At 33.6% G+C, this 1,131,815-nt stretch overlaps 6 protein-coding genes and 1 pseudogene across 16 annotated transcripts; 2 read left to right on the plus strand and 5 right to left on the minus strand.

The window, feature by feature from the left end:
* Positions 1-11,123: 11,123 nt before the first annotated feature.
* On the plus strand, positions 11,124-20,698 carry RpLP0 (ribosomal protein LP0). Its single transcript, XM_072520722.1, has 6 exons — positions 11,124-11,235; positions 11,427-11,520; positions 11,737-11,827; positions 11,909-12,211; positions 12,741-13,102; positions 20,485-20,698. Exons 2-6 carry the CDS (start codon positions 11,467-11,469, stop codon positions 20,623-20,625), a joined length of 951 nt encoding a protein of 316 aa, XP_072376823.1. The 5' UTR covers positions 11,124-11,235; positions 11,427-11,466; the 3' UTR covers positions 20,626-20,698.
* A 24,870-nt stretch (positions 20,699-45,568) lies between these two features.
* Positions 45,569-156,135, minus strand: LOC140432673 (uncharacterized). The gene is made up of 6 exons (XM_072520723.1): positions 155,683-156,135; positions 84,857-85,039; positions 81,453-82,242; positions 75,610-76,925; positions 66,717-66,861; positions 45,569-45,720 (listed from the first exon to the last, which is right to left on the minus strand). Exons 1-4 carry the CDS (start codon positions 155,926-155,928, stop codon positions 75,688-75,690), a joined length of 2,457 nt encoding a protein of 818 aa, XP_072376824.1. The 5' UTR covers positions 155,929-156,135; the 3' UTR covers positions 45,569-45,720; positions 66,717-66,861; positions 75,610-75,687.
* A 24,247-nt stretch (positions 156,136-180,382) lies between these two features.
* Positions 180,383-898,480, plus strand: pum (pumilio). 7 transcript variants are annotated; one of them, XM_072520724.1, is made up of 16 exons: positions 180,383-180,672; positions 181,860-182,047; positions 190,713-191,030; positions 287,043-287,120; positions 339,961-340,078; positions 380,321-380,687; positions 412,806-413,067; positions 417,246-417,368; positions 857,777-858,088; positions 859,834-860,116; positions 871,047-871,169; positions 882,206-882,629; positions 883,312-883,732; positions 883,799-883,988; positions 884,243-884,411; positions 889,687-898,480. In XM_072520724.1, the coding sequence occupies exons 2-16, from the start codon at positions 181,868-181,870 to the stop codon at positions 889,937-889,939; spliced, it is 3,621 nt and encodes a 1,206-aa protein (XP_072376825.1). In that variant the 5' UTR covers positions 180,383-180,672; positions 181,860-181,867; the 3' UTR covers positions 889,940-898,480. The 7 variants fall into 7 exon arrangements, with proteins under 7 accessions (XP_072376825.1, XP_072376828.1, XP_072376827.1 ...); XM_072520725.1 differs by lacking the exon at positions 180,383-180,672 and adding an exon at positions 180,735-180,843; XM_072520727.1 differs by lacking the exon at positions 871,047-871,169.
* Positions 898,481-915,350: 16,870 nt separating this feature from the next.
* LOC140432676 (transcription factor E2F1-like) lies at positions 915,351-1,058,207 on the minus strand. Of its 5 annotated transcripts, XM_072520733.1 has the most exons (8): positions 1,035,879-1,036,418; positions 1,000,754-1,000,816; positions 955,810-956,095; positions 946,957-947,179; positions 942,143-942,363; positions 940,719-941,034; positions 933,275-933,554; positions 915,351-919,395 (listed from the first exon to the last, which is right to left on the minus strand). In XM_072520733.1, the coding sequence occupies exons 3-8, from the start codon at positions 956,004-956,006 to the stop codon at positions 919,268-919,270; spliced, it is 1,365 nt and encodes a 454-aa protein (XP_072376834.1). In that variant the 5' UTR covers positions 956,007-956,095; positions 1,000,754-1,000,816; positions 1,035,879-1,036,418; the 3' UTR covers positions 915,351-919,267. The 5 variants fall into 5 exon arrangements, with proteins under 5 accessions (XP_072376834.1, XP_072376835.1, XP_072376833.1 ...); XM_072520734.1 differs by lacking the exons at positions 1,000,754-1,000,816; positions 1,035,879-1,036,418 and adding an exon at positions 1,058,127-1,058,207; XM_072520732.1 differs by lacking the exon at positions 1,000,754-1,000,816.
* Positions 1,058,208-1,061,608: 3,401 nt separating this feature from the next.
* On the minus strand, positions 1,061,609-1,068,960 carry LOC140432677 (juvenile hormone epoxide hydrolase 1-like; annotated as a pseudogene).
* Positions 1,068,961-1,080,018: 11,058 nt separating this feature from the next.
* On the minus strand, positions 1,080,019-1,089,261 carry LOC140432678 (juvenile hormone epoxide hydrolase 1-like). Its single transcript, XM_072520737.1, has 5 exons — positions 1,088,974-1,089,261; positions 1,085,110-1,085,485; positions 1,083,314-1,083,679; positions 1,080,479-1,080,713; positions 1,080,019-1,080,283 (listed from the first exon to the last, which is right to left on the minus strand). Exons 1-5 carry the CDS (start codon positions 1,089,157-1,089,159, stop codon positions 1,080,061-1,080,063), a joined length of 1,386 nt encoding a protein of 461 aa, XP_072376838.1. The 5' UTR covers positions 1,089,160-1,089,261; the 3' UTR covers positions 1,080,019-1,080,060.
* A 4,125-nt stretch (positions 1,089,262-1,093,386) lies between these two features.
* Positions 1,093,387-1,127,184, minus strand: LOC140432679 (juvenile hormone epoxide hydrolase 1-like). Its single transcript, XM_072520738.1, has 5 exons — positions 1,126,921-1,127,184; positions 1,117,573-1,117,948; positions 1,094,971-1,095,336; positions 1,093,913-1,094,147; positions 1,093,387-1,093,655 (listed from the first exon to the last, which is right to left on the minus strand). The coding sequence occupies exons 1-5, from the start codon at positions 1,127,104-1,127,106 to the stop codon at positions 1,093,433-1,093,435; spliced, it is 1,386 nt and encodes a 461-aa protein (XP_072376839.1). The 5' UTR covers positions 1,127,107-1,127,184; the 3' UTR covers positions 1,093,387-1,093,432.
* Positions 1,127,185-1,131,815: the final 4,631 nt, after the last annotated feature.

A 1,131,815-nucleotide genomic window follows, 5' to 3' on the forward strand; every position in this document is an offset into this window, starting at 1 on the left:
TGAACAGGTTTAAACTAAGTATAAAAATAATAAAACATTTACCCAAATTATAGCAAGAAAGTCAGTGACTTGGGTGGAAAACAAAGAAAGTGTTATCTGTGTATATATATACTTAACATATTTTTAGATATATGATGATAAGTATCCATAGGTCACAATGTAATTTTATTAAATTAAGATCGATCTATTTACATAAAAACCTAACCACAAATAAATTGGAATCTTACACGTTGTTTAAAACAATCCAAAAGTAATTAACAACTTACGGCGGTGTCACTACACTTGTTTGAAATAGCGGGATAATTTGAAATGTAAAAATGAAAATATTATCTAAAATATTAACAACAAATACTTAAGTAACATTAGAATGATGAGAGTGATGAGAGGGCAAAAATACACATTATTACAACTTATGTATTATGCAAGGTAAAATCCGAGGAAAGTGAAATGTGGGAAGACGAATAATATCCTGGCTTAAGAACTTAAGGGAATGGTTTGAATGCAGTAGTGCAGAACTTTTTAGAGCAGCAGTCAACAGAGTCCGCATAGCCATGATGATTTCCAAACTTCGATAGAAGATGGAACTTAAAGAAGAAGAAGAACATTAGAATTACAGAATGACAAAAACACAATACAAGTAAATAAAATAATTAAAATTAGTAAATTAAAATAGTTAAAAAATCTAAACTATATCACTCATATATCTGGGCGACAATTTTTAATTCCTGAAATATTTTGTTTAAGCAGGAAGGTGTAGATGGAACTTAAATTATCTACATCCTTCTTGTGATTGATGACATTACAACCTTGTGTGGGTCTTGGCCTGTTCAAGAATTAGTCTCCATTCCCCCCTAGCTTTCGCCCTGGCTTTCCAATTTATGACCCCTAGATTCCTCAAGTCATCTTCGACTTGAGTTTTAAATCTACATCTTGGCCTGCCTCTCTTCCTGGTTCCTACTGGCTCTTAATATAATATCTGTCTTTGGGGGTCACCAGTGTCCATTCTTTTAAGGTGTCCTAGCCAACTTAGTCTATTAATTTTAATAGACCGGACGATGTTGCATTTTTCATAGCATTGATACAACTCAAAATTGTAGCGCCTGCGCCATATCCCGCTTTCTTGTACTTTTCCGTATATGTGCCTAAGTATTCTTTTTTCAAAGCGGCCTAAGAGTTCGTCGCTTTTTACCATAGTCCATGTCTCTGACGCGTATGCCAGGAGAGGTTTAATAAGAGTTTCATATATTAGTATCTTGGTTTTTCTGTTAATAATGTGTGATGTTAAGAGCTGCTTTAGTCCAAAGTAAGCTCTGTTCGCCAGGTATATTCTTCTCTTAATTGCCGCTATTTGTGTGCTGTTTGTGACCTTCATGTATTTTGTTTTGGATACGTTGACCTGCAGTCCCATTGTCTTCGCGGCTTTTTCTAATGTTTCAAAAGCCTGTATCGGTCTCTTTTTGTCCGTGTTACTATGGCAACGTCATCTGCGTAGGCCAATATCTGTACACTTCTTGTTTATAATTGGTTTCAAATGAGTGTAGAGTAATAAATCATGAAGTGTCATAAAATTTGCCTGAATTTCGGTGTCGTCATGGGCGTAGGCAAATGGACGGATGTCAACTTCGTCGTCAAAAATTGATGTACCTCAAAATATCATATTTTGGATATTTTGTGATAACCAATTTTATTTAATTTTTCGATTAACTTATTCTTCAAACTCGTATTCCATTATATGGTCATTAAAGCTAATTACATTTTTATTTATAAAAACAAATTCACTTCCTTACTGAACGAATAAAAGCATTAGAAGAAACTGATAAGGGTATGACGCACCTCCTAATATTACTAAGAACTAAAATAAATCAACATGAAGACTAATAACGCGTAATGAGGTTTTACTTACACTTTCATTATAATCCCTCTTTTATTTTATTATTATCATTCGACATTCGACATTCGAGTTAGTAATTGTTACTACACCAATTAAACGTACAGTAATATTGTGATATAGAAATAGTGAAAAAGTTATAAAATGGCGACATTTACTCCAAAGAAAAGAGGTGTAAAAAATTCTCCGCTATCTGTTAGTGAAAAAGTTATAATTTTAAATGTATATGATTGCATAAAACACGATCACCCTAGTTTGTCTGTGCAAGAAAGTGTTGAGCGATGTGCCCGAATGACTGGAATTGGACAGTCCACGATTTTTAAATTATTGCGAGAAAGAAAGATATCAGGCCAGTTAAGTCCATGCAAGAGAAAATCAGGAAGACCAATAAAAATCTTAGGTGAAGACACCAAACGTGACATTCGAAGAAAAGTTCATTCGTTTTATTTTAAAAAGGAAATACCCACCCTTGACAAAATACTAATGGAGATAAGCCAAGATAACGATATTCCTTTCATATCCAGAAAACTTTTATGGAAAACTTTAAAAAGTATGAATTTTTCCTGGGAAAAGCACAATCGAAAGGCACTATTACTGGAAAGTGATGAAATCATTTGCTGGAGACGAAAATATTTGAGAACTATAAAACAGTACCGCAGAGAGCACAAGAAAATTTTTTATCTTGATGAGACGTGGATAAACGAAGGTTATATAGTCCAAAAAATGTGGCAAGATAAAAATGTAACAAGTGCTCGCCAAGCTTTCATAGAAGGCCTTTCGACGGGTATTAAAGTGCCTTCGGGAAAAGGGAAGAGGCTTATAATTGCTCACATTGGAAGCGAAGAAGGATTTTTAAAAGAAGGTTTGTTAAGCTTTGAGTCGTGTCGGACGGGAGATTATCATGAGGACATGAATTCGGATGTCTTCGAAGACTACTTCGGGGAAATGTTAAAATTTCTTCCAGCTGATTCGGTCGTGGTTATGGATAATGCAAGCTACCATTCAAGGCGCATAGAGAAGGTACCAACTTCAGCTTGGAGAAAGCAAGAAATTATTAACTGGCTGTCAAATAAAGGTATTCAATTTGAGACGAATTCAATAAAGAAGGAACTACTAGCCGTAGTAAAACAACATAAATCTCGCTTCATAAAATATGCCGTAGAAGATGTAGCAGAAAAGTATAAAGTAACTGTGCTACGCCTACCGTCATATCATTGCGAATTAAATCCCATAGAACTTATATGGGCACAAGTTAAAGGATATGTTGCAAGGCACAATACCACATTTAAAATGAAAGATGTCAAGGTATTGTTTGATCAAGCCATTATGGAAATCACATCAGAAAACTGGCAAAAAGCAATCCAGCATGTTTTAAAAGAGGAAGATAAAATGTGGGAACTGGACAACTTGGTCGATCAGGTGGTTGACCCTATAATTATAACACCAGGGGATGATGACAGTTCTTCGGATGAAGACTATAGTGATGTAGAATTGTAATAACGTATCCAGTAAAGTTTTTGTAGTTTTTGTGAATAAATTGATTTAAACTCCCCACAAGTGTTTCAATATGTAAAGTTCATTCGTGTGTGTTTGTGAGTATTTCCCGATTTCGGTTCGTATATATTTTATTGTTACATTTTATATTTTTTTAATAACACTGTTCTGCTGTATTACATTTTTATTTCCTTTAATATGATTTTTAAGAATGCATATTCTTTTGTCAATTAACCCACTAGCGCGCCTCTGGCTCAGTGTTTATCTGTCGATAACAATGGACTAATCCCTTAAAACAGGGTGATACCTACCTGCTCTTTATGAAACGACAGAATTTTGCAATGCGGACGGAATTTATTGACGGATTATTGACGGATTACCCTGTAGTGCTTTTGAATACTTCATGAGATTTTATTACTCTACACTCATTAGAAATAGATAATAGTTATACTTAATATTAAATTCATATCTATCCTACAGATTTTTTGATATTAAGATTAATGATGCCATCTGATACGTGAGGAATGCAACAAAACGCACCTGATTAAATAACTATTGATACCGTAATAATTTCAACAGATCAAAATCCTCTAGAAGTATCAGATAAATTTTAGGAGCATTTTAACTTGTCTCAAAACAGGCTTCCCAAGTTTAAGAGGAAACTGAATAGTAAAAAAACGGCATAAAAATATAATATTTACCACCTTATGTTTACAATAAATAATCAACTCAAACCGAAATGAACTTGCTCATTATCAGAAAATCCAAATTATAGCTAGAGAATAAGTTAATAATATACAAAATCAAACATAAACGTCTGAATCTATGGCATATAATTTTGGGAATGTGCAAAACCATCTTACACATAAAAATTCTACATATATACCAGCTCATAACCAGGAGGATGCAGGATGCAGACGGCAGATTACGATTAAACGCTATCGAAAAAATCACGTGGCTAAAATATAATTTCTAAAAATTTTTTTAATAATTTTGATTGTTAAAAGTTTTGTTAAAAACTTTGACTTTTCTCTTAATGTTGTTAATTAACGTAACAGTGTTTAAAATAAAGAGGCTATCTTGGCTCCTAAAGGTCGTAAGACCTCTTTTATAGTAAATAAAATAAGCCCCGGATTATTGATACATTCAGTTAAATTATTCGGACCGGCCTTAGAAATTAGCTCTGTTATGACGAACAAATTCTTATTTTTTACTAACTTGATTGCTCTAATCTAATAGATATACATATAGATATAGACTTTATAATAGTTATTATTAAATCCCAGCTATGACAATTGAGTCTGTATTCTTTGATTGAGCTTAGAAAGAAAAGAATATATATAATGTCGATTTCCAATCTCTATCTCATTATATTGTTCCATAGATCGTCCTCCAGTTCTCTTTCCCTGATTTCTTTATCAACTCCTTCTCTCCATTTTGTTCTAGACCTTCCTGGTCTCCGCCTACCTCTTGGTTACCATTCAAGAATTTGTCTTGGTATTCTATTCTCCGGCATTCTCCTTACGTGTCCATACCATCTGAGTTGTGTCGTTTTGATGTCATCAACAATATTATGTGTAACCCCCATGATTTCTCGCACTCTTTCGTTTGTTATTCTGTCGCGTCTGGAGATTCTTGCCAGAAGTCCATTTCTGTTGCTCTAAGCATTTTCTCTGTTCTGTCTTTTAGGGGCCACACTTCGCATCCATATGTTGTGATACTTTTTATTATGGTGTAATAGAAAGAAAAGAACCGTATTCGAATTGAAATAGGACTACGACGAGGTCCTAAAACACCAGCAAATCTATTTAGAAGTGGTTTTTACATGTTGATACGTATTACGTATATTATAATCTTACATTATAACTGTTTTAGTAAATCTAAAAACTTTTTTTCTTAAAAATTATTTTTTTCAGACAAAGGTTTTATGTAATTTGTTGGTTTTGTATATGATGTTACAAATATTTATTAGAAATAATACACAACGACAGTTTTCTCTGGTTATTTATCTGTTTTAAATAAGTCTTGAGTCGCTGAAAACAAAAAATAGTTTCTGTTCCCTTTTAGATGTTCAATAAAATGGACACAAGTATAAATTTGTCGATTTTTATGATAATTATTTATCAATCAGCATATCTTCTCCTGTTTTCATCGTAAATGGTAAACAAAACCGCCATAAGTGAATATAAAATAACTATGCTACTAAAGACATACTCTAGCATATGGTCTATTCTGTAAGCAGTAGACTTGTAACTAATTTGTAATAGAATAGTATACTATTCTAACAGTAGCACTGTTAGATATGAAAATCATCGAAAAGTCGCAAGACACTATCCATATAGAATTTGAATAGAGTATAGAGGACATCGCATCTTCTTTCTATTCTTTTCCTATCGGAGATTGGATATTATCAAGGTTATTCGAACTTTACTGACAGCTGTATCTAAACACTTCTAAAAATGGACCTAGCAATTTCAATGGGTCTTTTGATCTCTATATTTTAGCCACTTGCTTCGTTTTTCATAGCTTTCAGGTATTTGTATTTACATAGATTACGGTTTAGTATCCTGTGAGTGGTATTTATAGTAGTGATAAGAAGACGTGGTTCGATTCGGTGACCCGGGTCTTTCAGGTCAATCATTAAAATTATCCGTTCATATGGACCACTATAATAGACTTCAATCGTTAAACTAAACAGAACAGACTACGGGACCATTGACTCGATAATTCGAATGTATATAATTTTACAGTTTTGCAGCGTAGGGGCTTCTCCGTTTCAATTAAATTAGGACCGCCATGAATTGACCGATCAACGTGTCGATATCAGACAGTTCGTTTCGTAAACACTAGACAGCGTCATTCATAGGGTCATTCGAATGATAAGGTCACAGAACGTAGTTGTATCAATCACAGGCCATCGAAAGGATTTGATCTTTGTGAACGAATCATTCGTGACCTCATCACTAATTTATAGTAACATTTTTGTATTTGTATGATGCATTGAATTTTTACTAAAGGTTACACTGAGCAGCTGTGCTGGGAGCACTGAAAGCACTGTTACAGTTTAAATAGCTTACTAATAAAATTGTCACATGAACCAAGGATGTTTTCTTCAGTATTAATATACTTGATTAATAATGAGCGTTTGTGAAACATGTAGCCTTTAAACTATAAGCTATATAACAATAACTTGGTATATATACTTAATATGCGAGAGTCTAAAACTCCTAAACCAGAAATGCATCGACCCCTTTGATCGAATACTAAACTGACACTGACTAATATGCGAGAGTTGAAAACTCTAACCAAGAAGCGATCAGTTAATTCGGGATACAATGTGACACTGACTACGTGACTCCTTTAAAATTATCACATCACCTATCAGGGGCCAGGGAAAATTTCTTCGAAATTTCTATTAGGTAGCTAAAACCCCCTTTTGAATGATTGCTAACCGGGGATTTTCTAGGTACCAGTTTTTAATGGTTAAAAACAGCTTTTGAATGCTTTATACCAGCGATTTCTTTGTAATTTGCTCGGAGAAAGTTACCTCTGCAGATCCTATGAAATTATAAATTGTTTGCTACCAGTGGCGTAGCAGCACGGACAAATTTCTTACAGAAATTTATTCAATGTGAGACATAGGAATTAAAACTTTCAAGCTATGTAATGAAATCTGAAACAGAAGAAAATGACCAGATGATTGGTGTGCGCTCACTTTCATACCCATCTACAAGAAAGGTCCACCAACTGGTTTTACTAACTACCGAACTTTAGCCCTAATCTCCGATGTAAGTAAAGTTCTTCTTACTATAATTAACGAGAGATTAAAATCAATACTTTTACCACAGATCCCTCAAGAACGAAGTGAATTTGTCCCTGGAAGAGGCAAATGAAAACATGTTCTAAATCTGAGACAAATTATAAAAAAATCTAGAGAATTTAATCTAGAAACATATTTGTGCTTCGTGGACTATACGACATATTTGTACTTCGTGAAGTGTTCGATAAAGTGAAGAGGCATAGCATGTGGCGAACACTAAAAGAAATGGTCATCCTCGAACATATAATATATCTATATATGTACCAACTGCATATCAAAAATAAAACTAACGTAAGAGTCAACAACACATACTCCGATATCTTCAAATATATAACGCCGTCTATAAGGAGGCATTCGTCAAGGATGTGATATTTCTCCCACGCTATTTAATATACAGTACGTAATTCTTTTAGCTAGACATAGGTAATATACGTTGAGGTAAGTTTGACAACTGTGCTTTATTTAAAGTTATTGCGATGCAGTTAAAAACCTTTGAAAACCCCCTTTATTGTGGGGTATGCCCACCGCTAAACAAAAATATAGAAACCAAAAGTAGTTAAACACAAATAAATAATTCATTTAAATAAATTGAAAAAACTATCGTATCAGTGACATTTTCTTAATAAATTTGACATTTACTAATGTATAAAACTAGAGGTGGAAACAACAATTATATAATTTTTAGTCAAAAAATGACATCAGCTAAAAGACAAAATGACTCTTAAAAATAATGACACTTAAAAACCTAAGTATATACAAAAGATAGCCACTGTCATTAATAACCAGTAACATATCAGATTCTAAGGTGCCAATGATCGAGTCATCTATAATTGTATGCTGTAGGCTTTCGCTTATTGTGGTGGAATATTGGCATAGTATCGGGAAAGCGGAGTGGCTACACTTACCTCAATGTCCAGCTATATCCAGCTAAAAGATTTACGAACTGTATATAGTGAACACTGTATATAGTGCTAAAAAGCTAACCACAGGAACACCTGTAGGAAGAAGAAGCAAAGGCCGACCGCGAATTAGGTGGTTAGATGGAGTTGAAACCGACTTACGGATATTAAAAATCAGAAGATGGCAACATGTTGCCAGAAACCGAACAGAATGGCGACGAATCTTAGAGCAGGCCAAGATCCACAGAGGATTGTCGAGCCAAAGATGATGATGATGATGATGATATAGTGAACACACCATACGCATTGTCTTCGATGGATGGCAAGGAGGAATAGCAGTCGGAGGTCAAAAAATTAGCAATCTCGATTATACTGACGACACTTTAGTACTAGAATCATCAACAGATGAACTTAATACATTATGAACAGACTAGATACTGTTAATCGTGGATATGGACTTAAAATTAATTCACAAAAAACCAAACTGATGGTAATCTTACAATGGCCAGATCAGCAAAGGTCAAACTTACTAAAACCTTTTTTTATATATCGCTACCTATGTTGTAGAAACTTGCACCATAAAAAGGTCCGACACACGACGTATAATGGTCTTTGAAATGTGAATAGATCGTAGAATGATGCGCTTATCCTGGACAGCGCATCGCACAAATAATCTCAATATTAACAGAACCTGACATCAACACTAGGCTTTCCACAATCATCAACCAAAATATATTGAAGTATTTTAGACACATAGACAGAAGAAAGAAAGGTATGAAGAGATTAGTAGTTGAAGGCAATGTAGATGATAACAGAACCCGAGGAAGATTGCCACTCCGATGGCCGCACCAAATAAAGAGCACCACTTCTGTCTGAGGCAGCACATCACTCCTAGGAGAGAGAAGAATGGACAGTAATCGTCAAATACTATAATATTTTTAGAGTTTAATATTTGAAATGTGAATAGATCGTAGAATGATGCGCTTATCCTGGACAGCGCATCGCACAAATAATCTCAATATTAACAGAACTTGACATCAACACTAGGCTTTCCACAATCATCAACCAAAATATATTGAAGTATTTTAGACACATAGACAGAAGAAAGAAAGGTATGAAGAGATTAGTAGTTGAAGGCAATGTAGATGATAACAGAACCCGAGGAAGATTGTCACTCCGATGGCCGCACCAAATAAAGAGCACCACTTCTGTCTGAGGCAGCACATCACTCCTAGGAGAGAGAAGAATGGACAGTAATCGTCAAATACTATAATATTTTTAGGAAGGATTATCCATAAATCCATGAATCCCCACCCTTAATATCAATGGACGCACATAGTGGTTAATCTGTAAGTTTTATCATGGCATCTTTTATTCTAGGATAACATTTGGTCTGGGTACTTATTAGTGATCACGCCTACGTTACTCTTCAGTAGAGCAGTTTTGTTACTTATAGCACTACAATATTTTGGGAAGGGTGTAATAGGTTTTCACTTTTTTGTTGTAATTTTCTTATCGGGAGTAATTCTTATAGAATCGGTATGTTCAGCAGCCTGTGTCACAAGTTTTTTTTCGAAAAGTAGTTGAAGATTTTCGTAGTATGACGATTTTACTAATGTCAATATCCTGCTCCCTCGCGTTCTTGAGCTTCTTTATTTAAGAGTACTTGAATTATCCCCTATTGTTAGTTTCTGTCTCGAAGTTTCTGAACCTGGTACCTCTTCTTTCTTTCGCTGGTCATACCTTTTGAAATTAGTTTTGTTGGTATTTTGACTCTTTTTGACTGTTTTTTTTTGTCCACGCTATTACCTTGGGTGTTGCTATTGACTAAAAGTATATTACAAAAAATAATTTAGAATGATATTAAAACACTATAAATTATAATCATATATATCATTGAATCAATGGGAAAAGGAAAACATAATAAAAGAACAGAAAAACAAAGACTGTTTGCTAGTAAGCTAAGAAAATCCAAAACAACTAGAAGGAAGTGTAAAAAACAAACTAAACTACAAATGATATATAATATTGTTTTCGGCGTCTCATCATGACAAAACTATTCGTTATTTCAAATTTATACAAAACTATCAAGAACTTTATATACGCTTGTTAGATATTAAAGTCTTGTAGAATCGCTTTCAACAGAACATTATATATTCTGATGTTTGCATTATTATTTGTAAAGTTTTGTAGCGTAGATGATAGAATGAGTTTATGTAAACTTACGTTGACAATTGCTGTATTTTTTGTAAAAATATCTATAAGTTGTACAAATAAATGGTTTCAAAATAATAAAGTGTATTGCAAAGTTATTTTATTATATTCACTATTTTATTCAACATATACCTACTGAACCTTACTTTCAACTACATCATAACTTATTAGTTAAGCTATGAGTATCACTATATATTGTGTTTTGAGATTTTGCTTGATACTTCTTTATTCTCCAACATTCTAAGGCGATGTCACCAACATTCTAATCATTATGTGTGTTTAATATATATTAACATTATGTGTTTAATATACATATATTACCGTCTCTATGAATGCATATTGAGAGCTGCAGTGAAGACAAGAAAGAAATTACAAAGCCTAATTTAAAAAATTTAAAGTCAAAATGAAACTGTGTGGAATGGTTCCATTTCGCACTATTTTTCGTTTTCCAACCATTTCCAAAGGTTTGCTTTCTACTAAAATTTAGGCTTAGATTAACAGCCATTAAGTAATAAACATAAAGGCATGTATAAAACATCAAAAACAAAGATTAGCGATATTTTTACAATCAATATGTAAAACAAATATTAATTGGAAATATCATTTATTTAAATACATACTATACAACTGTAGAAACTGCATATTAAGTTGCCTGTCTGTAAGGAATTTTTTTTAGTTTCAGTATTGAATCAAAAACTGTTGAATATTCTCTATTCTAAAAAGTACCATATATAAAAACCAATATTTTTTATACAAAACAATTCATAATTGATAAAATCAAACACAAATTAATTAAATTAAAAAAATAAGTAGCTGAATACCTAGAAATACATAAGATATGACAGTTGACACATGAAGATGAAGTGACGCGACAGCAAGTTCGACATTTCTCTTTCATTGCGCCGTTGTTTATTGCCGAGGTAGGTTGAATATTTATTACAGATATTTTAAAATATTAAAACCATCTTAAAACAATTAATACTCTACAATAGCCTAAATACATAAGAAAAGATGATTGAATGTAGTGAATACAATATTTTCTTCACCAATATTTTAAATTATAAAAAATATTTACGTGTGAGGTTAAGTATTAATATGCTTGGTTTTTCAGTTCTTAAATTCGAAAATACGAGTCCCTAACCACTTTAAAGATGGGTAGGGAGGACAAGGCTACTTGGAAGTCAAAATACTTCACCAAACTTATCGTAAGTTTTGTTTCTATTTGTTATTTTTTATCGTTTTTATGTTACCATGATGAACGCATGTATCTCAATGCCTTCCGTCTCATACTAGAGCTAGAAATAGTTGAACCCACTAGTATGTGGAAGGTGTCTGTTGATAAATATTTTCTGACAAAATCGTATTTATGATTAGTTGGAAATTTATTGTTGTGGATATAAAATGAATGATATATTTTTTAGCAATTACTAGAAGACTACCCAAAGTGTTTCATTGTGGGCGCTGATAATGTCGGCTCAAAACAAATGCAGCAAATTCGTATTTCATTGCGAGGTAAGTTTGTTTTATTTTATAAATATCACACCTTGGGTTGCTACAATTTATTCAGAATCTCACTTGTAATCTTAATTTTAGGAAATGCCGTCGTTCTTATGGGAAAAAATACCATGATGCGTAAAGCTATCAAGGGCCATATTGAACACAACCCTGCTTTGGAAAAGATCTTGCCCCACATCAAGGGTAATGTAGGTTTTGTTTTCACCCGAGGTGACTTGGTTGAAATCAGAGACAAACTATTGGAAAACAAAGTCAAGGCCCCTGCTAGAGCTGGTGCCATTGCTCCATTATCTGTCATCATTCCTGCCCAAAACACTGGATTGTTCCCTGAGAAGACTTCTTTCTTCCAGGCTTTGAGTATCCCAACCAAGATTTCCAAGGGTGAGTAAACAGAATTATACAAAATAATAGTGTAAACATCTTAGATTTTTATGTTTTTGCCTGGATATGAATTATAGTTAATTCGTTTACCAAATTCCCATCAGTAAACATGAGCATGTGTTGATATTCGCCATCTCATTCGTCTAGAGGCTATTAAATCTAATTTATTACCTTAAGCAAGACAGATTCTCATGTTACAGATCCTAACTTGCCATAATTTTAAATTAAAATTGTATCGTGTTGATTTTTAAGTTAATATATTGTGTTATATTTATGTTATAGTTATTGTTAAGTTATTTACTGGTCGTGTTATTTTTTAGAGTTTAGTTTAATTGTGATATAATGATTAAATTTCAAGAAATTCTTACACTAACAGTTTCAAAAGTAAATATTTTTAAAAATCATATGATACATAGGTCGTACATCAGTACGACACTGTTTGGCTTACACGTAGTTCTATTGACGATTGGGAATTTGTAGAATGAATATGGTTTAGTTTAACATTATTTATTGTTGTTTTATTTTACAGGTACTATTGAAATCATCAATGATGTCCACATTCTTAAACCTGGAGACAAAGTAGGAGCTTCCGAAGCCACATTACTTAACATGTTAAACATTTCTCCCTTCTCATATGGTCTTCAAGTTGAGCAAGTCTATGACTCAGGCACTGTATTTGCTCCAGCCATTTTGGACATCAAACCGGAAGATTTGAGGGAGAAATTCTTGGCCGGAGTAGCCAATTTAGCTGCTGTTTGTTTGTCCATTGGATATCCAACAGTTGCTTCTGCTCCACACAGTATTGCCAATGGGTTCAAGAACTTATTGGCTATTGCTGCTGTTACTGATGTTGACTTCAAGGAAGCAAAGACCATCAAAGAATACATCAAGGTATTTATTTATTTTTGTAGAACAATATTTAAATATCTCCACTGATCTTGTAGTATTTTCACAATTGAAGGTTAAAATAAGTTTTTAACATTTTTCCCATTTGGTCCCAGTGAACATAGCCTCAAATTAGATGTCAATTAAGTTTCACATAAGAAAATATTGCTTCAAATACAAAGGGAAAGCAGAATGACGGTATTAGATTTTTGTTTTGATACAGTGCAGCAACAACCGTTGATACATATTTCGACCTCCTTAAGTCTCTTCAGAACGGTATAGTCACTGCTCTAATCAGTCAGATTTGAATTCGGTTTCGCTAAGTAGAAATCGTTTGATTTCTCTTTTTGTTTTGGTTTTACAAAGGGAAAGCTTTTAAATTGTACATTTTTTTTTATATTATCTGGACATTTTTCACAAATGGGTCCAGTGAAGATAGCGTCAAATGGGTTTGACAAAATGAAATTTTGGTGTTTGGCAGTGTTGAAATTTACATTACAAATGAAAAATATGCAATCAAAAGCAATAAGAAATTTAAAAACTAATACTTAACAATTACCAAACAAAGAAAAAGTAAATAGTAAAATATCAGTATAAATAATAAAGTAAAAAAGACATCTATTGCGATCTGGCAACTGGTGGTTTGAGGTGCAAACTGACTCTATTGCCAAATCTATTCGCTAACCTATCAAAGGGCAATTGCCAAAAAAAATTTCTAATAATTAATTGCAATTAATATCACACGAAACAAATATTAATTTATTAATGTTTTATGTAAGGTATAAAATTGCAGAATCCATAAAATAATATAATAAAAATGTACATTTTAAAAGCTTTATCTCTTTGTATTTGAAGCATATAACATATATATTATAAGGACATGGCAACACTGCTCTTCTGCAATATTTTGTTCTGTGAAATTAAATGCTAACCTAAGGCTATTTTTAGTGGGACCAAATGTGAAAAACATCCATATTATTTTATGGATTCTGCAATTTTATACCTTATATAAAACATGACATTTTACTTTTTAGTTTTAAAAACTGTTTTAAAACTATATACTTTTTCTTTTTTTGTTAATTGTTTGGTAAAAGTATTAGTTTTTAAATATCTTATTACTTTTGATTGCCTATGTTTCATTTGTAATGTAAATTTTAACAGTACCAAACAAGTTTATTGACCTTTCAATTTCCACTTCAGAAATCATTCTCAAAATACTTGCAGCTTTCGATTGGCCCATTGAGAAGTGTGAAAATGACCACATTTTTGTATGTCTTAATGAAAGAGTTTCTTAGTACATTTTACTAAAAATTTAAATATTTTATTTTTATCACTTTCTATGAAATAACAGATCACAAGGTACAATTTTTAAATAATTTAATTAACCATTTTTACGGGATGAGACATTTTTAACCATTTTTAATGTGAGATACTGCACATTTATATGAACCAGCAGCTTAAACAAGCATTTAAAAAGGTGTTGGTCCTATAGTACCAATGTGGCCCATCATGGCAATACTAGTGTGGCAGGGAACATATTAAGCTCCATAGAGGTTCACATTGTACTATTTTTGTAGGATGTCCCAATGTATTAATAACAATAATTTTATTATAACTAAAAATGCTTTAGCCACTGTTGTGTAACTGTTCAGTGGAAAACGGAAATCTTGAATTCTTCCAGTTACTTGTTGCTAAATATTATTTGGACTTCCCGTGGTTTTAGTAAGGAACACAAGACCGTAAATTAAACTATTTAATACTTCTATGTAAACGTTATAATATGAAAAAACTTAATTGTTTGTAATGAAAATAAAAAATATTACAAATATATTAATATTATAATATTATACTACATGTTGTTACTTCGATGAATTGAAACAGAATACTTTTTCCGTTTGCCGGAGGAGGGTTGGTTTTACCATCTTTCCGTTAAGAAGTAACGGGACTTCTTACTTATCTTCCCTTAGCGACAAGCTGTCGCCAAGCTATGCTTGCGTCGTTACAAAGACGACAGATCCGTCGTCAGGTCATTTAGATTTTAACATAAGCCGCCCCCTTTGAACGCCATAAGGGGGTTCAAAAAACTCAAATATATAATGTCCAAAAGTCAATATGAAAAACTAAAGTTGATTTTCGTTCGGTAGTACACATAACTTCACAACCGGACGTTTGTATACGCCAGAGTTTGTTTTTAGCGTTACACTACGCACAATTCCGTCACTGCCGGCATGGATGTCAGTTACTCTACCTAAGGTCCATCTAAGAGGTTCCAGTCCATCTTCTTTAACAAGTACTAGGGAACCAATCTTGAGAAGGGAACTGCATTGTTTCTTCCACTTGACGCGGTGCTGAAGAGAAGAGACGTATTCTTTGGACCATCGTGTCCAATAACATTGCACCATTTGCTGCACCCTTTGAAATCTGCTCAACCTGTTTTCCATAACATCTAACAGATTGCGGTCAGGAACTGATGTGAGAGGTGATCCAACCAGAAAATGTGCAGGTGTGAGAGGAAGTAGGTCTGAGGGGTCATTAGACATAGGAAAAAGAGGTCTGGAATTGAGAATTGCTTCAATTTGAATCATAACAGTGGAAAACTCCTCATAGGAGAGAACCGTATTGCTAATTACTCGTTTAAGATGGTATTTTACCGATTTTACCCCTGCTTCCCAGATACCACCAAAATGAGGTGAACGCGGCGGAATGAATTTCCAATCGATACCCTCAGAAGAGAGTCTGTCATGTATGGCAGAATTGTTAGTTTTGAGAAAGTTGGAAAGTTCATTGTTGGCACCTTTAAATGTGCTCCCGTTATCGGAAAGAATAGAAGCGCATTTACCCCGTCGAGAAGTAAAGCGTCTTAAAGCTGCTATAAAGCATTCCGTAGTCAGACTACTCACAACCTCTCTAACGACATAGCGTCCATTGAGAGGCCAATATTTCTCTCGCAAGGAAGATAAAAGTAGCTGTGGACCAGCATGCTGTAATTTCATGTGTTCATGCCGTACAAGTATGTCTGTAAAATGATGTTTTTGTGGAATTACGATGGGATGCTTTCTCTCGTATGAGATGTCAGCGTTGTGAATTCTTCCACCAACTCGAATTATGTCATCTTGATCAAGAAAAGGATTCAGGGTGAGAAGTTTGCTTTTATGATCGACCTTGCCATGCTTTTTGAGATGTGTGAAATCATCAGAAAAAGACTGATTTTGCACAATGCGAATAAGACAAATCAGAGAACAGGCAATTTCTTCACATGTTAAATTGGTGAAGGTTCTTTCTGGCATGGTTAGCCTGGAATTTTTGCAGAAACGTAATATGTAGGCTACAATTCGTTGTAATTTAGTTAAGGAAGAAATTTTGTAAATAATGTCGAGATTCATGCAAATTCTTACGGATAGATTAACAGAAGATCGAAGTTCAGGAATTTTAACCTGTTTGAAGGGTTGATGAGGCCATAAATTTTCAGATAATAAAAGCCATGGAGGGCCATGAAACCATAGATCGGAATTTTGTAGTGCCGTAGGTGAAATACCACGTGATAATAAATCTGCAGGATTTTCCTGTGTGTTTATATATCTCCAGGAATTAGAATTAGTCAACGATTGAATCTGTGAAATCCTGTTCGCAACGAAAGGTTTTAACAAGTTGGGAGATGTATTGATCCATGCTAGAACAATGTTGGAATCACACCAATAAACAATTTCATCAAAATTAATTTGTAGTGATTGCTTTACTTTGTCCACCAATTCAGATAAGAGTAGGGCTCCAGAAAGTTCAAGTCGGGGAACTGTAAGAATATGTTTCAAAGGAGCTACCCTGGTTTTGGCACAGAGTAAATAACAACTTATATTTCCTTGAGCATCTAAGGAACGAATAAAAATACAAGCACCATATGCTGCAGTAGACGCATCGGAAAATCCATGTAATTGTATGGATGTAAAATTTGAAACAGTAATATATCTAGGGAATTGTAATTTATTAAGATTGACTAATTGGGATTGATAATTTGACCATTTTGTATGAATATCCATGGGTACAACTTCATCCCAGGAAATTTTTAGACGCCATAAGTCTTGTAGAATGATCTTAGCGGTTATTGTAACTGCTGCTAAGAGACCAAGAGGATCAAATATCTTCGAAATTGCAGAAAGAATGTGTCTCTTAGTAATCCTAGAATTGTTTGCAGTAGGTTGAACATTAAAGAAGAAAACGTCTAATTTGGGATTCCAAAAGAGACCCAATGTTTTGACAGTTTCATTGGAACCTATGTCCAAAGGAGTGTTATCTATATTATCGATTTTTAATTCGGTTGAATTTGATTTCCATTTACTTAAATGAAAGCCATGTTTTGAAAGTAATTCAGTGGTTAAAGATTGAATACGTTTAAGTTCGTCTAAGGTGGAAGCACCGGTATGGAGATCGTCCACGTAAAAATCGCGTAAAATGATAGACGAAATATCAGGAAATTTGTCAGAGTAAATGTGAGCTACTTCTTGCACACATCGCGTTGCTAAAAAGCTGGCGGAAGCAGTGCCATAAGTCACAGTATTTAGAGTATAAGTCTCAATAGATGAATTTGGATCAGATCGCCACAATATTTTTTGTAAACAACGCTGATTTTCCTTTATAAGAATTTGTCGATACATTTTAACGATATCAGCAGTTAAAGCAAATTTGTGTTTTCGAAAACGTAAAATAATAGTAAAAAGATCGTCTTGTAGTGTAGGACCTACCATAAGTATATCGTTCAACGAAAAGCCAGTGTCAGTTTTAGCAGATCCGTCAAATACGACACGAATCTTGTTACCTTTGTAAACGCAATGATGAGGTTTGCCACATTTGCGACAGCCAGAAGATTTGCAGTTTTTAGTAGGATGTCCAGAACGTAAACAATTGATGCAAAGTTTTAAACGTTTTGCTTCGTTTAAGCGAGAGGTTGGCTGTAATTTGCTAAAATTAGGACACGAATAAATAAGATGATTTTGTGAACATAATGAACAATTTAAAGTGTTGCTGTTATTGTTCGTAGATACAAAAGATTTTGCTTTGGTGCGGAGTTTATCATCGTGATTATTAAGAGATTCCAGAACTCTACATTTTCCTTTTAAGAATTCTGTGAGCTCATTTAATGTGGGTAAATTTGTAGCGTTATCTTTCAACGATTGTTCCCATTCGCGGTGAGATGTGTTGTCCAATTTTGTAGTGACTAAGTAGATAATAAGAGGATCCCAACCTGTAATGTCTATTTGTAAAGATTCAAGAGATCGTAGATGTCGTTGTAAACCGTCTAATAAGGCTCGCAAATCATTATGTGAGTTTCTAGAAATGTTGGGTAAATTGAAGAGCTTTTTGATGTGGTTATTAACCAGAAGTGGTTTATTTTCAAACCTTTCCCTTAAAAGTGACCATGCTGTGGCATATGTTGCATCAGAAATATCTAAATTGCGTATTGTATCTGCAGCAATGCCCTTTAAGGATAGTCTCAAATAGTGAAATTTTTGTATGTTCGAAAGTTCGGAATTTGTGTGGATGATAGAGTTGAAAGTGTCTCGAAAAAATAACCAGGTGTCGTAGTCGCCTTCAAACGAAGGTAAATTAATGGTAGGTAAACGTATATTTTGTTGAGAAATGTTACCTTCACTTGTGGAAGGTGTAGATGATTGGAATATCTGACCAGCAGGAGGAGTCGAAAGTTTGGCAAGAAGTTCTCTAGCTAGGCCAGTGATAGAAAAGAATGGATTTTCAAAAGATGCTCGTTCCTTGTCATGAATAGTGGATGCATTTGTAGTATAGTTTGGGTCAGCAGCCTCAATAATTGATTGAACATTATCAAAATCGTCATAGAGCTTCTCAACTTTCTCAAGGCGTAACTGTAAATCCCTAAAGTTAATTTCAGTTGCAGGTAACTCTTTGACAGAGTTAAAATAATTCGAGAAACGAGTTAAAGTGCCCTTAATTGAAGTGCGTTTAATTTTAGCATTATCAGCAGCTTCAGCCATAGTGACAAGTAAATTTATTAAATGTAAAATAAGTAAGGTACAATGTTAAGTATTATAACTTGTGTGTTAAATGAAAATGTAACTAAATGTAAATTTTTTGTGCTTAAAAAATATAAAATAATAAAATTGCTGTAATAAAATAGCACAGAAAATGTGTAAATGATTAAAGTGATTTAGATGTAGCTTTATTTAGTTATAAAGCGTGCCCGAATCGTTGGAAAGCCGAATCGGTTGGTAAATAGTACCCAGAAGTTGTAAATTAAGAAAATATGTCAAATATATCCAGAAAGGATGTAGAAATGACGATAAGGTGTGATTACGATTACGCAAATGACGAACCGTATTGGTTATAGAACCCAAAAGTGTAAATTATAGCAAATTATAGTAAATACATCCAAATAGGACGTAAAAATATATATGTTCAGTGATGTAGTGTAAGAATGCAGAAATTATTTAAAAACAAATCAAATTAGTTATTTTTAAATGTAAAATAAGGAATAAAACCCTGTAATAGTACACCACCGCGTTTACACCAAGTAAAATAATCAAATAAATGTTTCGTATGTTGTACAAAATAGTGAGTAATAACAAACAATTAAGATAGAAGCAGTTTTCCACCGAATTGAAACAAATCAAATGTAAATCTCATGTGAAAATGTAAAAAATGAAATAAAGGTAAAAGGAAAAGCACTAACCTTTGATATTTCGTATTTCCAAAGCAGCAAGCATCCGGCTCGAAGGACCAGTATGTTGTGTAACTGTTCAGTGGAAAACGGAAATCTTGAATTCTTCCAGTTACTTGTTGCTAAATATTATTTGGACTTCCCGTGGTTTTAGTAAGGAACACAAGACCGTAAATTAAACTATTTAATACTTCTATGTAAACGTTATAATATGAAAAAACTTAATTGTTTGTAATGAAAATAAAAAATATTACAAATATATTAATATTATAATATTATACTACATGTTGTTACTTCGATGAATTGAAACAGAATACTTTTTCCGTTTGCCGGAGGAGGGTTGGTTTTACCATCTTTCCGTTAAGAAGTAACGGGACTTCTTACTTATCTTCCCTTAGCGACAAGCTGTCGCCAAGCTATGCTTGCGTCGTTACAAAGACGACAGATCCGTCGTCAGGTCATTTAGATTTTAACAAGCCACCATCAAATGATTAGCCTTCTTGACATTCATTGTTTACTTAAAATTGACATGATGTTTCCTTACCTATTCTTAATGGCTCCTATCTGGTATTAGAGCTAGAAATAGTTGAACCCACTAGTACCTGGGAGTTGAATGTAGAAAATTTTAACTGACCAAAATTTGTACTGTAAAATTTATAACTATGTATATACTTCATTGCTAAAATATTCTTAATAATTCCAGGATCCCAGTAAATTTGCTGCCGCAGCTGCTGCTCCTGTAGCTGCAGCTGCCGCTGCACCAGCTGCTGAGGCTAAGAAAGAAGAGAAGAAGGAGGAATCTGAAAGTGAGGATGACGACATGGGCTTGGGTCTCTTTGACTAAAAAGTTTTATATTTTTGATACGTTATTTGCTGTTTTGCTGAGTCAGACTGTCAAATAAATGAAACAAGTCTAATGTGTGTTTTATTTCTGTGGTGTTATGGCAAAAGTTGATATGTCCAAATTGCTGTTTGTTGTTAAATAATAAAAACAACTTGTCCGGTTTATATAAAATTGTAGTACTAAAATATGTGGACCAAATGGTATAAGACCAAAAATATATGGACAGCACTTAAAGCTTATAGTTACAAATAAAATTTATTAGGAGGGAGAAAATCGGAGAGGAAGAGCATATCAACTTTTGCCATCTTTTTTTGCTCTTGATAAGACATATCAAAGTAAGGAGATTGATAAAAATTATTTGCAAACTTAACAAATATGTATTGTATTGGTACATCATTCCAGTAAATAGTATAAAAGGTAAATATAATTGATCAAATAATTATACATTATTACTATTGTCAGAAGAACAGCAATCCTTGATTTCAGTGGCTTGATTAGACATTCCAAGACTTTAGTAAAACTGGTGATAGTCTTCATAGATTAATAGTAAAACCTTTTTGTTAGTGTTAATTGGCAGTGGTTATCATAACATCCTAGTAGATTTAAATTGTTTAACATTTGCTGGTCTTCCTCTTTTACTTCTTAAATCCAAGGTCTTGAAGTCTTCATCTAGACTAAATTTAATTTTAAAACTCCAAATGGTTCTTTGTATCTAATCCATCTTATTTTTTTTACCAATTGATTTTAATCCCTTCATTACTTGTAGTTTTTTAATTACATTTAAAAACTTAGAAAATGAAAAAAAATTTGTTAATTCATGAACTCAAAAGGACTTTGTCCTATGTACCAACAAATTGATACCAGTCACAAGGAATCGTTATGGAAATGTCTTAGTTTTTTTTATCTTTTTAAATTAGCGTGATCGACATCACACTAGATGCGTGTGACCAGAAAGTAGGAATTTTTGATCTATCACTTTATTATCCAGTAACTCATCATTATGCTCATATTATTATTGGGGTTTTGTTCGCCGCGAGTGTCATAATCTGTTATTACGTGTGACACATTAGAAGGTAAACTGCAGTTTCTTAAATAAACAGGACGCAATATCTTCTGAGTCTCTTTTTGCCATTTGCAATACCTTCATGCCATATAAAACAGTCGGTTATGCCTGCACTGCCTCACTAACTGTTGTTTTTAACGTTTGCTGTCAAAGATCGTGTGTAACACTTGCTGGCTTGCTGCAAAACAAACAAGACATCGTTTTTCAGATGAGATTGCAGCATCAGCTTTATCAATTCGTTTGATTTAGTAACCCATATTAGCGGCTTCTTTGTGTTGATTATACTCTACCTGTATAACAGTTCTCTCGTCATTGCTTCAATTTCATAGTAAAAATATCACACGAATTACAGGTGTCAACTTGTGGCCTCTTAAATTTGTATCCCGTTGTTTTATTGTGTATTGTTGTTGTTTATCTTGTTGCAAGATGCAGGTTTACAACCATTGCTTTCACGATCTTTTTTATATTCATCGAACATATGTTTAATGTTAAGATTGCATGTTTATTACTAGACTTCGGCAAATATGCAAATAAAAATGTAGAAAATATGCGCATAAATATGCACGTGTTTACCCGAAAATATGCAAATATTTTACAAAATATGCATACAAATAAATAAAAAAATCGTAAAATAGTAACAATTTTATTTAAAAAAAAAGTGTACATAACTAAATATTTCCTACTATTCATTAAGATTTACATTTATTTTAAGTAACTACATCATTTTTAAGTATGAATGAATAAACTTATTTAGAATTATGGTAACAATAAATGACCAAGTGGTGTTCAAAATTTTCTAACAAAAACTTGTGGCTTCTGTCTGAGTACATATATTTATATATGGAAAAACTTCGTTCAACATCAACTGATGTAACGGGAGCATTTTTCAAACTAACCAAAACATTTGGTTCTAAATTAATTGTTTCCGAAATATTTCCAGCTAGAACACTGACTACTTCAGAAAGAATATGGTAACCTTTATTTTTTTCCATAGTAGCTTCAAATTTTTTTAAAATATCTTTTCCAATATTACCTCTAACGTTCCGACAACATGACGCAAATTCTTTTATTAACGCTGTACTTTCGAACAATGACAGTTTTGGTGATTCTGAGTAATTTTTTTTTGAACAAAACTAAAATTTGATTTTATAAATGAAAGTTCTTGTTGAAGCAAGTTACTCTGAAAAGTTTGTTTAGAATCCAAAAGAGATTGGGAACTTTCATCTGTTAACGTATCAATTATGTTCTTTATTTTAACAAAATGATCTACATAAAAATTAGCTGCTTCTAACCATGTTCCCCATCGCGTTAAAATAGGTTGTGGTGGAAGAGGAATGTTAGGTAGCATTTCTTTATAAAGTTTAATTCTTATAGGAGATTTAAGAAATACTTTTTTGATACTGGATATCATGGTATTTACAAGAGGAAACTTTTTTCGTATTTCCTCTGCAACTCTGTTTAATCCATGCGCTACACAAGTAACATGTATTAAATCTGGGAAAAATATTTTTTAATTTTGTCCTGCTTTCACCATATAAGGAGCAGCATCCGATAAAATAAGCAGTAATTTATTAGAAGGAATAGTTGTCGGAAGAAAAAAAGTTGCTAATGTTTCTTGTATAAAACGCGAAATTGTTAAAGCATTTGTTTTCTCAAGTTGCTGGCATGAAATAAGATGAGATTTTGGTAAGGTATCTTCTTTAAGAACACCAATCAATAAATGAGCAATATACTTTCCTGAGGAATCAGTGGTTTCGTCTACAGATATGTAAAAACAATTATCTGCAATTTCTTCCTTAATATTAATTAACACCGACGAGTATAGCCCGTTCACATTATTTCTTCTTAGAGACCGATCACTTGGAACATTAAGTTTGCAATATTTTTTTAGAAACGAACTAAAATTTACATTTGCTAATTTTGAAAGCGGTATGTTTGCAGACACTAATGCGCGACACAAGTCTTCATTAAAAGTTTCTTGCTCATCTAATTTTTTTGAAGTAGATTGGAAACATTTAGCCATTGAAGTTTGATGTTTTCCTCCTATTTTTCCTTTTTTTGCAATGTGTGAAGCAGTTCTCACATGTTGGTCTATCTGAAATTTCTTCTCACATGCTATCCATAAATAAAAATAAAAACCTTTATTTTAACCCAACCTTTAAAATATAAAAATATACAAGGTGTTTTTGGTTAATCAAATAACTGGTTTGGAAAAAAAAATACTCGCTAAGTGTTTTAAATGCAGTATTAATCCACAAATTAGTTTTTGTTACTAACCATTAGTACATCATATAACTTATTTTAAAATTCAACAAAAGTTTTTTTTTTGTTAATTCAATTACAATAAAAATAATTGTGTTTTAGAATAGCTGACTTCATAAAAAAAAGTAAAGGTGAAAAATTTTTCTAAATACACACCATTGTATTGTACCATGGACAATTTTTTCTCACTAAAGGAAGCTATTCTTCATTTAAAAACAACCTACGAGTACTAAATTTCAAGTAAATACGTTTATTGGTTTTAAAGTTATTGTTGTTATTAACTAAAAGAATTTAATTTTTTTTAATTTTAACACCCTGTATCTCGAAAAGTAAATAAGTTTGGCCCCTCATTAACTGTATCGTTTTGTTCAATTTTTCGAGAAGTATCTACAGTCAAACGTTGTAAGTGTCATTTGGAAACACCCTGTATGTATGAAATATTAGATATTTAATAGAAAATCTTAGATACTTACAATTTTGCCACAGACTGAACAGTAGATTTTTCCCATATCCATAGACAGCTCTTTATAAGGTTTAATCCAAGTTGAAGCACTGGTTGTTTTAGGCATTATAAAATCACAATCTTCCTTTTTGTTACGCACAACGAGTGTTTACGCTTTGAATATCAAAACAAAATGATTTACAAATCTGAGCATCAAATTAGAAATGTTTAGGTACCTAATTCAATAAACTGGGAGATTCTGGAAAATCCCTAAATTAGAAACAAAACTATTAGCCGTTTACCTGCTGTTAAGATACAAAAAATGGTAGATAGATTTGGGGATTAAATCATAAAATGCAAATGAGCGAACCCTTAGCGATTATCCAATAACTGAATGCCTCAGTGACCGAGACTTTCTAAGAATGTTGAGGGCTACTTAAATTGATCTTCTTTGAAATTGTAAATGTTTTGTACCTGTAGAGATTACGTACTTAGATCATTTCTTGATTAAAATGACTACAAAATTTTATACAAGAATTGAAATAAATTGGTATGTTTAAAAATTTTCAAATACAGTATAAAAATCTGAACTTTTATGCACTTTATGCAAACTTTTATACAAATATGCCAAAATATGAAATATTTGCATAAAATATGCACAATATGCAAAATATGCAATATGCATATTTGCCGAAGTCTATTTATTACATAGATTAATAGAAATTCCGATGTCAAAATAGAACTATAAGATAGAATTAAATATCATTAAGTAAATAGCAGTAAACAATGGGTACAACGAACAAATAATAAAATTTTAAGTCAAAAACTACATAAGAGCCCTGAAATTAGTATTTTCACCACCAGAGAAAAAACCCAGTACCTTCTGCTCCCTGCTCGATTACATAGACAGGCAAGATATCAACAAAAATAGCCAAACATAAAAAAGAAAGGAATAACACAGGCTTTTAAAACAAGCAACAACTTGGGCAAATATATTAAAAACAACAAGAGCCAAAATAAAAAGCACTTACACAACGGTGTATACAAACCATCGAGCAAAACGACAAACTTTGTCTTTTTGCTCGATGATACAAAATATGTGGCGACTGCCCAAACACTTGCATCGTTAAAGTGGTAAAACTTTTAACAAATATATAGCAGAACATAAAAGGGCTTTTAATAATAGAAAAACAGATTCTACATAAGTACTTTCCTTTCTAGATCATAATCATTCCTTTAATGACAAATTTCAAATTCTTCGCATCCAAAATAAAGGCCTTAAGCTATCTTTAATAGAATCTATGAAAATTAACAAATTAAAAAATACATACATAATGCTAAATGACCAACTTAAGACAAACAGTTCTCCCCTCCTCAACCTATTCAGTTAAAAACTATAAAGTGTAAACACATACAGTAGTCTCTCTTTATAACGATTCCCTATATAACGATAATTCCTCTATAACGATGAAAATAGTAAACGTTGGTTGGTTCGTCATAAGGACAATGCATTAATTCTTTCTCTATACCGACATCGTTCTCTCTTTATAGCGATGACTATTCAGCGTTCAATAGTCGATGGCAAATATGTTATTATGTTTAAAGTTCAGACTACCTGAGTCACGAGTGATAAGGTCATTATCCAGCGGTTGTTTTGTTCTGCGCTTAAGGAATGCGGCCACCTATTCTACTCATTCTTATCAGAGGGTTAAGTGACTCGCTTTTAGTGTTCGGGCGGCGTGCCTAAGTGTTATCACACATATGTTGTCATCTATTGACGACTTTTCATTTCCAGTTTGAGTTGTGTCTCACTGTGTGAACAGTCAACATGTTTTTGAAAAAGCGTAAAGTGCTCTCGGTGGAGGAAAAGTTATCGATACCTCGAGCAATAGAGAAAGGTGAAAAGCAATCGTATGTCGTTCGCCGTACTGGTCTGTCTCAGTGAACTGTGGCTCCGATATGGAAGGACAGAAAAAAGTGGCTTGAAGCAGAAATGGAGGGCGGTAGCAGGAAGAAGTTGCGGAAACCTCAGTACGAAGATTTAGATCGCGCTATGCTTTAGTGGTTCCAGCAGCAACGTATGAACCATATTCCACTTTCTCGTCCTGTGGTCAGCACAAAAGCTGAGTTTTTTGCAACTGAGCTTGGAATTGAGAATTTTAAGGCATCTGCGCATGTGCCAGACGACATTTTCAATGCTGATGAGACTGGATTGTTTTTTAAAATGACACCAAACAGAACTTTAAAATTTAAATCGGAAAAGTGCATTGGTGGAAAGCTCTCTAAGGAACGCATTACAGTTTTAATGGCCGCTAACATGACAGGTTCGGTGAAGCGAAAATTGTTAATGATAGGAAGTTGAAAAACCCACGTTGCTTTAAAAACGTAAAAAATCCACCGGTGACCTATATATAGAAGAATGCTGAGAATATCATGGACAGCAAGGATCACGAACAAGGAAGTTCTAGAAAAAATGAAGAAGGAACCAGAGATTGTGTTTACGATCAAACGCATAAAATTGCAATATCTGGGACACGTTAAGAGAAATGAGCACCGTTACTCCCTGCTGCAGTCTATATTGCAAGGTAAAGTCAAAGGTAAGCGAGGACCCGGTAGAAGGAGAATATCATGGCTGCGGAATTTAAGAACATGGTTTAAGAAAACCTCAACGGAGCTGTTTCGAGCCGCAGCGAGCAAGGTCATGATTGCCAATATGATTTCCAACATCCGAAACGGATAGGAACCAGAAGAAGAAGAAGAAGACCTATAAAGCAAACAAGAGTGCGTAGATGACTTCGGAAATTTTTGAAGAAGCGATAAGAAAGTGGGCGATAAAGAAAACTTTTCTGCCAGCAAACACAACGAGTGTCCTTCAGACCATGGACCCAAGTATCATCAAGTTTGAAAAACCATTACAGGAGAAGACTTTTGCTGGAATTGGTTGAGAACAAAGGCGATCTTAAGCTAAACATTTTTGACGCCATCCTAATGATTAGTAAATTCTGTGACGAGGTGACGAGTAATACAGTAAAACATTCCTTTAAACACGCAGAATGGCTGAAAGATCAAGGATTGACTGATGATGAAGATGACCGGACCGAAAGAGCTAACTGATTTTAATGAAGTTGATGAAAATGTAGCTACAACATCTGGACTTTCTGACGAGGACATCCTATAGAAGAAGAAGAAAACTGACCCGGAAGTAGAAACAGAGCCAGAACCAGCTCCGACCCCTCAGCAGACATTGGATGCGGCAAAAGTCCTGCATCGATTCTTCATCCACCAGGAAGACATGAGTGCTGTGAAAGATTCTATGCGTCTTCAGGACAAGGTCAGGTCAGTTCTGTGAAAAGGGAAAAGGAAACAGACCATGGTGAAATATATTTTACAGTAGCATATTATTTTGTTATTGTACAGTACACATGTTTTAATTGTACAGCCATTTTTTTGTACTGTATTGCTTATATTATTCTTATATAAATTTATATGGTGTACAATACAGTGTTAATTCGTTTATATTCGTGTTGATAAATTTTTTAAATTAAAATAGGTTATTTAGTACAATATTATTAATATTACAGTACCGAATTTTGTCTCTCTCTGTATAACGATCTCTCCTTATAACGATGAAAATTCCTGGTCTCTTGCATATCATTATAGAGAGAGAGGACTGTACCAAAAATAGATCCACAATTTGAGTTTGTGGGGAGAACGACTCCGAAACCAGATCGAATATCTCGGCGTGCTGTTTACACAAACATTACGCTGGAGTGACGATACTGACAGAACCTGTAATAAGGTTAGGAGCCGACTCGGACTTCTCAACGCTCTTAGTGGCAAATTCGGCCGCACACACTCACGTACACTTATCCATACATACAAAACATTCATCAGACCGGTCATCGAGTACAAATCTTGTATTTGTGCTGTGATGCCCAAACATCTCAACAATAGGCTACTGACACTGGAAAGGAGAATCTTACTCATTCATCGCCTGTCGAACATCCAGCCCATCAATGAGAGGCTTTCCTCTCTGAGCAGGGGTTATACAATTCGCACCATCCGGGACCAAAACCTCAGAGCCCAAAGCATCCTCAAAACCAGCTGCTCATCCCTCGGCAATGTATTCAGAAGAAAACCTAAACCCAAAATCCCATTCCTACCCGCCATTCTGCTGGAACTCGCCAGCAACGAGCTCCCTGATGAATACATTGACATACCCCTCCAACTCCCAATCTCCCCTCTTTTACCGTCGCTTATTATAATACTAAATGTTCACTTCGAACTGACACCGACGGGGGGGGATCGGTTTTCTGTGGTTTTCCGATCCCATTGCACAACGATACCCCGTCGGCTTTTTGAGGTACCAGTCCACAGCTGCCCTCACGCGTCGCGATATTCATACAAATTTAATAAACTTATAATTCATTTTCATATACTTACTAATTCTGTTTTAGATCAAAAATAATTCTGAAAAGAACCGTTCACTTACATACCTTTCGCCCCCGATTGTCCAGGACTAGATGAGAGCAGCAACCTCCAACAAACAACACACAGCACACCAGTAGACACATACCAAAATCCAGTGCCATACACCCAATACAAAGGAAAACACGTCCTGAAGAGGCAAAAGCCTAAAACAGGACAGCACAGCCAACCAAACACAAGAAAAACACCCAAAAACCCACACGACCAACACAACAATGGTACGAAAAATAGATCACTTAAGAAAGCCACTCTGCCGAAACGCACTCGCTGCAGTTTTTGCGATAAGATATAATAAATTTTGTGGAAGTTTTGAAAACAAAGGTTTCAGTGTTTTATTGTTATATAAAAATTTATAAATATGTCTACATATCATTTTTTGCCAACGTCTGACTTTTATTATGGCCTTTTTTATGTGTGGGCATTACTTGATATGTAACATATATGATCTGGCTACTTAAACTTTTCTAAATTTCGACATATCAACATATGCCACTGCCTATAACACCCCTTTTCACTTAAGCACATATCTAGTTATGCCACCATGTTAAACATCCTTTTTAGAGTAGGTACATATCAACTAAAAACACGATTTTTTGGACATATATTATCAACTTCTGCCATAACACCACAGATTTACTTGTATACTTCATTATAGTTCTTTTAAATTTTAAAGCAATTTCCAAACTGTCCTCTCTAGTAGTTGTACTGTTTCACCAGTATTTGTCCACAACTTTTGTATGTTATATAGTGTATTTAAGAGTAATAAACTACAAATGTTGCTGGGTAATCAAAACTTGATCATTTAATTTTATTTTCATTTAGCAAAATTATTTTCATTTATTATTATAACAATTATTATTATGTGATAATTTATCATCTGTTTGCTTCATGATTAAATTAATCATTCCATTGAATTTTATGTTCATTATTTGCCCTTTATTTTGGATGCAAGATTGATGTTCACTTATCCTAAGTTTGAATGGCCTTTTACCCATAATAAAAGTTTTCGCAACTGGTAATTTGGGCTCCCATGATTTCATGAGTCCTTTTTTAACTCTTGTTTTCATGAAATGCGGCTCTCTGCTAACCAAAATTTTTTGAAAATATTGATTCGGAAATGAAATATTTATTAAATAGAGTGTTATATTAAACATCATTTATTTTAATTTAATTGATTTTAAAAAATTACTTGGATCTAAATTATGAGCACATTAGTTATATTTTTACTACGTATTCTAAGTGACTCTGATCTGAGTCGCCATTATATTATCCAAAACAAGTGAATTAATATAAAGTTGAATTTTGAAAGTATCAAACCAAAATCTTTGTAAAGTTTTGGTGATTCATAACCATACCAGGAAAGTTATTTTCTATTAATTTTATTACCTCTGTAGTTCACTGGAATTTAGAAAGTAAAGACAGGTCAAACAGCTTAGTAGATTGCACCTATGCCTGGTAATGAGTTAAAAGGATTTAAATTTACAACCCTTGGCAATTGAGAACATTCAAAAATGTTAATTTGAAGATTAGTAATTGTTAGTAGGACTACAGGTAGATAAAATTAAAGATACTTATAATATTAAAATGTATATTTGAACAGGTAGTATTCTACATAATCTAACGAAACAAATCATTTCATTCAAACTGTGTAACAATAAAATTTAAATTGTAAGTACCTACATTTACTCAAAATTCAGAAAATTTTAATCCATTGAACATTGTAATCTTCTTAACCACAATGTATAAACTAAATCCTATAATGACTTTCACAACATGCACATTTCAAAACAGAAAAATCATCCCCAAAATAATATGTATTAACGTTCGGGATGAAACTGTACAAAACATAACCATTTACTTAAAGAAAAAAATAAGGGAGTAAGTAGGCACTCAGTTATCATTTCAAAAAATGAAACAGGAGAAACGTCATTAAAAACTAAATAAATAAAACCTAAATAATGCATACACAATAAAAATCACAAAACAAAATATATTTCAAATTGGTGTAAGTTAACTGGAGACACAACTACCTATTAGGTTGATAACATCCTCTAAAACAATCACCTAAGCAGAGACCCGGTTTCCATTTACAATCAGCACATTCATATATTGTGTTTTTCCGAATTTTGGGCAAAGAACATACTCTGCATCTTTTTCTCTTTGTTTCACCTTTTTCAGATTTCACATAATAATGATAGGTATATGGCCGCTAATGGGATTGAGTTGTAAGTATTTATTTATGTTACATAGTAATTCAAGAATTACTTCCAGTCCGAAATCGTAAAGACGGAGTTTTGTTTCGGAGTATTTATTGTTTAACAAAAGGCATTCAGTAGCATTATCTGGAAAAAATGGGGCCCTAGTTTCTTAGCCATACATTTGTTATATTTTAATATTGACAATGGCTTGACAACTTCCCATCCTCTTTTTGTAGTATGTTTCGTCAGAGTATTTGGAAACTCACTAGATATATACAAGACATCTCTTTAGTCATGCCATTTATCAATAGTCATCCCATTGCGATACTGTGCTTTAGTTTCCTCTTTTCTTAATTTAGCATTGATAACATCTAGGGGATTTCCTGATCTACCTGCGCGGAAGGTACCTGTGCAAAAAGTATGCCTTCTTAAAAGACGTTTAGCCAATAAAGTACTGTTGTAAAAGTTGTCCTAATAGAGGGCAAGAATCGGTTGACAATTTCGAGAACTACATTAGTAGCATTGCCTTTTCTTCCTATGATCGTATATGAAGCCCCTGCATATTCCAGTACACTTTGAACAATACCTGTAGGTTCAGTGATCATATGCAGCTTGATTCCAAATTTATGACGTTTCTGCTTAATGTATTGATTGAAATTAAGTCGACCTTTCCATGGTACCAGATTCTTCTAACGATAAGTCTTTCCCAGGGTAATACAGACTAGCCATTTTATTGTTGAAAAAATCTATGACTGGCCTTATTTTATATAACCGATCTGTAGGAACTTTATTAAGTCTCACGGGATTAGGGGCCAAGTGTAGGCACCTCAAAATCAGAAGAAATCGATTTCTGCCCATGTTCTGCGAGAACATTTAATATTAAGCAATGGATCTATTTTCCAGTAATCCTCCAATTTTGAAATATGGACAGTTCCTGTATGCAAAACTAAATCTAAAAACACCACAAATTCTTGTAAAGAAAGTGGTTTCCACCTAGAAATTCTAGAATTTTTCTTATTACCAACTTCAGACAAAAAAGTTTGTTCAGCATTTCAGTTTAAAAAATTATCATCAGCTACTACTCTGAATTAGTTTATTGGTTTCCTATTCAATGGAAGATCAATTAATATGCCAGCACGTTTTGTAAATGGCAAACTTCGCATTTCAGAAACATCATCTTTCCAAGTTGCAGCTCGGTTTCTTACCTCCTCAGGTATGTTATTGTCTTGGTCTAGGTCCATGATGCCAGCTATTTCATCAAATATGTCATCGTTTGTACAACAGTAAATTATCCCTTATTATCTAAGATTAATGAAAAGAAAAATAATTCGGAGTCATCATCACTCACATCAAACTCATCATCGTTAAATGAGTTGTTTAGTATATTATATAACTCGCCCTGTGTTAGTTTTTCCTCAGAATCATGTTCCATATTTGTTTCAAATATCCTTGATATGATTTTCAAATGAAAACGATCAGCACTTAAAGAATATAAACTACCTAACCCAAGCGCTCACAAACAATCGAAGTCTTCACTCAAAGGCTAACAGAATAATATTAATTATTTCAATTTCTCTATGCTTTCGGATCCGAGTCATGAGCATCAAGCGCTCAACGCTGCTAACTCGGATTCGAATCAAGCGCAGTCAACGAGTTAAACAAAATTTTTAAAGAAATAAATTAAGATTGTTAAATTTTAAAGATGTTTGGAATTAATATAAAAAATATTAACGCTTCAATAATAAGCAGACATAAAAGTTCATTGATACATATATTAATAACGCGTTATAAGAAGTATTCACCTCTATCTGCACTCCCCAAGTGCCAAACTCATTTTTTAGTATGTATTTTTTTTTATTTTCCCCAATTCGGAGTGGGAATGTTGATGGGAAATGCTTTGGGAATGATGGGAAAATCATGTTTTTATTGTTCTTTAACTTATCCTCTGAATGCATATTTAGACGGCGCCGAAATTGGTATAAAAATAAACGGTAAATATATTAACAATATCAAACATGCAGACGATACTGTTTTAATAGCAGAAAAAATGGAAGACTTACAAAATATACTAGACAGCGTTAATAATACAAGGGAAACAATGGGACTGACAATAAATCTTCAAAAAACTAAAGTAATGGTGATTAGAATAGAACAGGGTACTAATATGTACAATAAATGGAAGCAAATTATCTATAACCGAAAACTAAGCTTGCTATGGTTAATTACGTTAATATGTCTAGGTATTGTACAGTTATTACAAATATTTTACCTAATTTCTATTTATTCTTTTTATTTTCGTATTAGTTTTAACAACCGTACCTCGCTTTCAAAGTAATGTATGCATACCTACCTATAGGCATTGATTATAAACCACACCCATGTGTGGTTTATAATCAATGCTATCGGTAAATCGGTTTTATCCAAGCATTTCATATTATATTGCAGTGATGACTAACCTATGACACTCGTGTCAGTGCCGACACGCGAGCTCATTTTTACTGACACGCATCTTCAAAGATAAAAAAATTGATTATTCAAATATTTTTTCCTAATGGCTAGAGTTGGTTATTAATACTAATATTATTACTTATGATAATATTAATTAATAATTTAATTTTGAAACCAGACCTACGCTTTACAAGTATAATAATATTGAAATCAATATTGTTTCAATATTGATTTTGATGATAAAAATGACAAATTCTGGATATTATGTACTTTGGGTATGCATCGCGTGCGCTCGGTTACTTTTGGCAAACTGGCAAACAACTTGATAGCCATGTTCCATGATACAAAGAATAACTTATTCTTTGTATCATGGCCATGTTCCGTGGTTGGACGAATAAAAAACGCACAGTCAGTTCACATCAGTTTCGATCCAAGGTAGACATATATACGGTACAAGCACTTCAGATTTCTGGACATCTTCGCACGTCAACAACCCATTAAGAAGTGAACAAAATTGTTATGGGAAACCGTCAGATTGCTCTGAAAGAAGTTGCTAATGATGTTCTTCTTCTTATAGTGCCTATCCGTTTCGGATGTTGGCGACCATCATGACAATCTGTATTCTGTAAACTGCGGCTCTGAAAAGATTTGTGGTTGTTGTGTTGAACCACGTACGTAGATTTTTCAGCCAGGAAATCCTTCGCCTTCCTGGCCCTCGTTTTCCTTCTACTTTTCCTTAAAGAATTAATTGCAGCAACCCATATCTTTCGCTGTTCCTCATAATGTGACCGAAGTATTCAATTTTGGCTGTTTTTATTGCGGTTAACAACTCTTTTCCTTTTTGCATTTTTTTGCGTTTCCAGCTGAATGCTTAACTTGGTTGAACCATCAAGTTAGTAATTGTCCTCTTGGTCTTCTCCCCGAAACGTTTCCAGAGACAATTAATCTCTCCAAACTATCATCACCTTTGCGAACCACGTGACCGAAATATTGCAGAATACGTTGCAGGCATCGTGGACAGCCTTTTTTTAATCTCGAGTTGGTTTAGAATGAAAAATTTTTTCCTATAAGCTGTCTAAGGTATGCTCTGCAGTCTTCTCCAGCACCACATCTCAAAGGCATCAATTTTTTGGCAGTCCTTTCCGCGAAGAGTCCAAGTCTCTCCCGTATAGAAATATTGAGAATACAAGGGCATTCAACAGTCTCATCTTGATATTTTAAGAGATAGATCTGTCTTTTTAAACTTTAGTTAGGCGATTCATGGCATTGTTTGATATACCAACACGTCTCCGAACTTCTGTTTCACAGTTACCGTCGTTAGTTATTCTAGACCCGAGATAGACAAAACTGTCCACTATCTGGTATTCCTGTAACATGTTAGTTAGTTGAATAGTGTGTAATCTGTCAGAAACATCACCTTTCCAAGTTGCAGCTCGGTTTCTTACCTCCTCAGGTATGTTATTGTCTAACTCGGATTCGAGTCAAGCGCAGTCAACGAGTTAAACAAAATTTTTAAAGAAATAAATTAAGATTGTTAAATTTTAAAGATGTTTGGAATTAATATAAAAAATATTAACGCTTCAATAATAAGCAGACATAAAAGTTCATTGATACATATATTAATAACGCGTTATAAGAAGTATTCACCTCTATCTGCATAGTGTGTAATCTGTCAACCACCATTATTTTTGTATTAGCTTTATTGCTTTTCAGATCAACTTTATTGCTTTCGCACTCAACTCTTCGCAGGAGATTAAACATTTCTTACTTATTTGCTGCTATAAGTATAGTCTTAAATCTTAAATTGGAGATTTTCCATAAATGTTAAATAAGTCAGGTGACAACACGCATCCTTGCCTAACACCTCTTTCGGTCTTGAATTGGTTTAAGAACTTCTGATCTAGTCGTACTGTTGCTATATTGGACTGGTACAGATTTTTAATAAAAGTCAGCATGTGCATTGGTGTTGTTACGTATTATCTTATAAAGAGTTTGCCATATCTCTTGCGATGTATACTAACCAATAGGGGGCATACTTTTTTGAATTTTTTTGAGAAGGTCGTTCTTCTTTCTTAGTTCTATCCTATCTAATTATAGTGAGGATGTAGTCAATTTGATTTCTAAACCCATCTCCAGAACTTTTCCAAATATAAAGTCGGTGTAAATAATGTTGAAATCGAGTATTTATATTTGCGATTGCAAACTCGATTAGGCGGTCCTCTTTCGTTTTTCTGACCTTCGCCGTGTAGTGTATTATATCTCAATAGAATTATTTTGAAGGAAATAAAATGGACAAAACCGAAAGAATACACGGAATGATGTAAAAACTAGCTAACTCTATGTTTGTATGTATATTGCATACAGCGTTATAATATTTGTGTATCTTATAAATTTTATATTCTCTTTGACATGCAAAGGTACAACAATTATTTTTAAGTACACGTAATCTTTTGCAGTAAAATATTCGAAACCGTATATATTGCATATACGGTTATATTTTAAGATAAATATGCTGAATGTTTTGATTAAAGTGTTGCTAATCTGTTATGTTGAGTCTAAATTGGAAGTAATGTTCACAGAAGATTTGCCAACTTACGTTTCAATGAGTAAATGTGTGGCTGAGGTGTATCAGAAATATTTCACCAATTTAGCAGAACAAAATTTGTTGATAATTGTTGAAGAATCAACTAGTACTTCACTATTTCGTTACCTTTTAGAACAAGAAATATCACAACGTAAAATAATTCCTTATTATATGCTGTGTTTATATAAAGGTATTAAGTTTGAAACGAAAAAAGTGAGTTTTGAGTATGTGATTATAGAAATCTCATCTATATCGAAGTTTAAGGACATAGTTTGTATGATAATCGACCTTCCTAGTTGGAATCCCTTGTCCAAATTTTTGGTTATTTCTTATGAAACATTTAAAAACGCAAGTGATTTAGCTAATGATATAATCCATTTCTTGTGGAAGAACGATATTACAAAAACAGCAATTCTTCTTCCAAGAGACGACGATCAATCTAGCATTGACGTTTACACAACATCCACATTTCGTCATGACTCTTTCTTTACCAATTCTTGCAAAAATGGCTATTTTTCAACACAAGAGATATTATATAAAAATATCTTGCCTATACTGTCGTCAGTTCCGATAAAAATTAAGTACTATCCTTTTCCGCCTGGAATTATTACAAAAAATCAAATTATTGATATTGACAGACCAGGAATAGACGGCAAGATTATAAATACTGTAGCTAAAAAACTAAAAGTCAACGTTACATATACACCAATAAATATTAAATATTCTAAAGGTACAGTACGTGCCAATAGAACTCTAAGTAGAGAGTTTATTGATTTGTTAGATAAACGTTATGATATGTTAATTGGTGGTTATATTTACACGCTTCAAAGAATGCAGTTATTTACTCCTAGCAAATATATCTACAAAGATAGCCTGGCATGGTCCGTACCAAAACAAGATAAAAAATCTGTCAGTTTTCGTATCCAGAAAGAGGTTATGTTGGGCTTAATTTTGACTTTCTTCTTACTACTATCACTTATCGAATGGATAAATAAACACCAAGAACCTAATAAGCTAAAAACGCCTTTTTGGACTGTTATCTTAAATGGTCTGGCTATATGTTTTTCAGTATCAGTCACGAACTTCCCAAAAACGAAGAAATTAAGAGGGTTTGTTGGTATATTAATAATATTTTCTTACTTATGCAGTATTTTAATAACAGGTGAAATCCCGAGTAGTTTAATTATGGTTCCAAATCAAAAATACGATACAATGAAGAAGATATACGACAACAATCTATCTACTTATATATTGGAGAATACACATATGTATTTAAGAAACGACATTGTAAATGATGTACCGAGAAATGTGATTATAGAGAGAATGATTATATGTCAGAGCACGTCTTATTGTTTAAAGTTTGTAGCAGAAGGGAACTCAGCGATGTTTAGTTCAAAAATGAATACACATTATCTGTTTGCTACTTACAAAGCCTATAAAGACTCGATTTACTTCTTTGAGTATCCAGCTGATATTTATACCAATTTATTAATGAGAAAAGGCTTTAAATATATTGAAGAAATTAACAGAAATATCATGTTAATGCACTCTTCTGGATTGATAAATAAATGGATTGGGGAAGTTCTCATCGAAGATGATAACACTAAGTTAAAGATTAAATTTAAGCCCATGAAGCTTGTAGATTTTTTAAAAATATGTTATATACCATTATGTGGATACTTTTTTTCAATTTTACTATTTGTTTGTGAAATTGTCTATAAGCACTAAATAAATATTTATTGTAACTGTTTAGGTGAAATTATTTTTATGGCATTTGTTTTACTTTACGATTATAAAAAATCTTTGAGAAACGCTAAATTGTGTAAAATTAATCTGAATACAGGAGTTGACGGAGGAACAGGAGAGTAATAAAGCTTAAGAAAGATAAAAAATATGGGCTAAACCTTTTTAAAAAACCAAAATATTTAATACATTAATATATACCAAAAAATATATAATCAAAAAAAGAGTCAAACACATTTACCTTGTATTATTGCTCTACACTGTTTTATATATATATATATATATATATATATATATATATATATATATATATATATATATATATATATCGGAGTGACGCAAAATAGAAAACACTGGATTGATTTGAGGGAGGCCTATGTCTAAAGTTGGATTACTTAAGGCTGAAGAAGTCTACTGTTCCGATGCAGGATATATATATATATATATATATATATATATATATATATATATATATATATATATATATATATATATATCCTGCATCGGAACAGTAGACTTCTTCAGCCTTAAGTAATCCAACTTTAGACATAGGCCTCCCCCAAATCAATCCAGTGTTTTCTATTTTGCGTCACTCCGATCTTCTTAATATCATCAACCCATCTTATTTGTGGTCTTCCTCTGCTTTTCTTTCTAACCATGGTCTCCATTGTTGTATTTCGTGGTTCCATCTTTTATCCTTTAGTCAGCCATTGTGTCCTGCAAAGCTCCATTTTAATTTGGCAGCATGTTTTCCTGCGTCTTTTACTTTGGTTTTGCTTCTAATCCATTTGTCTGCTTTTTTGTCTATAAGTCTCACCCCGAGCATTGACATTTGCATCGCTCTTTGTGCTTTTACTATTTTATCCATATTAGACTTGGTCAGTGTCTACGTCTGTGAACCATACGTGAGTATAGGGAGGATACACTGAACAATAGACACTTCGGAAAAATTAGGCAGGCTTGTATTGTTGCCGAGAGGGGGCATTTGGGCCTGTAGGACCCATCGCCGGCTCTGCGGACTTCTTCCTGTCCTCGGAATTAGACCGGGTGTTGACCATCTTTGCTTGTCACTGATAAAATGGTTTAATACTGCTACTGGTATAAAATAACGGTTACCGTGACAAGTATCTGTTATAGGTAACAGTTCCAAGGAGCAGTTACAAAATAACTTCGAGTAAAAACAAACAAGAGAATCAAATATGGAAAAATAAGAATACAAATACTTATAAGTGTTTCTTGACTTACGAAAGAAAAGACTTACAAATACGAAAAATCAAATACAGAAAAGATGTGAAAATATTGCTAAGTGTTTCTTGACTTACGGAAGAAACAACTTAGCATAAAATAGAAAATGAAAGAGACAAATGTATTAAGTATTTTCTTAACTTAAGGAAGAAAATATCTTAGATAAAATATCGGAAATAATAATGCAACAATGATTATGAAAATATTTCTAAGTGTTCTTTTGACTTACCGGAAAAGAACGGCTTAGACGCACAATTAAAATAACAAGTCAAATATTCAGAGAAATATTTCTAAGAGTTCTTTGACTTACCGGAAAGAACTACTTAGACAAAGTACAAATCAAAATATAAAATAGAAAAAGCAAGATAAATATTTCAAAGTGTTCTTAACTTACGGAAGAACAACAAGACACAAAATACAAGAAAATAAATAAAGAAAGTAAATAAATAGTTACGTTGTATTAATCTGTCCTTCATTAAATACACATTTAAAAACATATTTGGAGACGAATAACAGAAAGAATCCACGTAAAAGTCATTAAATATCGTTAATTGGGGACATTAAACAATTCGATTCTGCTAAAAGTGATGACTAAAGAGACTTGAGCAGTTGTTTTTATGTAATGTAGTGCAAGAAGACAAGGAAGTTCCATTATTGATTACTCTAATTGGTGGAGAAGTTTACAGTGCCTTAAAAAACTTATTAGCACCAGAACTATCAATTTCAAAAACGTTTGAGGAGTTTAAAAGAGTTCTAACTGAACATTATAGTCCAAAGCGGTTAGTTATCGCTAAAAGGTATAAATTTTTGCAATAAAAATTAAGAGCCGCAGGAGGATATTAAAAGATTTGTGTCAAAACTAAAAAGTGTGGCTCAATATTATAATTTTAGTCAATTTTTAAAAGAATCTCTCAGACAGACTTGTATGTGGTATACCATCAGTCACAATAAAACGTAAACTCCTGGCAGAAGATGATATTTCCTTGAAAGGAGCTTATGGATAGCATTGTCAATAGAACTTACAGAAGGTCAAGTTAGAAGGATGGAACCTTAAAATGTAGCTGCAATTAAAGAAATGTTAGATAAAGTAATGTTTAGAAAGAAGGAAGCTACAATTAAAAGCTGGTAGAAGTTATGTTCAATATAAGTCATGCTTTACATGTGGTAGAAAACATAATTCATCAAAATGTCCAGCTAAAGCATGACATTTCAGTTGTAAGAAAGTGGGACATACAAGTACTGTCTGTTGCTCGAAAGTTATGTTGTTAGAAGAAGGGGATATACAAGATGAAGTGAAGGAAGAAAATTCATTATTTCTGCGATTCTTGTCTTCATTAGAACCTGAAAATTCAGTATTAGAGGTGGAAGGTAACTCAATTTTATTTGACGGTGATACTGGTGCATGTCGTACAGTAATTCATAAATAGGATTTTAAGTAATTTTTATCAGCTTTAAATATTTATGCTGTTAAGTATTGTTTTAAAATATTAACCGGTCAGGGAGTAAACATTTTGGGAGATACTGATGTATTAGTAAACTATAAAAACAATCTTGTAAAATTGCCTTTTGTCATTTTAGAAAGTAATTATAATGTTACTCCTCTGTTGGGTAGTAATTGGTTAAATGTATTACATCCTAATTGGAGACAAAAAGTTAACTTTTCACAGAGTGAATCTGTTAGTCAGCTGGAATTGTAAAATCTTGAAACTTCAAGTTTAATGATCGAAATAAAAAAAAATTAGATCTGATTCTGATGAGAATAGTGATTCATTCATTAAACATTTTAAAGTTGATTTAAATTTAAAAGAAAATACACAACCCATATTTCATAGATCCTATGATATGGGAATTAAAGTAATTAGTGGAGTTAGGAATGTTACAAAAAGTCAGTTATGGTAATTGGGCCAGTACTATAGTAGTAGTTCCAAAAAAGCATCTGAGGAACTAAGAATTTGTGTAAATTAAAAAAAAACATTAAACAAAGTCTTACATAGTGATCATTGCACTTTACCGCTATCAGAAAATATTTTCGCATGTCTAAGCGGACAAAAATATTTTACTGTTCTAGATTTGAAAGATTCTTATCAGCAGCTAAAGGTCAGTAAAAATACACAAAAAATGTTAGTAATAAACACCCATATAGGCTTGTTTCTCTTCGCTAGACTAACATATGGTGTCAGCTCAGCACCAGGTATTTTTCAGTCGGTGATGGACCGCATTTTGACATGGTTACAAAATACTAAACGTTACTTAGTTGGTATTTTAGTATATGGTGAGTCGCTTATAGATTGTTACGAGAATTTCAGAGAAGTTTTGAAACGATTACTTGACAATGATATAAAAATTAATGTAAATAAGTGTAAGTTTTTCGAAACTAAAATAGAATTTTTGGTTCATATCATAGATGCCTAGGGAAACATTCTACTGAAGAAAAGATCGTAGCAATTAATTCAGCTCCAACACCAAAAAATATAACTGAAATATGAAATATTATTCCGATGTCTTCCAAATTAAAACCATTATATGAACTGTGTCAAAATAATGTCAATCTGTCGGGTTATCAATACGATATTCAGTATAAAAAAGGGGCAGCAATTAATAATGCTGATGGTTTATCACGATTACCATGTGGTGAAAATACAAAAATTACAAATTGTTTGTATTCTTTTAGCTTGATAGATCAAATACCTTTAAATGCTTGTCATATTGCGAATGAAACAAATAAGGATTTGTTGTTATTAAAAGTAAATGATTTTATTTTGTCGGGTGACCCAGGGAAGTGAGTGATGAATCCTTAAAACCATACTTTAAACGTAGAAACGAATTGTCAATGGAACATAATTAGACCCTATTAGGAAATAGAGTAGTTATTCCAAAAAAATTACAAGATAATGTATTAGACTTATTTCATGGACAACATAATGGTATTGTTCGTACTAAAATGTTGTTACGTTTATATTGTTGGTGGCTAAATGTTAACATATTGAAAAATTTATATCTTGTTGTAAGGTATGTCAACAATGTCAACATTTCACAAATTCAAACAAGGAATTATGTCCGTGGCCATCAGCACCACACAACTTTTACAGAGTATATATAGAGTTCTTCTTTAAATTTAAATATAGATACATTAATTATATATTACTTACATAAATACAAATTAATGTCAAATGGCACAGATACATCAGAGACTATATCAAAATTAAGAGATATGTTTAGTATAATTGGTCTTCCGGTCGAATTAGTCTCAGGCAATGGTCCTCCTTTCATTTCCAGCGAATTTGTGGCATTTTGTCAAGCAAGTGAAATAAAACCAATGAAGACACCTCCGTATCACCCTCAAAATAATGGTGCTGCGGAGCGTAGTGTTCAAGTAATATAGAAAAATTTGGAAAAGACCCTGTTGACTATTAAGAAAGAAGAGATCAATAAAAAATTAGTTATTTAGAAAATTTAAAACTTTTTATTCTCTTATAGAACAACTCCTTCAACAGCTACAGGGATTTCTTCGAGCGAAAGTAGGTACTTTTAAAGTTCGTCCTAGAACAAGATTTAATATATTGAAACCTTCTTTTCATAATAGTAAACATTCATCGATTTCAATCAACAATGGTCATACCTTGTATAAAATTAATGAATGTGTTTATATTAAAAACAAACAAACAAAATTATGGCAGAAAGTTAGGATTATGAAAATTTTAAGTTACTTTACTTATCTAGTAATTAGTAATGTTATAAAATTCGCGCATGCCAATGATATGATAAAATAAAGAGTTGGCGATACAATCCTAGATTCTGACGAGACCCAAAAGTCCGAAACTCCTATAGTGTGTGGTAATATGCCAGTGTTACGTGACAGTGTTACAATTAAACCCACAGTGAATCCAAAGTCGAGACACTAATCGGTGAATTAGAACCAAAGGAGTCCATCCCAAGATCACAAGAAGAAACAATCCCATCTCTACCTAGATAGATAGACAGATACCTTAGATCAGCGGTGCTCAAAGGGTCGATAGCGATCGACCGGTCGATCGCCAAAGTTTTTGAAGTCGATCGCGATTCACGGAGAAAATACGGGAACTGTCCTGATTCACCACACGTGCATGATCAAAATAATTGTGATGCTATCTTTTCACCCGAAAGTTGCCATAATGCCGATTCGGCATATCAACATTCACAGATTTTTAAACTGGGAGTGTGCTGTATCGGCATTGTATTGCTGTACTGCAAGTTATTACTAGTAAAACATTTAAGTAATATATTATTTACATTCATATTTGAAACTCGATAAGTACCGCGAAACAGAATAAAACATATTTTAATAATGCGTGGGAAGAAAAATTCCTGTTTACTATGGTGAAAGATAAGTGTGTTTGTCTTGTTTCTCGGTCTTCCATTGCTCTGCCCAAACGCGGAAATTTAGAACGGCATCATAAAACTTTGTATAAAAACTATAAAAATGATTTTTCGCAAAACAGTTTGTTTAGAAGTCAAGTGCAAGACTTGAAAAGTAGTTTAAAGACGGAACAATCAATGTTAACTAGGCCTGTTAAACAATCAGTAGCTGCAACAATTGCGTCGTTCAAAACTTCTCATATATTGGCACAACATAAAAAACCATTTGAAGATCGAGAGGTAGTGAGGGAAGCATTCATTGAGGCTGCGAATGTATTATTTGAGATCTTCAAAAATAAAACAGATATTATGGCTGCCATCAAATAAGTCCAGTTATTACGTTCAACGGTTACTAGACGTATCGAAATCATGGGCAAAAATTTAGAAAGTCAAGTTAAAAGTAATATTATGAAGTGTATGTACTTTTCTTTGCAATCTGACTAGTCAACCAATATGACTGATACCGCCCACTTGTGTATTTTCATTCGGATGGTATTTTCTGTCATGATGGGTAAAGAAGAATTGTTCATAATGCTGCCTCTGAAAGAAAAAACTCGCGAAGATGCACACAACGATTTTATAAATTTTATGAAACAATACCAGCTAACAATTTACAAACTCGTGTGTATTACAACAGATGGTGCACCATTAATGCTGGCGTTAACAATGGATTTGTTGCATTATGTCGAGCTAACGACAACTTTCCAAAACAGCAAGTTGTGTGTTCCAAAATTTTAAATATATACGACATCATGAAGATGACAACAAAAATTGTGAATTCCATCAGAGCGCAAAGCTTGAAACGACGTTTTTTTAAAGCTCAATTGGAAGCTAGCAACTCTACGAAACACACACACACACACACACACACACACACACACACACACACACACACACACACACACTGAAACACACTGATTTACTTCTGCATACAGATGTGAGCTCTGCAGCTCACAGCATTGTTTGGATCAACATACTTGTGTGAGTCTGCATTTTCCCAAATGAAGATATTGAAATCAAAATATCGTAATCGGCAAACTGACGAACATCTCCTTTCATGCTTGCGTTTGGCCCTCGGTAATTTCGTACTATAATATGAAATACATGTGGATGATATGCAGTGCCATGCATCAACATCCGAATAAAGTTAATATGAAAAACATGACTTTAATTAAAACTCTCTGTAGTAATAACTTTTTATCAACTAGAAATGTGCAACAAAGTTTTTTATTTTCAAAATTGTTTTTTTACTATGCTTTGTTTTAAAACCAGGAGGAGTAAACTAAAGAGACTTATTCACACCCAAGAAAGTGACTAGAAAAGTTACCAAATACATCTTTTTTGATTGATCGTATTGGCCTTCCACGGTAATCCAAAAATATTATATTATACTAATACGTCGCTAAAGAGTTCTAAAAACAACTCTTTTTTTTATATAAAAGCAGACTAAAAATCTAGAAAACTCAGAAAACACAAAAAATCGCCGATATAACTTAATTAACCCATGATACTATATAGTATCATGAATTAACCTATGAAATGCCATTAGTGTCAAAATTTCATAACAGTGGAGTAAACTTGCCTGAGGTTGGACCAATTACAAACAAACATTGCGGCGCGATAAATTTGAATTACTCCTCCTGGTTTAAAAACAGGGTATAGCAGTCGATCTCCATACGCTTGCAGTTTATGTGGTAGATCCCATGCAGTATAAGTCTGAGCACCACTGCCTTAGATAATGCAAATGAAACTGATGCAATTACTGAAAAATATGTGGAATAAAAAAATAATATACGTGTCTAAATACTTATTTTATCTACAGGTGCTGTGCAAATTTTCCACATAGCCATTATGTCTAATTTATTTATTATGTATTATTTCTCTTCTGTTCAAATTTTTAAAATTTAAATACATTTTTTCGTATTAACTTTTGGCGACATCTAGAGCGTATCGACATATAACTTTTCTGTAATTCTTTGTTAGCGTCATCTTTTGGAAGATAGGGGAACTTTTAGTATCCTTTCCTCATTGATTATTCAAATAATTATTTATAAAAACTTTATTTTTTACAGGTACACATTTTACAAATTTATTTACGTTATTCTAGTATTTAGAGGATTTACAATTTTACCAGCCATTAGCGTTACGTGAAGTTCTGTGTCTACAACAAAGTAGAGGAAAGGTCGGTCTACACGAAAATCGACAGGGGGATCTTGACGAAATTCCCCTAAAAAAAAATAGAAACATTGTTTAGTATAATATGTGATCTTTAAAAAACAATTAAAAGTACAGTATCTGGCCAAATTATTAGACCAAGCAAGGAAAAATTTACTATATGAAGGTATTTCTCTGATCATTATGAATACCAATATTTAAAAAAATTACTGTTTTGTTGTTTTTTGTGAATATTCTGTTAGATAATAAAACTGTGCTAAAAAAATTTAGTAAAATCATTTATTTATTAAAAAAGTATAATTTTTACAAAGTAGTGATTAGTGCAATATTTTGTATGTCCGCCTTTGGCTGCTAGAAGAGCTTGAACACGTCGAGGCATGCTCTCGATACAGGGTTGAATAGTTTCCTTAAGTTGTGGATTATGATTCCATTCATATATGAGCGTCTTAAGTAACTCTCTTTTACTAGTAATGGTTTCCCCTCACTTTTCAGTAGCTCTCACCTATTCTCAATAGCGTTCATATCAGAATGTGTGTATTAAAAACGGTGTAGGTAGGCGTGGCTAACGATAATACCAATATGGCGGTGGGATCATGACCAGTCTCAATAATATTAAAACTACTATAAAAATATGACCAGTTATTCAGAAGATTTAATCATAATCTAAAAAAGTGCAATACATTTTTTAATAAACTATGATTTATTTATCCCGCAGTAAACACTAAAAACATGATATATTATACATAAAGATAAATTAATACAGTCAAATACTATTAATTTATTCTCTGAAGTATGGGCCATTACCTTGTTTACATATTTGTATACTAACCTGTATTTGATTTTTTATTAACATTGCTTCTGCTACTGCAACTACGTTGAGAACAAGAAACCATTATTATGCACTATCACAATATATTATTACAGTTTCTATAAAAGTATTATAAAACTAAAAATATTCGAAAAACAACAAATGTAAACAAACATATACGATCTGCCAAAAGTGTCGAAACAATCTTAACAATATGGCCGAAGTGAGGTCATTTTTAGGCACGTGATGCCCTCTCCATAGATTCTAACTCGATGCTTCTAGGTCATGTTGGTCTTCCAGTGTGAGATACTGCACATTTATATGAACCAGCAGCTTAAACAAGCATTTAAAAGGGTGCTATTCCTATAGTACCAACGTGGCCCATCATGGCAATACTAGTGTGGCAGGGAACATATTAAGCTCCGTGGAGGTTCACATTGTACTATTTTTGTAGGGTGTCCCAATGTATTAATAACAATAATTTTATTATTTCTAAAAATTTAAAAATGCTTTAGCCACCATCAAATGATTAACCCACTAGTACCTGGGAGTTGAATGTAGAAAATTTGAACTGACCAAAATTTGTATTGTCAAATTTATAACTATGTATATACTTCATTGCTAAAATATTCTTATTAATTCCAGGATCCCAGTAAATTTGCTGCCGCAGCTGCTGCTCCTGTAGTATGACATTTGAACAGATATTGTATATTATTCTATGGATAAATTTCTGTACACGTCTTAAATTCTACCTAGGTAAATTCTCGTGAAAGCCGAAAATATATTCAAAAGATATTTTTACCCACAGATTAACTTTCTCCGACCAATTCCCAAAATTTCCCTGTCTAAAAGATTTCAAAAGTTGAGTTTTACCTACCTCTGTATAGAAATATCGAAGTTGTCCCCCGCAAATCCCTTGCAATAGTCAGACATTGCAATAAGAATTTTAAGTATTTCAGTATAAAATTGTCTCCAAGCTGAGCTGGTCGCTTCTTGTTTGGAGTTTTAGTTATTGTTACATAGCTTATAGTTAAAAGCCGCACGCATTTTTAATCAGTATAAAATTATGTCCCAGCTGAGCTGGTCGCTTCTTGTTTAGAGTTTTTACTCTCGCATATTAGTTATTGTTACATAGCTTATAGCTAAAAGCGAACACATTCTTAATCAAGTATATTCATATTGAAAAAAACGTCCTTTATTGAAGTGATAATTATTAGTAACATTTGAATCTATATCAGTGCTAGTGTAGTGTGTCGCGGACTAGTGTATGGAGACTGATCAGCGGTTTCAATAAAAGAACTTGCGCTCAAACTTTGGCTAGATATTAACTTAGTTGTAGTAACATTCAATTACTAAATAACGTATTGTTTGAACTGCTTGTGTTCCTATTTCCCACGCCAGTGGGTGGTCCTTCGATTTGGAAGTAATTACTTAGTACGATCTAAATAGTAGGAAGATCGCCATCCTAATTTGTTGGGTAAATGTCCGTTTAATTCTACCATTCTACATAATCTAATGAACTAAATCATTTTATTCTAACGAACCAAATCATTTCATTCAAACCGTGCAACAATAAAATGTAAATTACTAGTACATTTACTCAAAATTCAGACAATTTTAATCCATTGAACATTGTAATCTTCTTAACCATAAAACTACCACAATGAATAAACCAAATCCTATAATGACTTTCACAACATGCACATTTCAAAACAGATAAATCCCCAAAATAATATGTATGAACGATCATGATGAAACTGTATAAAACAACCATTTACTCCAAAAAAAAAATAAGGGCGAAAGTGGGCACTAGTATATCATTTAAAAAAATAAAAGATACAGGAGAAACGTCGTTAAAAACTAAATAAATAAAACATAAATAATGCACACACAATAACAATCACAAAACAAAATATATTTCAAATTATTGTAAGTTCACACTCACATATTGTGTTTTTCCTAATTTTGGGCAAAGAGCATACTCTGCATCGTTTTCAGAATGCATATTTAGACGGCGCCGAAATTGGTATACAAATGAACGGTAAATATATTAACAATATCAAACATGCAGACGATACTGTTTTAATAGCAGAAAAAATGGAAGAACTTACAAAATATACTAGACAGCGTTAATAATACAAGGGAAGCAATGGGACTGACAATAAATCTTCAAAAAACTAAAGTAATGGTGATTAGAATAGAACAGGCTACTAATATGTATGTACAATAAATGGAAGCAAATTATCTATAACCGAAAACTAAGCTTGCTATGGTAAATTACGTTAATATGTCTAAGTATTGTACTGTTATTACAAATATTTTACCTAATTTCTTTTATTCTTTTTATTTTCGTATTAGTTTAAACAACCGTACCTCGCTTTCAAAGTAATGTATACATACCTACCTATCGGTAAATCGGTATATTATCCAAGCATTTCATATTATATTGCAGTGATGACTAACCTATGACACTCGTGTCAGTGTCGACACGCGAGCTCATTTTTAGTGACACGCATCTTCAAAGATAAAAAAATTGATTATTCAATTATTTGTCCCTAACGGCTAGAGTTGGTTATTAATACTAATATTTTTTTTTTTTTATTGAAATTAACGTGTCTCGACATCTATGGCCATTGACACGGGTACAAGAACGTCTGGAGTATTACATTATTCATATAAGATTATTACATTATAAGATAAATACAGTAAGTTACAGATAGTTAACATAGTTACATATAGTGTTATAAAAACTTTGTTTTTTTTTAACAAACAATGTTGCAATATTTGTTATATCCGATAATATAATCTGCAATCTTTTAAAAAGTCAATTAGAGCACTGTACACATTAGGCGAACTAAGTATCTGTTTTAGGTTACCGGTTATGTTATGCGCTAATCTATATATTCTATAATTATAGTCATTGTAGGTATCTTAAATGAGTATACAGTGGGATTGATTATGTACAGTTTTGTGTTTTGTCCATTCCAATGATTTTGCCATATTCTACGAGTGTTTTGTTTTATGGTTGCTGCTAGATCTTGATGAATTTGAATTTTTTCTTGGCTTAGGTCAGAACAACTTGCTTTTCTTGCTGCGATGTCTGCAGACTCATTTAAAGTGATCCTTACATGAGATGGGGTCCAAAGAATGGTTATTGATGTTCCTGTGCTGTGGTTTTGATGACAGATGTGTTGGATTTTTTGGACTATCGGATTTAACGAGTATATGTTGGCAATGGACTGAATTGAGGAAAGAGAATCAGTGCATATAGCTAGAGATTTGGTATTGGGAGAAGTCATTTCAAGAGCTTTAAGGATACCATATAATTCTGCAGTGTGAATACTACAAGTGGTTGGTAGTCTATATAAAGCTAAAGTTATGTTTTCGGTACATACAGCACAGCCAGTATTCTTTTCATCTTTAGATGCGTCGGTATAAAGAACTTGGTTGTACTGTTTTGCATTTATTGTTTCTTGAAATAATTGTCTAAGGAGGTGGTAATTACCGATGGTGATTGCCTGTAATATTATTATCGATAAGTTTCTGTAATATTACATTCTTTGGAATAGTATCGAAAGCGTTTTCAATATCGAAGGCCGCCACAACTGTATCATGTTGCTTATTGAAATTCTCGGTTATATGGTTTTGTAGCAATACTAAATTGTCCATAGCGCTTCGATGTGGTCTGAATCCCGATTGGACGGAGCTAATTATATTGTGCTTTTCAGAAAACCAGTTAAGTCTATTATTGATTAGTTTTTCCATTAATTTGCACATGCAACATGTTAATGAAATAGGACTATAACAGGATGGCTCTATTGAAGGTTTGTCGGGTTTTTTAATTGGAAGAATGATGTATTGTCTCCACAGGTTGGGAAACTTTTCGTTGATCCAAAGAAGATTATAAAATGAAAGTAATTTTGTAAGTCCATTGAGGGCTAAATTTTTGAGGAATATGGAGGGTATATTGTCAATTCCTGCTGCAGAATTTTTTAAGGTAGATATAGCAAAGGAAAGCTCTTGAAAAGTAAAAGGTGCGTTTAAAGCGAGAAGGTCATCTGAGAGATCTGTAGTAGAAGGAAGATCTTTATGTTGAGTCAGAGTATTTGTGTAGTTGTCGTTTTTGCTTTCATTATGAAAATGAGTTGCCATAATTTTAGCAATTTGATCATCTTCAGTTACTATTTGAATTATGATAACTGAGCGCTGAAATTGACAAGTGTGTTGTTTTTCCGTGCATTTGTTTAATTTTCTTCCAAACTTGACTGGAAGGGGCGTCAATAGATATGGAAGATATGTATTTATTCCAGCAGTCTTTTTTGCTTTGTCTGATCACTCTTCGCGCTATAGCTTTTAGTTGTTTGAATTTAATCAGGTTTGACTCAGTTCTGATTCTACGATATTTATTTAATGCTGTTTTGCTTTCTCGGATAGCTTTCTTACATTCAGTATTCCACCAGGGTACAGTTTTACGAGAAGACGATATTGTGCATGTTCCAATGTGCGTTTGGGCAGCCAGGGTGATTAAACTCACTAGGGAGTCTAGTGCTATATCAGGATCTTCTGTAGTTGTAGCTGGTTGATCTTGTTTTCAATGAAGTCTAAAAAGTTCTTCCAGTTAGCGTGAGATAATTTCCATTTTGAAATTTTTGCTCTGGGTTTGCTGATAGAATTAGAAATCAAGATAGGAAAGTAATTACTGTCATAAAGGCAATCCATTGTAGTCCAGGTAAGAAGTGGTGTGAACCTTGGGTCACATAAGCTAAGATCAATTGAGGAGAAAGTGCCACTAGAAATGCTGAAGTATGTTTTGGATCCGGTATTCAATACTCAGATGTTAGAGGAGTTTAAAACATTTTCAACGACCTTTCCTCTACCAAATGTTTTTTCCGATCCCCAAAGTGAATTATGGGCATTAAAATCGCCTACTAAAATAAAGGGGGCTGGAAGTTGATTAATTAAGTTTATTAGCTCAAATTCAGTAAGGCTGTGGGAAGGTGGTATGTAAATGCTACAGATAGTAATTTTATTTAGACACCAAATAGTAACAGCAATAGCTTCTAGTGTGGTATTTAAGTGTACTTCTTTACAATAGTAGTCTTTAGAAGTATATATAGATGTGCCTCCACTAGCTCTGATATAATTTGTTCTTAAAAAGTGATGTGCTTGAAAACCATTGAGATATTTCTTGTCCGTTTGCTTGAAGTTTGTTTCTTGTAGGCAAATAATGTCAGCATTCGTGTCCATGATTAGTTGTTGAATACGTTCTAGACGGGGGTAAAACTCGTCGCAGTTCCACTGGATTAAATTAAAAATGAGTATGTTATGTTTCTGAAGTGGTTGCCCCTTCAGAGAGATGGTCTTCTTCGAAATTATCTTGCGAGGATACCGAGATTATGCTTTCGGCGTCAGAATTATTAGAGCCTAGTTCCGTTTTAATTTTCTTACTAATTCTAGTTAGTCGATTTTTGAGAGATCTCTCAGTTATTGATTTGTAAATCTTGGAAATGTCGGAGAGAAGATCTTCTATATTTTTTGTAAACAGGAGTGCCTCGCTCAGTGGACTGGTTTTACCGTAGCAATTCTCTAAGAAAGCTATGAAGTTATCGACCGGTAACATAAAGGAGTCTTTTTGATAGTGTTCTATGATTGTATTCTTAGATTCAAGCGATATTCTGCTGTCATCTTGAATAGAAGAGTCCCTTTTGAGTTTCTTTTTGGCTTGATTCACTTTTTTTGTGGCTTGCTCTGGTACGATAAACTCTGAATCAGTTGGGTGCTCTATTTCTGATGAGTCAGTTGACTTTGGTCTCTTTTCATCTTTTGAAGTTATATTAATTTTGCGCGTGTCATTAGGTGTTTCTGAATTGTCGTCTTGTGGAACTACCGGTAGTGTATTTCGACTTGCAGCTTGGGAAATATCAGAGGGAAGTGGAGATGTTTTGTTCGAATTTTGTGATTGATTGGATTCAGGTGAGGTGCAATTTGATGCTATGTGACCGGGTTGTTTACAGTAGAAACAAGTCATTTTATCTGTGGATAAAAATATTCTATGATCATTATTTTCAAATGGAATAATCAGGGATGTTTGAATCTCAGAATTATCATGGGGTGGCATAAAATATACTTGCCTGCGGAAGGACAAAATATGGTTGTATTCATCTCCTGGGATGCCAGCTCGTAGGAATGATATTGGGGAGACTAGCTGAAAACCTATGTTTTTCAGGGAGGCCTCTATTATTTCATTGGGTATTGAAGGACATATATTAGACATGATCAATCGTTTTGCTGGAGTGATTAATCTTCTGACTGAAAGGATGTGGTTTCCGATGGTAATAGTAGGATTTGTGGAAATGAGCTGCTCAACTAGATCTGTTTTGGTTAAATAAATACATATTCTGCTGTTTGAGATCCTTGAGGCGAAGCATATATTCCTTGGTCCAATAATATCTCCTATGGATTTAACGTAGTCATATTTTTAAGTCTTCTTCTGAATGGATCACTATGGCTTGCTCCTTCTTTGGAAAGGAGCATGTCGGCGCTGATTTAACTGCAGCTGTGTAAGAGATGGAAGGATGTGAGATGTTTGTTGAAGTAGATTGCTGTGACATGTTTGACGTTGTGAGATTATTTTCAGTCGGTGAACTCATATTATTATTTGGGATGCCCTCGTAGTCAAAAGCAACCCTGGAAATCTTTTTAGTTTTGTCTTTCATTGGTGAATATTACATTTAGCAACTAGTAATTATTACTCATAGGTTTATGTTTATTGTACCGTACTAATTATTGATAACAGGAGCAAAAAGTCGTTTACTAAATAAAGTGTTGTGAATGTTTTTATGCCAGTAAATGCAAGTAAAATTAAATATTACTCACCAAAATATTACTGGCAGGTGCACAACACAATAACTTTACTCCACTGTGATTTTCATCAATTATTAATATCAACTATTTCGCTATTTAGACAACAAAATATTAAAGAGGTTGTACGATTCGAACATACACGTTCTAGCTCGATTAGGCCAGTCAATACTAATATTATTACTTATGATAATATTAATTATTAATTTAATTCTGAAACCAGACCTACACTTAACAAGTATAATAATATTGCGTAACAAATACGCATATTAAGAACATTTAAATACCTTGTTTCAATATTGATTTTGATATAATAATGACAAATTCTGGAGATTATGTACTTTGGGTATGCATCGCGTGCGCTCGGTTACTTTTGGCAAACTGGCAAACAACTTGATAGCCATGTTCCATGATACAAAGAATAACTTATTCTTTGTATCATGGCCATGTTCCGTGGTTGGACGAATAAAAAACGCACAGTCAGTTCACATCAGTTTCGATCCAAAGTAGACATATATACGGTACAAGCACTTCAGATTTTTGGACATCTTCGCACGTCAACAACCCATTAAGAAGTGAACAAAATTGTTATGGGAAACCGTCAGATTGCTCTGAAAGAGGTTGCTAATGATGTTCTTCTTCTTATAGTGCGAAACGTTTCCAGAGACAATTAATCTTTCCAAACTATCGCCACCTCTGCAAACCACGTGACCGAAAAATTTCAGAATACGTTGCAGACATCGTGGACAGCCTTTTTTTAATCTCGAGTTGGTTTAGAATGAAAAATTTTGTCCTATAAGCTGTCTAAGGTATGCTCAGCAGTCTTCTCCAGCACCACATCTCAAAGGCATCAATTTTTTGGCAGTCCTTTCCGCGAAGAGTCCAAGTCTCTCCCGTAGAGAAATATTGAGAATACAAGGGCATTCATCAGTCTCATCTTGATATTTTAAGAGATAGATCTGTCTTTTCAAACATTAGTTAGGCGATTCATGGCATTGTTTGATATACCAACACGTCTCCGAACTTCTGTTTCACAGTTACCATCGTTAGTTATTCTAGACCCGAGATAAACAAAACTGTTCACTATCTGGTATTCCTGTAACATGTTAGTTAGTTGAATAGTGTGTAATCTGTCAACCACCATTATTTTTGTATTAGCTTTATTGCTTTTCAGATCAACTTTATTGCTTTTGCACTCAACTCTTCGCAGGAGATTAAACATTTCTTACTCATTTGCTGCTATAAGTATAGTCTTAAATCTTAAATTGGAGATTTTCCATAAATGTTGAATAAGTCAGGTGACAACACGCATCCTTGCCTAACACCTCTTTCGGTCTTGAATTGGTTTAAGAACTTCTGATCTAGTCGTACTGTTGCTATATTGGACTGGTACAGATTTTTAATAAAAGTCACCATGTGCATTGGTGTTGTTACGTATTATCTTATAAAGAGTTTGCCATATTTCTTGCGATGTATACTAACCAATAGGGGGCATACTTTTTTGCATTTTTTTGAGAAGGTCGTTCTTCTTTCTTAGTTCTATCCTATCTAATTATAGTGAGGATGTAGTCAGAACTTCTGATCTAGTCGTACTGTTGCTATATTGGACTGGTACAGATTGTTAATAAAAGTCACCATGTGCATTGGTGTTGTTACGTATTATCTTATAAAGAGTTTGCCGTATTTCTTGCGATGTATACTAACCAATAGGGGGCATACTTTTTTGCATTTTTTTGATAAGGTCGTTCTTCTTTCTTAGTTCTATCCTATCTAATTATAGTGAGGATGTAGTCAATTTGATTTCTAAACCCATCTCCAGAACTTTTCCAAATATAAAGTCGGTGTAAATAATGTTGAAATCGAGTATTTATATTTGCGATTGCAAACTCGATTAGGCGGTCCTCTTTCGTTTTTCTGACCTTCGCCGTGTAGTGTATTATATCTCAATAGAATTATTTTGAAGGAAATAAAATGGACAAAACCGAAAGAATACACGGAATGAGGTAAAAACTAGCTAACTCTATGTTTGTATGTATATTGCATACAGTGTTATAATATTTGTGTATCTTATAAATTTTATATTCTCTTTGACATGCAAAGGTACAACAATTATTTTTAAGCACACGTAATCTTTTGCAGTAAAATATTCGAAACCGTATATATTGCATATACGGTTATATTTTAAGATAAATATGCTGAATGTTTTGATTAAAGTGTTGCTAATCTGTTATGTTGAGTCTAAATTGGAAGTAATGTTCACAGAAGATTTGCCAACTTACGTTTCAATGAGTAAATGTGTGGCTGAGGTGTATCAGAAATATTTCACCAATTTAGCAGAACAAAATTTGTTGATAATTGTTGAAGAATCAACTAGTACTTCACTATTTCGTTACCTTTTAGAACAAGAAATATCACAACGTAAAATAATTCCTTATTATATGCTGTGTTTATATAAAGGTATTAAGTTTGAAACGAAAAAAGTGAGTTTTGAGTATGTGATTATAGAAATCTCATCTATATCGAAGTTTAAGGACATAGTTTGTATGATAATCGACCTTCCTAGTTGGAATCCTTTGTCCAAATTTTTGGTTATTTCTTATGAAACATTTAAAAATGCAAGTGATTTAGCTAATGATATAATCCATTTCTTGTGGAAGAACGATATTACAAAAACAGCAATTCTTCTTCCAAGAGACGACGATCAATCTAGCATTGACGTTTACACAACATCCACATTTCGTCATGACTCTTTCTTTACCAATTCTTGCAAAAATGGCTATTTTTCAACACAAGAGATATTATATAAAAATATCTTGCCTATACTGTCGTCAGTTCCGATAAAAATTAAGTACTATCCTTTTCCGCCTGGAATTATTACAAAAAATAAAATTATTGATATTGACAGACCAGGAATAGACGGCAAGATTATAAATATTGTAGCTAAAAAACTAAAAGTCAACGTTACATATACACCAATAAATATTAAATATACTAAAGGTACAGTACGTGCCAATAGAACTCTAAGTAGAGAGTATATTGATTTGTTAGATAAACGTTATGATATGTTAATTGGTAGTTATATTTACACGCTTCAAAGAATGCAGTTATTTACTCCTAGCAAATATATCTACAAAGATAGCCTGGCATGGTCCGTACCAAAACAAGATAAAAAATCTGTTAGTTTTCGTATCCAGAAAGAGGTTATGTTGGGCTTAATTTTGACTTTCTTCTTACTACTATCACTTATCGAATGGATAAATAAACACCAAGAACCTAATAAGCTAAAAACGCCTTTTTGGACTGTTATCTTAAATGGTCTGGCTATATGTTTTTCAGTATCAGTCACGAACTTCCCAAAAACGAAGAAATTAAGAGGGTTTGTTGGTATATTAATAATATTTTCTTACTTATGCAGTATTTTAATAACAGGTGAAATCCCGAGTAGTTTAATTATGGTTCCAAATCAAAAATACGATACAATGAAGAAGATATACGACAACAATCTATCTACTTATATATTGGAGAATTCCCATATGCATTTAAGAAACGACGTTGTAAATGATGTACCGACAAATGTGATTATAGAGAGAATGATTATTTGTCAGAACACGTCTTATTGTTTAAAGTTTGTAGCAGAAGGACACTCAGCGATGTTTAGTTCAAAAATGAATACACATTATCTGTTTGCTACTTACAAAGCCTATAAAGACTCGATTTACTTCTTTGAGTATCCAGCTGAGATTTATACCAATTTAATAATGAGAAAAGGCTTTAAATATATTGAAGAATTTAACAGAAATATCATGTTAATGCACTCCTCTGGATTGATAAATAAATGGATTGGGGAAGTTCTCATCGAAGATGATAACACTAAGTTAAAGATTAAATTTAAGCCCATGAAGCTTGTAGATTTTTTAAAAATATGTTATATACCATTATGTGGATACTTTTTTTCAATTTTACTATTTGTGTGTGAAATTGTCTATAAGCACTAAATAAATATTTATTGTAACTGTTTAGGTGAAATTATTTTTATGGCATTTGTTTTACTTTACGATTATAAAAAATCTTTGAGAAAAGCTAAATTGTGTAAAATTAATCTGAATACAGGAGTTGACGGAGGAACAGAAGAGTAATAAAACTTAAGAAAAATAAAAAATATGGGCTAAACCTTTTTAAAAAACCAAAATATTTAATACATTAATATATACCAAAAAATATATAATCAAAAAAAGAGTCAAATACATTTACCTTGTATTATTGCTCTACACTGTTTTATATATATATATATATATATATATATATATATATATATATATATATATATATATATATCCTGCATCGGAACAGTAGACTTCTTCTTCTTCTTCAGCCTTAAGTAATCCAACTTTAGACATAGGCCTCCCCCAAATCAATCCAGTGTTTTCTATTTTGCGTCACTCCGATCTTCTTAATATCATCAACCCATCTTATTTGTGGTCTTCCTCTGCTTTTCTTTCTAACCATGGTCTCCATTGTTGTATTTCGTGGTTCCATCTTTTATCCTTTAGTCAGGCATTGTGTCCTGCAAAGCTCCATTTCAATTTGGCAGCATGTTTTCCTGCTTCTTTTACTTTGGTTTTGCTTCTAATCCATTTGTCTGCTTTTTTGTCTATAAGTCTCACCCCGAGCATTGACATTTCCATCGCTCTTTGTACTTTTACTATTTTATCCATATTAGACTTGGTGAGTGTCTACGTCTGTGAACCATACGTGAGTATAGGGAGGATACACTGAACAATAGACACTTCGGAAAAATTAGACAGTCTTGTATGAGGTTATGTCATGTCGATAAGCAGCTCCGAATGTCCAGGCTACTATGATTAATTGAATTATATGTAACCGTTTTATTAGTAAATAAATAGTTATGTTGTATTAATCTCCCCTTCATTAAATACACAACATATTTGGAGACGAGTAACAGAAAGAATCCACGTTAAAGTCGTTAAATATCGTTAATTGGGGACATTAAACAATTCGATCCTGCTAAAAGTGATGTCGCGTCTTATCTAAAGAGACTTGAGCAGTTGTTTTTATGTAATGTAGTGGAAGAAGACAAGGAAGTTCCATTATTGATTTAATCTAATTGGTGGAGAAGTTTACAGTGTCTTAAAAAACTAGCACCAGAACTATCAATTTCAAAAACATTTGAGGAGTTTAAAAAAGTTCTGACTGAACATTATAGTCCAAAGCGGTTAGTTATCGCTAAAAGGTATAAATTTTACAACAAAAATTAAGAGCCGCAGGAGGATATTAAAAGTTTTGTGTCAAAACTAAAAAGTGTGGCCCAATATTATAATTTTAGTCAATTTTTAAAAGAATCTCTCAGAGACAGACTTGTATGTGGTATACCATCAGTCACAATAAAACGTAAACTCCTGGCAGAAGATGATATTTCCTTGAAAGAAGCTTATGGATAGCATTGTCAATAGAACTTACAGAAGGTCAAGTTAGAAGGATGGAACCTTAAAATGTAGCTGCAATTAAAGAAATGTTAGATAAAGTAATGTTTAGAAAGAAGGAAGCTACAATTAAAAATGATGGTGGTCATCAAGCTGGTAGAAATTATGTTCAATATAAGTCATGCTTTACATGTGGTAGAAAACATAATTCATCAAAATGTCCAGCTAAAGCATGGCAATGTTTCAGTTATAAGAAAGTGGGACATACAAGTACTGTCTGTTGCTCGAAAGTTATGTTGTTAGAAGAAGGGGATATACAAGATGAAGTGAAGGAAGAAAATTCATTGTTTCTGCGATTCTTGTCTTCATTAGAACCTGAAAATTCAGCTCCAGAGAAAATAGTATTAGAGGTGGAAGGTAACTCAATTTTATTTGACAGTGATACTGGTGCATGTCGTACAGTAATTCATAAACAGGATTTTAAGTAATTTTTATCAGCTTTAAATATTTATGCTGTTAAGTATTGTTTTAAAATATTAACCGGTCAGGGAGTAAAAATTTTGGGAGATACTGATGTATTAGTAAACTATAAAAACAATCTTGTAAAATTACCTTTTGTCATTTTAGAAAGTAATTATAATGTTACTCCTCTGTTGGGTAGGAATTGGTTAAATGTATTACATCCTAATTGGAGACAAAAAGTTAACTTTTCACAGAGTGAATCTATTAGTCAGCTGGAATTGGAAAATCTTGAAACTTCAAGTTTAATAATCGAAATAAAAAAAAATTAGATCTGATTCTGATGAGAATAGTAATTCATTCATTAAACATTTTAAAGTTGATTTAAATTTTAAATTTAAAATAAAATGCACAACCCATATTTCATAGATCGTATGATATGCCTTTTGCCCTGAAAGATAAAATCGAATGGGAATTAAAATAATTAGTAGAGTTAGGAATGTTACAAACAGTCAGTTATGGTAATTGGGTCAGTACTATAGTAGTAGTTCCAAAAAAGCATCTGAGGAACTAAGAATTTGTGTAAATTAAAAAAAACATTAAACAAAGTCTCAGATAGTGATCATTGCACTTTACCGCTACCAGAAAATATTTTCGCATGTCTAAGCGGACAAAAATATTTTACTGTTCTAGATTTGAACAGTGCTTATCAGCAGCTAAAGGTCAGTAAAAATACACAAAAAATGTTAGTAATAAACACCTATATAGGCTTGTTTCTCTTCACTGGACTAACATATGGTGTCAGCTCAGCATCAGGTATTTTTCAGTCGGCGATGGACAGCATTTTGACATGGTTACAAAATACTAAATGTTACTTAGATGATATTTTAGTATATGGTGAGTCGCTTATAGATTGTTACGAGAATTTCAGAGAAGTTTTGAAACGTTTACATGACAATGATATAAAAATTAATGTAAATAAGTGTAAGTTTTTCGAAACTAAAATATAATTTTTTGGTCATATATAGATGCCTAGGGAATACTTGGGGCACATTGTGAGAGGTGAAAAGTACGAACTTTTAAGAAATATCATGCAGGGCAAAATTAAGGGCAAAAGAAGTGTGGGAAGAAGAAAAATATCGTGGCTTCGTAATCTACGTGAATGGTTCGGGTGTAGTTCGATTGAACTTTTTAGGCGCGCTGCTAACAAAGTCGCAGTGGCCATGATGATTTCCAATCTCCGCTAGGAGTGGCACGAGAAGAAGAAGAAGAAGGGAAACATTCTACTGAAGAAAAGATCGTAGCAATTAATTCAGCTCCAACACCAAAAAATATAACTGAATTAAAGTCATATTTAGGTTTGCTAAATTACTACGGAAATATTATTCCGATGTTGTCTTCCAAATTAAAACCATTATATGAACTGTATCAAAATAATATTGATTTTAATTTCTAGAAAGTAAGAAGTGGTTAACATCTAAAAGTGTCATTACACATTACGATCCGTCTCTTCCGATAGATGTTGGTTGTGTCTTAAGTCATAAAATTGGTCATGTAGAAAAACCTGTCATGTTTGTATCAACTACAGTATCTAATACAGAAAAAAAGTATAGGGAAGTCCTCGCTATTATGTTTGCTCTAAATAAATTTCATAAATATCTTTATGGTCGCAAGTTTACGCTAATTACGGATCATCAGCCATTACAGTTTATCTTTGGCAGAAATAAAGGAATTCCAATTTCAGCAGCTGGAAGAATCAAAAGATTGACTGTTAATCTGTCGGGTTATCAATACGATATTCAGTATAAAAAAGTAATGCTGATGGTTTATCACGATTACCATGTGGTGAAAATACAAAAATTACAAATTGTTTGTATTCTTTTAGCTTGATAGATCAAATACCTTTAAATGCTTGTCATATTGCCAATGAAACAAATAAGGATTTGTTGTTATTAAAAGTAAATGATTTTATTTTGTCGGGTTGACCCAGGGAAGTGAGTGATGAATCCTTAAAACCATACTTTAAACGTAGAAACGAATTGTCAATGGAACATAATTAGATTCTATTAGGAAATAGAGTAGTTATTCCAAAAAAATTACAAGATAATGTATTAGACTTATTTCATGAACAACATAATGGTATTGTTCGTACTAAAATGTTGTTACGTTCATATTTTTTTTTTTTTTTTTTTTTTTTTTTTTTTTTTAGCCCTTTTTTCTATCCGAATTGTCGAATAAAGGCCTCTCCCATTTCTCGCCATTCATCCCTGTTGTGTGCTAGGCGTTTCCACATTGGTCCTGCGACTCTTTTGATTTCGTCGCTCCAGCGCATTTGAGGTCTTCCTCTTGGTCTCTTCGCATCGTACGGTCGCCAGTTTCCGACTTCTTTGTTCCATCTACCATCTTCGAGACGTTCGTTGTGTCCAGCCCATTTCCATTTTAATTTAGCTGCTTGTTTCGCGGCGTCCTTTATTTTTGTTTTGTTCCGGATTGCTTCGTTCGTTTGCCGATCTATTAGTGAGATACCAAGCATCTGTCGTTCCATGGCTCGCTGAGTTTTTCGAATCTTGTCCATGTTCTTTTTTGTGAATGTCCAGGTTTGAGCTCCGTAAGTGAGAACGGGAAGGATACAAGAATCGAACACTTTGGTTCGAAGGTTTTGGGGTATCTTTTTGTCTTTCAGTATGTATGAGAGTTTTCCAAATGCGGCCCATCCCATTCTTACTCGTCTGCTTATTTCGGTAGTTTGGTTTTCTTTGTTTGCCTTGATATTCTGACCCAGATATATGTATTCTTCTACATGTTCCACTTTTGTTCCTTGGATGGTTATCGTCGGTTGATCATCTTTATTCGACATTAGCTTAGTTTTACTCAGATTCATTTTCAGTCCTTTTTTTATGGATTCCGTATGAAGCTCATCGATCATCGTCTTCAGTTCTTTCCAGTTGTCGGCTATTAGTACTACGTCATCTGCATATCTTAGATGGTTTAAATACTTTCCGTTTATCGACAGTCCCTTCGTTTCCCAATTTAGTGATTTAAAGATATCTTCAAGTGCGGCAGTAAATAGTTTTGGAGATATGGTGTCTCCCTGTCTTACTCCTCGGTTGATTTTTATTGGCCTCGTTTTCATTCCGTTATCCATCGTGACTACCATTTCAGCGTATTGGTATATATTATGTATTAATATCCTATATCTAGAATCTATTCTGCTGTTGACCAGTGCTTCCTCAATAGCCCATAATTCTATGCTGTCAAAAGCTTTCTCGTAGTCTATAAATGCTACGTTCATATTATTGGTGGCTAAATGTTAACATATTGAAAAATTTCAACATTTCACAAATTCAAACAAGGAATTATGTCCGTGGCCATCAGCACCACACAACTTTTACAGAGTATATATACAGTTCTTCTTTAAATTTAAATATAGATACATTAATTATATATTACTTACATAAATTACATAAATACAAATTAATGTCAAATGGCACAGATACATCAGAGACTATATCAAAATTAAGAGATATGTTTAGTATAATTGGTTTTCCGGTCGAATTAGTCTCAGGCAATGGTCCTCCTTTCATTTTCAGCGAATTTGTGGCATTTTGTCAAGCAAGTGAAATAAAACCAATGAAGACACCTCCGTATCACCCTCAAAATAATGGTGCTGCGGAGCGTAGTGTTCAAGTAGTATAGAAAAATTTGGAAAAGACTTGTTGACTATTAAGAAAGAGGAGATCAATAAACAATTAGTTATTTAGAAAATTTAAAACTTTTTATTCTCTTATAGAACAACTCCTTCAACAGCTACAGGGATTTCTTCGAGCGAAAGTAGGTACTTTTAAAGTTCGTCCTAGAACAAGATTTAATATATTGAAACCTTTTTGTCATAATAGTAAGCATTCATCGATTTCAATCAACAATAGTCATACCTTGTATAAAGTTAATGAATGTGTTTATATTAAAAACAAACAAACAAAATTATGGCAGAAAGTTAGGATTATGAAAATTTTAAGTTACTGTACTTATCTAGTAATTAGTAATTATGTTATAAAATTCGCGCATGCAAATGATATGATAAAAGACAGAGTTGGCGATAGAATCCTAGATTCTGACGAGACCCAGAAGTCCGAAAGTCCTTCTAAAGTGTGTGGTAATATGCCAGTGTTACGTGACAGTGTTACAATTGAACCCACAGTGAATCCAAAGTCGAGACACGAATCGGTTCATTTAAAACCAAAGGAGCCCATCCTAAGTTCATCACAAGAAGAAGCAAGCCCATCTCTACCTAAATAGATAGATAGATACCTAGATAATGCAAATGAAACTGATGCAATTATTGAAAAATATTGTAATAAATATTATAATAAAATATGTGAAATAAAAAAATAATATACGTGTCTAAACACTTGTTATATCAATAGGTGCTATGCAAATTTTCTACATTATAGCCATTATGTATACTTGTAACACACATCATATATCTTTATCAGCAAAATATTCTAGAGCTTAGATATCAAATATTCTTTGTTTTAAATTAACTTACTTGTTCACATACACATCAAACATGTTGAAATATATTATATTATTTCTCTTTTGTTCAAATTTTTAAAATTTAAATACATTTTTTCGTATTAACGTTTGGTGACATCTGGAGCGTATCGACATATAACTTTTCTGTAATTATTTGTTAGCGACATCTTTTGGAAGATAGGGGAACTTTAGTATCCTTTCCTCATTGATTATTCAAATAATTATTTACAAAAACTTTATTTTTTACAGGTACACATTTTACAAATTTATTTACGTTATTCTAGTATTTAGAGGATTTACAATTTTACCAGCCATTAGCGTTACGTGAAGTTCTGTGTCTACAACAAAATAGAGGAAAGGTCGGTCTACACGAAAATCGACAGGTGGATCTTGACGAAATTCCCCTAAAAAAAAATAGAAACATTGTTTAGTATAATATGTGATCTTTAAAAAACAATTAAAAGTACAGTACCTGGCCGAATTATTAGGCCAAGCAACAAAAAATTTACTATATAAAAAAAAACACTGTTTTGTTGTTTTTTGTGAATATTCTGTTAGATAATAAAACTGTGCTAAGAAAATTGAGTAAAATCATTTATTTATTAAAAAAGTATAATTTTTACAAAGTAGTGATTAGTGCAATATTTTTTATGTCCGCCTTTGGCTGCTAGAAGAGCTTGAACACGTCGAGGCATGCTCTCGATACAGGCTTGAATAGTTTCCTTGAGTTGTGGATTATGATTCCATTCATATATGAGCGTCTTAAGTAACTCTCTTTTACTAGTAATGTTTTCCGCTCACTTTTTAGTAGCCCTCATCCATTCTCAATAGCGTTCATATCAGGCTAATTGCCTGGCCAGTCAAGAACTTTATTTTTTTTTTTGTTTTAAATAAGCTGAAATACTCTTAGCCATGTGGAAAGGGGCACTATCGTATATAAATATGGGTTTCTCTTCTCCAGGAAACCATTCTTGCAGCCTACAGCTGTGGCAAAGTCTCCTCCCGAGTACTTTCTGGTACTGGTCTTATTTCATCGTATTTTCCACTACGTAGAGACTGCCTATACCTTTGCCACTACAATTGATACCACAAACCAGACCATGAGTGACGGTGAATGATTGATGGTGGAAACAATGCATTCGGGCTTATATTTCTCGTTAGGACGTCTCCGACAAACTTCGTTTTTTTCTGTCAACACTTTAAAAAACGGATTCGTCCGAGAAGCAGACCTGAAATGAACATTTTTAATAAATGCTCATATTTTATTAAGTTTTATATTGATATTCAAGCAAAACGACACAAATATACCTTTTTCAGTCCTCCACTATGCAGTTTTTTTTATTTTTGTGCCCATTCGAAACGTTTCTTTACGATAACCGGAGTAAGCTTTGGCTTTCCAGCTGATGTCCTATCTAGCAGTGTATTTTCGACAAGTGTCAGACGAACTGTTCTTTCTAAAACGCAAATTCCTTCATCTTTTGTCTACTGGATAAGTATTCGCAGTAGTTTTTTCTATTCTAGACAAATCAGTCCAGTAAGCTGTAGATTCCTCCGTGGATGTGTTAGTTGTTGCTCTGGAAACCTTCTATCTGGCTCTCCTTTCCTAACTTGGCTGCATCGTACTGCTGACGACCAAATAGTCAGAAATAAGTAATTAAAAAAGATGGTTAGACGACGAAAGGGTAATGAAAACTTTGATTTAAAGACAATAAATTATTTCACCGTTCTAAGTATATTCATAAAAATTGTATTTTGCATTCTTATCTGGGTCACATTAACTTACAACTAACAATAAAGGACAAGATAGAAGGAGGAAGTGTAGTTGGTAGAAAATAAGCGTCATGGCTGAAGAACATTCGTCACTGGATAGGTGTCGGCGTTGTCGACCAACTCTTTTAGCTTTCGAAGAATAGAGAAAAATTCGCAATAATGATTTCCAACTTCACATAGACCAGATAAGGCACCTACAGAAGAAAAAGCAATATAAAAGAAGATGTTTAATAAATATTTACATTTGTTGGATATAGATAAATAAATTTAAATATTTTCTAGCAGTGTTATCTATTGGCTACTTTACTAGTTGAATAATGTATCACTTTCCTTTTTTAGAGTAATTTTTGTTCCAGAACTTTATAACTTCTCAATAACATTTAGTTCATGCTGTTTAATTTATTTCCACCAGCTTCTCAATGAACTATAATATTTTTTTCTCAATATTATATTCAATTTTAAAACGCACTACAAGAATTCTGTAGGTACCTATATTTGATACTCATCAGTCATATTGTAAAGAACTAACAATTACATTGGTCATTTAATGCTTAATTAAGTCCGTTATTTTGAAATGGACAAAGTCTTCAATTAGTCATTGTATTTAATTTGTACCCACGATGATGATCTTCCCTCTTTAATCACCAAATTATACCTCGTGGAAAATTCTTATAAAAAAGCTAATAAACAACTTATTACTCAATATCCTGAATGCATTTTGTCGCCTTGAGATTCATCGTGGGTTGCCTACTTGTCGTATTACGTTTCTTACAATTAAGTTACCTAAACCTTAATTAGACATTTTGCAATTCGACAAGCTCTTTTGATGGCACTCTTGTTAATAAAACAACCGAATAATTACTGGAGTCAAATAGCGAGACAATTCGTTTAGCTATTTTGTAACAACGAATTACTGACACCGACGCTCTAAGATAATTGCCCTTCATTATATTGGAATTTTAAAACTTTTATTGAAATAACACGGAAGAAGAAAGATATATGTATAAACAAAATTAGCATTAATTTAACAGCAATGGGAACTATAAAAAATCAAAAGAAGTTTTTAGACGAGAACACAAAATAGGAATAGGAAGTCGGTAATCCGATTTAAACAGAAATTTCAACAGTAACACGATAAAGTAGGTATTAATCTTATGCTATACTATGAATACTTACTTCTATTAACTATAGGATCAGGTTCTACATAGTTTCTTATGTTAACTGTAATAGCTTGTTCTATATTTGTTACAAAAATTTCTCTGAAACTGGTCATTGGTGAAAAGTCCGCTTGGTTTGGTTCAAAAACTCGTCGAATACCCAACTAAAACAAATTTTGCAATTATCTGATTAGTAAAATATTTTAGCAAAATATTAAATTATGTGAACGAACTTTTCAATTTTTCAAAAGTATGGGATACAATGTTTCAAAAATACTTATGAAGAGTAAACTGTGTTTTGTCCTATAGAAAATGACGTTTGCAGTATACACTACTCAACAATTGAAGTGGATAATCTTAAAATTCCAAAAATTAACATATAAAACTATTTTTAAAATAATTGCCTGTACTATACTCTATATGCAATCTTTATTGCCAATATTTTTTGCATGTGTTTTTTTTTTCTCCCTTTTTTTATAGGCCCTTATCTCGTACAAAGAGAGACATGTTGTTCCAAACATGAATATATCATTCCTATAAAAGTGCTTGTATTGGCTTTACCAGTTGTCAATAAGTCAAGAAATCTATTTATCACAAAAATATTATGCCGCAAAGATGTTTACAACTAGTGCAGCTCGAGCAATTAGTTCGTTGGATCCAACAAGGCATAACTTAACGAGAGGTTGCTATGAGGCTAAATGTGTCGTAAAGTGTGATAAGTCGTGCATGGAATCGGTATGTAGAAACTGGATCTGCAACATACAGGCATGGTGGAGGAGAGAACGATCTACAACTCGTCGGCAAGACCGTTTTGTAGTTCTAACGGCAAGAAGAAACCCAACATTCACGGCTTCCAGAATTCACAGTATCTTCAGGCATGCTACTGGACGAGCGATTTTCAGTCAAACTGTCAGAAGACGGTTACATGCATCCAATTTAAGGGCTAGACGGCGCGCTACCCATCCACGACGAACTAGGGAGCAGCATGCATGCAGACATCGCTGGGCGATGGAACACTATCAAAGGAATTTCCAAAATTTGAGGAATTGTCTCTCTACTGACGAGTCCAGATTTCGTTTGTATACGAATGATGACCGAATATTGGTGTGGAGGAAAAGAGGACGGCGTTACAATGAAAATCTGAGAGTCCCAACCACTCTTTTTAGAGGTGGATCCGTTTGCGTGTGGGGAGGCATATGTTTTGACGGTCGCACGGATTTAGTCGTCTTAATTAATGAGTCAATGATTGCTACACGATATCAAGACAAAGTCATAGTACCAATAGTTGTTCCATTTTTTGGTGCAAAAGGCGAAGAATTTATTCTGATTGATGATAATGCTCGCCCTCACCGTGCGAGAATTGTCAACGAGTGTATAGAAGCTCATGACATTACAAGAATGGAGTGGCCACCGTGTTCACCTGATATAAATTGCATCGAACATGTTTGGACCAAAATGTCTAGGCAACAAAACAGGCTCCCTTAACCGCCCCAAACCTTAGAAAAGTTGGCCAATACATTACGCACGATTTGGGAACATATCCCGTAGCAGTTCATCAATAATTTAATGATGTCTTCCAAATAGAGTTAGAGCACAAAGGCGACACAGAGGTGGACCCACACACTATTAATTTTTATTTTCGGATATCAGAAATTGAGCAGGAATAGAAATTTTAGGTTGTTAAGTTTACAATTTTTGTTTATTTTCTATTTTTTTTTCTTAAAGAATTTCTTTCTTTCGACTCATCTGTATGAAAATACGAAGTAAAAATAAATCTTTATTTATATCACTCCATTTTTCTATTTGAACTAATGAACAAAAAATACAATACACATTTTCATAATATCCACTTCAATTGTTGAAAAGTGTAGATAAAGGCGATATTTTGTTAAAACTACCCCAGTCCAATGTCCAGCAACAAGCAAGAAAGTTAAGACTATTTTTTAAGATAAAACAAGACAAATTTATAATCATAAACACTATTTACAAAGTTTTTCAATGCTTTTTACTTATTTGTGTTACCAGAAATTTATTTTGTTATAGTTTAATAAATACAGGGTTGGCCACTCAAAATAGTGCATTCTGATATTTGGAAACATTCATAGGATTTTGTCAAAATTCTAAAACAGGTCGATTTTAATTCTAAAGGGGTCATCTTTTAAATATATAGATATCTGTCAATTGTCAATCCCCTCCCTTCCAGTACCGCAACCTTAAATTTTAAATGGAGAATGGTAAAATAAGAATTTCGCTGGATAATTCAGACATTCATATTTTTTTTATATAACTCTATTCTTTTGAAAAGTATCAGTTTATTGAAAGTGTTACATCTCTTAAAAACTAAACGTAGTGCCTATGTTTTGCTGGTGTCAATTTCCGGGCCTGTCAAAAACTACATTAAAACAAAATTTGCAATATTAATAGGAAACTTTATTAAATGTAACGTAAATAAAATGAACTAAATTTTAAATTAATAAATTCATAATCCCAAACAGTTTAGTTCAAAATAATGTCCACCAACGTCCATACAAATATAAAATCACTATTCAAAGTAACGAAGAACACTTTAAAGTATTTTAGGGGTTACTACAATGCATTTATGCACTATTCGTTATCTTAGTTCTTCCAATGAAGCTGGAATGGTATTGTAAATCTCGCTTTTTAAATAACAACATATTAAGAAGTCCAGGAAAGTTAAATCGCTGGCTTATTGAATGAAGAGCACGATTACCGATTTAACTCTCCTAGACTTCGTCATATGGGGTTATTTAAAAAGCAAGATTTATAATACCATTACAGCTTCATTGGAAGAACTAAGATAACGAATAGCGCATGAATGTAGTGTAGTAATCCCTAAAATGCTCCAAAATTTTCTTCGTTATTTCGAACAGCTACTTTATAATTTAGACGTTGAATTATGGACGTTGGTGGATATCATTTTGAACATTTAAGTAAATAGTTATAGCTGGTGAGTAAACTGTTTGGAGCTATGAATTTATTAATCTAAAATTTAGTTTATTTTATTTATGTTACATTTAATAAAGTTTCCTTTAATGTTGTAAATTTCGTTTTGTTGTAGTTTTTGACATGATCGGAAATTGACACTAGTAAAAAGCAGGCGTTTTTAGGAGGTGTAACACTTTCAATAAACTGATTCTTTTTCACAAGAATAGAGTTAATATTGAAAAAAATATGGATGTGGAATTATTCAGCAAAATACCTATCTATAGTTTATTTTTATGAACGAGAGAGTAATTAGCATAATTTTAACTGGTAGCTCCGACCACTCCATGGGCGTGCTCAAGATTAATTGAAAAATTACTTTGAATAATTGTAAAAAATAAATGAATTATTTCAGTGTTATAAAGTGTTATGTGTATGTAAACAAAAGTGACCTCTTTTATCACACACTATATTAGAACTGACTGGCCTACATTAAAAAGGGTTTTAAAAAATTCACATTTTTTTTTAATTTTTAAAAATTACAAAAGAGAAAAAGAGTTTTTAAAACCGTCTAAGGTATGTTAAATAGATGAATAAAAATATTAATATAAAACTTACAGCTACTTGTTACAAATCCAAATCAGATTCAGAAGATGAACTTTCAGAACCAAGATTTATAATAACTGGCTCGATCATTTTATCAGTAATATTGTCCAGCTTCCACATTTTTTCCTCTTCTTTAATAGTGTGATTTACTGCCTTTTCCCAGTTTTCAGGTTTTACATTATTTACGGCCTCCAAAAACAACTGTTTAACATCATGAATTTTAAAAGTGGTATTTTTTCTTGAAACTTCACTCTTTATCTGTGCCCATACCAGTTCAATCGGGTTTAATTCACAATGATATGGTGGGGATCTAAGTACTGTCATTCCACGATTTTTGGCAATTTCATCAATTTCGTATTTTTTAAATTTTTCTTTATGAAGGGCACACAACGAATAAAGTTCCTTTCTTATAGATCCGGGATGTGTACAACTGCCAATGTGTACTATTATCAGCCTGCGTCCCTTTCCTGATGGTGGGTTTAAACCAGTAGATAAGTTATTTACAAAAGCGTGCCTTTGACTTGTAACAGTTTCATCCTGCCAAAATTTATTTGGTGTATGACCCTCGTTGATCCATGTTTCATCAAGATAAAATATTTTTCTTTTTTGGTTTCTCATTTCCTTTATGGTTCTTAGAAAATGTCTTCTCCATATGACAATATCGCTTCTTTCTAATAAAATAGACTTTCTGGGATTCTTTTTCCAGCGGAAGCCTATTTCTTTTAAAAGTTTCCATAACGTACTTCGACTCATTTCTGGGTAATCCTTATCATCTCGAACTGAGACAAGAACTTTATCCAATGTTGGAAATTCTTGTCTAAAGAAGAATTCATACACTTTCCGTCGAAGTCCTTCTTTAAAATGATATTCTATTTGAAATTTTGGTTTCCCTGGAGCATTACGTGGCATTTGAAAACTACCACATTTCTCTTCTTTAATAACTCTGTAAATCGTAGATTTCCCAACACCAAGTGTACTGCTAACTAACTCAACGGTCTCATCAACACTTTCACATAAACGTTTGTCTGTAAATGATTTAAAACAATTAAATATTAATGTTTTTTCATTAACTGTTAGAGGACCAATTTTTCGGCGTTTACACGGCACTTCCAAATTTTCCATAACACTAGTATACACAATAAACTGCACCTTGCAACTGAAGTACCTACTTTTAGTGAACTGTTAAGAATTTTGAATACGCCACTTGGACCTTCTTATATACAAAATGGAAAAACCCACTATCACATTTTCTGTGGAATAAGTTTAGAAGGTAATTATCTAGTCAATTACTGTCGTAGATTCCTGGAATTAAAGAATTAAATGTTTTATTGTTGAAACCCTTACTTCGTGGAATGCACTCATTTCAGATAAAATAAAACGTTTTATTTTATCTAAAGAATTAAACTTTATTTTGCAAATAGGCAAAGAATTAAACTTTATTTTGCAAATAGATAAAATAAAACGTTTTATTTTATCTAAAGAATTAAACTTTATTTTGCAAATAGGTAGGTACTTATTAAACTTTTATTGGTTATATATAACCAATAAAATAAACATCTTACATTTCTTGCAAATTCATTAGTACCTGTTAACCTCCATCACTCCGACACTGGCAACCTTATTTAGGGATTAGTAATCCTCACAACTATTGTATTCTATTCTGCTCCAACCTTTATACCTGGTGGTCATACTCAATTTAAAATTGTTTTCCTATATACTTCTGTAAACTTGTTGACAAATATCTGTTTTTCATTGAGTCACCCGTATCAACAGTTTAGGGGTATGCATACATAATTTATTGTTTTATTACTCTCTCATACATAAAAATACACTATAACAATGTGCCAAACATGGTACATTCCCTACTTAAAATTTAAGGGTTGAGGTACTGGAAGGGAGGGGGTTGACAATTGACAGATATCTATATCGGTAGAAGATGACCCTTTTAGAATAAAAATCGACTTATTTTTATTTAATATTTATTCATGTATACATGTCGACTTGTATCTATATTTTTAACTAGTTTTTATGTGGCCAAAAGTGATAGTTACATAGTTAGATAGTTTATTTGACTATACTTAACAACAAGGTTGATATCAAGCCAAAAGTACAAATTATAAATATAAAACTGTAAGGCCAAATCTAGAAGCAAATGGTCAAAAGCAGCAATTTTTGTGGTACAAAACATAAAACATAATATTTTCATTATGAATTGAATCTTTATAATCAGTTAATCTCCTAATAAAGCTGATGCGAATGGCAGTGAACGGAAAGATTTTATTCGAATCCTACATGTTTCTCAATAGAAAAATAATAAAAAATTCTTTCAAGTAACCTCTATCCTACTGAGAAAAATATACGTTTCGGTACAAAAGGAACACGTGACATGCAGGCACGGCGAGATTAATGAATTGGATGAAGTGCACGATATTATTAGATTTGTTAAAAGTTAGAAATTATAGCTGGGACATGTCAAGAGGCAAGAAGATACAAAATAAACAAAGAAAATATTACAACGGAAGCCGATAGGACGGTGAAAAAAGACGCAGAATGAAACGAGGGTTGGATTACGTGGAAGATGACTTGAAAACTATATTTTGAGGTTAGGTCAGACACTAGTTCCGGCAACAGTGACTCAGAAGTGAGTGAAAACGAAGACGACGACATTGAAAATTCAACTGAGGATGGTTCCAGTTTCGACACAATTAATGAAAACTGTGACACGCCACATGTATACAAATCAAAGTCAGGAAGAATCTACTTAGCCCACCAAAGACGCCCTTTGCGGCGAGCTGTACCAAACATTTTTCGTGAGTAACCAGGACTTCGACACTAAGGCAAATTAGAAAATATGTTGCCGTCGCGTCGTTCCAAAAATTCTTTAATTACTATTTAAATGGGAATAAGCCACAATTAAAGGTTAAAGTACGTTTACTGACGTTTCCATTTCCAATTCGGAAATCGTTCCCAAAATACAAACATTAGTAAATTAAACAAATTTTTTTTTGTTACTTGGTGAAAAATCCTTCTAATAATTTAATTTTATCTGACTCATTTATATTGACAATTCAGACATACATTATATATTTTAAAGTAGACGACTTTAAAATGATATTGCCAATATTGTTGAGTTGCGTTCCTGGGGCGACTTTACTTGTAAGATAATTCATTCGATTACATGAGATCAACTTTAACTTGAGCATATCCGTCAGAAAAAATCATAGCATGTAATTCGTCTTTAAAAAGAAAACACATGCCATGATGACAGTAAAAATCTCCTGTTAGTGATTCCGTAGTAAATTATGAGGGAGAAACCAGGAAAAAAACGTCATAATACTATTCCGACATGGTAAGTATTTGGTCGTGCATTTAGTTTACTTTCAATAAACACCAAATTCTGATTTTATATGTTTGTTATTAAAAAAAAAATGATGTGTCCTCTATATGTTACCGACTTAATAATACTGGAATTTTCCTTTTAATAACTTCCTCTTTTAATATAGGTAACCAGATCCTATTACATTCTGCCAAAGGATTTGCGACACAATTGGTCTCATTTAGCATAATTAGAGCCGCTTCTTTGATTTTTCTCTTTTTACCATCCGTTTCTTTTAGGACTATATTTGAATCATTTCATTGAACCCTAGGTTCATTATCCCATACGTGTTTACATATTTGAGATCTATCAAATTCTCTATTTTTAATATAAGATTGATGTTCACTTATTCTAACATTTAATGGCCTTGATGTTTCACGTAAATAAAACTGATCGCATTCACAATGTATTTTATAGATTCAATTCTTTGTCGTTTCTTGTTCATTGTTAGGTTTGGTTTTAGACAAAATAGATCTCAATGTGTTTGTTGTTTTAAATGTTGTTGAAATGTTGAATTTATTTCCTATATTGTTATTTTCCTTATTTCATTACTATCATATAATATAATCATTAATTATTTATATAATCATTTTTTAATAAAACGGATGTTAACCAATGTTTTTCCTCCAAGAACTAATTTTTGTTAGTACAAGTAAATTTGGCTCTATCATATAAGGATTTAATGATCCCCATTTTAATATTAATACTGTGATTTGATTTGAAATTTAAATATCTGTTGGTGTGTGTTGGTTTTCTATACACCAACAACTCAACAGTATTGGCAATATCATTTTGAAGTCTTCTACTTTAAAATGTATAATGTATATCTGAATTGTCAATATAGTGAGATAAAATTAAATTATTAGAAGAATTTTTTACCGATTAACAAAAAAAAAATATGTTTAATTTACTAATGTTTGTATTTTGAGAACGATTTCCGAAGTGGAAATTGAAATTTCAATAAACGTACTTTAACCTTCAATTGTAGTTTATTCCCATTTAAATAGTAATTACTCTAACATGCCACAAAAAAATAGCTTCAGAAAAATTCTTTATTCCGGAAATACTGCTAAATCTTGTGCGGCAAACCAATGAAGAAGTTGAACGTAAAAACGTGCTAACAACAGATGATACCGAAATTTTAGCTTTACTTGGTATTTTCATTTTGATGGGAGCTATTGATGACACCAACTTAGTTTATCACGATTTGTGGTCTAAAAAATTCGGCAGATCATCGTATATTGCCCTGATTAGTAGAAACAGATTCCGAGAAGTGACACGAATACAAAAATAAATCAGATATCAATCTTTTTTATAATGAGACTAAGGGGGATGTTGATACTTTTTTCACTTTGTTGGATATTGCAGCCATCAATGCGTACACTATATTTATTCTCAATTTTCCATATTGGAACGAAAATAAGAGCAATCGTCGTGTTAGTTTCTGTCAGAATTACGACTTGCCTTAACGCTACCGCTTATGAAAGAAGAGCTGCTAATTTAAATGGACTTCATCATTTTGTAATGCATGCCACGGAAAATATACTCGAACGCAAACTTTCCCAGTTGTACCTTCAACACCATTCCAACATGGAAAGGGACGATTCCATTCATGTTGCAAATTAGCAAAATCTAGAAGAGAAAAGACCAATAAGTTGGCAAAAACAACCATAGTTTGTTCAAAGTTACAGAAGTATGTATGCGGTAATTACAGTAAGAAGTCAAATGTTTGTGTATCCTACGATGATGCCAATTCAACTGAAGCTGAAGACTCAGGGTAAATTATAAATTCTTATCTTTTTAACTGTTCCATTACCATCTAGGAATGTTTTTTTATTTGTAAAAGTGTTATTTTTAAATTACTTTTAATAAGTACGTTTTGGATTAATATATATGTGGACATTTATTGACCCCCTTGGTCCTCCCTGTTTCTAATAAAAGGTTGTAAAACGAAAGAGTAAAACATAGAGTTCTATTTCTATCTTACCTTTTGCAAAGTGGGTGTCAAATTAACATACCCCTTCAGCATAAAACTTGGTATAACAGCGGTCACGTGTCTGAGCCTTCAATTGTCTATGATGTACTTTAAACTTCCATTCAATCTCAATTCACAAATAAGCCTATCAACACCATTTTCTTGCACAGGTAGCAGTATGAGTAAATAATATTTTGGACTGTCCAGTGGAAAGCTTAAAGCTAGAGCCTTTAGATGAGATACGTAGAAAAATGGTAATACTGTATCGTACTTCATGAACTCAATTTGGTTTTCTCGATACTTTCCCTGTATTAAGAAGCTGGGTCTCATTTGAGGTACATAGGGTTCCAAATGATGATGGTTGCTCGAGTGATAATCATCGTAGTATCTAGCGATTACGTAATCTATTACGGATCTCGTTTTTCTTACTAGATCTCTTTTTGAATCTTCTACTCCACTGACTAATTTTCGATGTTTTCCGGAAATGTACTCATTATAATCCGATGTGTAAGTAGATCTGGGCCTGTGTTTGTAAATATTTAATCTCATAAAGTTATTTTTTGATCGTTTTCGTTTAGCAGTCAAAGTTGGTGCATCACTAGTGAAAACCTCATTTCCATGAACTTCTTTAGACGTTTCGATCTCTGGTGTTGATGCATCCGGGTAGGGATATGACAATAAAGTTGTCGTTTCTGGAACAGCTCCAGTTTCTGTAGATATTTCTGTTTTACTATCTACTGCTTCAGTGACTGTTAATATTTCAGGTTGAACTTCTCTAGCTGGTGTTTCCGTTGTTGTTTCTGTAAGTTCATTTTGTGTGGATGTCTCAGCTATTGTTGAAGTTTCAGTTGGTACGAACGTACTTTCAAATGTTACAGATTCGGTTATTGTTGTTGTAGTTTTAGCTTGTGTGAACATTTCAGCTACATTTGAAGCTTCAGTGGACGTTTCTTTAGATAAACTTGGTTCTGTTGTAGTTTCTACCATTAAACCATCTGTTGTTTCTGTAGTTGTAGTTTCGGGAAATAACTCAACTTCTTTTAATATTTCTGTAGTTGTAGTTTGAGGAAATGATTCAACTTCTTTTGATACTTCTATAGGTGTAGATTGTGAGAATGATTCAAGTTCTGTTGATATTTCAGAGGGTAAAGTAACTAGTGTGGTTTCCAACATAATACTTTCTGTTGTTGTTTCTGTTTCAATTTCTATCGGTTTCGTAGCGGTAATTATTGTTGTATCAGGTATCTTGGAAGTAGTTTCTGGAATGGCACTTTCTGTTGTAGTTATTATAGGAGTTGTTACTGTGGTGTGTGCTTGAGTAGTAGATTCTAAAAAAAGTTTTAAATTATTTATGTAAAAAACGTTAATAATAATATAAATAATATTTTTAACAAAAGACGATAATATAATAACTCAGTTCTGCAAAAAGTCTTTTTTAAAACCTGATGTTACGGCAAATCGCTTGGTTTATTTTAATCGCTTGTATATAAAAAACTGATACACTTGATTCTCTTTATTCTTTACTTAAATTCAAAAAGAATTGTACAAAAATAAATCTACATCTACATCAAACTTCTAATCGCCATCTTTTTCGTGTCTCTCCCTGCGGCTGCGCGTCTGCTGTCAGGGCTCTCCGTTCTGCCATGGGAAATGGATGTAGACAACTGCATTCGCTCCAACCTCAACTGCATTCATGTTTTATATCTCCTCAACACCCGTTTTGATAATTTTAACTGATTTATATAGTTTGTGATACGCTAAATCCAAAAACGAATGCCCCGTTTTGCCCTAGAACGCCATACTTTTTCTACTTTCCCCAATGGTATTATTCGAAACAGATAAGCAGTTCATATCAAAGTATGTGAAGTCTTGTTTATTATTTGAAAGATTTATTTTTAAAAAAGAAAGACAGTAAAGATTTGATTTCACGTATACTGCGTCTGTGTATCCGCTTATACATATTTCACCATAAAAGGGATCTTCGGAGCGGCTATTCACAAACGCTGTGAACGTGAAAATAATCTTTCCTGTCATATTAGAAGCAACTATAAAATGGCTTCGATCTGGACGCAATAGCGACATCTGATAAATAAATCCGTAAAATAATTTTCGAAACCAAGTTCAGATTTCTGCTTTAATCAGTGCCTTCTAAGAATTTCAAGGCAGAACAGACGTTGATAAAGATGTTATTAGAGACATGGGGAATCTAAAACTGCAATCCACAACATATCTCCTTAACTAATTTATTTTTGAATTCAAATGAGCGTCTGAATTTACCTAAAATCGATCTATATCGTGAGTCTCTTCTTGGTACATTTTCGCTTATAAATACTATCTGGAATGTCCCTGAGTAGCATCCAGCAATAGTCTGCTATCCTTGATGTGTTCCATTTTCCTTAATATCTTACTTATATCTCTTTCATATCCTCATGACAACGTTCTACTTTTTCTTCACTCACAACCCGTAAATTCCCAGGAAAATGGTCTAGCTGGGAGAGAAAAAATTGTATCTATGCTTATGACACAACCAAATTCTTGAAAAGACTAGCTTTTTTTGACTATATTTTCCTTGTAGTGCCTTTAAAGTTTTCTTTGAGGAAAAACATTATTTTTCCCGATCGCAAACGTCCTTGGCTTTCAACTCTACGTTGACCAGTGATTTTTTTATCTCGATTGTAACATAGACTTAAAAAACAAGGAAGTTTGGTGTAACCAACTTGTTGCCCAAAGCACCATACACAAGATCTTTAAATCACTGCACATTTGCCAACTGTGAACATATTTGAGTTTTTGAGGAATTATTCCCAGGTTCTCATAGGTATCTTTCAAGAACATATAATGTCCAAAGGAAATAGAAGAGAAAGAGAAATAGATGGAGTAAAAATACTTTCAAGCCACTTCAATAAAGAGATGCCATTGAGTTGATTCATACTGGATTTTGAATTAAACCATCAAACCATTAATATGACTACAATGAACTAGTTTTTCATCTTACGTCAAGTCAGTCACAAAATATTTTTTATGACAACTGAACTAAGAAAAAGGCACTCCAAATAGTAATAAATTTTTATTCTTAAGTCGAGATTTATGCTACTCAGCAACATCTTTGGGAAGATATAGATCTCTCATCAAATCATTTATCTCTTCATGAGATAAAAATGTTGGTCTAGTGTTATCTTAAAAACAATAAACACGGATAAATCAGATGAACCAGATATTTAAAAAAGCATAGTAACGGGAAACAAAGCTTACTTTTCACTCGTTCATATGTTCATACTGGAGATCAAAAATCAGGGTCTACAAAACTATTATCAAACCAATGGTATGTTATGGATGCGAGACATGGGTGATGACATAAAACACAAAACGAAAGCTAAAAAGTCTTCGAAACAAAAGTCCTAAGAAAGATATTTGGACCTATTAACATAAACGGAGTGTGGAGATCCAGGCACAACCATGAACACTACCAACTTTTTAAAGACGCATCGATCTCAGATTTCGATTAGAAATCTTAGAAAACTTTAGAAACTTCGATGGACTGGTCATGTAGTGAGAATGGAAACCAAAAGATCGCCAAAAAGAGCCCTAAATGGTAAAATGCAGGACGCAAGACCAAAAGGAAGGCTACGGAAAAGTGGGAGCATGAAGCGGCAGCGTAAAATTTGTTAGACTTAAGAACCTAAAAAAGATTGGCGTGGCACCGGCATGGTTGGAGGCATAGTTTGGAAAAGGCAAGGGCTCAATTTGGGCTGTAGCGCCATTAGAGAGAGAGTTATCTTAAAAGTCTATTTGAAACAAGAAACCGCTGCATTTGGTCTAAATATAAATGTAAAAAAAAACAAAATATATGGAGTGCAAAAAGTCAAACAGACATGAGAATCTAAAGGTAGACAACTATACCTACGAATATGCTTCCATCATTCCCTATCTAGGCTCAATAATAAATGACAGCAACAGCGTCAATCAAGAAATACAAGCACGAATTCTTAGCGGAAATAAATGCTTGTATGCATACAAATACTTAATGAAAAGTAAGTTACTGAATCGTGAGTCTAAGCTTAGAATCTACAAAACAGTAATTAGACCAGTATTCACATATGAATGTGAAACGTGGACCCTTTTAACCACTGATGAAAATCAATTGAGAATATTTGAGCGCTAAATATTAAGAAAGATATTTGAACTAACTCATTGTAGCGATGGTGTGTGAAAAACAAAAATTAACTATGAGCTGGATGAACTAATGCAGAGCGCAGATATTGTTAGATTTGTAAAGTCACAAAACTATAAAGACCTCATAAAAGGCGGATAGACGATGTAGAAAAAGATCTTAAAACTATGAACATCAGGTAGTGGCGAAGGAAAGTACAAAGGCTTTTAGCGCCATTAGAAGAAGAAGAAGAAGAAGTTATCTTAAAAGTCAACACTTGAGTCCTAATGGTCCTAAGGTTACACTTCACCTTTATCTGAATCTGGTACCTTCCCTAACGTAAAAGAGGCTTTGAGGGCTTTGTTTTAGCATTATAAGGAAGAGGACGAATAGCTGAGGAGAGATTTCGGTATGAAATGGAATTATTTGATTTTGAGTTAAACACTGTGACACCACACTAGTATGCTGTCGTCACTATGGTTCCCTTGCTCTCACCATACTATAGGTACTCCAAAAAAGAAATTTTACTTAAAATATAAGTCCTCATCCTAAAACCAGTTTAGAAGATCCTCCACACATCTTTTGTGAACTTTATTACAATATTTGCCGGAGACTGAGGACCTTGCATTTTCTTTGTTTCTCATTTTATGGGGATATTTTCTTTACATCGTTGGCCTGTGCGGTTGGTGTCTTCAGCAAGGATGATAAGTTAGGACGTGGTACCCTCTCGCTTCAATGGAGTGAGAGTGAACCAAGGCTCGCGTAGGTAGGGTCGCTACTAGAAGTATACCTGACTTTACCAGGATCGTAAAATATATCCACCCACTTCCTCATGTACCACACCAATAAGAACATAAATAGTATAACCTTGAGAAGTTTATTTTTCATATACCATAAAGAAAAAGTAGTATTCTGCCACATTTTTTCTAATAGAATTGATTACCTCTCTATATATGACTTCTTTTTGAAATGTACTTTCTTCTGGTACGTTTTGTTAATGATGTTTTTATAAAAATCTACGGATCATGAAGTGTTGTAACTTATTTAACGATATATTCTCGTCCATCATGGTTGAACACAGGTCTATCTTAAAGTTGTCTTCTTGGTTTGAGCTTTAGTGGTTTTTAAAAACAAATTTAGGGGCAATTGCTCTTTACCATTTTGTTTACTTTGCTGAACTCCCGATATCTAGAGTTGTATTTTTATTTGCTATAATTTGCAAGAAAGATGTTATATTTTAATTCAAAATACTACTATTGTTCCGGAAGATTTGTATGGAATACATACTATAAAACTGTTTTTAATATCGAGTTTATATGAAAAGTCAATAACAGTTTTAAAGTAAATTTTTCCACCTTCAATGCACAGTTCAGCATTTGTTGCAATCCGTCTACAAATGCTCTTAGACATATTTTAACTTAAGGCACCAAATTAGTAATTAAGTCACCAAAAATAAATTTAAAGTTCTAAAATTGTATTTCAGCCGAAAAGAATTTAACTAGTTTATTAAAATTAGTATGATAAGCAAATTATTTTTAAAATGGGCGCATGAATAAAGATCCTAAATTATCAGCAAAACAAGCAAAAATCCAAATGCCTATCTTGTAATTAACAATGATTATAACTGATTGACATCAACACGATATAGCTTAAAGTGTCTTCATATTGGATATTATACAAAATATTTAAATGAGGTACAACTTACCAATGGTTGACGAAATTTCCATTGGTACGTTTTCTGTATTAATTCCTGTGGTTGTAATCTCTCCCACAGTTGTTTCGACAGGTTCTGTACTCATCTTTGTTGTGGTATCTATATTTATACTGGTAACTGTTGTTGTTTCCTGTGCCGTACTTGCAGGAGAAGTTGCAAGTGTTGTATAAATTTCTTCAGTTGTGATACTAGGTGTGATGCTACCATCTTTTATTTCCCTAGTAGTTTTTGTAAGTTCTTCTGTAGTACTCATACTTACTTCTGTAGTCACAAATGTAGTATTAGTTGCAGGTACCTCTGTGGTAATTATTTTAAGTGTGGTAGTATCTGAATTTGGTATGGTAGTTGGTTGTAAAGTTGTAATAGTGGTAGTACGTTCTGTGGGTAATATAGTAGTACTTATTTCCGTTAATGTTATAGGAATAATTGTAGTAATTGCAGTTGTGGTTTCTTCTGAAGTTAAAGTAGTGGTTGGTTGTGCAGTTGTAACCGTACCTTCGACAGTCACAGATGCTGTAACTACTGTTGTATCTAACTTAGATTGTCGTTCTGTAGTACTTGTAGGTAACGTCATTTCCATGGTCATTTCCCTTCCAGGTGTGTCTGTAGTTGTTAGAGATGGTCGCTCTGTTGTTGGTGGAGGGGGATACAACCCACTGTTAAAAGACGTAATGTCAAAACCATAATACTTTAAAGTGTCGACATAGGATGGTCTTAAAGTAACGTTCTCATGGTTTAAGGTTAATCCTGCTAGAAAACCTTCTTTTGGGATAAAGTAACTCTGAAATATAAAGAAAATAAAAAAGAAAATGGTTTATATTTAAATAAATAAAATGTAGAATATAATGGCATTGTTAGTTTTAGAAAAATTATGGTTATACACTAGAATATTTACAATCTTTTATGTAGAACCTTATCAAATGCCTTTTCAATGTCTACATAACATAATTACGTACCCATACATCAAGACATGAAACAACATAATCAAATACGAGTAGAATAAAGCTTTCCTTGTGACTCCACATTTATAAATTCAAATTTTCAAATATTCAAAAGTGTTAAAAATTCTGCCTTGTTTGATTTTCAAGAATGTTTTAAGTGTGTGTCTCGTTAAAGCTATTCTTCTGTGATCTGAGCAGGTTGTTACACTTCACTTTTTAAGACTTGCTTTAAATGTCGAGTGTAGCTATTGTGTGGAGATTGAGGCAGTATGATATTATTGTATAATGACAAAGTTCAACCATTAAATCAATAACATTTTCATCAGTGAGTTAATTTTTAGTAATAAGTTTTAGTAATTCGATTGGCACATCATATGATCCAGTAGCCTTGTCATGTTTTGTTTTTTTTGATGACATATTACTTCTTCTCGTAATAGTCGTGGTGCGATATCCGCTTTGATTTCTTATGACAATATTACCCTTTCATCATTAAATCATATTAATCATTAGATAAAATTTATATTGGACTAGGATTTGGAAATATAAATGAAGCTGAACATGACATGCTTGAATTAGCAATAGCACTAGATATGGCCAGTGTTAACACATTCTTTCAAAAGAAAAAAACTCAACTTGTTACATACAAAAGTGGACAAAATCAATCCCAAATAGATTATTTCAAGACAAGAAAGGAAGATATACATGAATGTAGGGAGTGCAAGGTAATAGTTAGTGACACATAGTAAGACTTGTACTGGACATTCAAGTAAAAAGCGAAACCAAACCAAAATATCGGAAAGGACCAAAAAAATTCAAGTGGTGGATGTTAAAAGATGAGAAAGAAGGTCTATTCAGGGCAAAAATAGTAGAAAAAATGTGTTAAAACATGAAAGGAAGTCCTAATCCAATTTGGAGGAAGATGTCCAGTATTATTAGAGATACTGCTGGAGACCTGGTGATGGTCTAACGAAGTTCAAAAGAAAATAAGATTGAAGAGAAGATTATATAAACAGTGGCAAGAAAATAAGTCGGACACAGATCTCCAAAACTATATGGTCACCAAATAGGAAGCAAAAGTGGAAGTAGCAAAAGCTACAGCAGAAGCGTATAATAATCTATACGATCAACTTAATATCAGGAAGGAGTAGCCAAGATTTATAAAATAGCCAAACATAGATCAAAGAAAGCAAAAGATTTTAATCAAATTAGATGTATCCGAGATAAAAATAATAAGAAACTAATTCACGAAAAGGATGTCAAAAATAGATGGAAAAAGTACTTTGACAGGTTATTAAATGAAGACAACCAGTTAAATTAACGGAGACAATAACAGCAATGGTGACTAAAATAGCAAACGAAGAAGTAGCTCAAGCAATTCAAAAAATAAAGAAAGAAACAGCAGTTGAACCAGATGATATTTCTGGGGAAGTGTGGAAAGCATTAAGAGAGACAAGGACAAATTGGTTAACAGGTCAATTGAATAGTATTATGGAAGTTGGACAAGAGAGACTGATAAATTTCATGTGAAAATATGATTGCACCTGGGCTCAATGCTTAGTCCTTATTTATTCTCATTAGTTCTGGATCAAATAACAGCGAAACAACAGGATAATATTCCGTGGTGATTAATGTATGCTGATGATGTAATGTTAATGGAAAATAGTCAAAGCGGCTTTGAACAAAAACTGAAATAGTGAAGACAAGCTCTTGAGGAAAAATGTTTAAAACTTAGTAGGACAAAAACAGAGTATTTGGAATTTACATTTAAAGATGGAGTTAGTGCAAATAGAATGATATGATTGGATGGTGAAATAATTGGGAAAAGTAATAGTTTTAAGTACCTCGGATTGATATTATAGAGTAATGGGAGGATAGATGGAGATGCATGCAGTAGAATTAGGGCTGGGTGAATGAAGTGGACGGAAGCGAGTGTTGTGTTGTGTGACAGAAAAATTCCAATGAAGCTGAAGGAAAAATTCTATAAAACAGCCGCAAGACCAGCTATGGTGTACGGAACTAAATGTTGGGCAGTTAAAACGAAAGAGAAACAAAGAATGCATGTGGCGGAAATAAAAATGGTAAGATGGATAAGTGGAGTGACAAAAAAAAATAAAATTAGGAACGAGTATATTAGGGGAAGTCTAGGGGTGGCACCAATTGTTGTCACCAAGATGAGAGAGCATAGGTTAAGATGGTTTGGTCATGTTCAATGTAGAGATGAAATAACCCAATACGTAGAATTGCTGATCTGCGGGTTTCTGGAAGTAGTAGAAGAGGAAGACCAAACTGGGGGGAGACACTTAGGCAGGACATGTCGGTAAAGGGTATTAATATTGATATGACTCAAGATAGAAACTTATGGAGAAACGTAATTAGGGAAACCGAACCCACATAATGATAAAGGCAAAGAGAACGATGATAATATGGATTATTAAAAATTTAAACAATATTTACCTTTAAATGTCGATGAATATCTCGCAAACCAACTCTTATAATGGATATGTCGTTGGGAATATGAGCAGCTTGTTGCAGTTCACGTACGGCTTCACCCTGAAGACCTTCTCCTAAAGCTACAAGAATACTAACAGCCCCATAGGGCGATATGGCTATATTATCTTCGTTGTTTTCATTGTGAATCTGAAATAAAATAATAACACAGTTAATATAACAAAAATAATAGAACTTTGATAAAATAAAAGGCAGATATCGAGCACAGTTTTATGACTTAAATCTTGCTCAAGTACTCTTGCTTCCTAGAGCTTCGTTTCTGTAGGAAGCGAAAGTACTTGAACAAGATTTACTTAATAAAACTGTGCTCGATCTGCCTTTCATTTTATCAAAGTTTATTTATTCGAGCAATAAACCATATATCAAAAAATAATTGAGGATTATTGGAGGAAAATAATAAGGATTGAAGACATAAACCAGTACCATAACATAAACTTGAAGGATGGTAGTAAAGACGACAAGAGACAATTCCCCAATAGGTAGACGATCAGTAATAAGACCACGTAAACGATGGAACGACAACTTACTGGAGGCATATTGAAAAACAGACAGAGTGTTGTTTACATAAAAAGAAGAAGAAGAAGAAGAAAATATCTTAAAAATAGAAGAAATATCCCACTCGCTTAAAAAGGATTCCATTACAGTTATGTTAAAAGCAAGAAAGTCTAGTGATTAGCCTCAAAACTAACGATTGATTGTACTTGGTGAACAAAGTCACTTTCAAAATTGTTACTACGCGTTATATTAATTAGTTAATCTAACAACACGTTAATAACCCTGCGTAATTAATGCGTTAGTGTATTAAAAAATATTAATTCTTGTTAGTTAATAAATATGTCACGGCAAAACAGTTATTTTGCAAATTGTTAACACACCATTTTAATTTTATAATAGTTATTAACAAATATTTTATTAAACCTTAGAATTCCAAATGCCACCAATAAAGAATTTTAACAATATTCTTTAAATATGTTTATTTTTTGCTTTCTGAACATTTTTAAAATTGGGTTTTAAGATGTTTCTCTAGGGAGCATTTCCTTTATCTAATGTAAAGATAAAAGAATATGGATAAAATGTATTGAAAAAGATCCATCATTATCTATTCATCTATTTTATATAACAACTTTTTATCGTTTTTCTCTTCATCATCATCTTTTTATCCCTTTTTATCCATCTATTTTATATAACAACTTATTACAACTATTTATCAAATCTTTTAATCAATATCAACATGGATTTCTACCGGATATATCAACACTTATAAATTTATGTATTTTTATACAATCTACTGCAGATGCCATAAATACTAAGAGGCAAATGGATGTTTTCTTCACTGATTGTGCTAAAGCATTTGATAGAGTTGATCATGGTTTATTACTAGAAAAACTGGGCACCTTTGGCCACTCAATTAATGCATTAACATTTTTGAATTCGTACCTAGCAGATAAAAGTTAATTTTTTCTCAAAGGAATATTCCGTAACTTCTGGAGTTCCTCAGAGCAGATACCTGGGACTACTCTTATTTGTTTGCTTTATAAATAATCTTTCTAGTTGTCTCAAATTTTCCACCTGTTTAATGTTTGCATGTGATTTTAAGATATTTAGAGTTGTAGAAGATCAATGTGATTGTCAACTATTACAACTAGATTTGAATGCGGTATCTAATTGGTTTCAAATAAATAGAATGGATCTAAATGTTGAAAAGTGTTCAGTGATGACCTTCACTAACAGGAACTTTTATTAAAATGGTTTATTATATCAATAATAGAGAATTGTCCAGAAAATCCGTGTGTAAAGATCTTGGTGTGAATTTTCAGCAAAGCTTGCACTTCAATGATCACTATCACATTGCTACTAATAAGGCTTTTAGGATGTTATATAATTCCTTGGTAAGACCACATCTTGAGTATGCTTCTGTAGTTTGGGCACTCCATGCAGAAGTAAATATAGATTTAATTGAAAAGGTACAAAAAAGGTTTTTAAGATATCTATATGTTGGAAACTATAATTCTTTTCCATACTTGGTGTCTTACCAGAGTATGCTTGAAACTTTCAAATTTGTAACAGTGGATTAGAGACGGAAAATGCAAGCAATGCTACTTGTATATTATATTGTAAATAACTTAAAATATAAAGACTTATTGATCAATCACATAAAGTTCTTCGTACCTAGGATTAACTTTAGGTTAAGTCATAGAGGGCTGTTTTTTTTATTTGTGAGACTGCCCGCCCACAAACAACATGATGATGCAGTGCAATATAATACTAAAAAAAAATAGCGACATAGATATCTTCAACACCAACATCAAAGCAATTAAATCTAGCTTTCTATCCGCTTCGATCACTTTATCTTAGCATGTAGGTATATCTAATGTCAAAATCCCTACTTGTAATTACATTTTATTCTGTAAAATGTGTTTGTTGGGAAATAAATAAATAAATAAATTATTCAAAGATACAACAATAAGTTGATCGATGGCGAAGATCATAAAGTAGATGATCATTGAACGAACAAGGACCAAAAGAAAATAATTGCCAAATTCAACACCTTATAAAACAACAATATACCAATGAAACAAAGCTACTACTCCATAACAAAATATAGTACTGTTATTGCAAATATTTTACCTAATTTCTATTTATCCTTTTTGTTTTCGTATTAGTTTTAACAACCGTAGCGTTCAAAATAATTGATGCATATCGTTATTATCCAAGCATTTCATGATATTATATTGTATCGACAGATTTAACAAAAGTGCATCCTACAAACGTGAAAATATTGACAAAAGATTACAACATCTATTTTTGCAAATTGTTACAGATATAAATAGCGGGAGACTGATATATACAGGGTATTATTATAGTTTTATATTATTATATAGTAGTATAAGTATTTTCAAAATAAACAAAAAAAGGAGGCATGGAGAACAAGAAGAATTATTGTATTACCACATAGAAAGAATTAAAAGAAAATGAGGTTTAATTCTTTGTAAGTAGGTATATTTAAAAGAACCCTTAGAAGGGCTACATTAAAATAACAAACGTTTTCGGAATAATAATTCAATCATCAGGTTAAAAGCAGGTTAACATGTCTGAGCCACCAAAATATTAGGGTAAACCCCTTTACATAAACTAAAGTTACCAAAAATGTACATATTGTTGTTAAAAGTGAATTGATGTTTAAGATTATATTAGATTTAACTTCAGGCAACATATAACCATGTCTCACGTCAGTACCAGCGTCCGGAGGGTATACCTCTTCAAACGGACTTCAGCTGGCAACTTGCCAGCTTGGAGCCAGGGCAACTCCAGAACTTGGAGTCAATTGGGTCAATTTAAAATATGAATGGCTTGCTTTTTAAATGTTTTGAAGCTGTTTTCCAACATCAGTTGATTTTCTAATTTTTCCTTTTTTAAGAATGATTTCCGGATTGGAAGTCGAAATGTCAAAACTAACAAAAATATAATTATTATAACCAATTACGGCTTAATCCCATCAAGGCTTCTCGTATAATTCTTGGTTTATAGAAGCGGATGGAGGCTATGGTTCTGGAGTTTTTAAAATCAATTTTGTGACCTGTATGAAGATGGTGTTGACCTAGAGCTGAAATTGAATCGGAATGGAATGTTCATAAATAATATTTTGAATTCTACAATTTATTTGATCTATATAATATTGAAGGCAGTCTGCACAAGGAATTTCATGAACTTCTTTTTGTTTATTTGGAATGTTGTCTTTGATTGATGGGATAAGAGATGAAAGTTTTTGTTGGGGGTATTAAAATCGGTAATAAAAGGTTTATCTTAAAAGACACAAAAAAATGACTCCAGTGGTCAAGATGATGAAGTCCTAACCTTGATAATAAAATAGAAAGTTCACAACAAAGGACCAACCGAGAGAGACATGTCACCCAAAAGACAAAAATTAAAAAATTTTACTGAGCATGAGTACTGAAGTCAAAACTGAAAAGTTTAATAGCAACCTACGGTGGTTTTTTACAAGTAAAAAAACCTTCTTCTCCAAGTGCCATCTCAAGATGCCAAGGCAATCATTATAGTTATTCTGTGTGGTATTCGGCGATATTTTCTGTTCATAAATTGTTCTCGTTCCGATGGAGATAAAGACTGCATCGCTTTGCTTTCACTGTTCATTAGTGAGATAGGTAAGGTACTTTGCCCTAGTAAATTTTGGAAAGACACAATACATGACAAATCTGGTACCAAGCGAAAATCCAAAAGTCGACTGCTACGAAATAGGATTACTTCATAAATATAAATACATAGGTCATGAAATCCAAATTACTCGGGACAACCAAAGTGCCGAACTGCAAAGAAGAATCACTTTAGCATGGGCTGCATATGGAGCTCTATCAGACATCTTCAAGAGTAACATGCCAAATTATTTGAAAAAGAAGACGTTCGACAAATGTGTGCTTCCGGTCATGACTTACGACGCCGAAACACTTTCTTTAACTCAGGCTGCAGCAACCAAACTCAGATCAGTACAAAGACGAATGGGATGCTCGCTACTTAGACAGCCTCTCAGAGACAGAGTTATAAACGAAGAAATAAGAAGACGGACAGGCGTCACAGATGTCATAGTGCGTATAGCATGGCTGAAGTGGAACTGGACGGGCCATGTAGCCAGAATGAATGACGGGCGGTGGACCCACAAAATTACAGTTTGTAGACCACGAGCTAACAGAAGAAGCTCGAGACCGACAGAACTAGAAGAAATTAGGGGAGGCGTATGTCCAACTTTGGACGCAGAAGGTTTTATTTCGAAAGGATATGAACGTGATTTGTTCCCTTTTAGGATCCTTGATCCTCTTCAGGTTTGCTGTTGAATTTATTTGTGTTGCATAGTACAAGGCAAAGCAGCGCTGAAAACGTCACTGTGATAAGTTGTCGTTGGCGTTTGTTAAAGAAGGAGGCTGTTAAGATGGAGCAGCTATTATCGAATCGGAGGTGAGAGGTTCTAACTGGATTTTATGTTCTTTCCAGATGAGTGTTGTGTCTGTGTTTTAGGTCTAAGTGTAACGCAGGCTGTGTTTCTAGTTACTATTGTTCTTACAAGCCGATTTTACGTCTACGTGCAACTTCAGAACTAGTTTAATGCATTATAATTCTGTTATTGGACGTTTGCATTAACGGCCAGGCTTCGTCAGTGTGTTTTAGAGGACATATCAATGATGGACGCTACCATTTCAATGTTACTTTGGTTCCATTAGCCGTTTTAACGTCTTCTGCCGACTCAGGAATTTGTGCGGTGCACAGAGATTCTGTCATCGCCTGACTGCGTCAACGGCGAGGTTACTTCGGTAGCAAGAAAGAGGACCCCTTTCACTGTCGTGCCAGTGTGTGTTTTTGTGTGTGTGAATGTTTTGTATCTGAATGTGTAGTTTGCTGACTTGACAGAAACGAAAACTGTATTCTCTAGTAACCACCATTCCTGCAAACCGTGTTTGCGTTTATGATCAACTTCAGAACTAGTGTATTGCACTATAATTCTTGTTATTCATCGTTTGCGCTAACGGCCAGGCCTCGTCGGAGTTCGATAGACAGTCTTAATTAGTGCCAAGTCAGTTAAGAAAATACTTGCAACTATTTTCCTGGGGACGGACAGATATCATTGAGTAGTGAGATTGGGAATCCGCAAAAAACCGATCTTCCCCTGTTCGGGGTAAGAAAAAGGATTGGATTATAAGGAGGTACGCTAAGCTAGCGAAGTAACTTTGATTATGTCAGCGTACTCACGCGGGAGTTCGTCAATGCAAGCCTGCATTAGAGTGGACTGGTTGAACAATAACTCATTTAAAGAATTGAAGGACGAAGGACCACCGGCCAAGGGCTGGAATGAAAAACAGATTAAACACTAACTTATATTTAATGCTAAGATTAAATAGCAATTTCTGATAGCTGTCTGAAAACACTGTGATATGGGGTTTTCACTGGTTCTATTTTCACTATTACATATTATTACAAGTAGGATTGCTTAGCGAAATGTCGTTTCTATGTTCAATGGGAACTACTGGCAACACTGCTGGTTTGAATAAATGAAGTGTTCATATGAAAATTATAACTGCGGTTTTAGGAAACACTGATTACTATACATGACTGGCTTAATAATATTAATGAATAATAATGCGATGCGAATTACTTAGTTATAAATGTAATATATTAATAAGCGAAGCGAGTATTTTGCGAGGTAGCGATTTCAGCTTACGAAATATTGCGAGCGACTTTGGTAATAGCTTCTTCTCATCCACTCTGATGACATCCAAATTGTATAGGCAGGTAGCAGCGTGCTCTTACCCCAAGAAGTACCGTTAAATATCTTCCTTTATTCCTTCAAAGAATTGCAATATCGGCATGGTTGAAAATTTAAATCGAGTGGAATGGAATTTCACCAGTGGACGGTAGGTGAAATATTATGTTTTTTGGCTTCCGGGATCATACGTGACCGTAAAAAGAGCAGGAAGTTTTTAGGGTCTCTTGCGTGTTCGAATTGGGACCGTTTATGATTTTGAGAGTAAGGTTATTGGAGGAGGGGGAGAAATTTGCCCACCGCCCCCTGTCTATCTGCGCTGCTTACATAAGTGTGTATTATTACTCGGTAGGCATATTTTGAAGAATATAAAATAGACATGAAGAAAATAAAACTTTTTTTAAGAAAAATGAAATGTCACTATTTTGTTAACAAACTTTGTACACAAAAACAAATAAAATGTAGATCGAAAGCCTCAAATTATTACACGATATGATGTGAAAACTAGCTAACGTGATTTTGTGAAATAGGAGCAAATTTGGATATATTATCGAAAAATACTCTATGTTTATATGTATAGTGCACTTTTATGTATATTAAAATTTTTATATTTTCGTTGACATGCAAAGGTACAATAACTATTTTTACATACACGGAATCTTTTGCAGTAAGATATATTAAAACATTATAGGTCATACGGTTATATTCCAAGTTAAATATGCTGAATATTTTGATTAAACTGTTGCTAATCTGCTATGTTGAGTCTAAATTGGAAGTAATGTTCACAGAAGATTTGTCAACGTTCGTTTCAATGAGTAAATGTGTGGCTGAGGTGTGTCAGAGATATTTCACCAATTTGGCAGGACAAAATTTGTTGATAGTTGTTGAAGAATCGACTAGTACTTCACTATTTCGTTATCTTTTAGAAGAAGAAATATCAAAACGTAAAATAATTCCTTACTATATGCTCTGTGTATATAAAGATGTTGTTAAATTTGAAACGAAAAAAGTGAGTTTTGAGTATGTGATTATAGAAATGTCATCTGTATCGAAGTTTAAGGACTTAGTTTGTATGATAATCGACCTTCCTAGTTGGAATCCTTTGTCCAAATTTTTGGTTATTTCTTATGAAACATTTAAAAATGCAAGTGATTTAGCTAATGATATAATCCATTTCTTGTGGAAGAACGATATTACAAAAACAGCAATTCTTCTTCCAAGAGACGACGATCAATCTAGCATTGACGCTTACACTACATCTACATTTCGCCATGACTCTTTCTTTACAACTTCTTGCAAACATGGCTATTTTTTAACACAAGAGATGTTATTTAAAAAGATCTTGCCTAGACTATCGTCCGCTCCGATAAAAATTAAGTACTATCCTTGGCCACCTTCAATTATAACAAAACATAAAATTATTGATATTCACAAACCAGGAATAGAAGGCAAAGTTTTAAGTACTGTAGCCAAAAGATTAAAAGTCAACTTTACATATACATCACTAAGTACTAAATATCCTAAAGGTACAGTACTTCCCAATAGAACTTTAGTAAGAGAGTTTATTGATTTATTTAATAAACGTTATGATGTTTTAGCTGGTGGATATGTTTCCACGCTTCAAAGAATAGAGTTTTTTACTCCTAGCATATATATTCACAAAGATGGCCTAGTATGGTGCGTACCAAAACACGATGAAAAATCGGTCAGTGTTCATATCCAGAAAGAGGTTATGTTTGGGTTAATTTTGACTTTCGTCTTATTAATATCACTTATCGAATGGATAAATAAACACCAAAAACCTAACAAGCTAAAAACGTCTTTTTGGACTGTAATCTTAAACGGTTTGGCTATATGTTTTTCAGCATCAGTGACGAATTTCCCAAAAGCAAAGAAATTAAGATGCTTTGTTGGTTTATTAATAATATTTTCCTACTTATGCAGTATTTTAATAACAGGTCAAATCACTAGTAGTTTAATTATGATTCCAAATCAAAAGTACGATACAATGAAGAAGATATATGACAGCAATCTATCTACTTACCTAGTTACAAACACCGAAAGGTATTTTAGTAAGGAAATTGTAAATGATGTACCGAGAAATGTAATTATAGAGAGAATGATTACTTGCCAAAACACGTCTAATTGTTTAAAGTTAGTAGCAGAAGGACACTCAGCGTTGTTGAATACAAGACTCAATACACATTATCTGGTTTCTACTGATAACGTCTATAAAGACTCGATTTACTTCTTTCGGTATCCGACTGATATGTATAACTCGTTCATAATGAGAAAAGGTTTTATGTATATTGAAGAATTCGACAACAATATCATGTTGATGCAGTCATCAGGATTAATAAATAAGTGGATCAAGGAAGTTCTCGTCAAAGATGACAACGCTAAGTTAAAGATTGAATTTATGCCCATGAAGCTTGTACATTTTTTGAAAATATCTTACATACCATTATGTGGATACTTTTTTTCAATTTTAGTATTTGTTTGTGAAATTGTCTATAAGCGCTAAATAAATATTTATTGTAACTATTGTATTGTGTCAAAATTGTAAACACTAAGTTGTAAGAAATGATAATTGAATTTTATGACTTTTTTAACACTGTTGCAACGTTTTGATTATCGATAATCAACTTGTGTATTAATAATTCACACACAGTCAAATATTCATAGATAAGAAACATGTTAAAGTATCTAACAAAACATGACAACGCTGACCAGTAGAAAAGAACAGTAAACAATCGAAGCCGCAAGTTAGAGAGAGATATGTAACTCAATCATGGCGTTCACTTGACACCCAGTAACGTATCGTTTACTATGTTGAAGTCAATTTTAACTTAAACTAAAAAAATATTTTTATTAAAATTATATGTTTTTATCACAAATCACTCAACCTACTTTGCTATTTCAAAAATACAAGATGAAGGCACTACAGGAAACGTGACTTCAAACAAATTTGAAGAATGCTCAAAAAAATACAGACCACAATGGCATTTCATAATGATATATTTCTTAATAAAAATATATGACATGTCCATTAAAAAAAAGTACTCTGGTGCCAGAATTTTTCACAACCCTGTGTACATATCAAATACCACAAAAATTTCCTTTGGAACTAAATAATAAAATACTAGAATTGGAATGTTGGAATGTAAATGGAGTTAAATGATCATTGTGTATTTAATTAGAGCGTTAGGATTATATTAACTTTTTAAATAATAAAACAAAGCTTAGTGTTATTTGTTGAATGTTTCAGGAAAAGATTTTTAAAATGTTGGTGGTGGCTGTTATTTGTGAAATATTGCTATTCTGTTACGCTGATTCGAAATTGGAGGTTGATTACTCAGAATCACTCACGAATCAATCATCTCTAAATAAATGCTTGGAACTTCATCTCAGAGATTATTATCAAAGCATAACTTTTATATACGAAAACGCATTAAGGTTTTTCCAATTAAGACAATCAATGTGGAAAGTATTATTGGGATATCAAAACCTAACTTATGTGATTATATCATCGAATAAAGAAATTTTGTTTTATAAAAACCAGCTCAGAGATTCTACATATCTAGTTATAGAATTTACATTACTTAAAGAATTAAGAAAAACTATTTTAAACATCAAGCGATGTCCTTTCTGGAACACAAGAGCGGATGTTTTAATATTCTCTTCCGAAGCATTTGAACACCCCAGAGGAATTGCCGATAAAATATTTCAGCTCCTTTTAGAAGAGGGTTTCCAAAGGATTCGAGTAATGTTACTAGATGAAAAACATTCAAATCGTTTTAAAATTTATTACTATTTTCTTTTTAAATACTATGAATTTTCTAATTCCTTATTGGAGTATTCGTGTGAAAACGGTAAAGGTTTAAAAGGACATTTCCCGTACGATGAAATATCTGATAAAATGAGAGAGAGGTTCACGATCCAAACAAGATTCCAGCCAATACCGCCATTCATAATAATGGAAAATGGCACTGTAAATCCTAATAATCCTGGAATGGAAATGCTTCTTGTGAATACTTTAGCTGAACAACTAAAACTTAAAATCAATCATACCCCAATCGGCCACACATCGATCATTTCTACCAATACACCTGTTCGCACAGGCGACGTTTTTCGCAACGGGACAGTAACCAGAGAATTTGTTGAACTAGATGAAAAAAAAATTGATATAATATTTGGCAGTTTTTTTCAAACTTATGAAAGAATGCTGTTCTTTTCTTCTAGCGATTCTTTTTACCAACACCAGTTAGTGTGGTGCGTTCCTCGAAAAGCGGATCAGCAACGCACTCCAACAATACAAAAAAAAGTATTGGCGCTTTTCTTACTATGCTTTTTATTATTAACATTATTAATATGGTTGGTAAATCGTAGACAGAAGCATCGTAGAAACTTTCGAGACTTTTTAGACCACATAATTTATTCTTCGGTATCGATTTTATTCGCCGTATCTATCACAAAACAACCAAAAACTGCTTTTTTAAGATATTTGATAGCATTACTAATTATTTTTTCTTTTCTTTGTAATAACATTTTCACCAGCAGCATCACTAGTTTTTTGATAAGCAAAAAATCTAAATTGAAATACGACACCATGAAAAAAATCTATGACCATAATTTAACAACTTATCTTCTTTACATATCTTACAAATTTTTGACACAAGATGAAATTGATGGCATTCCAAAGGCACTCATTGAACAAAGAAGAATAATATGTCATGATTATGTCAGTTGTTTAAAGCATGTAGCTGAAGGAGATTCAGCATTTTTAACTTTTAAAGTTTTTACCCAATATTATGCCCCCAGAGTAGATATCTCATCTATTTATTGTTTTGACTTTCTTAATAGCATACCCATCGGGCTCATAACGACAAAGGATTTTTTATTTTTGGAAAAGTTCAACAAAAAAATTCAAGACATTGTATCTGCTGGTTTGATACAAAAATGGACGAGAGATCTTACTACAGTACCAGATTGGACATTGTTAACTAAAGAAAGGCGCTTACCAATTGGAGAGTTTACATACCTATTTCAGATGGTTCTTTGTGGATACTTGCTTTCGTTGTTAGTATTTTTGTATGAGATTAGATTATTTTCAAAATAATTCAATTAAATTCTTGCACAGTAACTCTATAAGGAGCTCAATTTTTGGCGTCACAAAGTATATTTATATTGCCTCTCGTGGGATATCCTGTACGTAATTTAATGTTCTCATTGTCCGTAAAGAACATGGTATACTTTCTTAAACAGTATCTATACCTAAACTCAGTGTATATGTTCGTGTACATTACGTGTTTAATTTTTGTGTAATGTGTCAAAAAACCGAACGTAGCATTTAGTCTAATTTCCGTTTATTTTAGAAAATTTTATAAAAATACTCGGTAGATAAGTTTAACGTTTGTAAGTATTTTCTCAATAAATCATTTTGTTGGACATGCTAATAAAATTCCCGTTATTCCACCCCGGAAGATTCATCTACCCGCTGCAATTCCTTTAAAAGATTTTATCGAAAAATATCCCGTTAGGTCAAGTAAATATCTGTTTATTCCTTAGACCATTAAAGCTTATATAGATACACCGTATGCTATACCCCCTGTTTCGAAGTGTGAAGCAAACATAAATTGCTTTGCGCAGCTATGCGTGACCGTGACGTCAGTTTATGGCAGAGAACGTAAGAAACTAGAAGTGCTTATAGGTATTTGCAAACTTTTTATAAGCATTAAGTTCCAATTTAAAAATGTTTCAATACATTATTTTTTTTAAATTATCATATTATCTTTCAGTGCATTTAATTGTACGAAGCGACACAAAAAGGAGACAGATATATCATTTAATGGGCAAAAAAAATTATAAATTAAATTTGGAAAACCTACCAGAAATTTGGCACGCACTTAGCATCCAAAGTGTTTAAAATAGACACATATGAGAGTCCTATATAATTTTTATTTTATAATTATTTTGAAAACTGAAGAATAAAGTAAATATGCTGTTTTAGATTTCCTAAAGATTCATCATTGCGAAAAAATTGATTATAGCGATGCGTCGTGAAAATTGTAAACCATCAAATAGTTCTAAAATTTGCTCCAAGAATTTCACGGCGGATTCGTTTATTAATAGCGGATGGAGTTCAAAAAAACAACTCAAAAAATGCTGTACCCAGCATTTTCGATTTTCCAAACTATTTAATTAAGCAAGTTAAAACCAGAAAATTTTCAGTAAAAAAAGAAACTGTCATAGACAAAACAACAGGCTCTAAAAGTGAAAATATAAATATAACAACGGGTGAATCTAATATCATAAAGACTCCAGTAGAAATTCTAGAGGAAACTACCTTAGAAAGATCCTTCATTGAAAAAGCGAAGACATTATCTTGGTGACTTTGTGGAACAAGAATCATCTAACATAGATCAGGAATATAAAGTGGTAGTAAACAAATTATTTCAACAGAAAAACAAACAAATCAAAATGTTGCAACAACAAAATAGAAGGCTTGTTAAATCTTATCGACCGATCTCGCTAACATGTTCTATATGTAAAATTCTGGAAAAAATATTAAGCAATAGACTACTGTGGTATCTAGAAGACAAACAACTTCTTACCCCTATTCAAAGTGGTTTCAGGAAATCAAAGTCTACTTTAGATAATCTAGTTGACATAGAATCCGAAATTCACGAAGCATTTGGATGCAATCAAGAGTGTTTAGCAGTTTTCTTTGACATAACTCATGCGTATGATACAATTTGGAGATCCGACATATTACAAAACTTATCCAGATGGTCAATCAAAGGTAACATCCTTAAGTTTATAAAAAATTTTCTAATATTTCATGAGTTTAAAGTTCGTGTAGATAATGTTTGTTCAGAGCAAACAACACAAATTAATGGTATCCCACACTAAGCGTAGTATTGTTCCTTATTGCGATTAATAATATCTCTAAATCCTTTAGTTCATTAGTAAAAGCACGCTTATATGCTGATGATCTCATCATATTTTCTCGAGGGAAAAATGTTCTAACACTTACCAGATATATACAAGCCGCTATCAATCAACTAAAAAATTGGTCAGACAGATGTGGTCTACAGATCTCTAAACAAAACAAAAGCAATTTTCTTTAGCAAAAAACATTATACTACCACCTAATCTCACCTTATACTCGGTACCTATTACTTATGTTGAATCAACTACCTTCCTAGGAATGAAACTAGATCAGAGGTTAATCTGGAAAGATCATATTTTTCATCTTCGACAAACAACTCAAAATGGTCTAAATTCATAGAAAAGCATATCTCACAAGCAATGGGAAGCTGATTTACAAACACTCATAACTGTCAACAGAACTCTAATTCGTTCTAAACTAGATTATGTCGCAGTTGCTTATAATTCAGCAAAAGCATCAATACTTAAATTACTAGCCCCAATACACAATACAGCAATAAGAATAGCACTGGGATCTCATCATGCTAGCCCAATTGAAAGTTTATATTGTGAATCAGGTGAACCTTCCCTTCAACTAAGAAGAAACTACCTCAGCCTTGTGTATGCTGCTAAATTGTCAGCCAATCCACATATACCGACCTTTAAAAACACGTTTGCTGACAGATTCATATCGACATTTAACACCTCACAAAGATTAAGTACCCCGTTTTATATCCAAAAATTACAAAATAGTTTAAACATACATTTTCCTGAGACATACAATGTAACTAACCTTAATCATCAACCTCCTTGGAGAATACAGCTGCCTATTTGTGATACAAGTCTTACTATCAATAACAAATATGACACACCACGTAGTATATTTAAAAAGAAAGCAGCAGAGAAATTAAACTGCTCTCATAACTTCCTCATTTTTACAGACGCGTCTTAATCTGACAATGGGGTAGGGGCTTCTTTTACAACTTTACACCAAGACTACTCCTTCTTACTTTCCCTACGATCAACCATATTTTCCGCAGAACTTCTTGCTATTTTGCAAGCAATAACATTTGTAAATAATAAAAACATAAAAAACTCTTTGATAATAACTGACTCTTTAAGTGCTCTCAGCTCTATGAAACAGTTATACACAAACCATCCCATTCTATTGCTTATAAAGTCAGAACTAATGAGATGTCAAGAAAACGACCGATTTATTAAATTCCTTTGGGTTCCGTCACACTGTGGTATAACTGGAAACGAAAAAGCTGATCAGTTATCCAGGGAAGCAACAGAAAATCCACAATCAACATTATTCACTAAATGCGTTTATAGCGACCTGAAACAATATTTTAGAAACAAAATAAGCGAGGAATGGCAACTACACTGGAACAATTCAGAGACATCCATGAAAAACATTAAGCAAGAGGTAGCTGTATACAAACTCCCATTTAAGCGACGAGACCAAGTATGCATCTCTAGATTACGTATAGGTCATACGAAGTTAACACATGATTACCTTGTAAGTAAAGAACAAATTCCCATGTGCTACAGTTGTGATTGTGTAACTTCAGTGGACCATGTGCTAGTGGACTGCCCTTTGTACACCCTAGAACGACTTCAAGCTGGATTACCCACTTCATCCAAAGAGTGCTTAAACGGCTTCAATAATGACAAAACTATAAACTTTTTACAAAATGCAAGACTACTTCACAAAATATAGTGTAACATATTAACATTTATGTAATTTATTGTACCATGCTAATAACCCCTAGTGGTTGAAGCAATTTTGTAAATAAAAAAGGCTTGTTAAAAAAGTTAATACCTTAAAATCTTTACTAGAACATCTAGGAAAACATCTAGGAAATAATATAAAAATCTAATAAAGATAGTTTGTTTTCATTATTGCAATAAAGGTAAAAACTTCAAAAATAATGTCAATAGACTTAAAAGTAAGTTAACAAATCTATTTTATTTTGTGGTCAATAAATCGATTTATATACATAATTTTTCCCCTAAAATGAAACTTTCATCCACAAGTAAAATTTCTATTCTTTAAATTTATTTTTCATTATCAAACAAGAAGAGGTATTTATACTTTCAAATTAAACATTTATTTTTACAAAATTACTTTAATTCAAAAATATTCAATACTTCCTTTGTAACGCTTGCCGTGCTACAATAATATTACAAGGCCAGAATCGCTCGTTGTCGAAGAGAATAGGGCGGGGTTATAGAAACTATATCGTATTTTAAATTCAAGCACAATTAGATAATATGAAATTATTATTTATTATTGGACGCCACCCCTGGTTTATCCTCGAAGGGGAAGAGCAAAAAAAAATTAAGATTTATTGAAAGTTTACAAGAAAACTATTCTTTATTATTTCTTAGTAATGAACAAAAAGAAAACATTAAAAGTTACGTCATCCCAAAGGGATTCCAAAATATTATTTTATGTTAACATTATCATAAACAAAAAATCTTTGTATCGTATTAAATTAAGAATTGGTTATAAAGAAAATGAATGTATATATATATTAACCCCAAATTTCGAAATTTGTTTACATTGAAAATAATATAGTTATTTATCAACTAGGAACAATGAAGAAAATAAACCTTTAAATTAAATTAGAACACTTCACTATATTTTCATTTTTTTTTGAGTTCATAATCATTTCTGTTGTCTTGAAAGTAGGTATAATAAAAATTGGTACAACCTTAATCTGCTCTGTTTCTCTTCTTATTTAATCAGTCACCAAATTGATTCAGCTACGTACTATATCAAATCACCACCATCCTAGATAAGAGGGGTTAGGTATTCCATAAAAAGATACTGCTACTGGGCCATGATCTGGAATAACTCCATAGCAATACTATCTTGCGACGAGTATTAGAAATATAATATCAGCATTATAGCCTCTCCAATAAGGGTCTAAAAAAATAAATATCTATCTGAAATATGGACAAGAAAAGGATTTATTAGCTCACCTCTGAATTGAGACCCACTTTGGAAACACGTCTTAACGGTTGGACGGTCTTAACAGAAAAGAGCGAAGCGCTATCATGGCGCCTGAATCTGGAAATTGGGCGTGAGTGACAAGTTGAAAAATATGCTCATCTACCGGATATATTTGGGAATTACAGAAGAATACTTGAGTCGGCTACAGGTAGGTACTTGACAGATAGATGGGGCTATTAGTTTTATTAAAAAAAAATATAATCGAAATATATAATGAGTTTCTTTTAAATCTTTTGAAACGGTTACACAGCCCTCCCCACGATTTCAACTGGGTACCAGCGTGGAATCGGACTAGGCATGGTGGCACACCATACTAACCTTTTCAAAAGTGGGAATAGATATACGGAGAGGTAAGACAAACAGAATGGACAAATATAGCTACAATCTGGACTCACAGAATCCTTCTTTCACAACTCACGTGGGAACAACTCAAAGATTTCAGAACAAAGCGAAACAGAACGCATAGAAATGACTCAACTATAAAAATGTAAACAAAAAAAAATGCATTCTCACTCTCAAAATGCATAGGGTATTTCACCTATAACCAATATCATGAACAAAGCGGAATAAAACAAAACATATCTACAAATCATTATTTGAGACCAAATGCTCGCATTCAATCGAAACAATATAATTAAGATATTATTATTTGAAATTTCATAAGTAATATAAAGCAAAACATACTAGTGTTGTCACCAAGATACAAAACAGATAATTTACTGCGTAGTCGTTATGAGACCTAACACAATAAAACACAAAAAAAAATAATGTTATCGTTTGTTCGGAAGCGTAGAGTCTTTCATCTATGACTTAATCCACGAATAACATAAGAATAATAATACAATCGTATCATTAACGCCATAAGATACAAAATACAAATGTGTCATCGTTTGTTCGGAAGCATAGAGTCTTTCATCTATGACTTAATCCACGAATAACATAAGGTAATAACGCAGCGCGTCATTATAGACACATTTAGAAATACACAAATAAAAGGAAAGAGTTACTAATAGTTCAAAATTGGGTACATTAAAGTTCTACAAAGACAAGCCTTAATAAGTTTACTGGAAAAGGTAGACATCAGAATTTCTGCAAGACACATCTATATTTAGAAACAAAAAAAAGGCTGATGTTTAGTTATTAGTATGACAACTAGAATTTGTGATAACTAACGTGTATCATCCGCCTATAATAGGGACAACATCGGTAGGTCAACTTCGGGTAGGGTTAACTTCGGGTAGGGTCTAAATAATTCTAGATTACATAACTAAACAAGTATTGGAGAACTAAAAAAGTTTCCTGACGCGGGAGGCTGTTATTCTAGATTTATTACTGAAATACAATTATGAATGGCTTATCATTCCGACGAGTCAACTAGCGGGAATCCGCTTACTTCATCCCTAGCCTTCCTCAGTGTCTGGCCATTCAGAATATAGGATGTTAGACAGCAATAATCTTTTCAAACATTATTTTGGGGGGTTTCGAATAGAGAGTCGAAATTCGAAGATCTCCACACTAAGAGTAAAACTTAGGCAAATGAACAGATACTATAATGAACTATCATTGGTAACTAGACAGAGGAATCTTGATATCTTTGGTATAGATACCAAAAAAATTACTTGGATCTATAAATCCGTAAAATAAGATAAATTGAATTTTGTATCCACTTGAAGACAACTAAAGGTATGTACAATTCATTGTAATATAAACTACCATAAGCATAAAAATATCACATTCTACCAAGGCATTCTAAAAATAAAATGAGATTAAATTTTGCAAACACCCTTAAAATCAATATAGGTTCTTGGTCGGGGTAGCACAAACTCAAGATCTCGATCAATACAAACTAGAGAGAGAATAATACCGAAGTAGAATAAGATAAGATAAAAATAAAATTTATGTCGAAAAGAAATACGACATATATACATATATATATATATATATATATATATATATATATATATATATATATATATATATATATATATATATATATATATATATAGACATATTGAACACAATAAATGATCAATATTATAATAATAAAAAGTAAAACAGTTCAACGAACTGGGGTGCGAGCCAAACTGAGTTGCTCTGGAGATCGACGTGCGGAGTCTCCTACACTACTTCCAGAGGCTCGTCTCTTTGCGACAACATCTGAGATACACAAAATTATTAATTGGAATAGGGATAGGTCCACTAATCCACTTGACTATAGCAGGATGCTCCCTGACTAATAGTCAACACCACCGACATAAAACAAGGGTTGTCGAGACAGCTCAAAAAAAAATTGAAACGTGTCAACTTCCTGAAGGGAAAGAAGCACTAAGGGACAGATTTGCCGAAGCAAAGTGGTATTCAATGTACTAAGTACTAGGGTATCAGTGCTGTACTGACCCCACGCCAAAAAAATTTGGAAAGGAAACGAATCCTCTCCAGGATAAAGTTCGCGTTAGCGCAACTCTTCCTGTACACGGGCCACGGAGGGATTGAATAGTCGCTGGAGAAGGTAGCAAAGATTAAGTACGCAAAGGCGTAAAGGGAATCAACCAAAAAATTAAAAATTAAGAATGGACTGAACATTTTAGAAGAAAGGTATTAAAAATTTAAGAAAACTGATTTATTCGGTTTTAGACAAATCTGAATTATCCGACGAAATACTGACAGGTTGATAAGTTTTTAGGTCTTTTTAAAACAATAAAAAATAAACAAAAATCACGACATATTTACATGCAAAATTAAACTGGATGCTCGATTTGATGAATCGACATCAGGTACAGTTCGTTGGCTATTAGGCACAACGACCAATGGCAGATTTCTATAAATATGGCTCTAACCTAACCAAAAGTGTGGAACAGACCAGTGTTAAAGTTTCTGGGAGCGAAAAGAGGGATGCTTCCAGCTCAACAAAGGCGGGTGGCCAACTAAGTAGTCTTAGCAAGCTTCGCTATGGTTATCCACTAGGTAGACAACCTAAATAGCATCAAACAATAATAAAGTTGACTATGACAGTCAAGCAATGAATGAATTTCCAACCACTGGTTGAAAATTGAACTAACGCAAAAGAAGAAAGACAGGATGGCCAATAGTTCCATAAGAATATCCTCTGGGATTGATCACAGTGGAAAATTTCCAAGCAAGAAGACTTCCAGAAGGACAAAAGAAGAAAATAAATCCAAACCGTTAATACACAATCTTGAAGAAGAAGAAAGAAAAATGGGTATATGGCATACAAGCCACAATCGCTACACAAACAGTTCAGTCTAAGACTGATGTTTCCAAAAGAAACAAAAAAAGAATCGTAAGAGTCTTTCACGAAACAAAAACTTACGATAAGACTTAAAAGGAACGGAGGAATCATTACAATCTTCCAAAGAAATAGAAAAATATTACAGTCCATCGTCAATAATAAAAAATCGTGATGTTGGATGTAACACACGACAACAATAAAAAAATTTGAACAGTAAAACATTTTTGACACCTAATTGAATCCAATATGATCGTCATACAAATCACAAAGAAATGTTTACCATTCTTTAGCAGAACTCTAACAGAGTCAAAATAGTATAAACTTTTAATTCTCAGTGGGTCATTTAACGGTAGTACCAGAACTATTTCAATTGTTAAACAAACGTGGTCTTAACGTCGACATAAAGATAAAAGATAAATTCACAATAGGCGGCAGCGGGTTGTTTCACCTCTGTATATACAAAGAGTCACAATAGACAACAGCAAACTACTTCAACCTCACTTGTACCATATCGTGAACACAAGATAATAAATGAAAGCTTTTGAGCCTTAGCCAAAAGTCTCAAAGCAAAAGATATATGTGGTCTAATAAACTATTAGAAGACCGCAAAAATGTCAACGACAAAAAAAGAAAGCTGCTGCTTATACAACAGTCTGACATCACACAAATAACTCAAGATACAATAATACAGGTCACGTGCCTGTACGTCCTACAGGACATCTCGAGAAAAAAAAGGTAAAACCACAAAACAAAAATAAGTTCCAGTACCAAAAACATACTTCTACTACATCTGACCACACAAAGATATAAAATAACATAACAGAAGGATAATAACAATATTTCCGCTCTATATTCTCAACAAAGACGCCTTAGGCAGAGAAAAACGAAGTCATATCATTACTTCCTTATACATTCAAAACAAAAGAACCATGGACTGTAAAATATAGAAAGCATTTTCCTTTTCAGGAAATAAAATTTTCTTTTCAAAGTACGAAAAAGTTAAACTATGAAAAAATACATTTTTAAAATAAACGAAAAACAAATTAAAAAGAAAATTTATCAGGTAACAGATTAAACATATTAAAAACATCCAAGATCAAAGAACTCAACTTCAAATCCTCTCAAAAAAATATTTCGCGTAAGTATTCTACAAAAATCCAGATAACACATTTTAAAATTAGGTAGGTCGGGACAGCCTGTATATAGATATAATTCCCAGCTGCGAATAAAAACCATGAATCAAGGTTAAGAAATAAAATTCACTTAATTGATTTTTCAAATACCGAACGCTAAGAGCCATTTCGTTTATTTAAAATAAACACATTGAGGAATATAATTATTATGGTTCTATCAACAAATAAGACTGAACTGCAAAGAAAGCCATCGTTTAGATACGAATTAATTTATGGACATAAACAAAATTTCTCTAACATGGAATGTTTATTCTAGACGAGTCTGGGAATACACCGCATTAAGAATACCGACAAAAAGAAATTCGAATGTAAACAGTAAATTATTACATCATTCCAAATACGTTTTAAGTATTTCACAAAATTAAAAATACGACGAGAATATTTCTACACAATTTTACGAAGATTAAATTAAAGGAAAACGAAAACCGTACCAGTTAAACTGATTAAACAAAAATTGGGTAAAAGCAAATACACAAACAACTTGAGTCTAAAATACGAAATGTAAACAGAAATCATAAACATATTACGTTGTTTTTATAATGAAGATACACGCTCCACGATTGGCGCGCCATTTTGTAACGCTTGCCGTGCTACAATAATATTACAAGGCCAGAATCGCTCGTTGTCGAAGAGAATAGGGCGGGGTTATAGAAACTATATCGTATTTTAAATTCAAGCACAATTAGATAATATGAAATTATTATTTATTATTGGACGCCACCCCTGGTTTATCCTCGAAGGGGAAGAGCAAAAAAAAATTAAGATTTATTGAAAGTTTACAAGAAAACTATTCTTTATTATTTCTTAGTAATGAACAAAAAGAAAACATTAAAAGTTACGTCATCCCAAAGGGATTCCAAAATATTATTTTATGTTAACATTATCATAAACAAAAAATCTTTGTATCGTATTAAATTAAGAATTGGTTATAAAGAAAATGAATGTATATATATATTAACCCCAAATTTCGAAATTTGTTTACATTGAAAATAATATAGTTATTTATCAACTAGGAACAATGAAGAAAATAAACCTTTAAATTAAATTAGAACACTTCACTATATTTTCATTTTTTTTTGAGTTCATAATCATTTCTGTTGTCTTGAAAGTAGGTATAATAAAAATTGGTACAACCTTAATCTGCTCTGTTTCTCTTCTTATTTAATCAGTCACCAAATTGATTCAGCTACGTACTATATCAAATCACCACCATCCTAGATAAGAGGGGTTAGGTATTCCATAAAAAGATACTGCTACTGGGCCATGATCTGGAATAACTCCATAGCAATACTATCTTGCGACGAGAATTAGAAATATAATATCAGCATTATAGCCTCTCCAATAAGGGTCTAAAAAAATAAATATCTATCTGAAATATGGACAAGAAAAGGATTTATTAGCTCACCTCTGAATTGAGACCCACTTTGGAAACACGTCTTAACGGTTGGACGGTCTTAACAGAAAAGAGCGAAGCGCTATCATGGCGCCTGAATCTGGAAATTGGGCGTGAGTGACAAGTTGAAAAATATGCTCATCTACCGGATATATTTGGGAATTACAGAAGAATACTTGAGTCGGCTACAGGTAGGTACTTGACAGATAGATGGGGCTATTAGTTTTATTAAAAAAAAATATAATCGAAATATATAATGAGTTTCTTTTAAATCTTTTGAAACGGTTACACCTTTGCTAAATGATTTATCTCCCATATCTTTTACAAAATATTGCAGTTTTATTCATCTAAAATTAGGTAATTTTATTAGGGCTTTTCGAAAAATCCAATCTAATGTTAGAGTTCTTGCCATATTGTGACGTCACTTGCGCAGAAGGTATTTGCTTCAACGATTCGGTGCAAGGCGTGTCTATAAGTTTTAATGGTCTAAGGTTTATTCCATATTACCCCTTAAATACATTTTTCAAAATGTCGCCAAAACTCTCACTATAGTATTTGTTTGACAATCTTCTAAATACTGAAGGATACCGTAGACCACCCACGAATTTTAATATTTTCTGTCAAATTTGGGGATGGTCTTTTGCCAAGGCAATTTTTTGTGTATAAAAAGGCATACCTTTGAAATTCTATTTTGTTTTCCATTGTACGTCAAGACGAAAAGTCGTTCGATGTGCATTTCGAGACTCCTATAAAGGGTAAGATATTTTTTGTACATTTTTAATTCTTTATATTTTTATCTTTTGTTTCTTCGCATATTTCACTTTTTTTTCTCATCCAATTAGGGTTCATTGGGAATCCAAGTTTCTCCCATTTTTGAGGCGACCTATATCCCCTTGGGAATTTCCCTCCAATTCCTCCCCAAGTTTCTCTTTATTAAGAGCCCATCTTTGTCCCAATTTATCCTGATTAGGAATCCAAATTCCTCCTCATTTGGAGGCGACCTTTATCCTGGTATGGAGGTCACTCGCATTATCAAATGAAGGCCCCCTATTATTCAAGATTCGGCTGGTGCGGACGTTTCCGATTCCATGTGTTTGTTTGTTTTCTGAACTATATCACTTACCTACTTTACTATTTCAACAAAGTTGAAGAATGCTCAAAAAAATACAGACCACAATGGCATTTCATAATAATATATTTCTTAATAAAAATATAAAATATATCCATTTTAAAAAAAAGCACCCTGTTGCCAGAATTTTTCACAACCCTTTGTTCATATCGAATACCTCAAACATTTCCGTTGGAACTAAATAATAAAATACTAGAATTGGAATGTTGGAATGTAAATGGAGTTATTATTATGGAATCATTGTGTATTTAATTAGAGCGTTAGGATTATATTAACTTTTTAAATAATAAAACAAAGCTTAGTGTTATTTGTCGAATGTTTTAGGAAGAGATTTTTAAAATGTTGGTGGTGGCTGTTATTTGTGAAATATTGCTATTCTGTTATGCTGATTCGAAATTGGAGATTGATTACTCAGAATCACTCACGAATCAATCATCTCTAAATAAATGCTTGGAACCTCATCTCAGAAATTATCGTCAAAGCATAACTTTTATATATGAAAATGCATTCAGGTTTTTCCAATTAACACAATCAATGTGGAAAGTATTATTGGGTTATCACAACCATACTTATGTGATTATATCATCGCATAAAGAAATTTTGTTTTATAAAAACCAGCTCAGAGATTCTACATATCTAGTTATAGAATTTACATTACTTAAAGAATTAAGAAAAACTATTTCAAACATCAAGCGATGTCCTTTCTGGAACATAAGAACGAAAATTTTAATCTTCTCTGTCGAAGCAGTTAAACACCCAAAAGGAGTTGCAGATAAAATATTTCAGCTACTTTTAGAAGAGGGTTTTCAAAGGATTCGAGTACTGTTACAAGATGAAAAACATCTAAATCATTTTAAAATTTACTACTGTTTTCTCTACAATTCCCATCGTTTTATAGACGATTCGTTTTCTAATTCATCATTGGAGTATTTGTGTGAAAACGGCGAAGTTTTAAACTCACAATACCTGTACAATGAAATATCTGATAAAATGGGAGAGAGGTTCATCATCCAAACAAGATTCCAGCCTATACCGCCATTTATAATAATGGAAAATGGAACTGTAAATATTAATAATCCTGGAATGGAAATGCTTTTTGTGAATACTGTAGCTGAACAATTAAAACTTAAAATCAATCATACTCCAATCAGCCACACATCGATCATCTCTACGAACACACCTGTTCGCACAGGCGACGTTTTTCTCAACGGGACAGTAACTAGAGAATTTATTGAACTATATGAAAAAAAAATTGATATAATATTTGGCAGTTTTTTTCAAACTTATGAAAGAATGCTGTTCTTTTCCTCTAGCGATTCTTTTTACCAACACCAGTTAGTGTGGTGCGTTCCTCGAAAAGCGGATCAACAACTCACTCCAACAATACAAAAAGAAATATTGGAGCTTTTCTTACTATGTTTTTTATTATTAACATTATTAATATGGTTGGTAAATCGTAGACAGAAGCATCGTAGAAACTTTCGAGACTTTTTAGACCACATAATTTATTCTTCGGTGTCGATTTTATTCGCCGTATCTATCACAAAACAACCAAAAACTACTTTTTTAAGATATTTGATAGCATTACTAATTATTTTTTCTTTTCTTTGTAATAACATTTTCACCAGCAGCATCACCAGTTTTTTGATAAGCAAAAAATCTAAATTGAAATACGACACCATGAAAAAAATCTATGACCATAATTTAACAACTTATCTTCTTTACATATCTTACAAATTTTTGACACAAGATGAAATTGATGGCATCCCAAAGACACTCATTGAACAAAGAAAAATAATATGTCATGATTATGTCAGTTGTTTAAAGCATGTAGCTGAAGGAGATTCAGCATTTTTAACTTTAAAAGTTTTTACCCAATATTACGCCCCCAGGGTAGATATCTCATCTATTTATTGTTTTGACTTTCTTAATAGCATACCCATCGGGCTCATAACGACAAAGGAGTTTTTATTTTTGGAAAAGTTCAACAAAAAAATTCAAAACATTATATCTGCTGGTTTGATACAAAAATGGACGAGAGATCTTACTACAGTACCAGATTGGACATTGTTATCTAAAGAAAGGCGCTTACCAATTGGAGAGTTTACATACCTATTTCAGATGGTTCTTTGTGGATACTTGCTTTCGTTCTTAGTATTTTTGTATGAGATTGGATTATTTTCAAAATAATTCAATTAAATTCTTGCACAGTAACTCTATTGTCAGTCCACGGTGCTATTTTCTCAATATCTGAATGAGGGGTATTATTATCAGTCCATTTTAATATAGCAGAAGCGATCTTATATCCTTTATCTGTTGAAAACTTAAAAACTTTTACTTACAAAACAAGTACTTCAGTTTCATAGTTTTTATACTAGCACCTGCATGTGTAAAAATCTATCCTGCTTTTTCGCTTATAGGCAAGCGAGCTACTGGCATGCCAATTACTAGCAAATGTGTTTTGTGCTTGCCTATGCCAACAACTGGCATACCAACTACTTTTCCAATTTACTAATTTACTTGCATGTGTGTACCCGGCTTTATATGTTCGTCGAATAATATACTAATGAAGTACCCAATTAAAATTTTTTAAATGTCGTTAAGAATACTAAAATAAATTTTACTGTGTGAAATAAATTATATATAAATATTATACTCATTTTATTTGGTTTTAATAGAACACAATCTAACATTCTTACTGAACGTACAACATAGGAAATTAAATAAGTTACTTTTCGAGTAATATGGAATTAAATTTTAAATTAACAACTGTTTGAGGACCACTAATCATCGCCTAATCCCAAACCAGCCATGGTACGTGGTCTTAACTATACGTCGCCAGGTAACCAGAGTTTTCAGTTTTCTCATAGAGAAGTAACATCATCATCATCATGCAACCTCTTCTGTCCACTGCTAGACATAGGTCTCTCCCATTTTTCGCCACTCTTCACGGTTCTGTGCTTCTTGTTGCCATTTCTTGGATATTCGTCCAATGTCGTCCATCCAGCGTTGGTGGTCGTCCTCTGCTGTGTTTGTCTTCTTTTTGGCGCCAGTCAATTAGTTTTCTGGTCCATCTTGTGTCTTTCAGTCTCGCTATGTCACCTGCCCAATTCCATTTCAGCTTGGCTATACGTTCGACGACATCACTGATACCTGTTCTTTTCCTTAAGTCTTGATTCCTTATTTTGTCTTTTTTTGTCACGCCGAGAATTGATCTTTCCATGCGCCTTTGTGCCACTCGCATTTTTAGTGCTATTGTTTTTGTGAGCGTGAGAGTTTCTGCTCCGTATGTCATAATAGGAAGAACGCATTGGTTAAATGTCTTCCGGTTCATAGCTATCGGGATGTTGCTCTTAAAGATGTCTCTTAGTGAACCATACGCCGCCCAAGTAAGTGTTATTCGTCGTTGAAATTCGCAGGTCTGGTTGTCCTTGCCTATTCTGATTTCATGACCAAGATATATGTACTTTTCTGTCAATTCTACTACTTGATTTTGGATGATTAGGTGTTCGCTGGGAACTAAATTTGTCATAAATTTGGTCTTACTGATGATTATTTTTAGACCTATTGTTGAAGATACGTTTTCTAATTCTTGTACCATTTGTTCTGCTTCACCCAGACCTTTGGTAATAAGTACTATGTCGTCGGCAAAACGCAGATGATTGAGCATTTCTCCATCTATTTTTATTCCCCTATTTTCCCACTTTAGCATTTAGTCTCACACCTCGCTTGGTATGAATTTCTCTGGTGGTGAGAAAATAGAGAAGTAACAATACTGGCTAATCTACCAAATTGGCAACATGGGATGGTTAATCGCTATAAGTGAGTTCTTCTTCTTCTTGATGTGCCTATCCGTTACACATGTTGGCGATCATCATGGCAATCTTTATCTTATCTGCAGCAGCGCGAAAAAGCTGCACAGATGTTGTATTGAACCAGATTCTGAGGTTCTTTAACCAAGATGTTCTTCTTCTTCCTGGACCTCGTTTTCCAAATATTTTTCCTTGCAGAATGGCTTGAAGGAGAGCATATCTGGATTCATTTCGCATATGTCCGAAATTTGACAGTGATAAGTGAGTTAGCTGCCATATATTTTAATGGGAACTGTTTAGCCACGTAGCAGTTTACCTCAGTTGACGCATATAAGTTTTATCCCTTTTGATTTATTTCTAGTGATACGAATATCTTCGGCGTTCAGTCCTATACATGTAAAGGTACGTTTTTACTGGAGCGTCTGTTGCGATTATCGCTGAGCGAACGTCGCTGAGCGCTGTGTGGTCTGTTAAGGTACGATTCCAATAAATACTGCAGGCAGAGCAGGCAGACCGCAAACCACAGATTGCAGCTGTCGTCTGCGGTCAGATCAATTCTAAACAGAACTGCATCTAAGAGCGACAACAGCATTGCACGATGCGAAGTTTAATAATATAGTATAAAAGTCGTATAAGTAGGATGTCAGACGCAATGAACGCAATGGCGGATCTAGAAATTTTTGTCGGAGGGGGTCATGGGTCTTAAGTGTGATTTTGTTATAGGATTTAGATTTTTACACCTTTACAATTGATATGATTTGTGCTTCATGTAAGGGAACAATTTCCTCAATTTTTATTAAAAAACAAAATCAAGAACAAACCAAGAATAAATAAGTATAGCTCAAATTTAAGTAATTTAAATGCAATAACTCAATATTAAAAAATATTAATGAATGTATTAAACATTCTTAATAAACTCTTTCTTATCGTTGGCTATCCGATATCAATTTGTAAAAACATACATTCATTCCTTATTGCTATACGGAGTGGAAACATAGACTCTCGGAATTACAAGTATGAGGCGTATAGAAGCCTTTGAAATGTGTGTTTTGCGAAGGATGCTGAAGATTGCGTGGACAGAGCACGTGATCAACAACGAGATGCTAAGAAGAATAAGGACTGAGAGAGAACTCCTAAATATTGTAAACAACAGAAAAACGAGTTATCTAGGACATATTTACAGAGAAAAAAATACGACTCATGATGGAAGGGAAAGCGGAAGGAAAAAAAGGTCCAGGAAGAAGAAAATGCTCCTGGCTAAAGAATGTAACAGACTGGACAGGCATGGACACACATTCGATACTAAGAACAGCTCAAGATAGAGAGCAATTTGCTGTAGTTATAGCCACTCTTCCGTAATGAAGAAGGAACCTTAAGAAGAAGTGTAAACAGCATTTTATTTAAATTAATTTATTCAACAAAAACATGATATAATTTAAGAATAGTTATTTTTATAATTAGACATATTAGGCTACAAGTGAGTGAAATATTTTTTTAACTCGGTATTGAAATTTTTCTCACGAATTGTCAGCAACAGACGGTAATGAGTGGTAAATAAAAATTCAGTGATTAAAAATACTATAAGAATAAGATAAGTAAATATTATATAATTTTATAAAATGTATTCTTTCACCTATTCGATTTAGCAAATCGCTCTATGATTGCATCAACATCTAGAGAAAATAGGATGCACATTGATAAGTGCTAAACCAGTTAACCTTTCCTCTGAAGTTGTATTTCTAAGCTAAGTCTTTAGACGTTTAAGCGTAGAAATACTAAGTTTTGCTGTTGCTGCAGTTACTGGCAGTGTAATTAACATTTGCAGAAATATTCTGATACTTGGACACATATGAATATGGCAGTTTTCTAATACTTCTAAAATAGAATCAGGAAGTTTTCCATTATTTTGCACGACTCTTTTCCACTTTTGAATCCACAATGAAAACTCTTGTTCTACTGTGAAATATGCAGTAAATGGTCCTAACTTTCAGTGAAAGGCGTTCTTCTAAATCAGTTAAGATATTGACTAAAAGGGGTAAATAAATAGATCTTCAGAAATATTCTTCGTAAGAGTTAGCAGATTGGTTTTGACGACAGGTTTGATGAGAAACTATACCATCTTCAATTCAATGTCTGGTTGTTCAGATATTTCGTTTAATTCATAGTAAAGTTTGCTAAAGACAGATTCAGCATTTGATCTTTTATTTTGTGCATGTAGTGTCCTCTATGGCCTCAGTAGCTTTCTTCAAATCTAATTCTGGTGACTAAACTAGACGACTAAGTGATACGGTTGCACCTAAAACATCACTAAGAAAAACTACTGAAATGAGAAATTCTGGGCTCCCAATAGTTTGAATTAATGAAAATGCATCATCTGACATTTTACTATCCTTCCACGTAGAAATTGTTTCAAGAGCATTGTATATTTGGATGATTGATTCGCCCTGAAACTGAAGATGACCTTCATGCCTTTCAACCCAACGAGTTTCACAAATACCTTCGACAGCAGCCCCCAGTTCCTTTATTGGTACTCACTAACGTATCAGACAGAACTAATGCAACAACAATATTCACTTTGATATTTATTATAGATAAATTATAAAATGTAGCACACAGTCTCAACAACAACAATACAAATTACAAACAACCAATTCGTAGAAGAAACTGAAGATAAGAAATACCTAAATACAAAATATAAATGTGCTGATTTCGTGCGAAAAGTCATGTCATGTACAATATGTACATTGAATGAGCAATAATGTGTGGGCGGTAATTCTATCCATCGATAATAATTCTCTGGCACTCAAATGACGAATTGACAAAATTTGAAAATCTCGTAACTCTGAATTCGCGGAAGTCGGGGTAGCAATGTAAAACGGCTTCCGAAAAATTCTACACTTACCCCTAGAATAAATGAGTTTAAATCATTTCAACTCTTGAGTTCCTGTTTATAGCGTTGATGGGTTTTAAATTATTTTTTTTATGATTATTTGATTGATATTTAATTTTGTTTGGAGAGGGTCATGAACGGGTCGGCCACTGAATGAACGATGATGAATTAATGTTATATCTTTTGATGGAAGAAGTAGATGACGATAATCTTTTGCTTTTGCATTATAAAAGAAAAAGAAAGTCAACTAGGTCTCTATTTAAAAATAGACAATTTGAAGGACAATTATTCAATACTCATTAAAAATCATCTAATGGCCAACGAAGATATATTCATATCCAGAAGCTACTGTCGTTTAAATATAGAACAGTTCAATTTTATATTCAGTTTTATTCAGGATGATATCAATGCTAGAGTCACAAGAAATGCTATTGATGGCGAAGAAAAATTATTTTTAACTCTAAGGTGAGTAATTAAAAATAAATAATACATTTAGGGTATACGTAAAAACAAAAAACTAACTTTTAATTATTTAAAATGTGAAAACTATTTTATAATAATATTATCTTCTGTAAAAAATCTTCATAGTTTAGCACAGGTTTATAAATTGTGTAAAAAAAATCTGAGTTTTATCATTGTCCCGTGCTGACAACTCTGTGGATTCTGATGAGGCCGCTGTAACACTTGAAGAGCAATCACTAGACAGATAATGAACTGATACTGATGTATAAGTTGGGTATTTTGTTGAACAACTTGTACCTGGTAACTGTAACTCTCTGGAACTGTACACCGTACTTTGTTGAAGATATTAAAGTTGAGCAGCTTTGAGATGATGTATAATTCGATCTAGACTTTTTCTTCTTATGCCGTCCCCATTTACGGAGGTTGGCGACCACATTTTTAAAAGCTTCTCTGTCTTTTGCAACGTGGAATAATTCGTCTACAGTCATGTTTGTCCAGTCTCGAATATTTCGCAGCCATGACTTCCTCTTTCTACCTATTCCCTTTTTGCCATCGACTCTACCCTGCATAGTGACCTGCAGTAGACTATATTTATCATTTCTCAGTATGTGTCCAAGGTATGCAGTCTTGCATACTTTTATTGTTCTCAACAATTTTTTGTCTCGACCCATCCTTCTCAGCACTTCCTCATTGGTGACCCTGGCAGTCCATGGAATTCTCAACATTCTTCGGTATATCCAAAGTTCAAAGGCTTCAAGCTTCTGAACTATTTGCGCTTTTAATGTCCATGTTTCTACCCCGTACAATAGTTGCGACCAGACATTCAAAGATCTAGACTAGATGATCAAATTTAAATTGCAGATGCATTTCGTGCGGCCTTGGTTTTATAGTCTGAGAAAACCATATTTTGTGTTTTTTTGCTTAGACTTTTTCCTCTGGAGGTAAATTTCTTAACACTTCCCCAATGCGATGGCAAAATGCTTCAATGCCATCATGATTTCTTTTTTTTTGACAGTTGATTTAAAAAATGTCTCCCGTTTTTTATCTCTTTCTTTCCAAATATTTAGCAAATTGTCGTCTTTTTTACGTTTGCCTCCAATTTTTATGTTTCCAAGACTTCTGAGCTATTACCAGATAAGAGATCTGCAGGTTGATTACAATCATTATTTGTTGTCAAACTGAGATCAACATCTTAGTCGTTTGGCAGTTGTTCTGGTGATGTTGGTATATTGGATCCATCGTGAATATACTTCCATTTTCTTGCAGCCGTCACCTGCAAATAAATAGGTTTGAATAATAGTTTTTGTTACAGATTCTTGGCTACTGGTGAAAGCTACAGATCATTATCTTTTGCATACCGTATATCGGAATCTTACATATCCAGAATTATGAAGAGTGTACTTAAATGTTTAAGACACAAATTAATGCCAATGTTAATGACTACCTAGAGAAAACGGTTTTAAACTTGTCGAACAAGATTTTTGGCAGAAAAGGCAGAAAAATATTCTATCACTATTTTTCAACTATAAAGAATATTTCTCCATTGTATTACTGGCTATCGTGGACGCTAATTTTAAGTTTTCAGCTGTTGATGTTGGTTACGGAAAAGAATCTGACAATGGTATATTTCAAAAATCTATGATTGGAAAGAAAATTGCTAATAAGAGATTTAATATACCACCACCAAAAAATTTACCGGGTACTCATGTAATATTACCACATTTCTTAATTGGAGACGAAGCATTTGCACTGTGATGGTTATCTCGAGGAAGATAACTATCCATTTTTTAATTATGACAATAAAATCACGAAGGATTCCAAATTAGAGACAAACGTAAAGACTTTTTCTGAAGTGAATACGGTGCAGTTGCATGGCAAGAAGATGCTATTAATTATGGACCATAAACAAAATAAATAAAGAAAAATAAAAATACTTACCGCTTTTATTTAGCTCCTGTCCCAAAGTATTCCTGGTACCTAACTGAATATTTTGCTACAAAATTAATTAATTGGCCTTCTTCTTCTTTTGAAAAACTCATTTTCAAAAGAAGTTCAATTTTTTTCACTTTTCAGTCAATTTGGAAACAGCTAAAATACGTACTATGACTTTGCGGTCGGCGACACTACTGGTTCTGATGCAGTACTGCGGTCAGCGTTGGCAACGTTTTGCGTGCGTCGGCGACAGTGATGCTGTGCTCAACATACAGCTCATACGAAACCATACGAACCAGTAGTGACGTCTGTAGTCTGTCGCTGCGGTCTGCGGTTTGCAGTTTGCGGTCGTGTTCGGAATCGTACCTTTACGGCGTCGTTTTGACTGAAGCGTCTGTCTCTGGATCCGCTAGCGTCGATCGTTGGAGACTGGTCCTTGGGCAGACCCAGACACAGTCGACTATAGTGGCTTGTGTATGTTATTTTGAGAGTTTTTTATTTCTTCTGGAGACACCGGATATAAAATATAGTTTGTAGACGACTTTTTCATATTCCTTTTTACTAAACTTAACACGCAACCAAACTAAAGTTCATTTAAACAGAAGAACTGTGGAAACTTAACATCATCTTCGAATAAAGGTTGGTTATCAAAATTTTCAGCAACTGATACTTGAAGGGAAGATAGAGGGTAGGATAGGTCTGGGACGTAAAAAAATGTCATGACTGCGCAATATTCGACAATGAACAGGAATCCACAGCTATGAAATGCTTCGCAATGCTGCTAAAAACAGAATTATTTAATCCTGACTATTTAACATCTCACCTGACAAGACGATGTACGGTGGACGCCTACGCAGAAATGCACGGCACCTTAAGAAGATCAAGATTTTGAAGTATTCTTCTTCTTGTCATCTTTTCAATATTGCATGTTTTTCTAATCTTGGAACACTTAACATTTCTTCGTCCTCTATTTCTTCCTTTAGCAGGTATTTTAACAATAATTGTTCTCTTTTAGATACGCTCAGCGCTGCAACAAAACCACTTGTTCACTAGACAACGGACAACTTATTAATCAAATCATCGTTTTAGTTAAAACACTCCGTTTGGGATCATCGCTTAGCGATTATTGCTCAGCGACGATCGCTTAACGATGATCACAACAGACGCCCCAATAAAAACGTACCTTACCTTTAGGTGGACAACCATTATATGTCGTACCGCTACCAAGTTTACCTGGATTTGTTTTATAAAAGTACAGTAGCACAGTAAGTACTACGCTTTACTAGTATGTTAAACACAATTGGTATTTCTGTAGAAGTTTGCATATTTAGATAGATTTTAGATATTAACATTTTAAGAATCTATTGGTTTTTTTAATGATGAGGACTAGATCCACAACGACTTTTCTGGAGGCCCTTTCTGAAGGAAAAACACAGTAGAATACCTTGAAAAGCTTTACAGTATAATGTCAAATATTGTTTATTATATTACGTAAAATATTACTCAATATTTATTTTGTATTTGCCCTGTATATACAATAACGAAAAATTGACTACTTTAAGTAATTTGTCATGTAAATCTAACTGGTTATGTACACGCGATAATTATTTCTCAAATTAATAATCCCTAGCATAGAAAACTACACAGGAATCTACTTTAGCCATAAAATTAAAGTTTAACTGCTAAAGCTGCTCATATTAAACATGCTTATTCTGATTATCGAGTTATTTTTATTAGCCTCTGCGAAAACAATGTTACACATTGATAACTTCAAAAATTTCAGCAGTGAACAGTCTTTGAATAGTTGTGCAGCTAAATTGTGTGGAACTTATTTAAAAGATTCATTCCATAGAAGCGTCATTGTGATTTTCGAAAATTCTACAAAATTTCCAACTTCTCGTTCATATTTGGTCAACGGATTAGCCAATGAAAATAACCCATATTACATAATATCTTTGACAAAACCAATATTGAATTTCATCAATCAATCACGAAGAATATTTAAACATGTATTAATAGAAATGTCTTCTGTCAATAAATTTAAAGAAATTATTGAAAGATCAAAAGTTCTACCAACCTGGAATCCCAAAGCAAAGTTTTTAATTGTATCATTTACAGCATTCGAAAACTCCAAGGTAATAGCTAATAAAATTTTTACCATACTTTGGAAAGAAGATATAGTACCTATAGCTGTTTTACTGATAGACCAAAATAACACGAAGGATTTTAATATCTTTACCAGATCCTTCTTTTACAATTTAAATGTAGATGCCCCAACAACGGCTCTGTGTGGACGATTAGCAAAAGGAGATGGAACATTTCTCTCAGAGAACACGTTTAAAAAGGATACCTTTAGAAGAGTTAGAGCAAAATTATATCCATTTCCTCCTTTTGTTATATATAATGATACTTTAAGCGTGAAGAATTCGGGAATAGAGATAAAATTACTAGAAATACTATCACAAACATTAAAACTAAATATAGAGTATTATTTATCTGATCCATCGTATCCTAAAGGAGAAGCTTTTGGTAACGGAACTCTAACAAGAGAATTTAAAGAATTGTTTGATAAAAAATACGATCTTATCTTTGGCGGGTACGCTCCTTCGAATGGTAGAATGTTGTACTTTGATCTCAGTTTTTCCTACTATCACGATGAGTTGCTATGGTGCGTTCCTAATAGAAAATTTTATGGATATAAAATGAAGATTCAAAGAGTAGTAATCCTGCTCGGTTTACTTTTATTGGTAGTTTTATTAGGTCTGATTTGGCATGCTAATATAAACAAAACACAAAGATTGAAGTTTGGTAGTTCTATAGAAGGTATCGTTTTAAATAGCTATGCTATATGTATCTATATAGCTGTAGCACGTCTTCCAAAAACTGACAGATTAAGATACCTGGTTGGTATATTGATTATATTTGCATTTTTCTGCAACACCATGTTCACCACGACTATAACAAGTTTATTTATAGGAAGAAAGCCATCTCAAAAGTATGATTCTATGCCAAAAATATACAAACATAACCTAACAACTTATTTTATTACAAACTCCTTCAGATACTTCACCAGCGAATTCATTCAGGGGATACCCAGAGATGAAATTGAAAGGAGGAAAACTGATTGTAAAAGTACTCTAGAATGTTTGAAAAGAGTTGTAGAAGGAGATTCTGCTTTGTTAACTACTAAAAGCAATACTGATTATCTACTAAACATGAAAAAAATTGATAAAGAATCTCTTTACTGCTTTCATTATTCATACGGAAGATCCATGTCTATTATTATGAGAAAGGGCTTTATGTATACAGATGAATTTAACAGAATTACTGAGTTATTAGTATCTACAGGATTAGTTCAAAAATGGAAGAGGGAAATTTTTTGTGACTATCAAGATAAAACAAAACTGAATTTTAAGGAACTGGAATTGAAGGAGTTTCTATTAGTTTTCTATATTTTAATATTTGGCTGTAGTTGCTCAATTATCGTATTCTTTTGTGAAATTTGTACAAATTAATGTTTTTTAAATTTTCAAATAAAATAAACGTTAGACATTTAATCCAGACGGTGTCTGTTTGGAGTTGGGTGGGAAGCGTATATAATCGCAGTTTTTTCATAAATCGCTCCAAAATATCACTACAAATGATAATTTCACTATGCGTAAGTTGTAAAATGTCGGCTTAACTTTTTAATAAACAAAATATGAAAAAAGTTAAAAACAATCAGCTAAGTATATTTTTCTTCCTTTTTTCGCGTATATCTCAAGAACTATTAGCTTTAGAATAATTTTTAATAGGCATAAAAATTTTATAATTAAATTTTACATAAGACAATGTTAAATTTAAATCTAAAAAAATATTATTATTGAAGAAATACCAAAAAACACAAATAAACAGTTAAAAAAAGAGTTTCTTTGTAAGTTCATTTTCTAGACTAAAAGCAAACTTAGGACCTTTATATTTCCAGAAAGAAAACTCGTTAATATGTTTATTCATCACACAAAATTTTATTAAAATTGATTTAATCTATTCGCAAAATAATTTTTGTAATCTTTTTTTTTTTTTAATGAATAATTGTTACAATTATGCAGGTCGAAAACTAAAAGTTTGATAATCGAAAATTTTTTTTACAAATAGAATTGCATTCAAGATTTTAAATCCATTTTGAAAAAGTAAAATCGGTCGATTAGAAGAGCATGGGTAATTTTTTAAAAATTGTTTAAACTTTGGGCTTATCAACAATAACTTCATCAATTGAATGTCCACCCCGAATAAGGTAAAAAAAGCAATAATATTAACATTTAAGCAAAATATAGGCAATAAAGGAATAAAACTTATTATTTATTGTACAAAGTGATATAACGTAATATTAACTTAAGGCAGGTGTATTTACACATCATAATCATAACATTAGTATAAATAAACTAGTAACTAAATAACTGTAAATTAATAATTAAACATTGTAACCACTTAAAAATAGAAACAACTAAATGTTTTTCAATATTTTCGGTCTTAAAACTATCTCTTCGATCACTTAAAATTAATTTGTACATTGAAAACGAACGTTCGACAGATGTAATTGGAGCATATTTCAGAGCGGATAATAAATCTGGCATAATTTGAAATTCCTCGGAAAATGTCCCATTCAAAACTTTAGCAACATTAGATAAATACGAAAAACCTTCATTCTTGTCGAAAACATATTTCATTTTTTTTTAAATTAATTGACCGTTACTTCCAGGTGCCGATTTAATTTTCGTCTTTAAATTATCTATTAATTTTACTGACTCACATAAATTTATCTCTTGTTTTTCTAATAAGGTAATTGTGGTAACTATTAATTTATAATTGTCATTGATATAAGCGAGTTCCTGTTTCAATTTGGGATTTTTTAATATTTTTTTTTTGCTTTTCGAATGGCTTCGGAAATATCATCATCAAATTCTGACATAACTAATTCTATTTCATTGCTGTGTTCAAAGTAAAAAAAACTGCTTCGAGCCAGGTTCCCCACCTTGTAATTACTGGTTTAGGTGGCATGTCACCTCGGGGGAACAAATAAGGGTCTTACCACCTTCTGATATCCCCGGGTGCTCTGTAGAGGGCTTCGAATATACTGTCGAGAGCTCCTCTACTTAAGTCCAATTTCGGGTTATGGACTTGGAAAATATTTATATCTTCGGTGTCTTGCCTTGAAAAAGGCAAGATATTACTTACACAACAAATTCCTCGTCGAAAATGGTACATTAGGTATCTTCCGATGGCTTGTCTTCAGAAAGACAAGATATTTTCTTACATGACAAAGGATTGTCGAAATGAAAACACCAAGTTAAAGTTGAAAATAACTCTTAGCCACAGAGTATGGAAAATAGAACAGGAGCAGAGCCCAGAGAGCACTAAGCTCTCGGAGAGCCCGTGAGGGACTGACTTGCTGACCTGAAAATCGCCAATATTTATATGCGCTGTTCGAGCGATAAATAGGGATTTCCAGGTCAAGAGCCAATGGGAAAATTCGGGCGATGCGCATCGAAATGCGTACTAGTCCACAGACGTCCACGACTAGTCCTACATACGAATATGGCATTCGATGACAGGCAAAGGGACACCGGGAAGTCTTTCTTTATATATTTGCACTCTCAACGGAGCCTTTACAAAAACTTTTTTCATAAAATTTATAATATTATTTACCAACGGAAACAGATTTCTTATTTCTTCAGCAATTCTATTTACCCCGTGGGCTACACAAGTGCAATGAATTAAATTAGGATAAAAAATCTTTAAATTAACAGCAGCTTTTAACATATATGCCGCAGCATCTGAAAGCATTAAAACTATTTTAGTCACTGGTATAGCGTTGGATAAAAAGAGGTTTGTTAAACTATCTTGTATAAGTCGACTTATTGTTAAATTGTTTGTTTTTTCCAATTCTTTAACGGCAACTAAATAAGGTTTTCTCGCAAAGTTTTCGTTCAAAATTCCAATCATTAAATTAGCTATATACCTGCCGCATACATCTGTCGTTTCATCCACGATAATATACAAAAAATTGCCCTCTCCCGCTTAATTTTTGAAATACATTCCACATAACATTTTTCCACAGTATGTTTTCTCAATGTACTCTCATCCGGTAAGGATTTATTAAGATATTTTTCGAAAAAGCATTTAAAACTAGGGTTATTAACTTTTTATAGAGGAATGTTGGATGCAATCATCATCTGGCATAAATCAAATTTAAATGCGTCTTCCCCCTTTTTTTTGAACTGCTTAAACTATCCCGCAGAGATATTTGGGCTAACTTAGAGGAATTTAATTTTTCCAAATTACGTTTATGAAGTGGGGTTCCACAATGCTGGTCAATAAAGTACTTTTTTCTACTTGAAATCTGAGAATTTAAAAAAAAATAATTAGAATTCTAAAACCGCTTTAGAATTTAGTTATGTTGTGGGACGAGAAAAAAATAGAAAAAATAAAACTTACCGATTTGCCGCATGGTTTACAAAATGCTCCATCTCCTTCTAGAGAAAGTTCCGAATAAGGTGCGATACATAGCCTTAATTTAGATGTCATCTTTTCACACAAATGTCTAAAACGTTTTAAAATGTGTTCGTTGCTTTTCGGTATACGCAACAAAACTAAACTAGGATATAGCAATTTGTGACTAAACTCTGATACAGTAACCGACTGTACAACTGATAATATAATAAACTAATAAAGCTTAGGGATTTCCAAATAGTTAACCCTCAAGTCTCGATCAGGTACATTTTCCTAGAAATCTGTTATATAAACAAACCATTGATATTTTATTATTGACCCAAAATTTTATTATATAATGGTTTAGTAATAGAATAATATCATGGGTAGTACCATGAAATTTTAAAAAAGGCGGAATTTACGAAAAAAGGCAAAAAGTGCAAAAAAACAATTATAATAGGCAAAATAGGCAAAAAAGGCATTTTGCCTATAATCCGAGCTTTATTTATGAGAGCATTCAAGTCGAGCCGCGGCGAATAAGGTTTTAACATCATTAGAAATATTAGACATCGCTGATGAAGCATGTGTTAATGTGAGTGTGGCCACAGAAAAACAAATAAGTCTCGAAAAAGAAAAATTAGGCTTAGTGAGTGGAAGTACAATAAAAGAAAAACCCTACGAGACACTGGGAACCAATATGTTTCCAGAGAAGGTACTGTTGTTCCTGAGAAAATTATATTTATTTTCTGATGTTTAAGTAACTAAATAGCTTTAGGTACATAAATTAGGTTAACAAGGTTAATATAGGTCATTTTTAAATATGGTTAACACTACTGGAGCATGTCAAACTATACATTTTTAAAAAGCTTAGCAAAAGATAAGTCACCAATCGGCAGAAAAAGTATTGGACGACCGCATTAATCCTCCAATGAACAAGCAGAATTCGTTATAAAGAGAAAGAAGAAGAAGAAGATTATATAAACGTGTTTTAATTGCTGAAAAACGTTGTGTAACTGTCTAACCTTAACCTTATATTAAACAATTAAAAATTATCTTTTGGTAGATATCTTAAACACAACCAAATTGTTAAAAAAAGCAAATATATTAAAATTATAAGCCCCAATTATGCTTATCAATATCTTGTAAAATAACAGGTTTAATGGCAGCTTTTCTTTTATCCTGTTTCGTTACTGGGATTTACCAGGTAACTTCATTAAGCATGTCATTAAATAAATTACTATAGTCAGTGAAACCAGTAATCTATACTTAAATCGTGTTCGATGTTTTCATTTAACGATTTAAATCGATGTTAACGAATACATATGTAAATATCGATGGCAAAACATCTACTATTAAGCGTTCAACATCGATGTTGTTCAATCATCGATGAACATCGCGCATCCCTACTCTACACTCTATTAACGAACTGTTTCCCAACTAAAACGCTTATCTTAATAAAACGGTAGCTGGTTTTGGTTCTACAATATATTTTACCTAGACTATACCAGTTCATCATGATCGTTATTTATGAAAATTTGTACAAATTATTTATTTGTATCAATGATGCACACAAACGTCCAAAACATAAATGTTATGCCCTTTACCAGCACACAAGTTTTAACCCTAAGTAATATTCTATGTTAAATAAAATAATTTCACACACGCAAAAGTTATTCTGTAAAACACTAACAATTTTATTCAAACCAATTGTAAAATAAAGCATAACCATCAAAGTTGTAATAGAAAATATGCTCGTTCTGATAGTCAAGTTATTTTTAATTTCATCAACTGAAGCAATATTAAACATTGACCCCTTGACAAACTTAAGTACTATACAGTCATTAAACATGTGTGCTGCTGAACTGTGTCAAAACGATTTTAGAGACCAATTCCATAAAAGCGTTATTGTTATTTTCGAAAACTCTACCAAAAGTATGCCTTTTCGTTCATTGCTATTAAAAGAACTAACCAATCAAAAGAAGCCGTATTACATCTTATCTCTGACGAAATCAATACCAAATTTTAGAACAAAGTATACAGGTATATTAAAATATATATTATTAGAAATTTCGTCTGTTGATAAATTTAAAGAAAGCATTAGTACAATGAGAATACTACCAGGTTGGAATCCCAAAGCGAATTTTTTAATTGTATCATTTACAGTATTTAAAAATTCCGAAATGATTGCGAATATAATTTTCAACTTGCTTTTGAAAGAAGATATAGTACCAGCAGCTATTCTACTAATGGACCAAAATAATACAAAGGACTTTAATATCTTTACAACCGTATTAAATTCCAAAGCCCCGTCGTCGATTGCCTGTAGAAGAGTAGTAAAAGAAGATGCAAAGTATTATGAAACTACATTTTCAGATAACACTTTTAAAAGAATTAGAGCCAAATTCTATCCTTTTCCTCCTTTTGTTATATACAATGGTACTTCTTTTGACATGAAGCATCCAGGAATAGAGATAAAGCTGTTACAAACACTAGCACAAACATGTAACCTGACTGTGGAATACTATTTATCTGATCCTAAATATACTAAAGGAGAGGTTTTTTATAACGGAACGCTAACAAAAGATTTTAAAGAGTTGCATGAGAATAAATACGATGTAATTACGGGTGGATATATTATTACATATCCCAGAACACTGTACTTAAATCCTAGCGCTGCCTACAGCACCGATGAGTTGATATGGTGTGTTCCAAACAGCCAATATTACAAATATAACATAAACATTCAAATAGTGGTACTCCTGGTTGGCCTGCTAATTCCTGTAGTCTTAGTGGTATTTATTTGGCATGCCAACAAAAGCAAAGAAGCAAGATTTGAGTTTGGTACATCTTTAGAAGGAATCATCCTAAATAGCTTTTCCATATGCTTATTTGTTGCTATTCCACATCTGCCAAAAACTGACAGATTAAGATACTTGGTTGGTTTGTTAATTATTTTTGCATTTTTTTGCACTACCATGTTCACTACGACTATAACAAGTTTATTTATAAGAAAAACACCGTCACAAAAATTTGATTCTTTGGAAAAATTATACAAAAGCAATTTGAAAACTTATTATACGACAAATACTTTCCACTATTTCAGTCATGTGTTTATTCCAGGAATATCCAGAGCGGAACTAGCACAGAGAAAAATTGATTGTTCAGATACACTTAAGTGCTTGAATGCTGTCGCAGAAGGAGACTCAGCTGTTGTTATCTCGAAATACAATGTTGAATATTTAATGAGTATAAAAAAGGTTGAACAAACTTCGATTTATTGTTTTCATTTTGAAAATGGCAGACCTTTGGGCCTTATTATGAGAAAAGGCTTTAGACATGCAGATAAGTTTAGTAGAATTATCCGTTTATTACTATCTAAGGGGATAGTTCAAAAATGGAATCACGAGATTTTTTGGAACAAACGTCGTGAAACAAACCCAGACTTTCAAGGACTTAACCTAAAAGAGCTTGCCGTAGTGTTTTATATTCTAATATTTGGTTGCAGCTGTTCATTTATGATATTCATTTGCGAAATTTTAACGCAAAATTAGATATTATGTAGTGCATTAATTTTATGATAAGGCACTATTAAGGCTTCGTACATACCATAAAACCCACTCCGCTCTCGATATCGGTATTAGTCAGTGTGTCAAATTAAATTACATTGAAAACTTTAAGAAATCTAAATGTTGCTTAATATAAAATATAATATTTAAAAATGTTAAAAGAAAATGACAGATATTTATAAGTATTAACATCAAAATGGCATTTTGAGCAGATTTTATATCTTATTTAATAAATATTACAAATTACAATTTTTTTTTATTTTTATAAAGTATTATATAATAGAATTACCAAGTTATGTCACATAAAAAGATTCTAGAGTTTATGATATGTACAATAATATATTTCCAAAAATCTGAAGAACTTTGTCTATCTGGTTGGGATCACTGAGAAAGTCGCCTAGCTGGGGTTTGAGATTTGGCTGTCGTCTTACTTCACTGTATGGACTACCTCACTAAGTCTGAGGTCACAATGGGCGGGGGTTTTAAAAACCTTTCCAAACATTTTTAATTCGTGTGTATTTGTCCCATAAGAAGTTGGAAATATTGGTTTTTTTAATTGTTTGAAGAATAAATAAGGACTTTTGGTTATGGTATTATTGGTATTATTTGTTGTTCGTGAATTTGTGAGGTAAGAATGCCAATGTATTAAGATATTTACTATGAATATTCATATTTTAAGGTTATGTCATTGTTTGATTAAAACTTTAATTATTTTTTACTGTATTTCAAGGTATTTTGTTGTTGTTTTTATCGGGGTTATTTCAAAATTAATCAATAAATCATTAAATTATTATTAATAATAATAATTAAATCCGACACATTCGGAAACGCCGTACATCAAAATATTGAATACAACCTACGAAACGGTAAAGATAGAGACAAATCAAATCAATCAGAACACTAGACATTAAATTGTTTAGCATATATAGACTGATCAATGACAGTAAAGATAGGAAGAAGGAATTACGGGAATCACTTAAGTTAGATATCCCAGAATACACACGCGATAAATTGGTATCTTTATGTGAGGAATACTCAGATATATTCGCCCTAAGGCACGACATGCTAACACGTAACAACTTCTACAAACAAAAACTAAGAGTGAAAGACCAAACCCCAGTATACATCAAGAATTATAGGACACCGCACGCACAAGCAGAAGAGTTAAACCAACATGTACAGAAATTAAGAGACCAAGGAATTATAGAATCATCTACATCAGAATACATAGCCCGGTAGTGCCCGTACCGAAAAAGGCTATAGATGGAAATAAAGCATGGTGATTATGCATAGATTTTAGACAACTGAACAAGAAAATAGTCACAGACAAATTCCCATTACCAAGAATAGACTCAATACTAGATCAACTAGGGAGAGCAAAATGGTTTTCAGTTATAGACCTAATGTCAGGTTTTCACCAAATACCATTAGAAAAGTCATCGAGGAAATACACATCGTTTAGCACGGAGAACGGAGCATTTCAATTCACCAGATTAAACGTAAGCCCAAATAACTTTTCAAGAATGATGTCAATAGCTTTTTCAGGTTTAAGCCCGGACAAAGCATTTCTTTACATGAATGATATAGTAGTAATGGGAATATCAGAAAAGCATCATTAGGTAACCTAAAAAGACATTTGAGACATGTCGAAAGTTCAACCTAAAACTTAACCCAGGAAAATGTCAATTTTTTAGAAGAGAAGTCACATATTCAGGACATGATCTTTCTCAGGAAGGAGTATCACCAGATAAAGCAAAATATGCAACGATTGAACAATATCCGACACCTAAGACAGCAGAAGAGACGAAAAGATTCGTAGCAGTTTGTAATTACTATAGACGTTTTATTCAAAATTTTGCTGAAATATGCATACCACTAAATAGATCACCGACGAAAGGAGTAGAATTTTTTTGGTCTAAGGAATGTGAAGAATCATTCAATAAGCTCAAATCATCTCTGATGAAACCACCAATCTTAAAATATCCGGATTTCAGTAAACAATTCATTTTGACAACAGACGCATCCAACGAGAGTTGTTCAGCAGTTTTAAGTCAAAACTATAACGGAATAGACCTACCGATAGCATACGCATCAAGAAGTTTTAGTAAATGAGAATGTAATGAACCTATAATAATCAAGGAATTACTAGAAATTCATTGGGGAAAATAATTACGCGTCTTTCGAGAATAACATTGCATCAACTAAAGGACTTATACATGGATAACAAGCATATACTAGCTGTAACCCGAACTCAATCAAGAAGAAAAATGGAAGAAACAAGACACAAGGATACAGAAAGTAAAACTACATTACAGCCGGAAGTCCACAAGCAACCAGTAAGAAGGGTTGCAATAATTTAGAGGCGCATAGACTACCAATTTTGTCTTTTGGAGTAGACCGAATCTCACCAAGACTGAGCATTCGGATCAAAAACAAAATCAACAAAATCAAGATTTAAGTCAAATGTTGACACAGCTTGATTTGCTGGCGGTAGAGAATGCAGCACGTAAAGTAAAGATATACGTAAATGATATATATATATATATAGATATATATATATATATATATATATATATATATATATATATATATATATATATATATATATATATATATATATATGCGAAGTACCGGAAACAATAGAGGACGACAAAGAAAAACGTAGGATAATGGAGGAATATCATAACCACCTGATGTTTTGGGGTCATGTAGGAAATAATAGGCTAATAAAGAAACTAAAGGCAAGATTAAAATAGAGAAACATGGAAAAAGATGTAAGAAAATACATTAAACAATGTCATAAATGTCAAATTAACATTAACTGAAAAGACTACATGTTGAGAAATTCGTGATATCGGACACTTCTTCAAAACCATGGGACATAGTGTACATAGACACGATAGGTCCATTCCCTAGAAGTAATGAATAATAGATACTGTATCACAATGCTGTGTGAACTGACGAAGTACGCAGTAAGTATACCAGTGTGCAACAAAGAAGCAGAGACAATAGCTCGCGGAATTTTCGATCATTTTATACCAACATACGGACTCATGAAAAAAATCAGAACAGACCAAGGCACAGAGTAAAAAAATGAAGTAATGCACGAACTAGCAAAAATGCTAAAGATAGAGCACAACTTCTCAACAGCGTACCATCCACAATTGATTGGAAGTTGTGAGAAACTACATAGAACATTAAACGAGTACGTGAGATCATTCATAGATAAAGACAGAGAAAATTAGGACGTGTGTTGCAGAATGTTCACATACTTCTACAACACAACCCCTAACGAGTATCATGGATATACACCGTTCGAATTGCTGTATGGCAGGAAAGTAAACTTTCTAAACTAAGTAGATGCCTACTACAATGAGTTACGCTATAGACTACAATCGTCTTCTTTTTTGACATACTCCTGTTGCGTTCTGCACATAATATGATTTCTATATAAAAATTGAGGTCATCAGAAACGAAGAAGAATGTCTATATTCAATCAAGACTAAACTCATTAAGCCCTCTACTCTTTAATCTCATAATGGATGAAATAATTGAAACCGTGAAGACAGATAAAGGTTATAAGATGGCAAATAAAGAAATTATGATCCAAATGCAGACAATGCCATACCAACAACAGAAAAGGAAGAGGATTTACAAATATTGATGCATAAATTCAACAAAATGTCAAAGAAGTTTTAAAATCAATGTAAAACAAGCTTTTAGATTTAACATAGCTTTATCATTCGAACATTTTATTAATTGTGCAATTTCCCTGAACTGTTAAAATCTCTAATTATTTTACAAAACACTTCCTCTTTTATACTACCATTGTACTACAAGATTACAAGTTTCAAAACAGAATTTACATAGCTGCCTACACACACAATTTTTTATAGTGAAGGTAGGTATTTATTGGGCGCAGACTGTAAATCTATTGTAATCCAACAGGTGTATTATCTTTAGGATTCTTCGTTACGCTTAGCTAGATTTACGCAGATACTACCAAAGATTTGTTTGATTATACGGGTTATGTTACAAAAGTAATTTAAAGAGCAACCAAAATAAAAACTTAAACAGAGTCTTATTCAACTTCAGATTTCATTGATGTACGTTTAAGTCTTTCTACCACTTATTTCCTAGAAATATGTAGAGTCTTCAATATTAAAATAAAAATAATGACATTTTACATTAATTAAATGTAATATGTAATTCTCATTACAATAAATTGGGATTTAACCTTACATAAATACATATTTAACTTAACGATGCCACAAGATAACAGTTTCAGAACCTCTTATTTCCACGAGTTCGGACGGAACTTTGTTAGGTGTTGCATTCCGCCATATTGTGCCAAGGCTTTAATCACACAGATTACGCCAGCTTTCTGGAGCGTCGCTTAAGCAACACTTTCTCTTATACCATGCATCTTCTAGTCTCAATGGTTTTAGTTGATCTGCGGGTATATGTTCTTCTACTTCATGTACCATGTCCTTTCAAACCGTTTCAAAACGTCGGTTACCATTATAGCTATCTTAATTTTATTTACTGCCAATGACCATGAATTCTTTCTTCGTCCTGGCCTGCGTTTTACTGCATAATATTTTGTAGCAATCTATACTTGGGAGCTCTTATTGTGTCCAAAGTACTCCAGCTTTCTCTTCTTATAATCTCAATAATCTTACTGAGTCGTTTTAGTATTGTGGAGTTTCGAATCTTCTCCACCCAAGAAACTTTAAAAATCTTTCCATAGCACCACATTTCGAAAGTCTCAATGCGATTTAAATTACTTTTATTCACAGTCCAAGACTTGACACCATAAAGTAAAACCGAGAACAAACCGAGAACACGTATCAGCGTAGTAGGTGGATCCGAAATCTCAGTTTTAAGTCTCTGTTGCATAATACCTTGAACATCCTCCTAAAAGTAGCTCTTGCCTGCTTGATTCTGGATCTAATTTCACCGTGACTCGCTGAATTACAGTCTAACTGATATCCAAGGTAAACAATTTGATAAACTTGCTCACGTTTGGTACTATTTACATAATATAGACGGTTTTATATTCTGTTATTAACTTATTACGAGTATTTTGGATTTCCGTATGTTCAGATCCAGATCCGCTTCCTTACAGCTCTCAACGACACTGTCAAGTAATGTTTGAAGATGTGTAGACAGTGCTAGTGGTGTACAATGGCTTAAAAAGGTAGTTCCCAGTCTAAAACCCTGAGAAGGCGCCAGCCTCCAGGCTTAAGGCAAAAGCAAAATCCCTAGGCGGTGTTCTTCCATACTGTACAGTGTAGATAAAAAAAGAAAAGATTAGAGGCAGAGCATATACTAATCCGATTAAGGATTAGTAACCGCGAAATCAATACCCGTCCATGGACCTTTGGTGGAATGACTTATTCTGAAAATTGATAGGTTCCGTATCAAGAATGATGGACAAAGTAAGAACTTTAGTGAGGCAGGAACAGCAGGGTTGCAATAAATTAGAACAAATAAATATTTAGAAAGCTTATACGGTTCTTCTTCTGAATGTGCCTATTTGTGACGAAGGTTAGCGATCATCATGGCAATATTTATCTTGTCTGCAGCAATGCAGAAAACTGCACAGATATTGTCTTGAACCAGATTCTGAGGTTCTTTAACCAGGATGTTCTTCTACTCCCGGGACCTCAGCTTCCAAATATGTTCCCCTTCAGGATGGCTTGTAGGAGGGCATATCTGGATTCATTTCGAATAATATGCCCGAAGTACTGTAGATTTCGTGCTTTGATGGTGTTCGGTATCTCTGGGTTCTTCTTTATTCCACGGTTACCCAAGTACAATCAACGAAATAACATACCAGAGGCTCGGACGGAAAATACACGTGCAGAGAGATTATTCAACAGATATGGAAGGAGAACCGAGTCGACAAGAGACCCTTAGGAAGACCCAGACTCAGATGAAGAGATAACATAGGCAGCGAAGACCCAGGAAGGGTTGGCAAACTACAGAGAGAGGCAGAGAGAATATGTGTTTAACTTCTTAGTTTTTAGTTGTATATTTAGTATGTATTTACAAAACTGTATTTGTCATTTTTTCATTTTGATAGATATAGTTTAATTGTTATTAAATTGAACTTTTGTTAAATACAGTCAGTTTTCATACGCTGGAGACATCTTTATAGCAAACTTAAATATACTAATCAAATATTTTCGCAAGTGGAGGCTACAACCAAATGCTTTTAAATTAGATATTAGTTCACCTGAACAATAAACTTGCCAAAAAGGAACTCAACATATGGTTCAAAAATGTCACTCTTACCCACAACAAAACACTATCTTTTAAATAGCATTTAACAAAAACTGCCCAAAAGTTGAGTACAAGATATAACATTATACAAAAAGCTCTGCGGTACCACCTGGAGAGCATCGGTTTTCACTCTCTCTTCTACTGTACTGGCACTTGTTTTCTCGACTGCTGAATATTAAGCTTCAATTTGGCTACACAGCCCAGACGTGAAAAGGGTCGACACTAATCTGCCCTCTACGGTGAGGATAATAGTTGGGGCAATTAAATCAACTTCGACCCAATGGCTCCCAGTGTTAAGTCACATTCCGCCTCCACATGTACGACAACTTGACTTATTTGTACTTGAATATAAAAAGATCATAAACAATGGAAATCTGCCGATCCATTAAGATACTAAGGATGCCGCAAGTACCCGATTTCGTTCTAGAAAACCACCAATAAATACGGCCAGAACTTTTCACGAGATTTTTAATATAATGATGGCATAGTCCCAAGAGTGGACTGTTTGGCACAATAACATCGTGTCCTGTGTTATTCACAAGCCACCATTTGAAGATTTAAGAGTGTCCCACAAGATCTTATAATGGTTTCTCCGAAGACTTCCTGTCTGCAACTTCATAGCCACCTAATGTTTATTTTTAACTGATTAAAGCATGACATATACCTATATTATTGATGATAGAAACATTTTTTTAAATTTCTTGTAATTGCCATACGATAAATAAAAAAATAAGCTCCGCTACTGAACATAAGAGTAATTTTCTTCTACGTCAAAATCCTTGACTGTAGAAACATTTATATTTTTTGTATTTCTTAATACATATTTCTTATTTTGAAAAATGCTAAAGTTCTTTTTAGAAAAATACTGTTCGCAATACCCTTGTATCTTTACCAACTTGTTAAGTTGGGTAAACAACCATACAGGCATTAGTAAAATGCAAAGTAGATGAAGTCATAGCACTAAAAACATCTTTTCTTACAAAGAGTCTGAATTAAAACAGGAAACAAAAAGTTATAAACCGTAACAATTTGTCAGTTCTTTAAAAATTTATAAACTTATCTTCATGGTTAGGTCATATGTTTACATCGGTTTGTTTACAGGGTAGTCCAATAATGTATGTTTTGATAACCAAATTTTTAAAAAATGAGTTTTTTGAATATATGGTAATATAGTTTTTCATTTCTATAAATATATTGACAATAAATGGCTAAATTTTATTTACGTGTTATTAGTCCTCAACATAAAATCAAAATAAATGGACTAAAAATAAATCTAGCAAAAACTAAATATCTAACAAACGAATCTCTAGATATAACTGACGATATAACTTTGAACAATTATAATATAGAAAAAGTTGAGTCATATTATTATTATTATTATTATTATTATATTACAAATAAGGGCAGAGGAGCGAGCTCCTATTATGCCCAAAAATCAAAAATAAAAAACATCCTTATAAAACTAATACAAATTATAAAGTTAAGTAAACATAAACAACTAAGTATATCATACAAAAGTTGAATGGTGAGACAATAAATAAATAAATAATGCTATCCAAGAAAAAAAATCCTATAAATAAAATAAACCACTATCAAGTTTATTTTTAAAGATGTTAACACTAGTTGCCGATATGGTATCTTGATCCAAATTGTTCCAGATATTAAAGATTCTATTTGGCAAGAAGTTCACCCTGGACCTTGCAGTAGTTTGTTCCCTTTTCAATTTGTATCGATGGCCTCTTAATCTTTCGTCTTGATTCAAAGTGAATATGGTGCTTAGGTTCCCAAAGTTATGTTTTAAAATACGGAAGGACATAATTAGATCACCTCGAAGACGTCGCTGCTCGAATGTCGTAAGATGAGCCATGGATATTCTATCTTCATAGTTAGGTCTTACACGACCGTATGCCAGTCTTGAGCTTTACTCTGAACATTTTCAAGTAGGATCTTATCGCGAATGAGATCTGGATTCCACACTGGTCCGGCAAACTCAAGAATAGGTCTAACGTATATTGAGTAAAGTTTACTAACAGAAGTTAGAGATATACGTGTAAAACATTTACGGATCAAAAACAGTTTCGAGTTTGCACGTTTACACACCGACACTATGTGATCAGACCAATTTAAGTCACTATTAATTATCACTCCGAGATCATTGTGGGAGGTTACCGAGTTTAAGGGATGTCCATTAATAAAGTACGGTAGTGATGGGTTATTTTTGCCGATATGTAAAACAACGCATTTTTCAATGTTAAGCGGAAGTAACCATTCTGAGGACCATTTGAATATTGCGTCAAGATCTTGTTGAAGAACATGTTGGTTAATAGTTGGATTCACATATAATTTCGTGTCATCAGCGTAAATGGAAACCTTACTGGATACGATGAGCGGAAGATCACTAGTGTAGACACAAAATAGTAGCGGTCCAAGTATTGATCCTTGTGGGACTCCACTCTTGACTGGCTTATCTAGTGAGTGGTCTTCCCCAACACGAACCCTGAAGTATCTATCGGATAGAAAATCTTCAATCCAAATGTTCAACTATCCGCGGATACCATACTGATCCAAGTTAGCTAGTAATTGACGTTTTGGAACACGGCCAAAAGCTTTGGAGAAGTCTAAGTAGACTACATCGACAGGATTCCGATTGTTTAAAGATAATGACCAATCATTTACACAATGAAGTAAGTTTGTGATCGTTGAACGACCTTTGATAAAGCCATGCTATTGGTGAGGGATGATATTTTCTTGAAGAAGAAACTCAGACATAGCTTCTGAAATAATCGATTCCATGACCTTGCCGACAATAGGAACTAGGCTGATTGGACGATAGTTATTGCAATCAAGTTTATTTCCTTTCTTGAATATAGGAGTAACCGAAGCCAATTTCCAGGACGAGGGGAGAGAACCTTGATTAAAAGAAGCATTCATTATAAGAGATATAGGGATGGCTACAGATTCTGCACATTGTTTGAGGAAAAAAGATATTACGTATACTTAGGACAAAAAATCGAATTAACAAAGCTTAACTTAAGGGCTGACTTAAATAGAAGACTTTCCTTAGTATAGGCAACATTCGGAAGATTACAAACAGTATTTAAATTAAACTTACCAAATACTTTAAAGGAAAAAGCTTTCGATCAGTATGTGCTGACGGTACTGACATATGGAACTGAAACATGGGCTTTTACCAACAACATAGTCCACAAACTCCAAGGGACTCAGAGAGCTATGGAACGGAGGATGCTCAACATTAAGTTCAGCGATCGCAAGTCCAATGAATAAATAAGAAGACCAACAAAAGTTACAGATGTAATCCAAAAGATTGCCATATTCATGGAATTGGGCAGGACACATAGGAAGAATAGAAGACAACCGTTGGACGAAGCGAATTATTGAATGGCGACTAAGAGCAAACAATTGAAGTAGAGGCAGACCTTAAACCAGATGGACTGATGACATCAAGCGAATGGCTGGTCACGAATGGATGCAAAAAAAAACAACAAACAGAAATGAATGGATACACCTTAGGGAGACTTACATCCGACGATGGATGGAATAACTGTTAATGATGATGATCAGTCCAGGATATGAAAGTAATATTAAAAAACCTCTGAATTTTTTTATGCATCGATTTGCTTGAAATTTTGATAGTAGTTATAAAATAGCTCAAAGCTATGGGTGTTTGAAAGTAGACTTTTATTCATCGAATACAAAAATCCAAACATATGATGTTGAATAACCGGAAGACGGTAAGTTTTCCATGGAAAACTTTTTTATATCAAGTTTTTTAAAGATCTAAAAAAACATTTCAAATGATTACTGGTAAAAGTAATTTGCGTGAAAATTAAGGGAAGTTATAACTAAAATAAGTCAGCATATATTTTTTGTGACGCAGAAAGTAACAAACTCACCGCCGCCCAAATTACCCGGGTTGAAACTATTCATTGTTCATTTACAATTTACTTCATTTATACATCAACATTACATTCTGGAAGTTTAACTGGTTTAGAAGTTACAGTTTTAAAAAAATCCAAGTTTAAAATAAGGACAATATTTTCGGAAATCCCCTATTTTCCTAAATAACTCAACAACTTAAAAAGATACAGAAAAAATGCTGAAATACAAAAAAACATCTTTTCTTTACGGAAGACTCTAATTTGTTTTTATTTCAATAGAATAAAAAGCAGACTATAGAAATTAAAAAAAAAACCAAAATCTTTAGTAAAAAAAAGCTGTTTTTGAAACAGCTTTCCCGATAAAATCCAAATTTCGCGATTTCGTTCGCCGATTTCGTTATTCGCGAAAAACCGTTTAAAAACATGCTTTTTTTTGACGTAATTTGTGAACTTTCAGTCACGAATAACTCCAAAAATGTTGACTCTTCGAAAAAACTTCAAAGAATATTTTTGTCTTAGAATTCACTCTTCTAGCGACTACTGTAATTTTTTTTTTAAATACTTTTTCCAACCCCTAGTTGGAGTGGTAACCACCCACAGAGGAAAATCACATATTGACATAGGGTAGCTTTAGATATTTGAGCTTTTTTCTACCTACTGTCAAAATTTCAAGGAAATTCATGCATATAAACAGAATTCTGAGCAAAAACCGTCATATCCTGCCTGGACTATATATGCGAACGCTACTTACACTTCTAGGAATTTAAAAATGTCACGAAATGGATCATAATAAACCAAATTTAATTTTGAATTGAAATTTTAGATGGTATTTGTTGTAAACTCTGTATAGGGATAAAGTATTTTCAATCCAAATTTCAGAAGGATGATACGAGTTTTTGGGAACATACTTGTTCGCCAAATGGTCAACAAACGACTATACAGATTGATGCTCTGCTGTACTATTTCACCAAAGTAGCAGTATCTGTAGCAGATTTTTAGTTTTTCTCTAGCATGAATATACAAGAAGAAATATATAACTTGTCAATGTTATAGATAAATAAGTTGTTAATGTATACCATTGGCTCAGTGCCTCATACTTCTTCTCCATAGACCAGCACAAAAAACACATAGTGGATGATCAGTAATATTTTCCTAGCTGTTGGGCTCCATGTTAACTGTAGTCGGGAAAATTAATTGGTGCGGTTTCCGGTTGCCTTCTCCAATGATTTTTCTTTCGTGTTAGGTTTACTTCTAGGGATTGAAACCCTGAAGAAATTGGAAGAAGAAGTCTTATACCGAAATCGTATAAGAGTATCCATCCACTACACATGAAACGAGATCAGAGGGTGTAGAGGGGTAGACCGAAGGTCAGGGGTATCGCAAAAGAAATTACAAAAATAAATTGGCGCGGGGCCAGTCACATAGTCACATATGACGATAACAGGTGGACACGGAGAATGTAGACCAAGGAGGACGACAAGAAACATGGAAAGATCTCAAAAGAGATGGGTAGATGACATAAGAGCAATGGCAGGCAAACAGTGGATTAGATTGGCGCAAGATAGAGAAAGATGGAAGCAATTGGGAGAAATCTACATTCAGGAGTGGATGGAAAATGGCTTACGAAGAAGAAGAATAATAATAATACCCATGAAGCGGACCCATCTTTAACTTAAATAATAAAATGGGTAATAAAAAAAGCGAAGAATATGGATGGTTTGTACAGGCATGTGACAGTAAGAGATAGCAGCATAAATGGACTACAATTGATCATCGGCTGTGATGCTAACGTGCGCCATCTGACTTGTGCAGTACAAATACCGAAGACATTTATTCATTAATACAGCTTGTTTGGAACATACTAATCGTAGGAACCAAACCAACTTTCGTAACTTCAATAAAAAAGGAGTTCATGTATGCGTCTCTGTCTTGTACGGCTTGCATCCACTTATTGCTAACTCGCCTCAGGTTGTCAGTCCATCTAGTTGGTGGGCGTCCTCTGCTTCTTGTCTTAGTCTCCACTCGAAAATACGTTTTGTCCATCTGTTGTCTACTAATCTGGCGACGTATCCTTCCCAATTCCAATTTAGAGACGCAATTGTTTTTATGGTGACTGTTGTTTTTGTTCTACAAAAACAACGAACAAAAAAAAACATTTCTACATTTCTTCGTTTGTGATTTGGTCTCTCAAAGGAACACATCTGGCGCTCCATAGCCCTCTAGGTTACATTAATCTCAGTAGCTTTTTTTGTAATTGTTTCCGCTCTAGAAGTGAGTATAGGTAACACACATTGGTCAAAGATTTTCTTTTTGAGTCATAAGTGTAGATCCGTGTAACGGAATTTAATTAAGCATCCAGAAATCAGATCTAAGTAACCCAATTCAGTTTAAAAATTTAAAATCCTTTTAATAATATTATTCATTGCCTATTGCTCAATGCGATTATTTGTTTATGACATTGAAAATATCGGTGTAACTACAACACGCGCTGAGATAGTTAAATTTGCAATGTAATCAAAAGCTTATTTAATAATGTGTACAAATTATATTAGAAAAACATGAATGCATAAACAAACGCACGTGAGTTAAATACCCGAAAAATAACGGGTGTAGTTATAAAGAATTAAGAATTAAGAGTTAACAGTCGAAACTAGTGTTGTCATCCGTCAACTGGGTACTCTCTCTCTCTTATTGTACTTAGAGAACCAATAAAGTAATTATGAGTATCCAGTGAGTTTGAGTTAATCAACCCCATGCAGGGGGTAAACTACCCCTAGAGTTCCACTATATGGAACTCTTATAATATTCATATACTGTTTATTATATTGCTTCCATCATTATTATATCCGATTTAAATACATAGTTTAATTTACCAAACGCTGCCCAGGCTAATACTATGCGACGTGGGAGCTCACATGCCTGGTTATCTCTGTCCAATCGAATTTCAAGCCCTAAGTACTAATACAATGCAGTATCTACAATAACAGCAATATTTCGATTTAGCACCAAAAAGGAGGTAATTGATAAAAAGTGGTAGAACTGTTAAAAAATGGTGATGTCTTGTGCAGAAAACCGACGTAACAGGAAACTATCTTAATCCTCATAAAATAGACTGGGAAGCATATCAAGCAAACCTGGAATACTATTTAAGGAGAATTAAAACGACTATATGAACCTGTATATGGCTGCCAAACAATCAAGAGATTGTCATATCGGTGTTCGAAGACAACTTTCCGGAGATAGTGAGGAATTCTAGATCTAATTTCTAAAATAATGAGTGAAAATTATTGACAATTTCAACCGTACCTACCGTAAAACAGTAGAAATTTTTAATATAACATACCGGTATTCGAACAATCCATTGAATTATTATATTTTGATTTGGTGAGATAATTGGGTGGTCTATCCAATTAAAATATTCATTTTTAATTTGTTCGCGTTGAATAAATACTCTTTAACAGGAAGTTGATCAAGTAATCATCCCTGCCAGTGCTGTAATTAGTGGAGATAATCACTGGTAGGTACAAATTTGTTGTAATAACCACTTTGTCGGTAAAAAGAATAAAATATTTAGCATTCAAGCAGTTTTTGTAAAATAGGGAATAAATTAATGCAAGAAATATAAATGAGACCGAATAACGAACTAACATATAATAAGGGTAATGGAAAACAACCTGTAATAGTTTAGTTTTGTATGAAAATAGAAAACTGTAATATAAAAATATACATGCAATAAATTCAGGATGTTAGGTAGACTATTGTTATTTTTAACATATTTTTAGTGTCTAGGTCACTCAACGCATTAAAAAATTATTATTATATACATCCAGTGCTGTTATACTCCTCGTTTCAGTATTTTGTCAATACAAATCTACACTTTTAGGTGTAATTGATGAAGCTGCTTTTCAAAACGTATTAATGTTTTGACACAGATTTGGTGATATTATATACAGATAGTGTAGTACGAGATTGTAATGTCTAATATAGTTCTGGGACTGTAAATATTGCGGTTGTTATAATTAACAATAATTTGTTCCCCATTAAGTTCTTTTCGATATATATATATATATATATATATATATATATATATATATATATATATATATATATATACATATATATATATATATATATTATATATATATATATATATATATATATATATATAATATATATATATATATATATATACATATATATATATATATATATATATATATATATATTATATATATATATATATATATATATATATATATATATATATATAACAAACTAAGGTACACTCGAAGAGTGGTGGGTTTATCGGTCAAAGTGGAGAAATAAAAGACAAAGAAGGTGGCTACTTCATCTATTTATTGAAGACGTTTCGCTTTCTGCTCAGAAAGCATCATCAGTTCATCTAAAAAGAACAATATAAAACCAAACATCCATAGAGAAGGTACAATAAAAGTGTATTACCTTACAAAGACATGTAGCAGTCAAAGATGTTAAAAATATGAAAAAGCTTACGAAACTGGACATTTAGAGTAAAGTTGTATAAATCAATTAATTGAAACTTGGTATAGTTTGCAATTTAACAAAATTAGCACAGCAAAAGAACATGTGATAAACATAAATGTATATACAAAAGTTATTATAAAAACTTAAGTAAAAAACATTAAGATTTATTTTAAAGTGTAAAGAACTAGAAATTTATTAAATCAATTAGATTTTAAATTTCACTTTAGGTAACATTATAAGTTATTTAAATTAATTTAGTATAAAGATAAAATGAAGTTACCAGTCTTGAGCTTACTGAGTCTCGCCGATAAATGAATTTACAGGTTAAACACCTACGCAAACACGTGAATAAGGTGGCCTTGAGGTCAGAGTGACAAGAACAGCAAGGCGAAATACCAACCTCTATGTAATAGGGCGGTGTATTCAAAAAAAGTTATAAATTTGGTTGACCACTTGTCGTTAAGAAATCAAACAATGAAAGGAAAAGGTGGTTAAGATCACCATTCATCCTACAGTGATTGATTTGTCAACAAAGAACAAAGTATGAAAGTCAAACAAAATATCATATATTATAATATGACGTCACTGGTTAGCCAGCCAACAGGTGAAGATTAATACAACTTCCACAGTCCAAAGGTTCAAATCATTTCGGACCGTAATGAAAAAGATTCTATGAATCAAATTTCAGTTTAAAATTTTAACAACTAAGTTCATCAAAAAGAACAATTACTTAATTAAGTAAAAGTGATATTGACAAATAGTTAATAAATGTATATATATATATATATATATATATATATATATATATATATATATATATATATATATAAGAATTACTTGATATTAGTGACTGTCAATATAAACTGTGTTGTTTGGTTATATATATATATATATATATATATATATATATATATATATATATATATATTATTATGATTGTTTATTTTGACTTTAATCTTAGTTTATTGAGCCAATAAAAAAGAATTATAACTTATTTGTTATCAAAAGTAAAATAATCCTTATATTACCTGTGTTCGATGGATTCAAAAGATTTTCTAGTTGTCTTTTATCGGGACGAGAAGAAAGGATAAGAATACAAATATATTATATTACAAAGATTTACGTTTCTTTATTTTATATGAACGAATAAAACAATTATTAAATTCTTTCGTTATCTTATCAATCAGCATACAAGAAAATAAATCAAATTTTTATAATAATAAGATTATAAAGCTACATACATTTATATTACGTGAAAACCAATTTTACTTAAAATTTTCTTTACTTGAAACAAGAAACAACAAAACTTTAAACTTTTGATTAGCCTAACAAAACCTCAGTTCTTAAATTTGAATGCTAATGACCATGATGTCAAACCGATCCTTCACAGATATAAAATTCAATTGTACAAACACTTACAGCTTATTTTCTTCTTGAGTTGTATGTTGGAACATACCCAGAAAAGTCCAGTCTCCTCAACGATGTGATCTCTCCTCTTTGGCACCTCGGTTCCTTCTTAACGTCTCTGCAAACCTCCTGCAGACTACACAAAAAACACCTGATTCACTTCTCCAAACTCATCTACTTATTTATGACACCAGGACCTCCTTTTGTAAACTTGATGCCGTAAGAATACTTTCACATATACTTTATAAACTGCCCACGGTAGATACAAGGACCTCTTTTAATCTACTTGTTATCTCCTTCTGCAAACTATTCACTTCTTTTCGTTACGCCGGTATCCAAACTCACGAACCACACCCTATCTTGAGACAAACGACTCTCTCCTTTCGATGACCAAAATATCACTAACTCCTCCGGTCTCCTGATCGGCTCACAAATTGCCATTTAAAAACGACCGTCCAATCAAAAGCTCAAATTGTGTTTACCATGATTTTGGAAAAGCCTAATTTCGGTTTCAGAGAAAAACTAAACAGCTTACTTTAAAATTGGTTTTGTCAATACACAATTTATACATATTTCAAAAAATTAGAATATGGTCACTTAATACTCGACTATACAAACAATGAAAAGATTAACTAAGACAGGTAAAATGTCTTCTAATTCTAAACAAAGGTTTTTTTGATAATTTTGTTTGAAACGGAAAAAGGTCGCCAAACAAATTTCTATTCTTATCTACACTAAATCTTATCTTAAATTACTATATACATTTTTGTTTATAATGATATCTTAAAATTTTATTCCGATATATATTTTTATTTATTTTTCTTTGGTTGGGAAAGAAAAAGTATGACAATATATATATATATATATATATATATATATATATATATATATATATATATATATATATATATATATATATATATATATATATATATATGATTATATGATTTTGAAATCTATAAGAAAAATTAAATTACTATTTTAATGAATTTTAATATAATTAATTAACAAACAAAAAAAAATTATTGAGTTTTATCATTCATATATCTGGATAATATAATTTTGAGTACAGACGCCAAATTATTAATTAGATTTTTATTATATCTCAGGGTTCTTATTAGAGTTCATAAATACCTTTGTCTTTAACTAGTGTTCCATAATAAATAGGAGTATAGGAGTATAAAGAAATAAATAAAATTCAAAGTTGTTCAATACAATTATAAATATAAATAATGTTAAAATTCAATGGAAAAATTATTACACGTATTTAAAAATCATTTAGAAATATCAATTTTCCCTTATCTTGAAAAATTAAACTAACTAAAACAAGTTAAATTAGCTTTAACAAATACTACTGCACATAAAATTATTAAAAGAAACCCTTAAAATGTATTTACAATTACTTTTATTATTTGTTTCGTTTCAAACTTTACACCTCCGCAATATTGTTCTCAAAAAACACGGTTAAGTTTCTCTGCGAAGTGAAGCGAAACACCGATGGTTTCAAAGAATTGAATAAACATATTATAAAGAAGGGAGTAAAGAAATATTTAAGGATCTACAATGAAAACAAGGTAGAAAAAATAATAGAAAAGAACCAAAGCCTGAAATGCTTAAGATCAAACTTAGGAAAGCCCATATTAATCTCATTGAAGGATAAAGATGGAAAAGAAATAAGAGAAAAGAATGAAATCCTTAAAGTTACTCAAACATTTTACCGTGATTTATATTCCTCAAACAAGAACCCAGATAGTACTGCAAAGAAGGAGAAACATAACGAATGTCAACTCAGAAATACTCCTTAACAGAATCCTTCGAAATAAAACAAGTTACAGCACAACTAAAGAACAACTACAGGCTCCGGGCTAGATGGAATACTTGTAGAAATGTTGAAGGAGGGAAGTGAAATTATTCTCGAAGAATTGAAACATTTTTTCAACGAATGTCCTCACAGAGGACAAGTCGCAGATGATTGGAATGAAAGTTTGACAATACTTCTCTTCAAAAAAGGAGATAGGGGAGATGTGAAAAACTATAGGCCAATCTCTCAGCTGTCCCAAATGTGCAAACTGTTTATGAGAGTAATAACTAACAGGTTAACGTCGAAGCTCGATAGCTATCAACCGGTACAGCAGGCAGGATTCCGAAAGGGTTACAGTACAGCGGATTATTTTCTTACAGTCAGAACGCTAATAGAGAAAGCCAATGAATATAACTTAAACTTATACATTGGCTTCGTTGATTATGAAAAGGCATTCGACTTCATAGAACTTTGGGCAATAGAGAGAGATATGAACAACTGCAGGATAGACTCCCCATACAGAATATAATATTTACAAGAAAGGTACAATGAAGATACAAATAGATGCGAAAACTAAAGCTATACCAATCAACAGAGGAGTTCGCCAGGGAGATGTTATCTCACGAAACCTATTCACACTTGGACTGCAAGACGTGTTCAAAGACATTAACTGGGCAGATAAAGGAATAAATGTTAATGGAAAAAAACTGAGTCATTTATCAGCGTATCATGAGATACGCTGATGACATTGTAATATTCGCTACAAGTTTCGAAGAACTACAGACCATGATAACGCAGCTATTTCAAGCTTCGGAAAAAGTAGGTCTTAAGATGAACTTGGAAAAAACAAAAATAATGACAAATACACCGAACATTAGAGAAATAACGTTGAAGGGCATAAATTTAGAAACAGTAAGCGAATACGTCTACCTGAGACAGATAATGAAAGTTGACAAAGAAAATCAAATTGCCGAAATATCCAGAAGAATAAGTTTAGCGTGGGCAGAATTTGGAAAACTGAGTTGGATCTTGAAAAGCACTAAAATAGAACAATATTTGAAAACCAGAATTAACGATCAGTTTATCCTCCCTATACTCACGTATGGTTCACCGACGTGGACACTCACTAAGTCTAATATGGATAAAATAGTAAAAGCACAAAGAGCGATGGAAAGATCAATGCTCAGGGTGAGACTTATAGACAAAAAATAAACAAATGGTTTAGAAGCAAAACCAAAGTAAAAGACGCAGGAGAACATGCTGCCAAATTAAAATGGAGCTTCGCAGGTCACAATGCCCGACTGAAGGATAAAAGATGGAATGGAGACCATGATTAGGAAAGAGAAGCAGAAGAAGACCACAAATGAGATGGGCTGATGACATTAAACAAAGAAAACAGTACTTTTACAGTAAGAAAACAATAAATTTTGCATCCTAAACTTCTCTCACAATCATATCTATGTTGTTAAGAGTGATAGGTAGCGGTAGTTGGTTCCTGAATTGAACCAACTCAGGAGCCAACTGTCTATGGGATTTAGGCCGGGCTTACAGTGTTGCCAGCTCATGGTGAGTATACCAAACAATCACGAACCAGAATGTGGTCGTGCATTATCATGCAATAAAAAAAAAAATATATATATATATTGTTGTGATTTGCTTATAATTGTAAATCTACTTATATAGTCTGAAAAGTAATAAGTTTATCTTTATCAAACAAATCAAAATCAAAAAATATCTCAGGGCTGAAAATAATTATTATATATAATTTTTTATTAAAACGTGGCTTCAAAGTATCTTCTGCTAGTTCCATTTAAAAAAGATAAACAAAAAGAAAGAAAAGAAATACTAGACAATCAATTCTGATATTATAACAATTGTCCTTTATTTTAAAATATATCAAATTAATTGAAAATTCCGTTGAGGATAAATCTTACACCATACACTATAAATAGAATAATAAAAAAAAATATAATCAATCATCCATCAAATCACACATCCCTTAATAATCAATAAGGTTTAACTACACATATTTCTAAATCAACTATCTCTTAATATAAAAATTTTAATTATTAATTTAATTAATATAAGAATTATTGGTTCCTTTGCTTGGATTTTACCACAATCTCCAAACTCCAAGATAAACAAACTGCTTCCTCTCAGACACAACGAAAATATATCTGTGTGTACTTACACAGTAATGCCTCTATTTCTACTGGCATTCGTCTCTGCTTACCACAATGGCTGCTTAATTTTCCACACAAAAAAACTAAACACTACTTCTTATAAATTCTCAATTACAATATCTTTTCTACAATATCAGAAAACCACTAAAAATTAATATTTTTTAGGAGCATCTCCAAAATTCGCATTCCAGTTTGACAGTTATTTTGACAGTTCCCTTGACAGTTCCCTGTCATCCAACGCATCATCGGATTCTTAGTTCATAAATTTTTTTTTTGTTTTTCCAAAAATTACTTGACGTTAAAATACTTTCTTTCAAAGGACCTTGAATTCTTTTTTAACTTTTATAAAGGAGAAAACTCAATAACCAATAATCCTTACTTATTACTTTCTAATCTATTATAACTGAAAATTTCAAATAGTTGTGTACTAAATCTAACTGCTTATGTCCAAACCGTATTGTCTTTTTTATTGGAGAAAACTGTCCAAATCACTTATTCACTTATTCGGAAACCACTCATGTACAACTAAACTATTTCTATATACAGGGTGTTCTCGAATTTTTTTAATGGTCTTTCTAATTTTAATTTTATCTACAAATTTGGGGATCTTATTAACTCCCCGCCTGGTGAAAAGATGAAAATTTTCCGCATATGCAACAAATTTTCTCGCGTCAACACTTAATTTCAAACTAATGAGATTACCCAAATTCCTTAAATCAAAAATTTTATTTCTACTTAAAAAAAAAAAACCTTTTCGTTTTCTATTCATGATATTTGTATACATCGTGAATATTGAAAATTCCTCTGATTCTTTCAGAATCCATATGTCTCAGGACATAACTATTTACACCGTTTTCATTATTTACGATATATGGACCCTCAAACACCGGCATTAGCTTAGCACAAACATTGTTGGTGATGTTGGATACTCTCAGAGCTCTCACCAGCACCTTTTCGCCAACCTGAAAAGTGACAGGCCTTCTTTTTCTGTTACGGTTCTGTCTTTGGACGTATTTCTCATTACTTCTTTGCAGTCTTCTCCGCACCAATTCCAAAACTTGTTGATATTCTCGGATGTTTGTATCTTCCCACGGCCTCTCTGGCATTATTCCTTTCATAACATATTCCGGGGTTTCTTTTGTCACCGTGCTGGGGATCGTATTTAAATATTTTTCTATTTCTGTTATTTTTCTGTCCCATCGATTATGTTGTCCATCTGTAGCAATACGAAGAAATTTTGTTACCTCTTGGATAAATCTTTCAGACGGATTGCTCTGAGGGTGACGAATGCTGACAAAATTTGTCTCTATTCCTCTTTCCCTCAGCTGTCCTTTTAAACGATCGTTTCCAAAATACGTCGCGTTGTCCAATACAATCCTCCTTGGCGTTCCTACGGAATCTATGAAATCGTCAATTTTTCTCAATATTTCGACTCCTTTTGTCGTGCGACAACTATACAATTTCACATATTTTGAAAATACATCTACCATTACCAGGATGTGTTTATTTCGTTGATTTGTTATGATTAAATCACTCAACATATCGATTGCTACGATGTCCAATTTGTTTCGGGATACGATGTTTTTGGCAACATTTTCATTTTTGTAATTCTTACTTTTATATCTTTGACATTTACTGCACTTTTGGGTCATCTTCTTAGCTATACAATAATCTTGTCGACAAATATAATTTTCACGGAAAACTAACCATACTTTCCGGGCTCCAATATGTCCGTTATTTACATGTAGGTTTTCCATCAGTTTCTCGGCCAGTGTTGGTGTCACCAAATATAATTCTTTTCCTTCAATTCTTTTAAAGAAAATATCGTCTTCTCTTTCTGCTCTTCTTTTATCCTTTTCCTCCAAACCTTCTTGATTCCTTTTTATTTCATTAAGCGAGAAAATACCGTCTTCTTGTGCCAATCGGTTTAAACCTACATGCAATTCAATCGTATCCTTCTTTCCTGTTTCTTCATCCCGGGTTAAAGCATCGGCTATGATATTGTCCTTTCCTCTGATGTACTTGAATTCAAAATCGTACTCTTGTAGTAACAAAATTCCTCGATGTATTCTGTTATTTACTAATCGATTCTTCATGATGTGGACTAAAGCGGCATGATCCGTCTCGATTGTAAATTTCGCTCCTAATAGGTAGAATCGTAGCTTCTCAACACAAAATAATACACTCGCGAATTCGAGTTCAGTAACGCTATATTTTCTTTCATGCGTTTTCGTTACTCGAGAAATAAAACATATCGGAACTTCCTGTTCATTCTGTATTTGTGATAAAACCCCAGCAAATTTTTGAATTGAAGCATCGGTTCTCAGAATAAATGGTTGGTGGTAAATAGGATGATACACCTTGATTTCTTTGGAGAACTCTTCTTTTAATCTTAAGAAAGCTTTTTCTTGTTCTTCCTTCCAATTCCATCTAACTCCTTTTTTTAGTAATTTAATTAGCGGTATTTGTTTCTCGCTTATATCTGGGATTAGTTTTTTAAAGTAATTCACCATTCCGAGAAAACCTCTCAAAGTTTTCAAATTTTTCGGTCTCGGATAATCATTTATTAAATTTACTCGGTCTTCCGCTAAAGTAATTCCGCTCGTGTCCAGTTTAAACCCCAAATACACTACTTCCTTTTGGAAAAATTGGCATTTTTCTATGTTTAGTTTCAAACCAGCCTGATCCAATTCTTCCAGCACCAATTTAATGTGTTTCAAATGACTTTGCGTATCCGGAGAAAAAATCAATAAATCGTCTATATAGTGGACAATAAAATCTTCATGACGGTTGAGAAGGGTGTGCAGAGCTCTCACCAGTGCTGCGCATGCACTTTGCAATCCAAAAGGAACTACCTTGAAACGATATACTATCCCATCAATTGAAAAAGCTGTATAATTTCGGCATTTTTCTGCTAATGGAATCAACCAAAAACTATGTTTTAAATCAATTTTGGAAAAATATGTGACCCAGTTATTCTTCCAAAAATAGCCTCAATATTTAATGGTGATTCATATTGGGATACTGTATGCTGGTTGATGTTTCTCGCATCTAAACATAGCCTTAAATCTCCACTGCTTTTCTTCACTATTACTATTGGATTGACATAGGGTGAATCACATCTCTCTATAATCTGATCTTCCAACATTTTCTCGATTTCTCTTTTCACGTCTTGTCGATATTTATACGGGATGGGGTATGTTTTTGAACGAAAACTTCCCAAATTTTTCACCTCAAATGTATGCTCGTAATTTCTGGCCACTCTATTCTCTTCGTTTATTAAATTTTCGTAGTTTTTTAATATCAAACGGATCTCCTTTTCTTGTCCTTCCCCGCAAATTAGTCCTCCTTCGTTCTGCTTATCTTGTTTACATATATTTACCGCATATTCGGTGTCCTCGTTTGCATACACTTCTTCTTCAAATACAATTGTTTCTAACTTATCATCTCGCTTTTCGTTTATGCTCCCTGGATTCCATACATCCCATGTATGACTGTCTTCTTTTAACTTTCTTTCCTTTTCTTCCTTTCTCTTTTCTTTTTCTTCTTCTAAACTTCTTTCTTTTGAGGAAATCCATTCTTTAATTTCTTCTATCCTTTCCTTTTCCTTTTCTTCTTCTTCTGGACTCGTCTCTTTTGAGGAATGCCAGGCATTAACTTCTTTTATACTTCTCTGCTTGCATCTTCTCATGTTTCTTTGTCCTTGTTTCGTTGCCAAATTCATTTCTACTATTCTTTTTTCATCCGCTTCATCTATATTCCTTGTTTCATTGTCCTTGTCCTTATCCAATTTTTCTTCCAATTCTATCAGTTCATTCTCGATTTTCATGGTTTTATTATTAAAATCCAACACTATATGCTTTTCCGATAATTCGTCTACTCCTACTATCATATCATGCGACATATTTGGCATTATCACACATTGTAGTGAAAAAAATTTCTTTCCCAATCGTATCCTAATTCGTATCCCTTCATTTATCGTTGCTAACGTTCGTTTATTCGCGCCCACTAAATTTACCCTAGGTATTTTATAAATTAAATTTGTCAAATTAACTTCTTCTATCAACTTTCTATTTACCAGCGAAATTTCAGAACCCGAATCTATCAAAATTTTTATGGGTGTCTCATTTATAAATCCGTTTACATATTTTAAATTTGATCCATTTTCTTTGTCCTTATGTACTGCGAGTTTTATAAATTCCTTTGGGTGACAAAAAATTCCAGTGTTTTTCTTTGTTTTTAGTGAGCGCCTTCGCGAAAATCCTCCTGTTGTCTTTCTGTACTTCTTCTGTCCTCGCATTGTCTCTCTTCCCCGTATTCTTCTATTTGTGTGTTATTTACCTCTCTTCTCACTCCTCCTGGCCTTTCGGATTCGTATCTGTTGTCCCTATATCCTTGTTCATTTGTCCTCCTGTAATTGTTATTTTCTTTATAGTCTGTGTATGTATTTCTATTGTGGTTTTCTCTGTATCTGTCTCGGTTTCCTTGCTGGTTCCTGGATTCGTATCTCTCTCTCCTGTTTTCTCTATTTTCGTATTCTCTTCTCGGAATAAATTCTCTTTTAGGTCGGTCTTGACGATAATTTTGTCTCCTATCTCTGTTTTCCTGCATTTCTTGTGGTCTTCTAGTTTTTCTGTCTCGTAAATGTGATTCTCTTATTTGTAAAAATTGACAGAGACTATCAATGTCTTTGTAATTTTGCAAAGTAATGTGGTCTTCTAATGTTTCCTCAAACTGTCTGGCAATCAATTCTACCAATTGTTCCGATGAATAATTGTACTCTAAATGTTTGGCGTTGTTGTAGATTTGTAAAGCATATACTTTTTCTGATACTCCCAACTTTTCGTTATATTTCCCGTTCTGCAGTTCTTTGTTGATCTCCAATTGCTGTATTTTTCCCCAGAAATAGTTCAAAAATCTTTTCTCAAAGTTTTCCCAATTGGTAAATTCCTCTTCTTTACTGTCAAACCATAAACTCGCCTCATCTTTAAGATGGTTCCTTATCGTTTCTTTGGCTGTTTCGAAGTTACCGATGTACCGCACTTTCTTCTTTAAATTATTTATGAAAATTACTGGGTGTAATTTTTTTACGTCCCCGCCAAACCTTATTTTCACATCATCTGTACTATGGATAAGCATTTCCCTTCTTTCTCCAAAATTTTGTTGCGTCTTGATTTCCGCAATTTGTCTTTCGTTCTGCTTAACTTTTTCTTCTGTTTCTCGCTTGTCTTCTTGTAACGCATTTTTAAATTTGATTTCCAATTTCTCTAGCTCCTTTTTATGATCGTTCTTTATCTCCTTCATTGTATTTTGAATTTTTGTTTCTTGTTCTTTCATTTGATCTTTAATTCTCATTTCTTGCTGTCCCATTTCGTTCTTCATCATTGTCAAACATCCTTTTATTTCCTTTTCATATTTTTCTATGCGTTCCTCCATTTTTTTGTTGTTCTCCTCTATGGCTTGTTTTGTTTCCTGTTGATTTTTATTTATTGTTTGTTTTGTTTCTTCCATTGTTTGTTTCATTTGTTGTTGTGATTCCTCTATTTTCTTTGAGGTTTCTTGTTGATTTCTATCCATTTTTTGTGATTGTATTTGCATCAGTTGTAATATTTTCTCTAATCCTGATAATTCCTGACTCTCTCTCTCCATAATTGTTGTTTCGAAAATGTCTTCTTGTTCTAAATGTTCTTCTTGTTCTAAATGTTCTTCTTGTTTTTTGTTTTCTTTACTTTTGCTTCTCGTTGCAGCCATTTGTTTATCTCTTGAAATATTGTCCCCGCCAAATGCCAACTTTAAATTTCCTCGATTTGTTGCAAATACGGCAAATCCTCCGTTCACCCAAATATAAATATTTGTCAAAAATTTTCAAATGTTATCAAACGTCAATCAAAAAAAAAATTAAAAATAAATTGTTAGAAAATATAAATTTAGATAAAATTTTAAATGTCATAAAAAAATGTACCAAATTATTATTCACTTGACCAAAAAAAACTATAACTACCTGTTGTTTTTATTTTTCAAATTGTATCTCTTTCCAAATGTAACTAGTAATACTTTTTTATCAGCCCTCACGTTCTGGGCGCCAATTGTTGTGATTTGCTTATAATTGTAAATCTACTTATATAGTCTGAAAAGTAATAAGTTTATCTTTATCAAACAAATCAAAATCAAAAAATATCTCAGGGCTGAAAATAATTATTATATATAATTTTTTATTAAAACGTGGCTTCAAAGTATCTTCTGCTAGTTCCATTTAAGAAAGATAAACAAAAAGAAAAAAAAGAAATACTAGACAATCAATTCTGATATTATAACAATTGTCCTTTATTTTAAAATATATCAAATTAATTGAAAATTCCGTTGAGGATAAATCTTACACCATACACTATAAATAGAATAATAAAAAAAAATATAATCAATCATCCATCAAATCACACATCCCTTAATAATCAATAAGGTTTAACTACACATATTTCTAAATCAACTATCTCTTAATATAAAAATTTTAATTATTAATTTAATTAATATAAGAATTATTGGTTCCTTTGCTTGGATTTTACCACAATCTCCAAACTCCAAGATAAACAAACTGCTTCCTCTCAGACACAACGAAAATATATCTGTGTGTACTTACACAGTAATGCCTCTATTTCTACTGGCATTCGTCTCTGCTTACCACAATGGCTGCTTAATTTTCCACACAAAAAAACTAAACACTACTTCTTATAAATTCTCAATTACAATATCTTTTCTACAATATCAGAAAACCACTAAAAATTAATATTTTTTAGGAGCATCTCCAAAATTCGCATTCCAGTTTGACAGTTATTTTGACAGTTCCCTTGACAGTTCCCTGTCATCCAACGCATCATCGGATTCTTAGTTCATAAATTTTTTTTTTGTTTTTCCAAAAATTACTTGACGTTAAAATACTTTCTTTCAAAGGACCTTGAATTCTTTTTTAACTTTTATAAAGGAGAAAACTCAATAACCAATAATCCTTACTTATTACTTTCTAATCTATTATAACTGAAAATTTCAAATAGTTGTGTACTAAATCTAACTGCTTATGTCCAAACCGTATTGTCTTTTTTATTGGAGAAAACTGTCCAAATCACTTATTCACTTATTCGGAAACCACTCATGTACAACTAAACTATTTCTATATACAGGGTGTTCTCGAATTTTTTTAATGGTCTTTCTAATTTTAATTTTATCTACAAATTTGGGGATCTTATTAATATATATATATATATATATATATATATATATATATATATATATATATATATATATATATATATATATATATATATGTAAGGAGCAAAGGGAACTACATGGTTACAGAAAATGTCTGTAATATACCTTTTACTTGTTAAGAAACTACTTCGTAAAGCAACAAATTTAACAACATTTTGGTAATATGATCAGAATTTAATAAACAGGCCTCTGTATTTTTTTAATCCATAAAGAATTTGGACCGCATTATTTAAACGAAATTTTCATTAAATTAGAGAGATTTTAATGTAGTTGAATTTCATAATGAAGCTAAATGACAAATAAATAAATAAAATACAACACAGCTGAAAACATATTTTTAATATTATTGATTTAGTCGGGAGCAACATATTGTTGATGTCCATCTGAGTAATAAAATTTGACAATCTGTACAAAGCGGCTACCATATTGCCTATATATACCTTTTTGCACCCGGTTAGAACCTAGGTAAAAGCATGGGTTTCAAGGATTCATGTTTAAAATTCTTTGAACATACTCCGCATTGTTGTCCGTCCAAATATAAAAAAATGTATATTCCAATCACATATTAATTTTTTTCTATTTAAAGATATGAGTTGAACAACCTATTAGAAATATGAAAGATAATGAAGGACTCAACGTTAAGTGTCAGATGACAATGATATTTACAAGCCTTAAGATGAAGAATTGACTAGTTTGTTTAAATACTAGTGATGAATCTATACAAATATATTTACATTTTGTTTCTTTTCAAACATTGGGTATTCATTTATTGATTCCTTTAGTTGCCTATTTGTATGCTTTTCTAATAATCTGTGATAATATTAAAAAAGACAATAAATTACAGCATTAAAAAATATATAGCCATAAATTAGTAAATAAAAATAAAAAAGACCTAGATCTAAAACACCAAACTAGATCAGTATTAATTTGATAACGAAAAAAGTAAGTAATATTCACCATTTTAGGCAAAAAAGGCGTCAACAAATAATACCAAGATACAAAAAATTTAGAGAGACAATACAAGGAGGTCGAAATAAAAAAAAGCAACTATCAAAGAACTGTCATTCTTTCGAGATAAGACATATTTTTAGATAAAAAATGAAGTGTTATACTTACAGCTAACAATTTTAAGCCTAAATCATTAACAACATCCACCATAATACTTCTGGGCACCACAAGCTGCTGAGCAGGGTGAGGGTAGGTATGGAACTCATGCCCATTCCAGGAGGCTCCTGGTCTTGGTCTACGATGCACCAAACCCGTACAAATAGATGTACAACACAACAGCAACATAAAACACGTCATTTTCGAATATCCGACAGTTTTATTAGAATATCTGATGATTTTTTTTGCAGTAAACATATTTTTAGGGGTATTTTTGTATTTTTTGTTTCGGTATATTTTAACGGAGGATTTTGACTATTCGTCATTGAGCATCTGTGCAATTCTTATATAAAAACGTGCTAGTAAATTTATAAAACGGATTCACTCAGTTTTCTTGCGGTTTTTGTTCCCGCCACGAAAAACAAGGCGCCGCTACTGTAGTGTGAACGGTTTCGTAGTTCGCGCAAAACTGAATCGCAAATTTTCATCCACAGAGATTTCAGCTGAAGAATGAATTGCGGAAGATTTGTTGCGTGGATTTGCCGGTGGACCTGTCGTGAACTGGAGGATGCTAAATATTAAATTTATGAGTTTGTTATATTATGTTTATGATGAATAGTATCATTAACATTTTTCACACAAGATGCTTGAGATTGTATTAGGTGTAGTTGACAATTAAAAAAGATTTGAAGGTTATAATTATGTAAAACTTAACTTTCCGCTTGTTTAAATATCGTATTGGAATAAATAGGCAGCAACTGATGTAAATAATCTATTTAATTTTTTTTTATTTGAATCCCACTAAGCTTCAATCACTAAGGAATATTAACATTGCCCTATCTATTGTTTGAATATCTTAAAATACAACATTAAATTGTATCAATCAGTTTTTAAACAGTTTACATATAATCTCGACACCTCCATCGAATAAGGTTATAACTCATTTTTAGCGATTTTACAGGAGAGGCAAAAAACGAAAACATGTAGGTATTTTTAATAATTTGTAGTAAAATGATTAAGCTCTTTTACACTAATGCGATACGATATTTATAACATAATGAGGGATTACTTTGAGATGTATGTTTTGAAATTTTATTAGCTATTAAAAATCTTGAGTTTGATTGAGATACAACCTTGAGATTAAGCATAACTCTTGGTAGAAAAAGCTTTTAACTCGCGTAACAACCATTTTACACTCTCCATGTTAATTATTTTTTCCGTTTACCATTAAAAGGTTGTATGTTTTAAGTTATTGGCAATTTAAATAAGGGAAAATTAGTTTTTATGGTATATTTAAATAAAATATCAACTCGTAGTTTTCACAATTTTATTTGGAAATTATAAATTTTATAAAAACAACAATATTCTACCACTACGAACAAAATAATCACTATAACAAACTAAAATAATTATCTTAAATTTTTATTCGGAATCTGATTGTTAAATATTTTTAGGGTCACAAAATTTTAATTGTTTATAGTAACAGTGATATATTTCGGGTATGACATTTGACTTACAAAGACTGTTTAAATCTTATATTTGTGTTTCGATATGGTGAGAGAATTAGAATAAACGGGAGTTATATCTGTCATCGTGATACGCTCATTCTTATCTTGTTGACTTCCAGCTAAGACTTCCATTAAGTTACAAACATTTTTGTTCTAAATTAAGGCAGTAATTATTTTCGGAAAGAACGTCATGATTAACGTGAATTATTTTCGCATTTTCATTGCGTATCTTCTTCTTTACGTGCCATCTCCGTGACGAAGGTTGGCAATCATCACTGCTATTCTAACTTTTGACACTACAGCCCGAAAGAGTTCAGTTGAGCGGCATCCAAACCATTCTCTGAGGTTTCTCAGCCAGGACGTTCTTCTTCTACCTATGCTGCAGTTTACTTGAATCTTTCCCTGCATTATTGGTTTTAGGAATTCATATCTGTCACCACGTGTTATATGACCCAGATATTGTAGTTTTCTTATTTTGATGGAATCCAGTATTTCCAGTGTTCTCTATTCTTCGTAGTACTTCTTCATTGGTTATTCTATCTGTTCAGAAGATTCTCAGCATTCTTCAATATGTCCACATTTCAAATACTTCCAATTTATTGAGACATTGTTTATTTAAAGTCCATGCCTCCACATCATACAAAAGAACAGAAAATACGTAACATTTTAGTACTCGTTTTCTAATATTTAGGCTGAGGTCTCTACAACATAATATTTGTTTCATATTATTGAATGCACTTCTAGCCTTTTCTATTCTTACTCTAATTTCTTTGGTATAATCGTTTGTTTCATTAATGTTTGCCCATAAATAGTTATAATTCTGAACTCTTTCTATCGTCTTATTATTTACGTATAGATTGATGTATCTAATATTTTTCTTTGATATAAACCATGAATTTTGTTTTCTTTATGTTTAGTGACAGACCAAATTCTCCACTCTCTGCAACAACCTTATCTAAAATTCTTTGTAGATCTGTAATATTTTTTGCTATTAGTATTGCCATTTATTTTTATGCCTGCTACTTCATCTCCTAATGCTTTTTTGAATATTTCCTCTGAGTATGCATTAAACGGTCATGGCGACAAGACACAGACCTGTCTAAATAATGCTTCTCTGGTTCCTTGAGCATTTCTAAATCCTAATTGAGTTTGTCCAATGTATTGTTCTAACTTTTTATATATTCTACGATGAATAATCTTTAGGAATACTTTTAGTATGTGGCACATTAGACTGATGGTACGGTGATCGTAACATTGTCTGGCGTTTTTCTTTTTCGGTATAGTCACGAATGTTGATAGAAGCAATTCTTTAGGTAATATACCTGTTCTGAATATGATATTAAATAATTCTAACTATTTTTGTTTTATCCACCGCATCTATCAGAAAAGAAGAAAAAGTCTGTAAATCCCTATTTTACTTTCATTTCAATAAATAAATATACAGCACTACTAATTTCGTTAGCACCTTTCCGGCCAACAGTCTCATCCCAGCCATAGCAGTGTCCTTCATTCTCTCCCAAATCAAAGACTGTAAAATTGTAGACGGCAAGTGTTCGCTTATATAGTAGAAACCCTCAATTTAGAAGAGTGATTTCATAGTTTAAACGCCGAATATCCTCAAATTTAAATGTACACAGCGGCCCTCGAAAACTGCCTGTTTTCTCGATTACAATTTGCGTTTCATCATAAGAAATTACAGAATATATAAAGTAGTATATTTATTTGTGCTTCTCTAGGGTAGACTAGACCAGAAGTTGTCGTACAGTGTAGCCAATTCTTGTTCACAAGTAGTAATTATGGTCATACAAAACCTGTATTCTTCCAGGCAGCGATTATTACCGTCATAAAAATACAAAAAAAACATGATTTTTTCAATAGTAAAAATTAAGCACAAAATTGTAATGAAATAAATTTTATTTATATGTTCCGTTTCGTTACATATTTAAATTTATAAAATAAAAATCGATATTTTAAAACATTATTTTTCAATCGTTTGGCAATGTTGGAATTAGCGAGGAAATTCCGTTTAACAATTCGGACCAAGACATGCCGTAAAACTAGTTTTTATTATTATTTCGCCGAAGAAATGGTTTATATACATTGGCGTTTCTATGGGTAGTGCATTTTGTGAGTATATTTTATGTGATAAGTTTGTAAGCTTATTGTTGTCAATACTGTTTTAACAATACTGTATTGTAGTATTGATAAAACGTGTTATTGATAATAAGAGTGTTATAGTTTGTCATTTTATAGTAAATTTTTAGCTATATTCTTATACAGAATTGTTGAAATTATTGTATATACACAGATTATTGAAATACAATGGACGAAAAACCGAGTTGTTCCAAGAGAAGACAGCAAAATTCTGTTGTTGATTCCAAAAATGAAAAGCCGCAAAAGAGACGGAAAATGTTAACGTTCGAAGAGAAGGTAATGATACGAAACGTTTATGAAGGAATTGTCGGCAGAAAATGGCAATAAATGTTAGCCAAGCGGTCGACATTTGTAGCAGTTTAACAAAAGTATCCGTTAGCTGTATTTATCGTGTACTTAAAAATACATCGGAAAATAAAAAGCAAGAAAAAGGTAAAACTAGAGGTAGGAAAAGCATTGTTTTCGATGACGAGACAAGGAATATTATACGTCGAAAAATTCATTCATTTTATTTTCGGAGTGAAATTCCAACACTGAAAAAAATTTCTCAAGAGCTTGAAAACGATGACTCTTTACCCAAGATATCTCGTAGGATCTTAATCAGAACCATGCGCGAAATGAACTTTCGATATGTAAAACGCAACAGAAAAAGTATGCTATTAGAAAAAAATGAAATTATTCTGTGGAGAAGAAAATATTTAGAAGAAATACGAAAAATTCGCAGCACTGGACGCAAAATATATTATTTGGATGAAACCTGGATTAACGAAGGTCATACAGTTGGAAAAGTTTGGCAAGATTTAAATGTCAAAAGTAAACGCGAAGCATTTATAGAAGGCTGGTCTACAGGATTAAAAGCTCCATCAGGAAAGGGACGGCGTTTAATCATCACCCATATAGGAAGTGATACAGGGTTCCTTGATGATGGTTTGCTTCAATTTGAGTCGAAAAAAACAGTGATTATCATAAAGAAATGACGTCCGAAGTATTTGAGCGCTGGTTTAAGAGAATCTTACCAAAATTGGAATCTGGGTCTGTGGTTGTTATAGACAATGCGTCATATCATGGCCGCAGACTAGAACAATTACCGACGGCGGCATGGTGGAAAGAGAGAATTCGAGAATGGCTTACAGAAAAGGGGATTGCATGCGAAGAATCAATGCTCAAAATTCAACTACTTGACATTGCACGGTTAAGGAAAAGTGAATATCTTAGATATGTTGTGGATGAAACTGCAAAAGATTATGGTGTCAAAGTTCTACGTCTACCACCTTATCATTGCGAACTTAATCCCATTGAACTTATCTGGGTGCAAGTGAAATGAAAAGTAGCACGCAATAACAAAACGCTCAAATTAAACGAAGTTAAGTAACTTTTGATTCAAGCAATCCTCCATGTAACTCCAGAGAAATGGGCTAAATGTATAGGCCACATAATTAAAGAAGAATATCGTATGTGGGAACTTGACACTCATGTCAAAGTTTTACTAGAGCCAATTATAATTACACCAGATAAAGATAATGACAGCGATAGCAGCACTGCATCTTCAGATTTAGACAGCGAATAATATTTTCTAATAGTTTAGTAGGAACATCAGCATAAAAAAACCAAAAAAAAAACGAGAAGAACATAGTAAGTGTGTATAGTGTTTGTGTTTAAATAGAATAGTACAATGTTTTGTTACATCCAAAATTATTTTTATTTTGTTTTTATAGAATTTTATTTTGTTTTATATGATTTTATTTTGTTTTGTTTTATACTGTTTAAGTGTTTTGTTTATTTTATTTAATGGTACAATATGGCTCTTGGCGAACACCCATTTAAAAAAAAGTGACGCGCCACAAGACATACCTCTCGGGTGGTGTGGAAACTGTCTTAAAATTTGTTTTAAAAAAATTTCATTGTGTAACTCTTTAAGGACGGGTCACGTCAAAAGACGTTTTAGCGTAACTTCCGCGACAGCCTGGTGGCATCAGTAAGCTTCCTGCAAAATTACTTGTTTTTGATAGCTTTTTGTTTGTGGCATTCTGTATTTTTAGGAGACTGTATGGAATAAGCCTCAAAATATTTATTTATAGGTTTAATTTACTGATTTTTCGATCTCTATATAAAGACATCGTTTTCAAATATACAAATGATAGCAATATTTATTTTTCTGTGGCTTTTTGCTTGTGGCATTCCGTATTTTTAGGGAGAATGTTGGAAATAAGCCACAATACATCTATTTACATGTTTATTTTACTGACGTTTCGATCTCTATTACAGAGACCCGTTTTTAAAGTTAAGGAAAAAAAAAGAAAATAATATAAGAATATATAAATATATAATAATAGACAAATAAAATAAATATAACTATAATTTATATCTTTGAAAACGGTCTTTGGATATAGAGATGGAAACTTCAGTAAAAACCTGCAGATAAATATATTGTGGCCTATTTTGAACAATAATATTTAAACACGTTAATATAATTAACGTTGAAATAAAAGTGAGTGTACGCCACTGGATTTTCATACGTCTTTCCCCACTTCTACGCCTTCAAACGATGACTAACTCTCCCAAATAGTGAAATTAGAGTTTTTAGTATGATGCAGAAACTTCTGAAATTGAAGTGGATAAGATCTTATAGAGATCAAAACACGCCGCAACTACTGCGTTTTGAATTCTTGCACCACAGCTTTAGAAGCGATATGATGACTTTCCCTTTGTTCAATAGAAGCTCTTTTATAAATATCACATGTTGCGCGTAGTTCTTTCTTGAGTTTAAAGAAATCTATGTTAAATTCATTGTAAAATACTTCTGGATATTTTCTCTGGTGCATATTCATTATCACGTAACAACTCTTTATAAAGTTGATATAATTTGGAAAACGTTAAAGATTCGTCAAAATATTTTTTACGGCAACGAGTCCTCACGTAATGTGACTCTATAACGGGTATCTGAGCAATATGTGTCCTCACACTTTGTTTAATAACCTCAGGCACAGTTTATTGCCTAAGTGCTCATTAAGACATAAACAATCAGCTGAAACATCATTGAAAAGAACTTCAAAATTTAGTAAAAAAATCACAAAAAAGTTCTTTCAAAATCATCTAAAAGAATTGGATAAAAAACAACTCCATCTTTAATAGATTTTCTCTAAAGACACTATGTTTAATTTAAATAAAAATTATGATTTTTACACATTTTCCCCATCGTACATTATTTCAACGATCATAAGTAGTTACTTAGAGAAGAATGTATGCAAATACATGTGTACCTCAAATTACGTGTACATGTATGTAAAATATAACTTTTAACATTGTCTGGATTCCTAAGACTACTTAATTATACGTACTACATAGTTACCATATGCATGCTCTAAATTCTTTTGTAATGTACGAACACGTAAGTTTTAAACTCATGAACCAACAAGATGATGTGGTATTTTGTATAGAATTTAGAATGTAAGTTGATGAACTTCTTTTACATGTTCCCGCAAGGGTGTTGTTTATATACAGTTTGTCTTAGATGAAGTTTAGTTATTTTTATCAACTGAAACTAAAATTAGGGATGATACGATTTCTGGATTAAGTTAAAAATACGAATAAGACATTTTCTCGGAAAAACGCCGCATAAGAAATCGAAATAAAACCTTTTGATCCTCCTACTTCTTGATTTTGGGCAAATTGCTTAGTTTATCTTCATACACCTGCTCTCTACCTCTTTCGGAGACGTTACATGCTCCTGTGTTCTATTGGTGAGTTATATCATGCAACTGTGCATCTATACAAATGTATATGTTTGTTCAATCTATTGATAAAAAAGCTTTGCTATGCGTGTACCAATTACAACCTTCGATAACCAGTCAAAAGATGATAGATTTTCTAAAATTAATTTTTTCTGATGTTAGCAACAGCTATGAGCTCTATCCTGGAGACAAATGGACATAATGTTAAGAGTTTGATAGGAAAGCCATGTCTGCAAATATCAGTTAACTTCTGCAGCTTGACGGTTTTCATATTTAAACCTCCTTTTGCCAGGAAAGCCATATACGAGAAGTGGTGAAAAACACTATATCTAATAAACCTATAGTCTTAAGAACTTTCCTGTCGAATTCACCAGGTGGCATCAAAAAGTCTATTTGCCACAAATCATAAAATTATTAATTATTTGAAATGTTTTCATGTTGTCTATTTCTTTAACCTATACCACTATTTTTGCATTTTTGATAAAAATTTATGATGAAAGAAGTACCGATTTATCTAAGGAAGACTTCTTCTTCAGGTTCCTTCTCCTATCGGAGGTTGGAAAACATCATCGCTATTTTAATTTTATTGGCCGCGCTTCTGAATAATTCTAATGAGCTGCAACCGAACCACTCTCTCAAATTCTCTCTAAGAAAGACAGGAGAGTTGTAATATTCAGCGGCAATGGAAACCCATTATGAATTAGTCCTTGATACAGAATTGAAGAGAACCGATATTTCAGAAAAAATGAATCAATCCCTGCCCTCCGCAGATTTCAGGGATTTCATGACCCGGGAAACTAGTACCTGCTTAGGGTCCCTTATCCAGGGTCACGGATGAAGTCCACAATGGCAGCCACGGCGGAGAAGAATACCTTCGGTACGGCTTGGATGGCGGAAGTGGTACTCCCCCGATTTTAGGGATTGTATAGAATCACTCGCCAATCCGCTCGGCAAGCGTGGCGTTTTAAATATGCTAAAACCTCCCAAGTTAAAGATGTCGAGTATCAATACGAAATTACCCCAGCTGAGTAGAGTTATACACTCAGAACCTTACACTGACCAATCAGTCAGCCTCATGGATTCTGAAGGAGGCAAATATTCGACTGAATCCAATAAGAAAAACTACCCATCATTGCTTCGTATAGCCACTTACAATCTAAGAACTATGAGGACCCAATAACACCTTGACGAACTAGAACAAGCTCTCTCAAATATCAAATGGGATAGAATTGGACTGTGCGAAACTCACTTACCAAGAGAAGCATCTACCATCTTAAAATCTGGTCACCAGCTATACCAGAAAAACTCCGTAAAAAATCATCAAATAGGCGGTCATCAACCAACAGCTTCAGCTTACAGATAATACATGGATATGCACCGACAGGAAACTGAACAGACGAGGAAGCTGAATCATTTTACAAGGATCTGACAACAGCAAGGAACCAAGAAAAATCACACTTAGTAATGATCACAGGAGATTTTAATGCAAAGATTGGAACAAAATAAGAGGGCGACACACAACATAACGGAATTCCAAAAAGAGCTAAGCACAAGACTAAAATCAATAGACACTGAAACAAATGGACATAAACGGACTAGCCAATAAAATAAAAGTAACTGTAATAACATCGGTTAAGAAAATATCCTCAAACACGAAAACAGCCAAAACATCTAAACTCCAACCTAATACAATTAAACTACTCCAAGAAAGACGAAACACAACAGATCGAACTTAGGACAGCTTCAAAAGTTTAAACAAAAACGTGAAAAAAGAAATTAGGAACGATCATAGAAACTATACTAACAATCTAATAAAAGATATAATACAAGATAACTGCAATGTGAAAGTACTGAAAGCAAAAAACTCAAGCGGCATAACAAAAATCATACACATAAAAAATGAGAAAAACGTCACCGTCCGAGACAGAAAGGAAATAAGCGAGGCCATTGAAAAATTCTACACTAAATTATACTCGGTAAATACACAACCACAACAACGACGTACTAAACGAACAATAATTAACACCGACTCAGAAGAAATACCGGACATAACCGACTATGAAATAACGAATAAATGTCCGGGAGAGGAGAAAATTACAGTTGAAACGTTGAAAATTGGTGGCAGAAAAATGGAACAGATATTAAATATTTTAAAGAGGATAACCGAATGGAGCCCCATATGAAGGAGGAAAAGAGGACGACCCCGAAAATCCTGGAGGAACGAAGTAGATGACGCCATGAGTAAGAGAGACCTAAACGATGGAGAATGGTACAACAGAGAGAGATAAGAACGGTTGAGCGAGGGAAGGTAGTGAATACTGTAGAATCCCTGAATATATATATATGTTCGGAAAGATTTCCGCGGTTAGTACAATTAAACTTAGAGCTAAGATTAATATTATTATAAAAATTAATATTAAACTCACCAGTCTTCCGGGTTGAACCGCGTCGATATCCATTTTGCCGAGCTTTCGACATCCTCTCTGATGTCTTCTTCAGGGCTTCCGAGGTCTCAGTCTCCCGAGCCCCCAGACACTACTACACTCACTAGTCACTTCTAGGTTACTCACTAGTTCACTACTACGACTGGGACCAGGGGACGGTTCATTTATACCGTCGATGGTGACGTGGCCTCGACCTTTCGAGGATGTCGAAAGCTCGGCAAAATGGATATCGACGCGGTTCAACCCGGAAGACTGGTGAGTTTAATATTAATTTATATATATATATATATATATATATATATATATATATATATATATATATATATTGTTGTACTTTTGAATGTCCATAAGCAATAAAAAACCGATATACAAATTTTATTACTTAAATAAAAATTAAAATTATTGATATTTCATAAAGACACGGGCATATGAATTTTCAAACATCCTGTATAAGACAAAATATGTATTTTAAGTTGTTCGAAGAATTGTTAATTAGGCCTCAGAGACAAGACTTTCAAATATTATCGATAAGAAATTTAAATAAGTCGGTGATTGTGGAATGGTTTTACCCGGAATAAAAGTGTAGATAGAAAGTGTTGAACAATAGACCGGGATTTGCGGTGGTTTTCTCCCCGAAAGATTATATCGGTAAAAGTTTATTAACAAAAGACATTGAATTGAGAAACAGGTATCGTTTGTAGCTATTAGTAAGAAATATTTGTAAAGCAGATAGATTTAGTTAGAATAATTAAAGAAGTTTGTTTTCTGGAATTACCCGAATGACGTTTTATAGAGAGAGTTGGGTGGTAACGATATACATCACAAGAGGTGGATGATTTTTATTGGTCAAATTTTGAATGCAAGGAGGTTGATTTTGGCTATGAGATAGGAGAGAGAAAAAAAGGTAGGTAGTCAGTTTTCGTCGTCCAAGAAGGAAGGAGCTTTGTGATTTGTGTTTGTTTGAAGTCCCGAAGACGTAATTTACCGGGTGTGTTTATTTGCGGTGTAAAAGCTGACCAGTGTGAGGAACGGGGTACAGAGAGATAGAAAACCAAAGGGCCTAAGAATATTAATAGCAGACGAAGCCGGAAACATTTGGAGATACAAGGACAGATAGGAGAAAGGTGTACGTCATCTGGACCACAATAGGAGCAGAAGCAGAGAAAGGATTTTTTTTGTTGTGGCGTGGCCATAGAATTGCAACGGCAGAGAAGGAAAGGTCAGTCAAATTTCATTAGAGCCGGAGTGTGATTTTCATTTATTAATTAAATAAATTGAATAAATAATAGAGACAGTTAATTTTGCGATCACTTAAAAAAAAGGAATTATAAAAAGAGCTTAGTTATAACACATATTAAAAATCAATGTAAAACAACATTTGGGTCCATGATAGAAAACAACTTCTCATATATTTAAAGTTAGTATATTGCAAATATTACAGGATTGATTGTTGTATAAAATTTCATTAAAATAAAGGACATCTCACATATAGTTCAGTTGAAATTCTATGTATTTTATTCAGGTCATATTACCTATCCCGATTAGGACGCCAATTGGAAAATATTTTGAATCCACGATCAAAGGTAAATCGTACAATTTAAATAGCCTGAGATTGTAATTAATTAATGCTGATTTATTGTGATTAATTGGAGATTAGTTCATTTAATAAATATAGACAGGTTTTTTCCTAAGTAAGCAATATAATACAATTTAAATAGCATAACAAAATGGCCCCCAACGTGTAAAGCTTTGAAAAATATTTCTAGTTGGCAAATTTGAAAGGATAGGAGTAGACGAGCAGATATTTGAAAGTTTATATGCCGGGGATAAAGTGAAATATTATGTAAAAATTGAGGACATAAAGATTATATATTTTTTTTAAGATACAATTTACCATAATTGATTTATTCGTGATATTGACAATTTATAGGTTACCATAATTGATTTATTTGTGTGATATTTAAATTTGATAATTTTACCATACTTGAATGATTTGATTGATTTTGACATTTGATATTTTACCATTTGATTTATTTGTGGGATATTGAAATTTGATACTCGTACTCAAGAGTTATTACATTTGAACAGGAAAAGTCCCGTTTGTTGCAACAGACCAGTAGAATTTTATATTTGGCAGGGAAATTATTGCACAAATTTCAAAGTTTTATATTTGGCGGGGATAAATAATCTAACGAACATGTCGGCCACAAGGAGTCAAAGCAAAACGCAAGAAAGGAAAGAGGATAAGATAGAAGAGGAAACAATTATTGATGAAGGATCGGATAATGAAGGAAATGCTACAATAATGGAGGAAAGAAAAGAAACAGGGATGTTAGAAAAATTATTAGCTATGATGCAAATACAGACACAACAAATACAAGAATCGTCACAAAAAATGGATAAAAATCAACTGGAAACAAAACACATAATGGATGAATCACAACAAAGAACGGAACAAAAATTGGACAATTTGGAAGAAAACCAAAGAAAAATGGAACAAAAAATGGAAACGCGTATGGACAAATATGAAAACGAAATAAAAGTCTGTTTAGAAAGAAGTAGGGAAGAAACAGAGAGGAAAATAGAATTGCAGAGAGAAGAAATCGAAACTAAAATGAAAGATATTCAGAGTATGCAAAAAAGGGAATTAGAACAGATAGAAATAAAATTTGAAAATGCGCTACAAGAAGACCGGAAAGAAACGGAAAGGAGATTTAAACAAATTGCAGAGATGGAGATAAGAGGAGTAGAAAGAAAGGAAGTCATCGTACATAGCACAGAAGACGTAAAAGTACGATTTGGCGGGGATATAAGGAAAATACACCCAGTGCCTTTTATAAATAACCTAAAGGAAAAAGTCAAATACATAGGATCGTTTGCAACAGCAAAGGAAACCATCAGAAACCATCTCACAGAAGAGGCAAATCTTTGGTTTGTCAGCAAGGAAGAAGAATTGGACAATTGGCAAGATTTTGAGAGAAGATTCTTAAATTATTTCTGGGGAAAAATCCAGCAACTACAAGTAAATAAAGAGTTACAAAATGGAAAATACCATGAGAGGATGGGCGTATCAGAAAAGATGTACGCATTACAACTCTATAATAATGCAAAACATTTGCAATATAATTATTCATCAGAACAATTGGTAGAGTTGATATCGCGACATTTTGAAGATACCTTGGAAGACCACATAAATCTCCAAAATTACAAGGACATTGACAGCTTATGTCAATTTTTGCAAATGAGAGAATCACGTAGGCATGAAAGAAGAGAAAGAAGACCGCAAGAAAATTATAGACAAAGAGAAAACCAAGAATATAGAGATAGAGGTCAAAATTTTAGAAGAGATTATACAAGACGAGAATTCATACCTAGACGGGGATATGAAAATAGACCGAACGGAAGAGAGAATTATGAACCCAGAACCCAGAGATGGAATGAAAACAGGGATCGGGAAAATCAGAGTAAAAATAACCGCCCATACCAAGGAAACAGATACAATAACCCACGGAATGAACAGGAATCTCGCGGTAATCGATACGGGAATGATAGACCAAAAGAGAACAGAAGAGAAATAAATAATATGCAAAGAGAAGAAAATGAATATGAGAGAGAAGATGACGGGAGAGAAAACACAGAAGAACAACAGGCGTGTTTTCAAGAAGGCGCTCACTAAAAACGAAGAAACAAACAGGAATTTTTTGTCACCCCAAGGAATTTATTAAACTGGCAGGAAACAATGAAAAGAGAAATGGAGTTAATTTAAAATTTGTGGATGGATTTATAAATGAGAAACCAATTAAAATTATGATAGACACAGGCTCTGAAATAACACTGGTCAACAGAAAATTAATCGAAGAAGTAAATTTAACAAGTCTAATTTATAAAATACCTAGGGTGAATTTAGTGGGCGCAAATAAACGGACATTGGCAACAATAAATGAAGGTATACGAGTAATGGTACGATTGAAAAAAAATATGTATGCACTTCAATGTGTAATAATGCCGAATATGTCACATGACATGATTGTAGGCGTTGACGAATTAACGGAAAAACATGTAGTGATCGACTTCAAAACCAATACGATGAAAATAACCAAGGAAAAAGAAGAAGAACAGGATAAGGAACAAGAGAAACAAATTACGGACGAATCAGAGAAAGAACAAACGGTGGAAATGAACCTGGCGACGAAGAAAGGAAAAGGAAGAAAGAGGGGAAAAGGTCTGAAAAAGATCAAAGAAAAAAAAACCTGGGATTCCTCAAAAGATGAGACGAGCTCAGGAGAAGAAGATGGAAAAATTTTGACAAGAAATAAAAGCAAAACTTGGGATTCCTCAAAAGAAGAGACGAGCCCAACAAAAAAAAACACAAAGGAAAATGAAGAGGACACAATGGAGACAGTGGTGTTTGAAGAAGACACGGAGTACACGGTGAATATGTGCGAAAAATTTGATGGGAGAGACAAAAAATTGATATGTGGAGAAGGCAAAGAAAATGATTTGCGTATAATTTTAAGAGACTATGAAACGCTGATAAATGAGGAAAACCGAGTGGCCACAAAATACGAGCACTCATTTGAGGTGAAAAACTTGAGAAATTTTCGATCGAAGACTTATCCAATTCCTTATAAGTATCGGCAAGAAGTAAAGCAAGAAATCAAAAAAATGTTGGAAGATCAAATCATTGAGAGATGTGACTCACCCTATATTAACCCAATTGTGATAGTGAAGAAGAGCAGTGGAGAGTTAAGACTCTGTTTAGATGCCCGAAATATCAACCAACACACAGTATCACAATATGAATCACCGTTAAATATCGAGGCCATTTTTGGAAGGATCACGGGATCACATATTTTCTCAAAAATTGATCTAAAGCATAGTTTTTGGTTAATACCTTTGGCTGAAAAGTGTAGAAACTACACTGCCTTTTCAATTGATGGTATAGTATACCGATTTAAGGTAGTTCCGTTTGGATTACAAAGCGCCTGTGCAGCACTTGTACGAGCTTTGCATACCATTTTGAATCACCATGAAGAGTTCATCGTCCATTACATCGACGATTTATTAATTTTTTCACAAGATATGCAGAGTCATGTGGAACATATCAAAATAATTTTGAAAGAATTGGACACAGCGGGATTAAAACTAAACATTGAAAAATGTCAATTTTTTCAAAAGGAAGTGATTTATTTGGGTTTCAAACTTGACACCGAAACTGTAAGTCTAGCCGAGGACAGAGTAAAGCTCATCGACGAATACCCAAGACCAACAAATCTAAAAACATTGCGAGGGTTTCTCGGTACGATAAATTATTTCAAGAAATTAATTCCCGATTTAAGCCAAAAAGAAATTCCTTTAATAAAATTGTTAAAGAAAGGGACAAAATGGAATTGGAAAGAAGAACAGGAGGAAGCGTTCAAAATATTGAAACAAGAATTTGCTAAAGGAACAAAAATATATCACCCTATTTACAATTTGCCGTTTATACTCCGTACGGATGCGTCGATACAGAAATTTGCAGGAGTGTTGTCGCAAATACAAAACGGCCAAGAGGTTCCGATATGTTTTATATCTCGAGTGACTAAAACACATGAGAGAAAATACAGTGTCACCGAGTTGGAATTCGCCAGTGTACTATTTTGCGTAAACAAATTAAGGTTTTACTTATTGGGAGCTAAATTCACCATCGAAACGGATCATGCAGCATTGATACACATCATGAAGAATCGATTGGTAAATAACAGAATACACAGAGGCATTCTGCTCTTACAAGAGTATGATTTCCAATTTCGATACATCAAAGGGAAAGACAACATAATAGCTGACGCTTTAACACGGGACGAAGATACAGGAAAAAAGGAGACAATTACATTACATGTGGGATTGAATATACTGACACAAGACGAAGGGATATTTTCGTTAAATGAGATAAGGACCGACCAGGAAGGCCTAGAAGAAAGAGAAAAGAGAAGAGCAGAGCTAGAAAACGAGATATTTTTTAAGAGAATAGACGGAAAGGAATTATATTTAGTGACACCGACATTGGCAGAAAGAATCATCAAGAAACTACACGAGGAAAATGGACATATTGGCAGTAGAAAGGTATGGCTTGTATTTAGGGAAAACTACATCAGTCGACAAGATTACCGCATTGCAAAAGAGATCACACAGAAATGCGAAGTATGCCAGAAATACAAGAGCAGGAATTTTAAAAACGAAAATATTGCAAAGAGCATTGTATCCCGGAACAACCTGGACATTATAGCCATCGACATGTTAAGCGATCTAATTGTGACCACGCAAAGGAACAAGCATATTCTGGTGATGGTGGATGTGTTCTCAAAATACGTAAAATTATATAGTTGCCGCACCACAAAAGGGGAAGAAATATTGAGAAAAATAGACAATTTCATCGCTACGGTAGGAACCCCAAGAAAAATTTTACTAGACAATGCAACGTACTTCCGAAATGATCGTTTCAAGGGACAGCTTAGAGAACGGGGAATCGAGACGAACTTTGTAAGCATCAGGCATCCCCAAAGTAATCCTTCTGAGCGATTTATACAAGAGGTAACGAAATTTCTTCGTATTGCAACGGATGGTCAACATCGGCGATGGGACAGAAAATTGGGAGAAATAGAGATGTACCTAAATTCCATGCCAAGTACAGTAACGAAAGAAACACCAGAATACATCATGAAAGGCGTCATGCCGATAAGACCGTGGGAAGATCCAGAACAAAGAGAGTATCGACAGGTTATAGAAACCGTTCAGAGGAGATTAAGAAGAAGCAATGAGAAATACATCCAGAGACAGGGTCATAATAGGAAACGAAGACCAGTAACTTTCCAAAAGGGTGACAAAGTAATGGTAAGAGCATTAAGAGTGTCAAATCTTCAGACCGGTATTTGCGCAAAATTGATGCCTGTTTTCGAAGGGCCATACATAGTAAACAACGAAGATGGAGTAAACAGCTATGAGTTGAAACATATGGATTCTGAAAAGATCAGAGGTATTTATAATATCCATGATGTATATAAATATCACGAATGAAGATTTAAATTTGTATAAAGTAGATAGTAGGATAGGATAATACGTAGCATAAGTACAGATAGCATACAGGAAGTGCGTTTATTTTGCCTCGAGAAAATTTAGTTGCATAAATTGATAAATTTTATCGATTACAAAGGCGGGGATTTGTTGTACTTTTGAATGTCCATAAGCAATAAAAAACCGATATACAAATTTTATTACTTAAATAAAAATTAAAATTATTGATATTTCATAAAGACACGGGCATATGAATTTTCAAACATCCTGTATAAGACAAAATATGTATTTTAAGTTGTTCGAAGAATTGTTAATTAGGCCTCAGAGACAAGACTTTCAAATATTATCGATAAGAAATTTAAATAAGTCGGTGATTGTGGAATGGTTTTACCCGGAATAAAAGTGTAGATAGAAAGTGTTGAACAATAGACCGGGATTTGCGGTGGTTTTCTCCCCGAAAGATTATATCGGTAAAAGTTTATTAACAAAAGACATTGAATTGAGAAACAGGTATCGTTTGTAGCTATTAGTAAGAAATATTTGTAAAGCAGATAGATTTAGTTAGAATAATTAAAGAAGTTTGTTTTCTGGAATTACCCGAATGACGTTTTATAGAGAGAGTTGGGTGGTAACGATATACATCACAAGAGGTGGATGATTTTTATTGGTCAAATTTTGAATGCAAGGAGGTTGATTTTGGCTATGAGATAGGAGAGAGAAAAAAAGGTAGGTAGTCAGTTTTCGTCGTCCAAGAAGGAAGGAGCTTTGTGATTTGTGTTTGTTTGAAGTCCCGAAGACGTAATTTACCGGGTGTGTTTATTTGCGGTGTAAAAGCTGACCAGTGTGAGGAACGGGGTACAGAGAGATAGAAAACCAAAGGGCCTAAGAATATTAATAGCAGACGAAGCCGGAAACATTTGGAGATACAAGGACAGATAGGAGAAAGGTGTACGTCATCTGGACCACAATAGGAGCAGAAGCAGAGAAAGGATTTTTTTTGTTGTGGCGTGGCCATAGAATTGCAACGGCAGAGAAGGAAAGGTCAGTCAAATTTCATTAGAGCCGGAGTGTGATTTTCATTTATTAATTAAATAAATTGAATAAATAATAGAGACAGTTAATTTTGCGATCACTTAAAAAAAAGGAATTATAAAAAGAGCTTAGTTATAACACATATTAAAAATCAATGTAAAACAACATTTGGGTCCATGATAGAAAACAACTTCTCATATATTTAAAGTTAGTATATTGCAAATATTACAGGATTGATTGTTGTATAAAATTTCATTAAAATAAAGGACATCTCACATATAGTTCAGTTGAAATTCTATGTATTTTATTCAGGTCATATTACCTATCCCGATTAGGACGCCAATTGGAAAATATTTTGAATCCACGATCAAAGGTAAATCGTACAATTTAAATAGCCTGAGATTGTAATTAATTAATGCTGATTTATTGTGATTAATTGGAGATTAGTTCATTTAATAAATATAGACAGGTTTTTTCCTAAGTAAGCAATATAATACAATTTAAATAGCATAACAATATATATATATATATATATATATATATATATATATATATATATATATACATATATATATTAAATATTTTATTTAATAAATTAATTGATGAAGGAAAGATTCCTCAAGAATGGTACAACTCAGAAGTCATTCTACTATTCAAGAAAGCAAACATTGAGAATTACCGACCAATATCCTTGCTATCACATCTGTATAAATTACTAACTAAGATCATAACCAACCGCCTAACACATAAGCTCGATTTCTATGAACCTATCGAGCAGGCTGGATTCAGAAAACATTTTATATGAAAATGCCACCATGAAGATAAAGCTGGACGAAAGCACAAAAACTAATTCCATAAGGCTACAACGGGGAGTAAGACAAGGAGACACCATCTCTCCCAAACTATTTACCCTTGCTCTAGAAGACATTTTTAAGAAACTAGAATGGAACAACAAGGGTTTCAACGTTGACGGATCATACTTAAACCTCTTGAGATTCGCAGATGACATAGTTTTAATATCCGATAATATCCAAGAACTAAATGATCGGTTACAACAATTAAATGCAGTTTCAGGAGCGGTAGTCTTAAAAATGAGCTACAGTAAAACAAAAATACTGAGCTGAGACCAGACAAATGTATCAATACAAAATCATACCATAGAAAATGTTGAACACTATATATATATATATATATATATATATATATATATATATATATATATATATATATATATATATATCTAGGTCATGTAATCAAACTAGGAAAACCAAATCAAGATGCTGAAATTAAAAGAAGAACATAACTAGCATGGGGCGCTTTCGGCAATCTAGCATATATTTTGAAAAACACCTTCATTCCTGTAAACTTAAAGAAAAATGTGTATAGCACATGCATACTACCAGTTTGTACCTACAGCTTGAAGACAGTAGCCCTTACCAAAAAATCTGCTAAAAAATTAGAAACAACGTAAAGAGCAATGGGACGAATCATGCTTGGAATATCACTGAGAGACAAGAAGCATGGGAAAACCTCAAAAAAGATGGGTAGATGACATAAGAGCACTGGCAGGCTAACAGTGGATTAGATTGGCGCAAGATAGAGAAAGATGGAAGCAATTGGAAGAGACCTACATTCAGGAGTGGATGAAAAATGGTTGACAAAGAGATAGTTCAGAGAACATTCGAGGAATATGTGATTTAGATCACCAATATATACGTTGTCACAAATACAGATAAGAGAGTTAAGTATTCCAATTTCATAGGACTGGAATGGAAATTGGACATAGCAGAAAGCTTATGAACACAATTATTAAAATAAAAAAAAACATCGTATCTGGGCCACATACTTCGAAACGATAAATATTTTCTTCTACATATCATCAGCCAAGGAAGAGTAGAAGGAAGAAAGAAAAGATTAGACTAACCTCAGACATCAGGCTAAAAAATCGAAAAATTTCGGACCAAATTATGGGAGTCATTGAAGTTGAAGAAGTAAATTGTAATCAGCCAAATACGAGTACTTTCGGGGGATACCAAGTGTATAATAAAAGTGTTACTGAAAATATCACGAAAACTACGTTGGCTCCAGCTCTCACTTCTAGTGCGATTCAAATAACCACTGCTCAAAATTGCACATAGTTAAACATATTTAGGATGTAATTATGAAAATACAGATATACTGTACCTACTTGTTAGTTTTAGTTCTCTAATAAATTTTGTTAGTTATCTATATAAATAAATTATTTAAAAATGAAAAAATTACTTGTTATTTGAGAGAGGTGGAAAAATCATATGTATAACATGGGAGTAAAGTGCCTTTTTCTCCCTTGAATGATAACTGCCCTCTGATATGCGTCCGTCAGTAAACTTCATTTTCGGAAGGAAAAGTAGCACTTTGCTCCCTTGTTATACAAATAGCCATTTACTGTTACGATAAATATGACTCATATTTAAGCTGTATACATATTTTTCTAACAAGTATTTTTTAGTAGGGTCCCCTCCGATAAAACCTGTCTGGGTTCCATGGCGTTCGAGAACGTTCATCAAGGGTCACCGACCGAATTCTAGGGAACTCCAGAACAACGGTTGATAAATATATATCGAGGAATTTTGCTTGTAAACGGTCAGTCTGAAAAGAATAGTTATCAAGTCAAGTTTGAATTGTAACGCGGAAATAAATTATATAAATTAGAATAGCGTCAGTGTAAAATAAATTATTGTAAGATTATATATAAATTAAATAAAGACTATAATAAACTAAGTGTTAGAACAGTTTATAATAAATAAAGTTAATAAATTAGATTTATAAAAATAGTTCACATAAATCTAATTTATAATCCTGAATATGGTCTGTATAAAAGTGTTATATACATAATTGCCTACTTTTTATGAAAATTATCACAGCGGCGAACTTACCGGCGACATTCGTTAAATAAACATAAAAGTGTTTTAAACAACACTTCATAAAATACAATAACAATTTTTGTTCATATTTCATATAGTTTTTACGGACATCAAGATTTTAATCGTGTAATGGATCAAATAAAAAAGTAATTAATAGGTGCCGGCCATTCCGCCAATCAAACATTTATTTCAATGACATAGTTTTGTTGGAAATGATAGCGAGGCTGCCCTCCAAAAACTTATATTTATCAATTGTCTGCTTAATTTGATTGCTACCTTCAATCCATCTATTATGTCATTTGCGTGGATATATTGCAATGATTTTCTGTACAGTTGGTAGGCTTTTAGAAATTAGTACCTTTAAAGGACGGAGCTAATCATAGGCGCATAGAAGGGGCAACTGTGGACTTAAGTGTAAGATACATTTGTCGTTTTGTGGAATTTGAGGGCCAACCTATTTTAAATTCTTAATTTCATTTATATATAATAAAAAACATATATACTGTTATGCTATGTAAAATTAAAAATAATATTGGTTTGTTTTTAATATATTTCAAAGTACAAAATAAAAGATATTTCGAAGAAATGAAAGTCCTGAATTACCTGTAGTAAACAACATTTAAAGATATGCATAAATTATTTTCTTTGTAAAATATATTCGAGTGACGTGAGTGAGCTTAGTGAAATCGTGAACAATGCGAGCGGATTTTCCAAATAGACTTATACGTCGATATACAGTGAATAAGACAATAGAATAGAAATATTTAAAAAATATAATTCTCCGTTAGTTCTTAAGAATTTGTAGAAACCGATTAGCATGTTAATAGTTTTTAGGAAATTTATAATTGTAGGTAAAATTGTTGTTTGTTATCTAAATCGTAGATGGGGATAAGTGTGACGAACTCTGATTGGAGGAGATTGAAAAAAGTGGGATAGGTATGTAGGAATGAGAGTTTAGCTACATTTTTGAAGGAGAAAAGATAATCAGTTTTTTTTCCAAGGGTTGAAGGCGAACAATCGTTGTTCTCTGGTGGTTCTCCAGAGGTAGTAAGCAGTAGAAGTGAATGTTTGTGTTTTCTCGGAGTAAGTGTATCTGACGGAAGCTGATCCAGTAAAATATTGTAAGTTATATTTTTCTACTTATATTCCAAGAGTCACTGTTCAGGCAGGAACTAGAGATTCAGTTTATCGAAAGGAGAAGAGGCTAGCATCATTTGAACGACACGTGCATTTGAAGGAGATCATTAAAGACGATAGACTCGCAATAATTTGTTGTAAGACTGCTAATTACCTAGGGGACTGCTAAGAATAGATAGTGTAGGCTACAAGGAACAAGGATTTGGACAACTCATCATCAGAGAGATAGTTTTACCATTCGTCAGTTTTTCTTTATTAACAACACATTTTTTTAACAATTGCTTTAGAAAAGATAGGAATATTTTGATCAGGAGATTTAAAACAACAATTTTGATTTGAAATTTTAATTTATATTGTATATACCATTAATTTTTGAAGGTTCACGTACGTAGAACAAAATTTTGATAATCATTATATGATGAGATATTTTTTATTGAAGATATTTGAGTGTGAATTTTATTTCAATATATAATGTTGTATCATATAATTTTTTATTATTCCGGTATTCTTTGGACCTTACCTATCATATGTAAAGCATAGATATTGAAGCACGACTATAACCCTGAGATAAGAAAATTAAATAGTGTGATAGTATCATAATTGCATCACTTAAATAAATTTAATTAATTAAGTAATTAGCTAATTAATTGCTTGGCGCACCTCAGACTTTTAGTATCACATTAATACAGATATAGAGCTCTATAAAAGTAAAATATTTTCTGACAAACTAAAAATCATTATACAGAAAACTTTATATAAAGAACGAACAAAAGTACAAAAATGTTATAGGTACTGAGAAAAAATATATATACAATCAATATTGTCGGGGCATCACCGTAAACTCGTAGGCCGATTCATCAGGCAAGCTAAATTCTGTTTTAGGACATGGATTTGCCAAAATCCGCTTTTCTTTACTTTTTCTCTATTGTAAAATGCTGAAAACCAAAAATATGTGGTTTATGCAAGATGGTACATCACCATATTTTAGAGAGAAGACAGTTAGAACATACTTAAATACAACTTTTCTGAACGTTGGATTGGTCGTGGTAGTCATATTCCTTGAAAATGTGGTGATATATTAATATAATTATTTAATTCATAAAAAATCCAAAAAGAATACTTATTATTCATTAGGTAAATTGTTTACCCATTTTTATTAGAACAAATAGAAACTAGAGCACAGGTATTGAATAACACATATGTGTCTTGTTTCATAATACTTTTGTTACAAATCTAATCTTAAAGACTCAGTATTTTTACAAAAACATAATCGTTGGCCTAATAACCGATATTGTTATAAATATAGTAAACACACAGGCAATTTAGTTCAGTATAATATTAGTTCGTCAGTAAATCATAACAGTCCATTTGTTCGAGATGTAATTTTAGTTACTCGTAAGCTGTAACGAAATCATATAAATAATTAATGTCATCGATAGGTTATTCCGTGTGTATATAAGTATCCAATGAACGAGATCACAGTTTAATACATTATTTAACCTCTTCGACAAACAAGATGTAGTTTCATAATATACCATAAGATTTGGGTATGTATTCAAACGAATATATTCATCCATTATACATTATAGCCACCACGTAGCCCAAAATTTAATCCGCTTGATTTTGGTGTATGGGACGCATTAAAACTACGTATCTATAAGAATCCCATAAACATTCGCAACCAACTATGGGAAGAAATAAATACTGCAGCAGTTTCTTTAGAACCAATGATGCTATTTAATATGAGACGATCTTTTATGGAATACATTGACAAATGAATTAAAGAAAATGGTGGACATATCGAACACTTACTTTCATAAGAAGTTATGTTATTTAGTTTAACTATTTCTTAATTTGGATTGTAAACAAAATGTTTTGATTATGACTTTAATTTAACATAAAACGTAAAATGTTTGATGTAAAATCCTATTATTCTGTTATTTTGTCAAATTCTTTTATTAATTATTCTGCTGATATATTTATTTTATTTAATATTTCGTTAACTATTAACTGAACTTAAAGGTATTTTATATCAAAATTCAGAAGTATTAATGTTTTTGTCTATTTTTTCTTCGTAGCCTGGAGTAATTGCCTTAAATCAGAATTATGCAGCTGATTTGTAAAATGCAATTATCTTGAAAACTGTTGAGTTTTGAAGTTATAGGTATACCTTTTTTTTGTTAAAATTATGTATCTTTAATATTTTTTGTCATAAATACAGGTAACTTAAAGAGCAAAATAGTTAAGTGCAAATTTATACCACGTATGGGGCATATGTGGCGCCATCTATTAGTTACATCAAAGTGTGCATCAAATTATAATTTCTCATATTTAAAAGTACCCAGTTGTAAATTTTTATACATAAATGTTTACAAACATGAAAGTTATGGAGAAAAATAAAATTTTAAATTTCCACTTTAGCACCCTGTATCTTTCTTAATATCAACATTTTATTAAAGCAAGTTGGCTTAAATGGTAATATTTTAAAGTGTAGAATCTACGGTTTCTCTTTGTACAATTACTTAAGGACCACCCTGTATATATTTATCTGGTTAAATCAATAATGTTTTATAGCTTGCAACTTTGACTTTTTATTTAAAACAGTTTAAAAATCTAAATATTTCATATTTCAACTAGTGTAATGATGGTCATCTAAGGTTATACACCAAAGTAATATTCAATGTATTACGGGTTGCGTCTGGCGCCACCAAAAAGAACAGCAGTTTCATGCTGCGCGCGCAATACTTCAAGATGGCGAGAGAGCTTATAAATTGCTGTCATTTTTAAATCTATAAAATTCATCCTGTATAAATGGCGTAAATTGCGAATCTTGTATTTATTGTAAATTGTAAATAGTTAATTGTATAGTTAGTGATAATATTTTGTGTTGTGAATTGAAGAAATAGTGTACAAATTGTGCTTTCAAATAGTGTTTGTGTACAGTGGAAAATATCTCAACAAAGCCGACGCCGAAGTAAAGATCGTAGAAAATTGCAAGAAATACATTTTGTTGATGCTAGTACTGGCTCCTGACCAGCAATAGGTAAGTTAATAGTTGCTGCAAACCCCGCAAATTGTGCTGCCAGATAAATAATCCCTCGGATAATCTTTGTGTTATTGATAGTTGTCAAAACGCCATTATTTTGTTTAGTACCGGGAATAATGAAATGTCAAGTCACAAATAAACGTCACAATTTTCGTATTTTGCCTTGAGGTGGGTTTCAAATCAAAATTTAACAATTATTTTTTATTTCAATATTAAAAACTTTGAAATATTTAGGATTATATACATATAAAAAGTGTAGTGAATTTGACAGATGGCGATATTGTTTTTCCACTAGCAGAGTCTAAGCTACTTGATTATTTATAATATTATTGATTATTGAGTACAAAATATATTCTAAAATGTTGATTTCTTAGTTTTCAGTCAATATTTATGTTTTTAAATAAACTACTAGGTCTACACATAAAATTGTTTGTGTAGAATACACAATGAGTTGTTGACAAGTAATTGTTTATTTTAAATATCAAATTATCTTATATATGAGACAGTTCGATTGCTTTGCATACACAGTTTATGTTCTTGAGACATACCTAGGGCACTCTTGAATATGATTAACTTTTTATTTACAATCTGCCTGGCCAATAAAAATGGACAGCTGTAAAAAGGACCTAGTCCATTCTGTTATTAAATACAAGCTATTAAAATCATTTTTATTTTAATATTTCAATAATCTTTTGAACTGATAAGGTACCTCTATATAAGTTAGTTTGTTTTACATTTTGAGGTTAGAATCTTTTTTGTTATTTTAGAATGAAAAAGAATGACACCAAAGACAAATCAGGCTAAAATTTAATATTGATAGAGTGAAAAGTGATGTCTGTATCAAACTTTTATATATATACATGATGGATTTCGCAATACAGATGCAGTGTGAATACAATCAAAATGCAAGAATGGAATAAAATACTATTTATTTAAACTAGATAAACATGTATTTCTAAATAAAAATAAAGATAATACATAATATTACTACTATGCTATTATCTAGGCTTATAGCAAAAGCCTAACAGATGTTTATTTGAATTAAAAATAATTTTATTTGTATAATTATACTATTCATTAAAAAAGTTTTGGTTAGCATTTAGTCCCACATATAAAATCATGTAAAACTCGATATGTATTTTTGTATATTTTCAAATGTTATTGATGTTTTGTTTTTGTTGTAGTGACACCAATGAAGTGGCTGGGGGGTGGAGAAGGAGATGGCATAATAAAAGTTGAAATGGATCGTGGGCCTCATCGTACTCAGGATGATGCTGCAGTTGGCTATATTTTTCAAAGGCCACCTGACCCAGAATTCCCTTCCTATGGTCCAAAGCAGCAGAGATGGGCTGGAGATGAAGGCATTATTGATGTAAGTAAATGTATTATGGTTTCAAATAAATATCTGGATTTGCTCGTTTAATTTTATTATTAGTATTATTGAGTTGTGCAAAAATAATATCGATTGTTAAGATTTTTTGTACCCCTGTTCAAATTTAAAAAGCAGTCTTGATATCATTATCTTAAGTCTAATTTTGAAAAAAAAAACAAGCAGGACAAGGGCAGTCAATAATAAAGAAATGATAAATATTCGCATAAAACATTTTATTGTCTTTTGTTTGAGCTTACCAAAACAATAACCAAAATAGGGCTCCTAAGGGAATCGAGGGAAGCATACATATGCTCAGTTTATGGAAATACTATAACAAAACAAATCTTACAGAAGAATGGGGTGTAGGTATAATCACAACAGAATTTTCAGAAATATATCACAATGCAGCATACAATAGGAAACAAGAAAACTTCAAAAGCTTTATTGTAAGAGAAATATTAATTATTAAGAAACTATTTATATAAACAAACAAGATATATCTTCAGCATTCACTGATATTGCACCTGTGCAAAAGCCATCTGGTAAAAAACTGACAAAACAAAACAAGGTTTTGTTCCTTTGTCCTTACAAAAATATTGTAAACAAAATAATTGAAAAGTTTCTGAATACAATAGTACATATGTGTTATTTTGTGTTTTCCTTAAAATCAATCAGTAGACAAACCAATAAAGGTGTACAATCATTGAAAAATTATGAAAATCACCTATTTGGCCTATTAGTTGAAAACTCTTAAGACAGTTAATACAAGAACCATTTCATCTCATGAGTCGTGATAATGTGAGAAAACTTTGTGCCATATTGAAAAATGTTCTACAGATACCAGAATCTAGTAGTTTTTACAAAATTCTAATTGTTTATCTGGATTATACAATTTTTATTTTGACAATTTTCAAATTACTATTCTGGGTGATGGGTAATGACTTAAACATTCATTTTGATCTTATTTTCTTTGTAAGACCTCCAGTAATGTTCTAGTTTAAAAAAAAATTATTCCTATTTATCAGTATTTGTTTAAGAAACACTTGTTTGATTTATAACCAATCAAAACGTCCAAATCTAGCCATTGGTGGCCTCCATAACAATTTGCCGCCATTATTCTTGAACTTGTGTTGCATGTAATAATTGCTCTGCTGATAAGCCAGTTCATTGATGAATGTTTCATTTAATTTTATCATCGTTAATGATACATTTCCAACTGAACAATTTTGTCATAGTTATGACAGTTACCATTCAATATTAAAGGAACCATTACTGGTTCCTTTAATATTGAATGAGCTGCAAAAAAGAGCTCCTAGAAATAGAATACTTGAAAAAGAGATTTTATAGTATGTATTACGTTCACCAAAATTTAAGAAATATACAGTAGATGAAGTAGTAAAACAGCCATTACCACCTTATCATTGCAAATTTAGTCCTATTGAACTAATTTGCGCTCAAATCAAGGGATATATCGCCCGAAACATTACCACATTTAAACTTAAAGACATTCGTCAACTACTAAATGACTCAATATCAAAAAATTTCATTTGTGTAAACTGGATATGATAATAGAAGAAACAAGGTGTGTAATAAATGGTACAAGAGGACCACATCAGTGTTCTAGTTAAGCTTTTTAATGACGTGTATACTACTGGTGACATATTTGCTGAATGGCTTAGATCTGTTCTTATAGCAATTCTGAAGAAACAGCTGGGAAAAAGATTCGAAAAATACAGATTAATTAGTCTGATGAGCTATGCATTAAAAATTTATCTTCGCATTATTCATGGAAGAATAAGTCATTGCGAAAGAGACATAGATGAAACCCAGTTTATATTTAGGAATGCTCTGGGTACCCGTGAGGCACTTTTTGATTTAAATGTACTTATCCTAAAATGCCGTGACCAATGTAAAGATATTTATGTGGCTTTACGACGATTTTCGGTTACAAAAAGCCTTTCGATAGGGTACATCATGGAACACTTTTGATTATATTAAAAACCGAAGACATTGGTGATAGAGACCTATGTATCATATAAAACTTGTATTGAAAGCAGAAAGCAGTCAATGGGAGATTGACTGACGAATGTTACATTCAAAGAGGCGTCAGATAGTGCTGCACTTTATCCCCTCTGGTATTTAATATCTTTTTTATGAGGGATGTGATCCAAATGTTCGAATCATAACTCGGTTCTAGAAGTTGGCAGAACCGTCTTCCAGCCTCGGTTATGCAGTATTCCGCGAGCGTGGCCACGATGATATTCGAGACATCATGCAACAGTTGTTAGGACATCATCGCCGTCAATGCCAGATACCTACCTCCTAAAAAAACACCCTCCTCAACCGTGAATTACCGGCTGGACCGCCCTGACCGCAACGTCGGCACTGCATTCACCCTGTCTCTCATTCACGCACAATTCTCGCACTTTCTCATTACGACTGAATGCTTCTATTCCTCGGTTCCTCCCTGTTTATGTTCAATCCCACCCTTTCTCATTCTACCTTATCATTCCTAGCTCTCTCTCAAGCAGGCTCCTCTCTTCTATCCATCTATCGCATACCAATAGAATGTGTGACACAGTGTCCGATATTTCACAGTGCCACCCTTCTCATCTCGTCCCATTACTCTTGCCACACGATTATGAACCTCTCCCTTTCTTCTTTTTTTAAACGTTCTGTTGCTGTCTTAATTTCTTTTCTCGTATATTCTTCCTCTTTCCTTCACTAGCACGTGCATCGGAATACACCCGATGAAAACTCACAGCGTCTCGGCAAAGACTGTTCTGTATGCATATGCCACCCTCAATAGACTCTTTATATATGCTTGGGTGAGCTGCTTTCTGTGGGCCTTTATTGAAACTGCAGTACCCCAGTCAGGCGCAGCATAGAGGACGATCGATTGCACAACAGAATGAAGGGCCCTTCTCCTCTCAGTTTTGGGCTCTGCGATGTTGGGCATGATCCCCCCAACGCAGCGGATCTCACCGCAGCTCTTTAAATTACTACCTTTTCGTGCTCCCCCACCTTCCGTTTTGACTCGAGAGTTACAACTAGATACCTCTATAGTTATAGGGAAGACTTCGTTCTTCTTGACTATCTTCTCGGGTAATGGCTAGAGGATCGCCACTTCGCCGGGTGCCTCGAGTTGCACGACTAGCTTTTGCTCGACAATACGCGCATTGGGGAATTAAAGATTGTAGCAAAGTGTTATTCTCAGATGAATCCCGTTTCTGCCTAACTGGATCCGATGGACGTGTAAGAGTTTGGAGGAGAACCGGTGAACGATTTTCACAAGGTTGCATTGCTCCAAGAATGAAATTTGGTGGAGGCTCGGTTATGGCTTGGGGAGGTATATCTTCCTACTTCCACACAGAATTACCCTTCATCAAAAATGGGTCCCTAATTGCACGAAGGTACATTACGGAGATTCCGGAAGAACATGTTATGCCCAACATTTCCGGGCTTGGAGAAAACGCCGTTTTTATGCAGGACAACGTGCGACCGCACGTTGCCAGGATCAGTATGTAATACTTGGACGAAGTTGGAATTACGAGGGTACCCTTGCCAGCTAGGTCTCCGGACCTGAATCCCATCGAACATCTCTGGGACGATTTAAAAAACGTATTCAAACCCATACACCTCCTCTTAACAACGCACAGGAGCTTAAGGATCTGTTAGTGAGAGAGTGGAATAACATACCACAACATGTAATCTGGAGAAAAATTGAGAGTATGCCCCGTCGTCTGCAAGAGGTTATTAGAGCAAGGGAAGGCAATACACGATATTGGTCATTGAAATTTCACTGATTTTTTACCAAGTTCTGTATTTTCCATTTTTTTTTCGTATGTCTGTTTTATCAACAATTTGATTTGTTTTCTGTTTTTTTTTTTCATTAAAAACAATAAAAAACCATTTTTTTTTCTTTCAAAACAAACATTGATGACAAATAAAAAATACATTAGCAAAAAAAAGGTTATTACTGCAACAGAGGCAAAAATATTTAAGAAACTTTATAAATTCTTGAAAATTCTTCTACAACAATTTATTTGTAATTTTTTTTATTTTTAACAGTATTTTATAGAAACAGTTGTAGTCTTATGCTATAAAAATCTATATGAAGTATTTTTATTGATTACTTCGCATCAAAAGATTTTTATACCTAAAAGAATATTAAAAAAGAAGATCTTACACTAAATAGGAACGAGATAATGCTAATTTCTCAAGTTTGTCCCATTTTGAAGATAACTTCTCGGTGTTTTCCTGGTTGAGAGTAAGTTTCACCCACCGCAACTCTATCGTGAGCTTCGACAGCGTACCCTTACTTTGACAAACTCCGAAATTGTTAATTATGCTCAAACTTAATTCAAATTTGTAGGATGTAAAGATCGATACTCTACAAAGAAACTCCCAAAATTTCAGCTCTTAACGTTTATAAGTACTTAATTGCTCTTTATTTAAAACAACGTCGTATGAAGTTAATTGTTTAAAATCCAAAAAATGTTATTTATGAAATAATACACTCGCGATCATAAAATCAGGGTCACCTTGAAAATCACCGATATTGCATTTTTAACGAGCTTTATCGTAAATAATAATAACACAAATACAAACTAATGCATGTTTCTGAGAATTGTTGCGGTTTCCTTTGTAACAAAGAATTCCAATAGTGCCGATTTCGCGGTAAAGTGAACACTTCCCAAAATGAACGCCACCTGTAACTCCGCTTGTTTTAAATGTCTCGTTTGTACTTTCTGTTCAAATGCAACGGACAAACGTTTATTATTGCCACCATTAGTGTTTATTGGTGCCATTATTAGTGTTTATTTTTTGACAAAAATGCCTTTGACTGTTGTTGAAACGGCACAAATTGTTGCACTTGTGGAAGACGGTCACACTCAACGGCAAGTCGCAAGAACTTGTTGGCCTTGAAGCCTTTCTACGGTTCAACGAGTGCTTCAACGCTTTCAGGAGGCAAGTTTGCTAACCAAGCGACCTGGCTCTGGACGAAAAAGAACAACCAAGGCACTAGATGACCGTTTCCTTGTGTTTCAGGCTTTAAGAAACCGGACCTCAACTGCGGTTACGCATCAAAATCGTCTAGAGGAAGTACGAAATCGCAATTTTAGTATTGCAACAGTCAGAAGAAGACTTCGTTCCTCTTGACTATCTTCTCGGGTAATGGCTAGAGGACCGCCACTTCGCCGGGTGCCTCGAGTTGCACGACTAGCTTTTGCTCGACAATACGCGCATTGGAGAATTAACGATCGTAGCAAAGTGTTATTCTCAGATGAATCCTGTTTCTGCCTAATTGGATCCGATGGACGTGTAAGAGTTTGGAGGAGAACCGGTGAACGATTTTTACAAGCTTGCATTGCTCCAAGAATGCCATTTGGTGGAGGCTCGGTCATGGCTTGGGGAGGTATATCTTCCGACTTCATCGAAAATGGGTCCCTAACTGCACGAAGGTACATTACGGAGATTCCGGAAGAACATGTTATGCCCAACATGGCAGGGCTTGGAGAAAACGCCGTTTTTATACAGGACAACGTGCGACCGCACGTTGCCAGGATCAGTATGTAATACTTGGACAAAGTTGAAATTACGAGGGTACCCTGGCCAGCTAGGTCACCGGACCTGAATCCTATCGAACATCTCTGGGACGATTTGAAAAAACGTATTCAAACCCATACACCTCCTCCTAACAACGCACAGGAGCTTAAGGATCTGTTAGTGAGAGATTGGAATAACATACCACAACATGTAATCCGGAGAAAAATTGAGAGTATGCCCCGTCATCTGCAAGAGGTTATTAGAGCAAGGGGAGGTAATACACGATATTGGTCATTGAAATTTCACTGATTTTTTACCACGTTCTGTATTTTCCATTTTCTTTTTCGTATGTCTGTTTTATCAACAATTTGATTTGTTTTTTGTTTTTTTTTTTTCAATAGAAACAATAAAAAACCATTTTTTTTTCTTTCAAAACAAACATTGATGACAAATAAAAAATACATTAGCCAAAAAAAAGGTTATTACTGCACCAGAGGCAAAAATATTTAAGAAACTTGAAATTTTCAAGATGACCCGGATTTTATGATCGCGAGTGTAGTTGTTGATACTTACCTTTAAAAAAATCTTAGCTTTCTTGAGATCAAAATTAATGTTTTATTCGTTGCCTATCCTTCAGGATGGCCATTTGAAAAATGCCTTTTTTTATAGAGATTATCGACAAAAATCAAGATTCGTTTTATACGTAAAGAGTTCAGCTTTCGTATGCAGTTTTTGTATTTTGAAGTAAATAAACTCAGATTTTATACAGGTGTTAAATAAATAAACGTGGCGCGATTTTTGCCTTTTTTTTTAAAGTAACGAAAGACTCTTCAGTGGGAAATTGGGAAATTTTTGATGGTAGAAGGTCAATTCATCGCTCAAGAAAAAGATGGAAGGATGCAGTAACAACTGATCTATGCAAAATGGAAGTACAACATTTGGAGATATTTGCCCAAGACCGGCAACAATGGAAGAAAATAGTAAACGCGGTTAAGACTAACCTATACTACGTTTCAAACGTTAGAATCAGTGTGGTTGTGTATTGCAAGCGGATTTGCCATACTTCGCCCATTTTGTGAATTATTATAAATAAATCCTCTTTTTGTATTCCACAGTATAATTGTCAGTAGAGAAGTCTATTGATATGGACAACCAGCATACATGTGCTTTGTAGATTTAAAAAGTGCTTTTGACAGGGTGAAGCGAAATGACATCTTAAATTTATTACAAGCTGAACAAATAGACCATCAGATAATAAGGACAATTAATGAAATTAACAAGAACAACAAGACCAGAGTTATAATGCCAACAGGGGAAACAGAATGCATAGAACTAAAAGGAGGAATCCGCCAAGGAGACTCGCTCAGCCCATTGTTATTCAATATGGTGATGAATCAAATAATTCACGAAGTAAGAAAACGACACGGATACCACATGGGAGCGCATAAAATCACGATACTATGCTATGCCGATGATTCAGTACTAATTGCTGATAACGAAGATAACCTACAAAGGCAGTTCCACACCTTCAATATCACAGCAAACAAACTTAATATGAGAATATCAGTAGAAAAAACTAAATGTCTAGTGATCAGTAAAGAGCCGCGTAGATGCAAACTAGAAATAGACGGCAAAATTGTAGAACAAGTAATGAAATTCAATTACCTAGGAGTAGTGACAGGATATAAGAACAGAGACCACAAGGCAAGCATCAAAAGCGGCAAGAGTAAGTGGTTGCCTCCGAGAAACCATATGGAGAAACAAATATCTGACCATGGAAAGCAAAATGAAAGTATACAAGACAACAGTAAGACCAATCCTAACATATGCAGCGGAGACAAGGACCGATACAAGAAAGACGAAACAACAAATCAACAATATCGAAATGAAAGTATTAAGATCAATAGCGGGCATATCATTAAGAGACAGACAAACCATCAGAAGTATACGCGAACAATGCAAAATGCAAAATATTAACAGGTGGATAAAAACAAGAAAAAAAAAACTGGAACGAACATGTAAACCGAATGGGACCAGATAGATTAGCGAACATCTGTAAAAACAACAAGCCGTATAGCAGAAGACCCGTTGGAAGGCCGCCAAAAAGGCGGAAAGATAATGTACAGTTAACAACGACTGAAACAGAATAAGAAGCAGACAAACAGGAGTAATCCTAGTCGCTCGAAGAAGAAGAAGTATAATTGTTACCTACAATTAGAACTCTAATCTACAACTAAAAGTAAAGAAGCCATGCAATTTTGTTGCAAAATAAAATTTTACGCTTTCAAAATTAAGTTCTGTTTGCTCTTAGGGTGGCTGTTCCTAGGAACTTGTTTATAACTTGCGACCAACAGGCTTATAATATTCTTATATTGATGACGGTTTTGGGCTAATTGTAGCATTTGGTTTGCAGTTAAACATATCAACTGTCGCAAATTTCTCAACAAGGAGAACTTAACTCATCTTGGTCCTCTGATTATCGAAGATAGTCTCATTACATTGGTATTTTTATTACATTGGAGAAGGTATTTTCATTATTATGGCCTTGTCTTCTCCAATATCTCAACTGTATAGAGAGGAAAACAACATTAATTGTATAAAAAACAAAATTCTTCACAGACATTTTCAAGTCAAATTCGCTATTTTAGCTATCATCGTAAAACTGATGGTATTTTCACACTTTCTACCTACATATTAACCAATTTTAATAAAATTATGTCTTTTGCAAAATACTATTCCAAATATTGAATAGTTGTATAACGGTACACTGTTATCGGGGTTTATTTGTTGTGTTTCGGAAATATTTGTTCTTGGCGTTTCGTCTGAATATGGGCGGTCATAAAAGTTGATATTTTAACGGTCGTAAACTTCTGTTACTCACACATATCATCACCGTTACTATCAGTAGGTACCAGTGTTGTTCATCGCCTTTTATAATCTTTGGCGCAGGTGCAGACAAAACGGCAGGAAGAAACATTTCCAGACTATTGCTTATACTCGAAAACCTAAGGAACCGTTGCAAAACACTGGCCGCGAATACTCAAATTTCTTTAATAGCGTAATCCCTTGAAAAAGTAATCGAAGAAATAAATTAAGTAATCATATTTTCTTTTAGAATCAACATGATCAAAAATGGAAATATCCAACCGTGGTGAACAACAAGGTGGCCACTCCTCCGAACAGTATCTCGTACATGGGCAGTGCCGGTGCTGCCGCCGCGGCCGCGATGGCCCCTCTCTACGATATGGGAGCTCCGAACATCAACAAAACTCTTCAACCGCACGAACAGCAGTACATCTACATGTCCAATCAGATGCCACCTCCTCCAACGGCGGGTATGCCACTGCACCATGCGCCTTATATGCCTCCTCAGAGTTTAACGCAGCAGCTGCATCAGCAGCAACAACAACAGATGAGGCATCAGCAAGCACAGGTTAGTCTTATCCTAAATACTTATATAATAGCGAATATAATCCTGATCTTAAATAACTTAGCCAACGTGAAAATTTAGGTCGATTTACTGGCAATCTTGTTTCTTTCCATCGCTTCTTTAATGACTCCAGGCTTTCCACCGTCGGTGATTGACCCGGCATTATGCTCACTCTCCATTTAATCAGCTCCTCGTATACTTTCCAGTCATTCCCATCGCCGCATCTGCCCCCCGACGTCCCGGACGTGTTAGTGGTCCCCGTTCCGGTTATCGAGAGTTATCGAGATACTGATGTTCAGTTCCGGTGTAGTCTGGCAAAACCTTCCAGCTTCTTGCTTTCGTCGCTATTCCTTGTGTCGCCATGGTCACGTCGATGTATGTACCTGTACCTCTTCTAACAAACGTAGGCTCCAGACCTGTGTTCACAAAGATAGAGGATAAAGTTAAAGGATACCTAGAAATAAATAAATAGGCATTAGAGAATTAATCGAAATGTCAGTAATAACATTTTTGTTTACTAAGAGTATGATCTAAGGTCATTCAGTTAACCTATTTATAACCCCCTTGTAAATTGTTTGAAATTAAACTTAAATTTAATAATATACTAATAGAAAATTATCTATGTAAATACAGCCTTGCCTACCTCATTTGGTGGAGGTTCTTTATGTGGAATGATTTCATTTTTAAAGTCTTGGTATTGCTTGCCCTCTAACTGTAACTTCTTTTTAATTTCCACTTCTTTTCCCGACCCTTTCTTACTTCGTTTTGTTTTATTTCCAACATTAACACTGCTACATACACTGTTGTCTATTGTAAACAATTAAATACACAATTCTAACCTCAAACAAGACAATCTCGCGTGTCACACAGCACTACTGCAGTTTGTTTGGTCTATTCTATTGTCTCTTAGAGGGCTGGTACTTAGCCCGGTTTTTACTTATGTGATAAGTTGTTCTGACTGACCCTGTATAATCGAAAATAATTTTAAATTTGTCTTATAGACGTCTTTGATATAAATCAATTCGTTATAAACATTTTATATATACTCCATAAATTAGCCGTAATAAAAAAGCCAGAGGTTTTACGCACCCTGTATAAATATGTATATCGTTAATAATCTTATTATCTTGCAAATATCCGACGGAAAGACTGTATACATTAATTTGTACTGTAATTTTATTTATTGTGTAAAAATTCCAACTTATTTGGTTGACTACTCGGTATCTAGTTCACTTCCTTTTGTATGTTCCAAAGATGCACTCAACTTGCTAAACGTCACGACAATTCACGATAGCGCCGCTTCAGTAGTCGTTTTAAATTTTGCACCCCTTTTTTCCGCAAACATCTCCATTTTCCGTGAACTTGACAAAGTCTCATGAAATTTAAAATTGAGTTTTCGAAAAATGTAAAATTAATTTATCAGACAGCATCTTTCGACGAGTCTGGCATTTTGTCTTTATCCGGTTTCTCTTGTTTTTCGTCTATTCGTGTTTCTTACAGTTTCGGGTTGTTTGAATATGCTTAATGACTGTTTTTGTTAGATGCAATAAATTTGTGTAAATAATGATAAAACCATTTAAAATAAACACAATTTCATTGTCTAAGTTTATTGATGTGTTCTTATACAGAGTATGTTCATAAAAAATATAAAGAAATCATAAAAAGTTACAGAAAACTATAGAATTGGTTGAAAATATTAAATCTTTAAGTCTATTTAAACGCGAATCAGCTCTTCTCATAAATCCAGTAAGTATTTTACGTAATATTTGTAAGCACCAATCTTCTTCGACATATTCTACCCAACACACCTTTTGGATTTTTATTGGTTCCTATTTAAACAATTATCCTTTAGTTTAGTTTTTTTGTTGTTGCGAAAGTAGTGTGTTTTACTGCAGATAATTGGTTTATTGTACATGTTCCATTAATTCTTATATAAGGTCTGGGTACTTCTAAAGATCTGCTATATATATAAGCTCTCCGCCAATACTCGATAGAGCTTTTATTTAGCCCTGCTAAACCAGATCTCTGGATCATTGATTAGGAAATATTTTTCTTCCCTTAAGGTGCACACTGCAAAGAAAGCTATGTAATTTGATACTGAGAGTGTGGAGAGAGGAGAAAATGCCAAAGAGATGGAGTAATGCCGTAATTTGCCCAATACATGAGAAAGGTGACAGAACCCTTTGTGAAAATTATAGAGGGATAGCGCTCCTGGATGTTGTATACAAAATATTAGCAAAGATCATACGTAATAGATTGAAAAAATACGAGAAAGGCATAGTACGTGAATACCAAGGAGGGTTTAGAGCATGAAGATCGACACTGGATCAAATATTTACCTTAATATTGATACAAAATAACAGTTACGAACAAAACCTAGGACTCTACATGTTCTTCATTGATTTTAAACAGGCGTATGACTCTATCGATCAGGAAAAGTTGTATAAAGCTCTACAAAATTTAGGAGTATCAAAAAAGTTGACGCAATTATTGAAAATGTTGCTAACAAGTACAAACGATAGACTGGCCATAGAAGCAAGTATGTCAAATCTGTTTTCGGTTACAAGAGGATTAAGACAAGGGGATCCACTTTCTACTGATCTGTTTAACTTTGTCTTGGAGACAATAATGAGAGAAAGTAAGATCCCAACTACGGGTACCATTTTCCACTATTAAACAGCAATGTATAGCGTACGAGGATGATGTAGTCCTCTTAACAATAACAAAAAAAGAACTTGGAACACATGTTTAAGATCTTTGAAGATGAAGCAAGAAAATTTGGGTTGTATATAAACGAAACGAAAACACGATGAAGCGATTACAAAATTGAAAATGTCAACCATTTCGAGTATTTAGGTGTAACAATAACGATTAAAGGGGAAGAAGAAAAAGAAATAGAAAAGGAAGTAGAGCAATAGACTCATTAAACAATATTCTATATTGTTTAATCAATAGCAAAAAATGTATGTAGGGCAGCACAAATTCGAATATATGAAAAAGTTATTCGGCCAGTGGCAGTGTATGCCTGTGAAACCTGGCCTATGAATAAGAATGATGAAATAAAAATCGAGATCTGGAAACGGAAGGTGTTGCGGAAGATTTTTAGTGGTATTAGGACGGCGGATTTAAACTGGAAAAGAAGAACAAATAAAGAGGTAATGGAGATGTATGAAAAACCCCTAATTGTACAAAAAATCAAAGCACAGAGAGTCAGGTGGTTAGGTCACATCACTCGGATGCCAGAGAAACGTGTAGAAAAGATGCTTTTGGAGGAGGCGGGAGTAAAATGAAGAGAGGAAGACCACGGAAAAAGTGGTTAGAAGCAATTAAAGGTGATTTAAATGGTATATGAGTGCAGAATTGGAGAGAAAGAGCAAACTACCGGAAGAAGTGGAAAAAAATTAACGAAAAAAATAGAAGCCAAGGGCCTCCATGGCCTGTAGCGCTTATAAATAAGGTCCATTTACTGGATAGTATTACACCTCGGAATTGGGGAGCAAACTAGTCACAGCCCAAATCTCACCGTCGATTGTCAGTTGTGGTGAGATATGTCAGAAATCACACTGTCGTGTGATTTCTTGGTGGAGTATGATGTAGGTGTGAATGTAATTTTTTTTTGGGTGCCGTCGGTTACAAACGGCATTCAGAATATACCAGCCAATTGTATTCCAGCATTCTGGAACCTTTACTAGCTTGCACATGTCTAGTGGATGGATACCGTATTTTTTGGGGTCACTTGGTAGTCACCAAAGAGGTTTGTTGCGATCATATGTCTCGTAGTTATACAAGATATAATTAATTTCAGATTCTCTGCTGCAGAGTTTATTACCTAAGTCTCCATGAAACAGCCCCATTGAATTCTCTGCTAATTCCGATATATTCATTCGACCATGTGCTTCACCGAGGAGTATACTTTCTCAGTGAGAATTATATTGTGTTCGAGTCCAGTTTTTTTCCGGTCAGTGGCTTGACTAGCTGTGAAATTGTGCATGTGTTGATCCGAAGTTCGAAAGCCCCCATGTTAATTTCCTTTGCACAATGCAATATTGCATAAATCTCTGCTTGGTAAATCTACATGTCCTTTATGTCATGCTATCTGTTAATCCGCGGGTGTTTATTTGTTTATATCTTATTCGCCCTATGGATATATAGGCAATACCTGTCGTATTGCCTATATATCCATATATAGGCAATACCTGTCGTATTGCCTATATATCCATAGGGCGTTCCCTATTAGCGTGTCGGAATGAGAACTTCCTTATTCAGTCTGTCGTGCGTGACGAACTGGCGAGCTCCCCCGCGCAGATTTGGACCGGCACGGTTTAGAGTGTCTTAAACCTTGATAAAAATTTTGTGGAACCGTTTTGTAGCTTCTATTCAAGCAGTAAAATTGCTTTTGATGCGAAACATCTGTTAGCGCGCGGTGGACTCATGTCGTGTGCGTGCATATGTTATTAACATTTATAAATTACTGCAAAAATAAAGATTTTGAAACTCGCAAATTAAAAAACTTTTTAAGATCTACAACTTTTATTTGAATCATGTTTCTCTAAAATGTATAAGAAATGTTTTATAGACAAGAAATGATTTTTTTACTGTTGTCGACGAAAAGATATTTTAACTGTTTAAGCTATTTTTTTAATTTTTCGTAATCCCTTTTTCCCATTACTCGTTCCGCCGTTGGCTCTAATCAAAAACGCGGACTGTTTAATATCAAAATGAGATCCAGTTAACCGTGAACAACAAAATATCGTGAAGCAGCGGTGACGTTTAATCAATAATTCGTGAAAGGGACGCGAAAGGGGCGAAACCCCGATACTCGATTGTCAGTTGTTCTCTTCTGATTGCTCTAAATGAACTGCCGAAAATTCAACTCGTGTTTTTCCTCAGTTTCTGTGTTCCATGCTCTCTCGTCGTGTTCCTCTGGCCTTCTGACCAGTGCTGGAGGTATCTCTGGGGTTTACGCAGTTTGAATTATTATTCAAAACACAATGTAAGGTACACATTTTTAAGCTATACCATATTTTCTTTATTCAACTAATATAAAAGAAATCTCCATTAATATTAAGAGAGAGTTCCATTTTTTAGCCAATATATAAACACTTGCTGATATACATACATGTTCATCGTACGAAATGTAAGGCAGATATTCTAAAATTTCCTAAATATATCGTAAACCGTGTGAACCACATTGTAGAAAAATGATATCGCTTGTTAGAGCTGCGGGACGTGTTGTTACGATAATAGCCAAGATGTACGGTAACCATTACTTTTCCTGTCAAAGGTTGAAACCTACGTTTTTGTAGATTGCTGCGACTTCTTCTATTATAATATACTCTAAAGTTTGAATTCTAATTCCTATTTAAAATACTACGATAAAATGATCGTGATACATCGAGTATCTGTAATGTTAAGACTGAACACAAATTCTTGTGTACCTGACTAAGCATTCGTGGGATGTAGTGAGTAGTAGCTGCAAGGGGATCCTGGTGCAAATCTGATCGGGGTGACAATTTTAAAATTTAACTAGTTAGTAAAGTGGCGAATTGATAGAGATTCCGATGCTAACAATGCTCAAAAATGAACATGTTTACTAGTCCCATGCTTTTTACGCCATATACCTCTCTTAGCCCCTACCTTTCCTTCTGGTATTATTTGCTGAAATGTGCATCGTTCTCCCTGTAATATGTGCCGCCGTCTGACTTTTTATATAGCTATTCAAAAGGTTCTTTATCTTGGAGGCAAGCTCTGAGTAATACTTCTCATTTCTCACCATCCCTCTATGATATTAAAAGTATTCGGTGCATGCACCACATTTCAAACGCTTTAAATTTTATTAGGGTATCTAACCTTCAACTTCCTTGCTTCTATGGACATTAGCGTTCAACAGAACAGGCCAAAAGTTTCACGTAAACATTTTATGTGTCAAGATTAAATCTAATCTGTGATGAATCCGAAACAAAAAAGCTTCTCTGACTTGTTTTTCTATGCTATTTATTTGTCTCTCTATTATCTTACGAAACACTTATACTTATCTTGTGATAAAGTATATGAAAATGTCAACATACTCTCTTCGTCAACAAGTCTTTTCATGCTTTCTGCGTCTTTGTCACAGCTTTGTCCTACAGCACTGGTTTAGATTGTACTGCAGAAATCATGCGCTCATTTTAATGGAAAATCAGTGACAACAAGTTCACTAAACAATAATAATAAGGTTGAAACAGAAACTGAATCGCTCGAATGTGAACGTGCTCATTACTTTCTTTTCCCTGGAAACGAGTTTAAACCTGATGAAACATGTTCGTGTTGACGGAGTATTTGGGTCTCTACGGTCCCAAAACGAACGGAGTTGTATGCGCATAGAAACTTGCCTTATTGTTTTAATTGATTCAGGTTTGTTTTGTTAATAAACTGCATTTGAACAATTTTTGACTTTTAAATTACAATTAAGAGTGGCTATGAGCACTTTAGCTCGGTTGTATGTTAACTTCCAGACGATATCAAATTTTTTCCAATATAACATAATTAATTACTAAATTTACTTGTCAATTGGGACTCAGTTCAGTGAATAGAGGATACTTATTTCTTTATATTTGAGTAATTATTTTTATCTATAATATTGGTTTTGGTATTGATATTTCTTTTCAAACCCAAAGCTTTACTTACAAGAGTGTATCGTTTAGATTCTAAACTATTTAGAAGGCATTGAAGATAATCTTTACCTGCCAGTGTAGTCGGCATGCCTAATGTTACCCTTATATAGCCATACTAGCATTTGGAACTGCTTCTGTGAACTCTCTCTTCATATAAATTAAATAAAAAGAAGAAGAAAGTTGATATAGTTGAAAAATTACTAAACACAAACTTCGTCATTGCACTAATAGATCAATCAAGCTAATAAAACAGTTGACAGTAAAACTTTGGTTTGAAAGTGGAAATGTGTAGTATAAGATATTACAAAAAGACTCTCATCTAGGGATTCATAAATTTTTTAATTTAACTATTTTTAAATAAACAATCAAAACGTCAAACTCATTATTTTGCTCATAACTTGTCTATTTAGAGATTTGATGTCAACAGACAGCTTTTTCAGAAAAAAAGATACATAAAATGCACAACAAAATTGCTGTTTTTGAATATTGTTTATAACTTTTTTATTATTTATTAAAATTGGTTAAATGTACCTGAACTTGGGGGCTTATCGTGTTTGAATTATGTGCAATAGATGAGCCAGATCGGTTGAATAGCTTTTGCAAAATTTAATTTGTTTATAACTTTTTTTGAAAAATGAGCCAATTTCTAAGGCTGGAGCAGATAATTTGGCTGAATGGATCTCAATCACATACTTAGGCTCCCTGATCACCAAGGAGAACGTCATGACGGAAGAAATCAAGCGAAGAATAATCCTAGCAAACAAATACTATTTTGGACTGAGTAGACATATGAGAAGCAGAAACTTAAGCCAAAAAACAAAAATAAACATATACAAAACCCTTATACAACCAGTGTTGACATATGGGTCGGAGACATGGACCATTTCCAAGGCAGATGAAAATCCCCTGCTTATATTTGAACGAAGGATCCTGAGAAGAATATTTGGTGGCATCTGTGAAAATGGTGTTTGGAGAAGGAGGTACAACTACGAGATATATCACAGATATAAACATATATTTGGTGGTAAAGACGCAGTATCCTTTATAAAAATAGGAAGACTAAGATGGGCAGGACATCTGGCAAGATCACAGCAGAACAACCCTCCTAGAAGAATCCTTATGTGACAACCTGTGGGAAGTAGAAGTAGGGGTAGACCAAAACTCAGATGGAGGGATGGTGTAGATGAGGATGGTAGACAAATAAGCGCAGCAAACTGACAACAGTTGACAATGGATAGAACTGACTGGCGTAATAGACTTGGGAAGGTCGAGGCTCTTTTATAGGGCTGTAGCACCAATTATGATGATGATGGATCTCAATAATTGGGTGCTTATTTTCTTCTTTAACGCGTATGCTAATAACCTGTGGAAAAATGTTTAGAAAAAATTACATTTATGTTACAGACAATTAACCTAAAAAAACTTGTTACGGACATATTATGTATCTGTTCTGTCAGAATTACGTACAGAAATAAATCCCTTAAAGTTCCAAAAACTTTATGAAAGAAATAATACTCATCCTACAAAATATCTAGTACCCCGTTGAAATTTCTTACTAGTTCACCACTGTCTATTGGTTAAGCTTGATGGGAAAAAGAGGAAGTTGGAACAGCTTCCGATTATCTAACGTTAATTAGAGAAAATGACCCATAGGGCTATTTGGATCATTTATCCCGTTTTTATATAGATCTCCCTCTTTTATTTTTAATGCGATGGAGCATGAACTTGCAAAGAGCAATTAAGTCTAAAAAACTCACGAATGCTCTTTCATTATGCTACCATGCTCTTATGAATAACTTTAAAAAAGTTGAAAAAAATTTAATGACGGTTTTTTCGAAACAACAATTCTAAAAAATGAATATCTACTTGTTTTGTTTTTATTATTAATTGTATTTTTAGTTATTTTTAATTTATTTCAGCAAAATTCTAATTTTGCCATAATAGAACATAAAAGCATATTATTTGTCTAATTAACCGGAACAATTACAGTAATTTTAAGTCTCCACTTCAATTACCAATCTGCTAAAACCTCTTACGAGTCATTTTCGCGTTCATTCCATCAGAAGAGCATCTCAATTTTCTGTCTATTTCCTTAATTTGCGTATTTGATAGTCGCGACGAAGAATCGCTATATACAGGAAGACACTGATAAACTTTAAGACGAAATATAATTTTTTTATATATTAATACTACATACACTCACCGGCACGAAAAACGGAGCAGTTGCATTTTTAAAATAAAAACTTTAAAATAAAAATTTTAGTTCTCTTTAAACTTTTATTATAATAATAACGTAAACACAAACGAAATAAACTATTTTAAGTAAGTAAGTAATTTCCAATAAAAATTACATCTAATAAAAAAAAAACTTTTGAACCAAGAACTGTTTTAGTAGATAACAATTTAAAAATTAAGGAAAAAACGTAAGTAAATGTTGCAACAAGATGGCGTTCAATTAAAGAAAACTTAAATGATGTGTTCGGACAAACTGATTTTAACAATGAATGTTTACTCCATGTGCTCGAATTATTGCCTAAATTCTCCTTGGCATGTCTATAATCAAGTGAGAAATGTCCTGTTCAGGAATAACTTCCCATTCCTCTAAAAAGGCTTCTTGTAACTGATTTAAGGTTAAAGGGGACAGGAACATGACTTCGTATCCTTCGCCCAAGCATGTTCCAAACATTTTCGATTGGGTTTACGTCTGGACTCAATGCTGGCCAATCCATTACAGGAATGTTGACTTCATTTCAAAAACTGTTGAGTGATTCTCGCACTGTGAGGCTTGGCAATATCATGCATCAGAAAACAAAGTAATTTCCAATAAAACCAGCATAAGGCACATTAAAATCTTTCAGGAGAATTTCATTAATGTACCTAGCAGTTCTTATGGAGCCTCTCGGAACGATGTACAATTGTGTACGAGAAATTCCAGCCCACACCATAATTGAGCACCCTTGATAGCCTACCCTAGGACTGAAGGTACATTCTGCAAAACGCGCATGTGATTTTCGCTATACTTTCTCACAGCCATCTGGAGACCGCAAGGTAAATCTGGACTCATCGGTAAATAAAACGTTTCTTCAATTATTTACAGTAAAAAGAGCATGGTTTCTGGCAAACTGAAGCCACGCAACTCGATGGCACCCGAGAAGTTGTAGGCCTGTTGCAGGTATGCGACTGTTCGCTTCTTCATGCCTTCGTCCAATTGTTCATTCACTTACGTTAGTATTCCTGACGTATGTGTTTATGTATTTTGTAACGATTTAATTTGCCTAGCACATTTGGTGTCACTTCTAACAATATATAATTGCTTATATTGAAAGTGGGGACTGAGCAATTACTGGGCTGTAGATGGGGTAAGCAAATAAACTGAAACGTTTGCGAACGGCTACTCTTGTTTTGTTTGGAGAGCTGTGGTCGTGAATTTAAGGAAGGGACTGGAAGGGCTAACTACAAGGAAAGAAATCAAAAAAATACTTACAGAGATTTCCTGGGCAACAAACATAAGAAGGTTCCTAAACTATTTAAATTGGACGCCGTTTAAAAGAATCCTCTTGCTGGATAGAAAGGCATTTCGGCCCTAAAAATTAAAAAAAAAAGAGTGAAAATCTTTTTAAGGGTATAATTTTAAACTCCTGGTTTAAAGAGAAACATTACATATTTATTATTATTTCACATCAAGTTATTACAAATAATATTAACAAAATTTATCAACAAACCTTACAGTGGCGCTATTTGAAGCAATTCAAACAATTATTAAAAATCAAAATATCTTACCTAATTTTGATCAACATTACTTATATTGAGTTTAATCTTTAGACAAAACAGAATTCAAAATTTTCGTTATGTACCAAATGACAGAAAAGGATAATACTGACTGTCATAAATTAAATATTATAGTTAACTTCATTTAAAAGAATATGACAATTAGCTGATCCATAAAACTTATAATTTTATTTATTTATAATTATTAGTTTGTCATGAAAGCAAATCTTATTAATGAAAAATTTTACCAAAAAGTGCCTTGACCACTGGATGGTGTATTTTCTTTAAGAAAGTTCTTGGGATTGGACACGAATCAAACACACTGTCCCACATAAACTGCAAATGGTCTGGGGTGACCCAAGGAATCACAAAATGGACAAATCTTGGGGAGGTCAAACACACAAAATGTACTCTTCAAAACTCGACCGCTCAATTCCTGCTTAAAACCATGTGAACTTCTCAAAATTTTGGAAACGCTGTTTTACAAATTCCTCACATAAGATACAGCACAACAAATCGGTGTTTAACTAACTCAACAAAGACTGTCAAACCGCATTCTGAGTTCAAATTCACCTCTTGTAACGATTATATTTTGCTTACCATAGGGTAAGAAAATAGGGGTACTTATAAAATTGGGGAAAGAAACTAATGGGGGTCAAGATAGGGCAAGCAAAATAAACGCTACTATGCGAACGGGCACTCAGGGGTTAGTTGGAGAGCTGGGGTCGTGGATAAGTGCACGACAAGGGTTCGGATTTGGGCAGCTAAAAAAAATGGAATAAAGGGGTTACTTACGTAAATCTCCTGGAACAAAAACGAAACAAAGACAAGAAGAAATACCTCTAGCTATTTAAATGGGGACGCCGCTTCGAAGAAAACTTCCTGCTGGAAGAAAGAAAGTTTCTTCCTTCCTAAAATAAAGAAACAAAAGAGGTTAGGAGATTTTTCTAAAATAAATAAAAAAATGGATCAGAGAAACAAATCAAAACGTTTATTTTTGTCTCATACAAACAGTTATCAAACATACAGATTGCACAAAAATTATTAAAAGTTGCAAAATACAAAATTACAAAAAAACTTACATGTGTTGCCTGTTAACAAAGGAGATTGCTACAAAATTCTTCGAAATGGTTCCTAGGTTATCTTATTAATATGGCTAAATTAAAAATGAAGGATATCCTTGTTCATGAAAATATATAAGATTTAACTTTTTCTATAAAACATCTTTCTATACAAGCAAATTAAAAATTGTCACAACAAAAACAAATTAGAGTTAGCTGTCAGATGTCACATTTAATTTTGATGACAAAAAAACAAAAGATTGACAGCAACCACACTTAGTTTACAAAATAATTCTAATTATTACCAATTCTTAAATTTAAGTGAAAGCAATTATTACTTTTAGCAAAAAAATGTCTGTAATTTGGAAAAATTTAATATATTGAATGTTACCTTATTTTCACTTATTTCACTTAACTTTGAACAACTTGCTATCTATCTCTGGGGTTAGAACTAAACAGGCAAATTCTCCACTGGAACACAGGAAACCATTTCCACAATTCAGGAACGACGATCTAATGGGGCTGTATCAAACAAACAAACAACAACAAGGCCGGTGGGACATCCTAAACAATCATCTTCCAAAATTTCTTCGGTTCCGGTATACTGCACAAATCTAGTGGTTACTCTATTCTAAATCCGTCATATTACGGAGAGTAATTATCACTTTTTACCGGTCTTGGAACTTAAACCATTACACAAATTGTGTAATGTGATACAGTATATGTGAATAAAGTGAATCTCCTTCACCAAATCCCTTAACTCAACTGTCCCCTCGCCGGCCGGTCTTTCCTAACTAGCCACAAAATACCTCCCTCCACGCTTCTCACACAAATTCCTTACGACTTCAAATTGTGAAAATTAACCTTGAATCTCTTCCGGAGTTAATGCGTCTCAGAGAGAAAAAGCACAATACTTGCAATATTTTTTCTAAGAACCTCTTCTCAACCGGGATATTTGGGGCCTGAATGTAAACAAATCGTTGTTCGACGACAAAAAAATGTTGAAATATTATAGTTAGAAATAACATGTACGAAATGGGGAATTTTAAATGTAAATAAAAAAGTGCTAATACCTCTTTACTACGAGATAAACAAAATAGGCCTTTTATCGATTATTTTAACGTCGTTGCAAACAGACAAAACAGGGACGTCTTTAGAAATTTTTAACATATCAATATTTCGTAGTTAAAAGAAAAATTTAAAACGCTACACTCCTAACTAAAAAAATTGCCGGTTTGAAGAACTACACGCCGAGAGCTTATAGCTTATCTCTCTTCCGAATCCAAACTCCCAACTCCTCTAACTGCTACTACACTACACTTGACTTTCCGATAACAAAACTAATAACGAAAAACAATAACGAATTTTAAAGAAAATCCGGACTCAAACAACAAGACCAACTGCTTTGGTCGCGGATCATCGTAGAGTGATCTTATCACCCAAAAATCGTAACATGTATATCTCGAGAACATTTCTAAATTAACGGTAAAATTTTATCTTGGTTCTTGGTTCTTCAAAAATTAAAGATTAAGTTTATTGTCGGGGTTAATAACGGTAATAACATTAAGACTACTACTGCATAAGCCCTAGGCAAACCCCAGCATGTGGTCCTATCTCCAAATAAGAAAAGAATTTACCTAGAATTTTGTTTCCGCCATTTTAAAAATTTATTGAAAACATTACAATCGGGTATGTAATTAAGTATGTATTAAGTTTAAATGATATTTATGTTGCTAAAAGTTCCTCTATACATTAACGTAATTGATAAAACAAGCGAAATTGGAGTTATTTGGAGTATATTGGAGTAAGCGAAACATACCGAAGCATGTAGTACATATGCTTCTGTTTGGTTCTAAAGCTAATTAAGATGTAGTTTTAATAACATTCAATCGAAAAAAACAATGTAATTAAGTCTCCTTGTATTCGTGTAGTTTGAAATGGACAGTGGAAAAATTCTCCATTAAAAAAATTGTTCAATTATTCTTAGTTTTATTAATTTTGGAAAATCAAACACAGAAATTTCAGATTTATGACAATTAACACGCTATAGAATCAGAATGTAGTTAGAAGATATAAAACTACAGGTCCAGTCGCCACAACACGCCTTGCAAGGTGGAAAAAAGACAAGAGCATTAAAAAGAATTGTCGAAAAAAATCAGGGTGCAAATTATTTTGACCCAAGTATTCTGTGGAGTGATGCTGTTGGAAGACGTATATCCAGATCCACATGTCACAGGCAGGCTCAAACGTAGGGATTTAGTGCATAAAAAACAGGTTATTTGGTTAAAAAATGAATAAAAACCGTAGTGAGAATTCGCAATTTTGCAGGCTAAAGAAAAGCTATTTTTGACGTCACAACAAAAGAAAAATAGGGTAAAATGAGCAAAATGCATCGAGTTAGAATCTATGGAGAAGCTATAAGCATTTAATATTGACGTGTGTATTAAAAACGGCGTCAGTAGGTGTGGCTAACGATCATACCAATATGGCGGTGGGATCAGGGCCTGACTCAATAATATTAAAACTACTATACAAATATGGCTAGTTATTCAGAAGATTTAATCATAATCTAAAAAAGTGCAATACATTTTTAACAAACTATGATTTATTTATCCCGCGGTGAACACTAAAAACACGACATATTATACATAAAGATAAATTAATACAGTCAAATAACAAGTTGTATCTGAAAGAGATAATAATATTAATAATATTTTAAAGGGTAAAATGAATATACGGTATGAAATAAAAGAAATACGTTCGTTTTACAACTTATATAACTACAAATTAACTGACACAAAAATTTAGTTCAATTAACAAAGTTAGAAAAGTTATTAAAAAAAACAAAATTGAATATCTGCCGAATATCACAATGGAAATACTGTGTAGAAATAAAAATAATTATGTTGCAGTAGTGACTAAGAAATTTTAAGATATTTAGAATGAAGATATTTCAGTATTCTCAAGAATAGCACGATCTACCTTACTTATAAGATTTTTTATGAATACTATTAATTTATTTTCTGAAGTACGGGCCATTACTTTGTTTACATATTTGTATACTAACCTGTGAAACGTTATTCCTGAAGATTTTTTATTAAAATTGCTTCTGCTACTGCAACTACGTTGAGAACAAGAAACCATTATTATGCACTTATCAGAATATAATATTACAGTTTTTATAAAAGTATTATAAAACTAAAAATATTCGAAAAACAACAAACGTAAACAATCATACACGATCTCTCAAAACGATCATAACAATATGGCCGAAGTGAGGTCGTTTTTAGTCACGTGATGCCCTCTCCATAGATTCTAACTCTATGGCAAAATGTCATAAGGAATGGATTTTCCAGCAATTAGATGCCATAAAATGGAGAGATGAGTATAAATTTGAAATGTTTATAGCAGATAGTCGAAGTGGGGTTATTCGCAGAAATTTCCTGCATCGGTGATGATTTGGGGCAATATGTCATCTAAAAGTGTGGGAAAACTTATATTATTGAAGGAATTTTAGATACAAGCAAATATTTGGATATTTTAGAAGAATCTGTTTTACATCCCGCCAAAACCATCCCTGAACTGAAGCAAAAACTTCAACATGGGATTCCTTTACAACAAAATTTTGCCGAGTCTTAAAGAATTTTGGTCGGGTAGCCATTTGGATGCGGATACCGAATCCGCAATAAAAATGATGGTTCCCATTTAAAAATCGAAAGTTGCCTCAACCGTAGCCGTTTGGCGGATGATCTTGTTTGGCGCGGTCGTATAGACATTTGACTGCGGATACCCAATCCGCAATAAGAAATGGTGGTTCAAATTTGAAAATAAAATCTTGCCGCCGTCTTCAAGGGTGCGGACGAAAGACCTGCTTTGGCGCGGTTGGATAGACATTTGACTGCGGATATCGAATGCTCTACAAAAAATAGTTGTTCTCATTTAAAAATCAAAAGTTTGGGCGCCGCCGGCGGAAAATCGTGTTTGGCGCGGTCGGGTAGACATTTGGATGCGAATACCGAATCCGCAATAAAAAATGGTGCTTCCATTTTTTGTGCACATAAAAAAACCTGTTGAGCCATTCAAATAAAACTGTAATACAGGTCAAAAGTAAAGTAATTCGTTTCAGAACGAATCCTTGAAACAACTGAAACTGTGGTATAAAAATATGGATTTGTGTCAAAAGTATCATATTCATTAAATGTTATATTCACACAGTTTCATTTCTTAATATGTATTAATAAATAATCAAATGGGGAATTTCTGAAAAATAATGCTATCTCGGTCACAAATGGTCCTAGAAAACTTTTTTCTTAATTTGTGAAAAATTGCCAGCTAAACGAATATCGAACTGGCATTATTTCATATTCATTTCTAGTAAACTGATTTACGAAAATTTTTATAAACAAATAAGGCCTTTATTTAAACTTAATTTTAGGAGGTTATCATTTTGAAGATGGCATTTCAACTTACAAATCTTGAAAATGTAGATGAAAACGAACACAATGAGATTTTATAAATTGTTCTAAGGTGACGGAAACAACCGCATCTTCCATTATCAGTAGTAATATCCCTAGGACATTGATAACAGATGAGATAATTTCATGACAATCGAAAGCTCGTTCCTTGGTAACAGCACGAAGCCGAAGGCTGAGTGCTGTTACCAAGCAACGAGCTTGAGAAATTTGTCATGAAATTATGAGGCATTCATCAATGTCCGAGGGATATTCGGCGGATAATTTTTCGAAAAAAAAAAAAATCATAACTCAACATAATTGTGACTGTAGGTTGTATTTCTGGGAATTTTTTCTTTGATTAGCGCATTTATACTTTGAACATTCTCATTGCCGAAACGTGACATTTTGAAATTTATTTGGATGAAGTTGTCAAACTCGATCGTGTTGTCATAGGGATTGAAAATTGCACTGAATGCAATTATCTGTCTAATGTTGACATGATTGGGTGAAATTGTTCCACATGACACAAAATGACGAAATTTGAATGGTTGTTAGAACAGTCGAAAAATTATCAAATAAACAACTTTCTAATAAATAATTGGAATAACTTAAATAAATAAACATTCTTAAAAAATTTATGTGTACTCTGGGTGTTAAAAGACATATTATGTTTATTGCTCCTACAAGTTTTTACAAATTTTCCCATTGTTTAAAAATTGATCGTGAAAATGAAATTATCAACCAAATTTAATTTAGAACGTCTCAAATAAAGTCTTTTTTCATAACGTTTCAAAAAACAAATAAAAACTTCTAATTAGGAAAGAGTATTGAAAAAAGTTAAAAATAGTAATTTTCGGCGATTTTTGCTATAAAATCAATGTTTAGACAATGGCGCCGTTATTTTAAACTGCTACTTATATTTTCATACCAATACTTCAGTTTTTTTAAGGATTCTTTTTCAAACGAATTACTTTACTTTTTATTTTTTGTTTATTGGACTATGTGGCTTGTAAATTTGTATCATAGAAAGAGTCACCCCGTATAGTCATATTTGCGACGATATTTTCCAACGGTTGGCCAATTTAAGTTCTCACCGGATGGGAAGGAAATTGAAATGGTACAGAAACAAAACAAAAAAGAAGACAGAGATGTGTCTTTCTACCTATTTTACTGTCGCCTCTGTCTGTGATGTCTGCCTCCTATAGGAATAAATATGTAACTTGGTTGTACTAATACTTAACTATTAAGCAGTCAGAGTCGCAGTGTTGCCAACAACAGTTAACGTGTTTTTCAATATAATTTACGAGCCAAGTTGTAGATACAAATAAGATAGAGTAGTCGTATTTGATGCAGTACTTAAAATAATTGGTAAAATAAAAAGCGTGGATGTATAGACAATAGGTTAATTAATTAATTGTTTGATAAAATGTTTGATTAAAAAAAAGTTATTAGTCAAAAATTTTTGACAGATTTATTAATTATTATTTGCAAAACGTTGATTGCGTATAGTTTTACGTCTTGCGACGGTCTTATAACATTTACGAGTATCTTTCGGTGTCATTGAAATTTCTCTCTTCAGAAAAGCTTCCGTTTTCTCTTTCCAATTTATCCATCCCACGCTACGCTAGCTTCACGCAATCTTAAAACTTTTCACATTCATTTCATCGTCTAAAATTTGTTTCGTCTAATATGCATATTTATAAGGCAACTGGAAAACTTAATGAAAGAACTTCTTGAAATACCCATATTCGGTGTACTAGTACGAGTGTATTCCCAACCTTACAAATATGTTCAAGAAAAAACCGAAAAATGCTTATAAAAATCTCAAAAACACAAAATAATACAACGATTGAAACGACAGATATCACAGAACAACACATTTAAGTACTACTGGGAGAACTTCCATAACAACCATATCCCGGATGAAGTTTGGACATACTTGCCATCCGGTTTATTTACAAAAAATAAATATAATTGACAACAATCTTTGTGATATTTGCAGAGAAACCTGTTTTAAATTTTATTTAATTTTTCCTATTTCAGTTTAAAATTAAGTTGTAGAATAACTAGATTAGGCTTGTAAGCTTAAATGTCTTTCCTTTTGTTTATATACCTACCATACCGTTGTCTACGTAGTATTTGTTTAAAAAAATGCTAAGAACGACCCCTCTTCGAGAAAAGTGTCATCCTTGCTCTAAGCCCAAAATGTTTATTATGATTAATCTTCAAAAAAATTACGTTGAGAAAAGCATTTGGTATAAACAAAAAAACTAGACTTAATACTTCTTCGTTTCTGAACGAACCCTAAAGCCAAAAAAAATCTACTGGAAAATCTACAAAACCGAAAGTCGCCAGGTGAAAAATATCATAAATTAAAAGCTGTAAAATTTAGAAAGTATTTTGAATCAAAAATAAATAAAAACCAATATAAATATAAAAAAAAAATATGTACAACTAAAAATATTTGAAGATGGATTTGGTAAGAGGCCATCCTGTATAACCAAATTGGAGCATATTCAAAATGCGTGATGTGGATTAAAGGAGATTCTAGTTAAACCACAGTTCAATGCTTAAAAGAATTTAGCCGTGGCTAAAGCAAGTCTTAAATTATATACCATGGACCAAGATGGAAAGTGGTAAACCCTACGTAGAATGAGGTGAGGGAATTATTAAAAAAACAGAGGGACGGAGCCGTAGGTGAAGTAAAATGGAGAGATAAAAAGGTGGAAATGGAATAATACAAATAATACTTAAAAATAGTTCGTAAAATTTCTATTTGTGGAGCCATATTTTTTTTGTATCATTGATATACATCATGTATTCTAGGCAAAATGACTATTCATGGGTTTGCCATTACCCTCGGAGAGACGTCCAAGCCGTATTCTTGGGTAAAAACTTGATTAATGGGTAAAACTATCATCAATTGTGTGAGAAGAAAGGTAGGGACACGTTGGCAACACCGCTGCCGAATGCTACGCACCTTCATCCTCCGCGTATGTACGGGTTCTCCAAGAGCGAGTCGAAAAACCCACCGCCTTGCTGCCTAGCCGGTCAAATACTCTCGCATTGCAGCGTCGCGCAGGCGCGTCCATATCGCCATTTCTTTGTTAAGCTCAGTCTGACGCCGAATGCCGCACCTACAGCTACGATTCTAAGTGAGCCGGGACCCGCCGCCGGTTTGTGTTGTTGTTTTTGTGGTGTACACAGTGGGAAAAATATACCAAATAGAAGTATTATATCAGATAAAGCAGTGTATACTGAAGTATTAGTGGCATAGTGCGTTTAAGGAATATGTCAGTTTGATAGGATATGAAAGACATGGGACCTGATATGGTAAATACATTAATTCATTATGTACCCTTGGGATGTTTGTTTACCTTGTTAAGAGGGGTGTGTTCCTGGTTCAATACAATGCTATGTTCAACTTTAACCCTATTATAATTTTACTAATGATACATTTTTAAAGTATTAAGTACACATTAAGTATATTAAACATACAGGGTGTTTTGTAAATAATACATATTAATTATCATTATATACATTTTAAAAAAAATAATGCAACAGGTTTACTGGCTTATATCCGAATTCTTTTGTTTGTGTGATTCGTTTGTTTCTGTAGATGGTTCTCTTCTGTCAAATAATTGACAGGTAACGAGGTAGCCATGTTTCAAGGTGGATTTGAAATATGGCTGAGTTGTTTTTGTTTTTCTTTTCTGATACTCTTTTGTGTTGTTTACCTCGAAACCAGACGCGTTCGTCTGTTGTTTTGTGGTCTTGATTTTTGTTTTTGATTATAACACAGATGTGGACTTACTCAATGGTGGGTTACTGAAATATAAAACAAGTCAATTTCGAAACTATCGGATTTATACGAGTTTTTCATTAGATTCTTAGTTTTAGTACTACGGTATTTCTACCTGTCTCGTGTAGACAGGTAAAGATGTTGCTTGCAATTCTTGTAGTTGACAGGTTCTTTTTGTTCGGTATTTTGATGCGTCTTATTGTTAGGGACTTCTGTGGATGCCTTTATTCAAATTGTTCATTGTCAAGTACACAAATGAAAATTGTATGTAAATTACTCAAGATATTGTTTCCTTTTGGCCATACATAACACTTTGCCTGTTGGTTAAATATCTTTAAAAGATATTAAAACGTTTAAATATCTTTAAAACGTTAAAATAAAAGAAAACTCAAAGCATCAACAAAGAGTTGCAAGGAAATATGTCCTGGTAGTAGGGATGGCCTCGTGAGTGGTATTTTTCCATTCCCGTTCGCGCCAGCTCGCGGTTATTTAATTCCATTCACGCACGTGATTCACGAGCCACATTATATTAAATACATAAATTAAGTTTAGTCCAATTGTAAACGAAAGAAAAAAAGAAGAAGACTTACAATTGGTTTTATTGTAACTAAAACGACTGGTTTCGGCGCTACAAATTCAACCCTAATACGATCAATCATCTAGAAAAGTTCGAGAGGTGGTTGCATAGAAAAATGCTAGAATATATACCCTAGACTAACGAAGCACTATTAAAGGATACGAAGGATATCATACCTATGGCATGTTTTTACAGGAGACCTATAGAGAATCGTTCAGCTTATAATGAAAGGTGAAATTTGCGATTGGACAATAATTTGCAGAGGTGAACAACTATTTCGACTAGCTTGCCAATATAATTGCTAAGGAGATGTAATATGGCACCAAAAGAAGAAGAAAACAGTCCCAAACAAATCGTCAAAATTACAAAGATCTCAAATAGCGATATTAGCAAAAACTAATTCAGAAGAGTAGAAATATCTGTACTAAGTACTTAAGGCACTCCGCCGTGGAAGAAAGATCTGCACTGTAGCCAAATACGGCAAGAACATAGGGACACAGTAGATCTGAGAGACTATGTCTCTTTCCCCTATAAGTCAATATAGATCAAAGAAAGTAAAATATGTTAATCATATTAATAAAGATATTAAAAGTTTATCGAGCACTGCAAATAATAAAGAAAAGTAAATGTATTGGACCAGATAATATCTCTGGAGAGGTTGGGATACCCTTCAGGAAAGAAAAGTGCTTTTTCTTTTAGCTCTTGTTGTTTTTACACAGTGTTACATGTGGTGACTGCCCAAAAGCTTACATAGGTCAAACTGGTAGAACTTTTAACAAACGTATAGCAGAACACGAAAGGGCTTTCAATAATAGAAAACAGATTGTAGGTACGCACTTCACCTTCTAGATCATAATCATTCTGTTAATGAACAACTTCAAATTTTCCATATTAAAAATAAAGGCGTTCAGCTATTTTTATTAGAATCTATGAAAATTAAAAAATATAGATATACATCTGAAGGACCAACTTGAGACGAACAGCTCTCCCCTCAAATTATTCAGTTAAAGATACCTAAAAATATATCACTTAAGAAAGGCACTCTGTCGGAAGTTAAAATCGGTAAATAAACAAAAACATTATTGCAAAATGGACAAAAAAATCGCTGTTTTTGAATATTGGTAATTACTTTTTTATTAGTTATTAAAGTTTGTTTAAATGCATCTGAACTAAGTGTCTTATTGTGGTTGAATTGTGTGCAAAAGATGGGTTCGCTGGGTTGAATAGTTTTTGCGAAATTTAATCTGTTTATAAAATTTTTTGAAAAATGAGCCAATTTCTAAGGCTGGTCCAGATATTTTGTCTGAATGGATTTCAATAATTCAGGGCTTATTTTCTTTAAGACGTATACTAATAACATATAAAAAAAAGTTTAAAAAAACTTTGCATTTATGTACACAAGATGATTAAAAAAAAATAGGACTTTTTAAGCTTATGAACATATACAACAAGAAACATAACTTAAAACACAAAATAGTCCTGCGGCACTTAGGAGCCAAGATAGCCCTTTTTTAAATCATTGTTACGTTAATGAACAAGATTATGGTCTGAAATTAACCAATCTTTCATTAGAAAAGTCAAAGTTTTTAACAAAACTTTCAGCAAACAAAATTAAATTGTTTAAACAGGAATATTGTAAAGAAAGAGTACTTTGCATCAGACTAGAGTAAAAGGAATGGGGGTAGCCTACTGAAGGGCCAGCCGCGCTCTTCAAAAAATCCAATACAGTTTCAAAATAGAGCGCTTACAAAGAAAATGACATCTCGGGTTCTACTGGACCAAATTTACTTTCTTTTTTAAAACTGGGCACAATGTTACAATAACGATAAATGTTATTATCGTATTTTCATTGCAAAATTATCCAAAAATAAACAGCTAATGATTACGGGATGGGGTCATTTATCAAAACTATCATTTTTTCTTGGCAACATGCACTTTCGTTATAAGCGGACTATTTCAAGTAAGATTGTGCTTTCTCCATTTTCTTGTACGTATCGTACATATCTTGCTGAATAGGGAAGGTTTGATTAAAAGTTAAAAACTTTCTATTTTTCGGTTTTATCAACAGGTCAGATCTCTTTTTGAGTCCTGTCCCACCTCGTTAAAACTATGTTGGTTCTAATAAAACGCTGAACACTAAAAAATGTTAACCAGCACAGTTCTGCAATTGCCAGCTTGACTATAGGAACAACCGAATAATTCCTACAGTAAAATTTAATAGACCTAAAGATTGTTTTTGGTGTGATGTGTAAAACAAGGGTCTGTAGGGATCACGGAGCTAAAATAAAAAGTTTATTTATCAAAATTTTTAATGGGTTATAATGTCTGAAAAATGGGTATCTAAAATTTTTTATTTTAGCTGGGTGATCCCTACAGACCCTTATTTACACATCACACCAAAAACAATCCTAGGTCTATCAACTTTTACTGTAGGAATTATTCGGTTGTTCCTATAGTCATGCAGGCAATTGCAGATTTGTGCTGGTTAACATTTTGTAGTGTTCAGGGTTTTATTAGAACGAACGTAGTTTTGACGAGGTGGGACAGGAGTCAAATGAGATATGATCGACCTGTTGATAAAACCGAGAAATAGAAAGTTTTTAACTTTTAACCAAACCTTCCCTATTCAGCAAGATATGTACGATACGTACGATAAGAAAATGGAGAAAGCAGAATGCGAGGAAAATTGAATTTAAGTCAAGAAATCGTAAACAACCAAATCAATTCAAGTAAGATTGTGCAAAAATATGAAATGAGAATATTTTTCCTAGCCAGGCGCCAATTATACCCGGACTATAATAAATATGCGAATCAAATTCAAATATATATACTTTTTGTTCCAAAAATATTTTTTTTAATACTAAAAAACTAAGTAATTTGTTCAAATTTACTAAGAATATAGAATATTATGGAAAAACTGTTTATAAATAACAATGTAATGGTAATGTTTATAAATATCATTTAAGGCGACTTAAGAAAAGTACATCCCGTTTTTATTAGCTGCTTTGTTTTGGATAATTTTGCAAGGAAAATACGATAAATGTTATTTTTTTAACATTTTACTCCAGTTTACAAACTGGATTCATAGTATACGTCTTAACAAAGAAAATAATCCCGATTATTCAGATCCATTCCCTCAAAATATCTGGACTTACCTCATTTTTTAAAAAATCTTATAAACAAATTAAATTTCGCAAAAACTATTCAACCAATCTGGCCAATCTTTTGCATACAATTCAACCACAATAAGATCCTTAGTTCAGATACATTTAAACAAATTTTAATAAATGATAAAAAAGGTATTAACAATATTCAAAAACAGCGATTTTGTTGTTCATTTTGCAATAACTTTTTTGTTAATTATCCGATTTTAACTTAGTATCATATCTCATTTTGTGTATCCTGAAAAAATTGTCTATTGACGTCAAATCTCTAAGTAGGCAAGTTTTTAAATTATAAGCAAAACAATGAGTTTGGCGTTTTGATTGTTTATTTAAAAGTGTTCAACTAAAAAATTGATGAATCCCTATTAGATGAGAGTATTTTTGTATTATCTCATACTACATATTTCAACTTGATTGGAGATCTGTTTTTGATCTTTGTATAAATCCAAACTTATTTCTGATATTTCTTTTCTTCAAGGATACTTTTATCAGTTACTCTCTACCATATTATAATGGCATGGCAAAATAGTTTTATGACCCCATATATACATGGTTGTACTTTTTTTCCAAGTCATAATTATTATATTGAACGAATTTGTTAGCCAAATTGATATTTCTCCTAACGCTGGAATTTCCTCATTTTCTGATTGGAAATTATGTATTAATTCGATTAAATCTATTCATTTACCCCTATAGATCCTTCACTGTTGTAATCTCAGTGTCTTTCTTTCTCTCGTTCTCTCTTCGACACAAGGAACAAACTACACGTAACGTGCAGTGGTTTTTTGCGCCGTTGCCTTAGCTAGGAGCTGGTGTTGTTGGCCCCTACGGTTTTGTTTTATTATTTTCCCTTCGCTGCTGATGGAAGTCTGTGTAGTTAGTTTATGTAGACTCGGATGCTCGGGGCGTGTATCTTCTCGATGCCGTAGTACAGATTATAAGATCTATTTCTAGACGATATGCCTCGTACGTTAGGCACGTCGTCAACGCGGGGTTGAATGTTAAATATTTTGGATTCTAGACAAAAGGCGCGGATTAAATTTATGTTTCGTCATTGAACATCACACAAAGAAGCTGCATTTAACTGTTGTTTACAGATAAACGTTGATATACAACCATTGCACAATTAATACCGCACATCAATTATTAGCATTTCAGTTATATTTAGAAGTTTTATTAAGTACAGCATATTACATTTTTCGCTGGTGTTTAAGATATCACATTCTCTTTACATATTTTCACATTATAAGAAAGATGAAGATTAATTAAAAAACTTTCTGTCTTGGCGGAGTCAGTTCCCTATTTACATTTCTCCATGAGTTTCTGTCTTAAGTCATACGAATATCAATCTCCTTGCCATGAAATGCGCTGCCTGTCCTACTCCTTCCAGTAACTTCCCTGGAGACTTCCCCTAATATGCTCATTCTTAATTTTATTCTTTTTTATCAAGTCAACTGATCCATCTCAGCATTCTCATTTACGGACACATGCATTCGTTATTCCTCTTTCTTTTTAACTGCCAAACATTCAGTTCCGTACATTATAGCTGGTCTTATGACTGTTTTATAGAATTTTCCTTCAGTTTCATTAAAATCTTTGTGTCACACAACACGCCACTCGCTTCCTTCCACTTCATCTTCAGCCTGTATTCGTCCACTGCTGGGCATAGGCCTCTTCCATTTGCGTCCATTGATTTCGACTCTTGGCAATTCTCATCCACTGCTTGCCCACGACTTGTTTGATATCATCTGCCCACCTCTTCCGTGGTCTGCCTACTCCCCGCCTGTTCTCTTTTGGTCTTCAGTTTGTTAATCTCTGTGTCCATTCTTCGGGATTATCTCGGGTAACATGTCCGACCCATTGCCACTTGAGCCTTGCTATACGTTCTGCGACATCAGTAATCTTTGTTCTTTCACTAATGTCGATATTTCGAATCCTGTCACTCAAACTAATCCCTAGCATGGCCCTCTCCAGGTTTTCTTTGAAAGGCCATGGTCTCCAGTCCACTTCATCTGTCGTAGGCACTTGGAACTATTACTTTAACATTTATTAATGATACCCATTAGGGACGCACGCGGGACGGGACAGCGATTTGTCTGGTGGACGGGACTTTTATTATTATCGGAATGATTTGGTAATTAAAGTTATACAAGTATTTATTATAAAAATATTTATAGAAATGCAAGGCTTTTCTGTTTTTTTTTTAATTCATATTGATGAAACATAATTATTACATTGAATAACAGAAAATTTTAAAATATTTTCGATAATTATTTTTGATTTATTGCGATGCACGCCTGGAATGCAAAACATTGTTTTGGTTTACGTCCTCCTAAGAAACAATCATCCGACATTATGGCGACACCACCAAATAATGATAACTTTGAATCGAACCGTGAACGTGATAAATAAAAAGAACGTTATTTCCCTTACTTTGTCCTATGTCAGTAATACCATGTCAAAATTAATACCATTCAGAATCCAAGAAGTACAATGGGATTTACTAAAACCAATAGGTTTCTTAAAAAATTGCAGAAAAGTTACAAACTTACTAGGAATGCTTCCCAGTGTGGTCATATACATAAATTTATTACTCGACTACCTCGACAAAAAAATATTAGAAATTAATACTGACCAAAACAATGACGACGAATTTCATTTGAAAAACTCTTATAGCAGCAAGAAATCTGATTATTAAATACTACAATAAAACAAATTGTGTGTACACTGTTTCTCAGTAAGAAACAGACAAAACTCAGAAGATTATGAAAATCCTCCATTCCTCAATCTGGAAGCAACAAGGAAGTTGGATCTGCTTCTGGGTCTTTTAGTGGCGAGGACGATCTCAAAATTTGGTTACTGTAGAAGGGTGCGCCTTGACGAAGAATTGGATCGATGTCTAGCAAAAGAACGTGAAGACAGAAACATGGACATCTTATCTTAGAGGAAAGACAACCAGACTACCGGAACCGGCACGGCGAGGATTCAGTAGCTGCAAAATTTTGTATCCAGTCATGAACAAAATATAAAATATTTTCTAGTATATATAAAGTTCGAGACAATTCTATTAATATCTCAAGCCTTCTTTTGCTGGGGTGTGGGCTGAGTCACGGTTCCAATCGGTTTTCGATGTGTTTCAATCGGTTCTCCTCTGAATACACCTCTGAATGAAATGTTACAATAGAAGTTTCTGGAGCGGTATGCTTAAAAATTAACTACAGTAAAACTAGCATTATCTATCTTGAAAAACACCTTCAATTATATAAACTTAAAGGAAACGATGTATAACACATGCATACTACCAGTTTGTACCTACGGTTTGGAGACCGTAGCCCTTACCAGGAAATCTGCTAAAGAACTAGAAACAAGGCAAAGGGCAATGGAATGTCACGATTAGAAACGCCGATATAAGGCGTAGAACGAAGATCAGGGATATCGTAATAGAAATAACAAAAATGAAATGGAGCTGGACCGGTCATATAGCCAGATTATGATGATAACAGGTGAATACGGGGAATCTTGGAAAGGAGACTAATGAAGACGATAAGAAGGATGGGAAGATCCAAAAGAGATAAGTAGATGACATACGAGCAATGGCAGGCAAACAGTGGATTAGATTGGCGTAAGATAGAGAAAGATGAAAGCAATTGGGAGAGAGCTACATTCAGGAACTGGTTGACGAAAAAAAAACTCCACTATTCTAGCTACACTACTTTAACAGAATGCAAAATAGAAAATAACTATTAATGGACGCGACAAACCTATTAGCGGACTTGATTACATGACTTTTTGGTGTTAAAAACGACAATTGATTTTAAAATGCTTACTGAACAAAAATGGACAACGTTTTAAAACGATTAAGTTTTAACGTAGGTTTTTAACTCTTGTGTGAACAAATCCTTAATACTTAATTTCCAACGCAAGAGAAACTTAATTGTAAACACGTGTGTAATATTACATAGCACGCGTTTTGAAAAAAAAAAATCACATAATAACTTAAATGTTATTCAAAATGAAGAAATCCTATTTTATACAGCGCTCATCATAAATTAGATTTCTTTGTATTTTGTATGTCTGTTGAAATCCACTTCTACATTAGTAAACGAGACAATAGAAATAATAAAAGTCGGTGTGAAGCACGCAATTGTTTCTTTCTGAAAGCTAATTTCTTTCCCAAAAACAGTATATTGGATTCTTAAACGTAGTACACAATAAGTCGATTTCGTCGATCCATTTTAACCAAAAATATTAAGTTACTTTCACATTGCGCAGATGATTCTTTAAATAAAATGTTTTAGGCCAGTCAATCTTTCAATGCATCATATGAGCTTACTTTTGTAAAAATAAAAAGGGCGACACCATTAGTAAAGATACCATATGTTATTTTACAAGACAGAACACTAACAGCTTTGTTTACATTGTAACAAGAAGCTAGATGTCGTAAATAATGCAATAAATAAAGCATTCAAGCCTCTGTCCGCCTCTTTCCAATCTTATTTAAAATACAAAATTAACAGAATCTTTTTTTTTTCTTGATAAAGATGCTATGCAAATGAAATCGAATCTCTATGACTCTCTGGTGTAATAAAGGAATTAATAAAAGAAAAACGACTTTTACAAGATAGTAAACCAGACTAGTCCAACATAGAGAAGAAGCAAAAAACAACTACAGATATAAATAAGAATAGAAAAAAAGAGAAAACAAAAAATTTTTCCGCATGGAAAATTTATATGGAAATTTTACAATACACAATACAAGATACCCAACACAAGAAACACAACAGGCATACAGCCATTATAAACGAATCAGAAATGAAACGAATACCTTAATTAGACAAATAGGTAAAGAGCTACTTCTACGAAACACAAAAAGAAATATGAAGAATGATTAGAGGATAAAGAAAAGAGATGAACGAACTAACGAAACGAAAAACATTCAGAAAGAAACATGGGCAGACTACTTTCGACCCATATTTGCTATAGGTAAAGGTGATAATGAACCACCAACACCAGAAGTGACGTCAAACGAAGAAATAAATATTGAGGAGGAAGAGGTAAAGGAAGCATTAAGGAAATTAATAATTAAGGACAGAGTACCGAAAGAACTCCCTAAAGTCCGGAGGACCAGATGTAACCAAACAACTATTAAAACTAATCCAAAAAATAATAGAACAAAACAGAATTTTTTGGCATACAACTTAGCTTTGCAGATTTCTTTGTTTCCATAAGTTCCACGTAATAGTTGGTACCTAGTTAGTTACTTTTTTTATAATTATGTTTTTATAGCTCATCGGATGACACTGCCGGCCCCAAGCCCGTATAAAGGAGGAGGGCCCCTAAGGTGAGGTTAGACACTTACCTGGTGTAAAGAATCCATACTGGCTCACAGTATGTCTCCGATACTGGACGGAACTATCAGATGACGACACGCTCTATGACAACGAAAAAACGATTTTGTAAACGAAAACCTAAACACCCCATCCTGGAACATAACATCGTGGAATGGAAGAGACCAGGAGATCATAATGGAAATGAAGAAACACAATATTGACATCTGCGCAATCTCCGTAACAAAGAAAAAAGGCCAAGGAACATCAAAATACGGAGAGTTTACACTCATATACAGCGGAAAAGCTAAACAGGAAAGAGCACACTCAGGAGTCGGAATTTTGCTGCACTTTAAATACTAGTGTTGCCCAAAATCGGTCTTGGTCTTGCAGTCTTGGTCTTGTTCTTGCGTTTTCGCAAGACCAAGACCAAGACCGCCTAATTTTAGCAAGACGAAGACCAAGACTGACCGTGCAAGATTTACGCAAGAACAAGACTAAGTCTGTGAGACTCTTGCGTCTTGCAGTTAGAACGGAGTGTCGTTTTAGCGAGTATTGTAGTTCGGGTATATTTATATTTAAATACTCTATGAGACGCAAAAAAATATATAATAAAAATTTAAAAAACTGGACTTATGCGCATTACGAACAATACCATAAACATACATCAAAATCATCAATCAAAATATTCATTAAAAACAACACATTTGACACACATAAACACATTACAATATAAAAATAAAATATTTTGTACATTCTTTTCTAGCATACGATTTCTTTACTCTGAAATTAATTGTCCAGATTTATAGCAGCCCTCTAATCATAAAATAATCTTGCATTGATACGTCGACAGTAATATCGTATCGGAATTTTTTAAAAATATGTCACCTTAGCTATAAAAAATATAACACTTATTATTACGGACACCCACTTCCCACTTAATAATTCAATTTTTTTCCCATTATAATTTAGTTAGGAGGAATCTAAATAAAGAAACCTTATCGGCCTAAGACTAAACATTGTTTCTGCTGAGTGGGCGATGAGATCATTCGGTTAAACCAAATTTGCTGAAAGAGCGCGATAATATTCAAAAGTTTATTAATAACAGATAATGTAGCTTACCGTGTAAACAAAATACCGAAGTAACGATATATTATAATATCTCGGTTTGTTATTAGATACTTAGGGTATTGAATAGTAACGGACATTTATAGTAGGTAGTAGGTACTTTTTCGACATCACTAAACTTTATTTGACAAGTTTACATGGGGGACAAAGATTCAAATAGTTTTAAAATAGTCGGAGTAGTGAGCGTTGGAATTATAGATATAAAAGACCTAAAAGCAAATTTGATGAGTTTTTCGAAATAATTTATGCATCCCACATTGCTTTGTTTGAATTGTGCCTACATAGAAAGGTTAAAATGAAAATGAAAAACAGAAACACTTCAGGTTTAAGGAAGCATCTAATATCTTTTCACAAAAAAGAATTACAAATATTTTTTCCTGAAAAACCAAAATTCTGGTTCCAAAAAAAATATTCCTACTACTTTATTTTGGTAAATTAATGTATTTATTAAGTAGATATCTCCTTAATTTAAAATAACTTCTTTTGATTATCATTACTTTCTTACCTATTCTTTATTTTTTCAAGTTAGTTTTTTATATAAAAGTAGAGCTAAGATTGTTAATAACATTTATGTTGCTTTAATAAGTGGATTATAGTTTGTTATCTTATCACCTAAAGAATATGTGCCCTTGATACCTGTATTTGGATTTTTGCCACGTACCAATCGTTTTTAAGATTTCCATTTCATATATGGTGGAGGTCCGTCAATACCTTTCTAGACAGAAAATGTTCTTTAAAATACAGTCAAGTTTATGTCATTAATTCGGTTTTTTTGTGTTTTAACCATGTTTGATTGACTTTCATGGGGCATGGTAGATAGCTGGGTTAGTTAGAGCATAGGCACGGATCGCTTAGATCGTGGCTTCAAACTTCCCTAGTAACGTTTAATAAATAGCAATAGGCTAATGGGTAACTGCAAGACTCTTGCTCAAGACCAAGACCGGGAGTGCAATACCACGACCAAGACCAGGTGTATTGGTGCAAGACCAAGACTGTCTAAGTCTCGTCTTGTTCTTGCATTTGGGCAACACTAATAAATACACGTAAAGCATCGAAGATATCGAATACATCAACGATAGGTTATTAAGAATCTATATAAAAATACGTAACATCACAACACACCTGATAAGCACATATGCCCCAGACATATCTAAGCCCACAGCAGAAACTGAAAATTCCTATCAGCGACTACAAAACACCGTAGATAACATAAATGCTAAACACAAAATTATAGTATTCGGGAATCTTAATGCACGAATCGGAAACGATGTCATACCAGGTATAAAACAAAAGTACAACGAAGAAATAAATAATGAAAACGTCGAAGCACTAATAGACTTTTGCGCTAGAAATGAAATAAGAATCAACAACACATACTTTCCTCATAAAAACCAACATAAATACACTTTTAACAATAATCGAGGCCAACGATCAATGATAGATTTTATAATCACAAATCGACTGATAACACCGTCACAAGTACTTGATGTCATAGCCCTAACATCTGCTAACCTGGGGACCGATCAGAACCTTGTTTTATGCAAGATGCTACTAGAACATCCGCAACGAAACAGAAATACGACTGATCATGACATATGACATAGAAGTGCGCGAAGATACCAACAAAACGAAACAGATGCTAAGGGTTGCCGAAATGAAAATCCTAAGAACAATAGTGGGCAAAACAAGAAGAGACAGGGTGAGAAATACATACGTCAGAGAGCAGTGCAAAATTCAAGATATTGTAAGATGGGGAAGGCAACCTAAGAGGATGTGGTACAATCATGTAAGATGAGTGGATGAGAATAGACTCCCAAAAATTGTCCTAGAAAACATCCCGCCTGGTTCAAGACCTCCCGGAAGACCACCTAAAAGATGGAGGGATAGTTGGCAATCTACCGCACAGGAAATTAACCAGAGGCAGCTTCAGAATTAAACAGATCCAAAGATCTCTAAGAAGTAGAAGAAAGTGTTTTTAGAGCAGTTTTTTTTTTTTCGATAATTCTGTAGAGTATATGTATACTACAAACATAGGAATACACTTAGTAACATAATGTTATACTCTGCACTTCAAGGATGGCCGGAATTCTTACTTTTGGGTTTAAGACTATGTTAGAACAAGTTAAGTAGTATTAATATATACATATAATGAAGATGGAAATTATGTCTATCAGGATGTCTGTGTCGAAACGGCATGAAAAAACTGAATAGAACAATTCAGATCTTTGAAAAAAGAGGCAAAGGACACTGACAATATACAATGACAAATAAGAATATACAATGAAAATAAGAACCAAATGAATAGAATGTGTTAACCTTGTATTCAGATTATTACACTACAACGACTGGAGAAGCATTTAAATTTTTGCAACCTGATATTGGTAATTTTGCATCAACAGAAAACTTTTCATTCGAATTTCTTACCAATTTTATCAACTTTTTTTTTTAATATTGCATGTCTACTATAGCAATTTTTTTCTGGAGTTTCACTATTTTATTGTGATAGGTTATACATTTTCACTCCACAATTTAATTATAGAAAACCGTTACTTAATATTTTTTGATTTACATACAAATACATGCAATATTTTGCTTCTCTGATTTTTCTATGTCTGGCCTATTACACGGTAGTGGTAGTATTCAAATCTATTTCCTCAAAACTGAATAATCAAACTAGAGGAATAGTTGCCAAGACATTCTTTAGACTCCTCCAACAAACCGAAAAACGAGAACTTCTGAAACTCTCTGTCCCTAAACCTAACAAGTGTAACAACCCAAGTGGTTGAAATGTCACAGCTGCAGACACCCTAAACTAGATTTCCTGAGAAAATGCAGGATGCATTTCACATGGTGATGCTGTAAGTGATGCAGTAATAGTTAAGGAATGTACAGTGGCATCTCAAGATATTTAATTAATAATTTAATGAACTGATTATTTTTCAAAATAAATTAAAACATTTATTTGACTAAACAATTTTTCGGATCTTGTATGGAGCATACGAGAATATTAAAAATTTTATTTTTAAACATTTATTTTTCGGATTTGAAAGTTTTATTTTACAAATTTAATATCGTCTACACAGATTTATTTTACTAATAGTTATATCTATTTGACCAAAAGATATAAAAATTATTTTAAATGCAACGAATGCACATATTTTGGGTAATATGAAAATATAGTTTTTAAAATTAGCGTTTTTTTTTTATTTTAACCGTGAATATTGAGAAAGATGAGTTTTCCCTGTAAGAATAATATATTTGTAATGTTTCACGGCGGCAAACATTTTCTTCCTTTTTTACATAAATGATATTTCCCACAAAATTTTTTTAATAAAACGCCCAAATTGAACAAGTGGACCATCTCTTTATAAATGGTCCCTAAATTTTAAAGAATTTTTGATACACAATTTTGAAATAGTGAATATTGTTTTTAATAAACCATTCGATATTGTAATTCTAGTATACTGTGTATTTTTTTATTTATTTTCTATCCAGTATTCGTGTTCGGAATATTAAAAAGGTTGTCAAGATTGACCCGCCATCTTCTGTTTCCTCACTCTGGAGCTTATCTAATGGCACAAAACAATAACTGAAAGTTAATCAAATTGTAAATTCAAATGATATATATATATATTTAACAATCAATATATTGCGCATTACTTCTATAATAATAATAAAAACACAATTTGTGTGTAAGTTTAAACTTCCCATGAATGGTGTTATCTGTTTACCGCAAGCTCGGTTTTCCTTTGATAAATACTCATTTTTATAGACTCGTTATCTACCTACTCACTAAGTGTATAATTGTGCGGAGCAGCTGTTGAATTTCTACGTGGTTAGTGACATAACTTATCTGAAATTAATTCATTTATGTGTTAGCCATTAATATGTTTACAAACTGTGCGAATTATAGTATCCCTTACAACACTGCAATACAAGATTTAATATCTTCGTGAAACGTTATTTCATATTATGTTGTCATTAAGCTTAAAAAACAGATCAAATGTACTCAAAATATTTTTATACAGAGTATTCGAAAATATAAACTTCAAAAGAATTATCGAAGTAACTGCAAGGGATGTAACCAGAGTGAAATCGAAAAGAAAGGTAAGCGGAGTGGTTTGAAGAAAGATGGTTTTCAGAGAGTGAAAAGGATCACATTAACATTTTCGCTTCGATCGCTTTATTTGATTAACACCACTCTCGACTTCTCGCTTTTGTATTCCTGACTAGTACAAGCAAATTTATTGAAAAATATAGATATTACAAAAAAAATATTGAAACATATTTTTCCTTAGAAATAAAGTTGATTAATACTCTATTGGTTATGAAATTTAATAAAGAACTAGGGTGTCTACAAATGATATAATCGAAGGGTGTTACAAATACAGTCTTGCTTTTTTGACATCGTGGTAAATTTGTCCTCTTTTTGGTTTTTTTGTCTATAATGGAACAATTTTCAATTGTTATTTATATTGTTGCAGATATAGATATTGGACCCCAAGTTGGGCGCCAATTGTGCAACGTGGATATAACACGCTAGCGTTGAGACACTTTGTATACAAGATCTTGGGTTCCCTGTCACATAAAATAAACAACCGAGGTACGGGTTGATCAATAAAAACAAGAACAACTGTACATTATTTGCTCATATGTACTAATATTATTAATATTTAACTACAATGTCGAAACAAGTTAAAAGAAAGGAAGTTCCAGCAATTTCAAAAACTGTTCAACTCTCGCAACGACGACTGCCCTCCTGATAATTCAGATGTTCAAGGTAGAGCCTGCAGCGGCTAGATGTTGTTGTTGAAAGTTCGTCGTCGCCGGATACTTGCTGGTCGATCATGGATGCTGATGGTCCTTGTGAATTAATTATATTCCATAATTGTTTAGTACTTAAGAAATGTTGGCCCTTGCGCCAACGATATTATTACGATAGAAAGCATTCCAAACATGCATGGAGCATTTGGATCTGACTTTCTTTTTGAATTAAATTTAAGAAATAGTAAAAATTCAATTTAATATGTTCCAGCAACAATTATAATAAATATGAACTTACCATTTATAACTTAAGTACCAAAAGTTTTAACAATCCTAAGGTCATAGGAAATTTATCAGTCTCTCGTACAACTGTCCCAACGCTGATAGTAACTTCGTTTTTATTTAGTCACAATAGGTCTTTATTTATATTCTCAGCTTTTCCTTTTTCATTCTATAATCTATCACTTTTTCTGGTTACTCTTACACGATGTTCCTTCGACTCGTTGTTCAAAATAATACCTAAACTCCTTTTACCCTATGAAGGCCGATATGTAATTAAGATATGATCAGTGGGCCTCAAACAGTGGGACGAATATTTAATTCCGATCGCTTGAAAAGTAAAAATATTTAATTTCCTGTATTTTATGAACAGTAATAATATTGGATTTTACAATATGTATAATATTGTAATATTATATACACAATATGTATATACAGGGCGGTTAAAAGAAGTGGGACGGAATATTTCGAATAATCGAAATTATTTGTCGACATCAAATGTTCATCAAGGTCTCTATAAGTCTCTATTTTGCTTAGAGTGAAAATTATACGAATGATTTTGCATGCAGTTAAATTGGAAAATACTTGCCAATTTGCTGGTATGTCCAAATTTGAATAAAATACATCCAAGACTTTACTTCTGCAGACACTGTATTAAATATAAAAAAATTGAAAAAAATTGGCACTAAATCACTTCAGAGTTTTCAGCAAAACAAAAGGTTTAAACATGTGTAGTCCAGTAATTAATACAAAAGCTATTGAGAGTATGCAGTCCAGTAATTAGATCGAAGGTACTTTATCGTTTAACTTAAACACACCACAAAGTCCGAATTTAATTCCCGAAACACTTTTTTGTTTCTTCTTTTTAGCAAACGATTTGTCCTATTCACTGTCTGATATTTCACTAGCAGTCGTCACTATCTGAATTGTCTATCCGAATAATTAGAGGCCAGACCTCATCTATAACTCGTTCGGTTTGAAAAGACCGAACGATTATGTCTTCCGTATGTCTAATACAATTTTGCCATTGTTCTGCCTTTATTTGTTCTAGCGATTCTTTCCATAAACCAAGAATGCTAGCGTCATCTTTTGTTTTAGATGCATGTTTATCATAAAAATTTTTGGCTATACCCCAAAACTAACTCAATTGCATTATAGTGGCAATGGTAGGGCGGAACTCGAAGAACTTCATGGCCATATTTAAGAGCCATTTGGTCATTTGAAGTAAATCGACTTTTAAAAATATGTCACTGTGATAAATTTTCTATTCTGTCAACCACAACTTTATTTCTTCTTTTGTCCAGCTGCTTGAAGGAAATCTCTCTTCTACTATTGAGTGGTAGGATGCATTATCCAACACAATTATGGATGGTCGCTCCAATTTTTTTAACAAATTTTCTTCAAACCATTCTTTAAAAATATTTGCATCCATATTTTCATGGTAATCACCTGTATTCTTTGTGGACGAAAAAATTAAACTAGCGTCAGGAATAAAACCATCATTTTCAGCATGAAGTATAATGTAGCGTTTACCATTACCGGAACGACTAGAAGAATAACATTTGGTGGTGCCATCTTGCCAAGATGATTTTGCCATATTTCCTTTAGCGAAAATCCAAGTTTCGTCTAAAAATACAACTTGCCTTGGACTATCAGACATTTTATTGTTTATGAATTTTCTTAAAAAATGCCACCGTTTTGAAACAACATTAGAGAGTTCACACAATACTTGTCTATTATTTGTCTTTTTATATCGAAAACCTAAATGTTTCAACACTCTCCACAAACTTGTTAACTAATATCACACAGTTCCTTGTCTTTTATTTTTTGTAAAACAGCACTAACTGTTACATGTTCTTTGGCTTTATACATATTATATATAATATTTTTAATTGCAAGTTTAATTGACTGGTGCAAATCTTTGGTGCAAGTTTTTGGATGTTGACGATTTCTCTTGCTTACTTTATTTATTTCATCCTCACTTACATGTTATTAATCCTTGAGAACCTCTCAGAGATACCGCAAGAATCGCATGTGTCTTTCTGAACTGCCATAACAGATGTCAATAGACCCATATTATTTTTTTCCAAATTGAAATAACTTTCGACTTTTAGAACTAAACGCCGTTCTTCTGGAGATAACACTCTACGTTTCGACTGTATTTTATTTTCTTCCAAATTACTCATTTTGCTTTAAAGTACCGCTTCACTACACTACTATAAAAAATAGGTACTTATATACGACTACTAAAATTCTTTTTTACACCCTAAAAAGGACGAGAGTTGTACAACAGACGAAACAATCGAACACAAATTATTTAACAGCCAATGCTAAACAAGTATAAACACTGTATTAATTGCGATTTTGCAAAACCGTTCGCATGTTTTAAATAAGATTTTTGCTGATTATGTATTTTGTTAAATTATTAAAACACAAAAATACAACCCACGACCATCAATTAATTTTTAACGATAAACAGAAGAGAAATATGATGACGTTTGAATTTGATCTACTTTGTCGATGACAGTGTCGTTAACAGAAAGATATTTTAAACAGCATGAATCATTTTTCAATGATTGTGTGGATTTAAGAAATACATTACTAAACAAATTTTTTAAGTGTGTATAAAATCTTAACTGTCGTTTTTCCTTAGATTACAATTATTATGACACATGGTATTTACTCCTTATTTTTCAAATAATATGTTCTTGTAAATGCATAACTTTAATTATTGGGTAAACCTACATACATTATACGATACGTCAGAAGAAATTAAAAAAAAATAATAACATTGCAATAAAATTATAAACCAATAAACGATAACTTGTTGAGCAGTGCTGATTGAAACAACAGAGCAGTAAAATGTTATTCATAAATGTAGTGTAAAATATATCGCCGCTTATCTGGTCCGCTAGTAATAAACTTACCAGCATTTAATGGCAAAGCGGTCTTCTTAGGTGAAAAATCCTATACTCCATTTCTGCCGTGACTGTTTGAATGACTATATTATTAACTTGCATCCATCTCCAAGATCTCTGGACTTATAACCTTTCCAACGAGTATCCTGCACAAAAAGTAAACCAATCCTTCTCTGCATGAAATCGGCGAGCTCTCTTCCTTTGTCTATCATGCTTCCAACGTTGAGAGTTGCAATTCTCAGGACTAGCTTCTTTAGCCCCTTCCGTCCTCTAAGCGGTAGCCCTAGCTCACATTTCGCAGGAGTCAGGTGAAGAAGCAACTGCGCGTCGCTTACTGGGAACGTCCTAGCCTTTAAACTGTTTTCTATATTCCTTCCTTCCATTGTGTAAGCAACGTTTTTACTGCGGGATCTCCTTCCTGACCCCTCCTCCTTTATCCGGGCTTGAGACCGGCATTGATAGTTACCGAGCTACTTAATTCACCCAGCAACTATCAGAGGCAGAGTCTTTATTTCTGTATTCCCCATTAAAATGAAATTTGTATCTGTTGTCCAATTGGGATGTATACCTATATACCTCAATACCATGATAACTTGATAGATAGATATTAAATCTATATATAGTAGGTACATGATTATTTAAGTGACAGGTGCAACTAACATTTAAAATACATTGTGATTCAATCTTATCCTTTTAATACATAAATATAAATAGATGTACACTGCAACAAGATCTCTAATGCACCGGGTATATTTCGAGGTTCTACCACATTTCTATTTTCTTTTATAGACCGAGGGTTATAAAATTAGAGATAAAAAACAAACCGCTTCCGCTTTCTAGTCTAGTGCCAATAATAGATATCATCAAATATAGTATAACGATTCAAGAGCGTTGTGGTAATCCTCTTTTTCGTTTAGTAGGGACGAGCAGACCAAGATAAATTCAGGAAAACACTGATTTTGAAATTCTTTTTTTTTTGTTACAAAATTCAACTTATTTAACTATGAAATGAAGACTAAAAAAGACGACACCGGCAAGTGGAAAAATATTTTAGTGATCCAAATCGGAAGTAAATTTTTTAATTTCGGATTTTGCAATAAAATTTGACGTTTTAAGCTGATAGAGTAATGAAAATTATTAACATACACGAAATTTATATATATATATATATATATATATATATATATATATATATATTGTTGTGATCTGCTTTATGATGTTTTATTATTAATTAACACTAATTTAATTAATCCAATTATTTAATTAATTAATTCACTAATTTATGCAGAGTCATACAAATCAATTACTATTAAAAATTCTCAGGGTGTCTTTTTAATTTTACTTTAATCAGTTTACTTTATATATCTCTTCTAGTAGGTTCATATCTTCAGTTCAGTATCTCCTAGTTGCTCATAATCGGGATAGAACATTAAACGGAATCAACATTAAAACAACATAAATATGTACACAAATTATTATTTATTTTCAATAAGCAATACGATGAATATTAATAAATAACTTTTGTGGGCAATTATCTTTCCCAACAAACTCCTATACTCTAAATTTAATTTTAATTACAAACTATCTATTGATCTGTTTTATAATAATATCTACTAAAAAAAATGACCATATAAAAATATAATTTATTCACAAAAAAAAATAACTCTTTGAAACTTGGAATCTTAGTTCGTATGCTTATATTTGATTTTATCTTTAGAATATCTTAAAATTTTCTTTCATTCAAATTATTTGACTGACCTTTATTTTTTTACACCAATGATGTCTCCTCTCGATCAAACCACAGTTCCTTCCTTGATTGATTATGTCCGGCTACCATCAAATCTTTCCCGTTCTCAGCATCGATCCAAACCGCATACCAGCAAACTACTCCTCCGAAAACACAAACCCAAGCCTCTTTTGACCGGTACTCTTTATTCACAAATTCTCCTTTGTTTTCTCAATTATATCTCGTGGACTATGCAGACTCAAAAGAGGTATTAATCTTCTCGATTTTGATCTGCTCTCAGCTTCCACCTTTTTCACTAACAAACGAAAACACTGGTACTCAGATTGACTACACGAAAACACGTCTTCTCTTCTGGTCTGCCGGTAACATAATAATTCTTTCAATCTCTCCCAGACAACCTTCTCAACTCTCTCATTCCCACCATTCCTTTTTAACCAATCATAAGCATTCATCTTTCCCACTTATTTTCGATTTAGAAAATTTCCAACATGATATTTAAAACAAATAAACTACTTTCACTCAAATTACTTTTCAGAAACCATTAACAATTTTGCCTTTTTCAACAGAAATAAGTTTCCAAATTCTTATCTCATATCTAAATCTAATTCTTATTTACTTTCGAAAAATGCCCACCGCAAAATACAATTACAAGTTTATTCCTAAATCTATAATTATACGGGTTCCATTGTCCTTTCACTATTCACTCAGTCTTTCACGGAAAAACTCGTCAGGGTCCCGTCACGGAACAATGTTTTCTCTTATTCTAACTATTACAAATAAGTACAGGGTTGTATTTTAACTTATATGCCCGCGGTATATTAAAATAATAAAAAAACTCTTTATTCTATTTCTGATCGATAAACTGATCTATAACAATATATATATATATATATATATATATATATATATATATATATATATATATATATATATATATATATATATATATATATATATATATATATATTACTAGGTTTGTATTTTTAGTTATGCATACAGTCGCTTAGAGGGCGCAAAAAAATAAAACCTTCTGACACAAATGTAACCTCATTCTTTTGTTGACATAAATCGAGAGTTTCATTGCGATACAACAAGTCGTGTAGGTACAGTGAAGTTTTGAAGTCGGTCGAAAAATGGATCTTAGCCGAGGACATTTTCGAGAAATATTTTTTTGCAATTTTCGGAGAGGATTATCCCAACATCAATGTCTCGCTGAAATGGTTTCTGTGTTTGCGAATGAGGCATCACACCAGTCAACTATTTCCCTCTGGTATTGCGAATTTCAACGTGGTAAACCCAAAACAGAAGTCACGCAGCAAAACATTGATGCTGTTCGTCAGCTAATTAAGGATGACCGCCGTGTTTCACGATGACAAACAACCTACGAAAGTGATCCGTTCTGGAGTATGTAAAAAAACATAGTCGCAACTTTTGTATCAAAATCTGGTTATAAGGCAACAAAAGTATAAGTATGAACATTACAATATATGTTTAATAAACCATTGGTAACCATTCCACTATAACTAAAATGTCAAAGTGGTTAAATAAATTACTCAACTAGTTGTTATGAAAAGAAGCAAAATATGCAACGCGTATAATCCACAATCACATATCTTTATGTTCATATATGCACTGCCTACATGAGTAGGTCCTGGAATTACCTATTCACTACGTAATTTCACATGTTCAATATAACGATCAAACTAATTATTTTCGTGAAGTCTATGATCCCAGCAGCTGAAACTAACGTTTATATGGTTAGTTTGTCCCACGCACTAACTACGTGAAAATGGAAAACCATCATTTTTGTCTCTAATGTCGATACGTTACTTGTTAACATTATCATACATCGTCCCTTACCATACATTATTTTGCCATGGACGTATTGTTTGAATCAAAACAAACAATGTTTATCAGCAAAAATAGATAGCAGGCTGGGACCAGGCAGGAGACGACACTTGTTGCTAAACTCTGCTGAAATATATCGGTCGAACTACTGAGAAGTACCGTAAGCAAGATAGAATTACCATGTGAATTGACATCGTTCGCAGTGGACAGCGCACGTGAAAAAAAAGAAGATATACTTAACTACGTTAAAACAAGATTTACTTAACTACACGAAGTACAAAACATCCAATACTCCAGATTCCTGAGATACCTATAGAAGAATACGAAATGAAACAAAGCAGCTGGTAAGAAGAACATGAAATGAACACTGGGAACAGTTTACAAGAAGTATGGAAAGCGACTTATACGGTACACAAAAACAATTATGGAGATTCATAAGAAAACAACGAAAAGAAATGGCAGAATTGAAGGAATACAATAACATACCAGCAAACGAATGGGAAAGATACTTACCGGAATTAAGACACGAAATAGTAATCAGTTTTCAGGAAGTAGAAATAGCCATAAATTCACTCAAAAATAGAAAGTCACCAGGACCAGACAAAATAACCAACAAGCTTTTAAAATACGAAGGAGAAAGTATAACCCTAGAGATGACAAGACAAAACTTATACAAAAACTAATATTTCACTGCAAGATACCAGACGCATGGAGAAATAGCATAATGACAACGATATTCAAGAAAGGAGATAAAGAAAACGCCAACAATTATAGAGGAATAAATCTACTGAACACCACACTTAAGCTGACCACAAAAGTCCTAACCAACAAAATCAATAACCTAACAACTTTATCAGATAAACAACAAGGATTCCGATCCGGAAAGGCCATCGAGTACACTAAACCAGCATATCTTTGTTTTATAGATCTGACAATTGCTTTCGATCGCATCCAAGTCGAAGACATATTACACCTACTGTATAAAAGAAAAATACCAATCAATATTATGCAAACCATCGAAAACATATACTTCCATAATCGAATACAGGCAAAGATAAATGGAAAACTAATACAATGTATACCAGTACAAAGCGGAGTCAGACAGGGTGACTCGTTAAGCCCACTTCTCTTTAATATAATAATGGACGAAATAATACAAGCAGTACGTAAAGGTCATGGCTACAGAATGGGGAACAAAGAAATCCAAATATTGTGTTATGCAGACGACGCCTCATTAATCGACGAGACAGAAGACGAGCTCCAAAGATTAACACACATCTTCAATACAGCAACCAAGAAATACAATATCGTCGGTATACTGCGAAAACCAGGTAAATGACAAATTTTAAAATATTGAGTTAAGTATACCAAAATTCTCAGCTTTTTCCGCTCTACATACAATTTATGTAATAAACAAATAAGTTACACCTAACCAATTTTTCGTTTTCAAATAAAACAATATATCGCTTCTTACTTCCATTAAATAAAAGTTCTGTTGCATGTAAAACAAAGTAAGCCCACATATATTATTATGCCGGACAACAATATATTTCTACTACTGCATACCATATTCAGTAAAAAGGTGATAAGTGTCTTTAATATATTTTACGTGTATGATTTATTAAAATTTCTCTTTCATATCCACTAGTAAAAACCTTTAAGTACACTTACTTCATTTTACCTGAAAACGGTTTGAGTTAAAATTTAGAAATGATTACTAAGCTAAAACCATAAATGATCTTAATGGTGTTAAGTTAAAAGATTATGCTAAAATTAAGCAGACTATTAAATAAAATTGCTTGTCTTCTATATTAGTGGCTAGGAAAAAACTTTTAAAATACTTTGTTAATAGGTATTAATTAGTTACTTGTGCAATATCTTGTGTTTTCTATATTTCTTTGAAACTGAAGACAGCAGTTCAATTCTTGATGATTCTTAGAACAATATAGTCTCAATGATGAAATCCATTTTTGATAGTGACTTTTCAGATGTAGACCCCACATATCAGCCAAGTGAAGAGAGATTACTCTCTCTAGGAAGTCTGTATGAACTACAAACAGCTGATCTTGATAGCCTAAATGATGAGAAAGAAAATACTGAAATAGGTGCACCCACGAACAATTTAGTGTCAACTGAAATAGCTAGTTGGATATTAAATCTACTTCTTGACAAAGTATGGAAAGACGTTCCACTAGAACAGTTAGACAGATCCACTAAAACGTTAGAGAAAAGCTATTTCCAAAGAATGGGTAATAAATGTCGCAAAAGGAAGGCGTGCTAAGGGTTTGCCTTATGAGATAAAAAAAAAGAATAGACCAGCAAAATTTAGAGTGCGTTTACAAATGTGCCAGTTATTTCAGCGAAGATTACAGACAAATACTATGTCGTGATTATTGGAAGTTAGATTATATAGGCCAGAAAAATTGTCTTCTTGCACGCATTAAAATGAAGCCACAAAAGAGAGTCCTTGTAGTTTGTTGAAGTTTAAAAAAAAACCACGTTCATTTTCCAAAAGTGTTACTTTTCTTTGAATGGTCAAGACATACAGGTATGTGAGAAATTTTTTTGTAAGACAACGCCATGCAAACATACACCGCCAAATAAAACAAGCAGTGAAACCCGACAAATCGTGAAGGCTCATATTGAGTCTTTTCCAACCATGGGCCCACATTATAGTCGCCAAAGTTGAAAGCGTAGATATTTGGACAAAAATTTAAGTATAATAAAAATGTACCAACTTTATATAATGACTGTGGGCAGAAGAAACTGGAAGGTGTTAGCGAAATTACATATCGAAGAATATTTTCTAACGACTATAACGACTTTTTTGTTTATAAAAAAAGATCAATGTTTAGTTTGTAATAAATATGATAGGGCTAATTGAACTGGCAAATCGAATCGAAGACAGTTACAGAGAACATCAGAAAAGAAAAGAAGTATGTAATCTTAAAAAACAAAATGATAAGAAAAGATCTAATGAACATGGGATTTTGTTTCAATTACTGTCGATCTACAGGCCGTACTACAGATTCCAAGTGGATTGACTGGACAACTATATTATTCTCAAAAATTATGCGTCTACAATTTGTGTGTATATGAAGCCGCAGCTTACTGTTTTGCCTGGTCAGAAATTAACGGTAGACGAGGAAGTTCTGAAATAGGAAGCATTATACTCCACTACTTATCAAAAGTGTTCTAGAATATGTAAATGAAATAAGTTTACTTTCTGATACCTGCGGAGGACAGAATCGTAATCAGCTTATTGGAGCCTTACTATTATGGGATACTTACACAAATTTTTAGAGTCTGGACATTCCTATATGGAGTTGAGTCTATGATTAGTAGTGTGATAAAAAAGTATGTATAGAACCATACAAATGTAAAGAATTTAAATACTACGACTTTTATGACTTTAAAAACTTGTCTCACACTTTAATTAAAAACCGTACAAAAGACCAAAACGGCGAAAAAATAATGTGGTTGAAGATAAAAAGAATGATATTCGTGAAAGGAGAGACAAACAGAATCTATTTTAATTATGACATGTCAATAAGCTTCAATTATTTCCTTGGTGATACGGGTGATATCGTAATTTGAAAACGGGAAATGATGTGACAGACATTGCCTAACATTCATATAAATAATAACTATAACCACAAACAGCTGTTAATAAAATTTTCAGGGAAAACCAGTTAAATGTCATAAATATCGACTAATACCTTAAAACATTGCTATTACCTAGTAAAAGCCTCATATCTCGATCACAAAACTGGAAAATAATATACTGGGTTTATTATATTTGTGTTAAATATGTTATTTGAAGAGTAACCGATTTATTTAAATTTACAGGTAAAACCAGGTAAGTGATAGCATTTCCAACTTAAATTTAGGACTAGTCAGATAGGTGTCTCAACTTTTTCAAACTAATGATAGAAAATCATTTCAGATATATGCATCTTTCACTAGAACACCTAATATTAAAAACAAGCTGACTGCTTAATTCACAATAAAAAACTAAACAAAAACGTTTTTTCTCGATTTCGGTATTCCGACATTTACCTGGTTTTCGCAGTATACCGACGATATGATAATATCAGCAGCAAAAACCTTGGCCGCGTATAACAACATCTAAATACCCAATACGATGTAAAATCGAAATTGATGGGAAAATAATAAAGCAGGAAACAAGGTTTAGATATCTGGGAATAGATATAGATATAACTAGTTACTGAGATGTTGAAGAAGAAGTACGACAACATAGCTTAAAATCAAGTAAAGCGGCAGGATTTTTTTAATGACACAATCTGGAAGAACCTTAGACAAGATACCTTAGTTGGATAGGGAGAGAAGCGAAAACATAAGAAGAGCATGCAATATAGAAAAAAAATGGATGGGTGACAAAACGGAAACAGGAGTGGAACGAACACATTAGTAGAATGGCAGAGGATAAGATAGTACGAATAGCACGAGATAAGTCACCAAATGGAGGAAGAAGTATTGGCAGACCAAGAAAAAGATGGTGCAGTCATTTATACAATTTAGGAGGCTAATATTGAAGAAGAAACAGGCTTTAACATACAAGAAGGAAGAAGAAGAAGTTGAGTAATAATAGATCATGCAAGTTTCAAAAAACAAACAACATTTAATAAAAAATGTTCCAAGAGAAGATAGTAAAAGAAAAGATATTTGATATTTATAACTGCTCTTCCATCCTTACTGAAACGCAGATTTTAAGTTTATATCGAGCTCTGTTACACATAAATTATTTCGAAAAAAAATTATACCGTATGTAACGCAAAAAATATTCAAATATCATAATTAGCACGTACATATTCTAATCTCGTTTCCTGTTCAGTCGTATATTTTGCGCGCAAGTATTCCAATGTGTAACTATATTTGTTTGTACCCTGTTTGCCAAGTAGTTGGCCATGAATTTGGTTTAGTGAACTCGAACTCGTTGGTCGGCGGAGTCGTCGTCCATACTTTTCGACGCTGCTGGTATCACTTTTGATGTCCATCGATTTCAAGGCCGTTTGCGAATAGCGCGCATCGAAAACGAGATGATTATGGTGGGTAATTGGAATAGTTATGACGATTTTTACGCTATATCGAATTTATTACATCGATTTTACCTGAAGATGGCCCAGGGGCTACAGAAAAGTATCCGATTAATAATTGGATTAAAGCAGATACAATTTCGTATAGTGTAAATATAAAATTGATATACAGTTTGGCCAGAGATATGAAAGACTCATTATTCATTGGTAATAAGATAAACTGCTGACTGACTGTGCTTAGTATAGTGCCGGTCGATATCGGTTTAAAAAAATGCCGACTTTGATTCGAAGAAACTACGTTATCGCTAAATTGACGTTTTTTAATTAAATGTTTCCACTGTGAAACATTATTTAGGATTGGTTTCCGCTAATAAACACATTTTTTATCGTGAAATATTTTTAAGTGTACTAATGTGCAAGTGTGTGCTATTATAGTCTATTTGAAGATTCCGATTCACCGATAAAACCGCTAATCTTTGAAATGTTTAGAGTTTCTAAATGCGATATAATATATCCCTGGAAACTATATTTTCAATAATAATAACTTATTATAGTCCTACAGTAACAGATGTATTCTTTTGTAGAATATTCGTAATTTAACCCTGAAGTACTTACACTATCATACCCTCTCAGAGACGTCTCATTTTTTTAGCTCCCACTATCTATTTTTTGTCCTGAAATGTACTAATGTTTAATAAATAGACTATGATCAAAACTATGCGAAAAATATTACCTGATGCGTTTTTTTTTAAATATGAAGCATTTACTGTAGTACATGCATCCCTTAATGTTTGACATGTTTCTATTTGACAAAGACCTAAAAAAAATATAAGAAAAATTAAAAAGTCCTTTATTACTATAAGAATATACAAATGTAAGTATTTATCAAGAAAAAAAGTAAACCCGTCATTAAAAAAACTGCAATGGCTAAAGTTGAGCTTCTGCGGTGCTGTCTGAACAGATTTGACTCTTGCAGTAAAAATAATCATAGGCCGTTCCTTTTTTTCTAGTAGTGACAAAGTGAGTAATCTTTTCTAGCTTTTCAGCTCGCGCTTGATCATCATTTATTTTCTTCAAACGAAGATTCCGAGTCGTGATCGGTCTCTATAGCAAAATCTTTATCTCATTCTGATTGTATATCACTCTCAGTTTCTTCAAACCACTTTAGAAAAACGGCTTCAAAGTCTTGTCCGCTGTTTTTTACTCGGTTGGCGAGTAGAGTTTTTAGCCCGTCTAATAGACGGTATTTGCTGCTTGAATTCAAATATATGGCAAACTACGCGGTTCCGAATATCGCCCTACCGGCATCTAGTCTGTATCGACACGTAAATTACATAAACGGCACACGATGAGAAATGGTGATGTGGGAAGATATTCTATATCCAGCAGTGTGATACCGTCTGTGAGATGGTCTGTTAATATTTAAATACTTACGGGTTTTACAAAGCATAACATTCTACTGCTGATCAATTTTAATTCTAATAGAAGGTTTCAGTGTATACCTTCCATGGTATTTTTTATCGTATGTTACAAATTAAAGATAACAGCCGAAAAGAGTTATGAAAAAGGTGTAGCATCTAGAATCATGGCAGCAAATAGAACGTATTATTTCCTAACGACGCTACTTAAATCACAATTATTGCTCTTAAACACAGCTAAAACACAGTATATAACACTGCCATTCGTCCCATAACAACGTATGGAAGTGGAACGTAGACACTGAACCAGCGTGAAACAACAAGAACGGAAGATCCTCTGGGCGATATTTGTGCCTTGTAGAGACCAGATAACAGGAGAGTGGGACGAAGACATAACCAGGTACTCTAATCATCCCTCTTTAATAATATACCTAATCTTCAACTACTATTTTATCCACGGAAAATGTATACGGCCCTCCTATTATTCATGCCAAGGTGGAGTAAGCTATAAAACTATCAATGAAAGTCAAAAATTCTGGATCGGGGATGGCATTATTAAGGAAGCCATAAAACTGTTGGAAGATGACAACATCGGCATGTTGGTAACAATTGCAATGCCATATATAACATCAGCCACCTTCCAACGGATTAAATTTGTTCAGAATTTATAATGACCCCTAAGTCATAAAAAGCGGCAATATGCAAGATAAACTTAATGAGCCATCTGTATTCCTTCACATCCTCCACACAAAAATGTTCAGAAAGCTGGAAGAGCTAAGCTGCGAGACACAATTTGGTTTCAAGAGCGGAATAGGTACACGTGAACCACTTTCTGCTTGTACAAATATGCATAGACCAACGAAAGGCTATATTCATCACATTTGCAACGATAACAAAGCCAAAGGCCGTCATTGTCAGCTTTCTGCGTGCTCGCACTCCCACCAACAACTAACCACTACCATCGATGCTCGCTTGAAGTGGAACACTGATCAAAACTATAAAATTGGAAAAGGACTGTATGACTTGATAGTGTGTAAAATTTTTTTACACACATCAAGTTTTGCACACATTTTACACACTATTAAGTTTTTGAAAACAGACACCTGTTGCCAGTTTGACCCATAAAGAGTTTAAAATGCCGCGAAGAACGAGGAGAACTGTTTGAATCGAAGTATTCATCTGGCAGCAATGCTACCCAGGTGTCTAAGTACTGATCAGAGCCCACCGTCTTTTCATGTTCCTGCGATCGAGTGTTGATCGGCTGCTCCCCGGTCTTTAAATATTGACCAATATCTTCCTTCCTTAACATGTATTTCTGTTCAGCGGTATCAACGTCGACGACCTCAGTCAGGTTGTTTTACTTAAGAGGATTCATCTTTTTATTTTACGTATTGGATAGAAATAAATTTTATTTTTGTTTGTTATATATTTGAATATATTTTTATTTAACTCAAACTTGCGTTTTACTCAGTCCAGTGTCTAATAGAGCTACCCGTCTTTCATTCTCTGATTATGAAAAAGCATTGCAGAGTAAATATAATGTGATGACTTGAAACAAATTGATCGAGAGTAGTGATTCGCCAACGTACTATATAGCTGCACGGCGATATAAGAAGAAAAAAAGAAACTTCAGCTATTTCTCTAGTTTCTTGCAATTAAGTTTTTCTGTAACTATAAATTTTGATATATTTTTTGTTGTATATGTTTTTTGTTGTTTAAAATTAATATAATAAACACATATCAGTACATTTTAAGTATATTAATTAATTTTTTATTGGATGCATAAACTGCAATACCCATGAAACCGTTTAAACACTTATTGATCAATATACTCTTATCTTAGCATTGTTATTAACCCAATTGTAAAGTCTACGATAATGGTTTGATAATTAAGAATTCATACAAAGGTCGTCAGTAAGTATTTTACGAGTAGGTAACTGAGGCAACGTTATTTGTTGCTTCAGAGCGTCCTCAATTTGTCGGTTGGACAAGGTTTTCGTACCGGTTGCTTAATCGTGTAATATTCATATTGGCATTGGCCAATTTTGTAAGAAATTCGATCAGTTTGGTGAAATGGTTTAGAAATTTGCAATGATGGTTTGTTACGGCTCGTACCGAATTTTAATTACTATTTGAATTTTTTCGGTTACGTGCCATCTTACTATAGTTCTGTCAGTAATAATGTATTTCTAGAGTTAGTGATAATATGACTGATTTTATTGCGACATTGCAAGAAATACATCGGCACACATGGCGACATGTAATAAATTAATAAATATAATAGTTATTAATTAATAAAGTTCATGATGTTGAAGTGAATGTTGTTCTGAAGTTTTCTTCAGTAATACTAATCTTCTATATTTTTTCAATGTTGAATATATAGAACTGAGTTGAAATGTATTTGACGGAAAACGTTACTTTCTTCCTTGTTATATTGAACGTCTAGAAAGTATCTAAAAAAAGAAGAAATCACAATTTTAATTCTTATGTATATATTTGTATTCCGTAGATGCTCGATTTCATGCCTGTATAACCTGGTCTTTAGTATCCTGTAAAAATAAAAATTTAAGGATTTGAGTTAGGGATGCGCGATGTTCATCGATGATTGAAAAACATCGATGTTGAACGCTCGATGGTCGATGTTTTGACATCGATATTTAGTATTCGTTAACATCGATGTTAAATGAAAACATCAAACACCATTTTACTGTTTTCATTTTCTGGTAATTTATATAATGACACGCTTATTGAAGTTACCCGGTAAATCTAAGCAACGAAACGGGATAAAAGGAAAGTGTTATCAAAATTGTTATTTTTACAAGATATTGATAAGCATTATTGGGGCTTTTATGTTAAGGTTGCACCACGTTTTCACATAGACGTATATATTACCATAAACTAAGCAGTCTGTAGAGCTAAGTGACAACACCATCATTTTTTAATTATTCGTTGTGTCTCTATCTTACATCAAGTAAGTATAGCAGCGTCTCTTTTGGCGAGGAAGAGAGAGAGAGAGAGAGAGTGAAGTGCAATGCGCTAGAGTGAGACAGATCGAACAAACGCAATTGAGCTTGTCGTCAGTACGCGGGCAGGGCAGGTATGCTCGGTCTATGTTAATATTATGTCTATCGTTTTTCAATAACTAAATCATGTTTATACAATACTTATTTAATTTTTTATTTTCGCATTATTCAATATTTGTAAAAACATCGATGTTTTCTTTTCGATATATCGTTACTATCGATGTTCAGGTTCGATGTTACCATCGATGCTCAACATCGATGTTTTTTACCGATGTCGTATCCCTAGTTTGAGTCTGTTGACCGAGGAGGCCATTTTATTGAACCTTGTGTACTAATCACACGTTCAAGAAGATGAAATCTAAATAGTCTCTGACCGCCTTGTGCATTATGTGAAGGTCAGCCGTCTTATTTAAACCAAATTTCGTTTCGTTAACTTCATTTGAAGATGTTGTAGTGCAGGAATAATTTGCTTTCGTAGTAATTCAAGATATTTTACTACATTTAGATTACCTTCCATGAAAAAAAAAAGACCTGTACTATGATCTCCCAAAATTCCAATCCAAACATTCAACTTTTGTGGATACTGCTTGCGCACAGACACACTCAAATGCTTATTTTCCTGAGACCAATAACGTACAACGGATGTATTATGTTTCCTGTGAATTATGATGGCGGACTCGTCTGTAACGAAAATATTCTTCAAAAATTAATTTTCATTGGATTTCTCCATCATAATTACACAGAATTCCATCCGTTTAAATTGATCTTCAGGAAATATTTCTTGAGTGGTCTGCACTTTATAACAATGGTAGTCGCTTCTTTTGAAAATATTCCTCAGTTTTTTATTCTAGTCAACTTCATCGTCAATTTGTCTATTTGAACACGGCGTCGCTTCAGCCAATGCGCAGACCTAATTTCTCGTTTTGACTAACATTCTTTTCACTAGGTTGATCTGATGGGCAGCAGTTTTTACATCTGCCATTAGTACAGCCAAACTTTTCAAAGTGATGAATAATGGACAATACAGTTTTTTCTACTGGTATTGGTCTGTTTTGAAAAGCAGTAATAAATAAATTAATAGTTTCTTGTAAAGTGTGGTCCCCAGTATCATTTTTTTATTTGTTTTCTTTCTTCAGTGATTTAAAAAGTCTTCATATTGTCACACCAAGTAGGTAAGTACTTCTCAAATAAATCTTATTAAACAGTGTTAAATTCTATCGGAACCAATCGGGTTTATCGCTCGTTGTGGGGAAGTTGTGACAAAATTCTAATGTAAAGGAATCTCATATTTCTTGCAATTTTTTTTTTAATTCGTTGACGGACCTGGCAGGATGTTTTCTCAAAGCTTTTTTCATTTCGCACCACAAAGTCTCTCGGGGACAAGTCGGGACTGTTAGAATCCCATTCCAGAAGTGGAATGCCATGTTCTTTTTCTCAATCCATTTTAAACTCTTTTTTGAGGTATCACAACCTGCGCTGTCCTGGTGGAAGTCAAAATCTTGTGTTCCATAATCGCTAAAAGAGATTCTTCTAAAAGATTCAAATATTTGTTCGTGTTTACAATCCGATCGATAAAATGTAACTTTCCCACACCTTTAGACGACATGCTGCCCCAGATCATGACAGACGTTTGACTTTTCTCTTCAGACAGTCGGATGGAAAGCTTCATTTTTCCTGCGAATGACGCAACTCTTACTGTCTTCAATACACACTTCAAATTTGGACTCATCAATCCATTGTATTGAATCCCATTGCGACTGAGTCCAATCTTTATGCTCTTATGACTATTTTTCTTTTGTTGTAAAAGTGGCTTTTCCTTAGCCTAAAATAAAATTAAATTTATTAAAAGCAATTCGTACTTACTATTTTTTTTCAACTATATAACTTTGTAGGTACCAAATCCTAATTTGTGGGCCTCTCGGTGACATATTGATCTAGAAACGTGTCGTCCAATAACGTCACTCCATAAAACGCTTAACTCCATATAATTTGCTGGTCGATTTTTTACGGTTATTTTAGTTTTTCGTACATTTCTAGGTTTTGTGACGACCGAACCTGTAGTTTTGTATCTTCTAACTATATTTCTTACACTATAGCGTAACAATTTCAACATATTCGCGATTTCCGAATTGGATTTTCCAGAATTAAAAAATCTAATAATGATTGAACAAATTTTATCATCTATAACTTTACCTCGATCCATTGTACAATTCACAAACGGCAAAAAGCTTTGCAATACTACAAAAGACATTTAACATTAACTGACAGTATTATTGTTTTGATGTCATTTTTCCATAGCTACCTCTGGATTTAACGTAATTATGATAAAATCAACGTATGTTGACATAAGTGAATGCATAGCCAGGGTTAAGTGATTTTTGTTTATTGTTGAAAATAAATAAAAAACCATAAGGGTAATGTTTTTAATAAATATTAATAAAAATGCCATATTAATTAATATGGGAACTTATAAAAGCATTCCCCCCGAATTTGTAATCTACATTCTACTTTTTCAATGGTTAGTTTTGTTAAACTTATCAACTGTTATGGTACTCACAGATCTTTCATTGCTCTGAACATTTTTCTTAAAGTTACCGAGTCGGTAGACTGCATTGTATATTCCAGTGTTTTTACTCTAAAATTTGTCTCAGGGTTGTAAGTTCACCTCTAAAACCAGCCTAATACCCTAAACCATAAGTAGAGTTGACCCTAGAAACCTGAACTATAGTTGTGCTAGGAGGTTACCTATTCCGTGTGATTTGTTACAGGCTAGTTTTTAACTGCGTCTTTAACTTCAAATCAATGGCATTAAACTTTTAATGTTTCGAATACATTTTTTTATACAAATACCCCACCTCCCGTCTTTTTCTACTTTCGACATTATTTTATACAATATTTGACAGATGGTGTTAGGTGTCTTGGCCATAGCCTACTAATATTAATAAATTCAAAACAAGTTCTGAAAAATTTCCACTTGTTAGTTATACATGACAAGTTTCGTCATACTGTGGATTAAGCAGATGCTAAGTGCATTATGTGTATATCTGATTGTTTGATATCGATCTTCCCTTCATGGATCCATTCTTGTTTGTCTCGAAGCAGACTCATTCGTTTGTAACCTACTTGTCTCTTTTTTTATTGTGAAACCATTTACTGGTGTCATCTTGATTTTTATCGATAATGGCTGGTAATTCGGAGGAATGTTCTTTACCACTGTGTAAAGTAATTTTTTAATATGTAAAATATAATAATACGAAGTAATCTGCTTTTTATTTTATCATATTTACCCTATCAAAAATGTTTTTGCAGAACGATAAAAAATATGCTGTGTTATTATGTAAAAAATGTATAAAAACGAGTAGAGAGCAGTTATAGTGTTAGAGACTGCAAACATCGGCAACGCAGCTTACCAGCCCGATGGTCCGTGCCGAGGTGGCGTCTTAAATTCAAAATTCAACAGAAAGAGACCTTCACCGACCGCCGTGGTGTGAAGACACATTTTTATTCACATTGTAAATTTAGTAAATAAACCCCTTATGCGTAAGCGAATGCGTTTTAATTCGACCAAATAAAAATAATATACAGTCCACTCAGTTCATATACATAAATTGGTCCTTCGAGCCGGATATCAGTAATCAGCATAAACGTTAAAATCAAAGTGATTTGATACTCGAAAACGGACAGTTTCATCCAATAATTCTTAAGTGCACGTGTAACCAAGAGCAGATCATCCAAAACCAAGCTGTTGTACGTTGTACCTGACGCCAGAGAGCTAGCGGCGTTGCCTAAAATTCAAAGAGTGAGTACAAAAATCCTTTTACCGAATTTATTCCTCCAAAAAATAAAATAATTTCTGTTTGTGTGAATACTGCTTGATTTATTCTTCGAAAGAATTTATACGAATTTCGTTTCTTAATTTTTAGTAGTAAGTTAATAATAATTTTATTTATAACTAAAATAAATATGAATACCGAAGAGCAAATAAAAATTGTAAAACGAAAACGGGGTGCAGTAAAAGCCAAATTAACCCATTTTAAAAACTTTTTAAATGATTTGGAAACGGAGACAAGGTCTGAAATTCATATTTTAGAGGACGCGATTTACAATTTAAATTTACGTATCGAAGAAGCGAATAAAATAATACAAAATTACGAGGAATCGCAGTTAGAGTTAGAGGATTTAGTTGATGAGGATGAATTAGAAACTTGTTATACCGAACGCGAGGAATTTACGAAATCTTTTTATTGCGAATTGGCCCGAAGTAAGCGATTACAATCTAAACTTTCTAGGCATAGTACAGATTTATCAAATAACAGTTCATACTCGGAAAATGCATCGGGTAGTCAAGTAAACGATTTTAATGGGTTTCGTCTTCCGCCAGTTGAGGTACCGAAATTTAGTGGTAGTCATGAATATTGGTTGGAATTTCACGAGACTTTTAGCTCGTTAATACATACAAACAGTGCACTACGGAATTTTCAAAAGTTTCATTATCTTAAATCTTCACTTTCAGCTTGCGCGTCCGAAGTAATAGCATCAATTGAGTTTAGCGAGGCAAATTACATTGTAGCTTGGAATTTGCTTTGTGAACGCTATAATAACGAAAGACTTCTTGTTCATAATCATGTAAAAGCATTATTTAATTTAGATGTTAAAACATGTGAGTCGTCAAAAATATTACGGTTTTTGATAGATTCTATTTCAAAACACTTAAAAGCATTAAAACAATTAAACCAACCCACCGAACATTGGGATACTTTAATAATTTACATAGTAACCTCTAAGTTGGATAATAAAACAGCGCGAGAGTGGGAAGAATTTAGATCGAAAATGCAATATCCAACAGTGCGAGATTTAAAAACATTTTTAAAATCAAAGGCTGATTTGCTGGAAACAATAGAATCTAAACGCGATACATATTCAGGAAATACCTCCTCTTTTCATAAAAAACAATCCAGAATATCTCAATCGTTTGTCAATACGGAAAATGTTTCTTTAAGGAACAATAATACAGCTGATCGTTCGGGAAATAACATGACTTGTGCTTTCTGCAAACAAAATCATTATATTCGAAACGTGCAGAATTTCTTAAACTTTCCCCAGCAGAAAGAAATACGCATGCGAAAAGACTTAGATTATGTATAAATTGTTTACGACCTGGTCACATAAATACGGTTTGCAGATTAAGCAACTGCAGAAAATGTAACGGTAGACACAATACATTATTACATATACAAAATAACGAATACAATAGACGCGAAAATAATACTACAGAGAACTCAAATGTATCTCTAACTTGTTCAAATATTTCTCAGGAAAACGTTTTACTTGCCACAGCTTTGGTACAAGTAATTGATAAATTTAATAAACCTCATACCGTACGCGCGTTGCTAGATTCAGGTTCCCAATCTAGTTTTATTTCATCAAATTTATGCGATATACTTAATCTCGAAACAGAAAATATCAATATGGCCGTGGTAGGTCTTAATAATAGCAAATCCCATATTAAGAAAAAATGCGAAATTTCTGTGGAGTCGCTACATAGTGCATATTCGGTAAAATTATCATGTCTTATCATAAACGAAATTACTGGAATCCAACCAACTACTGTTGTTAATATCAATAGGTTAAATATTCCAAAAAATATAATCCTTGCTGATCCAGAATTCTACAAACCAGGTCCCATAGACTTGCTCATTGGAGCAAATTTATTTTGGAATTTGATGCAAAATTGGACAAATACGTCTAGGATCAGATCAGCCAGTATTACAAAAAACTTCTTTTGGATGGATAATTTCTGGAAACATTACAGAAAATTCGAATGTATCTCACTGCAATCTGTCTTTAAATGGTGATATTCAAAAACAACTAGAGAAATTTTGGTTATTAGAAGAATGCTGTGTAAAACCCGCAATATCCGAAGAAGAAGCGTCATGCGAACAACATTTTATTGAAAATACGAAACGCGATGTAGAAACGGGCAGATTCGTAGTATCTATTCCGTTTAAAACGGGTACAGATGAATTAGGTGATTCGGAAGAACAAGCGCGAAGGCGATTTTTATCATTAGAACGAAAACTTAAGCATAATTCGGATTTACGTAAAAAATATGTCGATTTTATGAATGAATACAAAGCGTTAGGTCATATGACCAAAGTAAATAAATTGAATACAAATGCTATTCACTATTACTTGCCACACCATGGAGTACTTCGAGAGGAATCTGTTACTACAAAGCTTCGTGTTGTCTTCGATGCTTCGGCTGCCACATCCACAGGTTTATCACTTAATGACCTACAAATGGTAGGCCCAACAATACAAAGTAGTCTTTTGTCAATACTCTTAAGATTTCGAATTCATGCATTCGTGATAACAGCCGACATCGAGAAAATGTATCGGCAAGTAATGATTAATCCGAAAGAGCGACCATTGCAACGAATATTTTGGCGAAGTAATCCCAACGAGGAATTAGAGATATACGAATTAAACACGGTTACGTATGGTACTGCTTCAGCGCCTTTTCTAGCAATTCGTTGCATCATGGAGCTAGCCTTAAATTGTGAAGGGAACAGTCCAGATTTATCTCAAATAATTAAAAACGATATATACGTAGACGATTTAATTACGGGTGCTGATTCTATTCAAGAAGCGGTGAGTTTAGGCGTGGGTATTTCAAAAATTTTATCTGAAGGGTGTTTTAAATTGCGAAAATGGCACTCAAATAGCGATACGATACTTCAAATAATAAAGGGCGACGTACCTTCACAGAAGACCAATTCACCGGTTCAATTCAGTGAAGATCAAAACACAAAAACATTAGGTCTCGGTTGGTCATGCGATTCTGATTCTTTGACGTTTAAAATTGAACCAAATGCTATAGACGGTCGTGTAACTAAAAGAATCATTCTTTCGGCTGTGGGTCAAATATTTGATCCACTAGGCCTTTTAGCGCCTTGTATTATTAACACGAAGATTATACTTCAAAAGCTTTGGCTAGAGCGATTAAGTTGGGACGAATCAGTTCCTCAACCGTTACATGGTGAATGGCTTAAGTTCAAATCTGAGATTCCTAAACTTAATTCATTAATTATTCCACGTCACGTAACATTACCAAATGTACGATCAATTGAATTACATGGTTTCTCGGATGCTTCCGAGCGCGCGTATGGAGCATGCATCTACGTACGTTCTATTACTCGAACTAATCAAGTTTCAGTTAGGCTTTTAGGCGCAAAATCTAAAGTAAGTCCGTTGAAAACTATTACGATTCCCAAACTCGAGTTATGCGCAGCTGTTGTTTTATCCAAATTATGTACAATTGTTAAGGATGCACTTAACAACACAACATTTGAAAGAGTTACCTTATGGACAGATTCCACAATCGTGCTCGGTTGGTTGAAAACGGAACCACACCGATTAAAAACGTTTACCTCTAATAGAGTTGCCGAAGTACAAACTTTAACTAGTTCTTGTGATTGGCGGCACGTTTCCTCAAAGGACAATCCTGCAGATTTAGTATCACGCGGTATCAGTCCATATGAGTTGGAAGTATCTAATTTGTGGTGGTCTGGTCCAAGTTGGTTAAACAAATCCGAATGCGATTGGCCTCAAGAGGTAAAGTGTCCAGAGAACTTGCCTGAACTAAAGTGTGCCTCAAATGCATTCTTAATACGTGCGTTGGAACCAGTAGTAGATATAAGTCGCTTCTCTTCATTGAGCAAGCTAGCCTTTGTTCTAAGATTCATTTCAATGATCTCAAATAAAGATTCTAGACGAACAAATGGTCCTCTTAATACTGAAGAATTAAGAAAGGCATACAAGCTTCTTCTCAAAATGTCACAAAGAGAGTCGTATACCGTAGAGATAAACAACTTATTAAACAGACAAGAAATCAATACTAAAAGCAAAATTCTTAATCTTAATCCTTTTATCGATCAGGAAGGTTTATTAAGAGTTGGTGGTCGTTTAACAAATTCAGATTATTCGTATGACAAGAAACATCCCATTATCGTGTCGGCACACAATCCGTTAACCAAATTAATTTTTAAATCAGAGCATCTAAAATTGATGCATGCCGGCCCACAACTTTTGCTTAGTTCTTTACGTCAGTCCATTTGGCCGGTATCAGGAAGAAATCTTGCTAAATTAACAGTTAGACAGTGTACTTGCTTCAGATTCAATGCGAAGAACACAAATCCTATAATGGGTAATTTGCCGAAAACTCGATTTGATGCTGGTTATCCATTCAAGGTTTGTGGGGTAGATTATGGCGGACCTTTTATTATTAAAAATCGATACGGTAGGGGCAGTAAAACTTCAAAATGTTATATGGCACTGTTTGTATGTTTTGCTGTCAAAGCAGTTCATATTGAGCTAGTTTCTGATCTTTCGACAGATACTTTTTTATTAGCACTAAAACGATTCATTAGCAGACGCGGAAAACCTCAACAAATATATTCTGACAATGGTACTAATTTCGTTGGCGCGAATCACGAATTACAAGCGTTAAGTAAGTTTTTGATTTCAAATCAAAATAAAATTTTGGAGTTGTGCTCATCCGAAAATATAAACTGGCACTTTATTCCAGCACATTCTCCGCATTTCGGTGGCCTCTGGGAGGCAGGAATTAAATCAAGCAAAAATCATTTAAAGCGAGTTGTAGGTAATAATATTGTAACATTCGAAGAATTATCAACAGTTTTTGCACAGATCGAAGCGATTTTAAATTCCCGACCCCTCTCACCACTCTCTTCCGATCCTAACGATGAAAATCCATTAACTCCTGCTCACTTTCTCATCGGCAAACCGTTAATAGCAACACCAGAACCCGACATCACAGATTTACCTACTGGAAGACTTTCTCGTTTCCAACTCCTGGAACAAATGCGACAGAACTTCTGGCGACGATGGTCGAAAGAATATATATCCGAATTACAGCAGAGGGTTAAATGGAAAAAGACGCAGAGAACTTTATCACAAGGCTCCATGGTACTCGTGAAGGAGGATAACATCAATCCGTTGAAATGGAGACTGGGTCGTGTTCTGGAGTTACATCCTGGAAAGGATGGAATTTGTCGAGTGGCATCGATCCGAACTGCAACTGGTGTCATTCGTCGAGCTTTTCCAAAAATTTGCCCACTACCAATTCAAGATTGAAAGCAAACATCGGCAACGCAGCTTACCAGCCCGATGGTCCGTGCCGAGGTGGCGTCTTAAATTCAAAATTCAACAGAAAGAGACCTTCACCGACCGCCGTGGTGTGAAGACACATTTTTATTCACATTGTAAATTTAGTAAATAAACCCCTTATGCGTAAGCGAATGCGTTTTAATTCGACCAAATAAAAATAATATACAGTCCACTCAGTTCATATACATATAGTAAACCATTTCCATTTGGAAAACTTTAAAAAAATTAAAGAATGTTCAGTGCAAGGCCCATAGAAAAAAGTCATTTATTTTCAATGGTTAAATAAATACTTTTTTCTGAATTTAAGCATGTTTTTGTTAGTACAAATCATAAATCCTGTAATCGACGTTTTCTTCTTCTTTTTATATAGACATGACTGTTTGTTTTTCATGTGCCGACAGTAAGTTGTCTTTCCATCGTTTTCGTGGTCTTCCTACTGATCGTCTTCCTATTTTGGAACCGTCTCTTGCCGTCTCTACTACTCTATTTGTTTTCATTCGGCTTATATGATCGTTCAATTCTACTCTTCTATTTCTTACCCAGTCCTTGTTCTCCACCTTGCACCTACGTCGTATATCTTTTCTTCTAGCTCTGTCCCATAGTGTCTTACCACCAATTTTTTATGTGTTTTCATCTTTGCTGTTTCTAACATCCTTTTTGTCCTCTCTGTGGTGTCAGGTCTTGTTTCTGCCGCGTACGTCATTATTGGTCTAATGACTGTTTTGTAAATTCTGCCTTTCGTTTCTTTCCCGATATTTTTATTTCTCTATATTGTTCCATTCAGGCAGCCTGCGGCTCTGTTTGCTCTATTCACTTGATCTTCCACTTCAGTTTTGAGATTTCCGTAGCTAGATAATGTTATGCTTAGGTATTTAAAGTCCATCACTTGTTCTATTATCTGACCTTCCAGCTCCAGTTTACATCTGAGTAAATTTGCTGTTGTAACCATGGATTCTGTCTTTTTTGGGGAAATTAACACGTTAAATTTTCTGGCGGTTATATTAGATTAGTGCAGCATACGTTGTAAATCGTCTTTACTTTGAGAGAGTAGTATTGCGTCGTCTGCATAGCAGATTATTTTAAGTTATTTTTCTCCTATTTGGTATTCTTTTTTAGTTCTTACTTTTATTATTTCATCCATAATCAGGTTGAACAATAGAGGAGTCAGGGAATCTCCCCGTCTTATCCCATTGCCAGCTTCAATAGAGTCGGTTAGTTCTTCTTCCACTTTTATTTTTATTGTGTTCTTTTGGTAGATATTTTCGATCGTTTTGATTATTCCTAGAGGTATCTCTCTTGCTATCCTAAAACGTAATCGACGTTTTAAAATAGTTAAAATCCGTGATATGATCGAAAAGGTCCAATTTATTGGATGACTTTCAAATAAAAGTTCCTGAGTTGCGGACGTAGTGAGGATCTTAAATGACTGAACATACTTTTACCTGAGAATTACAATTAAAATACTCTTGAGTCAGCCATTGTACTTCTGAAAGCAAAGATCAGTCCAGCAGAAATGCCGAATTGTATGTCAGTTTGATGCAATAATTTAGGAACAAAATCAATGAAAAACGCTTCATTCGATGTGCTTTTATCAGCATAACTCATCTATAGACACACCTACAATTAAAATGACCAAAATTAATACATTTTGCGATAATTCTGACTAATATAGTAACTATTTCATTTCCCCGGTAATAATTCCAATAATTACTTCAATGGCCACGTTCACGCACTGATCAACTCGACCACTTACTTTCTCTGTCTTTCTAGACGTTATATTACGATTACGCTTGAGCTTTAACACAGTCATCGTTGAAAACGAAATCATTGTTGAATCTTGTTTGTATAAACATACCACTACATACCTCCACGTACCAGACAGCAAGAAGAACTCGTCGTCTTCTGTAATCGTATTTGAGATATTCAGCATGGTATTACGGTCATAATATGTGTATAAAAAAAGTGATTACAAATTTTTCATCAGTTTCTATAAACCAATACTGTTATATACGCTGTGGAAATTAAATGTCTTGAATTAAAACTTTAACCGTTTTCCCAAATAAGGTACTGTCCTAATGCCTTAATTTTGAAACTTGATATTCAAAGTCTTTCAAAACTGTTAAATTTAGAACAAACGTTACTTTTTTTTAATATTCAATTAAAAGCATAATACACTCCGCCAAAAAAGTATCGCATCACCCATGAAACTGCAAATTTTGTATTAAAAATAATTTAAAACGTGGATTTTTTACTGTTTTTTTTTTGTTTTTTAGGTACTTAACAAGTATTAAAAGAAAGATGCAGAATGTACGAAAAACAAAGGTTTTATTTAATTTATTTCATAAATTAGAAGTAAGCGCACAAACAATATTGTAAAAAAATAATAAAAATCAAAAGTAAAGATAATTTAGTAAGACGTATTGCCTCCTCTAGCTCTTATAACATCTAGACAACGTTGTGGCATATGTCCAATTAATCTTCTTAGATAATCTTCATCGATATTATCCCATTCTACGGTTAACAACCGTTGCAGGTCCTGATTAGCTGGCGTCACATTACCAGATCTCACTCTTCTGTAAATATGGTCCCAAACATGTTCTATTGGATTTAAGTCCGGGCTGTCCGCTGGCCAATTCAAAACTTGTAAATTTACCTCTTGAAGGTACTTGGTAACGATTCTTGCTACGTGTGGGCGTGCATGTCATGCATTAAAACAAAGTAATTACCAATAAATGGGACGTAAGGAACAACATGCATCTCCAAAATTTCTCTAATGTACCTATCAGCAGTTAAGGATCCTCCATCTAGCTGTACCAATTCGGTTTGACCCCTAAGAGATATTCCGCCCCAGAGCTGGTATTCTTCGATCCGAAGTGTATAAACAAAATCTTGACTCATCCGTAAAGAGTATGTTACCCCAGTCGTCTATATTCCAGTTTACATGCTCTCTTGCAAATGTTAGACGTGCTATACGGTGTTCCCTTGTAAGTCTCGGGGCATTGCTATGCTTTGTGCCCTCCAAATAAAATTTGGCAGGACCCTGGTCTACCTGGCCTGTCGGCTATACGACCGTTAACGAATCCACTGCCCCTACGAGTCCAACACCAAAGTGAAGGTGCCATGCCACGTATGAAAGAAACTTTTCATGGGACTCCACCTTCCCCGTAGTACCTGTATTGCGATTACCTCACCTACCCGTTATCCCACCCACGGGCGGATAGGCGACACAGGCAGAGGAATTTCCACCTCGCACGTAGACAGGTCGCCGCCGAGGATCTCTCCTCTACCACTCTTGAATCTCCCGACGGGTACGTGCCGGGGCACCCACACCACGCCTGACACTAGGCCAGGAGAGGTATGTACGGGCCCAGCTCGTTCAACCTCGCCAGGCTCTTTTGAAATGAGAGTAGAGTGGTCCCACGGGAATCTCGTCTCGGATACTAGGAATGTAGACCGGTGACCGTGTCGCCTAAGCGACCGTGTGCATTTCTACAAACCCGACACCTGAGGCGACGGCTCTCCACTTCTCGATTCCTACTCATTAGTCGCCTCTTACGACAGGCAAGGTTTTCTGACCTCGGCCGTATTCTTGTCTCCGCGAGCCGAACGGAGAAACTCTAGGGGCAGTGGCAGTTACACTGGTCCTAATTCCAAAATATCTTAAGATGTGCCTAACAGTTTGTGAAGACACACGTACATTTCTAGTCTCGGCTAAGTCATGTTGAAGTTGACTTGCAGTCACATGTCTTCGACGCAAAGCCTGAGGGACTAAAAATTTGACAAAGTCTGTAGGTGAGGGACCGGTCCAGAGTTACTCAAGATATATAGGTTGGTTTGTGTGTTCTAATGTATTACCATTCCACGCAATTTGGAGTTTTCGTTTGTCTTCCTTTGCGCGAAGGTGGAAAGCGCAGACTTGGGTTTTAGAAGAATTGGGTCTCAGGGAATACTGCAGGTAGTACGATGTCATTGTTTTTAAGGCAGTTTTGAGTTTCTCCTCCACTTCTTCAAAACTATTTCCTTGAGCACATAGTGCAAGATCGTCAGCATAGAGGAAGTGCTTGGTTTCGGTCGGCGTAGGTTGGTCGTTTGTGTATATATTGAAGAGCATTGGTGCTAAAACACTTCCCTGTGGGAGGCCATTTTTTTGAACTCTCCACCTACTTACTTTACCCTCCAGCACAACGAAAAAACGTCTGTTTTGCAGTAAGGAATATACGACCTTACCCAGATGGTGGTCATTGAGAGTGTCGTATAATTTGCGGAGCAATGTTTTGTGCCTTACTGTGTCATACTCAGAAAGCTAACGGGAAGTTAATGGAGTGCACGTCCTGGCGTTTTAAGAACAACGGCACAGGCACTGTGTTTCTCAACTGCTGAATATGCGTGCCCCGTTTGGGGCAGATCTGCCCACACCAAACAAGTTGATACCGCGCTAAATGAGACATGCAAAATAGTAAAGGGGTGCATGAAACCAACGCCACTCTCAAATCTATATAAAGCAGGGGGGTTTGCAGAACCCTCAACACGCAGAGACGTTGCAGAGAACATAGAGAAAATTAAACAGATCGCGGACGAGCGGCATGTGTAGGCGGGTACACATATTTGTACGACGGGACGAACCGCTTGCGAGCTGTTCGTTCGTTGCTCGTCAGGAACCACAGCCTGTCGGTTTTTGGGACGAACACAAAGAATGCAGAACTATAAATTGTGTCTATAAATTGTTTCTGCTAAGTGTGCGATGAGATCATTCGGTTAAACAAAATTGCTGAACGAGCGCGGCTTATTCAAAAGTAACGAGAGAAATTAATAACATAATAATAATACTTAGGGTATTGGATAGCCTGAACATAAACATATTTTCAACTCGCATATGTGTTCCGTGTACCCACCTTTATACAAAGCTCGAACACCACGAAAGCGACTAAAGTCTAGGAAAAGCTTCCTTGGAACAGTGCAGGATGAACCGCCTGAGTATTTTCCTCTTGCCTAGGTTTAATGGACCGGTCAGTCCCTAGACTTTAAAACGTGGAAAACTATGAATAGGATAATAACGGGGGTCGCTCCAGTAAAATCAAATCACATGTCCGGACACGATAAAGTAAAGTAAGTATTTGACAAAGTACCATGATATGAGAAACTAATCGATATCTTAAAAATATCGATTGTAAGGATATAAGACTAATCTCAAAATTATATCACAAACAAAAAGCAACAAAGGAGTTAGACAGGGTTGCATACTGCCACCAACATTATTTATCATCTACTCTAAAAACATCTTTAGAGAAGCCTGGGAAGAATCAGAATATATTATTGCAGTAAATGGCCCACTTATAAAACAATATTAGATATGCAGGCGATACCGTATTGCTCGCAGATAGTGTGCAGGGACATAAAAGGATGATAGATAATTTTATAGAAACATGTAACACATACGGCCTAAAACCGTCATATTGCTTTCTGTGTTTAATGTATTTAATGATCAACCTTAACTAAAATAACTGACTCGACTTTGTATCCCTTTCTCCGTATGATAAGAAAGTGATACGTTTGTTATACAATTTTTGTACTACTAAAACATTGTTTTGTTTACTTTGTTGTCATTGTTTTTATACTGTTGAAAGAAAGACAATAGTCAATTACTGCATTAGAGATAATATTTAATACGATATTATACTTCAATAACAATAAAAATGTCAAGGAAACAACCACTAACTTATTGTTTTCTGTACGGAATTAAAACAAAACATTTCGGTGTTTCCTTTATAACTAATTATTGTGACATCTCTTGATTGAAGCTTTAATGTGTAAAACTAGTCGTATGACGATGCCATGTTTTTTTAAGAGAATTTACTCTTCACGTCAACAATACTCATGCAATTTTGATTATGCAACGACACAAAGTGAGTTGGTTGGTGGTCAGACTACACGCGTAAAAGTAGAAAATGTGTTTGTCCCATTTTTATTTTGCAACATCACAAATTCAGTTGGCTAGGAATCAGACTACACGTGTAAAAGTAAAAAACGCATCCTTTGATGGCGAAAGCCTTTGTGTGTACGCATTTGGACTATTTGTTAATTTCGGGAATATAATGATGAAGTCAGGTTTCATAGACTGCGAAAAAAGTCCTTGACAAAAACGTATCAAAATGTCGCTAAAATCATTAAATTTCACTCAGTTAATGTTCCTGTTTTTTATTAATTGTTGCCAGGTTTGCTTTGGTTCTTCCTTATATAATATATTTAGTACTTTCCTGATTGTTTTAAAAAAATTTGTTGTCTTGTCTATGGACAATTGACGGTAGGTTCTTTTTTTGCATTTCTTGTCGATGTAGGCTAATTCGCAGAACTTGTTATATACATACTCCATATGGGTACTTCCTTCTCATCTGTTACTTAGTGTAAAATTTCACATTTGGTAAAACACGTTTTCAATTTCACATTTAGTTGTCAAGTTTTCGGTCTGGAGCAGTGAAGACAATGAGGCATCAGGTTATGCCTCATTTCCATGAGTTGCCATATGCCATGAGTTAAATTTTGAATAAAAAATCTTGATTTATTTCCTCAATCCCGATAGGGTGGATTATCGTTCATTCAAAAATTTGGTATATAAATTATTTAGTCGTTGGATTATTGGAGATTAGATGCATTTGGTCTAGAAAGATAAGGTAGATAATGAAATAAAATGTAAAAACTCATAATTGGAAATAGTTATAACTTGCGAATACCTGGGAAGTATAATTACGAAAAAATAAACTGGGAAATAACAAATAGATCAAAGAAATCGTTATACTGTGCGTTAGTCCCAGTACTGGGAAAAAGAAAACTTACACGGGAGACAAGGATAAAAATATACAACACAATAGTGATACCGACTGTGCTCTATCTCTATGCAACCGAAAACTGCACTATTCTGGAAAAACATAATAGCAGGATAAATGTAATGGAGATGAGACATCTAAGAAGGATAGTTGGAAAGACGAAATCGGATCGATTAAGCAACGAAACTATCAGGAGAATGGCCAACCAAGAACCAATAATGAATAAAATAGCGAAGAAACAAATATACTGGTATGGGTATACACCAGTACATAACATAATTAGAAGAATAGTCCACGAAGCAAAGAATATCGTGAAAAGAAAAAGAGGCAGGACAAAAAAAATGGATAGAGCATGTAGTAGAAGCGGGAAAAGTTCAACAAAAATCACTCTAGGAATTGAAAATAATGGCAGGAAATAGCAAAGAATGGCAAGAAATAGAAAAGAATGTAAGAGATGAGTGATTGGAAATTAAATAAGGTAAAAATATCTGATAGGGTAAAAGGAAGGGAAGAAAGTGCGATTTTTCTTGTTTACCCTGTTTCTTTTGGTTGTAGAAATTTTGTGTTCCTGAATTTATTATCTTCAACATTGATATTTCTTTATTTTGGACATAGTTTACTTCGATATTACAGCTGGGATTTGTTGGATTTCCTCTAAATATTCTGGTACATTTCTGCGGAATATGGGATCTGCTGTATAGATCCCGTTACTATCCTGCATACCTCATTTAACATAATATGACCGTTGGTCACTTTTAAATATTTAGGTTAATATATGTTTTCTAGTATACAGTGATGAGTGCCTTAAGAACCGGCAAAATAACGCAAAAGATAGAAAACATAACCCGTTGTGAAATAAAAAGAGATGAATGTAGTAGAGGTGGGAAATTATCGATAGAAACCTCTAATTTACATTAAATTACATTAGGACTATCGATAGTTTCCCACCTTTAGACGTTAGCTTATGAGCTAATTGACTTCAGTCATAATATTACAAGTATGACGTCGAATATTTACATTTTTTAAATTTCGCATAAAGTAAAAACTGATTCAAGGCAATAAAGCAAATGTAAGTAAACAGTTTAATTAGTAGTAATTTGATAATTATGCTATGATAATTCTGTATTAAGAAGAGTTTATGCGACGTCTCAAATCACACTTTATTATTGATCAATACTTTAATTTTGGATAAAAACATACTCGTACTTCAACTGTTTTTACTTACATTACGTGATACGTATTACTATGACTGAAGTCAACCAGATCATAAGCTAACGTCTAAAGGTGGGAAATTTTCGATAATTCTAATGCATTGTAAAGTAAATTATAGGTTAATATCGATAATTTCTCACCTTATTTCACAACGTATTATGTTTTCTATCTTTTGCGTTATTTTGTCGGTTCTTAAGGCACTCATCCCTGTATTTCCGTATCCCTTTATTTGGAAGTTTTCACTTAGCTTTCATTATGCGATGAATGATCCTAAGTGGTTTATCTTCTGTTTCCTTTTCTTGTTTTTGTGCCCTTTAGTTTGTTCTTAGCTCTCAATTTCATTATCAGTTGAGTGGTGATTTACTTGGCCCTGTCCTTGCAAGGTGCGTTATGTTTATTTGATCACTACTAAGTTTTTATAGAGGATTTCATGACATCTCGCCACTATGTATCATATACATTTTTTCAAGAGTTTCGGACCACTTTTCCTTTCCAGCTCGACTCAGTGCAGATTATTGGCTCGCAGTCAATTATGCAACTCATTTATTTTTACTAAAAGTGTCTACTGTGCTTTGTCGTTTTTGTAAAACTAAAAGTATTAGCGGGATTGATCACAGACCTAGAATTAATTATTTTGATCTTAAAGAGTGGAGATTGGTCTCGAGGCTCGATATCTAACTAACTGGTATCTGGCACAACGCAGGAGTATTTTTCAGTTAAAATTTTGTTGGAATTTTGTTAAAATGTTTTGGAATTAAATCATTTATTTTCATATTATTATTATTATGCCCCTAAAAATTATATGTGAGACCCTTATGGTCTTCCAGGCAGGACATCGCCAAAATGACCATTACGGATAATAATATTGTTGAGGTTGGCATTTTCTGTTAAAATCATCAGAGGCCTATACTGTCCTGTAAAATTCAATCAAGTGCTGATACGATCATCCTTAAATTTGGCAACCTGGTTTTTAACCCTCGAAAATGATGAAGCGTATTCCAACACTGCCGAATCTAGCTTTGTTTGAACTTCGATTCGTGTTCGGAATTTACTGTTCATAAGTGGGTAATTGATAGATCTCTCTGTGCTAGCATATTTAACCTATTTAGAGGTGATTCTACGGAATTTTAATTAAACTCCTATTTGCGACTTAACAAAGGCATTAAAAAGATTTCCCAACGTTTAAGTAATAATACTTTTTTATTGTTGTTTTTATACCAGAGAACTAAAAACTAAACTCAAAATTTGACACGAAAATTATAAAACATTTTAACCATGATTTTCTATATCTAAATAAATTAAAAAGAGAAGTAAATCAATAGTTGCTAATACACGTATGTTTCGTTTGCGTGGAAAAGTTATAACATTGATTGGATTCAAACTTTTTGATTATACGCTTGAACTAGTAATTTGACATTACGTTTTCCTATATTTTACATCAGTTTTTGTTTAGAAACTTAAAGAAGTTATAGAAAGAATATATGATTATTATTGATTTTTTTTAAATTATGAGATGTGTTCATATTGTTTTTTAGTAATATATCAAATATAAATAATATAAATACAAAAAATATATAGGAAGTTTTTATAAACATCATCATCATCAACCTGTATGCGTCCACTGTTGGACATAGGTCTCCCTTAGCTCTTTCCATTTGTCTCTGTCTTGTGCGGCTTGCATCCAGGTATTGCTAACATACTTCAGGTCGTCAGTCCATTTAGTTGGTGGGCGTCCTCTGCTCCATAGTGCTTCTTGTCTTGGTCTCCACTCTAAAATACGTTTTGTTCATCGGTTGTTTGATAATCTGGCGACGTGTCCTGCCCAATTCCATTTTAACTAGTGTTGCCCAAATGCAAGAACAAGACGAGACTTAGACAGTGTTGGTATTGCACTCCCGGTTTTGGTCTTGTTCTTGGTCTTGCAGCAAGAGTCTTGCAAATCTTGCTGTTACCCATTAGCCTATTGCTGTTTATTAAACGTTACTTTAGATCTTAGAATAACGTATCAGAGTAAGTACATTTTAAGCTTGGATTAACATAGTCATAATAAAGACCAACCAAGTTAATAAATGTCTAAACAACTGACACCGGGTGGGGTTTGAAGCCACGATCTAACGATCCGTGCCTATGCTCTAACCAACTCAGCTATCTACCATGGCCCACGGAAGTCAATCTGTTTCTTAATAAACGTTTGAATTTACTAAGCTTACATGTGCTAAAACATAGTTAAAACACAAAAAAAAACAAATTAATGACATAAACATGACTGTATTTTAAAGAACATTATCTGCCTAGAAAGGGATTGATGGACATGATGGGCAAAAAATCCACATACATGTATCAAGGACACAGATTTTTTAGGTGATTAGATAACAAACTATAATCCACTTATTAAAGCAAAAAAAAATACCAATCTTAGCTCTACTTTTATATAAAAAACTAACTTGAAAAAATAAAGAATAGGTAAAAGAGCAATGATAATCAAAAGAAGTTATTTTAAATTAAGGAGATACCTACTTAATAAATACATTAATTTACCAAAATAAAGTAGTAGGTACATTATATATGTAATTGGTAGTGAAAATAATAAGTATATTTTTTTACATGTCCACTTTTTCCAGCGGTTATTAAAAAGCTTGTGATATCTCCACCGAATTTTGTTTTTTCAGGAAGAAATATTTGTAATTCATTTTTGTGAAAAGATATTAGATGCTTTCTTAAACCTGACGTGTTTCTGTTTTTCATTTTTATTTCAACCTTCCTATGTAGGCACAATTTACACAAAGCAATTTGAGATGCATGAATTATTTCGAAAATAAACTCATAAGATTTGCTTTTAGGTCTTTTAGATCTATAACTTAAACGCTCACTATTCCGACTAGAATTATTTGAATCTTTGTCCCTCATGGCAAATTGTAAACTTGTCACTCCGAGAACAACAAGGATTAGATTAAAATCAATTATTACATTAGACTCAAAGGAAAGCTCAATTGGGAATGAAGTTAAGTGTTGTCGAAAAAGTAACTACTATCCATAGTTACTTTATGTTCGTTACTATCCAATACCCTAAGTATCCAATAGAAAACTGAGAATTATATATCGTTACTTCGTTATTCTAAATACTTCGGTATTTTGTTTACACGGTAGGCGACATTATCTGTTATTAATAATTTGTCTCGTTACTTTTGAATATTAGCCGCGCTCTTTCAGCAAATTTTGTTTAACCGAATGATCTCATCGCACACTCAGCAGAAACAATGTCTTAGGCCGAGAAGATTTGTTTTTAAAATTTTTGAGTTATTCGCGAAAACCGTTTAAAAACATACTTTTTTGACATTCATTTTAACTGTTTACTTTCAGTCACGATAACTCCAAAATATTGAGTTTTCGAAAACATTCTAACGAACATTTTTGTCTTAAAATTCACTATTCTAGCGACTATCATGGTTTTTTTTTATAAACTTTTTCCACCCCCCCATTTCGGGTGGTTTTTGATCTTTAAGCTATTTTTTAACTACTGTCAAAATTGCAAGCAAATCGATGGATATAAAACAAATTCCGAGGTTTTCTACTATTTTTACCGTCAGATCCTGGACTATGCAGCGAGGCATGCAGAGAAAATCTGAAAATCACATGCGGTTTTTGTTGTGAAACATTCTACGTTGGTGTACAATAGTCAGTACGTCAGAAAGATGATCTGTGATATTTATCTGTGATACATTGATGAACGACCGCACGAGTTTCTGTTGTGACTGAGCATTGAACTCTCCAATATAATTTTTAAATACTACTGTTGGAAGCAATGGAAACAAGTTTAGAGGCTGTAAGCTAGTTTTTATTTAACAACATTTTTAGCCAAACTGAGAGCTATTTTGATCCAGAAGCTTTGTCTTCCCTTTCTTACTAACTGCTCCTCTGTGTATTCTTTTTCTATGTATTGGATATTCTATGTGCCGGTTTTGTTTTGTTTTGTCTTGTGTTTCTGTTTTCAGCAGTGTTTGCTGCCTGAGATCTAGTGTGTCGAAGTCATGCTAGATATCGTTGATTGTTCAGCTGCAGGCTCACTGCTACAGTCTCCAACTTAACCTCCACGAAACAGCCCCATTGTATGAAGTGGTTTTTAACTGGCTTATGTTCAATAAGTAGTGGTATATTTTCTTAGTGAGAGTTAGGGTGCGTTCATTACGGAGATCATCGCATGGTATCCTCGACTAGAGCATAGCACTGACAGTGAACGCTTGCATTTAAAATAATGCATTTATTTTACGTGGCGATTATAATATAATACCATCCTATGGTACGATCGAGGGCCGGCGCCTCGTTATCAACGCACACTTATGTTATGTTCGGATCCAGGTTTTTTTCTGGTCGCAGTCAAATTACTTCGTAGCTGATTCTCTTCTCTGTTCATCAGCTGTTTCATTGCCAGGTATTCCCATTGACCTAACACATATACCAGTGTGACACTGTTGTGCTCTGTCAGTGTATTAAGCTCTAGGCACTCCCACATTATCTAGAGTTATGTTTTCAGCAGTAGATATTCATCGGATTTAATTCAAATGTATCTCGGTATTCAAATGTATTTATCTCGGTTTTGTGTCTCAAATTTTGTTCTCTGTACTTAAACCCCAAATTTGGTTCTCTTTTGTGTCCTATTTATTGTATATTTTACTTTTTACTGTGTCACTTTTTTGTTTCTTCTGTGAAGGACGTTGTTTTATTTAATGTTTTATAATCTTTGTAATATCGTGCCTGTTTCATAGTATTGGGATAGTCTCTTCTCCCATGACACATTAATTTAGCGATAAACAAATCTATTTTTGCACTCAACTGATCGTAATTCACACAAACAAATCATACAAATGCAATTGCAGCAAATATTTATCTCAGTCATTTCTATCACACCGAAAGAGACATAAACACGGTCGACCTACAATCACAATTAAACATCATCAGTTTGCATTCACCGTTTATAACAATCTGAGCGTTAACAAAATATTTAATAAAACTTATCTATAATAAGATAGGGTTACATTAAAGTGAAGTAGAATTCAAACAAGTTTATCATCTTTCATGTGATTCGTTAAAAACAGTAGAATCCATGGGCATTTTTAATAGAATACTAATTTCTGCATGATTTCTAAATTCTTAGACTATAGATAAAGATATAAAAGATCTAAATTCTTATCCCATAGGTAAGCATAAAAAATATTTATGCACGTACGCATTTTGGAATATAACAGACTCGCCGACTCGCGCATCGTTGTATATTCGGAGCTGTTCAGATTAAACGATCGACTAAATATTCGAAAATCCGTTTATATACAAATTAAAGTTAATCTCGAATAGCCTGTTGTTTTTATTTTATTTTTGTATATAGAAAACAGGCTTTTTTATTTATTTTGACATTAATCAAGAACTAAGGACGATGATATATATCATCTTTAACAAAATAGTTTTTTTTTTAATTTGTTTTTAAAACGATTCGATATTAAAATATTATTTTTATACGATTTTTATGTAATTAGAACTAATTGATGATATGATTATTACAGTCAAAATATGGTGGTTGAGATAAACTTGCTGCATTGATCGGATGATGAAACTTATATATACCTTTGGAGAATCATCATACAAGCTTTATATATTCAGGGGATGATGAAGTGATTTTTAATTTTTTTAAAAACAATTTTTGGATTTTTTTCTATTCTATTTTTTACTTGTTCTTTTAACAAGTACCTCCAATTAATTCAAATATTCAATATATCATATTTTTTTTTCCTACTGATACGAGAGGTAGTAATTAAATAACCGAACTGATGCTTCAAAACATTTTATTGTTCAACAATCACATTACATGGTGGATCTCGTACAATGCTCTATATGAATTTTCTATTGTTTCTCTCAGCCTCTCGAGAACCTCCGTCCCTTATGCTTTTCACATTGTAACGATAAGACTACCAAAGAGAATTGAAGTACTATTGTAAAAATAATACCTCAATCAACCATGGGAGCTTATCGTCTGTACATTGCCTAGCTCAGTATCTCAAGGGTGAGTTCGTCTTGTCTTAAACTAGGGATTGAACCTGAGTTCTCAGTTGATAGCAAATAAGACAAATTTTAACCAGACATATTTATTTAAATGAATAAAAAAAAAACAATAATTAACCCTGCCAAAGCTTAACAGTTAATAAGTGTTACTTATTGCTTCGATGGGCTGCTTGTGTGTTCTAGCTGTTGGGTCCTCCAATTAGAATTTGTGACTTCTGGAGAGCTGCAGTCACACGTGGCTGTATGTCCTGACCAATTGTTGAAATCCAAATATGCCAATAAAACCAATAAAATTTTGATATGTCCAATAAACCAATAAAATGTCCAGTAAACCAATAAATTGTCCAGTAAACCAATAAACCCAAGAGAATTGGTAGACCATAAAAATGAGTCTTATAATAATTTTTGCCTTCTTTTATAAATTTCAAAAAGACACAAAAAAATAATCCCACTACAGAAAAGTTGTTTTGACAGAAAGTGGGAGACTGAATCGAAAATTATTTGAGGAATATGCCAAATGGGGGCTTACTGTAAACATAAGCAAAACAGAATATTTAAAAATTGGAGGAAATACCACAGATCTGAGGCTTGAAAACGCAGTCATAAAAGGCTGCAACCAGTATAAATATCTAGGAAGCATCATATCAGCAGATGGCAGAGTTAAGATAGATGTACAAAACCGAATAACCCAAGGGAAAAAATGCATCCGAATACTGAATTCATTACTGTGGTCTAATAAAATAAAGATGCATACCAAACTTCGCGTATACAGAGCAATTGTAGAACCAATTACCACATATGGTGCCGAATGTTGGACGATGACAAAGAATGAACGAGATAAAGTAGACGTTGTGGAAATGGATTATCTTAGAAGGTCATGTCGAGTATTGAGAATGGAAAGAATCAGGAATGAGGAAATACGAAACCGTGCAGGAATTAGAGATACTCTTTCAGATTGAATACAAGGAAGGCAATTACAATGGTATGGTCACGTGATGAGAATGGAGGAGGAGCGGTGGCCAAAGAAAGCCTTAATGTATGTTCCGCCAGAAAGAAGGAATAGGGAAAGACCACCAAATTCCTGGAGAAGAGAAATTACAAAAACAATGCAATCTAGAGGCTTAGAAGAGGGAGATTGGAGAGATAGGAAAAGATGGAGACGATGATGATGATGATGATGATGGGAGACTGAATGAAGTTAGCACAGATGTCATAGAATGTTGCTATAGATATCATGAAACTAGCTTGTCAGTCAACACGGAACAGAATAGTCTGCAGAACAAAAGTGAGAGGGCGAATATTTATTCTATGGGACAGAAAGAGAGGAAAAAAAAATAAAGACAGAGGAAGAAGAGAAAAACAGAGGGCGCCAACTACTTTTATAAATAAACAATAGTAAAAATTAAACTGAAGATAAAGAAATTAATAAATTAATAAACAAATTAAAATGAAATAATTATTTAAATATAAATTAATAGAGATGTGACGTTTAAAACGTTACAACATAACTTCGGACTACTTAAGCTCTTTTTGCTTAGGAAATTAAAAATAATCTCACAGGGATCCAAGTTGGTCGAATGTGGTGTATGGTCCAATCATTCTCCGTTCCATTTTCTCTGGAGGAAGAAGTTTGGTACCATTTGTGTGCAAACACACACTGGTTCTAACACACTAGAACTAAGCCAGAAGGTTACACGAACACGAGCTTTACTATCCAACCCCTACCTTAATTCAACGCTGTTTAAACTAACTTTTATAAAGGGTTTCTGCGTACGATGACGAACAGATTAAAAAAAATTCAGTACCGTCCTGTAAAAGAATGACTATTCTCTGTTTAGTTATCTTCGGCAATATGGTTGGGTGTGTGCCAAGACTGGCGTACGTTTTTTTGTGTTTTGTGTGTGGGTGTACAGAAATAGTAACCTGACATTGAGCACATAAAATGTTTTAAATGTAAGATGTTTTGGTTTGTTAATCGGCTTTTCTGAAATATATACAATATTTTTATTTTTATTATTGTCCAACAGCTTATCAAGGCAAATGATAAAAATACAAATGTCTCCTAAAGACAGCGGAGAGTGGAATTGTTTGCTAACAAAAACCAGTTAATTGCATGAATGAAGTCAATGTCTGATGCTGCATTTGAGTAATGATGTTAAAAACTTGGGTAATAGTGTGTAATATGATAAAATATAAGTAAGGTAAACTAATATCTATCGATATTAGTTATGTTTGTATGCTAATGAATAAAAGAGAAAAGAGATTGAAAAAATAAAATTCATTCAATGATATTTCTCGTGAGGATGGTTGCCTATGTGGGTGCTTATAATTCTACTATAGTCTTTATAATAATTACCATTAACGTAGAGGAGGATGAAAGCTCTGAACAATCACTTCTTCTTTTTTTTTATTTAATTAATGGCTTTGGATAACTTGATCCATTCAGCCACGATAATGTATTTGACTACTTGAATTTGTTAATGATGTATTGACCTATTGCATTTGTTAACAAAATAGTACTTCGCATAGAGGTAGATTAAAAATATAATGTAAACGTCAGTATCACAAGATTGATAAAAAACCATACATTCATTCGTTTCATTCAATGCCCTAACCAACTTAAAGTGAATATTTAGAACCAACAAGGGATTACATAATGTAGGGATACTTTTCACGCTAAGGTGCCTTTCATAGCGACTTTATTACAACACAAGACAGGCAACGGCTAGGAGGTAACTATATAACATAAGGATAGACAGAAGGAACAAAGCTAGATTTGTACATTCACATTACACATTCCATCCTAAATTTTTCTTTTAGTCCTTTTTAAATGTTCCCAAAAAATTTGGTTAAACCTAATATTATGACGAGAGATATATAAAATGGAAGATTGACACTGAGGAAGAGGTATTTGTTCTTTTATCAGATTTTCCAATAGATAATTAATATCAGCATTATTATATATACATCCAATGATTGATATCGTCAGTGTTACCATTACAATCACAAAGTTCGGTTTCACTTAAATCTATGAAGATAGGCTTTCACAGTAGCATGATTAACAAGGCATCTAACAAACATTGAATATACTCTTCTACTGGGATGACTTCTTGCAACAAAAGGCACAGTAGGTAAAACAGGGTGAATTTTTGTATAAAGGTTGTTACTTCTGTTACAAAAAGGATTCCATTCAATTTCCCAGTTTTCTTTTAATTCTTGTTTACGCAGCGAGACTAAATCACTTCTACTGAGCCAGCTAATTTCTAATCCTTTTGAAGCCGCTTCTTTAACAAAATAATCTGCTTTGGTGTTACCCGAGATACCAGCAGTCCTTTTACCCAAATGAAAGAGACTGAATTATTTCTTTCAAGTAGCTTTAGTTGATTTTCTAAAATTTTGACGATAATACTGTTTTTGTATAAATGCTTATGCGAATTATCTAAAGCAGACAACGCAGATTTTGAATCCGACATGATTACTATTTGTTGATCAGACATTCTTTTCTCAATAGTCCATTCCAGAGCTTGATATATTGCAAACAGTTCTGCGGAATAAATGGAACATTGTTGGTTTAATTTAAACGTAATGTGTTCTTGATTGTTTTGGATATATACCGCACAACCAACTCCCAAAATGGATTTTGACCCATCTGTGAAAATCCTATATGGCTTATCAAATTTGGCAAGTTGTTTCTGAAGTTGAATGGCGTTGTTATCATCAAAAGTAGGAAAATAAACTTTGGTTTGGGAATAAAGAATATTGAAATTAGATTGGAAGAAATTAGTTTCAGCTGAGATTTCTAAATAGGAAGAAACATTAGGAAATGCTATAGCTAAAGTTGGAGAATTTTTGTTATGCCACCATTTGTCAACTAAGTTAGACACAGATATGTCGGATATTTTTTGCAATAGGTAGGATTGGTTATTACTTTGACATTTAAGGATAAACTTTTCAGCTAAAAAAAGACGTCTTAAATGTAGTGGAGGTTCCATACATTCGGCTAATAGATTTTCAGTAGGCGTAGATTTAAGTGCACCTAAAACCAAACGTAGAGCTTTGTACTGGATTCGGTCTGATTTTTTAAGTCTAGTATTTGTAGCAGACCCATATAAAAAGCAACCATAGTCAAGAACTGACCTGGTATATGCCCTATAAAACATTAGATTAACCTTGGGATCAGCGCCCCATTGGTGACGGTTAACTACTTTTAAAATATTTAGGCTTTTTTCGCATTTAATTAAACAGTTATTAATATGTTCTTCCCATATTAATTTAGTATCAAGTGTGACGCCAAGATAAGTATAGTGTTTTTGGACCGGTATACTTAGATTATCAATTCTAATGCTGGATATATTCGGTAAGCGATGACGAGTAAACAACACCACAGTGGATTTATTCGAAGTAAGTTCCAACCCTTGGTTAAGAAAGTATTCTCTTGCCACTTCTTCTTCTTCTTCCTCTTTATAAGCAATTCTGCTTGTTCATTGGCGGATTAATACCTCTATGGAAGGTTGTCACTCCATCTTTTGCGCGGTCGTCCGATACTTCTTCTGCCGATTGGTGACTTATCTCTTGTTATTTTGACGACACTGGTCTCTTCCATTCTGCTTATGTGGTTATTCCATTCTTTTTTTCTATTTTGTGTCCATTTATTTATACACTGTACGTTACATTTTCTTCTAATGGCTTCACTTCTCTTTCGATATCTAGGCGTATTTCATGTAATTCTTCTCAGTACTCTCATCTCTGCCGTTTCCAGTAGCCTTTGCGTTGTGGCTGAACAATCACAATATGTATAATTATAAACAGATAAATGCAGAATATTGGATAATCTTAAGATTAGGTGCATTGATTGTTCCTTATATTTTAGAATAAAAAAAGTGTAGAGCTTGAAACGCTTAGATATACAATCTTTACAGTAGGATTTCATTATCATCAGCTTATTGTTACTTCAATTATAGTTAGTTGGACGATAGGTGTTATCATATTCGATCTAAATAGAATAGCTAAATTTGCATCTAATTTTTCTTCTGTTATACAAGTTTTGTCTTTTTAGTTCTGCATATAGCCGCCTAGAGGGCGATATCAATAAAACCTTTCGAAACAAATGTAACTTCAATATTTTGTTGACATAAATCGAGAGTTTCATTGCGATACAAACAAGTCATGTAGATACAGTGAATTTTTGAAATTAGGAAGTCGATCGGAAAATGGATCTTACTCGAAAACATTTTCGAGCAATATTTTTTTACAATTTTCGGAGAGGATTATCTCAACAGCAATATCTCGCTACAAGGGTTTTTGTGTTTATGAATGAAGCATCATATCCGTTAACTATTTCCCGCTGGTATTGCGAATTTCAACGTGGTCGTGCAGTCTCAGCAACGAATCCAGGCCAGGCCCACCCTGTCACAGGAGTAACACAGCAAAATATCGATGCGGTTCGTCAGCTAATTAAGGATGACCGCCGTGTAACATACCGGGAGATAGAGGCATCTTTGGGCATTTTAAAAACCCCGTTCCAAAAGATCCTACGTGACGAACTGGGTGTTAAGAAGTTGGTTTCCCGTTTTATCCCTCATTTGCTCACAGAAGAACAAAAAGCGGTTCGCGGCAATTGGTGTCGAAAAACATTGGAACGGTTCAACATAGGAACCTCAAAAACGTTTATAGTACTGATAGTGGCGATGATTCTTGGATTTACTCCTACGAACAGGAAAATAAAAGCCAATCTGCTGTGTGGATGTTTCACGATGAGGAAAAACCAACAAAACTGATCCGTTCTCAAAGTGTGTGAAAGAAAATGGTCGCAACTTTTTTCTGTTTATAACTATTACAGAGATATTTTTAGGTTTTAGGGATTCTAATCTAATTCTAATGTAATCAGTAATTATACTTGAATAAACCAATTTGCGTGCTTTTTAATCAGTCATTAGTTAGTAGAATTTTTCACAACACTTAGAAAAGCGTCACGTTACGTTCATATACAGGGGAGTCCTTAAGTAGTTGTACAAAAAGAAACAGTAGATTCTACACTTTAAAATATTACGATTTAAGCCAAATTGCTTTAATAAAATATTGATATTAAGAAATATACAGGGTGTTAAAGTGCAAAATTAAAATTTTATTTTTCGCTATAACTTTTACGTTTGTAAATATTTTTGGACAAAAATTTGTGCAGAATCTACGGTTTCTGTTTGTACAATTACTTAAGGACTACCCTGTATAAATCAGGAGACAAGTCTAATGGAAAAAACTATCATCCCATCGGCAAGCCAACTGTGATTTCCATACTTTTTGAATTGCTTGTACCAACATTTCTTTTTTTTTTGCATTATAGGAATATTATCGTCGATGAACAGCATTTTTTATCATTTTGTCGCTAGTAGCTCTACCGTAACGAATTGTTATTCCAAAATTATATCTATTGTTGAAAGACAACTAACTGATTTGTTTTATGTAGTTTCCGTAGAAAAAAGTAAATATTTTTTTTATATAATTAAAAAACTGCAATAAAAATAACTTTGAGGTTTGATTAGTCTGTAAAAAGCAGTCAACAAGTAATAATGTTGCATGTACATTAGTTGCCAATACATAAACTGCCGTCGTTACGGACCAGCTGAGTTACCAGTTAATTATATTTATGCAGATGGTAGAACACCGGTAAAACCACACCTTGTTTAAATATGTGTTCACTTTCTTTTGGAAGTATCGTAGGTAGGATATTTTTGTCTGCCTCTACGACATCAGGAAGTTCGACTTGAATGAATTTGTATATTTTTAGTTTCATTTCACATACGCGTAGACTAAAGCTAGAAAGTGTTTATTGATACACTTATCAATGTATAAACAGTATTCTATCATAATTACCATCAGATTTTTTGCTATCAGTAGTGTATTATAGTTATTCTAATTTTAATCCCTGAATATCCGTCTAAAAAAATTAAAAATATTGTGAGGAACATTAAAATTATTTATGAGGAATTTTGCTAAACTAACTACAACTATATACGTTGATATGTTCCTTATACTGCAATCCTTTGTTAGTTTCCTAGGTCTGCTGGTGGTGTATAAATGGTAAACTTCGAAACCGGTCGCACAAGAGAGTCTAAACCGCTACAAAAATAAAACAACAACGCTTTATATAGCGACATATAATAAATATTATAACTATCGCTCGATATCAAATCAATCCAGACTTGTATAGAACTGGAAAAAGTAACTAAAAATATAAAATGGGTTATAGGAATCAGCGAAGTAAGACGGAAAGATGAAGAGCTATTGGAATTAGCGTCAGGAAACACATTCTACTACCAAAATGGAAACGAATAGTAGTGGAAATAACTAGTTTCTCGGATAGAGTAGTTAGCTTAACCTTACAACTATCAAAGAGATACAATATACAAATTATACAAATATACGTCCCAACGATTACTCACACTGACAAAGACATAGATGAACTATACAGTAACATAACTGAAGCATTAAATAACAATAAAAGTCACTTTAAGTATGTAATTGGTGACTTACATGCCAAAGAAGGCAAGGAATAAGTCATGGGAACGTATGGAGTCGGTGAGAGAAATGAAAGGGTTCAGTTTGCACACCACCAAAACATGCCTATTGCAAATACATGTTTTAAGAAAAAATCGAACAGAAAATTGACTTGGTTAGCATTAAATGGAACAACTAAAAACGAAATTGACTTCATTGAAACCAACAAGATTTCTACAATAAAAGATGTCAGTGTAATAAATAAATTTCAAACAGGGAGCGACCATAGTTTAGTCAGAGCAAAAATTGTTCTATATCTAAAACTAGAAAGAATAAAATTCATCACAAAACCAACAGTAACCGGTCTAAATAGTAATAACCTGAAAGAAAACTCAGATCATTACCAAAGGACAATTGATGAAAGATAAATGACCAAATCGACAGCTCTCAATTAATGCAAATTATCCTTGATAGTGCCAAAGAAATCAGAGACCGACAACAACAAAATGAACAAGTAAGTAGCAATGTACAGAGAACAATACACAGAACTTTGTAAGACAATAAGGAAAAGTATTTATTAAGGAAGGACGTAAGAAAATACAATGAAAGACTGGTAGAAAATGCAATCCAAAACAGAAAAAACTATAAGAAAACAAGAAAAGCATTAATCATTGGAAAAAATTAAATCGTTGTCCTAACAAAAGACCACACCAGAATTGCAGAGAGAAATGAAAGAGTACAACTCGTGACTAAATTCTACATTGAACTATATAAAGCCAATCAGTAACTAAGAAGATTTACCAGAAGTTTTTCCGGAAGAAGTAGAATGGACAAATCAAAAAACCTGGAAAATCTTAGCAGGCATATTTATGAACTCCATAACATCAAGATGCATACCAGATCACACAGCAAACGTAATTCTCATTCATTAGAAAAGTAGCAAAGAGAATATCAAAAACTACAGACCTAACTACAAAACTACCAATAATATACAACATATTCACAAAGATCATCAACAAAAGAATAACAAATGCATTAGATGCTGCATAGCCAAGAGAGCAAGCTGGCTTCAGAAGTGGATTCAGCACCCTGGATCATATCCATACGGTTCGAGAACTAATGAGTAGAGCTAAAGAATATGAAATACCGCTAGCATTAACCTTCATAGATTTCGAGAAGGCTTTCGATTTTATATATCCCAAGGCAGTAAAACAAGCTTTGACCAACCAAGGCATTGACAAACCGTACTTAGAGACTTTTAAAAACTCTCAAGAATTTCCTACTACCAGAGGCGTAAGACAAGGAGACGCAATATCACCAAAGCTCTTCACTGCAACTCTAGAAAATATATTTAGCAAATGTGACATAACAAAGGCCTATCCATTGACGGAGAATACCTCAGCCATCTAAGATTTGCAGACGACATCGCTCTGATTGCTAATAATCCTACAGATCTACAAGAACTTATAAACGATCTAAATGCAGCTAGCAATAAAGTTGGCCTAAAAATGAACTTGACAAAAATAAAAACCATGTACAACCAGGTAGTGGATGTCCAAGATATAATAATAAACAACACTGCACTTAAGACAGTAGACGAGTATGTATAATTGAGCAATTAATACATAAATATGTCTCCTGACTGCCAGAAATCAACAGAGGAATGAAATTGGCTTGGCATCCTTTGGTAGAAATGCAGTTATATTCAAATCGAAGATGCCACTCCACCTGAAGAAACAGCGTTCGATTAATGTTTACTGCCATCATGACATACGGCTGCGATACGTGGACAGCACAGTGACACAAGGTCACTGATGATCCACAGATTTAAATATTTAAAATAGCAGTAAGCGGGACATTTAGCGAGAAGAACTGACAATAGATGGTCCACTAGAATTACACTGTGGTATCCAAAAGGCGTCAAAAGACCAACAAGATGTCCAAATTTAAGATGGGACATAAGGAAACAAACCGGTACAACATGGAACGGAAAAGAGAATATTAGACAATCGTGGGTAGAAATGAAGAACGACTATGTAAGGGAAGCTGCACCATAATCGGTAGAATACGCTGAGCATGATGATGATGATGGTTTATGTAAGTAAAATGTAATGGTATGTCTCGCAAAAGAGTAAAATATAAAAGAAAAAAAGGTACATCGATGGAAGGCAACCGTAAATCCGTATTTCTGACTATTTGGTCGTCATCAGTACGGTTCAGCCAAGTTAGAAAAGGAGCATGTTATTTTAACAAAAGTAGACTTATTTTCAAAACTCCGTAGATTATATCTCTTTTGGTTTATATGATTACATTTCATTTTGTCGTTGGTTTCCTTTAAATGTAAATGCTTCACGCTTGAAGTAAATGGTGATCAGATGGATTCTAACGTTCATAAACTTTACTGTGGAGTTTTCCTTGCATATAGCAATCGATTATTGATTTCAAATTTCTCGTTGGTTGGGTCCACGTGAATTTATGAATATCCTTGTGCTGATTTGTGCTTTACCTCGCCCTTTTCATCTTCAAAAGGCGCATATACCCCTACTACCACCAAGTCACGTCCATTTAGCTTCATCTCAACTTTTACCAGCCTTTCATTTATTTCTTACCAGTTCTTAATATTTCGTGACAGCCTATTCTTTACCCACTATAGAAATGAACAACATCTTGGACAATGGACAAATTCGTGTGTCCCTGTCCCTTTCTTTTTTGTTTCTGTGAGGACCGTTACATCTAATTTAAATCTTAATTTCTTTTAACACCTCATCTAGCTTAGTTCTAATACCTTGTAAATTTCATGTTCCAAAACTCATTAAACTTTTTCGTAAGCTGGGTCGTTTTCCGTTAGTATTGTCCGGCGTTTTCTTTCTAGGATTTTTTGCAATAATTTTTTTTAATCCTGGTGGACCGGGAAGATTTTTGTAGGGGCCTTCTACTCTTAGTCGAGTGGTCCCAGCTTTTGAGCGCTGGAGACTCGCCCTCACCCTTCATATTAGAGAATCGTAATACATCGAATATGGCGGATCAGCTTGCCTGATTAAATTAATATATTCCTACTTCAATCCATGAGTCTCTATCTTGACTCATACGTTACTTACTTAAGCTATTGCACTATCTCTTCTTTGGTCTTCTTCTCCTGCTTCTTTCAGGAACTTTCAATTTAGTAATTCTTCATAATGGATTATTCAGATTATTATTTCGTGATCGTTTTTCTCTACAGCTTCTACTTCCTCCTAGAAGAGACAACAATATCACCAAGGAGAAATATTAAAATAAAATAACGTAATAACAAAATAAGGAAATAATTAACGCATTGAAAAACCGCCGTTTTACCTTCACCAAAACAGCTTCCTAAGAAATCGTGTAAATTGCCCAAATAAATTCCCTGCAGGAATATTTACCACACGGGGGGGCATCCAGAAAAAATAAATGCGTCAGAAAAACTCAATTTCATATCCTGTACGGTACGTAAATTGCTCGTTTATCACCAGTAGCCCTGCAAAAATCTCAATCGACTCTACCCAATTACCTCTACACACAGCAACCCGAACGACCGAACGAACCCTTTATGAACCCCATTTGTTCCCTCGGAACTTGGAAAACTTTCCTTTTTCAATATTTTCCGGTCCAACACACACCGACAAAGATGAAGTAAATGGAAAACTTTTCCCCGACTTTTTTTCGTGGTCCTTTCGGACCGGCTGGCAAAATTGAATATTCCACGGAATTAAAATGTTGTCCTGATAGCGGGAGAGTCATTTTGGATTAAGGTTTAATCATAAACAACGAAAATACATAGAGTAAAGGAAAATAGAACAAACGCCCAAAAGGATGATGTACATTTTTCATGATTACATTGTAATTTACAGCACGCTTAGAAAACTTATTTAAAATTCTGATACTCTTTGATAAATTATAAACCGTAAACATATATTAATAAGTTTAGTTAAAAGTAAAAACTCCAGCACTTCACGTACATAATTTTCGTATGACTGTACAAGAAGTTTTTCCTATAGTATAGTGAAAGTGTCGGAGCACTTTTCAGCATTTCCTTTTTTTTTAAAGCATCACAAACAGAGAGTTAAACCAATCTGTTGGTATTTTCCTTATTTCGTATACTTTATTGTAAAGCTAAGAAGTGATTGTTTTCATTTATTTCCAATTATTTTAAGTATTCCTGTTGCTATTTCATCTTGTCCTGTAGCTGTTCTGTTTTTGGCTATTTTTATTGCATTTTCTAATTCTTCCATTGTTATTGTGGGACCTGTAATACAATTTTATATTTCTTTTACTTGTCGTTCTGTAATATATTCTTCCATCTTTTTACTGTATTTTTGGGGATCTCGCTGTATTTTTATAGAAGTTAAAGTTTTAAAATGGTGGCAATAATCTTCAATATTGTGAAACTCTCGGTTTTCTTCATATTTATTCTCCGAACTAATTGCGAGAGGTTGATGAAGGTAACTTATGAGAGTAAACTCGGAAGCTGTTATTCTGTTGATGCTTTATTGGTCAAGTTTCTTGAGTCTTGGTTCCAAATCACGGACTAAGAAGATTTTTTATCATTATCTTTAACGTATGGCATACAATAAGAACACGATTAAAAATCAATATAAAACGTTACAACAAACGAACATCTAATGTATTATTAATATAATGTAAAACATGTTCGGTCGCATTTAGGAACTTATCGAAAACTCAAGGGCCTTCGGTGGCATTCTTCAACAATGTGATGGACGGTCTGTCGTTGCGCACCACAGCCACACTCAAGAGTAAGGGCTTTTCCCCATCTAGATAAGCTGTCAGCACATCTACCGCTGCTTGTTCTTATTCTGTTTAGCGTTGTCCATGCATTGCGGGTAAGTTCAAAGCCTGGAGGTTTTTGATCGGTACAGGCCATTTGGTGTGCTTCCTGTGGTGAGTCACTCTCCCATTGTCTTCTCCAAGCGTTGGTGAGGTCGAAATGTTCCTGATGTAAGGAGTTGGCTATTAACAATGGAGGATATCTGGAACGCAGTCTGTTTATTTCGATATCAAGCTTATCATTGTGGATGGGTACCTGAGATCATTCGTATTGTCTGGTTTAATTGGGTGTCAATAATCTTCGCGTGTTTGCTATTGAGCCATACCTGGGGAAGCAGGGACTTCAGCCGCCGAGTATAGGAGGAGTCCGAGGGAGGTCCGTGTGGTGCCACATAGATTTTGGATTATATTATTTCGCGTTTTCAGTTTTGCTGCCGTTCTTTGTAGGTGTTCTTTAAAACTGAATGTCATGTCCAGAGTTACTCCAAGATATTTTGACGTTGAGTTATGAGTGAGCAGTCTGTTTTCAAAGTGAACAGAGAGTTTTTTGTTGGCTTGGGCATTATTCAGCACACTTCGGTTTTCGTTGCATTGGGCCGTAGCCTCCATTTGCGAAAGTATTCTCCCATAACGGCAAGGCCATTCGATAGTATTGTTTCTGTAATATCCATGTTATTATGTCTTGCTGCAATGGCCCAGTCATCAGCGTAGCCAAATTTCTGCGATGTTGTCCCAGGTAGGTCCGCGATGTATAAATTAAACAGTAAGGGTGCCAAAACAGATCCCTGTGGCAGTCCATTGCTGAGCTTCATTCGGACACTTTTTAAGTTGCCATTGTGGCTTGAAAAGGTCTGTCGGTGAGCATGCTATTAATGAGTTTAGTTACGTTTTGACACGGGATAGCACGGATTAGTTTGTAGATTAATCCTTGTCTCCAGCCAGTATCGTATGCAGCTGATAGGTCAATGAAAGCAACGGATGTTTTTTGCTTTCTTTGAAAACCTGCTTCAAGGTTTGATTTGTAAGAATAAGAAAACAAAATTTGAGTCTAGCCTTATCGGAAGCCTTAGATCAATCTACAAATGAAATATTAATTGATAGTCTGTTGATTTGTAAGAATAAGAAAACAAAGTTTCACTGTAGCCTTCTCGAAAGCCTTAGATCAGTCTGCAAATGAATTAAATGCAAATTTAACATCATTGAATCTGAATCTAAAATATTAAAGGGACCAACGTTTCAAAAAGATTAAAAGAAATTTTTTAAAAAATATGTCTTATTTTTAATAGAAATTCCATTTTGCATTTTTCTTAGAATCACCCTTTCGACAAAATCCATAAAATTGGTACAGAAACGTTCCGACGCTATATTTCGTCACCTCTGTCGATATCCAAGTCTGAACGATTTATTTACAGTCACGTCCGTCGGACGCTTCGCCATTACTACTACAGATATCTGGGGTTCTTGTTAAGCCGCCCCCTCGCCGCCGTCACCGTCGCCTCATGGATAGGGAAAATCTATTTGGGTTACGTGACCCCGGTCCATAAATTCATATGTGCCGTTCCTCTGGGAAAATAAACCATATCGTTCGGTGTGCGGTGACGACTAGGTTTCCCGGGAAGGTTTTTCTTTCTTCATTACAACGTCACGAAACATGGATGTCGGGCATATATGTTCAGGTGGTGGTGCAATATATACAAGCGTTTTGGCTTTAATAAATAAAGATTGCATATTTGAATGACGATATTGTATTGAGAATTTTGCGGTGAATTCGATGCATATGACTACCAGGGCAACATGAAAAATGTTTAATCTGGTGGTAAAAAATGATTTCTTTTAAGCCGAAAATTTTTTTGCTTCTTCGCACTTGTAAAATTTGTATTATCTCTCTATCTAAAATTTGCATTATTCTTATTATGTATTATCTTAGTCGACTATTTAGTAACAATTGGGTGCAATAACTTACATAGGAAATGCTGTGATAGATAGAGAACTCAGGGAAGGCGTGGAGGACGAAAACGACGAATTCATAATGGGAAAAGGCTGAAGAAGAGTTTTCAATGCTTTCAAAATATTATTTAAAAATTTTATTCGAGAACTCAATGAATGATTTATCTGGTTTTCTCGGAACCAGAAATAAGAAAGTTCCCGGATAATGGAGTTAAATTTCCGTAACTTTTAAAGAATTTAGAACCACATTTTTCTCAATCGCAATAAATAAAAAATAAATAAATTTTTGTACTGATGAGAGCAATTTATGTAATACGTGACAAAAAATAATCTATTACTTAGCACAAAATTTGTCCAATTAACTAATATAATACCCTGCTAATTAAAAAATAAATATCATTGAACTTGAATTCCAAAAATATTCCACATCCAGTCATAGAAACGCCCACGTTGAATAAACGAAAACAAAAAAAATTAGGTAGATATTTGTAGACGATGATGGCTAATATCGTTATTTCTGACAAATAAAATCCGCGTTGAACAAGAAATAGAAGTCAACGTACCCTCTATCCATTGCCAAGGTTGTTTAGTTAGCGAGAACGTTTTGATCTTGTTATAGAAGAAATATTTTTGCGCGGCGATCGATAAAGAAAGAAAATAATTTTAATGGAGTACCGAATAGCATTAAATATGGAGTGTAAATGAGCAAATCATCGCGTTAATTCAATTAAAATAACATAAAAATTTGTCGGTTATACTGTGTTTGAAAATTATTGATACGGGGGCTACACTAAGTACACTAAAGCTGTGTGCTACGCCTTGTAGCACAGACTTGCAGTAATTTTAATAAAGCAATAATGTCGGTCATTATCTGTTCAAGTATACATTATCATTAATAAACACTTAATTTTCTTAGAAATTATTAAAACTTCCAATCGATATAAAATGTTTCATTCTCAATTACTTCAGATAATATTTATATTTTTATGTTTAGATCTTCAATATAACATAACGTGTGAAATTTGTACTTTTGTACTAATGGCGACAAAAAGCAATATCAAGTCAAGTCGTGCAATAAAAATTGCACAAACTAAAGAAAACGTCATAATTTAATCTCCTGTGAAATTAGTATCACTTAACAGTGCATTTGAAAACTGTGGTGTTAAAAGTACATGACGCTCTTGTACGCAAACACCTCACTAATACTGTTAGGAGTATAGTATCTTAGCGTTCAACTATGACCCGAGTTGGGGGAAGCAATTATTTATCGACTTTTGAAACAACGAAAGCTAGGAACTATTACAGATGCACCGAAAACTTCAACAGGAAGAAAACCTCACCAAGTAGAAGATATTTATACCAAACAAAGATATCTTGTTTAACCAAACTTTTAATAGATATTAATAGTGACGAAACTTTTGAAAAGGTTTGGCAAGATAAAAGGGGTTAAAAATATTCGTCAGGCATTTGCTGAAGGTTTGTTTACAGTATGAAAATTTCCAACTGGTAAAGGTGTACCATACGTAGAGAACTAGTTTATTACCGTTACACAATATGCTCGAAGACACCGTCGCTCAGTCCTGGTAGATTATGGGCGGGGTCATTTATATAGGTGTGAAACACAAGAAAAAATAAATCTAAAACAACAAAAAAAAAACAGGGAAAATCCAAGGTTATCGGCTTTCTTTCTTCTTTTGTAGAATTTCGTTCTGTGTGGACAGATTCGAATGTAGATATAAGGATCGAATCGTTTGTAATGCCCCTTTGTCCGCTTCTCCTCGATCGACGATGGTAAATACAATAAAACGTTGAAGTTGTGGAGTAAAAATTATGCTACTAATAATTACACTAAAGATGATGGTTAGGTAACTTTCTACAATAGACTGCGTTCGAATGAGCTCAAATCCCCAATTTATAATCTCACAAATAATGTATACCTCAGCACAGAGGTTATTGCTTCTATCATACTAACAAACTGAACTATGAGCTTACCATACAATTTTATCTAGGCCGTAATTGTAACACTTAGGATGGTCAATTGGAAAATATATTATTCGGCAATTTATTACGTTGTAGGTAAATGAACTAATTATTAAAATATTGTTCTGAAGCTATTTTCTTGTGGCATTTTAAATTAATTACTATTTAAATGGGAATAAGCCACAATTAAAGGTTAAAATACGTTTATTGACGTTTCAATTTCCACTTCGGAAATCGTTCTCAAAATACAAACATTAGTAAATTAAACAAATTTTGTTTTTGTTACTTAGTGAAAAATTCTTCTAATAATTTAATTTTATCTGACTCATCTATATTGACAATTCAGACATACATTATACATTTTAAAGTAGACGACTTTAAAATGATATTGCCAATATTGTTGAGTTGCGTTCCTGGGACGACTTTACTTATAAGATAGTTCATTCGATTACATGAAATCAACTTTAACTTGAGAATATCCGTCAGAAAAGATCATAACATGTAATTCGTCTTTAAAAAGACAAATACATGCCATGATGACAGTAAAATTCTCCTGTTAGTGATTCCATAGTAAATTATGAGGGAAAAACCAGGAAAAAACCTCATAATACTATCCCGACATGTCAAGTATTTGATCATGCATTTAGTTTACCTTCAATAAACATCAAATTCCGATTTTATATGTTTGTTATTTAAAAAAAAATAAACGTATTTTAACCTTTAATTGTGGCTTATTCCCATTTAAATAGTAATTAATTATTAAAATATTACACGATATGTTTTCACAATGTTTCAATTATACACGGTGAAACTATAAAATATTAAGAAGTTAAGAATAATGTGAGATTACACATTAAGGGATTAATTTGTGATTGAACACTGTGTCTTTATCACAGCATCTGTGATTTTGCTCCACATAATGTTCACATTCTCAGTATTTTTTATTTCTAATGTTAATCTTTTTATTTCTTGATTTGAACAAGTTGAAGCTTCAGCACGTATTTCGTTTATCTTGAGCAACTGGGTATTCACTTTACAACTTTTGGATTTTATCATCTTTTTTTACCCTCAGTTTCATATTTGAGACAAGGAGGTTATGGTCTGATGGGATCTGCTCCGGGGTCTTAACGTTTTAATTGAATTTTCTAAATCTTAGATTGGTTAATATAAAGTCGATCCAATTTCTAATTCAATTTTGTTTATTATTATGTGGTGACCTCCAGGTATACAGTCTACGGGGTGCTAATCGAAACCATGTATTCATAATCGCCAGGTTTTCTTCTTGACAAAATTGAGCCAATCTGTCGCCTCTAGCATTTCTTGTTCCTAAACCATAATCACCTATTACATTGTCCACTCGGCCTTTTCCTATCTTTGCATTTAAATCGCCCATTATTATTGTAATTTCTGTGTATTGTAAAAGTGTATTGTAAAAGTTGTTTAGGTTGTTAAAGAATAAAAATAATCTTACCCTGAAAAAGGGCTCTGGAAAACACACATAGAAGGTCCTTTACGTTTTGATGCTAAATGGAAAATAAAATGGAATTGAAAAGGTGTACCTTGTAATACACACAAAAAATTACCTGGGCGAAATACCGTTTCCGAATTTGACTAAAAATATTAGAATACTAGGGTGGTTGAAACGGTATTCTAGATTATGCGGCGTGTTTGAATATTTGCAAACAAAAGCCATAACGGCCAAGTTAGTCAAAATATATAGCTGGGTCATAGCAATTTTAACACAATAAGTCTAAGAAACTGTCTAAAATTAATTATTTTTTTTAAATAATCGAGAATATGGATCGTTAATTACATCATAATATTTGTTAGGCCGTAATGTTTTTGAGTGGTTTGTTGGAAATTCACGTTTTATGGACTTTGATTTATTGGTGTAACTTACTGAGTTTTATATGACACTTTTTGGAGTACAATTTAAATATGGTTAAATACAGATGCGGAATACAATGCAGAATATAATGATTCAGCCTATATTAAATAATTTTAGTTACGGTATACATAATATGTATATATTATCTACATCGCTGAACTTCTACATCATTGTTACAACTACGCCAACTGTAGTGTTAATATTGATTTAACTATTTTTACCCATTTCAAACGCTAGTCATTTCCTCAATTTTCAAAGAACTTGCGTCATACCTACTAGTTGCATTGATCTATTAGTCGAAAGCATAAAAGACGAATTCAAATTTTATGCTGATGAAAGATTACGATATTGTCTCTCGCGATTTTATCTTGCTGTCGTCCGCAGTCTTATTTTAACTAGTTTTTGAATAATAATAATGGGTTTCGGAACCATTTGAATAAATTAGTATTCTGCTTAACGTTATTAGTAGTATACGGGTTGTCTACAAAACAAAAATAAGATAAACGTATTTTGCAACAAATTTCATTGTTATAGTTGGTTAAAGTTACACAATTATTTCCCTCTGGACTTAAATGTAAAAATGTTTGGCTTCTCTGTATTATGGTTTTGTCACGATCAAACTTCGACATTTATATACATCATACAAGCAAATTGTAGAGCTCTTGATTTTTTTTTATCTCTTTTACAATGTTTTTGCGTTTTGGTTGTTTTTTTTTTATGGTAACTTATGTTAACCCCAAAGAAATAACTTCGTAAGTCTGTCAATTATACCTACTGGTTTTTGTTTTTTAAATCGTTTTAGAATTTTTACATTTTTATTGTTGTCCATGTTCAAGTAATCCTAGTAGTTGTGTAGAAATTCATATTCTTCTATAAGTTTTCTCGATGCGATGGTTCGAATAACGAAGACAACCATTATAGTATACAGCAATGAGAAGGTTTACCTTCTTTGGGGGCTATCGTGGGTTAATGCATGCTGTAAAATTAATAATACAAAACAAACCTCCTTTTTCAGTTTCCTAATAGCAATAATATCAAGGTTATGAGAAACAAAAAAAACTAAAATTACTTTTGGTTTAATTGTTTGGTTTGGTTTATGATGTAGGTATCACAAGGGGATTAAAATATCTACAGGGATAATCCGAATGTAATTAAAACAAGCAATGAGGAATCTAAATAATTTAAAGTGTCAAATAGAGAGGAGAAAGTTTATTAAGCTATAAAATAAAAAACGAAACTTTTTTTAACAGGTGTCATTTGATCGCTAGATGTAACAGAGGCTTAGTGTGATAATTAGCACACCGGTCGTCAGCGTATATGAAAAGAGTCTCTGGTGCGAAACATTAAACTCTCTTATCTACAATTTAACAGAAGGAGATAGAAACGGACGTAAGGAAGAAATATACAAAGATAATAAATAATAAATGGGTGATATCAGGTAAGAAGGATAAATAAAAAAACTATTGGCCATGCAGACAGTGTTGGAATAAAAAATACAGCGACAAAATGAGAATGCCATTAAGGAGACGTACACTTTTTGGTTATAATTTCGGTCAAGATGAAAACACATAATATGATTCTCTTATAGCTGATGTCAAAATCAGCCTCATAAAAATTTCAAAAATTCCCAAAAAACCAAAAATAAATATAATACAAGCAAATAGAAGATCTAAATATAACTGGCTTAGTAAAATAATACATGAGAACAATGGTGTAAAAATATGGAAAACGGTAAAGATAATATCTCACAAATAATAGAAACACATACTGGGAGGAATCGAGGACAAAAGAACAACAATTGATGACCAACGAAATTCTTGATTTGATGGAGTAGAGGAGACAACAGAGACACAACAGGGAGGAATATCAGAAAAAACAGAAAGTAATAAAACAAAAGATAAAGATCACGAAAGAAAAGTGGATGAAGGATAAATGCATTGAAATGGAAGAGTTACAGAGTACAATCATGTCACGTTTGTTTAAAACAAGCAGAGAAATAGCTGGCATATATCAAAGAAAAATTCCAGATATTAGATGTTGACGAAGGACCAGAAATACTAAAGGTAGAAAATATTAGATAAAGACGAAGGACAAGAAATATACTAAAGGTAGAAGTACTGCATGCTATATATAAAGTTGGCAAAAAACAGGAAAGCTGTTGGCCCTAATAACATCCCGGTAGATTATGTTAAAACTAACCAACGAAGAAAATGCCTGTCATGTTTGTTTTTTCGTCATTACTGACTGAAAAATTATGTAATTGATTTCCAATATTAAATGAATAAAGCAAATTATGAACAATTAATCTTTCAATTATGAGAATATAATCTAAATGAATCTGCATTTCATTACCAAGCGCAAATACAAGGAGTGACAAGTTATCTCATTACTAATTATTACAACTAAGTGATGAGTCCAACGAACAAGAACTGGTAAAAAACAGTACCTACATTCTTAGGAAACATGGGAAATCACCATATGTATATAAAGCAGAATATCAGCGACAACAAAAAGCCCATACAAAAATCAAGATAAAAGCTTTCGTAATATTCATCAGAGAAACCACATACATGCGACTGCGCTCAGCTGGCGCACACCTTGATGTAGGAATGGGACAATTGAGAACTCGTTTCTCGCGGGGCAAGCTGGATGAGCTATCCATGCAACAGGCAGGCTGCGACTCAATTGAACCAAAGTTTGTCTTTGACAAACCCTACAAAATCGAAACAAGACAGTATAGGAAAACAAACGTGGCAACTGCCTAGTGCGTATACACCGATGGCTCCAAAATGGAAGGTTATGAGAGAGAAGGCTAAGCATAAAGTGGGGTATGGGAAAAAATGCCAGCGTAGTTCAGACAGAACTGGCTGGTATCTCCATAGCTGCAAAAGAGATAACAAGGTATAACAGGGAAAACTATAATAATCTGCACAGATAGCAGACAAGCGCTACTAACCTTGAATAGACCACGTGTCACATCAGGGTTAGTAATGGAGAGTCACGAGTCACTAACTCAAGCTTCGGATGGTAATACTATTATCCTGTGGTGGGTTAAAGGACACGATAGGAATAAAGGGAACCGCATTGCTGACCAATTGGCTAGGAAGGCGGCAGGCCTAAGACCCTTAGGACCTGGGATCTTTTTGGTTGGTCAACTACAACAATCGCGGAAATTGTCAAATGTCACAAAGAGACAAAAGAGACACTAAAAAGATGTTTGCAAGACATGGCAAGACGAGAGTACAGTATGGAGTACAAAAATTATTTAATGTAGCCCATATCAAGGAAAAACGGAATGGAGAAAGACCACAAACAAGGCGGTATGAGAGCTAATCTAAATAGAGGGGGTGAGCGAGTGGTGGGGGAGAGAAAGAGAAATATTTTTTCCTATTTACTAATAATTGCTATCAACATTCAACTACCAACATGACTGCTTGGTGCTTCCATATGCATCTCCGTACGGTGATATGATTTTTTATGGATTTGTTTCATACTGAGCATTGTTTTAATGCATATTTATTATCTACTTTTGGTTGCATAAGAACAGCATTACTAATAATTCACTAATTTTAACACTGCAAAATAATATATCTTAACAGTTATGTCCAAAAATGGTTTTATTTACACTTGATTCTCTTACAGGTGAGTCAAGGTTTCAACCAAATACAAAGCGGCTTTGTTGGTGACGGCGTTTTTAGTCTCGTTCGAGGACAACAGCAGGTATTTATATTTTAATTAAAAATATGCTTTTGTTTAATTGTCACGTGTTGCAAGTATTTATTGTTTTCAGCAATGTTTTTTTTAATTTGTGCTTTATTTTTATCATTTTTCTGTATAGTCTGTAAAGTGTAAATATGTGTTATGTTTAATTCTCTTAAAAACATTAAAAATGTTGTAATGTAATTTATTTAATATGGAAATGGTGTTATACTACCATTGGTGTGTAAGCAAAATAATTGTATAATAAAAAGATACAAAGTTGAGTTTCTTTTTCGTGTTGTTTTTATTGTTCTTAATTAAATATTGTCCTATCTAATTTACCGGATTCTCCTTATGTCAACTGTTCATCCAACCAGATGATTAATTCTGCCTTTTTCCACCCAGCTGTTGACAATTTTTTTCCTAGTCTTGAGTGGCAACTATACTACGAGTCGAAAATATATCGGACAGTTGTTAATTCGGCGTTGCATGATGCTTTGAAACACGTATAGCAAACCCCAGAGAGGCGCTGTTATAAGGGTGCAAACCATTCACATATTCACAAAATATTGGACTTCAAAAAATATTAATTAATTCATGAGCACCAATCACTACACAAAAATGACGAAAGTACATGAAGTTGAAGCCGAAGTTATCGCATCTAGAAAAGGAAATATCCGATTAAAAAATATTTATACACAATTCAAACAAAGCCTGAACGAAATTCGTTGCTTCTAGAATATATGATACAGAAATAAGTTACACAAATATGATAAGCACACAACTGAACTTATATGTCAACAATACGCCAGGAGTATATTTTCGGATAGGATTCTTTATTTGCTCTTATTGATTATTGTATTGTTCTTCCTCTATTATTGAGTCAGGTAATTAAGTTTCTAGACTGGTTTTTTTTAAGGCACACGTGTGTAGTGAGAAGAATGAAAGGGTCATGGTTTAGATATAGTATATCCCTTGACGTTTGGTAAAAATTTCAAGCAGCTGTAGTCCCGGGGGTAACTAGTTAATCAACATTTTTGAGCAAAACCCGGCCTTGTAAATCTTTGTCTTCAAAATCAGCTTCAGTTTCACCGATTAATTCCTCATTGGAGCGATTATCTCTTAACATGGAGCATATTTCTTTAAATCGGAAAAAAATGGTAGTCGCTGGGGGCCAGATCTGGACTATTCGGTGAGTGCGGAAGCAATTGACAGTCCAATTCATTTTCTTTTTATTTAATTCGAAATATATCAAAATACTCAGTGTAGTCTATTTTCTATACACTTTCACTTCCCCCTGCGAAGCTGCTATCATGGTGTGGGATTTCCACACAGGCAAATGCCATGTGGTATTTATATGTATATATTCTATTCTTTTTTACTATTTTTGTGGACTACCTTGTGTGCAACTATACCTCTTATTTTAAATGATAAATAAATCTGACTTTTTTTGTTTTAACATCTAAGTGAAAATATCATCGTACATACTTACACAAATGGCTTTTGGATATGATCTTATAGCTGAAAATTAGGAATGTCATTCAATAATATTTTTATTAATTTTGTCCAATTATACGTTTAGATGAAAATTTTTTATTTAGAAAGTTTGGTGTTTATTGCGAAACAATTATTAACCTAACAAGACAATCATAAAAAACAGAAAACGCTACTTGAATATGCTCTCCACGACTTAACCTTGATACATGAACTTCTTGAAACTTTTGAAGTTTGGTCGTCTTTGCCCAACACTTCGTCAAACTGGAAACTTTGTTGGGGAACAAATTTTAAATTATCCCCAATGTCTGTCTGTTACGGAGGATGGATGTGTGCTTAGAATACCGCATTAAAACTTGTCTTGGAAGATAACTGAACGTCGATTTAATAAAAACGGAAGTAGATAGATTAGGTTTATATTTAATGCACGTATTATAGATTTGAGATAGCTTTTTATCTAACATTTTTTTCTGCATAGTTAATTTTTTAGTTTCAATTTATTTTCAATTTTTAATAAATTTGTATAATTGCTTTGTAATTAAATCTTGCGCCCAAGTACTTTCGCTCCTAGAGCATCTCCTAGTTCAATAAACTGTGCTCGATATCTGCCTTTCATTTGATTAAAGTTCATTTATTCGAGCATTCAACCTTATAAATTTATAATAAGCAAATAATATGTGAAGGGTACAGGGGAAAAAGGAGGAATGTCACTTTTGTGAAGGAATGACAATATGAGTTTTGTTCATCAACATAACACACTAAATTAAATTGCTTCAAAATACTGTTTCTACAGCCTTCAAAAACATTTTGAAAGCATTGCAATCTTTTACAGTGACAGTCAATCCCTGGAACATGGCTTTGTAATATAATTTTTATTTACATCAGTCATGCGGCTAAATGATTTTCTTTTCTTACTTAACTTTACATTTTCTGAACTACTTACATCCATGTCACTTATTTCTTCATCACTTGGCATAGTAAAATGATTTTGTATGAGTAACTTAAAAAAACTAACCTCAAATATTACACATCAAAGCAACACACGAAAGCAAGGAGTAACAATAAAAGCATCTTCTTGTTTCTGCATGATTTACAACTGACATTCCCCCTTCTTAAGCGGTAATATTCTGACATTCCTCTTTCTTCTCCTGTATAGGTATTTTATTATTCGTGTTATCTCATGACACAACCCAATTTTAACCAGTGTTATTTACGTACAGTGAAGTACAGAATATAACCTGTCTAATGAATTATTAAAACAAAAAATAAAAATTTCTGACATTCCTCCTTTTTCCCCTGTACCCTTTATGTGTATAATAATATGTCTTTAATTAGAGTCGTGGACGAAGTTGCCCACCGACAATTCCCTAGTCTCATTTATGGTTTGAGGTTTGGGTGGATTAGCAGGTTAGCTGGATGGATTCAGCCTTTGTCTAACTGATTGTCCCATTTAGTTTTGGGCCAAATTATTAGGATGATCTGTTAGTCTCAGTCCACCCTGTGACTAAATTTGGTGACTGCTCCTAGATGTGAGTGCAAAAATCCTGAAAATAAAAATGAATTTAAAAGAAAAATTCCCATTGATTGGCTTTATATCATAGTTTTAAAAAACTTACTATGAAATAAAAACTTTTATGTAAAATGGTATAACATTTATTAAAAATTTTAAAAATTATCCAAAATTGTTTTATAAATTTTTAGAACGTTTTTAATCCTATCGGATCATCATCAGTGAAAAACGTCTATAAAGTGTAATTATTAAGACACTAGGTCGATGATTAGGAGTTACATTTTTTAGGGGAATGCACAAATTCCCAGCTGGAATAAGGACTTTCCCTACTGAGTTGGTTGTTTGCCACTGAAAAAATCAAAACTCAGAATTGATGTTTGAATATCTTGGATTTCTCAAAGTCTCTGTTCTTGATGTATGTGTCATGGTCGTTTATCCTGACACTTAGTATCTTGCGGTTTCTAACACGGTAGAAATAGTTGCATTCACAGGGTAATTTTTTTCTGGGTTGCTAATCACAATAGAAGACTGGGTGTGCAACCAAAGTGAAGAAAACCAACCCACATTAACAAATATTTAAATTACCACTCCGACCACAACATAAACATCAAAAAAGGAATATATATATTGTACGTGTTGTATATAGTAGTATGTTGTATATAGTACGTGAAATAAAATCTTAACTGTCTTTTCCTTGTTATTTCGATATACTCTGTACGAGTACTAGAAACCAATTCGCTAAGAATTTTGCTTAGTTGAAAAGATATGTTGTGGAATGCAAGTTTTAGATTCCCCATGTCTCTCTTAACACCTTTATCAACGTCTGTTTTTGCCTTGCAATTCTTAGAAGGCACAGATTAAAGCGGAATTCTTGAATTTGGTTTCGAAAATTAGTCTACGATTTTATTATCAGATGTCGCTACATTGCGTCTATACGAAGCCATGTTATAGTTGCTTCCTAAGACAGAGAAGAATTATTTCACGTTCAGAGCGCTTGCGAAAGCCGTTCTGATGATGCCTATTGGGCTGAAATACGTATAAACGGATGCGCAAGCTCCCTGTACGTGAAATAAAATCTTAACTGTCTTTTCCTTGAATATATATATATATATATATATATATATATATATATATATATATATATATATATATATATATATATATATCAGACGGTTTCATAGCGTCATAGCTTGTTTTGGGTCTTCCCCATGTTCACGTCTGGTTCTCGTCTGGTTTCCAATTCAATTATTGTGCTTTCGGAAGTCGCGACTCATTCATATTATTTTCCGTTTTATGAGTTTTATAAAACATGATTCATTTTGTTCAGATGATAAAATGTATGCACCCACAATTATAGTGTATATTAATTGAATTTTTTCTACGGTATTGACCACAATCGATGCATCATGTATTCAATTACCGATGACAGTTCGTATTAGTAAAAATATAAACGAATGCGTCTCTATTAATCATTAGTATTTACCGCAGTTAATATTGTCGATCATTTCTGTTGCAGGGAAATACAATATTAATAGAAAGTACTTAGATTGTATCGTACAGAAGCTTCAAGTTGTCTTGTCGTAATAAATAATACATAAATGTATATTGTTAATTATTAATTATAAGGTACATATTTGCTACTCGATATTCTGAACAGGAAATTTCAAGGTAACACATGCTGATGTGTAACATATGCTTATGAGATTTTGTTAGTTAAAATACTAAAATTAGATCAAAGAGGGGACTAGTGGACTGGTGAACAAAAACATGTCTAAAACTTAGGATCGAGAATGTTCATTTAAAGATAGAGTTTCTGCTACTAACAAGGTGGCAATGATGAAATTATAAGACCATTAAAGTAGTACAAAAAAATTATAATGGAATCTGTGCACCCTGTCAAATTTTTAAAAGTTGTGACACCCTAAACGCCAAATTTTGATGTTGAGACGAGCTGTTTTTCAATGATTGTAGAATATATTAATTTATTATATTTTATTTATTATTTTATAACAACTCTATCGGGATACATCACAGAACGTTTTCGGAATAACTATTCCATCATCAGTGCTATCCTAGAATAAGTAATACCATTTTTATTAAAGCAAACGTGTAAGTTAAAATTTTGATCAAGGTTATAACAAAAATCTGGTTTAATACTTCTGGAATGTTTAAAGCCACTAAATACTCTTTAAATGTAGTTGAATAATTTTAAATTACATCTTTCTTTAATCAGTTGCTATCAACAAGTGTCTGTGAGCACTTGTTGATAGCAACTGATTAAAATGACATATTATAGGACGGAATTCTGAACAAAGCGGTCAATGTAATAATTGTAATAGGACGTGTGTGTCCAAATGTGACTGTAGCCGACATTGTGTATAATTAAATATGTTAAAATTTGATTAATTATAACAGTAGCAACCATCAATGTTGGAATTTAAAGTATGATTTACCTTGAAAGTTTGTTGGATGAAATGTAGAATAGGTATTCGCGATAGCTAATTCCGACAGGGAGCGCTCAAGATTTCAAAGATGGACGATCACTTCGGGAAAACAAATCATTTCGTCATTTGATCTCGAAGCTATAAAACGTTTAATATAAATCATTTACACGTGTGTTTTGCCAAAGTAAAAGTTGGAGTACGTTCTTCAAAGTTTATTTGTTTGTGATTCGAGTTTATACATAATATGGTAATTGACTCCCAAACCTGAATAAAAATAAAATTAAATTGTTTGTTTTTTTACAGTATGTCTTAAACACGGAAAGTAAAATTTACATTATCTCAATTATTTTTGTGGTTGCAAGGTCGGCAGAGATCTTTAGTTGAGGGTTAGGCAGTTTTTGGAGCTGGCCACGTTTTATTTTCAATGAGACCTTTGGACCAATTTAGCTGATGGAACAGAATTTTCTTCAGTCTTCTCAAAATTTCTTAGCTCGTAACTTGTGGAATCTGTACTTAGTAATAAGGGAAGTTTTTTTTTGAAGGTCTTTGCATAAATTTATTTTACTTTTTGTTAGATCACAAAATGAACAAACGTCTGTCTTTGGACTGCCAAAGACAGACAAAGCTTCTTTACTATTTCTTGCGAATTTCTTGAGATTTTTGTCCCATAGGTCTTCATTTTTCTCTCTTCTTCTTCTTGGCACTATTAATGTCGTTTACACATACTGAAAATCACTTGTTAAAAAATCTGAACTCATTTTATACTTTTTACACACGTTTTCGATTACTCACTTGTTTCACCTCAAACAGTCAACATAACCAAAAACTCACATCAACTAGATGCTGACAGCTGGAATCGCGCATGCGCAAGCACTCAACAGCTGACTTAAGCCTGTTTGGAAAAGAACAAGATGTGACTAAAGCACTTTTGGAAAACATTACTGATTTGTAATCTGTATAGTATACTTGACTTAAGCTGTTATGGCATGAATTGTTTTTCTAATGTTAGAAATGATGCTCTAGAATCAGATTTGGAATCCACCTCTTCAATTGATGTATGTAAGGATGTATTAGATATAGAAAGTGAGCAGAATAAATGGTGTAATATATTGCTGGTGGAATTATGAATGAATATCTGAGTTAGGATAAATGCCGCTGAACAGTTGTATTACTTGGGTTGAATATGAATTATGATTTTGTTGTAGATGAATTTTGGAACAAAAAGTATTATTAATTAAAGGTCAGGGTATGATTAAGCTAAGGGCTAGCAACCCCAGTGGAATCATACGTTACCATGTAGCTAATTCCGTTTATAACTTTAACATCAAGAAGCAAGACCTGACACAGAGAGGACAAAAAGGATGTTAGAAACAGCAGAGATGAAAACACTTAGAAAAATTGATGGTAAGACTATGGGACAGAGCTAGAAATACAGATATACGACGTAGATGCAAGGTATAAAAGATAAGGAACTGGGTAAGAAATAGAAGAGTAGAATGGAGCGATCATATAAGCCGAATGACAACAAATAGAGTAGTAAAGACGGCAAGAGGCGGTTCCCCATTAGGTAGACGATCAGTAGGAAGACCACGAAAACGATGGAACAACTTACTGGAGGCACATTTAAAAATAGACAGTCATGTCTATATAAAAAGAAGAAGAAGAAGAACATCAAAGATGTAATTTAAAATTAATTCAACTATATTTAAAGAGGTTTTACTCATCATATATTTCGTGGCTTTTTTTAAAATGTCAATTTAGTAAGTAATAAACCAAACTTTTATTATATCCTTGGTCAAAATTTTAACTTTCGCTTTAATTAAAGTGGTAATACTTATTTTACGATAACACTGACGATGGAATAGTTATGTGATGTAGCCCTATTGGGTTTTTAAATTAATATACCGTGTATAAAAAAAAATTTAAATAAAGATTTTTGTGATTCATAGTATATAGCCAACTACAGGAATTCAGTTTCCTTGTGGATCTTAATTTAGATTTAATTTAGGGCTTCGTTTTTTACACCCTGTATACATGATAGATAGTCGCTGTTTATTTATTGCCAACTAACTCGTTTAGGTTGGTATTTTCGTTTTAAGAACTGTCAACACTAACTTCTGCATTTTTCTATTGAGAATAACGTATACAAACAACATGGCTTTTTCAATACCAAGATATTAATAGAACCGACTTTCTTTTCGTAGCAATTCTTACTGAATTAACAAAACAGCCAGCCGGTTGGCCCTGGCCCGTTGTGAAGATTATAATTGTTTAAAGTATTTTACTGACAAAGTCAATTACAGACAGCCGTTAAATAATATCAATACTTCTGATCTGACTTTCACAGCACGACTCATAAAACAAATTCCTATAATTTGTTACTCGCACTGTACTGATTTCGAAGAAACTTCTGCATAACAATATTGAAAATTATCTGATCACATCCGACACCAGCCTACCTACATCTGACGTGAGGTGGGTTAATGAATGATGTAAGAGAGCTAAAACGAAAGACGAAATGTTTTCTTGAAGGTGGTTTCATTTTAAGAGATCGTCGAACGTTTTTACCAGCATCAGATAATTTTGTCATTGGAGAAAACACAAAACAAAATGTTTTGAAATTGTAAACAAGGTGTATCTGCTAAAGTTGTTGCTCTTATTAACATTCAACGACGAAAATAAGGTATATTAAACCGAGACTGCAAATTTTGGCAGATAGTTTAACAAATATCTACTACTACTATTTATGAATTTTTTACTTAGATCTACCATAACGACACAACTTCAAATAATCCTTAACACAAAAAAGGAAGAGGTCAAATAAAAAGTAATCTATATCTTATGGTATGATATGTAAATAAAATGTAGTTATGAGGAACCAAAAAAAGTCGTGCCAAGGTTCTTCTTATTACGCCATTAGTGATCCAAATGGCAATTGTAGTTTTGAAAACTGCAGCACTCAATATTTTTGTAGGCAGGCGGTCAAACCACCTCCTGAAGTCCTTTAACCATAAATATTGGGGTCTTCCTACTGACCATTTTGCTCTATTTTAGCCTCGATGAGTCGAAGTAGCTCATATGTTTCATTTCCTCTTCGACATGACCCAAGTGCGGCGTTGTCATTATTTGATGTCTAATAATTTGGTTTAGTCATGCGCTGGAGAATTTTGTCTCCATTTTGTCAGAAATAGTTAAACTATTCAATATCAAGCATCTATGCAAACTATTTACTAACATAATACAGTAGTCGAAAAATACGATCAGGTTGGCTGAAGTCAACTTTGGCGAGGATCATTGCCTAGTCAGTTTAATGAGCCATGCACTCAAATCGTTCTTAAAAGTAATTCATAAGCGAATTTATATCAAATGTGAAGAAAAACGGGACACACAGTTTGGTTTCAAAAATGGTTTAGGAACATTAGAGGCACTTTTTTGCATGCAGTTAACGGATGCCTTTATTTGCTTTATCGATTACCAAAAAGCTTTTGATAATGTAAGACAATGTTGGATTAATACAGGCGTTCAGGGAGATTGATCTTGAATGTAAAAGATATGAGGATGATCCAACAGCTGTACTAGAATCAAAAGGGAGAATTAATAATCTCCAACGGTCTATATACAGAATAAGTAGAAATAAATAAGTACGTTAGACAGGACTACATCCTCTCCCCTCTGCTGTTTAAAATTTATGTAGAAAAGATCGTTCAATTTGCACAGCAGAATGAAAAAGGTATCAAAATAAGTGGAATGGCTATAAATAATTTGCGATATACTGATAAGACCGCTAAACCGTCTAGAAGCATTTGAAATGTGGTGTCTCAAAAGGTTGATTAAATTTTTATGGGCCGACCATATTAGAACTGAAGGCCTCTTAAGAAGGGCTAATATCCAATTGAGCTTCTAAACATCGTTAAACAGCTAAATAACTCATATTTAGACCATGTTTGAAGAGGCAAATAATATAATGTTCTAACAACCATTTTAATGAGTAAAATTGAAGGTCACAAACGCACGCATGGTTCAGAGATATAAGAAACTGGTACGGTGTACCTGATATCAGTACAATAATATCAAGAGTAGTAGAAGGATCCTTAATTATGAGTGCCTACACGCTGCATTTTGAATTTTTTATCCCTTGACCCGCAGATGTGTATTTCTTGGCGTCTTTGAAAAGACTAGTATTTTGATTTTGGATAGGTTTAGATATAATCCGAACAGTTTACTATAACGGACCACGGAATTTATAGTGTTTTGTAGCCCTGGTATATTGTTTGCCATTGGGACGGTATCTTCCTAATAGAACGCGATACGCGATGTTGATTGATCCTCGTCTAAATGTTTCCCTAAATATAGATCCCATGTACAGAGTGGGTAATTAACACAGTCCTGTCTCATTGCCGTCTAATTCATATATCTTCCGATGATGTTTGTTTTCTCTGTGGACGGTTGCCGTTGGTTGCTAGTAAATTTCTGTTACAACAGAACTTGTCTTGGTCGTCAATCTTGGTTCATCTTTGAATTTCGATCATATTTTGATGGTTAGTACAATCAAATGCCTTCCGATAGTCTATAAAATATGCGTATACATCTATATTCATGTTTCTGTATCTTTGCGTAAGTACGTTTAAAGAAAAAAGAGTTTCTCGCGTTCCCAATCCATTTCTAAATCCTAATTGCACGATATCCATCTGATATTTGGATTTCCTACAAATTCTTGGTTTTTAAAGAATTAATCCTTTCTTCAATGCTTCCTATCTTCAATCTATTTCTTCTCGACCTCCAGTCTTATTTCTTTCTTTGGGTTGTGCAACATCTGTTTTTCTTGTCACTTTTTCTCTTCGACTTTCAGAAACCATTTGAGTTTAAAGTCCATTACAAATGGATTGTGATCGCTATAAATATATGCACTAGGGTAAGTTGTTTTGCATTTCATATACTCTTTAAACTTTAGGTCGATTAAAATGAAGTCAATTTGATTCCTGACGATTCATCGATCTTTGGTGTAGGTGACTTTCATATATATAACATTCTGGAGTGGTTAAAAAAGGTGTTTGCTCTTTTAGATTTCTTGTTGTTATTTGCCACTTGTTGGATTATATTTAAGTTCCTATGAGTTTGCTGGTAGTATTCAGAGGGATAACTGACTATTCTTTTCGAAACACGTATGACTGGTCCATACTAATGTCCTGGGTTGGTTCCTGTGGAATAATAAATGTATCTTTCTAACTTTTTTTGTTTCCTGAGCCAGGCTATCTTAACTCGCGTAGCACTAGTATGCTATCTTCATTCTATTCATCTCAGCTCCGTGTTTCCTATTTTTTTCGGAATGCATATCTTATCATATATCTGCATTTTATCTTTAGATAAAAAACTATAAATAAAATGACGAAAAAAACATATATACATACAAATAAATAAAAAAATCAAGAAAAATATAGTGTCATTAATAGAAAACCAGAACAAGAAACAGAATTTTGACATCATTAAAGTCTAAAAAATCAGTAAACATTATAAAAAACGTGATAGGAAATAATAAAAATAGTTTGCTGCAAGTAAAATCAAAAGCAGAAATACAATTCAGGAAGAACCATGTTTATGATATTCAAAACTAAAACTGATTTAATTTAGTCTCACTTAATGGATTTTCTACTTTGAGTACCATGAAAGTATTTTCTTTATGTATATTACTTACCAGCTGTTTGATTCGCTATTGAATACCAAAAAAAAAAATTTTTATTACAACCTTCCTATTTGTTGGCATGTCGCGTGTACCATAGACACAGGAAATTCCCCTGCCGCGCTTTTTCTATTCACATGAATAACATTGAATACCAACCTTTTTTTACTTTATATGATGTATCTAATAATAAACGAAAACGTTCAAAAAGAATGACGCCCTAGAGAATCGATTATCTAGATATACACGTAATAATTCATAATAAAGATAGACCAGAAGGCCGCTGTTGCGTGACTATATCTTCGATTGTTGAGAAATTCATTTTGGGTGGATACCATTGAAAAAATTCTATCTATAAGTATATACAGAGTATTTTAGGTAGACCATTCATTAGATTTACTTTAGCATAACTACATATCTAAAATATTTAGAGCTCATGTCCCTTCCTATAAAACCTGAAGTCGCTATCAACTTGTTATTTTTAATAGAATATCCTATATATCATTGTATTAAGATTCAGTTACATACTTTTTAATGTTACGAAAAAATCGAATTAAAAACATTATTTTTCGCACTTAATTTTTAATAATTAACAAATAACGTCAAAATACGTGAAACAAATATATGGCTTTCATGCTGTACATGCGTATTAACACGTTGACTGCCAACTACGAGATAACTCATAAACTGCGTTCTTTTCTAGGACGCCAAGTACGGGTTATCTCGTACTGTGTTTACTTGCCATTTTTGTGCAGCTACGATTAAACTTAGAATGGAGTAGAGTAAATTTTTATTTGCATAAATTTTTAAACATAATTGAGCAAATAACGTCACATTATTAATCACAGATTAAAAAAAATATATTAACATTACAAATTAAATATGCTGATTAGGCAGAAGGCGTTGAACAACCTTTCTTTTAAAAGCTCTATAGTGTGTTTCCTGTTGAATGTCAGATGGTAGGCTATTATAAAATTTAACACACGCATACAAAGAACTTCTCTCTGTTATAGACAATATGTGAAGTGACAAATTCAAATTAAGGCTTCTTGTATTGTAACGAAAATATTTTTCCTAACACATGGGATATTATTATAAGGGGTAGAAGATTGGGGATAGAAATTATTGGGGGCGAAGATAGTGCAAGCAAAATAATTGATACTTGTGCGAACGGCACTCAGGGTTTGTTTGGTGAGCTGGGGTCGTGGATAAGTAAATGTAAACACCTCTAGTAATTTAGAAAGGGCGCCACTTCGAGGTGCCCAATTACATATAACCATTACAACAGCTAGTTGTAACTAGGAAAATAATTATTTGAAATGCAAAACATATCTTTCTACATGAAACTCAAAAAAAGGGGTTAGTTAGAAAAATAAACAAAATGTTAAGAAAATAATTTAACATTTATTGTGTCTTACCACAAACAGTTATAAAAATAAGACAATACAAAAATACTATATGAATAGTTACCAAGTACAAAAATATAAAGAAAATGTGTCCTATCTGTTTACAATGGAGAATTGCTACAAAAACTTTCAAAACTATTATTACATGGATTTTATCCTGTTTTTTTTAAACAAAACAAATTAATATCAAAAATAATAAAACGAGCTGTCATAAGTTAACATTAAATTTAACAAAAATTAAAATGACAGCTAAAGTTAAACCCTAAAATTTTACAATTTATTAATTATTACAATTTTTAAAATTTTAATGAAAGCAAAATATGATTTAAAAAAAGTCTGTCTTTACTTTAAATTTTGACACAAAAAAAAGTTACCTGGATTTCACAAAACACTTTAAGTTCCCGAGGTTGGAAACTGGAGTTGAACTCTGGACACGAACACGCGAACAAAAGGACTGCATCTCACACTGCGAATTGGACCGACCATTTGAGGCTGAAGTCGGCACTGAACACCAAACTTATGACTCTGCCTCTTAAAAAACAGGAACAGGTAGAATTAGACGGCATACACATTAATTTACTACAATTAACTGCTACTAAAATTGTTTTCCATAACGTAAGACGAAGATTTCCATTAAAAAGCTGAAACCTATCACTCTTGACCGTAGCTCCAGCGAGTGATGAAATTATCTTTGAATTTTAAAATTCATTCGCACAATCTTGGTATAAACAAAACGTATAAACTGGAATTAAGACGCAAATTATTAATTTGAAAACGCAGTATCGGGCGGTTTGAACAAAGAAATATCGAGGAACATACGCAGCTGCGAAATAAATAAACAGCTCTAAGATGGTTTATATTAACTCGAGCCGACCTAAGAAGGAATTGAAATATATTTCTGGTATTTTAAGTTAAAAGATAGACTAAGAAACCAAGAAAACTAAGAAACATGGAAAACATTCTTCGTTATTATAATGCATATATGAGGGGATTTCAATTTAATACATATACGAGGGGATTTCAAGAAATTTACAAATGCTACAGTATTATATTCCTGATTGGAAAGCAGGTGATAAAACAAAGTAAAATTTTTAAAAAGGAACATAATACATTCAAATCTATAGATGGCTGACAAAGTGAGTATATTGAGCGATTTGAATCGGCCTCTATATTATTCTCCCGCCTTTAGTCCTAAGATCATCCGGACTGTCTTTTTTTGGACTATAAAGACAGTTGAGCTATCTATTGTGGTTCCACTGATGATTACTTCATATCGTATAACAGAATAAAAGTTTGAATAATATACTCATAGTAAAATCGCCTAGTCTAGACAGCTCTTTAACACATTCTTAACATGAATGAGTAGTAGGCTCTATTCAGTTTTTTTGATATATTTTGTATTTGTTCTCCCCCAATTCAAGTACTGTTCAATATGAAGACCAAAAAATATATCAGTGCTAATATCGACAGATGGCTTCGGGGAAAAGAACAAAAAATGTGTGCTGCTTGCATGAACAGAAAATATATTACAAAACTAACAAAAAATATAATAATAAAAACTGATTCAAATTCCAAAAATAAAATATTTTATTCTTTGTGGAACTTCTAAAAAAATCTTCTACACAAAGGGCTGGATTCTGTTTACAGGCTGGATATAAATAACAAGTTTATCGACGTTTTTTGCTTGGGATTACGACTCTCTAAATAATGGAGCTCTTGTGATCTAATTTTTTTTTGATACTGGTTGAATCTCTTCTCCAATCAACCCAACGACGAATTCTCCGAATTTTATCAGTTTGATTCTAGAAAAATAAGAATACTTTTTGAAGAATTTTTTGAGCATTTTGGATATAGAGTATGATGCAAAAGTATGGAATAAACTCATTATTTAAGAAACAGATGACTTTTAGCAAAAATCAATAATTACTATATTATATATATTCGAAATTACGTCATCATTGTTGGCGTAATGACGTAATCAACGATTTTTTTAATACAATCCGAGGTCACTTAACACCTCAGCTAAATGTAAAACAACGTCAGTAGTGTCACCTACATTATTGCCAATACAAATGTTTCTATCTGGTATATAGTTTTTACACATAATATTATTGAAATGAATTAGTATTGGTTTCACCTTATATAATCTGTCTGCAGATGGATTGAGTTATCAACCAAGTTGGTTGATAGATAGTTGAGTTGTTGATTAGGAATCGTCGTTACTATCCTCTTTTTTCTCTACACTGTTTTTTTTTTTATCCATATTGGGTACTTGACAATTTAGTTTAATTTAATTATCAAACAAAACACTCAAGAAAGACGTAAATGTGATGCACTCGACAATTTCTGAGATACTACTGACGAATATGGACTGGTGCAGTCGCCATCAAATTATTATGGAATTTATTATCTGCAGGTCGTTATGAAGTCGATTCTATTTGATGGGGAAGGGATCTAACAAAAGCAGTAATCAGATATAACAATAAATCGTCGGTATACTGCGAAAACCAGGTAAATGACAAATTTTAAAATATTGAGTTAAGTATACCAAAATTCTCAGCTTTTTCCGCTCTACATACAGGTAAAACCCAATAAATGATACGACTTACCATTCAGCAGATAATTTGTGTAATAAACAAATAAGTTACACCTAATCAACTTTTCATTTTCAAATAAAACAATATATCGCTACTTACTTCCATAAAATTAAAGTTCTGTTGCATGTAAAACAAAGTAAGCCCACATATATTATGCCGGACTACAATATATTTCTACCACTGCAAACCATATTCAGTAAAAAGGTGATAAGTGTCTTTAATACATTTTACGTGTATGATTTATTAAAATTTCTCTTTCATATCGACTAGTAAAAACCTTTAAGTGTACTTACTTCATTCTACCTGAAAACGGGTTGAGGTAAAATTTAGAAATGATTACTAAGCTAAACCCATAAATGATCTTTATAACACATACACAGAATAACTGAAGACAGCAGTTCAATTCTTGATGATTCTGAGAACAATATAGTCTCAATGATGGAATCCATTTTTGATAGTGACTTTTCAGATGTAGACCCCACATATCAGCTAAGTTAAGAGGGATCGCTCTCTCTAGGAAGTCTATATGATTTACACACTTTGATAGCCTAAATGATGAGAAAAAAGATACTGAAATAGGTGCACCGACGAACAATTTAGTGTCAACTGAAATAGCTAGTTGGATATTAAATCTACTTCTTGACAAAGTATATAAAGACGTACGTCCACTAAAACGTTGGAGAAAAGCTAACCCCAAAGATTGGTAATAAATGTCGCAAAAAGGAGGCGTGCTAAGGGTTTGCGTTATAAGATAAAAAAAAGACCATAGACCAGCAATGCCAAAACCAGTTAATTGTTCAGAGTGCTTTTACAAATGTGCCAGTTATTTCAGCTAAGATTACAGACAAAGACTATGTCGTGATTATTGAAAGTTAGAATATATAGGCCAGAAACATTTTCTTATTGCACGTATTAAAACGCAGCCACCAAAGAGAGTCGTTGCAGTTCGTTGAAGTTTAAAAAACCACGTGCATTTTCCAAAAAGTGTTACTTTTCTTTGAATGGTCAAGACATACAGGTATGTGAAAAATTTCTTTGTAAGACACTTTGTATGTCGGCGTCGTTAATACAAGATGTAAGAAAAACTGATATTCTAGGCTGTTATGCAAATACTGATAAAAGAGGCAAACATACACCGCCAAATAAAACAAGTAGTAAAACCCGAAAAATCGTGAAGCTCATATTGAGTCTTTTCCAACCATGGGCCCACATTATATTCGCCAAAGTTCAAAGCGTAGATATTTGGACAAAAATTTAAGTATAAGAAAAATGTACCAACTTTTTATAATCGACTATGAGCAGAAGAAACTGGAAGGTGTTAGCGAAATTACATATCGAAGAATATTTTCTAACGACTATAATTTAAGCTTTTTTGTTGCTAAAAAAGATCAATGTTTAGTTTGTAATAAATATGATATGGCTAATCCAACTGACAAATCGGATTTAGAAGACAGTTACAGAGAACATCAGAAAAGAAAAGAAGTATGTAATCTTAAAAAACAAAATGATAAGAAAAGATCTAATGAACAACGGGATTTTGTTTCAGTTACTTTCGATCTACAGGCCGTACTACAGATTCCAAGTGGATTGACTGGAAAACTATATTATTCTCGAAAATTATGTGTCTACAATTTGTGTGTATATGAAGCCGCATTACCAAATGCAGTTTACTGTTTTGACTGGTCAGAAATTAACGGTAGACAAGGAAGTTCTGAAATAGAAAGCATTATACTCCACTACTTATCAAAATGTGTTCCAGAATATGCAAGTGAAATAAGTTTATTTTCTGATACCTGCAGAGGACAGAATCCGTTTAAATATTATTGAACACAAATTTTTAGAGTCTGGACATTCCTATATGGAAGTTGACTCTATGCAGAGTAGTAACGAAACTGCTAAAAAACACAGATCTATCTATGGGATGCCAGATTACTTGTCTGTTTTTCAAAATGCAAGAGGAAATAAAAATATCAAGGTTGATGATAAAAAAGTATGTATAGAACCATACAAATGTAAAGAATTTAAATACTACGACTTTTATGATTTAAAAGGTTGAATTGATAAATTCAAAAAAGGTTGGTTGAAGATAAAAAGAATGAGATACGTGAAAGGAGAGACAAACAGAATCTATTTTAATTATGACATGTCAACAAGCTTCAATTATTTCCTTACTGATACTGCACGGCAGTCAACAAGAAAAAAGCACGCCAAGTCATCAACTAATTCAAGCAATCTTGAAGAACTTAAGCGACTTTATGATGCACATTTGCCAATAGCATAGCAAAAAAGAGAGATTTATTACAGCTATGTGATAAGGGAGTGATACCGGAGGAATATCACTGGTGGTATCGTAATTTGAAAACGGGAAATGAAAGACATCTTGCCGGAGCCTGCTTTCAGTGACGAATCGGACGAGGAAGCCTCATAATAATAATATTGTTATTATTATATTCGAAATAAATTTGATTTTTTTTATAAAACTGCCTGTCATTCATATAAACAATAACTATAACTACACGTAGCTGTTAATACAATTTTCAGGGAAAACCAGTTAAATGTCATAAATATCGACTAATACCTTTAAACATTGCTATTACCTAGTAAAAGCCTCATATCTCGATCACAAAACTGGACAATATTATATTTGGTTTATTATATTTGTGTTAAATATGTTATTTGAAGAGTAATTGATTTATTTAGATTTACAGGTAAAACCAGGTAAGTGATAGCATTTCCAACTTAAATTTAGGATTAGTCAGATAGGTGTCTCAACTTTTTCAAACTAATGATAGAATATCATTTCAGATATATGCATCTTTCACTAGAATACCTAATATCAAAACCAAGCTGACTGCTTAATTCACAATATAAAACTAAACTTTAAAAACGTTTTTTCTCGATTTCGGTATTCCGACATTTACCTGGTTTTCGCAGTATACCGACGAAATATTCCTTTGTTTTGGTCTATTTGTTTATGGTCGATACCTCTCGAAACTTAACGACATAACTCAAATACAAATGACTTTCTAATAAGCTTAAGATAAGGTTTTCTGCAATAATTTTTTGGCAACTATACCTATGATTCAGCTTTAACAAAGCGACAGGTCGAAGCGTGTCTGTGTACTACTTAACTCGTATTGGCTTCCGTGAAGAGAGTTCTGCTACAGAAGCCAACTACGAGATAATTCGTAAGACCTTTTTTCTAAAATACATTTTGTATGCTTTTTGATGATAACTATGCACTAGAAGTTTAGAGTTTTTAATAATATAATGTGATTAAATCAAATTTTCATTTTAGACCAGATTTCTGAAAATTGCCGTTTCAGTCAACGGGTTAAATAAACATTTGTCAGATTCCTGGATGATTCAAACTCCTTAACATATTTTTTTTACTTATTTTTCTGAGTTATACATCTTAAATGTTAAATTATTATTGTATATTTATTTTCTGAATCTCATATTTTCGCCACATAACCTATCATCTAAACCTAGTTACGAAGTACTAGACGAATAACGATTGCCAAGATAGTTTTAATTAAAAATCCCCTCAAAAAATAGTAAGAATCTTGAATGATGATGAAGAATGATTGTATTACAAACACAAAAAACATTTATAAACGCCAGCTATAATTAACTAATGTTATCTCCGGCGACACTGTTTCGCTCGAATTAAAACCTCGTGTTCTCCATTAATCTGGAACATCCTCTTGTGGTGTGCGTCTAAACGTAATCCTCTTTCCCAGTATTATGCCGTCAAAATTCGCTACAATGTTACATTTTCGCAATTATACATGCGAAACGTGGATGTTTTCTCAGCTCCTCTTATTCAAGGATAGCGTTGTCGTTTTCCCTTTCACAATGTATAAACAACATGAAGAGTGGTATTTTAATATGGTAACACTTTTTCGAGTGGAAGGTGGTTATAAAATTCATAAATTTCCTTTTACGTAATACAATGAGAGAGATATAAAAACAACAACTCTTTCTTCTTCCACTGTAAATACGTTACAGGATGATGGCAACCATTCTGACAACGACAATTTTATTTTTTGTGAATAGTCCCGTGGTGGACGTTGCAAACGAGGTTCTTAAGTTTTTTAGTTGGATAATCGTCTTCTGCCGATGGGTCCCTTACACTGAACTTTTCGCTTAAAATATATTTTAGTAAATTATATTTAGTCTAATTTTTATAAATGTGTCCCAAATATTCTAATTTTCTGTTTTACTGTGAACTATTTGTTTTTATTTTATTAAGTTTTTGGAGTACTCTGGTGTTTAATATTTTTTTTGATATTCTTCTTTTGGTGCCTATTCGTTTTGAATATTGGCGATCATTGTGGCTATAATTATTTTATTAACTGATGCTTTAAATAGATTAGTTGTTGTTGTGGAGAACCATGTCCTCATGTTTTTTAACCAAGCTCCTTATCCCAATTCTTTTTTGTTATACTCTCTCAATAATTTTGTGTCATTTCCTGGACAAATTCCCAATGTTTATTTAACGCTGTGATAGGATATGTGTATGTTCACATTTGATCTATAATTTTCTCATTGATGGTAAATTGTATTCATTTTAGGCCATATTTCTTACTCATAAAATGAATACTGAATTAATAACACATATTTCATCCACAAAGATCAACAAAGCTATATTTTTACCAACAAGGACATACATCAACGATACATTACATTCTTACAAACAGAAATATATATTACAAACAAGTATTAGCTGTGTAGAGCCAAAGCTTAGCTAAATTAAGCACTGACCCCATTATGTTCGTTTTGGTAAAAATTCACCAACTGATGAGAAAATAAACCGAACAAATCTATGCAGAAATCAAGAAATGCAGATTTGAATGCAGCGATCCAAGAGAAGTAAAATCAATCTGGAAAACCTGTCTCCAAACTCTTTTAGAGACGCAAGAAAATGAAGAGTACATAAACATGCCGCACATTGAGGGAGGCACCGATGATATAGAACTCCTATAATTCGAATGCCCTATGTCCGAACTTGTCGATTCAGGATTTGAAATTCGAAGTCGAATATTGTGGAGCAAACTATTTATTGGTAGCTCAAAAATAAGTACACTCAACGTAACTTCAAAAAATGACTAAACTTACTTGTCTGGGGTAAATATTATGTTCAGCTCCAATTTATAAGCTCACATTATAAAATACAAGTCATCAAAAAGGTCAACAAGTTGTACCTTTGGACCGATGTGCTTACATAGATATAATAATCGCACTAAGAAATTAATGCCACAGTATTTAGCTATTGATCTAGTTTTACCTGTAGATAAATAACGTTATATACGATATCTGTTAAACTTACATAGGTAAAATTAGGAAGTTAAGATTAATGTGAGATTACAAATACCTGAGGGAATAGAGAACAGACACAAGCACGACAAGAAGATATTTGAAGACGAATGAAATGCGAAGATCAGAAGAATAACCAGAAAAACACTACTAGACCGAATAAGGTTTAATGAGATCTATGTACAATAAACAACATTAGTGAATGGGTGCAAGGACGAAAAAGAGAACGTAACAGCCGTATAAGTCGAATGACAGAGAACACAGGAGTTAGAATAGTCGGATATAAGTCGCCAATTGGAATAACCACACGTCTTTCACGGAAAATACGGAAGGATAATATTCCAGTAGGGTAGGATGTGAAGTCGAAGAAAAACAGGCAAGTTGCGTATGTAAAAGAAGAAGATTTCTTACTAAATGTAAACTACTCATTAAAAGTTATAGTCCTTGTACATCTACATAGTAGACATCCACAATTTCGAGGCATAGTTTTTACCAAGTTCTCACAAAATTGTAATGTAAACGAATCTCATATTTCTTGCAATTTTTCCTTCAATTCGTTGTAGGATGTAGGTTGGTAGGATGGTAGGATGTTTTCTCAAAGCTTTTTTCATTTCGCGCCACAAAGTCTCTATCGGGGACATGTCGGGACTGTTAGACTCCATTCTAGAAGTGGTATGGCATGGTCTTCAATCCATTTTAAACTCTTTTTTGAGGTATGACAACCTGCGCCGTCCTGTTGGAAGACAATCTTCCGCTGATATTAAACTGGTGTTCCATAATCGGTAAAAGAGATTCTTCTAAAATATTCAAATATTTGTCCGTGTTTATCCCATCGATAAAATGTAACTTCCCCACACATTTAGACGACATGCTGCTCCAGATCATGACAGATGCAGGAAATTTGACTTTTCTCTTCAGACAGTCGGGATTGAAAGCTTCATTTTTCCTGCCAATGACTCCTACTGTCTCCAACACACACTTCAAATCGGGACTCATCACTCCATTGTATTGAATCCCATTGCAACTGATTCCAATCTTTATGCTCTTTTGACCATCTTAGTCTATTTTTCTTTTATTGTAATGTTAAAAGTGGCTTTTCCTTAGCCTTAAATAAAATGAAATTTATTAAAAACAATTCGTACTAATTTTTTCAACTATAAAACTTACTTTGTAAGTACCAAATCCTAATTTGTGGGCCTATCGGTGACATGTTGATCTAGAAACATGTTTTCCAATAACGTCACTCCATAAAACGCTTAACTCCATATAATTTGCTCGTCGATTTTTCACTATAATGCCCTTCGATCTGCTTCGGTTATTTTACTTTTTCGTACATTTCTAGGTTTTGTGACGACCGAACCTGTAGTTTTGTATCTTTTGACTATATTTCTTACACTATAAAGTGACAATTGCAGCATATTCGCGATTTCCAAAATGGATTTTCCAGGGTTAAAATATCTAATAATGATTGAACAAATTTTCTCATCGATAACTTTACGTCGGCCCATTGTACAATCCACAAACGGCAAAAAGTTTTACAATACTACAAAATACATTTGACATTAACTGACAATATTATTGTTTTGATGTAATTTTTCCATAGCTACCTCTGGATTTAACATAATTATGAAAAAATCAACGTATGTTGACGTAAATGAATGCATAACCATTCGATTAAATAAAATTCGGCAATAAAAATGCGATATTAATTAATATGGGAACTTATAAAAACATGCAGAGTTTAATTTGTTTATGGTAATGGACTTCAACTGCAAATTCCATAGATGGGCCAATTGATATGGGAAGGGGCTCGTAAAGGGTGGAGTGGTGAGAATATACATCCGTGCCGGACTCCTCGTAGAATTGTCACTTCCACCATTTTTATGATTTTTAACTAAGTTAACTAATTCCAGTATAGTATATACTACTGAGATTATTTCTTCCTGAGGTTTCGTTGGCGGCTGCAGCACACATCAAACGTTATTCGATAACGTTTGAATTGTTCTGCCACGTAGTAGTTGGTCTCTGAATGGCCTAAAGCGAAAAGCCAGAAAGAAAGAGATCACTGCCCAATATATAAAAATATCATTGCTAGGTCTATAATCATGATGTTATGAGCGGAACTAACGCTGCAGTTTACCGCCAGCACCAAGATTGGTTGCGCTTATATATAGATATAGATGCTGATTATAAAAATAGAATTCGTTACTTTTAATTACATATTGTTTTTTATTTCTAAAAATAAATAGCCTTGTTAATTGTAGTACTATAAAATGTTAGTTCCCCGTTTAGCTAACTGTAAATATGGCATTCCTGCATGTTTCTTATATTTTTGTTCTTATAAAGCCATATATAGCTTTGCAAGTGCAAGTTGACTGTAAATGCAAAATAAATCTATCAATATGTATCAAAAATTGATTTTTGATTTTATGTAATCAAATATGAAGTGTCCCCCAATAAAACATTCCAGGAACACACGCTAAAAATACTGACAATAAGGTCCTCTACTTTAAAACGTATAAATATATTTCTGAATTGTCATTATGAGTGAGCCAGCAAAAATTAAACTATTAGAAGAACTGTTCTATTTCCGCAGTAGTGTCTATTAACCTCATTTCATTCTAGTAAGACCCTAAAACAAATTTGAAAACTTTCTAGAAAAACAACCTCATTGTTTCGCCTCAGTTTGCTCCATTCCCTGCCGCTATTGCCCGCTATACCCTAACCAACACCGGTGCCGACCGCCGTTCGCCGCCTCCAGTTTAGGGGGCGGTGGCTCTGATGTCGTCGTCGACGGCGTCGATTTTCACAACGCTTTAGCGCGCTTTTGCCGTCACCTGCACTCTGCACTACGACATACTAGCATCGCGAGCTGCACGCTAAACCGCATAGTTATGCGACTACAGTTTTTCTACTTACTTGTGAACTGTCGATAAAATTATGTGCTTTTAAAAGTACATTAAACGAAGATAATTCAACTTCTCAACGGTAACTAGAAATAAAATGGTCAACGGTATTCATGCAATACACAAGACAAACAAATGAAACTTTCTATAACTAGTTTCTATTTTCCATTTCCATTTCTTATATAAGTTACAACCTTTTCAACGTTATCTCCCCAATTTGGGTTCCTACAACGGGTTAGGAAGGTTTTTAGGAGGTTTCCCTCGTATCTTTTGAACGGTTATTGTTATAATAGTGAAATTTGGAGGGAGGTAATAAACAGACGTAGGCTTCTCAACTAGTCATAACACGTGACGTAATGGTCACAGGTGACGTTATAGCGCCACTGTGGAAGATAATTTTAAATGGGATCTTATGGCAAGTGATACCTCGTTTGAAAGGAATTGAAAAGACCTATTCAGTCATAATAATTTTGTTCGAGTTTGAGCTCATTTTGATGAATAAATAAATACTAAAATTGTAGTTTCGCATTTAATTAAAACAGGAACAAAACAGGGAAAGAAAGTAATTGGAAGTCCTAATTCGGTATGGTGGGACCGACATATAAAGAAAAGACAAAGATTAGGAATGGCAGAGCATTTGTCGACTCTGAGTAACGTAAAGAAGTGGGAAATTTAAATGCTGAAGCAAAGAGAAAGTACAGATGAACTATCTTCGAAGGAGCGCCAGAATAGAAGAATACTAAATGGTTTGGACATCTTCTACGGATGGAAAAAAGCAGAGTATTTAAATAGAATCCGCCAGGAAGACGTAAAAGAGAAAGACCAGATTGTTCTGGAGTGGAAATATTAGGAAGGCATTGGAGCGCAGAAATTTGGAGTAAGAGGATGCTCAAGACAGGCAAAGGCGTGGGAATGCGGCGTTAGCTGTTTAAATGCCTTAATATATATACTTAAAGGTTCTGTGGTGTGTTGGCGGATCTGTTGGATCGGTTTATATAAAACAGATTTACTAAAGTTCCGATGACTTTTATAATAGTTAATAGAATATGCAATAAGCCTAGTGCTGCAGTACGACCAGTGTAGAACAGACGGTTGCAGAGGAGAAAAAAATGTGAGTACAGAATATAAAGAATGAATCATTTCAAGAAGAAAAATATTTGGAATCTCACCACGATGAGATATTGCTCCCCAATACATTATTTTATTGCTTTTATCTTATGAAAATTTACTATTTTTACTGGAAATAAACCACAATTTTACTTTAAAATATGTTTATTTTGAAGTTTCAAATAATGCTACAAAAAAGACACATTAAAATTTGGAAAATATAAAATTCTGGATGCTTTTGCGATGGATTATGCAATCACTCCAGGGTTACTACTAACTAAAAAGAATTTTAAAAGAACATTATAACGTCATAATTTTTAAGTCCACTATAAACTAAGACACTAGAACAGCTTTTGATAATTATCACACACAACATTAAAAATTCACTCTTTATACGAATCCACGCTTTGACGCAACATCTCCCTGTATACACAAAGCGGTAGAACGCGCCAAAAGGGGGTATCGACCAGAAGAGAGAGCAGTGACGCTCCTACCGGTCCATTTCCCGATACTCCAACAGGAACACAGAGGTCTAGGCCAAAGACCTGCAGGTCGTGACCCTTTCTAGGGTCTGCCAGTGCTACTGCTTATTGAGAGCTGGTTGGTCAGCTATAAACCGATTTGTTGTTCTCTGGACTATTTGAAATTAGAGCGATGGATTGAGTAAGGATAAGTTTCCGTATATATTTTCAAAACGAGCCATTAGTTGATATGTTAAACTGATGGATGAATGACAGTTCATTTTGTAAATAAAACTCGGAAATTTTCTGAACATCAGAACTTAGTATTTACTAACTCAATATCAATAATCTTTGGTTTTTTTTTAAATCCTCCAATCCAAACCTGAAATGTGAATACACATATGACTGAACAAATTCAACAAAAACATCCTTGTAGGCATAGACGCATTTCATTAAAATATTTGTTTCATCTTTGTCATCATTTTGTTGAATGGTTTAACTGATGTTGAATCGATATTTTGTTATAAGGATATTAAAATCGATGTTTTTAATACCAACGTGATTTCGCATTTAAATATTATATACGATAGGATACGATACGCTATTGCAATTGTGTGGTGTGGACATATTAAGGAAAAATTATAGTTTTATGAATCTGGATATTTTTCAAAGCAGGAGAAATATTCTCCAGTTGTCAGAGACGAAAATGCCACTGAACCTCTAAAAATTATGCTGAGTTTTACCGAAAATGTCAATTTTAGGACGCTATTTATATGTGCATAAGCATATACATGCTATTTGCACATATAAAATGTGGAATGAATAAACTAAAATATCATATTTCTCTCATTCCCATTCTTTCTAAGAACGTATATATATATATATATATATATATATATATATATATATATATATATATATATATATATATATATATATATATATATATAAACATAAACCAGCAAAATATTGATAAGTTTACCGATCTTTCAAATAGTGAATAGCACCAATTTATATTGTTACGGGGGCAAATTTTATGGGACTTATCTTACTTTTTCACTTATTTACATGGGCGAAACATACACAATAAAAATGATCCCGGATCTAAAAAAGAATTTACTGCTGACATTTTACATGATTGCCGCTACGTTTAGTTTAATTTGTAGATTAGTCAACCTTTAATTGAAAATTGTCCGACTTTAGTAAATTGCATTAAAAAATAAAGTTTTGTAATTTTATTTTAAATACTAAGCTTTTTACCAAGTTTTTGGGGAAAAAAATCAAAAAATTGCATTTTTTACACTACATTGTTAATAATTAACAAAAGACGACGAAATCTCTGCGGAAATCGTATAGGTTTTCTTTATATAGTAGGTAACTAAAAAATTAGATATCTCGATTTGTCACAGTCCCGAGTGAAATCTTATTTCCCCGAGCTAATATTCTATATTATATTAAGCTGTGTGAGACACAGTCTAGAATAGAATTACTAATATTACTTTTATTCATTGTATTATATAATTATATTTATATAATCCACACATCAAAATAATCTAGGGGACACATTTATATTAATAGCTTTAAATTAGTGTTAGCTGCAATTACAAAAAATAAATTTATATTTTTTATTGTTTTATTGATTATTGTACCAACTTGGACGGTAGGTAATTTGATAGGCTATAAAAAATTTACCAAAACTTCAATATACTTTTTTTTGTCTTTAAGATAAAAAGGCATTTTTCGATATTGGTACTTGATATTCGATGTCTATGTGGATTTTTATTTAGTTTTGTATTTACCAATAATGGGAGACATCATTTAAATCGCGAAACGCAGTGGTGTGCTATCGGGATGCTTCAAGCTGCCAGAAGTCAAAGAGACGTTGCTGAGGTCATCCACACGAACAGAAGTGTCATTAATCGTTTGTGGTTAAGGCGTTAAGAAACTGATGTTGTTGATGATCCGTACAAGGATAACCAACCAGAATGAAGACCGTTTTATTAGGTTGCAGGCTTTGCGAGATCGCACTGTAACTGCTCTCCAAAAACACACTGGAGATCGAAAATCAGGGTCTACAAAACTATTATCAGACCAATAGTATGTTATGGATGCGAGACATGGGTGATGACAGAAGAGACAAAAAGAAAACTGGAAGTCTTCGAAAGAAAAATGCTAAGAAAGATATTTGGACCTATTAACGAAAACGGAGTATGGAGATCCAGGTATAACTATGAACTCTACCAACTGTTCAAAGAGACACCGATCTCAGAATTCGTTAAACTTCAGAGACTTCGCTGGGCTGGTCATGTAGTAAGACTGGAGACAGAAAGATTGCCGAAACGAGCCCTATATAGTAAAATGCAGGGCGCAAGACTAAAAGGAAGGCCACGGAAAAGATGGGAGAATGAAGTGGCAGCGGACGCGCAAAATTTGCTAGACGTGAGAACCTGGAGAAGATCGGCGCGGGACCGACAAGGTCGGAGGCATAGTTTGGAGGAGGCCAAGGCCCGATTTGGGCTGTAGCGCCATTGGAGAGAGAGAATTGGCAAGGTAAGAGTCGACAATATAATTGGTGAATATGCGCTGGGGATGTCTGAACAGGTATTGAAATTTTGGGTACACCTGGGGAGAGGTCTACGTTTTAGTTAGAAGTTATTTAATGACACGGTATATGACGATTTCATAGTAATTTCTGAATCTTGGGCTCATTCATTCCAGCGCGTAACAGATGGAGGTGGCTATAATAAATTAAATCTTAAATTGCTGGCTTCTACTATTTATTATATGTATATATTTCATACTGCACTATATATACTTATAAAGCTTGGTATAATCAAAATAAACTTCTGAGCTTTGCTACATTGAATACATTTATTTCAATAGCCCCATAAACACATGTTTTCGGTTCAACTTTTCATCAGAAATGATAAACCGCCAAATCTGGTCACTCGAGACATGACATAGCGGACTTTTCTCCCTGATATCCGGCTGGTAATGCTTACCGAGGTTGATTTATCATCCAGATATATCCCTCTCTTCTTTCAACGTTTTTTCCCTTGTCGTTATTACCGAAGTGGTCCTCAAAGACGTGATATATCGGCCTGGTACGGAGGATGATGACGATAAAAAAGTGCCCTAGCAGAGATAATGGCCGATAAGAATATTGAAATGATAAAACGTGGAATGACAAAAACAATTTTTATACGAGAAAAAGCTCGGCGATTGTTGAATAATCAACGAGATATTCCCAAAATTTTTAGGATCGGTTTTGTACGTCTTACTTTCATGTTTATGGGAGTAATACTGAAAAAATAAACTATGTAGTATGTATTTAGCTTAAATATAGTCTAAGTATGTCTTTAGTATGTCAAAAACTTTGTTACAACACGTTAAAAAAGTGTTTCCATGATTTTAAAGAAACGTTTCGAACAGCATTTTAAATTAGCTATTATTAACTTTTAAAGAGCTACTCTACGCGTTTCTATATTTATTCTATTTGTCTACTTGTCTATTTGGCTACTGCAAGGTCAAGGAACAAATATATTTATCTCCTAAAATTAAAATGAAGAAGACAAAGCTTTCGGTTGTATGTTTTGAATTGTTTGATTTTTCCAAATCGGTTACAATGTATAGGTATTTCATTTGTAATTTTTATCGTCTCTTCTAAAATGTCTAAAACTCTATTCTTCTTTATGGTGCCGAAGCTTGGACTGTTAATGTTGACTTAATGAGAAAGCTGGAAGCTTATGAGGTGTGGTTTTTTAGAAGAATTTTGAAAATACCATGGACTGACCATATTACAAATGAAACGGTGTTGCACAGAAAAGGAAAAGACAGAGAACTTTTGACCACTATTAAAAGGAGAAAGACAGCATATTTGGAGCACATACTTAGAAATTGGAAGCACGAGCTGTTGCAGCTGATTATGAAGGGTAAAATCGAAGGAAAAAGGAGTCAATGGTTATAGAAGACCACCTTCGGTGAAGTCGGCACTAGAAGAAGAAGATCGTCTCTTCGCTGCTAAATTGAACTGGCTGCTAAGTAGACTCATACGAGTTATAGCATAGTGCAGCAATGAGGTTCAATACTACCGATGCGACTAAATTTAAGTAATTTTACCTGAATTGACGTTTGCGTAGTGGATAGATGAGTTGTCTTTGTAGTATATATATATACAAGGATTTCCACAGTTTTCACTGTATTCCTTCACTCAACCGTTTTCTCCAATTTTTCCTGTTTAGCCAGTCCCCTTCCTGTAGGTTTCTTCTACTCATTGCTTCGTCCACTTCATCTCTGAAAGATCTTCGGGGTCTGCCTCTCTTTCTTCTTCCTATCGGGCTCCACTCTGTTATTCTATTTATCCACCGATTTTGGTCTGCTCTTCTGACATGTCCGTACCAGGTCTTTGTAGTATATTGGCAAAATTAGACGTGACAAGGTAAAATTTCAGTAGTTTGTCGTTCGTCGACATGCTGTTACCAGGTTTTGACAGTCGTTAGAATTGGATGCAGGGCATCTATTATTTGTCTCTCTTTCTCTATCTCTTCAGTCCTGACCCCCGGAGGGAGTATAGAGGTCATCATGATGTGATATTCGCCAAAGATATCTGTCTTTGGTCATTTCTTTTAACTCATGCATAGGTTTGCATATTCCTGTAATTTAGTCGATCCATCTGGTTGAGGATCTTCCTCATGATTTTTAACCTTCTATCTTTCCTTGGATAATAAGTTATTCCATGTTTTCTGTGGAGGTGGACTGTGCTGGATAGCTGTTTGCTAACTTTTAGCTCATTTAAAATTGAATTATTTGTCCTGTAGTCCGTCCACGGAATTCGTAACATTTTTCTCCAACCAAACATTTCAGTGGCGTCTATCTTTCTTCTTTCCGCTCGTCATAGGGTACAAGATTCACATCCGTATGTCAATAGTGAGAATATTAAGCAGTTGGTCAACCTAATTTTTAGAGTTTAGAGTGTAAATTTGAGAGTCTTTCTATCTTTTGCTAGATCACATCTACGTTTTGATGTTGATGTGAATGATCCCAGATATAAGGATGAGCTAACAACCTCAAACCGGTCAATCGTGGTTATGTGTGAATGATTGTTATGTAGTCTATCCACTATCATGATATTTGTCTTTTATATGTTTAAGTGCAGACCAAATATTGGACTTTCGTTTTCAACCAGTCGCATGAGCTCAATTAAATCTTCTTGATTATTTGCAAGAAGGGTTGTGTCGTCTGCAGAACGTAGGTTGTTTATTTTTCGGCCATTTATTGGGATGTTCTTTTCTTATCGTTCTAGCGCTCTTCTCCCAATATGCTCCCCATATATACTATTATTATATTATCAGGAGACTATTATGTGTAGAAGAACTTAAATTCGCGATGAGGGACCAAGACATAAAAATCTTGAATAAAAAAATTTATCTTTGCTATCCAACATTTTTGCAACTAGTACAGTTAAGTACCTCATCCCTGCATTATGTTTTTACCTTGAACTTAATCATCAGATGACTAATAATTCATTAATAATTTATCATGGGTATTAATATCCCATGATAAAAAGACAAGACCTGATCCTTATAAGACACCTAACTCTCACTCATGGCTCCACGTGCCACACCCCGAACAACTGCATTGGTCTATAAGATACACTAAGTAAGGGTAACCATATATGACGAAAATCACCGAACGACCGTCTGTATAAATGGTCCTCCTAAGGTCCAACAACAACTACTGAGGTAAGTGTCATCTGTTGTACTTGAGTAGAGAAATAGATTCTTTAGGAGGAAAAATCAAGACAAAACCATTAAAGATCCTTATGGATATCTTAAGAAAATCACTCATCACGGCAAGTAAAATGGCGCCAAGTCTCGACGCTTCTTAAGTGAAGCAGGCATTCGAACAATCTTCGGACTTGCTCTAATGAAAAACTCATAATTGCAGTGAACATTGCATGATCCTTATAGCTCACGCCCAATTAGAGTTATTAAATGCTACGTTTAGTCTTTTCTTCTGTATGGATTTGAGTCGTAGACATTAAAATTAAATACAATGAGGCTCCTAAGAAGCCTGCAAATATTTGGGGGTCATTTTCAACAAGAAGGGAAATAGCGCAGATGAAATCAGGGAAAGAATAAACAAGGGCAGAGCAGCGACCCGTACCTTAAACTCTCTTCTCTGGCAAAAAACAATTCGACGAGAAACCAAAAAACACATTTACGGTAGTATAGTCCAAAGTATTACACTTTACGGTTCGGAAGTATGGGACGTCACCAAAGCTAATAGAAACAAACTTATGACGACAGAAATGGATTATCTGAGACGAAGCTGCGGTAGATCGAAACTGGAGAGAGTTAGAAACGAACAAATAAGAAACGAAATGAAAATGGAGAGAAATATCAATGATGACATAGAAAGAAAACAATTAATCTGGTTCGGACATGTTAAAAGAATGCCAGAGTACAGATGGCCTAGGAGAGTACTGGAATGGATCCGTCCTGAAAGAAGAAAGAGAGGACGACCACGGAGAAGTTGGCGCAACGATATTGATGAAGCAATGGCGGCAAGAGACTTAGAAGAGGCAACTGCATATGACAGAAAAAGATGGAAATTGGGGGCGGAGAAGCGGCGACAGCCGTAATAAATCCGTTATTATATTATATATAAGAAAAGAAATGTGATTGAAAATGAATGTGATCTCGGACATGTGATGCGGGGCGAGAAGTATGGCATCCTGCGACTCATAATGCAAGGAAAGATAGATGGCAGAAGAAGCATCGGAAGAAGACGAATTTCATGGCTCAAGAACCTGAGAGAATGGTTTGGATGCAGCTCAAAACAACTATTTAGAACTACTGACTCAAAAATTAAAATAGCTATGATGATTGCCAACCTCCGTAGCGGAGATGGCACCTGAAGAAGAAGAAAGAAAAGAAATAGCACGCACCTAAGCCACATAAAAAAATAATTGATCACTCATCAGAAACAGATTATTATCAGAATGACTGCTTTTTGCTTTTTAATACCTCGATACCCAAATTTGTACACAAATTTCGAGTATGAACACATTTTCCACAAAACTAATGAATTTCTTTACAAAAACACGATTAAACAGATAGTAAAATTAATAGGTGTCTAAAATATTCAACTGTCTCTAACTTAAAACAATCTCTTCAACCCCAACACATTTTCTTACCCCATTCCCTCCCTTTTTTGTAACATGAGCTCAAGAAGCTACACAATCTCCCTTATATTCGATATGTGCCTGTAAGCATTATACAAATATTTTCGTCCCTCACCAGAGTGAGATTAAAAGACCGTCGAGCGTGGGGTGGGGTGAATTTGTAGGCATAGGTCCCTTAAACAACGCCATGCCCATGGCCGTGGCGGGGTGCGCTGCTGCCAAAGCTGCCGATTTATCCGAAAATCTACCGTTTTAACTAAACTTACAAATATTTTGTCTGATTCTACATCCTTTTAGAGTCTTTCTAGGATACATTATCAACTTTTTTAATATAGTTAATAGAGTCTTGTTATAGACTCTCTAATATGGTAGTTTATTTGAAAACTATTAATCACTTTGTATGTCTGTATATGTTTAGGTTCCATATATTGGAATACATCTTCAGTAAAATTTGAAGCAGTCAGTTAGTATTTGCCATTAATTTTTTTTATTTATTCCTCGAAACCAGTTTTAAAAGGATGAAAATGATAATCTAGAAGAATGAAAAGGATAATAAAAAGAAAATTGTCATTATTTACTTAAATATTTATTTATGTAAGCATCAATTATACTTTACATTGCATCAAAGTTGACATAAAATACTTGGAATGCCAGCCGATCGCAGAATAACAGCTGGGCTTTAAACAGTCGAACCTGCCAATACAAAGAAATCATCCAGCAAACGCAGTATGATAACTAATGCTTCTTACAACATAAAACACCATAGTCCTCAAGTTTGTGTGTTATTTCAGTGTTACGCATTTTTGTTTATCTGTTCCCACATTTTCATGCTTTGATCGAATTCGAAGTATCCTCTTATGTGATACCTAAGTAATAATAATAGATAAGAACTTCAGCATTTGGTTCTGGAACCATTTTTGAAGTGAATATTTCTTATCGATCAGTATGATGTTTTTGCACGCGAAATATCGAGACTCGTGCAGTAACCTTGCGGTATACAAAAATATACAGAATATACATACCTATACACTTAGGTACTATAAAAATAAAATGGAGTTTAACAAACGTCAATTTAATTTTTTATAACATTTTTATGACAACTCGAGAACAACTGGATGGATTTGGCTAATTTTGATTTTGGAATATTTGGAAGTTCAAGAAAGATTTAAAAAATGGGAAAATATGATGAAATTGTAAGGAAAATAGTAAAAACAACAATTTTATTTTCACGTGCAAACAGTTATATGCACTACTTTGGATTGACGTCACTAAAGCCATGACTATCTTCACGTATATTTCAACTTTTCACGCGAATAACTGGAGTTCGATTCCCTGCCGAGGAGAATTTTTTTGAAGCAAAGCTTCTATACATTAAATGAGAAGGAAAAAATTAGTAGAATATTTGTCACTAAAAGATTCGATTCGTAATGATTGTCAAAATTTAAAATTCATATATTATGTCATCCGAGTAATAACTACATTGGATCATCTGTTTAAGTTTTTATGTTTCTCGTTGTAAAATAATTTATATAAATACAGTTATTATTTTTAAACATTATTTAGTTTATATAATAATTAAATTTACTATCAAATGCTACCTATTAAATTTTGTAATTAATTTAATATTTTGTCTGAAATTGACAGGTATGTCAGGAGTATACAATGTATGCTTTGTTAATACGTTAACGGGTGGCATTAGAAGCACAACATAATAGTTTATTGAATTTGTTGAAAGTTTTAAATTTGTTTTAAAAAAATATTTTAAAAATATTTAAATTGTAAAAATACATAAAACAGTATGAAGCTTGGCTCTAGTCTAAATATGCCTACTGTGTCACTTTTTTGTTTTTTTTTAATTAATTACAATAAAATGTAATGATAACCACTAAGTAATTAAACATAAATACAAGGTTAAAACGAAAATGTAAATGAGGGCACAGAGCCCGATTTATGCCTCAAATAAATAAATAAATATAGATATTGCGAATGAATGACAAAACAAGAAAATGGCATAAAATAAGATTGATAAGTGTGAACACAATTTCGAAAAACGTCAAGCAATAAATACATAAGAGGTCTTTTCTATCGAAGAAAAGAAAAAACCTAAAAAAACTAATATTTTCAGTCAGTGAAATATGGCAACAGTGCAGAGTGTCTAGGCCATTTTAGTTTTGTAAAGACGATTGTTGAGCTCGGACGCTCTGTATGAACAAACTTCTTTTTGTAAATAGTGTATGATAGTTTGTCTGTAAGTTTATTTTTGTTGTGTATATACTGTACAGAAAGTTTTTGTGTCAAATTGTGACTATATTGTTTCGGAACATACGGTTTTGTGTACGTTTTAAAGGGAGAGAGTACCTGAAATGTGTCCTGTTTTCTGGTAAAATTCCATAGTGGTGTGTATGCTTGGTTCGTTTTGTAAACTTTGAGAAGAGTTCTATCATGAATCTGGTGAGTTGTTATCTGATCTTTTATATAATATTCGAATACTGGAGCCTGAATATCTCTTTATAAAATGGCGAGAAGTTTATGCTCCTTTTTTAGTTACTGTTCATAAAATTGAGAATGTTGTAAAAATAAAAGAAAATTGTAACGTATCGATTATGGTAACATATAGGTAACATTATATACACAAACACAAATATCTATAAAATAATCACATTTGATGATGACGTCGCCACCTTTTTAAATTTTAGAGTTTAAAAAACAAAAACTAAAAACTTTTAATTTTAATTTTTAATCCCTTTTAAACTCTTAAAAGTTAAAAAGTCGGTGACGATCATCATCAAATGTGATATTATTTTATAGATATAATATGTGTTTGTGTTCATGTATGTGTTTGTCCAAAGAGAAAACAACCAGTTTAACCAAAAAAAATTTTAATGTCTATTTTAATGCTTTTTAACAAAGTCCCCTCATTTTTTTTGGAAAGATATACCTACCTAAGTTGCATTCAACAGAACGCATAGGCAACATTTGTCAAAACTCGTCTCTTCCAACATAGAGCCAGGAATCAAGAGAGAGAAACAGGTGTAAGATTTTTGAAAAGTTTTTTCAACATTTTTACATGGTTCTTGTTTTAGAAGTGTGTTAACTTTACCAAAATGATCTAGCTATCTATTTGAAGACGTATGCATCTCTTAATGGTAAGACAAACCTCAATAATGAAAAAGCTAAGCCCGAAAACAATTAAGACTCTCTAAAAACTATAAAATTCTAGCACATATATTATTAAAAACGAAACTTCTCTTTTTTAAGGACGCATCTTTACCATAAAATAAAAAAAGTGGCAGAAAGCGAACATTTAGGAAGTATCTCTATTCTCTTCTCTTATATTAGATTCACTTCTCGGAAAATCTACGTATCCGTTCAAATTTAATAAGACGCCTTATTCCAATTCGGTGAAGAGTAATTCAGTCCAAAGACTAAGTGCCACTCGTGTTCTTGAAGATTCGAGTTTATTTTTATGTAAAAGGGAAATTTACAAATTCTATTAGGAATAGATTTTCTCGAGTCACCGAAGCTACTTCATTATGCACTGTTATTTATTTTAAACGTTGTGATGTTATCATAATAATATTTACACTCTTACGCTAAAATTGATCCTATAAATAATATGTAAAACAAAGGAACATAATCATTTGAGAAATTCTACAAAAAGCATTGATAAAAACTAATCAACTTTCTTCCTTTGTCGTATTTTTTTTGGTCCAGCTTTTTTCATACTATATCACCTACTAGATTTCTTGCTTCGGCCCATGTTCTTCCACTGGGTTGCAGTATTTCCTTTACAGCTTCTATGTTTGCCTTTGTTTTCCTTTCTTGTTTGCGAGATCCCTTTTACTGGTGTGGAGTCGTTCGGTCATTATAGTTGTCTATTTTCTATGAAAAAAGCTCCTCCCTTATTACTACATTCCTTAAGTATTATGTTTATATGGGACTAAGCCACAATTGGTTATACCATATTATTATTGTTTTGTATGTTTGTGTATTATGCGTTTGAGTATTGCGTGTTTATGTAGTGTGTGTTGTATATGTATTACTTTATCTAAACCGCTAACGTTGGTACATTATTTTTGCTGACTTCTTCGTTTAGTATTGGCAATCAGAGTCTGCTACATTCTGCTGATGGATTTGTTACACATGATGGATTTTCTTTCATTAAGTAGGATGAGAGCTGCTTCTTTGATTTTTTTTTTTCATGTCTGTTTCGATCATGCATCTTTTTACCCTGTGCTCATTTTGCGAGCTATGTTTACAGATCTGTGGTTTGTCGAAGTCTCTGATTTTGATGTATGTTTCATGCTAGTTTATCCTGATACCCAGTAGTCTTGCGGTTGCTCCCACATAGCACTTGTTGCATTCACAGGGTAATTTATAGATGTAGTTCTGTGATCTTTCTTGCGCGTTGTTAGGTTTGATTTTGGATAAAATAGATCTCTCTATTGGTTGTTTTGAATGTTATTATGATATTGTAAATTGTAAATCCCTTCTTGTGAGCATTTTTGGATTGCTTGTGGTGATTTGTTGTTTCCTTTCTTCTATCTTGTGAAATTCCTTGTTTATAAATGACAATGGGTAGTCATTTTTTATCAAAACCTATGTTAATTGTTTTTTTTTATTCCTTAAATATTTTCATTAGAGCAGGTGCTTTGAGCTCTATAATGATTTGATAATTCCTTTTTTTACTTTTACATTGTGGTTTTATCATGTACTTTTACGTTGTGGTAATTTAACCATTAAGTAAATGGGGAGGTGAAATGTTTCTACAATGTAAGTGACTTAAGGTCACTGTGACTCCAAGAAAAGAGTAATATTTTAAAGAGATGTTTTTAGAAAAAAAAATTGCAACTTTTGCGGTGTGTATACTTGGATATATTAAATGTATTATTGTAAATGTAACTACTTATAATTTATATTTTGCAAAGAAAAAGAATATATTTTGGAATATTAAGAAAATATTTACTTAAACAAATCTAAAACAACTCAGCAATGAAAAAATCTCATTGCAAACAATATACTTCACAATAAAAAAGTGCAATATGAAGTTATTTAATAAAAAATGGCAAGTCATTCATGAGCGCATTCGTTACATGTATTTTTTGAACCGTTTTACCACCAACTGACTTTTTACATGAATTGCAGCAATTGGATCTCTTCTTGTCTTTACTTTTAGGACATAAATAGCACTTTTTGGGTGTTATCAATTTGATCAAGATGGAGTGGGAGTGGTTTTTCAACGCCAGAAATTATTCTAATCGTTCCTAGTAATTCACGGTGAATCCTTGCATTATTTAGTCGCTGCAATAGGTGAGACTTTACTAATTTGTCCTCCAACATTTTTATAAAATTAAAGCGGGAAATTCCAGTTGATGAATTTTCAGATTCATAAATAGCATAGCTATTTCATGCCGTTATATCCAAAAGTGTATAAAAAATGGACATGGGCCAACTACGGATTCTTCTATTTGACGAATAGTTAAAACAATTTTGGTCCAATGTATCTACTCTATTGTTGGTAGAATCGAAAAACAGTATAATAACTGGTTTACCTCTAGTGTTATCGCATACGTTATAACAAGAATAACTGCTTTTCCCGTTTTTGGAACATGAGACACCGTTGTAATATCTTTGGGGAATCCAAAAATAGAGTATCCAACATCCCTTTTTCGGTTTTGTAGGAACTCGTTAGGAATTTTTCTTTTTGATTTTTTTTTAAGTTCCAACTAATGCCGAACCCCTTTTCTTTAATTCGATACATAACTTCATAGAGGAAAACCAAGTATCTCCGGTAACATTTCTGTCGCTTTGCAGAGACGTATGTTACTGTTTACTGTGTAGTGTTCTAAGCATGTGTTCGCGCGTCACTAAAGCATATTATTTTCAAACCATACTGGTTCGGCTTATTCAACATGTATATTTTTAATTTACATATACCTCTAAAACCCACTAACATTTCATCAATACAAGCGTTATGGCCAATGGTGTACATTCTCTGACAATTTTGGATATCTTCTGTGAATATTTCATCAATAGCTGCAGCAGAATTTTCTTGTTTTTCTGGAAGTTTTATCATCAAATCGCAGGCCTAAAAGTAAAGTAAAAAATCTTTTCTCACTTATAGTAATCCGAAAATGTCACGTCTACAACCGTTTGTGGAAAAGAGAGACAAAAGGGATTTGTTGTCAGATTTGCTAATACTAGAAGTAAAAGACCTAAATGCTTCAAATTATATTTTATCGACATCAGCTAATTTCCGTTTGAATCTTTCCACTTATTTCTGTATAAATGTAGCTGTTGGTTGGTATATGTCGGTAATTTTTGCAATAAGTGTATCTGAGAATAATAGTCGCCACACCTCAAAGTAGTGCATCTGGTAAATGACAAAATTATAAGCTCGTGTTCTAACATTAGCAGATGGCTTTTTAGCCCATTTGTAATGATTTTTTTCCACAATAATATCCTGACTGAATAACTGAATCTGAAAAATGTGAAGTTGGTTCAATATCACTTGCTTCGTCTTCGCTAAAATGTCTATAATCAACAGATAAACTTCGATCACCTTCTTCATTAGCAGATTGCTCAGATTGACTTTCATGTTTGCTGAGAATCCAGTCCTCAATCTGGAACATTTTCGCTTAATCACTGTCCTGAGCACAATTTTCCACCATGTATTCCATTGTGTAAAAAACTACTTTCGGTTAAAACTTATCTTACAGGAACATTGAGAACAGGAAGAGCGTAAAATCCACACGAAGTTGTTTCTCGAAAATTAAAACAAAATGAACTGGTGAGTGCTTACAATAATAAAGGGATATTTTAATGATCTCTTCCGAATTTGGTTATAAAATGATTCCAACAATATCTAGGAAAGGAATTGATAAAGAGAAGCCTCGTTTAGTCGCTGAATATAACAAAAATAAAGGTGGTATTGACTTAGGCGACCAGATGTTAAATTATTATAGTTGCGAACACAAAACTATGAGGTGGTACAAAAAAATGGGCATACATATTTTTCAAATTATGCTAATCAACGCATACTATTTCTATAATAATTCTAATACAAAAATGTCATTGTACGACTTTCGATTGTCGGTGATTGATAGTTTTGGGACCAAACCCAAAAATCCCTTAAGCCAAGAAAAATTTGACGTTTCATTTGCCATCCCATTGCCCTAAATCAGCTAATGGTATTACAAAAAGATCCGGGATTGTGTTTAGAAAATTGTTTTAGTTTTCATGAAGAAATTAAAAATTAGATAATTAATTTGTTTTCTTGATGTTGTTGCCATTTAATAATAAAATACTTATGTTAGTCATCCAGGTTCAAAATTATATCTTTTCTCAATCAGATTATTATTATTTTTTAAGTTCAACAGACACATTTTCTGCCCTGTGGCCACCAACGCGAATCACGCGGTGAGTTTTTTTTGTGACCAAATTAATTTTTTTTGTACCCATAATTATTATAAATGACTTTTTAAAGTGCACCTTAAAAATTAATTAGTTTACACAAATACATCTCAGTGGCCCACTGTTTTCCCTTGCTGAACGTGTTTTAAGAAACATATTATTGAAATCAGTTAAAGAAACTAAACAAAACATTTCTCTGTACCAAAGTCGGAAAACATTCACTTAAGCTTTCTCTTCGCTCATTCTTATACCCTTTTTAACGCGTTGAATAAAACCCAAACTTAATTTATAAAATCTCATTACGAGAAAACACCTCATCAAGTTTTTTGGCCGTCTCCACATTGTTTTTGACTTACCATAATGATTTTCCGGTGACAGCTTTTAATGAAACACCCAACTTTGGGCGTCGATTATAATGTTGCTAGGGCGTACACACGAAATTTAATTAGAAATAGAAATCGGCGGATATTGGATCCTATATTGAGAGGAAGTGGCTCTCTTTCATCTTTCCCTTTAGGCTCGTTTTGAAACACTACGTTCGAGAATGTAATTAAATCGTATTTTGCTGTCGATAGTCGTATATTGCGATTTGCTATGATTTAGATGTGATGAATGTAATATACATATTACTGATTTTCAAGTGCCATGATATATTCGTGTCATGTCAGATTGGTTTATAAAATTCATTGATTGGACATATGTTATCATGATAAGTTTCTTTTCGATATTATGCTTTACAATCTGAAGTAACTCTTAACTATTTTACTGTTCATTATTTTTCGTTGTATTTTCGGATCTGAAATCAGAAACTCCATTAAAAAATTTTAGTTTTAGGCAGGTTTATTTCAGCGAAATATTGAAAAGTCTATTCAATTCCTTTTAAAACCTTATCATCTATAGATGGTGGGGAGTCTTAGGTCTATTCACTTAAAAATAATTATACGTGAAGGTCATCAAGTAGGTATAAAATGGTTGAATACAGGTAAAAACGGTTGCCTTTTATTCTAAAGTTTGTTTACATTTTGCTTTCTCCAATAAAATACTTCATTATTATAGTACAAGGCTTTCAGCGTTATCTTTCTTTGAACAGAAACTGTAATTCGTGTAATTTTTAAATATAATATACCACACTCATCAATAACATCTATTATATCACCTTCTTGAAACTCACGTCTGTAAAGAACGATCATCCATTTACCCTAAAAAAATTGTGACATGAGAAGACGTTATTCATCATTTTTTTCTTATCGCCCCTACTCCAAAAAGGGCACGAATGTTCCTTAGATTATTCCTTTGGGAACACCTGAAGTGTGACTTCAGAATTGGCACTCATTCCTGTTATATATCGGCGTTCAAAGGTGGTAACGAGAACTTTTTATGAGGGGCTGTAAAGAGAAAAACAAAAATGGACGGATACGAAACATGTCCGATTCAAATTATATAAAAGGATCGTCATTTTATGTTAAGAGATAAAAAAAACTTAGCAATACTAGCATCTATAAATTAGAGATAGTGTTATTTTAAAAAACACAAAGCAAATTCTATTGTTTCTATAATATATATATATATATATATATATATATATATATATATATATATATATATATATATATAAATGAGGCTATGAGTGCATTAACGGACTAACGCCAATATTAATGTTAGAATATGGGTTTGAAAGTGAAAATTAGGAGATCCACTAAAACCTTGTTTAAGAATAATTTTTTGTTTCAATGAATCGAAGTATGTTAGATATTACTAATTTGATAAATTGATCAAAAATTTTGGATAAACACCTATATTATATAGTGAATGGGTTATCCCACAAAATAATACATTCGATATTGCATCAAAGACTTTATTACCACAGAATGTGTATTAAAACATCAGAAGTCAGAATGTCTAATCCTCTTCGTCGTCAAATGGGCCAATTACTTCACCTCCGGCTGCTTAAGCTTAAGATCTCAGGTTTTTTTTTAATTCATGGTGTATAGGGGGTATCAATTTCATTAGCTGAAGATGGTCTTTTTTTAGCTTCATTAATGGTATTACCATTTGGATACAGAAGATAAAAATCTCCATTGTTGGAATACTTATATTGAACCGTAGTGGAAAAGTCTTTCCTAAACCTTAACCATTGAATTTTAAGCCACTCTACCTTGGTTTTTGATTCGGAAACTTTTCTGTTGGTTATATTACTTTCAAGCATTTTCGTAGAAAAAAAATTGATTTGTCCATGTTTCTTACTGTGAACGGATTTTCTTTCTAGCGTGCTTTATCACTGTATGCCAGTCTTGGGGTATAACTACATGTGGGTGGAATTTCTTTTCTTTTTCTATTATACCAAAATCTTCCGTCAGATGGCAAGTAAGAATGATCACTTACCAGAAACTTGTGGTCTATTTCTTCCACGGTAAAATCTGGAGATGTAGTTATATAATTGCATAATGTGACATTTTAATATTACGATTCTGACCGCCACATTGGTTAGAATACATAATAAGTCGTTTCGCCACATAATCATAAATAAGTTGTTAGTTTCCATTTCATGAATATTGAAGCATTAGGTCCATAATTGCCGCTTGTAGTAACAAATTTCTGCGGTAAGCACAGGTGTAGGTAAAGTTTTCATCAGATCGAAACAAATGACCCACGCGTTTTCTTTTTTTTTTGCCATTTCGGTGTCTCTTTTTAAAGAATCTCTAAATTTTGACGAAGTTCTTTTTCAGTTTCCAGTTGTTTGCTTGATTCACTATTGGCTGCCTTTATTTTGACTTCCAATAAATCACACTTCTTACATGAGTCAGCAATTGGTGGATGGAAGTATAAATTATATTCCTTGTTGAACTTTTCTCGGAAAATAAAATAGGATAGGGGGTAGAAACGAATAAATATGACACAATGACAATTTACAAAAAGATCCAAAAATATCAATCAAGAATGATTAAAAAACATCTAACTATCAGCAGCACAGTAGACTAACCGCGCTAGGTCCACTTTGTTTCTCTAAGATCGTACCAAATATGGAGTTCCAAAACTACTTTAGTGCAGCCATCTAGTAACAAATAGAAACATGTGTGGGTTGGTCAGTTATTCCACTCATAGCCTCATATAAATAAATGAATCCCATCGGTCAAACGGGTAGAACTTTTAACAAACGGATAGCAGAACACAAAAGGGCTTTCAATAATAGAAAAACAGATTCTACTTACGCACTTCACTTTCTAGATCAGAGCTTCTAAAAATTTTTTCTCTCGTAGACCCCTTGTCATGTTTTTCAATTTTAGATAGACCCCCTGCTATTCGCTTTGAAAGATTTAAATTTCTAACAATAGTGACACATTTTTACACATTTATACATATTTTACACACAATTTAAATAAAAATATAGTAACTGTTACATGAAAAAAACTAAGCAAAAGGTAAATCCATTTAATGGGAGGGATGAGCTTGATGGTTTAATGATACATTATCAACATTTGGCATTTTATTTATTTTATTTAGCGTATGGCTACATCACAGGTTCATATATATACATATATATAAATTATATAAATTACAAACAACAGTAAATACAAAAATATTATTCTACAAATAAACATCTAGATTATAAATATATTCGATTGACTTTTTTGTAGCAGCCAGCTACATTTGGCATTACCTAATATAGTTAGATTTAAGACTAAATCTCCTCGGTTAATGATGTCCAGTTTGTTTTGTTTTTGTTATGTGATCTATAACTGTGCTGAAACCGCAATCTTTAACCAATTGTGCTATTTTGTAATCCATTTATTACGGCCGAGTTTTCTTAAAATTGAATGATTTTTCGAAATCAACGACAACTTAAAATAGTGGTATATTTTTTTTAACATTAGCATATTATGTCTTGATTTTTGACTGTAAATTTTGTAGGATCGTTTGGCCACGTAATTTACCACATTGCGATCTGAAAGATCTTTTGGGTATATCTGTATACACTACATCTATGTATATTGCAGATTGGCTTTAATTCCTTCTGTGACTTCTCTTTGTAGCGAGTTCTTACTTGAACAGGAACTTAAACCTTTTCCTCGATTTCACTCATGGTCATTAGCTAAACATTTTTCGGTCCTTAATGTGTTTCATTGTGGTTCAGTGGCTATGGTACGGGCTTATCAAGCGCGGTTGGCTCGATATTCGGCACATACACCAGAAATTCTTCAATTTACAATTTAACTGAGGCGCCAGCTTGCTTCATAGGACACGCGAAGCTGTCGGTTCCGGCTACATAACTGGTCATTAGCACTAAAGCCAATTGGCTGCAGTACGACCAGTAAATAAAAGGGTACCGGTTTCATAGATTAGGAACGGCTGATGATACTTTGTTCCCCTTCGTTTGTTCTTGGTCCATCGTTGTCCCACGACAAACTAAGGAATCATTGGACAATTTGGCATAGCTCTGGATGGAGGGAGATGGCTAATCAAACCTGATACTCCTAGTTAGACCATATTATTGATCGTGCATACCTCATTCACGACTTTGATTTTTTTTTTTAGATAAGATTTCTGAGATTAAATGAAATAATTTATATTTACATTCGCGTTAAACTTTCAAACATGAAGATTTCCGAGTTTTTAAGAGAGATAATCAATCTTTAAAAGACATTATTGACATGCATATAATATTTTATATCAAATCATTTTTAAATATTATTTATATTAAAAATTTTCCTTCGAATCTCGATAAACGTCATAAAATAGCATTCGCATCTGCCGTTTGCTCTTATCAATCTCTAAGTCAAAGTTCACAAACCTTTTTATCTCAATAATATATTAAGTTATTATAGCAGAAATAAACTACATACTTTTATTATGCTATAGGCTAATAGGGGCAAGTTCTGTTGCGGTAGTTGATGTTTAATCTATCACGAGCTGTCATCAACAGGTAATTTTCCGAAGTCAACTTCAGATGGAGGGTTTTAGAAAATGGAATAATGATTGAATACATTCGATAGTTTGTTTCATGCGGTGTGAATATTTGCCAAATGCAGAACTTGAGATTTAATTTTAATAATTTTGAAATTAGTTTCTGTGGAAATGAGTTATTTAATACTCAAAAATCAATATTATATCAAGTTAGCAATGGAAAAGTTCACTCAGATTTAATTATAAAGTGCCACATCTCCTTACTCAGTTCCTTCTTATAAATATTCGAAAAGCGTTCGATAATAATTATTTGTTTCATTTTCGTTTATTGTATCCCTGCGTATTGTCCCACAATTTTATCATTTTCGGTCGTCTCATTAAAATGTTAATTCAGGACTGTTATTGTTAAAACTGATGAAAGCATATCCAGAGAGAACAAGCGAGATAAGCATCATATACACTAAGTCTTCATCATCGTGTTCCGTCGACAATTAAAAGTGAAGTGACGCGTAGCGAGAAAAAATTGCTGAAATTTCTCATTATACCCGACACTCGTCAACTAACTGCAGCAATCTCCATATGAAACATGGAAGAACACGCCGAAATATAGCGAGGAAAAATAATTAAGACCGGATTCGTTCACGGTTCGACGGGAAAAGAGGCTCGTTTTCTACGGTTTCCACCTCGCAACGACCTCCCCTCAAAGCCTCCTCGCCAATTTAAATTCGTTACGTTTTCCCGCTTGAGTGAAATCTCGTAAGTCGAGTGGGAGCTGCCGTGGAAATTGCCCATTGCGAGTTTTCTTGCCAAAGAAAATATGCTCCTCGTTAGACGGCACGATGGTGCGGGGTGTAAGGGTGTAAGGACACTGTGACGGAAGTACTCATTTTAAAGGGTTGGTTTTTACGATGAACGGTTAAAGTTTATGTAGGGGGGCTGTTTTATTGACCTACGTGGGTCTCGGCAATGAAACAACCGTTAAAATAAAATTTGGGTCTGTCAGAATTTTATTTATTTTTAAGTCATTACTTAATTTTACGTGATTGTTTTTATAAAAAAAAACAACTAGGAGTTGTATAGAAAAGTTTCAAATAAGTGTAAATAATAACCAAATTGCACTATTTTACTTATTCTATCTTTTAGGACTAGTTTTTTCAATCATCAAGTAATAAATCAATTAACTGAAACTACGTCGCACTAAAAATGCTTTATAAGGTAAAACCTGTAAATATTATAAGATCAAAACCTATAAGCGTTATTTTTGGTATGTATTCTTGTATGAGGCAGACGTGTGGACTCTGAAAGTATCAAGCATGAACCTAATTGAAGCATTAGAAATGTGGATTCATAGACGGATATTGAGGATACCTTAGATGGCAAGTAAAACTACGAGGAAGTACTAAAAAGGGCTAACAAAGCTATAAAATTACCAAAGGCTATTAAACATCGGAAAATGCCTTATTTGGGACATGTATTATTGAGAAATCGATATAAAAAACTTATTCTTAAAGATAAAATAAAAAGTCGTAGAGGTGTATAAAGAAAACAGGTTTTTTGGCTAAAAACATTCGTAAATAGACTCCAAATGTGGAATAATTATTCCATGTGTCGCAATGATGATCTTGAAATGACAAAAAAAATAATTTTAGGTGATAATAACCCGGTCATAATAGAAGGACAATACGAAGATCTCGTTCCTCATTATCGGGTGCGTCTCAAATTACGTTATAAACTATATCAAGAAGTTCTTACTAAAACCAAACTATTAAAATTAATATGATTACCTATTAGTCCAAGATCCCATAGCGATCAGACATAACTTATTTTCACACAGATGAAACCTTAGAGTCTGAGTAGCGTCACGTGTGCTTTGAATACCTGCGTATTTATGAAACTTGCTGAGTGACACCTGGGCAGGTACCAGGTGAGAAAGGTAACTAAAAATAAGAGCTATTTAACTTAAATTTACATAACTGATTTTTATAGATATTTTGTAGAATATTATTTTGAAAATACTGTAATAAGTGTCAGACACTTGTCATGGACCAGAACTTTTGTCAGACGCTTTAAAGCTCCACTAAAATTAAATGAACTTTACTTACTTTTACATGTCTGATTTTTAAATATGTTATTAATGGAACTATAATAAAGTTATATTTAATCAGTCAGACAATTTAAAATGACCAAACATGCCTTAAACACAAAAATTAGTTAACCAGAAGTATGAGTGCTGTGCGCATGAGCCTCAGAGTAAAAAATTCAAATACATTAAAAATACTTACTGTTTTCGATCCGATTGAATATGTTTGCATCTCTATTTAAAAATCAGACATGTAAAAGTAAGTAAAGTTCATTTAATTTTAGTGGAGCTTTAAAGCGTCTGACAAAAGTTCTGGTCCATGACAAGTGTCTGACACTTATTACAGTATTTTCAAAATAATATTCTACAAAATATGTATAAAAATCAGTTATGTAAATTTAAGTTAAATAGCTCTTATTTTTAGTTACCTTTCTCAACTGGTACCTGCCCAGGTGTCACTCAGCAAGTTTCATAAATACGCAGGTATTCAAAGCACACGAGAGGCTACTCAGACTCTAAGGTTTCATCTGTGTGAAAATAAGTTATGTCTGACCGCTCTGGGATCTTACTCTATATGTAATACAAAAAAATAGTCAAGAAAATAAAACAAAAAAAATAAACTTGTATTTATTAATTACGGCTAAAAATGGATACAGACAACAACAAACTAGTCTTCAAATATATTTTGGTCATAAGATCAGATAAAAAAGGATGATATTTCAAGAAAATTAAATTAATTATTAATTAGAAATTGAACAGTGAGTAATAAGATGCATGGACCACAATTTATCTACCGAAAAAGCTTTTTAGTTCGTACGATTAAATACACAGTAAAGAAAATAACTTTAAACAACACTTAGTCGTAAAATAAATTACATATATTTCTGATATAATTGCAAAAACCTATCGTGAAATGTCCTTTAAATTAACCTCAAAATTCAGAGGTCAAATATAGTAAGCTCTCACCTTTATGCCTTGTGTATCGTAGTGAAGCGAGCTTACTACATACACAACCCTTTTTATTAGCAAGTCGAAAAGCCAGTCTTATCTAATCTAATGAAACAGGAGAGGTAACAACGAACTGAAGATGTAGGCCGTGCAACCTCTAGATGCAACCCCACGGTAGAACTCTAGAAAAATGTTGTGTCTATATTTTCTCGATCAAACAAAGAAAAAAAAATAGAAAAACTTACCGCTAGTACCAGTTATCAATACGATACTACACCTAAAAGACGCCTTGGCCACTTACATCTATTCTCATCGGACATCAAAACAAATCTCGGTGTGTGTATATTATTTATACTTAGAAATAGATTACTTAAAACGAAATGTTAATATAAACATTTTGATAGGTAAAAAGTGCGCCTTATATGTTTATACAGTCCTCTCTCTCTATAACAATATGCAAGGGACCGGGAATTTTCATCGTTATAAGGAGAGATCGTTATACAGAGAGAGAGAGAGACAAAATTCGGTACTGTAATATTAATAATACTGTACTAAATAACCTATTTTAATTTAAAAAAATTATCAACGCGGGTTTTTGGACTTCCCTATCACTAACAATTTTCGCTTCACCGATCCTGTCATGTTAGCGGCCAGTAAAACTGTAATGCGCTCCTTAGAGAGTTTTCCACCAACGCACTCCAGGCCATACGTTTTCTAGCCAATCATCCGTTACGTTTTTGTTAACATCGCGAGCCTCTCCGCTGATTTGCCCGTAGTTGATCTTGTGCCGCAGCTTCCACTTGCTCAGCCAACCCTCAGATGTCTTGAAATTCTCAATTCCAAGTTCAGTTGCAAAAAACTCAGCTTTTGTCTTGACCACAGGCCCAGAAATTGGAATATAGTTCATACGCTGCTGTTGGAACCACTGAAGCATAGCGCGATCTAAATCTTCGTGCTGAGATTTCCGCAACTTCTTCCTGCTACTTTTTTTCCTGTCCTTCCATATCGTAGCCACAATTGACTGAGACAGCCCTGTCCGGCAAACGTCATGCGATTGCTTTTCACCTTTCTCTACTGCTCGAGTTATCGATAACTTTTCCTCCACCGAGAGCACTTTACGCTTTTTCGAAAACATGTTGACTGTTGACACACTAAGACACAATTTAAACTGGAAATGAAAATTCGTCAATAGATAACAACATCTGTGTGATAACAGTTAGGTACGCCGCCCGAATAATACACGTGAGTCACTTAATTCTCTGATAAGAAAGAGTAGAATGGGTGGCAGCATTCCTTAAGCGCAAAACAAAACAACCGCTGAACAATGACCTTGCTACTCGTGACTCAGGTAGTCTGAACTTTAAACACAATAACACATTTGTCATCAACTATTGAATGCTAAAAAGTCATCGCTATAAAGAGAGAACAATATCGGTATAGAGAAAGAATTAATACATTGTTCTTATGACGAACCAACCAACGTTTACTATTTTTATCGTTATAGAGGAATTATCGTTATATAGGGAATCGTTATAGAGAGAGACTACTGTAATACAAAACTGCTTATAAGGCAAAAGTAATTCTTAAATAGATGACACATTATTCGGAAACTTAAAAGTATAGCGTAATTCGACGAAATATAAACAGTTTACGGGATGGCGTAGAAATATCATGATGCAACAGAATTAAAAATTTAGGGCAGTTATGACTAAAAAATGAAAAAGTTAAAATATGAAGGAGAAGAAGAAGCACCGTCAATAACTACGGGTGGTGTAAGCAGAAAATTCGTCGACGAATACAGATGCTAGAAAAAGAATCGATGCATTGGAGATGTGGTGTTGGAAAACAATCCCTCGAATACATTGGACAACCAGAAGAAAATAGATGGAAATACTAGTGCTTCAAAGAAAATTGGAAGGAAGGAGGTGGATCATCTAGACCGGAAAAATTATTAAACGTAAACTTCGTCAACTCAGTATGTGAAATCAAACATTTCTTATTTCCTTTCTAATATTGTTCCGACACTGCTTCTTTGGCACAATATTTTGCATCTTCTACCTCTAAATTATAGTTTTTAAAACTCGAAAGCTCGAAAAATGCTTTATTTCACAAACAGATTTCGAAAAAGACCAACAGGATATAAAATGCGCACGGACCATTGTCGAGCGTACACCAGATAATATCACAGTCTGGCATTTACGATGCTCTGACGGCTTTCAGATGCAATCCGAGAACTGCAGAGAAAGAAAAGCCTGCAAAAATACTTTAAAAGATTAATGCGAAAAGAGGTACTCGAACTGTGAACTCAAATTTCACAGTCGAAGGTAATAATTTTAACGGGACTTCCCTTGTGTAATTCAATATTATACTAGCAGTGTATACAGAGCGGGTAGTTACCGGGGAAAATAATGTGCAAATTTAATTCAGATTGTTGCAGAATATTATGTTATTGATATTGAAATTATTTAGTGTATTTAGTGATTTCTTCTTCTTATGATGCCTATCCGTTCCGGATGCTAACTTTGCTTGCTGCTATTCTGAATAGTCCGGTTGTCGATGTATTAAACCACTTTCTCAGGTTTTGAAGCCAAGATATTCTTCTTCATCCTGGTCCTCTCTTTCCAAATACCTTGCCCTGAAGAATGAGTTGCAACAAGCCGTATCTCTGTTCATTCCTCATAACATGGCCAAGATATTCTAGTTTGCGCTCTTTGATGGTGTTAATAATCTCGCATTCCTTGCCTATTCTACGTAGGACCTCAACATTAGTCACACGATCCACCCATGAAATTCTTAAAATACGTCTGTAACACCACATCTCGAATGCCTCGAGTTTTCTTAAAGAAGCTTCAGAAAGTGTCCAGACCTCTACTCCGTATAATAACGTAGAAAATACATAGCATCTAATGAGAGAGTTTTTGGTAGCAAGTGGTAAATCGTGACTTCTGAAAAGAGACTTCATCATTATGAACGCCGATCTCGCTTTTCCTATGCGTTGTTTTATTTCATTGGAGTGATCCCATTGGCTGTTAATGTTGGTACCAAGGTATGTGTAGCTGTCCACTCTGTCAATTGGATGTTGGTTAACCAAAAGCTGTGTATTTAATATTTCGCGCTTACTGACTACCATGTACTTTGTTTTCTTCGTATTAAGATCAAGTCCGTGTTCTCTACTTATATCTGATATACGCGACATTATTCTTTGCAAACCGTCCAGACTATCTGCAAAACCTACTGCGTCGTCGGCATATCTAATGTTGTTTAGACGTATTCCGTTGACTAATGGGCCTTCTTGTAGTTCGCCTAGCGCTTGCTCGAAGATATATTCAGAGTATATATTAAATAACACCGGGGACAGAATGCATCCTTGCCTCACTCCTCTATCTATGGAGACTGCCTCTGTCAATTGGTCATCCACTTTAATATTGGCTGTTTGGTTGTAATATAAATTATAGATGATTCTTAAGTCCCTATCATCTAACCCCACTTCTTTCAAGATGTTTATAAGTTTATCATGCTTTACTCTATCAAATGCCTTTTTGTAGTCGATAAAACAAATATACACATCACAGTTAACATGCCTGCATCTTTGCATAAGCACTTGGACATAATTTAGTTATTTAGTATATATCTACTCAGCAAGAGTTACTTTTGACTACTTTTCTAATACGAAAAAGGTTGTACAGTATTCTTAAAATCCACATAGAAGCTCATTTATTCTGGCTATTTATCAATACTCTTCTTCTAGCAAAGGTGTAAAGGTAACACATAATTCTTGACGTGCAGAATTTTTAGTCTTTAGTGCAAATACGTATATTTAGTTAAAACTCGTAGATCTGACAACATTGCAACGATACCTATACCTAAGTGTACGTTATGTATACACAAAATACATACTACATATTACACGAGAAAATATTTGAAATAGCCTCAGTCAGTATATTGTAATAGTCTTAAACTAATTGATAAATGAACGGATTGTTTACGAATGGCAATTGCGTCATCGTTAGATAAGTAAACTTACTCCCAAAATTAATTTGGAGTACTGACCTACCGCAAACTCTTATCTGGTTTGTGTTTAAATTTAAATTTTGAAGTAGAGTTGTTTGTGTTTGATGTCTCTTGTTGATAATATTTAATAATGCGTTTAATTGATAGTAATTTAGTATTTTTAATTTTTGGACTCGAATACAAAAGACCGAATTATGATCCATATAACGTTTTATGGATGTGAGATATGGATGATGACATCTACAAAAAGTAAAAGAGGAGTATGACCTAAGGGCAGGATCTAACCTAAACGGACTTCTTAAAGAATTATAATTTTGCCGAGATATCGTTTTCATGATGTTTTGAATTGAGAAAAAAACAAATTAATGGGTAACAGCTCCCCTATGCAACCAAAAATAATCCTAAGACTGCAGTTTTTGGAATAATGTAACATTGGAATACGATTGGTTGGATTTACTTTAAGACTTAAAAAAATCAAACAATTAAATCAAACAAGGAAATGAAACGACACTGACAACTTAGTTCTCGATCGTGATAACCAGAATATTCAATTTGTTAAGATACCTTATGCCTCTGGAAATTTTGATATTTATATTTCATAATTTGTTAATGGATTGGTATTCGTGCCTCGTCTTCTTAATTTTTTTTTCATGTCGGTTTCAATTATTACTGTAAAATAACAAAATTTTGTGATATTTTAAATATACATGTCAAGTCTATATTCCATCATCAGATTTTGGTTGACGACAGTGAACAGAATATGCCAGAGTTCCACTGGTACTTTTGTTTACTTTCTCTTAACTTTTAAGTGCTTTGGACTTAAAACTAAGACTTTTGTTACTAACTGAAAGAGAAATATATAACAATTGAAGTAAATAAAACGGAAAAAGGACGTTATTTTATCTTTTCTCAAAGTGACAAGGCAAACTCAAGGACCCTATATGTTAAGAGGATTCATAAACAAATAAAAAATATATAAAAAGAACAAATAGGTTTACTATTTTGACGATTGGATTTCGTTCCCCGCGTTTGTTAATGTAAATAAACAACTGGATTATGTTTATTCTACTCGAAGATTCTGAGATGCAATTCGTTTTTCCCTTTCAAAGATTTGTAAGATCAAATTAAAACCTCATACAGAGTTGAAGAAAAAATGCTACAGTATCATATATTATAAGCATAGTAACACTGTTTTCTAGTACGTCAAAAACGTTTCACAAACGCATGTAAAACTCTTTCTAGAAGAATACAAATAGCTTCTTTTGCCTTTTAGTTTAATACGCTTTACTCATTTGGCGTTTTAGTAATGATATTGTTCACCCATTTGTTGCTTTCAATGTGAAAACTCAATTACATAATTTATAATTGTTATTTTTACGTATTTCGTTTCCTTGTTGCAGATTGCTCCAGCAGCAAAAAAATTATGGGGTCTCGAATCAAAAGACGCTTCAAGTAAATTGAATCTGAATCATCTGAATCACGAAGGAGTATGGAGAGATCCAACATGGGCAGCCCCAGGTAAGTTTTAATAATTTTTTTCATTTGCCGTGTTAGTTGCTGTTTATCTATATAGAATAAGAAACAATATATTTGTTGTTGGAAATGTTTTGATTTGAATTGAATAATTTTAATATTGAATTGACCGCTTTTGGGTTCCTGTTCACCAAGCCTGTTTATTTTGCCATCTTCAGATCAATTTTTGGTTACATTGCTTTTGAAATTCCTTGCATCTATGTTCTTGTTTTCTTCGATATTTTCTCTGGTGGTATCCATTCTAATACTTGTTTTGATAATCTTTCTTGTGGCATACGTCTTATAGTAGTATGTCCATATCATACTAAATATTGTTTTTTGATATCTTCTATAATTAAGTGATCCATTTACCTTTCATTTTCTCTTTTTATGTCTTCGTTTTTCACATGTTTTAATGTAGACTTTCCTGCTGATCGCCTCCAAAAATCCATTTCAACTAATAATATAGTCCGGTAAAATAAGGATGCAACCTCGGAATGAAAGATAATAAGCTGAAAATTTGCATACGTCTTTATTTTGATGGTATAAAACTTACCTCAAAAGTCTCATATAATCACGTGTCCGCGACTTAAGATATTTAAGGTCAAAGGTCACGAAAATGAGTTTTCTGCAAATATCTCGTTTCCCTTACACTTTATGTCATTTAAGGTGGTAAGAAAAATTGTAGAATGGAAAATTGTCTTCAATTTTTGTCTCAAGTACTTTTATGTACCTTCAACCCTTCTTAAGATAGAGCGCAAATAGTGGGGGACCGCTTACCTGTGTATACGGTAACGCGAAGTCAGCCAGTAGGATTCAATAAATAATAAGTTATATAGTTAATTATTCGCTTAAAATACTATTATTATTATTAAATTTTTATTATTTATTATTTAATAAACTATATTTATAGATATTAATTATAAAATATATATTTTTTATATAATATTTATTTTATTTTTAACAAACATACAATATTAAATGAAATATTTCAAATGAACTTTAATGATATTTTTAACAGCTGTATATACGATAAATTAAGATCAAGTGCAGAATTCAACAATAATCATTTTTATATTTAATTAAATACTGAAAAAATCATATTTATTATTTTTTTAAATTATATATTTATTTATTAATCCAATAATTGATTTATTAAAGTTACAAATATAATATATATTCTTTTATTATGTATGGTTAATATTTTTGTATTAATTTTCTTCTTCATCGTCTTCTTCTTCTTCTTCTTCTTCTTCTTCTTCTTCTTCCTCTGACTGCTCAATATCGGATTCATCATCATCATTCTCGTTTATTAAAGTATCAGAATAAAAATATTCAAGAATATCAGGTGCATATTCACTTTCTTCATTGAAATCATCTGAAGTTGATGAAGCGTTTAGACATGATTGTCCATTACACTGCCCACAAATTAAAGTACATTGCAATCCTGATTTCCTGCATCCGCAATTAGAACCACAACCTTTCTTGCAATTGCAAAATATTGTATTCAGCAGTTCTTCTGGTGCTGGCGGTAATAATGTTGTTATTGGTTCCAGAAATTCATTTTGCATTACCCAGCCGAATTCTTGGGGTTCTAAATCATTTCCCAACCAAATTTGGGTCTGATAATAGACACGAATGATATGCTGACGAGCTGCTGCACTTGAAGGTGGAAGACTTGATAACTGCACTGGTTTGTTGAGTCTTGTTGATTTGATGAACTGGGTGTATCGAAAAGAGCCTATATCGTCTTCTGATGTTGGAGCATTATACGCTGCTAAGAAAATACGTACTCCATTTTTAAATAATTCTTCTACAGAGCAGTTTTTTTGTTGAAATAGTTGAGGTGACTGATGTAAATGGTGATTTTTTTCGAACATTTTAATAAACGATATTTTACCTTTCCTATAAATCGCTGAAGTCGTATCACATCCACTAAACGCGTGTAAAAATAAGATGTGTTTCTTAGAATGAGGGTATTTATCAAAACTTTTCGATGAATATAATTTTGTCTCCGCATTACCCTTACCAATTTAAAAAAAAAAATTTCTTGTTGATGTGATTGAGCTCGTCCTATCAAGATAACTAGCAAATCAATATCTTCTCCTACAATGACGGAAGTTTTTCCTACATGTTTAGACTCTGCAATAGCTGTTTCTACAATGAGAACATCAGCATCATCTCTGGCTTGTTTTGTAGTGATATTAACAGCTTTTAATTAGAAATAAATTTTTATAAAAATAAAATAAAAATATAATAAAATAAATTTTTTTCGGTAAAGAAATACTAACGCAGAGAAATAGCTCTACCCTACCATTCCCATCATCAAGTGAAATATCGCTCCACCGCTATTGTGCGTATATACATAGAAGTCCCAAACTCATTCGCCACGGTGTGTAGAAAGTCATATTAAAAAAAAACCGGTTAGGTCATATATAACAAAGGAGCATCTGCTACAGCTTCGCAGAAACAGCAACCGCCGTACAAGAGATATAATATTCGTAGTAATACGGACGAAAAGTATTTTATTTAATATTGCACCCCCCCCCCTAAAAATATTTGAAAACCCACTTATCCTATTGGTGGTAGAGATGGTCCATCTGAGAAAAGTAATCACCCCCAAGATCCATGACCTCCCCAAAAAAAATTCTTTAGCCGCCAGTGTGTGTAATACATTTTTTTTTTTTGTGAGAGGGAAATCTTTTTTTTTTTCGAATTTTACGATTTTTTTAAAATTTATTTGGACAACCGTGCACTTGTTTGCAATTGTGTTGTTTGTTTAATAATTAAAAGAAAATTTATATTACAATTCGATAATTACGTTACAAGTGACAACGATGATCGGCGTAGGCCCGATCGTCTGGTACCTAAACAGCAAGCATAAACACGACAATATAAATCGTCCGGCAAGCTGCTCAAACGCTTTTTGTACGGGGATCTTATGTGAGCTGGGACGGCCAGTTCCGATCGGGCCTATTAATGATATTTAAAATGCCTGAATACGATTCGATGCTTTCTGTGGTAATATAATAACTTAGTTGTTTTCACGGACGCTAATGTATTAAGTGATTTAGTACATTATAGTTATTTACATGCATTAACATAATTTTTAAATATATGTTTTCCAAAAATTTTTAAAAACTATTTAAAGCTCTTAAAATTATTGGGTAGGCCCGGCCTATCCTGCCTACCCCCAAAAGCCGCCACTGAAAGGATTATTACAAATGAAACGTCTAGCGTTTGGAATGTTTTTTTTATAAATTATTCGAACTTCCTCTGAAGGCTTTTTACAAGCGTTAATAACATTTTTGGTGAACAAAGAGAATTTTAAAACAAGAATATTTTAAGAAATCGTCCTTCACTAATCGACCGAAATGAGGTAGCTTAAACGTCGAAGTTAATAAGTAGTTTGGAAACTTTTTAGTTTACGAGAAATTTTATATTCAGTGCACACATAAAAATTCTTGTTAAATCCAGACCAGAATGATTCCATCGAAACTATTTTCGGGAGTATCAAAGAAGTATGTTATTGGAAACGCCTCCTAAGAACTTTTCCCGAGACTTCATCCGGATATTTGTACAGGAAAGAACGAACAAAAGCCCGAGAAGTTGTGTAGCCTTGCCGGCCGATCAGGAATTTGCCCAAGGCTTGCGGCTTACGTCTTGCGGTTGTTGCGGTGAAACGTGACTAGAAAGAGAAACGAACAAATAGGAACGAGGAGATTTTCGAGTGGATACGGTTTAGACATGGAATATGTTACTGCTTCTTTACTTGTTCGTCGAGAGTAAGTTATTTGTTGGATGGGAGAAGTAAGCACTTTTCCTATCATCCATTTTGTGTTTGTATACCTACTTGCGCTGGGGAAATCTTTTTGTCTTTGGATGGATATGCGAGAACTTTGAGATTTTCTTAACTGCTGGAAACGATTCGAAAACCAATAAAAAAGTTTTTTACGTGTTGGCTCGTGCTTCATCCCAAAATGTTTTTATAGATAGGAGCTTAAAAAAAATAAACTTTTGCACCACCAAAAATTATGCTTTTAGTATACATTCCCGTGAATTCTTAGACTATAATTAGATTAGAATTAATAGTTATTATTTTAGACCTTTTCTTTGGTATTTACACTGTTGGAAAAAGGTTTACTTAAACTTCTCTTTTGGGCTTATACCGGATAGAAGAAAAAATTTGATTTGGTCTGTGGTGTTTCAGATATCAATAACCATAGTTTCTATATCTTACAGTGACAGGAAGAGGCTAAAATCTTAATTGTCTACTGACAATATCCCACAAGTGTTCAATAGGAATCATGTGGGGACTGTGAGAGGGCCAATTCAAGGTCTAAATATTTTCCTCGAAAGGAACAATGTGTTCAAAGAAACAACATTTCAGAATGCACCATTCAGTCTTTAAAGAGACTCTACGTAAAGACAAATTCGTTCTTGCTGTCAAGGAAATTCCACCCAAAACATCACAGAGCCTCCATTAAGAGCGTAGGCGTAAAATTTCGGGCCAATGCTTTTTAAATGCATTCATTTTTTTCGAATTATGAGAAAACTAATAAGTATTTTTGAAAAATTTAAACGCAGAATGAAAGATTATATTATTACTGAGGGCCGAAAGTGCCTGAAAACTTCTATAATGTTTATTTTAATAAGTTACAGGGGTGAAAAAGAAGAGAAAATTTAGTGTAATTTTTAATTTCAAATATCTCATTCAAAAAAACTTTTTGTTTATTCTAAGGGACTTTCGGCCCTCAGTAATAATGCAATCTTTCATTCTGCAGTTAAATTTTTCAAAAATATTTATTAGTTTTCTCAGGATTCGAAAAAAATGAATGCATTTAAAAAGCATTGGCCCGAAATTTTGCGCCTACACTCTTAAACAATCTCGTCTCTCTTATGTTACACTGTGCATACCGCTCACTTGGTCGACGAATAACTCTTAAGCGTCGATTTTTTATTGTTAATTTAATATTGTTTCAGTTAATACACATGTTAAAGAATAAAACAGTCTATTTTCTTTATTTTTAAAGATATCAGAAGAATTATAAAAGCAAAATGTTCACATAACGTAATAATAGACATATGGAGGGATATAAACTTGTAAACCCACTCTTTTACCTTGTACTTTCTTCAGGGTGTCTCAAACTTAACATAAGAAAAACATTTTTCCTTCCACCCGGACCACCTGGTATAAACTCAAAAGAGAAGTTTGAGAAAACCTTTGCCCAATAGTGTAAATACAAAAGAAAAGGTCTAAAATAATAATAAAAAAATAGCGGAATCCGTTAATCTGTTCACGAGAAAATCAACTATCAAAATTGACATAATTTTTGGCAGTGCAAAATTTTTGCGGTTAAGTGTATTAACAAAACTTTCCTAGTTATTTTATGTAGATATAATAAAAATTTACATAGAAATCGACATGATTTTACAGAAAAGTAATTAATTATCCAGCTCGCGGTTGAATAATATGTAGATATTAGAAGAAAGTTGTTTGCATGATCCTTGTTCAACCAAAAAGGGTTTACAAAGTTTCTATTTTATCCAACGAAGCTTTCAAAGGCGCCATCTATTCTGATTCTGATTGCTTTAAATTAAAAGAACGTACTTATCTCAAAACTGAAAAGCTTTTTGTAGCTTAGATGTATGTGTGGTAGCCTATACTCCGGAAACCCAAAGCCTTGTATGTCTGTTTTAGAAATTTGTAGAATATCAGCATGTTATCGTGATTTGAAGGTACTTGTGTATCTTCAGAGATATTCAGGCCTCTACAAATTTAAACTAGAGTTCAGCATACTTTGTGTGGCCATTTTCCCATCGTAGTGCTAGCTTACAAAGGCGCTGTCTACTCTTGGCCAATAATTTATACACGTATAGCTACTACCAAGTGTGCTTCAGGACCTAAGATGTAGATTTATTTGTTAATAAATATGTTTTTACCCAATTTTCAAATAAAATGTTACCTAATCCAACGGTAACTTTAACATCTTAATATTTTATAAGAAATACTGTAAACCAAATGTAACTAATTAATTTTTAACGGGTTTTTACCCATATATTTAGTGGCTACATTCATGTACTCCTAGACACTGATGATGGAATATGGATTCCGAAAACGTTTTGTCTAACATAGCCCGTTTGGGTTTTTAAATATATAACTTTTACAAAGGATTTTAATAAATTTTTTGATATATGGTATACAGCCAACTACAGGAACGTAGATTCCTTGTGGAATTAAAATATATTTACGTCTCTGGCAAGAAGGATCAAAATGTAGTTGTATGCAGATAAAATAGGTCTTTGTGGTAGCAAATACAGAGGAATATTGTTCAGAGATTAAAACACCAGATTATATCTAACAATAAATAATTTATTCGTATATTTTATAAAAACCACTTTTAAAATGTCGTTAGCAACAGTTGTTTATGGTTTCTACTCCAAAAGTGTAATTAAAATCCAACCTTCATTATGCATTACCCAAAGTTTTTTAGTATAATTAGCGAGGTACAAAGAAAATTAAAATATTCGCCAAATTGAACCTTGTCTGAATTAAAGGACAAGACGAAATTGCCTCAAGACCGTACATTGAAAATGCTCCGAAACCGTAACAGTGCATTATAACTCCACTATGGAGAATCCCGGGTAGAACAAAACATAATTTTGAAGTTTTAATTGGTAGACTATGATGCTCCGCATAATGTTCGCGGCGAGAGGGGAGAACAGGACCGTTTGGTCCCCCAAGGGAGTATATTTTGTTGACATACTTTGGGTACATGATTTGCTAAAGTAAAAGTAACAATTTCATATAAAATTGTCAACGTTCAAGTCTCAATAGAACTAGAATTAGCAATGTTTTTGTATTATAAGAATTAATTATAATTATAAAATTAATGTGGTAGTGTCTCGCTAAAGTGGTTTCTGAGTTGGGAATGAAACATCACACCAGTCAACTATTTCCCACTATTTTTCAGGTGTCAACTGAAGACTGGAATAACTGTTTTGCCAATTATTGATTTGAACGAATGCAAAAGTGTATCGATTAATGGTGGGACATATTTTGAAAAGCAAGTCTATATATTTTTTTGTCTTTATGGCTATATGCACAACTAAAAAGACAACCGTCGAACAATATTTTTGTCATTATTTTATGTCTCGATGTTTTGCTCTGACGTTTCAATGTATCGTCTTTTACACTACTCCGAGAAATTGCGAATGCAACACGAATCGAGAAATTTGACTAATGAAGAGTGTGCTCAAATAGTGGTTTTGCACGAAAAAGTTTGGAGTTACAGACATTTAGGGGAACGGTTCGGCGTACACCATACATCGGTCTCACGAATGATGGAACGGTACAGAGAGACCGGTAGTCACTCTAGGCATCCAGAACAAGGTCGACATCGTGTAAATCATATCCATTGGCTGATTGAAATAGAGTTCTGTTTACAGATGAGAGCAGATTCTGTCTTTACAATTGTGATATTCGAGTGCTCCGACGTCAGAACGAACGGTATGCACAGTGTAACATGCGAGGAACGACGTTATTCGGTGGAGGGTCGGTTATGGTCTGGGGTGGCGTTTCTTTAACGGGTCGTACAGACTTGGTGGTGTTGAATAACGGTACCATCAACGCTTACCGATATATAGTTGACGTTCTTCAAGACCACGTTGTGCCATTTGCTCCTTATATTGGCTAAAATTTTGTTCTAATGCACGACCGCACGTTCCAAATATAGTGCAAAATTGTCTAGAGGAAGTTGGAATCGACGTTATGGAATGGCCAGCGAATAATGCCGATCTCAATCATATAGAGAATGTTTAAGACTTGTTTGGTAGACGTCTACGGAATTTTCCTAATCAACCAAACACTCTGCAGAAACTGTAACAACGTCTTGTCCAAATTTGGAATGAACTGGATCAGAATACTTTAAGACCGTTTATTTTAAGTATAAATCGTCGATGCCAAGCTGTCATTCGTAGCAGGGGTGGAAATACGTCTTATTAAGTAAAAAAAAATTGAACAATTTTTATTATTTGAATTAGAGATTTTGTTATTAATTTTTGAAGATGGTTAGCGACAACATCACTAAATATGTTTGTTTTACAAAGAAGTAATACGAAATAAAATGCTTTTCATTTCAGTTAATATTTTCCTGTTTAATGGTAAGTTTTAAAGTGGTGCGTTAATTTCTTGGAGCAGAGTATAGGGTTCCGCGGTTTTATTTGGGATCGTTACCTTGATAGGCCTATTATAGAGTCTCAATCTGAAACTTTCTTTTCGCACGAAGAAAAATATAATACAAGTAACTGTTAAAGACATATACAATAGATACAATATTACGATGAAAATTCGTCGAAAAATAATCGATACATAATAAAAACTAATTCAAACATTGTAAAACTTGAACAAAAATTGTAAAACATTATTTTTTCTATGAATTCTCAATTTTAATTACGGTCTTAAAGTATAAGAGTACTAAAGATATAAGGTATGACCTTCGAATAACAACTTGTTGGTAATACAATTTGGCAGAATTTTTAAAAATAATCTTTTTTTGAAAATTATTTTCGGCGTGGAAATCGAAACATCAAACATTAGTTAAAATCGTAATTTTCATTACAATCTATTGTGACTTAATCCCATATAAACATAATATTTAGCTATTAAAATGTTCTCATCCGATTTTATTTTGATTTTCTTATTTATAGTAAACGACTTTGATTTGCACCTCGTACAATTAGTAGACAAGTTACATTTATGAGTCACCCACCCCAATTTCTTGTCGAGATATACAAGCAAACATGTTAAGAACCTCATATCAATATTGTTCATTACTAATTTCTATTACTTCTTCCCTTATTTTCTTTGTTTTCTGCTGTATTAGTCATTATCTTAGTTACCAACACATAGTTCCAACTCCACCCCCGTCGCCTTTATACTTGGAAATCTCCAGTCGATAGAGCTCAGAACATAATAAGAAATCAAATAGACTTCATTCTTATCAACGGTAGATTCAGCACAACTGTCAAAAGAGCTTGCACATACCCTGGAGCAGATGTCCCTTCTGACCACGTACTATTCGTGGCCGTCATAAAGATCGCTCTTTCATGCAAGAACAAGCCTCAAACTCAACAACAGATAGCACTGGACAAACTGAAAAACCCAATGATACAAGCAGAAATAAGCAATGAAATAAACGCACAAATTCAAATATTGACGACAAACATTGCCGAAGATCTAACACCAACATGGAATACGATTACAAGTGCTGTAACAGACATCATGAAAAACAACTTAGGGTACAAACGAAATAACAAGAGGCAAAAATGGATGACAGAAGAAATACTATTACTAATGGAAGAACGACGAAGACACAAGAATAACCAAGATGGCAGCAATATGTATGAAAACATTAACAGGAAAATAAAAGCAAAAATAAGAATAGCAAAAAATGAATGGCTTAAGCAACAATGTATCGATCTAGAACATTTACAACGACAGCACGACGACCGTAATTTACATAAAAAGCTTAAGGAGACTGCTGGAATATACAGAAAACGAAGACCAACTACCATAGTTAATCAGGATAACCAGATAGTGCTGGGTGAAAAGGAGAAAATTGATATATGGGAAAATTATATCCAGGCTTCCATGACGAAAGACCCATGAGTGAAGTTTATACAGACGACCAGCTGACTGGCCCTTCAATCACCATAGAGGAGATAGAAAACGTAATATTAAATTCAAAAAACAATAAGGCACCTGGACCAGATGAAATCCCGTCAGAAATACTCAAATTACTGGATGAAAGGGGAATTTCAGCAATACACAAAATATTTAACTTAATTTATGAAACTGGCTGCTATCCTCAACAGTGGTTACGCTCTACCTTTATTCCCCTGCCCAAGAAAGTCAATGCAAAAAGATGTGAGGATCACAGACTCATTAGCCTGATGAGTCACACTTTAAAGATATTCTTAAAAATACTACATCAAAGATTATACAAAAAATGTGAATGGGACATCAGTGACTCCCAGTTCGGGTTTAGGCAAGGTTTAGGAACACGAGAAGCAATAGTAGCGACACAGGTGCTGGTCCAAAATTGTTACGATCAGAAGAAGGATGTGTTCCTATGCTTTTTAGATTACCAAAAAGCGTTTGATCGCGTCCAACACCACAAGTTAATGCAGATCCTCAAGAAAGTTGATATAGACCAAAAAGACATAAGATGCATTGAAAACTTGTACTGGCATCAAACGGCACAGTTAAAAATAGACAATTCTATATCCAAACCCATACATATAAGAAGGGGCGTTCGACAGGGATGTGTGCTTTCCCCTCTTTTATTTAACATTTATTCGGAAGCCATATTTCAAGAGTCTTTGGAGGATGCAAAGATGGGAATCAAAGTGAATGGAGTATTGATCAACAACATACGATATGCTGATGATGGTGTCTTAATTTGTGACAACATAGTCGATCTTCAACAACTTGTCACTATAATCGGAGAATACAGTAAGCGAATGGGATTAGAGATTAATACCAAAAAAAACAAATTTATGATTATCTCCAGAAACTTGGATGCACTTGAAAACTCCACCATAACACTGAATAATAAGTCCATTGAAAGAGTGAGTAAATTTAAATACCTGGGATCGTGGCTTTTTGAAGACTGGTCATCGGACAGGGAAGTAAAATGTCGCATTGAGCAAGCTCGACAAGCTTTCGTAAAATTCAAGAAGGTACTGACTTGTTCAGAGTTCGATCTTTAACTGAGACTAAGGTTTACTAAGTGCTACGTGTGGTCAGTGCTGCTATATGGCGTAGAGGGCTGGACACTCAAAACGAGGGATATAAACAGATTAGAAGCTTTCGAAATGTGGCTCTATCGCCGTATCCTAAAAATACCATGGACAGCGAAAATCACAAATATAGATGTCCTTAAAAGAATAAACCAAGAACGCCAACTTTTCGAAACCATCAAGAAAAGAAAAACGGCGTATCTAGGTCACATCATGCGAAATGAAAAATACCAGTTCCTCCAACTTATAATCGAGGGTAAAATTGAAGGCAAGAGAGGAATGGGACGCAAGAAAATGCCCTGGCTCCGAAACATAAGGCGATGGACAGGGATTAACGACATACAATCTCTGATACATATTGCAAGAAATAGAGAATTAATGGAAGATGTGATCGCTAACATCCATTAATGGATTTGCATCTGAAGAAGAAGAAGTCATTATCTTTGTCATATTATAGTTCATTTTCATCTCGTCAAGATCTTTGGGCATTTTCTGTAATAGATTTGTATAATATACATAATACATATATATATATATATATATATATATATATATATATATATATATATATATATATATATATATATATATATATATATAATATTATATATACATATATAATATAATATATCATCTGCATAATGCAAGTGTTAAAATGTAAGAAAGAAGGTGTATTCAACTAAAAAAAAAATGAGTTAAGACATGAAATGAAGTCTCAATATATTTTTACGTCCTGTATCATAAAGATTTAACAAAATCCATAAAAAACTGATACTTATTCCGCTTCGCCACTGACGTTTTCAACGTTTCGCGGCAATCTCCACTCGTTCCTTTCTCCCATTTTAAGTCTGTCAACTCATCCTATGGGAGGATTTTTTTATTTTATTTTCGGAGATTAGTATGTTCCGTTCCGTGTTTGAATTTAAACAGGCAAGAGAGATTTTTGAGACGGGTTAAATTGGATTATGTAATCAAGGAATTATAACAGAACCGTCTGAATTTTGTCATAAAATATCGGAATGGGACTCGTTACCATTACGGGTTATATTTGCCGGTTTAAATATTTTATTAGGACTTGGGATTTCATCGTCTGTGATAAAGGTTTGGTAAATGTTTATCTCAGTAGTGGTTGATAGTCATTAAAACTTTAATAAATTAAAATAAAAGTTTTCTCTAAAAATTATTAACTTTAAATGCAATGTGGGGCAATGGTATGGAACGCTTGCCTTATTTGAAAAACGTCTAATAGTATAATTATGAAATTTGTCTTATGAGGATTGTTTAATATCCTACCTTCATGTTTTTGTTCGATTTTTGTATCCATTGATTAATTTTTGGATTACCTGTAGTAATTCTGAATATTTTTCATGTGAAGGTTGCCATACACGCTAAGATAAATCGATAACGATTTAACTGTACCGTTAAAACTGTACAGTTCGTCGTTCATTCCACTACCATACACGTTACGATAAGTCGTTATGATTTAACGATACTGCTAAAACTGTAGTTAAAACTCTTCTTATCAATAATCGACAATTTTCATTGCTCGTGACGGCTTCGACTGACGACGGCATGTTAGCGGTCGTATGAGTAATATTCGCCTTGAAAAAGATAAAAAAGCGGAAAAATCGCAACATCTGGTGTAAAGACTGGCTGATGAAAGGAGAAGTTTATTCCCATGTGAATTTGTTGAAGGAATTAAAAATGTTTCCAAAAGATTGGCATAATTTTCCAGGAATGGATAATGATACTTACTTACATCTGCTGTCTATGATAGTGGCAATTATCGAAAAAAAGATACCGTTATGAGAAATGATATTATACGAACATACACGTATCGATAAAACTGTGTGCAGTTCCTCCGATTCCGAGAAATCTATTGAAATTGTTGTACTGTTCCGTTCGACGGTACCGTTTTTAAAAATCGTAGAAAATTGTGCAGTTTTACCCCGCACACACACACGTAGCGATTATCGGTGCAATTTGAACGGTACAGTTAAATCGTAACGATTTATCGTAGCGTGTATGGCGTCTTTAACACTCATATTACCAAAATTTTAATCGGAATGATAGAGAAGACCTTATTTTTAAAAGATATTTTGACATTTTTAGCACTAAAAAGAATAACAAATATCAGAAAAGGTAATTAGTTCTGTACATTTTTTATTTCATTTCACACTAGAAGGAAAAATTGGACCAGCACCAATATAAGACGCTAAATTCATAACATTCCTAAAAACTCAATTTCTGGGCAATAAATCTGGGTAACTATAGGGTCTTTAATTAAGCGGTTCCTATCTGTAAATTTAAATGAAACATAGTGTTTGAGGTCATCTAAATTTTTTCTCTTCTTCTTAGCCTTCTCTCTTCCTTTTTGATGCATAGGTCTCTCCCAACTCCTTTTATCGATCTCTATCCTGAGCAACATACTTCCCATTTGTTTTGGCTATTTTTTTGTTGTCGTCCACCCATCTCCTCTATGGTCTTCTTGGTCGTCTACCATTGTAAGGTCTCCAATGTTGTATTGTGGCGTTTCAACGTTGGTCTTTTTGTCTAGCAGTTTAACCTGAAAAGCTCCATTTGAGGTTGGCAAATTTTTTATTTCGTTTGGACTATGACTGGCTCATAAATTAGGCCGACTTTGACCGATGGCGTGGATTATCTTAGCTTGAGGGCATCTATGGTTTACATAGACATGCGACTTAAGAAAACCCCACAAGAAAGAGTCCAACCGGTCATATTGTTCGATCTCGGTGACCAGTCCACTCCACATAACACCAGGGGCGTTGCCCAAGCAGAACACCCATTATGATGATACAATTTTATCATTTGCACGTGTTGCACGCTATATTCATCCGCTATATGGCCGCTACCAACTGTCAAAGATCGAAAGTACATATTGGAAGACTCTGTATATTATAACCCAACTTAACGGTGCGGGATATTTAATTTTGCTGATAAATCCAAGTTACCACAAGCAAAACAGAGCTGATGCTTCAAGTATGAAGCAAAGCAGCAATACCCAAACAGTAGAAAGAAGTGATCATGTGACCATTACACTATCAAGATGTTACGGAAAGAATGCAAGAACTACAAGAGAATAGCTTTTCAAGATTTTAAGTGATGGATTCGACTATTACTTTATGAAAATTCATTTTATCTAACAATAAAACACTGAAAACTTTTGTTTTCAATACCATCACAAAATTTATTATCATTACAACTTTTTCGGCAGAGTGCTTTTCTCAAGTGATCTATTTTTAGTATGCGTTTACTCTTTATAGTCTTCAACTGAATAATTTGAGAAGGGGAAAACTGTTTGTCTCAACTTAGTCATTCAGAATTATATCTGTATTTTTTAATTTGTTAACTTCCACAGATTCAAATAAACATAGCTTAAGGCCCTTATTTTCAATGTGAAGAATTTGAAATTGGTCATTAAAAGAATGATTATGGTCCAGAAGGTGAAGTGCGAACGTAGAATCAGTTTTTATATTATTGAAAGCAGAGCTGAAAGTATCTTTAGTAAAAAATTAAAAAAGTATCTAAGATACTAAAAGTATCTTGGATCCTTTTATTTAAGATACTTTTTGGTGCATTTAAAAGTTACTTTTACTTTAGATACTTCTTAAAAGTATCTGGTATCTTTTATCTTTAAAAGTATCTTTAGATACTAAAAGTATCTTAGATACAAAAAAGTATCTTAGATACTCAGGACCTGAGAAATAGATACTTTTCATGATCCGACAAGCTTCGACCTGTCGCGCCGGCCGTAGCGGGAGAGACGACTTCTTTGAATTTGATATTAACTCCGAATACTCCGATCTTCAAACGCAAAACGAAAACACTGGCTATACTGAGTTAGATTATAAATGACAACCTGAGCTGCAACTATTACAATTTTTGGCCGATTCTGAAACCAACATACGAATGTTAAAAAAATATAATATTATAGAACAATTATTTAAAAAGTTCAATACGCCATTACCTTCTTCTGCAGCTGTTGAAAGAATGTTTTTTTTTGCAACTTTTATTAATTCACCCCGACGTCATGCCTTGTCTGATCATACTTTTAAAAATTTAGTTTTACTAAAAGCTAGTGGTTATACTAACTATGTTTAAAAATTTAATTATGTTGAATGTTCTGTTTTTAATGCATAATGCTGTAATGCATTATGCTGTTTTTAACACACGAATTTATGTTTATTTTATATTGTTTTGAAAATTTAATGTTGTATTTTTGTTTTCAATGCATAGTTATTAGTTTGTAATAACTTAACGTCTTTTATTTCTTATCTACCCCAAAGCCCAAAGTATACCATTTCAAAGTACCTGCTGGCTTAAACTAAAATTGTATGATAATTTAAAGGGTTAAAATAATGTTTTTAAAACAAAAGTATCGACAATCTACTGTAGAGTAGTAGAGTACCGAGTACCTTTATATTATACCCTAAAAGTATCTTAGTTACTACAAAAGTATCTAAGTATCTTAGATACTAGAAAAGCATCTAAGTATCTTTGATACATAAAAGTATCTTACATACTTAAAAGTATCTTAGATACTTAAAAGTATCTAAGATATTTTTACTTTAAATACTTTTCCGGTATTTTGTATCTTTATCCTATTTATACTTATATCTTAAGATACTTTTTGCCTCAAGTATCTTAAAAGTATCTAGATACTTTTAAAAAGTATCTTTGACAGCTCTGATTGAAAGCCATTTTGTGCTCTCTGATATGTATACGTTTATTACAAGTTCTACCAGTTTGACCGATGTAAGTTTTTGGACAGCCGTCACTTTAAGTGTGTATCGACCACTGGGTAGGTGCTTCTTCTTTTGACGCTTGTTGTTCTAAATATATTTGCTTAAGTTGTTTTTTGTTCTGAAAGCTCTAGGCACTTTGCTGAAACAGCTGCAGTGATAATAAATTATAATAGATTTTGTGGAAGTGTTGAAAACAATGGTTTTCAATATTTTATTGTTAGATTTTAAGATATTTCTTGTCACAGCATTACACTAGAAGTTTTGCACAAATGAAAAAAACATATTTTTGAGAAAAATCAACTTTTTTTTATTGTCTTTCAATGGTATCGCTTTTAAGATCAATATACACACTGTTGTATGCTTCGACTCCCTAATCTGGCGTCTCAAAACTTGTTTTTGGTTTTTGAGAATGCAAAGAAATCACACGGTGCCAAGTCAGGACTGTATGTAGGTTGGCCTACCAAATCGATGTTTTTTGTCTTCAAAAACTCGGTTGTTATACGAGTAGTGTGAGAGCTGGCATTGTCCTGATGTAAGAGAAAGCGACGATTCCGGTTATTTTTGTGTTGGTTATCAATCAGTTTTATTTTACCGTTCTCTTATGAAATCATGACAATTGTCTCAAAACTCGACCATTTGTTTGCCAACTTTTGTTCGCTGTGGCTCGTCTTAAAACACCCATACTGTTGATTCGGATTTTTCTTTTTGGGCAATATATCCATGTTTAATCAGCAGTCACGATGTTTCATACCTCAAATTTGAGCTGCCTCCGTTGTATCGTTCGAGTGTGGCGCTGTCGACACGTGCCTTATGGGCAGCAGTTAAATTACCAACAACTGCGCATCTTTCTTACTGCTAAATCGTAATGTCAAATTGTTTGTATTACACTTATGTCTATGCACAATGATGTATGAATCTCATGATAGGTAAGATATCAATCTGTTTCCATGCATTCATGTTTTCCAGGACAGTTTTTAAATTTTCATTTCAAGTCACCATGGTGCCTTCAGTTTATTTTTTTTTTTCTGCAAGTGCCTTAGCAGAATTGTCCGACGCTGGCGATCGCCATTCCGAAAACTTCTCGATCTTCTGCCACATGGGGTGTGTGCCAAACGTAATTGTTTTGCATTTTTTTCTTTCTAGACCTCTCCGACCTTTAATTTAGCCTTTAAGAATTAGTTGTAATATTCTATATCGACTTAACTTCAATATATCTAGTAGATTACGGTGTTAAATAGACTTTAGTAATTCTCTATCTTTGTCGACTCTCCTTTTTTCTCTTAATTATTCTTTAATCACTTATCGCAATATATTTCTTTTCAATATCTGCCATAAATTATGAAGAATCCCGAGGATATTTCCTTAAAACAACACTGTCGTCATCCGTCAGTCGTAAATTAGAACTTCATAATTTGACTTTAAAAACGTTGGGATCTTTATCGTTTCTTGCATAGAAAGGGTAGCTCAGAAAACGGTTTCTAGTATTTTAAATGGTTAGAATCTAAAATTAAGTTAATTTTATCTGTATGACATTTAAAGATGAACATTAAAACAAAAACAAATCCACTGTCCCGAAGAAAGTTCTGTCATTATATGGATAAACTGAAGAGTTGGAACATATGAGGGAAACTGAAGATAAATTTACTAAAACGTTTATATATTCATAGCTTTTTTCAATGGTTTGCGATGGTTACGTGTACTACGTATATTGTTGATCTCCCTTTTCTAAATCTCTGTTGATACTGTCCTTTATTTTTTTACGTGACAATTTAGTCGGTTTCTTATCGTTGTGGTGACCTTATACAGTGTGTTGTTGCAATTTTTGGATGACTCTTCTTAAACATTCATCTTGATCATTAGCTTTTACATTCGTTTCAGCAGCTTCTCTCCTCCGTATATGATCAGTTCGTTGTTAATTTCATCTTGCCTCGGAGTTTTGTGTAGTTTTTTCTACAGTGTAGTGTAGAAATTTTGTTTCTCGTAATGTCTTTTAATTGAGGTTGTTTGAAAACATTCCTCTTTAATTAATTAACACAAAAAAACATGGCGCAACCTTTCCAAATAAAATTAGGAAATTAGTGGACCTTTCAAAGTGAAAAGAAGAGCCCGTTGAAAAAGCAATTAAGTGTTCTGTCAGTTTAGAGGCACTTCATTATCCCATCGGCCGAAAATGGAGCAGCGCACAAGCAAGACCGAAGACTGTAACGAAAAACTGAAAAACCAAAAAAGAGAAAAGAACTCGGTGAATAACAAACAAAAGCATCGTCACGGGTATAGAAGATTGCCTCGATGCTGTCTGCTTCTTTTCACGATGATGCGACGGCTTCGCCTCAGGATTCGACTAAAACAAAAAGACGTGAAAGAGAGAAAAGGTTTTGCGCTTTTTTTGTTTCAAATGTATGTTTTCGGGGAAAGATAGAGTTGTTTTAATATGACAATGAATTTTTATGTATCGAGGGATTTACAAAGGAATATATGTCAGAAATGGATAAACAGCTAACCTTTTTGTGACGTGTAATTTTTCACGTTCTCATTGCAAAAAAAGATAAAATGTCCCTGTTTATTTTACGGGGAGTAGATCGGTATAATAATTACAAAATTTATAAACAAATGGATTTAAAGTGATTTAGTTTGTCCATGAAGCATTCGTATTATACAAGGTGATTCTTTGGGAGTTCTAATTAGATGTTTACAAAAACAAACATAATTAATATCTGGAAATTTAAGATACGGGGTTTTTGGATATGCCCAATTATTGTAAAATATGTAGACCCTTCTAAATATTGACTTCTATTTTATGACGGATTTTGATAGAACAGTTAGTGAAAATTCTCCCCAGATAAGAGTATGTATGCTACCTTATACTCAATATTTTACAGGATATGGTCAATTTTATTTTGAAACAGTGTCCGATTTGATCATTTTGATCATTAGCTTTTACATTCGTTTCAGCAGCTTCTCTCCTCCGTATATGATCAGTTCGTTGTTAATTTCATCTTGCCTCCGAGTTTTGTGTAGTTTTTTTCTACATTGTAGTGTAGAAATTTTGTTTCTCGTAATGTCTTTTAATTGAGGTTGTTTGAAAACATTAATATTTAATTAATTAACACAAAAAAACATGGCGCCATGGAGTTGAGAAGAATGAATAAAGAAAAGGAAGTCATATTTACGATCAAAAAACGAAAACTGCAATACTTGGGACACATTACAAGAGGCGAAAGATATGAACTGCTTCGAATAATTATGCAAGGGAAAATAGCAGGAAAAAGGTCCATAGGAAGAAGACGAAACTCCTGGTTAAAGAATCTATGGGAATGGTATAGCTGTAGCAGCAACGAATTGTTTCGGTCAGCAGTTTCGAAAATACGTATAGCCCTGATGATCGCCAACCTTCGAAACGAAGATGACACTTGAAGAATGCCTTGTCTCCAATAAAAATTTTGTACAGTTGACTTCTTCTTCTTCGTCTTCTTCTTTTTTTGTATACATAACTCTGTCTGTTTTTCAATGTGTCTCCAGTAAATTGTCGTTCCATGGTTTTCGTGGTCTACCTACTGGTCGTGTATTCCTATTTTGCAACCGTCTCTTGCCGTCTTTACTACTCTGTTTCTTGTTATATATATATATATATATATATATATATATATATATATATATATATATATATATATATATGTATATATATATATATATATATATATATATATATATATATATATATATATTCTTTGTAAAAAGTTCTGAATGATCTAAAATCTAGAATACAACGATCCGATCTTAAATGTTTTCAGTTGTATGCGCGGGTTGTCAAAAAATGTGAATTGTGGATATTCTCAAATCTTAATAAAATTCATATTTTTTAGCCAACCGCGTACATGATTAAAAAATCTTAATATCCGATGATTGTGGTATAAGTTGATAATATAAGTACTTGATTTTTCCTACTGGACACAATTTCCATGTTTCAGGAACGATGGTAGGGTGACACACCCTGCATATTTAAGAGTTTACATCTTAAAACAAATGTATGTCAATATTGTTAGAAACCAGCGACTTGGGGCAAAAATGCTGGTGATGAGTTTACCTATCTGCAAAGGATGCTGGCGATCAGGTTACTATATCTCCGAGGGTCTAATAATTTTTAAAGTATTGAGTTCGTACACGTCCCTTAAAAAAAGGGGGATCAATACATGGGGATAATTATGCAACAATTTAGCGTTAAAATCAACGAGAAATTATTGTCAGTTCGGTAGGAACTTAACAGCTTTTCCATCAGGTTATTGTTATTTCACCTGATCTACAATTTTAATGGCCAAAGTTCACGAATTGAATTTCCAGCTTAAGTCGGGCCAATTATTCAGTAAAAAACATTATTATTTCTTAAGATATTAGTGTCATACATATTTATAATCGACGACATTCCCTTATCTATGTGGGTGGTGAACTGCACGAAATCAGAAACATCCACTATTCTTATCTCAAATCCTCTTATCGTTTTGAAATTTGGTCACACCCGTTGATGTAGGTCAGAATGTCATCGTGTAACATATAAACCCAGACGATCTTCGCCATTGACATTGTAACACATTAAAAATATTGATACTCACGCCTTTGCGTGGGCCGAATATCTCTATCCGTAAAACAGGCCGCGAACTTTTGATTACTTGCTTTGGTTCAGAGTTTTTTCGAACGTGGGGGATGTCAAAAAGAAGGTCGTCAGGGTATCTTGACGAGGATATTAACCATTGGTGTACGGCATGTCGGTTATTTTGAAAGGGAATTCGATTTTAATAATTTATTTCAAGAGAGATAAACTTTTCGTCCAAAAAAATTTTGATAGGTTTGTTTTGTGTAATATCTATTGGAGAAAACATAAAATCATTCGTCCTGAAATATTTACGCAGCCACTTGCCGAGAAATGATTTTTTTATCTTTTTTTTTTTTTTATCTTTTTAAAAGTATCACGGTTTTTTAAGAGAAACGCGTTTCGAATGTTGTAAAGTATTTTTTACTCAAAAAAGGCCAAAAAAATTTTCATGAATATTAAGCCATTCTCGGCACTCTCGTAATAAAAAAATACGATCACTATTAGCTCCCAATATTTTTTTTCTGCATATTCTGCTGTCAACATTTGGATTCCGTTTGGTAGGGATAAAATTTTAATTAAAAAATCCTTTATAAAAGGTATATTTATTTAAAAGTACCCTTTTGGTCTACATCACAGACGGTTTTAGGAATCACTATTCCATCATCAGTGCTTTTACTAGCCATGCATGTGAAGCCACTAAATATACGGGTAAAAACACTGTTTTTACCCGTATATTTGATGAAATTTTGTGTGATTATTGAAGATATTAAAAATATTTCTTTCGCGTAGTATGAAGGGCCTACCTATAATATAAATGTAATAAATAAAATCACAAAACTAGCTTTTTTAACTATTGTTTTGTAATTTTTAGTATTTTTTCACTAATAATAAGATATTTTAAGATTTGCAATCACTTTCTTCTTATGTAAACGGCGGACAAAAGCAGACAGGTCCAAATTTGAGTTTATTCAGTAAGTGATAAAAACTATTTTAAAATTAAACGAATTTATTAATTAAAATTATGTATATAGGATACATGTATTACAATACAAATTAAAAGCAACATAAATGTTAACAATTTTGGATTTTAATTGACTTGTCCAGTTAGGTACGTATTTCTTTATTGACTTATCTTATAAGGTACAAATGAAGTACAAATTTTAAAATAAAAAAAAACATGAATCTTATATTATTATAATTACGAAATAAACATTAAAAAATACAATTTTAAAGAAAATCATAAAGTTTAGATTAATTTATTTCTTCATCATCACTTACAAGATCGGGGTGAATATTTTGGTGTAGCATTCGTATGCAAGCCTTGATAAAAACTGTGACATAAGGTAGGAATTCGAGGCAGTAGCGAGTTAATATCTGCTTTTTTATCTCTAGAAATAGGGACTGGTTGATTAGTTATAACTGGAATTTCCAAAGGTAGTTGACCCCCTCTTCTGTTGAAATCAACAGTCTTAAATGGGTCTTCTCTATTAAGGCTGTCTTTATATTGAACGATTACCAAGTCTGTCGTATATCGAAGCCATCTTTTGTCCAGCCATCGGAATTGATAACCATTCTTCTTCTTCTAGTTCCATGACCGTTATCGATCGTTGGATATCATGTTGGCTACCATATTCGCTATCGTGACTTTATTGACAGCAGCTCTAAATAACGATATAGTTGATTTTCCATACCATTGCATTAGATTTTTCAGCCATGATGTTCTTCTTCTACCAGGACCACGATTACCTTGGATCTTTCCCTGAATGATCAGATGTAGAAGATCATGATAACCATTAGTGTCTTCATTTCTTAGTACCATGCAACCTTTAAGTAAAGATCAATCAAAGATAATCAAAGAAGTCTGTTTGTGACATTTCCATAACAGTGGATTTAGATCTGATTGAACGTACAAGTTGCATCCAGTCATGAAGGTGAAATATTTGAATGTCAGTTTTTTTCTTTTTTTTCTCAATTATACTGTGATCAGTAAGTATCTAATTCCAAGTGAGTGTGACCTGGTACCATAAACTTATGATCTATTAGCTTAATATTAGATGAGGATCTATGCAAGGCCCACGTAAACATAACAGATACATGAGAGTTACGGTTTTGTCCCCCACATGTGTCTGAATAATAAATTTCATGTTCTGTCTCAGGTGGTACGATTGTTCGCAGGTGTTTGTACAGACAAGATGCTATCTGATCTGTCTCTCTACCTGCAACAGATTCGTACCACATGTAACAAACAGCTTTCCCTGTACTGTTATTTTGAACTGTCAAATTAAACGTCCACAGCTGTCTCTCATAAAATGCAACCAATGATTTTAAATCTGGTGTTGGTATGCACTGTTGTAGGTCAAAAGTGTATGTCCTTAAATGTGGAACAGTTTTAACAGTTTCTGCATCTTTCCTTTTTTCATCTTATGCTTGATTAGCTTCCATTTGGTGTGATTTGTGGTCTGAAGAGAGTTTTTCTTTCATAGAATTATAAATTTATCGCAGGTAAAACATGTATCAAGTTTTGGCTTTTAAATCCGAGGTTAAGATTTTTAAATTCCTGTGAATAAATTTTGATAGATGTTGTTATGTATGGTTCTCATGTACGCATATACTTGGCGACGTTGCACTTGGTAAACGGAACCACAAGTGACAGCAGTGACATGACAACCAGACATGGACAACACAATTAGGTTAGGGACTCCATGTGAGTGAACATGAATAATAATGTTAATTTAGATATCCTAATAAAGCTTAATAAAACCTATCGTAAGTAGTATCGTAAGTAAGTACCACAGTCCTAAAGAGCTAAACATTACAGATGTGGGCGCAGGTGTGAACTGTTTCTGAACAATTCGTACATTTTTTGTAAAGTTATGTGAGATGGTAAGTACTTCTTCGAAGTGTGCTTTCGTGAATAGTGAAGTATATGATTTTTTATTTTCTTCACTAATTTTCATTTTTGGTATAGTCTTTCCTCTTTTATCTTCTACATCAGTACCTGCGATCCTAGATTGTATCTTACTGGCGATATCATTAAGCATTTACATTACAGCGATCTTTACATTTCATTCGACATGAGCTTAATACTTTGGCTTCGCGTGAACGTATTGGTTTTCCTTGTAACGTAAGATAAGCGTTTCCTAAATTTCGTTGTAATTTCTTCTCAGCTATTGATTTTATATGCATGTATTTTGCTTTGAATGCAGATTTTGATGAGATGTGCATACTTATACATTTCACACGGTATAATATTAACGAAAACAAAGTCACATGAAGTCCCTGTCTACACCCTCGTACTCACTGAAGTTCGATCAACTTCGCGAGTGGTATAATGGCCGCTTTACATAATATCCTTTTTTTATAACTTCGTCAGTCTTTTCGCTAGCCAGCAATTTTACTGATAACTCTACCTAATCAGCTAAGTCAAAGCGGTAGATAATTTTTTTAGGTAATTTTAATATACAAAAATTTTCTCAAAAATAGACTTGTCTGTTTATGTCAGCTGACCACACAATCGTTCTAAATCCAACAGTTGCTGAGATATATAAGAAAAAACATGGAAAAACACCGAATTTTTAAAATATATTACGCTAGCCCGTTGCCTATGATCGAACGGCGTTTAATGATCTCCAACTGTCTAGAACATACTCGAAAAAGCGTCAGTCAATGGTTCGTGATTTCCAAATAACGGCACTCTGACGTCACGAGGGGGCCTAGTCCTGTCGAACGAGTCAACGTTCCGCTGTGAGACTTCGATGAAATTCCAGAAAAACGGGACAAAAAATATATAGAGAAAAATTGCAATTGTAAAGAGTTAGTCTAATCAATATATTTCTAGCGTGAAGTAAATAAATGTTATAAATTATTTGCGTTTTTAGTGTTAATGTTAAAAAGTGCTAGAAGACTGCAAATAAAAATAACAATAATGTTAATAAAAAGTTAAACCCATTTTTCAGTACTCAGACATAGTAAAATTATGATTGCTAGTGATACTTGCTAGTGATTTATGCAAAAACCTCTCTCTCCAATGGCGCTACAGCCCAAATCGGGCCTTGGTCTCCTCCAAACTATGCCTCCAACCTTGTCGGTCCCGCGCCGATCTTCTCCAGGTTCTCACGTCTAGCAAATTGCGCGTCCGCTGCCACTTCATCCTCCCATCTTTTCTGTGGCCTTCCTTTTGGTCTTGCGCCCTGCATTTTTTTATCTAGGGCTCTTTTCGGCAATCTTTCTGTCTCTTTTCTTATGGTGCCCTATCCAATTAGTGGATGTTGGCGACAATTCTGGCATACTCCTCTCGGTCTTGTGTGGCTCTAAAGAGTGCATGGGCATCGAGGTTTGTCCAATCCCTTATGTTTTTGAGCCATAATAAACTTTAAGAACTGGTACTTGAAATTTCGAAATATATGACCCAGATAAGTAGTTTTTCTTCTTTTTATTATTGGTAGCATTCCCCGTTTTCTGCCCATTCGATTTAATACTTCGACATTTGTTGTGTGATCTGTCCAGGGAATTTTAAGTAGTCTTCTAAATACCCACATTTCAAAGGCCTCCAATCGGTTCATCACATTGGCCTTTATGGTCCAGGTTTCTACGCCATATAGCAGTATGGAATAAATATAACATTTTTCAAAGCGATATCGAAGCGTTAAGTTAAGGCTGCTGTTGCTTAGCAAGGTTGCTTAGTAAATGCTGTTCTGGCTTGCTCAATCCTGCTACGTATCTCTATGTCTGGATCTAGATCTTCAGGTATCCAACTACCGAGACATCTGAACTTGGGGACCTTTTGGATGTTCTTATTGTTTACTCTTATGTTTAATTTCATATTTCGTATTCTGCTAACCACCATTACCTTCGTCTTGTCTATATTAATCTTCAAGCCTAGTCGTTCTCCTTCAGTGTTTATTCTATCTATTAGTCGTTGTAGCGCTTTTTGGCTATCAGCTATTATGACTGTATCATCAGCATAGCGAAGATTACTAATAGTCTGTCCGTTGATTTTGATTCCATCTTCAGTGTCACTTAAGGCTCTATCGAAAATCGTTTCAGAGTAAAGATTAAAAAGGAGGAGTGACAGAACACAACTGTGTCGTACACCTTTTTCGATTGAGAAATATGATGTAGATTCCAGTCCTACTCTCACAGATGCCACTTGATTCATATAGAGGTTCTTTATGATTTTAAGGTCATTCTCATCTATCGAACGTTCCTGGAGCAATCTTACTAATTCTGAATGATTAACACAATCGAACGCTTTCTGGTAATCTATAAAGCATAGGAAGACATCTTTTTGCTGATCTCTGTATTTCTGAAGTAGGAGTATAATGCTCACGTGTGAAGAATACAAGAGTTTGTTGTCTATATGCTAGGTGCCACCACTACATATGACACCGATTATATTTCTTTTCTTTTGCTACACGCATAACTGTCCATATAAAAGCTGTTCAGTAGAAGTTCCACTATGAAAGAGTTCACTGTATTATAATCGATCTGTATTATAATCGATCGAATTGAAAAATATATCTTAGTACTAGTATTTTTTACCAAAATCACTCAGTTTTTACGATTTATTAATAATAGATCCTATTATGTAATAGGATTTCGGTTCATTTTGAGTAATTTTATGTAAAACTGAAGCCCCACATAAAAGCTCTAATAATCTTAGTAAATTCTCACTTGTTTCGTAATGAAATTGCTATTCTTAAGGACTCGTAAATAAGTATTTACGATCTCACTGTTTTCGTTCTTACACAAGTTATCACAATTTTCCCTTCGGTCGTCCTTGTGTGAACGACCATGAGGGTGGAAAGAGAGTTTACTTTTACGATGTTTGTTCAAAAAGTAGCGAGGACACAATCTATATCGATTGTGAGGAATTAGGCACAAAAATACAGGCACTTGTCATTGTGGGATTAGATTTTTTGTCTCTTTTTGTCGTTGTTTTGTGCCATAATCATCCTCGATGAAGGGAATTCGATTAAGTGAAAGAGGTAGATTGATGTCTTTGGATTCAGCCCGTTTTTGTAATGGAGGATTTATTTCTTCGTGTTTCTAAGACATAAAATTTCTCAAATATTAATATGAATCCCTTAGCTAATTTATTTTCTTTGTAAAACTTAAAATTACTTGATCTAAAACAATCTTTAATTGTTAAGGGGCTATGATTCTTCCTTGGCATAAACAGGCATCCATCAAAGAATATGCTAAATTTAAGTCCCCGAAATAGTTGTGCACCTTGGAATTAGACGAAGACGTGTAGGTACTGAGCTATGGTGTTTATGTTTGGAAACATATGTTATTCTTTGGTCCTGCTAAATCTAGGGAATACGGCGAATGAGGTACTAATTCAAAATTAAAATATATGAGTCATATAGAAAAGATTGTTGCAATCAATTTACATAATGCTCACCATTTATTATTTTCTTGGGAGATGACAAAGAATTCCTCAATAATTCCGAAAGACAGATCCCATAATTTTTTTCTTGCTGACAACACCATTTGTGCCTTCTTCAGTGACGACAGAGAGCCTAGAGTGTGTACCGTAGTTAATAACAGTTTGGTGAAAACTGTCATTAGGATTTTAAGTCAGGACTGTACAGAAGATGAGAGATCAATTCCACGTTTTCAGCGGTCAAAAACTTCCTTTATGCGAGTTTGTATTGACCTGTTCAAAAATGATTCGATATTTCTTTTTCCCATTTCTGTGACAACTTCAGGTACATAAATGGTTCTCTACCATTCTCCATTTATGTATCCACAATCTTCTAATAAAATAGTATGTAACAATATAACTACTCTTTGAAAGTTGGGATCCAATGTCCAATGTATAACAATAAAACTCACAACCTTCGGAGGGAGCCAATTGTTAATGCTTTGTCTACCTCAGTCTCTAAGGTGTGAGTACGTCTTATCTTAATACAAGTCCGAAAATGAGAAGTTTTAGTATTACATAAAAACAAATCAAATTCTGCTGCTAGCTTTACACACATTTGAAATTGATACTTATGGTACTATTGACTTCATGCAGGTGACTCGATAGTAGGCTTCAGATGTTGGTTGGATGGATTGTAGTTAGTGTGTTCGTTTGCTTCAGATGCTGGCGTGAATGAAGATGGATTGTAATTTCAAGCAGATGTTGAGTTTTTCGTAACAAAAAACTAAAATGAGAAATCTTGTGTTAGCCACTGCATACATTTTAAAGATTTCCTTGTCATAGAAAAAATAATTTATTTAAAAGGGCATTTAGTTAATGGCAATGATAATTAAATGAATATATTTATTATTAAAATAAATTAGATAACATGATTTAAATAAAGATCCTGCATACATATACGGTTTAAAAATTTGAAAGGATACACCTGGGTTGGAGGTTGTGTAAAAGAGCACGTCAAAAATAGGAATTTATAAAACGACAAATAAATGTACAAAAAATTATTAACTACAAAAATATGTACTTACCCCAAGAAAAGATATAATGATATACATGAATTTTGAAGCTAAAACATCAGCAAAATAGACGAAACGGATTATAAAATCAAGCTCCCCTTTCTATTAAAGCGAAAACGGACATGACAGAAAGAAGTTACCAACTGACAAATAAAATTTGTAACGACTTGAGATCATAGACATTTTATATATGTCTATGGCATAGAATGGAGTATAGAACCAAAATAAGTGGAATTAACATTACAATTTGGACAGAATATTTACTAGGCAAGAGGTTGAGCGCCAACTATTTTAAGAATAAAAATAGAAAAATAAAACACAAAGTTAACAAATGAATAAAATCTAAAGAAATTGAGATAAAATAATTACTTGAAGAAAAATAACAAACGTGTGAAGTTTATAACGTAACAAGTAGCCAGATGGTTATTTTTCGACGCCAAATTTGATTTTATTTGCTTCATGTCGATGTCCAAAGACGATTGAAGTTGATGATCCATCTACACAAAACTTATTACTGAGGCTACTCAAACCAAATTTAAATTTGTGATACAATTACACACTGTATAATCCAACCATCTGATTACTAAATGTGTATACCGCGTTGGCATATCCCGAAATTAACGCTGCCACCCTCGTATAATAATTAACAAAAATTATTCCGCTGGTATTTTTCTGTAATTTAATTTTAGTTCTGAAAACTGTTATTTACTGAAATACGGAGTAATAGTGAACAGTTGTCAGTTTTGATTGATTATAGGTTTCATCAAAATGGGTAATTTGTTAAAATTTTAATATGATAAGCAAATTCAATCTCTTCGCCTTCCAAGAAACAAGACATCTGCAAGAAGGTTTAAATTTTAAAAACATCCTCATAAGTTATCCCTTTTGTTTCTTCTTTCGAATCTGCCTCGAGAGAATCTGTTAAAATATGATGAGCAATTTCAATCTCTTCGGTTTCCAAGAAACAAGTCATCTGCAAGATGGTTTAAATTTTCAAAACATCCTGATACGTCATCCTTTTTGTTTTTTTCTTTCAAATCTCCCTCGGGAGCGTCGTTTTTTATTTCGCGGATTCCTGCAGCTTCACCGGCACCGCTCTCACACCGCCTGCAGGAGCGGCATGATGAAGAATCGGCGTCGGCGTCGCGGCATAGACCGGGGTTGCCCGGGCAACAGACGCCAGGGAACGCCGTGCCCATGGAGACGGTGCCGACGCCCGGCACGCCCATCTCTTGCATGCGTCGTTGGACAGCTGGAGTGCTGGCGGTTTTAGAGAACCGGTACCCTGTTGTCACGTTGTTAGAAATTTCTTGACGTTTGCCATTTACAGAATATCGTAGTGTTACATACTTATACTATTATATTCTTTACATTTTAGTTGTTTTATGTTTCATCTTATGAATATAGTCCAATGCACAATTTCTCTGATACTCAAAAGTTTTCCAATGTTTCAAATTCTTTGGGAAGCCAAACTATTTTTCATTTTAAAAATTATACTTACAGAAGTACGAACACCTATTATAAATTATTATAGTTTGAAAGTATTTTGTACAATTATACAGGGTAGAAAAATAAACAAATCAACATTTCAATATGGTTGAAACAACTTACAGGGGTAAATCAAATAATAATGTGTTTACGCACTTCAATGGGCAACACACTTATGGGTGCGCCTAAGTTTTGGGGGACGTTATGGGTGACGTTCTTTGCTCGCTTCTAATTAGGTGTTCAATATCCTGGAGCATCTCGTTTTATGTTCTAATTAACTCTTTCCGAAGTACTCCCGAAATTTTACGAGGATGATCTAAGTTAAGGAGTCTTCAGGTCCCACAAGTGTACAGTTGGTGATAAATCGAGGATCTCGGAGGCCAGGGCAAAATATTGACTCCAGCCTGTTTAAAGAAGTCCACGGTGACTCTAGCAATGTGTGGCATTGCGCTATCCTGCTGAAAAATTGGACGTTGGTGCGTCTGAGGGTAGGAATCGTTCTCTGCGCCATTTAAGACGATATTGTCGATGTTCAGAGGTAAGAGGTAGCACTCAGTATGGCCGAAATGAAAAAAGGCCAATACTGCGATTTCGACGATAAATTGTTCTTAGCCCAATTAGTCTTTCATCTTCTGCAAACCATTGAAATGCCATTACGCCATGTTCGATAACAAATTAATACAGTATCTAAACTTCTGCGAATCCTATTCGCAATTTCCGGAAAAATCTACAGACTGAATCTAGTTAGAGGTGAGAAAATCATAAAAGTAACATAAAGAAAGCCTGAAGTGTACTCTGGGACGACTTTATTGATGATAATCTATGTGAATACGAAAAATAATGTTTTCTTCAGTTACTTCTATTGGTAAATTAACTCGCTTAATCCTGAGAACATTCCGGAGGCGCATAAGGTCATGTTCTAAGTTATATTGTTCTCTGGTCACTGTATGCTTGGGCTAGTAATGGCGGGACTATAAAAAATCATGTTCTATTTAAGTGCTTTGGTCATTTAACTCGCTTAAGATGCATAAGGTCATGTTCTAAGGAATATTGTTCTCTGGTTATTATATGCTTGAGCTGATGACGCCGGTACTATAAAGTAAAGCTCAGGTCCGTTTCTGGGACGACTTTATTGATGATAATCCATTCTAATAGGTAAAATATTGTTTTATTCAAGTACTTATATTGGTCAATTAACTCACTTAGTTCTGAGAACGTCCCAGAGTTAGTTCTAAAAAGGTCACGTTCTAAGGAATAATGTTTTCTGGTAAATAATGCTTGAGCCGCTACATCGAAGCTGGTACTGCAAACAATGTTTGGTCAAAAACTATCTTTTTCTTACATAATTTTATTAAAATAGTTTCATACACTCTTTTTCCCATTGTCATTCACTATGTAATATATTTATGATTTAATCAGAAATATGCCCTTTGTATAATACAACACTGCAGTACGTTCTTCCACAATTTCACTCTCATCGTGTTGTTTATTTGTTTATTCGAACAATTTTCCGTGTGGGTGCGACGATATTGCACATAACAACTTTTATACGGTACCCAATAATGTATAAACTTTTCCCCTAAACAGGAAATAACTGCATGGCTGATTCTCGTACACACAAACCGAAAGAATGATTTATGTAATCTCCATTTACAATGAAATGTAACTACTCGTGTACCACAACCAGATCTGTCTACCATTTATCATTCTTTTCCTCGATATTATTACTTTAAGTGATCGAGAGGGGAATCGAGCGGCGTTTCTTTGTTTTATTGGATTTACGTTGTTCACGCCTTGGGTTTTCACTCTTGTTGATTGTTTGTTAAGTGATTAATCACAGGTAGCGATCAGAAAACCAATAGAGATATTGTTTTCTTGTATAATTTTTAATAAAATTTCTTTTGCGAAATATATATTAGCTTTGAGTAGATGCTCGAGAGTTAACACAAGACATTAATTAGTGGATAGGATATTTTTTTGTTTTAAATATTACGACAGGGAATTCACTAATTGCTCTGACGACGAACTAGTTTTGAATCCTCGACCAGCTTGAAGATGCTCTGTGCATCTTCAAGGTATGGCTTCTGCTTCTGAGAAGCTGTGTTAGCTGTTGCTAGGTCCTCACTTAGGACAGGTATCATCGTGCATTGAGATTGGTATACCACAGAAAACTAATCTCCCCTTGTCAGGGCACTCACTTTTCAGCGGCTAGATTGGTATTGTGTGTTTGGATTGGGGACGGTGGCTGACAAGTGAGTGCCCTCAGGTTTGTGAAATTAGTTTTAGGTAGGTAGGAGATCTCCTTACAGAGACGGACAACGTCATTCCTTTTATCGGAAAAGACTTTAAATAGGGTCATAGACATACAGTGTATTAGCTCCTTACTGTCCGTGGTAAGTTCGAATGTGGGTTTGTTGGGGGTAGTCACGGGTTGGATTTGATGCAGACTAGTTGGTGGAGCTTTTCTTATGGTATGTCTGAAAAAAAGGACAGGGTAATTCCCTCAGCAGATTGGTCCTGTTGGAGAGCATCTGCTGTGGGGCACGCAAGCCATTTTGTGTTGTCCGAATTAGAATACAAACTCGAATAGTAGTTAAGACGGACGAGAATCACATTTTTCGATCTAGGAATTTCTCACTGAAATATTTTCCCGTCGATCCTGATCCGCTTCACCTGTGTTTAATACCTTTTCTTATAACTTTGGAGCATTCTTAGTATGTATTTCTAATATTACACCACAGCCCACTCAACTTTTTGACAGAGTTTTGGTATTATTAGCGACAGAAGTACACATATATGTTCCAAGATGGATGGTCATAGCTGATTGAACAAATAAACGTCATTAGAACGTTATAAATCCAAATATATTAACCAATTCTCCAATTGTATCCATTGTTTTTATTCCCCAACCCAAACTTTCAATCTCCTCCTGACTGTCGTTAAGAATTCAGTATCTGTGTAGCGAGCAAACAACTCAGAGAAGAAACGCTATTTAAAATTGTAATCACACCATTAAAATGTTATTGGAGAATCCTATCGGACCGCGCCATGCAACGTCTGACACATAAAAGTCTCACATTTCCGGCGGTCACGTTGGTTGGTCGGCGAACAGATTCCTATCGAACGAATCAATCTTCTTCCGAGAGGCAGCGAAGCGGCACTGATGACGTCGACCGTTTCTTTTCGACGCCGAAAGTCGACGTTCGACAATTTTATGAATTACAACCACGGTTTTTACGTACACTGCTTGGCGAAAAAATGCGGATACCTTCATATATTTAAGTTAAAGCTCAGATTAATTAAGGAGTGACATAGGTCTCGAAGAAAAAAAAAACTTTTTCAAATAATTGTGTTTTAAAAACCAAAAATCTATTTTATTTAAAATTTACACAGAGAAAGAAAAGTTTGAAAACTGTCGATTTTTTCCTGCAGTTTTTCTCGTCCAGCCTTTTTTTGCGATAGGCAGAATATTTCGGCAGATGTTCATCTGAATTCAAAAATTCGAAAATTTTCTTATACACTTGCGAGCAAAAAAATCGACTCACTCGATGAATTGGATTTTATGCTTAGTAATTTTATGTTGTGTTACTTTGAATTAAAACAACTAATGCAAAAAATATTGTCTATTATAGAGCTTATATAAACAAAATAAAATAAAATTAATTGTTTTATGCAAATTTGTAACGTGTTGTAAAGTTTGCCTACTTCTGTATGGCACATGGAATGCAGCAAACATTGTAACGGGCATGTTCTACACAATGTAGACCTCTATAAGTTTGCTGGTGGTCGTCTCAATCGCTTTTCAAACGTTGACGTGTGTGTACACTTTAAAGGACAGTAAGTGTGAATATTTTATAAATGGATACTTCACCAATGAAGGCGGCCCAGGTTATTGCATTATTATAAGACGCCTACTTATGACGCAGTCTGCAGTCTCCAGGGCTTACCGTCGATACCAGGAGATCGGTAGCTACAGTCGACGACCAGGTTATCGGTAGCTACAGTCGATGACCAGGTTCGGGTTAACGACGTGTATCGACACAGAGGGATGTTCGATTCATTGTCCTAAGTGCCTTTCTGAATCGGCACGTGACATGATTTAACCTTCAACAATCCTTGAAGAATGTACGAGGTGTCCCTGTCACTCAGTGGACAATTGGGATAAGACTTAATGCTACCACTTTGACTCCCAGACGAGCTAACAAGTACCCAAATTGAACGCACGTCAGAAACAAGCTCGATTTCAGTTTGTCCGAAAACACGTCAATTGGGATCTTGGCCAATGGAGCAGAGTTTTATTCTCTGATGAGGGTCAAATGTGCTTGTATAACAGAAGACGACGGCTCTATCGGAGGCCTGGAAAACGATTTGCTCAGTGCTGCAGTGTCGAAACAGTGGGCTATGGAGGTGATTTGTGTATGTTTTGGAATGGTATATCTTTAGAAGCAAAAGGAGAGCCTGTGTTCGTGCCCGGTGGTGGTCGCGGAGGGGATTTGACAGAGGATCCTTACATTAAGGATATTCTCCAAGACGATGTTTTTCCTTACGCCTGCTATATAGGCGACGGCTTCATGCTAATGCATGATAACGCTCGATGTCAGACAGCACCAGCGACAATGGCGGAGTTAAAACTGCATTAGATAAAAAGTGGCAAGCGATTTCTCAGGAATCAGTCAGAAACTTAATAAAGACCTTAAGAGATCACATGGAAAGTGTAATACAACTCAGAGGAGGAACTATTCTGGCAATACTTTTTGCTCGCAAGTTTAGTTTATCCCCTTGGCTCGTGATTGAACGAAGGAATTGAGAAACAAATGAAATTTAAGTCTGTAAATAAGTTTTGATGAATTTTCGTCTCATATTTTTCACCATTTTTTCGATTCTCATCGTTTTTAAAACATTTTTTTTTTGTATAAAACAAGAACGGGTCGACCGATTGCAAATAGCTTCGTTCAATCACGAAACAATAGTACATATAAAGATGAACTGTGCAAAGTAATACTGCTCGAATTTACTTTAAAGTTGGTGTAAATAGTCTTGAAGTCCTATACTTTCATATGGAATATTTTTTTTTATTCTTTGAAAATACAAGACCTATGTAACCCCTCAAATTAAACAGTTTGATTAATATTGGGTCATTCAGCTTTGATTGTTTAATAGTATAGAATAACTTGGACAAAGGCTCAAAAATTGTTAAGACGTATCTGTATCTGTAGAGTAGGGAGGGCGAGTTAGGTTTCACAGCACTTAGGCCACAATTGACCCATTGTACATCCTCCCAGGGAGCTGTCGCCCTTAGCTCATTGTCCATCCTGCCATTTTTAGGAAGGTGTACAAGTCACCAGGAGACATCTCCTTTATGTGGGCTGGTGTGGGCCAGGACTCGCCGAACGCGTACTCTCGTGTTAACGATAACTCCGGGCATTCACATAGAACATGCTCTACAGTTTCGTCTTCTCGTTCACACTTTCTACATAGAGGTGTGTCTGCTAGCCCCAGTGTGTGGAGGTGTTAGCTTAGTTGACAATGACCAGTTAAAAAACCAACTGTCAAGCATAGATTTTTCCTGGTCATTCCCAAGTACTTCTTTGATGCTGACTCTTCAAGGTTACTTAGTGTTACCCTGGCAAGTCTACATCCTTGCCCTTCTTCCTATCTTTTTACGGTTTGCGTATGGGAGTGACATTTGACAATTTCCGCGATTGTTGTAGTTGATCAACCAAAAAGATCACCAGGTCCTAAGAGTCTAAGGACTGCCGCCTTTCTAGCCAATTGGTCAGTAATGCGGTTGCCTTTATTCCTATCGTCTCCTTCAACCCACCTCAGGATGATGGTATTACCGTCCGAAGCTTGACTAGTGACAAGTGACTGATGTGACACGTGGTCTATTCAAGGTTAGTAGCGTTTGTCTGCTATCTGTGCAGATTATTTATTATAGTTTTCCCTGCTATACCTTTTTGGGTTATCTCTTTTGCGGCTATGGAGATATCAGTTCAGTGATCTGGAGTATATTCCGCATCCTGAGCCTTCTTCCATTTTGGAGCCATCGGTGTATATGCAATAGGCATTTGCCACGTTTGTCTCCCTATACTGTCTTGTTTTGATTTTGTAGGGTTTATTAATTAATTGTTAAGACATAAATAGGAATGTTTAAAAATTATCGTTTAGTGAAAAAACACAAATTGCAAATTTATTGGTATCCAAATTAAATATAAATATACAAATTATGTGCACTTTTTCAGATTACTGACAGCATTCACTGAAAATCAGGAAGTGAGATGTCATTTTATATCTGAGAATTCTGAAGCTGTTCAACATGTTATTGATAAACACAAAAAAGTCCATTGTGCAGTTTACAATATTTTCAAGGGCATGTTTTTAAAGAGTTATAGATTAGTAGAGGTTTGTCAAAATTTAAAAAAATAATCTAAACGATAAAGATACCTTTCTTTAACATAGCTTAGATTTTCTCAGTATCTTAATTCGTAGAATATGACGTGATCTGAAAATTTTAGTTTATGTAAGGTGAAATAATTCTAATTCTAATAATAATTTTTTTATTGAGATTATCATCAAGAGATTTTCGGTTAAGCTGTTTGTATAAGTTATAACTCACTTATATAAACCTTCTTATCGTGAAAGCAACATCACATGAATCGGCTGGGAATACTAGGAAAATAAATTAGATAAAGCTGTTAATCAGATTAACTGTATGTAGCCTTTGGTGCAGTCAAATTCCTTATGATGACGGGCTGGAGTCAAAGGAGTTGAGGAGCTAAGGTACTTAGTAGTACGGATCTTAATTAAGAAGAAATTTGGTCGCTACACCAGTCGAATCTTGAATAAAAAGGGGCCTCCGTCCAAACCTGACACAAAAGGGAGCTCCATACTATGATGTGAGTGACCTCCTAATTAGTATAAACTTGGATGCGAGTGGACTCCACATTAGGATAAAAGTCGTCTCTAAATTAAGAGGAACTTGGACTCCCAATTAGGATAAACATGGACCAAGGTGACCTTTGAATTAGGAGGCTTGGGCTACCAATGGAACCCTAAATAAATGAGAAAATACAAAATAAAATATACGAAAGAATAAAATAGATACCAAATTAATAATCTTTTTTATTTTTATAAAATTTAGTAAAATAAACGGAATTTAGACAAAATGTATACTTCTAACAGTCAGCTTTTGGACACTTTACAATAATTCCATACAGTAATTTCACTGCAGGTATAAGAACTTTTGAGAAATACTTAAAATTAACCAGACAAGGGATAAATTTGGTTTAACTTTAAATGACCTAGCCTCTGAGTCATATTACATTGCTGACAAAACAACTATTCTGCATATATCATAAAGGTGTTGAAAACGGCATTATCTGTTTTAGTTCCTGACATTTTGTTAAGTGTTTATTTCAAATACAGCAGAGAATTGCAAATGCAAACGGCAAGTCAGTTGATGTATATTTAGATTTTGGAAAAGAAAAGACAAGATGCCAACTCGGACATTTTTATTGCACAACCTACCTCAGTTTTGATTTTTTTCGGTTGTTCAAAAGCGAATTCATGTATCACTTTTTTTCTCGCGCAGTGTATTGTATTTTATTAGGTTGTGACTTAAAACTGATCGATTATTAATAAAGAAACGATAAAGTCTTCTTAAGCAAGACCCTAACCGTTCCTTTTTATTCTAAAATTACTACTCATTACCATAATTGAAGGAAAAGCCATGAATATACAATCGTCTATGGTAATCACAAGGATTTACATGACACTCCCTCAGGCCTTACTAATTAATCATTGAGCAGAAAATTACGTTTACCACTGTTTGGGCGCGAAGGCAGATGTCACAGAGGGTAGTTGCACCATGTGATCCTTTTTGACTATTATTATCTATTCGCTTTACGGGCCTGGTAGGCCTCTAGGAATAAAAACATGATTATGGTAATACGGTTACAAATAAAATTAAATTCAAAATTCATAAAATTAAAAGTATACTGAAACTATAAGGAAATTGAGTACCTGTTCTTTCCATACTATTTTTCCTGTGGCATTTTCATCACTAGTCTCATTGATTTCACACTATCCATCACTTAGTTTTTCCAATCCGTGACTTTCATATTTCTTAGATCCTCTTGTACAGCTTTCCTTGGTCATCCATTTATTATTTTGACGATTGAGTCTCTCAGTGGGGCCATTTTAGGTATTATTTCTTTATCCATCCTACACGCGTTCCATAGGCATCTTATTCTGTTTTTATAGCCTACGCTAATAGCTCCCCTAGTTCTTTGTGTATTTTTCTTCCCCATCCTTCCATACGAAGTTCCTTGTCTTGCCATGTCATTCTAATGTCTCTGCATTAGTAAAAGTAAGTCTCAAGATTTGTAGACGTATGTAAGTTTTGTTGGTGATAACATTTTTGACTTAATTAGTGTTTTTAAGTTTCCATACCCCTCCACTCCCCTTAGCTATTCTACTTTTACCTCTTTATACTTTTCCATTCCTCCTCTTTTCGTCTATTAAAACTTAAATGTTGTAATAGACAAAGTGACCCGGTGAACTTAAAAGATTTCCCGTCTCTCTAGCATTTATCAGTTGTGAATGTTCTTCTTCTTCTTCATGTGCCTTGTCCGTTCCGAACGTTGGCAATCAACATGGCTATTCTGACTTTGTTTACGGCAGATCTGAATAGTTCAGCAGCTGACAATCCGAACCATTGCCGCAAGTTTTGGAGCCACGAGTGTCTTCTCCTCCCTGGACCCCTTCTGCTGTCTATTTTCCCTTGAACGATCAGTTGTAGCACTCTATATTTATTATGTCTCATAACGTGACCCAAGTATTCCAACTTTCTTTTCTTTATACTTATTCCTACCTCTCTCTCTTTACCTATCCGGCGTAGTACCTCTTCGTTGGTCACGTGCTCAGTCCAGGATATATGTAATATACGTAGGTAAGCCCACATTTCGAAGGCCTCTACTTTTTTCATCAATGTTGCGGTCATTGTCCACGCCTCCATTCCATATAACAAAACCGGGAAGACATAACATTTCAGAAGTCGAATTTTGAGAGGTAGGGTGAGGCTTTTAGAGGTAAAAATTTGCTTCATGCTAGTGAACGATGCTCTTGCCTTTTCTACTCTTATACGTATTTCCTTCGCTTGATCCCAATTTGAGTTAACTGTTGTTCCCAAGTAGATGTACGAATCCACTTGTTCAATTCTTTCATTGTCTAATATCAGTTGCTGTGGTGGTTGTTGGGTTTTGCTTACTAATATCCATTTGGTTTTTATGATATTTAGTCTGAGTCCGTATTGTGCACTTGTTTTTTGTATCTTACTCATTAGGCAACTCAGTTCCTCCATGCTACTTGCTAGAATCACAGTGTCATCAGCATACCTTATGTTATTAATTATTTCTCTATTTATCTTTATGCCTTCTGTGCTTTCCTCCAGCGCTGTCTTAAATATTTCTTCTGAGTATATATTAAAGACAATAGGAGACAAGATACAGCCCTGTCGTACCCCTTTCTTGATCTAAATTTTATTGGTCAATGTAGATCCTACTTTCACTTTAGCTTTCTTTTCGTGCTTTACGTTATTGAATGCTTTTGCGTAGTCTATAAAGCATATGTACACGTCTTTGTTCATATCTCTGCAGCGCTGGATGAGTACCTGTAGACTAAAAAGTGCTTCTCTTGTCCCAAGAGAATTCCGAAACCCAAACTGCGAATCTCCAATGTTATCCTCGCATTTTTTGCTTATTCTGTTGTAAATAACCTTGGTGTATGCCTTCGAAATGTGGTTAATTAGATTTATCATCCGATGTTGATCACAAGACTTTGCTTTTGGTTTTTTCGGTATGGGAACAAAAGTTGACTCTAGCCAGTCTTCAGGAAACTCCCCGCTGTTATAAATATTGTTAAAGAGTCTGACGAGTGAGTCTAGAAATTGACTGTTTGTTTCGCACAGCATTTTCAATACTTCCCCGTATACGTTATCGTTGCCTGGTCTTTTGTTATTTTTAAGACCCTTTATAGCATTCTCCACTTCTGATTTTAGAATAGAAGGGCCAGTATCATCATTGCTCAGTGTATACCCACTAGGACGGTCATCATTAAACAGTTGTTCCACATAAGTTTCCCAGATTCTAACTATTTTGTCTGGGTCTAGTTGTAGATTTCCATTATCATCGCATAGCCCTTTCGATAAAATATTGTAGCTTTTCTTTGTTGTGAGTTCCTTTATCTTCTTATGCATATTGTGATAGTCGTATACCTTTTCGCACTGTTCGATTTCTTCGCATCTCTCCGAGAACCATTTCTCTTTAGTTTTTCTTATCTCAGCTCTAATTCGTCTATGGGTTTCGCGGTATTTTGCAGTATCTTTAGTTTTATATATCCGTCTCTCTTCCATCATGTCAAGGATTTCTGCAGTCATCCAGTCTGCAGTGAATGTTCTATTAAGGTATTACATTCTGTGTTTCTTGATTCATTCATTCATCATAAAACACTTGATTGTATTCAAATAAAGTTGTCTGTAACTTTCAGTTCATTAATTCGATCCATAGTTTTTTTTTATTATTCCTCTATCATATACACAGCATAGCGAATACAACATAGATGGTTTGTTATATTATATTAAATCCTACAAAATAATTTCGATATAAACTATAAAATGTCATAACGTATTAGAATTTAGGTTCAAAAGCGATTTTTTCCATTCACAGGATAAATATTTTATCAAGGTTCTTCGTTATTTATTTTGTTGTTTAGGTGATATTATCAGTATGCCGAGAACTTCATCAGTTTTTCATTTACCTGACTGCTTTAGGTCTGTGTATTCATGGAAAGCTATCGGAGTACAATCTAAAAAAGTAAACGCTACAAACCATAATGGTGTCGTACCCCTGGACATTTATCAGTGTACTTATACCATTACATTTTGATCGCCATTCTACTGGGTGTCAGTGGCTCGTTATAGGATTTTCCCTACAATTCTTTTCTATAATTTGGAACGTTATGGGCGATTGACAGAGTTTCCATCTTTATTTCCAACTTATACCATTTTATCCAGCATTCGCAGGCATTATTTTCTTTTTATTGTATTTATATATTTATTAAATTTGTTAAGTTTTATTTGACCCGATTTCTTTTTTGTTTCAGAACATGCAGTATCCGCATCGTTGGCGATGGGCAGAAGAGCGGGTGGCTTCGCGGGTGGAGGCGGGGGCGACACTGGTGGCGGAGGCAGCATCCTGTCACCACGCGGTTCCGATAACGGCGGTTTGGGCGTCAAAATGGTCGAATACGTTCTAGGTACATCACCTACCGGTAAAGACAATAGCATGGGGGGCGATAGAGGACCGGGAGGACCAGGCGGTCTGGAACCTCGTATGCGTGCGCTAGTTCTTCAAGATTGCGACAAAGACAAAGATAAACCTCAAAGTCCGAAAGAGGAATGTAACGGACAACAGGTGGTGGTTGTACAGAATGGACAAGTCGGACAAGATGAAGAAAAAGGCGGTTTTAAGTAAGTATTAGCTTTTCATGTATGATATGCCCAATCATTTAAAAATTATATTCGTGTATACCTGTCTAAATAGATGCTGGTTCAGCTTAGTTGAGTTATTGAACGATAATTCGACTCACGTCTAAAAAACATCTAGAAGTTTGCTATCTCTAATCACCAACTCATCACCACTATAAAGTAAACTTTTTTGCACATATGTTCCCTTCAAAAATTTTAATTTGACCTAAATAATTTTCCTCGTATTGTCAATATATGTCGCCTTGCATGATTTTTTATCCCATGATTAAATATAAAAATCGCCAATTTTGTTCAGTAAATTTCGAAATCTGTTCTTGAAACGAAACAAACAAGATGACAAGAATTATAGGTGTATTTGCTAGCAACAGGTTATCTCTAAAGAAAAAGAGGGTGCGAAGGGCCCACTACAACCAGCCCTGGTGTCAGATTAAATTCGGTCATAAATCGGTTTGCCTTCAGAAGCGGGAAAAGAATGATGAGGTGATATGTTTCTTGGAAAGGGGAAGTCATAGAGAGAAAAAGAGATTTTTGCCGTATTGGGTCTTGATTTATTTTCATAGGAAATTTAAAAGATGTTGACAACAATATCGACAATGTCTGTCTTTTATCGTCTTGGTAGTTCCATTAAAGATTTTCGTTGTTTAATATCATACAAGGTAATTGTAGATATAAAGGCACAGAAGAAGGTGGACATGCTATTTAACAAATATGTTTAAAATATTTAATTTATAAGAAAAAAACCACCAAAAAAATTGAAGCTTTGGCGAAACTTTTTAGTGATTTTCATTAAAGCGTAAAAATCATTTCTAGAAAATATTGGTACTCGGTTTCAGATCATTTCAACCATTTTTGAAAAAAACCGCAGTTGAACAAACTAACCAGACTCTCAGAAGAGGGGATTTCTAAAGTATCCTCTGACATATGCTTTTTCTATTTTTTTTTTATGCAGGACCTTCGGACGATAAAATTTTTTTCCTGTCTTTAGCTGTACTTTGTATTTTCGTCCAGAATTCATCCTGTGAATTAATTTCATTAGCATAAACTAAGGATTTCATATGTCTCCTAAAATCAAAACGGGATGTATTTCCACCTTGCATAAAATAGAACAAAACAAATGACCTTGGTTTATCTAAATGATAAAATCAATCTGCAAAAGCTTTCTGATTATTTTTGACCTGTCTGCATATAACAATGCGTACCATCTGGTTGTCGGTAGAGCACAAAAATTTTCTTGTGCATGTATAGAACTCACCCCACATTTCTTTATTTGTAAATGATTATTTTATCTAATAAAACAATGCACTAGACTCTTACATCGCAAATAATTTACTCACAAAAACATTGACATTTACCAAATACAATTATGTGATATTGTACATCTGCTCATAGTACAAGCTACCGTAGTAGTTTAACATCTAATAGATCTGCTACTTGGACTAGAATACGCTGGTCATACCTACCTATGGATTAACAGTACAGTGCGGTAAGAGATGGGGAGTGGTGTCGGACTCCGGCTACAGCATTAACCCAACTGATTTTCCATGTTCACTTTCCAAGAGAAATACGGATTGGCTCTTATTAATTTGTTGTATAACTTGATACTCTTAAGGTTGACCCTGGTGGGTTGCTTCTACATTACAAAACTCTGTCAGCGGTACTAAAAATTTATTTCTATCATATCTACCTTTTCGCTCTAAATCTGCGACTTGCGTTGTTTATACAAGGTGGGGCATTCGTAAATATATACTGTATTATAATAACAATTATGTTCTCGTGTTTACCTATATTTTTTCCCAATATCACGTTTTGGCATGGAATTAAATTCAAATCGAACACATGTAAAATCGAATTTAATTTTAATTTCTAAAATTTAAAATTTATGTGTATCCTTATGCCACAAGGGACTTGCGGCTCGGTGTTACTAAGTAGATCCCTACGGGAAGAGCGTCTATAGATAATAATAATATAGATATTTAAAATCCCCTTTTGAAGCCTCTGAACTATTTAATTAGGTCTTTTACGAAAGCGTTTGAGATTCTCTTGTTAAAATAGGATACCAGTATTACATAAAAATTAATTTTACGTCATATATTCCAATCCAAATCATTAACCAGTTCGGTCAACAAAAGTTTCAACCTAATTTCATTATGAGAAATCATCCATGGTGTTCCATTTAATTATTGACAAATAATGAAAAACATTCAAATGTTCTACAATTGTACTTGGTCCAATTGGCTGATTTTAATCCAGATAATCCGACCGCAATTTGTGTACTCACCCTGTGTAACTTTTATTTTTGATAGAATATGTCTTGCCTTAGTCTGTTGTGTTTAACATACACCTCCCCTCGCCTTTTCACTGGTTTTTATTCAATGCTCTTGCCCTTGGTATTTTCATGTTACTTTTTTTGTCCGACTTCATTTAAGGTCCACTGGACAGATTCTGACTGCATGTGATTAATCTTCATTAATGCCTACAACATAATGTTCTGCCACAAAGAAAGTGCTTTTATATAATCATCCCTAAACTTGCGTTTAATCTTTTTTCTGAATTAAAGTATGTAAATATTAAATTCCATTCACAAACTACAGCAAAAGTCACTTCTCTTCCATTCTCTCATCCTCTCCCTTTCCTCTAATTGAAATTAATCCAAAGTCGACGAATAAACGGTTTCGGATGTCCCTGCGGCATCCTATAAACATTCCCTTCGGGTGATGTATGGGACTGCTAGACGTGTGCGTTTAGAAGGTTTTGTCCCTTTCGTATATCGAAGTGCGTCCTTGGGTTTTCCCGCATCGACCAATTTAAAAATTACTTCGTTGTCTGATGGGCACTTTCCAAGGAATCCCAACGTCGAAGATAAGCAACGTTAGAGGCTTGTAAATATCAATTTGCGAGGAGTTAAAAGTCCACATGGAATATATTTGATTTGTTGTATATTTAGAGGAACAAATCGATGAGTTGTGTGTCCATTTTTGACAAATATTTACTACTTACACAAAAAGCATTTAACAATATTAAATTGTTTGTCCACAATTAGTAAGCGGTGCGTCAAAATATTGCTTCTCTATACTGCGTAAGCAGGTATTATGTCCGGATATACTGTAATTTATGTCACAATACTATTTTATAAGCGGTAACATAAATTTTGGGCATGTCTACATATAATATTAAGTATTAATTATTACAAGTATAATTATTATTATAATTATTATAAGTATAATCTACAATCAATGTCAGTAAGTAACGACGGTCCAGGCTCCATCCAAAGTTGTCGAAACAGAAGGTGTCAAGCAAGTCAATTAACGTCTGTTAAAAGAGGACAGCTCGTCACCTTTTGCTGTGCCATTATCGCCTTTGGAAATTCAATACCACCTGGTATGATTTTGGTGAGTTAATTTCAAAAACAGCACATGATAAATAGAGCTCCTCCAGGTACAGTAGTTGTTGCATCATCAACAGGATGGATTACTTCCGATATTTTTGTAGAATGATTTGAACATTTTATTTACTATGTCATACCTTCGAAGGAGTCTCCTGTTTTGCTAATTATGGACAACCATGAAACACATACTAGTATTAGAGCAATTCGACATGCAAAGGAAAACGATATTGCCGCCGCACACAGGCCATCGGCTTCAACCTCTCTACAGGAGTATATATGGACCTCTCAAGAAATTTTACTTAGATGCTTGTAAATCGTGGTTGTTACAAAATCCTGAAAAGCGAATAACGATCTATGAAATTGAGTCTCTGCTTGGTACATCATTGGAAAATTGTACATCTGGTTTTAAGTCTATAGGAATGTTTTCTCTCAACCGTCATATATTCAAGGATGATGACTTAATGGCGTCAATGCCAAAACTTGTTGAAATAATGACACTAAAATCGTGTGCTTCTACCAGCAATGCTAAAATAGATGAAACCAAACCAAAACCTCAACAGCTGGTTGAGCTTGTCAACAAGTGACACCACCACAAAATAAGTGACTTGCTGTAAATGTAACTCCTCCTGAAGATATCATATCTTCCAAGTCTGGAAGAGAAATCGAAGAGATAATAGAGAAAAAAGAAAACCTGTAAATGTAAAGCAAGTAAAAAAAATTTAGTAACCTAATAAATAGTGATGAAAGCAAAATGAAAAAATGTAAGAAAGAAACCTAAAGATTTAGACAGTAGAACCACCATCAAATCAATGGATGATTTGACAGATTCAGAAGATTCTCCCTGTAGTTTTTCTGACACATCTTCTGTGAAGGACATATCTTGTATTGATCAAGAAAGCATAGTGCGTATGCTAACATCTCCTGAGGAAACTGGTTATACAGAAAGAGCCCAAAATTTACTTTCCTGTCCTAGCCTTCTCAAGAATGTCTCTCCAGTCGTTCTCAGTCTTCATCGATGTTATCAAGGAACCTTGTTCTGGGTCTTCCTCTTCTTCTCTGACCAATGAGTCTATATGGGCATACAGTATGGGTTAATTAACAACAAACATTATTGAACAAACAAAACTGTATTCATTTTTAGTTATTATAACAGTAAATGTTACTGGTGTCAATGTTTGTATTTAATTAATTCCAATATCCGGTGTGCCTCTGGATAATAAGCCTTCTACACCCTCCATGGAGTACTTACAGTGGACACATAAGCACATGCTTAGCTAAATGTATTTTTTTCTACAACTTGAACATTAACAGTTCCACTTTCCACTTATGTACCATGAGCAGCTTAAGATTGTGGACTATCTATGAACATAAAACATTTTTTGATTTTGAAGAAAATATAACATTGGTGAATTAAATTGTCAGAAAGTGTCCACTGTGTCCCGCTCTCCCCTAGTGTACCTTATCATAACCTCTTCTACCATGAACTTAAAGAATAAGGGAATAAAATGAGATAAACTTGAAGAATAAATATATTTACTTCCATTATCATATTGCATATTTAAATATTAATGATGTATTTTATTAACGGCTCTCGTAGAGCGTGCTTTTCAGTTAAAAAATTTTATATTTTGTTTTGTTGTTATCTAAACAAACCAAAGAATATCGTTGGCTGTAAAGTCACGATTTCTATTATCTTATCGAAAGTTTTAAATTGCTTTTTGCGTAATCCAGAACATCGATTAATGCCGCTTCCTTCCTTTCCTTCTTTCGAGTTTCCATTCGCCATATTCAATTTCTTAATTAATTTTATTTATTAATTACACAAGAAGAAGAATGGCACTTTGATGAAACAAATCCTAGAAGTCAAATTAAATCTTTTAATCAAATTATGCGAAAACTGGTAATTTGTAGCTAATTTATTTTTTTCACGGAATCTTGTCTAAATTAGAAATAAAAATGGACTTTAAGTTGATCGATTAGATGAGAGTAATATGAGAAGACCATTTCAGACCGACTAGTTTCTGGTTGAATATTTGAATTCATGTTTTATGTCTTAATCTGTAGTTTATAATTTTTTCTTTTAGTTCTCGTTTTGTTTGGTGCAATCCTTAAAAGCGCTTGTAAAAATTTCGTCTTCTGGATTATAGCCGGAATTATGATGGTCCTACAGATTTCCAATCTACTATATTGACCGTGGGGCTATATTCAACAAGTTGACTGTGAACTGCTATTATACAAATCAGGGCTGTTAATATTATTTAGTGGCGGCACCGACAGGCTGTTCTGTCTGGTTTCAAAATTTCGTCACGTGCCGAGATCGATTAACTAACTCAGAACTGTCTGTGTCAGAACGTATTGATTTTGAGTTGTTGATGTCGAAACTCATTCTCTGGCTGCGTGTTTGCTTATAGGTAATAACGAAAAATTGAAATAGGTTATCAAATTTGACATCCCGTCGACGGGCGAGATAAAAACGTTAATTAACTGACTGGAATAGAGAGGATATTTTGGGTCGCGAAAGAGAAACTGTTCGCTTTTTTGATTTATTAATCTCACTTATCGTATTCACAACCACAATTAATTTGAGCGCCTTCGTATGACTAAAAGAATAAACGTTTTGTAGATATGTATCATTACAAGTACTTTTAAGCTGCTCTATATCTCATATTATGCTACAAGTATAATATCACATGCCGTAAGACATGTACCTGAGGTATGAATGAAAGAGTGATTTAGTATTGTAACGAAAAACCGTTCAGTTGGCCAAAAAAAAAAAGAAAATCAAGTAGTAATAAGCTGATCATATACAAGAACTTAAAAAAGGTCTCGTTGCTCAGAATCGGGCCCTCATTGTGGTGGTTGACTAATAGAAAAGTAACAGATAGATAAATGGCGGATATATAACTATTAGATAACAGTTTGACAAAAAAAAAACAAAAAATACCAAATTCTAGGGTGTGCAAAAATTAGGACGCTAATAAGTCTTAGCCTGAGGGTTATAGAGGACTCAAATTAAACTAATCATACTTTAAATGAACATTAAATCAAGGAAACAATCTAAACTATTAATATTAACCAGCTTACGCATATAAAGTAAAAAAGATTTATATCTTCAATAAAATAATCAACTTCAAAAAATGTATTTATTCATTACTCGTCAGTACTATCGTCAATAAACTTATTGCAAAACAGATTTGCAGTATTTAAACAAATTGAAATAAAAGATTATATAAAACGTAAATTAATTTAATTATTACTCAAAATTTCCAAAAAATGATACTTCGGACTGTAATCTTTTTTAAGAAACCGAAAAAGCTTTTTGGTTACTCTATTACTTAATAATATAATACAAAAAAGAATGACAGATGAAATTTTTCTAATATCAAAAAAAGTGCGTAGCTTTTCTCTCAAAAACAAACGTCACATTAATAATTAAAATAATCACAAATTTAGTAAAAAAAAAGAGTTAGCAAATGGAATTGCTTATTTAAAAATATACACTCACTTTAAAAGGTCATCTGACTCGGGAAGGCCATATGCTAAAGTCAAAGAAACAGGTAGTTGGTGGGAGGTAGACAAAAAGATAAGGATGCGATACCCTCAAATCTTTTCTTATCCTCGACAGAAAGACTGGAATGCGAAGCGATTACGAATCAATTTAGGAAGGCCAATTCAATAATTAGCCAGGGATTAAAAAAACACTTAAAAGAAAATCTTTCTTTATATTGAGTTTAGATAAATTGACAAAAAATTACTAAACTTACCACTTAGGTACGTGGGTTTTTCACTAACAACTGTAAATTAACGTCTGCCGACATTGTGACAGTAAACTTTGAAAATAAGAGGAAGTCGAGGAATCTGTTCTTTTTATTATCAATCGCCAGACTAAAACACTTAATGGTTGCTTAAAAAAAGGAATGCGGCTGAGATTATATTACGAGTTGATTACATACACTTTTATCATACTTATCCCCAGACAAAATCAATTATAGGGACAAACTTCTTAAATATTACGCATTTTTCTAAATAGTCTAAACTTACACAGAGTTAATGATATGAGAACTTGAAACAAGTCTACGAATACGTACAGTGCTCACCAAAATTTTAAATTCAAGGAATTTGAACCGCCACAGTATCACCAATGATAAATCATGAAAGAATTGCCAGGAAATAGGAACGCATCATACGAGAATACGTTTAAATTGTGCTATAGCAAATTAATTTTTTTGGGAGGTTTTTAGGGATGTAACAAAAATGATTTTTTCAGTAGACTGTGGCGCTACAACAAATGAAGTTAATTTCTCATGATATTTCCCCATTCTTCCCTCTTGTTCGCTCGTTACCGCCACCATCCATCTGAGTCGGGGTATTGATATATTCCTTCTTCCTCACTTACCACCGACACACACATTCTTAACGATTTTTTCCGTCCGTGCTGTCTGTACGTGATTAGCACACATTATGCACCCTTCCTTTATTTCAGCCACCAAATCTGATTTTCCAAACAGCTGTTTAGTTCCTGGCTTCTCCTAAATCCCCAGATTTCACCGTCTTTAACTGGTCCATGCATACATATTTTTCTGAGGATTTTCTCATCTTCTGAGCGCTTCTTCGTCCTTGCTGAACAAAGTCCATGTCTCGCTCCATACATCTACTGGACGCGTCACATTTAGCTACAATATCTTCTTTGTGTTGCTATTGACAGCTAGATTGATTTTGTTAGCTGCATTCATCTTGAATTTAATCCATCATAGAATTGTTTTCTGTCACTACTGTACTGTGAATTTAAAATTTGCCACTGTCGTACCTGTGTCCATTTATGGTGAATTCTTGATCTCGCGATCCTTCTTGGTTATTTGAACTTATTTTTTTTTTCTTGAAATCCTTTAGTCTTGGCGCCCCAGCATGGCATTCCAGAGCTATATAGAACTTCTCTAAAAAGCTAAAAAAAAGCTAAGTATTAGCTTTTGTTACTTCTAGAGATGGTGAGCATTCTACTCCTATTTTAACCCTATAGTAAAATTACTCTTGAATCAGCATTCAAGAGTAATTTTGCTCAGTCGTACATATTTCCGTGGAACGTCAAATGCACTCAGTATTTTATACAGATATCCATCTACTTACACAATCCTGTGCTTTTTTTTAAGTATTTGTGGAGGTAATACACATTTACATTATACTTGTAACACTCTTCTAGTACATGTCGTACCAGTAGGAATATTTGGTCAATGGTAGAGCGGTTAGTTCGGAAATTACACTGATAGTCTTCAAGTAGTGCTTCCGATAGTGGTTTCAGCTAATCTATTCTGAGAGAGTGGTACGAATGTACATCAAATGAACTTTTCAGAGAAGTCGTCTCTAAAGTCCGAATAGCTATGATGATTGCTGATATCCATCGCGGAGTTGGCACGTGAAGAAGATTCTATGTCTCTTTTTATGAGAGAGAATATGATCACTTAACTCCAATCTCTTGGCATCGTCTCTGTCGCCCATACCTCTTTAATCGGCTCATGCATTTTATCAACAAGTGCTTCCCCTTTATGTTTTAAGAGCTCGTCTGGTATATCATCTATTCCTGGGTTTTTATGGTTTTTGCTTTGCTTTGCAGACAATTGCATAGGGTTGAAAGCCTGTCCTTTTGTTTTTTATCTTTTTATAGAAGTCTCTTATTTGGTTTGCTTCCCTTGTTTTTTCAACTCTTCAATTTTTGTCTTCTTAAAATATCTTTTTTTCTTTCAGCACATCTTGCTTGCTGTTGGGCATCTTCTATATTCTTAATTTGTTGTTCTGGTGCGTCTGGCCTTGCATATATTGCCATGCTTGATCCTTTCTGTCAACAGTTTTTGCACATTTTTCATTATACCAATCTTTCCTTCCTCTAGTAACTGTACCTATTACTTCGTTGGCAGTCAGTTTCATTTCTTGCTTTATTCTTTCTTAAACATATTCTAAGTTTATTCCATTAGCAGTTTCCTCGTTAGTTCCTTCCTAGTATTCGTTTCCTTACTTCTCCTTTTTCTTCTTCTTCGGCTTTTCCCATTATGAGTTAGCCGTTTTCGCCATCCACAGCGATCTATTTTCCCAGTCACCTTCTCTGAGGTCTCTATCTATCAATTCAAGTTTTCCATCTTGTAGCAGGTCTTCCTCTCTCTGTCTTCTTCCCGGCGTGTCCCAGTCAAATATTCTTTTCGGCCGCCTGTGCTCTGACATTCTTTGTAAAAACATGCCCGTACCACTGCAGGGAGCTGTTTCCCAACTTTTTTTGTAATTGAGCATTCTACTACCATTCTGTTCCATATTTCCTCTGTTCTTATTCTATCCGCTCTGGTAATTTGTAGAAATATTCTCATAAAATCCAGTTCAACTGTTCTTATTTTATTTCGTATTGATGTTGTCATTATCCATACTTCCGCTTCATATAGGGTAATATGCATCTCTATGCTCTGAAAGATCCTTTTTTTGTTTTCCTTTTTTTTATTTCTTTGGTTAGAGTGTTGTTCCATATCACTCCATGGAGTGCTTTCGTGGCTTGTTGTCTCCGTGCAATTTTCATTTTTGTATCTTCCATACAAATACCATCTCGGCTTTATTTTTTCCTAGATTTGCTTATTCATTTTTTAGGGTCTTGACCTAAATATAAGTTGTTTTTCTTCTCTTGCTACAATTCATTTACTACTCCATATGTTATATCTCTATTCTGTGCACTTTGTTCTTTAAAATACCCATTTGCCACTTTATCATCACTTTATTTGACACAAAGTTATTCAAACACAATATAGCTGAGGTCGCCTCCTTGATCTTTTCTGTTTATTTCGTCATAAACGTTCACTTCGTCTTTGAGGATTTACCATACATTACCCACATGTGTTCTGTTATTTAACATAATAGATTTTGTATCACTTTTAAGAAGTATTTTTTATTCTATCAAATACCGATTAATCCATCCGATTAACCACACTTTGATATTCATAAGTAATCAGGAAAACGTATTGTTTGAAAATGTTTATCGGTCTATTTCTAGTTTTTATTAAATATCGCATTGGGGATAAACCAAAACTGGTTAGAAAACTACAAATATATTATTAAGATTACCTACATTATCTAACACTTGTGAAGGTAATTTAAAAACAGTCTGTAGCTGAAGATAAATAAATAGGTTAAGTATTCTTTTAAAATTAAATAAAATTATAATAGCTATATAATTATATAATTACCTATGTAATTTTTAACCTATTTTAACAAACTAATAAATCTCAACGGGGTAAAACCCCAGACAATATTAGACTGATGGATATTAATCTTTTTTATGAAAAAAATTAATTTATGTATATTTCCGGGATTTTGCGATTTTTCCGGTAGGTTTATGTAGACTAGTACGCCAGTCAAATAAAATTGTAATACATAAGTTATTGGTTTCAGAACGAATCCTTGACAAAATTAAAGTTTTGTTATGAAAATATGGATTTATGTGATCAGATCTGTAAGTATCAGTTTAAAATAACGGCGTCATTGTTTAAACATTGATTTTAAAGCAAAAGTCACCGAAAATCACTATTTTTATTATTATTTTTTTTTTCAATACTTCTTTCCATATTATAAGTTTTCCATTTTGTTTTCTTGAAAGGTTATGAAAAAACGATTCATTTGAAATCTAAATTTAATTTGGTTGATAATTTATTTAAACAATCGCGAAAAACTGCAAAAACTTCTAGGAGCAATAAACATAAAAAATTGACATAAATAATAAGAAAAGTTACATCAAAACTTTTTTTTTAATTTGTTAAAAATTGCCAGCATTTATTTCATATTCATTTCTCGAAAAGTTTTCTCTAAAATGTATAAGAAATGAGTTATAGGCAAAAAATGACTGTTAACACTTAACACTACTTGTGAGATTACTCATCCTTATAATGTTTCTGATTTTGGTTTAAAAGATTAAGACTTGGGGTTGTTAACCATCAATTTTCTAAAACTATTTCATCATAATATCTTCACGAAAAAAATGTTCCAGATTGTTTTGTATTATTTTATTAACTTATTATCCCATAAACGTCCAAGTCAGCTATAGAATACTTGAATTATGCACTTGATTAATAATTCGAAAAGTAAAGACACCACACCGACGTTTTCCATCGAAGTTTGCATGTCCCGCCTCCATTATCAATGCCAATCGATTAATGAGAAAATGGATATTGTATTTTGCTGGCACATTTTTTATGCGAGCCATCAGTTCCATGTTGCATGTGAGCGGGCGTGTTCTTCAGACAAATTCAAAGTCCACAAAGATAACGTGTATACCTGTAGATGTTTACGTCAGAAAGAATAATAAAAAAGTAAATGATGGGCTTCAGTAAATGTTTTACATGATCCTGTTCGTAGTATACGAGGATTGTTTGATAACTAAACGGCTTAACAAAAAAATACTTGCTATTTAAAGCCATATTACTCCGATTACTAATGATAATCGCTGGAGAATAAGGTTACTGAGGCACTAATTTAAAACTAATTCATACTTGCGTTCTAGGTATAGTTCCTGTAAGAAATATAGTAGAACGTTCAGATCTACAGGTTTTAATAGTCTTGCTTTAAGATATAGTGCGGCGGCTGGCTGTTGTTGTAATTAAATATGCAATTAAAAATATTCTTAACTTAGGTATATACAGTTAAAGCAGGACAATATCGTATATATGTGCTAAAACCATTTTGACCATTTTTTATTTACATTTTACCTTACAGGGACCTTCCTTCTTATCGCATGCTTGCATTGATACCTGATGCAGAATAGCTTTTGTAATTACTCTTACTCTAAACAGCCGTATGCATCATCATCATCATGCAACCTCTTCTGTCCACTGCTGGACATAGGTCTTTTCCATTTTTCGCCACTCTTCACGGTTCTGTGCTTCTTGTTGTCTTTCTTGGATATTCGTCTAATGTCGTCCATCCAGCGTGTTGGTGGTCGTCCTCTGCTGCATTTGTCTTCTCGTGGGCGCCAGTCAGTTAGTTTTCTGGTCCATCTTGTGTCTTTCAGTCTCGCTATGTGACCTGCCCAATTCCATTTCAGCGTGGCTATACGTTCGACGACATCACTGATACCTGTTCTTTTCCTTAAGTCTTGATTCCTTATTTTGTCTTTTTTTGTCACGCCGAGAATTGATCTTTCCATGCGCCTTTGTGTCAGTCGCATTTTTAGTGCTGTTGTTTTTGTGAGCGTGAGAGTGTTTCTGCTCCGTATGTCATAATAGGAGAACGCATTGGTCAAATGTCTTCCGTTTCATAGCTATCGGGATGTTGCTCTTAAAGATGTCTCTTAGTGAACCATACGCAGGTCTGGTTGTCCCTGCCCATTCTGATTTCATGACCAAGATATATGTACTTTTCTGTCAATTTTACCACTTGATTTTGGATAACTAGGTGTTTGCTGGGAACTAGATTTGTCATAAATTTGGTCTTAGTGATGTTCATTTTGAGACCTATTGTTGAAGATACGTTTTCTAATTCTTGTACCATTTGTTGTGCTTCACCCAGATCTTCGGTAATAAGTACTATGTCGTCGGCAAAACGCAGATGATTGAGCATTTCTCAATCTATTTTTATTCCTCTATTTTTAGCTTTAGCGTCTGTGCGAAGTTGCCAATTTTTGTCGTAAGTTTTAAACATGATTTTTACAATGTAAAAAAACAATTTATAACAAGTTAAGTTGATGTTTTTATACTAACAAAGTGAGAAGTGTTTTCTATTATTGATATAACAATCATTACATAAACGATGCAGAATCAATCTAATATTTGCAAAATGTTGGATTAATTAAAGAACAATTTTAATGTAAAATTTGTAATTGTTGACGTTTATGTACAGTCAGCAAAAAGACAATTTAAACCATAGTTTTTGGTGCAGTAAATGTAAGATGTATCCGATATGCCTCGGTATATTTTTTGAATGACTGCAAGTACCTGTTAGAACTGTATTTTATATAATGTGGTTTTGAGCAAATCAAATGCCAGTTTAAAGTGCCGCAGAGTTAATTAATAATAATAATAAATAAATAATAAAATTAATTTAAAAATCTAGAAAACAGTACGAAGCTTCGCGCTAGTCTACAGTACCGCCTACTATACCACTTTTTTTGTTTTAAGAAACAATTCTTCAATGACTGAGTTTTTCTCTCTTTTAGTTGTCTGAATTGTGTTTGCAAATATATCTACAACTATGTTGGACGATTATCCAAACGTGGAATTTTGAAGATGGTTGAAATCCTAATCGATATTACAATACCTGTGTCGAGACTATATATAAATTATTCGCGCGCGTGGCTGAAATTTCAAGGATCTCTGGAATATAATCTTGTTACACCTAACGAATACGTCGAAGAAACTTCACTAAAACAACAAAAGATTTTAATCGAAAGTTATAAACAGTACTTTTAGATCTTCCTAATAAATTTTATAAGCAATCCGGAACAGATTTATTTACTCAAACTTGAATTTTATAGATTGTATTTTGTATCATCTACCATAATTATATTGTAATGTTTTTATTAATCTAATTTAGTCTTTATTTATTATCAAAGGTTCTACATTTATAACACTTACAAGTTTATTAGAATCTTTATACATTTATTACAGTTTTACACTTATCACTAAGAACTAGAACACAACTACTTTGATTTATATCATTTATTTACAATATTTATTTCGGACTAAAAACTCGACTTCATATTCAAAACTAACTGTAACTTAAATAAAAGGTTCCTCTATATTTATACTAAACAACCGTTAGACTAGGATTCCGGTGATTCCCTTCGAACAGACGAGAAGGTCACCCGGACTGGTTTTCATTCGACCTTCTTCTGGAAACTTCGAATCGTAGGGGACCCGTCAGGTATTACCTGGAGTTTCTTCCGGCTGGTGTATGATCTAGAAAAGACTTGAATGGAATAGAATTATAACTATAATGTTTACAGTTAAATATGAATCATATATTTATCTTAACAATATAGGTATTTATGTATAATAACAATGATTTACGTATTATTAATTTATTTCAGTCAAAGGTTAAGCTTGTAACATTTGGGGCCCAAAAGTACTAAATAGTATTCCTTTACCTTTTCCACTTCTTTCGAGGCACTGGTAAATTTTAGCATACTTAGTTGTACAGCGGTTTTATACATCAGTAGAAAAGAATACATCGTTAGTGTAAGATTTCTACTAAATACTCCAATAAAAATCCTTTATAATCGACCTACATACATTCCAGAAAGTTTAAAGTTTATACAGTATTTTCAAATAATTTACACTTAAACTATATATAGGTGCATTTAGATCTGGTCCGGCCGAAAGCAGAATCTTTCGAATCTCCTCTTTTCATACGACGTCAGCTTCTACTCTCTTCTTATTTCACTAAAGTTTCAGCCAATCTAAAAAATCCAGTAATCAAACTAATCATTATTATCCATCAAGTTCCTGAAAATAGAGACAGATCTGTGTAGTCTCTTTCACAATTAGTACAACCTTTGTTAGCAGATACAGACCTGACCTGACACCCCCATCAGTACTACCAATATTCCTCTATGGACCAAAAATCTACGTACTTTCAACAGTAGCCTAACTCGACGTAAAAAAGAAGAAACTCCTAGCCGTCTTCTCAGCCGTTCAATACCAAACAATACAACCAAGTTCTTTACACAGACGCCTCACAAAATGAAAAAAAAACTGGCTGTGCTGTCTGTACCGAAAACACAACCTTAGCTGTACACCGACTCCCAGCCACTTGTAGTATTCATACTGCAGAATTATATGGAATCATTAAAGCTCTTGAAAGGACTACCTAATAGCCTCTTACTTCAATCCAGTCCATTACTAACATATACTCATTAAATCCGATAATCTAAAAATCTAAACATATCTGTGATCAAGATCACACCAGAGGAACATCAATAGAATCCGCAGATATCGCAGCAAGAAAGGCAAGTTGTTCTGACTTACGCTTAGAATAATTCAACTACATCACGATTTAACAGCAACTATAAAACAAAAAGCTCTGATAACATGATTAATTTACTGGAATGGACAAAACACAAAACTGCGTATGATCCAATTAACTGTTTGAACTTTCCTAAGATACCTAAAATGGCGAGGAGGGACGAAATGATCATTCGAAGACTTCGTATAGGTGAGACCCGCCTCACTCACGGATACATACATCATGAGTTCCGAAAATCCACCTGCCTGCGAACATTATGATTCTCATCGCCTTACAGTGGAACACTTACTCATAGAATGTAGTTATTATAGATTTTATAGACTAGTACATAATATAAACAATAACCTCAAGCAGATACTTCTTCTTCTTCTTCATGTACCATGTCCTTTCAGTACGTTGGTTACCATCATTTATATCTTAATTTTATTCACTGCCACCCTAAATAGCGTGCTTGTATCAATACCATACCAATATCTCAAGTTCTCGCAAATTATCAATATTATTGATATTACTAATATCTCAAGTTCTGGTTTAAAGCTTTATTTTTAAGAAATACCATCAGGATCAGGTACCAATGTTTTCTGAGAAATTTCAACATTTTATCCATATAAAATAATGTAAATACCTTCATCTTGTATCAACATTTTCGTCAATTATCAATCGTCAATATATAAAAAAATCATCTATTACCGTACTACTCATCTATCGACCGACCTGATCTACCGGCTTATAGGACTATACCAAATAGAGAGAAAATAATAATGGAGTATGAGAATTAAAGAAACAAGAAGACAACTACAATGCTTTGAAAATTTAATGCGAATGGACGACAAAAGTCTTCTATCATCGTGAGATAAAGAAGTGGGTTTTGCGATGTTGGAGGAGAGTGGTTAGAGAGAACTTACTTTGCAACCGTAACCTTAATCTAGAGATCCGCACAAGAATGCTACGTTGTTACGTTTTTTCTACTTTACTATACGGCATGGAAGCGTGGACAATAAAACAGTCTGAAATCAAAAAATTAAACTCCTTTGAGATGTGGTGCTACAGGAGAATCCAAAGAACATCGTGGACTGAAAAAGTAACTAATATAGAGGTGTTACAAAGAATGAAGAAAGAATGTGAAGTCATAAAAACTGTTAAAATTAGAAAGATTCAATATCTGGGTCATAAAAAGAGGGGCGAGAAGTACGTATTACTTAGATTAGTTATGCAAGGGAAGATAAACCCAGGACGACGCAAAATATCCTGGCTAAGATATTTGAGAGAGTGGTTTGGTTGCAGCTCATTAGAATTATTCAGAAGCGCGGCCAATAAAATTAAAATAGCGATGATGATTTCCAACCTCCGATAGAAGAAGGAACCTGAAGACGAATGTTAGAGAGATGGACAGAAATGAAGACTGAGATACGAGAAGTAGCCCGCCCTTATGGAACCCCCCATATCGAAATTTGTCCACTGGCCTGTTCGTCATCGGCCCCACAGTGTAAATTCTTCTTAGGTTGCCTGTCCGTTTCGAACGTTGGCGATCATTCTGGCTATGATGACTTTGTTGGTTGCTATACGGAATAGCTGTGTTGAGGTCTTTCTATACCATGCTCTCAGGTTAGCAAACCAGGATATTCTTCTTCGTCCTGGAGCCCTTTTTCCTTCAATTTTACCTTGCAAAATGCATTGTAGTAGCTCGTTTCTAGTGTAAATTGATTTCTCAAAATATCGGCTTTCGCTTTAATTTACTCATCACATGCTTTGGATTTACATTATGAGACACAAAGCTTTTGCATAAATGCTGATCGAACATTAATGCATCCTATTGATTATAACTTAGTTGGATGGATAAAATAGACGGAATTTGAAATATTTCGATAGTGGATAAATTTAAAAATAAAAAAAACTTACATTCGGAGGTTCTGTGGTGGGCGTTCAATAAGAAATGGGTCTTCATTGATTATAAGAGAGATTCATGTGAAAGATAACTACATCTTTCACAAGAAATACAAGAGTAAAAATCAGATTCAGAATAAGATAACAGGGAAATTACACGAACATTTTTTGATGTTCAATCTATTTAGATTTTGATAGAGTATGTAGATGTTATTCTCTCTCCAAACTTTGAGTATCGCTTCATTAGGCCGAATCTGACACGGTTCCCTGTGTGGATTTTTTTTTGGTTCTGGGGGTGTTACCCCTAATTTTCCCGAAACATTTCACCCGTCAGACAGGAAAATCGGAAAACAAGTTCCGTCAGACAATATGAAAACTTGTTTTTGCTGCTATTAATGAAAGTATCCTGAAAAATTAGCTGGTTATCTATGAATTTCGTCACAGTAGTTTTTCCGACATTTTCGATTCGTCAGATACGTTGAATGACCTATATTTATCATCAGACAATTTTATTTTCGTGTTTTTCTTATAATTTTTAAGCTATTTAATTAAAAGAATAGCAGTAGCTATACATTTTGGACTGCTCTTTATATAGGACTGGAACAGTTTAGAGAATTTATTGAAGAAAAGATTTTAAGTATTTGAGAAGAGTGATAGACCTAGAATGTTCATTTAAAAATGTAGTTACAGCTACAAATAAAATTCTCGTTTATCCTAAAAAATAAGAAATCTTCCTATACAATATTCCTATACATACGTCAAATTAATATAGAAATTACTGCAGACGTAAAATTAGTAATCGTAAAATATAAAGAAAACATCAAGAATTTTAACAAAATGAACGCCTACACATTAGTTTTCTAAAATCTTACCATCTTCTTTTGCGTTTTAATATCTGGTTGTGTATATTCCACGAAACAACACAATATTTCTGACAGCTGTGTTAAAATATTCCTCGAATGTCTACAGAATGAATACTTGATGTAAAAGCACCAGTGCCTTCCTGTAACAACAGTCCTCAAATCATACAAAAGTTTAGTGAAAGCAGGTACGGCTCTTGGGATACAAATAAAATTGTGGTTTTCAAACACACTTTGAAAATTTTATCTTTTTTATTCATTTTTATAGTTTACTTTCCAATTATTCAATCAGTACGAGGGTTGTCTTTTTAGTTTTGCATATAGCTATAAAGACAAAAAATATATACAGTTAAAGTACTTTATTGGTTTTCAAAATATGTCCCTCTAATATTGATACACTTTTGCATATGTTCAAACCAATTGGTAAAACAGTTATTCCATCCTTCCGTTGACACCTGCAAAATCGCTGTTTTAAAAGCAACGATGCTGTGCAACGGATCGCTGCCCATGCATTGAATTCTTGATCTTTGGGAACGTGAAGAAGTCGTTGGGACTTAGGTTGGGGCTATACAGTGGATGGTTTAACAATTCGATGTTTTGAAGCTCCAAAAACTCTATTGTCTTTTGGGCAGTATAAGCACTTGCATTGTCTAGGATGTAGGATGGTGTAGGATAAGCACTTGCAATGTAGGATGATTCGCCGTTGTGTGCTGCTTTGTCGGAGTTTTGCGATAACTTCTAGTAAACAAACAGCTATATACCAATCAGAAGTAACCGTTCTTTGATCTTCTAAAGGAATTGTTGTCACATGACTAGATTTTGAGAAATAGTTACGATCATTATCTTTGACACACTTCGGGAACGGGTCACTTTTGTTGGTTTTTCCTCGTCGTGAAACTACCACACAGCGGATTGCTATGCTGATGACTGCTGGTGTGGGTAGACTTGGCCTGGATTTGTGGCTGAGACTGGCGACCACGTTGAAATTTGCAATATTTTTTTAATTAATAATTAATAGTTTTTTTTTAATTCTGTGGTTTATTAAACAGACAGGTCCTTCTTGAAATGTCATCATCTTTCGGTCGGTCTGAACTTTTGAATGTAACGTTCTAGTACCTTGAAACTTAGTATATAGGTTCATGTTGGTCAATAGGTCAAAGATTACCAAAGTCCGTTCTATTTGTTTATTATTATTTTAAATACGACGTGTACCTAGGTCTTATTATTTTTTAGTGTAATTACTTTTATTACATAAAATTTTGTTAGATATTTTATTTCCTTTTAAAAAAATACTTTTTAGGACTGTGTTCTTCCTCTTAGAATCCTATTTTTCTACAATTTTTTTTAAATTTTGCTATTTCTGTTGCAAGTATTCTCTATGTTTCATGTACTATTTATGTCTCAATTATTTACTCTGTACATCTTTTTTATGCAATTTGATCATCCCAATGTTAAGAAATCTTTCAGAACAAAGATCAAAGTGTGACAATAACATTACGCCTTTGAAATAGCAAGTTATCTGAAGACATTTTATTTCCAATGTTTGTCGTTGTTGCTTTTGCCACCCTATAAATTTCTGTTTAATCTTTATTTGAGTAATCAAAATTTATATATAATTATTACACCACCTACATCTGTGTTAATGTATTTTTAATTATATAAATTATAGACTCTTTGTTTATTTTGTTTTGTTAAATGAATTAAATAAGCTGGTTATTGTTTGGCCTTAAATGCTTGTATGTCAATACACTAAATGGAAGAATACTTCTTATGTCTAGTACAAAATCGGATACAGAATCATACGATTAACATTTATCATCAAAAGTAATTTCATAGATAGTCTATATTAGAGCACTAACAACTATATGTTGGAACAATCAGTTATTTTGCGAAGAAAATGACAATTTACCGAAATTCTTTTGTTTATTTTTTTTTAATTTTCAATTTAAAATTAACAACAGTTTTGATGATGTATGGAATTATTTTTACGGCTTAATTATATATTTTATATTAATTAGTATTTAATTAATTGTTTGATGATGGAAAACTGCTGACAACTAAATATTGGAACATTTTTTGCTTTTCATCACGTTTCTTAAGTTTAATCAGCCTGTCGTAAAGAAGGCTTTGAAATCAGACATACGTGTAGGTAGTACATTGTCAACAATAATTGTCACGCGTCATTTGAATATAAATAATTAACAACCGTCAGTTTTATTACGGGTAAAATACAATAATGTCACGTGGAAAACCTACTTACTGACCCAAAAGTGCGAAAAATTATTATCCGTCAGTACCATAAAACAATGCGCGCAATTTTCAGTGAATTTAACCTAGCAACAACTACTGTGTTAATATAATTAAGAAATATAGTTGCCAGTATTGATGTTGACGACAAAAGCTCAGGCCATTCCAAAAGCTGTTTCTCAAAGGAGTTTAATTAAGGCATTTAATTGGAATATGTAAGTCGGGAAGAAGAAATACACAACAAGAAGTAACTACTAGGTGGAATAGAGAAATTGGGATTAATGTTTCCAGAGTCGCAAATATATCCACAAAAGCGGTCTCAGTTTTTATAAGATATGTTTGATAAGTTCTTTTTTGCGATTAAATTTTTTTATTTATTTGAGTAGCCCAAAGAAAAACCATTGTTGACGGAAACTCAAAAAGGAATCGTTACATTTGGGCTAAATCAAAATTTTCATGGACCAAACATAACAGACAAAGTTATCTATAGCGATGAAAGCAAATTTGGTGTATGTATGTATATTTGATATATATATATATATATATATATATATATATATATATATATATATATATATATATATATATATATATATATATATATATATCGATATTAGAACAACTTAAAGTAAAGGATAGATTGCTTAAACAAATACAACAGAGATATTTGCAGCATTTTGGACACATTGCTAGAAGAACAGGTACGATGGAAAAACTGATAGTCGAGGGTAGAGTTGAAGAAAAGAGACCTAGGGGAAGATCTCCAAGCCGTTGGGTAGATCAAATAAAAATACGGATTAACCGAGGGTTACATGAAGCCGAACAACTAGCCCAGGACAGGGAAGGATGGAGAGAAATCGTGCAAAAACTGTAAAGGTCTGATGGTGTCACCACATCCCAAAAGGGATTAGGACTGAGGAGGAGGATGGGAGATTACCGAAAGCGTGTGATGCGGAAAAAAAAACAGAAGCATTCCATGAGGATTGTCTCAAAAGGACTGTAAAGTTTCCACAGGACATCATGGTGTGGGGTTGTATGTCAGCCAAAAAGTTGGGAACTTTACATTTTATTGAAGGCATATTAAACGTAGTCAAATATCAAGATATCCTTGAACATTCGTTTTTACTAAGTGCGTCAAAGTTATATCCATCTGAAGATTTTATCTTTCAACAGGGCGGGGTCTCATGCCATACGGCTAAATCTATCAAAAAATGGATGGGAGAACATGATATTAAAGTTTTTCCACGTCCTTCTAGCAACCTGGATCTTAATCCAATATATACACTTTGATACAAATTGAAACAACGCCTCAGACATAGCTTTCAGTGCACATTGCCACAACTACGTTCTAAATTGCAAGAAATATGGTGTACTATCACCCCTAAATTCTGTGAAGGTCTAGTTGATACAATGCCTAATAGAGTTCAGGCTATTATTCAAGCAAGGGCGATATTGCGCCCTTCATTTTAATTTTATTTTTTTACATTTTGTTTCAATATTTGTTAGCAATATTGTTAGCATTTTTCGATTATCAAACAATTAATTAAATAGTAATCAACATAATTTAAAAAAAATAATTTCGGTAAATTGGCATTTTATTCGTAAAATAACTGGTTGTTCCAATATATAGTTGTTGGGCTCGTAGTATAAATATCGTAATAAAAAAATCTATAGAGAAAACATCAACCTAAAATTCTCTCTGCCCTACGTTACGTATGATTTGTCTCATAGTCCTATATATTTGTCATATCAAAAACAGAATTATAGCAGACTTTTACTCTAACAAAAATTGGTTTGGTCTATGATGCTTGTACATGAAAAAAAGATCAGCAATTTTAGAAGCTCATTACTAAAAAATTGAATGCAGTAGTTTACTGATTATTAAATTATCTCCATGGAGGATGATAATAATGATCGGGAAAAAATACAAACAAATAGAAGAAATGTTGAAATAAATATATAGAATGAGTAATGATGGAGAAAGTAAAAACTAGATAAAGGTTTTGTGGACTGTTTGAACATACATATAGATAGAAAACGATATTTTTAAATATACACTACATTTCTTTTTTTAATCTACACTCTCTTCAATCTACAAGACCAATCTCCAAGCTAAGGGTTGGGTCTCATTAGATCACAGCGTGGAAAATGCTCTACCAGGTATTAGATCCTGCCAAGTCCTCTACAGTCAATTCCGAGTTCCTTAAAATATTGAAAAGATTATAATATCCTTGTTTGTTTGTTATATATCTAGTCCACTTGCAAGGATCAATCCCCCAGTAAATTGATAATATCAACCGATATGAGGGCTCGTGCGAGACAACCATAGCGAACTATCATTGCCCAATAAAATTTATACTGATCTTCTTCCTAAAGTGCCTATCCGTTCCGGACGTTGGCGATCATCACGGCTATCTTCACTTTGCTTATTGCAGCGCGGAACAGTTCAGTGGTAGTCGTGTTATACCACTTTCGCAAATTTTGAAGCCAGGAAATGCGTCTTCTTCCCGGTCCTCTCTTACCATTTACTTTCCCTTGGAGAATCAGCTGGAGAAGGCCGTAACGTTCTTGATTTCTCATTACATGACCTAGATATTCCAACTTTTTAGTTTTGACGGTTATGAGAATTTCACATTCTTTCCCCATTCTACGCAGGAGAATTCTACCCATTCTAAACAATTCAATTAAAATTGTAATATTTATTGATATGCTTAATTGTTTAAGCAAGAAGTTAAGGAACTACTACAATATTTCCCTCAGTATAGAATTTCAATGATTTTTCCATTTCAATTTTATCCACACTTTCACACACCAATAATAAAAATTAACAAATTCAGCGAATTCTTTGCGAAATATAATATTCTTTAATATTATTTATTTATACAACATTTATTGACTTCGCTTGAGTCTTCAGCTGTTTTATCCAGAAAGCTTGGGAACTTAATTATTACAAAACAACTTGGATGAATAATTTTAGAGCCGATCCTGTCCCGCCGGGTCTATCTCGGTTCAAGGCCTCGCGCAACTACCTTGGTTCGAGTCAATGACACGTGCGTGAAACATTTGTTGGAGACTCGCTCACGCTTTTGCGGCGTAGCCAAGTCGTGCGAGAATTCGGAGAGCATGAGGAGTAATATTTTTTCACTACAAAAGTTCTTATTTACAATTATTTATCTTCGATTTACAAACTTTTTACTAAGTAATTTATGTAAGAATAATTTTAAATAGTTTTAATTTTTATCATGTGTTCTTATTCTCCATTGTTCAATTTGTTATTTTGCGTATATTTTTCTACAAATCCTAGCCAATTCCAATATAATAATATAATAGTGATCCCATTTCATACTTAAAACGACGTTTTTATTTTGCATGAATTAGGAACGAATCCTTGGTAGTCGTTGTCAAATTTTATCAACTAGTTGTAGTTTTTCACTACGTCAATGTGATTTCGTTGTTGGCATGACTTTTATTACTTCCTACATTAATTTTTAGCCGAAGTTGGTGGAAGTTCGTTTATTTTGTCAAACGATTCATGTTTACATAGTTTTCTTGCTATTTTTGAGAAGATAGGCTCACCAAATTGGTTCTATTTATAATATAGTTATTTATATATTATAGTTATTTTGTATAGTTATTTATAACCTTTCAATCTGTATAATTACGTTAGTTTGTTTAAAAACATTGATGATAATAGAGTTAGTGCCTCAATATTTAATCAGCAGTCATCTAAAACGGTATTGAGCTTGTATCACCTTCTTCGCCATTCCAGAATCCACTACCCGTTGGGAAGGCAAGAACTACATTTGTAAAGGTGAAATCTATCTGCAGAAGCCATGATTAACTGTTCAGAACCATCCGTCTTCATCCCCAGATTTCGTTTTTGTATTTGTTGTACGTAGTATAGGCATGGACGCTTTCTGTCGTTTTTTTTTTAAGTCTTGAAGATGTTCTATTACAGGCGTGTTTTAAGAATTTCATGGGTAGGCCCGGTGAGTAATGTTGAGTTAATATTCTGAATTAGAAAAGAATGTGAGAACGTTCGTACAATCAAAGAATGCAAAGTAGAATATTTGGGCCATATTATGAGAAAAAAAAAACAAAAATATGGTTTGTTACATCTCTTTCTTCAGGGCGAAGTGTGTGAAAAAGGACCAGGGAGCAGAAGAGTTTGTTGGTTCCAGAAGTTGAGAAAATGGTTCAACGAGTCTGCAACCGGGTTATTTCTGTAGGCACTGTAAGTAAAAGGAACAAGAACAAGAATTCATTCTATCCCACGTGTTTAATCCAGACCATTTTGATAACTATAATCTAAACAACACATCCCCTTGGACTCACAAATACAACATTATTTGGAATGGATTAATAGTTATTCTTACGGTTTTGAATAAATGATCCATTTTTATCTCTTAATGCTATCAACTTTAAATATGAAACATATTTTAACAAAAACAATTTTCCATTTTTTTTAAACATCCTGTCAAATTTTATTTTGAAAAGTTTTAATAAATCAGTAACATCATATACTTTTTATACAACCGACAACGTCGAATTTCATCACGCATGTTTCCCGTCTTTTTCTGTCTCGTGCGTCAGCTCTGTCGTCAAGGTGACGAGGATGCGGCAGTGGGGATATACATTGTAAATAGTAAACATCGATTTCTAGCAGGTGGCGACACCTGCAGTCGAAAAGGTAAAGCTTTGCTCGACAGAGGACGAGAGCAAGAGAATGTACGTTGAGATATCTACAATGCTATGCTGTATTACCGATCCTTGAGCTTTGGATTATCGCCGGAAGAGTGCGGAACTGTCACTATTTAATATTTTTGTGTAGATACTTATGTATGTACTAATATTTACTTATAAATCATTTTATTTTATTGTAATGTATTGGTAATTTTTGGAAATATTGGAGATAATATTTCGAATTTTTGGAAATAAAATCTATTGGGAATAATACTTGCTTTCCCATTTTAATAAGATTTCCCCGTTTTTAGGTACATTTAATTTTTGTATTGACTTTAAAATCCTAAATGACGTTCTTTCCATATGTACAAACGGTTGATGTTATAGATTCTGTTAATAATACACAAATCGACGAAACTTTTTTCGGTTTTGGGTTATTAGTGGATCTACAAAATGAACTACCTATAAAAAAACAAAAATAATGACTTATGCAGCACAAGGTCAAGAAATTAAAATAGGAGAAGAAATAATAGAGAAAGTCGAAGAATACGTAAATTATCAAATTAGGTAAAAGGTACAAAATAAGGTAAAAGATGCGATACAAACAATAACTATACTTAATGGGGAATTTGCGAAGCATAGCAGTAGACACAAAGATGGTCAAATACAATGGAAAAATCATTCACTGGAGACCATGGGAATACAAACGTGGAAAATAAAGACCACAGAAAAGATGGACAATTGGCATCGGAGATAATGTAGTAACAAGATTGACGAAAATAGACCAGTTAAGAGGGAAATGGAAACAGGAGGGAGAGGCCAATGTCCAGTATAAGACGAATTAGTGGCGTTAGATGGATATGTTACATAGGTAATCACCTTAACATTAATTAGAAGAAATCAAACCGATCAACCTAACACGAAAAACAGATCAGAATTGTGGAATACAAATTGTAGTACATATATTGTAAAAGAAATATTTCTGACAGCAGAGGTATGAAAAATACTGAGCCTATGGAAAAATGTTGTTCTGTTAAAAGCTGACAAAAAGCTAATGCGAAATAATGGTCAGAACATCGAACATAATCGCTAATGAGCCATCTGCTAAAAATATTTCTAAGAATCCACACCATAACTTTATTAAAAGTTGGAAATCGACATTAGCCATACACATGGATTCAGAAAAGGGATAGGTACCTACTTAGAAGCTTTCTTCGCCATGATAAGCTGAGAGACACTTGAAAGAAAAAAACAGATAATAAAGGCCTCTTAATAATTCTGAATTTGTATTGGAGTCAGAATACTAATATCAAAATAGAAAATTAAACATTTTAAGACAGACATATGCAGAGGAGTACGACAGGGATGCAGATTCTAAAAGCTCTTTAGAAGCAAACGAAGGAATTGTAATCAACGGAGAGGTTGTAAACAATATTCGATATGTAGACGGTACTGTCTTAGTTAGAAGAACAGCAGAAGCCTTACAACGACTGCTTACAAATATATCTATTGCTTGTAATAATTACGGCATAAAAAACCATGTCCAGAAAACTCAGTATATGGTGCTCCCAAGGCTGGCCGACCTCGGAGCAGCCGTTCTGCTGAGAATATCGCTGATGTTGCCCAAGATATCGATGAGGAGCCCTGAACATCGACAAGACCGTTGTGCCATTCATTTAATGCAGCGAAAATTTGAAGAAAACGGGATACGGGTCGTATGTGATTGTTGCGAAATTTGAGAGAATGATTTGGCTGTACCATGAATGAGTTCTTTAGATTAGCTATAAATATGATTTAAAATCTTCGATAAGAATGGTACAACAAGAAGAAATGCTTGCACTGGCTCTAACAAGAAAACAAAAATAAATACTTGGAAAGATTGAAAAGGAAAGTACTGAGAAGAGTATATGGGCCTATATAGGAAAACTGAGAATGGGCAATTAGAATAAACTATGATGAGTATGATGTAAATAGAATGTATAATAGAATATAATGTATAATGAAATAAACGACTTAGTTGCATAGGATATACAAAGGATCCATGATAGGAAAAATTTAAAAGTATTGATGAAGGAACCACTGGTGAAAAGGCCAAATTGATAACCAAAAAGAAGATGGTTCGATAGTCATTTAAGCGCTAAGATACATGTTTGAAAAAAATGGGAAAAGTAATAAAAGGACAGAATAAATAAGAAAAACAACATACATAGAATTAGGGTCCCTAAGGCGACATATGGCCCTTCGTGTGTTCTTAGCGATTGCTGATGGTGATGAGGTATACTCTCGTTACTCTTTCATATTTAAATTATAACGATCTGTCAGCGCTTTAATACTACATCTCTTGCTTTTACAAAATTTTTATAAAAGTTTTTCAGAATAAAACGAATCGTTATTTTTTTCTGTACGTGTCATCATTACATTTCCTTCTAATCATTCAATATATTCAGCTTTATGTATTTAAAAGTGATTTCTCCATCCTTATCCTATTTGATTACAATATCCTGTTCGCTAGGAGATAGAAACCTTTTAGCCTTTTTTTTCCACAGATATTATCAGTTTAATGATTGATTTCATTCTTTTCCAGTTCAATATTTGTAGTTTTTGTAAATACCCTTCAATAGTCGCTAAATATTAATACCCTAAATGAAAACTCAATGGTTAGAGCGCTTTCCACTACTATTTTGAATGGAAATAGGCGTAAATTATAGGTTTGCTCCGTTGTTCCATGCCAATACTCATCAATAGTAATGGAACGATGTTCATATATTAGTCGGACTGAAAAACAATAGCTGCATTGATAAATATGAAATACAAACAATAATCCACAATATTACTTATCGGTTTTTAAAATATATCAGGTCAAATACGAGTATATTCACAGACGGAAAAATAACAGGGAAAATATCGTTGCAGAAAGGTTGTATTGAAATATTTTAATGTGATAATGTTTATTTAATCCAGATCATCAATTAATAGTCCAGGTATCTGGTTGCCTGATCTAGTACAATACATATACATACCTTGGTTTTCTGTGCGTTTATTTTTAATCCCATTCTCAGTGCAGACGCCCTTAGTGATCGAAATGCTTCGATCTGGAACTTCAAGGCGTGGATACCTTCGTCTACCTGGGCTCGCTGCTGACCAAAGACAACAATGTCAGCGAAGAAATTAAAAGAAGAATAGTGCTTGCCAATAAGTGCTATTATGGCTTGAGGAAACAGATGGCCCCAAAACTACCCAGAAAAATTAAAGGTACCGTATATAAAACACTAATAAGGCCAGTGTTAACATACGGGTCAGAAACGTGGTCACTTACACAGAACGACCAAGAATTGCTTGAACGTTTCGAGAGAAAAATTCTAAGGAAAATATATGGAGGAGTCCAAGAACAGGGTTTGTGGCGTAGGCGCTACAACTTTCAGTTATACAGAAATTTTGGGGAACCTGACGTTGTAAAATGTATTAAATTATAGGACATGTAATTATGCGAGATGAAGGTGCAACGATCAGAAACGTTTTCGACCGAAGAGGACCAGTGGGAAGACGAGCCAGAGGAAGACCAAAACTTAGGTATCAAGATAACATAGATGATCTAAAATCCATCGGAATTAAAGCATGGAGAAGTGTTGCCAGAGACAGGGGCTAATGGAAGATTATTCTGAAGAAGGCTTTGGCTCGTAACGAGCTGTAATGCCACTGATGATGATAAATGTTTATTATCCAACATACAATTAAAAAAATGAACTGTATTTTTAAGATGCTAAGGTAAGGTAATTGGAATGCGCCTTACAATTTCATCCCAGATTTGCCCGATAAATAGATTTGCCCAGATTAAGATCTGGGCTAAGTGTTAGCGATTCTTTTTTCCTTCATATCTATCTTGCTTCATTTATTGACGTTTTGCGCTCTGTTCAATCGATGAGGTTTCTATAGGAATATGTAGGTACTTATATTTTCTGTCTCTTCTCTGCTTTGCCTAATCCATTCTCCCTCTCTGCTTCTCTATTTTGCATATTTTTACACTATTTAATTAGATGTTACGGTTTTTCTGTTAGACAGATTTATTTATTCAAACAGTATGAATGCATATCATTGTATTAGCAACCAAATGGACAAATAAATGAAGATATAAATGTTAACATTGATACAGCCATTGAGTCACTACTAGGACCAAATAAAATACCTATTAAAAATAAAAGTAGTGCAAAAGATCTTTAAATATAATATAATTTCAAATAGCTGGAGACTTAAGTATAGCAGTACCCATGTTTAAGAAACGATATAAGCAGAATCCTTCCAATTATAGAAGCCTAAATCTTCTTATCACAACTCTAAAATTGACCACTAAAATATCATCTATGTAGTTAAGCTTAACAAGCCTTAGAGGCACAAGGCTTCAACAGTTTTCATTCATTTTTTTCACCCCTGTGCTAGGTTTTTCCCTACTTTGTATATTTAACAATTTCAGATCTTCTTTTACCGGCCCCGTCCATTTCCTTTTTGTTGAGGGACGTCCGTTTATGATTTTCGTACCAGCCGCAGTATTTATTAATTCACTGGGAATTCTTCCTTTTTTATTCTAACTGCGCCATCTTATTTGATTAAGTATCGAGGAGGGTGTTTACGATGAAGTCCGGGGATAGGAGTGGTAAACTTTTTTGCATTTTTTTTTAGTTTCCCAAACTTTACATTCTCAGCAAAATTCAGCTTGTTCGTATGATAGGAGATTTGCAAATTGCTTCCATATGCCCACATTTCTGTTCACCTTCAGTACCTCTGACACATACGAGGGTTGTCTTTTTAGTTTGCATATAGCCATAAAGACAAAAACCTATAGACTTAAAGTACTTTATTGCTTTTCAAACCACCAAAATCGCTGTTTTAAAAGCAACGATTGCTTCTTCTGGCGACTGGAATCGCTGCCCACGCATTGAACTCTTGATCTTTAAGAACATGAAAAAGTCGTTGATACTTAGGTCGGGGCTATACGGTGGATGGTTTAACAATTCGAAGTTTTGAAGCTCTATTGTCTTTTGGCGACAAAAATGTCTTTTGGACAATGCAAGTGTGAGCATTTGCATTATTGTCCTGATGTAGGATGATTCGCCGTTGTGTGTGCTTTATCCTAGTTTCGCGATAACTTCTGGTAATCAAACCAATCAGAAGTACCCACTTTTCGATCTTCTAAAGCAATTGTTACCACATGACCAGATTTTGTTACACAAGCCACTATTTTACTTAACACACTTCGAGAACGGATCACTTTTGTTGGTTTTTTGTTATCGTGAAACTTCCACACAGCGGATTGGCGTTTATTTTCCGGTTCGTAGGAGTAAATCCAAGATTCATCGCCACTAACAATACTATAAACGTTTCTTGAACTTCCTTTGTTGAACCGTTCCAATGGTTTTCGACACCAATTGACGTGAACCGCTTTTTGCTCTTCTGTGAGCAAATGATGGATGTAGGATCTTTTGGATCGATGTCTTTAAAATACCCAAAGATGCCTCTATCTCACGGTATGTTACACGGCGCTCATCCTTAATTAGCTGACGAACCGCATCAATGTTTTGCTGTGTGACTGCTATTTTGGGTGGACCTGGCCTGGATTCGTTGCTGAGACTGGAGTGACCACATTGAAACTCGCAATACCAGCGGGAAATAGTTGTCTGGTATGGTGGTTCAATCTCAAACACAGAAAGTATTTCAGCGAGACATTGCTGTGGTGATAATACTCTCCGAAAATTGTAAAAAGTTATTGCTCGAAAATGTTCTCGGCTAAGATCCATTTTTTAACCGACTTGTTAATTTTAAAAATTCACTGTATCTACACGACTTGTTATATCGCAATGAAACTCCCGATTTATGTCAACAAGAGACTAAGGTTACATTTGAGTCGAAAGGTTTTATTGGTGGCACCCTCTATGCGGGTATATGCAAAACTAAAAAGACAAACCTCGTAGTACAAAACTATGATAACATAAGATTCATATATCCGTAATATTAATTTTTATACTTTAGGTTAAATGAACTTTCTAAATTTTGCTATTGTTATTCTTATTTCCCGTGTAGATGCATTTCACACGATAATATTTTTAATAAACAGTTGTACTGTTTGTTCTATTTCGTTCTGTTTTTCAATATTATTCTTCGACCCTATTTCTGTACAAGGTTCTTGTGCTTTCCGTCTTTAGTTTTTTGTATCTATTCTGGTTCAATTTATTATTTATGTTGTTTCTGTATAGGTTAATATTTTAGTTTCACTGTAATTATCGTGTACACCAATTTATGCACGCTGTTCCATATAAATTCTTTTTAGTGGTTAGTAGCTAGCCAAAAAATGTTTTGTAGGTGTTTTGTTTTAATTTACAATTTATTTGACTTTATATAAGCCCATGTTTTCCTTTTATTTAAACTATAAACTTCACATTGCTTCCTCGTCCTTAAGTAACTTTACTCAACAAACTCATAAATAACGTGCTCGAAAGTTGTTAGTTGTATAGATAGTTTTGTTGACGTTCTAGTAGTATCTCTAAGATCGCTCGTTGTGAGGTCAACTTTTCCCGCTCTAGACAAAAATAAAATAAAAAGAAAAACAAAGCGCTGAAGTCTCGTGTAACGGTTAACGAGAAGTACTAGCCGCATAAAACCCCGGAACGCAGGGTGGAATTGCTGAAAACTTAAGTTTTTACTATTCATTACGTCACTAACTTTGACGATAACTGTCTGTTTGTTTGGTTCGGTTGTTTTATGGTTAGAATTTATGTTGTTTTGCAAACACTTTTTTGTTTTATTAAATTCTTATACTGAGCTAGATCTCATTCCTTTTCACATTAATGTGCTAGACAGACATTTATATTGTTTGAACTCATATACCGATGCTTATTTGCTATGTAAATCTTAAAAGAACAGAATTCGATTGACAAGTTCATACGGTATAACCTCATTGAACGCTGTAGATTGATATACATGATATTATTTTGTAAAAACAAGAATAAATAATAAAACTATATTATAATTTTGTAATCTTTGCTTAAGAATATCTAACGAAAGAAACAGTTTCCTTTGCAGTCGGACCCCGGGCAGCCGGCAGCCATCTCCCGCCGAAGAAGAACTCAGTAAAAACGGCATGGGATTAGATCCGGCGTCGTTGGCGGTTCTGAAACAACAACCGAACGAACAACCACTTCAACCGCACCATTTGCACCACTTACCGCCGCATTTGGCTCCTCATCTTGGCGTCACGTTGGCAGAATCGGTCAATCAACAATTCGAGCATTTCGCGGCTGAACAACAACAGCAGCAGCAACAGCAACAACAGGTAAGATTTTTTGTTTATATCATATAATAATGTATTTATCGTATATTAATTCACTCCATAGTAATATTGAATATGCAATAGAATCAGAACAAAATCAATCCATAAGTTTCTTAGATTAAAAATTATCAGACTTAAAAAAAACATGAGTTCTCCATATTTCATAAACCCACCCATACTGACACGACTATAATTCATCATCCCATCCTATACAACATAAACTGGCAGCCTATCATAGCATGTTACATTAATAGAAATTCCGATGTCAAATATACAATGTTGAGACAGAATTATATCATTAAGAAAACGAACAAACAATTAATAAAATTCTAAATCAAAAACTACACAAGAATGCTCTGATCTTAGTATTTCCACCACCAGAGAAAAAACCCAGTACCTTCTGCTCGGTTACATAGCTTAGAACAAACATCAACTTAGACAAATATATTAAAAAAAAAACAAGAGCCAAAATAAAAAGCACTTACACAGTGGTGTATACAAACTTAAATGTGGCGACTGCACAAAAACTTACATCGGTCAAACTGGTAGAACTTTTAACAAACGTATAGCAGAACATAAAAGGGCTTTCAATCATAGAAAAACAGATTCTAAAGTTCATTTGTTTAGCAAATTCCCATCTGTCAACAAACGCACGTGTTGATATTCGCCGTCTCATTCGTCAAGAGGCTATTAAATAGATTCTCATGTTACAGATCCAAACTTGCCAGCATGTTTAAATTCAAATTGTATGGTGTTGATTTTTAGGTTAATATATTGTGTTATCCCACCCTCTTTAACGTGTATTCTGAGAATCTATTTAGGGAAGCTTTAAAAGATCAAAAAGGAATTATCATAGGAGGAGAAATAATTAACAATATACGGTACGCCGACGATACTGTGATTCTAGCTGAAAACATCAACGATCTGCAGGAGCTAATCAATAGAGTTGACATGGAATGCACAAATTGGGGACTGTCGATAAATATCGATAAAACTAAATACATGGCGACCAGTAAAGTGGATATCGGCGCAACCCAACTGATGTTGGATGTTGGATTACCCAAAATCTGGACCCATCCTTCGAAATTCGATGTAGAATTGAACAGGCAAGAAACTCATTTCAAAAATCCAAGCCTCTATTATCCAATAACTCATTAAATTTGGAAATCCGTGAAAAGTTTACAAGATGTTACGTGTGGTCTGTACTTTTGTATGGATGTGAAACTTGGACTTTAAACGCCGATATCATGAATAAAATCGAGGCGTTTGAGATGTGGTTGTATCGAAGGATACTAAAAATTCCATGGACTAGCAGAACCAGAAACAAAGAAGTTCTTCGAAGAATGGGACATCAACGAACTCTATTAAATATTATTAAGAGGCGTAAACTAGAATATCTTGGACATATAATCAGAGGACCAAGATATGAGTTCCTTCGGCTAATTCTCAACGGTAAAATCGAAGGAAAGAAATGGATAGGACGGAAGAAACTCTCTTAAGAAGATTCTGATTGAAATTAGAAATTTCAAGAAATTCTTACACTAATAGTTTGAAAAGTAAATATTTTTAAAAATCATATGATACACATCAGTACGATCCTGTTTGGCTTTCACGTGCTTCTGTTGACAATTGGGAATATGTAAAATGAATGTAGTTTACATACGCACTTCACCTTCTAGATCATAATCATTCTTTGACGAATTTCAAATTCTTCACATCCAAAATAAAGGTCTTAGAATCTATCTTTATTAGAATCTATAGAAATTAACAAAATAAAAAACACAGACATAATTCTGAATGACCAACTTGGGATAAACAGTACTTTTCCCCTACCTATTTCGTTAAAGACTTGTGTAAAGTGTAAACACATTCCAAAAATAGATCACTTGAGAAAGGCCGAAACAGCTGTAGTGATAAGATTTTATAATAAATTTTGTGGAAGTTTTCAATGTTTTATTGTGATATAAAATGAATTTCCATCAAGTAACGGTCGAATCCATCACTTATATAATATCTTTATCATTTTTATCCTGTACATCATAACTAACATGGAATAATTAATTCTGTATTTTTAATGAAGATAACTAATGGTCTATTATATTATTGATCTGCCATGGAATATAAGATATTTTACTAACAAAAAAGTTGGATTTTTAAGTGTGGAAAATTTATTGCTTTAGTGGGACAGAGAATGTCACAAAGAGAGCATTGGTTGGTGATAACTTACGGGATCGTTTCAAAAATACGCCAGATTTATGGAGTTGAGAACTTTAAAAAATAGATCAAGAAAAAGTCGTGGTAGAGTAACGACCGAAGAGCAGGGCCGTTTTTTAGCTCAAATAGTAACAAGCCCAGCTTTATGTCCAGTTTATCCCAGCCTGAGATGCACACACCTTAAGTATGATATTAGGGTGATACAATTCATTGGAGCTAGGAGGATTAACTCGTGTAATTAGAAGTTACTCCACCCAGCCCCACTGTTCGCATGATCAGGTTTGGGTGGTCTTCTTCTACCTCAGCGAATTTTGTTCTGGCTTTTTCCTCCAATAAAAACCATTCAGCGACGTATCTGGGCATGTTTGCATCTTCTCTGAGCTAGTTGTTGTGCGCTGCTAGAATCTTCTTTTTGTTGCTGTGTAGCTGTATTAGCTAATTTGCTTCTTCCTGTGAGTCCTCTTATTGCGGTAATAGCCGTTGCTGTTTTCTGGACTGTTACGTTAACATGTGGTGTGAATTATGGTCCAATGTGACTTGTAGGTATTTTGCTTCGTTTTGCAATTCGATTTGTCTGTATTGCACTGTTAGCTGTTCTCTTCTCTTTTTGAAGATAACCGCTTGAGTCTTTTCTGTATTTATTGGTATTTTCCATTGGATACACCATTCTTCTACCGTATACAATACTGTCTGTAGATTTTTTACAGCCATATTCAGGTTCCTATGTTTTGCCGCGATTGCAGTGTCGTCTGCATAAAGGCTGATTACTGTTTCGGGTGTTGTTGGACGTCTACTGTATATATGCTATACAGAAGGGGTGATAAGACTGTCCCTTGTGGTACTCCAGCTTCCAGGATACCGTGTTCAAATAGAACTGGTCCTATCTGGCCACGCTCTTGGCCCCGCTGTATCTAAAATCTCTCATTTTGTGTTAGTCCTTTATGCCACCTCTGTCGAAGGCTTTTACATCCAGGAAGGCTGCTCCTGTATATTGCTTGTCGTTGAATCCAGATGCTAAGTCTTCTGTTAGTGGTTAGTACTTGTAGTTAGCTGGAGTGTTAAGCTCTGAATCCGAATTGTGCTTCTGGGATTAACCTTAGCCTGTCTGTCTCTGATTGGTGTCTGGTTTTGATGACTAGCTCTACTATTTTACTGACTCCTGGAAGTAAGCTAATCGGTCTGTAACTTTCCGGAAATATGTCGTTCTTTCCTGGCTTTGGTTTCATGATTACAGGCGTTTCCTTCCATCGGTCTGGGAAGAGCTTGTATCTTAGTATTGCGTTTTTTATGTTTGCCAGATATACAATTGCTTTCGCAGGAAGACTCTTCAGAGCACTGTTAGCGCTTTCGCCTGGACCAGGTGATTTCTTTGGTGAACTTTTTCTGATCAGTTCTCTTGTTTCTCTTGGTAATGTGGGATTTATTATTTCTTCTTGTTCTTCGGGCTGTTCTCTAGTTCCGTTTCTTCGACTTCTTCGATAAAGTATATGTCTTCGTCCTGGTAATGATTCAGTGTACACTCTTTCTCAAGAGTCCTTCTCAACACCTTGGCTTTATCTTCTACGGATTAGACGATTCAGTTTTTTCCGTATTGTATATATTTCTTGCATATTTTGGCCCCCTTCCTCTATTTCTTTTACGTAATTGCCCCATTTTTGGCTTCTATGTTCTATTAGTGCCTGGTTGACTTGTCGATTCAGTTGGTTTGTCCTATTTTTATCTTCCCAATTACAGTATCTCACCCAAAGATTCAATATAAGAACTGTACTGTTTTTGGGTTGGGTTTACTTTATCTGCAAAGAACTGCTTTAATTCCTTTAATACACTCTTTTAATTATATGCAGTATTTTCTAATGATTTTTGGTATAGTAAGCTTCTCGAAAGTGCTCTAAAATTCCACATACGTTTGTGTGTATGTGTGTGTGCGTGTATTTATACTCAATATTTTTTTGTTTGTTCTTCTATAGGCTAGTGGAAATCCTTATGAACAGCAGCAGCATGGCTATGCACCACAGCATCCTCAACAACACCAGCCTCATCAGGTGGATAGTGCAGTCCTGCAGCAACAACAGCATAACTTCGATGTACAGGTAAGTCTATAAATTACATGAGACTGTCCAATTATTCAATTTTAGTTTGTCAAATTGACATTGATAATTAAAATATTTTTGCCACATTTTAATTCGGCAGAATATCCTAAAATTGTATTGTCACTCGGTAATGACCGGATTGGATTTCATCCAGCCGTATATACTTATATAAAAATACCATTTTGTCACTTTGTATTTTTGCCATCCCTATTATTGTCCCCAACATTATATCTATGTAAAATACAAAGGCCGCATCACAGATGCACACCAACTATGCCTCCACTGCGAAATGGAATTGCCATGTCCATGCTGTCCACAATGATAATAATTTATCTGGAACCGATAATGAAGGAAAATGAAAAATACGCCATTAACGTTCGTCGTTCTCATCAAGTATTTATCATCGGAAATCGTAATGACAAATCCATGTTACTTTTTTATGATTTAATTCGATGATAAACGCAGTGGCGTATCAAGATAATCTTTGATTAAATATTTTTTTGTGAATTAAAATTTAGGTATTGTAATTAAAAAATCTCATTCCACTGCAAATTATGATTCAGGAAAAACTTCAGGAAAAAAGAGGATCATGTCTATGATCCTTTTCAACGCCCTCCCTGAAAAAAGGAATGACGGCACACGTCTCTGCAATGAGATCCCCCAAATTATGTGTTGTCACTCATTCTCAAAGGCGACGTACAACCATTCTATAAATCAAATATTTATACAAACAAGATTCTAATTCCCGAGGGTACTCACTCGCCAACTCTAAAACAAAATCCAAACAATACAATCCACACCCTTAATTGAAAAGTGAGCGCCTTCGAATAACTCCTTCAGAGTCGACTTAAGATTTACTAAAGAAAGTCTAAACAATTCTTAAAGAAATCGTTTGTTTTTTGGGTATGAATTGGTGTTTTTATCGATTAACTAACTCGAAGAAATCCAAGACAAACATGTCCTCCGACGGTCACCAGGAGTCGATTGACGAAAAGCGCCGCCCGACCTCGGGTTTGACACCGGTCTCTGTCCTACGTCATTTACAGAAAATTAGTACCCACCCACTTTTAAATCCATACCTTCTTCTTCTTCTTCCTTTGCCCTATCCGTTTCGGAAGTTGGCTATTAACAAGGTTATTTTGACTTTGTTTACGGCACCTCTGAACAGTTCGGTCGATGTTAGTCCGAACCATTGTCGCAGGTTATGCATCCATGAGTGTCGTCTTCTTCCCGGTCCCCTCCTACTGTCGATTCTTCCTTGGACTATTAACTGTAGCAGCCGGTACTTAGTATGCCTCATGACATGTCCGAAGTACTCAAGCTTCCGTTTCTTTACGGTGAAGATTATTTCTTTGCTTTTGCCTATTCTCTGCATTACTTCCACGTTAGTGATGTGGTCTGTCCAGGATATCCGAAGAATACGGCGATATATCCACAGCTCAAAGGATTCTAGTTTCTTCAAGGTGGCTTCCGTTGTGGTCCATGCCTCTGCTCCATAGAACAAGACCGGGAAGACGTAACACTTGACCAGTCTTAATTTTAGTTCCATTGAGATTTTGCTTGTGAACCACTTTTTCATATTGTTGAACGCGTTTCGCGCTTTTTCAATTCGTGATCTTATTTCTGTTGACTGGTCAAATTTTGTGTTGACTGTGGTTCCAAGGTATCTGTATGTCTCCACTTGTTCTATTTTTCGGTTGTTTAATGTCAATTGCATCGGAGGTTGTTGTGTTCTGCTGATGAGCATGCATTTAGTTTTGGTTGTATTAAGTTTTAAACCATATTCTTGACTTGTTGTGTGTATGCTTTGCATGAGTCTTTGAAGCTCGTTGCAGTCATTTGCGATAATAACTGTGTCGTCAGCATATCTAATATTATTGATTACCTCTCCGTTTACTTTGATACCCTCCGAAACTTCTCCCAGTGCTTCTCTGAAGATTTGTTCAGAGTATATATTGAACAGAAGCGGCGAGAGGACGCATCCCTGTCGTACACCCTTTTTAATATCTATCTTCCCACTGTGTAAGTTGCCCATCTTTATCTCAGCACTTTGGTTCCAATAGAGACTGGTTATTATGCGCAGATCCTTGCCATCAATATGCATCTTCCTGAGCATTTCCATGAGTTTATCATGTTTGACCTTGTCAAACGCCTTGGAGAAGTCGATGAAGCACAAGTGGACGTCCTTGTGCATGTCTCTGCATCTTTGAATTAAAACTTGCAGACTGAAGATCGCCTCTCTTGTGCCCAATGCGCTTCGGAATCCGAACTGTGACTCCGATATATTTGCTTCGCATTTGTTATATATTCTATTGTGTATGATTTTGGTGAAAACTTTGGTAATGTGATTTATCAAGCTTATTAAGCGGTGTTGATCACAGTGTTTTGCACTTGGTGTTTTAGGTATGGCTACAAAGGTCGATCGAAGCCATTCCTCCGGAATCTCCCCTTTGTCGTAAAAGGTGTTAAAAAGGCCTGTCAGAAAATCGAGGAAGTGGTCATCCGTTTCGCATAGGAGTTTTATGATCTCGCCCTGTATGTTGTCGGGACCTGGTGTTTTGTCGTTTTTTAGCGATGAAATGGCTTTTTCCACTTCAGACCTTAGTATTTCGGGTCCAGTCATGTCGTCATCTTGGTCCACTGTCGCCTAAAACAAGGTTTTTTCCTTTCCAACTTATCCTTACTTCACACTTATGTCTAATCTTTTTTAGAGAAAATCAACTAAAGCAGCAGCAATAACTGTTTGAATACTAATGAGAATGAGAATTTGACAATATGTCCGTACCACTAAACTCTGCACGTGCGTCGACATTCCACACTCTATTTCGTACACCCTGAAGTGGTTCTAATACTAGACTACCAATAGTTCCCAGGGGTACTTCTATATTTCAAGAAGAATCGCTTGCAATCGATTTTTGTGCTCAAGAATGCCTAATAATCGCCTTAATTCAGTCAAAATATATTATATATTTCTTTATTATTTAGATCCAAGCTTCACTGAAGGCTCTGAAATCTATAGACAGTCCTATAGCAACTGGCAGAGCACAACCAAGTAACTTGTCTGTGTGTTCTATGACATAAAGGAAGTGTTGGTTGGAAGATTGTTCATAGTGTTGCTAAAGGTACAAATAGGTACTCCTTTTATCGGATCGAAGCTAATCTACGTTGTATCAAATATCCGCTTGTGTGGGAAAATATTCCAGGCCAAAGTCAAATAAGCAGGTTATTGTATCTTTCTGCCCGCTACACAAAAATATTTTTAGAGCTTTAAAAGACTGAATTCCCAGGGTTTGGATAACGCTGCAATCCACGGTTTCTCTTGATTGCATTACATTTACAAGAAGTCTGTAAAAACATTATTTCTCTCGGATAATTCTAGGCCGATCTCAAGAAATTGTTTTTGAATTTCAAGTGACTTCACTGACAACTATTTTTACTTTGGTAAAGAACATTCTCACTGTGATATTTTCACATTTAAAATAAAAACCTTAACCTCATTTTTTTATATTTTTTACTGAATTTTTACTAAATCGCTCAAATCCAGACCGAATTAAAAGTACACTTCAGTTCATTCACTCTGTTTCAACCCCGTATTCTACGTTCTCGGATATACAGCGACACAAACACAATAATTCAGTGTCCAATCAGACTTGCCATCAGCTCTAATTCGAAAATGAAAAACTGATCGATGATATGTGTTGGAACTCATGTTACTGAATGATGTGATTTTTGATCCGGTTGTTATCAGTCGCTTTTGTCAGATTTCTACTCATCTATAGAAAATTACGTATTTGTAAAAAGTTGCCTCGAAGCATTTAATAGTTTTTGTTTGTTTGACAAAGGGGTGTAGTAAATTCGGGCAAAATTACCAATTTTTAAAATTCTTGTTATATTTTTAGAAACAGAAAGAAGATTTTGGTATTTTTTTATTTAAAGTAAGGTTTAGTAGTGAAAAAATAACTTTTGTTATTACTATTTATATAATAGACAGTTCTTGATGGACACTCATGTTCAATAATTAAACGTAAAAGACAACATCAGCGTCCTCAGAGCAAACTTAACTTTAAACTTGCCACTTCAGGGTTCAAACAATTTGTATTGTTTGTACTATATAACAAAAGGTGTACTACGAAATTACTGTTAGGCTAAGGAGACCTGCTTCTATATACTTTGCTATACATACAAAATTAAATGTGAGTTAATAGCAGTTGATTGTAAGCATAGAGGGACATTGCATATCCTTAAATTCAAAACAAAATATTTATTGTACATAAATAAATATAAAAATTGAAAATTTTAATATTAAATTACAATCAAACAAAACAAATCTTGCCTATAGCTTTACATAAAAAGATTTTTGAATGATACCTATGGCTTCAGAGGCTGTCTTCAAGTAGCTGGACAGGTTTTCAGAATGTAGTGGTTAGCTGTTGATATAGTTGAATGTAGATACTTTCATTTTTCTTTCTTCGGGTGGCCATTGGGTTCTAAATAGCAGCTGCAGTTATTGTTGCATGGTCACCATGTGTTGTGGAATTCTTCACCCAAAAAGGTGACAAAAATTAGGCCAAAAAACCCAGAGAAGTTTTAATAAATAAACTGAGTTTTGAATCGAAGCATGCCTTTTTATAGATAAAGGATATTTCTTTTTCTTCAGAATTAAAGTGAAATGACAGAGTTGCCAACTGACAGATATACTGTCTATTGAAGGAAGGCATAAAAATTTATATGTTCCATGTCTGTGACATAGAACATACTGAAGTCAAATGCAAGTGATAAAAATAAATAGCTATGTTGAAAGATAAAGTTAATAGATAAATAAAATCAAAAGAAATTGAAATAAAATAATTATTTAAAGAAAAATAAACATGTGCTGTTTATAACCTATTACAATCTTTTTACCTGCATCATGAAAAAGACGCAAAGGTTATGCCATTTTCGAAAAAAAAAACCTCTTGACTGTCAGAAATGCCATAGGGTGTGCAAATTACTTACATGAAATGAATATTGTTATAAAAATATTAAACTTATAATGTTTAATGTTGATATTCATCTATAGTTTAACTAAATAGAACACACACAAATAATGAATATTATTTACCCCATATACACTGCCACCTTACATTTAGTTATGACAAAATATTCAATTGTTGGTATTCTTCTGTTATTTTATATCGCTTACCAATGTTTAGTGTGCCTCAAATGTATAATTTAATAATTGGAAGGTCGATCTTTAATTCAAATTAATGACCAAATATTAATTGTCAGCATTCCAAATTTTTTTTTTTATTTGTTTTCGGTAACTATTGATCGAATGAGTTGTCCAGCTTTTTGCAAGTTTTCTGCTAATAAATACCGCGAATTGAATAAGAGACTTTTTAATTGTCCCAGTTTGTTGTTTTTTCTTTCAGTTCAATTGCCATTTATAGTGTTTTCTATCCGTTAAACCCACATAATAATAAAACCGTCTGTTAAATAAACGATATCGATCTCCTATTCATCGCACACTCAGCCGTGGTTTTTCCAATGAATTTTTCCCTTATTTTTAGATCATTGCCATCTTTGTCGGACGCACACCGTTATTGGCATAAACACTTTGTTGTAATACGAACCCGAACTCGATAAAACGGACCAATAAGAGTATCGATCCCTTTAGAAATTGTTTTGCCGACAGGGCGACACTCATTTCTGCTGTAGCCATCAATGGGTTGAAATAGTCTGGGAGTTTGACCATATTTTTTGAATGATGAACATTTTTTTCTCTACGAGAGGTTTCTACCAACAAAAATAAATATCATTTAAAACTGATTTATTGTTTCTAAAATACTCTCCATAAATAGTTATTATGCCCATCAGCAAAAAATTTGATAGATATTCTCTCCAAACTTTGAGTATCGCTTCATTTGGCCGACTCTGACACGGTTTCCTTTTGCGACTTTTTTTGTTCGCTTTAATAGTTTTTTAAGAATTGTTTCGCTTTGAGCTAGACTTCCCCGACTTGCTCTAACCTTGATATCGCGCGAATAAAATAAGTTTTTTGGTGCCAAATCAGTACTGTGTGATGTTTAAAAATCACTTCTTTAATTTGACATATTAGAACTTTGACGGATAGGATTCGTTTATGACGGTTGATTTCTCTCAGTCCTATGCTGACCTCGCCAAATATCTCGAATCGGCGATTCAATTGGCGTTTCTAATCAAAGAATTTGTGGAAAAAATTCAAAGGATTTGTGGAAAAGAGATTAGATGTTTGAATTAAAATCAAGGAACCAAAAAAGTTCTTGATGGGGAGCTAATTATGTAGCAGAACACCAACAAATTATAGTTATTATTCATAAAGACCAGAGGATGTAGTAGCAAATTGTGAGGTCCAACAAGCTTAAGAAATATTTGATCAAGACAACGATTCAAAGCTTAAGATCATGTGGTTAGAATCCAATGAAAGCAAGATTTTTATTTAGTAAATAATTGCTAGAAAAAAAGTTACTAAGGATGGAAAAACAACAACAGGTTAACTGGTATCTTGCTTTAATGCTTTTGAACCCCTCTTCTTAGAATAGAAAATGTATAGGCTAATAATTTCTTCGATTATCTTTGCTACCAAAATATCACAGTTACCTACTTGCTTTTCGCCTGCAAATCTATGTATTACATACGTTCCTTAATCGTGGATTTCGATACCTACTCGCAAAACTGAAAAACACGATCGGATTTGTTGAACCTTTAACTTAACCAGTTCGCCCATGATTTTATAAACGGTAACGGTTCGCACTGTGAGTAAATGGTTTAAAAAAGATAAAAAACAAGAACAACAATTTGAACTAACTATTAGTATGATACTTTAACAAGCAATTTGTCTTTTTTGAGATACACAAATGAACATTGCACTGTGTTAAAAATTACCGGACTGGTCCATCTGTATATGAAGGCAGCTTAATTCGTTGTCAACCTGGTCAGTAAATTGAAGTCGTCTCTCTGACTATTTCTAAACTAATTTTTGCACTTTATACAAGCCAACAGTGATGAGATGGTGTCACGAGGGGTTAGTATCGGAAATTGACACGAACCCCACCAACGCCAGCCTCCCCGTACCCCACCGTTCTCATTGTCTTTCGAGCGCTATCTCCTCTTCGTTGCCGTGTTCATTGGAGTTGTAATAAAATTTCGTTATTTAGTTTTCATCGTTCATTAGATTGCGTATTAGCCACGTAGTCGCCTTCACGTTTTATTCTTTTATGTCGCTATGGTGGCGCCTGCTGCTTTATCGTCTCTTTAGATGGGTTTAATAACGCAGCTTTATGGTTAGTAGTACAGATAATATCTGATGTAGACTGTTTGTATTAAGAGATCTTTACTCCCAACATTAGTACGCCGGTAAAGTTTATTGGAATAGGCAATAGGAAAACTTTGAAAATACAATAATGGAAACTACTTGTTGATAAATTGTCACAAATATGTTTATACAATAGTAAGTTTGTTTCGGTGACCAACTAGGTTTCCCCAATTGAAATATTAACAATGGCAAATTACCTTTGTACCAGTGATAATTTTTTTAAATTTGATGTATTCATGCAAAATCTGTCTTTCCGTTATCTTATACGGCCAAATATTTGACTTTCGTTTTCAACCAGTCGTACGAGATCAATTAACTCTTCTTGACTATTGGCAAGAAGGGCTGTGGCGTCTGCAAAACGTAGGTTGTTTATTTTTCGGCCATGTATTGAGATGTCCTTTTCTCATTCTTCAAGCGCTCTTCTCATAATATAATCCCCATATATATTAAATAATTGTGGAGACAGTATACATATTTGTATGGCACCTTGTTCTGAGTGGTTTGAGAGTCTGTCAAGCACTTTAACTGTTTCAGTAGTGTGTTCAGTGAGTTCAGTTATAATCGAAATTAAGTGTGGTGGTCACAAGTGAGTCACAAATGAGGAGGTCCTCAGAAGAATGAATAAGAACCGAGAGGTACTGACCACTATCAAATCTCGAAAGTTACAGTTCTTCGGACATATTATGCGAAATGAATCCAGATATGCTCTCCTTCAAGCCATCCTGCAAGGAAAAATATTTGGAAAACGAGGTCCAGGAAGAAGAAGAACATCTTGGTTAAAGAACCTCAGAATCTGGTTCAATACAACATTGTGCAGCTTTTCCGCGCTGCTGCAGATAAGATAAATATTGCCATGATGATCGCCAACATTCGTAACGGATAGGCACATGAAGAAGAAGAAGAAGAAGTGTTGTGGTTCGCCTACTTCTTTTAGTGGGCCATAAGTGTTGCCATTTGACCCTGTCAAACGCTTTGCGATAATCTATAAAACAAATGTATAGTGGGATATTGAATTCCCTAGATTTTTCTATTATTTGTCAAATGTTCTTAATCTTATGAAGTATCTCATATACCTCATTATATGTCCCACTAGGAAATAGGAAACTTTTCGTTGTTTGATAGTTCGGTTCCAGCTCTTAACACTTCTTCATTTGTCACGTGTTCAACCCACTAGATACATCGTAGTTGACGTAATATCTGTATTTCAAATTCTTCTATACTGTTGTTGATTGAATCAATGTTTTATTCTTCGAATTTCATGGACTGTATTTAGTTATTTTTCGCATAACTTACTGTTTCTAACTTAAACTGCAACTAATTGTAATGCACGGTGTAGACACAACAAAAAACCCACTGTTCTGTGTAATACTTTTATTTGAATTGATCTTCATTCTGTGATAAATATGAATAATATATATAATAAATTTTGAGACCATGGTTTAGCTAGTAAGACATGCGCTGTCTACCTCGAAGTAGCGTTCTTTATTGAATTTTGTAATATTTTTTTGGCGGAATGATCTCATTCTGTCGATCGGATAGCCAAGCGGGCTGGGCGGCTGGCTTCTCCTTCGCTTCAATGCGAGAGATGTCAGTTCAAATCCCCGGCTCGGTGAACAGAAAACAAAAAGGCTAACGCAGTAGTTTAAAATTCTAAAATGAATCTGCGGCTTAGTCTAGAATATGCTGGTATCTGATCGGCCTATGGTGGAGCAGTACGGCAAGAGTTAAGGGCTTGCGGCTAGGTGATACTCCTCCATAGATCCCTACCTGAAGGGCGTGGAACGCCTAAATACCGGGTATATATATATATATATATCTTATTCTGTAAAATTTGTAAATATTTGGACCCGTTTAGGTTTCCATCGATAAAAAATGGACCGACAATATGGTTGCCTAACATCCCAGTCCAAACATTTAACTTTTGCGGATGCTGCATTCGCACTGCAACACTGAGGTGCTTATTTTTCCGAGAATAATACCTTGCAACGGATGGCTTGTGTGTTTTATGTAATGAAAATGAAGATTCGTCAGAAAATAAAATATTTTTTAAAAAGTGTACATTTTCATTCTGTTTATCTAACATAATTCACAAAACTCCATCGGCCTAAAGTTATCTTCCGGAAACAGTTCTTGTGTTGGTTGTATCTTGAAACAGTGATACTCACTCCTTTTGAGAACTCGCTGGACAGTTCGAGCATTCACGTTAACTTTCCTAGCAATTTGTACACTATTACAGGGTTCACTAGCTTCCACAAAAGCACATATATCAATATCCCTGTTTTGACGCTCCTCATCGACAGGTCTAACACGTGGTTCATTACCTTCATGACACTTTTTATATACTGTGAAATGAATTTAGAGGTGGAAACGTGTAACATTGTGTTGTATGATCAATGAAACAATGTCATGATCTGTATAACATTTTACCATGCATAATCGTAAGCTTAGGGGAATCTCTCTCGGGCACAAGTATTTTTGACATTTAACCATTGCTGAACCAGCCATCACTGTTCTTATTTGAATTTCTACATCATTCACCATTTAATCATTTCTAGTGTTTCCAAGGTATTTAAACGTGAACTCTTGCAAAATGTTTATTATACATTAATATTTGGGCCTGATTATTAGTTTCTTGCTCATTAGGTTATATTTTTGAAGTTATACTTCTATACGCGCGCTCCACATTGGAAATTTGTATGGGAGTGAATCTGTGAAATCATTGCATATGTAAGATAATGAGTAAGAGAGAGACAGAAGATATATTTTCTCTCTCTTTCTCTCTCCAATATAAAAATGTTCCTTTTGTTTATATATTTAATATTATATATATACATATAATATTATATCTATATATATATATATATATATATATATATATATATATATATATATAATAAAATATTTATTAATATTATTTATGTGATATGTTTTGTATTATTTATTAAATGTTTATAATTATATTAGTCTTTTGTATTTCAAAATAATAATCTCAATAAATGACTGTATGATCCAGAACTGTCAATTTTGAAATACATTTGTGTCATGTCCTCGGTAGTATAGTAGTCAGTATACCCGCCTGTCACGCGGGAGACCGGGGTTCGATTCCCAGTCGGGGAGGACTTTTTTATTAATATTATTACATGGTAAATTAAACATATGCGAAAGTAGAAAAGTTATGTATATTATTGTCATTTTTAAATACTTATGAATATTGCATTTTAATTTGTATTGTATTATTATATTGAATTATGTTGCAGTGTATTGTATTGTATTTTTATATTAATAACAAAATAAACAATGAATTTTACTGCAGAGTATGTGTAAAAAAGATTTTTGCATTCAACTCCTTTCATACACATATGAAAATAAAAATATATATTTTCATCAAATGTTGTTTATTAATTGTTAGTAAGTTGTTATTAATTCTATTTCTCTTTCTGCTATGTCTTACCTATAGCATTACATATGTAATGATTGTGCAGATTGACTCCCAAATAAATTTGTAACGGCGAATGCGTGTATAGAAGTGTAACTTCTACCGGCAGTCCCACTGGACTGCCACACCCGTTTTTATACGTGAGATTTTACTGTATGTCTTAAAACCCTTAAAAATGTTTCATGTAATAATATTGAGAATTTCATTTTATAAAGCTCTCATGGCCCTAAAAAAACTACCCTACCGGCAATTCTGAATTAATTTAATAAATTCCTAGAATAATTTAGGGATTTAATTAAGAAGAGAGACTTTTAGTGACGAACATCACAAATATGATGGCGCACGCGACATGGCGTGCACTCGTACCCATCTATCAGGAAGGAGTGAGGGGTTGACAGGCTAGTTAACCCCCAGTGCCGCTACCATCCCCCCCGTACAAACGGTCGACGGGAGAGCTGCACCCATCTACCGCACCTACGAAAATATCTAACAGGGTGTGATGCGGACAAGCCTGTTCCGGCTACTGTCATAGTCCCCAAGGGGTTGAGGGTGGAGTTTTGGGCTGTTCTGAAGGTGGAAATTGAATATTGTGTGAAGTGGAGCAACATATAATTTTTCAGTACAGTAGTAATAGGTACACATTCAAAAAAATTTAGGAATAAATTTAATTATTAAAGATCTTTTGTTTTGATCCGCCTTTAACCGCATTCATTAAATTTAATAATCTTTACATTATCAAAAGGCCTTTGATTAATATTGCCAATATTGTTGAGTTGCGTTCCTGGGACGACTTTACTTATAGTTATAATTTTGCCTGTCGGCTTCTTACCTGTTTGGCTAAAAAAAGGGAAGAAGACATATATAATGCATGAATTTTGTACAAAATAGTAAACAATCGAAAACTGCGATAAAAATTACACGGCCAACGTTTTAATCGATCTAAAATGCAGTACAAATTATATACCACAGAAATGACAATTTAACAGCGTTTAGATTATATTCATATAATTTTGTATAATTTAATGAAAAATAAAATATTTTGTCCAGGTTACATAGCGCTTGTGGAAAAATAAACGTAATATATAGTTCGAAAATACCGTTCCATAAAAAGACTGTCACACCTTTACTTAATGGATAGGTTAAGCCTTTAGGGCGAGGTAATTGGATAAGTTTTTTAGCGCTAATGGGTTAGTCGTTCCCGCTGTTCATTTTGAAATGAAAAAGTGTTGACAAAATTCAATATTTACCATTATTTTTTTACCTTACAATATTTTTGCGTACTAAGTTCTCGTCGGTTCATATATCCGTAGGAAGTGTTTAGCGATTCTTGAATCGTTTTTACTTCTTCCTATGTCGTCTCCATCAATCAGTATACGGTAAGTCAACTCGTACTTAACCAATACGTTGTCTCCTGGTTTAGATGTTATTGTGCCTGTTTTGGCATCATATGTTTTCTTTGTAACGTGTTTTGATCGTTTCGGCGTTTCTCTGACTTCTTTAGTAGTTACTTGTAGTTTGTATTTAGACTAAGGAATAATCGTCAAAGTTGTATAGTAGTTCCATTTCGTTCTTTACTTTTTTAGACAGTCAACAGGTTTTTCCAAATACCAATTGGAATGGTGTATAACCTGTTGCCGAGTGTACCGAAATTTTGTATGAAACACAATAATATTGACTCACGTATTCCAACTTGTAGGGAATTTTGACAGTTGTATCCTAAGATACTCATTTAAATGAGTATTTTGTAAAGCTCCAATTGTCTCGTGGTGATACGCTGTGTAGTTTAGTTCCTCTATTTGCAGCAATGCACATGTTTCCTTAAATATTCTTGCTATAAACTCTGTGTCTTGGTCTCTTACCATTCTTCTGGCTACTCCGTACCTTAAAATGAAATTTTGTACCAATAATTTGGCTACTGTTTCGGTTTCTTTGTTTTGATAACGTATCTCCCTATATATTTGCTTAATTCGCACGGTATGCGAATACATATCTGTTTCCACTGTCATCCATCTCAAATGGACCTACCAGCTCTATACATATCGTGTTAAATGCGCTGGTGGCTATCGATGTGATAGTCAGAGGTTCTTTGGTCGTGATCAACTGCTCATGCCTTTGGCAGTCGTCGCATCTCTTTACATATTCTTCAATATCTCCGTAATCCGTTCCAATATTTTTATACATTCTATTTATTCCTGCATGTACTCCTGTAAATAACATGTGGAAATCGGTAATTATAACTCTGCGTCTTCATTTCCAATCTTCTATGTTCTGTTTGTCTTTTACTATACATATTTTTGTAAACATCTTTTCAACAACAAACAACAAACTTCTTTTCGAAACATTTCCTTACTTATCCTTATATTCTTTCTTTCTTTTCTATCCTTTCTTATTTCTTTAAGAATTAGCAGATTCTTATCATTTTTGATTATTATTAGTTCGTTTGCGCGCACACTTGTACCAAGTCTGGTGAGATACTAAGATATTAAAGTTTCATTAAAAATTCCCGAAAGAATATTTATTATAAGTTACGTAGATTGTTTACCCATTTTTATTACATAGTACAATTAGTAATTAGAACGCTTATTGTATAACATGTTATTTAAACACATTCTTAAAGCAAATGCAACGCGATAAGTAAAAATGGGTAAACAATTTACGTAATTTCTACTATTCTTTCGGGATTTTTTATGAATCTTTAATATCTTAATATCTCAACATCTCACTACACAAGTCTCTCAGCGACGCTCGCAGTACGGATGCCGATTGAGGTTCTTGATATCCTGAATCTCTCAACGGGGCTTGTAATGCTGACGTTGATCGAGAATCTCGAATCAAATAAATACATTACGTACATTAGTAGACTCTAAGTTCATTTCTTCGTATTTGTTACTGTCTATTAGTCTCACTTCTATAGTATTTTTCGGTAATTTCAACAGTTCGACAACGTCAGGTAGATCAGTCTTGTTGTCCTTCGAATTCTGTATTTCTTCCTGTCTCTTTTCTTATGCCCTCGTTGACACTAATATGCTTTTTTCTATGTCTTTGTTTAGTCGTTTAAGTTCTTCCGATGTGATTCCAATCCGTGATAATCTGCTGTAAGGTTTTCTTCTCCGTTTACGTTTCTAATTGTTAAGTTGTATTCTTCTAGCTTTAGTCTGAATTTGGTTAATCTGCGTAAAGGATTTGTCATCCCAAATAGGTATACTAATGGGGCAGTGGTCTGCGACAATAATAAATTGTTTTTGTAGTAGGTAATGCTACACTTAGAGATACTCTTTAAACTATTTCCAACAATTCCTTTTCTATTAAAGTTCATTTTCGTCCGTTTGTTCCGCTTCTATTCCTTCCATTTCTTCAAAATCTTTTGAAAATTTCTTTCTTCTCCATTATATTTTCATATAATTTTCAAAACAATCCGATTTTTTCCAAGTGTATGCATACTTAATCTTTTTCTTCTTTTGCATACAAAGACAGTCGTCGGGGACCGTACTTCATTGTAGCAAATTATTGTAACAAAATCTATTCGAATAAACGTTGACTTCTTTTGACAAAAAATATCATATTTGTTAATTTCTCTTGTAAATACTATATTCTCGCGATGCAGCCGCAGGACTCTCGGCGAGTAGAATTCTAGCACCACCCTAGCCTATCCCCGTGCAGCCTCCTGCTCCACCCTTACGGTCGAACCATATCCAATTTGCCTACATTCATGAAAAAAAAAATCGAAAAGCTGTAACGAAATTAAACCTTAACTGACTACTTTATGTTTATATTATTAGATATGTTTTAAAGTGTTCACATGTGATCACTTGTAACCCCACACATGTTTAAAAGGTTTACGGAAAACCGCGTGGTATTTTTATTGTATATTCTATTTTACTCATTGTTACTTTTACACTTAAATCTTACTGAGTTTATTGATGGCTTGATCTAAGCAATGTTTACATCTAAGCTCGGAAAATATCAGTACTGAAACTTGATTACTTTTGACTCTATCATATAATTTAAATAGGTACATTGTTTCTTGTTGGAATACTTGTATCTTTTCAAATTGATCTATAAATTTAAGTCCATTTATGACCATCCTGTCAGGTTTCACGTTTTTTTGTTTTCCAATCGAAATTATTTAGAGCTGAATCCTCAAAATTTCCACTTCGGAAATTCCAAACGATTCAAACACATTCAGTTGCTGGAAAATCGCGGTATACAGCGTATTGTTCATTCCATTAAAAACAAAAAAAAGATAACGAGCGTTTATCGAACGGGTGAAAATTTCCATTGAGCTTTCGAAATCAGTTAAGAGTCATCAGTTTTATATCAGAGAGAAACTCTATTATTAAAATATTGGAAAAGATCGTGGTATGATTGATAATTGTTAATTTCGATTATTGTGTTATGAATTATTGTGTTATGAATTATTGTGGATGATTTAGCAAAACCGATTATTAGTGTACTCGGCTCGACACTGAAACTATCTTGCTCTAATGCTAATTTGCTGTAGTGGTGTTAAAAGCAAAATACACTGTGCGCCATTAAAAAGAAGCCACCTAAAATGTTCGACATTTCTTAATTTTTAAGAACCCTAAAAGAAATTGATTGTCATTCGATATTTTTGTAATGTTTAAGAATATGCTCTGAAGCAGTATGAAACCATTCCTTAAATAACAAATGTCAAAAAAAACTTCTCCCAAAATGATAATTTTAATGGAAAATTTTAAAAATTAACATTGTAAATTTTTCTGCTTTCTTAATAAAAATTACAATAAAGTCGTGATTTTTAATATTCTGTATTACCACCCCTATTTTTAATTACACTCCTCATTCGATTTGGCATTGAATTGATCAAATTCTGGATGCTGCCTTGAGAAAAATCTTCGCATTCTTCATGAGCGCCAATCGAAGCTGCTCACGATTTATTGGAGCAGGTATTCTGTTTCTTACTCTTCGTTTGAGTTGGTCCCAAACATGCTCAATTGGGTTTAAATCAGGGCTTTGAGCTGGCCAATTCATTTTTGGCACACGGACGGTTTCCAGGTATTGCGTTACCATCCTGGCTACGTGTGGCCGCGCGTTGTCTTGCATGAAAATAAAGTTTTTGTCCACAAATCCAGCAAAAGGCATTGCATGCTCGTCTAGGATTTCGGTAATACATCGGTGATCATTCGACGCTCCTCTATTAATAAACACGAGATCAGTACGGCCTTCGAATGAAATGCCTGCCAAAACAATACAGAGCTTCATCTAAAAGCAACACGTGCTCGTCGAGCACACGCAGCATATCGTTTCCCACGTCTTCTGTACGTTTTGATGCGACCGTCTGAGCCATAAAGAACCATCCTGGACTCATTACTAAACAAAACATTTGTCCAATTTTATATCGTTCAATGCTCGTGGTCTCTATCAAACTCAAGTCGGCGTTGTCAATGTGCTGCTGTTAAAGATATTCTTGATTGGCAGCGAGCCCTTATACCAAATTCCCTCAACCTTCTTCTCACTGTAGAAGTGCTTAATGTCCACTCGTGAGCATTTTGAAAACGGTTTTGGATTGCTCTGGCCGTAAAGAACCGATTTTACAAAGAAGTCCGTTGTAAAGAACGATCTTCCCTGGCCGGCGTGATTCTTTTCGCGCATGATCCTGGTCGTCGTTCGTGAGATCCAGTCTCTACGAAATGTTGGTATGTTTTTTAGACCATACAACGACTGACTCCTTCCTGTCTGGCCACTTCTTCTTTGACTCATTCCATTATCAATCAAAGTAACAAATTGAACAGACCTAGCAAATCTCTCACCACGTGCATTCTTCTAACTGATATCAATTTTGCGAACTTATTACCCTTAAATGACCTTACTTATTACCCTTAAATGAATGTCGGCACCCAATGGCTATGCCTAAAAAATGTTTCTGCACTGTGTATGCAGAAATTGCATAAACTTGAAATTATTAAAAAATTCTTATAAAATTCTAGGTGGCCTCTTTTTAATGACGCGCAGTGTATTATAACAACGTCATAATTAGAATATTGATCCCAAAAATCCGGAATGGACGAGCACGTACAGAAGTAAAATAAATAATTTCTTGGTTAAGCAAACTAACTAAAAGGATATTGAATATAAATGTATATAAATATAAACGAACGAAGCGTCAAATGCAAAGCAAACCTTATCTGTCACAGCTATAAAAATTACAATCTCCCGAATAAATTCAACGCTGATGAACAAAATTAAATATCTGTAAAACTTGATCGACCTGATTCGAAAAGTGCACTTTGAATAAGAAAGAAGAAGAGAAAAAGGTAAAGAAGCGTCTCGACTTGCCGCTCGATCGTCAAATTTTGTACAAAAATAATTGGAGTGTTTACCGGAAGAGCGTTCTTTTAGAAAAATAGAAAAACGAGAATCGAAAGGGAGAAAGCACAGATGGAAACTTTGGCGGAGGTATGGGGTTGGCTCCAGGGTCGTTCAATTATGGGAAAATGTATATTTTTGTGTTTCATATTGTAACGAATATATTTTGCCTACCATAGGGTAAGATTATGGGGTTGAAAATTGGCGACAGAAATTATGGGGGTGGAGATAAGGCAAGCAAAATAAATCGATACTTGTGCGAACGGCACTCAGGGTTTGTTGGGAGAGCTGGGGTCGTGGATAAGTAAATGGCATTGGTTTGGATTGGGGCTACTGCAAACAAATGAAACAAAAGGGTACTTACATGAATCTCTTGGGACAAACAAAACAAAAGGAAACACATCTAGCAATTTAAAAAGGACGCCGCTTCGAGGTGCCAAATTATAACCATTACAGCTGGTTGTAACTATTGAAATAATTATTAAACATAAAAAATATCTTTTCAAATGAAACTCAAAAAAGGGGTTAGAGAGGGAAATAAACAAAATGGTTAGAAAAAAAATTAAACATTTATTGTTTCTCACCACAAACAGTTACAAGAATAAATGGCACAAATTAGTATACAGATTAATAGTTACAGAGTACAAGAATAACAAAAAAAACTTACATGTGTCCTAGCCGTTAACAAACTCTAGGAGTTGGAGATACTACAAAAACTTACAAAGAAATTGTTACTGCAATGAAGATTTAAAAACAAATGAATATCAAAAATAATAAAGCTAGCTGTCATATGTTAACATTAAATTTTAAAAACTGAAAACAAACAAATTGACAGCTAAAGTCAAACTCTAAAATTTACAATTTTTTAATTATTAAAAATTTAAATTGTTATGAAAGCAATTATTGTTATAAAAAAATGTTTACTTTACTTTGAAATCAAGCACAAACAGTTACCTGGATTTTCCCTAAAATACACTGAAACAGTTCTGGGATTACCTTCTCTGCCACGCATAAACTGCATCTCCAAACTGTGGAAAAAATATCTCGAAACGGCTGCTTAAGACATGGAGGATTGAAATGGGCGGCACTAGATACAAACTTCAGACTGCACTTCTTAAAAAAAACAGGAAACTGGAACATCAGAATTGCTGCAGGCGACACAAATCTCCTAAATACTTTTTTAACCTCCTCTGTAACTACTCATACTTCACAATTTACTTTACACTGCTACACATAACCATGAAAAGGGGCAAAAACAGAAAACTTTACAAATTCGACGAATAAATTTGGATCCAAGCTAAAATCGACTACCTCCGGTAGCGATCGTAGCGAGAATGGCGAAATTATCTTCAAAATTCATTCACATAATCTTGGTATAAACAAAACGTATAAACTGGAATATTTATTTGAAACGCAGAATATCCTAAAAGAGGCTTCGATCAAAGAATACCGACAAAATACGCATCTTGTGAAATATAAACAAAATATAAAATGGTTTACATTAACTCTACCAACGCAAATGAAAGGAAATTGAAAGATTCGGTGTTTTAAATTGTACGAAAGGAAACAGAAATACACTTATTCTTTGATACTTTAACAAATACGAGGGGATTTCAATACATATCCAAAGAATTTTCAAATGCTACAATATAATTTTCAAATTCTGAAAAAACTTTATTGTTAGTAAGTTTTAGGCAACTGAAAAAGGTGGTACAGTGGCCGGTACTGTAGACTAGCGCGAAGCGTCCTACTATATTTTCTGTATTTTTAAATTTTTTTTTTTTAAATTGAATAAAGTAATTGTATTGTTTATTTATTATATTTATAGATTTTAATAAAATTGAAAAAGTTTACATGTTGTATAACTGTCTCACCCCTCGTTATGTAAATGGACTCTTCCAATTGTTTACTATGACTACTACTTCGTAAAAAGCCATATTTAATATGTGCTGATTTAGAAATCTTTTCGAAAATATAAATATGAAAGTTCAGCTTAAAATGTTTTACCAACCTAACTCTTTTTGTCACAACTTGATACAATTTTTGATATACCGCAGACTGTATGTAGTTGAATGATATCTAAATGGATGGATAAAATCTAAACCGTGGTACCATTCTGCAACATATATATATTTCTGCCATTCTTCCGCGAGAGCATCTTTTATCGGAGTATCGGTTAAAATAGCAGTTTGTCACTTCTTCCGTGATTTACTAGTCGAACACCTTCTTTTGGAAAGGGCCTTACGTCTTCAGGGGAAAGCAATAATATCGAACTTACAGGTTCTATTTTTGTCAATGCGACTGTGTTTGCAGACAAATTGTCGTTGACATCTGAGAAATGTTGAATTTTCGTTAGATTCTCCATGATTTTAGTTTGCTCCTTGTTGAAATATTTCTGTTGTTTTCGGTAGCGTCTCCTTCTTCATTTGCTGGTGTAGGCCTGTCTGTCACATATGAATACTAGAAGTTACTCTTTGTGAAGATATCCCCATTCAGAGGATATATCCCTGTTTTACTGAACCCAGCTATTAAATTGGTTGGCGTAGCAGTTAGAGGAAGACTAAATTTTAGTATGCAAGGAACATCGAATATAGAAAATGCCTTCTGAATTCTTCACCATCAAGTTATCCATAGCTGAATTGTAGTATTTTTTAGGGGCCCGTAAACACTCCTATCTGGAGGCTGCGAGCAGTGCGTAGGGAAAGATAAAACTGTTACTCCGTTTTTATTACACATATCTAACGCCTCGATAAAAAGGTGGGATTCATGGTTGTCGAGGAGCAAAAGTATAGGGCGCTCCTTAGAACATATTGTGTGAAACACAAAATGCTTGACAAATTCCACAAAATGTTGTTCTTTCTTCCAACCTGATGGATTTGCATCTCCTATGCTTCTGACAGGTGCATCTCCTATAAAGTGGTCCTTATAATTAACTTATTAATCCATTGTAAAATGCCAACCTAGTTCACAAATTCTGGAATTTAAGTACATGATGGGGTTTTTCGACTAAGTCAATAGAATTAGACCCGACACGGCTTAGTCGACAAGCCCCTCTCATTCCGAGAGCCGTATGATAGACATGCGTTATTATAGATACGAATAAATCACGTCAAATCATAGTCAATGTATGTTATCTCAAAAATATTCAGTGAAATTTGTAACGAACGATTTTATAGATAAAAATACGAAAACGTTCAGATCCAAAGTAATTACTTACCAAGGATGATTCTAGATTTCTCGTTCTTCTCGACACAAAGCACATTCGATCATAACAGCGATATTGTAAAATGGATGCGCACGAGTGAGCAGTTCAGATATCGTGTCTACAGGCGACATATGTTACATTTGTTAATTAGTCAATTAACCCCTTTAGTCAACTAGCCCCGGTCTCACAGTATTTCCGCGGATGGGGTCCCAAGAGTGTAAAAATTCATAGGGATTTACATAAAATTTACTATAAAATTGACGAGTTTTGAAAAACTTGAATTTTATTTAATTTTATCGGCTTTTAGAACCAACAATACTTTTCATCCAGTACATTTTTTCGCTAACAATAAAAATAAAAAAGTTTCCGCTCTTGGGCAACCTTTAAAAAAATGCTTTAAAGTGATGAAATGGTTGCAGATGTGAATTTATCTAAATGATGTGGAAAGAAAAGTCTACTCACAATCCTAAGTTTATTGTTCTAATAATTGATGTTTCTGCGACCGGTTTCGAAGTTTTCTTAAAACTTTTTTTAGGGTTTTTTAAGAAGGGTTTTGAGTAGAGACTTTTCTTTCCAGATCATATAAATGTTTTACTTGATGTATTTTCCTTAATATCTATACATACTCTTGTGCAGTCCAGTCAACCACCCGGTTCACAGAGACAGCAAAATTAATATTTTTTTTAGTATTAATGAATTAATAATTGATAATATTTAATTACAAATTTTTTAATAAATTTGTTTTTCATCTTCTAGTATGTTGCTGTGTTGGCTAAGAATTTTCAACTTTATTTTGATTATTTGAATGTTCCTACTTCCTCTTTCTGAAAATCCTAGTTGATTTTGATGTGATACTTCCCTACTACATAGCTCTATCATAAGCTTTACCCCGTCAGACCACGTTTGGTAACGCCTATGATAAGAGCAGTATACCGACCATGCCTAACAAACGAATCATTACGAATATTTTTCCGCCCGACGGGCGGAATCTTTGAGAATAAATATTTTTCCAGTTCGATTGTTGAATTTGGATTGCAATGGAAAACAAATCTGATATATTTTTCATTAATTCTTTGTAAAGCGGTATACATTCCGGTTTTTATTCAAGTCAGTGATTTGTTTGGAATATATTATTTATTCATCGACCCTTCCAGCAGATCGTTTCTTTATGACAGTAATTCATGCTTGGGGGAAACTTTCTGTGAGAATTGCTCGTGAATATAATATTGATGTCAACTGATTTTTTATATATTTACAGTCCGGTAATATTACTGGCCTATTTTATCTGCTTTTAAGTGAAAATTTAAAACCAACGAAAAAGGCGAAACATATGTGGATGACAAGACGAGATATTGACGCTCATGGAGATGAGAAGAAATTATAAAAGTAAAGATACAAAAAATTATAGAACAATAAATAAGGAAATATCTTGGTAGGAAGGAAAGATATTAGCGAACGCATTATTGGAAAACTGAGATCTTTACTTAAAAATGTAAGGTAGTGGTTTATTATGAGTAGTTCCACTCAATTATTTAGTACAGCTGTGAATAAATTTGAATCGTCATAATGATTTCCAATGTCCTATAAGAGAAGAATATTTTAAAGAAAAGAATTGATTTACAGAAACAATCAATTTGTTGATTAAATGGTAAATTTTAGTTTTTCAAAAAATTTTCGTACTGAAAAAAAAACAATTTTTATTCAAAGTATAATTTCCACGTTGCTTTATTACAGTTCCATATCGGTCAGTTATAATCAAATTAATATTGTAAATGTGCGCTTGAGCAATATCCACCCACTTTGTTATCAGAAGCTCCTGCACATTGGCAAACGAGAGGCTGAATAATGGTATTAAGGTACTGCTGAGAGGTTTGAAAGCGATTTGGAAAACTAGGTTCTGCTCCTCATCATTATTCCTCTGCATAACGTTAGTGTGGTATCTCTTTATAGGTAATATTTTATTACATGTCCCATACCCAAATATGGATATGTTAGTGAATAAAACTATAGCCCAATAATTTTCATCCTGCTCTTGAAATTTTTGATATTACTTTAATCTCTTAGACGGATTGCCAATTGAAAGAGGTGGGCTTAATTGGAGTCTACGATTTGTTTCATGCTGACAATTTTTGTCAGTGTCTTTGTTTTTACATGTTGGTAATCAGTTCACATACTTCAATCAGTTTAAGTTCAAACTGTTTCTTGGCAGGATTTCTATGAATACGACGCCTTAATGGACTTTTGACACTCTGGAAGAGCCCAGATACCCACTTACGTCAGTTTGCCACATGCCACCTTGATTATGACGCAAAGACCTATTCACTTTGTCAAAAACTATCATCATTTATTGAAGTATAAAAGTGATCCACAGGAAATTGGATAGAAAGATTGCAAGCACCAAATTGTAAAAAAATCAGAAAATTCAATAAACATGTTGAGAGCTTTCTGTAAAACAAAATGGAGGCGCGTCCATATATTGTTTTGCAGTCTCATCGTAATATAATATTTGACCGTAGTTCCATTTATTTGGATCTTCAGTTCATCATGCAACCTCTTCTGTCCACTGCTGGACATAGGTCTCTCCCATTTTTCGCCACTCTTCACGGTTCTGTACTTCTTGTTGCCATTTCTTGGATATTCGTCCAATGTCGTCCATCCAGCGTGTTGGTAGTCGTCCTCTGCTGCGTTTGTCTTCTCTTGGGCGCCAGTAAATTAGTTTTCTAATCCAAAAAACTAATTGATCTTCAGTTAATACCGTCTAAATATATGTTAGAAGTTCTTCTTCATCTTCTTCCTCTTTACAAGCACTTCTGCCTGTTCATTGGCGGATTAATACGTTTATGGAAGGTTGTCACTCCATCTTTTTCGTGGTCGTCCGATACTTCTTCTGTCGATTGGTGACTTATCTCTTGCTATTTTGACGACACCAGTCTCCTCCACTCTGCTTATGTTGTTATTCCATTCTTTTTTCTACTTAGTGTCCATTCGTTTTAAATACACTGTATGTTACATTTTCTTCTAACGTCTTCTCTTTAGATCCCTTAGCTTATTTCCTGTAATTCTTCTCAGTACTCTCATCTCTACCGTTTCTAGTAGCCTTTGTTTTGTGGCTGTGTCGGGTCTTGTTTCTGAGGCACGTCATTATTGGCTTTATAACTTCTTGTCTTCATCTCAGTGTTAATGTGTCTGTTTCGCCATATAGTGTTATTAAGGCATCCTGCCAGTCTATTTGCTTTTTGTACTTAATCTCTCACTTCTTTGTTCAGGTCTTCATAACTGGACAATGTAATTCCAAGGTATTTTATTTCCATTACTTGTTCAATACTGATCCCATCAATTTTTTTTTTTACATCTGAAAATTGCTTTGCTGCTTACTATTGCTTTAGTTTTCTGAGATGAAATTGTCATATTAAATTCTTTTGCTCTTATGTTTAATCTGTGGACCAGTCTTTGCAGACTATCTTATCTTCATCTTGGGCTATCAATATTGCGTCGTCTGAGTAACATAGTATTTGTATTTCTTTGTTTCCCATTCTGTATCCTTTTCCTTTGTTAAGACTTTTGATGATTTCATCCATGATTAAAGTAAAGAGCATATGGCTCAATGAGTTATCTGTCTTATTCTTCTGCCTATTTTTATAGGTTCTGTTTTCTCTCTATTCTGATAAGCATTGGTTTAAAGTCTACTCCAGTCAGTATAATGGAAAATGAAGCTGTGAAACTTCCATTTGAATTACTTCGATAAATATGGAGAAAAATTTGGAGAGAACAAAAAAGTTTATACCCATCGTGGAAGTTATTTAAGCGTAGTAATATAACGAAGCTCCCAAAAGTCAAGTTCTATTATTCATTCGTGAAATGCCATAAAAACACTACTATCGAAAAAGATAATCATCTGGATCATCTTCAGAGAGTAATCCCAAAGGGATGTACATATAATAAAATTGAATTTAATCACAATTTGTATAAATGTTGATCAAGATCTTGATCACGACTGATATTTAATATATCTGCATCTTCTTCTTTAAGTTCCATCTTCTATCGAAGGTTGGAAATCATCATGGCTATGCGGACTCTGTTGACTGCCGCTCTAAAAAGTTCTGCAATACTGCATTCAAACCATTCCCTTAAGTTCTTAAGCCAGGATATTCTTCGTCTTCCCACATTTCGCTTTCCTCGGATTTTGCCTTGCATAACAAGTTGTAATAATGCGTATTTTCGCCCTCTCATCATATATCTGCATATGCATATATTTGCATACAAAATAATTATTCTGGCATAAATAAAATCATATCAGATTATTTATTAAAGTATAAAAAACATTCTACCTTTTGTCTGTCAAATTACTTGATAAGATAACGCAAATAAACAGTGAATTTGTACTAAAAAAGCTGTTTACTAACCTATTGATAGCCAGCAACGCGGCTCCCGCGTTTTGACAAACTTTGTTTATGTGCAAGCAAGCATATGATTCTTTTGTGGCTCTAATATTCCGCTGGCAAATGGAGAGTAAAATCTTGTGAGATTGTGGGTGGCAGTCAAAAAGATAACCATCAACTTTACTTTTATTATATTACAAAACCATCGCTAGCCGTTTCTTAGGCGTGTATATTGGCTAAAGACTTTTTTTGTTGTCCTTATTATTCTTCAACAAAGTTCTTTTCACAATTGTCTATCTGCCCATTTTTAATGATATATAGAATATAGTTGTTAGTATTAATATTATTCAGCATTTTTAATCTTTATTATGATTTCGCACTTACCGTCGAATTAATATTTTCTATTTTTTAGCATTTCATTATTTTGTCGTTTTCTCAAAGGATTTTTAGTTTCTTAGTACTTTCAATCAAAACAGTTGTTATACCGTCTTTCTCTTAGATCTTGTTAAACCAAGCGTAAAATCGTGAAAATCAAAGAAAGATGTTTTTTAATCGTGTTCCATGGAATTGAGATTAATACCTTGCAGGGCGATGCCCCGTTAAAATTAGCATTTCTTATCTGTGTCGTTTGAACTAAGACTTCAACGCAGCTATAACGTGCAGCGGTTACTTCATCTTTTCTTTTTCGTTGCATTTTCCTTCGGCTTTTACAAAGCGGGCGGCTACAAAGGTGAGCATAAAGTTTTCTCCGAGCAGTTAAGTGAAGAGAGTTTGAACTCCGGAAAAGAACTTAAACTCTATTGTTCATTGAGACAGTTTTCTAATAATGTAAGATATTCCGATTGATTTTTGAATACAAGGTGTTCATCTAGATGCAAATATTAACTGAAATCTTTAAAGTTAGCAAACGTTGAATAAAAATGAAAATTTAACTGAATCAGCAATCAGATGACGACCAAAAAGAAAAGATGGACATTTAATTTATATTATAATAGTCTTCTTCTTCTTCTAATGGCGCTACAACCCTTTGTGAGTCTTGGCCTGCTTAACAATGTTCTTCCATTCTGCCCTGTCGGATACTTTCCTTCGCCACTGCCTGATGTTCATGGTTTTAAGATCCCTCTCTACGTCGTCTATCCATCTTTTACGGGGCCTTCCTCTTGTTCTGTTTCCTTGGGGCTTCCATCTCTGGACTACTTTTACAGCTCGATTATCTGGCATTCTTTCTAGGTGACCAAGCCAGTTTAGTCTTTGTAACTTTACAAATCTAACAATATCTGCGCTCTGCATTAGTTTATCCAGCTCGTGGTTCATTTTAATTCTCCACGAACCATCGCTGCATTGGGTTGGTCCAAATATCGTCCTTAGTATTTTGCGCTCAAATATTATAATAGTGGTATGGGTTTATTTAAGATTGGTCCAATTATGTCAGTAGTTCCTCTGATATAGCGTAAAAAGGTTAATGATTTGATTTCTACAGGATAATTTTGGATATAGGATGTTGTCGTTTTTCTGATTTTTGCACTGTGTTGTTCTTGTCCATCGTAAGGCGTGCTCAAACTTACCTGAACTGTGTCCATAGGTCGTTCAGGAGATGGTGAGTAACAGCTCAATCCAATCAGAATCCAACATATACCCTTCAGACATCCAAACCCTAGCAACTACCACACACAGCAAGTATAAGAAATAATATAATTGACCTGAGACTGTGGGAGACCCACTATTTAGCGATGAAATCGCTAGCAGTGCCTCACCAGAACGCTGTACTGGAGACAGGATCTGATAGAAATCCGTAATAGGATCAGAAAAAGTCCGTCTGCTCAGTGCTCCGGAAAATTCGAACAGACCCTAAAGTATTTTTATCAAGAAGCGGTAAAGTTTTAATCATTAAAGTTGAATCATTATAATTGACCTGAGACTGTGGGAGACCCACTATTTAGCGATCAAATCGCTAGCAGTGCCTCACCAGAACACTCTACTGGGGACAGGATCTGATAGCAATCCGTAATAGGATCAGAAAAAGTCCGTCTGCTCAGTACTCCATGTGGAAAATTCGAACAGACCCTAAAGTATTTTTATCAAGAAGCGGTACAGTTTTAATCATTAAAGTTGAATTTATTGTTATTCTAAAAATTTCACATAATGTTTTCACATAATGTTTCACGTAATTTGTTTGTAAATGAAAAATGTTTAGTCTTTAGTGAGCGATTTTAGATGCGTCATATGACATTAGGGTGTGTCAGACCACGTTAGGTGTACATCAGGTCACGTCAGGTGTACGTCGGTTCACGTACGATGTTAAGTATCAATTAATTCGACATAAAACGTCACCCGACGCATCCACCAAAAAATGGAATCAAATGTCGGAGTGGACCAAAGTGACTTACTATCTACTATGGACTATCGCTTCTCAATAAAAATATAGTCAAGATACTCATATGTATACCAAACGTACATACGGCCTCTGATAGAACACAGTTCAGACATTAATGTTTGCTCATACAAAAGCTGTGGAGTATTCGGCGTCATGTAGACGCCGAATACTCCACAGCTTTTGTATCTCAACCTAGAAACTTCCTATCAGCCCCAATAAGTCAACTATGGAACATCCCAACCATGCTTGAGAGGCTTTTTTAGAGAAGTTCTACCATTCGATTAATTTCTGGCCAAAAAATCCTAGGCCAAAATATCCTTGATTTTTATTATAAATATGTATAATAAGTCAACTAAGGAACATCCCAACCAGGCTTGAGAGGCTCTTTTCTGTGAGGAGTTCTACCATTCGAATAATTTGTGGCCAAAAAATCCTAGGCCAAAATATCCTTAATTTTTATTATCATTTTACGGCAATGTATATGTCAGACATCTTAAAAAACTTGCGCTTTTCCCTAGAAAATTTTTCTACCTTTGACAGCAACGAACTCCTTGACGAATACATGGACACCTTGGAGGCAATTGCTTTTGATTACCATTATAGATAAACAACTCACTTCGACCTTTGCACACGAATAGGGCGAGATAAATTTTCTATGGATTCCCGATCCCACTGCACGGTTATACCTTCTATATGAAGATAACAGCCACAGTTGCTGTCAACGCGTAACACTAGAGCCAGTAAACTAAAAATAAAATAAAATTTTTGAAGAGAACTGTCATCCCAAGCCCTTTCTTTTCTGGTCTTACCAAACGCGACCAAAATACACACGACAGACAATTGAAACATCCGAGATTGTTTTTATCTATTGTTTTCATTGTCTTGTAAACGATTGTCGGTGCTTCTGCATTTTGTAATTGTGTTAAGACTTCCCCCAACGAAGTGGCTATTTATTTATTTGTTCACTCTGTATAACAATCAAACTCTAATTATGCTATTTAATTTTTTTTATCTTGTCTGTTTACTCTGCCCTATAATCATAACGTAATAACATTAATTTAATTCCTTTTGTCTTAGCGGTAGGCAACTTACCGAAAATTTCTTCACCTCAACTCACCGACCGCATAACACTCCGTGAACCGAATCATATCGACAGGTGAACGAACTGAAATTATAACTTTTGAACAATGTTTCCTTGTATTATTCTCGCAATTCATATTTTGCCCTCAAGGCCATAATTCTCTAGTCATTATTCTCTCTAATAAAATTACGATTCACACACACTTCATACGTCGGTATTTACAGAAGTTCGTTATACGATATGGATCCTTAGCCATAATCTCGAGATTACACGTCAAATTCTGATATTGATTTATGCTCCTCAACTATGTTGATGATAGACAGTGCAATGTCTCGAGTATCTCCAGATGCGTTAGTCATCTCGTTAGATCAAATAACTGGTCAATATACGACGGAAATAAGTTGCTATGAGATATTTCTAAATTGTAAAATGATCTACTAGAGAAGGTTGCTTTATTATTTGTAACAGTAGATATTTTATATAAAAAAAAATATGTTCAATTCAACACGTTAAAGTAAAATGGTAACTACTTCTTACATTCTCAATTATACAGAAATACAAAAGTAAAATTCTACAAATCAATAATACGCCCAGTCCAATTATAACATTTGATCATTCAGTGACGCTATTTTAAGTTTAAGTTGTGCTGTCCCTTTTCGGGATCGTTGTTCGAGTTCGTTCAATTCTGCACTTGATATTTTTACTTAGGTAGTTTTTTTGTAATATACCATCCCATATATTTAAATTAGGCAATGTTTTTAATGTAATCTCTCAATATAAGAAGTGAGATAGGTTGCAAAAAGAAGAAATCCAGCTCGAATGATTATTTCTGCCAACAGGAAACTCACTGGATCGCCGCCCCTTCCCACCAAACCTTTCATAATATATGAAATATGATATTAAATTATAATACTTTGTAACGATTTCGTTAATTTACCAATTCCGTTTGAGTTATAATACGTAACGTGAGGACCTTTTTATTAATATTTTTATTTATCCCTTATCAAATTTAATCTTCAAAAACCCACAGCTCTTTATTCCCCTCCACACATTTAAAACAAATACAGTATTTTCATTAAGTCGATGATTCATTTCATAAACCCTCATGCGTACCGTAAAATATATTGCCGTACATTATTTCTTGAATATTCATTCCCGTACAATGTATGCCCCCTTTTTTAACGATTTATAAAGCTGAAAATGTGAGGTTTGATAAAAAAACTGTCCTGATTTTCTTTCATGTGGGTACATATGCATAGGTATTGATTTTGTTTTGTTCTATGCATATTATTAAGACTGAGTTTTCTGTATGTATGAAGAATGTAGATTTTCTGGCTTCAATGTGGAAAATTAAAACAGTTATTTAAAAGCAAACATAATAAATATTTGGTCATATATGCACTATCTATGTAAATTCCATCTTATTATTCTATACATTTTTAGCCAGGAACTTCCTTTTCTATTCGAGTAGTTCATATACCTTTTTCCAGCATGTTTCGTACGATCGATTAATAAATTATGTTTTTATTTTTAATTTCCATTTATAACACTTTAACACTTAACTAATATCTTAATATTTTCGCACAAGCAACTACTTTTTATATCTTTTCCTCACAAATTGTGCATACATTAGCTGGTAAGTCATATAGGGTGTCCGTAATTTTCAGAAAATGACTTTCGTTACGGACCGAGTATACCATACGTTGATAAACTAAGTTTTTTGTACAAAATTACGGATTTTAGTTTTATAATACAAATTTAATACAAAATGTTAATATATGTCCAAATAACTTGCCAAGTTTGAGAATATATTTGGGGACCATAAATGACATACAGTAAATGACATATTACGAGGACCTAAGAGAACAAAGGGTCTAAGTAACATTTTTGAAAAAAATAGGTTGGGTGCATGAATGAGTTGTGAAAATACTAATCTATTTGCTGGTAAATAGATCCAAGTGATTGTTTTGATAAGTGCTGCTATCTAGCATGGTGTCCCTTAACCACGGAGTAGTGATAAGTTCAAACTTGGAACCAAAGGGGACCAAAGGCATTTAGATACCTATACCACGAATCATCACAGTTTAGTTGTTGACGTAAGTGTTATTAAGAACGATTCTAATTTTATATATATTTTTTTAAATGTTTACAATATAAGTTATTTTACTGCTGGGGTTTTTCAAAGTATTATATATAAGTGTGTTACAATAAAAAAACAATTTCTCAAACCCTTACTAAATGAAAAAAATTGAGGAAGAAGTTCAATCTAACCTACAATATACAGGTAAGGTGTAATTACTAGATATTTTTACTTACTGTTATATTTAAATTTAGTTAGTATTTTATTAATATGGAAGAATTAATATATCAGTAATAATAAACACGATAACTGTACATTTCTTTTACAAAATGATTCGTTTTCCTTACGAACAGACGGAATCAATATTTGATGAATATTGGAAGCTAGGTAACTGGAATCTTCAGACATCGTTTTTAAATGATGCTTTATAATTGCAGCCTGTCATGAGGAAGAAAGCAACACAGCAGTCAGTCATAAAGACATCATGTAACTATAATATGGGTGGTCATCGAGTGTGCAAGGCTTTTTTTAAAACTCTTGAAAAAAAGATAAATCCATCTAGCGTATCACAACATAACAAACGAGGAAAGAAGGAACCGCCAAACAAAATTCCAACAAGCAAAGTGAAAATAATTATGGAGCATATAAGAAACTTTCTGACTTACTCAAGTCATTACAGTAGGGCTAAATCTCCACAACAAAGATACCTAAACCCAGGCTTGGTGCCAATTATGTATAAATTGTACGAAAAATTTTGTAGAGAAGAAAAAAATGTGGAACCTGAAAAAGAAAGCTTTTAGAGATTTATATTCAAAACAAAATTCAATCGTAAGCTTCCACAGACCTCACACCGACACCTGTGTCACTTGTGACAAGTTACAAATGAAAATTAGCCACGGCACGCCTTGAGAGAAGCAAGCAGCTGAAGTTTAAAAAGAACTTCATTTAAGGAAAGCGGACACAGCTTAAGAAGCTAAAAGAAAGTGCAAGTTATTAAAGTATGACAATCAAGTTGCGATATGCTTTGATTTGCAAAAGATGATGCCGAGACCGTAATGTGACAAATTCAAAGGCCTATTATTTGCGCCAACTCTGGACGTACAATTTGAAGCACAACTTAGCAAGTGAAATCGCCCTCATGTACATGTGGCACGAAAGACAGGCTGTTAGGTACCAAAAATATCTTCTTGTTTGTTAAAATTCATTCAGAGTCTTCGTCCAACTGTGAAACACATATTTGCGTTCAGGGACAACTGTGGAGGGCAAAACAAAAATCACCCAATTGTCAGATTTTGGCTTTTTTTTGTTAAGAATACCCAAACTGCAACTGTTGATCACCACTTTGTGATATCTATGTACCAGAAGACTAGATAAATCTGGCTGTCTCAGCAAGTAGAAAATTTAATGTGACTAAGTTAATGGTTGCAGACTTTACTGATCTTTAATTACTATATCAATGCTTCCGGAAAAATGTGCCTGGTATACGAGGAATGCAGATATTGCGTTATGAAAAGGTAAAACCAGACACTCCTTTTTATAAGACAACATTGCAGAGGGCCTTACCAAAAATTGCCAATGAAGAAACAACGAGCAGGTAGAATTCCTTATCAGCTTCCCATGTTTCAACCGGTAATTGAAAAGATCAAGCTTAAATACAAAAAGTATGAAGATCTAATTCTTGCAATTCGTCCCACCGATATACCATTAATTTTACCTAAGCCTAAGACTGGAAAGTCTTTAGATACGGGTACTTTTGTAGGCAATGAAAATTACGATAATCACTTTGGTAAAAATTTTTACGACACAGATGACAGCAAAACAGATGACAGATAAATTTATGTATTTTTGTGCACATTGAGCATTTTCATTCTCACAATATTAATGAGATTTAAAGGGATCTATGTGCGCATAATCAATTATTTTTTATACATAAAACAATAACCGAATGTTGTAATACTGTCTGCTATTGGCAATAAGAACCCAAAGATCCGAGTATCCTTCTTACATGGTCAAAATGATGCAATTTTAATTTTCCCTTACACTAATCTTCCGACTCTTTGAGTTTTCTCAAAATGTTGATTTTTTTACTAGACCCCTTGACTTCTAGGGACCTCATATAATAAAACTTGCTGTAAATCATTTTTGGTAACCGCAGGATCTAATTGGTAAAATTACAAAACAAACCGATTTTTTATTATTAACCTTGTATAATCCTGTACCACCTTGTGTAATTTTGAATTTTATTATTATTTTCCTTTCAAAATCTGATCATAGTCCATCTGTTTTTTACGAACTTATACGAGAAAAATTGTGCTATTTTTCTTTCGTTATATACGAGTAAGCTTCTTTTCGAGTACATTAGAAGATGATCCATAAAGTATCCCCTTTTGTGATATATTACAATATAACACGGATCCCTAACGACCAATTTGTTTGCCGCATTATTGGGCGTCCTCCTTCCCTTAACAACCCACCCTGATTCTCCGGTATTAGCCGGATTTCAAATATATATTCCTATCGTGTCGATTTTCATACGGAATAAAATTGGCAATATCCCGAGCGTTTTTTTGCTCTCTCCGTCGCGCTCTGGCAAACGTCAGTCTCGCGTGTAAAAACTTCATTTTTCCTCCATCGCCTTTTATTCTCGATACTCTACGTAGAACGTCATGTACAGAACTTTTTGTAAGGTTTAGTTTCATTTTAATTTTTTCCAAAACCGCATACCTCAACGGCTTTCTGAGGTGTCTGTATTGAGGTAGATGAATTTTTGTTCGAACGGAACGTTTGTTTTATTTTAACTACAATGTGGCAGTGCCATTTGATAGTTAAGTTTGGACAAGTTCAAATGGTGTTACCAAAATTAATTTTCATTTGATAAAAAGTTCATATGATATCGAAAAAACATACTGAAAATTATAGTTTTTTGGTTTATATCTAAAGAAAAGAGTATTGGAGGAAATACAAAATAATAAAAAGCCAGGACTAGATAACAGGAGTGCAGGAAAAATTAATAATGTAAGAAAAGAGAATTTTAAACAGTTAGAATGAATTCACAACTATATTTTTGCACAGATATATCTGAAAATCGAACAATAACGCTTTCCAATGTTGGGCACAAGTTGGCACTAGATCGCAGGCCTACTCATGTCTCACGTGCCACGGAATGACACAGCTAAGTCTTAGACGTGAGGTACACGAAGACTTGTTGGAAAAATAAAAAGTTTAATAAAGTATTTCAAACTCAGTAATATCTTTTATACTACGCCACTGACACGCGCTGTAAAGCAGCAGCTACAATTTTGCCCATACACATTTGTTAGTAGATCATCAAATACATTAGTTATCGTTTTTTCAATGCCATTGTCATTTAATTACGATGGATGTGTATGATCGGTTGACTCGGTTGATTTTCAACTTTTATACGAGACACTTGTAAGTCTGTTTTCGATTTTACCATGTGAGGGGTAGTGTTTCTTTCCTTTTAAAATGATTGTTATTGAAATGACTACGAGTAAGCCATCAAGCAACTTTAATACGTAAATATGTTGGGGTATTGCGATTCGTGAATTTAAAACTGAATTGGAGGAACAATTCGTATTTATTCATCACCACACTTCCAAACTTTGCCGTTTAATATGTGCAGTTTGTGCGACGGTACCGAAAAAATTTAATCTGGATCGCTATTACAATAGAGTTCGGAGAGATATTACCAACAATCATCCTGTTGGATCGCGCCTATGAACCGAATTCATCGTCAAGAAAATATCGGTGATTTAAACAGAAACCACTAGCTTTGGATGAAAGTATAAAAATGATACTGAAAAAACTAGTTTCGGCATTTCCAAATTCCCCATTCTTGTAGGGAATATTTCTGTATAAGTTGTATTGGCCAAAGAATTTTTTGAGCAATTTAAAATAATTTTGTGGAGTTATATCTTATTAGTAAAGTTTCTGCACTACGCCTATCGACGTCTAAGGCCATGATGTATTAAATGCTGTCAGAAAATGTATATTTTATGCTGGTATAATTTTCCATGGCACTTATGTCCGGCCGCCCGTCACTATAGATACCGCAACTCTACAAACTAGCGATGGCATCCCAGACAACTAGTTCGTACTTCCATTTATAGGCCGAATACAAACATGACTTTTCGTTTAACTAATTGTTAATTTTGTCTTATTGTATAATTTTGGATGCATGTTTTTTATTTGGGTTTAATGGCCTAAATTCACATTGATGGATCATTAAGTCCTCGTAGTATGTAGCTATATGACCTTTAAATAAAACATAAAATTTGTAAATATTCAAAAATAAATATAAATAAATAAAAGTAGTATTAAAACACGCGCGATTTTTCGGGCTCGACTGCGTAGCCTCAGTGCTCGAAATAGAGTAAATGTTTATCCACAAATACTTTACGCTATTTTTTTTATTGGTACACATTGAACTCATGTATTATTACTACAAATAAATTGAAATAAGAGCCTAATAATGTAAAATGGTTAAATTTGTGATCAGTATACCTTTCGTTATTATGGAAATGAGAAAAACAAAAATTAATTTGCAATCTGTCACATCAGATTAATTGTTATTACTAGTTGTATATTGCTTAAAAGAAGAATGTGAAAAATGTTTCGAATAAAGCTTTTCAAATATTTGTTTGTAATATTTTATTCATATTTTATTTATTTGGCGTTACAAGTTATGTACTCATGAAAGGTCAGATAAATATTTAAAACTGTTTATGTTGCCATGGTAACTTTAAAACTCGTGCGTTTTTTAATGTTGAACTTAAAACACTCTGAGGCGTACTTTAAATAAGAAAAATGGGGTACCAATAAAAAAAAATATGTTTTTAAGACGCTATAGATATTTAAAAATATCCATAAAAATGCGGATTTCCGTGCAAATCGTACAATTCTAAAAATCAACAGATGTCGAACAACAATAATAAAATGCAATTTTCATTACAATCAATCCCATATAACATAATGTTTAATGTAATGTTCTGTAAAGTATTTAATGTTTTATGATATACGCGATCGAATGCCTTTTTAAAATTGTCAAAACATAGGAAAATATTTTGTTGATTGTAACACTTCCATAACAGTACCTGTAAACATGTTTTGTAAAATCTGTTTTGAACTATTTTTACTGGGATTTTAAGTACTTGGCGACTACATAAAGTGGCGAGGGAAAGGGTTCCTCCACCATTTTTAAATTTTCGCCATAATTCATCAATTTTAACACTGTTAATACTAAAGACAATACATGTCTTCTATTGTCTATTTTATATCTTTAGTTGTATTTTTTTTCTTTGGAAGTCTTCTATTACACATCTGAAGTTCTCTGGACTTACGTGGATGTTCTATCTATATAAAAGGTCTTCGCCAACATGCGATAGACCTTTTTATATCACGTTATACACGTAGCAACAGTAAGTCTGCGGAAGCACTGATGTCATTGAGACCTATTTGGAACAGAGACAGTCCACGACCGGGGTCGCCATTTTATCGCCACCAGTCAGGACGAAATAATGTCAGACAGAGTGCGCCCATACCATGTTCTAATACCGTGCCAGTACTGAAACAGTCTTACAAGTTCGCCAGCTCTCTTGGGCACCGCTTAAATGACACTTTTCTCCATGTGACTTGCATCCCACTGGCAAGATGGTGTTACACCTCAGGATTGCTGAGCACAGTAGTCGCAAAACAGATCTTACTGTATGATGAGTGATTTCCTGATCGATCATTAAATCTACAATAAATTAATGCCATACTCCTATATAATGTTCTCAGTTGATCTAAGAGTGTCTATTTGGCTCACTTTGATCTGATTATAGCATGTGTTCTATTAGTCGTTGAGACAGACCTTATTGGGGAAATAACTTCCTCGCCTGGTTTGTCCTACGTGGGGTACTGGCGAGCTCGAACTCACACTCTCCTTTTAAAAGCTCTCCACTCTCCAATAAAAAAAATCTTTTGTTGTTATGTAAAACTCAGATATCTACATATGACAAACTCAGCGAACTTTTAAAAATCCCTAATTGAGCATAAGTTGGAAAATACATATAGGCAGAAGAGGAGAAAGGCAGAAAAACTCTTGATATGTTATCCTGCTGTGCCATCCATTCTTAAAAACGCCATACAAGTTTTATTCAATATTTATTTTATTTCGATTATCGCATATTTGTAATCAATATACTAAAAATTCCTTCTAAATTGGTTAAGGTAACTTAACACTTATCATATTCTTCGCAATATAATATAACGATCACGTCCTACTTCCCCCAACTTTAAAGATATTTTTTTGTTTGGAAAAATAATTCAATTTATCGAATGTCTCGACGTCAAAAAAAGTTAAATTTGTGTGGAAGGTGAAGGTCTTCATAAAAAAAATGTCAATTAGAGTGAACGATATAAATTCCTGTTCATAAAAAGGAAATTTTAATTTGAAGGAAAACAAATTGAGAAGAATTTTAAGTGAAATCTCATGTAATTTCTTAGAGCGAAAAGAATTCTGCACTTTCAGTTTTACGTTTTATTTGGATCGGCTTTCTTATTTGAGTTTTAAGGCGGTCATTGTTTTTTCTTATGGGCAAATATTCAAACCAGCAATTTTCTTGGGTATTTTTGGAGAGGATTCGCGTTCTGTTGGGTCAGAGGCGTAAATTTTGTTCTTAACGTTGAGAATGGATGTTATTTTTAGCAAATTATATGCCTTTTAGCAGAATATACCCCTTTATTCTGAACACTTTGTTAGGGAAAACCATCAATATCTCTTTGACTTTTTTATTATCTATTTGTTTGCACTATTTACACTCATACCAACAAATTCTAATGAATTTTTGTCCATTTTTGTGTTTTTAAGTTTTCTTTTTATTTCGTAACATTCACGGTTCATCATCATTCAATTTTCGCTTATCCACTGCTGGACATAGATCTCCCTCATAATTTTCAAGGCTGCCCAAGTCAGTCTTATACGACGGAGAAGCTCAACGGTTTGGTTATCTTTTCCTATGCGAATCTCATGACCTAGGTGTTTATAGGCCATTACCTGGTCTATGGATCTTGTTCCTACGCATATATCTTCGCTGACTACAAGATTTGTCATCATCTGGGTTTTAGATATATTTATTTTCAATCCGCCTTCTAGCGAGGAAAGGTAGAGCTGATTTAAAAGTTCTTTGGCCTCATCTATCCTATCAGCTAATAGTACAATATCATCTGCAAACCTTAGATGGCTAAGCTTTTCTCCGTTTATGCCCTTGTCAGTCAGTTTTGCCCTTTTACATATATATTCCAAAAGCGTAGTGAACAGTTTCGGCGATATGGTGTCCCCCTGGCGTACTCCACGTTGTATCGGGAATTTCTGGGTTTGACGATCACCCACTCTAACACTGGCTGTTGCGTTTTGGTATATGTATTTAATTATATTTATATACCGATAGTCAATTCGGCATTCTGTCAAGGCTTCCAACATTTTTTGTTGATTTACGGTGTCGAATGCCTTTTCATAGTCAACCAATATTAAAGCTAGTGGTTTATTATATTCAGTGCATTTTTCTATAAGATTTTTTATTACCAGTAGGTGATCGTTTGTTCCATAGCCTTTTCTAAAACCCGCCTGTTCTATGGGCTGATAAAATTCCAATTTATTTTCTAGTCGTTTCATTCACGGTTCAAGTTCTTATATATTTTTCTGCTTCTATTCGTTTTTGAATTTTTATTCTGTGTTTTATTGGTGATGATTTTTTATGTGCAAAGAACCGACCTATGATCATATTGGGCAATTTTTTCATATGCGAAAAATAGTATTAAATTTTTATAAAATACAAATACAATAATACAAGTATATACTTCCATTGAAACATATACTCATATTCTTGTTCGTTGAAATAGTAAGTAAAATTTCAAATTGACCTTTATGATTATTAACTTTTCTATCTTCTTCGACTTTTTGTCAGGATATCGTCTCAAAACTGTCTTCCTCATCTCCAATAATGCCAACTCTCTAAAACATTCGAGAACATTCAAAGGATTTCCCGGAGTCTTACGTCTCATACTCCCGCATCTCAGAGAAACTCTGTAAAATGAAAATCCATCCTCTAACTCTCAGAGAGCTCTTTATCGCCATATTGACGAGGTAATGAGACAGAACGCTAGCTGGTTGCTACTAGCTAGTAGTCTACAATGTCGTTAGAGCGGATATGAGGTTATGGCTTATTTTTTTAACAGCGAAATTGTTTTCTGCTGTTTTACTAAATGGATTCTGTCTGATCTTTGTTAAAAGAAAATTTGCGGAGTATTATGAAAATGACAGCTTTTAAGCATAAACCATTAAAGCTAGAAATATACGGAATAGTAATATGAGTTATTAATAGCTTTTAATACCTATATAATAAATTTTTAAATTGTTTTTTTTTACTGATCACATTGTTGCTTCAAAATAAATTCAAACTAGATATGGATACAAAACGATTTTATTTGCTCTGTTACTGTGCAGTAAAGTTACTTTTGTGGAGGAAAATATTAATTTATTATTAACGGCAAAAATAAGATAGTAAGTTTTTTAAATTTTAACCAACCAACCTATTATTAAAAAAAAAATTATTGTGTCAAAGAGTTACCCTTGTTTTATTACGCACAACTGCTAGTTAGAAACCTGACCTTTAAGCTTGGATGAAAGTCCATTTTCCAAATAAGAAAACCTCAATCTGTATATATGTTGTGTGGTTGTTCTGCGATACAAATTTAATTTAGGGATTTGCAGAGGGCGAAAAACCAGAATTAAATTAATTTCTCTTGTGACTGTTTACGTGGGATTTTTTAAAGTTTTTTTTTTGTACGGCGTGATTTATTAAAAGTTTTTTTTGCTGCTCATACGAATTTTTAAAAAGCCAACGGTATTTATAAAGTAATTATATTTATGGTATATAGCATTAGGCCAAAAGTTACTTAAGTCTGGCGTTTCAACAAAATTCATTACACTTCAACCATAAAAGAGCAAGGAATGGGAGTGAGTTCAACAATCAACGGTTCAACATAAATAATATTTCGTGCAAATTTTGAACCAGCTGGAACAGACTAAAAATTATTTACAAAATTTATACTGTAGTCATCACAATTTTTACAAACAGTATTCTTCGTCAAGTTCGAGTATGTAGAAGAAGCACATGTGGAAGTGATCATCACTTGGTCAAAGCTAAAATAATTCCCCTTCGACCAGTCAAGAAAACAAAAGATGCGCAGGAGCAAAACAAAACAAGTCTGGAAATTAAATACAACTTGAAAACCTGTAACGAAGAAAGCTCAAAAATACTGTACATAAACCGACTATATGAAAAACTCACTCGAAAATTTTGATAATATAGAGGTGTAGAGGACCAATACAATCATTTTTTTTTAAAGACACAGAAGTGTACTTACATTAAAATCTGGTCAGTAAGACCAATTATCAATTTGTTTCTAACTTACATTACTAATGAAATCTTAAAATTAGGTGTCTACTCACTAGTATCTTTCCTATTATTTCTAATAACTAGCATTAAATTTAGCATGCATACTCGCACAACACTTTACTCTGCTTTTCACTCACTCATTATACCAGTTCATAATGATGGAGTCGTTGTTCATGGCTCCCTGCAATTTTCTTGATTATCTGATTGACGTCTTCCATCTTGAGGTCCCGGTGAAGGTCGTTGTTCCTAACGTACCAAGGCGCATCTACGATGTTCCTCAGCACTTTATTCTGGAATATCTGGATTACTTTGATGTTACTAGGCTTGGCACAGCCCCAGAGTTGGCAGCCATAGGTCCATACTGGTCTCAGTATTTGTTTATAGATTAGGAGTTTATTATTTATGGATAGAGAGGAATGTCTTCCCATTAACCAATACATTTTCTTGTAGCGGATGCCTAGTTCTTCTCTTTTCTTCTTCACGTGAGCTTTCCAGCGAATTTTCGCATCAAGAGTGATCCCCAAGTACTTTGCTGATGTTGCACTAGGCACTTGGACATCATTTATTCTAATTGGAATATTATTAACTCTCTTATTGGTAAAATTTATATGCACTGATTTATTCTCATTCAGCTTAATTTTCCATTTTTTGGTCCATTCATGGATTTTATTTATTGAATTTTGTAGTTTTTCTGTAGGTTCTTCGACGGTGTCACTTACCGCTAAGACAGCAGTGTCATCTGCGAAGGTAGCTATGGTGTCGTCTTCTAGTTCAGGTATATCACACGTGTATATTAGGTATAGGACTGGACCCAATACACTCCCTTGTGGAACACCTGCTTCAATATCCTTGAGATCAGTGTATGCATATTCTTGTTTAACTCTAAAATGTCTGTTCGCTAGATATGATTGTAATATATTTGAATATTGTTTAGGCATGAATGATTTAAGTTTATGTATCAAACCCTTATGCCAGACTTTATCAAACGCCTGTGCCACATCTAGGAAGGTTGCAGAACAGACTTTTCTTTTCTCTAATGATCTTTCAATTATAGCAGTTATTCTATGCACCTGGTCAATTGTCGAATGCTTATTTTTAAATCCAAACTGATGATCTGGAATTATTTTCTTTTCTTCAATTATTGGTAGGATTCTTCGCAGAAGGAGTTTTTCAAACACCTTGGACATCACAGGTAGGAGAGATATTGGTCTATATGATGTCACCTTAGTGGGGGGTTTCTTAGGCATCACCTCAGCTATCTTCCATAAATCTGGAACATATTGTAGTCTAAAGGCAGCATTTATTAAATTTGTTAATTTTACGATAGCTTTTCTTGGTAGATTTTTTAGCAGTCTTCCGGTAATGAGGTCATAACCTGGTGCTTTATTTGGGTCGATTTGTTCTTTAATTAACTGAGCTACTTCTTTTGGGGAAGTTGGCTTGATATTCTCATCTATTTGCTTTGGTTCGGGCCAATCCTGGTCATCGTCTTGGTCATCTTGCAACTTAAATGTGTTCTCTAGATGAGTGGCAAATCTCTCTGCCTTCTGCTGATTATTTCTGGCCCAACTACCGTCTTCCAGTTTTATTGGAGGAGAATGTAATTTTGGCCTTTTAATTCTTTTTGTAGCTTTCCAAAGCGAGTACTCTGTGCTGCTGTCGTTTGTTAACTCTTCCAGATAAGATTTAATAGATTCATTCTTAATTTTCTGGATTTCTCTTTTAAGTTGCTGGCTGGCATTGTTTAGGTTAGTTTTGTCTCGAGGGGCTCTCGTTTGCTGTCATTTTCTTCTTAGTTTTCTTTTTTCTTTTATTAATTCACGAATTCCTTTAGGGTAGTTATTCCCTTTAACTTTTGTTTTGAGTATGGGAGTGCAATCCCATGCTGAATCTTGAATATCTTTGACAAATAAATCTAATTCTTGATCTATCTGTTCAATTGTCTTTAGTGGCACGGCTAAAATGATCTTTTCTTCAAGAGTTACTTTAAAACTTTCCCAGTCTGTGAGCTTATAAGTTAAGGTTGGGTTGTTCTCTTTTCTAATAATCATATCACTCATGGTTAGAATTATGGGTGAATGATCGGAGTTCATATTCCATCCTTCACAAATGTCCAAGTAATTGGATGAGATATTTTTAATTATGAAGAAATCTATTAAATCTATTCCTATCAGTTGGCCAATAAGTTGGGTTCCCTGTAGATATTACATCTCCTTTCTGATCGTTGACAGCTGCTAATAGTTCTTTTCCTTTAGTAGTTGTAAGCCTAGACCCCCATTGAATGTGTTTTGCATTGAAATCACCCCCAATGATATATCTATTGCTTAAACTGTTCATAAAATCAATATATTGATCTTTTTTAATATTATGTCTAGGAGGACTATAAATTGCACTTATGTTTATTTCTGCGTCTTTAATCCTAATACATAGCTTGTATGTGTTCGGTGACATACTTCATCTCTTCATATAAAATAATTTTTAAATGGTGCAGCAGAAGAAGTGTTGATCAAGTATGAGCCCGATTGATGGGATGAAGTAATCGATAAGAAAATAAAAATCAAACGTTGATAAACACAACACCTTTCTGAACGTACAAACGGATCATAGTAAACACGAATACCAAACAACTCAAAGGAAGGTACGAAGGGTAATAACCAAAAAGAAAAATGAATGCTGGGAGAAATACTATTCCAGAATTAACACTTACTTGGGGCGTAGCAGAAGTACGGAAAGCTGGAAAGTACTTTGAAAACAAAATACCAAAGATATCATCTCTCCTATTACTCTACGTGAATGGGATGAATACTTTTAAAACCTACTGACGAAGGAAAGATCAGAATATCTCAAAACACCACAAACACACTCTTATATACGAGTAAACACAATAGCATCCCCACTTAGGATTGACAGTAGAGAAGTAAAACAAGTATGTCGAATGTTGAAAAACGGAAAATCATCAGGTCCACGTAATATCCCACCCGAACTACTAAAATAAGGAACAGACAATTTCTACAGGCAATTAACCAGTATGTATCACAAATGTATAAATGGAGAGAATATACCGGAAGTGTACCGAAAGAGAATGTCAGACATGTCAAGCATACATAAAGACATGTGACAGCTACCGAGATATAGCACCATCTCCTGACCTAACCAATGACGGTAATTTGGATGAAGAGATTAAGCACAGAAATAACCAGAGAAGACAAGTAATTCGGCAATTGAATAGCATACTGTGGAATAAAACAATTTATAGAGAAAATAAACACAGAATCTATAATAGCATTGTCAGAGGGATTGTTTTGTATAGAAGGGAAATATGACCACTTAAGGAGAAAGCCGTAAAGACTTTGGAAATTGTTGGAAGAGAGCGACCGGAAAATCAAGATTGGCCATAGTAAGAAATAAAAGAATTCGGAAAATCATGGGCGCTACCCATAGAATAACAGAGGTCATCAGAATCAACCAAATAAGATAGTACGGACACGTGCAAAGAAAGAATGACAGCAGAATCCAAAAAGAAAGTTTAAAACTGGACACCGCAGGGAAGACGAAAGAAAGCAGACCGAGATTCATGGTACGGGAACGTACAAAGAAAGGATAACAGCAGAATAAAAAAAAAAAAAAATTTAAACTGTACACCACAGGGAAGACGAAAGAAAGCAGACCGAAATTAAGCTGGAGAGAAGAAGTCGACAAGGATATAAAAGCGAGAAGAATAGAAGAGCACCTTCTGAATGACCGAGACCAATGAAACCTGGAAATCAGAAAACGCGAAGAACGTTATAAACTGATTGTATATATATTCTTTGTCAATACAGTCAATCAATCACTCGAATCAAAATTAGATTAAAAAATCGAGGAAACTTCTTTCTCAAAACTTACATCGTGTTCTATATGCGAAATTCTAAGAAATAAGTTGTTTAAAAAAATTCTCGTGCACTGTAAACATTGATATCATACCATACTTTCCTACTTTAAAGTCTTCTTTAACCCAAGTCGATTTAAATAAAAAATACTTTTGTGTTTATTCTTAAACAAATTCTTCTTTGGTCTACTAAAAGTGGACTTTCTCTTATTCTTCGACTCAAATGCCCAGCCATTGACTTTCAAGTTTGGAAACAAAAAGAGGTCGCACGGGCCCAAATTTAGAGAATACGGTGCATGGGGCAGCATTTCGTAGCCCAATTCAATCAATTTGGTCATGGTGACGGTGGAGGTGTGAGCCAGTGTGTTGCCTTTTCTGCAATTCGAGGCAAGTTCACCGGGTACAATCCACTGTTTCGACTATTCCTTGTTATCTGGTGTGTACCAGTGGATCCATGTTTGTCGACGGTCACGAAACAACTCCGATTGCTCTGTAGCGTCAAACACGGCTCTGAAGTCGTCTTACGGTTGCGCTTGTTGTCCAGAGTGATTAGAAACTACGTCCATCGTGCCGATAGCTTTCCCATGCCCAAAATTTCTTGCAGTATGATCCACGTGGTTTTTGAGATGCCTACTGTCTCAGCTAACTCGTGCATCTTAAAAAGTTGAATTTTTTGCATTTTTTACTTCTTTGAAATTTTGAAAAATTCATTTTTCTTTGTTGTTTAGAAATTAACCCGATTTTTTCTGCATTTATAAACTGTTGACTTACCTGCTGTTTCTGTTACATGGGAAGTCTTCTCAACGTTATGGTAGCTCGCAAAAAACAAACAGATACGGAGTATACACAAGTAAATAAAAATATCATTTTCGGTATTATGGGCTGTTTCAAATTGCAACAGTGCTGTTGCAACACCTAATTCTATTTTTTCTTTGGATTTAGTGAAATTAAAATATCTACCCGATTATTCTTTTATTAGTTTATATAATATATATAATATCGAGATATAATAACTGCCTAGATATGGGACACAACGAAAATAAGTTTAAATAGGTTGGTAAATTATACCTTTTTTCGTTTTATTGCATTACATAAAAATTTGACCAATCTACTCGGATTAGGGCAATTTCAAATAAATGAATACTTTACGCTGATTTGAAAACATTTATAATAATTTCTTTCTGATATCCTTTTCTAAGGATTTTTGTCACAAGTAAAAGAAAATTCTTAATCTTTACTAACGTATCTTGACTATCTATAGATGTAGATGTAATATGAATGAATACATTTTTAAAAAATTTCTAGATCGCAACCTCTAAAGATAAAAGCTCCCGATTGTGGACCTAGTTTGAAACAGACAAAGCACCATTTCCTATCTCCTCCTCGGCCTCTCTCTTTCCGGCTATGAAAAACTGGATTTTCCAACTTAAAAGGGGAAACAAAAAATATGCGTCATGCCGTTTCATATGACCAGATGACCACTACGTAAAATGATGGATGTTTGCCATTCTGTCCAACGATGTCGTATTTATTAGGATCGTTATCGTCAGAGGGGAAATTGACAATTCAACGTCCACGTTCACGTTTTGTGTGATAAATTGTTAAGGTGCATTTTACTATCTACGCTTAATGGCATGTTTTGTGGCTGTTTTCACACCTCATTGCGGCAAAAAATAGATTGAGTCGCAAACTTCAACGGGGATGGACAATGGGGTGCAGTTATTTGGCAGGCTAATTTAAGTTATCCTAATTCAAACGGTTCGTTTTTAATCACATTATGTTAACATTAGATTTTTAATCACAATAATGTGAAAATAATTATTAAAAAAATTGCCAAAATGGTTGATTGCAAGATTTGTTTATAGCGTAGCTGGATTTAGAGTGGGAATTAGGCAAAGAATCAATAATGTGCGTTCATAAAAACAAAATTATTGTTTTGTAATGAAGACCCAAATTTTTTCAACATAAATTGGTTAAATGTCATTTACTCCAAATGATGCTTCAAAGCAGAGGGCTCACAAACCATTTTTAATTAAAAAGTAGCTCATTGAGGATATGGACTGAGTGGTCTAGCAAACAAAATATGTCATATAAGCTAGATATCTGAAATTGTTCACACCAACGTAAATACTAAATCGTTGGACTGTTTCTCGCAAGGCTTCGTCAACTCCTGTCTTTACCAGTAGACTTTATTGAGATACATCATACGTTTTACTGAAAGATATCTGCGTTTTTTTGTTGCTTTACCGAATTCCGGATAATTTTAGTTTTTGTTATAGTATGAGTTTTTTCACACTGTAACTTAGTGTAACTTTTTTCTTAGTGTAACTTATTTGCCTGGTCGTAGACAGACGCTTATTTCAATAGTTGGGGTCCACATTAGCGACCGAGTTGAGAGCTTGACCACAAGTCTGGAGCGACATTGTACCAAGTTAAGTTTAAATCAGAGCCACAAGACAAAGACAGAAGGAAACTTCGTTAGAAAGAGACTTCGAAAATGGAAAACTTTTCAATAATGACCCGACCGTTGTGGAAACCCTTCAATACTTGTTTTATTGGAAAAGGTCCAACTTTCAACACGTGGGCGAGTAAGTTGCAAAGGTTTATGTGGGGTTAAATAGTACAGTGGTCTTTGTTACTACTATTTGAGATAGATTGTCGGCGGAACATTGTTAGATAGCGAAGTTATATTTCTTGCAAGATTACCTGTTGTTTTAATAATGTATTTTAGTGTTAAGTTTGAATTTGGACCAACAACAAACATTAATCTAGAGTAACTTATAAAGTGAAAGTTTCCAGTGGTAGGCTGTATACCGTAGTTTAAAAAACTGGAATTAACACATTAATAAGTGCTTAATGAAATGTCAGAAAAGTTTAAATATTCTTTAAGTAGTTAATCGCTATCGATGGGGTGCTGACTCTAAGATTACTTTAATGTTTTATCGTGCATATACTAGATCCATTCTTCACAATGTCAGCTTTCTAATCTTTATATACGGATACGTCGTCCTAAAAAACTAGACCGCATTCAGGACTTGGTTATGCAGTTAGTTCTAGCTGCGCTCAAATCTACATCTACGGCGAATCTTTTAACTGAATCCATGGAACCTCACTTACATTTAAGACGACTATTGTTAGCTGAAAAATTTATTCTTACATGCCAATTCTGCAACCAAATTGAACTACTACAAAACATATATGACGTCTCCGTTTATAATCTAGTCGACAAATGGTGTCATAACAGGAATTCTTCTATTCTGGCAGTGATATACCTTAATTAGTTAGTAGCCAACACCTGTTTCAAACAATATCCTAGAAGGCTATACACTTGGAAATCACCTGCAGACAGAAAAGATAAAATTGTTAGAAATCAAATTGACTTCATTTTGATCGATAACAACTTCAAGAAGTATATAAAAGCTACTAAAACATATCCTGGAGCTGAAATTCATAGCGATCACTATTCAGTTATAATGGATTTTATACTAAAAAGGTTTCTTAAAGATAAAAGGGAAAAAGTGTCAAGAAAAATAGACATCTCACAACTGAAGAACCCTGAAAAGAAAAATAAAATAAGTATCAAGGTTGAGAAAGAAATAGAAATGCTAGAGAACTTGGTGCAAACAGACGTTGAATTAACATGGACTGCTGTAAAAACGAACATAACAAAGATACAAGAAGACGACATCGAGTTCACGAAAAACAACAGAAAACAAGAATGGATAACGCAAGAGATCATGGACGTAAGACGAAAACAAAACAAATTCAATAGAATACAAATGAGTCAATAAAAACAATCATTAAAAAAAAGTGCAGAGAAGCTAAAGATTTCTATCCACCGAGTTGTAACTATTTCAGATTCAAGGTCTGCGTTAATAGCTTTACAAAAGATTTATATACGTAAAGATTTATAATCTTAATCTCATATAAAAAAAAACAACCAAAGCTGCTGGAGAAACATACTTATGCAACTTTCTTGTGGGTAAAGGGACACTTTGGTATTTCCGGTACCACGAAAGCAGAGAGACGGGATCTAACAGCTGCCTACAAGAAAAGCCTAAAACAAAATTGGGATATTGAGTGGTACGCTTTCTGCAATCGAAGCAGCAATCTATATTTACTTCATATAACGTTCAATAATTTCCATAAATTTTCTTTTGGGACTTTATCAAAAGACTTAACAACATCTATAAATCCTATGTATGTATAGATTTTTTTGTTTTTGATATTTCCTTATCTGATCCTGTGAGCTTCTTCCTGTTGTAAATTCACTTTGTGATAGGTTTAATGTACATATTTTAAACTTTTAGCTTTATTCGTTTGTCTAGTATCCATTTATTATCATTGCAATGCTTAGGAGGGTAATTGTTCTGTAATCATTGCAGTCTTTTCTGTCACTCTTTTTAAAAATAGGTTATATACAAATGCACAATTTAATTAACATTTATACTTAATTTTGTCAAAAGCATCTTACGTTTGAACTTTGGTAGCTTCTGGAAGAATGGTGTAAATGTCTTTTTTGTAACCATCTTAAAAATATATTTTTGCTAGTATCGACATTAATATTACAGAGTGCTTATTTCTGAACATGAAAGACATTTTTATTAACACAAACTTAAAGCATTTTTCATTCAATATATAAGGCTTTTCGGAAAATTAATTGCGACATTTTCTTACTGGAACTCTAATTATACCTTAACTAATAACGTCAAAGGAGTTCGGTTGAATGCCTTAACTTGTCAGTTCCCGGATGATTTACGTGTATTTACTCGCTACATAGTTTTCTAGTCATTACCTAGATATGGTTTGGACAGCGTCGTTCAAAACTCGATGTAAGAACACGAGTAGTTAGTTCATAAGAGCATTTCTAAGCAAAAAGATATTTAACATGTTAAGAAGAAATATGTACTTAAAGAACATACAGGAATTACTTCGACATGAGTGAAAATGACTGTAGAATAATAGTTTCATTAATGTTTAATTAAGGAAGTTTTGCGTGGTTTTTAGATAAGTACGTGACCTAACAAATAAAGTGGGAGAACTCTAGAGTTAAGTCGCCAAAAATATAAACAGTAACTGTAAAAGATGAGAAAAATTAAAGAAGCTGCTCTTATTATAACTGTATCCATTCTATAAAATAGATTCTAACGTATAATAACGTAGGCGCACTTTTCTTTCTTTATGAGACTAGAAATAGAAAACACAATGACACAGTGATTAGAAATTCTCAAAAATAGTTGTTGTGTGTATCCCTAATTACTATATACTCGTATAATTACGATTTTAAAGATAAATCTCTCTACAAGCAAATTTCATTTATTGTTTGAGTTAAATATTTTGCGATTTCAAATATAAAATATTTTTCTCAATATTTCAACGCCACTGCATATCCTGTTTCTAATCATTCTCATTTAAACATAACCCTAACTTCTTTACTGTCCCAATTTAAAATAATGCATTATTTTTACCAGAAAGGATTTTATTATCCATTGTATTTTTGAGAAACGACTGCTTATCTCAAAATATAACAGTATTGTGAAAAATGTAGAATATACTTCTCTTATTTATCTTATTAACAATAACTACACTTTTACCATCTGACGGCTAACTTGATGACGTTATCACACAGAAAAATATATAATATTTAAAATCTGTTCACTAACATAGTCCATTTTTCACTTTTTTTGAGATATGACGGTCCAAGGTAGCTATATACGAGGTTTTTCTTTTAAGTTTCATATATAGCCGCTTAGAGGGCGTCACCAATAAAACCTTCCGACACAAATGTAACCTCAATCTTTTGTTGACATAAACCGAGAGTTTCATTGCGATACAACAAGTTGTATAGATACAGTGAATTTTTGAAATTATCAGCATTAACAAGACAGTAGTCACACAGAAAAACATTGATGCGGTTCGTCAGCAAATTAAGGATGACCGCTGTATAACATACCGGGAGATAGAGGCATCTTTGGGCATTTCAAAGATCTCGATCCAAAAGATCCTATATGAAGAACTGGATGTTCTGAAGTTGATTTTCCGTTGGATCCCTCATTTGCTCGCTCACAGAAGAGCTAAATTGGTGACGAAAAACATGGAACAATTCAACAAAGGAATCTCAAAAAACGTTTATAGTAGTGTTAGTGGCGATGATTTATTCCTACGAATCGGAAAGTAAACGCCAATCCGCTGTGTGGATGTTACACGATGAGGAAAAACCAACAAAAGCTATCCGTTCTCCAGTGTCGCAACTTTTTTGTCAGAATCTGGTCATGTAGCAACAATTGCTTTAGAAGATCGAGGAACGGTTACTTTTGATTATTATATAACCGTTTGTTTATCAGTAGTTATCATCGTTACTCAATGGCGAATCATCCTACATCAGCACAATGCAGGTGTTCACACTACACAAAAGGCAATAGAGTTTTTGGATCTTCAAAACATCGAATTGTTAAACTACTCACCGTATAGCCCCAACCTAAGGCCCTAGCGACTTCTTCACATTCCCAAATATCAAGGATTCAATCAAGATTGGAATAACTCTTTTACCAATTCATATGAACGTGTGCAAAAGTGTATTGATCTTGGTGAAACATACTTTAAGTTTATATTTTTTGTCTTTAGGGCTATATGCAAAACTAAAAAGATAACACTCGTATTATTATATACTAGCCTAAAATGGCAGTTAAGTTTTGAATTTCATTGTGATTGAAAAAATTAGTATGGTTGGAGTCTATTTATTACCATCCATACCGTAAATGTTCTGCTGTAAAAAAGAAAGAATTTGACTCTGTAGTAAATATTGTATTATTATATTGAATATCATTGTATCCGATTTTAGTATATTTAATATTACAGGCTGCGATAATTGATGTTTTCGAACAAAAAATGATTGAATAATTATTGATAAAGCTTTTATTAAATTTCGTATATGTACATTATCAAAAGTACCAGCTGAAATTAAATCAACCATCTGTCTCGTAGCTCATTTGTCTGTCGAAACCCCCAACATTAATAAACATTGATAAAAATTCATAAAATAATGAAACGAGCGTCGACAGCAATTGTTTTTAATTAAATCCAATATTTTCCAATCAAGCCATTGCGGATGAGATTGCGCTTGTCATCGCTAACCAACCTATAAATTTCGATATGAGATATAATGATAGTAATCACGATAAATGCGTCTCTTTGTGGATTTTCTTTTTGCTTCATCGATTTTGCTACTGCAAATGTAGGATTTTAGAATTGACCATTTTGTATCTTTAACCCCTATAATTGTACTTCACTGACAGGGAATCTGCGTTTGTGACGGTAAATATTTGGTTATATCATTGTAGCAATGAAAAAACGAGAAATAATAAAAAAATGTAAAAGTAGTACAGACAGAAAAAGTAGTACAAACAGAAAATCGTAGACTAATTTTCGAAACCAAATTTTATTATCAGATGTCGCTACATTGCGTCTATACGAAGCCATGTTAGAGTTGCTTCCTAAGACAGAAAAGATTTATTTCACGTTCAGAGCGTTTGCGAAAGCCGTTCTGATGAGGCCTATTGGGCCGAAATACGTATAAGCGGATGCGCAAGCGCCCTGTACGTGAAATCAAATCTTAACTGTCTTTTCCTTTTTATTTCGATATACTCTGTACGAGTACTAGAAACCAATTCGCTAAGAATTTTGCTTAGTTGAGGAGATATGTTGTGGAATGCAATTTTTAGATTTCCCATGTCTCTCTTAACATCTTTATTAACGTCTGTTTTGCCTTGCAATTCTTAGAAGGCACAGATTAAAGCGGAATTCTTGAATTTGGTTTCGAAAATTAGTCTACGATTTTATTATCAGATGTCGCTACATTGCTTCTATACGAAGCCATGTTAGAGTTGCTTCCTAAACGTTCAGAGCGTTTGCGAAAGCCGTTCTGATGAGGCCTATTGGGCCGAAATACGTATAAGCGGATGCGCAAGCGCCCTGTACGTGAAATCAAATCTTAACTGTCTTTTCCTTTGTAGTACAACAGCTTTACAAAAATATTTCGGTAAACATTAAAACTGGAAACAAATTAACTAAAGAAATTCTTATTAGTAAGGGTCTAAAGCAAGGCTGCTGCACAATACCTATACTCTTCAAAATATATCTGAATGAGGCGCTCTCAGTGTGGAGAAAAAAATGCTGCAAGGTGGGCATCCCAACCGAAGACGAGAGATGATACACTATACACTTCGCTGACGACCAAGCTATTCTAGCTGAAAACGAGAGTGATATAGGCTAGTATGCTTAGAAAACCGGAAAACGAGTACATCACGTGGGGCTCACAATTAATATACAAAAAAACCAAGTACTTAGATGACGGAGAAAAACTAGAAAGCCTACAAATTGAAATGGGAACTATAAAATCAACTGAAACCTTCAAATACTTGGGAGTCCAAATATCATCAAAAGCAACGATACATATATAAAGTAACGAAGAAATACGTTCCAAGATTGGCCAAGCAAGATCAGCCCGTAGACAGTTACAAGGACTATTGTGGAATAATAAAAATAAAAGAAAATACAAAAGACTAAACTGGTATGCACACTTGTAGAGAATGCCTGAAAATAGATGGCCCAAAAGGATAGAAAAATTGTCTACGGCTACTAGAAGAAAACTATAGGTAGACCAAGACGTTCCCGGAAAGAAGATGTCGAAGATGCAATGACTTGGAATTTAAAAACTGAAGATTTCTTCGACAGAAAACGCTGAAAATTAGGATGCGAGAAACGGTGCCAGCTGTAGAAGACTCAAATTATATATCATTGTGATTTTTGAAATTAGATGAAAACGGTGTACTTCCCTGGAATCTAAAAAAACATCAATGGAAACTAGCAAATCGTATCCATAGTTATTCGTGAAACTCTCTTATGAGGTATTTAAGAACGTGTAAGCTTAATAAGTAGTTATTGTGTCAGTCGTGAACCATATAGGCGAGCGGTTTACCCCTATAAACAGAGCATCAACCGACTAAAATTCTTTTTGCATTTCTAATGCACCAAACCTCTTTTATTCGATTCTATGTATTTTTCCAAGATGAAATGTATTTTTTTTAAATTTTTTCAAGTGGGCCGGCAATTGTTATTAACAAATAACTTATACAAAAAAGCAATTTCACCGAATTGTTTCAGAATCAATTTTTTTAGGTGTATCTCATCAAAATAAACACTTTTTCTTCTTCTTCTTCAAATAGGTATTTCGAATATGCCTAAAAAAATTACATTATTATAGCATCGTAAAAAATTAATTTTAATTGTTTTAATTATAATATGTCTATTTAAAAATAATTAGAAATATCTTTTTTTTTTAATAAATTGTACGTAATATTTGTATTGAATTCATTTTTTAAATTTAACCAAATATTTCTACGCGCCGCACGCCTGTATCGCCGCAACCGCTGTACACACTTAGCGGTAGACTACTCGAAAGGCATATTCGAAATATTTGGGTCCACGTTTTTAGCAAGATAGAAAAAAATTATCCTTGTCAAAATATTCTAACTTGTACTCGACGGTTTAAAGATTATAAAGCTATTTGTAGAATTGCAATTCATTTAGTAGTTTTTTAGAAAAAAAATCCCAAAAATCACTAATTAAGGCATTTTTTCAACAAAAAAATGCAAATAACTCGAAAAGGAAGCATTTTTTGAAAAATTATTAGGAGAGAAAAAGTGTTTATTTTGATGAGATACACCTAAAAAAATTGATTCCGAAGCAATTCGGTGAAATTGCTTTTTTGTATAAGTTATTTGTTAATAACAATTGCCGGCCCACTTGTAAAAATTAAAAAAAAAATACATTTCATCTTGGAAAAATATATAGAATCGAATAAAAAAGGTTTGGTGCATTAGAAATGCAAAAAGAATTTTAGTCGGTATATTCTGTTTCTAAGCGTCTTTTGAAGGGTAAACCGCTCGCCTAATACAAAAACTACTAGGTAGTAGGCTCAGGACTCGTAAGGCACCGTTTCTGTCCTCGTAAGGCGGGGTAGTTTAGGGAAGTAATGAACACGAAAAAAAAAAAAAATAACGGTTCGCACAAAAAATGGACGCCACTGTTTTTAAAGACTTGAACCCAAAAAACTCTACTGATACAGAAAAGGACTAAATGGAAGGACCGATGTAAACGTCAAAAAGAAACGAAAATATATGCAATGTACAATTATATTTAAATAGACCTTTAACAGGTATAAACAGTGCATAAATAATAATAAAAAAATGTATAATTCACTACATAAAAAAGTATATTTCTATGCTTTATGTAAATTCATGTGTTTGCGTTAAAAGTAAAAAGGTCTTACACTTACTGTAAGCCTTCTTTGGAACGGATTAACTGTATGTCAAAGTATAAAAACATACAATTAAGGAAATTAGCAGAGATAAATATGTACGTAAAAAGATAAAATTAATGTTATTTTTATTCAACTTTAATCATGATTAAACTTTAGAAACTGTACAAAAAATATCATTTTTAAATAACATACGTCCAAAATCTGGTGAATTTTATCTATAGTTTCATAGTCGACAATAAAACTATTTGAACTCAAATAAATAAGGTGCCAAATACCTGGTTTTCTGATAGAATATTACTCAGCTTCAGAGTACACAAATGGCTATCGCTGTAGAATGAAGAGCACCGGTAAAAATTTAGAACATTGTTGTGAAGAAATACATAGCACTGATCGAAATTAGGAATATTATTGGTAGCGAAATCGGTCGAATTTGGAATTGTTGATGAAAATTCGTGAAACACCGGTCCAAATTGGAACCCCAATTAAAAAACGGTCGCTTGACGAAGTTGTGTTACATCTTGCAGACGAAAAATAACAAAATTTTAAAATTTACTCATATTTGTATTGAAAAAAACTACCTATCGGTACCTATCTGAATTAACGGTTTTGATCTGGGTGGTCGGAATATAGCGGTGTTCTTTGCGGCATCTTAAAGAGTGATTACTAGAGACTAGTTCAAAATGAACATAAATAACGACATTTTTTATTACGGCAGCAATTTTTAAAAGCGGTCATAAAATAATATCATGAAAAAATACCGAAGGAGATAAGTCACAGTGAGAGTAGAGTCACGAAATTAAAAAAAAACTCATAAGGAAAATAATTGAATTGAATCATGGAAGCCTTTTGACATAGTAGTAAAATCCTCCATTGATTACCCGCCTCTGTCTTCGACCCTTCCGTTTTACTCCATTCGTTTAATAAACACTCCAGACGAAATTCTAACAACCGTCGATATTACGACCCCATCATACATTGTATTTTATTACTAATAAAACCATCCACTCCGAACCAGTCTCATTATATTAAAAGAAAAAATTCCCAAATCCTTACTGAAGTGCTCATTTGTGTTTTATAGTACATACAATGTAAAGACGTAAAATAACCGATGTTTGGAATAATCTGGAGGAAGTGGGATTGCTCAATTTGAGGTATTTTTAATAAAATTTCAAGAGGATTAACCCAAATACATGGCAAAGGTCATACGTTGCGAAAAAGTAAAGTTTAGCTTTGCTAATCTAGAAATACCTAAAGGGCAAGGTAATATAAAGCTAATAGGTACTGTATAAAATGTATGCTCCAGTAAAAAATATACTTACTTGTTCTTGAAAATCCTTTTACTCTGGGTTATGTTTATTCTTTTCAAAATTGTCTTTTAGTTTTCTTTTAATGCTGAATTCGGGAATAATTTATTTACGTTAGGACCTGCTGCATGATGATCCCTTAGTTGATTTAAAAACTAACATTAATCTACCTTCCTTATCACCGATAAGTCAATATACACAAAACATTTTTTGAAAAAGCCTTGAATATTATTTTTAACCTCTAAATGGTTGTTAACACTTTTTACAAATAAATAAAGTAAGTAGCACAAATTAGCTGGTCGATATGCTAAGTGGTAATGTCCACCACAGTAAATTTTCAATTTATTTTATGATAATATTGAGCTAATTTGTAAGTAACATATGGGCCATCGACAGATTTTAGTTTGTGTATTGTGGTTTATATATATATATATATATATATATATATATATATATATATATATATATATATATATATATATGAACTGAAAAGCCAAATATATAGTGTTATGACGTCATTTCAGCATCCCTACTTTGTCAGATACTCGGGCTGATACGAACTAGGAAAGTCCAATAAAGGTCTCCTGAATATTTCCCACTTCAATGATTAATACACTATGTTTGTGTTGTTCTATGTAAATATTGGTGTGTTTGTCCAATGTACGTTGAATTTCAGTCTTTACAATTACTTTCTAAACATGATCCGACTGAAGATTTTCAGTAATAACATCCGATGGATGTTATTTATAAAGTAAATTTTAACGTCTGCAATTCAACATATATTGGGCAAACATCCCAATATATACATAAAAGGGTTGTTGCACACGAACATAGTGTACAAACGAACAAATCAAACACTACGGTACGTACAGTAGTTGGGGCCAGACGTAACATTCAACAAACCTCAGTTTCAGCGCAGTATTCAGATTTCTATCACATAAGTATAGCCTGAATTTTAAGGACGCTGCAATCGTCATTTCTAGTACCCTCATTTCCTGGTCTAAATTCAATTCAGAGTTGATGCGACTTACAGATATTTAAATTTTTCCACTCTCTGTATTTGCTGTCCACACATGGTTAGTTGTTCAGGACCCTTAGATATTATCCTAAACTTGGTCTTATCAATGTTAATAACAAGTTCCATTTGGATGCACTGGCTATTTATTGCATCTAATAAAGTTTGTAGCTCTTCCATACTCTCAGCCATAATTGCCGTATGATCTGCATATTTTATGTTGTTTAATATTTCGCCGCCTTATTCCCCTCTTTTAATTCACACAAGGCTTTTCTGAATATAAACTGTGAGTATACGTTGCATTTAGAAATGCACTGGGTATATATGTGTTTTTTTTATTACAACAAAGCCTTCGATAAGGTCAGACATAACCGTCTTATCGAATTACTTGAAAAGAAAAACTTAGATATGAGAGACATTAGGATCATTAGCGCTATCTATTATAATCAGATCGCTGTGGTAAAAGAGAACAATGTCTTTTCAAATGAAATACAGATTGAGAGGGGCGTCAGGCAGGGCTGTGTCCTGTCTCCTACTTTGTTCAATTTGTATTCAGAGGAAATAATCCAGGAAGCACTAGAAGAACTATGGGAATAAAAGTAAATGGCCTACAAATCAATAATATACGGTTTGCCGACGACACTATTTTATTAGCGGAATGGCTTGAGGATTTACAACAAATGGTTGACAGTGGTAGAAGTCAGTGAAGAAAACGGACTGTCCCTAAACACAAAAAAGACACAATTTATGGTAATTACAAAAGCCCAACAGCGCCAAGAAAACATAACAATACATGGAGAACAAATTAAAAAAGTTGAAAAATATAAATATCTGGGTACAATAATTAACGAAAATAATGAGTACACAGAAGAGATTAAGGCAAGAATAGGACAGACAAGAAATTCTTTCAACAAACTGAAAAAAGTACTTTGCAGCAGGGACATTTCAATTTCTTTAAAGATAAGACTTCTGAGATGCTACGTGTTCTCCGTATTATTTTATGGGTTGGAGGCTTGGACATTAAAGAAAGATGTTTCGGACAGATTAGAAGCCTTCGAGTTATGGGCCTACAGAAGGATATTAAGAATAAGTTGGGTGGATAGAGTCACGAATGTTAAGGTGTTGAGAAGAATGGGAAAATATAAAGAGGTTTTAAATACAGCTAAAGTCAGAAAACTGCAATATTTGGGACATGTCGTGAGAGGCGAGCGTTATAACTTGTTGCAATTAATAATGCAAGGAAGAATACAGGGTAGGAGTCGCGGAAGATGACGCATCTCCCGGTTAAACAATTTGAGAGCTTGGTTTAACTGCACTTCTGCTGACCTCTTTAGAGCAGCGGTATCGAAAGTGCAAATTGAAAGTGCCATGATGGTTGCCAACCTTCTTAGAGGAGATGGCACATGAAGAAGATACGTTGAAAATCGTCGGAGAGAAGACGCATCCTTGCGTAATCCCTCTCGCCATTTGGTCTCGATATCGTTTATTGCTTTTTGGTTCCAATGTATAGCGTTTATGATGTTAATGACTTTTGTCTATATTCTTGTTTTTTTTTAGTTCGCCTCTTGTCGTTGGGCATTGAAAATTCCTTACTTTGCTTTGTATATGCATTAGTATTGAACAAGTAATGAAAATAAAATATATTGGAATTACGCTGTCCAGCTATGGAGACCTGAAAGAGAAACAAATGAGAAATCATGTACAAACAGCAGCTAGACCGTCAGGAGATCTTAGAAGAAGAAGGAGAACACTATATGTCGAAACCAACATATTAACATTAAGATGAAGTCAAGAATTTAAGACCCATAATGGCATATTCATCAGAAACAAGACATAACTCAGCCACACAAATACTACTGGAAACGGCAGAGATAAGCTGAGAAGAATTACAGTAGATAAACAAATGAACACTAAACAGAAATAAGAATGGAATAACCATATAAGCAGAATGCGGGAGACCCGTGTGGTTAAAATAGTAAGAGATAAATCACCAATATGTATAAGATTGACAAATCTTCCAATAAACAAGCAGAATTGCTTATAAAGAAGAGGAAGGTATTTTCTTGGTATCTGAACTTGTTGTCTTACCAGGGTTTTTTTTTGTAATATTTGTCCATTCTCCATATAAAATATTGTTCTGTTATATACTCCGAAGCCGAGAAAACTCTTTTCACAGCAAAAATATTCCCGCTGAGGCGGCGTTTGATTATTAGTATTAGCGATTTTTTTGTAATCGATATCAGTGTGAATTTTAAAAGATAATTATTAATGTAATTAGAATTTGTGATATTTGTAATTAAGTTTTTGGAGTTAAATAAAGTTAGCTAAACCACGTTGCGCTTCACTTAATGTCTGAACCAACAGAAAAACGAACATAAAATGTAAATATAAAAATATAAAATACGAACAAAAAAAATTCTTGTCCCATCAAATAATTACGAATTTAGAATAAATCAGAAATCATTAAATCCCAACAGAAATTATTCTTTAATTACTTAATTCATTCAATTCATTAAGAGGAGAGTTTAATGACCCATCCTAGATTTTATTAGAACCATATTAATCGACGTTAAAAGCTTCTTTTTAATTTGCGGTTCTTATAATTCTCTCGTAATTCATACGATAGCTAATAAAAGATTCGAGTGTCTAATATATTTTTATTTAATTTCAGGTAAGCATCCAGTTGGTTGATTCGGTGGCTTATTAAAGGTGAGCAAAAATATAATGAACATATTTTTATATGATATTAATAACCTATAATTAAAAACCGGTTTCATTTGTTGGATCATAAAATATCGACGTGTGTGGTCATAATACAGATGATAAAATTATAGATTGATAATGTTGGGTTGTCATTACCAATACTAATTTCTTCCGTCATCACCGAAAGACGAGATGAGTTGATTGACATTCTGATATATTGTGAAACTCACAAAAAATCAATTGAAGATAAACTGTTAAATTGAAAGCAGTGATACTAAACCATCAATGTATTGTCGTTTTAACAAATACGTTAACAATGCGTTACAAAATTACAAGCAATATAAACAATTATTGTAACCTAAGCAATGATGTTCATCATTATAGTGTAGTCCTACAACCTTGACTGAGTTTGGGCTGACTGTGTTAGTCTTTTTAATTGGCTCGTTCTTTCTTCAATGTAAAGCTAGTAGGAAATAATAAGAAACAACTGGAAAACCTGGTCAAAAAAGGCGCTAAGACAATGTTTCTTTATCCATATCGATATCGATATAATGGTTATGGCAATTACAGTCTGGTCATAAGTTACCAATGAGCGATTTTAATATTTTAATATAAATTGCTAATGTTCCTTCAAATTAATCGATTACCGTATGGAGTTTCTTATCTAAACTAACAAGAAAAAGCACTATTCTATGATTTAAAATGCACAAGTACTATGCTCTGCTTTTCAATATTATTCAAACTAATTCACATAGCTTTGTCCTCTTCAGACTACTAGTTATAATAATATTGTTACACTCAATATATTACAATACTAGACACGTCATGAATTTTGGATGTCATCTTGAATGTTCTCGAACTACTTCTCTTTCGACGTACCTTTTTTACGTGGGATAAATCTTTTCTTAACACTGCTCGTCTCGAATAACTGTACTATCAGGGAAGCCTGTTACTATCGATTGAAGCCAACAGGTGTGATCAACTCCATGGTATGAAACTAGTCTCTCGATATGAACTACCTTCTTTACTTTAGTTTTAGCTGAAAACTGGATGCTGTAGATTAGATCGTTTATTTTCTGCAGAACAGTGTACGGGCCTACTGGGTCACCTCTCTCGAAAGTTGTACTAGTAGCATACATGTCGAGCCTGGCCTTGGCTTTATCACTTTGAAGCTTCAAACTTTTACGAGCAAATTCGACTTTTTTAAACTTTTCTTTCAAATTTTCAATATACGTCAGGGATGAATGATCGTTCTCTGAGGCAATCTTCCTAAATTAAGATCTTGAGGAAGCTTTATTTCTATTCGGGTGATGGAATATTCCATAATTGATAGAGAATAACCAGTTGCTTCATGTTCAGAACTTATATAGACTAACATCTAATTAAGGAATTAAAGTATCCATCTAAGGAATTAAAGTATCCCAATCTTTTTGATTGTCAGCGACAAACAAGATTTTCATTAATTCTTGCCATAATTCTGATTTAAAATTTCGTCCTCGATTAGAATATAACTCTAAAGGAACTCCATGTCTTCATATGACATGTGTTATTAATGCTTCTGCTACTGTAGTCGCTTCTGAAGGAAGAGGTACAATTTCAGGCCATTGAAAAATAATCCATTGCGACCATTGACCACTTGTTCCCCCTCTCTGTCATCGGAAGTGTGCCGAGAATATCCTCTGCAAGTCGTTCAAAAGGCTCTCCAGAAAGATATTGTGCCATTTTACCACGACTTCTGGCTCTAGGACCTTTTCTACCGTTACCTAAATCACATTTCTTGAACCAATATTGTACATCTCGACGACAATTGATCCAGTAAAATCTGTCTCGAACTCTGGCAAGTGTTCTTTCGACTCTGAAATGTCCTCCCGAAAGGCTGCTATGAAGTTCTTGTAACACACTTTTAATGTGTGATTTTGGCAGTACTACTTGTTGTACTGTACTGTACTATAACTGTACGTACTCCATAGGGACTTTCCTACTCTCGATACAATAGACCATTGGGAAGATACAGAGCTTCCCATTGAGCGCAGTACGCCTTTATAGTTCCACTGTATTTGGTTATTTCCTGCCAAATAGGTCTTATTCAATCTTTAAGCCATTCTCGTATGACTTTTAAATAATTTTTTTTCTTTTAACTCTTTTTAAGGTATTCGAGAAAAGTCTGATCGTTATCTTCTTCATGTTTAACTTTGAACCTGTAATGCATTCAAAGCATCTTGGAATTCTTGTAATTGTTCATTCTGCATGTTCTCTTAACTTTTCTATTTCATTTTTACTAATCGCTCCTTAAAATGTGCAACTTCCACAGATTCAAGAGTTTCGCTTCTGTGGTCACTTGTGGGAAATCGATTTCTTGGGGACATAATGTCCCATTCTTGCACAATTAAAACATTTCGATTTTTGTGTTGAAGATTTTGCAGGATACTACTGAACAGTAGTATCAATGAGCGATGTTGGTTCAATATTTTCGTGCTTATGTGGTCGTTGTTCGTGACATCCTGCCATGCTCTTAATGATTTTAGCCACAATTCCTAGGTCCTTGTGGAGATCACTGTTTGTCGACAGAAGCACCGAATAAAGTTTTGATGATCATTACCAGTAAAGAAGAATGAATCAAATTCTTGATGGATAAAGAAAACAAAAACTCACTACCTTTTCTGGATGTGTTACTGACAAAAGACGATAAAGGGCAAGCAATCACGGTCTATAGAAAACCAGCTTCACACCAATAGATATTTAAATTAACACTCAAACCACAACATAAATTTTAAAAAGGGAATTGTCAAATCATTATATTATAGAGCCCAAAACACCTGCTCTAATGAAAATGCATATAAAGAAAAATAAAACCTGCTAACAAAGGTGCCTGCTACCTTTGCTACTAACCTGCTAAAAATGATTATCCATTGTCATTTATAAACAAGGAATTTTACAAGATTAAAGAAAGGAAACAACATAACACCATAAGCAATTCATAATTGATCACAAAAAGATAAATAAAGATTCAAAACAACCAATAGCGTGAGATTTATTGTCCAAAACCCATCCAAACAACACACAGGGCAGATCAAACAACTACATCTATAAAGTACCTTGTGAATTTTTATGTGGGAGAAACCTTTAGACTACTTAGTGTCAGTATAAACGGGCATGAATCATATTAACAAAAACGGAGACTTCGACAGATCCCAGAATTGCAAAAATGTCTGAGACAATGAGCACATAGGACAGTGGACGCCAACTCTGAAGAACCAGCGCGCAAACCGGATTTCGTTTACCTAAAAGTCGACACGACACGCCCACTTACACTTTAAATCTTATTCTGGCTTACTGTCAGTAGCTTAACTACTTGTCAGTAACGATTGTACGTGTTCAGATGTACTTGTTTGTTTCTAGTGTTTGTATTTGCAAAGTGACTGGTGATTTGGATAATGTCTGCCACTGTGGAAAATAAAAAGTGTAGGTCCGTGATACCAGGACAAAGTCGTGAAATAATATTTAATGTATTTAATGTAAAGAAACCTACATAAAAATGAGAAATATCAAGGAAGCAGCCCTTCCTTACTTGATGAAGAGAAATGTGTAGCAAACTCATGGACAGAATGGTTACTAATAGTAAAAGCAGAACTCAGCAACAAGAATATTTCAACATTAATGGATCGATACAAGGTCAAAAACATTATACATAAACACGTACAACAAATTATTCAGCTCAAAACATGGCTATTTGTCTACAAAATTGAGGCCAAGTAAGTTACCTGTCAAATTGTTCAAGATCGGATGTAATGAAATTATTTACGGGAGGCATATTTTCAACAGTGGACTCAAAAACTGCTAATTATGATGACACATTAAAATAACTCTTTATTTTTAAAAATGTAAAATGTAATTTTTATTACAATCAAGTGTATCATCCCGTATAAATACAATATTAACTTAAAAGACGATAGTTAAACGGACTTTGATATTTGTGATTCTGTGCACAGGATCGATTGCTTTTTCCTAATCACACATTGATGTAAAGGATCAGATTTATTGTTTCAATAATTGGTTTTATTCTTTTGGGTTGAAGATTCTGAAACACTTCGATATTAAGGAAGCAGAGATATCGGTTTGTTTGATGAAACATGTATGATGTACATGTTTTTATGGTTAACTTTGGATTCTTTCCATATACATTAATTAGGTTGGTTAGTTTTACGATAGATTTGCAGGAAGTATTTTTTGGTAGCTCACCCGTAATTAAATCATAATCCGGAGCTTCGGGATAATATTTTCTTTTATTTCTACCATCACTTCTATAGGTGTAGTTAGTAATTTCTTCTTCCAGCTGAATCTTTCATCTTTCTTTGTCATCTTGGTGTGCATTGAATTTTAACGTATTTTCAAGATAAGTAGCCAATACAGTATCTGTACAATAATTCTTTCCTAGTTTTAATGGACGGGAGTAATTAATAGATAATAGACGAAAGAAAAAAAAACAAGGGAAAGATGCGAAGAAATTGAGACTCTGCAGTCAAAGTACGATACTCACAATGTACATAGGAAAGTTAAAGAACTCACAGGGGGACTAAGTCGAAGGCAGAAAGGAAAAATATCTGATTCTGACGGAAACATCATCTTGGACAAACAGTAAAATAAGAACGTGGAAAGAATATCTAGAAAAACTATTTGAAGACCAAAGAGATAACACCTTTGAGCTACAAGAAGAGGTAAATGATGGACCAAGAATATTACAGCAGGAAGTTTACTCCGCAATAACACAGTTAAAGGATGGCAAAGCGACAGGCCCTGATAATATACAAGCAGAACTACTCAAACTAATGGACAACGAATCAATAGCAATAATCGCAAAGATATTCAACAATATATACACTTCTGGAGAAATACCAACAGAATGGCTAAAATCTGAGTTTATTGCACTTCCAAAAAAAAAAACAGGAGCCAAAAAATGCAAAGATTACCGTACTACAAGCCTCATGAGTCAGCTCCTAAAATTGTTCCTAAAGATAATTCATAAGAGAATCTACAAGCTGTGTGAAAGTCAAATTTCCCCAACCAGTTCGGGTTCACAAATGCTGTTGGTACTAGAGAGGCTTTGTTCTCAGTTCAAGTCTTATTCCAGAGATGCAGAGACGTCAACTGCGACGTATACGCATGTCTGGTTGATTACGAGAAAGCGTTTGATCGAGTATAGCACGCCAAGATGATGCAAATACTAAAAGAAACAGGAATTAACAACCAAGATCTGAAAATAATTAGAAGTCTACTGGAATCAGACAGCAAATCTCAGAGTTGAAGGTGAACACACTGACTATGTGAAAATCATGCGTGGAGTGAGACACGGCTATATTGTGTCTCCTTTAATCTGCAATCTGTACTCTAAATGAATATTTATCGAAGCTTTGCGCGAAACTGAAAAAGGTATTCTACTAAATGGTTAGCGGCTAAACAACATCAGATATGCAGATGACACCATAGTATTTGCGGACAACTTAGAAGACCTACAAGTTCTTATGAACAAAATCACCTATTACAGTCAACAATATGGACTCAATATAAACGTTTAGAAGACAAATCTTATGATAATTAGCAAGAAAAGAATAACAGAAGGTCAACTCTACGTCAACCAATCCCCTGTAGAAAGAGTGACACACTACAACTACCTCGGCACCATAATAAATGAAGAATGGACCAACAACCAGGAGATTAGAGCGCGCATCGGAAAAGCTAGATCCACCTTCAATCGGATGGGGGCCTTCTTCAAGAGTCACAACTTCTTTCTTGATACAAAAGTAAGAGTGCTGCGATGCTACGTCTTCTCTGTCCTTTTTTATGGTGTTGAATCGTGGACCTTGAACGAAGATATGTGCAGAAAACTGGAAGCATTTGAGATGTGGCTATATTGGAGAATGCTTAAGATCCCGTGGACTGACCTAGTCACAAATGAGGAGGTCCTCAGAAGAATGAATAAGAACCGAGAGGTACTGACCACCATCAAATCTCGAAAGTCACAGTTCTTCGGACATATTATGCGAAATGAATCCAGATATGCTCTCCTTCAAACCATCCTGCAAGGAAAAATATTTGGAAAACGTCGACCAGGAAGAAGAAGAACATCTTGGTTAAAGAACCTCAGAATCTGGTTCAATACAACATTTGAGCAGCTTTTCCGCGCTGCTGTAGATAAGATAAAGATTTCCATGATGATCGCTAACATTCGTAACGGATAGGCACATCAAGAAGAAAAATTAATAGATCTTTTTAGTCTTTTAGAAGGTTTCCATAACGAGTAATCATCTGTTAACCCCCTTTAAATAAGAAAATTGAATCATTTTGTAGTTGTGAGATTCTCCTTTTGAGCTGTTAATTTGCGCTTTTCAGTTTAGTCTTATCGTGAGGACCCTTATTCTTATATGTTATTTTCTGTTTACTGGATATTGTGCACCAGCAATTCTACTTCTTTATTTAATTGCTTTATATTTTGTAGCGGTACTGCCAGCTTTATTTCTTCTTTAAAATAATATTAAAAAAACTCAAATTAAAACAAATAAAATAATAATGTATTAAAAAAATGTCATTACTAAAATAAACTTGTCATCAATATGCAAAACATAAAACTTTTTATTATTTAATTATTTTTTTTGCTTGAATGCTGTAATATAACAGTAATAATTATACGAGCTATATGTTCTAAAATCTTGACGCCTCGCCTCGAATAACGGATACATATCTTTGACACACTTTTTTTATATATAAATCACCAAATTAAGAGATTTTACCGCTATAACAAAAAGAAATTTCTATAGTTGAATAGAATTTATTTGATCGACCTCACAATATAGTGAGGTAACATTGGTTTTGTTTTTTCTGTTAAAATTTTGCTGCCAAAGCGTTTTCTCTAATGATTGATATTTTTTTAACGCATTATCGTTGTAAGCCACAATAAAATAAACTTTTTATTTGATATTTCAGCTTCTAAATTGGAAGCTCTTTTTACAATGCAGTTTTTTAATTGTAACTTTTTTACCCTGTAAACACAGGGTATTGTTTGTTTGCATTTTTTTTAATTAACTACTGTCAAATTTAACAAAGTTTGGTTTGATAATGAGTGCGAGATGGCAACAAACAGCAAAAAGGCAGCATATCAATGAACTTTTGAAGCCGGTTGCACACAGATGAAAAAGAAGAGTATGCTAGTATCCAAAATTCTGGAAACTTTACAAAAATTTTAGTTTTGTTATCAGTATTCCTATTTTTCACAAGACTTATGTTATTTATAAGTTTATCTATAATTTTATTGCATCGTTTTATGCTTCTACCTATAATACGAGGCATGTTTTTTAAGTAAGTACCGTTTTGCGATTCCGCCGCCGCAGCGCTTCGGTCGGCGTTCCGCGCATGAGCGCTGGTTACCTACATCTCTTGTCTACGCACTGACGCCATTACAGTCTGATTCTTCATATTGTATACGTGTTTACTCCAATGTTTAAGATGCCTCCAACAATCGTGAGTCACGCTGATTGTGAAGTACGGGCTGTTATACGATTTCTTAGTGCTAAAGGCGTAAAACCGATCGATATTCATCGTGAGATCGTTGAAGTTTACGGACAAAACATTACAGAGTGATGGAATGGTAAGGAAATGGGTGAGAGCATTTAAAGATGGCCGCACAAATGTGCATGATGAAGAACGGAGTGGGCGTCCTTCGGTCGTTAATGAAAATTTGGTGCAGAAAGTGGACGAAAAGGTGAGAGAAAACAGACACTTTACAATTTCATCATTGTCCGACTGCTTTCCTCAGTATTCTCGTAGTGTTTTGTATCGCATTGTTACCGAGAACTTGAATTACCGGAAATTGTGTTCACGTTGGGTTCCAAAAATGTCGACGGATTTGCACAAAACCCAACGTTTAGGCAGTGCATTGACTTTCCTTGAGCGGTACCACAGTGAAGGTGAAGATTTTTTAGTCCAAATTGTTACTGGTGACGAAACGTGGGTGGCCTACGTCACACCAGAATCGAAACAACAATCCATGGAATGGCTACATTCATCATCACCCACAAGAGTGAAGTTTAAGCAAACAATTTCTGACCGGAAAATCATGTGCACAGTTTTTTGGGACAGAAAAGGAGTATTGCGAGTGGAGTTTCTGCCTCGTAATGAGACAATCAATGCAGCGTCTTATTGTGAGACATTGAAAAATCTGCGTCGTGCATTCCAGAACAAAAGACGTGGCAAGTTGAGTAAGGGTATCGTTTTGCTGCATGACAATGCCCGTCCACATGTGGCTAATCAGGCCAAAGATCTCATCAAATCATTTAAATGGGAAACTCTAGATCATCCTCCATACAGCCCTGATCTGGCGCCCAGCGACTACCATTTGTTCCAGCACTTGAAGAAACACCTGGGCGGTCAGCGTCTTCAAGACGATAACGAAGTCAAAACATTTGTGATGCAGTGGTTAACAAGTCTGGTGGCAGAATTTTATCAGGAGGGTATTCAAGAACTGGTGACACGTTATGATAAGTGCCTCAATATTCACGGAAATTATGTAGAAAAGTAGATTAAGGTACAGGCTTTCATGTAAAAATAAAATTATTGCCATATCTTTGCACATCTTTTTTTAATTCCAAAACGGTACTTACTTAAAAAACACGCCTCATATATAAAATTTATTTTAAGAGAAAACCCTCTAAAAATTTAAAAATAAATAAAACACTAGTCGTTAGCTATTAGTAGATATATTTAAAAAAATTGGTACAATGGTTATTATCAAGAAAATTAGTATTTGGTGGGATAACCTTTGTTTTTAAGACAGATATTTTAACAAGGCACACAGTTTTTTTTTAACAATTCAGCTCTCACGTATTTTTGCAATATTTCTGAGCAAGTTACAGTTTCGCCGTAACTCTTCAACTAAGGTATAAATATAGATATAATTTTGTTTGTAAATAATTACTGGTCCAGATAACATCCATTTCTCAAATTTTCTGTATAATATTTAATTTAGAAATGCGAACGTAATTACTATAAAAATTAATAGCTTTTTGTCACACAATTCTCGCTTTCCAACGAAACCACCGCCGATTAATCTAAAACGCCATTAAACGTTTCGCCGTTTTCAATTTTATAGAAAAGAGATAGAGTCAGCCGCAAATTTCAAGCTTTCGAAACGTAAAAGGCAACCGCAGGAATTTTTCGCCATTTTAAACGCGATACCATAGTTTAATTTCGATAGAAGTATTTTATCTTAGTTAATTCGGATACCTTACAAATGTTTCATTTAACAATTCAATTGTATTTGATAGAAAGTCACAATAAATCGATGTAAACTGTTTCGATTTAATAGAATGACTAGGAAATATACTTGAATATGATATGTTCGTTAAAGGACGCATAATCAACAAAAAATGTATAGCTTATTTAAATTTTACAGGAAATGTAGCACTTTGAAGCATGTATTATCTTTCTTTACTTTTTTTCTCTACTTTCTTCCAGTGAATTTGGAAAATTCAAGAATCTCTCTGTCTTTTTTGATATGTACTAATGTTATCAAATAAAAGATCTATATATTGTGCCTGATTCCATGCATTTTAAACATACACACATTATCTCATATCCTGCTTTGTATACAGACTTATACTACCTTTGTTGTTCCAGAATGTTGTAGAGCTAAACCAACCTCATCTGAATATTTCTACCGTTTTAGTTTTATTTTTAGCATTGTCATCTACCTTGTTCTATTGTTTTTTTTATTGTAAGGGAACTTTCATTTTATTTCCTTTCTTCGTATATATTTATTTTAGTTAAGGCTTTTAACATACGTATAAAGTTCTTTATGGGATTTATATATCCCTAGTAAATTAGACTATTTTGTAGTGCATTTATTACGACAACGTGTTCTAATCAAGTGAAAGATGTTACAAAATAATCGAGTAGTATATAAATAATGGTATTCATTAGTTTTTTCGATTGCGTAATAGCTAAAGATGGACCATCTTTGGCTACAAATCTCAAAGAGTTGTGTACGTTTTTTTTGCCATCGCATATGGCGTTCTCTGGATATGTTATGAGAGGAAGGATAGATTGGTTAATAGATGGAATGGACAAAAAAGTAAAGGAAAAGAAAGCCTTTCTTCACTTAGAAAACAACAGGCATACGGTCACTACAAAAGAATTTCAAACGAAATTCATACCTCAATTCGAAACATTTAAAGGGAGCTCTGGAAAAATTTTTCAAGTAAATAGAACGCAATTAAGGAACTCAGACCAAAGGTCAACAAAAAGAGATGAACAAACTAATAAAAATTAAACAAATACAGAAAGAAATATGTAGAGGTAAAACCATTATTCACTCACCTACACCTGAGATAGTAACAGACAAAGAACTAAATATACAAGAAATAGAGGTAGCGGAAGCACTGAGAAATTTAAAGAATAGAAAATTGTCTTAAAAGAACGGTATACCAAGAGAGATCATATCAATACGTGCTACAAATATTAATTAATAAACTTTTGAAACTAATTTAGAACATCATAGATCCCAATAGACCCACAACGATGAAGATCAAGTTTTTAATGTCCATCCTAAAAGCAATAGGAAGCTATATTTACAAGAGTCGCAAGAAACTATATTAGCCATAATTTACTAAACACAATACTACAACGATAAAAGTGGCAAAAAATAAGAGGATCATATAGCGACCCAATCTTCGTAGTCAAATAATTAAAAGAAAAAGCTTTGGAATACAATAGACCAGTCGTATATCTATGGTTTGTGTGCCTGAAAAACGACCGTGTCTGACAGTGTCGTTCACTTATTATGCACAAGAAACATATCATTATCATCATTCTCTTTGCCTTTATCCATATGCGGGGTCGGCCAATTAGGTTCTTAATATCTCGGATCCTAGCAATATCAGTTGCCTACTATCCTGCTTAAGCGTCTTTACCAAGTCTTCTTTGGTCTTCCTTTCCTACTTCTTTCAGGAACGTGCAAATAAACAATTCTTCACATTATATTGGGTAATCAACATCTCTACATTGAACATGCCCAAACCGTCTTAATCCTAACCATCTCTCTAATTTTGAAATGGATTGATGCCAGACACCATTAAACTTTCGCTGTTATACTTAATCTCAATTTTACCCGATTTTGTCTCTCCAGTCATATCTAAACATTCTTATTTATGCCACATGCATTCTTTATAGAATTTTCTTTCAGTTTCAGTGGAATCTTTCTGTCACACATTATACTGGCTTCCTTCCACTTCAACCATACCGCCTTTACATTTACCTATTACTCTGATTTTATCGGTAAACCCGATCCTAGGTACAAGTTATGATTTTATTTGGGGTGCTTTCCACTGTTCCAGTTTTTTAGTTTTTGTTCGCAATCCCATTCTTCTTCTTGTAGTGCCTATTTGTAGTAAGATTTGTGGTTGTTGTGTTGAACCACGTACGTAGATTTTTCAGCCAGGAAATTCTTCGCCTACTTGGTCCTCGTTTTCCTTCTACTTTTCCTTGAAGAATTAACTGCAGAAACTAATATTTTTCGTTTTCGCTGTTTCTCACGATGTGACCGAGGTATTCAATTTTGACTGTTTTTATCTTCTTTTATGTCCCATCTTGCGACGAAGGTTGGCAATCATCACTGTTATTTTAACCAATCGTGACATTTGAATAGCTTAGCCATTTTTTGAAATGCAGATCTTGCTTTCTCTATCCTAGATTTTATTTCCAGGGAATGGTCAATTTTCATTGACGTTCGTACCATGGTATGGGTGTATGTTGTTACTCTTTCTATTGGTTGGCATTCACACTGATTCTTTCAATTTGCTGTTCCTTCTTAGAGATCATCATACATTTTGTTTTCTTAATGTTCAGTAAAAGTCCATATCTCTGACTCACTTCTGTGATTCTATTCATTAACTCCTGTAGGGCTTCATAACTGTCAGCGAATACCACCGTGTCATCCGCATATCTGCTGTTATTGATACATTTAATTCTAATTCCGGCTTCAACTTGCCTTCCGGCGAACTGCTTCTTGAAAGATTTCCTCAGAGTATATGGTTACACAGCAAGGGTGATAGTATACATCCCTGTCGGACACCACGTTTGATTTTGATATCGTCGGATTTTCCTGCCTCTGTACGAATAGACGGTATTTGATTCCAGTAAAGATTGCTAATCATTCTTAGATCACAGGTGTTTATTGAAATATTTGTTAATATCTCCATCAGCTTGTCATGTTTTACTGTATCAAATGCTTTATGATAATCAATGAAGCATGCATTAATATCGCAATTCACATCTCTACATCGTTGAAATAACACTTGTATGCTAAAGAGAGCTTTTTTAGCATACATAATCCCATTAAGGACCTTGTAATTTTAGCCTGTAGTTTTCCTGCTATTTAATGGAAATACTAAAGAGAATATGAGCCCAAATGCAAGCATACTTTAACATGAACTTTGTCAGCCGTGAAACTACAACTGTGCTTTTGTTGGTTCATAGTTTCAGTCATATATGACTCTCACAATCTTCACACACTCACCTGAAACACCTTTCTAATTGAACGCCCACCGCAGAATCGCTTGAGGAACTCTATCGTATGCTTTCTCAATATCAATGAATACTGTGAGTGTATGTTTCTTTATTTCTGCATTTTCCATTAGTTGCTTTATAACGACAATTGCATCTTTTGTTTATCTTCCTTGCATAAATCAAAACTGATTAGAATGATAAATTAGAACTGAGATTAGAAGAAGCGTAGCCCATAAGTCACCAAAAAGAAATTAGCACTCTGAAGTTCTAAGGAACAAAGATAAGAGCAAGGAAGGCCTAACCTCATTGCTAAAAAATAGAAGTATGTGAAAAAAATAAGAAATGTCTAATTCCAGTTGTTACACAATATGAAAAATAGAAGTTAAAAAAAATAGTTAAACTTAAAAATAACTGCGTAATCAATGAGCGAAACTAGTGTATTAAGTTAATTCACCCTTAATTGTTAACCCCAAAAAATAGTCTTAAAATATAATATAAATAATTCATATTTAATATAAAGATAAGTTTAATATTTAAATATTCATTGACCTAGGTTGATCGTATTGTTGGCCGTCGACAGTGGCCGCTGTACATAAATATTTGCTGTTGCACAGGTGGCCGCTGCACAGGTATTTGGATGTTTATAGGCATAAATACAGTACATATATAGCAGTATTGTCATTGTAGTATTAAATTTAGGATATTGCTTCACAACATTAGCATGGGTCAGTAAAACAGCGTTTCTTCTGTAAAATCTTCTAGCTGTATTATGCATTGCTTGTCAAATTTAACGTGATACTTGGCCGATTTGAAATTAGGCTCCACCCACGATGCGCATTCGACCACAACAGAATTCGTCCTTATTATTTCTTGGCACTTCGAAGTGCAAGGTACTTGTATAGTCTGCGACAAAGTTTTTTTTTATTTTACTTATGTTTAAAGTTACTGTGTGTTGAAGAAATATCCTATTACAATAGATTTGACTTTTTAAATAATTATTGTTAAGTACTTTAAATTATAAACATGGATTTTCATTCAAAATTAGAAGGCAAAGTCTTGTCTGGACAAACGAGGAAGGTAATAGCAAATGTAATTATTTTTATGTAGAGAGAAGCGATGCAAAATCCGTATGTTAAAGATTTTAAAAAAGTTCAAGAGCGTGCTTCCTTAGCAACGGGAGTAAGTATAGCCACTATAAAACGGATCTCTCGTGAAATGAAAAATATAGAAGAAGGTGCTTCTACATCATTTTCGACGCCAAACAAAAGAATGAGATCTGCCCCAAAATCCAACTTGGACGATTTTGACAAAGGTTTACTTCGGCGTATAATAATAAATTATTATGTCACGGAAAAACGAGTTCCTACATTGCGACATATAACAAAAAAAATTAATGAAGACACATATATAAACACAGTTTGTTAGTAAATACTCATTGTGAACCAAAAGATGCCAAATATAGCGGAGTTTGCATAAAAATGTATAGAATATTTGACAATACAAATAGTCAAATTGTGTACTAAATTTTAAACTAAAGTTTCTGTAAACAACAGAATCTATAAAAAACTTAATAAGTACCTGTTTATAAAAAGAATGCTAAATGCAGAAAATTATCATCACTTTTATTTCATCACTTTATTATTATTTCAAGTGAGACAAATGTCATTGACCATATACATTATTTCTGTTTTATGGAGAAAAAGAAATAAAAAGACCGAAATTTAACGATTATGAAATTGTGTTTTAACTACAATTTCTACCGCCTACTGCACACTTTGTCGTCCTTATATAATATTTGTTTTTATTCTGCAAAATGATGAAGAAATTAAATGCTTTCTCTTTACACAAAAACCAAAAAAAGGTTTTATTAAGATCATTTCATTATTCCTAACGTTTTCGTGATCGCTGTTGAAACCATTTGGTTTTTTGTTAGATATTATTATGTTATATAAAACAACTTATTAAATTTAGTACTTTACATTCACATTTCTTTATTTAAAGCTGATTATTTAAAAGAAAATTACCGAACACAACATTTGTATTGGAATACATTCGTTGCCAACTTCTCCAACAAAAAACCGAAATATTTTTTTATCCGATGGGTCTTTAATTTGGTATTAACAAAGAACACAATTAAAAAAGTTTCTGTATGGATTTCGTAAATCACCGTTTTTTAAAACTATTTTGATCAATTTTTAAACAATATATTGCCATAGACAATGGACAATATACCTTTTTAACCAAATTAATTGAATATCGAGTCAAAAGTGGAAATTATTTACAAACAAAACACAATTATTGTTAGCATTATGTCTGATTTTTAGGGTTATTTCATTTGGTAATACTCAAAAAGATAATATAATTATAATAGGTCATTATATCGTAATAAACAATTGACTAAATAATTAATGTTAATTATATATATTTTTATGTGTATGTGTATATATCTGCAGTGCATATTAGTACAGTCGCCAGAGATTTGATCTCTAAAACCATACGAACAAGCTGAATTTTGCCGAGAATATTAATTTTGGGACCCAAAAAAGGTGCAAAAAGTTTACCACTCCTACCCCCCGGCCTGTATGCTGTAGAAAAAATGTTTGTTATAAAAAATGTAGCTGAGATAATTAATTCTGAATAAAAATATTTATTAGCACTTTTTGTGTAGACAAAAACAACGCTTGAAGCGACCGGCGATTTTGAATGTCAATTTCGCAAGGAAATCAATTTTAAATAAAATTTGTACCAACTCGACGGTAAAAATTCGATATCATTTGATCAGACTGTCCTATCGACAAAAATCAAAATGCATTTTAAAGGAGAAGAGTGCAACTTTCGTATACACTTTTTGTATTTTGCTTATCCTCCTCCTCCTCTATCCTTTATCCTTCGTAAGGATATGGTGACGTTATGGTATTTGACGAATGGTTGCGATCCATTCTTCTCTCTCCTGGGAGCGATGTGCTGCCTCAGACAGAGAGTAACCGGTAGCGCACTTTATTTGGTCTGACCATCGGAGTGGCGATCTTCCTCGTGTTCTCTTACCATCTACCTTGCCTTCAACCACCAACCTCTCCATGCCTCAGTTTTTATAAAGAGATAGTGAGATCAATAAAATTTATCACGGAAATTTATTGGAATGCGAAGAATTTGAAATTCGTCAATAAAATAATGATTATGGTCTAGAAGGTGAGTGCATACGTAGAATCTGTTTTTCTATTATTGAAAGCCCTTTTATGTTCTGCTATACGTTTGATAAAAGTTCTACCAGTTTGACCGATGTAAGTTTTTGGTAAGTAAAATGTATCACTTTCATTGACCGGTCGTGGTGGAATTTCCGTTGTTAGAGCCCAATCTTTAAAATCTGTAACATGACATTTCGATTTTGAATTTTGGAAGCAATATGAAGCATTTGAAATATGCCGAAAAAACCGCAAAATTTGAACTCTTACAATTACAAACGATAGCACGTCACGGGAAATGACTCCAAGAAGAAGGTATTAGGTGAAGTTTGTAGCTGTAGCTGCAAAATAATTATGTTCGTTTCACGAGCCATTTTGTTGACAATATATTTCTTGTATTCGAGTATATGTCTCCTTGCAAGATTTAATAATTCTGCTGTCAATATATTGTCATCGAATGATATATTTTTTTGAGAGAACCAGTTCATGATGTCAGCTTTCCACCAGGCAGTTGTTGGTGACGATTCTAATGGTCGACTATAGATGCTCGGTAAGATGCATTGTTAGTGTCGATAACAACTACAAAGTTTGGTTTAAGTGTTAATAAAATCTTTGAAAACCAACCTTCAAATTTTTGGGCGTCCATTTCTTCATAATGTTAATTTTCTTGGATCCGAAGAGTAACAAGCCGTTATCTAAAAAACCCTAATCCACTGCCTATGGGTGTTACAATAAGGTCTCCGTTCTTTGTCCGCTGGTATCTTAAGACCCGATGATAAAGGCTTGTCGACGGTTTCTAACTTCAAAATCTTGCCACACCTTTTAGGCAGTATGACCTTGATTTAGCCAAGTTTTGTCTAAATAGTAGATTTTTCTTACTTCACGACGAAAGATTTGGATGTTTTTTAGGCAATGTCTCCGCCACAAACTAATATCTTGTCTTTCTATAAGAATACTGTTCCTACTTCTTTTCATATATTTAATGATTATCTGTCATAATGTTCGCAAAAGTACACGTCGTGGTATTTTGGGTATCAAATCGTCGCAATCTATTTCGGCTACGACTTTCTTTAAGGTTTGAATTTCATTTCGAAACTAGAAAGCATGGCATTTCTTTATCTGGTTTCAGTTTTTTTTAACAGGCGTATTCCACTTACGTCCACGTAATTTGAATTGTTTTAAAATTTGACTTTAGTCAAATCGCTAGAGTGCCTACTGATGTCTTTCGGTAATCAGTAATAGGAAGAAACAAAGTCATTGTCAATAAACCAGTTCTTAATAAACAATATAATGGGAGTTCCTAAACAGTTAAAAAAGTGGAATTGTGTTTGGGAGCAAACTAAAGCATCTATTGTTTTATTTATATATATGTAAAGTTTGAATGTTGATAAAAATCAATGATCTAATAAATGACATTGAAGTTTTTAATTCCATAATTATTTTTTTTTGTCTGAAATATGGAACCCCTCAGCGTCTATCATTCATTACTGTATACCTGATATTTATCTAGCGGCAAATTATTGTCGCTCAGATATTGGGGTAATACTCTAATCTGGGTAAAATAACACTTTGCTGCCTGGTAAGCCTTGACAAATCGTTTACTGATAAGCATTTTGAAATAAATGGTATTTTAGCTAAGCATACTTAAATAAAAAAGTATGTATTGTTAAAACTGTTGTAGATCTCCTTGTGGTAATGATAAGAGTTTCTTTAAATCCTTATAGCCGGTTTTTAAAAACGATATGTTTATATAATCCGATATCTAAATTATTGTTGTGAATTTATTAAAAGGTTCAATATTTATAACACTTACGGATTTAATTTATTTCTTTATTTATATTAACTTATCTGACAATAATTTATTATATCCGTAGGTAACAAATTCGCGAGCGCGGGTCTTGAGAATTAACTGGCCCTCCATATAAAAATGTCGTATTTATATACGAAATCCTGATATACTAGAACAGCATCGAAAGATCCCATTGTCTTGCATCGAAAAATCGAGAAGCATCTAGTTGGAGGATTCACCATAATTTGAACCTAGATCCTTCGCCAAATTTCTACAACAAAACAGAATTATTAGTCATCATATATTTAGGCCAGTATATATTTATCGTAACATTGCCCCCCTCTTAAAAGATGGTTCCTCCTGGAACCTTGTCGGGACTGGAACCGGAACTGTATGCTGGTATCGGCAACTGGACCCTCTTTTACAACTTCCAGTTGTATAAAAATGACAAGGGACGGTTTTCTCTCCGCACAAGGTACTTAGCGGATTGCAACAGACTAACACCTGGACTTCGGTGTCTTTGAAGATCTCCTCCACCATATTTCGGATAACCCTCCAATCTAATTGGCGGCACTCCAACTTTGGCATGGCTAACTTTTGCACGTCGGACTCTAGTACGTGCTCTCTCAATTGAAGTAAGGCTTCCCATACATCTCGGTAGGTAGGTTGGTCACGGGCAGTGTCTTTTGTTACCAGGTAGAAAAGGTAACGTGATGCATCTTGGAGTTTCAAGGTTTTACCGGGAGCTGGCACCTGGCATTGCAGTTCTGCAACTCGACCAAACTTCCTTCGAAAGACGGATGCCAACCCTGGTGCGTCTTTGATACTGGCCGGGATGGTAAGGGCCAGCGAGTAGTCATCGGGGAGCGCGAGTAGATCTTGCTTTTCTTCAGTGGTAACACCATGTCTTGCTTTACCGGTACCTCCATAGGCACCCATGAATTCCTCAAACGTGAGGTCAGACACGTCTTGGACTTGGTTTACTTCCACTTCTTCATCTACGTCGTGGTCACCTTCGAAAGACGCCAGCCGGTTATGGTGTACTATCATCGGCTTTCCCTTCGGAATCTTGTTTATTCGGTAGATGACATCGTTGATCTTCTCCATAATGAGGTATGGACCTTCCCAAAACTGCTGCAATTTGGGAGAACAACCTTTTCGCTTCTTGGGATTATACAGCCATACTTTGTCGTTCTTCTTAAAGCAACCCTTTTCGGCTTGTGTATCGTACCGTTTCTTCATTCGGTCGCTAGCGATCTGAAGGTGGGAACGGACTAACTCATGTACATCGTCCATTCTTCTTCGTAATTCGATCACATAATCTTCACCTGCTACATCTTCTCCAGGTCGACATCCAAACTCGAGATCACAAGGTAGTCGCATTTCGCGTCCGAATAGGACTCTGGCTGGTGTCTGGCCTGTTGATTCGTTAACAGCAGATCTGTAGGCCATTGTGAAGAACGGAAGGTATTGGTCCCAGTCTCGCTGATGATCGGACACCATCTTTGTCAAATACTTGCCAACTGTCCTATTCATTCGTTCTACCATACCATCCGATTGCGGATGATACGCGGTAGTTCTTGTTTTCTTCATGCCTAGTCTATCACATATTCCTTGGAATAGATCACTTTCAAAGTTCCTGCCTTGGTCACTATGGATCTCCAAAGGCACTCCAAATCGGCTGATATATTCTTGGATCAACTTATCTGCGACGGTGGCGGCCTTCTGGTCTGGAAGTGCGTAAATCTCGACCCACTTAGTGAAGTAATCCATTACTACCAACATGTACTTGCCCCCATTTTCACTTTCTGGAAATGGCCCTGCAATGTCCAAAGCTATTCTTTCAAACGGGCTTCCAACATTATATTGTCTCATAGGAGCTCTCCTTTTCCGGTGAGGCCCGTTACTCGTAGCACAAATAGTACATTTCTTACACCAGTCTTTTACGTCGTCGGAACTGTTCATCCAATAAAACCGTTCCCGAATTCGCTGAAGGGTTTTCCTTACACCAAAATGCCCTCCCGATGGACTGTCGTGTAACTGACGAAGTACTTCGGCTATTCTGCTCTTTGGGATCACCAACTGTCTTCTTTTCTCTGAACCGTCATCATTTTCCAGGACTCGTTTGAGCAAGCCATCTTCGATGATAAATGAGTCCCACTGGGCCCAATACGTCTTAACTACTGAGCATAGGTTTGATATTTCCTGCCAAGGTGGTCGACGGTTTTCCTCTTTCCATTTTCGGATTTTCTGTATAACTGGATCTCTCTCTTGTTCTGCCCTTATCTTAGTAGGCGTCCAGTCGTCGTTGACAATCGTCGTTCTTAGCACTGCTGCTTCCTTGGATTCCGTTTTGTTGCAGTGGGAACACTCTGCTGGGCATGGCCTTCTGGAAAGAGAATCAGCGTTTCTGTGGCTAACTCCGGCCCGGTGCTCAATCTTAAAATCGTATTCTTGGAGTCGTTCGATCCACCTGGCTATCTGACCCTCTGGATTCTTAAACTGCATCAACCACTTAAGGGCGGCATGGTCGGTTCGGATTAGAAACTTTCTGCCATAGAGGTATTGATAGAAGTGCTCTACTGATTTAACTACTGCTAGAAGTTCTCTTCTCGTGACGCAATAATTCCGCTCAGGTTTTGAAAGAACTTTACTAAAATATCCGAGGACTCGTTCCTGTCCTCCTTGAATCTGAGACAGCACTCCTCCAATTCCCACATTACTTGCATCCGTATCTAAGATGAACTCTCCTTCTGGCAGTGGATACCCCAAAATTGGTGCTGTTATTAAATGTTTTGCACTCCTTCTTTACTGACTATATGACCCAGATAATTGACTTTACCTTGAAATAGCTGGCACTTCTTGGGGTTTAACATCAATTGGGCAGCTTTAAGTCGATTAAAAACGTTTTCTAAATTCTTCAGATGTTCTTCGAATGTCTCCCCCAAGACGATTATGTCATCCAAATAAACCAGGCATGTTTTCCAAGATAACCCTCTCAACACATTTTCCATAAGCCTCTCAAATGTCGCAGGAGCATTACAGAGTCCAAATGGCATAACGTTGAATTGCCACAATCCAGATCCTGTGGTGAAGGCCGTCTTTTCTTTATCTACTGGGTCCATTTCTACCTGCCAGTATCCAGACTTCAAATCCAAAGTAGAAAGCAATTTACTTCCAGCCAATGTGTCCAATGTGTCATCGATCCGAGGCAGAGGATAACTATCTTTCTTGGTAACGTTGTTCAGCAAACGGTAATCCACACAGAACCTTGTCGTTCCGTCTTTCTTCTTAACCAGGACCACCGGAGAGACCGATGGGCTCGTAGAAGGTTCTATCACCCCGTCTTTCTTCATTTCCTGAACAATCGTTTCAGCTTCCTCTCTTTTCGCCTGTGGTAATCGTCGAGCTGTTTGACGAATTGGCTTAGCATTACCAGTATCAATTTTATGCTTAACAACGGTAGTTCTTCCCGTCTTTCCTCCTTTCGGTACGAAAATATCACGATACTGCCGAAGAAATTCCCTTAATTTCCTTTTCTCCATCTGATTTAGAGACTGTCCTGCAACTGCAACCATTTGGTCGAATTTGTCGTTGGAATTATCAGATGTTGTCGCCTGACGAATTATGGATGTCACAGGTACACAAGTTCCTACTTTTGTCTCTTTCTTTATGGTCACTGGGTAGTCGTTGACATTGATAAGTCTCACAGGAATTTCTTTAGCCGAAGTCACCAATTCCTTTCCAATTATGATTCCACGGCCAACCTCATCGTCGTGGTTCCAAGGCTCCATCATAACAGGTCTCCCTTCGTCTACAATTCCCTGTAGTCGCGCTACTATGATCGTTTCGCTTCTCGCAGGCACGACTGTATCTTCTGTAATGGCTACTTGCACAGTGTTGTCATTATGTGGATGAAGAAATACCTCCTCGTTGCCAACTTTGATTACCTTATTCTTAAAATCCAATTGGAATCCATGCATATTCATTACGTCCATTCCTAATATAACATCCTCTTCGATGTCAGCAACTATAACAGTATGGACAAACTTTTCTGCCCCAATTCCCAATTGTACCTGGATTTCTCCATGAATGTTGGCATTTTCACCTGTAGCGGTCCGAAGTCGTAACCTCGTTGGTAACAGTTTCTTCCGGCTGTTTATAACTGTCGGGCGTATAATGGTTCTGGTCGCTCCGGTATCCACCAACAACGTATGCTTTTTACCATTTATGTCTCCATCTACATATACACTATCTTCACGACATTTCAAAGAAGCTATTAGTATGAGAGGGTCTTTGGAAAAGTTTTGGGTCGAAGCTGCCCCCCTAAGGCTGACCCGTTCTAGTTTTCCTGATGGTGAGTTTCTTGATTTGCGTCGTACCTAGGGTGCTTACAGGAGCTTCGTACGTGTCCTATTTCGCCACAATTCCAGCATCTGATGGTCTTCGTTTTCTTGTATGTCATGCTTTTCATCATATTAACGAGCTGGTCAAGTTTATCTTCATCTCCTTCCTCTTTTACAGTCCTAACTTTACTGTACCCGCCAGAGGCCTGCGTAGCTGACTCGTATTCGAGGGCGGCGGATAGGACATCAACCAGCGTCTTGTGACGAGCTAATCGCAGTGTTCTCTGCATTTCATGATCACGAAGACCATCAATAAACGTTTGAACGGCCAATTTTTCCATCATGTCTTCGGGAGCTGTTGGATAAGCATATCGCACTAATCTGGCAATATCTACCTCATATTCTTGAAGAGCCTCATCTTTCTTCTGTCTACGATTTTTAAGCTGTGACTGATATACATGCTCCAAATGTTCGTGGCCATATCGCATATTTAACCTCTTCTTCAGTTGTTCGAAATCATCGGTCTCCTCTACGGCTATGGTCTGAAGCACATCTAAGGCATCTCCTCGAAGAGCGATAGTCAGGTTTACAGCCTTTTCTTTTTCAGACCATCCATTTGCTCTTGCGGCTGATTCGAACTGTTTCATGTAGTTGTTCCATGATGATTTTCCGTCGAAAGTTGGAACTTTCACATGGACAGAACCTCCACTTCCTTCAAATTTCGGCCGTATTTCCAACTTACATTTCGTCTCATCTTCTTTTGTCTCTACTGTAATTGGATTGTTTCCTCTCTCTGCCGTCCCTGTTTCCTCCAGCTTCTTTTCCATCTCTTTCCATATCTTTTCTTCGAAGGCCAACATATCGGCAGCAACTTGGTTTTTTAACGAAGATATTCTATCGTCCAGGGTAGACATCTCAGAAGTGACTTTAGAGATTTCCGAAGAGATGTTAGCAGAGACTTTGCTTTCCAGCGAAGAAATCTCGTTAGAGACTTTGTCTTCCAAAGAAGCGATGTCGCCGGAAACTTTCGAAATATCGCCAGAAACTTTGTTCTCCAATGATGCGATGTCACCAGAAACTTTGGCTACATCAGAAGAAACTTTCGAAATATCGTCAGAAACTTTGTTCTCCAATGATGCGATGTCACCAGAAACTTTGGCTACATCAGAAGAAACTTTCGAAATCGACGAGAGGACCGCATCTTCAAATATATAAGTCTCTGGATCTAGACCTTCTTCTAGCAAAGCGTTCTTTAGTCGTTGGACTAACTCAGCCTTTTTTCCGGTAGAAGCTAATTCTCTGTCTTCAAGATGTCTTCTTAAATTAGTCACTGTCAGCTCATAAATCGTAGCCATTTTCACAATTTATTTTATATTCACTTGTATTATTATTATAAGTCTAATTTATGTTCGATCTCACTCTGACACCATTTGTTGTGAATTTATTAAAAGGTTCAATATTTATAACACTTACGGATTTAATTTATTTCTTTATTTATATTAACTTATCTGACAATAATTTATTATATCCGTACGTAACAAATTCGCGAGCGCGGGTCTTGAGAATTAACTGGCCCTCCATATAAAAATGTCGTATTTATATACGAAATCCTGATATACTAGAACAGCATCGAAAGATCCCATTGTCTTGCATCGAAAAATCGAGAAGCATCTAGTTGGAGGATTCACCATAATTTGAACCTAGATCCTTCGAAAAATTTATACAACAAAACAGAATTATTAGTCATCATATATTTAGGCCAGTATATATTTATCGTAACATTATTCAGTTGCATTATGACCGATCCCACATATTTGTTCATAAATTTTTTAGCGCTCGGGAAAGAATTGCAGTACATAAATACAATTTGTAAAATTTCTTCAACTCTTACAAACGAACTTTTTGTACGCCACTGGAAGATCAAGAGTAACTCAGAATTTCTTGTAATTTTGTGTCTACATTTTTGATACTCAACTTGTAGGAAAAAGCTTGGGTTACTGTGGTAATTAAATAACAATAGAATATTTACAAATTTGTTTAATTGTATTTTTGTTTTCGGAATCACTTTATAATGAGACACTGAGGATGTGGACGAAGTATAATACTGTAGTATTTTTACACTGAGTTTATAAACTTAAATTTGACCTACAAAGAAATAATTTCCAAATATCCATCCAATCCTTATAGGTATTCAAATAAACACCTATGGTAAATACGACCATTAAATATTGACGAATGTTTTCTCAAATTCCCGCAGAGTGTAAAGGTATTGTGTACAAAACGCTTATTTCATAACATTTAGAACACAATAGTGATTATTTAACTCGTTTTTGTCTATCGGTAAAGTATGCAATCGATTCGATGTGGAGACTTTCTCGATCTAGTTGGTTCTTTCTTGCGATTTTTTTACCATCACGAGTTTGAAGCAACCGATCGTTTTGAAATATTGAAAAATTATTATAAGAAAAATTGTGATCAGTATTGCAACCTGATAAAACTGTGAGAAATATCGTAAATCAGCGATGGTCTTGTAAATATAAACTGAAATTAATAGCCAGGAAGAATTAAAAAGTAAAGTTCGAGATATAGACAACAAAGTTCGTTGAACCAACCCCTTAACTTACACTTAAGTCCGTATGTAACATATACTTCTGCACGCCTGTCTGTCAATTCTTCTAATCGTGATTTTCCTATTATGTTTATCAGTAATCGTCATCCATACACGTAAAGGAAGAATGACACTTATAATTATTCATTTTTTTTGTTTCCTTTATTGAATAATGACGGAATATGTTTTCGATCTTTGAAATACTAAATAAATTTTTTTTATAATATCTCATGAACTGTTTGACAATTTGTAATGGAAATGGAGGCGGCTTTCTTATGATAAAAGTATCTTTCAAAGACAGTGAGGAAATCAGTTCACACCTTATAAAGATATTTATGGTAGTGATACCTAAATCTTTTAAATTTTTGTGAACGTTAAAATTTAATTATTATTGCAACAACATTCATTTATCGCAACTTTTTGCCACCTACCCCTTGTATTTATACTGAAAAAATTCCGAGTAACAAAAATAAAATCTAAAAGAGGTTAACCCTTTCAATTACCGAGTCCTCCTTCTCGATCACAATCTTATTAAGCATCATATTACAAAATAACATGTTCCCTATAGAAGAACAGTATATTTACTGATTTATGAATGATGGTGCTACCTAGAGCGAACGCAGTACTAATGACATAAAGTTAATTACGTCAGTTTCGCGCAAACTGTACAATCAACTAAATTTGTGATTTATTTACACTTAGAATTAAAAGCTGAAATGTTTGATTGGTTAAACAATTAATTTGATTGTAACTACAAGCTTAATAATGTATACTTTTTATTTAAATAAACCCTTATCGTTCTTGTAAACTTTGTATATTTTTGTAATCGACGTCCTTCAGAAAGAATAAACCTATTTCACGATATAAATTGTGAGAGTTAAAATTTATACCTTACAGGGAGGGTAGCCAACAAATAAAAATCTTTTTTGCAGGCGACGCAATACCGATCCCAGATAACGAATATAACCTACGGTGAAACAACTGAAACTGCAATATATCTCTGATTGTACATGGCCAGATGGTTATGAGTACCTGTGATGTGTAGTTCATACCTAAAAGTTGAATATCAACAATTTAGATTGTAATTTTTTAATACTATTAATTTAGTTGTAAGTTTTCAAATAACGCAAAATAATGAAATATGAATTAATGTTTTAATTGTAAATAATGTATTTATTAAATATCGCCATGCATCATGTTGTTATTCTTTGTAATCTAATTGTGACTAGTCATGAATCTCTTTGTTTTGAATTTAATATAAAAACTTAATTTTCGGTAGAGCTTTCAGTATCTTTTTGTATACATTTTGTATATGACATAAATTGCTAATTGTATACAACAGCTTATGTTTTCCAATTACTTAGTACGAATTTCGTTTCAAAAACATATTCTCGGTATTTTTGCATACAACTAAATATCTGAACAGTTTTATTATATAGAACTTTTGTGTTATTTTTTTTAGATGTTATCTTAATTTTCTTATCTATAAACGTACATTTTTTATATTTTGATTGTACACAATAAATATTATTTTATATTATTACTTGCTATTTTTATTACAAGTGGTACAATAAAGTCAAAATTTGGGCCACAAGGTTGCGTTGCTTAGAATCGCAAGATATTTGTGCGTGGTTTTTATGACATTCTTACTAGCACAAAAAAAAATCAGGAGAAAAATTAAGAGATGATATCTACTAAAGCTAAACCAGATATATGGAATAGACAATATAGGTTATTCCACGAATATGCGACTGTTTGGGATTATTGTGACAACGAATATTTTACTGTGAAAGTAGAAGTATGAAAGTACATTGGTCTAATTATTATTCCAATAAAAAGGGTCTACTGTTAGTATGACATCTGAACTAAAATTATTTCAGTTAATAGATGTTCAGATAGACGCAAAATTTATTGTGAAATTTAATCCGAAAATAACAAAAATTTTTACGCAAACGCTCATTTTTACGCAAATGTGTTCATCAGACATTTGGGTTGGATTTCGGTGAAATGTATACACCAAAGAGGCGTGCCGGGTTTCTTTGATATTACACTATTTCATTACTTTATTAGGTACTACAACTGTAATAAAAATAAATGTACTATTTTTAATATAAATCAAAAAAGAATCTATATAATATTTCACTTTGTTAGTTTTAAATATTTGTTTGCTTTGAGTGGATGTACTCTTAAAAGTTCCGAAAGTAACGGGTATAACATACCGGCTATTGATAGTTAAAGTACCGAGTCGTTACAGATATTAAAAAGTAACGACAATTTACATACAGTTTCATATATCGCCAACTGATTTTAGTTTTAAAAACCGTCCGTATAGAGGTTTCCGGTGAAGAGTGTCCGTTAAGAGAGAGTTTTGTAGTGTATTTGTTTATTAAAGCCAGAAATGCCGAGACGTGTTTTAGATGTAGACAACTTTATATTTAATGTACTTTACTGCTGAGAAAACAAACGGGGGACCTTTGCGACCTGTTCAGTCCGTACATAAACGTGTGTGTGTGTGTGCACTCTGTATTAGTAAAACAAAACTAAAGTCGGTTTTGCAAAAAGCAAAAAAAAGTGGACAAAGTGAACAAAATGTCGCACAATATAAATCTCGCCGACAACCAAAGACTATAGATCTTCCCGAAGGTTGCAAATTTGAAATCCGTGAGACAATATATAAAATGCGCGAAAAGAAAGAACATGTTTCTTTAGATTCAGTGCTACAAAAATTAAAAGACAGAAATATATTTGAAATTTCCAGAACAAGTCTCTGGAGAGTTTTAAGACAGAGTGGCTTTAATTTAAAAAAGGAAGACAATAGAAAGGCTTTGTGTGAAAGAGTTTCGTTCACAAAAGAATAGAATTTTTAAGAAATTATAACAAATTTAAAAAAGAATGTTCTTCCTTCGTTTATTTACACGAAACATGGATTTTTGCTAAAGGCGGTATCAAACGAATTTGGCAGGACTAGAGCATAAAATCCATAAAACACATCGATAACGAGGGAAAGAGATATATTATAGTGCATGCAGGTGGAAAACATGGTTTTATTGAGGAAGCAGATCTTGTGTTTTCATCAAAATCAGCCGATTATCATGACAATATGAATACGGAGATGTTTGTGAAATGGTTGAAAGAAAAACTGTTGCCAAGTTTACATGAACCATCCGTTATAGTACTGGATAGTGCTGAGTACCATTCGGAAATTTTAAATAAGCAACCAACAAACACCTGGACCGTAGATAAAATAAAAGAATGGTTAAACAATAAAAATATTACATTTCCTTAATACTGCTTTAAGCCTCAATTACTAACGTTAGCTAAAAGTCATGCACAACCAAACATATATATAGTAGACGAAATTATACATAGCTTTGGACATTGTGTGTTAAGACTACCGCCCTATCATTGCCAATTCAATTCAATTGAATATATTCGGGGGATATGCAAAACATATTATGATAACCATATTGGATACAAGGGTTACAGTGACGAGGCAGTCTTGGAAACATGGCAACAAGCATTGGATATTGCTACTCCTGAAATTTGGGGGAAAAGTTTAAAAAAATGTGAAGACTTAAATGAAGAATGGTGGATCCGTGAAGGTCGCATCGAAGCAGTTAATCCTGTTATAATTTACCAACCGAATGAGGATGGCGACGACAGTGATTATGGCTGTGAATCTGATGGTTGATGATAGTTTTAGGAGATTGGGAGAATAAGTAAGTTTTTTGTTTTTTTTTTAATACTAATTGAATATACGACTAAATAAAGTACACTATTTAATCACTTAAGTATTGTTACACTTCGTTTAAACCATTTAATTCAAAAACCAACTTGTTTACAATACTAATCTGACTGATAGTAATTATATAATTCAAAATCTGAATTACAACTGTTCTATAAACTATCAACTCAATATTTATATCATGACTTCATATTTAAATCTAAGGTTTATATTTGCCATCATAGTATTTTAAAAATGGAAAGAATTTACTATTGGACAATTCAGCACATTGGACCATTTAAGTCGATACCTTAAACCGAATGTAAAACAGTCGTATATTCGTGGAATAGAGTATACAAAGAGAAACCATAAATAATTTACCCAAAAGAACGCCACTTTCTCTTTTCTTCGAGAGGCTTATAAAATAGTTAAAAATGATCTTAATATTGAACGTTATTTAAAAAAAGAGAACAATTCTAATTTAAAATGTACCTGGGTCACAATAATTATATGATATGTAGTTTGTTTACTTCTCAAAATCTACATACAAGTATATAAAAAAAATGACGATACAACATGCAAAAAGATAATAAGATATGATTCCTTTTTCATATTGATTCCTCCTCCTCTATCCTTTATCCTTAGTAAGGATGTGGTGACGTTATGGTATTTGACGAACGGTTGCTATCCATTCTTCTCTCTCCTGGGCGCGGTGTGCTGCATCGGACAGAGTAACCGGTAGCGCACTTTATTTGGTCTGACCAGTTCTGTCAATATTGAGACATTTGTGCGATGTTCTGTCCAGGGTATGCGCATTATTCTACGATATACCCACATTTCAAAGGCCATTATACGTCGTGAGTCGGACTTTTTAATGGTCCAAGTTTCTAACGCATAAGTAGCGATAGGAAAGATAAACGTCCGTACTAGGCGCAGTTTCGTGTTCCTGGTTATGTCCGTATCTTTCCAGATTTTAGTAAGTTTGACCGTTGCTGATCTGGCCATTGTAAGGCGTCGACGTATCTCTCCTTCGCATCCACTATTGTTTGTGATAACAGAACCTAAGTAATTGAAACAGATTACCACTTCAAACCCCGCAACGTTTCGTATTTCCGACTGGTTATCTCTAATTCGATCGATTATCATTACCTTGGTCTTCTGTACATTAATTTTAAGTCCATTTTCACGACTAATAGTATCTAGTCTGTTCATTGATGTATTCATATTGATTACCAAACGTATATATTCACCTTAATAATTAACTGATGAAACAAGATAAAAAAGATAAAAACTTACTGTGATTTTTTTATTTCGTTATACTTGCTTTTACTGTAGACATTCTTTTAATAGAAGAAGGACAGCTGCCCATCCAACAAACTGATGAATTGGGCATTCTGTGTTAATTAGAAACCGTAGTAGGTTTCTCAACAATAAAAAACACCAAAAACTTGTATTTCCGAGAATGAAGACAGCAATTTTTACTTAAATTTTAATGGAAATAAGCTGGAAACTGTTGATAATAAGGGACAAAACCCCAATACCTGGCGAAACAAGCCAGACCACCAGCTTGTTGAAAAGCTTAGCCCGCAGTCAATTCAATTCTCCTGCATCTATGGTTTTTCGCCGGTAAAACAAAATTAAAACTTTATTTTGAATCGTTGCAATGCATAATATGATAACATCCTAAAATGTTGTCATTTAAGTCTTAAAACACAATAAGTTTTTCTAGGATATGAATCTCAAGATCTCATTGTAAATGAAATTTTACAGTTCTACTTCAGTGTCGTTTTTCTACCGTTATATACAAACTTTTTTTTTTACCATTTTGTCGGTTATACTCATACTGTAGCTTTTCGCCAGATTTTGTCAATCCTGGGTTTACCACTATATTTTTAAGCCAAAGCTCAGTACTAACAATGGAAGTAAGGTTTTTTGTCACCAAAGAAGACATCCAAAATTAAATAGCGAGTATTATGTCAATGTGTTGCCAAACAATCAAACAAATACAGCATAGCCTGAAATAAACAGTACAGAAACTGTATCCATGTATCCATTGTCGCACAAATTGATTTCTGGACTTTGCCAGACCAGATGAAGTTCAAGTTCCTTTAAATAGTGCAAACGTAAGTGTCTGGTGTGCAGTTTCGGGACACGGAATCATTGGTTCGTACTTAATCGAAGAAAATGGTAGGCAAGTCACACTTAATTAACAGAGGTGTATATAAATTTTAACATGCTTTTTATCCCTGATCTACGTCAATTCTGTCGTGCATGTAATTTGGCATTTTGAGACCAATTTTTCCACATGGACGGGGCAGCTTGCCATGCTGCTGTCACAATTCGTCAATTTCTTCAGGGATATTTTCTCCTATATATATACAAGGATTTCCACAGTTTTCACTGTATTCCTCCACTCAACCGTTTTCTCCAATTTTTCCTGTTTAGCCAGTCCCCTTCCTGTAGGTTTCTTCTACTCATTGCTTCGTCCACCTCATCTCTGAAAGATCTTCGGGGCCTGCCTCTCTTTCTTCTTCCTATCGGGCTCCACTCTGTTATTCTATTTATCCACCGATTTTGGTCTGCTCTTCTGACATGTCCGTACCAGGTTAACCTCTTCTGTTCGATGTAGTCTATTATGTCGGAGTTCATGCCCATTCTCCTCTTAATCTCCATGTTATTTATCCTATCTCTTCTTGTTACTCTGCAGCTTCTCCTTAGAAATTCCATCTCTGTTGCTCTTATTTTGTTTTTGGTTTTCTTATTTATTGTCCAATTTTCACACCCATAAGTGAGGATACTTCTTGTCATGGTATTATATATTTTTTTCTTTGTTTTCATGCTGATGTTCTTATCCCATAGTACCGGGTTCAATTTTCGTATGCAGTCTCTTGTTTCTCCTAGTCTATTTTTTATATCTTCCTCCGTTGTTCCTTTGTTTGATATTATGAAACCTAAATACTTCGTCTATTTCCAGCTGTTTTATTTCTGTATTCTCCGTTGTTAGGTATTCAGTATTTTCTCCAAGTAGATTAATTTTACGATTTACTGACTTTCCTTATCCTTCACATTCTCCAGATCTCACATCTCCTGACGCATACATTTAGTGCATGGCTAAAACTGCCATTTTAAAACGGACACCACAAACCATCGATTAGTTAAAAGATGCCGTTAGAGCCTTCTTCGCGGACCTGAGATAATCCTTATTCCATGACATGACGAGAAACTTGGAACATCTGTATGAAGTCTGTCTTGAGCACATTTAGAATATTTAATAAAGTGTCAATAATCTGTATTTCTTAAACCAATAAAATAATTTCAGTACTATCTATTTTGGGCTATACTGTATGGCCTTCTTCGGTATATTTATCCAGATATACACTTCCCTACAATATTCTACTTAGACTAATAATTATAAATTCAAAATTAACTATAAATTCAAAAAGGAAGTAACAATCTAGTCATAAATACATACACTGACAGTAACCTCGCATAAGATAAAAACCATTTTTTTTTCGTAGTTATTGTCGAACAATTTAATTCAAACTATTATTTATATATAATATAATAGATTGCTAAAATAGCACCTACCATAAGCGCTACAAAAACGATTCATAAATTAATAGGTGTATTTTTACGTAATATAACTATTCAATATCAACAATGTATCATCTGTTGGACGATTTTTAAACCGACAAGTCATTCTTCAATGTAATTTGAGTATTTATTTAACTATACAACATCTGAATCGACTAGTTTTTTATATTAAACTAACTTATAAGTTTGTTAGGCGAAATGTTATATTAAATAGTTAAAGGAACATTTGAATCCACTTACGCTAAAATTGATTACATTATTCAATTAAGAAACAAAAATAAACCAAAAGTACTGGTAAACATCAAGATCGACTTTAGTCCAGTCGTCAGAGGGGTCACAGTGAAGTCCCACGAGATCACTAACACATAGATTTTTTATTCCCAGGTCAAATAGTGGTGTATCTTTCTACAACATTTTTAAAGTCTGTATAATGAAGATAAACAACGTTGTAGGGTTCTGGGATGTGTCTAGAGGGTGTTATAATATTAACGTAATCTGCCGGTATAAAAATATCTCGTCGCCTGGGTAATTTTTTTCTATGCTATTATGAATCGAATCAAGCTCCATTTGCGTATGACTGACACCAGATACTTTTGTTATATTGTCAATTTCCAGTTGTAACAAAGCATTTGATATGCTAACAAATCGATTCTAATACCCACATCCATCACTACACATCACTATTTTTGACGGGTTACATTTATTTACTTAAGCTTTAAAAGTTGAACCAAAATGGATGCAAAAACATTACTGTCTAAACCGCCGTAACTCTCGAGCCAAATAGAACATGTAGCTTCCTTCATTTTTAAATTGTACAGAGTATATAATTGTGAACCTTCAATTTTATTTTGTAATATGTCTCCGGGGAATTGACTGGTCAAAGTCCCTCTCTAAGGCACCGCAAGAATCGATAAGTGCCGTTTTCCAGGCCCTTCCTTCCCACTTGGTGATAAGATAAAGCTTGTAATATTGGCGATAAAAAAACAGCCTGAACGTCTACCGTAAAGATCAAGGTGGTATCGTCACATTTGTTTTTATCATCATCTTTCTCTGTTCGGACTATGTCTTTATTTTTAGTATGAATATAAGCTGTCTGGGGAAAGTTGCCATGTTTAAATGTACTGGTCACACTGATCTTTTCGTGAAGAAAATATTGTCACATTTAATTTATGGCAAATTTTCATAAAAAATCGACGAGACTTAGTATTATGTTAGTCTGCCTTAAATATTCGTAAAAGACATGAATTTAACTTTTCCACACTGGTTCCTTCTTCTTCTTCTTCTTCCTTCTTGTATGTAGGCTTTAAAGCCTATTTTTTTCTTCAGTATTAGTCTCCTAAAGTGTTTAAATTATCGCACCATCTTTTTCTTGTTATGCTAATACTTCTTCGTCCATTTAGTGACTTATCTCGTGCTATTTGTATTATCCCATCCTCTGCCATTCTACTAATGTGTTCGTTTCACTCCTGTTTCCGTTTTGTCACCCATCCATTGATGTCTTCTATCTTGCATGCTCTTCTTATGTTTTTGCTTCTCTCCCTATCCAACAGACTTTTCCCTGATATTCGTCGGAGTATACATTACTGTTGTTTCATCTCTGTTGTTTCTAGTAGTCGTCTCGTTTCCGCCGTGGATGTTAATATAGGTCTAATTGCTGCTTTATAGATTCTTGTTTTTGTTTCTTGTCTTAGGTGTTTGTTCTTCCAGATTGTGTCATTAAGTGATCTCACAGCTTTACTCTTGCTTTTAAACTTTGTTGTCGTACTTCTTCTTCAACATCTCCGTAACTTGTTATATCTATTCCTACATATCTAAACCTTGCTTCCTGCTAAATTATTTTCCCATCAATTTTGATTTTACATCGTAGTGGATACTTAGATGTTGTCATACACTTAGTTTTTTCTGCTGATATTATCATATTGTATTTCTTGGCTGTTGTATTGAAGATGTGTATTAATCTTTGGAGCTCGTCTTCTGTCTCTGCGATTAATGCGTTCTCGTCTGCATAACATAATATTTGGATTTCTTTGTTCCCATTCTGTTACCATGACCTGTACATACTGGTTCCAAGTGTGGTTCCAAATATAGTTTTTGTGACGAAACTCTGCAGTAATGTGATTCAACTTTTGGCAAGCTATTGAGAAATTCTGTTCCACATTTTTCTTTTTCCTCATTAGTTCTACTTCTTCCATGATATGGCTAACTCTCGTATTTTGCAAAACTCAGTCTTTCATTTGCCGTTGTCCAATACCTAATGTAGACATAAACATTTGTTTACAAACTTGTAATCTTGAGTACTTTCCTTCATAGATAAAAGAAATATTTAAATGAAATTTTTTTTTGCATGTAGCATCTTTAGACTAATAAATCAGTAGTAAAATATACAGATTTAAATATGCTTAGGATGAAATATTATTAGACATAATAATAAATTGTATTTTCAGTTATACCAATTATTTTTAATATTTATCAGCGGTAATACACTATCTTTAAGGAAAACACGTGGTCATATAGGATTATATTGCAGCATCATTAAGTCCGCCGGCCGAGTTATAACGCTTTGCGATGGTTTTAAAATCTAGTTTGTAATTGTATATTTACATGGGACGTATTGCAGATGCATAGTCAAGGTTATAATAACACTGTTGGTTAGATAAACCAAATGACCGACATTTTTGACATAGGACGTATTGCCCCATCATCGATGTAATATTGGTCCTTTTTGTTAGTTTTCTTTTTCTTTGGTTGGTATATTCGTTGATTATACTCCTATTAAATTATTTTCTCTAGATTCTTAAAATATTTATTCATCTCAGAACTTATTTGTCGGGCTCTACCTTGAACTATGAGAGCAGTTCGAATTTCTGTGATATTTTCACAGCTGCAGTATATATCTTAATGTCTTCTGTCTTATATTCCTTCTTCTATCTACCGCACTTCCTGAATAGCCGTAATATCTGCCTTGTATATGGTTAGCTCTTCACAAACTATCCATATCTTTCTGCTTGGATTCAGTGTTCGTATAATTCAGGTGAAAATTTTTAGGTCACTTTCCTTGTTTCGTAGGTTAGGTCGTTTTCGTAAGTTCCGTCTTATATTTCACTTTGGATTTCATAAAAATATTTTTTACGGAATATAGTGTTAGCCTCATGCTCAACTGACAATCTACCAGGGCCAGGAGTCTTCTATTAGGGGTGGCCTACCTTATGTCTGTTTTGGTTCGCGGGTGGTATTTTATTTCCCACCTACCTGCTGGTCTTGGGACCGATTAGGCGTTAGGCCGTTCCCTTATATACCACCTGGGGCGCGTATTTTTCCCGTTTTCGCTATTACGACTAGAACTTTTCAGCCTCGCTCGATAAATTTTCCAACGTTAAAACAATTAGTAGATCAAAACTCCCCCTCTGGGTTTCTTTATATTCGTTTTAAAAGTCGGTCATTTTTGTTTGTTTTTTTAGATGCCCGATTTTTGGTCTCTCTCTACTAGTGAAGTTACGTGTTTTTCTACCCAACAATCAAGACGCCGATATATTATACTTTAAAATTGAAGTATATCGGAAAATGTGAATCAATCAACAGTAAAAAATATATGACGAAATAGTTTAGGACACATGAGCTACATCGACATCGAAAAAAGACAACTTGTTGCATCTGTCTGCGGGTGTGAAATAATGAGTCGTGCTTAAATTCAAATAGTACATTCAACGCCGTAAGTTCACACGGAAAGTTCAAGTTGAGGCGAGCACATTGTGTAATTAAAAATATAAAACGTCTTCCGTTCGCCGTACGACCGATGTATCTCGTACGAAGACCTTACCCAATTAACGAATCGCTTTAATCAGAAAAAAATACATTAACATTTGTTAGGATTAATAGATACAGTTCTTGTTCCTTGTACCGTGAGAGAGATAGACCGTGTACGGAAAAAAGAAAAATTTGTTTACAATGATACGTTTAGTTGTAGTCTAATAGCCGAGTAATCATTTTTCTCTAGAAGTACAATACCATCACAATACCATGGGAAATTGCGGTTATAGAATTCATTTTGATAAAACTGTTATCTCGTAAGCCATAAAAGCTTTTCTTAATTGTTCATAAAATATTGATACTGGAAGTGTGTAAAAAATTACGCACAGTAATAAATCAAGTATTCAAGACGTATTACCAGGTTGTATTACGAAATTTTTAAAGCAAATTAAAGTAAAACTTACTTATGTTTTCTTTCTTCACTATGTAGATATTTTCTCCCCATAACAAATAGTTTGTGTGTTTCAAAAACGTTTGTAATATTTTCTGTTCCAAAAATACCCGGAAATTTCGTTTTTTGAAAAACTTATGTTTATATTCCTCTACATTAATATTTTATTCTTCAAAGTAGTCCCCATCAGATATTATACACTTGTGCCGACCCTTAAAACTGGATCTTTGGGATAGCCGTTAGTTCAGCGATACGCTTTTAATGTCATATATGCTTGTGAAACGACGGTCCTTTAAAGTTTTCTTTATTTTTGGAAATAGGAAAAAGTCACACGGAGCCATGTCTGGCGAATATGGTGGCTAGGTCATCATTACAGTATTGTTTTGGCCAAACATTCACGAACAAGCAATGCAGTGTGAGCTGGTGCGTTATCGTGAGGCAAAAGCCACGAGTTGTTTTTCCATAAATCCGGTCTTTTTTTGGATTGCTTCACGCAAACGGCGTTCAACTTGTAGATAGTACCATTTATTAGCCGTTTGAGCTCGTGACGAAAATTCATGGTGCACTATGCCATTAAAATCAAAGAATATAGTGAGCATAACCTTCACGCCCGACCGCACTTGTCGAGCAAAGCTTTGGCAAAACCAAATTGGCAAAACCAAATAAGGTTTTGCCAAACTAGAATGCCTCATCCGGGACGATTGAACCTTAGTTTCGACGTCATATTTGTAAACCAGGTTTCCTTACCTCTTATTAACCCTTTTGAGTAAATCTGGGTCGTCGTTTACGTCATTTAGTGACTCCTGAGCAACCTCCATTCGCCGCTGTTTTGTTCAAAATTCAACAATTTTGGAACAAATTTTGCTGACACACGTTTTATACCCAAAACGTTTGAAAAAATGTCATGGCATAAGCCAATTTATAGGTAGGTAGGAAGTCTAGGTTATGTGTTTCCTCTGCCCCAACCATAAAGTGACTGCCGTCGGTCACCCATTGCTGTCACCCAGTATGACAGAAAACCGACGCAAAGCAGTCCCTGCATCTCTTTCTAAATGGACCGGGTTTATCGATCACGTAACCTTGTCATTGGTCATTTAGGCCACGTGGTCGTTAAACCTGGCAAATTAGAAAGAGATGCAGAGACTGCTTTGCGTCAGTTTTCTCATACGTCCATCTAATCTACGCAGAGTAGGCATTAGTATTCACAAGTGAGCTTAGCAGCGTCGTACCTCTGATATTTGAAGTGATATACCGAAAAATATCTTCAGCACGTAAGCGAATGTGAAAAAAAAAATTATTTTTTCCAATTTTTTGATGAAAAATAACATTCTGTACATTTATAGCAAGATATAACTGTATTGGGAACGACACTAAACGAACCAAATTTAGCACAGTTACGGGTTAAAGCAAATGCCAAAATGTAAAATGTAATTCCCATTACAATAAAATTGTAGTTTAATCACAGATAACATAATATCTAAGACCTCGTATATTGTGGTGGCCGTAACAAATTTTTACACTTTGTCGTATATTGTAAATATAAATCGACCAACTAATGATTTTGTAACATTTACGTTAAAAATAGTTAAATAAAAAATACTCCTTTTAATGACATTGCAAATAGGTGGAACTAAATCATGTTAAAGATGAAATTGATAAAATAATTTTTTACGTTTGCGGTTTTAATATTATGAAATTGTAAATAGTACTTTATTTAACACTTCAACAGAACATTTATAATAGACGAAGATATATTGTGTAACTGTTACATCACTTTAATATTGTTAGTTTGGATAATTCGTTAAAAATATCTTATTTTTTTATATTTCCATTTTGGAGGGTTAATTTAATGCCTTGTTTACCTACATCATTTCCACTAAAATTGTACTGCTGTCGTGGTTATTGTGAATTTGGGTGTCTAGCTTTAAACCGGCGTTTATTACTCTTGTGTGCATTTTGCTCACATTTTTTAAAAGATAACCGTCATAAAATATTAACGTCGTCTACTCTTGACTTGTTTAGCTCCGAATCTGCCTAGTCAGGCCTTTCTGTTGAAATTTCCATTCCAAGTCCAACAATTATTTGAAGTTTATTCGTTTGGGGTAATAAAATATATTGTATTATATATATAGTATATTTTTTTTCATCAAGGCAATTGTGTTTATGTTAATGTGATTAGTACTTTTAGGTTGAAAAAAAGAATGATTGTATTATAAAATTCTTATACTTTCAGTTTTTTATTGGTTTTATCTTCATATTGTTATTAGAAAATATATTACTTTTAAAAAGAATATAACTTATTTATAATTTTTACATTGGTTACTTGTTAACCCAAGTCGCTGTTTGCCAATAATAGTTTGTGGTCAGAAATCCAAAATAACAGTCCGTAGCGATTATTAGTTTCCCAAAAATGTACTACTGTAGGGTTAATTACTCTGGTACTCAATATTAATTTTGCTGGTGGGCAAAAATATGATCTTATATTTGCCAAAGATCCAGCAACTCCAAGCTTTTCTGGGTAACATAATATAACTGACAGTTATTGATGATCTACCTCCTGCAAATTTAAACACTGGTTCTTACAACAAACCTTAGGAATAAATCTGTATATAAGTTTGCAATTCATACGCTATTATTACTACTATTTCTTTATTATACGATTACTTCACCTAAAACAAAATCAAACAAATCGTCAAAGTATGCACGTCTTGTTCCCCAAACAACCCAAACAGAAGTGATGCTTTTTTATTTGGCTAGGTATCAGTTTGAACTCGAACATATGTCAAATTTTTTACCCCATCAAAACTCATTATTTCAAAAACGGCATTCAAATTTATTGGAGAAAGTATCTTTATTCTGGCGTTTTAAAACCCCCGCTGATGTTTGCAGAATGCCAAACCATTCACGTTATTATTTTCTGGGATTAAAAGTAGGTCTTGGGAGTCCACAAATATTCTTTTTGTATTGCAAATCAGTTGCAACAGGAAATATGTGGTTCATAATTTCCTATATGTGTTTCTATGTCCTAAGAAGAGGAAAGTAAAAAAAAATGTTAATGCGCGATACCTTTGTGTAACGAGAATCCAAAATTCATATAAATGTATGGATCCGAATACAATGTTAAAAAAGTCATATTTTTTAACAGACCTTGTAGACCACTGTATATTATATTATATATTAATAATTGTGTGCATTTTCTATTTTTTTCTTTTTGTTGCAGGTAAGTCATATTATAATAAATCGTCATCGAAATCTCAAGTAAGTAAAAAATGGTTGTAAAAGATATCAAAATTAAAATTAGTCATATAACATTTTCCTTAAGTTGAGATAAGTTTCACTGTGTATAAAATCAATCCTTCAACGATTACAACATCCATTCCAACTAATCTCGATAAATCATAAAACCGCAAATATTCATTTTACCAGAAGAAGAATTACTAACAATCTATATAATTCCAACTTTATCTATTCTATGATATACGAAATTAAGCCCGAAAGAATGGTAATCCTCCAGTGAATTGAAGAGTGCCATCGTTGGCCATTTTCCTCGTCTGCTCACTGCCCGTTTCCTCAGGTTCTTTGACCGTTCTACGTGATGCCTAACATAACCGTAGTGTTAACATACCATGGCAGACGAGCACCGAGTTACTACCGAATTGCACACGACGAAGATTTAAGTAGCAAACGAAAAAAAATTGCATCGTGATCACAAAAATAATCCGGAGAGTATACGCGTGTGGTAATTTTTTTCAGATTTACGTTTTAGCAAGTATGGTGAAGACTGGAAATCCTATTTTTAGGAATTAAAAAAATTATATTTTCCTGAATATTTGCTATGCGCCGCAAACTGATAGTTCTTTTTTATTTTTTTTCTGCAAGTTTTTTTTAATTTTGCACTTGGTCAATTATTTTTTACTTAAAATTAATTGAATTGATTAGTCTGAAATTGATGTTTATGATTTGTGAGGTGATTTCAAGCAACCTTTTGTGCTTTCGGTGTTTTTGTAATGTACCTGTGGTACATTCAAAACGTACCTGAGTAATTTCTGTGTATTTCATGATTGAAAACATTTGTGTATTTTTTTTTTAATTTTTTGAGTCTTAGATTCTCACGATATAGAGACACAACCCCAGCTTAAATTCTACTCCTTTGGATATTCTTTATTTCACTTAATGTAGAGATAATATTCAATATATATCAATATATAAAATAATCTTAATTAGTTTAATTTATAGTTTGCTTTATAGATTCAGGACTATGGGATTTCTGAAAACAACTTGTTTAAGTAAATTTGTCCTTGTTTATATTGTTAATTATATTCTTTGTGGGTATCCACAAAAATTTTAGTTCGTTTGTTTCCTCCCAGCTTAGTTTCTTGCAAACATCCTCCAAAGGCTGATTCAACAAATTTGTAGATATTATGTCTGTCTAGTACATAGTCTCTGTCTAGTAGTATAACATCTTAATTTATCTGGTTCTTTTCTTTCCTATCATTATTTAACTAATTAAGATTCCGAATTACTGTCCAAACTACATGTTGGATTTAGAAACTAACATAGAGCATGTGTATCTATTTAGGATGAAGTTACATAAAAATAATGTCAAGAGAGTGCTAGAGTATGAGGAAGGAAGTCTGCCAAAATTTATTTTTCAAGCAATGATAGATGAAGAGCTAACTGTGGTTGGAGAAGAGATTGGGAAAAATTGGGAGAGTGGCGGGGAGTGGAATTTAACACAGAGTGGGAAGATAGGAATTTTTGGGTGGATAAGCTGGAACAGGAGGAGCCATTCGTACTGGGACAAGGGAAAGAGCGTTGGAGGGAGCGACTGAATCAAATTTCTGCAATCATTATAGAGATTTAATTGGACTTCACATGGGTTATATGAGTGATGAAGTGTATTTTAATGATATAAGGTGGATATTTAAGATTATAATGTGGTGTATTGTATCTCAATTATAGACCTGGTAGGGCTAATGATAGGAAAATGTATGCTTTGTGTAATGAGAGGGAGGTGGAAGATATTCTGCATTTCATGTGACGATGCTGGGTGCTATATGAATACAGAATTAAATGGTTCGGAAAAAGTAGATTGGAAAGGTTTGGGCTGGAGGAAACTAGTTGGATACACAACGGATGCAAGGATGGAAGTTTTAACCATCGAACGACCCATCAGAAACGGTGGGTGCCAATGTGTATTAATATAACTACCTCCGAAAGCTGGGAGCCAATGTAGAACAATAAAACTCATACCTTTCTTTGGAAGCCAATTGTTAGGCTTCGTCTATCGCAGTCTCTCAGGTGTGAGAACGTCTTATCTTAGAAGTACATCTGAAAAATGAGTTTTTCTGAGACAAATAAACCAAGATATTAACTAATTATATTTATTGTACATAAAAAAAACTAAGCAAATCTTGCCTACAGCTTTACAAAAAGTTTAAAGTTTATGGCTTCTGATGTTGTCTTTAAGTAGATGGACAGGATTACTTGTTGGTGTCTTGAAATGCTGGTTGTCTATCTACTGCAGTATAATTCGCAATGTATTCGCTACGGTCGACCATGTGGTTTTGGGGGAGGTCGCTCTCGAGCAAGTGGGACAGGACAAATATAAATGAGGCAAAAAAATGCATATGGGACGAATTCTAAGGATAAAAGATACGTTCGTTGGAGGTTATGTATGTACCCCAGATATAAAAATAAATTTTTATTAAAAGATCTGGCTTAAGTAGATAAAAGACATAAATAAATCCACTTTTACAAAATTGAAGTGACATGACTGAGCAGAGTTGCTAACTGACAGATATACTTTGTTGACTGAAGAGAGGCATAGAAATTCATATGTTCTATCTCATAGAACATAATAGGAATCCCATAAAAATAGTGAAATAAAAGATAGAAGTTAATAAATGAATAAAATTTGAAAGAAATTGAAATAAAATAAATATTTAAAGAAAAATAATAAACATGTGACGTTAATAACGTTACAAAGTATAGATATAATTTTGTGTTGATGACTATTAGCGTCATGACATGCTAATATGTAAATTTTAATTTTTTAAAATGTAATTTATATTTATTAATTAATGAGTGGCCTTTTCCTCTTTATTAAATCGATTAATGCTTAATACTCTTATCATTGCGTGTTCCTGTGTCGAGAGTAATCATATCCCAGGTATGGAATATTACAATTATGTACTAATTTAAATGATCGCTTCAGGATATATTTACATTACTAATACCTTTAGAATGAGATTTTTTGTTAATTACAAACATAACAAAAGAAAATGTTGTATATTTTGGCCAACTCCCTAGACAACCACATGGTCACGGGGGAACCTTTGTTTTATTAGGAGAACTATTACTTTAAGCAATTACTGTAATTTAAAGCAATAAAATATTTCTAAATCTAAATATAAAGATTAATATTTATATTTAGAAGAGAAGATAGAGGATGAATAAGATTGTGTTTGAAATGTAGTGTTAATTTTTAGAAATATGCTGAAATAGGATGGGTAGCAACTGCGTTTGATAAAGACCGACAGAAAACACGGGAAAATAAGAAAAGCTTACGCCAGTAGAATAAGAAAAACTATAAAAATTATATAGTCAATATATTGATTTGTGATATTCTTCCACATTTGATTTGCAATGTTTATAGCTTTTCAGCAATAATATACGGAGTAGGGTTATGGACGCTAATTGAGGCTATGCTTAAAAATTTGGAAACCTTCGAGTTGCTTTCGAAAGACTTCAATAAAGTCGTGATAGCGTTTACGGTAGCCAGTATATCAAACTATCTATAATACCATGGAACTAGATTTTTTTATTATTTGAGTGATTTAAGTAATTGAAATATATTAAAACATTCACAAACATCCTGTAGTTGCCTGTATACCATAAACCACAAAAGTTTTATTTAAAAATCATTTATAAAAGGTATATAATTAAAAAGACCCTTTCGGACTACATTACAGAACGTTTTTGCATTAACAAGTCCATGATCAGTGCATTTACCTGGAATAAGTATTACCGCTTTAGTGAATACAAACGTAAAAATTAAATTTTGACTGTTAAAAAAGCAATGTGGCTAAATACTCACCAGGTGTACATGGGTCAAGCAACTAAATATGTGGATAAAAACCCTTATGATAGTACAAATTTTGTTATTTATTACATCTTTGTTAATCTTACTTACTTTTTTGTTTCTGGATTCGACTACAGTTTTTCTGCCCAATATCGGGCTACGTCTACACCCTTTGTATTTGCGAGCCATAAATCATCGAGGGTGCACTGTGATGGGCAAAGTCTGCATACTCTCAGGTGCTCCACGTTCTGTATTTCCCCACATTCACAAAGTGCGTCGCTGTCTTGATGCCCCATTTAATGAGGTTCTGTTTTACAGGGGCAACACCTGTGCGTATGCGATTGAGTGTCCGCCAGGTTCTCCAGTCCAGGTTCATTCCATTAAGTCGTTCTGGATGTAGGGGGAACAGTTCGGGTGGTTCGACGCTGACAGTTCTCATAAACCTTTTCCTTGATTTAAGTCGGCTGATTCCTGGCGGTTCGTCAAACCCGTATAATTGGTGCTTTTCATCGAAAGTTTGCCTGAACTTCTCCACATATTGTGAGACGCATCTACTGTCGTCTGGTGATGCGAATCCAGCTACCCGGTACAGTAGGGGAGGGGGATAGGCTTCATACAACCGGTAACTATTCTACATGTTTCATTTAACGCCGTGGTGACTTGTTGGGCGTGTCTAGATCTACCCCAGACGGGACTAGCATCATCCCCTGTTGAGAAACATAAGGCTTCAGCTGTTGTCTTCAAGACCTGGGGGTTTGCACCCCACTTGCTCCCTACAAGTTTCCGGAGAAGGTTGTTTCTCGTAGAAACCTTTTGTCTTGTGCTCTGACAGTGGAATTTATACGTTAGTGACCGGTCTAGTACTACTCCAAGATATTTGGGCCTATCAGTATGTTTCAAGCGTTGTCCATCCCAAGAAACATTCAGTTTTACATGCGCCAGTTAGTTGTTGAGATGGAATGCACATACTTGGGTTTTAGTACGGTTTGGCTTTAATGAGTTTTGTTTGTAGTAAGTTGACATCATGTTTAAAGCCTCTTCCATTGTCGACTCTACTTGAGTGAGTGTGTGTAATCTTTGTTAATAAGTTGGTGTGATGTTAAAGTTTTTAACAGATTCCCTACATGGCAACGGAAGACTTCCAATTTGGGGGTTGCTGACCATGAGACGATGTCTCTGTATGGGCTCTAGATGGCAACTGGTTAAAATAACATTTTTAGGACATATGTATGATCAAAGCAGTCAGTGTAACTTGTAGTGTCTTAATGCGACAGTAGGCCTTATATGTTTTAAATTAACATTTAGTACCCAAAAATTAAAAAGGAAGTTATGAGAATAATGCTGAGCTGTTAATTAATGAAGACAGAGGGATGAACTGTCTTGTTTGCGAATATAGTAGAAAATGGAAACCTATCAAATGAAAGGAAAGGAAGAGCTATATTATGGTGTCGGTTAATGTGTAATATAACTTGAAATATAATGTTAGAAAATTGTAGAACAATTATTATATAGATAGAATGACTTAAGATAAGATTTGGTTTATAAGTAGGATTATAAGTAGAAAATACAAATACTTGGGTACATTAGGTGATGTAGCCTGAAAAGGTCTTTTTAATTATATATCTTTTATAAAATATTGTTAAATAACAATTTTTAAACATAAAATATTAGAAAAAAGTGGGAAGAACATTTTAGAAACACAAAAACGTTGGTTCGTGATACAATCAGTTCAGCCATATAATGGAATTATTATTTCAGGCAAGCCTACCACAAAGATGTTTTGTTTGATCTCATTTCTATATATGGAAATATTTTTTTGGTAGGTTTACACAGGTACACGTAAACTCACAGGTAAATGCACTGTAGATAGTACAAATTCATCACCGCATTAAAACCAGGATTTTAAAATAGACTTTGAGAGATTTGCAAACTGATCATTGGCCTACCTGCACCCTGTGACAGTTAAAGACCTTAAAATGTTCTTTGGTCATTTCTAAAAGCTAGGAAAATGCACCTGAGCATTTTAGTGGATTCTGTCATAATAAATAAATTGCTAATTACCTCAAATTTAAAAATTCCTACCAATGATGACATGAACTAAGAACTTTGTGCTTGTAGCTTGTAAGTTTCTTTTGCTGTCATTGCAGTGGTGACTTCAATGCAATGGGGGTGATTTTATTTTTCAGATATTTTTAATTTATAAAGTTTCCAAAATCGCCTATTATTTCCAAAAAAGTCAAATAATGCCAAAACGGTAACACTTTGACCGAATGTATGCTCAAAAAATACACTTAGGATTCAATCAGAAATTAATAAAAATGCAATGAAAATCAAATAAAGAAGTTCACTTTCAAAAACTTAAGAGCAGCTGCATTTTCAGATATCAAATCCGTTTAGATTGGCGAATACGTCTAATAGGCCACTAACTGTGAGACACTCGATAACTGTAAACATTTTACATCAATTTGCTTAAATAATTTCTGAATTTAATAGATTACCACGTAAACAAGGAGTGGAACAGGTCATCGGAAATCTTCCGCGCTGGAAACCATCGCTTTGGGGCAAAAATGCTAGTGATGAGTTTAACTATCTGAGGTGATCAGTCTACAGATCTCCAAAGGAGTGGACACTTTGGTACAACATATTTAGTACTTAAATAATTTCTATTGAGCATTTAAATTTAAAATACATAACAACTGTTGTCGAATTGATCTATTTGCTGAAAATCCTTTCATTGATACGAAGTAATCAGTTTCATGGTTGAAATCGTCCCCCAAACACAATTAAACTTTATTAGCATATTCTCTCCCTTTCAGCTGGCATATACAAATTTTACAGAATATAAACACCATATATCTCAATTAACTTATCAGTAATTTACTGCAGAAATAACTCTCATAAAGCTCAGAATAAACACGCATCGGTATTGATTCAACAGCAAAATGTATAGAAGTGAGTCTTTAGGGAAAACACACAAATGCTGCAAACAAAGTTCTAAAAATGAATGTTGTTTTGTCTTCAGCCCTGTATATTTATTTTATTAATGGTTTGGAAAAATACCTCGATGCTTGTATCCCATACGTTTCACAATAGGCCGTTACTGCAGCAATTTACCGAACACTAGGGCTCACCTCTTATTATTGGCACTAAAACGACCCGATATCGGAGTTTTTTATGTTTTCTTGTTTGGGTAAAAACGAGTTGGGATGTCGATGAATCTAAAACTCAAAGATAGTTGGTTGTTTCGAATGGAATTACACAAAAATAATAATATTTTTAATATATTACGCGTTTAAAATTTCAACAGCTTAATGAATTGCTGAGCGATGGAAGAATTAGTGGACAAAACTTGTTTTCTACGAAATTTATCCACCGTCTTTTTTCCATATTAAATCTTTTATCATATTCTATAATGATTTTATATGCCATTCATCTCTGATCGTTTTTATAAGTAATTCTCTTAAAATAGATTTGTTGAGTTCAATTACGTATTTTTATAATTCAACATGTTTAAAATGTCAAAACCTCTTAGTTTCCTTTTTCGAAATATTTCATTTCCAGCTATATACGACCTACTTAAACTTTAAATATAACTTTTTGGACATAATTAACGTTTTAGCGAGTTATTCGCTCGAAGGTTTAATTGTAATGGGATACAATTCCACCCTCTTTCGAGTATTTACGAAGTTACGTACAAATTTTGCGTGGGAACGGGATGTTTCTCGAAAGATGTGATGCTCCAAGGAGAACTGTCGAAAAAAAAATTAATCGGTTTTGTGAAAACTTCTATCGAAGTCATTAGGAGACTATTAAGACCCCTCCAAATTTGTTACGATACCGTCATTAAAACCATTACCAGTACGTTTCGTTTCTGAAATAAATAAGTTTTTTGTTAAACATTTAAAAGAAAACAAAAAAAGAAATCAAAAAAAGAAATCAAACGATTTCTACTTAGCGAAACCGAATTCAAATCTTAACCACTGTGTTTCCTAAAATTTGCGAAACAAACAGCTGGATAAATTACTCGGCAAGGGAATCTAAAATTGCATTCCACAAGCCGTTCATCCTGGTCAAAATTCATGAATTCAGTTTCTGGTACTTCAAACGAAGTAAATAACAAAACAGAATGACGGTATTAGATTTTTGTTTTGATACAGTGCAGCGACAACCTCTGATACGTATTTCGACCTCCTTAGGTCTCGTCAGAACGGTATAGTCACTGCTCTGAACCAAAACAAAAATCTCTCCCGTCCTAGACAATAGTTATTAAAATAACTATATACTGACGTATTTTACGCCATCTAAAAACAAAAAGAGAAATCAAACGATTTCTACTTAGCGAAACCGAATTCAAATCTTAACCACTGTGTTTCCTAAAATTTGCGAAACAAACAGAAGTTGTTTCTACAACAAATTGTTAAACAAACAGAACACCTCTACACTATTCTATCACAGTAACAAACAACAGCATATACCATACACTTCTTGGGTTTTGCACACATATTGCGAGTGCAAGGGGCATATAATAAGTGCATTTTTGTGGAGGCATCTTCTTCTTATTGGGTCGTCTTTTAACGGAGGTTGGCGATTACTTCTTTAAATGCTTCCCTATTTTTTGCAACGTGAAATATCTGTTCAGCAGTGAGGTTAGTCCAATCTCTGATATTCCTCAGTCAAGATTTCTTCTTTCTTGCCAAGCCTTTTCTTCTCTCTACTCTTTCTTGTATGATAGCATAGAATATGATCGTTTCGAAGTATGTGCCCCAAATACGATTTTCTTATTTTAATTGTGTTTTTAAACTTTCTGCCCTGTCCAATTCGTCTTAATGCCTCTTCGTTTGAGACTTTGGAGTCCAAGGAATTTTAAGAATACGCCTGTTTTTCGATCGCATTAGGTTTTCAAGCTTCTACCCCATATAGCAGTTGCGACCATACGTAACATTCGATGAACCTTAACTTATATTTTCTTTTTTCTTCTATAAGCCTTATAATATTTGGTGCCATCCAGTCTTTTTTGGCACTTGGCTCTTTTCTATCCATAAACGTTTCACCAGTGTTGTAAAAGTACTGTAGCCTTCATATCGTTTCAGGCACTCTTAATATATTTTTTCGAAGCTGCTGTGAATGCTGGTGCAATTGCTTACTTTATTTGTTGTTGAGATTTTCACCCTCAAGCTAGGATAAATCTAGTCTCTAAATTTTACTTTTTTTCTGTTATTTTTTGAGTTTAATGTTAACGTTGGCAAGAACTAGATTGTGGTACGAGTCTACATCAGTACTAGAATATGTTTTTAGGCTCAAATCATGTTTACGCTAATTGTATATAAAAACGCCAGTGGGCCACTGTCGGCTCATATGTTTTTTAAGCGGATAGGCGCAAAATTTGCTTGCAATGCTTTTTAAATTCATTCATTTTTTTGAATCCTGAGAAAATAATACGTATTTTTGAAAAATTTAAACGCAGCATAAAAGATTACATTACTACCGAGGGTCGAAAGTCTGAAAACCTCTATAAGCTTTATTTGAATTTTATTTGAAGTTAACGGGGTGAAGAAAAAAGAAGAAAATTGAGAGTAATTTTAATTTCAAATATCTTATTCAAAAGAAACCTTTTGTTTATTCCAAATTCCAATGGACAATATTCAAGAATATTTATTAGTTTTTCCAGAATTCGAAAAAAATTAATGCATTTAAAAAGCATTACAAACAAATTTTGCGCTTACGCTCTTAACTACCCCCGCCTTGCTTAGTGACTATATTAAAACAGTTACCAAAAGTAGGCATTCAAGTTCAAACTTTCAATCGCAATACACATGTATACATATAACCTTTTTATTTTCTGTCAACCGCTGTTAATTTTAAGTTAATTTATATTATAAAAAAAAACGTTTCAATTCAAAAACATTTACGAGTGTGTATTTACTTCTAACACATCTAGTGCTGCATAACATACAACAAATCCCATTTCTAAATCTTTTGTTAACAAGAATGTAATCGATTTGGTTTCATATCAGATTATTTTCGTTGTCTCCTGGTGCACTCCATGTAGAAAGTCTTCTTATAAAGGTGTTTTTGATGTTCTTTCTCTTGACAATATTGTACTTATTGGTCTCCTTTTCTATTTCTTCTTCGCAGATCATAAGGAGGCATAAAACTAAGCAAATTATTAAAAAGTTAAACCGTACAAGGAAAAAAGAGTAGAAGTTAAGTGTCACTTTCTTTATTCATTATATCTTCAAGATTTTTTTCTAAAATCACAAAAGACATTTATTTTAAATGACATATTTGTTTCTGAATTCTCTTCCCTGTTCTCTCTTTCCGTTTCTACATCTCTTTTCATACATTTTGATACAGTTGTTTCCTATCGGCTTTTTAAAAATATCGAGTTAGTCTGTTATTATGGGCTTTGAAGCCACTTTATTAATTTTCGAAAGAATTTTTAAAAATCCAGGTTTATTCAATTTTTATAGAATTCCCACCCAAACTTTTTTTTTGCCTTGTCCAGTGCAGTCCGTCCATTACCCAACCGGACAACGTACACCCAAGAGGGCGTCGACCGCACACACCGTTCGCACCTTGCTCGTTTCTTCCATTTATATTCCTTCTTCATGTTCCTCTTCTTCCATCATGTCTGCTTCGTCTTCTGGAGCATGACGGAGAACCTATATACTCGTGCAATCGGACATCCACCGGTTAGAGGTATTAGCGGAACCGTTTCTTCGGAACAGTTCCATCTAGTATTGTTCAGAAACTATTTTCCAATTATCTTAGTATTTTATGAACGATATAATTGGAAGGAACAACAAATACGAGATTTTAAATTCTTTATTTGTCGTTTCGGCCTCCACCACACAGGAAGCTTTTTGTAGTCAATTATTTCCTTTAAAATAGTATGAAAAAGTGTTTAAAATATTTTTTTCTTTTCTTTTAATTTCTTTCCTTATATTATTTATACGTCGGGATAGAGAGTCTATCTATATTCAGTCTTACATATCCCGGAGGGAGTGTAATGTAGTGTTGTTGTCGCCATGATGTCGTGTATTGTGTAGATCTGTCTCATTTCTTATTCATGCATTGGTAGTTTACACATTCCTGAGATTTGCTCGATCCATCTTGTTAGGGATCTTTGATGGAGATATTGATTAATCTCTCTATATCATACATAATACCTTTCCAAAGTATTTTAATTACTATAGTTGCATGTTGCTGGAGCGCCTTGACTTTTTATTAGTTCGCCAAAAAGAAGCTCGAAAGGAAAATAAAATGATATTACAATTAATTGTTGTTTAATCCCATTTAAAAAATATATCAATGTAAAACATGTGACAAGAAAATTTCGTAACTTCTGTACTCCTGTCAAATATATTTCCTATGTCTAAAAATTAATATAATACAGTCTATATATAGATCAATTTTTTGCTACTGTTTTTCTTTCTTTCTCTGCTACCTGGTCATTTCGATCTTTTAGTACTCGTCCTGAATTCCTTCGAATGCGTTTTGGTCTTTTCTTTAATTTTAAATTGAGAACATACTTTAGAAAATAAACGAAATAAAGAAATCGTCCCTCATTCGAAAAAGAACTTAAATAACAGTCGAATCGGTAAAAATAACGAGCACTTTACATCTCTAACCAGCGACGGCCGATTTTTCTTCGGGACGCGCTGTTCGCTCGCGCTAGTAATCCGGTGTAACAGTAATGCGCAAGCTACGGAAGAGGTCGTATCGAGAGTCATTCGCTACTGTTCGCTCACCATTTACGTTGCCGTCGCTGTCTTCGATGTCGAGCTCCTCGCTGTTTCCCTCAATTGTTTTTCTTTATGGAAAATCGCGGATGGCCGTGCCATCAGCCACCTCGATCAGGTGGTAACGGCGACGGGGATTTAGCCGCCGCCAGAAGTGATTGTTTATTAATTTTTTACTGTGCGTTTTTTCTGCGAAAGCATGAGTTTTAAGTTTGTTTTGGGTGATTCAGTTTAGGGAAAAAAAGCAGGTGTGTTGTGCTTTATTTATCTATTTATCGATTTTAATTTTTTTCTTCGATGGGATCTGTTGAAAATGAAACGTTCTGGATTTGGTTGTTACCCTTAAAATAAAAGAGGAACAACACGGTTTGTATTGATTTCTACAGTATAAATCATAATACCCTAATCAATAAACAAAAAGTAATCTTGCTATATTTTTCTTATGAATCAAAGCAGTAACTTCACAAAACTTATACCTCTTCAGAATGTATTGTACAGTACATGTTACCACCAAAAAACATTCAAGTGGTTCAAGATTATGAAAACAGAATTAGAATAATTTTTCGACTTTTAATGCAGAGTTCAAGTATGGTTAATAAGTAATATGTAAAGAATTCTCTGAAGCAATTATATAAAAATTGAAACTTCCCTTAAAATATTAATAATCACTTATTAAAAGATCAACTTCTTTTAAGCTTCTGACTAAATCCTACTATTTAAACAAGAGTGGACGTAGAAATAAGCTGAACAACAAATTTCCAAAAATATTACAATATATTATATACCTTTAAGTGAAAATTGATAGACAATCCTCAACAGCTTCTTTAAACTGTATTAATTTTGGACGAGTTTTAGGGAGCAGTTTTTTTATTTACCTAATATTTTTTTGTACAATATCCCTTTGCACACAAGATTTTGCCGTTGTTTTCCGATTTATTTCACTATTTAATATCCACAGTTGTTATCTTCTATATGTTTTTTTAATGTCCCAAATTCTTTATGGCACTATTGTCATTTGCTTCGTTTGGAATTTTAATATCCAATTTTCATTAGGATTAACAACAGTTGACTCAATTTTTATTCTCATGAACCAACTTTATGATCATGTTTAATTCATTTGACCAAAAGCAAGTATTTCTAGCGGAGGATGAAATATCTACACATTCTAATTATTGGGATGATTATAATATTTCCAAACATTACAAATTGTTGATGCAAGTGGCTAGATAATCAGTCCCATACAAATTTATTTTGTTGACAGTTTGTTTGTGCACAATCATCGGAATTCTAACAACAAATGATGTTTAATCTATTAAAAAATTGGGATTAGAAGGAATTGATTAAAAAAAGGAAGAAAAACGCAACTATTAATTAACATTAGATTTCAATTTTGTCTTATAAAACATTGGATATAATTGATGGAGGAAATATTTCAATTGAAAAGTCATCAATTTTAGAAGAACATTAAGAAAAGAAAATGTTAAAACTTAAAACACTGACTCAATTTTAACACAATCTTGTAAATTTGACCTCTTGTTTCGCTGAAATATCAGCTTGATCAGAAAAATGACAATTTTAGGATGACTATATTCTGTCGAAATTTAAAACCGTATTATTTACATTTATCTACACTACATTTTCTTTTCATATAATAAAATAACAATAAAATAGTTTTATTTGTTCCGTAACCTGTCTATAACCCTGTCTTTTATATTAGTTCATTCATAATATTTATATTGTTTTTTTTTCTTCTATATTTGCATCTTTATATCACGGAGTCCCCTATATATTCTGTCCTTGCTTTTTTAGCCCCCGTAGCTTAATTTTTTTCCCCTTTTTATGTGGTGCTAGCAGAATAATCAGTGAAATGCGTATAAAACTATTCAATAGAAGCATACAAATATTAGGATGTTTAAATCATTTTTAAACCAAATTAAGAGTTTTTAATTTATAGTATCGTTTTAAACTTCTTTATTACTGTTAATTTATATAGAACTTATATTTATAGACACATTACTTACAGTCATAGATTTTTCCAAATATATTTAGGACATAAGAATTCTATTTGTTAACTGTGGTTAGACCATAATCTACTCTCAACCTTTTAATCTTCTATGTCTTTACATTGTTCTATTTACTATTTTATCTTTTCGTATCGGTGACCGAATATTTTCGATATTTTTTTTGCTACTTTTATCTGTGTCTCTTCTTTCCTTATCGTCAATTGCATACCATTTAACCGTCTGTTCCTTTTAGGTTCATCGTTTTCTTTTTTGATACATTTCTTAAAATAAATTAATAAAAATTCATTTTCTACTGAAATAGTTTTATGCAACAAAAAATGTTACCAAAATCGCTTAAAACATGGGAGACAAATACAAAGTGGTGATATCTCTTCAAAAGTTAAAACATTAAGATCTATCTTATATACCCTGGAGTTAACTACTTTATGGTAATAAATTAATATATATTTTTTTTATATTTGCCTTTTCGATTTTCAATTCGGGAATCGTTCCCAAAATATAAATTAACAATTTTATGTTTTATTGAAAAACATTTAACAATTTTTATTGACGAATAATATTGAATACCAATGTTATCTTTTTTGTTGCTTGGAAATAAAAAATCTTCTAAAAATTTAATTTTATAAGCCTCACTCATACTATCAATTCAATAATTCAGTATTAATACACCTTAATTTTAAAGTGGAAACCTTTGTTTTTGCTTTAGTTTGAAAACCTAGAAAAATAACTCATCATTATATCCCGATACAATGAATTTTAATTTATATTTAATTTGTTTCCTTTTCAGTCTGGCCACTATGGTTAATTGTTGTTCCTAAATATGTGTACTCTATACAAGCCAAAATTAGTGTTCTTATCTCTGAGCAGATCTCTTGTTGGGTTCCCAATGCACCCAGTTCCCAATCCTTTAATTATAAGGAATTCTTCCGATATGTTATTTCCTACTTTAATTTCTGATGTGGCTTGTTTTTACAGTTGTGTTAATGCTGTAATAATCGTATTATTTATTGGAGGATTTTCCAGGACTTGCCATAGTTTATTTACTGGTATTTTATGCTATGCTTTTGTTCGGTCAATAAATAAGAGATGGATCTTTTGGTTGCTTGATTCTTTTTTTTTTTCAGTCAGTTGAGTTATAGTAAAAATCTGATCGAGAGATGATCTTCCATCTCGAAGTCCTACTTGTTCCTGATATTCCATACGAGTCATTAAAGATTTTTCCTTATAGTGGACTATTGGTACTTTCGAGGAATTTACTACATGAAAATATATTTCAATAATTTATAATTATCATTTAATTTATAATCTAATATGTATAATATATCCAGAAGTTAAGGGTAAGGATGAATACGTACTGTGTTGGAATAGTGTCAGGAGATTTTCCTAGTTTTTCCTCCAAAAGCAAATTTATTTTATTCGTATTTGAGATAAAGTAAAAAAGCTGATAAGGACGGCGACAAAGAAAACTATGTGGAGAGAAATAGTCAGAATACAAAGAAAATAACAGAATATTCTAGAAAAAAATCATAGCATTAAGAGGGAAGACAGGAAAACAAATACGATCGCAGTAGAAAGTAAGAGACCTGAGCGCACTTTGACCTTTGACCTCCGCGGCTTAAACCGTACCATTGCCTCTGATTGTGTTCTGAGCGTCTTTGATGTTGTTCAGAACACCTCTGATGGAGTTCACAACATATAACAAGAGATGCTCTAAACACCATCAAAGGCGATGGTTCGGTTTGAGCCGCGGAGATCAGAGGTCAAAGTGCGCTCAAGTGTCTTACTGATCGCTAAGACATGATTTAAATAACCCTACATACAGGAGAGATATATACTAAAAAATTGGAGTAAATATATCATACAATAATTCGAACTATACGAGGAATATGAGATAAATATATGACAATAAAGATTCTACTTATGCTTTTCGAATTAGTCAAGAAAAATTGGTAAAAGTAATAAAAAAACCTTTTTTTTTATTACTTATACTTGTATACTTATGTATATGTCTAAAGGGTCAATATGAATGAGGCAGATAAAATTAAATTATTACCAATATATAACCAAGTAACAAAACAAAATAATTTGTTTAATTTGTATTTTTGGGAAAGTTTTGAGAAGTGGAAATCGAAACTTTAAATGAAACGTATTTTCAACTGAACTGTTAATTCTCATTAAAGATAATAATTAATATTAAAATGCCAAGAAAATAGCTTCCGAATAATATAGTAAGCAAGTGGAACTAATGGACGTGTATTAGTTCTCATATTAGACCCTCTGAGATATAGCAAACTTATCACCGGCATCCTTTGGAGACCCGTAAATTGATAACTTCAAACAGGTAAACTCATCACCAGCATTTTATAATTGCCTGTTACCTGTTACACTTCTTGTTTGCGTGGTAATCCATTAAATTCAAAAAATATTTTAAGCCAATTGGTATCTCATGAGGAGTGGCCTATTAGACGTATCGCCAATCTAAACAGATTTGAGACCTGAAAATTTAGGGGATAGATTTTCGATAGCGAACCTTTTAATGAAACTATTTTTAAGCATGCGCTATTACCATTTATATTCCGCGCTGGCTGAAAACGTTACCAATGATCACTTTTATATCCATGTTGAAGGAACAAGGACAAATGAAGAGACATTTTTTTTTCGCATAACAATAGAATTTAGTGCCATTCTTAAATACCACCCAACCCTTGCATTTAATACATTCGGATTTGGAATATCGTTTCAGATTAGAAAATTTGCTAGCGGTTTGCAAACATTTTATGGTCTTTACCTGACATGGGATGCAGGGATGCCAGTGATCAGTTTGCAAATCTCTCCAGGTCTATTTTAAAATGTTGGTTTTATTGCGGTGATGAATTTGTACTATCTACTAGTTTACGTGTACCCAGAGCAATATTCATCCGGAGTTGGTAAAGCTAGTTGAAAATGACTGTTAAATATCTTAAGAAGCATGGGAAAAAGCAACATTCTGGTTAATGGGAAATAAATGTATTCTAAACAGTAAATGTAAATAAGAAGTTAGTAATGTTGAATGATTTATAATGCCTTGTTTTCGATTTGACTTTCTTCGATTATTTTTCTCTGGTTGTTTTTCTCTTCCATATATCTAGTATTGTTTCTACCAGTTGTAATTCAATAAAAACTAAATACGAATAATAAAATAGTATTTTTTATTCTCTTTTTGTATGGATATTCATGTTTAATTAATTTAAAACACATAATTGAATTTGTAAAACGGTCTATGTAACATAATCTGGAGGTTCAAAATTCATAAAATCTAAATTATGCGAAATTCCAACTAAAATGTCAGCTCAAATTGGGAATATAAAGGAATTAAATTAAACTCCCGGCCATGTTCAGTAACAATTTGTGTTCTGGCTAAGCCTAGGATAGAATTTCGGCTGGGATTATCTTTTTGATAGAAACTTATCCTGTCGTTTAGCCCATATACTAACTACATTCACTGCATCGCACCGCACTGATTGTTTTAACGTAGAATTATTTAATAATTCTACGAAATTTTATTACAATGTTAAATAGTATGTGAAGGATTTGAATACGGCAAAATTAATATATTTACTGACGTATCGAAACCGGATGCTGTATTCAATGTTTTATATTAATATTATAAACGTGAAGCTGCATTTCGCAATTATTGCTTGGGAGAGAAATGTATAGATCGATCATGAATTGGAAACCTGTACATGGGTCGTTTCGAAGCTTCAAAATGATATTTAGAAACGACAACACTACAATGACTTATTTACAACAATAAAAATATAAAAAAGAATACGAAAAAGTTTTTAACGGATGGCAATACATGGCAACGTAAGACTTCCAATGGGGTTACTGACCCTGAGAGGCTGTCTCTGTATGGGTTCTAAATGGCCACCCATTTAGAATTATCTCTTGTATTTTGAGAGATTTCGTTTTGCGTTAACTCACAATCAGTTAGTGAGTCTAGCTTGGCATTTAACTGAATGAAACAGCAAGGATCGTTCTATTGCGAATTACTAAAAGTCTTTCTTTTGAACACCACTTAATTAGTGGATTTAAGACACTTTGTATATGATCAGGAATAATATTGTAATGCTTACCTTAGCCACATTAATTAGATGATCGGCATAACCCAAAACACGAAATTATTTTCTTTTATAATAAGATACCTCATTAAAGACAGCGTTATACTGTTTTTACATGGTTGACTGATATATGACGCTGGGAATAATTTTCCTAGTGGATAAATTGCGGGATATCTGCCTAATTCAGTTAAACAAAGATAGGTTCAAATAACTCCAGAGACTGTAATTATTCACGAACGCTTTCGTTCAGAATTACATCAAATGTTCTTTTTCTTAGGGTGTCCGAACGTTGGTGATCATTCTCGCTATGATGACTTTGTTGGTTGCTATACGAAATAGCTGTGCTAAGATCTTTCTATACCATGCTCTCAGGTTAGCAACCTAGGATATTCTTCTTCGTCCTGGGGCCTTTTTTCCTTCAATTTTATCTTGCAAAGGGAGTCGCTTGGAATCGCTCATATCTGCCTTGATTTCTCATTAGGCTTACGGCCCTGCACGATGTTGACCAAATCCGCGGTTGTGTTCATCCTCCGTAGTACTTCTTCATTGGTGACTTTGTCTGTCCATGGTATCTTCAGGATCCTTCTGTATAACCATAGCTCAAAAGCCTGAAGTTTTGATAGAGTTTCCGCCTTCAATGTCCACGTTTCTACTCCGCATAGAAGCACTGAGTACACGTAACATTTAATGAGCATTATTTTTGTTTCTAGGATGATGTTATGGCTCTTGAACATAGAGCTCATAGTAAAGAATGCATTTTTTCTCTTTCAGATGCGACATTTAACTTGGGTATTGCCCCACGACTCATTGATTATAGTTCCCAAGTAGTAGTACTGTGAGACACGTTCAATTCTCATTGGGTTCACATAAAGATTTGCTCCAGTTATGTTTGCCTTGCTGGTGATCATTAGCTTGGTTTTGCTGGTGTTTATATCCAGTCCTTATGTTCTACTTGTTTCCGTTATTTTGTTCAATAAGTTTTGCAGCCCTTCTATGGTATTAAGAAGCACTATTGTATTATCTGCATGCTGCAGGTTATTGAGCTTGACTCCATTTATTGAGATGTCTTCATCAATATTTTTTAGAGCCTCTTCAAAAATGTGCTCCGAGTAGAGATTGAATATCAGTGGTGAAATTATGCACTTCTGCCTCACTCTCCTTAAGATTTTGGCCTGATCCAATACAGGTTAGCTATTATTTTTAGATACCTTCTGTCAATCCCTGTCCTCTTCAGCACTTCCATCATTTGTTCATGCCTGAATATCGAAAGCCTTCTGGTAAAATCAATCAGGCATGCAAAAATATCACAGCTGACATATATATGGAGGTTGTAAAAGTGTCTTCAATGCTTGTATATTAGAATAATAAATAACGATTTGATTAATACAGAAACAAATTTAAATAACAAGCTAGAATTGACCTAATTATCGTCAAACTAACATATAGAAAAAAGGGAAAATTAATCTACACATTCAGTAAAATTCCGGGGAATCTCCACTCCTGGTTCAGCGAATTTCCAACCTGTACAGTACTCTTTTGGCCTGAAATATACCACGACCTTGTAACTTGGTACAATTTTTTATACACAACATCAACTATTATTTCATTAAACACAGTAACTTGACTCTCAGTAAATTTCAGGCGTGGGTAGCACTTTCACTGCCCACGTTTATACTTCTCCAAACAAGAAATGGTACTGACTTAATTAAGGAAGCTATCACAGCAACCCCAACGCTCTTTTTGTGGATAAACTCCTATGAAATGTAATGGCTTATTACGTCCCCTAATATTTGAAAACAAATTCATTACTTCGCTTTTGTACACCTAGTCATTAACATGAATTGGATGGACTTGATAATTGGAGGCTGGATGCACTAGAATTAATGATTCTAATGATGTGTTATCAAATGCTCTTTTATGAATATGAACGCTTATAATACCACTTCTTTTGAAAGCTTTACAAGTTAATTTTTTTTGCTCGTTTTTTTTATTTGCTCTTCCATTTCTGATATTTCAATGTTTCCATTGGGCATTGAGGTGATTATAAGAAGAACATATAAATTTATCTAATATTGATACTTGTTTTAATATTCAAAGTTATTCTCGTAGAATTTGAAATAGCTCAAATCGTTCAGTTTAAAATAAAGTAAATATAATTGTACTTCTAATGAATGATAAAAACATTAAATGAAATTTATATACTTGGGTATTATCAGACACTCTTCAGGTGGAATAATTTCACAATATTTGACATATTATGTTATCTTTATGGCACATTCTCACGGTATATCATATCGCATTACGAGTTGTCACGACATCTTTTCATTCTTACTAAGTTTTTGTCCATTACATTGACTTGAGCATTAAAATAATTCTTGTGATACAAGGCTATTGATCTTGTAAAGCTGTTGGATGGTACGGTTTTTAAAATTGGTTGAAAAACCGGTACTTTTAGGTGCTTAAGCCATTAACGGGACTCAACTATAACGGAATAGGTTACGACTTTAATTAATAGATCTTTATTAAATCAAAATAAAACTGATGGACTAATATAAATGGAAGAATCTATTTCTAACCGACGATTTACTGTCTAATGAAGTCAGTGTTATGATACATACCATGTTGAAGTAAAATCAAAAAGAGTAGAAGACAATCAGTGCACGCCGTTTGAGATTCAGAAGCCGTTAGAAACGTCATTCGAAATTTTTCCACAAAAATCAGTCGAATAATACAATTACAGTATGTCATATTCATGGAATTGTGCTAAAAGATGAAATTACAAAATATAGCGAGACTCTTTTACTGCCGTATTTTTCCTATTTATCCGAAGATAATCCTTTCTGTTTACGATCAATAATAAACGTGATAAGGTATCTTACATCATTTTTTTTTTTTAATAATAAATGTTTAAAGTTGGATATAAAAGCTTATGATCTGCTCCACGTCAGTTAAGTATCTTTATCGTAGTCGGCTGTTACGAGCGTCATTCACTCGGCTTACAGTTTCAGACATGTTCGGTAAAGTATCACTTTACCACCTTAGTACGTAAATAACCATTACATAATTCGTAGATTATATATTTCAACGGGTTTATTTGGTCTTGTCGGCCCTTCCATTGTTTCAGACTAAAAGATCTAAACTTCATCCGTTTGATAACTCTGTTCGCTTACCAGGTTCTTAGAAAACGCACCTATTACTCCTTATAGCTCGCGTATTTATTGTTCAGCACTGGGTGTATTATCGTTATATTTCTCTAGTGGATAATATGTGATCAGTTATGGATATGTTTTTAAAAAACCTCTATGGTAGGATCCAAAGTGATGATATTGTGAGCGTAGTGCGTCAATCGTTCGTGAATTATTAGGACGTATGGCAAATTACGAAGGGAAGTCGAAGCAGTCAAGGTTGCTCGTGTGTGACATATATAATTCTTGTATTTCAAGCTACAAGTAGAGTGCCATCTTTTTCTTCATGTTCCTCATCCTTTAAGGACATCCGCGATCATCACGGCCCATTTTACTCTGCCTGCAGCAGTTCTGAATAGTTCTATTGTTGTTTTTACACTCCACTACTTTAAATTCTTCAACCAGGGCCCTGATTCTATTTCATTTCGATGTCGAAATTTAAAAGCGACTACGCCATGACAGTCGCAATCGCCAGCGATAAACTGGGGATATTTACTTTATCATTTTGACACTGCTGAAAATTTGTGTTGGCCCTGTCACTGTTGTTTATTGGCTGCACGCTGCTGCACTACGTTTGTTGAATGTTTGTTTTGTTTACGTTACGTGAACGTCTTTTTTTTCTTGTTTGAGTTGTTAAATTATAAATAGTAGCCATTCTCAATTGAATTGAAAGAAAAGATGGCAAATAAAGAAAAAATGCGATGTGGGAGATACTTAAGTTATAACCACAAAGGTTAATATAACCACTAAGATTTGACTTGTGGTTATATTCTAATATATTTTTAAATTTACTGCAGCTTAGTAATACTAACCCTAAACATTTTGGGTATCCTAGAGGCATAAACACCCTCTTCCAAATATGGTTCTAATACCCTTATCAAATAATTTGCAGCTTGTTTATTAAGCCGGAATTGCTGCCTAAATTGAGCATCACTTAGTGAAAAAGAATTTTGAGTATCACGTAACATTCTTCTTATCCTCCGTTGTGAGCATCGGATATCTATCCTCTCTTATTCCTCCAAAACTAGCAAATGTCCGTGAAACACAGCCATATTAATACTTTTTGCCTCAGTTTTCCTTGCAAGGATCAAAACACAAGACCGCCTACCTAAACTGAACCTAAGTACACTTCTCCTAGTCCAGCCAGCCAGTCATGTCAGATCAATTTCGACTCGAAATGAAATTTCAACCACTTTCTTTGAGTTGAAATTAATTTCGATAAATCGAAAATTAGTGACGTCGTTTGGTTAGTTCAGCTGAAATCCACAAGGTTCGCAAAGTCGCATTTCGACGTCGCCATATTAATTTCGACATGTTTTGAGTCGAAATCTCAATTAGAATCAAGGCCCAGGACGTGCGTTTTAACCATAATATTGCCTTTCGAGTTCTTAGACCATTTCTAAATTAAACTTGCTTATTTATTACCCATTTTACTTTCGCACAGAAGGAATACACAGTTTTGTATAATTCGTAAAAGTATCTTAAGTGTGTGGCTCATAAAACTGATTAGTCTAAAATCGCTGCATTTGGTGGGCCTGTTTTGGTAGCTCAGCAGAGATTTGATTGGTCCAGGTGCTTTATTATTGTTGACTTGCTGTATTGCTGTATTCAAATAATATCAAGCAAACTAGAACAAAAAACAAAATCTGGATCTAAAATACTACTTATTATTTAATTTAATACAAGTCTGTGTAATTTATGTATGTCCAAGCCAGTGTCACGCAGAACTTGACGGTAGAGATGTGGAGATGTGGCAACCCTGGGTGTCTAAGAGTTCCAAGAAAACTATGCGGAAAACTTTTGAAGGAAAATTACTGGTATAGACAAAAAGGGCACTACAAACATAATTGGTCTTATACCAAAAGCGGGACAAATCCTTGGTAGAGAACACTATATACGTATATATTATGGAGTACGAATTTTTCAGGGTTTCTGAAACAGAGATGTTGCTTCGTCCCTGTCTTAATTCTTCGTCCTTTTTTGTTGTAGGTCTAGTCACCGGAGAGTTTTTTTTTTAAACTAGATATGTATTATCTTTTATGCACACGGAGCACTGTCACTGTTGTCCTTTATACACGGTACACGTTTCACAATGTTGGCAAATTATTGTCCAAAATAGAGTTAAATTTTTCTTACTAAATTAAAAATATTTTTAAGTAGTTTTTAGTTATTCGAATGAATTTATTCGAACACAAGTTATGGGAAATGAGGAGAGAACACATCTTTTGTAGAAAAAAAAATATATATCAACCTCTTCATCTCAAAATTAGTCAAATTTCCTAATATTATGCAAATACCACAAATATTTTTCAACCGCAATTGTATAAATAACAAAACATGTTCATATTTGGTCCTGTTACATACATTACCGTGTTTTATGTTTAAATCATTTGTCTTACAAAACAATTACAGCTATTATTAACACTAGTCGGTTATACTAAGAAATGCTTAGTTCTTAATAATATTCACATGACTCAATTATTGCGATGAATAAAGGTTGGGTTTAACCTCGTAATCAAGTCATCCAACACGATTCAGACAGGAATATTATACAAACAAATAATTTCTAGCGACATGATGTTTATTCTATGGTTTATTTTAACTATAATTTTAATTTCTTGTTCGCCATTTTTAAATAAAATAATTTCAAAAGTTTTATTAGTATTAGGGCACTAATGCTTTAAAAAATTACGACCCCCATAGAATATGATACGACCCCCATCCACTTAATATCAGTTCTTAAGTTGTTTTTCATGATAAGCACATTACGGTTAACCATCAAACAAGTATTGATTTAATTTAATGCCTCTGAAAATATTTTAAGAGCTTTGTAAAATCAATAACCACTAATAATATACAAAATAAAAGCATTGAAAACAGTGTACGAGCATTAAAATTATCGGAAAAGCTTTTATAAATGTTAAAAAGCATTATAAGTTTTGAGACAGAATTATAATTCGATTAAAGAGTGCTTTAAATTTAAAAAGTGTTAAAAATGTCGAGAAACGTCGTAAAGGAGACAAGAAACGTTAAACCATCGACAAACATTAAAAAAAGTGTTAAAAAAAAAGCATTTCAATGTAGTAAATTGCGTTAAAAAGCCTTGAAGCAATAAATCAACTTGAGAACTTAAAAAAAGTGCTGTTAACATTTTAAAAAGCGTTAAAAATGCCGATAAACTTAAGAAAAACAGATAAGAAACATTAAAACATCGAATAACATTAAAAAAAGTGTCTAAAACACTATTAAAATGTAATAAATGCGTTAAAAAAGCCTTGAAGCATTAAATCAACTTAAAAACGCTAAACGAAGCATTAAATCAACTTAAAAACGCTACACGAAGCATTAACTCGTCAAGTGACAATGAAAAGCGTCACAAGCATTGTGTAAGAGTTACAAATCCATTAAAAACCATTGTAAAATTTTTCAAAAACGGTTAATATTGTAAAAAAAAACTGTAGGAAGGCTACAAAAAACATTAAAACATTGAAAAACATTATAAAAGCGCTAAATATCCATTGAAATATAAAGCTTTGTAAAAGGGAGAACCCAACTTAGGTTAAAAAGCGTTATGAAAGAGTTGTAAAGGCAAAAGCATTTTGCTATAGTAAAAACGTAGTAAAAGCGTCAAAAACACATTAAAATGAAATAAAAGCTTTGTAAACGCGTTAAAAAAGTCTTAAAGGCGTTAAATCCACGTAAAAACGTCAAAAGAAGCATTAACTCATCAAGAGATAATAAAAAAGCGCTAAAAAGCGTTACAAGAGTTGTAAAAGAGCCATTAAAACTATTAAAAAACATAAAAAATATAATAAAATCTTTGTAAAAGCGTTAGAAAAGCTTTAGGAGCATTAAATTAACTTAAAAACGTCAAAGGATAATTCCGCTAAAAAGCGTTATAATTATCAGAAAAGTTTTGAGGAACGTTAAACAAACGTTATAAGTTGTGAAATAGTTATAAATTTAATAAAATTCTTTATGATTTTGCTCTATAATATTTCGTAAAAGTTATCTCCAAAGACGGCCAGTTCTGATATTTGCTCCTGTACCTTTTATTGATTATTTCATTTGAATATATTGTTCCATCATTTCTATCTTTTTAATTAATTTATTAACTGACTACAAACGGATCGATCATTACGATATGGACATGAAATTCCATTAAACGAATAAACGTCAAGTATTATTATATTACACAAAATATAAAATCTAAACGAGACCCATCCATAGTATGTTACGTTTTACTATTTCGCTAATGCATTGTTTCGAAACGCACATCCCTATTTGTCTTTTCCATTGGAACGATCCATAATTAAATTAATGTTTCAAATCAGTATTTTGTAGTTCTATATAGAGCTGCATTTAAACTGAATTATACAGTGCCGTAATGGTTTAATGAAAAACTTGTATTTAGTAATTAAAATTGAAACCGGCTATAGATATTACAGTTTAATTAAATTTGAAAATAATAAACTTATGGAGCTTAAATATGCACGAACGTTTTTATGGTTTTTGTTAAAATTATTAAATTAAAAAGTGTATTTTTTAATATCATAAAATATTATTAAATATCGTCATAGTTTTGTACACAATATATTCATATTTTTGTGTCTAAAAAGGATTTTCACTTTCTGGTCTTCTATTTGTTATCTCAGAAAAATATGAAGTTACAGATTGCTCTTAGTATAATGTCAAGAGCAGCTATTAACGAAAGTAAAGAAAAGAATAAGTTATAACGAAATCAAGAGAAAGCGATGAAGAAAAACTACAGCAACAAACTAGAGAACTAAAATTGGAAGGGCATCGTGGATTCATATCAACAAAAATGAGGAATAAATTGAAGAAAAATACCAAATGATTAACAGTTCGCATTGATAATATGTCATAATGATGGCAATAAAAAGTTATTAGACAAACAAATTATAATTAAAAATGGATCACATAGAATAATACCAAATACATAGGGATGAATTGTATAGAGACTGTTGCTGTTGAAGTTCTAAGAAAGAAGTTTTGATGTTGCAATTTTAAGTGATTGATAAATTTAAGAATGAATTCTGACTGGTACATATGCAACATCCTTGAAGAAAATGTTTTACCTTATGTAAAACGGCTTCATTGGCTACGGTAATTTGGTGCTAATGCGCGATAATGCCTGAGTTCATGCAGGAAGAACGATGGTCCTGTATCTTGAGATGCCGAGATTGTAGCGCTTTAGTGGCGAGCAAATAGTCCTGATGCAAATTCCATTTGCAGCAAAAACCGAAAATCGTAGCATACCGAAAAAGTATATTCCTCCTAGCTCAATATCACATTTAACTCTTACTGCCCAGACTGCATTGAGTACTGCATCAGCAGATAGGAACGTGGCATTTGTGTAAGACTTGATTAGAGTTCAATAAGAGCAATTTCAGAAAATCTTAGTGTAAGTATTACAAACTGGGTTAGAGCACAGTTTCTGCGCATTGGGTTCCTCACCTTTTCTCAGAGGACCAAAAAACCTTTTAAATGGATCTTTGTAACATCCTACGGAATACTTGCAGAACGGTAATGACTATATTAAGTTGTCATCGAACAATGGAAAACCGCAAATTCACCAAAGAAGTTTTAAGTTCAACCTTCTGCGGGCAAGGTGATGTTTACATTTATTTTTCTACCATGAAGAACCTTTTCTTATAGAGTTTACCGAACCTATAGTGCATATCAATCTGCAGGTATAATGAAACCTATGCAAACCCGTATAATGAAACTTTGACAAACTCCATCAAGCAATAAGACGAAAACGTCCAGGAACGCTTTCACGTGGTGTCATTCTTCTGCAAGACAATACTCGACCTCATGTTGCCAATCTAGTAGAAAAAAAATCTACTACGAAAGAAATGGATATTGGACATCCACCCTATAGCCCCGATTTATGGCCTTGCGATTTTTACATCTTTGGGCCACTGAAAAAAGCGGTAAAAGGTAATAGTTTTCAGTCGGACTAAAAGAGGATAAAAACTGGACCTGTCGGTAACTTGGATAACTCTCATCTCTTTCTAGAGAGAGAGAGAAGGCTCGTTAACCGCTCTATCCATTGCTGTGTGTGACCTAAGTGAGTAGGGCTCTCGGTCAGTGGCCATAGACACGGGCTATGGACACTTAGCTAGGATTAAATTGCCTTTTTGAAAGAAGAAACACAATAAATAATGTTTATTAAGCAATAAATAAAGTAATTAGAACAGTTAGAAAAGATATGTTGTAACTTATACTAAGAATCTGAAAGAAAGTTATAATTATCTCCTGATCCGGAAATCTGGAAAATAATTATATTAATTATTCTTAAATTAAGAATCTGAAAGGTAAACTATGTTAGTTACTAACAATAGACATAATATGAACAAAATTCAAATTAATAAATAGGGGAAATGTCACTTGTCAAAAATGCTTAAAGTGGGAAGGAGTTGAGCTGGAGACTCGGGATAAAGACAGGAATGTTGGTTGTTATGCCATTCGGGATAATCAACAATAAAAAGGGAACAAAGTACACAGTAAAAATAATTAGAGACAAAATTCGAATTATTTTTATGAAAAATTTTCATAAAAAAAAAGTCGCTGAGACGTATGAAAAATATTATAAGTTATTTTAAATGGTGTCAAATAGGCATAAATAATATAAGTCAATTTAAACACTGTAAATAAAATAGCAAATATCAAAGTCAGAAAATAATTCTCAATTTTTAACAGTGTACCTGAAATAAAATAAATATCAAATTCAAAGATGGAAATAATTTTTATAAGTTTTACAGTGTACCTGGAAGAGAAAAGAAAAATAGGATACAAGTTATAAGTATTTAAAAATATCAGAGTCAAAGTTAAATATATAAGTTTTAACAGTGTACCTGAAAGAGAAAAGAAATAGGAAATAAAAACACAGTTTATAAAGTTTATTTACAAGTATCAAATATATATGTTAGCAATATATCTGAAAGAGAAAATAAAACACAACACAGGGAGTCTTTATTTAATCTCAATTTGTTTAAAAGGATATATGCACCGTCCGGTGGCTAAGTCCCGTGAAGTAGGGACTTAGCAGAATCCTGAAAGAGAATTTTCTTACACGACCTGTAAACCTACCGAAATAATCAGATTTTGGACTAAGTCCAAAAACACAGATTAAATCGATGAAAAATAGCGACGCTTTTAAGGGAATTATTAGCAAATTCGACTAAGTCGAAAAGCACAGATAAATCCCTCAAAAATGGCCGCCGTTGGTTTGCAAACAAACCGTAGTTATAGATGGGAACGTTAGGTTCCGGGTTTAAAGGTGAGCTGTGGAAAGAAAACAAGAAGCTCTGAGAACTTAATCGATCAGAGGATCTTAACTTGCCTAAAAGGCTGATCTGCGGACCAAACCTGACCAGATCTGATTTCCTGGCCGTCGTGCACTTCTTTTATGCCAAAAAAAGTAGGTCAATCGTAACGGTCGTTTTGGACTTTTTTACGATTGGACCTGCACGACGACCAATGCCCAATTTTCAGAATTATCATTGGCTGCAGCTCAGATGCCGTTCGACCAACGATAATTCAGAAAATGAGCAACAGACTCCTGAATTATGATTGGCTGCAATTACTGTTGCCATTTGACCAATCAGAATTCAGTAGGCTGGGCGACAGACCTAAGTTTCAGTTGAACAAATGACTTGTAATAAAAGTAGTTAAAAATACTTGGTGGTAGTACTTGTGATATCTTTTCCCCTACAAAATATCTGTATTTTATAATGAGAAGTATCTTCCTAACGTGGTTTGTGAGGTAATAACGATTACTAAACTCTAAAACCACAAATTGTAAAAACAATATTTATTTAATAAAATCCAGGATGCGTTTCGACATCACTGTCATCATCATATAATAAAATTGCTTTTTTTTTCGAAATGGTGCCCACAGGCGACTCGTTAGCCATTGTGTACTTTGGGATGTTTCCTATGGCGTTGGCAACCCAGCCTCTTAGTTTCTCCTGTTTTATAAAGCTTTTTACGTAGTCGTTTTGAGGAGTCCTGATAGGACGAAATACTTATAAGCTAATAGTGGAAGCCCTATACTGAAATAAAACCTTTACTGTCTTTTCTGTAATACTGTAATTGTTTTTAATGATTTTGGAATTTTGGCAAAATTTTTCTATATTTACATTTTAAAAATTTCCATATTTTAGTCAGAGTTTTTGTCAAATATTTGGTCTTTAAATAAACAAATATAGATATATTCCAAATATAGATATATTCTTTAAAAGTAATGACAGTAAATATAAATATTTAACGAGTCTCATAAAATTGTTAATTTTTGTATAAATATATAAAAAGCTAAAAAATTAATCACTCATGAATAATGCATTAAAAGTTTCTGGTGGGATGTCGCCTCGTTTGAATAGTCGATTATTACTTTTGTTCTGAAATTACTAAAGCCTTAGAAAATTACATTAAATATTCTATTAATGTCTTGAACGAAGAAACAAGAAAGTCAGAAAATACTATAAACCAACGTGTAAATGCTTTGGGAGAGGTTATTTAAGTTTTGTGAAGTTTTCAAATTTTCCGAACTCTCTTAATAAGTCTGTTCGAAAATTAAGGTTTTTAATGGAAGATACTCGGTTGTTGAATTAACCACGAGTAAGTAAATTGAAACTTTTTTAAAGTTGTGCTTTTATTGGTACCTATATATCCCGTTTCCAGAACGTTTTACTATCAGTAGATCTCTTTGGAAATCGCCCTAAATTATTGATTGTGTAGTCAAGCCACGTTTTTTAACCCTTAGCTTTTATCTACCGATAAATCGTTTAAATTTTTAACATCTATAATAATTACTGACTAAATTGAGTTTTTCTGTACCTCTGGTTGTTTTATGAAGTATTTATAAAGTCCGGACTATTTATTTCATAGGATATAAATTATTTTAACAATTTTGGGGATTATTAGGTAACATTTTTAACATCTATAATAATTATTACTGACTAAATTGAGTTTTTATGTACCTCTGGTTGTTTTATGAAGTATTTATAATATCCGGACTATTTATTTCATAGGATATAAATTATTTTAATAATTTTAGGGATTATTAGGTAACGAAAGGGCTGCTCTCCTCAAAAACAAAACACATGCATTACATGTTAAATTATAACTGTGATTTCAAAATTTGAAATGCTCTGTATCCACCTGTGCAAGATTGGATTCCTAAATACATTTTATATGAATTTATTTATACCATCATTAATCCATTTTATTGTCTGTAATCTGCAGACATGTCCCATCATGTTTTTATTGGTTGTTTTCGTTTACTTCTTCCAGAAACTCAACACTGTTCAGATTCTTCGTCTTGGTTGATTTTGAGTTAAGTGTTTAATGTAATGTGCTTTAACAATCTTAACTTTTGTAATCATATTGTAGGTAGCATCAATGTCCATTTATTTTCAGTTGTCCAACATTCACTGCTTGTTTGATTTTCCCTTTAGTTTTTTGGCATCTATCTATTTCTGGACTCGTACCATTTTATCCATCCAGCTTTAGTCCTACTGCATTTCTCTCTCAATTGCTCTGTAATACCGATACCAGAGAATGCAGCGATTACCGCACCATTAGCTTGATATCTCATGTGCTAAAGTTACTACTAAAAGTCATCCATAACCGAATATATCACAAACTGGACATAGACGTTAATGATGTACAATTTGGTTTTCGCAAAGGCCTAGGAACGCGTGAAGCTCTTTTTTTACTTAATATATTGATACAAAGATGCCTGGACGTCAATCAAGATATATACGCATGTTTTATTGACTATAATAAAGCATTCGATAAAGTACGACATGAACAATTAATGAGTGTCCTGAAATCGAAGAAGATTGACTAAGTACAACGACCTCAGGATCATATAAAATTTATACTATAAACAGCGAGCAAAAGTACGTGTTAACGTAGAGTGAGACAGGGATGCGTATTGTCGCCAATTCTTTTAATGCCTACTCCGAAGAGATCCTGAAAAAGCTCTTGAGGGTGAAACAGCTGGAATATAGGTAAATGGATTTCCCATTAACAACATTAGATATGCGGACGACACTGTGATCTTAGCCGAAAATATTGAAGATCTTCAAAGACTGGTGACCAGAATAGCGGAGTATGGAAAAGAGTACGGTCGAACAATGAACGTCAAGATGAAATTTATGAGAATATGGAAAACTCAAACAAATAACGAGAATCTTCTAATAAACGGAACCAACGTCAAACAAGTGGACAAATAATCATATCTGGGAACAATGATTAACTCCAAAAATGATTACATTCAGGAGATCAAAATCAGACTAAAAAAGGCTAGAGCAAATTTCAACAAAATGAGAAGAGTGCTATGTACTTTTCTGAGCGCTACTAAGGGATTTAAAATTCGAACTAAAAGTTAGGTAGGCGAGGTACTATGTTTTTTCGACTTTGTTTTATGGAATGGAATCTTGGATCTTGAATGCGACATCAATGATAAAACTGGAATCATTCGAGCTGTGGGTGTATAGAAGAATTCTGAAAATATCGTGGACAGCAAACAATGAGGTTCTGAGAAAAACGAATAAAGAAATAAAAATTTTAAATACATTTAAAACAAGAAAATTGGAATATCTCGGACATATTACACGTGGAGAGAAATACACCTTGCTCCAACTGATTATGCAGGGAAAGATCCAAGGAAAGGGAAGCATAGAGAAAGAGTGATACGAATGTACATCAAATGAACTTTTCAGAGCAGCCTTCTCAAAAGTTCGAATACCTATGATGATTGCCGATCTTGGATACTTCTTTATTTCTCCTTTTTTATAAAGAATGATAAGGACAGCAGTCAATACTTAATACTAATACGCAATTTCACTGTTATATGAAATAATTGATCAGGCTCTCCTATAGGGATCTTAACACTACTTCTTACTCCATCAAACTTATCTCTCAAAATTTGCAAATATCCACCGCAAGTTCTTCCCTTATTTATTGTCCACTCAAAATCTCTGGAGGTGCTCCTATCATACACTGTCTCAAAATCAGTGAATACAATATGGACGTTCTTTTTTTTTTATTCCTGATCATAATATTCCAAATGTATAATTTTCTGAGTCTGCACTGATTTGAACCAAAAATTTTGCTATAGGTTCTACTTACTCCCTAGAGAATGAATATATTAACCGATTTTAAGCAACCTTTGTCCTGTATGTCCCATACTCGCGCGAAAATGTCAATTTTTTAACAAAAAACCTTTTTAAACGGTTTTTTTGCGAATTGTCCTAAAAAGGTATGTATTTAATCAAAAAAATTATTCTTATAAAAATGTAGCTTATAAAAAAACAAAAGGAAAATTCATTTTTTTTCGGAAAATTTTTATCTTAAATTTTTTTTTTAAAAAGTCTCTTATCACCAATCGTAAGGAAGTTATGACAAAAATAAGGTTGTCTGTATTTTTCAGCGAAAAAAAAAAAACGTGAAAATCACCCCCTAATTACCACCCTAATTTTTGAAAAAAAATGGGTTACTATTGAGAGGAGGATTTTTATTATTGTACAAAAAATTCGTATACTTTTTTTTTAATAAATCGAAAACTACATATAGAAAAACAATTTTGTACTCTACATAAAAAATATTGTAACAATACAAAAATCCTCGTTTCAGTAAAAACTCAATTTTTTTCAAAACTAAGCATTTTTAACCTAGCCAAACTTTTAGATCTAGAGCATACTGTAAGTACATTCATAAAGTGAATTGTAAAGGAGAATTTCACGTTTTTGTCGCTGAAACAAATACTGAGCAATCTTGTTTTTGTCATAACTCTGCTAGGATTAATGGAGACATTTATAAGAAATAAAAATAAACATTTTTTTTTTCAATCACTGTAAAAAAGGTTTGATGAGTTTTCCACGAAAAATGCATTAATTTCTTCATAATTCACTTACGATTTTTTTTTGATAAAATACATACTTTTTGAGTAATTCACAAAAAACCGTTTCAAAAAGTGTTTTTTTTTTTTGTTGAAAAATTGACATTTTCGCTGGCGAATTTGACTTAAAAAAATATCTAGGACAAAAGTTGCTTAAAATTGGTTAATATATTCATTCCGGTTATTATTTTCATTGCCCCCACCCCACCCCTGGGTAAAAGCACCCTATGGCACAGCTTGAAAGATGAGGTGAAAACAATATGCTGCAATTGTCATTGACTGGACTATAAGACATACGGTAATCTGTCATCGTAACTAGAACAGAGTATTTGATAATCGGAAAACAGAGTATCAGTAATAATAAAATCTTAATTTGTATCAACTATTTTAAAAGTAAAGAAAAAAAAAATATTGTCATAAACCCAACAACCAAGAACATTCACCACTGTCTGGCTGTGGATTATTTTTACGGTCCCATTTCTCTTCTCTTTCGAATTTTTATGGCATTTTTATTTGACTGCGCCTTCTGTAGCTTAGGCTATGAAACGTGGCTTACTACACTTAAATTAATTTTAACGTTTTCTAATGGATTTTAAGCTGCCGTTTTTCTTCACGTTTTTTTTTTAGTAGATATATAAAAAATACTTGTATTAATTTAATTAAAATCTTTGGAAGAAAACGGCTGGGCTGAGAAAGTAGGGAAGATTTTGATTTTGTATCTCACCAAAGTCTCCACTCGAGAAAATAATAAAATAAAAAATATATTACGCTACGCTAACTTATGTACTTAGTTTCACGACTGTTCTGTATGAATCATGAGCTACATAATTTGTTCGTATTGTTGCTGAACGAAATATTATTTAACGAGTTCAGTGATCTGATTTAATGCTGGCACCAAATATCATCGATACATAAATATGCAAACGTCCTTCATATCGTGGCAAATTTGTCCCAAACGTTCGATAGAAATACGATTGACACTATCATTGTGTGCCACTCTGTCTGCTATCACACGCACTTTTACTCGTAAATTATCTACAGTGGACTCCGATCCCCCCTTCTATCTTTTGGAAGAGCAACGCAGTACGCGTTCTTTTAGTATAAGTAACCAGTCATGTCTGGAGATCTTTCTATGAATCTTTTGCTCTTTACGTTGCCTTCAACTATCATTATCTTCTAGTTATATGTCCAAAATATCATACTCTGTTACCCATTCCAGAATTCTGGAAGCCTGTAGCTGTACCAGCTTGTGCCAGTCCAGAGGATGGGGACCATATGTTTTTTGGGTCACTTGTTACTCTCCTAAAAGTGTGTGCCTGCAATCTGGTGCGTTACAGTCATGCAAAATATGGTTTAACGTTTTTCAAGTTCTTTACTACAGAATCTGCAACTTCAGTCTCCATGAAACCTCCTTTGTATGCTTGTTTCCGCATTAGTTCAGTCCTTTAGTGCATAGATCAATATTATCTTGACCGGCTATACTTCCCGATTGGGAGTTCAGAGGGATTTAGACATTTTTCCGATCGCACACAGTGCTTTTGGAAGCATCTACAAAGATTGAAGATTATTTAGGTTTCACCTTCTGCTGTCGAACCTCTTTTGGGTCAATGCCATGTTTCAAGAGCTATTTAAACCTTTTTCTTTTTCTGTCCTTGCTCAGTATTTTTTATTTGTTCCTCTTCATCTTCGAAAGTATGGACCAATTCCACAATTTTCGACAGACTCTTTTTCAGTAGTTTATTTTGGTGATTCATGATTTACGTTTATATGACTTGGATTTAAACCATTGAAATCGGAGGAGTAGATCTCATTGATCCAAACTCACGTTTCTTTCATTGTTTTGAAAATCATACTTTGGCCTCACAATCAAATCAACTGACAGATCGTTTTGTACTGTCAACCTAATTATAAGTTGATTCTACAAAAAGATTCTTCCAAATCCATGCATCTTTTTGTAAGGCCACGAAGTTATCAGATAGTCCTCGTAAGATAATTAAGTTAGATCGTTTGTTAGCATCATTATGTTTACTACTACTATATGTATTAAATTGTATCATTTTAAAGTTTTTTAGTTGTTTAGCAAGTCGTAATATTACTTTTTTTATATTTAAACCATAGATTTTTGGTTGTTTATATCACAATTGAATTTTGGTGGAATGATGTGAGATACAAAATAGATATTTTCCCAAAAATACTAACCATATAACCTTTTTACGTTTTATAGAACGAATTCACGTACCCATGACTAATGATCAAAGCTCAAGACTTAAATAACCCAACGCACCGCATCGACCATTGTTCTTAAAATCGAATTGTACTCTCTCTCTCCTCTTCCCTCTCTAAGACAATATTTGTGGTTGAACATAATCCCTTTCTATTTGTAAAACAAACGATATGCTCCGTACAGCAAATGAATTTGTCGCATAAAGGGTCGCTTGATTAATCCCATTGTTTTTGACTATATTGTTCGGAGAAGAAAGCCGGGAGGAGATTCTAAAGAATGATTTACAAATCAATTATAGTTATGCCGCAAAATTAATATAGCTTAATAAACAAAAGCAAAAGAATTTATAATATAAATAAATGTTTGTTTTAAACTAAAACAAGCTACAGTCCAGATATTTTTTACATAAACAAACTTAAAGATCTGGCAAATTAATTGCGGTGCTTATATATATACTTATTCAAGATTATTTGTTTTGAAACCAAGCAATTTCGTAATTGTTTCGTCTAATATAAACGACGCGCCGGCTGAAAATGAAGAATGAAGTTGCTAATTTTTAGATTTTAAACTTACAATAACATTCTTATTCAGCTTTTTATGTTTCAATTTGTAGGAACTTTATCATCATTATTTTCGAATAGTGATCCGCTTTATCATCATTATTTTCGTGGAGTGATCCACCAAAAACAACCTAAAACATCTATCCAGCTCCTACGAGCTCCTTGTAACAACAATATACACAACGGTGGGAATATACCAACTGAATATATTAACTTACTTATAACTTATTATTATATACTTATTAACTTAAGAATAACTTTTTATTTGTGAACTTATTTACGAGTCGTCGAATGACTACAACAGGAATTGATTTGAAGAACCAGGTTCTCAGACTCTGATCCAGCAAAGGCCAATGTTGCTAGAGTCACCAACATACAGACAATATTGATCATCCCAATCATGGATGTTGATGATGACAATTATAAGTATGCTTCTAACAATCCAACACTAAGATAATTTATACATTTCAATCCAATTTGTTTAGAATGATAACTGGTACCCCAGTAACTGGTATCCCATGGCCCCAACCTAAACCAATGAAGTCATATGATTCAATACAAACAAATAATGAAATCATAGATCAGACATCATATTATTGATCTGATAAGAGAACTCTTTATTTATTTGGTAGAAAGAACACTTAAAATACTATCGCCAGAAGACCAAAAAAATTTACACTGAACCATCGATGAATGATGTCTGCTAAAATAATAATAATAATAATATGCGCGAAAAAATGCGCATCTGGATGGGTAAACCTCTGCACGGGCGACATCCGAATGAAGTCAGTCACGACTATGTCGACAATATAGCGTCGAACTATTGGCTGACATCAGGAAAGATGTTCCCTGAAACAGAAGGTTCACTACTCGCCATTCAGGATCAGGTTATACCAACCAAAAATTACCTGAAATATATCGTCAAAGACCCTCAGGTCCAAAACGACAAATGCCGATATGGATGTCAAGCCCAAGAAACTATCCAACATCTTACCGGGATCTGCTAGGCATTTGCTGCAACTGAATATAAGGAACGGCATGACTCAGTAGGGAAGATCCTCCATCAAGAGATAGCTTTTAAACTGGGACTTCTACAAACAAACCATCTCCCATATTATCAATATGTTCCTGAGAGTATGCTTGAGAATGACAACTACAAGCTATACTGGGATCGCACTGTGCTCACAGACCACATAACTGTAGCACATAATAGACCAGATCTCGTGCTAGTTAATAAACTAACAAGACAAACAACACTAATCAATGTGGCGATACCTAACAACAATAATCTGCGTGTTAAAGTACAACTAAAAGATCGCCAAGTACAGAGATCTGGAAATACAAATAAGGAGACAATGGAGAATGGAAAGTACCCAGACGATACCTATTATTCTTTCTACCACTGAAGTCATCCCGAAGAACCTCTTAGAAAACATAAAAAAGCTGGGTCTAAATGAACATCTATATGAGGATCATGCAGAAAGCTGTGCTACTTTAGACGTCCAGATGCGTGCGAACATTTTTGGGTGATACACCTACGTACCATGTCACCTAGGACTCGATACCATGGAAAGAGTCCCACCAGAGCTCAATCATTTCGATACGGTAGGTATCTGGGATGAGTGAATTCTTCCTTAGAGGGAGTGTGAGCCGTCTGGCTAAATCTGGATAATAATATTAATATCGCCTGACATTTTTCTGGGGCATCATTTCTGATTTTAACCCTGTTTCAGCTATCCAGTGTCGTTAGGCCGCGGGGAACTACCGCCCGAGGAGAATCGAACTCATGCACTCTGGCTTAGAAAGCCAGTATCTTCATTGCTGAGCTACGGACGTTATTCAAGAATAATAAGGAACTTATATGTACCCCGAACAATAACATTGGGTCTTAATAATCTATTATCAACCAATATACCTACAATATAACTAATAACAGGTGTTTTACAAGAAAGTGTACTCTACATGTTTCATATATGCGTAGAAAATATCTTCGAAGACGTTTTAAACAGTCAAACGAAAGGAATAAAAGTGAACTGCACTACCAGAGTAATCTACGTTTCACCGATGACACAACTATACTGTCGAATGGACTCAAGAGGGACTCCAAAATCTTTTAACCTACATAAACGACATAATGTGCACAAGCAAATTTAATCAGATGGTTTTTCATTGCCTGCCTGAACATTATACCGTTGGCCAAATCTTTGGTTCATTCGCCTTCTGGCCGATTGCCGCTTAGCAACGTTATTCGGACGAATAACATTGGTCAGTAAGTGGGAGAGATTCTACCTTAAGTCCTTTGGACATTTCCTAATATCTCCAGAGTTTTAGAAGAGTATTAAACTAAAAATAGAGAATTTGAAAAAGAAATTAATAAGATTGCTACACCAGAACAGATAAACTTAAACTGAACTTTATCGGAAGATTCAAATTAAAAGAACAAACTTAAACCTAAAGATACAATCGGAAACGCCGTGGTTCGCCAAATATGTTTAAAGAAAAACGTCAAGTGAAGAAAACGGTTTTTTACTGTGTGATACGACGAAAGTAAGATAATAAATAAAAACGAAACCACCAATTATTCAAATTATTACAGTAATTGGAATGCCTTCGCGGTTCTACGACGACACAATTTCGTCATTTATTACGTGGGATGAAATTAGTAGGAAGAAAAAAATAATATCTGGCGTTTCAATAATGAGCGTCCAACATCAATAACTACTAACAATAAAAACACTCAATGGAATTAGTTGGGTCATGACAATATACGAGAACAGAAGTTGATTACTCTACCGGGCGAACTTTGAATATAAATAGCATATTCATGCAAATCCGGTATATCAATTTCGAAATAAGTCGATGCCGTTGGACAAGATAAATGTTAAGTTGTGAAATAAACACGTGATAGAATGGGTAGTAAACGAAATCTTATTTAAACTCCCACTGAATGATAAAACGATTCCTAAGTCATAATACAAAAACCATCTGTTTGAAATAATTTCATCTATATTAACAAATTTATTACTGTATCAATCGTCATGAAAGAAACGTGAACATGGAAAAAAATATCTTCCCAATTCAATAAATAAAAACTTATAAAAATGAATTGGATTTTTTCCCATTAATAAAAAAATTAGGATCATTGCTAAAATACAATAAAGACAAAACGTTTTTGAACGGATTTGAAATCACGTAAACAAGAGTTTGTGTTAAAAGAAAAAGCACATACTTATTAGCGAAACGCACAAATTTATCAAGGTTGTTATTTTATTATTTACCGTTGTGTTGAAGGCTCATTTGTGGTACCGCCATCCATTCTCCCAAATTTAACATTCGTGATATTCTTCACAGCCTGAATATCTATTTGCTTTGGTTTTGCATTATGTTTGAATATATTGTATATTTTTTAATTGTTATTAAGCTATTTTCTTGTGGCATCTTAATGCAATTTACTATTTTTGTTGGGAAAAAGCCACAATTTTACTTCAAAATTATATTTATTTGGCGTTTCATACCTCATTCCACGCTTCTGCCTTCTTTTTTACATTTTTATAATATTCGAGGGACGTGCAAAACAAATACCGTATGAGATATATTCAGTTCCTTATTTATTTTTCTTTACCATGCATGATACACGTGCCTAAGCTCCCTATTTCTCTTTTTACTCAACTGTATTAGCAAGTTTCCGTTTTTCAAAGTCGTGGTTCCTCTTTCTTTTCTTTTTGTTTTTGTTACAGCTAGTACTTCAATCTTCTTTTCTTCTATTTCTTTACCTAATTATATTTTATTGCAGTTTATGACGATTACATTTCATGTTGCCATTTTTAAAATGTATTTCTCATTGTTTTAGTTTATGTTGTGTTTTAAACAAGGTTTCTTTTTGTCTGTGATATCATCTTTATATTCACTCATGTTCTGACTCTATGCCTTTTCTATTTACCGTTGCTTCCACGTCTTTTCTTCTATTAGTTTTTTCAACTTGCTTGCATTGTATTGTTTCTATTTTCCCACTTTTTCAATGAGTAATTCAGGATCTTCACTCATTTTTTATCAAATTGATCCTGCGAAAAATCTGTAATTTTGTACAAATTGTCTCCGGTAAAGCGATAATGGCAGGCTCGCCGCGACAGATAGTCCTTTTTGTATGACGGAAATGATGCAACACTGTGTAATACAAGTATATCGCCCGCCGGCCTCGGTCTCATATCGCTGACCGCCGCGACAGATCGCTTCATGTGTGCCCGAGACTTATGAGCTAACGATCACTACACTACAGCGTCTTCAGCAACGACCACTGGTCTTGGATCTTGGCTGCATCGAGTCCGAACTGCAGTGTGACCAGGCCCTGCGGCCAGCAACCTACTGCTTCTACCTTGGCCGCACCTCCGTCCAGACTTTCCACATTAATTTTTCTCTTCAATTACGAGATGCATGTGTATATGTATAATCGTAAAATACAACGGAAGGAAAAAAATGTTGAGTAAATACAACTTTTAAATAGTCCTATACAACACAAAGTATGCAATACAAGTACAGATCGCTGCCTGGCTGCATTCTGGCTGTCTGTTGTGTGTGTTGTTCCATAAGAGTACATACTAACTTTGGCCTGAAGCTGGTCATATTGACGAAATGTGCCAGCCGCAATGCTGACTGTGACCGGAGTCACAGTAATGCGCGTTAGCTCGCAAGAGTCCACTCTTCACTCCATACAATGTTTTCTAAAACAAAGAATAGATAAAACAAAATAAGATGATTCTAGTGTTTAGATTACTTAGAGTAAATAGAAACGTCTGATTATTATAATTTTATTTAAAAATACTTCACGTGACTTGAGTAAGTCTTATAAACGATCCATGGTGGCTTTCCTACTCTGAGAAGCAAGTTTGGGCAAAACTGGAAATCACCTGTAGAGGTGTGCGTTGGATGATTTTTTTATGAATTTATAAAATATTTTACTTAACAACATTGCATAAAATACCTTTTGCAACTTTTGATAATAGAGCTATCAGAGATGACTGTTTACAATGGGTTTGTAGAATTTCGTCGTGTGTCGTGTTGGTGTTTCTGTCAGTGATAAACGTAGTGTAGGTCGACAAAATTGTTTGTCGTTCCGAGAAATATTGATGCTGTGTCACAATATGTTTAAATAAGGTCCACATGTAACTTCTAGACAGATCGTCAAGAGTCGTCTCTTGACATATTACAGACAGCAATAAAATCGATTGAGGGATATCGGTTGGGATTGCACGAAATGCTAAAAAAACTTGGATATACTCGTATGAACTTAGTAACAACCAATGTGTTTCACAATGTACCGCAGAAGTTGTTCTTTCACGGATCACCTTGAAAAAATTAATTGTTTTTTGACATACTCTTAATATGGAATTTGTTGAAATGCGGAAAATCAACAAAAACCATTCTTCATCACAACAATGCCTGCTCCCATACTGTCAATGATTAATGAATTTTCTTGTTTATCACTGTCAAACAAAAAATGCGTGTGTAGCGATTTTCATCACCTGAAAAAGCTCTTTAAGCCTTTAAACACCACCTTTTTGCATTATTATATTCAGAGTGGAGAAAATGTTGTCCAGAATTGATTTGAGTATATGCAAAAATAAATAAGATCTTACGGCGAATATTCCGAAAAGCAATAAAACATTTTTTCTTGTTCAGTTTTTGTAAAAACTTAAAATTTAATCCGAAACAGGTTTTACTTTGCACTTTGAAACAGGAAATTCGTGGTGGAAATCGAAACGTCTAATATAAAGTAATTTTAATAAAAATTGTTGTTTATTCCCATTAAATAGAGTGTATTCAAAGAAGAGAGAAAGTCTTTTAGAGAAATATAATGAATTGGAAACTTAAGATGGCCTAGAAGGTGTCTACTTATTTAGTTTGCTAGAGAATTATCTTGTATTAATAAAATTATTGATGAATGTCCGTTAATTTTTTTTATAATCGGATTTTAAGTGTTGAAAAATTTCAGCAATAAATAATATATTTATAAGCCATCTGTTTACCTAAATCGACAAAAATTATCAGTTATTTGATAGTCGAAAATCCACATAAACCGCCTAACCAAACAAGAAATAATCGATGTAAAGCGTTCGTACCTACATACCACGGGAAAACATCTGTTCGACTTCGATAAAAGGAAAACAACACAAATTTGTTTCACGCCAAATGATACCAACACGATAAAGTATGGGAAGTTGTCGCATATATAGACGTCGTATATTATCCAAGGATTCCAGGGACTGGCTTTGAACGTTTCATTTCGCCGGGACCGAAATTTTCATTAAGTTCTTTGAATAAACCATTCTTTCGTTTGTCAATCAGGCTAATTCAAGGTTAATTTTTTTACCTATATAAAAAGGTAATCTCATTCTCTAAATGTGAGATTCAGTATTTAAGAAAAGAAATGTTCAACTCATCGTCAGTATTTATAGTTTAATTTAAAACTATTACCGAAATTGAATTTTTCAGGGCTAACACCATGGAAGGTTTTTCATCGAATAAACTTTTTTTGTACGAAACCTCGGAAATCGAGAACCAACTGGCTGATAAAAATGTGAAACGTTTTTATACAGTTTGGTTTATTCTAGTCCAAGTTTCTCAAAATAAACTAAGTTCTACTAGAAATAGAAGGTAATCTTGAGAAAATAAAACCTTGAGTAATACTTGGAACATTTCACGAATATTTCGCATACATACTGGCTAAGAAAGCATTTTGGAAGCATTGCAAACGCCAATTTTGCTCTTGTCCCGTGAGCTGGACAAAAAGAAATATTCTCGCATCGAGTTATTGGATCAGCTGACCGACAAAATTATCGAAAGCTTGCCATTCATTCAGGGGTGTAACTCAAGGTGTTAGTTACTACTGAGTATTAGTTAATATTATTTGCTATTCAGATAAACTTCCGTCCGCAGCGATTCCAGTGCAACTTCATCAATGGTGTCAAAAAGCCCCCTTTTAAAATCAGCGTTACGAAACTAAGTATGTTGCAACATAGTAATGGACGATGTAGTTAGGTCAATACTAAAATGGATGTTTTTTGATTATTCTAAAAAAATGTTGAATAACGTCATTATTTTGAGTTATAGCTCTAGACCGTTTCCATTTCGAATTTTTCGACTGGCATATCTTTTAATAATTCGATGAAGGTTTTCAAAACATTGCGCAAAGTCATTATAATCAAATACTAATTCAATATATTTTTCACGAAAGTCAGTCATCTATTCTTAAAAGAAGCAAAAGCATTTTAGATAAACCTCTAACCACAAGAAAACAGGAATTATTAATTCCAATGAGGAATATCATTATTATCACTGCGTTGTTAAATATATTTGCACAAATAAGAAAGGCTAAAAACTTAACTTAAAAATCCCACGTATCTGAATTAAACCATAACACAACATTCAACAAGCTCGTAGTAGCAGCTGAATTACAATATTATTATTAATATAGTGGAACATATCGGCAGAAAGAGCAAAAATATTATGTTTTGCCGAATTTGGCAATGAAGAAACTCTTGTACAATATTACATAGAAAATCTAGTAATGACTCTAAAACATTTTATGTAATTACTATTTAAATGGGAATCTAACAATTAAAACTAATGTTTGTATTTTGAGAACGATTTCCGAAGTGGAAATTGAAACGTCAATAAACGTATTTTAACCTTTAATTGTGGCTTATTCCCATTTAAATAGTAATTAATTTAAAATGCCACAAGAAAATAGCTTCAGAACAATATTTTATGTAATAATAAATAAATCAATCATAAATAGTAATAATCAATGTAATAATTATTTTTGTTATTAAAAAAAGAAAAATCTATTAAAATAAATATTTAAAATTCAGGTTTGAATCCAAGCCGTCCCTGGTGGATCCTTTTATCAAAACCGAACACGTTGTTTCCTCTCCAAAAGGAGTGAAACCAGGCAGGAAACAAACGTCAAGAATGTACCGCATAGGCTACAATTGTGGTATGAAACCTTGAGAAATTTTGTCTAATCAAAACACAGCGGTAAGACCGTAAAAATGAATAATTAAAAATAGAAATTGACAATGCCTCAAACAATATCGTTACAGGAAATAATATAATAATAGTTGATAAAACTTTTTGTTAAAGGTTTCATCAATATGTTACGACGTTGCCAAAAAACTACGTTAAAAAAACTAAACGTAGTTCAAACGACAGCACTAAAAATTTTTTTTTGACGCGTTTAGAACTAGCCCAGCCTGCAGCCTTCAAGTATTAACTAATGAATTACCGTACCTACAGATATGAGTTAAGGCTTGTCACTAAATTATGCTGCTCGAATTCATCAAACTATCAAAATCGGAAAACATTAAAATATTTGACAATCTAAATTTACGAACCACTCTACAAATAAACCCACTACTATATTGATAAAAAAATAAAGAAGAATTTGCAGAACGTATTTCCCTCTAATGAGGGAATAGCCCTTAAAGAGAAAGAGAAGATATAATAATGTAGTTTAGTCTTCGAATTACGTGACTTAAAAAAATGAAAATTTAAAATTTACCTGGGTCATACGTATATCATGATATGAATATAGTTTTTCGGTTCTTAAAATCTGCATACAAATTCAGTGTTGTATATAAAAAAACAGTGATGATAGAACATGCAAGAAAATGGGACGTACCCCTTCATGAAACACTAGCACTGCACTGAACTGGGTACATGTAGAAGAAAAATAAAGATAATGAGATATATTTTCTTTTTTATATTGACCAAGAAACGGAAATATTCAGCATTGTTATTGTCTGCTGTTGCAGGCTACATAACAAAAGATAAAAAAAACTACAGTGACTTGTGGGCTTGTAGACACACTGAAATTAAAGATGGCCTATTCTGCACTAAACGAATTTTTAATTTTGATTTACCTCGTACTATTTCATTTATTGCATACTGTCACTAACACTGCTGTCCAAATATACAATTGATCTCCAAAGATATGTCTTCAAACACTCAAACCAAATCGCCCATACGGCGAAAAGCCGGTACCGGTTCACGAGCGGACCGCTCGTGATTCCGAAGAACTCAAGCGGGAATAATTTTAAAAAAATTCGTATCCGCGATCTACCTCACACCTTGGATCTCAAGACACGTCAGCGTTTTTTAATGTAATAGTATTCCATTCTACGCTCTTATTTAAATTTTTGTTTATTCTATTCTGAGACACTTCAAGTGTTTTCTTCGAAGATTTGTAATACGTAGCCTTACCAGAATGGAATTTGAAATACATGAATTAAAACTGTTTTTAAAATTATGTTTTTTGAATCGTAACATTTTTTTCCTGTGCCACTTTCAACTATTTGCTCGCCACTACTTTTATGTCTACCCATCTCCTAACGTACTTCTGTGCTTCTTTTTTTATATATTAATATATAAAAAATATTTTATCTTTATTCTTTTAAAGTGATGTGTAAGTTGATTGAGAACACTTGTTGTAAATTTTTCATGTGAATTTTTATATGTGCCTCATCATTTAAATCATACGAAGTCAAGAATAAAACATCTATTTCGAAATTATAGAGACAGTGATTACTGTTGCATTTTAAAATAATTACTGTAATTTTGCGACTGTATTTTATACAGCTCTTCTCGGTGTACCGAGTCTGTAAACGTTCATTAAAAAAACATGTCGCATTTCTTAACAACTCTTTTTGCGGGTGAAACATCAACATAACGAATTTTATTTTGTCAGGTTTTAATAACGCACGGGTAAAGAGAGACGGTCTCTATTATAGATAGTGACTAGTTTCATCTTTCATTAACTAATGAATTTCTCATACAATTGTATTATTTTTATCTCAGTGAAAATTCTTTATCTAAAGATAAACTGTTATACAATTACATTTTCCAAATTTGACTAATTTTTAACTTAATTTCCTTTGAATAAATCTTGTTTTAAAGCGAAACTGTGTAGCTGCTGAAATGTGGGAAAAAGCTCAAATCGCCAAATAGGTTTTAATAACGGATGAACAAAATATTATTTCGCCGACAGAACGAATGCAAGCATGTCCGAGCATTAATTAAAAAGTTCATGGAAAGCATCCTTATGAAACGGGATCCAAGAGCGAAAGGTTTTCTGTCTAGATTCAAATTAAATTTTACGAAAGTTATTCTACGAATTTTAGTCCGAAAATTTAATAATTACTCGCGCATATTTTAATGATTCATTATCGTCATAATACAAGATGGAATATGTTAATTTTTCCCATCAGAATTATTGTGTAAATGTGCAGAAATTGAGGAATCTGAAGCATATGAATGACAGAAGGAGTTTGTATGAAAGTTACGGACTCATGCATGTTTGGAGAAGAATTAACTAAAGAATATCCTTATTAATATGTATATTCAAATACACCGTGAGACTACCCAGAAAAATAAAATTCTTTGACCCATCAGAATTTGACACCAAATGTTTACACATTAACTTTACGTTTACAATAAAGCTATATCGTAGTTTCTGTATATAATTTTTTTGTGTCGGCACTCATAAAAAAACAATGACGCAATGTTCTGCCCTTGAATCGACATGCAAATTCCTTAACTTTACGTTGGCCAGTAGAATAGTTACTTTGTCGCCTCCATTTTATGATAAAATATTCCAAACAACGACCTCTTCTAACACCAATTTCCATATTTTAAGCAAGATTTAACTTTAAATTCAAGTAGGTACATCGAAAGCACATTATCCAAACAATGTTGGAGTATTTGAACGCAAAATGGTGTTGACTGTTTAAAGACATACTATTGTAAACTTCCTAGCTCGTTTTTTAACTATGCAGGACACTTTGGGATGATAAATGGTGTACTGAAACGTATATTGTACTTATATTATAGAATCCAGAAAGCTCTTCTTTTCTCTCTCTCTTTTCTCTCCTGTTGTTAAAAGTGGTTTGCTTAATTTTCCAAAAAACTTTAATAACATTTGAAACATGAAAACAGGACATTTCAATAAGAAGTTTTGTTGTTCATTTTACTGTCTGGCGATTTAATGTGCATTTAAAAATTTAACTTATCATGCTGATTACAAAATGTACAACCAAGGACTATAAAGAGGACATCTTACACTGGAGAAAAGTTGTTCTGCTATAACTCGATTAATCGAGCAAGGGTTGACTCAAGTTGAAGTGGCACGGCGCTTTGCAGTTCCACAATCCGCATTATCTAGAGTTAGGTCAGACAAAACGGCCAGTAACTGGACAAGGCGACCAAGAATCACCAAGGCCCGCCAAGATCGCTTTGTACGTCTCCAAGCTCTTAGGTTAAGATTTTTTATCAATACTCTCCTACAACAAAAGTTTTCTGGTGATTACAACGCTTTAATATAAGTCAAGATGCAGTTAGAAAAAGGAGAATATGACCATCAACCCGCGCAGAGCTGCAACTGGCCTCATCCATACCGTAGGTTATTGGTAGGATTCATTTTGGGCGAAAACGTGCAAACTGGGAAAACCATCAGCAGTGCAATGTATTTTAGTGATGATCGCTATATGAAAGTGTATCGAAATCCTGGAAAGCCATACGCACAATGAAATATCGCTGAGTCGCTTTTGGTTTGGCTGTATGGTTTTCGGAGAGCAGTTTAGAGGCATGCACCTACCTGATGATGATCCAGAGACGTGTTTTGACAGCTCGTAGGTACATTACTGATATTCCAGAACCTTACGATACTGTATACACCTTTCATTTTGAAACATTTTCAATTTATACATAACAATGCTCATGCACACAACGTAAAAGTAGTGCAAAATTATCTAGGTGAGGTACAAATTACAACAATGGATTGGCCATCAAGACGTCTAGACTTAAACCCCGGCGAGCATTTGTGTAATAATATTCGAAGGCAATTAATGTTAGTGAAAATGTGAAACCAAATTGACCGGGACCAAATTATAAAATTCCAGCATACATTACTAGCGGTAAAGCTGGCAGTAACCGTTATTAGGAAATACTGTGTTTTTTGTTAATTAAAATGTTTCAAATTTTTTTTTTATTTAGAAACACAATCCACATCAATCAAAATATTTTTGTTTATTTATTATTTTTGGTTCTCAATATAATAATTTTAATAGCAGTATATAAAAAATTCATTTCGAAATCCCTTTAGGAATGCTAAAAGAATACTTCCAAACAGAAGAAATAATATTTTTTTCAAGTTGAAGAAGTTTGCTGTAACTTTACGGCATAGTGTATAATATTTGTTCTAAGTTTCTTTAAAATTGCGTATCGCTTTTGCGGTATTATTTCCTTTGAAATGGCCGATTTTTATGTTAAATATTTTTTCCTTGTTGCTGCTTGGATTTGTCTACTACCTAATATAGTGAGAACGCAACCATCCACTTAGTTTCCGCTGATAAGGCATCCGTTTTCTACCAACACCTCAGTTACCGTACTTTATTTCATTGGATAATTATTTGTCCAAAATAATTACCACAGAAATGTTCTTAGCGTGTCAGTATTTATCAACGTCTAAAAGGAGCAATAAATGTATTATAACAAATGACCTAATATTGTTATTTTATAGTCCAGTGGTCAGAGATTTGACCTCTAAAACTCATATAAGCAAGCTAAATTTTGTTGAGAATGTCAATTTTGGGACTCCAGAAAGATGCAAAAATGTTTACCACCCCTACTCTCGGCTGTCCCCTAAAACTCTTCAAAAAGGGAAGGGGGTGAATTGGATAACCAAGACTGTACGCCGTAGAAAAAAATGTTTTAATTAAAAATTTATTTCGCGCGCGTAACTGACATTCAAAATCGCTGGTTGCTTCAAGCGTTTGTTATGAGAGAACGGTTCATTCTACACAAAAAGTGCTAATAAACATTTTTGTTCAAAATTATCTCAGCTACATTTCTTATTTGAAACATTTTTATTTTTTTATACGGCGTAAAGATTCTTGGTTAATCTATTTTTCGCCCTTTTTTCCCCCTTCTATTATGAGGGGCTTTGGGGAGAAGCCAGGGTAGAAGTGGTAAACTTTTCTGCATATTTTTTGGGTCCCAAAATTGACATTCTCGGCAAAATTCAGGTTTTTTGTATGATTTTCAAGGTTCAATGGCATCTCCGTCTCTGACAACTGGATTATTATGTTTTACCAATGCTTTTAATAATTTTTATAAACGCTTTCTCTTAATTGAAATAAAATAAACACCACAAATTCAATGAAAGTCTCATTAGAATGGAATAGTGCATCCAAGAAATAAAACAGCCGGTAAAATGCACTTCAAAAGTGAAAGTTCGTGTAAAAACGTGTGGAAAAAGTATTTTAAACTACAACCACTTAATAAAAATGTCAATGTTGATCGTTTCCTTTTATCTTTAATTACAAAAAATTAGTATTTATTTCTGAAATTGTTCGAGACTCAATTCAAGAGCTGTCTGAGTACGCTAAGAAAAATATCTTATTAGATGGTGAATGTAAAACAATGCGAAAAGTAAACGGTTGAACTGAATCATTTGTTTTTGAGTATAATAATAAGTATAAGACCTAAGGGAGTGAAAAAAAAAAGAAGAGAACAAGTACCCAGATAAAATAAAGCAATTGGGATGTAAAATCAACTATATATTAAAAAACTGTAGAATTTATTTCTATGATACGCTGTATTGTATTATTATTTAAGCTTAGTTTAATGAATAAAGGGGAGGCAAAAAGACATTTATGTATGGTAAACAACGATTCTACATACGGTTTTTAGTGTTTGTAAAATTGATGTACATGAATGGTGGCGAAGAACTAACAAAGAAATGAAATACAACTCATTTACTCGAACTATATGAGAGAAAGATAAAGATAAAATAACCTTGCTAGGGGAGTGGATGGGAAGCAAAGAATAGAATAACGAAGACATTATTGCAGGGATTAAAAAATACGCGAGAGAAATTCTAGTAGACACCTGAGAAAAAAATATATGTAATTAAAAATGTTTAACCATTCATCATCAAACCTGTAGATATATGAAGAAAAATAATATTTCATTAAAAATGAATATTATGAGCAATATATAAATTAGGAACTTTTTCTTTCCTACTGAACTATTTAAACTTCGCAATCCATATTTCACGCACGTTAACCCTGTCAATAAGCATAAAAGTTCGCTTGAAATTCTTCTAAACATCAAAAGGACGCATTTTGCAATTAATATCGGAACGAAGTTAGTGAAGTTTGATATTAACTTACGGCGTCGCGTCATCGAAATTTAAATGAAAATTCCAGGCAATAGAATGTCCATTTATTAAACTCATGTGATGGCTTTTGCAGAGGTTTATTTTTAATAACCGAACTACAGATCTATATGTACGCCAATATAATAGTGCCAGAGTTCTCGTTTTTTTTTTCAACTACTGAAATAGTTGGAAGCGGAAAACAAATTAGTCTAAATTATGAATAAATTAATATTAATAAGCTGTGGAAATCTTACAGAAAAACTAATAAGGAAACAATAAATTCTTGAAATTTTCTACTGGATGAAATAATGCAATTAGCCAATAAAAACCATAGTTGCTACCTTTTTTATTGTCAAAACTTTGGTGTTCTCCATCGTTTGGTTTCAGAAGTATAATAGTGGATTTGGTTAAAAGTCTTCTGATTGTGACGAAAATGTACTAAAAGGTCCCAAAGACATTAAAACGATTTCAGTTTTGGCTTGAGTTGTACATTGCTAAACCACAATTTACTCTAAATTTTTTTGTGCTGGAAAATTGGCAAATATTGACTATATACCTCATGAGCATTTTTATATTTCTGCACGAGAGTAATAAATCATTTATTTATAACATTTTTAAACAGCAGACTGAATTTCATTGTCTTCTCTTTTTGTTATTAACATCCTCTGGAAGCTGCTGAAAATGACGCCCAGCCTATTTATAATTCAAAACCCGACGTCGATGAGACAAACATGTTGTCATGTTGATAGACATGGCGTGCACATGTTGAAATTCGAGTCAACTTGTTACAAGTTACTGTATCGCCAGCTTCTCCACTTACACGGTCCTCATGAGTGGTTACGACCACCGCTTGAGCGATCTTATGACCTTCAATTGAAACCAAGGTCAAGATTATAAGTTGTGTAATGGACGTTTTTGTTTAATATCAAATATAAATTGTTTTGTTAGAAATGCGTGATAACTTACCGTATTCAACCTTTTTGTGTGTTTATTAATATGTCCAAAGTCTAGAAATATTATAATCCACCTGGTGTCAACGTTTATCAGAAATGTCAGATTTAAAAGAGAGAGCTTTAGGCCTCTCTGATTCTCTATGTCTATCGCTTTGATGCAAAATCTATCGACTAGTCGCTATATATGTAGACGACCTACTTTTTTTTTTCATTGTTCGTGTATTTCATAGATGGCGCCAAAAATTTTTCGTCCAAAAAATTACTGCTCCATGCGGACAGTTAATCTCTACAGCTGTAAATCTAAAGTTTGAAAAGGCGTTTAAAAAAGAAGTACCCGTATGTAATAGTTTACCAGAAAAATAAAAAATTCTTAAAAAAAAAAAACAAAATGGCGAACATTTAAAAAAAATCGCTGAAAATTGATCTTTTCGACTTTTTTCAGATACAAAAATTTTACTATTACTTTTTTTGGTTAAATTATTATAGAGAAAACTAAAACAAACATATCAAGGTATGAAATCGACCGACTAGATGTGGAGATTAAAGATTTTGAGGAGAAAAACTACGTGTTTAAAACTGGCGGGCAGTTGAAATAATTTTTATAAATATAAAATAAAAACAAATTTTATTATTATTTTTTTGTCAATTAAAAAAGTAGTTTTTCTTAAAATCTTTAGTTTCAAATCTAGTACCGGATCTTTATGATAGTTTACCACAATTTGTCAAAACAAAAATAAAATTTTTGTGACTGAAAGAAGTAAAAAAAAGATCGATAAATTTTTTAACAATTTTTTTCAAATATCTGCCATTTTGTTGCTTTTTTTTTTTAAATTTTCAATTTTGTTGGTAAACTATCACGTAAGGACACTTCTTTTTTAAAACCCTTCTCGAATTTTATATTTCAGATTTGATTTTCAGAGATTAACTCTCATGAATGGAACAGTAATTCTTGACGAAAAATTTTTGGTGGCATCTTTAAAATACAGGAACAATGAAAAAAAAATTATAGTCTTCAAATGTTGTATAATATAAAAAGTTTGATTATCATATTCTTCTTCTTTTTTTTGGCATCATAACCCTGGATGGGTCTTTGTCTGTCTGGCTATATCCTTCCATTATTGGACTCTTCTCCTCCATTGTCTTATATTCATATTGCAGGTCGTCTTCCACGTTCTCCAACTGTCCTGTGCTTCTTTTTTTCCGCCTTCCTACCGGCTTCCACTGTTACATCTTCTTTGTTGTTTTTGTGTCTTCTTGTCGCTGAACATGTCCCAACCATGACAGTCTTTGACTTTTCACAAATTTTACAATGTCATACCCTTCATTCAGTTCATTAACCTCGTCGTTTCTCCTGATTCTCCTTGTACCGTCTTCCTCTTGCACCAGGCCATATACTTTTCTCCAGTATCTTTCTCTCGAATGTCCTGAGTTGGGCTTCCTCTTTTTTCGTCATTACTCAGGTTTCAAACCATAGGTTACTAAGGGTCTAATCAAAGTTCTGTAGATAGTCAATTTGGTTCTTTTGTCTAATAATTTCGATGTCATCAATTAGCATAGTAAGTATGTACGATTTCCACTATGTTGAAAATGTGTTATTTTAGCATTATAGATGGACCTTATTAAATATGCTTTGATTTCAAAACAAATCAAAGAACTCGGTGAAATAGGGCGAATTAGACACCATTTCAGAACAGAATTTATGAATCGAAGTGATCACAGCCTTGTAGACAGATACATTAAAATAATAGAAATGATCTTCAAAATAATACTCATCATTTATTGATTTCTTCTTTTATAACTTGTCGACCAAGAAGAGAATCCTAAAACTCGGCTGCTATAATCGTTCCTGCCATAAACAGCTTTTCTTTTTAACTATTGAAAACGGGGAAGCGGATTCCAATAGTATTAAATTCAACTCTGCTTTGTTTTTGGTTTGTCTTAATCCTAAAAGAAAAATACTTTATATATAATAATATTCCGTCGTATCCCCTAACTACCACGTAAACCATAACTTGCTTTCTCGTCTAACTCCGCTTGCCAATAGAAACCAAATCAGATTTCATTCACTTTGTTGGTAGGAGAAATATGTGCAGAATGTTGAATTTCTCTCTTTAGAAATTTATACGGATGGAACAGTGAAGTTTCAACATCTCCAACGGGGCTATCCTTGGGGAGCGTTCAGGAATCTTTTTTTGGAGCGAGAAACGTCTTTAAGGGAATTTCATATTAAATGTAACAGACATTCTAATGGAATCTCGATTCGCGGTATATAAATGTGTAAATATATATAGATGTATAAGTAATGCTACTAGATCTTGTGACTATATTTTTCCTTTATTTGAGAAACAGGAAACTAAATGTCTAGCTAGGTTCACAAAATGAAAACAAATTGCTGCATAAAATTCTGTAAAATAAGAATCTTTTTATCTCATTGTTGATGTTATTTTGTGTATTTCTATTACTGACAACCTCAAACCTCTAATATATCAGCGAAATCTTGGGAAAACGCAGATTATTTTGTTCAATTTGTTCGAATATACATGCTAAAAAGTATAAAATTAAATAGTAATAAGCTTAAATTAAATTTTTATAAGCTAAGACAATCACGTTTGCGCGATTTCATTTAATTGCCAGCTTACTATGTTTTATCGAGAATAAGCCACAATTTTACTTTATTTTGACATTTCGATTTCCACTAGACGGAACCACTAAATGAATTCGTTTCGTAGGTTCTGTGAGTAAAATAAATTTTAATTTCATGTACAGGAGAATGTATTCACTTCAGATTTAAATGGGCGAAAAATTACGTGTTTTAATTAAAACTAGGACATTACTTGGTATTTTTCAAATAATATCATAGCTATTTTTAGAAGTGTGGGTGTGAAAATAGTTAAATTAATTAAATATAAAAATGAAATAAAATAAAAATTAATTCCAAAACTGCTAATTATATTAAAAATAATTCCAAAAAATTAGGAACTATAATCCAAATAAAATTCTTACCGAATTAAATGTTCAAACATACCACCACCACCTTGTGTAAAATAGAAACAAAATCTATTATACAACGCCTTTCGGGGCTTTATTCGCTGAGTTCATTTGCTGATATATTTTAGCAAAGTTCGACTATCTTTTATCCCAATGGCTCCAAGTTGGTCTTTAGTGTCCCCCAAAAATGAAAATGTAGGCGATTTAAGTCTAATGACCGAGGGGGTCATTTTATCGTACCTTGTGTACTAATCACAAGTTCGGGAAAAGTTAAATCTAAATAGTCTCTGGCGGCTTGTGCATTATGTGAAACTCAATAATAAAATCTTCTAAAATTCCAATACAAATATTCAACTTTTGTTGGTACGCACAGACACACTCAAATGCTTATTTTTCTGAGTCCAATAACGTACAACGGATGGTTTATGTTTCATGTGAATTGTGAAGGAGAGTTCCTTGTAAACAAGATATTCTTTAATAAATTATTATTTTTGTTGGATTTCTCCATCATAATTTTCCAGAATTCCATCATCTGTTTTTTACAGTGATAGTTGTTTCTTTTCAAAATATTCCTCACTGTTTTTTCGTTCAAGTTCATCGGTAATTTGTCTACTTGAACACGGGAGTCGCTTCGATCAATACACAGACCTGCGTTTCTCTAATGGGAAGCAGTTTTTACATCTGCCTAGCACAGCCAAACAGTCATTAGAGGTCTTTCACAACAATAGCGTTGTAAGAAGAGGATGATTGACACATTGTTGATTTTTTTACTTGGGAATATATGTCATTGAAAAACAAACAAAAGTTTGGAAGTTTTTTCAATCTCAACATCAATTAGTAGTTCTTTTTAATTAGATTGTACTGAGCGCTATAAAATTTTTGCGTTTATGTATTGTTATCTATATTAATATATTGTACCTTTTTTTCTATCGGTATTGATGCAGCAGAAAAGTTTTTATTCTTCCCACTTTAAAAACTCTAAATAAATCACACTTCGCGGTACTTTTTGGCTACGCATATCTAGAAGATAGGAGAGAGAGATTCTTTGTTTTGAAATTTCGCGTCTAGGCTCATAAATGATGATTTTTCCCTAAAGAAACACCGTTTACTTATTGTTTATTCATTTATTGTACATTGTTTATCTACATAATATATTGATGGAAAATAAAAGTTATCCTTCTTTCCAATCTACAAAATTAAAATAAATCAAGCCTCGCGGCACATCTTGACTACATATATCTAAAAGGTTATGGAGAGTGAGAATCTTTGTTTCGGGATTTCGCCTCTTAGGGCTATAAATAATAATTTCTCCGCAAAGAAACCCCAAATCGTGATAAATTTTAGACCTGATAAAAACTTTAAGTTAAAGATTAATCCTAATACTTTTGGGTACGTGAATTGAACTGTAAAACACAGAAAAAGGTTAGTCTGGGTACTGAACGTGTCCGAACAAAAATATGTCAAGCAACATTATCAAATTCTTTGCAAAGTAAGTTGGTTTTTAAACGTATATGTATTATTGGTAAGCATGAATGAGCAGTTTTTTTATGTCTGCCTTGTCTCATTTTTTATACATAATTATTGTATTCCAGTTATTCACAATATATTTTTTATAGTATCTGGTTGACAGAGCCATAGAAAGTATTTATTACTAGTCCATGTTGTGAGACTGCTCCCGTAGGAAAAATGATTCTGATTCGGTTTCTTTACGGATTCTTGTTCAAAAATGTCCCCCTTTAAATAAATTTAAAGGGTGCCAGAAAATCATTTTTTAGGTTTTTGTGTAATTTTAAACAACAAAGGTTTCTGGCAATTTTCCCGACAGTTTTCGAGTTATAAGCGATGAAGAAAAACCAAATGAAGAAGACATGGAAGATCACAAATACTATGGGCAGGCGACCTCAAAAAATTTGTAGGTCTAACCCGGATGAATTTAGCACGAAACAGAAAAAAATACGAGAAATTCTATTAATCATTCATCTGTCTAGGTAGATAGATAAATGATAAAATATATTTTGAGTCACTAACTGATGGATTCTACAGTTCTCGATGGAAATTCATTTTATCTACCAATAAAACTTCATGTTTCAAAACTTCCACAAAATTTCGGCAGAGTGTATTTCTGAAGTGATCTATTGTTGTTACGCGTTTACAATTTATAGTCTTTAACTGAATAAGTTGAGGACGGAAAGACATAGATTCTAATAAAGATAACTTAAGGCCTTAAGGCTCATTTTGAATGTGAATAATTTGATTGTTCATTAAAAGAATGATTATGGTCTAGAATGTGAAGTGCGTACGTACAATCTATTTTTCTATTTTTGAAAGCCCTTTTGTGCTCTTCTATCCGTTTTTTTTAAGTTCTCCCAGTTTGACCGATGTAAGTTATTGGGCAGTCATCACATTGCAATTTGTATACACCACTGTGTAAGTGCTTTTTCTTTTTGCTCTTGTTGTTCTTAATATATTTGCCTAAGTGGTTGTTTGTTGTGAAGGTGTTATTCATTTCTTTTTTATGTTTTGGCTATTTTTGTTTATATATTGCCTATATATAATCGTGCAGAACTTACTGGGTTTTTTTTTCTATTAGTGGAAATACTAATCCTCTCTTATGTAGATTTATATGCTGTAGTGATAGTAAATTTCAGTGTTTTATTATTAAATTTTGAGTAATTGTCTCTCTACACTTGCCAGCGTATAGTAAATCGAAATTGTATTTTCTTCAGTAATTGAAGATATTTTACTGCGCATTTTTTGGATTATCATTATTATTCAAGTATGCTATTCTTTTTTCATTCCTCAAATTGACGTAAGTTTTTATGTTGTTGCTCGGTTGAGTAAAAGATATGTATATCCTATATAAATTAAGTTTTTAATTCATTTGTGTATGTAAATGTTGGTGAAATAGTTTGTTTTGATATTGGGATCTTCTTTTGCGTAAAAGTAACAGCTTTTTTTAAGGAATATGTTCCGTGTTCTACTAACTAGTTCACTTCTCATTTTTTAAGGTCTACCATAAGAGATGTCTTTTATCTCCCTTTTAGGTATACTTAAAAAATAAAACAGGCGAAAAAACAAAATGTAACAAAAAATTAGAATACAATTAACTATTTATACTCGTAGCCATCAGTGTTTATTATGTATGCATAATAATTATGTGATATGCAAAGTCAGACAAATTTACTCTGCTTGACATATTTTGAACGTCAGTATCCTCAGGGACCGGTCTGAAGATAACAAAATATATTTTGATTTTAGTATGTTGGCTGCCCGTATCCCAGAGTCTGTGATAGCGTAAGAAAAAAGTGGATTTAGAAAATTTATTTGTCGATTCAGTGCATCTCCGACAGTGCCTTTCTTTTCGAGAAATATAAAAAGTAGTAACTCTTTAAGAACCAAAGATATAGTTTACGTGTGATATAAAAATATATTTAAAAACTTGTGATAATTCGTTTATATATACATAAAATACATACATAGTACAATAAAAGGACCAAAAATTAATCACAAAAGAGCTTTATGACTGTTTTTTTCACTACAACATATCCGTAATATTTATTAAATTATTTATTCTGTGTTGTTCTTAAAAACTCAAAACTTTAAATTATCGTGTATGTGTTTTTAAAAGTTGTGTGAAAACATTGTGGACAACATGGTTGTGTTACAAGAAACTGGATCTCCCATACACGCGCCTGCAGCCATTTTGGATCATCTGGATTACAGGCGCTTGAAGATGGTACCGAAGAGGTATCTCAGTATTCATCCGTATCTCACACCCTTTTGTGCCAAGGATCTCAAAACACAAATCGTAAGTTTTATAATGTTTACTTGTTTTAAAATATATCGAACTATTTTTGTCTAGTGGCAGTATAAAAGTCTCAACAAATACGATTTTACGGTAGATAAAATAAAAAAGAAGTCACTTACACTTAAACGGTCGTATTTTGGTCTTATTTCTTTCAGTATGTTAATATTTTATAGTTTTCATCTTAACTCTAGTCAAAGTGACCATGGTTTTTATAAGTAAAAATACTTCAAATGCAAGCTGTTCAAACCTACATTACACTTAACTTCTAGGTAAAATTGGAGAGTACTCCTAAATTAATACTCTAATTGAGACTTTCATTTGACACATATCTTAGGCTTAAGTGACATTGTATGCTTTTTCACCATTGCAAAGGCTTCTCGAGCCATCTGACACATGGAATAATTGTCTTGCATTTTATACCATGAGCCCTCTCACGAATGTTAAGCAGTTTCCCGTCGGTTTTTATTCCAGATGGCTGTCTCTCAAGTGCATTTTTAAATAGCTGGTTCCAGTAAACATTGAACGATGTTGGGGACAAAATACAACCTGAATCGTTGAATGGAGATTTCGTCGGTGTAATTTGACTCTCAATTTTCACGATAGCAATTGGGTTCCAGTACAGATTTTTAATAAAACGAATATCTTTGTCATCTATTGCTATATCTTTTAGCATATGCATCAATTTTACATGCTGTATTTTATCGAATGCCTTTTCTAAGTCAATGTATATACATATTTTCCTTGATCACGGCATTTTTTTAATATGATATTTAGCCAAAAGTGCTTCCCTAGTTCACATAGAATTTCTAAAACCAAATTTGGTATCTTTGATATCTTCTTCGCATTTGAGTCTAATTCTGTAGCATTGTGTTTTTTATCTATTTTATCTAGTCACTTCAGTGTTAGATATTGCATTAAAAAGTTTTACTATTATTTTTATGTTATCTTCGTCTACTAGCTTCCTGGACCACAAGCGTACCTAATTTTAGCATTTTTTAAAGCCTGTTTTGATTTCATAAAATCTGGGCCGTCATTACAATTTTGGTAGGATTCGTTAATATTATTTCTGTCATCTTCAAACAACTCTGATATATACAGTTGCCATTATCTTATTTCGTTCTCATTTACAATCATTTTGTTGTCTTTACAAAATTCATACAATCTCTCCTCGATCGTTAGTTTGTCCTACAAGCCCATAAGGACCTACAGAGAGCTTTTTTTCGATAAGGTTTAATTTTTATATGCATTACTCCATCCTCGTTCAGTTCCTTACTTTTATCGTTAAAATCGAACAACTATCACAGAAGATGTAATATAGTGTCGTATTAGCATTGTCTTTTTAGCTCTTTTTATCTTAGAACATATTCTTTACCCTCTTTCCTTTCATTTAACGTGCTGTAGCAATCTGACCAATAGAAACGGAGATATGTTGTAATGCCGTTTCGGCAATGTCTTTGTGTCTGTTTTTTTATCTTGACATATTCATTTTCCACTCACCTTTCGTTTGACGCCTCATACGTCGCAATCGGATTAATAGCAACGAAGATACGATATAGTACCGTTTTGAAATTGTCTTTGCGTTTGTTTTTGTCTTAACATATTCGCTACCACCTCCCCTTTCCATCGATACCTTGCACGTTGTCGTACGTTGAGCCGTTTAGACGTTACAAGCTTAGTGTCCTTTTGGCAATACGCCGCCATGTTTTTTTCTATCTCAACGTATTCCCTGTCCCTTTCCAACCAGCCCTCTTACGTCACGATACGATGAGCTGTCGCGTCTTCACCACAAAATGAGCCACAAATGAGCAGAATGAACCTTGAGAGTTTCTTATGAAGATTTACATAGGAAAATGATCTGTTTTGCGCTTGTAGCCGTGCTGCTTTTTTACTACCATAGGGACCTAGAGTGTGACCTCGACTTTTCCCAATTTTTGCACTGAATTTGCTTATACATTACTGTACATTGCATACTTATACAATGTAACGTATATACAAGATATTCTTCTATATGACAACGTACCCAAAATGACCCAGTTTTAACTTTTTATGATATTGTACCTGATTACAATGGATTGGCAATACTTTGAGATTTTGAGATCAGTCAGTGAGTTGAGTGGGATCGATTAGTTAGAAGCACACATGCCAATATATTCTTTAAAAGGTAACCACAAAGAAACTGGACAAGAAAAATTACAGAATAACCAAGAAAAAAAACTATTCACCCACCACTCGTTTTCAGATTTTTTCCAGATCTTTATAAATTAATCAAGGAAAATTAACTTCTGTAATTACTTATGTAAATATCTTAAAAGAAAAGCTGTACAGTTCGCAGAAATTAACAAAACCGTTAAAAACTAATCTTAACAAATCTGAACTCCGGAAAATGCAAATTTTACACATAAAAAGATTAAAAAAGAAATGAATAAACAATAATTCTTACATTTGTCTATTCTCCCACATAGTAAGCAAGTCGGTTTCACGTTACCTTCAACTCTTGGAAGTTCACGGGCGCCATTTTAGATCGATTCTGACTTGTATTACGTCTTTCACCCCTCAATAGACCCCCTTAATAAACACATTAGTGCGCTAGCCTCCGAAATTAATTGACATTAAATTACAACGTCACAGTATGACGTCGTCGTCGTTTAGCGAGTCGAAATCTCCTAATTGTGTTCAAATAATAACAACTCGAATTATATTTATTGGCTGATGGTTTTTCTAATAGAAACAAAACGAGCTGTAATTTGATCTTGAGAGTTTATAAAGAATGATGAAAGAAGTTAATTGCTTGTTAACTTTTTCCATCTTAGAAAATCAGTGATTTGTAGTTATTTGTCTTGTATTATTTGTAACTTACTTTATAGGCCAATTTGATTTAATACATAACTGTATATATGTGCTGTTTTTTGTATAAATTTATAAAATAAAATACGAGAAAATTTAGCACATCTGGTAAGTTGCATCGCCAAAGTAGGAGCAGTGGCAGCAGCATTTTTGTCGTTGAGAATGTTGAGACCTTCGATTTGGTGACAGAAACTATAAAACATAAAACGATGACGTGAAAAACTTCATAAACTGCAAAAATACTTTTTGTCAGCATTACTGGAACTCATATCTCTGAAGAATAACTTGCCGGCAAATACTTAGTTGTCTCGTACTATTACATTTACTACGACCAAACGATTCTACTGCCAAAGATTACTTGTTTCCCAAAGATAAATATGTTTTCAAACACTACGTGAAACAATCGCCCATATGGCGAAAAGCCGGTAACGATGACCGAACCAGTTTAGCTCATAATTCAGGAATGACATACGCTTATTGAAAATCTTACCCGCTTTCTTGTCTAAATTACGCTGCAGTTTTAATCGCGTCTGTCATCTTTTAATCTAACTGTTTCTTACCACTCATGAGATTACAATTTACATTGCATTGCATTTTACTTCGATTAAGAAATCAGATCGATTACATATTAATAAATACGACATTCCAAAAGTTGGTGAAATCAGCAAAAACATATCCTGGAGCAGACGTAAATAACGGTCACAATTCAGTTTTTACAGGAATCAAGATGCGTAGATTTAATCACGTTTATCGTCCTAAACCAGTAAAGCGAATATATATAACAAAACTCAAGGACTTGTTGATGAAGGTAACAGTAGCGCAAAATCTAGAGGAAGAATGTAGAACATAGAGTCAACAGTACTCCTAGAAACACAGACAGAGGACATTGGATAAAGGACAAAACAACGAATATAGGTGTAGATATGGAGTTAAATAAAACTATTCGTAAAAATTGCAAAGAAGCAAAAAGCAGTGGCTGGCGGAAAGATGTAAGTTGGACTTCAAGGAAATTGAACAATTGGAGAAAGAATACGAGTTACACAATGTACATCAGAATATACACTCTTCTTTTTCCAATTTATTCCTTATATCTTTATAGGTAGCTGGCTACTTTGTGTCTTACAGCCAAATGCTTTAAAATTCGCTGACAGCTGTCATTTACAGCTTTCGAACCGATGTAACGGGACGCTTTCTCTTGTAAATTTTGACTCTAGCTTTGAATTGATGATTGAGATACACCCCATTTTCTTACCAATTCTCTCTACTATATGTGCTATTTTCTAATAGAGCAGTAACAGAAGAGGTTTGCTTAACAGTTGTTTTGCCTAACATTTTCTTATTGGAAAAATTCTCATCGTCGTGTTTTATGATTAGAAATTAACCAAGTTCAAGACTAACATTACTATAGAATAAAATTAACACTCACCAAAGTTTACAAAAGTAAAACACCAATCACTAATTTAAGTAAAAAGTAAAAGCAAAAGTTGGAAAAACTCTTTAATTACCATCTGTCAAGATTTTGCAAAAAATTTTCTGGGGCGAGTCTAATAATTTGCACAGGGTCTCTATTTCTGCCTTTTAATTGCATTTGCAAATAACACCTACATAACAGAAAAGTTCCAGTACCTAGTATAACAATGACCAGTTAATTGTTTAACAAAGTTGAATTATTTACTTTCGCTTTGATACGTTTTGCGAAAACGTTCAGCAAATATTTACCAGTCCCCAAAAATGTTCGAAACGCCGCTTTTCCCAAAGTCAAAGTTACATTATCAACAAAATTAAACCCTTTTAGCATTTTCCCACATTCCGTGTTTTGAGTAAAATGAACTCATCCTCGTTGACATGACCTGATGGAATATTAGCGCCACACCGAAAAACGGGTTAACGAAATCCGAAATAGGAAAAAAAAGTAAATGAGTTTTCAGGTCTCCCATCTCCGCTTCGGTGCGTCACAAACGGTTCTTCAAAGAGAGACAAATTATCGATACACAAGGGCGTAGTTAGTAGAAGAATAAATGAATAGACAGGAGTGGTTTACGAGATAGCAATCGTCCTTTTTAAATTTTATGGTATCATTAACAGGAACTTTGTGAGCGTGGTTTAAAGCACCAACAAAAAGGAACAATTAATAAAAAATTGCATATTGTAGTCATTAATAGATCTTACCATTGTTTCATAATCTTCATTGCAGGTTCTGTTTTGTTCGTTAATCTCAACTAACTTTTAAGATATTTATTTTAAATCACAAAGATTTAAAGCACTTCGAATACTTTGTACTATTTTTATTCTTAAAATAGTTGGCGTTCAACTTTTCTATCAACTTAATATTCCCTTTTATCATTATTTTTCAATTTAAATTTTCATTTATATTGGTTCTATTCTCATTTCTGGTTTGTATACCTTGTTTGTTATGGCCACTTTTATTTTGGCATATTTTATCCCTGCCAAGGTTGTTGCGGCCTATATTGGTCTCATAGTTCATTGAATATTTTACGAAATATGTATCATAACTAAGTTATATCTCCTATTTGTATACATATCACGTTTGTTATCAGTCAACCCAGCTGTTTGGTAACTTTGGATTGATCTAGACGTGGTCGCGATTTTTGAGTAAGGGCACAAAAAATTATGTTACCTACCTTTTTATTCAAACCATAATCATCGACATTATCTCATTATATTTTAAGTTAAGATAACATTCTTCTGGTTTCCACCCAGTATCATTTATCTTGTCCCATGTTTCTTAAGTGATTTGATTATTTCATATTTCATCATTTTGTCAAAAATGTTATGATTAGGAAATCACTTTATGTTTTCTATTATTTGTTAGGTTAAGGCTCCCAGATTCGTTACTATCAATCTGATACATTCATTTCCTTTTTTAATATTACTCTTTCCATTATTATTTGTTCAAAACAAATTTGCCAAGTCATTATTTTACTAATATTTCCCATCAGTCCTACATTTTAGGTTTCGCTATTTAAACCCTTCAATAAGGTATTTTACTACCACTTCATGAGTATAACGCAAATGAGTGAAATATTGTCCATTTATTTTAATATATCGCTCTTCCCAATGGTAGTTTCTAGAAGATGAAGACTGTGTAACGTTATAAACGTCACATACTTTTGATTTTATTCATTTGTTAACGTTCTATTTTGTTTTACTATTTTTCTTCTAAAAATAGTTGGCGTTCAACTTTTCTATCAACATATTCTCTTTTATCAGTCTTCTTCAATTTAAATTTTCATTTAATTTCGGCTGTTTAAAGGGATATAGCGAGCTAACAACACTACATCTAGAAGAGTTACTACTTCTAGAGGACTACACTTCAGCTCCAGAAGAGACTGCGTATAAATGTTATCATCATAGACATATAATACAAGATAGAATGATCGTTGCAATACCAGCCCGTTTCCCTAGTGCGACAGAGAAAACTGACGCAAATCAGTCCCTACATCTCTTTCTAATTTTCCAGGTTTATCGACGACGTGACCTCAATGACCAATGAGAATCTCACGTGGTCGATAAAGCCAGCCCATTGGACAGATATGCAGGGACTGTTTTGCGTCAGTTTTACCTGTCGCGCTGGGGGAACGTGAATGTATTGCAGCAGTCAGCCTATCTTGTATTGTTAATAATTATTATAATTATTATTATAAATTAAATTTTTTTTGTACTGTAACCTTCTTATTGTTACCGCCTTTCTTTGAATTTGAATTTAACGTTCTGTCAAGGTGTAATGACAGCTGACAGAGGAAACACAGATAGACATGAAGTAGGAATACAGTTATGTGAACAACATTGTGTATTATTTTTTATTTCTCAAAAAATTGAAGGCATCCTTCTACAGTACTTAATAAATATGATTAGTTTACATTAAAATATCTCGTTGTACAGTATACATTAAGATAAGACGTACCTACATCTGAGAAAGCTGGTCGCAGCGGTCGCAACAATAAAATTGTCATATCAACTGTCGTTGTATAGTTACCCGACTGAGGTGTTATCGTTAAACAACTGGCACTCAAGTATGCAAATTGTAGCTTTAGTGCTACAAATTGGTGGCTATTTTGTTTGTTAAACATTGGCGCCCAACGTGGGCGCTCATACACATTCGGTTATACAGTTTGAAGATGTACATCCCTGTCAAATACATTCAATTCGAGTATTTTGTTGGGCATTTGCTTTTACATAGTCGAATGTTTTCTCGAAGTCAACAATTTCTATCAATTATACGATATACTGTTTATTATCTTTTTTGATTGATATTTTCACTATCAAATGATATGTACCGATAAATCACTTTGATTAATAAATGTTCAACAATTTGCTTCTTTTGGATGTGTAATTTCTAGTTGATTTATTGTATTGCGCTATATTTCCATATTTTTTACATGTCTACTAATTTCCATTTAACGCATTTCTGTTTACTTAGTTGGAAAATTCTTGTTTTTAATATTAATCTAGTTATTTATTTGATAGTCTTTAATGTGGTTTATAAATTGTGGAGATCCCTTATAAAAAATAAATGCTTTGAATAATGTAATAAATAATGGAACAAAGAAAAAAATAATCTTCCAGACAAACCCTAGTGACGTTATCGCAATTCTTCGACACTTAAATACACTCTGAAAATTTACAACATAGTGCAAAGTCACGATAAAATAGAAGAACGATGAATTTGTCAGCAGAAACGCGAAAGTTCTCCTTTAACGAATTTATGGAGTCTGACTGGCGCGATATCTCCTTTTTTATCCCCATTGTCTTTCGAACCGACTCCAATATTGTATTGACAGGCAGCTATTACCCCGGGATTTTGTACCTTTTTGTTATTCGGAATGGCGAAAACAAAAGCAAATACTCCCTCTCGGTTGGTTCAATGAAGTAAAATCGGGGGTGTCAATTTTTACAGACAGAAACAAAAATAAAAAGGTTAAACCCGATATTCAAAGTGAAGTTTTTTTTCTATACTCATATACATTCAACTGTGCATGATGTTAGATTATAATCGTTAAAAGAGGTAACTTGACTACATTTATATCTTTTAAGAATAATTAAATTTGTAAAATTGATTTAAAAATAATTATTGTTTAGAGTCATACGTAAACATATAATTATTTTTGGTCCACAATTAACTAGGATGGACTATGGACTAGGGTAACCAAAAGCTTCCCTAATCGAGACTTTCAATTATTAGGCGCTTGTATGCTCTTAACAGTATTAAATAATCAGCTTATGTCAACGTTTTTGGATGTCAAATTATAAAGCCATGACGCAATATATATGCAAGCAGATGGCACGATGACACCTTACGATAGAGAGACTTTCTGTCATACCTTTTTTTACGGACGGCCCTAGCTCAGCTCTCTAAGCCAGAGAGCATGAGTTCGAATCTCGGCACAGACTAAATGCCATACGATATCTATTATTATTAGGTATTATAACTTCTTTTCAATGTAACATTGGAGAAGACTGAAAAATATGCCAATGTAGCATTGGGAAAAAAATTCATATCTCGAAACTCAAAGACAATCATCTATCCCGAAAACCTATGGTTACTGAAGACATAAATGTGTAAAGTGAACAACATATCCCTATATGTATAATAAGACTCGAATAATCGGGGTTCTGCTGTAAATATTCTTTCGGTGAATACTTATATATAAAACGAAGATTATTAACAAGGATACATTTCTTACATAATAAATTCAGAAGACTTGTGCCAATGCGTAGAGACTATCAACAATGTTAAGTTCATACAAAAGTTCAACGGCACTCCCTGAGAAATGTTGATGTAATTCTTGGATTGGCGTTCGAAAGCCGGTTTTTGATGAATTCTCTTTAAAAAACATTTCCCGCATTTAAAAAACACCAATGGTTCAACAAAATACCAGAAAAGAGAATTATACGAGAAAGCTTCATATTAATTGTTTGAAATACTGTAAATGTTCGTCATTTAATAATTTGTCTGATCTTGTCACATTGATTGAAGTAAACACCGGCTTTTCAATTAGTATTTCTAATTTATTATCATTTTTTACAAATATGTATTCGTTCTTATGGTTACTATGACGCAGGACCAGCTTCCCTAATTCCATATTTCGATATGTTTCTGTCTTGTGCTTTACCAATCTCTCGTCTTAATAATATCTCTTACCTTGTCCTTTTGACTTCTGTCTCTTACTCATTCTAAGAACTAGACTCTCTAGATATATTCGTTATTAATATTGTCGTTTTTGTTAATTTAATTCATCCATTTAAACAATTTTATTGTTGCAATATAATGTGAAATAACTTGTCTGTTATGTCGAAGCATGAAAGGTCAAATCGCGGTTGGGCCAGATTTAAGGTTAGTGATCTAAATTAATTTTTTCATAGTAGTAATATTCACCAGCAAAATTAGAAGATACTTTCAAATTGATTTGCCAATTTTGGGCTTTCATTTGACCTGTACTTTGGGTGAGTGACGTTTATTTTACTCTGTAAGGATAGTATACTAAATATTTTTATAAAACACATTATATAAGCATATTCCTTCTATAACATAATTTTATGTGTATATATATTTTACATAAAATTCCCGACGATATCTGAAGATGCTTTCACATCGATCTAACATTATTTTTCTTACACGAAATCTCTTTTGGTTTAGATGTCTTATTGCGGATTATTTTAGAACACAATTTTCTTTGTCTCGTGATAATATAAATTCGATACAATGCGTGTTGTTGAGAAAGTCTGCCAGCTTTTTATTTTCTCGACAGGTAGCAACAAGAGATCTGTCGAAAAAATAAACAACAAGAAATCTTTTTGTAGTAGATTTGATTTTTGCTACATATTTTTGATTATTATTTAAATATTTTTTCCAATTTTGTCAAATCAGTGGTTTTTCACCTACTTAAACTCTTACACCTCTCTAAGCCTTACATCACTGTGCATAGATCTTTATATATATTATTTGCTCCTTATTTTTCTCTATTTGAAGCTTCTTCGTATCACCTTTTTGTATTGGGGAAGCACTGTTCGGGTAAATGCAAATGCAAGCAATGTCTTGATAGAGCCATACTTAAATACGAACCAGGATACTTCAGACCATGCGTGCTTCAGACTTCAAAAAGCTTTTGACAGATTTCATCGTGGAGAGCTTTGTAAGTATTTTGTGAACAAAACACTGAGCTCTTCACTTAGTGAAGAGAAACTGAGAGAAGCATTAAACAAACTTAAAAGGAGTTCGACAAGAATACATACAGCCTTTCACCACTATTAATAAAATATATTGTGCAACCTCTACAGTAAAATCATATTTCAGGAAGGTACTGTGGTCGACGGAAGTATTACGATTTATTCCTTATACGATATTCTGTGGTATTATGGTAATTTTGGCAAATATGGAACAACGCGTGTGAATGTTGATGACTTTAAATGAACTTAAAAATAAAAATCAAAATTTAGCCAAGAAATATAGCGATTTGACTTCCAGATAGGGAAATAAAACTTACTCTTCTTCCTTCTTGTATGTAGGTTTTAAAGCCTGTTTCTTCTTCAATATTAGCCTCCTAAATTATTTAAATTATCGCACCATGTTTTTCTTGGTCTGCCAATACTTCTTCGTCCATTTGGTGACTTATCTCGTGCTGTTCGTACTATCCTATCCTCTGCCATTCTACTAATGTGTTCCACTCTTGTTTCCGTTTTGTCACCCATCCATTTATATCTTTATATTGCATTGCTCTTCTTATGTTTTCGCTTCTCTCCCTATCCAACAGACTTTTCCCTGATATTCGTAGAAGTATTTTCATCTCTGTTGTTTCTAGTAGTCGTCTCGTTTTAGATGTGTCAGGTCTTGTCTCCGCCGTGTACGTTAATATAGGTCTAATTGCTGCTTTATAGATTCTTGTTTTTGTGTCTTATGTGTTTGTTTTTCCAGATGGTGTCATTGAGAGATCCCGCCGCTTTACTTGCTTTGCTGTCGTACTTCTTCTTCAACATCTCCGTAACTAGTTATATGTACTTATTCCCAGATATCTAAACCTTGCTTCCTGCTTTATTATTTCCCATTAATTTCGATTTTACATCGTAGTGGGTATTTAGATGTTGTCATATACTTGTTTTTTTCTGCTGATATTATATTGTATTTGTTGGCTGTTGTATTGAAGATGTGTGTTAATCTTTTTAGCTCATCTTTTGTGTCAGCGATTAATGCGGCGTCGTCTGCGTAACATAATATTTTGATTTCTTTGTTCCCCATTCTGTAACCATGACCTTTACGGCTTGTATTATTTCGTCCATTATATTAAAGAGAAGTATACTTAACGAGTGACCCTGTCTTACTCCGCTTTGTACTGGTATACACTGTGTTAGTTTCCCATTTATCTTTGCCTGTATTCGATTATGCAAGTAGATGTTTTCGATGGTTTGTATAATATTGATTGGTATGTTTCTTTTATACAGTAGGTGTAAGACGTCTTCGACTTTGATGCGATCGAAAACCTTTGTCAGATCTATAAAACGTAGATATGCTGGTTTATTGTACTCGATGGCCTTTGCTGTGATTTGTCTTAAAATACGGCGCGCGGCGTCTACACAGGATCTTCCGGATCTGAATCCTTGTTGTTCATCTGATAAAGTTTTAGTTTATTTATTTTGTTTTTTAGGACTTTTGTAGAAAATAAAACAATTATCATATTTGTTTTACATTGACAACAGGAACAAACTAATTCATTTTATAATCTTGTCTTATACTGACAATTTGAACATAATATTAGACATTTTATATACATAACTATAAGACTTTAAAGCAGTTTAAAACTTTAAAAGTGTCAGTGTTTTTCTGCATTGTATGGACTAATTTCTTAGATTTGATTAGTTTAATATATCACTGAATTCCATATTAATTCAACCATTTGGTTCTTATGTCTTTGTTCGGCAGTCCTGTAGCAATGTTAATATGTATACTTCGGTGAAAATAATTGCATAATTTACTGTATTTTTTTTTAATAAATATGTCGTTTGTTCATTTAACTGTCAATTGTTTCAAAACCTTTTTTTTGTTTTTGTGGGAATGCAAAGATGTACAGAGAAATAAACCACAAATCGATAGATCTTTTAAAAATATATCTAACCAGAACAAGCTATATTGATATTCTGGCGATATTTGTACCTTCATCAAATTGCACTGCAAACATCAAATTATCTTTTGATCTATTAATTAATTCATGTTCAATATAATCTGAAATCTCATAATATATTGTTGAAATATAGTGTTGTTGGGATATTGAACATTTGGAATCTTCTTCGGTGCGTGTTCTATTAGGCACCTATAATAACAATTTCTATCAAACATTGTTTAATAAGAATTTCTGCATTCGCGTGTGGTTTACTCGAGCGCTATAGTAGCAACATACAATACTTCTGTTGCGTTTGGAATCTGCAACAGGACTGACTGATCCATCAATCCATTGGAATTAATTTTGAAGGCTTCTTTAATAAAGACAAACTTAGTATTTTGTTAGTATCTTCAAAAATTTAAACCCAATTCCATTTTTAACATTGCATCATCGATAAACAATTTCAAATAAAATATATTTGTAATGTTAAGCTAAAGGATGTAAGTAAATATTGAATTATCAGTGACTTTTGTAAGTAAACATATCTATTTAAGCCCATCTTTAATTTTGTAGGTTAGATAGATGTCTTTATTGTTCTGCAATTTTTACATAATCTTTATGTATGTATTTACGATAACGTCAATAAATTTTTTTAAGATTAAAACCATAAAAGTAGTCTTTCTTGTTCTTTGTTTACATCAAAACCGTAAAAAATATATTTTCAATACTTTGAATTTATTGAGACCTATGTCCATACTTTTATGGTGATATGTGTACATCTCATTTTGATAGTTTTCAGACTCATCTTTGTTTATTAAGCAATTAACTTGTTTTATTTTTTTGTTATCGCGCCTCTTTGTCTTTGTTCATAATTTTTTATTTATTTATTCATGATTTAATAAGGATTTTCTGCTTTTGAAGTTTTGCGAATATTTTTTGCGATGTTTTATGTTGATCGTAGGTTACAACTCACCTCGATTTACGCGCTTCTTGGTTGTAATATCTCATGTAAAATATCTCATGTCCAAGGCCATTAAAATTAGAAAAGTTGAGGAGGGGAGAACTGTTAAGTTAGTCTTATACTTATACGTATACTTCGGTGAAAATAATTGAATAATTTACTGTATTTTTTTTAATAAATATGTCGTTTGTTCATTTAACTGTCAATTGTTTTAAAACCTTTTTTTGTTTTTGTGGGAATGCAAAGATGTACAGAGAAATAAACCACAAATCGATAGATCTTTCAAAAATATATCTAACCAGAATTGATATTGAATCTATATTGATATTCTGGCTATATTTGTAGTTTCGTAAAATTGCACTGCAAACATCAAATTATCTTTTCATCTATTAATTAATTCATGTTCACTATAATCTGAAATCTCATAATATATTGTTAAAATATAGTGTTGTTGGGATATTGAACATTTGGAATCTTCTTCGGTGCGTGTTCTATTAGGCACCTAACAATTTCTATCAAACATTGTTTAATAAGAATTTCTGCATTCGCGTGTGGTTTACTCGAGCGCTATAGTAGCAACATGAATAATACTTCTGTTGCGTTTGGAATCTGCAACAGGACTGATTGATCCATCAATCCATTGGAATTAATTTTGAAGGCTTCTTTAATAAAGACAAACTTAGTCTTTTGTTAGTATCTTCAAAAATTTAAACCCAATTCCATTTTTAACATTGCATCATCGATAAACAATTTCAAATAAAATATATTTGTAAAGTTAAGCTAAAGGATGTAAGTAAATATTGAATTATCAGTGACTTTTGTAAGTAAACATATCTATTTAAGCCCATCTTTAATTTTATAGGTTAGATGTCTTTATTGTTCTGCAATTTTTACATAATCTTTATATTTATGTATTTACGATAACGTCAATAAATTTTTTTAAGATCAAAACCATAAAAGTAGCCTTTTTTGTTCTTTGTTTACATCAAAACCGTAAAAAATATATTTCCAATACTTCGAATTTATTGGGCTCTACGTCCATACTTTTATGGTGATAATTATGTGTACATCTTATTTTGATAATTTTCAGACTCATCTTTGTTTATTAAGCAATTAATTTGTTTTATTTTTTGTTATCGCGCGTCTTTGTTCATATTTTTTTATTTATTAATTCATCATTTAATAAGGATTTTCTGCTTTTGAAGTTTTGCGATCTCTTATGTTGATCGTAGGTTACAACTCTCCTCGATTTACGCGCTTCCTGGTTGTAATATGTCATGTAAAATATCTCATGTGCAAGGCCATTAAAATTAGAAAAGTTGAGGAGAACTGTTAAGTTAGTCATTTAGAATTATCTGTATTTTTTAATTTGTTAATTCCCATAGATTCTAATAATGATAGCTTAAGGCCTGTATTTTGAATGTGAATAATTTGAAATTGGTTATTAAAAGAATGATTATGACCTAGAAGGTGAAGTGCCTAAGAGGACTGTTTTTCTATTATTGAAAGCCCTTTTGTGCTCTTCTATCCGTTTGTTAAAGGTCTACCCGTTTGACCGATGTAAGTTTTGGGCAGTCGCCACATGTAAGTTTGTATACACTAATATGTAAGTGCTTTTTTGACTCTTGTTGTATTTTCTATTCCTTTCTTTTTTATGTGTTTGGCTATTTTTGATGATATATGCAATCGAGCAGAAAGTACTGGTTTTTTCTCCGATGGTGGAAAGACTAATTTCAGGGCTTTCCTATGCAGTTTTTTGTTTATTTTATTTGTTTATTGCTATTTGTCTAATGATATTCAATTCTATCTCGAAGTAGTTTTTTGACATCGGAATTTCTATTAATCTATGTAACATGCTATGATAGGCTGCCAATTTATGTTGTATAGGAATGTGATGGATTGTGTATAGTCGTGTCAGTATGGGTAGGTTTATGGAATACGGAAAACACATTTTTTTCGTATGTTTTTCTGTATTCCATAAACCTACCTATACTGACACGACTATACACAATTCATTATCACATCCTTACAATATAAATTGGCAGCCTATAGCATGTTACATCATAGCCTTATTTAGGGATCAAGTAATAAAAAAGTCAAAGTTTATTTGTTCGACTTTATTGACGTTCAAATATTATTTAAACTAAATCAGCATATCAAGAAATAACCAAAATAAATTCTGAACATTTAAATTTGATAGTTAAAAAATGTGAACTGAATGAGTTTATGTTCCAATACCATGAAAATCTTTAATCAAATGCAAAATTATAACATTAAATAATTTGAACATTAGATTCATTAATCAATCAATTTCCTGTTTAAATAAGATTTATTGTTACTGTTTTAAAATAAACGGAACTATGATACTGAGAAACATAATTGGTAATTTACCCATGTATTGCATCTAAACAGTCCTAATTAACTCGTTAAACATTGTTTTGATATGGCTTTAAACCACAATTGTAATGAGAATTAGATTTTACATTTTTTTTATTTAAATTTTTAGTGATAACCTGTAACTGTTTATAAATTGGCGATGTGTGTCAACCAATTTGACAGTTGACTTATCTTCGATCAAAAGTTTTTTTTTTTATTTTATTTATTTTTCTGCAATAAATAGCTGTAAAGATCAGACTATAGGTCCGCGTTAATGTAGCTACAATGAAGACATTGTCAGTGTGTGGAACATCGTTTAACTGTCCATCTTGACATAGTAGGATACCATATTAAAAAATATGTATATTGTCGAGGAAAAGAATATTTTCTCTACAAAACTCACAAACCTTAGAATCATAATATGATTTATTCACATTTGTCACGTTACTAATATCAATAGATTAGTAAAATTTGGTTTGAAAAACATGTAGTATACTAACAACAACATACATTTATATGTTTTTCTCTCCGTGGATCAATCTTCACGATTTTCAACATTTCCTGTACTCATTCGACATTCGACAATTTCGCCGTGATTAATAATTCAGTTACCAACTTTATCGCCTCGACCATTAAATACGCCGAAAATATACTCCAGTAATGCCATGTTTTTATAATCTTCGCCATATGCTACACAATTTTTTGTCCAACAACACCATATGTGATTAACTAACCGTTTCTTTATGATAACAACACTCGGTGGTTTTGTCATCGTTTATTTAATGTTCCGATAAATATTTAAACTGAACGTTTTGGTTTAAAAAATACGGTGTGCACATATTTTTGTTGTATATAAATTGGGACGTATTTGCATAGTTTGGTTGATACGGGATGAAACAATATACGCCAAATTTGGTTGTGAAATAACAAGATTAATGCTATAAAACAGTTTGTTGTATATTTAGACATGTTTAGTAAAGTCCCATTTAATATTCTCTATTTGTCTAACTCGCAAAATACCTAAACAACACCTATCTCTGTATTACTTTATGATACTTGTAGGTTTTTTATATTGTATGCTGTATTTTAACGAGCTAAAATCTTGTTCCTTTTAATTCTGATATAATCTGTAAACTATGTAAGTCCCGTAACCCTGAGATGGTCATAACCTTCAAAAGCATACTGTCAAAACTGCTTCTTCTTCTGCTTAGCCTTCTGTCGTCCATGTTTGGACATAGGCCTCTCCCAACTCATTCCATCGGTATCTATCCTGAGCAACATATTTCCAATTTGTTCCGGCTATTCTTTTATTATCATCAACCCATCTCATCTGTGGTCTTCCTCTTGGTCATTTACTTTTGTAAGGTCTCCAATTTTGTATTGTAGTATTCCAACGTTGGTCTTTTTGTCTAGCAGTGTGGCCCGCGAAGCTCCATTTAAGTTTGGCAATTTTTGTTGCTATGTCCTAGACTTTTGTTTTGGATCTTACCCAGTCGTTCCTCTTTTTATCTGACAGTCGTATACCTAACATTGCTCTTTCCATTATTATTTCTGTTGCGGCTAGTTTATTCATGTTTGCCTTGGTTAGGGTCCAGGTTTGACATCCATATGTCATGATAGGAAGGATGCATGGGTTGAACACTTTGCTCCTCAAGTATTGGGGTATTTTGCGGTTCTTAAGTATCCAACTAAGTTTTCCAAATCCTGCCCATGCTAGTCTTGCTCTTCTAGTAATTTCCGCACTTTGGTTCTCTTTGTCAAGTCTCAGGATTTGGCCTAGGTAGATCAATACTCAATGGCCTAGGTAGATAGTCAAAACTGCATGTCATTCGAATTATTATTTACCGAGTTGTTGAAACGATGGATTCAAAGAAATTTCGTTTGTTGATTATCAATGTTATGGGAACAAATACCGTCCAAGCTGAGCAATTGCTCAAAAAGTGTTCTTTCTCCATCGATTACAGCCATTAAACATAGTTTGCTGAACACGGTCGTACCGACACCGATGAAAACATTTAGACCAAATCGGCAGTCATCTGAGTGGACAGCAGCCGCGCAGAAAGTCGTCAAAATAGTCAATGGAATTGCATCGTTGCATTAAATGGGTCATGTGGACGTCGTCATGTGTTGTTTATTATTGTTGTTTTATTATGATTTACGTATAAATTATTTAACTAAATCACGAAAGTTATTTGATGATGATGATGATGATAGTGTGTTTGGCATGGAAACTAGTCCTTTTGCCACAGATTTTTAAATGATTTATGTTATGTTTATCAATTAAAAACTTGATTGTACTAAATTTATATTATATATCCGGATGCATATAAGTGATTACATATAAGTTCGTATATAGATTTCTGATTCAATGACAGTAGGTGGGTTATGTTTACTGGAAGTTGCATATTACTTTTAACTAGGTTTTCATAAAACGTAGATGAGAGTGCTTTATTTTTAATACATCCAAACAGGATGTGATTAACATCACACTGGGAAATATTATCGCATAAACACTTTCCTGATTCTATAATGTTTAATCTAGCCAGGTGAGCAGGAACAGCACCGTGACTAGTTTTTAATCTTGTGATAGTTGCTGCTGATCGTTTAGATATATTATAATGGAATATGTGTGGTAATTCTGTTAGGGATGGTAACGTAGGATGGATCTTGTAATAATGATTATTTGAAGTATTCGCCAATATTTTCCATCTGTCTTGCCAGTTAAAATTTATTTTTTTAGTATAAAAATTGATTAGGTCTGATACTGTGTAAATATGTTCTTGTATACCTGAATGAGTAGAATCCTTAGCGAGCTCGTCTACTATTTCATTACCTTTTATCCCGGAGTGACTTTTTGCCCAAATAAATGTTATATCTTTGTTTCTCATTTTTTGTTTAATGTCACATATTAGCTCACATGTTTTATGGTTTAACTCAGTATTATTAAGTCCACTAAGAATTGACTTAGAGTCTGAGATGATCACAGCATCTTGCAAATTTGCGTGCTCTAGCCAATCCAGAGCTTTCCCAATAGCTACCGCTTCTGCTGTGTAAATAGAGCAATGTGGAGGAAGTTTTATTTTAAGTGATTTGTTTTTGGAAGGAATATACACTGCAAACCCTACTTTCCCATCGTTCAGTTTCGAGCCATCTGTGTAAATTATAGTTTTATTAGTATATTCACTCAATATGGAGTTCAACAGCTTGTTATTTATTTGATGTGAATCTGAATATTTCGGAAATATAATATTTAATTTTTTGAAGATTGTATTAAATTCTAATTTATAAGATGGTTTAATATAATTTGTTGAAAGTGTAACCGGTAAATCATTGGTTTCCAGAAAGGCATCTGCTAATGGTGGTGAATTTTTTATTCTCCAATAATTGTTTACTAGATTTTGAATGGATAATTCATACAGCATACTTAGTAGGCCACTTGTTCTAGCCCTTAATTTTAATACATATTTTGTTGCTAATAAATTTCTACGATATTCTAGTGGCATTTCATTACTTTCAGCAAGTAACAGGGGACATGGTGTTGATTTCATAGCACCCAAAGTTAATCTCAAACTTTTAAACTGAATACGATCTATTTTTAGTAAATGTGTTTTGCTTGCTGCTCCGTATAACACACATCCGTAATCCAAAATTGATCGCACGTAGGTCCTGCAAAACATCAATGCAACTTTGGGATCAGCACCCCATTTCCTGCAAGTGACACATTTAAGGAGATTGATGCCTTTCTCACATCTTTTTTTTACGTATTGGACATGTTTAGACCATAGTAATTTGGGGTCTAGGATTATACCAAGATATTTATACTCAGTGACAACGGGTATATCATATCCTGACAGGTGTAGACTATCAGGCGTACGTAACCTATGACTTGTAAATATCATAATGGCAGATTTTTCTGGGGATATAGTAAGTTCGTGGTCTTTAGTCCAATTATCTACTAGTTTCATGATGTGTTCCAGGACCCCCACACAATCGTCATATGAATCACGGACGGAGTAAATACATATATCATCGGCGTACTGTATACATTTTATGGAATCAACAAAAATGTCGTGTATACTTGCCGAAAATATGTTGAAGAGAATTGGGCTTAATACAGACCCCTGTGGTAATCCTGTATGAGTTATTCGTGGACCATATAACTGATTACTATGGTCTCTGATATATAAAGTTCGGTTGCTAAAAAGATTAACTATATTAGCGGATAAATTTGTGGACAACCCCAGTTTGCATAACTTTGAATGCATTACTGTTAAATTAACACAGTCGTAAGCGCCTTTAAGGTCTAGAAAGAAACATGCTAAATATTTATTTTTTGAAAAATTTAGTTGGATATCTGTTGTTAAGTGACTTATTGCATCTAGTGTTCCCAGACCAGATCGAAATCCGTATTGAGTGCTTGGCAAAAGATTATAGTGTTCGACTGTCCAGTTAAGACGATTTTTGATAATTCTTTCGAAAGTTTTTGTTATACAAGACAATAGAGAAATGGGTCGATAAGACGATGAGAGAGTTTTGTCTTTGTTGGGTTTGATAAAAAGACATATAATTGTTTCTTTCATTTTGTCAATGTAATTTCCTTTCAAAAGCCAATCATTAAATATTTTTAATAAGTGATTTTTTGCCTTATCGGGAAGGTGGTTAATTATGGAATAAGTAATATAATCTTTCCCGGGCGCAGTAGATTTTGATATTTTAATAGCTGCATCCAGTTCTTGGATGTTTATTGGATTTTCTAGTAATTTAAATTTACTGGAATTGCATATTGATACGTGTTTTAATTGGTCTTGCACGTATGGTGGAGCGAACTTGTCAAGTAACTCTTCTATTAGCTCTGTTGAAATTGGTTGTGTCTTTGAATGATAATTTTTGTTAGCCATTTTATTAACAAATTTCCATATTTTGTTGAGCGGTGTATTTTTATTGATAGTATTTACAAAGTTGATCCAAGATGTTTTTTGTTTTTTCATAAAAGCAACTTTGCATTTGGCTTGGATGTGTTTAAATTTTAAATAATTTTCAAGATTTGAGACAATATTATACTCTCGAAAAGCTTTTTTTCGACACGATATTAAATTTTTACATTCGTCGTCCCACCATACGGGAAGACCGGATTTTGGTTGAAATGATTTTTGAGTAATCATAGCAGAGTCTGCAGCTTCGCTAATTGTTTTTATTAAGTTATTAAACATTTCCAAAGATGTAACATCTATAGAATGAGTGTCTAGAAGGCATTTTTCTAAGTAATTTTCAAATATAGACCAGTTCGCTGAAGACTCTTTCCATTTTGTGGAGGTATGGATTGTTCTTGGGGAATATTTCAAATCTAGGGTGATTTGGATAGGGATGTGGATTGTACCTAGTGAGTCATTTAGAGGATTCCAGGTAGTAAAGCCTGTTAAATGAGGAGATACTAATGTTAAGTCAATCATTGAAGGACGTTCGTTTGGTCTGGATATTTTGGTTGGTCTTCCGTCATTGAGTAAAATTAGATTAGTATTGTCTAAAGCGTCAGCTAAAATATTACCTTGTGCACTATCCTGTATGGAACCCCACCTACAGTGATGACTATTAAAGTCGCCCCCAATTAAAACTCTGCCTTTTATTTGTCCAAATAAATTTTCCCAATCTTTGGATGAGACATATATTTTAGGAGGTTTGTAAACACATACTATTGATAATTTAACTTGTTCTAGAAAGACACCGCAAACCTCTATATTTGGATTATAATTTGTTTTGAATTTTATATCTGAAAAGGAAATGTTGTTTGCAACTAAAACAGCAACGCCTCCATAGCCATCAGGTCGATCAACTCCTGAAGAATATTAAGTGTTCTATGATTCCCCACAGCACTTACACGAACTACTAACACTAACACGAACTATCACAGCACTTACACACTTATAATAGGAGATTTCAACGCTAAGATTGGACAACGACTAGAAGAAAGCGAAAACTATATTGGTGAATTCGGCTATGGTGTTAGAAATGAGAGAGGAGAAACCCTGGTTAACTTCCTACATAGCAACAAATATTTCGTAATGAACACATTTTATAAGAAAAAACCGCAAAGAAAGTGGACGTGGTTATCACCAGACGGAAAAACAAGGAACGAAATCGATTACATCATGTGTAACAAGAAAGGTATCGTAGAAGATGTAACAGTAATAAATAATGTCTCTCTGGGTAGTGATCACAGAATGGTTAGAGCTAAACTAAGGATTAAGTATAGCAAACGTAGAATTAACTTTAATAACACGATACAAATAGACACAGAAAAGCTAAAAGTCGATAAAGAAAAATATGCTAACAAATTAAAAACCGCCCAAGCACTGAATCTAGAACAACTCAGCGTTAATAAAATTAACTCAGTTATAACAAAAGAACTATTGAATGCTAGCTCAGAAGTAGCAACCCGCCATAACAACAAAAAATCCAAAATAAGTGCAGAATCGAAGAATATGCTGAAACAACGAAAAGAGCTCCTGTCACTAAACAAAAGAAATACCACAGAATACAAAGAACTTAATCGAGCCATACGAAAACAGATAAAAGACGATATTAAAAAACATCAACAAGAACATGTAGAAAGAGTGATAGAGAAAAATCAAAGTCTGAAATATACCAAACCGAAATTAGGAAAGAAAAATATTATAACTATGAAAAATCAACAAGGTCAACTAGAAACAAGCAAAGCTCAGATATCAAACATAGTTGAAAACTTCTATACTGAGTTATACCGCTCAAGAAATGATCCCCCCGACTCTTCAAAGCAAAATCTGAAAAGACAAATAACAAACGTAAATTCTGAAGTAATGCCCGAAATAAGCGAAGTAGAAATAGAAAATGCAATTAAAGAATTGAAAAGAAATAAAGCACCGGGTAGTGATGGAATTCTGGCAGAAATGTTGAAAGAAGGAGGAGAAGAAGTCATCAGGTACCTAAAAATACTTTTTAATAAATGCCTATTTGAAGGAAACATACCAAGGGAATGGAATACTGCTAACACAATATTAATACACAAAAAAGGGGACAATACAGATCTGAAAAATTATCGTCCAATATCACTACTATCACAACTTTATAAAACATTCACAAAAATAATTACAAATAGATTGACAACAAAGTTCGATGTATATCAACCAGTAGAGCAAGCCGGATTTAGAAAAGGATTTAGTACATGTGACCATCTTCACACACTAAAGGTCCTAATAGAAAAAGTTAACGAATACAATTTACCAATCTGTTTAGCATTTATAGACTACGAGAAAGCTTTTGACAGCATAGAATTATGGGCTATTGAGGAAGCACTGGTCAACAGCAGAATAGATTCTAGATATAGGATATTAATACATAATATATACCAATACGCTGAAATGGTAGTCACGATGGATAACGGAATGAAAACGAGGCCAATAAAAATCAACCGAGGAGTAAGACAGGGAGACACCATATCTCCAAAACTATTTACTGCCGCACTTGAAGATATCTTTAAATCACTAAATTGGGAAACGAAGGGACTGTCGATAAACGGAAAGTATTTAAACCATCTAAGATATGCAGATGACGTAGTACTAATAGCCGACAACTGGAAAGAACTGAAGACGATGATCGATGAGCTTCATACGGAATCCATAAAAAAAGGACTGAAAATGAATCTGAGTAAAACTAAGCTAATGTCGAATAAAGATGATCAACCGACGATAACCATCCAAGGAACAAAAGTGGAACATGTAGAAGAATACATATATCTGGGTCAGAATATCAAGGCAAACAAAGAAAACCAAACTACCGAAATAAGCAGACGAGTAAGAATGGGATGGGCCGCATTTGGAAAACTCTCATACATACTGAAAGACAAAAAGATACCCCAAAACCTTCGAACCAAAGTGTTCGATTCTTGTATCCTTCCCGTTCTCACTTACGGAGCTCAAACCTGGACATTCACAAAAAAGAACATGGACAAGATTCGAAAAACTCAGCGAGCCATGGAACGACAGATGCTTGGTATCTCACTAATAGATCGGCAAACGAACGAAGCAATCCGGAACAAAACAAAAATAAAGGACGCCGCGAAACAAGCAGCTAAATTAAAATGGAAATGGGCTGGACACAACGAACGTCTCGAAGATGGTAGATGGAACAAAGAAGTCGGAAACTGGCGACCGTACGATGCGAAGAGACCAAGAGGAAGACCTCAAATGCGCTGGAGCGACGATATCAAAAGAGTCGCAGGACCAATGTGGAAACGCCTAGCACACAACAGGGATGAATGGCGAGAAATGGGAGAGGCCTTTATTCGACAATTCGGATAGAAAAAAGGGCTTAAAAAAAAAACTGATAAACAAGAAAGTATATTTCTGATTTCATTTTGAGTGACTTTTTGGAATTCAACTGAGACTAGTTTGGGGTCAATTTGTTTAATTATTCTTTCTAAAGCAAATGGAATTTCTTGTAGAATTTGTAATTGTATTTTTTCTTTATATGCTATAAACTCATTACGATATGGGTTAGGAATTATAGGATGTGACACTGATTTTGTTTTAGAAGTTGAAGGAAATTGTAAGGCAGTTTTACATTGAGTCGGGGATATGGCTTTTCGTTTAAGAGGATTAGAAGTTTGTTTAGGTTTAGGAACGAATGAATTGTTTACTGTACGGCCATTTTCCGCAGTCGGGAGTTGGGGAAAGTTATTTAAGTTGCTAAGCAATTCAAATTTATTATGTGTCGTAATTTTGGCATAGGATGGATTTTTTGCTAAAAACTCAGCTTCTTTAAATGTAGTATTCTCAATCGCCATTATTTTTTTAATATTATATTGATGTTGATAAGCTGGGCATTGTTTCGTTAGAGTCGTATGATCGTTTGTTTTACAGTGAAGACAATATTGTGAGTTACTACAACGGGAGTTGTCTTCGTGTTCTTTGCCACAATTTTTACATAAGCTGAAAGTGGACTTACACTGTCTGAGAGTATGACCAAATTTAAAACAATTTAAACACTGTACCACAGGGTATATGTATTGTTCAACTTGAAACCTTACCAAATCTAACGTAATATATTGAGGAATAATATTTCCTTCAAATGTTAAAATTACCATTTGCCTAGGAACAAAAATAGTTTCATTATCTGAATCAATAAGTTTTCTTTTCATACGTCTTACCTCGGTTATTTTTTGGTCGGAAATAATATTATTCATCATATAATTTTCGTCCAAAAAAGTATCAACTTGTCTAATTATTCCTTTTTTGTGATTAAAAAAATTCGGAATGTACGCAATAAATTTGTTAGAAATAATTATGTCGTGATTGACTAAACTATTTGCACAAGTGTAAGAATTAAAAATTACTTTCACTTTATTTCTACCGACGAGTTTAATATCGACAACATCTTTCTTAAAAAAGTTATTAATGAATAAATAATGACCTACTCGGACTGGTGATAAACGTTTAATATTTGGGTCGATGGACTCGACAAAAACAAAAAACGGGCCTTTATCAGAGGATTTATACCTATTATTTAAATCAAAACGGGCACTTACTGCCTCCATATTTTCACCTTTATCAGGGGGTGGCTTTTCGCCACCCGAAGAATCATCCATTTTTAAATATAAAGAACAATCCTACCTTGTTTTATTATTCCTTACTATTTAAAAAACTAAACTTTAACTGCTTAGAAATTGAAAACTAATTAGCACTTAATTGATGTGGACACTATCGATGCCAGCACACAACTAGCAAAGTTATTTCCAAGCTAATTTCATAGTTAAATTTCTCCTAAATATTCAAAAAACCTGTACATTCAAAAAAGCTGTGTTCTCCAAACTCCACACATCAAACTCAAGATAGAATAGGAAAGAGTATTTTAGTAACTTATTAACCAACGTGTGGAAAATTGTAATCTGAAAGAATTGGTATTCATTTTAATTTTTATTAAAACTATTAACACTAAACTTATCATTCTATGTATTAACGATGTTTTTTCTTTGTTGCAGGTGAGTGCTCGTTTAAAATTACTATGTATACATGCAGTAAGTAATAAATAAAGTAAGCTTACCAATGTAATATTGTACATTTTATTAAAATTATTTTATAAATTTTTTTTGGAAAGTGAAATTTTAAAAAATTATAAATTGAAAATATTCATATTGAGATTTGTTACTAAAAGCTAAACATATTATTTTATTTTAATACTATTCCGGTTATTAATAATACTATTTTAATATAATGATTTCCGGATGGTACACTTCAAGAAATGAAATTAGCAACATTGTTTCAAATAATAATGTTAGTGCCTTTGTACTAAACTTAACCGAAAAAAGGGTCTATTATTGATTTTTTTTTATCCCAGTAGAAATTATTTACCATTTTGTTCAAACGTTTTCTTGACCAGATGATTTCGTCTTATAATATCAACCAAATTTTTATTAAAAAATTGAAATATCTTTCCAAATATATCTCCCACCATCATTCTTTGATCCTCCTGTGCCAATCCTTTTAATAACTTGCAACTCCGCAATTTTTTATACATACCGTGCCGTACGTCATGACAGTTTTATAGGATTTTCCTTTCAGTTTTATTGGAATATTTCTGTCACTCAACATACCAATCCTTTCTTACATTTTGTTCATCTACATCTCTAACTATGCTGCATGCATTTCCATTTATTCCTGTTTTTTTTTCTCAAGACTTTACGCTCATGCTCACCTCAGCGCATTCCTGTTTTTTTTTTCCCAAGACTTTATGCTCATGCTCACCTCAGCGCCTGTTCTTTCGCTCTAGGGTAGTACGGAACTTCAGGTACTTCACGAAAAGAATCCCAACCTGACCTTACCCACTATCTCTATCTCTTACGGCATACTAATTTTATAGAGTGTAACATCGATGTCGCTTTTGACTCTGCTCTTTTTGTTCAGTTCCTTCTGTTCTTTTAGTTTTACCTATTTTGTATCATCGTCTTATATTCTACTGTTTTTTTTTTATAATTTCAGTTATAGTCCTTAAAATTATGTTAAAATATTCTTTACTGGATAGCATGTTTTTGATGTGATCCTTCCTTTCTTTTTGCCAGCCCTTAACTTTCCGGTCTGAATTAACTGCATGCAAAAACGCAATGTTCTGCGTCATCCTTCAACCCACACATTACACATCGATCATCATTTGTCCTTTTTGTTTTATAATTATAGGTCCTAAAAATTATAGTTAACTTTTTAACCATCGCCCGTCAAAGATTGTGTCAAGTAAAAGTTGGTATGGCTAAATTTACAGTACGTCCAAGGTTCTATGTTAGCGATAATCGTCCTTGTCCAATTTGCTTTAGTTCTTTCTTCGGACCACTCTCTCTGCTATTGTCTCACACTATTTTTTTTGCGGTCTTTTTACGCTCTAAATGAATACAATTACTTGTACACTGATGGTTGAAGTTGTCCTATGTGCGCTTTCCTTTACGCCTTTGTCATCGTTTCCATGTACTTTTTTTCTTTAGTACTTTCTCTCAGACAGTGTAGCGTGTACTATTTCTATATACTACATCTTCCTTCTGTATGAACTAGACCGCCTTATGTTTGGCGGTCTAGTTATTTTTATATTTGGTAAAGTAGCGGTCTTCTCCTCAGCTCCCGTGATATATTTTTTGTAAAATTAAATCTTTGTTCGAGTTGAATCACCACCTCTTTTTTTTGGTATAATTTTAACCCCTTCTAGGTTGAACATCGTAAAGTCCATTGTAGAGCCTATAGCAACGTACAGCTCAGACCGTATGGCAACATAAAATAAACATTGAGATAGTGGAAATGGAAGTAGGGAGAATATCAAAGATGGAACATAGAAGAAATGAAGGTGTTTGACAACAAATGGGAGTAACAGAAAAGATCATCGATAGAATAATAACCAGACAGCTCATATCGTATGGACACGTGAAAAGAATGAATCAAATTAGATATTCAAACATACCGTTAAAATATTATCCTGCAAACAGAAGAAATCGCGGTCAACCAAAAATAATATGGAAAAAAGGAATTGAAGATGTGAGAAGGGAAACAGACCTGGAAAAGATCAATTGACAGGATAGGAAGATATGGAAGTTAAGATATGCGATATGTAGTAATAATACTAGACACATATTTTTCCAAACCACCTTACAGAAATATATCACTACATTTCAGATTAGAGTTTTAGAAAATTGATTGAAATACTGAATTATACCCTCACGTCAAGTATAAAATGAAACTGATTGTTAAATGAGATTATTCATTTTTATAGCTTCATATTCGAAATTTTACTTTCCAGGTAAGATTTTTACATTTTACGATTGAATATTTGATTTGTCTACTTGATAAAATCAGCAGTGAAATGACTACTTGCGCTAACAATCGGCACAAATTGCGAATATACCTTTTCAATTCGCGTGTACCAACTTTCCCATTAAACGTATATATCTCTGTTTTGTAGCTACTACTTTTCCTGACTGATTAAACACGCCAATAATTAGCAGGCCACCTAATTGCATTCTATCTAGTCGCATTTTCGTCTAATTAATTTTTAATCTGATTGTGATGCACTTTCGATGTTACGAAAAACGTACGCAATTGCAATATCAAGAATTATATTCATTGGGAAATAGTTGGGTGTAATTTCAATTCATTTCTCTTGGAGGTAATGATAGTTATATTAGTCGTATTAAGAAGCTATGGGTACGGTATCGTACACTGCTATCATAAAAATAACTTTCTCTTGAAGACGTATGTTTACGCTAATTAGAAGACAGAAGAAAGGCACTTTTTATATATTTTTTTTTTTCATATTTTTCAAGTGTCCAAGTTTTTCCAGTCCTATCACAAGGTAAAAAAAAACTACTCCTTTGATTTGAAAATTGTTTATATCATTTATTACTATTACTAAAATTATCCAGAGCTTTCACAAGTGCCTGCTTCAGTGACTCCATATTATGGTAACATCGTGTCCTAGTGGCCCTCTGAAACTGACCACAGTTTTTTATTTTTGAAACTGTAACTGCTTCTAAATTTATATTTTTACTATTAGTTACACTAACGATCTTGTTAGTACACATCTATACAAAATACATATTTCATAAGTGTGTGATGAATTTTTTTGTTATGTATGTATTGCATCGTACGTCTTATATTAATTTCTTTGGTATACGCTATCTGTCGTTTCTATTCGCCTTATTGTAATCATCAAACTGAAGCGTATACAGGCTGTAAATGACAATTTGGAAACTTCTTACCGTCAATATATCCATTTCCTAAATAATAAGGGGGAGCTCTTCGCTGTTTTAACGACCTTTTTTCAAAAATGTAAAGAACACCCCCTACCAAACCATAATGGCCTTGATCGATCTTTGGCACCAGTTCGCGGGCTTCATTGGATGACTATGCATAAACTCTATCGTTTTGCCTATTGAAAGGTTCCTCCACTGGATTAATATTACATCTTACATATCCTCATAAAATGTCGTTAAAATGGCTCATAAGCAGGTCAGAAAAAACCAACCGTTTCGCTAATAATTATTCTCGCGAAGTTTTGGTACATATCAGCCACAAACAAAAACATTTTATGATGTTGCATAATTATCGATACAACCAACCTCGGTCTGTCATTATACTCTTCACTTCTTATACTTCACTCAAGATTAACCTAAGAAATTGGGTTATCACTACCGGATTTTCATCTAACTTTCTACCGAGTTATCGTAGCTATACGTAGCCTTTGTCGTGTACATCGACTCAGTACATTGATAATATCGTTTGAATAAGTGTGTCATACTGGAAAAAAATTCTATATAGAAAAATTACATCTTCTCTGTCCAGTTTGGACATGCAGTTATAGTACAATTCTCGTAATAAGGCTTAATATATTTTCCACAAGTACGTACAAAATTATCGTATTAGTGCAGAAAATGATGTTTATCACCGAACACATAATCATTTTCAGCCATTGTTTGCTCAGTTTTGTTTTTGCTCTTTTATCGTTCGCTGAACGTCTAGATTTCTAATCTTTATGAAATACTGTCAACATTACATTATATTTTATCTTTTAATACTTTGCAAACGATTGTTTTGATGACTCAAAGGGGAATTTTAAAATGCAATCAGTGTTATATGTTACAAATAATTTATTATAATGTGATATTGGTCATCACATATTGAAAACGTGTTTAAATAACTCTCTTAGAATAAGGGACATTGTATCTGTGTCATATACAAACTAATGATAGATGTCACACTAATGTTCACGATCATTATACAGAAGACGAGAGAAATTGGGGATAAAGCTTGAACGTGTAAAGTTGTATAAGTTAATCTCTGCCATTACCTCCCAACGTTTTTTACTATCCACTTCCAATCCTCACTGTCGAAATTCCGACACCGCCACATTCTACCTAGTACAGGTTGTCCACTATATCGTGTAGCCTTTCGTGGAGTCGTAGGCCTGCCAGGTTAGATACACTCCAAAAAACCATTAGATGACTTAGTGGTATCAGTTACTATAATGTAATATAACAAAATTATATTAACATGCATTTATTTCGTAACAGAATTGATAAAAATGTCAAATTACTGCGATGAAAAGATCGAAAGGTTAGCATTCATTCAGTGTCGCATCTGCGACGTATTACTTGTCTTCTTCTTAAAATGCCTATCCGTTCCGGATGTTGGCAATCATCACGGCTATCTTCACTCTGTTTATTGCAGCGCGGAACAGTTCAGTGTTAGTCGTGTTATACCACTTTCGTAAATTTTGAAGCCAGGAAATGCGTCTTCTTCCCGGTCCTCTCTTACCATTTACTTTCCCTTGGAGAATCAGGTGGAGAAGGCCGTAACGTTCTTGATTTCTCATTACTTGTCCTAGATATTCCAACTTTTTAGTTTTGACGGTCATGAGAATTTCACATTCTTCCCCCATTCTACGCAGGACCTCCACATTAGTAACTCTGTCAACCCAGGATATACGTAAGATGCGCCTATAACACCACATTTCGAAAGCTTCGAGCCGATTCATAGATGCAACAGTCAGTGTCCATGCTTCCATTCCGTAGAGCAGAACTGAGAATATGTAGCAGTTCAATAGACGGCATTTTGTTTTTAATGATATGTCTCGACTGTTGAAAATGGTTCTCATTCTAACGAATGCTGCTTTTGCTTTTATTATTCGCTGCTTAATTTCTGTTGAGTGGTCCCATTGGCTATTTAAAATTGGTGCCTAGATATGTATATTGCTCGACTCTTTCGATATTCTGTTGGTTGATTGTAAGTTGAGCGTTTAGTATTGGTTTTTTACTAATTGTCATAAATTTGGTTTTCTTTATGTTAAGAGCTAGTCCGTCTGTTGCTGACTTCTGTTATGCGATTTGTTAATATCTGTAAGTCATTCAGATTATCGGCAAAAACTATAGTGTCATCTGCATATCTAATGTTATTCAACCATTCACCGTTTATTAGTATTCCTTTCGCACAACCGTCTAAAGCTTTCTTAAATACCCATTCAGAATAAATATTGAACAACAATGGAGACAAAATACAGCCCTGTCATACTCCTCGTTCTATTGCAATTTTATCAGTTAACTGGTCTTCTATTTTGATTTTGGCCGTTTGATTGTAGTAAATGTTTCTAATAATTCTAAGATCTTTGTTGTCAATTCCAATTTCTTGCATTAGAGTCATTAAAATGTCATGTTTTACTCTATCAAATGCCTTCTGGTAATCTATAAAGCATACGTATATGTCACAATTCACATCCCTGCATCTCTGAAATAGCACCTGTACAGCGAAAAGGGCCTCCCGTGTTCCCAGAACATCTCGAAATCCGAATTGTGTTCTTGTTAGTTGTTCCTCACATTTGGTATATATTCTTTTGTGAATGACCTTTATAAATGTTTTAAGTAAATGGCTCATAAGGCTTATAGTTCTATAGTATTCGTACTTTCTCGCATTGGGTTTTTTTGGAAGATTTATAAAAGTTGACACTAACCACTCTTGGGGAACCACGCGCGTATCATATATACTGTTAAATATATTTGTCAACAATTTTATGCCATCATAGTCCATAAGTTTTAAGAATTCTGAGTGAAAATTATCAGGGCCTACTGCTTTACCATCTTATAATTTATGTATTACTTGTAAATGATACTAAATGGTATTGGCTATACTGACAGACAGGCTTGCGTCCAGAACCATTTCACTGCAATAATTGACTTACCAATGTCGTTAAAATGGCTCATCTTAAAACCTGCGTGGTAAACTTTCACCATAATTTACCTTTACTGTGGAATCATTAACATTAGGATGCACAAAGAGAAACACTAATATAAAATATATGTATACATTTATATCGTCTCCATGGTAAATTATATTTCTATTAATAATAACCTGTGATTCGTATTTTCGTTACATTTAAAGAGGAAATTAATATTTAATACTTGAAATACCAGAGTATTTATTATATTGTATACAGTAATAACGTGTATTTACTTAAATTAATAATACACCCCAATAAATTATATTAATCTGAAATGAAATATTAATTGTAAAAGCGGATTAATGTTATAGAAAACCATCGTTGTATCAATATAGAATATTATTGATAATCAAATAGGAAGTTTATCGGCTTATTTTATATATTTTATCCGTATAACGTTATAAAATATGATCGTAAAATACGGCTTATATCATATAGAGTAATATAGAGAAGAAGAAAAAAAATTGTTGGAAATTGTTAAAGTTGAACGAGAAAAGCTTATTTCATGCATTGGAAAGGAAACTTTAGAAAGAACTTTATAAAATGTCTGTTTAAACCCTTTTTTGGTGTCTGGTGCATAGACGTATATATTAACATAGATCGAGCATACCGGCTGCGTGTGCTGACGACAAGATCTCTTGCGGTTGCTAGATCTGTCGCTCCCTCTAGCGCATTGAAACTCATCACCCTCTCACTTTCTCACTCCTCCACCAAAAAGAGGCGCTGGTATATTTGGTTGATATAATATAGCTCTACAGACTGCTCAATTTATGTTAATAATATACATCTATGGTCTGGGGTAATTCAAGAGGAGCCAGCAATCAACGAAGGCTTTACTATGGATAAGCTATTCGGATAAAGAAAGACTAGAGATTGTTATGCTCAAACGCTTCAAAAATGTCTAGAAACACTGTTACAAATTTTTTTTTTATTATTAAATATCTAATGCTATTTTTTTTTTGTAAGAAGCTCAGGAATAATGATACCTGGACATATGATAATTTGGACATTCCGATTATGTCTGTATCTCAACTATTTGATCCTTTTTACACATTTTTTCTATTTATCAAAGTGATATCCAAGCTTTAGCTGCAATCATAAACTTTTACAAATTTTGAATACCTAAGAGACATAAAACGATTTTATTAAATCGTGTTCATTTATGGCCATCAAAGTTGATGGCACTTTTGTAGCTATCCATTTTAAGTAGGAAATATGCAGGCATTCGCTGGACGTTGTGTGTGGGAATTTTTACCTTTCCTGATCCGTGACGATGCAGGATTATGCTGAAATAACGTTAGAACCTATTGATACATGAATCTATTTACAACGTTCTACGATTATCTCGCCATTCGTCCGCATGTAAGTTGCTGTCTCTAATTTCTCTGTTTGGCCTTCTCTGTAGATTTTTCTTGGTCTTCCAAGTTTTCTGCGTCCAGGCAGTACACAATTAGCAGTTGGTTGATCGTACCATATAAGTTGTTATGCCCTAATGTGTCTTCAATTGTGTGACCTACTTTCAATATTTCTCTGATACGGTCATGTGTTCTCCGTTCTCTCTGGACAGACTTTCCTGCTGAAAACTCCATTTCTGTAACTTGTAGTATTTGTTCTCTTCAAGTTTTTATTTGCCAGACTTCATTGTCATAATTTATAATGCTCCGGATGTTGTTATAGGTACATTTTTTGTTTATTTGCTTTCGGTATCATGTGATACCAGAGGTGACTCCATTTTATCATCGATATTGCTCTCCTACCCTCAATATTTCTCTATCGTATTGTGTGGTCCATTTTGTCATCTCTCGTAATACGTGAGTCTAGATATTTATAGTTTTCACAAGGCTTGATGCGCGTTCACCACTTTGTAATATTAGGTCCTGTTTTACCTCTCCTAAGCACATAGTTTCTGTTTTATTTACGTTTAGTTTTAGTCTCCCTTTTCTGTCTTCTTCTACAAGTTTCCTTGTCATGTATTCCATATCGTCCAATTCTTGTGCTATCACTATCTGATCATCTGCTAAGCACAGTGTATATATAGTGTTTTATTTATTGTTGTTTAGTGTAACGGCCATTCCCTTACATTTCCTTTTCCATACCTTTAATGCCTGTTATGTTCAAGGTATATTTTAAAAAGTGTCGGTTATCCCTTTTTACGACTTTGGTTATACCTTGATGTTTTCTTAAACATTGTTTCCTATTTTCATTTCGATATTTATCTTAATATTGCTCAACTCTAATGCTTTTCAGTGTTGATTACGGAGAACACGATGGTATGCTTTTTTGAGGTCGACGTATAGTAAATGTACTCTTGCTCCTCAGAGTTTTTATCTTTTCTATTAGTCGCTGAATGCAAAATAAGTGATAAATCATCGATCTTCTGGCTCTAAAATTAGCTTGCTCTTCCTTCTGCTTCTGTATCTTTGTACTCTTCCTCTCGATTATATTTTTCAGTATTGTTCCGTATACCGTTATCATCCGGTAATTTTCACAGTTGTCTTTGCTACTCTTTTTAAGTATTGTTAAAATGTAAGATTCCTTCCACTCTACCTACTCTTTTAATACATAATTTCTATTCTGGAATAATTGAGTCAGTAGGCGGACTAGCCATATTTTATAAGCTCGAAAGGTATTTCACCAGGTCCAAGGCTTTCCCGTTTTTTAACTCCTTGCTTTCTGTTATTTCTGATTCCTGTATTCTTCTCGGGGATGTCACTATGTGAACTTGAACTTTAGTGTCATTATCCAGCATCTATAAATATCTCTCTGGTTTCACTTGGTAGATATTCGAAGTGTTTCTCCATTTCCTCTTTTTATTGGCGATATAATGTGTCTACCCTTTTCTTTCCTTACATTCTTCATTACTTTTCAGCCTTCAGTGCATCTTCTTCCACCTATGTATGTATTAATCTTATTGAGATTATTTTTCCAAATTTCGTTCACTATTTTTTCCTTTCGTGACTATGACATATCCCTGATATATTCTTTGCATTTAGATACTTCAGGTACTTTTGCCTCTTATCCTCGATATCTTGTTTCTGTTTTTTTTAATATTTTGCATTTTTCTACGAAAAAAGTATTTTAAGCTCAGGTTGAATATTGTAAACTGAATTTATGTATCGTACTTCATCTGTTGCTCTTATAACTTTACATATTACACAAAAATTACCACTATACCCACTTTTCTTACCCATATGCGTCTATATTTATAACCAATTAAGCATATCTACCTATTAAGTAAACCCAAAAGTTTCCTAACACCATTCTTATACCATCATCCTACACTACACATAAAAATGAATTTCTATACCCTACAAATTCCAAGAGACCCACATATACTCTCCAGTTGCTTGTCAACTTAATAAGGTCAACCAAGGTCAAAGCTGTAACGAAGACTTTTTGTTTTCTCGTGTTTCTCGAACAATACCGCCATGAAGTATATTTATTATATACTTGATGTCGTCTATGGTGTATTGTAAATTCGACAATATTTTGAAAACTACCGAATTTACATCAAATGTGTATTCATTGAAGAATTTTATTTGAATAGTTACGTCACGTTGAATTTTATGGGATGTTTCCTAAAACTTATGTTAAGTTCGGAATAATATTTTAAGAACCACGAAAAAAAAATGAATTCTCAGTGGTTTATTTTTCTAAATTGGATTTGTACATAATTGTGATATATAGGTCAATCACCAAGTGCTAAAATAATATTGTCAGAACTCTCCATAACTTCCACACTCATTAGAATGGATAATTTTAATTCCGGTTGTTTAAAAATGTCTGATACACATATCAACTTTAGATATCTACGTAAAAGCTATGATAACCAAAATGACAAGGTGAGTAGATTATGAGTATACAAATTGATTATTTAATGAAGAGCATAGTAATTTATTGCATCTGTTCAAATCATGATTTGATTTTTTATGACATGGTTTATGAATTTGATAAGCCCAGCAAAATAGTCAGGAAGGTATAATATTAAGAAGTCACAGTTAAAAAACATTTTGCTTTATACTCGGGATGGGTGCTCAAGAATTTACAAGATTTGAATTGAATAGAAAAACGTTTTTTTTTCGGTTTTTTTTCTTTAGATTGTAATTTCATTATTGAATCATAAAGTACATAGGATAGGGTTATGCATGGAATAGCACATCAGAAAATGACCTCCATAGCACATACGCACTCTTTTGTCGAAATGTTTCATGACAATTTTGCATAAATGTGGTTGAATTTGGTTGATGCAGCATTGAATTTTCTTCTTCAATCCACGGATGGTTGTAGGCTTATTCGTATAGAGACCCTTCACTTCGAATAACTCCATAAAAAAAAATCTAATGGTGTTAAATCATGTGATGTATGTGGCCAATTCTGATTACCGAAACGAGAGAGTACACAACCAGAAAATGTCTTATGCAGAATTGAATTGTTTCACGGGCTGTATGGAATGTAGCACCGTCTTGTTGAAACTATATGTCGTCTTTATCAATATCATTTAATTTAGGCAGAACTGTTATCATATTGTAATATCGAGCAGAGCACCAGTAACATTCACTGCTTGACCAGCTTCATTTTTAAAGAAGTATTATCCAATGATGCCCCCAGCTCAAAGTCCGCTCTAAACAGTAACATATTGTGGATGCATTTTTTTTCGACAGACGTGTGAGGTCTCCGAAACTTAATGCTGAAATTTTGACGATTAACGAAGCCATTCAACGAAATCTCTTTGCTTTGCATGGTTCAATTCTTGTGTCAATTGAACTTTGTAAGCATGGATATGCAGATCTTCAGTGGGTGTACGCTGTAGAGAGCTTCTTGAAATTTACAATGCTTGTCCAAATGTCGAATTGATGTTTCTGGACTTTTAACAACACTCTCACGCATTGCTTCTATATTGGCATGTAAGCGGCTTATTTTTAGACGGTCAGTGTGATTAACATCACCAATTTATCCAGTCTATCTGAATTCTTCAATTACTGTCTTCACAGTATTCCGACAATATTTTGTACGTAATTTTCATACATACTGTGGCCGCAAATTATTTTTAAAATATTTTTCAACCATGAAAACGCGTTGTTCTCTCGTGTAAAAGCTCAAGTGTTGTTAGCCATAAACTTTCAGCTATCAAACTGTTTTTATTTTTTTGGTTGCCAATACTTTATCCCAGAAACGGCCTAAAATTCAAATCTTGCGTGAATTTTGGGACACCCAATTTAATGAACAAATTTAATCCTTTCTAAGAACTCCACATTTTATGGTCAAAATAAAATTTAAAAAAATAATTAACAAAAGCTAGTGGTTTACCAATGAAGTAAAAAAAGTACCAGCCAAGATTTTACATTGTTTAGGACTAATTTGGGATTTGATCCCAGCAACAAGGCTTTTTTAGTTTATTTTAATTAAAAATTTATATTAGAAAGGAAAAATTGCGAAGGCATTGAACAAACAAAAGAAAATTTGGCTTGTAATAAATGGTTTTCGTGGGAAAAGGTACACTTCGGTAAATATAGATTTATGCCCGGAAGCGTTAATTTCGTTAATAAAGCGATATTTGGAATATCACGGAAACTTTCTATTTCATCCTATTCTTTCTGGATTGTTTGAAGTAGAAGAAGTTATGACTTGAAGTTTGAAATAACAAATTGAAAACAGTTATATCTCTTTATTAAATATTTATTTTTTATTTACCTGATAACATTCCCACAATCTTGGCGGAAGTCATACACCAATCTTAAATCAGAAATTTTTAGTGACTGCATCATATTAGCTATTAATTAGCCACATAAATTTGGCAACTTTGAAGACCCATTAGTTGCTCTATGCTCTATGGTTAATAATATACTTTTATCTATATACCAGTTTTTTAAGCGTACCCGCTCTTCCGGTAGAGCACAATACCTTATCTTTTGCAGTACTGCTCATTCATAGGTCGATCATTAACACCAGCATATCCCAGTCTAAATAGCAGATTCATTTATAATTTTAAACTACTACGTTAGCCTTTTTGTTTTCTGGCCAGGGCATGAACCATCGTCCGCTAGGTCATTCACAGTGAAGTAAATGTGATTCGGCCGCCTGCCCCGCTTGGCTATCTGATTAATATTTATGACATTGTAAAAAATAATTCAAAAACTACCCTAGGTTAGTTAATTTGGATTTCACGTAAACAAAAACTGTAATGCAATTGAACAATAATTATTTAAATGGGAAACGTGTGACAGAAACTATATTCTGCGATGTAACGAAAGTTTTTGATTGTGTAAACCATAAAATTCTGCCAAGTATGGCTTTAGGGGCAACGCATTATTTTGGTTGTGTTCTTATTTTACAGGATGGTATAAAGTAATTTCTGCTAATATAATTATCTAAAAAAACTCAACATTGGATGTGGCATACCTTAAGTCCTGTTTTAGGACCACTGTCGTTTCTTATTTATTTCAATTATATTTTAAAAGTGCAGGAAAATTTACTCTTTTTGTTGATGATCTGTTAACATTTAAAATCTACCAATCCTGGTTGGTATTCCAAGGCCATATGATCATATCAATGGTGTATTATAAGCTGCCTTAAATCCCACGAAGATAGTGACAGTCTATGTAAGATTCCTTTGTTTTTCTAATATTTGTCTGATAGATGATATGTGATCACTGGTAGATCTGCTCTTTAAAAATCCTCTTTGGTAGGTTCCGAATATCAGTGTCGATTGTCAGCGTAATGAGCCAGACTTTCGAGCACTATTAGGGACAAAACCGTGTATTAAAAAGGGAAGAACAGTCGAGCACGTTTGCTTTCTTGTGTGTTGGATATACCATTCCTGTGTTCCATTCTTCAGGCAGAGATACCTGTATCGGCGTAATAAAGGAATTACAAATGTTTCAACGACAACATAGTTGTTCTGTTGATCATTGAGATATGCCTCATTCTTCTTTTTAGTTACCTGTTTGCATTCTTAATTAATTCAATTGTTTAGCTGTCCTTTGGATAACTCACCCAATACCTCCTATGCTGTCTCTTGAAGCGTGGTTTTATATTTATATTTTAATTATTTTTGGTTTCGTGTCGCGGGTTTGATATATGTGCTCTTAAGACTCCCGGCTATAAGAAAGTGATCTGCGTCGATATTAGCGCCTCTGTAGCTTCTGCAGTCTAATATGTTTGACCCATGTCTTTAATCAATCAATACATAGTCATCTGATTTTGGGTCCGTTGATCTGCAGACGTCCACATCTTCGCAAGCATTTAGAACCTTTTTATTTCCAATAACAAAAACGTTTTCTCTAAAGGTCGGTTTTCACGCTACGTCCTATTTATTGTACATTTTGTGGGACAGGATAAATCCTATCCAATAAACGTGGCGTGTAAACAGCAAAACGTACGTCTTGTCAAATCGAAATAAAATCCAAGATTATATTGAAGTTCTTATGTGACAAGTATTATTTTGCGAGAACTGATAGGGCAAAAAGTGTAGACTCCTGTTCAGACAAGACCTCCGATCTTGGCTCAGTTCACGACTAACTCCACTCCATTTTTCTTCCCTTTTCCCGAAAAAACCTTGCTATAATAATGGTCAGACTTGCTACAGTGCACTTGACTTGTACAGAGGAATTTATTGAAATGTGTAATTTCTCTGTGTTTGAAAAATAAAGACTGTAGTGATCGTAATAAAAAAAGTCGCGTATGAGGAACTTAATAAAAATAGAGATGGCAAATACAGGCACAGTTTTGAGACCGGTTTTTAAAAGAATTGAAAAAAATGAGAGCATGAGTTATTTTTGGAATTGGAGCAGACAACTCATCTTTGTGGAGATATCTGAGAGTTACTGTTTTTCATGGAGTGTAATGGCTTTTCTCATACAGATGTCTTGTTTTAGTATGTATAGCGTTACCAACTTTAACAATTAACAATAGGCTGAGGTGTCCATTCGCAAATAATTGCTCCAGTCATCAGGTTCGCCTCTCAGTTTTTTCAATAACGATAGGAGGGAATTCTGGCTTCTTTGCAGAAGCCACTCCCTTAATCATCTTGTCTTTATCCCCTTTCCCCTCAATAGTTGTATTATTACCGTTTAAAAAAATAAAAAAAAAAACAGCTGTGTTTCCTATATAATCAAAAAAAGTCTCCCAAAAAGATTAACTTAACAAGACTCTGTATTGGAACGGAGGTAGACAGCGAAAGAGAAAACAGTTCAGTGTAGTGTGTATTCACAGGACAAAACGTACATTTTATCGTACGTTTTGTATGCCCGACAAAATGTACAATCAATCGGAGCGTTAAAACCGGCCCTAAGATCTTTGAAAAAACGAACTTTTTTTGAGCGTGTCTGTTTCGAGAAACTTCCTAATTTTAAAGTTCAAAGGTGAACATTGATTCGGTAGCAATCCTTTTTTCAGTAGCTTAGCTTATTTACTTGTTCTGATTTTCTTTACCTAATTGGATTATATATATGGATGGATAAGAAATATGGATTTACTCCAGTTTTGAAGATTTACTGTTCACTCAGACGAAAACATTCGGTTTAGAGCTATAATACAAACTCTACGAATTTATTCCTAAGTTATATACTCTTCAAATACAAATTATGTTCACGCTTAGATGTATAAGGATATGCTAGTAATAAATATAGTATATTGGCAATATAATTTCAATTTACAGTACACACCGCCTGCAAAATTGCCGGCAAATGCCTTGAACCGTCAAGGTTGCTAATAAATGCGTTAACATTCACCAGCTGCAAAAAAATTTTCAGTAACCCGATAAATTTTTTACTCCAGTATTATGGCTTACCTTAAATAATAAAAGATTCATTAAACGCAGTGCTTAAATACACCGATTCGTATGTGTTTTGTTGTGTTGTTATTGTTATTCGAAACGTTTAGGTGTCGTAAGTCGCTTTCATTGACTATTCATTTACAAATCTATTTGAAAGTATAATGAGCCAGCCTACCTACATGATTATACGACGATTTTGAAATGTGGTCTCTTTTGTTTGTAGGTTTTAGGTAATCTTTTGTGGAGTGAGGCCACGGGGAAATAATACGTTGTTTTCGTTCTTTTGTTTGGATATACTTAATATAAATATATGAACTTCTAAGAAAATGAAGATGTGTATGTATACTTTCTAGATTTGACGTGTTCTGAATTTTTTCTGTGTTATTCTTGACGAATTACATATAAAACAAATCCTTATTCAAATGAAAAGACTGTTTTTTTTTGTATACTATGGTCAAGTCTGCCGCTTCAACTCCAACCAAATACAAATTTTTTAAGGTGTTTTTGTGGAGTCCAATGTTCTTTCTTTTATGTGTTTTTTCAAAGAAGTTAACTTAACTTTTTTAAAGAAAAAAGGAAAATTATTGTGGATTTTTTCACCAAATGGGATCTCCCTTGAATAATGATGCTTTTTAAAACTTGACCATAGCTTTGAGGATGGCATTGTAAACAGAAAACGCTCAGCTAGGAAATAAAATTTTACCCACTTCAAAAATACTTTTCCTTTCCTTTTGCAAAACAAAATCCGTTTTCAAGATAATAATGCTTTCAAATTAAGTTGGGTACGAGTTGGGACATAATGCTGTCAGGCACAGGTGCATGGTTGGGACATAATAATTTCGCCTGGCGCAGAGTTTGCCAGCTTTTTAGGACAGCGTTTAGGTACGATTCCGACAACTACTGCAGAAGGCACTTGCAGTTGCAGCCGCGGCAGACGTCATTACTTTGCAGTATTAATTTGTATGAGACTGATTCCGACAACTGACTGCAACTGCTGCCCGGCAGAACGTTAGTTGCTGTGCCACCCGACGCCGACGGCAGACGGCACACTTGAACAAACATATTACTGCCGTTAGTGCCGTTGTAAAGTTGGAAATAATGACAAACGAAGAAAGTATAGTAATAATACAATAACAAATCGTCGTCATCTTCTTCTTGCAGTAAAACCTAAAGCATTTCGTAATCCATATTTTTTTATGTAATACTCATCCTCAACTGTTTTATGCCGCCACTTAACTGAAGTAGCTGCTGCTGACTTTGAAATTAATATGACAGCAACTGCTGTCCAACGGCAACTGGAACTGCCGACTGCCCTCTTCAGTCGTTATTGGAATAGTACCTTTAGGAAACACTTTTATTCCCTTTCACTCACGCTAACCTTGAGCACGACGAGTCATAGTCGTAGCACAAACCCCATCCAATGATGAGTCAATTATAGTACAGCTCTCTGGTGATTTTCGGATGTGTCCAACCAAAAAATATACGCTAAAAATATGCAGACATTCCGTCATGTTCTCAGATACTCAAGGGATGTTTATCTGTTTATAGCTTGTTCACACTACTTGTCTTATATTCAATCAAAGGATGTTCCTCTGAGCCATTGAGAAGCGTTGTGTCGGAAATAAGAATTTTTTGTCATGCAAGCAAATATCTACTGCAAAACAGTTTATACTGGGCAAATCCATGTTTTTTATGTTGATTGTGAGTTTTAGCAAAGTCCAGCTGATTTATATTAATATCTGAACCGTAGAAAGCTTCTTCATACAAGCCTTGGCGAACGTGGAGATGAAGCAATAGTTATTGAAAATGATGACTGGAAGAATTTTAGAAAATAGAATTTTTAAAAAATGTGACAGAGAAACGATACATTCTATAACGTATATCGAAAAAGATTATTTATAATTGTGTATATCCATTCTTGGTAACAAAAGATAAAAAAGTTCGTGTAACCTTCTGGCTAAGGTCTGGTGTTATGGTTTTCAGGTCGCGCAAGTGCCCCTAACATGCCTTAACGACTACTTTCGTAGTCAGAACCGACGGCTTTACGTGCCCTCCGAAGCACGGTGACAGCTCTGTTAAATTAGAAATTGAAAATTTTGTCGGTGTCGGGATGACAACATGTAACAAAAGATGACTATTAACTTCAGAAAAAATTATGGGATGTACTAACAAGAAAATCATCGTATCTATCGATCTTAGCGTGTAATCCATTTTTTTCTTAGTATCTGCAGATGTTGCTTCAAGATTTAAGTAGTTGTAGAATTATTGGCTTTAGAAAAAAAGTGCAGTTCTAAACTCCATGAGAGATTTTGTAAGAACATAAATTCCTGATAGTATGATTTTTGACAGTGTAATTTACTTGTCCTCTGTTTTTAATGTGCCTGCCAGAATATGTCTCCATTCTACACCCCTTTAACGACTTAAATTTAAAACAATTACCCTCTTAATTGAAACAGTACTGTAAACTGTCCCCGACATACACAAAGTACTTAATCAAATGAATTACACTCGTTCAAAAAGAAGAAGATTCGTAATACGGCAGATGTTCTTAACGACGTGCCAACAGCCTTCTCGATCTAATTTCTCAACGAATCTGAAATCATTCCGAATAATAAATAATATAAAATAAAACACTTTTGGCTTGGAAATAGTCTAGGAAATAGATTAAAGTGAAAATACGGTCTGGATTTTATTGGGTTAATTAATTTCACCGATCCAGAGACGTTACCTCGAATTTTTTTATTATTATTCTATATTCAGATCTGTTAAATACTTTGGTACATCTACGATAGGGTAACTAATTATGTGGACCAAACATAAACAGAAGTAAGTACGAAATGAACACAAATTCAGACATTCATCACCAATAAATTATTCTTTTGAAATTTAAAAGGAGCTTTTCATTACCAAAGATTACATTTAAAAGGAGAGAAAATCGCGATTGTTCAAAAATACACATTAATGAACATCCTCCACTACCAGAAAAGTTGATTGTAAGATTTTCATCTTGTTAAGGTTGTAATATGTATTACAAGCTTTTAAAAAAAAAGTTTTTTGCACTTTTTAAAGAAAATTCGATAAACAATTTCAAACGTATTTTCAAAAATAATGACAAATTTGTTACCCAACCAGAACATCAGTATTGGTGGGCAAGAGATAAAACTCGTAGATAAATATAAATACCCTGAATATGGAATTATGATTATGGCAGGGATAATCAGATCCATGAACTAAAGAAAGAATCGGTCTTAGGTGGGCAGCATATGGAAAACTGAGAGAAAATTTTAAAAGTGAGCTGCCCACATGCCTGAAGAGGAACGTATTTGATCAATGCGTCCTCCCAGTGTTGATAAACAGAGTAGAAACACTTACTTTAACAAAAGCCTCAACTACTAAACTGAGAGTTAGTCACACAGAGAAGAATGGAGCGCTCCATGTTCGCTCCATGCAAAAAAGAATAGTTCACGGGAAGAGAAGGATAGCTGGACTTAAATGGAGATGGACAGGAAACATAGCTAGAATGACGGATGGGCGATGGACAAAGAGATTATTAGAATGGAAACCAAGAGAAAAACAAGAAAAGCGTCGGTGTTTATTGTTGTAGTGGACTGTATTCATTGAAATTAATTAATAGTCTAAAATACTGCATTTATTTATGAATTTGCACAAAAATATGAAAACAATAACAAATAGTTCTATGCTTCTCAACGGCTGGTGATGGAATGTCATTCTGTCGTCTGTCGTCTGTACCGACTAGCTGGCTGTCTGGGCTGCAGTGGCGGACCGTTCAAATACAAAATGGGTTGTCGTCGACATACTCCCGGCCTTGAAAGATCCTGAATCTTTCAATTTAATGGAAGGAGAGGACATATTTTGGAGAATGACCTCGTGATGATACCTTCTTGAGTCTTTATTTTTGCAACTCTAGCGGTATTCTGCGATCCGTCATGTATGTGAGTTATTCTGCCTAGTTTCCACTTTGCTGGTGGCAGACAGTCATCTTTGATAAGGACTAAAGTTCCTTCTACTAATTCTCCCTTGGATATTTGCCACTTAGAACGTCTCTGTAGCTCGACGACGTATTCGGAAGACCATCTCTTCCAGAAACTTTGGAAAATTTGTTGGATGCGTTGAAATCTACTGAGTCGTTGTGGAATCTCTTGGAGTAGATCTGGTTCTGGAGCTAGCGTTGGCATTCTACCGATGAGGAAATGAGCGGGACAGAGTGGTGTTAAATCATTAGGATCAGGACTAATAGGACACAAAGGTCTGGAGTTGAGCACTGCTTCTATTTGTGATAGTATTGTTGCAAACTCCTCAAATGTAAGATTTGTATTTTTAAGTGAACGTTTTAAGTGAAATTTACAAGATTTTACTCCGGATTCCCAGAGTCCCCCGAAATGTGGAGAATATGGCGGAATTAAATGCCATTCAATACCCTCATGTGTACATGAATCTTGTATGTGTGCATTGTTAATTTTTAAAAATCTTTTAAGTTCAGACATGGCACCTACGAAGTTTCTACCATTATCTGAGTACAATTTGGCTGGCTTTCCTCTACGAGCGATAAAGCGGCGCAAGGCAAGCATGAATGTTTGAGTGCTCAAATCGGTTACGAGCTCAAGATGAATCGCCTTTGTAGCAAAACATATGAATAATGAAATATAGCATTTATTTAATTTGGCACCTCTGCCCTTATTTTTATACAAAAACGGACCGGCGTAGTCAATACCAGTGATGGCAAAGGGAAATGTGTATAGTAATCGGTCACGTGGTAAATCACCCATGATTGGTTGTATAGGTTTAGGATTAAATCGTAAACAAGTAGTACATTGTTTAACAGTCAACCTAGATAGGTTTCTGCCTGATATAGGCCAATATGTCTCCCGAATAGTAGATAGAAGCAGCTGAGGGCCTGCATGATATAGACGCAGGTGTTCATGACGGAAAAATAATATCGTGAAATGATGTTTTGAATCCAAGACAATGGGATGTTTTTTGTCATATAGAAAATCCGAGTTAGCCAAGCGACCACCAACACGTATTAAACCATCCTGGTCAATAAATGGGTTTAAAGAGAAGAGCTTGCTGTTGGAACTAACGCTTTTTTGTTTTGACAGCTGATCATACTCTTCGCGAAAAGAGTGTAGTTGTATGATCTTCAATAAATAACGACGAGCGTCATTAATATTGGTTAATGTTAGAGAGCCACACTCTCTAAGAATTTTGGGTGTTAATAAATTATTTTTAAATCTAAGGATGTATGCAAATGCGCGCAGTAAACGCGAATATTGTGAAAAGGCCTTGAATGGAAACCATTGTTCTTGCTGAGAATAGGAAACAAAATTGAGAATAGTTTGAGATTTTATTTCGGGTAGAATGTCTACCTTTGGATTTAAAAGGGGCCAAAATTCTTCCCTTAAAGACAACCATGACGGACCGTCCCACCATAGTGAAGAATTTAGTATTTGAGAAGGAGATAATCCCCTTGATAGATGGTCTGCAGGATTATCTTGTGTGGGTACATACTTCCATGTATAGGACTTTGTTAAGACCTGAATTTCGGAGACTCTGTTAGCTACGAAGGTTTGAAGATTGTTAGGAGAAGTATTGATCCAAGCAAGGGTTATTGTGGAATCTGACCATAAATAACATTTATTGAGGTCTATATTAATGGATTCAAGTACCTTAGTTAAAAGACGTGAAAGTAATACAGCTGCGCAAAGCTCTAGGCGTGGAATGCTTAGAGTTTTGATAGGGGCAACCTTTGATTTAGCACATAGAATTTTAACCGAGATATTTCCCTTGTCATCAGTACTTCTTAAATAGATACAAGCACCGTAGGCTTGTTGTGATGCATCCGAAAAACCGTGTATTTCTATATCTTTAGCATTATTGCACACTGCATGACGTGGTATACTTAATTGTTTCAGATTGGCAAGATCATTTTTCAATCTATTCCAAGTATTTAGTGATGAACCGCTTAATTTTTCATCCCAATTCAGTTTTTCAGTCCATAGCCTTTGCATTAGAATCTTCGCAAGTATGATACAAGGACCTACTAAGCCTAGTGGATCGTATATTCTTGCAACTAAAGAAAGAACATCTCTTTTGGTACAAGTTTCCTTGTAATTGTTATATTGTACATTGTATAATAGTGAATCACGTTGGGATGACCAAATAAGTCCTAAAGTTTTTGTGACTCCATCTTTAGAGAGGTTTAGAATTCCAAAGGAATCATCTTGATTATTTACCCTTTCTAAAACTCTTGGGTCATTTGAAATCCATTTTCTGAGTGGGAAGCAACCTGTAAGTAAAATACGTGAGACTTCACGGCAAATGTTCGAAGCTTCAGTAATAGTATCCGCACCGGTTAACAAGTCATCTACGTAGAAATCCTGACGTAATATCTTCGCGATTTCTGGTTGCGACAATTGGCATTCGTTAGCTAACTCGAAAAGGCATCGGATAGCAAGAAAACTAGCTGATGCTTGGCCATAAGTAACCGTATTTAAAGCAAAATGTTGTAATGGATCTGAAGGACTTTCCCTCCAGACTATTTTTTGAAGACTGCGTTGGCTGGGATGAATTAACACCTGCCTGTACATTTTGGTTACGTCTGAGCTTATGATGAATTTGTGTTTTCTGAATCGGATGAGAATTGAGAATAGATCTTGTTGTATACTGGGTCCGACGCATTGAATATTGTTTAATGATAACCCGTTGCTTGTTGGTGAAGATGCGTCAAACACGACACGAAGTTTTGTTGTAAGACTGTCCTCCTTTAGGACACCATGATGTGGCATGTAGTAGTCGACAGTAGAGTTTTCAGAGATATCTGCTAACGACATGTGGTTTAGCTCCTGATATTCGCGCATGAATTGTATATATTGTTCGCGAAGAGGATTGTTTTGTGCTAATCTTTTTTCTAGATGATGAAATCTTCTTTCAGCTTGTATCCTTGAATCACCCAACACATGCGGATATTGTTTTAATGGCATCATAACTATGAATCTACCATTTGGATCACGTGTAGTAGTTTTTTGAAAATTGTCCTCGCACAATTGCTCTTCTTCAGATAGATGAGGAATATTTGGCAATTCCTCTACTTCCCAAAATTGCTGAAGAAGTTTAGTTAGTTCCAGATTTGTGCTAAGATTGCAAGATATTGTATTGTGGGGAACCGATCCCAGCGGGCCAGAAATTATCCACCCAAATATTGTTTCTGTTAAAATAGGACCTTGATCTAAAGATATGCGACCTTTACAAATCAAATGCCAAAAAATATCTGCGCCGATAAGAATGTCAATAGATCCAGCATTGCCAAAATTAGGATCTGCTAACCGAATTGTATTAGGAATGTTTATAGCGCTTACATCAATGTTTGTATGAGGAAGAATATTTGTTATTTTTGGCAATACAAAACAGTTGATTATTTTTACAAATTTATTATTAGATGTGCAAATCTCTAACTGACATTGACCTGTAATAGTTGATAGTTTGTTGCCTATGCCCAAAAGATTTAAGCTGACATCTTGTGGTTTGATTCCTAGTTTGTTACACATGTTTGTTGTGATAAATGAAGATTGAGACCCGCAATCCAATAGTGCACGAGCCCTTTGCATTTTACCATTCATATCTTTAACACTTAAGATTGCTGTTGAGAGAAAAACATAGCCTGTATCAGAACAAGAAAGCATGCTGTTACCACAAAATGTATTGTTACTTGTTCCTGGATTTATTGGCTCACTTGTACTTTGTGATGGATTTGTATTAATACTGCTATTGGATATATTCGAATTTCTATTGAACGTGCCCGAATTATTTTGGCTTATACTGATGCTCCTATCATTTGTATTATTGTGTAAAAGTGAGTTGTGACGTGCTTTGCACTTGCGACATGGCCCGAGTTTGCACTGTTTATTGGAGTGACCCGATCGCAAGCAGTTTGTACACAATGATTTTGATCTAATAAAACTCCACCTTTCGTTTATTGGATAATTTAAAAATGTTTCGCAAGTGTAAATGCTATGGTCGCCTTGACAAGAGACGCATGTATAGTTTGTTTTTGTTGCTAAGAATCCCCTAGTCGTCCTGTTCTCCTTACTTTTATTTTTTGTTTCAATGTTCATTTCAATTGCCTCTAGAAAATCTGCTCTTGATTTTAAAAATCCTTTTAGATCGGATAAAGTTGGTAGTTCCGTTTGAGTAGCAATATGCTTTTCCCATTCCCTAATAGTAGTTTCGTCTAGTTTTGATGTTATAATGAATATAAGTAAGGCATCCCATTGTTCACACGGCTGATTTAATTGTTGAAGTGACTTTAAATGTTTTGAAAAATCATCTACTAATTTACGAAATTTTACAAAAGATTCTTTGTGAATAGATTCCAATGAAAATAAAGCTTTAATATGATTGTGTATTAAGAGTTTTTTATTATTGTATCGATCACATACAGAGTCCCATGCCAAATTGTACCCGTTTGCGGAAAATTCGATAGGTTTTATGACTGCGGCGGCATTTCCTTGTAATGATGCCCGAAGATAATGATACTTCTGAATATTTGTAATACTATCATTTGTATGAATGAGTGACTCAAAAGTGTCTCGAAATTCTAGCCAAAATTCGTATGTGCCGTCGAACTTTGGAATTTGTATTGTTGGCAGTTTTACACCTTGTAAACGATAAGCCCCGTCAGAAATAGAAGTGTTATTGTCTGTATGCTCGCTTGTCACCGACTTTTTATCATCAATATCCGAAATGAATTTATTTAACAATGCTTTGGCATTAGCCGATAGTGAATAAAAATTGTTTTCAAGTTCTTCCCTTATCACAAAGTGTGGTTCGGGATCGTCTGCCAATTCTTCTATCTCTGATTGGATAATTTTAATTTTTTAAAAATGTATTTTCTAGTTTATTTATTCTGTCGCTTAGTTCGATTTTTTCAACATCATGTAATTCTAATTTGCATTTAATAGACTCTAGAAATTTGGAGAAAATTGTAAATGAAGCCTTATGACCAGCTCGTTTTCTAATTAATCTTTTTAAGTGTTCGTCCGACATTGTTTATTAATCAAATAGATTCGAATTGAATTTAAATAGATATATAGATTGTAAATAGTTTTATGCAACTTACACAAACAAAAACAGTATAAATAGGTATAGGAATCAGATGGGAACTCACCGGTATTTTTGGATGTATATTGTTCGGCAATCCCACGTGTTCTTTCACTTGACCGTTAACTGTGAATCACTTTTAGCACTGATTTTATCACAAATATCGGGTCGAATGGACCAATGTTTATTGTTGTAGTGGACTGTATTCATTGAAATTAATTAATAGTCTAAAATACTGCATTTATTTATGAATTTGCACAAAAATATGAAAACAATAACAAATAGTTCTATGCTTCTCAACGGCTGGTGATGGAATGTCATTCTGTCGTCTGTCGTCTGTACCGACTAGCTGGCTGTCTGGGCTGCAGTGGCGGACCGTTCAAATACAAAATGGGTTGTCGTCGACAGTCGGTCTGACTGAAAAGCCTACACGATGGACTGACGATTTAAGAAGAGAACATAAAAACTGGATGAGACTGGCGCAAGATAGATGGGTTTGGAAACACCAGGAAGAGACTTATGTTCAGCAGTGGACTTCTGAAGCTGGATGATGATGATGATACCCTGAAGAGGCCTAATATGTTTTAAAGAAGCTAACGGTAGAAGGGTTTTCTGGTTATAGGATAATCCAATTGGCTATTAGAAGTTTCATAAAGAGAGAAAGCTGTAATAGAAGTTAAAAAAGAAATAGGTATTGACACTAAACCAGCTAAATGGGCATGACACGCTGAGAGATATAGACATAAAAATATCTGAAAGTACTAAAAACACGGTAAATCACTAAGAAACTAAAATATGTGGTTTTACTTTTATTATACCAGAGTTATCGCTGTGATTACGAGTTACAAGAAGACAAAAGTATTAAGAATTAAAAATACAGTAGACTCCCTCTATAACGAGAACTGAAATGACAGACTAATTACCTCGTTATAAGCCGATCTCGTTATATCAGACAATCATAATACTGTGCATACATATGAATCTGTAGTTTTCTAAACCATTAACTTCCTATAGTGAAGCCATTCGGAGCAATATAAGATGCTAATAAATATTGTTTGAATGGCGTTTTTGAAAAAAAGTTATTTACTTTTATTGTCAAGAAATATATTAAAACATAAAAGAGTTGTTTACTTTTATTATCAATGATATACGTTAAAACAAAAAAGCTGTACTTATATTTTTTTCCAACTACATAATGTATAAATCGTATTTTCAAGGATAACATAAACTATTGCTTCTGCAATTTTAAGAACTCTGTTATTTTTAACTGCTTTAAATGGTCCAGTATCATTCTATCATTTATTTTCTAAAGATGTGAAACAGTTGTATTTATTCATTGTAAAGAAGTTTATTGCGGGCTGCAGTTAAGTTTATTGAGGGGCTGTTTGAAAAGGTATTTATTTATAGCCACGACCGGACTAAAAACGTAAAAAACACGTTTTTGGATCTTATTTTCTCTCGTTATAACCAAATTTGCCTCGCTATAGACGGTTATAGTTCGATATAAATTTCACGGGACATCTAATGTATGTCGTTATAAGCGAAACCTCGTAATAACCGTGTTCGTTATAGAGGGAGTATACTGTACCTTCATTATCTTTAAAAATATTTATTCACCGCCTCTTGCTATATCCACCTTTTCATGCGTGTAAACCAATTGTCAAAACATTTTTCCGGTTCGAAAATGGTGTAAGCAAAATTTTCTTTATAAACGCTTCAGTTGATTCGTCTTTGCGTCGGGAAGTCAGGTCAGGACCCGGCGGAGGATGCGACATTAATTGCAAGATTGCAGTGGTCAAAAATCTCAGTGTTTATGACTTTTTTTAATTCTTTTTCGCATTTCTGTAAAACCGTGCGGTAAAATAAACGATTGTATGTCACTATAGTCCTATAAAAACGGCAATAATTTTCTTGGAAACAATGATTTTCTTTATCAATCATCTAACCATTTTTATATCTCAATCATATCAAAACTACAAAGGTACCACATCCCGAAATCAAAACAGCAAGTCCTGCATTTATTTGTTTTCGCTTGTTGCTTTCTTTTAGTGTATAACGTTAAAAATATTCACCAATGAACGTTAAGGAAGAAATTTGACACAAAAATAGCACGCAATTTGTTACAATCGATGATCATTACACAAAGCTATATATTACCGCCAGTAAAACGAGGCATTTACAAATAAAGAATGAAATACATGTATAATCAATCATCTCATTATTATTGAGTGTCAAGGTTTTGTGCTATTTGTCAATTATCGGTATTAAGCTGTTCAATTGGTTTTTGCATACATAACAACCAGTAAGTAGATTTTATAAGCATCTACACCTATTCTACATAAAAAACTACCATATATTAATTTTTATATTATTTAAAACTATTAACGACTTACGAGAATTTAAAAACATAGTCTTCGAAAATATATTGATTACTTGTGAAGTAGATTTTTTTCAGTTATAGATTATTTCTTTTATGGTTGTTTTCTAGCTCTCTTTAAATCTGTTTTTGCCAATTTTGATGCCTTTTTATACTACATATTTTACACCTTAACCTAAAGTAAAAGTCCGTTGTTCCTCGCTTTCTTACTTTTGTGAGTAGACATTTTCCACGACTACTTTCAGCCGCTGTACTAATTCCGCCTTGTTCATGATAGAATTTTAATTCTCTATCTTCCAATGCCCATCGTAAATCTGTCATTGGTAACTCAAATAAGTCTCGGAGCCATTTTTCGGTCTTTCTAACTATATATCGTCGCCTCTTTCTTCGGAATATTTTCATGATTCTGTGGAAATCTGGTGACGTCAGAACAGCGGTAGATCTCAATTGAGCGTCGAACTAATTAATTTTCGATCAGGGGTGTAGCAGGGGCTGACGTCTCTAGCGAAACTGGTATTAACCGATCCATCAAAATAAAACAGTTTTTAGATGTTTAGATTCATAGAAGGGAATGTAGATTAACAGCAAGTTTTAAGGACCAAGAAGAGAAAAGCTGACAATATTCAGGGTACAAAACCAAAGAAATATAATGGATTGGAGACTGATCTTGCATCAAGCAATTACCCATGATTATAGTGTAGCCAGAGACATTAATAATTGTCTCAGACTCATTGATAAATTAAGTGATTTCGATTTCGATGGTTTCAATAAGAGAGTGATTATAGAACAATGAATTTGAAAATAATTTATTACCTTCAACTATGCAAAATACCCGAATGAACATAGAAATACTTCAGAATCAGTATTTATCGATTCCTGAAATACATTCGTGTGTTCTTTTGCTTCTTCCTATCTTCATTATCTTCATTGGTTCATTGTTCTATGGGAGGTATATTTTTCGCTGTCGCCCGATAGTTCTACCGTTTGCTATTTTGACCACTCTGGTCTACTCCGTTACATTGTCTTCTTATATCTTCACTCCTCTTTGGTTCTCTTGATTCTTGATTTCATCTGAATTAGTATGTCGATTTTGTCATTGTCTTCTTTTATCTTCACTCCTCTTTGGTAAATAGTATGTCGTTTTTGTCATATGGTATTATTAAGGCATCCTACGTATTTGCTTTTTGTATTTGATCTCTCACTGTCCCGCTATAGGTGGATAGTGTCACTCAAGTTATTCTATTACCATTACTTAATCAATGCTGACGCAATTGATTTCTAATGTAGACATGATTGGTTACTATTGTTTGGTTTTCTGAGATGAGATTGTTATTTGCTCTTCTGTTGAATCTGTGGACTAGTATGTTCGTGCGTAGTATTTACACACGTGAATATGCACATCGTAGCAAAAATGTGATAAAGCTACATTGGATGGACGTACAAAGACGTTCAGTACTAAGTGATTTTCGTCATTTTCATTTTAGTTTCTCAACAAAATAATATTCTCTTTTTTAGGAATTTCATTGTTTTCTTTTTTGTTGTATGTATCTGCTTTCACAACTTCTTTTTTTTGTAGATTTTCTATTCATATCAGTTACCTTCCGATTCAGCTACAAGAAGTTTATAAAAAAAATTAGAAAGCAATCTTATAAGCAGGTAGGAATCCAAGAAACTGAATAAACTAGTCAAATCAATGATTGAATTTCAAGATCCATCGAAAGTTATAATAATATGTTGTTTTACTAACGGTAGTTCTTCTCCCCGTTGAAAAAATCTTGCCTCGCCCATGATATATCTATGTTTATTTCATCTACTTAATTGATCGAAGTTGGCCGAGCGGAAAAGTCGGAAGAAAACGTGATTCCCATTCCTTTGTCGTGACGTTTGCTTTTTTTAATGAATGAACTTTTTTCCAACGCTATCGCCAATTTATATTTGAAATTATGATTGGAAAATGGCTAATTGTTTCCGGTGTTTACTTTGCAGGCTACCAATCGAAGGAATGTTCGGTTTTTGATTTAAAAATAGAAGTTGGCAGGTAGTGCCATAATTTTGTTATTACGCAGGGACCAGACCGTTTTTGTTCTGGAATTTCTCGATTTAACAAAGAAAATATAACTGTAACAACAATTGCAACAATACAGATGTTTACTACTGTTGTTAGCTTTTTTGTTACATTATTTTAAAGAGATAGATAGTTTCTGTAAAACGGTCGCAATATGTTAATAATTAACTCAAAACTCATTCATTGTTGAACTCTTTATTCGATGCTGTTTTTTAAATTACGGAAAATAATTAGAGTGGCCTAAATCTAGTGAACAGAATGTACCAGAAAGAACTTTATTTCATAATTCAGACTAGATAAGTAATGGATTTTGGTTAGTGAGACAGCAAATCTGGGAACTATTGCTGTGCTGTTAAAATAACGGTGTGTGTTTCGTGAAATACTTTTCTTGTTTTTGATTGGTCAATCTTTTAAATTGATCAAACTTGCATAACAATAATTTTTTGTTTTTTCAGATAAACAATGACAATTGTGCTATGTACATTATGGAAAAATAACGCAATAATCTTGCAATCAATTGGACGTATCGTTCGCTTCCTCTGGATCAGATTCTTCGTACGCAGTTCATTTTTTTTTGCTGTTTTTGATTTACTTTTAGTTCTGTATTTAGTAAATATATTTCAGCAATAATCATGAATGGATGCAAATTTTGTAGTTATGTTGAATCATACTGACAGTGCTATTTCTGTTTCACTGGATAATATTCAAAAAATATTTCAAGGTTGGTGATTAGCCGATCGCATATCAGAACAAAACGAAGGTCTCGTTGCTCAGTATCGTGAGCATCATATGGGGTGGGTATGAATATGACTAATAAAAAGTAACAGTTTGACCAAAAAGAAAGCAAGGAATACTGAATGCTACGGAACTGCAAAGATAAAATAGGGCTCCAATAAATCTTAACCAGAGATTTATAAAGGACTCAAATTCCATAAAATATATCAAATTATTATTTCAACTAAACTACTAATATTAACAAGCTTACCTATATGAAGCAGAAATAGTCCATAAAATAAAATCATAAACTTACTGTTGAAAATGGGCATCTATAGACAATAATGTACTAATATCTAAATAAATTGAGGTCTTTGATTAAATCAAAATAAACGAGTCTTTAAAAACTTAAAGTAATTATTACTTAATACTTATAATGAATATAAATGATAAATAAGGGTTATGGACCACAATTTGTCAACCGAAAAAGCTTTTTGGTTCGTACTTAATAGTCTCAATACATAAATGAACTTCACAATTTTAATAAATTTCAAAAATAGGAAAGTTGGTTAGTTAATTACACATTACACATAATGTACTTGTAATACTCTCACAAAAATACGTAACTTCTAAATAATCGACATACAAATTTAATCATAAAATATCGTAAATTAATCATACTCATAATATTCTCGAAATAATCTGAAGAAAACGCAACTAATAAACAAGATAAATGAGAATTAAGCCATAAACTGAAATATAAATGTATCCCTAATCAACTATAAAGTGCTAATGTGAAAATGTCTATTTAAACTTGACTTAAAATTATCCGCTGGGTGAACTGAAGTCGTTTAACCCTAGAGACCATGTGTTTTGAAACAGAAAGGCAGGTACGACTTCAAGAAGGTCGTGATTCATGTCCAGGACAGCTCCGCTGAGATCAAACAACAAAACAGTAGAAAAGACTCACATAGGGGTGACAAATCTAAGGTGCAACTCTTAATTTGAAGTCCCATGCTTTCATCATTTCATCCATGATCAAATTAAAGATCATGGGGCTCAATGAATTCCCTTGTCATCTATTCTGACTTCCATTTTGTTGTTTTGGTAGATGTTATCGATAGTTTTTATAATATTTAGGGGAACTTCTCTATTATACAGAAGATGGATTACATCTTTGAGTCTTACCCTGTCAAACGCTTTCTTTAGGTCAATCAGACACAGAAATGCTGGTCTAAATTATACTCTAGTGATCTCTCAGTAATTTGTCTTATAACGAATATTGCATCTGTACACGATCTTCCACTACGAAAACCCTGTTGTTCTCCGCTTGCAGTTTTGTTGGGTGGATCGAGTAGCTCGACAGAACTGTTGCAGGTTCCAAGCCCGGTAAAGGAGGAGGGGGTCTACAGCCAGGTTAGCACCCTACTGATAGACTTTAAAACCATACAGCTCATAGAAACAGGATTATGTCAAGGAACAGGAATGATTTCATTACGACGACTACTGCAAGAAAGAGAATAACGAATTTATGGAAAACGAGAAATATACTTCGCATCGGTACTTTGTAAATGTTGCTGTAGCAAGTTTAAATCGTAAGTTTTATGATATTGATAATCCCGCCCAAGCATTTTTCATTTTTGGAAATATTTTGTTGAGATTATCCACATAATTGTCCAATTCATATACTTTTTTAACATCCCTTGTAATAATATTACAAAGTTCCTAGTTTATTTTGAAATGTACATACTGCAGAGCGTAAATTTATAATATTGAATAATGTTCATAGAAAATTATGACAAGAGATACCATACAAAAGAGTGAGTTTTTCCTGTAAAAGAGTTGGCTAACAAAGAGTTTGCCTCGAAAAGAGAGCCTAATAATTACATACATAGTTGTTTCTAAACAATAACGGATATTTTTCGAATTCCTTGTGCTATTGTTATACTAAATCATTATTTCTTTGTTTCAGGTAAGTTCTTCATTATTAACATGATGGAAGTAAAAGAATCATTTGTTGGTAAGTCTTAGTTGATCTGACAGTATTCGCGATATTATATACAGAAACAAAAAAGAAAAAACAATCATTTACAAAAATTATTGCAATATAAAATGGATTATAGTTGTGGTACTATAAATTAATGAGGAAGTCGTAAAAAGAATGGGTCTTATAGCATCTATGGTCTCTAGGTTACATAAATACGTATAATTTGTTGTTAAATCTGATATTTGTTTCAAAGACGTGTCATTTTGCATAGTAAGATCAAAAGTTAAGTGGAGGTGTTGGTCAGATCGTACTAAGAAGTAGGCTTGATTCTTTGTTTATGGCTTGTATGTCTTAATGAGCATTAAGACGTGAGCGATTTCTTTTTTACATTTTAAGCACAGTACAATGGGGAACATAATCAATTTTACGCATCCTTGATGTTGTTGGATTCGAATTTTCATTAGATGACCAACAAAAATATTTTTTACGATGATAATTTCTTCAGAAAGCTTCCAGTACTAACAAATGCGTTTTATTACTCTTATGTAGAGTTCTTTTGTATGTTTTGGTTGAACTTATTTATGTTCCTTAAAAATCATTCTTTATCACACAGCGAAACTACCCGAAACACCATTCCCCATTGATATATTTTTAATATAACTCTTACTCAAAAACTGAAATAAAGAAAAACTGCTATGCGTCTGTAGTCAAAGAATATTTCATTGTGCCGGTTGTTTAACGTTCTCTCTCCCCAACTTCTATAAATATCATGAGAAAAAAAGAGTACATTTCACTTTCGTTTACTTTCGAGTTTGTCAAGACGAAAAATATGTTAGGAATGGAACGAGGGCCTTTCGGGAGAGATTTTTCAACATGAAATTGTGCCTCTTTTGTTTCCTTTTAGAGATCTTTATGGAAAAGTTTTTGCATTTTTCTTTCGCCAAGGGTGACAAATAAGATAAAACGTCAATGAGATTAAGATTTTTCTTTATAAGAGGATCAAGCCGGGGATAATGCCCGAGCGCCACAGGGTGGATAATATTGCGAAATATTTGTAAGGAAATTGGAACAGTGGGAACACTTTGAAGTTTGTTAATATCAGCTTTAATTTAAAACCCAGAAAGCGTATTTAGTTCCCTCGTCGGGATCAGTTCTTTTAATCGCGTACTTCCAACATTGCGCCGCTTGAATGCACTCGCTCGTTAGGTCAAGGAGAGTGCATTTTTATTTTAAGTCCAATAAGTTCTCATCAGTTTCCTATTTCGCCACAGTCCCGAATGTTCTCCTCTGCATACCCTCACCTTACAACTTGATTTCATGTTACGAGCTGACATTGTCTTAAACTTGAAAACGACGTACCCATTAAGGTTCAACAAGATTTCAATACCGGTGAATGCCTTGAGTGACCAAAAACTGACGTGGATCACTCTCTTGTTTCCTCTTTTCAATCTCAGAAACCACATTTCTTCTGATGTATTATAGGCAATATCTTGCTAACTCGATAGGTTTTAGAGACCTAGATATTATTGGATTCGGCCAGTCTCACTTACAGCGTGATTGTCGTTATTAATGTAAGCAGAACAGTGCCAAACCAGAGCCGAGTACTATGCTACAGAGAGAAGCAATTCCAGAGCTGAGGTTCTTAGTGCACTTGGTGCAATTACGAATTTGTTAGAATTACGAATAAACTTATTTCTTCAGCAAATTTTTACTTGTGTGTCTTTGCAGTGGCCTTTAACTAAATATAAGAATGTTCTTCAATTATAACCACAAATATTCTGGTGCGGTGCGGTTCTCTAATGGTAGCATTCCCCAACAGGCGACAGATAGGCGAGATCAAGACACCAAATAAACTGTCGCTCCCTAAAATGAGTAGGAAACCGAGGCAAGCGACATACGCAAAACGTGCGTCTATACTTCAATATATATGATGTAAAAAAAGGGCGCCTAATGGCTTCTATGGTCTTTATAAAGGCTACTGAAAGAAAAAAATGACGATATATTTCTCGTATTATATATTTAGAAAGAAAAATCGGAGGTGTATAACTGTATTTAAAATGAAATAAACTGTATCCTTCTAGGATGAAACATCCTTGAAGGATTCTACTTGAGGATCAAATAGTGGTGGGTTCTTAGCCACTAACTCCATTAGCAATTGAAAGTTGTACAAATCAGTGATAAAACGGAAATGTTACGCAGCGACCGACTTCCCTACTACACTTGAAGGACGAGGACAAATAGGCGACAGTCGTTTATCGCTTGTTTTTGCCTCGGGCTGCAGAACGAACTTAATATATAAAAGCATTGAGAGCAGACATGAAAAGACCACAATCTGTCTCGCTTGTCGCGGAATGGTACCTTTAGAGCCCTATCATCAGCGTAAATAAAACGTTGTGTTCCAAGGTGGTATGGCATATCCTTTAGAGTTCCCCAGTAGGTTTTTTGGATTTCTTTGGAAGGTAACTTGAAGAATGCATTTCAACAGGCACATCATTCCGAATTCCTTGCAACATTGTACATTTACTAATAATTTTTGGAGAGGAACTGTCCATATACAACAGTCAAGTTAATGTTGAAACACCAGTCGAGTCGAAAGTTTTTGGGCTTCAATCGGCAGTTTGCCTGGCGTCATAAGTATGACTTATCTGAATTTGCACCATAACTTTTTCTCTTCCACAGTTCTTGATCTGTTTAATCCTAATATCATCCAAACCTGTTGCTTTGCCCGCTTTCGTTACAGAAATTACTGATATGAGTTCTTCAAAACGGTTTTGTATCGATTTACTAGTATATCCTCTATTTTTTGTCATGCCTAATTCTCCCAGTAAGTTTTCGTATCTCTTGTCCTGGAATTCATCAGCGTCTCGCCGTGCTCAATCCTTTAATTTGATAGTGGGTCAGTATCATCTTTCCTCGAATTGCTGCAGTACGTCTTTAAAATCCCCTCGTAAGGCAACTTTTTAAGATGTTTCCTAGATAATTTTTTTGTTAGTTCAACAAATCTTTCATACTCCTCTGGTATTGGCAGTTTTACTAATTTAGCTATTTATGGGATACATATTTATTGTTGAAATGGAATTTGTTCAATTTTACAATTTGAATCTTCTCTTTGAAGGTTTCACTGCAGCTAGTACCTGATAAAGAATGGGTATATCTTGTGTTCTTGGGATCGTATATATAACAAGTTTGTTTGTTAATTTCACTATTCTGGCGCTGATAAATATATCACGGTTGGCCCACTCTTTTTCATCGTCCACTGCTAAAAGAATGAGGCAACTTTGGATCGGGAATTAACTAAATATATTTTTTCTAAAGTTTCTAAAGGACTTTCCAATTCTGATCCGTCTCTTTATAACATCTTGTGGTACTATGGCAAATAAAATTATCAATTACAATATTTATATTTTTGGTTAATGAAGTAGATTGGCTGTCGGAATAGGAATTTGGTGGCTTGTAGACATATTATTATGCATTCTCGAATCTCTATATAGTAAGAATCCTAATATAATTTTGTCATGTGAACTAATTAGCTATAGCATCTATAAATGTTCCTAATAATTCCTAATTTTATATTTTTCATTTTAAGTCTGCGGTGTTTTAAGTATAATCTGTGGTGTCCAGTGAGCTTCCTGGACTAATAAGATATCATATTTAATCATTGGATATTAATTGTATTTTCTGTTTCTTTTTAAAGGGACGTCTAATTGCTTTAATAAACCTTTGTGGAAAGCGGTCTACGTGCAGTAAAAAGGATCTTTTATAATTATTATTTTCTTCATCTTAAAGCAATTTATTGTATTTGTACATTGGAATGCATTTTATGTGAGATTAAAGACTTTATGTAACGTTGAGCTAAGAAATTTGGTTTTTTATCATTGATCGCAGGTTTCGTTTTTTACATGTCTGTAGATGGCTAGTGGAAACAATGTTTATAACCACGAGTAAATAAATTGGAATTGTACATATATCATCAATAATAATACGTATTTCTTACTTCTGTCATAACTATTATTTGTTTGATCATTTCTCATTTTGACAGTTATCATCAGTTACACGTCACGACACATATAGTTATTTATTACATTTTTATTGTTACTGTAATTATACGGCAAAATCGATCAATTGTAATAACAACATTTTATCAAATATTCACCTAACCGTTGTTTGTCTTTTCTAGCCTCAAGAAAAGACCAATAAATTATCTTTTAGGCCACTACCGGTGTTTTTCCTGATAGTAACTTCCGTGTGCCTTATCCGAACTAGTTATCAACACTGTGGTATACGTAATAACACGTTGTTTTATTTAAGAGCTGTACTATTAGGTTCACGGGAAATATTTGCGTATAAAGTATAATTTTTATAACAGAAATGTGATTAATTTACATTGATTATTGTGTATAGCACAAACACACGTGAAGAAGGCGTTCATACGGAACACGAGGTTATTTCGGTTTAGTTTTTTTTATTTTGTAGTTCAATATGGAAACAAATTTAACCTCAATTACACACAAACACTCTACGTTTCGAAATGTTTAAACTATTTTAATTCCTCAAATACTTGATTCCTTTTTCTATTACCGTAGAAGAAACCTGTAGAAAAAGAAATTGTCCAGTATGAAGTACTTATTTTTACGTACGTGTAATAACTTGTCCTTTTAATGTTCTTTGGTAACTTTCCTCCCATCTTTTCAGTACAATGGGGAGCACCCCAAAATGATGATAGTAGAGACATGTGGGATAAATTAATCCTAGCCATGAAGTTGTTGGTGCTTAATAACGGCAAACCGACATGTATAAGAGGAGACCGAAGAATTCATATAGATGTCATGCAGACTCATGACAGCCAGACTTATTAGATGACAAAAATCAGAAGGAAAGTAGAGGAATAAGATAGGCTGGAAGGAGAAATCTATTCCATTACAAACATATTATACTCAAGATAAAAGAAAACGCAAAGAAAAATAATTACGCCGAAAAAATTAAATATATAGATAAACGAAAAGTAAACGAAGAAATAAGAGCAATGAACGATAACCTTCACAGAAGAATACGAAAAGATTAAAGACCCGGCCAGAAGCTGCTGCCCACAAGGCAGAACAAATAGCCGCCCATATTGGTGGACAGGTAATATAGAGGGGATAGGGAAAAGATATATTGAGTTAAGAAGGAAAGTCACCAGAGACAGAAAGAAAAATCAATTGGTGGTGGATGCGATAGAGAAACTACAAACATTCAAGAAAGAACTAGAAAAAGAAATTAATAAAGAGCAAAAAGATGCTGGAATGAACTATGCAAAAACCTAGAGAATAAAATTTGGGGAGATGAATCTAAGGTAGTAACTCAAAACTTAACAGGCAATAGCTGATGAAGATGGTAGCCGAACTAGCAGGTGAATTATTTTCAAAAAGAGAGATAATTTATTTTAGACCAGTACAAACAGGAACGCCAATAACTGAACTTTCAACAGAAGTTAGGAAAGTAGAAAACACGTTAAAAGCTGGAAAAGCAGCACGTCCAGATAAAATTCTACCAGATATCATTAAAATTATTATAGAAGAATAAGCTGAATGGATTAAAAAAATGATGAAAGATTTACTAAGAAGATAAATCTTCCCTGAAGAATGGAAATTTTCCAGCTCATTCAAAAACTTGGAAAATGAATAGACGAGAAAGGGGCTTTTAGACCAATATTTCTAATAAATACATTAGGAAAGATCTTGGAAATACTGATTAAAAATAGCCTTGACAGTGAAGTAACAGAAAAAGGAAAAAATATTTGAACCAATATGGATTTAGGAAAGGGAAATCTGCAATAGACGCATTGGGAAAGGTGATGGAAATAGCTTCCACATGTAGAAGTAGGTGGTTGGTGGTCTTCTTGCTAGAAATCAAGAATACGTTTAATTGTGCAAACTGGAAAACAATAATAAATATATTAAAAAACTTGGAAGTATATCCATACAAATAAGCATAGCAAAGGGCAACGTAATGGAGACATCGGCAGGTGCTCGGTTCTCTGAACGCTCTTTCAGGCTCATATAGCGATGTGCTTCCTGCTAAAATATCTAGAGCATCTTTTTGCTCCTGCTTACGATGAACTTTCCTTTTTTTTGTTGAATCTACAGACCAGACATTTTATCCCCTCTAGTAATTCGATTGTTATCTACCGCGAGTGCATAATTTAACTTAATTTTAATTTCTGTGTGAGTGCTCACCCACTTCACTCACTCACCTCACTCTCTCACCTCATTTACTCACTTCAGTCACTCATGTCAGTCACCTCACTCACTCATCTCATTTACTTAGCTCATTTACTCACCTCAGTCACTTACTCACATCAGTCACTCACTCGCCTTACTCACCTCACTCACTCGCCCCACTCACTCGCCTCACTCACTTACCTTACTCACTTACCTTACTCACTCACTTCTCACTTACTTCACTCATTCAACTCACTCAACTCACTCAACTTACTTACTCATAAATGCCAATAAGTCCATCAATTTTGCTCCTATCCCTCTCAAATGTAAACGTGATACTCTTGAAGAGTTATACTCTCCAATAAAAAAACGCAAAAAATGTCCTACCCTCCTTGTCTGCGCATACCGGACGACTTCGACTGTAGCTGTACAGGTTATAGCGGGAGTACTACAATTTCACCTGTATACAAAAGAAAGATCGAAAACATACGGCAAGAATAGTCTGAAAAAGAAAGAAAGAAGGGAAACAATGTTGCAAAAAAAATTGAAAAATGAACGGAGGGCTACGTGTGCGAGGATGCTACTCCCGGATGTAGAGGAGTGGATCAATTACAATTACAAGAGCACGAACTACTTCTTTAGAGCTTATCTTGAAAGAATAAGCTAAGCAACGGATCGTAACTGTGAGTCAAGTGTAGATAATGCAACAGCCGAGCATTGAGTATTTGAATGTAATAGATTCAAAGAAGATAGAGCCGAAATATACGCTAAAGTAGGCATATCCAGATCGCAAGACAGAATGACGGTTATAGGATGGGGAACGAATGATTTTAAGGATGTTTTGAATGCAACATAAATTATAAAAAGAAAAGATTTTCTAGAAAGAGAAACACAGTAAGCACAAAAATAAATTAAATATAAAATATAAATATACAGATACATAAAAAATGGATATGGGAGGCTGCGCGCGTTATGGAAAGGTCTTGAAAGACGTGCCACGCGTGTAAGCCGAGAATGGTTTTAATTGGTACCATGCAGGATATTATGGATGCATCCGGGTTCAAGACCTTTCAAAAGGGAAAATGCGTTCGAATGTACTGCGTCTACTCTGAATCCAACTCACGCCAGGTACGATTCACCTGGTGTCTTTAGAAGATTTCCACTCTCTCACAAGTTATTGCCTTATAATGTGGTCATAATGTGTTTTAGTATTGACGCCACAAAATTGATTTCACACGTATTTACAAATGGTTTCTGTTAATTAATTTGTTCGTTTTTTTTTTCATTGATTGGCAGAATCCCGAAGTTCATGAAATAAAAAGTTGTGTCACAAAAATTTGTTCAAAACTTGAAACAAAATTAAATAGAAACGTTGGTGCTTGCTGAGGCGCCAATTTTATGTTGTTTATATTGCTTTCTATCAAACGCAGAAGTAAAAGTTTATAAATTTACATATAGGAAAAATATCACATAAATGTCTTTCTGGTATGTCTTCAGCAAAATTATGAACTGCGTTGAAGATGTTCTCCAAAAAACCATTGCAAAAGATAAAAATTTGTCAAAATTTAGATCTTGTGCTCAATTTTAATTGTTGTTTGTTATAAATAGTTTCTTTTACAAATTATTTTTCAAATAATCTTAGCATTACTGTAAAATACGATAAAGAATGTGCGAAAGTTAGAAATTGCCGAAAACGAGATCTCCGAACTGTATTTTTTTTCTAACCACAAACTTTCTTCTAAAACTAAATGATTTTGATTGATGCGTTAACAAGTGGACTGGAACATTAGTAGTATATAGTATATTATTTTCAATTATTATCTCTCTACCCGCAGCAGAAAAAGTCAAGCCCGATTATTCAGCATGAGGGCAATTAACTGGATCCATTTGTATTTATTTCTGCTCCTTTCATTGGAATGTTTACTGTTAAACTGCCATCTGGGTCTTCCCAGTCAATTCCACCACCCGTTACTAAAAGGGTGGAGCGTTATACTTTGTATTACTTTTGTCCAATAATTTATTTGTGCTTTAACTCCATTTTGCATGTCAGGACTCTGTAAAATATTTCTCCTTGGGATTATTGATTAAATTTATGTATTTATTCCTGGATTTTATGGTTGTGAGAAATAGCAAGGAGGAGTGGACGAAGACATAAAAGGAAATTAACTAATCGGATTGGAAATCATTTTTTATTTAGCTCAACAGGCATTTAAGTGCCAATCCTTCATTTCATATCGTAAAATGATTATAAATGTTATATTCATATCTTCTTCAATTCATTAAATCTATACCCTTATATTTTCTTTTAAATACGTTTTGATTATTGTTAATCAACGATAATAATATAAAAAATGCGCTTGCTTTCATGTATTTTCAAATCCAGTATACTCTTATTATTTATTTTCAGAAAAATTCCTGCTCTTATTCTTTAAAAGCCAAATACTGATGAAAACTTTTAAAATTGTTACTCTTCGTAAGGAAGAAATAATTCCAGACCACGATCTATAAATAAAAAAACTAAAGTAGGTACCATCACAATCAAGACCTTATTGATGCACACTAGATGTGTGTGCCTCGAATGAAATCACTTTTACTTTATAATTTAATTATTATATTTCATGCCTTATGCAATATCTTATTCCAAACTTTATTACGTTTCGCAAGTACTTCTTTGAATTCTTTCGTAAGTATTAAGAGAACGCATAGGTACCATAACGCACGGCTCAAATCGTTTTCTCTCAGGTGGAATTGTTTAGGGAATTCTTGAAACTTCTCTTAAGGAAGTTAAATGCTTAGTGTAGGTTGTTTTTCTAACTACCGGCAACATCTACTAGTCGATAATGGGCTGATAGCCAAAGCGAGTTTGTTAGTCGGTACTTCAGCCGTTTAAAGTGCCGGTAAAGGACACTTACGGTGATTTGCTGTTAGACGTACCTAAATAGATGGACATTACACTCATAGAAGTCATAGTTATGGTTGGAATGTAATGTTGTAGTGGGATGTTTCATTGCAAAGTTGAGTGTTTTAAATTGTACAAGAGTTTAATTGATCGGTGGAGGGGAACATATTGAAAGGACATTTGGATATTGTTTTAAAGCATTATTATCATTACATTATTCCATCCATGTTTTATCTTACCTTAGTTTGTAAGGATCCAAAGAACCTATTTTTATGCGCTCGCTGTATAACTGAATTGCGTTTCAAATAATGTAAACATTGAGTTTGTTCTGGTCAAACGACCTTGAGGTATGACGCAAACAGTACTGTCAAAATTATAACTTCCATCTGCCCTGTATACTGAGACAGCTCCAGAAAATCTTGTTTCAATTAAACTACATAAAACACTCCGTTTTTACTCTCTTTTTTATGTTTCTTTTTTATTTTTCTGGTGGGAATAACCGAACAAAATAACTTTTTCCAGATACCTACCGAGCTTATTTTTAATGCTGTATATAATGGGAAAAGTTTTAGAGTTGATTTAATATCGTCAACTGTAAAAAAGGTTTCGATTTTTGTACCTACCTATATTTTCATTGTCGTAAACTTGAAGCGTATTGCTTAAAAAAAAATCGGAAAAGTTTTGCATGTAATAAAGCAAAAGAAAAAAGCAATCAGGATGCATGTATCTTCGCGTCATGCGAATTTTCAGACGCTACATGCATCGCAACTTTGTGCTTTGAAAAGTTCTGTTAAATGAAGTTTGAAGAAAATTTATTATAATACTTCGTCCAGGAAAGTTTATATCTGTACATTTTTCAAGTAAATATTATTTGTGAATGTTTTTGTACTTCTTGGCAGTTATATAAAGTATTGTTATGAGACTAACATTGGACTAAAGTTGGATGGATTTATGATTAACTTAGGAATTAAGGAATTAACTCTGCACCATATTTAGATTATGCTTGGCCCCTTATTAGATAAAAAAAATAACAAGGTAAAAATAGCAAAAAATAGCTTACTCTTTGAATGGGGTCTTCGAAAACACACTAGTGGAACTTCGTAACGTTATTAACGTCACATCTGTATTAATTTATATTTAAATAATTATTTCATTTTAATTTCTTTATCTTCAGTTTAATTTTTACTATTTTTTATTTTAAAAGCAGTTGGCGCCCTCTGTTTTTCTCTTCTTCCTCTGTCTTTACTTTTCTCTCTCTTTCTGTCCCGTGGAATAAATATTCACCCTCTCATTTAGTCTCCCACTTTCTGCCAAAACAACTTTTCTGTGGTGAGATTATTTTTTGCCTCTTTTTGAAATTTATAAAAGAAGGCAAAAATTATTATAAGACTCATTTTTATGGTCTACAAATTCTCTTGGGTTTATTGGCCTTATTGGCATATCAAAACTTTATTGGGTTATTTGGATTTATTAACCAGATCGAATTAATTGGCCATATTCAATTTTAACACTACAACTTAGTCAGGACATACAGCCACGTGTGACTGCAGCTCTCCAGAAGCCACAACTTCTAATTGGAGGACCTAAGAGCTAGAACACACAAGAAGCCCATCGAAGCAATAAGTAACACTTATTAACTGTTAAGCTTTGGCAGGGTTAATTATGGTTTTTTTATTTTTTTTTTAAATAAATATGTTTGGTTAAAATTTGTCTTATTTGCTATCAACTGAGAACTCAGGTTCAATCCCTAGTTTAAGACAAGACGAACTCACCCTTGAGATACTGAGCTAGGAAAGGTATAGACGATAAGATCCCATGGTTGATTGAGGTATTATTTTTACAATAGTACTTCAATTCTCTTTGGTAGTCTTATCGTTACAACTTCACTGTTCAGCAGTTAAATTAAATTGAAAAGATATTCCTTTTATAGAGAAAATATTTACAGATGGAAATACCGTTAATTTGGGTGTGTTACGAAAATGAACTTTACCTAACGGCACATCGTTCAGCGCTTCTTTGAGATGTAACGTTATTATATTTGCAAACAAAACATCACCGACAACAGCGGAGTGGGCATGTCTAACACAAAATTATATGACACCTCCTAAGCACTAGATTTATAAAAAGGTTTGTTACGGTTAAGTACTGATGAAAAATCTTACAGAAAGTAAGCTGGATGTACAGAGTGAAATAAAATTTAATAAAATAACGAAAATAACAGGATATAACAACCGGATTTCTGACACGTTGCACAGCCTCAACCACAGACCATGATTTAAACCTGATACATCAGCGTTTAGCATCAGGTACTAATCAAGAAAATTAAAGGCCAGCAGATATCTATCTATCTATACAAGGATTTTCTCAGCTGTCGCCGCCTTCCTTCTTTCAGCCAACGTCTCCAGTCCTTTCTGTTCTGCCATTCTCCATATCTAAGGTCTCGTCTTTCCATGGCCTCATCCACTTCATCCCTCCATGATCTTCGGGGTCTACCTCTTTTCCTCCTTCCTATTAGGCTCCAATCCGAAATCTTTGCTATCCACCTTGTATGATCTGTTCTTCTCACATGTCCATACCAAATTAAACGTTTTTTTTTCGATGTAGATGAGTATGTCTTGTTCTACTGCCATTCTTCGTTTTATCTCCTCATGTCGCATGCGATCCATTTTTGTCACTCTGCAGCTTTTTATTATGAACTCCATTTCAGTTGCTGTGATTTTGGACCTGTTTCGTTTATTTATTACCTAATTCTCTGCTCCATAGGTCATTATACTGCGTACCAAGGTGTTATAAATTCTCTTCTTTGTATTTCTGGTAATCTGTCTATCCCACGGTACCCCGTTCATTTGTTTAATACATGTTCTTGTCTGTGCTAATCTGCTGGTTATCTCTTGCTCGGTGGTTCCATTTTTTGAGAGTATGAATCCTAAATATTGGAATTTGTCAGTGCCGTTAATTTCCCTATTATCGTCCATTTCCAAGTTTCTCACTGGTTCTTGCTCTGTTAAATATTCGGTCTTTTCTAGATTTATTTCCAGTCCATTTTTTGTGTATTCCTTTTCTAATTTTCGGAGCATATAGCACAGATCTTCTTCATCTTGAGCCGTTACCACTTGGTCATCTGCAAAGCTTAATGTGTACAAGAAGTTGTCCCGGATTGGTATTCCCATCCCTTCACCTTTTTTCCTTTTCCTTTGGTTTTAATATTTGTTCGAGGAATATCTTGAACAGTGTCGAAGATGTAGAGCATCTTTGCAATAAGCCTTTTGTGGTCTTAAATTCGTTGGAATATTTATTGCCGGTTTTCACTCTTACCTTGTTGTTGTTGTTGTAAATGTTTTTTACTGCTTCTATTAACCTCTGGAGTTATTCTGATTTCCTTCATCGTGTTCCATAGTTGTTTTCTGGGGACCGTGTCATATGCCTTTTTTAAATATATGAATGCCATGTGTACTGGTCTATTTTTTGCCATTTTTTTTTTCAATTAATTGTTGGAGTGTATAAATGTGGTCTATGAGATAGTAGGACCAAAAAAATGCAAAACTGTAGATGTTACTATACTAAACTACAACTGTAGCAACTAGTGACAGGAATTCATAGTAGACAATCTGGACGAGACAGATGAAACTGTTACATAGTACCTACCTACCAAATATTATTTATGTGTAAAATGTTATTAACTAGAACACATAACCAGAATAAAACGAGGACAAAGAGGAACTGGATACGACTCAAAATCCCAAAGTCCTATTGGATCGCGAATGCAAAACATTCTATAAAGATACAACCTACAAGATATACATATTGGACTACCATATGATTAAATACAAATTTGAATGCTGGAGGGCCCCAAACCAACAGTCTGACATTTTAGTCAGATAAGCGAGGCTAATCTATCAATACTAAAAGATCTCTAACCTGTAATATTACATCAAACTACTAAAAGGGGATGTGAAACCTGGAAAGTGACAAACACCCTCACAGACAAACTGCAGGTCTTTGTTAACAAATGTCTACGAAGAATTGTTCGTATATTCTGGCCTAACACCATCAGAAACGACGATCTGCTACACCTGACCGAACAAAAGAGGGTACAAAATGAAATTAAGTCCAGAAAGTGGGGTTGGATCGGTCACACACTCCGAAAAAATAGTTGCAGTATCGCAAAGACTGCCCTAGAGTGGAATTCCCAAGGGAAAAGAAAAAGAGGTCGCCCAGTACAAACTTGGAGAAGATCCATCATGGACGAGATAAGAGGCCAAGGAAAGTCTTGGAATGAGGTGAAGGCCTTAGCGCAAAATAGAACCCAATGGCGCGTTTTCACTGAAGCTCTATGCTCCACTTAGGAGTTCAAGAACCTTATATATATATATATATATATATATATATATATATATATATATATATATATATATATATATATATATATATATATACTAAAAGGGGAGGTATTTACAATATAACTGGAGATTGACAAAGGTGCTCTTCCACATTATTGCGAAATTTATATACATACTTTGATATTAATCTAATTCTCACACAAGAAAACTAGATTCAAAGGTCTTTAAGGGGAAAGTGGGAAACGAACTAAGTTTCTAAACAATACCATCTAGCACATCAAAAGGGTATTTGGGGTAACATAAATTGAAAGTTGAACATTTAAATCGTTAGGATGAGTTGGTTAATACGCGTATCACACGCCTGTTAACCAGGTACACATTCAGTAGGGTCAAAATAGGAAAATATCCTAAATATAGCAGAAAAATAACGGGAAAATATAGCACACAATTTTCGAAGAACATTAAAAATGGAAGAATCTTGATGACGAATGTACTACTTAAAACTCATTATAACAAATGAAAATTCAGAGCAAGGTGCATATACAAAGTAAGGAGGACGTCTTGGGATCGATAGGACTATTCCCAGTGTACATCAAGACTATACACGGGACCTAGAGACTTATCATTCCGTCAAGTCAACTGACAGTGTTTCGCGATCGTTGCCCCTAGTCTTCCTTCATGCCTAGTGTCTGCACTGCAATAGGGAGTCGTTGTTTGGTTTGCATTATTTAATAATTATAAAAATACGTAATCATTTTTATAATAAACAATTTTAAACATAACTTTCATTTCTTCCTCAAAACTTCCCCCCTGTAGCAGGCCTGCTAGTTACTTTTTTATCGATGATGTTAAAACATCGATGTTTAGTTATCATTTTTCCATATTTCACCATCGATGTCAAGACATCTAAACCATCAATGGAACATCGATGTTAACAATTCGATATTTTTATTCCAATCTTACCATTAAGCAACCAGTAATACAGTAGATTAGCAATTATTTAAAATATTATTGGAGCATGATCTATTTATAGAGGACATAAAATCGCCAATGCAAACGTTTGTAGAATTTTTAAGGTATTTACATAATTCATTAGACTTTTGAGTTTCACACTTTTTTTCATTTTACCTTTTACCTACGGATTAGAGATCCTAGTCTTGTACTTTACACAATATTCAGTATTTGCTGAACATTTATTACAGATAAAGATCTGTTGAAGAAATCATTCTTTTCTTCAGCATTAACTAGTTGTTTTTATTAAGTTTATACTTCATACTCCATATTTCTATTATATTTGTAGGTTTTTCTTCTTCTCGCAGTACCGTCTCCTATCGGAGGTTGGCTACCATCACAGCAATCTTTACTTTGTTGGCTGCAGCTTTGAACAACTGTATTGAACTGCGCCCATACCACTCCCTTAAATTTCGCAACCAAGAAATCCTCCTACGTCCCACATTTCTCTTTCCCGAGATTTTTCCTTGGATTATGAGTCTAAGCAGAGAGTACTTTTCTCCTCTCATTATGTGGCCCAGATATTCCAGTTTTTTCGTTTGTATGGTTTTTATGACTTCGCATTCCTTCCCCATCTTCAGCAGAACATCTTGATTTGTTACTCTTTCTGTCCATGGTATTTTCCACATTCTCCTGTAACCACATCTCGAATGCCTCAATGTTTTTGATGTTCATCTTTTTTAGTGTCCAGGCTTCCATGCCCTACAGCAGAACGGAGAAAACATAGCACGTTAACATTCTCGTTCTTAAGTTTATATTTATGTCCCGGCTGCATAGGAACTTTTTCATTTTGACAAACGATTGTCTCGCTATCTCTATTCGCCTCTTGATTTCTCTTGTCTGGTCATTAGTATCAGTGAAGCAAACCCCTAAATATTTGTAGGACGTAACTCTTTCAACTGGCTGATTATTTATGGTTAAATTCACATTGGTGTATAGCTTCTTTGTTACAATCATGAATTTAGTCTTTTTGATGTTCAGTTTTAGACCATACTTTTTGGTATGAGTGTTTATGTTTTTGTTTCGCTATACATATATTGAATAATAGTGGAGAAAGCACACAACCCTGACAACACCTCGACGAATCTCAATTTCTTCGGTTAACTCATTATCAACTTTGATTTTTGCTGTTTGTCCCCAGTACAACCTGGATATGATGTTAATGTCGCGACTGTCGATGTTTTTGCTTCTTAGGATTTCATACAGCTTTTGGTGTCTGACTTTATCGAAGGCCTTCTCAAAAGCTACGAAACCTACGTAGAGGTCTTGGTTTACATCCAAACATCTTTGCATTAACACACTCAGACCAAACGAAGCTTTCCGTGTTCCCAGTCCACCTCTGAATCCAAACTGTGTGGCGCTTATGTCCGCTTCTAATTTATTATTTAATAAATTTATTTTTATAATCTATAATTTATTATTTTTAATTTATTCTAAAGACTTATAATAAAAAACTGAGTAATACAATTTAATTTTTTGACGTTATGGTACCTATTATTTTTTCTTTAAGAAAATCCATCGATATTTTTAAAACATCGATGTTTGTCATTCGATACATCGGTAGCATCGATGTATATGTCCCATCATATCGCCGATGTGTAACATCGATGTTTTGTTACGATGTCCTATTACTACCTGCCTCTAAAAAACTCGCAGTACAGAAAGATCGTCTTCAATCCAAAACATCCACTTTTGATATTATCGAGCAAACATTAATCGGTTCCTGTAGCGTTTGAGTTGTTATTCAAGAATAATGTGTTGTCTTCTTCCAATGAATTGTTTCATTTAGGCGTCTTCTAACTATTTGCCCACTTTCATCTATATTTCGAACTTCCTGGAGGCGATTTCTTGCAGCAATATAATGAAATAGCTATTTCTCAGAAGTTCCATTTGCAAAGTAACTCATATCCGATCAGAACCAGACTTGAATACAACTTTACACAAAGTTGCAACTTTAAACAAACTTTACACAAATACTTAGTGGAAACTCACGCTGCAAAAGCAAAATTGCTCGAAGGTGTAAAAGTACAATAAACAGCATTCGTTATGTCGATGATTCCGTGGCGATGGCAGATTCTGAAGTGGCTTTTTTAGACACTGGGAAAGAGTCACAGTGAGGAGAGAGGAATGAAGATGAATATAAGACAAAACTAAGATCACCAAATCACAAAATGTATCCAATCTATATACACGAACACCCAATAGAACAAGTTAATAAATATAAGTATCTAGGAGTATGAATTAATCAACAGGTGGGTCCAGATATGGAAATAATTTGCCGAATTGAAATAGCTAGTAGTAGCGTGGACACGTAGACCGTCAAAGTCAACGTAATTAATCGCTTGGAATCCATTGAATTGTGGATTGGACTGCATATGTAGCTAATGAGGAGGTATTGAGGCACTCAGGTACATACAGGCAATTATTTACAGCTATTAAGGTTAGAAAAACTAATTACATAGGCTTAGGCCATGTTGTAAGAAATAAAAAGTATAATTTAGCACAGTCAATCATCATGAGAAAAATTCCAGGAAAGAGAGGTTTATAGGACGAAGAAATATTTGTTCACTTAACAACATCTACAGTCGACCCGATTAAACACATTATTAAGTTTTCAACGATAAAATACTTACTACTAAAACGCAGTTTCAGTAAAACATCGTGAAAGGTAAAAGGTATTTTGTATATATTTATAGAAATAATATTAAATTTTAATATCGAAGTAGATTATAATGCTAAATAAAGTAGAGAATATTTAAGTATTTCAAAAATTTACCGGTCTACCGAGCAAGTTTCAAAATAAAGACGAAATTATACAAACGGACTACAATGAGATCAAAGATAACAATTGAATGCGTTTTAGCTGGTATTAACCTTTAGTGGAGCTTTATCTTATGCATTATTTTCGAGTTAATGGAAGAACATTAAAATTTTATTTAAATAAAATTTTCATGAGTAACACAGAGCTGGTTTTACTAAAAAGTTACCAAAGGATATAACACTGCTAAAGCCATGGCATTGTTAATTCTTTTCCCATTACACCATGTTGTGTTGATTACGATCAAGCTTATATTGATTTTTGTGGCAACAATTTATAGTTGCAGCTTTTGCAGCACTTCTGACGGCTTACAATAGCATTCATATTGCTGGTATCAATTATTTGCAGTTTTTATTTCAGAAATTTTTTGAAAACAATTTCCTAATTGGAAGTCGAAATGTCAAAAACAAAAAAAATTAGTTTGTATTACATGGCATGGAAAAAATACTTCGAAAACGGAATTCGAAGAAGATAAATAAAGATATTGTACGCGGAGACGATTGGTAAAAAAGACTGTCAAAATTTACAAGAAGGACAAATAACAGTAACTTTTGGACGACAATACGACACATAAAGTGGAGAAAAGGAAAGGAAATAAATGCAGTAAGAGATAAATCAAAGAAAATCCAAAAAAACCCAGAACAAAGTTTGGAAAGAATATTATGAGGAAAAATTTGATTCTGATCAAATAAAGAAAGAAGGCAATGTAATAGATAAAGGCGAAGAAAACATAGGCGCAGGGTATAAAGAGGCGTGAGAAAAAAAAGACAATCCCTAAAAAACAACATCGTGCCAATATACAAAAAAGGAGAACATGTAAACTGCGACAACTATAGAGCCATATGTCTGTCTATGGTATGGCCTGTGACATTTACAAGATAAAGTCAATTTTCTGTCATACAGTCGTCCGACTGTATGATCGTAGTAGGATCGGAAGTGAGAAAAAGTGTATACTCGATCGGCATGATCTACAAAATTTCTGTAGAAATTTATCTACATTTACAAAATTTTTGCTAAGAAAACGCAAAAATTTTGCAAAAAGTCTTTGCGTTTGCGACCTTTGACTAAATAACTTTGTAGGATTGATGGCGACTCTTTACATTCCATTTATAATTTTGTTCTGAACATGCGTATCAATTTTTAGCCCTATACGAATTTTTGTAACCTTGAATGTCAACCGGGATATACCTACACCGCCTGGACGGACTATAAATCGACCAAAAATATTAGCTAAATAAAGGTTTTAGTTGGAGTATTAAAGGGAACGCAAAAAACTTTGTTTATCTATTGATTTTTATAAAAAATAGTTATCAATAGTGAATATTAAACAGAAATACTGTAACATTTAAACTGAAAAATTTCGTAAAAAGCGACCGCAAATGAAGAAGAAAAAAAGAACTCTTCATTAAGAAGATCATCGTAAGTCTATCGCAACGTTGACCTAAATACATGAATTGCACTTAGAATTGCTTCCGTATAAAACTCAAAATAAATGATGATCTGGGAAAGCGATCTGGATCTAATGATGTTATGTATCTAAGGTAAGAGAAACTTGCAATTAGTGTATTTTTGTAGAAGGTACACATAGACTAATAAGACTTTTTCCCTACAAGTTATTTTATTAGTGAAACCTTTACTGTATAGAGTAGTATGTAGTTAAAATATTGCCAATACCAACCAATACTATTTAAACTCCAAAAATGTATTCGTATATAGTATATAATTGTTAAATAACCTTACCTTTTTTTAAGATTCAACAATAAATTCGCAAAATATTCACCAAAACAATCTATTTACGTTTATTACATACACAGTATAATTTTTAATTATATTTTTAATAAATAATAACTTCCTGGTGTACATCATAAAGCACAAGACGAAATTAAATTCGCTAGGCATAAATAATGACTTCATTCCTTAGGTAGCGCTGATTAGGTAATATATTTGTTTACTTTGAACATATTTTTGAAATACCTGTTGCTGTAAATTTAAATTTATGTGTATATCCTGGCGGTGTAGTATTATTTCATTAGGAATGTTATGTTGGGCTATTTTTGTCTTTATAGAAGAATTTACTAATCTATTAGAATTTAAGACTATGTACCGTTTGTAGTTACATTTTATACGTAAAATACAACCTAAACACGTTTATGTGTTACAAGTTCACAATAACAGTGTAAGCTATGCGCACAAACAAGCTTGATATTTAATGAGTTGTTCAGAATTATATTTCTAGACTCATTTATATAGATAGGTCGAGTTTCTCACTAAATCTTAAATATGTTTGTCCACCCAAATTGACCAATAGATTTCTGCGTGTTCTTTTTAGTTTAGGCGAGACACGTTACGTTAATCTCTGGTACTTTGTGCCATATATTGTTTTGTTTCCATTAAACTGCAATAAGCCATGCGGTCTCAACGAAGGCCAATAGTTTCCTCATAAGTAGTTTTAGGATTTCTTCTGGTTCAATCCCCAGGTACCTATTGAAGTCCTGACTCTTTATCATATCACTTCTATTCACTCATATCACAGTCTATTCTTCCATTTAGCAATTTTCTGCATCATGGTTCATTTACCTTACCTACTTCCTATAGGTTTTTTCTCAAACTCCTTTGGGTTACCGTTTTATCTATCGTTTATTTAGGTTCATTAGATTATGTGAGCGTTTTTATCAAATTCTTGATTATTTTCTGAAGACGATATCTAGACGATTCCTTAACAGTCACTTCTGAACCTCGTTTCGTGCAGCATCTGGTGCGGTGATACCACACTATGATTCTGTACAAAGGTTCCTCTAAAGCCTTGTTTTGCCAATAAATCTGCTCATTCATTCACCCCTCACTTATATAAACGTCACTTTATTGTCTTAAAGAGATCTTTACAGTTCCTTACTATTTTTGATTTGGAGAGTGGGTTCTTTATGGACAGAATAACCTCTTGACTATCTGTATAAATGTTGATTCTCGTTGTTTTCGGGTCCTCCATCCCTGATTTCATCGATGCAGACCACCAAAGCAGAAACTTCGACCTGGAACAGCTGTATATTGACCTAGGGTGTAATGATTTGTTAAAATTATATGTTTGCCCACAGACTCCTGATGCAGTACCATGAGCTGTTGACCAATAGATTTGGTTAATAACAGCCCAAACCTCCGGATCCGAATAGCTCTGTTATTCTCAGAAACACGGTTTCCTATTTGGGAGTCCATTTTACAAGGACTCTCAACTGGAAAACCGACATTCAAGATACCCTTGACAGGGTGAGAAGGAGGTTTAAACTCCTGGCAGTGCTAGCCGACAAATTGGGCAAGATTGGGGTCATCTAAAACTTTATTGCCCACCTATAAAACTTATATTAGACCTATCATCGAATAGAAGTCATGCATCTACGCCTCTCTTAAGACATATGAAATCAATGCCATCATGGCTACCGAAAGAACAATCCTCAGATTCTGCATGAGGCGGAGCAGGCTATACTCATCAGCACACATACACACACTGGCAAACATAACACCTATTAAGGACAGAATCCTATCCCTCAGCAGGAGGTATGTCCTTCGAACAATCACAGGCTCGAATAACCGAGCAAAGCAAATATTAAAGACACCTTGCAAACGCCGAGGGCAAATACTCACCAGGCTTCCTCAAAGAAAAGTTTCGTTCCCTCCAAAACTTCTAAACTTCACAACACTGGACATGAACTCCCTGATGAGTATTTTGAAATCTTAGAATCAACCCCCATCAAATATCGCAGCTAACTACTGCACGCCAAAAATGCTGATTAAGAGCCGTTCCTACTGTATGGCTGGTAACCCCTGAAGTACCTCCTTCGACACGTTTGGCACAAATCACCTAAATTCCTCTTGTGCGCTTCTTAACACATCGTCCACACAAATACGCCACCTTCTGAACCCCAGCTCCTTAGTAGTCTACTACTTCTCCACACATAACATCATTCATCACGTTTTATCACACCTCCACTACTCCGAAAAAAAAGCAGTACCCCTTCCTTGAAGAAGCGAAAAGCTTAAACAAGGTTATAACTCTGGAACTAGAACTAGTATGTGATTTTTCATATTTGTCACCATATTTGTCAAATTTTCTAGTTTATCTTGTTTCACACTCATTTCTTAAGTTTATCTTGTTTCTATTCAGATGTAGCATTTAAGGTTTTCTGTGAACTAGTACGTCAGAGTGTAGCGCCATAGCTCATGTGTGTGGCTATGGTATTGGCTTACTAAGCCAATTGTTCAGCACACCAAAAATTGTTTAATTTATAATTTTAACTAAGCCGCCACCGTGCTTCGGAGGGCACGTAAAGCCGTTAGTCCTGGTTGCGTAAGTAGCCTAGTCATTGACACTAAAAACTCGAGCCTAAAGGTTACTCGAAAAGAATATGTACAGTCAGCCAATTGGCTCTAGTATGACCGATTATACCAATAAACGGCTTCTTAAAAAAAGTATCTGAAAGTAAATAACTTTAGAAATAATACTAAAGTGGATTCAACACATATAAATATATCATCCTCTTTAACTTTTTACCTCTGTAACGTCTCCTATTTTTATTACTAAGTTTTATAGCAACAACTTCGTTTCCACCGATCTTTAGTCCTTTGGTAAAAACAACTTTCAAATTCCTTTCAAATATCTTCAAATAAATGATATTATTTAAAAAAATATATTTAATCTAATATTTATTTTACTTTCGAACCAAGTCTCCCGTGCAAGGAACCCCCTCAGTCCATAAATCAAAAGTTGTTCACATGCGAAGAGACCGGACAAAAGAAATTTGCAATTTTATTCGTTTTTAGTTATTTTTCTTGTTGTTCGTCTGCTGCGTGCGAAGAAGTTCGTGACCCTGGCGATTTTATCGGGGTTTTTCTTGTAACCGAGCTCGTAAACAGAATGTGTTTTGTAAAAGAATATTTTGTTATTTCATCCAGAGATTGTTATCTCGCCCGGTTTGCTAATAAGTCGGCGTGTTCTAGCGAAAAATATAACGAATTGGCTTTTTTTAAGTAGTTTTTCTAATGGTTGTTATATTAGTGTATGAACTAAACAACTAACACATACAAAAACGATAGGAACATGCAAGTATGGCATAAAAAAGTATAGTATTAGAAAATATGGATCGACAGGAGAGAAATTATGGGCAAGATTTACGAATAGTGTTAACCCTATCATCTATTCACTGACTTTCGCTCTGTATGGAGTGGGTTTTCTATAAAATGTGAAAATATTGTATAAATTGGCGTTTTTTTAAAATGTCGAAAGTATTTCTTATATATAACATCGTTGACTGTTTATACGAAAGTACAGCCTTAACATAATAACCAATTAAAATCAACACGGCATCTATTGGCAGAAAAAATTGCTCGCAGCTAATCCAACTTCGAAGTGATTACAAAGTTGACTCTTGAGAGGTGAACGAAGGGGAAAAAGTGTGTTAATAAATCCCCCGGAGATTTTCCACACTAACTGGTGTCGTCGTCGAAAATGATGAAACAAAAGAGCGAAGCAGTCAATTACGTTGAACGTCGCCGGAAAATTCATAAGGGCAGGTGGCGCCATCTAGACTCGTCAAATGTCAACTGGATCAAATATAACGGAGGGATACGTCGAAGTGACCTTTTAGATTTCCGCAAGGTTTATTTCTCTGCTAATTAGGGTGAGTTTTTCCACAGCGTGAATATCAACCATAGACGTTTCGTTCTTCATTTTAATATTCACTATTTTTTCGTATAGACATACAGTGATTACTACAAACCCATGATTATATACAATCCCACCCCCCAGAATTATTCTGTTTTGTTTCCTCAATTTTGTCTGCCTAATTGATATTGACCGTTCAGACATATGCTGACTGGGATGACTATGATTTTTGCACAAAGTTTTGTCTTGTTTGTTGCAGAGAAGAGTTAGTATATAGTTAGTAATACTTTGTTTTTTTTTTTGATGTGAAAGTTTCTTTTTTTCTCGATTGAGAAAAAATATAATTTACTACATCAACCTTATTTTTCTTTTATCACGTTTTTAGCATTCTAAAAATTTGCAGTTTTCTATTTACTCTATTTATTTATTTATTTATCGTATGGCAATTACAACACATTTAGAACAAATACACAAACACTAGTAATATAGGTATTTGACAAACTTACAAGCAGACAGTTACAAACAAACATCAAGTGTATTTATATAATCAATTGACTCTGAAGTTGCAAACAGGAAGTCTTCATGGCTACCATTGTAGGATCTTGAGGGACACTCTTGAATAATGTGGTCGATGGTTTGGTTCTCCCCACAGTCACATTGAGGAGACGGGTTCTTTCCCCATTTATGTAGCATGTATGCACATCTGCCATATCTGGTTCGGATCCTATTTAGAGTGGACCATGTTTTCACCATGAAGATCAAAACCTGGTGGCTTGTGGGTAATGCAGGGCATGTTATTTTGCCATTCGTTCCATTCTTGGGACCATGCATTCGTGATGTTGAACTCCTCATGTATCATTCTTGCCGTTTCCATTGGTGGTTTTCTAGAACGGAGACGGGTATTTCGTGCATCCTCGGTATCTTGGTGGATCGGCAGGTTTATATTGTTCATGATCTTTTTGTATTCAGGTGTAAGTGCGTCGACTCGTCGTAAATGTGGAGGTGGGATGTGACTTAATACTGGAAGCCATTGGGTGGGAGTTGATTTAATTGTACCAGCTATCATCCTCATAGTGCTGTGCAGCTGATTGTCGACCTTTTTTACGTGTGGACTGTGTAGCCAGACTGGAGCACAATATTCAGCGGTCGAGAAAACAAGGGCTAAGGCAGTAGAGCGGAGAGTGGAAACCGATGTTCCCCAGGTGGTGCCGCAGAGCTTCTGTATAATGTTATTTCTTGTACTCAACTTTTGGGCAGTTTTTGTTAAATGCTCTTTAAATGATAGCGTTCTGTCTAGTGTTACGCCCAGGTACTTCGGTGTTTTGTTGTGGGTAAGTGTGGTATTTTCAAACCGTATGTTGAGTTCCTTTCCAGCAAGTTTATTGTTCAGGTGAAAGCAACTAACTTCTGTTTTGGATGCATTTGGTTGGAGTCGCCACTTGCGAAAATATTTGCCCAATGTATATAAGTCTGCCTATATATATATATATATATATATATATATTACTCTATAAATTATATCGAATAATTGCCTAACTAGTTTAAATCAACATGATTTAGATTTGACTAAAATGCTGTTTTATAAAATGGATACAATAATTTGTGCTGCTTAAAAAAACAAACGACATTCAAATACTGAGAATTAAACTAATAAATACTAAGCTTTCTGTGAATTTTTATATTCAATTTTAAATGAAGTAAAACCCTTTCAAGTGGAACCTCGACTTGTTCCCTTCCATTCAAACCCCAAAACCTCAATTACTCGTAATCTCAACCCACTATTAGTCTAATCAGTGAGTCCTGCAAGTCATTTTGGTACATATTTTTCCTCTATAACTCGAAAAATTAAATTGGACCTCTGTATGTAATGATTTATTTTACAACGTTTACAACTCGATTATTTGAAAATCTCTATAGTTCGAAGAAAAATAAGTTACCGACTTGAAGAATTTGCCGACAATGTAAGTACACATTTAGCGAAGCTAGTCGTGTGTTATCGACTGAAAAACTGTCAGAAGTAGTGTAATTCTACCTCAATACACATTAATTTGTACAACAGTTACAAATAAAATTGTTAAAACATGAGTGCTACGAAACGTAAGCTGAAAACTTTTGAATCTCGCTCGAAGCTGTGAGGAACTGTCAAAAGAAACACTACGTTACTGAACAATTTCGCCTCCCACAGAGTACTTTGTCAACAATAATAAAAAATTAATCAGGCATCATGAAAACAATTCAAAATGGTCAAAATGTTTTCTGCAGAAGACGACGAATTTCAGAATTTCCAAGCTTGGGGGAGGGCTTGTTTAAATGGTTTAAACAGTGTCGGAGACAAAATATCAGTGTTAGTGGACCACCGGTACCAGAAAAAGGCGAAATAACTAACAGCTGAAATAAAGTAACTATACTGCAACAAACTTAAGTTTGGGAATATGACTCATAACTCAACGATGCGCAGTGAATCGTGTTTACTATTGTTACCATGGAAACGACCAGTGTACTGCTTACCAGTGTCGTAGTTTGAGAAGTACGTATCGCAGAGAGTTGACTTGTTGATTTGGTCCTGTTGTATATTTTATTAATATTTTTTCAGATTAGTGCTTAGTATATTGCTAGTAGTAATTAGTGTATTATTAAGTAATTTAGTGTATCTATAGTGTCTTTATTTTAGTTATTAATAATGGTTATTTAACAATATGGCTCCTAAAAAGACAGGAACAAAAAAAAAACATCATATTTTTGAACAGATGCTCTTCAAATCATCTCGAACACATTACAGGTAGCGAAAATCCGAAGACAATGGAAAATCCAAAGACAATAGGAGTGTCCTAATAAAAAGTTATGATATTCGTTTAAAATAAATAGAATATTTAAAGGCATACTGCACCAAAGGGCAGATCAAAGTGGAAAACCTTTGATCTAAAGAAACCGATTTCTAAGGGAAAAACGTTGATTATTGTTTATGCTGGAGGGGAGACTTTATACCTAACACTGTGTGCGTTAATGTGCGTGTGAATTTTTAAATCAGGTGCATATTTATAAATAAAAAGTAAATTGTTATAACAATAAAAGTAACGTAAGCCATAATTACTTTTAAAGTTTCATATTAAATCAAATTCTATTTTTGACAAAAATTTCGTAAAAAGCTTATTAACGACTGTCTACGAAACTAATAACGAGGTAAAGGTCGTTCAGCAAAAATATACAAGATTATGTTAATTCGCCGAAAGATCCTCTAAAATAATTTGTACGATAAGTTTGACATTTTTTCCACCTGTTTATGTATTATACTTTGAGCTTAAACATCATGGACATCAAGTTCTTCGTTTGCCTCTCTGTCATCCGGAGTTAAACCCTATCGAAAAAATATGGGCTTTGTAAAAGGTAGAGTGACAACTCATAATACAACATTTAATATAAATGATGTTGAAAATATAGCAAAAACTAAATTTTTAGGAGTGTTATTAGAGGAGTGGATTAATATAATGTAAACACGCACAAAAATATAAAAACATTCAAATCGAAACAGAATATTTGTTAGGCACTACGCTGGACCACTTACACAATTTGTTGCTAATACTGGTTTATCCGAAGAAAGCTTTTCTGAGAATGAAGATAGTGATTCAAATGCAGGGATAGAGATCTTAGAATCATGCGAGGAATCATAACTAACTTACTAACTTCTTGTTTAGACAAATAAATATATTACTTAATTAGTTAATAAACTACCTATTTTTTTGTATTATTGAAACCCTTCCTTTTGGTTTCTTAATATTGTTCTGAAGCTATTTTCTTGTGGCATGTTAAAGTAATGATTATTTAAATGGGAATAAGCCACAATTAAAGGTTAAAGTACGTTTATTGACGTTTCAATTTCCACTTCCGAAATTGTTCTCAAAATATATTTGTATTTGTATTTAACGATGTAAATTTATCAGCAACGATGTAATATATAACAAATTTAATAACATTTAAAGTGTTTTACCCACATATTTAGGGGCTTTACTTATATAACTGGTAACAGCACTGTTGATGGATTTGACAGTCCGAAAATGATCTGTGATGTAGCCCTAAAGGGTTCTTTTGTAAATATATATATTTTTGAAATAAAATCTTTTAATTACAAATAATGTGATCATAAACCGTTAGAGATATTGCTGTGTCGTTTACTAGGGCACACAAGCTTGGATGCTGTACTATTGCGATTTTGCTACTTTACACTACTATGTTACTCTAATTTGAATCTAGCATTGCAATTGGGACCTCGCAATTGCAAGTTGGATCTACATCAAAATTTTAAATTATTATCAATATTACATCTGCTGTTATACATTGATTTTTATCTTTTCTATTACTAACGAATATTTTATGTGAGAATATTGGAGCTGCAAATAATTAACAAGAAACCCAAACGAGAAACTACGGATAGAGATCAGAAAATGATCGATGTGTAATCGTAATTACCTAACAATACAAAATTGTACAATGTGGACTTTAAATATGTCTCGTATCTCCATTTACCTCTAGAAAATATATTGATGATCGCCTATGACTTACAGCACTTTATATTGATCCATAGTTGTTGTTTTTTTATATTCTGTTCATGCGAGTCAGCTGTTTTGTGGGGCGAATATGGAAACGAGGAAATAAAGGTCTCGCTGACGTAGCATGTTTTTCGTTATTTCAATGTAAATAAATTTTCTGCGCCACGTAATGAGATAATTATAAAATTTATATTTTTTACACTTGTACAATGATGGAAGAGGTCAAATATATGAAGGGATGGTATAATTATTGTGGTTTGGATATTTTCAGCTATTAGGAGAAGGAACCTAGACAAGAAAAAATATTTATATTAGTTCTTCTTCCTTCTATGTCGTTCCAATCAGGTTATTTGAAGAATCGTCCATTATATTATCATAAACTTGGTTTTATCAAGGTGCCATTTGGATGCATCCGGTATTTACTGTATTTTATAGCTCTTCCATACTTTCAGCTGTAATAACCGTGTCAACTGCAAAGCTTGTTGCGTTTATCATGTTGCCTCCAATTCTTATTCTCTCTTTTCGTTCCCATAAGGATGTTCTGTGAGTTTACGTTGAAAAGGGTCGAAGACAAGCCGCATACTTGCTAACCCTTCTCACAATCGGTATATTATTTGCTTCTATCTCGTTCACCTTTTCTATGGCTCTCTGGTTCCTTTTTTGTCTAAATTGATGTTTGTTATATCGTCTAGTTTCATATGCTGTACTTTATCAAAGGACTTTCGAAATTCTATGAAACTTACGTATGCACTCTTGATATACTCTCGAGATTTCGGGAAAAAGACTGTCATTGCCAATCAATAATGACTCTCTTGTACCCATGCCATGTCTGCAATAAAATTCCGGTTTATCTTAACAGTTCATTATCTCCAGAACAATATCTATCAGCTGTTCACATTTATTGTATATTCTGTGTTAAACAACGTTTAGTAGAATTTTTAAAGGGCATATAAGGCTTGTATCTCATAAGACTTATTATCAGTCTATAGTCATTATATGAGATTGTTATTTTTTTTGTAAATATTGGTTCAAGCCATTCCTCCAGAAAGTTGCCTTCTTCATATATGTGATTGAGAATTCGGGTGAGTCCCTATATATTACAATCCTCTAAGGCTGTTACGGCTGATTTATATTATAGGAACTCGAAAAGATAATACTTTCAGTTCTTGTATTGGTTTTGACTATGTTAAACTGTCTATAATCTTCAAATGTCTCCAATGAATACATTTTTTAGAATTCTATATAAATGGGTATAAGGACTAGTTTTAAAGGTAAACACCTTACGAAGGTTTATTAGAATTCAATAATTTTTTACATTTCGACTTTGTCAGTTAAATTATACATTTCATATAGCTGATTGAGAAGCCTTTTTTATTGCTCTAAATGTCTAGATGGCATAGAATTCGCTGGTTGTGTCAGCTAAGTGACTTTGAGAGGAGTCGAATTGTAGGTTTGCGTAAAACAGGTCTATCGATATGAGAATTTTCTAGGAAGGCCACTACTTACGCAGTATACAATGTTGACGAGCGTGGATCCAGGAAGGCTTAGGACACCAAGAGAGACGTCACAAACGGACCACAGAGCTTTCAGAGAAGAATAAAGAGCGATAAGATCGCCGATTAAGACTTTTGACTCTAAGAGACAGATTCAGTAGTACTCGAGCGATCGCAAGTCAGTGGTTTAAAGAGCATGAAAGGATGGTTAGTATGCGTAAGGTGTATCGGCAAATACGACATAATAAAAGGTGAATAAGCCTTTTTTCTTATCGTTCACATTGGATGCTACCTTTCACAGCTGAACATCTTCGTGACCGTTTGCTCTAGTGTAGAGAAGAGTTCTTTGAGACCGTAAATGGAGTCAGGTGGTCTTCAGCGATGATTCCTGCTTCTATATAGTCGCACAAGAGTGAGAACGTGATATGGTAAAACATGTGACCCAATGACCATATGGTAGTAGATCGAACCTTATTTTTATCAGAGACAATGTGACAGCCTGACGCTATTTTCAGGAACCATTGAGCTTGGCCACCACGATCTCCTGATCTGTCTGGGTCGCAGGCTTTTGAATTTACAACACCATCCACAGTCTTTAGCAGCTCTTACCGAGGAAGTTGCAGTAGCGTGGAATGATATACCCCAATAGAATATCAATCACCAACATCATGACGATGTCAATGCGTGTTAATGAAAATAAAATAAATCATGGATCCTCAACATATTATTGAACCAGCTTCTGTAGTAAGTTGACGAAAACAGCTGAAAACTTAATGATTTTACTGATCGTATATACCAAAAATTATTAAAATCGGATAAATATACATTGCTGTTTACTTTTTTGGCATTCAGTGTATATATTATTAGCAAATATACCTAATAGAAAATAAAATCTTTTTTTTTTGTTTCAGGTAAGTCGTCTTTGTTGTCGTAAACAGATTAGTTGTTGGTAAGTGTATAGAAAACATATGCTATAATCTATTTTAGCATGTTTTCGTCATCACATCTAATGAAAAAGTACATACATTTTTTATCAGTTTGTCAATATCATATTTTATGTGAATAGTCATTTAAGTAGACTAAATATTTTTTGTTTTATAGACAATGAAATATACTCTAAAAAACTTCTCATGTTATAATAGTTTCAAGTGCACCATCAATAAACTTCACGCTACGACTTCATTTCGACAGTATTTGCGAAAAGTCACGGAACTGCTGAATGGAATGCATTCTTCGCCGTCGAATGAGATACTTTTCACGGAGATTCCAATCAATCCGAGTATCTGAAATTCCTGCGAAATCGGCGGGTTCCTTGGGGCAATTGAGATTTGATGAACGGTATTACAGATGGTGGTATTGATTTTCGTTAGGACTAGGTACGTCACGACGACATATTGAGAACATTAACAGGGTAAATTTAAACTGTTTGCAAATTGTTCAGTTTCGCGTCGGTCTGTTTTTCTTATCTACATAATTTGGAAGGGATTTTCATTACTTACACATTTTTTTTAAATCAATTAGTTACTGATCCGTTTCGTTTTTCAAGTTTAAAAATCAAGTAAATTTATTAAGAGCGTAGGCGCAAAATTTCGGGCCAATGCTTTTTAAATGCATTCATTTTTTTCGAATCCTGAGAAAACTAATAAATATTTTTGAAACATTTAAACGCATAATGAAAGATTATATTGCTACCGAGGGCCGAAAGTCCCTTAGAATAAACAAAAAGTTTTTTTGATTCTTCTGAAAGATCTTGATTTTGTAGCTGATGGTTTAAAGCAAATATAAGTCGTGATTGCTTCTGTTGTGGTGTCAGAGCTTGTTTTTTGCTGCAGTTCGGTACCTAAAACGCAATGCTTTAATTCGGTACCAAGTTGTCTTTCTTCAAGGAAACTGTGACATAATTCTTGCAGTTTTCGCATCTTCAAATGATTCTGTTCTAATCTCTCCAATAGCGTACGATCTTCATGAGCCCTAGATATTTTTGGTCTTCCAGAACCTTGCTTTCTTTCTAGAGTTTCTTGTTCTCTTCATCTTTTATTAATATCTAGTTCTTAGCTAGCATGTGCAGCCATTTTTTGAGGTTGAACAAAATAAGTTATCTGACAAATTTTTAGATTTGACAGTGACAGTTACTGTATGTAAATAATCGGTATTTATCGTTCAAAATACACTGCTCAATTTTTCACAAAATACGCATTAAGAGTCGTATCCGTTCAAGTGAGTACAAATAACTTGCAAACAAAAAAAGAATTTTCCGAATCACTTCGAATAAATTTTTTTTAGACGTATTTCATCGAAGTAAATTCTTTTTCTCTCGTGGTAATTTTTCGAAAAATGCTTTCTTTTCGAGTTTCCGACAATTTGTTGAAACAATGCCTTAATTAGTAATTTTTGGGATTTTTTTTTTCTAAAAAAACTTTAGCAGCTATTAAGATATCCTTTTTCCGGTATTTTTATCATCAATCAATCAATATATCAATTATTTGTTAATCCATATCTTACTCAACAGTTTATACTGCATTTTTGTTGACTGTTCAGTATTTTAGTATATTGTAAAGCTTTTTGATGTTTATTCCAAATTTCCTCCCATTTCGTTATTTCCTTTGTTTATAAAATTTAGATAATTAAAAACTTTATTCCAAATTTTCTCCCATTTCGTTATTTCCGTTGAAGGTAAAATTTAACCAATTAAAAATTTGCTATTGTTGATTTGTACTCTCCCTTTATCATAAAAGTGAAGTTTCAATCCAACGTTGCATGGAAAATGTACACAGAAATTATACCTTTGAAACAAAACGTCAAAACCATTCACTATCCTAATATTATTCGATACATAGAATATCTCAATAGAAAGTATTGATGCACAACATGAAAGAACAAACATTTATTATAGGGAACGGTAACGAAGTTTGAGGATTTAAGAAAGCTGGTGCAGTCAGTCAAGCCCTCAATTTTCTTCCTAACTTTTCAATTCCTCAATTCAATCCCCTTTTCGTTCCCCAACGAATTGTAAAGCACAAGTACATCCTCAAATGTGACATTCTCAAGCATACATAGATTTGTTTAGTCCGTATAAAGAGGATTTTGCTTGTTGTGTGCTTTAGGTATATATGAACTATTTACTATTTTTCTTTTAGAAACAAATCCAAACTTTGGTTTGTCGACTAGAGGTATCTTTTATTAATGTATACGAAAGCTTCTTTTTATATAAGTTTTAAATCGTATTTTTTTTAATATTAGAAACTGATTCGGTTTTAGTTTGACCTAAAACGTTTTTTATTAGGTACACCTAAGTTTTTCTGTTGCTGTTAAGGTTTAAAGTTCTGGTCTTCAACACTTTTTTATAAAATCAATTTAAAATTAGAAATGAAAACTTTTTTCAAAAAAACAATTTCTATTCATCGTTGGCTAATTTGTCACCTGTTTTTTTCCTAATTACAGGAGTAATTAAGAATTTGTTCTTACATTTTTGTCTTGATCCCAGTATGTCTTTTGATAGACATGTCTGGATTAATTATCTTCCAATGCACTATTACTATTTATTTTTTGGACTTTCGGTCAATAAACTTACGAAGACGTACTGAGGAGGGTCAACAAAAATAGAGAGACTGTTGAATAAATATTGTTTAATGTTTGAAAACATTTCATTTGGAATGTATGTCACGAGGAAACCGATACAAGATACTGTAAATTAATTTTAAACAAAAACTAGAAGATCGGCTAGGAGTACGTAGAAAGAAAACACATTTTTTGGCTGAAAAACATTGAGAAAGGTTTAAAATATTAAACACGGTACAAGTTTTAGAAATAGATAAATAGTGTGAATTATCCGGTATATGAAAGCCGATTTCAAATATTTATGATATCACACATTCGGATAAGAAGATTTTGGAGCGGGACACTGAATTGTTTTTCTATTTTATAGTAAATTCTTGAGTTAAGTATCCTTAGAAATATAGGCATTTCAATTTCTTTAAAGATAAGACTTCTGAGATGCTATGTGTTCTCCGTATTATTTTATGGGTTGGAGGCTTGAACTTTAAAGAAAGATGTTTCGGACATATTGGAAGCCTTCGAGTTATGGGCCTACAGAAGGATATTAAAAATAAGTTGGGTGGATAGAGTCACGAATGTCGAGGTGTTGAGAAGAATGGGAAAAGATAAAGAGGTTTTAAATACAATTAAAGTCAGAAAACTGCAATATCTGGGACATGTCATAAGGGGCGAGCGTTATAACTTGTTGCAATTAATAATGCAAGGAAGAATACAGAGTAGAAGGAGTCGCGGAAGAAGGTGCATCTCCTGGTTAAATAATTTGAGAGCTTGGTTTAACTGCACTTCTGCTGACCTCTTTAGAGCAGCGGTGTCGAAAGTGCGAATTGCCATGATGGTTCCCAACCTTCTTGGAGGAGATGGCACGTGAAGAAGAAGAAAAAATATAGAAAATCAAGGAAAATATGGCAGGGTGGAAACACGATAAAAAGGACACAGAAAGTAATTAGTCAATTTAAATCTTAACAAAAATGCAACTTTATTTGTTACAATATCATCATAAAAGAGAAGAATTTGCCATTTTGATCTACTAATTCATGATAATTTAATCCACAGAAACATGAACAAAATGAGAAAAGAATTAATTAAGTCAAGAATCGGGAACTGTAAGGATGGAAGGGGAAATATCCTAAATGGCTGTCTTGAACTCATGGGTTGAATTTTTTGATCACACCGATAATAAAGAAGCCATCATGTAGAAGAAGCAGATAACAGCCTATTAAAATCATTGGAATCTATTCAACCCAAATGAAAGACCACCAAATACCATTGAGGAGCTCGCTCAAACCATTAAACCGCTTAAGAATGATAAATTATCAAGAATAACTAATAAACTTTTCAGTGAACTTGCTGCAGATACTACATTTTTTTATAGCCCTTTTTCTATTCGAATTGTCGAATAAAGGCCCCTCCCATTTCTCGTCATTCATCCCTGTTGTGTGCTAGGCGTTTCCACATTGGTCCTGCGACTCTTTTGATATCGTCGCTCCAGCGCATTTGAGGTCTTCCTCGTGGTCTTTTGGCTTTTGCTTTATTTCTTTTCAATTCTTTAATTGCATTTTCTATTTCTACTTCGCTTATTTCGGGCATTACTTCAGAATTTACGTTTGTTATTTGTCTTTTCAGATTTTGCTTTGAAGAGTCGGGGGGATCGTTTCTTGAGCGGTATAACTCAGTATAGAAGTTTTTAACTATGTTTGATATCTGAGCTTTGCTTGTTTCTAGTTGGCCTTGTTGATTTTTCATAGTTATAATATTTTTCTTTCCTAATTTCGGTTTGGTATATTTCAGACTTAGATTTTTCTCTATCACTCTTTCTACATGTTCTTGTTGATGTTTTTTAATATCGTCTTTTATCTGTTTTCGTATGGCTCGATTAAGTTCTTTGTATTCTGTTGTATTTCTTTTGTTTAGTGACAGGAGCTCTTTTCCTTGTTTCAGCATATTCTTCGATTCTGCACTTATTTTGGATTTTTTGTTGTTATGGCGGGTTGCTACTTCTGAGCTAGCATTCAATAGTTCTTTTGTTATAACTGAGTTAATTTTATTAACGCTGAGTTGTTCTAGATTCAGTGCTTGGGCGGTTTTTAATTTGCTAGCATATTTTTCTTTATCGACTTTTAGCTTTTCTGTGTCTATTTGTATCGTGTTATTAAAGTTAATTCTACGTTTGCTGTACTTAATCCTTAGTTTAGCTCTAACCATTCTGTGATCACTACCCAGAGAGACATTATTTATTACTGTTACATCTTCTACGATACCTTTCTTGTTACACATGATGTAATCGATTTCGTTCCTTGTTTTTCCGTCTGGTGATAACCACGTCCACTTTCTTTGCGGTTTTTTCTTATAAAATGTGTTCATTACGAAATATTTGTTGCTATGTAGGAAGTTAACCAGGGTTTCTCCTCTCTCATTTCTAACACCATAGCCGAATTCACCGATATAGTTTTCGCTTTCTTCTAGATACTACATAAACATTTATTATTTCTTGTCTGGCAAAATAAGATCATCTCCTGTGAATGGTGTGAAGGCGTGATATGTCTGTTACATACAAAAGGCGAGAAACTCCAATGGGACAACTGTAGTGGCAACCCTGTTAACAACTGCTTACAAAATGCTAGCAAATATTCTCTACGAAAGGTTACACCTTTCGTAGAGAAAGAAAGTTTATACAGTGGGCATAATTAAAAAATACCAAAGTGGATTCACTCCAGGATCAAATTAATAATTGATCAGATTCATTCAATAAGACAGATTCTCCAAATTATTGGAGGCAAATACCTTGGAAAAGGCAACCCGAGACACATGAATTAGAGACGGCGGTCAAAGGATCCTATAACAAAAGAGGAACAGTAAATAGTCTTTAAAAATCATAACTTTGAACTTGTTGACAGCTTGAGATACCTTGGCTCGCTGGTGACTGTTACCAACAAAGTAAGCGAACAAATTAAAAAATAAATAAACCTTATTAACAGGACATACTATGAATTCCAAAAACAATTCCACCCAAGAAACAGTCAAAGAAAAATTTCAATTTGAGTAAAGAGTATTTCTTCAAAAAGGTTACGGGGTTTGAGTATATAGGAGTAACCTTAACAAGTAAAGGAGAAGAAAGCCAAGAAATTGAAACATGGGTTATGAATTATGAACAAAAAAGTCGAAGAAAATATGCTGAACATCTGGAACATCTGGAAACGGAGGTTTCAAGAAAGATATTCGAGAGAGTAAAAGACTATGTTTGGAAGAGACGAACAAATGAACGAGATCAAAGAGCTTTACGGGAAATCAGAAATTAGCCAGATTGTCAGGACAAAAAGACTTGGATGGCTAGACCATTTTGAGAAAATAGCAGACGCAGATGAAAGATGGGCAAAGGACTCGCTGCTGGGAGGAGAAGAAAACAAGAGAAGAAAACGACCACGAAAAAAGTGGCTACATATATATGCATATTTACAAAACACTGATGAGCACGATCCTTACATATGGAGCAGAAACTATGGCCCTAATACAGAAGGAGGAAAGACGTTTGGGAATATCGAGCGTAAATTACTCTGAAAAATATTCGGAGCTATAAATGACCAAGGGTAGTGGCGCAAAAGATATAACTTCGAATTATACTAACTCTTTAATGAACCAGACAACACAGCGACGTAGATGGGCTGAACACATAATACCAGGCCAGACAACATGATCGCTAAAAAGCTAACGTCTAGGAAAAAGAAGCAGAGGTCGACCACGACTTAGGTGGTTGGATGACATATTAAAAATAAAAAAAAATAAACAGGTCGCCAGAAACCGAACAGAACCTCAACGAATCTTGGAGTAGGTCAGGATCCACAATTGGTTGTCGAACCAAAGATGATTATAATGAATCAGTGATAATTCGTAAATGACTTAGACAGCAAAAAGGGGCAAAATAGATTTTCTAGGTCACATTGTAACGATGTACATACAATAAAACATAGGATAAGGAACACAAAAATTAAACATTGACGTAGTCTAGCTCTGATTATTATAATAGTGCCTTAACTGCAATTATCTACACAAGCACTTCTATATTACCGTTGGACGGACGCACTGTCATCGAGCCACAATGTTAAGAACATCGTTTAACGTTGGGTAAGCGCCCATTTTAAATTATCCTTGCTCCAATAAGCCTGTACTTACGTTTCGCATTTTAAAACAAAAGAGAGTACGAACAGCATCGAGCAGACTACTTTGATGATGTAGCAAGCGTGTAATTAAACAAACCACTTAATTATTAGAGATATTCCTTTGTTCTACGAATGGCAATGACGGCGTGTCGTAACGGCTAGAGTGTCTTTTATTTTTTGTTGCTGTTTTTGTTTTAATTTACGTTGTCACTTAAAATTAACTTCATTAAGTATTGCTTTATATAATTTAATGAAAGTGAGTTTCTAGAATATTGACAGCGTATAATTATACCTCCTAAGAACTGCATATTCTGCAACTGCATCAAAATTGTCATGGCAATATTTTGCAGCATTCAAGAGGTATATCATTTTCCAAATCCGGTTTTTCACGTGTGGTATGAATGATTGTATTAAATACCTCAAATAATTGAAAATAACTCAAATTTCTCAGGGTTACTTTACTGAATAAAATAAATTTACCTTTAATTTGTGGCTTCTAGTATTTCTTTGTTGCTTGCTTTCTTCAGGATAGACAAGGAGAATAAGTATAACCAACACAAATTTTATAAAATTTCAAATACCATTTATTTATTATACCATATCAAACATATAAAGATCGTGGACAATTTATTATCTAATTTTCAAACAAAAGAAACCTTAATTTAGTTATCTCCTTTTTAACTATATAGTTTATCTATATATAGTATATCTATATAGTTTAATGTGAAAATTGCTTTAATTATTATTTCTTAAAAGAAAACAAAATTTTATTATGTGTCAATAATTATTATCTACTTTTAATTTTACTTTCAACTGATTTTATTTTTACCTGTAAAATTCTACTCTTTAAATCAATTAATTTGTAACTAATAATCAAGAATTTATGGATAAAGAATTCGTGTCCCAATAACTGCGACTTAATATGGGTTTCAAAACATATATGGTACAAAAACAAATCTAATGTCACAAATAATTTGAGTGACCTTTTGATGTAATATCCGAGGTGTTTTCCGACGGACACCTATTGATTCTCCTGATTGTGTTCCCCCAAAGCTGTCCATATTCTCCAACACGTGTTTCTCTGCTCGTTTCAAAATAATAATGGAAGTCTTTCAGCCCAAAAAGTTTTTTCGTCTCGACTGGGTGTCTCGTGCTAATCCTATATACATATATTTTTCTTTTCTTTACTTACATAATTTGGAATCTCTTCGGACACAAGGAGTTTGAAATTCGCGACTTGTTCTCGGTTTGCCTTCCACTATTCTGCAATCACCAACTTAAACCACAAAACAACACAACTTGTACTTATCTTTTAACACACCGTTTTCAAACTGGACTGCTCGTTCTGGATGGTAAAAACACAATGATCAAAATTTTCTCGTTCAATTTTAACATCGATTATCTATTCTCCTTCTCTCGTTTTCCATAGCCAATCATACAGTCATTCCTCCTATATATTTTCCTAAAATCCCTAAAAAAATTAAGAAATCAAGCTTGGTTTTTCCCTAAAATTAGAGATAATATGAATAACATTTCTTTTGTGTTTACAGGCAAATCCGTATTTGTAAAAACAACGTCTGGTTCGTACCATTACCTTCGAGGAAAATAATACAAAAAGGCATTGTCTATAAAACATTAATTTGAAATTTTTATCTGATACAAAACCAAAACGTTTTGTTTATTAATCCTAAATTTCTAAGATATGTTACTTAAAAGCCTGTGTATAATTATTTTTAAGATTTTAAAGAGTATTTAGTTGTTTTTTTACATAAATTGTTCTTAGAGCCTAAATCCTAAAGTCCACTCTTCTGCGAAACCACTTCTTAATTATAAATCAATATATTTGCAAATTTTTAGCCTATACAGGGTCTTGGAAATTTATGTTCTCGTGTTATTTTACATACAAATATTTATTTCATTTTTAACCTATTTTAGAACTACAACAATATTATATAGCTTATTAGATAATATTGTCTTGTGGTGAAGGAGAAAGATAGGAACTTAACAATGGACTCAAATCAATTTTGGAATAAAGCAAAGTTGAAATAATGTTTGTAATAAGACTCAGCACATAAATGCACTCGGCAATACAGTATTTCAAAACTCTTAACACCGTATCTCAAAAGTCGATGTATATGTCTCGCAGATAAAACCCAGATTGTAAAATGTGGCCAAACCACAGACCTCAAAAAGTCGTTTGTCATTTAAAATGTGACCGAATGTCTTGTAAATCATTTACTACTATGCCACCTGGACGTGTTGATATCCATTAGTGCAGTATTACTGATTCACGGTCCCATAAAACTACACAATATCAGAGCTATGTTGCAACGTCCACTTCAGACACGATATTTGAAGAAAATATAAAATGCTGTTGAACGAATTAGCTTCGTTTATTGAGGTTGCTTGAAAATAATTTCAGTCAACAAACAAAACGAGTTGTACACCCCATTTGTCTTGATTTAAAGGACGGTTTTATATTCTTGCAGGTCGTGGTAAATCTAGATAAAAGGAGAAATAGTCGGACAAATTGCTTTAGAGAACCATGACGTTATTAGTTGGCTGTGTGGGGTAATAAATGGTGGCTATTTTTTTTAAAAAGTCCCTACATATGTCTTTGAAAATTGGAGCTTTGTGCTGGTTGAAATAGCTCTTAAAATTAAATGATATTATTCATGAATGACTATGTATTTATTTTGTGGATTTTTTATACATTAAACTGTCAGCAAATATCTGCTAGGGGTAATTTAGCTTGAGATAATAATATTTGGACCAAAAATTGAGTTGGATCGAAAACATTTAAAAATTAATCAATATCGAGAAATAAATACAAGAGGTCATATGGTAGAATCGAACTATATAAAGCATAACTAAATGTCTCATCAAGAGATAAATACGAAGAAATTCCTAAATAACAATATCAAAAGTATATGGTATCCTTGAAACGTGTATTAGAGAGAATATGGAGAGATGTTATCTAATAACTTTTAAGTCTTAACTTAAAGTATTCTTTTGTGATCAACAAATTTTTGACGCCCTTGAAGCACTTTTCGGTACACTTCTTTTGGTTTCACAGAACTTCGTATTTTTATATAAATGTCAATTTGAATATCATTTAAAACTGCTAAAAGTGAAATATATTAGGGTGTGAACACTCACCTACGTCTAATGGATCTAGGAAAGGTAGATCAAACATATCTAAGGTATTACCCGACGTCATTGTCCTGTACTCTATTGGAATACTCAGTAGCCAACAGAGTAGTTGAATTTTTGTCCACCATAATTTGTCCGAAACGAAATCTACTTCTCTTTATTTTCGCAGATGAAAACACTTCGCGGCTGCATGGACTTTTAAACTATTTTTTCTAAGAAATATATGACCGGAGCGAATTTATCTATGACTCTTTTCTGTAGGGTATTAAAATCTGACCGCCGCGCAGGAGCTAACTAGTATATGCGCTTTTTCTCTACGTAAAAAGTGCAAAAGATGGTGATTTTCAAGGGTACACTGTAGATGTATTCTCGGACTAAAAGTTTATTCCTATCATCGTCCAATAGATCCTATCGTTCCTATCATCGGCCAAGACATGCGAAGACTACAGAACAGTTAGCCTAATGAGCCACTTACTTAAAACGTTCTTAAAAGTGATACACGGCAGAATATATAAAAAATGCGAAGAACAAGTATCATGGACGCAGTTTGGATTCCGCGATTCCTTAGGCACCCGAGAGGCTCTATTCGCTGTCCAAGTGCTTATGCAAAGATGCAGGGATGTTAACTGTGATGTGTATACTTGTTTTATCGACTACAAAAAGGCATTTGATAGAGTAAAGCATGATAAACTTATAAACATCTTGAAATAGGTGGGGTTAGATGATAGAGACTTAAGAATCATCTATAATTTATATTACAACCAAACAGCCAATATTAAAGTAGATGACCAATTGACAGAGGCAGTCTCCATAGATAGAGGAGTGAGGCAAGGATGCATTCTGTCCCCGGTGTTATTTAATATATACTCTGAATATATCTTCGAGCAAGTGCTAGGCGAACTACAAGAAGGCGTACTTGTCAACGGAATACGTCTAAACAACATTAGATATGCCGACGACGCAGTAGTTTTTGAAGATAGTCTGGACGGTTTGCAAAGAATAATGTCGCGTGTATCAGATATAAGTAGAGAACACGGACTTGATCTTAATACGAAGAAAACAAAGTACATGGTAATCAATAAGCGCGAAATATTAAATACACAGCTTTTGGTTAACCAACATCCAATTGACAGAGTGGACAGCTACACATACCTTGGTACCAACATTAACAGCCAATGGGATCACTCCAGTGAAATAAAACAACGCATAGGAAAAGCGAGATCGGCGTTCATAATGATGAAGTCTCGTTTTCAGAAGTCACGATTTACCACTTGCTACGAAAATCTCTCTCATTAGATGCTATGTATTTTCTACGTTATTATACGGAGTAGAGGCCTGGACACTTTCCGAAGCTTCTTTAAGAAAACTCGAGGCATTCGAGATGTGGTGTTACAGACGTATTTTAAGAATTTCATGGGTGGATCGTGTGACTAATGTTGAGGTCCTACGTAGAATAGGCAAGGAATGCGAGATTATTAACACCATCAAAGAGCGCAAATTAGAATATCTTGGCCATGTTATGAGGAATGAACAGAAATACGGCTTGTTGCAACTCATTCTTCAGGGCAAGGTATTTGGAAACAGAGGACCAGGGAGAAGAAGAATATCTTGGCTTCAAAACCTGAGAAAGTGGTTTAATACATCGACAACCGGACTATTCAGAATAGCAGCAAGCAAAGTTAGGATAGCCATGTTGATCGCCAACATCCGGAACGGATAGGCATCGTAAGAAGAAGAAGATCGTCCAATAGCTTCCAGTAACTTGGATTTGCAGTTCACCTAATTCATCGAAGATAAGTCTTCTGGCTTCTTGTTGCTTCACTATCACTTAAAATTAATTAACGGCCTATCCCACAAACTAAAGTCTCTAAACATTGAGTAAATTAATTATTTACACTGATTTGAAAAGAACTTGTTATATCGAATATCTAGTCTGAATTTATTGTCTATTATATTTTTGGCATATGTGTTTATATTGCCCTCATAAATAGCGTTTTTATATATCCTTAATCGGTTGTAAGAAACATAATTTGAAATATCATTTTTGAACTTTACATTCATGTCTTTTACGTCGTTTCGTGGAAAGAACCATCTCGGTAATCGATACTACAAAACAAGCCGTTTCCTGTGCTTCGAAATCAACCCTGACCCATTTCGATGATTTCTTTGATCGATCCCATAACACAACCCCACAAAGACAAACCCCTTCTGGCCGCAATTTACGGCGACCATTCGCACCCTCTAATTCTAATGAGTGAGAGGGAACATCAAAAGAGAATTCTGCGTGACGGAAACTGGAGACCCTATTGGAAATTACTGGCATTGGTGGTGATCCTTCTGGACATACTAAATACTGGAACAAAGACACTTGACAAGCTTTGTGGATTAAGGTGGAAAGTTTCAAAGTTTAGAGCGTTGTTTTCTGTTACGACTGTAAAACATTAAAATGTATTATGCCAAATTTATTACGAGTATTCTTTCTTACATTTTCTGAAAGTGAACATTATTTACAAAGCTCTTCTTACTCTTTTACAAAATCATAAAATAATTCGAACCTAACTCTTTATTAATTTGATGTTTTAGCTTAGCTTTATACTAGCGGACCAACTCGACATCGAGGTTTATAAATGAAATTTTTATTTTGCGAGAAAAATTAAGAGATCAATACAAACAATATAAGCAAGAATATACATTCTTGCTGAACATTCATCAATAATAATGCAAGTAAAAAGTGTATTAAATATCACGAAATATTTCGTCGAAAACAATGTTTTTTGTTACAATGTCTCCATTTTTTGAAAACTTTTGCTTGGCACCGGGAGTTAAGTAAACTTTTACGCCATCAAATGAGCGGGATCGAGACATTGCCACATATAGCTGTCCATGGGGTCTAAAACTTAAAGTAAATTTTAACTTCCGGTCATCTCAAATCTTGACAATCTCATACGTAATACTAATAATATTCCGAAAAAATATTTTAATTATCTAATATGGTTTTTGAGTAAAGTGGTGGACAAGAAAAGGGCTTAGCGTTTTAGTATATAAGATTTAATACAAAACATTGTATTTTTTGTATTGTATTGAAAATGTCTTGCTCTTTGGAAACCAAAACGCCACTAAAAGTATATTTTTTATTTATAAAATAAAATACAGGGATCGGCATAAGTCAGGCCACAAATTCGCATTAAGAGAAAAAATGCAGCGTCTAAATGAATTTGTAACGATAAGACTACCAAAGAGAATTGAAGTACTATTGTAAAAATAATACCTCAATCAACCATGGGAGCTTATCGTCTATACCTTGCCTAGCTCCGTATCTCAAGGGTGAGTTCGTCTTGTCTTAAACTAGGGATTGAACCTGAGTTCTCAGTTGATAGCAAATGAGACAAATTTTAACCAAACATATTTATTAAAATGAATAAAAAAACAATAATTAACCCTGCCAAAGCTTAACAGTTAATAAGTGTTACTTATTGCTTCGATGGGCTGCTTGTGTGTTCTAGCTGTTGGGTCCTCCAATTAGAAATTGTGGCTTCTGGAGATCTGCAATCACACGTGGCTGTATGTTCTGATTAGTAAAATTAAATGTGGCCAATCAATTCGATCTGGTCAATTAAGTTGTTGATAAACCAATATTTCCAATAAATTCAATGAATCCAAATAAATGTCCAATAAACCAAAAAAATGTCCAATAAACCAATAAACTAAAAGATAAGGAACAACTTGCATTAGAAACACATCAAAAAGAAAGGTTTAACTTCTTTGCCATCTTACAAAATTACACTTAAACAAATAGCGTATGGTAAGGATAAAATGAAATATGAATGTTACTAAGTTAAATTCTGTTAAAGAGTCCTAATGCATATATCAGAAGAAAAAAAATGTGCTTTCGAAAGAAAGTAAGGTTACACATATTGGAAATGTGGTCAGAATTATAGAATAAATATCACAATGAAAGTACTTACCCCAAGAGAATTTGTAGACCATAAAAATGAGTCTTATAATAATTTTTGCCTTCTTTTATAAATTTCAAAAAGAGGCAAAAAATAATCCCACTACAGAAAAGTTGTTTTGACAGAAAGTGGGAGACTGAATGAAGTTAGCACAGATGTCATAGGATGTTACTATAGATATCATGAAACTAGCTTGTCTGTCAACACGAAACAGAATAGTCTGCCGAACAAAAAGAGAGATGGCGAATATTTATTCTACGGGACAGAAAGAGAGAGAAAATAAAGAAAAAACATAGGGCGCCAGTTATTTTGTGAAAAATAGTAAAAATTAAACTGAAGATAAAGAAATTAATAAATTAATAAACAAATTAAAATGAAATAATTATTTAAATATAAATTAATAGATATGTGACGTTTATAACGTTACAAATTTATTTAAAGGAATTAAAAAAGGGATTTCAAAAAAGGGTTACTGTAAGTGTTCAAATAGATGCTTATCTTGATCAATGCATTTAATGCAACGTTTCTCAACGAGAGAGGCAGGTTCATCGATGCACGTCAAGCTGTCTGCGATGATTTTTAAATTCTTTAATTCCAGTTCGGATGTCGCGAAGGGTGCGTGGTGTTCTTGCAAAAACGCAGTCCTTGAGATTGTCCCACACCAAAAAAATCACAGGGTTTCAGGTCACATGAGCGTGCGGTCAACGCGTCCTCGTCTGCGTAACCATTCTCCAAAATGAACGTTAAGATACTCTCGCATACATGACATGACGTGTTTTCATTCTGAACTCGCGTTTACTCGATGACCACGTGCTATCATGATACCGACACAACTGCCTGAAGCACGAACATGCTTCGTTTTAATCTTTTTCGACAGCGTTACTTGACTTATGTAGAATTTTCGAGAGCGTTGCCTGACTTATGCCGACCCCCGTATATGAAAGAAGTAACAATTTTTCAGAACATTATCTGATATTCTATTTCAATTTAACGTTTTCGTAAAAAAATTACGTTTTTTGAAACTGCTTTGGAGCCCTTCTTTAGAAATGTTACCTTTACACGGCGTTTTTATATTTAAATATTAAAATACCCTTAAAAATAATGGTTTGTACCTTTTTTGTATTAAATATTCATAAAATTCGAGGGTTTATGACATTTGAATATTATACTAATTTAAAAAAACGTGCAGATATATATCGTCATGCCAGTTGTACGTATCTCGCATAAACATAAACTTAAAATTAGCATGATTTATTTACATCGTGGTTAACATTGTCGTAAATTAAAGAAAAACGAATTAATCCACATTTCTACATTATGTGCAAATGGTAAAACCTCCTCTGGGAGTGGAAAAATTTAATCCAAAAAGACCATGGTAGTCGCTAGAATATTGAATTTTAAGACAAAGATGTTCTAATCTAAATAGATTTAATTCTAAAACAGATTTCGTAGAGGGCGGGAAGAAATGCATACTGTTATTGAAATATTTACGACCATACAATGGTTATGTTATAAATTAGAATTTTGTCACTATACACACTATACAGTGTGGACAAATAATCACATGAACATCGAATCAAAAATATAAACAATTTACATGAACAATATTTCTTAACAAAAAATTATCGTATGCACCTATAGCTAGTAATACCGGTCTACAGTATATACTGCCCTACTAAGAAAGAACCCCGTATCTCCAAAAATTTGAAAAATTGGGATATTTGCACCATATGAATCATTATGATTTATATAACATATCCACATAGAGAAAAACCCGTATTTTACATTTCTAAATATTTTATGAAAGAAAATAGTTTCCCCGTAAACGCCAAAAATGACTATTATGCTTAGTATAAACCTGGCATTTAACGCTTCGTAGTAAGAACCTTGTATATGCTCAGCAGATACGGGTTTTTAACGTAGGATAAAACGATATGCGAGGTTTTTTCTAAGGAATAGAGCAACACCGCTAATAGTTTCCACCACCAAGTGGAACTATCGTTAAAGAAAAAGAAGAAAGTTTATGATTATTATGATTTCATCGAGGCCGGTAAAACGTGTAATTTGAATCGTGTGGTGGTGAAAGAAATGGGGGTTTCCGATTTTCTTATCTGAAAAGACTTCAAAATCAAAATCATCATTGTCAAAATTCAAGAAAACAGTCATGTATTTACCTTATCACAATTTGTTAAAGTAATTGTGAAGACAGAGAGCAAAATTTTACACGTTAAGATTGACGATATCGGGGAGTTGATAGAGATAGACTTTTTGCAGGCCAGAGTGTTAAAATCTGGGATAAAGGACCCCACACCTGTGACGAAACCTTCTGTGATTGCTAAAAAGAGAAAAGAACAAATATTAAAAAACAGGTCAAATTATACCGGCGAACCACCATCAATTTTGGGAAGAATTGCCAACTTCCGATTAATAATAATTTTCATTTTGTATTTTTAAATAAACGTTTTTCGTAAATACTTATGTTTTATTCAATAAATGTTTATAAAAAATATTAATAAAATATTTAAATGTTTTGCCTTTCGAGGCAGTTATATAAATTTTATAATAATTACTGGATAATACCTGGTTTTAGCTAAGTAAACTTGACATAATTCTTTGCTTTGTTAGCCCGTATGTCGCATAACTAATGTCCATATGGTAATTTTGTAATTTTTTTTTTGAAAAAAGTTAATTACGATGCTACACACTCTACCCTAAATTATTATGTGTTATTATTGTACCAAAAACACAAGTGATTAAACAAAAATCTTTAATCGCGTTTTTCTCAAAACTCGCTATAGTGGAGATACGGGGTTCTTTTTTAATAGGGCAGTATACCTTTTAGCCCTCGTATTAACGAATATTCCAATATCCGTCTTTTTTATTGAAATTTGTAATGGTGGTTATTACTCAACGCGTTCAAATGCGACAGAAACCGCAGACGAAGGGTCGTATTTCATCTTCAGCCGTTAAACGCAAGTGGAATGCTTAAACGTTTTTCTCGTCTTACGATTTTTCTCTGTAGAATAAATAAACCACTTTTCCTTCATAAATTTGTAGTGTTACACATTGCGGTAAAATGTAAATTACATTAACTATATTATATACTGATTTGAAATTAATTCAATTGATAACTAGAATAAGATCTTGCTTATCCAATAGTACATTTAATCGGAGCTGAATCACAATGAATTAGATAGAACGGTCAACAATGTGTTGATCTTTTGTACTGTCAAATTTCTTATGACGAAGGCTAGAATCAAGGAATTTGCTGGAGTAGTGAGAAGTACCTACTTTGAGTAGTCCCCGATTTGAAAAGAAATTTCCTTGTTATACCGGTCAAATTTATACCCTATAATAGAGTAACATTGAGATTTGGATCGACGAAGAGGCGAAGAATGAAGTAAAAGTGTCAATAGTGAAAATGAGAAAATTAAAGAGACATATTAAGAAATAAATGCATTTCACTTACCAAATTAAGATTGGGTGGTGGCACCTTCTTCCGCAGCGAGCGAAGACGGATCTTCACAACTCAATTTCTAACGGGAAAGTGAATGGAATAGAAAGAGTTGGCCTTTTTATAGGAAAATAGAAAGACACGATTAATTTTGGATGATCCAAATTAAAGTCTATATTTCCAGCGCTCTTTGTAAGGGATTATTTACTATATTTGTAATAAAAAAACCCCCGACAACAGCCGAGTGGGTAGTTCTAACGGAAAATTATATTATAGTAGCCCAGCGGTAGATTTATAAGAAGGTTTGCTGAAGGTTTAATATATCAAACGGGTGTTTTATAGAGACGCGGAATGTTTAGATATATTTTCGGTAGTACCTGTAAGGGATTATTAAAGAATACTATTACATTAAGCGGTAACTTTTTATACAAATTTAACGGTTGTTTTATTATGTATATGTAGAATTTTCTGTGAGAAAATCTTACAAAAAGTAATCTGTATGTACAGGGTGAAATAAAATTTAATAAAATAACGAAAATTGGACAAAGGACAACCCGATTTTTAACACGTTACAATATAATACATTTAGATAATTGCTTCTTTATTAGCTCTTGCAGCTTGGAGTCTTACTTCATTATCGGTATTTCTCAAGCTTGACATTTCTATCCCTAAAAATTTAAACTCATAGTTTGTTCTATCACTTTCTCGTCAACTTCCAATTTACATCGTATCGGATCTTTACAGGTGGTCTTTCAGTGTATTGTCTTCAGTTGCTGTTGTCATATTCAGGCTTTTCTCTTTTGTGGTAAAATGATATAAGAGCTACAAGATCGTCTTCATTTTCTGCTACCAGAACAGCATCGTCTGCAAAACATAGGATTTTTACCTCAGCATTCTCCATTTTATATCCTTTTGCTTTGCACACTTCCATTATTACCTCATCCATAATGATGTTAAATAGAAATGGGTTTCGTGAGTCACCTTGTCTGATACAACTCTATATTACTTGAATGCATTCTGTAAATTTTCCATTTACTTGCGCTTTAATTTTTCTTAACACGTTCTGCGGAATTCTCCTGTTACGCAATAATTCGATGACATTCTCCAGTTGAATTTCATCAAAGGCTTTCCATAGGTCTACGAAACATAGGAACTCGATAGATTTTTGTAATAGTTTCATAAAAAATACAGAGTTTGTTCACGATCTGCCAGATCTAAAACGTTGTTATTCAGCTGCTAATGTTGTCAGACTATTTATTTTGTTTTTTATCACTTTGGTGGTCAATTTTAGCAGTTCATTGGGTATATTTCTGTTTTTTAACTGTTCTAGTTATTTGCTGACTTTCTCAGTATTAATCTGTACATCTTCATTTAACTGAATATGCGTTATGATCTTTCTCGAGTTACTTCGTTTAGGGACATATTTTTGTTGTTAATGTACCAGTGTTTTTGTTGTTACAAATAAATTTGATGTGTTCGATACACCTTAGATATACCATATACCGTAGGAGCGCCGAAATAGAAGGTATTATTAAATATTATAATTGCTAGAATCAATTATAATACTGCAACACCATTTTCGTTGACGTTGTCAGATAGTTATCTGGTAACAAGTACTTAACACGTATTGTCTTTACCTGTACAATATATCCAACCGAATTTCTACTTCCCAAGTCGCCAATAATACACCGCCTAATACACAATGTCAATTATTAATCGGAATCGGTTTCAATCCCGAAATGATCCCACAACGTCATTCTCGTACATACGCAACCTACTGGTTAATGCCGATAATAATACAGAGAACAACATCAAACGAGACTCCGGTTCAGGAATATTCATGCGGATATCGATCGTGTGCTGCACTCAAATTGGAAACTAACCGGGTATCTATTAAGCAAAGGTATTAATATAGAATAGTTTCGTGAACCGGAATAATTTGGTGTAGTTAAATGACTTCACGAATCATGACACTGATTTCTGTCTCTGATAATAATTTATTTTTCATATAGGTGCAATGCAATTTATTTCTATGTATTTTTTGTCCAAGAGTTCAGTCAAATTGGAGAAAATTACTTATACTACAATGAAATGCTATTCTTTTTCTTTATAAACATGATCTTTATGACCTGGAAATCCGCAATCAAGTATAACATTTTTAAAACTTGTATGTAAGAAACAATTTGGTGTGTAGGATAAACTGTGTTAAAATTAAAATTGAAAGCAAAATATTCATTGAAATTGTTTTAATCAATAAATACTTTTGAATCGATTATTAGAGAAAAACCATTATCAGAGAAAAACGTGATGGTTTTCTCTAACGGGAGTCGGAAAGTCCTTTAAAGTTTGTAGTTTAAAAAGAGTTCCAAAGTGGGAATCGCAACGTCAAAATAAGCGTATTTTCATTTAAAATTATATTTAATTCCCATTAAAAAAGTTGCCAAAATAGACATGCCACAATAGTTTCAGAACCAAATTAAAACTGTCAGGTATTTTAATAAAAACGTCTGAAATTTAATACATTGTAAATTATTTTTTATTACCAAACCATCTCCTCAGGTCTTTCAGCCACGAGTTCTAACTTTTCCAACTGATCTTTTATCATGTACTTCACATTCTAATATGATTCGAATTAATTAGTATCTTTCCCCTCTTCAACACATTCCTCACACCTCATAATCAAGTATTGTTTTTCCTCTTTTGATCGTATGTATACATCTCATTTATTATTTTTTATGGTTCATAATCCTTTGTCCAATTGTCCAAAAAGGTATTTCAATATCTTTATTCTCTCTCTGTCGTGTTTCCTTGTCATTAATACTTGCGTCCATTTCCATGAGAAGTTTATAGTAGTATTCTGTGTAAGAACAGACGGTGTGTGGATTTATTTTATTTATCGTATGACACTTGACACATTTACATTTAAATTTACATATATTTTGTATAAAATGTAATACATATGTTTAAAAACGAACATCTAACTTATTTATATAGTGTATCGACTCTGAAGTCGACATTGGGAGTCGCCATTAGGAAATCCTCTGGCCTGCCGTGATAGGATCTTGTGGGACACTGTTCTGGGATGTGACAGATGGTTTGTAGTTGTCCGCAGTCACAGAGTGGGGATGGTCGTTTACCACATGTAACGGCATCTGCCGTATTGGGTTCTGATTCGGTTCAGCATGATCCATGTGTTGCATGGTAAGTCAAAACCTGGTAGGTTTTGTGTGATGCAGGGTAAGCTGCTATCTTTTCGTACTCCTATACTAGGGGTGGATTTGATAACACCAGCAATTATTCTCATTATTTTGTTCAATTGGGCATCTACTTTGTGTATATGTGAGCTGTTAAACCAGGCTGAAAAGCAGTATTCCGCAGTTGAGAAGACAAGGCCCAGGGCAGATGATCGGTGGAAGCCGATGTTCCCCATGTTGTGCCTGATGTATCTGGATTTGGAGAAGAATGGTTACTTAAATTATCGGTCTGCTTCTTTGAATAAAAAAGATCTTTGGAAAGCTGTGAGGTTATTCAAAATTGTAAATAAACCAGTTATAGAGATCCCTCAGGAGCTTAAAGATCCTATATCTATAAATAATTATTTTACATCTGTCTTTAGCCCTGTAAATTGTTGTCCTGAGACAACCCAATGGTATCAGTCAAATATTTTCAACCCAGATATTATTTTCTCGTTTAAAATGGCCACTATTGATGAAATTAAATCACTTATATTGGGGTTAAAATCGGAAGCTGTTGGATGTGATAATATTTCTGCAAAGATGCTACAACTCTCCCTTTCTATTACTGCTCCTTATATTACGCACATTATAAATTGTTGTCTGGAGGTAGGTTATTTTCCGGACACTTGGAAATACGCTTTGGTAAAACCACTGCCCAAATCAAATAAACCTGAATCACTTAATGATCTTCGCCCAATAAGCATCCTACCGGGACTGTCAAAAATTTTAGAAAAGGTTATCTATAAACAGATATACGATTATATTTTCAGAAATAATGTAGTTACGTGTATACAATCAGGCTTTAGAAAAGAGTTTAGTACAACGACCCTGCTTCTTGACTTAACCGATAATATACTTCGATCATTTGATGAAGGAAAAGCAACCTCAGTCATCTTGCTTGATTTTTCTAAAGCCTTCGACACTATTGATCACGCTCTTCTGTGTGCTAAATTGAAATATTTTGGATTTGATGATACCTCCTTACAGTTTTTCAAATTTTATTTGGTAAATCGTTATCAGAAGGTCATAATCGATAATAGTTCATCAGAATTTGCATCTGTCAATTCAGGGGTGCCTCAAGGTTCGGTTCTTGGTCCTCTCCTTTTTTCAATATATATATATATATATATATATATATATATATATATATATATATATATATCCGACCTGTATAAATCTTTAAATAATCTGAAATTGCACTCTTTTGCAGATGACACACAACTGTATTTCTGTTTTGAACCTAACTCTGTAAATCAAGCGTCACAAAAAATAAATCAGGATTTGGAATCTATTTGTACTTACTCCACTAGACATAATCTTAAACTGAATGCTAAAAAATGTAATTCTTTGTTATATTGTTCAAAAAATTATAAAGCCACTGTTCAGGATAACTTAAAACTAATTATAAAAAATGAACCTCTAAAAAATGTTAATAGTTGCAGAAACTTAGGAGTCATATATGACTGTACGCTACGTTTTCAAGAGCATGTCACCCTTTTAGTAAAAAAGTGCTATTTAGTTATGCGTCAACTGTATAGAAGCAAAGGCATTTTAAACTTTAAATTGCGTAAGTTACTTTGTGAAACTATGGTTATGTCAATTCTTAATTATGGGCTCTTGGTATTTTACCCTTGCTTAGATCAAGTTACGAAATTGAGGTTGCAAAAAATTCAAAATAATTGTTGCAGATTTGTTTTTGGCATAAGAAAATATGATCATGCATCATGCAAAATTAAAGAACTTCAATGGCTAACAATAGATAATTTATACAAATATCACCTCGTCTCATTGATATATCGAATTATTTCGTCGTCAAATCCTATTTATTTAAGGAACAAATTAGTATTTCGTGAAGACGCTCATAATCTGGATTTGAGATATCCTCATAGTCTTATGCTGCCAAGATATAGACTAGCTATTTTCCAGCGATCGTTTACTTACAATGCTGTTTTAGTGTTTAATAGTTTAACAAAAAATTTAAGAGGTAAATCTCTTGATTTCATGAAGCGGCATTATAAGAAATTTTTACTACAATCGCAGTAACGTTATTATTATTATATAGTATATTGTTGTCGTAATTGTTACCATTAGAATTTTTAGAATTTTTTGTTTGTTTTTATTTATCATTAATATCATTTATCACATAACATCACAAATTATTTTCTTTATCTTATTTTTCTAGTAGCCACATGACTATTTCTACCATTTCAATATTATATTATTATTTATGTCAATTTATAAATAATTTTTTTTTCTTTCATGTTCTACTTATTTCAAACTGATTTTGTAAACTTGAGGTTAAGTGGAGTAGCTCTAGCTAGACTTCGCCTCATGTATCTCTTGTTTGTAAATTTTTACAGACTAAATAAAGGCAATTTATTATTATTATTATTATTATTTAAGTTTTTCCGCTGTTTTTGACAGATGTTCCTTGAAAGATAGGGTCAAGAATCACCCCAAGGTACTTTGGTGTTTTATTCTAGGCGTGTGTGATGTTTTCGAATTGGATGTTAAATGTTCTTCCTGCAAGCTTGTTATTTAGGTGGAAACTGGAAACCTCTGTTTTTGTAGCGTTAAGTTGGAGCCTCTATTTTCGGTAATACTTTCCCACTGTGTGTAAGTCCGTCGTGAGGATTTCTTCTGTTTCTTCAAGTGACTTACACCTTGTTGCAAAGACCCAGTCATCGGCGTAACCAAACTTTCTTGATCTGGTTTCCGGTATATCAGCGATGGACAGACTAAAGAGAAGAGGAGCTAGGACATATCCCTGAGGCAGTCCATTCTTCAGTTTTCTTGGGGTGCTGATGGCAGTTCCCATGACTACTTGTGTGTACGTTGTGTGGAGAAGTAGTGTGAGTGTTGGTAGAAGCGACGTTTGTGAAGGTGGGTTGACCTACGTCAAATTGCTAAATGGAGGATTCCGAATCTCTTTGATTTCGGCTCTTTTATTCAGCGTGTTCGGTTTATGCAGGGTGTTGCCTGTGATATTCTATGGAGGTTGTTTTAAGAGTGTCAAAGTACTCGATACAAAGTACAGGAAGCTCGTTGTGTACTAAGCTATCAGGCCTGAGTGATAAAACTGATCAAATCTTTTGTAGACACCTAGAAGGATGCCTATTGCCTATCTGCGGGGATCATCGTTTGAGATATGAAGGTTGCTGTTTCTATCAATGCATTATGTGTGGCGTGACCAAGTCCGTATCTGAAGTTAAGGATGATGGGGAATTCCTCTAGGTATTCTACGGGTCTTTCCGTAAGGATCCTTTCGTAGATCTTACCTAGAGTGGTTAAGAGTGAAATTGGCCTATATGATTCTGTGCTGGTGAGCGTTTCTCTGGTTTAGGGATCATGATGGGATCATGATCAGGCTATTTTCCAGAAGGTAGGAAAATATTTCAACCGAACACTGAGTTGTTTCAGACATCTCCTGTGGATGTCATCTGGGCTAGGGACTGTGTTTTTCCTTCGCTATATAACCTCCTGACGGTGTCTAAGTTAACTACTGTTTGAAATAATTGGCAAATTTATATATCACGTGTACCAACGTATAGGGGCCAATCATGCGAATATTGTCACGAGCTCTGTGCGAGACCGAGAACTTCTAAGACCTTAGTAAATTTCGTTTTAAATTAATATAAATCTTAGTTCTGAATATTGAAATTGAGGTTAAGATTACTCCTCCATTTATAATTTTAGGAGATCTTAGATATAAACGTTCACTCGCTAGAGGAAAAATTCGTCGTGTCATAAATCGGTTACTTTCCAATTCTCTTTTAATGTAAGTGCAAAATTTGAATTCGTGTTCGACATTTGTTTAGTTTAAATTATAGATAGGTATATAAAAAGAAATATAAGAAATTAAATTATAGATGAATCGGATTTATACGTTTTAAATTTATTTTTCAAATACTTTCAACCGTACTTTGCCCACGTTCATGTTATCAGGTTTGAAATATTCGATTTTATATACCGTTAGATTCAAATAATTTTCAATTTCTTTGTTTTTTAACTACAATTTTTTTTTTTCAAATTTAGGTTTTATGTGTCAGAAATCTTAAGAGCGTAGGCGCAAAATTTCGGGCCAATGCTTTTTAAATGCAATCATTTTTTTCGAATCCTAAGAAAACTAACAAATATTTTTGAAACATTTAAACGCTAAATGAAAGATTACATTATTACCGAGGGCCGAAAGTCCCTTAGAATAAACAAAAAGTTTTTTTGAATGAGATATTTGAAATTAAAAATGACACTAAATTTTTTCTTTTTTTTTTCACCCCTGTAACTTATTAAAATAAACATTATTGAAGTTTTCAGGGACTTTCGGCCCTCAGTAATAATGTATTCTTTCATTCTGCGTGTAAATTTTTCAAAAATACTTATTAGTTTTTTTAGGATTCGAAAAAACTGAATGCATTTAAAAAGCATTGGCCCGAAATTTTGCGCCTACGCTCTTAACGTATAATATACTGACATCGCACCGTTTGACTATGGTGTTTATTATTAAAGATTTCTGCTGTTTCTTTGTAACAAAAAGAGCAACGATAATTTTATAATTGTTTTACTGGTATTTCTAATAAACGCTAATGTTGTAATTGACATTTGCTGACGAACTTCATTTACGTAACGTTGGCAAAATATCAATGAATAGACCTCAGCAGTGTTTAGCTATTTTTTTATTTCTTTAGTTAATACATCATGTAATAATTACTGCTGTGCTTATTGAAATATTTACTAATTTTCCTCGAACATACGACTTAACTATGCAAAAATTTCATAAATTAAGTAATTTTAATTTAAAAATATTTCAATTTCGCTTTTTATCAATTGAAATATTCATGTCTAGGTCGCAATGCAGAGCATTGATAAAAAAGCTTTTCGCCATTAGTATGAAACTGTACACTATATATTATATTGTAAGACATTTTTAAGATGTATAATATATCTTCTGTTCCTTGTTTAAATATTACTAACAAAAATCTTTCTAGTTCCTTTCCTTTGGGTTATATAAGACTTACACACTTATTTAAATTTAATAGAAAAGCTAAAACATGCTCTACCGTCACAAAAGAAAAATCGGACAAAAGTCCTTACGGCCTTTTAAAAATTCACCAACTACCAAACCGGGATTGCGAAAGGAACAAAAAAACGAACACAAAACCGAGTTATTAGTTTCTTCTTTCCTCTTACGGCCATAAGTTACTGCGTCATTTTTGTACTTGCTACTGCTTTAAATTGATAATCGATGCCAGAAAAGCAATAAAAGAAAGAAAAAGTGTCGTAGAGGTATATTCAAAGCGATTTTCACATTCTAGAGTGAAAAATATTGTCGTTTGAATAAATTTGGTTCATAAATCGTGCAGGGGACTTAACCAGGTGTAGCACTGACAAAAGAAAAATGTTTCGTGATATTAAAAGTTTTATATTAAACATTTAAATATATTTGCAAGTATTATTGATGCAAGCTTTTATTTTTCGAAATGCATATATTGTGTTGGCATATATTTTACAATTTTAGACACGTTTAAATTCTGTTTTATTTTGTACTTTGTAGTCAACTCACGTGTACATGTTCAGTCACAAATTAAACCGCTTAATTTGTAATCTCACATTAATCTTCACTTTATATTTTTACTTTATATATTTGTAATGTTTATGAGGTTTTTTCTTTCAGTAAAACTAGCATTTGCAAAATATTAAAACAAAATAATACAAATATTTTATGTATGTAAGCACCTCGGGCCAAAGGTACAAGTCGTTTGCTCTTTGAATTGTTGTTTTATCTCGTGAGCTTATAAATTGGGGTTGAACTCTTTTGTTGTACTTAGTACATTAGAATATTCACCTTAGTCAGTACGTTTAGTCATTTTCTTAAGATTTCTTTTCCTCAAATTTTTCTTTTTCAGCGGTCGCTGTTCCTTACTCTTCGTCGCCACTCATTTCTGTCCACCTAAACCTTTCTCTCGTCAAGTTCTCTGCCGCACAGTCCTTCCATCTTCTCCTTGGTTTTCCTCTACCTCTTCTTCCATCAACTTCTAACAGCTCTATCCTTGGTCCCACATAATTTTCATTTCTAGTATTGAAGTTTTCATTTCTAGTTTTCTTGAATCATTCTTGAGACTGTAGTCACCTGTTTAGTAATTTTGAAGTTCTGTTAAGTCTACCTATTTTTAGCTACCGTTAAATAATCTACTCCATAATATTCTCTTGCGTATTATTTTACATCGTCGAACTAGAAGTTCGGTCACTCGAATTATACAAGCATGCATTTTTGTTAATTAAAACATTTTGTGACTCGATAAAAGGTTTCAATAAAATTTCCATTATTTGGTAATTGTTGAAAATAGTAATTTTGAATTAAATCCCGGACCATATCTTCCCGAGTACACCCCAGAGTACATAAATATTAAGAAAAGCCTTTTAAAAGTAATCTTCCTCACTCAACAACACTTCTAAATAGAATTGAAATATATTTTAATTGGGAAATAAATAAAAAGGGAGAAAAACGTTTATTTCCGTGTTTATATTCTCTTAACAAATCTGTACATTCACCAATTAACCTCTTAACATCCAAAGCTACTTTCCTAAAGAGAACAATTTCGCTAAAATTTCCACTTTTCTTCTTCGCCCGTTGCTGTGCGCGGTGTAACCACTTTTCTGAATAATTTATCCTTGGGAATTTACCGTTTGCAGAATGAGAGATAATGGTTTAACGTTAACGTTCACTTCGCTTCCTACCTCCTTCGATTTTGGTTCCTTCGAAGTGCCTAGTTTGTTTGAGAATTGTGAGATCGTTAGCCAGATTTTCTTTTGTAAACATTTTGCAATATTATGTGAAACGGGAATATGCTGTACAAAAAGGTTGTATGGTCGATTAATTTGAAGCAATACCGGGTGGGCCATAAGTCAGTTAGAAGGTTTTTCAAACTTTTTTTGAAAATTGAGAAAATTGTGATGAGAGTAAGAAAAGCACACGAGGAATTGATTACGTAAAAAGCTAAATTTAAGGCAATTAAATTAATTTTTAACAATTCAGCCAAGGGATCAACGCCAGAGAGGTCATGTAGAAAGTAAAGTTACCATCATGATACACTAAAAAATCACAGCTATACCAGTTTCTATAAAATCATCAGGGAGAAGAATACAAGATTAATTATGCCCAAATCACCTGCCAATGTTTAAAAAGGGATTCTTACTGGAAAAGTCCCCGTTATGTCCCCAATTACCGAAAACTAGGGGATTGGATTAACATCTTAGCTTACATATTTCCGTTTCTGACACATATGTACTGCACATAAATAAATAAAAAAAGAGTCCCAAATATACACAGTTAAAATAAAATTATGACCGTTTGATAGTTGTATATTGTAAAGAGCTATTTGTGGTGGAACTGTTCGCATATAATCACTTCGATTAATGTTTCAGTAGGGCTGGAAATGGAAAAACGAGAAGCCGCAACGCGTTATCATCAGGTTTACACAACCTGAATGCAATCAACATGCGGTAAAGTAAATTTTACTGGTAGCAAGGGCGGTTCATTAAAACAGGAATTGGTAGCGTTTGTAGTCACTAAGCCATTATTTTGTTAATGGTGGGCGTATGTGCAATTCGTGTAAAATTGCTGTCAGCAACACAGAATGCCAGCGTTGGATCTCTGCGGATCCCAAAATTAAACCACGATGATGATTAAGACACTTTGATACGTGTTCGCGCTGTTATAACGTGGTGTATTAACGATATAGTGTATTGTTTCGGTACGTGTCTATAGAAAATTTTTATAGCTTAATCATAAAGTGGTTCAACGAAATAAATTGTAAGTCAATGTTATGGTAGAGTCTCATCATAACATATTTTTTAAAATTAGCTTTAAAACATTCTTTTAAGAGCAACAGTTGTATTAAGGATTGCAAACATCGTTATATGTTTTGATGCTCCTCCTCATTCCTAGTTTTTTATCATACAGATTTCGTATTAGGTTATCTAGGTAGTTAAGGTACGGTGCGTTAATGCGGCTTGAGCGACTGCTAGTGTTTTATTTTTTGCGCCTCTATTTCTGTCCGATTGCGATTTGGATTAGTTTAAAAGTTCTTATTGTATGATGTGCGGGGTTTAAGTTGTTTAGTTGTCTGATATCGACAGAATGAATAACAGTGTTCGTTTAAGTATAATTCTCTTACAAGAAGGGGAAGAAAAAGAATGGCTACAAAGAATGAGATTGAAGTCAATTGGAGATCTTGTCGAGCAATTGATAAAAATTAAATGGAAAATTTGTAGATAATTCGACAAAATGGTGAGCATGAAATAGCGGATAATATATCCATGATAGTACAAGGTAGTAACAGAAAAACCTCAAATAAAATAGAGTGAGAATGTTAAAAATAGATAGAAGTATAAAGGAAGTCCTATGTTCAAAAATGGACAGAATAAAGGTCGATAGATATATAACAAACGATTTATTAATCAAAGCAGAGGCTTAACGCCCAGTTAAACTCAGCTACAAATTCTTTAAAACGTATAGTGCTCGTAATATCACACTGGGATATGTTACTATGTGAATCGATAACAAATATAGCTGACATTTTTCAAACAGTTGACGCGGTCGGTAAATTTAATTGATTTCTATTCGATTGAACTCTCAACATTTTCGTGAGAGATGGATTTTAAATTAAAATGCGCTTTGTTTCCAATCAATTGGATTTAAATTGTTTGTGCATTCATCAACTCCGCACTGGCATAAACGATCAGTTGTTTAGTAAATAGAAAATTACCAGGAAAATAGACAATTTTTTCGTCTATCAAGAATTGGCTGAATATGCTTCAAAGAAAATTAAATTTTAAGCTTAATATCTATACCAATATTATTTCTGATAAAACTGGAGAAAAATGGATTCGTTCTAGCCACGTCATAATCTCTTCTTGTGTGTGTGCAAATTTTTTATCGGTTTTTGGCGACCAATATGGCTATCTTTATTAACAGCGGCACGAAAAAGTGCTTGCTGTAATATTTGTTATACACCATATCCGTAGGTTTGTTAACCACTAAATTCTTCTTCTTTCAGTACTCTCTCTGTCAGGTAATTTTAATACCTCATAGTCCAAGATCCCAGAGCGATCAGACATAACTTATTTTCACACAGATAAAACCTTAGAGTCTGAGTAGCGTCTCGTGTGCTTTGAATACCTGCGTATTTATGAAACTTGCTGAGTGACACCTGGGCAGGTACCAGGTGAGAAAGGTAACTAAAAATAAGAGCTATTTAACTTAAATTTACATAACTGATTTTTATACATATTTTGTAGAATATTATTTTGAAAATACTGTAATAAGTGTCAGACACTTGTCATAGACCAGAACTTTTGTCAGACGCTTTAAAGCTCCTCTAAAATTAAATAAACTTTACTTACTTTTACATGTCTGATTTTTAAATATGTTATTAATGTAACTATAATAAAGTTATATTTAATCAGTCAGACAAATTAAAATGACCAAACATCCCTCAAACACAAAAATTAGTTAACCAGAAGTATGAGCGCGAGAGTGCTGTGCGCATGAGCCTCAGAGTAAAAAATTCAAATACATTAAGAATACTTACTGTTTTCGATCCGATTAAATATTTTTGCATCTCTATTTAAAAATCAGACATGTAAAAGTAAGTAAAGTTCATTTAATTTTAGTGGAGCTTTAAAGCGTCTGACAAAAGTTTTGGTCCATGACAAGTGTCTGACACTTATTACAACATTTCCAAAATAATATGCTACAAAATATGTATAAAAATCAGTTATGTAAATTTAAGTTAAATAGCTCTTATTTTTAGTTACCTTTCTCACCTGGTACCTGCCCAAGTGTCACTCAGCAAGTTTCATAAATACGCAGGTATTCAAAGCACACGAGACACTACTCAGACTCTAAGGTTTCATCTGTGTGAAAATAAGTTATGTCTGATCGCTCTGGGATCTTACTCTATCATATACGTTGCCATTTCGCAGTAATGACCTATTTAGATATTCGATCTTGCACATTTTTTAACTATTTGAAGGACTTACATGTCTTTATTTAATCTATTTAATACTTGTTTTGAAGGATTCCTTCTTCCGTGTAATCCTGAGTATATTTTTTGTGGAAGCATCTGCTTGTTCATTTCAGCACCGTAGAAAAGTACTGCAAAAACATCAATTTTTAATTGCTGAACTTTAAAGAATGATTCCGTTTGACAGACCTAACGTATTTCCTGCTAATTTTTGTTACTTTGTGCATTGGCCTTTAGAGATTTTTATATAATATGATATTAAACTGCAATGAGAAGATGTAGAAATTCCAAACACTCATTCATATAATTGTATTGATGTTCTTTTAAATATTTTGTGGATATCTTAGGTTAAAATCTAGTGAGTGCCTTGATCTAGTGATCTCCCAGCCTTGAAAACTTGAATTCTTTTAATGGAGATTTTATTTGTTCTTAAAATAACAAGCCTTGTGATATGAAACACATTTGAGAAAGCTTTTCCATTATTTATTGACCATAAATACATATTTTGGTCCGTTCGCTATTACTTGAATAGTTCCAAAATCCTTTTTTGGGATAATAAATTACACCGGCTGTGTAATACGTCATTTCCAGTAGACACAATACATTTCAGCAATAGTTTTGATGTTTCCAACGCTAAATACTTGAGCTACAAAAAACCTCATCGCAGAATGGCGTACGCAACCTGGGTCAAACACTAAGATTAATTAACAAAACTCTAAACGCACATAAATACCATACCGAACTTTATTGAGGGTGTGGAGTATGTATTTGGCCTTTATATTTGTAATAAATCAAGGCAGAACCCTCTTTAAACATTCGGACTGACGGGAATATCCAGAGGATCACTATTATATTTGTTATTTCAGCTGGCTTCATGGCCCGGTCGCTCTCCAGTATTCCCAAGTTTCCTGCGAAGATCTCATCTATTGATTAAATGACGAAATCCATTCCTAACTTCGACATCAGTTCATTCCGTATGTATCGGATTAAAATTGGGATCCGAATTTAGAGCGTAGATTCAGGTACAGGGTAGAAAAGGATTTAGAACGAAAAGAATACAAGAATCCAAAAATCAACCAATCAAAACCGATTTTGCTTCAATAATGAATACAATAAATTAAAACAACCACTCTCGTTTATGAGTTTTTACTTGAGTTTGAAATATTTATATTATTTAATATTTAAATTGGAAGTAAAATTTATGATGTTTGCACGAATTTTAGATTAGATAATTCGATAAAAAACAGGCTCGATCCCTTTGGGATGCTGCAACGGAAATAAACAGATAAAATATTGTAACCTCTCTCCCTTGGTAAATATTTAGCAAGATTCCCTTCTTATTCGGAACGAAATTGATTATTTATCTACCTCGTGAGTATATCGTGGAAATGATTTGGGTCTGGCCAAATACGGAGCCTGAAATGGTTTAAAATTATGTTTATCTCATAGTTGCAAGAAAATTTAGAATTTCGACGGTAATCCACGTTTGCTTTTTGTATTTTTAGCTAAATTGATCACCTTCCACAACGTCGTATACTGTCGTATGGTTCCCAAATTTTCCTTTACTCCTGAGTTTTAAAAGCATGATATCAAATTCAATGTGCCATTCGAATTTTGTTTGATCGCCAAACAACGTTTGATTGAGTTCCAAAATAAAATTAAATTTTCGGATTGGAAATCGAAAAGACAAAATTATATTAAATGTAATTATACAATTAATGGTGGTTTAATCTTAGGTAAAAATATCGGTGTAAAACATGTCACAAAGAAATAGTTTCAGTACCATTTGATATTATAATATCAACAAAGAAAACAAAGAAGTAGATAACCTCCAAAAATATTCCTTATATATCTCCTTTACTGTTATGGATGTGATATTCATCTGCATTTTTTTTAAATAGGTGTTATATATCACCTTTTATTTTCCCGCTTCCATTAGTTGTTAAGCAATATTTTATTTAACCCAGTCATAATGTGTGGTTTAGTACATCAATATTCACAGATGATATATGTTTCAATTTCTGGTCCCAGTATAAATAATTTTTGTTTTCAATAATTTCTGGTGGATGTACCAATACTTATATCGGACATACATGTCTTTAAGAAATTTAATTTTTAACATAAAAACATTTCAAGTAATCTCTGCTTCTCTCCAGAAGCGTCCTCTTACTTTTTTTATCATGTATGATATTATTTGATACAATATTTGTCGTGTAATATACCTAATGATACCATAAAAACGACCATATGCTATACGATATAAATAAAAATAGACAATTTAGATATATCATAGATTAGAACTTTTTATAATAAATAAATCCAATATGTTCTTCTGTGCACGTAAGTGCCCGCGTGTATAGGATAAGACTTTATCGACGTAGACACCCAATACCGAATCGGGGATATGATAATAGGAAAAGACAAACACTTACCGGGACATATTCACGTGCATTAACGACCCACTCGCAGTCTGTCATTCCATTTGGTTGTTCAAACAAAGAAAAAACAGTGATAAGGCCAGAGATGGAATAGGGGAGCTGAATAACTGAATTCGTATATTTGGAGGAATTTACAGTAAGATTTAGCAAGATATTTGTAAAAAATATGTTCCAAATATACAGAAAAATGCAAAAAGAAGAATGAATTAGGTATTTTACTTGTATTGGATTAAGCCACAATCGATTGTAATGATAATTACAGTTTTAATTACAAAAATTTGACGTTTCGATTTCCACTCTAGAAATGGTTCTCAAAAAAGATTATTTAGAATTTTGTTAAAAAGAATGTATAACCGCCAAAGTTGTTTATGGGGTTCTGGCTCATTCAGTTCTATTTACCCTCAACTTCAAAGTTGATCCTGTGCCTTAGGGTGCTTTTACCCAATACTTTTCGACTTCGTCATTGAAAATGGAATTTAAAAAAAAAACACTTTTTTAAACGGTTTTTGCGAATTACTCAAAAAGTGTGTAAAAAGTTTATCAAAATAATATTATTTTTATAAAAATTAACAAGAATGGTGGGTATATGGTGTTTGCAGCGAAACAATAGCTTATTAACAGTTGGTTCTTCTTCGTGAAACGCCAAAATTGAAAGTTTCAACATGTAATATGAAGAAACCAATTCATTTTTCGTGGAAAACTCATCGAACCTTTTTTGTAGTACATGAAAAAATCTTAATTTTTTATTAAAGTCAATCGTAAGGAAGTTATGACAAAAATAAGGTTGGTCTGTATTTTTCTCAGCGACAGGAAACGTGAAAACCACCCCCTAATTACCTACCCAATTAAATATAACCCTTGCTCCTTTAGAATTCACTTTAGTATAGAAGATTGGCTTGTTTGTGAGAGAATAATTCTGGTATTTTTACAAAAAATTCCCTTTGAAAAAACTCGAAAAGTATTGACTTTTAGAAAAAATGTATAGGCAAAAGTTGCTTAAAATTGTTTAATATATCCATACCCGGTATTATTTTTATTAAAAAAAAATTTACCCCCGAGAAAAGGTGGCCCCACCCCAGGATAAAAGCACCGTACGGCACAGGTTCGAGTTAAGGGTAAGTAGAACCCATAGAAAAATTTGGTGCAGGCTTATAAAATTATACAGTTATAGTCTAACAAACTATTTAAGAGACCCATTAATATTCAGCTCAGCGTGGTGTTATTGCTAAAGGTGTGAAATTACATAAACAAGGAATCATTTCATAAAACAGGTAGATCCCCATGTTTATGAAATTTCACACCTCGCAAAAATTGCACCTTACTGAGCTGAATATTCATGACTCTTTTAGACAGCTTCTTAGACTAGACGCTGTATTTTACTTTCATTGACTGGAGAATTACTATTGACACCAAAAATAGTACACTAAGGAGGGTTCAACTATATAAACTTTTAAAGGAACGAAAAAAATTCTTTTGAAGAGGAAATTTTAGTAGGTGTGTTCGGAAAGGTTTTTGCGATTAGTACAATTAAACCTAAAGCTTAGATTAATAATACTATTACCGGAATTAATATAAAACTCTGGGTTAAACCAGAAGTATAGAAACGAAGATAATAAAGCAGGAAGCAAGGTTTAGATATCTGGGAATAGATATAACTAGTTACGGATATGTTGAAGAAGAAGTACGACAACAAAGCTTAAAAGCAAGTGAAGCGGCGGGATCTCTTAATGACACAATCTGGAGGAACAAACACCTAAGACAAGACACAAAAACAAGAATCTATAAAGCAGCAATTAGACCTATATTTACATACACGGCGGAGACAAGACCTGACACATCTAAAACGAGACGACTACTAGAAACAACAGAGATGAAAATAGTCCGACGAATATCAGGGAAAAGTCTGCTGGATAGGGAGAGAAACGAAAACATAAGAAAAGCATTCAATATAAAAGACATAAATGGATGGATGAAAAAACGGAAACAGGAGTGGAACGAACACATTAGTAGAATGGCAGAGGATAGGATAGTACGAATAGCACGAGATAAGTCACCAAATGGACGAAGAAGTATTGGCAAACCAAGAAAAAGATGGTGCGACAATTTAAACAAAGGAGTCTAATACTGAAGAAGAAACAGGTTTTAAAGCCTACATACAAGAAGGAAGAAGAAGTTTAAACCGCGTCGATTTTCACTACGCCGAGCTTTCGACATTCTACCTGATGTCTTCCTTAGAACTTCTGGGGTCTCAGTCTTCTTAGTCCCCAGATCTCTTTACTACACTTTCACTATTAAAGGTAGTGCAGTCATAGGCCCAGACCGAAGAAGATATTCGTGCCTTAAAATCTCCGCGAATCATGTCATCAAACATTCGCATATCTATTTCGAGTTGCTGCAAACAAAATATTAAGTATAGCCAATAGAATCGCCAACATTCGATAATAATCGGATACGGTACTAAAAGAAGAAGAACTCCTTTATAGTTTTGTTTTGCCCTAATGATATTCCTTACCCGAAGTTAATATTTTGAACAAGATATTTGTTTTATTTAAAGCTATTTCTTATCCTTAAGCCTCCATTTAAAAAATATTTTCAAGGATTCCAAAAGACGCACCTGTAGCAAATCAAACATTGTCCTTTTTTCAAGTTTTCCATTTATTTTCTACATGACAGATATCGATAATGTAGGTCCAATGCTCTGATTCGATAGTCTTTGATTTACGTGCATTCAAGCATGTCAATATTTTCCTTTGAATGGTGAAGAGGAAAGGTGAAACTAAGTGATTATCGATCTTAAAGCATTATTTTAAAATCGTAAATAATGATTTATAAATAAATATATTTTTTTATGTAAGTTATTACATTAGTTATTGTCAAATTTGTCATACTGTACTTTTTACTAGATTTTCCGATGATACAGGTCACGACTAAAATCTAGTTTTTTTTATGTAAATATCTACAATACTATCTGCTTTTATTATTGCATCAGTTAATTGACAAAAAACTTTAATGTACTTCAATCGATCTCCGTTTGTATGTGTTTCTATAACATTCTTGTTTATTTACCCTCCTTTCCAATGTATTTTATTTAGCAACGATCGATGCCTTGTAAAAAAACTTGTCGAGAGAAACGTTCTCGTTATGCAGTGAATTTCCCACAGAGGAAATTGAGCTTTTAAAGGACCTGTCTGTTTACCCGAGCAACGTTACTTGGAATAATACGAAGTGATGTGTTGAAAATTACAACCAGTCGACATAAAGGAATGACAAGAAAATAATTGCAGTCAAATTCGAACGTAGAAGTGGATGACTCGGGATATTAATATAATGGTTTAACGTTTTGTGATGTGGACTGAAGTAATTTAGGAATTTAAACGAAATATTTACCAGAAAGGTTCGCTTTCATATTATGTATATTATTTCATATTTTATGGGTTGAAACTTTAACTAGCAATAAAAAGGATGGAAGATAACGTGTAAAGTGTAACTGTATAAGGACATGTTAATTCAATAATTTTTTGAGATAAAAAAAAAACTTTCAAAAATGTGCAAATTGGCAAGAGTGAGAAAATACTACTAGCAGTAAATTTAACAATCTTTTTTTGTGCTTTTTTTCACTACTGAACTCAAAAAACTTACGTCAGCGGCCATCGTGACGGCAAACTAAGGAATGAACTCAAATCAGCGGTTCGCTTCTTTTTATTACAAGAGTTAAAAAGGAAAGGAAAGGAAACGGGTTATTTTCGTGGCAAGTTTTACATTTTCACATACATCCCTCTAAAGGCGTTTGCAAACGATCTCCTTTCAGATGCAGTGTCCACCAGGTACTTTATCATATATCTTCTCGATATTAATAAATACATTATTTCTGAAGACTGAAGGACAATTTTACCATCTTATCTGGACTAAATTATACGAGTTCTGGTCCTGATGTGTAGCTGCATTGTAAACTGGAGTATCGGGATCGAGTCCCCACTTCGCTAATAATTTATTTAATCTAAATATGGGATTGGCCACTCACGGCTGTCCTCCGTGATAATGATATTTGTCAATATTCATTGCATTGTGAATGAAAATGCTTAAACAGGTCGATTTTTATTCCCAATTTTTATCTTTTAACGATATAGACATCTGTCATTTGTCAACTCCCTACCTTCCAGTACCTCAAACCCTCAATATTAAATATGGAATAGACCATGTACATCATTAGAAAAGTATTTTGCTGGAGTTCTTGTTGTTCTTGTGAAAAAGTATGTATTTATTTAAAAGTGACCTCTTAAAAACCAAACAACGCCTATTATTTGCGAGCATTAATGACAGTTTTTACAGTTTTTTTCTGTTACGTCAAAAACTACGTCGAAAGAGATTTGCAAAAACAAGAAAAAACCATAAATAGAATGGGATTATAGTTGAAGTGTTGAAGCGTACCTTAAAAATGAAAATAATTAGAATATCATAGTTATATATCACACAAGATATACTATATTTGACAGATGATGTGACGTGTGATAGATAAAAAATGACGTATGGCAGATAACAAGTGACGTGAAATAGATAACAAATGACGTATGGCAGATGAAAAGTAACACGATAGGAGGTCGTCCAAGTGCTGATGTCCGAAAAAAGTTTCTCAGCACAGTGTAATCTATCCTCAATTTTATTTGATTTTTATTCGTGAATTAGTGTATAACTAGCAGAGGAAGAAAGAGAAGAGAAGAAAGTAGAAATTCTACAAAACAGCGATAATTGGACCTCTAGCATAAAATGTACTTCTCAAAGTTTTTTTCCGAAGTGGAAATGAAAACGTCAAAACAAATGTATTTCAATTAAAACTGTGGTTAATTCCTATTTAACATAGGATGTTACAGAATGAATGTAAAAGTAAAATGTAGAAATTGAAACAATTTGCACTATTATATTGCAGTGAAATTATAATTATGTGAATTGATTAAAAAAAAACGCATAGACCAGAAAAGGAACAATAACTTTAAAGAGCACTTTGAACAAATCGCAGATAAGGAAGAACATAGAAATAGAAAAAAGGAAAAAGATTAAGGATTTAGAGTAAAAATTAAACCTTTAAACCTAAAGATATTTGACCAACGTATCAACCAAAATGGTAACAAATAAGTACTTTATAACATCCATGTAATTTGTTGCTCTCACAAAATAGCATAAACGAAAGAAAGTGGATCATTCTTAATAACGCAACTCCAGCTACTGTGGTCGTTTACACGAATCAACATTCAGAACAGAAACACACAACTACAGCAATTAACCTTAAACGTTGAATCTAAATACTAAAATAAATCTTTTACACGGTTCCTGAGTTTCAAGGTTGGAACTCAGATGTTTTACACGCTCATGTCGCTCATCTTTATTAGTGTTTAAAGCTGCTAAATCGTTATTATATAGCGTGAAGACGTTACGCTATTATAGTAAGTAGTTTAATAGTTTTGGAAACTCGGTATTAATAATAGACTTAATATCTATATTTACATCAGCGAAACAATTTTAGAGATACGGAGGTTTTAGAATTTGAAACTTGTTAACTAACTGAAAAATATTACCAGCAGAGAACAGAAATTTATTTAGTTTAGCTTGGTTAGGTTAGTTTCTCCTGTGATTGCCTTTTGCCTAAGACGTGTCATGTTCTTGTTCTGACTTTGTGTATTATTGTAGCCTACCAAGTTGGGCCTAAGTGAGGATGGTAAATGCTCTGATAAATAATGATTATACAAATCAAGATATAACGTCTGGGCTTCATTCTGGTAGAGGTGTCTTTTTCGGGGTTTGTCAGAGATTAGACTATAAGTGATTAACTAATGAGATAAGCGGCAGAAAAGGAAAGGGAATAATATTTTGATCACCGGCCCATTTTTGAAAGAACCAGGGAAACTTAGTAGGTAGAATAACGGTAAAGAAATATGTCGAGAACGGTATGTATGAAGATGCTTGAAAAGATAATATAACGAACAACAATATATTTACATATTTCATAAAATTTACTATATGCAGGCGAAAAAATTTTCAAAGGTAATAATATTCGCAAGAGATTAAAAAGAAATTTTCTGAAATCTAATTATGCAAAGGCCATATTAAAATTATTATAATACTTAGTAAATATCTACTTACGTATATCTACTTAGTAAATTTACTGATTATTGGGAACACGTAATAAAAGACTAGTGATCACTTTCTTCCTTTCTTAAAACCCTAAACGTGAATTGTATACGAATACTAGTATATATGAGACATATATAGATGCGGTAAATATTTTATATGCAATAAATGTTTCTTCGTCAACTGTCACCATACATAAACCTTTATTATTATTTGCACATAGGGCACAGAGAAAAATAAGTTTATTAAGTCGCTGAAATTATGGCGTCTATACAGTCTCGGAACGTATGATAATTCAAGAGGATTTCTTCTGCTGAATGGTGTATTGTGTAGTACTTGAATGACGGTTATTCAAACGGCAAAAGGTGGTGTTTTACAATAAAACGTGACGGGACTAAGGGTGAATGGGATGAATTGGGGCGGAACGTGGCGTACTCACAGTAGCTACAGACAGGTACATCAAGTAGCCCAGCAGTCAAATGCCGCGTCAACACAAAGCCAAATATAATTGACCACAGGTCGGTAAGATAATTTAGATTAGCGGGGCACTTACAAATCACATCGATAGATAAACGGGATAAAATTAAACAACTCAACTTATGTTAAGTTGCTTAATCGGGAGATGACACAAAAGTGAACTAATCTGGGGGGTGAGAATTTCAGTACTTATCCTAGATTCGTCGTGATAAGGTTTACATTCACATAACCGTTTCGAATCAAAAAAGAGGGCATGCAATTTGCTTGATTTTCAAAAAGACAAGTGTTGCTAAAAGGAACAATACGGTGCCAAGCATCTGCAATTAAGGAACTAGGGTATGGCGTCATGTTGTTTTGGTAGCGATGGGCGTAGCAAAAAAAGTTTTGAATGCAATAATTATACGTTACATTGAACATGCTTCATTTCACCCATATTATTATGAACCCTTGATACTAGAGCCCTAGATTGCCAAATAAAATATCTATCGAAGATCTTGCATATAGTAGATCTGAAGGAAGTCCAGATCACTACTATAATGCAACATGTACAATAACTCGCAATACGACCATGGTAGCATAGGCGACTTTCACAGAAAAAAAAAATAGCAGATTTGGAATTTATTTTACGGAACATAGGCTTTTTAATTACCAAGTCGAATATGGATAAAGTAATAAAAGCACAAAGAGCGATGGAAAGATCAATGCTCGGGGTGAGACTTCTAGACAAAAAAAAAACAAACAAATGGATTAGAAGCAAAACCAAAGTAAAAGACGCAGAAGAACATGCTGCCAAATTAAAATGGAGCTTCGCAAGACACAATGCCCGACTGAAGGATAAGATATGGAACCACGAAATACAACAATGGAGACCATGTTAGGAAAGAGAAGCAGAGGACCACAAATGAGATGGGCTGATGACATCATGAAGATCGGAGGACACAACTGGAAGCAAGTGGCGCAAAATAGAAGACACGGGATTGATTTGGGGGAGGCCTATGTCCAAAGTTGGATTACTTAAGGCTGAAGAAGAAGAAAGCTTTTTAATACAATAACTCAGATTACCTGATTTGCGCAATTAACCAGTGTAAATTTCAATATAACGTCGCGATGTTTTATAATTAATTCATTTGTTCGACTGGACTCCCTCTCCAGTCGATATCCTACTACTGCAGCGCATTTTACCAAACGTAAACGATCATCCTATAATTAAATCTAGCCGCCACAGTGTAAAAACGGAACACAGTAGAGTGCATGTCAATTCCACAAAAACGTACAATTTTATTTAGATGGAATTGAAAATAATACCTACTACTACTACTAAGGATTTCCACAGTTTTCACTGTCTTCCTTCACTCAACCGTTTTCTCCAATTTTCCCTGTCATTCCAGTCTCCATCTCGCAGGGTTCTTTTCTCCATAGCCTCGTCGATTTCATCTCTGAATGACCTTCGGGGTCTTCCTCTCTTTCTTCTTCCAATCGGGCTCCATTCTGTGATTTTGTTTATTCAGCGTCCTCTGTCCGCTCTTCTGACGTGGCCGTACCAGGATAGTCTCTTCTCCTCTATATAGTCGATTATGTCTGATTGCACTCCCATTCTCCGCTTAATCTCTGCGTTTTCAATTCTGTCTCTTTTTGTAAGTCTACAGCTTCTCCTCAGGAACTCCATTTCTACTGCTCTTATTCTACCTCTATTTCTCTTGTTTATTGTCCAGTTCTCGGACCCATATGTCAGGATACTTCTTGTCAGGGTATTATATATTCTCTTTTTTGTCTTTATCGTAATGTTCTTATCCCACAACACTGAGTTTAGTTGTCTTATACAGTTTCTTGTTTGTCTCAGTCTGTTGTTTATCTCTTCTTCTGTTGTTCCCTGGTTCGATATTATGGTTCCTAAATACTTGAATTTATCTGTTCCATTTATTTGTCTTCCCTCGTCTATCTCTAGGTTTCTCATATCCTTGTTTTCTGTTGTTAGGTATTCGGTTTTCTCTAAGTTTATTTCCATTCCGTTGTTTTTATATTCCACTTCTAGTTTTCTGAGCATAAAGCTGAGATCTTCTTCATCTTGTGCGATGACTACTTGATCGTCGGCAAAACTTAAGGTGTATAGGTATTCGTCTCTTACTGGTATGCCCATTCCTTCGCACTTTCTCCTCCATGGTTTGAGTGTCTTGTCCAAGAATATTTTAAACAGAGTAGGGGACGTAGCACAGCCTTGTAGAAGTCCTTTTGTCGTCTTAAATGGATTGTAGGCTTTATTTCCACATTTAATAGCTACTTTGTTTTCTTTGTATAGTGCTTTAACTGCTTTTATTAGTGTTTGTCGGATTCCGAGATCATTCATTGCTTCCCATAATTTGACTCTAGGTATTGAGTCATATGCTTTCTTTAGATCAACAAAGGCCAGATGGACCGGTCTACCTTTTGCCATTTTCTTCTCTATCAGTTGTTCTAATGTGTACGTATGATCTAGGCATGATTTTCCTACTGTGAACCCTGCTTGGTCTTCTCCAATTTTTCTTATTATTTCAGTTTCTAGTTTTTCCTTAATAATTTTCCCGTAAAGTCTACCTACCGACGATATTATACTAATTCCTCTATAGTTTTCACATTTTCACGTTCACGTTTTCACAATGTGAAAAATAATACCTATAACTAAAAAAAATTGTTAATTTTATTGCCGAAATGACTTGAAAAAAAGTAAATTCCTGAAAATAAAAATTAAAAGGAATTCCAAAAATAACATAATAATATTAAAAACAAAAATTGAACGTAATAGAGGTTCAAATATTCCACCTTTTTCTGCAGAGCAAAAAGTATCCAGTATCCTTTTTGTGGTGTTAAGTTTGCTTAGGAGAACAATCATCTTTCACGCCTTGACAAAATATTAGTTTTTGTTGATATCTTGTTGATTTTTGAGCTGTTAAATAGGCATTCTGATTTCAAAAGTTGTTTTTTTTTGTAGTACTTTATTTTTCTCTATCCTCAAGTAAATGGTATAAATCATTCGTTTTGTTAATTGTAGTGCTGTGTTTACAGCTTTCGGTCAGAGAACAAACTTTCAGTCAGTCATCACCAGATATTTGTTTACTATATTCTCTCGATAAAAACGACAAAGTTTTTTTATATTATTCAAAACTTCTGTACATGTAAACCGTTCATTTAATTCTCGTTAATCGGCCATCGATTTTGGAACATTTCTCATCGAATCGGAAAGTATGCAAGCGTAGAGGTGCAATAAAAACATCCCGTCGCTATTTTTAGTCCAGCAGGCACCGATCAAAATATCAATAAATCTACTTCGATCACGAATGTAGCCATATCTACTTTCGAAGCGTAATAAATAAGGAGTTTTTCCTTGAAAATACTTCATCATGTCAACACGAATCTTAACCTAAATAAAATTGCTTAATTACGAGCATATTTTTACAGGGTGGTCCCTGTTTTGTACTAGAAAGTTGAACACATATTTAAAACTTCGTTTACACAAAACTGCAAAAATCTATTTGAAGTGACTTTTGTACTCTGTTTAATATCTTCGTTACCATTATTTCTAATTTTTATTTATGTTTCTATCGTTGACCATAAAAAAGATCATGATAGGACTAAAACTAGTCACTTGACAAAGAAAGAAACACTGAATAAACAACAAAGTATTCGCATCACAAATGGACCTTGTCATAAAATCATCACGAAAATTCAAGCTAGGGAGAATTAGAAATAAAGACGTCAGAATGATCATAGGTGAATACCTTTTATTTAGGATATATACCAGAAACAAATTCAGCAGAAAGTACCAAAACAGTTTAGTATCAAAAACATTTTTTTAATTAATAGCGTAAATCAAATTCTATAAGGTTTTATACAATTTGTTATGTTCATCAGCAAGCAATCCTCTGAATTCACAGAACAGCAACTGTGTAATTACCAAGAAGGGCTATGAACTGTAAAATACGCTAATAAAAAAAGCAGTTTATGAGTATGGAACTGTAATACGCTAATAAAAAAGCAGTTTATAGTAGTCTCATCTTTTTATTTGGTACATTAACCCCACAGTTATTGCAGTTCAGATATTATTTTTGTACCGATTTTCAATCATTGATATATTTTCTTTTTGTTTATTTGCCTTCTTCGCGCGAAATTTGGCAACTATCATGGCTATTCTAATCTAAGATGCTGCTGTCCTGAAACGATAGATGGGCATCTCTGCCATTCCCGCAAATTTTGCAGCAATGATATTCTTTTGTTTCCTTGCATTTTTCATAGCATAACGAATTGAAGTAGTTAATATATGTCCCCAGATACTGCCGCTTTCTAATTTTGATGGTTTCTATTATTTCCTTAGTCTTATGCATTCTTCTCATGACTTAATTGTTTGTTACATGACCAATATTTTCAGGATTCTCCTGTATATTCCTGTATATCCACAATTTAAATGGGTCCAGTTTCTTAATTATCGCTTTGTTCGGGGTTCACGCCTCCATTCCATATAGTTGTGTCGAAAAGATAATATAATATCTTGCCATCCTAATTCTTAAATCCACCTTTAGATCTCTTGAACAAAACACCTTTCTTAGTTTGTTAAAATTTGTACGTACTTCTTCTATGCGCATTCCAATTTCTTTGGTGATTTTATTTCATCATTAATGTGATTGATTATGGTACCAAGATAGTTGTAATTCTCTACTTGTTCAAAAAATTTTCCGTTAACTGTAAACGGTTCCGTTTTCATCATTATTTTTTAATGATTTTGAAATCTTCCTACATTTTGTTTGCTTAATATGTATTGAAAGGCCATATTCCTTTGCATGATGCATGATGATCTTGTTCATTGGTCTCTGCAATGTTGTCTCTAGATGTTGTTAATTGTTGTTCCATCGACCTTTATTCCCACAGTTTCTCTCTTAAGAGTTCTTCTCAAAATGTCTTCAGAATAATGTTTCTTCAGAGCTGGTGTATGTTCTTCATTTTGAACATTTTAAGTGTATGCTATTGAGACTAATGGTACCGTGATTGCAGCATTCTCTAGAATCTGTCTTCTTAAGGAGGCAAATAAAGGTCGAAGTCAATCATTCCTTGTGTATATCTCCTGATTGTTATATCACACAGAAAAACATCCACTTTCCCATTTTAAGTGGTCTTTAGAGCTTATGCAGTACTTATATCTTTGTAATTTCTGCACCTTTCTCTCTTTCTTCGAACGATATGTGCTCTATTTTTCCTCTTTCGTCTTGAAACAGCTGTTCGATGTATTCTCTCCAGCGTTTTAGTTATTCCTCTGTTTCTCAGTCCTTTTCCTCAGTGTCTTAGGGTGCGTTCATTACGGAGATCATCGCATGGTATCCTCGCCTAGAGCATAGCACTGACAGTGAACGCTCCCATTTAAAATAATGCATTTATTTTACGTGGCGATGATAATATAATAATCCTATGGTCCGATCGATGGTCGCGCCTCGTTATGAACGCACTGTAGCCCTACCATTTCTTTAATCTTTTTATGTATGTTGAATAAGTCATAATTATTCAGAAGTTCTTTGATTTCTTTAAAGCCGCATACCATTAGGAAGACAATTAGGGAGTAGTTTTGAAACCAAATTGAACGTGTAAAAAGTAGAATTTCACATCCAATAATTTGATGTGAATTCAGTGTCCCCAACCTGTGTCGATTTTGCGAAGTAGGGTTGAGATTTACTTTGCTCTTCGGTATTAAAGTCGCGTGGCGATAAAGAGTTTTCAAATATATTTTATTTGAAGAATTTTTATTAAAGAAAAATGAGGTTTGTAAGAAGTAAGTAAAGAGTGAAGATAAATATACTTACATCTTATTTACTCCAACAAACAATAACAAATAATATCCAATAACAAAATCATTGATACTACTGAAAATGTGACATTTGATCTAAAACTTTATTTGAAGTCCAACAAACTTTTAGTTCCAAGATATTCCCAAATTTAATGACAAAGAACTTGAATAAGTACATGAATTTTTTGTAAAAAGGAAATATAAAGCCGATTTTACATTTACCCTCGTTGTGTTGTACAACAATAAGTACATGAATTTTTTGTAAAAAGGAAATATAAAGCCGATTTTACATTTACCCTCGTTGTGTTTCTCTGATTTTGTTTCTGATCTTCTTAATAGTTCAGTATTTGAGAGTGTCTTTGTTCTTGGCTGGTCTGCGCTGCTCCGTCATATTCAGTATCTCGTCGTTTATCCAGCTCTGTTTCTTACAAGCTCTTTCAATATATGTTTGGATGAATCGAGGAAAGAGCTTTTTATTGTCTTCCATTGTTGAGTGATGTCCTCGATATGTTACATATTCTCTCTTATATTGGGGTTCTTCAATTTTCTTATTTCTAATCTAGGGTTGTATGGTGTCTCTTGATGCGTTTAAGATAAGAATAATATTAAATCATTAAATGTTTAAAAAAGAACTAAACGTAAATATTTTTGATCACTGGATCTAGTCACAAAAACAAAAAACATCAAAATTCGTTCAGTAATACCCGAACGAAATATGTTTTCGTGGAAAAATCCAAGTTATATATGTACTTATATAGTTCCTTCATTACTTAGTATTTGAAAAATCTATTAATTCCTCGATAATAATTGAATTGTCCTGTATATCGATTTTAGCCTACGCATTCCATCGAGTATTTTTCAAGGTGTTACTGCCAATATGAATACCCAAATTAAAAAGTATTCTTGGCATTACCTGTAGATTACTCATTAAGTACGCAGTGTGAATTTTAAAAGTAGATTTGCGTGATCTGATACTAGTTTGACATATAATGGTTGAAATAAAAGTAACTAAAAACTAAACGGTGCTAGAAATCCAAAAAACATTTAATGTGTTTGACTTTTTGCTGCTTTATTTGGTAATTTAAGTAGATTAGTTTAAAACATCTGAAAATTGCAAATTTACTGAGGAATTGATTATTGCTGTAAATAAACCATCTTAATATAATTTTCTGTAAGATAGATTTTCATGCGATATTAGAAAATTCACCTTTATATACTTAAGTATATAAACTTAAGGCACTTAAGGGGTACTTAAGGCCCCCGGTCCTGATGAAATTCCCGTAGAACTGCTCAAACTTATGGACGATGAATCTATTAAAATACTCCTAGATCTATTTAACACAATATATAGAACTGGAATAATACCCAGGGAATGGCTCCGTCCGACCTTTATACTACTGCCAAAAAAGGCAAATACAAGGGAATGCAGCGAATATCGTACGATAGCTTTGACGAGTCATGCTCTAAAACTGTTCTTGAAAATAATTCATAATAGGATTTATAGGAAATTAGACGTAAACATCAGTAACACTCAGATGGGATTCAGAAAAGGGCTAGGTACAAGGGAGGCTCTGTTTGCAATGAACGTTCTCTCACAGAGATGCTTAGACATGAACCAAGAAATTTACACCTGCTTTATTGATTTCGAAAAGGCCTTTGACAAAGTACAACATGAACCACTAAGACAAATTCTAATAAAGAAAAATATAGACAGCCGAGATATTCGAATTATAAGCAACCTATATTGGAATCAAACAGCAAATGTGAAGGTTGAGGGTAGGCTAACAGAAGAAATTCAAATCCGTCGAGGGGTCCGGCAGGGATGCATCTTGTCGCCACTTTTATTTAATCTGTATAGTGAAGCTATCTGTGAACAAGCACTCGAGGAAGAAGATCTTGGTCTGATAATAAATGGTGAGACGATCAACAATATAAGGTATGCTGACGATACGGTTCTCCTAACGGGAACGCTAGTAGAACTACAACATCTCGTTCAAAGTCTCAATATATACTGTAACAGTTACGGCTTGAAAATTAATTTGAAAAAAACTAAATTTATGGTAATCACGAAATCAAAGAACATCAGAGCTAATCTTGTAATAGACAATACAACGATTGAGCGTGTGTCTTGTTATAAATATCTAGGTGCTTGGATCACAGACGATACTGATCAAACAAAAGAGATTAGATGTAGAATAGAAATCGCTAGATCAGTCTTTAATAGAATGCGCAAACTCTTTTGCAATCGTGATATCAATATAAAGTTACGAATACGAATGCTGCGGTGTTATGTCTTTTCTACCCTGTTGTATGGAGTAGAGGCTTGGACACTAAAACAGTTGACCACAAAAAACATCGAAGTTTTCGAGATGTGGTGCTATAGGCGCATTCTCAGAATATCATGGATGGACCGCGTCACTAACACGCAAGTACTTCAAACTTTAGGCAAAAGATGCGAAATTCTAAATGAGATAAAAACTAGAAAGATGGAATACTTGGGGCACATTGTGAGAGGTGAAAAGTACGAACTTTTAAGAAATATCATGTAGGGCAAAATTAAGGGCAAAAGAAGTGTGGGAAGAAGAAAAATATCGTGGCTTCGTAATCTACGTGAATGGTTCGGGTGTAGTTCGATTGAACTTTTTAGGCGCGCTGCTAACAAAGTCGCAGTGGCCATGATGATTTCCAATCTCCGCTAGGAGTGGCACGAGAAGAAGAAAAAGAATACTTAAGTAGGTTTTATATATTATATTGTTTTGTAACAATAACACTTGAGGTGTAAAGTCGCAGCTTTCACCTCTCAAATAAAGTATATTTTATTCTAGACGGAAAATTAAAAAAAAAATATGGTATGGCGTTTTTGTTAAGAACGACAGTACTTTCGTATTTACGGAATTATGAAAGCTCATTGTTGATTATTTTAGACTGTATTATTTTTAAATGCGAATAATATACTTGTTTCTACAATGGTTTCCCTTTATATTGGATTATCTACCTGTTACTGATTTTATTGAATATCCATTAAATCTACTTTAATCTGATTGTGAAAATGCGATTTCATTTGATATATTAGGGGTTTTGATCTGCGATGAAAAAGGTTCATTTTAATCAAGGGGACTTTTCAATTTTAGTTAATAATCATTTTTCTACATTTATTGAAAGTATTTAACAAAATAAAAAAAAATCATAGAAGTTGTCTAATTCAAGTACACCTGAGACTAATAATTATTGTAACACTTTTTGTATTCTGAGAACGATTTCCGAAGTGGAAATTAAAACGTCAATAAACTTCAATTGTGGCTTATTCCCATTAAAATACTAATTATTTTTAACTTTATTGACTTATAATTTTTTTTTTGTTTCAGGTAAGTCAGCAATTATTATACACGGGAATTGCGTAAGTAATTTCATTTAATTATCTTTGAATCAAAATAAAAAAATCAATTCCATATTTTCCTGTCCGTCTGTCCGAGAATTAGTTCAACTCAAACTGCAACAGATACATTACTACTGACGACCGATTCAAATTCAGTATGTGGGACAGAAGAATTATGAAATTTCAAGTTTTACTTCAAAGTTCAAGAAAACTTTAAGTCATTGCCTTAGTTTCGTGCCTGGGTCGTCATCTTGAATGCAGTCCCCGGCTTTTCTGTTTTGAGATTTCGTATCAATAAGTTTTTACGGTATGGGGGAACCTCATGCCCAACCCCCAACCTGGAGGGCCGGCGACACTTCTGTAAGATTTACCATACCTTAGCCAAGATGGTCTAGATTTAGGCGCTGGACACTTTCCTTCACTCATCAATAATAACCAATAGATTGTAAAAAAAATCTTGATTAAATTCAAAGATGCTTGCAATTATTTAAATCGTATTTTGTTTCCTTCGTCTTTTTTTTTATTTTTATGGCTTCGGCAGTTTGCCATACAGCCAGTTACATGATCTTTTAATCTCATTAGGTACAGTAAAAAGTTTTTGAGTTATTTGCAATCGAATAGACTAAAATAGATAAATTTACAACATTTAACAAAAAGAAGAGAAAAAATATAAATAATACATACACATATATATCCATAAACATATACAATTAACATGGGTCACTCGTTTCACGTCCAGGGGACCATCAGGACATTATAATATATAACATACACAGGAGAACTAGGCCACGGTAAATAGGATTAAACATATAAAGGTAAACATATAAAGAGAAAACAAAGGTAAAAAGTAAAAAAGAATTTTTTTTTTAACTAAAGAAAAATATTACATTTGGTCAAAAAATCGATTATGCAATCGTAAATTAATCTATTTTGAGTCGCTAGGGCAGATAAAACGTTAAACGGAGATTTACCGGTAATACGAACTATATTATTATATAATAAGGTGGATTCCAAATTATATTTGGCACAACCAAAAATTACATGATCTAGGTCACCTTCTACTCCACATTCCAAACAGTTTTTACTCTCGATCGCATGAATCCTTGCAAGATGAGCAGGAAAACAAGCATGTCCAAATTTAAGCCTAGATATGGTTGTTATATAACGCCTAGGGACATTATAAGTTCTGTGCCAATGTGCAACAGGGACAGTTGTGTGTAAAGAAGTGTATCTATTTGGGTTGGTAAAACAAAACTCAGACCATAGGTCACTCCATTTATATTTTAAAACTGCCTTGCGTGAAGCAACCAAATCAGAAATACTGGGTAGAAATTCTGTGGTATCCACTGAATAAATACTTAATTTGGCTAGTTGGTCCACATGTTCATTATGTTTAATTCCACTGTGTGCTTTGGCCCATATAAATATCACATTTTTTTTATTTTCCTTAAAGTGTTTAACTAATTTTTTAATTAATATTATGTACGGATTGGAGTATGAGGTTGGAACAAAAGGTTGGTTAATGGCTGTGAGAACTGACATGGAATCTGAAACAATAATAACGGAGGAATCTCTGTTAGAAACAAAAAGTAGGGCTTGATATATGGCAATTGCTTCCGCACTAAATATGGAAATATTTGCTTTCAATTTGAACATTTTTTCTACCTTCTCCATGGGGATGTAAAAGGCACATCCTGTACCGTCTTCTGATTTGGAGGCATCCGTGTAGATAGTACTGTAGTAATCCCAATTGGATAAGATGCTTGTTATAATGTTGTTATTTGCTCTTCCAGTGTTAACATAATTTGGTTTAATAAATTTAACGCTATAAAAAAGAGCTTCAAAATCATTTATATCTGTGTGTGATTTTAAATTAATAGCTTCATCAGCACAAACTCTGTTTTCTCTAAGAGCTTCACATAGGGTTGGAGAATTTTTCTTAATCCAATATTTATTCGTTAAATCATAATTGTTTAAATTTGTTAATTCGGTATAAAGGAAAGTGTTCTGTTCCTTCGTCTTTAATTAAATATATTTCGTTTGTTTCAAATTATTACTTCTCTTTACATTAACTCACAAAATACTGTATTTTTCAGTATTTTTTTTTAATGAAAAGTGATTTAACCATATATAAATTTTTGTAGAGTTTTCTGTATTTATTAGTGTACTTGAAATCAACACAATTTTCAATGTTTCTAAAAACAATTGCGGAAAAAATCAGTTTACATTTGTATCATTCTTCAAACAAAATATGTTTACCATTTCATTTATTTATTTTTCACATTTTTGCCATATTTTGTACAAAATGGTTTTGAAACAATCATTCTGTTTTCGTTCGGTTTATTTGAAATATTAATAACTGCATATAAAACTGTTTTCTATCAAGCAATTTAATATTGTTGTTTGTGCTTATCGTCAGTTATATTTTTTAGCGGTTCAAATTAAAAATACATACGTGTAGTTATACAATTCCAACATTTTTATATGCAACATTTCACTTCAGGACAAATAAAAGTAACTCCCCATCAACTAAATTTGAATGAAATATACGAAAAAATCTTTCCCTTTTTTTGTGTATAGTCTCACACGTTATAAAAAATTCACTTTTGAAGAAGTTTCAGTCAAATCTTTGTTTTTTGGCTGATTTTCAGGGTGGAAATATAACATTTTGGTTTATTAATATACTTTTGCTATATCTTTGTTTATTTAAAGGGCTGGTATATCTTCTGAGCCCTTATTGCAAACTATGGGAATTTTTTTCTTTATTTACGTCAACTACGCAGGGTATTTATTTAATTTAAATATTCGTTAAATAGTTGTAGGGTAATGGATCCAAATATGGGACTGTTTTTTTTAAACCTCTTGGTAATAGTAAAGTTTATGGATTCAAGAACAACAGGTTCAAAACTAATTTTAAACTAATAGTATAACTTTGATTACTATGACATTTTAGCGATTTTTAGCAAAATATTTCTTTTTTTTTGTTTTTAACATAAATTGTTCGCACTGCTTGCACAGGAAGTTGTCATCTGCCTCACAATCCTCATGAGTCCATCGGCAAGATCTTCCTGCATTGTCTCCATTGCTCCCCTCCTTTATCAGAAGAATGCAAACATTCACAAAAAATACATTCTGCATCAATATCGTCCATGTCGTCGCTGCTGTCGGGGAGGTAAATCTTATCATCTTTCTCATCGCTCGTTTTACTAACATAATGTTTTTGTTTGGTTTGATTTGATTTAGCTTTCACTCCGAGTAGTTTTCCTTTTCCTGTTGGAAGGTCTTTGTCCATCTCTCCACCTGAAACGTTTTTCTCTGTCAGCGTTCATAGGATTTCGGCTTGAATTAGATTGCGTTGTTGCGAACAAGTGTTTCTTGGCTACAGATGCTGAGTTTTTAGCAATACTCTCATTCGGTTTTGCATTGTAAGGTGTGGATGTGATTAAATCCGCTTACCGAGTTCTTGTCCAGAACAACTACAGGATGATTGTGGTTCTGTTTGGGATGAGCCTCCATCTGGAAGTAGATTTGCAGAGTCCGGGATGTGAATAGGAAAGTCCTAATCACTAAAAATATATTTGTTCGGTCGGTATAGACTTATCTTTTTGAAACTGTTGAGAGTTGTTCATTGTGGCAGCTCTGTTGTAGGCGATTCCGAACAACTCTCTGACCTTTAAGTTTGTCACAACCCTGTCCACGTTTCTCGTATGGCTGTTATGTCCGTTGAGGACAAGCAGGACCAGATTATCTTTTGAGGGCTTTGTGTGCTTCACAAAGTGCTCAAACCACATAGAGAATATGTCACTCTGCATCCATCCTGATGGATAGAAGGAAAGTTGAAAGTTGGGGTACAATTTTCAATTTGTAGCTTGTCAAGTATTATGGCTTTATAAAAAAAGACTTCATTAATATCGAGGTCTCTGGCGAGCTATAATTGTCAAATGCAGACCTTTCTTTGCAAAAAACACTTTTATAAGGTGTAAGGAGATCATTTGGTTCTAAATACCATATTGCACGAAGATTTAAAAAATTTTCCAATAGTTGGCACATGATACATGTAAGTGAAATGGGTCGGTATGATAGGGTACATCTTTGGGCTTATTGGGTTTATTAATGGGAATAGTTATTGCCTAAGACCAGAGTTTTGTAAATTTATATTTTAAAAAATATGTTAAATAAAAAAACTGTGAAATGTAGGTATTTTATTAATATTGGTGGGATATCATCGTATCGTGCAGATGTGTTTTTGAAGTTTGCTATGGAAAATTCTAGTTCTTGAAGAGTTACTAGATCGTCAATAGTATTTTTACATGATTTTGAAAGATCCTATATTTTTCTTGTGTGATAATAATTCTGGAGTTATATGGTAAAATAACGTTTCGCCAATAGATTTGAATATTTGTTACATTATTGTTTATCTTCTGTATATCATGGTGTATAAATTATATGAATATCTTTTGTCCTTTCTGTTCGATTTTTTTTAAATGCTTGTTATTCTCTGTCCATAAATCTATCGATAAGTGAAGACTTTTGATGCGAGCTTAATTGTTTTTTATTGCTCATTTGCGCTTACAGTGTTGTTTTGCATTTATCCACATAATACAATTAACATAATTAACCCATTTATTTTCTTTCTCTGTATTTCCGCAACTTTGTTTCTTACTTTTGTTACAATATGTCAGAAAATTCTCAAGTCAACAGAACTTTTCCTGCTCGTTAGTATGTAGGTCAGAAAAGTCACTAACTTTTATTGTGCTATAAATTTGTAATTAAAATTCGTTCGTCTCCAACGATGCGTTGTTATTTTGTCGTCGGCGGCGGCAGATATTGTAAATATTTGCTCGGTTGCCGGATACGCACCACCGACCACTCACCGCACTCTCATCCCCCTCGAAATCACCCAACGCACCACCGGTCGGCGGAATTACTTCGCTAAAATTCAATTAAATTCAACAAAAATACCCATAGATAGAGCTCTATCATTCGATTTTCAGTGGCGTGTGTGGAGAATCAATAACTAATGAAAATATTGTTACAATTTTATTAAAAATACGTGACTGCTGTCTAAACTAAATAGTACTAAAATTTATACTATCAAGTAATATTGATCAGCTAACTCTATTTAATATATACTCACTCTACCTAGAGAACAACGGTCTGGATTCAGGTAGCTTGATTATAATTCCCAAATGAATTTTATTTTTTTATTTGGCGTATGACATTTCGACACATCTTCAATATTACAATTAAAATTACAGTAAACGTTAAAACTGACTCGACATAATTAAATCATGCCCAGTTTATAGGCAATCGTCGAGGTTGTTTATATAATTAATCGACTCGATATATAACATATCTGCACATCGACCATGTTGAGTTCTGGTGCGGTTAAGTGTGCACCAGGTCTTACGTGGTAGGTCAAATCCAGGAGGTATCTCTGTGATGCAAGGTATGGCTGTATTTGGTTGAACTGCCGACCATTCATTGATCGATTTGGTGATTATGTTGAACCCTGTGGCTGCGGCTGATTCTGCAGTTTGTATTTGAGATTTTCTGAAGCGCAGTCGACTCTTGGTTGCATCTTCTATAACGTGATCACTGTTGATCCATATTGGCGCGCAGTATTCAGCTACGGAATAAACAAGAGCTAAGCCTGAAGACCTGAATATGGATGCCGATGCTCCCCATGTTGTACCGCAGAGCTACTGAATGAAGTTATTTCTGGTTTTTAGCTTCTCGGCAACTGTACTTAAATGTTCTCCAACTGATTATGCAGAGAAAGATCCAAGGAAGGGGAAGCATAGGGAGGCGTAGAATGTCATGGCTGCGCAACCTGAGAGAGTGGTACGGATGTACATCATAGGCATTTTTCAGAGCAGCCGTCTCAAAAGTCCGAATAGCTATGATGATTGCCGACGATGATGGCACTTGAAGAAGAAGAAAGCTTAACGTTCTGTCCAAGGCCACGACTAGATATTTTGGATGTTTATTGTGGTTGAGTTGTGTGTTATCAAAGTGAACGTTAAGGGTTCTTGACGGTAGATTGTTGTTTAGGTGGAAGCAGGTTACTTCGGTCTTGGAGGCATTGGGTCGAAGTCTCCATTTTTGAAAGTAATTTCCCATAACCTCTTGGTCTTCCTTAAGAATCTCTTCGGCTTCTTTTAGTGACTTTGTTTGGGTTAATAAAGCCCAGTCATCAGCATAGCCAAACTTCGTTGATGTTTTGTCAGAATGTCTGCGACGTAAAGGCTAAAAAGTAGTGGTGCGAGTACCGAGCCTTGTGGCAGACCATTTTTGAGTTTTCTGAGGGTGCTTACTTCAAACCCTATAGTTATTTGAAGTACTCTCTCGGTAAGCATATTTTCTAATAATTTAGCGGTGAATTTGCAAGGAATAGTGCATAAGAGTTTATAAATCATTCCTTCTCGCCAGACGGTGTCGAAAGCTGCTGACAGATCTATGAACGCAGCAGAACTCTTTAGTTTTCTTTGAAAGCCGGCTTCTATGTAAGTACAGAGAGATAACACCCGGTCTGACCAACCTCGAGTTGGTCTAAAACCTACTTGCTCAATTGGTATAGCTTTGAGGATTGTTGGGCTTATTCTGTTAAAAATTGGTAGATTTTAGTATTGCTATGACTTTTGAGTGTTGGAATTCCCGTGGGACTCTGCCGGTCTGAATTATGTTTGTGAAGAAATGTGATAGCCAGGTTTGTGTGTATTTCCCACAATTAAGTATGAATTCGAGGTGGATGCCGTCGAAACCTGGAGCTTTACCCGGGGAAACCTCTTTAAGGGCGATATCTATTTGTTCAGTTGTGAAAGGGCGAGAGTGTTCGGTCTCAATTGATTACGATTTCAAGGTTTTTAAATGTTTCTTTATGTCTCGCGTGTGAGCTTTATCTCTGGTAACTCTTGATGTCGAAACAATATGAGATGCCACGTTTGTGTTTATAGTGGAAAGGAAGTCTCAAAGGAAGAAAATAGTGTACAGTTTTGCCTGTAACATCTATATACCAATCGAAAACTAGAACTTTAAATTTTCATTCACTTTGAAATACCATTTAACATCTCTTGTACTTGTTGTTCTATCTTTCAACTTTTAGGAAAGACTTACTTCGTTAGACATAGTTGTATTTCGAAGAATGAAATTATTTTTAGAAACACCTTGTAGCTACCACACCTAACCTGAATATTATATTAGTTTTTGTGCATAAAGTACAGAAAAATAATAATGAATATATTATAATAAATAGCACATTGTGTCAATAAAATCGTGCTTAAATTGTGTAAGACCAAGATTAAAAATTGCAGATGGTAGTTGCTCTCAAGTCGCTAGTCGCTACAGTGTGTGTACGCTCCCTCTCTCTCCGAAATGCAGTGAACTCTTTTATTTGTAATAGTCGTTGTGATATTTTTATCGACCATCACAAAACTCTTGATTTAATCATATTCTCAAGATAAAGATATTACAATTGCTTGTAATCTCTTGCAAAGTTATTTTCTTGGACGCCACTGTTTGTATGTCCGTTGTGTTTTTCATCAGTCAGCAATCGCTGGATCAATCATGTTAGAAATGACAATACAATCTCAGTAATTTAGGAGATAATAGAATCGTTTATTGTACGATAAAATTTTATAACCGAACGATGTATAAGGAGTTAATTGCTTTAATTTGCTCTATTACAAGCCCCGAGTTTCATCAACACGTAGTGCCGGGGTTAATTACTTCGAGAAAAACGATTTACGGTGTTTTGTTCTTAATTTTCCTGTCGTCTGCAACGTTCCTCTTTGTTCTTAGTTGTCACGTATTGCGTAAGAGCTTCCAGTTGTTCCAACTACTCCCTGGGCGTAAGTATAATTTGTACGGTGGGTGTTTTTATTGAAACTCGTAAATGCATATTACAAAACCATCCTGATGTGTTTTTTTTTTTAAATATGGTCAAGAAAATAACCGTACCCTAAGCCCTTAAAAAGTATTATTTTGTTTAGCTCATACTTACGTCGAAATAATATTTAATGTACCATATAGGTCAATAAGTTTTGTTTACAAATATCAGCCACAGTGATAGTCTTAACATTAAGTTTTGAGAATTAACACCTCAGTTTTCTGAGGTGCTATCTGATAAACCTACTAATACGACGCAGGGCTATGTTGGCCACAGTTAGCATGTCCGTTTTCTGACTCGCCTTCGCCACCAGTGCAAGATCATCGGCATATGCTACAAGAGTGCATCCCCTTGTAATCTGTAACCTCAACACCCCGTCCTACAGGACATTCTTCAGGATGGGATCTGGTACTGAACCCTGCGGAACAACCTGCGACAAACTGATGCTGGTATCTTTTTTTCTTATGGACCTGTCAGTAAAGTATCTGTCAATTACGTTGACCAGGTACTCACTAAGGCCCAATTCTCTCAGCTTGGACATGATTTTTTCCATTGATGACCTGTTAAAGGCATTCTTGACGTCAACCAAGATGAGAGCAATCCATCTTTTTGTATCCTCCGTGACTAAAGAGTAAAGAGGTTACTTGTGTGACCGCATCTATGGTGGAATTTTTGGCTTTAAAACTTTTGGAAGTTTTTGAAAAAAGATGGAACTTTTGGGCGGTCGCTGAGCGCATGCTTTTCTTCCTGCTCTCGCTCAAGGCGGCCTTTTACAAGCTGCTTCATTAGTCCAACAGCCTCGCCGAGTTTTAACTCAGTAAGAGGTTTGGCCTCTACGAAACCAGTAACACTTTTACGCCTATCTTCTACCTGAGGAAAAAGTTCCCGTATTAAACGAAGTTTCTCCTCCTCAGGCAGGGGGTAGGGTGTCTTTTTCCCCTTCAATTCGGTTCAGACAATCTTGGAGCCCTGCCTCCAGATATCCCTTAAGATTCTGAAGCAGGTTATTCCACCTTTCTCTCTTAGATCTTTTTATCTCATTGCTGTATTCATTCTGCATTTGCTTTAATTCATTTATTCTCTCTTCCTATTTGTAAAACTTGCTGTTTGGTTTAGTTGGTTTTAATAATTCGAGCACTAAGTAGAAGACCTGAACTGATGTTCTTCTTTATCATATCACTTTCAATAATAAAAGCTATAGCCACTTGTTCCTCTTCTTCGCAGTAGCATTGACAGTGGTAGTAATTCTTCATCAAATATTATTATTGGTACTTCTGCACATGTGGTGACGATAGTGTTTAATTTAGGAACTTTGTTTTAGTGTAGTGATCTTCAACAATTTATATCCCATACTCTACTTTTATTCTTTCTTGAAAGGCAAACCTAGGGCATTGAGTTTGCGTCTATAGTTTATATGTGTTGTCTTGTAACTATAAAAGATTAACGTTTTATGTAATTAGTAATTAGATATTAGGTAATTCTCCTATCGTAGCAATACCATTATTTTCATACATATTCATGATCTAACCTTGAGTGTCTCAAAATCAGTAAATCGTTCTAGTTGTGGACAAACTTCATGACAGAAGTGATTTAAATAGACAGAAATGATTTAAATGTTGTTGCGTTGTATTTATTACCTTGTGGTCTACCTACACTTGTTTATATGTGTAGTGAACATGCTGTTTTTAGCTATTTTAAAGACTACCTTTAATAAATACAATAAGGAGGTCAACAGGAAAGTCGATAAGTCTAATTTGGTTAGGTAGCCACACGTTTGATAAAATACAATTGAATTGTGAAGTGGGAAATGTGATTTGAATAAATAAACGAATTATAATACAGGTATAGTGAAATTTGGTAAAAACTATAATAGAAGGCCGTTTTCTCAGACATATATATATTCTGTTTAAAAACTATTTTTCCGAGCTTTACATTATAACTGTATTCTCTGACTCGATAAGTGTTTTTGGTTATGCAAACTTTCTCACTTCTCAGAAGACACTAAGGCATGCTAGTCAAGTTAGGAAGAGGGGTCCATCGGTTTCTTATATAGGTCGCAGGAAATCGTAGTTAAAGCCCCAAAGCAGTGTTCAGGTCGGCTGCTTATAAGCTCTAAAATATTTTTAAATGAAATACAATGAACCTAGTCCCATTAACGTCTTCTTTTCAATACTGTTCCGATACATATACATTTCAAAGAATGTTTTACTCAAGAGAGGTCAGATTTGTATCAATACTGTGCGCGTTTACTTGAGTGGCTCCACACTATCTTCTGTTTTCCTGGCGAGTACGAGTTAATTTAAAATAAAAAGTAAAAATTGGCTTTTTCCAAAAAAAAAAACTGGAAAAAATAAATCTACTCATAAACTATGACTTAATTGATGTGATTCAGACCGATCATATAATTAATGTGTTTTAGACCGCTCATATTCGAGGATTATATAAAAAAGGGTCCTTTTTTATATATAAAATTAAATTTAAAAATTTAAACTGTGATAACTGCGGCATTTTGATAACATAAGTGTGTAAGAATACGCGTGAATGATTCGTATGTCTTACTTCAGGCGATGAAAGTCATTAATATCCTTATTAAGTACTAAGTTCTCAATTGAACCAGCTACTTATTTCAATCGATAAACTGTTATAAAAATTAATATTGTCGCCCACTTCTGTATTTATGTCCTTTGTATGTATTAGGCCCAGATCAGATCCTAATAGAATTTTAGATCGTCAATTTGTTTTAAGAGCTATAAAAGAATAAACAGTTTAAAGCTTTCTTCATATATTTCACGGTGAGTATCAGAAAACGACCGATCTTCTAGTTATTAAGGAGTCAATTAATCAGTTTTTGTGATACAACAACCACCATATTGACAGTGTATACCTATTCAATTATATCGGCTTTTGTTCGGCTTAATCGTCATATTGTACTCCCCGCTCTATAATCCTTTATCGGTGTGCAAACAAAGAACCATTTTCACGGCTTCGTCCGATTATTTTTGTAATAGTAAAGTCAATCTTAACGTTAATGTAGCATATTGATTATTTAATAAAAAAAATCTGTGTAGCTGGATGTTAACTATTTTCAAACCATGTAGTCATATAGCCAGCAGCTTATATTGTGATCTTTAATCGGACAATTATTAAGAATTTCATAGAAATATTTGAAAGGCTCCTTCTGATAACATGACATAGACATTTAGCCTCTTTGGCTAATGCACCAGTTAGGGCCAGTGCTTCTTCTTCCTCTTTATAAGCAATTCTGCTTGTTCATTGGCAGATTAATACCTCTATGGAAGGTTGTCACTCCATCTTCTGCGTGGTCGTCCGATACTTCTTCTGCCGATTGATGACTTATCTCTTGGCTATTTTGACGACACGCTTCTCCTCCATTCTGCTTATGTAGTTATTCCATTATTTTTTTTATGTCCCTTCATTTATACGTTATACGTTACATTTTCTTCTAATGTCTTCAAGGCCAGTGCTTAGACCCCGTAACTACGGTTTGGTCTGAAGTCAGCTTGATCTATTGATATTTTTCGAATAGCAACGAGTTTGTTGTGTTGTATAGTCAATCGTTGATCGAGTTTAAAGGTCGTGCTGAGTGAGACAATACCTTGTTTTTCTGTAACTATTAGTCTGAACTCACCAATTATTTTTTTTCGATCTGGGCACGTCTGATTCAAAAGATCTTCGTTATCACTGAAAGTTGTGTTTGCTGCCCATTGTTGTTTCGTACACCTCGTCTAGAATTTTTGTACACTGTAGAAGTTTGTACAGGTCTTTTGTTTGGTGTGTCCTAAATATACCAGTTCCTACCAATGGAGCAATTTCTCTGTTCTGTTTGTGTTTGTTATGGTCCACCACTGAAGTTTTTTTCATGTGTTTGTTTTGTGATTATCTCTTAATATCGCTCATGATTTTCTAGGATCCAGCCGTACGTACTGCAGCCTTTGGTACTCCCAGAGCTCACCAATACACAACACAGGACAGACTAGGTGGGAAGTTCATATCTTCACATACACACACATATGTACACAACTGACTCTAATACGGTGAGGTTTCTGCTGCGACTATTACGTTCCTCAATCATCATCGCGCCCATGGGTTGCTTGATATAGGGGGAAATGTGTTATCTAAGCGATACCATAGAAAGCTAACGAATTGTAGCCTTTACACGGCCTTGTCACAGTTGACAGTTGACAGTCGTGCCTACCAGCATGTCTTCCTGAGTCATGGAAACAAAATTTACACAGTATAATAAAGAGCGATCGAGAAAAGCACTCAATGAGTGGCCCTTTTGATTCCACAAATAAAAATATAGAGTTAACGAGCATATCGAATACTGATCCCAGTCGGGTCCTGACTTCCCCCAGCATTCGCCGCCAAGCATCTCTTTCTTCGCCTGCTCTGCTCCAGTAATCCACCCTCAATATCACTCAGCATCAGTTCTTCCTTCATCCATCCACTTCTTTCTTGGTTTTCCTACTGGCCGACCTCCCACTATATTTTCTCTAAACATTTTGTTATTATCCATTATTATTTAGTGACTTGCTCAGCGCAATCTTTGTATGTTTGCATAATATGCTATACAGGATACTTTGTAATATTTATATAACTCGTGGTTGAACCATATTCTCCACTTACTATTGCTGCAAATGGGTCCCAATATCCTTCTCAATATCTTTCTTTCAAACGTGCTAATAAGGTTTATTGTTTTTTTTTTCTGTCATGATCCATGTTTCTGCGTCATATGTGAAAAGACCCCAATGAAAAATTTTGATGAAATGAAAATGAAATTTTATAGAAGAACTAGACCTTTACAAGTGAGAGGTGAAGAAACAGACCGAAGTTATGATTTTGATGAAATGAAAATGAAATTTTATAGAAGAACTAGACCTTTACAAGTGAGAGGTGAAGAAACAGACCGAAGTTTCAGTTGATGAAACAGGTGGCATATATCGAAGATGGAAATCAATTGGGGAAAATAATATAAAACAGAAAAATGAGTTTTTTCAAGAACTTTTCGGACAATTGTAATATATATGCATCTTTTTACGTCAAAGGCCTTTTCCAGTTCTTAACTGCATTTTCTTTTATTTCCTTGCAATAATCAACTGAAACTTGCAACGAAAGAATCAACCATTATTACAGCTCAATAATACCGACATCAGCCACTGTTTATTGAGCACTCTGCCATAACTATATCCATCACTATCGCCGCACGAATAAGTGGTGTTGCAAGTGTCAATATAAGGGCCCTTACAAATTTGTGTAAACATCGTCGAAACACCGGAAATTTCTACAGTTTGTGTAGATAACAGCGCCTGGTTTTGAGGTGTTATCGATTTCGTCACCTTTGTCAGTGTTTAATTAATATATCAAAGTTGGACCGCTTCATCTAGACAAAGCGATACGGCAAACTATACCTTGTTCAATTAGATTTTACTTTAAATATAAGTCTTTGAAACGTTGTATGAATATCAAAGATAAGTTGGGAACAAACTATTTTATGTGCAAGGGATTAAATTGATATTATGCACTGAATAAATGTTGCTTTAGAATAATTTTTGTTCATGAAATACGATCCATTATATTGGAGTAAATGTTTTGTTCTGTACTTTGAGCTTTTAAGCACATTAATTAGACGACTAAAAGAACAAATATTCTATAAAGCAGTTTTATAGATTATATTAGTTACTGGTAGGTACTACAAAAGACCTAACTGTGTTTCTAACTTATTGCTGAAAAGTATTCTATATTCCGTCTCATTCAAATATCACAGTTTTTTAGTTGTGGAATTTTTGCGAGTTTTGAATTTAAAATGGATTCTGACGAAAGTTATGTTGAATTTGATACGTCTTAATATTCGTACTTCCATAACAACACCTCTCAACGCACGCATAATGACCGATCAGATTTTGCAGAAAGATTTGCAAAACTATTGTAAGAAAATAAATTGTGAATGTTCATCCTTAAAACCTACCCTCTAAAAATTTGTTGGCATTATTTGCTGTAAAAATTGCATTTATACTGTATAGCGCAATTTCTGTATCAAGTAGAAATATCAATTTAAAAAAATTTATGTTTGGAATGTTGCTGCTTCGACACTTTTAAACTGAAATAATATATTCGAGATCCAGTCGTCGACTGAGCTGACTGCATCACTATGCAGAGACTTCTCTCCAATATAGCGATTCGTATGCCAAAAACATCACCTAATATGAACAGACAGACATATGCTACATGACTAATAGCAAACTGAAACAGAGTGGCTACACATATTTGCCTCCCAAAAAGCTCTGAAATCCGGCGTATTCCGTCGAAAATCGTTTTGCAAAATCCTTTGAGGTCGTGGGGAAGAAACAGGGAGGATACCCTTCAAAGCCGATTAACATTCAGTTGGTGTAATAATTTACAAAGACTGTAACGATCCGACGCAACTATTAGCAAAGCATTTATTGGTTGGTGTACTCCTCGAGTTTACCGACTGAAATACTTTGGGAAGAGCTGTTATCCGATAATCTCTAAACAGCCGCTAATTAAAAGAATGTAACGGTATTTGGCAGGTACATCAAAAGGTTAAAGGTGGTTTGAGCCATATTAACTTTACAGGGTGTTCATAGTTATTACAAAATTGATGTCTGAAATTGGAAATTCAAAGTAAAAGGTTTTCTTGATTATTATTTGTTTTGGCAACGTGGCAGCAATCGCAAATTTATAATGTAACATGATATTTGAGAAGCATTGTCAAAGAGATTAGGAAAATGTCAACTTATTTTTGATATTATATTGGATAGAATTTATTAATATTGTTGGTCTGACATAATTACTCGTAGAAATAGACTAAACAAAAAACTCATACTAATTCAGTTCACTAGGTAACACAAAAAGAGGTTCAGGTGAGTATGATCAAACAGAATCTGTAGAGAGATGATGCAGTTAGTTCGCTCAGTAGTCTCAGAGAATAAAAGACTTAAACAAGTGTTAGACAATAAATGAAAGTGCCAGAAGTGGCACAATGGTGTCCTCAAGGTTGCTGCATTTGTCCAACGATATTAAAAAATATTACGAGAGATGTAGAAACATTAAAGAATAATAAACAGGCAAAGGAATGTTGGTAATTATCATGGAATGAATATGACCAGAAGAACGTACTCCCAGAGGACACAAAGAAATAGGTGTATATTTCATAATCCATCTCCCAACAAATGTAACGTAATGCTATCTAAATTAAATGAAGATACTTTTTTCCAAAAAAATCACTACTTGTTCTTGATTTGACCATTTGTCATAAACAACCCCAAACTTGTATGTTGCTGTAAAGGTAGTGAGCCAAATACCATCTACACACTAAACGAACCATAGACGAACAGAAACTTATGTGTTTGCATTGTTGGTACGTAAATCAACTGATGTTTTAGCTTTTCCAATAACCACTCTAACTTTGTACTTTTCTTCTCCTTTTATCTTTTTGTTCGTGTCCATAAGTCACATCATTACCATCATTTGTAACACAACAAAAGCTGAAACAATGTTTGAAGTACACAACAAAGAGTTGCACAAGCAAAAAAATTGAAGAGAAAAAATGAGCTAAACCTTTTTTATATAGCTTCTTAGAATTGGGGAAAAGAAAACGAAATATATAAAAGATACAATTATTAAATATAGAAGAACATTCTTTTAAGACGAAATAAGTTATCCAGGGAGTACTGAATTAAATAAAACCAACAAACTATAGGTTCTTTGGATCTTTACACATTTTCTTTGCCCTTATCCCATCCGGAATCTGTTTTTTTATTTTCATTTCATAAGTTTATCTCTGGTTCTCTTTTTCTGGTCATAAGCTAATATTCCAAATATGAAAAAAAAACGTGGAGTTTTACCATTTAACCCTCCAGCGGTGACGTGCTGTCCACAGTTCCGTCTATGAAGTGACTCATCTTTTACTGCGCCGAATTGTGCTTCGTGCATGGAACTACATGTACCGATATAATAAATAAAATAAAGCGAATAAAGTCCTTCGCTTTGCTGCCCCGTGACGGTTTTATACGATGCGATGTTCCTTAGTGTTAGTAACCAAGTATTGGTATCTCAGACCGTACGTCACCAAAATCGTATATAAAGAATTTTACTAAAAACTGTCTTAAAGTTTACTTTTTCGTCTAGTTTTCTCTTTGCTTTTGTTCCTTCCATCAATCAGCCAGAGTGACGAAGACATCGGTACACTTCCCGTCATATAAAACTGGTACACTTTTTTTTCCCAATGTAAACCTGGGTTCAGACTGGATACAGTGGTTCATGAATTAATTCGCTGTTGCCATCACAGATAACGGAATTGCACTAAATCTAATTAAAAAAAAAAAGTTATTAGATAGGTATTATTTTTATCATTAACAATAAAAAACCGTATTTAATAAATTTAATAACCAGAGATAGGGTTTAGCTAATATCCAAAATATTTGAAGGATCTTTAAACCTAGATTATTGGCACAGAGAACATTGGAACGCATCTACTGTATCTAATTTTTTACTTCAATTACCTAGCGAACACGAACTGTATTTTGTATCAATAAGTTTAGTCACAGGCCAACTACCAAAATTAATTTATTATTTATTATATGAACGATAACATTAACAAAAACTAACATTATACTTTATCCTACGTAGATTATAAAGTGACAGATCCAATACCTCACTGTAATGTTTTATTATAATAATTTAAAGTTATGTCTAGATTGATTTTATCTATCACTATATTTGAATTGAAATATTTTCATAAATTATAATAAAACACAAATCAAGGTATGAGTACTTAATTCAGATAATGAAAAATTACAAAATTAATATGAGAATTTTTTAGGATGCATGTTTAAACAAATTTAATGTGACTGACTGATCGAGAATGCTCGATGTTTTAGTTTTTAGAATACTCAAAACTGGCGGTCTGTCACACAGTCCTGCTTTTAGCTGATTTCATATAATATTTTCGTTGAACTGGCAACAGTGCCATAGAAATTAGAATGACACATGTGACAAGATCAACTTACACAACTTGAAAAACATGATTTTCGGCAATAAGAGTTGTACCAGTTTTTTATGACGCGAACGGTACAAGAAAAATATAATCCAAATTTTAATCAAAAAAATTACACCTGATTTCAATCATTGTTTTATTTGTCGCCCAAGAAGTCGTACTCAGAAATGCACTTTCTCATTTGTTTCCAGTTTGTCTTGTCTATATATTATTAAATTTTCTATGGCAAATCGATTTCTATGCTCCCACCAACGGAAATCAACCATTATTTATTAAAACCGGCTGTATATCACTGTGATGGCCCGTTGCCACAATTCCAGCCCACATTTAGTGCTTCGAGGATAAAGGTGGATCGTTTATTTTTATTTGGAAAAGTACAAGAAAATTACCTTATAGAAAACTGCTAAAAAACTCTTGAAAATACTAAAAAAAGATAAGTCTTAAGTGAATTTTAGTTTTTTAATTTTCTAAATGGAACTCTTGTTGGAATGCTCTTTTTAATCCCTGATTGAATTCTGTTCTAAAATGCAAATTTTTCCAAACGGAGGCATTTTCATTCCTCAGATAAAAAAAACTTCTCTGATATCGGAATATGGTTGGTTTAGTTGGCAGTGAGTTCGATTTGATTAAACTGCTTTGGAAGGATATCATGAAAGGTTTTTTATAAAATAAACGGTTGATTAAATATATATATATATATATATATATATATATATATATATATATATATATATATATATATATATATATATATATATATATATATATATATATATATATATATATATATATATATATATATATATATATATATATATATATATATATATATATATATATATATATGTTCGGAAAGATTTCCGCGGTTAGTACAATTAAACCTAGAGCTAAGATTAATACTATTATTAAAATTAATATTAAACTCACCAGTCTTCCGGGTTGAACCGCGTCGATATCCATTGGGCCGAGCTTTCGACATCCTCTCTGATGTCTTCTTCAGGGCTTCCGAGGTCTCAGTCTCCCGAGCCCCCAGACACTACTACACTGATATCAATGCATTACTGGTGATGAGAATAGAGGACGATGGTGACGTGGTGGAGGTTGGCGTGGAAATTTGCGCGGGAATTGGCTCGAATATTTCTGACGGGATTTTGATTGACGGGCGAAGCGGACGGTATTTTCTTTATGAGAGGTCTCGAAGTCGAAGGTAACCGTATGCCGTCATCTCTTTTATTGAGACAATTTGGCCTTTTTTCATTTTTTATGGCTTCTCGGATAATTCTTGGTTTATAGAAGCGGATGGGGGCTATAGTTCTGGAGTTCTCAAAATCAATTTTGTGACCTGTATGAAGATGGTGTTGACCTAGAGCAGAAATTGAATTGCGAACAGAAATGGAATGTTCATAAATCCTATTTTGGATTCTACGATTTGTTTGGCCTATATAGGATCGGGGGCAGTCTGCACAATGAATTTCATAAACTCCGTGTTGTTCATTTGGAATGTTGTCTTTGAATGACGAAGCAGAGATACTGAAATGAGAATTCTAATGAGAATAAGTTTTCCCATGGTTACTAGCCTTATTAACAAGGAAAAATTGTCTTTCTTACAAACTTCACTCAATACATTACCGAGGCGAGCCTTTAAATTCTGCGTATTGCTGAGAATATTCAAGCCTATATATTTCGCCACAAGGCTGGATCCCGAGTGTCGATTAAAAAAAACTGGCACAGGGGCGTGCTACAGATTTATTCCTCTACGAAATAATTTATAGTGAAATGAAATTTTAATTTTAATTACAAAGGGAAAAGCGGGTGTTGGTAAACACGTTTCAAACGTTGTAAATGTTTATTATTTCATAGAATATAATCCCTTATCTATATTTTTAGAACTAAGAAGATTAAGACGGTAACCTTCATCACTGCCCACGTCATGTTTAATTTTCCCACTAAATGTTCTACCTTTATTAAGCGCCAACTTTGAGGACGCGATACCTCTGGGTAAAGCCCATTACACATTTAAGTAACGAATTTCACGTTACTAACTTTGTTTTCATTATGTACGAAATTCCTAATTACCGAACTTTAGTCAAAAAGGCTAAATGCCAAGTAGTAGGAAGAGATTATCTTCGTGCTTCACTTTTCAGTTAATAAATTTTGTAAAGTTTTCAGTATCCTCTTCGCGATAATTAGCTGTGAACTGAGAGTAACTAACTTCACGCTGCTGGATGTTCTTGTGCGAATATTGTTTTTGCAAAAAGTTTCGGTTTTGTCGAATAAAACTGGTTAGTGGAGTTAGGTAAACTTCGTAATTTTGAATTGCGGTTGAAATTTTGAAGTTTCTATTGTTTGTAAATTTACCAAAACTGCTATTATAATAAACCAATGGAAACATACCGTAAAACATAACTCAAAGCAAAAAAAAGAACAGGAAAGTTGATTACCAAACTTTCAAAGGAACATTGTATATGTATATTAGTCTGTGATAAAAAGATATGGGCCGTAGTGGGAGATAAGTAAGAAGTAGCTGTTGTGTTTATCCGTCAGTGTAAAGTTTGAACTTGATTTCTCTACTACCAATCTTATACTAAAAGAAGTAGACGTACCACCAAACTTACGCTTAAAACTGAACTATACGAATACACTACTGGAACTTCATCTAGAACAATGTATAATACATGTATACTGTCTTCACAATAATTAAATGTATATGAAGAGCATATTATGAGAAGAACGCTTGAAGAATGGGAAAAGAACATCTCAATAAATGGCCGAAAAATAAACACCTTACGTTTTTCAGATGACATAGCCCTTCTTGCAAATAGTCAAGAAGCGTTAATTGATCTCATACGACTGGTTGAAAACGAAAGTCAAATATTTGCTCTACATTTAAACATATCAAAGACAAAAATTATGATATTGGATACTCTACATAACAATCATCCACACATATAACCACGATTGACCGGTTTAACGTTGTGAGCTCATATTTATATCTGTGATCAAAGACTCAAATATAACCCTAAAAGTAAGGTTGATCAACTGCTTAATATCCCCAATACTGACATACGAATGAGAATGTTGGACCCTTACACAAGCCAAAAAAAGAAGAAAAACAGACGCCACTGAAATGTTCTGTTGGAGAATATTATGAATTCTGTGGATCGACCACAGGACAAGTACAAGTAATTCAATTTTAAATGAACTAAAGGTCAACATACGGCTCTCCAATAAAATCCATCTCCAACAATTAAAATACTTTGGACAAGAGAGCAGACACAGAAAACATGGAAAGACTTATTAGCCAAGGAAAGTTAGAAGGCATAAGATCACGAGGAAGATCCCAACAAGATGGATCGACCAAATTATTGGAATATGGCATAAGAAAATAAATGACCGGAGACAGAGATCTTGGAGACCACTACATTCCCTCCGGGGGTTCAGGTCGAAAGAAAGTGAGACCAATCTTATACTTAGTACTTAATATGCTAGTGCTTAGTAGCTAACTAGAATCTTTGGGCACATTTCTAATAGAATTCGAAGGAGTTTTCTCACAATTTCTTCCTGTCAAAGAGACTTCGATTCATAACATAAATTGCCCACATGATCCAGCCTGGTTGGTTTAACTGGAAGCACATGAGTGGAGTACTTTGTGATCGAAAAATCGGGGAAATGCTGAAAGGAAAGATATACAAGAGTGTGGTGGGACCTGCGTTCGTGTTCGGCGGTGAAGTGTGGCCTGTAAAGAAGATTCAGGAAAATAAGGTGGAGGTAGCTAAAATGAAAATCTTACGGTGGATGTTGAGTAAGACTAGAAGGGACAGGATCAGAAAAGACTTTATTAGGGAAACAAAGACTGCAATGGTCTGGTCATGTCATACGTAAAAATGAAAACTATGTGGGACGAAAGATAGAGCTGTTAGTTGATGAAAGGACAGGTAGAGGAAAACCGCGGAGAAGATAGAAGAGGACTGTGTGGCAGAGAACTTAATAGATAAAGATTTAGTTGAAGACGACCCCATCGACAGAATTAAGTGGCAACGAAGAGCTAGAAACTGAGGAATGAGCTAGCTGAAAAGGGAAAAGCTGGGGAAGAAGATCAGTTTGAATGTCTTGTAACGTTATAAACGTCACATCTCTATTAATTTATATTTTAATAATTATTTCATTTTAATGTCTTTATTAATTTATTAATTTCTTTATCTTCAGTTTAATTTTTACTATTTTTCACAAAATAGTTGGCGCCCACAAAATGTTTTTTCTTTTCTTCCTCTGTCTTTATTTTCTCTCTTTCTGTCCCATAGAATAAATATTTGCCCTCTCACTTTTGTTCGGCAGACTATTCTGTTCCGTGTTGACTGACAAGCTAGTTTCATGATATCTATAGCAACATTCTATGACATCTGTGCTAACTTCATTCAGTCTCCCACTTTCTGTCAAAACAACTTTTCTGTAGTGGGATTATTTTTTGCCTCTTTTTGAAATTTATAAAAGAAGGCAAAAATTATTATAAGACTCATTTTTATGGTCTACAAATTCTCTTGGGGTAAGTACTTTCATTGTGATATTTATTCTATAATTCTGACCACATTTCCAATATTTGTAACCTTACTTTCTTTCGAAAGCACATTTTTTTTTCTGATATATGCATTAGGACTCTTTAACAGAATTTAACTAAGTAGTAACGTTCATATTTCATTTTATCCTTGCCATATGCTATTTGTTTAAGTGTAATTTTGTAAGATGGCAAGGAAGTTAAACCTTTCTTTTTGATGTATTTCTAATGCGAGTTGTTCCTTATCTTTTAGTTTATTGGACATATCAAAACTTTATTGGTTTACTGGACAGTTTATTTTTATTGGACATTTCATTGGTTTATTGGATTTATTGGCTTTATATCAACCACCTTATTTGGAGTTCAATAATTGGTCAGGACATACAGCCACGTGTGACTGCAGCTCTCCAGAAGCCACAAATTCTAATTGGAGGACCCAACAGCTAGAACACACAAGCAGCCCATCGAAGCAATAAGTAACACTTATTAACTGTTAAGCTTTGGCAGGGTGAATTATTGTTTTTTTATTCATTTAAATAAATATGTTTGGTTAAAATTTGTCTTATTTGCTATCAACTGAGAACTCAGGTTCAATCCCTAGTTTAAGACAAGACGAACTCACCCTTGAGATACTGAGCTAGGCAAGGTATAGACGATAAGCTCCCATGGTTGATTGAGGTATTATTTTTACAATAGTATTTCAATTCTCTTTGGTAGTCTCATCGTTACAGTCTAATTCTGTTAGTGAGCGAAAAATAGGAATAAGCAACTCCGAAAGAGAACAGAACTAATGTAACAGAACAAATCACATATTTACACAAGATCGGAGTCAAAACGTGGCTGGGAAGAGCAAACTAAAGATAGAAATGGAAACAGTCTAAAGATGAGTATGGAAAACAGTGACAATACCAGACGATAAGGAAATCATAATAAACAACAAGAAATTGGAAAATGTGATCGAACACATTTATTTAGACAAAAAATAACAATGAGAAAAGAAAACAAAGATATCGAAGTAGATAGTAGTAAAATCTAAGTGTGTACGTACCTTTTGGTAAAATGAAATACATCCTATCAAATAAGAAAATTCCGCAACAATTGAGAACGAGACGGTCCAATTCAAAGGAGTCCAAAATTTACGAATTTAATTTATTTCGTCAGCAAAGAATGCGAAACATTTAAAAATATCTTTATTCACTTAGGAGTTCACGTAGAAGCTCACTTCTCGTATACTATTCCGTACAAGACCAATCATTTTAAAGTAAAAGTTAATATACGTTTCCTTACCCGAAAAAAAGATTCCAGGCATCCGGAATTTTCGTCTTATGGCGAGTTAATTACTACAGCAAGCAGCTATTCTTAATTCTTCGATTTGGCACCCTTAACCAAGACATTACTAATATAGTTAGAATAAGTGTTGAGCGAGCAGTATACTATATTTAAAAATACATATATTTTTTAGGCCACATAGTTTTCGAACATTCTCTTACGAAGGCAAATGCAAACTCGTGAAATGAAAGCCATTTTTTCGGGAAAAAAAAAACATGCAGATTTTTGTACGCAATTCTTAATAAAATACAGTAATTAAACAATATAAATTTTACATATTGGATACTGTAAATTTAAATAGGGTAATATCTATCACTTCCGATCACCTAAATAAATCTAAAAACCTCTTTTCCAATAGATTGATGTCCTTTCAAAGAATTCTCGTGATAAGCTTCAGGAAATTGCAAAATTGACGAAGGTTAGACTTTTCTCGTTTATTTGCGTAGTTTTTATCTCTAAAATTCAATTTTGTTACTACTACACACGGTACTTTTATCTGCTTTTCTAATAATTATCTTTTTGTTTCAGGTAAGTCGAGAATTTAAAATTTTAAAATTAGTCAAGTAAGTAATTCAACGCTGTGAGTAATGTTCAGTTTTTTATCTAATTGAGTTAAGTATTATCGAATTACTATGTATAAATTATGTTGTGTACACAATTATTTGTCTAGTAATTTGCAGTAGCGGCGCAAGACCATAATTTTATGTGGGCAAGATACATTTCGCGAGGCCCTCTGCTTGCGTATAAAGACAGATTTTTTAAAATAAAAACGTTATAAAGATATTAAGACCTACCAGCGTTAAAAAACAATTTACACTGCTGAATTGTTTAATTACCTGCTTGTACTCTAGCTTGAATGTCATAATCAGCCTCGATAGACAAAATTGTGACCGCAGAAAGTTTTTCCTATGACATCGTACCCTTTAAATAATTCTTAATGAGCTTTAATTTTGAGAAGCTCCTTTCAGCGGAGGCTGTACTAATTGGTATTGTTAATAATATTCTAATGACGATGTAAATGTTTGGGTATATTTCTTTTAAGTTTCACGTCTTTTATAAAGTTAGGTAAATTATGGATCATTGTAATTCTTGTTATAATTCTGTACTGTGTAAATCTTGACAATTTTTTAATATTTGTTCGCGTGGAATATTTTTTAATTTACTTCATACAGAAAACAGAAATTTTCATGACGTTGATTCAAAGCCATAAATCTCAAATCCATATTGGTAATAATTGAATCAAGCATAGTGTTAAAAGCCGGTTGCTTCATACCGGCTTTTGGGACACTGTATAGGTTGATCCTTGCACTAATAATCAAAAACCCTTTTCTTTTTCGCTACTCTTTTGTTTTTAAACTCGTTCGGCAGATGATAACAGCTTTTTTCAATAAATTGTTAAGACGACACAAGCACGCAAGCACTTTTTTCGGAGCGTTCATGGCTTAGGTTTAAGTAATACATAAATCTCTATAGCGCACATTTTTGTTTGCTTTATTTAGTATGAAAAACAGTTTGATTTCCCCATTTTTAAATAATGTCCAAGTATTATCCACATTTAAAATCACTTGATATTAGACCTAGTTAATAATAGGGACCTATTTCTATAAGGAATCTGCTACTCTGAGGTACTGCCAGTCTATCGAGTTCTCGGTATTTCCACAGTAGGCTAGTGATGTCCTTAGGGTTACGTTATCCATAATACGTTATCCCTAATTTCATTTATGTTACTATGTCCTGATCTGATCATTCTGTCACTAATTCCTGGTTGCACCAACGTATCTTAAGGTTAAGACGTGCCTTAAGCTCAGTTTACGAAACATACGCGTTGCACCATTGAGTCTTAGATCAATTTTCAGCTTGAACGGATCCTAATCTCAAGTCCCCGTTATTCTCAGCTTAACTTGTCTGAATTTAAGATAAGCAATCTAACCTCAAAAAATTGACAGTTGTGTTGTGGAGATTTTCACCTGTATCTGTTACACTCTAAAATAAATAAAACAAGGAAAGTTACTACTTAAGATATACATAATCAATATTTAAATTCAGAAAAAAAGCTGTATCGTCTGATGACAAGAAAAACTCATTAAGTACACATTTCAGTAAATTACAGCTTTGCTGGTGTTAAATGTTTAATTTTTGCATGAAAAGATCTTAAATTAGCACATCTTTTCGTCGCTCAATAATTGACAAGTTACATGGTTGCCACGTGAATTGCATCTTAAATTTCGTCTCAGTTAAGGCGTGCTTAAATAAGCATCGAAAGATAGGAAGGAAGATCCGGTAAGACCTAAGAATTCTCCAAAGAAGCAACCTTGTTCTTGGTTATTAGTTCTATCGGCTAATTCCAAGAAGCATCGATTCTAGTTTTACCTCAAGGTACTTTACTTCACTCACCAGATCTAGATTTTTGTACCATTCAGGTTTAGAAGACTTATTCTCTCTAAATTATTGGAGGCTTGTATTTAAATGTTGATCTCTATACCTTACTGTCTTGTTCTAATGTTACTGCCTAATAAAAGTTTCGAGGGTTTCGGAACTTAAATTGATATACTTTATCGTTTATCTAAATTTCACTTACTATAGTACTCTTTCAAAGCAGTTTCTGAAGTCTTTAAAGTAGAAGGTTTTGTATATTCTCATAATACGAGGCATGTTTTTTAAGTAAGTACCCTTTTGCGATTCCGCCGCCGCAGCGCTACGGTCTGCGTTCCGCGCATGAGCGCTGATTACCTACATCTCTTGTCTACGCACTGACGCCATTACAGTCTGAATGGTAAGGAAATGGGTGAAAGGATTTAAAGATGGCCGCACAAATGTGCATGATGAAGAACGGAGTGGGCGTTCTTCGGTCGTTAATGAAAATTTGGTGCAGAAAGTGGACGAAAAGGTGCGAGAAAACAGACGCTTTACAATTTCATCATTGTCCGACTGCTTTCCTCAGTATTCTCGTAGTGTTTTGTATCGCATTGTTACCGAGAACTTGAATTACCGGAAATTGTGTTCACATTGGGTTCCAAAAATGTTGACGGATTTGCACAAAACCCAACGTTTAGGCAGTGCATTGACTTTCAGGTGAAGATTTTTTAGACCAAATTGTTACTGGTGACGAAACGTGGGTGGCCTACGTCACACCAGAATCGAAACAACAATCCATGGAATGGCGACATTCATGAGACAATCAATGCAGCGTCTTATTGTGAGACATTGAAATCTGCGTCGTGCAATCCAGAACAAAAGACGTGGCAAGTTGAGTAAGGGTATCGTTTTGCTGCATGAGAATGCCCGTCCTGGCTAATCAGACCAAAGATCTCATCAAATCATTTAAATGGGAAACTCTAGATCATCCTCCATACAGCCCCGATCTGGCGCCCAGCGACTACCATTTGTTCCAGCACTTGAAGAGACACCTGGGCGGTCAGCGTCTTCGAGACGATAACGAAGTCAAAACATTTGTGATGCAGTGGTTAACAAGTCAGGCGGCAGAATTTTATCAGGAGGGTATTCAAAAACTGGTGCCACGTTATGACAAGTGCCTCAATATTCACGGAAATTATGTAGAAAAGTAGATTAAGGCACAGGCTTTCATGTAAAAATAAAATTATTGCCATATTTTTGCACGTCTTTTTTTAATTCCAAAACGGTACTTACTTAAAAAACACGCTTCGTATCTACAAAATTGAAAAATATAGTTTTCTGCTTATCGGAAAACCAACCTAACGATTCAAGAAGGTAAAAGTCATTATATAGAACAATCAAAAATGACTGCTAGAAATCTATTTATATACTTTACTAGTCGTATTTTATAATGACTAAATTTACCTCTTTTAAAAAATCAATCGCCAGTAAAGTACCATTTTAGATTTTATTTTCTGTTAGTTTCCGGCTCATTTTATTATACCACTAACTTCGCGTGGAGGCGGCAAATTTCTAGGTCAGCCAGAAACGTCGTAACACAAGAATGATTTGTAAGGTAAGAGGGTAAAGTATTAGGAAAGCAATAGGGGTGAATTTAATTATTTTTTCGGGAAAAGGGGCGTTAATGGCGACGTTAAATTAAGATAAATGGTTACTAATAATAATGTTAATAGATATAGCTGTATTATTTTTTTATTAGGCTATTAATTGACTAAGGCATGAATCGAATGGTGAGTTGAATGGATGTTGATGGATTTATTGTACGATTAAGAGTTTGTTGCTTGAGTATTTTTTTTATATCTTTTTGTAATTACCAATGCTAATTTTTTTTTGTAAAATGGACCACTGTCATACGAGGTCCTTCCCATATCAGTTGACCCAACGGTAGATTTTGTTGAGTTTGTTGCTTGAGTATTTTTTTTATATCTTTTTGTAATTACCAATGCTAATTTTTTTTTGTAAAATGGACCACTGTCATACGAGGTCCTTCCCATATCAGTTGACCCAACGGTAGATTGATAAAGAAATTAAATTTTAGAGAACAAAAATAAAAGCGCAGCGTAAATTTTAGAAGTTCGAACAACATTTTTGAATTTCCTAATAATATTAATAACTATTGATTAAACAGAATAATAATAAATTTAAAAAAACTCAGAATATTTAATATTAACAAAAAAAATGTGAAAGTTTAACCACTGAGTTACATCCCATTTATTTTTAATGACTTCCACAATTCTTCATTCTAGTTTTTACCAAGTTCTGACAAAATTCTAATGTAAACGAATCACATATTTCTTGCAATTTTCCATTCAATTCAAATCATGACAGGATGCAGGAAATTTGACTGTTCTCTTCAGACAGTCGCTACTCGTACTGTCTCCAACACATACTTCAAATCTGGACTCATCACTCCATTGTATTGAATCCCATTGCGACTAAGTTCAGTCTTTATGCTCTTTTGATCTTCTTGGTCTATTTTTCTTTTGTTGTAATGTTAAAGTGGCTTTTCTTTAGCCTAAAATGAAATTAAATTTATTAAAAACAATTCGTACTAATTTTTTCAACTATAAAACTTACTTTGTAAGTACCAAATCCTAATTTGTGGGCCTCTTGGTGGCATGTTGATCTAGAAACGTGTCTTCCAATAATGTCACTCCATAAAAAACTTAACTCCATATAATTTGCTCGTCGATTTTTCACTATAATGCGTCTGTTGTGAATTTATTAATTGTTATGTCTTTAATTTATAATGTCTTTACTAATTTATTATATTGTTCCTACTTTAATTTATTAAAAGGCACGATAATTTATATAAGTTTATTTCTCACTAAATAATACACATAATTTATTTAGGCGAGCGTAACATAAATATCGCGAACGCGAATCTTCTTTATTAACTGTCCCTTCCAAATAAAATGTCCTTTATATATGCCATTGCCTTTACGCTAGAATCATCGAACAGCCTTCTCGATTAGCCGGCGAAATTATAACGGTAAGGCAAACGGGTATTTTTACATCGGCTCGACCGTTTCTGGAAGGTCCTTTCAGGTAAATTTCTGCCGGCTAATAGAATACTCTCGTAAAATCTAAAAACAGAACAGCATTAGTCATAATATGTACGGTTATTTTAGGCCAGGATAATTATCGTAACATTGCCCCCCTCTTAAAAGATGGTTCCTCCTGGAACCTTGTCGGGACTGGAACCGGAACTGTATGCTGGTATCGGCAACTGGACCCTTCTTTTACAACTTCCAGTTGTATAAAAATGACAAGGGACGGTTTTCTCTCCGCACCAGTAACTATGCGGATTGCAACAGACTAACACCTGGACTTCGGTGTCTTTAAAGATCTCCTCCACCATATTTCGGATAACCCTCCAATCTAATTGGCGGCACTCCAACTTTGGCATGGCTAACTTTTGCACGTCGGACTCTAGTACGTGCTCTCTCAATTGAAGTAAGGCTTCCCACACATCTCGGTAGGTAGGTTGGTCACTTGCAGTGTCTTTTGTTACCAGGTAGAAAAGGTAACGTGATGCATCTTGGAGTTTCAAGGTTTTACCGGGAGCTGGCACCCGGCATTGAAGTTCTGCAACTCGACCAAACTTCCTTCGAAAGACGGATGCCAACCCTGGTGCGTCTTTGATACTGGCCGGGATGGTAAGGGCCAGCGAGTAGTCATCGGGGAGCGCGAGTAGATCTTGCTTTTCTTCAGTGGTAACACCATGTCTTGCTTTACCGGTACCTCCATAGGCACCCATGAATTCCTCAAACGTGAGGTCAGACACGTCTTGGACTTGGTTTACTTCCACTTCTTCATCTACGTCGTGGTCACCTTCGAAAGACGCCAGCCGGTTATGGTGTACTATCATCGGCTTTCCCCTCGGAATCTTGCTTATTCGGTAGATGACATCGTTGATCTTCTCCATGATGAGGTATGGACCTTCCCAAAGCTGCTGCAATTTGGGAGAACAACCTTTTCGCTTCTTGGGATTATACAGCCATACTTTGTCGTTCTTCTTAAAGCAACCCTTTTCGGCTTGTGTATCGTACCGTTTCTTCATTCGGTCGCTAGCGATCTGAAGGTGGGAACGGACCAACTCATGTACATCGTCCATTCTTCTTCGTAATTCGATCACATAATCTTCACCTGCTACATCTTCTCCAGGTCGACACCCAAATTCTAGATCACAAGGTAGTCGCATTTCGCGTCCGAATAGGACTCTGGCTGGTGTCTGGCCCGTTGATTCGTTAACAGCAGATCTGTAGGCCATTGTGAAGAACGGAAGGTATTGGTCCCAGTCTCGCTGATGATCGGACACCATCTTTGTCAAATACTTGCCAACTGTCCTATTCATTCGTTCTACCATACCATCCGATTGCGGATGATACGCGGTAGTTCTTGTTTTCTTCATGCCTAGTCTATCACATATTCCTTGGAATAGATCACTTTCAAAGTTCCTGCCTTGGTCACTATGGATCTCCAAAGGCACTCCAAATCGGCTGATATATTCTTGGATCAACTTATCTGCAACGGTGGCGGCCTTCTGGTCTGGAAGTGCGTAAATCTCGACCCACTTAGTGAAGTAATCCATTACTACCAACATGTACTTGCCCCCATTTTCAGTTTCTGGAAATGGCCTTGCAATGTCCAAAGCTATTCTTTCAAACGGGCTTCCAACATTATATTGTCTCATAGGAGCTCTCCTTTTCCGGTGAGGCCCGTTACTCGTAGCACAAATAGTACATTTCTTACACCAGTCTTTTACGTCGTCGGAACTGTTCATCCAATAAAACCGTTCTCGAATTCGCTGAAGGGTTTTCCTTACACCAAAATGCCCTCCCGATGGACTGTCGTGTAACTGACGAAGTACTTCGGCTATTCTGCTCTTTGGGATCACCAACTGTCTTCTTTTCTCTGAACCGTCATCATTTTCCAGGACTCGTTTGAGCAAGCCATCTTCGATGATAAATGAGTCCCACTGGGCCCAATACGTCTTAACTACTGAGCATAGGTTTGATATTTCCTGCCAAAGTGGTCGACGGTTTTCCTCTTTCCATTTTCGGATTTTCTGTATAACTGGATCTCTCTCTTGTTCTGCCCTTATCTTAGTAGGCGTCCAGTCGTCGTTGACAATCGTCGTTCTTAGCACTGCTGCTTCCTTGGATTCCGTTTTGTTGCAGTGGGAACACTCTGCTGGGCATGGCCTTCTGGAAAGAGAATCAGCGTTTCTGTGGCTAACTCCGGCCCGGTGCTCAATCTTAAAATCGTATTCTTGGAGTCGTTCGATCCACCTGGCTATCTGACCCTCTGGATTCTTAAACTGCATCAACCACTTAAGGGCGGCATGGTCGGTTCGGATTAGAAACTTTCTGCCATAGAGGTATTGATAGAAGTGCTCTACTGATTTAACTACTGCTAGAAGTTCTCTTCTCGTGACGCAATAATTCCGCTCAGGTTTTGAAAGAACTTTACTAAAATATCCGAGGACTCGTTCCTGTCCTCCTTGAATCTGAGACAGCACTCCTCCAATTCCCACATTACTTGCATCCGTATCTAAGATGAACTCTCCTTCTGGCAGTGGATACCCTAAAATTGGTGCTGTTATTAGATGTTTTTTTAAGGTCTCAAAGGCATTTTGGCAGTCTGTATCCCAGCGGTATTCTCTTGCTTCCTCTGTAAGTCGCGTTAATGGCTTAGCGATATCTGCAAACTTCTTAATAAACCTCCGGTAGTAAGTACATAGTCCAAGAAAACTTCTCACTTGATGTTTGTCAGTTGGTTTTGGCCATTCCTTAATGGAATCGATTTTTCCCTTATCCACGGCCACTCCTTCTTTACTGACTATATGACCCAGATAATTGACTTTACCTTGAAATAGCTGGCACTTCTTGGGGTTTAGCATCAATTGGGCAGCTTTAAGTCGATTAAAAACGTTTTCTAAATTCCTCAAATGATCTTCGAATGTCTCCCCCAAGACGATTATGTCATCTAAATAAACCAGGCATGTTTTCCAAGATAACCCTCTCAACACATTTTCCATAAGCCTCTCAAATGTCGCAGGAGCATTACAAAGTCCAAATGGCATAACGTTGAATTGCCACAATCCAGATCCTGTGGTGAAGGCTGTCTTTTCTTTATCGACTGGGTCCATTTCTACCTGCCAGTATCCAGACTTCAAATCTAAAGTAGAAAACAATTTACTTCCAGCCAATGTGTCCAATGTGTCATCGATCCGAGGCAGAGGATAACTATCTTTCTTGGTAACGTTGTTCAGCAAACGGTAATCCACACAGAACCTCGTCGTTCCGTCTTTCTTCTTAACCAGGACCACCGGAGAGACCCATGGGCTCGTAGAAGGTTCTATCACCCCGTCTTTCTTCATTTCCTGAACAATCGTTTCAGCTTCCTCTCTCTTCGCCTGTGGTAATCGTCGAGCTGTTTGACGAATTGGCTTAGCATTACCAGTATCAATTTTATGCTTAACAACGGTAGTTCTTCCCGTCTTTCCTCCTTTCGGTACGAAAATATCACGATACTGCCGCAGAAATTCCCTTAATTTCCTTTTCTCCATCTGATTTAGAGACTGTCCTGCAACTGCAACCATTTGGTCGAATTTGTCGTTGGAATTATCAGATGTTGTCGCCTGACGGATTATGGATGTCACAGGTACACAAGTTCCTACTTTTGTCTCTTTCTTTATGGTCACTGGGTAGTCGTTGACATTGATAAGTCTCACAGGAATTTCTTTAGCCGAAGTCACCAATTCCTTTCCAATTATGATTCCACGGCCAACCTCATCGTCGTGGTTCCAAGGCTCCATCATAACAGGTCTCCCTTCGTCCACAATTCCCTGTAGCCGCGCTACTATGATCGTTTCGCTTCTCGCAGGCACGACTGTATCTTCTGTAATGGCTGCTTGCACAGTGTTGTCATTATGTGGATGGAGAAATACCTCCTCGTTGCCAACTTTGATTACCTTATTCTTAAAATCCAATTGGAATCCATGCATATTCATTACGTCCATTCCTAATATAACATCCTCTTCGATGTCAGCAACTATAACAGTATGGACGAACTTTTCTGCTCCAATTCCCAATTGTACCTGGATTTCTCCATGAATGTTGGCATTTTCACCTGTAGCGGTCCGAAGTCGCAACCTCGTTGGTAACAGTTTCTTACGGCTGTTTATAACTGTTGGACGTATAATGGTTCTGGTCGCTCCGGTATCCACCAACAACGTATGTCTTTTACCATTTATTTCTCCATCTACATATACACTATCTTCACGACATTTCAAAGAAGCTATTAGTATGAGAGGGTCTTTGGAAAAGTTTTGGGTCGAAGCTGCCCCCCTAAGGCTGACCCGTTCTAGTTTTCCTGATGGTGAGTTTCTTGATTTGCGTCGTACCTAGGGTGTTTACAGGAGCTTCGTACGTGTCCTATTTCGCCACAATTCCAGCATCTGATGGTCTTCGTTTTCTTATATGTCATGCTTTTCATCATATTAACGAGCTGGTCAAGTTTATCTTCATCTCCTTCCTCTTTTACAGTCCTAACTTTACTGTACCCGCCAGAGGCCTGCGTAGCTGACTCGTATTCGAGGGCGGCGGATAAGACATCAACCAGCGTCTTGTGACGAGCTAATCGTAGTGTTCTCTGCATTTCATGATCACGAAGACCATCAATAAACGTTTGAACGGCCAATTTTTCCATCATGTCTTCGGGAGCTGTTGGATAAGCATATCGTACTAATCTGGCAATATCTACCTCATATTCTTGAAGAGCCTCATCTTTCTTCTGTCTACGATTTTTAAGCTGCGACTGATATACATGCTCCAAATGTTCGTGGCCATATCGCATATTTAACCTCTTCTTCAGTTGTTCGAAATCATCGGTCTCCTCTACTGCTATGGTCTGAGGCACATCTAAGGCATCTCCTCGAAGAGCGATAGTCAGGTTTATAGCCTTTTCTTTTTCAGACCATCCATTCGCTCTTGCAGCTGATTCGAACTGTTTCATGTAGTTGTTCCATGACGATTTTCCGTCGAAAGTTGGGACTTTGACATGCACAGAACTTCCACTTCCTTCAAATTTCGGCCGTGTTTCCAACTTACATTTCGTCTCGTCTTCTTTTATCTCTACTCTAATTGGATTGTTTCCTCTCTCTGCTGTCCCTGTTTCCTCCATCTTCCTTTCCATCTCTTTCCATATCTTTTCTTCGAAGGCCAACATATCGGCAGCAACTTGGTTTTTTAACGAAGACACTCTATCGTCAAGAGCAGACATCTCAGAAGTGACTTTAGAGATGTTAGCAGAAACTTTGCTTTCCAGAGAAGAAATCTCGTTAGAAACTTTGCTTTCTAAAGAAGCGATGTCGCCGGAAACTTTCGAAATATCGCCAGAAACTTTGTTCTCTAATGATGCGATATCACCGGAAACTTTGTTCTCTAATGATGCGATGTCACCGGAAACTTTGGAAATCGACGAGAGGACAGCATCTTCAAATATATAAGTCTCTGGATCTAGTCCTTCTTCTAGCAAAGCGTTCTTTAGTCGTTGGACTAACTCAGCCTTTTTTCCGGTAGAAGCTAATTCTCTGTCTTCAAGATGTCTTCTTAAATTAGTCACTGTCAGCTCATAAATCGTAGCCATTTTCACAATTTATTTTATATCACACTTGTATTATTATTATAAGTCTAATTTATGTTCGATCTCACTCTGACACCATTTGTTGTGAATTTATTAATTGTTATGTCTTTAATTTATAATGTCTTTACTAATTTATTATATTGTTCCTACTTTAATTTATTAAAAGGCACGATAATTTATATAAGTTTATTTCTCACTAAATAATACACATAATTTATTTAGGCGAGCGTAACATAAATATCGCGAACGCGAATCTTCTTTATTAACTGTCCCTTCCAAATAAAATGTCCTTTATATATGCCATTGCCTTTACGCTAGAATCATCGAACAGCCTTCTCGATTAGCCGGCGAAATTATAACGGTAAGGCAAACGGGTATTTTTACATCGGCTCGACCGTTTCTGGAAGGTCCTTTCAGGTAAATTTCTGCCGGCTAATAGAATACTCTCGTAAAATCTAAAAACAGAACAGCATTAGTCATAATATGTACGGTTATTTTAGGCCAGGATAATTATCGTAACACGTCTTAATGCCCTTCGATCTACTTCGGTTATTTTCCTTTTTCGTACATTTCTAGGTTTTGTAACTACCGAACCTGTAATTTTGTATCTTTTGACTATATTTCTTACACTCTAGCGTGACAATTGCAACATATTCGCGATTTCCGAATTCGATTTTTCAGAATTAAAAAATCTAATAATGGTTGAACAAATTTTCTTATCAATAACTTCGACCTATTGTACAATCCACATACATCAAAAAGCTTTACAATACTACAAAATAGTCAAATACATTTGACATTTTAACTGAGAATAATATTGTTTTGATGTCATTTTGTTATAGGATTTTTCCTCTGGATTTAACATAATTATGAAAAAATCAACGTATGTTGACATAAGTTAATGTATAGCCAGGGTTTATGGTAAACGACTGGTAAACTGCAAATTCCATAGGTGGGCCAACTGATTAGCTGTGAATGTCCCTTTCTTTTTTCAGTTTTAAGATTAAAGTGGCTTTATTCAATTTCTTTGTTATCACATTTTGCTTTGCCGATATTTTCACCATCACTTATGCTGATTTTGACCACCATCAAATAAAACAAAAAAGGTGAACGTCCTTTATAATGAATATATAAAATAAAATAACTAATTGCCTTTATTATACAGTCCTTTAAGAATAACAATATTCTATTTATCCCCACTGCTTGAATTCTTATGTGGCGTCAGTCTTTGTTCATTTTATTAGTATATTATTGATGGTTATATGGTCACGATTTTTTAGTCAATTTCTTCTGAAAAGAGAGAAGTAATATAGAGCTATTAATTATACTGAATAGAAGGCGTTTTGACCTCAATTTCAGTTCGTCTCGGAATCAATTACCATTTGATCATTTGATTTATGAGATCAATTTTGACGGTCACCAAGAACAAACGAAAGAAAAGTAGGTTTTGAATTACTTCCATTTACTTTTCGGAATGTTTTAGCTTAAATTACTAATTATTTTGACAGTGTCTTAATCGACCATAATAAACTGCACTAATTTTTTATTAATTGTTTGAAAAAACGGTGAAATTTATTTAAAAAGTAGGTTAGGTTTTTAAGTTAATGCCTGTCAACTTTTTTTTAACGAGAATCTGAATTTTTACTGATTTACATCAATATCATTAACTTTCTACAAGATTCGTTTGAAATATTGTTTGATGTCATTTTTTTCTTTAAACATAAATTATTTGTGTTTGTAAAGGTGTGTTTACAGGATTTTTTTCTAACAATCGTGATTTTCTTTGCCTTTGTCATTGTGGGAAGTGGGATTCCCTAATTCAAATACTCATAAGTTTCTACCTAGTTTCTACATAATATTCATAAGTTTCTACCTAGGATGGTATCGATATATTAATCCTTTACAGGTTCTCCCTTACTCATTCCATTTTTATTGCGTGTTTATCATTAAATATACTCTAACCCTTTCGACTTACCGTTCTCAACAAAAGATGTCATTCAATAATATTCTATACCTACTTTCATTAAGCGATGCAGGGCATATAAACAAAGATAAATTTAACAGATGATTGTTAAAGATGTTCCAAATGAGTCTACTCGTTCCGATAAGTAACAGTATAATTATGACACTTTATTAATTTTTTTATTTTCTCAACTATTAGTGTTTATTGCATAGTATATAAATTATTTTTATTACTGAATACATAGTAAGCAAAAAAATAATCCGATTCATAAAATTAATGAATATTTTATGCATACATGCAAGTAACAGTTGTTCAAGAATATTTAAAAACTAACCGAAATGTCCATCTTTATTTCGTTACTGCCGACGTCGTCGGAACTCATACAGGTTCGGACACGATTTAAGTAGGTATTATATTTCGGTATTGAAATTTTGTAATTTGAATCGATTTGTGAGTATATTTTTAGTCATCTTGATGGTCAAAGGACAATCAATTATATTTATGCTGTTAATCTTGAATTAGCAATTATTTGTTGTGCGATTTAAAACTATTTAAGTATATATTTTTATTTGTATAACGACCCTATCTATACGTGATTGTGACTACTGTAACAATAACCACGTATTTCAATAACTGATATTGAAACCAAAAATGTCATCCACTGATTCTGCTGATGAATTGGTTGAAAATACATGGAGTCCTCCTCGAAAACGAAGTAAAAGAAGCCCTCTTAGCGTTGAAGGTAAAGAAATAATTTTAAATGTTTTTAAATGTGAAAGACAAGAAAATCCCGGGTTAGTGGTTGAAGATATTGTGAAAAAAGTGGCTAATAAAGTTGGAGTTTGTGATAGAAGTGTGTTTACGGTGATAAAGGAATACAGAACGAATCATCAATTCGCTGGACCAAAAGTATATCTGACCCGGAAAAAGAAGTTTGACAAAATTGATGATTTTGACAAAAATGCCAAAATTAGAAGACTGGTTCATAATTTTTTTATGAGCAACGAAATACCCACCGTTGATAAGGTTTTAAAGAAGGTGAACTATGACCCTGATTTGCCAAATTTTTCGAAAACCACATTTTACCGAATATTGAAAAACTTAATGTTCAATACAAACGTAGGGGAAGAAACGCTCTTTTACTAGATAGAGACGACATTGTAATGTGGCGAAGAGAATATCTTCAAAAGATGAGAGCTTATAAACTTTACGTTTTGTTCTGATGACATATTTATATTACCTACATATGCATTCCCCAAAATTTTCAGATTTAGATAATTTAACAGTGACGAGTCACGACATATTAATAATTATATATATATATATATATATATATATATATATATATATATATATATATATATATATATATATATATGTATATATTATTTCAACATAATTGAGTAAGGAGTATTTTTTTTGTTATTATTATTATGAAACTTTTTAGAATTGTACAAACAACTAAGTATAGTAAAAATTAGAAATAAAACTTATTTTTTGCAGGCACTCATACATAAAATACATAAAATTGTTGGCAAAAAAAATAAATTCTTGGGTTTTTTGCCCTGTATAAATGGTTCCTATTATCGGATATCAACTAAAACAATCAGGTTCTTTGTCGAGCACTTTTGCAAAATTAAAATATAAATTTCGTATTTTATAAGATAATATATATTCTGACTAAACAAAAAGATAATCCCAAATGCGGCCCTGTTGCAGGCCTACACGTGGTAATGTTTACATCTTCCTGCATCGGTTAATGAATTTTACTATAGATACAATCGTACTACAAATCCGAAGATTTCTTACTGGACGAAATTAAAATTCAGATATTTGTCTACTGCGCTTTCTACAATATACAAAACAGCCATATTGATAAATGACAAGGGGAATCTACAATTTGCATTCCACACATGCCGATCCACTATGGGAAATATCCTTCGCGAATTATTTTCTAATACTCACGAATATGAGTAAAAAATAAAGCAAAAAGACGTTTAAGATTTAATTTCTAGGTAGAGCTCCTGCCATCCGCTTCTACATATTTCGACCTCAGAGCGACTTTGCAGAAGCTCTGGATTGAAAATAAATCTCTCCCGTCATAAAAGAATTTGGATGTTTATGATTGTAAGAGCTTCCTCTACATCATCGATCCACCTTTTATGTGGTCTTCCTCTTGTTCTATTGCCTTGTAGTTTCCATCTCTGGATTAGTTTTACAGCTCGATTATCTGGCATTCTTTGTAAGTGGCGAAGACCTTTTCTTCCGTTACATAAATCACATTTCTTGCAATAATCTTCTACATCTCGGCAGCCTGAACCAAAAGAAAGATAATCACTTAAAAGTTATCGAGAAAAATCATCATCGTGGTAAAGTCCCTCTGGAGTACTTCATAGAAACCTTTATGGAAAACATTTTGGAGTCAAAAGAACACTGGCCAAATTTCGAAGCAGAGTTTAGATTTAGACAATTGTTAAACTATACATACTCCATCGGGACTTTCTCACTTTCGATATAATAGACCATTGGAAATATACAGCGATTTCTATTGATCCCAGTATGCCTTAGTTCCACTATATTTGGTTATTTCCTGTCAAATGCGCCCATTTTTAAATATTACTTTACAAGTCAGTATCTCTCTCTTGACCAGTTTTAAGGCTTTCCAGGAAAGTCTGAACATTATCTTCTTCCTGTTTATATAGACTTTCTGATGTTCCATACGAGACATTTCGCGACACTTGAATGGCATCTATAACATTCTAGTTTTAATTCTTCTTTTTCGTCAAGGGGCTTTTTTATATGGAATAAATCTCACACAACTGTTGTTACAGTATTATAGAATTTACCTTTCACTTTTATTGGAATTTTCATGTCTCTAGTCTCACTAACCGCTTAATTCCATTTCTCTAAAGTCGATATAAGCCTGCATTGCTCTGTAATAATGAATCTAAATATCTAAAACTATTAAAGTCTGCGTCGATTATCCGAACTAATTGGGGGAACTAATCAAAACAAAAACTAATCAAAACAAAAACATTGTTTTGATATAACCATACATAATTATCCAAGGATGAATGAAAGCCATTTTTACATACCTAAAATATGTTCAAAACATATTCTAAGTACAATATTGACGAAAATTAAAGATTTTTTAAGCGTTAATTACAAATGCTTAAAAAAATCTTCTGTTCTCGTCTGCCGAAGTAAGTCTAAACGTTTACGAGCGGCTAGGTTACGTAGGTTTTTAAGGACATATCTTTTCCATTCCAACATGGATGAGTTGAAAAGTTATCAAGTTTTCAAAGTTATCAAAATCAGCTTAAGAAACAACAGATAGACCAAACACGAAAGCCTTACGCCGGCTCCACACATGGGGGCCAACGTTGGCCCCAACAGCGTTCGTCCAATGTGTGTACCGCCAAAACCATGTTGGAGCCAATGTTGGCGCCAACGTTTTTATGACTTGCTCCAACGTTAGAAATTTTCTGTGGACAGTCGGTTTTGGCGTGCACATCAAAGAGATTGGCGCCAGTATTATTATGTATAGTATAGCAGTATAATTATGCTATTTGCGCATAATTTAGTTGTTGTCGCGTAATATTCGCATCCTGCATAAAATTGGTACCTAATTTTGCACAATCTAACAAAGCAAAAGAAAATAAACCAATGACAAGCCACACTTTATAAAAAGAGTTCTCGTCTTCTTTTTTTCTTTTAAAATACTTGTGCTGCCATTTTACACAGCATTCCTTTTAGAAAATAAAAATTACTTTATCGAAGAAAATTTCCATTCCGTGACGGTATATAAAAAAACAAATTTACAACATGTAAAAATCGATCTTCGGCCACCTGAGTCACCTCCGTTGAGTTTTTTAGAATTAACACTCCGATACATATGTCGGTGGTCTATCAGAACTGGGTTTATGCTCAAAAGGCTATTTCTTACATAAATAAATAATATACATGTCTGGTTTTTTCAGTACCTTTCAAACACCAAAAAAAAATGAACTTATCTAAATATTTTACAAAAGTATATTCTTTTAATTTTGAAATGTAGATCATTTTGTCCTAATAGACCACCGTCGTATGGTCATGTAACTTTTAAAATATGTACTTATATCGGCCCCTGGATTAAAGTCACGTTTGTTGCAGAATATAGCCAAAGTAAAAGGTTAAGAAATTTGGGAATTAGTTAATAAAAGAATAAATGGGATTCAGAGCCGCCACATCAGGTTTACACTGATATATTCAGTCTGCAGTTGCCGAATACGGTATCTTTAAAAATCTAGTAGCTTGAAGTAACGCTTTTTTTTGTAGCAAAATATAATCATATGCACTCATTATCACGACAGTCGCAGCCGCTGCAATTTCCATGTCGGACATGTTGACCTTGGCTCTAGAGGGAACAGACTGATATCAGCCCAATAGTCAACCCAATGTGTGGATGCTTCACCGAACGTGGGAACACAGTTGACCCAACGTTGGCGCCAACATTGGATCCCATGTGTCGAGCCGGCCTTAGCCAAGCAGTTTTTGAAAAATAACCATTGTTTCGATTTTAAAAATGTACATAGGAGTGCCAAATTATATAAAACATGTATATTGGAGATTATGGATATTGAAAAACACCTAAACTGTATTAACAGTCAAACAGACATAAAAGACATCTCCAATATATTAAAATTTAATAAATTCATCGTTAGGACAAAGTGGTAGAACTCTAGCATACTGAACCTCTGGTTTAAAGGGCATACAAACCACCCTATTTTTGTTCTAAGGAATATTGTTTTACTTGCCTTTTGTATAATTTCATTCATATTCATGTCCATTTTGATTAATTTCTTAAACAAAAATAAGAATACATCGTTGAATCCAGTTTCCAATTTTTCAAGCTTGTTTTGAAAGTATGTATTGATCTGCAAAGTGCATCTGCAAGTTTGTATCAGTTGAATTGTTGTGAGTAAACCACAAACCTAAAACAAATTCTTTATCTGACATTTCACATTTTAGATCGAAATAAAATAATTGTTTTTTACTTTGATTCATTATCAACAGTACAAATGTTGCAAACAAAAATATGCATTTGTTTGGTTCTTTGCTAATGTTAAAAACTGGAGATTACAATACGGGCGTGTTTTTACTATACAACGTAGTTGTTTGCGGCCCCTAGTAAATTATCGCAGACCATTGTTCTTTTCAGAAAATAAACAGACTATCGTGATATCATTGACAAGCAATGTAAAATAATCATGTAGTTAGAGGTTACCGTATAACCTAAATGTCGAGGTTCATCTATTATTGCAGCCTTACTTTCCTATTCCGTTATTCCAGCTCACTCGATACTTCGGTTTTGTTTTGATTTATTTTCATTTGTGATTAGATCATATTATCTCTTGTCAAAATGGATAATAAATATCAAATTTAATAGCTTTATAGCTTTTTTGGAAATATTTACAGTACATAAGGTGTGAAAACAAATAGTTTAAGGAAAACACTTTTCAGCTTTTTTTTTATTATATTATATATTATAACCATGTTTATAGAAAATAAAAAATTTCGTACATAGCATCATTTTCTTCCCTAGAATAATTGGGTATTTATATTATAGCAAATATATTCCTTTGGCGAATTATACACAGCTCGTTTCTGGTTTACGACTGTTTTACAACCTCTGGCTCTTTAGCATGCTGTCAATGATTAAGAAATAGAGTTTATCTATACTTCAAAGTTTTATTTAAATATACCCTATATCCGGTTTTAGTTTTTTTAAGTACATATATGCTCTAGTAATTTATAATTACTTTCATTGTGTATAGATTCTTCTTGCCTCTGTGTTTTTGTACTTCTACGACGATTTGAACAACTAATTCATTATATTATAATATATATTGGAGAGAGTTTTTGTCCTTTTTATTGTTAACATAGTTTAGACATTTTTTATATGATTCATCTTCAGTTTACCACTTCTATTCTTATATGGCCCTCTTTCTAAAATCCAAAAGTTATTTTGGAAAGAAAAGCTTTCCATTTTTGGGCTTTCGTACCCTTTTAGTCTTAGCTTTGAATAATGTAGAATATCGCTTAAATTATAAAATAAAAATAAAGTGTAATTAAAAATGCAAATTCGTCGAAAAATTCGTCGTGTTCTGAGGAAAGGTGAAGCAGAGCTTTTAACAAAAAAGCCTTATTTTAACAAACTTTCACTAGTGAGTTGTTAAAAAGATGTTTTACTTTAATGTAGCGAAATTCCTTCGTCTGATAATTTTTGTTTGCTTCGTTATTTGTTGTTAAAAGAATTTAGTTGTTTTTTTTTTAGTTTGAAAGTGAGCATGTTTCTTTTATCTCATGTGAAGTGAAGAGTATGTTATAATATCCCATATATGTAAACCAAGTTTTCGAGTTGCTTGTACTTCCATGCGTTGTTTACGTTTTTAACCATATATCCAGTTATATAAAGCAGTATTCTTTTCATAGAAATTTCCCTCAACAAAAGGCAACGGTCTAAAGCAAACGACCATCTGGTTTTGCGAAACTCGACTTCCCACAACTTTTAATCACAACTTTCAACGGTGTACGGAGCATTAAAAATTCAAAAAGGTCTCGTTGAATACCACGGTCTCGGCTGCTACAAAACCAGCAGTTTCGTCGTTCCCGGAGTCGTTTCCGATTCTGATTTCGGTCTAACGAAGTTTTCGGGAACTCTGTTAACTCCAAATTGGGATTTTAATCCATTGATGTCGCAACTTCGGGGGGCCACGTCGTGTCGAGTTTAATTTTGGGAGAAAATAGTTTTTGAACTTATATACCGGAGATAGCATAATCCGAAAGATATCTTTATTAATAGGGATTGCTTTACATTTTACGTCATTCTAATTTTCTGTCTTCGTTTAATTTTCCTGGTTGGCGATTTCTTATTTTTTTCTCGTCCTCCTTATTTAATATTTTCTTTTATCCTAAATCTATATACCTTATATATAGTATATCTTTTATCTAATCTATCTTTATAACTGAGCCGATCCTTTAACATAAACTCACCTACCAACAGTTCATAAGTTTACGACACTCTTTACTATAATAATAATAATAATAATAGTAATAATTATCCACCAAGAACTAGCTGACAAACTGGGACTTCTCCAAACCGATCATCTTCCTTATTATCAATACGTCCCTGATAGAATGCTTGAAAATGACAACTACAAGCTATACTGGGACCGCACTGTGCTTACAGACCAACCAGTGGCCCATAATAGACCGGATCTCATACTAGTCAATAAAATTACTAGGCAAACAACACTTATTGATGTGGCGATACCCAACACCAATAATTTACGTGTTAAATACAACGAAAAGATCGCCAAGTACAGAGATCTAGAAATACAAATCAGGAGACAATGGAGAATGGAAAGTACCCAGACGATACCTATTATTCTTTCTACCACTGCAGTCATCCCGAAGAGCCTCCTAGAAAACATAAAAAAGCTGGGTCTAAATGAACATCTATATAAGATTATGCAGAAAGCTGTGTTACTTTCGACGTCCAGATGGGTACGAAAATTTTTGGGAGATACACCGACATACCAAGTCACCTAGGACTCGATAACATGGAAAGAGTCCCACCAGAGCTCAATCCTTTTGATACCGTAGGTATCTGGGATAAGTGAATTTTCCCCTTAGAGGGAGTGTGAGCCGTATGGCTAAATCTGGATAGTAATAGAGTTTAGTTATACCAAAAAAAATTGTGTTACAATATATATTTACATATTTTATACAATATATAAATAAATCCAGTTTCTGACAGAAGTTGTGTGTCACATGGACTACAACTTGTACGTGAGGGTTGAATTTTTTTCAACCCAACAAATTCACACAAATTCACACATGGAATACTTTTATCGCAAAAATTACAATTATAAAGTAGTAACATGCAAACTGTTGAAAAATTACAATTTGCAAAACAAAAAATTTAAAAATATAACATTTATTTGAAATTTTAGCTCATTAACACTTGTTAATGTAGAATTTTATTTTAGAAATAAAATGTTACTGCTAAAAATCACTCGATGGTTTTACGTGAATATATGGTCCGAAATATCGAAACATTACAGATCACCTGAAAATGCCATAACGTCAGAACGAAATGTGTCAAAAGTAATAAATATTTGTTGAGACTTATAAAACTTCACACGTTACGTCAATAGATCTAACTTTACTTGAGAATCCCATTGTTTTCTTATCTTAAAAATGTCGAATAGCATCATAACATGTGGCATTTGACATAAAACGTGACATATTGTAAACTAATTTTGAATTAAAAATGGCTGCGGTCGACTAGCGGATAATAGTTAAACTATGATAGTCAGTAATGTAGATTTCTTATACCAAATTAAAAATGACAACCCCATCTGTCATATACACACACAGTCCTCAGGGATTCTGTAATGGACTTTCGATATATGTTTTAACTAAACCCTGTATATGGCGAATTCGGGTGACGTCAACATAAAGAACTTTCTGGCCATGTACTGTATCTAAATATATCGTTTCCGCTTTAACATATTTGACGTAACCTTAAAGGTACTTCTCTTTCTAACACATTGATTTCCCTACACCCATAGTCGTACAAGCATAGTTTATCTACTTTTAAGTCAGTTATTAGGTTAAAAGATCGTAAGCTGTTCGAATATGAGTATATTATGTGAAATTTTAAAGGTATGATGAAATATGTATATGGATTGCCACAATTTATATTTATATGAATATAAAGTAACAGATGTCAAAACATCATATGCTACATAAAAATATGATCACATCTCATTTAAACATTTTGTATAGTAACATTCATACCCAAGTTCTACATACAATTTTGTAAATTTTTAATTTTTTTTATTTTAACGTATTTTCAGAATGGATTTTTTTATTTTTTCCATCAATTTTGAAGACAGGTTTTGCATTGGGCCACTAAGATAGTTTTTTTCATTTTTCTTATAAAAGTCGGAAGATTTTTAAAATCCGTTTAATATCATCGTGATACTCGATCTGTTTCAAAACTAATCCACTCACATACATGTCAGTCGTCTACCCTGAATTTGAGCTGATCTCCACTTACTATTCGGAGTCACACAGTTGAGCTATTGCTCTAAAGTTTTAACTTATATTTTAGTTTCCAGTCTCACTTGAATAGTAGAGCCATTTATCATCTTAGCACGAAGAAAGTATGAACTGAGATGAAACTATGGCAACTGTAATAAAGAAGTCTGTAAAATGACTTCGAGAAATAGTAACGTGATTATTTTTTGTAAAAAGCATCATCGCAGGTGTATTTCTCAGTATATAACTAATTTTCAACGATAAAAAGTGTTCCTATAAAACGTACATTTCTGATGTTCTACAACCCACGGCACAAAATTCCGCCCTTAAAAATTTTTGATTAAGTTTGACAATTTATAACTTTTTTTATTTGTATTCCGATTTTTAAGATTCTTACATCAGTTTTTAGGTACGTGTATTGACATCGTTTGTTATTATTCTGGTAATAAACAATTTTTGCTTAGATGACATTATACGGGGGTGAATAGAAGCGTTGTATTTTCTCCTAGCGTTAATTCTGTGGAAAAATTGAAGAGCTCATTTTGTTTTATAGTCCTTTCGTATTATCTGCGAGGCATCCCTAAGATTTTTTTTTAATTAACCCAATACCTCTTTTGTTGTAAGAGCTGCACAATTTTATATAAATAAAAACACTGATACAAACACAATACTCACAAACATGAATATCTTGCCTGGGACGTCGATATAAATTAAATGACAATGACAGCAATTTACATTTTTATTTGTAAAAATGGCAGTGCCAGCGAAGTGACAGTGACAGCAAGGAAATAACTTATTTATCATCATGGTATTAACAGTAGCAGACGTGGCTCGAATTTTTGCTTTAATAGAGGATGGTCATACCAAAAGTTATGTGGCACGAACTTTGGGGTTTCCGCTGTTCTCTGGCAGAAGGAGATCAACTATTGCAGCTAATCATCGCTCTATCGTTGTTAGATCCTTGAAAGATCGAAGAGATACTGATGTGTCTCTAAGAAATCAACTGCAAATTGTACGTCATGGAAATGTGTAAGTGAAAAAACGATACACAGAAGATTGTGATCGCAGTACGATACCAAGATGTGGTAGTTCCATTAGCACCTGTCATTGGGAACCAGTTTAAATTAATGCACGATAATGCTAGAACTCACGTTGCCCATATTATAAATGATTATCTGGATGAGGTTGGATTAATAAGATTGGAATGACCCGCATGCAGCCCAGATCTCAATCCAATTGAGCATTTATGGGATAAATTTAAAAGAGCTATTTGCCGTCGTCCTAGGCCTTCAGAAAATTTGGTACATTTAAGGTTGACGTTGGTAGAGGAATATCGGGCAATTCCTCAGGCACATTTTATTTATTCGATGCCAAACAGATTGCTAGCAGTCCTTGCTGCGAGAGGTGGGCATACCCGTTATTGAATTGTTTTGTTTGGTTGTTATTTTTTTTGTATTGTTAATTTTATTGTCTATAGTATTATTGTCTATACAAATGTCTAGACAATAATACCATACAACAAACAGACACTTACAAATATCTGGGACACTAGATCAAAATAAGCACAGACAAACAAACACATGAAATACAGAGGCGAATAAGCTTGACATGGGCATCATTTAGCAAATTAAGCCATATTCTAAAAAATTCAATTCCCATGTGTCTCAAGCGAAAGGTTTATAACCAATGTGTTTTACCTATACAAACTTATATAGCAGAGACTTTAACACTCACGCAAAAATCTGCGAATAAACTCGAGAGTTACACAACGAGCCATGGAACGTGCAATGCTGAACGTGAGCCTTCAAGACTACATAACAAACCAACAAATCAGGCAAAGATCAGAAGTTCAAGACGTTATCGAAAGAACCACGACGCTTAAGTGGAACTGGGCAAAGCACTTAGCCAGAACACAAGGTGAACGGTGGACAAGACATATTATGGAATGGAGGTCCAGAAACTATAAAAGAAGCCGAGGACGACCACCGACTAGACGGACCGATGATATAAAACGTGTAGCGGGAAACTGCCTACAAGCGGCCCAGTGTAGAGAACACTGGAAATAACTGAGGGAGGCCTATGTCCAGCAGTGGACGCGATTGGCTGATTGATGATGATGATGATGATTGTTAATTTTAGTGCGTTTGATATTTTTAATTAAGCAAACCTTCAAAGCAGTGTTTTTATTTAGAGCTCTTACTAGATAATAGGATAATTCAAAAAAATCTTAGGGATGCTTCCGAGATAATACGAAAGGACTGTGAAACAAAATCAACCTTTCAATTGTTTCATCTTCTTCAGGTTCCTTCTCCTATCGGAGGTTGGAAATCATCATCGCTATTTTAATTTTATTGGCCGCGCTTCTGAATAATTCTAATGAGCTGCAACCGAACCACTCTCTCAAATTTCTTAGCCAGGATATTTTGGGTCGTCCTGGGTTTCTCTTCCCTTGTATCTTCTCTTGCATAATTAATCTAAGTAATACGTACTTCTCGCCCCTCATTATATGACCCAGATATTGAATCTTTCTAATTTTAACAGTTTTTATGACTTCACATTCTTTGTAACACCTCTATATTAGTTACTTTTTCAGTCCACGATATTCTGTGGATTCTCCTGTAGCACCACATCTCAAAGGAGTTTAATTTTTTGATTTCAGACTGTTTTATTGTCCACTCTTTCATGCCGTATAGTAAAGTAGAAAAAACGTAACAACGTAGCATTCTTGTGCGGATCTCTAGATTAAGGTTACGGTTGCAAATATATTTGTTGTATATTTGTGGTCTAGATCCTTTCATTAATGGTTTTCTCGATCTTACATTCATATTTGCTACTACTGGGTTGTGGTCCGAGTTTACATCTGCTCCAAGGTAAGTCTTCACTACTGTAAGTCTTGTACTTACCCATTTGTCACCCATTAGTATCAGAACTTCACGTTTTTTTGTTGTTTTCATTATTGTTTCCAATAATTGCTCGTAGAAATCTTCTATTTCTTGTTCCTCCTTGTCAGCTGTTGGTGCATATACTTGCATATTGTTACATAGATTTTTTTAAAATTAGGAGAAACGTTTCCATTCACCCCGTATAATCCATCTAATCAAAAATTATTTACTACCAGAATAATAACAAACGATGTCAATACACCTACAAACTGATGCAAGAATCTTGATAATCAGAATACAAATAAAAAAGTTATAAATTATCAAATTCAATCAAAAATTTTTAGTGGTGGAATTTTGTGCCGGGAAGTGTAATACTTATACAATATTTCTTATTGTTAAACTTCAACAAAAAATATAAAACATAAAGATCATAATCAGTAGACATAAAAATGTACATCATTAGTTAATGAATCGAGGAAATAGGTCTAAAGGGTGTGCCACACTTTTGGAGAGCTTTCAAATTAATTAGTTCTCTTTATTGCAGTTTCTTTTTACTATCCGCTTCTTGTAAAATTATTAATAAATTTTGCATTGTACTGTGCAAGGTTATAAGTCCAAGAAAGAAACATACGAGAGAGAAATCTCACAACACTTCATAGTATAGCCTTTTTCACTCATTGCTTATTAAGTATCAATGCCGTGATCTAATGAATTTCAGATAAGCGAAAGTTTAGTCTTTAATCGCTAGTAGGGTATTTGTACTCATTGAAACATATTATATCGCTTTAGTTTACCAAATATTTCTTTATACAGTTTTAAGCACCGCTCAAGATATTCTAAATGAAGTAAAAGATATAATTTGTATAAGAATTAAATGGAATGTTTGACTTTAAAATGAAAATTTATTTAAGAAATGTTTTAAGTGATTCTTTTAACTGCAATTTCCCAGCAGAACTGGCGTTATAGATCTGAAAACTAAATTTTGGATGTTTTTTTTTTTTTAAATTTTGTTGTCGACGTACACCCACAGATCAAAAAATTAATTTCAGTATATATTTCTAGAACGAGGGATGTGGCTACCGTTCTGAAGGACCATCATTCAATTAGTCAATTTTATCCCCTAAGGGAAAATTTTATTGAGAAAATCCATGACAAAGGCAGAAATATGTATAGAGCCGCTTGAAACCAAATTTTGTTTCCTTCATATTTTTCCTTCAGATTTTTCCTTAAGATTATTTATCTTCAAGTATTGGTCAAGTACCTAATGACGGTTCAAATTTTTAATTTCAGTGCCACGTAAATCTCAGTTTATTGAAGTTTTGCTCAAATTGTATTTGATTTTATGCTGTAAATAGAGATGACTGCTTTTAACGTTACTTATATAGTAACTTTTATCTGATTATTTATCTTCAAGTATTGGTCAAGTACCTAATGACGGTTCAAATTTTTAATTTCAGTGCCACATAAATCTCAGTTTATTGAAGTTTTGCTCAAATTGTATTTGATTTTATGCTGTAAATAGAGATGACTGCTTTTAACGTTACTTATATAGTAACTTTTATCTAAAATTTATCTTTCGAAAACCACACACTTTTCCTCATTAATGCAAGCGTTGGCATTATATTCTTTTTGTTCAACCTCTTTAACGTACTTATGGCTTCTTTTTTGGTCTCATTATTAACGTTACTTCCACGTGGACGATACGCTGCTGCAGCTAGTGCTTATCACGAAAGCCGACACTCTTTTGTTTATGTAACGGTCTCTGATGATGGCCTCCAGGGTGAAGTTAAAAAGGGTCATAGATATAGGGGTTTATCTTGACTAATAAGGCCCAGATTTGAGTATGGCGTATATGAGAATCGCAACAGGCCTGTTTGGTTCTAAACTTTCGTCTCTAGTGGACGAACTGTTTGAGGAATTAATACCGTAATATTATCCTAAGATATACTCAAACAACGTGTTGTCACATACATTTCTACACATTATTAATCATTTTTGTAATAGGTTGCATTAAAAATTAAGAAACATAAGGCTGAGATGATAATTATGCAGTATCAAAAGGAAGAGGAAAAGATCTAACGAGTTTGTTTAAGATTTCATTATTGGGTGTATACGATTTTAGCGACATATGTGTTTAACTAAAATTATACAGAGTATCATTCAAATAGTGCATTAATAAAATGTTAATAGTAAAACCTCCAGTACATATTAAGACCAAAATTTCAAATAATGGTGTGATTAAATACCATCCGAGATATAGGTGTGTCAATTATTCGGACACCGCGATTTTATCACTGAAGTAACAGTAACAGTCTCAACACTTTGTATCCACATCAAAAATCAAAAGGTAGAAAGATATGTACTTGTTTGACGATTAATTATAATATTTTTAAAATAGACAGTATAGGTTTGATTTCGTTATAGAGTACCACCTCTTGGCTTCATCAGTTACTCTTATAGTCTGAGGTTTTATTTCGTTAGAGCTTACCATGAGTTCGATGAAGTCAAGAGGCAGAAATGTGCATATCAGCGAATGCTGTAACGAAACCAAACATAACCCGTCTATTTTATTTTCATTATTTTACTCTAGTATGGAGTATTAGGAACTCGTTTAGAGGAAGGGAAGGTAACTGCATAAAAAAAACTCATTGCTTAAGACAGAGATGTTAAATCTACGTTCGTTTGCACAAGATACACGTCACGCTGAGATTGTTGCCAACTTTCAACAAAAGATTATAGCATACGAAGACTTATCGAAAGAGTTGAAATTCACGAAATATTTAAATAGAATTTGAACAAGGAAGAACCGAAACGGTTCTTCCTTGCTGTTTATTCACATCATATAAGAGACCTCAAAAAATATGAAGTGATGTTGCTAAAATAAAGAAAAACCATAAAATATGATATAAATGAGTAAAAAAACTGTTTTTGATTTCAAAAAAATCTCACGACTTGAGGCCTAATGAAAGCAAAAGTCTTATTGTGTAATCAAGCAAATTGGTTGTCGTTGCGGAAACACAAAAACGTGCCAGATTACAAAGATTTTCCCAAAATTCGCAAGGATGCGAAAGTGACTCAGTTGCCTTGACTGCTTCCCTTTTACCGCCCTTCGCCAAAAATTAAATTATATTACATTTATTCATTAATTTTTCCCTTTTCTTTCACTCGCTACGCATCGCTGCTAATGTCGGTTGGTGGAAGGGCGGTGTTTCTCGAGTTAATCAATTATTCAAACTGCGTGTTGCGTTATTTTTCAACCATCTCTTTGATTTACATTTCAGATTTTTGATGGGAAATATTTAAAAGCTTTTTGATACAATTCATAAGCAAATAAACTTGAGTCGTTACTTCTAGAACTTCTGTAAATTGTTTAAAATCAACATGGAATTTTTAATTAAATAAAAAAGTTTCCCTGTAGTTGGTATAATTAGTGTATTGTTCTGAAAATAGTCTTGGTTGTTGTTTTTTATGCTCAGGAGATTTTTTTCCTTGTCGAGCTTAACTACTTGTAATATATGTATATGTAATCTTATTGCTCGGTTGACACTGCATTTGGCTCTTTTAGCGACTACAGTTTTGTTTTTCAAGTTCAGGAGGTTTTTGTCTTTCCTTGTCCATCGTAATTTGCTATTTAATTGGAAAATTTGCAGGATCGTTTTGCCTACATTCTGTCTTTCTAAAATGTGGACATTTTGAAAATCAAAAGAATGGTTCTTTTCCTAATTCAAATGGAAATTTACAAAGCCTTGGAATGTGCCGAACACAAATGGAATAACAAAAGAATTTACAATCCTTATAATTAACATTTATTTGGTTTTCTCTTCACTTACTTTTTGTGTTGCACATTATTGAAAATGTCTTTCACAGGATGGAGTTTCCCATAAGATCGATGTTGTCCGCGTATGCTAGCAGTAATGTTGAATCTTGAGACGTTATTAGTTCGGTATTTTAAAATGTAGTGTAGATAGAGCATAACCTTGCTTCACTTCGTTGTTTATTTCAAAACTGATAGTTTAGATACTGCACCCTCCGATTTTGGTTATCTGGTGAGTTTCTTGAGTATTAAGAGCTCTGCCTTTGCATTCCATACTTAATTTCATTCCACGCTGTCATATGCCTGCCTTAAGTCTATAAGGAGGTTTTGTATCGGTATGCTAAATTTCTCTAGAAGCTGTCTCAGTATAAACAGTTGGTCGATTGTTGATCTCTATTCTTCCAAACTATTTTTAGCAGAAGGGAATAATCTGCTAAGAAGGATTGAAGAATAGAAGACAAAATCACCTTGTATGTGCACAAAAGTAAAGAACATATCCCGTATGGAATAGATATGGGGGAGGGGGTTCTTTTGAAAAGATATTGCTAACAAAATGACCTATGTAATTAATACAATCTCAAAACGAAAGTTTTAGGTAAAAAATATAAGTATTGGGCACCACCCAATTTTTAAAGGAAACCTAATTAATATACAACAAAAGTATCTACGAGGGTTGTCTTTTTAGTTTTTCATATAGCCGTAAAGACAAAAAATATATAGACTTTAAGTACTTTATTATTACTTTAAGTAATATTATTACTTTATTATTACTATTACTTTAAGTACTTTATTGCTCTTCAAAATATGTCCCACCAAGATCGATACACTTTTTCATAAGTTCAAACCAATTGTAGCTTCAAAGTTTCTTGTAGAATATAGGATCTTTTGGATCAAGGTCTTTGAAATGCCCATCTTCCGGTATGTTACACGACAGATCCTTAATTAGCTGACGAACCGCATCAATGTTTACTGTGTGGCTGCTGTTTTGGGTGGACCGGGTCAGGATTTGTCGCTGAGACTGGAGTGACCACGTTGTAAATCGCAATACCAGCAGAAAATAGTTGACTGGTATGATACTTCATTCCCAAACACAGAAACCATTTCTGAAAATTGTAAAAAGTGATTGCTCGAAAATGTTCTCGGCTAAGATCCATTTTTTGACAGACTTGCTAATTTCAAAAGATAAACCTCGTATACTACCGCACAGAAAAAGAAATTTATTGTATTCTTTACGCAACAAAGATTAACAAGTTTAATCTCATCCTTAATTCTTCCCGGCATATTATGATTAAATAAGGTAAAAAAAAACTGAGCGTTTGTCTATATTAATTGTTTTTTATACTAAAAAGAAACAATTCACTGCTTGGAAGGTAGAACGATGTAAATATTTGGGGCTACACCCAAAAACGAAAACTTATACAGTGGAGCCCACAAGACAAAAAATATTTGGGGCCATACCCAAAAAAAAAACGTAGGCCGCTGGAGAAATCCACACGGCAAGAAACTTATTAATGGACACGCTTTTATATCACCAATCGCATGCCTCATCCAGGGACTCGTAATGTAGACTCGTACGAACACACGACTGTTTTTACAATGCACGACAAAACTGTTGGCTACTTTGTTGTCCACAAAACTAGTGGCGATTTTGGGATTTGCCGCTAAGAAGCTTGGGCGACTCCTCTTTCGGGGGGTTGAGCTCTACATATCATACTGCTGTAACTAGTGGCATTTGACAAATATTGCCCGCCAAAGCGTGTTCTGCCAATATCGTGCTTTGTTCTTAGTTCGGTAGCCAAATGTTTTTGCCGAGAAATTTAATTTTCGGAGGGTGTTCCGAAAAGTTCATTACGAACCTGTTGAAGACAAGCCATTCGATCAAATTTGATTATATTTGATCAAATTAAATTTTCAGTTTGAATGTTACAGTCTTGTTGAAATTTTTTCCTCTTGCCATATTAGCATTATTAGCTGGTATATTTGGTAATGTAGTGCTTGTTCCCCATTCTTTAGAAATTCCACTGGAAACTCTCTGGTACATGCTATATGTACGTACGTACTGTATATTCTCTACGTAGGATTCACCGATACATGAATATAGAGATTTTCTATTATTCCCTCGGCGTAATTGTTTTCCTAAGCGCACAGGTAATAGAAAAGAAACGACAATACAAATCGATTTCAATACAACTACAATACAGGATATTGCTCTGGTATATTCCGCTCTTTCTTTCTGTCTTTCTTATATCGCAGCACAATAAAAGTAAACCTACATGCACAAATGTTTTAATCTTAGTATATTGGTTGGTAGTCAGCCGGGTAGATAGGGCAGTTCTAATGGAAAGTTAAAAGTTTTATTGGATGAAAGCGATCGATTTTCATAGTACGATTTTAGCTTAATATAAATTGTATAATATTGCCCTCAAATGTTTGTGTAATAAGTTTCGGTGCCATATTAGGTCTCCCCAACATTGCCAATTACTTACATAATTTACTTTTGTCATCTGAAATAGAAAAATTCTTTTGTTTTGGTGAAAAAGTAAAATCTTGTTAAATTTAATTGCAGAAAACCTTTTCTATGGTTTACAAGCTCATTGAATATATTTTTTTAAATTTCGAACAAAGGCATTAGAGTCAAATTGAGTTTTGGATAAAACAGAGACCAAAAAAGTTATTAACTTACAATACGAATTACTCTGTAATTATGCGAGAACCTATCTGTTTAAAATATCTAGACTAAAAGTTATTAATCTTTATATAAAAGGCCAAGAAAGACGAATAAATCTAAGATAATGCATACAAATTATTTTGAGAACTACTTACGATATGGAAGCCAAAACGTAATGTGATGAATTTATAATTACATTTTGTTATAACCATGATATTTTATAAAAGTTGAGATGTCAGCCAGAAAACAGTAATAAGCACAAAGTCATATTAATAAACTTTAGATAAATAACTCCCATCTAAACGTGTAACCTATAAACAATAAACATAATAAAATAAATCACTAGGCATTCGAAACCGCTGTGGAAAATTAACAAAGTTTTTGAAAGTTATGAACAATTTTAAAAGGAGCTTTATATTGATCAAATTTTTGAGACATTTCAAAGATTGGTCCCATGTTATGTGGAAATATTCGTTTTTAGATTGTATGTAGAGCATGATTTATAGACCTTAGAAAATTACAGTGATGATAAATTTGTGAAATTAAAAATAGAAATAGGATTTCAATCACCTCTACTTAATTAAATTTGTCACAAAACTAAAAATAGTAAATTGCAGCTTTCAATACGTATAAAATATTGCAGAAAAAATTATAAAACTTCCAAGCAATTTTTTAGTAAAAAAAACTGATGTCTTTATCGATGAAGACTGATAAAATAATATAATACTTATACCAACAATTATTTTTGTTTTTGTATATTCATCACTACAGTAGGATACTTTTATACAGTAGGAGGCTAAAAAAATCGACAAAGCTTTTACTGAATAAAAAAATAATGAGTTAATAATCATAACTATTATTCCCGAGAAATATTTACGGACATAGTCGTAAGGGAGTAATGTCTGTGATGCCGAGAGAATAATAGCCATAGTTTTGTGTAAAACTAGATGTCGCTGATTAAATGCAATATTTTGACTGTAAATAATTTAGTGAAAATAGCAAATATTGTAATAAAGTGTGTCTTGAGATTGTCAGAAAAACTCTCTGACCTTTCTTAGGTGGTCTATGGGACAGGTGCTCCCCCATAAATCAGCGCTATTGTATGGAGCTTTTGAATGGTGATAATCTAACTTAATGGTCACTGAAATATGATACTTTACAGCGGTTTCTGTGTTTGCGACGTAATTTCCAAAATAACAAAGAGAAGTCAGATTCTTTGAACTTAAAAACAGACATGTGTTTAAGCAAGTTTAACAACAAGATTTTACTAAATAGAAGAAAATAATATCTTTTAAAGTAAAGTAGTTAGAATATACCATTAAATAAGATCATATTATAGTACAGTAAATTATTATTTACTGTACTTATTATTATTATTATTATTATTTTCCCAAACAGCCATTAGATAAAATAATGCGACTGACAAAAAGAGGTGAGATTTGTGACAACGCTAAAATAGGTCGTGGTGCTGATATGTAAAAAATATAGTCCAGTCGGGTTAGACGAAAAAAGGCCTTACCTTTGTTTCCCCCACCCCTTCACCATTTTCCCCCTTAACTGAAAATATTGACCACACGAAAAAATTTGTATAAAAGAAATTATAGGAAACCGCATCTGCAACAATTTCAGTCCGTACCCTTATTGTCTTAAAGTTGAAAATGGAGATATTAGACAAAAACGGTTTTTCTTTAAATTTAAAATCAAGATGGTCAGTCTCGAGTTTAAAATTACAATACTTTACAACCCCCCCCCCCCCCTAAGGGTTAGAATTTTGGGCAGCTTGCCAGCAAGGTCAAATCCTATTCCGACCGGACCAATAACCGGACTGATAGGGTAAATAGACTGACTTCTAAAATTCTGGATAGAGAAGAACCTTTTAATAGCCAACACTTTCAAACAACATCCTAGAAGACTATACACTTGGAAAACATCAGCTGCATACAGACAGAATTGTTAGGTATCAAACTGACTTCATTTTGCTTCTAGTACATAAAATATTCTAAAGCATACCCTATTCTTCAGCTATTAGAGTAGATATCCAGTTTTCATGGCGCTATAATCACCTACTTCAACAATATACAGTGGCAAATGATCTGCCAGAACAATTGTATAGCTTTGACGATTTGGAGGTATAAATATTTGGCAATTTGTCTACCAATATCTGCATTAAAAAAAATGAATTTACATGGGAAGGGCAGAGTTCGATATACTTACAGAAGTATATCGTTTGTTTAAGTTAAATAATATTTTATATGAGATTAAACTACAATTGATTGTAATGAGCATTCAACGGTATACAAAAACAATGGCTGTAAACTTTATGGTATTTTTTACGACGTCGATTATTTTTGGGAGAATGTATTTATATACTAACTTCCTATGTGGAAGCCAAAACGTCAAATAAAAAGTGTTTTGTATAATTTATGTTATAATTTGTAAGATATTTGATAAAACTTAAAAGGAAAATATTATCAGAACAAAGTCAGCAAATAGCAGAGATTAATTGAATTTTCGAAGTCTAATCCCAAAGTGATTTTTATTGGAATTTAAAATGAATGTATGTATAGAGTGACTGTTTATCTGTTGTCATCAACAGTCGTTAACGATTTAAACTAGTCTTAATAAACAATTCCGACTTCACTGACAAGTTTGACAGTTATAGCATTTTCTGTTTAAATTCTAATAGCTTGATACCACGAACATTTATATTTTCCATCATTTAGCAAACTGATCTCAATATTTATTTAAATAAAATGATGTAAATCATACATAAAAGAGTTCATTAATGTTGTAATAGTATATTATTTGATATAATCGGCGAATTTAACTGCATGCACAATTTATATCTCGTCCTTTGATTTAAATAAAATATATAAACAAGATAGAATAACTGAATTTATTATCATTTGATATCGGTGAATGGATTGGGCTTTATGCCAATGTTGCCAACAACAATGGATATGAAGTTTTCATTTTTGATTCAGCACTTTGGTATCTCGCTCTTTGATAAGGATTTAAAACAAAAAAATTGTTTAATAATGTCTTTGTAATTATAGTTTTTAAGCTGTTAATCATATAATGATGAATAAATTCCGTTACAATAAATTACTGAAGGCAGCGATTTTTAATTGTGTTTCAAATTGCATAAAATAATTTAACTACGTTTCTGAGAGCAGAGATGCCCAAACCTTTACTACTTTGGTCGATTTAATTGATCCCATAAACCATCGTGTCTTCTATTCCCCCTCCTCCTCATTCGTCAAGTCCTTGTAGGGTATGATTTCGTCCATGGAGGCCTCCATTCATTCATTCAGCTCTTGATGTAAATCATTGGACATTATCATATCAATTTTTATAGAAATATGCAGATAAGCTATTTCACTCAAAAAAAAAGATGCACCCAAAATAGTTTTATCATGGGTTTAAGATATTTACCCTATAAAGACACAACAGGTAACTCTTTGACATTCATCTTTCAACTAAACACAATCACAGAATCTTCTGCTCCTGCCTCAGTCGAGGTCGTGCTCGTGGTCGGGAGTGACCTAGAGGCTTCGACTAGGGTGTGTCGTTGTCGTGATCGTACTAGTGCACCATAGCTCCCATGTAAACACGAATAACTATTATATTGCAGCCTATTGCGAATTCATTTTTCTGAGACAGTTGCATAAATAACCCAAAACATATTTGCCATAATCTTTCCATCTGACTAAATCGTTTTCTCCTTCCATGAGGGCATAGAACCGGAGTGTTCGGGATAAAATATAATGGAATATAATAATTAACCTAGTGTTTACTGAAGGCTCGAATCTTTACGTGTTTAAAGGACAATTCAAACAATTAGAAGTGTACATCGTAGATAATGACATCATAACCCACTGGTGCAATCTTGACGGCAAACAAATTTTTCCTCATAATAGATATATTTATTGTTTTCGCTACTGGCAAATTTCGCAGGAAAGCGCTGTTTCCAAATAAAAAACATATTTGTATATCTGTACTATAAGTGTCAAACCCATGTTGTCCCATAGAAGGTTATGTAAGATTTGTGTTTATAGTTGTAAATTTCGTTAAAATAATAAACTGTCTACACACAAAATTCTGTTACCTTAATTTCTCGATTTGATTTTCATTAAAATTGTTGGATATTTTAACTGAATTGTATTAAAACCAAAATGCCGTCGCATTTGACCAGCCACTGCAAGCAATTAATTGCTTGCAATTGCAAAAAAAACTGTGGTCCATTATTACCACTAAAAGCCATTAGAGGTTTATAGGTCTATTATTATTTAAATATATTTAGAAAGCATTTTAGAAGAGATAATACGATTATGTATACTAAAAACACTGTTTTAGAGAGTTGCATCAGCTTTGAAGCTTAGTGTTTGTACTGTCAGCAGCGTTTTTTAATTGACAAAAAGAATGCTCCTTTATGTTCTCCGCCTAAGAAGAGAGAGTCCTGTAAAACTCATTACTAATGACAATAATGCGTCACTAATTCGTAACTGTAATAAATATATGTATTGTCTTCATATTGTTTGTAATATTTGATAAATATACATATAAAATATAATAATTTTGATTTTCATTTTTAAGCATTGTTGTAAAAAAGTAAAACATATGTTTTATGTAATTTTATTTCAAATGAACAAAAAAGAAGTCATAATTCAACATTTCATTTCGCACACATAGTTTCAATATTACTGTGTTTATGTTCACACATTTGCGAACACAGATCACAAACTAGGAGAAAAACTACTACGTGACCTCATGTTTAACCTACAAATTGATTACAATATTATGACAGACATCAGTTACAATTTACAATCTCATCAAATCTAATAATGACGTCATACAAACTCGTCACTAGTTCTAGCCAATGAAATTCTCGCTGTAATAGGAATTGCGTTTCAAGAAAATCTGAATAGTCCCTATATATTTTTTCAAATTTAAAATATGACAACAAGGGAAAATTGCGTATAACCTTTATTGCTTGACTTTTCCTATATCGAAACAGTTCTTTTAAATTGAATGTTTCATAATGTAGTCTGACATTGAAAACCAAACTCAGATTTGATAAACGTTTTTGTCCTGTGTGTATATTATCAGGTGGATGAGTATCATATTTTTTGTTGAAAATGTAGCCTTGACCAAGGTTTTCAATATAAAAAATTTAATTAACAGTCAACAAATCTAGGCAGTAGAAAACGTTGAGTCAATATCTATATAAAGAATTCTTAACGACATATCACTAATCGAATACTAAACATTCTAAACAGGCAGCAAATCCACTTTGCCGATTTTTATGGCAGTGAACTTGAATTTTCTAGACACGTCATAAACGTATCCAAGAATCCAAGCCATTGGAGGTCACTAACCTCCTTTCTACGTTCGTCATTCGATGGCTCGACTCAAGAATGATTTCTTACATAAATGGTAATGGTATTACCCATAGCCATTACGATATTGCCTCTGGGGGAGACTGGATCGAATTATTTTACAAAATGGATGGATCACCACTGTGTTTCCTTAGTTTTCCTTTGGTGTTTCTATAGTTTGTGTGGCATTTGGCGCCAGAAGTTAAAATAACCATGTTATTGTGTACTTTCTTGATTAAATTCTTTTGTTTTTCCTCATTTGTTAGATATACATTTTTAAGTTAAACAAAAATCAATTCAACTATAAAATCAGAAACGAGTAAGAACTCTTCTCCTTTATGAGTATAAAAATGAGTTAAATTCCAGTTATTTTATATACCCTTGTCTAAGTTTTTTAGTCCTTTCGAGTTGTTTCCCAGCAAATAATGGTTCTTTTGTTGCTTATGTTGCGTTCTGCACATACGATGACTTCTATATAACAATTGAGGTAATCAGGAAGGAAGAAGAATGTCTATAAACAAAAATACAATTGGGAGAGGTCTGATCGTTGAAGAACAGGTGTTCACCCATGAAAAAAATGCAAGGTTGCAGTAACAACTATTGGAAATAACTTCATAAGACCTAGAATAGTGAAGGAAATAGTAAGCGTGGCTAAGACTCATCTAGAGTTATCGAGCCGATATTCAAGATAAGAATAATTATTAATAATCACAAAATTACTGTTAATTATTTAATTAGTATACTGATAGAGCCGATCTATAGTACTTTTTAAGATCAGTTATAGGTTTTTTAAAAATAGATTTAGGTGCGTTGTGCACAACCTAAAAAAATTAACGTTTAATATAAACAAGTACAAATCAAACAACCGAAATAAGAGCCAGGATAGAAATAGCAAGAAACGCGTTTGTAAAAATGAAAACAATTCTCTGCAACAAAGACCTTAGATTGGAACTGAAAGTAAGAACACTGAGATGCTACGTGTTTTCGATACTGCAATATGGACTTAAAAACTGAACATTAAAGCAAGAACACATAAATAAGTTACAGTCCTTTTAAATGTGGTGTTACAGGAGGATGCTTAGAATAGCATAGACAGAGAAGAAAACTAACACGGAAGTATTGCGAGAAATGGGCAAAGAATGCGAAATAATAAACACAATAAAAATAAGAAAGTTAAAATATCTGGGACACGTAATGAGGGGACAGCGATATGAACTGCTAAGGCTGATAATACAGGGAAAGATAAGAGGAGGAAGGAGAGTTGTCATGGTTGAAGAATTTAAGGGACTGGTTTAAATGCAGTTCCATAGAACTCTTCAGAGCAGCAGTAGAGTAAAGATAGTGATGATGATATCCAACCTCCGATCGGGAGACGGCACTTAAAGAAGAAGAACGATAAATAAACAGTTAATTAAAAAAATCACAGGTTAATTAAACTTTTCGTATGAACCCAGCTTAATGTATTATTGTCAAATAATGACCAGGTAAAACTAGCATTTCTGAGAAGGTAATTTTACGCTGACCTGGTCCGTTCTTAGCTATGAACGAGTTAAAGTCAAAGCGAAACAGTTACAGAACCATTATTAAAATTTGAAGAAATAAAAAATTTGGGTAAATCGCTAAACGGAAGGGTAAAGCAGATAATATATTTTGAGGCACACGAAGGGAGACAATACTAGCAGTTTGCGAACAAAGGGACGCCTATGTCAAAATTTGTGTGAAATAACTCACGATAGACATATTATCACTATATTGTTTATGTAAATATTGTCATGGTGATTTAGAACTTAGTGTTAATTATATACCTTCAATTTTTTTGTCATTTGTATTGTTTGCTCGAGGTCATTGTCCTCGTGATTATTTAATTTGCGAAAGCTGGCATCAAATATCTCGCGCACCGTTCCGCTCTCCCCCACACGATGTACCTGTCGTCGGATACTATTGTCAGAGAGTACCGTTGACTGGGTAAATAATTACCGTGTGTGCTTCGAAGTTAACGGTAAAACTTAAAGATGAAGGAAGAATGTTGCTGTTTGACCCACTAACACGTGATTGTATACCAGTTAAAAGATACGACAACAAGTTTGCTTAAGAGTTAGTTCTTGTACTTAAATATAAAACAAAGGAATCGATTTATGTTGGTGCAAATTATTAGCGAATGGACAAGAGAGGCTTTCAACCTGAAAAGTGGTATTCTGTATTTTATTTGGGTTTTAATGAGGACTGAAATGAAATAATATCCCTTATAGTAATTTAATTTTAAGTCAGTTATAATAATAACTCTGTTGTTAGCTTTGCTGGATTGGAGCATTTGCTTAGAACATTACTAGAGGCCACAGGGGATTTTGAAGAAGAATTATCATTTAGTTATATCAAAATAATTAAATATTTATAAATATTTGATGTACTTTCATATCTGAATATTACCTAAACAGTATTTTCGCATTTTTTCTCTATTTAAACCTTCTATAATCCAGAGATGAGTATACAGTAGATGGTGTATGATGAGTTTTTATTATATTGGCCTCCTCAAACGCATAAAAATATATTATGGCATGCAGTTAATTACATATTACTTTATTGTTTTTCTAAAATATGGGTTACTGTAATTGTAAGGTAAGATAAATGACAATATAGATGTTCAATATACATTTATTACACGTCATCGTGTTAGATACACTACACATACACTTACTATAAAAATAAAATGGCGTTTAACAAAAGTCAACGTGTTAATAAAATAAAATTAAATTAAATAAATTAAATAAATTAAATAAATAAAATAAATAAAATAAATAAAATAAATAAAATTAATAAAATAAATAAAATAAATAAAATAAATAAAATAAATAAAATAAATAAAATAAATAAAATAAATAAAATAAATAAAATAAATAAAATAAATAAAATAAATAAAATAAATAAAATAAATAAAATAAATAAAATAAATAAAATAAATAAAATAAATAAAATAAATAAAATAAATAAAATTAAATAAAATTAAATAAAATTAAATAAAACGAAATTAAATAAAATAAAATTAAATAAATCGAAATTAAATAAAATTAAGTATTTCGACTTCTTCTTGTGATACCTGCTGCGCTTCATCACGTCGGACATAGTCCGGATCTAAATCAAAATCGTCAACCTCCTCGTACTAATCAGGTTCATCGTCGTTCTCCAAATACCGCTCCATAACTCGTTGCTCAAAATCTTTGTCTTCGAACTTATCTCTTTGTCTGGTTAGTTGTTTTGATGCATTTTTGGTGCTCTTGGAAGGAATATCCATGATAATGGGCTCTAAAAATAATAAAAGGCGTTTTTGGAATCATTACCACCAAACTAATTATGCGAAATACCCGGTCTGTGAAACCGGAGCACTTTCAAACACCAACTTGGACCTTATAGTTGCAAAACATCGTGGTGTCGTGGTTGCGCGCGTTACGTACATTGGTAGTTGATGAAAGCATATTTGGGAGAGGAGAACTGCAGCTCAAAGAGGATTGCCAAAGTTCAGCATAATGTGACACTAAAGGTCTCAGAGACTGATGTGTCCGTTTAATGGTTAATTAAAAGAATATGTTTGATTAGCAAAATAACGAATTTTTATAATAATAATAGTCTCCCGTTTTATACCGCTGTCGCGGCTTTGGGAGTATAGCAGGGTAGTCTGCTATATCTAGGGCCTACGGTATACAAGGAAGGTAACATGGCCAGTGCTACGCTTCAACCGTCTATTATTACCCCTGGTTTTACCCAAGGTACTCATTTTTATTCAGGCTGAGTCGACCTGGGGCCTATAGATATTTTTAAAAAGTCTAGATGTTCTTGCCGGCGGTGGGATTCGAACCCCGGACCACCGGCTTGCGAGGCAAGCATCCTACCGCTTGCGCTACGCAGGCCCTACGAATTTTTATTCAATTATTAATATTTTTCAACACGAAAACTAATCTTACCTGGTATGGGACCATGGTGCTCAAATAAGCTAAATTTTGTCCAAAACTCTTCTATTGGCTTGAGGCGTTTATGGGGTTAAGTAAATATTTATGTACCTAACCCCTTGGTACATAATTGATGTTATTCTACTCCGACCACATTAGAGTCCTGCCATAATGCCACGAAGCCAGATCAAACTTGGATGTATTTCGACCCCTTATTAAGTAATGATGGCCGATATAAATTGGTACCAAATTAAAACTTTTGTCAGAAACATTGGGTTTTACTCCGTTTTAAATTTCTCAATATTTAAAAGGTAAAATCCATCGTTGCTTTTCATTTAAGAACGTGAGATCCCGAAAATATTTCTCATCGTTCTATTACAATGACGTTTTCTTTCAAAATGTCTTAGTCTCAAGCTCAAATAAAACACCTGCAACCTATTCTAAGGAACAACACTGCATACGCTAGAGAGTCGAAGAGTTAGGAGTGCAGTAGATGTCGTCACGGCATCAGCCGGTCTAACTCACCACATTAGATGTTTCATATCAAAATATTACTCGTTTTTATTTTAAAGAAAAGATTTTTCGTTTCGTAAAAAGTATTTTAAGGGCAAAGAATGTTTTAATTCATTTTTTCATACTTTACATTTGCAAAATCGATATAGCCTGAAATTTAAATTTTATTTATAAATGCGTATTGTAAAGTTTGATATGTTTTTTATTGTATGTTTTATTTGAATGCAAAAAATTCCGTGTAAATGTTGGGAATAATATTGTAATACCCCAGGCATATATACTCCTACGAGTAAACTTTCAAGGGTGTTTTTTATTGAAAGTTTGAAATGGGGTTTTGATATGTCTGAGGAGTTATTCCGCAAAGAAATCTAAACCTGTCGGAAATATTGATTCCTAAGTGTATTTCAAAACCCGTACCGGTAAATAAACTGCAGAGAGCATCATAGCAACGATGTTCTTTAAATGTTGAGATATATGAGTATCCCTACCTCTTTGGAATATTAAATTTTGCGGTGCTTTTTAAGATGTAATAAAACCGTTTGCATTTCTCCCGTGTTTTGGTTTAATAAAACCTTAAGGCAAGCAAGCAGTAATAGGTTTTATAATTAAACATTGAAGATTGGGGCTTTCTACATTTTCACATATTATTTGTTCATAATCTTACGTTTACTGAATAAGTTTTGAAATGTATAATTAATTTCTCAAGTAAATCCTTATAAGGATTCTGTTCAGTTTGTATTCTATATATCGTAAGATATATCTAATATAGAACAAAAACAAAAAGATCTATTTTGTGTTCAAAAATTGTTATATGGATCTAGAAACAAAACACGTTAAAGGGATCAACATAAAGTTACTGAGTACTTCCTATACCATTAATATTGCTCGGTTGTCAGCGAGTTTGGGTTTATCGAAAACTATAGCACTTTTTGGGGGTTTGCCGCCCGCCTATATGATCGTTAAATATACTATTATACTATTTAATATAAAAATATACTAATATAAAACATATACTATTTAACATAAAAAATAAACATATTTTTTTTTGTTTCAGGTAAGTCAAACAATTTTTGTTCGTCGTTTTAGCTGTAAAGAGTATCTGTAAGTAGTAAGAAATTTTAATTAAAAATAAAATAATATATCACAGAAAAGCAATAAACCTGAAGAAATTATCTACTTACAAATAAAATAGTGTAGAGTAATTCGAACGATTTTCATCTAGGTAATAACGCTTTTAATAAAGCTTTACTAAAATGTATTCAGATATCCACAAGGAAAATGAAATTCCTGTAGTTGGCTGTATAATGTAATCATAAAAACTTTTATTTAAAAATCCTTTATAAAAGGTGTATATATATTCTAAAAATGCCCTTTCGGGTTACGTCTCAGAAAGTTTTGAGATTAATAAGTCCACCATCAGTGCAGTTACCAGGTATACATGAGTAAAGCCACTATGTAGTAAGTAAATATGTGGGTAAAAACCCTTTAAATGTTGTTATATTTGTTATTTTAAATGATATTGTAGTTTTAAACAGATTTACATCATGGAAACGCAAGACTAGCAGGGGTTTCCAACCCAAGAGAAGGTGTCACTATGGGTCCTCGATAGCCACTCGACGTAACTGCACTGATGATGGACTTATTAGTCCGAAAACGTTCTGTGAAGTAACCGGAAAGGGCATATAAACCATTCATAATGTCTTTGGGCATATAAACCATGCCGTTGTAGAAAATCGTTAAAGGCGATTCGAGTAAGTCTTCGTCCTTTTCTTGTTGAAATTCTAATGGCGGTAGAAACATGATGATAATTTTCTGTATTATCTTATTATATTCACGAAGATTACGGATATCATTGTTTTTTCCTCACTCAACATTTTTCGTTTGTTTCTATCGTCCTATTCTGTGTCATTATAATCTTGTTTAACGTGACTTCTCGTTAAGAACTCGTTTTCCAGGATCTTCTATGTCGGCCTCTCTTACTTAGCTGTGAAAATCCGTTCTGTTAATTTTTTATCAACGGTTCTCTAAATCTTTATATTCGCAGATAGGATCTTTTGGTTTTTCTAGTTTAGTCCTTCTTCTTCTTCCGTCCTTATTTTAGGAGAATTTACCTGCATCGGTGTTCAGATTGTCGGTCCACCTTTTTCGGGGTCGGCCATACTTATCAGACACGGTGGCGATTTATCTCAAGTGGTTCTCACCGTTCTCCTTTCTTCCATTCTGCTTATATTATTCATCTCACTCTCTTTTCCTGTTTAGTTCCCAACCATTTATCGTCTACCCCACATGTATTTCTTTCGATTCACTTGTTTTTCTGTCTTTCCAACTATGCCACGAAGTTGGTTCAACTCCTTTTTTGTCAAGCCATCTTTTAGTTTTTGGTCTAGTTTCTGCGGTATATGTTATTATAGGCCTTATAGCAGCTTTGTATATTCTCGATGTAGACTTACTGTCAATGTTTTTAAAACACCTTACTGTATTGTTCAGACAGCCAGTTAGTGGTACATATACGCTGATGAGTACCGTTTTCGTACCACATATATTTTTATCTGAAATTTAATTATTTGTCGGCTGACTCACATAGTTTAACATAACGTTTCCACTTCTTTTCAATAAAGATTCCTACTCCAGGTTTTGTCAAAATTTCCTACTTAAGAAAGAGGAACCGGCTCCTCTTTCTTTGTAAACCGGTTAATTGAGAACTTCTTGAATACGCTGATAACTTTTCTTTTGCTTTAATTTGAAACAACGTGGAAATACATAAAGTTCTGTGAAACACACTATTAGTGTTTTGAGATACTGTTTGTGCTCCACGTAATTTTAGAAAGTATCTTCTGTATCACTTCCAAGTCATCTGTTTTTAATCTTGATCAAGGTGTACCACAAGGCTCTGTATTGGGACCCTTAATATTTCTTTCTGCTTCGTCTTGATGTTCCAGGCGAACTGATTTCTCAGTCGCTGCACGCTGAGTTTAAATATCTTGTTGCGCTTCTTGTGGTTGGTCCTATGCGCAGAGTGGGCGTGGTCTTCTTCGCTATTTTAATATATACTATATTTTAATATAATGCTACATATATATATATATATATATATATATATATATATATATATATATATATATATATATATATATATATATATATATATCAAATCTGACAAATTTTAAGTATTCATCATAATAGTTAGAAATTTCGGAATAAAGAAATTCTCATTAAAATTGTAAAACACCCGTCGTTATTAATTAAAATAACAGAAACACGACCTTTTCAGAAAATTTCTTGGAATTGAGCAGTACTTGCATCTTCGCCTGCATTTCTTCGCTTTGAAAACTCAACTTGTCGCTTTGAATAACATTTCATTAATTATTTTTAAAATCGACTGCACCTTTTAAAATGTATACTTCTCGGATTGTATCTGTTTCCCTGATTCATCTGCGTTTCTAATTACTCATTAATTTCCGTAATAGGAAGCTGAAAAATCAGTTATAGAGATTGCACGAGTAAAGCAAGCCGATATTCAAAGATGCAAAAACTCAAACGTCTGAGTAATTGAATATCTTTTTCGGTCCAAAAAATCGGACATCAACGGAAGTTATCTGAAAATTGGTCTGGCTAAAAAATCTTTAGCTAATCATAAAATCTATAGTGTAATAAAAGTGGAATTCTAAAAATCTAAATATATCAGGTCATGGAAAAGTAGAAGTGTCAAAAATATTGATGCTACAATAGGTTTTTCCAACACAACGAAAAACGGTCATGCTCCTAAAAGTACACAGTAAAATAATACTTTCCAACAAAAATATTATGATGGTTCATCGCATGGTCCTTCCGAGTATTCCAACAAAAATTGTGATTGCCCACTGACGGTTTCATTACAATCATTTTAGTAGTCTGGCAAATGCAAGTACTCGTTGAATTATCGTCTTGGAACGATAGGAATGATGAACTTGCGTATAAAAAACGGTACGAGCAGTTTGGCGACGATTTCTGGGCAGTATAAAACTTGCGCGTTGGAACAAACCTTATCGAATAGTTTGATATTCAGTTTCACTGAACTGATAGCGAGTGGAGGTCACATATTATATCCACTATTGTGTGTGTGTGTGTGTTTTATTGGCACTGGTTTTGACAACCAACTGGCAAGTCAATTTATCCACTATTGAAAACCTATAAAAGCAATAAAAAACCTGCAACAGAAATCGAAGGCTTATAAAACCGTCTTTCGCGGTTGCACTGGTGTTATTTAGATAAATTTTGTAGCTTCTTGAGATAAAGAGCTGGCTGCCAAATACTCAATGCGTTTAGATGTGAAACGTGAATCTGCTTTGGCTACTATCTAAGTCTTCATTTGACTAATCTTTACGAAGATGCGATATTCCGTGAAACGTCTGTATTTTCTACTTTTCGTTTAAAAGTTTCATTCCCCCAGATATCGTATCTTTTAGCTATCCTTATATATTACTAATCACCTTTATTTTCTGTTTCAAGACTCTAATTTGTACTCTTTGTAGCAAAAAGGAGTTAAATCGATATATTGTTAGAGGCTAATTTTATTTTCCAACTTTCTTTAAATTTAATTTGGTGTTAGTGTAGAAAGTTGCCCATTTTGTAATGTAGCTTTAGAGCTTTTTAAAACTTTAAAACTACGAAGCAAGGTAAAACGAATCCAACAAGTTCGTAAAATTGGGAACGTTGTTTGGAATTTTACCTCTACTAGAAATCATCCCTCTTGTGGTTACTCTCATTCTATGTAGTTTTTAAATTTGATTTATAACCTTCTGTTGGCGCGTTGTTCTGCTGCTATAAATTACTCAACATCAGACAGCGATAGCTAATATAATCAAGAAAAAGATGGAGCGATGGAAAAGCTGAGTACAAAGTAAAGAAAATGTGTTGCTGCTTTCGGTGTAACGATACGAGACAAAGGATTCGTTGGGATCGATTTTCAATAAAGTGTGCAAGGAAACATCTTTTAAAAGAATTATAAAGTCGTGAATTTGCGTTGTGATGTTGTAAACGTAACTTTAATGTACTGAAAATTGCTGTACCTTACACAAAATTTATTTTATCAATTTTATTTTATACCGTGGGTATTAGTCTAGTCCTCGGAGATTTCATCTCTAAAAACGAGACGAACAAACTGAATTTTGCTGAGAATGTCAATTGTGGGACCGCAAAAAGGATGCAAAACAATTTAACACGCCTACCATCTGAGAAGCTGAGATAATTTTGAACAAAAATGTTTATTAGTCTTTTTTGTGTAGAATGAACCGTTATCTTAGAAACAACGCTTGAAGCGGATTCGATTTTCGAATGTGTTTTGCGCGGGGAATCAATTTTTTAAATAAAATTTGTATCAACTCGACGGTAAAACATCGATATCTTTTGATCAGAGTGTCCTATCGACAAAAATCAAAATGCGTTTTAAAGGTGAAGAGTAGAGTGCAGCTTTTGTTATGCATTTTTTTTTATTTTGTCGCAAATGAAGTTCAATTTCTATAAAGCTGTTGAATAAATACACATTGCGCGATTTTTGCCATTGCTTAAGATTCTCATGTGATCAATAAAGTTATATTACTTCCCTTGACCGGTCGCTGTGGAATTTTCATCGTCTATATTTGATCTTCAAAACCTAGAAATTTCGATTTTGAGTTTTGCCGACAAATATGACGAATTTGAAATATACCTAAAAAAACATTGAATTTAAACTTTTATAATACAAACGATCTTACGTCTCGGGAAATGTCTCTTCGAGATGGCGTTGAATGGAATTAGTATCTGAAGGAGTGTAGTTTTCGAAAAACGTATTTGTGCAATTGAAAAGAAGCAGTTTTAAACGTTTTTGATCGTTTTGTAATGTGAAAGTTTAAATTCAATGTCATGTTATAGGTTTTGAAGATTACGCTCTAGGAATGGAAATTCCATAGTGACCTGTCAGTGACAATGATAGAGATTGTATTGCGTCTTGAGTTTGTCTGTCCTTGCACCTATCGTTCTTCTGAGGTATTTCATCTCCGCTTCTTGTATCCTACTCTGGTGTCTTCTGTTTAAGATCCAGTTTTCTGCTCCGTATGTTAGCGTTGACCTATACAGTGGTATCTCGACATACGAGTGTAATTCTTTCCGTAATCTTGCTCATATGTCAAAGCAATTTTCCCCATTGAAATTAATCGAAATGTCATTAATCCGTTCCAGTCCCCAAAACAACACGTTAGTTGTTTTTGTTGTATTTTTATATAAAAAAAACGTATTTAAGAGAAGAAACATTTATTTATAAGTAACAAAAAATACATACTTATTCTGTAAAACATAAGAAGAAGTTAAGTGCTTACGGAAGCGCTTAATTTTCGTCAGTGGTCTTCGCTTTTTTCGTCACATTTTGCTCATTTTCATCTGCTAATCGTTTAAAAAAACTGTCGAAGGAGGTTTATTTCTTCCTCCCTTTCAGAATATTGCGGAAATATGTACGGCAAATCTTTATAAACTTGAACTCTTGGAGTAAATCATCTTCGAGATTTGGTGGGTGAGAAGGAGCATTATCGAGGACAAGAAGGATTTGCATGGGTAGGTTGTTTTTCTGTAAATATTTTTAACAGAAGGGGCAAACACCAGGTTTCTCCACTCCACAAATAATTTCCTGGTGACCCACGCCTTTGGATTTGCCCTCCAGATAACTGGCAGTTTTTCTTTTAAAATCTTATGTGATTTAAAGGCTCTGGGATTTTCTGAATGATACACTAGAAGAAGTTTGTAAAAGTAGTAAAGTTAATCTATCTTTCATAGGTTTTTGACCTGTCATCATCTTGTCGTCTGCCGTTATTTAAGTCCTATTCGGTATCTTTTTCCAGAAAAGCCCTGTCTCGTCACAGTTAAAGACTTGCTGGGAGATGTATCCTTTGGCTTCTATCAGTTCGGAAAACGTTTTGATGTAAACCTCAGCTACCTTCACATCCGAACTTGTTGCCTCACCATCCCTGACGACGGAGTGAATGCCGGTCCTTTTTCTAAAGTTATCAAACTAGCCTCCATGGCTTTAACCGAGTCTTCCGATTCATCATTTGTTGAAGTGTGTGGGATCTGCTTCAGCAAATCTCCGTAAATCGCTCGTGCCTTCTTACATATGATACTTTGTATTAAGGTTCCTCCTTGAAGCTGCTTCTCTGTCACCCACACCAACATATCAACAATACTTCGAGAATGAGGGAAACAAGCAAAGCAGACAGACTGAGGTCTATAATAAAAATTTACACAGTGTAAATTACATCGACATCGAGAGTGCAATATGGTTAGTATGAGAATCCGAATTTTTGTCGGATTTAACTTCCAATAATCATTTAATTTGTCGGTCCAATTAATAGTCACGTACAGACCCGTAATATGATCTTTATGGCGAGGCCGTAAAGATCTATTACCAGTAAAACTACCTTTTATTTACAAAGCAAATCAGAAGTAGTCAAATAAGAGATATGAATTTGAATAAAGTATCTGAAATCTTGCTCTCATCTCAAAGCAAAATATCGCTCGCTCCGCGGCTCGTATCTCAAAACACTCGTTTGTTAGGGCGCTCGTATATTGAGGTACCACCGTATATTGTTTTATATATTCTTCGTTTTCCTTGATATTTCTTTGTTGTTGAGAAATCCTCTTTTTAGAACCTGGAAATAGTTTTCCTGTACTCTCTAGTCTGTTGTTGAGATTGTCCTCGGTGCTTCCTCTGTTATTTATTTCTATTGCCAGGTAATTTAATATTTTTGTTTGGTTTATTTTTTTATATTATATTTTTATTGTTATAATTTTATTCTGTTTACCTTTCAAGACTATTTAAAACTTAAGATTATTTTGAAACTACAGTAAAACCTCCGTTAACCGAAATAATTTTTTTTCACATTGTTTTTTATAATATTCTTGATCAAAGTATTGCTATTAAAAAATACTATGAGTTGATTTCGTAATGTTTTCTAATAAGTAAATCCAAAATAAAGTAATAAAATTAAGGAAAATGAACAAGTTTAGCATGCTTTTTTAAAGAAATCTGCTATTTTTTTTGCGTTTTCGTTTGACAACGATGTTTCTCTCTCCCTCCATCGTTAATTTGCAGAACGTCATGAGTTTGCCTCATTCGATTGTTGGACGACACGTAAAGCAATCTGAAAAGGACAAAACCTTATGTAATGACAACAAAAATTAAGAATCTAGTCATGTCCCTAACTAATTAGGCCTACTGTATAAAATTCTTTCCTCTAAAGCATTGAAAATCTCGTCAACAGTCATGTGCTGCCTGTTGCCTCTTGGGTCGTCATCTTCGTCATCTGATATGCTCAGGTTGTCTTGATAAAGAACCATGTCAATGATGTCCTGGTCGATGAATTCACGCTCTGAGCCATTAGCTGCTAACCAGTCACGTATCTCTTCTTAGTTAATTTCGTCATGTCCCGGCAAATTTTTAATGAAAGGTTTAATTTCTTCTGTCGTTTCCTTACCATTTTCTTGTTCAGGATCGTCAATCAAAATCTTATCAAAAAGTTTGTTCCAGCAGTTTTCCAAAGTTGAAGATTTGATCTTGGCCCACGACTCAGCTCACCAATAAAAATGTTTTATTGTTAAAAAATACTTTTGGATTAATTCGTCTCCTGTAATAACAGATGTCTTAAGAATGCTTCTCTATAATGTCTCTATGACTCCCTGGTCTAACGGCTGGATTAAGCTTGTAACATTCGGTGGCAAAAATCTGACAATTGTCACCATTTTGTAGATTTTGAGGGTGAGGGCGCGCATTGTCAACAAACAACAATGCTTTGATGAGAAGGTTTTTTGATTTTAAAAAGGATTTTACACTTGGGACGAATTCATTTTCAAACCATTCTAAAAATAAAGTGGTCGACATCCATGAACTTTTTTGGCTTCTATATCTTAAAATGCCTTTTCGGAAATATCTTTTAGAGCTCTTGGTTTTTGTGATTTCCCAACACACATAGACATTAATTGGTGAGTGAAATTGACGGAATTGTTTACGTTTTGCGACAATACTTTTTATTGACGAAATTATGGAAACTGTCAGCCGTTTCGGTTACGGGAGGTTTTACTGTATTTTCTGAGTTCCACACATTTTGGATGCGTGGCAGTTAGTCTTTCTCTAAATGTATTAAATTGACACAAGATGTAAGAAAAGTTTGTTTGTTGCATATATTCAGCTGTAGTCGCCTAAACTACCATTCTCTATATATGTCTGTCAAGAAACTGAAAAAACCTACACCAACCAAGATTTTTCTCCTTATTTTGTTGTAACAATGTTATGATTGACATGCTTTATATACCTAAATTGGATTTGATAAATTTCATAGAATTGGAGTTCCCTGGTCCCGTTCAGACGATGTCATCCATGTTAAAGGGGACGAAGTGTGCGGAAAGACCGTGATAAACTTTGTGAAAATTGAGTTTCCTTCGTAAGATCGCCGATCGGGAATTGCGGTAATGGGTCGTCGAACAAATGGAACTGGAAGTGGAAAGCGAAGTTAGACGGCAATTTTTTCTCGAATTGGGACGGAAATCGAATGAGAATAAAACTTTCATAATACTTTCAATGAAGTTGCGCTCCCGATTGTATGAGTAGCTAAGGATGCTAATGGAATTAATGGATCAGTTGCGATAAATGAAAAGCTCTATTCCCGGCGATGTTCCGCATGAATTGTCTCTGGAGAAAATGTTTCTAGATTTTCTGTTTGATTGGACTGACCAAAAATAAGTGTGTGAAAATAAATAGGTACAAGTAGTGTTTAATTTGACTGAATATATTTGCCACCTTGACATGTTTCAGGTTCATCAGAAGAGAAGTGTAAGCCAAAACAACACTAAAAAATTTATTTCAAAAGCTGTTTGGGCAAAAACGTAGGATGGTGCATTTTTAAGATCTTTTACGTTGTTTCACAAATGAATGATTGGCTAAAATTTGATTGTTTCGTTGTCGAGACTATTTATGTGTTCAAATGTACGTTCTTTTTAAGTTTTACTTGTTTGACCTAAATGCACTCGTCGGCATGTATTACATGTATTTTTCCATTATTTATTTCTCCTGAATTACGATTTTTATCAACTTTTTTATCTTTTTTGTGTTTATCCAACAGCTTGGTGGCTTTTTCATTTGAAACCTTTTTTCTTGAGACTTAACTATTTTATTATTACAGATAAATGTTAAATTTTTTTTTATTGTACTAGTCCATTCCGTAATTGGTTTAATCAATTTTCTCAGGTTTGTATTGATTTTATTTATTTTTTAATTATTTAGTATATTTTGTTCCCATTTTGAGTTAATATTTGTTACCAGTTTGTGTGCAATATGTTAATAAAATCAGCATTTGATATTCTATAATAGAGAGGAATTTTTAATACTTACAATTTCGTGTTTTAAAGAACATAGATTGAACCTTTGGTATTGTATCCTCTCCCTTATTATGGCTAAATTGGCTCTGTGTAAAATTCTCTCCAAACGTCTGCTTGAATAGGCTTAGCTTCAAGCCTTTGGGGATAATGTTACTGCTTTATCTGTATCAGTTTAATACTTTTTCCAAAAAATATAACGAATTGTTTTTTAACGAAAAAGTTTATTTGAACAGCTATTCATGAATAGTGAATAGTTTCAAAGCATGCATATAAGATTTCTACATTTTTTGTAGTTGGCGGAAAGGAGAGGAAAGTCAAAAGGGGCGTAATTTTACGTATCTGGAGCCTGTTCCACTGCCTAGTCTATTTTTTAATTAAATAATTTATTTTTAAATTGTTTACTTTAAAAGAAGTCTCCTTTTTTGATTAGACATCTTTCCATATGGCGCAGTCGTCTTTTTCTTCACCCCTGCGCTATCGGTTACTACCTTTTACTCGAATTGTGGTTTTGATTCAGTAGTTGAATGATAAAACTTTTCATATATGGTTATGGCACAATGTTACTGTGAACGTTGATTTCTCATGTGTTTTTGGTCAGTATATGGAACAGTTGGAACAACTTTTAGGCTATTAATTATGTTAAAAAAAAGGGGTAAAGGATTTCGTCCACTGACAACATTACACTCGGATATCGGATACTAAGTACGTTATAATGTATATAGCTCTATAGTTAATCTCATAAACATTTAATCTTTAATTATCTAAAACCATGTGCATTTTATGTATTTGTTTCTCATATTTCAACTAGATCATCTTCAATAGATGTACGTCCAAGTTAATCAACTTCTCTCTCCATTTTTTATGTTGATACTAAAGTTGCTTGGTGAATATGTTAACCAACTTTGAATAAAATTCTGTTGGTGTAATACCATCTAGAACGTAGCCGCCAAATTATACTTCATGTCACATGTCACAATATACTTGTCATGGATGAGGCCTAGACGCGATGCTTATCGTAATCGAGGCCATCCTCCAAAAAGGTCGTCGAACGACCTCAAGTGTATCCAGCACAACTAGATTTAAGATGCTCCAGATCGGATGCAATGGAATTATTTACGGGAGGCCTATGTTCAGCAGTGGACTCAAAATGATAATAATTCGATGTATTTTATTTTATACATTGCCCTCATATTTAGTAAATAAACAACTGTATCGTTGTAGCCGAATAAACTTCGTTAAAATTTGATAATTTTAATTGAACCTATACGAACAACAAAATTTTTATACTGTTCTGCCTTTTAATATTTGCCGCACATTATTATTTTCAATTAAATCTTTTCATAGGCTTCTTATCGTTTAGCTTCTGCTTTAATTAGTTCTGCTCGAGCTTCTGTCTATTGATTTTTAATTTGATTTAATTTTTCGCTAATGTATTACATCCTATCGAAATTGCCGGAGATTTCAAGGCTCAAGCGTTCTTTCAAGTTCGACGAACTCCATGCACCGGATTGGAACCGTGACCTGACGACCTTTTCTTTCTATCTTCTTCTTCGTCTTTTTCTTCTTTTTCTAGCGTCTTTCTTCAATAGACTCATAATTTCTTTGTTTCTGCATCGCGGCGTAGCTACACGCGAAAACTGTTATTCTTAAAAATATATTATTACGTTTCGGAATTGATTTATTACAATTCCAAAATGATTATTATTTTATTAGCAGTTCTTCGTTGGCAATGTAAACTAAAAATCCATGATTGATAAATCTAATCTGTGTTTTTTTATATGTAATATGTTTTTTACAAAGAGACAGAAAATATATTTCGTCGAAACATATATTGTCAAACTTTTGGAAGATATTGAAACTTTTCATCATCTGGTCGACCGGTGCTCAATAATCGCACACCATATTATTGGTGGTGCAAATATATTACCACGAACAGGAAGAGCCGAATCATGTTTTAAGGGCAAAATAGTTATATTTTTACACCACAAATAAGATGGTGTGTAATTATTATAATATCCAGGGACATTAAACACTAATCAAAACTCTGGAAGATCTGATGCGTTTTTTTCTCTAAAGGCCAATTCAGACGTATTTCGGCAATGTTTCAAGAGTATTGTTACGATAGCCTTGCTACGCCACTGATAAAGGTCTAGATGTTCTGATCTGGAAGTGAAGCCAAAACAAATAAAGATAAATTAAATTCTTCTACTTCTTCTTTTTAAGTAGACATGACTGTCTGCTTTTCAGTGTGCGTCCAGTAAGTTGTCGTTCCTTCATTTTCGCGGTCTTCCTACTGATCCTCTTCCTATTGGGGAACCATCTCTTGCCCTATTTCCTACTCTATTTGTTGTCATTCGGCTTATATGATCGTTCCATTTTACTCTTCTATTTCTTACCCAGTTCTTGATGTCCTCCACCTTGCATCTACGCCGTATATCTGTCTGTGTTTTCGTCTCTTCTGTTTCTAAAATCCTTGTTGTCCTTCCTCTCTGTGTCAGGTCGTGTTTCTGCCGCGTATGTCATTATTGGTCTGATGACTGTTTTGTAAATTCTGCCTTTCATTCTTTTTCCGATATTTTTATTTTAAATTAAATTATAGAGTAAACATAATTGACCTTTTTTTTCAAACGATTAGACGTTCAGCTAATAAATTGGTCTTACCAATTCCACTTAAGGGTAATGATTTTTTCCACAGTATACTCTGGTTCTTCTTCAAATGTCTGTATTTGGAATCCAAGGTCTTAGAGATAGGCACAAAAGAGAACATTCTATTGAATACTGTGAGGTTCGTTTTTTATTGACTTTTCTTTTTTTAGAGGGTTAGAGTTTTTGAACCGTATATAAGGACAAACAGGACGCATTTATTGAAAACATATGACAAGTTTTGATTTATTGATTTAATGAAAGAAAGAAATTGACATTTAAACAATTCAAATGTATATTTAAGTAAAGGTTACCTATTAATGTTACTTGTAATTTATTGATTGTTGTGACTGCCATATCAATACATTTCTACATTAATTTTCTTAGATGTTTCTCTACTGTGAAATTCTTGGATCCCGGCGGTCCCCGGTCAGGAATGGAAGACCGACATTTTATCTATTTACCACGACATCAATACCACCAACGAAACAAGTCCCGACAGCAAACTTTTCTTCTTTTGTTATTTGTGTTTGTACAGAACAACCTTAAAATTTGTATTTCTAGAATCGAACAATTGCGGTCTCTGCGTGTAGTCGGCGGTCCCGTTGTGGCGAATCGACCATGTCCACGGAATATGCCGTCAAAAGCGGGAAATTATCGCTCCAACGCCAACGTCCATAAATTGGATCCGCCAGAGAAATTGACAGCGCTTAAACGGAAGTATTGCCAATCTCGACAAAAGAGATTGTTCGGTGAGATGGCTTCTTGTCCGTTTATAAGGATATTGAGAGGTTGTTTGATATTGGATAAAGTTTTTCTAGCTTTATTCGTTTTTTAAAGGCAGGACTTTTGATACTACACGTGTTAAACATGAGGTTTTAAGCTGATTATCAGTATATATCCATTCAGAAAAATTTGTCCTGAAAATAAACGAAAAACAGACATTTTCTAAATCTTTATACTGCTGCACAGCTAACAATGTCTCTAATTGCAGATATTTTTACAACTCGCATCAGATTGGTGCTCAGTATTGTTGGATTTTTCATCATGAATACGCTGGCGCCTGAACTACGCTCGCTAAATGTGCTCAACAATATGGTTCCGTTGAAACGTATCCAGAATATGCCTTTTTGCACGATGTAATCTTTTAAAGATGAAACGTTTTTACTCAACAAATACGCTTTCTCCGAAATGTCATACAGTATGTACCGAAGATATCGCATTTGTAAAGCGTAGCATTGAAGAAGATTCTTATCAGTACTTCCGCAATCTCGCCCAACAATCGGATCTGTGTGTATTCACTTTATCTTGCCGAAAGAGCTGAGAAAATTTGACAATCGAATTCATGCAAGAATTGAAGCCTCACAGTGACCAAATATATAGATACAACTTATAAGGGTAGCCAAGTTGTGAATGGGCACCAAACAAATACTAGATTTTGGTTTGGAGAGCTGTGTGGTCTGGTGGAATGATTGGTCTTTACTTTTTCAAAAGATGACGTAACATGTCATACAACGCAAGCCACAATCGATTTATTAAAGCAAACTTTAGATAAGAGCATAATTTCGCGTTCTGGATCTGTGAATTGGCCTCCTAGATCGCGCGATTTAACACCACTTGACTATTTTCTGTAAGAGTATGTGAAATCGCTGGTCTATGCCGATACACCAAAGAAGATTTACCAGTTCGAAGACAATATTCGCTGATACATATACTAAATTGGACAAAAAATTACCTTTCAAAACTGATTTTTTATCAATTAATGTCATGTGTCTATTCATTTTAAAGCTACAAATAATATTCCAAAAATATGCTTCATTATCTTAAATATATAAGGCGGATATATCCATGAAAATACATTCTTAACCACACTTTGCTTAGTTTCTTTCGCTTAATTTGAGAAAATTTTTGCTAAAATCATTCCGTTGGGTTAGTGGAATTTATTATAAATATAGTAATATGCCACAAAAACTTTACAACTTTACTAATATATTTTTAAAAAACACATTCTTATTTTCAAAAAATGACGTGCATAGATATACTATCAAAAGGAAAAAATACTTATAATCTGTCATATCTCGACTACTTCTATCATAATCTTGCTGTCGATTCAATCCCGAAATTTTCGGGATGACACCTATTCCCAATGGACTATTATTATGTCTAATAATTTTCCGTTGACTTTGAATTTGTTTCCAACATCAAAGGGTATTTTTAGTATTCTGTGGGTACATATTTCGCACAGATTCAAACGAAAATATTCGAGTTATTTAGTACCAATATCGATTGAAAAAATAAACGAGCTGTGATTTGGATTATATACAACTGACAAACGAAAATTCTTCATTAAAAACGTAAAATACATCTAATAATATAACTGAAATTAGTAAGGTTAATACTGTTAGAAAAGCTAATATAATATCAGATTTCGTCATTTTTTGGAATGGAATCGTTGATTTTGTCTAGTAGAGATTTTAGATGGACCATTTCGCCTCCCACAAGACTTATATGTATTATGAAAGCCACTCCTTTGTTACTTGATCAGATTCTAGAAACACCTACATAATGTAGTTATGACATGCCCTGTCATTTTTTCGGCATTTTCTGAGATTTTTTCGGACATCTTGTCCGATACGGCTATTTGGATCACTGCAAATTGGTTCTGGTCCGATAAAATAATACGGGATTTGTCTTTTTAGTTGTGTATACAGCCGCTTAGAGTGCGCCACTAATAAAATCTTTCCGACAAAAATGTAACCTCAATTTTTTGTTGACATAAATCGATAGTATAATTGCGATACAACAAGTCGTGTAGATACAGTGAATTTTTGAAATTAGCAAGACGGTCGAAAAGTGGATCTTAGCCGAGAACATTTTTGAGCAGTAATTATCGGAGACGATTATCCCAACAGCAATGTATCGCTAAAATAGTTTTTGTGTTTAGGAATAAAACATCACACCAGTCAACTATTTTCCGCTGGTATTGTGAATTTCAACGTAGTAGCTCTACTCTCAGCGACGAATCCAGGCCAGGTCCACCCAAAACAGCAGTCACACAGCAAAACCTTGATGCGGTCCGTCAGCTAATTAAGAATGACCGCCGCGCCGTGGAACATACCGGGATATAGAAGCATCTCTGATCATTTTAAATACCTTGAGCCAAAAGATTCTACATGAAGAACTGGGTGTTTCGAAGTTGGTTTCCTGTTGGATCCCTCATTTGCTCACAGAAGAGCAAAAAACAGTTCGCGTCAATTGGTCTCGAAAAACATTTGAACAGTTCACCAAAGGAAGCTCATAAAACGTTTATAGTATTGTTAGTGGCGATGAATCTTGGATTTACTCCTACGAATCGGAAAATAAACACCAATCCGCTGTGTGGTGTTTCCCGATGAGGAAAAACCAACAAAACTGATCCGTTCTCAAAGTGTGTCAAAGAAAATGGTCGCAACTTTTGTGTCAAAATCTGTTCATGTGGCAACAATTGCTTTAGAAGATCGAAGAACGGTTACTGCTGATTACTATATAACCGTTTGTTTACCAGAAGTAATCGCGAAACTCCGACAAAGCAACACACAACGGCGAATCGTCCTACATCAGGACAATGCAAGTGCTCACACTGACCAAAATACAATTGAGTTTCCCAAAGATCAGGAATTCATTGCGTGGGGATTCCAGTCGCCAGAAGACTTTAAAAGATGCGTTTAAAACAGCGATTTTGCAGGTGTCAACTGAAGACTGGAATAACTGCTTTACCATTTTTGAAGGTATGCAAAAGTGTATTGATCTTGGTGAGACATATTTTGAAAAGCAATAAAGTACTTTAAGTCTATATATTTTTTGTCTTTATGGCTATATGCAATACTAAAAAGACAACCCTCGTACTAACTCTGCTTTAGCAAAATTATTAACAATCTTGGTGCCATTAATTATTTTATCATTCGTAATATTCAACTACTTTTGAGCACAGAAAGCTGTTGCAAATAATTTAGTACATTACATTAATTTATTACATTATACATACAGCTTAAAATATTTTAGTAGTATTTGCGAGGACTATTGATCTTCACAAAAATATATTCTTCCTAGAAGTAAGATTGTAGATTTTACACCAGCACGGAAACAATGCACAATAATTTCCGCAGTTTATTAAATTGTTTAAAGATATCTTAATTCATAAATCCAAAAAAACGATGCTATTCCCTCCATACTTACTGCTTTTAAATATCTCGCATCTGTAGTCTAATCAACATCTCAGCTGTTCATCTACATATTTCCCGTAACTGTAGCACTAAAAACAATTACTTTGCTGTTTTGTAAATCAAGGCCGCCTACTTTAAACCAGCGAAAGAATTCGAGTGAGTTTACGAGTTGTAATATACTGGCATCGGTTGCACAATTCAAAATACTAGTATTACTACATAACAGGTAGGTATTACATGCAGTTATCCCACGTAAGATCGCACTAATGAATATATTATGAGACAATTTAGTTTTACACTTTGTTCTGAAAGAAATGGAACTCTTTTTATCACACATATTTATTTATAGTTTACCTATTGCCTATTGTACCTTCTTATATCTGTTTTTTTTTTAAATAATTGGTACCGGCTTGATTCTTAATTAACCATTTCATCTTTGGTCTTTCTCTTTTGTACTTTCATGATCGCCAGTCTTCCTAAAATTCTCCTTAATTTTCGAAGTGATCTGATAGTATTCGTTTCTCTCCCGATATAGTAAGTTTTATAAGCAATTTTTATCTTTCCATTGATCTTTGCTTTAAGATTTTAAAATGGATGTGGATGAAAACCGGGAATATACACCGTATCACTGTTTAAATATTGTTTTAAATTGTGGGTATCTTAAGTATCTTTTTAAATATGTTTTATTTTGCCCAAAGGACGATATTTTTCAGTTCTCTAATTTATCTAGAACCAACATCTTCGTCCTAACTCATCTTTATAGATAGCGTACCTGTTCAATCTTAGGTATCTTCTAAACAGTCACACCAGGCGTTGTTTAGATCTCCCGGTACTTACATTTGTTCAATTCTCTTTTTTGTATTGTACCCATGTGCTAAAGGGATGTATTTTACAATGCGTTTTAACGTTTTCATTCCATTCCCTATTAGATAAAGTTTTGCCGGCTATTCTTTTTAGTATTTTCAATTCTGTTTCCATTATTCGTTTTGCTCTACTTGTATCAAGCCTCGTTTCTACAATGTGCGTCATAATGGGTCTGGTCGAGTCTGCTCTATTTTTTTTTCGGAAGCCGTCTCTTATAAAATGGTCGTACTACACTTCTCAACAATTGAAGTGGATATTATGAAAATGTGTATTTTAGTTTTTGTCATAAGGTCAAATAGAAAAATGGAGTGATATAAATAAAGATTTATTTTTACTTCGTATTTTCATACAGATGAACCAAAAGAAAGAAATTCTTTAAGAAAAAAAAATAAACAAAAATTGTAAAATTAACAACCTAAAATTTCTATTCCTGTTCAATTTCTTATATCCCGAAAAGAAAAATTAATAGTTTGTGGGTCCACCTCTGTGTCGCCTTAGTACTCTAACTCTATTTGGAAGACCTCTTATTAAATTATTGATGAACTGCTCCGGTATACGTTCCCAAATCGCGCGTAATGTATTGGCCAACTGATCTAACATTTTGAGGCGGATGAAGGAGCCTGTTTTGTTGCCTAGCCATTTCGGCCCAAACATGTTCAATGCAATTCATATCAGGTGAATACGGTGGCGACTCCATTCTTGTAATGCCATGAGCTTCTATACACTCGTTGACAATTCTCGCACGATGAGGGCGAGCATTATCATCAATCAGAACAATTTGTTCGCCTATTGCACCAAAAAGTGGAACAACTATTGGTACTATGATTCTGTCTCGATATCGTGTAGCAGTCATTGTCTCATTAATTAAGACGACTATGTCCGTGCGACCGTCAAAACATATGCCTCCCCACACAGAAACGGATCCACCTCCAAAAAGAGTGGTTGGGACTCGTAACATTTTCCCAAGAACACATCATCTTCCCTTCTCCTTTTCCTTTTCTCTTTTTTAAAAACGGCTACCGTCGTGTTAAAAATGAATGCACACCATAAAAATGAATATATCATACCGTAAATGTAAACTGTAACAGCCTAGAGCCATTCCGGTCATGTTCACTTCCCAACAAAACGAATTGCATATTCCACATACAGCATTACAAACACGCTTTTCAAGTGTTTCAAATGTTGCACATACCTACATTGTTCTCGTCCTTCTCTAAAATGTTCATCAATGAACATAAAGCTGTTAACCATACTCCCGGATATATATCACAGCCACCTGTCATAAATCCCGCTCTAATAATATATTTGGCTTGGATGTACACATCTCGCCATTATGTGAGTTTTCACATTATGCTATTGTTTTTATGTGAATGAGGTACGATAATGTCGTCATTGTTGGCATGTTTTACGTTTACAGTCGTCAGAAAAGGGTTTAAAAGGGTAATTTACTAGAATTTTGACGAGTAATAATATGAGTTGCTGCAAACAAAACTATAAATATGAAATAAATATCATAATCAGATAAAATAATCAGTTTATTTGAATGATTAAAAAAACTACTTTTTTAACACGTTGAGTGTCAACATAAATTCGAAGTATGTGGATTGTTCGATAAATACATAACTTAGCCGATAGATGTTGCTAATACGGAGTCTTCTTTGCTGTTCTGTAAAAACATATTTTAATACGATGTAGACGGCTCACGTGATTTTATCAACAATGTAGCAAAATAAAAACCTCATTCATTTGATAAACAAGTGAATCTTTTCCATTAAGTTAGCAGCCATGTTTACAACACTGTGATTTCAGTAGCTAAATGAGTCTTTAAGAATGACGGTTTGTAGACTTACTACGGTTGCCTCTTCCGCCTAACCAATGAACATTAAGCCCGAAACTGTACTCTCGTGACGTAATTCTTCCCCTTCAACCAATCAACACTGCAACCGACCTGCCCTCTACATTTAGTTTCAATCGCGAATAAATGGGTTTTGTATTCTTGTGTACTCTGGTGACGTAACTCAAGCATCCCCACCCCAGTCGAAAGAGGCAACCGTAGTAAGTCTACGAACCGTGGACTTAACCACCCTAATCTTCAGGTTAATCTCCTAAGAATTATAATGTCTTCATTATAATTGGTGCCTTAAATAGTTCTTTCCACGACTTTTATTCATCGACCTACATAAACACATTTCTAATTTTGAATATTTTTGGAAGAAGCATGTCATGCGGGCACTTGAACTAAAATGTTGATTATCAAAAAAACACGTTTTTTCGTTGTTAGATCACATAGTTATTGAATAACCCTGGTATAAAACGGGTATACTTTTTCAGCGTGAGATTGTCGTGGCACTGCAGAGCAAATTTATTGCAGAAAGTATAGTTTTCTAAAGAGATACGTTGTAGAAAGTTATATAGTCAAACTTTTGTACATTTATAATGTTTTATTTCATTTTTATTTAACAAAATCATACAAAAAGTTTATTGCATTCAAAACATTTATACTATAAAATTTGATTCATTTGCTGTCTCTCAGGTGAAAGGACCTGACTTATCTGTCTTTTCTATATCTTTATTTACTCGTATTTTGAATATAAGAAACCAGTTCACAAAAGATTCTTGCCTAGATGAACCCATATATCGTGGAATGCAATTTTAGATTCCCCATGTCAGTCCATTCGTCGTCTGCTTGCTTTGAAAATTGTAAGATGCACAATATATTCAAATTATTTAAATCACAATTTTATTTTTCTATTATTTATTAAACTTTCTAAATTACACAAAAGGATTTTTCATGAGCAAAATAAAAATCATTGTTACTAACAATCGGTGTATTTTTTATTTGACAATTATCTAAACAATTTAAAATAGCTAACGTTGTTATCTACCTAGTGGCATTGTTCTAAATAAATTTCTCAAACAAATTCAGTTTGCGATTTGGACAATACTTTTCATTTGTAGTCATTAAGCGCGAGTATTACAATTAAAGAATTAATTTGCTAATAAAATGCATCGTGATTACATCTTATTCACTGTAAAGGATCGCATATTACCTACTACAATATACGGAGAGCTGTTAAAATGTGAACCAATATTATTTTGATTTTCTTTGAGCAATTAGTGATTTGCACCTCGTACAATTAGTAGATCAAGTTACATTTATGAGTTACCATCCCCAATTTCTCGTCGTACTATTATCATCATCAGTAGCTCGACAACCCTTTCTGGGACCTGGCTTGTTCTAGGATTTTCCGCCATTCTGTTCTGTTCCTTGCTTTGTTTTTCCAGTTGGTAATCTTAAGTGTTTTCAGATCTTGTTTCACTTGTTCCATGTATCTAAGTTTGGGTCTTCCCTTTGACCTTCTCCCTACTGGTGTTTGCCTCATTATATGTTTTGGTGTTTCAGTCTCCAACATCCGTTCAACATGACCCATCCAGCGCAGACTTACGATCTTTATGGATGTTATGACCTCGGGTTCATAACTCGTCGTACTATAGATATTTAAATATTCTTTGTTTAATTGTGTAACAATTTATTTGCTTATAGGGGGGCTAAATAAGGGGACTGAACAATTACTGGACTTGGAGATTGGTTAAGCAAAAAAATGAAACGTTTACGAACGGCTACTTGCGTTTAGGTTGGAGAACAAGGTCGTGGATAAGGATTTCTTTTTTTTTTGAGGACTGGTAGAACTAACTACGAACAATAAAGCAGGAAATACTTACAAAGATGAAAACTATACAAGAAGATTTCTAAACTATTTAAAATTAAGACGAATTTTAAAAAAATCCTTTTGTTGCTTAAAAAAAAGGTTTAGGACTTTTCTTTCCTAAAAACTTTTAAGGGTTAATATTTTTTATATATACACTCAACGGCAAAAAAGTGGCCACCTAATAAATTTCCGGAAATAAAAATTCATTAGAAGTTTTATGCACTGTTTCATATTGCATCTAAAATTAAATATTGCGATCATGTATGTTAGTTTTTGACAGTTTTGATGTTTATGTTGTTGTTTTCTCTAATCGCTGTATATCTTCTTAGTTGAAAACATTTAATTAAACAGCAATTTAGCTTTTTAAACGTGGATTTCGACTAAATAAATAATTAAGATATGGTGTTATCTACAGAATATGTTGCTCGAATTATAGAATTGCTACAAGACGGAAGAAGACGAGTTTATGTATCCGAAACTTTAGGTATTCCGCGAACTACAGTACGAAGAGTTTGCCTTCGCTTTATAGAGACTGGTACATACTCACGCCAACCTGGTTCTGGTCGTAGAAGAGTTACCTCGCTAAGAAACCGTCTGCAGGAGGTTCGAAATGTGAATGTAAGTGAGATAACGGGTAGAAGACGTCTCAATGAAAGATGACTAATGGCTAGAAGGCCGGCTATGGTTCCGAATTGCAACCCAGACACTGTAGGAATCGACTAATTTTGCTCGACAACATCAACACTGGGATATACAGGATTGGAGCCGAATTCTCTTTACTGATAAATCGTGGTTCTGTTTGAAGTCTGGCGATGGCCGAGAGAGGATTTGGAGACGGAGAACTGAAAGATATGCCCAAGCTTATATGACCCAGAGAAGAAAGTTTAGTGGTGGTGGTGTGATGGTTTGGACTGGAGAAGCAGTAGTTCCATTTGGTCCATTTATTGGGGACAATTTCGCCTGTATGCATGATAATGCACGTCCGCATACTGCAAGAATCGTGACAAATTACTTGGGGCAAGTAGGAATTAATACTCTAGGATGGTCAGCCTGCGGCCCTGATCTGAATATCATCGAACATATTTGGGATGAACTTTATCGTAGGGTTAGAAATCAACCAGGCCAGCCAGAAAGTCTTGTAGAACTTCAAAATTCTCAAGTTTTTATTCAAAATTTGTTCCTTTTTCTTTCAAATCGTATGCAAACGATTATTTATGTTTTCGGGAATAATACCCGATATTTGAGAATTTTGTTCAAAACCAATCTTAATTTTTATTGTTTGTAATTCGTTTCGATATTACACTATTTTCTTTTGTAGTCTTCTAATTAAATAAATTATGATAAAGTATCAAGCAGTAATGACCATTTTTTGTTTTAAAAATGAAGAATAGCATAAAACTTCCAATGAATTTTTATTTATGGACATTTATAGGATGGCCTCTTGTTCTGCCGGCCAGTATAGTTTAAAATAGTTTTGGCTATCTCCATCAGCCAGGGGTGTATCAAGTAAAATTTAATATTTAATATTTTTCTTTAAAAGATAATTATTATGCGACAATTGTGCTCACGATTTCTCTCTTTTCGGATCTGATTATATACCTGTATGTTGGTGACTAGTTCGGTCCAGAATATACGAAGAATACGTCGGTAAACCCACATTTGAAATGTCTCTAGTTTTCGCTAATAGATAGATCAAATACTTCACATTTATTATGTTCTAAAAATATTTTAGGCTGTAGATTTTCCCCTTAACACAATAAATTGCTATACAATGCATTACTTCTTTCTATTTAGCAGCATTCGACTAGTCTCTCAATTTTTGTTCACGTTGCGATGAATTTGTATGTAGCAACCAAATGCATGTTACGTGCTTGTAGATGATTAGCAAAGATTAGAGGTGTATACCAATTATATGTATAAACGGTGCTACCTTTATTTAATAGATTATCTATTAGATCCAAAACCTGCTTGGATTGTACTGACACAGTTTAAATCTTTACATTTAGAGCATTATAAACTGAATTTGTACTTATTTGAAAATCGTGATTCTTAAATCGGCCTCGGAATGTAATTAATGGAATTTACCATTTTTGTACAGAGGTTATTGAATATTTGAGTGATTTTTTATCGTCTGCTCAGAATGTCAGAACATGCGAAACATGTACTTAGTAATGTTTGAGTAAAGTTAATTTTCCTCCCGACTCATTTTTGTCTTGGCGGTCGCTGTACTATTTGGAAATTACATCACAGTCACCGACAGAATCCACACATAGATAATTCAGTTACAGAATTATCAGAACAATAAACATGTCTTAAAACTGATGTAATATGAACTCAAAGTCCATTACAGTTATTAATGACGTACATTATTCCAGAATAATACCTTCATAAACTATTTCTCCCAGCTTTATAACCCACAGCATGAGCTACCGAAGGCATGTTGGTATATAATAGAAATTATACATCGTATTTACACAATCCAAAGCACTTACTGTTTAAAAATTGTTTGAAAATGTGTCACAAGATTGCCTTTTAACCGTATAATAAATAAGTGTTGGTGTTTTCTATAGTGTATAATTTTTATATATAATACAAGAAAAAATGGAAAAATACGCAAAGTGACATGGGCTTTCTCGTATGTGCTACCAAAGTGAAACAAGATGTGACAGCAAGACGGAATTATTCTTTCATTATGATAGAAAGGCTTCTAATAATTAAAGATGCTGAACAATTAATATTAGTTGATTTTTTGTTTTCACAAATAATGGCTTGAATCTGATGTGACAGACTGTACTTCTGGCCTACAAAATATTTGCCCCATAAGTGCCTTATAAGGACGTTGGGTTATAACCACTGACGCTAGCCTGTCGATCGTTTTTAAAAATTGGACCAAGCAAAAAGAATTGCAGATGAGTGTGATCTCAAGTTGCTAGCCAAATATGCGGTACGCTCTCTCTTCGTTTCCAAAATGCAGTGAAAAGTGCATCAGTTTTTGCTATATATTCGCGAGCCATTCAAACAGCGGTATAAATAATGAACAATGTTATAAAGCAAACTCTTTTATTCCTATTAGTTATCTAAATATTCTCCTGTTATTAAATGTGTAGTATCGATCGATTACTCCTTATTTTTCTTTCAAGTACCTAATAAAACCACACACATAAGGAATCACCGCCATGAAGTCTGCTCACTTATATCGAAGGAATATCTTTAACAGTTCCATGGTCCTCAAATATTTGGTACTGTAGTACCCTCTTATAAAAGGAATTCAATCAGCTTTCTCCCAATTGGTGGAAATTACGGCAAAGTTTCACCAGATACCCTAAGCTCTATTGTGCTGACAAATTTCCCAAAAGCTCCCGAGCACTTAAATGCTTTCGAATGGTTAATATTAACAGACTGTGGTCCTATACTAAAACTATTTAGTATTATTATTATTATGCCTGGAGAACACTATCCAACAATTTCTTTAATTATTCCTATACTTGCAGACATAATAAGGACTCCAGCAATTTTTTTAGTTCTGTTTATATTTCTGTGCCACTTAGTAAGATTGCGAGTTAACTTCTTACAAAAATATACAAATTTAAAGATTTATGGCAGACCCATTGTAACCTCTGACGTTGGCCTTTTAAGGTAATATCATGAAGTGCATAGTTACCTAAAAGGGCCAAACTGGACATAAGCCCTATTTACAGATTGGCTTGCGTTCTATTTCTTACTGACATGTGCCCGTCATATTTGTTTTTACATATACAAAATTACGTACATTGGCCCTTCTAATACAAAATACGAAAAAAGTGACATTGGTCCTTCTTGAACTCACCCACACAATTAAAGTATTATAATTAAAATTTTGCACTGAAAATTTTTGGAAAAAGCTCGTCAGAAAATAGCTTTTATTAGTCAAATCCTAATTTGCATTTATCCGATTAAAAAGTTAATTAAAACACCTCGTTTACTGCGTATTTATTTGCAGAATTAATTTGCAAAATTAGGTACTTTGGTCCTTCTAACACAAAACACGAAAATATGACATTGGTTCTTCTTGAACTCACCTACACAATTAAAGGGTCATAATTAAAATTTTGCATTGAAAATTATTGGAAAAAACTCGTCCCAAAATAGTTTTTATTAGGCAAATCCTAATTTGCATTTATCCGATTAAAAAGTTAATCAAAAACACCTCGTTTACTGCGTATTATATTTACAGAGCAAATTCTGCTCTAAGAGCAATTTATATTCAAGATTAACTTGTTTAATAGAGAAGCAATGTAATAACGCTCCATTTAAAACGCATAAATCATTCTGTTGAGTTTTAGTTTTTAAAAAACAAATTTTTAATCAAATTTTGCTTCTAAAAATGCAATTTTCCTAGATTGAAACTGTAAACAAAGTTAATTACGACATCGAAGTTGAGTCGCACGTTTTAGATGTTGGGTCTAATTGAACAATCTTCATTTATGGCTCAATAAAGACGTTGCATTGTTAATGGATATTAACTGTTTTATATGTATATGTGGCTAAACACCCCTTTAGGGGTTACGCCGCTTACGCTCTCTAGATCTATGTTTTGAGGTAGATCAGTCCTCATGTTCCTTATTTAATTTTCTCAGTTATTTTTCTCCATTGTGTCCTATCTCTGGTTTTTCCTTTCCACTGTCGTATGCCCGCCTTGTTGAGATCATTTACAACTTCTTGTAACCATGTAGATCTTGGTCTTCCACGTCTTCTTTTGCCAGCTGGTGTCCATTCCAATATTGAGAATATCGTCGTAGTTGATCCTGATCTCCATACGTGTCCTAGCCATTTTGCTCTTTGTTGTTTTATTTTACACACTATATCTTCCTTAATTTCTTCCAGTAGCTCAAGGTTCGTTCTTTGTCTAAATTCATTTTCATTTATTTTTATTGGTCCCAGTATTGCTCTTAGTATTTTTCTTTCTTGTATTCTAAGGTTTTCCTCTTGTTTTTTTGTCATGCTGAGGGTTTCGGCTGCATACATCATCGTCGGTCGAATTATTGTTTTGTATACCTTCATTTTCGATTTCTTACTCAATAGTTTATTTTTTAGTAATTTCTTATTTGCATGGAAGGTCTTATTTGCTGTAATAATCCTTTCTTTGATTTCTGTTTCTCTTTCTCCATTGTTTGTTATTAATATTCCCAAGTACTTAAATTTTTCGACTTCTTCAAAAATGTATTCGCCTAGTCTAACCTTTTTGTTTTCGAAGTTTTTATCAAATCTCATTATTTTTGTTTTTTCTTGGTTTATTTTTAATCCCATTACTTTTCCTTCTGTTACCATTTCATTTAACATTTTTTCCATTGTTTTTCTATTTTTTGTTATTAGCACAATATCGTCAGCGTATGCTATTATTTGTCCTTCTCTAGTTCTAAGGGTACCTTTGTTTATTTTCCTGACGATGTATTCCAGGGCAAGATTAAACAGGGTTGCTGATAACGAATCTCCTTGTCTAACCCCTTTATTTATGACAAATTCTTCTGTGTCTCCTACTTGAGTTTTTATACTCACTACAGTTCTACTCATTGTCATTTTTATTAATCGTCTTAATTTGTTTTGTATTCCCATTTCTTTCAGAGCTACCATTAATTTTGATCTTTTTATTGTATCAAATGCTTGCTGAAAATCTATAAAAAGCAGTTCAATTTCTATTTTATATCCATGAGCTTTTTCCATAATTTGTTTAACTGTATGTATGGCATCTGTTGTAGACTTTCCCTTAATAAATCCGCATTGATAGTGTCCTATGATATTCGTCATAGCGTTGGTCAGTCTTCGATGTATTAAGGTCGACATAATTTTATATGCTGTGTTTAATAGCGTCAGTCCTCTGTAGTTATTACACATTTGTTGGTCTCCTTTTTTATGAATCGTGATAATTTGTCCTTTGTTCCATTCTTCCGGCATTTTTTCTTCGTCCCATATGTCTTTTATTAAATTGTACAGTTTTTCTTTTAATTCTTCACCACCATATTTTATAAGTTCCATATTGATCCCGTCTGATCCTGAAGATTTACCATTACGGCTGCTATTTATAATTTCCTCAACTTCCTCTTTTGTTGGTCTTTCTAGCTGGTTTCCTAACATCATTGTCTCTTCTTCTACGTTTTCATTTAGGTCTTGATCTTCTTGCTCTGTTAATAATTCTTTAAAATAGTGAGTCCAAATTTCTTTATACTCTTCATCATTTTCTGATACTTTTCCATTTTTATCTTTTATGCCTTTTATCTTTCCTTTAAAAGTTTTGTTTTGCTCGCTAATTTTCTTATAAAATGCTTTTGTGTTTCTGTTCTTACTTTCTTTTTCTATTTCTTTTATCTTATCATCTAACCAGGCACGTTTAATTTTCCTTATTTTTTTCTTACATTCATTCCTTATTCTATTGTATTCTTCCCTATAATCCTGTCTATTTGTTCTTATCCACATTTGTCTAATTTCTATCTTCTTTTTTAGCATGTTATGGCATTCTTCATTATACCATTCTTGTTTTTTTTTTGTTTCTTTTTATTCCTATGTGTACATCCGCTGTTTCATTTATACATTTTTTTAAATTTCTCCATTCTGTTTCTATATCCTTTGTATATTTACACTGTTCCTTTAGTTTTTTGTTCATGTCATCAGCATACTTAATCCTTATGTCTGGAGCATTCAGTTTTTCTACGTACCATTTGTCTTTCATTGTCGTGTTTTTTAGAGTTCTTTTGACTTTTTGTTTTACCTTTGCAGTCACCATAAAATGATCTGTGTCTGCATGCGCACCTCTGTAAGTTCTCACGTCCGTAACCGATGTTTGTTTCCTTCTTGTAATCAGAATATGGTCTATTTGGGACCATGTTTTTTGGTCTGGGGAAATCCATGTTACTTTATGGTATTTAGGATGTTCGAAATTTGTACTAATGATAATCATATTGGTACTAGCTGCTAGGTTACATAATCTTTGACCATTGTCATTTGTTTTTTCGTGTAATGTGTGTTTACCTGCTACTTGGTTAATGTAGTCTTCCTTACCTACTTGGGCGTTAAAATCTCCCATTACCAGTATTGTGTCTTCTCTAGGTAAATTCTCCATTTCTCGTTCAAGTTCCTCATACATTTTGTCTTTTTCCTCCGCAGCAGCACTTTCAGTTGGAGCATATACGTTTATGATTGATATATTAAATGGTTTGGCGTTAATTCTCAGGTAAGCCATACGTTCATTTATTGGTTTAAATTGCATAATGTTATTTTTTATTTTTCCCATAATTATGAAAGCAACTCCATATTGACCTTGTTTTCCATGTCCCGAATACTGTAGTGTGTAGTTTTTTTTATTTATTTCTCCTTGACCTGCCCATCTAATTTCTTGAATCACTGCAATATCAATTTGGTATCTTTCTAGTTCTGAGACAATCTCCTGCATTTTTCCTGGTTCAAGCATTGTTCTGATGTTCCACGTACTTATTTTTAGTTCATCGCGTTTTTTCATTTTTCTATTATATTTTTTCCTGCTCGTCTGTTTTATCTTATCTAATCTATTCATGTCCTTTTCCTTTGTCATTTTCGTTTCCGTTTTTTGTTGTGTGTACGATATTTGTTGTTTTATCGGTTTTTTGGCGTGTCTTGGTTTGCCTTTTCCAGTTCATTCTTCTCTTTGTTCCATTTCCATATAGCCCCGTCAATATTTAATTTTTGATAACCTACTCTGGTGTTCATACCTTTTTCTTGTTGAAATTTTGCAATTTTCCGTATTTCTTGTTGGATCTTCATCTCTTCTTGCGTTAGCTCGTTATTGATGTATATTTCTGGCTTTGATGCCCTTAGTTTGTTTTTGTTCTTCATGATTTTAATTTTTTCATTTCTGTTTTTTAGTTTTACAAGACATGTTTTGTCGCCTATTTTATAAGCATCTTCTATTTCTACTTTAATGCCTAATTCTTTTTCCACGAAATTTGCCATAATCTCGTTGACTACATTTGGGTTATTTGTATCCATCGGTAGACCCTGGACAATAACATTGTTAGCCTTTCTCTCTTTCTCGAGCTGTTCTACCTTCATTTTCACTATCTTTAGTTCCTGCTTCATTTCATCATTTTCCTTTTTTAGTTGTTGGTTACTTTGTTTGAATTCATTTATTTCTTTTTTTAATTCTCTGAGGTCATTTCTATATTCTCGTTGTTCTTCTTTTATTCCTTTTACCTCCGTTGTTAGATGTTTTGTTTGATCTGTTAAATTTTGCATCATTTTTAAAAGCTGATCTATTTTGTTTTCATCTTTCTGTTGTTTGGTTGGTGTTCTGGTAAGTTTCTTGCTCTTGTTGAAAATATCTTCATCATCTTCCTTTCGACTTCTTTTTTTATTGTCTTCTGAGGTGTAGTCATCATCGCTATCCATTTTTATTTCTTTTTTATGTATTTTTTACTCTATATTATAGCAAGCGGTAAGTTCTAGTTCTCCGGTCAACCCGTCAGAAGCTCTAGAACTTCTCAAGCAATAATTGAGTATGAAATTTAAATTTATTAAATATTTTATTTCTTCTAAATTTTGTTTATTTAGTTAATATTATTAATTAGCGGATTTCCTTTCTTGGATTTTTGAAACTTTTTGGATAACCGGCAACGTCGCATTCAATTTGATCAAGACTTGTCTTCTTATCTGTTATTTGTGCTGGAATTTCTAAATGTCGTTTTGTTTTGAATACAATAAAATGTTTTAAAACTTACTTACAGGTCACTTTTTGCCAATTTTCTTTGCACTGCAGAGAGTTTATGTCCTCATACAATTTTTCACGTATAGTTTGGATTTTATTTCTCACTATTACCTCAAAAATCGGAATAAACACTGGTAAAAATGTTTAACACTTTTATTTCGCACAACGCGCTGTTGCCTCTGTTGGCTTGCGTTCTATTTCTTACTGACATGTGCCCGTCATATTTGTTTTTACATATACAAAATTACGTACATTGGCCCTTCTAATACAAAATACGAAAAAAGTGACATTGGTCCTTCTTGAACTCACCCACACAATTAAAGTATTATAATTAAAATTTTGCACTGAAAATTTTTGGAAAAAGCTCGTCAGAAAATAGCTTTTATTAGTCAAATCCTAATTTGCATTTATCCGATTAAAAAGTTAATTAAAACACCTCGTTTACTGCGTATTTATTTGCAGAATTAATTTGCAAAATTAGGTACTTTGGTCCTTCTAACACAAAACACGAAAATATGACATTGGTTCTTCTTGAACTCACCTACACAATTAAAGGGTCATAATTAAAATTTTGCATTGAAAATTATTGGAAAAAACTCGTCCCAAAATAGTTTTTATTAGGCAAATCCTAATTTGCATTTATCCGATTAAAAAGTTAATCAAAAACACCTCGTTTACTGCGTATTATATTTACAGAGCAAATTCTGCTCTAAGAGCAATTTATATTCAAGATTAACTTGTTTAATAGAGAAGCAATGTAATAACGCTCCATTTAAAACGCATAAATCATTCTGTTGAGTTTTAGTTTTTAAAAAACAAATTTTTAATCAAATTTTGCTTCTAAAAATGCAATTTTCCTAGATTGAAACTGTAAACAAAGTTAATTACGACATCGAAGTTGAGTCGCACGTTTTAGATGTTGGGTCTAATTGAACAATCTTCATTTATGGCTCAATAAAGACGTTGCATTGTTAATGGATATTAACTGTTTTATAATGAAAAAGAAAAGAAAAATAGTGATACAAATATTGACTCGATATATTTTTAACAGTTCTCAAATAAAAATATATATAAACAAGTAACAAGTGCAATTCCAATAAACCACACCCTCAGCGATAACACAGCCTGTCAAAAACAAAAAATAAAGCATCAAAAATAGCAAGCAAGCAATAGTATAGTATAGCAAGCAAGTTAACGTGAGAGACTTACACACTCCTTAAGAATGGCATTCGGGTGATTCAATTCATTGGGACAAGGAGCATTAACTCGTGTTAAACAGGAATCTCTCTACCTCGCCCCAATGCTCCAGACCATCCACTTCCCACTCGATATCACTCTGATGTGCTATAGAGGCTCTCTTATCAGCAAAGTGCCTATTAGCTATGTGGGAGTCCTGGTTGCAAGAACTCCCACATGAAATCCTATCCCGAACAATGCAGGCCAACGTAAGGTGCTTTATTCCCGCTATCTCTACTGACTTATCTTCGATCTGTACTGCTTCCGTGGGCCTTGAGTCCCAACTCTGGGCTACACCTAGTTCGGTGACTCGGCGCTCGAGGATGTGGGCCCCTCTGGCCCGTTTTGTTGGGTTTTATTAGTATTTTTTGTGGCTTTCGCATTTTTTTAGTGTTTATTTTTTTTGGGATCCAAGCCGTTTTTTTTTGTAGACTTGTAGACTGTAGTTTTTTGAGAACTCTATGAAACATATAAAATTCGTCTAGATAATCGCAAGAGCTACGATTATCTAGACTTTATTATATGTTTTGCTAATATTTGCTGTTTGGGTTTTTTGTGCTTTCATCTATGATACACATTATACCTTAATATCTCTTACAGGATCCGGTTTGGGTGGTCTTCTAGCTTAGCGAATTTTGTTCTGACTATTTCCTTCATGATATCCATTACGCTTATTTTTTTAGGTCTCTGAATAGGAACCGTTCAGCAAAATATCTAGGCACGTTTGCAGCTTCTCTATGGCAGTTGTGTGCTGCTTGAATCTTCTTTTTGTTGCTATGACTTGTGTATCACCATGCAAGAGATATATATGTAATTATTGGTAGTATGATACTATTGTATCAGTCTTAATTTTGTATTCATAACTAATTTGCTTAAATCTTCTTGTGAGTCTTCTTATTGCGGCTCTGCCATTTGCTGTTTTCTGAACTGTCGTCTTAACATGTGGTGTGAATGTTAGACCTTGGTCCATTGTGAGTTCTTCGTTTTGCCATTTGATGGGTCTGTCTTGCAGACTGTTTCTTCTGGATTATCTCTTCTGTTTTTGAAGATAACTGCTTGGATCATATCCAGTGCCGTCTGTGGATTTCTTACAGCTATATCCAAGTTCCTGTGTTTAGCCGCGATTGCAGTGTCGTCTGCAAAAAAGCTGATAAGTGTTTCGAGTGTTCCTATCTGGACCCTGAATCTCGGATCGCTTAGGTGCGAGGAGATGAGTTTCATCATGGTCCTGCTGTATCTACAATATCATCTTGTATGTCAGTCCTTCGTGATACACTCTGTCGAAGGCTTTGCTTACATCCAGGAAGGCTGCTCCTATATATTTCGTGTCGTTGAATCCAGCTACTATGTATTCTGTAAGTACATTTTTGTTTTTAACATTCTTGTTGTATTCGAGCGTTAAAATCAATCACTTCACATAATCAATGTCTAAATTGAGTCTATCTTTGTTTGTTAAAATTGCGTTGTTTATATAAATTCTCGGTAATTATAAAGTCTGAAAATTTTACGAGGTAAAAAGTTTTACCAGGGTTTACATTGGAAAAGTTGAAAATATATTACCTACTAATTAAAAAACTGGCAATAATTAGTCGATTTATATTGTATTATTTAATATAGGTTATTACCCTCATGTCTCTTGCATCAATATTTCCAATAAAGTTCCTTCACCCTCATTACTTGTATTCAAACTTACACGTTCAGTGTGAAAATTTACCTTTGATATATTATTCAAGGCATTTTTCAGATAGAAAATTCTTTTATTCATCGTCAGAACGGTTATATTCGGATGTAATGAAATTGCTGTCAATACCATTAACTGCCTTGAGGGTACGCATCAAACTCTCTTGATTGACATTAGGAAATCAATATAAGCCAGTCATTCATTATGAATTTCGTAGGAAATTGCTTCATAGTCGATCAAATTATGGTTTAATCATTTCATATGTGAATTAATGAAAAAAATTGTTAACGTGGCATTTTAGATAAATATTTGTAATTTGGAATTGACTAATCAAAATATTAATTTCAGCAAAAATTAATTATATAGTGAAATGAGCAGTAAACTTCTTGTTACTAATATTTGCCGAAAGCACATGCGACCATATTGAAATATCTAGTTTCTTTATGTTTCATATCGGTGGATGTTGGCAACCATAATGGCTATCTTGATCTTAGATTCAACTGCTCTGAAAAGTTGATTGATGTGCACACTTTTACCATTCCCTTAAGTTACGAATCCATGTATTTGTCTCCTGACATAATGTCATAAATAAATAAATGTATGTACATAAATGTCCTGACATAAATAATTAATTTATGATCCTAATAAAATGTTTTCCTTTAATTAACAGTTTTTAGCAATGTTGTATTCTTATTGACTTTTTTCAATACCTTATGGTTAGTTATTTGAGCCATTCAAGGAGTTTTTAACATTATTTTTGACTATTATAAGTAAACAGGAAATACCGACACAATAAACTTTCTTGATGAATTGATCTATATCATCTTTAGTTCCCGAATGTGTCGTTCCATCAGAATGGTAAATTGATATATCTGACTTTTGACAGTTTCATTACAGCTCCAACAGCGTTAATCTTCTTCACCGAGGCAGTTAATTTTAGAATAAGGTCGTATCACGGACGGTAAATGTTAGTATGACAATCCGACAGTGCCATCGTTTACTGAAACTCTTTAGCCGCAAAGCCGGGCTTCTCTAAATAGAATTTCCCAAGGGTCGCGAAAACAAATAGTCGCGCTTATGCCCTATCTTTTAATTCGTCTTTGTCTGTGCAGGTGCTTGTAGTTTAAGCGGTTTTTCAATATACGAAATGGAACGCCACGGCCCAAAAGCAAAGAAGAACAAACAATTCGAGACATTAATCAGTCGTCGAGGCACTTTGGGACAAATAAGCTACGACGAATATTTTTCTTTTAGCCTAATGGATCGTTTTATGAAATAGTCAAGTATTCAAATTGAAATGTTGGCATTTTATTGGATTTGGTGTTTATACAGTAGCAATACAGAGACTTTAATTCGACGTTCACTCCGTAGAACGGGTCTTTGTGTTATCATAAGAACTAAAAATACATTTTTAATAACTAAGTCCTTTGACAATAGTCAACAAAAGAAGTCCAGTTAATTTTAAATAAAGAGAAGCACGGTTTTCAGGTACACTAAATCCAAACGAACAACTTTGAGCACAGCATGACAAAAAAAATAAAAAAAACGCATTAAAAACATTTAGTTAAATAGTCACTTAATGTAGACGTAGCAAATAGCTTGAGCGTATATTACTAAAGTGGCACTGAGCTAATACACTCTTATTTTAGGTATACTGTAATTTTTGTCTTATTTATTTACAGTTTTCTAACAGAATACCCTAAACATTGAACACTAAACACAAAACACTAAAAGACAATTAATTTATTTACTTGCCATAAAAATTTTTGACTGACTCCACAATTTATCTTTATTTATATGTTTCCACTTCACTCCCAGATTTCAGTAGAAGAAAATTTCTTCGGCGCCGATAGAGAACATCTTGAAATGATTTCGAACTGTCGGATACTTCAACAATTCTCTACGTAACCAAAGTCTCAATCTGCAAATCCGTATGAAAAAATGTTATATACACTCATATTCTTCTTTATGGTGCCAAAGCTTGGATTGTTAATGTTGATTTGATGAGAAATAATAGAGAAGTTGCCCTAAATATTATAAAAACTATCGAAAACATCTAACAAAACAACAAAATGGAAGTCAGAATAGATGGACAACTTACAGAATCTATAGAAATATGCAGCGGAATAAGACAAGGGGATTCATTGAGCCCTCTGCTCTTCAATTTGATCGTGGATAAAATCATCAAAAACGTTAACAAAAGAAGAGGATACAGATTGGGAAATAAAGAAATCGGCAGAAGTATCAGACAACCGCGCAAAAGATGGAGTGACAACCTTCCATTAAGGTATTAATCCGTTACTGAACAAGCAGAATTGCTTATAAAGAGGAAGAAGAAGAAAAAGATTTGATGAGAAAGCTGGAAGATTTTGAGATGTGGCTTTTTAGAAGAATTTTGAAAGTACCATAGACCGATCATATTACGCATGAAATGGTGTTGCACAGAATGGAAAGAGACAGAGAATTTTTGACCATCATTAAAAGGAGAAAGACATTATATTTGTGGCACATACTTAGAAATAACAAGTACGAATTGTTGCAGTTGATTATAAAGACTAAAATCGAAGGAAAAAGAGGTCCTGGTAGACGACTTTCGCTAGTGGAGTCGGCACTAGAACAAGCCGGATACCTGCAATTCGAATCGTCGATCGATTATGTTCTATCAGGGGCGTGGCAAGGCTATCGTAACAATACTTTGTCTATGTTTTAGTTTTGTCGACTAATATATTATTCCAAAACCAAAATTTCCTTTGTTCCAATCTAGTACAACAACTTTTCGAGTTTCTCTCATCCTAGCTTCCAACCTTCTCCTTGTAGACTTCTATCTTCCGTTGCACCGTTTACTGCTTCCACGATCTTCTTGGTCTACTTTGGCCATCTTTGATCATTCATCCTTTCGACATGACCATACCATCATTTCAGTCTGTAGCATTCTATCGTTTCCAGAATATCGATGTATATACCGTACGTTCTCTGACTTCAATATAATCCAAGAAAAAAGCGTTCTATTGGCTGATTCCTTAACCATCCCTGAACCCAAACTGTGTTTCGCTAAAATATTGTTTATTTGTTTGAGATATGGTACGGTGTATGACTTTAAGGTACATTTTGATTACATTATTCATGTAACTGATGATTAGGTGTTTAGAGTCCTTATTCAGTACTTCTTTATTGGACTAATTACATATTTTGATCCATTATCTTTTGTTAAAGTCGTCTCTTGATTATCTTGAAAACCATTCCTGTTGCTGGCTGTAAATTCAGTTTAAGGATAATAATAACATAAGAATAAAGAAATATACCCTTAGTACCTATTTATTACCTAAAAAGGACTTTAGTACTGATATATAGTGCTCAACAAACCCTTCCAGATATATTGTAACTTATAGTGAACCTTTTTATTATTTATTTCCTGCCTATATTGCTTTTTCGCTGGACTAAAAGTAAAACACGTGAGTACGAACTGCGGAAAAGTTCTTAGAAGTTCAGATCAAAGGCGGTCCATCAAAAATAGTATTTCGAAAGTTTCTACCAAATATCAGACATAATATTTAAAATTACCAAGTTTTCGAAATCGTTAATCAAATCGATGACAACCAAATATGTACACGATAAGTAAATAAATCGTTGTTGAATCACCAACTACCGGTGATTTAGATTTTTTGGTACATATTTTATGGACTTGCCATTTTGTAAACGTTAAAATGGAATTTAAGCAATAAGAACTTTTCTCACAGATATTTTTTAGAGGTTAATATTTTAACTTTTTAATATTTTATCACCTTTAATTTATCGCTAAGTGCAAAATTTGAATTTGTTACAAATATGTCACAATGCAGGGAATACCGCAAACCTTATTATCACTGTGCATTTTCTAAGGTTTGACAAAAAGTTTCTCAACCCAAAGTTCAAGTTTCGTATATTTGAGTTCGTGGTTCTCGCGTCATATTACCCCTCCTCCCCCCGCGCAATAAAAATTAGGATATAGGCAATAAATAAAATTTAATTAAAATGTTGAAATTAAAAAAAAATAATAAAATATACATGAAAAAAAAATTTTACTCATATGTGGTAATGTAACAAATTTGTTACAAATGTTTTTACGAGGTTTATTGAGAGTTCCATAAACAAAAAAAAAACTAAAGCGTACTCTGTCTATTTATAGGATAATTGCACAATATAAAACAATCCCCAAAACAAAGAAAACACTATTTCTTATAAAAAATTAAAAGTTTGTATAAACACTCGAGAACCTACTTAAAAATGCAACAGGTGACAGATGTTGTCAATTTTGAGTTATCAGAAATCGGTAATAATAAAGATATAAGCCAACTATTTCCATCTAGCGGTAGTTTTATATTATTAGTACAAAAAATGACTAACAGAATGCTCCACAAGTCGCCTAGAACTTACCTGGGGCCTAAACTGACAATGTTACATTTGTGTTACATTGCCAAAAAAAAGCGTTAAAGCGTCATTAATTGTAATGACGTTATGTTTTTTTTTGACGTTTCGCTTTCCAATCCGGTCCAATCTAATATTTTCATATTGAATTCCTTAGGCTTATTATGGAACATTTTTTGGTGATCGCCTTCATTCACTGCTATTAGAACTGCGTCATCTACATAGCATTCTATCTTTAGCCGCTTGTTTCCCATTTGATTCTATCTATCTCTCTATCAAATATATTCAGATTTACGGAAAATATATTTGGAAACTATAAATAAATACCAAATTTTAATCTGTTATTACTTAAAATCTATTATTCAAGCCATATCACTCACACTGACTACTTTGACTCTCCTTATCGTTATTTAACTTTTTTAATAAAATTCGACGTGAAGCCGTCTACTTCAGAAAGCGCCTTTTTCTTATTTGTGCGAGGAGCGGTGAGTAAACGTCACACAGCCGGTGTTTTTCTCCGGAGAAGAAAAATAAATCATTTTCCATGACATATTTTCCAGTCTTAGTCTCTAAAAGCATCGTCCGCAGTCTCCGATGGAAGGATATTTTTCAGTGCAGGACGAATTAGATCAAAAATACAAAAAAGCTATTGCTGTCTTGATATTTTAAAGAAAATTAAAAATTTCAAACACTGTATTAGATAAATTAAAAAAAGACTGAGAAACGCGAAAGAGAAATATTTAAAAAATAAATTTAATTGATGCCAATCTTTTTTGTTGCTTAAGAATTTAAAAAATGGACTGATATACAAGCGAATATACATTTTTTTGTTAGTACACCCCTGTTAGTTGTACACCCATGTTAGTTTTTGTTAGTACAAGTAATGGAACAGGTGCAACACTTTAACATCTTATTTAAAATTAACTCCCAATAGTTATCGGATAACGAAACTGAAGAAAATATAGTGCAAATTTAGAGAACAAAAATATAATATAAACTGTTGCTTAATTTTATTATATTAGATAATCAATATATTAATCCTGTTTTTTTTTTGTTTCAGGTGAGTCAAAAAATTTTTCAGCTAGTATCACTAAGTAGTAAGTAATTTTCTTATCAAATTGAGTCATAATAATACAAAATACAATGAATATACCTTTTACCACCTTGTTTTCTATTGTTACATTTTTCTGTGAGTGCAGAGATTAAGTGAAGCAAACGTGGTTTAACTAATTTTATTTTGACTCAAATGAAAACACCTTAAAATATCAAAAATTCAAATTACATTAATAATTGCTTACAATTCACATTGGTATTGCTTACAAAACAATTCGCCAATACTAATAATCAAAGGTGGCCTCAGCGGGCTTATATAAGCACAATGAGATGTGTTGGAACCTTAACCGTTTACCGGGTCGTTTACCGGGTACAGAGAACATCTCCGCATCGATAGAAACGGTGCGTGGAATATTAGCGGTTAAAAGAGTATTCTCGACTTTGTTAAAGCATATTAGGAGTATGTAACACAACAATATAAACACAAGGTTCTAGTTTTTATTGTCGTTAGTATTGACAGTACTGGTCATCATAAAATGGCATCAAACTTTCAAACCTGAAACTCAAACTATTAAAATTTAGTAAGTTTCCAACACCCTGAATATACCTAAACGGTGCACTTTTGCATCAAGTAAAACATCATAAAATCCCATGATTAGGAAATTTAGTTTTAGTTATATTGGCAAATCAGCAATGAGTAGCAGAAGCAAAAAATATTGTTAAGAACATATAAATCCCTAATTCTATTTAGCAATTTAGCATGTAGCTCCTCACAACTCTGACCGCCTCAAAGTTTGACTGAAGGAAATTAAATGCGATACAGGGCAGTCGTTTAACGCTATATATGTTTTGAAGCGCTAAGATCCAGTCCAGCAGATCGTTCGTGTGTTGGAGCTCAGCGAAACTCCACTTTGAAACAGACTTACATATATTGCTAACATGTACTCTAGATATTAGCAACACTTAATAACTTCTACCCCCTTCTCAATAATCCCAAAGAAGACTCTCCCATTCTCAACAAGCTAACTACCTTCCGACAACTTGCTGTCACCATCTTATTAAACCTAGACTTGACAGCTAAATCCCCTAACAAAATCTATTCTTTTTCATCACGGAATAAGATTAAATTATCTCTGCAATACTATTTTTTAATGTTGTTAAAGAATCCTGATTTGATCGGATAATATATACTAGTGATGTAACGAATATTCGCATTCGCGAATATTCGCATATTTTTGCATATTCGCATTCGCGAAATTTGTGCGAATGTTTTGCGAATATAAATATGTATAAGGAAACAAAATAATTTAAAGATTTGGTTAATAAAATAAAAATCCATTCACTTTTTAGTTTTTTTATTAAGAAAACTCACTTTATTTTACAAGCTTAGAAAACTATAAAATTAGAAAAAAAAATAAATGATGCAGTGTAACAAACAAAAACAAATTATTCTCTAAAACATCATCTTGAAAAAGTCTAAGAATTATTAAACTACAAATTAAAAATAGTCTATGTGTTTTTATGTAAAGAGTTTAAATAAACAAACATAAACAGTTCGACTTCAGTTAGATAAGTTCAGATAAATTTATTAATTCAGCAATTTTCGGAACAAGATACATATTATAATGTACACTAGATTGTAATGTAATACAGTATATGATTTGTATAATTGTTCTGAAAATTGATGAATTACTAAATTTATCTGAACTTATCTTACTACACACCTTACGCAAATGAGACTGCCGGCAGTGCCGGAGATTATTAAAATTACCAAATTAAAAAAAAAAACTGAATATTCGCATTCGTATTCGCGAATGTCGGTGGCATATATTCGCATTCGCATTCGCGAATGTTTAAAAACTGATATTCGTTACATCACTAATATATACATATAAGAACAATGATAAAATTATTTGCCCTGTCAGGTCTTCGAATATTTAGACGACTTGTTCAAATTACATTTATAAGGTTGAAAAGCTTAAAATTAGAGCGACACATTGTCGATGTTATTAGATTTAACTAAAACTAAAAGTGAACATAGTCAACAGCTGGCTTTTCAACCCTTAAAATGTAATTTTAACAATTTTATAACGTTTTGTGAAGGGCTTTTAAGCAAGTACTAAAGTTTTCACTAATGATGATCTGATCAGACAGAAAACGTTTTGAAAAATTGTAATCCGTCAAAGCTAACCACTGGGAACTATCCCATTTTACAGAAATAGTTAATAATTATTAGTCAATGTTGTTCGCCTTATTCTGATAACTACTTACATTTGCATTTTCTATATAAATTTTTCTGAGGTGATCTTCACGAAATTAGCGGCACGAAATAGTTTGAAGAGTCCATTTACTCGACGAGGAGGGTCCGGTATACAACATGTAAACTTTTTCAATTTTAATAAAATCTATAACAAGGATATTTACTAATTAATGGTAAAATAAAAAAAATAATAATTAAATTACTTTATTTAATTTTAAAAATATTGTTTAAAATTAAAAAAAGAAAACAGTAAGCTTCGCGCTAGTCTACAATATCGCCTACTGTACCACTTTTTTACATAATATGTGACTCCCTAAAAATCAATGTTGACGTTTTTCATGATTTATACAGAATGATATAACAAGAAATTATACTTGGATTGGATTTCGTCTTTTTTCTTTACCGTTTCTTACAAATCTGTTAACTATATGATGCCTCTTTGCTTAAAACCCGGAAACCAAAAATTTGTAGCATCGACCTTTTCCCTTTTCTAATTTCTTCTTGGGGGACTTTTCGAAACGAAAAAATTAATCCTTGTTTGGAAAAAAGTAATTACGCTCAGTCGTTAATTAGAAAGGGTTGTTCCTAAACTGTAGAGAAAAATGATATACTTGACAAAGTTTGGAGCTTTCTTTCCCTTTAGTCTACACCGAGTGGGAAGAACTCTGATTAAACTCGAATTTGGAGAATAAAATTAAAATTTAAATCTTAAATTTTACGAAAAAATTTACGGACGAGAAATAACAGAAGAGAGTTTCAATGTAACTGTTAGTTAGTTAATTTCTTAGCTTTATCTTAAATACTAGTAATGTGAAAAGACAGTTGAGTAAACTAGTCAATAAGGAATTTGCATGTTCTCAAAATCATTGTTTTAAAAAATAGAATTTTTCATATTCTCAAAATCATTTGAATGTAATTTTATTTTAAAGTTGATTGAAAGTAAAACTACTAATGCCCAAACGTATATTTTTATAAACTGTATAAAGCATTACAATGATATAAAAAGCACAATCTTATATATAAAGTTCTTCCCTGGTCGCGATGTATCCTAAATATGTCAAGGTCTCCTTTTGGTTGCCCATGTTTTTTGTATTTTGCGGTCCTGTATCACAGACTCTGCAGTGAAGGTCCCCGTTGTAAATGCCAATTTTATTCAGGAATTCTCTTACTGGTACATGCCTCGTCAACATTCCCGTTACTGTCCTCAGTTTGCTCCTGTCCATGTGAAGCAGTTCCTCTGGTCTTTTTGTACTTGGTCCACCAATGAAGATTTTTTCATGTATTTGTTTTGGGTTTCTCTATCGCTCATGACTTTCTAGGATGCAGTCCTCTATAGCCTTTGGTATTCCCAGAGTCATGGCCGATCCGTTTGATCCTCTTTTAGCATGTTGATCTGCTTTTTCGTTACATTGGACGCCCTGGTGGCCTGGTACCCAGACCAGCTCAACCTTATCCTGGTCTCCCAGTTCATTAAGTTGATATAGTCCGACACCAGCCTTCCTGACACGCTAGTGTCTTCAGTTCCGCTTGTCTGTCGGAAAATATATGGATCTACACTTTTTCAAGTGCTCTCTCATTATTTCTCTTTACACGTTGCAGTAACGCATAAATCTCCGCTTGAAAAATGTTGCAGTTCCTCCTCAAGGTGAAGCTTTGGCTAATTATGGGATCTTGGATTTTTGGAGTATTTATATATCGCAAAAGTGACACAACTGGAAAAAATTAGTTTTTCAGAAATTGCGAAAAACTAGTTCTGATATAACAGAATGTTTTAGATGATTCAAAAGCATCTGATTTAATGAATGATGTTTCAGAGCAAACGACTTCAGCGTTATTTAGATTTAACTAGCTTGACGAGACGTGACGTTTTGTGATGTTCTTCTGGCTCTCACGGAATTGAAGTATTTTGAGTTCTGACAGTTTTGATGATTTTTTTAAGCCGAATATATGTTGTAACCAACAGGTATATTTATCAGTTAAAGCGATCAAGTCAAATGAAAAAAATTGTAGTTAATATTTTACCTACAAAACTGTCACAGCACAAAATAAATAACCCAGACAGGTGCAATTTTCTCTTTAAATACGAACAACTCGAAGTACTAGTTTTGTATAATTGTAACCATGTCCTACGCCTATAACCCTCAAGCCACAAGTAACTGTCTTTATAAGAATTTAGTAGAATAATATTTGGAACATGAAAAGTGACATTATTACTTCTTAGCGGCCAATAGATGAAGTTAATTTAATACACTTTAGTTCGTTAGCAACACTAACTCAACTATAACCATTTTTTAGTTGTGTCACTTTTGCAGCAAGGGTGCGATACCAAGTTCCAAAATTAATAAAGTTAAAACAGTTTTGGTAAAAGCTGCAAGTGAAAATTGTCCAACAGTTTAATTTTATAAAATATTCTTCTTCCTACTTCCTTGATGTGCTTTTTTTTCTTCTCTGGAAACAGTTTGTTCGGTACACCCAGTCTGTCTTGCGTGGTGTACTGGCAAGCTCAGATATCATAGTCTCAGGTCGTCCGAGCCATGATAGGCCTGCTCCATATTCGCATATCTTCCTATTGGATCCAGTTTATCACTCCACCTTCATAGTTTATTCAATCGTGTATATTGTCCATATTACATTCTTATTTGAGATATCCAACACGTTGTATGTTCCGTGTATGTTCGTTTAGATTGCATATTTACGACATCCCAAGTTGTAGATTCCTGTGTCTTTAGTGCAGCTTGGCTCTCGGAATAATAAATATTTTAGCCAAATAGAGGCTTTTTTAGACACTGTTGAGTAGGAAGATATTGCCTTTAAGTCTTGTAGTTGATAATAATTTAATGAATAACAAATAACGTTGACGGTGTATGGAGCGACAGCTATTTTTCCACTTCAATTTATGAACGTCTATGAATTTTATATGAATTTTGTTTCTCCTTTCACAGATAATATAATGCTTCTGTTCATTAGGTGTTTTTGTTTTTGTGAGATGTACCTTTCATTCGCTTCAGTATAATTATACGAAAAACCTGTACCCACTGGAAAATACTAGTTTTCACAGATTTATTTTTTTGCAGCATAACCAACATAACACCTTCGTGAAACGTTGCAGTAAGTCTAGCGCTAAAGGCAAATTAGAAGTATTAAGAAACTTCCGATGTTAGTTTTTTAGAATGAAATGCATCGTAAAATAGCCATTTTATTTCAACAGCTGCTCTTAAGTCGTCTGAATAACCTACATAAAGTTCGATACCATCTTACACACAATGGTAACCGATTTGTAGGTTAGGAATGCGCGGCTAGGTGCATTCTACAGTCGACCGGCTATATCTTTTAACTGCACGTATATGGATGGAAAATTATTTCTCTTCGATGCACATTCGGGATGGTGGAAACCGCTTGTCACCGTTATTTTATAACTGACTATATAATTTCCAAATAAAGATACATACACAACTACGTTTCGATTTAACCCTTAAAACTATATATTTTGTCATAATTTGTTTGGTTTGATTTATTGCGTGCGTATAAGAACTAAACTAACCACGTCTGGTCAGGAATTGCGGGACAGTTTCACAATTAGGATCAGCGATGTTTTCCATTGTACCATTTCCCCCTGTATCTCAGCTTAATGTTGATGTTTCCCCCTGTATCCCTTCTTTGAGTATTTGGTTTCGTACCAAAGCTCTCATCTGTGATTTTTGGACTATATTTATCACTATATTTAATTGGAATAAACCACAATTTTAATTAAAAATATCATTCTTCAAGTACAATTCAAACAAAACCTATTTGTATTATCCGAACTATTTCAGAGGTCGAAAACAAAATGTCAGGTATAACGTATTTTTAATTTAAGTTACTAGTTTTAATTATAATCCCATTAAATGAGGTTAAATAGTTTTAGAACCATATTTGGACTACAATAATTAGATTTTGGTATATTGAAGACCTTCCGGTAAATATTTAGCACAGTATGTTGTTAGCCCTATTGTGTCACCAGGTTGAAAAATCATGTTGCTTCTTTTTCTATTGTCTCATAATATTAACATATGTTTTAATTTCCTCCCAACTCTAGGTAATTACTCTTCGTCTTTTGGGTAGAATAATAATTATAATCATATTTACTAGATTTCCATTCACTTCATGACATAAGATTCACTTACAATAATTAGCTAAAATTCGTACACAATCTCAGCTAGCAAGTGCTTAATTAATTAAGTATTTCTTTTCACTTGGACATATGTTACATGATAATGGCTTAGACATAATAAGAATCATCGCTTTTATTTATGTTTGGTATAAAACCGACGACTTATGACAACCCTATACATACCTATTTGAATAACGAAAGTTTTTCTTTCTATATATTGAAGTGGACAAATAATAATTTTCTTTTCGTTTATTCTTAAGTCACTTTAGCATTTCTTTCTTACGTATTCATATTAATCACAATTCCTTTCAATGATTTAAGGAATATTGGTTTCAAGAAATGTCACATTGAAATTTTCCTGTTGGTCCAGCACTAATGAGAATAGATAAAAATCCAGTCGGGATCTGTACACAAATAGCTTAAGTTGGTTGTAGTTAGCAAATATTTAGATATTTTGTAGAAATGGTGCCGGAAAGTTGTTTCTTACTAGAATTTTGGTATAATTCAGCTGAAAAATTCAGGAAATACTTTAGATCGAAAAAATCGTTATATGTGCGGCAAATATGAACAGAAGATTGTTCGCAATGAAATTTCTTGTCAAAATATTATGGTAAATAGAGTGGTAGTATTGCTGATGACAGCGGTAATGTAAGTCGCGACCAGACCTTGGTCAATTGTACCTACGTTGAGTCTGATAGTAAGTAAAGTAAAAAGTATAATACGTCATTTCTCTTTAGGGAAATGTCAACAATAGAATCTAGTTGGGCTAATGTAGTAATAGCTCAACACCACACACGAAAAAATGTTGAAAAAATGTAATAAAGTCGCTTATACAAAGTCGCTTATACAAAATGGGCGAAAAGTTGCGAAAAATTTAGGATAAAGAATATAAAATATTTCTCAAACAATGGAGCAAATCAAAATACGATACTTATGTTTATTTTTGCATAATAATTTCGAAATCAAGTTGTATATAAAATGTTCAAAACTTTGGCTACATGGAAAACTCTGTCACTGATGAATATTTTATATTTTTCACAATAAAAAACAATGACTAATTAAAATTACACGTTTTTTTAACATTTCGACTTCCAGTCCGGAAGGGAGTCATTATGAAAAAATTTAAAAACCCGGAATTTTATAAAATAGAGCGGTATGTACCTCGAACGCTCGAACTTCTATTTTTTATTAAAAAATGTTTCCCCCGTTTTTCACAAACTTTTTGACTGAACACACTGAAATATGAATAAATAGAGAGAGAAATTTCCTGAGACTTTTTGTAAAAATTTATGGTTTGGCGTATTACAAACCAATCCTAAACATATCCCGTCTCGTCTATAACGACTCAGCTCTGATGTAATCTTACTTTCACATAGAATTTATCAGTCTCCCTTACACCTGTTTTAATTAGCAACTAGCGGACCAAATCGACATCGAGTTTTTTAAATGAAATTTTTATTTTGCGAGAAAAATATACAATATATACAATGACCGGAAGTAAAAATATTTTTATCGTGAATTAATTTCGTGAACTTACATTTTTGAACTCTACGTTGAATTCTCTATTGATTTGACTAATAAAAACGAAACCGGAAGTCGACCTCAAAACCGGAATGCAATTTTTAGTTCATCAAATGTCGACATGGATATCATTTAGCAGTTAATTTTGCATGCTGATCACGAATCCGGTGTCAGATTTGCTCTATCTTGACGTTTTATGTGCGTTTCGGGTCACTTCCGGTGTCGGATCGCAACCGGAAGTACATATTTAGATTCGTCTCGACGAGACCTTTCGATCCATATATACATTGTGGGGTCTAAAACTTAAAGTAAATTTTAACTTCCGGTCATCTCAAAACCGGAAGTGAATTTTTGTACCAAAAGTATATCTTAATCTCATACGTAATACTAATAATATTCCGAAAAAATATTTTAATTATCTAATATGGTTTTTGAGTAAAGTGGTGGACAAAAAAAGGGCTTAGCGTTTTAGTATGTAAGATGATTATTGCTCCATCATACATAACCTCCCCAATTTATTCTTTTAATTCACATGGCGGTTTTTTTCTTATGCAATGCTCGGTACAAAACCTCTCTAGGTATTTATTTATATTATAATGTTTCCTCAAAATCAATGAATAGTACATGAATATTTCATGCTTATATTTTTCCGTTAGTTACATTATAAAAAAAAAATTATGTCTCTCTTGCAAAGATCTAAACTAGATTCTAGATTAATTACTCTATCCGATGTTTTCCATCGCATTTTAGTAGTGTTTTTTTAAATTCCTCGATTTATATTACTAAATTTCTATCATATGGCGTTGGTGTTAAACCCATCTCTATCCCATCGGGCAGTTGTCTTGTTTGCTGATAAGATGCAAACTGCTAACAGCTCGAAGAGCGGTTATGTCGATTTCACCGAGTCCGTGTCTATGTCTAACAGATACGATGGATAGAAAGTTACGAGCGACTTTTCTAAATAGATAATTATTAAGTATTTATTATAAACTATCGTCTTTAGGATGGTTTTAGTAAAAATAGTCGCAAATATTTTATTATTTAGAGCAGTTGATATCATTCATGTGATGAAAATCATTAAACGATAAATATGAGGGACCGTCTGGGACCACAATGCGAATTAAAGGACTGATTTAGTTGATTCGAATTAAAAAAATATCTCAATCGATCTAAAAAAATTGCGAGACATAACATGTAAGGAAAGAAAATCAGAATAATTACATTTAATACAAAAAGAGAAACTAAATTTGGAAAATTTCCCGCCAAGTAGTCCTAGGAGTTCGAAAAGGTTACGAAGCAAACACACTACCTAGAAAGTGTGATGAATCGTAACAGAAAAACAACGGAATATAGCATACTCCTTGTGGTTTTCTTTCTTCTCTCCACCTATATGTGGTCAGCTTGCCGAACAATTTTGTATGTGATAATTAGACTCTCCGTCTTTAGGAAGAATGATATTTCCAACATATCATCTCCAAAATAATTTCTAGTTTCATAATACACTGAAATACAAATCAAAAATGTTTAAAATTCACGGCTTCAATCAATTATAGTTTTTCTCGGCGTTTCATTATATTATATGACACAAAATATTATCTATTTGTATATATACAGTGAAACAATAGTCAAAAAATACGTGTCTTTTCTTTATTTGTACCAAGGGTGTAGTCGTGTAGCTGAAAATGTTGTTTCGAAAGATCTTTTATTTAACCCCATTGTCGGAAAACTTTGAACTGCCCGACATATCGAGCAGACGATATTGTTATTGTGAAAATAATACCGTCGAGGCTGAATAAACATGTCCGTTGTTATTTCTTGATGAAAATCTTATGCCTTGAGTGATTCAGCAAACACAACAAACCAACATGCAATCGGCCGTTTCCCATTGTGTCACTCCTATATAATTTTCCCACGATGAAAGAAAACTGCTTCTATTATGTTTTTTCTTGTTCGATGAATTAGGAGAAATTCGATATCGTGGAATATTAAAAAATATTTTATTTTTATTCGCTCAATTGAGAGATTTAGGTTTTCATTGAGAAACTCTTTTTTTATATATATATATTTTAGGTTGCATTTGTGATTTATTTTACGAGGGCTACACTCATTTTTAAATCTATATATTGATTTTTTCCGAAACTATTCACTTCTGGCATATCATTATAGGATTGGTGATCGGAAGATATGTATTATAAAAATAAAATGTTTTAATAAGAGTAGATGTATCCAAAACGAAGATAATACTTGGGTATGAGAAAGCTGTTTTCCGAATGAATGCCATCTTTTTGTCACACGAGAGCAGAAACAACGAATTGATGAAACTCAACGGTTTTGAACATGTTTAATCAGAATAAGTTTGAGTTGTTACGTCGGTATGTCACAATGGATGAAACATAGATGCATCACTTAACTCAGCACCAAGAGAAAGTCGTCCAAAGCCAACAACGCCTCAGCAAACCGTCGGAAAGATTATAGCCTCTGTATATTGGAACCCACAAGGAATTATTTTCATTGAAAATTTGAAACATGCAGAAACAATCAACAGCGATTATACTATATTAGTTTACTGGAACGTTTGAGAACCAAAATCTTAACGAAAAGGCCTCATTTTTTAGAGAAAAAATTGTTGTTTTATCAAGACAATACACCGTGTCACAAGTCAATGAAAACGATGACGAAAATGTACGAATTGGGCTTTGAATTGCTTCCGCATCCACCGTATAGTCCAGATTTGGTCCCCAGCGATTACCACTTTTTTTCCGTGTTTTCAGTTTCTAAACAAATCCTCCGTGGCACGAAACTATATCTATATAGATTGGAATCATTGGACGTATGCTACGTGATTATATATGATTTAGAAGAATGTATAAAATTGTCGATGTAAAATCAAAATAAATAATTTAACTGGAAACTAATGTTTCAATTTCCAAAAGATGTATTATATGCTCGTAAAACTAGTAAAAAATTCGTGAAGTAAAAGCGTTAATATTATGTTCGGAAAAGAAAAAAAAAGTCCAACCGAATTATAAGGATAATGAAAGACATCGAGAAAGAACTATCATCGGAAATAGTTATTAACCGCCTGCCTACCTACGGCAGGTATGGAATTCAACTTACGAATGGAGAAAATCGTAGAAGAAATTAAAATGAAATTACAAGGATACAGGCTAAGCAGAACAAAAAAATGCAGTGAATGAAACATATAAAACAGCTGCTGAAACATACAATATGAAAATATCCAGCAATATTCCAGCTAAGGAAACTTTTTATGTGGGAAATATAGAGTTAGCTAGTTAATTAATTAAAGCCGTAAAAAATAAAATGTATATAATTGTAAATAACAAAAAAAAATCGATTGGCATAACTCAAAAATTATTATCGACACAAAAGAAACAAACAACAGCGTCGAGTTTCAGCGTCGTTGCGTAAAATAACAAAGATGTCTGCTAAGACCCGGCCAGTAATGAGATTTTGGCGATCTAAAACTGTAGATCTCGCGTCACGAGGTGACTGAGTCGTTATGTTCGTCGAAGGGTAGGATTCTCTTTAAATAGGCCGATCGTGTTAAATTTACAAAATCTTTGTAAATTTGAGAATATTGTACGTTGAAGAAGACAAAGAAGACGGGAATGAAAGCAACATATCACATGGGTGGAATAAATATAAGATATTTATGACCACCAAGAAGACCCTGAAAGATGACGAGATAGCTCATGGTCACAAATACGACACTATAGTCTTAAATTCGGACGAACAGAAGAGGAATGACTTTTCTTTAAAAAAATTTCATGTTTTAAATCAGACGGCGGCTTTTTTCTGATAGATATGTTTATTTGTGGGTCCCATTTTGTGTGTCAAATATAAACATTACTTAGACCTCTACTTAGAAATAAATAGAAGAAGCCACACACATCAAAATCTGAAAGTAGTTCAACTAATAAATTAATATTACAAAATCAGCGAAATGAAAACACCATAATTTTCTCGAAAATCTTACTCCACAACATTGTTTGCAAACAGGAAATCTTCCTAATTGCACCTCCAAAAACTTAACTATTAATCTACCCCACTGATTAGACGAATGCCTTCCAGCGGATGAAATACATTAAACCTCCTATACACACACGTATATACTATCACAATACGTTTCGAGTCTGTTGGGAAACTTCGGTAAAGGGGTTGGAAAATAAAGTACGCAAATTATTCACGTGAAATTAATGTTAGAGCGTCCCTTTTCGCGCGTCGCCTTACATGGCGTCAACTAAGTTGTAGTTTGGTAGAGAATAGAGATGGAATAATCGAATCGTTTTGGAGAATCTGTGAAGTGAATCCAAATATCCGAAGAGCAACTCCAAAACAACACGTTTCGTTTAAGTTATCATTTATCTTTGAACAAGATGTTGATTTATTTCCGATATTTCATTCCTCAGGGTATATTTTTTCTTCTAAAGTTTTAGAAATAAATATCTTATGTTCCGACTCATTTCTATTGATATCTATAGTACACCGATTGCCATTCAACGATGCTTTACATTTTCATTATACGTTACAGACATTTGCACAAACCTTTATCGTGCGTTTTTTGTCTTATTTTTACGTATCGATTAGTTAGCAGATCTATCAGAACCGATTTATCACTTCTGATATGATAAACCCATCTCTACTTAAGTTATTTCAGTGTATTGAAATTTATCAAAAGGATGTTTGAGCAACTCCAGAATCGAAAGGACAAAAGGGTGTAGGATAGCAATGAGTACGGATGAGTTGGTGCGATGTATACTGACTGACGTATCAGTAGTGTTCGCTATAATACAGCCCAAATGTTCTGTCTCAAAAGAGACCAAACGACTACTATCTTGTACGATGGTAATTTATTTTGGTTGTGTTACAGAAGAAAGAGAAAGAGAGAGAGAGAAAACAGAATTTTTATACTTTAATAAATATGAGACACTTTCGATTTTATTCATTTTATAAAGTTCTTGTTTATTAGATAGGTTAAAAATACTGGCTTTGCGATGGAACGGCTGGTAGATGCTGGGAGTCAAACTGAGTATTCAGGACGAGGACGTTATTAACTTACAGCGGGCACAATAACTATAGCTCGAGATGTTGTAAAAAATCGTCTCCACAAAGTTAGTCCTTAGAGTCAATGACCATTCAGATGTCCACCTCTTTCCAGAGGTAATCACGCTGCCAGAGTGGTGTCGAGAATATCAAGACAGGAGTGAAAATGACATTGCTATAGTGTTATTTACCAATGAATCCAGATTTGGTAATCATTCGGATGAACGTTAAATAAGAATATGAAGACGATTACAAAAATGTAGAGCGTTTGAGACATGCCCCGGGAGTATACACATACAGAGGTGGTACAATAATTGTATGACGTGGAATAACTCTGGAACCGACCTCATTTTCAACCTATTGTTCATGCTTTTGGCTAAAACTAGCCAATGGGTTAGTATACATTTGATGTATTTTCATGTCCAGCACACTCCCCTGACCTCAATTCTATTGAGCATGTATGGAAAATACTTTAACAACGAATCACTCCGCATATGGACAATATTCACAATGTATTTCGTTTCACTTCCACTTACATAGTCCAGTCGTTAGAGATTTAACCCCTAAAAATCATAAGAACAAGCTGAATTTTGCCGAGAATATCAATTTTGTGACCCCAAGAAAGATACGAAAAAGTTTACCACTTTAACCCCTGGTCTTCCCCCTAGGGGGGGGGGAACGCAAAAAATCGATTTAACAAGAATCTGTATATGGTAGAAAAAAATTTCAAATAAAAAATGTAGCTGAGATCATTTTAAACAAAAATGTTTATAAGCACTTTTTGCGTAGAATGAACTGTTCTCTCAGAAACAATGCTTAAAGCGACCGGTGATTTTGAATATCAGTCCCGCGCGCGAAATTAGTGTCAAATAAAATTTGTATCAATTCGACGGTAAAAAATTCAGCATGATCGTATAATTTTTAGAGGTTACGTGGCATTTTCGTCTCTGACGACTGGAGTATACAACAGAGTGGTAAAGTGTAGCTCAATATTCGATTGTCTATTTGTACCATACAGCAATAGTTGTAGATTTGTAGAGATCGAATAAACCAACGTGGAGGTCATAATTCGTACTAAACTAATTTTTTTTTTTTCAATGCCCAAAAATTTTTAAAAATTGCGATTCTTTTTACCTTTTTTACTTATTTGTAAATTATTTTTTTAATGAAAATTTGTATTGTATTTGTATTTCTGTGTCTAATGTATTATTCCAGTTGATTTTCGAACATATTCGAATGATGGTGCCCCTTGTTATGATTTCCAGATCAATTTAACATGAGTCATGAAAAGCTATCTCCTTGATACGATAATTTGTTTGAAGCGATATTTTAATCGAATCGAGACAACCAGTTCAGACGGCATGCACAGCACAATACTATAATATAAATAATTTATTATCGAACCAAATATCTTTAACCCAGAGCCCAGTTAATTTTCGGAAACCATAAATAATGGATGTCAATACGTTTGTTACAATGTATTGGTATCTAAAATACCGAACATGATGACACAGAAAGTATTGGGAACATGTACTGCTATATAAAAACTTATCAAAATTTCCACGTTAACTTTATCCATCTCGTAACTACTGCACTATGTCATACAGACAGACTTCCCTTTTCCTTCCTAGCAAACCTACTACGATTTAGTATTCAATATTTTGATAAAATGCGAATCGCGCGAAGGAGTCTACGTAGATGCAAGCGTCACTGACGTTCGATTCGAATTTTTTGTCGCGTCATGGCATACGGTTTCCAGTAACAAAATTGAATGTAAATTTGGACATATCTGGAAAAATTTCCGAGAGCGATACTATGTGCCACTGAGCAATTTCATTTTTATCGATTCGATCAAAAGTTCGAATCCGTACCGTATGTAAGTTTACTAAGTATATTGGCTTTCTATCTTAAGCTCACACACAGATGATGGAAATTATTATGACTTAATATTGTTCTGAAGCTATTTTCTTGTGGCATGTTAAAGTAACTACTATTTAAGTGGGAATAAGCCACAATTAAAGGAAGTACGTTTATTGACGTTTCAATTTTTACTTCGGAAATCGTTCTCAAAATACAAAAACTGAAACGTCAATAAACGTACTTTAACCTTTAATTGTGGCTTATTCCCATTTAAATAGTAATTATTATGACTTAGGTGGGACGAAATCCGGATCGAATGTGATCTTTCATCTTCCTTCTCATAACTATTTTTGCCTGGGAAGAAATTATATGCTTAATATTTTTATTTTTGTTACTCTCTCTATTTTTGTTACTTTTGTTATATGTCTATAGTTTAAAATGTTTCCAAATCATGTTTATATGGGTTTATATTATTTAAAATTATTATTTTGAAACTATTTCAAACACCAATTATTATTATAAAATGTAATTTTCATTACAATCGATTGGGGCTTAAACTCGTAATATAAACATAATGTTTAACTTAGACATGGCACAAGAAAACTGTTTTAAAACCCCCATAAATATATAGTTACGTTTTTTGTGCTCCTTGTCTTTGATTCCACCTTTAAACTTTTTATTTTAAAACATTGGTCTACAATTTAACCTTTTCGAGAGTTCTTAGATGTTTGCACATTTTACATGTTGCGATCTATCGTAATCTATATTACGAACGCCGCTTTAATAAATCTTTTTTATAGCCTCTACTTCATCTTTACGAAAGAACGTCATAAAATTTTTATGTCATAAACGTAACCTCCCTTATTGACGATGCCAACAAACAAATCGATACACAATAAAGAGGACTGTTTGTTTGGAGTGTGTTCAGTCAATTATTGAAATGAAAGTGTTGCTTTAATCAAGGTGCCCGATCGAAATATCATTAGGCGCGAAGAATTGAAATTAAAGTGCTAGTCGGGCAAACATTTAAATTATTTATAGACGGTATATACCTTTTCCATAAATAGGTCACAACTAGATAAAGTTATTTAGTTAATTGCTAGAAAAATATTTTCCAATGTTTCATTTATTTTTCTAATGTTGCTGGTTGACAACGAGTTTCATGAACATACAGCCATGATGAAAATATATTAATAATTGCACAAAGACATTAGTAATTAATGGCAAATGAGAGTTGTTACGAAACAACTATCATCTTAAATGTTATAACAAATAACTGTCAATGTCTCTCAAATTTTCAATACAAGCTCGTTTCTAAAGCTTTCTTTTAGAGTTTGTGAAACCGAATGTTGTAAATTAGAATAAAAGCAATAAGTAGATCAAAATTCACCAATATACAATTATCTTGTAACAAACCATGACCCTTGGAAAATAAAGCACCTCTATAGATTACCTTCTCATTCGAGAATATCCCGTTTATTACTCAACAACTGTGGAAAGCTCTCGTTATGATTTATTGCCGCATCTGTCATTGGATTAGCCTACGCACACATCAAAAAAATGAAATTCGTGATAAATCGGTATATCTGCAGTAACAACCGGCTTTGAGACACGTGATGAGAAATGTCAAGAAACCATAAACCCTTACGGTCCTGTAACCCGCCATCTTTCATTAGTTGGACGTGTTGCACTGGGACACGGCGAAGTCAGGCCTTCGCCAGTCACGAAATAGTACAGAAGGTTCTTAAAGAAAATACTTTTTACTAGGAAGGTAACGATGTTTTTATCTATTTATGTCGCAGACAAGGATAATGAGAAGAAGATAAATACGAAGATAGATTGAGATTAATCTAGCCTTTGACAGATGGCGCTACTTGATACCGAATTTTTTCGGTGTTAACATTTGCCATTCATGACATGACGTCTGTCAGAATTTTAAGTTTTAAAAGCAATTAGTTTGGTTTTTACAGCCGTCAAAAGCAAGCAAATTTTGTGTTTTCGAAAAAATTGAAAAAGTCGAGTATCGTTCGGTGATTATATTCCTCCGCAAAAAGGTTAAAACGAATATCCAAATCAAAGCCGACCTGGACGAAGTTTATGGTGAAGTTGCACCTTCGTTAGCAATAGTAAAATTTTGGAAAGCTGAATTTGTTCGTGGTCGTGGTTTTTGATGATGAGCGTGCCGGGAGGCCAAATGAAGTCACCACGCCGGAAATAATCAACAAAGTTCATGACATGATTATGGCAGATCGTCGAATTAAGCTCCGCGAGTTAATAGAGGTCTTAAACATTTCCTACGAACGCGTATACAACATCATTCACCATCATTTGGACAAGAAAAAGCTATCCGCGCCATGAGTGCCGCCTTTGCTGACAATCGATCAAAGGCAAAAACGTGTGACCACTTCGGAGACCCTTTTGGCGATGATACGGCGCGATCCGAAGGATTTTTTTCGGCGATTTATCACCGTTGATGAAACCTGGGTCCATTATTACACACCGGAAACCAAAGAACAGTCGAAACAGTTGCGCAAATACGGCAAAGGGCCGCCGAAGAAGGCAGAGTGCACATTCGGCCGGCAAAATGATATCGACTGTTTTCTGGGATGCGAAAGGCATCATCCATATCGACTACTTGCAAAAAGGAGAAGCAATCAATGGTAAGTACTACTCTGCATTATTGTATCGATTCGATGTCGAATTGCGTCGAAAACGCCCCGGTTTGGAACGCAAAAAAGTGCTCTTTCACCAAGACAATGCACCGGCTCACCGATCGGCCGTTGCCATTTCAAAATTACACGAATTGGGCTATGAATTGGTTGAACACCTACCGTATTTCCCAGACCTTACGGCCAGCGATTTTTTCCTGTTTCCAAACCTAAACAAATGGCTCGGAGGACGAAGTTTGGCAACAAATGATGAAGTCGTCGCTGAAACTTCGGCCTATTTTGAAGAGCTCGAGCAAAAGTACTATTCGGATGGGATAAAAAAATTGGAACATCGTCTTACTAAGTGTATCGAGCTAAAAGGGGACTATGTTGAGAAATAAATCGATTTAATTCCAAAAAACTTGTTTTTTCTATCAAAGGCTAGTTTTATATCAATCCACCCTCGTACACTAATAATATAAAAAAATTCACGAACATTAAGTTTTAAAGGCCTTTCCGTTGTCTGTTCCTATATCTTTCTAGAATTAGTATAGCTGCAATTAAAGCGATTACCATTAGCAAACCATGATTTTGGTTCATTATTAACAGTTCCACTAATACATAATGACGGTACTAGATTTTTGTTTGGATACAGGGCAGCGACAACCGCTGATACGTATTTCGACCTCCTTAGGTCTCGTCAGAACGGTATAGCCACTGCTCTGCACCTAAGGAGGTCGAAATACGTATCAGCGGTTGTCGCTGCTCTGTATCAAAACAAAAATCTAGTACCGTCATTATGTTTTATTACTTACTTCGTTTGGAGTACCAGAAACTGAATTCACTACGAATGTTGACCAGGATGAACGACATGTGGAATGCAATTTTAGATTCCCTTACCGAGTAATTTATCCAGCTGTTTGTTTCGCAAATTTTAGGAAATACAGTGGTAAAAATTTGAATTCTGTTTCGCTAGGTAGAAATCGTTTGATTTCTCTTTTAGTCCCACTAATATCACTAACAAAAACACTAACCAGGCAAACAGAACATACCTGTTCCCTTGACTTCCATTTTGTTTATTGCCGGTTTCATGTTGTTGAGATGATTTTTTTTTTAGTGTAAAGCAATTATGTAAAAAAATTCATGTTTTTAGATAATTGCTTTACACTTATTGCTTTTCCGCTCACTGCATACCATTCCGATTGTAACTTTATTAATGCATTTTTTTTTTGCCACGAATCCAGGGTATCTAAACTTGTTCACAATTTCTGTTCGTATATTCTTATGTTTTGATTAATCAGATTATCTAACTTCCCTGCTATGTTTAGGCTACGGACATTCCAGGGACCTACATGTATAGCACCTTTTTGATTTGGATTTTCCACTTTCGTATTTTTTCTTCTCGCGAGGATTCTTGGCACCTCCTGACCATCAAAGGTCTGCCACGGATTGGGGGCCATCGTGTTTGTCTTCGTGTTTGCCATGACTGCTTGTTCTAGGGGAAAGTAGTCAGGAGTTTCTCCTTGCTCTGCATCGCTGCGCGCTGTATTTGATCTCTGCTTGTGTTTGGTTAAGGTAATCCCTCTGCCGATGATATTAACGCATTAGTTTTTTTGTAATGAGTACAATTTAAATCCCTCAACATATTAATAAGATGGACGTTTTCATTATCTAATCAAACACAACATAATCAATTAGAATGGCGAAAAGAAAAATAAAAATAGAAGAAGCATTAAATGGAGAAATCTTAGTAACATTATAAAAGCAAAACGGTTATAATTATTAGGAAATGTAATGAAAATATGGCCAACAGAAATAATTAAAGAGCTGGATTCCAATGTGACAAGGAATATGAGTAAGGCTAATAAGTATGTATATGGAGAGACAACGTAGAAGACAATATAAAATTATTGAATATTGGATTAGAAAACAAAATGAGATACAGAAGGTTGGAATAATATCGTATAATTTGATTTTATATTTCGGTATTTATTTATTTCTATATTTATTTGCCGATTTATATCGAAAATGTAAATGACGCTACCCTTGTGGACAAAGTGGATTGGAAATCAGGACAAACATCGTTAGACGACCTCATTGTTGTACCAAATGAGTCGGTAAAGCATATCATATGGATTAGGGAGCGGTTTTGTCGTGTAATCAGAAGCGCCGTTTCTATATCTCAGCCCTTTCGACGTTTAGACCTCCACCCGACCACCCGTCAGGTGCTGGGCGGTATAGAGACACGTCACGCTATCGGGATTTTCAACGAAATGAAAATGGAAACCACGCCGAGAGGATTCCATTCGTTAATTGGAATTTGTCGGAAGATTCAGAAATCGGCACATTGTTTTTGAATGGAATAACTTATTTGTTGAGATTCTCACCGATTTAACGGGCACTTTAAGGTCTTTATATAGCAAATCTGCTAAACAAATTATTGTAAAGATATCTTCGCACGCAAATTAATTTGGCATTTAAATTCTAGATATAAATATTATATGAAATCTTGTTTTAATTTAGTGTAGAGTCTATATATTAAAAGTGTGTTCTCAAATTGTCTAACGTCTTTATTTGCTAAATTTTTAGAATAATCTTTCAACGTACTACTCATCCATCGGCTGACCAGATTCACTACGAATTCCAATTTGAAGCTGGAGATCCAATTTATATTTTAAATTACAATGTTTGAACATTTCTGGATGGATTGGGGCTCGAACCATGAGCCTTCTATACAATAAAGTGAACCCTTTACAATAAAGTGAACCGCATAGCCCGTTGAGCTGTCGAGTTGACCGTAATAACTCATTAATATATTAGGATATTGTGTTATTTCTAATCCTTTTGGAAGTAGAAATAGTAGATAAAAACATACTAATCCTGCCAATTATGTAAAAGCTTTATTGATTAGGTAAGGCTTTTGGTACGTTTTTGATACAATCCAAAGTACTTTTTGCAGCAAGATAAGTTAAGGTGTTTTTATTTATTATCCTTGACTTATCTTGTCGACTACTTAAAAATGGCGAATATTATTCGATGGCGAATGGCAAGCTATTGAACACAAACGGCTTGATTTGGCAAAGAAGGTGCTTTTCTATCAAATTAACAAATCGTCCACAAGCCTGCTAATTGTAGTGACCAAAAATCATAAACTAAATTTTAAAGTGTCTCTGATGATCTGGTTTCGAATCTGAATAAAAAATAAAATGTTGCGAGAAAAACCTTAGTTTAGTAAGCTAACGTAGAATCCCTAGTCTTCCAAAGTTTGTAGAAAAACTTACATATATAATAATAGTCTCCCGTTTTATACCGCTGTCGCGGCTTTGGGAGTATAGCAGGGTAGTCTGCTATATCTAGAGCCTACGGTATACAAGGAAGGTAACATGGCCAGTGCTACGCTTCAACCGTCTATTATTACCCCTGGTTTTACCCAAGGTACTCATTTTTATTCAGGCTGAGTCGACCTGGGGCCTATAGACATTTTTAAAATGTCTAGATGTTCTTGCCGGCGGTGGGATTCGAACCCCGGACCACCGGCTTGCGAGGCAAGCATCCTACCGCTTGCGCTACGCAGGCCCTTACATATAAGGGCAAAAAATTCGACTCGCAAAGTAAATTTTATTGTATTCTCATCAATTTTATTTCTGGCGATATGGTACCAGGATAGAGCGGCTTTTAGAAGGATGTCCAAGGAGAGACCTAAAATTGGCATTGAGGATCCGCCTACTTCGCTGCTATGTGTTCTCGGTCTTACTTTATGGTGTCGAGTCCTGGACTGTGAATAAAATCGATCTAAATCGCCTTGAGGCTTTCGAAATTTGGTGCTTTGGAAGAATTTTAAAAGTTTCCTGGGTGGAGAAGATTCGAAACTCCACAATACTAGAACTACTTGCCTCAGCAAGACTACTGAGATCATAAAAAGCATCAAGCAGAGAAAGCTGGAGTATTTCGTACATATAATGAGAGATCCCAAATATAGGTTGCTACAAAATATCATGCAAGGAAAAATAGCAGGCAAACGCAGTCCAGGACGAAGAAGAACCTTATGGTTGAAGAACTTGCGAGATTGGTATGGTGTTGATACGAGCATGCTATTTAGGGTGGCAGTGAATAAAATTAAGATAGCTATGATGGTAACCAACGTTCTGAAAGGACATGGTACATGAAGAAGATGAAGATATGGTACCTAGATACAGGCCTAAAGTACCGTTTTCACGTAGCCCACGAGGGGAATGTGGCGGAGGAAACACAAAGCCCAGGTTGTAGGGTTATTTGGTACGCTGAAGGATTAAAAATTGCAGAAGTGTCGAGAGCAGGAATATTTAATAGTAATGGAAATGTAAACAAAGTTGTAGAAATAAATTACAGTCTTTTACAATCTATTTATTTAGCTTGCGACGATCGGTTCACCAGTACAGTTTTCTGGTCACCGGCCAAGTAAAATTTAAAATGCTGAAACAAATACATATTGTAATTCGAACAAGTTAAAAAATCCTTCATCAGGTATAGTGCAAAATTTTTTTTCTGGATTTGGAATTCTGGAATGGGTCTCATGAATTATTGGAAGATGCACAATAAGCCATTGGTCGCAGTACGACTAGTTTAAGACAAAACTGATTCCAAAAAAATATCTGTACTGTTAATGTGCCTTATAAACTGTGTATGCGAATTAATTATAAGTTTGTTAATCTTCTTAGTCGTACACCTCAAATTGCAGTGAGCAGAAAATTTTCAGATCATGATCTGTGGTAATACCATAAACCATATCACTTATGGAGATCCAAGTATGTGCTTCGCAAAGCAATAGTCTTCGCCGATTGAATATGACCGCCACCTAGTGAAAAATTTAAGGCGGCCAATTTCACTTACAAAGATCTAAGCAGAACCAATTTCAACTCATCTAAAAATAAGTTCGACTGGTTTCTTAGATGCTAGAGAAGACGTCAATCGAGAATTTCCCCTTTGGGAGTCTAATTCTGCTCTCTAATGAAAGCCTCATGTAATCTGCTTAGCAATAACGTACAAAAGATCTGGAGAATACAAACCTAAAGTTAGAGCAAGCAATTTAGCATCGACGATAGCTGAGACTGCATACCTTGGACACATACTAAGAAATAATAAATATAGTCTTCTGCAGGTCATCATGCAGGGTAGAGTCGATGGCAAAAAGGGAATAGGTAGAAAGAGGAAGTCATGGCTGCGAAATATTCTAGGCTGGACAAACATGACAGTAGACGAATTATTCCAACCTGGTCGCCAACCTCCGTTAATGGGGACGGCATAGGAAGAAGAAGAAGAAGATAGCTGAGAAGCTTAAGTTGTTCAGTTTACCTTTTTGTTGATTCGATAATAACTTTCATTCATCGTATTTATTCTCAAATTCATCTTAGATTGTTAGGTTTCCTAGGTTTTTAAGTACCAACTGCATCAAGAACGGTTTGATTTTAATAAAACTTACCATTGTTCACATCGTTTTATTTCAATATATTGAATTTAAAAATGTGCTGTATTATTCGTGTATAAGTTGTTATTTTTGCTCGCAAACGAATGTAAATTCGGAAATGTTTGCAACCCAATCGTCGTCATGGAAATTCTTGTTTTTCTAATTAATTATACAAAATACGAATTTCTAATGTATTAAAATATAGAGTACGAATACTACATTTCTCTAAGTTAAAAATATTTAAAACATACACCGTTACGAAACAGGCATGTAATGAAAGGCTAAAAGATTAATTCCCCGGTAATTACCACGAGGAAACTTCAGCCAAGACTTCACCTGTCGTATTTCAGTTCTCCAAACTGAATAGAAATTGAAGAGAATAATGTGCTTTATTTATCAATGTTAATAGTTTGCCGTATTTACCGAGATATTAATCTCTAGAAAACAAAGATGGAAACGGTGACGTCTAATTAGAGTTGTCATCTTACAAATGTACGTATGCATAGTCGATTTAGTAATGATTATATCTTAACAGTTGTTATAATTTAGAGTAATACTAGAACAAGGAAATAATTAAATGACGAACAAAGACAATAATGCACTAAAAAAAAGCTAGTGGAATTTGGACCCGGAAGTTTTTTAATTATTATATTATTGTTTTCTAATAGTTTCCATCAATTCTCTTTGTCGTCTGTCCATCTGCTGTGTGATCCGTCGATAGTATCGATATGGAGACAGAATTTAGTTAAAAGTCGAAAGAGATAGATCAGTGATTAGCTTTCTCCCATGATAGAAGTCATCTGCAGATGACCAAGTTCATATTGTCAGAAACCAGAAAACTTGATAAAAAAACTATCGACACATTCTACATATAAATTCTTAATCCAAACTGTTAGTTACAGCTCTAATCAAATTATGTATTATTACTCAATGAGCTTTAAAATATATGAATTCTTCGATATGGAGAATTGTATGAAAAATATTTACAAATAATGTGTATTTACGAAAAACGATCCTGTGTCGATAAGTTCACAGCGACTATGCTTACCGTCAGTGACGTCAGAATTAGTCTTTGACTGTCTGGCCTGTGCCTATCCCCGATACTGCTTGTGCCAATAGTTAATAAGGAACGTCCTACGGATATGTTAAGGAATAGGTGATCACAACTAACCCATCATACAGTGAGATTTACGCTGCGACTACTGTTTTGCGTCATAAGAGATTGACGGTAATGAGAAAAAGTGTTACCTAAACGATGTGTCAGAGAGTTGTCGAACTCTTGATTATAGTTTCAACACCGTATGGGCGCGTGCTTGGCAGCATTTTGCCCAATTTTTTTTCTTTTTGTCGATACGGGTCTCGTCCATTCTGCTGATGTGGCTATTATATTCTTTTTTTCTACATTGTGTCCATTCATCACTGTACGTTACATTTTCTTCTAATGCCTTCAGTTTTTTTATCTCTTCGCCTATTTCCTCTAATTCTTCGCAGTACTCTCATCTCTGCCGTTTGTAGTAGCCTTTGCGTTGTGGCTGTATCGGGTCTTGTTTCTGATGTCATTATTGGTCTTACACTGGCTTTATAAATTGTTGAGTGTTACAACATCTCAGTGTTAATGTGGCTGTTTCGCCATATAGTGTTATTAAGGCATCCTGCCAGTCTGCCAGTCTATTTGCTTTTTGTACTTGATCTCTCACTTCTTTGTCCACGTCTCCATAGCTAGACAGTGTAATTCCCAGGTATTTTATTTCCATTACTTGTTCAATACTGATGCCATCAATTTCTATTTTACATCTGGTTGGTTCTGTGCTGACTACAATTGTTTTAGTTTTCTGAGATGAGATTATCATATTAAACTCTTTTGCTCTTGTGTTAAATCTGTGGACTAGTCTTTGCAGACTATCTTGGGTTATCAATTTTGCTTGTCCCAACTCGTGGGAATAAAATGGACACGGAGCAAAAAGTGATTGACACAGGAGAGGATGATCAGCTGAGTAATGCAGCTTCGGCTTGAGTTCGATTTCGACTGCTCTTGAATGCAAGATCTTTTAAGATTAATGCTAAGAAATGGTTGCGTTGCTCTTGTAGTAATCCGTTTCCAAGTCAATTTAGCCTATTAAACCGTACTGATGAATACCAATGCATCAGACGTAGGTATTTTTAAGTATTTATCTTGTAAATAATCTTTATGCTTTTGACATAGTTATTAATTTTTTATATAATATCGCAATTGATTGTCAAAATTGTCTTCCGGACATCTTTTTTACTTCAGCAGATTGTCTAACACAGGTTAGTGTAAAACAGCGACGAGGATTATGTCACTTTTTTGCAACAACAACATGACAAATTCGAAGGGAGGCGGTCTTATTTGATAAAGAACAAAGTGCTTTCCCTCAGAATAACACTTTTGTAGCACCCGCCATATTCTCCAGATTTGTATCTCAGAGATTATCATGTTTTTATTGCTCTTATTAGCTATTTAGAGAAGTTAGATTTATCTATCTACAATGAAGGTACTGATAGTTTGGGCGAATACTTGACTGCGCCAAGTAAAGTGTTTGTTGCAAAAAGTCTTTATTTGGTCACGTATCTAAGAATCTCCCTTGTATTTTAGCAATTTAGCAACAATATAAAATTGTGTATATATATCTGGACTAGATTCAGCTCATAAAAATTAGCGTACAGCTAACAACACATAACTTTTACGAAAGTTATAAACTTCTAATTATTTTTTTAATTCAATTAAGGAAAGAAGTCAGCTCGGGTCCAATTAAGAACATTTTTTAAATCTAAGATCTTTGTTGTAATCATAGGTAAGCTTATTTGTGAGTTCGCCAATTAAATCTAAAATATTAACTGTGGAGGAAAAGTGGAATCGACCAGGGCAGCGAAATCTCTTAATTAATTCATGATTAAGAGCAACTGTTTTGTCATCGTTACACTCCCCTTCGGATAATAAATTAGAAGTTCAGATTATCATTTAATTATAACGCCGGCATGTTGAATTGTTGGAAAAAGACGGAATGAATCTCTTGCTGCAATGTTCGGTTAATCAAGAGCAGATTAGAATTATAATTAATATGAAAATATATTTTTCAATTAGCAAATTCTATATTGCGAGATCCAGGTTACAAGTGGCTATATAGGATGATAACTGTCTAAAATTGATAGATTGTGTGACGATATTTTTAATGCCTGTAAATCTGCCAAATTTGGGTAGAATGAATTTGATCAATCTTAACAAGATCTCCCGATCTTGGAAGTCAATTAACTTGACAGGTGTAATGGCACTATTATTAAAATTTCTGTGTCCAAAGTCCATTTAAAACCAAATTTGTCTGTCATTTGGATTTGTCTCATAGAAAAATGACCAACAATAAGGTTTGTGAATATTCCTCACCATTTTTCAAGGATTGAGTACGGCTTTCAACAATCTGGTCAGGCTTTCTTGTTGTCCAACGCATAAATTTTGAACATGAGGTTGACTCTTCTTCTTTAAATGCTGTCTCCCAATCGGAGATTGGGTATCATCTTCACTATCTTTTCTCTATATACTGCTGCTATGAAGTCTTCTATTTAACTGCATTTAAACCAGTTCCTTAAATTTTTCAACTACTATGACACTATCCGTCTTTCCACACTCTTTTCTCCTCTGATCTTTCCGTATATTATCAATCTTAGCATTTCATATCGCTGTCAACTCATTACGTGCCCCAGATATTGTAACTTTTTTATTTTTAAATTTTGAATAAAATCCTTTGTATAAAAAGGTATATAAAAAACCCAGTTGGGCTATGTTAAATTGGCAAAACGTTTTCGGAATAAGTATTCCATCATCAGTACCAAGTTAATACATGGATGTAGCCACTAAATATGGGGTTACAAACCCTTTAAAAATTGCTAATTGAAATTTAGTTTACATAATGTCTGTTTTACAATTTAGATGGTAAAGTTACCGTTGGATTGGTAACATGGCGACATATGACTCTGCAATAAGTTGCAAGTCCTGAGACGGTATGTCTACGAGGACTTCAATAAAGCAACTCGTAGACATACCGTCTCAGGACTTGCAACTTATTGCAGAGTCATATGTCGCCATGTTACCAATCCAACGGTAACTTTACCATCTAAATTGTAAAACAGACATTATGTAAACTAAATTTCAATTAGCAATTTTTAAAGGGTTTGTAACCCCATATTTAGTGGCTACATCCATGTATTAACTTGGTACTGATGATGGAATACTTATTCCGAAAACGTTTTGCCAATTTAACATAGCCCAACTGGGTTTTTTATATACCTTTTTATACAAAGGATTTTATTCAAAATTTTTAATATATGGTATACAGCCAAACACAGGAACTTAGTTTCCTTGTGGATTTTTATTTTTATTATGTTTATTATGTGTCCATACATCCTTCGGTGAAACCACATTTCAAATGACTATAGCTTATTTATGTATTCTTGCTTCAGTGTTCAGCTGTTCTCTTCTATTGTCTTTGAACACCTGATTGATGTATTCTGTCAATCGCTTTAATGAGGTTGATTATTTAATGTTAATGATAATTCAACACAAACATAGAAAAGGAATATAATACAGAAATAAGAAAATATAGCAAACATGGAGAATCAACAGAGAATGGGCGATTGGTAACAGATTTCAATAAAGCAAAAGGTAAGCGAAAGGATTTTAAATAGTGAAAGTAAATTCACGAAGCATCACAGAGATCACCTGATTGCTTTTATATCAATCAAATTAACCACACATTGAGCGAAAAAGACCTAGACAACTGTGTAAAAAATATAAAGAGTTAAAGGGATCCGAATGTCGATTTACAATATTTTCTTGTAGGACCAAAATAAAATTAACAATACCAAAAATTAAGAACAACAAAAATCAGGGAAATAAAAGTAAACAGGTTATAAGAGTAAAAAATGGGAAAAATGTTGGCTTCAAGTTAATAAATGCTAAATATATTTCTTTCTGAGTTCTATGATCTTCATGGATTCTTGCTCTAAACTTCAAATCCATAAAAAAGAGGCATTCAAAGTGTGGCTCTACAGACGTATTCTTAAAATTCCTTGGGTGACTAAAATCACAAATAAAAACGTATTAAGACGCGCTGAAAACTTCTGAAGACAGTTAAAATAAGAAAGATATCATACCTGAGGCACATATTTCGAAATGATAAATACTCTCTCTTAAACGCATTCATAAAAGGAAGAATAGATAGAACAAAAGGTGTGAGAAGAAAACGAAATCTTGGTCGAGTACTACCAGAGATTGGACGTACCTCAGTGTAGAACAGATATTTCTCGTTGCAAGAGATAGGGAAACGTTTAAAGAAGTGATCACTAGCATTCTTTAGAAGACGGTACGAGAAGATTTGTGCAATTTTTGGAATGCAATAATTTTAAGACTAATTTCAATAGCAGTTTTAAATACAGAATTCAGCCTATTGTAATTTTTATTTTAATTTATTTACAATCTTCTTACACTAACACTAAAAACACAAGTAATTTATAACATTTATTTGCGTAGAACGCCGTTAGAATCGGGATCAGTGGCTTAGCAAAGACTTAAGCGTAACGCTATCATAGTTTTTAATTAGTACATGTGTATAATAGTTCAAAGAGATTGGAGTGAAAAGATGGGGAAGACATACACTTGTCAGAGAAAGATCGAATGCTGTTTTGGAGAGGATGGAGAAGACAGGTACTCTGCAGAGAAAGATAGCAAGATGTTTTGAGGCAAGCCAAAGTCCACGAAGGGCCGTAGCGCCGTCAGACAACAATTCGGGTAGCAGGTATTCAAGAGTTTTCAATTTCACGTTATAGTTCGTACCTATGGTTTATTCGATAACTCCCTCTCGATTGTACTGAATTGATCCAACTTTATTTTTGTTCTATTAGAATGGTAGTTCAATCAAAATCAATTCTTAGATCTAAACGTTCATTTCTTGTAATCTTAAAATGAACGTTTTCATCAGATTATTATTGATTTTAACTTGGTAAAATTTGGAACTTACTCCTTATAATAATTTTTCGAAGAAATAGGTGTCACAAATTGAGAACAATATTAAGAATCTTTTTTGATTTGATTATCAGGACAAATCCTGCTGTTCAAAAAAATATCTTTGTTTGTAAGAGTAAGAATTCCTGTGTTTTATTTTTGACCTTCTACTCGCATGACACACAACAAAAACAATGACTTTCCTTCTGTTTTCTACATTTAAACTTTATTTTTTGGCCTCCACCCAAACCAAATTTCCAAAACATAATTAAGTCAATTCAAAGAACATCATTGTTTGTATATAAATTCATTGAATGAAGGTATTTGAAAGTCAGAGGGAATTGTGTAAAAATAGCTTTCATTTACAAAATTCCCGCTAGTATTTATATTAGTGAAGAAAGACGAAATCCATATTTACCAGAAATTCCTCTTAGTTGAAAACAATGGGAGAAAACTCCCCAGCAATTTAAAAAAATATCTCGAATGTTCTTGTTTGTAAATATCCTGGCATGTTTTTAGCTAAGGATTAAAAAGTAGTAGTTCTTTCTTAGCCTTGTTTATAAAATAACTAAGACGTTTCTTTATAATAAGAATTATTTAGTGTACGAGGGATGTAACAGAACCAGTGCTTTCCTACAACAACCTTTTATTATCCCTAGTTTTACTCTTCTTCTTGTAGTGCCTATCCGTTTCGGGTATTGGCGATCATCATGGCAATCTGTATTTTGCAAACTGCAACTCTGAAAAGATTTGTGGTTGTTGTGTTTAACCACGTAAGTAGATTTTTCAGTCAGGAAATCCTTCGCCTTTCTGGTCCTCGTTTTCCTTGTAGAATTAATTGTAGCAACCCATATCTTTTGCTGTTCCTCATGAGGTGACCGAGGTATTCGAGTTTTGCTGTTTTTGGTGTGGTTAACAATTCTTTTCCTTTTTACATTCTTAATATAACGTCCTGGTTAGTAACGTAGTCGGTATAGAATATCTTCAGGATTCGACGATAAAGCCTCAATTTTCTTGCGGGTAGCGTCTGTGAGATTCCACGATTCAACTCCGTACAACAGTATAGGAAAGATATAACATCGTAGTAACCGGATTTTTATGGGTACTGATAAATTATGGTATTTGAATAGTTTAGCCATTTTTTAAAATGCAGATCTTGCTTTCTCTATCTTAAATTTTATTTCTGGGGAATGGTCCCAATTTTCATTGACGTTCGTACCAAGGTAGGTGTATGTTTTTACTCTTTCTATTTTTTGAACATTCACACTGATTCTTTCAATTTGCTGTTCCTTCTTAGAGATCAGTGAAAGTCCATATCTCTGACTCACTTCTGTGATTCTATTCATTAACTCCTGGAGGGCTTCATAACTGTCAGCGAATACCACCGTGTCATCCGCGTATCTGATGTTATTGAAAGATTCTCCGTTAATTCGAATTCCGGCTTCCAACATCCTCTACTGCTTCTTGAAAGATTTCCTCAAAGTATGTGTTAAACAGCAAGGGTGATAGTATACATTGTAACGGATATTTTGCCTACCACATAGAGTATTACTATGGGGGGTTGAAAATTGGGGACAGAAATTATTGGGGCAGAGATAGGGCAAGCAAAACAAATCGAAACTTATGCGAACGGCGCTCAGGGTTTATTGGGAGAGCTGGAGTCGTGGATAAGTGAATGAAACAGGGGGATTGGATTGGGGCAACTACAAAAAATGAAACAAAGGGTTACATAAATATCCTGAAACAAACACACAAACAAAATACAAGGGACACCGCTTCGAGGAAACTTCCTGCTGGAGGAAAGAAAAGGTTCTTCCGTCCTAAAAAACACAAAAAAGAGGTTAGGAGACTTTTTTAAAATAAATAGACAAAATGGTTCAGAGAAATAAATTAAACAGTTATTACTGTCGCACCATAAACAGTTAATAATTACTATATAAATAGTTACAAAGATTTATACCAAAATAAAAAAGAAGAAAAACTTACATATCCTATCCGTTTACAACATCCGTTTACAAGTGGGAATTGCTACAAAACTTACAAAAAATTGTGACTGGGCTATAAAGTGTGGCAGAAATAAATTATTACAAATAAACTAGACTATTCATATAGGTTATCCTTTTTCTAAAAACAAAACAAACTAATCTAAGCTAGCTGTCATATGTCAACATTAAATTTTAAAACAGAGAACAAATAAAATGACAGCAATGGCCACACCCTAAAATTTACAATATTAATTATTACAATTTCTTTACAAACTCTTATGAGAGCAATTATTAATGAAAATGTTTTTTTTTCTTTTAAAAATTAACACAAAAGAGTTACCTTGATTTCACTAACATTTCTTTAGATTGATTTCTGGGGTCGGAAACTGGACCTACTAAAATTTTTGCCACTGGAACAAAAAACTGCATCTCACATTTCGAATTATGTTCTGAAACGCTTCTTAGGATATTGAAGTTTGAGGTTGAAATTGGCGGCACTAGACACAGACTTCGACTCGGCTTCTTACAAGACTGGAACCATCGTGGTTATATTTCAAATTTGTTGTACACGCCGTTTAACAAATATCTCAGATCAGATACGGCATACAACAAAAACAGTGATCACTCTTACTTTAACAGACACATTACTTTGAGTATATTCACGTTTTCTAACAAATTTTGCCGGTTTCTCCAAATTACATACCGACGTCTGCCCACTCTCGTTACTCTTTTCAACCTCACTTAAAACTTTAAACTGTAACTATTAACTTCATAATTAACTGCCACTACACACTAGATCGAGAAGCCGTCGCAATGGTGATCGCTAACGTCGGATAATTCTGATATGGCACGCGAAGAAGAAGACACACTAGATTTCCATGAAAAGGGACGAAGAACGAGAAAACAATACAAATTCGACGTAGAATTTGGACTAACCTGAAGCCAACCGCCCCCAACAGCGACCTCAGCGAGAATGAGTAAATTCTTAAAAATCCTTCGCTTAACTTGGTATAAACAAAACACTAAACGGGAATATTTATTTGAAACGCAGAATATCCTAAAAGCGTTTTTCTATCAAAAGAATGCCGAGAAAATACACATCTGTGAAATATAAACAAACTCTAAAATGGTTTATTATCGACTCGACGACACAAAGAGGAATTGAAATACTTTGGTGTTTTAATAAATATACGAGGGAATTTCAATATATACCAAGGAATTTACAAATGCTATAACATCCCTATATTATTAATCCATTTAAATATATTATGTCATTGAATATTTTTGTTAATCGTTCAGTGCCGTCGGTGTTAAATAGCTTTACGAGTTCAGCATATGCATTGTCAGGTCCAGGATCTTTGCCATCTTTTAGTTGTCATATTGCTTTTTCCACTTCATCTGATGTGATTGCTAAGTGATCATTACATATGTAGGATGGAGGTTGTTCGAATCTATTATCATCAAAGAGTTCTTGTATGTATTTGGTCCATATGCATATTTCTAGATTTTTGTCTGTGATGATGTTTCCTTGTTGATCTTGCGGTTTGCTAGCTGTGTTGGATTTTTTAAGATCAGCTGTTTGTTTTACTCAATGTCTCATTATTCACACTAGTCGGACTGGGGCACTCATTATCCTATGCTTTATAATACCCTGAACCTTTTTTGTTTTGAGTTTTCGAGTTGGTAAAAATATGGTTTCGAATTTTGATCAGAAGGTTGTCCTTCATATATTTTTTCACATTATGTTTCGTTCTACAGTTTCCATTACTAGGTTGGAGTTACTGTTTTTCACACTATATTCTACTGTGTTACAACTTGTGAAATATGGTGTATAGAGTTTTTTATGGTTTTCTTTTTAATTATAAAAAACTGTATATTGAAGTGAAAACTTATTGGTACATTTTTAATTAAAAAATTAATTAAAACGTATTACAATAATTGATTTTGTTAAGAACGAACGTTTTCGATCTCATTAGACCATCTTTAGTGAACTTGCTATATAACCTCATCAACAAGCAAAGTGTGGATTTAAATTTCATATTACATACTTAAAAGTACTAAAATAAACGACACAATGTCGATGTTTACAGATTTAAATGTCCGGGAACAATATGTCCCTACTCGAAACAGCACTCACTGTTTAACATTAAGGAGCTTATACTTATTAACTAACAAATTAATGTTTGTTATTATTACTACGTACTTTCCAAAACATTATCTCTGTTATTAATTAGACGTACAATAAAGCATTTGGATTATTTAGAGTATCATGATAAAGTTAACGAACCGACCTAGGAGTTTTAATGATCAACTGGATATCTCGACTATAACGAATCCATTTTTCTATTAATTATTTATAAAAAGGAGGTGAGTAATATTGTTCTGCGACTTCAAACATAAAAAGAAATAATTAATTGTACAAAATGCAGCTGCAGTAATGAGGTTTTACTGGGTGATATTTAGTATAACGATAATTGTAAAATGTCATTCCACAAAAAAAAAACTGTTTAGGCGATACAAAAAACTTACTGGGAGTTAAAAATACTTAAGGCTACTTTTTTTTAATGATTTCTCCATGTAAAATTTTTTAGTGTCAGCCCTGCAGAGAAACAACGATAATTTGGGAACAAAATTTTATAGTATATAAAGAAGCTATTTCGTTCGTTATTTTTTTGATGTTGATTTATTTATTTTTGTGCGATTTTTTCACATTTTAGCATCATGTGGATAATTCAATTTAATTAGGTAATATCTGACTGATGTTTCGTTTATTCTTAGTTTAATAAAAACCTGTTGTAAGAAATTTGAATTTCTTCTTTTTCACTTCAAAGTAATAACAAATTGTTCCTTTTTTTTTCTCTAAAATTAGTCTTAAACATAGCACGTTTTTCATTTTTTAATTAAGGGGCGTTATGTATTATTTTGCTTTTCTGGTTTAATTTACAAAATATGCCGAAATTGTCCTTCTTTTCTTCTGCACTTTTGTTTCAATTTGCACTGATTAATTTCTTAACAATCTCTTTACTTCATATTTATGGTTTATTTATATTATTTGGGCTCTACTAAAAAATATGCACATTAGAAATTGATTATTTTTTAATCCTTTCCACATTTCACTTCTGGTTACTTACAGTACCTTAGTTACCTTGACCCCTTCTTTTAAAGAAGTTAGCTACAAGTGTAGGGAAACGTTGGTTAAAATATATAAAAGAATCTCTTCATTAAGTTATTGCGAATATTAAAAGAATAACGTGTTCACTTGCAATTACATCACACCAACAAATATTTCAATTATTACTCAAACCACAACATAAATATCAAAATGAGAATCATCAAATCACTGCTAACAAATATTTTAACAAAAATAAGTGGCCCTTGTCATGTATAAACAAGTAATTTCAGAAGATTCTAGAAAGAAACCAACAAAACACCCAAAATGATCCAGAAATGCTGTCAAGATGAGATTTAAAGATTACAATACCATTTGTAAATAGCTTCTTCTTTCGGTACTATCTTATGTGCCGCTAAAGTTGGCAATTACACTGCGAGTTGTTCACGGTCTTCAGCTAGTCGAAAGAAATTGTTCAGCACTGCGTATTCCTCTACAATCGCGAATGTTTTTGTGCCATGACATCTGTTTCCTTACAATTCCTCTTTACCTTTCATGATAAGCTTTTTTTTCTGACGGTGGAAATTTTCTAAAAACCGTACCAGGTGAACCCATCCCTAGAAATGGCTGGCGTGTCCTGCAAACGGATACCTTCCTGTTTTCCTGCGTACCAACTACCCTCTTCTACTTGTGCGTAGTTGACTGTCGCATGTACCGTACTCCGAAAGTGGGATGGCCGCTGTAACGCTAATGACAATTTTGGAGTACTTCTCTTATCTAGAGTTTCCCTTCTTCTTTCTTCTTAATGACTGCTCAGATGTAATTTATGATCAGCTGAAGGATTCTGTATTCAGGTCTTCTCTAAGAATATGCTCTAAGTGTGAAATTGTTCTTATTTTAATGCTTCATTGGTCTGCATCTGCTGTCCAAGGTGTTCGAAGCATTCTTCTATGTAACCACATCTCAAACGCCTATAGGCGATTGATCTTAACAGCCTTCAGTGTCCAGGTCTCTGAGCTATGTAACAACACTGACTATATATAACATTTGATCATTCTTTGACGTAATTTTTAAGTTTAAGCTGTGGTTACAGAAGAATGATACAGCGGGAAGAGCAGAGATTGCATTTCTGTCTGACGCCTCTTTGAATGTAACATTTGTAGGTTAAGCTCCCATCGACTCTAACGACTGCTTTCTTCTTCCAATAGAAGTTTTCTGATGCGTAGGTCTCTACCATCAATGTCTTTGGTTTTTATTATATTTGAAAGCATTTTCGTAAGCGATGAAAGCCACATAAATAGCTTTACGTTAGTCGCGGCATTTTTGAAGCAGTACGTTTAAGCCAAAAAGTAGCCCAGCGCAGTAGGCTTATCAAAACAATTAAAAAGGATAGAAAATAAATACAATATCACAACATTTAAAACAACTAAAATATTGAGATCTATTTTTTCCACCAAGCAGAAACTTAGAAAGATCCTGGATACGCAAAAATGCCTGGGATAATGTGTACAAAGTGTAATGGAGATTTCCCTCTTTCATGACTAAGAAAGGGGATAGCAAAAAGAGAGAAATCAAAAGCCAAACCCTCATCTAACTAAATGAAGAGCGATATGTAGCAAATACATGAATATAATGTAGTAGGCTCTCGTTATCAATACTGAAAGAATCAACAATAAGAATCACACCATCTCTAATTAACTACATAAGCTCAGAAGGGTCAGAATCTGATATAAATCCGAGGTATACCTCTCTCAGAATTTCACTCAAAACACGGTTAATGCCGTGTATACAAGACCAAGGGCGGTATACAAGACAAGTAAGTCAACTGTCAAATTGGTATTTCCATCCACAGCCAATTCAAATTATATTAAAGATTTAGTCCATCCATAATTTTCAAATTGAAACATTTTTTGAAAACAATTTGAAACGTCAATAAAAAATGATACTCCTTTAAATCAAGTGTGGTATAATCCTATATAAAATAATATTTAAATGTATTCACTCAATTCTAAATGATAGTGTCGAGTGGCCTAAATTCAGTAATATACAAATGACCCTACTTTTATCCATTTGTTTTTTTTTTTTTTTTTCATTATATAGAAATATTCTGTCAATCAAAAGGAAGTAGGTATGGCATTTATGCATTTGAACTTGTTTCACATAAATATTTCAAACAAAAAAAAATTCCAACGTTCTAATTGCTCTAGTTTTTTGTAATATCACTCATTTAACCGACTTTCCAAGTGTATCAATTAATCATCGAGATGCTGTTTTGTTTTAATAAAAGTTTTTGACCAGTCAAACAGCTTATGACAGAAAAACCAGTTCCGCCGCTTAGAACTTAAATAACGTATTTATAAATATATTACGTTTGGTGGTAATGGCCTCATCTTCCAAGTTCACTGGGGCGACAGTTATGTAAGAGATGTGCGGGCTAGTTCCGTAAACTGCGGAGTTTCTGATAGTCCGATTTGCATACAGGACGGAGCGATTTTCTCGCTGCAACTTTAGTGTTAATTAAAAACAATAGAAAAAGTTCTAATTGAATTTTATATTTGTACAAAGGGGACTATTAATAAAATGGTAAAATAAAGTTCTGGAATGAAAGTATCTCGCTTAATTTTTATGTTAATTCTGTATAATTTTCTTAAAGAAAATGTTTTAGTTTGAGCTTTAGTTTGCAAAAAACAGAAAAATTGACAAAGGAAACATTAGTAAAAGGCAATTAAAAACAAAAGTAGTAAACCGTAAACATATTTACTTTTTGCGCGTTCTTATGTTTGTACCTAAACTACATACAGTGTGTCCGTAAAGTATGGAATAAATTCGATATTTCCTAGATGAAAAACCTTTTTCAAAAAAGTAAAACACGTCGATTTTCAAATTTAATGTTCTACATTTTACAATAAAATTCATTATACAAGATGATACACATTACAGTGATGACGCCATCGGCTCTTTTTTTAATGTAACACCCTGTATTTTAGGACATTTTTAAATCGATAAAAATGAGCAACCTTTAAGTAAAAATGAGAAATCAAAGAACTCTGTGACATTTCCAAAACAGTGAATTTAGGGCTGCATCCAGTCATGAGGGTGAAATATTTGTCAGTTTTCTTCTTTTTTTTTTTCTCAATTATACTGTGGTCAGTATCTACTTCTAAGTGAGTGTGACCTGGTACCATACACTTACGATCTATTAGCTTAATATTAGAGGAAGATCTATTAAATTTCCACGTAATGATGGCAGATACATGAGAGTTACGGTTTTGTCCCCCAGTTGTGTCTGAATAATAAATTACATGTTCTGTCTCAGGTGGTACGATTGTTTGCAGGTGTCTGTACAGACAAGATGCTGTCTGATTTGCAACCCTCTACCTGCAACAGATTCATACCACATGTGACTAAACAGCTTTCCCTGTACTGTTATCATGAACTGTTAAATTTAAACCTCCAAAGCTGTCTCTTATAAAATGCAACAGATGATTTTAAATCTGGTATTGGTAGGCACTGCTATAGGTCGAAAGTGTATGTATGTGGAACAGTTTTGGCAGTTTATGTATCTTTCCTTTTTTCATCATACGCTTGATCAGCTTCCATTTGGTGGGATTTGTGGTCTGACGAGAGTTTTTCTTTCTGGTCATCGGTACAAATTTTGGATTGCATAATAAATTTATCGCAGGTAAAACATATATCAACTGTTGGCTTTTTAAATCTGAGGTTAAGCTTTTAAATTATGTGAGGTGATAAGTACTTCTTCGAAGTGTGCTGTCGTGAATAGTGACTTTCGTACAGTGGAAATAAAAGTATTTTTGTTTTTGGTGTCTTTTCTCCTTTATCTTCTACATCAGTACCTGCTATCGTAGATTGTATCTTACTGGCGTTAGTTATAATTATAATTATAATGGCGTAAGTTTTTGCTTTCATCGAAAACGTTAAGAAGACAACCGCGACAGATATGCTCCCTATTTTCGCTTATAAAAAGAGAATAAACCAGAGTTCTTGACCTGCATTTAACCTTATTCAGATCCATTGTTCTTGGTCGATGTGAAGGAGGTTCTTCACTTGAATAAGAGATGCCATGTATGCTCTCTTTGAGTACGAACCTAAACCCCAATATTCATCAAAACACTTTTTTAACTCGTTTGCATTAAAGCGATCTTTACTTTTCATTCGACATGAGCTTAATACTTTAGCTTCGCGTGAACGTATTGGTTTTCCTTGTAACGTAAGATAAACTTTTTCTAAATTTCGCTATAATTTCTTCTCAGCTTTGTGTTTCTTTGTGCTTTGTTTTTCTATACGTGCATACTTATACATTTCACTCGGTATAATATCAACGAAAACATTGAAAGTGATAAGAAACGTAAGAAACGCAATGTCATAATATTAACGAAAACATTAAAACTGATAAAAACGTGAGAAACGCAATGTAATCAATACTCAAATTACAAATTGAATGAATCATTTACATATTATCCTTTTTTCGTAACTCCCTCAGTCTTTTAGCTAGCCAGCAATTTCTCTGATAACTGTTCTTAATCAGTAAGTCAAACGTTTGGTTAGATATACGCCGATCTAAACCAGATAAAATAACTTACTTCAGTGACTGTTAGCTACATAAATATTACCGGTAGTAATAGTAGAAAAGGTACAAGGGCGGGAGTGGTTAAGTTCATCTCTAAAATGGATAAAATTGTGAGTATGAAAAAGATCATTATTTGATAGGGAACCACAGGTATAACATTTGACTTGTCTTTTTTATTCCAGCGGTAGATAATTTTTTTTTAGGTGATTTTAATAAATACAAAATTTTTCACAAAAATTGACCTGTCTGCGTCCGCCGATCACACAATGTTTCTGATCAATATTGTCCCTTTTTCATGCAACGGCTCAAGTTAGTAGGCCTGACATGGTGTTTGGAAGAATGGGACAAGCTTTAAGCTGAATTTGTAATTGATCCTATATTTGTTACATAGAATTTAAGACTGGATTCATAACAGTCTATTCTTAATGCTGTAACGTGTCAAAAATCCGGTTGATCTAGTCGTATTACTTAGATTGCACTTAAAATGCAAATGCAAGACTGTGCGGAAGCAGCTCTGATTTTTACGAACAACGTCCCAAACAGCAATATTTTCAGCAGTATGTTTAGGCGGCTGCCAATTTGCGGTTTTTTTAAATCAACCTATCATTTTCTTAATTGCTGCTCAAAATAATCCAATCAATCACACCAGGGCGTTCTACACGAAAATCAACCCTGTATTTGGGAATTAGCTCTTGCTGTTTATTTGCTATATATTCATTAATTCCATTCATGTCTGATTGTAAATAAATTGATGAAAAATCACTATATACTTAACGCACTGACATACTTCTCTAGTATTCTCTGGTCTTTCTGGCAATTATCTCGATATTTATTTTATAATAACGGGTCATTTTCTACGATGAACCTTATTGAAGAAAAGTATAATGAGAAACAGTATTTATTTCTTCATAAAAAACATATTAGCAACGTATTGTGGCAAAATTGTGAGAAAATATGATCCATTCTTTAAAAACGTTGTCTTTGTTAAGGTGGGACCACAAGAATAGGGGCGTACATTTGAAAAATATGCTATTGTTTGAATGGCCTTATTTGTATTATTTATTTTTTCCATTAAATCGTGTTTTTACGGAACACTTATGTACTATTATTAGATAAAGAAACAAAACGATAGTTATCTGCTTGACTATTATTACTACCTCCATCTAGAACTAAGTATATGCGTATGGATTAAATAATACGAGAAATGTTCAATAATTACTGAGCTCAATAAAGAATACTCTAGTTTTTTCAGGATCATTTCATTTTTCAATGACGATAAGTTTATTTTTAAAAAAGTTATAAACATTTATAAAAAACCAAAATTTCTGACTTATTTTGCAACTTTCTAAGCAACAAATAAGGATAAAATCATTTTTAAAACGCCATTTTGAAGGTTTTTATATGACTTATAAGTTTTTTACTCTCAAATTTGTTTCAAATGCTTCACTTTTTGCTGATAGATGAAAAAAGTGAAAATTTGCCGTATTTTGATCATTATTTGTTAATAATAATTAATGAAGTCCAAAAAATCGAATACAGGAGACATAGATTTTTGTTACAGAGGTTTATTCTAGTCAAAACAACTGTCGTTTGCCTGGCTGGTTTAGTGTCACAAATAGGGTACTTTTTTGCTTATTTCCCTGGCCTATTAAAATGACACAAGAATTCTTTAGCCGTACAAAAGAAGTCGAAGACGACATCTTCAACCAAATGTTACGGTTCATGAGATGGTTCCCCGGGGAGAAAGGTTTTTTGGGGGGCAAAACCATGAGCTTGCGTGGGCAGGTCCTCTGCCGGGATCGCCAAGAATTATCTACCTGCTACCAGGCTACTAGTGAGATGAATTTAATGTATTTGTAATAATTGATGAAAACATAATAGAAACAGAAATATATATGAGGATATCTAAAAGCTTGCGGTACAAATAATAAAATATGGGGTAATGTCTCAGATCAATATTGTTTTAAATGAGAATTAAATACATCTTTTACCACATGCGTTTGGGTTATCAAACGATGACATGTGCTTGATTTTGTGATTTGTGCTTTTAATACATGAGCTTTATTTTGAAGTAACTTTGAACCGTGAACTCTGTGAAAGGTGTGTTTACACTAAAATGTACAGAAAAATAAAGAAATTTGGAACAAGAAAAAGCAAAACATTCCAAAATATTTAGTGTCAGTAGTTTCTATCCACACTATCATCGGAGATAATCTTTTTTATTAGCTTCTCTGTATTCTTTTACAAACGCTTTTCAAATATAATGCGGTGTAATTTTCAATCTTAACCAGGTTGACCTCTAAGTATATTATATTATTTATATTCATTAGATTAGAGTTAAATCAGCTACTCAGTTTTTAACGATCGAAAACGAAGTGGCGAATCAAGTAATGTGATTTCAAAAACATGAAAGTACTTTTGTACTTAAGTAGTTTTTCCATTATTTGCAAAATCTGACGAGCTATTCACTTTAGCATGCTTTGAAAAACATTCTAAATGATAGATAAGATTCCACTGTGGTATTTAACCTATTAAAAGATGATTCTACTAAATAGTAAATGTTTCCCCTAATTAGCTTCATCTGCTTTAGACCACGTTATCGAATGATCTAAGTGTCTCATAAAAAGTTGTATCTGAAATATCAATGTCAATAAATCTTAAAAACCTAACGGGAACGAATATACTCTAGTTCTAGATGTACCACCCAACACTTTAGCTAATATTTAAACACATAATTACCCAAACTAATAATACCGACTCGTGAATCACATTCACGTAATCTTAGCATCTACACGTTCAGATTTACAGTTATCATACGGTTCTTCTTGTCCTACTAACAGTCCTCGTGCTTGACCAATGTTATGTCCGCAAACTTTACTCACAATTTAGAACCAAAAGTCAACGTCCTGCCGAGTCGAAGTGCCTCTAGGCGGTCGCAGTACCGTTAACCGAGAACTCTTGATTCAGGTGACTTGAATTTTGATCAGAAGTTAAGAATTTGGTTGGTTTTTACAGAAAAGTCAGTAGTGTGAAGCAAGTGGGAATGAGCCGTTGGTAATTTACTGTTTTCAATTAATGATGATAATAAAAATCCATTTAGACTTGAAAAAATTCACGCTAAACTATTTCACACGCAATAAATATTGTTTTCCTTTTACTACTTTATTATTTTTGATCGTAACACCTAGGTACATAAAAGAAACTGTTTAGATTTATACCCGGTTCACAATTTGTTGATAGCTCACTACAAGTTTAACCCTAATTAGAAAACTGAAATACAGAGAGGATAGGTAATACGATATAATAGTAAAAACCAACCTAAAACTGACGGTTTAAGACGTTTCGACTAACCCACCTTATATCTGAAGGAATACAATACCTTATAATCCTATTACGGGGGTATTTTGAATGGTTAGAGATGAACGACCAGTGTCGTAGAGTATATGATTGAAACATTTATTTGAACTAAATAAATATATTTTTTAAATTGTACTTATGTAAATTGTATTTTTTAATAAAACTTATTTATTTTATTCAAAAATAAAAAGTTTCTTGCCATTTGTAAAAGATACATTTATTTCCAATGTGTTTTAAATGTATCCATTATTTTCGAATCCGGAGAAAACTAATAAATATTTTTGAAAAATTTAAACGCAGAATGAAAGATTACATTATTACTCAGGGCAGAAAGTCCCTGAAAACTTCTACAGTGTTTATTTTAATATGTTATGTAACAGGGGTGAAAATAAAAGAGAAAATATAGTATAATTTTTAATTGAAAATATTGCATGCAAAAGAAACTTTTTATTTATTCTAAAAAAATATTTAATTCTGCTTTTAAATTTTTCAAAAATGCTTTTTAGTTTTCTCAGGATTTGAAAAAAAAATGGATACATTTAAAACACATTTAACATTTTGACAGGCGACATTTTGCGCCTTTCCCCTTTAATACCTTACGATTACAACTACTATTACTTACCTTATATAATTACGATTAGAAAACTATTCAAATTCAAAATAAATAGGATCAACTTCGGAATCCGAGTCATCTTGAGGGTTAATAATTAGGTTAGTAATCTTTACGGTCGCATCAATTATGTTATCAAGATCCCACATTTTTTGTTCTTCTATTACATGTCTTACTGCATCTTTCCAGTTTTGTTTTGTAAGATGTTATAAAGACTCGTATAACAATTCACGTACAACTTGTATTTTATATGACGTATTTTTTCTAGCCACATAACTTTTCATTTGTGCCCAAATGAGTTCAATTGGATTTATTTCGCAGTGGTAGGGTGGAAGTCTAAAGACTGTGATGTTTCGCCTTTCCGCCATTTTGTCAACTACGTATTTCTTGAACTTAGATTTGTGTTGCCGGGCAATTTTAAAAAGTTCTGCTTTTACCATTCCATCTTCGTAAGGCAGATACTTATTCCGCAGCCAGTCAAGAATATCCTGTTTCTTCCACGCATTCGTTAGAAGTCTTTCTACTAGTCGTGAATGATAAGGTGCATTATCTAATACTATAATTGAATTTGGTGGTATGTGTTCAATCATTTGCTCAAAATACTCTTCGAAAACATCAGCTGTCATCTCCTCGTGATAGTCTTTTGTGCTTTTGGAATGAAATTCCAACAAACCATGCTTAACAAATCCTTTTTCACTGCCAATGTGAGAAATTATTAATCTACTGCCTTTACCAGAAGGTGGGGAGATACCAGTAGACCAACCTTCCATAAAGGCTTGCCTGGAGCTTAATATATTTTTATCTGACCAAATTTTTTTTAGAGTATGACCTGAGTTTACCCACGTTTCATCCTGGTAGAAGATGGGCCTTTCTTCAGCCCGGAATTTTCGTATGAATCTTAGATAATTTCTTCTCCAACATCATCTTCTCCTCCCGGTCAATCAAAAGTGATTTTCGGTCTGATTTCTCCCACCGGAAATTTAATTCTTTTAAAACTTGCCACAATTTAGTTCGTCCGATATGAGGCAAATCCGGGTCGTCTCTAACTTCTTGTAAAATTTTGTTTAGGTTTGGTATTTCTTTTTTGAAAAAAAATATAAATTGAAAAAAATTAAATTCTTATTTTTATTAATATAATATAATAACCAACATTAGTCGTGAAAGTTTTAATTGTTTTTTTGCTAAATATATTAGTACTTATTAAAATATTATCAATATTATATATAACAGTATTAAAACATTATATTATTATTTAATGAATAAACACCTTAGGAACGCCTATGATTTACGACCGTTTTATGAGTTTGAGGCATATTTTGTGCTCTCAACAATTTGTGAACGAAGAATAGCCAATTTTGATCTTAACTAACTTTTTCTAATTTTGATAATTTTTTTGGACAAACAGGGCTCCCAGATTAATTTACATCATTCAGATTTCTGAAAAAGCCGGATTTATTTATCGATTAATAAATATCGAAACCTCATAAGCCAAAATTTACAATTTTTTAGGAGAGCGAATAAAATTTGATATTTAGTACAAATTTTTTCTTTCTTAGTATTTATTCGATTATTATTTAAAAAAAACATGCCAACACATAGTTTTCGTGAATCTCGTGTTTTGCCAGAACCTTTGGATCAATGATTTGAACCCAAATCCTCATAAATCTAAAAATGGCCAATTGTTAACTTCGAGGTTTCGATATTTAACCGTCGATATATTATACGAGGAAAAACAAAGTTATATTTTTCTACTCTATCTGTAAGACACATTCTAGTAAAACACAGCTTTGGTACATCACTCAGAACTCTCCCGTAGGCAAGCTTGGTGTTTTTTTGTTTTGAAAAATCGTTTTGCGAAATGAAGATGAATAGCTGTTTTAAAAGACGTACGAAATTATCAATATATCGCGATAAAATTAAATGTCAGTCGTTTTATCATGCCGAGATGCCAAGAATTAGATTTATAAAGCCGGGATCTGACAGAACGTGGTGCGGCGTTTTTCACCGGCGAAGAGAAATAGAAAATACAAAATAGAAAAAGACAAAATATAAAAACGGGAACCAAGCAACGTAAAATGCCATTCTTCTCCTCAATATTTGTGGTTTACGATCTCTGGGATACGGCAAAACTGTCTATTTATGGTCGACGCGTGCAGTCCGGTCATTTGTCGGTAATTCAACACAGTTCAAAAGACAATTGGAAGCTGATGCACCGCATGTACTTCCCCTACTTCCTAAATTTTTTCATCATCACTGGTGGCCTACAACAGACTAACCTAAACTAAACCCTCGGTATTAGAGTTTATCAAAAAGTTTACTTAATATTTATTAATTTCACAGTAACTTGGGATCCCAGCCGTGTTCTGTTTTCTTTTCACTATTACCTATTTTCTAGTTTGCCGACGTAAACCGGCGAAAAGCCTCCAGGTTCTGTCCGATCCCGGCTTAAGTAAGACACAGCGCCCACGGCGCAACTTTGAGGGGGTTAGCCCACTAGACGATCCGGCTTAAACTGATTTTCTCAGTCTTAGGCACTATTTTTAGTTACTTACTCAGAAACGATACAGTAATGAAATGCTAAACGGATACATCACAGCATTAATCCGTTATATATTTCATTCATTTATACGATCATCTAAGAAAACTTTGAAATATTCAATAAAACGAATTAAGAAGAAAAAAAATGTGGACGGCGGCGTATCTGTAAACGTGAATAACACAATTGTTTTTTATTCCTAATAAATATTATTTAGTCTGGGACATTCATCCACAAAAATATTTTGGTAAAAAAATATGTTGTATATATAAAAGTTATTTTTATATATCATAAACAAGTAAAAAAAAGTAATAACCTTTATCAAAATATTTTGGAATTTTGTAGAACTAATATAAAAGTAAATGAAAATAGTTTTGTTAGTTTTCTCCGTATTTTAAAAAGTTCGTTCATGGAGACCTTTTATAATTTTTAACTTAACTTGCACCAAAGTTGTTTAAATTTGTCCTTTTTATTGTATATCCTGTAGAATATGAAAACTTTTATGAAGTACATTGTGATCGAGAGGCTTTTGAAATGTCAAGTGTTGTACGCCATACTGTTGTCCTGGTAACTTAAAACTTTGTTTTTTTTTAATAACTTTTTAAAAACTTTCGAAATGCTGATAAAGATGCAAGGAAACATTTTATTGCACTCTATTTCAATTCAGAAGTTCAGAAATTATGTCTAGAATCTTGTACAATCTACAATATAAACTACTTGGACTGATGCGTTTAATGCATAATGTTCTGGCTCAGAAATCGAAAGGAATTGTAATGTAGCTTTGTGGTGTTTTTATTAATGAAATTTAGTGAACAATAATAAGATAGTTATGATTTGTCGAACCTCTGTGAAAGCAACACGGAAAAGAAGTATTAATAATGAGAATAAGTTTTTAATAAATAACAATTCATTAGCACTCTAGACAGAATAGTACAGAAGTATATTTGCAGAGGGAAACAATTGTATTTGTTTTTTTTTGTGTAAAAATACTTTTCTAAAAAAATATAGTACACTGTATACTTTTTGGTCCTACTTAGACTTGTACCCGTTAAACTCTGAACACTCATGGCATGACCAATCATGGCATTTGTTTTATAAGGACATGATCAATCCCTTTATCTTTCTTATCAATTTTGTCTACTACAGTGATAGTGATTTCAAATAGACTTAGTGATATCTTACTGATATTACGGTCAATTACATCTTTGGATACAAAATTAACCAATTCTCTTTTTATTGCAGCAACTCTTCCGATCTCAGCAGTCGCAAGCTGCAACACCCAGCGCTGCACAGCTTCAGCTGTTGCAGCAACAACAACAGCAGTATTTGGCGCAACAACAGCAAGCTGCAGCAGCATTCCCACAACCCCCCTACCTCGTCAATCCCCAGCAGGAGCCTTACTTGATAACGGCTGGGGTGCCGGCGCAGTACTATGGGGTGGGACCATGGGTATATCCCGCTCCCCCGGCGAATCTCATCCAGCAGGGTGCCAGCAATGGAGCTAGACGACCGCTTACCCCCAACGGGACGACTGAGGCGCAACAACAAGTGCAGGTGAGTCATTTATATTAGAAAAAATCTATACTGTCGATATTCTTGGGTTTGTCAAAGAGTTGGTCTTTCGTTAAGGGCAAATTTTTTAAACCTTTATTAGAAATTCCAAAATAGTCTTTAAAGAAACCTTTCTGACAATAAATGATGAACTATAATAATAATTTTATTGTCAATGACATAAAAACAATTTTTCCTTTTCGTGAAAATTCTAGAAAAATGTAATAAAGCCAGGCTTCATTTTCAGTTTTAGATGTAACAAATTGTTTTTTTTTAACTATTTTCAAGTTTTTTTGAACGGGTTGTTTCTCTATTAATTTGTATATAACTTTTTTCGGCCATTTTCTTTTTGTAGAGTACTTATAAATATATTTATTTGGTTAATTCATCTTTAATATACATTGACCTAATAGCTGTACACTAGCGAATTTTTCCACGAAAACTTACTACTAATATCGTTTTAATAACAATAAACATACACTCGGATCATGTAGGTATTATGTTGATTTTTTTTCCTTTTTCTATTATGTAGGTATAATAAGCATGCATCCGTTCAGATGTAGATATAATCTAATTGCGTTGTCAAAAATTATTTCAAGGTTAATATTCTTAATATCGATCTCTTTCGTTCTTTAGGATGAAGAAAATTGTTGTGTGTTGTAGAAAGATGTGACAAATCCTTCGTGTTAAAAAATCGAAGGGTTTCAACTACTTCCCGTACAGAGGGGACTTGTCTTTGTTGATTTTTTTCACTTTTTGTTATTTCCATTTTTTTCGCCTGTCATCGGCTGTCCTCAAACAAGGTGCAAAGACTTGTTTGCCTTTGAATCACAGGAGCCCCAAAGAGCACACCGTCAGAAGCTACGGAGGTCCTACTGGATGTCTGTATAAGGGGGAAGAGAAAACCATACAGGCCTAAGGTACTTTTAAGTCGACATATGACCACGAGAGAGATGCTGCAAAGAAAACAGAATCCAGGCTGCACAAACGGATCAAAAAAGGGGATTGATATATGCACAGATAGTGAAATGCCGACATTAAAAGATGACATTAAAAGAATAGCCGGAACAAATTGGAAATATGTTGCTCAGGATAGAACCGATGGAAGGAGTTGGGAGAGGCCTATGTCCAAACATGGACGACACAAGGCTAAGAAGAAGAAGAAAAAGTGAAACGGTAATGGGAGCTCTTAAAAGCCCTAAGGAGAACTCAACAGCCGGGCGGAACATAGTAGGGTCACGCTAGTATGGGTATACCGGGAAAAATCGCAGCAATGAAAGCTGCTGAAATTGCTAGAGGAGGTTCAGCGACAGAAAAGTTTAATCCAGAGAAGGTCATAGGAGTGCTCAAAAGCATGGTACCCATCCATTAGACTAGTGGCGACAATTTACTTTATTTTAGGTTTTTTTTTTCTAACTCTCCTTTTTTATTGTCCAAGTTTTAGTCCTCTGGTAGTATAATAAAGATGATATATATATATATATATATATATATATATATATATATATATATATATATATATATATATATATATATATATATATATATGATCGCTATTATTGCTTTTTAACCCTCTCTATTTGAATAATACAAGTATAAGTATATTTTTTGTAGTTATGTTTTCGGTGTAATATGTAAAATGTACAATAGTCAAAACATTTAATGTTGTATATCACTGTAATTTAACTGATACATACTGGAACCTGTGTACAAACATTGTAAATACCAGATTATGTAAATTTTTCCAGCCGCAAGTACCAGGAGGCTACATCGTTCCTTACTACGACCAGAACGCGACTCCTATCCTGATGGCACAGAACGCCGCTGCCATGCGCAACGGTACGCCAATGCGTTTGGTGTCTCCCGCGCCCGTACTGGTGCAACCGCAAGCTGCCGCAGCGGCAGCCACGAGGCAAACTCAAGCCGCCGCGGCCGCGCACGCCGCAGCTGCCTCTTTGTATTCCAGCACACAGCAAAGTCTGTACGGTGCCACAAACGTCAACACTTCTGTCAATGGGACCACTCTTGGAGGTAGGTGCAACTAGACTCTCGAGTCTTTTCTGTCGTTTGGTTTTATTTGTTTCCTAAAAAATGTTCATAGGAAAGGCGTAAGATTATATTTAAACAAACTGAAAAAAATTTTACACAAACACTTGTTTGTGGTTATATGCAGTTACTAATTCAATTGTCGTGTCTAAAGGCGAGGTCAAAACCACCAAAGTCTTCATATTCTGTAGCATAGTTTACTAAACAATAGACAATACCGTTGTTTTGCCAAGGGCAGCGCTGTAAATATCTTTCAAGAGGCCATGTTGAACCCTTTATTAATTATCTGGTTATCTGACTAACACTAGAATTTTTTCTTGTTGTTTTACTGTCCATTAACAGTTTTAGACCAGAGAAAACTGCCCCATTTATCAGAATATTCCCGGTTTTTATCTTCTCTGGCTGGAGTCTTTCTTTGCAAATCGTTTGAGCCCAAGCCTGTCCAATCTAGTATGTTCTTAAGCAAGGAGCAGTGTCTGGTCAGCGTCTATCTTCGATCTTACCGTCTCTTATGAGCTGGTAGAAATGGTATCCATTGTGACTCATTACATGACCAATATATACATTTTTTCGATTTTTATTGAGTTCGATCAGCTCACGTTCACAGATTTCGATATACCCCAATTCCAAATGCCTCTATTCAGGCTATTAACTTTGAGCTTCCAGGCTTCTACCCCATAAAAAGTGTGGAATATATGTAGCACTTTACAAAGTTATTTCATTACATTACGTTACATTATTTCTATATCGAGTGGTCTATTTCTTACGAGGCTACGCATTTTTAAAAAGTTTGACCTGACTATTTTATTCAGAGCTATGATTTCTAATTCGCGACTAAGATTCTCGTCGATGCAACTGCCCAGATATTTGAAATTGGAAACTTAAGTCATTTGGTTACGATTTACCACTTATCTTTTTTTTTCTTTCAGTGTCATTTATCAATATTCCATTCACTTTTATGCGATCTTCTTGGTCTTCGAGTGCATCTCAGAGTACAAAATAAAAAAAATTCGCGCTTAGTACACAACCTTTTTTCGATTTTTGGATTGTATTTGGACTGTATAGCGCAAACAAAGCCTCTCTAATTCCCAATTCTTCTCGTAAATATGCATATAAAATTAAATTGTGTCCAATTGATCAAAACTTTCGGCGTATATTAAATATAATCTTACAAAGACTTTGTACATATTATTTTAAATTTGTACATCAATATAACTGGTTAACTTCAAATTTTCAAAGATGCGAGAATTACAGATCAACAGCATTTTTGTACATAAAAGTAGTAGTTTTGTACATATAGTAGTGATGTAAATTGTATTGTTTATATTGTTTAATAGTTTCACAAGTAACTTTTTTATATTATCAAGAAAAATTTCTTACATTTATATATGCAGGGTGTGTAAAAGAAGCGGAATGGTCGAATAATTCGCCGAATTAAACATCGGATCGAAAAACTGAGAAACGTGTGTTCAATATTTTTTAAAAATCTATCGAATAACGCCAAACACGACCCTCCTGCTTGACCCCCTGGAGCGGGTAGGGAGGGAGGGAACTTTGAAAATAGGAACTCTCATTTTTTATTACAAATTGAATTCATTTATTTAAAGAATTTTTATAACAAATGCGACTCCTTAAATGTAGCCTGGGAATAGAAATGCGGAAGTGGTGACATATTGATGAGCACGGCTACTGAATGCCAGCCCCAGCAATGAACTTTAGAAAGATATAAAATCTTTCTATATTTTATGATCAAATAACAAGAAGAAAAAGCAAGACTTACCGCAAAATTGGGAGTTCTCACCACAAAAGCTGTGATTAAAAAATCTAATTATTTAACGTCCGCTGCCATCGTGATAGGAAACTGAAATGACTCATAACTTGGCATCTGAGTATTATTTTATACCCTTTTCGCAGACAACTTGAAAGTGTTTATATAAAAAATTTTAGTGGATAAGTGAGTCTGTGTTACGCAACGGGATGCTTGGTCTAAGTACTAAGTACATTTACTAGACACTAGTCCAGACACAGCCCATATTGATTATATGGGAACTAAATATAAGACATAGTCAGTGGCAATTAAAACAGTCTATGAGATCTTATAGGTACAGCACAGGCAAAACTTTTAGAACCGTTATTACTAGAAAATTAACGTCACTATTAAATCATATCAATGAAAAAATTTCGTTTTACACACGAACTAGAAACCCACATATTTGTCTACAGCTGTGATCACAAAATCAAAAATCCCTACTGTAATTCGCAGACAAGAAAAAGTGCGTGAAATGTATGGACACTGCAAGATAATCGTTCGGACGAGACATTCAGTATATTCATTGGTTGAAGGATCGTAAAACAAGGATTGAGAGGAGTGAGTCCTAGGCCAGTAAATAAATTCGAAATCAGGATCTTTTCACTGGTAATTGTTTAGTACCGCTATATCTCGGCTGTAACTAGATTATAGCGTTAATAATAGCTTCTACTCTGCCTAAGGAAACTCGAGAAATATCTGATGTAAACATTTACAGAAAAGCAGTAACTCTATATCGTCGGGAGTAACATTTTCCAAGAGTTGATCTATTCCTCGTAATAGTTTAGTCCCTCTTCTTCTCGAGTGTGAATAGATTATATTATAACAGGATATGCGCTTTACCTAAGAAAATTCAACAAATATAGGGTATAAACATTTACAGAAAAGCAGAAATTCGGGGGAGTAATGCTTCTAGTAGTCTTTGGGAGAAGCAAATGCGGAATGCATACTCAATACATATTTACAAACAGATTGTCTCAATAAAATCTCTGCAGCTAAAAAATATTTTTAATGTCGCAAAATAAATAACTTTTGCAATCAAATTATTTCCCTTTAAAAATTTGTTGTTATTTAAGATGGTTTCTAATGATAAAAATTCATAAATAAGCCTCCAGCTTATCGTGAGATAATTAACAAGGCACTTTAATAATATGGAAATTTAGAAGAAAGGGATAATATTCAGATCGCGTATATTTACAAGACAGTTTATTTTACTGCAAATGGAAAAGTTTAGAAATAGCTTAGAGTCGGAAACGGCAATAAATATGAATTCGATGTAAATTAAATTATTTGATGTCGAGTTATACCGCTCTATGTAGATCAACGTGGTTTGAAATATCTTTATAAAAAAAAGATACATACCTAGGTACCAATAAAATGATTACGAGAAAATACTGCAGAAAGGTCGTCGAAAAAAATATAAGAATATGTATACTGGGACAAAAAATTTGTATTCTCGTCCCATATAAGACTAACTTATGTGGGACTGATAGCAATACAATAATTACAGTAGAACCTTCAATAATTGTACTAACTTGGTTTTGCTTGATTCGGTTTATCGTACACCTAAAGTCAAATAAACACGGAACAAAAAGTTTTTTCTTATATATACATTCTGTTTGATTAGAATTTAAGTGACAAACTCTTAGCATACCTGATTATTCATCTTAATTTCAGTGTAGTATATTTTTTTGGCGTAATAATAATGACAAAGTATTATTCTGGCATATATTGACGACCTTCATATCATTCAGCGAAATGTCTAAATACGACCTTCCCATCTTACAGCGATATCACAGAATTTTAGCAGAAAAGAGTAACTCTAAAAAAAGGCTCCTCTATTTTTAAATATTTAAATCCCAAAAAAATACAAATGGAATGTTCACAAAACAAAGAAAAAGTTAAATAGCCAAAAAGAACAAAAAATTTACGATTCAGTTAATCCATTTAGATCTAAATATGTTTAAAATAGAGACTTTACAAAAAATATGTATTAACATTAAATAATAAGAAAAGAATAATGAAATATGCATTGTAATAACATATAATAAAAAACGGATGTGGCAGTCCAGTGGGACTGCCGGTAGAAGTTATACTTCTTTCGTCGTTACAAATTTATATAGGAGTCAATCTGCACAATCATTACATATGTAATGCTATAGGTAAGAGAGAGTAGAAAGAGAAAAAGAATTAGGTATACAGGTATATGGTGCATCGTTTACTGTATATGAACATTTGACCTGTAATAGGAGTATAGTAAGTAAATGAAGAATTGAATCAATATTTTAATGAAAATATATATTTTTATTTTCATATATGTATAAAAGGAGTTGAATGCAAAAAATTTTTTTACACATACTCTGCAGTAAAATTCATTGTTAATTTTGTTATTAATATAAAAATACAATACAATACACTGCCACATAATTCAATATTATAATACATTACAAATTAAATATTCATAAGTATTTAAAAATGACAATATACATAACTTACGCATATGTTTAATTTACCATGATAATAATATTAATAAAAAAATAATAATATTAATAAATATTAAATATGTTTACAAAAGGAACATTTTTATTCTCAAGAGAGAGAGAAAATATATCTTCTGTCTCTCTCTTACCTATATCTTACATATGTAATGATTTCACCGACTCCCGTGCAAATTTCCAACGTCGACCGCGCGTATAAAAGTATAACTTCAAAAAGATTTTGAATAGTAATCTCTATCTCGTAATTCAGTTCACTCGAATTGTCTTAGAATACAAGTATAATGTACATTTCACAATATGTTAATCAGATTAACTGGATGGTGAACTGTGACCCTAATCAGATAAGAAAATACAAAATCAAATATGCGAGGAAAAAAACAACAGGTAGAGAAATAAAAACAAAAATATAGATCTTTATTTAAAGGGAGTTTTTGAAGCACACGTCGAACGCCCTTACATCTTGATTCACCACGGAAAAATAAAATAGGATTGAAAATGTATGCCTCTTTTTATAGAAAAATATTTAAATAGAAAAAGGTACTATCATTTGGTGTTTTCTGGTTGGTCGGAATAGACAGAACTTTACTCGACCTGACGGGATATTTTTCGGATTATATAGAATTAGCATTTGATCGGCTTGTTTGAAGGGATTAATAAAATTTGAAGGAAAATAAACAATTGGACAAAATGGACAACCGTCATTTTGACCCATTACAATGTGCGAAATCGCTCAGAAATAATGGCAAAATGGGGTAAAATTTATTCTTGCGCAGCAAGTTTAGCCTCAACGAAATTTACAACCATTTGAATACATGTTAAATGTCGGGGCCTCTTGACCACCATTTCTATGAACAATCTTGTTTTAGAACCATTTGTAAAGTTTACTGGGGCGTTAAACATTTCAAGCACTTTATGTTTACAATGTAAAGCAATTAACTAACAAGTTAGATAGGTTTTAATAAAACAGTGTGCCAAATTTACCTTAATAAAACAGTGCTATTAACTACATTTACGATTCAAATGGAATGTATTTACAAAAATTGGAAGTCTTTTGTTAAAAAAAAGACAGACATATTTGATGGGTATGTATTATATACACAAACACTGTAATTAATTTCTGGGATTTAAGCCCAATGGATTAGAGCAGTATATGATCTCTTTCTCAATCAAAGAAATACTTTTTATGGACAGATGTCCATGCACTTTTTTAAGAACGATAACCTCTTCAAAGATACTGGACGGAGACAACATTCAGATTACGGTTATAAACTTCATTGAAGTAGCCTCCTACTCAAAGAAGCTCCTAATAAATTTATCTTTAATGAGTGCCTGAACGAAGACGAGCCATATGTTCCATTTATAACAAAGGAAGCCAAAAAGACAAAAATTACAGAGGAATTAGTGTGATATGTTTGTAGCAGATCTTTATGGACGAGTACTAAAACACCGAATTGGAAAACAAATTAAAGAATCAGAAGATCAACATAGTTTCAAAGCTGGTCGCTCTTGTATAGACGCGGTATGCTATTTCAGAAGAAGCGACTGCTGTCGGGCACCGGTGTCCGCCACCAGTGTTAAGTTGCAGTAAAGCATTGTTTTTAAAGAACGATTTCAGACGAGCAACTGTTCTTTCTGCTGTTGTCGCCGATGTGTCTCACCTTCGCCACCAGGTCGGCCATCGGACACCGTTTTGTTTTTAGCAGAGTATTGTTTTGAATCGAAGCATTCACACGAGCCACTTTTGATGTCCTATTTTTAGTTTTTTTTAATAATTTGTTAAATTTTGTTGGTGTTTCGTTTGCGCGACTCGCGAAAGGGTACTTAAACATCTTATAGTACTTACAGAAACACATAGAAAGAAGATCAACTATCCATTTAACCTTTATCTACCTTGAGGAAGCCTATGATACCGTACCATTAAATAAGGTGTGGTTGTGCAAGAAAAAACGGCCACATTAAAACTGTAAAAGCCCTATATTCAGAATGTAGCAGCTCAGTCAAAGTAGGCAAGACGACGTCTGAAGGTTTTCTGATTAGTAAAGTCTTGACAGGAATGTTCCTTATGGTCTCTATTATTTAAAGTATACCTCGAAGAAGCACTCAAAATGTGGCCAAAAATTAGTCCGATCAAGTACTAGCAGCGGTTGATTTTGACGACAAAAGCTAAGGTAACTTTTTGAGAGATATGAGAAATGGGAATTAAAAATAAATGTACGTAAGACCAAATATATGGTAATTGGCGATGAAAACAAGATCTTGTTTAAGAAAAATTAAATATTAAGCATTGCTCATCCTTCAAATACTTGTAACATCTGACGCAGAAGCCAGCAAGATTAAACAAAATTGAAAAAAGAAGACGTATTATTCGCCAATGAAATTCATTCTTCTGGAGCCATAAAGTAACAAATAAAAGACAAAACCATTGTTAATTGAAAACATATGTACATATGGGCCAGAAAAGTGGGAAGTTCGAAAGAAAGATACACACATATTGCTATCCCTGGAAATGGAGTACTGGAGACGAAGCGCAAAGATTTTAAGACCATGTCCGAAATGATGACATTGAAAGAATTATAAAATGTAAGTGGTAGTATTATAGAAATAATATAAAAGAAAAGACGGATGTGGTATGGCCAGTTAGAAAGCTGTCTTCACCGATTCGGTGATTCTATTTTTTATCGTACTTCAGCCGATTGACTTAACGACCACTGACTTTTTACGCCCATTGAGTTGACGTCCTTACCGCTACAGTGGCGGTTTGTGGCACTGACACCACGCAGACTCGATGTTGTCTGGACACTAAGCGCAGACATGAACTTATATGAGCTTAAGACTCCAAAAATGTGACACGCGATGTAGAACGTGATATTTCACGTTAAAGTAACGTAAAATGTGACATCTTCACGTGGAAAGTAACATAGAACGTCACATTTGACATGAAATCAAACGTCTCCTTTCCAAAGATACATTATGTCCAATTGCTATTTTGTAATTTTCTTATTTGCCGTTTTCTTATGGAATTTAACATGGTTTGCACTAGAATTAATCTTTAGTATAATATTAAATTCATGCTCATCGTTAAAACGTAAACAGGCGAATGTTAGAAATAAGCCTAGAAAGGTAGAACACAGGCAGTAAATTGATGATAGGTTGTTCGCCATTTCGTCTATATTTCTGTTATAATCCTGAGATATGACAAATTTATTTGTCCTATCTAATGTTTTTAAATTTAATTCAAATCACCATAAATTTCGCGTATTTCTGAATACATTCATAACGTTTTATTTTTCAACACTTTCAGATTTATCACCTCATTTTTTTTGTCGCTGCCAAAATTGCATCGGCAAAAAATAATATAAATTGTAATAATTTCAGATTTTCGACATTGTTTCGCAGGAATTTTTAAATTTGATACACATACCTTTGTATATTGCATGTCTATAGCACTTGGAAACTATATGTACAAAATTTTGTATAAAAAAATGTTTGATTTGTACCGTTCTTAATTCTTTTTTGTTTTACTTATTTTTTCAAATTAACACATGGGCTATAAAATTACTAACGTTAATTTTAATTAAAACCTTCAATCTTTTCTGAAGCTAGACGCGGCTTATAAGGTGTGTTGGTTAGGGCAATTAAACAAAAAAGTAAATAAAAACCAATATATCCCCACCCTTTAGAAATAAAGACATTTTTGGACTGTGCAAAAGAAAATCGTTAAAAGTAAAGTAAAAGAAAAAGTAATGTGTATACGTTTTGCGCATCAATTACAGACAAATCTAACTCATGAGAAACATTACCGCGCGTAATACTACCGTGGGTATGTACTTACAACAATAATATTGATAATCGTTTTTTGGACTCAATTTATTTATTGTCTGTGTTACATCTAATTCCTTATCCTAATTGTTTTGAAATAAATCTATTGATACAGTCCTAACAACTCTGAAATTTTAATAATTTCGCATATATACATGAACTCTTGTACAAACTTAATGGCTATAAAGAAAAAGACAGTTAAGATTTGATTTCACGTACGGGACGCTTGCGCATCCGCTTATACGTATTTCGGTATAATAGGATTCATCAGAACGGCTTTCGCAGTCGCTCTGAACGTGAAAATAAATCTTTTCTGTCTTAGGAAGCAACTCTAACATGGCTTCATATAGACCCAAATAGCGACATCTGATAATAAAATCCGTAAACTAATTTTCGAAAACAAATTCAAAATTCTGCTTTAATCTGTGCCTTCTAAGAATTTCAAGGCAAAACAGACGTTGATAAAGATGTTATTAGAGACATGGGGAATCTAAAAATTGTATTCCACAACATATCTCCTCAACTAAGCAAAATTCTTAGCGAATTGGTTTCTAGTACTCGTACAGAGTATATCGGAATAAAAATAAAAAGACAGTTAAGATTTGATTTCACGTACAGTTCTGATGAAATACGTATAAGCGGATGCGCAGGCGCCCTGTACGTGAAATCAAATCTTAACCGTCTTTTTATTTTTATTCCGATATACTCTGTACGAGTACTAGAAACCAATTCGCTAAGAATTTTGCTTAGTTGAGGAGATATGTTATGGAATGCAATTTTTAGATTCACCATGTCTCTAATAACATCTTTATCAACATCTGTTTTGCCTTGCAATTCTTAGAAGGCACAGATTAAAGCAGAATTCTGAATTTGTTTTTGAAAATTAGTTTACGAATTTTAATGGTTAGGAGAGGATAAACAAATTAAGGAGTAGGAATAGAGCAAGCAGGAGTAAGAATTGAGCAATTACTAGCAGTAGATGTTTTGCTCAGAATTGCCTGAATAAACGCCTTATTTGTGAAAATAGTTATTGAGTCTGACAGCCAAGCTGTACTGAAAACTCTGTAGTCTTGTGAAATTTCTGAGTCCGTTCAGCAAACTGGTAAAGCAGAACAAAGCAACTATGAAACGAGAGTCAGGGAATAAAGGAATTCTAGTACCGAGATTGCTGATATTCTTGACAAAGAAGGACCTACTCCTTTTATCGGAGGCTTAAAAAGCCGCATCATGGAAGATATCCTAATGTAATATTCCAGTCTACTGGCAAGCAAAAAGATAATTACAAACTTCGGCGTAGAACATCAGAAAACTAAACTCAGAGCAATTACAGGTGTTCTCATCAGACCCTGCTTACTCAGATATCATCTTTGTAAAATAGGCAAAATGGATAGAGCAACATTGCAAACAACCCGTTTAAGATCTAGAATCTACAATATTAGATATATAAAGGGGAAAATGTTGTAATAATATTTACAGTGGAAGAAATAATGGAAAAAATTGGGCCAAATCAGACAAAAGGGCCCAGCGCAATCAAAATAAAAAATACATTGTATTAGGTTTCAAATTTAGACCTTTTTCACATCAAAATGAACACAAAATTATTTTTTCATGATAGTGACGGTTTAAGTTTACCGGATCAATGATTAAAACGTCAAAAATTATGAATTTCGATAGAATTGTTTCACCAAATTTTGTGGGTATCTTAAGGGTATGGCATAAGGACACACAAATTTTAGAACTTCTGATTAAACTTGTTTTACATCTGTCCGATTTTAATTTAGTTAAACACAAGAATATAAATGTTATCGTAATACAATATATATTTACTGTTTCTGACAAGTCGCATATTTAAAAGCGAAGACAGTAAATAGGCACAGTTCAATTCAATTCAATTGGTAGTAATGCTGACACCGTTCGTAATATAGTTCGAAAGCCGACCAGGGTCAATTTTCCGTGTATTAAGCCATATAATAAATTAAAAAGTACAAGATGTCTTTCTTTTGGGTAAAAATCAACATAAGAATTCAGTTGAGAGTCCCAACACTACAAGGATATCGAAAACCAATATGTGAGACAAGTTTTGAAATTATTTATCCATTTTGGTTTATACTAATGCCAATTCTGACTTCAAACGGTTTTTTTTAATTATTCAAACCAATTATATCTAAAATATAAGATGGAGTTGGATGGATCTAAAAAAAATCATTTTTTGTAATCATTTAAACAGTGATCCTGGTAAAATTAAACCGATAATTTCATGACAAAATCATTTCTTTGCTTCTAAACTAATACAAAATGCTTTACGTGTACTAAAATTTTATTGTTGGTTATGAAACGAAAGAAATGTGACACATCCGTGTACGTCCAACATTTCGTGTTTTACTATCCAGGAATGTTCATAAAGTGAATACAAATGCAAAAGCATTCAGCTATCTTTAATACATATCCAACAAGATGTGACCAATAGTTCTATGAAATACAAAACATCTGGCCAAATCAAAGAAATTTTTGAAAACCAACACGGACCAACTGATGTGACGAAGTCCTATTAAACAACGAGCCAACTTTGGTCATTGCTGTAACTCATTTTACAATATCTTTCGCCCTATTGCAGACAAAATTTATAAATATCTTAATTTCTTGTACTCAGTTCAAAATGTCTAACGCACTTTTAATCCTCAACAATATTGTAAACATATGGTTATTAATTTTGTAGTCCATGATTCGCACTTTTTTATTTTAACCGCTGGCATTGATTATACTAACTTGCAAATCGGTGTGTGTGGGTTAGGTGTGGCCCAAGGTGTGGGTTCTGGCCTGTTTCAAACTTTACACGCTCCACCGTCTGGTCCATTCGGTAGCTCATCATTGGGAAATATCGGCTCATCTGCAACTACTACATCTTTGCATACAGGTAGGAAGAACTATTTGATGTTACATTATTTCACAATGTTTTTTATAAATTTTGGGTAAATGTTTTGGGTCTTTAATTGGAAAAAAAAATTAATGGGGAGCTTTTATGTATATGATTCACAAATGTGGTTAATAATATTGTGAAAATAATTTACGTGAAAGATAAAGACTTGTACCTTGGAAAGAACAAGTTTTTTTATTAATACCTCTTTAAATAACTTTTATAATCTTGAACATTTTATCGAAATGTTGTGCCGGATTCAATTTTTATAAGCAAATATTTATGAGAAGTGAACATAAATATGGCGTAATCAAAACCAAAATATTGATTTTTTTTTAATTAGTGTATATTTTAGTTAAAAAATATACTGATTTGATATCAAAATTTGTTAGGTATTATTGGCAGTCCCCTAAGTTAATTCACTTGTAATTTATTAATTCATAATGAACTAAATGGTTGAATATTTTTTTTTCGTTAAAACAGAAGCAACTGTGTCATTTATATATTCATCGTTATGGTCTACACCGAAAAAAAAAAAAAAGAATGAACCATCGCAGGACGTCTGGCAGATGTAAAACATCAACTATTTTGTAAAGAAAATATAAGAAAAGAGTTTATAGATTCTTTATTTAAAAAATACATTTTAAATTAATATGGAAATTGCTAAATATTATCACCAATCCATTCGCATTTTATTGTAACTTTTATAACTTTGAATTAAGTAAAACAGAGGCAATTTAATTGTGTGTTAAAAAGAAAAGCCACACTGTGTACGCTAGAGAGAGCCGAAAAGTTGCGAAGGGTAACTCCTAGATATCGAAGTCACCTTATGGCAGCGAATTCTATTAGTCAGGGAGCTTGTGTTACAATATACTTCGTCTCTCTTTGGATGTTGTAGATCAAATGGCTTGTCATTGCTTGGGAAATAGCGACTCTGAAAATGTTTGTTGAAGTGTTTTACGGAAATATTTCTATTAAGATTGGCCTTTTATTTATAATTTTGCCTTGGATTACCACAATTTATCCTAGCTCTACCATCTTCTTTTATAATTTAACTTTTTGCCAGATTTTGTTTGTTTTATTATTTTAATGATGCTACTGCTCCTTGTAAATTTTCATATAGATCTGTCAACTCATTTGGATATTTACGTTGTTCATGGATGACTTGTTATAGTATTTTTACAATAGAAAATAACTCATATCTCATTAAAAATCTATAAAGACTCCACTTTCAAGAGAACTTCTATTAGAACAATAGAAAGATGCGTTGCTGAATTTTAACGTGATCCAAAGTTCAAAACATCAGCAATCACAGGAAAAATACAAGATCGTCGATAAGCTAAGAAAGGTATAGTCGAAGTCTTAGGGATCTGAATAGGCAGTATGGATAATATTTTGGTTTAACTTATGGGTTTCAGAAAGTGATATGCATAATAGGTACGGTAGTCGATAACAATGGAACAAAAAAAGTTTAGAAAGGATTTTATGCATCGTTTCGTCAGTAGGGACAAGACTTAGAAGTATTATAATGATCCCATATCACAAGAATAGGATAACTAGTGGCATGAACTCACTGCTTCAGCTCTGAAGCAAGTTAGGGTCCAGAAGTCGACCGAGAAAGTGTTAGCATAAGTTTTTGGTATACAAAATGAATTTTCCCCGTGAGTTCAGTAAACTCAGAAGACAAAGCAACCTGTCTTACAGGTCACAAACATCACGAGAATCAATAAATTAAACTGTGAATTGTTGTAATATTCACCCTATTCGTCAGATTTAGATCCGGTAGTAGCAGCCGTGGAAACGTATTAGACCTTCATTCGGATTCTCGCTTCAAAAATGCCATATTAATTAGAAGATTGGTGGAACAAGTGTATTCAAGTTCACGAAGATTATATTTAACATACGTATTGACAAGAATGACAGATAATACTAAAGAATCTACCAAGTCTTATCGTTTGGAAAAATATTTAGTATTTATTTACATATTTTACATTTAATATTTTTATTAATGTATTATAATATGATCTTATTCTTTCTTCTTCTTCTTTTTATGTAAACATGGCTGTCTGTTTTTCAATGTGCTTCCAGTAAGTTGTCGTTCCATCGTTTTCGTGGTCTTCCTATTGGAAAACCGTCTCTTGCCGTCTTAACTACTCTATTTGTTGTCCATCAATTTACCATCAATTTTTTAAGTGTTTTCATTTTTGCTGTTTCTAACATCTTTTTGTGTCGTGTTTCTACTACGTACGTCATTGTTGCTCTGATGACTGTTTTGTAAATTCTGTCTTTCATTTTTTTCTCGATATTTTTATTTCTCCATATTGTTTCATTAAGGCAGCCTGCGGCTGTTTGCTCTATTCACTTGATCTTCCACTTCAGTTTCGTGCTTTCCGTAGCTAGATAATGTGATGCCTAGATATTTAAACTTCATCGCTTGTTCTATTATCTGACCTTCCAGCTCCAATTTACATCTTAGTAAATTTTCTGTTGTAACCATGCATTTTGTCTTTTTGGCTTGTTTAATTATATATACTAATTACGTATTTACTTTAAAAGATTACAGTATATTATGTTTCTTTTATTAAGTAATCTGTTTTTAAGTTTAAAGAAACACACTTTTTGTTAAAAGCAACGAAAACGCTTTAGAATATCAATTTGGTATCAAGGCTGAAGGCGGTTGTTTTAAAACGCTGTTTTATTAGGGTACGCTTCCTGTGGCTGTACTAGAGTACGGTCACCCCTGACAATTTTAGCTCCAGTTTGACCAGGAGGTATGCGTCCATCGCGTCTCGACGCGTAGATGCTACTCTTCTACTACCCTAGCTACAATTAATATACCGTACTCAAACGGTAAAGTTTGTTTAGCAGAAAATGGTTGACTTCAATTAGTGCGGTCGTAAATATTATTAAATTTATTTGACTTGGCCCATTATTAAGACCTTGTACCTCAGGTAAACCATTGTTACCTGAAACCGGGCCTTTTATACTATTATCGATTAACCCAGGATGTTTATATTTGGTACTAATTGAAGTCAATCATTTACTGCTAAACAAACTAAGTGCATTTCTTTGTACAGGCAACATTAATGAGTTAGGCCAGGTATTTTCGTTATTTTAAATTAAATATTAAACCAGCGACATTAATAAGTTTTACACAAAACACTTATTATAGCTCTCAATTGTATATTGTAGTATATCGTGTCATGTAATCATTTACAGGGCAGATACAAAGAATATTTATTTTACCATTTTCTGTCTTCTAATCCTCAAACTCAACTCGTACCATTCCCTCTTCTGTATGTAGCATCTATTATATGGTGTCTTTTAAGACTTGAAATTGTGTATTTTAGTAGGTCATTCATTACTGGTTAAGTCCCTAGATAAATAAAACAAAACCAAAGTTATTTCATGTTCGTAACGTTTCGAAACATTCTGAAAATTACTTACACTTTAAGCACCATGAAACATGAAACGACGCCATAGGATCTGATCTACTATTATATGCTTTATATTTCATCCTGTTTTATATAAATAGACGGGAGAGTAATACGTATACCTCAAGATAAACGCCATTTCGCAACTGTATATGCGACTCTGAAATCATGAATAACAAATATAATCATTTATTCAGGTAGTGACATTACCAGACAAAATTCTAGAGAAATAAATTGTACGTGAAATGTGGGACTGTTTGAAGTTTTAAGGCGATAATTTGAATAATGGACGTTCAGGCATTCCGCTTTGATTTTAAATACAAATGTCGGCAAATGAGAGCATCCTTACATTATTTCTTGCCTGCGTTTCCAAATATATATATTGGGAATAAACCGTAAATTTTAAATGAAACTTTCAAATTATTAATATTTCTACCTCCAGATCTGATTATCTTTTGCCTAAAAGACAAGTTTAACAATTTTGTTTTTGGAAACTAACTAAAATAGTACTGGTCTTATATCTGGGTGACTTATACTCATCATCACTCTGGCTTTACAAACTTGCATGGGTCATAGCCTCCTCAAGAATTTCTCTCCAGTCGTCCCTATCTTGTTCTGGGTCTTCTCCTTCTTCTCTTATCAATAGGTCTATCGTAGGATTTGTGGTTGCGTGCTTATTTTCATATACTTCGTTTAATTGGTGTTTATGATTAAACCCATTTTTGTAGCTGATTCTTATATGATTCTACATACGCCTCTCGTACAGCGTTTTCCGTTCTCCCAACAATATTGATATCATCAGCATAGGTCAGGATTTGCACTGATTTATTATATATTGAACCAGTAGGAGCTAGTAGCTAGGAGCTAGTAGATGGCTAAGTTCAGATAGGGACCCAGTTCCGTGGGGTATAACACGGCCCCCTTGCCCAGGGATACGGGTGAAGACCACAACGATGATGAAGGTGGAGAATATAGTATTCGGTTCAGTGAATTCAACGGAAGTGGCAACCCTGTTTCTAGGGATAGTATAGAATCAACCTGGTGAAGGGCAGCAGCGATCACCAGTACTAGAATTAGGCGTAAAGGAAATGATCCTAAACCGGCTTCTTACTAGAATACCGTAGGTGAGACTGAAACAGTTAGAGGGCTACGGTACTGCGATGCGGAAAGCAAGTAGGAAACTACCGCATTATATTCCTCAGGACATCCGTCCGTAGATTTTCTCTTGTCATGTTGGAAGAAACAAAACAAACGGCCCCTAGTCCCGGGCAGGCCTTAAATGGCCAAGGGGTGCGAAGAATCTCCCGGTTTCAACTTGATAAGACAATCAAAATTGCTACGTGGAATGTTAGAAGCTTATTTGCAGCAGGCAAACTACAAAATCTAATTCAGGAAATGAACAGAATTAACATCGATATTCTCGGCATAAGCGAATTGCGATGGGAAGGCACAGGCATGATCAATACTACTGGTAAAACCCTTTACTACTCATGCAGTGATAGCACAGACCCTCACCACAGACATGGGGTGGGAGTTCTGATAAGCGAAAATTTGCGCGCCTCCGTGAAGAACTTTGTCCCGATCTCCGAAAGAGTCATACTTATTCAGTTGCATGGAAAAGTTAACATAAATATTATACAAGTCTACGCCCCTACAGCAGACAAGCAAGAAGAAGAACTAGAGCGATTTTATCAACAGCTAGACGAAGCCTTAAAGGTGACTAAGAATCACGAAATTAACATCGTATTAGGAGACTTCAACGCAAAAGTTGGGGAAGGAGCTGTAGATCACGTAGTTGGAAAATATGGTCTTGGTCAGAGAAACGACAGAGGGGACAGATTGATACAGTACTGTCAAGACAAAGATCTAGTCATAACGAATACTTGGTATAAGTTACCACCCAGGAGGCTTTACACATGGAAGTCGCCTTTAGACGGACATCAGAGCATTATAAGGAACCAAATAGATTATGTGACAATTAATAGAAGGTACAGGAATGCTATTACTAAGGTATCTGCATTACCTGGAGCAGACATAGGATCCGACCACAATCCCTTAGTAGCAAATATCAAACTGAGGCTCGCTACAGCTAAAAGAAAACACCAGAAGGCATCAGTAAACATTAGAAAACTCAAAAACAATGAAACAAATGAAGCGTACACAGAGGAAATAAACAATAGGTTCTCTAATATGGCAACTGAGAATGATGTTGAAAAGTCATGGACCACCATAAAAGAATCATTTGATGAGTTGAACAACACTTTTCTAGTCGAGAGTAAAACAACTACCAAGAATGAGTGGATGACAGAAGAAATATTAGAGATGATGGAACAACGCAGGCAGTGTAAGATCAGGCAGGACGAAGTAGGGTACCGAAATATACACAGTCAAATTCGTAAAGAAATTATAGCGGCGAAGGAGATCTGGATGACTACACTTTGCGCCGAGGCTGAAAGCCTATATAAACTCGGCGACAGCTTCAATCTTCACAAGAAAATTAAGGAAATTGCTGGTGTCTTCAAGAAAAAACAAGTCACTGGTATACATAATGACCAAAATGAATTAATAACGGACCCTAGCGATATACTTAATACTTGGAAAATGTACACAGCCAATTTGTTCAATGATGACAGAACACAAAAACCACCACAACTGGGAGACCATTTGTATGGCCCAAGTATTTTGAAAGCTGAAATTGTACACGCTATCAAACTATTAAAAAGTAACAAAACCCCAGGACCAGATGATATGTACGCAGAAACAATCAAGTTACTTAATGAAGAAAACCTAGACATTATTGTCAAGCTCTTTAACGACATCTACGATACGGGTCAGATTCCAAAAGATTGGCTTCGATCTACATTTATCGCCCTACCAAAAACACCACGTGCGAACTTCTGCAAGGACCACCGACTAATAAGCCTAATGAGTCACTTTTTGAAACTTTTCCTGAGAATACTTCACACTAGATTGTTTAAAAAATGTGAAGAGGTCAGTGGATGGAGTCAGTTTGGTTTCAAAAATGGACTTGGCACGAGAGAAGCGATCTTTAGTATGCAAACATTGATACAGAATTGTTTAGATCAAAGAAAGGATGTTTTTATCTGTTTCATCGATTACGAGAAAGCATTCGATAATGTAAAACATGAATTGATGATAAAATACCTACAAGAGTTGGGATTGGATGCAAAGGATATAAGAATCATTGCCAATCTGTATTGGAATCAGACAGCAACAGTACGTCTTCAAAATTCCAACGAAACAGAAGATTTCTCCATTAAAAAAGGAGTAAGGCAAGGTTGTATACTGTCTCCAATGCTGTTCAATTTATACGTAGAAAAAGCCTTCGCAGAAGCAGTGGAAGACTCTAATAAGGGTATTAAAGTTAACGGCATATTTATTAATAACATCAGGTATGCCGATGATACAGCCATAGTGGCAGATAACATCGAAGATCTTCAATGCCTTTTGAATGATCTAACTCTTGCAAGTGAAGCTCGGGGTTTGAAAATAAATATCAAGAAGACAAAATCAATGATTATAAGTAGAAATGATTACCCCAACGCAAAGATATATGTCTCTGGAGAAGAAATCGAACAAGTCAGGCAATTCAAATACTTGGGATGTTTGCTGAATGAGGGTTGGGACCCCGAGAATGAAATAAAGAGCAGAGTTGAACAAGCCAGAAATGCTTTCTTGAGGCTTCGTAAGTTTCTGACTGATCGCAAATTGGACTTCAACCTCCGATACAAGATGCTTAAGTGTTACGTGTGGCCTGTTCTCCTGTACGGAATGGAAGCATGGACGTTAAAGGCCAGTTCCATTAACAAACTTGAAGTGTTCGAAATGTGGTGCCTGCGTCGAATGCTCAGAATATCATGGACGGACAGGGTCAGAAATGAGGAAGTACTCAGAAGAGCGGGCTTACATGATAGGGAACTTTTTAATTATGTAAAAAGTAAGAAGACTGCATACTTGGGGCACATTATACGAGGAGAACGATACACTTTTCAGCAACTGATACTCGAAGGGAAAATAGAGGGTAGGAGAGGTCTCGGACGTAAAAAAATGTCATGGCTGCGCAATATTCGACAATGGACAGGAATCCACAGCTATGAAATGCTTCGCAATGCTGCTAAAAACAGAATTATTTAATCCTGACTATTTAACATCTCACCTGACAAGACGATGTACGGTGGACGCCTACGCAGAAATGCATGGCACCTTAAGAAGAAGAAGAACCAGTGGTTGTGATTTGTGATTACTTTTGTGTATTACTTTTTCCAGAGCCAGATTGAACAGTATACAGGATAGAGGGTCTCCCTGGCGCAGCCCGTTATTTTTTTTTTAAGGTTCAGACAGTTCCCCCTGAATTCGTACTTTACATTTAACTTTTTCAAGAGTTGTTTTGTTAAATATATAAACTGATTTGGTATTCCTAGCTCTTTCATTGCTTTGAATATTTCTCTTCTATTATTCCCAGAGTCGTAGGCAGCTTTGTAGTCTATAAATATGTGATGAGTATCTATGCCATATTTCAGTATTTTTTTCTAAAATTTGTTTCAGGGTTGCAATCTGATGAATTGTCAATTTAGCACCTCTGAAACCAGCCTCGTATTTTCCTACTATCTGTTCTGCATATGGTCCCATACGGTGACATAGTACTGTGGGCTGTATCTATATCTTAAACGCTGCATTTAGAAGCGTAATTCCTCTGTGGTTATAGCATTTAAAGATATCTCCTTTTTTGTGTATGGTGCAAAGTATTCCAATATTCCAATCATTGGGGAGGGATTTATGTGTTCATATTTCTTTTTAATGCCATTATGGTATCGTGGCCACCTTTATATAGTTCAGCTGGGAGATTATCCATTCGGAGTGATTTGTTTCTGGCTAGTTTTTTAACTGCATCTTTAACTTCAAGAATCGTTGGTGGTTTCTTTTCCTTCTCGTCTGTTCCCCTAATCTTATATCTTATTGTATTGTCTTGTTGAACTGGTTGCCTTGAATTATTTTCTGTTGATGGTAACTTTCTTATAGAATGCTCTGAATTCTTTCTTTCTGTTAAGGTTTTTTAGGTCAATTATACTACTTATAGTATTTTCTTACATGTCTCTCCTCTCAGATTCATTATGTCAAACCATCGTTTTTTACTGTTCTTTGTATTGTTTAGGACATTTGAGTTGTTCCTGAGTTTCCGATCAATAGAGTAAATTTCTCATATGGTTGTTGTGTTAATTGATTATTTCGAAATCGTTGCATACATTATTGTGCCGTTAGCATTTTCTCCTCTGAATGTCCTACCGGAAAAAGATAGTTTCATCATGTAATATATTGCTTACTGACTTGATGTTGGTAGGTGGAAGGGGCTGGTGTTTTTTTTATAAACATTGTTTTACTAAAGGTCTGAATATATTAGACAACAAATTTTTAAATGAGAGCTTTTTTATGCTAAATATTTATTGCGGCTGGTCAGACCAGCTGCTTAATGGTTGTTACGCTCTCGTAACTCTTCGACTCTCTCTCTTACTCTGCCTCGACTCGGTGATCTTTTTCTTTCTGTCTCTCTCTGACTTCCTCTCTCCTTCCCTCTCTATCTCTTTCTCCCTCTCTCTCTCTCTCTCTCTCTCTCTCTCTCTCTCTCTCTCTCTCTCTCTCTCTCTCTCTCTCTCTCTCTCTCTCTCTCACTCCCCCCATCACTCTGACATAGAGGTGAGTTCGTATACCTACAGCGTATTCCATGATACTATAACAAACATGTTTGTTATAATATCATGAGCGTATTCAGTGTTATTTACTTTGCAACACTTTGTCGATATTGTATTTAACTAAAAGTAATAACAGTGCCAATCAAATACGATTGTAATAAATGACGGGACAGCTGACAATGTTTTTTGACAAGAAATTTTGATATATTAATTCAATGTATATTTGTTAAATAAAGATTATAGTAATTTTTTCTAAAAAAAATCTGAACATTTTGTTTTTGATTATGGCGTATTTATTTTCTTTTATACGCCATCATGTCATTATATTTTCTATGCCAAATAGTTTAGAGGTTTCACATCTGCCAGGCGTCCGCGTGGGCTCTTTTGTCTAAGGATATCGTTGCTAAGCAATTTAACAATATGTTGGTTTGAAAAAATACCTCAAATATAACACCATTACTAAATTTCTTAACTGCATTATTATTAAGATACGACACGTGGTCCCGAGATTTTCCTTTATTTCCGGAAAATCTGTATGATCGGGATACTTGTAAATTACCTAGGAATTGTAAATAATTTTTAAAAAAACTTAGTTTATAGTGATCATTTTCCAATCAAATTGAATTACATATGTTTATATGTAGTAGATTGATAGAACAAGTAATTTTTGTAATATATCTGTACCATACTAATTGATCTTCTGGTTAAGTTTTAGCTTCTAGTAAACGTAACGCATTAGAGAGAGGGTACTTACCTACTCATCATGAACTCATTAAATCATTTCTATCGCTACGTCGATTTGATTTTGCCTAAACAATGTTCTAACCGCTTGTCCAATTTTTACCGAATATATAAATCGAGTACGACTAATTTTGATAGACGTGGAATAGATTTTCCGTACATATTTAATGGACAATTGTGTAGCTATACATTATTCATACAAACGGTCTAAATCAACATTATCGTGATGTGCCTCATGAAATCATAGCTTGGTTTAATATTGTAAATCAACTCGTCTACGAGGTTGAGAATTATTAATGTTGAAATTCAGTTGTCACCGTTTATTAATTAATTTATTTTTTTAAGGAATATTTCCTAAATTTCCATCTCCTAATTCGACATTAGAATTATGGAGATAGTACTCTGATATACCACTGATAAAAGCCGTTCTTCTAGTTATGTCGTTTGTCGTGTGGACAGTCTTGTGATTTTCGTAATAATACAATATTTATAATATCAAAAAAATGTCAGTAGTTAAGGAGATAATTCTAGTAATATCGGTGATTAAAGTTTCTGTTTGCTATTTCAAGCTTTTCTTTAAATTTCGTCTTTGAAATTCTCATATGATTGACTGTCATTGTGATGCATAATATTTCATTAAAGGTTTTTTTTTATTTTCATGGCTGAAGCTTTGGTGAATTCTTTTTTATTTCATGAGCTTTCTGCTTGGCAATTTCAACAAAATATTTTTGTTTTGGTTATTGACTATTTTGCTCTTTAATACTTTAATATATGACATATTTTTTGTGTTGCCTCAAATTCTTCAAATGTATCTGATACACTTTCTCCGAGATAATGATTTTTCTTCTTCTTTTTTCTCTTTATGTTTCTCGTTTTAGTTAACATGCGTTCAATGAGATTTATTTTTCTCTTCTAGGATCTTCATGTTTTAAATCATGTACATTATAAACAAGTTATAGAAAACATGAAACTGTAATAAGTACACAAAAAGAAAATTTTGTTATTTCTTTACTAATTTTTATTGTTATTAAGCTATTTATTTTCATTTTTGGCGTTTCTGGGACACTTTTTTTTGGAATATGTTGTATTTTAATGCTGATTAATAAATATATATTCATGCAGTGTTGTTTCTAATATAGTATTTCTTGTTTAGACAATTTGACTGGCCTGGGCCTAACTACCACCACAACAGCTCGAAGAGACTCCTTCGATCGTAATACATCAGCATTTTCCCCATCTTTGGAATACAGACAGAAGTGGCCCACGTCGTATAACATCGGAAGCAGTCCTAGTCCATTGACAGGAAGCCTAACACCGCCTCCAACCGCTCCTCTACAACTGGGCGGTCTTGTCAACTCTCGGGTACTATCTGCAGCGCCTGGAGCCGAAGCCAAATACAGAAACTCTGTCGCTGCTGGATTGAACACCACAGCGATTTTCGGGTCTACTAATAGTTTGTTTACGAAGATCAATTCCACATTAACTACAGTTCCAGCGACGCTAGATAAAGGGCCGCAAGGGAGGTCACGATTGCTGGAGGATTTCAGAAACAACAGATATCCAAATCTTCAGCTGAGGTAAGGATTAGGTACCACTTCAAAAGTTTAGCTAGATCTAGAAGACTTTTCTTCTTCATTTGATGCTGTATTCAGTACTTATTGTAAGCTTTGTCGAATATATGCAATTCCGATCAGAAATTTAACTCCTTAAGAACACTTTTAGTCTCTTTACGATCCTGTTTAAGAAAAATATACTAGTTTTTTTTTTTCAAAGCTTGCTCACCAATGTCTTAATCATGGCGTAGCATTTTCATCTCCCGATTAGAATGTCCTTAAAATTATATTGGTATAAATCGTCTGTTTATCCTTTTCCCAAGTCTACTTTAAATATTTATGTTTATAGAGGGCGACTCCTACGAAAAGAATCATCTACAGCAATTTGTTTCTGGATGAGGTAAAGGTATTTTGAAATATTTCAGCGGGTTCTATGTATTTTAGGAGATAAACAGTGGTATCTATTTTTTGATATCTAAAGTAAATGGCGCTAGCAATACCACTCTCTCTTAATTGAGAATTTGCTTAACGATCCCACTTTTCTTTCTCTGTTCCGGCACTACCCGCGCTAATGGTCATGCCATGTCGTATGGTGTAGGAAGACAGACTTGTAAAGAAAAAAGACAGTCATGTATACTTCCATTAAATAACTATTTGCATTAATCATAGTCATCATTATTTATTAAAAAAAACTTGTGATTTTTAGGGATTTGGCAAACCACATTGTAGAGTTTTCGCAAGATCAACATGGCTCCCGGTTCATCCAACAGAAACTGGAACGAGCCACTGCGACAGAGAAACAGATGGTCTTTAACGAGATCCTCTCCGCTGCTTACAACCTCATGACGGACGTTTTTGGAAACTACGTTATACAGAAGTTCTTCGAATTTGGAACACCAGAACAGAAGACTACACTAGCGCAAAAAGTCCGTGGTCATGTTTTGCCCTTGGCCTTGCAGATGTACGGTTGTCGAGTCATACAGAAGGCACTGGAGTCTATACCTCCAGAACAACAACAAGAAATCGTCCGAGAGCTAGATGGACACGTTTTGAAGTGTGTTAAAGATCAAAATGGAAACCACGTTGTGCAGAAGTGTATTGAATGTGTTGATCCTAATGCTTTACAGGTAACAAAATGAAAAATAAAATAATTCTTTTTTGCACATATTAATTTAAACTGCTTTGTGTTCTAGTTCATAATTTCTTCATTCTCTGGACAAGTGTACACTTTATCCACCCACCCGTACGGCTGTAGAGTAATCCAGCGCATTTTGGAGCATTGTACACCAGAACAGACGGCGCCAATTTTGGCAGAACTACATCAACATACTGATCAGCTGATCCAAGATCAATTTGGAAATTACGTCATTCAGCATGTGCTAGGTAAGAAAATGTTATTATGATCATTTATTTGAAAATCGACTATGTTATTTAGACTTGATGACATTCAGTGACAGTGATAATAAATTTATTATCATTTGTAAGCCATTTCTACTATGTTTGATGTATATTTTGATACATCTGCTACAAAAGAAGCTAACCAATATCTGTTACTCAAACAATTTAAACTTCATACTATGAAAGACATCTCTATTTACTGCTTTATTGGTTTAATAATATGCTTATTTTGTTTTTAGAGCATGGAAAACCCGAAGACAAATCTCAACTAATCAACAGCGTTAGAGGCAAAGTGTTGGTACTGAGTCAGCATAAATTTGCCAGCAATGTGGTTGAAAAATGTGTGACACACGCCACAAGAGCAGAAAGAGCACTGCTCATTGAAGAAGTGTGTGGATTTAATGACAAGTAAGTAAAATTTTTGTATACCATATCATTATATTTTACTATATTGAATTTTCCCGATTTTACGTAAAGTTACACTATCGGATGTATAACGAGAGGGGAGCAAACAGTTTTTGAAAGTCAAAGTATTTTAGATTATCTATCATTAATCTCTCCTGTTAATCGGGTGCATTTATTACAACTAATCTGAAACGCCTCTAGACCTTTCAACAAAAAATTGTCCTCAGCCCAGGTAGCTCCTATCACAATTTCGTTGGAAAACATTCATATTTTAAACTTAGTATGTGTTGAGGGAAAATATCTGGTGAATAAGGTAGGTATTTGAGTAATTCGTACTCTAAATCACGAATTGTGTACATAGAAATATGTAATTTTTGAGCAGGGACATTGTCCTGCAAAAACAAAACACAGTTTGGTCAACTTTCCGCGTCTTCTCCCACTTTTTTTTTCGTAGAGTGGTCAGTAACGTCGAATAGTCGTTTCCAATTGTTTTATTCTTATTCAGAATATCACCTCTTGGCAATCCCAAAAAGCTGTAACCAGGACGTTTACAGTAGATTATATCTTATATCAGGTACCCAAAACTAAGGGAATAAATAGTTTTTGGTCAAAGGTGTTAAAAACACATTAATGAAAATGAAATTTAAGATTGGGCTTAATGGTTGACTGTTACATAAACTAACTTCATAAAGTAATAATATAAGCAATATGTAATTAATATTGTCAACGTGATACAAAGATGAAAAATATCTGAATACATATAATAATAAAGAAAATTATCAACAAAAGCTCAATTAATAGTGAAATGAATAAACCTTATTAATAAGGGTGTATAAAATGCAATCAGCGATAAGTATACAAATAATAATGAAATTAATACAATTATTAATACAAGAAAATCAAAAATAGAATCAGTGATACATACACGAATAATAATGAACTTTCGTTAATAAAATTTCGTAGACACCATAAAGTTAATACTCAGTAATTGAAGGCAAAATGTTATGAAAGATTAGATGCTTATGACGCGAAGCACTATAATAAATAGTTCAGCAACAAACAACTGTAAACTTGCAAGGAATAATTGTATAATAAAATGTAACAATTTTACACAAGTAAACTTACTTGTGTATCAGCCACAATATAAAATAACTTACGTATACGCAGTGTTCGGATATAGCCATATCCTGGCCGTGAAGGTGGGTAAGGAGATAATAAGTAAACCTACTTGTGTATCAGCCACAATATAATATTATAACGTTGTACGTATACGCAGTTTTCGGATATAGCCATATCCTGTCTGTGAAGGTGGGTAAGGAGATAATGTCGCTTAATTCTTGCAGTCAGTATAACGAAGAATAAAATGTTTATTATTAATAATATTTATGAAATTTTTCCAAAAAACATGCCAATAAATATACTGTAGAACCTGTCGACTAACAGAAATATAGAATCCGCGGAAATGCTTGTTATGAGGCAAAGTCTGAAGATTTGAGGAGTTGGAAAATTAGAATCATTTAATGAAGTAATCAGGTAGCGCATATAGATAGAAGTAACAATAATAGGCGACAACAAAAGCTCAAGATCAACAACAGCATGCATCCATCCCCAAAAAAGAATACCCATCTCTATATTTTCGAATAACGAAAAAACTCGACGATTAATGAATTCTCTGTTACTGCCTGTTTTAGTTTTTGTACCAAGCCATTTTAGTAACATTTTCCAAACTTAATTTCTTAATAAATTAGTTTTAAATATTTACGTTTTCCTACAAACATTTACTATAAACACATTTCTGTGTATACATTTTAATTAGAAATCTGAAATAACTCGATAAGTATTTTATTGTAGTCATATGTTTGGCAATTTCAGTATTTTGTTATTGTTGTAATTAACACATTATTATATTGCCAATGATTTTTAGACATTTTTACTTTTACTAACCGTCTGTTCTTTACTCTGTTAACAATCAAGACCTATACATTAAGTAAGGAACCATTTTTTAAAAATATTGCGCGTGATTTGTTTGTTGGAAGGTCTAAAGAAAGTTACATTGTGTTTTTTGTGGCAATTCGTTAAAACAATCATTTTCAAAAAACAATTGTTTCCAAATTATGTAATTCAATATTTAAAACAACAGACTTCAGAATTTTTTTATATAAAACCAAACCCAACAACAAATAGAAAAGAACAAATAATGGCATTTATACAACACGTTGTGAATGAGATAGCTTTTATTTAGATGAAACCTCGAGACCATTGAAATCAATCCAGCAATTAAGGTACTCGCGCACTCGACCGAACCGGCCAGCAACGGAACGCACGACGACGATCGGCAATTTAATATCTTGTGTATTCAAATAAATCAAAATCAGCGTGCACTTTGAGGAAACAGTAGATCAAAGTTCTTGATATTGCTCGTAACTCATTCTGTAGTATTGATAAAATTTGTCTTGATGATCGATTAAATCAGGAAAAAAAGTAACAAATTCGCGTTTTGTGTTTCGTGGCGTCTAACTCCCTCATGTGTACAGGGCCTTAGTAAATTTGCTGTTATAGCCATGCATGTTGTCTTTTTTGGGGAAATTAACATGTTCAATTTTCTGGCGGTTATATTAAATTGGTGCAGCATACGTTGTAAATCATCTTCACTCTGAGAGAGTAGTATTGCGTCAGGAACAATAGAGGACTCGGGGAATTTTCCTGTCTTATCCCATTGCCAGCTTCAATAGGATCGTTTTAATTATTCCTAGAGGTATCTATGTTGCGTACAATAAGTGGCTAACGTTCTTTAATTTATTAAAGTAGTATCCGAGTAGCATATATATTCGAGTATTTATTTGGAGTAATATTATTCTGTCCGAGACTGGTACGAAGTTGGTCACATATTTACTCAGTTCTGATGTTACATACATACATACATCATTTTTTCTTCTGTGCTGTTACCGGAATACTATAATGCATTACCGTCGTTTTTACAAATTCCTGATTCTGCCCATCTCAATTCGTTGATTGCCAGTCGATCTATTTTCCTTCTTCTTCCCGATCTATATTTCAAACTTCTGGTATTCCGTGTGCATATTCTCAAATTAGATTTTCTTCTTTAGGTTTCCTTCACGAGGTTTTCGCATGTTGACTTAAGAGGCCTCGTGGTATAAATATGGTTCCCCTTTCCTGCCGAATCTTCGCCTTCGCTTTACATGATTAGTAACGGTTTGCAATTGAAGTTTCAATTATATGGTGATTTTCTTGAGGGTACTCTATGAGTCTTTAATGCAATGGTTTCATTTCATTCTCAAAAGAGTTACCTTTTCCCCAGCTTTTGCCAGTAAGTGGGAGATTGCTTATACCGGCAATCACTCAATCAGAATCAAGATCGTCACACGGGCAAGTGAGGTTTACACTTGGATTAGAGAGGCTATACGTTGTGCATCACTATCCCTGACATGCTCGTTACAACATTTAATTTCGGGTTGTAGTGGTGTGTTCCGTCGCCTGCCGGTTTGGTCAAGTGCGCAGGTATTTTTATGCTATCGTAAATGTTTACATATCATCAGATAACTAAACTTATCTGAGATAATGAACATAAAATTTAATGCAGCGATTCATCTATAGTTCAGAATGAAACAGATGTAAAAAAATAAAAATTATAAAAGCTTGAATGAAACAAACTGCTTAATTAGTTGTAGGATTTGGCCGTGATAGGAAAGTGATCTTTTTATATAAAACTCATATAAATAAAAATTTTCAAAAACTGATTGTGTCCATATTTCGTAAATTGTTAAAAGACATAGTCTGGCAGTTTGGGCAATTTTCGCATGATTTTAATAATTAGGTATATAAAAAGTTATTAGCAACTAACGCTTATTTTCTAATACTTTTGACTTTTTGATCAGATCTTTCATAAAAGTATAATAATAAGATCATAGATCGTAGACAAGATTTATCTGAATAGAATAATTTAAGACTGACTTGTTTACTATTCTGAATTGTTCTTATGCTTTATTAATCGTCTTCCTGTTGTTCATGTATATTTTTCCCTTTTCCTGTTTTGTATCAGGTACCTTCTCTGGTCGGAATAATATTAATAAATGTCTCTTTTGGATTTTTATTTTGTGGATTATATGTGAAATATATGTGGATTATATGTGAAATATATGTGGATTTTATTATATGGATTGTTTAATAAAACTCGCCACATCCCCAAGACCGTACATTGACATTACCCGGACTACAATACGTATATATATATATATATATATATATATATATATATATATATATATATATATATATATATATATATATATATATATATATAAGCGAGGTTCCTACAGCCTTTGCCGCTTCTCGCATTTCGACGGCCATCGTTTTCTGTCCATCCATTCGTCTTCTTTGATGACTCTTATCTGTCATTATGTGCCGTACATTTTCTTCACAGGCAACTGAAGGCCTTCCCCTTCTTCTTTTTTGTTGTGATATGTAATTTAAAGCTTTCTTTGGCCATCTATCTTCATTCATTCGCTTCACGTGACCACACCACACTAGTTGTCTCGTTTCAATTCTGTCTACACTGGAATATACAGTATTTGTCTTCCTTTTAATATCTTCATTCCTGATATGATCTTTTTTGGATACACTACACGCTCTCCTTAGAAAATCCATTTCTACTACTTCTATTCTTTTTCTATCTTTTTTCGTGATCTGCCAAACTTCTGCCCCTTAAGTCATAATAGACTCTACCAAGGTTCGATAGATTGTCAATTTCGTTTCTTGTCTAATATCTTTAGACCATAGTAGAGAGTTTAGAACTGCGTTCAGTTTTCGATGTCTCTTTTGGTAGTGCCTTCTTTAGATATTATAGATCCGAGATATTTATATTCATTACATTTTTTTGTATTTCTAATTTCTAACTCAGGATCTTCTTCATAGTCTCCTATTTTAAGATACTCTGTCTTTGACAGAGTATCTTTGAGTACAATACGTTCCACTGCTAAATTTATGTCTTTCCTTTTAAAGCATCCTCCGCGCGTTGATATTTATTGCAACGCTAATATCTAAACACTTTCATGTCTTTTAGTAGACCAAACGTAGACAAACATTATATTATTATAAACAAATATATCACTAAAGACACGAGGTTCTTACAAATATCTGGTTAATATTTTGATGTTAAACAAAAAAATCTCTAAAATATTACATAAACATTTTAGTGATGTACAAAAGAATCCAACACATTTAACTCTTCATTGTTCTAATATATTTATTATGTTTGTAGTGCTCTTCACGTAATGATGAAAGATCAATACGCCAACTACGTCGTCCAAAAGATGATCGACGTCAGCGAACCGACTCAACGCAAGGTGCTGATGCATAAGATTCGTCCGCATCTCAATTCTTTGAGAAAGTACACATACGGCAAACACATCATCGCCAAATTGGAGAAGTACTTCATGAAAGCACCAGGATCGCTCAGCTCCATCGGAGGGGAGCTCGGCCCCATCGGCCCACCAACCAACGGGGTGCTTTAAATAAGCCACAATCATGGAAAAAATCCGTTTCAGTTTTATTTAAATATTGATTCCAGTATTTTTTCGAGTTGATTGCTGCGTTTTTCCTTACTACGAAACGTACTACAAGCTGTATTTTCAGACGATAGACGAAACAGTAAGATAAATATGTTTTCACCTTTATTTTAAAACTACTCTTTTTGTCTCTTCTGTCGAAAAATCTGATTTATGTTTCACCTGTCTAATATGGACATCAATATCATTATTTTGCATAAACTGCATATGAAAATTACAAATTTGGTCGTATAAAAGTATTTTTAATAATATGAAGGTACTACCAGGTTTGAAATAAATATAGATTGTATTACTTTAGGTAGAAAGTAAATGTGTATAAATTGTGTATGTTTTTTTTCAATTGAACAGACAAAAATAGTGCATGTGAATATATAGTATTTTACTATTTCGTATGTTGTTCTGTATATGGTTGTTTTGTCTCGTATTTAAGTACTACTATGTTGGTAATTAATTTTTTTTTTTCGTAATTTTCATTTTTTATCAAGCATTTTTATTAATTTTTGTTTCTCTTAAGGTTAGTTATAGGTAAGGATTATCATGTATACATAATTTCTTGTATTATAATTATTGTATTTATGTATTTGACTTGATTATGTTCTCCTAATATTTGCGTTGAGTGGCTTTTTTTCGACACATTGCTAGGTGATAGTATTTTAGGTTAATCATCTTTTTTTTTCGTGAGTAATTTTTGATTCTGTGAGTCCTGAACTTTGGTTATTTGGTGTTGTATTCAGTTCGGGTAGATGCGATTTGGATTTATTATTAAATATATATATATAAAAAACAAACAAAAAGACAAGCAGTTTAAGCAGCGTGCATGTTCATTTTTGTCTCCTCGCGGAAGATATTTGTTTATCAAAAATATAATAAGGAAGTAAGAAAAATTAAAATGAATCTCAATTATGGATGAAAACAGTTTTTTGTAAATAGAACTTCGAATGTAGAAAGATCAAGGCACTTTTGTAACACACATTATGCTACTATTGCTAAATATGCACTATCAAAACATTTTTGGGACCCCTGGCGCAAGCAAAATAGTCAAGGACCAAAATTATGTTTAAGAAATGTTTTTATTTAAAGTGTCTTAGCTTTTCTACGTACAATTACCTTATAGAAATCATTACTCGTTTCTCTTGACAGTAAGCTAAATATTGTGATAAGGTCCTCAGGAAATAGACTTGAACATCATCAGAATTCATCCAAATCTAATGTTTTCTAGACGCACGTCATCTAAAATACACGCTTGTTCTTTTAATCAAACTATTTTTAAAAGTCTACAAAACAACGTTGAGATTAATTAAATAATTCACTATTGTCTGCTTATTTAGACAGAAAAATGAAAATAATTATTAAAGTACTCCTGTATTTCTCTTTTTCGAAGTAAATGGATTGTAGTTAATAATAAAATCGTTTCCATAGTTAACAATAGGCGTGCTTTATTTTAGGTAACGAAAAGTTTAATACGGGAGTAACGCTGCATCTTCATTTTTTTTATTTCGCCGTTTTTTGTAGACTGATCGATGTCAACATACACAACATACACGCCGTTTGCATTTAAATTAGGACTTAAGGGTTTTTATCATTATCTTAGAAGTTTTTTAGACGACGCCCTCTTCGTTTCCGTTACTATCGAGAAGAGCTTCGCATGGATTTTAGAGGATTTAGAAGGGTGAACGGGTTTCTGTTTGTCGGCACTTGTTTTATAGGTAAAGTATTTGAGTTATAGGTAAAACTTTATATTCCATCAGTTGTGAGGTATTTAGACATACATAAAAGTTTGATTGAGCTCCACACTTACCAGCGCTTCAAATAGACAGATTTTCCCAAGATTGTTCTGGTCTTTTCTTTAATGTTGCCGCATTTGTATAATAGTCTACACAAAATTTGATTCCATGTGATGGACAGATCTATCTGTCAAAATGTGACTTATGAGGATTGACAGTGGCGTGATGTATATGAAGAAATCGTGTTCCGAGGCTGAAGTATTAATAAAGTTAAATAGAAAAGGTGGTCCAAGATGGGAAAAATTAATAATTACATAAGTAATATTAGTATTAGTAGTATTAATTTTTAGCATTTTTCGTAAATGGATACATTTTTAGCTGATTTTATGTTCAATGTTGAAAATCGAAAGGTTTATCGGAACGACTGAAAAATAATGTCATAATCACAGGACACAAATTATGAAAAGATATTTTATTCAATGTTAAGAATTTTAAAGTTATAAATGTCGGAAACACGCACGAAACACAAAGACAAATAGAATTTGTTTTATGCCATAATAAAAATAGTATGGCAATACTGTATATTGATCACAATGTTCAGAAAAGGTAATGAAGTTTTATGTGAAAATGCAGGTATTATAGTATATATTTTTTATATAGTCAGTAACACTGTTTTTAGCAGATTTTTTTTTCTTTTATTTTAATCGAAAGTTTTATCTAAACAACTGACAACAGGCATGGAACACAAAAAAATAGCGAAGGAGATTTTGTTTTACGTTGGAAAAATTTTATGACAGAAACTTTTAATGACGTCACAATGCACATGGAACACGATGACAAATATATTTTATTTTCGGCCGTGACAAAAATGGTATGATAAACCGTATGAACTTTCATGAAAGAACATAAAGTTATTTGTGAAAATACAAATATTACAATACCTATAGGGCATTACAGACACTATGTGGCGTTAAATATGTTAAAATAAAGAATAAAATAAGTTACCAGACAACCTGATATTTATGTGTTGTTTGGATGTTTTTTAAGGAGTGTTTATCAGCAGCTTCCTCAATTTCAAATCTTGTCCAATGTTAATGAATTTTAAAATGAAATAGAAGCTGAATGCTTCGATGAGAATCATTCTAAAGTGGACCTAACATCAAACTTTCGTGATCCATCGAAAGACTGAACTTCTGTCAACCAAATAACAAATAGGTGAAACTGATGGAATAGAACTGACGTTATGTAAATAATTTTAATAATTTTGCGAATAGTCGACTTCAACAAAAACTCCGCATCCTCTATTCCTCCTTTATATTTGTAAAATATGTTCATTTTGTCATAAAAAGAAATATTTCAGAGATATATTTATTGAGTTGATACTTGTTCAAATTTGATTGTGTAAAAAGAAAAATTTTATCAACTTGTAACATAAGAAGTCCCTATAAATGTAAATATAATTTGTAAAAATTGTATAATTTGTCTTGTACATAATGCGGATTTTTTTTCTATAGTTGCGAAGGGAAACTTTTTGGGCTGTCTTAGGTCGTTTGGACGCCTGTCATTACAAGGAAACTAGAAGCTTGGCACGTATTTGTGGCCCGTGTGGAATAATACAATAATTTGGTACATTACTTTTTAATCAATTGTTTGTTTTTTTTTTAATTTTCGTGGTACAATTAGTGGTTGGCTTTCTGTTTGACTTGTGATGGACGGGACATAAAAAAATAAACAATTCCTCTTAGGACACATGTTAAGCTGTTTAAATGGTAGGACGTATTTAAAAAAATGTAGAACTTGATGGCACTTTTTCTTTTTACGATTTTAAATATAAATCATAATTGTATAAATTTTCTCAGATTCCATTTTAATATTATTAATATTTATCAATGTTCTATGTCGCGAGGTGGTCCAGATATGTGTATTTCTCTCCGAATATCGAATTGGAAAATCTCACTCCAGATACTGCGATTGTATTAAAAATTTCGAAGCCATTGACACCTATTCAATAGTTAAAACAGAATAAACACATTTTTTTTTTAATTAAATTGCTGCCATCTTTTGATTAAATCGCTTTATTTGCAATATAAAAAAGTTGGATATTTGTAGTTCGACTGCGCAGAACCTGGTGAAAAATATCGTGGATGCCTAGCTTATGAGCATAATTACAAATAGTAACAAAAAATATTTTTCTTCAGAGGAATCGTTTTTTATTAAACCGATATGAATATCAACAATAAAAAATTATTAATACACAGAAAAATCCTTTTTGTGATTAAAAATTGTATTTTGCTCATAAGTATGTTATATCCCGAGAGAGTTCATCACTACGAGTTCGCGTTGTGATTATTAAAACTTTATAAAGCCATATGGCTTTATTTTTTTGGCAAGTATCTTTTATCCTGTTGTTCTTTTAGCTATTAAAAAGCTGTAAGATTCGTATATCATCCAAGGCACTCATGTTATTTTTAATTCAAAACTTTAATCAATTATAATCTTGTAATCAAATAAACTAACACTGCTGAACGGAAATGGTAATCTAAGAGGGAACTTTCACGTGATTTTGGAACGCCTCGTATAAATTTATTGCATTTAATGACTGTTTTCTGTTTCAAGCTAACCTCTAGAAATAACCATATTTGTATCATCGAGTCGTTTTCACTGTTAACTGTTACATAACTTTAGAGGATACACACTATTAAGGGCTTCATCTTACACATATCAACAGAACAATGACAATTTTATCGAGTATTTTATTATTTCAACAATTTTTGTGAATTAGAGGACATTGCATTTTTGTTTGGTTTTCAAAATTTATATGAATTTAGAATGCCAAATTATTATGTTTACTGGAAAACTTTATAAATTATCCTTGAACATTAGTAACTTCATTTTTTCGAAGTCCGAAAAACTATCTGTATCAAAATTGTTATCTGTGGGTTATAACGATTAATAAAAAAGAAATTAGTTGCATTTCAACAAAAGTAACAATTTATAGAAAAATTAATGTTGTCTTAAGAATTCTACGTTGAAAAGCCTTTATACACGAGGTACAAATCTTCTGACAGTGTAATTTTTACATTGATTTCTGTATTGAGATAGCATATTTGCTAATTATCTGCCATTTATATAATGTACTATTCAGTATATAGCTTACCAGGTACATTAGAGTATGAAGTGAATGTATAAAGATGCGATTTTTAATTTCGAATGGTTCGGAACTTGAATACAACTAACATAGAAATACTTTTCGATGTCGGTATCGTAGGACTACTACTCTACCGGCCAGTTGGCATTTCCATTAACTATCTCGACTTAAAGTACCTCTATCATCCTTAAAACATAAAGTAGGAATCAATGGCTAACAACCTAATAAAAAATAAGCAAACACGATGGAAGTTAGAAAAAGGTTCGAAAAGAGCCGTAATACACAGCAATAGCAGTAAGACAAGCAACAAATGAACTTTACAATTGTTGTATCCGACCGTTGTGTTCGGTAGATTCAGTACTTACCGACATGCGAGACATTGGCATCAAATTAGGCAGGGAATGAATCTATAGCTTGCCCGATATGCTATACAAAAGTTACTGCTACAGTCTTTAGACAACTACTAACTTTTTATTTTCTACTAATTTATTTCTTTTTTTCCTAAAAAACTTGTCTTCTTTGTTGTAAGGTCCTTTTATCAAATTATTTTTGTGGTTTTTTGTCAGAAGATCTTTAGTTGTGATTACGATTTTAATATCAGACCATATATTATCATTTTCAGCAAATAAACGGTTCATAGTGATCTAGTAACTACTTCGTTAAGAAACAAATTCTGTCGCTTATAACCCGACGGATCTTGACCATTAATTAACGTCAATGCTACGTTTTTGTTTGTAGGTGTAAGATGTAACCTTTAGCTACATACCCAGGATCCAAAAAAGATACCATAATATATCAGTCATCTTTGGTACGTGTACATAGACCACCCGGTTTTGTATTATACTGTAATATAGTTTCGTTCGTAACATTTCCAACATAAAAAACAGACACTCTTCAACCACCCGCCATTTTAATGATAACACGGTGACGTGTACACTTATTGAGGATCACTGCGATACATAATAGTGACCAGATCTTAGATTTGTGAAAAAGGAAAGAAGAATAGAAAGAGATGTTTTTCAAAAAAAAAAAAAAAAATACGCGCATTTGTCTGTGGAGACAAAAGAATGGCACAATTTGGTAAAATTGGGATGTAATTGAGAGAAACATCTTTTTCTAGTTTTCTTTTATTTAAAAAGTGTTCTCTCCGTGGGATCTGGTCTGTTGGGACACCTACTTATATCCCCCCCTCACTCTGCTAGTGATATGTATATATTATGATAAAAATATGATGTTTTATGTGTTAAAATCATTCTTGAATTGTATCACATGTATTTATATAGGCGAAAATAAATAAAGTGTTTAATAGTGTAATAATTGTAAGATATCCATTTTGTACTTAGAAATTATTTGTATTTTGTAATTTTTAACCATATGAAACTTTATGAACACCGCATTGTTTTCGGCCAACGGTTAAGGGATTCCCAAAATCAATTTTCGAAAATCAAAAGAGAAATAACGTTTTTAATAGACTAGAACGCATTTTGCAACAGGAGAGAAAACAGTTTAGTCTTTCTTGAAGTTCCTTGGAGAATTTAAGTTTAAAAACAAAAAAAAAATCTTTTATTTTTGTCCCAACCGTAGCCGAAAGCAGTGGCGTTCGGTAAAATCCAGTGTGGAGGGGAGTAAACGGTAAGAAGGCCAATTCCTTTGAAGATGGCAGACTGATGTAAAGATTACTAAAACAAAAATGTAAAGTGTAAATTCCGTTTTGGTTTTCACGTTGTAAAACTGTATAATACATGTGTAAAAATATGAGCCGTACAGGTGTCATGTAATTAAAATTGTAAACTATTGTATTTCTAAAATTTTGGAACAGTCTGTTTCATTGTAATTTTGAGAGGCGGACACCGAGCGGTTCTCCGCCCCCGCTTTGTAGGGTAGCTGGAAGGGGATCACAAAGTTTCTCGAGTAATTTCTTAATGAATTACGCCAAACGTCTTATATAACGATTTCTATAACATACTCTACCGTGATATCGATACAAATTTATGACATTTTTAGACACTGAGATTTTCTTGAAGGTTCCACTTTAAAACCTTTACAAAAATATTTTGAACAGGTGAAATAGAAATTTTAAGAAAAGGTTAATATCAAGGGAAGAATTATTATAAGAACCGATGCGACAAAGAGGACATAACACAAAGTAGAAATAGTTATTGAAGCCCCAAATCATGGGAAATTTTTCCTTTAACAATAGGATGGTAGATAACATCATCCTCTTTAAATAAAGCGCCCCTAGTGCTATATTTAGGGAACATACATAAACTATGTCGTAATTAAGGGTAGGAGGGACGTTACTTACGGAGGGGGCATGGGCGCACATTCGACGTTGTTTGGGTTATTTCAATTTGTCGATATTGTGTCTATAAATATAATTTTTTGCTAGCTCTTTCGTAAATACAGTTTTAAAGTTAATTTTAAAAAATCTAGAATTAACATTGAATTAAAAAAAAATACTGAAAAGGGGGAGTCATTAGTTGTAATTGCAATGTCGATATTCGGGGATAGCCTCGATTGTACATGTCGCTTTACGACGAAGAAGAGGGGGATATTAAAAAGTGAACATTTTTAACGACGTAGTTTATCGATGTTCCCTTATCTCTAAAATCACCCGTGTCACCATATCTCCAGTTATTATTATGTATTATGATATTCCTTTGCTTATGTTCTTCGGATGCTTGTTCTAACTTATTTGGCATATCCTTTCCTGTGTGTTTGTTTTAGTGCCTAATATCTCAAAATGTTTATTAATACATCTTTAATTTTTACATCCCAATCGTTTTCTTAAGACCAGCGTTTTCATTTCCACTCATTTTCTGTTTTTTTTTTATCTTTTTATGGGTTTATCAAAATTTTTTTTTTCAAAATCTCATTGTGATATATAATTTATCCTTTTTACAGTCCATATTTCTTTTCCAAGCAGTTATAAATGGACATTTGTTTCTACATATACAATTTTATATTATTTGTTTCTTATTTAGACAAGACTTTTTACACGAATATTGAAAGTTTGTATAGGTTATCGTTTCTGAGTATTAGCTCTTTGATCCGATCGCTTTTATGACGTCTAAAACGATAGTTGGTGATTTGTACCTTTGTTATTGCACCATGTTTTTGATTTTAACCTCGTTGATACTTTCTGTAGGTGATATTCTTTAGTATATAGAAGAAATTAGTCACGGTAGAGTATGTATTATAGAAATAGTTTATAATATTGTGAAGCTGTTGCTCGAGGATATCAAGTTCACACAATATGGCTCTCTGCGAAAAATACGGCTGTATATTATATTTATTATGCGATCTGTTTTAATATGAATGTGTAAATTTAGTTGTCGAGAATGCATGCTAGTTTTTATTAGGATGGTAATATCCAATAATATGTATATTGTATTTCGATTTTATTATTTTTTACCACGGTAGTAATAAACAATAAATAATTCAATATCTGCTTTTTATGTTCTTTTTTCAGTTTTCTCTGTGTACACACTTTTTAAGGTAGAGCTTTTGTTTCGTTTCTTTTAGTTTTTTATATTAGCAAATGTTGGGATTGTCATTATTATCCCTAGGGCTAGACTGTTCGATATGATTCACAAATAAATGTAACAATAATAATTTAACGACTTTTATTTAAACCCAACCACATATGTTAAATTTCTGAAGCTGACTATGTTAAGAGATTTTGTAAAAACAAAAATCCGTAAACTAACCCCTTTGCTTTCGTTCTCCTGATACCAAATTTCTAAAACATTGATTTTTGAGAGATTTTATACTATCAGAATTATTGACTTAATCCCTTTACTGTTCTGCTTTCCTGATACTAAATATCTAAAACTTTCAATTTTCAAGAGATTAATTACGCTAATTGCACATACACCGATTTTAGACGGTCGATTTTTTACCGGCCGTCCAAATTCCAATAGTTAACCATATGTGAGAACAGGACATTGCACACAGGCCAACCGCTAATCGGTGCCGGTGAGCGGCCGTCCACTGCCACTGTATCGCCGGCACGACCGGGACGTATTGGCGTACGTGACTAAATACAGTATTGCACACACATCGATTTTTTATCGGCCAATTCGACTGATCGGTGAAATTTTAGGTACATTTTAGTTTTGATAGTGCTTGGTAATGAATAGAGTTTCTGATTTTTGTATTCTGATGTTGGATTTCATTTTTTAACTTCTCATGGAGTTCATCAAAGGATGCAATAGACATTCTAAAGAAGTTGAAAAACTTACTACCATCACGCGTTAGTTCTTAAAAAAGAGTGTAGAATTTTCCCGTCTTTTCTCTGCTTTGATTGATGGGATGAATCCACCACTTGCGTTTAATCCTACGGCGATACAAATATGTAATAACAACTCGTTTAGGATTCATTATTATTCAACAACCTCGTGTCACGACAACAAAGCAACTAATTGTTTGACCGGTAAAAATCCGGTGCGTTTGCAAGCATCTGCTACCAGTAAAATATCGGCCGATTTTATGCTGGCCGTCCAAAAACGGTGTGTGTGCAATTACACTTACAGTCAAAAGAATAAATGGCATATATATGTTTCGTGGACCTTGAGAAAGCATTTGGCAAGGTCCAGTTAAAGGAAGTTATCTACTTATTGTAGGCAAGAGAGATACGTCTAGGAATAATCAAAATGATCTAAAATATCTACCAGCACAACAAAAGTAGAAGAACTAAAGGACCCTATTGAAGCTGATAATGGGATAAGCCAGGGGATTCCCTGAACCATCTATTGTTCAACTTGATCATCGATGAAATAATAAAAGAAGTAAGGACGATAAAAGGATAATAAATGGAAGAAAAACAACTTAAATAATCTGTTATGCAGATGGCGCAATATTAATCTCTCAAAGTGAAGATGACATGCTACACCAATTTAATATAACTGCTTGAAAATGATAATTTCCCCAAAAAAGACAAAATGCATGATTATAACATTAAATCTACCAAGATGTAAATTTCAGCTGGAGTGTCAGACAATAGAATGAGTAATGGAATTTAAATAATGTAGGATATAACAAATAGCCCCAGGATACCAAATTTCTAACATTGGTAAATTTTTGAAATTTTATATAGTTTGAAGAATAAATGGCTTAAAGTTCTCCTGATACTGAATTTCTAAAACTGTTAATGTGTATAAGGAAATTAACCACTTCGTACTTATGCTCTCCTTGTAGCAAATTTCCATTTTTGAATTTAAAAAAAAATGTATTGTTGAAACAAACTTTTGATATTAAAGTTCTAAAACTGTTTTACTTTTTAAGATGTTTAGTACAATCGGGAAAATCGGTTTACTAACAACCATCTTCTTCTATTTTCTCAGCTTTTTACTTTTCAGGTATTTCCTTACTCTTCTTCGCCACTCATTCTCTCTGTGATCTGCCACCAGTCCTTCCATTTCCCGGTTTTCCTATACCTATCTTTCCAGAAAGAAACACTTTGAATAATATGAATTTAAAAGTTCCATAAGGCAAAAATTCCCCCTCAAATCTTTTCAGCCAAAGCATAGCTGTTGCCTATAACACTGAGGCCAAGTGTATCAATTTTCAATATTGGGAAATGACATAACCTTTTTTGACGCGTAGACTTCGAGAGTAGTGACAACATCTTTTGAAGTTGTTCACTCTCTCTCTCTCTCTCTAGCGCATTGAAACTTCCCACTCGCTCTCTCCCGACCAAAAAGAGACACTGCTATACTTACTGATGTAAGATAGAGACACAACTAACAACGACAACAAAGATGGTGTCGTCAGTTAGCTCTACTGACTGCTCGGTTTATGTTAATATATACGTCTATGGTTTATACACTCTTTTAACAAAATTTACACATTTAATTTAAACATTTCCACTAGAAAAGAGTTTCAAACCTTATTAAACGTTATATAAGTCTTAAAGCGTACTATGTCGATTGCAGTACCCTAACCAACAGCATCTGTACACAGCGCCTTATTTCGCATATTTTTATAACAAAAATAATTTGGATTAATGACGGTAATACAAATTACCATTTTTACAGAGATAATTCTTTTATAATATTAAAGACTTGTTTGACCTTGAGCCATAATAAATACAATACATTACAGCATAGTAGAAGTGGTTGCCTAAATTTGTTGAGTTTTGCGACCGTTTTTAAAATCAGATTAACACCGCAGATTTACAACTGGCTGCAAACCTTTAGGTTCATACGTAAATACAATTGCAATAAGTATCATTTGTCAAATGTCAACAAATTTTTCAACTAATACATAACTCGATGTAATACATATATATATATATATATATATATATCTCTCTAGCTCTTTATTTTAGTGTTTCCTCTCTCACTCGTCTTGATGTCAATTTTATGTATAGTTCGTCCCAAACCCTTCTTTCAGTGCGTCATAGTTGATCGAATTCTCTCTAACACATTAAACTGGAAGTGACAGAAAAAAACGTGAGTCTGTGATTATTATACATAGAACTTGGAAAATTATTTATCGTAAAGCTAATTCTAGTTACGGATATATAATTGGTTGGAGTTTAGAATACGCTAAATAGATATCCAATCAATGATGCGCATAAATATAATTTGACGCAGAAGGTCTCGATCTTGACAGTACTTTCACAACGTCAACTAATAAAATAATTGTCATTCCAGGTTAGTATTATCAGACATTTTACAGTGAAAATTTAATTTTGTATTTATTGTCATAAAAATATTTTAAATATGCCGAGATATATCGAGAAAGAACAAAGACTAATATTAAAATTATTAAATTATTTTCAATTAGAAAAAGAGGGATTAAGATCCTGCAACTGTCAAATTTAACAAAAAAGACATGCAATAATTCTCGACATTCTTAAAATCCTATATTATGTCAAAATTAGTGACGCACTGAAAGAAGGGTTTGGGGCAGACTGTACGTCTCCGATCTCTGTAGACTGTAGACGAAGTCAGAGGCAGAGGAAAAAAGATGGCCGTTCACTTTGCCTGATGGATGAAACGCACAGACTATTTATATATGCCTATGATCACAATACACTTAATTTATATAAATAGCACATGTTTATATTATATGAACAAAAAATTAATTAATAGGGACAAATTAAATACCCAATGACAATTAGATGTATTCCCTAATTAACGTATAAACAGGTGATATAAATAAATATGATAAAGCCATGAATGAGTAACGGTTTTTCGTTGTGTTGGAACAAACCTATTTTTAATTCAAAATTTTATTTACATACATTTAAAAATAAAAATTTTATTGTAAAAAAAAAAGAAAAAAAAGATAGTTTGCAAATCAAGGGCGTCGAAACTTTATTAAGGTGGATACATTAGCTCCATTCGTACTCCTTTCCCACTTCCCCCTAACTATATCTTTCATGATGGAGTGTTTTGAAGTATAATAACCGCGACCAAATCGCCCATTTGAAATGTCCTTCTATATGCGTCTATATTCTTTGATAATATTAATGCAGATTTTCAATCACTATATATACAAATTAAGTCGATAGTCTTACTTCCCTAAAAGTTGAAAAAGGGTTTATGTCACACAAGTTCTGTACGGATGCCGTCTTTGTTCTCGAGCAAACAAATTGTAACACAAACTGGATAGACTTAATATACCAGTCTACTTATGTTTAATTGGCATATGTGCAACTGTACTGTGTCTTAACTGAAATATATCATATATGCAAATTTGCCTATTCCAAAGACGGTGGACGCTCCAAAGCTTGGCGAACTCATACTAGTTCATTTATCTACGTTGAAAACAAATTATTTTTAATTTTAATTCACTCCAGACGATGAAGTGTACGATAGGTTTATTTACGTGTCACTATAGAAAGCTTACAAATCATAAAACGGTGTTGCAAGGTAATTCAGCTTCCATCCATCCATCCTACGGCTCTACAGCCCAATTCGAGCCTTGGCCTCCCTCATCAAACCTCTCCATCCGTTACGGTATGTAGCCATTCTCCTCTACGATTCTTGGTGGCGTTAGTTGTGCCCTATAGGCAAGATCGTTTATCTTCTTAGTAACCAGGTACGGTCCCTCCCAGAGCCGTTGCAACAAATTGCTGCAATGTAACCAGTTGCTTCATGTTGGAAACTTCGGTAGGCCAGCAGAAACAGAGGCACCAGTTTGTCCCAGTCGCTCTGGTTTTCATGTGCACACACAAACAGGTAATTGTTGATGGTCTGAATATGTCTTTCTACTGTACCGTCAAACTGAGGATGACGCGGTGTCGTTCTGTCTTCTTAATTCCCAACAAGCTCAACGTGGTCTTCCAAACTTCCTCATTTTGGGTCTGTTTTTGGATGCACACAGGTCATATTGTTTGCACCATTCTTCCACATCTTGTCGACAATTAACCCAATAAGCACGTCCTTAACACATGACATTGGCAGAACAACTTGGGGCACTGTTCTTGTTCAATCTAGACTCTCCCATTTACGAGCGATGACGTCAGCTCGCAGACACAAGGAGGCCCATTGAAGCCAATAGCCCTTCACTGCTTGCCCATATTTATACACCCACCCACGGATTATTTTTAGATCTCGATCTTTTTTCTGTTCACGGTCTAGCTTTAGATCTGGATCTTTCGTCGGCTCAAGCTTTAGATCTGGATCTTTCTTCCGCTCACGGATTAGATTTGGATCTTTCTTCTACTTCGGGGACACATCCTTCACGGCTTCATACTCTAATGCTGCGACAAGACCGTCCTTCAATATTTGATTGCGTACTCTTCCTAGTCATAATGTCTGCTGGAGCTCTACATCGCGCAGGCCATCAAGGAAACATTGGATGGTGAATTGGTGTAGGAAATTTTCCGGGGTTTCGAGTCAAGCGGGTTGTGCCATCTTTTCTATTTCTACTACGTATTACACAAATTTGTCGGAGCCTTGGATACGCACTTTTAGTTGATTCTGGTATACTTGCTTCAAATATTGGCTGCCGCATATTAGTTGTGGAGCCGATATGATGGTCTCATAGTTCTTTTGTGCGTCCTCTGGGATGTGTTGGAGGATTTCGACAGCCTTAACTCGAAGTATATGAGAGCTGTTGGCTTCTGTTCATATGTCCATCCATTATTTTGTTCAGAGACCTCGAATTCTCTTCTACACATTGGACAGGAGATCTCGACATCAAAAGTAGGGGGCTTAATTGTTCAGTTGACAGGGGAAAAAATCACTTCTGGTTTACCTTCAACTCTGTTTCTTTTCAATTTCTAAGTGGATATTCGCTACCCCCCTCTCTTCAAATAATGTTTCATACGTCACGACGCGACGAACTATTCTACCCCTACGACAAAACACTCAATGAGCAGGATGAATCTTAGCGTTTTCTTATGGAATTTTCTATGGGAAATAAGACAGAAACGGTACAGCCCTTTTACTAGGGCTGTACCTATATATAAATCTTCCTTTACAATTACAGTGACCTATATTTTTTAATTTTGCGAAAAAATTAATTACTAATTAAATAGTAAAATTTCCGATTAAGGATATTTGAATCATCAATTTGTAGAATAAACGAGCAATAAATCACCGTATCATTTCAAGAACAAAATATGATGATGAAATGTCAGTTGGTAGTTCAGATTTCTTTCCTAGGTGGCGCTAGGAGTTATCGGCGCGAACAAACTGCGTGACGTGTCATCCCTATCTTTTATATAGATTTCCATTATTTTAGTAATTTTATAAATATACCAATTACACCAGAAGTGTTCACTTATTTTAAGGTTTTTAAACTATCGTATACAACCAACCACTGGGACTTTCACTTTTTAAACTACATTGAATCGTGTTTATGATGGTGATATAAAATACAGAGTGATGTGTATTTTTTATTAGAAAAAAACTTGTGTTTTGACGTACTGTGTATTACAATTGAGTGTTAGGAAAATTAATTAGTTTCATAAATAATTATAACAATAATTGAAAAACTATAGCTACTTTAGCTTCAATGTTTTTTTGAGGATTAGGATAGGGATTTTTTATTTCGAATAGGATTGAACATGAAGTCCCCGTTTAGGATCCTGTAATCCTCTTCAGGTTTGCTTTCAATGTTGTTGGATTAGCACAGTACAAGGCAGAACAGAATCGAAAAAGGCACTGTGGCATTCGTCATGGGTGTTGAGATGGAGTCGCCAGTTGAATCAGAGGTGAAAGGTTTGTCTAGATATGATATTTTTTCCAGAGTGTAGTGTTTGTGTTTTTGAGCTAAATGTGACAAAGACCAAGTCTCTAGTTGCTATTGTTCATGCAGCCGTTTTTACGTCTACATCCAACTTCAGGACTAGTGTATTGCACTAAAATTCTGTTGTTGGATGTTTGCGTTAGCGGCCTGGCCTCGTCAGCCTTCGAGAGCCCAGTGTGGATATGTGAGATGTCTTCATCCGGCTGTCGGTTTGGCACACTAACGGCGTGGTTACTTCGGTACCAGAAAGAGGACCTCTTTCACCATCATGCCAGTATGAGAGTTGCGTGTGAGAGTGTTTTTGGGGGTGATCTGATCTGACAAAAACGAAAACTGTGTTCCCTATACTCGGTTCACAATTTGTTGATAGCTCACTACAAGTTTAACCCTAATTAGAAAACTGAAATACAGAGAGGATAGGTAATACGATATAATAGTAAAAACCAACCTAAAACTGACGGTTTAAGACGTTTTCGACTAACCCACCTTATATCTGAAGGAATACAATTCCTTATAATCCTATTACGGGGGTATTTTGAATGGTTAGAGATGAACGACCAGTGTCGTAGAGTATATGATTGAAACATTTATTTGAACTAAATAAATATATTTTTTAAATTGTATTTTTTAATAAAACTTATTTATTTTATTCAAAAATAAAAAGTTTCTTGCCATTTGTAAAAGATACATTTATTTAATTAAGGAAAAAGGCGCCAAATGTCGCCTGGCAAAATTTCCAATGTGTTTTAAATGTATCCATTATTTTCGAATCAGGAAAAAACTAATAAATATTTTTGAAAAATTTAAACGCAGAATGAAAGATTACATTATTACTCAGGGCAGAAAGTCCCTGAAAACTTCTACAATGTTTATTTTAATATGTTATGTAACAGGGGTGAAAATAAAAGAGAAAATATAGTATAATTTTTAATTGAAAATATTGCTTGCAAAAGAAACTTTTTATTTATTCTAAAAAATATTTCATTCTGCCTTTAAATTTTTCAAAAATGCTTTTTAGTTTTCTCAGGATTAGAAAAAAAAATGGATACATTTAAAACACATTGAACATTTTGACAGGCGACATTTTGCGCCTTTCCCCTTTAATACCCTACGATTACAACTACTATTACTTACCTTATATAATTACGATTAGAAAACTATTCAAATTCAAAATAAATAGGATCAACTTCGGAATCCGAGTCGTCTTGGGGGTTAATAATTAGATTAATAATCTCTACGGTCGCATCAATTATGTTATCAAGATCCCACATTTTTTGTTCTTCTTCTATTACATGTCTTACTGCATCTTTAAAGTTTTGTTTTGTAATATGTTATAAAGACTCGTATAACAATTCACGTACAGCTTGTATTTTATATGACGTATTTTTTCTAGCCACATAACTTTTCATTTGTGCCCAAATGAGTTCAATTGGATTTATTTCGCAGTGGTAGGGTGGAAGTCTAAAGACTGTGATGTTTCGCCTTTCCGCCATTTTGTCAACTACGTATTTCTTGAACTTAGATTTGTGTTGCCGGGCAATTTTTAAAAGTTCTGCTTTTACCATTCCATCTTCGTAAGGCAGATACTTATTCCGCAGCCAGTCAAGAATATCCTGTTTCTTCCACGCATTCGTTAGAAGTCTTTCTACTAGTCGTGAATGATAAGGTGCATTATCTAATACTATAATTGAATTTGGTGGTATGTGTTCAATCATTTGCTCAAAATACTCTTCGAAAACATCAGCTGTCATCTCCTCGTGATAGTCTTTTGTGCTTTTGGAATGAAATTCCAACAAACCATGCTTAACAAATCCTTTTTCACTGCCAATGTGAGAAATTATTAATCTACTGCCTTTACCAGAAGGTGGGGAGATACCAGTAGACCAACCTTCCATAAAGGCTTGCCTGGAGCTTAATATACTTTTATCTGACCAAATTCTTTTTAGAGTATGACCTGCGTTTACCCACGTTTCATCCTGGTAGAAGATGGGCCTTTCTTCAGCCCGGAATTTTCGTATGAATCTTAGATAATTTGTTCTCCAACATCATCTTCTCCTCCCGGTCAATCAAAAGTGATTTTCGGTCTGATTTCTCCCACCGGAAATTTAATTCTTTTAAAACTTGCCACAATTTAGTTCGTCCGATATGAGGCAAATCCGGGTCGTCTCTAACTTCTTGTAAAATTTTGTTTAGGTTTGGTATTTCTTTTTTGAAAAAAAATCCATGAATTTTCCTTCGAATACCATTTTTGGCAAATTCATCAATTTCAATAGGCTTTTTCCCTCTCTTTAAGTGTTCGTTTGTGTTTGGGTTAGCTATACCGTGTTTTTTTCTTTCTGATAGGAACCTATATAAAGTTGACTCTCCTACGCCAGTCATGTTGGCACAACTTTCGACTATGTTGCGAACAGTGTTTGTGGGATTCTGAGAAATCAGAGCATCGTGAACATTCAGGACAATAGTCTTCTCTCTTGGTGAATAGACAGACTTACTGACTGCACGCAACAGTACCGGTGTAAAACTTGATGAAGCCATCACAAACAATCCAACAAAACGAGCACGAGCGAAAGGTACGTATATGTTCGTAGGTATATGGAATAAAAAATCACTCACGCACTGCATATAATTCGCAAAAAGAAATATTCGAGACGCTAATTACTGCGGTAGACGCAGAAACACCGACGAGCCGTAAATTACATGCGATCAAAAACGTACTAAACAAAAAAATTGTTTTCGTTCGTAATAACTTCACCCTTTCAAGTTAAGTTTCGAATATAATTATATTATTAAAAATCTGGGGAATTCCATCTTAATTATCTTGCAACGAATAGTACCTTCGGATATGAATTCCAGGTTTTCTAGTAAAGTGATTAAACGCGAAGAGTAGTATTGAAATATCCAAAGAGATAAGGTATTCTTATTTACAAAATTGTTAATGATTAAATTCTTATTTTTATTAATATAATATAATAACCAACATTAGTCGTGAAAGTTTTAATTGTTTTTTTGCTAAATATATTAGTATTAAAATATCAATATTATATATAACAGTATTAAAACATTATATTATTATTTAATGAATAAACACCTTAGGAACGCCTATGAATTACGACCGTTTTATGAGTTTGAGGCATATTTCGTGCTCTCAACAATTTGTGAACGAAGAATAGTGACCATTGTTCCTGCAAGCCGTTTATACGTCTACGATCATCTTCAGATCTAGTGTATTGCACAGTTCGATAGACAGTTTCAATTTTTAGTTGTGGCTATTTTCTCGGGGGACGGACAGGTATCATCGAGTAGTGAGATTGGGAAACCGCAAAAAACCAATCTTCCCCTGTCCGGGGTAAGGAAAGTTACTACAGTTAAAGGATTAGGTTATAGAAAGGTTCGTTAAGCTAGCGGAGGAGCTTCAAGGATGTCAGTGTACTCGCCCGGGAGTTCGTCAATGCAAGCCTGCATTAGAATAGGTGGAATGTGAAGTTTTTTGTGTGTTGACTGGGGGCCGTTGCTTTTGTACTCCTTTTCAATTATACAGCGCGTTGAACTCGTTAGGATTTTCATTGAAATTTGGATTAAACTTTTTAAATAGTCTGTGTAATACAAAATAACTTTGTATTGTTGTAACAGAGAAGTGAAGAGGACGTTAAAAAACATCTTGGATGCGATAAAATGTTATTGATGGACTACTCTGTATATTCGTAACTATTTTTAAAATATACGATGCTTACAGCTACCTTTTTTAAAAGAACAATATATATATATATATATATATATATATATATATATATATATATATATATTAACAGAACGGTCTTTGTCACAATAGTGAGTGATATTCTCATAATAGAAGAAAGGATAAAATAAAGGAGAACTCTTTTGATTGACTTGGAAATATATTTAGCAAAAACCTGATATGAATATAAACAAATTTGTTATTTAAAAATAACGAGTAAAATAAATTTGGTTTTGTAGATATAGTATATAATAGAGTGTAATCAAAAATATTTCAAAATTTATGATTTGCTGCGGTTTTTCAAAAACATTTTTATTCGCGTTATTAATATTTAACAACACATCTATATGTAATCAGAAAGCAAATTGTTAACCAGTATTTTAAAAAATATATACAAAATTATTCTTAAGTAATTTTTGTTATTTCACCTTCAAATTATGTAGTGGGAAATTGTACACAGTACACAGTAGACAGAATTAATTACTAAAAATAATAAAATACAGGATGATCAATTTAGTTTTAGTTCTCTATTAGCGGGAGAGATATAGAAAAGTGTTCCGCAAATTAGAGCTAGCTGGTAATTTACAGCTTATATTCTTATATAACTCTTTTCTAAATATCTCCTGAAAACGGAGACATTTATTTACTACTTGAATCAACTTATGCAAAGAAAATGGTAAAGTGAATTGAATACAAATCAATACCGATTACACAGTTGGTGTATATAGTTTTTGAAAAACCTTTTCGATTACACTTAGTACATAAACAAAATGGGTTTTGCATAGAAACTGTGATGAAGTTCTATTTTAAGGGAACTATCTCAACACGGGACTATCTTCGTTCACCCTTAATTCGAAAACTGTAAAAATATAGCATTGAATACAATGGCCAGTCATTTTTAAAGAGTATAACCGTTGTTTGGCACCTACACGTCATATATAAACACGATATGTTACATGTCAAAAATAACTTAAAGTTATAAAAGTCTAGGTTTCTAAGTTGTTGGCAGATACTCAGTTGAGTATGAGTAACTTTCATTTATTAAAAAACAAAAAAGCTGCTAATTCAGACTTTCATGAAAAACAAACCTTCACAGGTTGCAACAATGTTATCTTTGATAATAGAGAAAAATAAAATTTGAAATTTTTATAGCTTTTCCCTTGACTTATTATCCATCTCAGAGGAACAAAAATTTAACCATAAGTATAACATACCGTGTAGATTTGTACCTCCGTTTATATTCTTTTCGAAATTACTGAAAAGTTAGACTAGTCCTCCACTGCAGTATAGACGCAGAATATTCCTGATGAAGGTCTAGTTTTAAGCGTAAAAAACACAGTTTCTCGGTTAAGGGTAAATGAAACTCGTCGACAGAATTGAAACCATGCATCTAAACCATATTTAAATAATAAATTACAATATATAAAAACGTTTACAAGATTTGTGTAAAATATCGAGACCAAATAAATAGGCACTTTGGTCTATAATGCTTATTTATACCACTAATCGTAAAAAATCTAGAATCTTTTGTGTAATTATAACAAATAAATGTACACAAAGAAAAAATGACAAAAATTCCACACAGAGTCCACTCCCCCACGTAGATGAGACGAAAAGTCACTTAGATAAAAACCAAATAGCTTTACGTCATTTCTACTGTGACTTTTTCATCTAAAATGATAGTAAGAGATAATACAGTAAATCTAAACTTTCGAAAATCAGTACGATTCATTACAAAATACAAAAATATTTGTCAAAATTTCTTAGTCAAGAAATAGAATATTAATCTTTTAAAAAATTGTTCCTTCTGGAGAAATCATTTTCTAATACTGTTATTGTCATTGTATCTTTCCAAACTGAAACGATGGTGAAAAAAGTATCTAATTATAACAAATTTAGAATAAAAACTGATAATTTATTATGAATATTTTCGGTTTATAAATAACTTTAATAATTATAAAAAGTGGAGTTAAATAGAAAGACAGTAAATCACCTGGATCTAACATATCAGTGATCTTTATAAAAGCAAATTAAACCAATTAGAAACCACTAGAATGTGCTTATCACCTAAACGTAAGTAATCTTAACTTGGTCAAGATAAGTTTTCCGATCAATTAATAACAAATGGTGGTCCGATTGCCGCAGATATAGGTGAAGTGACTATCAGAATGAATAGTCCCACACTTGTCAGTCAACAGCTTTGGGTAGAAGATGTAACAATTCATTATATTGGGACCGAGAAAAAAATGTGAGTGGAGAAAAACTTGGTATATTTGTAGGAGAAAATTATTTGGTTATAATAGGTACACATTTCTTAACCTCTACAAAGATTATTTTCTCCAAAAGATGGTAACATCTTTCTAAAACAAATCGATTACATAATGGTAAATCGAAGATACTGTAAGAAAATAGAAATATGTAAGAACGAAATACTAACATCAAATGTAAACAAGAAATAAGATTTGATTGAAATTAACAGAAGAAATAACAAAATAAATAAGCACATAAGCAGAGATATAGCAACATAGGCGACTAAATTGGGAGAAAAACCACAGAAACAAATGGAAAACTCAATGATAAATGTATAAAGATGGAAATATCATACACAAAACAACACATTTATTAAGATTTAATTCAAGAAGAAATCATTAGCAAAAGTAGAAAATTAATTGTATTAACCATTGATTAATAAGTGACTAAAGGAACAATAGTAGATAGGTATCCACTTCAGCACACCTTGACCCCAAGCACCAGCCGCAGCTGAAGTCGTACGCATATAATTATTTTATTTGTTATTTATTTATATAGAGAGAATATTTAATCTAGGATGATGACGGCAAACGTCAAATCGGTAGTTAGATTTTATAAAATGCAAGAAATAGCAGCTTTATGAACTTGTGAGGAGAAAATTGAAATAGTCTTAATTGTTGAAGATAATTATAAAACTCATCGAGAAGCAGCAGCAGCAACAACAGACATCCCAATAGAAATATTCAGCAATGGACAGTTACAAGAATAAATATGTAAATAAATGTAAAACTTCTGGAGTTGTTAACACAAATTACTTTCATGAAGCAAGTAAAGTAAAAGTTTTAATCAGATTAGATGTATTCGAGATGAAAATAATAAAATACTAGTTCATGAAAAGAATGTTAAAAAGCATTGGAAAAAATAGAGAGCAAAAGAGGTTGTTACCAGAGAAAACAGGAACAGCATTAATCCCTAAAATAACAAAAGAATAAGTCACTAAATTACTTTAAAAAATAAAGAAAATTAAAGCTATTGGACCACATGATATTTATATTATTATGCTCGTTTTTTATACCATTTATTCAGTTTATTTATTGGTCTTTTAGTAACTTATTAACTAGTTTTTACTATGAAGTTTATAAACCTAAATAATTACAATCTGCTTAGAGCAATTCCGGTTAAACGAATGTCTGTGTTATTCCAAATTATTATTATATTATTTTAAAAGGACATTCTAGGATAAAATATTTATAAGCGCGAAGTGGATGCGCGTAGAGGTAAAGCTGCGGAGGTCAATGTGCGCTTAAGTGGCTTACTTTCGACGGAAGTACAATTAGCAACCGAACAAATGAAAATAACCTCAAAAAATTACATGAAATAATTGTTCTTAGACCTAAGAGCACAATAATAAACACCATAACAGGTCAGAAGATTGTTTTAGATGATGTTAAGGCAAGGCAGCAATACTGCCCCTCAAAGACAGAAAAGCTTCTGGTTCAGACGAAAAACTTCCACACATCACCAAACTCTTTGAAAAAAATCTCATTAAAACAACGTAGAAATTCAGAAAACATGCGTTTGGTGGCGTGGACAGACAAAAGATGATAAAAAAGTTAGCTAAACTTATAGAAAAGACCAAGGACGGTTCCAAGACACCTGTTGAGTAAACAAAGAGCTGACAGATGCCTTGCTAATGATGCTATCAATTTAACTTCAAAATTAATCATAAAGAAATTTAGCCGGCTGTTTACATACACAATCTGTTAGACACCGAGCTAGACACTAATCACCCTTAGACAACGAGCAAACTGTAAACTTGGTCTGAATATTAATAAATGAAAACATAATATATGGAGTGTAAAAAATCAGATTGACATGAAAACCCAAAGAAAGAAAGCACACCTACAAATATGTCTTCCAGATTCCTCTACCCATGCTGTATGTTTTTAACATAAATTGATTGATGAGCTTTCGGTAAATCTTTTGACTGGACGAAACTTGGATATATTGTAATGTTTTATCTAACAATAAAATGCAATGGCAATGTTTTAACTATACTAACCACAATTCTTATTGGTTTTTGGGGAAATAATTCGTTAGAAAGATCATTCTCCAAAGATAATCAATTTCTTTTATTAAAAAGAGAGTATTTAGTGATAAAATTATTTTCTACAATAATTTTTTACTTAAAAGCCAAATTTTAAAAGAATACTCTCGATTTTTCGACAAGGTATGTCTTAATACATATAAAAGGTCTGGATTGCTTGCTCAAAATAAATAAAAGGCAGTTTTGGTCTAAAATATAATTTGTTCAGTATACATTTTGTAAAGAATTTACAAAAATTAAGATGTTTCATTAAAAATTACAACTGTTAAGCGGTAATACTTTTTTCTTTACAGATGTTTATATATACAGATAAAATGTTCAATATTGAAAATATCCAAAAATATAAATACAGTGGACTCCAGAGATAAATACATATAAATACCCACTACGTGCATATTAGTACAGTTAAAAAAATTTCAGAATAAAATATATATAAAAGATTTGCATTTCTTTTCTATTTTTATTTATAAAATGAGAAAAATAGAAAGTAAATTAGTAAAAAAGATTCTAAAATATTTTGCTTAATGTATTTGAAACAAAATTTGAAAAAAAAAACACATTTTAGTGAGAACTTAATTTTTTTGGACTAAAGGCGGCAATTTGAATCAAATCTATATTGACTAAAAATATATCTCTGGAGGTAACTTTACTTTTGATGCAAAATAACAAACAACCTTTGACGCCAAGAAAAAAATAAATCTTAAAGTTAATAAATAAACAGTTGATTTTAAGGCGTAATCACATGTTTGCCTTTTCTATCAGGGAGTAGTTCATATGTCAAGTGATGTTTGCTGCAAGTGACTCAACGTAACTTGCAAAGATCGTTAACGAACCAATTGCATTGCATCGAACCAATGTTTTTAAAATGATTTGTAGCTTTTTGTCACCAAAATACTACCTTAATAAATTTTAAGTTTCCAATTTATGTTAAATAGAAAAATATGTTACAAAAACAATAAAAATTAACAAAAAAGTAAGGATACAATTTTTGTTTCAGTGCTTTCTAACTAAGATTAAGGTCCAATATTCATCTTTTTAATTACGTAATGAATGGAATGAATATTTCAACGGAAAAATGTAAATTAATTTTGAAAAACACATTGACCAACATTTGGATAATAATTTCCCAAGCAATCCAGTCTATATATATTATCAAAACGTACTTTAGGTCTACTTCAAACAGACAAAAAAATTCAAAACAACTTTTTTCCAAACAAGATTTGACGTAGCACCAATGATTTCCTAAAAGACAACACACTAAACGAACTATCTCAAAATGTCCTTTTCTCAAAAAGAGAAGTCTCATCACTGGAAAATATTTCCGTACATCACTAACTACGCCGGATCAGCGTAGTTATAGTCAGTCCTGCAATGTCCGTTAACATTATTAAGTATTTAAAACAAATCGCTGGTGATCTCTATACGAGGTGTGTTACAAAATAATGAGACTGATAGTACCAAAACTGGGTAAAATTCTAATTTTTAATGGAACAAATCTCGAAACATGTGTTTTAAATAACTGCTATGTGATTTTTATGTTTTCTTTAAGTCAAATTTGACTTACGAACAGATTATAATTGTATGCTTTTAAAGCTGTGAAAGAAAAACGTCCAATAACGATATTTTACAGCATCGTTCTCATTATTTCATAATAACACCTTATATATACATAAATATATGGGCTGTTGTACAATAACAGCGTTTTAACAAAAAAATATACATATTGTAAATAAATACTCCACAGTTGTAGATTCTTTGCGCCTTCTATTGGTTTACAAAAATGTTACTAAGCATATTTGATTTTTATAGTTATTTTCAATATAACGTTTTAAAAAAATAAGTTTTTAGTGCATAAAATTTTTAGAACATATTTTATCTAATGAGTAAAATAAATACCGAGATGAAACAAGAAAAAATGTCTTTTTGTCTATTCCATTTTGCAGTTTTCTTCTCCTCCGTCTGACATTGCCAAGTATTCTCACATTGATTGAAATATCTGTTTTATTACCCACACATTCATTGTTAGTGAGATATTGTTTCCACAAGACAATGCAGTAGTTCAAATATACTTAGTTGATGTTTTTAAAAATTTCTGAAGGGCACCAACGTTTGATCAAAGAAAGGCTTAAAACTTTTAAGAAAATTCTGTTCCAAATTAAGCAGTTTTCAAAAATAGACCTAACAGAATGTAAGGGAAGATTTATTATGTATTATATAATGTCTGATAAAAAGTTTTGAACTATTTAGTGTCGAAGACAGAAGTAATATTACATTAAAATTCAGCAAATAATAGTTAGAAATAGATGAGCACTACAAAGCATAGAAGGACTATTACAACTAAAACTCAGTGAGAAATATATTTATAAGATAACAATACTACAAACCGAGGAAGGCAAATGAAAATATAAGCTGTGTGAGAGTTTTGAGCAGTTATTATGCCTATATCAGTAATACAGGTCTGTGAAAGTAGTTCAAATATTACAAAATATCTAATACAAATAACCCAACACGATTTGGCAACGTTTTTAATGGCATTAGTAGAAATATTTGAAGGTCTAGGTCCAACATTCAACATAAAAATTTAGATCATTATTGTAAATAGAGCACAAATAAGAGTTGAGCACTTTCATTTCCTTTAAAACTATATTACAAGAAAAATACATTAAGAAATGAAACTTTAAGCTATGTGACAGTCCCGTGGGACTTAAATCGAAGATGTCGACAATGTAGATCACGTACACTGACGCATATCATCGCGTAGGTCAAACGTCACGTGATGTCTAGTATACATAATCCAATCTAGTATAAATAATCCAACACAAATTGCTGAATTTGAAAAGGAAATTTAAAGAGAAGTCAATCAGACAGTGAAGATTAATTTATGAACTCAAAAAACAGAGATCTAAGGAAAATTTTAGCAGACATACCAAATAAAATAATAAGAAAAGCTTAAAACGTGGTAAAAAGTAAAAGAAAATGTATAGAATAAAACAATAGCATCCAAAACAGACAAAAACAGCACATATCACAACATTTTAACAAATATAATCAAAATTTAGTGATAAATATGTTCAAAACGAACAGATTAAATGTGTCTATCCATTGAATCCCAATAAAAACATATACCATGGCGTGGTACTACTTAATGACATTGTTCAAACTATCTTCCACTGGCAAACTAGTACAGCACATCTCAAATTCGATTAATTTCGTACGGAACAGAATTATAACTACATCAAAATACAATAAGATCTGACGTAATAACAATAGTAGAAAAAACAAAGTGGTTTTATAATGCTCATAGAAAGATTAATGTGCTGTAAAAAGCAAGATTTCCATAGGTGTGCGTAGGACATGAAATATGTAATTTGTTTCATGTCATATACCAACCACCTCTCAACAATCTCAACATAAAGCAGTTGGTAGTTTTGTCCCTCTTTTTAAAAGGTAACTTCCATTTTCGTCATTTCTATCCGTCTTTAACACATTAATTTTCCATGTGCTCGTTGTAAAAACACTTTGTTTTTCTACTAACAAAACAATATTCACTCGAACTCTAAAACAGTCTAAACAAAACACGTCAAAATATAATAAATTGCACAAAAATCGTGTTTTGCTAATTTTTTAAAACTTATCCGTTTTAAGCCCAATAATGGCGATAATCGTATAACACGCCACCATAGTGGTGATGTCATGCTGTCATTTGTCAAAATTATCAAACAAGATTATCTCTTAATAACTACTCCACAGGACAGAGGAGGTATTTTCACAAATGATAAGGAATCAGGCACGAAGCCCAGAGGGTGGGGTCATCCCCCCCAACTGCCAAGACTTTGATACCCAAGCAGCAAGTTTATCACCAAGATATTATTTTTGAAAAAGTGAACGAAATTATTATTTTTTAATAGAAAGAGTATACTTTTATATCATATAAAGTGTGCGGTATATTGATTTTTAAGATCATCAGCAGATTTTGACAAAATTTTTCGAAAATTGATGTTATCACATTGATTTTTGTAATGAGAAAACTCTTATTAAAAGTTTTTGAAACAGTTATACTTATTTCAATAATGTATAAGTTTGGTTCCAAAATTTTATTTGTTAATGTTGATACATCTTAGGCAAAAATGAAGCAACTTCTATGTTAATTAAAATCATGAAAAAAGTTACATGAAAATATTTCATTTATAAAATAATGTTTTTATGCGAAAATCAACAAGCTGGTTTTCTTTTTAACAAGCTCATTAACTTGAAGCTGCGACTATCAGTCGACTCTCGCGTCCAAATCCAAAAAATACGACACGTGTATAGGCAGATCGCATTTCTGCTTCCAAATGTTATTGCTGTTTGTCACAGCAACACAGCTGGAGCAATCTGGTTTTCTCTGTAATGTCTTTTTGTGTGCGATATCTATTAAGACAGCATGGACACCGATGTTGCGTGAAGATTTTTTGACATATCCACATAAATGATCAATCAGCTGAAAATTTATCAACAATCATTCTAGAACAGTGCTCTTATCTTAGATATGAACGACTGCATTGGGCAAGGATATGACGGTGCCGCAAACATGGCGGATCATATAAGCTGAGTACAATTCAGGATAAGGGAAAAACTTCCAAAAGCAATTTATGTACACTGCGCCAGCCATAGGCTAAATTTGGCACTATCAAATTGGAACACAGTGTTAAGCCGGTAAGTAACAAAGATGTTTTTAAAAATGTAAGTGTTATAGCATTGTAGCAATTATTTTAAATTTAAGATTTTTTTAATTAAATGAGAAAATAACAAATTGCAATTTTTAAAATATTAGGATAGTTTTTTCAAATTATGCATATGGATCTAAAATTTGAAAATAAAAAAAAATTGAGTTGTGTTTGGTGGACCCCCCCCCACCCCAAACACATTTCCTGGCTGCGTGCCTGTAAGGAATTGTAAATGTCTATCGATTGCCATAAAAACAACGATTCAGATTTCATCTTATGAAAACTCAAGTAGTATTATCATTTATGGACATATCTCCCCTCTTCTCTGGAGAATAAACTGTTCACTATTTTCTGCTATAACTCAGTCCGAAATCGTGGACTTCGTAAATTTTTTGAACTCTTTTTGTTGAATATTCTTGGAGTTTAGACTAATTGAAAAATTAAAAATGAACTCTGTACAGAAAATTCAGTTTATACCGAGTTAACACGAATTAAGTAAACCAAAACTGACAGCTTGACGTCACACTAATGTCGCGCATAAACAAACGAACTCAAAGCGATAGTTATTTAAATGTATAGTGGACTCTGTGGATTCAACTAGTTGTTATTTCTAAAAGTAATTATTTCCAAACACCCTGTAGGAAAACACAAACTTAAATAACAAAAAAACTAATGAAAAATCAAGCTACCGTAAACGAATAACGCCAAAACTTTAATACAATAACATACCGAACTACCTGATTATAGTCATACTTTCAAGAAACAATTACCCTGTATGAATATTGTCCCAAATTCTTTATAACATACAAAACGAGAAGAAAATAACATTCAACAACTTTTCAACTTCAACGGTGTACGGCAAGGAACACCCTCTAAGGCCACTTCATGTGACTGTGTATAACAATAATTTTTCATAAAAGATTTGAAAACGCCAATTCCTAGACCTAGAAAATTTTACACTGATCTTTCTGTTTTAATACAGTTCCCGTATACTAGTTAAAGTATTTTTAGTCCCAGTCTATTTAGAAGATTATGCAACGCGAAAGTCATAATTGAATGGCTGAAACTAAATCAGTATAACAATATAAAACAAGCGAAAAACAAATATCGTTGCACTTATTAAATTTGATATTTCTTGCTTCTTACAAATTCATTGGATGACATTTAAGCCTTGTTTCAGTTTGCTGTATGGTCTCAGTTGGCTGCACTGGGAAGTGTCAATTGTCATATGTCGCCATTGTCACTATTTGTCAAAATGATATCAAAATCTCCACAAATTAGCTAGGAACTGGCAAACAAATCACTGAACAAATATCTTAAATACTCGATAATAAATAGTCGTGTTTTCTACAGGGTGTGTCACGTGTGATTTGTACATAGGTGAGCAAAAATGTTTAAGAAAGGAAATCATAATCGAAGAGGTCCGCTAAGCCTTCCGTCGCATCTAAGCTGAAGTTGTACTCTGGCTGCATTAAAGGCTCCAAAAGGACCAGCTCACTGCTCAAAACAGGATCCATAATTCCTGAAAATAAAAACAATGTTAATGAACTTATCGAAAAACAAAAATTCCAATTGAGTAATCAACAACAGAAACTTACTGAATCATCTTTACCGTTTGCAGCTTAAGATTTAGACATGATATGTGGTTGAAGTATTTTATGACTACTAAATATTCCTTATTTAGTATCTCCCAAAATTTTACAGACAATAATTATTTTCTACTAAATCATGATTTCTACAAACAATATTTTGGATTAGTCATGGGATCATCCTTATCTTCATTATTAGCAGATATTTTTATAGATAAATTCGAACAAAACATTGTGCATAAACATAACAACCCATTGTATGGTGGACATACGAGATCTGGCTATTAAATAACGAGACTGCTTATGAAAAAGAGTTTTATTTTAAAAATTATTCTACAATCGAATGTTCTCTTTCAATATATTCCCCTTCCCTCGCCACACACCGTTCCATTCGTTTTTTCAATTGGTCAAAGCAATGCTGGAAGTCTTCTTTTGTTAGAGCTTTTAGGATCTTCGCCGTTTTTCGCTTCACCTCTTCCATCGACTCGAACTGGATTCCTTTTAAGGCAGACTTCATCTTCGGAAACAGGAAAAAGTCACAGGGTGCTAAATCAGGTGAGTACGGCGCGTGTTCGAGCATTGGAATGCCTCTAGCGGCTAAATAACGCTTCACAGACAGCGCGTTATGGCAGGTGCGTTGTCCTGGTGCAAGATCCCCGGCTTGTTTTTCCACAACTCCAGCCGTTTCTTACAAAACTTCAAAACTTTGAAATAGTAAGTTTGGTTTACAGTTTGATCCTCTGGAACCCTTAACGATGCCGTTAATATCGAAAAAAAAAACGATTAGCATGGCTTTAAATTTTGATTTCGACATCCTTCCTTTTTTTTATTCTTGGCGATGCAGGAGTTTTCCAGTGCATGGATTGTCACTTAGTTTTAACATCGTATTTGAATATCCAGGTTCCGTAGCAAGTGATGATGTTTTCCATTAATTCAGGCTCTTCTTTTAACCCCTCAAGAAAATCTGAGCAGATCTGTTGACGGACGAGCTTTTGGTCAGGCGTCAAATTTTTTGGGAACTTCGCACAGACTTTCGTCATGTGAAATTTTTCTGACAATTTTTTTATCGGCGTTTACAGTCTCAGCAATCATCCGAATGCTCATACGACGCTCTCCGCGAACAATTTTATTTATTTTGGTCACTGTTTGCGGAGTTGAAACAGAGGCAGGTCGACCTGGATGTTGGTCATCTTCGGCGCTCTCTCGGCCTTCAGAAAACCGTTTATACAATTCGAAAACACGAGCACGAGATGGAGAATTCTCACCATAGGCCTCTTTCAATAAAAGTCGGGGTGTTTTTTAATTAAATGAGAAATTTCACATTAATCCGTTGCTCCTGTTTTTCGTCACGTGCCGTTTATTATCGGGACGAGAAAAAAAAACACGTTCTTTTCTAACCTCTACATAAAAAATACTACTACAGCGACAAAAACGTGTTTTCGTACTGAAAGAGTAGACACTTCCAGCTATCCAATGCTGCATTCGTTTCCCATACTTCCCCCTAGGACGCCTTCTGAGCGCGCAGTCTCGTTATTTAATAGCCAGACCTCGTATATGTAGATGATGTGTTCTCCGTTTGGCCTTACGGACCAGAAGCATTGAATCCACTTCTGATGGATATCAACAGTAAAGGAGAATCAATCATAATGCATAAACACACAAAACAATCAGAAATTTAATATCATTCTGAGGGTACAAACACCACCCCCAAAATTTTCAGCTAAAAATATGGCTATTTGCCTAAAAGATCGAGGCCCAGAAAGTCACTTGTCAATTTGTAAAACAGTAACCGCCAAAACAACTACATATTGGTTATAAGAACAGCTCACTATTTTAAAATAATCTTTTTTGAAAATGATTTCCGGAGTGGAAATCGAAACGTCAAATAACAATGTAAATTCACATATAACAATATAAAATGTAATTTTCAGTATGCGGGTTGTCTTTTTAGTATTGCATATAGCCATAAAGACAAAAAATATATAGATTTAAAGTACTTCATTGCTTTTCAAAATATGTCTCACCAAGACCAGTTTGCATATGTTCAAACCAATTGGTAAAACAGTTATTCCAGTCTTCTGTTGACACCTGCAAACTCGCTGTTTTAAAGGCATTGATGGTTTCTTCTGGCGACTGGAATCGCTGTCCACACATTGAATTCTTGATCTTTGGGAACGTGAAGAAGTTTGAAGATACAAAAACTCTATTGTTTTTTGGGCAGTGTGAGCACTTGCATTCTCCTGATGTAGGATGATTCGCAGCAGAAGTTATCGCTAAATATCGCTATTTAGCGATAACTTCTGGCAAATAAACGGTTATATACCAATCAGAAGTAACCGTTCTTGATCTTCTAAAACAATTGTTGCACACATGACCAGATTTTGACATAAAAGTTGAGACCATTTTTTTTTTGACACACTTCGAGATACACTTTGACACACTTTTGTTGGTTTTTCCTCATCGTAAAACACCCACACAGCGGAATGGCGTTTATTTTCCGGTTCGTAGTTAAATGTTTTTCGACACCCATTGACGCGAACCGCTTTTTGCTCTTCTCTGTGCAAATGAAAGATCAACGGAAAACCAACTTTGTAACTGCAAGTTCTGTTTGGGAAAGTATGTAGTATTTATTTTCATATTTTACATTTTTTTTACTTTCTTTTACTGTACTATAATATGATTTAATTTAATGGTATATTCTAACTTAACTTCTGCTTTAAAATAATATATTATATTGTTTCCTGTTATTCAGTAAAATCTCATTGTTAAACTGGCTTAAATACATTTAGGCTGGTCAGAGAATTTGACTTTCTCTTTTGTTATTTTGTGTCGCAAACACAGAAACTGTTGTACAGTATCATATTTCTGTGACCATGTAGTTAGAATTATTGTCATTCAAAATCGCAATACAATAGAGTGATTTATGGGTATACCATCGCCCTACGGACCACCTCGAAGCGTGGCCAGTGTTTCTGACCATCTCAAGAAACAAACACTTCATCACGAGACAGCGAACGAAACGCATCTAGTTTTATCGGTTCTAGTCCTATCGAACCTCTGCGTCCCGAGCGTCCCTAAAACACTGGCTACGAATACATCAATATTTCAAAAGGTAACCCTATTATTTGTACAGATAACAGTAATGAGTTAAGATAGATAATTATCGTAATTTATTCCCAATTAATATTTGCTATTTTCGCTACTTTTATTTACAGTCAAAATATTGCATTTTTTCTCCATTATTATTTCTAAATTCATTTAACCAGCGACCTCTGAGTTTTACACAAAACAAGTTTTTTAAGTAGGATCTTTTGAATCGACGTCTTTGAAATACCCAAAGATGCCGCTATGTGCAGGTATGTTAAAAGGAGTGTAACTGATCATACTTAATTACTTATTAACAGCTGTTTTGGGTGGACCTGGTCTGAATCCGTCGCTGAGACTGAATTCGCAATACCAGCGGGAAATAGTTGACTGGTGTAATGCTTCATTCCCAAACACAAAAACCATTTCGGTGAGACATCGCTGTTGGAATAATCCTCTCCGAAAATTGTAAAAAATTATTGCTCGAAAATGTTCTCGGCTAAGATCCATTTTTCGACCGACTTGCTAATTTCGAAAATTCACTGTATCTACACGACTTGTATCACAATGAAACTCTCGATTTATGTCAACAAAAAATTGAGGTTACATTTGAGTCGAAAGGTTTTATTTCAGACGCCCTCTAGCGGCTATATGTAAAACTAAAAAAACAAACCTCGTACAATCAATTGTAGCTTAATCCCATATAAACATATTTAAATATTCCTTATTATTTCTAATGTATTGATTCATAGCTTTAAAATGAAATCAGTATTACAATTTCTAATGACTATAATAATGGTTTTGTGGGCAAAAAATATTTTCGATCGATTGTGTAATTAATTTTGTTTGACAATTACAATATTTTATGTCATCAGATTTTGCCAGAGTAAAACATTTAAACAAACACCCTAGATAGTATTTTAATACCTTCACTCATTGGGAAAGCTTGTTTACAAGATTCTAACTACCGCGGTCGTTCGATTATAATAAGTGACTCTGCCAAGACAATGAAGCCAACCTTACTAAATAACAAAACATTTACTTAACACACATTTAACAAAAACGATTAGGCCGCTAATAACCTTAGTAATTTATGCGGTTAAGTATAAAATCTTATTTAGATCCATTATTGCAACAGAAAACGTTAAATACTTCTTTAGTAACAAAAACTTTTTAAGAGCTTCTTCTGAAATCTTTTCTTACATAAAAATAACTGTCTTGATATGTTTTGTTCCTCGATCATTTTGCGAATTGTGTGACAATCTTATAACAGTTTGATTGTCTACTAACAACTCTGACAGGTCTTTAATCCAGACAAATTCTTTGACAGATCAATTGAAACTGCAATTGAATGTTTCTGGCATAACTAATATTACACCTCCGTAGCGGCAACTACTCTCTTTATTGATGTTCCTGATGACGAAATTTTTATTTTCCAAATTATGAGACGCAACGACCAATCAACCTTATTCTGGATTCTCTCGTCGATCAACTAATGTACTAACACTAACAGCTTATCTGTGCGAAATATGCTGTTTTTCTGTTTTTTTCTATATCCTTTGATTTTGAAATTACCTTTTATTAGGGTTTTAGCAGTTGTGCAATTTAACAAAACAATAATAATTACTTGGTGCATGGCGCAAAAAATAGGATGCTTCTTGTGATTGTAAATTGTTTCCGATATCTTGTAAAAAATATATCTTCCATTTTATCACAACATGATGCTAAGAGCCCATCGTCTACGTACAACACCACTAGAAGAATTCCTATTTCTTCATTTTCTTAATAAAGAGAGATGAACTTGCGTTAGTCTGCCTAAAACCAAGGGTTTCAATTAAATCTCATATTCCCATGTTACAGTACCTCGGTTCTTGCTCAAATTCATAAAACTCCTCTGTGACATACTCTATCAGTCAAATCAGTCAGCTGATCACTGGCAGATATATAACAGATCTTATAGTAGCAAATCTGGAAACTGGACTAAAATTTCAATAATCGTCTTTCTTTTGAGACTATCTTGTATTGCTTATCTAGCTCTAAATGTGTCAAGTCTTTATCAGCCAAAATGTTTATTGCCTCAGACAGCCAAAGCTCTGTTAGACTAATGAGTCGGTAAGAACTTGAAACTGTAAACAGTCCCTTGGCATTGAGGCCCTTGAAAGGCATTGTTGGTAATGAGATTGCACTGATACTCTTGTAAAGAAGACTTTATCCTCTTACCGGACCAATCTGCAGTATACCAAAAACACGCCTAGTGAAAGATGTCTGAAAATGGAAAAAAAAAACTTAGTGTAGTCTTCTGGGAAAAGATTTTGGACCAAAGGCAAGCAAAAGTTTATTACAAAACAGACTACGCTACGCAAACATTTTCTTGGAGCTTCAGAAGACTGACTCATAGTAATTACAGGGCACTGCTCACTGAGATATCAATTGTATAAAATGGGCAAAATGAACAGAGCAACATGCAGATTTTGTGAAAATTAAGAGGTCGATCATATTGTCTCAACTGGAGGGCAATCGTTCAGTAACGCCGCAAGTATCTGGAACAGGTCTTTCTAGAACCTGACCAGGTATAAAAATCTGTCGAACTAAATGTAGATGTAGGTTATATTAAAAGATCTGCCAGGTCGCAGTCTGAAAAGGTCTAAGAAGCCATTTAACCGTTTTTTAAATCTAGGATCTACCATTACGCTTTATCTCTGGAAGCAACGTTGTGTTGTTATAAGTTATGAACAACACAACTTGTTTCGCAGGTGACGATACGCAGGTGTTTCAATAAGCGTCTAAAAACCCTAATATCTGGCATACTATATAAGTGTTATTACGGTAACCCATAATATAAAGATTATGGAAGGTACCTACAGAAACCAATTTACGTCTGGTTTATAGATTTTGAAAAGGCGTTTGATAGTGTCTAACATGATAGGCTGTTTTAGTATCTAGAAATGATTGGAATAAATGATAAGAGATCTGAGACTTTTACAAGATCTATATTTGAATCAAGAAGCTTCTTTTCTGGTAAAGGAGAAAGAAACAGACATTCTCATTCAAAGAAGTATCAGACAAGGTTGTGTATTATCCCTAACTTTGTTTAACGTCTACTAGGAAATAATATTTAATAAAGCTTTGGAAGGGCAACGTTGTGTTCGAATTGAGGTAGAAACTGAGTCAACTGAGGTAGAATCAACAACATCAGATATGCAGCTATCAGACAGAGCGATCATGGCTGAAAGTATCGAAGATCTTTAACTCCTTATAGATCGAGTCACTAGAGAATGCTCCAATAACGGACTTGGCATAAATACATAAAAGACAAAGTTACTTGTGATTAATAAACAATTAATAACAAAGTTAACCACTTTAAAAACCTAGGATGTTGGATAAAGAAGACACTAAAGCCTGATTAAGAAATTAAAACTCGTATAGAAATTACAAGACTAGCATTTATGGAACTTAGATCTATACTGCACAATTCTCAGCTTAACATCTAAGAATCAAGTTCCTAAAATGTTATGTGTATCCTATATTACTATATGGATGTGAAACCTGGATCAATTTTCATTTTGTTGATCTTGTGTGCACTAGGTTGTATGTGGTAAGTTAAAGATTGAAAGGATTTCTGTTAGATATCCTCAACTAGTGTCAACTACTGTTGGGTCGGCTTTAGACTGTTAGACTTTAGACTACCAACCCAGTGGTTGGTAATATTTCGATTTTTCTGTCCGTTTCTAAGATCTTTTGATGGTTTTCTATAGCGAGAACGATTTTTATTAGCATATAAGTCACACCTGCATATTGTTGATGTTATGATTAGCAAGTTATCAAAGTATAAAAGACAGAAGTTCTCTATTGACCAAGTTTTTTTTTAATTAAAAACAGATTCATATAGTAAACAATTGATTACGGTATACAAAACTTACTTTCTAACCTAAAAAAATAGTTTAATTTCAGAACACCAGAATCTTCCTAATTAGTAACATTTCCAAAACGGTGTAAGTAAGCTAGAGAAGCTAGGTACACCATTAAGCGGCAGCTGCAGCAGGTGTTAAAAGTGTTGGTTGCCCAGATAATGAGCTGAATCCCATGGTGCTACGCAACTTACTGCAGCCCGCATGGATTCAGCACACTATAAGAGTAAAGCGATATTCCCAAGCAGATTGTTAGAGGTTAGCGTGAAGATAGTTAAAATTAGTTACATAATTATTAAAGTACAGTTATTTATACAAGACGATTCATAAAGATTTAATTTTTTACGCATAAATATACATGAAAATACAAAAATAAAAAGTGTCAGATGATATGTTAGTACGGCCACCGTTTGAGCAATGATTTTCTAGCAGAAAAAATACTTTTTATGTCAGTTCTGATATTCTCAGTAGCTTCTTTAATTCTTCTTCAAAACAATTGAGTTTTTAATGTTTACTTACGTTTCGTCGATGGTAAAGTTGTTTCAAAACTTCATGAGCCTTCGAATCCAATATTAAGTATTAAAAACGACTGTTAGAAGAAGAGTAATAAATACTCCAACTATTTTACTAATGAAAAAATTAGTTTGACAATGTATTGCTATGAGAACCCACTGCAGATAATTAAATGTTTTCAGTAATGTCGGAGTTCATAGTTTCGTTCGTAGATTGACGTCGCCAAATGAGTTAGACAGGTTCATCAAATTTTGACAGACATATAGCAGTCTTCTTTACTTATTCATGAAAACTCTTCATGAGTTTCTGTTGTTTTTGAAGGAAACTATGAATTTTATGTCATCCCAAACTTAATAGTCCATTGGTCTGACAGATTGGTTTGGAGTGATGGTATCAGTGTACAAAAAAAAACTAATAGGACCGTAAGAACTATCATCTTGGCAGATGTATTATGGTTTATCATTGAGCTTCAGCAGCTGGGATAGTCTGATCAGTGATACTTCTCCATTGGTCGCGGTCATCTGTTACATGTACTGCCTCAGTAAACTGCTTGTTGAGAAGCTTTTTCGTGATGTCTCCCATCGCTGTGGAGATCTGCTGCGTTGGCGTTGTCTCTGAGGCCTTCCTTAGACCACCAACCGCTCCATTTTATGATCACTTCGATGGATATGACCAAAGAACTTTAAAATTCTAGAGTAAACAGTACTAGGGAGACGCTGATTGGGTTTATGGAATTCGAAGCAGTCGTCTCCATGTCCAATCGTTTATTTGATTCTTCGATTATCCATTTCTCGAATGCATAGTAAAATATGGAAAAGACTAGAGTTGAAACGAGTCTCTTCTTGTTTGTCATAGTAATGTGACGATAAGCCGTAAGAACCAATAAGAAGTGAATGTCATACAATGAAAATTTGGGAGAGAACTGCAGAGCGAAGGTGAACAAGGGGGACATCGATAGGAGAAGAACAAGTGAAACTTCTATCCATTGATAGAAGGACTTTTGTCGGATGTACCGAAAGTTTTCCAGTGACGGTTGGTTTGCATCAAGGCTCTTCACCGAGTCCCTTCCTGTTTAATCTTGTTATGGATGTACTGACAGAAAAGCTAAGAGAGGAGGCTCCTTGGTCAATGCTCTTTGCGGATGATATCGTGTTAGTAGAGAAGAGCAAAGAAATGTTGGAGAAGGACTATTGAAAGGGAGAACTTAAGGTTAGCAGGTTGAAAATGAAGTATTGGCAGGAACAGGAATGGTTGGGCACATTAAATTGCTTGGGGAACAACAATCCTACATAATGGAAAATGGGGCACTAGATCGATAAATTGCCTACAGGATATAGGCCGGTTGGTTGAACTGGAAGTAATGAATTGGGTACACTGTGATCGAAAAATCAGAGAAGGGCTTAAAAGAGAGTTATACAAGGGTGTGACTAGGCCTGCATTGGTGTACGGCGGTGAAGTGTGGCCTGTAAAGAGAGTTCAGGAAAAGAAGATGGAGGTAGCTGAAATCAAAATGTTACGGTGGATGTTGGGTAAGACTAGAAGGGGCGAGATCAGGAACTACGTAATCAGGGAATGAGCCGAGGTGACTAGTCTCAAAAAAGGTTTAAGAACAAAGGCTGCAATGGTTTGGTAATGCCATACGTAGACATGAAAACTATGTAGGACGAATGATAGAGCTGTTAGAAGTTGGCAGAAGGAGATGTAGAGGAAAACCGAGGAGAAGATGGAAAGACTGTGTAGCAGACGAGTTGATAGAGAAAGGTTTAAATGAAAAGACCCGATGGACAGAAATGAGTGGCGACGAAGAGTAAGTAACAACGCCCCTGAAAAGGGAAAATCTGAAGTAGAAGAAGCATTGACAGATTGCTTTAAAAACATTACCACTTCACTAATCAAGACTGCAATTTTCTGCAGAAAAATCATTGCACAAATCGTTTTGTTTTCAGTCCATTTTGTAAGTTTTTATGTATTAAATATTAAACAAAAACTGACACATATTTCCAGGAAAAACAACTGTTTAAATAACAAAATAAAAAATGTACAAAAAAGCTTTTTTCTAACAAAAATAATGTGTTAATAAATGTGTAAAAGTACAGCAAAAGCCAAATATGATGAGGTTCCGCGAAGATTTTGAAAGATGCAATTTTAGCAGCACTGGTTAAGTAAATCGTGCCAATTAACCAGTGGCGGACATAAGAATATCTGAATAGCAGATAACATTAGTGTTAAGTAACACTTCCATTATAAATCATGGAAATGAATTAGTGGCAGATGCAAGTCTACGAACAGATAACACTAACACTTAGTGGTAACTAATACCTCGCAGATACACCACCAAATGAAGGTTGAGCTTCTTATCGTTTCACCGGTCGTAGGAGATCGGTAAATTGAGGAGAGAAAATACGTAATTTCACGCATCTCACCATAAATAACCTTTGATGTAATTTATTTTTTGCTTTGAGCACACGAAAGAAAAAAGCACATGCAAAAGTAAGAGTCTAATTTAATCTCTTTTGCCTGTCACAATATTGACGATTGGCAAGTAGCATTACTCTTAGTTTGATTTTGTGGTAAAATATATTAGAACATTAGACATTAGACAAAACTAGTAGACACCAAAGCTTACATAAAAATATCAAAACGAAAACATCAAGCACACCAGAAATAAGAATCCAATTTCTATTTTTTCGATATCAACTTTATAACAATAGCTTTAATAATTATTTATTTACCCCAACAAGACTTAAAGTTAGAATCGTCTCTTTATATATTTAAGGTCTTATTTTCTTTCCGTAATAATTTTTGGTGCAGTTATTTTTTAACTACCTGCTCTTCCTGACTTTGTAGCATAACTCTGAGTGGGACTTGGCTGACTACACCTTCTTTCCAATTGTCACGGTCTTCCATGAATCTGTAGCCAAGCGGAATGTTCATTTTTAGAGATCTGATCCTATGTTGTCTCTTGATCGCATTCTGGGACGCCCAAGTGACTTTCAATGTTACCATCATCATCCTCAACTACCTTACAAATCTTTGGAAGTTTTTGCTGCGTTTAATGTGCATCTTTACACCTTTTCCTAGGCCAACCTACAGCTCTTCTCTCATGTGGTCTTTCCCAAAACACACTGTTTATTTTCCCCAAGTCTGCTGTCCCTACTCCGTATCACATGTCCTACTATCCTAGACTATTGGTGGGTACCTCACTTCACCTTTCCGAACAGAGTATTTAAGTTGCTGTTATATCTGCACCTCGATTCGTTTGTCAGCAAGGACCATAACTCGAAGGATTTTGCGTTCCCTCACCAGTAATTTATTACATAATTTATTTTTGTCTATCTTTTGTATCCGTACGTAACTATTAGTAGTACTAAGGTCTTGTATATTTTGATTTCGATACCTCGTGAGAGAAGTTTTGATGTCGCTATTTCTTAATTTATAAAAATCAGAAATGGGACATTTATTTCTGAAAGGAGTTAAGATTAATAAAGTTTTATGTTAAGACAATAAAATTATTTACGTAAAAATTTTAAATTACAGATATTAACATTGTATGTATTAGTAAATAATTAAAGAAAACTTATTTACAGCCTAAAATTCGCAGAAAACCACTCCAATTGGTAGTCATAGTGTTCCTTCTTTACCAGCACGCCTTCAAAAAAAAACACCCGTGCTAGGAGTAAACGCGTAGCTAGAACTCTGCCTGTGATGTGAATAATAGTGACACACATGTCACAGATAGAGTTCCCGAACGCATCCACGTTGGTAAAGCTGAAATGAAGAGTTAGTACTTTGTGTTAGTAGAGATTCCAAGAGCTGAATTTAAACGGTACCTTATTAAAAGTAGCAGAAAATGTTACCAAAATAATTATTTAGAATTATTAGACATTATTTAGAAAATATATGGAAGTTTTTCCTTTAATTCACAGAAAATAATTAATACGGCAATATCCAAGGTAGCAAAAAGACTGATTTATTCTCAGAAATATCTCTGGATCTCTGCGTCATTCCAGCTGTCCTGAAATATTTCATGCTAATTTGCTATTTAATATTTTAATTATTTTCAATCTTCATATGACAAGGAAATATTTTAAACCATATGCAGTTGCTGACACAAGGTTCTTTAGTTTTTGGTCTAAAGGTTTTTGTCCACCTTTTTGGGCGAGGACTTCCGAAACCACATGGTCGACCATTGGGGGTAATATACTGCAGTAAGTGACTGCTGCTATGGGAACATATCCCTGGAGTTTAATACCAGGGAGTTCATTTAATAGCAGGGTTTTAATAGACAATAAGAGTACTAAATAAACTTCAAGACATAAGGAAAAGCACTGAAGCTGTATAAGAGATAAGGTCTTCAACAACAGAACAAAACACCAAGTCGGATCTAGAAAATATTATTTTTCTCTTAATAAAAAATATGGTAGCTGCTATATGGTGTAAAATTTCTCAAGAAGAACGTGAAGTGTTAAAAGAATGTGTGCTTTGTAAGAAATACCCTCTGTTGAACAAATCAACAACTGGAAGTAGCAGTAACCAACAACTGCATTCTGCAATCCTAACTACTTGAAAACCACATCAGGAGCCATAAGTATCATTTCAAAATCTTTTTTGTAAAGCTACAGGAAGCTTTGATTTTAATTTAATATTAAAATTTCAATTTTATATTTTTTTTATGTATAGTAAATATGATTAGTTAATATTTTGGTTTCTTTGTCCTGGCCAAACTCATTTTTCAGATTTACTTCTAAGATAAGACGTTCTCACACCTGAGAGACTGAGCTAGACAAGGCCCAAAAATTGGCTTCCAACGAAACTTGTGAGTTAGTTTGTTCTACACTGGCTCCCTACTTTCGGAGGTAGTTATACTGTTACCTATTGGCACCCATCATCGTTTCTCATGGGTCGTTCGATACACACAAGCGAGCCTTTGCACTTTTCGCTTTGTAACTTTCCTGTTATTGCCTTTTGCTGCGTTGTTTTGTTCCCTCAAATCAGTGAGGTATTCGTTAAAACCTAAATGACTTGACGACGCCCCTGCCGTCTTTTGCAAAATTTGATCCCGGCGACAGCTTGAAAGATTTGAAATTTCAGACTCCATACGATGAATTAGGACTAGAATATTTTCTGTTATACTCAGTTAATAATTCATAATACTTTCTGATTCTCCTAGACCAGCATTTCCCAAACTTTCTTAGATCGGGGACCCAGTTTGACAACAATTAGTTGGCGACCCCATTGTCGTACCATAACCAGTTCATTCGCCATTTAATAACATTACCAAATCAAGGGGAAAATTTAATACGTGGTCTAGGAGTTGGTACCATTTTTTAATAAAGAAAAATGTTTTTACTTGCGCCATCTTTGATCTAGTTACACCATTTCTTTCTTGTTACGTTCTCCTTCAGTATTTCACCGCTAAGTAAGGCGCTACATTAGTGCCTAGGTTTTTCTAGAATTGTAAATTTGACTTTATATCATAGTGAAAACGTGATAAAACAACAAACTTTGCGATGTCATCTTATAGTAGAATGGTACATAAATTATGTGTATTACATTTGTTTTTTCATCTTTACTTTTCTATTAGACATGTATAAATTTTTAACAAGATTGTTAGGGCCTGTTTACGTCTGGAAATAAAAATAAAAGAAAAAACATATTGTGCAGTGACGCGTATCTTAAATATGGCTTTACAGTTATTTTGGATAATCCACACTGCGTTTTTGTGGATAATTTTTGTCCAAAGAAAGTATGAAATCATCGAAACTACTTCCGAATTTAAATAGCAAAATCCCGACAAAAAAGAGAAGCCTATAGAAAAAATTCTTTGAAAGAATTATAGCGTTGCACATCACATTGCAACAACCAGTAAGCCATATACAATTGCTGAAGATTTGATTCTACCTGCAGCTGTTGAGACGAAGGAGAAAAATAATAGTAGGTGAAAAAGAAGCTGCAAAAATAAAAACCATACCCCTTTCTAATAATACTATGCAAAGAAGAATAAGTGACATGGCAGAAGATATGCGAGTTGAGTTTCTCATCAATGAATGCTATTAAAACGAAAGTGAGAAAGCGCTTAGAACTCGAAAAAGACGGCATTGTTTGAGTATCAAATACAGAACCTAGGTATAAAAAGCTAGTTTCCGGAAAACTGGCACATTTGTCGCATTAATATGTATTTCTTTACTTTGTAATTTATATTGCATTGAACTCTTTAACTCAATTTACTATCGGCATTTGTATTCCTTCCATACATTTCATTTTCTATACAAGCTACAGGTGTATTACTATAATATATTGGACTTACCTAAGTTACTACTATGTTCAGTCTGTGTACTATTAAAGTTAAATCGTCCAACCATAGGGCTCAGCCCCTCCACGTCATCGTGTAAGAACACTTCCCTCTTCACCATATTATTCTCGCTCTTCACCAATGGGCTCGGAGAATCATGGGACGACACCAATTGGTGGTTGTGTGGATGTGGATGGTTATGATGTGGCTGGAGGTGGTTCAGGAGGTTCTGTTGCGTACCCGATGTACTTGGACCGGGATCGAATGGATCCTTGAAGGTTAAGCTTCTGCATAACTGGAAAATATATAGAGATTAAGTACATGACATTTGGACGAAATTTTTGATTTAGATCGATCAGCGATACAATTAGTACTGCGATATTATAAAGACTATATTACAGCTGCGGAGAATATGGCACAGAATTCATGTACGACTGGCTTAAACTTCAATTATTACGATCCATAAGGTAACAAAAAATGAGGCATATCTTCTTTATTGAACACTTATTGCAACTAACCCAGGATATCTTTTTGTGTCAGCCTTGTCATTCGGGTGTACAAAATAAATTGGCAAACATTATTATTGTGATTATAAATTATTTCCTTAACAGCGGTGTTGTGTGCTATTTCTGATTGTTCTTGGTTATTAGTCAGTACATAAACAAAGTTTCTTCTACTTCATGAAGTCTTTGTCTCCGAATTTGTTCTAATTTAGCATATATTCTCTTTCGAATGTTCTTTTTACTGTTTTTTCTTCATGAATAAACTATACCTTAACCTCCGTGTATAGCGGGGTTTAGGGGGGTTGGTTTTTTATTGTTTCACAGGACCTTATGCACTTTGATACCGATTCGAGCACGGGAAGTTTAACGAGTTTGTCCTAGGCAATATATTTGGCCATTCAACTCAACAATGTGACAGTAGCTTTTGCTAAAAGATTTAATCGCTTAGCAAAGAAATCAGAGAACAGAAAAAGGTATTATTAAATCGTTTTAGTTCCTTGCCACCTAAGTGGGTGGAACCTCTGTAAGCTAACCACTGCAGTGGTGAAGTTTTAGGAGACATTCGTGAAACTTTCCGAGTTTGAATTTGTATCAGCCCGAGTATCTCATGAAGCAGGAATGCTGAAATGAGTCATAAGACTCTATTGATACCGATTCAAGCACAGGAAGTTTAACGAATTTGTTTTCCTAGACCATTCCTATATATATATATATATATATATATATATATATATATATATATATATATATATATATAAGAATAAGAAAAAAGAAGTACTTGTGACTCGTTTGGAACAAATATATAACTGTTTTGGATGGGTTGGAGTCAATAATAGGGCTATTGGTTAACTATTTTTTTAATCTCGAGCTTTCAATTGTGTTTACAATTATTATCAAGAGCTAAAAAAGACAAAATACTTACAAGGTTGAACTAAAAAGAAAAAACAATTTTTGTTAACTTACCAAATAAAAATTAGTTTGGTAAGTAAAAAATCACTGCTTACATGTTCAAAATATTTTATATAAAAATGTTTTGATCTAACAAATGTTTCTCCGAAAATTTCTATAATTTTGAAAACATTTTTTTTTTTATAATATAAAAATAATTGAATTTATAAATAAGTTCAAATAGCAACCAATTACAAATAGCCTCAATGTCATAAATGCCAACATAAAATTTTTATTTTTGACAATTATATTGCCAAAAGTAAAACTTCGTTTAAACATTCTTTTTTGTTTAGTAACAAAAAGAAGAAGATTTATTCACCCTTGACAGATGTCTGAAAGAATGTGATAGATATATGGAGAATTGAATATGACATTTTACAATTTTTATATATAAATCATAAAGAAAGAATATAATTATATATTTTACTTAAATTTTGAATCTCAGATCTTTTGTTTAAACTCTTATCATTTTTGCTAATACAAACCATTTCCAAAAAAGTCCTTTTAAATTTATTACTTTCACTACATAAAATTTTAATGTTATCAAAATCCATAATATGGTCTTTATCGATTACATGTTCTGCCAAAGCACAAGATGGTTTTTTAATTCTGCAATCACTTTTGTGAGAAATAATGCGATTTGAAAGATTTCTTCCGGTCTCACCAACATATTCAGCCTCACACTGAGTACAACTAATGCTGTATACTAAATTCGTTTTTTCAAATTTGTCTATAGGATATTTAGTTTTAGAATATAAAGATGAAATAGTTTTGATGTTCTTTGTTGCTATTTTTATATTGTCAATAACCTTTAGTGTTTGTATTAATTTAGGTGTTAATGATGGTATAAAAGGTAGTGAATGATAATAGATGTTCTGATTGTTAGATACAATGTTTTGAGATTGAGCAAAAAATGGTGTTAAATTATTTATATTACCAATATTAGAAAAAAGCATCCTATGTAGCATATCTGGAGGATAAGAGTTTTCAATTAGAATATTTTTTAATAACTGAAGATCTTCCTGTAGATAATCTGGATGAGAAAGTTTTAAAACACGTTCTTTTAATCCTGTTATAAGGTTCATTTTCATCTTATTTGGATGGTGAGAGTAATAGCTTATAAATCTATTACTACATATGGGTTTTCTGAACCATTTGGTTTTCAACATATTGTCTGTATTTCTTACAATTCTCATGTCAAGGAATGGTAGAGAATTATCTACCTCTTCCTCAACTGTGAATTGTATATGCTGATTATGACTGTTGAAAATGTTGACTGTTTCATGAATTTTGTGTTTAGGAAGTGCCAAAACTAAATCATCTACATATCTCTTAATAAAAGGAATGAAAAAAGTGCAATTACTGATACAATCACTGATAACATCATCCATGACATAGCTACTTAGAATGGGTGAAAGACTAGATCCCATAGGACTACCAAAAATTTGTTTATAAAATACACCATTAAATATAAAAATATTAGAATCAAAAACAAAGTTGATAAGTGTTTTGAAATGTAATAAGTCAATATTAGTGTGTTGTGAAATCTCATTCCAATGTTTTTCAACACTACTTATGATTAAATCTAAAGGCAAATTAGTAAAAAGAGATGTTACATCAAAACTAACTAAAACATAATTTTGTGGTAATTGGAAATTATTAATGAAAGAACTAAAATCAAATGAATCTTTAATGTAAAAATTGTTGTTTAAATTATAAGCATTAGTTAAGATGTCAGTGAGGAGCTGTGCTATTGGTCCATTAGGAGGGCATAAAGATGAAACAATTGGTCTCATAGATAAAGTTGGTTTATGTATTTTTGGCAGAGCATAGAACCGTGGAGCAATAGAATTATAAATTTTGAGCTCTTTTGCTTTTTTATTATCAATAAATTTCTTTATGTTTAATTTAGATACTAGACAATTTGCTTTTTGTTGCAAAGTACAAACAGGACTCCTTCTAAGTGTAGTGTAATACTTAGTATCATTTAAGAGTTCTCCAGTTTTTTGTAGATAATCCTCTTTGTACATTACAACAGTTACGTTACCTTTATCGCTTTTAACAATATAAATTTCAGGATGGTTTTTAAGAAAAAGTTTAGTTTGCATATAGTATTTATTTAAAAAATGATCTTTGACTTCTTTATGCAAAAAGTTTGTAATAACGTTTGTACATTTAGATCTAACAACATCCTTTTGACTATCATTAAGTGGTCTGATTATTGATTCAATATCAGAAAGTAAATTAGGAACTCTAATATCAGATTTGGAAGGACATAAAGAAAATTTAGGTCCTAATGCTAAAAATTTTTTAATTTCAAAAGGAAAATGAATAGATGTTAGATTTTTAAACCATTTTTCTTGAAATTTTATCTTATCAAAAGCTTCTATTTTTAATTTATTGAACTTATTAATTTGTATTTTTTTGATTTTATGAAATTCTGTGTTGTATTTAATTCTTTGTCTACGATTAAATTCATTAAATGTGTGGAAATTTAAGATATTGTAGGCCTTGGTACGTAACTCATGTAATTTTCTTTCAAAAAAGTTTATATCAGCAAAAGCGATTTTAATTTCTAAATTAATAATATTTCTTCCAAACCTGTCACATAATTTCCAAGCATCATGGTGAATATTCCCAGTCCGATGATGTAAAAGGGAATTTACATTAACTAGGCCATTTGTAACATGTCCAGGGAAACATCCATTAGATCTACACTTCAACAAAAAAGTCTTCTGATTGTGTATTATTATGTACACATAAAATCAAAAAAATACAAATTAATAAGTTCAATAAATTAAAAATAGAAGCTTTTGATAAGATAAAATTTCAAGAAAAATGGTTTAAAAATCTAACATCTATTCATTTTCCTTTTGAAATTAAAAAATTTTTAGCATTAGGACCTAAATTTTCTTTATGTCCTTCCAAATCTGATATTAGAGTTCCTAATTTACTTTCTGATATTGAATCAATAATCAGACCACTTAATGATAGTCAAAAGGATGTTGTTAGATCTAAATGTACAAACGTTATTACAAACTTTTTGCATAAAGAAGTCAAAGATCATTTTTTAAATAAATACTATATGCAAACTAAACTTTTTCTTAAAAACCATCCTGAAATTTATATTGTTAAAAGCGATAAAGGTAACGTAACTGTTGTAATGTACAAAGAGGATTATCTACAAAAAACTGGAGAACTCTTAAATGATACTAAGTATTACACTACACTTAGAAGGAGTCCTGTTTGTACTTTGCAACAAAAAGCAAATTGTCTAGTATCTAAATTAAACATAAAGAAATTTATTGATAATAAAAAAGCAAAAGAGCTCAAAATTTATAATTCTATTGCTCCACGGTTCTATGCTCTGCCAAAAATACATAAACCAACTTTATCTATGAGACCAATTGTTTCATCTTTATGCCCTCCTAATGGACCAATAGCACAGCTCCTCACTGACATCTTAACTAATGCTTATAATTTAAACAACAATTTTTACATTAAAGATTCATTTGATTTTAGTTCTTTCATTAATAATTTCCAATTACCACAAAATTATGTTTTAGTTAGTTTTGATGTAACATCTCTTTTTACTAATTTGCCTTTAGATTTAATCATAAGTAGTGTTGAAAAACATTGGAATGAGATTTCACAACACACTAATATTGACTTATTACATTTCAAAACACTTATCAACTTTGTTTTTGATTCTAATATTTTTATATTTAATGGTGTATTTTATAAACAAATTTTTGGTAGTCCTATGGGATCTAGTCTTTCACCCATTCTAAGTAGCTATGTCATGGATGATGTTATCAGTGATTGTATCAGTAATTGCACTTTTTTCATTCCTTTTATTAAGAGATATGTAGATGATTTAGTTTTGGCACTTCCTAAACACAAAATTCATGAAACAGTCAACATTTTCAACAGTCATAATCAGCATATACAATTCACAGTTGAGGAAGAGGTAGATAATTCTCTACCATTCCTTGACATGAGAATTGTAAGAAATACAGACAATATGTTGAAAACCAAATGGTTCAGAAAACCCATATGTAGTAATAGATTTATAAGCTATTACTCTCACCATCCAAATAAGATGAAAATGAACCTTATAACAGGATTAAAAGAACGTGTTTTAAAACTTTCTCATCCAGATTATCTACAGGAAGATCTTCAGTTATTAAAAAATATTCTAATTGAAAACTCTTATCCTCCAGATATGCTACATAGGATGCTTTTTTCTAATATTGGTAATATAAATAATTTAACACCATTTTTTGCTCAATCTCAAAACATTGTATCTAACAATCAGAACATCTATTATCATTCACTACCTTTTATACCATCATTAACACCTAAATTAATACAAACACTAAAGGTTATTGACAATATAAAAATAGCAACAAAGAACATCAAAACTATTTCATCTTTATATTCTAAAACTAAATATCCTATAGACAAATTTGAAAAAACGAATTTAGTATACAGCATTAGTTGTACTCAGTGTGAGGCTGAATATGTTGGTGAGACCGGAAGAAATCTTTCAAATCGCATTATTTCTCACAAAAGTGATTGCAGAATTAAAAAACCATCTTGTGCTTTGGCAGAACATGTAATCGATAAAGACCATATTATGGATTTTGATAACATTAAAATTTTATGTAGTGAAAGTAATAAATTTAAAAGGACTTTTTTGGAAATGGTTTGTATTAGCAAAAATGATAAGAGTTTAAACAAAAGATCTGAGATTCAAAATTTAAGTAAAATATATAATTATATTCTTTCTTTATGATTTATATATAAAAATTGTAAAATGTCATATTCAATTCTCCATATATCTATCACATTCTTTCAGACATCTGTCAAGGGTGAATAAATCTTCTTCTTTTTGTTACTAAACAAAAAAGAATGTTTAAACGAAGTTTTACTTTTGGCAATATAATTGTCAAAAATAAAAATTTTATGTTGGCATTTATGACATTGAGGCTATTTGTAATTGGTTGCTATTTGAACTTATTTATAAATTCAATTATTTTTATATTATAAAAAAAAAATGTTTTCAAAATTATAGAAATTTTCGGAGAAACATTTGTTAGATCAAAACATTTTTATATAAAATATTTTGAACATGTAAGCAGTGATTTTTTACTTACCAAACTAATTTTTATTTGGTAAGTTAACAAAAATTGTTTTTTCTTTTTAGTTCAACCTTGTAAGTATTTTGTCTTTTTTAGCTCTTGATAATAATTGTAAACACAATTGAAAGCTCGAGATTAAAAAAAATAGTTAACCAATAGCCCTATTATTGACTCCAACCCATCCAAAACAGTTATATATATATATATATATATATATATATATATATATACAACACTCAAATGCCAAGGTTACACTGTTTTATTTGGTTCTACCTGTGTTTGCAGTATCGTAGTTAAGTGTGAAGACATTTCACGACAAAATTTTCATTTATTTCGCTAATTATGAAGTTATATATAATTATAAGGTTGATTTCTGTATTGAATGTACTACGTGCATGAACCAAAAAGCTTTTTTGGTTCAAAAATTGTGGTCGATACCCATCATTTGGGTATTGGGCGAATTTGGGTAAATTTGAGTCCTTTATAAATCTCTGGTTACCCTTTTTATCTTTAGCAGTTTCGTAGTATTCAGTATTTCTTCGATTTTTTGGTCAAACTGATATTTTTGTATTGTTTATACTCATATCCACCACAATTACGCTCCCGATAATGAGCAACGAGGTCTGCGTATTTTGGTTTCAATATAAACCTCAATTGTACATTTACAACAAAACTCTTGTCGTGAAAACCTACACTCATAGATAAAATAGAAATCCGTCTATTTTATCTATGAGTGAAAAACCCTACAATGGGCCAAATATCAGAAGAAATCACATAAAGTCCACATCAGTTCGGCATATTTGCCACGATCTAATAGTAAGTTTTATTGTTTGCCCAAAGAATAATTTTGAACATAATACTTACCCGTGAAGAAATAGGCGTTGGACTGTCCAACTGAGGCACTGGCGGAGTAGACAGATCAAAGAGACCTACAGGACTGATATCCCTTAACAACATATCCATACATGGCACTTTCTCAGGTTTCGGTTTAACTGGCGGAGACTCGGGACATAGGTAAACATCGATTTCTCCCGAATCGCTGCTCATCTTAATGGTATATTTCTCGCCTTGCCCGGCAGGCACGGAAAGTTTTGTGCTAGGCGGCGCTTTGATCGCCATTACTGTTTTGTTTCGGAACGAGTCGATGGAGCGAAGGTCTTGGTAAGTCACGTAACCGTACCTGTGTAAGAATATAAAAATATACAGCACGAATCACATATGAAATAAAGACAAAATAGTTAGCGTAAGCTTTTAAGCAATGAAATATATTGTTTTGATAGAAGTTTGAGGACTTTGTACGCCTAACAACTGTATAAAAGATGGTACCAGACCAATAACGTTTTTACACGATCGTTGTTATGGAGAAACAGAAAGATTTTACCTAAAGTCGGAAGTTCGTTATCAAAAGAAGGAAATAATGTGTTTATAATGCCGGAACTTGAACTAAAAAAAAAAAACAAAAATATATAGAAAATTACAGTTTTTGGTAAAGTTTGAACCCCTGTGAAATTGAAACGTTATAAACGTCACATTTGTTGTTTTTCTTTAAATAATTATTTTATTCCAATTGCTTTTAATTCTATTGAATCATTAACCTTTTGTTTTGTTTTACTATTTTTAGCTTTCTATCAAATAAACTTTCAATATAATCTTTATGCTTCATTTTAAATTTTCACTTATTTCGATTCTATTCCCATTTATTCTTTGGGTATACCTCGTATTCAGACCTCGTATCTATTCCATAGACATATGAAATGTACATACAGTGTGTCAATTTTAAAACTTACAATGGGTTATATCTCACGAACAAAAGCCGATATCGAAAAATGCTTGAAACCGTTTCTAGGATAGTAAGGAGGAACTAAAATGACATGATGGAGAACTCATCCCCATCAACCACCTACGCCCAACCTACCCCAACCAAAAAAGTTTAAATTGCAAACCCCTACTGGTGGTACATCATTAAACAGACTATAAAAAATGCTAGCCAATGGTATAAATAATAATTGTTATTAATTGTAAAACCTAACGACAAGGAAATGTTTGAAATTTATGATGCTGCTAACACAAGGTTTCTTATTTTAGTTTTTTTTTCCCGAAATAAAGTGGAGTAAAAAGAATCATTTACACGTGGTCACTATTAAGTACAAAACCGAACCGTTGACTCGACAATGTCTTGACTTAACCGTTTAATCGATTAAAATGAGTGTTTAAAACAAAATGTGAGCGGCACTTTAATGATGACGCAAGGATAAAGATCTACGGTTTCGAAGTATAGAAATACTGACCTGTCATGTGTCAATTTGCTTAATTCGTTCGACGCCGACTCTATCATCTGATCTAAATAATTTTCGAAATTGTCTAAATTCTGCAGTTGCTTCTTAAATTCTACGCACTGACTATTCTGTCCATGTGATCCCTTCCACTGAATGTTGTTTTTTGATTTCTTTTCTAAAATACCTATTCCTTCCAGCACGTTCGTGATGTCGTATATTCGCCTTTTTTGTACCTAAACCCAAACATGTCAGAAACATTATTCATTAAAATATAAATAAAAAAAAAGGTAAAAATAAATATAAATGTAAATGTATGACAGTACATGTAAAAATGCACTGCTTGAACCTGTAGCTCTAGCAAACAGTGAAAATATGTTAAATATTAGAATAAAAAATAATATGTTGAATAGGAAAGAGCTGAGGGAGACCTATGTCCAACAGTGGACGCATACAGGTTGATGATGTTTATATGAAATTCAGACACAATTGATTTTAATGAAAATTACAGTTTTACCTAACGTTCGACGTTAAATTAAAATAGTTAAAAAAAAAAGAGAAAAAAGAAAAAAATCAAAGAAGCAGCTCTCACCCTACAGAAGTGGAAGATCAAGCAAACAGTGCCGCAAGTTGCCTGAATAAAACAACATGGAGAACTAAAAATATCGGGAAAGAAATGAAAGGCAGAATTTACAAAAGAGTCATCAGACCAATAATGACATATGCGGTAGAAAGGACAAAAACAATGTTAAAAACAACAGAGATGAAAACACTTGGAAAAATGAAAGGTAAAACACTACGACACAGAGCTAGAAGTACCGATATATGACGTAGATGCAAGGTGGAGAAAGAAATCGAAGAGTAGAATGGAACGATCATATAAGCCGAATAGAATAGTAAAACCGGCGAAAGCCGGTACCCCAAGAAGAAGACGATTAGTATAAAGACCTCGGAAACGATGGAACGACAACTTAATGGCGGCACATTGAACAACAGACAGAGGCATGTCTACATAAAAAGAAGAGGAAGAGCAGGCTATTGCTTACAAAATCGAGGCCAAGTAAGTAAAATATCAGTTTTGAAAAACATAACTAATTGGTTATACATTTTCGCAGAATTTTTAAAATGCCACATGCGACAAGAATACAGTGTCAAAAAATATTGTATATGATTTTTAAAAATCATCCAAAGAACCAGAAGTACAAGTTAAATTTTTTTCTCTGTATCAAAGAAGTTACTGATAAAATCGAGAAAATTCTCAAATCAAAGAGAATGAAGACAATAGTTACCCCTCAACAAAAACTTTCTTTTCTTGTCATCGTGAAATCATTTATAATCTCTTTGAAAATGATTTACGGAGTGGAAATCGAAACGTTAAAACAAATGTTCATGTTTTCATGGTAATCAGCAGATTTTGATTTTGAGTAAAAAAATCAAATCTGCGTTTTCTATAAAGCCTTCTTTCCCTCCTGCATGAAGAATGATTTGTCTTTTGCTTTCGCTATTTGTGTGTTTTATTAATTTTATGCTGCTGTCTTGCCAAATTCTTTTAATTCCACCCTTTGCAAAAATCAATGTCTCATCTAAGTATACGAATGTTGCATCTTCAGATTTAGGTGTAGTATATTCTCTCAAAAATGCGATTCTTTTGTGAACCACACTACTCCTTTCGCATAAAAGTAACCTATTATTTTCATTTTTGAATTTAAATCCTAAATATCTCAACACTTTCCAAGAAATTTGTCTTTCTTTTATTTTGGCCAGTAAAGTACCTAAACTGACATGTTGATTGTTTTCACGCATTCAATACAAAATATTGCGAATTTCAAATTTTTCTCCATGAGGTAAATCAATGCTCCTAGAATATTTACGAGTTGTTTTCTTGTCTTTGTGATACTCAGTCACAGTAAGATCTTCTTGAAAATCTCTGACAGTCTTCATTAGAATTTTTAGCTTACTTTCACTATTTCCGAGTGCGTCACAAACGCGTTGACTTATACATAACAATGACTTTAAAGGTCCACCATTGTCGCTTTCCATGGTAAAGTATTTATGCACATTACATCATCAATCATCAACGGATTCTTTAGGCATAAAAATATTCACAAATATACATGCACGCAAGAAACACGAAAGCTGAAATCGATAATAGACTACATAATAATCAAACAAGATACCACAATAAAGATCAAAGAGGTGCGAGTCAGAAGAGGAGCATAATGCGGAACGAACCATAAACTACTGACAGCAAAAATGGGCATTAATTGGAAACAAAACAAGACCCCCTCTACAGAAGAACCGTTGAACACTATAAGAGAAAAACAATACAATATAGAACTACTCCAAGAACAATCAATAAGAGAACTATACCAACAACGTCTAGACCAAAAATTAATAGAATTTAGATACAGCAACATCGAAGAAATATACAAGCATATAAAGGCGAGTATAAAACAAGCAGCATTCGAAGCCCTTGGAGAAAAAGAACATATAACAAATAAACAGCACTATTATGAAATAAATGAATGAAATAAAACTACAGAGGAATAAGCGTAATATCATCAATAGGAAGATTATATGGGAAGATACTGCGAGAAAAGGTAGAGGAAGCGATAAAAGGCAAAATAGGGGAGGATCGGGCAGGCTTCACGGCAGGAAGATCATGCATAGACCACATATACACACTGGAACAACTGTTGGAAAAGAAAAAAGCAAAAAACAGAGATATACATTTGGCATTTGTGGACCTGAGAAAGGCGTATGACTCTGTACCAAGGTCAGAACTATGGGAGGCAATGTACAAATTAGAAATACAGACGGAACTCATAGAAGATACAAAATGGGAACAAGAATCATAGGAGACTTCACCACAACAAAAGGGCTCCTGCAGGGTTGTTCCACATCTCCAACTCTATTCAAAATATACTTACAGAAAGCCTTGACTACATGGAAAAGAAAATGCGAAGGCATGGGAGTACCGGTACGGAACGAATACCTACATATATACGTTAAGCTATGCAGACGATCAAGTATTGATTGCACAAGACCAAGACGACCTCAGCTACATGATGAAGAAACTACAAGAATATACCAAGGCTGGCCTAGATATTAACCTCGCGAAAACAGAGTACCTATCTACAAGTGAAGAAGACATAGAAGATCTACAGATTGATGACAACGTAACAATCAAAGGAAATAATAAATTCAAATACTTGGGGTTTATAATCACGAAAAAGGCAACAACAGAGGAAGAAATTACACCAAGATTAGGACAAACAAGAACACCAATCTGACAGCTTAACTCAGTATGGTGGGATAGACACCTAAATATGAAGACAACAACACAGATTTATAAAACATTAGTACGAAATATTATTGGGGCTGAAAATTGGATCATAAACAAGAAAAACAGCAGTAAGATAGTAGCAACAGAGATGGAATGCCTGCGAAGATGCTGCAGAATAACAAGAATGGATAGGAGAAGTAGACGAAATAAAGCAAAGAACATCAATAGAAAGAGACATACTAGCATATATAGAACAAAAACGACTGAAGTTGTATGGACATGTAAGAAGAACTAGCGACAGCCGATGGATAAAGAGAATAACCGAATGGAGCCCTATAGGAAGGAGGAAAAGAGGACGACCCCGAAAATCCTGGAGGAACGAAGTAGACGACGCCATGAGTAAAACAGGCCTAAACGATGGAGAATGGAATAGCAGAGAGAGATGGAAACGGTTGAGCGAGGGAAGGCAGTGAATACTGTAGAACCCCTGAATATATATACATCATCAATATCCAACTTACGTCTAGGCATGATGGTCACTTGAAACTACACACGTTTGAATTACAATATACTGAGTTTAGATCAAGATGACAGAAACTTTCTAACTGTTGTGCTTGAGAGGTAAAATATAATATAACCGCTTACAATGATCCTAAACACATTAAGCAAATTAGCCTAATGATCATTAGGAATGTAATTTAATAATGTTTGATAAAAAGTTTAGAAATGGTTGCAAACCGTACATAAACAAATTAAAATGTTTCCCACAATTATTTTATTTTTAGTATAAGTATTTTCATTAGAAAATAAAAAGTTAAATCTATTTACAAAAAACCCTAACTTTAACCCGTTATCGCAGACGTCTCAAAAACGGTACACTCTAACACACATATAGTCAATCTAACCACCACTATTTAAATTTATAAAATGTTTTAGTTTACTCTAAAGTATTTTTTAACAAAAACTAAAAGTGATATTTTAGTACTTTGTATATATAGGTAGGTACTTTGAATTTAAATTATCTTAGCACGGTACTATTTGTTTCAGAAAAAAATTAAAGTAGGTGAAAGAAATTTACGTTAAATAACATTATGCGAGAATACTATTTATTAAAAAAAATGTAACAAAATATGCAAAACTATGAACAACGGGTTAATGATACATATATTTATTTTATACCTAAAATTTAGCAAAGTGTTAAACATTATGGAGAACACCAGTGCAGTTTACCGTGCCTTTTACTACAACGAAAAGTTTTCTGCTAATTCCGTTAATCGTTTAGAGGTGTAAGTTGGTTGAATGTACTGTATGTCTTAATAAGTAGTATTCGCGGTTGTTTTCAGTTGCAACTAATAATAGCAATTTTATAAGACCTCTTCTTACATTATTATTTTAAGTTAATAATAAACAATTAAAAATCAAATCGGAGTATTTAACTTTGCGAAAATTTATCTTCCCAACCATTACATCATATCTTTCCTTTATTTTCTTTCGAACAAAAAAGAAACAAAATACCGACATGTTTATTATTAGAACATCTTACCTTCAATTCTAAAGATGCTTTATTTAAATCTACAACACCATTTGGACTCCTTTCCAACAGATCGGAAAACTTCTTGGTCAATAAACTTAACGACGTATCGTACCTCGTGTATTTTTTCGCAGGTATTTGTTTCCTAGGTTTCTTAGGTTGCGGAGCCTTGAATGCATTATCTATGTGCACCACTGACGGTGGAGCGTAGTGCAAGGATTCTAGATTAAGTTTCCTGGAAATAGAGAAACGTATTTTATATCCTTGAAAACTAGGTATCAGCTCTAAGTACACAATACTGTATAATCCCGAAATCTACCTTTATCTTTCCTCGTTGCACTCTCAGACATAAACAAAACAAATATCTGCTTGAAACCCTAGTGCAGACAATAACGGCTCCACAATACGGCAATGACAATAAACATATACAGATCACGACATCGTTTTATTGACCATACAACACAATGGCAATCGCTGTGACATGTTACACGTTTCCACCTCTATATTCATTTCACAGTAGGTACGAATTGTCGTAATTGTCACTAGAGACCGACCGAATGTGATTTTTTTGGCCGAAGCCGATGCCGAAGTTCGGCCTGTAGGATACCTTCGGCCGAAGCCGAAGGTGACTAAAAATATACCTATTATGTGTTAAAAATTTAAATAATGTGCATTATATTTTTATTACCTGATAAGTGGTAAACAAAAATATGAAATTATGAGATAAAAAAGTCAAACACTTATACATTATTTGGTAATAGAAGCGATAATAAAAATAAATAACATTAAAAAACATTAAAGTCGAAACATTTATAGTCAATGGTCGATGTTTTGCCATTTAGGTATCTAGTCAAAACACCAGTTATCGTGAGTTTTAACAAATACAATAAAATTATTATTATCAGAATTTTACTACGTGAGAAATATTCAAATGATGATCTTTGAGACATCTTGGCCTATTGTTAAAATTTATATCCTACCTACTAACTGACCTGAAAATTTGTAAAACGTTTTAGTTAAGGGTATAAAATAGGGTGTAAATATTATTCAAATTATCAAAGACTCGCCGAAGCATATTGTTCAGAGATTATTTCATTTCTATAGTATTATAGTAGTATAGTATACTGACAGAGCATTTTATTATTCCACCTTCGGCGAAACCTTCGGCTTTGTTTCGGCCGAAGCCGAATTTTGGCCGAAGGTTTAAATATTGGCCGAAGGTGGCCGAAGCCGATGCCGAAGCCGATTAATCGGTCGGTCTCTAATTGTCACATTGACATTAAAAATTTCAAACGAAGTTCTGAAAGAATAAACAAATAAAATTAATAAAATGCCTATTACGTTGTATACCGTCCAAGAAAAAGTGCAACTTGTAACGTGGTACTTTCAGGGTCATTCGATACGCGAAGTAATTGATTTATTTATTGTTGGCTTCGAAAATAGACCCCCACCAAGTGTTACAACAGTTAAAAATACCATTAAAGATTTTCAAACTTCCGGATGCGTAAACAGTTGTATAAAGTGTCATGAAGGTAATGAACCACGTGTTAGACCTGTCGATGAAGAGCGTCAAAACAGGGATATTGATATTTGTGCTTTTGTGGAAGCTAGTGAACCCTGCAATAGTGTACAAATTGCTAGGGAAGCTAACGTGAATGCTTGAACTGTGCAGCCAGTTCTAAAAAGGAATGGGTATCACTGTTTTAAGATATAACCAACACAAGAACTGTTTCCGGAAGATAACTTTAAGCGGATGGAGTTTTGTGAAATCAGAATAAAAATGTACATTTTTAAAAAAAAAAAATTTTTTCTGACGAATCTTCATTTTCATTACATAAAAAACACAATCCATCCGTTACAAGGTATTATTCTCGGAAAAATAAGCACCTCAGTGTTGCAGTGCGAACGCAGCATCCGCAAAAGTTAAATGTTTGGACTGGAATGTCAGGCGACCATATTGTCGGTCCATTTTTTATCGATGGAAACCTAAACAGGCCCAAATATTTACAACTTTTACAGACTGAGATCATTCCGGCAGTTCGACGCCTTCCCGTTAATTTTCAGGAGGTTTATTTCCAACAAGATGAGTGTTCGGCTCACAACTCTAGAGAAAATATTGACTTCCTCAATCAAACGTTTCCTGATCGACTGATAAGTACACGTGGTACAATTAAATGGCCCGCTAGATCCTGTGACTTAGCACCTAACGATTTCTTTTTTTGGGGTTTTCTCAAAGAGAACATTTATAGGCATCAGTTTGAAAGGGCCACAATTAAGGGCAAAAATACCATTTCTCTGCAAGCATTACACCAGCCCTACTCCAAAATATGAGGAGAAATCTGTATGACAGATTTGGTTACTGTTTAGCACAAGGAGGTTTAATATTTGAGCCCTTAATTCATTAATCTGCTTTCCTAATTTTTATTTTTTGTTAGGTACATTTTACGAAGTTGGTAGGTTCTTAATTAGGTAGTATTTTTTATGTTTAAGTTTGGAAGAATTTTATTGTTTTTTTTTATTTAAAAGTAGAAATAATTCTTATTCTGACTTTTTTCTTCTTTCTTGTCTTTTTGTTATAAGCTTTGTCCATAAAATTTGTACAATTTTCAGTAACAATAAAGCATATTACTTATTTACTTATTTATTTGTATTGCTACTAAGGCTAAAAAATAACCAAAAAATTAGTTTTAGAGCATTATAATAAATATACTCTAGAGATGGGATTGCAATAAATCTTAATTCCTATGGTCAACAAAACAATGTCGTTATCTGTATATACACACACACCATTCAAGTAACTTAAAAGCAAGACCACAACTTCTAATAGATTATATCAAAGACAACAATATAATGATCTAGTAAAATCACAATAAATAAAATGATGATAGGTTAGCCATATTGATAATTAAACTAAATATGTACACCCTGTATACGGTAGAGGGTAAAGTATCTCTGTTCCGACCCTCCACACATATTTTTCTTATTAAAAATTCGTTTTCCTATTTAGTTTTAAATAATGTGTGTATGCCTTTACGTACGTAACCTAAAGTCGTGTATATACCTCATTAATATTCTTAGAATTTACTTATAAGGAATCTATTCGACTTGTGCACAGCCACAGCAGTATTCGTATAATCAACGCGCAGTTTTTTATATAACCCGCCACCCGAGTGTAAGAAGCAAACGAAGCGATTCCACAATCCAGCGCCCTGGAGAGAGAAATGATAAGCTACCAGCGTGTCTTTCTGCAACAGTCTATGTAAAAAATCCTTCAATTTATTTTTGTTTTTTGCACACGTGTCATTTGGAATAAAATACTTGGACAAAAATGGAAGGTAAGTGTCAAGTGTATTTTTTTCATTATTTTTAACTAGCAGATAATTCTTTAAAAGCACTGGAATAGTTATTGCAGGAATAAATATATTTTATAAGAATTCTAACCCCAAAATTCCTTGTTTTTATTTATCCCGGCGTAAAAAAAAAATTTATTTCTTAGTTTTGAAACTTATGCCAGTTATTAAACAATACTGTGGCAACAAATTTCTATAAAAATCTTGTTTGACATTAGCGCCAGGAAAATATGTTTAATCATTTTGAGGATTAGAGATTAGGATTGAGGAGAATACTAAAATTTTTACGGATACATTAAAGCAAAGTTTAGTATTCATTTGCTAGACCAGGTTCTACAATACCTTAAATTATTTATTATGTCTATTTGTCATTAAAATTTTACAATACATTATTTATGTTTTTTAGATGTCTCATAACCGACCGCTTACAGAAGCTAAACTCCAATATATAGCGGATCATCTAAGGAATGAAGAGTATTGTCTTTACGAATTTGAAGGCGATGAGGATGCGGGCGACAATTTTCCTGAGCTCAATTTCCAGAACTTTGTCACAATCCTCGACTACTAGTATCGACAGCCAGCAGACATGTTCCAGTACTTTAGAACAGCACTTGAAAAGGGTGCGCCAATGTACTCTTACAAAAAAGACAAATAATTTTAGCGGAAACGAAGATTTTTATGATTCGGATCAAGATCCTGACTTTGTTCTGTGTTGTTGTTCCTGAAGATAATGGATTTGGTTTCAAACACAAGTTGGATAAGTTAGATGAAAAATGCGAGCATGAACAACTATTAACCTCAAGTAACAAATTCCTTAACTCCTGCTGATAAAGACGAGAAAGAGGAACAAGCACCTACTCCTTTAAGTCAATCTTTTGTGTGGTCCAAGAAAAACGTCCCCAATCTCCTTTTCGAATCATTTGATTTTACTGAATCTTCAAGCGTCAATGTTGACATTAATTCGAGTAGGTCAATTGACTTTGTCACAGTTTTGTTTAATGTCAAATTTTAATCTGTCAAACAATTTCCAAAGAATCGAACCTCTACGTTACCCAGATGAGTTCGCAACTTTTTATCGATATGAAAGAATTCGACGCTTTCTTGGGAATACTTCCAACATTAAGGTCATACTGGTGCAGCAATGAAAACTTCCATGGTGAACGTGTGATTAAAGTATTTACATTAAAAAGGTTCCTGAAAGTATTAAAATCAAACAAGAATGAAAATATGCCCCAACCAAAACTAAAGAGTTTGATGGGCTCTACAAACTTGGACTACTCATAAACCATCTTTCAGAGACCTTTTAAAATGCTTATAGACACCTATCTATTGACGAAAGCATGTGTGCTTTCAAAGGGCGTACATCACTAAAACCGTACATGCTAATGAAACCAATAAAAAGGGGCTTTAAAATTTGGACATCATTGGCATGTGCTAAAACGGGATATCTTCTAAATTTTCAAATATATTAAGGAAAAGCCACTGAATCAACGTCAAATATTTTCCAAAACAAATATATTGTGTTGATAAAGAGCTTTCCCAAAATGACTCAGATTCGGTTATTTCCGGAGAAATATCTGTGTATACTTGAAAAGATATAAGCGTAAAATGGGTTAGTGTTGTCAACAATCTACATAATTTTCAAAAAAAACCTCAGGTTTTGAGAACAAATAAAACCGGAAATAGAGATCAAGTACCATGTCCTCAGGCAATAGCCGATTATACCAAAAACATGGGTGGAGTAGATCTATTCGATCAATATCATGCTAACTACTCCATCGCATGGAATTTAAGTGGGTAAAATATTTTCCAACCTTTTAGACGCAGCAATAGTAAACAGCTATATTTTGTATAAGGAGATTGAAAAAAATAATTTAAGTGCTAAGCCTACGACTGCATTACAGTTCCCCAGTGAACTAGCTGATAATTTGATTAGCCCTTTTACTTTCAGAAAAATGTCTGGACCTCCAACAAACTCAACTTTGAATGCTGGTTCACACTTACCCAGCAAAGGAACTTATAGGCGCTGTACCCTTTGCGCTTCATCTCAAAAGAAACAATCGCGCAGCAATTTGTTTTGTCAAGTTTGTAACGTTGCTCTATGCAAAGACTGCTTTGCACCCTACCATAGTAGATAGAAAGTTCTTAGATAATAAATTTAAAATATTTCTGTATTTAGTTTTATTTTATATTTTCAAAATAAAATATTTTTTATACATTTTTGTAGTTGTTTTTACCGGTTACTATATATACCATTGCCCAGTGAGTATTAGTTGTTTGTCAAAATGCATACTGGTAGCTATATCTACCGCCTTTCCAGCTCTTCTGACAAAGAAAAATTGTTTTAAACATGTTTTGTCTTGTTAATGATGCATAATGATGTACTTTTACTATTAAAAAGTATATTTTTACAAACAAAATAGTTGTGACCGTTAAAGTTTCAAACAAAATAGCATCAGGTAAAGTATAGGGAACATCAAGACGCCTGCAATTGCGCCATTTACCTTTGGTTGAAATTAAAGATGAAAAGAACAATTTGTTGGCTGTCATTATGAAAGACACATGGACATCGAAATCGACAAGAACAAACCCAGGAGATAAACAAATCAATATTTAAAAAGTATGATCAATAAAAGAAAGAATTATTTTATCCCTGAATATGGCACCATAATATAATAGCACACACCACAACAAACAACTTACTACACAGTAATCACAAATAAATATGCAAATATATTTATATGATAACTACAAAATTTCCCATCCAACATTTTTTTAATTGTTTGTTTTATCTAATGTGGAGCAATAACAAACTTCGTGTTCACTCACTGTTTGGTCACGTAATAAACGTTGTATTACTCATTGTACATACATTTTTCAAATCGGCAACGGCAACAACTTGTTGGTATCAAACGTATTAAAAGATACATTAACAGTTTGATAGGAAAAACTGTTACCAAAATGACTTGAATTGTTGTAATACCATCCCTCAGGGAGTACTTACCGATTAAAGGGTTAACGTTAAACAGACGAACTTTTGTAATATGTCATCATCATTCTCTCTAGGCATTTATCCCTACGCGGGATCGGCTTCTCTAATTACATTTCTCTAGAAGTGTCTATCTTGGGTCATATCAATATTAATACAATTAATGTAACAAAAAATCCATAACCTTTTTTCATTAAAAAAGGAAAATCATAATTTTCTCTTCTTACTTTTTATACACATCTCCTCAAAACAATTCGTCTCTGACCAACTGAAAATTTGCAGATATATTCATTCTAGTCAACACTTTACAAATCTAATTCTCCTTCCTAGGCTGTAGCGTTATTACTGATATAATCAAACTTATACTGTAAACAAACCAATTTACAATAATTTATACAAAATTAAACCTTTTTTTTAATCCTAATTACAATGAAATATCACTATAATTACATAAATTTTGAGATTTGTGTCAAATTGCATACAATAATTCTCGACATGTCTAAAATATGACTAAAGGAAGACTCTGAGAAGAACTATACAGTGCTAGCCAAAAGTTTGGAGGGTCGAAATAAACGGACGTAGGCGTATCAACTAGTCATAACAGGTGACGTATAGTAATGGATGATGTTACAGAGCGACCGATAATATTTTTAAATGGGTCCTTATGGCAAGTAATATCTCGTTTTGAAAGGTATTGAAATACCTATTCATCCATAATAAAATTGTTTTTGGGTTTAAGCAGATGTATATGAATAAATTAAATAAATGTGGTAGGTATATGACAACATTAATGAAACGATATGTTAAATCACAATTTACAGTAGGTTACTTAAAACAATGATACAGTATAGTAATGTAGATTTCACTAGTCAGATGGAACTGGTTTATACTTCCTTTCTCTTTTTGAAGTTATACTTCTATACGCGCGCTCCACGTTGGAAATTTGTATGGGAGTGAATCTGTGAAATCATTACATATGTAAGATAATGAGTAAGAGAGAGACAGAAGATATATTTTCTCTCTCTTCCTCTCTCGAATATAAAAATGTTCCTTTTGTATATATATATATATATATATATATATATATATATATATATATATATATATATATATATAAAATATTTATTAATATTATTATTTATATGATATGTTTTGTTTTATTTATTCAAGGTTCATAATTATATTAGTCTTTTGTATTTCAAAATAATAATCTCAATAAATCCCTGTATGACCCAGAACTGTCAATTTTGAAATCGTTTGTGTCATGTCCTCGGTAGTATAGTAGTCAGTATCCTTGCCTGTCACGCGGGAGACCGGGGTTCGATTCCTAGTCGGGGAGAACTTTTTTATTAATATTATTTATTACATGATAAATTAAACATATGCGTAAATAGAAAAGTTATGTATATTATTGTCATTTTTAAATACTTATGAATATTGCATTTTAATTTGTATTGTATTATTATATTGAATTATGTTGCAGTGTATTGTATTGTATTTTGATATTAATAACAAAATAAACAATGAATTTTACTGCAGAGTATGTGTAAAAAAATTTTTGCATTCAACTCCTTTCATACATTATGAAAATAAGAATATACATTTTCATCAAAATATTGATTCAATCCTTCATATTTTCATCAAAATATTGATTCAATCCTTCATTTACTATACTCCTATTACAGGTCAAATTTTGTTTATTAATTGTTAGTAAGTTGTTATTAATTCTGTTTCTCTTTCTGCTATGTGTTACCTATAGCATTACATATGTAATGATTGACTCCCAAATAAATTTATAACGGCGAATGCGTGTATAGAAGTATATCTTCTACCGGCAGTCCCACTGGACTGCCACACCCGTTTTTTTTCTTTGAAGCTTTTTTGCGATGAATCGCTTGTAGAGCTTCTCTACAGAGAAATGTCAAAATGTAGGTAAATCATGTTTACAAAGTCACGTAACTTTCGCTAGATAGCTCTGTGCAAAACATTTAGTGTAAGTGTTTAATATTGGTTCGATTATCATCAGGAGACAGTGTTTGTATATATTTAAACACTTTGTAAACTATCCCTTTGTCAATCTGAGTTGTTTACTCGTATTACACGTAACCGTCTCCATTCTATAAAATATTTTCTAATACACGTATTGGCAGTGGAGAGTGGAAATAATAATGATGCTGAATTACAAAACTCGATTCAAATCCAGTAGTTAAAAATTCTCGAAAATAACTTAATCAGTTCTTTGTATGCCCCTAATGACTATATAATAATAATTATGGTTTTAAATATAACACAATCTTTATAAAAGCAAATTTCATTTATTGTTTAAGTGAGTAGTACAATATTTTGAGGCTACAATTCCCCGAGATTACAATTCCCGCTACAATTCCCCAATACTAAATAAATGCAGTAGAGTAATAGTTTTAAATACTAAAAAATACATATGTAAAGGTAGATTTAAAAAAGGTGGACAGGATAAAAGAAAATTGAACGGGGTATTAAAGAAATGTACACATGAATAAAACCTACCTTTTTACAGCCGGTGCTTGTGATGGTACCACTGACGACATGATCTGGTTGATGGGAGTGGCCCCATATCCATGATCCAGTAGATGGGGACTGGGCGTCGTTTCCGACTTGATGATGGTCATGTCGGGAGTGGAACTCATCGGAATAGACCTGTAGGCCCCACGGGGGCTCTCGCTAGTCCTGATTGTACGAGGCATGGTGCTCTGATTTGGGTTTGTGGATTTGGTTTTTTTATTTCTTGGTCATTTTTGTTTTGAGATATTTTGCGTAGCTAGTTAGTTTGAATCTGAAAAAAAAAACGAAAATCATAATAATACACATACAAAATACAGTTTTTTTTAAATAACGAAAAGATAGAAAGATAATTTTCTTTAATCATGTTGTTAGAATAGAGCCATCGAAATACTAATAAAGCACTTATTTCTACAGCTTATTCACCATTCTGTATAATGCGACATTTATAGTTTGATATTATTAATCTAAGGCGTTGTGCCTTACTTCAGTGATGTGCCACTGTCGCCTTCTGGCGTTCACAAATTTTGGAAATAAATAGATTCTTTTGCCAGTCAGCTCTACGCAAAATTACTTCTTGTTTTGCAGGCACCTAGATAAAGGTTCAATTCATACATTTTTAAGTCTGATTTTTTACCTGAAGTCCTTCATTTCCTATTCCAATATTTTTCCTAAAAATATGCTCAGGCAGAACGTAACAGTGTTTTATTATGTTAAATATTACGAATTCATAGTTTTTTAGTTTATTGCTAATTATTTTCCGTTCATAAATTGTTGAGAGCACGAAATGTGCCTCAAACTCATAAAACGGTCGTAAACCATAGGCGTTCCTGAGGTGTTTATTCATTAAATAATAATATAATATTTTAATACTAATATATTTAGCAAAAAAACAATTAAAACTTTCACGGCTAATGTTATGTAATTATATTATATTAATAAAAATAAGAATTTAACCATTAACAATTTTGTAAATAAGAATACCTTATCTCTTTGGATATTTCAATACTAATCTTCGCGTTTAATCACTTTACTAGAAAACCTGGAATTCATATCCGAAGGTACTATTCGTTGCAAGATAATTAGGATGGAATTCCCCAGATTTTTAATAATATAATGGGTATGCTTTGGCCACGTGCCTCGTTTGTTCAGTTTATATTCGAAACTTAACTTAAAAGGGTGAAGTTATTACGAACGAAAACAATTTTTTTGTTTAGTACGTTTTTGATCGCGTGATTTTTTATTCCATATACCTACGAACATATACGTACCTTTCGCTCGTGCTCGTTTTGTTGGATTGCTTGTGATGGCTTCATCATCAACATCATCAAGTTTTACACCGGTACTGTTGCGTACAGTCAGTAAGTCTGTCTATTCACCAAGAGAGAAGACTATTGTCCTGAATGTTCACGATGCTCTGGTTTCTCAGAATCCCACAAACACTGTTCGCAACATAGTCGAAAGTTGTGCCAACATGACTGGCGTAGGAGAGTCAACTATATATAGGTTCCTATCAGAAAGAAAAAAACACGGTATAGCTAACCCAAACACAAACGAACACTTAAAGAGAGGGAAAAAGCCTATTGAAATTGATGAATTTGCCAAAAATGGTATTCGAAGGAAAATTCATGGATTTTTTTTCAAAAAAGAAATACCAAACCTAAACAAAATTTTACAAGAAGTTAGAGACGACCCGGATTTGCCTCATATCGGACGAACTAAATTGTAGCAAGTTTTAAAAGAATTAAATTTCCGGTGGGAGAAATCAGACCGAAAATCACTTTTGATTGACCGGGAGGAAATAATATGTTGGAGAAGAAATTATCTAAGATCCATACGAAAATTGGCTGAAGGAAGGCCAATCTTCTACCAGGATGAAACGTGGGTAAACTCAGGTCATACTCTAAAAAAAATTTGGTCAGATAAAAATATATTAAGCTCCAGGCAAGCCTTTATGGAAGATTGGTCTACTGGTATCTCCCCACCTTCTGGTAAAGGCAGTAGATTAATAATTTCTCACATTGGCAGTGAAAAAGGATTTGTTAAGCATGGTTTGTTGGAATTTCAGTCCAAAAGCACAAAAGACTATCACGAGGAGATGACAGCTGATGTTTTCGAAGAGTATTTTGAGCAGATGATTGAACACATACCACCAAATTCAATTATAGTATTAGATAATGCACCTTATCATTCACGACTAGTAGAAAGACTTCCAACGACTGCGTGGAAGAAACAGGATATTCTTAACTGGCTGTGGAATAAGTATCTGCCTTACGAAGATGGAATGGTAAAAGCAGAACTTCTAAAAATTGCCCGGCAACACAAATCTAAGTTCAAGGAATACGTAGTTGACAAAATGGCGGAAAGGCGAAACATTACAGTCCTTAGACTTCCACCCTACCACTGCGAAATAAATCCAATTGAACTCATTTGGGCACAAATGTAAAGTTATGTGGCTAGAAAAAATACGTTATATAAAATACAAGCTGTACGCGAATTGTTATACGAGTCTTTACAACATATTACAGAACAAAACTGGAAAGATGCAGTAAGGCATGTAATAGAAGAACAAAAAATGTGGGATCTTGATAACATAATTGATGCGACCGTAGAGACACAACCGCTAATTAATAACCCTCAAGATGACTCGGATTCCGAAGTTGATGCTATTTATTTTGAATTTGAATAGTTTTCTAATCGTAATTATATAAGGTAAGTAATAATAGTTGTAATCGTAAGGTATTAAAGGGGAAAGGCGCAAAATGTCGCCTGTCAAAATGTTCAATGTGTTTTAAATGTATCCATTTTTTTTTTCAAATCCTGAGAAAACTAAACAGCATTTTTGAAAAATTTAAAGGCAGAATGAAATATTTTTTAGAATAAATAAAACGTTTCTTTTGCATGCAATATTTTCAATTAAAAATTATACTATATTTTCTCTTTTATTTTCACCCCTGTTACATAACATATTAAAATAAACATTGTAGAAGTTCTCAGGGACTTTCTGCCCTGAGTAATAATGTAATCTTTCATTCTGCGTTTAAATTTTTCAAAAATATTTATTAGTTTTCTCCGGATTCGAAAATAATGGATACATTTAAAACACATTGGAAATTTTGCCAGGCGACATTTGGCGCCTTTTTCCTTAATTAAATAAATGTATCTTTTACAAATGGCAAGAAACTTTTTATTTTTGAATAAAATAAATAAGTTTTATTAAAAAATACAATTTACATAAGTACAATTTAAAAAATATATTTTTATTTAGTTCAAATAAATGTTTCAATCATATACTCTACGACACTGGTCGTTCATCTCTAACCATTCAAAATACCCCCGTAATAGGATTATAAGGTATTGTATTCCTTCAGATATAAGGTGGGTTAGTCGAAAACGTCTTAAACCGTCAGTTTTAGGTTGGTTTTTACTATTATATCGTATTACCTATCCTCTCTGTATTTCAGTTTTCTAATTAGGGTTAAACTTGTAGTGAGCTATCAACAAATTGTGAACCGACTGTAGACAGTATTGATAATGTATTTCCCCTACTAACAAATATGTATTACATGCCTGTAAAAAGAAAATAGCAAATTCTGAATGTGGAGATAACCCAACAACTATCAGGAACATTGCCTTAGAGATTTTAGACTGTTACTGACTGATTAATTTTTATAAGTTTAAAATCAATCCAACGAATATGCAACATCTATTTTTTGTTGCGGAAGGAATGGCAACAGCAATCTAGAATTGCTTTTATTACAGGAAAAACTAAATGTTGGACATGCTGTACATGGACGATATCTACAATTTTTTCGAATTAGCCAAGAATCTTCTGGATACTAAAATCCATTGTACTGACACTCTAAGACTTAGTAGAAAAAATATTCCAAAACATGTTACACAAAAAATACATATCAAAGGCGAAGCCATTGCAACATACAGAGATGGTGTACTATAATTGGAAAGTGGAAGGATACAAGAGACGTCCTTTACATATCGACCGAAACTAGAAATAATATGCAAGAGGCTGCTTCAAAAAAAGGAATCCATAAAATGAAACCAGAGCCGCTAGTGAAAATGCACACATCTTGTACAAGCAATAATCCGGAAAACGAATCAGCTTATATTATTATTATACAATAAATTTGAGCAGGGGTCGCAAAACCCATATGACCATGTGAATACAATGTTATATAGTACATATTAAGCACTAACTAACTAAATAAATATACAAAAAGATAGGTAATAGCAAGTGTTTAGTACAAATTAAATGTTCAACTATGGAGCAGATGGTCATCCAGTTTATTTTTGAAAATATTGACAGATGGAGCATCTATGATCTCAGCCGGAAGGCTATTCCATATCGAGAACACTCGATTACAGAGAAAAAATTGTCTAGTTGTTTTCCTTTTAAAAAATTTTCGTTTTTAAACTTAAGTTTGTGTCCACGAAGACGATTGTCATTGTCTAGTATAAACATATCCCTCATATTTCCAAAGTTGTATTTTATTATCCGAAACGTACTAATTAAATCTCCTCGAAGTCGACGTTGTTCAAATGTAGTGAGATTGGCCATATTCAGTCTTTCTGTATACGTAGGTCTTGAGCGACCAAAAGACATCCTAGTGCACTGCCGCTGTACGTTTTCGAGAATATTACGATCGCGCACTAATACCGGACACCAAACAGTTCGGCAATATTCCAGGACTGGACGAATGTACAGTTTATACAGGTGAACTGAGCTCATAAATGACACTTTCGCAAACGTTTTATTTAGTAGATATAATTTACTGTTAGCTTTTTTAGATATATGCAAAATATGTTCCGACCAACTTAGATTGTTATTAATTATAACACCTAGATCATTATGTGATTTCACTGTTTCTAACACGCGCCCATTAATAGAGTAAGAAAGACACGGATTATTTTTACCCATGTGAAGAACCACACATTTGTCCACATTAAGAGGCAGCATCCAAGTAGAGCACCATTCTGATATGCAATCAAGGTCATCTTGTAGTAACTGGAAATTTACGAAGGGATCGGAAAATAGCTTCGTGTCATCTGCATAGAAAGCTTTGCTGCATTGAATGTGAAATTGTAGATCACTTAAGTATGCTATGAATAAAAGAATATGACTATCTTATGTCAGTCATTAGAGATATGCTGGTTTCAGAACTAACTGAATATTAATATTCTGACAAAACGTCAAAAAAAAAAGAGTGAAAAAGGAAGAGTTATGCAAAAATGGTGTGCAAAATGTGCTGATAAGGGATCACATGTAGAAACAGTGTATGAAGTGAACTCTGTCCTAACGCTTCCGGCTTTTGTTTGGGCCATTGCATAATAGCTCGTAAATAACTTGAATTTATGTTGAAATAATATTGGTTTTTTATTTTCAGATATAGTTTTCTTAATTTTAGGTTTTTTATGATTCTTTGTGAAGGTCATTGTAAGTTCAGTTTCCTGAGATTTTTGACTCCTTTCGGTGTCAGGTGGCATATAGGAATTATCACAGTACTCAGGTGCTAGTGACGCCTTCAGGCGTTAATTTTTTTCTCCTACCCTAAACCTAAATTTTATTTTTGAACTAACCTTGAAGATAATCGAAATAAAAGTAATATACAGTCTTCAAATTTCGTACTAGCTTCCTACTAATGTTACTGAATATGTATGTAGCACCTCCTATAGTGAGTAATAAACAGGTGGCAGCGAATGTGTTAACAACAATTTTTGGGAAATTTAAGTAAAAATGGTTTTCAACATCAAAAACAGTTGTAAAAGTAAACAGCTAGTTGCAAAAGAGGAAATGAGTTAACTAAATAGCGCGAAGATTAGACATATATAATTATAGACAAATTATGTTCACTTTTCCAGAGATAAGATAGCACTGGATACAAAATTTTCTACATTGAAAATAGTGTACAGCTGAGAATAGTCAATATCACAATGATACACTTATTTCATTCACAAATCAACTTAGAGAGCGATTGGAAAATTCCTTTTGCTTCTTTGAGATTTTGACGATAGAACTAAGATAGTTAATAAATATCTAGAAACTAGATATTTAATTAGAATTTAAACATAAGCCATACTTTTGTATAGGACTTTACAATAACTTTAATTTATTCATCATCGTTGTTTCGTTTGTTGCACTGCGTCTTTAAATTTGAATGGACAGAATTTTTGACAATTTTTGTAGTAATATGCAGTTTGAACAGAATTGTGTAGTTAAAACAATTGAATCGGTTATTTCGAAAAGGCCAAAACTCCAGAAATGTTAATTTTACAGGAAACGAAAAAAACGTTTCATTTTGGTATTAATGAAGATATCTCTTTCTCTTTTCGGAGTAATGTCTCAGAATGTGATGCATGACGAAGTTTCATTAACAAATCCAACATAAAAAAGACATAGGTACACTGTAAAAAATAATTTAGTTTTTGGAGTTGTGGCCTTTTCCAAACAAACACTGATGATTTTATGATTAATAATAGAAAACTCCAATATTATTAAGGAAACAATTTATTAGGTGCCAAAAAACATGTTGAAAGTTAAGAAATAGTCTTTTAGTAATCTTCCTCTGGTGGTTCATCATTAGTGGTAGGCCATAAAATCAACTCATTATAAAAAAACATTTTGTCTTCTGGCACATATTGTACAAGTTTCTTTGTGTTGTCAATTTTTTTCGAATTAATAGGGATTTTTTCTGTGTAAGCAGACTATGTTGGCAAACTAGGACAAACTCCAGCTGGTTTTTCAAAGGAAAATTTATGAAACATAAGCCCATCGATAAATGGACATACTTTAACAATTCCCGGTTTTTTGTTGTCATATTCGAACTCATTATATTGAGAAATTTAAAAAGTTGTTTTCTCATGTTTGGTTTTTTTCCCATAGGAGTCAATGGAGAGTACAGTTTTCTTATAATGCATGGGCCACCATTTTTTGAATTCCAAAATTGTTTCATTTTTTACCAGTTCTATACAAAAAAGAGATTTTATAGTATCTCGTCCTTCTCTGAAGAAAGTTTTTTAATCTGCTCTAGTTTTTTATAAAATTTCTTAGCCCTATTTTTGTGAACTAATAGTTCTGCAACAGCAACTCGTTTTGCAATGTCGTTGAGAGTGGTACTTTTAACTTTCTGGCCAAGTTCTTCACAAGCAGAACATACATCAACTGAGGACGACCAAAAGGGTATGTAAAATTTTCATGAAAATACTTCAAATAAAAACTGTATTTCACTTCAGATTCCGGAAATTTTTCGATAAACATTTTATGCATTTGTTTGACATCCAAAGTAGCAGGTAAATACTTTTTTAATATATTAGCATAATGGACTTCCTTTACATCAAACGATTGTATGTGCTCACGTATTTGAAAGCACCTGGTATTAAATTATGCCTAGATTTAACAGATATACCTCTATTATCTCTTGGAGTGGATCCAGTCACTAGTAGGTGGCATAATCTTCTGACATGCTTTTCGCCAACACCATATAAACTTAAGAAAGCTCTCTTACATACTTGCTTACATACTCCTTTTAAACAAACATGAAACAAAAAATGATTTTGTCTCCCAATACGTTTAATGACATTCTGAGATTTTCTCATTCTCTTAATGTGAGTTACTTCGATCATATTTTGTAAGTATGAGTCTTGTGAGTTTTTGTCATCAAAGTCATGGTAACGATGTAAACAACGCATTCTTGTCCATTTCCGAAAAATGTTCACAACACTTCTTGCGACAAGTACAGTCGATTCCAGTTTTTCGCGCCATAACTTGTTTTCCCACGTGATTAATATGGGCTTGGCCCTTAACTTTAGCCTTCTTAATAACTTTACTTTTATACAGGGCCCGATTAATAATACCTTTCTTTCTTTTCCTTTTTTTATTTTCAATAATGACACTGGTTTCACTATCAGAACTACTCATTTTTGTATAAACAATACACAATGGAACCTAATCGTACTAAAAATAATCGTCAACTGGTCTAGGAAACTAGGAAGGTCTGCGACCGTAATCACTAAATCACATGTCCGGCGCGCGCAGTTTGTTTCAAAAATGCCACATCTCCGGAGAAGTGGCCTTTTCGAAATAAACATAGAAATACGCCTGTCAAGATTAATAGTAACGAACAGCGGAGATGTGGCGTTTTCACGTGTAATAAAGCTTAAAGGATATTCTGAACAAAATGGCGAAGTTAACTCATTTTGTGAAATTAATGGAGATGTGGCCTTTTCGAAATAACCGATTCAATTACACAGATCAACAAAAAAAATTTGGTTGAAAACTTTTTTGACTTAGCTGATTTATATGTGCTGAAACTAAATCTGGTCTTAGTTTTTTTGTATCACCCATAGTTTTTGACCAATCTGCTTTTTATATAATTTAAAAACCCTATACCGTATATGGTAAACTTAATGAAACGCTATGTTAAATCACAATCACAGATTTTATTTGATGAAAACATTTTTTACAAGATCAAACCTTAGTCTAGAGCTTAGAATTCGAATGATCAGATATTAAGTTTTCTCTGTTTTGCTGTATGGCTGTGAAAGTTGGACAATGGACTCTGAAACAGAAAAAAGAATAGATGCCTTTGAAATGTATATATATACAGACGTATGTTGAGAATTCCATGGCTACAAAAAGGTACCAATGGTGAGGTACTTCGGCGCATAAGTAAACAAAAGAATTACTCAGCATAACCAAAGAGAGAAAAATACAATAGTTGGGTGATGTGTTGAGAGGTGAAAGATATGAATTACTCCAAATCATATTGGAAGGTAAAGTGCAGGGCAAAATATCAGTTGAAAGACGCCAGAACTCGAGACTGACAGACCTGAGGAGAAATCTTTCGTGCAGCAATTTCCAAAGCTACAATTGCCATTTGGATCACCAACCTTCGAAAGGAGACGGCGCAATAAGAAGAAGGTTACTTGAAATAATGATACATTGTAGTAATGTAGGTTTCACTAGTCAGATAAAATTGGTTTATACTTCTTTAGTACTACTACTACTCTCTATTATATGCTATTACTACTTCTCTTTTGTCTTTGAAGCATCTTATGTACGTTTTTCTGCGATGAGTCGCTTGTAGAGCTTCTCGATGCAGTGACCAACAGTAAAGTACCATCATGTTGGTGTTCCTGCGGCTCTGGTAGCGTTTTTCCATCAATTTAATATCCTGGTGAACGCGTTCACTTTCGTCTTCCAAATTTTCCGGGAAGTAATTAAAATAACTATTCAAAAAGTAAACTTTCAGTAACTTTTTCAATTTCTTAACATGTTAGCTACAATGGTACCATATTTTGGGTCTTTTGCATTTCCTAAGAATTGCAATTCCTAACAACTTGCTTGAATAATACCCATGCTTCCAACAAAGCCGAAAAATCACTTGAAAAATTACTGGGTGCTATTTTTATCTAGAATATCTGGGGGAAGTCAATAGAAAGGCCGTATTATCTCGTGGTTATCGAAACTTTTACTGCGTCATGGCATTTAAGCAAAAAAGGGACTTTTTTCATTTATTTCAATATTGTGAAAAAACTAGTTCAGCAGACGCTTGAAAATACTTTCCTTTTAAAATGAGATCTTCTAAATTAGAAAAATGTTTATAAACAAAAAATTTATTGCAAATTAAACCCAAAAGTAAGCATCATTTTTAATTGTTTATAATTATTAAAATAAACAATAACAATATTTAAAGAATAATTCATAATGTGAGTTTTTGCGGATGAAGGGAATAATCGGTGAAGTAGTTTTTTAACAATTAGATTTGTTTATTCCATTTGACAAAGTTCATTTTCAAAAAATGGCTGTACAGGTGTTTTGTCAATACTTAGAATGTTTTTTTTTTGGTCTGATTCTCTTTATAAGGTTTCAAATGTCATTTTAAAAACCATAATAGTTTTTAATTGTTTACAGACAAATAATTGATGCAGAATGAAGTACCATTACCACTATATTGTCAATATCTCTGGCACAACTTATTCCGCCCAGTATATATTACCAACTGCCACAAGAAAAGCTCTAAAATTTAATTACATTTATGTATAATAAATATGATTAGTTAATAAATATAATCCTTTATTTGTCTTTGCTATTTCTCTTTGTTCAGATTTGCATTCAAGATAAGACGCACACCTGAAGCAGAGCTAGTCAAACTCCTTACAATAAAATTGTTATATCTTTAAATAATATTTAATAATTTATAAGATCTTCAGTTTTTCACAAAAATATAATAAGTATATTACTATCAAATAGGCAAATTATTCTATAATAATTGTAGCACTGCAGTACTTGTTTTTTTTTAATACATTTATTTTACTCCTTTTTTCTAGCTACACCGCCACTGAACTTTTAGTGGCGGGAAAGAAGCGATTGTCCTCATTCTTGAACGATTCAATCGTAAAATTCGCTACAATAACAATAAATAAATTGAGGCTTCTAGTTCTGTAGCCAATATTTTTATCAACGGTTTCGAGATAAGTACCACCACCTTTGTTTATTAAATTAACAGTATGTGAATGCTAACAGTTAAAGGTCTAATAATCTAATAAGTAGAGATGGACGATGCCGTGATTCTTAAGCCACAGTTATGTTTGTGTTGTAGGTCGATGAATCCAAGTACTCTAAATTGCTCTTATTACAGGAGGATTAATTCGAATTTCGGCGAGAAAAATTTACCGAGGAACATTTTTTAGTATCTACGAAAAACATCCAGAAAGAGAAGTTAACAGATACCATATGGAAAGTACCTGTTTACCTACTTAGGACACTTAGGAAACATTCATAGGGATTATCAAAATCAAATGTTTTTAGTTAAAGAACTCTATATCTTTTTGAAAATAACTTTTTGTCTTGAACCGAAACTGGTGGGGTTAGTTAGTTCGTATCATTGAACATTCAGTGTAGGAAGTCGGTAATTTACTAACTTTTTATTTCTAATTATTTTAATACGATAAGTAAACGATTTGAACCAAATGCTTTTAGAAAAAAAAAACTATATTAATATGGATGCCTGTTGTATAAAAGGTATATCCCGTCGTGGGGCCAAATGACGAATGTATCGTCAACATACCGTAGCCAACATGTAGGTTTAACCATCGATGTGGATAGTGCTCAGGTCTCGGATAATAAGTTTATTATTAGATAAAGTCCATTGGACCGAGCTTTCGACATCCTCTCTGATGTCTTCTTCAGGGCTTCCGAGGTCTCAGTCTCCCGAGCCCCCAGACACTACTACACTCACTAGTCACTTCTAGTTCACTCACTAGTTCACTACTGCAGTGAACTGTAGTGAACTAGTGAGTGAACTAGAAGTGACTAGTGAGTGTAGTAGTGTCTGGGGGCTCGGGAGACTGAAACCTCGGAAGCCCTGAAGAAGACATCAGAGAGGATGTCGAAAGCTCGGCCCAATGGATATCGACGCGGTTCAACCCGGGAGACTGGTGAGTTTAATATTAATTTTTATAATAGTATTAATCTTAGTTCTAGGTTTAAAAATATATATATATATATATATATATATATATATATATATATATATATATACATGTTTTTTCTAAAGTTTTAACAATTAGAGCTCTTAGTGAAGTCTCTACGTCTCACTGAAGAGGAGGTGGCATATAAAACTATTGTGAATATAGACATATAATACAAATAATGCATCTCTTTCTAATAGGTCGGATTTTTTGACCACGTGAATAAAATGATCAACGTCACGTGGTCGATAAACCACGTGAGTTTTTTCTGCCGAACTGGGGGAACAGTAATGTATTGCAGTGATATTTGTATTATATGTATATGATTGTGAATGTATATTAAATATTACCAGTGACAGATATTAAATATTTTAGATTTGATGAAATAGGGTGTGAAGTAGAAGTGAATGTTGCTAATATTTTGTTTGCCGCTCGCCATATCAAGATACACAGTTACACGTGGTGAACAACAAAAAAAAAATTATTTATTTAAAATATCTTAGTTGCTGTATTACCGAACAACCAGTTCCACATTAGGAGATAAACTATGGAATTAAGATAGCTCTACAACATTTTTTAAAATGAGGACATTTTCTGTAGTGTCAGCTCTTGTATGTGGTGTTGAAGCATGGACCTTGAAAATATCCATTATTAATTTCTCGAGGATGATGAAATTAACGAACAGCAACAAAACCAACAGAGGGAGGAGAGAAAAAGTCGCAAAGATGGCAGCAAAAAAAAAGAATTAGATAATAATGTAAACCATTAATATAAGAAAATCACAGAGTAGGTACATCATCACTAGAGGCCGAAATTACGTGAAAACATATCTAACTAATATATCAGAGAAGTTAAAATAATTACTACCGAGCATGATGCAGGTTTAGAAGTAAAATGAAGCTCCCAATCCCGAAGATTAAAAATATTTATGGCTACACAATTGATAGAAAAACAAGAACAGGTAAAATGAAACAATCACATAGATCAAATCCAATAACATTTTTCAATCCTGAGATTATTTGCTTTCATCGTTTTGAAAATAAGTGTGACCCGGGAATTCGTAACACTGGTAAAAAAATCATACAGCCCATCTCTAGCACCAACACTGATTACATTACGTTGTTTGTTTCCTAATTATAAAACACGTAATGTAGAAAGCTTCTTTCCGATGGATTTAACTTATAAATATATGAAAAATAAGGGTAGCAAGCTAATTAAAGTCGGAATCCGGTTAAATTCATATTCCAGGGTGTTTTATAATCATATGGCTTTTTTAATTACAACACTAGCTCGAAATTTATTCATTATTCATAAGAGCTCCTTTGTTAGAATTTTTCGACTGGTTATTTAGGTAATTAGATAAAGAGAGATGGAAAACAAGACATAGAAATATAAATGAACGGAAATACAGGAAAAAAAAATATCAAGGGAATAATGCCTCTGTAAATTATTTATTTTAATTTTGCAAAAATTTGCAAAAGTCTGATATACCCGGCGCTAGTAGTTGTGTAAATCTGTTATACTATAAACTAATCAAGAAGGGTAAATAACCAGTGATCCAAAAGAAATAAAATCAGTCTGGAAAATCTATTTCCAAACTCTACTAGGGACGCAAGAAATTTAAGAGCATATGCACATGCGTTACATTGAGGAAGCCACCGAAAATATCGGCGAAAGAGGTAAAACAAGCAATACGAGTGCAAAAGAATAACAAGGCTCCAGATATTGACAACGTCCCCTCTGAGCTATATAAATTAGGTGGCTGTCACCTAGCAGGACAAATGCATAATGCTTAGGAACAAGATTTGGAATGATGAAAAGATCCCTAGCGACTGTAAAATCGAGGTTATATATGCCCAATCTATAAAAAAGGGGATAAACTGAAATGTGGAAATTATCGCGGCATAATCCTCTTGTGTACATCGTACAAAGTTTTTATACTAAACAAAGGACTCCATTAAAAATATTGTCGGGAATATCACACGGGTTTCCGACAAGGATGATCTACAACTGATTAGCTATTCACACTGAAACAAATCGTGGGAATACGACATTGACGTCCACAACATATTCATAGATTTCAAACAGGCCTACGACTCAATAGAGAAGGGTTAAATCAAATATTGCACAGCTTTAACATCTCAAATATAAATTCGATTAGTAAAAGCAACAATGGACTCAAATGGACAAAAATGGACAAAGTAAAAAATGTGACAAGACAGCTGAATATTGTCTCCTAACAAATAAACCAATACAGATTGCCGTCTATGCCGATGATAGCATTATATCTCACAGAACAGAAGAGGCAGCAGATATATATTCAGAATTAAAAGCAGAAGCAAAAGAGACCGGACGAGAAATAAATACTGAAAAGACAAAAAAGCTAACACATACAAGAAAGGCTCGGGGAAACAGACGCACAGCTGAATTAGAGGATGATATTGAAACTGTATAGACTTTTACATATCTGTGAGTTGCATTAAACACGGGTGTAACAGAAAAACCAAAAATTCAAAAAAGAATAGTAAAGAGAAACAAAACTTTTCACTCGCTCATCTGTTTCGCTCCAAACACACACTGGAGATCGAAAATCAGGGTCTACAAAACTATTATCAGACCAATAGTATGTTATGGATGCGAGACATGGATGATGACAGAAGACATACAACGAAAGCTGTGGGTATTGAAAAGAAAAGTTAAACTTCATACTTTCGATAGGCTGGTCATGTAATAAGAATGGAGACCCAAAGATTTTCTAAAAAGCCCTAGATAGCAAAATGCAAGGCGCAATACCAAAAGGAAGGCCGCGAATAAGGTGGGAGAATTTGCTAGACGTGAAAACCTGGAGAAAATCGGCGCGGGATAGGCAAGAGTTTGGGCATCGATTTGGGCTGTAGCGCCATTGGAAAGAGAGAGTGTGTGTGTGTGTGTGAGAGAATGTTCAGCAGAGGCTTGAAAATATCGATACTGAAGAAGATGGAGACACGTTAAAAATGATAAAATTGAGCACCAAACTGCACCTATATTATCAGGTGAAATAAAGGCATAATTAGATTTACCATATTTAGGTGGCACATTACGAAGTAGTCTCGATGTTTAAGAACAGTTATTAGTTTTACCTAGACATTTGCGTTTCGATGATGAAACATGAGATCAAGAACTTTGATAAGCCAACTCCAATACTTACAACGTGTGACTCATACTCAAATCTTGTGCTCAGAGTGCATAAATATTTATAAAAAATAACAGGAACATGTTATTTTTGTTCCAATAAGTGAATTTGTTTGGTCTTTTTCTGTAGGTGGATTTTTTGACCACTTTTTTTCATCTCATAACTACCAATAAAGCATTTTTCCATTTTTTGTGGTACCTAATGTTAGACTTAATAAGGGGTTCGGGTATGACAGACCTAGTGCGAATACTTACTTCTTCTACATGAGCGTGAGTGATGGAAGGATAATGAATAAAAATTTTTTATTCATTATTATTTATTTTATTATTATGGACGACCAAGTCGTCACTGCTGAAGATGAGGAAATTACTTGAAGAGTACTCAAAATGTGGTGTGGAAATTAACGCTAAGAAAACTGAGCATCTCACAATAGGAAAAAATCATTCAAGGAATATAAAACCCGACATTAAAAGAACACAGTGCAGATATACAGTGTGTCCGTAAAGTATGGAATAAATAAGATATTTTCTAAATGAAAAGCCGTTTCAAAAAATCTAAAACACGTCGATTTTTAAGTTTAATGTTCTATATTCTACAACAAAATTTCATTATATAAGGTGATACACATTAAGGTGATGACGTCATCGGCTATTTTTTTAAATGTAACGCTCTATATTTTATGACTTTTTTAGATCGATAAAAATGAGCTGATTCCAAAAAAGTATAATACTCGGGATCTAATGGATATAATTTGAAAGATATGCACTTAGAAAATAAATTATTTATTATCAATTGCAAAAAAGTAGCCTACTACTAGTTTTTAGTGAAATTTAATTATTTTTAGTAACGTTCAATAAGTAGTACAATAATTGTATTAATTCGTGAATGTTCTGTATTAATGCTTAGAATTAATTTGAAGTAAAAATTAATTTGAGTGTAAAGCAAAGAATTGAAATACTCATGATGATTGCGTATGGAGACAAATAGTGAACTCTGATGGAAGTGTGTAATTTATTCAATGATAAATATCCAGAAAGACCCATAACGCAGTCAACAGTAAGTAAGATTGAAAAGAAATTTCGAGAAACTGGTACGGTTGAAAATGCACGCAAATCAGGGCGTCCATCTGTAAATTATGGTACATTAGATGTTCTACTTGCTTTTGAAGAAGATGCGCACACATCTGTTCGTAAGATTAGTAGTGATCTCGATGTTTGCAAAACAACGGTACACAAAGTAATAAAACTTGAAAAATGGCAGTCCTTTAGATGCACACTTGTATAGGAATTAAACGAGGATGATCCAAATGAAAGAAAACACTTTTGCGAAACAATGATGGATAACTGCCACCGAAACCCTCTCTTGGTTCAAAATATTATTTTTTCTGATGAGGCTACATTCACATTTAAAGGCGAGGTGAACTGTCAGAAGTGTAGATACTGAACAAAAGAAAACCCCAACTTGATGCGGGAACATCATACACAATACCCGCAAAAGGTAAACGTATGGGCTGACATTGTAAGAAATAGAATCATCGTACCCTACTTTTTCGAAGGTAATTTAAACGGGCCAGCATAACTTCAGTTTTTAAGGGGGTATATCGTACCTACTTTAGTTAATTTATTCCCCAGTAGAATTAATCCTGAATGTTTTCATGACAGTTTATGGTTTCAACAGGATGGTGCGCCTCCGCATTATGCTTTAGATGTACGAAGGTACCTAAACGAAATTTTTCCGAACAGGTGGATTGAAAGACCTGAACATATTGAATGACCAGAAGGTCACCATTGGATTATTTTATGAGGGGTCATTTGAAGAATGTTGTTTATAAAACGAAACCTGCAAATATTGAAGACTTAAAAACAAGAATTCCTAAAGAAAAAACAATATTTCTCAAGAAACCATAAACAAGGTTCTACAAGAATTTGTACTACGTTTGGGTTACTATTAAATACAACAAGGGCTACAATTCGAACATTTAGGATAAAGTCATTTATTATAATTTATTTATAATTTATTAATATTAGAAATAAATAAATAATAAAATAATAGAGAAAGCAGTGGAATACAATAAACCTCTAGTTCTAATATTTATCGATTTTCACAAAGCCTTTGACACGAGCTAAGCAAAATATTACAGGCGCTTAAATAATGCAGGCTAGATTATAGATATACTAAATTATTATACAAAATATACCTGCAGGCAACAACCACTGTCAGATGACATACTAACAGTAATCGCATAAAAATAGAACGGGGGGTTAGACAAGAAGACCCAATGTCACCTAAACTTTTTAATACGGTGCTAGAACATGCTTTTAAGAATTTGGATTGGATGACAAAGGGAATAAAAATAGATGGAGAATATCTAAACAACTTACGTTTCGCCGATGATATACTTATAATAGCTGAAGATCTAGGTATGGCAAGAGAGATGGTACAGGAACTCGTTGTGGCTACAGAAAATGTAGGTTTAAATATAAATAAATATCTCGAAAACAAAAATCATGACCAATTTGGTACCCAACCAGAACATCAGTATTGGTGTCAAAGAAATAGAACTCGTAGATAGATATAAATACCTGGGACATGAAATTATGATTGGCAGGGATAACCAGACTCATGAACTGAAGAGAAGAATCGGCCTTGGGTGGGCAGCATTTGGAAAACTGAGAGAAACTTTTAAAAGTGAGCTGCCCACATGCCTAAAGAGAAAGGTATTTTATCGGTGCGTCCTCCCAGTCTTGACGTACGGAGCAGAAACACTTACCTTAACAAAAGCAGCAGCTACCAAACTGAGAGTCACGCAGAGAAGAATGGAGTGGTCCATGTTAGGAATAACTCTGCGAGACAGAATAACCAACGAAGACATCAGGAGAAGAACCGTAGTGACTGACATCATCGAGAAGATAGCCAGACTAAAGTGGAGATGGGCAGGACACATAGCCAGAATGACAGATGGGCGATGGACGAAGAGGTTATTGGAATGGAGGCCAAAGGAAGACAAGAGAAGCGTCGGTCGACCAGCTACAAGATGGACTGACGATTTAAGAAGACTCAATAAAAACTGGATAAGAGCGGCGCAAGATAGACGGGGTTGGAAACATGAGGAAGAGGCCTATGTTCAGCAGTGGACTCTTGAGGCTGGATGATGATGATGATTAGAAATAAATAAAAATTAATTTTCTAAGCGCATATCTTTCAAATTATATCCGTTAGACCCCCAGTATTATACTTTTGAAGTAAATCAGCTCATTTTTATCGATCTAAAAATGTCCGTAAATACAGGATGTTACATTTAAAAAAAAAAAGCCGATAACGTCATCACCTTAATGTGTATCACCTTGTATAATGAAATTTTAGTGTCAAATGTAGAACATTAAAATTAAAAATCGGCGTGTTTTAGATTTTTTTAAAGCAGCTTTTCATTTAGGAAATATCGAATTTATTCCATACTTTACGGACACACTGTATAAAACAAAATAGGAAGAGGTAAAGTTATAACAAGAAAGTTACATTCCCATCTATGGAATAAAACTTTGTCAAATCAAAACAAAGAAAACGTTGTGCAGTTCGTTGGTAGAAAGAGAATAAAAGAAAAATTAAAACGGTTGAAACAGGCTTATGTAGAAGATGTTGAGAGCTTACACTATTAAACCGTGTAGACCGTGTAGACGTTAGTAGATAGGATAGAAGCGAAACAATCGGCCTGGTATAGCCACATGAGGAGAATGCTACACGAAAGATTAGCGAACCAAATTTATAATTGGGTCCCACAAAGAAGGAGACCGTCCAGAAAAAAGATGCAAAGAAGGTATAATAGGAACGATAAAAAAGACTGGCGTAAGAGGTGCCAGAAACACTCAAGTTAACTGTAAAGAATCGCTAGAATATAGAATATAAATAAAATCATCCTAGGCACTTACCTCAAAAATAAAGAAGACGATTTTTAATAAAAAGTTCGTTAAAATATTGTATTTTGAAAACAACTTACCATTTGAAAGATGAAACGTCAAATAGAGAATTTATTTTAACAATACTTTGTCTTAACAAAAATATTTTTAATAATATACAGCAAATAAATTCACATTTAAGTTGTACTAAAAAAAAACGATCTAGCGAATCGTCCTGTATAAGGAGCCAACAAGCTCAATATAAAACAAAACTCAATTAGTAGTAATTAATATAACAAAACATATATTTTCAAAATTACCTGAATACAGGAATCACCCTGTATACGTTAAAATTTATATTCGAAATAAATGCACTCCTCATTCCACGACACACCATCTCCACCAACAAAATAAACATTACCTCGCAAGTACTTTCACTTCCATCATTAATCCATAATGTAACAAATTTATCAAAAAAATATTATTTTTAGCTCACAGCCACCCACAGACAATACGACAATACACTTAACGGTTTGTTCACAAAATTCCCTGTATGTTTCTTGTTGTAACTTGTGTTAGAATGCAGCTAAATTCTGAATTAAAAAAGTGAAAATATGTCACAGATTTTAGGTTATGAAATCTGCACTGTTGTCTTGTCGTGTAACGATCTGAACGTTCAAATTATTCAGCCATTAAACAGCAGAAGACCTAACGTGGGTAAATTTAAAATGTTTGTGTGTGTTTATGAATCGTGTACACCTTATTTTTAAAAACGTGGACAAAAACACGTGGAACTAATAAGGAACAACAGTTAAGAACTAATACTAAAAGTTAACAACTTAAAAAAAATATTGATTTAACGAATACGCGAGGCTAAAATAACTTACAAAAAACATAGTTTTTCGAAACAAAAAAAAACATTTATTTTATTTTGAATTCTTATAGTGTCTTGTACCCTCACCCTAATTATTTCAAAATCTTTCGTGTATGTTGGTGCATCCAAGTCCGAAATACTTATTTGTACAAGCCACTATCTCAGAATAGATGAAATTAATATAAATAAATGATAAATAATCAAAATTATAGTTTATTCGTCTTCCGGGTTTGGACCGTGTCATTTGTGAGTGACCCAAAAGTGGGTTCATCTCGACGTTTCGCTACAATTGTATGTAGCTTCTTCAGGAGAACAAAAAAGAAAAAGAAACAAAAGACAGGAAGATGGGTAGTTAGCAACGGTAACTCAGTTACTCAACGCAACCAGAGGCGAATACTAACTACCAAGATGGGCATTTGGTCACAGTAACTCAACTACTCAACGCAGCCAGAGGTGAAAACCAAATGCCAGGACAGGGATTCACGTCCAACAGCTCAGAACACTAACGCGTCGAGAGGCAGGGAGTGAATCCTCTCGACGCCTCGACTGCCTCTCGACGCGTTAGTGTTCTGAGGTGTTGGACGTGAATCCCTGTCCTGGCATTTGGTTTTCACCTCTGGCTGCGTTGAGTAGTTGAATTACTGTGACCAAATGCCCATCTTGGTAGTTAGTATTCGCCTCTGGTTTCGTTGAGTAACTGAGTTACCGTTGCTAACTACCCATCTTCCTGTCTTTTGTTTCTTTTTCTTTTTTGTTCTCCTGAAGAAGCTACATACAATTGTAGCGAAACGTCGAGATGAACCCACTTTTGGGTCACTCACAAATGACACGGTCCAAACCCGGAAGACGAATAAACTATAATTCTGACTCTGGCCGTGGAAGCCTACGATTTCATTTGATAAATAATCAATATGAACTAAATCTGAAGATTTGTTCTAGTTTGAATGAGGTAGTAATTCAGAACTCAAACAGACTTCATTCAATAATTCAATAATTGACCATTCCACCGCAGACTTTTGGACAGGTGTGTTATTCTGATGGAAAAACATATTCTTTTTTTTATTATTATATTATAACATTATTTTGTATCTCTAAATTGTCGCAACAAATTGGTATAACGGGCGTTTAAGGTTTTTCCTCTAAGTCTTCTTCTTCTTTTTGTGTAGACATGACTCTCTTTTTAAATAATGTTCCTACAAAAGTTGTCGTTCCATCGTTTTCGTGGTCTTCTCACTGATCGTCTTCCTATCGGGGAACCGTCTCTCGCCGTCTTTATATTTGGAGTCATTCGGCTTACACTCTGCTCTTCCTATTACCCAGTTCTTGATGTTCTCCACCTTGCATATCTTTCGTATATCTGTACTTCTAGCTTTGTCCCACAGTGCCTTACCATCAATTTTTCTAAGAGTTTTCATCTCTGCTGTTTCTAGCATGCTTTTTGCGCCCCCTGTGTGAGGTCGTGTTTCTGCCGCGTACATGTCATTGTTTGCCAGCTTGTCAGCGCTTGTACGTCATTATTGGTCAGATAACTGTTTTTTAAATTCTGCTTTTCATTTCATTCCCGATATTTATATTTCTCCATATTGTTTCATTCAGGGAACCTGCGGCTGTTTGCTCTATTCACTTGATCTTCTTCTTCGTTTCGAGCTTTCCGTAGTTAGATAGTGACATGCCTAGATATTTAAACTCCCTCACTTGTTCTATTATCTCTTTTGGGGAAATTAACATGTTTAATTTTCTGGTGGTTATATTAAATTGATACAGCATAGTTTGTAAATCATCTTCACTTTGATAGATCAGTATTGCGTAGTCTGCATAGCAGATTATTTTAAGTTGTTTTTCTTCCATTTGGTATCATTTTTTAGTTCTTACGTTTCTTATTATTTGATCCATGATAAGATTAAACAATAGAGGACTAAGGGAACCTCACTGTCTTATCCCATTACCAGCTACAATAGGGTCAGATAGTTATTCTTCTACTTTTACTTTTATTGTGTTCTTCTGATAGATATTTTCGATGGTTTTGATTATTCCTAAAGGTAACTCTCTTGCGTATAATAAGTGGATAACATTCTTTAATTTGGCCCTGTCAAATGCCTTTTTAAGGTCCACGAAACATAAATATGCCGGTTTGTTATTATCTAATAATGACTCTTGCACTTTGTGCATGATCTCTCCGACTTAAAACCTTGTTGTTAGTGTTATAATTTCATTGGGTTTATTTGTTATTACTTTGGTTGTTAATTTTATTAGTTTGTTTAATAAATTAATTCCTCTGTAATTCTCCAGGTCCGATTTGTCTTCCTTTTTGAAGCCAGGTATTAGAATGCTTAATCTTGATTCTTGTGGCCTTCTGTTTTGTTCTGTTATTTTTTGGTTTTGTTAGTTTTAATAGTTGTTTAGTCCGATCTGATCCATTTTTAAGTAGTCTGCAAAAATAGGTGTATGCGGATCCCAAACACAGTTACTGCACCTTTCCCAATCACAGAACTGTTTTTTCTTCTTTGGTGATGAAGAATTTTGTTGTGTCTATTGCTTTTGACCCTGAACTTAAGTTTTATTGATGGTTATGAAATGGCAAAAAAAAAATTGAGAAAGTGTAGCAAAAATGCCTACCTAACTTTGAGAAACCCATTATGTTCTTTACAATACAATGGAATTCCGAGGTATTCCTCTATCTTATAGATAATATTTTAGCAACCGATTATATGGCAACGGGCCAAAAACAATAGATCATCTGAAAGTCGCAGTGTATTAGAATTTTCTAAGAAAGAAATGTAATTCTTCTACTTCCTCCTCTTTATAAGCAATTCTGGTTGTTCATTGGCGGATTAATACCTCTATGAAAGGTTGTCACTCCATCTTTTGCGCGGTAGTCCGACACGGGTCTCCCCATTCCACGTATGTGGTTATTTCATTCTTTTTTTTTATTTAGTGCCCATTCCTTAAATTCGTTTATACACTGCACGTTACATTTTCTTCTGATGTCTTTACTTCTCTTTCGATCTCTCAGCGTATTTCCTGTAATTCTTTTCAGTACTCTCATATCTGCCGTTTCCAGTAGCCTTTGTGTTGTGGCTGTGTCAGCTCTTGTTTCTGAGGCATGTCATTATTGGTCTTACACTGGCTTTATAAATTCTTGAATTCATCTCAGTGTTATTGTGTCTGTTATCGCCATATAGTGTTATTAAAGCATCCTGCCAGTCTATTTGTTTTTTGGACTTCTCACTTTTTTGGTTCTTTGTCCAGGTCTCCATGGCTGGACAGTATAATTCAAAGATATTTTATTTCCATTACTTGTTCAATACTGATGCAATCAATTTCTATTTTACATCTGGTTGGTTCTTTGCTGATTACTATTGTTCTAGATTTCTGAGATGGCATTGTCATATTAAATTCTTTTGCTGTTATGTTAAATCTGTGGCCCAGTCTTTGAAGGCTATCTTCATCTTGGGCTATCAATATTATGTCGTCTGCGTAACAGAATATTTTTACTTCTTTGTTCCCCATTCTGTATCCTCTTTCTTTATTAACGCTTTTGATGATTTCATCCATGATTAAATTGAATAGCATAGGACTACATGAGTCTTATTCCGCTGCCGATTTCCATAGGTTATGTAAGTTGTCCAACTGACTTCCATTTTGTTGTTTAGGTAGATTTTTTCAATAGTTTTTATAATATTTGGGGAACTTCTCTATTATGCAGAAGATGGATTACATCTTTGAGCCTTACTCTGTCAAATACTTTCTTTAAGTCAATCAGATACAAAAACGCTGGTATATTATACTCTAGTTATTTCTCAGTAATTGGCTTTATGATGAATATTGCATCTGTACACGATCTTCCACTACGAAAATCCCGTTGTTCATCTGCTAAACTTATCCTCTGATTCATTAGTTCTTGTAAAATTTTAGTTGTAAGTTTTAGATCATGAATATCGTGAAAGAAATTTAAAAAATGAAATGGCGCTGGGTCGATCACATACCCAGTTATGACGATAACAGGTGGACACGAAGAATCCTAGAATGGAGGCCAAGGAGGACGACAAGAAGTATGGAAAGACCTCAAAAGAAATGGCTAGATAAGAGCAATGACAGCCGAACGGTGGATTAGATTGGCGCAAGATAGAGAAAGATGGAAGGAATTGGGAGAGACCCGGAAATTCAGGACTGGATGGAAAATGGTTAACGAAGAAGAAGAAGAACGCTGACTGTGCAGGAAAAGGAACAGAGAGACGTATAATGATTGTAATATATGAATAAAGGAAGTACACTACTCCAAGAAATTAACGCACCATTTACAAAAACAAAAAAAGCGATTCATTGGTGTTTTAAATTTAATTGTATTCATTTTTGTATGGAATATACCATGTATTTGGAATGTTTTTATCGGGTTACTTGTATTGTTTTTTTGTTTCAACCGGTTTCTAAGGAACACACAACAAAGGTGCTGTAAATTTGTTAATGTCGATAAGAGATTAGTGTCATTTTTCAGTCGTTGTGTGAACTATTGATGTTTGGTGGTAACATTTTGCTATTGTTTTAATCAAAATGCAACGCGAATCGAGAAATTTGACTAGTGAAGAGTGTGGTCAAATAGTATTTTGCACGAAGAAGGTTGGAGTTACAGACATTTAGGGGAACGGTTCGGCGTACACCATACATCGGTCTCACGGATGATGTAACGGTACAGAGAGACCGGTAGTCACTCTAGGCGTCCAGGACAAGGTCGACATCGTGTAACAACTTCCGTTCAAGACCGTTTTTTTACGACTTCGCACCCTAAGACAAAGATTTGTAACTACCAGAAGCTTATAATCCCAACTTAAAGATGTTCATAATGTTCGAATCAGCTGTGAAACTGTTCGCCAACGTCTCAAGGAAGGTAATTTGGTAAATTGCATACCTGCCAGAGGGCCAGCCTTGACCGTAGCTCATCGCAGAGCGCGTTTAGAATTTGCACGAAATCATATCCATTGGTTGGAGGCTGATTGGAATAGAGTTCTGTTTACAGATGAGAGCAGATTCTGTCTTTACAATTGTGATAGGCGTATTCGCGTGTACCGACGTCAGAACGAACGGTATGCACAGAGTAACATGCGAGAACGATTATAGTCTGGAGTAGCGTTTCTTTAACGGGTCGTACAGACTTAGTGGTGTTGAATAACGGTACCATCAACGCTCACCGATATATCGTTGACGTTCTTCAAGACCACGTTGTGCCATTTGCTCCTTATATTGGCGAAAATTTTGTTCTAATGCACGATAATGCACGACCGCAAATATAGTGCAAAATCATCTAGAGGAAGTTGGAATCGACGTTATGAATGGCCAGCGAATAGTACCAATCTTAATCCTATAGAAAATGTTTGGGACTTGCTTGGTAGACGTCTACGGATTTTCCTAATCAACCAAACACTCTGCAGGAACTGGAACAACGTCTTGCCCAAATTTAGAATGAACTGGAACAGAATACTTTAAGACCGTTTATTTTAAGTACGTACATATTGAAGATGGTTAGCGACAACATCACTAAATATGTTTGTTTTACAGAGTAAAGTAATACGAAATAAAATGCTTTTCATTTCAGTTAATATTGTCCTGTTATATGGTAAGTTTTAAAGTGGTGCATTAATTTCTTGGAGCAGTGTATTTATCTCTTTAGTCTGCATATTTTCTATCGAATATTTTTTATCAGAATATCATATCGTTGTCTTCTTAGTCCACTCATAGCATTTCAGAGATCACATTCTAATATCACGACGTAACAATACTTTTTTTGTATCATTTCTATTCTGCATTTTGGGTATTATTAAAAAAGTTGAATTGTAAATTGCTTTTGTACTGTTAAATAGGTCAAAGACCGTGCTCTTATATCAAATGTAAAATTCGTCATTCCCCCTTGAGCAAAACAAATAAAGCACATATATAATTGCTCGATAATAACACGATTGAGTGTTATACGGCACAATCATACATAATCTTTATTTCCATAAATAATGTACCAGGGACGGGTGTAGAAAAGTTATAGTTGATAAAAATATACACGATTACTACAGCACTAGGTAGAATAAATACAAATGGGAAATTTACTATCATGTAAAAACAAATCAAAAATCACAATTGGAGTAAGTTGTGAAGTTTTCGTCTGGGTGCTTTTCATTCTATATAACGTTTATGAGTTGATATTTTCATTGAAACCAAAACTTATGATTTAGAAATTATATTGTACTAAGTCCTTCATTTATTATAGAAATCAAGATCAACATTTATACAAAACCACCAACTTTGTTAAAAACGTTGTTCATTAAAGTCTTAACTGTTCGATGGATGTGCATTCCTAAGCATTCCCATACCAATTTGCACCTTAGCACATGGTATCACTGCCTTGCTGGTTCCTCGATCCCGATATTCTTGTCTAAGTTTAACTGAGCGCATCTTCCAATAACTTTCCGCTCACTGTAAAATACTATGCAGCTTTCTGAATGTTTCATTCTAGGCCCGTACACTCCTCTCCACTTGCTATAGCCGTCTGTATTGTATCACCTGATTCATTTAATTAAGCTTATTGTAGTAAATTCATTCTCAAAGTCTTCCTTGGCATGCTGACTTTGAACATCGTTAACACGGACTGGAATCAGTTGTAGTGATTCCTTCTTCAGTCATCCTATACTTGGTGTTTGTTTTCAAGCTCTCCACTAGAGTATAGGATAATTCCGGTATAGATGGACTACCAGATTAGTTGGTCCAGTGGCATAGTTCAGAAACCAGCCGCCATAGGCCTCTGGCATCAATGCCATGTGTCATGACGGTAGAAAGTAGTTCACTGGTGTGTTTCTATTAAATTTACTTTGTTGTTTAACGAGTTTTCGAGACCAAACTAAATTAGGTGTTAGAAGTTAGAAGTTTTTCCATAATTGTATGTATAGACTTATAACCTTAAAGTTTGAGTATTTAACTCTATTCCAGTGATGAATCACAGTAAAACACATAAGGAGTGTTTATGGATACACGTTACTGGAAGCTCATACTGTGCTGGTCCCAGATAAACAAGATATATGGACCACTTCTTTTTGGGATAGTTGGACCAATTTTTCTAAAACTTTGTTTAGATAAAATTGGTTTTATTTAGGTTCTTTTACTTTTAAACGACAAGAGGCTCATGGCGTGAGGATGACTTGACTAATAGGTTTCTTGGTATTAATGAAGACGGAAGTTCAGTGACGGCATGCCTCCAGGATCTGCTGTTATAATGAACCAAAAGTCGGCTTATATGAACGAGTTATTTTTTGACTGGTAGTCCAGGAAATGAAGCATTTCACCTCGCAATTTTTTCGTCCTGCGTGGATTGACTTGAAATTTTAACAGAAGGTAGGTAATAGCCTAAGGATCAAAATCTATATCAAACCAAAGTGCGCCAAAGCCTTGGGGGTGGTTGCCACCCCATCTCGGGGGGTGAAAACTTTTTTTTACATTTTAACCACAGGTTTCGATTAAAAAAGTGATTCTAAACAAAAAATGTTCTATACATTTTTTTTGTAAAACTGATATTTTTCAAGTTATTTGCGATTGAAAGTAACAACTTTTAGACGAAAAAATCGACGTTTTTAATCGATTTTTCGCGAATAACTCGAAAATGGTGCATTTTAACAAAAAAAATTGTAGAGAACAAATTTGTAGCTTTTAAAAAGACAAATACAATTCATTTTTTAAAATGTTTTTGCGATATAATAGGAACCGAAATACGGTCTATCAATGTTCAGCGGTTTTCTTCAAATGCCAAATTTGAAAGATTCAAAGTCAAATATCGGGAAAATGATGCATTTTTGGAAAAAAAACTCATAGAACCTTTTTTAAAGAGCATAAATAGACCTATCATAAAAAAAAACTCTAGCTCAAAAATTGAGTGAGTTATGATGAAAATAAGGTCAATACCTCATTTTTTTACGAAAAAATCGATAAAAACAACCTCCTCATTACTCCTATAATTAAAATCGATCTTCACCCTTCTGCAATTCTCTTTGTACATGTATTGTTAATACGCCCAAGAAGTTTGACCAATTTAAAATGCTTAGTTTTAGAAAAAGTACAGCTTAAAGCGAGAAACGATTTACAATTTCATATTTTTTACCCTTCTTTTTTTAAATATCCCCGAAAATACTGAATATATGAAAAAAATAAAAATGCACTAAATTGTAGCTTTTTTATTGACTAAAATTTTCCTTTATTTAGATTTGTTGTACAATGAATATTTAGCGAGATATAGCCGTTTCAAGCATCGATTTACGATCAAGCACCATCTTTTTCGAGCCCTTTAAACTCACCCCATTTAAAAACCAAGGGTTCCAAAAAGATTTAATTCGCAGATCCTTGTAGCTCTTAAAAACCTCTACAAAATCGTTTTTGAAGAAACACTCTATCGTTAAAAATGAAGGAAATACGTTAAGAAAACCAATTAATTTTTTTTAATATTATAATTGTTTTACCTATAAATGTAAATATTTTCAACTATTTATGTAAATGTATAAGAATATATGATGCCTTTTTATGTTTTTTTGCATTTAATTCTACTTTTTTCAATTTATATCTATTAAATTAGTTTATAAAAACTGCAATGTTGTAAAGGGTGATTTTCAAAAGTTGAAAAGTTACAAAATTTTGCAAAAAATTGTTTTCACCTATAGCACTCATAACAATTGATTTTTAAGGGTTGAAAATTTATGAAATTGTATTTTAAAATATAAAAAAATTACTATTAACTAATCCAAACCAAATTTCACTCATCTTAAGATTTGTAATGTTATTTTACAATTTTTCAAAATTAGGGGTAGTTTTCACCCCTAAGAACAATCAAGGTTCATCGGCATGACATAAACTATAAAGCAGAGGGTGAGTTGAGCTTAAATCCAAATTTTTATCCAAATCGATCCAAGGCGAAATCATTTTTTTAGAATTAGTAATTTTTTTACATTAATCTCTAACAAGGGTTGCTTTTTAAGGGTTGAAATATGATGGAACTCTATTCAAAAGTATAAAATAATCATTATTTAACTAATTCAAACCAAATCTTACCCATATTCAAGTTTAATATGTTATTTTATAATTTTTGACAATTAGGAGTAGTTTTCAACTCTAAAACCCTTCAGCGCACTTCGGTTCGATATAGATTTTGATCCTTGAGCTATCACCTACCTTCTGTTAAAATTTCAACTCAATCCATGCAGGACGAAAAAATTGCGAGGTTTTAACTTTTTTCGAGCTTCATTTCCTGAACTATGGCTTAAAACCCACTTCTAGCCAAGGAAACCACCACGGAAAGTAATTTTAATTCTCGATGGCGATTCGTCACATTGTGGTAATGTGGAGATCCTCGAGTTAGCCAAGGACAACGACATAGTTCTACTAAGTATACCAAGTCACACCACACATTTTTTGTAACTCCTTGACAGAAGTGTTTTTTAAATCACTGAAGTTGTACTAACTACAATGCTGAGTGTAGTAAATTTATGAAAAATAACCCTTCAAGGAAAATTAATAGACTGCAGTTTGGAAAGGTTTAGAGCTTTGCATGGTCCAAATAAGCTACTGTTGAAAATGCCCTGCCAGGCTTCAGAAGCTGTGGTGTAGTACCACTGGAAAAGTGTGCTATAACCGATTATGCTTTTTTAACTCCTCATCAAGACTGTACTGTAGGTCTATATGAAACTGTTGGAGTACGTCAAAATACAACCTCGTCTACTGACCAAGACAGCAACACTACTAACAACCCTGATACTGCTATTGATGATAACGTTGCAGTACCCAGTGCTTCGAAAGACATACTCAACTACCTCAGCGTGAAATAGATCAGACTAAAAGACTTACACCTTGATATTTGACTCAAATTCCAATTTTGAAGAAAGGTAACTACTCGAGGTAAGGCTGCAAGTGTAGCCAAACTTTTAAGCTTACCGGATTCAATTGGAAATATTTTACAAAGCAAGGAAAAGAAAGAAAAGGAAGAAAGAAAACGACTCCCGAAACCTTAAAAGATCGATGCTTTATCGAAAAAATGAAGACAGACCTAAAATAAAAAAAAAGGTGAATTGGCCTAAAAGGCTTATTGAATCAAACCTCAACTGCGTCTCCAAGGACAGTGACGATGAAATCTTTATTTTAAATGAAAATGAATGTGTAGGTTGCTATAAAGACTAGGACCAAACTACTAAGATTGTGTTAAATGTTCTGTTAGATGCACGAAAACTGCACAAAATATGTGAACTTTGCGATGGTTGAGAGAAAAGAGGACTTAAAAAAAAACTTTTTACTCAGGTGTTAAAAATAAAATGTAAAACACTTTTTGTTTGATTTTGTAACACATTCTTAGAAAAACGTTTACAATTTCACCTATGATGTATTAGAATATTTCTTTCAAAACATAATACACTGTATTAATGCAATTATTTGTGTTTTTTTGTATCATAGTACCCTTAAATTTACTTATCCAACTATCCCCTATAATAGTGTGGTCCATCTAACCCAAAGGGTATGGGATAGATGGACCACATGCCATTTTTATAAAACTATTTTTAATTTTACATATAACAGATATAAATGCATTATTTCGACATATAACCAACATTTATCATAACAAAATGTCACAGTTTCTGTTTCATAGATATCGGAGCAATAATCACGAAGTAATGCCAAAATTAAAAAAGGTGGTCTATCTATACCGGAATTTATAGATATGTGAGATCATGAATTACTTCAATAACAGTCATTGAGAATGTTTATATTGCATCTGTTCTACTACGTAAACTAGTCTGTAACGCTTTTCAATATTGTTCCTAGTATTGTTTAGACTGGTCTGCTATTGTCAATAATTCCCCGACCGTTTTTGAGTTACATTCTCAACTTTTACCTGCAAAATTTCTGCAAACCGACCATTACGATTTTTTGGACTTGAAAGACGATCATATCGCATAGCAATGAGTACACTTTTTGTTTCAGAATCATATTGGAATTAATAAAGTGTGCTAATGAAATACGTTTCACATGGATTATGCGGATTCTTATAAAATTTTGCCAACCACGATTGGTAATCAAACATGATGTACTCGTTAGCCTCGACAATAAGAAAATTCTGCGATGAGATATTTTAATTATAAGAGATATTAACATTATAAAAGATGTATTGAACAGGTGGAGGTAACAACAATGGAGACAAACTATTTAATAAAACAGTGTCAATACCTCTTCCTCCAACATCCATAGAAATTAGTGGCACTACAAATCCTGATCCAGATGAAGAAGAAAATGATGATATGCAATATGCTAATTTTGTATTAACTCAAGGTAACCTTTATGATTTGGTTCTTGATTTTAATTTTTCTAAAAAACAAGCGGAACTGTTGGGGTCGCGGCTTAAGGGTTAGAACTTACTTAGCAAACGTACTAAACTATGTTACTTTAGAAACAGACAATTTGAGGATTTTTTAGAATAACGTCTTTTAATTTGACCCGGTCAAATGCCTTCTTAAGTTCCACGAAACATATATATACCAATTTGTTGTATTCTAATTATTTCTCTTGAACTTGCTTCATTATAAATATAGCGTCAGTGCATGATCTTCTCGACCTAAAACCTTGTTGTTCCATCTCTTGTAAGGTTGTTATGTGTTTTTGTTTGATTTTTCGTGAAAGAGTCATAATCCTAACCTCGATTTTTAAGTACTCTTCATTCGTGTTGATTTTTCTTATAAGTATGTTATTAGGTATTTTACGGGGATTTCGCATATTAACGACGTGAGAGTCCTTATTGTCAACGGAATCAACTTTCCTGCCAGATCTGAGTCTCCGATGCCCATAATTAGTAAGTTTTTTTTGTGTTGTACAGCCAATATTGTACTAGAGATATCCGTAGGGATCTTTAATAAAGTTGTTTCTGTTTGCGTTCTACGTTTTTATGCCGTTGACCAAATCACTGATTCTTCCGCCTTTGGAGCTGGTTTCTCAGTCTTAGGTTGTTCTCAAGCTATGGAAAAGAAAATGTAATGGCATGTGAATCCCTCTCAACGACGAGACTAAACTGTACACATTATGTTTCGCTGATGACCAAATACTGATTGCTCAGGATCATGACTCGGAAGCTAATAGAAGAATATAACAAATGGGGCCTCGAAGTCAATATTAAAAAAACTGAAACCATGTGTATTGGAGGGACAAAGCAGTCCATTGTATTAGACGATGGGGTAGAAATTAGACACTGTGATGAATACAAGTACCTGGGTATGAAGACAACTCAAGATGGAACACTCGATGCTGCTATAAAAGACAGAAACATACAGGGTAGAAAAGCCATATCCATGATGAACGGCATTCTGTGGGACCAAACAATATCTAAAGCGAACAAACAACTCATATACAACACCATACTTAAAAGTGTAATCACATATGGCAGTGAAGTTTGGCCAATGAAACAAAGAACAGAGAAACTGTTACTAGCAACAGAAATGGACTTCTGGAGAAGAGCAGCAGGCAAATCAAGAAGAGATCGGATACCAAATGAGAGAAATGATGGGAGTCAAGCATACAATAGTTGATGACATAAAAACAAAACAGTTAATATGGTACGGCCATGTACAGAGAATGCCAGATGACAGGATTCCGAAACAGATTTTGACGTGGACACCACAAGGAAGAAGAAAAAGAGGAAGGCTGAGAAGAAGCTGGAGAGAGGGAATTGAAAAAGAACTAGAGGAAAGAGAAATCCCTCCAGGCCTATGGTTAAATAGAGAAGAATGGCGGTTAGGAGTCGGAAGGCGTCGGAGAACGCTATGAACCGATAGTAGTAGTAGTAGTTCTCAGTCTTAGGACAAAAGAGTGCCCTACCACCAACCAATTCTTCCGTCAGGGAAATGCGTTAGCCATCTATCTATATGGATGCTGCTTTCACTTTTTCCTTTATTGAGAATAAGATCTTTCAGAATTTCTAAACTCTCTAGAACTTTAGAAAACAATATATCCTATTGGTGAAAAGGCACTGCTTCCTGTTCATGTTTATGTACAAGGCGTGTCGATACATCGCGAATATGGTAAGTGATTATTTGGAGAAGATTGATATTAGAACAGTTAATTCGCCAACACATAGTCCAGATTTAAGTGGCATAGAAAAGATCTGGAATGAATGGTAAAAAGGTTTCCACGTGTTTTAGAATAAACTTACGTTTTCTGTTAATGAATATGGTACTATTTTAGTTTTTGGTACATTTTCTACAAAAGTTTCGTCTATTATATTATTTAACAATTCGAGGAATAACAAACAATTGAAATTTCCGGTTTTTTGTCCATCAGTATGTAATATTTTTGTGTACATCGGTATAAAAATTAAAAGAATTTCAAATATTTGCAAAATCTTTCAAAAACCGATTTCTTTGCCACCGATTCTTATTCACCTTGCCGCATTTGGTTGTCAACTTTCAACTAGAAAGGTTCTTTGTAAGACATTTACAATGAAAATGCACCTGAACCTAACGTCGCAACTACCTACTATAAATAACCAAGATCATAATAGCAAGATTAGTTATCGTAAATATTGTACTTTACCTACTTCCGATTTTTATAACTTTTCTAGCGGTATTTAGCCATTCGCCATTCATAATAAAATTTAGTACCTCTCGAGATTGATAAAACTTATCAACAGAACAGGTCATAAACAACAACTGTTTGTAGCATGCGACCCAAGGTTCTTGGTATTATAAGGTATGAATTTATTTAAATAGGACAAGACTAATTTTTCTCTCCTCAAACTGTGACACATTTACTGTCACGTTGTATTGTGTTTTATAGGAATTTGTGGTCATGTATCAATGATCTATACCATTATCCGATTATTCATACACGAATTTACAAGAAGTGCGAGTTCCAGATGAGTGACACTCAATTCGGATTTAGAAATGGATTGGGAACACGAGAAGCCTAAAATTGGTTTAAATGTGTTAACGCAACAATGCAGAGACATTAATGTAGATGTATATGCATGTTTTATTGACTATCGAAAAGCATTTGACTGCGTTAACCATCAAAAGATGATCGAAATTCTGAGAACAACTGGAGTTGACGAACAAGATTTACGAATTATCTCAGAACTATACTGGCACCAAACGGCAACAATTGAAATAGAGCACACAACATCCGAAGATATACAAATCCGACGAGGAGTGAGACAGGGTTGCGTCTTATCACCGCTACTGTTTAATTTGTATTCGGAGTCTATATTCAGAGAAGCATTAGGCGAGGTCCAAGGCGGAGTTAAGATTAACGGAATCAGCATAGACAACATCAGATATGCTAATGATACCGTCTTAAATGCAAGCAACGCACAAGAACTACAAAATATAATAAATGCGGTAGTTCGCCACAGCGAGATGTTCGGTTTACATCTAAACGTTTCCAAAACTAAAACTTAAGTATTTTCAAAGACACCAATAAACGTACATGTGTATGCCAAGGGTCAACTAATAGAATAGGTAAATTCCATAAAATATTTGGGAGCAAATATCAATAGTCAGTGTAATCCAAAAAAAGAAATCCTACCAAGAATCGAACAAGCAAGGAAAGCATCTTAGAATCCGAATGATCAGATGTTACGTTTTTTCTGTCTTACTGTATGGCTGTGAAAGTTGGACAATGGACTCTGAAATAGAAAAAAGAATAGATGCCTTTGAGATGTATATATACAGACGAATGTTGAGAATTCCATGGGTACAAAGAGTTACTATTGTTGAGGTACTTCGTCGCATGTGTAAACAAAAAGAACTACTAAGAATAATCAAAGAGAGGAAAATGCAATACTTGGGTCATGTGTTGAGAGGCAAAAGCTATGAATTACTTCAAGTTATACTGGAAGTAAAAGTACAGGGCAAAAGATCAGCAGGAAGACACCAGAACTCGTGGCTGAAAGACCTGAGGAGATGGTTCGACCGCTCATCCGCAGAAATCTTTCGCGCAGCAGTTTCCAAAACTACAATTGCCATTTGGATCGCCAACCTTCGAAAGGAGACGGCGCCATGAGAAGAAGATCAGTGATCTAAAATTAAGGAGAGCAAGACCCACCCACAACAGTGAACCAAAATATTAAAAATATCAAATAAACAAGCCTGCAGATGACGCACAAAAAAGTGATCTATAATTCCAGTTACCGATTTGAAAAAAATAACAGGTTCAAACCAATTCTTTTACATGAGATATAAGATATATAGGTGTTATGCCTACACTGCACTATCGGCGATGGTGGCTGATCGTGTGATAGTCTATGATCGGCACAATTATCCTGCAAGCGTCTACACAATCGTTCGTAATATTATGTCGAAATTGGTCGAACCACAACCACTTTGATGCGTCTCCGAAAAACCAACAATTGATGGGTTGTAAGGAATCGTAGACAAATGATGGGCAAGTATAGCCGAGTATGCTCTCTACAGAGTCGTGCATTATGAAGAGGGGCCATTAGAATCAAACACCGATTTCGGCCAATGGCAATGATCGAAAAATACGGCCAAAACGCATTTTGCCATATCGCCAATGTCCGAAATATCGCTTTTCGGCTGTTTAATGTAGAGCAGAATGCATTCTAGACCTGTGAGAATAGACCAGAATGCATAATAGACCTAAATGCATTCTGGCATTCAAGAAAACGGCAAGCATATAAACAAAACATCTAAAGACCGACGCGACGTGATACAGAAAATTAATTTTGTTGTTTATCTAAGTATAACATTCAAATTTTAAAAATAACATAGGTTTAAAAGGAACGGAAAACACTACGATGAGTAGATTTTTAGGATGCGGTTGGCAAATTCTCTACAGTTTGTCAGAACTAGGAACGACTTTGAAAATCCTACAATCGGCACGCCCACTTGCGCAGTAAAATTACCGGAAATTATCTTAGTATGGAGAAGTAAACTCGAGCTGTAAATTACGTTTAAAAATCAAGTAGACGAGTCCCGGCGTTCATCCATTTCTTTCTCCCCGAATATTTTCTTTCTCTACTCTTGACGAATAATACCTTTGTCGGTTTGTAAAATTATAGATGCGCCAAACAAACCAAAAATATCTAATATGCATCTTCTTCAGTTGTCTTTGTTTTTTATCCGTAGCACAGTGAATTCTGTAAATGGTTCTGATAATTGTGGATGAAACAAAAATCTTGATCGGGTTAACTTTGTTTCTCAATTATTTATACTTGACAGCGCGACTTCATTTCATTTGTTATTGGGTCTCACCATTAAACCTTTCCTTGCACGTGCTTCTTCAACTGACACTGATTGCACAGTAATAAATAAATCTCAATTATTTGCCGGGTTATGTTACGATGCCAAGATTGGTAGGGGAAAATCGGGTGAATTCATAGGACAGTTTGGACTTGGAGAAAGAAATGAGCAAGGAGACCGATTTGGTGAATTTGTATCAGAAGAGTTTGTAATTACTAACACCTACTTCAAACTCCCATACAGAAGGTTATACACGTGGAAATCACCTTAAGATACTTCAGGCCTCCTCCTCAATCTTTTCTCCTTTGTAAGGATGTAGTGGCGTCATGTAATTTGTTTGACTATTTCTGTGCAAGTATCTCTCTCCTGTGCGTGTTGTTTTGCTTCGAAGAATGAGTAACCAGTCATCCCATTTATTTGATCCGACCATTATACTGGAGATCTTCCTCTGGATCTCTTACCCGCTACGTTACCTTCAACTATCATTCGCTCCATGCCTTCTCTTCTGCTAATTATATGTCCAAAATATCTTAGTATATTTTGGTTGATAGTTGTGATGAGTCTAGTTTTTATGTTAAGTTCTGCTAAAATTGAGTTATTTGTGCGATGGGCGCTCCATGGTATGCGCAACATTCTACGGTAGACCCACATTTCAAATGCCATTATACGCTTTGAATCGGCTTTTTTTATTGTCCAAGTTTCTGAAACATAGGCAGCGATAGGAAATTTTGTGTTTTTTGTGATGTCAGTGTTCTTCCAAATTTTCTCGTCTTCACATCCTCCACTGTTAAAATGGAGTAATAACAGAGCCTAAGTAATTAAATTGCCTGACCACTTCGTAACCTGCCATGATTCTGATCTCTGCCTGGTTGTTTCTAATTCTATCTATGATCATCACTTTGGTTTTCTGCATATTTATTTTCAAACCATATTCCGTACTCACCGTGCCTACAGTAGTGGCCAAAATTCTGGAAACTTTACAAAAATTTTAGTTTTGTTATCAACATTCCACTTTTTCACAAGATTTAAGTTTATCTATAATTTTATTGCATCGTTTTATGCTTCTACCTAATATTTAGCTTCTATTTTAAGAGGAAAACCCCTCTAAAAATTTGAAAATAAATAAAACAACGGCCATTAGCTATTAGTAGATATATTTTAAAAAAATAGTACAATGGTTATTATCAAGAAAATTAGTATTTGGTGGAATTACCTTTGTTTTTTAGGAAAAACTCGATTCTTTGAGGCATAGAGTTCACGAGACGAGCCAAATCTTCTTATGTAATAATTCTAAACCAGTTTTGAATAATGGCTTCTATCAGTTCTTTCTTGTTTCATGGGTTTCGGCGTGATACTAACACTTTCAGCCTTGACCATAAATTTTCTATTGGATTTAGATCGGGACTATTTCCAGACCAAGGCAGGACAGTAACGTCATGGTTTCTCAACTATTCCATGGAAGTCTTAGCCTTATGACAAGGCGGTTTATCCTGCTGGAAGATGCATTGTTGGGCATCCCTTTCAAACAAATTAAAAAAAACAAAACTCTGATAGTCGGCAGCAGTTTGGCTTGCAGTATGTCTTCCTGATATTTTGTTGCATTAATATTGCCTTCTGTTACTGCTAAACTTCCAACTCCATTAGCGGTCATACAAGCCCATACCATAACACTCACAGCATGATTCATAGTGACTGTAGTACACTGGGGCAAAAGGTATTCCCATGGTCGGCGGCGGAAAAAATTCACTTTGTCACTCCCAAAAATCCATTTTTTGTTAAGGAACGGCTTCTTTCTAGGTAGCCAGTCGATTTGACAATAGCATTAATTTCTTTTGCAGATCTGCGACCATCTTCTAAAGACAGTCGGCATCTTCTACACTCATCGTATGGACTAACTTTCTGCCTGTTCTTTTTAATGATTTTGTCGTTCCAGTGTTATGATAACGTTTACAAACTTTTATTACACCTGATTTTGTGGCACCACCATACAATTTGTTTGTTATTTCTTGATATGTGAAACCTTCTTCTCGAAGGATAATTGCTTTCACTAACCAGTCAACACGTTTTGGGTTTCTTGGTGCCATTTTCTTTGGATCGACACTGATGTATTCCTCCCCCTACAATTAAACAATATCACCTTAGTAACAGCTACCTAGTCACTAATAAACACTGGAAGTCTCACGAAACTGTACCAAATGCTTCCAATTGGGTGGCTTACTGACTAGCAAAACCCTGACGCAATAAAGAATTGCCAATGGTGCCATTCACAAATCTCGAATTTTCGGCATTTCGCTTGAATCTATTTCCTTATTTATTAAATAATTATGTTTATATATATATATATATATATATATATATATATATATATATATATATATATATATATATATATATATATATATATATATATATATAGAGAGAGAGAGAGAGAGAGTGAGAAATACATGAAATATTAAGCAAAAATATACAATAAAATAAAAATGTAACTGTACTAATAAACCATATAAATGTTTTTTTTGGTCTGGAAGAACAAACACCTAAGACAAGACACAAAAACAAGAATCTATAAAGTAGCAATTAGACCTATATTAACATACACGGCGGAGACAAGACCTGATACATCTAAAACGAGACTACTACTAGAAGCAACAGAGATGAACATACTTCGACGAATATCAGGGAAAAGTCTGTTGGATAGAGAGATAATCTAAACACAAAAAGAGCATGCGATATATAAGACATAAATGGATGGGTGACAAAACGGAAACAGAGTGGAACGAACACATTAGTAGAATGGCAGAGGATAGGATAGTACGAATAGCACGAGATAAGTCACCAAATGGACGAAGAAGTATTGGCAGACCAAGAAAAAGATAATGCGATAATTTAAACAATCTAGGAGGCTAATTTTGAAGAGAGAACAGGCTTTCAAGCCTACATACAAGAAAAAAGAAGAAAAAGAACTATATAAATCACGATCATGGGACGATAATTACTGGCAAAACGATAATTTTTGTAAAATTTCCAGAATTTTGGCCACTAGTGTAGCCTATTCATAATTTGTTCCAGTTCTTCTGCTGATGACGCCAATATAATAGTATCATCAGCATAACGTAGGTTTTTGATTTTTCTTCCTCCTATCGTTGCTCCACCTGCAATTCCTCAAAAACTTGACGCACAACATGTTTACTATATATATATTGAATGGAATAGGGTATATTATGCATCCCTGTCGAACTCCAGATTTTAATTTGAAGTTTTTCGAAACCACATTAACTCTTACATTAGCAGTATTATTTACATACTTCAGGCCACATAGTCAGAAATCAAATAGATTACATTATGATTAATAAAATATTCCGTAACGGCATTACATCCTTCAAGACATAACCAGGATCCGATATCAAGTCAAACCACAACCACTGATTTGCAAAATGAGGCTAAAGAAGGAAGATTCGACGCACAGAACAGACATAAAACTGTAAAACAGTATATACATAGCAATTTGAATACCGTTATTCAATTTGATATAATAAACCAGGAGCTTGAAACATTGCATAGAGTTTCACAAGACATACAAGAAAAATACAATAGGTTATTTAAAAGACATTGGTTTATACATATGTTATTTTTAATGTCGCTAATAAACCCCTGTGTTTGCCGCGAAGAAAAAAATAGTTTTTTGGCGTACGAGTGCCGTAAATTTCGTACATTTCAATATACGTTTTGGAAAAAAGCTCATTTCCACACCACCTGGAGGTAGAATAACCGGCGCTTTTTTATCGTGGTGTCCTCTATAGGCTTAATCTGCATCTCCCTTCGCTTTGGTGTTCCTGATGGACCAGCCATTGCGAGTTCGTCGTGAGCAGCGATAGAGACGTCACAGGTCGAAATTTCTGCCGCACTGCAGCATCAGCTACGATGCGATCACGTTTGCTTGAAAATAGTGTCCGTTTCTACCTCTTCATCGTAATCACATGATGGAACTTGCGAATTATTACAAGCACCAGCATTTTAACGAAGCTTTTCTGGAGCTGGAGGCTCGAGTGCCGTAACAGAAATTAGGCAATCTTTAACAAGGAGTCTGGAGCTGGGAGTTCGAGTGTCGTAACAGAAATTAGACAATTTTTGTTTCTATTCCATCCCCATTGTTCTGTGTTTTGTTCATTCTCGTACCACTGATGAACCTGGTGATAGATTTAGAATGAATTGTCATGCTGCTGCTTCTGTGGGTGGTATATCCATACTCGTTTAAAGGCATGCTTTTCTTACTTTTAACATGACTGTAACCGGATAATTCAACAAGGAAACGTTCTTCTGCTTTAGCAATTTTGAGAAAATACACGCTTGATCACATACATAGAGCTGTCAAAGGAATAAGATCTATATCTTCGTTATGGTATTGAATGCCGATGAAACACTTATTGCGGTATTGATGACTAGTGTACCCGCATCTTCCGAGGTTGGTGAGACCAATTCAAGAATGCTAATAAGGCGGTTGTTGTTCGCAGCATTCCCCAGGTTCTACTACAACCAACCAACATTCTACTAGTCAAAAAGTATGTCTAATTTCATGATCGTCGAGATCGCTCCGCATATTTGGTACTACGGTTTGCTACATCTTCAGGATATCCATCGCTTACGATTGTGGTATTGAATTCATATTTCGATCGAACGTACGTGATGCAAATGGTTCACCACGATGCCAAATAACTCGGTTTAATAAATGTTGTCCATGGATGACATGCATTGTATCAATGTTGCTTTCATTACCGCTTCTTAATGACGAATGAATGCGTAAACGCCTTAAGTTTTCTATGTATAAGGCATTTAAGTAATGTTCCGAAGATAAAAATTTTGGCGACACAATCGCATCTCCAACAATGTAATATTTTAGGGAAATATACGAAAAAAACGAAAAATACGAAAGATCACATCAAAATCTATAAAACTACCAATTTTGAAAACTCACGGAAAACTTTACAGGTAACCCCCTTTTTTTTTACCAAATGACTGAGCTATAATGGAAGCATGGGAGAAAGTAGGTCGATTTTTATTTATGTCCAGGCAATTCAATAACAGATGCAATATTCATATTCGATGTGTTCTGTGGTGCACTGAATAAGAAAGTAAACATCTACAACTTATGTACAAAAAAAAACGTACGTTAAAAAAAAATATTTTTAATCACATTTTTTAGTTTCAGTGACATTGTCTATTTTATCTTCTTGATCAGAGCCCTACATCATAGCTGGTTTAATCATTTGGTTATCTAGACGAGTTTCTGGCATCTATAAAATAACTGGAGCATGTCGACTAAGATATGGAAAACTCCTACACAAAACGAGGCAAGATGGAAGGCTTCGAGGTGGCATATACGTGGCGAGGGAAATTACGAATACTCAAAAGGATCAAACTAAAAGGCCGGGATGGATTATCAATTTTACCTTTACATAAAAAACGTTCTATAATTTATACTTTTAAAGAATTTAGATAAATCAATATTGCGTGTGATATTGATGAATAATTAAATTTTTTAACCATTTAATATCGGAATTTCTATTAATAATACATATACTAATGAACAAACAAGTAACTATCTCATTATCAGAAAATTATATTTAATAGTACTAAACAATGTATATTTAAATATGATTAAATAGTTGTAGAAAGATAATTATATATAAAATAAAGCATAAAAATTATGGTTGGCGCAAAAATTTGTAAAGTAAGACCAGAGTCTGCGACTGATCAAGCCTTGCTGTAATGTATAATTCACATCACATCTACACCATCTTCAAAACTAAAATAAAAAGATAATTACATGCACAAACTAAATCAATAGTTCCTTCTTCCTTCTTACAAATAGGCTCCTAATGATTGTTTCTTCTTCGATATTAACCTCCTGCGTTGTTTAAATTATCACATCGTGTCTTTCTTGATCTTCCAACAATTCTTTGACCATTTGGTGATGTGTCTCGTACAATTGGTACTATCATACCGCCTGTTATTCTGCTATTGTGATAGTTCCATTCGTGGTTCCTCGCATTTTGGCATCAATTGGTGCCGTACTTTTTTTTAATACAACTTTGTGAATACAATTTTATCCTTTTTTGTCACTCCACTAATCCGATTACGCATTCTCATTTTCGCAACATGAATTCGCTGTTTCTTATACTTATCTGCGCAAAATTTCAGAGTCATACATTATAGTTCTTCTTGTGAGTTTAGAGAATTTGTCTGTGAGTTTCATTGGTGTTTCACGAGATTCCTTAAATTTTACCCATTATTCCATATTTTATCGATTACTGCATGCATCTTCATCTATTTCCTCATGTCCATATTGTGGTATCTGCATCACTAGTAGCCGTTCTAAATATAAAAAGATATGTCAGATATACGCACGAGAAAATGGAAGAGCTCTATGAGGTATTACAAAATAACAGAAACATTCATGAAGACCGGACCATGAGAAGCTTGCGTCCTTTGAAAAGTGGTGTTATCGTTGCATGTTAAAAAGATCATGGAATGATAGAGTATGAGAATTGAACCCAGTACTATGGGATAAGAACATCAGCATGAAAACAAAGAAAAATATATATAATACCATGACAAGAAGTATCCTCACTTATGGGTGTGAAAATTGGACAATAAATAAGAAAACCCAAAACAAAATAAGAGCAACAGAGATGGAATTCCTAAGGGGAAGCTGCAGAGTAACAAGAAGAGATAGAATAAATAACATGGAGATTAAGAGGAGAATGGGAATGAACTCCGACATAATAGACTACATCGAACAGAAGAGGTTAACCTGGTACGGACATGTCAGAAGAGCAGACCAAAATCGGTGGATAAATAGAATAACAGAGTGGAGTCCGATAGGAAGAAGAAAGAGAGGCAGACCCCGAAGATCTTTCAGAGATGAAGTAGACGAAGCAATGAGTAGAAGAAACCTACAAGAAGGGGACTGGCTAAACAGGAAAAATTGGAGAAAACGGTTGAGTGAAGGAATACAGTGAAAACTGTGGAAATCCTTGTATATATATGGAATGATAGAGTAACGAATGTAGAAGTTCTCCAGAGAATGAAAAAAAGTGAAGAAATAATCAGCATCCTCAAAACGAGGAACATTCCTCAAAAAGAACGCTTGAATACTTTGAACGCGTCATTAGTGGGCCTAATATATATATATTCAGGGATTCTATAGTATTCACTGCCTTCCCTCGCTCAACCGTTTCCATCTCTCTCTGTTCTCCCATTCTCCATCGTTTAGGCCTCTCTTACTGATGGCGTCGTCTACTTTGTTCCTCCAGGATTTTCGGGGTCGTCCTCTTTTCCTCCTTCCTATGGGGCTACATTCGGTTATTCTCTTTATCCATCTGCTGTCGCTAGTTCTTCTTACATGTCCATACCACTTTAGTCTTTTTTGTTCTATATATGTTAGTATGTCTGTTTCTATTGATGTTCTTTGCTTCATTTCGTCATTACTTCTCCTATCCATTCTTGTTATTCTGCAGCATCTTCGCAGACATTCCATCTCTGTTGCTACTATCTTACTGCTGTTTTTCTTGTTTATGATCCAGATTTCAGCCCCATATGTCATAATACTTCGCACTAATGTTTTTAGTATGTCTAAAAGTATGTAATACTGCAAAATTTATAATGCAGGGAAAAATAAAAGGCAATCACAGTAAAGCAGGTCACGAGAAGAACATCGTGGCTTAAAAACTTGCGAGATTGGTTTGGACTTACAATACTTAAAATGTTTAGAACAGCGATAAATAAAGATAGATCCAACCTCCGACGAGGAGGCAGAACCTAAAAAAGAAACGACCAAAGTATTATCGGCTACATCCTTTATACGGAAAAAATGGAACGACTAATGAAAAATATAAAAACGAAGAGACACTGAACTAAACACAAAACATAGGTTAGTGAAGGCAGAAATATTACTAGATATTAAAATAAAGGAAGGACCAAAACAATTCGTATATCGAAGCTGGATGAAGTATTCACTAGGTAACTGTACCAAGCTAAGACAGAGGAAGAAAGAAACATGAAAAAAAAAATACATATGGACACAAATAACGAGCAAGACAAATCACAATATCGTAAACTTGGAAACAAAGTGAAAAAATTGATAAGAAAGGCAAAGAAACAAAATTGGGAAATATTCCGTACATATTTCACGGCCTAACCGACTAATATGGAGGAAATATAAATAGAAAAGGGGATGACGATGAAGAATCTATTGAACGTATTAAATTAAAATAATTTAAAGTAGCAAAAAAGATAAAGAAGTGAAACGGAAACAATAATATAAAAAAGGTAAAGTCTTGTCAGGCCATCGAGTTGGGGTATCTACATTGTGAAAATAACGTGCACCCTTTCCTCCATGCTATGGCATGCAGGACGAGCCATACAGTCTGTAGTCAACACCCCAAGATATAAGTGGAAACACAAAGTTTATCAATACTCATACGCTTATGAAACGCACCTGGCGGATCATAAGGGCGGAGGGACGGCATGTAGGGATCTACATTTTACTCTTTTTCAACTTGTCTTGAGTGAAATATCTTTAATCTTTCCTATCAGCCTCTCGGGGCTAACTTTCGTTTATTCCGACCCTAAATGGCTATTAGGTTCTCGAGTGCAGACGGGTCACTATATTTCGTCTTACTACACACTCTAGGAAGGCAACAAAAAACCAGCTAGTCTAACTTTCCAAAGAAACAATCATGGAAATGGTTGATCAATACAACGGCCCCGAGTACGAGCGCTCCTTAAATGGAACAGGGGTGCTAAGAATCTCCCGATCAGCTAGAAGCATGAATACAATTTCTAAAGAAAAAAAATAGGTGCATGGAATGTAAGAAGCATGTACGAACTAGAAAAGGTTCACAACACGATAAAATAAATGAAGCGCCTAAATATAAGTATCCTTGGAATAAGTTAAATCAGATGGTGTAGCAATAACTCTGACGAAGACAATAGATAAAGCTGTAAACAACGTCCTCCTATTCTCAGACAGGATACTGATGTTACAAATACAAACAACAACAATAAATGTAAATATATTACAACTGTTAACCGAATGCAAGAATCTACCTGTCACCAGGTGTATTTAACTAATATTCGACAGATGCAGAAAAAAAACTGATAAAAATTGTGGAGAATAGAATGGAAGGGGAATAAGAAGCATTTAGAAAAGGAAGAAGGACAACAGATAATATTTTGTTAATAAGAAACATACCTGATATTCGCCGATCCGAGGAAAGCCTTTGATACTATATAAAGAGGGACTATCTGGAACTGCCTGGAACAATTACAAATACCAAGGCACATAATTAAAATAATCAAGGGTAATTATGGACCTGTAATAGTACGAAGTTGAACACAAATAAGAAAACTAAATCATTCTAAACTTGTTAAAAAATTCATGATTACGGTAGGTCGGGGCAGACACTTAGACCTCTTAAGGCGGGTACATTGTATTACCCCTATCATGCGGACTAGACCCATGAGCTTCGCCGTCTTCGCCGTTTTTGGGGCTGAGGCTGTTCCGGACTCCCATATCTTTCAGAATCAGCAAGGACTCCAAATCTAAAATCCATAACACTATAAGGTAATCAAAAAATAAAGGTAATCCTAAACATATATGGATAAAAGAAATAGAAAAATTAAAAAAGGAAATTAGCGCAGAAAGGACCAAATTAATGATAATCAAAAAATGAAAAAATAGGAGAAAAAATGAGAATAACAAAATCTACTGCAAAGGACAAGAACTAGAGAAATTCATCATCATCATCACGTAGCGCTACAAACCTGGGTGGGTCTTGGCTGACTGTACAACTTTTTTCCAATTTGTTCGGTCTTCCATCAACCTAGGATCAAATGGAATGTTCATTTTCCGGAGATCTGCTTGGATGTTATCTCTCCATCGCATTCTGGGAGGTCCGAGTGGTGTTTTGCCTGTGAGAATCACCTCCCATACCAGTTTTACAAGTCTCTCGTTATGCAGTCTGTGTACGTGGCCTGCCCATCTTAGTGGCTGTGATTTAATTTCTTGGACAATATTGGCGTCATTGTAGAGTGCTTTTAATTTAATATTGGTTCTAATCTTATACTGGTTTGTAGTGATGTCATGGTGAGGTCCGAAAATGTTTCTAAGTATTTTTCGTTCAAAGCGTCTGAGCTTTTCTTTATTTGCTTTGCTCATGGTCCACGTTTCGCATCTGTATGTTATTACAGGTCTGACGATGGATTTATAGATTTTGATCTTTGAACTTCTTGTAAGATTTTTTTATTTTATGAGCTTATCCAGTGCGAATAGACAGCGGTTTGCAGATTGGATTGTCTTTTATTGCTTCAGTAACATCTATTCTGTCTCTTCGTGTCGTTCTATTTATACACATATATTTCGTCTTCTCTTCATTAATCTTCAGCCCTACTTCACTTGTTGCTCCTTCCACCTTGTTGAAGATGTCTTTAGTGGACAGGATGAAGTCTCCAACGAGATCTATGTCATCTGCATATGCGAGTAATAGCTTGGAACCTCGAACCGATAGCAATTCTGTTTTTATTTCGGCCGACCTCATGGCTTCCTCTAATAAGTTATAAAAGTTATAACAGGTTAAAAAGTAGTGGAGATAACGCATCACCCTGTTTCGAGTCCACTGTTGATTTTAAAGCTGCCAGACAGTTTATTATTTACACGTACTTTAGATATTCCACCCTCCATACAGACTTTGGTCATCCGAATGAGTTTCTTTGGTATTGAGAACTCCGCCATGGCATTACATACTTGGCTTCTTTATACGCTATCATATGCCTGTCGAAAGTCTATAAAAATATTGTATATAGGTCTGGATGGATTTGGCGATCTAGTGCGTCTCCCCCATCAGCAGTTCTGCTGGTATCTCGTCCGGACCCGGCGCTTTGTGATTTTTTAGCTTATTTAAGGTCTTTTGGGTTTCTTCAAAGGAGATGGAGACGGGATATATATCTCTTCTTTGTGCTGTTCTTCCTGTATGATGTTTAAAAGCTCCCTAAAATACTCTTTATTCTTCAGTTACTTCTTTACCGTAGATTATCATACGGCCTTGATTGTCTCTCAGTGTATGGATGGAATTGGTTCTATGTCCTCTTTTCTCAGAGGAAATTGCTTTATAGAATTCTCTGGAGCCTGGTTTGAGCCGGTCTCTCTCCATAGCTTCATATTTTTGTTGTTCATAGTTTCTTTTCTTTGTGCGTATTATTTTTCTTGCTTCTTTTCGGCAGCCGTCCTATTCCTTTTTACTTTGGTCTGTTTGCAGTTGTATCCAAGTCTTCCCTACTGTTTGTCTTTTTTCCAGCTGTTTCTGACATTCCTCGTCATACCATGTTTTTGCCCTCTTCTGCCTAGTCCTTCCAAAGATCTTGTCCGCTGTCTTGGTTATTATTTCGGCAGTCATTTCCCATAGCTGTTCTATATCATTGTATTCTCTTTCAGAGTTCAAGGTTTGTTCAAGTTGTTCTCTATAGTTTTGTTGTTTCTATGTATTGTGCATTTCGTCCATGTTCCATTGTGGGTTTATTGTTGTTTTATTGTATTTGTGGCTAGATATTCTGGATTTGACTTTTGCTCTGACTAAGTAATGATCTGTGTCTCTGTCTATTCCTCTCAGACTTCTTACGTCTATAATATTGTTCCCATGACGGGCATCTACGATGATGTGGTCAATTTGGTTGCGCGTAATATGGTCGTTTGAGATCCAGGTTTGCTTATGGATGTCTTTATGCGGAAACATGGCTGACTTTATTAGCATATTAGAGAAATTAACAACATTTAAATATCCAGGAGTAATGATAACGAACGATGGAAAGTGAATAAAGCGAAAACACGAAATCAAAATTATATAGAGTTAATAAGCAAAGAAATAAAGATAAACCAAATAATCAAAAACACAGATTGTTGTTTTCAGAATTGAATATAATATTGTCCGAGAGATGATTGTTAATAATTTACACTGCCCTTCTAAAGCAAAAATGACGTAACTCAATGTTTTGCCAATTTTGCGTCAAAGTTTGTGGGTCTTTATATTCATAAACATCAAATTTACTAAGCGAATCAACCGTATCTCGCATGAAACCACTTCAAAACTGCTAATAAAATATCTCATATCTCAAAAATAGCTGTAAAACCTTGTCGCATTTGGCTTAACTCTATTTTCCTAAGCAAAATTAACCTATCTCAGAGATAAGTTAATTTGGCTTAGGAAATGATATAAAATAGTCTAGACATGCGTATTTTATGCTTAAGAGTGAATAGGCAGTCTGCAAATCAGTGAAGTAATGTATGATTTTGGTCTGTTTTGAGTGTTTAAAATGTGTGAAAAGGAAACTAAAAGTTCTTCTGATTTATCAGATTTAATCGGTTTTGAACGACCAAAATAAATTGAAGAATTTACCTAACGCTAATAATGTTTTGGACAACGTCTGCAGTAATAAAGATAATGGTAAAATGTTAATGGCTAGTTTAAACAAAAATATTCGAGAACAATCCAAGAATTCATTTAAAGTCAGAGATAGTGCAGCTAGTTGTTCGAAAGATCCAGACTACTTGCCCAGCAGTAGCAACTCAAGTTAAAGCATAACAATGAAATATATAAAGGTGAAGCAGTTGAAATAGGGTTTTCCAACATAGCTGTAACAATTAAAGTCGTAAATAATGTTGATATTACTAAAAAAGGTAAGTACAATTGGAAAATAAAAAAAATTCGAGTTATGCTGGTGACAGCAAAAAACTGAAATTTCGTGGAATGGCAGAAAATCATTTAGTTAAACGTAGTTGCCCAGAAAATAAATGCAGACTAAAATGTGTTAGCAAAATTCCAGAAGACGGTTAGTTTTAAATGAAGAATTCTAGAAACTGAAATCTTCCAACGAGAGAAAAGCTTTCATACTTCACCATATTTTAACATATTCTGTGAAACAAAAAACAACAGAATCCAGTGCTGAACCATATCAGAGGAACAAGTCACATACATATATGCTTAAGGATAGTGATGGTACTATGCAGAAAGTTTGTAAGGTATTTTTTCTTGGTACCTACCTTAGGATATAATAAAAGTTGTAATAATATTATTATTAACACATATTAAACTGAATAAGCAAGTAATTCGTGACCATATTACAGTGGGTGATCAAATTATTAGAGCCACCTATAGTCCATTTCCATCATATTGATAGCACATTATGTATGCAAATCCCTAATTGAGTATGACCACCAGGTATAAAGGTTGAAGCAGAATAGAATACAATAGTTTTGAGGGTTACTAATCCCTAAATAAAGTTGCCAGTGTCGGAGTGATGGAGATTAACAGGTACTAATGAATTTGCAAGAAATGTAAGATGTTTATTTTATTGGTTTTATATAAAATAATTTGTGGTCGTAACAGGGGCCGATTTGTAAAAAAATGAATATTATTTTAATCGAATTCCATTTCAGATTCACTACTTTCTTCAGAATCTAAGGAATCTTCAACTCCAGTGTCAATTATTACCGGTTCCAGCATTGCATCAGTCATATTATCCAAATTCCACATTTTATTTTCTTCCTTGTGAGCATGACTAACAGCATTTTTCCAATTTTCTGGAGTTACTTTTGATAAGGAATGTTCTAATAATTGTTGTAAGTCTTCTAATTTAAAAGTTTTGTTGTTGCGTCTGACTTCACCCTTTACTTGAGACCATATATTTTCTATCGGATTCAGATCACAGTGGTATGGGGGTAAACGTAAAATAATTACATCACGGTTTAATGCCATTTCGTCAATTATATATTTTTTATAAGCTGCTTTTTGTTGCCTTACAATAGGTAATAATTCCTTTTTTGTCGAATTCTCCTTGTACTCAATTGCGTGTTTATCCAACCATTCGATTATCTCTCCTTTTTTCCATGCCGTTGTTGGCAATTTTTCTGCTAGTCTTGAATGGTAACTAGCATTATCCATGACTATGACAGAATTTTTTGGAATTAAATCCAACATTTGCTCAAAATATTCTTCAAAAATGTCAGCAGTCATTTCCTCATGGTAATCTTTGGTTGATTTTGAGGCAAAACTTCGACAAAATAATCCACCATTGACAAAACCGTATTCGTTTCCAATATGGGTTATTATGAGTCTGCGTGCTGTTCCAACGGGAATATTGTTTATTCCAGTAGACACACCTTCGATGAATGCCTGACGGGAACTTTTCACATTTGTATCAACCCATAGATATGATACAGTATGACCTTTATTTAGCCAAGTCTCGTCCAAATAAAAAATTGTTTTCCCTTCTTCTCGGTACTTTTTAATAGTTCTTAGATAATCTCGTCTCCAACATACAATGTAATCTTTTTCAATTAAAACGGATTTTCTTCTATTCTTTTGCCAACGAAATCCCATCTCTCTCAATAGTCCCCATAATTTCTTGTTGCTTATGATTGGTAACTCTTCGTTTTCTCTAATTAATGTTTGGATTTTGTCCAATGTTGGAAATTCTTTGTTAAAAAAAAATGAGTGGACGCTGCGTCTTATCATGTTTTTATGTATTTCTTCAATTTCCAAGGGTTTACTCCCTCCACTCTTCTTGGGAGATGAAACAGTTCCTCCTTTTCTTTCTTTTAGGAATCTATAAATTGTTGCTTCTCCATCCCCTGTCATATTTGAACACATGTTAACGATTTCACGAACATAACTTAAAGGGCGTTGATGTACAAGTGCATCGTGTACATTTAATATTATATTTTTCTCTCTTAGACTGAAGGCACCTTTAAAACTACACTTAACCGGGATAAAACCTGTTGTCGACGTCATTTTTAAATGCAAATAACAAAATATCGACACCAAAAACGTAGGTAGGTAAGACATGAAGAATGTACATCTACAAACTAAATGGAAGATGCAAACAATTTCTAACTTATATTATTGGCATAAGCTGTAATGTGGCATAAAAACAACTTAAACTATCATTAGTAAAGCCATTATCAGTAATTCCAGGTAATCGTTCAAAGAAGATATTCTTTTTGTGTCAGGCGATAACTTGTATAGAAAACAATAATCACCTTTAAATTACTGTTTACATTAATTTATTTCGTGAAACATTGAATCCTCTCGTTAATCACCCGTGTATAATTAACAATAATCGTGTGGCATATATACCGACGTTTTTTACGCACAAAAAAGGTATAGTGAGATTAGTGGACACTTATTTTACAGAAGATTTTTTCAAGGATAATGAATTGTTGACGGCATCTTAAAATATTAATTTTTTTTTATTTATTTCAAAACAAGTATAGGGTGACGCCTATTGTTTTTTAAGCTGTTGAGGATTTGCATACATAATGTGCTATCAATATGATGGAAAAGGACTATAACAAAATTTAATTTTTTTTACAAAAAGGGTATATAATTGAGTTCGATAGTATATTAATGGATCTGTTTCCGTTTTATTACCTTGTAACACTTTATGAAAGTACAGTAAATAGTCTGACTACAGTGGCAACACAGCGGGCGTGGAAATTCGTGACTCAGATGCCATTGTTTGTTGTTTGTCAATGCTATCCAGAATGTTAAAACTGCAATTGTATGAAATCATCAAACGACACAAACAAGATCATATTCAATATAAATTTGACAAAGTGCTGCAAGAATGTGGACATGTTTCTTTAAAACTTCCGCCATATCATCCAGACTAGACTCTATAGAAGTTATTTTAAGTTAGAAGACGTAAAAGTGTTGGTGGAACAGGTATTTGCTAGAGTAACTGTAGATAACTGGAAGAAAGTGTGTGAACATGTTGTCAAGATTGAAGATAAGTATTTGGAAAGTGAACGTCGCAAAGATGTAATTACTGAAGAACTAAGGATTGATTTAAATGATTCTAGTGACGACGACAGTGCATCTGATTATAAAAGTGAATAATATAATTTAACAATACTATGTAATTATGTAACCTATGTGAATATAAGTTTTCCAAACTGTCCTGTATGTATGTATTATTTTTTTACTGTATTATAATCATTTCGTATATTCTTCTATTTAACTTTGTGACATTTAAGTAAGTAATAATATAAACAATAAAGATTTTAAAGTTAAAACAATCTTTGTAATTAATATTTATTAATACTGTAATCTGTAATAATCTAGGGTTTCACATATATAGACAATATACAGTGTGGCGCACCGAAAACGAAACAGAGGCATTTACTGGCAGATGATTCCTTTTTTGAAAAAACGCTCGGACCCGTCGATTTTGTTTTCGAGGGGGACACAAAATTGGCATAAAATCACTTTAACATTTGCAGCCCCTTAAGCGGGGGTGGCATCATCCCTAAAATCTTAAATAAAAAGGGGGGTCGAATGATCCATTATTTGAAAGGTCTTTCAACTCCCTTTATAATGATGTAAAATTCATGTATTCAATTCAGTAGTTTTGGAGATTTATTGATTTCAAGTTTAAAGTAGACTTTAATAGGTACATCAAATTAGTTTGTACTTCTTTCAGAAGAAATTTGAGTAAAAGCATTTTCTTGATAAGTAAATGCTTTTATTTACTACGCCCATGGTTTATTAATAATAAAAATAGCAATTGAACTGTCCTTTGTGACAAAAAAAGTTGTTTCTTGAAGAAAGATAAGTAGAGAATGCCACGTACTTATTTTAAATAGGAAATAGTGCATTAGTTTGCGATTGATTTGACCAATCTTTGTTGTTAAAATATCATTTATTGCTTTATACATAAATTAACCATGGTATATTCCACGGCAGAAAAGGTTGAAATTATTGAAATATTTTTCGGAAATAATCAGTGCGCTAATAGAACAGCACAAATTTTTAATGAGCAACATGAGAACAATAATGTGCACCGAAAATATGTTCTAGAACTTGTAGCTAAACTTCGAGAAACTGGATCAGTCGCCAATAAAAAACGTAATATTGAAAATCCTATAAGGAACGAAGCAACAGAAGTGGGGGTTTTAGGGCAAGTTATTGTAGATCCTACATTAAGTACCCGCAAATTGCAAACTTCGTGTGGTGTTAGTCGACGTACTATACAACGGATTCTAAAGGTCCATAATTTTCATCCGTATAAAATTCACCTTGTACAAGAACTTAATGAAGACGATTTTCATAAGCGATTAGAATTTTGTGAAGTTATGAGTGAACGAATTACAAACGATGAACAATTTTTATTTAACATTTGCTTTTCCGACGAATGTTCCTTTTTTTAAATGGCGAAGTAAATCGTCATAATTGTCGATATTGGTCGGACTCTAATCCCAGAATTTACCATGAGGTACACACACATCAGCCACAAAAATTAAATGTTTGGGCTGGCATTTTTGTCGATCATTTGGTTGGTCCTTTTTTCTTACCCGGAAATTTGACTGGTGAAATGTATTTGGAATTACTGCAAAATGCCATAGATCCTGCGCTAACAGATTGAATTGAATTGAAAATCAGAATGATGGTCGATACGTTGAGAATATGTTGATGTTCCAACAGGATGGTGCCCCACCACATTACGCATTAAGAGTTCGGCATTATTTAGATCAGACCTTTCCAGGTCAATGGATTGGTAGAAGGGGTGCCGTTGAATGGCCCCCAAGATCGCCAGATTTATCACCTTTGGATTTCTTTTTGTGGGGTTACTTAAAAAAGCAAAATCTATGCTACTCAGCCAACATCCTTAGAAGATTTACGACAAAGAATTGTGAATGAGTGCCATCAAATTACTCCTCAAATATTGCAAAATGTCCGGCAACGTTTTCAGCAAAATCTTTATTATTGCATGGAAAGTAATGGTGGTCATTTTCAACATTTACTCGGCTGACAGGTCAGTTCATTCTTTATTTTTAACAACTTTGCTGCTATGTATTGATCTCCTCTTACGATGATGTATTTAAACTTTAAATCAATAAATCTCCAAAACTACTGAATTGAAGTACATGAATTTTACATCATTGTAAAGGGAGTTGAAAGACCTTTTAAATGATGGATCATTCGACCCCCCTTTCCATTTAAGATTTTAGGGATGGTGCCACCCCCGCTTAGGGGGCTGCAAATGTTAATGTGATTTTATGCCAATTTTGTTTCCCCCTCGATAACAAAATCGACGGGACCAAGCGTTTTTTTTTTTAAAAGGAATCATCTGCCAGTAAATGCATCTGTTTCGTTTTCGGTGCGCCACCCTGTATGTATGCGATATATTATAATAATATGTATTAAAATGTAGTATAATATTGCCAAAAATATAATCTAAGATCATTGTTTAATAAATTGTGTGTACCTATCGTTAAAAATTTGATTTAAATCATGGAACGCCACTACTTTGTTTGGCGAGGCTTTATTGTTCCTAGAAATTTCCGCCACTACAATTGAAACATATTCTAGTAATAGTTTAAAAATTCTATTCTACAATATACTCGTATAAGCTAGACTTAGACAGGTAGAAAATGCATAAATCTGATTTGATTGTGGGATCTACCTGGAAAATCATTAAGTTTGTATAAGGTAAGCGAACTGAAAAATCTTACAACAGATCAGGTATCTCTTTTGAACTCTCTTCAAGATTTACCATACGCTCGACAAAGGGTAAAATAGAATTGACATAATGTAAAAGAGTGTGCAATTAGTGTTTTTAAATTCTATACAACATTAAAGAATTCAACGATTGGTTATTACAGAAGATATATGAACATTAAGAAGACAGTAGAAGAGTTCCACAAGATATTTTATTACGCAGATAATACTACACAAATTGAGAAGAATATTTTATTTTATTACTCACTTAAACAATAAATAAAAACTGCCTCTACAAATATTGTTTTTAAAATCGCAAATAAATAGTCATTAGGGACATACAAAGAACTGATTTTCGAGAATTGAGAAGGTTCTCACCTGACTATTGTTTGAAATAATTCTGTAAGTAATAATGCTTTTAAAGTTAAACAATCTTTATAAGCAATGAGTAATAATATTGTAATAAGTGTTATTTCAAATATACAAAAATGTTATCATTATCATTCTCTTTGCCTTCATCCCTATGCGGGGTTAGTTTCCCTAATTACATTTCTCCATCTTGGCTCATATCAATATCAATTCGCTTTACCGACATGTCCTTCCTAAGCGTCTCTCTCCAAGTCTTATTTTTTGGTCTTCCTCTTTTATTCATTCCAGGAACCCGCAGATCAGCAATTCTTCGTATTGGGTCATTAAAGTCCCAACGTTGAACATGACCAAACCATTGTAACCTATGCTCCTCCCATTTTGGCAACAATTGTCTTATTACATTGCAGTCCTTATATTCATGTATATCTTCTTTTGTCATGAAATAATTTATGTGAGAGTGAAAAATGTTGACAAATATAATCTAATATTTTTCATACCTTGTGTCTATTTTGTACATATCGATTTTACCTATTATAAATCATATATATTTTTTGAAACGCCACTGCTTCGTTATGTTAAACATTCTTCTCCTTATTGCACTGTCTCCTTTCGAAGGTTGGCGATCCAAATGACAATTGTAGCTTTGGAAACTGCTGCACAAAAGATTTCTGTTGATGAGCGGTCAAACCATCTTCTCAGGTCTTTCAGCCACGAGTTCTGGCGTCTTCCAACTGATCTTTTGCCCTGAACTTTACTGATTTGGAGTAATTCATATCTTTCACCTCTCAACACATTACCCAAGTATTGTATTCTTCTCTCTTTAATTATGCTGTGCAACTATGCAACTTTTTGTATCCATGGAATTCTCAGCATCCGCCTGTATATATATTATCCGCCTGTATATATATTTCAAAGACATCTATTCTTTTTTCTGTTTCAGAGTCCATTGTCTAACTTTCACAGCCATATAGCAAAACAGAGAAAATGTAACATCTGATATCTTAATATTCGATAGTCATCGCAGTGTGAGGCATTGGATTTTTTTGGTAATGTTACGAATCTTGATTTTAGCCAGTCTGATGGTATTTTATGTGTCCTGTATCTTATTAAATAGTGCTGTCATTAAGTCGAGGCTTTTAATTTCGTTGTCTGCAATTAATTTAAGTATTTCGACACTGATATTGTCTGGACCGGTAGCTTTTCCGATTTTTCTGAATAAATACAGCATAAATAACTTCTTCTTTTGTTATTTTTGGACCTTTTTCATTTATTCGATTATCCGTGGATGGTGGAGAGCAAGGTCTATCATCGTCAAAAAGTGTCTTATTGTTATTTCTTAATATTGTTTCTTGTCTCTCTCTGTGTCTACCTGTCATTTCGTTCACTTTTTATGGACATTAAAGGTGTCGATGTTATGACATTACTGGTGAGAAATTCTCGCCACTGCATTTGAAACACGCTATAGTTACAAGCAACGAGAAAATAAAAAAGAAAACATTAACCCTATGATAAGTATGAAGAAACCAGCTATTAGAGCATTATACAACACAATCTGGAACGAAAAACTGATTAGTATGACCATACAAATTAAAGATAGTATGCTGAAAGTAGTGACCAGTTAGACATTATCGGAAAAACAAATACGTAATAAAAAATTTGAGAACAGATATTGGAAATCTGAACGTCAAAAAAATGTAAAATAGTCATGGTTTCGAGACCAACAAGATGAAGAAAACTTTAATAAAAAACTTAACCTGATCAGGTAGATAAGATAGCTCCGAAACGATCGAAAGGTCCACGGAACCAAATGACAAAAGCTTTGAAGTATACATTTACAATACAAATATACAATTTCTAATATGCCGATGGTCTATCTATCTGCTTTAAGCGATGACACAGATAAAAACCCACGGGACCAACTTTTTTATACAGCCTTCTATTCTTCTGGTTGTTATCCTACATATACACTAAATGTTTTATACTGCATTCAATATTTGCAGAAAATATATACATGTAAAAACAACAAAAAATAAGATAAAACATAGGAAGTCTTTATCTGTAGACCAAATTTAATTATTAAATAGCTAATTATAAAACCATTGCATCATATTGGGATTTAAATATTTTAATTATTTCTTAAAGGAGACTTCTCATATAAATAAATATCTTGGAACGTTGGAAACGAACGTCTAAAGGAGACTGTAAGTAAAAAAATTGAACAAAAAACAGTGTGACCACAAAAGTAACTCAATAATCGAAAACATTAGGAAGATAAAAACAAGCACAAAACAGAGGGGAAATAATTACGGTGAAAAGAAGTATATCACAACGTGATAATAAATAAACAATCACAATAAACCAACGGCAGCTTGCGCTTAGGAGAATTGGAGCAAGCAGAGGATCAAGCAAAAACTGAGGATCAAACTCAGGAAGATGAACAAGAGAATGACATACAATCTGAGAAAAGTCTATTCCAAAAAGTAACAATATATAGTCAAAACAATACCATCAAAAATTTGAAGTAAATAAAATAATGAAAAGAAGAAGGATAACGAGGAAAACCAGACCAAAAAAGACGAATCTAGACACAAAAATGACAGAACTGCCAATACGGCAAGCAAAACGTCACAGTCCAAGGTGAAGTCCGCCGAAACATCGAAGACTTTCGACTCAAAGCTTCGACATCCAGAAACCCTATGGGCACGCTCCCAATGAACATACATAAGTCGCACCAAATGAAATCATCACTAACCAATATGCATGTAAGAAAATTATAGACATCATCACAACAGACATTATGGCCGAAGGAAACTAGGATTTTTAAAATGATATGACTGCAGCCACTAGCGAGAAGAAAAAGAAAATATAACACAAGCACTTGAGGACGATGACTTCATCGTTAGTAAAAACCAACTCTTCAAAAGAGCCATAATAGGACAGTCTGTCAATGAAGACTCCAAAGAAATAAAGAGAGAAATCGAAGAGTTGAATATACCTAATTAACAATAAAAAAAATGAAATACAGCTACGACAAAAGGCCGCTGTCCATATTTATTGTACAGGTGTCTAGAAAAGATGAAGAGGCCTTGAGAAATATGACCTATGGCCTATCGCACTGTAGCATTTCAAATCACCTTGTATATGTTAAAACACCTTTCGGTAGTATTTTCAATCCTTTTGCATCGCTGGAGTTGATTATAAACACATTTTAAAGTTTTTTTGTATATCACAGATTCGTATTTATTCGGTATTCTTTGATCGAGAGCCACTTTAGGATATTTTGCGCGTCAAATAAACAGAAATATTCCTATTTATGTTGTGCAAAGTGTGCAAAATATGAGGTACCCCACCCACACAACTACAGATGCGGTAGACAACCCATATAGACCAAAGCATGGAACGATAGTGAGAAACAGACCACCAGAAGAATTAGGTAACAGATCGCATACAGACTCCATACTTCTATGATTTCAGAGCCTTGATAAATTGGACAAAATTAATAAAACTGCTGAAAATAACCTTTACCTAAGTAATTTTTTTTCTACTAGAATAATTGTTTAAAATTTTTTATTATTAAAAATATTATTCTAGAATTTTTAAATTAGAGGAGGTAGAATCTAATTCTAGGCACGATTTCTTCTTCATCATCTACGCTTGTATCACAATCGTATGCTGAAGGTTCATGCATAATTTGAAAAACTTCCTTTGGAAAAGATACCTTATGTTTTTTTATTCTGTTTTCTATTATTACAATTACCCTGTGGAATACGTCCCCTAGTTTTTTCTCTTACTAGTTTTTCTAGAATGGTTTTTTACCATCAAACTTATAGATTTTATTCCTTCCTTCGGATGCCTCTTCTCCAAAACATTTAATGGGTAATAGTGTATTTTGTATGTGTTTCGTGTGTTTACCATGAACTAAGTGCGTGGGTCGTCCAGAAAATAAAGAACGTTTGCGCATTAAGCTTGTCGCCATTCCATTCCCTCACCACTGCGAATTCCTGCGCGGCAGTTACATCTGTCTGTAGCATGGGTGTGAGCCAAGTTTCGTTACTATTATGGTCATGCATTTTTCTTCTATAACATTTTGAAATGGCTGCGCCCAGATAATCCCCCCAAATGTGAAGTACGCAGTGTGATTAGCTTTTTAAATGTCAGTGTTTAATTCACGTAGAATTTATGCCTAGTGGTAAAACAATAAATTCAGAAGCCTATTGCGAATTCCTTCAAAGACCAAAACATGCAATACAGAATAAACGACGTGGAATGTTGTCCACGAATGTGTTTCTGATTCACGACAATGCTCGGCAACATGCATCGGCAAAAACTTCAACGTCTACAATGGGAAATTTTCGAGTACCCTTCCTTCAAACCAGACTTCGCGTCTTCCGATTGTCATCTGTTTCCAAAACTAAAGGAATTCTGGGGTAGAAAGGAGTTTGTAAACGACGAAGAACTCAAAGATGCGATTTCCTGACTTAGGCGTTTGGCGTTAAGGGACTACAACACCGGCATCGAAAAACTGATTCTATGATAAAATAAATAGCTTTGTTAATTAAATTTTGTGTTGACCTATTTTGTTTTTAATTTTTTATGCAAAAACGTTCTTTGTACAAACGCACGACGGGCAGCATTTGTGCTGCCAAAGCCGTTTGGTAGCACAAACACGTTTTTTTAAGTTAATCGCCGTACAAATGGAATTTCTCCAAAAACTACATATGGACTACATAGTTAATATATGGAATTATTCAAGAGTAGACTAACTTGAGAATAGCCCCGTGTCTAATATCAAGATACTGTTATTTACTAAAATTCCTATTTAAAATGAACTAAGTGCTTCTCGATACTTATACTTTCTTCAATGAAAAAGAATTTTTCTCACTTTATTCTAGGTCTTGCTGGACTTTTATTGACTTCTTTTAAAACTACAGCCAAACACAAATTTCCTTGATGACGGGTAGTAGCAGTTTGCAGACTTAAGGACTGCTTGATCTTTTTCTCTAACGAATTCAGAAGCTTCTCTACGTTAGGATGACAAGTTGGCTCACTTGCGCCCATAGTAAAATATTCGTTAAGGCTATCAGAACGCTTATTGTAGAAATATATCTTTAATCTACTAGATTGCGGCCACTTATTATCAGATATTGACCGGTGTAGACGACGAAAAAAAAATATTGTCGAAGATATTACAGTAATTCATAAAATCGCTGTTGGGAGTAACCATCGGTTGGTTAGAGCAAAAATATTGATCAACATTAGAAGAGAGAGGAGAGCAATGATAACAGAGAGGCATTCTAATAAATGTAAATCGATAGAAGATAGAGTAGCTTACTCATAACTTGGAGAAATCATCCTAAATCAATTGGAGAAGATAAGATAGTCATTAAACAAATCGAAGTAGGAGAAAAAACGTTAATAACCGTGCTGAAAAACATGTTCATTGTTTGTTTGACAAGAAGCGTAACCCCCTCCCAACGGCATAATGCAATAATAATCATATTGCACAAAAAGGTGGCATTTCAGACCTAAAGAACTACAGATCTATTAGTTTGCTCTCCCATACATGCAAACTATTCATGAAGATAATAACAAAACAGCTTGTGAACTGGATAGTTACCAACCTTACGAATAGGCTGGGTTCCGCTCCAGATACGGAACAAATGACAGACAATGAAAAGGCGTTTGATACTATAGATCATCATAAAATGCTTTGGGCGTTGGCTGACTGCCGCATTGACTACGGATATATTGCCTTGATTAAGAGTATCTAGTAAACTGGTACAGCTTGTGTCCGACTTCATGAAGATACCAAGTTCCAAATAGAAAATATAATTAGACAGGGCGATACTATCTCCCCGAAATTGTTTACAGCTGTACTCGAATATATGTTCAGCGAATAAAATAAGAGGATAATATGGGAATTAATATAAATGGAGAAGATTTGAACCACCCAAGGATTTGCCAATGACATTGTTTTAATATCTGATAGCGTTGATAGAGTTGATAAAGCTACAAAACTACTGGAAACGCTCTATGAAGAGTCAAAAACAATTGGTCTTTAAATTTACACCTCAAAGACAAAATTTATGACCAGATTGAAAGCCATAGTATCGACCAAGTAGCTTACAAATATCTGGAGCATGGGATTCGCTGAAGCCGAGATAATCAGACAACTGAAATACAAAGAAGGATAGGTCTCACATGGACCTGCCTTTGGTAGATTGAACAACATCTTAAAAGTCTAATATTCCAGTTTGTTTAAAAAGAAAGGTTTTAACCAATGTGTTTTACCCGTTCTTACACATGGTGCAGAAACACTAACTCTGACAAAAGAACAATAAATAAAATAAGAGTTACATAACACGCTATGGAAAGATCAATGTTAGGTATTACCATCAGAGATAAAGTATCAAACCTAGAAATAAGAAAAAGAACAAGAGTCACAGATGCAGTGGAAAAAATAGCCATGGCTAAATGGGCTTGGGCCGGACATGTTGCCAAATTGTCAGATGATAGATGGACCAGAAAGATTCTGGAATGGCGACCAAGACAAGAGGCACATCACCACAAATTGGATGTAAGGAGCTCAAGATGAAATAGGTGGAAAATTTTACGGGAGGAATATGTTATAGCGGTGGACAAATATAGTCTAATTGACGAGAAGACGAACCTTATCGATATATGGAGGATTCTGTACATAAGTCAAGATTTTCATTGTATTTATCTTAATTTTCAAAGTGTGGTCTTATTTTTGTAATAAATCCTCATATTTAAAATGATGCACTTTCTAAAAAAAAATGTAAAGATTGCAAATATTTGTAGCTATATTTTTTTTTCTAAAATAGTCATTAATAATCTCCTTACATATGCATACATATAAGAACCCAGCCTAATGCGGCCATTATTTCTAGTCTACAAATCACGGCAAGTCTAGTCAAAATTTGTAATTTTTTATTTTCTGAATGAAAATTATTGACTTGTTTTTAACAAAATCTGTAAATTACTTGCGATATTTTACTATATATAATAATTTTACATACCTTTGAAGAATATTATAATGAACACGGCGTAAATATATTTAAAAGCACTGTTATTATAACACTTTCAAAGCTAATATGATAAACAAGCGCATAACATGATTGCCATAACAATTAAAATATTGTTATTATTCTAGAGCACAAGTAAGATTACACAACATTACAATACGGGAACGAGTATAAAAACTTCTATTTTGGAATGTTTACTTTCAATAATACGTCATTAGTCATACATCTAGCAATGTTGAAAATTTTAGTTTTGACCAGAAATTAGTGCAAATGAAACCACAGTGCATAGGCGTGATAACAACATTTATGGCAACGATGATGACGAAATTTATAGAAACGAATATCAACAAAAGGTGAGGAAATAGGTGACTAACCAATGAATGTTTCCTTTCTTTGAGACTACAGAAGTAGTCAATCCGTAACAAACGAATTGATATTCACAAGATGAGTTTCCTAAAAATGGACACGAAGAGCCCAAATCCTCGAGCGCCATGTCGCCAAACTGGGAATAGCCCAGAGCGGAGACTTGAGACCCGAGCAAGCAATTCAGATTCGTAGATAAGTCTACAGAGAAAACAGGAAAAATGCGCCTGACGCTAGCCTGCATTGACCGGTTAGGATAGCGTGTTGGAGTTCTTATACCCAGGATTCCCATCCCAACAGCATTTGGCTGATCCAAATGCTGTTGGGAGACCTATCGCGCATCAGGGTGCTATAGGAGGAAAAGGGATGGTCTGGAGCATTGGATATCTGTGGAGTGATTCAGGCAAGAGACAGGCACTCAAACAAACTGAGCATCCAGAGGTGGAAGAAGCTTTGTATATGTTATTTGTTCAGGAAAGAAACAAGCATACGCATATTTCCGGACCCATGTTGGTCATGAAAGCTAAGTTTTTTTACAAGGAAATAATGAAAAAAGATGACTCTGTGGCTAGCGAGGGATGGCTAGAACGTTCATGACATACGTTTAATGACTATTACGGGAGAGAAACTTTCTAATGATACAACCTGCCTAAAGACTAAATTGAGATTTTTACAAAAAGTGAAATATTTAGATCTTAGCCCGTCACAGGTGGTACACAAGGCAGATGAATCGGAGCTTTTTTAGCGTGTGATACCACAAAACGTTTGTTTAACAAAAATTCTGCGGCTACACACGCACTAAAGATTGTGGTCGTTGAAAAATCTAATAAACCAAGTGCATTCAAAAACATTGATTTACCTGTACACTATTACGGACAAAAAGTGTGTGAATGACAAAAGATCTTTTCATAAAGCGGTTTGATGAATACTTCCTGCCAGAAGTTAAAACATGGTTGAAAGATCAGAATTTTCATCAAAAGGCGTTATTGCTCCTTAATAACGCTCCTGGTCATCCGTCTGAAGAATAACTAACAACAAAGGATAAATACATCAATGCGATATTTCTTCCACCAAACTACCTGCAGCGATTTAACCAATGGATAAGGAAATTATTCAGTTTTTCAAGCAAGATAACAAGAAAATCCTGCTTCTGAAAGCGGCATCAAAGGAGCCTTCCTATAGAAAAATGTTAATGAAAGATTCGAGATGGAAGACTTGGTTGTTGATCTTTGGCAATATTGGAATGCATTGTCCCTATCAACTATTACATCGTCATGGAAAAAAATAATGGCCAGATATTGTCACCACTCATAACAACTACAAATCAGTGTTTGGTTTTCATGGAAGTCAATTATTTGAATTTGTCAAATGCGACAGAATATAGTAGCCTATGTTTTTCTCTAGAAGAAGAGAATCTACAAGCTGTGTGAAAGTCAAATTTCCCCCAACCAGTTCGGGTTCACAAATGCTGTTGGTACTAGAAAGGCTTTGTTCTCAGTACAAGTCTTATTCCAGAGATGCAGAGTAGTCAACTGCGACGTATACGCATGTCTAATTGATTACGAGAAAGCATTTGATCGAGTACAGCACGCCAAGATGATGCAAATACTAAAAAAACAGGAATTAACAACCAAGATCTGAAAATTATTAGAAGTCTCTACTGGAATCAGACAGCACATCTCAGAGTTGAAGGTGAACACACTGACTATGTGAAAATTATGCGTGGAGTGAGGCAAGGCTGTATTTTATCGCCTTTAATCTTCAATTTGTACTCTGAAAGAATATTTATCGAAGCTTTGCACGAGACTGAAAAAGGTATTCTACTAAATGGTTGCCGGCAAACAACATCAGATATGCAGATGACACCATAGTATTTACGGACAACTTAGAAGACCTACAAGTTCTTATGAACAAAATCACGTATTACAGTCAACGATATGGACTCAATATAAACGTTAAGAAGACAAAGCTTATGATAATTAGCAAGAAAAGAATAACAGAAGGTCAACTCTACGTCAACCAACCCCCTGTAGAAAGAGTGACGCACTTCAACTACCTCGGCACCATAATAAATGAAGAATGGACCAACAACCAGGAGACTAAAGCACGCATCGGAAAAGCTAGATCCACCTTCAATCGGATGGGGGCCTTCTTCAAGAGTCACAACCTCTCTCTTGATACAAAAGTAAGAATGATGCGATGCTACGTCTTCTCTGTCCTTTTTTATGGTGTTGAATCGTGGACCTTGAACGAAGATATGTGCACAAAACTGGAAGCATTTGAGATGTGGCTATATCGGAGAATGCATAAGATTCCGTGGACTGACCGAGTCACAAATGAGGAGGTCCTCAGAAGAATGAATAAGAATCGAGAAGTACTGACCACCATCAAATCTCGAAAGTTACAGTTCTTCATACATATTATGTGAAATGAATCCAGATATACTCTCCTTCAAGCCATCCTGCAAGGAAAAATATTTGGAAAACGAGGTCCAGGAAGAAGAAGAACATCTTGGTTAAAGAACCTCAGAATCTGGTTTAATACAACATCTGTGCAGCTTTTCCGCGCTGCTGCAGATAAGATAAAGATTGCCATGATGATCGCCAACATTCGTAACGGATAGGCACATCAAGAAGATGTTTTTCTCGTACCTTTGCCTTAATTTGTAGATGATGAAGCAGATATTACTAGTTTAAAAAAGCATAACTACGATCCCCTTTTCAACTCAGTTTGCCCAACGTCAGATTTTTTAAAAACTTGTTCAAAAACAGCCAAAAAAAAAGTACTACATGAACTTTATTCAATCTTATTTGTATACCACTAACACAAGCGATGCCTGATAAATCATTAAAACTAATAACTACAGCAAATAAAGTCAATCAGGGAAGTGCAAAAAATATGAAACATCGACACAGAATTGATTTGAAAGTTTATCATGTGGTAAACAAATCATCACCGATGCAGAAAATGTCACTTTTTCCTTATGATAGTCAATATATAAGGTTTGATGTTTTCTGCGAAATTCCGACTTAGACTATCTCCAACACACACTGCAAATCATTTCTTAGTCAGCAACAAAACAACAAATTCTCAGTATGGTTTTTATTAATTTTTTTCACTTTGTATGTACTAAATCCCAACTATCGGATATACAAATCCGTCTTTCAAGATCATCACCCCACAGAACACCTAGATGAAGATAATTTGCCCGCTGATTTTTTTAATAATTCTTCTTAACGCTCTTTTATCGGTGTCAGTAATTTTGTTTTTTCACACAGTGCGAGGCTTTGTGACGACTGAACCTAATTTTATATCCTCCAAGTGTATTTCTTACTCTACTGATTTTCCGGCATTAGACAATCTAATAATTATTAGAATTATTATATAAAATAAAATTTCATCCATAATCGTTCTTTTGTCATTTCCAAACTACATAAATACCAGGCGACTTAAAAATTACTTCATCTGAGAGAAATTGACAATTGTTGTGATTTGATTTTTAAAAGCCGCCTGCAGTTCTATCATAATCATAACAAAATTACTTTGGACTCATCTATGAGAGTAAAAGTAATTATTCTTTTGCGTTTTTGATATTATTGCCAAGGTTTATAAAAATAACCGATTAAATTATTTTTTTTTCTCTATTGAATGTTATTAAATATTCCATGGTAATTAACTTAACCTATTGAAACTATTAATTTTTTGTAGTTTCCAAAAAACTGTGATTTTAATACACTGCTCTGCAAAATTAACCGGACACGTGCCTTTATCCATTCGTTTTTTAAATCGTCATTTTTTGTGGCTGAAGAGAAAATTTGTGTTAAGGTGCTCTCGATGAATCGATTATTTACTAATAAAATAATGCTTGTATTAATTGTATTCCTTATTGCGACATTTTTGGCTGCTTTTTCGGAAAAGAAAAGTGTTTTTAATAATAAACAATAATTTACAATGAGGCCAGATCAAGTACTGCAAACTGTAGCTCTTCATAATGAAGGACGTTCCATGAAGTACAATATACAAGGAGGAACCGGTTCTTGACGAAGACCTGCACAGGAAAGACCAAGGGCAACAAATGCCGTGAAAGATCGGTTTTTTAGACTTCAAATGCTTTGAAAGTGGACAGTTACTGCTACAGCTTTGGCTAGTAGACTGGCAGATGTTTATGGTACCATAGTTTCAGCTGAAATCGTATGCAGAAGATTAAGTGAAGAAAACTTATCATTTTATGTACCTCTCACAGGACATTTATTGGAGATAGTTCACCGAAGACAACGCTTGGAATTCTCTCGTGCTCATACAGATTGAAATAGGTGAGATTGGAGAAATGTTCTGCTTAGAGACCAGTTGTATTTACTTAATGGTTGCTTGAAGAGTGTGGAGAATATCTACAGAACACTATACCCAACGTTGATTCTCTCCTACAGTTTGGTGGTAGAGACATAATGGCATGGGAGTCATTTCTTCGGAACCACATAGATCTTGTAATGTGAGGGCAAGGTGGTCTTAATGCTGATAGGTACATTAGGAAATGTTGGGAAGAACATGTACCTTATACAAATTTTGTAGGTGAAAATTTTCTCTAACGCAGGATAATGGTCAGCCGCACGTAGCCAGGGTATCAATGTAATACAGATGTTGGTATTTAACATCCTGGCCTCCTGTAAGTTCAGACCTTAACCCCATAGAGCATTTGTGGGACAACTTGGGAAGAGTAGTTAGGCAAAATTATGGCAAGTTTTAAACCGTGGTAGCGTTAGAAATGGTGCTCGTAAACGAGTCAGAACAAATAAAGAAAAACGAGGCTGCTGCTTATATTATCTTACTCCTGAAAAAAATTTATAAATTTTTATATGTAGTTGAATTAATTAATATTTTGGAACTTGTTTATTTTTTTATTTGTTATAGAACATACAATAAAAAATTACTGGAATTTAGTTTTAGTAGTTTGAGCTAACTGAGATGGGAAATGGCTTGTATAAACTTGCTTGTGTAAAGCAAAGATATATGCTTTTTCAAAGTTGTTTACCTTATATGTAGATAAAGCACTCACCCAAGCACTGTCAGGCTATTTGGAAAGATCTTTACGGTCTTCTAAATGATCGATTGCCTTTTCGCAAAGGCCTAGGAACGCGAGAAGCTCGTTTTTCAGTTAATATACTGATACAAAGATGCCTGGACGTCAATCAAGATATATATACGCATGTTTTATTGACTATAATAAAGCATTCGATAAAGTACGACATGAACAATTAATGAATGTTCTGAAATCAAAGAAGATTGACTACAACTTCCTCAGGATCATATCAAATATATACTATAAACAGCGAGTAAAAGTACGTGTTAACGAACAGCTTTCGAAGAAATTGAAATAAGACGTATAGTGAGACAGGGATGCGTATTGTCGCCAATTCTTTTTAATGCCTACTCCGAAGAGATCCTGAAAAAAGCTCTTGAAGGTAAATGGAGTTCCCATTAACAACATTAGATATGCGGACGACACTGTGATCTTAGCCGAATATATTGAAGATCTTCAGAGACTAATGACCAGAAAAGCGGAGTATGGAAAAGAGTACGGTCTAACAATGAACGTCAAGAAGACGAAATTTATGAGAATATCGAAAACTCAAAGAAATAACGAGAATCTTCTAATAAACGGAACCAACGTCGAACAAGTGGACAAATATGGGCGGGAACAATGATTAAGTACACAAATGATTACATTCAGGAGATCAAAATCAGAATAGAAAAGGCTAGAGCAAATTTCAACAAAATGAGAAGAGTGCTATGTACAAGGGATTTAAAATTGAAACTAAGAGTTAGGTTGGCGAGGTGCTATGTTTTTTCGACTTTGTTTTATGAAATGGAATCTTGGACTTTGAATGCGACATCAATGAAAAAACTGGAACCATTCGAGCTGTGGGTGTAAAAAATTATCGTGGACAGAACACGTCACAAAAAAAAAGGTTCTGAGAAGGATGAATAAAGAAATAGAAATTTTAAATACAATTAGAACAAGAAAATTTGAATATCTTGGGATATATTACACATGGAGAGAAATACACCTTGCTCCAAATGATTATTCAGGGAAAGATCCAAGGAAAGAAAAACTAGGGGGGCGTAGAATGTCATGGCTGCGCAACCTGAGAGGGATGTACATCAAATGAACTTTTCAAAGTAGCCGTCTCAAAAGTCCGAATAGCTATGATGATTGCCGACCTCCGCCGCGGAGATGGCACTAGAAGAAGAAGAAGAAGAAGAAATTATCGAATTCAGGACGTTGAAAATCAAATGCAAAAATATACGTAGCTGAATAAGAAATTTAGTAATTCAAGCACTTTAAATACTTGGGGAGACCGGCCCTGGCAAGGTACGGTTAAGTTGTACTGATATCGTACTCCTAGTTTTTAATAACAACAAGTGGTTTTATTAAATAGTTTTTTAAAATTAAAGTGTTTATCTACTAGATACTACTACGTAAGTCATCTATACGTAATTATTATTTTATTATTGTGAAAAGAAAACGTCAAATAATAAATATACACTACCGTACAATCATTTTGTGAGGTTAGCTGCTATAAGTAGCTTATAGTAGCATGTGATTGGTTTTTCATTTACCAGAGTCGGAGTAAGGCCTTCGCCACCGCAGCTTAAAATGACTTCACACAATGTAAATACACCTTCCGATCTAACCAGTCCAGTAAATCAACGTTCGAATATCACAAACAGTTATGCTTCAGCCGCTTCACATTCTTTTCCGAGTAAGAACCAAGCAATTGTATTTAGTTGTATCGATAATGCTAAACTGCAGGATTATCTCATTCCTTTGGGTACAATCATCAACCCTAAAAATATTATTTTTTCATCTAGATTATCTCATAATAGAATCTGCATGTATTTGGCAAAAAAAACCGTAGTAGATAACTTCATGACACAACATGGCTCTATAGAAGTACTCGGCGAAGTTGTAACAGCACGAAGACTTGTCTCTCCAGCAGAAAGACTAGTCTTATCTGGAGTCTGCCCGTCAATTCCTCATCAAGTATTAGTTGAAGAATTACAGAATATCGGTTTAAAGCTTATTTCCCCAATAACATTTCTGAAAATTAGCTCGACTCTTCCCGAATATAGTCACATATTGAGCTTTCGGAGGCAAGTTTATATAAGCCCTATAACATCACCAATTCCAGATTCTATTCTAATAAATTTCGACCAAACACCTTACCGCATATTTTTGTCACAAGGTACACTCACCTGCTTTATTTGCAAAAATGCAGGACACATATCATCCCAATGCAAAACCAGTTCAGTAACGGAATCAACTCATATTGAGTCAAACAATGAAGTACCAAATCAAACAGATTCAACAAGTATACTACACAAGGTACCAAACACCCAGCAGTCATCAAGTTATCCATTATCAAATCCGAGCATATCACCTACACCTACAAATCTCCACGACAAAGAAACTACTAATACTCCTACTCATAGCAACACTTTTAATCAACCTCCTTCAGCGGCAATACCGTTTTCACAAACTTCGGAAGCAATATTTTCCAATCTATCAGCTCCTTTTCCATTAGATACAACTGCAGAAAATTCTAATAAAACTGATACATCACCTTATCTTTTTGAAACAACCATTTCAACCAATCTTACAAATAAAACTACAAGCTCGACTTCTGTCACTACGAATGAGTTTGCTCCAGTACTTCCAAATGTAATAAAGCCACATCATCTAAGCGAAAACTCTAATAGCAATTGCGAAAACGCAAGTTCTTCCATAAAACGCAGTATTGGTGAGATCGACACGCCTCCTTCAGATTCAGCAATTTCATCAGAAAATCTGTTTGCAAAACCCAAACTCTCTAAACCAAAAAAACCACGCTCATCTAAAGTCCAATCTACACGGGAAACTCTTGAAAATTTCATTGATAATCATACCCCACCATTCGTTTTAAATTTCCACCAATTGTCCTTACTGATTGATAATGTCCAAGGCTCCCCCGACACTATTAGCGTCGTAAAAGAATTTACAACTGATATAGCTGGTTTACTCCATCTTTTACAAAGCAGCTATCAATATGCAAATGATAGATCTACAAAAAGCAAGTTTACAAAACTTCAAAAGAAACTACACAACCACTTAGGGAAAGAGATTTCTGACTTAGATAGTGACTCTTCTGTAGACAATCGTTCAGTATCATCTAACTCTCAGGTGTGAGGTTCCCTCACATGTCGGAATAACAGGAAATGAAGAAGCTGACAGGATTGCACGAGAGGCAATTTTAAGTGATTTGTCGGAGCCGATAGACAAGTGTGTTTCCAGCGACTTAAAAGCTTATTTTAAAAAGTGTTGTGTTTGTGGCGAAATGAGTGGTCTCAAACTAATTCCAATTTAAATAAAATCAAAAATAATGTGTCTCAGTGGTTTCCATCGTCGCGCAATAGACGAGAACAAATTGCGGTTGCGCGTTTACGTCTAGGACATACCAGATTAACGCACTCCTACCTTTTCACAAAGAAAAATCCACCTATATGTGATCAGTGTAACGTCCGATTAACAGTCGAACACTTTTTAACATTTTGTAGTAAATATGACCAAGAAAGACAGCGCTACAAGATCCACTCGCTCTACCACAGGCTTTAGGTCAAAACTGTTCCTGTAACAATATAGTGAATTATCTTAGATCCATAAACATTTTGTATAATCTGTAGGTGTTTAACTTTGTTATTTATATTTTGTTCCGTCGCTAATAACCTTTTGGTGGATGCAACATATTTTTCTAATAAATAAATAAATAAAAAAAAAAAAAACTTGGGTTGTCTGTTATATAACAGTTGAGACCCTGAGACTAAAATAAACAGCAGAGTAGCGTACGCAAAAAATGGTTTCTTGAAACTTCTTAAGTTTCTGACTGATCGCAGACTGGATTTCATTTTAAGATACAATATACTTAAGTGTTACGATTGACCTGAAAGGCCAGATCCCTTAACATACTAGAAGCTTTTCAAATGCCGTGTCGAATGCTCACAGTACCATGGAGAAAAAGAGTCAGAAATGAAAAGTATTACGTAAGGGCTGAATCGAAGATAGAGAACTTTATAAATGTATGCAAAGTAAGAAGACAGAAGACTGTTATTTAGAACACATATTACCGAGAGAATGATTAACTTTTTAACAGCTATTACCGAGAAGAAAAGATAAAGGCCAAGAGAGCCTAGTATAGTATGATTTACTAGGATATACAAATATGTTACGACTGCGTAACATCCGTCAACGGAAATGCTTCCCAATGTTGCTAAAAATAGAACAATTTCATCCTAACGGCCTAACATCTTAGTTGACAAGACAATAAATGATTGACGCCTACATATGCAAAAATGCACAGTTCGTGAACAAATATACACTCAACTTCACCTAGCTCACACAGTCCAAAGTACTCCTCAGTACTTCTCTCTCGCCTCCTCGATTTTTTGATCCAATACTATTATTAAACAATTAGAAATTTCTATAGCATAATTTCTACCAAAGCATATGCGTTGAATTTTTAAAACTATCCGGCCTTATTTAAATGGATACCAATTAACTGGTATCGAGATCTATGATTAATAAATATTAATAAGTACACCCAAGATATTCTATTTTTAAATGACAATGCCAACTGCTTATTTTTTTGCAGATGATATTAATATATTTTGAACAAAACAGTGAGATAGACGAGGATAATTATCAAGGGGAGTTAAGTAAAAAAATGTGAGCTAATACAATAAGAAAAAACGTAAGTATTTTTTATGTATTGCAGATTTTTATCTATTGCAAATTTAACAAATTAATATGTAGAAAAATAACACAGGCATTCAGTCAGTGTTTTTTAATTTTATTGTTTATTACAGATCGAAATTAAAAAAAATTATAGTAACCAAAAAATTAAAACATTGTTAGAATTGTTAGAATATCGCAATAGTCAGGTACTTGACGAGAATACCTCGCAACTGCGCACAGAGATACAACAGATCAATACTCAACTGTTAACAGAGATACAGGAATTGGATCGCAAATTGAGAGCTGATGTAGACCAAATAACGAGTCAGGCAAGGGTTGCAACTATCCCTCAATTCGCACCCCATTCCACCCCAGCTAAAATCAAACCACCTACATTCGATGGTACGACACTGATCAGTCTATCTGAAACAGTTTCTGGCACCTACACAAGCCAATTCATGGTCTGACGAAGAAATGAGAAAAGGCCACTTCACTTTTAGTTTCCCTCCGAGGAGAAGCCCTAAATGTTTTGAAGACAAGCTCTGAGGAACAGCAAAAGAACTTTTACAGCTTGGTGTCTGTATTAAAAAAGTGGGATTTTTTATTTAAGATTTCAAAGTTGCACCCACTTCAGACCCAGGGGGTGGGAAACATATGTTTTTTTGTATTTTATTCAAAAGTATATTTCTCGAGATAGACCGTTTCCATAATTTTGCTAGGATTTCAGGATAAATCGTTCTCTCCAATTATAGCGCCATCTATCAACAATTTGACAAAAATATTTTAAATAAAAGTTATTTATTTTTCATGAGGAATCTAAATATTATACAATAAAAAATGAGATGACTGGCGAAATAGACTTGGGAAGGTCGAGCCTGTAATATAGGGCTGTAGCACCAATGATGATGATGGCACAATTTGCACATCTTCCTTAACAGCTGAGACAATAGCAACTCAAAAGACAGTAGAATATGTACAACAAGAAGACTCTTCTCCTTGGTAATCATCATGGACACTTGTACTTTTTTCACTATTTTTTTCTATTACTTTTCCTTGACAAATCACCTGTAACAGTCCAAAGCGTTCGTTGTATCGTATAAGAAGATTAAGAAAATGCAATTATCTTTTCCGATTCATCTTCAGGCCTTAAAAATTCAAAATCCAACTAAAACATATCAAATCGTATTATTTTTAGCATTAAAAAATTCTAAAAATCAAAATAAAAATATTTTTTTTGTACCAAACCACACCGGGTAACAAACAATGAATTTGCAGCAGACAAAATTGTCAAGAAATCATATAAATGGGGAAGACATAAACTGCGAATCAAGAATAGAAGAATAAATGTGCACATCAAAACAAAAAAATAACGAGAAAATGGTTTTATTTGTGGCAGAATTAAGTTTTTCCAAATCCAACACCAGACTAAACCAAATTGACAAAAAAACCTTGACACAATAAATACGACAAAAACCACAAAAATATAACCACTATCGATAGAATGAAGTTCGGTTCCGCATGTTAATCAGCACTCTTACATAAGATCAAAATATTCGAGAGTAATCTTTGTGAAGTTTGTAACAAAATCGGTGACCTAGACTACATCTTCGGTTCTTCAAAATATAGGACTCAATCCAATGAACTCTTCAGAAAACTTCTTGAATTGAGCATCAAAAGCCCATTTAACATGCTTGTTTTATATAAAAACATATGTACGAGTTTTTATTCTCGTTCGTCGGAACAATGAGAATAAAAAAATGTATACAAGTAATTTCGTCATCGGATGAACGCTTATCAGCATTACGTATGCATGAACGAGTTGGATTGGAATATCTGTGGGAAGATCGCTGTAAAACTGGTGGTATACTGGCGGAATGTATGATGAGACTACGACATCGAGTATATCTTTCTTATTTGCGTTAATGATAGGCATTTGTGACGGATAAAGTCTTGTCGAATATTGGATAAAAATGTCTGGTCGTTCTTACATGCTTTAATAAATGTATTGGCCTCCCTGTAAATTTCGATTATTCCGAATTCCACATCATCTACCCAAATCAGGCATTAAACCTTGTCCTTTCGTTAAATTCCACCAAGAACTTCTGTGCAGTTGATAAAAACCAAGGGGTTTCTAGCTTAATACTTTTTTTGTCAGTGTATATACGCTTCATATATCCAAGCATTTCACATTCACAAATTAATGTCATATACGGAAGTATGTTCCCTCATTTCGCATTTCTTGTACCGAAGTTTCTTCAGTCTACTCTCACTTATAAAGGTGATTCCCTAGTTGAGAGTGTACAGTCAACGTCTCTGTCCGTCTTCAATTTATTGTCTGATCCATTAGACTAGCTGAAAGACTTCCGTCAATGTTGTATGTGAATTTTTTTTCATATGAGTGTGCCTTCATTTTGTTTTTATGAACTTTTTCCAGCCACTTAAATTTTATTTCTAATGGCGAAGGAAAAAGGTTGGTAATTATACACACATTAAAATAAAAGGCCAGATCGATCAAAATCATGAGGAACCATGCAAGTCAAGGATTTTTTTCATTTTGTTTTTATGAACTTTTTCCAGCCACTTAAATTTTATTTCTAACTGCAAATGAAGAAGGTTGGTAATTACACACGCCTTAAAATAAAAGGCAGAATCGATCAAAATCATGAGGAACTATACAGGTCATGTATAAACAAGCTGGAATAACGGATAAATTAAAGATAGCCACTTGGAACTGTAGAGAATTAGGGTCAAAGACCATTATTTCAGCTCGTTTATCCATGTCTGGTTCTTCGTGATGTTGAGCCGTTCAGTCTTTGAGTTTAATGCGTCTGAATATTTGTAATTTTTTCATAAATGCTTTAATTTTTTAGAATTAGTAATTTCACTGTAACTTTCATTATAAATATCGTACATATTAAGATAGCAAGACCAGAATTTGCATCAGCCCTATAAAAGAAACTTATTACTGGAAAAAATACTAAACATGTACATAAGACGTAAGAACGTATTAATTCAAACCTGCCGCTTAACGATAAACGATTTTCTACCAACTAAGCAATTTCACCAGAGATGCTCTTAAAGATCTTGAATAACCCTCGTCAAAAGAAGTAGCATTACGTGCGTTATTAGACATAGAGCAGGCACTGGATACATCGCATTGGAATATATTAACGCTACCGCAACTCAAAAAGATATACAACCTTCCCGCCATCAAATAATTTATTCCATTGGAAGTACTAGAAATATAATTACCTTAATCAGAAAAAAGTCAACCATTGTAAGCGTAGTCAAGGATTTTCCGTAAGGAGGAGTCGCATCGCCTCTACTGTGTCAGTAAAGTTCGTTTGACCTTCTGGCTCAGGTGTGGTTGAGTTTTCAGTCGCTCAAGCGCCCCTAACATGACTACGACCACCAACGACTTAATGTAACTGAAACCGATGGCTTTACCTGTCCTTCGAAGCACGGTAACGGCTCGTATAATTTTTAGAAATTGAAAATTTCGTTGTCGGTGCCGAAAATCGAACTATTAGTCGCTGCGCTAGGGCCGCCACTATATACTGTCGTCGATAATGTTTGACGATCTCTTAACAAAGCTCAAAAAAAGAAGCATTATAGTACAACATTGTTGATAATCGCGTCCAAGGTGCATTAAACCTGGTAACTACCTGGTGTCAGAAATAATGGTTTTCAGTAAATCCGAATAAAACGATAGTTGCTTCATTGCTCATACACTAATATGAGGAATTTAGCAATTCAACCTATAACTATGAATGGAACAATACCATCATTCTCTCGAGTTATATTCAATAGGAAACAGTAGAAACAAATATCAACACTAAAGCAACAAGGGCTCTATGTATGTGCCACAAGCTTCCTGGCAAAATATGGGGTCAGTAACCTAAAATGGTCTTGTATGTTTGCAGGTGATTAATTACTTATAATGCAGTGATTTAGTCAAACAAAATAACACAGCAAATTCAATAATAGAGTTACATAAAGAGCAAGGATTCACTTGTGTAAGAATCATGGATATAACGAGATCCAGCCTTGGATAGTTCTCATCCCAGATCAGAATATCAACAGCCCTCAGAAACACTCCTACAGCACATCAAGCAGAATTACTAGCCACAGATGTTTGTGCTCAGTAGTGCCTGTATATTTTTATGTTCTACACAAGTTATCATCAATTTTGTTCGTAGTAGGTGCCATCATAGCATCAATAATTTGAAGTGTATCTGGAAACAGATGACAAATACAACTCTGGCCATTTTTTTTAATGATGAATATGCAGAATGCTCAAGATTCCTGTGAAATCGCATCATCTCTATTGGACCACAGACTTACCAAACAATCACTATAGCCCAAAAAGCATAAGAAAGCAACACCAAGGATACAAATCAAATGAAACACAAAAGTATTTATATGTGGGTGGATGATACATTCATAATTGCATAAAACCCAGAAATATTATTAGAGAAACTTCTTTATATGATTGTTAAAGATGTGTGTTTAGAATCAGAACTTCAAAAGTATAAAGCACTTCATAGTTTTTGTTTTATAAATTCCTTAGGTTGTTCTCTAGTTTTTTTTTATATTGTCATTATCCTATTTGTCCAAAGAATGTATGGATTTTAGAAGCATCTTTAAAATTCTTCAACAGATTATCTTAATTCAAAATAAATCTCTTTGATCAATCTTCAGTATGTTTCACTTATTTACATAACATGTTTTGTTTAACACCTACCCTAATTTAATCAGAATGTTATCTGAGTTGGGTTTATAGTTTTAAGAATCATATAACTCAGTTCATTGACCCCAAATTAAATAAGGTGCCAGATCAAACTGTAAACCTCCCAAACTGATCAAAACTTCAACAGAACATATCCAGTATCCAGAAAAATGGGTTAGATGAATTAAATATAGATTAACTCACCTAGAAAGCACTTAAGAAAGAATTTAAACAATTCTAATTCTTTATTAGGTACTAACACAGTCACATAGGGTGAATTAACAAACCATTAAAGAGTATTTGAATAAAACTAATTTTCAGGTCCTGAAGTTTTTTCACAATCATCTAAAATGAACTATCATCATTCAAATCGAAATAGGAAAAATGCCCTCCTCTATTCACCTGAAAAATAATTTGGTCTGCACATAGATTTAAAAAGACGAACATGTTGTAATTGAGTAGCATGTTTGAAAACAAGACACAGATTTAAGTGTACCTATGAACTCAAGTGTGAAAGATATGACAACCCTTTCAACTAGAAGTTGTTTTTGACTGCAATGCAGATATTCCTAATCCAACTGAACTAATGAAAAATGCCTTATACTTGTATCTACAAGGGAATCATTTGGGAAGTATATATCATGTCTAGAAACATCATATAGATCCAAAGCAATCCTGATGTCAAGAAAGACATTGCACAAAGATGACCTCTTTCAACTTAAGGGCTTTTTGAATGCACAGCAGATATTCTTGAATCTGTCATGCTTCCATATATGGAACCAATTGGATTAGACTGTATTCTAATAGATGTCCATTTCATTGGATGTTTCCCTTCATCAGTGTCATTTGTATACCTGAATTTACTTAGGAACTTTGTGATGTTATCAAAAGGTAGGTTATTAAAATTGTTTTTAACACAAGATGGAAGATGGACTAATGTTTAACAATATGAGCAGGTTAAGGTCAATTAATAGGAATCAAAATTTCAAGACAGAAATATTGGTCAAACTTATTTGTGTTGGGCATACTTGTTAATGTTAGATGAAATACTAAACAGGTTCATTAACACCATATCTACTACCATTCATTCAATTTCTTATGAAGTTACAGATCTAATATACACTAATTTTACAGTATCAATCATCAGATAATACTAACTGACTCAGACTTGATGAGAAGGATATAAGATGGTTTGAAAGTGTTCTGATACTGATACTATTTACAAATTGGTGACTGTGTATCTGAGTATGTAAGGGTGTTTTCTAGTATGCTGCAGGGAGGATATTTTAACCTAAAGCTATCTATTGTACCATTAGATCTCAACAGGATTTACTACAAATCTTTCAATCTGAATAACTCTAATTCATATATTATAAGATTATTACATTGTTGAAGTAAGTCACCAAATACAATAGATTATAGAAAGAGTCTCATAGAAAGCCTGTGGTATTTTTCTACCAGTACCAAAGAATTAACTGAAGCAAGTGTAAGTATCATCAAGTACTGGGATACATATTAGAAACTAGAGATCATAGAAATTTGATTGCACTCATCCCGAATAAAATTGTTTTCTAAACCTCACTTGTGTACTTGGAACTTTGTACATTCCTTTCTTGAAATTGGTCCTTTATACACTCACTCAAGAGATTTTATAATCAAAGGTGATGTAATTGTTAAAAAAGGTTTATTTTCTTCTTTTATTTAAGTAAATACTCTATATGAATATGAAGTTGTTGTTTTTTCATTTGATATTAGTTTATAATCTAAATTGGATTGTTAATGGAATTATACATTTAAGTAAATAAAAATTGAATCAAACAAAAGTCATTTCTGAATACTGAATATTTATAGAAAGTGTTCTTTAGTCAGCACCATCTTTACACCTACACTTTATATGGTATTAGGAGAGAGTTGACATTTAAAAAGTAAACAAACCATTTCAAAAGTTTTCAACAAACTGCCTATATTTAACACTACAAAAATAACTTTATAGATGTTTGTTATTTACTATGGCATAAATTATAATGCTTTTTCAATGAGGACACAAACTAGCTGTTGGAAAATGTTCTTGGGTGGACTGCTTGACAAAATGATAATTGGATAATTATGGGATAGGGAAGGGATGGAAATTCCAACTTAACAGGTCTTATTACTAAACTCATAACCTATACAGAAAAGCAAATTATCTTAAAAACCCCATCCATTTTGTGATTTGTATGGGGTAAGGTAAAGGGTAAGTCCGCTAATAATTTCAAATAATGAACAATTTTTTATTTTATTGTTATATCTTCTAATCCTGAGATTTGCATACCATATGAGAATAGCAACTGGGTATTCTTCAGATATTTAAAGGGCATTTATGGGTGATCCCAAATAAATTTGCAGGAAAACTGAAAAATATATTTTTTAAGTTTATCAAGCAATTTTATGATATGAGTGAATGGCCCAAATTTTCTTTTTAACAAATATAAGAAAATAGCTTTGTCAAGAGAAATTTATTATGAAGAAATAAATTGATCAGTTAACAACTACACTATCCCAATGGAAAAATATATACAAGTACCTAGTCTACTAACACATAGGATAACATTCACATTCTTTGAATCATATATGATTCATTAGACAGTGAAATTGTTGTAGACCAGAATAATTTCTTTTGTAATAAATGTGAAACATTTTTAATTCAAGGTTTATGGAAAAAATAGCCAATAATGTAAGAACATTAAAAAAGTTGTCATTTGCTACCTCAAGCATGAAATTTCCCTAGACATTGTTGATGTGTGTAAGTTAATCAAAACATCTAAGGTAGATATTTAATAAGAACTAAATGATAAAATTATTAAATACTCAAACATTGAGATTGTTAAAATTGACCCCTACCAAAGGTCATTTTTCGATACCACACAACATGTGCAAAATATGTAATTTTTTTCAACACAACATGTAGAAAGGAGATATTAACCTCAAACACATGGATTTGGATACATGCGGAAAGCATGACATAAATTAGATGAAACCGAGTTCATATGATGATATAATAAATGTAGAATGATGTAGAAATATAAACTTTGTTAATATCTCATAAAAAAACCTCGTTTCTAAAGCTATAAGATCGATTAAGATATTTAACAGCTCACTACCTACATCTATAAAAACCGTTTCGAGATACCTAATCTCTAGTTGAGTTTGTCCTCATTAAAAAACTATGTTTCGTATTAAGATAAATAGCTAGTGTATGATTTTTATAAACTAAATAGCGACATTATTTCACCCCATTAGACACAAGCAATGATCTTATATCATTCAAAAACCGTTGGAATGCTACCCAGTAAGTCGTTAAGGGAGGGAGGCATAATCTACCACCTTTGTTATTATTTTAACGGATATTACAACATTACCATACATTAGCGTTCGTATCAGCTGCTTAAAATGTAAGGATTGTGTCGATATTCTAAAAAAACGAAGTATTTTTTGGAGATACTACCCTGCCCTGACCGCCATCATTCCCAAAGCTAGACATTTAAATTCGGTAGGAATTAACCCCCAGAACTTACCTTTAAATTTGGTCCTATTCTAGAAATATGCACTGCACTCAATTTTAGCAAGGGGTTAATTTATTTTAAGAAAACACAAAGAAAAAAACTACATATTCCCGTAAACGAAACAAAATGGTTTCCAACTAAGCAGGCTAGTAAACGGCAGAGTCGATCGGAAAACACTAGCTGCAGTGGCATCGAGGCTAGCTAAAAAACTTAAAATTTCCGATTTTCATATTGTGCAAACTATGGGCTTTAACGTGGTGTGATTTTTATGTAATTTCGATCAGCCCTTTACCCGGAAAAAATTAAATAAAATATGAGTAGTTTTTACTCTGCCGTGTACACTTCGATGGTTACAAAACATCTGCCATCTGTACCCGGCATTGGCGCGAATTGGAGACGCACGCGCAATTTGGTGCACTTCCAGATGATCCTGTGAAAATTATCCTTGCTACCTGGACCAACGGTAACCATTCCGATCCTCCAAAATGTCGTAAATTTCTTATTTTCAAAGCCACATCATACACAATACGAAATCGGAACAGAGATTAATAAATTTCGCTAACCTAAATTGACAACTAGACTTTTAAGAATGTAAACAAACGGGTAGTGGCTATGCGGACGTCTAGGCGGTAAACAAATAACTGTCAAAGGAAATTGTACACTCAGCTGTAACTTTTGAAAGGCTGCTGGTAGGTATAGTTTCAGTATAAATAGTAAAAATACCTTAAAAAATAACTTCAGTAACAACAAATATTGAGTAGTTAAATTAAAATGAGTCAACAACTTCATAATATACTAATATATTATAATAATATAAATTTTTAATTAAATATTGGGTGCCCCAAAATTTTTTTACATATACATATAGGTATACTTATATATTTCAAAAACTACTGTGCATTCTTAAACTAATATATGGAAATGTAAATTAGAACTCCAGAACTATTCTGTGATGTAAGTTGAGCTTAGTGACGTCATTAATGACGGTCATTACATCGAAAACGTTAACAAAGAGGTTAAAAGTTAGATCAGATGAATGATTTTTTATTCCGAATTCAACGATGTATTAAATTGAGGGTATTAGTTTTAGTATTTAGCTTAATTTTCATTTTATTATTTGCTTTCAATATCAACAATGCATTAAAAGGACAACAGTAAAGTAGTTGGCATTTGAATTACAACAGAAATCTATTTTTTTTTTATAGATCCTACTGCCATCTTTCTGAGAGACTCATTAATATTCAGCTCAGCGGACTGCTATTGTTCGAGGTGTGAAATTCCATAAACAAGGGATCTATCTGTTTTATGGAATGATTCTTTGTGTATGGAATTTCAGACTTCGAACAATAGCAGCCCGCTGAGCTGAATATTAATGAGTGTCTTAGGAAGATGTTAGTACTATACAACAATCTAATAGTGTTTAGGATTTCAACTTGCTCCATTCGCAGCTTTAAAACTTTGCTTTGTGAGATATTTAGGGTGAAAAAATGCATATGACATTGACCTCGGGCAGTTCTTTGGTGGACACTGAATGTGAAAAATGGCGAAATGTAAAATGGGTATAGGCGTGTGAGACTATAATTACATGTGTTAACCCACTACGATTATTTTGCTGGTACGACAGCAATCACGGCTGTCGGTAAAAAATGGTTTGTTAAAATGTGGTAAAAAAGGAAAGTTAAAAATCAGTTGTTGATCCCTTTATATGGGAAGACTGGTACGATTTGAAAGCCCTTTCAATGTGTTTGCTACCCGCCAAGTTAACAAAACTATGGTTAACCGTATCGTAGGTACCAAATTGCCTATATAGATTTAAAATTCAGAGTTTTTAAAGTATCTTTTAGTCGATTTGCAAAATGATAATGACGGTCTTTCAAACACTTTCGTTTGATAGTTGAAAAGTTAAAAGTAGAAATGTTTTAACTCATAATTAATAACGGTATGGATTTAACCACTGACAAGCTGAGGTCCGTGCATATATTTTATCTGCAAAGACTATGCTCAATATATCCACTAGTTTTGGACAAAACAAATTTTTAATTAACAGATTAAAATCTGGTGAAAAAATGACCTTAAAAAATTGATTAAAAAAACTGGAAAGTCAGATAAAAGCAATCGAGTTTTGTACTTTTATTACCGAAAATTTTCAATAAAACTGAAATATATAATGCTATAAGACCGTTGAAGACCAGTTGTGATGTACGGCACTGAATGTCGGAACATACAATTAAAATGGATCTAATAGAAGATATGATGCCGATTGATGCCATACCGATAGAGCATAACCTAAGATAGTCAACGCCGAATAGCCGGATACGAAGAGTCTCTGAGTTCCTGAAAGATAAAAGAAACGAAGACCAAAGAAAACATGATGGGTTATACAATACCAGTAAATAAAGATGAAGATTAATATTGGTTTGGACTAAGATAGAAACGTATGAAGAAATGTTGTAAGGAAAACAGAAAATAAAGATAAAGAACATGAGGACGGGGACCATCGTTAAGAGAAATTATGCATCAGAAAGCATGTAAATTAACGATATAGAGATTAAAAAAAATTAAATGGAGTGCATGACATACAAGTCCAAAAGGGCAAATAATTTCAGGATACCGTACCAGAGTTTTATAGTAAAGCGATTAAAAAATTGTGAAAATAAGCAGAAGTGCATACAGCTGTTTTTAATAGTTAGTTAGTCTTTTTCCTCAGTTTTTCATTGCAAGTTGACTATTGCAATAACGTCTACTGTAAATTATTTTGTGGTGGTTCTGCTCTTGTATGCAAATGCCAAATTTTTTGGTAAGTGATACGAATAAAGTCAAGGAGCGTAGGGAAATGGCTTTTTGCAAATTTGCTTGATCATTGCTTTAGTGGAAATAAACTTAATAGTCAAGAGCAAATAGAAACTGGCATGGAATATGTAGAAACTTATCATGCAGAAACATTGCCAATTATTATTAATCAACAGCAAAGTGTCCTCTTTTAAAACCATATATGCTTTCTAAACATCTTATTAAGAATGTAATACCATCGAAATGGTGGCGTTCTATGAAAAATACAATTACGACAGCATTGGAACTTGCTCAACAGCTTCACACAGCTAGTGCATCGTCAGTCGACATAGAAAGACTCTTTTCATCATAGGGTTTAGTCCATTCCAAACTGCGTAATCTGCTAGGCAATGTCAAAGCTGCTAATTTGGTTTCAATTTTTAAAGATCTAAATTCCATCACTGATAACGTGACTGATCAGATAGCACATTTATGAATTAAATTATAAGATTACTATGAGACTGAAACAATTTGAGAAATTTATTAACCCTTGTATGCAAAATGTTTTAAGTTTTCCAATTTTTTTTTGTTCCTATTATTAATAAATAAATAATATGTATGTTAAAAAGTTTGTATAGTGTGTTTGATAATTTTTTTCATGTTTATTTAATATATTAATAAAGAAAATGAAAAAAACGCTTGTTTAATTTAAGTGCTTTAAATTTGTTTTAAACTGTTTTAAACAAAAACTATTTTAAGCCTAAACAAATGTTTACAACAGTTAATTAAAACAAAATGTTTAAAATGAAACAACTCTGTTTTTTATAACTGTTTTTCGGATTATTTCAATTTTAAATTAATTTTTGTATATTAAAGTTAAAATTCTATGTTTCAAAAGTTATCAACGTGGAAGAACTACCTGAAGAATGGACAAATGAATACATTACATTAATATTTAAAAAAGGAGACTGAAGAAAATGTGAAAATTACAGTGGAATTAGCATAATCTCAATAAATGGGTCGATTGTATGGCAAAGTTATTAAAAACAAACTAGAAGAAGATATCAGTGGTAAAACTGCCGACTCACTGGGCATTTATAGATTTAAAGCAAACATATGACTCAGTACCAAGAGCCAAGTTGTTGAACGCTATAGAGAATCTAGATAAACCTGACAGTTGATAACAACAGTGAAAAATATATACAGAAGTAATATAGTAAGAATAAAGATGGAAACGCAATTTTCCAACAGTTTTAAGACAACAAAGAGGTTGCTGCAGGGCTACTTCACATTATCAACGCTTTTTAAAATATTTTTAGAACACACCTTTAAATCCTAGAAGATGAAATGTGAAGGAATGGGGATTCCAGTAAGAGATGACCATTTATATATGAGACAGACTTAAGTTTTATGGTCAGAAAATTGGAAGAAGAGTTCACGAAGAATGGTATAAAAATAAATTTTTCAAATAACAGAACACCTAGAACCAAAAATCCTTGAAATTGACCAGTGCTATGGGCCAGTCACATTACAAAGAACACGAAAACAACAATTTTCCACTCAATAGTCCGTAGCATAATTACTTACGGGGCAGAAATCTGAAAACTAAACAAAAACCGAAATAAAGTGATGGCCACCGAAATGGAATATTTGGAGGGAGTTAAATGGATAAAATCAGAAACGAGGAAATTAAAAGAAAAATAGGGGGCAACTAAGAATGTGCTAGAATATATAGAAGAAATAAGTCTAAATTGGTATGGACATATCAGAAGAATACAAAGGAATAGGTGGTTATCGAGAATAATAGATTGGAGTCCAATGGGAAGGAGAGAAAGCGGAAGACCCAGGAGGTCGTAGAGGGATGAAGTAGACGAGGCACAGGAAAGACAAAACTTAAAGCCCGAGAATGGCAGTACAGAGATAGATGGCGATAAGGGTTGAGAATAGGAAGACATCGACAGCTGTAGAATTCTTTATATATATATATATATATATATATATATATATATATATATATATATATATATATATATATATATATATATATATATATATAGCCAAAATTCTTTCAAAAATGATTATTATAACCACTAACCATTATCTTATTCAATTTCGTAGGGTAAGTGTATATTATATATTATATGAGCTAATAACGTTAATAAAGTGATGGCACATGTGGAAAAACTCACTGTAACCTACCGAAAGTAGATCATTTCATTATTATGTTAATACCTTAAAGTTTCCTCCGACATATGTTACGAAAGAATAAAACTAAACTGAATTATTATACAGCCGTCAGTTTGGAACATAGTTTTAAATTGTATCATATGGCAAGTAATACGTAAAACAGCGCCTATCTGCGATTTTTATTGATTACTTCACTGATCCGTATTCAAACTATGAACATGTACGTTAGTTAAATTACCCAAAAAAATAATAAATTACGTTTCACTGTTAAGAAAATAAGATGTGGCAATTGTTTCCGGTTTAAATGAATATTTTGAGGCTTCTGGGCTGAATTTGTACTATAATTTATGTAGGTATGTGTGGTTGAAAATAATTTAAAACCAGTTGTAATATAAAGTATTTCTTGCTATATAATTTCATTTAAAATAATTATCCTACAAAATAATACGTTTTTAATGAGTACGTCACTAAAACGTCATAAAAAGTATGATCCTGAATTAAAATTTATTAGTTTAAGATTCAAGATTTAGATAATATGTAGTGGAAAGACGACTTTATGACGTGTACTGTAGGTATACTTTTATTATTTTGTAAGGAGTATGCTTTTTTATATTAATCACAATTATTGACATTTTAGTAACAGTTTTATATACAAGTCGGAATGTCAATCAAATAGTCCCACTCATAAAATTGTGATTAAATCCACAAGTGAAATCTGAAGGATTTGTATGTAAAAATATTAAACAATTTTGATAACGAAATCGTCACGACCAGCTGACCGATTAGCAACTATTAAAATAAATAAGGAGTTAAAAAGAGTGGGGCGATAAAGGCGAGGACCTACCGGTTATTCAGAATGAGGGGGGGAGCGGAGCTACCGCCGGATCGACGGATATAAACAGCCCTTATGTCATCTCTTTTATCGAAAGTCACATTTAGTAGGCCTAGGCCGTTATGTAAATGCAGTAAGTACATACAACATACGGTTGATAATCGTTTGGGACAATTCAGTGCATACAAAACAAAATTGTCACATTCTAAGGGAGGACCATCGCGAAGAAAAACCGTGAAGGGGCAGATTAGACTGTTAAGGATGTCGCACCGTCGCCAAAAATTAGGTGAATTAGGTGTCTAATGTATGCGCCGGTGTATTTGTTTATGAATGGACCGAAACTGGATTAGATGCTGTGTTTACGTTACGTTAAAATACTAAAATACGTTAGGTTTTCGGCTTTCAATCCACCGATTGTGGAAGTGACGTTAGACTCAACGTCTGAGGAAACATTGTCCTTGCTTTATAACAGGTTTTTAAACGTTTTAAGGATGCACGTTTACTTTTTGACACGAACGATCGATAATATACATTCCAACTGCAATTTTAACAAAGAATTGGACCGTAATACTGTTGAAAACAATAGAAACAGGAACAATTTTACATCAGTGTGACGTCACTACGTCATATAATTATTATTGACGTTATATTCTAAACAAACTTAATTCTCAATAATATTTTCACTAGTTTAAATTTTAAAATCTTTAAAGAATTCTCATTATTGTTAGTTTACTGTATCTGTCTGTGAATATTAAAACAATATGAGATTAACGTCATCATTCCTTCTGCTTTTTTACTTAGGTATTTGGGTTCTCCTTCCCTAATTACATTTCTCCATATATCTTCATATATTCTTATCTTGGGTGATATCATATCAATATTAATCTCTTTCACAGAATATAATTTCTAAGCGTCTCCCACTAGGTCTTCTTCTTCTACTCCTTCAAGGAACTTTCATCTAGACTTCACCTAGGTTCATTCAATTTTATGTTTTTTCTGTCACCCCACTCATCCATCTAAGCATTTTCATTTCAGCAACATGCATTTTTTTCAGCTGCCAATCGGAACTCTCTACGTGCCTGATGATACGCTTTCTCAAGATCAATGGATATAATAATAGGAGTCTGCTTCTTTATTCCTTTGTTTGTTTTTCCATTAGCTACCTTATATAGAATATTGCATGTATTATTGACCTACTTTTCGTAGATCTAATCTGAGCTTCTGGTTTCTCGGTTTCTTCACGTATTCGTCTATTAATTACTCTTTTCTTTATGTTCTTAGTGTGACAAGTAGTTTTGCTTCTCCATACGCCTGGAATTTGTTCCACTTTCATAATTCTATTAAATAAAATTGTTATCAGGCTATTCTAATATGGTCTACACTTCTGTATGAATATCATCTGGTTCAACTGTCTTACCTTTTTTTTTATTTTTTTAATACTTTAACAACTTTTTCATTTCTTATCTTGATCACCATTGCTCTTGATTTCTCCGTTAGTTATAAATTACACAGTGCTGCAATTTAAAAAAAATATCGATGACTGAGAAGTGAAAGGTGTTTTAGAACTCGTCTGCATGTTTATTCTTAATCTGCCATTGGATTTTCCCTGTCAGGTACAGATTTTTCACAGATCGCCAAAAACTAAGCGGTTCATAATCAGAGAGTATAAAAGATTACGAGATCCCATCATCAAAACCGAATACAACCGACTCTTGGTGTCAACAAGATCAGAGGTGAACAAGCTGAAACAAGAACAGTGGATGCAAGTCCCTTCTGGCCTTTACTACAGGGAAGGTTCAATATTCTGGTCCAAATTCAAAGTCCTGACCAATAAAAAAACTCAGCTACATTCTCATCTAAAAGTATATAACATCATACTCAACAATCCACGAGACAAAGCTGATGCTTTTAAAAATTCACTACAGGCCGCACTTATTTCCCCAAACAACCCAAACTTCAGTGTACATACACTGAGGGCTGAGTGACAAAGGAGAAAGAGAATCACAATCATCCTAGTCCATATTACTTTACCAAAACAAATTCTAAATAATAGTCTTAAATGAAAAGCTATGGAGGATATCATGGAAATACCTTCTAAGTTAATCCGAGTGGAATTAAAGGTAAGTTATTTAGTGAAAGAAATAACAATACCGGGTCAGAAAAAATACGTATTGTGCTCGGAGGAAAAACATGCCTGGTGTACCTACTCAAAAGTGAAAAGGAAGTGTTCTGGAGGCTCTCAACCTCCAGAAATTAAATATATATACAAATAAGGACGAATATTTCCTTTTGTGTTAATACAGGTAAATAAATTAAATTACTGAAATAAGCAGACGTGTAAAAATAGGATAGGAAGCATTCGGAAGACTCTCATTCGCACTTAAAAATAAAAATATACCTCAAAGACTGCGAACCAAAGTGTTTAATTCCTGTATCCTACCTCTACTTACATGTGGACTTCAAACCTGGACATTCACTAAAATAAACATGGAGAAGATCAGAGAGCTATGGAATGACAGATGCTGGGTATCTCACTCAAAGACCATAAAACCAATGAAGACATTCGTAATAGAACAAAAGTAAAATATGTTGTTGAACAGGCAGCTAAACTGAAATGGAAATGAGCTGGACATAACGAACGTCTTAAGGATGGCCGATGGAATAAAAATCGGGAATTGGCGGTCATATGAAGCCAAAAGACCACGATAAAGACCTCAAATGCGTTGGAGCGATGGTATTAAAAGAACTGCAGGACCAAAGTAGAAACGTCTTGCAAACTATTTTGCTATATGGCGATGTCACGGCATTACTTACCACAGGTACCCTCAAGGAGACGCAAGGACAGAGCACAAATTCAACTAAACAAGATAGTGGGATGGTGCAACAAGTGGAGGGTCACTCTAAACCCCACTAAAACTCCTATTAATCCTATTAAAATCTCCATACAATAAAAGGAATTAGGGGAACTGGACAACTCTTGTAGGAGAAAGGCTTGAATACAGACCGTCGGTGTCCTATTTAGTTCATTTTAATAAGTCTCTCAATTGGGACACTGATTTTCAGCACACTGTAGAAAGAGTAAGGAAGAGAGCTAAACTCTTGAACGCATTGTCCGGTAAAAGAGCCACTAGCTCTAAAACCCTCTTACATACCTACAAAATATTTATCAGACCTATTATCGAATACAAGGCGTGTGTCTAGGCATCACTTAACAAACGACAGTCCAAAAAAATCTTGGCTACTGAGAGAAAGATCCTGCGAAAATGTATGAGAAAACGTGCTGATTATCCGTGCGCAGTAATCCATCCACTTTCCAACATGCATACTATTGAGTATGCATGTTGGAATCAGAATCCATTCGCTCAACAAGAGATACGTACTACGCACTATAAATAGCCTTAACAACCGAACTAAACTGACCCTCAAAACTCCTTGCCATCGCCTAGAGCATAGACTCACCAGGAATCCTACAAAAAAAGTTCCATTCCCTCCAGCCAAACTTCTACACTTGACTGGTAACAAAGTTCTTGATGAGTATCACGGCGTCCTAAAAGCAACCCCCATTAAATATCGCAGATAAAATAAATGCCGTTCCTATAGTGTATCTGGTAACAGCGGAGATGCTTTCTCCTCAAGGCTTTCAACTTTTCCTTCCTAAAAAAAAACAGGGCCAACCGCAAAAAAAGGAAACCCTTGAAGAGGCACACATTTATATAATATAACGTTACAAACGACAAATCGCCTTCTAACTTTTGTGCGAAAAGACAGGTCTGCTATAGTGGCTATGCTTAATAAATGAAATAAATATTAAGACAAAGACAATAAAAATATCATTGGTTACAAGTCAAAAACTGACTATTTTAATTCTCTACAACCATTACACAAATTAATATACTAGTTGCCATTGAGTCAAAAGGAAATTCCTCTTTCTTGCGTTTCTACCTGTAGATTCCTCTAGATTACAGTCTCTCTCTTGAGGTTCCAGAGGTAGTCAGCCATCATAGTAGTATTCCACCTCCGTGATAACGTTGCTCCATTAATTTAACATCTTGATGGAACCTCTCTCCAAGTTCTTTGCTGTAATTTCTCAAATTATCGGGGAAATAGTCCAGTTGTGAGTCAAGAAAATGAAGTTTTACACTCATAAGATAACCTAGGTTTTGGAAACTTCTTAACAAACCATTTACTTTTTTTTTGTAATTAGAATTTCTTTGGTTCCGAAAAAACCTGTTAACAACTGATTTGAAGATTGTTAATGTATTTTTTTTCTTAGTATACATGCATTTTTTAAAGTCAGTGTCGATCATAATGGAAAGATGGTCCCCTGATTCAACGCTCTCACGAATTGTTTCATTAAAGCCACTTTAATATTTAGAGGTGGAAGCAGAACATATTCGGGGTTTAACAATGGACTGTTTATGACATTATTTGCGCCTGGCTTCCACTAGGTTCTTGTTTTCCAAGATTTCACTGTATAGTGATTGGACCTATTTCTGCTATCTTATTCACAAAGAAAACAAAGGCATTTAAGTAAATCCATTTTGCAAACTTCTGCAGCATCTTTTAGAAGATTAAAATCTCTAACTAAGTCATTTAATTCTTCTCGAGTAAAAAGTGGGCGATCTTCATCAGGTTCATATGCCTCATCACATACATTGTTCTCATTGTCATCACTTCCACAGTCAAAGTCAGCACTAACATGTTTTAGAACAGTAGGTATAGTGTCGCCAAGAGCTACTGGTTGAATACCAGAAGATAAATTAGGATAAATAATAGATTTCTTGTTCTTAACTGAGTAGCCAGATATATTAGGCAGACAAAAGTAACAATTATCCACATGATTTGATAGTTCTCTCCAGATCATCGGTATTCCACAGGACATAGCTTTCTTCTTTTTACCTGTTAACCATGTCGTAATGCCTCGACACACGTTCGAAAAACAGTATGAGGGGGCCTTTGCCTTGTCTTGTTTCGTTTACCATTTGTTCTGTCAGTAGTTAATGTTAGATCATTTTGCTTGGGGATTTTCTTCCTCTAGATTATCATTTAGGACTATAGAGCTCAATCTATCCTTCTGTTTTTGAGTTTGTTCATCACCTCCTGCCACCATTGTAACATAATAATTTTTCTAATATACTTTTTGGACCTTTGACAAACTCTTCATCTACAACTCTAGACACGGGCCTCCACAAGGTGCTATCATACGGAAATCAGTAGAAACTTGATTTTTTACGGGTTGTTACTCTTCCCTCTTCCCCTTTATCTTTTGAATTATAGTACCACAGGCTTGGGATTGTCCCTACGGAATACACTGTATTATAATTAAAAGTAGTATGTTACATGACAGTAAAGTACAGCTACCTAAATAAAAGACAAGAAGATGCTTAGGGCCACCGTAATTAATTTCTAGATGAAATTGGTACGGATATCTAGAAGACAAAGAACAACGAAAGAAAGTGTGTTAGAAATAAGGCAAATTAAATAAACAATCACAGAGGAGATAAAAAAACAGTTGGTACAGCGTGGATACGTATGGATAGAATTGGAATCTCAAAACCTGCCCTGGAATGAAAGAGGGCAAAAAAAGATCAGGAAAACCCAGAATGAGATGGCGGAAATAAATCGGTAAAGACATGATATATAATATCTTTCGTTGCTTGGTTTCAATCTTTTCACATTTTTGTTATTTTCAATTAGTGTTTCCACTTTAACTTTCTTTTTTTTTATTTATTTAGCTTTTCTGTTTGATGTAACGATTTTTTCATCATCGGAAATTTTATAGACTTTGATTTTATTTTTACCACTGATATTTTTCTTTTAGTTACCATATCTTTTGTTTTTGTGAGTTATCTTCTATATAGAAATTAATTGAAATTTTATTCAAACCAATATTCTGGTTCCAGGTCATTCGAAAACTGTCTAGTTCACATGATTTAGATGTTTTCCATCTATTGTCTGTCCCTTTTGCCATTAACTGAAAATGGTCGAGGTCATATTACATATTAGTTAGGGTTAGCTGTTTCGAACCCTCGGTCAAATTTTAAGCCCTTTCATAATAATATGCAGGTTGGTAGTTGTCTTATATAATATGGTATTACTTCAAAATCTACCAATATTTATAAGTGTATAATGATGTATGAATATATTAAAATAACTCAAGTTTGGGAGGAATGAATAACAAAAACCTATAAACACACTTTTTATCGTAAGGAAACTGATAAACAAGGAAAAACGATGAATATTACAAGACATAAATAAAACATGAAATGAAATAAAAAGATGGATACATTCAGTGGAAAAAGAGTGAACACCGCGTTAAATCCAAAAAAAACAAACATTGGATGTCAGGGGAAACCTTAGAATTAGTGGAAAGAAGAAGAGTTATGCTACAATATACCACAAAAACAGTATTCAAAAAATAACGGAGCTAAGCAGGAAATAAAATGTATGTGCATCAGAGATAAAAAAAAACATATAAATAATGAGAGTCATGAACTATTTAAAAAAGTTAAATATTTGTAACGAAAGTTCAAGCCACAACTTCAAGCCATTTAAGACCGTAATGGGGAAGTAAAAACCGACATAGATAGCACTGTAAAAACCTGAAAAGGTTACTGTTCAGAATGTACAAAGGCACTTCAAAAGATACATAACAAAATAAAAAACCAAGGGATAGATGGCATACCAACGAAGATTCTAAAAGTTAAGGCGAAATTTTCATACATTTATATAATACTGGATATGTGCAACATGATATGGATGACAAGTGAATGGCCTGATAAGTGGTGCGAATCAACATTCAACCCTATTCATAAAAAAGGATCCCTAACCAAATGCAGCAATTACAGAACCATTGCCCTTATTCCCCATGCGAGCAAAATCCTGCTACATATAATCAATCAACGGCTAAAGAACTTTCTACTCCCAGAGATAGCCGAAGAACAATGCTGATTCGTACCAGAAAAGGAACGCGTGAGCAAATACTGAACACCATACAGATAATAGAAAAAGCTAGGGTACACAATATACTTACCAATGCTGCTCTGTTTCGTAGATACACAAATGGGATACCATCTGGTGTATAATCGGAAATAAGGGAGTACCTAATCACCTATCTATCTTCTTCTTCTTAAAGTGCCCTCTCCTCAATGGAGGTTGGCTACTACAATTTTAAACTCTTCTCTATCTTCAGCTGTTCTTATTAGCTGTTAAAAATTTAGCCCTGTCCATTGTCGGAGGTTTCTGAGCCACGATAGTCTTTTCCTTCCTAGGCCTCTCTTTCCCTCGATTTTTCCCAACTATAAGTTGGGCATATTGGTACTTATTATTTCTCAGTATGTGGCCTAGGTATGCTGTTTTTCTAACTTTTACTGTGTTAAAAAGTTCTCTTTCCTTGCCTATTCTATGCAGCACTTCTTCGTTTGAGGTATGCGATGTCCATGAAATTTTGAGTATTCTCCGGTAGATCCACATTTCAAAGGCCTCCAATTTATTTACGGTTGATGTTTTAAGGGTCCACGTTTCAACTGCATATAGAAGAGTCGACCAGACGTAGCATTTTGATAAACGTAGTCGAATTTCGAGTTTTATTCGAGAATCAAAAAGCAGTTTTTTTATTTTTTCGAAAGATTTTTTGACCTGTTCTATTTTAGATCTTATTTCTAGATCAGGATTTAGGCTGCTATCGATCCAACATCCCAGGTACTTAAATCTATTGACCTGTTCTAAAATGTGCCCATTTATTGTGCAAGGTTGAGGTACGTTTTGGTTTTTTCGGATTGACATCACTTTGGTTTTTTTTAATGTTTATTTTCAAACCAAATTGCTCACAGGTCGAGTTGGTCTTGTCGATGAGTCGTCAACCTATCTATACATAATAAGAAATCTGCAGGATAAAAGTCCAGAAAAAGTTAAAGTACACGGAATATATGCAAATGCGTTTAAAACAACGAAGGGAACTATACAGGGTTACATACTATCACCATTTATTCTGAATATATAATGAAGAAAGTACTAGACGAATGGGATGTAAGAATCACTATAGCAGACAAAAAGATCAGTAACCTGCGATACGCAGATGACATACTTATACTAGCAGTGAATACTAGAAGTCAAAATGATTACCATCATATATGTATACGTGAAAAGGTGGATAGTTGAAATGTATTCTATCTTATGTAAAATGAGCTGGTTAACTACATATTCGTATTCAGCTAAAAAAATTAGATAAGATAGAATAGTTCCATGTATTGTGACGTAAACAAATTATTTACTTATGTACACAAATAATCTAGACTCTTTTGCTCGTGTCAGGAAGAGTTTGGGTGTGGTTCTTTCAAAAATCATATACAAGCTGGTTGTATTATCTTTAAAATTAAAATGAATTTGGCACCATCCTTTAATAGTTTACCCTCGTAAGGAAACGAGCCGAGACAAATAAATAAAATGAAAATTTTAAAACAAAGCCAACCTTTATTATTTTGTAATGAACAAAAAGCTATTAAAAGATTCTAGGAGAATTACGTCATCCCTGAAAAGAAATAAACAGTCTCTCTTTAGGTATTAAATTACAAATGAGAAGTGCTTATACGAAACTAAACTTAAAATCATTTTGGCTGTTCAATTTTTTCACATGCGAAAAATCATGTCATTTTTTCGCTGTATTATTAACTATCCTTCTACCACAATTTTACAATCATTACCTTAGTCCAACCCTTGATAGATTCCAGTTCAACCTCCCCTCCTTTAGAAATACAGACAGTTTTAAAATAGCAAGAAGAAAGTCTCTCTCTTGATTGTTGACTGTCGCTAGGGACAGTCGTTGACTCTTTCGTCTGCTGAGTCTCGCTAGGTAGGCATATACTCTCTCTTGCCTGTTACCTTCCGCTAGGTACAGACGTACGGCTCTCTTGCCTGTTGTCTATCGATGAGAACGGACGCTCTCTCTCCCCTGTTGACTGTCGTTTGGTGACAAGGGTTTCTCTCTACTGTTGACTGCCGCTAACTAATTATCTTTCTCCTGCTTTTAGTTATGCGAAAAATACCGCAAATACTGTTTTAGATCGTGTACAGACGCAAAATGTGGTCTATCTCGTGATCTCAGTATTAGTACCGCGAAACACGTGTTCAGAAACCGGTACCCGGACAGATTCCCCGTATGAAAAACAACCGCGAGTGTAAGCCTGTCAATACCGCGAGTGTGTGCAACAGAAAAATTGGTAAGACTTTGTATAAACTTAATTCGCTATAATCTGTATAACCTTTTACCACATATCCTAATTTAGTTGAACTAGCCCTATGTAATACAGTTCTCATTAACTGAAATTATATTCATAATTTCACATATGTACACCCTTTTTGTACATTGGCCTTTCCGGCCAAAGTCGGAACTATTAGGAACTACAGTTGTATCCTTGAGATAATTTAGATGCTTTCGGCAGATAGATGGCGTGTGCAACATTGATTTGAATATTTACTACGAATTATAATAATAAATTTTTGAAGCTTTGAAAAATAACTTAAAACTATACGGTTACAGTATACAGAATAGATTCTATGTATACAGAATGGCATCCAGCCGCCGAAATATGTATGAATGAAATAGGATCGAAAGGCTGTACGATAGGTGTGTCCCGGGCTTAAGCCGGATAAGCAGTGACGAACTTAGGTTCGGTTCGATTCTATCAACACCGGAAAAACACAAATAATGATCGTGGACAGGGCAAAATAATAATCAACCGCAAGTACACTAAGTGACGAATTTCGAAGTAGTAGACAGGTTTGTATACTTGGGTTCCCTAATAACCAACAACGGTAATAGCTCCTCAGAAATCTGACACAGGATTGCAGCCAATGGAGACAGAAAGTCAACGATATTTAGAGTCTCACCACGCCCTGACAAGGGCTCAAGAATAAGGAGGAGTATACATAACTCACTTATTAGGAAGAAAGATGCGAGTTGGGCAGTAGACAAACACCAAACATTAACAAAATACTTAGAAATGACTTTCGAGGCCAAAGATGGGGAAAATCATCATCATTGCTAATAAAAAAAGATGAAGAAGGTAATAGAATATTGTAAACATCTTAGTGAATATATAAGATCTAATAAAGTATTGAATCTACTATATTTATTGGCAATTAACGATAACTTTTTATATAATAGATAGCATAGAAATTCCACAAACAAATAGTTTCAGAACCATAATAGTACTAAATGCTATGGTTGCAAACGGGACAAAGAGAGATATCGGCAATACAACCAAAGAGCTGCAGATACAAAAGGCAGCTTTTTTCTTTCGAAGCCGTCTGTTATACATTACTCATACAATAACCACAATAAGAGGCTTAGTATCAATTTCGCCAGTCTTTTTTAAGTTAATAAATTTAACAATTTCGAATAAATATGATATCTGTTGATAAGATTTTATCGTCAATAGTTCCGGTTTTTCGATGGAAGTGCTTGGTAATTTTACGCTTTTGTTTGAAAATTGACCTATGCTAGTATAAAAATAAGTCAAACATTAACATTCGAAATAGTTTATTACGGGATTCTTCTTTTTCATCTTCTTCCTCAGCTTTTCCCTTTTCAGGCGTCACTGTTACTCACTCTTCGCCACTCATCTGTGTCCAATATGTCTTCTTCATTTGAACCTTTCTTTCGAAAGTCCTCTACCGCACAGCTCTTCCATCTTCTTCTCAGTTTTCATCTATCTCTCTTTCCATCAACTTCTAAAAGCTCTATTCTTCGTCCCACATAGTTTTCATTTTTAAGCCTTTCTTCTTCTTATTGTGCCCGTCCGTTCCGAACGTTGGCGATCCTTCTGGCTATGATGACTTTGTTGGTTGCTATACGGAATAGCTGTGTTGAGGTCTTTCTATGCCATGCTCTCAGGTTAGCAAGCCAGGATATTCTTCTTCGTCCTGGGGCCCTTTTTCCTTCAATTTTACCTTGAAAAATGAATTAGAGTAGCTCTTATCTGCCTTGATTTCTCATTATATGTCCCAAGTACTGCAGCCTACGGCCCTTCACGATGTTGTCCAAATCTGCGGTTGTGTTCATCCTCCGCAGTACTTCTTCATTGGTGACTTTGTCTGTCCATGGTATCTTCAGGATCCTTCTGTATAACCATAGCTCAAAAGCCTGAAGTTGTGATAGAGTTTCCCCTTCAATGTCCACGTTTCTACTCCGTACAGAAGCACTGAGTACACGTAACATTTGAGGAGCCTTATTTTTGTTTCTAGGGTGATGTCATGGCTGTTGAACACAGAGCTCATAGTCAAGAATGCACTTTTTGCCTTCCGATGCGAGATTTTTAAACATGACGTTTCTAAACCTTTGCAGTGTTTGTTCTTGAATCATTTTTGAGACTGTAGTCACCCCGGCTCTTTCCCTAATCAAGTCGTTCCTGATCCTGTAACTTCCAGTCTTACCCAATATCCACCATAGAATTTTGTATATCATTCTTTTCAGCCCTTCCCCGATTTTTCGATCGCAGAGAACCGCGCTCATTCTCTTGAGGAAGTCGCCTTCATACGCCTCCAAGAAATTCTATTTTGCGTAAGTTGCATCCAGTTATGCTTTATCCTTTGTATATCGTATATACATCGCATCTATGGTCTCCTCTGGCTTCTTTTATCTTCACGGGGTCTCTATTCTAATAATCTTTGATCCAAATCTAATCTACATGTCCTACAATTCTCCATTTTAGCTATGATGCCTTCTATTTTCGTTCTTCTGCGAATTTCTTCGTTTTTAAAGCGGTAGGTAGGTGTAATTCCTAATATTGATCATTCCACTTTCCTCTGTCCGATTCTCAGTATATTACCATTATTTTTAGTGAGCTGAGTGTCTTTAAAATGGAATAATCCCATTTCAGTGGAACAATACCATAACAATACTTCTCAATAAAAAAAAAATAACTAAGATTGAGAAATACAGACTGATAAGCCTTCTTTGTCACTTGTATAAGTTATTCACCAAAAACATTGTCAAAACGTAAACTGCACTTCTACCAATCGAGAGAATAAGCAGGTTTCAGGAAAAGTTACTGGACAAATCATTTTCAAGCAATTAAAGTCATGATAGAAAAGTCTGTGGAATATAATAGAAACTTGGCCTTGGTGTTTATCGATTTCCATAACGCATTTGACACGGTAGAACTAACAGCAATACCAACAGCACTGGAACAATAGGATAGATTACAGATATAAGGCTTGTAGAATACATGCACAGTAATGCCACCAGAACAGTGAAACTTCATGAAGCAACAGGTAAAATTAAAGTAGACAGATGAGTTAGACAAGGGAATACCATTTCACCAAAACTGTTCTCGAATAAGCAATGAAATCACTGTCTTTAGAGAACAGTCATCAATATCAATGGCAAAACGTTAAGCCACCTTAGAATCGCAGATATTATCATTCTTAACATTGGAAACATCATAACAGACAAAAGTGACAGAAGTCGACAGCGACGACGTAAAAATGAATTGCTGAGAACTGATGATGACAGCCCAGAATCGAGAGACGTGGAGGAGCTTGGAGGACGTTTATGATTAACAGTGAGTAACGGCTATATAATGATGATGAATTTTACAGTCGAAAATTCCCTTTATTTTTTATTACAATTATTTTTCATTTATTTGGTTTCAATTATTCATATATCTGGTTTCATTTATTCGAACAGCGATTAAAAGTTAATATGAAAATAAATATTTGACTAATAAAAAGAATGTAATGTTTGCGTGCTTTGAGACTGTGCGGGAGGGAGTGATAAAAACTGATGTAGGAGATCTTCAGTACGTCGCTGCGCTCAGTAACGACTGAATGAGGAATTTTGTATCCTCAACACGGTGCGTTTAACCAACCAATCAGGAATATCATATGGATATATAGCAGAGTTGTGAATAAACTACCAAATAAAGACCGCTGATCAAATTTGTAACTTTGTTGGTTGAACATTCATACACACTCACACATTTGCTGATCGAGCACACCATGCTCAATCCAGTTAGCTGCAACACAACTGGTTCATCGTATGGTGAGATTTTCTCTGCGATTATTGCAGTTCCAAATCTCGAGGTATAGTATATCGCATAAGCGATGCATCAGAGAGTTAAAGACCTCTGGGGGATTATAACCTTAACAAAGTATGGGGGCACTACTATAGCTGACAGCATTTTTTCCCAACTACTGGGATTAAATGAGCAAGGACACAAAAGAATAAGCAGATGGCCTAGGAGAAGACTCAGAAATCAGTGACACTAAACAGCGTGCCAGTGACCTTGTCAAAGCTGGTTGCAAGGTATCTCAGTTGTATATTGATTTGAAGTTCTACCCTTTTATTGGCCAGATTAACACTTGAATTAAAACATGGCCTATTACGGTGAATGGAAGCAAATCCGTCCATATTAACTTTAATAATCAAAAGATGGACAAAATGAGCTCATAATGATAAAATTTCACATATAAAAAAAATATGACGAGTTTGGTATAAAATGCATTTCCATCTTCGAAACAAGTTTATATATAACGACTAAGATGAACTTGTAAAACTGATTTGAGAGGAAGTCCTTACAGGAAGGAGTCATACTTATCCGTCCCATAATGTGATTGAGACACAGTATCCACTTAAATCTCCAAATAATGAACATCCCATTTAAACATCATCCGAAATGAGAAAGTGAAATGTAGCCGAAATCACGTGCCCATTATGAATTCTAGGAAATTTTGAATTTGATCATTGGCGGCGCGTAAGAAAATATGTTTCCTTGCTGGCCACTTTGCATTGTAACAATAGAATATTATACTTCTGCTTATAATATTAAAAAAAAAATACATTAGATCTAGTTTATAAAATAAGTTTTCATTCACATTAATAATGTGTCGACTGAGCGGATGAGCAGAAGTCGACTATATAGGTACCTAAAGATGTAAAATACTCAAATTAGTCTATTATTTTTGTTTCAGAAGGATATTCAATTAATTAGTCTGTCAATAGAAAGAGTACTAGCAACCGCAGATGCTTGTTTGGTCTGTATGTACATAACGTCTTCTAAAAACATGCCAAAACCTGCATATTTGGAAGAAGTTAGAAATCGTCATGTATTACATGAATCATATTGTTGCAAATACAACACTTCCACCAATTGATTCTACGTATTGCGTTTACGGCAGTAAACAGAACAAAACGCAATTATCAAGATTCGAAGTTTATTTCTGAGAAAAATTGAATTCTGTTGAATGTCAAATAACCGAGAAAACTATTTAATAATGGAATTCATCAATGTCCTGACATTATGTCGAAATGTGTTTAGACAGCAAAATAAATACACAACAGATTAATCAACCGCTGAATCAGCAGATTGCTGCTTCTACACAACGAAGCAAATACTTTAATTTTCTAAGCGTCAATAAAAACTAAAAATTTCGACAAAGGAAGAACTGGAATACAAAGTTAAAGTTTAACTTGCAAGGTATGAAACATGAATGATAACACAGCCCAACAAAATGAAAAAATTTGGTGCTTGATAAATAAAAAATTTTAAATATTTTTGATGTTCTGATTTCAAAAATTTCTCTTTTTTTATAGTAGTTTTTTTTTAATCGATTGTATACTTTTAACTTCGCTTGAAAAGATATACACACAGGCACCTAGAAATCACCAGATGGACTTACAGTAAATATGATAGATCATTCTATTGTAGACTCAAGACACCAGTCGAATATAATAAACATCCGCACCAGAAGAGTAGCAAATTCGGATTATATTCACTACGGGGTCGAAAGTAGGGTAAGGGGCAGAATTTTAAACAGTTAAAAAAGGAAATAGCTTTTAAACATAAACGATACAATGTAGAAGGACTGAAAAATACAAACAAAAACTGATAATATAAACAAAATATAAACATCAAACTAGAAAACAAATAAAAACATGAAAACATAAATGAAGAGTGGGAAGGGCGCAGAAACATCATTAAAGAAGCATCTGGAAAATTACTAGGCATCCAAGGTAAAAAAAAGAAGAACAAAAACGAATGACTGTTTTGACGAAGAATGTCAGATTATAATAGAAAGAAATATCAGACCATATTTATTGATGTTACAGGGGCACAGAACTCGACAAGGAGAGAAGGAATATAAATAACTAAGTAAGGAAAAAAAGAAAATCCACCGTAGAAAGAAGAGAGAAAATATGAACAAAGAACTTCAAGAACTACAAGATGTAAGTGAGCCAAAAGAAACGAGAAAATTTTACCAGAAACTGAACAAAAGCAAAAAAGAATTCACAAAAAATAAGTGAGGAGATAAGAGGGTAATATATTCACAGAACAGCAAGAAAAGCTAGGAAGATGAAATTCCTCAATGCGACCTAAAATGTTTTAGATTATATTGCTATATTAGATATTCGTTGGTAATACTCTATTTAACGTTTTTTATAAAAATATTGCTTTTTATTATGTGTTCTTAATATGCCATATGCTAAATAAAAAATAAATCCTACTAAAAAGCTCTTGGTAAAACTCCTAGGGACAGCTAACTTATATGATACGTGTGTGAATCATTTCATTATTTCTTTGGTGGAGTATAGAGAGTGAGAAAAAACTAAGCCAATTGGAAAAAATATGGACAGTAACACAAAACCCATCTAGGGTTGTAGCGCTACATCATGATGATGAATTGAGCTTTGACTGTTTAAAATATTAAAAACGCCGATAACTCCCTTTGAAAGTGAGGTATGCTTCCAGGAAAGTCGGCTAAGAAGGTTTTGGGAACTAAAAAGCCTACTAAAAATATACGTAGGCAAGAAAGAAGACAAATTGAAACTAAAAAGGACGTTAATGCCACATCCCACAAAAACAAAATACTTGTTAAGTAAAAGAAGAATATCAGCTGGAATAGGAGAACCAAATTCTATAGAATGAATATTCATAAAAACATGATAAGATAGATGTCTTTACGGCAAATATACCTAATTATAAAGAAGGCAATTGAACTGAAAAATAAGAATAAATGAATGAAATCGAATAAGGTAACATTTAAAAAGATTTATCTATGTGGTCAAAAATAAAATTAATCTATATATCCTATAAAACAAAATGCTTTATAAAGAACTAACTATATAATAACTATATTAAACTTAAGGTAATATAAATGTATTCTATAAGACTTAACTGTTTGTAACTAGATGATAAAACGAGTATTTCGTAATTTGGTCAAAACTACAAAACTCAAAATTAAACAGAAATTTTCATCAGTTAATCCGCTTTTAATAAAAATTAAAAATTATTTCTCATAGTTTTATTATATTAGGTAACACTTTTCTCAGTGTATGCAAATATCCATCTAATATATTAATATTTGTATAGATCGTAAAATTATTAATTTATTGTATGTGTGTTTAAAAGCACACTCCAACATTCAAAAAATTACCTATATTTAAATAGGAAGAGTATTTATGCGGTACTTACATTAAAATCTACAAAATTCGCCGAGCAGTCACCAACTTGTTGAGACCATGCTCTAAGATTAATATTTTGGTAGGAGTGACGCCATCTATTGGTGTGTACATGTTCTACTTGTCAAAAAAATAATTTTCTAGCTTACCGGACATTGGATCATCTATGGATGGAAAGTGGAAACAAAGCGGTCAGGTAAAGGGAATTTCTGAAAACGAGAATAATTTTATGTACACTTTTTATAACTTATTTTTATATTATATTTATTTATATTTTTATACCTATAATCTAGAGAATTTTCTATATTTTAAGAATTATGTATTAAGAATTGTGGATGTTAAATTGTACACATTATTAAGAATTATAATAGTGGCTGTTTAGTGTTGTAATAAAGTTAAAAACGAATTTATTTATTAGATTTTTCAATTTTTAAATTTTTTATTTTCCATAAATACTTAGTCAAAGAAGCTACAGTTAATTTCAAATCCAGTGGCGGATATAATAATTCCTGGAAGATATTATTTCGTTTGTTTCGTCGCACCAACGATGCTTTGAAAAATATACTTACAGTCTTTACACTCAGCTTGGGAATATTTTGACAGATTCATTCTGTATGTTGTATACATTCAGAAACATACAACACAAAAATTTCTACCCCTCACTATTAATAGTCCAAATAAACTTAATGTTGCAGTCATCTTCATTTAAAAAAGAAGAATAATTATGAACAATGGGATTGGGTATTCATTAATTTCCATTAAAAACTTTTGTTATTGATTTGGTTTTATTTTGTTAATAAATTGCATGTGCATACTTTTTTATTTTGAAGTAACAATTAATATGGGCTATAAATACGATTTCTTTGTTGTATAGTAATTTCCAGCCACTTACAGTCAGTCAACATTTAACTTTCATGCGAAAAAAATAATTACTAAATTTACTAGACAGTTGGAACTGGGTTAGTGGACCGAGTAGGTATACCTACCTATTTTATATTAATGTCACTGCTATGGTAATTTTCATCTTCATTTTATTGTCTGCGATATAGATATATTTTTTACTATGTTTGCTAATCTTTTTAAGTTTGATTTAGGTAGAGATCTATTAGAATCTTCTTCTTCTTCTTCATTTTCTTTAATAGGTAAAATGCCTCTTCAATATCCGGTATCGTCTTAAAGTCACACAGTTTTCTAGGTTGGCCAATGCTGCTTCATCCCATTGATGTTTTGCGTCGAGCAATTCTTATTATTCTAAATAGGTTTATGGAAAGAAAAGAAAATTTTAACAATAAATTTAATAATAGCTTTGTCGACCTGTTTCGAACATTACAGCTTTCTGCATCGTCAGGCCTCCGGCAAAGTTATTTAACCACTAAAAGAGAAATTACAGTTGTTATAACTTATAATATTAAGCCAATAAATATATTTTTATTTTATGGGTGTATTGCAAGTATATTTACATAACAATACAAGGAATGTGGCACTGGTAATCACACTATACGCTTAATTTGGCCAAAACAGTGTTTATGGCGAATATACTTTTTCGCTCATCGATTTATCATCATCGAATTATCGATCATCGATAGCGGGAATAGTTCTTGAGGAAGATTTCAATAACATAAGTAAAAAAAATATGGGATGTGATGAATTTTCTGTAGTTCAGAGGTGGTTCAGATTCTAAAACTAACAATCACAAAAACATAAAGACAAAACTGAGATACACATTACAAGACAACTAACACATTAAAAGACAAAATTTATGTTGGTGTTTTACATTAAATTTACTATTACATTTACGATGTTTTCTATTATTTTTTTACGATTCTTTTCTTCTTCTTACTATTCTGGTTATGACATTGTATCAATTTGTTTATTCCATTCTATTGTTTTTATTTTGTACTTATGTAACTAGTCTTAAAGGAAATAATAATTCTATTTTGACACCAATAACATCCAAAACCAAGGCTTAACTATAGAATACTCCTCAGATCCTGCGTCTGGATGGGCCAGAAAGCTTCACTATTTGGTGAATACTTGGTGATGTAATACAGCAGACGATGTAAAGGCAGTACATCTATTAAATATTCTTAACAACAAATCTATGGCTTCAACGGTTTCAATTCAATTTAAAATTCAAAGGAAACTAAAACTAAATACAAGAAAATCTCCAGAGATTGATGAAGTAATTCCACAAAGTTAAAAAACTGCGCAAATTTAAGGCAATTTTTAGACTAAACTACTAAACCAGGTAGTTTTAAAACCTTTGAAATAATAATATTAAAACCAAGAAAACACTCGAAGAAAGTATCATCTTATAGACCATAATCTTATAATACAAAGAATAAATTTGGTTCTACGTCCGAGCACTGGATTCCTTCATACCAATTCGGTTTTAGATAGGGTCACTCAATAATTTAGCAAATACCTAAAATAACATATTAATCAAATCAGCAAAAAATTAAAGTAAAGCTGTTTACCAGTATTCCTGAATGTTAGGCAAGCCTTTGACAAGGTTTGACATAAAGAACTGTTGTACAAAATATCAAAAATTCTCAATCAAAAAAAGCAATGGTAAAATTTCTAATTAAATTACACAAGGATCCCACCTTTTCATGTGTTATTTTTATTAGATATTGCTACTTCCTATAACACACACTGTTATAGAAATCTTAGCGGACGATACTACCCATCTAGCAACATACGAAAATCCACTAGAAACTTCGAACACCCAACAAAGTTATTTAGTAAAACTTGGATAAAAAATTAAATTAAAATCCGTAAATGTTGATTTAATAAGAAGAAAAGAATCCGGCGCTATACAAAAATTCCTCTAAATATATTGACACTCATTTAGACTCCAAACTTACATGGAAAGTACATATAAACTAAGAACAGAAAATATATTGACTAATAAAACAACTATACATTGGAAGAATATGAAAATTAAGTTTGGGAAACAAATGATTAATTTACAACACCATAACTAAATCAATAGGAATATATGGAATTGAAGTCTGGAGATGTGTAAGCAACTCTAATAATCGAAAAAATCAATCAAAAATATTGCTGATGTGATAAAAAGATTACAAACGGACCTTGGTATGTGATGAATTGAACAATCCACCAAGACCTGAGGGTTTCTTTCATCAAGAACGTTTTAAAACAAAGATCAAAAATACAATCATTATTAAAAACATTTAAACTCACCCCAAAATTGTTCTACAATTGACATTTTGCTGGGTTTAGCTTCAAGTTAAATTTCCGACATATCTCAAATGTCTTTTTTAAGTTGTCTAAGTGATGTTTTTCTGATATTCCTATCACCACTATGTCATCCATGTACAGAAATGCTTTGTCCGGTATTAAGTCGGATTAAGAAAATGCTATTGACATCATTCTTAAAAAGCTATTTGGGCTTATGTTTAATCCAAATGCTAACAAGGTGGATGCTCATTTTTCAGTATTAAAGGATGTATATTTTTCCAAAAAAAAACATTAATTTTTATGAAAATTTACTTATAATAAAAACATATACAAGAATTTACTTTTTGTGTTTTTGCTTTTCGAAATCTTGAACTCTCTCAACAAAATCGTAAGAGTCTTTGGCAAGAAGATTTGGAACTTCAAAAGCAGCGAAGTGGCCACCGTCTGTATGCGAGCTTGCTAACAATAAGTTGCGATACCTTTCCTTTAGAATTGATTCTGGTAGATATGTAAGCTCGTGTTCAAACTGAGAGCATGCGCTGGGGACATCGATGGGAACACTAAAAAATAAGAATAATATTAATAATACAGTTTTTGTCAATAAATTTTTAAAGATATTTGTAAATCGTAGATATATTTTAGGCAGCAAGTAATATTCGATAAAATACGTGTTACCAAGGAAAAATTTCTGTTTTATTTAATATGGAAATAAATGCTTGATCCAAAAATAAATTGTGTAAAAAATTTACAAATTACCCGTCAACGTTCATGGCAAAAATTTCAGAATTAAATGTTTCTGCGTATAACCTCACGGAGGTAGTGATAGATCTGGTAACCCAGTAAACCATAACATTGTCCAACAACTTTTCCAAAGTAAATTTCTTTGTCAATCCTCCGTCTTCTAAGTCTTTCCATCCTGGATTGGTCCATGTGGTGAACTTCTCTATGATGTAAGCAGCAAGACCTACAGGGCTGTCACGTAAAGCGATACCTGGAATTAGATAAATAAATTTGTTTTGGAAATTTGTTAAACTGGAAATACTACATTTTTTCTTTTCAAAGAATCACTTACTTATAGATTAGTAATTCTCTAATATGTATTAGATAATAAATAATAATAAAATCGAATAAAACGTAGTAAAAACTGTTAATAATATTTATTTTCGTAAAATGTAATTAAAAAAACTGTATCCTGTTTTCTAACGAAGCAACATTTTGTTTAAACCGAACCGTTGATAAAACGAAAATTCACATTGGTTTACGTATTCATACACAAGTGCTATAAAAAGTTAATATTTGGGCTGTGATTGTTGGAAATTGGATAGTGGACTCATATTTTTCGATGGCAATTTGAAATTGAATGTAGATGTTTACTTAAACTTTTTACCGTGTAATAACATTTGGTTTCAACAAGATGGGACCCTCTCATTTTAGGAATGATGTGCGTAATTATCTTCAAAACATATTCTTAAATTGATGTATATGTAAAAGGAAGTTTATTGAATGGCCATCTACTTCTCCGAATTTAATCCATTAAACTTTTGGTCGTGGGATTATTTAAAAAGTAAAGTCTATGAAATTGGCTGGATGACAGCATAGTTGTTTAAGTAAGTATGTAGACATATAAAGAAACGTTCAATTTAATATTCTGTGTTGGTGATTGTAGAGAAACGGTCATCTCTTGCATCATTTGAAACTGTTCTTTACTGACGCCGAAATTAAATTTATGTCCAAATATTTCTAACACACTGCACATACTGCAGACAGATTAGATATTGGGTTGAATAGTCCATTCAAAAGTCAGCTTAAATCCATTTTTGACGAATGGATACATTCAAATAATGAAGGAATAATTACAATTTATGATATATCTAGTTGAATAAGTAACCTGATGGTTTCTCATTTACTTAAAACAATTATTTCAAGATGGAATATGGTCCTTATGTTGCTCTATAAACGAATAAAACCTTTTAACAAATCAAACCTTCTTATTTCATCTGAAGTTGAAGACATTTTACTTGATTTAGAAGAACCTTATCAGAAACGTAGCAAAGACGTATTACAGGTAGTTACTATAGTCTCATTATAATTTTACTGCACTTTTGCGTAATACGGGATATTTAAATTGCTATTTGATATAAAATTATTATGTTGAATCCTACCAACGGTATCCGGTTTAGTCGCCTGAAGATGCATATAACCACTTTCCAGTAAAAGGAATCCAAAAACTTTCATTCGGGGATAAACGAGATGTTGCTTATCAGCTTCAACAACCAAGATGGCATAAGACTACCCAGCGCTAATTTTAGATTAGCGAGAGGACTATTGACAAAGCAAATATTGGAATGTAGTCCCAATACTTTTTCTGGGAATAAAGAGGCTAAGTTGGAGAGTATTATGCCACCCCAATCACCTCCCTGAAGGTAGTACTTCTGAAATCCCAATCGAGCCATAAGGTTCTTCATAATGACGGCCACGTGGGGTGCACCAAGTCCAGATACTTCAGCACCTTCAGAAAATCCATAACCTAAAAAAATACAAAAATTATATTAAACTGTAAATGACCACCGCTATGGACAACACTAATTTTTTTTCTGAGATAAACGATTTAATTTTCTACATGCATACGGCATCCGTAGGGGGGTAATAATACCAGAAATTGCTATCACATATCGAGAAATTTGTGGAAAAGATATATAATATAAATAACCTAAAAGGTAAGTCGACAGAATTTCTCTACATAATGAGATTGAACTTAAATTTTAACAATGTGGTGTGTTTGTCTGGAACACACAAATAAGACAAGATACAAAAATCAAAATCTATAGGACCATAGTCGAAAGCATCGCAACTTATAAAGCTGAGATATGGCAAGTGACAGAATGCTAAAAAGAGCTACTGTTAATGTAGCCCACCATTGAAGCCAAGAGTTTGAGATGGTACGGACATGTAAGGCATATGAATTTAGACATATGGCCAAAGAAAGTGATGTAGTGGAGACCAGTTTAGAGAAGAAGAAGAAGACGCCTGAAAAAGACATGACGGGGAGGCCTCAGACAAGCTATGTTTGAAACGAATCTACAGGATAGCGACTGGCGAGATAGAAAACGGTAGAAACTAGGATGCGAAAATCTACTATAACACTGTAGATATAGTCGTAATATATTATTATAAAAACCTACCTACTAATAAATTTTTACAAAAACTAAGGTAGGGATACAATTTAAAACATTTTTTGGATCGGAATGGAAATAAAAAACATTTCGATTCTTTAATTTTATGAATTTTATCCGTCTATATAAAAAAAACTCATGACGGATTCGGATTCAACACAAAAAGTGTGCGGCGAAAAATGATAAATCCGGAAGTTGGCAATTGCAATTTTCAAAAAAATTTGAAAAACCAAAATGGACAAATATCTAAAATAGTATATAGGGAAAAGATAAATCATTCTAATAGCGATTCATTTCCTTTTTTAGGGATATTTTCTTTCCTATTCTCCCATTTCATATTTTGTCTATTCTTGTTAGCCGACAGCATTTTAGGAGGTTTTCATTCTCTATTTCAGCTGTCTTGCTGCTGTTTGTTTTGTTAATTATTATCCATTCTCTGCACTTTACATCCTGTTACTTCATACTTCTAGGATAAACAAGAAAGGGAAAACTAACACACACATGGAAAATAACCAGAAGTAACGAAGCACCTTTTTCAATTGAAATACCGTAATGCCCCTTTTTCTCAACTGGGAGCTATATGATAATATCGATGAACTCTTTTTATAAACTTTAGAAAAAAAAAAACGAACAAAATCTTTTTTATTTAAATTTACATTTCTTGCATATTTCTGATAGTTGTTGTAGTAAACAAATATCTTATTAGATATTATACTACCACGCTCATATATATCTGACGCCGATCATGATTTTATAGAATAAAAGTGTAAAAAAATCCCATACCTGGTAAACTTGGAATAATCAGTTCAAACACAAAATCTCTTCCCTTCTGCGGTTTGGTCAAAAGTGGGATAATTTCATAAAACTCTCTAACAGAACCTGGCCATCCGTGCAACATTAACATCGGGAAAACCTTCAGTCCTTTGGTCTCAGCAGGTTTGACATGAAGGAAATGGATGTTAAGTCCTTGGATATTTGTCGTGAACTGTGGATACTGGTTGAAAAACTTCTCCCTTTGTCTCCAGTCATATTTGTTCTTCCAATAGTCCACTATAGTTTTCAGAAGATTAGTGTTCATTCCATAATGTTGTTTAACCCCATCTAGCGGTGGTTGAAATGGAAGCGTACGATCTAGTCTGTCCTTCAAGTCTTTTAAAATCTGCAAAGATATGAAAATAAATAGAAAAGAAGAAACATGTACAACTTCAATGCCATTCGTAGTTTTGTCTTTCCAGTACTACGAGAAACTATTGTTTAATGGTACTACCATGTCGTACAGATATAATCATAATCAATTAAAAAATATATTTGCTAATTGAGGTACTGTTTTCTTTATTTTTGTATTTTTTTTGTTAATAAGTTTACTTTCTTTAGTATTTTTTATCTTAATTATGGGTTCATGTGTATTTGTATTACTAACATAACCTAACGAACGCACAAAAAATTGATATGAAAAGACCTAGGCGTCTAGATTATATTAGGTTAGGTTAGGTAGACCTAGGTGTCTACATTCGTTGCTAATACAAAAGAAGCAGCGCTGTTCATATGCGTACTTGTATCAGTGTGACCCAGTTCCAATAGCGAAATGCAGAAAATTTCATGAATTTCAAATATGTATTTATTTGGAAAACCAGGATAACGTACCACGCGATTTGTAGAACAATGTGGGTGTTAAATTATATAAATATTGACTAACCAACAGAAAGAAAATCAGGTGGTTAGTAATTATTTTTCATGACCTTGTTAAGGATACACGCTGAAAAGGAGAGAAAATTATATTGACAATTCAGACGTATATATTTTAAAGTAGATTCTTTAAAATGATATTGCCGATATTGCTGAGTTGCGTTCCTGGGACGACTTTATTGTAAGATATTTGATTCATATGCGTCAGAAAGAATCATAGCATGTAAATCGTCTTTAAAAAGACAACCACATGTCATGATGACAGTAAAATTCTCCTGTTAGTGATTCCACAGTAAATTATGAGGAAAAAACCAGGAAAAAAACCTGATAATATTATTATCCCGACATGGTAAGTATTTGGTCTTACTTACTTACTCTTTAAGTATTTAGTTTACTCTCAATAAACATCAAATTCTGATTTTATATGTTTGTTAGTTAAAAAACATAAATGATGTAGGTATCCTCGATGTTACTAACTTACTAATACTGGTATTTTCCTTTTATTAACTTTCTCTTTTAATATGGGTAACTAAATCATATAATAATTAGCATTTTATACATTTTAAAGTCGTCTACTTTAAAATGTATAACATTATGTCTGTTTGCCAATATAATTGAGTCGGATAAAATTAAATTATTAGAAGTATTTTTCACCAAGTACTTAACAAAAACCAAAATTTGTTTAATTTATTAGTGTTTGTATTTTGAGAACGATTTCGGAATTGGAAATTGAAACGCCAATGAACTTATTTTAACCATCAATTGTGGCTCATTCCCATTAAAATAATAATTACTTTAAAATGCCACAAGAAAATAGCTTCAGAACAAAATGTAGATAATTACCTTTAATTAATAAAAAATACCCAGTTAGTAATAAATTTTTGAGAAGTATCAAATCAATATATTATATCCCTGCTACCCCTGTTAGCTACCACAATCGAGAATTTTCGTACAGGAAATTTTTGTGCGTCTAATCGAAACTAATCTATTCACGAAAATTCAGCTTGTGGGGGAATGGGGGGGGGGGGGGAAATGTGGGAATTAAATTATATAAATAATAACTAACCAACAGAAAAAAAAACTTGTAGGACAAATATATCCCTGCTATCCCTGTTAGCTACCACAAACGAAAATTGTTGTAAGGGCAAAAGTTTGGCATCTTAAAAAAAAATGAAACTTTTCACGAAAAATTAGCTTGTTAGTAATAAAGGGTGAAAACGGGCCCGGGATCACGGACTATACATTTTTGTCAAAAAATATAAATTTCGATGTATTTAACTGTTTCAAAAGGGGACAGACTTTACTACGAAGAGTTTTTACTATAATTAAAAATATTTAAACTTTTTAAAACACTGAAAACAGCAGAGAAACATGATTTTTGTGCAGACATGATGTCTGCACAAGGAAATATGGCGCTTCACAAGAGGTCAAAGAAAGGTGGTAAAGGAACAAATAGAACCAAAACACATAGAAAGGGATACGTAAATTGACTAGCTAAAAAAGCTTTATGCAGAGGAAGAACAAATGGCGCTAGAACTGGAAACACCAGAAATGAAGAACTTAACATAAATGTACAGGAAGTTCGGAAATACTTGAAAACTTGAAGAACAGAAAAGCAGCAGATAAAGATGGGATACCAAACGAATTACTGAAATATTGTGGAGCAGCAATGACAGAACAATTAACAACATTAATTAGTAAAATTATAAAACACAATAAAATACCGGAAGAATGTAGAACGAGCGAACTAATTCTACTATTCAAAAAAGGAGATAAAAAACAGCCAGAAAATTACAGAGGTATTAACTTGTTAAATACTATGCTAAAACTTACAACTAAAATTTTACAAGTGCTAATAAATCAGAGGATAAGTTTAGCAGATGAACAACAGGGTTTTCGTAATGGAAGGTCGTGTACAGATGCAGTATTTGTTATAAAGTAAAAATTACTTAAAAATCACTAAGAAGTATCGGACGACCGCGCAAAAGATGATCAATTCCATAGATGTATTAATCCGCCATTGAACAAGCAGAATTGCTTATAAAGAGGAAGAAGAAAAATATTTAAGTAGTCCAAAATATTTTTAACGTATATTTAATAAAAAAAATATATAGTATATTATTTATATGTAGAAACATCTCTTCCAAAACCAGACCTGGATACGCAAACAAAAGATAAATAGTAAACACTTAAAAACACTTAAATACATACATTGTACTGATTGCAACAATTATACTCGTATGGTTTCTACAGTTAAATTCTTATGTAACTAATAATATAATTAAATATGAGTAATCCAAAACCAGACCTAGATACGCAAACAAAAGATAAATAGTAAACACTTAAAAACACTTAAATACATACATTGTACTGATTGCAACAATTATACACGTATGGTTTCTACAGTTAAATTCTTATGTAACTAATAATAAAATTAAATATGAGTAATATAGAAAAGGGTTTCAGTTTTACAAATTAATGAAAACTCCATCGAGTTAAATTCTAACTCGATGGAAAACTCACTTCATCTGAAATTTGAATTTTAAACGGCTTGATACTGGTGTCCACTTTTGCCGGCTTGGACACTTTCCACCATCTCTCACCCAAATCCGGCACCTTCGGCGTTTCAAACAAAGATTTTGTACTATAGACAACTAAAATAGCTAAAAGCACTGCAACAACAGCCCCGACTTTAGCACAGCAACCCATTCTTACTCGTTCACTTCTCAAACACAACTGTCAGAACTATGAACTATTGGTGGCGGTGGCTTCGGCGCTCGGATCGGTAGGAAGGACTGATTATTTGAAATTTGAACGATGCGCCGCGCCGGTAGGGAGATCCAAGGTCAAGTTCAACGAGTTCAAGTGGTTCAAAAAATTCCTGTAAAAACAATTCGATTAATCTATACTTAGTACGGTAATAACCAAAGTGATAATAATGAGATATAATATACGTCGCTATCTTTTGGTTCGTTTATATTTAGAAATATTTATAGAGCAGCAATGAAACAAGCCATTATTTTATTTGAGCTATTGAAAAAAAGTGTTTCCTTCAAAACTATTGTGATATATTTATATTTCATTATAATTTGGTTTAAGTAATAGAAAACCCAAGAAAAATATGTAACTTTTCTTAAATATAAGTGCAGATTTAGTCAACATAGGGATTTGGAAAAATACAATAATAATTTATTATGGCGATTCTCCACTAAACGGACCGTTGAGTGGGACAACGTCGAGTATGTTTTGTTTGTGTTTTCTAGAACTTACAAAACAAAAACAAACTCAAAACTCTTGTTTCTATCAATCGGACTACATTTTGTTCGAGTTTTGTTTTTATTTTCGGTCCTATTCCATTGGTTGGAGGAAGTCGAAGTACAGTTTTTATTCTTAGTTGTATCTGATCAAGTCCTCGGAAAAGAGGATTTATTTTTGTCATTCATAAAACTCATTGCATTGATGCTGCTCCAGATTGTTTAATTTTTTTTATAATTCCTTCTTTCACGTTGATATTTTATTTTTGGAGTTTGTGTTTGGTTTGGATTTTGGTTGGTGTCAAAATAATTGAGCAATTTCCTTGTAGAGACCCATTTTTGTTAATATTCTTTGGGTACCTACCACAAAATTCTATGTTCCCGGGGGACATCTGCTATTAACGTACATATTTCTCCAGTAATCCAATGCTTTTTGGAAATTTTACCATCTTCAGACATGAATTATGTTTCGCTAAAACGTTCTCCGAGCCAAAACCTTAGATTAAAGAAACCAGGGTTTCTTTAATCTAAGGCCAAAACCAACTAATCGGTACAAAATTCGTATTCGACTAGTAAGGCGACAACAATGAATACAACATGACTTTCCACTAAATAATAAAGAGAAAAACCCTTTGATGTTACTTCAGACTGTTCAGTATGATACTTCACTATGTTCAGACTGTTGTAAAACGCATCAGTCTTCAAAAGTTTTTGAAAAGTTACAGTTTTATGACATGTGTTTGTGTTTTGTTTTTATTTAGTCCGTTTAGTAGAAAACCGGCATTAGAGCTGTGGCTGGCGGAATACGAGCAACAATATATTGCCTAATAGGAAAGTCCTTACAGTACGGAATCTGTCCTGTACAGAAAAAACCAAGGGGGTGTGGTAGTAAGACATACTGCCCTTTGGTTGTATTGGTAGTGTGTTGGTCAAATCATGCTGGACATCATGCTGGTAGAAAAGGCATTTAGACATCAAATGTCAAAAAATCTATTCAGACCATAATAATGAAACGACCTTATCAAATTTAACATAAATTATACTGAAAGGATGATCTCCTGAGGTAAAATGTTCCGGAAGCAAACAGAGCGTCCTTTCAGATTTCTGGGTATTTCAGGTTAGATAAACATTAAACGTTAGAAAAATTAGTGTAAAATCTTAAAAGTATTACAGGCAGCAGTATAGAGTTGGAAATATAGCTTCAAAGAAGAAAAGTTGATATTTATTGCATTTAAGAGAGTAAGTGAAAAAGAAAAAGTGTGAAAAAACTAGGTGAAGGATACAAATTTTGGTATGTAGAGAAAAGTAACTGTCAAAATACTTTGACAGCTTATTAAACGAAAAACTTGACAGAAATCCAGTTGAACCAACGGACACAATAACAGCAATAGTCACCAAAATATCAAATCAGGAAATTGCTCATGAATGCTCAGGGAATAAAACGTCCGTAGGTAATATTTACAAAATCTTACGAACCTTTTAGCTTCGTCCGCTGTCAGGTATCGGGTATTTTTCTATTTATTATATATATATATATATATATATATATATATATATATATATATATATATATATATATATATATATATATATTGTGACGATTAGGGTTTATAGAAAATAATTTATAAGTTATATACTACATAATATTAGATATGTGGTTGTTTTAAATAAGTTATATACTAGAGAATTTAATAAAAATATATTTATGTGAGGGCATTTTTAATAAATTAGCATATAATAATTGTTAAAAGTTGTATTTTAATATTGTAAATATATATAAGTGAGCCATGTGCTTAGGCAACCAAAAATACTCTCGGAGATTGACAGATATTTATACTCTGAAGTGACGTTTAAGAATATTTACGAATATAAGTGGGTTATAATAATATATTGTTTGAAATGTGTATTTTATTAAATTAGAATGTTAAGTTACTAATTTAATTATATATTCTGATCTGAAAAGCCTAAATGTAAACAAAATTATTAATAGAAAAGAATGGAATTCTCTGGATCTCCGGAGATGGCCATGTTTGTTCCAGAAAATTCATACAAGTATGAAATAGACCAAATTGGAACAGGATCTCTTACGAGATGGTTCTAGAATGTCCAAAAGATATAAATACCCGTGATTTGGATTCAAGATGGCAGTTTTTGAGTTTTTAGTCTGAAGTCAAGAGTTTTTTTTAAGTTTTTAGTCAGAAGTCAGGCCAGTTTATTATGAAAGTTAGTAGAAAGATACAATTAGTTAGTGAATATTGAAGTAAATTGTTCAGAATTTTCAAGAAGTCAGTCAGAAAAGTTTAGTAAGAAATATGAAAGTTAGTTGGAGTCAGTGAATCAGGTACAAATAGTCGAATTGTTTAATATAGTGAGTTAAATGAAGATTAAAAATTATGCATATAATTAATGCACATTTATAATGATACACAAATAATTATTGGAGATTATAAAAGTATATTGGAGGAAATTAAATTATATTATGGTTGGAGATTAATATAAATCAACTTATAATAATTGGATATTGGTATATTGAAAAGAAGAATAAATATAAATGCTGTTTGCTGGTTTGATTGGTGGTATATAAATGCTGGTGAAGAAAAATATATCTTAAATTAGTAGAAGCTGATAATTGGAAAAAGAAATTTCACAAAAACAAGGATAACCGAAGTACGAAGACTTTCAGTGGTGATTAGAATATATATAGTGGAAAACAGTTCATTTAGGCATTCAGTGAAAGAAAGGTACAAAATTTTGTTAATATAATTTAGTTAGTGTCATAACAATTTCAATTTTGAAGATAGTTTTGTTTAAATTTTAGATTGTCTATAGAATTTAATTAGTTTTATAAGAATATCAATTTAAAGATAGTTTATTTTAAATTTACATTGACTAGGTTAGATATATATGTGTGTTTCATAATAGTTATAATAAAGATAATTTAAAAAAGTACTTACAAGGTAATTCTTTGAGAACCGCGATAAAAACCCTATATATTATATTATTAAAAATACTCATTGCTCATCATTCAAACAAAAAAACACATCATAACAATTTGGCACCCAACGCGGTGGCTCTCTATTTAAAAGAATTAGTTTGGGAAGATAAGTGCTCTCATATAATTAAATTAATTATCAGTAGAAAGGAAAAATTATAGATTTTATTTTTAATTATATTTGAACAAGTAAAGTCTCAAAATGTCTCAAGGAAAGAAAGGTACAAGAAGCAAAAAGAATGAAGAAGATGTGGAAGTAGAAACACAACCTATACAAGAGGAGAGTTTAGTTCAAGTTCCACAAGATACTGCAGAAATGAATCCAGAAAGAGAGAAAAATGTCAATATGGCAGCTTTGATGTCATTAATGATGCAGATGAACAAGACAATAGAAGATAATTCAAAAGAAATCAAAGAAGACATAAAAAAATTGGAAGAGAATTCAAAAGAAGTCAAAGAAGACATGAAAAAAATGGAACAGAAATTGGAAGAGAATTATAGAAAATTAGAAAAGAAAATAGAAGATAATAATAATAAAATTGTAAAACAAATGGAAAAACAAATGGATAAAAAACTTGAAGCTGCAGAGAAAAAAGTTGCAAATGAAATAAAAAGTATACGGAATGACTACAAGAAAAGGATAGACAATGAGAGGACAGAAGTAAAGAGGATTATTCAAGATAATAAGATAGATATAGAACAGAAAATAGAGTTACAGAAATGTAACTTAGAAGTAAAAATTAACGAAGACAGGAGAAACACAGAAGAAAAATTAGACGATATACAACAAAATATCCAAATAAATAGTAATCAAATAAGAAATGTGGAACAGAGAATAGATGATATTTCACAAATGAGAGACATAGGGAGACCTTATTTAAATTTAACAAATGAGACTGGGATTAAATTCTCTGGTAATATAAAAAATTTGCATCCTAGAGTATACATAAATAGTTTAAAACATAAATTAAGATTTGTGAATAATATTAATGATATTAAAGATTATATTAGAGTGACATTAAATGACAATGCAGCAACTTGGTTTGCTAGTATTGAAAATGATTTAGATAACTTTCAAACATTTGAAAATAAATTTTTAAATTATTATTGGGGTGAATTAGAGCAAGCAAAGTTTAGAGAAATTCTATATTTTGGAAAGTATAATCAAAATTTAAAATCAAATATGGTAGATTATGCATTGAAATTGATAACAGTTGCAAAATATTTAGAACCACCACTTAGAGAGGATGAAACAGTCTTAAATGTATCTAGACATTTTGATGCTGATGTTGTGCAAACCGTAACTGTACAAAATATTCAAACAATAGATAGTTTTATTAATTTTATTCAAAGAATACAAAGAGGCAATATGACAAGTAATAATAACAACAGAAAAAACAATAATAACTTTCAATATAATAAAAATGATATTCAACAATATAGACAATCAAACATTAATACTAGGTATGGTAATAATTTACAAAATTTTAATAATAATAACAGTAATCCAAATAGACAGAACTTTAATAATAATACTAGTTATAATAGACAAAATTTTAATAATAATACTAATTATAATAGACAACATTTTAATGACAGTACTAATAATAATAGACAAGATTTTAATAATAGAAGAAATACAGAGCGACCTAACTATAACAGACAGGTAAATTGTGTTCGAAGGAATGGAAGCTGTGAAGACAGGGAACAAAATAGTACAAGGCAGGAAAATGTGAGTAGAAGTCATAGTAGGGAAAGACATAGGACATCAGATCCAAGTGGTCAGATACAATCTGACAATTCTAATAATCAAAATTTTGTGCAGTAAACTTTCTGAATTACAAGTTAGGCCATTGCTATTATGAAAAACCTTCTGAATTTATTTCTTTAGATGAAGAGAAAATTATTGAATCTATTAATTTAATTTATATAAATGCTTTGGCCAAAAATAAAATGATTAATATTATGATAGATACTGGTTCAGAAAGTACTTTAGTCTCGGAGAATTTTATTTTTAATACATTAAAACTATCAGATATAATAAAGATTCCAAAAATTAAAATTATTGGTGCAAATAATAAGAAGTTGGGTGAAATTGATAAACTAGCCAATTTTAAAATTAATATTCTTAATAAAGAAATTAATATGCAAGGATTTATTGTCAAGGATTTATGTGTTGATATATTAATGGGAAATGATGAATTGGAAAAGAAGAAAGTAAAGATAGATTTTGAAAAAAAAATGGTAACTTTGGAAGGGCAAATAATTAAATTTATGCAGAAAGATGAGGTAGAAGAAGGAATAAGAGTTGATAGGATATTATTAAAAGAAAATAATGATGTTTATGAAGAAGAAATGTATTTTGATGATAGGGAAATGTCCCAGAAGAATGTAAAGAATAATTATTGTAGTGAATATTTAAGGAATGGAAATTTTAAGCAGATGGATGCCTACGAGGCGGAGTGCGTAAAATTGGAAGCAAGGAATAATGAGTACATATTGAAGAATAATGTGATTTGTAAAGAAGAAGATATGATGAAAGTTTTAAATTGCCCTGAAGAATATAAATCAATAGTCATTTCCATATTGCAGCAACACAAGGGACTTGTCAATAAAGAAAATAGAATTGCACAAAATTATATCCATAGTATAAAAGTTAAAGAAGAAAAAGATTTTAAAACAAAATCATACCCAATACCATATAAATACAGAGAAGAAGTAAACAAAACAGTTAATAATATGTTAGAAGATGGGATCATTGAGAAGGCAGACACACGTTTTATTAACCCCATAGTAGTAGTACAAAAAAGATCAGGTGAAATCAGGTTATGTTTGGATGCAAGGAATATTAACAAGATTACTGAAAAGCAATTTGAAGCACCAATGAGTATAGATGGAATATTAGGAAGAATTACAGGAATGTCATTTTTCACTAAAATCGATTTACAGCATAGTTTCTGGTTAATACCTCTAGAAAGAAAAAGTAGACAGTATACAGGATTTCAGATAGATGGAGTAGTATATCAATTCAAAGTAGTACCATTTGGACTTCAATCATCTTGCAGTGCTCTATGTAGATGTCTTCATGATATTTTGGATCAATATGAACATTTTGTAATTCACTACATTGATGATATATTAATTTTTTCTAAAACGGCTGAAGATCATGAGAAACACCTAAAAATTATAATAAATAGATTAGACAAAGTTGGACTAAAAATAAATCAAGAAAAATGTACATTTTTTCAAAAAGAAGTCATATATCTAGGTTATAAACTTAACACTAAGGGAATCGAAATGGATCCAGAACGGACACAAGTCATTCAGGAATATAAAACACCACACAATTTAAGAACTTTAAGAGGATTTATTGGAATAATTAATTATTATAAAAGGATGATACCAGATCTAAGTATAAAAGAAATTCCATTACTTGAACTACTGAGAAAAGGTGTAAAATGGAGATGGGATCAGAGAAGAGAACTAGCATTCAAGAAATTAAAAACATTTTTCTGTCAAATTTGAAAATATACTATCCTGACTATACACAGCCATTCATACTAAGAACAGATGCATCAATAGAGAGATTATCAGGGGTATTATTACAAATACATGATGGGGTCGAATACCCAATACAATTCATTTCAAGAATCACAAAGCCACATGAAAAGGGTTACTCAGTTTCAGAATTAGAACTAGCAAGTATAATACACTGTGTCACAAAATTAAGATTTTATTTGTTGGGTAATGAATTTACAATAGAAACAGATCACCAAGCTTTAACGTCTATATTAAATAACAAATATGGAAACAGTAGAATACATCGGTGGAGTCTAATACTTAGTGAATACTGCTTTGAAATCAAATACATTTCTGGAAAATCCAATATAGTGGCAGATGCTTTATCAAGGTTAGAAAATACACCACAAAAAGGGCAGCGAACATTAAAAATTGGATTAAATCAATTAGTAGAAAATACTGGATTATATTCTAAAGAAGAAATTATAAGAGATCAGATCAATTTGAGTGAAAAACAAAAAGTCCTTAGGAAAGATGGAGTATATTATAAAATAATAAATGGCATAGAAGTATATGTAATAACTAGAACTTTAGCAAAGAAAATATTGAAAAATTTACATAACGATTATATGCATATTGGTTCAAGAAAGCTATGGATGCTATTTAGGGACAATTATTTTGCAAAGAATGACATAAGTATAGCAAAGGAAATTACTACCCAATGCCCAATATGTCAACTAAACAAAGAAAAGAATTTCAAAAACCAGAACACATATAAATCTAATGTTGTATATGAAAAACTAAATACAGTTTCCATGGATTTTATTTCAAATTTAGTTCTCAGTCCAACAGGAAAAAAGCATATACTAGTGATAGTTGATTTATATACAAAATTTATTAAACTATATCCCTGCTCCAGAACAAATGTTAAAACATTAAAATTATATATTAATCAATTTTTCGAAGAAATAGGACCATTTAGAAATTGCATAATAGATAATGCTACATATTTTAACAACCAAAAATTTCGGACATTTTGTGAGAAAAAGGGAATCAACATTCATTTTACAAGTATCAGACATCCTCAGGCAAATCCTGCAGAAAGATATATTAAAGAAGTTATAAAATATTTAAGGATACTGTGCCAAAATCAACACGAAACTTGGCAGCAACATATACCACAAGTAGAGTATTTTTTAAATAATACACATAATTTGAATACAGAGGAAGTACCAGAATATTTAATGTTTGGCCATATAGGAAACAGAAAGTGGATTAGTGAATATAATCAGGATATGTTAGAACAAGTAATGCAGAAAGTGAATAACCGAATTAGGAGGAAAGCTGAAAAATATATCAGAAGACAAAATCGAAATATAAAAAAACCAATCACATTTCAAAAAGGAGACCTAGTGTTAATTCGTTCACTTAGAAAAAGTAATGTTAAAGAAAACCGTTGTAAGAAATTACAACCAATGTTTGAAGGTCCATATACAATTGAAAATCAGAATGGACTAAATAGTTATGTGTTAATAGATGCAGAGAACAGACTAAGAGGCATATTTCATATCAACGACATTTTTCAATATCATGAAGAGATTGAATAATGATTTCTATACCTTTAACACAAATATAATAACACTAATAACTTACTGATGTGTCCATTTTGTTCAATAGACTTGATTTGTTAAATGGTAGATGGTAGATTTCATTATTTTGAATCAATTTGACATCGTACTTGTTGAATTTTGTATATATATGGAAATTAATTTGTACCCTAAAAATCATAATTTGGGGTTAGACACAAAATTCGATACTATAATTGCTATAAAAATGTCTTTCTAATATAATAAAGTGGAAAAACTTACCAATTTATATTGATGAAAGTTATTTTGAATGAAAATAATTCCTAGATTTTGTCTATAAATAAACCAGAACACAATATCCATTATATTTTTAATTAGGTTATATTTTATTCTCTCCATTTGACATGACAGTTTGACCATAGAATAGCCGAACTGTGCTCCGTTGTTCTCTGCTTTGACATAGACAGCGAACAGGGATGTATTTAACACACTTTAAATAATAAAAAAAAATTGAATTATTAATTTATTAAATTTAATAAGGTATGAGAAAATTAATATTTAAAAAAATAATAAGTAAATTATTTATTTTAAATATTATTTTTGGGGTATTGTGACGATTAGGGTTTATAGAAAATAATTTATAAGTTATATACTACATAATATTAGATATTTGGTTGTTTTAAATAAGTTATATACTAGAGAATTTAATAAAAATATATTTATGTGAGGGCATTTTTAATAAATTAGCATATAATAATTGTTAAAAGTTGTATTTTAATATTGTAAATATATATAAGTGAGCCATGTGCTTAGGCAACCAAAAATACTCTCGGAGATTGACAGATATTTATACTCTGAAGTGACGTTTAAGAATATTTACGAATATAAGTGGGTTATAATAATATATTGTTTGAAATGTGTATTTTATTAAATTAGAATGTTAAGTTACTAATTTAATTATATATTCTGATCTGAAAAGCCTAAATGTAAACAAAATTATTAATAGAAAAGAATGGAATTCTCTGGATCTCCGGAGATGGCCATGTTTGTTCCAGAAAATTCATACAAGTATGAAATAGACCAAATTGGAACAGGATCTCTTACGAGATGGTTCTAGAATGTCCAAAAGATATAAATACCCGTGATTTGGATTCAAGATGGCAGTTTTTGAGTTTTTAGTCTGAAGTCAAGAGTTTTTTTTTAAGTTTTTAGTCAGAAGTCAGGCCAGTTTATTATGAAAGTTAGTAGAAAGATACAATTAGTTAGTGAATATTGAAGTAAATTGTTCAGAATTTTCAAGAAGTCAGTCAGAAAAGTTTAGTAAGAAATATGAAAGTTAGTTGGAGTCAGTGAATCAGGTACAAATAGTCGAATTGTTTAATATAGTGAGTTAAATGAAGATTAAAAATTATGCATATAATTAATGCACATTTATAATGATACACAAATAATTATTGGAGATTATAAAAGTATATTGGAGGAAATTAAATTATATTATGGTTGGAGATTAATATAAATCAACTTATAATAATTGGATATTGGTATATTGAAAAGAAGAATAAATATAAATGCTGTTTGCTGGTTTGATTGGTGGTATATAAATGCTGGTGAAGAAAAATATATCTTAAATTAGTAGAAGCTGATAATTGGAAAAAGAAATTTCACAAAAACAAGGATAACCGAAGTACGAAGACTTTCAGTGGTGATTAGAATATATATAGTGGAAAACAGTTCATTTAGGCATTCAGTGAAAGAAAGGTACAAAATTTTGTTAATATAATTTAGTTAGTGTCATAACAATTTCAATTTTGAAGATAGTTTTGTTTAAATTTTAGATTGTCTATAGAATTTAATTAGTTTTATAAGAATATCAATTTAAAGATAGTTTATTTTAAATTTACATTGACTAGGTTAGATATATATGTGTGTTTCATAATAGTTATAATAAAGATAATTTAAAAAAGTACTTACAAGGTAATTCTTTGAGAACCGCGATAAAAACCCTATATATTATATTATTAAAAATACTCATTGCTCATCATTCAAACAAAAAAACACATCATAACAATATATATATATATATATATATATATATATATATATATATATATATATATATATATATATATATATATATATTTTGCTTTATCCTTGGTATTGGTGATACTCCTTCCTGAGAAAGGTCATGTACCAAATATGTGACCTCTCTTCTGAAAAATTGACATTTTGCTGGGTTTAGCTTCAAGTTAAATTTCCGACATATCTCAAATGTCTTTTTTAAGTTGTCTAAGTGGTGTTTTTCTGATATTCCTATCACCACTATGTCATCCATGTACAGAAATGCTTTGTCCGGTGTTAAGTCTGAAAATGCTATTGACATCATTCTTGAAAAGCTATTTGGGCTTATGTTTAATCCAAATGCTAACAAGGTGAATTAAAATGATCATTTTTCCGTATTAAAGGATGTATATTTTTCCAATAAAAACGCTAATTTTTATGAAAATTTACTTATAATAAAAACATATACACGAATTTACTTTTTGTGTTTTTGCTTTTCGAAATCTTGAACTCTCTCAACAAAATCGTAAGAGTCTTTGGCAAGAAGATTTGGAACTTCAAAAGCAGCGAAGTGGCCACCGTCTATATGCGAGCTTGCTAACAATAAGTTGCGATACCTTTCCTTTAGGATTGATTCTGGTTGATACATAAGCTCGTATTCAAATTGAGAGCATGCGCTGGGGACATCGATGGGAACACTAAAAAATAAGAATAATATTAATAATACAGTTTTTGTCAGGTATTTATCAAGATATTTGTAAATCGTAGATATATTTTAGGCAGCAAGTAATATTCGGTAAAATACGTGTTACCAAGGAAAAATTTCTGTTTTATTTAATATGGAAATAAATGCTCCATCCAAAAATAAATTGTGTAAAAAATTTACAAATTACCCGTCAACGTTCATGGCAAAAATTTCAGAATTAAATGTTTCTGCGTATAACCTCACGGAGGTAGTGATAGATCTGGTAACCCAGTAAACCATAACATTGTCCAACAACTTTTCCAAAGTAAATTTCTTTGTTAATCCTCCGTCTTCTAAGTCTTTCCATGCTGGATTGGTCCATGTGGTGAACTTCTCTATGATGTAAGCAGCAAGACCTACAGGGCTGTCACGTAAAGCGACACCTGTAATTAGATGAATAAATTTGTTTTGAAAATTTGTTACAATGGAAATACTACATTTTTTCTTTTCAAAGAATCACTTTCTTCTAGATTAGTAATTCTCTAATATGTGTATATATTTATTTATTTTTCACGGAAATAAAATAACGGAAATATTGGTTACTTATATACACACGGAATAACCTATCGATGACATTACTTATTTATATGATTACGTTACAGCTTACGAGTAACTATAATTACATCTCAAACAAATGGACTATTATGATTTACTAACGAACTAATATTATGCTGAACTAAATTTCCTGTGTGTTTACTATATTTATAACAATGTCGGTTATTAGGCCAACGATGATGTTTTTATAAAAATGCTGAGTTTTTAAGGTCAGATTTGTAGAAAAAGTATTATGAAACAAGACTCATATGTGTTATTTAATACCTGTGCTCTAGTTTCTATTTGTCCTAATAAAAATGGGTAAAAAATTTACGTAATGAATAATAAGTATTCTTTTCTGATTTTTTATGAATTAAATAATTATATCAATATCTCACCACATTTTCAAGGAATATGACTACCACGACCAATCCAACGTTTAACGTTTAGAAAAGTTGTATTTAAGTATGTTCTAACTGCCTTTTCTCTAGAATGTGGTGGTGTACCATCTTGCATAAACCACATATTTTGGGTTTTCGGCATTTTACAATAGAGAAAAAGTAATACGACGCCATTATAGAAACTTAAGAAGCGATAGAAAAGTGAAATTGTAAACAGGATGACGGCCAATAGAAGAAGATTTAGCACCCATAACAAAGCATTTTGTGATGTTACATTATCATCTTTGAGTTGTTTTAATAAAAATAAACTATGAATTATGCTTATCTACAGGTATTCAGGCTTTACCGCACAAATATTAAACTAAGAATTATTGTGCAGCTGACTTATAAAATGCGATTATCTCTAAAACCGTTGAATTTTCAGGTTACTAAGAAGTATACCTTTTCTTTGTAAAAATAATGTATCTTTAATATTTTTAACACAAATAGAGCTAACTGAAAGAGCAAAAAGTTAAGAGCAAAGTTATGCCAGATATGTGGCATATGTGGCGGCCTATATTAGTTACATTAAAGTATGTATAAAATTATAATTTATCCTACTCAAAAGCATCCAACTGCAAATTTTTGTCCAAAAATATTTACAAACGTAAAAGTTATAGCGAAAAATAAAATTTTAAATTTCCACTTTAACACCCTGTATCTTTCTTAATATCAACATTTTATTAAAGCAAGTTGGTTTAAATCGTAATATTTTAAAGTGCAGAATCTACGGTTTCTTTTTGTACAATTACTTAAGGACCACCCTGTATATATACAGCGTGTCCCAATAGCAACATACAAAATTCATAATTGTGTTCCTGATAGAGTTGTTTGAAAAAAATACAAAAACAGGATGTTTATTTTTTTTAAATTAAAAATAAATAAGAATCAAATAACAGTGACACATTTCGTAGCCAACAAGAAGTGTGCGAATTATTTAATAACAAATATCAATTCCTTTACGTAAGTATCACGTAAGAACTGGGGACAGATGACACCAACAGAAGAGTGGAGTTTTGTGAAACGATTGAAAAGCTTGAAAAAGATCACAACAAAAAAAGTGTATCCTGTTTTCTAACGAAGCAACATTTTGTTTAAACCGAACCGTTGATAAAACGAAAATTCACATTGATTTACGTATTCATACACAAGTGCTATAAAAAGTTAATATTTGGACTGTGATTGTTGGAAATTGGATAGTGGACTCATATTTTTCGATGACAATTTGAAATTGAATGTAGATGTTTACTTAGACTTTTTACGTTTTGACCTTATCCAAGCTTTTTCAGTTACATTCCTTAATGAATACGATCCAAATGTACCGTGTAATAATATTTGGTTTCAACAAGATGGGACCCTCTTATTTTAGGAATGATGTGCGTAATTATCTTCAAAACATATTCTTAAATTGATGTATATGTAAAAGAAAGTTTATTGAATGGCCATCTACTTCTCCGAATTTAATCCATTAAACTTTTGGTCGTGGGATTATTTAAAAAGTAAAGTCTATGAAATTGGCTGGATGACAGCATAGTTGTTTAAGTAAGTATGTAGACATATAAAGAAACGTTCAATTTAATATTCTGTTTTGGTGATTGTAGAGAAACGGGCATCTTTTGCATCATTTGAAACTGCTCTTTACTGACGCCGAAATTAAATTTATGTCCAAATATTTCTAACACACTGCACATACTGCAGACAGATTAGATATTGGGTTGAATAGTCCATTCAAAAGTCAGCTAAATCTCATTTACTTAAAACAATTATTTCAAGATGGAATATGGTCCTTATGTTGCTCTATAAACGAATAAAACCTTTTAACAAATCAAACCTTCTTATTTCATCTGAAGTTGAAGACATTTTACTTGATTTAGAAGAACCTTATCAGAAACGTAGCAAAGACGTATTACAGGTAGTTACTATAGTCTCATTATAATTTTACTGCTCATTTGCGTAATACGGGATATTTAAATTGCTATTTGATATAAAATTGTTATATTGAATCCTACCAACGGTATCCGGTTTAGTCGCCTGAAGATGCATATAACCACTTTCCAGTAAAAGGAATCCAAAAACTTTCATTCGGGGATAAACGAGATGTTGCTTATCAGCTTCAACAACCAAAGATGGCATAAGACTACCTAGCGCTAATTTTAGATTAGCGAGAGGACTATTGACAAAGCAAACATTGGAATGTAGTCCCAATACTTTTTCTGGAAATAAAGAGGCTAAGTTGGAGAGTATTACGCCACCCCAATCACCACCCTGAAGGTAGTACTTCTGAAATCCCAATCGGTTCATAAGGTTCTTCATAATGACGGCCACGTGGGGTGCACCAAGTCCAGATACTTCAGCAGCTTCAGAAAATCCATAACCTAAAAAGATACAAAAATTATATTAAACTGTAAATGACCACCGCTATGGACAACACTAATTTTTTTTCTGAGATAAACGATTTAATTTTCTACATGCATACGGCATCCATACAGGGGTAATAATACCAGAAATTGTTATCACATTATCGAGAAATATGTGGGAAAAGATATAATATAAATAGCCTAAAAGGTAAGTCGACAGAATTTCTCTACAGAATGAGATTAAACTTAAATTTTAACAATGTGGTGTGTTTGTCTGGAACACAAAAATAAGACAAGATACAAAAATTAAAATCTATAGGACCATAGTCGAAAGCATCGCAACTTATAAAGCTGAGATATGGCAAGTGACAGAATGTTAAAAAAACTACTGTTAGTGTAGCCCACCATTGAAGCCAAGAGTTTGAGATGGTACGGACATGTAAGGCATATGAATGGAGACATTTGGCCAAAGAAAGTAATGTAGTGGAGACCAGTTTAGAGAAGAAGAAAAAGACGCCTGAAAAAGACATGGCGGGAGGGCTTCAGACAAGCTATGTTTGAAACGAATCTACAGGATGGCGACTGGCGAGATAGAAAACGGTAGAAACTAGGATTCGAAAATCTACTATAACACTGTAGATATAGTCGTAATATATTATTATAAAAACCTACTAATGAATTTTTACAAAAACTAAGGTAGGGATACAATTTAAAACATTTTTTGGATCGGAATGGAAATAAAAAATATTTCGATTCTTTAATTTTATGAATTTTATCCGTCTATATAAGAAAATCTGATGACGAATTCGGATTCAACACAAAAAGTGTGCGGCGAAAAATGATGAATCCGGGAAGTTGGCAATTACAATTTTCAAAAAAATTTGAAAAACCAAAATGGACAAATATCTAAAATAGTATATAGGGAAAAGATAAATCATTTCATTCTAATAGCGATTTATTTCCTTTTTTAGGGATAGTTTCTTTCCTATTCTCCCATTTCATATTTTGTCTATTCTTGTTAGCCGACAGCATTTTAGGAGGTTTTCCTTCTCTATTTCAGCTGTCTTGCTGCTGTTTGTTTTGTTAATTATTATCCATTCTCTGCACTTTACATCCTGTTACTTTATACTTCTAGGATAAACAAGAAAGGGAAAACTAACACACACATGGAAAATAACCAGAAGTAACGAAGCACCTTTTGCAATTGAAATACCGTAATGACCCTTTTTCTCAACTGGAAGCTATATATGATAATATCGATGAACTCTTTTTATAAACTTTAGAAAAAAAAACGAACAAAATCTTTTTTATTTAAATTTACATTTCTTGCATATTTCTGATAGTTTTTGTAGTAAACAAATATCTTATTAGATATTATACTACCACGCTCATATATATCTGACGCCGATCATGATTTTATAGAATAAAGGTGTAAAAAAGTCCCATACCTGGTAAACTTGGAATAATCAGTTCAAACACAAAATCTCTTCCCTTCTGTGGTTTGGTCAAAAGTGGGATAATTTCATAAAACTCTCTAACAGAACCTGGCCATCCGTGCAACATTAACATCGGGAAAACCTTCAGTCCTTTGGTCTCAGCAGGTTTGACATGAAGGAAATGGATGTTAAGTCCTTGGATATTTGTCGTGAACTGTGGATACTGGTTGAAAAACTTCTCCCTTTGTCTCCAGTCATATTTGTTCTTCCAATAGTCCACTATAGTTTTCAGAAGATTAGTGTTCATTCCATAATGTTGTTTAACCCCATCTAGCGGTGGTTGAAATGGAAGCGTACGATCTAGTCTGTCCTTCAAGTCTTTTAAAATCTGCAAAGATATGAAAATAAATAGAAAAGAAGAAACATGTACAATTTCAATGCCATTCGTAGTTTTGTCTTTCCAGTACTACGAGAAACTATTGTTTAATGGTACTACCATGTCGTACAGATATAATCATAATCAATTAAAAAATATATTTGCTAATTGAGGTACTGTTTTCTTTATTTTTGTATTTTTTTTGTTAATAAGTTTACTTTCTTTAGTATTTTTTATCTTAATTATGGGTTCATGTGTATTTGTATTACTAACATAACCTAACGGGCGCACAAAAAATTGATATGAAAAGACCTAGGCGTCTAGATTATATTAGGTTAGGTTAGGTAGACCTAGGTGTCTACATTCGTTGCTAATACAAAAGAAGCAACGCTGTTCATATGCGTACTTGTATCAGTGTGACCCAGTTCCAATAGCGAAATGCAGAAAATTTCATGAATTTCAAATATGTATTTATTTGGAGAACCAGGATAACGTACCACGCGATTTGTAGAACAATGTGGGTGTTAAATTATATAAATATTGACTAACCAACAGAAAGAAAATCAGGTGGTTAGTAATTATTTTTCATGACCTTGTTAAGGATACACGCTGAAAAGGAGAGAAAATTATATTGACAATTCAGACGTATATATTTTAAAGTAGATTCTTTAAAATGATATTGCCGATATTGCTGAGTTGCGTTCCTGGGACGACTTTATTGTAAGATAGTTCATTCATATCCGTCAGAAAGAATCATAGCATGTATATCGTCTTTAAAAAGACAACCACATGCCATGATGACAGTAAAATTCTCCTGTTAGTGATTCCACAGTAAATCATGACGAATAATAAAAAGCTGAACAGGAAAAAAACCTGATAATATTATTATCCCGACATGGTAAGTATTTGGTCTTACTTACTTACTCTTTAAGTATTTAGTTTACTCTCAATAAACACCAAATTCTGATCTTATATGTTTGTTAGTTAAAAAACATAAATGATGTATCCTCGATATGTTACTAACTTACTAATACTGGTATTTTCCTTTTATTAACTTCCTCTTTTAATGGGCGGGCATGTTTTCGACGCTGAAGTACCTGAGGGTCTTAAAAGTACCCTTGTTTTGGACGCTGCCGGAAGGATTATCGTAGGTACCAGATATTAGATATAATTAGGGTTTAATGATGGTCATTGAAATTTACTTAGTTACTAGTTATTAGTTTGTCAGAGAATAGTGAAAAGTGAACATGGAAATTTCAACGTTAGTAAGTAATCGTGGTAAAATTTTGCTCAAAGTGAACAGTTTTACTTTTTCTCAAGATAAAGTACTAAAATCGGGAGAAACGTATTGGAGGTGCGTAAAACGGTCGTGTAAAGCGAAGATATTCACGAAAGGGCCAGAAAAGTTAGTGATCCGAAGTAATCTAGAACATAATCACGAGTGTGATATCAAGACGCTTAATAGACAGATTGTGCGTAGCAGTGCCAAAAGGAAGGCTAAGGATAATTTGACCGAAAGGCCGTCCAAAATCATACATAGTGCGTTGAAAGAAAATGTAGATTCCTTAAGCCACATGTCTGTTAAAGACGTTAATTTAATACGAAATCAAATATACAGTGAACGGCGAATGGCTCAACCGAAACTGCCCAAAAGTAAAGAAGAAACTATTGCTGCGGTAAATATTGTGAATATCAAAACACTTAAAGACGAGAATTTTATATTTGCGGTTGAACTAAGTTCTAACATTATCATCTTCTCGTGTAACACTAACATGCGTTTTCTGTACGGCAGTGAAACGATTTATATGGACGGTACATTTAGTTACTGTGCTCAATATTTCAAGCAATTTTTTACCATACATGTATTTATCAATGGACATTATATACCATTGTGTTATTGTTTACTTCTCGACAAATCGGAACAAACCTATATAAAACTATTTAATGTTTTGAAACGCAAATGTGAAGTAATTGGCCTAAAATTCAATTCAAAAATCATTTTCTCCGATTTTGAAATTGCTATCCACAATGCTGCGCGTTTTGAATTTCCAAATGTGCACATTAAAGGGTGCCGTTTTCATCATATGCAAGCTTGGTATCGTAATATCGGTGGTTGTGGCTTAATTCGGGAATATAAATTGGCAGACGGTGAAATATCTAAATGGCTGAAATATATTTTTGGGCTGCCATTTTTACCTCCCTCAGAAGTCGAAGAATCTTTCATATATGATTTTATGGCTATTCAACCAAAGGATTCAAAAATTGAAAAGTTTTCCGACTACGTATTGGACAATTACATTGGCGACCACGCAACATTTCCGTCGGAGATGTGGGCTGCGATGAGTGAGAGTTTCCAATTAACAACTAATGCTTGTGAATCGTTCCACTCGCGTTTTAATGATAATTTTTACCATGCTCATCCAAATATTTTCCATTTCATTGATGTTTTAAAAAATTTTCAAACTGAAACTTACATTAAAATTAATAGTGTCTGTAATAGTGAAAGTAATAGACTTAAACATCCAAAGAGTAGAAAAAAAATTATGTTCGTTAGAAATAGGATACATGAGTATCAAACTAACTGTATCGATCGATTCCATTTCGTAAAATGTATGTCGTATTTATTTCACAGTGACAAATAAACCTTATCAAGCTTAATCTCTAGAATTTTATTACCTGACTTTCCATTTACATTTCAATTACACCCAGCGTCCAAATCATGTATGCAGAAACAGGTAATTTTATTTTTCAGTGTCGAATTTTAAATTTAGCGTCCAAATCATGCACGCCCCTTTTAATATGGGTAACTAAATCATATCATAATTAGCATTTTATACATTTTAAAGTCGTCTACTTTAAAATGTATAATCTTATGTTTGTTTGCCAATATAATTGAGTCGGATAAAATTAAATTATTAGAAGAATTTTTCACCAAGTAACAAAAAAACAAAATTTCTTTAATTTATTAATGTTTGTATTTTAAGAACGATTTCGGAATTGGAAATTGAAACGTCAATGAACTTATTTTAACCATCAATTGTGGCTTATTCCCATTTAAATAGTAATTACTTTAAAATGCCACAAGAAAATAGCTTTAGAACAAAATGTAGATAATTAACTTGAAATAACAAAAAATACCTAGTTGGTAATTTGATTGAACACTTAAAAACACTTAAATACATACATTGTACTGATTGCAACAATTATACCTACACGTATGGTTTCTACAGTTAAATTCTTATGTAACTAATAATATAATTAAATATGAGTAATCCAAAACCAGACCTAGATACGCAAACAAAAGATAAATAGTAAACACTTAAAAACACTTAAATACATACATTGTACTGATTGCAACAATTATACACGTATGGTTTCTACAGTTAAATTCTTATGTAACTAATAATATAATTAAATATGAGTAATATAGGAAAGGGTTTCAGTTTTACAAATTAATGAAAACTCCATCGAGTTAGATTCTAACTCGATGGAAAACTCACTTCATCTGAAATTTGAATTTTAAACGGCTTGATACTGGTGTCCACTTTTGCCGGCTTGGACACTTTCCACCATCTCTCACCCAAATCCGGCACCTTCGGCGTTTCAAACAAAGATTTTGTACTATAGACAACTAAAATAGCTAAAAGCACTGCAACAACAGCCCCGACTTTAGCACAGCAACCCATTCTTACTCGTTCACTTCTCAAACACAACTGTTCGGTAATATATATTCTTTATCTATGCAACGATGCAACTGTCAGAACTATGAACTATTATTGGTGGCGGTGGCTTCGGCGCTCGGATCGGTAGGAAGGACTGATTATTTGAAATTAGAACGATGCGCCGCGCAGGTAGGGAGATCCAAGGTCAAGGTCAACGGGTTCAAGTGGTTCAAAAAATTCTTGGAAAAACAATTCGATTAATCTATACTTACGGTAATAACCAAAGTGATAATAATGAGATATAATATACGTCGCTATCTTTTGGTTTCTTTTATATTTAGAAATATTTATAGAGCAGCAATGAAACAAGCCATTATTCTATTTGAGCTATTGAAAAAAAGTGTTTCCTTCAAAACTATTGTGATATAATAATATATTTTATATTTATATTTCATTATAATTTGGTTTAAGTAATAGAAAACCCAAGAAAAATATGTAACTTTTCTTAAATATAAGTGCAGTTTTAGTCAACATAGGGATTTGGAAAAATACAATAATAATTTATTATGGCGATTCCCACTAAACGGACCATTGAGTTTATGTTTTGTTTGTGTTTTCTAGAACTTACAAAACTAAAACAAACTCAAAACTCTTGTTTCCATCAATCGGACTACATTTTGTTCGAGTTTTGTTTTTATTTTCGGTCCTATTCCACTGGTTGGAGGAAGTCGAAGTACAGTTTTTATTCTTAGTTGTATCTGATCAAGTCCTCGGAAAAGAGGATTTATTTTTGTCATTCATAAAACTCATTGCATTGATGCTGCTCCAGATTGTTTAATTTTTTTTATAATTCCTTCTTTCACGTTGATATTTTATTTTTGGAGTTTGTGTTTGGTTTGGATTTTGGTTGGTGTCAAAATAATTGAGCAATTTCCTTGTAGAAACCCATTTTTGTTAATATTCTTTGGGTACCTACCACAAAATTCTATGTTCCCGGGGGACATCTGCTATTAACGTACATATTTCTCCAGTAATCCACTGCTTTTTGGAAATTTTACCATCTTCAGACATGAATTATGTTTCGCTAAAATGTTCTCCGAGCCAAAACCTTAGATTAAAGAAACCGGGGTTTCTTTAATCTAAGGCCAAAACCAAGTAATCGGTACAAAATTCGTATTCGACTAGTAAGACAACAACAATGAATACAACATGACTTTCCACTAAACAATAAAGAGAAAAACCCTTTGATGTTACTTCAGACTGTTCAGTATGATACTTCACTATGTTCAGACTGTTGTAAAACGCATCAGTCTTCAAAAGTGTTTGAAAAGTTGCAGTTTTATGACATGTGTTTGTGTTTTGTTTTTATTTAGTCCGTTTAGTAGAAAACCGGCATTAGAGCTGTGGCTGGCGGAATACGAGCAACAATATATTGCCTAATAGGAAAGTCCTTACAGTACGGAATCTGTCCTGTACAGAAAAAACCAAGGGGGTGTGGTAGTAAGACATACTGCCCTTTGGTTGCATTGGTAGTGTGTTGGTCAAATCATGCTGGACATCATGCTGGTAGAAAAGGCATTTAGACATCAAATGTCAAAAAATCTATTCGGACCATAATAATGAAAGGACCTTATCAAATTTAACATAAATTATACTGAAAGGATGATCTCCTGAGGTAAAATGTTCCGGAAGCAAACAGAGCGTCCTTTCGGATTTCTGGGTATTTCAGGTTAGATAAACATTAAACGTTAGAAAAATTAGTGTAAAATCTTAAAAGTATTACAGGCAGCAGTATAGAGTTGGAAATATAGCTTCAAAGAAGAAAAGTTGATTTTTATTGCATTTAAGAGAGTAGGTGAAAAAGGAAAAGTGTGAAAAAACTAGGTGAAGGATACAAATTTTGGTATGTAGAGAAAAGTAACTGTCAAAATACTTTGACAGCTTATTAAACGAAAAACTTGACAGAAATCCAGTTGAACCAACGGACACAATAACAGCAATAGTCTCCAAAATATCAAATCAGGAAATTGCTCATGCGCTTTAAAAAATAGAGAAAGGTAATTTGGAGTAATCTAGTTGGACTAAATGATGTAAATACCTGGAGAAGGGTGGACAGGAAGTGTGGATGAGAACAGGTTAGCTAACAGGTTTGTTTAATAAAAACATGAAAGTGATATCCAATCCAGTCTACTGACATGTGTCTAGTAATATCAGTTTAATTTTAAACTCCTGAAAGAAATTTGGAAAGTGATAGAATTTTATAGAGTTTGACATTTCATACTGTTATATCTCCTGTTAATGCCTTCTCCACGATTTTCTTTTTGTCCTCCTAAATTTCATATTCTATTCAGTCAGAGCTTCGCGATAATCTGGCGAGATTAAATTTTCATCTTACTTCTGTTCTTAGATTTGTAATGTTGTCATTCCACCAAGGTACTTTTCTGATAGAATTTCTCACTATCTCCGGACAGTTGTCTTAAACCTCTTCAAATTGTTCGGTGGCCATGTCTAGCTCCAAGATATGCATTATCGTCCCTTTAACTATGCGTAAATATTATTCCAGGTCTGCTTAAGTAATTGTAATAGGTTTAATAAGAGGCATTACTTATTAGATGAAAGCTGGCACATGCCATTTAAACAAGAACCGTCATGTGGCAACAGTTCTAGCCATATAAATCGTGGTCAGTGTTACACCAATTACCTCCTTTCTTTGTTAAGTTATGAAAGTTGGTTTGTTTCCTACGTTTCTTCTTCTTAGAGTGCCTGTCTGTTCCGAACGTTAGCGATCATTTTAGCTATGATGACTTTGTTTTTTGCTATACTAAATAGCTGTGTTGAGGTCTTTCTATACCATGCTCTCAGGTGAGCAATCCAGGATATTCTTCTTCGTCCTGGGGCCCTTTTTCCTTCAATTTTACCTTGCAAAATGCATTAGAGTAGCTCGTGTCAGCTTACGGCCCTTCACGATGTTGACCAAATCCGTGGTTGTGTTCATCCTCCGCAATATTTCTTCATTGGTGACTTTGTCTACTAGCTGTTCCCTTGATGGTTGTTTTTCGGGATTATAATCTGGGAGCTACGCGGATTTGAGAATTATCTCCATACTGCCTCCCTATATGGTATATCTTTACGGTTAGTATCTTTTAGTTAAATCCCTGGAACAAAGACAACGATAGTGTTTTGAGATCTTGTTTGACTATTATACAGGTCATTTGAGCGTTGGAAAATCGGCCATATATAAGCTGTCCACCAATGCTCGATAGACCTCTTATTTTGCCCTTGTATCAAAGCTACATCGAACCTTCTTATAGCAACAAAAGTTGTGCCGAAGCTGCTTTTCTATGCTGGAAGTCTGCCTGCAGCATTCTGATGGTTTTCAAGGACACTTCTTCGTCTGTAATACGCATTGAAATGAGTAGCCCTCAATGCTTTGTAGGATACCTCGTTGATCATGTAGACTAGGATTTCAACAACCAGTCTTCCGTTTCAAGGCTTGATTTTGACTCCTTAGACGGGTCCTTATAGTTGCTTGATCAGCCTCTTTCTTGGGGCCGGGGGTGAGGAACATGGGACGCTTGGGTGTACTATTGGGATTGATTACATTTAAGTATGTTCCCTCTTACAGGCATAGGCCTCACCAAATCAGTAGTCCATTTTTTTGTTTACTCGTTAGCGCAGTTCACTCATAGGGTCACTGCGCTAAACGATACCGGCATCACCACGAACCTAAAAGCTACTCATATAGCTACAATCCATCCAGCCAACATCAGGAGCAATCAGCACGTTGTCTTGTAAAGCCATAAGTATAATTCTAAAATTTTTGTAAAGCTTTAGGCAAGATTTGCTTTGATATTAATTTAATATTAAATTCTTTTTATATTTTTTATGTACAATAAATATGATTAGTTAATATCTTGGTTTGCTTATTCCAGCCAAACTCATTTTTCAGATTTACTTTTAAGGTAAGACGTCCTCTCACCTCAGAGAGGCCGAGGTAGACGAGGCCTAACAATTGTCTCCCAAAGAAAGTAGCGAGTTTTATTGTTATATATTGGCTCCTAACTTCCAGAGGTAGTTATATTGTTTCCTATTGATACCCACCCTTTCTGATCGTTTGAACCTTACAATACAATAAAGTGTCTCATCAATAATTAGTTCGACAACATATTGATCATTAATCATCTAACAGAAAATATTTTCTTGAATAGTCATTTTTGGTTTTTATGCATCACACCAAAAAAAACACACAAACTTTTATAAAAATTTACTCATAACAAAAATATATATGTACAAACAATTACTTTTTAGGTTTTTGCTTTTCGAAATCTTGAACTCTTTCAACAAAATCATACGTGTCTTTGGCAAGAAGGTTTGGAACTTCAAAAGCTGCAAAATGGCCACCGTCTGTGTGCGAGCTTGCTAACAATAAGTTGCGAAACCTTTCCTTTAGGATTGATTCTGGTAAATATATAAGCTCGTGTTCAAATTGAGAGCATGCGCTGGGGACATCGATGGGAAGACTAAAAAATAAGAGTGGTATTAAAGAACTTCTGTTAGAAAGTTTTTTTTTCAAAATTCTTGGCCTTAAAATGTAAATTTAGTATTTTAACTTATAGTTAATATATATATTTCAGAAAGCACGTAATATTCCGCAAAATTCATGTCTCCACACAAAAAATTGCCGTTTCATAGTAAAAGGAACTAGATCTTCCATTTAAAATATATATCAAAATCCCACAAAGTTTCAAATAAATTGTTTAAAAAGTAAATAAATTACCTATCGACCTTCAAGGCGATGTTATTAGAATCGAATGATTCTGCATACAATCTCATGGAGGTAGTGATAGATCTGGTAACCCAGTAAACCATAACATTGTCCAACAACTTTTCCAAAGTAAATTTCTTTGTCAATCCTCCGTCTTCTAAGTCTTTCCATGCAGGATTGGTCCATGTGGTGAACTTCTCTATGATGTAAGCTGCAAGACCTACAGCGCTATCACGTAGAGCGACACCTGGAATTAAACATGTAAATTATAAATACAATAATTGTAAAAAACGAACATTTTTACATTTTTTAAAACTTGTGTATTTGTAAAATTGTTCTACGATAGTAAATAGGCAGATAATAATATAATAAGATAAGAAAAAAGCAAAATATAGTACTGGTACTCCTGAGCAGTTCACAAGATTTTGTCTTGGCAGCAGCAAGGGGTGCCTCATGTCCACACAAAAGGGTGTACGTGGCACTTACTCACTTAAAAAAACATATGTTTAATGCGATACGGGATTATGGAAAACTGTAAGTATATTTATAACTAATTCTAAAATTTGAAGCTTACAATTACCACCTATTTTTGTAAAATTTGTTTTTGGTGTCTCCTATTAATTTAAAAAAAAAGTTTAGTTATTTAAAAAATATATATTTAATTTCTATTTTTTGCTAATTCTTGCCAAACCTGTGCTTATTTTCCTCTTATCAATTTGCATATTTGTGGAGTCTGAAATCTGATAACGATCGAAGATCGAAGGTAGGAGAGGAGCCGGCCGCAAACAATTATCCTGGTTAAGAAATATTAAAGAATGGACAGGAATACACAATACAGGCGAGCTGTGTCACGCCGCCAAGAACAGAATTCTAGTAATGAGATAGTCGCCTACGCACTTTGGTGTATGGCATGTTAAGAAGAAGAAGAAGAAGAAGATATCTGATAACATAATAATTGAGATTTCATCAGAAACCTCGTAAAAAAGAGTGGTGTCAATCTAATGTTACCCCACTTTTGAGGAATGTGGTATATTTGCATTGATATTTGATATACTTATATTGAAACTTACCAACGGTATCTGGTTTAGTAGACTGAAGATGCATATAACCAGTTTCAAGCAATAACTTTCCAAAAATTTTCATTCTGGGATAAACGAGATGTTGCTTGTCAGCTTCAACGATCAAAGATGGCATAAGACTACCCAATGCTAATTTTAGATTAGAAAGAGCACTATTGACAAGGCACATATTGGAATGGACTCCCAGCACTTTTTCTGGGAATAATGCTGCTAAGTTGGCTACTATTGCGGCACCCCAATCACCTCCCTGAAGATAGTACTTCTGGAATCCCAATCTAGTCATAAGATTTTTCATAATGATGGCTATGTGGGGTTGATTAAGTCCAGGTACTTCAGCAGCTTCAGAAAATCCATAACCTAAAAATTGTATTTATTTTACTATAAATTGTAAATCATAGCGAGCGAAAAGGGTGAAAAACAGTAAGATAAGTAGTACAATAGTAGAACATACAATAGATCAAATTAATGAATAAATTTTATTTATATTGTTTATATATCTTATATTTTTTCAAGCAGTGGCGCACCGAAGGGGGGTTTTAGGGGTTAACCCCCCCCCCCGACCACATTCCGACACTGTTACTTACACATTTTAAGGACTCAAAATGGAGGTAACATCATAAAAAAAATTTTGGTGACCAATTAAACCCCCCCCCCCCAGAGGCAAATTCTAGGTGCGCTACTGTTTTCAAGAGATACTTATGAAAAACATCATGTTATAATCGTTCTAGAAACTATTATTTTTCATTTAATGAACGAAAATTATTTCAATATTTATATTGGTAAAAATGGCAGTTTCAAAACTTAACTATTGAAACAAAAACGTGTTTTCCAATAAATAAAAAGTTTGATATAGATGTGCACAATAAAGTCTTCGTTATCTTCTAGAGTATGTAGAAGGTTCACTTAAATATAAAGGTACTATAAGATAATAATTTTGGATGGTAAAATGATTGTGAAAAAGATTAGTCTTAAGTACCTAGGATGGATATTGCAGAGTACTAAGGAAATAAATGCAGTAAACTTAAGTAATATGGATGAAATAAAAGTACGTGAATGGTGTGATAGAGAGATTCCGATGAAATTGAAAGGAAACTTCAGATAGCTGCCATAAAGCCAGCTATGATATATGAAACTGAATGTTAGGCAGTTAAAAAAAAAGAGGAACAACAAATGCATGCATGCGGAAATAAGAATACCTAAATTGATTAGTAGAGTGAAAAAAATGGATACCATAAAGAACGAATATATTAGGCACCAAGTCTAGGAGTGGCACCAATTGACGCAACAATGAGAGAGCATAAGTTAAGATGTTTAGGGCATCTTCAACATCGAGATACCAATAGGAAGAATCTGCAAGTACCGAAATATGACAGTAAGGCCTGTTGACTTTCTGTTTCTAACAACTACAAGAGACCTATACTGGGACCATACTGAAATCTCAGCCAGTGGCATATAATAGATCAGATCTCATACTAGTTAATAAACCAACTGGACAAACAATCCTTATCGATGTAGCGATAGATAACAACAATAATCTGCATGTTAAATACAAAAAAAGATCGTTAAGTACAGAGATAAACATCTTGATACATATGAGGAGACAATGGAGAATGGAAAGTACCCAAACGATACCAATTATCTATTCTACTACTGATGACATTCCTACAAAACTCCTAGAGACCATTAAACAGCTGTGTGTTATTGAATATCTGCTTGCGACGTCCATATGCGTAAAAACATTTTTGTTCTTTGCAGGTAGCTGGGATGAGTGATTTTTTCCCTTAGGAGGAGAAGGAGTCATACCTATGCCTTAAATCTGGGTAATCTTAATACCGGGTAATCTTAATAATAATAATAATAATAAATGTCTTTATTTTATTACAAACCCGCAACAAATACATAAAAAAGGAACAATTTCTAAAAAAATGTTACCAAATATTACGACTATTATAAAGGACGTTTATACTAAAAGACATTAAATTGCTGAACGTCCTACAGCAACAGCGTGGGAGTGTTGATAATCACGCATCCATTTCCACGACAAGACGACGAGGTGGGGTCAGGATCGGCTATTTAAAGCGAGCGGCTGGCGGAGTTAAGAGAGCTCTAGGCTCCCTGGCTCGCTAGTGCATTGAATCTGCGAGCCAACCCGGACAGAAAGACTTGAACTTTACCGTCAACTCTGACTCAGAGTATAACGTGGATCTGCACAATCGAATATTTTGATTGCGAGAGCGTTTGGCATTTCCGCTTGACTGAGGTGGAAGCGAGTATAAGTCTGCGTGCGATCGAATTCGCGTATTTGATTTTCTGTTAGTAATAATAATTTTTCTTTTACAGACGTCCGCCGGGGAATTCACTCTTGCGGGATCCAGAAGGGGATATAGAATATATTTTATTTTTATTTTTGTACATACGTTAGAATTAATAGATTTATTTTTTATTTCAACCTGTGTTTTACTGAGTCTGTCGTCCCGAAAGAGTTACCCGTCACAAACTCTATTAACCCTTATTCACTCGTAATTATGCTTAATGCCACGTAAACGTGGAATTATATATATACAAAATGTTCCTTTTGTATATATATAATTTAATATTATACATATTATATAAAGATATATATATATATATATATATATATATATATATATATACATATAATATTATGCATATAATATTATACATATAATAAAATATTTATTAATATTATTATTTATGTGATATGTTTTGTATTATTTATTAAATGTTCATAATTATATTATTCCTTTGTATTTCAAAATAATAATCTCAATAAATCACTGTATGATCCAGAACTGTCAATTTTGAAATACATTTGTGTTATGTCCTCGGTAGTGTAGTAGTCAGTATCCCCGCCCGTCACGCGGGAGACCGGGGTTCGATTCCCAGTCGGGGAGGACTTTTTTATTAATGTTATTACATTATTGTCATTTTTAAATACTTATGGATATTGCATTTTAATTTGTATTGTATTATTATATATGGAATTATGTTGCACTGTATTGTAGTGTATTTTTTTATGTATATTATTGTCATTTTTAAATACTTATGAATATTGCAGTTTAATTTGTATTGTATTATTATATTAATAACAAAGTAAACAATGAATTTTACTGCATAGTATATGTATGCATTCAACTCCTTTCATACATATATGAAAATAAAAATATACATTTTCATCAAAATATTGATTCAATCCTTCATTGTTAGTAAGTTGTTATTAATTCTGTTTCTCTTCCTGCTATGTTTTACCTATAAAATTCCATATGTAATGATTGTGCAGATTGACTCCCAAATAAATTTGTAACGGCGAATGCGTGTATAGAAGTGTAACTTCCACCGGCAGTCCCACTGGACTGCCACACCCGTTTTTTTATGTTTAATCATGATGAATTTTTTTATAGGAATGTGTTCAAACTAGAAGATTCAATAACCTTAAATCAGAAATTTAAAACTATATTCCCCGAATTCACCCCTTGAACTACGATGGGAATAAGGACACATACTATATTTTTTTGTATACGTCAAAATGATTTATTAAAACTACATAAAACTAGGGGCGGAATCTAAAGTCGACACCTCCACCATAGCAAATCAACCTAGAAATACTTCAAATAGAAATGTTTTGGTTAAATCATCACAGTTTGGCCAAAGAATTTCTGTTTTCTATAGCTAGTAACAAGTAACAAATCAGGAATTTAAAAATATATTCCCTGAATATACCCCTTGACCTAGGATGGAAATAATGCCACATAATATTTTCTTTTTCAACGTGTCAAAATAATTTATTGAAACTACTTGGAAGAGCGTTATATAACTAAATTAAAAAAAAGGATGTTACAGTAGACGGTACAGTAGATTAGCGAAAATTTAAATATTTTTAAAATTCATTAAAGAAATTTTATTATTTATATTTTAAACAAATTATATTATATCAAAATAATTTAATAAATTATGTTTGTTCCTAACGCCATCTGTTAACTTATTAACATGGCATACGTTGTTTACTTCTGACTGACCTGTCAAATTCAGACGTAATATTAAATTAATAATGAAACGTAAATAAATATAATTTGATAGTAAACTTAATTATCATTTATCATCATAACCAAATAAGATGTTTAAAAATAGTGGTTGAATTTATATGAAATTATTTGAAAACGAGTGTCATAAAAAATTAAACAGATGATTTAATATTCTTATTAATTGGATGACAATTTTTTCATGCAGTTTTTAATTTAAACCTGCTTAGAATAAATATATAATGACTAGAAACGAATTGATAGAGAGTAGTGAATCGATGTCAAGAACTGCTATTTTGTGACGCTACCCTTGCTACCCCCATCGTGTGACGCTAGTTCCGTGACGCTGGCCTCAGCATTTTACTATAGAGAAAAAAGTAATACAACGCCAGTATAGAAGCTTCCCTTCAAAAATAAAGAATAAAGAAAGACCATTAACTAATAGTCATATATTATGTTACTCAATTAGCAATTTATAGTTTTGATATTTTGTATATGAATGAATGTTTAAATTGTAAGATGTGGTGGAGGTAATTCTATAAATTAGTCCCATATACGGGATTAATTTATATGTATAATTATATGTAACTGACTGACTGACTGATTGACGGACTGACTATAATTAGGTAGCTACTAAATTATCTATTATATGTATATACAGTTTTTATTTTCATAAAAATGTTAAGTCATGACACAAATGCTACTACTATTTAATATTTTTTAAATTATACCAATTATATCATAGCTGCAGAGTTGTTATTCAACTTGCGTTACTCACGCTGTAATATTCGAATTGAATTCATAGGACAATTTTATAAATCAAAAATGAAGCGACTTATTGTGGCATCACAAGAATATGCAACCTTGAGCTATTTTTAACCAAATAATATAAACTATTTGTTAAACCGACGGAATTGAAAGAGGCTCGTTTCAATAATAGAAAAAACCCAACTTTTTTTAATTTCCACAGAATCTCGTTATGTTGTAACCACAATTTTCCCAGAAAAGAAATTTGAAACTGTTAGAGTGTACAAAATAATCTTTAATATGTAATAATATTTTGTAATTAAATAATACACTAATAAATGTGATGATGTCCTTGAAGGGTGCGCTTTTTGCATTCGCTCGCATCTATCCATAAAAAAAAATTACCGCTGAAAAATGTTTTAAAGCTTTACCCAAAGATAATGTAGCTACTGCTTTCGCCGTTTGATTGACTTATTGGTGCAATTGAGCATGGTGTTTTGCAAAATACAACTTGCATCAGGTATCAGATAATAATCAAAGTCCAGCGGATATAGCTCGAAATGCTATCCAGTGATTTATGTTAATAGCTTAGATGGGACCCAAATCATAACATGGTTTTTTTCATACGATGCTTTTTGCGCTAAATAGGATATACCAAATAGCTGTGAATTTTAGAGTTTAACTTCTTCTGTTTGTTTGTTGATTTTGAACTCGACATTCCCGAAATAGTCTTCGATATTCTCTGCTAACGGTCCTGCATTTCAGTCCAAAAAATATTGATGTGGCCTTTTGCAAATAATGAAAAAAATAGAATAAGGTACATTTTCTAAAAAACTAATGACCGCTGTCAAAATAGTGTACGAAACACAAATAAATAATATTGTTGGCAAACAAAAAGTCAAATTATGTACTCAAACAACGAAATTGTCTAATTAAATCATAACCTCCTAAGATTCACTTAAATTTTCACCTTAATAAATGGTGAGAAGGTAGTGATGCAAATTAGGGCAACAATATTCTTTGTTTAATTTATTTTTAATTATCTTGTTTTCCTCAAATTTAAAAACAAAATACATACATAATGCAGGTAATTTTAAATGTTAATTTTATTTTTTATTAACTAAAAAAAACTGATTATTACTATAGTGTTTTCTGTTAAGCATATATATGTGTGAAATAAACTTCTAGAATTAAATAAAATGACACTAACGATGAATCACTAAAAACATACAGGGCAATGTTTTGTATTATTTAAATCAACTTATACCTTTTAAAATTCTAGATATTGGCTAAAAGAGATATTATTACAACAAAAATTAAGTTTTTGTAAGAAAATTACATTTTTTTTAATCTATGGTTCACTTTTCAACGTCCAAGTTCAGCTCATGGTAGCACCCTAATCCTTTCTACAAATAATGATTTCTCTCCTATAACAAAATATGACTTTCTCTTAAATGAAGCCTTTTTTGAGATTTCATTGGTTTATAACAAGAATCTTAATCTATACATTCTTTGCATTTATAGATCACCTGATTCTTCCACGGAACTGTTTTTTCAGAATCTGTTAAATTTGTTAGACGACCTGATCAATAGAAGCAGAAAAATTCTATGCGGTGATTTGAATATTAATTAGGCTGTTGCTTGTGCTACCCAATTATCCTTGGTCAATATATTCGAATCGTATGGTTTCACAATGCACGTAAATTCTCCTACAAGAATTACTCCTAAACAGTAGTAAAAACAAAGTCATTAATTAATTCCGACAAATCATATTTAACACTAAAAAAATAAAATGATCAAAATGATGGAGCCTTGAGGTAGATTCCTACCCAATTATCCTTGGTCAATATATTCGAATCGTATGGTTTCACAATGCACGTAAATTCTCCTATAAGAATTACTAAAACAACATCTACCGTAATTGATTATATTGTCTCAGATTTCTCACCCTTTGATGTACGTTCTACAATTATTAATGCAAAACTCTCTGATCAATAAGAAGTATATACCAAGTTTAACACTCTTAACATACTTTTTTGTGTATTTTATTATCTTTCATTTTATTTTATTTTGTGATATTGACGATTTATGTAATTTCAGTAAATTTTAAATGGTTAATGTTATTTTTTTTGTAAGCTTTGTCCACAAAATTGTACAATTTTCAGTGACAAAAAGCATATTTCTATTCTATTCTATACTCTATGCCAAATATTTAATACATAGTCAAATTTAATTTTTGTAATAAAAAATTCAGTAACCGTGTGGGAAAAAATAAATACTTATAGCAGGAATTTACTTTTTCTCAGGTATTTTTAGGGTTTTTGTTACATGAAATTTATAAACATGTATAAATAGGTGTGTTTGTTTCTTTATTAAAGGTTAAAACTAGAGTGAATCTTAAATCTAACTAACAAAACTTACACCATATCTATTTTATCTAAGTTTTGGTATCAGATAACAAACACTTCTTGGATCACATAAGCACACTAACGCCAACCATTTAAGTCGAAGGTGACTATTCCATCCCTCATACCCCCATAGGCATCACCGTCATAGAAGATACGGTTTGTTACATACGCCATTTAAATTGCGTATTTGTCTAATTTGTAATATTTTATTAGAGTTGGGTATATAAAACATAAAGTGGGTGATCGACGAGCGAGCCATAATACCGCGGTTTTAAGAACGGCGGTTTTACTCGCGGCTCGTTGGTGCTGATCGACTAGCGAGCAAAACAGTCATTGTCAACCGTCCACAGCTAACATGTCGTGTTCAACTGAAAGTGAAGTTTTATGTTATTTTTTTTTACCTCGCTATAGCATACTACGAAATTACAAAAAAAAACCGGAGACGCCCTAGAAGTTTAACATATGCGCTAAGTCGAGTTGTTTTGTTTTTGTATTCTGGCGATGTACATTTCCATAAACAAACACAGCCTCGTAAACAATATATAAATTCTAATAAAAAGTCGTGGCTGAGAGTTCGCATTTCCATGATTAAAAACTAATCTTTTCACTTCAACGGTCGCTGAAAACTGCCGGTTTTGCTCGTCAGTGGTGATACACGCGCGGTTTTAAATGACGAGCCAAGTAAAAAATAAAACAAACTGACGAGCCACAGCCCACAAGCCAGGCTCGTCGGTATATAAAACTGCGGTATTGCACTGATACACTAGCGAGCTTTACCGGCAAGCCACAAAACCGCGGTTTTACTCGCCTGTCGATTAGGGCCTTATACGACACAATGAACACCGTTCAAAAGTTATGACGAATATAAATTTCAGTTAAAATTGGTACACTGGGGGTAGACACTTTAATGGTCATTTGTTATTCCCCATTATTTATCCAAATTATTGTTGGTTTTTAGAGCTTTGTAAATCCATTTCTTCATTAAGAAGTCTGTTTCGCCGTTTGTTGACCGATTAATGTTAAAAAAACCGTAATATTCTTTTTGTGTATAGTGGAACTAATAACTTGTTTGTATCTTCTGCATTGTTGTCTTGTTGTTAACACCTTTCTGCACTTATTGCATAATATGTATGACAACGTAAACGATGTAAGGGAGCAAAACCTAGGGGCAAGAGTAATACAAGATCTTACAAGAGATTTAGTTGAAAAAAATTATAAAGTTTACATATTTCGATAACTATTTTAATTCTGTTGCATTACAACGCGACTTGTTTGTTGCGATAAAAGTCAAAATCTACGCTGTGAAACAACTCGAAAAGATAAAAAATATTTTCCAAATGAACTTAAAACAAATAAAAAAATCAAAAGGAGAATGAGTGAAGCAATGGTTGGATAAAAACCCATTCATTATCTAAGCAATTTTCACAAGCCTGAAGAAAATGTTACTGTGAAGAGGAAAGAAAAGGATGGGACATCAGTAGCAATTAATTGCAAACAATTAGTACAACAAATCTATGGGCTTCGTAGATAAGTCTGATATGTTAGTATCTTGCTACGAATTGGAAAGAAAATCCAAAAAGTGGTGGCATAGAATTTTTTTTCCATTTTGTTGACCTAATATTACTAAACACATATATAATTTTCAAACAATCAACACCTGGTACGAGAATGTCTTTGAAAGAACACTAGGAATTCTAAGATTTCCTACATCATCATCATCAGTAGCATTACAGCTCGTTATGAGCCAAAGCCTTCTTCAGAGCAATCTTCCATTCGCCCCTGTCTCTGCAACTATTCTCCATGCGTTAACTCCAAAGGATTTTAGATCATCCTCATATTATGTTATCTTGATACCTAAGTTTTAGTCTTCCTCTGGCTCGTCTTTCCACTGGTCCTCTTCGGTCGAAAATTTTTCTGATCGTTGCATCTTCATCTCGCCTAATTACATGTCTTATCCATCGAAGGCGTGCTAATTTAATACATTTTATAACGTCAGGTTCCCAAAACTTCTATATAAGTCAAAGTTGTAGCGCCTACGCCACAAACCCTGTTCTTGGATTCCTCCATATATTTTCCTTAGAATTTTTTTCTCGAAACGTTTAAGAAATTCTTGGTCGTTCTGTGTAAGTGACCACGTTTCAGACCCGTATGTTAACACTGGCCTTATTAGTGTTTTATATATGGTAACTTTAATTTTTCTGGGTAGTTTTGGAGCCATATGTTTCCTTAAGCCATAATAGCACTTATTGGCAAGCTTAATTCTTCTTTTAATTTCTTCGCTGACATTGTTGTCTTTGGTCAGCAGCGAGCCCAGGTAGACGAAGGTGTCCACACCTTCTAGTTCCAGATCATCAATTAATAGTCTAGGTATATGGTTGCCTGATCTAGTACAATACATATACTTGGTTTTCTGTGCGTTTATTTTTAATCCCATTCTAAGTGCAGACGCCCTTAGTGATCGAAATGCTTCGATCAGAGATTCTGTGGACCTAGCAATAATGTCTATGTCATCTGCATATCCGACCACTTGTACATATTTATTAAAGATTCGTAATGGCATGTAAAATGGAAAGTATAGATTCCCTTGCCGACTAATTCATCAATCTGTCTGCTTTGCAAGTTTTAGAAAGCACAGTGGTAAAGATTTGAATTTAGTTTCGACATGTAGGAAATCTTAGAATTCCTAGTGTTGTTATTAGATGGCGTTGTAACGTCTGTTAATAATTATTGTCCTATGATGGGAGAGATTTTGTTTCGATTCAGAGCAACTGCATATGTGGTTCTGATGAGACCTAAAGAGGTTGAAATACGCATAAGCGGCTTGCATGTGCTCTGCAATCGAAATTAAATCTTATACCGTCTTTCTGCCTTTCAAAGAATTTAAAATTGCTGTGGCCACCGGTTTGATTGGAGCAGACCCCAAATGTCAAAATTTGGAAGAATAACGATGGACATTCCAAGCACCAGTAACAGGTTAAAAAACAAGTTCCTCTAGAAATAAGAACTAACAAAGCCTCATATGCCTCAGCATGGAGCCAAAGTACGTTGTACATACTGCAGTACCAAGGCAACTCCTCATCGTACAAGACGGCACTGTACTACATGTAAAATAGGTTTATGTCTATCTAAAAAAAATTGTTTCATTCCATTTCACGCTAAATAATTTTTTCGTTTGTGGCCTAGTGGTTCCACATGGTACCACCTTCTTTTCCTAATAACTACAAACATGGAATATAAAAAACCTTTGATTTGTCTATCTTTTGCCCTAATATGACCTAAAAACAAATTATTCACCATTTAATATAAACAAAAAAAGTCCGTCCACAAAGGGTTAAAGCAGATGTAGTAATAGTTGTGTCATCTGCATTCATGTTATTTAAACTGACATATCTGGGCATGTCATTAACATAGCATATAAATATTAATGGCTAAAATATTGAACCCTAACTTCTCTATAGCAACTCTTACATTTATGACATTAAAGGCTTTTAACAGATCAAAGAAAAGTGTCTCCATAAACTCCCTCCGATCCAGTGCGTAATTGAGTAATTCGTTGGTAGCACCTTCTGTTGATCTTCCAGGCAGAATATAGAACATAATATATTGTATTTACTAAGAAAACTATACATTCTTTTGTATAACACATTTTTCATAATTTTTACCCAAAATAGTAGGGACCGTAACTGGCCTGTAATTATCTAAAACTGAATTATCCCATTGAACTAGTTGAAACAATGCGACTTTGTTTGTACGTATCTGTTGTTTTTTAGTAAAACATGTTACTCTGCGAAATATAAGTAATGAATTAAGGGACAAAGAATTTGTATTTATTTTCAAAACAGTTAATAGCATTTTGTTGAAAGAATTGGAATTTAAATACGAAAAGGACAATAATCGAAGAGCATGAATTGAGCGTACCAGTATTGCTGATTTAAGAGCCAGGCACTGGTGATTTCTGAGGAGAAGAAATCTTAAATTTATTATTATCCACGAAGGTTAAATACATATTGACATATATACAGCTCAAAAGTTTTCTATTTTTCAATTTATTATGCATAGGTTTCTTTATTTAAATTTTGTTGTGTTAATTTTTATATGTACAGTTTTTTCAATTTAGTTTGATAACATGTGTTACCTTCTTTTAGCCTCATTATGTTTATTACACCCGTATTAATAATACCAAAGCTCTTTGATCTTAAATCGATTAATCTCCTAAACAGTAGTAAAAACAAAGTCATTAATTAATTCCGACAAATCATATTTAACACTAAAAAAATAAAATGATCAAAATGATGGAGCCTTGAGGTAGATTCCTGTTCAGTTTTTTGGATCGTAACCTTAAAAAATAGTGTACATATGTGAAATTATTAATATAATTTCAGTGTCTAAGGACTGTATTAAATAGGGGTGGTTCAAAATAATTAGGAGTGGTAGTAAAGGGTTATACAGATAATAGCCAAATCACGTTTATAAAAAGTCTTATCAATACTGCTGTGTCACACACACTCGCGGTATTTATAGGCTTTTACTTGCGGTTGTTCCTCGTACGGGAGGAGCTGTCTTTACCGGTTTCTAAACATGTGTCTCGCAGTACTAACACTAAGATCAAGAGATAGAGCACATTTGCGTTTGTTGTCTTTACAATTCAAAAGAGTATTCGCAGTATTTTTCGAGTAACTATAAGGAAGAGAGAGAATGTCTGTTACTAGCGGCAGTCAACAGTCGAGAGAGGGGACGCCTGTTGCTAGCAAAAGTCAAAAGCCAAGAGAGAGTGCCTCTGTTGCTAGCGATAGTCAACAGCCCAGAGAGTACGTCTGTTGCTAGTGGCATTCAACAGTCGAGAGAGAGTCTTTTTCGTTTGCTATTTTCAAACTGTCTGTAATTCTAAAGGAGTAACACTTATTTCTGATTACTACGGTTTAAATATTTATTTACGATAGATATTACTGGACAACCGGTTTGTTTTCAAAAATTGGAAAATCACGTTCATAAATGTATAGCCAGTTTTTAAAATTCAACAAATGAAATAAAAGAGAAGTATCAAAACGTTCATTGTAATATTAGACTGTAGTAGAATGCATTGTAATATTTTCTAATTGTTATAACCTATGTAAGTTTAACTCACATTTTTTGGTTTATTTCCTATAATACGAATGATGGCAAAGTGCAAAGATCCAACTGATCTACTGTAATTATTTAACGCAGATTATTTATTAGACAAAGACTATTATTATAGCCTAATATTCAACTTAATTTCGACCTTGAAATATAAGCGAAAGTCCACTACAGTATTTAACTTTTTTTAAACTAATGTCTTCTCAAACAAGTTAATTATACCACATTAATAATCATTTTATAAAACAAGATTAGAAATAATATGTAGGTACCGTAAAAATAATTTGTAGATATTTACAATACGAAAGATACAAATTTTAATAATGACAGAGGATCTTTAGCTTAAGTTATCATTTAGTTGTATTATTTAATTGTAGAAATGTCATTTATATTTCTAGTTGAAGGTACTGCTTCCACAAACGTCTACATACAGTGTGGAAACCACTTATGGAATAAAATTGTTTGTGTCCTTATTTTAGAAAATTGTGAAAAACGCTGAGACTCGTCAACTTTTAAATTTTTACAGTAATTATGCCAATATTACATGTCTGTGGTTTTATAAATGAATAAAATGTTTAAGCAGACAAGGTAAGACCCACAAATTGGTAACATAGTCTATTAAACTGTAATGAATTAATAAATAAACAAATAAATAAACATTACTTACATGCCGGTAGTCTATTAATTGATGGTTGAAAAAACATGGTTCAAACTATCTTGTATTGTTGATTGGAGAACTCAGGTCAACTATTGTAATTGTTTAACAGTAAACGGGGAAGTTCTTGAGGAGACAGATTTTATCCAATGAAGTAGAGATAGGTGAAATGTAATTGTTTGTTTGATGAAAGTAATGTTCTATACCATTAAGTTCTTTAAAGTTATTTATATTTATTCTGGAGATATATTTATGAAATGTGTGTTATTTATTGAGATTTTATGTTTTGTTTTGGAAGGTGACAGTTGTAAGACAACAGAAGGTGACAGTAGTCTTACAACTGTCACCTTCCAAAACAAAACATAAAATCTCAATAAATAACACACATTTCATAAATATATCTCCAGAATAAATATAAATAACTTTAAAGAACTTAATGGTATAGAACATTACTTTCATCAAACAAACAATACATTTCACCTATCTCTACTTCATTGGATAAAATCTGTCTCCTCAAGAACTTCCCCGTTTACTGTTAAACAATTACAATAGTTGACCTGAGTTCTCCAATCAACAACACAAGATAGTTTGAACCATGTTTTTTCAACCATCAATTAATAGAGTACCGGCATGTAAGTAATGTTTATTTATTTGTTTATTTATTAATTCATTACAGTTTAATAGACTATGTTACCAATTTGTGGGTCTTACCTTGTCTGCTTAAACATTTTATTCATTTATAAAACCACAGACATGTAATATTGGCATAATTACTGTAATTTATATAGTTTATATCACCTACCTATGTTTTATCTTTATTAGACAACACCCTAATATGGGATTATTATTTTCAGCATTTTAACTTTGTATCGTGACCTGAAGATGCTTTGCATATTATAGAAAGCGAAACCGGTCGTCCGATTAGTTAAATTAAATTGATTGTGAGTAAGTCTAACTTATTATTTCTTTTACCTTTTGAAATGGACTCACACAAGCAACACATTCATGATATAAATTTAAATGTACAGGGTGATCCACACAAGTCTGGCATCGTCCATAATCCTTATTTTTAATGAAACACCCTGTATATTCTTATGTTTTTAAAAGATTCTTCACAACCTGATTTCAACGAACTATATCATGTAGGATATATAATAAATAATACAAGGTGACATTGTGAAATTAATAATTTATCACGTGTTATGGTATTATTTTAAATTAGCTAAATACAAACAATACACTTCTGCTCTAAGTGTCAGTATATTGGAGCAAATTTCTGTTTAGTAACCGTGTAAACATTTTTTATCATGAATAGGTAAAAACTGTCTAGATAATCTGCCAATTAAACTATCAGTTGTTGGCGTGTTGACATCTTACATTAAAATAATAAATTTCTAATTAAAAGATAATTTCTTGCAGAAATAAAAATAAAATATTTAACTGAGACCCACCGAATTGATTTTAATGATGATCGGTTACGGGGAGAATTGTAGAAGTCAAGTTGAAGTAGCAAACTTATTTATTTAGAGGTATCCTCAGTTGCCTAATATTGCACAAGGTATTGTGTCCAAAATTTATGCACAATTCAGAGAACTTGGACATGTCAAACCATTAAAAAGAAAACCGAACTTCATTTAAGATGAGGTGAAAGTGGATATTTTGTTGAACGTCGCAGAGAATCCAATGTCAAGTTCACGTCAAATTGCACGTCAAAATAATGTAAGTCACACAACTGTCCTACGGTGTCTCCATGAAGAAAAACTTCATCCATATAAATTGACTTTTGTGCAGGAGCTAACAGAAGACGATCCAGATCGTAGAATGGATTTCTGCGAAAGAATGATGGATAAAATTAACACAAATGAAATAGCTCTTGGCACAATTCTTTTTTCTGATGAATCAACATTTACATTGAACCGAGAGGTAAACCGACAAAATTGTAGATATTGCTCAGCGGAGAATCCTCATTGGATGCATGAGACACACACTCAGTATCCTCAAAAGTTAAATGTTTGGGCAGGTATTATAGGAGATCATATTATTGATCCTATAATTGTACATGGTAATTTGACAGCGGAAAAATATTTAAGCATGCTAAGAGACGATGTTCTTCCTCAGATCACGATGATCCTACCGCATGAAACTGTCTGGTTCCAGCAGGACGGTGCAACACCATATTATGCTTTAATGGTGAGAAATTACTTGAATGAAATCTTCTTCAATGAATGAATTGGACGAAGGGGTACTATTGAGTGGCCAGCTAGGTCGCCAGATCTTACGCCTTTGGATTTTTTCTGTGGGGTTATCTAAAGAAAAAAGTACATGTAACACAACCAACTAGCATTGAAGACCTCAAAGAAAATCCAATAAATTACCTCGGGTGTTCTATGAATTAATTCTCTTGAAGAAAATTATACGTAATTTCAAAATTTCACCTTATATTATTCATAACATGATATAGTTCGTTGAGATCAGGTTGTTAAGGAGCTTTTAAAAACATAAAAATATACAGGGTGTTTCATTTAAAATACAGATTATGGACTATGCCAGACTTGCGTGGATCACCCTGTACATTCAAATTTATGTTTAAAAAGCGCACATTTAAATTTAAAAGTTAAAATATCTCAAGGTTTTTTTATTATTTTCTAAAATAAGGACACAAACAATTTTATTCCTTAAGTGGTTTCCACACTGTATAATATATTTTAATACAGAGAAAATGCGCTTGCAAAGCATCTAAACAATTGAGTTTTTTAACGGTAGATAGTTTACTTATCTACAAATATAATTTAAAAACATATATTGCCAAAAGTTAACAGCTCTCAAAGCTTCATTTGATCACCACTACCGAAAGTTTTTATATAAAATGCGGAGAAATTTATTATCAGCCCCTCTGCCGACCGGGTTACAAACATTGATTTCTGATACGAAACTTTTCATATTTTTTACGATTTTTAGCTTGTTAGCTAATTCTGTGATTATAGCATGTTAACAATTGTTATGTCAACAAATGTTAATAATTGGTTACCTCAAAAAGATATGTAGCAGTCAAAGATATAAAATGTGTAAAGAAGCTTATGATACTGGACATTAAAAATTATTGTAGCGTTATTAAATAAAACGAGCGGTTCGAATTTATATAACTATATTTATTTATAAGTTTACAGTTCGGTACTCTCTTATCAACTAACTCTACTTCTAACATTGTTACCTATATATACTACAGTTACTACGTTCGAGAATATTCTGGCGTTGTCCCACCTCTAGTTCCCCTACGTGACCGGTTATTCTCTCTCGCACTCGATACACGGAGAAGCTTCTGGAAGGGTATTAGAGATGCAATGCAACCGTTACCTGGGCCATGCCGAGAGCATGTTTGTAACACTGCTCCCCTCTTAAATCTGATCGTCCCGATCAGCAACTCTATATGTAGGCACAGGATGGCGGAATCTACAGGACTCTCCAGCTCTGCATGAACCCTTTAGAAAGAAATAACAGTCTACTGACTTTGAAGGATACGATCTCATCGGGTTAATGCAACACACAGTAATTCGTACGCCGGTTTCTCGGAAGATTACTTCAAGCATGCTTCTGACAATCTTCCAATCCAGATTATCTAGGGCATGGCCTATCTTGGGTAAGGCCAAATTCTTGATGTCGTAATTGCACACAATTTTCTTCAAATTAGTTAGAGCACGCCATATATCCTCGTAGCTTGCCCTGTCTGTATACGACTTCCTGGTCACCATATACAGCAAAGATCGAGAACCATCTTCTAATCTCAGTGCTCTTCCAACTTTAGGCTGCTGGTTTTTTAACTCATCCAAACGACCGAATTTCTTATAAAATACGGATGAGATTCCTTTAGTCATCTCAAGATCTTGGGCAACACAGTGGGCTAGAGAGACGTTATGCGGAACACTAAAAAGATCCTGCTGAACTTCTGTGGTCACGCCGAATCTAGCACTCTTTCTCTCTGCGTAATTTGACATAAATTCATTAAAGCTTGGTCGCCGGTCATCTTTGATCTCATGTTGAAGGGTTCGTGCTTCTTCTGTGTCATTTGAGCCAGCATATGGTGCAAGACGATTTATGTGAACTACTTTTGGTTTACCTTTCGGCAACTTCTTAATTCGGTATATTACGTCATTTATTTTCTTTTTAATTTCATAGGGACCTTCCCATTGTCTTTGCAGTTTGGGAGACAAGCCTCGACGACGTTGTGGATTATAAAGCCACACAAGATCACCTACTTCGTAGCTTTCACTCTTGCATCGAGAATCATATTGATCTTTCATTCTGTCACTGGCTATCTGGATGTGCTGTCGGGCAAGTTCATGAATGTTGTTCATTCTTAACTTCAGGCGGTCGACATAATCTTCGCTTGCAACATGTTCTTCGGAAGGTCTGCAGCCAAACTCTAGGTCGCAGGGCAAACGAACTTCACGACCTAACATCAGGCAGGTTGGAGTCTGGCCTGTAGTTTCATTTACGGCCGAGCGGTAGGCCATTAGGAATAAATGAATGTGCTGGTCCCAATCTCTTTGGTGTTCTGATACAACTTTGGATAGGTGTTTACCCATCGTTCGGTTCATTCTCTCGACCATTCCATCTGATTGAGGATGCAGGGGTGTCGTCCTGGTCTTATTGACACCAATCAATTTACAAACGTTTTGGAAAAGGGTTGACTCGAAGTTTCGCCCTTGGTCGGAGTGGATCTCCAAGGGAACACCAAATCGGCTAAAGAATTCTTTAACAAGTACCTCTGCAACGGTAGCAGCTTCTTGATTTGGTATCGCATAGGCCTCAGTCCATTTCGTAAAATAATCCATGGCTACCAGGATATATTTATTTCCATCATTTGTCTCTGGAAGTGGACCTGCAATGTCGATTGCTACTCTTTCCATAGGACTACCAACATTGTACTGTCTCATGGGTGCCCTCTTTTTACCAACTGGACCATTACTGGTTGCACACAGTTCACATTTCCGGCACCACCTTCTTACATCATCTTTACAGTTCACCCAATAGAACCGTTCTCGAACCTTTTGCAGAGTCTTCGTGATACCAAAGTGTCCACCTGATGCACCGTCATGTAACTGACGCAATACTTCTGACACTTTACTTTTAGGTACAATCAACTGAAGCTTAGTTTCTGTACCATCATCGTTCTCAAAGGTTCTATACAGAAGATCATCTTTCAGCACTAGGCAATTCCATTGGCTCCAGTAACACTTGACTTCTGGACTACATGCACTAATGTCATGCCAAGAAGGTCTTTCACTTCGACGCATCCAATCCAATACTCTTTTTATACATGGATCATCTGTTTGAGCGTCTTGTAGCTGTTGAGGCTGCCATTGCTCATTAATGACGGTGGTTCGTCTCACGGGGCAAAGTCGTTCTTCTAATTTAAGACAGTGATTACAATTTGCACTGCACGGCCGTCTCGAAAGGGCATCAGCATTTGAATGAACTCTGCCAGCCCTGTGTTCGATCTCGTAATCATATTCTTGTAATCGTTCTAACCATCTTGCCATCTGGCCCTCTGGATAACGAAATTGTAGGAGCCATTTTAGAGCAGCGTGATCCGTGCGAAGAAGAAACTTTCTGCCATACAAGTATTTATGGAAATGCTCACAAGCCTTCACTACGCCTAGCAATTCTCTCCTGGTAACGCAATAGTTTCTTTCTGGTTTTGACAAGACTTTGCTAAAGTAAGCGATGACTTTCTCCTGCCCATCTTGAATTTGGGAAAGAACAGCTCCTATTGCACTGTTGCTTGCATCTGTGTCCAACACAAATTTTCCTGCCTGTCTAGGGTAGCTTAAAATCGGTGCGCTGATCAGAGCCATTTGTAAGTGTTCGAAAGCTCTTTGACACTCCTCGCTCCATGTATATTCTTTGCCTTCTTCTGTCAACTTTGTTAATGGCTTGGAGATGTTGGCAAATCCTTGGACAAAACGTCGGTAATATGTACATAGGCCAAGAAAACTTCTAATTTCGTGTTTATCTCTTGGTACTGGCCAATCCTTAATTGCTGCAAGTTTTTCAGGATCAGCTGTTACACCATTACTTGCTACAATATGTCCCAAGTACTTCACTTCTCGTCGAAACAAGTGACATTTCTTCGGACTCAACTTCAGATTCGCTGCCCGCAATCGTTGAAAGACTTCTGTTAGGTTATTGGCATGTTCATCGAAGGATCTTCCAACTACAATTACATCATCCAAATAAACCAGGCATGTTTTCCATGTTAGACCTCTTAAAACTGCATCCATTAATCTTTCAAATGTGGCCGGGGCATTACATAAACCAAAGGGCATAACTGTGAACTGCCAAAGCCCTGATCCTATCGAGAATGCGGTTTTTTCACGATCGGCTGGCTCCATGTCTACTTGCCAATATCCACTTTTCAGATCGAGTGTGGAGAACCAACGAGAACCAGAAAGTGTATCCAAAGTATCGTCTATTCTGGGCAAAGGATAACTATCTTTTTTAGTTACTGCATTGAGCTGTCGGTAGTCAATACAAAAACGTGTTGAACCATCTTTCTTCTTTACTAGGACTACTGGTGATGTCCATGGACTGTTTGATGGTTCAATTACCCCTTGCTTGTTCATATCTTTGATGATGTCTTCGGCTTCATCTCTTTTCGCAAATGGAAGTCGTCTAGGTTGTTGTCTGATTGGCTGAGCGTCTCCGGTATTAATTTTATGCTTTACTATGCTTGTTTTACCATTATCCTTCTTATCCATGGCAAAAACATCTTGAAATTCTATTAGCATAGACTTCACTTTTTTAGTTCGTTCACCATCAAGATCTTGGCACGTTTTAATCATCGTCTCAACAAGCTCCTTTGGATACTTAGATTTCGACGGTTTCTCATTAGTATTCATGGAACAAATCGAAGCCACGGGAATACACTGTCCGATCAAAGTTCTTTTACTTAACTTAATAGCAGTTCCCTTTAAATTCATAACTCTTACAGGAACGACATCTCGAATTCTCACCAAAGCTTTTGCTGTTAGGAACTCGGCATTATTCACATCTTCGACCATCCTTAAACTTCCCTCTCGGCAGTAACCATCAGGTCTGGTCATCAAAATTTTCTCACTATTACCGGGTATTGTTACGTCACAAGTAGTTATTAAGCTGATAACATCTTCTTTCTCTTCATGAAACGGCAACTCTTCACCACTGATCTCGAGAACTCCATCTTTGACATTCAATACAGCCCCAACTTTCCTTAGTAAATCCATCCCCAATATGAACTCATCGGAGATCTCTGCAATTAATACTGTATGTTTCACTGTGGTCTGGCCAATGGATACTGATATATTAGCCTCGCCATATGTATTAATTATCTCACCAGTTGCTGTTCTAAGCTTTACTGTTGCAGGCAATAATTTAAGATGGCCTCGTACTACTTCTGGCCGTGCAATAGTTCTCGTTGCACCTGTATCTACCAAAAACGATCTACATTTATTATTGATACGACCCTCTATGTACAAGCTATGAATTCCACCTGAGGACGTAATGTTCACAGTTACTATGGGGGCTGTGTTTCTCGAGGTCGGCAGTTGCCCCTTGTTGTCGACCCGTTCTAGTTTTCCGACTGTTGTATCATTTTCTTGCAATTACGGCGAATATGACCTACGTCACCGCAATTCCAACATCTGGGCTCGCGTCTCTTCGGCATCGTGTTACGAACTACTTTTCGTACCATTTCTTCCAGACGTTCATCATTTGGTTCGTCGCCTTCTTCAATGGTTCTTACTCGATGACTCCGTGAAGTTTGACTAGCTGTTTCATGTTCCAAGGCAATAGCGAGCGCTTCATCTAGAACTTTCGGTCTTGCTAGTCGTAAAGCTTTCTGTAATTCAGTTTCTTTTAACCCATTGACGAAGGTATCTACAGCAATTTCTTCTAAAATGTTGTCTGGTACCTCCGGATAAGCCAACCTCACTATACGAGCAACATATGCTTCAAACTCTTGCAAATTTTCACTTGCTCGTTGAATTCTACTTCTTAGTTGCGCCTTGTAGACTTGTTGTAGATGAGCATCTCCATAACGTTTGTCTAGTCGGGTAAACAAGGTCTGGTAACATTTTTCTTGACCCTTAGGAATCGATCTTAGGATATCTGCAGCATCACCTCGTAAAGCAGCAGTCAAGGAAACAGCTTTTTCTTGTTCTGTCCAATGATTGGCTGTCGCAATAGCTTCAAATTGTCTAAGGTATATGGACCAAGAAGACTTTCCATCAAATGGTGGCAATTTGAATCTCATATTATGTGTCGTTTCGTCTCTAGGTGATTCTTCTTTCACTACCGGATCTAAGGCTATTGTGTTAACTGGTGGTAGCACTTTTGTATTAGTTATCATGCTCTCTAACTGTTTGATCTTCTCTTCTACTTTATCGAATGTTCTCGTGACTTCTTCAAATTTGTCATTGTTTTGATTACATACTTCGTCGAATCTTCTAGACATATTTTCGAATTTCTCGTCGTTTTGTCTAGCTATTTCTTTAATAGTTTGAGACGTTTCATTAAATCTTTCATCATTCTTTCGAGAAGATTCTTCAATCATTTGAGACGTTTCATTGAATCTTTCATCATTCTTTCGAGAAGATTCTTCTATCATTTGAGACGTTTCATCGAATCTTTTGGAAACAGTCTCGAATTTATCATCAGTTTTTTTAGAAGTTTCTTCTATCTTCATTAAAACTGCTTCTTCTGGTGACTGAAAATGGAATGTCTCTGGGTCATCTCCATTCTTGTTAAGAACATTCTTCAGTCGTTCTTGGAGGATCTTCTTGGACCCGCTGCAATCTTCATCGCGTTCTTCTAGTTGCTCTCGCAACTGTTTTACTGAGAGTTGTACTAGCAGCATCTTTGGTCAGGCACACACGTACTTTTTAAATGTTCTTTCGTACAAAGATCACTACCGATCTACGCGGATGTTCCTGACGAACAATACTTTTCAAAAGTTCAAAAGTCTTTTTCAAAAGTCACTGCTGAATTTATTTCTCTTTTACTCACACCGTAACACCAACTGTAGCGTTATTAAATAAAACGAGCGGTTCGAATTTATATAACTATATTTATTTATAAGTTTACAGTTCGGTACTCTCTTATCAACTAACTCTACTTCTAACATTGTTACCTATATATACTACAGTTACTACGTTCGAGAATATTCTGGCGTTGTCCCACCTCTAGTTCCCCTACGTGACCGGTTATTCTCTCTCGCACTCGATACACGGAGAAGCTTCTGGAAGGGTATTAGAGATGCAATGCAACCGTTACCTGGGCCATGCCGAGAGCATGTTTGTAACATTATGTTATATAGACAATTAAGCCCCTCTATCGACCGGGTTACAAACATTGATTTCTGCTACGAAACTTTTCATATTTTTTACGATTTTTAGCTTTTTAGCTAATGTACATATGTCATTAGAGTATAAAAATCTATATTTGTATCTTCTTCGATAATAAAAATGTATAGTTTACTGTGTTGATAGTATTACACTATCATTGACAAATATATCCGACACATTCGTAAAAAACATACTTATTCTAGAACCACGTTAAATAAAATTGTTGGTGGTATAAAATAATCCCATACCTGGTAAACTTGGAATAATCAGTTCAAACACAAAATCTCTTCCCTTCTGTGGTTTGGTCAAAAGTGGGATAATTTCATAAAATTCTCTAATCGACCCTGGCCATCCGTGCAACATCAACATCGGGAAAACCTTCAGCCCTTTGGTCTCAGCAGGTTTGACATGAAGGAAATGGATGTTAAGTCCTTGGATATTTGTCGTGAACTGTGGATACTGGTTGAAAAACTTCTCCCTTTGTCTCCAGTCGTATTTGTTCTTCCAATAGTCCACTATAGTTTTCAGAAGATTAGTGTTCATTCCATAGTTTTGTTTAACGCCATCTAGTGGTGCTTGGAATGGAAGAGTACGATCTAGTCTGTCCTTCAAGTCTTTTAAAATCTGTAAGGATATAAAAATATAAATAAATAAAACTTCGTGCGACTTTAATGTTAATCGCAGTTTTAGTTTTAATACTAAATACTATGAGAAACTATTATTTAACATCACTTTCTGTTCATTTTTCTAGATTCTGCTAGTCATTACATAGATACAATTGAATTCGTTCATAAGGGCAGAGCAACTTTGTCCATATTATGATAAAAAACAATATCTCTCAAGTTTTACCGTTATATAAACTGTTATGTCCAACCTTGTTAACCTTGTTGAGTCTACGTGGGCCAAGTATTAAATTAATGATATAATACATGTAAAAATTGAGGTACCCTCAAGAAAAATAACTAGACATGGAGTACGAAAAAGAAAATTTACATTTCTTAGCTTTAACCGAACAAAAAAGAAAGGCAAAGGAGAAATATAACCAGAAAATAGGCATGATGAAAAGAAATAGCAACAGGAAATGTGGGTTGTATAATAGACCCAGGGTGATCGCCTGGGTCTACACTGCTGTCATTAGGCTAATGCTTACGGAGCTATTGCTTGGTTACCAAAAGTGCTAAAGGCAACAGCGATTAACAAACTAAAGCATATTCAGCGGATGGCTTGTATAAATATAACAGGTACAATAAAAATAACACCAACTGCTGGAATGGAGTTGATCATTGGCATCACACCTCTAGATATATATGTCAAAGAGGTGGCGCTAGTGACAATGATGCGACTGCGCTCAGCTGGTGCAAACCTTGATGTAGAAATGGGACAATTGAGAACTCGTTTCTGGCGGGGAGAGCCGGATGCGCTACCACTGCTTCAGGCAGGCTGCGACTCAATTGAACCAAAGTTTGTCTTTAACAAACCCTACACAATCGAAACAGGACAGTATAAGGAAACAAACGTGGCAAATGCCTATTGCATTTACACCGATGGCTCCAAAATGAAAGAAGGCTCAGGATGCGGGATATACTCCTGATCACTGAACCTAAGAATAAAGTGGGGTTGGGCAAAAATGCAAGCGTAGTTCAGACAGAACTGACTGGTATCTCCATAGCCGCAAAAGAGATAACCCAAAAAGGTATAGTAGGGAAAACTATAATAATCTGCACAGATAGCAGACAAGTGCTACTAACCTTGAATAGACCACGTGACACATCAGGGTTAGTGCCACGAGTCACTAACTCAAGCTTCGGATGGTAATACCATCATCCTGAGGTGGGTTAAAGGACACAATAGGAATAAATTCAACCACATTGCTGACCAATTATCTAGGAAGGCGGCAGGCCTAAGACTCTTAGGACCTGGGGATCTTTTTAATTGGTCAACTACAACAATCGCGGAAATTGTCAAATGTCACTCCCATAAGCAAACCGTAAAAAGATGGGAAGAAGGGCAAGGATGTAAACTTACCAGGGTAACACTAAGTAACCTTGAAGAGTCAGCATCAAAGAAGTACTTGGGAATGACCAGGAAAAACCTACGTTTGACAGTTGGTTTGTTAACTGGTCATTGTCAACTAAGCAAACACCTCCACACACTGGGGCTAGCAGACACACCTCTATGCAGGAAGTGTGAACGAGAAGACGAAACTGTAGAGCATGTCCTATGTGAATGCCCGGAGTTATCGTTAATACGAGAGTACGTGTTCGGCGAGTCCTGGCCCACACCTGCCCACATAAGAGAGATGTCTCCTGGTGACTTGTCCACCTTCCTAGAAATGGCAGGATGGACAATAAGCTAAGGGCGACAGCTCCCTGGGAGGATGCACAATGGGTCAATTGTGGCCTAAGTGCTGTGAAACTTGACTCGCCTTCCCTACTCTACAGATACAGATACTTAATTATCCTGTTCAAATAAATAACTGTTTCTAATTTGGAGTAAAAATAAATATGATTTTTATCACTGTTTTAGTTATATTAAGTTCTTAATTCTTAATTATATCTGTTGGACAATAATTCTGTGGTAGATTCTTTCTAAACAAAAGAAAGCAAATAAAAATTTAACGTAAGTAGTGTTATTTATAACAAGGTTTTAAAAATGTAATGATTTATCCATTTGACATTGGATAAATCAAGAAGTTCAATCTCCTTTGCCTTTAATTCAGATAATTTGGATAATACACAAAGTATACGGGTAAAGCTAGTTTTATCCAATTTCCAACAAATACCAACCAACAAATCAAATATAGTGCTCGGGGATGTTTTACAAATTTATATTTCAAATCATTAAATTATTTATACAATACATAATAGAAAACGTTGGGTGGTGAAAAAATCATTAAGAATTTTCCAAGATTTACATAGTAAAGCATCGCAACAAGATAGTAGAAATGGAGACACAAAGTTCATAAGATAAGCTCAAGTGGCACTTGACAAGTGCAGGTTGTTTAAAATTCTATTTTCTCATATCAATGAGATAAATTATTTTAGACAGACAATTATAATTAAGTTCGATATCACTAAACAAACAAATACTCTTGCATTCTACCTTAAAAGACCTTGAGATAAATCCGCTGATGTACTTAAAGAATTGATAAAATTGTTTCTATAATCATCGAAATTTGTTAATGCACAGGTGTTTACAAAAAATATAACAAAATTTTTAAAACTGTATAGAGTAATATATTTTATAGGCACGAGAGGAAAAATATATAAGTTGTAACGAATATTTTGCCTACCACATAGGGTATAATTATGGGGATTGAAAGTTGGGGACAGAAACTATTGGGGGTGGAGATAGGGCAAGCAAAATAAATGAAACTGTGCGAACGGCACTCAGGGTTTGTTTGGAGAGCTGGGTCGTGGATAAGTTGAATGGCAATGGGGTTGGATTGGGGCAACTACAAAAATGAAACAAAGTTGTACTGACATGAATCTCCTGGAACAAATGGACAAAAAAACAACAGGAAGGACCTCTAGCAATTTAACAACAACTAGTTGTAACTATTGAAATCATTATTAGAAATGAAAAATATATCTTTTTAAAGGAAACTCAAAAAAAGAAGTTATAAACTTTTTTTTTAATAAATAAAACAAATGGTCCTATTCATTTACAAACTCCGTTGCTACAAAACTTACAAATGTTACTGGGCTATAAACTGTGGCAAATAAAAATTATTACAAGTAAAGAACTATCTTTTTAAATGATGAAAGCAATTATTATTTTTTTTTTTTTTTAAGTTTAAAACAAAAAAGTTACCTTGGTTTCACAAAAAACAATGCACTAACACTTCTGGGGTTAAAGTGGAATTATACTGGAATTATACTGGGATTTCTGCTATGCCAAACAAAAAGAACTGCTTCAACTGGTCTGGAAAGACGACCAGAGACAAATAAAAGTAAGGTTGGAACAAAATCAGCGGCACATTGGACATATCCTATAAGCTGCTTTTTACAACACTGGAACCATTTTCAAAACTCTGGTACACGGCACAAATCTCTTATATACTTAACAAAATAGTGACTATTTTTTTCTAATCTGACATATTAACAGAGAGTAAATATCCACTATTTTTCACACATTTTGCCGGCTTATCTCATCACAACATCTCAACGACCGTTCCGTTTGACCAAATTTTTCAACCTACTTTGTTACTACTCATACTGCACAATTAACTGCCACTACACACTAGATTTCCATAAAAAAGGAAGAAACACAAGAACAATACAAATTTGACGAACAATTAGGACCCACACTGTAGGCCACTGCCTCTGACAGCGAAATTATTTTTCCGGCAAAAACTTCTCAGCGATCTAAATGGATGTTTATTTGAAACGCATATTTCGAGCGGTTTTATGATCAAAGAATACTGAGGAAATATAAACAACTCTAAAAATGGTTTATTTTACTCGGCGACGCTAAGAGGAATTAAAAAAATTACTTCGTCTTTTAATACGTACGAGGGGATTTCAATATATATTTCAAAGAATTTGCAAATGCTACAAAGTAAGTATAAATTAGATGTTGCAACAGCTAAAGTACAAGCAAATAAGGATCTATGCGATAAACTTGATACCAAAGAAGTAAAAAGGATAAAAAATTCCCTGGAAGAGATACTTTATTAGTTTATTAAATGAAAAATCTGACCTCCGGTGGAGGCAGAAACCACAAGAGTAACTTAAATAACAAATGGGCAAGATGATAAAGCACTATATAACAAAAAAACAGAAAATAATGTTTCTAGAAGTACTTGGGTTGGTACTAAATTTATGTATGTGTCTGTGAATGTGTTCCCAAACAACTCATGTTTGCATATATACAAGGAGAGACTGATAAATTTCATGTTAGGGTAATATTATTACCCTCACATATTTTAGTTCTCAGTCCAATCTGTTATGGCTCCTTCATATAACTGAAAAAGTATAACATGACATTCCTTGCTGTTTGATGTAAGCTGATGATGTTGTTAGTGGAGCTAGTGTGTTCTACAACAAATGTTCCTAAAACTTTAATTTTAGCTTCCTCATTTAGTACACGTGCTGATTATTTCTTCTTTTTAGATTTTTTTTGCTCAAAAATCGTTTTTGTAATAATGTTTTTGAAGGATTAGCAAAAAAAGGTGGTACAGTAGGCGGTACGGTACTGTAGACTAGCGGGAAGTCTTATACTATGTTTTCTGTATTTTTAAAATTTAAGTAATAGGTTTAAAACTAAATAAAGTAATTTTATTATTTATTTATTATTTTTAGAAATATAATAATATTGAAAAAGTTTACATGTTGTATAACGGTCATTACTCGTCACGTAAATGGACTCTTCCAATTGTTTACTTTAACTAATATTTCGTAAAAAGCCATATTTAATATGCACTGATTTAGAAATCTCTTTCAAAGTATAAATATGAAAGTTAAACTTAAAATGTTTTACTAATTACTTTTTTTGTCACACTTTAATACATTTTTTGAACTGATAATAGTAAAAATCCGACGTAATAAATATATGATATAATTTTAAAATGAGAAGTGTATAGAATAAATTTAAAGCACGATTTCATAATGATAATCTAACTAAATCTTAACTAATGTTCACTTTGGAGTAAAGTACACTTTAGTATCACACCAAGTTTCATAATACCTACAGCTCTTTTTATTATTAAAAGTAAACTTAGGTTTTTAAATTAGTAGGTTGGTAAATGTGTTTTTCATCTTAAAATGAAGGGAAATTGGGTTTTCAAGTGCTGAATTTTCGAGAGGCAATGGTTTGGTGATATTGTAAAGAGTACAGCTTCGATGCATATGAGAGTATTAATTAATGTCTTCTTAAATCTAATGGCAATTCACCGAGTTCGGCCTAAAGACTTATGATAGCGGTAGTTCTAGACGCACCGTATATTATTATAAGAAATTGTGTCTTAGGCTTTTAGAGTTGTTGTTGAAGCAGATGAGTAAGCATGGCATCCATAATCGATCTTGAAGCGGATCAGATTTTTATATAATGTGAGTAGAGTTCTACCGTCGGCTCCCCGATTTGTACTACAAAGACATTTCCAGAGGTTTAGTCTTCATTGCTAAAATACATTTAATATGGTCCTTCCAGGTAAGAGCTTGATCAAATATTAAACCTAGATATTTAATTGTTTTTACATATTCAAGTGTCCGACCCCCAAGTGCTCGTTTTTTCACCAATCATCCAATAATATTAAACTTCTTGAGAGTTTTGTCTTTTCTTTTCATTTGATAGGCTTATAAACCTTTTTGTTAAGGTTTAGTTTGTATCCTATATAACGTACGTGTCTCCCAGTGGCGGGATATGGGCAACAGTACATTGGCTTATAGGGATCTTACAGGATCTAAGCCTATAAGATTGGCTTAAAGTAGGAATCCTGACCGGTACAGAAAAATGGAAGCCGGTGTGGGGTAATACTGCCCTTTGATTGCATTGGTAGTGTGTTGGTTAAAACGTGTATGTAAATGAAAATACCGTTGTAGGTACTGAGAATCGAACTAGCGCGCTCTGGTTTAGCTACGGCTGTCACTGCGTGTGTATATGCTCCTCAAACCGACCTGGGTAAGAATAAAAGAAAACCTTTATATGCTTTTTAAAGAGGAAAAAGTCATAAAAGGAGGTGACTTAAATGTATTTTGAAAGTTTATGTGAATACAAAAAGAGAAATCAAACGATTTCTACCTAGCGAAACCGAATTCAAATTTTTACCACTGTGTTTCCTAAAACTTGCGAAACAAACAGCTGGATAAATTACTCGACAAGGAAATCTAAAATTGCATTCCACATGCCGTTCATCCTGGTCAAAATTCGCAGTGAATTCAGTTTCTGGTACTCCAAACGAAGTAAGTAATAAAACATAATGACGGTATTAGATTTTTGTTTCGATACAGGGCAGCGACAGCCGCTTATACGTATTTCGACCTCTTTAGGCTGCTTATACGAATTTTGACCAGGATGAACGGCATGTGAAATGCAATTTTAGATTCCCTTGTCGAGTAATTTATCCAGCTGTTTGTTTCGCAAGTTTTAGGAAACACAGTGGTAAAAATTTGAATTCGGTTTCGCTAGGTAGAAATCGTTTGATTTCTCGTTTTTGTTTTTAGATGGCGTAGTTACGTCCGTATATAGTTTTTTTTATAACTATTGGCTAGGACGGGAGAGATTTTTGTTTTGGTTCAGAGCAGTGGCTATACCGTTCTCAGGAGACCTAAAGAGGTCGAAATACGTATAAGCGGCTGTCGCTGCCCTGTATCGAAACAAAAAACTAATACCGTTATTATGTTTGATTACTTACTTCGTTTGGAGTACCAGAAACTGAATTCACTACGAATTTTGACCAGGATGAACGGCATGTGGAATGCAACTTTAGATTCCCTTGTCGAGTAATTTATCCAGCTGTTTGTTTCGCAAGTTTTAGGAAACACAGTGGTAAAAATTTGAATTCGGTTTCGCTAGGTAGAAATCGTTTGATTTCTCTTTTTGTTTTTAGATGGCGTAGTTACGTCCGCATATAGTTATTTTGATAACTATTGGCTAGGACGGAAGAGATTTTTGTTTTGGTTCAGAGCAGTGGCTATACCGTTCTGAGGAGACCTAAAGAGGTCGAAATACGTATAAGCGGCTGTCGCTGCGCTGTATCGAAACAAAAATCTAATACCGTCATTATGTTTTATTACTTACTTCGTTTGGAGTACCAGAAACTGAATTCACTACGAATTTTGACCAGGATTAACGGCATGTGGAATGCAATTTTAGATTCCCTTGTCGAGTAATTTATCCAGCTGTTTGTTTCGCAAGTTTTAGGAAACACAGTGGTACAAATTTGAATTCGGTTTCGCTAGATAGAAATCGTTTGATTTCTCTTTTTGTTTTTAGATAGCGTAGTTACGTCCGTATATAGTTATTTTGATAACTATTGTCTAGGACGGAAGAGATTTTTGTTTTGGTTCAGAGCAGTGGCTATACCGTTCTGAGGAGACCTAAAGAGGTCGAAATACGTATAAGCGGCTGTCGCTGCGCTGTATCGAAACAAAAATCTAATACCGTCATTATGTTTTATTACTTACTTCGTTTGGAGTACCAGAAACTGAATTCACTACGAATTTTGACCAGGATTAACGGCATGTGGAATGCAATTTTAGATTCCCTTGTCGAGTAATTTATCCAGCTGTTTGTTTCGCAAGTTTTAGGAAACACAGTGGTACAAATTTGAATTCGGTTTCGCTAGATAGAAATCGTTTGATTTCTCTTTTTGTTTTTAGATAGCGTAGTTACGTCCGTATATAGTTATTTTGATAACTATTGCCTAGGACGAAGAGATTTTTGTTTTGGTTCAGACCAGTGGCTATACCGTTCTGAGGAGACCTAAAGAGGTCGAAATACGTATAAGCGGCTGTCGTTGCCCTGTATCGAAACAAAAATCTAATACCGTCATTATGTTTTATGTGAATAATTTGAAGAAAAACCAATTAAGTTAACAATACAGTAACAGCAATGGTCACCAAAATGACAAACGAGAAAGTGGTTCAAGCACTTTAAAATAAACAGAAAGATGAAGCAGTTGGACCAGGTGACATTTTTGAGGACGTATGGATAGCATTGGGAGAGACAGGAACAAGTTGCCGGACCGGTTTATTTAATAGAATTATGGAAGTGGATGCAATTCCAGACGAATGGAGAAGCAGTATATTAGTAGTTGTTAGGGAATTAGGGAAGCCGATCCCGCGTATATATAAAGGCAAATAAAATGATAATGATGATTATCACGCCATGTTTACTATTCTCATAAAATCATAAAATGATTTAAAATATGAATATCTGACATGTATCTACATAAATATAACAGCATATCAGCCATACTGTTTTGGAAGATGTATAAATATGACAAAAAAACAGTGTATTTTTACACCATTTAGTAGTAAAAATCATTGTATCCTATTACTGTTTGCTTACTTTTGTTATGATCAAGACAATTGAGTATTTTTATTGTCTTTTCGATTCGAGTAAAAAATTTGGATTCTACTTTCATAAAGTTTTATACTCTTTTTTGTTGTTTTGATACTTTTGTTAGTGTGCACCAAAGAAAACAATAATATTTGGGCTTTTAAAGACAATTAAGTTTTATGGCGTAATTTTGACAATAACACTCTGTTATTGTCAAACATTCTTCTAATAGTAGTTTTAGTAGTAGTAGTAAAAGTTTACCTGCTTCATTCATAAAAATTCATTGCTTTAAAATGATATTGTCTTATTATAACGGTATTATTGTTTTATTTGCGAGGACGATTTCTGATATACAATTCGAAATGACAAATATAGAGTATTTTAATTAGAATTTTGGTTTATTCCCTTAAAATATAGTATTTAATATAAAAATACCCACGAAAATAGTTTTAGAATCATATTAGATAACATCTATCCAAAACCAGGTCTGGATACGTAAACAAATCCTCACAATACATGGTAAACACTTAATAATAAATTGAGCTAATTTCTTAAAAATCGCTTAAAAAATATAAAGGTATAATGAAACTCACTTCATCGGATATTTGAATTTTAAATGGCTTGATACTAGTATCTACTTTCGCCGGCTTTGCCACTTTCCACCATCTTTCGCCCAGATCTGGCACTTTTGGAGTTTCAAGCAAAGATTTTGAACAATATACAATTAAAACAGCTAAAAGGACTGCTACAAGAGCACCAACTTTAGCGCAACACCCCATGTTTCTTCGCTCACTTCTCACACACAACAAACAAACAAGAGAATTGAGACTCACCGATTTTCTGAATTACAAGATTAGATTACAAAACTGAACTTCCCATTCATGTGCTGTAGCACCTCGGTGCCTGACAGTGTTGCCAAGTCAAAAATTACATACGCGGTAGGATACGCAGACATAAATGAGTAGTGTGTGTGTGTGGAAGGATAATGGCACGGAATCAAGTCCATTTGCCACAGAAAGTTGTATACAGAACTTTTCTTATAATAAGAATACAAAGTTGAGGGTTATGCTGCTTTAAATTTCTATTTTTACTTCTTTAATAAAATTTACTAGAAGTTCTAAAGTGTTTCTATTGGCAGTTAATAAAATGTGTGATAGATTTAATGGAAGAAAATATTTCATTTTAATTTGTAATATAAATGAGTAGGATTAGGATGATTTGAATAATAGTTTAATATCTTCCAGATTTTGTTGACTTTTTTATATCATGATACCAATCTATCAGTATTTTGTTTTGTTCAATTCTTATTAATTTGGTGTCCAGAGATGTTATCGAACATTCATTTTTAATCGCTAAAATAAATTGTACCCATATGTTTGGGCACCAATTTGACGACTCAAATGCCAGGGTTGTAGCGACAAGCTAATTACGAATAATTATAACTCTTCTATTCAAAAATTTAATAACAGATCTCATATTTAAATTTCCATGTAGAATATGATAGCCTATTAATTTGTTAACTAAAGTTGCTGCCCAAACATTAACTTTAACTGAGTGTTGAAGTTGTATTTTCATGTATGGGAAACGAAATATGATATTGTAAGCAATGACCGATACTACTAAAGGCCGATAATACTTGAGTTTATCGTCTGGCTTTTAAAACAAAGTGTGTGTGTTTATGTTTAGTTTAGTAATCAATAAGACACAATTTGCATCGGTCCGTGATACATACAAAAATACCTTCCCTTCACCCTATTCTTTTCTTCCTTATTCTTCCTCCTATTCTTTTTTATATTATTGTATATACTTTCATTATTTTTTTTTAAATATTGTGTATACTTTTTTATTTTACTTTTGTCCATAAAATCCGAAAAATTCAAATCACCACCGGAAATAAAATATTAATACATGTTCATATTCAGTATTTTTACAGAAAACCCAGAATATTTTCTACAGATCTCATTTCTAGTACTATTAAAACACGTCAACCCTAAACTACAATAATTAAAATTCAACAAATAGCTTAGAACTATTTTATATAATTTAAAAGTGTGAAAAGTTTCTGCGGTAAATTAGTTAGCTTTGCGTTGGTGCGGTAATTCGTAATATGAAAACGGTAATCTAGCGCAAAAACGGTAGACTTGACAACAGAGGCGATGGTAGCACCGGTCGGCAAGTTTGATTATTTAAATTTGAACGAGCGACAACGCGCCGGTTGCGGTTGGGAGATCGAAGGTCTAGGTCAAGCAATACTGGTTCAAAATATTCCTCCACAAATAATTCAGTGAAGTTAATCTACACCAAAAAGTTGTCAATTTCTGTGTTCGTAACGGTTTACATCTTTTAAAAGTCACCAACTTTTGTTTCCATTTTTTCTACAATAGATTAAAATAAGTTGAAAACACTTTGGGTAATATTCTAGTTTGCAACTAGCTGTCTCCATGACAGCTGGATCACTTAAAATGACGAAATGTTCTTAATTATTGAAGATATTATGCTGGCTTACGTAAAATTCTAAAAATTTTTTTATCTTCGTATAGCTTCTAGTTCGTATAGCCTCATAACATTACTTTTCCAAGAATTCTTTTTCTTATTTTTATAAATTCATTTCATCATTCATTCATTTCCAATCATTTGAATCCCATAAAACACTTCTTACTCTAAATAACTTCTAGTGGTGTTTTTATGCATGATAAAGGTGTGAATTATTTCTTTGCCTTTATTATATTTCCTACTACATACCTATTATATTTCCTAGATGTGAATAATTTCTTTGCCTTTTCTCAACCTCTAAAAAATAATTGATGTTAGTTGAGTGGTGTATATATGAGACCCTCAACATACGTCGATATTATCACATTTAAATTCCTTTAACCGTTTTATAGCATATTCTGTAAGACTCCAACTTTCTATTCCGTAGGGGAGGACATTAAATACGTACCATTTGAGAATTCTTATAGATTTGAGCTCTAAAAATCGTACTAACGAGATGAATTTTGCCGATAATGTCAATTTTGGGGCGCAAAAGAACATACAAAAAGTTTATTACTCATATCCATGGATTTCCTCCTAAAACACTCCTCTTGTGGGAGAGGGAAACATCGATTTACCAAGAATATGTAGGCCGCAGACAAAATGTTTTAAACAAAAAAATGTAGCTGAGATAATTTTTAACAAAAATGTTAATTAGCACTTTTTGTGTAGAATGAACCGTCTCAAAACCAACGCTTTAAGCGACCGGTGATTTTATCTTTTGATCAGAGTGTCCTATGGACAAAAATTAAATTTACATTTTTAGAGCCCAATCTTCAAAACTTATAACACAAAATTTCGTTTTTGAAATTTGGCAACAAATATGAGGCATTTAAAATAGGCAAAAAACTCTGAATTTAAACTGTCAGTTTACAAACGACTTCAAGTTACGACAAATACTTCCACGAAGACGGCAATAGGTGTAATTTTTAGCTGAAGTTATTACTTGTGCAATTATATTCTTCTATGTAATTTTAAATATTTATTCATTACAACTATATCCGTCTCTTGGCAGAATTGCATCAGCCTTTCTCCTCTTTCGTTTCTTGCGCCAAGTCCATACGTCCCCACAACATTCTTGACTGTACCTTGTTCTATTTTGGCTTATAAGTCGCTCATAACAATAATAGTTAATTCACGTTTTTTTGTCAGTTTTAGAGAGTTTTCTAGAAATTTTCTTTTGATAGAAATCTGATATAATTTTTTTTTCTTCTTTAGTTGATTCGAATGTCAGTTTGAGACCTAAATGATTTTTATATTAGAGGGATTTGAGTTAATCTTCAATAACATTACTCTGTTTGATACGGGCGTCAAATCCTATCGCTGTTTCTGTCTCACATTTCTGTTTCTTGTGTCATCTCCCGTATAATAGATATGGTGTTCATCTATAATTGTTATTCCAGAATTTGCCATCAAACTTCACTGCATCCTAAAATATGTATGTTCAGGCGTGTCGTTTCTTGCATAATATTTGATGCCGTGCCTGCTTGGTACCAGTTTAGAATGTTCCACTTACCGATCCTTTTCATTTTTGGGATATCATTGACATTATTGGCATAATACACTATGGAAGTGATATAAATCAATTAACATTTTTGTTAATTCGTTCGTTCACACGACCGACATACGTTTTTTGCAACTAATTTAACTGTATGGCTGTGTGACCAACAATATTATTTCCAACAAGGCTATTTCTTTTTATGTTTACCGACTAAAATGGAAAAACCGCTCTCTACATTGTTTTACAACTTTTGTTGGCAACTTAAGGCAATTTTAGAAACTTTTGTCACCAACATGTGCTGACAACACAAAAGATGGCAATTTTTCTTTGGTAAATACTTGAGAAGTGGAGAAATAACTTGACAGTGGACTGTATGTGGATGCCACCGGGGGTATTAGTCGTGGACTAATACGCTTCACGATGCGTATCGCCCCGCCTTAAAATATCTACGATTTTTGCTCTTGGCCGACTGATCTGAAAATTCCATTTAGAAACATATAAATATGGGACATTTTCAATTCACGGCTAGTCACGACGGAAAAGTATCTTTAGGCATCTTTTTCGATGTTCAAAAAGCCTTTGAGCAAGTCTGACCAAAGCATTTTAAAAACTATCTGCTCATCCATCGGCAATGTATTCAGAAGAAAACCTAAACTCAAAATCCTTTTCCTTCCCACAATTCTACTGGCCCTTGCCAGCAACGAACTCCCTGACGAATTTGACATACAGGAGGCAGCCCTCCTCTATTATCGTCGTCGCAATTAAGTTTTAAATACTCACTTCGAGCTTGCCTAGACAGGGGGGATCGGTTTTCTGTGGTTTCTCGATTCCATTGCACAATGATACCTGTCTATTGCAAAGGATACAGCCACAGCTGCCCTCACGCGATCGCGTTTCAACACATTTATCAATTATTAATTTGTAAACATATACATTCACATATACATTAGTTTATTTTTTAGAACAATAATTTTTGAAAAGGACCGTTTGACCAATGCCCATTTCGCCTCTGATTGTCCAGCTGCGCTCCTTCGACGACAAGTGAAAACAAAACACCAGTGGAACTACGAAGCCAGAAGAAAACAGCCAACACAAAAAAAAACAAACCATGTTCTGAAGAGGTGGAAAACCTAAAACAGGACAACAAAACTTCAGATTCAAAGAAAACACCCACAGAGAGTATCAACTGACAATGAATTATTCACGGCCAGACTGATTTCAGCTTCCATAATGGGTCTTCTGTACTCTAGGAGTCCGTTGTCGGGGCTCTGCTCCGGTTCTTCGAACTGAGACTCTGTGGCTGAACTTTTTCTACCTTTTAAAATGTGTTTTCATTTAATTTTTATGTGAGAAAATACCAATATTGCACCCCAGATGGAACATACGCAGAGGGCATTTCGAATGGACTGGTCGAAGTCCCTCTGTAAGGCACCGTGGCAATAAATAAGGCCATAG

The sequence above is a fragment of the Diabrotica undecimpunctata genome, chromosome 1 (assembly GCF_040954645.1).
Source record: "Diabrotica undecimpunctata isolate CICGRU chromosome 1, icDiaUnde3, whole genome shotgun sequence".
Classification (NCBI taxonomy): Eukaryota; Metazoa; Arthropoda; class Insecta; order Coleoptera; family Chrysomelidae; genus Diabrotica; species Diabrotica undecimpunctata.

Bases quoted from the DNA above. Each gene is read 5' to 3' on its own strand.
- pum (XM_072520724.1), top strand. From the start codon at position 181,868: ATGAAGTGGCTGGGGGGTGGAGAAGGAGATGGCATAATAAAAGTTGAA. The intron at 858,089-859,833 runs GTGAGTCATTTA...AAATTTTTCCAG, and splicing joins AGGCGCAACAACAAGTGCAG to CCGCAAGTACCAGGAGGCTA. The intron at 884,412-889,686 runs GTAAGTAAAATT...TTATGTTTGTAG, and splicing joins GTGTGTGGATTTAATGACAA to TGCTCTTCACGTAATGATGA.
- LOC140432676 (XM_072520734.1), bottom strand. From the start codon at position 956,006: ATGCCTCGTACAATCAGGACTAGCGAGAGCCCCCGTGGGGCCTACAGG. The intron at 933,555-940,718 runs GTAAGTATTATG...TATATTTTCCAG, and splicing joins CAACGCCTATTTCTTCACGG to TTATGCAGAAGCTTAACCTT. The intron at 919,396-933,274 runs GTAAGTCCAATA...TTTTATTTTCAG, and splicing joins TGAACATAGTAGTAACTTAG to GAATTATGGATCCTGTTTTG.
- LOC140432678 (XM_072520737.1), bottom strand. From the start codon at position 1,089,159: ATGGGTTGCTGTGCTAAAGTCGGGGCTGTTGTTGCAGTGCTTTTAGCT. The intron at 1,083,680-1,085,109 runs GTATGGGACTTT...GTATCTTTTTAG, and splicing joins GATTATTCCAAGTTTACCAG to GTTATGGATTTTCTGAAGCT. The intron at 1,080,714-1,083,313 runs GTAGGATTCAAT...ATCTAATTACAG, and splicing joins GACTAAACCGGATACCGTTG to GTGTCGCTTTACGTGACAGC.
- LOC140432679 (XM_072520738.1), bottom strand. From the start codon at position 1,127,106: ATGGGGTGTTGCGCTAAAGTTGGTGCTCTTGTAGCAGTCCTTTTAGCT. The intron at 1,095,337-1,117,572 runs GTATGGGATTAT...TACAATTTTTAG, and splicing joins GATTATTCCAAGTTTACCAG to GTTATGGATTTTCTGAAGCT. The intron at 1,093,656-1,093,912 runs GTAATTTATTTA...CTTATTTTTTAG, and splicing joins ATCGCCTTGAAGGTCGATAG to TCTTCCCATCGATGTCCCCA.
- RpLP0 (XM_072520722.1), top strand. From the start codon at position 11,467: ATGGGTAGGGAGGACAAGGCTACTTGGAAGTCAAAATACTTCACCAAA. The intron at 11,828-11,908 runs GTAAGTTTGTTT...TCTTAATTTTAG, and splicing joins AATTCGTATTTCATTGCGAG to GAAATGCCGTCGTTCTTATG. The intron at 13,103-20,484 runs GTATTTATTTAT...TAATAATTCCAG, and splicing joins CCATCAAAGAATACATCAAG to GATCCCAGTAAATTTGCTGC.
- LOC140432673 (XM_072520723.1), bottom strand. From the start codon at position 155,928: ATGTTTACTGCAAAAAAAATCATCAGATATTCTAATAAAACTGTCGGA. The intron at 82,243-84,856 runs GTAAATATTGTT...TTTATATTTCAG, and splicing joins ATATTCATCGACATTTAAAG to AGTTACTTTATCCCAAAAGA. The intron at 76,926-81,452 runs GTAAGTTGTACC...AACTTTTTTTAG, and splicing joins GGAAATTTCGTCAACCATTG to AATCTACTACTCAAGCACAC.